Genomic DNA, 958,261 nt, shown 5'->3' with positions numbered 1-958,261 from the left:
TGGGCTTTTAAACGGGTTCAGCCGTACTGCGATCAGCTTTTCAGAATTACAGCAGCTACTGCTTGTGTACACACATAGACCGCCAGCATCACAAAGCACCGTTATGCAGCGAGTGTAATAATAAAACCCCACAAATGTTTCAAACATTTTTAAGTAGGCAGTCAATATGTAATTCACAATACTGAGCATACAGAAAACAAAACAGGTATTTTATAACGGAAGTAACTTGTCTTCATCCCCAGGAAAGATGTAATATTACTAAAGAGCTACCTTGGAATGCAGCTTTGGCAAAGTTCTTTGAAAGATACCAAAACGGAACCAATGGGATTGAAACGAACAATCTGCACTGACTTTGGGGGTAACTTTGAAGTGGTGGGATTTCGTTTGGAAAGGCAGGAGTCACGGAGACCTGTTCAGACAGGGATCTGTGCAAGTAAATGCCCTGATGATATAGGTTGGAATCATCATGACCTCGTATTTCAAATAAAATATCCTACAAAGGCTTTAGTCCTTATAAGAAAGCACTCGAAGCGTGCAAATGGGAATTGCACAAAATTCTTTGTTCAAAAACACATAGCTAGGCACACGGGAATAACCTCATCCCTGAACTTCCCCAAAGAGCTACAACTGTTGTTCCATAGTATACAGAATGGCATTTCTGCTAAACTAAAAGCAAATCTTACAGAGTCAGGGCTTTATATATGGGGGGTTTGGGTTTGTTGTTTTTTTTTTTGTTGTTGTTGTTGTTCTTGTGGTTTTGTTTTTTTTTTTTTTTGTGGGGGGTTTTGTTTGGTTTGGGTTTTTTTTTTTGTTTGTTTTTTGTTGTTGTTGTTGGTTGGTTGTTTTTTTTTGCTTACAGTCGTCCAACACAAAATTAAAAATTCTATTTGTAAATGCAAACCTATAAAGCAAAACCTATTTTTTTCACCAGTACTTCAGCCATTCGCATTATCTAATCTAAATCCATTCATCTAATGCTAACTTGAGCGTTTTAGTGCCTCCAAACGTAGGGAGTCAAGATGCTCCCCCATTATAAATGGAAAAAAAAAAAAAAACAACCTTCCTTGTGCAAAACCCACCGGATAAACAACAAACATCAACTGCTTATTAATACACATTTGAAGTGCAGAGGAACTTATTTTGGTGCTCTTAACTTGAACATATCCGAAGCAGTATTACTGGGCTTACCAAAGTTTAATTGAATTTCAGCCTTTAGAGTTCAAATTCATTTGAGAAGTGTGCAGTCACATTTGTGTTAGAGCTTTATAGGGAAGTCTTTTCCTGATCTCAACTCTTAAATGTGATTAAACTGTCTGAAATCACAGCCCAGCCCTTCCTTCTCTTTGGAATTGCCAATAAGCTTCCTATTTTAGCAGAGGAAGAACAAAAGGATATGCATTCCTTATCGACTTAGACTTTCTTTTTAAATGTGGCTATCAGTAAATCTTTTTGGACTCTAGGTGTTAGTGGAAGAAGAGAGCAGGACGTCCTCCGACCCAAGACGTGCCGGCTCCTGCACTAATCTGCCAGTAACACCAAAAGATGAGACAAATTCAAGACATCGTCGCTTTCTCTCCAAACTTCTTAAACTGCTCTCAATGTGTTCGGCCGTGCTTGAACGGGAGATCGGGCTTCGCCAGGCTCAGCAGCACTTTCTGCTCCTGGTGCTCCAGCTCTTAAGGATACAGGAGCGTTTGAAAAGAATCTCTGCGTTGTCAGATGTCCTCGATCTATAGCTCATGGAGGAAGAAATTGTTTCTAACCACCTATCTTCCTGCGGGGTAAGAGGCAAGGTGCGGTCACTGCAGCTAGGCAGGGGTTTCCTCTACGTGACGGAAAACAACTAGCAACCTTACCCTGCGTCTGGATGCTTCATCATCACAGTCCTAACTGGAAAATAAATAAATAAATAAACGCTCCTTTCGGCTCTCCCATCACTCTTGCTGGCCGACCCTAACATGGCAGCAACTTGTTCTCCCACGATCAGCTCTACGTCTCCCGCTCCTGTGCGAGCCTCGGGAAGGGACAGAGGTGGCAGCTGCTGAGCGGTGGCTTCGGCGGGGGAGTTTCCTCGTTTCCCTCCGCGGTACCCAGGCGGGGCGGGGCGGTAGCTGGGCGGTGGCTCAGCCCGCGCAGCACCCGCGCAGCACCCGCGCAGCGCCGAGGGCGAACAGCGGCGGGAGGGAAGGTGCCTGGAGTGGGTCGGGAGGTGACGAGCTGGCAGTGACCGCGCTCTGCCGCAGTCCCTGGCAATAACCGGCTCCCTCCCGCTTTGGGGACGGGGAAACTTTGGGGAGAACGGGGCGGCCTGCGCAGCTCCGCCGTCCGGATGGAGCCCCGAGGGCTCGGAATGCGCCGCGCAACCGACCTGGGAGGTGAAGGTCGGGAGGGCACCGGTAGCTGTTGTCCACACCACACCATCAGTGTGGATATTCCGAAGCAAAAGCTGCACTCTCCCGCCAGCTCCTACACCAGGGTGCCCCGCTACCAAAAGCAGGTCGAGAAAGGCTCTTTCCCCCAGTGCTGAATTGTGGTAAAATTGTAAAACAAATATTCTAATCTGATCACTGACAAAGCCATAAAATTAAATAGCTGTCTGAAAAGAGAAATATGTCTTAATTACCTTAATTAAAGCAAGATAGGGCCTTACACACATTCATTTTGAAGCCACTAAATGTACTGATTATCATACAAATCAACCTTTAAATGGGGGTCATGCTTTTCCACTACATTAGTTTGTGTTCCACTGCATAAAACAAAGCTATGTGGGAAGCTGACCTCTGGAGAAAATGATGCACTTCAGCAACACACAACTGCTGACCCTCTTCACTGGGTTCTTAGGAAAGAACCTGAAGGAGTTTGCATATGATTTGGCATACAAAAATGCCTTTCATATGGTATTAATAGTGCACTAGGAACTACTGCCTGAGCTAAACTTGCAGCCTTAACATCAAGCACATAATCATTTTAATCACCTTGTATTCATAAGTAGGAGCCATCACAAAACGCTGTTACTGCCAACAGTGTGAACTAGTACACAAGGCCATGAAAAAATTAAGATTTCTGTTTGCTGGTATAACACTTTCCCAGCAAACTACAACTGGAGTAACTATCCATATTTTCAATTAGCTGAAGGAATGCAGAATCCTTATAGCAATTGGAAGTCCACATACAGACCTTATATGCACATGCAGAGGTTTACCTAATAAAGTCACATTTATTCAGAATTTATGATTTTTTTTATAAGACGAAAGAGGCTTTTTAAAAATAAGCTTCATACTCATAATTAATATTATTTTTTCCTTTATAGCTTTCTGGTTGAAAGATTATGAAAATAAAATAGAAATTCCACTAATTAGCTGTTCAAATAAAGGAAATCTGTGAAAGAGGCTACTTGAAAAAAAAGTAAGCACACAGAATGAGGAAAAAAGGAAATCAAATGTGCTTTTCTGTTGTCTGTTTCTTTCCTTTTTCCTTCTCCCCTGCCATGTACTCCTCCTAGCAGAAGACATCCCTAATAAATGCCATTTGGAAAACACACCTCTCTAACTAAAAGCTCTAATGAGGGACGAGGATCTACTATTTAATTTTGATAACGAGGGTGGTATTTGCTCTGTCTGATGTGCCTTAACAGAAATTTTATTAGAATACTACTGGTTTAATTTTATTTTCTTTTTTTTAGGCTGTTGGTGGTAAAACATGTTGTATTCAAGATGACTGCTTTTATTCCTGGAAGACAAGAGTTCAGGCAGTAGAGCGGTAACAATCTGTGTTTGTTCCTGTCTGCTCAGAAGAACTGTTTCTAATTGATCTGGCATGGAATTTAGTTGGAAACGTGTATGTTGCAACCTAAGCACAGTGCCTGTATGCTTTGTAAAGTGATCACCATATGGGCCTTATTTGAAACATTTGAAGGTTTCAGCCATTAACCTGATTTAAACTGAGCTGTAAATTCAACTCTCTGAGCTGAAAAGCATATATGTGTGTGTATATATGAACACATGTGTAAATATGCATGAATCATAGATATACATACACACACATATATGCATAGACACATCTACATGCATGCACACTGATCATTGTTAGGTGTCATGCACATGTGTCAATTATTTGCATATTATTACTAATTAATAAAGGTACTATTATATTTTTACAAAATCTGTTGAGTTACAATAAATGTGAATCTAAAGAGGAAGCTGCTGGCATTACAGAGACATTTCCAACAGATGACATTTTAATATTTGTGGGTATACTTATTTTTTTTGTGGGAAAAATACACTTAGGTCTATACCCACATATCAGAACATTTCCTAGCCACTGCCCCAATCTCACAGAGATTTAATTAAGAAAGCTCAGATAAACTAACAGCAAAGCTTCTGAAGTTCCCCCACAGAAAACTTTTAGGAGATAATGGATAACTGTGTTTCTTTCAATTCCAGGGCCAATTATCAATTTTTAACCCTCAAAACTCTTATTAGCAATTTCTTGTTCTGAATGTAAAATGAATGGCTAGGCTTTGTCACAGGTAATAGTACTAAGTTATGAATGCTGATGGCCTTCTTGTACAGCCTTAAATTACATTGAAAAAGATACAGTTTCTTTAATTAAAAAAGCTACACTGAACTAATCCCTCTAGCTGAAAAAAGAAAAGTTTTAAGCAATCTCTTTCTGCTCTGGGAGAGAAAAGCAGACAATACCATAACAGATCAGAAACATAAGCTATAGTGTGCAGCCAGGAGCACAGCAGGGAACTGAATACTGCTCCGACTGTGTCATTTTTTAATCCCCCATCCCAGTTTTCCCCGTCTGACCTCATGCTGAGATGAAGTTATCACAGAAGACAGCTTTACTCTTACCAATGAATCCAACCCTGGATCTGTATTATCCTCAGCAGATCAAAACACCGCTTTCATCAAATAGCATTATCTGCATAAAAGGCATGCAATTGCCTGATAATTTCACCCAAACTATGCTATTCATTTAAAGGACAAGAAGAGAAATGTAATTCATTCCTTTTTTTCCCCCTGGAAAAGCTAACTTATACTTCACTCATGGGAACTTTTCTTTTTTTAACGCAAGATCTCAAGAAGAGGTCCATTAAAAGTTTCCCCCTGGTTTACAATTAATTGTTAGAGTACCCCTGTGCCGCTTGAGTGACATAAGTATAGCTATGCAGAAAACTGGCAGGGAAAATTCACAAAGCTTGCTGTAGCCATGATACTGATTCCATTAGCCTTGGTTCTGCTAACCCTAATAATCAAATCATATATGGCATAATTGTAGCAGCCTAAAAATAAATAGTAGCTGAAGATATTTACAGAAGAATTGGGTGATGTGATCTCTCCTAGAAATACAAATTTTAGGTCTAATCTTTTTGCTCTAGCACAGAAAAGCTGCACCACAAGGTCCTGAAATATCTTCACTAATGTATGTGTTTTTTTGCAACAAACATGCACATATATTAAAAACTCATGCTGGTGCCTTGTCTTCCAGAAAGGAAAGCACATGATGCTGTGGCTCATTGGTTTTATTGATACACATTACAAAACAGTAAGGTCATGACGGAGGTGGCCAGATTGCTCCAAATGAGTGCCATTACAACACCTATTGTATTTGGACTAGTCCACGTACTCTGCAGAAAATTATTAAACTATTCTTGGTATTCTTCTGCTTGTAAAGGGCTTATGCACATCTCATGTTTCTTCCAGTGAAAAAATATAAATAATTGTTTGTTAGTTTGTTTGTTTGTTTTATTGTTGTTAATACTTGTATGAGAGAGTAAAGATTATTTGATGTTTTCTAGGTCATTGAAAAGAGGTGTTCTTGTTTTCTGAATGGGAGTTTGGATGTTCAACACCAGAAGCAAGTGCTGATTTGTATCTGGCAAAGGGAATTCTTCCTTTCTTTTTCTAATACTACAAAGGCCTTGGGATGTCATGGGGCTGCAAATGCTAAATTAAGTACTTCTCCTGGCCTAAATATTGCCTACTTTATACAACACCCTGCCAGCTACTTTTCTTCAGGACCATTGGACAGGTACTGTTCTCTATTCAGAAGATAAAACTATTTTTTTCCAGCATGCCTTTGATACTTTTTAAAAAGGAGTACTTTGAAGCATCTCAGATGTTTGAAATCACAGGAGTTGCCTCAGAAGACCTGGATTAGTGAGCCTAACAGCAGCACATCACACATTTACCATGGGGCTACAACCTCCCTGTGTACATGCAGACACTATGGAACTTCATATTATAAAAAAATATTAGTTTAGACCACAACTTCCTTGGGTCTTTCCAGCCTCAATACAGAGCTCATTCCTGCCCTGAATTCACAAAGGTTTCAGATGTTCCAGTGTTTCTTTATAAAGTTAAAGTGTATAAAAATATATATATACACTTTCCCTGTCAAGTGTTATCTTATTTTTTAATGGAAACACTTTCCTTTCATACTCAATATGGCATCCTGACGAAGGAACGCTGTATCTGAAAGCTTGTGTCCCTTTTCTAAGTACATCATCTAATTAGACAAAATAACAATACAATCCTTGCTTCTCATATATTCTCAGAGCATCTTGCAGCAATATAAATTGTTTATTATTATTATTGAGGAACAATGTATGTAGGTCCTGTTGGATTTGGATCTGTGCTCCTAAATATTATTTCCTATTTGAACCCTATTTGTAGAGTTTATAGTGTGTTTCCATGGCAATGGAATATAACTTCTTAGTGATAAATTGTTTTAAATTTTTTGTGGTTCTTGTTGAAGTGAGTTATACTGCTAGGCATTCAAGCCAAGGTTCTTGTATGAAAGTAACAGTGTGAGCTGAAAATCCTAATTTCCCATATTGGTATGGTACTATGCTATATATGCTGGTATAATCATATGTGGAGGCCCACACACTATTAATGACTCAGCAGTCCTCTTTATGAAAAGCAGGGTAATCTGATGATGGAGGAACACAGGAAGAAGAGTGCTAGCTGAGGAAGCAACCTGTATGCTTCCCTTCCTCCAGACTTCAGGGATACTTCTTATATACTATTTTGTGAGCAAGGACACAGACAAAGAGCAGGCCAGCTCTACAACCACACCACTGGACAGGTATCAGGTATGAAGATGAGAGTGCAGTAATTCTGGTAGTTCACTGGGTAGAGATCTTTTTTTAATCCTTTCATCTGCTGCCAGACTGGTCATACTATGGCAACTATAATTAAGAGTTCTGTTAATATGTGGGCATGTTAACTGCAAAGCAACCTACAAGCATTACCTTTAAAAAAGTTAGTAAGAGGTATCATGAAGAAGGCCAATCCTCTTTAGGATTTCCATTAGGAAAAACCAAGGAAGGGACACAAAACCCCAAGCATTCAGATATACTGACAGCAATCGGAAAGTTTACCACAGATCCTAATATTGACGCCTTTGTATCAACTTTCCCAGACCAGAATTTGTTTTTTAACTAAACATTTATGCTATTTCAGGATACAAAAATTATCCTCATTCTGGATTTCCAAATCTTTTCTGCTTAACTGTGTTTATTTTTCTTACTTGAGAAAAGCTCATAACACATTAAAAATACAGATTTTAATTTTTTTTTAAACTGAAATAAATTGAATATTTAGAGTTCTTAAATCACTAGAAACTAAATATGGAAAACTCTAAATGTCTTCAGTGAAAATTATACACCAAAAGAATTGTCTTCCAGATAATTCTGCCCTCAAATAGCAGTTCTGAGCAGAATTGATTTCAGTCCCTGAGAGTGACCTAAATTTGGATTCTATAATATTCATCTCATATTCAGAACAATGTGACTTCCATATGCACATGCAGAAACATAGCAGCTTGAGAGGTACTCTGTACTCTTTTACACATCCCACCTCAACACTGGAGAACCACCAACAGTGGAGACAGTTTTGGCACTGATACAAATTTGGACTGCTGTAGTCCTACCATCATATGTTTTCAACCTTCTGTTTGTGTTCTCTTTCAGTTGTCTACTAACTACTGCATATATTAGTTAGGGTGATGTTGAAATACCCCTGGCTTCTAAATGTTCTTTCTGTCCTTTTTTCCGCCAGGAATTTAAATATAGAAAAATGAAGTAGAATGGAGACTCAAAACCAAAATAAAATCACTTTTGCTTTCATTATCTTATATTTTTTTTATTCTCAGTTACTACCATAGCAGTGCAACATTTGCATTGCTGATTTCACGCCAGCATAATTGCACACAGTATGTCTGATTTGACATTACATCTCTTGACTTACATTGGATCAAGACTAGATCCAAAATAGTGTATTCATCAAGGCTTTCAATAGAGGATGAATAATGTCAGGATTTTCTAAAAGCTAAACTTGTCATCAGACCCCTGAGTATTTAGGATATGTTGATGATATCATAGCAGGTCCCTGAAGGGGACACAGAAGGGTATAATCTTAGAAAACTCAATTCCCAGTTCAGCCCTAAAGACAGCTCTAACATTTGCTGACTCAGAGAAAAGCTGTCCCACTATTTTGGGAACAGGACTTGAAAAAATACAAAATGGAAAAGAAAATAGTTCTAACCAACTTAATTTTACACCATACTTCTTTTTGGAAGCTTTCTAAAGCACACAGCTATAGTTCCCCTCTCTTAAACATTCAGTATCTGAAGAAAACTGGTATATGCACATTGTAAAAATATAACTTTTCTGATTTTATACTAATGATAAAGAAATGGAAAATCATAAAGCAGCAGCAGCAGAAATCTATAGCACACGTACTGGACAAAACTAGAGCTCTGCATTTATATTTTTCCATTAAAAAATAAATAGTTCTCAAAATAATCTCAGAACAATAAACTTGTAATGTCTGTCAGAAGGAATTCTATCAAAGTAAAATAATAGATAAAAAACCCTATTGATTCAGTTTCATGTGGCTTATAACTTTCTCAAGTGTTTCTGCAAAGGCTGTATTTGTACAGCCTGCCACTTTGGGCATTTCAGGCACCATGGCAATAGCACTTCCTCTGGCAGCCTCTTCTCTATTACTGAACTTAAGCTACTTGTCTTCAGTTTAAGGATTCTACCATTGCCCTTTCTCATTCTGCCAGTCATCGCTTTCTTACTGTCAAGAGCTCAACACCCATGTCATCCTGGCATATGATGCCAGTCACAGTTGCCAACTCGTAAAGTTTGAGCTGTATCTCTCTGGCTTTATTTCCCCATGATGCCTCTCACACTTGGAAGAAATTCCTTGTGAAACCTGCAAAGCTAGCTATTGCACTTTTTTTCTAACAGCCTCTGAGAGATTCTCTTTCCCATGATACCTTCAAAAAGCTTGGCCGGTATTTGCAATTGTGCTGACCAATACTCCCCCTGCTTCTGTGCGCTGCCATTAGCTGCACTGCCTTGTTGCTTTTGTTTTATGCTTAGACAGTAAAGTTCTCTGGAAGCAGGAAAAGTCTTTTTCCATTTATGCTACATCTAATGCAGCGTGTCTGAGAGCTCTCACAGTCTGAGTGCTTGCTGAAGCCATGGCAATACAAATAAGTAACAGCATTGGCACTAATCAAATTCACACACCACTTCCTTTGGTAATTTGATAATAGGTTCTGTGTCTATGCTGATAATATTCCTCATTTTTCTGTTTTCTATATGTGTAAGTATTACTGTGGCTTAAAGAGGTGCATCTGCATGTTTTAATGCGTATCAGGGTATTTTAACACATACACTTATTACATATTAAAATGAGAAATTATGTGTAAGGTTGCTCTATCAGCGAATCAAAAATCAGCCAATGCCATCAATAATCAAGGCTGTGCAACTGTAATTCAGTATCTTGCTTTTAGATATAAGGATAATCTGTTTAACGATCAGATACTTAGCTTTTGTAGAGACCAGTCTTATTTAGAGGAAACATAGTCAATCACTATGCACTTTTATCTCCTGAAATCAATAGATTTTGCCTGATCTTTCTTAGTGCATGTCACTAGAACAATGACCTGAATAAAAACATTATCAGTTCTGTTGCTGGCAGTTCTGTGGTAGTGTGGACATGATATTTTCATATTTTTCATTGGAAATAAACCTATTGGAGCCCAGATTTAACACCTGAGAACTGACTAGTCTAAAAATTTTGGGTGCCTAATCTGGAACACGCAAATTGGCTAAAGACAGACAGCAGTGTGCCACATAGCAATGTAGATGTTTCTAGAGGATACTTAGCCCAGCAGAGCCAACTGTGAGCATTTGGGCTTGACAGACTTGCCCAGAAACATATTAAAAATTTTAGCAGAGGCAAATTCATTGCTTGGCTCTTCAGATGACATGTAATGTTCCCTAACCACAAAATCACCTTTTGGCTTGCAATCCATCGCACACATAGTCATATTTTTCAATGAAAAAAGCAAGCATTCTAAGGAAAGCTCATTCAGCACAAACTGGTAATTCATTTCTACAGGAGGCGACCCTGTGCATGAAGTGATCATTTCATTAAACCATGTAACACCTCCACAGAAATAGTATTTCACAGGCATCCCACATTTTGCTATTTTCTTGCTTGTAGATTAGTTTTGCCAACTTCAATATTAATTTACTTTCTTCTTACAGCTTCTGAGAAAAAAAAACCATGAAAATAAACACACACACACACACACCCTACCCCCACCTCCCCATATTCTATGGATAAACATTATCTTTCACAGTAAGTGCTCATATATTTTACCTTTTGGTTGACAAATCTTTATCAACTAATAAATGTGTATCACTGGTAGGTAGTTTCTCTGTAGACTAAGTGAAAGGAAAATCTCTCCTCTTTCCATTCAGTTTCAGCTATCAGTTTCTTCTAATCAAAAAGATATTAAATAGTGGTTGTTTTTTTTTTCCCTAGGTCAACATTTTGAAAATGAAATACTCAATTTTTTTGAATATGTTATAATAGTAATAAAATAAATTATACCAAATTTCAGTTTGAAAAAATGATCAGTGAAAAAAAAACCCAAGTTGAAAGCAAAATGTTAAACAAAGTTAAGTAACTGGAAATGAAGAAAGACTTTTAATTGTTGACTTGAAAAAAAAAAAAAGCATTAGCAAACTGATTCCAACTCTCTCTCCCTGGTCACTTTAAACCTCTCCATTATTCTGTTCCTGTTCTACTTGGAACAGTCCTCTCCTCTTTATTTTTTCTGTTGGGACATCAGACTAAATCATTGATCACTCAGCCAGCTTCTCTGGGGACATTCACTAGCTCTCCCCACATACACCCCTCTCCAGTTCACATACATCAGATTCAAATCCACCTTCTTTAAGCTCTGGACTTTTTTTTTTTTCCTACAGTTTTGACCACCTCACATTCCTCTCAATGCTTTCTCCTAGTAGCAATACTTCCTCTTCAGTTTTACACTTTAATTGACCACAGGAGATGCGTGTGCATTGGCTTGCTAAACTATGACTGTGCTGGCACTAGCAGATAGACTACAGTGGGAAAAGAAAATTCTTTTTATTTTAAATTCCACTGCTCATCATCAAGTGCTCTTTCATAAACCAGACAGAATGGCTGGCATGAAATTCCTGCAATTTTTAAGTAGGAAATATTTAGTTCAGACAGTATCTTCAGAAACCTCACCTTCCAAAGAGGATGTTTCCTTCCCAAAAGGGGGCATTTTCCTGAGCTTAGCTCCACTCTTCACTGCTACTAGTGGTCGGCCTGTGATGTTTGCATTAAAAAATATTTCTACATTGTACCAGTACCATGGAAGTGATTTAACTTAAATCTTGGCTCATCGAGTAGCCCTTGTGGCATCATTGTAAGCCATTTAATTCAGAATAACCAGAAAATGAGGGCAAGATTTTTTAGGACCATTTCAACCTTCATTTAACTACACAGAAGTGACACAATTTTTCTCTTCTGCACTTACCCTGAAGGCTGCAAAAATGGAGGAGCTTGTACTCTCTAGTAGAGAGTAGGTTTAATTTCTAAATTTAAAATTTCAATGAAAGGAAGAGAAACATTTTTAGGGAAAAAGTAAAAGTTTTTTAACAGTAGTTGTTTTTAAAACTTCTTTTTAAGCTATTGTCTCATTCAGCTGTGCCAAGCATTTAGTACTGACCTGATAGATGTGAGACTGCTTAGTTTGCCTAATAAAATCTTGTACTTCTTCTAGAATAAGACTTGTAACTTAGTTCACCAAATGATAAAATAAATTACTCTTTTGAAGCCTGATGTAATTGTGGAATTATGAACTCTCACCACTTTGATAAAAACTTTCAGGAGAATATACTGCATGCTCAGATGGCTGGCAGGTGCAATACTCCCAGCCCTGTTTCTACAACTGGTAAAAATTAGAAAATAGAAGAATACATTTTCTGTATGATTGAGAAAGTGTCTGGAGGAAGACCTGAATGAACAGGAGGGAAAACAGGAAAAGTGTTTACAAGCCCATAACCCATAATGAGCATATCTAACCAATTGTTCAAAATCCTAGCAGTTGATTGTAGAAAATATGTATCATTGACCTCCTCCTATATCCTATTACATTTTATTCTGTTGATTCTCCTGCCTAATTTGTTTCAAATATAGGAAATAGTCTGAAATGGCCAGATTCTTGCTTTGCTATTACAGTTCCAGCCCTGCGCTTGCACAAGAAGAGAAATGGGAGGTTTGCGATTGCATTAAGGGGCTTCTTTGGACTAGCTGTGGTAACTTGAGATGCTGAGAACTTGTCATACCAATCTATGCACAAGTAATTGATGAGATTAGAGGAAGCATTCCTTGTCATAACCAACACTCAGGCTAATTTTCACACTATAAAATTGTGCCTCTCCCCACTTATGGCCGAATTTCCACATTATACATGGTATAGCTTATAGTAAACCAAATAGATACCAGGATAAAAAAGCAAGGATCTGGATAATATTTAATGTTTGTTAAAACAACAACAACAACAACAACAAAAACCCACAAAACCCAACCTAACCAAAAAAACCCCAAAACATTTAGAATAAATTGAAAACCCCAAACCAACAAACCAAACAGATTAAGAGAAGAATAATGTAAGTTATTTAAGAATTTCAGACACTTCTGTTAGAATAAAATACCCTGGCTATACTGATTTCACTTTGTACTAGTTACTAATATGGGCCCAGTTCACTACCAGCAGTTTTAAAAAACACTTAATAACACTCTACCAAAAAGTTAAGCAGTGGAAAGAGTCAGTTTTAAACTTACCTTGCATTACCATTAAAAGTTTTTCCTACATAAAACATTTTTTGCTAAGTTAATGGGCAGGGATTAGTCACCTTTCTTTGTTGCTGCTGTATAAAAATGTCATTTTCAGCTCAATGCCTTTCCATCAATGCTTTAATAACTCGTGTGTGTGTATTTTTATAGTATACATTACCATTTTATAATGAAATGCTAAATATTTTACTTGTATTTGTATTTTACTTTGATTTGTACCGAATACAGAGCATTTGCAGTATTTCTATTTACTAGAATATTTATTAAAATGAATATTTAAAATCACCCATTGCTTAAAAAGAGTATTGCTATTTTTTATACTAATTGTCTTCCTTTCAGTAATGTGACCAATATTTACTCTGTTGTAGTATAGTGTCACGGATAGTGCAAGACTTTACACCACCTTTTATTTTGTAAATTAAGGGCAGGTTCCACCACTTTTTGTTGGTGGTGCACTACCATCAGTTAGTGAAATTTTCCCATACAGAATAACCACTTTGAGAGTATCTTCTCAACAACTCTTTTCTTGCTTTCTTTTCTCCAGCACATTCTACGACATCTATTCTTACCTGGATTGCTCATATTGTACCTACTGCCCAGTAACAGAGCAGAAAAGGGAAAAAAGATTTGGACAAGGAAGCCATACTCAATCACTTCTGTTGACGTGTGAATTTTTTAAAATACCTTTTAACTGGCATTATATTATTTTACTTCAGCATAGGAGGCTTGCTTCTATGCTCTCTTACGGCTAAAATATAGAAAGTGTGCCTCCTTGGCTCCTTTCACTGCCATAACTACGATCAGCCTGCAAGCTTTCAACACTTAGAAGCTTAAAAGGCTACAAACATACAAATATGTATCACAAATGCCTTTGGTATTAATAATACTCAAGATTTTCTTAGCATTTCCCCCATCTGATTATTCAATGAACATGTCATTATATATAGTATTTTTTTACTCTTTGAATTTCTTACAATTTGGCTAATGAAAGCTAATAAAGCATTATCCTTGTATAATCATTCTAGTAGATTAAGATTTCATCAATAAAATATGTGATTAAGAACAACTGGTTTTACTAGTCCAAAAAAAGAAGGGGAGTATTTTTGATTTTGCCTTACATTAGCATTTTGTGTGAAATGCATTCCTAATAACACTATCAACATACATTTGGCCTGATTTACATTTATTTTTTAAATCCTGCATAAAATAAATCTTCACATTAAAAATGATAAAATTTATTATGAGATTTTCCTTAGACAATAGGTGCTTACATTTTGTACCAATTTGCTATTTCTTCTCACTGCCAGCATCTGCTCCCCATACTGGTATTTCCCACAGAAAAAACTAATTAATGTCCAGTGTCGTTTCAGTTACCATATTGTATGGCTACTTAATCATGTTCCAGGCCAGAGATTCTGTGTAATTTCTCCTCTCCCACCCCTTCCACGGTAGTTAACTCTGATAAAATTCTCATTTTGTATTGAAAATTGAAAAGAGGACTGAAGAAATAGTAGCCTAAATCCATGTATACTTTCTTCTCCAGTACTCTCACTTATAGCATAGGTTCTTATACAACACTCATCACTAAATTATCTAATCCAATTCTGTCAAAGTGCTGCCAGGTTTTTATTTTATTTTAAAATATTATAAATTTAGTTGACCAAATCCAATCACAAATTCATCAAAGTATTATTCCTGAAGGCAAAAGTCTATGTAATAGCATAGATGCATTTTTGAAAATGTATTTGTATTTCATAAGACAAGCAGAGGGAATATTTTAAAATCAGATGCCCCAAAATCAAGAGAAACTGTTCATTCACATCTATGATTTAAAGAGAAATCCCACCACCTGGCTTCAAAGACAAAAGACTTTGCAGTAGCAAAGGTAGGTGTTTGGGTAATTGTGGTCCAGGTTATAGAGGTTCTAGAGACTATATTATAGAAAAGTAAGGGTATGTGACACGCCATTTGAGTGCTATGAAGAAAACTACATCGACTTAATGTGGTGAAAACTGGTAACAAGCCTTTCCTTTGACATTAGTTATAAAATATCCTTCAGGGAAGTTCCACAGTTAATATATTTTTACAATTCAACCTGAAGTCATAAAGATGTGTTTTCTGAAATTTTCATATCCAGATAAAACCTTTGCTATTTTTTTTTTTTTTTACCCCTAGGTCCTGTATACTGCTGTTATAGGCTGTGCTTTGATAAGTTGCTGACCATGAGATACTAAACACTACTGTTGATTCCCGATGAACCTCAAACCACTTCCCAACTGTTAGAAGCTGACAAGCAACTAAAATGACCAGTGCAATTTGTGTTAAAAAACTACTTTTTACATGTACTAGGCTGCTAATATCTATTAAGGCAAACTGTAGGTTGTCTTAGAAACAAATTATTTCTCCATAAAACAATTCATCATCATATCCACTTTTTTAAATATCAAGATTTTTAATATATGAATTCTGAAATGATACTTATGTTTTTCCTAATGCTTGTACCTTAATTTGAAAGTCACCAGGTGGTGACAGATATTGAGAATCAAGTTCCTCAGTCAGAAAACCCCTCATCAGGACTGGGAAGAGAGATGGTGGTTTTGTTCAGAAAGCTTGGGACCTTTGTATCTCAGAACAGGTCATTTTCCTACACTGGCAGAGCTGAGGGATTTTCTGCATATCCTGACTCTCAAAAGTTCATTTCCATTACCACAAAAAATATTTTCATACTGAAGTTATCTAACTTCCACTCATCAAATGAAAAAGAAATGAGCAATGCACCCCAGTACTGTTAGCCACTTACAAAGGGATGAGATGTTTTCTATGACTGCTGCCTCTTTAACAGCCATAGAAGTTGTTCACATGACTAGATTAAAGCAGATGTGTAGCTAGTAGATATATGTAGCAAAGGACATAAAATTAGAGACACCCCCCTAAATAACTGGCCTGACATAATACAGCAAATTCATGACAGAACCAGAAACTGGACTTGCTGCTCCCTACCAACCACATTTTAACTGTACATCCTAATATTCAAAGGGCAAAATCAAAATATCTTAATTTTCAGTAAAGTGGTGACTGCCCGTTGTGGAGGAAGTATAAAATCAAAGATGGCCATAGTTCTTATCGACTAGAATATATTAATTAATATATTCCATGTACATTTATGGAGTTACTCTTAGTTATTTTTATAATCTACAAACTAAAAAAACCCAGCCTACTAAGCTATGATTTTTTTCAGGATAATGACTGAATGTTTTGCACTCAAACTCACACGAATATGTTACTAACTTGGGGCTACTAGACACATTTTACCAAATTCTACTGTTAATTTCTATGGGGGATCAGTGGAACAATTTTTGGAGGTCTGCTCTGCCATTTCAGCAGAGGGTAGAATGCAAAGCTCAGTTCTGCTGGCTCAGGCAGGAATATGCTTATTGCTGCTTGTTTTATGGATGTGGCAGCAACCTGCAGATCCCCCTAGGATGATGTCCTACAGGAATATGAAAGATTTCAGAAGTCTGTGACTTCAACTCAATCAAAGCAGTATTTATATGAAGTCTGGATTTGAAACAAAGTTCTGTGAATGTAACAGCCCTATATTAACAGCTATATATTAAATTAAATATATTAAATTAAATATATATAACTATATATTATAGACAATCAAACAAAATATCAGAAATAGATATAAAGCCGCTCTTCAGGCTGCAAGTGACTTGGTTAACAAATAAACAGAAATAATACCTGGTTAACAAATAAATAGAAAAGAACAGAAATAATTTTGGGGGTGGTTTTTTTTGTTGTTTTGTTGTTGTTTTTTTTTCCTATCAGTTTGCTTATTCTTTAAGTTTTGCACCATGATACAAGTATAAAAAAGTAAAATGAATCGATTAATAATGTGGCTCTCTGTAGAAGAATGTATATATGAAAGAATACATTATTATGTGATACTGCTGCACTAAACTGAATTTAACTTGCAAGTCTGTGGAAATGCACAAAAAGCCATCTTGCCCATTTCCCAAAGATTTAGCAGGCAGTGTGCTGCAGTAAGATGTCCTGTTATGCAAATTTTATTGCTTTACAAAATATTCTGTAAGATATTTTTGCAAGTATGAAGTATTATGAACAATTAAAACTAAACTACATTTCTCAAATAAACAAACTACATTTGTCAAACCAACCCCTCCGCCCCCTATATTTTGTGAGACACTATCCTTGTATTGCATGTGTTTCCATATCCACAAACGTAATGATTTCTGGCTGCTCTTCCAGTTATTAGTGAGAAATAGTGAAGTTGAATGGCATAATTCTTTACATCTCTGACACTTCTCATGTCATAGTTACTGCTAAACCATGACATGCCTACTTAAACTATAACTATTTAGACAGAGCTAATTTTTAAGTTTCTTTATAGTTGGATTTATAGTAAGCTATCTCCTTCATCAAAAGATGTACACATATAGAAGTATATATATAATTATTCTTGGAAAGTTGATGCAGTATTTCTCCCCAAATTTCTACAACTAGGCCATGAAAGTAATAATGTCCCCCAGTATAATAAAAAAGGTCTTGGAATATAGGTCAAACAAATAAATTTAACACTAATTTTCTTCATTATTTAGGAGGAAAAAAAATGTTGGTATTACTGTTGTGTTTTTTAGAGTGGCCTTTATGTTTTATTTAGAATGTTAATGGAGTGTATCTGCAATTCAGATAATTTATCCTTAAATCACAGTTCTCCAGAATAATGCACTGTGAGCACTGTAATACACAGGCAAGTCCTCTTAAAGAACATGCATCAATTCTCTTCCCTTATGAAGCACACTGCAAATGCCCTCTAACAGGGCACAGCAGCATTACATAAATCATCTTATATGAAAAATTAACATGACATCAAATATTTATAAATATTAATGTGTATGTTAATATAACCAAAGCTGCAACAAACAATCATAACCTTGCCAAGTTTCTTAGGACAGGCGCCGCTGATAATGATATCCATTATCTCTGGAGGAATGCACAATTATGAAAGTATACATGGGATGCTATATTGTTATCTGCTTTTAAGTTCATCCATTAAACACTCCACCTCACATTGGATGTTAACCCTCCTCTCAGCTTTTTGTCAGGTACTATTATTCTGTGTATTTACACATCCATGTGAATGAAAAATGAACAACTCTTAAACGTATACAATTTCCCTACTTCATTAACACACATATTTAATTTCATAACACACATTCCTTTGCTTTGTGGCAATTATACCTTATGTCTAATATCTACCTAGCTACTTAGCTGTCTCTCTGTCCTGGTTTCAGTATTAAACCACGACATCATCCATCCTTCTATCTTGTACATAGGATAGCTCACATAGGAATTTGTGAACTTCTTTGTTTTTTTTTCTTTACACACGCTGCATTTATGCTGGTATGATTAAGCCTGTGTCAGTATTTGCAGTAGGAACTTTATTTTTTGTTGCTTTATAATTATTCTATAAAAATTAATTTCATGCCTAAATATAAAATACAATATAATGCATTTCATCATGATCAAATTTGATCAATCGCTATGAATTTCAAGCATTTTTTGTTATCATAACATTTCTGACATTGTAGTGATGAGGAATAAAATGTTGAGTCAACGCTACGAAAGTAACTGTTTCTCAGACAGACGTGACTAGAGGCTTTACAACTGAGCTTAGCACATATGCAAAAGAGATTATGTCCTAGGAAACTTCCTTAAAAATTTAAGATGCGCACTCAAGGCTAAGTGATGCTGATTACCAGTTACAATGAAGTCTTCACCTGAGCTGAATAATGAGTTGTGCTTCTTTTGTAATACACAGATCCAAATACATACAAAGACTTCCTCCCATTACTTATTTTTCAAAAAAGATCATCATAAATACAGGTTCAGTAAAAACAGTTGCTGAAATACTGTATACTGTCAACACCTCTTATCACTGAAGACAAAATCAAAATTAGCAGCTTCATGTAGTAACATTCTCTTCCTTATGATTATTACCAGCACTTAGTGTTATGTCTGAGTATAGTGAAGCCCATTTCAGAAGTTGTTTGAGAAAATAAGCCTTAAACCCTGGTCTTAGCAGCTAGAATATTTCTACCTTTATTTCTCTGAGGAGCAAACCAGAATGCAGAGTAGGTAAAAGGCTCAACCAAACAAGGGAAAAAACCCCAAAACAACAAAGTGCATAGCCCAGCCAGGTAGCACCTGGAAGAACGAACTGCAGTGAAACTGTTCAGCCTGCTCTAGCAATACCCCACCTCCTTGCAGCACACCTACTTTAAAAGGCGCATCTAAGAAACTTACATGATGTGTGCAGGAAGGCTAAATATCAGCCTAATGATTCTGCTTAGTTTTAGGACTAAGGAGGTAAGGGATGCCATCCAGAGGGACCTTGACACCCTTGACAGGTGGGCCAATGCCAGCCTCATGAAGTTCAACAATGCAAAGTGCAAGGTCCTACAACTTTGTCAGGGCAATATCAGGCACAGGTACAGGTTGGGCAGAGAAGAGATTCAGAGCAGCCCTGCGGAGAAGGACTTGGGGGTGTTGGTTGATGAAAAAATAAACATGAGCAGGCAGTGTGCACTCACAGCCCAGAAAGCCAACCGTATCCTGGGCTGCATCAAAAGGAGCGTGACCAGCAGGCTAAAGGAGGTGATCCTGCCCCTCTACTCTGCTCTTGTGAGACCTCACCTGGAGTATTGTGTGCAGTTCTGGTGTCCTCAGCATAAGAAGGACATGGAGCTGTTGGATCAACTCCAGAAGAGGGCCACAAGGATGAGAAGGGGGCTCGAGCACCTCCTGTATGAAGATAGGCTGAAAAAACTGGGACTGTTCAGCCTGGAGAACAGAAGGAGATCTCATAGCATTCTTCCAACATCTGAAGGGGGCCTACAAGGGTGCTGGAGAGGGACTCTTCATCTGGGACTGTAGTGATAGGACAAGGGCTAATGGATTGAAACATAAACAGGGGAAGTGCAGGTTATACATAAGGAAGAAGTTCTTTACTGTGAGGGGGGTGAGGCACTGGAACAGGTTTCCCAGAGAAGTGGTAAATGTTCCATGGCTGGCAGTGTTCAAGACCAGGTTGGACAGAGCCTTGGGTGACATGGTCTAGGATGAGGCATCCCTGCCCATGGCAGGGGGCTGGAACTATATGACCTTAAGGTCCTTTCCAACTCAAACCATTCCATGATTATATGAATCTAAAAAAGAAGACTAAAGAATCAGTCATTGTTGTTTGTATACCTCAAATGTAAATCATGACATAAATAAGAGCATGCATAAGTTTAGGCAACAAATCTAGATGCTCTTGATTTAATTTTTTTGTCCCTTATTAATATTTGAGAATGCCAGTTGTATCTGTCTTTGTCATAAACACTCAGTCATTTGGTTATAATTGCTCTTAATTTTTGCATAAAAGGTGCCACTGATGTATCAGTAGGTTATATGCAAGAGATTCAAATTTCAGAGCTCATGTTAACTTTCAGGATCAGAAAACAACATGCACAGAGTATGAAATACAATTCCTTGTGTCACACAAAGATGCCATTCTGAACAGGACCTTTTTGCATATGCAGTTTTAGTCTTTACTTATAAAAAAATCAATAGTTGCCAAGTACAAATATCACTCTTGAATGAGGTTAGAAACCTTATTTTTCCTGTATTTAGAAAACTGTATTTTCCCTATTGCATAAAATTGATAGTACAGTTTTTCTTAGCAATTACTTTTGTATTTCCCTTTTTCTTCAGAGTACTGCAAACAAAGGGTCAAAACTCTTGCAATATGCTTACATCTAAGCCTCACAGTTAAACAAAAGAACACAGAATTAGTAGCTCCCACATGTTTCTGTAGCTTCGTGAAAGGGCTGTAGTCTAGTTGAAGTGACTTGGTACTTGCTCCATGTCATTACAAAATTAGAAAAGTTCTGTGATATTCTTTCTTTTAACAGAGCCTCTTTTCATGACACAGTCCTCTATATTGATTTCCAAGTGAAGAAATACCATATTCTTTTACTCTAGATACATGTTCATTAATGTTGACATCTTAACTTTTTACATATAGAAACCCTACTCATGTCCCAAATAGTGTTTTGGTCTTATATATTTTTGTATTAATACTAATTAAGCAGAAATATAAATGCTTTTACTAATTTTGCCAAGAAAAGTTCTTAGATAAAAAGTATGGAAAAGTATCTATTTAAGAGTCTAAATTAAAAATTATAAAGTTTTGATCCCTTTCTTACTGATACAGAGATGAGTTTTACATTTCTGATGAATGTACAGCTCTCTCTGGACAAAACTATGGTATTTTAAAGTATATCTTGTATATCATTCACATATTTTTAAAAAAGACACAAAAGTTACAGCTAAAGTTTTGTTTTTTTTTTTTCTGATTCCTCTGCATTGTCTTTTGCTTGCAGTATTGAAAAGCCTGAAGCAATTTTTAGGTAAGTATGCACCATAACAAAATAGTGGAAGTTTCTAAAGGTTCCCCCTATCAGACTTCGACAGATACTTCAGAAAATGCCATTGAAAGTATGGCCTTAAAAAAGAGAATAATTCTCAAAGTACATCTTCTTTTCAAATATGGCTACAGTGGTACAATTTAGGCATGACAGAAAAACAAATTGAGACATGAGGAGAAATACAGATTTCACGTATATGAGTGGAGAAACAGCTGCTCTTGTGCCACAGTGGACTGTGTTAAAAAAACAGTTGAAATTGGGTTCAGGAATGAATCATGAATGATATACGGCTGAAGGAACTAAATACGTTTCCAAGGTGACATACCTCATCTTGGTGGGACAGCTGTACTATTATTGAAACATCCTAATTCAAGTAACCTATGCTGTGCTATTGCTCAAAAGATGACTTACTTTTTCTGCTTGAAAGACACTAAATTGCTGTAATTTTTAACAGAAATAATTTTAGGAGCAGAAAAGCATGTATGTTTGTCCTGGGTTCAGCAGTAGCAGTCATGTTTTTTTTTCCTTTGTGGTAGCTGGTGCAGCGCTGTGTTTTGACTTCCAGCTTGAGAACAGTGTTGGTGAAGTCGATGTTTTCAGTTGTTGCTAAGTGATGTTTACCCTGACCAAGGACTTTGTGAGGCTCATGCTCTGCCAGGGAGGAGGGGAAGCCATGAGGAAGCAGAGACGGGGCGCCTGACCCGGGCTAGCCAAGGAGGTATTCCATACCACAGCACGTCATGCCCGGGGTGGGGGGTGACTGGGAGTTACCCGGAAGGACACGGGCTTCCAGGTGGAACTCGTTTTCTTGGCCGGTGGTATCGTATTCTCTTCCCTTGTTATTTTCCCTTATCATTGTTTTAGCTGATAGTAGTGGTGGTGATTTGTGTTGTACATTGGTTGCTGGACTGTTCTTGTCTCAACCCGTAGGAGTTGCACTTGTTCGATCCTCCTCCCCGTTCCTCCGGGAGTGGGGAAGGGGAGAACCCCGGTGGGGGGGGACACACGGACCTCGATTGTTGTCAGCTTGGCACCACTCACTGGGAGTGAGTGAACAAGTTACCTGACTGGGTTTAAACCACAGCAGTTCTTTTCCCACAGTACGGCAAGAGCCATCAGTAAACAAGGCATACTGCTTTTCACTTTCTGACAGTTTATTATATGGTGGGGCCTCTTCAGCACGCATCACCTCCTCCTTTGGTGACATTCCAAAATCTTTGCCCTCTGGCCAGTCCATGATGACTTCTAGAATGCCTGGACGACTGAGATTTCCTATTCGAGTTCGTTGTGTGCAGCCCATTTACTCCATGTAGCATCAGTTGCATGATGTGTAGAGGAGACCCTGCCTTTGAACATCCAGCCCAGCACGGGCAGCCGGGGTGCCAGAAGGAGCTGTGCTTCAGTGCCAATCACTTCTGAAGCAGCTCGAACCCCTTCATAGGCTGCCAGTATCTCTTTCTTAGTTGGGGTATAGCTGGCCTCAGATCCTTTATATCCCTGACTCCAAAAGCCGAGGGGTTGACCTCGAGTCTCCCCTGGAGCTTTCTGCCAGAGGCCCCAGGTAGGACCGTTCTCCCCAGCTGCAGTGTACAGTACATTTTTTACATCCGGCCCGGTCCGGACTGGTCCAAGGGCTACTGCATGAACTATCTCGCGTTTAATTTGCTCAAAGGCTTGTTGTTGCTCAGGGCCCCATCTAAAATCATTCTTCTTCCGGGTCACATGATAGAGAGGGCTTACAATCGAACTGTAATTCGGGATGTGCATTCTCCAGAACCCCACTGCACCCAAGAAAGCTTGCATTTCTTTCTTATTAGTTGGTGGAGACATTGCTGTTATCTTGTTGATCACATCTGTGGGGATCTGTCTACATCCATCTTGCCATTTTATTCCCAAAAATTGAATCTCCTGTGCAGGTCCCTTGACCTTACTCTGTTTTATGGCAAAACCGGCTTTCAGCAGGATTTGGATTATTTTCCTCCCTTTCTCAAAGACTTCTTCCGCTGTATCGCCCCACACAATAATGTCATCAATGTATTGCAGGTGTTGTGGAGCTTGCCCCTGTTCCAGTGCAGCCTGGATCAGTCCGTGGCAAATGGTAGGGCTGTGTTTCCACCCCTGGGGCAGTCGGTTCCAAGTGAACTGGACACCCCTCCAAGTAAAAGCAAACTGTGGCCTGCATATTCATAGAACCATTCTAAGCACCTCTTACTTGAAAAGACTTCTTAACAGTCATGCGTGTTACATAGTAGGTAACCGTTGATAGGTGAGAATTCAGTTGAAAATCTAGCGTCCATCTTTCTTGTTCTCAGATACCCACTGGTAGGCTCCTGATGTACTGCTGTCTCTTCCTGTATATTCCTAGAAACTTTAACTGACCGGCATCACAAATGTGGCTTTCAAGTTGAGAGGGTCATTTACATAAATCATCTGACATGTTTCTCACAAGCATGAAACTTCCTTTGAACAACACTGAAGATCTTCTCTTTGCATAAGGGAAGCTTCGCACATATCCTGAAGGATATAAAAGACATTGCCAAGAGACTCCCAGAAAACACTTCTTGACCAATCCCTATAATGCTGCCAAGTCCATTCGGCCCATGATGTTCAAAGTTCATTCTCTGTTGTAGTTGAAGTTTGAGCAGCTGCTGTACTTGCCGCTGGGGTAGCTGTGCTGTTCATTGCAGCCAAAGTTTGAGTAGTGACTGTTGCTTTGCCCTCAGATCCGCTGACATTCTTTTCCTTTTGAAGGTGCTGGATAGTGTTGAACAAGGCCCTGTAAGCATAGGCCAAGCCCCAGCACGTTGTCCATCTCTGGTATGGCCAGAATGACCACACACCTCATTTAAGTGTTTTACTAATTCTTCTGGATTTTGCAGTTGTTCGGTAGTGAAATTCCAAAGTACTGGAGGGGCCCACTGACCTAGATACTTGCCCATACTATCCCACACACCCTGCCACTCATGGCTGTCCAGCCTCAGGGAAAATCTCTCGGTCCTCCTACATCGTCGTTTGACCGCAGACAAGACCCAAACCTGACTCTGCTTAACTCTTGAAATCAGTAGTGGGCAAAACACACTCTGTATGCGTGTTAGCATGGTGATTCCCATCACCATCAGCAAACAAGTCTCAACAGCATTAAAATGCCATTCAAAAAATTCAAAACTCTCAAATGTAAATGGTCTGGGGGGACGACTGGGAGGGTAAAAGGATGTCTCCTTCACAGGTTGAGCACCTGAGAAGGAGAAAAAAGATGTGTAATTGCTAAGCACCTCCATCATATACCTCCCAAAGTATAAAGGTGGTGACCACACTGGGAACATAAGCCAGATCAGTTTCATGATCAATGATTCTACTGTATTACAAGTCATTACCATAAAGTACAATGGGACAAAAAACCTTAGCCCAAGCCCCACACTTGAAAAACACTAATACAGCAAATACTGGATGGAAGTAAGATACGATATACTGAAACTGTGAGATCAAGAGGAACAACCTTGAGAGCCAATAAATCAGCATTGTGACGAGTGACTATTAATCCAGTCAGATCTGTTCTTATCTCAACCCCTCGTGCCCCACGTTGGGCGCCAAAAAGGACTGTTGTGGTTTAAACCCAGTCAGGTAACTTGTTCACTCACTCCCAGTGAGTGGTGCCAAGCTGACAACAATCGAGGCCAGTGTCCCCCCCCCACCGGGGTTCTCCCCTTCCCCACTCCCGGAGGAACGGGGAGGAGGATCGAAAGAGTGCAACTCCCACGGGTTGAGACAAGAACAGTCCAGCAACCAATGTACACAAATCACCACCGCTACTCTCAACTACAACAATGATAAGGGAAAATAACAAGGGAAGAGAATACGATACCACCGGCCAAGAAAACGAGTTCCACCCGGAAGCCCGTGTCCTTCCGGGTAACTCCCAGTTACCCCCCACCCTGGGCATGACGTGCTGTGGTATGGAATACCTCCTTGGCTAGCCCGGGTCAGGCGCCCTGTCTCTGCTTCCTCCCGGCTTCCCCTCCTCCCTGGCAGAGCATGAGCCTCACAAAGTCCTTGGTCAGGGTAAACATCACTTAGCAACAACTGAAAACATCGACTTCACCAACACTGTTCTCAAGCTGGAAGTCAAAACACAGCACTGCACCAGCTACCACAAAGGAAAAAAAAACATGACTGCTACTGCTGAACCCAGGACAATGTTTTGTAGAATAAGGAATTAGGATTTCTCATTAGGATACGACAAAAAAAAGTTATAACACCTAATAACATTTTTGATGTTTTCCTCTTAATGAAGATTACAAACTAGTCAGCTACAGTAGCTACTAGCTACAGTACTTCTAGATAGTTACATTGTTAATTGTAAAATAATGCTTATGATGTCCAGAATGACAAGGAACTGCCTTCAAGAGGGAGAGTTTTTTCAGAGTAGTATGGAGGTGTTAGTAATATGGATTATCTGAAGAAAGAGAGATCAGCAATTACTTTCTTCCAGAGGAGTTGTGAGTGTTCCAACTAAAAGAGCCAAGGGCTCTATTCAAACTGATTTTACACATGTGATACTAATCTCCAGTCTCTTGTTTATAATTGCATTTTTAAATTTTATCTGTTGCATATCATTAGCACAAGAACTTTTAAATATATGACTAAGTAGGTGCTCTAGTAGCTTTTGTATACCAAAGGAAATACCAATCAAACAATACAAGATCAGAACTCATGTATACTCCTTCCTTGGCTATTTCTAGTTTTTCTCCTTTTCTCTCCTTGTCAGTATTTACTTTAAATGTTTCAGGCCTGAAACTTACTAAGGTAACATCTAATAATGTCACTCAGAACATGACAATGTTTGAAGCAAGTATACACTACAAGGCATTTTGTGAATGATGGTCTTTTTTGAGATATCCGGAATGGATCTTTGGACTCATGTTCCCACCATATGACACACAAAATACTATGTAGATATGATCAACTGATGTGCTGATTATTTTTCTGTTGTCATAAAAGTGAGCAGATGATTGTAGATAGATGAAACAGTCCAGGGAGAAATGTTGAGAAGTTCTTTTGATGTAGTACTTCCGAAGTTAGCAAGGTTTTAATTTTAAACACCTTAAGATTAAGAAAGTGAGGTGTTTTTTTTTTTTGTGGTTTGAGCTGTATATTTGCATCTAGAGCATGCCAAAGTTTTTTGTCAGATTGGAATGAAATGAAAAGGAATACAGAATATATGAATTTATCTGAATCTCACTTTATCAATGTTAATAACATTTTACTTCTTTCTTTTAGGTCTGAAGTTGTCTTTTGCAATTCACATTCCTTTTAGCACTAAAAGATATAAAAAATTACATAGTTTGGTTGAAAAATATTTACCAGAGGTCTTGCTGACTCAACCCAGGGAAGGCCACTGCCCTTCTTCCTACAGCTGAGACAGTGCTCCACGAACAGTCAAGTCTCCTGGTGAGATGATGAGTTTCCAAACAGCAGTCTCCACCAGCCAGCCAAAGCAGCCAGCTAGAGTTCATACAGTAAAGCAAACAGAAGTACTGGCACGAAAAAAAAAAAAAAAAAAGAAGAGGGGAAGCTAGATTGGATCTAAAAAGCAGCATTAATAATGCATAAGAAGAAAAATACACACAAGGAAATTTCTTCAGAGCCTAGCTATATTGCCTAGTGACAGATTCATTGTTACAAATACAGCAGGATTTCCTCCCCTGTCCCGGAAGGTCATAGTTTAAGTTTTCACTGCAATTTCAAGTAGGACTATGTCCATATTTCCCCACATCAACTAAGAATACTAATGCTTGGAACAGGGAGGGGTTGTGGCAGATGAAAAAAACAAAGATTAATTCAGCTGTTGTGAAGTAAATAAATAAATAAATATCTCAGGCTATGGGATTAAACTGGAAATGCAGTTCATGGAGAAACTGGGAATCTTCTGGATTGCAGGGTTTTCAAAGACTGCTTAACCATAAACTGATACTGTTTAAGTTCCTATGCTGAATAAAGACAAAGGTACCACCCTCAGGCTGCACAAATCCAATGCTGTTGATGGCTGTACGCAAAAAGCGTATATTCAGAAGAGCATGACTAGAAATGCTAGAGTAGTTAGATACATGAAACAGTTTGGGAAAGAAGTGAGGCTAGCACTCTAAATCTTGGTTTGGGATACCACACTTAGCCCTGGTCTTATGTTCACTATATTCTGCCTGCAGCTTTTTACAAAGATTACTTAAACATCACTTAAAAAAACAGGACCACCTCTTTTACAACCTTCTTTTACAATAGTTTATTATCTTATGAGTTACAAGTACCGACTGTGATTTGAAGCTTTGGTATAATGTAAGTACGGTCATTTCTACTGCTGTATGCACACTAAACCAAAAAAACATGCTTTTCTGGGACGCCCATAATTATTCACCTCTCATCTTTCTGGCCATGCAGTGTCCAGACAGAGTCTTCATAAACTGGTAGATGTTGGAAGCTTCATTTGTGTAGTCTTAGAACTGAATTAAGCAAATAGTACTTCATATGCCTTTTTTTTTTTTTTTTTATTTCTGCAAGCATAGACTGGAAAAAAAATGTTCTGTGAGTTTTCCAGCTCTCAAAACTCATGAAAACAGTGCTCTCAGCAGACCTGTAAGGCATCAAGAGTATAGTGGTTTTAGTCCTTTTAATCTCCAAGCAATTTTTCTACGTCTAGAAGTACAAATTTGATCAGGAAGTGAGCAATTCTTTAGACACTGAAATCTGTTGGGACTACGTTGAGCCTTAACAATTAAAAATAATTCTTCTGGTGGATGTCCAGAAACAAGTTGGATACTGAGTCAGTATTGCCTTTATGAATAGCACAGCATATTAAAAGTACTCATTTTTAATACAGAGCAATAAACTGCACCTTTTCCCTTATGATCCTGACAACTAATTTTCTATAGATTTACACTTGAGATCCCTGGATGAAACCCTTTGGTAATCAGTATAATGATGCACAAACAGAAAAGTTCAACACTTCTTTTCCCTAAAGCTCAGCAGCTGAAACACTGAACTTGCACATGGAGCACTGATAATATTTCTCTATGGTTACATCAGATTTAACCTTGCTGCATAGGTCAACTCGGAGCATCACAATGACCAAGTACAAGCTTATGGTACCAAAGGTCATGCAAAACTGTCCCTGCATTGAGAGCTGTTTTGTTCTCCTTGTTTATTAATGCTGATCTATCTATACTAATGGATTTAGCTTGTAGGGGGCTGGGGAAAGAATGAGAGTCGCTACATCTCAGCTTCCATTCTTCATTAATATTAATATCATCTTCAGCTATATCATACTGGTGCAGTACATGCTAAGAACTTACAGGACAAAGAGCTCCAGTGCCTAACAGGCACAGATATTAATTTTGAGAATTAAATACACTCTGTAATACGTTATTATTCTGAATCATTAACTTATATGTTAATGAAGACCTTAGTTTCACTAACATCTCTTCAGACTTCATGGTCTGAAAGTGACAAAATAAGGTTGGATGTTTACTACACAAAAAATAAGCTTATTTTAAAAACAACTCATATGTTTAAAACAAAAAGATAATATGTTCAGGTAACAGTGATACAGTCCTATATTTAAAAAGCTTCTGGTTTGTTTACTATAAGTTTAGTCACATAAATGCTGCAGAATCAACCCCAAATCCCACAAGAAATCCCATTAAAAGCACTATAAGTATATACATCTATATACACCCATCAGGAAAATATGTGTGGATAAGCATCTCAGACTGCTTTCTTACTTTTATAAATCACAGGGATCTTTGCATATGCAATGCTCTGCATTCCTGTCACTATAGCTAGGTAATTGAATTTACTAGCCAAACCCCTTGAATGTTCTCACAGTAAGTCCCATAGCAGGAATGGTGGTTCATCATGTAATTCCCAGCGTGTATCCACATAAATTATGTGTACAAATGTGAGATGTACTTTTTGGAAAAAACACCACCACTCCAAACCAAAAATACTTCTCCATCAATGTCTATTAATTAAAAAAAAAGAAAAAAAAGAAAAAAAGGTACTTGGGGATCTCATACACCTGACTAACTGTACACTAATAGAAAATAAACTCCAAAAGCTACCTCTCAACCTCAGTAGCTGCATATAGGCAATTCTGGAGGAGAAGAGCACTCAAGGGATGACAAAAGTGCTGGAGAAAATAAAAGGTGGAGGGGAATATGAAACTATATTAATTTTAAAGAGAGAGAGATAGAGAAAGAGAAGCCATTTGCTGAGATACACTGAATGGTGATTTTGGAAATAACATGATATCTGGATGATACTACCCACCAAAAGCACCCTGACATTGCATTCCATTAAAAGAGAAAAGTAACAGAATATGTAAAGATGAAATTGCCGTATCAAACTCACTGCACTTCTCAATATTTTAACAGTGGTCCTGGACAGTCTTTTCCTAAAAGTTCTGCTGCTGAGAAAATTAAGACAAGATTGAATGTTTAATTTTGGATAAGAAAAAGGTGCCTAAAGGGCAGTTAGAAAATTAATAAACAGAATACATAGTTTGCTATAACTTCTCATGAATAATGGTGAAATAATTTTCCTCTGTTAGAATATAGTAATTTAAAAGAATTTTCATCAATATTTAGTTTGTTCTGGCTATGTTAAATTTTTCTATTTACCTACTAATAACTTGGGCTTATCTCTAATTTGTTGTGTAATTTGCCTATTTTAATTCCATCTTTTATTTGAACATGTTACATATTTAAATTGCTACTTTTTTCACTGTTGCTTGTTGACAACAAATACTGTTACTTAACTCATGTTGAATATGCTCAATATTCTATATTCTTATATCAGAAAGTCTAAGCTGATGATAATGTCTAGAAACTTTGGTAAAATTTTAACAAGTCCATGCATTTTAAGAATACCTATAGCAAAATAGATAAAAAAGGAAAACCTGAAAATTCAACAGGAGGAGCAGCTTTTAACACCACATACAACAGCACAACATATGTGTAGGAACTAAACATATCATATGAATTAGTATTTCAATGTTTTGTAAACTAAGGTAATATATGCTTTTCATTATTTTACTAAAATTAAAGAATGGGTTTACAGCAGTATCTTTAAAATTTCATATTGTTCAAGACTGTTTAGGCATGGGAAATCATTTCAGCATGACGAATGCCTGTGCAGCAATTGGAGGTACTTATAGATACTGCAATACTTCTTAAATTCAAAGCTAAGAGAAACAAATGCTCTCATTTTTATGTAAGCCATTATTAGAATTTACTTGTAAGAAACCTGACATACTATGCCCTATTGCTTTAATATCAGCTATATATTAGAAAATATTTTTTTCTGTATTATGTGTGATTCACACAAGCAAAAGCAACTGCATAATACCGGTGAAAGCACAAAGATTTAAAGCACATATGCCAGCAAGGGTGAAGTGAAAGGATCTTTGACCTATACTTGGACAATCTGAAGGAAAAATATACAACAAATATCTTCTGCAAAATGTTTTTGAAAGTGGTGACTGTTTTACTTGACAGCCACATCAGGTATTTGCAGTTTTAGAGCTTGTTCCTTCATTGCATTAGCCCAGCTTTACATCAGTATAACTGCATTGATTTCACTGGAATTTTCATCAGTGTTGAACTAAGCAGAGAGGTGGATCAGGACTGTAAGATACATGGCATTCATCACCAAGGGCGAGCAGCTTACTGCTAAAGTGAAGGGAATTTGATTACCTGCTACACAAGCTGGAATTTCACAAAGCACTTCAGAGCCATAGCGTATAATTCTTGCCTTCTTTTCATTCATTAAAAACAATGCATCCAGACTGAAAGAAAAAATCCCTCCAAAATGATTATTCTGTGGAATAATTCTTCATGCTTTAATAGTACACTAGCAATTTGAAAGTTTCTCTAAGTTTGGACATCTTAAGACTGTAATGGGCTTTCTAAACTGGTCTGTGCTCCCAGAGACTTTTACCTTCCATGTACTTTTAATGGAGAATTTGGTGGGATTTTCTCTGTCTAAATGGGGAAAATACACACAAGTGTCTCAATTTTAAATTAAGGTGTTTCTGCATTTGCAAGAAGTAAACCTATATTCATTTTCATAGGCTTCCCTAAAGCTGGCTTCAAGTGACCCACTAATACTGAAGTATCCTATTTATAGCGTAGGGTGTTTATTTTTTATTTGTCTATTTGGTGGCTCTATGTGTGAATATCAGCGTCAAAACTAGCAGTTCTTTGTGACAAAGGAAAAAAATTAAAATACATATACTACCTTTGATAGAGTTTAAAACCAAGAAACTTGAACGGAGAAATACTAAAAGTATCAAATATTTTGTGGGAAGAAATAGTAATACTTTTTGTTTCTTTGTCTGTAAGTATTAATGTTAAACTAATGATCAGGGAGGAAACTTAAGAATAATTGCTATGAATTTTAGATGTTCTCCTGTTACAGAAGCCAAACTGAAACCATTTTTGACTCTGATCTTGATGTCAACAATAAATTACCAATGATGTCTTTTCTTTTTAGCAGACAAGCACTTAGAAGCATTAAATAGAACTGGACAGGTCCTCTGATTTCATTAAATAATTGTTTTTCTGAGGGTGGGAAACCAATTTCATTTGTACATTTGTTTTTCTGTTTTAGTAAGCAGTTAGACACAAACGCATGACACCACATTTCTCTCTGAAAAGCAACTGTTTTTCCAAGTAATGTTTGGGGAGAAGAATGCATTCTCAAGTTGCAATAAAAGATGAAAATTCCTGTGTGATACATGCAATTTGGATGCTGTTGGAACGCCATCTTGATATTTTATTAGTCACGCCATTATTTCCCACCTCTACTCCCAGGGAAAACTTTTTTCATGCCATCATCAATAACTTTCCTTACACATTTTTGTGTTTAGTGACAGAGATGACTCCTTTATACTCTTGACTTTTCCCAAGGAAAGTTATTCAGATGGTGGTTCTGTCCTCTGTGGTTAGCAAGAGGATTAAGGTGTATCCTACATGATTTTCTTCATTTCAAGGAAGCAAAGCCAGCAAATGCACAACCCCCCCAAACTCTCCAAATTGCAAAAATATCTGCAAATTTTTCTTTTCAAAAGAAGTTCTTCTCTTGAAATAGCTCCACATGCTTCTAGAAGTGAGAATGCTACTGCATGTACATGCCGTTATCTGAGTCAGATTTCTTACAGATACTCTAAGATCTGCCTATTGTTTTCAAATACAAATTACTATGCATTAAGCTGAAACCACAAAAAGTTTCTTCAACCACTGTATTTTCAGGAAATTTGCCAATACTACTAAAGTATTTTTATCCCTTTACTTTAAATTCATGGAAAAATAATTGAAAGATTATTCCAGTAAGATAATATAGAAACTCAGAAAACATGATCTTAAGTGTTAAATCTTACTGTAAAATCTATCACGTAAAAGGATCTTCGTGAAGTAGCGTAATGGTACATAAACAAGCAGTACCCCTTTTGCAATTTTAAGGGATGTCAGCATACCTGAAATACTTGTCTATGGATACATACATATTGGGTGTTACATTACCCTCTGTAGCCTCTTCCCCCTGCCAAAAATTCTGTAAAGTAGGAGAAAAGGATACATTTTATCTGTTTATTCCAGTTGGGACAATATTGATTTTTTTGAGTTACAAATATGAAGGATATAAACATTAGCAATTCATCCTTTGATCTCGTTCACTGGCTTTTTATCTGACTCATGGTAAATCTGGCAACTACTACGCATCTAAGAAAATACCATCATATGCATTCACTAATATAATAGAACAGACTGAAATTAGTAGGTTTAATTAGGTTGTAGATTTTTTAATATAATTCGGTAGGTATGTGAACTTTTAACTTATGTTAACTCAATTTCCTCATGCTTTCATTTACCATTTGTTGGGGACATTACAGTGATTAGCCAAAGCCCTTCCAGCTCTTAATGTTATCAATAAATTCTGATTTAAATTGACTGTCACTTTCTTGCTATAATAAAGTAGGTATTTGACATCTCGGAAGGAACCAGGCTACTGTCTATTACATTTTCCTTGAAGAACATTTTTCTAGTTCCACAAAATCAACAACAGTACAGTTATACTAAAGATTGCAATGAGTAGCCACAGCAGGCAGGTGGGCTGGACAAGGACATGCTTAGATAGTTTCACAATTTTGATTCTTTAGTGAATTAAAATGATGCTGCGTGCCTTTTGTTTGACAAGCTAAATATCACTATATTCATATTTAATTGTTTTGTTGCCAAGTTATTAGGAGTGTCTGAACTCCCTGAGAAAAAACAAAATATCCAGCTTGTCAGCAATCCACTGTGCTGAGATACAAATGCAACAGCAGTGTTCTTTTTCTGTTAAGTTCAAAGATTAGTGTGGGCCAAGTGCCTTGAAAGCCAATCTGCTAAACTGCAAAATGGCACACTAAGAATTCTGCAAATTTATGTATAAAAATTCTCTGAAGGCTTTTCTATTTTTTCTTTTTCCTTTTTTTTTTTTTTTGCCCTCAATTCAAGATATTCTAAGATACATTCTTAACTTATTTGGTCAAGTAGAGATCAGGAATGACATATGGGATAGAAAAAGAGGAGATTAATAGCCCTAGTCTCTCAGTTCCTTATAATACCCTATATTCACATCACAGACATGTATCTTGCAAATATCTGTATTTTGCCATTATGGCCTACACACTGCTCAAAATGTGTAGGCAAATAATAGTGTGCTAGACTAACTTCTTTTGGAGAACAAATTCTGCCTTCACATGAACTCTGAATACTGTTGTGGGTTTGTTCTTTTTTCCCCACTATGGCATTTTTTTTTTCTCTGTTTTGGCTCCTTCTCTCTACACTTCCTTAGCTCCAGCACGCCTAGCTTCAGATATATCAGGTTTTCCCCCACATTTCATCACTTTTGGCCTTCTTAATTCATCTCTGATTATTTTCCCAGACAGCACATTTTGAAAAGTGACAGTTTCCTGCTCGTTCTTCCAAGTAACTAGATGTGCTTGGTACTGCCAACTTCACATTTCCTAAGTCTTTTGCTCTGGGTTCCCCATGGATTCAGATGAAGAACATAGCTCTTCCCTGCAACAAATCATTCCTCTATATTTTATATTACCTTATTTTTTATATTTCCTTATTTATGTAGATATTAATCAAGAATCACAAAAATAGAAGCCTCCAGTTAAATGTCTGTGTACATGATCAGGTTCATAGGATGCTAGTGTTCTAAAAAACTGATCTCAGTAGGAAACCTTGAGTGTTAAGCACTTTTCAAATATCAGCTCTGCTCTAAAGGGTTTGAATATGGATTTAGATGCTAAACTCAGGTTGCTATTTCATTTTTAATTTTGCCCTGCCCTAGTTTTACCTCTTAATAATTTTTCTTGAAACAGTACTTTGACTTTGGCAATTTCTGAATCATTCTCCTACAGTGTTCCATTTTCCATTAAAAAAAATAAAAAAATCCTGCCCTCCACACACACACACACACATAAAATTATATTCAGCATTTTTATAGTTCTGGGCTTATTTGTTTTTATGTGAGCCATTTTTCTTTCACACCAATGCAAAAGAAGCTGCCTTCTGACATCTATCTTCTTTCATTCTTAGCTTCTTCAATAATAAAACTCATAATATTCTTTTTGAATAAAATGTAACAAAAAGAAATGGCCTTGTATTCTTTTTTCCTTTTTCTATAGCATTTCATGATATAGCCCTAAACTGAAGCCAGTATACATCCAAAGATTTTGATGTTAAGTAGCTGAAATCTCACAGAATAATTATACAAAGAAGAAAAACACTGTTTTACATTAGACTTGTAAAAAAAATTCACAACATTTACTTAATTTGCATGTACATTTTCGTAATGGTAGACTTTTCTTTGGAAACATACAAGTCCTCTAAATATATGCCTTCTGTATTACTGTAACAGTGCAAAGAAAAGTTTGACTCTGTAAATGCTTCAGAATGTTGTATTTAGGTATTGAAGTATTTAGCACAAGAAAGAAGTAAGCAAATAAAGGAGATATACCTGCAGATGCAAGAAGGGATTGCGCTAATGTAAGCTGGCTGCCCAGCTGGGATTTTTTATTTGTGTTGCAACTTTCATTTTGACAGGATTCTCAGGGGCTCAGAGCATATGTAAAAACATATTTTTTTTTTTTTTTTTTTTTTTTTACATTAGATGAAATTTTGGATGTGTTAAAGTTTGACTGTGCTCCTTCAACTTTCTTATTGACCTTATTAATTTATTTTATTTATTAAATCTTCTAGGATTAGGCAGAGAGCAGAATTTTTATTTGCTACATATTTTTTAAGGGAACTCTGGAAAATCACATTTAAAATTGCTTTGAAATAGAAATCACATTTAAAATTGTTTATTGCATTAATGCAATTAAGCTACTGCTTATTCTCCTTTTCCATTTTTCATTATGGTTAGTCCTGTCATTTCTCTTGTAGGCAAAAATAAATTGGCCTATCAATAAATCCTGTATTTTCATTCGCAGAACATCACTGCAATGGAAAAGGACTCAGAGTGGTGTTTTGGACCATTAGTAAGTCATCTGTTTAGCCGGGTGGTCCATTTTATCTCCAGCTCTGAGTGTAATTTTCCATAACCTTGCCTACTTTTAAAGGATGAAAATTACCTTTCCTGTAAACCAAGAAAGCAACAGAGTATGTAACATCTGTGAAATTATTCAAAAGAAGTTAGCTCCCTAGAGATATACCTCCTGCAATTTTCCAGGAATCAATGAGAAGAAGATAACAAAAAAGGGATGGGAGGCTTTCTGTTCCTGGAGACCTTGAAGTCTGGAGTCTGCCCAAGAAGACCTTAATAATTGCAGGGATTTGGACTGATTTCTGAAGACAGAGTTTTGATGCAAAGACACCAGCACTGATCAGTGTGGAAGACACAGGATTTACCTTATAGTGGGAACTAGGTATGAGGCTTTGGGAAAAAAACAGCCAGCAAGCAAAAAACCCCGACATAACCTGTAAAGGAAAATGTCATATTTCGGCTTGGATGACATGAAGTCCATGAGTAAATTGTTTGTTACAGAGGAAAGCACTATTCCTGCACAAGTGAAAATCTAAATTATTTAATCCTAAGAAGCATTAAGTTTTGCACCAATAATGACTCAGCAGCTTTCCTGGTTATATGCAAGCAGGAATACATAATTAGAGTTAGTAAAAACAATAAAGAAAATTAGAACCACGCACGAGATAAGGGATGTGCTTGAAATACTGCTTGCAAACAAATCTGACCTATCTTTCACTGTGAAGATAGTTATCTGAGTATACCTGGCTACTCTACAGCTATTCCTGTATCAAGCAAACTGATAACAGCACTGAACAGCACTATCCCTGCGCTTGTGAACAATGCTGTCAAAGAACTGCCCTTCCCTTTACAGCTTCTAGTGGAGTTTGAACGAGCATCTTTTATATATGTATATATATCTATCTATATATATATGAGATACAGTATACACCTTCTTAGATATTTTAGGGCAAATCTTTATGATAAATATACCAGAATGAAATTATGTAACACACGATTCTTAAAAGGAGAGTGCAATATACTGTTTAACAATACCAACCTGTCTGTGAACAAGAGGAGAGGGGGAGAACAAGCTCCTTCTTTAGATTATAAAGAATCCAATCTTTTTTCAAAAATTCAAGTGATTTTGTCCTGTCTGCACAATATCTATGACATTGAAAGGGAACTATGATCTATCGGGCTGGTTTTAAGGCAGCTCCAGCTTGTCTTTCAAAAAATGATGGTCTTACTATTACAATCCTCTAATGTATTTGTGTGTGTGTTTGGCTTCTGTTATGCTTCCTCTTACCCTCCTGACATTTCAAGAGTTCTCTGCCAGATCTTACAAATGCTCTTCACTAAAAATAACTGCTGACATTTGCAAGTGGCATGCACTAATCACATTCAGAATAGGATTTTTTACATGTACTTATTTGTGGTTTATATCTTTTGTAAACCTTGGCTCTGGCTGTTAAAAAAGAATGATGGTGTCAAACACATTCCATAGCTGCATTTAAACAAACACGTTAAGCTATTATAACTGAAGTATTTAGAAACTAATATTTTTTTTTATTTACTTAAATAATCACCTGTCTATCCAGTTTTCAGGAAGTGAAGGCAATGGCAGTCTGCCTCATTACGTGAACAACCCAATCTAAAGGACAGAATCACGAACAGTGACACAAGTGGCTCCTCCTGAAAGATAGCCTTACCTCTCCGTCAAAGGGGAAGAGAGGCTTATAAGCTCATTTACTGCATTAATCGTTAAAACTTCACCCTAGGGCTTCAGAAACCCCTTGCTTCTGGTTGCTTCACACACTCTGAACTATAACCCTGCTGTGGCAGCTCTGCCCATAACTGGCTGTGGCTCTAAGCAACTGCCACACTCAGAAACTGGGAACTTCCAATTAAACCCAAATTGGTCTCAGCTTGGCTTGGTTTGGGTCTTTTTGTCTAGCAATATCATGGAAAAAAATTTTTTGTTTGTTTGTTTTTATGGCTTTTAAAGAGTATGGCTGCTTATCAGTCACCAGGAGGCTGAGGCTTATGCTCAATATTAACAAAATTCCAGTTGGTTTGCTCCCAGAAGTGGGAATTTTCCTGCATTCGCCTGGTGGACCCTGGCCCTTTCTATCAGAGATGTGAACCTTTGCTAGCTGTAGTGCCCCATTTGTACCTTATTTACATGCCATGGAGGAGAAAGAAGGAGTGTTCAAATCACTGGCAAGCTGACTGAACACACTTGGTCTGGGATTTTATGGTGGGAGTCCTGAAACTCCCTGCACATCCCTGAAACTCCCAGCCCCTACTTAGTGTTTGGTATAGTAAGTTAATAAACTTCTGACCTGCTATTCAAATCCAAATCTATTTTCAGCTCAGTCTTCTGTATATCTTAATCAATGTTTCAGTTGCAAATATTATAAACAAGATTCATGAATACCATATGTAAAAACTTAAACACTGAAATTAAAAAATCATGAAGAGGTTTCTATAAATGTTTAAACAAATCTGCATATCATTTGGAAAAGAAGAGTTACATGTTTTTTTCCCCTGAAAGGACCTTTTAATTCTCCTTTAATCACAGGATGCAATTCAGAAACCTGAGGTTATATGATCGCACCAATATTCAGGTAAACAGGGAAGGTATCCAGTGTCATCTGACAGGAAAATTCCTTCACCAGGTAATACAAGGATGACACAAGCTGCCAGATTCTGGTGAGGTAGATCTGGGCAGTGATGCAATGAACGGTCTGGTCAAGTAATAACTGATTGTCTCTTTTAGCCCAGAGAGAGAGGCAGTACATGAACTACAGGTTATTGATAAGAAAAATACAAATATTTAGCTCATTATGCTGATTCTTGCATGACTCTGACACTGCTGTGGCATCTGACTGTCTAATACTTTACTGAAACCATATAATTTTCACTACATGCTAAAAGAGATGAAAACTGATTGATAATGATGATAAAGGTGTTTCCTTCCTTTTTTCTTTTTTTTTAAACTAAGTGACTATGGACATGAAAAAAGAATGTCTACATTCATTGCATTCTTCTGATAAAGATTTTCTCTTTACCACATTTAACAAAAAAGAAACCTTACTATTACTTTTTTCCTTAAGTGAATCACAATAGCTCATTCACTGGAAAATACACACCAGTTACCAGCTGAGGTTCTGAAAAGTGAATGGATCGCTACCTTCTCAAAAAGAGATATTTTCCCAGGTGATTCATAAACCTTACACAGCTTCCTCTTCTCTAAATTTAGGATACAGACCTTCTTTCCAAGCTATGCTCCTTTAAGAGAAAAGATACAGCCTGCTCAATCACATAAATAAGATCTCATTGCCGTCTGTTATTTGAAAGTGTTAAGAACTATCACAAAAGAAAAAAAAAAAAAAGAAATCGTCACAAAGAGTTAAACTGGAGGTGAAAATTTTTATGTAGTCTGGAACATAAGAAATATAATTCCATTTTTGTATTGTCTGTTCTGTACCAACAAAGTTTCATATAAACATAGCTAAAATGCAAAGTGCTTTCAGTTGAGTTCAGACTGGAAGAATCTTCTTGATGGAGCTTATCTCAAAATCATTTGAAGTCCAAAGCGTCTATGCAAAACCATTAATCCCAGAATGTGTCTAAACACTATCCTGGAGACAGGCTGCAATTTACAGTTCTCTGTGACAGGCAAATCACTGGTGGAGCCCTGTCATTTAACCCCAATGATTTCTTCCATACGCATGGAGAGAAAGGTTTTCATACTGCCCTGTCATAGAAGGTCTACGGAATATGTCAACACTGTATAACTTTACATAAAAATTAAATCAATGTGCAGGCATTTCAGCAATGAAAAAAGATCAGCAAGGTGGGCTTTCAGATCAGTGTCATTGATAAAAACTTGCTACGTAAAGTACAATGAGAGCTTTTGCATTTTTAGGAAAATATTTGGGAAAAATATATTTTTCTTATGCATCAGGTTTTTGCTCTACATACTTTAAATGTAAGATGGAGCTCTCCAGTTTTATACAAGCCCACAATATGGTTTCAATGTCCAGTTACCTAATGGTAACTTGTTTGCTAGCAGTAGAGGACACCAGAGTAATGGTCATGCTTATCTGCCAAACAGACACAAATCTCGTCAAAATTTTGAAGGTCCCAGCTGGCTAAGATTTGTATGATATTTATTTAAAGAGGACACTCTCATTGAATTTGCAGTATAAGTGCCTCTATATTTAATATGTGTTTCATTGTCACAAATCAAATTCTATGTAACCCATCTTATAGTTTTAAGGTATTTCCAACACATTTTCTATGCAGTTTTTTCAATTGCTTTCATAAACATCTATTAATAAACTCTTTAGTAAAACATAATAAGACAAACTGATACTTGTTCAACTTTTTTGCACCTGGTAGATCACATTTTCATTTGGAAAATTTTTTTTCAGGACATGTAACTGAGAAGTCTTATTATACACCTGCCATCATTGCAACTCTTTCGGTGCAGTGATTTCTGTGCACAGTCAACTCAACTTTGATTATCAACACATCAACATACTCCAGCTCTGAGCATTCCCTTGTGAAAAAGCACTTTACTGAACTCTGACAGGGAATGTATTGATTCACTGATCTGGACAAATGCCCATTAGGTCCAGGGCCTCTAAATTCTTTTAATTTTGGTTCTGTAGCCTGTAACTCTTGAGTTCTATCTTTCCGTTTTCCACAGCTTCAGGTTTTCTGTGTGCATGAAATTCCCCACCTTAACCTTAAATTATTCTGTCCTTCTGCTGTTCACTGACAATCTCTGAGGCTTGGGCTTTATTCTCCTTCAGGGTTCATTCTTCTTCTAAATACTCATCATCCATTGCATTCTATAAAGAGAGTTCCCAGCAGTAGTTTTTAAAATAAAAGATAAAATGTTCAGTATCTGAACATTTAAGGCTGTAGTGCCAGTACCTGGAATGCCTCCTGTTGACAACGATGGTTATCACTGGGGGCAACTGAAATCTGTTCATTCTGAACTATCTTCAGGAATCAGCCTTGTCTGATTGTTCTTTCAGATCAAAAGAAATAGAAAGACAAAGTAAGCTGTGCATATTCTTTCACCCTGCACTTTGTTGTTAAAAAAGGAGGAATCCCACTAGGACCCATAAACCACTTTTAGATATCACTAATCTTTGCTATGGATTTCTATTTTTTTCCATTTATTGCCAGCTGACTTATTAGATTTTGGTATTTTAATGACATAGCACAGCACCATTAGGAATTATTGTGAAAAACATATAACAAAATCTAGATAGACAAAAGAGCATTTATTGCTCGAAGGGAAATGACATGTAATTCTCAGCATTTACAACTGAGATTAGACCTTTTTTTACACATGGATATGTACTCGGTAATAGGAATACTTGTGAAGTCTCCAAAATCACACCTGGAGTCCCTGGACTCAGGCACAGTTATCATATCTTCTTGATGTTTGTGGAAGGTAGCTTGCATTGCCTCTTACATCTGGTTCGGTCTCAGTGACTAATTATGCAACTACTTTTATCAGCTGTGTAATGAGCAGACTAAAGGAATACAATCCTTCCCTTTTTAAGTTATTTTTATTTATTTTTTAAAACAGCATCGTTAACATTGTTGCTGACAAAACAGATGTCAAATAGTACATATCACAGTTTCAATGGAAAAAAACAAATTGGAATTGGACTGTGTATGGTACACCCCAGGACTCACATTCAGCTTCCCATGTGCAACTTTTGGACACTTCCCCAAAACTCCGTAGGACCCTCTTAGGTTCCCTACTTTCATATAAAACAGCATTACCCATGTGATTGATAACAACTGAATAAACGAATCATGTATTTAACACTTTTATAGTCTCTGATACAGCTATTATTAAGTGAATCAAAATTTTATCATGGGGCCTGCATCTTACCTCCATTTTCTTACATGTGGATTTTGATAGTTCCTATTAATTTACATACAGCTAAACAGTTCTTGGGAAGTCAATGTATAACCAACCAGTTCCCCATTTTGCAATGAATTTCACCTTGCTCATTGACTTGCATCATTCAACTGGTCTGTCCTTGTTTTGTTTTTTCCCCATTAAAGACAGTTAGGTCAACAACCATCTTACTGACACCCACAAATCTTCCATTCACTTTTCTGCTTGCCTTACTACAATGTTAAAATGAGTTTTATAAACAACATAATTTGTGTAGTAGCCTCAAGAGTACTGAGGCTGTCTGTGCACAGCTTCTTCTCAGTATTTATCAAATGCTGGAGGAAAGAATGCCATAGAATCATAGAATAGTTTGGGTTGGAAGGGACCTTAAAGATCATTCAGTTCCAACCCCTTTGCCATGGGCAGGGACACTTTTCACTAGGCCAGGTTGCTCAAAGCCCCATACATCTTGGCCTTGAACACTTCCCAGGGACGGGGCATCCACAGCTTCTCTGGGCAACCTGCTCCTGTACATCACCACCCTCACAGTAAAAACTTCTTCCTAATATTTAGTCTAAATCTACCCTCTTTTAGTTTAAAGCTATTATCACTTGTCCTGTCACTACATGTCCTACATGCACTACAGTCACTCTTCTGCTTTCTTGAAGGCTTCTTCTAGGTACTAGAAGGCTGCTCTAAGGTCTCCCAGAACCTTCTCTTCTCCAGGCGGAACAACCCCAGCTCTCTCAGCCTGTCTTCATAGGAGAGGGCTAATCATCTTTGTAGCCCTCCTCTGGACTTGCTCCAACAGCTTCATGTCTTTCTTATGTTGGACCAGGGCTTGTGAACATGAGGCTGCTCCTATTTGTCCATAGAGGGCCTCATCTACTTAGTCTTCCTGGTCAGGCAGTCTGAAGCCAACCCTCACTACATGGATGACAACTGAACCTGAGATGAGTTTGCAGTCAACTCAGAAGTGTAGCATACACGTAAATGTCCCTTTTAATTAGTATTAATTGATGGAAATGTCTCAAACCTCTTCAAAACCCCATCAGAGTATACCTGGAGGTCAAATCTCAGTTTCAGAAAACTCCACCTCTTCCTACAGAGATCGTTAAACTTCTTCAAACCAGAAAAAACTCAAATGCTGTTTCTTATTCTACACAAAACATGCAGAAATCAAGATTTTTTAAACACAAGGGTAGAATGCTGGGGAAAAAAAAAGAATTAAGTTCTTTTTTCTCTCAGTAAAAATTTTCACTGACAAATTGAATTATACTAGCTTCTGGTTCAGCTTGAAGTACCATCTTCAGGTTTTCTTGATTTCTATGCTTCCTGACTTATCTCCCTCAGGCTATTCAGGTTAGAGAGGTTCAGTAGACTAAATATAAAAATCACAGTACAAAATCTATCACAAATTAGCCTTAAAAAGTAGTTCAAAGAACCATAACAAACCACAAGAAAGGGTTTTTAGCCTATTGAAGGAAAATAACAAAATGCCTTTTAAAACAATATTTCAGTGGTTCAAAAATAATTGAGCATCTCAAAATAACAGGGCTGCAATACTTCTGGAAACTCAAAGCATCAGCTGGACTACTTTTATACATGTTATTACTACGCTGCAAAGGTGAAACTGACTGCCAACATCATTTAACATTTCGTTTAAGAAACCACCAAAATGTTAATTATTTTTCCTTCTTTTTTTGGTTTACTTCTTTTTGGCATGCAAGTGATAAACAGTATGAGCAAGAGAGAATGAAAAACTTGTTAAAGTCCCTGCTTTTTTTAATCTAATGCACTACTCAAAACACCCACACTCCAATTAGTTCAGCTGTATTCATAATATCTGAGAAAACCCAGCTTCTATTTCATTGCAAATATTTTTCCTGAAAAAAGAACTTGGTTTTCTACATGGAAAGCAAAAGATTACTATTCTACTCTACAGTAAGTATAAATTTTTTTACTGACCAGCAATGACAATATCTTCTACAATTTATCACTTGGGATACTTAGTCTCTCATCCTGGACTGAACAATGCCTCTGTTAATATCAACAATCTGTAGAAATAAAAGTAAATTTTGCCAAAGATTAAAGGGTCCTAACAGGCAGTACTGAAACTCCTGGATTATACCAGTGTACAGTTGTACCTAGGCACAATGTTCTTCTCATTGCTCAGTACTCTGAAAGGGAATCCACGATTTTCTCTGTTTTCTCTGCAAATGGTCTAAAGGAGAATCCTACCAATAAGGACAGACATGGTTTTTATGGAAAAAGGCAAGTTTTCATTTTTTCATGAAAAAAAAAAATTAATAAAAAAATATAAAATCACAGAATCACATCTATGCCACATCTACAACATATGTATTTCCCTCAACACTTCATACTGAGTCAGTTGATGACCTGTATGCATTGGGTCAGCCCTGCCCTGATGAAACAGAGCACAAACTCTATAGCTATATATAGCTATATATAAGCTCTACAGTCTATTGCTTGTGGCTATGCTAGCAGGTTGCACTGAGGCTCAAGAGTAAGGACTAGTTTCCCCTTTCTGCTGGAATCCCAAGAGGTTCAGGATGTTGCTCATGTGGCAAAACAGGAATGTGTTCCAGGAGTCACTTTCCATCTCATACTATGTGAGCTTCACAAAGGAGGCATCTCTTCACTTTATTCTGCTATTAAACAGGGTACGTTGCATATGTTCAGAAACTGCTTAATAGTCTGACAAAACTGAGCTCATTACTGATCAAATGGCTCTGGCCACTTCAGATTAAAAGTATCATGTTGATTGTGATGAAAACTGACTCAAATTTAACAGCTTTAATATCTTCATTGGCTTGAGAGGTTGAATTAATAAATTAATACATCTCAAGGAGAGTTTTGGAACAGGGGCTGTACAATAGGGCCTGTACTGGGGGTACACCAAATTCCTGATGATTAAGAACCTTGGAGACAGAGAAATTTCCTTTTACAAACATAGCATAAAGGTGTGGAATTTTACCAGGAGAGGAGAATCTTGGCCCTAATCCATCCTTCCAGAACTACTTACACAAAGCCCTAGGGTAAATAACGATCCTTCCTCCTTATGCCATTCTGCGGCTGGTCTTTACAGTTACTGCTCAGAAGCAAGTTACATGGTTTTGAGAAGGACCTAGAAACAGAAATTTTTCCACTTTCAAGGAAACAATTTTCTAAAGACAGGAACTAGCACCATCACTAATACTGTCCTTGGATTTTGAATGGGAGGAGTGAGAAGTAGTCTATACAGAAGGGGAACTAATTCAGGCCTGTGACTCCCAGACGAACAACTTGCAGCTCAGCGTTTCAGATGGGGACATCAGCTTTCAAGGCAAAGAAGCTTTCAAATTCATCTTTGCCAATGCTTACTGGTAGCTCAGATACTGGTGTTTTTTGCCTTTTTTTTTTTTTTGTTTTTTTTTTTGTGTTTTTTTTTGAGAAATCACTTCTCAGGTTTAAAACTTACATGCCAAACAGTGCAGTTTTGTGTAAGAGGCTCAAAATGTCTGAAAATATAAGAACATCTATCCAATAATGCAGGTCTCTGTAACTGACTGAGTACAATACCTTTACATTCTACTGAGAACAACTTGAAAAAAAATATTTCCACTAGCTTGCCTCTCTACAGTTCATACGTACGGGCAGCTTGGCAAAGATAGCAATGACCTGTTAGTAATGAGGAGGAATCACAGCATTTAAAGAGTAATCACAGAGATGCCTACCTGTAAAAAAACCCTCCTAACCCCAACAAAACCGAAAAATAAAACATGTGTTGTACGAAGGAGATGGGTCTACTATTAGCTGGGAATTCAGCTCCAATTCTTGTATCAACAATATGAGGACTCAAGACACTGTGACACATTTAGTGCATAAACAGAGTCAAGGTACAACAGGAGACACTAAGTCACTGTAATTCCTATTTATTAAATGAAAAATTCCATGCATGTCCAAAAATATATACAACACAGTGGAAGCCATAAGTGCTTTGTGTTGGGGTGAAAACATTGCGGTCTTACTGACACCCAACACTTCCATGGATTGTTAGGGAAAGAAAAGAAAAAACCAAAAGAAAAAAGTTGTGACAATAATAATTTCTGCAACAAAACTGTATCATCTGGATATCTATTAAATATAGAAACCTCTACTAAAATATCAACCTTTTACACAGTGTACAACACCATTTGACTGTCACGAATAGAAATTGAATCAAAAGGCTAACATTTAAGCCAGAAAAGAGAAGTTGAAAATAAATGATCATAAAAAAATATAATAGTAAAATTTAAATTACTTTCATCTACTATCAAAATTAATAAGTTTTGTACAGGGGTATTGATTTTAGATTTTGTTTCCATTAGTAAATAGTCATAAGATAATAATCTGGAAGGACACACATTTAAAAAGTATTTTAAAATTGCTTTCAATAGAGACCTTCTTGACACCAGGATTATTAATTATTATTATTATTATTATTACTTTTTTAATAGATATAGTTGAGATCTACTGAGGATTTAAGCTGTTAAAAACTTGACAACTGTAGGTTCACAGACCTACTGAGAACAACATGACAGGGCTTACTCGGTAAATGAAACGGGCCTGGAAGTCATTATGGGAAGTACCAAAAAAGCCGAAGAAGAGCCAGATGCATCATTACAGGACTCCTCCTGCACCACCAGCAGGAGTACAGACTGCTTGGTTGCATCTTTCAGGACACACACTGTTTGAATAGTGTACCAACCTTGGGAGTCATTTGAAAATGCTGCCTATTCATGGCTTTGGGCATACTGATGTAGAAGAACAGAGGAGTTCAATTAACTGATTGCATTACAAAAAACACAGACCAGAATAAGCTGTTTTTTTGATAATGAAAGTACAATCCACCTTCCACACGCATATCTGTAAGATCACGTATGTGAGCATTTACTTAGCACAACATGCCAATCAGATGGAAGATCCAGAGGTACATTCAGAGATCATAAAGAATTTTAAATATTAGCTTTTGGAAATAAATGCCAAGTGTACTTAGTATTAAGATGTATGACTGTATGAAGAATAATGAGAACTGGAAAGACCTGTGCCTGTATTCATTGATCTTGGTTTTTGCTGTCCCCATGTGCCCTGAATTGCTCCCTTTACTGAAAAGAATTTGAGTACAGTAAGGTTCAGGTGAATTAGTGGAAACTGCAGTAATGGAAATTTAAATTTTTAAAATCAAACTGATAGAATTACTAGCTTCCTTTAGCCTGTAATGGGTAAATGGGCAATGGAAGATAACATTTTACATTGATTAGTTTTACAAGCACACACTAGTTTCAGCTCATAAGTCTTATTCAGGGTGTCCTGGGTTCAGCAGTAGCAGCCTTTTTTCTCTTTAGCAGCGCTGTTCCCAGGCTAAAATTCAAAAACACAGCACTGCACCAGCTCTGTGTTAGGGATACATATGTGTTTCTACATAAAAGCATATCCAAACAGCAGCAGGTGCAGATATTAAAAAAACAGGCTTTCAGTTTTTCCCTCATAGGGACACTACAGACACATATTCATGTCGGCTATTTTAGTTTAAATGCTTAGTTGAAGGTAAAAGAGAAGCACATTTCAAATAGCTGAAAAGAATTTGAAAAACTGCCCCTCTGCCCCAAGTCTGACATGTTTTATTAGAGTTCCTACATCTCTCTTGAAGTGGAAAACAGGCTAAAATAGAAAAGAAGTAGCAACAGTTTATTTCAGTAGCTAGACTTTGCCTATGTATATGTGTTGCAACAAATTGTCAACATATAAATATTGTCAAGTACACAGCTGAATACCAAAATTATATGCAAAATCTAGAATAAATTATATAATATCTACAATTCCATATAGGTTTTTTGTATTATAAAATGAACATAATATAATCTAATAGTTTTTAGTAACAAACCACATTTGATTAAAACCAAAATAAATATAAGAACATATCTGTAAATGTATTTAAAACTATCTATCTGTATAAATGGTAATCTGGACATTTCTACTGCTTATTTCTCTTATGCGCATAATGAGTGCAAAGTAAGATTAACTTCTTTGATTTTGCTAGGAAAATCACATCCAGAACCTACAAAGCTTTGTCATTAAAAGCTGCTATACCTACCAATGCAAGTCCTAAGCTATGTTCTGAAAATAAACCAACAAAGATGATTAAGACTGCATAGAGGAAGTACATGGAAATTTTTCTTTCCTCCCAGAACTCAATTTTCGTATTAATTAAGTAAGCCTTAAACTAAAATAAAGACAATAGTTTAAATATAGATCTTTATTATCCCCTGCAGGAGACAAGTTATAGTGCTGGAGAGGGCTACTGAAAAAGGACATAGTGCTCAGTTGTGTTGTATGCAACATTAGAACTGCAAATATCTTTTTACGGTAACATTTCTTACTCTCCCAGTTTCATGAGTGAGAAACCCTACCCCTCCTTACTTACACTGTTCCTTTGTTAGAGCCAAGAAAAAAGGAAAAGTATTACTCAGCAATTAGAGAACACATTTAAATTAAATATGACAACACAGCTAGGAAATGAGAAAGGGATAAAAGCTGGTAAAAAAAAAAGTCTCATAATGAATACTGTAGTTCTGATGGCTGATACAATATCTAAAGACTTTTCCAGGTTATTGAGATATTTATTCTTTTACACACAGAGAGAGCAAGTGAGAACGGCTGGGGGGAGGGGGGTTAGAAGAATCTGTGGTCTGTAAATGATCAGCACAGAAAATAAATTATGGTCAAGTAACTGAACTTTTTTGATGTGTAAATTGAATCATTCCCACACGCTGGTGTTTTATAATTAAAAGACCCTTTTCACTGTGGGAAATTTTACTGAATTTTGTATTAAAAGAAGAAACAAACCATCAATCAGGAGGAGGTAGGGGAACTCAAAGAGCTCAACCTATTAAACTTGAAGAGTGTAGTCGAATTCTGAATTACTTGCTCTAGGAAACTGTAGTTCTTTTAAGGCAGGATACTGTACAAACATTAATGAGCAGAATGTGTATCTGATAGCTGTTCTAAAATCTTTTGTAGTCATACAGAAGAACACGCTTTCCATTTGGTGTCACAAGATGCAGAATATGGTCTTAAATGAACCCTTTTTATGAGGTTCACGAGCTTTAAATTACTTGACTTTGGTTACCAGTGAGAAAAATCACTGAGCTAAAAACAAAGGGAAAATAAACCCAAATCCAGGTACTTGTTCAATTCAGTACAGTCACTAAGGAAGTACTGATCAGACAGATTCAGATTTGCTCACAGTCAGACTGCTGCCAAATACAAACAATTCCGAGGGGGCACCAACAGAGTTCTGGTACCTTTCATGCTTTCAGCTGAGTTGGGGTTATAGCAAATGACACTTGCAAATTATTAACCTAAGGAGAGGCATCATAAAAAAAAATCACAATATGGCAGACATAGGCAATAGTAGTTTCCTGTGGAGACCTGATAAGTCTCACAGAGATTTAATAGTTCATTTTGAGAATTTCATTATTTATTCAATTATGTTCTATTCTTGTGTAACTCCCAAGTTTGGTAATAGGGTAGAGAATTTACCAACTTGGATCTTCCTTCTCAAACGAAACACTCGCATCTGTTAATGTTAGTGCTACATGAATTTATCCCATTTTAAATTTTGACCTACGCTGTTATTGCAACAACAGTAAATTAGATACAGCAGCATCAATTATTGATAATGGGTAAGTCAGTAGAACACTGTATACTGAGCACATACTAGCCTATTGTAATTTTGTAGTTTTCTCTATTCTGTCAGTTAGACAACTGCATGTCATGTAAAAAGTACCAATGAAACATACAGGTCCCACTGGAGCTTGAGGCTGTGGGATGTTTCATCTTACCTTCAGCTTCCTGGGGTTATTCTGGTGGGTCTCTGATGATCCAGGAACCTGCAGTGAGAACGAATTATGAAGAATTTAATCATCAGGCATATTTTTTTAAATACTTCATTATTATTACAAAATATACAAGAACTTCAAAAAATCTAAACATTGGATGATAATATATTTTTTTCTCTACCATTATTTTCCTCTTTGCATTGTGATATACAGTGTGTTCATAAACTGTGTATTTTTCATAAAATATAAAACAGATGCAGATTATCTATAATAAAATACTTATTATAGCTGCTGCTGGACTGACATGTTACTAAACTGTAAAACGCTATTTTATTTCTTTAAACCGTATGGAGGTGTTGATTATTTGCTGAATACCAAATGTAGAAATGGCATGTTGGAGATGCATGTTCATTGCACCTCATTTACTTTCACGTCTGGTTCCTTCAGGACACACATGAAAATGTTCGTTCCTTTCTGTTCCTGTGGAAAAACTGATCATGTGTCCTGAGAATTTAATACAAATTTCAGGAGAAAGGTCTTCCTAGCTTTAGCACAGATGATAGGAATTCTCAACCGCAACTTAACAATTTTGTTGATACATGCACCATCAAATATATTATAAATCCCCCACCATAGCTTTGCAAAGCCAACGAATCCAACAGTACTAAACATAAAACATATGGAAAAGATCATGATTATTTTTTAAAGAAAACTAAACCTAATGACACTAAGAATATATACAAAGAGCTATTTCCAGACAGTATTTTTTATAAATGTTACCAGCTTACAATGTTCTGAAGTTAACTATAAAATGATTTTCTGTTTTAATAATCAGGAATTCGGGAGTTTCTCACACACAAAGACTGAACATTAATAAATTAAATAGATACATGGAATAAAGCCCTTGACAATAACACCAGTATCTGAAAATCGTGTTTCATTCTTATCTTTTTTACATTCCAATTATGCTCACGTTTTACTGTCTGCCAAAAAGGGAAGGAAAAAAAAAGTACAGTATGTCCTGAACTGCACAACAGTTTTTGTTTCTAGAACTCCTCTTCAAACAAAAATCCAAACAGCCTACACAATTTTCCACTGAGCCTTTAATAATGCTGCAATTTTGCATGTGATAACAACTTAACAATAATGGATCAAATACAAAAAAAAAGTACACTTCACTTCCCACATTTATGTAAATACTTTTTCCCCATGACAATTTTTTTTTTTTCATTTCACTATGCTTTCAGTATTTTACAAATGTAGGGTGAAGAAGCATTTGATCAGCTTTTTTTTTTTTTTTATTTCAAGAAAAAATAGGTGAAGTGTAAAAGCTCAGCATTTTCTGGGATTTTTTTCTTTCTAAATGGTAGGATAGAGTTAATTTTCTTCACAGTAGCTAGTATGGGGCTCTGTTCTGGATTTGTGACCAAACCATAGTTGATAACACAGTGATGTTTTAGGTGTTGCTGAGCAGTACTTATGCAGCATCATGTTTTTTTCTGCTTTCCACACTGCCCCACAAGTGACTGAGTGCATAAGGAGCTGAGCGATGACAGCTGACCTCAGCTGACCAAAGGGATATCCCACACCATAGGAGGTTGTGCTCAGCAATAAAAGGAGGAGGGGGAATGAGAGGATGTTCAGAGTTATAGTGTTTGTCTTCCTAGATAAGTTATGCATGATGAAACCCATTTTCCTGGAAACGGCTAAGTATCTACCTACTGATGGGAAGTAGTGAACCGGTTCCTTATTTTGCTTTGCTCAAGCACACAGTTTCTGCTTTATCTGTTAAACTGTCTTTACCTCAACCCATGAGTTTCCTCACTTTTACCCTTCTGATTCTCTTTCCCACCACACCTGGGGCAGTAAGCAAGGGGCTGGGTGGGGCCTGGCTGCCTACTGGGCACAGCAACCAGCAAAATAATTCTTAATATTGTCTTCAAACTTGTGACAGGCAGAGATTAAGGAACAGGATAACCATCCTATTTTTAGCTTCTGAGGAAAACTGAGTGCATGTTAGGTTAGATCATGATACTGATTGGCTCTACAGTTTTAAATACATTCCATATTTTATTAAATTTTTGAAATATCTTTTATATTTATATATATAATAAAATGAACACATAGCTTGACAGTGCAGTCAATATAAACATGAAAGAAGCTTAAATACTAAAATACCATTGTAGCAGTATGGTGCAAGACACTGGAAAACCAAAGGTTCAGTATTAAAAATGCTCTAATGTATCGTGACCAGTTACCAAATCATTTATTCACACCATTTGAGAACCTATGTGCTTTTTATAAACAAGCATAAAACCAAATACAAGCCCCCCTCATTTGTGCCTAATTTCCTAATGTCTAAGCATCACTATTTTTGTCATCAGTATATGTGCACCATAGATCTCTATATAGTCTGCTTCAGAAATTCTGAAGCCCAGACAGCAAAGAAGCTTGAAGGTAAACTTGAAAATGTTAATGTGTACAGATCTATGGCAACAAGCTTAAAATTCATACTTATGTTTTCTATATGCAGAATCAGTTGCAGGAATTTAATCTTTCACCTCTGGAGGGTCAGCTAATGAGCAATGACTTCACAACTGTCAATAATAGATATTTAAATTCAAGAAAAAGGAACCCTGCTCTCTTGTAACTCTGCTCTCTTCAATATTTCCTATTTTTAAATTTAGGTGACCCTGTGCTCAAAATTCTTCCCTTCATGATTTCAATTCTTAGGTGCCTAACTGTCCTGATTCACTTCACTCATATTTCTGAATATATTCTTAGCATTGCACACTTGAAAGTCAAGCTTGACGACACTCACTGCCAACATATTTAACTCCCTTTGATGCTCTGATCTTCATTTACTGAAGCATGATCAAAGAGTGCTGCCGTCAGAAACTCAGGAAGGAAAACTGAAAATAGCAGCCAGTTAAGGTCCAACAAATAGCAATGGAGGATCATCCGTGACCAGGTCCTTCTGAGGCGCTCAGGTATAGAATCATTCAGTTTCACTGGAATCAGTCAGATTTATCAGTCTGCTGGTTTTAATGGGAAATGTACTATTTAGCAGAGGAGTTCTGACCAGTCATTTTAAACTTCAAAAACTGGACTCTTAATCTATAGTAGTTCAGCTCATGCACAGACTCTCCCAACAGACCTGGGACAAGAATCCCCACATCTGCCGTGTCAGAAAAGGAAGTGGAAGTTACTATTATCGGAATGTGTAGCTGCCAATCTTCAAGAAAATTAAAATTTCATCTAAATGTTCCTAAATAGCTTCTAGAAGTAGACAACTGGAGGTTATATACCATGACCCTAGTACAGACAAAAGGACAGCAATATAGTTGCCTGGACTCACCTGCCCTTCCAGGAGGCAGCAGGTCTCCCACAGGTCCTAATCCTCATGGGACAGGACATATATGGCTGCGCAATGGCATCAGGTTTTGCAATCCATCAGAGGCAGTGATTCTTGCTTAACACCCACACAAAGTCAGTGGAATATTTATTATACGTACTCAGATAGAACCTTTCATCCCACAGAAAAAATGCAAAATAAAAGAGATGGTACACCATCAATGCTATTTTATGTATAAGCGATTCAGAAAAGCTCATAAAACTTTACTGCTGCCTGCCAGATAAAACAGTGAAATGATCCAGCACATCTATTTCTTTGACTATCAACTTCAAAGGTCTTAACTTGGAACTTGAGTGATTATATTGCTATGTTAACATCTATGAGACACCACACGTTGATTTGAGCTGGGGAAGAATACATTGCACACCTGAAAATTAGTTTTCACTTTCAGGATACTGAACTGGAACTTCATCTCCACTCAGTTGCATGTGGAGATGGTAAAAATGGGTAGTGAGTTTTTCCATACATTCTCTCTCCAACTTTGTTGGTAAGGACTCTTGAAACCCCTAAGTAAGAATGACTTAAGTGTTTGTAAATCAAGAAGGAGCTAACATAAGGTAGAGCTGATGCTGTTATTTAACAAACAGCAATTGAGGGCACAGAAACAAGGCAGGTAAAAAACCTTCTCACAAAATGTGACCCTCCACATAGGATTTCGGTGAGTTAAATGGAACAGAGGGGATAGGGCTAGACATTTATCATCCTCTCAGAGAAGCATCCTAGTTACTTATGTGAGTAGTGCTCTTTTGTAAATTGTATTTGAGTCATGTCCCTAGACACAGCTGGAAAGAGTCCTGAGCCAAAGATCATGTAGGGCATTTTTATTTACTAGTTTATTGAGTTGAATCACTGGCACAATTGATCCAAAGTTCTTGGTAACAAATGAATTAGCAACAGCTAAGATTTGCTGTTATTCTACAGAGAATAAATAATGCTAGGTTCTCAGCACCAGCCTCATTCAGTATGAATGAATGGACGTGACAGTCTACTGCAGCAGCAGTCTGCTACCATAATGCCAGCCATGTGCAGAACTGGAGACACAGATCACAGCATTGCTATTAAGAACAGTAAACAGCTGTCTAAAATTTGAACACATTTCTTGGGTCCAGATAAATCCACTCAGGTACAATTAATGTAAAAAATAAAAATAATTAAAGAATGCTTTTATAGAAATATATTGGTTTGTATACGTATCTATGTTTTTATATATACATATAAAACTATAATCATACATATAGTCTGAATAGAAAAGTTTGCATAGAACAAGTACCTATTAAATACTGTATTTATGTATAGTTAGTCATATATGTGTATATATTTGTATAAATCTATAGATTTATACATCTGTTATATATAATAACATATATCATGTTCTGTACAAACTTCTTATATTGTGACAAAACCAGCACACTCTATACGCATGTATTATTTTATAAGCTTGTCACAGTAAAACCCAATAACATAACTGTATATTAGTAATAAAGCTTGACCTCCTTCTACACAGCATGTAGTTTTTATTTAATTGGAACAGAAATATACCTATATGGTCTCTACAGAACCTCAACATGTTGTTAATTAACTTCGTTATTAACAGTGATGTACATCCCCTAGAGCTCGTGACAGTAAATTTGAGCAACAGTTTTGAAAGGCAGCCTTGGAATATGTAACATTTTAATCTTAAAATGTCATTACTTAGAAACTATTCAGTTTCTCATGAGTGACTTTTTCTGTCAAACATTGTTTAGTGCATTTTCTATTATATCCTTTCCATTGAACAGATTCTTAACATACTATTTTCATGTTCACAGTATTACTGTAAAACCTGCTGAGATGCAGCCTCACAGCTATGAAGATGCCAATTACCTGTCATACATGCTTATAATAATTGGTGTCATAGAAGTAAGACAGCAAAAAGTAACTTTAAAGAACAGGTCTCCCTGTTATACAATGCAAAACATGTTAAAAACAGGTAATTAGAGCACTGTGCACCCCTTTTCATATCAAATCTGACATTGCTTAAACTAGTAGCAAATATGAATGTCATGCTATAAGTACTGGTGGTTCTGAACAAAAGACCTCTTTATTCAATTACTCTTCACCCATACCATGCAAATTTTTCAACTTCACAATACTTTATCCTGAGATACACAGAGCCCACTATCCAAAACAAACAGAAATACAAACCACACTTTCACTGTGAAATGACTACTGAACCTTTCTTTTCAGAAGGAAAGAGTAAAACATGCAAGAAAAACAGTGCTTAAGGTAAAAGATTTTAAAAGTGACTGCAATATTTAATTGCTTAAGTTATTGTGAACAAGACTACATCAATTTCTGCACTTTAATTTACTTCTCAACAAAGCTTTGGATAAGCATAAACCCACAATGTGCTTTATCTTTTCAACTTGGATTTATTCCTTAAAAAGAAAATATTTTCTGTTTACACAGAATACAATTAGTTTTGCTGCTGTCAGCACTATGAGAAATGCATCCTATCTAGCAAGGTTGTTCGTCCAAAATTACCATTGCACATTCTTGAGAAGTCAGAAGATGACTCTGTGTATATGAAGACAATCTTAGGAATGTAAAGACTACATCTTCACACTTACTTTAGATTAAGTTGTATCATCATTATGATTGTATGCATAGACCACTTTTCTACTGCTCCCTTGATTCTGTATGTTGAGATCATGGTAAACATTTACTGATGATCATGATGAACACAAAGCTGAGAATGGCCAATGTGTGTGGAATGATAGGACAAGAAGCTTTTTACCACAGATTTTTGCTGAATGCTTAGCAAGATAGATTTTGACAGCTCTGAGAGAAACCTAATATATTTGAAAGCCAGTTGACAATGTCAATATTCAGGTCTGTGCCACCTAAAATCTCAAATTATTGTTGATTAAACAGAGTCTGGCTTTTAAAGGAACTCTATTTTATCACAGATTAATCAAAGAGTTAACATTTTAATCAGTTCAGAGATTAAATTTTGGCCCATCAAAGGAAGTACTTCTAACAAGAGCCAATAAAATGCTGAAAAGGAATGTTTTGCAATACCAAGTCTTTCACAACTAAGATCCCAGCTCAAGCATGCAACTTTTTTGAGTGTTTTTTGTTCCCTCATTCCAGCTGCCAACATCACTGACGGTGGTACATAGATTTCACCAGATCCATGTGTACACCAGAGATATGATCAAACAGTCTCTTAAATGCTACTCTAAACCATCAAACTCTTTTCTTCCCCTCCAAAATCCTAAGTTGTCTCATTTCTCTATCATGTTTTATCTAAGTATTATCTGTGTGATATCTATTTATCTATTTCTATTGTAATGAGAAACTGGATTTCCTACGAATAATTTAATTTGTATTTTGTCATGTACTTCCACCAATTCTGCAAGCTATGCAGAAATATAATCACTGTCTGGTAGGTGATCAGGTCAGTATTAGGTAAGTTGGAATTAGAACAGAAAATTCAGTGAAAACTGCTATGTCATGTATCTTAGAGGTAACATAAAAGCCTCAATTAAGTAAAAATGAATTGAATAGAATGTAATTTATTCTTTTCAGAGATTTCTTGCGATGAATGTCACAAAAGTAATATCCTAGTCAAAGTTATTTTTGAAATATGCAAAGTCAAATGAGACCTTGTTCACTAAAACTAATCACCGTAGGCTAAACCTGCGTATGGTTTTGGATGCAATGTTCTTTGCACTTCTTTTTATTTTTTTAAAGTCTTTTCAGAAAGGTGTAAAACAGTAAGGATGAGAAGAGGGGCTAAGCCTTTAAAGGTTTTGACAGTTTGCTCTTCAACACCTATAACTGAATTTGCTGAAAGAAACCAAGTGAAATACTTAAAAAGCTTATGCTGATCTGCAAACATTTGCCTCAAGCACATGTTTTATATTTTTTTTATCAAACTTCTCAATAGTACTTTGCAAAGATGGAAATTTTGTCTCCGTCTTATTTTGGAGCTTTTGAAGAGAACACGTAAAAGAGGGCAGGCCTTAAAATCCAAGAAGTGTTCTGGGGAAAATCAGTACCCTAGACAAATATGGTTACTGATAGACACTGGTGGGATATAATTGCCCTTGTCAACCTTGAACACACAGCAACTAAATATGAGGAGGAAAAAGGTCAATATTACACCAACTGTGCACTTAACTACAGTGTTTCTGTGTTCACGTGGAGAACAAAAAAATCAATTTATTGTGCAAGAGCTACAATCCTTTCAGAATTCAGTCAATCCACTGATTTATTAATGCTATTGATTACACTGAACTAAACATATACTATGAAGACTTGCCATGTCAAAATGTAACTCCCAGTTTCCAGAGTAAAGATTTGATTTTCCTCTTTGGGATGTGAATTATCCTCAAGACCAAATCTACTAATGTAAATGGGAATGCTATGAAAATATCTATGCCAGTTATATTTCTCTAAGTCTGCAGAAAAGTGCTTGGTATTGCTTTTTACTTTCATATTTAAATATTTATACACAGAAACCCCTTTTCTAGGATCTGAGACAAGACGGACACAAAATATAATTGCAATTAGAGATATGCTGAGCTTCCAGAAAAAATATATCTGGAGACTAAGTCATGAAGAATACCTGCTGATTTCTGGGTAGTGTGGGTACTTAACTCACCTGCATGCTGTGCACCTAGTTACTGTTTGTATTTCACAGGAGAGATCCATTACCCATATCAATAGTGGGCAACCAATTATAACTAGAACATATTACTTCAACTATCATAATATGTTAGGTTGCAAGTGGCAAATTATGAAGATGATCTATGATAATTAAAGCAAACCTGGAACAAGTTATGCACGTGCGTGATTCATCACAATACATTACGTGCAAAAACCAATAGTAACTGCCACATTAGGTAGACTGAAGTCTTCAGCTTCCTCCTGCAGTCTGCAGTGACAGGAACATCAAAGAACAGCTTTCATTGTTTACCCTGAAGTACTAATGCTTCTGCCTTTGAACTATGATTTTTACTGGAAGAATTTCTATTCTCCTAATAGCAAATATATACTTTGCTTTTTACCCTACAGATGTACACATTATTTTGAGTAAAACACCAATAGAAAAGAAGATGAGAATGTAGTGTTTGCTTCAGTGGAAAACGGGTATTCTGAAAAAGTTTGCTCACAGACTATACCCAATTTATGTCTTTTAATTGGTCTGAAGAAATTCGTATGTTTCCTGTAAAAGAAAGCAAAATCTGATTAACTTTTTTCAATGCAGACTCAACTAATACAGGCAAGAATCAATGAGTTCAGCTGGAATGTGGGAAAACAATGATGTCTGAAATGATTTTTAGATAAGGTCTCATTCTTATGTGCACATTACAGAATTAGAAACCTAATTCAGGTGTCTGCACTAAGGCATACTGAACATACATTGCTAACAAAACAACAAAAGTCAGTGAACATGGCATAAATGGCATGGCATTTAATTTCATTTTACATGCTGAAAGAGTATGGCTTTATATGCATTACTGTTTTTACTCTCCATTGATATTAATGAAAGTTTTTCTACTAATCTGAATCAGCTAGTTAGATACTACATAATAACAATAAATAGGAAGTCCTGATAATGTCACAACTCCTCCCCAAATTGTAAACCCAACAAAAATCCATGTGTGCTCCACAGCACTTGCAGTCTGAAAAAAAATTATATTTAGATGTAGGTGACACTAGAAAGTGAAGTGAATAGAAACTGAAGGATAGAAATCAAGACAATTTAGCCTTTCAATATGGTTTCCCACAGCTTCTTCCTACAGAAACTGATGTGTCACAACCTGTCACAAATGGGGCTCTCCAGGTATCAATACTGGGTACAATGTCATTTGAAGTCTTCACAAATGATCTGGATGATGGAATCTAGTGTACCCCGATGAATTTCTGTGATGACACCAAACTGAATGGGGAAATTGGCACTTTGGAAGGGAAAACCACCCTACAGGATGATCTGGCTAGGCTGAAAGAGTGGCTAACAAGAAGCTTAAGAAGTTCAACAAGAACAAATGTAAGGTCTTGCACCTGGTAAACATCCAAGAGTACAGCACAGGCTGGGACTTACCCAACTGGGGAGCACCTGTGTGGAAAAGGTTGTGGCAGTCCTGGTGGACAGCAAGCTCAGTATGAATAAACAGTATGCTGCTGTGGCAAAGAAAGCTAACAGGATGCTGGATTACATGAACAAGGGCATCACCAGCAGAGACAAAGAAGTCATTATCCACTCTATTCAGGCCACACCTGGAATACTGTGTTCAGTTTTGGTCCTTACTATCCAAGAAAGATGTGGACAGGCTGGAAAGAGTCCAGAGAAGGGCCACAAAGATGATAAAAGGACTGGGAAGCCTGCTCTATGAGGAAAAACTGAGAAAGCTGAGTTTTTCAGTCTGGAGAAAAGGCTCAGGTGACACTTCATCACCATGTTACAGTATTTAAAGGATAGCTAAAAAGAAGATGGAGACTCCCTTTTTACAAGTAGTCACATGGAAGAGATGAAGAGTAGTGGGTGCAAGTTTACTCCTGGTGAGGTTTCAACTGGACACTAGAGGAAAATTTTTTCACAATGAGAACAATCAGACATTTGAATAATGTCCCCAGGGAAGTGGTGGATTTTCAGCTTTGGACACTTTTAAGATCTGGCTGGACAGGGTACTGCACCATCTAGTCTAGAAAATGCTTTGCGTAGAAAGGTTGGACCAGATGATCCTTGAGGTGCCTTCTAAGCTGGTATTCTATAATGCTATGATTCTATTGAAAAATATATATAACTATTGAGGCTGCAAGCCTATTTTTCCTTCCATAAGATGATGATTTTTAAAGATAGTCTCTCTCTTTTCCTCTCATAAAGAGCAAGCAAATAAAGATTACTTATTCCATGGCAATTGTGTAGCATTGAAGTTTTAGGGTTGCAATTTTACATCACTGTAATTTGCTGTATTTCAACTCAACACTGTTAATTAAGGTTATTTTAAAAAGTGCATCACTATTATACTGTGACCTCCTTTATTAAAAAAAGTTTGGGGAATCTCTCCAGGAACACATAATTCAACAGTCATATCTGGTAAACTACTTCAAGAGAGAGAGATATTTGTTTGAAACAGCTGTGAATAGTACACAGAAGCAGAATGAGTGAAAAGGTATCACTGGGAATTGTGTGAAAATAAATACCCCTTTTTAGAAGTTCAAAATGGTGGATTCTAAATTCTGGTTAGAAAAAGAACCTAAGAATCTCTGTGATTAGTTCTCTAAAAGTACCAGCTAAAGTCTCAGTCAAAAAAAGCAGCATTAAAACGTTAGAAATTATTAGAGAAAAAAAAAACAACCCCACAGCAGGAAACTTTTTTTTAGTGCTATAAATTCACCCACTGTATATTCATGTTGAATACTGAATTTCTGATCACTGCATCTCAAAAAAATGCATCCAACCTAGGAAAGAGGCAGAAAAGATAGGAAGAAAATGGAAGGATTTTGAAGTTGCTCCACAATGGAAGAAAGTGGAATCAACCAGTTTTTCAGCTTGCAAAACAGATAATTGAAGGATACAATAAAGGCCTATGTAATGATATATAGGGAATTCTTAAGACTACGACATTAGAACAGGGATCTCTCAATTCAAGTAGCATAACAGAAACTCTAACAAACAAATGCAAAGATTTGCTAAACAAAACACAACTGTGCAAGCTGCCATCACAAGATTATACAGACCAAAAGCATGAATTCAAAAGGCCTATGGATTAATTGATACCTATTAATTATAACAACCCAAATCTGAACTCTGACATTACAACACTTTCAGCCACTCACTGCCAAGTGGTGGGGAGAGAATATACAGGGAAGAGTTGCCCAGAAATGCTCCTTGTACTCTTTCTTTAGATGTCTCCTACTTGCTCCACTAAATGTGTATCTTATGCACCAAAAGTAAATCATGCTAAACTAACCCAGTTCCTCCCTTTAATAAAATTCCTGTTTTATTTCTGGAAATAGAAAATACAATAGCTCTCACCCATCACCATTACTAAACTGATGAAATGATACATTAACTGAGTTCAGGGTAATAGAAGTTAGGTAAGGAATTGTCTAAAGCAGAGATACCTGCTGGAAGTGGTGAAAGACAGACATAGAGGAGTTTTGCAGAACCTGATTTTTTAGTTATGTGATTTAATACTTTCACTAGTGGTCTTGGCAGAAAAAAATAGTAGGAGCATGCTGATGAAATTTATTGATAACACAATGTAAATGGAGGTACTCCAATACAGAAGAGAACCGTTATCTCGTAAAGGAAACAACAGATGACCTTGAGGACTGATCTAATAGAAATGGAATGATCTTTAAAAGCAGGTAATGCAAGATTATCTATAAAAATAATTCTGTTAGGAACTGGAAGCTAAATATCTGGAAACAACTGAGATGAACCCCTTTCATTAGTTGATTTCAAGATGATCATACACCCTGATACAACAGTGTAAAAGCTAATGAACAGTAAAGGCTAATAAAGTCTCAATTTTTTTGATACACCCTTTCAGTTCCCTGTTTTATCCTGAAGCTTCTTACATAGTATGATTTACCGATATTTCCTAGTATTAACATGCAAAATAACCATAGAATCATAGAATCATGGAATCATAGAATAGTTAGTTGGAAAGGACCTTAAGATCATCTACTTCCAACCCCTCTGACATGGGCAGGGACACCACACGCTAAACTATGTCACCCAAGACTCCATCCAACCTGACTTTGAACACCACCATGGATGGAGTATTCACAGCTTCCTTGGGCAACCCATTCCAGTGCCTCACCACCCCCACAGTAAAGAACTTCTTCCTTATATCTAACCTGAACTCCCCCTGTTTAAGTTTGAACCTATTATCCCTTGTCCTATCACTACAGTCCCTCCCCAGCATCCTTTTAGCCCCCCTTCAGCCCTTCAGATACTGGATGTCATCAATGTCCGAATCCCTCTTTGCTCATATAATCAGCTTTTTTTTTTTTTTTTTTTTTTAAGTGTTTGCTTGGTTCTACCCACATTTCAGTCAATTCTATGGGAAAAATAAGGGTGGGGTTGGTGGCAAATGCAGAGAAATACTCAACTCAATTTTAAGTATACAGTGATTGTATACTCACTGGTGGCTTTGTCCAGAGTTATATTGATCTTTCGGAAATCTTTCTTAAGATCCGTAAGTACCATAAAAGTACCAGTGCCATGGAAAGTAGGTTCTTGATATCTTTCCATCACCAAAAGAAAATATTTACAATACTAAAAAGCTAAAAACAGGGCAGCTACTTTAATTGTATAAAAAAGCTGATCTTTTAGAGACAGATCTGACTGTTACATAGAAAATAATTTATCATCTGGAATGCTTATGGCTCCTTATGCCATTTCCCTTGGAATGCTTTTGATTTCATAAAGAAATCCCTATACTTATTTTCTAATACTAATTAATTTTTCAGTGTCAACCCTTTCAATTGTCAATTTAATTATGACAAGTGATTTTATTAGATAAATATTAGATGCAGAAGAAGTTTAAACGAATTACAAATCACATCACTGAGAAGCAGGCAATATAAAATTGGTATGTAATTTGCATAAGTTACACACAAGTTACAGATAAAACTTTTTGTGAGAACTTCTACAGTCTGATTTATTTCACAGAATTGGCTGTACATACTTCCTCTGTTCTTCTGCTTTTACCTATGCAACTTCCACTGATGATGGATTTGGAGATATAGTCTTGCAAAATCAGATGCTAAACTCAGCATATCAAAAATTTGATCTGAGTAACACCTAAATTTGCTGATGGAAGCTCAGTTCCTTCCTCTGATAGTACTCTATCTGGAGTTTAGCTTTTGGAGCAAAAATGATTAAGCTGTTAGCCCAAAACAAGAAGAAACTACTAGTTTCTAGATCTCAGGGCTGTAATGCATTTCATTTTCAAGAAAGTTTGTTACAGGTTAACACTGAGTGTTGCTACAGGACAGCTCTCCTTTAAAAGTTACATTAAAAGTAAAGATTTAATAAAGTTCCAAAGATTTGTCAAAAAAAATTCAAACACCTACTCTGCATCTCTGGATTGCCAGCATTTATAATAATAGACACATTCAGGCTTTTATCTTACCTCCTTTGGGTAATCATAGCACATTTGTTCACAATACCCTGCCAGTATCTCAGACTTCAACTGCCTTTTTTTTTTCAAGTAGAACTGTTTTACTTTTACAGTTAGGTGTTTTTTTTCCCCTCCTATTTTTTTTTTCTTGCCCCTTGTTACCAAGGAATAGCTATATTGGAAAATATCCTATAACTAGCTTTTCAACAGTTTACTTATTATACAGGTTAATCTCACAATTTTATAGTTCAATGAAAACATGAAAACACAGATACACAGAAACACATGCACAAGACATAGGATCATTTTATCCTGATTTACTATAATTTTATTTAGAAGCTTATTTCACGTTAAATTTAATAATATTTCACCTTAAATTTCAGTTGGAAAAAAGGACTGGCTTCAACTCTCAAAGTCCCGTTGATTTTTGTCACTGATATAACATTATGAAGTGTATCTCTGACTTAACATTTATATTTTGTTATGTCAATAAACAGATTATTACATCTCTCAAAATAAATAGTTTTTTTGCTCCAAGAAGAGGACAAAATTGCCTAGTGAAGTTCAAGTCGGTATAGCAAAGCAAAAACACCTCCTGAAAATCACCTGTGGGATAGGTTTGTAATTCAGTAGTCTGGAAACCTATTGCTAGTCAACTTCTTTCCTCTAGCAGAAGGTATAGACCACAATAAAATAAAATATTTGGGAAGAATTAGGAATCATTAAATCAATGTGATGCAATATGAAGTCACCAATATACACTATATATAGAGATTAAAAAAACTAAAACTTTTACATTTACTTCATACAAATACTTTAGTTATCAAGAATTCTTTCAAATCACTTTCGTTCCATGAGTGTAAAACAATTTCACAAGTTATATATAAGTCCTTGTTACCTATTTTTAAAGTTGTCTATAAGTTATTCATCAGGATACCAATCTACGGCATTCTTCAAATTCATAGAAATGCTTAAGAACAGGAAATGAGTTCCAGGTATTTTAAAGGTGTCCAAAATGAAGCTTAAGATTCTTAAATGACTCAGCTGAATCTGGGACTGATTCTGCAGTGTTTAATATTTATTCATCATAAATTCTTTGCTTTTCTGAGGGATTTTATAAAAAAAAGAAGTTTTCATTTCTAAAGAATCCTGAACACTTTTAAAACTCTATAAAATACATGTATAGCTATTACTGAGTTTTAAAACAGTATTCACTCTCATAAATTTGTATATAATCTTATTCTGAGCATTCTGCATCTTCATGGGTTATTGATTTCTAGACTGTGTGGTGATGCTGGTTTAAAATTGAACTATCCATCCAGTAACATAAATTAGACATAAATTTGTCTTTTCTATATTGCAAAACATATTGAACCTCAAATGTATTTGGAAAGGTAAGGAGCAAATCATAGTCTAATCTGATAAAACCATGCTAATGGTTTGGCATATCCCATTTTGTATAAGGATAATTTACAGATTGAAAACATTAAAACAATTTAAAAACAGACCTGTAGAAAGGCTATCAAAGCATTGGACATACCTTCACAAACTTCATTCAATCAAGAGGGAATATTTCAGAAGACAATATAGAGAGGAGGATCTTCTGTTAAATTTCACATATATAGAGTTCACGTAGCTCAGCGATGAAAGACCAGAAACTCAATTATATAGACAATAGAGTGATTTATATGTCTCCAAAGACAAATCTGAAGACCTAGATTAGAAGCGTACCTCTTGCTATCAGTTATACAGGACTCCCAATTACACAGGGAGGTGTAAGCATTTAACTTGGCATTTAACTTAGGCTGAGCCTAGATCTTAAAGTCAGACACCAACCTGTTGATTACATCCTAACATTTGGTTCTTAATATCACTTGAAAACTCTGGCAGTTTTTCACAGATATGCTACTTAATGGATGTTAGAGACATAAATCACTGTTCTAGGAATTAATTAATTGATTATGTCAAGGGCAAACTTAATTTTTACAGCATAGCCAAAAATGTTGTTCTTATTTAATTACCAGTTAATTACCCAAAGTACAGTTGCTTTATATTTCTAAAAAATACTAAAGATCAGTGACCTCCTAACTGGCAACTGGACAGAAGACAGAGAATACGAACAGGGAAAATCTAAGTGTGGTATTCCAGGCAGTAGTCTCTTAAAAAGATATTTAATGAGCAAAGTTTAACATCTCTAGTAGGAAAAGAAAAAATCGCCAGCCAACATTCCCCCTTCCCCCTCCCCAGTAAAGTCTTATCAACATGCCTATTAAGACAATGAGAAAAAAACTAATTAAAGTAAATTAGCTTAATGTGCAGAGGCTGGATAAAGACAGATCGCTTTTAAAAATCCAAGAAGATAATGGTACCCATTTGGGATATGGTTTTGGCATTTTTCATATAAATTGGACAGTTTTAGAGGATAAATATGGTAGAGAAGTCCTTATAGGCAATTATGTCTTTACAGTGCTGGTGGCTGACATCATAAAAGTATAATTTTAATTGCTATTAATTCTGTTAAGTCTACTTTTATTGAATACTTAATGCCATCTCTGACAGTTGTAGTAATTTATGTACTTTAATGAAGCTTCTTGGTAGAAGTTTGGACTTATAGGGTCATTTACACTATGTTCAAAATAAGGCATTTTATCAGCTAACAAGTACGGGTTACAGAGACACTGATTTTTGCCTTCTCAAAACTTGCTACTTTTCATTAGCCTTATATGGATGACTATGAAACCAATTTCTGTCTCATCTTTTAAATATATCAGACTTTACTATATATTAAAAAAAACCAAACAGTCACTGTAGAGTTTTCAATATGAAGCAATTTCTCTGTTTAATAAGAAAACTGAACTTAGAGAAGCTGATGAATAACTAAATGACACCAATTCACATCAATGTTATGCCACTTGGGAATATAGAATGCGTAAAATAAAACCCTGAAATTGCTTTGGCATTCAACTACAAAACCACTCCACAGTATTTAACAATATGATTTTATGCAATGCAGAGAAAAATAATGTTATTGACTTAGCATTTTTGTACTAAAATTCACATTGCTGTATTGCCAATAGTTGCAGCTCTTTGCTGATAGTGTGATTTGCATTATTAAATTATAAGAAATTCATTTATCTCAATCAGTGCTAGTTTCAATATTTGTGAATTAGTAATTGCTTCAGTCACGCTAATGGGACAACACATTTATTCTTGCTTTTCTGTCTGTTTCCATGCCTATTTAAATTATAGGAGCATGATGTAAGAAATAAATTATTGAATAGGATAGGACTGTGCCTCAAAGAAATCCCAGGCTCTTTGGAAATCCTAGCCTGTGGTCACAAAAAAAAAAAAAAAGAGAGAAAAGAATGAAAAAAAAAATTGGCAAAATATAGCTTTATTTTTTTTTTTCTGGCTCAGCTGTCAGAGGAAATTACAGTGAAGGTGATCCCCTCTAATGGATCTTGTAGCAGAGGGTTTTAACCCCCTGTGGGCTAAGATTTCTGTGCATTAGTTCCAAAGACATAGCGAAGCCAAGTACAGCTGCTGGCTATCCATCATCACTTTCACTTTGCTATGTCTGAATCATGTAAATCAAGTCAGGAGTCTTACAAGTAGGATCTTGCAGTCCTGAAGGTGAAGTTATTGTCTTTGTAATTTGGTCCTTGTTGCAAAATTAAGTGGAATTCTCACATTTAATTTCTAGACAACTAAGGAAGGGGCATCTGTTGCTTTTGTTACAAAATAGTCACTGAAAAACAATAAACCAGAAAACTTTAAAATATTTGAAAGCTAAAAATATCTGAAAACCAGATTAAATTTATTTTACAAATAAAAACTATTCTAAAGCTTATTACAATATTAACAACAGATACTTCAAAAAAATATTTTGTAGATATGCCAAATATTTTACATTTTTCCTGACCTACAGTTGATTGCTTTACAGATATATCTCAATATGCAATTTCTCTTCTTCCCTATCTCCAAGAACATTTCCTCTGCTTTGTCTCTTTTCTATGCAATTTTCAGCCTCTACTACTTTTTCCTTTTATTCCTCAAGTTCTCTCTGCTTGCATTCCAGCAGCATACCTAATACATTTTTCATTTAATACCTGTACATGTATTTACTATTTATCAAGTATTTTTATGGCCCATCAATTTTTCTATCAAGAAGCCATTCAGATAAGAGCCTACTAGGTCTATTAGATAATTTTGAAGTAAATGCTTATCTGAATAAATGTTTTAATATTATAAATTTCAGAAACCACAGTTTTTTCCTGTAAATTACCAAAGCTGGAGTCTTCATTTATTCTAGCAAGATTTTGTGGTCTGCAGTTATGTCATGACTGGACTGATGACAGAATTTAGAAATTAGTACATATCTAAAAAATAAATTTATTTAATGACTTATTAGAAACAGCAAATTAAATGTGAAATAAAATCTATGTTAATCAGCATTCAAGTTTTGTCTTGGAAAATGCAAACCCAAACACCTACAGTACAAAGTTGGTTGCTCTCATCACACACACTCTGGAAACCTCTTTTGCATTTTAAGCTATTTTAGATTATTTTTCTACTTTCAGCTTCTACGTAGAACTAACATGTTCAGATATATCAGAAGAAAACAAGATGCATGTGAAGATAACAGATGAACTTCCTTTTGCAGTCTACATAAATTATGTTTTGATCAAATACATAGCCCAAAGTTCACTTTCTCTTCTCATATCTCCTCACAGAATATTTCAACAAAATGAATATATGCTATCCCCAGCATTCAAAAATTCTCATAATATATCCAGGATTTCTGTTAACAGAAAGGACAAACCAAGAGGTTAAAGAAATGCATACACAGCCATCAGCCTTGTAGAAAATTTTTAGAAAAAAATGTTTAGAAAAAGCTATTCCCAAGCTGTATCATTTCTTCTATTTAACTTCTCCCTGGGAATATTCCATCTTCCATTACAAAGGATTGGAGGGAAATAGATCCAAATTTTTGACCTTCTAGTTCAATTAGCCTCTCAATTATACTGCTGTAATTAAGAATATTTTCACTGAATCAAATGGAGTTATGTTAAAATAGGTGTAAGTGAAAGGAGAATCAAGTCCTGTTTTTGTAACTTCCACAGTAAAAGCCAATAAATTCATGTCAAGGCTGCAAATATTGCTGCTGGAAGTCTTAAAAACTGAACAAACTTCCCCAGTTATGAGCTTTAGTGTATTTGATGCTGTTTATTGGAATTCGGTATGCTTTACATGCAAGAAGAAGGAAAGGAGGAGGGAGAGCATGAAAGCAACAGGAAGAAAGCACTCTCTAGGGGAGCTGAGAGAATGGGAATGGCACAGGTGAACTGGTGGAAGATCAAAATAGAGATCAGAAAAGTGAGGAAGGATTAAAGGGAGCCCAACACACTTTGTGAGGATCACAGAAATGTGATGGGGCCGAGAGTGAGGAGATGCAGAGTGGCCACAAGGAGTATTTTACTGGCAGTCAAAATGTCCCAGTGATAAAACCATAAGACATGACAGAAAAGGAACACACAAATGCAGGTCAGTTGACCTTAAAGGTCTGTCTGAAACACTTTAACAGACAAGAAAGAGGAGGTCAGGAGTGACTAAATCTATGTCTGAGCTGCATTAGAGCAGTGTGGGACTATTCCATTCTTAAGACCCTTCATTGTGGCTTTGATTTTCCAGGATGAGACAGTGGAATGCAGAGAAATGTCCCTTATATAGAGATATTCATTGCAATACAGCTATGTATTTTTTTAAATAGAGAAAAACTAGAGCAATTTCTCAAGATGGTATCTTGATCCCAGTGGTTGGTGATCAATAGACAAAGAGCTACACTGATAACAAACCACCTAAATCCACCCACATGTGGATTAACATGAAGTATAGATGCTGCTTTTATACTCTTCCCTTTTTTTTTATTTAATTGGTCATCAAGAAAGGTTTGGCTCTTATTTGCACTAGAGATCACTACATTAAAGAAGTACTTGTGTTATTTTGCTAAAAGACTAGTTGCAACTGCACGGTGCAAAACTGGGCAACACTTTTTCCCTGTGCTATCAAGTTGCCTACTTCAGATCTCACAGGTCCCAGACCTGTGGGGGCCTCCCTAGTTTACCTGCATTTGTAAACAAGATGTAGACAACAGCATATAGGAGATGCTGCAGCTTCTGCTTATTGTGCGCTGAGAGAGAGACTGACATGGAGCAGGGCCACTGATTATATTGCCAGAGTGGAAGGGATACAAATCGCTGAGAAAAATCATGAAGGTGTAATGATCAGTACTTTCAATAAGTAAGTCCAAATCTTCATAATTCTCAAAAGGGCTGATTTACTTTACTTTGCCTCTTCTTAGCTACATAATCATGGAATCATAGAATCACTGGGTCACTCAGTCTCCACATACAAAGAAAACATTCAATATTAGGCAATAAAAATAAAATTATAAGAAATATTCAAGCCTATTATGTTTCTTTTTTCTTGTTTTAAACTCTCTAAGAAGCAGAAAAAAAATCTCAGCTTTGCTCATTGCCCATTCTTGAAAAGACTGAAAAAGAGGAGAGCTGAATCTTAAAAAATATTAAAATCAATGCCCATAATGATAGTAGTAAGGATGTCATGCATTTCCTGTGAAGCATAAAAGTTTAGTTCATGATTTAAATGCTTGATTATTGCTCTACAGATGCCATTTCTTGATTCTGCAATATTCAAAGCATTTCAATTTTTACTTGTGAAGTTTTCCTCCATAAGATTTTGCTTTCAAGATTCCCCAGTGTAACCACTAGTTGCCACATTTACACGGCAAATTGCAGGCAATATTAATTACTAAGATAAGAAAAAGAAGGAGTATTTATGCTTCTAGGGCTGACAGCTGTAACAGAGTGGGTCCACATGGTAGTAATGTGCCATTCCCCCTTGTCCTATCCCTACACGCCTTTGCAAAAAGTCCCTCTCCAACTTTCTTGTCGGCTCCTTCAGGCACTGGAGGGTTGCTCTACAGTCTCCCCTGAGCCTTCTCTTCTTGAGGCTGAGCAAGCCAAATTATCTCAGCCTGTCTTCACAGGAGAGGTGCTTCAACCCACTGAGCATTTTTGTGCCCCTCCTCTGGACTTGCTCAAGCAGGTCTGCATCCCTCTTTGGCTTGGGGCAGCAGGGCTGAATGTAGTCAAAGGACAAAAATCACATCTGGTGCCTGTTTCTTGTTAGCCCTGATCCCAGTGCAGCAGTTCTGTTTCCTTGCTTTTGTCAGCTGCCTGGGGACTGTAGCACCCTGCTCTGCCTTCCTCACACATCAGAAACCTGATAGATACACAGCTGTTGCCATCAAAAGTGAAATTCATCCTGGGCTGTTTGCCAGCATAAGGACTATGGCATTACTTAAGACCCACTAAAACCTTCAAAGGCTTAAGCAGCACTTAAAACCTTGTGGTATTTGGCAGAGACTTGCTCCAATGTCAGGGAAGGATCACTAGGCTAAAAGCACAGCACTGGAACCAAATTATTTCTTCTAAAACTAGTGAATGTCACCAGTGAAGATTTCCCCAAAGTACTTTTTTTTTTTTTCTAATTATTCCCCTAAAATCTGACGAACTTCAAGAACTCAGATTTGTGTTCCCAGAACATTAGAAGTATGGCTTGGAATGTCTTTTTTTTTTTTCAAACATTTACACTTAAATGGGATTTTTTTTTTTTTAAATGATTTTATTTAATCAAAATTACATGTTTCAGGATGCCTAAACAACTGCTTTTTGTTTTTTGATAATAAAAGTCTTTTCAATCTTTTCATTTTGGTGTTACGAATACACACTACAGTGTCAGCGTACTTGTTTTATTTCTGAATTGTTAACAGACAATGAAAGAGCGTTTGGAAGTTCACCTATTTTCCATCCAAAAATGGAATGATCCACAAGCAAGACTTGTAAGTTGTGTGTGTATGAAAGTGAGAATAGTTGGAAAACAATGGGATAGAAAAGTCTGTATTTCCACCTTGAAGCGATAAATTATCTACTGTATGTGCTTATGTCAGCCTTTTATACTATAATTATCACCAGAATATCTGGTGGAAGTCAAGTAGCATACTCTGCTAACAAGTAACCATACAAAACAGCTGTGTCCTGCCAGCAAATCTGTTTATAACTTATGTGCTCCATGTTTCAGTTTTCTCGTTTGTAAAATGGGAGCAGCAGCGCCAATGCATCTTTAATTCAGGGTTTGCTACATATAGATAAAAAACAATGTGCATGCTGAGTATTTATTGGCATCTGCTCAGTAACTATTAATTATTGGTCTTCATAACTTTCATGGTCCATAAAATCAAAACTCCATTCAAAATTCTGTTAGAAGAATAAGGTAAACAATCACACATGTCAATCAGGAGGCAGCCTGCTGTGTCATTCAGACAAAATTCTGTGTTGACACTGCACTCAAGGTGTAAGAGTGGAACTCTGATGGAACTGTTCATGCGGTTCCTCTGAAACTGCGTGAACGACAAAGGATATTTGGCCCGTTTTTTAAATGTGATCTGACAGTTAAGAACTTAAATCCTTTTGTTTTCCATGAGGTTTTATATGATGCTACTGTCTTGCTGCTAGTTACTATACCTATCATTTCATTTTCATGATACATATTTTCTTTTATTCATGAAAATCATTGCCTACTCTAAAGAACACAATGTGAAGGAATTCATATTTCTCCTTTTTCCTCATACTTCTTTCTTCCATGTTATAATGTGCCTATTCTCTGGATTTATTGTGTGCCCATAAATCAATACTTTCATGAAGTAATAAAAATAACTTATTGTAATGGTAACAGCTCCAAAGGACTTCTGACTCTGAGTGGCATTTTATATAATTCAGATCTATGTTCCATTCCCAAACTAATGGCACACTGCGGGTTATGAAGTGATTAAAATTGTTGTCAAACTGGCCTCCTGGAAAGAGGGAGACAAACTTCTTTTCCTGCAGCTGGTAGATCTGCAGGAGCTATATGTGACTTGTACAGTTGGAAAGCAAAGAAAAGCTAGTGTGGGAATAATAAGCCAGGAAATTATGGAAAAATGGCAATTTTTTCTCCAACGCTTCTAGCAAGCAAGTTTAGGCAAACAACAAAAACAAAGCAGTAATCAGTATTTTTTTTAAGGTTTATGGAAATACAGACAAAGAGATTTGCCTGCAAGGACACAGAAAACATTAGAAGAGGTAGGAGTATAACAGATCTTTTGAGTCAAGTCTCTAGTGTCTTTATTACTGTATTTCTACCTTTAGTTCTTTAAGGGTCACTGGATTTCTTGCTTATTTTTTAAAATTTATGTTTACTCTTTTCAATATTGCTGAAACTCCTTTTTATAATATTCCTGAGAGATATGCAGCAATGTATAGAACTGCTATTTTTCTGAACTTCAGCACTTGCTCTCCACTTCATGAACATGATATTTCCCCAAAAGATGACAGGAGATTATTAGGAACACTGCAATTAATTTATTAATTGAGGATTCCCCAAAAGAAGATGTTTATTCTTTGTCTCAGCTTTTGTTAAGGCTAAAACCAGCCTAAATAAAAGACAGCTTGGAATCACCTTTGCAGCTGATTTTCTGTTCCCTACCTGGTATATAAAAGAGCAGCCAGACAAAGATGCTTATTAATTCTAGACAGTATTACTGTATATCAGAAATTTCTAAAACTCCAGAGAACCAGTAATCTATGCAAGTTATTGTAAAAGGGAAATGTAATTAGCCTGCTGTCAGTTACGGCTTTCTGGCTTTTACTGTTCTGAAAGAAAGAGATCTACTATCTGTGGTCAATTAGAAGAAAAAACTGCTTAAAAGAGAAGCAATACAAATGGCCCCCCAGAATCCAGCCAACTGTACATCCTTCTGTATTTCTATTTGTTGAAGTATTGATATATACTGAGTGTAATAAATAATATAGTAATAAGAGCTGCTGTGATATAGTGTATTTTTATGCTTCAGCACCACAATTCCTGTCTTATCTTCCTAAGAGGCTTGATCAAGGCATAACTTTAATCTTCAACAAATTTAATTTTACCCCCCTGTAACCCCAGCTTTTTCTCTGCAGAAAAATGTTATACGCACAATCAACAGTCATGATAAAAGGAAAACAAAACTTCTGGATACCGACTTGAAATCTAAGTTCCCTAAGGCTTAACCTAAAATATGATACATTTGTTTAACATCAAGCACTTTTTAAGACTCTCCTTGAGCTCCTCCCCTTTCCCCTCACAGCTCTCTCTATGATTCATGATATACCCTCTATTTGCTCACACTACCAGTACCTTGAAGTTCAGATTTTTAAGTCACTTTTCTAATAGACCAAAACCCATGCTACTAACTGAAATAAAAAAAAAATCTGTAAAAAGAATAGGTATCTGCTTAATGACTGACATTTATAGCCATGGTTTTTATGAACCCTGAGCAAAACAAATTCTGCAAAAAGAACTTCTTAACTCACCTTCTAATGAGGAATAACCATGCATATTCTCAGGGAAATAGTGAGCATTTTAATAGCAAAAGAATTCAGATTTTGCAACAGTTATTTTAAATAGAATACAATTTAACACTGGGGTTTTGTACTTAATAGATTTCTTCTTGGCCACTTCCTTGCCTGAATGATGCTTCCAGAAAATCTGCAATTTGGATTGAACTAAATTTCTTCCCTAACTTGTTACCTAACCTCCTGTTTGCCACATAGAATAATAGAATCACGGAATAGTTAGGGTTGGAAAGGACCTTAAGATCATCTAGTTCCAACCCCCCGCATGCAGACCATGAGAGCAGTAATAGTCACTGTGGGGAAGAAAGCACCCAGGAATCTAATTTAGGCACTGAATGGTCTGGATTTGGTTTCAGCTTTCGATACAGGTTTCCTTGTGACCACTGGTAAATTTTACCACCTCTGCATCTCATGCACATGACACATGAGCAGGTCTGTGGAGTATAATCATGGCATTTTTACATCCTTGTTAGCTTAACATTCTTCCCAGGGCAGCATGTGCAGAAGAGATGTACTATGCAGATGTATTTTGTAAGGGTTAATGACTTCCATCAGTGCTTCATATTCCCCTTTCTTGCTATTACTTCCCTATATCTAAAACTAGATTTAGAACAAGGCCGATCACTGCAGAACTCCAATATACAGGACTGCTGTATAGAAGTTATACTGTAAGATCACTTAGGATTTAAAATTGCCCCAGGCCCTTGTGTCAATCATGAGCACATAATAAAAGATGGCACTGAGTTAATGTGTACTTTAGATATAAAAAGATGCTGGGCTTATATATGTTAATTGTCATGTTTTCCTTCTAAATGTTTTTTTAGATCTTTGCTTATTCTGTGACCTGTTCCTAATGCATGTTTTCTAGCTGAAAGCCAGCTAAGCCTCTGCTGGTACTTGTCATATGTTGACAATATTCAACAGTGCATATAGTATTCTAACAACTTCATACAGTTAAGGGTGAGGGAGCGCACCAGCATTCACGGTTTTATCTCAGTCTCTTTGCCCAGATTTCAGTGGTAAATAAAAAACTTGGAAAAAAGAGAAGGAATGAAATTGTGCATCATGGATACATCGGTGACAAAAGAGAAAGCACCAACAAGCAATTTCCTCAGACTGAATAGGTGTCAAACAAGAATTTTAGACAGAGCCATCAGGTCCAAAACCAGCAAATGAAGGGATGAGGCTCAGGACTAAGTGTAAATCATGGCTGACAAGCTGATGAAATAGGGATAGCAAAATCAGCCTTCAACCTTCAATTGATCTTCTCAAAGTTCCTGACATGGCTATCTGAAACAGAAGCTTGTAACCTGAAATATTAGTGCCCTGCTTGGTGCAAGCCTTACTACTCTGAAATTTTGTTATTGTGTACATGATGACAGATATAGCATCTTTATATATGTCTTAAAAATGCTGTAGTTATGTTTTTTAAGACCTTTGCTTCCTAACAGCGTGATTTATCAAATCTACCTTTCATTATGATTTTTTGTGTTGAATCCTTTACCTTTAGAGCAATTTCCTAAAGAATACTCAAGGCAAATGAGAAGTTTGCTTCCTCGTATCTTCTCATGTACTGTCCACTTTTCTTGCCTTACTTAAAAATAGTTACTGCAGCACAAAGTAATTTTTCTGCTAAGGTTACTGGACTTAATTACATCTGTGTAAATAAATACAAAAGCCTAGCAACTCTAATAGTCCCTTTTACTATTATCAGCATTTTATGCATACTCTGCTCTGATTCAAATGGCAGCACACAAGACAGCTAGGAATCACTTCTGTCCACTCCACTCCTCAGGAAAGGATTTATACTGAAATCTCAGGGCAGTGTTTTGTCTATTCACCTTCACTTACACTGAGTTCACAAATGAACAAAACCACAAACAAGATATTCTCTAGTAATCAAAAAATATTGAACCTGCCACAGACAAAAAGGTAAACATTTACTCATATTGATACTGAAGAAGTGGCTATTTTTAAAAGTAAGGTAGACACATTATGGATAAATATTAGTGGGTTTGATTTTATTTTTTAAGCTCTAATAAGAGTCATCATTTATATGCAATTCTTAAAATAGTATAGAAAAGAAAAATGAATCATTTTAGCCACATGGCAATATTATGCCGTAACTAGGAAAATTAATTTTCAAAAAGTACTTGATAAAAAAAATGAATACATCATAAGCATCCTATGAATAGACAGATTCTGTTGGCTGCAGAGTTCATTAGAAAGAGATTTGGGAAAATAAGCAGAAAGTTGGATGATTAAACTTATCTCGTCAGAAAAAAGAATATTCAGACGATTTCATATAGGTCACACCTGAAGTCTTTGGATTCTCAGTGTGTCGCTTCACACACTGAGACACACTATGTTCTCCTCTGGTCTGTGCAACAGGAAGGTGCCTGGAATTAGAGGACTGACATTTGAATGAGAGATGAGACATACTTGGCAAAAAGTCAGCACTGCACAATTCAACATCAGCAGTGTTATTTAGCGTGGGCTCAGCTCTGTGTCGTGAATTTAATTTGGAACAGATAATTCTTCCTTTATGCTCAAACATTACATTTGGACTCACTTCGGCATAAATTTTATGGCTGTGTTGCAAAACAAAGTTTTTACTCTTAATCCCCCTAAAGCTTGGAGTCAAAATCTTAAGTATAATGCCAGTTACTGGCAAAACACCACCAAGACCAACCAGCAATAACACTACTTCCAGTTACCAAAACAGGTAATGTAAATGTCAGGAACCAAACCATGTATTGCAATGATGATCAAAAGCATTAGCTTTGATTCCTACTGCTGCTGATTTTAAAAAAGAGGAACAGAAATATGAATTTTATGATTTAAAAAAAATAATAAAAATGTATTATTCTAACACATCACTAGATAGAGTTAGAAAGTAATTCCAAGACACATGGACACTTGGAAGAAATGTTTTTTTTTAAATATAGAATCTCTGTAGTGCTCAGTGTATATAGGTGGAAAAGGCACTATGTCCTGCTACAGTAATATGAAAGCAAGAGAAAAAGGGAATTAAAAAAATTAATAGCATGATATGAACACAATGGAAAAAAAAAAATTCAGTGTTTTTAGAACCAAGATCCTCTCTAGGTTTTTTTATCTAATGATAAAATAAGGAAGTAGCTAAGGAAAGAGTATAGCCTATAGTTGTTATATATTGCCTGCAAACTCTTCTCTAAACCTATGAATATTTACTATTTTAATGCTTATTAATGATATCATAAAAACAGCTGTCGACAATCCTAATAAACATGCATTTAGAGCTTCTTCTCCAAAGACAATAAACTATTCTTTCCCTAAACACATATATAGTCTCTAAAGCACTTATGATATGCAGTCTCTTCCATATGTTTAAAAAAAGAAAATCACTTTTAAACAGAATTCAGTGTTCTTCCTGCCTCAATTAATTGAAAGCATTCAGCACATAATCAGAAATTTCTTGAAGCTATTAATTTTTTTTAAGTAACTCTATTTGCAAGCCACCTTTAAATTTGGAGGAAGAGTTCAGAACCTATACATTAAAATAGAAGCACACAGGTTTTTGCCCCCCAAAATCATATTAAAAAATAGGATAGAGTAAAAACATACATTTGAAGTAAGCTATAATAAGAAAAGATACCATACTAGATAAACAAACACCTCTCATTCTAGGTTGCTCTGAACTGCCATTACATACAAAGCTTGTGCCAACAGGAACCAACGTGTAGCCAAAAACTCACAGTACGAGTTAACTTTTCTTAAAAAAAAAAATATTGTTGGTCCAACTAGCTTGAAATAGAGAGTATCTACAGATAATTGCTTTTATATACATAGCTAGAACTCGATGCTCTGTCATGTCTTCCTCCTGGTGAGACCTTTGTATTCCTTTGGCTAGATTACTCTGCTGGAATGATATTCACAGAAAAGGTGTTATAACTAACAAGAAGCTTGAAAACCTTTCAGAGAACTGGGAACAACAGGTGGTATTCTGCACAACCATCCTCACTAGGAAAAGAAATTGGAGTATAACACACCAGTGGGGAAAGAAAAAAAAAAGTCTAATAAACAAACATATTTTTAAGAAGTTATCAACAGATGTTCACAGGTTCTCACACAAGCTGTGTCTGAACAGTAATCACAGAGAGGAATCCTGGTAGTTTGGAACCTGGTATCTTCTGTTAAAGTAAAAAATTACAGACATTGGGAAACTTCCTCACTGCTTGAGCAAACATCAGCCTTCCTCACTTAGGCATAACTATTTCCCATAACTGTGCCAAAATGTGCAGTAATTCTGCAGTATACATACTGTTTTATAACACTAAGTTGAGATCACCAGAATCTATTCACTTGCAACTTGACTTGGATTTAAAGTGCATACACAGAAAACAGCTGGCAGTCATAAAATGTACTAAATCTGCTCTGCTCTCTCTTACTCTTGACCTTCCGATCACACATTGCTAAAATCTTGAGTGATTATGAAAATGCATCCTATTGTTAGACAATTAAGTTAGTATAAAAGCACAAAAGACTGCTCAGACGTGGCAGTGTCATTTTAAGCAATTTGTTCTACTTGCAAAACCTTCTCCCACAATGTTAATATTAAATACACAAAAAAGCAGGAATGAAAAGTGTTTCTCTTCCCATTCCTAAGGTGCTATCAAACTACACATCAAACAGTACACATCAAACTACAACTATTCGCTTTTCTGCACATACTTAGAAATGTGATATTTCCACAATAATAGAGCAAAGAATCAACATTTAGCACAAATGCTGAAGTAACTGATGCTCTTCTGAGGACCCAAACATGTAGACACTGAAAATACATCACATAGATTTATACAATTTTTGGCATCAGAACAGTTACAGCAAAGTAATAGTCTAAAACTGCTAAAACTGACTGACAGAGGAAACAGCTGTGATGTGCTGCCCCACATCTTCCTTGAGTTTGATTGTCTAAATCTATCAGATTCAAAATGTTTTGTTTTTCCAAACAAAAAATTTAGTTTATTCTATAGAAGTTCAACAGCCATTGTCATCAAGTCAATCCACTTACTACAGACGCATTGCTCACACAACTCTCTTGACAGGATCCTCCTCACCTCTGTGCATGAGTCCTTGAAGTAAGAGATGGGTTTGCACTGAAGCTCTTGTTAATCTGAAATCTGCTGATGAGATTTTATGCCTGGAGTTTCTGTGGTGGAAGGAGAGCTCTTGGCTACCAAGGCTCAACCATATTCCTGTGGCTGGAATATCAAAGACTGCTCTAGATGGAGGTTGACCTGAACGAAATTAACAGATTTTGATTTACGTTGCTTGGATGAGCAGTAGGTCAACCAAGTGTTTCTGGTACTAGACAGACAGAGAGGCACAATTCAGCATTGGTAAGGAGCGGTACAACCAGGATATTATGCTTTATAGATTAAAAGTTGCTCTAAAAATGAATGAGGAGATTCTTGAAGTGAATTTTCAAGAAATCAAAGGCTCAGGATGGACAGTACATTCCTAATTTGGATTAAATAGAATCAAAGAACTTTCTTTGGAAAGGGACAAAAGAGAAGTTTAGAAAGAAGTTCAAGTTGCTTCTGGTCTCCAGTGTCCATGACACACAGTCTAATCATCCTTAAATAAAAGAGCAGTTGCCAAGAAGGTGTGAGCAGAACTAAAATGCAAAAAATTGTCAAATGACTAACTTACTCTCAATGTTTTCACTAAACCAGTTTCCTCAGAGAATGATTAACTCCAGTACAGCAGAGCAAGAGACAGTAGTCTATTTTCAGTAGTATTACTCTACATTCCTCAATGACTCTTAACTCTTTTGGGAGTTCAAGCAGTCCAAAGACTAGTCTCTAAATGACCCTACTAACGCAACTACTACTGCAATGAACCCATAGGCTTTCAGGAAGCAAAAAAATCTTATTACCTTCCCATAATGTGGTGTGATAGGTTCAAATTGACATGTTTAGTTTTCTCCAGCTAGAGTCCCATCCTATGAGCTTGCTGCCTGCTCCCTGTATAACTGACCTGTGGCTTCCTGGGGAATCCCAAACCTGACTGCGGTGCCTGAATGTCATCCAACATGCTACAATTAGCGTCTGCTCCAGAATTAAAGCATAGGCTAAGAAAATTAGTTGCTCTCTAAAAGAAGCTACAGACAGTACAAGTCAGTCAGAGTTAGTTTTAGAATAATAATAGTTACAACAATAATGATGAAGAATAAGCTTACTTCATTTTCTCACAGCAAGAGTTCAGTAGACTTGCCATTCTAAAAACTGCTGCTGAACGGACACACATCAAGAAAATACAGCTCCAACTCATCTGCCAGGACCTGCCTTCAGTAGTTCAGTTTCTCAACAAGCTTGGGAGACTGGACAATTAGCTTCTTATGACTTCAAGGCACCTATGCCTTTAGAATATTATCTTTTCTAACCATCACAATAAACATGTCTGCCTTCAGTCTTCTCCGGAAGAAAGGAGTATGGAAAAAACTAATGACTTTAGCTAAGGTGTTTCTTTTTTCTCATGTTTCAATGGCTCTTGTTTATCCTACCAATGAAAAGGCTTGCCCCCATATGACTAACAACCATATATGGTACATTATTCAGTAATAAAGTTGATTACCTTGCTCTCCTCTATAGGAGTTTTTTTACAGGTTTTTGTTGACCTTAAAAACGTAAGTATTGCAAAAACATATGCAATAATTACAAATTTTCTGCTTCTTTTGTATTGCTTTTCAGTGGCATAGCTGTTGTCTTCCTCATAGCCCAAATATTTAGAATTCATCTTTGCAGGCAGCATGAAAGGGTTCACTACCTCATCTTTGGAGGATGGCAGGCTTCTTAGCCTGCTTCTTTAGCGGCTGACATTTTTCCTCATTATTTTCTTTCTGCCTCTCGAGCATTTCTAGGTACACTGACTGTCTTGCCTGGTTTGGTTCCTTTACTCTTTTAAGCTTCCCACCTTCAAACCCTTCAGGTTTTCTGGAAAAGGGCTGTACACCTCAGGATACCCAGTAGGGCTGGCGAGGACCACCAAAGTACAGCATACATGTGAGGGTGTGCTAGAAACATAAGAGACACAAACCATTCTCATACACAAAGAGATACAAATAAGCAAGCTTTTTTGTTTGTTTTGTTCTTATATATTACACGTATTACAAAATGAAAGATGGGGTCTGACCACAACTGATTTTGCAATTTTTGATCCAGCATGTTGCTGAAGTAGCTTTATAAAAAACACTGCATACTAAGGGCAAAAATAACAACAGAGTATTAACTTTGGTTTGATACTGTTTGTAGCCCAGATCATTTGGATTCTAAATCCTCTGTACACAATAATATCCAGATTTTGTGCAATATGGCAAGGAGACAAAAACACAAACAGAAAAATCCTAGAAAGAGCATCATCTTTATGAAAGCTACAGTATAAACATTTTAAAATGTTTATATGGTTATCTTTTTGCAGACAGCAGTGTATCTATCATTCATATGAGATGTATGTGCTTTTACAGTGTAAACAGAGGAAAGAATGAAGATGTACTATGAACCTTATGAGTTAAGGAGTAAATTCATCAAAAGAGTATTTTCTCATGTCTTTAACGATGCATATCAGCTATATGTTAAAATCACACTAGTACAAATAAATGCAATGTACACATTTGCTTTTTATGTGATTCTACAATTTGCAGAAGTCTTGGAGGCTTGACTCGCCTTGCAACACCCTTGTTTATGGGCACAGATGAAGTGGCAGGCTACACGTGTATATGTTGCCTGTCATATCCACCTCCTTCAGAGAATTAAGGTTAACTGCCAGAAACACCAGGACACTTACTGTTCTTCCCTAGCAAAACGGATGCTCCTCCACAGCCTCCCTAAGGCTGGATGAAGAATATACTCACATTGTTAATCTAAGCAATCACTTAGGCTTTCACGGTGTAACTGGTATTTGTATTGACCATCTAACAGGAAAATCTGGAATTGAATATTTGAAAATGGATGAAGTCTGCCTCTCCTACGTGTCTCACTGCCCAACTTACGGAGTTATATTGCCTTAGGATACCCTGCAGGTACCAGCAGGAGAATATATTAATCTAAGGATGCAGAAATGATAGAGTTGCAGCTGGCTTAATGGCAAGCATAGTTAAAAATATTATATGAACAGCTGCCTCAACAGCAAATCATCCACAAAACAAAACTAGCATTAAAAAAAACTCTGCTGTTATGTCCACCCCCCATCCCCACCCCCCCAAAACAAAACCCTATCAAATAGCAGCTGATTAGTATTTCCACTTTGTCTCATTCATAAAACAAAAGGCTGATAGTATGGGTTCACAGGTAGTCTTGGCTCGGGGAAAAGAGTGGCATATGATATTTAAGCGCCAAGTTTATCTTATTCCTTTAAACAATGAATGATGTGCGAAAACATCATTAAGCAGTGACTTCCACAAACTGCTTTCCACACACCGCAGTAGTAACAAACACAAGTAGAGAATTTCCCACATTTGTTAACTCACTTGGCAGCAGGAATAAAAGCCCTGCAATGAATGCTTAATATACTCGATATGTCATGCTAGTCAATGAGGTAAGGATTAATGAAAACAAAAAGTTGTATTTGTTTATCCATCTTGTGAGAGATAAAGATTTGGATTGGGAAGCAAAAATTATATAAGTCTTACAACTGCAGAAGTGCATTAATAATGCCCAGTCTTTCTAAAGATCACATTTCTAATTACTTTCACGCTACAGGGCTTGCTCTGCTCTTCCAAAAACTGTGACAATGATGGTCTTAGAATAAGTTATTCTCAGATTTTAACAGTGCACCCTTTATGAATGGACTAAAATATGGTGTTGGGTGTAACGGGTGGAGCTTTGCTAATGGCATTTGGAAGAGCATGGGAGCAAGGCCAGGGCTGCTCTGCTCCAGGCACTGCTGGTTCTGGCCAGCTCTGTCATGGCCAAAACCGACCTATCAGATGCCAAAGCTGGATCCCATCATGGGATTATATGGCACCTCAGTGAAAACATGTTTAAGAAAGGGCAGTAACTTCTAGGGCCAGAGACACATGGAAGATGACCTGGAATGAAGTGCATCTCTAAGGAGAGCTGCGTCCCATGAAGGAAACCCTGCTGGAGCAGACAGATGGCCTCCAAACTTCTGTAACTCACAAAAGAATTTGCGCCAGAGTAGGTGAAAGGAGTAAAGAGCAAAGAGCAGCAAAGGGAAAGAGCTGCTGGACACCAAACTCCAGGACCACCTGTCGCTTCACCAAAGGAACTGAGTGTGATGTGTGGCGTAAGGCATTGGAGATGAGGAAGGGGGAAGGAGACATATCTGAAGTGAAGGTGAGGTGTTTTCTCTAACTTTTTGTTTGTCTTCTTTCTTTCTTAATACTGGAATCAGTATTTAAAAACTTATGTTAGTCGGTAATAAACTAAGTGAATTTCCCTGATTCAAGGCTGTTTTATCTTCTGATAAATGCCCACCATAAGAAAATAAAATTCATTCTCACTATGCAAAGGAAGATTCAGAATCATACATTTCTTTAATTTTCCACTGTTTCAGATCACATAAAATTAAGATTGATATAGTATTTATCTATTTGTATGAAATGAAACCACTCAGGAAAACAGCCACAGTTGGTTAGATAATGGAGATCTGTAAGAATACAAATACTTTTATTTTTGTCAAATTTATGGTTTGAGATTAAAGACAACTGTAACTGTTCACACATCTCCCATCCTGATATTTGTAAAATGCATGACTCAATTTTAATTTTTTAAATAAAATTTGTTATTCATTTTATAATAAATTATATATTTTTTAAAAATCCATGGTAAAATGGATTAGCTTACCTGTTAACCTGCACTGAGTCATCTATAACACCTTTACTAAAACTGAAGTAAATGTCACTGTGTAGAAATAATATTATTTGGTCTACTGTTTAAACCTGACTTGTCTGTGAGATACATTCAGCATCTGAACACTTAATGTGTTTTGGATGATTAAGGAAGATCGTGTCATATGGCCAGATGTCTAAGTCAGCGTCCAGTCTTTTAGTAGGTATTCTGAGACAGAAATATGGTTAATATCCTGAAAGGAAAGTCTTGAAGAGTAGGGGTTAAGAAAGCAAAATGTTAATTTGAAATAAGGGATTGCAGAGAGGAGAGCCAGCAGGTGTTGGAGACATCAACTCACCAAGGAAGGCATCAAATCCTCTTATAAGGGCATGTAGTGATAGGACAAGGGGTAATGGCTTTAAAGGGTATAGATTTACATTAGATATTAAGAAGTTCTTTACTGTGAGGATGGTGAGACATTGGAACTGGTTGCCCAGAGAAGCTGTGGCTACTCCATTCCTGGCAGTGTTCAAGGCCTGGTTGGTCAGTGTTTTGAGCAACTTGTCTAGTGGCAGGTATCCTTGCCCGTGGCAGGAGGGTTGGAACTAGATGATCTTAAGGTCCTTTCCAACCCTAACTATTCTATGATTCTATGAACTAGGTGATCTTTAAGGCCCCCTCCAACCCAAAGCATTCTATGATTCTACAATTGTATGGTTCTATAATTCTAAGATTAGAAGATGGAAACAGAAAGACATGTCTGGGGGCCTCTTAATTCAGGCTTTCAGGAGACCTGCATCCATTCTTTAGGTTCAGATAACACAGGAATTAATGTAGGATGATACTGAGAGATGGAATAAGATAAAACATGTTATTACTTAGCAATTATAAGGGACAACTGATGTGCAGAATTACCCAGCTTTCCTTAGTTACAGTAAAAGGAAGCAAGATTACCAAGAAACATTAAAGATGAAAAGATTATCAGAATAAGTTTGTATTTTAAAAGAGAAAAAGCAAAAAGCCAGCTGTTGCAAACTAGCCAATAGATTAATCTGATTCCTCTGGTTCCTGACTTGGGTAACTTTATATTACCTTTAGGATATATTAATTACCTTGGGATAATTTAATTTAATAATGGGTTAGATAGTTTTATATTAGTGATAAGGTTTCTGAACTGAGACTGTGTTCATCTGGCACTTAACCTCTTCTGAACAGAAAATATCTGATCCGCAGATGTCAAGTAACCTTCTTTGAGACTTACTTTGTGAATTTAGTTAAACAAGATATTCTCTTACAGTTTAATTTCCTGTTAGCATTCATGGAAGTAAATTTTGTTTTAAACAGGAGCTCCTAACTCAGTGTTCTGTTTTTGTTTTCCTCATTATCTCCCTAAACCTAAAATGTATTAATTCCATGCAATATAGCACGTGAATCTTCCATATCATATCTGCATTACATTGATTTTATTTGTGCATCACATAGTATGTTGAAAGCAGAAACTGAATTTTTAAAAATCAGTTACTGAGAGAGCCTACTTTCTTTGAATTTGCCTGATTCCCAGGTGCTATTTGAGAGGTGAAAAGGGGATTTAAAAGGCAAAACATTTCATGGTTCTTAAGGCAGAGTCTACTAAAAGAGACTTTTCATCATCTTAATGTAAATAAGATTTAATTGTCATTGAAAATGAAAAAGATGCATCAGTAAACAAGACAGCAGGATGAACAGCACAACGTGTTACGGTCTCAGTGCAAAACTACTACCCGCAAAACTGCTTTAGCCAGACAAATTGTTGGGTTAAACACAAGCCTAACTAGGTGATGGTTTCAAATATTCAAAAGATTAACAAAGAGGTATTCCTTTTGGCTTTTAGATACATAAAAAAAATACATTGTTCCCACCTTAAAAAAAAAAAAAAATTACCTCCATGGTACAGTTCTGATATGAATTGTCAAGCAGATTACTGAATCTCAAAGAAAAGATAGCATACTTCTATACATGTTTTAAAATAAAATCAATAAGCTCAAGCCAGTATACAGAGTCTATCAGTTTGTTGAAAGATCAGCTTAAGGGCCTGTCTAAACTTGGAAGACAGGACACCTCTCCAAGAAGTATAATGGATGCAATCTAGAGAGGCCGCGATTAAAGGTTCAACGAAATTCAAAGGGAGACCCTGGTTCCTCCTGGAAATTCCTTCATATAATGATATACTTGACTTTTCAGTTGAAATCCCAAATGCCAGCAAAGTACCATCTGTCTCTTTTGAATTCAAGCAGCCTAGTAATTAATTGGCATGATCTGGAAAAGTGGTTTCCTGAGCTGTTAGAACACTGACCATAACAAACTGCATCACTAAACAATTTTCATTCCTGAATGCTGAGACTGAAACAAATGTACAGTGATCAGTACAAGAAAGCTGCATGTGGTGATGAATTCTAGTGTTTAAAAAAGAACTGGTTTAAAAAACATCCCAGCTGTTTGAGGCTTAACTGCAAAGAATGCAGTTTGCTAAAACATTCCACAGTACAAAATGGTAAATTAGAAGCAATTTTTGTGATTTCTTGAGGAAAAGGCATTTTCTTTTTTTTTTGTTTTTCCTCTTTTATTTTCTCTTTTTTTAACTCTTTCAACTCTTTTTTTTAACTCCTTTTTAACTCTTTTTTTTTAACTCTTTTCTCCCTTCCCTTCCCTTCCCTTCCCTTCCCTTCCCTTCCCTTCCCTTCCCTTCCCTTCCCTTCCCTTCCCTTCCCTTCCCTTGTCACATAAACCATGCATTTATTTATCTTCCCTTGTAATTTTTTTTAAGGATCATTTCCCTTTTGTGCAGTATGTTTGGTAATTTGTGTTTTTGCAATAGAAATCTGAATTGCTATCAGTAAATATGAGAAATATAAGAGATACTGCATAGGCTACAGTCATAGGACTTAGTAAGCACTGTTTTAACTTCTGTCTTAGTAACCTTAAGAGATTGATTTCAGAGTCTGAAAAGCAAAATTAGAAGTATGAGGAGATCCCAGAGATTATCTGCTTTTGTACTAATGGAAATCACAATAAAATTTAGAGATATTAATTAACCATCAAGATACTGATGCCTCGTGATACATTCCAAATTACTATAGGACAAGGCAAGTGTGCACGGTGAACATTCTCAAAATACTGTTATCAACTGTACTTGACACTGAACTATAACTTTTCGTTGACTGCCTACTCACTAACAGCAGCTAAAAAAAAAAAATACATCCTAATAGACTTCTCTGAGCATTTTCTTATTTCAGCTTACCCTCAAAACCTTAATGTCTCCATTTTCATTATTTTTTTCACACTTTCCAGATGTCATTACCTTATAACATGTTAGTTTTTAAATTCAGCTTAGAGTTGCTGGTACAATTAAACACACTATTTTTTTTTTATTAATTTGCAATATATGATTTTTTATGTCTAAAATATTCAATAAAGAATAACATAACACTACCAATTCCTCCACTACATTTAAAAAGTTATCATCAGATTCTCCTCTCTTTGTTCTCACTCTTTCCAATCCTTACACAGAGTGGTAACCAGAATTACAATTTGTTCAGAAGCCTGAGAGACCGTAGGAATCTTCTGGGGAAAGAGTGTGAGAATTACTCTGCTAGATCACTAAAGCTGGAAATTCAGTTTGAAACTACTTTTCCCCCGTTTTGTGAGGGATATCAACTGAATCTATCAGGTAAGATAGAAAGCATCATTCTATAAGGTAGTCACGAGAGCTTAAGCCTAACAAAATCTTTTTACAGTCTAGCTTGTGGTTGAGATAGCAATTCAGTTCACACCCAGATGGCTGGCACACAGAAGATCAGTTTGAAAGGTGAATTTCAGAGTTTAGGAAGTAAAAAGCAGTGTAAAAATTCCAACACATAGGCTTTAAAGAACACTTGCTTCATGCAGTCCATTTCTAATACAGAACCTACTAAATTCTCTGGTCAACACATCTGTTTTCATACAGAGGTACGCGCTTCTTTGAGCCAAGAAGCATACAAGAGTGCATTTGTTTATTAGTGTAGAGATACATGTTACTATGTACCACAGAAAAAAATGACAATAAAATCGAAATGCAACTGGTCTAATTTTAAAAAGCAAAATACCTAGAAGTATCTAGGAATATTTCCAAATCAGAGATTAGAAACCAGTTAATTCAATATAAGACAGATAAATGCTGATTAGGTAGCCAGGAAAAAAAAGCCCTACCAGAAAATGGACTCTTATTTTATCTCACTTTGAACTGGAGAGTAAACCGGCATGGAGTACTGCATGTAAAAGCCATTTAGGTACAATCAAAAGTAATTTTCATCAGCACAGATGCCCCAAATTGACCACCATAATGTGGTGGATTAAATGGGTCTTGGAATTAATCACATACGAAAGAAGTACTCTTGAATGGTGGAATTATATGGGACTTCCACCTGCTGAGATGTTATTGATGCACTATCCGAACAGCTTTCTAAAATGCTGAAAATAAGTCATTGTCTTGTAACATTTTAAACTCAGAATTTGATGAATGCAGGCAGATATGGCAAGAAATACTAATAGTATGCAATTATTTTAAAAGGCAAATAGTTCTGGCATATCAGTCTGTTCAGTCAAAATGAAGAATTTTTAGTAATTTCTAATCTCAGGGATGAAAGATTCAATTCTATAACATAGGGCAAACAAAAAAGAATGAAATTAAAAGAAGTGGTTTTCCTCTGCATTTCTCAAACTGCAAAATCTATTCAAGCTGGGGGACTGGAAAGCAAATGTCATGTTTGCAAAACAAAAGAGGAAAACATCACCAGATTCATAGGGCATATGAATAAATTTAAATCTATTTGATCTTCTGTGCAAAATCTATAGTGAGCTAATGTAATTTTCATAAACGAAAAATGTATCAGTATGGTAAAGTGTCATCAAGTGAGTCAATACAGAATCCATGAGCATCGGTCATCAGTGGCAATGGCATGGAGGATAGACTTAAAAATATGACCTTGGGTGCACAGGATTTGTATAAAAAATGTAAATATAATATAAATAAATGTCCCTGCCTAGATGAGATTCAATGTGTATTTGATATAGGTACATACAGACAGAAGAATATTGTAAATATGATAACTGTTAGTTTTGGCCTGTTTACTTCACATATTCAGGACTTTTACAGAAATTAAGCTTAATGGCAAACATGACTCAGCTGCAAATTCTTTGTCACCTCTCCTTTTTTCATGAGGCCACTAGCATGACTCCCTAAACACATGTGCAGTGACACCTCTTTACAATATTTTCAGAGGATTCAAAAACTTTCCATCTCCACATACACATTTCCCTAGAGTTAAGACCTTTAATCTTAATCAATCTTTTATAATTTTCCTGAATAAATGAGATAGAGCCCAAGTGATTTTTAGGCTTCCTCTAAGGCTTTGAAAACTCTACCTTGCCTGTGTTGGGAAAACAACTATCACCTATACCAGCGAACCTGACACAATGGCAACTAGAAAATTTCTAAGAATGGAATTGATTGTTAAAACTGTAAAAGAAGCTGATGATTGGGGCAGCCCTCTGGTAAGGATTTAATAGCCCTCCCTTTCCTTAAATCAGACCAAACACCACAATTGAGTACAACATTAGGCAATCAATTTTCCCTTTTTATCATGATATTTACTATACAAAATAAAACAGTTCCAAAATGAATAGAGAAAGACCATCCCTCAAATAATGAAGAACTGTCACTTAAGAAATTCCCAATAGGTTTAAATTCCTGATTTCATCTCCTGTAAGGAGATCTGGAACATGCCTCGTGAGAATTATTCAGAAAGCAAAATGAAAGTGACAGATTTTGAGATACTGGCCATGAAATGTAAAATGAGGTGCAATGTCTTAGACCAACACTTGAACTAGCCCAGTGTTCTGCTGGCCATTAATAAACACTTCTGGAAGAGCATAAGAATAGGGCAGGTGTATTGAAATACTCTTCCAGAAGAGCTAGGTAGCCTCCAGCACTTTATTGGCTAGGGTGCCCCTGAGCAGGAGGTGATGCTTTGTGTACATCAAACCTTTCACGTTCCATATCTTTCTCTAAGACTGTTAAGTTTTTACTTTCACTATAACAGAAAAACATTCTGAGGTCTAAAGGAGAAAGAAATTTCTAAAAACAGGCTTGAATGAGGTTGAGGCTTTCACATTTGGAAGATGTTGGCATTTATTTTACATATCTGGCAACCAGATTCAAAGCTGAATTTAAGAAACATATACAATCTCCTAGTCTTTCATGAATATTTATTCCCAGGAGCAAAGCTGAGCTCTTCCAGCTTTGCTGGACCCTTGTCATCTTTGTAAACGAATTGTCTGAATTTTCCTCTTCATTGTAAGTAAAGGGGAAGAGAACACAATCTGATAATTTCAGTAATACTGCTTTTTATGTTTTTTTTTTCTGTGAGATAGAATAAGCACACCTAAATGTCTAAAACTGCATTATTTAATCTTCTGACAGCGCTTCTTTTAATAGCAGAACATTTCCTACCAAAGTCAATTTCCAGTAAAAAAAAAACAGATTATTCATACACACAAAGGTAAACCCTTACTTTCAGTCAGAACTTCACAATTTTTTAGGGAAAATTAAAGGAAAATAGACTTACGTAAATTATTTTTATATTCTACTAGTAACTGGGAAATCTCCATGAGGCCTTGAACTACTCTAGATCAGATGAGAAAGGAAAGTTATCCAAACCACAGAGGAAACCAGTTATTTTAAGAGACTCAGCTTTAATCAACTAATTCAAAGTTAGATATTACCAAACCTTGTTAATTTTTTCAGATCAAATAAGCTTAAGAAGAGCTATTCTATTTAATGTTTGAGTACACAGTGCAGTAGAAGCAGAATAATTCTACAGATTGTGAAAATTGCGTATTTCAATGAATGCTTTCAATATCAGCAGTGAATAGCTTAGAAAAATTCAATCTTTTTTAACCAAATAATTAAATAAAAAAATTGAAATAATAAAAAAAACCCAACCCATTCAGAGATACTCTTCCAGTAAAGGTCCATAACATACTAAGTCTTAACATACCAGGAAAACCCAAACTGTTTTCTAATATGACTGTGATTTGGGGGTTCATTTAGCTGTTTAAGAAGGTGGAAACTCTGAAGGTTTTCCTGCAGTCAGGAGGTTTCCAAAGCTTTTTTTCACCCACATGGACTCTCCTACGTCTGAGATTGATCTCCCCTTGTCTGCTTTCTCTTTAACCGGGCATTCAGAGGTTATTTGTGTTTTCTTTTTCTGGAGCTTGTAAGAACAGAATTATTTTTGAGACCTCTAGCCCCTGTTAAATTTAGTTGAAGCACTCATGTTTCAGAGTTATGGAGGTGGGAGAGAAGCAGATGGAAATGCAGAAGTGCATAATGTGACTGCAAGACTTGGTGTCCACAGAAAATCATCTCAAAATATTAAATAAATACATAGTACCACTGCCCATTTTTAGATTGATGGAATTCAGTTATATAAAAACAGGGCATAAAATCATACTTAAAAAAGGGAAATACAACTCTGATGACTGCTCACATCTCTCTTTATGGAAGAGGTATTCTGCTGATCTGGAGCTGGCACACTCTGCCCACTCACCCCCATCTTTCTGGGATCACACACAGCATGTCAGGCATTTCTTGGCAGGGTATTCTGATAATCCTGAACAGCCTAACCTTCTGGAGCACTGCCAGTCAAACACGTACCGAAATAGCCTCTTCATAACCTGTTTCCAGGAATCACAAGAACATTGCAAAGCCAACCATGGAATCTGGCTCCATGTGTTAAAGTAGCCAGGTTTTGGTTGCAGTTTTACGCTGAACAGTAGAACGCTACCCTGCACCCCTAAGAGATATATAACACTGATATAATTCAGACTCATGTTCATTTTGGACTCATCATTTTTTAGTTAAAACAACTGAGCCTTTTTTCTTTCCTACATTTCAACATCTAATAAATTTTAGTACTGCACTTAAAAGTATTTTTAATTTAAAAATATTTTGATTAGTTTTTAACAGTGAACTCATTAAAGAACATATATTATATGGTATTTATATTCAAAAGATACTATATTCAACCTAAGATAATTAGTTTTCAGTCAGTCCTTATACATTATCTAGACAGGTGCATCTAAAGGCGGATTTAAGATTACCATTTTATTCTACTATATACTTTGCTGTGTCTTTCTACTGATATGAACAGTTTGTTGCAAAAAAAAATAATCTAAGAACTCATCTACTTACGTGCACGATGTTAATGCAAGACAATAAAATAGAGGCTTCAGTAATAATTTTGTACATGATCCCTTCAATAGTGCTAATAGAAATTTTAGTTGCTACTGAAAATCTGGTTTACAAGATATGATTCGGGTGTGTACCGTTAACAGTCTCTAAAAGGTTGTCAGTATCTAGTAAGAAATTTGTTATGAATGATGCAAAATAAAATTAGAAGAAAAGTAACACACCAAAGTTTTAGTTCAACTAAGCAAACATGGAAAATTATAAAGAACCTGTACAAGTGAAATTAGAAATGGAAGCTGCTCCCTTTTTTCAAGTTTTCTTCCATTCTGTGTGTGTTTCTAATAAAAAAACAGATGATATAATATATAATTTCTCTTTTCCTTGTTAGTCCATCTTTTATTTACCATGCATTACAATAGACAAATCATCATTTATTTTCTCATTGAACTCCCATCCATAACAATAGTTTAAAACCAGCTAATAAACATTATGGTTTGTTAGAACTGCTACCGATTAAATCTTAAGTGTCTAAAACATACAAATATAAACAGAATGTAATTAGAGCTATTTAAAGAATCCATTTTTAACTTAGATTAACCATACTTTCCATTTGCTAGGGATAAACACTCATAAATGAAACCCACTGCTGAACAAGAAGCAATTACTTCTGTTTAAAATATTAATACACACTGCCTTTTAAAAAGCCATGGAAAATCATTTATGTACTATACAATACAATCTCAATTCATACTGAGAATGAAAATGGGATGGCATTCTGAATCCTAAGTGAACTGCCATCGTCTTCAAGGTACAGTATGTTCTTATCCATTTATAAGTCCATTAAACTAGTTTCTCCAATTAGTATTGCTCTCAAAATAATTATTATAAAACACATATGCATGGGTTTTGTATTTTTAATCTAATAACGCCCCCCCAAATTTGTCAACCAGCTCTCTTGCAATAGTCCTTCTTAGTAATTCCTGCATAATGCAAAGTAATTACTGATACACAACATACTAAATCTAGAATGGATAGACTCTCAAGTGTCCTGGTTTCAGTTGGGATAGAGTTGATATTTTCTTGCCAGCTGGTACAGTGCTGTGTTTTCGATTTAGTGTGAGAATAAACTTGGTAACACACGGAGCTTGCTCTAAGTCAAGGACTTTTCAGTCTCTCATGCTCTGCCAGTGAGAAGGGGCGCAAGAAGCTGGGAGGGAGCAGAGATCTGACCCAAAATAGCCAAAGGGGTATTCCATACCACAGCATGTCATGGTTGGTTTAGAAACCAGGGGGAGTTGGCTGGGAGCCATCAATCACTGCTCAGGGCTGGGCTGGGCACGGGGCAGCAATTGTGTTGTGCTTTAGTTGTGTTTCTTGAGTTCTATTCCACTTTCTTTTTTTTTTTTTCCCTAGTATTGTTGTTATTGTTCTTATAATCATCATTGTTACATTTCCCTTTATTTCAATTATTAAACTGGTCTTATCTCAACCGGTGGGGTTTACCATTTTTTTTTTAACCGGGGACCAGGGAGGTGGGGGAGTGAGCGAGCGCTGTGTGTTACTTAGTTAGGCTGGTGTTTAACCACGACACCCAGATTGCCGGTCTAGAAAATATACACACACATACATACGCTTATACATATGTATCAGCGATAACAGGTATATGTTGGATTATAATAACTTCCTGATTATGAAACACTTCTAAATTCTAGGTATAGATGATTTCAGGAAAATGATTTCCATTTTGATATTATGATTTTATTCCGCTTAGATTATTACTTGGTCTAAGCATAGTATAAATTGCATTTAGAGGTGTAATTTTGAGCTAAATCCTACAAAGTCTTATTTCTTCATACTGGTACACTGATGGTATTAAGTGTTTTGCTTTCTATACAGCTGCACAAGACCCCTTCAACACAAAGGACAAACCCATGGATCCGACAGTGCTGCAAACTAGTCTTTTATCAGCAAGCATTGTTGTGCCAAGGTTGAGGCCTTCCCTCCTTCAGCCTCAGGACAATAAAGACTGTATTTTCAAAGTGGTAAGAATAATATTACTGGTATTTTTTACCAGACTTTTTGTTTCCTCCTGTAAGCTGTCACCTCATACACTACAATTTACCTGGTTACATAGCTCTGAAGTACACCTAAGTGTATAGAAACCAAGCATGGGAATTCCTCCCTTATGATCAACAAAGTCTTGATCTACTGTTTTAATACTTTCACCAATCCCTCACTCTAAGAAACCACAATTATAACTGATCTGAGAAGTTTAATAAATGATTTTTCTGTTCTCTTTGAAGTGGTATTTTTATGTTTATACTTAAGTGTATGTTAAAGGCAATTAGCAATTGAGCAAAGTGAATAATTAATTATGTGTAATTTGAGTGGAAGTGTAGGCAAAGAGCACCATATTACTGGCAAATTTTAACAACGTGATAAATTATGGCAATTATAGTTAAAGTAATTATGATTTTCAATCAAACAATATAAATGAGAATGTGTTCTGTATTCACAACAATCAAAGTTCAATCTGTTTGGCTGTATTCAAACTGGCTGCAATTTATACATGCACATATCATTGTTAGGATTCTTTCAGTAAGATGTGCTTATTTTCAGCTCTACTTCATATTATGTATTTTTGTATGCCTTTTAGCATTTCCTTCTGGAAACGCTCAAAAGGTGTTGTGGATTGTCCTCTGTTCAGTCTTGCTGAGACATTTGAGGACATGAACTCTTACCCACCTGGCTAGTACCTCTGCAGACCGTGTCTTGTACTGTGTGATGGACGGCTTAGAGGAACCTACATCTGAAAGGAGCATTTCAGGCTCTCCAGTTTACATCCTCCTGTAGCCGAGCAAGTCTCCTCTCATCAGTTTTTTTTTTTTTTAACTTAACATGCCAAGCTCTACACTGCAAAAAATGAATATTCCCTGCAGCTCGCTTCTGCGTTGCCATTAACCTTGGGCAGAGTTGTGAAGCAAAGTAAGTAACGCAGCTGCCAGAGCACAAAGTTTTTTGCGGGACTTTGAGCAATCCTATCTCTAAAAGCCCACCAGTTATGTGAAATTTGGATATAAAAAGGCAATCTGGCACTTAAAGGTGCAAGCAAGCCGCTATGCTTTCAGAAGAGCAACGAAAAGAGGCAAATCAAAAAATAAACCACTCCAGCACTGCAGCAATGGCTACAGAGAATCTCGGCCCCAGGGCTCGGTGCCGGGCGATACGGGGCTGCGGGGACGCAGGCGGAATCGCAGGTGGGCGTCCGCTGCTCTCCCTTTGCTCCAGCGGGAAACAACGGGATTTCACCAGCTAGGGGATGTCCGTGGCCCTGAGGCGGGCCGTCGGGCGGGTCCGGGGCCTCTCTTGCCTCCGCGGGGCGGGGTAGTGGTGACAGCCAGGACCGCGCTCCTGCAACCAGCTGAGAAAGGCCGCCGCGGGGCTCCCCCGCCACTGCCGACGCCCCGCCTCAGGGCACACACCGCCCGCCCTCCGCCCGTGCCCCGCCTCGGGCCCCACCACCCGGGACTGCTCCGCGGCAGCTGTGGCTCGGCGAGAAGATCCTCTCTCCTCGAGCAACATGTGAGTCAGACCCGGCACTTCCACCCCTTAGCGTCTTCTTGTTTCTTGGTCGACCGCGCCAAGAATGTGAAAGTAATACCTAAAATCAGGTCCGGTCACCGTTACAACTGCTCAACATTACCCGTCAGCATCATAAAATGATATACATGTTTCCTAATTTAAAAGGGAACAGTCTGTAACATGGACAGGAGCATTCACTCTGACAACCTTACTGGTGAAGTCAGTTTAAGAACATGTAAAGGAACATAAGGAGAATTTTCGGCACAGAATTTCCCTGCTTTTAATTTCCTGTATTGTATAAAGCATACATAAACCATGCTTTAGATAACTGGTGAAATACATGTGTAAAACTGCAACAGTTACTGTATCATTTCAGCTACATGATACCTATGAAGCTAAGAATACATCATATTACAGCTTCTTTTATAAACTAAATTCAAGACTTCTACATTAAATACAACTGTAAACAACATGCACAGGACAGAGAGGACATTCAAGCTGCAGCCAACATTCAGACAATTTTTTTTTCATTAAAAAAACAGGAATTATAGAAATGTGCTCAAAAATACCCCACATTTTTTTTAAGAATCTGTTTTCTTTATGACAGGATTATTTTTACTTATAAACATGATCAAACAAATTACAGGGAATTAGTTATTTGGGCTTTGTGCTGTTGCTTTTTGTGATTGTACCATCTATTGTACATCATGTACAAATGATTGTACCTCATTTCTAGCTTTCACTTAGGAACTTCTGAACTTCTTGGCTACTTCTAACCATCCCAACAAAGTTTCTCAAAATAGCACACTCCTAAATATCTCATGAAGCCACAGGAAGACACAGGAAAGAGACCCTACCTGTGCCCTATCAAGAAGCGGTACCATGATTGCACAAAGAATGCATTGAGGAGAAGCATTGCTGGGAAATCCTTAATCCTGTTCTGTCCCACTTAGAAGAGTGTTCCCAGGTATTCTTTCCTGTGTGTCTGAAAATGGGGGAGCTCCTGATAAAACCTTGATACAAATCAATTAAAATTCAATTATCCATAGGAAACTGGTGTGCAAGTTACAGTATTACTTTGCTGAATGAAAGATGTGGCTGCACCTGCATTTTGAGGTCCGAGTTTATGCACTGGATCAAACTTTTCAAGAGATACAGGGAGAATAGGCAAGTCTGAAGACTGTTAAGCTTCTTACATCTGACAGGATGAGATTATTATAAATAAATCCAAAAGGAAACCAAAAAATTCTAGAGAGCTGAAATTTCAGTAGGACATTGCAGGTCATGATGTCAGACAGGTATCTGTATTTCATATGTATTCCATATAGGATTCCTGGGTCGTTCAATGTAATTCCAGATGAGACTGAGAGCAAATGTATTTGACTAGTTACCAGCCATTTTATGCTGACTAAACTAAACCAACAAGTGTAACATGTTCAAAGGGTATTTAACTTTTTACAGTACAGTTCTATGTTTTAGAATACTCTGAAAAGGATTCCTGCAACTGTATTCTAAATCTGCATGTAAGTGATTTTTATAAGCTTTGAGGCATGAGTGAGTTTGAGGCCTATCATAATGCCTACTTAAATATCAGCCCTGACTTAAATTTGTTAAAGATACACACACATGCAGAACTCACCTATCTGAATATCCCGAATACATATTCAGCTTTGCATATACATGAAATAAAAATTATTGTAAATCTTCATTTATCAACTTCATCAGTGTTATATCATAATTTTATAATGCCAGGAAAACAGGCAACTTTTCTGACCTTTGGGATCAGTATTCTGAAGTTTTTACTTTAAGCGCATTCCCTTTCCCATCTCTACATTTCTAAACCATTTCCTCCTTTTTATTAACTCATCAGGATGCTGTATGCTGATTTCTAATAAATTCTTCTACATGCTTTTGTGCCCTTTGAGTGAAATCCTGGCTTTGTTAAGGTTTTTGGACAGTGACTTCAGCAAAACCCTGATTTTAACTAATCTCTCTCGCTCTTACAGTCCTTTCTGTCCAGTGAGGCAAATACAGTTGTCAAGAATTCTGCATTTCTAACCTGCCTGTTCCTTATCTGAATATTCTGAAATATTCTCAGAATAAATCTAACATTATTTAATTTTATCATTATTTTTCCATGATCTGTGATTCCACAACTGATTTTTCTCTCTGATTTTGCTGTTTGACCAGCTTTTCCCCCTTAGAAAAAGAAGTCTTACCTCTGCCCTACTTACTTTGTGAATCATTTTAATTGCTTTCAAAGCTGTATAAGCTCTTAATTTCTAGTGCATGCCCTGATAACACACTCTGACTTTCTTTCCTCTATGAAATCAGCATCACAGGAAAACTATATCTCTTTCTAGAGAAATCAACGGCCAAGTCCTGTGTTATTTGTATCTTGGACATTTAAATGTTGCCTTCTCTTGGGTGTTGTGCCTGCTATCCACTGTCAGTGACAGCACTTCCCTGCTTGGTTTTGTGGCTCATTCTCTGTCACCCCTTCTTGGCTACATTACACACTTCCACTTTCTGCCCTCTTATAGAATGTTTCACTTTCCACTCCCCTTTTCATTGCTGGTAACTTTGTATGTTTTTTCCCGGTAAGATCTGCATACCTTGGTTATTTGCAGAACAGACTGTATCAGATGCCAGATATTTAAAAAGAAAAAATATATCTTTTTAATATATCACTTCCTTTGAATGTTAAATGCCAGTTTAATTTACCAGAAAATACCCAATTCCAATGTTCCACTCCAGTAAATCTTCTCTATATATGTTCTTAAAAATATCTGAATCAGCAAATTTACATTGTGCAGATTTCTATACATCAGTCTAAAGCAGAAAAATTTATTCATCTTTTACTTTTAACCAGTTGCATCTCTCAGAATTCCTTTTGGAGCCCAGCCACAGACCGCCAGCTGTTTCCCATCTATCAGGCTTCCACCTGAGAACAGGCTTTATGTTTCATCATTTCAGCCAGGAGGCACATCTTTTTTATATAACCTAGCAAATATCACAAGAGGGAAAGCTCAGCTACAACAGTGGAGGTCAGCCAGGGAAAATAGAAAAAACACAGTGGGTGTTTATTTATGTTTACCTCTGCATGGGGATCGTTGCTGCTGTCCACCCTACATTTAATACATTTACTTTCACAAGGTACAATCTCCACTGACACACGACGTTGTTTCCTGACATTGTCTGTGAACTCTGCTGAGAAAAGACTAACAACTGAAAGCTGGTTTTGTAAAGGTTGTATTTGTATTAAGCAGAACAATTTTATTGGACAACTGATTTTGAGACTTCTCTGTACTGCAGGAGATTCATTTCACTCACTTGAAATTGGGCAGACCCAGAGGCTGGGATGAATACTTGAGGACAATGCAGTACTCCACCTTGCAGAGCAGGGATCCTCTGCATCAGTTAAGGACTAACGTGAAAGGGCAAAAAGGAGCTCTGTTCCTTTTCAAGTCCCAGAAAAGTGGGTCAACAGAGAAAGGTGTAAACCAGGTCCAAATGGGGATGTTTAGATTCTGTGTATGAAGGGCAGCACCACTGACATACGTCAGAGTTGTGGGAGTTAAAATAAAAGCAGTATGTATGTATGGGTTACTTTCTTTCAGTATATGTTATTTTTGTTATTAACTTTGATGAAATTTTTCTATTAATAATCCTGTATGTGTTACCTTCCTGCTAGTTATCACTGCAGTCAATTGCAAGTATTATTTTGCTCTTTTAATTTTATTTTACTATTTTAACTGGAATACAGCCTTGAAAGTGCAAGCACTATTCATAAATGCAACATTGAGATTATTAAAGCTAGAGATACACAAACACAGTAAAAGATGAGAGAAATGTATTTGGGTTAATTTGTGGGCTTCTGTTCTGTAAACATAAACTTTGGAAGTCTCTTAAAAACCTCTTGTGTATTCTCAGAAACATCCTTAACTCATTATAAGCTGAACTGTCACTTTTATTATTGTGTGTATTAGACATTGCTTAAAATTAAAAACATTAATCAGAAAACTGCTGTCCTAACCAAAGAAAATATTGCCCAGTCTAAAATTCAAATATTAAATTATTTAATTTACAATGTGTGGGGTTCACAAGATCTGGATACAGTGTGCAGGGCCTTTATGTCGCTGTGGGCATGTATATATGTATTACAAGCTTTACAGTGGAAATTGCAGAATACTAAAATAGAATTGATGCCAAATCCATGATGCATACTATTAAAAAATATCTTCAGCACCTTCATGAATGTAGACTATTTCTGGCTAGAATCCAAAAGCTGTGGGATAACTCTGGGCAAACGGGTACTGAAATCCATTTACATATAAAGGACTTCGGGCCCAGGGGATTCATTCACATGTATAAATAATGCAAAATTATTTTTCGTTGAGAAGGCAGAAAGTCCTTATGGGGGCAAAGTTGGTTACAAGATGGTTACAAGACTTGATAAAAATTGCTAATTAAATAAAAACAATGGCATTTCCTTGGGATTACTGCCTGGCTTCTGTGAGTATCTGTGAGACAGATAACCACATTCACACAATAATCAGTAACACATAGCTTCAGACATGAATATTCCTCACTGAATATAAAATAATGTCAACAAAGTCACATGTCTGTAGACTTTCTAAAACCTGTTATTGTTTCAATGAAACCTACCATTGTTATACATTGAATTGTGGTACAGGAAGTGATTCTCAGTCTCTCAGCTTATTCATCTTCAGGCAACAGACAGGATTGGGTGCAGAGTTATTTTCACCATCTTTGATACCAAATAGATAGCCACTGTCTCTCCTCTTGTCAGCATAATCCACACAGCAGCAGAATTTAAGGCTCACTATGTCCCCTTTAATTTTTTTTCTTTTTTTCCCCTTTGTAAAATGATGGTGTATGTATAAGTATGCATCTGTCTGTTAATTATTCAGTTACACAAAAAAACCCTATCCATGTTGAAGAACTGCCTTCTTGATAAGAACTGTATATAGAGATAATGAGATTAGTCAATAGTTATTCCTGTGGGGAAAAAAAAGTTTTTTTTTCCTATAATAATTTTGAAAGTATTATTTAGAAAATGGGACCCAAATCTACTTTGATATGCATTCTTCTTGTTGACTAGATACAGAGAATAGAATAAGCAGAACAAATACAATGACATCTATGTATATTTGTTTGTATTTTCCCCCACTTTTCTGTCTGTAAAATAAAACACCGTTTGAAACTTCAAGTGCCTACAAATCATCCAAAGTCCTTGTAGCACACAACGTAACAAAGAATGGTACAAAACCATGATGATCATTAAGTGATACAAAGACTACAGAAAGATGGGAGACAGAAAAGCGAAAAGACCTTGAAAGGCTTTCATAAGGGCTCCAATTACTCTTTTCAGCTTCTAATGTTCAAAAATGTCATTAAGCACTTCATGTTGCTGTCCAGACCTCTCCTACACAAGTAACCTGAAAGAAAGATTCCTATTTTGCAGGAAAGTTTTCTCTTCTTGTTTTATAACTTCTCTAACTACATCTTTTTTTCATCCACATTACAGTTCCCATAAAGAGCACCAAAACTACAGTTTTGATAATGTTTAATTTCTGCATAAACATTATCATTCTGTGTACCAATATGTGGCTTCAGAATTTAATCAGACCTGTCCCTCCTATATATCAAGCAATATAATTCCTTCACGGCATTTCAGAACAGAAGTGCTGCTTCTAAACAAGTCAAGTGGAGGCAGCAAATACAGGACCTTTAAAAGAAATTGCACTCAGTTTTCTTAGGCAACTCTGCTGTAGGTATACTCAACTTCTAAAGTATGTTTCTTATGAACATGTGAAGGATTCAGCAAGTACAACTTTGTTTCATTTAAATTCTTACAGAACAGATCATGATAGAAACACTGAAAATTACATCTTTTTGTGAATGAGCGGAGAAAGGGAGGAAGGGAAAGAGTATGATTAGTAGCCAAAAATATCGTCCTTTGTCACTTGTTTCAATAGACTACACTAGCAATTACGTCTCAGTGATCTTAATATTGAAACACCTACTCCATCCAGAAGGAGAACATGGTCAGAAATTACTATTTTCGTATGCTGGATACTGATTGTCAGAACATTCATATAGAAAAATATCATCAGTTGAGAACTCAGAGTTGCAGAGAGAGCAAAGGTTTAGTGATCTGATTACTTGTAACTTTCTGCAAGCTGCGATATTCCTTATTTCAGTGCAGTGAAATTCAGCAAGGCTACATCTTCTGAAACCGAGATCCAGCAGGTGGCACCTCCCAGCACAAACCAAACACAGCTTTCACTGAAACCACCACTTGAACCACTAGCAGAGGCTGACCCCCAACATCTGCATCTCTTACTACTGATTCCTCAAATACAATGTATCTAAGCCAACAGCAGAAACTCCTATGGGCTTCTACAAATACAACACTGATGTGTAGCTAGCATTGCTCCTAGAAGCAGCGCCCTTCTGTAGGAAGTTTTTCAGGAATACTAGTGGGGAACCACAGAAATACAGTGTTTCCACTTTTCCGGTTACTGTTTTTACTTTGTTTCAGCTGGCAGACCTTAGAAGGGCTCAAAAATACTATTTTATGTAAATATAACTTTATGTATATATACTCCACCCCTCCACAGGGCAAAGCCTATGCAAGAGAGACAGCGGGACTCCATGATTAACAAAAATGATAAAAATTCTGCAAAGGATATGTAGCAAGAGCAGATACACTTTCTAAAGCCACGTTCTTAGGCTGAAGGCCATTGAGTTACAGATCTTGCTTACAAAAATATATTGAATATCAGAGACTACCACAACACTTGTTCTGCAGTTTGAAGTAATGTAAGTATGCTACAAATACAGTGGGAGTCCTCTAAATCCCTGAATCCTAGGCTTGATCTGGTTCTCCAGTCATAAATAGGGACAGAAAATCCTGCTGACTGTACTCCAGAATAACTCTCATTTAAAGTCACTGTATGAGGAGCATGAAAGTGTGGTCCAAAACTGGCATCAGGACTGGAACGATTTAACAACAAAATACACTGATAGGCTTGCCACTAGGATGAGACAAAGTATATGAATCCCAAGTATAGAATAAAAAAATTCTTCTGTGCTAAGCACAATAAAAAAATTCTTCTGTGATAAGCACAATAAAACTGGTGCTGAAGACTCGCTTTCTTGGGGGGGGGGGGGGCATGTTGAGCCCCTTTTACTTACAGAGAATCAAAATATTCAGGGAAATATTAATCAGGTAATAAAATAGTTTTTGAAACTGTCTGGATAAAAAGGTATCAGAGTATTTTAAAGTGAATGTAAGAAATGTGATACCATCTTGTACATTTAAACTGAATTCTTACTGTAGCATATATAGGACAAAAGGAAAAAAATAAAGAAAAAAGAGTAGAATATATAATAAAACACATTGAAAAAAAGACAAAGTAAATAGTTTGTGTAATGTACATGTGTGCTTTATATATGATTATACACACATGCTTATATATGTTTTGCCTTGCAGGGGAGAGGCAAGAAGAGTGAAGACACTATCTATTTGTGACTGCAAATATTGACATGTTATTGGAAACTGGAGTGGAAAAGAATTTCCAGTCTTCCAGCTTCATGTCACTGATGTGAGGAAGATAACTTGGCAAAATGCTTTACCGTATTCCTGATAAAACCTACCATTTATAAAACACCAAATCCAGTGCTGCAGCTCCGGATTAAAGAAACTACCTTAAAAGAAGAAGAAAATCTACTTCCAAACAGTCTTTCCCTCTTCTTAAATATGATAAACTCTTGGCTATTTGCTCACACTTCCTGACAGAAATAAGATAATGTCACTCTTCAAATAAGTTCTTACTTGTTTGTTACACCTTTTGATGGGTTTATCTCCTACCATCCAATAATGGATAACTTTTCTGGTGAAATCAGTCATGTCAGTCCTATAAACAAGAGCATGATTGTGAAGAATCTAAGCAACACAACCAGCAGAGCCATGGTGTTAAAGGGAGATTTCAGAACTTTCCAAAATTGTCTCTCTAAGCCACAGTTGGCATAGATGTAATTGATTTTTATTTTCCTTTTGATTTCTAAGAAAAGTGTTTAGTCTACAGATATTTCATTGCACTGGCAGTTTCCTAAAGGGAAAAAAAAAATTCAATTATCTATTATACATATAGTGCAGCTGTGTCCCAATATCATTAGTATTTTATCTTAACTGACTTGATAATCTCAGAATACATATCTATACATGTATAACAGCACACTAACGAAATAAATTAAACCTTTATAAAAAAGCTATTCTAAACCAGCTGAACAGGTTAAAAATAAGATGAGTAGACAGGATTAAAGAATTTCTACATTAAAGTACATATATGCTCTTTTGAAGATCCCACTGAATCCAACTGGCCTCTACCTGCAACCAAAATTCTGCAAAGAACTTTTTGCAAAGAGTTTTTGTTACAGAATCTCCAATTCTGCAAAAAAACCCAAAACCCCAAAACCAAAACCAAACTTCTGTGGCATAGCTCTCCTCTTAGCTACACTTGTTCTTTGCTGCACTTAAGTTCAATTTGCTTTAACCCAATTAATTTTTCACCAGTGAATTTGGTACCAAAAGCTGGCTTCTAGATTTTCTGTGAAATGACTGGAAGAATATCAGAAAGAGGAATTTCTTACATGCTTTTACAGAGAAGGGGCAGAAAATACAGGGACAATTCTCTTAGCCTGCAGCCTGTGGTTACAAGAGTGAAAAAGGAATCGACCAAGTTTTTTCAAGGACCTCTGTCACCCATGGAGACAATGTCCCAGCAATCAACAAGGGTGATGAACTACCACTGAGTGAGGAACTCAGCAGCAGCTGGGAACCGGAAAAAGCTGCCATTCCAAATCTTGTTTGCTGTATTTTTGATGGGTTTATCACCTGCCAGTTGGTAATGTGTAACTCTCTTGCTTATTTATCATCTGTCCATTAACAGAAGACTTCATCCCTGAAAGACTGGAATCTGTTCAGGACTCTTATCTCAAAGTGAGGTCAGAGTTATGGCTGAGAGCCAGATTATAAACCTCAGTGAGCGGGAAGTGTGTTAGAGTGGTGTTCACATCTTTGGAGTCAGAGAATGTATGACTGGATCAAAGAAGAAGAGGTGGGCTTTTGGTAATTTAAGGATGACAGGAAAACAGGGCATGAAAATGCAGAATTAGCTGAAGTTAAGTGAATGAAATAGTAAGGTTTGTGAATCTCTGACAGTAAAACACACAAATAATGAGAGGGGCAAAAGGTCTGGTCTTTGGCTTCTGAGAAAGGAGAGTGAAGAACACACTATTGACTGAGGTACTGACAAAAGGTAAGGTTGTAAAGGAAAGAGTCAAAAGGACATTGTGTGAGACAGAAGACCTTGGTAAAAGTAGCTGAGCTTTTACTTTGCTTTTGCTGAGACCATTATTATAATGTGCAGAAAAGAAAAAGAAACTGAAGAGAGAGGAAAAGGTAGAGCTGGGGCTAGGTAATATTACATGGCAACACTATGTGAAATTACTGGGACAAGTGCTGTTTTAAGGGATAAAAGGGAGCCTCTGATATGGGTGAAGGAGTGAAGAAGAGATAGAGGAGAAAGTATAAGGGCCACAAGGATATGCTGGTTTGATCTCCTCTTTGATATAGATGGCAGAGAGGGAAGTGAGAGGAATTAAGAGTAGTAAATAGCCAGCAAAAATTGCTAACATGATATTTTACTGTAAGGAAAAATCCACTAACGTATCCTACAGATGAACAAAATGGGATTATAAAAAGTTATATTCATGAACCTTTCTTGTGAAAGGATAATATGTTTGCCTACATAGGTATTTTTTTTTCAAGGAATTCTACAGAAATATTTCCAAATTCTCTTATTTATATTAAAATTGTAGACTGCATATAAAAAAAATTGAAGAAAAATACACACGGAAAAGTGGTTGCAATTCTGTTCAGACTGTAATTTTGAAAGTATTATTTCTTATTGTGAATATTTCAGAATGTATTCTGGGAGGATGCCACTTGGCATATTACTCTTTTTTTTTTTTTTTGATTCCTTACTGTTCTAGAGAGGATGCAAACAGGAAGCTAAAATGAAAATGCTGGGAAAGTTCACTGGTTTGCACTCATTTTATAGCAAGTAATTTACAAGGCTTCATGGACTTTAACATACAAAGTTACAATGAAATCAATACAAAATTGTGGATAATTTCTTTCATCAAGTATCTGATTTAAACCATGGAATAAGGAAACAGATAAACCTGAACAAAAAATGTAGACTGCACGCAAGTAATGAAAACAACTACATCTAGCTGCAGTAACGACAGCAACATGTTTAAAGAGATAAGGTTGATTTTGTTCCTGATGAACAGAAGCTGGTTCTGATTTGCAGCCCCTTAACTGCTGGTGAAATCTCCGTACTAACACATTTGTGTGGTTTCCTGACTATGGTTGGCTCACGTCCCATCGGTTTAACACTGGGCAGAGTAAACTTGCATCTGTCAGATTATATCCATATAGGAGGTTTCCCTGCCTGTATTGCAGTAGCTTGTTATTACTGCATGCCTTTAACATTAGGATGTGTCATGTTACACTATGTCTCCAACAGGAAATAGTATAGAACTTCATGCACTGCTATTAGTAGTCAGCAGAAAAACTGCAGGCTAAACATAAACCATTAAAGCCCAGTTTACTGCAGCAGGCTTCAAGAGAATATGCAGTAAGGTATTTGAACAATATTCAGCATGCTGACTAGTCAAAGTACTTTTGGATAGTTCTTCCATATATTTCTAGTTTTCAGATTTCATTTGTATTGGCTCAAGGGAGCAATCTCTCCATCATTCAGCATAAAACAGTTCCTGAGAGGCATGTCAAATATGAAACCAAAAACAAAGGGCCCCTACAATACAATGGAATAGGAATGTCTTGGTGAATGAAGCAAGAATTGAAAATAATAAACTTACTAGAACAATATGAATACTAATATGGTTTACCTTGTGTTTTTTTTTGACAGAGAGGCTGCATATGGATTGTCACAGTAGACTGTATACATTAAAACACACTGTGCAGAACATATGTTAATTTAAAACCTGTGAAACTCAGTTTGTGAAACTCAGTTTATGGAACTGGCATGTATAACGTATGAACCCTACTCTGGTTAATTAATCTGCTGTGCATATTCCTAACTTAAGAAAAGACACAAGCTATGAAAAATATGTAATAAAGTATCATAGAGCATTTTAGGCTACTTACTAATTCCTTTTCATGTTGTGTTGATGCAAGTTTACCAATTAAAAGCAGAGAATTAATTGTTCTTCTTATTTGAAACCTCATTGCTCTCAAATCCTCCTGGATAGGATGAACCTAAAGCAATACCCATAGGAAGGAAATGCTGTAGGGAACTCCTGCAGCATATGGTAGCAGGCAATGGGACTGCACTTTAATTCCATATTTTGCAGCAATATTTTTTGATAACTATATATATTATATATTTATTATATATTCTATAATTATATAAAATATAAAAAGTTATGTTGATACCCTCAATATTTTAAACCCACCACGATCTCCCTGGTATTTTAAAATCTTGTATTTAATAATTAATAATGTTTTCTGCTTAGATTCAATTGTAAGGTACTTTACGGTTGGTGAATAAACTATGGTAATCATTACAGTTTACAAACCATTCCAGTTTTAAGTTCTTACAGTAAAGTTGAATAAACCAAATTTCTTGTCTATTTTCTAAATAGTAAATACTTCTTATTTAACAATATAAATATTAACAGATCTTGTGGCTGGAATAGCTGGCACCAAGTTATAATAACAAAAAAATAAGTTAGTGGCAACTATATTAAATTAATTAATTCCAGGTCAAATTGTAGAAGAATAACTACTTGATGAATTCATATCTGGAGTTTAGAATATCTTTCTGGTTTATGAACTACAACTGAACAGATGCCCACCACAAAGAGTTTTCCTAATGTTGCAGTACCACAACCTAGGGAGTCAGAATACACCAGCTTACCTTGCAAGGGGAACAGCATGACTGAGGAAGTCCTTGAAAACAGATGTTCTTTCAACTAAAGTTTTCGTGCTGATAGTTTGGTTTTGTTTGTTTGGTTGCTTTTTCTTTTAAATCCAGAAATTGTCCAAGGACATTGCTTGTTGTAATAACTCCCTTTTGGGGTTACAGGAAGCAGATCCTTCCTGATGTGGCCTTCGGTTCTTGTATTTACAGTATTAAACCCAAGAAGTCATGAACTCAAAAATAAAAGGCTGAAGATAGCTAAAATAGTAGCAAAAAAACTTATTGCTTTACCTGGATTGCCAGAGCAGAACAGTATAGTCTATTACATGCAAAGCTTGTAAAATAGGCTTAGCAGTTACTAGCTCAAAGATGAAGATGTTAGACTTGAATTCTTTGGTCCTTTGTGCTCTATTCATCTCTGAAGCCACATCTATCCCTGCAGTTCATGTTCTGACATTCTTTGACCTTGGCAGTTTGCTGACTAATCTCTAACTGACCAGACCGCTCTTCAACCAGCCATACCAAATACTAAACTAGATGTATTTCTTCCAGCACAACCTTGCAGCCATAAATAAGAAATTAATGCTGTTTAGCATTAATAATATAATCCAATTATAAGCAAAACAAACAAAAAATAAAGATAGCCTTCCTAGTTCAAACCATTACTTTCTGCTAGTTAACTGTAGGGTCCAGGTCCAAAATATGGGCAGTAGATGTTTCTTTCCTCTGGAACTAGATTTCAGAAAGTCGAACCAGAGGATGGTCTGTGTTGGACTATGAAGTGTAAAAGCCGTAGGAGCCTTGGATTCTATAAGAGCAGAAAAAAAGTGTCAAGGGCAGTGTGCTGGTGTCAGGACAATGCTCTCCTGCACCACTTGGGAGTTTGTACATTAAAGTAGCATCTGTTGGGCAATGGCTGTGGACAAACATACCTAACCCCTGCTGGTGTGGTAGGAGCTCTTCTTTACATGCATTAATGACACTCCCACGTTTGGAAAGTTATTAAGGATGTAGTGTGAATTTTCAATTTGGAGAAACACTTGCCCACTCAGGAGTTTTACTGTTATTTATTTTCACAACTTTCATATAGCACGAGTTAGCAGAATTTAGTGGAGGTGACAGACCCATGTCTGGAGGTAATTTTGGCCTAAATAGAATAAAACAGAGCATTCAGATGAAAATTCTCAGGATGAATGTGGATGCTTACTCTTGAATACACAACCTGGAAAAAAGAAAGGTGAGGACAGATACGCTTTTCAGTGGTACTATAAATTAAGGAGAATTGTCTGCCTTCATTTTATACCTGTCTGAACCAGCAAGAGCATCAGGAAGTGCCTTCAGAATAGCTTTATGGGGAAACTTCTGAAGCCTGTGCAATGGAATTGGCATACTTGGGAACAAACAGGAGTTAGTCAGTGTGCAGCTACAGGGCTATGACCTCACTGGGATCATGAAGACATGTTGGGATGGCTCACATGACTGGAGTGCTGCAGTAGAGGGATACAGGCTCTTTAGGAAGGGCAGGATGAGAAGCTGATGAGGGAGAGTGATGGAGAGCAGCTGGAATGCATGGAGCTCTGCCTTGGGATGGGTCAAGAGTCAGTAGAGAGCTGGTGAGTGAAGATTAATGGGCAGACCAACATAGTCTGCTCTTGCAGTTGCTATCTTCTGTAGACTTTCTGATAAGGAAGAGGAAGTAGAAGATACTGTCTTCAAAACACCGGAAGAAGCCTCACATTCACAGGTGCTTGTGAAAGTCTCTCATGGGGGACTTTAATCACCCTGATGCCTGCAGCCAGTAGAAATGCATACAGACTAATTTTGAGAAAAACACAAAAAAAGCTTTTGGGTTGAAGAATGGCTGAAAAAGGCTTGGAGCTCGGAAAAAGCTACCTTTTTGTAGTTTAATACACAGCATTCTGATCACTTTGCTTGTAAGTAAAAGATTGTGTCAGAAATACCTAACCAGAAACACTATCACCTTCTCCAGGTAACTTAAACAGCTCTGACGAATAAGGCAGTCTAAAATGTTTTATGAACACTATTCCCCCACATTGTATTTATTAAATGAAACTTTCCTGAATGTTTATAGCTAAGAAATGAATCATGAAATGTCCATATTTTCTTAAAATTAAATTCAGAAATTGCAACTTAAATAAATGTTCCCTCAAATGATTTGCTTAGATCTGTACTTCTGCAAACATAAATGTATTTCTTTATGAGCGATTTAGAAAGGATTTAAAGTTTCTTGCAATATGTTATATTTTTGGGGGCATCATAATGAGCAAATGAGAAATGCATAAGTGTAAGATACTAAGACTTGGTAATTCACAAATACCTCTTTTTATTTCTATTCAATTTAATTCTTTGACTAATATTCAGAATTGAGAAGTATTTTTGACTAATGACAAAAGTAAATAATTAAAAAATTAGATGGCACCTTGTTAAAACAGCAGCTTTAGGAATGAAACACTTTCACACAAAAAAATTTAAACTGTCTTTTGCAGTAAGTGTTACTGGATGGATAGGAGTGCAGCTGGCCCATTTGTTATCAATATTACAATTAGCTGTCATATTTGCTTTTTTTTTTGTAATTACAGTCAATTTGTAGATAAGGTGAGAAGCACATTGCACTTAAACTTCAAGCCTTTGCCTTTCTCTGTAACTCTGTTTACATGAGACAACCACTTCCTCAAAATCTCCAGAAAACAAGATTGCTAGATATTAAAAATCCCAATCATGTCCTACCATGTAAAAGTGAACTGTAGGGAGTTACAGTGTTTACGATGGTTCTGAACAACTGAGTTTGTACATTTTGTTGTGTCAGAGGCAAGTTCTTTAGGAAATTCAAAACATTTGTGACAAAGCACACAATTCTCTTCTGTCTTAGCTGGAATATTTTTAAGAACACAGAACTGAGGTGAGAAATGTGGCTTTGTTATATGTAGAAACTTTGGTTCAGTCCCTGTGTAGTTCTAGATTTCCACCCAGAAAGAGTGAAAAAGAGAAAAAAAAAATAAAATCTCCATTTTTTGGTGTGTAAGTTAGAAATGTTCATGACTTTCTGTGTTGTAAATCTGTTTTGACTTGGTTGACTTACTACAGTTTTATAAATATTGTTCATTCATGCACAGCAGTTCTTTTATAGCAAGTGGCTTTTACAAATTATCACTTGAAGTTTTATTGTCACTGTGCACATGCACTGAGCTGAAACTGAATGGATCTCTAGACCATGTGATTTAAAAAAAATGAGAAGTAGGAACAGTCTCTAGATTTTCAAATTAATCTTTTAATTTTGCTTTTATCTGGAATTACTTCAGTTAGATTTATGGCTCCACTTGAAGATATAATGATCTGAAATATAGTAAAGTAGGCTTCCTGCAATCTGAAGAGTCAGCTGCAGTTTTGTTTCTTTTGCTTTTCTGCTGTCTAAATAGAAAAACAAAGCTTGTCTTTGGCCTTCTCTGCTCAGGAGGTCACTTAACATGCCAGCTCTACAACAGGAAAAAAATGCCACTGAAGGCACCTCCTGGAGCTCCCCAGGGCCTCTTACAACCCTGCCTGGAAGCTCTTTGCTGCCCTCATAGCAGACATCTGTCTCCAGTTTAAGGCAGTGTTCTGCCCCTCCACTACAGACCAGCGCAAAAGAACAGAGCTGGGGGAGGAGGCATGAGGGATGCCTTCAGCACAGTCACAGGGTAGAAAGCTGACAACATGGAAGTAAATGAACACTTATTATGTGTGTAATTGCACAGTTCTCACAATATCTCTGAAAAAGATCCTTTGAGAGGATTGTTATTTCTACACTTGCATACGTGTTACTGCAGTCCAATTTGTAGCAACCCATATCCTGGGAAAGAATAGTATTTTGCAAATTACTTCTTAGCCGTTAAAAGAAAATATTTGAACAAACAAGGCTGTTTCATCCAAGCAGCCAACAAATTGGTAACACAGGTCAATTTAATTTTACTGCAGCTAATAGTACCATTTAGCCATTTCTTTGCTATGAAACAGTAGGGGCTTTGTCCTGGGTTCAGCAGTAGCAGTCATTTTTCTCCTTCGTAGCTGGTGCAGTGCTGTGTTTTGACTTTCGGCCTGGGAACAGAGCTGATAACAAGGATGTTTTGGTTTGGCCAAGGACTTTGTGAGCCTCATGCTCTGCCAGGGAGGAGGGGAAGCTGGGAGGAAGCAGAGACAGCACACCTGACCCAAACTGACCAATGAGGTATTCCATACCACAGCACGTCATGCCCAGGATGTAACTGGGAGTGAGCCGGAAGGGCTGGGAGACTGCGGGGTTGGAGGAGGTATGGGTCGGTGCTTGGTCAGGCTGGGGGGGGGCAAAGTTATCGGTTGGCTGGTGGTGAGGTGATGTATTCTCTTCCCTTGCTATTTCCTTTATCATTATTATTATTGGTGGTAGCAGTAGTGATCTGTGTTATACCTTAGTTACTAAACTAAACTGTTCTTATCTCAACCTGGGGGAGTTTCATTCTTTTCGATTCTCCTCTCCATGCCTCCGGGAGTAGGGAGAGGGCAAGAAGGGGGGGAAGTGAGTGAACAAGCTGGCTGGCTGGGTTTAAACCATGACAGGCTTTAAACCCCGCATGCCAACTTGGACCTTATTTTCTATGAATGAAGCATACCCTGAAACATTTTTGTAAAAGTGCACTCTTCTGTTGTTCACTGAGGTGCCCAAGTCCTACTGATTTGTGAAACTACGAAACTTGATAAAATTGCAAAGTGCTCTGATACCAGTAATAGCCTTCTTTTCAGTGCTCATCTTGATCTCCAGTGTCTGTCTAAAGTATGAACTCTTATATGAATATAATAGTTCTGAACTTACATTGGAAGTAACTGTATTTTTTTGGCCAACTTGCTGTTAAGGTTAGATTAAAAATCAGTGCAAATCTTGATTTTAAGAAGCATACTATGGGTGAAACCCAGCTAAGAATTTGGCCCACAAAAGACTGTATAAATGAGATTTGTATTTCTGAAATCCGCATAGAGAAAAAAAATCAAATTAGTTAAAAATGTTATGATATTTCATTCATTAATAATTGATCTCCTGTTAAAAGTAAAACTTTTAATACAATGTCTGTTGAATATTCACTTTTAATACTTTAGAGGAGAGTGCTTTTAAACAAAACTCCTGGTACTTAGGTGGCAGAACAAAAATTTCTGCCATCACCTGGCAGCCTCAGAAAAGAAAATTCTGGATGAATGAATCAAGCATAGGGCAGGTATGAGCCACCAATATGGTGTAGTGAGGAGTAAATTTTGACTGAAACTTAGAAGAATGTTCTATCTGTCAATCATCAGGCTTTGAAACAACCTTTCAACAAGAGTGGGAGCAAGTAATCTAATGACTTTCAGATACCACTTGGATGACTACATGAAATGACTATAGGATGCCACTGCCTGCGGTTGCCTGGAATTGGTAACTCAGAAGATCTCTTTCTGTTCTGTGTTTGTATGTAGATTGACAGCTCTTGCTTAGTCTGGCAAATTGCTTATTAGGAATTTTTATTTATGTAACGGAAAACCATAATCTACAGACTCATAATATAGTAAAAACAATTTAATACTTCTTTTGCATTAGCCTTCACAAAAAGATCAACTGCAAGCAGACACAATTAATATCAGCAAAAAGGGATGAGATCTCACTCTGTAACAGGAAGAGGAAAGGTTACATAGTGCTTAAATAACAGATATTCTCAGATCATCTGTGCTGATAAGCTCCACTTATCTCAGGGGTCTTAGCTGATTAAAATAGACTCAGAAGGCTTAGTGGTCTTTGAAAAATTATGGAGGATAGATGAAATGATGGAGGACTGAAAAAAAGCAAACGTATTGCTGTTTTTAAAAGGGGAAAAAAGAATAGTCTCGTCTACTTAGTTTCAACCTCTCTATCCTAAGTCTAACACTGTTCAGTAAGGTAAGAAGGTATGCTTATTAAATTTGCAGATACCACAAAGCTGAAGAGACTGTAAATATCTTGGAGAGCAGGGTTAAAATTCAGTTATGTGTTTTACAGATTGAAGAGTGGTCTGGAAAAGAAAGGATGACTTTGCAATAGGGACAGGTGAAAAGCATTACAGACAGGCAGGTATACACAACTGCACAAGTATGGAAGGGGATCAATTAATTAGGTTGTAATTATTCACAAAAGAATCTCAGGGCTAATGTGGAAAGTGATGAGCTAGCAATGAACATGCCAACAACCTTACACTGTGGAAAAGGCAAATGACAGAACTGAGATATATGAACAACAGTACAACTGACAAGATACCAGGCATTTTCCTTCTTTTCTTTTCAGAATCAGAGATGGTTCACACTAGATCGTGTGTGTTCAGTTTTGAGTTCTGTACATCAGAATACAAAGGCTGATGTAGAAAACATGATCTATGAGCAAAGACTGAAAAGACTGGGATTGTTTAGCCAAAAAAAAAAAAAAAAAAGGAGAAAGGGGGAAGGGGGAGGGGAGAGGGAGGGAGGGAAGGATGAAGGAGGGCTGAAGAGGGGTTTATAAATAGAAAGGGCTGTTGCAAACAGGAGAAAAGAAACCCAATTCTTCATTTAATATAATGAATACAAAAAGAGATAATGCCATGGAATTGCAGTGAGAAAGGTTTTGTTTAGTCATCAGGAAAAAAGAAATTCAATCGGAAAGGATTAGGAACAGACTGCATAGGAAGATTATGGAGTTTGCAGTACTGGAGGTCAGCTATGAAGATATCTATCAAAAATAACAAGGATGTGGCTGATTCTGTTCTGGACATCACGGATGGACTAGATGACTTCCGGAGGTCCCTTTTAACTTTGCCTTTCAGTGATCAAGAACAGAAGATGCTGAATAAGGTTTGAGCAATTTACAGAGAAACACTGGGAATCTTTAAGAATTAGAAAATTGAAAAAGCAATTTGTTATTTTTAAGTTTTCCATTCACAGAGTCTAACCAAATCTAAATACCTTTAATTCTTCCAACAGATATGCAAAGAAAATATTTCAAAATACATTTCCAAGTAATTATACTAGATATGCAAAAAGTTCCAATACTCTTACAGTAGCTGAAGAAAAGATAATTTTGCTCAGACAGTATCATTAGGTCTAATTCAGTGTGAACAGTAAAGCTGACTGGATTATGAATCTGGAAGAAGAAAAATTCAGTCTGTACAGACCTAACAGCAGGTCTTGATGGTGGCTAGCCTAAAGAACCATCAAGTTTTTACACAAGTAAATTAACACATTAAATGAGATGGCTAAAATTGTATTTTAAGCTGCCTGCACTATTTTTATGTTTGTTGTTTTTTTTTTTCCTGAAAACATTTTATTTCCAAAAATAATATTGACTGGTTCTTAATGTCCTGAAATTAAAACACTTATATAGATTTACAAGATACATATGGTCCTACTTCCATAGCAATCAGTCATATGTTGGAGAAGGGCTTCAGTGACCTGGAGGCTCCCAGAGGCAGAACACATACCCGGATTGTCCACACAGCAAAGTTTCCATTAGCAAGGTGAAGTGCAAGTTCACAGTGCATTAGGCTTGCTGAAGTGCTCCCATGTGTGGACACTCCTAAGTGCAAGGGACCATTTTCTACTTCGAGGCTACACTGACAGGTGGACGAATGGAAAGAATGCATACAGATAAATCTCATTTCATTAGGCAGCTCAGCTAAAAACATCTGGAAGGAAAGTACAGTGACTGAATTCCTAGTTGCCAGAAATCACAGGAAATGTGCAGTGATCAGGAACAATTTTTCTCTCAAATCAAAATAGAAAGAAAATAGTTATTTTTTTCTGGAATTAAAAGAGATAATGAACTGCTGATTAGTGTCACTCCCTGTTAAATCAATAAGGAAAACACATAATCACTTTACCATTACCCCCTTTTAAATTGTGAGCTAAAGGGATTGTCCAAGACTTTATTATAAGCACAAAATTTAATGTATGTATAGTTAGCAAAGGTCAGTTATCTTTTAAGTGCTCTTCCTATTTCCCATAAAGGAAAAGAGCCTCACAAGTAGTGTTTTTTTTCTTCCTAGCAAACAAACTCCAAACTCTTATTGAAGGGATTTGATAGAAGCAGTGTTTAAAACAAGTTTTAGATATTGGAGGACCAGATATTAGCAAAGCTATTCACCTCATTTAAATTCCATATGGATAGTAATGTGTTTCCAATAAATGAGTTACACCATGTAGCTTCACTTAACTGAGTAGGATTTTTTTTTTCTTTGATGGCATATTGGGGTTACAGTCACAAATGCCTGTTATGGGCTTTCAAATATCATGAAGGAAAATTATCATAGCAGGAAAGCAATAAAACCATAAATTGCTAGAAGTTAGCACAGAGCACTGCTTTGGCAGGTTGGGCATTGTGCCCGATGAGGCTGAGTGGCACAGAAATCTACAGCTTCTGATACGTGCTGGCAGCTGAGGGATTTAAGAAAGGCTTTTGAATGTAGCAAGGGGGAAGGCTTGTGCAGGGAGAGGGGATGGGTTGCATGGACCAACTGGGGGCATTGACGCAGATATGTAATGAGTTACAGAAATGCCTCAGCCTTATCTCTCATAGTGATTTTTACACCCCACTTCCTCACCACCCTGCCCTTTCACTTTCTCCTGCCACAACAGAAGTTCACACTTTCCTCACAGGAAAATCTTCCCTCAAAGTCCTTGCACGAAATTGCTCCTGCCACACGTCTTCTTCCAGAGACAGGTTTCTTAAACTCCAATTAAAATTAATAAATTCTCTAATCAGTAAAATCTGCTTCAAATCAATCTCTTCCCTAGATCCTAGATTTCTATACACCCAGATCTTGTCTGCTTGATACATACAGTCTAGGTATTTAATAGAGCTTTTGGTACCTTTCTGATCATGTCAAGACCCCTCATAACTAGCCTCTGCATCTCACCCTTTCTGTACCACACCTTACCAGGCAATTATTTCTCCTTACTGTTTTTCAAGTACCTTCTTTCCCAGCTGGCAAAGTTCATATCTTTCATGATGAAAAGGCCTTTTCTTCTTCCCATCTGCATCATCTCATAATAATTTTTAATCAAGTTATTTCCGCTCTTCCAATTCTCAATTAAATGAAATCATCACTAGTGCTAAGAATGATCCCTGGAAGTTTAGAAATGATCAGGCACAGAATATGCAGGTTCTTATGTTACCTGAAAACATATACACCACAAAACCAGCTTATGACCTGTCTTTGCCATGCTCAAGATACTTTTGTATCTCTTGCTTTTCTTTGCTTTTAGGTTTCTTGCTTTTAGGTGCTAGAAAAATGTCAGAAGCTTTACTGACTTCAGCTGATAAATCTGCATTTAGGAAAATGTAGATTTAGAAATTTGAATGTGTCACATCTTCCACATGTACGTAATTTTCCTATATCCATGATCTCAGTGGCTCATTTTTCATGGTTAGTTTTCATTAAATAAATATGTTCCAACATTCTTTCTCCATTTATTTCCAATTTTCCATGTTTCTGTATCATTGTATTAGTAATGATAAATTGCTAATATAATGGCATAAATGATGTTTTTGTTAAAAATGCATTGCTTTTGCTTCTATGAAGAAATTTCAAATTCTAAAGAATATGAATAGACCTAAAAAAAAGACATTAAAAATACCATATAAAGTGTAGAACTTGGACTACAGAAAGAGAATTCAACCTTTCTTTTCTTTTTGAAAAACTAATGCATTTAATCAAAGGTTTAATTCTTTCAAAAGCTTCAATTTTCCCAACATTTCAGAGCACAGTGTTAGAGCTGAAAATCCATGAGCTAGTGCTTTACAAAATTCTATTGACACAGCAGCCAGTTAAAATAATGTCCTTTCACTTAACCACATTTAACTGAGATAAAGCAACACGAGATTTAATAGCTTCCAGCAGTGCCCAGTGATGGAGTGGGTAGCCCAGACTGCAACAGAAGGTCACAGGTTCATTCAAAGGGCATGGTGCACATAAACCCTCTCATATGGTAACAGGCCAAAAGTACATTTGATTTGACTAGATGCAACTACACTGGAGTTACAGTTGATTGTATTTGCCTTGGATTTAGTTGAGAGATAGAACAACAGGAAGAGACCATGTACATCTACTCTAACTGATTGCAGCAATCCTACTTTAGCCCATGAATGAAGAGTGGAATATAGTAGACATCAGCAATATTCTTCTTCTAGACACTGACTGGAAGCAGACAGTTATTTAGCAAAAAATAATTAAGAGTGGAAATAACTTTAAAAGCTCTTATCTAGAAAATTATATAGGCATGATTTCTCTCTCAATATCATGTCCAAAGCAAAGAAAATAATAAGATAAAATGTGTTAAGATCACAATGTTAAATACTATCATTCATTGTCAAGGTATATTATGTAACCAAAATATTGTGATCAGCCACAGTCTTTACTATTTTAGGGCCAGTGATGGATGAAGGGGTAAGAACAAATAGGTAAATCGTGATTACAGGGCTCAGCAACTCCTTACAATGCTCAGATTTTTGCCTATGTGATGAATATTTCAGATGCATCCTGTGATCTTTACATTCTTCACTGACAAAGAGACAAGATGCATTTTGCATCTGCTAAAGACTTCTGATTGGCACATAGGTTGAAAGACTGGCCCAAGATTGAAAGACAGAGTGTTCTTCAAAAGCTGTAGCCATGAAATATTTATTCTTTTTTCTTTCATAGAAATGCATTTGATGACTGCATGACATAAAGTGCCACTAATAGCTCTGGACAAAATTATATGGCTCTAAAGACTATTAAACTATTATTCTTGGAGGGTGGAAAAGGTTTTATTTGACACATATGATCACAATAGTATTAGCAAGGTTTTGTTTACAACTTACCCTGAAAAAACTGTGGTACATTTTCAAGTGCTTTTTGCACTGGTAAATTCAAATCTGACAATCACAAATGGCAACAATGATAAGTGTGATATATTTTGTAGGTATTTTATCTCACAATTTCTTGAATAGGACGTTTATTAATTTTTAAAAACTTTAAGCATTCAACTAAGGGCTAGCGAGTGCTAATGACACTGTTCAAAATATATTTTGTTTGTACCTAAGTGTATGTATTTTACAGAGTAAGTCATAGCGACATGAATCCCCAAATGTTGTTTAAATCTCTGAAGTCAGCTGACAAGCAAAGACACTCATACATACATAATGTTTAGCATGACAATCTGAAAATTGTGTGAAAACAAAAAGGCTCCTTTGTAAAACTCTAACTAAAATGTTCTGATAAAAAGACCTAGAAGGCAGTCCTGCAACACAGAAATCATATTGCGAATTTTAAATGAAAATTTTTAGGACACTTGTATCTGCAAACTATAGAATACTAAAAACCTTACAAAAACTTAAGAGACCTGATAAGATACTAAAATACTAATAAGCTAAATGAATACAGTTATCATCTTGTAGACCACATTATCTCAATATCATTTACAATCATTTGTGTTTCATAAACCTCCTGCTACTGCAAATCCCTCAGTTGTATGTACCACTGAATTCCTTGTTTCTCATTATTAGTGGCTGAAGAAATGCAGTATAGTCATGCAACATTTTCTAAAGTAGACTAAAAATGCATTCCTGAGAATTCACTTTATCTTTCCCTTCCAAAGTGGTAACTGCTGTGTTAAATACTTTTTCCAGATCAACCAGAAGGTTAAAAGAACCCCACAAAAACCCTGAAGTAAATTAGGCAGTGGCATCATGCCCAAATCAATCACAGACATCACCTTTTAAATAGCGAGTTGATACCAGCAGACTATAGTTTAATAGTCACATGAAGAATTTTTCTTTTGGGAAGTCAATTTGCTTAAAAGACCTCTTAATATACTATAGGCAGTCATTCAAGCTTTTTATGTTGAGTGAAGTATACCACTATTTATGCATATATGCACCCTCTCCCCCACCCTACCAAAAGAAAAAAAAGGGCTGCCTGAGCCTGCTATTTAAAATGATATGCAACCAGGAAAGGCGATGCTACAACATGAAGTGACATTAAGTATTGCTTCCTCTTGATTGAGACATCCTCTGAATAGGCTGCTAGACTTTCTGTGACCATTTTGTGAAAGAGACGACACTCACTACTCGAATTTGGCACGTACTTTCCTCCTCCCAAAATACCAGGAATCTGTTTTAGATTATGAAGAGTTCAGTGTAATGATTCTTATATGCTTTAATACTCAAATTTGAGCAGCAAACATGCACTGGTATCTAGTTTTGTAGACTGGAAATATGTTTTTTGATGAACAGTATAACCATAAAGTTGGACATATGTATCTTAAGTTGCTTTACTATGCTACTGTAAACTGAATAGCTTACTTCAAACACCACACCTTTTAGACAGAACAATAAATCCAGTTTTTGTCATCTTGCAAGGGTCTTGCAACAGTGTGTAAATGTCTTGAATAATTAAGCCCTAGTGTGCCTGTGAGTAGTTGTTTGCAACCATGAAAGGCAAAAGACATGGTAGAAAGGATGGACAGGGGAATCTGTTCAGGAGGTGCCCTGCGAGTAAGTGGTAGGGAATGTGTGATGATCTTTATGCTGCTTTCCTTTGCCTTTTTTTTTTTTTTAATTATATTTAAAGAGGAAAAAGAAATTAACAGAATCTGTTATAAGCTAAACCAGTGCAGCTGGATAGGGGACCAAGCCATGAAACCTGAGAACTAGGAACTGTGAGTGAGGCTTTACTGCAGGAGGTCAGAAGTGGCCAGCTGGCCTACCACTTGGTTCACCAAGAAACCAAACAGAAGAGTAAACATGGTTCCGTGACGGGGATGGAGTAATTAGATACTGTAAGTTGCAGTGTTTCCCTCATGTTCTTTTTGTTTTTCCTTTCAATAAAGTACTCTTGGCTAAGGCATCTGATTCATATTTGCAATGAGAGAAAATTAGCTGACTGAGCAACAGAAAAACTATTTTAATTTTCCCAATTTTCTTTGTGGGAGTTTGAGATGCTGTTTATTACTCCTGAAATTAGAGACTTCCTATTTCTGCTGCTGCTAATCATGCAGCTAGGTGGGTGACAGGGCTGGTCTGAATGCTGGCTTTGAATGATTGCTCATAAACACCCAGGGAAACTCAGATAGCTGTATCAACTGTAAACCCATGCAAGTACCTGAAAATACCTATGTAACAAGTAATGTCCATCAACACTACATGTCCATGTATGCTACAGCATAACTTATAGTGGCTGTTTCCCTTTTTACACATAAACACATGCTTTACTGTCTCATTTGAGAATTACATTATGGAGTTTAAGGTATGTATACTGTACCACCTTTTCAACTGCATCAATTTTACCATTTACCCCATGGAATTCTCTGATGAATATCAAGATTTGTAAAACACCATAATATTATTAAATTCGCTTGTATCTCTAGCTACCTATCATTCATGTAGCTGGAGACTGGCTTGGGATGTTATGGAGTTTGCATGAGAAAAGCATAGTATAATTATATATTATAAATATCTAAATAGATGTACTAATAATAAAGTTATCAGGTAACATTTATCTAATAGCAATGCTGGTATTTGCTATGGTATGTAGTACATATTATAACTGGCACACACTACTCTTTTGGATTTCTGGGTCTATGTTCAGCACTTCAGCTATCTTTTTTTTTAATTTAATTTCTTATATTGCTTCAGCCTTTCTATTTATATTACCAGTTCTTCTATTTATATTGGCAGAGAAGCAATGTAAGTGACATTGCAATGACTCCAAAGTCAATGGAAGATTTTCATTCCTGATCAGATAGTTATATTGCACAGATGATTCATTTCTGTTATAGCTTCAGGATTCACAGGTGGCACCAGAACCACAGTACTGGTGAAAACATCTGGATTAAACAGAAAAGAGAAGAAAGAAATTATACTTCATGCTGCCACGCTTTAGGCTTATAGCAAATGGGATCAAACATTTTACCCAAGTTTGACTCAATTTTACAAAATGATGCTTTACCTTGGGCAGGGAACATTATGCTTCCTATTCATGTTGAACATTCTGTGCATTGCTTGACTCACTTTTTTTTTTCTAGACATCTTTCCTGTATTTTGTTTTGGATTGCACAATGGATGAAAGCCACATGGCAGAAACGCGATCCAGGGAAGTAGATGTGCTCACTGATGTATGCAGCATTTTATAGCAGCCAAAGCGATCTACTACTGTATGTATAAAAGGGGCATTGGTTCAGCTGTTGTCAAAGGTTATGTACATCAGCAGCAATTAAAGCAGGCCAACAGAAGGAAAACTGCAAAGTCAAACTGTTGGTGCTCAGGTCCTAATGTCCACTTTAGGCATTTCATGGAAGAGGCAGTTCTCAAGACTGGCAATACACTAGTTCCATGGACTGAACGTCCATTACAGTAGGGGTGCCTCAGGTACACTTTGGAACATCTTCTTGGCAGTGTTCAAGGCCAGGTTGGACGAAGCCTTGGGTGACATGGTTTAGTGTGAGGTGTCCCTGCCCATAGCAGGGGGGTTGGAACTAGATGATCTTAAGGTCCTTTCCAACCCTAACTATTCTATGATTCTATGATTCTACCTCAGTTTTAATCCATTTCAAGCATTCTGAATAGCTACTGAATATGAACTAATCTGAACAGTGGGGAGGACTGAACAGGAGATTTAATTCAGAAGTACACATCCTGGTCTCAACAAAAGCACTAAAGTGGAGGCCCACAAAGAAGACTATAATCCCATGGTCTCCTTTAAATTACACTGCTTTTTCACACTTGGCTTACACGATTAAGAATGCTTCTTTTCTTCTTTAGGATATTATGCCTAAAAATCTATATAGTCTTTGCTCAAATTGCCTATCTGTAATTATCTCTGGACTGCACAACTGAGAAGTTTTTCCTGGCTCTTGTTGGAATACCAAACCGAACATACTAATAAAGTGCAGCTGCTTGATCTCTGAGCAGCTTGATGGAGACTGGCCAGAACACTGGAAACCACAGGTGAAATTCATTTTTCAAGACCTGATTCACATTTTATTCAGGTCAACAAAAGGTCTCTAGCAAGACTTAAACAGGCATAGTTAGTTATCAAAAGTGTTCATTTTTTACCCAGTTCACCTCTCTGGCTCACTTAAAACACTGGAACAAGATCTGTATGAGAGGAGTGCCTGTGTCATTGTCTGCATATTCCATTTGACATGCCAGAACAGTCTGCTCCACAACTCATTCTTGGGCATCCTCCTTCTTGAGGTCTTCTAACCATGGGCAATGATAGGGCCATGTGTTTTTTTCACAATCATCTTGCATTTAATTTCTCTTTATGTGACAAAGTGCACGTTCACCACATAAATGTCCTGTGCTCACCAGACCACATGATGACAAGGGACAGGATTTTGACTAAGCAAAGTTTGGGCTGTTCTTGTCTAGGACAGGATTTTGATTAAGCAAAGTTTGGGCTGTTCTTGTCTAGGAGATCAACAGAACAGAACAGGAAGGTAAAACTGTTCCTGTAAGTCACCTGTTTCTCTGGAGCCTTCTCTCCTACAATTCTATTTTTGAGTCATGATAGTCCTATTTACAAGATTACAAAGTTCATTGTATCTTTTGCTGGCTGTACTTATAAAGCCAGAAACACCGTGCCAGCAGTCAAATTTTTGTCTGCCCTTCTGTCATGAAGGGCTGTCTTCTTTCTTTTCCTTTGTTCTTCTCTTGCCTTTCTTTTTATTGCCAGTAAATGATACACTATCAGCCCCAAGAAAGACATATGCAAATTAAAGGGGATGCATCCAGTGGTATGATTGTATACACTTTCTGCTTTGGGAAAAAACTATTATTTCTTACTTTGTAAAGGACATTCTCTTCATAATATCTAATTATCATTTTCCCCTTTCATGGGAGAAAAATGGGTTGTAATTTAAGTCTCAGTCAATATTTATTGTGACTGATACTATATTAGTGATAAAATCGGTAAGTCATCTCTTTTAAAGACAGCTACCCTTATTGAAATATTTGAGTTCCTTCTACATGAAATTAATAGTGACAACCAAGTCCCTCGTGGATTGCAAAGAGCCTCCAGAATGTCTTCCAGTCCCTTAAAGACTTCTTATTTTCCTTTGTTTTCTTTTTTTTTTGCAGGGATTTATTAGGTGAAAAGAGCTGTCACAACTGTGTTTACGATGGAAATGTCTTTTCAAAGAAGACATTCATAAAGCTCTAGACACATTTACTGTTACCCAGATTTTTGCCCTTTCTATAGACAGATCCCATTGACTGTGGACCCTTTATTCTCACTTTTGATTTAATAATCTGTTTTGTTTTACAGGAGAGCAACAAGAATGGGGTTATGTACATCAAAATTAATTCTCATAATTTAGCTAAGAATTAATCCCTTAACTGCTTTGAAGATTACTTCGAAGATCAGACTGGCATCAGAAGCTTACTGAAAGCCAGCAGAAGACATAAGCATGGGCTTTATGTGCACAGATGCAATAAAGTGCTCAAATATCTTCTCTATCTGTCTGTGACTATACACTAAGCCTCTGCAACAGTGAGTTTCAGTAATCCAATTTAAGGATAATAGATGCATAGCTCAGAATGACCAATTCTTCATCTAGAAGCAGGAGAGAGATTTTCTAGGAAGTTGGAAAAGGAACCATTTTGAGATCCCTGTGAATCTCATTGCTAAAGTAAGAGTTCAATTAGACCTTGCAATGAATAAGGATTTTATCAAACTCTGAAAGCATTTTCTTTTCTGATTGGCATCACTTTTCCCTGATTTCAAATTGTGCAAGTAGGTCTTTATACAACAGCTGAGTTTCTTCTAAGTGTTCTGGTGTTTTGGGTTTCTCTATAGAAAATGAGACACATAAATGAGTTTCAGACAAAAAAAAAACCCAACCCAATAAACTAGATCCCAGATTTGTTCTCACATGTTCTCAGAAGCCTTCAAAGAGGCAAAACTTGGAATTGAATATATATAATTTTTGATGATTACAGATTTTTCTGCGCCTAATATAATGAGCCAGATAGCTTATGACTGTTTATATTGCTGAATACCATAATGAACTGTTTCACTGAGGGTATTTTTTCCCCACTATCAGATAGCAGGTTAGCCATGGAGCCAAAGAAGAGTTCAAAAAAAGGTGAGATCATACATGAAGAATAGAATCCATGTTTCTCCCTTGACATATTCTTATGTTCCAACCCTCCGCCTACACAGAAAGATCATACTGAGCTTTTCATAAAAGAGCTACACCCCATACAGACAAGATATTTCAATTAAAATTTGCACTTTATTTATATTTAGACAAAACTGAAGACAAAACCATTTAAATAAGGAAGGCACAATTCCAAAATTTTCCTGTCATCTGTATAAAGCTGGTTATATACAGACCAAAGTTGAAGCTTTGTATGAAAAGCAAATTCATTACTTAAGATAAAATACCAGTATTTCATGAGGAAAGATGGATAAGCTCTTTATAGTTCTTTCTTTGCTCTAAGAAAACTGTACATGCTTTTGTTTTAAATGAAACATACAATCTTACAGTTTAAAAACTGTACATTCTTTGTTTGCATTTAAAAATTGTAATAAAGATTTTTTTTTCTTTATTTGTAATACACTTGAAGTAACTGGTATTATTAAGAAAACTTAAATAAATGATTGAAGCTATTTTTCATTTATAATAAACACAAAGCATACGAAAGTGGTGTAAACTGACTGGGAATCTGTGAGTAAGACTGACATTTAGGAAAACTATTACCTATTGTCGTGTTTAAACCCAGTCAGGTAATTCGTTCGCTCACTTCCCCCCCCTTTTCTTGCCCTCCCCCTGCTCTCGGAGGGACGGAGAGGAGAATCGAAAAGAATGCAACTCCCACGGGTTGAGATAAGAACAGTTTAGTAACTAAGGTATAACACAAATCACTACTGCTACCACCAATGATAATAATGATAAAGGAAATAACAAGGGAAGAGAATACATCATCTCACCACCAGCCGACCGATAACTCGCCCCCCCCAGCCCGACCAAGCTCCGACCGATACCTCCTCCAACCCTGCAGTCTCCCAGCCCTTCCGGCTCACTCCCAGTTACCTCCTGGGCATGACGTGCTGTGGTATGGAATACCTCTTTGGTCAGTTTGGGTCAGGTGTCCTGTCTCTGCTTCCTCCTGGCCTCCCCTCCTCCCTGGCAGAGCATGAGGCTCACAAAGTCCTTGGCCAAACCTAAACATCACTATCAGCTCTGTTCCCAAGCTGAAAGTCAAAACACTGCACTGCACCAGCTACCAAGAAGGGGAAAAATGAGTGCTACTGCTGAACCCAGGACACCTATTCATATTTTCTCTAAGGGAATTATGAAAATGTTAAAAATTGCTTTGCTAATGGTTTCCATTATATATAAATGTTTCCTTTAATTAGCTCTTTCTTTTGCCCATCTCTTGTCACCATACCTCTCTTACAGTAAATATAGATGAAATATGTCATGTCTCCTAGCAGAGTAGCAACCTTTTCTCTTGTGCATTTCCTGGACATCTGTACCTTTTTATAAGTACAAACTGCTAAAGTGAAAGGAAATTTCATACCTGATAAAGTGAGATAGCATTTTCTTCCTTAAAATGAAAGAGTGCTTTTCTCCAAAACTAATTCTGAAGGTCAGCTTCAGAGAGGGTCCTCAGCAGCTGAATTCAACTGACAAATAAGATGCTTTAAGTTGTCGTTCCTCCTGACTCCAGTTTTTAAAGAAAATCTTTACATGGGGTATTTATTCATTGTTTCATATGTAGATAATCCTTTGCAAGTGGTAAAGGAAAGGAAATTAGAAAAATAGTAAGGAATAATACCACTGGAAGTGATTTACTTGGGCTTTGCTTGATAACAGGGCTGGAGTACCTCCCGTATGAGGACAGGCTAAGAAAGGGTCTGTTCACCCTCAAGAAGTGAAGGCTGTTGGGAGACCTCATAGCAGCCTTCCAATATCTGAAGGGAGCTTCCAAGGACACCAGAGAGGGACTCTTCATAAGGGACTGTAGTGATAAGACAAGTGGTTTAAACCTCAACAGGGGAAGTTCAGGTTAGATTTAAGGAAGAAATTCTTTACTGTGAGGGTGGTGAGGCAATGGAACAGGTTGTCCAAAGAAGTGGTAAATGCTCCATCCCTGGCAGTGCTCAGGTCAGGTTGGACAGAACTTTGGGCCACATGGTCTAGTGTGAGGCATCCCGGCCCATGGCAGGGAACCAGATGATCTTAAGGTCCTTTCCAACCCTAACCATTCTATGATTCTATCATTCTAAATGTGTTGGAAAGAAATAATGAAATACTACATCATCTCTGAAAAAACATACAAATTATATTTCCTGCTACAGAAATGGTTTGAGAGATATAAAAGACCATTATGTCATGATTCAGCAACAATTTACTTGCAATTTAATAGCAAATTAGAGTCATACACTACCATTTATTGCCAACTGGAAATAAATAAAACGAGATTTTCTGTGTCCAGAGAGAGATTTTACATTTAGCACATTTGCTGGTTCTTAAATTAATGTGCTTTGGCCAGTAGTTTTCCTATGAGTATGTGATAGCCCAGTAATCTTCTAACTACTTTAGGCTGCCTGAGGCCCTGTGGTCTTTCGATGTTTCCATTCATGAACAGCAGATGATGCCCAACAAGACTGAATTGCTCTTCAGAAGTCTTCTAGGAAGAGCTTCGCCATACTGAAGCGCTTTTGACAGAACTCTAATTCATGCTGCAATCTGTGGACATTGATTTGAAATAAATTGTGACTGATGATCAGTCAATGACCATTGCCATAATCATTATGCCATCAGTAATTTATCAAGGTAGTGTTCCTGATGTCACACACCCTGGGTAACTGAGGGGCAGAAGCACAAGCTGTGATTTTAAAATGTATTTCTAAGAATATTTAAAAATATTTCTAACAGTAAAATAATCTATACCATGGTTTAAGTAAATGAAGATCAGCCAGGGCTGAAATATAGTACTTTTGAAAAAAAAAAAAATCCCTAGAAAAGGGTGACAATTTCATCCTTGGAACATTTAAATGAAAATTTTCTCATCAGATGGTTCAGCATAATTTGCCAGTATGCTCTGGAATGAAACAACTTGCTGGGTAAAGCAATCTGTCAAAGAAATATTAACTCTACCAGACCCTTTGAAAATATGTGTATATCCTCTTTCTATGTTATTAGATATCATCCATAGCTCAGTGATTTTTGGTTTGCTTCTTTTTCTTTTCTTTTTTTTTTTTTTTTGTACTCTAGAAAGCCACTATATATTAACACATTTAGTGTTTGAAAAATGTCCTATAATGATATGCATTTCTATAGACAAAACATTAATGGTAACATGAGCTCTAAATTGCCACAGTCACCTTTATGTCAGGCATAAGTAAACACACACACCTACAACATGGATGTGAACTAAGTGACAAAGTACTCTTTTTGGTATTCACAACATCTAATTTATGCATTTAACTTTAGGTTTCTAGATCAGGAGCCAAGTTCTGCAGGCAGCCAGTGGAAAGAGACAGGTTGTGCTACCATACAGCGTAGAGCATGAGCACTTGAATCAGCTCCTAGAGCAGCCTCCCTCTCTCCACTGACTATGGAGAGAGCCTAGTGAGACTAACTTACACATACATCTTAAATTAGATATCTAAAGCAGATGGACTGAACACCTGTCTTTGTTTTCCACAGAATTTTTATGATATTTGGCTTTGAGGAAGGTCTTCTGCAATAGGATTCTGCTGACCTGAACAAAATATTAAAAATATTGTAACAATAAGCTGATGTAGCTAACTCATCCCCAGAATTCTCTTTCCCCCTTTTTTTTTTCCATTTCCAAATGGCAGGTTCGTATTTAAGATAAGGAAGAATATCTTCTTTTGATCTACAGTTTCTGAGCTGTCCTGTTTCCACAAATTATATACCATTCTGTAGGCTCAAGCCTAATGAACTATTCCAAAAACTTTGCCATGAAATCTAAATTACAGGGACACAAACACTTATGGCCTTAAAAGCAATGGGAAAACACACAGACACTACAAAGTAATTTTCTTTAATGTTTTCTGGTTAAAACAAGACCAAAACTTCTCTATGATTTTACTCAAGAGCTTCAAGGTTTTAAACAAATATTTACATTTACAACTGTAAGTTAATTTTTAAAATTCCTTGCAGTAATAGGTAATAAATGTACAATAACTGTATATAAACATGGATGCAATACATCCTATCCTATTGCCACGTCTTTTTCTTATGGTATCAATTCAATCACATTTTGCTGTGTCACTCGTACAAGTGTCTTAAGTAGCCTGGATGATAAGAAAAGGGAACTGGTCATTTGGAAGGGAGAGGACACAGTAAGTATACACACGATGACTTGTAAAACAAAAGGCTGGGTTATTTTGTTCTTCTGGTCTCCAGATAACCAAAAGCAGAACTGGTTCTCAGTTCCTGGCTTTTTCAGAAGTATGTGGGTAACTCTGCTAGTTCAGGGAGGCAGAGCATGCCAGCTACCAAGGCTGACCTTCATGTACATGGGTGCATGCAGCCAGCCTGTGAAAACTGTACTCCAGTAATGGAATTTAAATGCATAAAAGAATGTTTTTCATTATCTTAGTTTTGTACAGGATTCACACACGCTAAAATTCTACAGAAAACTTTCCAGCGGTTAAAACAGGGAACCAGCCACCATGTGATTTAGGGATTTGTCATTTGGAAGGCATTCTATCAGTGATGGACTGTACACTCAGGGTGACGAGGGCAGAAGGGGTCAATTACATTTCCTGGAGGGGGAAGTGTTGCAGAGTTTAACAAGAATACAAAGTTGAGCTCTCCTAGCAATTAATAGGAAATTTTCAAATTGCTTTAATAAAAATAAATAGTTCTCTGTGCTAAGGACACAGAGCTGTCAAGTTTGGTTAAAAGTAGCATCAATCTTAGCTGATTTTTTAATTGAAGGGAGTGGGAGGCAATTATATGAAAAAGGAAGAATACTTCACATATGCCCAAAGTGGCCAGGTAGTTGAACAAAATGATCCCTGTCTATCTCTTTCAACTGAGCTATTCTATTCTGTTCTATTCTCTTCTCTTGTATTTTTGTAAAATTGGAGGATTTGCAATGAGTCTTCAGTGCTGACACTGAGTTTCTCACTAAACATTCTTCAGTATATTAAAGAGTTTCAGTGTACCTCATTTTTTAAGATCTTAGAGATCCTCTGTAAAGCTCTATTTAAGATGGCTGAGCTCTATACTAGAGTTCCAGGTAATGACCTGAATAATCAAAAGGTCATAAGTACCCACAGCAACCTGCATCCCTTCTGGGGAGCATTTGTTTCATACAAATATTCCTTGCAATCTTTTACTTACCTGTTTCAGTTGGCCTCTGGATTACTCAGTCCCTTTTGGGATGAGGTTGACAACAAAATCTAAACCAGCTTTTGTTAAAAAAGGGAATGTATTGTTTCTATTAATGATTAAAGTTGCTCTGTTTACAATTTTTTACTGTTTGGAAATGAACCAGACATCTACTGCTGATTATTAAACAAGCTTATGATTTAATAAAGGCATGATAAACTTGTCTTCTTTATGACAAACCAAAATTCTTGTCTAACATCTTGTGATCTGGGCTGGAAACAAATTTCTGTGGCAAATGCACACCCATTATCTGCAGAGATTAGAGACACACTTAAAACAAATCAGAAACACTCAGTGTCTATGCACTGGTTTTACATACCAGTGTGTTGACCCCTCTAAGAGATTAAAAGGTTTTAATAATGTCTAATAATGTCAGGCATATCAGACAAACCGGAAAAGCTTGATGTGAGACCTTGGGTAAGGTGAGTAATACAGACACAAAATTGTTGAACGAGAGAAGCTTCAAGCCACAAGAAGAACAGATAAATAAAGGGGTGTTTGTTGGGAATAATTATTCTGGGAGAGTACTTTCATATATGGATCAGCCAGGCTTGGTGCAGAGTTTGAAAAAAACCCAAATTAAAATACAGATGTTAAGTCAGCCTTGTAAACTCTGGGTGTATTCTTCAGTGACAGATAGAATAAATCTCCACATCAATGTAATCACAATGGTGCGTTACACAACTGAAATAGTAAACATTTGTTAAAGCTAATCCTTAAAAGTTTTCTGTTTGCTCATGCTTCATGTGTGGTTTTACTCAAGAGGAGACCTAAGTGAAGGTATTTCAACCTAATTTCCAGAAAGTTATTGCTTTTAAGAAATAACACTGATAAAATGAAACCCCACCATAAAAGCAAAAAACCCTTCTGTAACTTTACTTTAACGTAATAAAATTATATTATTCTAAATCACAATATATATTTGAAATGGCCAGATGACAAATTTTCTCCTGAGAAAAAGACTGAGATACCATGTTTGTGGAAAAATGCAAGTGACAATAAAATGTTCTAGACAAACAAAAACTTTTGTATAGAGAATCAAAAATAATTGAGGGTTTGGAAGTTTGTTTCTTTTTAAAAGCCATGTAACGCTGCAGAAATAATCCTTTATATCTATCAACTGTTTTGATCAACATCCTAGAAAAATGTCAATAACAATTCACAGAGAATTCAGACAATATCTGTGTAATGTCATACAGCAAGGCCTGGAAGAATAGAAAATACATCACTTTCAAGGATGACACCATGGTCCATTAGCCTGAGTTTGGCTTGACTTTTTAAGAGGCTTTTAAAAATATTTTTGAATTTTTAAACACATTAGGGAAACACCACAATGCTTTTCAGATTGTAAGTATGTAAAATACATTTTTCTGTAGCATAATTGAAACCTAATTAATCTTTTCCCCTAGAGATCTTTTAGAGTTGAGGGTAATGACTATCATAGGAAGAGGATTCACTAACAAGAGGCATTTTCATTTACAAGTATTTCCTCTGGAGCATCGAACAAATGTTTGGAAATGTGTTGCACCTATTTGACTTAAATTTTTAGACTATGCCTTACACATGCCATTTAACCTTGTGGCACCTCAATTTCCACATATATGAGAAAGAGAAAATAATATTTACTCAACAGGCTTACATGGCTTTTGGAGAAATATAACAATTAGTACTTGAGCTACAGTGGAGAAGTATTATGTAGTACCTCAACTGAAATTTTCATGAAATCCTGAACACTGCCTTGGGAAATTATAGCAGATTTTTTTTTCATTGGCCCTTAATAAAATGGCACATTCATATGAAAACAATATGTGAAGATATTTTACTGGCGAGAGGGGAATTAAACCAGCTTTTTATTTTCTTTAGCTCTTAATACTATTACAGATTTCTATAATAATAAAGGGAGAAATTTCACTGAAGAACAGAAATTAAAGAGTAAAAGTATCTTTCAAAGAATGAATGAAAAGCCATATATATCTGACAGCAAAAACTGTAGTACATGCATACTGCAAGCAGTATATTTGAATGCTACTAATGCATTCAGTCTGCTGTTAGTTCTTTCAGGTTACTCTTATAGAATCATAGGATAGTTTGGGTTGGGTGGGACCTTCAAAGGTCATCTAGTTCAACCCTCCTCCAATAAGCAGGGACATCGTCCTTATGCTATTCTTAGTTAAAATAACAACAGAGATTAAACACTCTATCTCCCCTAGTTAATTCCTTCCAAAACTGTTTCAGTATCTTCTGTGCTGCATTTGAGTTTCACACTCACACAGAAAAGAACTAAGAAATCTGCCTCTAACTTGATTGTGGGAAGTAAGCATTCATTTTCTTTAACTTTTTTAAGAAGTGGCCTAAATCAGTTTTTTTATTTGTTTTTAGCCACAAGAAAAGCTTAGGACCCCTCAGATGTTGTTCTTCAAACACAAAAGAAAACCAGAATAATCTCATAATACTTTCCTGTGTGATCCTGTTAGTTGAAGAGCAATGTTCAATAACAGTAGAACATGCACACATTTATGTGTATTTTAAATAATGATAGAAACACATAAAATGTGTCTTGCATATATTGCAAATAGTCTCGTTAAAATGCACATACATTTCTTTTAGCGTGGCAAATAACAATCTTGAAATTGTTAAGTCACAGCTACTTAATTTTCACATCCCTCTAGGTACTCAGGAGCACCAAATTCTCAAAATGACTCTTCTCACATCACATACTACAGTTCCTGCCTCAGTGCTTCCAACCAGTAGGCATCTGCTCTGGGGTAACACTGGAGTAGTAAACTCCAGTTGGCAGAGCAATACTGCACATCTCTGAGGCTTTCCCCTGGTTTTCCAATGGCTTTTACTTGTTTCTGTCTCCAATAGTCTTCTGAACTCGCTCTGCAAACCAGCAATTACTGGTGACAAAATTCCTAATCTTAATCTCCACAGTTTTAATTATTTAGTCACATCAAAATATTACCTCTAATTAAAAATGAAATGATTACAGAACTGTTCCCAGAGATGAAAAGGCTATGTGAAGAAAGAAAAATTAAGGGTTCTTAAATTCACAGGTCACCTCATTACAGATCCTATTCAATTCACAATGAAGTCAATAGAAGTCCTCTGAATAAATTCTCAAAAAATGAATGGCTTTTGATATGGACATTTTTCTCCAAAGGTACTCAAATATCATAGAATCATAGGATAGTTGGGGTTGGAAAGGACTTTAAGATCATCTAGGTCCAACCCCCTTGACATGGGCAGGGACACCTCCCACTAAACCATGTCACCCAAGGCTTTGTCCAAACTGGCCTTGAACACGCCTTTCTCTCTAAACAAGGCAGTTAGATGAGAACACTTAATTACAGGGCAGTACTCTTTCATTTATGGCTTATGTAACTTGCAATTTTGCATAACATAATAAAGCTTTTCTGTATAGTTTTGTACTGAACGTGTTGTACAAGAAGAACTAATTAGACTGCCTAAGACTGACAGGTGAAGTTCTAGGAAGACAGATTCAGTCTTTTATCTACCTGAGATGGCTAAGCAAAAATATAAGGCACTTTACTGCCTGGTGGTTTCCCTCCCCCCTTGCCCTTTTTCAGATGCCATCCTGAAATAAACATGCCAAAACTCTGCTTTGCTGACTGCATCATCAGAGCTTGCAAATGCTAGCACTTCTCTGACAGGCATTGTGAATCACAGTTATTTTTAACTCCCAATGTCTACGAGGTCTGCCACCTGAACTGGCACAGTTTGTAAGTGCCATCAACTTCTCCTCAGGGCTTACAAGCTATATTTGCTCTTTCAGAAGAATCTGAAAATGTTGTGAACCATAACTATGTTTCTGAGAGAACTTACAAGTTCTGCCATCTGTGCCTGCAGTGCTTTAGAGCATCATAATATGGATATGGAGATATTTTCATCATGGGGTTTACGATCTCTACCAGCTGCATCAGCAGAGATTGTTAGTGCTGTGAACCACAACCATTTATCTCTCAGCACAGACGCCTGCTTTACTTTTTCATTCTTAATAGTCTATATCTGCTTGACCCACTGTTACCCATACATGTATATTTTTCAGCAAAAGAGAAAGTGAAAAAACAAAATAATCCTTTAAAGCAGATCTTTAATCACTGCAGATCTCTACAAATCTCCAAATATTTACATAAGTTTAACTATGCCCTGTCTAGACTGAGAATTTACTGCAAATACAATTATTGTGATAGCTATAACACTTGAAACCCTTTCTGTAGTCTGACAAAGCTGCAGCTCTTGCTGCTATTCACAGATTTTGAAAACATATTTCTTTTTGTAAATAGGAACTTAACCTCTCTTTATGCTGGTCTGGCATCTTCAGGCTCTCTAGTTTAGACAATGCCATGGAAAAAAAAAAATAAAAACCCCCTTTTGAAGAAATCTTTTGCTCTCTTTAGATAACTTGAAGGAGTTTTGGCACATGGTGATGCATCACTACACTCCCTACATTGGCCCTTTGAAGGAAGTGAGCTGGGAGCTTATGAGGAATTACGGCAAACCCAGATGGGTAAAATGAGGGCTGCGTGTGTCAGAGGGAAATGGTGAAAGAAGCTCTATCTTCTCCATATGCTGACAGAGAAAGAAGCCACTGGCATGCCAAGATGCTCTAACTGGCTGTCTAAATGGGGAAGACGGAGATATGGAGGAAAGTAGTCAAGAGATTTTACTACTGAAGTCATCATCTGCCTATTACATTCCTATATATAAGTATGGGAATTGCATGCAGCAGGAAATTCTACTAGCAAAACACTTATAAACTAAGAAATAATGAACTTTCAAATTACAGCTTTGAAGATACTGAGCTTATTATACATCTATAACTTTGTATCTTTGTGTGTACACATGGCTGACCAGATACAATTAGATACAATTTAATTTGACTGTGATGAAGTGCCAAACCAGGAATAATTTGTGGACACATGCAGTTTTGAGGAAAAGGCCTTATTTCCTATCAGTTACGTGGAGATTTGTTTGATACTTGTGGTTTTGCTGCTTTTGCTCCTAGGGATGTCTGGCTGCATAGGTTGCTCATAGTTGGGAACACAAAGGACCCTGAAGGCCCCAGACAGGAAAATCAAACACCCGGTGATTCCAAAAAGCAACTACATCTGCATCCTGCAAATCCTGGGCCTTCAGACCAACTAAAGGCTTCCCTCATAACACATCTTTTGGAAGTCAATGAACAGAACTGATTCTGGAAGACTATTTGCTTAGGTTGCAGGTAAGTATATTTTATTTCCATTATAAAAGTAGAAGATTTAAACATGAAAATAGTAGTCAAGTTTTCATAATTTAAAATTTCATAATTTAAAAAAAAAATATTCAAAATGACATGTAGGTTGTGCTGCTGCTGAAATTCTGGGGCAAATACAGTTTCTAGCTGGGCCTTTATTTTTTTATTTACTGAATATGATTAAAAATCCTCTGATGAAGTTTTAGCAGGAAGGGAAGTTATCTAGTTCTTATCAACTGATACCTATTCGACCTTCTTAAAAACTTATATCTTTGGTTCTGTGTTGAAAAAATACCTATCCTAAATTTTATGCAAAAATGAACATTCAAAAAGAAAACAAGAACGTCAATGCTTTTATAATTCTCTTAAACGTTAATTCTACTATAGTCTTTACTGAGCAGACTAGCGCACCCTCACAAGCATTCAGAATTTCAGTCTTACTCCTTACTTGCAATGTACCAGTAAGATTTTGTTCCTTGCTTGCATGAATGTTTTAGCAATTGACATGTTTACAAAGGCATTTCCCATTAACACTTCAACCCACTTTATTAATACTCTCAAATGTGTATTTTTTGTAGCACTGCTGCTTTCTAACTCTCTGTATTTTAAGCAAAGGGATTCCAAATGTGTGAAATTAACTAATTTGAAAATTTGAATTGGTACTTGTTGAGTTTTTTGTGCTTTTCTATCAGTTGTAGCAACAGAGCATGCCAAGTTTGAAGTTTATACAACCTTTCCAGGCAAAAGGATTACCCTTTCTTCAGATGAATACTAAATATTTCCCTTTCTGAATCACTGCACAGCTATGGGAAAGACAAAATCAAACCCATAATAAATGTGAAATTGCACCTGCTTCTTGGAAGTAGGTGGTATTTAAGCTGAATTTAATCTTAGTATTTATATACAGAGAGACAACACACTGGCAAAGAATCCACATAAAAGTGGTTCAGGTATCTACAATTAGGGAATCATTACTAAAACAAATTATTTTCATGAATAAGTGCATCTGGCCATTATGTCATTGTTTGGAAACCCGCAGTCAAATCTGTAGACAAACTGGAGGGGAACCTGAAAATTGCTATAAATTTACCTTGGTCCTAATTGACTATGTATTGGACTGCCTGCACAATTTTCTTCTTTTTCCTAATATGAATATGAAAACATTTAGAGTGCTTATTGATCCCCAATACTTAACTGTTAGGTCATATGAATAGCAAATGAAATATGATATAAAATATGCAAAATAATAGTACATTAGCCTAAACAACACTAATAAATTGCAAAGCTTAGCATGAAATTGAAAATCACTAATGGAGCACAGTGTAGTTTGTTGAAGCAATGAGCAGTCAAAGAATCATACATAATGTAACAGTACAATTGCTAACAGCAGGCTCATAGAAGACAATTTAAACTTATTTTTTATGGACAAGAGGAATTGATCTTTGAAGCGGTTCCTAAGGAGATTCCACTTATTCCGAACAGCATCTTGGGAGTGAGTTCTGGTCTATCCCTTTCATCAAATACATATTTATGAACTTCCAGAAAAGACTGATTTAAATTACACATGAGGTTATGGTTTATGAACTTAAACCAGAAGAGGTAAAAATACTAGACATGTGGAACAAATACCTAAAACTGGTATTGAATTCAATGGTTATGTCAGTCCTGCAGGTTCCACTGAAAGACAGGTCATATGGAATGAGTTCCAGTTCTTAAAATTCTTGGGAGTTACAAGTATTTAAAGCTACAAACACAAAATATGAATAGCATTCAAATTCAGAAAATGTAAAATTATGTTCTATTTTCTCAAGGCCATCTACATGAAAAAAACCTTATGTTTAATATTGTTGGTATCAAACACACTGATAGGAAAAGTTGTCGCATTTGTGAACATTCACAGGGAAATTTATAATTAATATCATATTAATTTTTACTTTTAGCAGAATTTTCCCAATTAAATTTTAAATTTTATGTTGTCACTCAATATAATTTCACCAGGATTTATGTACTTTAGTGGTACCATAAGATCTGATGCATGTTAAGTACACTGAAAATAAGAACTCAAAAGACAAATTCTGATAAGACTGCACGCAAAACATATCTTCCTCTCCTAACAAGTATTGCAATTGTAACACAGTAACTGTTTATTTTCCTTCTATGCTTTAATCAGCCAGCATTTTCCTTGATGAGCATGACTTCCCCCCTCAACTGATTTCAACTCAGTATATGAATATATGTCTCTTTTATGCTATTATTTTGCTCAAACTCTGGCCTCATTAGCATAAATATCTTACTGAATCTCTGAAAAAAACCTGCAGAAAAGTTATATATGTGTAAAATGGAGAGTGGCACAGGTGGGTCCTTTGTTTATTAAAATGTGAAGTATTGAATGGTGTGGGCTTCCTTAAATTTTTGTGGCTAGACTGCTACTACTTATGCCTAGTCATATAGCTAATAAACATTAAGCTGCAATTAACTCAATAGGTTGCCCAAAGGGCAACAATTCATGTGTTCACTGTGCAAACAGTATTGTAGGTTGTGTATGCTGAGATCTGAGGGACTGTTTAAAAATGTAGCAAAGACAAAACTGTCCAACAGAAGCTCCATCATCCCAGGGCATCCACTGAGGTAAAGGTGGGATGACTGAGGAAGCACAGTGTCATGGCCATAGGATATTGTTTGATTGCTCTTAAAGTTGAAAATGCCATATCTGAAGTACTACCTGGAGGTAACTGTCCCAAATTTATCTGGATACTCTTTCTTCTGAACATCCTAGAGGTTCCTCACTGGAGACTTTTAGTATATTAAAGTTTTATAGTACAACACCTCAAGTAGCTTGTAACTTCAGGGAAGAAGGTGGAGAACTACATTAAAGCCCTACCCCTATTGAAGACATAGGCTCCAACTCAAACCAAATTTCTCATCACAGTAATTCACGTAAAGCTGTTTCTCTATACTGTTAGTATTGCCAAAATGAGATAAAGGATGTGCAACTTACACTTCTGGGCATGAAATAAAAATAAAATACTTAACAATACATCAAAAAGTGCGCTAATAATTTAACATAGATATTATACAAGTTTAGTGTTTGCTTTGTTCAGCTCTGACCTCTCTAGCAGTCAAAGTAAACTGATTTTTCATAGTCTAACTGTAACAGGCATTCATGCTCCTCAAACTGCACAATATCTGAACTGTAGTGTTAGACAGCTATTAATTTACTTAGCAACAATACAGACTTTTTTTTTAAACTTTACTGATTCTTATTTTTAGCTGATCCAATTCTTTTCACAACCTAAGCTGTCTTCTTTTACTATTTTAACTTTTTTTTAAAGGCTCCATTTTCTGTCTGGGTGTCATCAAAGCACAATTTCACAATTTCCTTGTCCCTTAGCTTCTGCGTCAAACAACTACGAATTGATGAAAAGTATCCCTTTTCTGTAGTGTTCCTCTCCGATGCTGGTATTCAGCTGTTCTTCCTGTGGGATGAACTTCCTATCATACTGTGCAATAATACACGTATAACAAGGACGTTAACATTTCCATAAGAGGCTACATCAGAAATTGGTACCTTAGTTAATGATATCTGAATGAACAAAACTCCCCCTAGACCTCTGAAAAATATCATATTCCCCATTCCTCTCATCAAATATATAAATACATAAAAATGAGAGAGCTGATACTGAGACTGGAATGTAGCTGCTAGAAAGTGAAAGGGGGATGATGCTGGCTTGAGAGGACTGATATAGTAGAATTAGAAATTAGATGAGCTGAAGTGATATGAAGGGATCCACGATGACAAACACTTCTTTGCATAGGATGGTACCAGCGAAGAACTACTACTAGAGTAGTCTTGGCACATAAAAAATTAATTGCTTTACTTTGGGCAATCCTACTTGTTCCCACTAAGTAGAGAAAAGAAACAAAAGGAATGAGTTAGCAGTAACCTGACAAGGCGACCATCCTTTTCCTCCCTCACAATCTATTGGAAGTAAAAGTGAAACGACAACCAGGAGGGCTCAGAATGTGGCTTGACTTAGCTGCTGCACTTTGAAAGAATGAGGACCCTCCACAAGCCCTGCTGAAGCCACCACTGTGTGTGTGTGTGCGCCTATGTCTTCAATCTTCAAGGAGTGCTGAGAATCTGCTCAGACTGGATCAACTTTGCAAGCCTCTGTATTTAAAACCACTGATGAATATCTGCTTTTTGAATATTCTCATCTAATTCTGCCTTACTTAAAATACAAACGAGGCAGGCTAAAACAGATACAATCTAGATTTTCCAACCATTGCCACTCCTTCCCACAAACCTTAGAAGTGGTAATCAACAGGTATATCATGATTAGACCAAATTAAAGACACAAAATGTTGGAAATAACTTTTCTCACACTGCAAATGAAAATATGTCTGAACAAGGACCATGACTTCTCTTCTAAAGAAGTGCATGAGAATTCATGCAGTTCATCAACAGCATTTAAAAATCATCAGTTATTCACTTTTGAGAACTGAACAAAAATAAAACTCTGATCTAACAATTTTCTTAGCCTTCTACAGAAGTCTGCATTCTTAGTAGCTCAGTTGTGACAGAAAAGAATGATTTCATGGGAAAAGCATGCTGTCTAGACCCTGTACCGTAACCTAGAATATCTGCAAAAGCAAAGGAATAGAAAACTGGAAGACCTGTATCTCCAGTTCCTGTTAGCCTTAGGGTAAGAGGTAAACAACAAAAGGCGGTGTAAGGTCATATACATATTACTTTACATTTTCTGTATATTTTAGTACAATTTTATGAACCACTGAAAATATCAAAACAAACTGACTAAATATCACATTTCGCTACTTAGTCACCCCTAATTAATATTTTGCTTTATTCTTCTTGCAGTATGTTTTCATCATAAAGACATGAGTCATCAATAGCTACTGGCTTGGGATAGTTCCAAATAAATAATTCATTCTTCATGAGATTACCACTGGAATAAATCTGGCAAGTAGTAAAAGGAACCTATGAAAAAAATCTCAATCTAAGTATAGAACCCAATTTGTTGTTTAGGGAGCAGGAATCCTGAGGCTGTTTTAAATGGGAAACCCTTCCCTTCTCTTTCCCTTCTCTTACCCTTTCCCTGTACTTTTTGGTCAAGATTGTTGGGGTGCACCAGCAAAAAGAATTGCCAACATGTGAAAAATTTCAAACCTGTGTATCTGCTGTTTATTCACTCTGTAAGGAGCCATATAAACTCACCGATATGGAAATATAATCCCCTGCTTAATAAATGAGAGATCCCCAAACTGGAGTCACATTTCAATATACCAAATGTTCTGCTGTAGCTGCAATCTATGTAGAAGGAGTAGTAAAAGTAGTAAGTCTTTAGTTTCACATATTAATATATGTAACTACAAGTATATGCTACATTATTTTATATTCAGAAACCCTCTGAGCAGTGGGAAAGCTCTGAAGATCATACTGATAGATAAAAATATTACCCTTTTGAGAACTCTTGAGTATATTTTTTTTGTACACCCAAACATATGGTGATTAAGTATGACGCACCATACTTCTAATAGACTCTTTTTCTTTCTGCAACGTATTTAGCTCCTGTGAAAGGCACCAAATGGACAGACCTCAAACCCTGAGCCTTGCATTGTTCATATTAGAAAAAAGCTACCCCAGCTTCCCACCAGCGTATATAATTGCTGCCATTGAACTACTATTTGTGCTGGTAAGACAAGCGCATAGCCTGTACACTTCATTCAGTGCTCACTGTTTCTACCAATAGTGCAAACTAGAGTGCCAATTGTGGCATTAGCTTTTGTGGATATAACAACCTGTCAATTAGGAAGTGAATTAACCAGATCACTAAAGAATAATCATCACATAACAACTTTCAGTCCCTTCTAAGCTGAGCTATTTTCAAGCACAAATATCAGAGCCTCTGATCTACAGTTGTGAGTCATTTGTTCATTTGATCATGCCTTTGTACTTTACTGCAGCATTAAACCAAAATATATTCAGGTCTTGTTATTCTTTTTACCGTTTCACTGGTGTGACATTGTTGGCTGCAAGTAATGAACAAACATAATAAACAATAAGGGCAAAAATCAAGACATCATTTTTTCTCATTAAATTACCTTGGCAGTGGATTGTTAAACTTGCCAATTTCAGCTCTGGTTACAAAAATATAAAGAACACGTTTGAAGATAGCATCTTTAAACTTGTAACAAGCAACCTGAAACTGATTATTTGGCTATTGGATGTAGCTGACTTTGACCATCCTTAGAGTAGCTTTTCAATGGTATGCGGGAGCCACATTATTAACATAACCACTGTAATCATCATGACACTAATGATTACGCTGAAACCTAAATGTGTGAAATGAAGCCACTAATAACTGTAAATATGTCCAGCAATGAAGTCAACGAAAGGTCATTACGCCATGTACAATTCAATTCATAGAAACCTACCAAGGACATTGTATTCAGATGATACATGGTTGGAAGATTTGTATCATGTCTGCCTACTGGCTTCTTTGGTGATTTCATGAAGAATGAATGATTACAATAAAGTGTCATACCAAATGTTCTCTAGGTCTCAAGTTATTATAATCTATGAAAAAACACCACTTTTTACTTGAAATCAAACTGCTGAGCTAATTCACTCTTGTAAGAAAAGGTGAAATTACAGACAATTTGGTAAGTCAATCCAGTATGACAAGTGCACATATGTTTATGTGTAAATTTAATCTGCTTGGATCCTCATACACAATCAGAACAGGATATTTCATGAAAATGTCAGCACTTCCAAGCTGAAAATAAGTAAACTCTGAAGGCAGTGGGGCAGAGTTTCAGTTTGAAAGTGTTGACCTGCACTGGATGCAATTTTGTATTTGGTTCCAAATAAAGCCAAACAGTATAAAGAAGAATAAAATACAATACAGGAGTAGAAGAAATAGATTTCTAAGCATGATATAACTTTCGGGAGTTGCCATAAATCTACAGTGAATGCCTGATCTGTTTTTGTTTTACCATTACAGTCCTTCCTCCCTTTGGAAGAGACAGGGCAATAGATACGGAATATGTTTTATTAAACATAAAATACCAGAAGTAAGAATGTGTTTTACAAACATAAATGACTGGGTGCTCCTGACCATGAGACCTACAGTCCTATTAGTCAAAGACATCATACTGAGGAGCTTAAATATGACTTCAGAAGGTGTTGGTGAGACCATCCCTGACAAAGTTTGAAAAAGAGAGAAAGATATATGGGAGAAACCTTGACAGAATACAAACGCAATAGGAATGTGGGTAGATGTAAAGCAAATGCATATGAAAAAGATCGGAAAGGAATTAGAGGAGAAAGAAAAAGTTTTCAGTAAGGAGGGCTGAAATATCCTGAATAATAGAAAAACACAGAAAATCATGGGAATATCAGAGACAAGGCAAACAAAGGCTATTGAAGCCAGCCAGTGGGTCAGGTTCAGGATTAACAACACTCTACTGGATTTTATGAATGTAGCAAGACCCAAACTTGGTCCTGCACTAGCTGGTAGCCTCCGTACCTTGCTGTCAGAACTGAATCCACATGTGCTGGTCTTGGGAGTAACGAATTTACACCCTTGCAATGTTGTGTCTGCACTTAATAAGCAATGCTGATACTGAACCAGCTGTGCAAAGAAACAACTTTGTGTTTCCGATATGGTCAGTCTGGCACTTAGATAAATGGGAGTTGACTGAACTTCAGTGTTGAAGATGACAAAACATAGATATAAACAAGTAAGAAGCTAGTGAAGCATACAGAGGAGAAAGATGATAGAAAGCGAAAAGCAATCGAAATTACAGACAGAAGCAACATTATGGGCAGATTGGAGAAGGTGATCTGATGGAATTTTTAAACGCTTAAGTACCACTCAGAATATGTTACTAAGCTTATAAAGAATGACGGCTGAATTCATATTTTCATAGAAAAAAAAATATACCAGAAAAAGTGTATAAATGCTGCAGTTCTGGTTGGAACTTCTTTTGCAATAGTTTACTTTTAAGCAAATAAGTTCTGTCTTAAAGAATATATTTTTTTTTCCTTTAAAAAGGGAGGTGTCTCCTGGTACTGCAGTAGGTGACATTCCTGTTTTTAGTTCAGCCTTGCTGTTGTCACAGCACCACAAGTTCCACTATGGACTCAAACCCTACACTTAAATAGTTTGGAGCTGAAACCTCCTCCTGGAGGGATTCCAGTTCACTTGATTATACATAAACACACATCTTTAAAGCCACATATTAACTGAGGCGAAAAGGGTTGTGATGATGATGTGCCTATGATGCAGAGCAACCTTACTACTTTCATTTCAAATATGAGAAAGACACAGCACAGGGTCCATGAATGGCCTCAGCAGATTTCAGAGAAGATTCACTGGGAGCTGGAAAACATTTAGAGGAAGGTGAAAGCGAAGGTAAAACAAGTCAAATCTCTTGAGGGTGGGGAGGAAAGAAGTAATTACCATCTTTGAAACAAAAAACAGTTTTCCTGGTTTCTCCATTACCTTTAATAAAATGGATTCTATAACCAAGAAATAATTGCAATTGACAGTTGCTCTCTACTTATTCTGTCTTCTCCTTCTTCTGTCTGGTAAGTCAGTCTTTACCATTGTAAGCTCTGATATTGAGCAGTAATCAGCAAAATTCACTTGCAACTGACCTCTAGTGTGGGAAAATGTAACTGATTCTCTTCAGTAGCAGGGAAGATGGACTCACAGGTAAGCTGGTGTTCAGTAGTACTAGAATGGACACTGCATTTTTACTTATCTTCAGAGATTTGGAATTATTATTCTAATGACATAAGCAGAGATATTAGGTCAGTTGTAGGCTGAGATTTTTGCAAAGTAGAGGGATTTCAGAGAAGGAGAAAATAATCACTGGAGAGATCTAAATCTAATTGCATGTTCTATATAATTGCGTATTTAAATTTTAACTAAAGGCTAATGACAACATATGCTAATGCAGCTACCCAGGAAAGTGTTAGTCCAGTTTTCCACAATGTGCATCTTCAACAAAGATTCTTACAGGTAAAAACATTTAAGAAAAAGCATAGGAAACAGTACAGCCTTGATATCTCTTTGTGGATGGAGGAGTAGCTGAAGAAGGAGCAAGCAAAGCTGTGACCTTCTTTTCCTGTAGTGCACAAATTAGTAGCAAGGGGCTAGTATAAAGACAGCATATGAAACTGGGTTCTGTGCTGCACAGGCCATAATACTTGAGGGACTCCAGAAGGAAGGGAAGTTTAGGAAAAAGAAGCGAGACACCTGTCATGATGATTCAATTTCTTATTACTCCCTACATAAATTTCCTGACAGAGACATTTAAATGGAAGGCATTTTAGAGGGTACACAGTAAAAGGCTATAAGATGGAATTGACTAAATCTTATCGACAAAGTAAAGGAAAACTGTTAATGATGTTCTGTGACTGTTGCTTGGACAGACAGTAGCACATCACCCTACCTCTACTAGAATCGAGGAGGTTGGTTGCAGAATAAAGTAGTACACGACATTGAGAAAAAGAAGTTCTTTCCAATGAGATTATGATACATTATCTGAGACATTTAGTAACTAGACTCAACTAAACATTTAAGGCACATAACAGAATTTTGCTATAGCAGAAAGAAGGCAACGTGATGCAAATTTTCCATCATGATTTACTACATGATTTACTACAAAGCTTCAGATGCTAAGTGCATTACATGTAAATATTAGCAGTTTAAGCTGATAGATTTATAGAGAGGAATTAATCTAAATGATGGCTAATCATATTGCCTTTGTTTCATGAGGGACTATGTATGTCATCCACCAGGTAAGGAAAGAGGACGGTGAATAAATTTAACTCTCAAGAAGTGGCTGAGAGGAACCCCTTCTTTTCTTAGATGCTTTATGTTGTATCTATCAAAGGGTATGTATTGCCTACATTCTGTTTTTCTGTCTTCTTTCTATCTGTATATAAGCAGAAGCTTTGATCAAAACAAAGTGAAGAACAAACATTTTATTAAATACTTTAACATTAAATTTATATACTATGGATTCACCTGTATCATTTGTAAGTTAAATACAGCCCCAGTCCCTACGTAACTGTCATTTAGCTAATTATGTTTCAGTCACTATAACAGACTTCTGTGCTGAGGATCTCCAGATCTGTCAGAGAATTAATTTAGATAGAATAAGATGGTCATTTTAAGCAATGTATACACTTTTTAAAAAATAGCAATGACTCATACTGTCATGATAAAGAACTAACCTAATCTTTACCCCTGTATTACTGGAGAAGTAGATAGCTCTCAGTATGATTTCATTGAGGCAATACAAGTCTTGTTGCAACACCTTTTTTTTTAAAATGTCTTGATATATAAGTTTTTAAAATGCATCATTCTTCAAAACCACACAAAAAACACCACTTCAAAAGCCTCTGATTAATCTGAACACAATCAAGGGCATGTGAGATAGCTGCCATTTAGTTCAGCCAAAGCAATCCATGCCAACTGCAATAAACCCATCAAACTGTCATAGAGTCAAGCTGTGAGGAAAAGACTATGGTGATTACATGCAAGAGTTTCCTTCAGTGGCTTGATAATTTCAATTTTTGTAACATTTCAAGATTTTCAATACTTACAATAGCAATCCAGTACAGAATATTTTCCCTGGGAGTTACTATCAACAACTTAGCCTATTTTTTTTTTCCCCATCATTGAATCAAGCATATAAGCTCATCAGACAAGAAATATTGTGATTACAATTATGTATAAATTATTTAAAGAGAATCAGCCAATCAAAACAGATACTTAAGTACCTATTTTCTTTGATATGTGCATATAACTACCATTAAAAGGACACAGTCACAGCTGAGAAGCCTGAAATTGAACCTACACCTAAAACAAAAATTATGTTTTACCTTCACCCTGAAAGCCTTCTCTCCTTCAACAATGACCCTCTGGACAACAAAAAAGGGAGACTTTGTGCACAAATCCTGAGATGCAAGATGTAAAGTGAAAAATACAGTGTGCTCATTACGATGATCAAGAGGCATAGAAAAGAATGACACCCAAGATTAAGGAAATTTTAAACAAACTATTTAAATTGTCCTTTCAAAAACACTGCATCATTTATGAGAATCCTTCAGGCAGACAGAACATTGGAACCTCAAGGTGTGTCTTTCTCTTCACAGATAGATTTTATGCAGCACAAATGCTGGTGGAAGCTTCATCAGCACACTGCAAAGAGCATACCATGTAGAGAGGGATGGAGGGGCACAACTTCATGATTCTCTACACAGCTCTTGTACTAGCAGTATGTTTAAACAAGAGTCACTTCAAGATTTAGAAGCAGTAAAAAGACAGTAAGGATGAAAAAGTTTATGAGCTTTGTCCAGACCACATTTTGCTGGGATTATTATTCAGCTGACTTAAATACTTGCTGTCTCAACCTTGAAAACCAGCTATTATGCCAGACCACTGATTACATTCTTGGTGCTAGCACATATATGTAGACTTAAAAATGCCATATTCCGTTTCCACCAGGCACCACCCTCTTCCCTAGCATTAATATGGTTTACTAGGACATATGGAACTCTGTCTGGGGACAGGTGATCGATCAGTCCACAGAGAGTTTGTGGGTCAGGGTTAAAGGGAGAACAGCAATGGGGGACATTACTGTGGGGATCTGTTACAGACCGCCTGATCAAGAGGAATCTGTGGATGAAGCATTCTATAGACAGATAGGAACAGCCTCACACTCAGGCCCTTGTTCTCATGGGGGACTTCAGCCACCCTGACATCTGTTGGAGCAACGGTACGGCCCGGCACAAGCAATCCAGGAGGTTCCTTGGTTGTGTGGAAGACAACCAAGTTCTACAAGTAAAAGAGGAGCCGACAAGGAGAGGTGCTATGCTTGACCCTGTGCTCACCAACAGGGAAGGGCTGGTTGGAAAAGTGACGTTCCAGGGCAGCCTTGGTTGCAGCAATCATGAGATGGTTGAGTTCCAGATCCTCAGGACAGTGAGAAGAGCATGCAGGAAGCTTAGCGCCCTGGATTTCAAGAGAGCAGACTTTGGCCTCTTCAGGAACCTGCTTACGAAGGTTCCATGGGATATAGCCCTAGAGGGCAGGGGGGCCCAAGACTGTTGGTTGGTATTCAAGGATCACCTGCTGCAAGCTCAGAAGTGTTGTATCCCGCCCAGAAGGAAGTGGGGCAGAAGGGCCAGGAGACCTCCTTGGATGGATAAGGAGCTGCTGAGGAAACTTAGAGGGGAGAAAAGAAGCTTATAAAAGGTAGAAGCAAGGACAAAGGGCCTAGGAAGAATACTGGGATGTTGTCTGGGAAGCTAGGGACCAGGTCAGGAAAGCTAAGGCCCAGTAAGAATTGTCCCTGCCTATGGCAGAGGGGCTGGAACTGGACGATCTTAAGGCTCTTTCCAACTATGAAATCTGACAAGGGATCTGAAAGATAACAGGAAGGGCTTCTACAGGTATGTAGCAAAAAAAAAAAAAGACAGACTAGGGAAAATGTGGGCCCCCTCTTGAAGCTATAAGAACTAGGCACCCTGTATTTGAAGAAGGCTGAGGTTCTGAATGACTTGTTTGCCTCAGTCTTCACTGGCAACTACTCTGACCAAAACACCCAAGTCTTGGAAGGCAGATGCAGGGACTGTGAGAATGAAGACCTTGAGCCCACTGTAGGAGAGGATCAGGTTCAAGACCATCTTAAAAACCTGAATGTACACAAGTCCATGGGACCTGATGAAATTCATCCATGGGTCCTGAAGGAGCTGGCAAATGAAGTTGCTAAGCCACTGGCCATAATATGTGAAAAATCATGGCAGTCAGATGAAGTTCCTGATGACTGGAAAAAGGGAAATATAACCCCCATTTTCAAGAAGGGGAAAATGAATGACCCAGGGAATTACAGACCAGTCGGTCTCACCTCTGTGCCTGGCAAAATCTTGGAGCAGATTCTCCTGGAAGGCATGCTAAGGCACATGAAAAACAATAAGGTGCTTGGTGACAGCCAGCATGGCTTCACTAAGGGGAAATCCTGCCTGACCAATTTGGTGGCCTTCTATGATGGGGCTATGGAACTGATGGACAGGGGTAGAGCAGTTGATGTCATCTACCTGGACTTGTGTAAAGCGTTCGACACTGTCCCACGTGACATCCTTGTCTCTAAATTGGAGAGACATCAATTTGATAGGTGGACCACCCAGTGGGTAAAGAACTGGCTGGATGGCCATACACAAAGAGTTGCGGTCAATGGCTCAATGTCTGGCTGAAGACCAGTAATGTGACGTGTCCCTCAGGGATCAGTGTTGGGACCGGTCTTGTTCAACATCTTTGTCGGCAACGCGGACAGCAGGATTTAGTGCATCTTCAGCAAGTTTGCCGATGACACCAAGCTGTGTGGTTTGGTTGATATGCTGGAGGGAAGGAATGCCATCCAGAGGGACCTTGACACGCTTGTGAGGTGGGCTGATGCCAGCCTCATGAAGCTTAACCATGCCAAGTGCAAGGTCCTACAGCTGGGTCGGAGCAATCCCAGGCACAGCTACAGGTTGGGCAGAGAAGAGATTCAGAGCAGCTGTGTGGAGAAGGACTTGGGGGTGTTGGTTGATGAGAAACTGAACATGAGCTGGCTTCAGTGTGTGCTCATAGCCCAGAAAGCCAGCCAAATCCTGGGCTGCATCAAAAGAAGTGTGACCAGCAGGTCAAAGGAGGTGATCCTGCCCCTTTACTCTGCTCTTGTGAGACCCCACTTAAGAGTACTGTGTGAAGTTTTGGTGTCCTCAACATTAAAAGGACATGGAGCTGTTGGAACAAGTCCAGGGAGGGCCATGAGGATGATCAGGGGACTGGAGCACCTCCCGTATGAAGACAGGCTAAGAAAGCTGGGGCTGTTCAGCCTGGAGAAGAGAAGGCTGCGTGGAGACCTCATAGCAACCTTCCAGCATCTTAAGGGGGCCTACAAGGATGCAGGACAGGGACTCTTCATCAGGGACTGTAGTGATAACCTGAAGTAGTTCAGGTTAGATATAAGGAAGAAGTTCTTTACTGTGAGGTTGGTGAGGCACTGGAATGGGTTGCCCAGGGAAGTTCTGAATGCTCCATGTCCGGCAGTGTTCAAAGCCAGGCTGGACAGAGTCTTGGGTGACACAGTTTAGTGTGAGATGTCCTTGTCCATGGCAGGGGGTTGGAACTAGATGATCTTTAGGTCCTTTCCAACCCTAACTATTCTATAATTCTATGACGTTATCCATGTGCTGTAGGAAGACCTGTGAACAGACACTGAGAGGGGAAAAGAAAGCCCCAATTTTATTGCTGAATCAAAGTTTTTCACGGAAAAAATATTTTCTGATGAGCTTGAGGGAAAAAAAAAACTTAATTTTAATGATTAGGGCTGTGTCACCCTAAAGTGGTTGGACTATGACCTCCTAGGATGTGAACAGTCTTGCAGCTGCAGTTGACCATTTCATTCTGTTGAACACTCCTCTGCTGGTAAGGGTTACAGCAGGATACCTTACAAAATGGGAAAAGCAGATAAAAAAATGCCCCAAATTATTACTGAAAGTAAAAGTAGTTATACTATACATCTCAGTCATTTCAGTCTCAATTTAACTCTACTGGTTTCAATCACATGGCTGAGCAACAGTCAGAGAGGAAGAAAGCTGTTATCTCAAATGTAGTTCTGGGTGGTGAGGGTAGACAGGGATGGTGAGGGAACTTGCTATGTCTCAAAAACTCAGACATTCATGACTGTAGAAAAGAGAAAGCACACAAGCTAAATCCACCATTTTCAGACCTTTCATAATGAGCAGTAGTATTATTTAATGAAAGTGGTAACTTCCCAGAGTCAGATAACATTACCACGCAACCAATAGCTGAAAATGAAGCAAGTGCCATATGGCTGTCACTAACACTGCAAAAAAGGGTGAGATAGAAGTGAGAAGGCAATGCACATATCCAAGTACTTCCATATAAACAGGCTCAATACTTTCAATATCTGAATTATCTGCCTCTTTCTGGACTTTGGTAAATAATATAGTAGATATTTGTTTTGCTTATACCATGTCTTTCTCATTTTTTTTACCCTTGCTATTATCTTCCTTGTTTATAAAAGCATAACCAGTCTATAACATTTCTATGAGGACTCAGAAATGTGTGTGAAGCATTAGGAAAAGAACCTTTAAGTGAATTCTTTTTGTGTGGGGTGAGGAATGTGATAAAGAGCTCCTTAAAAATACGCCTTAAATTGACCTTTGAATCTTGTTCAAGTTTCTGTCTTGTATTTTTAATTGGTGATAACTGTTTTCTGTTTTTGTATTTATCAGCTTTCCTAAGGGTTTCACACATTCAAAACATTAATCTCTCTGTTATTGCTGTTATCATTTTGCAGAGTGTCATTATACAATATTGTTTAACATTTACATTGATTGAAGAAAAACACATTGCGTAATAATTTAAAGAAGGCTATTTAGAATTTGCATATTCTTTCTCTTCCTTTTTTTAATTTCCATTATATTCTATTTTAGCAATGATTTACGATCAGCTCCGCCTTTGGAAACATCTCCTAATTAATGTAAAAAATGAAAATATTGCCTTTACTCATCAAAGTATTAATAAAATAACAAAGAGCTGACATCTATGTCCTTTTATTACTTAGCAAATAAGCTTTGATGAGAAGAATTATGTATAATGAAGAATCAATCTTTTCTGGTTTCTCAACATTTTTAAGCAATTGTACTAAAGACTGGCTTAGAATGAAGACAAATATTTTTTTTTTTAAATATCCACCTAAATCAAAATTTAAGAAAAATGAATGAAAAAGTAGATTGTTACCTGATTTTTAACACTATGTGAGTATGATTTGATAAAGTTAGTTTCTCATTTTGAGTTCAGATTTTAACATGCAAAAAGCTTTATCAACGATGCAGCTATTTTAGTTCTTACAGCATTTCATTCAATATAAGCATTTGTAACATCCTCAAAATTTTGAGAAAAAACCCACATGACCTTTAATATATTTTGCAGATAAACAAACATAACTTTATGTGTATCAAAAAGATGTAGCTGTAGATACCCCACACAGAGAAGTATTCCTATCAACTATGTTTTAAAAACTGACCAAAATAAGATTTTACTAGTTTTCCAGCTCTCAGTATAGAAATTCTGGAATCTTCAAGTACATTAAAAAAAAAGAACAAAAGTAACTAATTGGCTAATGTAATCGTATATCATATACATAGCTACATTATAATAATATGCAGTACTTTACATGAAGCCCTATAGGATTGGCTTCCTATAAGAACATTAGCAACTAAAGGAGGGCTAAGAAGAATCTTCATCCTTGTCGTGCTTTAAACCCTAGCCAGACAGCTTGTTCACTCACTCCCAGTGAGTGGTGCTGGGCTGAGAGCAATCGAGGCCCCCCCCCCCCCCCCCCCCCCGGGCTCTCCCCCTCCCCGCTTCAAAAGGGATAGGGAGGAGGATCGAAAGAGTGCAACTCCTACGGGTTGAGGCAAGAACAGTCCAGCAACCAATGTACAACACAAATCACCACCGCTACCACCAACGACAACAATGACAAGAGAAAATAACAAGGGAAGAGAATACGATACCACCGGCCAAGAAACAAGTCCCACCCGGAAGCCCCTGTCCTTCCGGGTAGCTCCCAGTTACCCCCCACCCCGGGCATGACGTGCTGTGGTATGGAATACCTCCTTGGCTAGCCTGGGTCAGGCGCCCCGTCTCTGCTTCCTCCTGGCTTCCCCTCCTCCCTGGCAGAGCATGAGCCTCACAAAGTCCTTGGTCAGGGTAAACATCACTTAGCAACAACCGAAAACATCAGTATCGCCAGCACTGTTCCCAGGCTGGAAGTCAAAACACAGCGCTGCACCAGCTACCACGAAGGAGAAACATGACTGCAACTGCTGAACCCAGGACAATCCTTTAATGCATGCAGGAGGGAAACAGTGACAAAGGATGAGCAAAAGGCTGAGGTTCTTAATGCCTTCTTTGCCTCAATTTTCAATGGGAAGACCAGTTGTTGTTGGGGTTCCCAGACTTCTGAGCTGGAAGCCAGGGAGCAGAAGGAAGCCTCCATACCCAAGGCAAAATGGTAACGATCTGCTACAACACTTAGACACACACAAGTCTATGGGACCAGATGGGATCCACCCAAAGGTACTGAGGTAGCTGGTCAAGCACTCATCAAGCCACTTTCAACCATTTATCAGCATCCCTTGCGAAGTGGGAAGGTCCCAATTGACTGAAGTTAGCAAATGTTACACCCATCTTACAAGAAGGGCTGGAAGAAGGATCTGGGGAACTGCAGGCCCATCAGTCTGACTTATGCCAGTGAAGGTTATGGAGCGTAGAAAGCTGGGAAATACAAAGTGCAAGTCTTTGGCATTCTTTAATCACTCTACTTTGCACTAAGCAAATGAAAACAAGTTGCATTTTACCAAATCACATATGTCAAATTCTTAAATGAACTGCACTCAGATCTTCACACTGTATGTGTGGCAGCACCAGCAGCAAAAGGCAGCGAAGGATGAGCCCCCTGGTTGCAGAGAATGGGAGCTGGCAGTGCACAGACAGATCTATTTCTGTGTGACAAGTATTTCCATAATATCAATTTCATATAATAGGTGTATGCAATCCATTGTTAAGAAACATGAAGGAAAAAAAAAAAGAAAAAAAAGGAAAAAGGACATCATATTGCAGCGAACACAGATGCAGCAAAACCAGCTGACTTCCTCCAAATGAACTGCAGGTGACTGTTCCACCTTCCGAACAGATCATGAGGTCTATCCATTTAATACTTGCTTGAGATATGTCAGCAATGAATAGCAGAAGTGTTTTTATAAAGTATTTTCCTTTCTCTTCACTAGAACCACTGTTTGCCTTTCACGGCAAAACTGGGCAAGCAGTGAGAGCAGAGTGCTTTTTATGAAACACATTTTAATACACATGGTAGAGTGTGTTGGGTTGCTAGAAGTGCTTCTGCAGGGGGTTGCCACAGTGGGCTGCACTGGCTAACCTCTCCGGAGCCTGGATAAGAAGGTACAAATTAGAACACTTCTACCCCTGGCTGTTCTAATGGGGGATGGCGCTGGAGCAGAACTGACCTCAGAATTAGGGATCTGTGACTAGCTTTCTGTCCTGATGAAAGGGATTATGTGACATGGATGCTCATGACAGCGGGGCACTGGACTTAATGGCAGGAAGATAAAAATCTGGCCACCCAATGGGGCCTGTGCCTGCCTGTCTTTAGATAGCAAGAGAGGTTATCTAAATAAAACCTGTGAAAATACTTTGTATAAGCACAGTATGATTATATGATTCACAAATGATTATAGCTGCTGTCCCACAATGTTATCCATTGAGACAGGTCTCTGAGCAATTTTTGCCCATTACAAGCTGTCTTTATCAACGTCACTTCAGACCCAAGCCAAGTTTGTAAAATTCTGACAATGCTGTCTTGAAGGTCTTTTGAAAATTATTTATTTTAAATTAAAACATTCTCAAATTTATTTCCACTGAGTGTGCTGTGTTTACCTCTGTTAAAGAAGATTTGTGCTCTTTTAATAATATCCTGTGAAAAACCGTGGTCTGATTTATGTCTGGATACAACTTCTCTGATTGCAGATAGGATTATACTTGTGACATACATGAAAGACATTAAGAGACACTGGTTTTAAGAAACAAAAAATCACAGTAAATACAGGTCATCTGGTTAAATTTGTTCATAGTGCTACTGGAATAGAAGCACACACAATTACTTCTGATAAAACTTTGTATCCTGGAACACTTTATATAGAAAGAAAGTAGGTTCAAAACACTATTTCTATTAATAAACAAGTGTATATTTTCTCTACTTCTTCCTTGCACTGTCATATGTTCTTTGACAAAAAAATGCTTCCAGTTTTTGAAACAGAACCATGCAGAAAAACATTCATTTTAAAGGCAGATTGTGCTGAGAGCGAAGCACTTGGTTCCATGGCAGAGAGGAAACACTCCTGCCCCAGGAACAGACCTTGCCCTGCACCTGCCTCCTCGCTGCCTCCCCAGTTGTCCCAGTGCTGAGGGGCCTGCCCCAGCTGTACCTGCTCAGTGCTCATCATCACTGTTCACCCTTGCTGGGCCCAATATTTCTACTACCATTAAAAGAGCATGGAAATAGTGGAAAATTTGTATACTGCAGCCATTTCAGTAGTGGTGTCAGCCCAGCAATACTAGAAAAACTCTCACTGAAGCTAAAGTGGATCCTCTCCAATATAACAGTCATGAAATATGGTGATAAAAACCTGTTCCTACTCTGTGCAAGCTGAATTTCCCTTTAGGTGCAGCAGGCTTACTAGTACTAAGTAGTCGTAGCAAAGGTAGACAGGTGCAAACAGGAAGCCAAAATCAAATAGGTCTAAAAGATCTACTATCCCTCCTTACCATGAAGTGATAATCAGGAAATATCATGTCTGCCCCTTCTTTACTTTCTGTAAAGAAAGTGTTCTGGCTATATTAGCAGACAGCAAATAAATAGGTGCACACACCTATGAATATGTTGTCCTCAAGAGATGCTGCCATAACTGGGCTGACACAATGCATAGCAAAATGAAATACAGTTTGGGAGTTTCAGAGCAGTCACTTGTACTGCTATAAAACTTAAAGAAATTCATGTTTGTTTAAATCAGGATTGATATTTGCTTTTTTTTAAAAATGAAAAGTATTTTTATGGTAATCTAGTAAGATATACTTAAATAAAATTCAGTTTAAATAAATACATTTTTTTGAAAACTCTCTGTGTAAAAAGTTTATCACTACTCTCAAAATGCATACAGAGATTCAGCTATAGAACAGACCTATAGTCAAAAGATTCAGTCTTAGAGTTCTATATGCCTTGTATTATCATTATTCAATTGCAAGAAACTGTGTTAAGATTATGATGTAGTATGAAGGCTTTGCCAGTATACAGACAAGGATTGTGCATAATGTATACAGGTGTCATCCCCTTCCATAGAGACTGAGCACTGCTACAACAACACAGTATACTATGTGACCACAATAAACATTTTGATCCAACCAAAGAACATTTTATTTCTTCTTGCTACCTCTAGAAAAGATCTTTACAAAATATAATGAAGAACTAGAAGACAAAACCATATGATTATGTGTATATTCTTTGTAGGAGACAAGACTTCACAGCAGTTAACTGATATCAGTGAATCCTAAAATGCCTGTGCAGGTATTATTCTGTTATTTCTAAAAAACAAAGGAGAGATATCTGACTTCCCACAGCTACATTGTAAATCAATTAGAATTAGACTGAAAGTCTGCTGGAGTTATTCACTAGAAGTAAAAAAACTGCTCTTACATATGTTTATTTTATATTTAGAGCAGTATATAATATTTTCTTAATACTGCTACAAATATCTTTTGAGGTGTTTTGATTTTGGAACATAATTATTTTTGACCAGCAATTTTGCAAGACCTTTGCAAAAAGGCAACATTTTTTTTTTTTTTAAAGAGAACACAGATAAAAATATGTGTTGCTCCAGATGGCAGATACCAAAAACCTGTTCACAATATTAAAAAGTTTAAGAAACACATTTAAAATATCATCTGGTAAGTTTTGGAATTGCCATATTTAAGAGCAATTTATCCTTGAATGTTTTACATCTGAACTGAAAGAAAAGAATGTCTGTATGTACTATCAAACTTTGGAACTCAGCAGCAAAATATCACTGACATAAGCCTTGAATTGACTAGGGTTTTAAAGGTTGATCAATTGACTGATTGATCTACCTATGTCTTGGCAAAAAAAATAACACTCCTACTCCTTTACACAGGTGGCTTCCTTCAGTCATTTTCTAGAAATCTGCAAAACAACAACTTCACACTGTATGTTCAGATTCATACAGCTCAACATTTCTTTTCTGCCACATCTGATACAGTGTGCAGGTCCCTCAGGTTCTCTTATTGTTAGATTCTACAGAGAAAGTAATCATTTGAGCCACTCATGTGATAAACCAGCACCTGAAAGACTCAAATGTCGAGTTGTTTTCATCACACAGACAGCAGGTCTTAGTCTTAATCTTTCCTTGGTTTATGTCACTACTTTGCCTTTGTTGCAAAATGTGGAATTGCCCTGTATATGCTAATGGGAAGTGCCTTGCCCATTAGTTCTCCAATTTCATCTATATTACCCTTCACCTGTTAGTGAACAATTCAATGGCGCATATTATTCTCCCCTCGATGCACATCCCATTAGACTTCAGTGGAGAATACACTCCCCTTGTGTGTAACCAAGATGAGATTCATAGAGATTTCCATTTGTGTTTACAAGAGCATTGTTTCTTTCACATACAATCTGTGCTTTTAATATTCATAGAAGACCCACAGACCCAGAGCTTGGATCTGATCCCAGCTTCTCCTAGGCTCAAAGAAGTAATCATCCAGAGTTATGGCTACCTTCCACCACCTCCAGAATATCCAGCATTCCTTCTGATGACATAGATCAATTTGCAAGTAATAACAGGTACTTATTGCAAAGTCCTTTGCTACAAATCAACTCTGGGTGATCACATGCTTTTAAGAGTCAATATATTTCCAAACAGAGCTTGTATAAAAGAATTCCTGAGACAGAGAAATTTCTTTGTTCATATTTAGAACTTAAGTATTATCTGTAAGTTTATACATATTTTAATTCATAGAAATGTATTTTGAGTTAAGTTAAAAATCTGATGAGTTCAGTTACAGTTGATGATTCTGTCCTATACTTTAAATATTGCTGTGAATTAGCACTGTATGCTTTCCAAAAACCATGATGTTATACAATCAGAAAAACAATAACGTATCAAAATAGAGAACAACTGTCAATAATATTAAAGTTCTCTTCCTCAACAGTAGGAGATAGTATAAATAATCTGTTCTACACTTGAATACGCAAAAATCAGTGCTATGAAGAGATACAACCTTAACTTTACTATGAACTGCCTCTAAAATCGACGTGCCCATTGCAACAACTTACATTTTCAATGTCATGCTGAAACTCAGAAATATAAATTGTTATCTACCAAACTCTGAAACCAACAGAACTATAATCAATTTTTAACCTGTGTTTGGATACTAGAAGTCATGGTAGATTTTCTGTCCTCCTCCTATAACTCTGTAAAGTATTTTAGATGGCTCCCAGGGAAAATGGTTTGCTATGGCTAATTTGAACCCATTTACAAAAGAAAGTGAAAGAAACTTTGTACCCTATTAGTCACAAACATTTCCTAGTCTCATCCTGTCACTTCCCCATGGGGGCTTCTGGTGCCATTCTTGAATGTACAATACCTAGTTCTATTGAAAGGCTATGGGGACTGCTTGTTTCATCCTTTTCGTCTTTGATTAAAGTCGGAATACAGATTATTTTTTTATTTTTTATTTTTTTTACACGGTGTAGTTTCAGGTCTATAGGGACTACATCAATACAGAAAATAATCTATATTCTCAATTTAATGTTCAGCAGATGCAGCCATGGAGGAAATCCCCCCATAAATTACAGCATAGTCATAACAGTATATTTTTGGTGACCAGAGAACTATAAAATTGCTATGCATCCTGAAATGAGTTTATAACTTGGATTTACAGTCTAATGTGTGTGTCTGAAAGCTGACTTCCAAATGTCCATTCAGTATTTAATGCTATTTACTGAAACTAACCTTAGAAAGTGTATTATAAATTAATAACTCAAAAGAAAATTTTAATGTACAGTGTAACAGTATACTCACTTCAAGCTGCAGTACTCTTTTTTGAATCCTAAAAATGTCATAACCTGGGGATTTTACTTTTTTTTTAAAGCCATGACCATGAACATTCTGGGTAGACTTTCGTTTTTCCCCTCCAGTTTTACAGATAAATTGATGTGTAATCAAAACCACCAACAATCTACATGCAATTTGAATGAAGCTTAAAGATTGTTTCTCAGCATTTGGATAGAATACATTCTTCAGGCTTACAAGTATTAGGAATCTGCAAACACAGCTCTGAAATATATAATGAGGTCTCAGTGACCTAGAAAATGCAGTGTATGGAAAGCAGTTTGAAATAGTGAGAACTGTTCAGACAGTAGCAAGTAACTGCCCCCATGGAAAGATAAGTATGGATATATCTGTGTGTGTGAAAGAATGGAATACTCGCTCTTTCAACTAACATTAACAGAGTTGATTGGAGTTAGGAAAGCAAAATGAAAAAATGAGTCTCGCAACAGTTATTATATTTGTAAATTCCCAGAACCCTTTTTCAAGTGATTAAGGGGGAATTCACTTGAAAAAAAACAAACAAAACAACAACCTGATCTTCAAAGAGAGGAAAGGAGGATAGTAGAAGGTTGAGGAAAGAGGCAAGCTGAGGGTGTATCCCCACACATGCTTGTAGACAGACCTTGTGTATATGTGGCCTAAAGATTAAGGTGGCTGGATATGTGACAACACTGACAAACTGTATTAATGTAGTGCAAAGCTCTGAGCTCATAAAATGAACTGAGATTCCTTTTTAAAAGTTGCAGTTCTTAGCTACACTCATTTTTCTATTACTGCAACTGAAATAGAAAACTGTTAAACATCCCTAAATGAGAAATCTTTTTATCTTATCTTTTCCTTTTTTTTTTTTTTTTTTGGTCTGGATTAAGACCAGTGAGACTTTCAGAACTAGCCATCTAGATCATGTAATGTAGTTTATGTAAACAGTGAATTGGTTGGGAAGATGACTGTGCACAAATTGCCTAACAGTTGGAAAAAGAATCTGAATTAAAGTGCAGACAGAGCACCATTACCCTTTAGTGTCTGCTTTTGGGAAGTTAATCACTAGCTACTGGATTTCCTTGACTTTTCAGGCTGGCAATTATTTTTAGTAAAGATTTGGAGAGAAACAATACATAAAATCATCTGGAAATACACACACTGTTTCATTAAATTAGTCGTCATGCCTAAATAGGCTAAATAAAAAAAATAGATTAAATATTTCCTTGATGAAGAATGAGATCGCAATATTCAGATCTTGAAGAAATGGGTAAAAGGCAGATTTTGTAGCCCATGGGACAGTAGTGCGGTCAAGAAAGCAACATTATCACACAGTATCACAGTATCACAGTATGCTGGAGATTGGAAGGGACCTCAAAAGATCATCTAGTCCAATCCCCCTGCCAGAGCAGGAACACCTAGATAACGTTACACAGGAATGTGTCCAGGCGGGCTTTGAATGTCTCCAGGGAAGGAGACTCCACAACCTCCCTGGGCAGCCTGTTCCAGTGTTCCGTCACCCTCACTGAGAAGAAGTTCCTTCTCAAGTTTAAGTGGAACCTCTTGTGTTCCAGTTTGCACCCATTACCCCTTGTCCTATCATTGTTTGCCACTGAGTAGAGCCTGGCTCCATCCTCGTGACACTCCCCCTTTATATATTTATAGACACTAATAAGGTCACCCCTCAGTCTCCTCTTCTCTAAACTATAAAGACCCAGCTCCCTCAGTCTTTCCTCATAAGGGAGATGCTCCACTCCCTTAATCATCTTGGTTGCCCTGCGCTGGACTCTCTCCAGCAGCTCCCTGTCCTTCTTGAACTGAGGGGCCCAGAACTGGACACAATATTCCAGATGGGGTCTCACCAGGGCAGAGTAGAGGGGAAGGAGGACCTCTCTCGACCTACTAACCACCCCCCTTCTAATACATCCCAGGATGCCATTGGCCTTCTTAGCCACAAGGGCACAGTGTTGGCTCATGGTCATCCTGTCGTCCACTAGGACCCCCAGGTCCCTCTCCCCTACACTGCTCTCTAGCAGGTCGTTCCCCAACCTATACTGGAACCTGGGGTTGTTCCTGCCCAGATGCAGGACTCTACACTTTCCCTTGTTATATTTCATCCCGTTATTCCCTGCCCAACTCTCCAGCCTGTCCAGGTCTCGCTGGATGGCAGCACAGCCTTCTGGCGTGTCAGCCACTCCTCCCAGCTTAGTGTCATCAGCAAACTTGCTGATAGTACACTCAATTCCCTCATCTAAATCGTTGATGAATATATTAAATAATACTGGTCCCAGTACTGACCCTTGAGGCACTCCACTAGTTACAGGCTTCCAACTAGACTCAGCCCCATAGACTACAACTCTCTGGCTTCTCTCCTTCAGCCAGTTCGCAGTCCACCTCACTACCTGGTCATCCAGTCCACACTTCCTCAATTTAGCCGTGAGGATGCTGTGGGAGACTGTGTCAAATGCTTTGCTGAAGTCAAGGCAGACCACATCCACCGCTCTGCCGTCATCCATCCACCGTGTTATTTCCTCATAAAAGGCTAAGAGATTGGTCAAACATGATTTCCCCCTGGTGAAGCCATGTTGACTGCCCCTCATAACCCTCTTATCCTTGATATGCTTTAAGATGGCACCAAGGACAAGGTGTTCCATCACTTTCCCAGGGATGGAGGTGAGGCTGACCGGTCTATAGTTACCCGGGTCCTCCTTCTTGCCCTTTTTGAAGACCGGAGTGACATTTGCTTTCCTCCAGTCCTCAGGCACCTCTCCCGTTTCCCAGGACTTGGTAAAGATGATGGCGAGTGGTCTAGCAATGACTTCCGCCAGTTCCCTCAGCACCCGCGGGTGCATCCCATCTGGACCCATGGATTTATGGACGTCCAGATTGCTCAACTGATCTCTAACCCATTCCTCATCGACTAAGGCAAGTCGCTCCGTCGACCTGACTTCATCTAAGGTCTCAGGGGTATAGGGCTCTTCAGGACTGCCTGCAGCAGAGTAGACAGAGACAAAGAAGGCATTCAGTAACTCTGCCATCTCTGCATCTTCTGTCACCAGGGCACCCATCCCGTTCATCAGTGGGCCTACATTGCCTCTGGTGTTAGTTTTGTCTGCCATGTACTTGAAAAAGCTCTTTTTGCTGTCCTTGACCCTTCTTGCCAGGTTTAATTCTAAGGAAGCCTTAGTCCTCCTAGCTGCCTTCCTACATCCCCTAGCAGCAGCCTTATATTCCTCCCAAGTGGCCAGCCCCTCCTTCCATGACCTGTAAACTCTCCTCTTCCACTTGAGCATATCCAGCAATTCCCTATTTAGCCACACAGGTCTCTTGGCCCTCTTCCTTGACTTCCTACGTGTCGGGATGCTCTGATCTTGAGCTCGGAAAAAGCAGTCCTTGAATGTCAACCAACTATCTTGGGCCCCTTTTCCTTCAAGCAGCCTTGCCCATGGGATTTCCCCTAGCAATTGCTTGAAAAGGCCAAAGTTTGCCCTGCTAAAGTCCAGGGTTGCAATTCTACTTGGTATTCTACTAGTCCTACCACACAAGATCCTGAACTTCACCATCTCGTGGTCGCTGCAACCAAGGCAGCCCTCTACCCTTACTGCTTCAACCAGACCCTCCTTGTTAGTGAGGATGAGATCCAGCAGCGCTCCTCTCCTGGTCGGCTCATCCACCATTTGCAGGAGGAAGTTATCATCCACACACTGGAGGAACCTCCTGGACTGTGGCTGGGTTGCCGAGTGGTCCTTCCAGCAAACATCAGGGAAGTTAAAATCCCCCACAACGACCACGGCCTGTGACTGTGAGGCCTCTCTCAGCTGCCTGTAGAAGGCCTCGTCAACTTCCTCACCCTGATCTGGTGGTCTGTAACAGACACCTACAACAGTATCGCCCCTGCCAGCCTGCCCCTTAATTCTCACCCACAGACTCTCAACTCACTCATCATCTGTCCCCAGACAGAACTCGGTGCAATGTAGTTCCTCCCGCACATAAAGAGCAACCCCACCACCCCTCCTGGCTGGCCTGTCTTTCCTGAAAAGGACATAGCCCTCCATGACTATATTCCAGTCATGTGAGCTGTCCCACCACGTCTCTGTAATTGCCACCAGATCATAGTCTCCTGACTTAACACAGGTTTCCAACTCCTCCCGCTTATTTCCCATGCTGCGCGCATTGGTGCACAGCCATTTCAGGGAGCGAGCTGAGCACACCGATTTCACCCTAGGATTATAGGAGGCCTCCCAGTCTTCATTAATTCTGGAGCGCTGCCCCACTGGGGCAAGCCCAGCAACAACCCATTATTTAACAAAAAGATCGCTCAGAACAAAGTAAATACTAAAAAATAATTGAACACCATAGACACTTTACTGTTTCTACCTAACAGCACAGGTAACCTTTTGGGATTTTACGTAGAATAATTATAGTTCAGAATATTAATTTCCCCACCTGCTTTTACAAGCACAGATGAGGTTTATTTGCAGAATAAAGGAGAATTTGGAGATAACTTTATTAAACTGCTTATAAAAGAAGTGGACAGTTCTTTGCTAGAGTTAGGAAAGCAAAGCTCAAAACTGGAACTTTAAGCAGGGTTTTAGCTCCATTCAGTTCACTGAAGACACACTAAAAGTGACAACTAGCTTCATCTCAAACAGGAATTTGTCTGCTAGAGGTTAACTGTTTCCTACACAGACAAGAACTGAACACTGCACATTCCAAACACGATTAAACAAAGCTAAAATAGGTACAATATATAAATTGCTCTGGCAGGAGGAATTGAGAATGCTTTTATCTGCATGTGCTTATAAATTCCGACACAGAGTGGGGAATGAAAAATGAAATGTATAGGCAGCACAACAAAAAATACTTTCTAGAAAGTTTCAGGCTTGTGTTGCAAAGATCTCCCTCTTGGCCAAGGAGGAATTCCTGCTGAAGTTCTTGGAAACATAAAAATCTAGGCCATCAGTTTAGTCAACCAGACTTAGTATTCAGCTGCCAGAATTTTGTATTCAAAAATTTTATATTTTGTTCTACAGTTTCACAAGAAATGTGACACCACAAGTTCTTCTAGCCAATTATTCTGTCTTTGGCAGTGGCCAAAAGCACATGCAGATGTAAAGGTAAAAAACCAGATCTATTAATGACCTGTCATTTCTTGATATATTGTGAATGACTATCAAGTGCTGCACTTTTCATCACAAATCACCCTTCATATTTCATGGGTTATATTGAATTCTCTTAATACAAATATCTATATAACACCTTCATGCAGATAACAATGGACAACAAAAATGAAAAAGTCAGGAAAAGGACTGCCTATAGTTTGTAAAAAATCATACTAAAAGAGATATTAATAAATATGGTTTTTATACCATGGCCAATTGTACTTGGAGCAGCAGAAGCAGAAGTGGTTGCTGTGAAGCAGGTTTCTGGAACTTCCTGTTCCCAAATATTCTGTACATCAATATACAGTATAAATATGTAAGATATGTTCAATACATAAGATGATAAATCACATAAAATAGGTATCCTGTAGCCACAAATGCACACTCCATGAAATTTGATTTTGCAGGCAAAAACCACCCAAAGAGTCATATCTAAGAAACTGTAACAGTGGAAAAAGGCACTTAGCTTTTGATTGCAAACAATCAGGGGATGATTATTTAACAACAAACTCAGGAAGTCTGATGCAAAGCTTCTCTTTGCATAGTGTGCTTCTTGAAAGTAAGCATTAACTATACAGTGGTGGTGCAAATAAGCAATCTTTTAAAAAGTGTTGTGTTTCCATCGCCTGCATGGAACAGGTGATGTGCAAACAGCACATTCTTTACATCTTGGGAATTCACAGAAATCCCTTGGCAATAGTCAGAGAACTGCAGACATTTATGCATCTCGTCCATCTTCAGTAGAGACTTAGGTCCACCTCACAGGAACACAATAACCATAATAGTACCCATCACAGAAGCTATTCTCCTCAATTGAACAGGCACAGTGAAACCATGGGGCCAAAGCTGAGCTTTGAAATGGCTGTAAAATTGCAATCGATGAGAAATGTTTGTGCCATAATTTAAAAACCAAGGAAGGAATGGATGTCCTGGTGTCAAGACAGCATGTATACACTATTAAAACTAAAACATCTCACCTGGAAAACTGAAATACTTTGTTACAAAACAGGCTCACTAACAACTCTGATATTTTCCTGTTATCAGAATCTTTTCCTGAAGTACCAGATCAAACTATAAAACTTCCTAACGAAGGTCAGAAAATAGGGATTTTTTTTTTTTTTTCTTCTGAAGGAAGTGTTTAATAATTTCCTTCTGGTACATGCTAATACAGTTCTTCTGTTAGAGAACTGAAAAATAAAAATAACATTGTCATTATAACCCCAGTCAGCATAAATTATGGAAAATGATGCTGCAATATGTCCAATATATGCTTCCCACTGTGAAGCAGTATCCTGCTTAATCTTGAAGATTTCAGGAACCATGTTTGTCAGGCTTTTCAAGAATAAATATGAGGACAGTTATTGAAAAGAAGCTACAGAGGGCAACTAAGAGAAGTGAATCTTTACAGACAGTATGGAAATTATAGTATGGAAATTAAAGATACCATATCGGAAAAAAAAACCAAAAAACAAAAACCAAAACACAAATGCATACTGCCAATCATAAAAGGGTTATTGAGGTTATGACAAAGAAGTATGTACCCTTCAAATACTTGAGATCATATTAAAATGAAGAAGATGGAAAGAAAAATGAACTCTGGCAGATTAAATGTAAAAGCATAACCAAATGGTCTAAAGAGGTAGCTGGAGGAGCAGCCAGTAGAAGAAATAAGTAAGAATAAGATCTCTTATCTTCCTTGAAATATATCTGGAGAAAGACACATGCCAGAGATTCTGTAGTGCCAATCGGTGGGGAAGGTATAAAAGGAATGTCAGACCAGCTATGGCCATTCCAGAGAAACTTTATCCTCTGTATTCACTATGAAAGAAACTAGGAACAATCCCTTGCTAACCCCTTGTCTGGCAGAGAAACATTAGAGTATCTGACATTACAGAGACTGTAGAATTTATTACAGAAAACACTGACAAAAATGAAAGGCAATAAACACCTGAGGCCAGATTATATTCACTCGGGGTTTCTAAGAGAACCAGAGGTGAAATGCCTGTACTACTAGTAATGGTATAAAATCTCTTCCTTAAGTCTACCATGATACCAGAGGAAGGGAAGGGGAGGAGAAATCTGAGGAACTGCATACCTACATGTAATCTTGATATTAGTGCCAGCTAAATAAATACAAGAATAGATGTCTTCTACTTGGGAATCATAGTTTTTTAAAGGCAAATCCTGAAGTTCTTTGGAAGAATCATGAAGCATGTGTATCATCCACTCGACGTCCAGTGGAGATAACATTAATCTCTAACTGACTTTTGACAAAAGTCCATTACCAAAGGGCAAGTTAAGGTTGGCAGCAGTCTGAAAGTAATTCAAGTATAAGGACCGTAATGCAATGGAACAAATATAATTGTACTATATTCATCGTACCTAAAAGTCATTGCTCTGCCACACCTTGAATACAATGTTCATCACCCATCTCAAATCCCAGAAAAGTTCATAAGGGTGTTCAATAACTACTATCAAAAGTATGGAACCACTACTTTATGAGGAAGAACGGCATAGTCTAGGGTTCACCCATCAGTTAAAAAGATGTATTTGTGTGGATTTCAGAAGTTTACATCATCAAAAGAGAAATGGAGATGGTGGATCAGGACTGGTCATCTCTTACAATACAAAAAACAGGGACTAGTAAAGAAACCAGAAGGTACATTCCAAACACAAGAGTATACTTACGGAAGGTCTTGCTAGGGAAGGCCATGCATATGCAAAGTCTACATGGGCTCAAGGGAAGACTGATAAAGACAGATGAAAGACCCATGAATAACTACATGCCTGTAACCATATCTGTCTGATACTAAAAACAGTTGGTAACTGCTCTTGCAATCTTGCTCTTTCCTTTGTATCCATGCTTGTCCACCCCTAGGGACAGACTCCTAGATTAGATGGAACTATTACCTGATCTGCTGCGGCCATTGTTATATTCTGCAGAGTTAAAGCACTTCCAGAAACATGCCACAGTGGGAAGGAAACTGCCTATTTTAATTATCCCAGGCAATTTCACTGGCTCCCAGCTTGCTATTCCTTGTAAGCTAATTCTGAGGTTTGAGGTAACAAATATTAATCTACTTTTTCTTTAATATACAAGTAGTTCTATTTAACAGTAAGTGTTTTATTTATTTAGCTACTGTATAGCAATGATTTGTCCAAATTTTTCTGGGTACTTTACTTCCCTGGACAGCTGCATAAGCCTTCTAATTGATTGCATAGCTCAGCTATTACAATTGTACAAACATTAGCTATTTGATTTTAGGGAAGTTTTTAAAAGTAATTGTCAAACAATGATCATGCTTTGATTAAATAAATATTGCAATTGCAGCAGTAGTTAGGACATAATTTAAATTTGTCATGAATAATTTGTTACCCTATCTGTCATCCTAACTGATTTAAACTGTGGATGTATTTGTTGGAAAGCCATCCTATTTTGCAAGTTTGACATCAATAGCTGTTTCATGAGTGTATTCGACATTGTTTCTAACATTATTTTATGCCAATCACATTTACTCTAAACTGCTTATTACTTTATTGCTGAAAATGGCAACATGTATTTATTCAGCTTTTTACTTCAGAATCAGCAGGCTATCACTTGCTTTATAAATCAGATCCAACCTTGAGGATCATAGTCACCAGTTTCAAGTTTATTTAATTGCTGCTATTCAGAAAACAAGAACTTATTAATGCAGTAACATTTACATCTTTGATGAGCTGCCTTTTCTCAGGCTTCATTATGTCTGGAAAACATTTTATTTTTTTTTTCCCCTTTCTCACTACATATAATATCTCTTACATTATTCGACAGCCTTTTGGAATGTTAGCTGTTACATACATACTAAGTGTGAAAATGAAATATCAGTTATAGAAATAAAGGACAAAGCATTCATTGGCTAAAAAAGCTCAGGAAAGTTAGTAAAGCATCTGCGACTGAAAAAATCAGAGCCACAACAATTTCTCCTCAGCTGGGAAAAGTGTTTATCAATAAAAAAGGATAAAACAAAAATAGAGAAAAAAGTTGGGATTTGCTTCTGCGGACTTTTCTGGGGAGACCCATGAAGGGCACTTCTACTTTATCCTAGATGCCCTGCAATTTATAATCATACAGACAGTTACCAAGTTATAGAATCATAGAATCATAGAATTGTTAGGGTTGGAAAGGACCTTAAGATCATCTAGTTCCAACCCCCCTCACATGGGCAGGGACACCTTAAGCTAAATCGTATCACCCAAGGCCTCGTCCAACCTGGTCTTGAACACTGTCAGGGATGGAGCATTCACAACCTCCCTGGGCAACCCATTCCAGTGCCTCACCACCCTAACAGGAAAGAATTTCCTTCTTATATCCAACCTAAACTTCCCCTGTTTAAGTTTTAACCTGTTACCCCTTGTCCTGTCACTAGTCTCTAATGAAGAGTCCCTCTCCAGCATCCTTATAGGCCCCCTTCAGATACTGGAGGGCTGCTATGAGGTCTCCACACAGCCTTCTCTTCTCCAGGCTGAACAGCCCCAACTTCCTCAGCCTGTCTTCATACGGGAGGTGCTCCAGTCCCCTGATCATCCTTGTGGCCCTTCTCTGGACTTGTTCCAACAGTTCCATGTCGTTTTTATGTTGAGGACACCAGAACTGCACACGATACTCCAGGTGAGGTCTCACAAGAACAGAGTAAAGGGGCAGGATCACCTCCTTTGACCTGCTGGTCACACTCCCTTTGATGCAGCCCAGGATACGGTTGGCTTTCTGGGCTGCAAGCACACACTGCCAGGTCATGTTCATTTTCTCATCAACCAACACCCCCAAGTCCTTCTCCACAGGGCTGCTCTGAATCTCTTCTCTGCCCAACCTGTAGCTGTGCCTGGGATTGCTCCGACCCAGCTGTAGGACCTTGCATGGTTAAACTTCATGTGGTTGGCATCAGCCCACCTCACAAGCGTGTCAAGGTCCCTCTGGATGGCATTCCTTCCCTCCAGCATATCAACCGAACCACACAGCTTGGTGTCATCGGCAAACTTGCTGAGGGCGCACTCAATCCCATTGTCCATGTCACCAACAAAGATGTTGAACAAGACCGGTCCCAACACCGTTCCCTGAGGGACGCCACTCCTTACTGGTCTTCAGCCAGACATTGAGCCATTGACCACAACTCTTTGTGTGCAGCCATCCAGCCAGTTCTTTATCCACCGAGTGGCCCATCCATCAAATTGATGTCGCTCCAATTCAGAGACAAGGATGTTGTGTGGGGCAGTGTCGAACACTTTACACAAGTCCAGGTAGATGACATCAACTGCTCTACCCCTGTCCATCAGTTCTGTAGCCCCATCATAGAAGGCCACCAGGCAGGATTTCCTCTTAGTGAAGCCATGCTGGCTGTCACCAAGCACCTTGTTGTTTTTCATGTGCCTTAGCATGCCTTCCAGGAGAATCTGCTCCAAGGTTTTGCCAGGCACAGAGGTGAGACTGACTGGTCTGTAATTCCCCAGGTCATCCATTTTCCCCTTCTTGAAAATGGGGGTTATATTTCCCCTTTTCCAGTCATCGGGAACTTCACCTGACTGCCATGATTTCTCAAATATGATGGACAGCAGCTTCGCAACTTCATTTGCCAGCTCCTTCAGGACCCGCAGATGGATCTCATCAGGACCCCTGGACTTGTGCACGTTCAGATTTTTAAGATGGTCTTGAACCAGTTCCTCTCCTACAGTGGGCACAAGGTCTTCATTCTCACAGTCCCTGCATCTGCCTTCCAAGACTTGGGTGTTTTGGTCAGAGCCTCTGCCAGTGAAGACCGAGGCAAAGAAGTCATTCAGAACCTCAGCCTTCTCCAAATCCTGTGTAGCCAGTTCTCCTGAGAGCTTCCTGAGGGGGCCTACATTCTCCCTAGTCTGTTTTTTCTTTGCTATGTACCTGTAGAATCCCTTCCTGTTATCTTTAATACCTCTAGCTAAGCTTAATTCTAACTGGGCCTTAGCTTTCCTAACCTGGTCCCTAGCTTCCTGGACAACATCCCTGTACTCTTCCCAGGCCACCTGTCCTTGCTTCCACTTATTATAAGCCTCTTATTTCATTTGAATTTTCCTCAGGAGCTCCTTATCCATCCAAGGAGGTCTCCTGGCCCTTCTGCCCCACTTCCTTCTGGTTGGGATGCAACACTCCTGAGCTTGCAGCAGGTGATCCTTGAATATCAACCAACAGTCTTGGGGCCCACCTGCCCTCTAGGGCTGTATCCCATGGAACCTTACTAAGCAGGTTCCTGAAGAGGCCAAAGTCTGCTCTTCTGAAGTCCAGGGCAGTGAGCTTGCTGCACGCTCTTCTCACTGTCTTGAGGATCTCAAATTCGACCATCTCATGATTGCGGCATCCAAGGCTGTCCTGGAGCGTCATACTTCCAACCAGCCCTTCCCTGTTGGTGAGCACGAGGTCAAGCATGGCACCTCTCCTTGTCGGCTCCTCTATTACTTGCAGAAGGAAGTTGTCTTCCACACAATCGAGGAACCTCCTGGATTGCTTGTGCCAGGCCGTACCGTTGCTCCAACAGATGTCAGGGTGGTTGAAGTCCCCCATGAGAACAAGGGCCTGTGAGCGAGAGGCTTTTCCTGTCTATGGAGTGCTTCATCCGCAGGTTCTCCTTGATCAGGCAGTCTGTAACAGATCCCCACAGTAATGTCTCCCATAGCTATATTCCCTTTAACCCTGACCCACAAACTCTCTGTGGACTGCTCACCTGTCCCCAGACAGAGTTCCATACTCTCCAGACTATCCCTAACATAAAGGGCAACTCCCCCTCCCCGCCTGCCAGGCCTGTCTTTTCTAAAGAGCCTGTAACCTTCCATTGCAACACTGCAGTCATAGGAGCCATCCCACCATGTTTCTGTGATGCCTATTATATCATACCCCTGTAGACATGCACACATCTCTAATTCCTCTTGTTTGCTCCCCATGCTATGGGCATTTGTATAGAGGCATCTGAGCCGAGCTCCAAATGAAGCCGGCTCATTGGCTGGAGTGGCTGGGATATCTCTACATTGCTCCAAGCATTTATTATAGGTTCTGGCAATTGACTGGGTATGTTGGGATGGAATGATGCCCACCTCCCACAACACATCTAGTTTAAAGCCTCCTTGACCAGTCTGGCAAGCCTCCTACCAAAACTGTTCTTTCTGTTCTTTATCATCAGACCAGCTCCACCAGCCCCCACTAGACCTGGCCTACAAGCTTGGGTCCCCTGTTCAAGACACCCAAATCCCTGACTATGACACCACCCTTTTAACCAGTTATTAACCTGGCTAATTCTCCTAGCTTTTTTTAGGTTCTCCCCTGTACCCTGGAGAATTGATGAAAAGACCACCTGAGCTCCAGAGCCCCTAACCACATCCCCCAGGGCTCTGTAGTCCTTTATGTTCCCCAGGATACTACTGTCTATATCCCTAGCACCCACATGTACCACCAGGAGCGGGTAATAGTCCTTGGGGCTTACTAGAGCAGGCAGCCTCTCTGCCACATCCCTGATCCGTGCCCCCGGTAGGCAAAATACCTCCCTTGAGACGGGGTCTGGCCGGCAGACAAGTGCTTCTGTCCCTTTCAGGGTAGAGTCCCCTACTACTACGAGCCGCTGCTTTTTCCTAGCGGCGCCAGTAGAGATCTTCTTTACCAAGGCATCAGCCGGCTGTTTCTGGCTCGAGTGCACTTCCTCATAAGCCCCCTGCAGGACAGCAAAGCGGTTCTGCGTGGGGACAGGGGATTTAGGGGGAAGCCCCTTGCTTTTGGTTGTCCTTTTCCTTCTTTTTTTTTTTTTGTTGTTTTTTTTTTTTTTTTTTGTCACTAATTCCCAGCTTCCCAGGTTAACGGCCTCCTTCTTTCCTTCATGAGCTAGAGGTGAAGCTCGAGGCCCCTGCACAGTTTGGGCCTGGAGCAAGCATTCCTGCTTACTCTCGGCTTCCCTGACATCTCGCAGCCTATTAACAGCATCCCGCAGCTCAGCCCCTGCTGCAGGAGGACCTCCACCAGGGAGCACCGAGTGCAGCCCTGCCCATTGTGCACCCTCCCCTCACCAGACCACTGCAGGCACTCTCTACACCCCGAGCTCTGCACTGCAGCCTCCCCTTTCATTGGCTCTGTCTGGGTGCCTACGCTGGCCACCGCCAGGGCAGCCAGAGCAGAGCTCCTGGAAATATTATCAGTATGGGTAAATAAAACCACATAAGCCATAAAAAACTATGGCTATGTCTTCATACTAGTACAAGCAGATTCGTAAAGCTCAGCTGTGGGTACTGAAACCCCATCATCCACACTACATGTTTCACACTGTGTTATGGACTGTCTTTAATCTTGACCCCAAAGACTAAAATGCCTAGGCATTTGAGCAGATTAGGTATACTGCTAGAAGCACATCTTCAAATTTTGTTTTAAACAAAAGACATCCAGTTTGCCTGCTGTAAGATTGCCTTGCAACAAGAAGTAAAGCATTTTATGAGTGGTATGAATGAGATAATTTTGGAGTCCCAATCAGAATCAGATGGAGACTGAGCTCTTGCACATAGTAAAAATAAATATTCATCTTCTCACTAAAATTGATTCTTCAGTGCTAGCTATGTATTTTGCAAGAAAGGAGAATGTACTGCAAAGCTGTTGCACCCCCTGATCCTCCAGTTCTACAAAGAATATTACACTTAGGATTTGCATGTATCATGGCGATCTCTAGTATCTCCTTTGATACATCCTCATTAGCCTTAAAGTTTACAATCTAATGTAATATTGTTTTTTTCTATGATTGACCAGTACCCAAATGAATGCTTTGTGTTTGTTCTTTCCCCCAGGCTTTGCTGTACAATGCTTCTATTACTTTTCTACCATCATCTATGCATTTCACTGTCTATCTCAATAAAATCAGTTTATATAGCTCCTTGCCAGCACTTTCACCAGAAAGAGGATAGTATTATTCTTAGAGCCATAAGTCCATGCAGAAAGTTGTAAAAAAAAATAAAAAAAAAAAATCTGGATTCTCATCCTCTCCACCAACTCACAGTAAACCAAAAAAACCCTGAGCTAAGCTGCTATTTCTTCACATTATACATGGAAAATTTCTCCACTGATCTATTAGTTCAGTAAATAGGAAGAGGGAGATGGACAGAAACTGTTTTTACATTCACTAATAGCAGAGATCATGTGAGAATGCTGCAAGCTGCAAGCCTCAAATATATGCTTGAATATGGAGTACCACAGATCTTAATTTCCCCAGATCTCAGCACTACAAAGGAAATGAAAAGTAAAGTGAAAAGCATTAGGCAGGACTTTATAGTGGAAGGAATTGAGGCAGCAGTACTATTCATTGCTAAGCCCTTGGTTATTTTTAAAGGAAAGGCTTATACCTTCCGAGACCTGAAAGCAGCCTGCAGCCTGCCGGAAAGAATGAAGGGAGATAAAGTCCAAACAGGATACTTTGATTGACAGCATGCAGACTTGTCCACAAGTACTGAAATCATAACCAGTATTTCATATAGAGTCACATGGAAAAATAGTAAGCTGGCTCATACAAGCTTTAAGAATTTGTATATGTTAAGAACAAACATGATTTCTAATCACTGTTGGGTTTTGCTCTTTTTAATGGCATAGGGATAAATTCAGTGATGAAGTTTTCATGAAGTCATTTGCTTGACCCTTAAACATCAGTACTGACATATTCTGTCTGATTCACCTTGAAACTGACAGTGTTAACTCCTAACCCCAATCTAAACATATTTAGAGTGATGTAAGGTATTTTCATAGGCAGAAAAGGTATTTTAGGATAATGAAAAAGGGAAAAAGATGTTAGACTTAAGTCTATGCTCTGTTAGGCCCTGTCTAGACCAGAATCAATGTAATCCAAATACCCTGAAAGTTAACCACATTAGCAGATCCAGTGTAATACAATTCTCCAGAAACAGCTCGATGCTACTGCAATGGGAGGGCATCTTTAGCCTATTGCTGACTTTTTACTCCCACAATCTCATGTTAGAATCATAAAATTATTTAGGTTGGAAAAGACTTTAAGGTCATCAAGTCCAACCATTAACCTACAACTGCCAAGTCCACCACTAAACCACGTCCCTAAGCAACACACCTACATGTCTTCTAAATAACTCCAGGGACGGTGACTCAATCACTTCCCTGGAAGCATGTTCCTATGCTTCAAAACTTAAATGTTTTCAGTGAATAAATTTTCTTCGTGTCCAACCTAAACTTCCCCTGGAGTCACTTGAGTCCATCTCCTTTTGTCCTATCACATGCTACTTGGGAGAAGACACTGACACCTACCCCACTCCTTTTCTCCAGACTAAACAACCCTAGTTTTCTCAGCTGCTCCTCATGCGACTTGTGTTCTAGACCCTTCATCAGCTTTGTTGCCCTTCTCTGGGTCCACTCCAGCAACTCAATGTCCTTTTTGTAGTGAGGGGCCCAAAACTGAACAGAGTATTCAAGGTGCAGCCTCATCAGTGCTGAGTACAGGGGGCAGATCACTGCCCTGGCCCTCCTGGCCATGCTATTTCTGATACAGGCCAGGATGCCCTTGGCCTTCTTGGCCACCTGGGCACAAGCGGCTCATGTTCAGTGGCCGTCAATCAGCACCCCCAAGTCCTTTTCCTCCAAGCAGCTTTCCAGCCACTCTTCCCCAAGCCTGTAGCGTTGCATGGGGTTGTGGCCCAAGTGCAGGACCCAGCACTGAGTCTTGCTGAATCTCATACCATTGGCCAGAGCCAACTGATCCAGCCTGTCCAGATCCCTCTGTAGAGCCTTCCTACCCTCAAGCAGATCAACACTCCCACCCAACTTCACGTCATCTGCAAACTTACTGAGGGTGTACTTGATCCCCTCATCCAGATCATTAATAAAGATATTATGTAACACTTGCCCAAGTACTGAGCCCTAGGGAACACCTCTTGTGACTGGATGCCAGATGGATTTAACCACATTCAACATCATACTTTGGGCTTGCCCAACTAGACAGTTTTTTATGCCTGTTCAAGCCATGAGCAATCAGTTTCTCCAGGAGAATGCTGTGGGAAATGGTGCCAAAGACTTCATGAAATTCTAAGCAGACAACATTCATAGACTCTCCCTCATTCACCAAGTGGGTCACCTTGTCATAGAAGGCAATCAGGTTAGTCCTGCCTTTCCTAAACCCACATTGACTGCGCCTAATCACCTGAATGACCCGTACATGCCATGTGATGGCACTCATTCTATTCTTTCTGAATGATCCTGTTCTGTTTGGGTAATTTCAGCCATTTACCCATACCTCAATTTTTTTTTAAGTCCACATAACCTGGTATCTTTTGTCTTTTTGTTCCACACTGTAACTTGCACAGCTTTTGCCCCATCTGTACTCAGGTTTCTCTCATTTTTTTATACCATGTTAAAAAGCCTCCCAGACATATTAGAGAAAAAGTGGATTGAAAATAAGGAGAAATTCTGCCTGCTTCACTAAATTTACTATCGAGAGAGATATACAAATTATGTGAGATGTAACCCCTATGTATCCCAGTCAAGTTTGTATCTTTTCTTCTTTTATTACTGACTTGTGCAGCCACAAACAATGGTTTGCCACAGTTTTTTTGGTCACAGCAGAGAATCTACACTTCCAAACTGGAAAAATATATACATTTAGCCATAGCACAATTATAATGTATATTGAAAATGCCCTCTTCCTAGAAATCCTTTGAGAATTTATAAAAGGGAAAAAGTTTTCCAATAGCATGTTACACATGAAAGCATAACTACCAAAGGAAACACTGGCTTCAAAATAACAGATTTTTCTGCAACAAAATGGGCTTCTTATCTCTACCAGTAAGCTCACAGATAGGCATGGCTTCCAGTTTGCCAGCTTACAAAGAGATGAAATGTCTCCAGTTTCATTATTATAGGTCAAAGGAATATAAGCCAAAAGCAATACAGTATTTAGGAAACGGATGTTGATAATAAAAGAGCCACTCTAATTTCCTGTGGAGTTCTTAAATTAGCTCATCCCATATGCATACTGGTTCAGACTGATAGTTCTGCGAGATAAGCACTTTTACATACCTCATTGGTAAGTAACTGATTTTGTTCTTAGAGAACAAAAACTGTGTTATGTTAATGTTCTAACTCCAGATTTATGCTACAGGAAAGGCCAGCTACTTGTTTTCTATCTGTCTTTGCTGATTTTTAGATGAACTAAGCTGTAGCATTTCCATGCAGCCAGGTTTCAGTACAGTCTCAACTATAAATATTGGCATGAAAGGTAAACCATACTTTATTCTTAATACATGTTTGTAATTCTTATTAATTCTGGTGACAAAATGCCTGCGCAGTCAGAGAAAACTTAGCTCTGTTTCTATCTAGAAGAAAAAAAAAAAAAGTTTTCAGATCAGAGAGGCAGTTAAATATAGAGAACCGTTAGTACACTTTTCGTAAAATTCTCATTTCCTATAACTGAACGACATTCATTGCCTTCTATTGCCAAAGCTTGGGTCAGCCAAAACATTAAAAAGAAATATTTACTGCAGTAAAGCATTTGTAGCACTTATTTAAAAACAAATAAAGCTTGCATGGCAGATCAGACTGCAGCATTCATAGCGCTGTTAGTAACTTCACAGCCACTAAAATCACATACTTCACACAAAATTATTCAGAGAAAAAATTACAATATCTTTAGGCAACAAAGGACATTTCTGGTCATCGTGTGAATACTGTGTGACTCCAACTCTCTTACAAACCCAGGATTTTCTTCTTTGTACTAAGTATGGGAAAGCCTGTTCCTTTGAGAGAATAGCTTTCGAAGACTTCTGATTTAAATTTCAAACTCTTGATCATAGTAAGGAAGTAAATGTTTTTATCCTGAAACTGAAAATTGGGTTCTTTAGCTCTATACCAAGTGAAAATATTAAGCATTTTGTTGTATCCACTATGTGAGCCAAGTTCCCCACTGTGCCTTCAAATCCACAGTGAATGAACCATATTTGGATCTGCTTATCAGAAGGAGACATTTAGAAAGACAATGAGCCTGTCCTGCTAGACGGAGACTCCTGATGCTTTTAGATAGGCCTGCGGTGAACTGCAAAATGGGCCCTAAAATCAGGCTGACATGGTCGCTTATCAAGCTGTGGTATTAGCTGTTGGCTCAGAGAATTTCTAGTGTCACCCACAGGGCTGATGATGGCAGCCATCATAATTAGAATGCATGAATCAAAAACACCAGGTGAAGATTTTGCCTTGGAAGAAAGAAAAGACAGAAGGAGGGAATTACCATGCCCTTTGACTATTAAGCTGCTGCATGCAGCTGGATCAGTGACTAACAGTGACTGGGTGGATTATGCTATGGAGATACTTGCTATAGCCTTATACTTCCCACACCCAGTGGCTGTCAAAGCAAATGCTGTGAACGACTTCAAAGAAAGTGATACAAGAGGCTACATGTGAGAGAAAGGTAACCCCACTAAGGGGGGTAGAGGGCGGGAAATAGCCCAGGCTTTTCTTTGAGTTCAGGAAGCAATTTTGTTTTGAATTGATTTATTTTATTAATTCTATCATTCCAAATTCATCCCTAAAGATGCTAAACTCTAATGCTTGCTGAAGTGGAAAATCTATGTAATCTTAACTGATATGACCTTGAAAGGGATTTGCTGAACTTCTGTATGACTGGGTAATTTCCCAATCTTTGTAGACTCTTGATTTTAAAATCTGCCCAACAAAAGCTCTGCCAGGAAAGCTGTTATTACAAAGATGCCTCTCAATAGGGAGAAGTGGGCTAATTACAAGCTCTTCAGTGAAATAAAGGAAGGTTTTGCAAACAACTAGGGAACTGACAAAATACACCACATTGCTGTTAACAGAAACTATGGGGGAGAAACATCAGAAATGGCAAAGATGTCTAATATAAATAAATGCTATAAGACTAGCTAGAAGATTTCAGATAATTCATAAACAGTAATTGCTTGTCTGACCTTGATGTGACTACAGAAATTCCATTAGCTCAAAAATCTTGACATTTAATTACATACTAAAAAATATTTTCCCATTTATTTTGACAGGGTCTACAATAATCCTGCATTCGAATTTTATCCATGTTTTCAGCTGCTTTTCCCACACTGCAATTTATTCCCAAAGTCACAAATAAAACCCTTCATATCATACCATACTCTTACCTAGGAAGTTCCTTATTTCTCTCTAAAATTTGAACTGAAACACCATTCAAGGTGAGTTTCACAATGACATTGTGCCCTTCACCTGTTTTATTATGCAGCTGAACTGAACCTCCCTGCAAATCATTCACCTGAGATTACAAAAATTCACTGAGGAAGACTGCAGTAAATTATTTTATACAGAAGTGTAAGACGAGTGAAACAATGTCACGCTTTATACTAAGGAAAAAGCTTACTATATTTGGAAATGATACAATAGCATTTGTAAGTTAATGTTAATCTAGAACACTTCATTAAAAAAAAAAAAAAAGGAAAATACAATCTAGGTATGGCAGCCAAACTGACAATCAGTGTGATGAAATGTGCTGTTTTAAGTGCTAATGAAGAAGGTTTTGTGTTCTTGTTCCCATGGTGTAAATGAAGTAGACCCTAGGGACACAAAAAATCAGAATACTGCATATTAACTGTATAAATATACTTTGGAATTACTGTATTCCAGCAATATCTGAAGTGTTTTTTCCTACTTTTATGTAATTGCCAGTGAAAATGTGTTTTTTTCCTCTTCATACCTTAATCGCAGTTTTGAGGCACATGATTATTCTGTATTAGTTGCACTATCTGTATTTACCTACTGTTTGCCTTTCCAACTCAGGGTCACCATATAAACCCTTTTAATTTAAACACTATGCATTTCTTTTCCTGCATCAGGACAAAGTCTAATCTTGTTGGACAATTTCCCGACTTCAAGTAATGATCTCAGATCATTATTTGATTTGAAAACCACTGTAATTAAAATAAAGAAAATATTAAAATTATTTTACCGTTTCACATGAACCAGGAAATATCATGCTTTTCAAAAGCAGTTTGATTATATAGGCTTAACTTTCTACCCAAACTACTATGCATGTAATATCTGAAACAAATTGCACTTGTTTTGTGTTGTTTTTTTTTTTGTGCACCCAGCAGTCTGGCAGGAGCAAAAGAATTTTTAGTAGCTCCTTATTGTAAAAAAGCATAATACAGAATCCTATAGGATTCCAAAAAATGTTATCACTCAACAGCCTGGAACTAGGTCATAAGCTATATTTGCAAAATACACTGGGAGCATAATATTCTACTTAAAAGATCCATAATATCATACATATGTTTATATACCTAGTGTAACAGACCAATCAGCAAATGTAATATTTTATGGCTCGTAAAATTTATAGTTCACCATTATTCTCTAAAATTTTCATCGAAATCATCGATACTGCACCCATCCGTGTGTGTATATAGAACTATGACACTAGTAGATATTTCTTGGTGTTATACATGTGGCTAAATATATAACAATGAAAAAAAGGCATTAATAAAACTGAAATCCTTCCCTGTCTTGGTTCTCCTTATTATATTACTCTCTTATACTTTCTGGTAGAAGTTACATCTCAGATTCTTTTCTTTTTCCTTGATTCTGTTTTTTTTGGTTTAACAGCCCTAAGAGTCTCCTCCTTTCTGAGTAACTGAGAAAGGAATCCTTGACTTCTGCATTGCCTGCCTGTGATCCTCTCCCTTGAAATCAGTCCTGAGAATCCTGAGAAATGTCTCAGCTCACAACTCTGTAACACATGTTTACATCGTGCCTTTTCTTCCACCATAACAAGTTGTTTTCCCACATATGAAGGATCGCTCTCCAGCTACAGAACCCCACCTCCTCAGTCTTGCTTCTTTTTCCCTATTTCTGCGGCACCACTGTATAAACAAAAAAAGGCACATCTTTGCCTGCATGCAATGTTACCTTTCCTTAGCTTATTAAAACATTGCTATTAGTATTATCAGCAATGTTTTATCTTTCTTTTAACGAGTTCAAATTATTACAGAGCTATTACAATAGCTCTATTAACTTCAGTACACTTATTTATGCCAGACAAGCTCTATCCAGGTTTTAAACAGGAAACTTCAGAGCTAAGGAAAAGGACACTGAGCAAATAAAATTGCTTCTCTCTCTCTCTCTGTCACTCCCCCATTGTGTTTTCAAGTGCAGTTTCCATTTATACTAATCTAACATCGTGTTTCTTTCATTCCAGGTTTACTGTTTTCAGTCTCTAATGCCAACAAACACTGAACATGCCTTGTATTTGAGATTAACCCCTTTAATTGTACACTTTTGAGGGAAGCTAGTAAGTTTTCTTATTTATTTGTTTTCTAAACACTTCAGAAATGCAGCATATAAAATTCCATTTGCTGCACAACATCCTGTGTAATTACCTTGTTTTTTTAAACACAGCTTGACAGCCCGTTCTTCAGAATTTGGCGCCTTAAATTTCATTGGCTCTTGAAACTCATCTCAAGTGGAAAAGAAGGGGTAGACATCAACTAGATGAGATTAGATGTATAAGCTATAAAAAAAAGGCATGTGATTATTACTGTTTCATTGATTTCAGCACATCATAAAAAGAACCAAGATGGTTCACATTACACCTTTCCTTTTTTCTTCTATACTGATCATGGAACATCTTGAGAAGAGGAGACTATTCAAGGCTTCCTTCTATCCTCTATTCATTATGTTGGTAGTTGTTGAGTTTGTGGTTTCTGCTCTATCAGCCAACATGTGACTGTCATCCTGGAATAAAGTTCTTCACTGACTTTTGCAGTCAGCACATCCTCAGGAGTATATTGACAACCCTCCTACTTCCCTCTTCAGAAGAAATATTATGAAGGAAACACTGCCCTGCAGATCCTTTTCTCTCTGTCTGAAATGGTGAGGGAGAGAAATAGATGAAGGCAGTCCAGCAAATTTCCTTGCTTTTCTCAGCAGGGAGGCTTGCATGTGGTTGGGCATAGCAAGAAACATGATTTCCACAGGGCCTCAGGCAGCAGCCAAAATTCACAGCAGGGGATGAGTCTATGGCCACTTCTGAGGCTACAGAACTGGCCTCTCATTATAAGGTTGGACAACCCTCTGGAGACTTTCTGCTGTTGCCATATTAACAAGAAAGGAGTGGTCTGTGTATGTCACAGGAGTGCTCTGTTAAATATTACTGTCTTGTATTATGCAAAGTTGTATGTGTGCATTTCTTTTCTGATAAGCCATGGAGAAATCAAAAGGCAAACAAGGATTTACTGTACAAGGATTCCAGTCCCATCTGCAAGGCAACACAGCTTGCAACAGACATGGTGACATCACTGAGCTGAAAAATAAATGGGAGCTTGAGGTTCAGCTCATTTTTCAGCTTTATCTTACACATTTCAGAAGGTTCTCCTGCCACTTGCATGTAATTCTCTAGTAGATTTCTATCACATAGAGTCACTTTTAACAGATTTGAATGTTTTTGATCTTCAATAATTCCATTGCTTTGAGAAAAAATCTTAGTTACTTTGAAGACATTTCTCTGCTTGCTTGCACTCTGTGAAATTCTCTCTAAAACAATAAAAAGTCTAAGTATAAATTAGTCTCCTAAAAGAAACCTCATAGGTACACAGATGATCCTCACCATGCCATGAAAGTTACAGAGTGCAGGCTGCAGGACTGCAGATTACTAGACTATTTATTTTTCATGTGCTAAATGTAAAGTCCAAAAGAGAACTGTACATGTTTTGGTTCCTTAAGAACAAACACTTAATGTAATCAAAACCAGTCACTTGGAGAACATGTTAGGGAATTAAAATTAAACTGAGACTGTTAGTGATAATTAGGAAAAATTGATAATTAAAAGAAACATGGGTTACAAAAAAGGACAAGAGGAAAATATACAAAGAAAAAAAACAGCTATGGTCATCAGAGTTAAACATAACAATTAAAAATGTCAGAATTATTCAATAAGTAGTTTCTTTCTGTTTATAGTCAGAAAGCTCATGATACACATGATGATGGTAATGAAATCTCTTCCCTGTCAACAGTAACTAGAGATAATGTTTAACACAGTTCTTAAACCCATCATTTTAAAATCAGTGTGTCAGATAAAGTAGAAGAGTTTTGAAAGAATTAAATGATGAGTTCTCTGGACAAAAATAACATTTTTTTTTAATTTCAATATGTGTTGGAGTTGACTGGGCTGAACTCTAAAGAGTCCACAGTCAAAGATAAATCATGTCAATATGTGAAAGAATCATTTGGAGAGTCTTTAAAAGTATGGTCCTGTATGTCTTTACAAGTATTCTACCAGTGGCAAGTAAAACACTGAAGTTCTACAGGGATTATCAAAGGAAAGGAAGTCAATGTAGCTGGTGTTAGTCAAGATGGGTTTATAAAGAAGTGGTTTTATCAAAACAATCAATTTTTTATACCCTTACATATTTGATTGATAAGAATTTTACTCTGAATTTAAGAGTTTGAGTTCAGTGAGGCATATAACTTGATTTTACAGAGAATCTTGCTTTCTCAAATTAAGGCCATACACAATCGTTTTCACACATATTTAACAGTGAAAGTACTGGTTATAATAATAGCTCTTAGAATGAGAAAAAGAGAGTCATTATCATGCAGATGGTGTCTTAACTTCTATTTTCCCTTTATCTGTATTGTTTTATAGAGTGTACAATGGGAAAAGGGACAAATTCAAGTATTAATAAAGTTCTGCAACTGATTTAATATTCCTTGACCAATTTTTACACAATAGCCATAAAAACCTTTGGAAATGGAACTGTAATTGTTTAGTCTTTTGCTCTCAACAGAATTGTTGTACTAAGTTCCTGAACTAGTACAAGTGCAGTAATCAAAAACTATCTAATGATCAAGCCATGACATTTAAACTTTATTCATTATCAGATGGAAGCTTGCCATGCAATTGAGAGGACACCTCCACTCTTCAACATTTTCCTGATGCCCAGAAACCTGTGGCTGCCTGTTTTCCACCCATAATTCAGCATGGAGATCATTCTTTCATTTCTTGCCCTTTCAATATTTTTTAGTAGTTCAATAAAACTTAGTTAACTCAGAGCATAATGATATTTTAAGGAATATGTCTGGCAAAATGTTTTCATCTCATATTGCAAAAGCTGAGAGTTCAGGACTATCTGCCTTGGCTTATCCTTCTTATTTGCATTTCAACATGAGAAAGAATATTTTTGCTAGAAATCTGTAATGTAGACATTATAAATGACATCATAGCTAGATTTTATTCTTTTTTAATTTTGCTTTCAGGCTGAGTTATAGTATTTTTCCCAGGGTAAGTAGTAACTCTACTAAACCCTTTAGTAACAAAGAACAAGAAAATAGGAAGAAAAAAAGAAAAAAAAAGGAAAAAATCTATTGTACATAGAAGTACTAAAAAAATCTGAGTGTAAAAACCAGAGTGAATGAATATGTATTCACCTCTGTAGAGTAACATTTCTAACTTAAGAAAATAGGAGGGCTAAACAGAAAAATATCAACAAACCAGAAATAAAGAAAACCAGTGAAGGTGGAAAGATGGGTTCCAGGCCTTTTCCTCTTTCCACCCTTTCATGTTCTGATGTTTAATTGCCCAGATAATTGCAATTGTATCTCCCATTATAAATACCTTCTTTTGATATTACATCATAAAAAAACATTTGATAATTGTCTTTTGCTCAAGCCACCATTACAATAACTATACGATATTTCTAGCCCCTTAAAGTCTTCATTCTATACAACTAGAGAAGTGTGCACACTGTCCTAAGCAGCTTAAATTATTACCAGCTAATGGTATTACATTACATGGAAATTGTATTTGGGAAAGTGCTCTACAGGAGCATTCAACTGCCAGGTTTGTCTGTTAGTCCATTCTAAATAGACAAGGCTCTGCCATCATCATCTGAAAATTATTCCTGCACAGCATACAGACTGAAGCCCAGGGAAGTACCCTCAGCAGTTCATCTCGTCTACCTTCCAGTTCTTACAAAACTTCTGTTGCAAAAAGGAAAAACACATGTAAACGTTATCTGAGTGAAAGTCTTCCACTACACTGTGGTGCCTTACCAAAGTACAGTGGGATATTTAGTATTAGTTTTGTAATTGCCTCCCCTGCCCCCCGAAACCTTCCAGATGTAATGAATTTTGGAACAGAGGAAAGAGCAGGTGAAGTCCGTTTAAATCTTGAAATATAAATTTAAAAGTGGAAAGTAACAGTAGTTATTTAGGAAAAATACCTAACTCTCCTCTCTGACTAACATCACACAGGAATGGTGCAATTTTAAGGAACGATAGATGATGTTATGTTTTATAACATGAAGTGTCTCGGTTTTATCTGTATTTTCCTGCCAGTATTAAGTGCTCAATTCTTATTCCCAGACATGTTGCATTTAATTAAATGCTATCACAAATCTTCAACTCAAAGAAAGAAAAAGAGCTAAATATTAAAGACCAATCATACGTTTCATAAAAGTACATGTCTCTAGTTGATCTCTTTATTAAGATTGAACAAAGGGGAACATCTAGTTGAGATTTTGATAACTATTCAGAATATTACATTTCCTTTTAATTTCCTCCCTTCTAAGCAGGAAGAAAATATATATGCCCTTGTATAACCTTCACTTTTCCTTGCCATATAACTTTCACAAAAGAGTTGACCAAAATGGAATTTAACAGTCAAAGTAGGCATGTACATCAATTTATGTAACATTGTAACATTTTCCATAATATTCCCTACACAGCCTAAATATTATTCACTTTTTTGACCTCTGATACATTTTAAGCAGATGTCATCATTGAGCTGTCTACAGTGATGCCTAGATCTTTGTCCTGAGAGGCCTCATCTAATTCAGAGTCCCTCAGTACATGAAGGAGACTAATTCACTTACTGTAGTGTGTGCTGTTTCCCACTTAGGGAGGATGAATTTCATCAGCCACTGTTGAACCTAGTTTCCCTGGATGTGTCGGGTCTTTTGGTGTTCCTCACAATTCTCCTTAGTCTTTGATAATTCACGTAAACTTTCATGACTGGCAAATTCTTCGTCCTCAGTGAACTAGTCCTACTCCAGGTTTTTAGCAGCACTAGCTGCAGCGCGGATTTTGGAGACAAGCAATGGTTAGCTTTCTTTCAGGCTTCTTTTTTGTTATTTTCAGTTAGCTTCTGCCAGGTAATATGACAAAACTAAGAGATTTCCTTTGCATATTTATGTAATTACTCCAAAAAGATTTTTCAAATCCTCTGCAAAGTCTGAGAGATCCATGCTGAAACTTCACAGTGAAGACTACATATTAATAGGGATTTCATTATATATTCTACAAAAATGACATCTATTTTAGTCCTAATCTTCTTATCCCTCATTTTTTAACTTGTAAATCTCTTTGTATTGGGAATTCTACACTGCTCCATTGCTTGGAGAACACCCCAGCATTCTGAAGACAGTACCAGAATGCAAAAACAAGTTTTACATATTTTGTGGCTTCTTATGCTGATGAAAAACTAATCAAAGACAGAACATTGCATTTTCTGAGGTTGACTTTCTAATGACCACATGTGGACCTAGGTTTTGCAATTTTTTTTAGTAGTAAAGGCACAGGAAGCATTGACTTGACAATACAGAAAAATAATTGGCAAGTCTTTGAGAATATTTAGTGAGTAATTTCCACTGACATCAATGAAATTCAGGTATTTAGCTGTAAGATATCCTTTTGAAAAACATAAATTATAGCCCCCATTACAGTTGAAGTTAATACAAATTGCATATGCTCAGCATTATCAAATCAGACAATGAATTTAACCAGAAGCATAGATGCCTTTCACAATGGTTTCTGATGTTCTGTATGTAAAATTAACTAGTAACAAGATATCTCTGGCAAACTTTATAAGACTTCAGAGATCTTTGTTTCATTTTGCTTTTCAGTCTATGAAATGGCAGCTTGTCTGAGGTTTGGCTTTGTTTTTTTTTTTCTCCTTTTTTCTGTGATAGTTTGGACTTGATGTAGTAAGTTCTTTACATATTAAGAGAGGAATCAAACTGATACTAGAAATGGTCTAGGAGATTCCTTTTTATGTCATTTTGGTGACTGTATTAATTATAGTCACATTCAGTTCAGAAGGTGCTTCCTATACTGTTCTGTGAGCTCCTGATGCGTTATCTAAGGCAACTGCAGCAAAATTAGACTGTCTAGTAGTCACAAGTCAAATCCTATGTCTGCATTTCTTCTGCTGTTGGTTGTCGATTTGCACGATAAAGTTCCAGTAAAATCTGTGCATGTGAGGCATAGAGAAGCACTCCTAGAATACTTATGATAGCAGCCAAAAAAAAAAAAAAAGAAAAAAAGGTAAAAAATATTCAGTAAAATTTGTAATGGTGAATGCCAATGTAGTCTACCTGTATGGTGGCTTTGAGTGAGCACTTTAGGAAAATGATTTTATGATTATTGGTCTGTTACTGTAAGGGGTCTGAACTTATGGACTCTTTGCTGGTCATCTCACAGTTTAATTTTCACTGCTCCTGTTTTATTTCTCAAGTAACCCCAAGGGCCCAAGGAAACTTAAAGGAAGAGAAATATATCTATAATTGAAAATCTGCTTTATATATTCAAATAGAAGTGTAAACAGCATAGTCATATGATCAGTATAGTACTATTCTCACAGATGGAGATTTGTTTAGGCTGCCAAGAGGCAATGTAAGTGCATAAAAGCTTTTCTATTAGATTAGAATACCAAATCTAGGTTGTCAAAATGGCTGTATATTACCATTTTTAAATTAATGTATTGTCACTTGAAATAGGATTCATGCATTGATCCCATGCCATCCAGTTCTGCAATGAATTAAACTACAGAGGAAAAAGAAGAAACTGAGGAGGGCTGAATACAAAAAGCTCTGGCTTTTGCAGCTGGAATGGCTGGGCAAGAAAACCTCCCCAGTCTTGGGGAAGACACACAGCTTTTTTGTAATTAAGGGACCTTGACCGTCCTGCTTTTGAAGGAAGCTCACCTTGGACTACTATTCTGCCAGGGACTACAACTACCCCAAATAAACAGTTTTGCAAGCATGAGAAAGACTTCTGTCGAATGGTAGCTTCACCATCGTAGCTTGTTTCAAGCTAATTAAAGATATTCAATATATATGAAACTGCACGTTCTCCATAGGTTTGAGAAATAGCAAAGATAATGGGATCATTATAACTGAAGTAAATTTATTTGTTCATGTGACACATATCTACATAGATTACAATGCGTAAAATCACATTAGGAAGCTAAAGCCTGATAGTTAGAATTCACTGTTACACTCCTGATGAAAGCTTATATTTGGGCAGTTTATATTGCAGGCCAAAATATTTATTTTTTGAAGTCTTTGTAATTGATAACAGAAGTTCCCAGCAAGCAAGAAGTCTAATCTCTAGGTTAGATCAGTAAAGCAACTCTTGTATATACTTTACTGACCTTTTTATCAGTATTTATCAAGCTCTCTGTATACATTCAAATAGTAGTAAAGACCGTCTTAATTTTGAAAATGTGCTTTTAGATTTTCATCTTAAATATCACAAGCAGTGGTTGTGACATGCTTTGTATTAAGGTTTTAAGAGATAATCCATTGTCCTTGTGTTGTTTTCAACTATAACTTTCATTTATAATACACAGGAAAAAACTAATGATGAGACTTTCTTTAATCATCTTAGTCAAATTCATTGTCAAAGTAAAAAAAAAAAAAAAAAAAAAATCAATCAATATACAGCTGTGAAAAACTGACATGAAAGATTAACTAATCTCCAGATTCAAAAGGAACTCATTAATGTTTGGATAGCTCTACTGATGGCAAGTAGCTTATTAGAGCTAGATAATGGCCATAACCTAGATATTATCTGAAATAGCTAAACCACATTTTATGTCTTTAGGAAGTATACTTAAGCTGTATGCATGAGCACAATGCTGTTTGCTCAAATAGCAATGTGTCTGACAGCCAGGAGGCAACACATGAGGATGAAATGTTCTCTAATGGATTAGACTACCTAGCTGAGAATGCCAAACCAGCTTTTTTTTTACTTAAACAGGGGAAGTTTAGATTGGATATAAGGAGGAAATTCTTTCCTGTTAGGGTGGTGAGGCACTGGAATAGGTTGCCAAAGGAGGTTGTGAATGCTCCGTCCCTGGCAGTGTTCAAGACCAGGTTGGACGAAGCCTTGGGTGAGATGGTTTGGTGAGGCGTCCCTGCCCATGGCAGGGGGGTTGGAACTAGATGATCTAAAGGTCTTTTCCAACCCTAACTATTCTATGATTCTATGATTCTAGTAAATGTATATACCTGTTCTTGATTTCATGCATTGTGCTGTGTGATTCACTCATTAATTTCATGCTGTCCAATGCCATAAAAACCTGCTAAGGTAGAAAGACTGGAATTAGAAGAGTGATCACACAAAACACATACTAGGCCCTCTTCCTGCCAGTTAGATGAATATTTTCCTGCTTATATTGCCATACTATATTTTAATGCACTTTACCATATTTTACCCTCAGAAAAGTTCTCACAAAACAGTTCTTTCAAACATACAGGAATATTGATTTCTCTTGCTGGACCCATAGGTGAACTATCATTTTATATTTATATTAATCGGTATACAAAGAAGCTATGTTAGTTCATGTATTTTCTTCAAGGGTTTTCTTTGGCTATTAGTGTGAAGACTGCAATACTGAAGAAATTACTCTGTTGCAGGAATCTGTGCAGCCTGCAGCTACCCTCCTTCTTACTTCATGGCTTTAATTCGTATATAAAAATCAAAATAAGAAATCCTTTTTTTTTAACAGATGGAAAACTATCTTGAGAATGCATCCAGGTGTATCTGCAAGGAGGAAAATAGGATGTCTAAGAAATAAAACAGGTATTGGAGACTTCAAAGGGAAAATTAAAGAAGAAAAGAAGACAATAAATGAGGAGATAGAGATAGTAGAAAAGCGTAAGTCAAATTATTCATCTGAGATATGAACGAAAAAAATAACTGCAGATTTTAATGGCTGAAATTGTGGGGAGATCCAAGAAAGACTTTTAAATGAAATGTATTTTCTACCAGCTGGCAGTGCCAATGCACACTTGGAATTTGCTTATATTCGCTGCATTAGCTTTGAATAGAGAAAAGAAAAAGAAAAAAATAAGTTTCAGACACCACAGACAAAGTAAGAAATTTTAAAAGACCTATACTGATCAGTATACTGCATGTATTTCAGGAAAAACCTTTCTTTTTGGTCAGATACTGGATGTGTGCAGCATTACACACCGAATAAAGATTTAACATCAGACATTGTTCTTCCATTATTAAAAGTAGCATATCATAATAATACAAATTCCAGAAAATCCTTTGTGATGTTGTGTTTAGACAGTTAAGTATATAAAACTGTGCAGTATTCATTTATGTACACAAACATGCATAAATACATTAAAAAAGGGTTATAAATTAGCATTGTCTTATGCGTGCATGTGTGTATGCACATGCACACACACAGGTCAGGGACGTGTAAGGGGAGGAAGAGGCACAAACAAAAAGATAGCATCTGGTTTCAGGAAGAAATGCTACATTTTTATGCAAATTCCAATTTAGAGAAAATTACATGAAATAAATACCAGGGCATATTTTATAAGTTTGCATTTAGCCTGAATCCAGGGTCTAGTCAAAATATAAGAACTGATTTACTTACTAAATATGCTCTGCTACATACAATTAGATATTAAGCAGGCCTTTCTAACATACTTTAAGAACTGACTAGGTGCAGGTCAGAAGACATTCATGAAATTCATCAAGTCATTCCAAGCTGCCTTAGCAGTTTTGAAGAGTGCAGATGGAGTGAACAGAAATGCTCTAAGATATCACAAATAATTAAAACAGCTCCCTTTAGTTCTCTTCCTTCACTTCAGTCAGAAGGCAAGTCTCCATATGAGCATCAAAATCATTAATACTAAAAAGCATTAATGTATTAATTTTGATATGACCACAGTTGTATGAATCTCAATGAAATGTAGATAACTAAAACCCATCTTGCTTATGTAATTTATTCTTTTTGTTTGCTCAATGTATTGGACAATGGTGTCATGGCATGCTAAACAAATGTAATACATTTGCTCTTATTTTATTCCAGACTGTTGGGTACTGAAGAACATTCAAAGACTGAGCTCAAGAGCAGTACTTAAAAACAGCAACTGGCTGTCAGTGGTGTAGTTTGTCATTGTTCCACAGACAAAAGGCAGACTGTCACAATAAACAGCATTTATTCATTTCAGATTTGTGGCTTAGGGCTGAGGAAGGGGAGGGGTCATTCATAGTAACTGTAAAACACATAAATAATAATAGTAGTCTGCAAATCATATATCAAAGAAAACAGTGGAAGTTGGCAGTGATGGAGGCAAGAAAATGGATGCTTCCAGCACGACCTAATTTACAGCTCTCTGAAAAAATATATATATTTTCTTTCATAACAGTAAAATGGAGTGTTTTGTATTAACTGCTTGTGTGGTGGGTAAGGAAGACAGAACATCTAAATCATGACTTTAATGACTGACTTTAAACAAACTGCTGAGTAGCTTTCTAAACATGATTACTCCGTACTCAACTGCTGTTACTTTTATTATTTTTACTATTTTTACTAATTAAAAATCATTTAAGATTGATACTGACATCACCTCCTCTAGCTTTTTTGCTTAAAAATGTCAGCTTTTAAAAGGAATTACACTTCTCTGTGAAAATACTCCAGATTGGTATTTGAGCAGAAGAGGCTTCTTTTATTCTAATAGAATGCTTATGTCTGTATTTTTAGAATGGCTCTCAAGTACCTAGTCTTGCATTATAGGTAACAACTTCATGGACAGAAATTACAAAGCAGACCAATTAGTCTTTTGAGGTTGGCATTAATATTTTTTTAATCTGAGTGCAATTTCTGAGGCAACCATCATTTTCCTCCTGTCTTTCAAGCCCTTGCTCTGCATTACAAGGCCAAAGTCCTAGCTCAGTGACACACATTAACCAGATTATAACATCCCCTGGCCAACCCTTTGAGGATCTGCAAAAAATCTGGGAAGAGAAGTGAGAAGAAATGACACTGGCAGCTGAGAAGGTGTTCCAAAAGGATACTTCTAATTTCCTACCGCTCAGTGGAAGTCCTGCTTCATTTCATAACCACTCCCAGTGCTGTCCAGAACACTGATAATATTTATTAGACAGCAACCTCTTCTGACGTACCCAGAAAAGACAGATGGATCTGAGGCTCTCTCTGGCGAACCACACAATGTTCACCAGATGGAAACAATACTCCCTATAAAGTTTCTCAGGCATCTTTGCCTATAAATCCTTCCTCCCAGAATGCCTCAATTCCTATCAGGAACAAGGGCATTAAAGGGCTGAGGAAAGGACAGGTATGTCCAAGAAACTGAAATTGCATTTCAGCACAGATCTCATCTGTGAAAAGGATTATATAATTTGCTGGAGAGAGAACAGAGTGAAAAAGATGCCCTGTATTAAAAGAGTAGTGTGCCATACCAGTATATCAACCAGCAAACATCATAGCATCTACTGCTTTGGGTAGACTGGAGAAGCGGAGTTCAGGATTTGTCAGAAGGCAACATGCCTGGCAGTGCAAGGGAAGCTCACCGAGAATGAATGTACATGACCAGATCTAAGATAAGCTTTGGAGATTCTTGCCTTAATAAGACAGGATTTTTATTAATTGATTTTAAAACTTAGAGGCCCTTGTTTGGGGAGTCACGATGTGAATATATGTGAAAATGTGACATATATGTAAAGCTTTACATGTTTAATACCCATAGCTAGTAGAAATATAAAAGGTGTGCTGAAAAATTAATGTTTAAAAACTAATTGCTATCTATCTTTTTAGGAAAGACTAGTAAAATTAGAAAAATACGCCTTGCAAGATTAAACTATGCTCTGAGAAGAACTGTAAAATTTGGGATTAATTTTAAGTAAGCAAGTGCAAAACAAAGGCCTTGTCCTTCTAGAAGGAAGATTTTTCAGTGCAAGTTCAACTACACTGCTCTAATGTTCCTTAACTACCCATATCTAGGTGAGAGAATTTCATCTAACGTTATTGCTAATACCAACAAACAGCTTGAACATTTCAAGCCAGAATTACTTAGTTTATCTGAAAACAGTAAGAAATGTAAGCACATTTCTCTACTTAGAAATATGTTTTTAGTTAGAAAAGATGTATATTGAAATAATGAAAATACTCTTATCTGTATTGACTTTCCTACAACTTCTTAGAGGTTCTCTTGATCTTTTTCCAACCTGCCTTTACATGTTTAAATACACACATATGTAGACCCACAGCACCGCAGCTCTTCTGGGTCTGGAGCTCTGTTTAAATTCAGCTTAAAATGAAAAACCAAGATATTCATAATACACCACTCCCTTATGCAGACTACTAAGTTTCTTAGTTTCCTTTTCCTGCAAAATCTGTCTGTCCTGTTGTGTTACAAAAGCCTGGAATGTTGTAACTGAAAAGACCAAATTTGTGTGCATTTTCTTGGTTAATTTTTGCCTTTTGAGGAATCTGTTAAAAATTCAAAGTTCACCCGTTTGCAATCTTCATAAAGTCAGTCCCTTTTACTCAAGAATGAAAGCTTGTATGTCTGAATGCACGTGATATTATCCCAGGCTCAGTCAGGTATGTGGTTCTTGTAGCATCCTGTGTGCAGTTATTCAGAGTGACAAACAAATACAGGCATTAAAGAGCAATGATAACCTTCATTCTCATTACATTAGTACGCCAGCTCTCTCAAATGAAGGCAGAGTTTTCATAACAGGATCAGCTAAGCACAGATGTAAATGGATCAGTGTCACGCATAAAGTACGATCATGGACAGTGTCAGACAGTGGACAATCACTGACAGAACACAATCACTCTGCAGTTAATGCATGTCACTACTTATTTGCAGGGAAATTTTTGAAACCAGAATTTGCATGGCCTATTTGAAATTTCCCTGAGCTGAATACCTAGCATTTAGCTTTCTAGTGGGAGTGGGGACAGTAACACTGCTTGCAGCAAACTGCCACAGTCATTTGTTCTGCTTCAGTGCTGTTTGACTGTCACAGCCTGTCATGTAGGAAGAAAGCATGACATCTAACCCCCTGTGACAAGGTTTAATCACCTCTACTACTCCTATTGGCTGTTCAAGCCACCTTGGGGTGTACAGCGCACAGTTACAGATCTAAGAATTCCTGGCTTTATAAATGAAAAAGCTGAAGTCTGATTTGAGCTGATCAATCATTTAATACACAGTTGAAAGCAACTAGAAAGATTAGGTAAATAATACTCATACAATGCCTGAGGTAATTTCTTAATTTTCATAACTTTGTATCATTAGGCATATTTTTCTTCAAGATTAGTTTTTTTTATGAACTCCTGGCATCAACATCTATTCAAATTGTGAATTTCTTGGTATTTCTTTCTAGCAATGGTTATAAGGTGGACATGTATGCAAAACAGCCATATTTGAGATCCATTTGTTTATACCAAATTAAAGTGACATAATAAATAAAGTGATAAATACTGTATCATTATGGTATATCTGGCCCAGTGTTAATGCAGGGTCAAAGGCTGAGGGAAGGAACATTTAGAATAACCCTTGTTCAAAGGAAAGGTTAAACTTAAGCCTGCTTCCTACAAATCAGTACCAATTAATTAAAACTTCATATATGCCTGATCTATAAAACAAAACTGTATCAACTTTGCTGTTCCATATGGTAAACTTCATGCTGACTTAAGATTTAACTTTTTGAGACTGCAGTCTATATTCTACTTAAATCTGAAGGGCACATGGGTCATTCATCCAGTGCTTTTTCTTACACCAAAAGTTACACATCCTTCTCCAGAAAACCAGATAACACACAAATCACATTTTGAACACTAACAAATCTGCTTGAGCTGGTCTTATTAAGTGCAAGGTGTATTTGCTGGGACAAATTTGATTTCAATATAAAAATGTACTAACTCACAGTGAACTTAGCTTTAGCAAGGTAATCTAGTATTATTAAATTTTAATTACTCCATAAGGCTAATCTTAGGTCTGATAAAAGATGTTAGTGTGAAACTTTACAATGAGAGATTTTCTAATGCTTTTGAAAATCGTTAACACTGGTATTTGAATTGATCTGTATTTGTAAATACCACATTTGTTTCACATGGACGGGGCAGGAAACAAGTACATCCTGACAGCTTGGTGGATCGATAAAGTTGAACAAGGATTTATACCCTTATATCCCTTTTCTAGCCTAGTTCTGAAAATATCTAAGCAAACTCCCACCCTATAGAACCAGCAGTCGATATGACACTAAGTGGCCTCTCATTTAGGGCTCAGGACATAACAAGTAATCATGCCACTTCCACCACACACCTGAAAAGGCTCCTAACAAATCAGCAATGACATTTTCTAAAAGTCGAATATAAAAAAAAGCACCACAGCTACAACTGCCCGTACTGCTTGTGATTAAAATTTTCTAACAAGTGATTTCTGGTGAAATATACAGTCTTGGGCCAGAGCATTTTAAAAGTTGCAAAAAGCATGTGAATATGTGAATGGGTGAAAAGCAAATTACATAAGGGTTTTAATTTTTCATGAAAATTTTATCTGATGGGAAGGGAGATTATTTTTACATTTTCAGATATAAACACACTTATCTGGAAAAAAAAAGACAAAAAAAAGACAAGACAAAAAAAAGACAAAAAAAGACAAAAAAAGACAAAAAAAGACAAAAAAGACAAAAAAAGACAAAAAAGACAAAAAAGACAAAAAAGACAAAAAAAGACAAAAAACAAAAAAAACGGAAAAAAGACAAAAAAGACAAAAAAAGACAAAAAAAAAAAAAAAAAAAAAAAAGACAAAAAAAGACAAAAAAAAGACAAAAAAAGACAAAAAAGACAAAAAAAAGACAAAAAAAGACAAAAAAAGACAAAAAAAGACAAAAAAAGACAACAAAACAAAAAACACAAAAAACACACAAAAAAAAGACAAAAAAAAGACAAAAAAAGACAAAAAAAAACACAAAAAAAAGACAAAAAAAGACAAAAAAGACAAAAAAAGACAAAAAAAGACAAAAAAAAGACAAAAAAAGACAAAAAAAGACAAAAAAAAGACAAAAAAAAGACAAAAAAAAGACAAAAAAAAGACAAAAAAAAGACAAAAAAAAGACAAAAAAAAGACAAAAAAAAGACAAAAAAAAGACAAAAAAAAGACAAAAAAAAGACAAAAAAAAGACAAAAAAAAGACAAAAAAAAGACAAAAAAAAGACAAAAAAAAGACAAAAAAAAGACAAAAAAAAGACAAAAAACCCCCGACGTTTAAAAAGAGTGCCTATGTTCAATTCCAAGTTACATTCTTACTCAACCAGTGAAGAGAAGCTATTATTTCTGATACTGTCATCTAGATGAACATTACCAGGAGATGTTGGGGGTCGAGCATGGACAGTCGGACAGGTCTACAGCAAGCTGTGAGAATATGAATTTATAACCCCGAGTCAGGAGAAGAAGCAATGTCAAAATCAGCAAAATAGGAATGCAATAACAGGATACCAGTAACCGCAAAACAGGTTATAATGCCAAGCTAACACAAACACCTAGGCCCAATCATAAAAAGAATAGCGGCGCGTGGACACCTCATGGACGAAGCGGGGCAGCCAATCAAGTAGTGCGTGATCGCGTGTAAGGGAGCTCAAAGCACTATATTAATAGCAGCCTTGGAAGCAATAAACGGAGCTTTTTGCAAATGTACATCGTGTCGGTGTTTGCTCCCCTTCACCTGGCCGCTGCAAGGAGTGTTACATCTTTTCTATTATTAAAGGCAAAAACTAACATTTTCTTAAACTTATCACACACCTGTAAAATTTCATCTAGAAATAACCAAATATAGTACCCTACCAGATGTATACAGATACATGAGGGTTGCTGTAGCTAACCCCTCACCAGAACACAGCTCATGCCAGCACTTATTTCTGGTGGGTTAGAAGGCCAGCTCATCAGCTAGAGCTTTGCACTATGCATGCTCCTTCATACCTTCTGTCCACATAATTAGACTTGATTTTCTCTTCCCCCAATTCACTGATGAATGCTGTATAGGAATAGAGGTCAGTTCACTGCCACGGTACAGTCACCCTGAAAGTAAATTCATGAAATTTTTAATACTGGACCACCTATCTGAGAAATCTGGTTTCCTGAGTTGTCCGGTCACACAGAATAATTCCAACAATTTTCATAAATTGAAAGGGATGAGTATTTATAGTCCTTTTCCCTCTACATTGTGAATGTGTGGCATTCACAATGAGATAAATAATAAACCTAAACTTTTAAGATTCAATTTTTATTTTTTTTTAAATAACCCCACACAGTATTCTGGGCAAGGATATTGATATGAATCTTTGGATATGAATCATAACAGCAGATTTTCACATCAGGTATTTGATTCCATCTCTGAACTCTGAAGCTTCTGTGGTGTGAGTGGCAGCAGGAAATGGCTTTCAAACTCTTCCTAACAGATGGAATAAAATCTGCCAGGTTATTAAATTACCACACAACTATTTTTAGTTTCCATTTCTAAATCCTTTTTCTTCTTTTGTCATATAATATGTCATTGCTAATCAAATCGCTAAAGCATTACTATTTCGAAAAACAGAAGCTTCCAGTTGCAGTTTATTATCCTTTGCCCTGAACATTTTTTATTGCTACTTTACTTTCTTCTAAAGTTATGCAGTATTTATACAAATTTGTATATTAGAAAAATGGAGAAAGTAAGTCAAAACATCAGTTTATAGGAGTTACAGGCACTAAAAATGCCTTAGTGCTCAATAATTGCTGTGACCACTTATCTAGGCTGCAGTCCCAGATTAAAGACAACCCTTTGCTAAAAGCTAACAAGTAGAAATGCCCTCTTAATCACTATGAAACCAAAAGAAAATTCCTCAGCTGGCTGTGGAAAACCATACCAGAGGTGCAATATATTTTAATTTTGATGAATTGTGCTTAGGAAGAAGAGGAAGCTATTCAACTATTGTGAAAACAAAACCAATTGTTTCCTCCTGTGAACTCTGTCATAGTGACAGATTTTCTCAGTGTACAAAGAATCCTTTGAAGGCAAATTTACTTGTAATTCAAGTGTTATGGGGAAAAAAAATAAATAAAAAATTGTCCCTTTATTCATGTACCCATCTAAAAACTAGCCCCTTTCTTACATGAGGCCTGCAGGTATAGTAGAGATATCAAAAAAAAAAAATAAAAAAATCAAACATTGTTTGCTAGCATTACCATAGTAAATATTACAATGCTAAGAAGTAGTATATTAATTGCAATGTGATCAGACAACTGGTTTTACTTAAGGACAGCAAGCTTTAATCAACTAAGAAGTCAAATGGAAACTTGCAAATTGATCCCATATCTGATATTCAACAGTACATCAGACAATAGAAAGCCTCAGATTGAACATGAAAATGCAACAAAAAAGCCCTTTAGATTGGAGTGATACTGTACAGCAGATCTGTGGCTTCTCAAAGCTATACAGATTTACACCACTGCCAAAAAAGCAACGTACAATAATGAGAGAAAACCCACCTCTATTGAATTGCACAACTAAGAAATAGGTTTGTTTGGGTTTTGTTGTTGGTTGGTTGCTTTGTTTGGTTTTTTTTTTTTTTTGCTTTTGAGACCACTAACCTGACTGGTGCTTAACTACAAACAAACGTACCAACGGACAAGTCTTCTAATTTTTTTCAAACAGGAAACTGCACACAGATGTCAATTAAGGAATGTAACCTGCTGAACCTTTTTCAGTCATACATGTAGAATGTGAAATAACTTCACAAAATGGATAGTAAGGTATGACTTCGTAGTAGCGGTAAACATCATGCATTTTAAGACTTGACTACATAGGTTTTGCTATACCTGTATCATATAACCGATGGAAAAATATCAGAGCTCATCACTTTTTTCAACATTTCCAATTATTTAGTATCTTTGCTTTTATGCTTTGTAGAAGAAAAATATAACAGGAGCTCTCAGAATCCTGTGGTTTTGTCTTCCTGTTAACTTCTCTGATGACCGGGGGGAAAAAAAAACAAACCAAAAACCAACCAACCATGAACACTTCAATTTTTCAAAAACAATTATTCTGAAAGATAAATTGATAACTTTGAAGGGCTTTATAAATGATGTGTCTCTTCTGAATGGGAAGAAGAAAAATTGTGCTTTCAAAAGATAAAGGTAACAGCAAAGCCTCCTCTAGATGCGAGGCTCCCAGGTAAGAGGAGTTTCACAAAGATCTGTAAGAGTTGTACACCAGTTCTGTTCGATGAAAAGAAAGAATTTATGGAATATTGTTCCTCAGAGATGTATGTCTTTCTTTGTTTATTTTGGGAAAAATGGTATTAAAATAGTACACTTCAGATCTCCAAAACCAATGGTCTTTGGAGTTTAATTGCCACCTAAATCTAAATCCAATACTAAATAGAAATCTCTCTTTTCTGTGATAGTCTTAGCAACAAAGTAGTGTATTGGTGGAGTAATTAGGTACATAAAAATTATAATTTGTATTTCTTTAATTTAAAATTTAATATTTTGCAATTATTTCAATATGATACCGCATTGTTTAATTTATAGCATAATAATTCATTCCTGCAGAACTCACTGGCACTAGGCCTTTGGCCTTTTGCCTAACAATACACTAGACAAGAATTATTACATTGTAATTCACACCCTGTCATGCCTTACTGCTTAATTAAAGCATAACCCTTCATGACATGACAAGCAATTTGACTGTTACCATAATAGATTATTATCCCACCTAACATATTTTTGTTTTACAACCTATTCTTTTTTGTACATGCACTGGAAAATACCAGGACAAATACACATATTTTTCCTTAACTGTGAAGTGTGAGTATGTTTAGGAAGAGTGGCTAAGAAAACAAAGGTGCATTTTTTTTTTAGACCGGTTTCTTAAGTAAACTCGGGATTTTTTGCTTCACAATTCCTGCAAAAAATTAGCAAAATACTCAGATTCAAATATCAGATTAGCTGTCTGCCTGTATTTTGTTGTACTGCTCAGCTACCTAAATGGTAAAGATATACTAACATGGTGAATTCTAATGTGGAACTAAACCAACATCAAAGGTGAGCTTATACTGTCTTTAAAATCCCAGACAAAGAAGATGACAGTTCAATTTTGTTGCAATATTAACTCATCTGTGTTCAACATTAAGCAATTCTTGCAACACATTTCTCAGGAATTACTCCTTGAATCACTTTCTTAATAAGATCTCTCCCTTTCTAGTATTTTTCATACTGAGAAGTGATAATATAGAAAAGGTAATCCATTGTTATTAAAACACATCTGATTATGAGTAAAAGAATGACTAGGTGAAATTCTACATTTGTAAATGCCAATGCCAAATCTCACTGACTTCAGGGAAACATTCATCCACAAGGTGAAATGGAAATATGTGTCAACAGCTATGAAAACACATTTTTATATTCCAGCTTACATTATAATTATTTTAATTAATATTAGATAGTTTTTTAATGCTTTTGCATGACCAGCATGCAATACAAAACAGCCATTAGGCTATGAGTAATCTTTTACTTTTGGCAACTACGAATTCAAAATTAAACTAAGCAAGCATGGAACTCTGAAGTTCTGTGTGAACAAAGCCTGGATTACTTGATAAGACATAAAGGCAATGCCTACAAAATGCACACAAAACAATTTTTACACAGAAATTACATATGATACCTAATAGATGTCCTACCAGTTTCATATAATACCAAGGTGCAACTTAATGAGGTTCAACTGAACTCTGTATGTCTGTAAGGTGACCGGGTTGTCCCTGGAACTCTATCTCTGTTATAACTATAAAATGCCTATGATGTGATTGTGATATAACTGAAACAGCTGCAGTCTTTGATCATATGCTGGCAGTTCAGGTACAGATGTAGAATGTGTAATAAGGGCACACTTTATTAACTTGACTGATGTTCTGTTATTTTACAGGTTCCAAAAGCCAAAGGAGACTAGGCTCCACCATGTTATCCCAAGAATAATTTATTGTTGCAACTACTCAAAATGAAATACCTATCATTTATGTCTAATTGATTATCATAAGCAAGAGACAAACATTGCCCTCAGTTTAACCAACATTTGCTATGGTCTTCAAAGCTGGTACTATAGCTAGAACTATTATTTTGAATTAGCACAAAATACATTTTAACTACAGTTTGAAACAGCTGCCAATGCTCAGTGTATGCATATGTTTCCTGTTACTAGGTATTTCCACATATATACAGCCTATGAAACTTACAGTGAGCTTTTGCCATTTCAGAAGTATAAAAAACAGATTCTGAAGGTGTGATAATAAAGTCAGACCTTGACACGCAGTGGCTGTATAATGTTGTACAGAAGCATCTTTGTTCTTCTTAGCAAATTAAACCATTTTGGTTCTACCAAACCATTTGGGTTTTAAACAATTCACCTTTCTCAAAGTAACCAAATTAAAGTGCATGTTCTTTCCATGTGCCCAGTAATAAAGAGAAAAAAATTACTTAATACCTGTTATGCCTCTATTCATGCAACATAAAAGTTTGCATCGGGTTGCTTTGGACAAAAATTATATCACAAGGAAGATGAAATTACATTCCCATAAAAAAGAAACCCAACACCCATACTAATAGTTTTGCACTAATCCTAAAAGTATGAAGTTATTCCAGATACGAAGGGCATTTACAAACGCCATTTTTCTTACACTTCATTTCCCTTTTTTTCCCTAGCCTCCACTTATATCTCTGTTCTTCTAATTCTAAATTTAAGTCTTGTTTCATTTTGTCCTCATACTTTTATTGGAAGAAATACAAAGGCCTGGACTCTAAGTCACTCTGCTCCCATACTCCCAGTTTGCTTGCTTCTGTAGTCTTGCACAGGAAATTCATAACCTTGTTGGACACAAAGGGGATGTTACAAAGTCAGTGTACTGCTTTGATGGGACCTCCCTCTGTCCAGCACCTGCCTTATGCAATCCTGGGTTTAGATTTCCTTTCAATACATTTCTCTATAGCTTTCGTACTTCAGTTGAAGAGTAAAACATCTCAGCAGTTAAACAGTCCCTAGCCCACACATATATCTATGTTTACATCTTTCCCATAGATCTATTCACTTTTCATCTAGATACAAACAGCTAGATCTGTTTCTATTCCATTTCTATAATCCTAAAATATCATCTCAAATATGTTTGGGTGCCCCTCCCCCCATACTGTGAATGCTTCCTATTTCTAGAAAAGAGTATAGATACCAGATAAGTTTAAAACAAACTCTGAAACTGGACAGATTTCTGTCACGAAAGTCTAATGTCCATTTTAAGAGCTCCATTTTCACTTTGAAATTTGTTATAAGTCACCAGAAATTAAAGTTATAAATAAGGAATAAATAAGTTCATTTTAAAGTGTTCTGTTACCCAGACAGTCAAATAAAAACAGGTCAGACAAAAGCTGATTTCCAAGACCAAATAAGATATTATTGTAACCCGGATTACTGTTTAAAACATAGATAAAACTTTACATTTGGCCTCATTTCCAGGTTTGTTTTTTTTTTTTCCCTTGGCTGCTTGTAGTACTTCCTATGTATCATCTGCAATGAAATTCATCTGCTAAATCTTTCTCTGATACATTCTAGTGCGTTTTGTTCCCCTCCATCAACCATGTTCTTACCGGTACTTTTTGTTTCAATGGACTTCAGCTTGGATGAGAACATTAGACTTTATTCAGTGACTTCAGTGACTTCATCTTAACTGACTCCAGAATAATACAGTTAAACTAAATGCTAAATTGAATCCTAGAAATGAGCGACTGCTTAACAAATACTAGAAAGTCACCGCTTCCGACTGTGGATCGGAATTAAGAGAACATTTACAGACAAAACACTACTTGCACAGTGAAGTATCTAATTTCCTTACCAAACAACTTCTGTTCAGAAAGTCTCTATTGCTATGCAACACTAGCAGCAATCCAAAGCATTGAGCACTGACTTGTCAGGTATGCTTGTTTTTCAATAGTGAATACTGTCTTATTATTCAACTGTACATTATGGAATTAAAAATGCTGATTTTCATAGTAAAGCAAACGTTACTTCTGAAACCTGAAGAGTTGACACTCATGGTAATAACTGCTCACTAGTTCTGCAAGACTTTCCCCCTCAGGAAAATACACATGACAGAAAAATAACCGTTCTTATGCTGGTTTGTTCTCCTACCTTTTCTGATGAGTTGGCTGCAGAAAACTGTATAAATGGAAAGCTCAATTAGTGTAATTTATGTATCCTTGGATGTCAATCATTACTGTTGAGAGGTGGGACTTTCAGGATCTCTGTGCATTAATTAAGAGCTCATCTCAGAAGAATAGACATTACACCTAAGGACCAAAAATAAGTTTTAATTAGAGCCTAGAAGACAGTATGTCATCTACTCATAAAACTAGTTCCTCAGTTAAAAAATGAACAGCTATGGGACATTATTAGTAACAATGCAAAAGGCTTGTACTTCAGAATACAGAAGTATCTTCATTTCTGCCTGGAAGAAAACTGGACAAGTTCTGTGTGGACAGCATTCTAATTTTAGCCAGGCGGTATGAATGTCAATGTGACTATTAGAGCCCTGTTGAATTATGGGTGCTGAGCCATGTCGAGGGAAGGTTACTACACAGCTGAAGTTAGATTGTATTTCTTTCATAGCCAGACTTTTTTGCCCAGGCTATCTTCTGGCTGCATATGTAAGAGGCAAAACAATGCAGGGCAAATGGGCTTGTACAAAGCATCAGTTTCATTCACTGAGCAATACGATATTCAGGCAGTTGCTGGCTGTCCTTAGACATGTCAAGGCTCAGGAGAGGTTAAAAACTGGCTGGGCTAACTGGTGTCAGCTGCCCGAGAGATCTTTGCTTGTGGCATGATTTATCTGAGGACAATCAAATATTCTTCTAGGACTCACTAGGGAAATAATGTATAAATAATTGATTATATCATTTATAAATGAAAGGAAGGAAAACAAATTTTAAAAGCTGGTCTGGAAAATAAACATGTCAGCTAATAACTCAGGCATGAAAAGGGGTAAAGAACAAGTAACAATTTGTTCGTTGATGGATGAAATAAGAAATATAATGAAAAAACAAAACCAAAACCCCCAAAGCAACAGACTGGTCTAGGAAGGAGTAAACAAGGAAAAAAATAAATAAATAAATTCAAGCTCCAATATGGAAATAAGAAAGAAGAAAAATACTCAAAAATGGGATTTCAGTGTTACAAATACTGTACTTCACTAAAGGACTGAAGCTAATGCATAGATTGTGATACAATTAACAATAATTATAAAGGCTACTGCACAGAAAAAAAGCAGAATGGGAAGGCATGTCAAAAGATTTACTATGCATTCTAGAAGAGGAGAACAAGTGTTATGACCTTCTTCATTGCTATTATATTTCATGGTCTTTTAGCAAAGTATTTTTAAGTACTGTTATGAGACAGACATTTTTCTCAAACACTTGTTTGAGAAACACATGCTATAAATTTTCTACCTAATAAATATACCTGAGGGGTAATGAAAACAAGCAGCAAATGCAACAACAAAAAGATGTAGCTGTTGCTGGTAGATTTTTTAAACTGTTTCCTTTTAAGTAATTGTGTGTGCTGAAACCAATACCATAGTGAGGGAACAATCAGACTTTTAAAGACATTCAGAAAAATGTGGAAAATAATTTATGATAACATCATTCAGAAAATTTATGTTAATGTCATTACTACATAGTTCTAATGATTCGTGCCCAAATACTATTTCAGAGAATTTTTTCAGCCAATACAAATAGAAGAACTTTCCAGAATTTGCTGACTTGCAATATTACTATTTGTACTAGAAGATTTGAGTAAGTAGACAATCAAATATGATGGCAGTAAACACCAATATGTCCTTGCAAATGTTAGCACTGAAACTTGATGTTTAAAAGTTCAGATTTTATTCTGTGAATTGTTACTGAGGTACTACAGTGCGAATAGTAGGGTATATCCTACTGCTATGGATAAATGGATATTACTAAATCTAGTACTTATTTCTCTATAGATCTAAGTTGTTTTCCACATGACGATACGCTTCAGGAAAGGACGTGTTTAATATTGGCTGGTACCACTGGTAGGTATTTTTAAGTGGAAAGGAAAAGGAAGTTATCCAGGGTTTGTCACTTGCCTTCTCTGAACTCAAGTAAAGTACTGAATCTTATTAACTGCAGTCTCCTGCTTGTCATATTTAGCACATTACTTGTCAGCTGCTTCTCTTTATTAAGAGGATGGCAGAGATAATAGACACACTGAACTCCAGAATAGACAGAGGATCTTTGTTCCTATAAACAATTATATCAATTTTATAATGATTTAATTTGCTGTTATTCACAAGGGACAATGTCAGGAACTGAACCAGAGGACTGCTAGCAAAGTACAGATCACATGTTAGCAGCATAGTGCCTTCTCAGTTCTTTACTTCGTATTTCCTAGTTTGCATCTTCTGAACTCTCACTCCAGTATGCTGCTTTGGAAGCCAGCCATAAACGAAGCTAGCTCAGAGAATAAAATCGGGATGATCTCCAGAAGTGTGACTGAGATCTGTGACCTGCTTTAAACTGAATCAGATTCACCAACAACAAGACTCCTTACTAGCAGCTCTTACCAAGTCTGTCAGAATGTCAACACAGTTGTACTAAACATTCAACACAAAACTTGCTGAGAACCACATGGTATCATGTATTATCATTAAAATCACTTTTAAATCTAGGTAATTCACATGACAAGTATAATATAAAATGGCAATTCCAAAATGTTTTTTTATATGATGAAGAACATGATACAGCAATTAAGTTATATTATGCAGTCAATCATAAAGAGAAACAAGACTAAAATTACTTCAGGCACTCTCCTGGCCAACTCTGAATGCTTTACTGAAGGTTGAAAGTTTGAAGCTTCACCAAAATTTCCTTTGTGGTCAACAGAGAAAGCGAGAGGCATCTCCAGAGATCAAATCAGACTTAAAAGAACTTCTGATTTTCCACTTGGTATAATGGGAGCATAGAGCACCAAGGCTCCTAACCTAGGCATGTTGGCGAGTATCTGTATTTATTTGTAATTAATCTACAGCATGATTTTCAGAGATGTCTAGTAATTAAATTTTAGTGTAACATTAACATCTAAATTTGCAGAAAAGTGTTTAGCAGGAATTTCTCAACTTTTATAACTCTAGCCAAATACTGACAGACAGTATTGTGCAGAGTTTTCAGTTCCTGTTGCTACTGATCAGGTCTTTCCTGTTCCCAAACACAAAATTCATAACATAAAAAACCAGAAATATTTTCCTATTTATACTTAAGTTAAGTGTAGTTATCAGCTTTCACATGTTTAATACTTACCATTTTTTTTGGGGAAAAAAAAATTCTCTATTTGGGTTCATTTTTTCCTGCTTTATTTTACTGGTTCTGCTTTCCTCAAAAAGAGACCAGAACACAGATAAAATTTTGATCTATTTCCCACTATTTATGTATTATCTCCTTTGGTTAAAGAGCTAACAGTTCAGTAAATTTTCTGAGAGTTTCCTGTAAGGAATAAACTGGTGTATGCTCAGAGCTGAGGAGCCTTTGGCATACAGACTTGCCATTCAGTCTAGGAACAGACTTGGGTTTGGAATTTGAGGATCATAGCCCATTCTTTGTAAACTAGTGAAATATCAAACTGATTACTCTTGAAAAACATCATAAAAATAAAAAATTAAAGCTGGATATCAATATGCACACACAAGGGGTTGAGATAAGCCAGTAAACATATTACCTAGCTTTTAACCCCCATTAACATTTGTAATCTTCAGCAGTTCCTGCTGAAATGTTAGTGATGTCAGACAAATACTTATGCAAGAACCATACAGAAGCATATAAGACACTGGAAAATATAAAAGTATAAAGAAAAATGAATGTAAATTTAAAAGAAATTTAGTAATAGCAAAACAAGACACAGCAATTTCTCTGTAGCCAGCACTATCTGTAGATCAAGCCTTCTTCATGAAATCCATCCATTTATCGCACAGCATTAGAGTCACTTTGAAAATTATTCTATTGTAGTCAGCAACACCCAGATTGCAAATGGAAGTTATTAATCAGACAGCAGTACCACAGCGTTTTCTACTGTCAAGACAGCAACCACTATGGACTCTAATGAGCAAGAAAAGAGTTTGTTTTAAATTAGGATGCACCTAAATATAACAACTTTGGTTTCAGAATTTTGCTGCCTCATTTTGCTACCCAATGAGCCTTTCTATTTGTCAATTTTTTTAACTTTCCTAATCTCAATTTCTCTTTTAATTCACAGGATCACAGCAGAGATATAACAAATCATACAAAAAATTGCATTTCCTTCATTATCAATTGGAAATTATTGTTGGATTACAGTATTACCTTGTTAAGAATTGAAGAAGTTGAGAACTTAATCACATTATTCTTGTATTATTATATCGCGATAGTATGAAAACATTTATTGATTGTGGGGTTCAAAGGAAATATCCGTAACATTTTATAATTACTTTGTGTTCTTCTATCTGGCTGACATATTCTGGCTTGCTGGATAGAACTCTCTTAGCAAAAACAATTATCGCGGATAAGATATCATATAGAAATACCAAGACTTAGTAAGAGAGAATTGCAAGAAGTAGTAATTGAGAAATTTATGTCTGTCTGACTTTGGCTAGATTACCTGGCTTCTTTTTCTTTTCAGAATTTTTTTATCAAAAAGATATTAAAATGTTAAGAAATACCACATAGGAAGGAATTAAGCCAGCACAGGAAAAACAGTGTTAGAAAGAGACTGAGAATGCAACAAGGTTGGGTAGAAACACTTGAGATTATATATAAAGTAGCTGGTCTTGACTGAACGCGAGAGAATATGTTTCAAGCAATGGGTCATGCTTACTTGTATGGAGTCATGTTGCCATGTTCCACTGACCTGGGTAAGAGAACCTATTATGATCTTCAACCTTTTCTGTACCTGTGATGTGTTTCTGCAGAGAATGGATAACACCTGTCTTTATAGGAAGATATTCTTTGTAACTTTGATCTTTCTCATAAAACCTTACAAAAATGTGTCATTGAAACACCACCAAAATTTACAGCTGGGCTTGCAAGGTTCACCCTATCAAAAAGGGATCAGTGTCCTAGGGTAAAGACTAAGAAAAGTAAAATAAAATAGGAAATAGTGGCATATAGTATCTGAAGAAACATTTGTAAAGCCTGCATAAAGGATAAGGCACTGATTGGCATGAAACTGGGGCAAGATACAGTCTAAAATTAGGTCAATCACTGGATTCAATTCTGCAAAAGTGCTATTAAGGTCTGTCTTTTGAAAGACAAGCCTGTGAGACAGGCTGGGGAAGAGACCACAGGTGCAGCTTGCCCCTGTACTGTCATAACAATAAATAAGGTTATCTGTCACGATCAAGCCACCTGGAGCAGTACTTTATACTGTCCTGAATACATGCTACACATTTATTTAAGGTTACAAACAATGCTTAAAATAACATGGATAAGAAATAGTTCATGCCCTACAATTAAAGGCAGTAACACAGTAAATATGCAGGCAAAAACTGTAGCAAGAATATTAAGGGTATTTTGGTCCTACTGATTTAAAAGTGATGATGCACAACATTAAAATAAGAAAAACAAACAACAGTTCTGAATGCTGGATTCAGCAGCTGTGCCAGAGGCTCTTGATCTAGTACTGAAAGCAGTGATCCACCCATCACTGCCTGGATATTTTATTCCTTTCTATAGAAGTACTTTAAAGCTGAGGCTAGTCACATCATCATATGCTAACAATTCATATGGTAAGAAAAATAATTATCTACCCTGCAAGTAGCAAAATCACAAAAAAAAAAAAAAAGCCCCATCTATTCCTTTTCCTGCTAGCAAGATATATACTCAAGCTTTGCAGTCAAGTGTATATACATGAATCTAGCCGATTATGGATGATCTGTGAAATTACAACTGAAAGGATTACAACTGGACAGAGATATAGCCTTGCCCTACCTAACTCCTGCTGCTGCAGAACACAAAAGTTATGTTAAAGGACTTTGTTAGTTTCTCACAGAAATTCAAATAACCATTATTTTTTTTCTACTGCTACCTCCTTGAACAGTCTTTAATACGGTGCACTCTTAGCATGCTCCCTATCATAATAGAAAAATAAACAACAAGTATCATTTCTTTTCTGGGAAGCAGACAGGTAGATTTAGATGAATTACATACTACACTGGTAGCCTACAGCGTGTACAAGTGATATGAGCACTATAATTCCTGTTCCTTCCTTTTGCTTTATGACCTCTCTGCTGGCAGCCTCAAAACCTCCTTAACTTTGCACATGTAGCATGAGTGACCAGGACACGTTTAGTAGTCTGAGAAAGACCTACCTGGTATCTGTTCTACACATCAACTCCACAGCAACAAGATCCTGTAGCAGCATTTCTGACTACAGTCATAAGGTTGCTACAGACTCAACTATAAATCCAGAAGAGTAGTTCTTCCTATGGTTATGTGTTCTTTCCCCAGTAAACTTAGCACACTGAACACATTTCTTCATTAACACCACCTTTTTGTGGGCTGCAACATATGGGGCTTAATAACATGGCATCAGATTGCAATTCTTAACCTAGCCTTTCCTGTTCTGCTTCACATAATAAAGGTGGCTGCTGCCTACCATTAGTGGCTCTCACAGACAAAAAGAACACCTTTACAGAGATCATTTTCTAACATGAGCAAACATTCAAAGTAAATATGATGTCTTCAAACATAAATCCCCCCCCTTCCCCTTAGATTTAAGAATGGAGTTTAATGAGAGCAAAAACATTAAAGCTGAACTGCTCCCTACCTTTAAAATCAAGAAGGAGATTAAACAAGGCCACCACAGCTCTTCCTTGGTACTATTTAGCACCCTTAAATGATTTCACCTGCTGTTGGAGTACTGCCTTAACAACAGCAAGCCAGAAAAGAGTCATAAATTAGCACTTCCCCACTTATGTTGGCTGGCTGCTGTATTAAGGGGAAGAAAGGAAAGACCTTGTTAAAGTCACTTTTCTTCATCAGCAAATAGAAGTCTTTCCAGATAGCAAAAGAAAAAAAAAAAAGCCAGGCTTTGCAATAGGGCCACTTACTCAAGCATAATGGTATCTTTCTGGACAGTGGGATGTTAAGGAAGATGGGAACATCTTTTCCTCACACTCTCCAGCTGATTTAACTTGCTAGAAGAATGAATCTGCCCCTAGGAGATTTCTTCCCAAGTTGCAGGCTCTAATTCAGGGTTCCAGCTCTCTGTGCACCTTTCAGAGTTTATTCCTGTCTCTCTTTTTGTGCCCCTTTTCTCCCTCCCTCCCTACCTCATGTATTCCCTTTCTGGAATCTGTTGTAAAATCTGTCCCCCCAACTCCCTGGCTTGCTGTGTTTTGGGTTTTTTGGGTGTTTGTTTTTTTTTTTTGTTGTTGGGTTGTTTTTTTTTTTTTTGTTCCACCCAGGTGGGGAAGCCACAAAGAAACTATATGTAGCATGGGAGTTTGCTTATTTTAGTCATTGTTCATCTGAGTAAAAATCCTCTATTTTTGTGATCTGCAGAGTTGTGGATGGCACTATTACTGCCAGCCAGTCTAGAAAATGTGGTTAAATCCCCCTTGATTTTTAAAAATACCTTATTTGAAATACTTTACCATAATTAAGTATAGTTGGTTTTTTTTCCCTGCATCTTCTTGAACTGAGTAGGCAGTTGAAATGCAGGACCTTGAATACATTGGCACATGGCTTTCCAGCAGTACTGTGTCCTCTTCTCGCTGTAGAAGTACCCTTCAGCAAACCCAAACCACAACATATTCCCTTTCCCCAGCAATGCTGAAACCTGAAACACTTGAGAAGAGTTGTTGCTACTATCCTATACTCATGCACATTAATGCTGCAAAGCTTGTCAGTAGTAGTTCATTGCCCAACTAGTAGCAAATCTAATGCTTTTTTAAAAAATGTACCAAATCACTTCAATAACCAGAAATACACTTTGTTTACTTCCTGTAGTTGATAAACTTGGTTACAGCCCAAAGTCAAACTGGAACTGTATGTCTTTGCAGCAGCAGCGCTTAGTGGGAAAATTTTTTCTGAAGGCTTGGAAAAACAGATGAATTTCTCATCAACTTACCCTTACAAAAGCCTTCAAGCTGAATATAGCAGTCATTTTTATAGTTGTGTCTTAGTTGTTGCCAATCAAGTACCACACTTCTTGTTCAGATGCTACCCCAGCTTTGTAAGTTATGATTAATGATCACATCACTACAAATGCTGTTGCAAACTAGTCTTGTGGGAAGAAAATATTCACTAGAAAGTCAATGGGTTTTCTTTTTTTTTCACTGTACACTCTTTCTATATATATCTCTGTGTCTAGACAATAGTAAAATAGTAGTAAAATAGTAGTAAAACTCCTAGTTTACGCTACAGATTTAAAACAAAGTGATCTGACTGATCATGATACAACTGTCCCTTTAGCCAAGCAATGATCTGCAAGAATATTTGCTCCTTCTCATCAATGGAGTCAAATTTGTAAACTGTTTTTTCAGAGACTCAAAATAAAAATAGCCTGATGGGGTGTTCAGTCTGATTAAAACAAAGCAACAGCAGCATCCTAGCACAATGGAAGAGTAAAACAGAAACTAAATGCATGCAACATTCAGCTTTTTATTTACCTCTGTTAAAAGTGCAAAGCAAAAATGAACAAAAGAAAATTCGTTTTTCATTGCCTCTACCCCGTGGCTCATAGCAAGTGTGATAATGTCCTTCTGTGTGCATGACACTGTTTCTGCTCACTGTACTTAAGTAAGGAGAGTGATACCCATATAAACTGTCTGTTGCTAATTCTAATAGGCTGGCTTGATTTCTGCTTTAAAATATCTATGCACATATTTGTTATTACAGTTCTTCTTATTCAATCACTGTCTAAGTCAACAGTGATCTTCATCAAGACAGCTTGTATTTATCACACTTCATGTACTTAAATCGTGTGTCACCCAATTAACTAAAGTCCAAGGAAATTCTTGATTGATTCTGAAGTTAAGCATATGGTTAGTTAACAAGTCAGCAGAAACTAAATTCATTACCAAATTCACTTTTACACAATTATTATTAAGGACTATTGTTTTAATGTTTGTTTTCTGTAGTCTTTGGTTGGCTTAAAATGGTAATGGTACCTTACTGGTCATCGTTTGTAATGTAACCAAAGCACATGAATATGTTGAAAAAGAGCACAAACCCCAAAATAGTTCAGAGAGACTCTTTTCTGACAGCTAGAGTGAAATAAAGCATGACTATGACATTATGTCATCCTGTATCTTTTCCTGAAACTCTAAGAATTGAAACCAAGCTGTTCCTTACTTGCTGCCCCTTTTCACCAGAATAAGGATAAGAGCAGGGAAAAGAAGAACTTAACATTTTTCACAACCTCTAACCACTTTCACTCACTTCTCTCTTTTGTATTAACCAAAGTAAAACAAAATTCAAGGAGTTTTACTAGAGTTGTAAAAGCAAACTCTGAGAAATGTGATTTTTCTTTCTTGGGCATCTGCATTTTGATATATTCTATATTTGCATGATCATATACTGATTTTCCACAGTTGTGCTGCCTCACTGAGCAGTACTACTCATACTTCATACCTATGTGAATCAGGGACCTACAGCAAGTTCTAATTTCTTTTTTGGCTCTGAATTCCCCCAGTCTTGGGGATGCATATTTGGATAGACACTCTTCACTATTACACAAAATTAAGCCATACAAAGAAATGTTTTATTTCTGGCTTCTCCCTTTCTTAAAAAATAATTACTTCTCTTTTTTTTAGGTTATAATGAAAAAGAGAGAAAGTACAAATGACATGTGGAAACATAGCAGTTGGTTAAAACAGTAATAACTTTCCCATTTGCTCTGAATAATTTGAATTGAGGCTTTGCATTTTCCATTTTTTTCTTTTTTTTTTTTTAAATTAGAATAGCAGCAACATAAGGAGAAACAGATTTTTTTTTAAGTTTCTTTTGATTTATCTGATATTTAATGCTTTTCTTATACCTGTTTGTAGAAAACAGAATTTTGCACAACTATGTTGTTTGTGTGTCATAGCACCATGCATTCTGCTATGACTGCAAAGGCAGCTGGGTGCTATCTGGATCTTGCAGTTTCCTTTGGCATGTGATTGATGCAGTACAGAAACATTAGGATTTGTAGGTTTTAAAAGCACAATATACACTTGAGATATAACATGTTAAATGTTAACAGACAGACATTTAACTTTTGTTTGAAAGAAAAACAAAAAGTGATATATTGGTGGCACCTATAACAGAATAAAACCAACTGTGTAGTAAATCCCACTGTGTGAAACATGTGTGAGAGGAACGTATGCAACAAGGAACCAGCCATGTTACTTGGTGTCTGCTGTCCTAAGCAGTCCTGTCCTTGAACTTTCAGGATGTCACCTGTAGAAGACAACAGGGGGGCTGTACACTATTTCAGATGCAGTAGTGGGCAGTGTTGTGTTGTGTCTCACAGACAGCACATGCTTATGCCCCCCAGCTGCCATTTAGATTGTATAGCATATTCCTTAGTCTACAATCAGCTAGCAGAAGTTGCAAGTAGAATCATAACTAATTTTTGGCTGGTTTCATTCACTCTGGGTACAACCTTGTACATATTCCTACAGGTTCTAGCTCTCCAATTAAAGCTATTCAAGAAGTAAGAGAAATCCCTGACTCTTCCTGTTTTCTGAGAAGCTGCTTAAAAGCAAATAAAAAAAAACAAACCCAAAAACCCACCCCAACTTTAACATAATTTGTATCTTTGAGAACTGGCAGTAGTATCAGTCAAACACATACAGGCTTCTGCACACTAGACAGTTTAGTTCAAACCCGTTACTTTTCAGATCCCACTTGAGCTGACATTCACTTACTGAGTCGTAGAGCATCTGGCTGGCATTATTGATAAAACCGCATATAATGCAGATTTGAGAGTTATTTGGTGGTCAGAATGCTGATATTTTTTAAAGAGACATAATACTTAAGTACTTTTGAACTAACCTGGTAAGTTGCCTAAAAATTAATGAAGATATCAGAGTTCCGTCAGAGCATCCCTCTTGCTCTGCACACCACCAGTATGTCAAAGCATGATGAATATATGTAATCTTGCCCTTGCCAAGAAGAGCAGTACAAAGTGCATTGGGCACTACTGCTCATATTAAAAATTCACCCTGCAGACTGATTTTTGCATTGGCTTTTCTTGTATTGGCTGAGATGAAATCAAGAGGCCACGTACTGCCACTTGATTAAGGATAATCAAGTTTGATTACAGTTTGATAATATAAAATTGGTAAATAAATCTATTTAATTTATCAAAGACCAGATCTATTTAACAGAACACCATTTTGGTGGCCATTATCAATTCTGTTCTTTGGGTACATTCACTTAGTTTTGCAAGAGTGACTACTTCAGTTTTGTCCATCTAATTTTTTAGCTTATTTTAAGTGATACCCACAGTAATAGAATCTGCCCTACAATGGTAGCTAAGGTGATACTATTCTTGTCTTTTTTAATTATTGGAAGTCTTTTAAGTTGTGCTGAGAAAGACTACAAGGATATTCAGTGCAAAATGTCACAAGACAGAAAGGTACAGAATCAAAGACTTGCCTGCAGGCACCAAGGCCCCTTGTTACAGCAGTTCTTTTTACTTGCACAATTAGAATACTTGCTTGAGCCTGATAAGATTTCAGTATATATCACGTTTATTTCTATTTTATATTTATATCCTGTGACAGCACTATTTATATGGAATGCACAGGGATAATTTACTCATGTCCTAATATGAATAAGTTGGTTGATGTCTCTCCTGATGAACTACTGTGCATTAAAATTCTTCCCCTTGTATAGAATCACACCAATGAAAGAGGACATTGCCAGGATCTTTTGACAGCAAGCAACTTGTTTTCTTTACATGTCCTCTAAGGAAAAACAAAAAAATCATTTTAAGGTGGAAAGGGTTTGGAGAGATAAATAAATACTGAATGCATTCACATTAAGTTTAGACTTTCTCGCCTTCTGCAAAGCACTATGTCTGCATGTAACAAAATAAGACTTTATTCTTCATATAGTAGTTTTCAGTGATCTGAAAAAAACATGTTCTAGTACCGTGTTCAAAAAATAATATAATAGTAACTGTTAAAGTTAAAAGAATTCTATCAAGGTAAAGAAGAAAGGAAACAAAAGCAGCTGTAATTGCATTGTACGTGGTGTCATTAGCTGTGGCAGGTCTTTAATTGTTGTAGACAAGATGACAGTAGCTACTTACATCAGTTTTGTGGTCTATTTATATACCAAAGTCATTAGGAGTCAGGAGCTTGTTTTAAAAAAATAATTTCATTAATGAATTCTCATTTTTTTAGCAGAAAGCATAACCTAAAGCAAAAGTGAATTAAATCTACCTAAAAGAAAACCTGGAAAATCACTTTAGGAGAGGAAATATCAGGGTAATATAGAACAATCTATACAGGACAAACCTGTGTTTTGCTTCTCTGTGTGCAGGAGTTATGTTAGAAGTGGGTGGGATTTCTGCTCTTTTGATGACTAAGTGGTTCAAAAAGCAATTGCAAATGAAAAATGTTAAAGCAACTTAGTATTGTTACACTCTGTTCATTGCCTGAAGTGGCTATGCTTCCAGTTTACATGACGTTCTAGCAACTGCAGAGATGCAAGGTAATGAATTTATGCAGGTGGACTGGAATTTTTGGAAATACACAGTAGAAGCAGTATGTGAAGATTAATGGACTTGTAGTAAAGATTCCTGAAGATGGCTGAACATGTATCTTTCTATTAAGAGACAGCCAGATGCACAGAGGAGCTGAGGGTAACATGAAAAATATGAGCATTTTTCTTTGAACTTCAGAGACTGCAATGCACAAAAGAAAGTGATGTTGGCAGGGAGAACAGGATGATAGGCTCACAGAAAGGGAGCATCCAAAATCCACTTTTCTTTTTGGGCAACACTACACAGCTTCAGGGAGAAACAAACTCCTAAAAAAAACCAGATTCTATTGTGGAAGAAGGCAGAGGTGAGATCACAAGTTTAGTAAGAGATATGTGAAAAGATATGGAGGAACCAGAAACCAGGAAGCCGCAACGCTTACAGATTTCACAGATACAACCTGCTACTGACATATCATCTTCATTAGCTAAGGGGAGAGTCTGAAAGCAATGCCCCAAACAGAGTGGGTGTTCTAGTCTTCTAAGCTGTCTTTTAGACACTTTTACAAGGAAAATTTTGATAGGCTCTTGGTGTCCTAGCCATAGCTGTTACCACAATCACTGATATAATGAAATGTATTTTATAATCCATAGTTTATGGAGATAAAAGCAAACCAGTTTTCTATCATAACAAATTTTCATATGTATTGAGTTCTTAGAATATTCTTGTGCTTCTTAACTGTGATCCAGCAAGATACCGAACAAAATAATTATAAGAATGCTGGTGCCTGCATAAATTCCTATTTACTTAGAAGTCAGCAGGCAACCTCCAGTTTCAAATTCACACATCTCTAAACATATGATGTGTGTCGAGGGATCAGAATCAAATCAAAGCTCTAAGTCGCAGTACCAGAAATGGCTAAGGGATCCAAGTCTCTTTATCCACCAAAGTTAGGAAGAATGTGTGTTACTAATCCAACCTTGAAAGAAACACTATAGAAAATAGATTTTGTTTTGGAGGAAAATGAATTTTTACATAATGTTATATTGTTTGCTGATGGAAAGCTACTTATTGTATAATTCTGATGTTTACACAGTGTGGCTTTATACTTCTGCAATTGTCTTTTTAATAGGCTTTAAATGAATAAAACATACTTTGCCACTACTGTACAGTAAACACTCCCTAAATCATTACAGCCCTTAGAGAAATCTGAAAGAAAAACTGGATATTCTAGTTCTGCTTTATTTACAGTATAATTAAAGTAATTACAAAAGGTTACAGTAGTACACCTGTTACAATTTCTTAGCTGAAGTGAGAACTTGGATAAACAATAGCTATCCAGTGAACTGACTTGTCATGGTTTAAACCCAGTCAGGTAACTCGTTCACTCCCCCCCCCTTCTTTCCCTCCCCCTACTCCCGGGATGGAGAGGAGAATCAAAAAGAATGCAACTCCCATGGGTTGAGATAAGAACAGTTTAGTAACTAAGGTATAACACAAATCACTACTGCTACCACCAATAATAATAATGATAAAGGAAATAACAAGGGAAGAGAATACAACACCTCAACACAAGCCAACCGATAACTTGCCCCCCCCCCCCCGCCCCGACCAAGCACCGACCAATACCTCCTCCAACCCTGCAGTCTCCCAGCCCTTCCGGCTAACTCCCAGTTACCTCCTAGGCATGATGTGCTGTGGTATGGAATACCTCTTTGGTCAGTTTGGGTCAGGTGTCCTGCCTCTGCTTCCTCCCGGCTTCCCCTCCTCCCTGGCAGAGTATGAGGCTCACAAACCAAAACATCCTTGTTATCAGCTCTGTTCCCGAGCTGAAAGTCAAAACACTGCACTGCACCAGCTACCAAGAAGGAGAAAAATGACTGCTACTGCTGAACCCAGGACATGACTGAAGACATTATTTATTTTCACAAGCTATTGATAACCTTATAATGTACAAGAGAAGCAAACCCACAAATTAGTTTGCAAAGGGCATCAATAAATATTCTAAATAAAAAATGTACCCAGGTACAGGCTTATTGGGTATTTCTTTTATATAATAATTATAATGCGCATTTCCACTGCATATGCAAAACCACGTAATTTTTTAAATATTACTCTTACACAAACCCATGTCTTTCTAATTTGTAAATGGAATAAATAACTTCTCTCTTGATGCACTTCTCTGTGCTTTTAATCACAAAAAATAATTTTGTATGTGCTTGCATCATAGAAATAAGTTTTATCTTTCATTTACCTCTTATGAAATGACTTTATCTCTGCAGCTATCAGAAACCTGTATTTTTTTTCAAGTAAGTAAACATGTCCTTAGCATAAAACATATCCCCACAGGATTACAGCGAAAGGACTCATAATTTTAGAGATAAGCCAAGGTATGAACCTTTTAAGTGTGTGCCAATATCACCAGTCTTGGCAATGCTTCATTTTCTTTATTAGTTCTTACATTAAAATTTCAGTTTTTCTTTGAATACTTGTTAAATCTTTGATTGGAGCATCTAATGAGAATAGAAATATAATATTTCACAAATTGGTCCCCTTCAAAACAAACTTAGCTATTAAAATTTGATAGAAAAAAATGTGTGTTCTGGTTTTAGATCATTTTAGAAAATCTAGGAGATTACTATAACTGTTTTTATTTTGAGCAGGTAGTATTTAGCAATCAGAAAATACATTTCTGCCTTTGAATTGCTAAATTATAAAGATATTAACCTTCAAATTTTCAATCTACTATTTTTTATCATATTATTAACATGGTCATTGTTTCTTTCTCCAGACCGTACCTTTAAAATTCCCACTTGGAGTAAAGCAAACTGAATTTCTATTCAAAATATGTTCAGTCCTGCTAGAAAGTGCATTAACTTCTTAAGTTCTTTCAACTTAAACCAAAGAAAAATTTAGTCCAAGGATTTGTTTTCCAGCCCCTTGAAAATTCAGTGCAAATTTGTGTTACCTTTTTGAAAAGAATCTTAAGGTGCCTTTTGTGTTTAAAAATGAGTTCTAATTAATTCCGTTACTTACAAATCTTAATTAACACATTTTTAGCCTTTTTACAATTTTTTCTACATTTACTAATTACTACGTGTACGTGAACTGCTATGAACAAGATTGTATCAGTGTGTTTATAGTCACCCTCTCTTGTTCAGGGTCATCAGCCTAGATAGGGTTACAGCAGTATGATCAGTAAAATCAAACCTAGGGTTTCAGCTGTGTATCACAGGAGTTTTTGAATGGTATCTCTGACACTACTATAACACTAAGTACATTCAGCCACTCTGTTTCAGCTTGTGCAAATGTCAAGCTGTCTCTGCTGACGATTCCTTTCCTCGGTTGTTATGTTTTTCTGAGAAAGATTTACCCTATCAGGACAGAGGGACAATTAAAATACTGCACAAATGTAGTTCCTGCTGAAATACATAGATCTGCAAATGTGAAGGGTTAAAAAATTTAACAAACTATTTAATAAATCTCAAAGATATGAATAAAACTTCCAATTATCCATATCTCATTTAAATATCCATCTGAATATGTGGTATCTTTGCAATCCTGAAAATGTAAATTGCTTCCTTGCACCCCAAACTTCTTGTTAAACATTAAAACCATGCCTTGCACTTTCTGGCTGAGCACATATTTGACACTTGGAACCCTCCAGATCTCCTTATGCATAATCTCTTCTCATGTCTATTTTCTACTTTCCCAAAATCTTAGCATTAATTGTGTTTTAAAAATATTCCTTCTTCAATCCTCTTAGATAAAAATTGATTCTGTGGTCAGGGAATAACAGAGAATCTATAAAACTTCCCAAAGTGTCACTCATATTACACAAACCCACCAATGTTTTCATGTACTACCCACTACTGCATTCCCACCTAAAATTTCATCTTTATCACTATAAACTTTAAATGTTTTTCATGTTTGCCTGTTACATACCCTCAGATTTCACTGTATTTCAGGAACATCAGTATTCAAGACTACTTACTAGCAAATAACAATGTCTGATTATTCAAGAAGGGGAGGCATGAAATAAAATTTCAATGCCAACAGCTGTAGCTTTGAAGGAGAAAAATAAGCACTGCAAAAATGAATTCCAATCATTCGAAATAATATTATGTGTTATGTAAGTCTTCCAAGGAAGGCTGATCATACATGCTGCTTCCAAGACAGGAAAAGAGCTACAGGGTGAACACATTACAACACTATCCTGTAATGCGCTCCCAGCCTTGTGCAAGTCAGAAATCAGTGACCTTTCCCAACTGTTGAGACTTTCTCAAATTTTTCCAGCCAGTTGTTGAAGCATAAAAAATTTGGTTATCTAAAACAATCCATGGCAAGATGTTCCACGTAATAGACTCAATCTCCTGTACTATACTAATAAAAGGTATTATACTTTTTCAATTTGCATTTGGGGTTTATGTCTGGAAAAGTGTTCAGCTCTGCAGAACTGTCTCCATGTATACAGATATAGATTAACTGCAAATAGCATACTGGACTGGGCTGATGTGGGTAGTCAGTACTCATGCAAACTTTTAAATTCAGATTAAGATGCCTAAAAGGAAATCTATTCTGTAAGCCATTTATGAAAGAAAGCACCTTCCAGTTCACCTTCGACCTTCATTCTTCCACATACCATGAAGTCAAAAGCAATAAATGAATGACAGAACTATACAGCCAGCTATTGCCTAGTTGTCTATTCAGCTTGAATTTTCTTTTTTAACCTCAACTACTTCTGAAGAATAGCAGGTGAGAATTGCCAGATCTCTTTAAAATGTAATATGCAAAACCCAAACAAAAATCCAAACTCCCCTAACTCTTCCTACACTTTGCTTTTATACTACATGGGATTGTTGTTGATTTAATTCCTCTCAGAAATATGGCATTCTATTTAAAACCACTTGTGCTGCTTGACCATACATTGGAAACTGAAAAAGTCCATGAAAAATATAGAAAATATTCAATGCTGCAAAACATAAAACTTTAATTCCCCCTCAAAATGAAAACAAAGAACAGCCTTTTTGTATGATACTGAATTTACCAATTGCTGAAGAAGCCAAGAGACATGCACTACAAACTACCTGAGAACACATTCTTGGTTTTTGGATAGTACTACCTTTCTTATTAAGTGGTGGAGAGAAACGTTGGCAGAGAATATTCTACTAGCAGATGGTACTTAAGTTGTACTTAAATACTGCAACAGTATTACATTTGGACACCATTCAAGAATGAATGCTTTCATACAAGAAATGACTAAGCCAGGACTTCTCAGGCTGGAAACGAGATGACTGAGTAGGAATGTGATAGGAGTTATAGGCATGGATAGAGATTAACTGTCCATCCAATTTCTTTAATACAAAAAAAAAAAAGTAGCATCAACTGAAGCTAGGAGGCACTGTGTTCAACATTTAAAATCTATGTGTAGGTGAGGGTTACTAACTGCAAAACAGACCTTTGGCTCTGAAAGTCCAGAAAGATGTAAATTTTGTCATGGCCTAATGTTAGAAAAAAGATAAAGTTTTCAGAATATAAGGCTCTTAGGGAATGTCAACAAAATCACCTCAAATGAAAATACTGTCATCATGCTTAGAAATGCCATATTGCATAAACTGTTCTGTGCAGTTCTAGAAAGCTTTTGTATGCTTGAATTATTAATGTCAAGCAGTATTGGTTTTATAGCTCTATGACTTTAGATTTGTTTAATTCTACTGCTGATTCCTATTTCTCAGATTAAATTAGACTCAAGTCAAACATAGTATATACCCGCAGCATGTATAATCTGGTACCATTACTCACCATCTGCAATGCAAATCATCACACTGTACATTCTGACCCTATTTATCATTTAAATGAAGAATTTTCATAATCATTTATCGCATAAATTCTTCATGGACATTAAGTATTTTTTTTTCTCCATTCCATCATTACATGTTCTTCAAGTTTAGTTTACACGTTTTTGCATTGTCAATACTTTTGACTTTTGCTTAATCTGATTTATGCTGTCCTATTACTCTGAATAATCTAGAATTGACTAAACGGTACTGCAACTTATATATATAAAAAAGAAGCCTGAGGATAGTGACGGTGCTTTTCTGCTGTATTTCAAAACAAATGTAGACACTTCCAGTCACCTTTGAAAGCCATATTTTGAAGAAATTGTACTGCTGTAAATTCTCGCTACACAGTCAAGATGTGCTTTATGAGTAGGATTGAGTCTGAATTTTGTTTGACATTGCATTAATTTATTTTCTGTAAGACACAAGTTAAACCTATTTGAAGAGCCCGTGAATAAAACCACTTTCACTGCCAGCTGTTCTGTGATGTAGGTGATGGAGCTAAACAATCACACTAGAACTATCATTTACTTTGCTGTAGTCTTTAATTCTCTGAACAGGCATGTCAGTAAGATTAAGATTTTGCACAAATACAGGAATGCAGGAGTGCAATTCCACTTCGTTAGTAGCAATCAAATACTGCCTTTTGCCAAGAAACAGCAGAGTAAATTCTAAAAAATCAGAAGCATTTTTGTGACAGGACAGAATTTGGCCAAATGGTTGATAAAACTTTGGGCCATGTGACAAATGTTTAAGTATCTCTTTCTATGGAATTCCACTAGTGTATTTCTAAAACTTCAGCTTTTAACGAAGTTTACAAGGTGCAGGTGGAAATTAAGATAAATTCATCCTAGAGATTTCATAGCATAGAGAATCATAGAATCAACCAGGTTGCAAAAGACCTTTTTAGATCATCAAGTCCAACCTCTACCCCAGGAATGCCAAGGCCACCACTAAACCACTGAGGGCCTCACCTACACAGTTTGTGAACCCTTCCAGGACAGTCACTCTTTACCACTGCCCTGAGCAGCCTGTTCCAAAGCCTGAGAACCCTTTGGGGAAGAAATTGTTCCTAATCTCCAGTCTAAACCTTCCCTGGTGCAGCTTGAGGCCATTTCCAACTCATGCATCAAATTTCTGAGATAAAAGAAAATAAGTACTTTGTTAATTATGTTCTTAATGAAATATTTATTCAATATCAATACAGTTGACCTTACATGGGACCACATTTCCTACCACATGCGCAAGTGTTTCATTTGGGGTACTTCGTTGTGACCTATGGCAATGCTAAATCAGTGTAACATCATGAAAACTGATTCATTTCAGGATCAGGTGATTTACATAGAATCTAACCTTGCTATGCAGGTAAAAGTACTTGCCCTTGGCTATTACTTAGCCTGACCACAGGGCTTTCTGGAAACAGCAAAAGCTTTATAAGTGTAAGCTCATGGCTAAATCAATGTTTATGCATTGATACCTTTGAATAGCAAACACTTGCTGCCTGCAAGCTAAACAATGTTTTTATCTGTTTGCTTATTTCTGGTCCTTCAACCACAGCACAGGGTGTTGCAAATCGCATTTAGTAACAATTATCTGCTGGAATTTTGTGAAGAGGAAAGTAGCATGATTAATGAGAAGTGACACACAGAGATTACTCTGCTATGCTAGTCTCCTTGGTGAACAGGGGACTCTGTTGAACTGAAGCTTGACCTTTGTTACTTTTAACGAGGTCATCGTGAATGCTAAGTGCTTGAAAGATTAGCCACTACAATGTTCCCCTATTACTTAATGATGCTACCACTAATGAACGGCAGGTAGCCAATTACATATAATGATACGGTTTTCACCTCTGAAACAAAGGTTGAATAAAAAAAAAAAAAACCAAACCAAACCGCTATGTTTCCTGTCAAGGTGTTTAAAATACAACCTCGGAACTCTTAGTAGATCATGTTTTCCTTGCAGGTAGGTAACTGAGAATCTAAATTTGGATAAGCTAGAGAGTTCAGCTTTGAAGGAACTGTGTACCCAGCTGACCAATGGATCATAGCTCAGCAGCTGTAATGTTTACATTTCATTATCATGAACAAACAGCAAAAGTGGCTCAACATCCTGCACTTTGCTGTAAAGGTGTTCAGTGTTACAAGCCCTGAGGTTTTCAAAGTAACTTTATTGCCACTGAACTAGCATCAGATCACTTGCAGCAAAACAGTTTAAATGTTTACCTTGAGCAAGCCTCGAGGTAAATAGCTGCAAAATAAAACCACTGGCAGGGTTAAAAATATTTTCTGTTACAGTGTTGACTTATATTAGCTACCGATTAAGGTAGGTAAATGTGACCAAATGAAACTGAGAATTGGAGCTTGAAGTTACAGTTGACTGAAAAGATATCAATAGAGATGTGAGAAAAACTAACATAATACTAAAAAAAAAAAAAAGTTTCAAGGTTATTCATAATTGCTTTCACACCTGTTAATGCATCTTTGTTCCCTGTGGGAGCTACATATGATCATTTCATCAGGCCGAGATTCCATCACCTTTCTTAAACTGACAAAAAAACCCCTCCTGCCATGAATTTTTATTAAGTATAAAACTGTGAAGACATAACACCACAAATGGAAAAATGCAAAGTATGTGAATGGACATTTCCAACAAAACACTGTTTGCTCTAAAGATGTATATAAACTCATGGGCTCATTCTAACAGAATCCACGCAAGTATATGCAGTATACTGCAGGTTCAGTGAAGTCCATCACACTGTGATGATAAAATTTCAGGACAAAGCCAAGTCAATAAAGTACACCCAAGAAAACTCTACAAAATAGAAACTCACCTTATTGGTACTATTCTCTCATGGTTCCTCTCTACTTTGCAAACAGGAATAATCCTGCCATTGTCCGCAAAGTCTCCACAAGTCACCAGGATGGGAGCAGGGGTGACACAGATTCCAAGCCAATAATATTTACAACAGCATTAATTAAATAGCATATGTGAAAATCAGAGATCTGAGGCCATAGTACTGGTCCCATCCCAGGCAGAGGTGAAGAATTTTTTTTCCATTCATCTCAAGGATAAGAGATGAAGCCATTCAGAAGAACAACCCTGTGCTATAAGGACCAGCTCCTCTCTGCTTTCAGTAGCAGAGAAAAGAACAAAAAGTAGATATTATGGTTTGTAGGTAGCTAGATCACACTGTAATTGTCTTTCATACCAGAAAACAATTTAAGACTTTGAACATGCTATATCCAGAGTTTGCTTTGCAGTGTTTACTGTTTTATGGGAGGTATATCAAGGCAGTATTACACAGAGCTAAACAAAGCAAGAAAGCAAATGCAGAATTAGAAACATTACATATGACAAGAAAGCAAAATCAGTTTTTTTTTTCCATGAGGCATCAAAATTAGGATATTAAATAAGAAAAAGAAAGATTTTTTTTTTTACTTCTGTGCATAAACTTTTATATCTTTTTATTAGCACTAAATTTACTGTAAAAGAGAACAAATCTCTTTTTATTAATCTGCGAGAAAACATATGGTTATATTGGACTTCCACAAAATGATTAAAATATAGAACAAAGGATTTCTTATAGATGCTTGTAAAATGACTGGAGAAACACCAGCAGATGTCATGTGTTAAGGTTCTGAGGTTTTTATTTAACTAAACTAAAAGTGGATTTGCTCCACAAAGTTTCATCTAGAGTTTTTTGGATTGTAGAGAAAAAAATGGAGGCTGCAAATTTGGAATGATTTACCCACAGGCAGATGTCAGCCCAGGGTTCAGAGAAGCAAGAAAGCATGTAATGCTTGCATTGCTCACCTTTGGGCAGACAGGAACGTGGGTAATCAGAACAGGCAGAGCCTGATTTTATGTTTTCCTGCACCAGAAGAGGAAAACCACTACATGGAGTTCTCATAATTTGCCTTTCTAGAGGCCTGCAGTGATTTATGGAAGTTTCAAGGAAAGATTTGGTCTTTGAATTGTAATTCAAATGGAGAAAAACAGCTGTTGGGACTCCTGTCTCTGGAAGTCCTTTATGTTTAGACTCTTCCTAAAATTAAAATAAAAAATAAGGCACTACAAGGCTGTGGAGTTCGAGCTCTCTAACTTTTAAACTTTAGTTTCTGAATGTACATCTAGGTTATCTCTCTCTTTTCTAATAATTAAACTCAAGTCCTTAATTGGAAATAAAAGCACAACACATTCATCTTTAAGTTAATACTTGCACATGTACCATCACTTTGAACTACACAGGTAAAATTATTGAACCCACTTTCCTTTCAAGCCTAGTGGAAAAAAGTACCAGACTACCAGAAATATCAATGACCAAATATAAAGGGAACACATTACGCTAGTTTGCTATTAACTGTAGTTAATAACCATTATAAACTTTAAGTATAAATTGATAAATGGTCTATTTCTTCCTAAATATGCATGCCTTTTCTGAAGCACAGGAATATTTGAATGCAAATCATAATGCAACAGCTTCAGAACTTTAGCATTGCTGACTGCTACTGAAAGTCTATTAAGTTATGTTTTTGCATACTGAAACAGAGTGGAAAAGCATGATCTATAATAAAAACTAACTGCATCTATCAAACACTTATTCAATAATTACTCTTTTTGGAAGACTGCATGAGTACTTTTGTTTGAGAAAATTTTACATTGTTGATTATAACTGTGATATCTTACCTCTTAATACATTTTACAATTTGCACATAACGGTTCCAAAGGAACTTGCAAATGACAGTAAATCATAAAATTCATTTTGCTGTGCATCAGTTTATTCATCCATGTTCCAACTAATCACCTCATTTCAAAAATCAATAAACCTAAATACCTGGATTTATGATGCTTTGTCAAAATTAACAAGGGAATATCAACAATGCAGAATTAGAAGTCTATTGCAACTTAAAGACAAGCACCTAGTTGAAAACAATTAAAAAGGCTCTGCAGCAATAATTATATCCACAGTGTTAGCAAATAAAATAAATTAAATCTGATTTTATTTCTGCTTGGGGAGATTGCAGGAAACACAAAAAGCTTTAATGTAGTCACTTAAAACAATGAAGTTGTTTTGAAGTAAAATTTTAAGCAGAATGAATTGAGCTTGGGTTACTCAGTATGCTGAATTGTGCATATAATGTTCATGTAGATGTATTTTTAAAAGTACCCTATTTCTATTTATTATTCCATAGCTACAATGGATCAGAGGGCTTTTATTCTGATAGACACCACTTTGGTTATAAATAATCTCCTGTAATACTATATGTAAGAGAATGCAGTCATCCTAGTGTATCAACATGGAAAAATAAAAGTGCAACTAGTATTTCAGAAAGATAGAAACAGTAGCATTCATGGAAGATGGTATTAGGACTGAATAGCTTTTATGCAACAAGCAAAATTAAAAAGAATGAGCAGGTGATATAATCCCTTTTGAAAGGATTTAAAAAGCAAAAAATTGTTACAGTTAGAAAAAAGGTCTATAGTCCTCTGTTGCCTCTTTAATTAAGTTCTTAGTCGTAATCGGATGCAAAACACCCAATGGTAAAAAGACAGTATGCCACACTGAATCTATTATCTCTTACTCCTATAACTGTCAATCCACAAAAGGGTATAAGCATATGAATCACAGAATCTAGTACCTCTTTGGTGACTCATGTTAGCACTGTTCTATGATTTATTGGCAGATTATTTCCTTTCTCTTTCACAGATATTTTGTCTTCCTTTTTCTGATTAATTTCTCTGAATCTGAATGAGCAATAAATTAATATGTATATAGCCAAATATACATGTTATCAAAGTATTCTCAGAAATACTATTAGTAGTATAAAACCTTGCATACAGTTAAATTACATCTTTCTGCTTCCCTTTGTGAATGTGATTTTTTTCTAACCAGCCATAAACAATACCACTTTATTTCCCAAAACCTTGCTCTATCTCCATCTATCTCCGTCTAACCAGCTGTAGCTTAGGCTGAGTTTTTTACCTTCTGAGTACAAAGAATAGAGACATCAAAGTGTTCTAATGAGGTCTATCAAACACTTCAATACCACTTTTGAGAATATTTGTGACAGTGTCTCAGTGCATAAGGTACTACTGTTAATCATCAAATTTCAAATTCTGATAAGAGATGACGTTTATATCAGGGCTTTACCAGGTTCTTGTACATCACACGAAGGTCCCTTGCTGTCCCGACACACACATTTGTGATACACAAGATATGGTACACAGCCATTTGTGAAAACACCAGATATGGTACCTATGATGCATATTTTAATAATAAAGGTTTTCCATGTGCTCATATTTAAATCCTTTTTAGTTAATGATATCGATCATTGTGAAAAGATTACTCAGAATCACTTCAACTTTTTCATGGAAGAAAAGATATCCCAACATTCAAGTTGGTATCTACACATATACCTTTCAGTATTTTTAAAATTGGACCGTCTGTCCTATGTTTGGAAGGGGAAAAAAAACCCCATATTTTGATCTTATCGTTCGTGATGATAAAATATATAATTTATATTCCTGTGATGCAATGGGGTGAAAACTGGAATTTGAGCAATGGAAATATTTAAATGATTGCTAAATAATGCTAAATCATGAAAAGAGAGTAATTCTTTGTACATTTTAATTCAAATTAGAGCCAGACATAGTTTCTAAAAGCACAATCATGAACAATTTTAGAATCAGTGTACTCTGTCCATGTCTTCAGGAATGTGTACAAATACTGTTATAAACATTTACCACTGATAAAATTCTGAAGTCCTAAATTCCAAGTAGGCATACAAGAATTTCTCTCCCCTACAGTAACAGAATAATGCACTTTGGCTTTAAATTGAAGGACTGCATTTGGCAATCTGATTGAAGTGTGCTTATTTCTGGTGATGAAGCAATGTCCTAAAGACTTGATTTGTAAATATCCTCTGGTGCAGGAAAAGCCAGGGAATTAAAAGTAAAAGCATGGTTTTCCTTTAAAAAAAATTGCAGCTGTTACCCAATCATCAAGAGACGGTAAAGCTGAAATCTTATTCTACATGAACCTTTCAGTGCATCCTCAGTGCAAACTTCAGTTTCTGAGCACAAGATGTTTTATACTAGAAAATGCACGTAATTAAGAAATGGCTGGAAACATAAACAATGTGTGCAGAGCCTCAGTAGCAGTCTTATTTCATTGTTCAAAGGCAGCTTGCTCTATCACACAGCTGGACATACTCTACTATGGGGCACGTCGCCGAGCCATTGATGGAAAGAGGCCAAGAAGGATTCAGGGCTGTGAAAAGGAGAAGTGGCTTGGAAACAGAAATGATAATCCTTGTGTTTTTCAAAAACTGTCCAGCAACTTCGTTCTCCTGTGATCTCCTGTTCAGTGGCTGATGACATGCTTTTAAATCCCGAGTGCTGCAGTTTCTCCTGACTGCACACATGCACACATTGTCACAGGTCCCTCTTTCAGAAAAAGAAGTGTTATCCCATTGTCCATTTTACAACAGGAAATGTTGAAGTCAAGATGCTCAGTGGACCAGGGTGACATTTATGGGTCAAGATACACATTCAAATGCAAGCTGATTTTCACAGCAGGGATGTGAGACACAACGACACCTCTAAGCAAACCCCTAAGCACTGGTTCTGAACAAGATTTTTTTTTTTTCCTTCCTCTTCTTTCTTTTCCACTGGATACAGCATATCAGTTGGTTTCTCTCAGGAGAATAACTTCACTTTGGGGGAATTCAGCAACATAAAAAGAGAAAAGAAGGGTTTGGATTTCTATCATTCACTTGGAAAAAAAGTTCTGAAATTTTACTTGTATTATTTGCTCTGTTAAGACAAGCTGCACAGAAGAGTCAGACACTTTGTGACCCAGCTTGTGAGATCTCTGCCATTTGGCTGTTAAATTTGTGTCTTGCTGCTTGGTCCTTTGCACAGGATGAATTTATCTGATGAGTTCATGTCTGTGTAACAGACAGATACTGGTGACACTCTTGGTGGAAGTCTTGATCTTTGATTATTACTTTTGGTTTTGGTTTTGTGTGTTTTGTTTTTTTTTTAATTCAAAAGAATTCTATGGGAATTTTAAGAAAAGAAGGACCAAAAATATCAAAATCTTGGTAGTAAAGGAGAAAAAAGTTTCTACCTTCACTTTTTGATAAATTGTTTCGATTAGGTGTTTTCTCTATTTAAAAAAAAAAAAAAAGTTAAAGCATTCAAGAAACATTACCTTCTAAGCATATAAAATGAGTCATTAGCAGGTGGAACTGCTTGATTTTATTGTAATGGAACAGTGATTTAGAAAATTTTATCTTTATCCTATCAGAAACATAACTTGAATTTATCTCATCTCCCATTAGAACTTGTCTCCCTGGAACTGATTTTGGAACCAAGAGCTTTAGTGTGCTTGACTAACGTTTCAGAAGTCCCATGGGAAGTGAGCACCTTCATTTTCTCACTGGCTTTCTATGAGGCCTAGGGACTTTCAAGAAGTGTTAGATGCTTAAAGCTTCTCTAAAATTCATAATTTTTAACTTTTAATATCTGGTATAAATTCAAGCTATACAAATAAATAAAACCCCTTATGAATTATACTTTTATATTAAATTACTATCTTCCATTTCTTCTCCTACATATTATTTTTTTAATATACATGAATTTGGTTTGAGGACAATGTTTTCACTTTCATTTTTTTGCTGATATAGAACTCTGTGCAGTTTATTTCATAGCTAATATTTTATAGCTTTTGATAATTTTATGAAATTTTCTATTATCTTTCTTATTTAACTCTGTAAAGCCAAAATTTTTCTTTGAAAGATACTGAAATCTATGTAAATAATCATTCTGTGAGCATTACACAATTTGTCATCACTACTGAAACGATGTCTGGTTTTCAGTCCGTTAATTAAGGAGTACGGAGTGAAGTAAACCTCATTTTTGTGAGCATCTGAATGCGTAAAATAGTAGTATACCCCTAAAAAACCATGAATCTAATTTTTATATATTCAGGAAAATCAATGAAGTAAACAAAAAAAAAAGACAAACCTAACCAAATTTAAAAACTGAGGAGTCACAGAAAATATAATTTGTAACTTTGATGCAAGGATATTGCTCGGTACTAGTTCCATGTGCTGTATTAGAGTATTTTTCCTCCTGACGCAGAGATGTTAATTAATAAGAAACTCAAATAAGGACTTCATTTTAAGTGGGTGATATAATTTGCCCTACAGAAAGCTTACAGAGTATGTCCTCTTTTAAAATTATTGCATCAGGAAATAAGGGATAATTATGTTGGCAGCATGCTTCTTTTTTGTTTTAGGTCAAGCCAGATGTCATGTGGGATGTACAGCCAAACAGAGTCCATGACGAGTTGGATGATGTAGTATGTATGCAATCTAAAGAATCTTGCACATTATAAGAAGTCCAGACATCCCTGCTTCAATTATACATAAACTGGAAAGAGGGGGGGGAAAAGTTCTTTGTATACACACTCATTTCAATAAAAAAAAATCCTGTGTGGCACTGGAAAGTTCACAGACTTCATGGGAACATTTTTAGCAGAACAATGCTGGTCATTTGGAGCCAGGCTGCCAACTTTCCTGCATAATACTGATTGGTATTTGAGTCATTTCACGACTTGGCATCACCCAAGTTCAAAAGACTGTTTGTAACAGTAGACTTTATTGTACTGAGGCTGCATAGAGCAGCAAAACTAGTTTTGCCCTCACCCAGCAAAGGACAGAGTGACTCAGAAAATATGCAAAGTGATTCTACTTGGTTGATTTTCATTTGTCTCCAAAACAAAAACTCTCAATCCATAAAATGTCATGAATAGTCAGACAAATGGTAGCAATTCCCTCAAAACTGTATTTTGAAAGTTAAACCTCATTTGAGAAACGCCCACTAACAGAAACATTTATAGGATTTGGATTGTGCATTGTATGACATGCTCAACCTACAAAAAAAAAAAAAAAAGAAAAAAAAGGAGAAACCAAAACATTCTGAAGAAACCAACCAAATTTATGAAAAAATAGTGGTTTTAAATTAATGTAGGTGGTGTGATCGCAAAATGCTGAAATCTGCATCCTCATAGATATATTCATCTCTCTTCTTGTACACTAGTACTGGATTTGTCAACTTCCATCCATTTTGTGAACACCATCTGCTTTATTCACTGTTCTTTTTTGGTTTTGGTGGTGTGGTTTGTTTTTTTTTGTTTCTTTTTTTTCTTTTTTTAATAGTGAATGCATTTAATTATAAAATATTACTCCTGTCCATAAGGATTAAAAAGTGTTCCAACTTCAGTGTAATGAAAACATAATATGATTTCCAGAAAAAAAAATCTATGGACCATCCAAATCTGCAATACATCCAGGAGAGTAAAGGAAATGGAGGATAAGATCCCCCTGTTGCACTACATTAGTATTTTAAGTGTACATGATGCAGACAGAAATACTTTTGTCCCAATGCTACCAAGTCCTCCTCAAAATATGAAACACAATTTGCATATTAACAAATATGTCAGCAATTTTTTACGCCATCCTCCAAAGCCCTAGGTTTGTACAGTAGGAAGATATGCACTCCTTTCAGCCAGCTGAGTTACTCTTTGCTTATATGTTGGAGATGAATACTGGGCCAAAGCAAATGAGTAATTCCTTTGTTTTAATGCAAGACCTTTTAGCACAACTCTAACACAAATAAAGGTATTTTCAAGCAGACAAATAAACTTCGAGCTCTGCTAAAGAAGCAGGGCATTTTAGTTTTACAAACTAATGCCAACTGATAAAGTACAAGAGCTATCCTGTGAACACGCTATAACTTCAGCCTGTCTCTGATCAACTCCATTAGGTATTTCCCAATTTTGAAGCCCTGAACAGTTTTGTTTCGTATACTTTCTGACAAAGTATGATTTTTGATACCTGTTGTTATTTGTCGTATTGTTCCTATCTGGTCTTGTGGGATACTTTTTAATGGAACCATGTCTATGAGGGTCAAAAATTGGAACAGTTTTGGGGTTTAATAAACATATTTATATGCTATTTATTTCAGCAGTATGAAAGCTCCAAGGAATAACTTTTGGTAGCATCTTTACTTGTAGAGAGTGACAGACTGGAGAAGGGTACAGGGAGAGCAGTCTGGAAGGTTACACTATCACAGAAGAGTCTACATTGGACTAACTCATCTACCTGGTTTTGCTTTCTTCAAGACAAACTTAGCATCATAGAATCATAGAAGAGTTAGGGTTGGAAAGGACCTTAAGATCATCTGCTTCCAACCCCCCTGCCATGGGCAGGGACACCTCACACTAAACCATGGCACCCAAGGCTCTCTCCAACCTGGTCTTGAACACCGCCAGGGATGGAGAATTCACAACTTCCCTGGGCAATCCATTCCAGTGCCTCACCACCCTAACAGTAAACAACTTCTTCCTTATATCCAATCTAAACTTCCCCTGTTTAAGTTTTAACCTGTTATCTCTTGTCCTATCACTACAGTTCCTAATGAAGAATGCCTCCCCAGAATCCTTATAGGCCATAGATTCTGGAACAGGCATCTAGAGTCAGCAAAGGAGGCAGATATATGGCTTTTATTGTTCAGCTTCCATGACAGATTCAAAAAGCTCAGTACTGAGGGAGTAATAGAAACTTCAGCAACCACCCCTGTGAGCAAAGTGAGGAGGAGGCAAGAAGAAAGCTATTAACCACCTGGGCGTGCTGGAAACCAAGACAGGCTTTGATGCCTGTTCTGGGGCTTGACCAGCATGTTTGTGCTACAGATCAAGATCCAAAGCTCTGGAAGAAGATCTGACAGAGCAAGCAGTAAAATGAAAAGTGTCAGGGGGCAGCAGGAGCTGGGCTGCATTCCCAAGGCAGGTAGCTGAAAGGTAGCTGGCCATCGTCTCACCCACTGCCACATACTCATGACTGGAGGCAGGTGGCCAATGTACATCGGCCAGGACAGGGCAATAACCCAGGTCTAAGTCTTGTGAGGGAAATCAAAGTGCCTTGTAACAGGATGAGGGGCAGACAGGCTTGTGGCACCACTGAAGCAGGGACAAGGGCTCCAGGTGGGCTGAAATGACACCCTGTGCCTGTGGGCAGGGTGGGGAATGCTGGGGGCCCCATAGGGTCCTGACAGAAAGTTGCTCTTAACAGTACAAAAAAAAAATTATGGTGCCCCATTTGATACAATGTATTCATTACAGCAGTGTCCCAGGAGACAGGGGCTCTTGATTCAACACATTTGTCATCCTTAGATTAGCAGAACAAAAACAAAAGCATCACCTTCTCCTGCCAAGATAAGGGCTATGGTGTCAGTAGGTTGGAAACAGCAGTTTTCCACTGGTATATGTTGCCCAAAGCTGTTTATTTCGTTTTTAAGTTTGTTTTAGTTTTTTTGTTTGGTTGTTGTGTTTTTTTAAGTCAGTTTGCAAAACACAGAGGTGCTAACAATTTGTGGCATTCCCATATGTACGGATGAGAGGAGGAACTTGATGGCAAGTTTAGGCTTAGCAGTAGGGCTGAGGCAAAAGCAAACCCTGAAAACAAGCCCCAAACCTACAGCTAGAGAGTAATGAAATTAAGAGAACATGACACCACCATTAGCACAAGAAGAATTTCAGAAGCAAGAGATGTAGGAAATAGCTGGGTTGACCAGCAGATTCCCATTCCATGTGTTCCCCATGATGGCTCCCTCCATCAAATCCCTGAAGTGCAGTAACATCCCAGAAGAAAGCCAATGGCCATTCAGACAGCAAACTTCATACTGCCACATACAGCATTAATCTCTTGTGAGCATTGCTAACAAATGGTGGTAAGTACTATCTGTTTGCGTCTGGTTTATTTCAAATGACCTGCTGTGCTGCTGTTATCAGCAGATCATTGCATACAAATTGTGATGGACAAATTTATGTAAAATCGTGATGTGAATGACATGTCATAGTCTAACCCTATTACTGCAAGAAAGTATTTCTTTTCTAGGAACTGCATCTGGGTTTCATTTAGAGAAAGACAAGATATGTATTACTGTTATTAGACTTCATGATTTGGAAACCGTCAACTACAAAACTAATGAGAGAAAGGGCACGTGTGTGTCCAAGCATGCTTGCCATGTAACTGTTTTTTGAGACAGGTAGGAAAATGTACTTGATTTGCAGACTTCTGAGGACTTACCAAGGTGTCAGTTTTTATCTGACTTGCACATAGCCTTATAGTGTTTAAAACAGTAAAACAGTATGTTTTTTTTGAAGAAATATCTACTAAGAAAAAGTTATACTAATGCATCAGGTATATTTTATTTGTGGGTACTTTATTTTACACCTCACAGTGTATGTCTGGTTTATGTCCTAAACTCCTAGAAACAACACCAAACTCCCTCTTCTCTCCTCCCCTCTCTCCCCTTCTTCTGCTTTTGTACAGGGCTGTGTGAACTGAAAATTCTTGGAAATATAAGAACCAAATAACCTTCTGACCTGGAAGCAAACAAGCACAGCACCTGTGGAAAGGAATGTCTTGTATAATGCTACACCAAGAAAAGATAGTATGTGCCTTCGGAAAGACTAAGATGAGCATCCTCAGTAACTGCAGTGAATATATGATTATTTACTTAAGTTAGAAAATATTTATACCCTCTTCTGATTATCCCTCCATCCTGACTCAGACACCACTAGTATGGAAAGAAAAAGAAAAGAAAACAAAACAAAAAACCAAACCAAACAAATTTAAATGTTTCAGTTTCCTATCAGTTTTGTGCAAACTCTTCCTTGTTATTAGCAGTCTGCACTGCCAGTCAGGGCCCTGGACAAGCTGTATCAACTTTACATGCCACACACTTGGGACAAAAGTGTCCCTCGCATCTTCCCTGTCAGATAAGGAAAGGCAAGGCAACAGCTCCGGGATATATTGCTTTCTGGAAGGTCTACCTTCCAGGAACAAGGATGGGTGGGATTGGGAAATTTTGCTTGCACACAGAAAGTATTTGAACTCTCACAGAACTGTGGCTCCTTAATCTAAGGCTTATCAGGAATTTACAAAGGGCACATTCCCTTCTGGACATGCCTGTAATTCCCATTATCATCAATGGGGGTTGTAAGCAAGTTGTAACAAAGAATAAGCCCTTGTGTGTTAGCACTGCCCCTGTTTAACAGTGTCTAAATCCATACCAATGATTTGACAGTTTTACTTTCAATATATTCTGACTCATTTGAAATTCAGTTTGCACTTAACTAATGAAAGAGTACATTTTAATCCTCCCAACAAAAGGATATAGAAGAGCCATTGGAGCCCGAGCCAAAAATGACAAAGTCAATGCAAAACTTTATTTCGACTTCAGAGAGAATCTTGAATTGGTCCCTTAATGAATAACACACAGTTCAGCCCCACTCAGGAGGAAAAGACTGCACACAGAATGCAATGCTACTCTGATGCTTAAATTGGCAAAACACAGCTGCTACTTTAAAAGGAAATTTTCCATATACTCTGTTCCAGACTTCAGAAAACACAGGTAACATTATGCAGTACACTGGAGTTCAAAAAAACAACATACCTGTGGGGGAGGGAAAAAATACTGAAAGAACTTAAAAATGTTACTGCTCCTTTCTGATACCCTGTGCCCAACAAGTTTCTCCCAGTGTAAACCCTATTGATTGATGATGGCTTGGCTTTGCGAGCAAAGATTTGGGAAGGGCTTTACTATAAGCATGATGACCAAGGGCATGTGGGATATGCAAACTGGTTGAAAAAAAAGGCTGCTTAGGCAATCAGGAAGTATCCGACCACAACTGTCAACTCCTGAGCTAACTCAAGCTACCCATGCGCTGCTCCACCCACATGCAACATTGGATCTACAGCTTCCCATGCACCTTGTCACCTACCGTTTAGACCCTTGCTCGTCCATACAGACAAGTGAGAGAAAGCCCTTCCAGCCTGCACGGTGGACTTTTTAGGTGAAGCACAGCTTGCGCAGAACTAGCCCCACCCTTTAAACCTGAGGTTTAACTGCCATGGCCTAGTTAGCTAGGACGGTGACAGCAAAGTCCACAGGTCGTAGGCTTTGTAAGGGTGTCCTTCTCTTTCATGGAACACCATACAAGGCTAGACGAGCTCCATCAGACCTAGTTTGAAGATGAGTTTTCCTTCTCCTATGAGGAAGGCCTGTCTAAAAACACATAATAAGCATCAGGCTGGAATAGAAAGAAAAAGACCATGGAGCAGACAACTATGCGAGGAGAAATTGGTATAGGGAATGGGGAATTTTATTCTCAATACATTTTCCAAACTGTCCCAGAAAAGATGAGACACAGAGAAATGTGTCCACACATAAGATCAGAAAGTTAGAAAAGATTTAAAATATAAAGACTCTCCTGGTGTCTCAAGAGGAACTCACTGTTCTTTTTGGATATAAGTAAATACAGCTGTAACAGGCAGCACAGTGGCTTAAAATATTCTTAATAACATTCTCCCCCAAGGAAACATGAACACAGGACTCCCAAACAATTTCTTTTATGTTTAGTCACGAGTGCAAAGATGATCTTACCATCTCAGTGTGAGATGGGGCAGGGGTCCATTCAACTTCCATAAAACTGTACCCAAATTCTGTACAGATGTATTTGTAACTAGGCAACTTGACATTATCTGGAGGACAGGTAGTATCTCTGAAGTTTCAGCAGTAATCACACTTTTCTTTAAGCACTTACAATTTCTACTGCAATTTGATGCTTTACATTGACTTTTAAGAGAAAATTATTGTAATGCTCAAGTTCACAGGCTGGAAAAGGAAAGTTAATAGTGTTCTTTAAAAAAGCAGTTATTAATCCATGCCTCCAAAATGCAGCTCTCAATTCAATTCAGTTTAAGTAACTACTTCATCCCTTTAAAATTATTTTATTCTGAACATTTCTTTTCATAGAGAACATTACCTACACATGTTAGGAGATCACTGTCTATAAATTATGTACGACAGGAATAGTAGTGTATAATAGCTCTACTTAAATATATATGTATTATTTATGGTGTCACAGGTGAAGTACTAAAAGAAATTAAACAGTCTGCCAAGAATGTTATTGCAAAAATAACTTGTCCTAAATGCTGAACATGTGTAGTATGGTCTTTTTTCCCCTGCTATTTGGATATTTTTAGTAAAAATGCAATAAATTCAAAATAAACACTGCATTATTAATGTATTTCTTATTCACTCTAGGGCAGCTCTGACATAAATCTACCATTTAAATTCTTTGCTCTTCTTACATTACATACAATGGAGCTAGTCCTGATCTCATTTATATTACCTTTTAAACTGGTGGAACTTCATGAACATTATAGAAACTACTCCTGATCTACACCAGATGACACAACAGATAAATAAGTCACACGTTTTCTGTACCAACCTCTCTGTTGTGTTTCTATTTCTAAATCAGTGATGAAAGCTGAAGTAGCACATACACTATTGAATGTTCTAAAATGAACTCCAACCAAGATCTTTGCCTTATATTTCAGCTGAAAACTGTATCAGAGCTGTAGCAAAGCACGGCACTTTCCCTAGCATACCTAGTATTTCACAGAAAGAAAATACATCCTGATTAATTTATCTCTAATTACACAAATTCTTTATACTTTCAACATTTGTCATTGTTTGTGATAAGGACAAAAGGATCAGTCAATTCAGAATGAGACTAAAATACATGGTTCTTAAATTACGCTATAGATCTCTTTCCTGTTCAGAGGGGATTAATATATCAGCATCACTTTGTAGTTTGGGGCACTAATAGTGTTGAACTATCAGGAAAGAAAACATGGCAACAAACTGGATGCTTTGTTCAGCTACTGCTACCATGCTGAAACTAAAAGATAAAACTTAGGAACATGTCCCCCAGCCTTCATATAAGTATTTATATATGCTTATTAGAGATGCTTGCCCATTAATTAAAAGTGTACAATGCTTCATTCATTCAAATAGTATAAATCTAAAAATTCAGTCGATTTACTTGGAATTAGAACACTCATGTATCAGTTCTTAGTAAGAAAGCTCTCAGCTTTCCACAAAAAAAAAGCAACAACAAAAAAATAGTTTGTCTGTGTTTTTTTAGCAAATAAGCTACCTTTCTTGTTGCTAATGTCCTTACATATTAAAGGGCCCAATGTCTGTTAGAGTCATCTGCAGGTACCTCTCCAAGTTTCTGGCATATCTCTGCAAGCAAGCAAAGCAATCAAAATCAACCCATGCAGAACTTGATGTGCACATCTGGAGGTTTCCAGATCTGCCATCTTCAGTGTTCAGCCAATCACTTACCCGCTATCTAAATTTAAAAATATGCTATTGGTTCAAGGTGCCTTATTCTGGATGCCAACTGCACAGCAAGCTATCTGGTAGTTTTCCAGTTCAATTTTCAGAGTCTGATCTCGATAACTGAGAACAGCATTTTCTGAAGCACATTTATAATTATACTGCTAGAAGACATCATAACAAATAATTTTAAAGACTAATGCATTAGTCAGTCAAGGTTGGTTACATAGGTAAGATCATTAAGTTCTTCTGCAGTGTCCTCTGGAAAGCGTAGGAAAGACAACATCCATGGCAGTGAAATTAGGGTTTTGCCATAGACTTACATTCTGACTATTGCACCTAACTCACCACTTTTCAGCATTTTTATATCATTCTAATGAAACCATGTTATGCACAGTCTAGGAAGCCAATGAATGCAGAATACCCCACTATAACAAAAATTTCAAAAACTAATAAAATGAGAACCCAGTTTTCTTATTCTGGAATAATGTACATTTGTTTTTCAAGTGAAAATTTCTCTTCTGAAATGTCATAGTTGGTATGAAAAAAACAGCACATTTTAACCTTTGAGTTTGCACTCTTGCCTGAAAATGTTTCATGGGATTAAATTATTTTAAAGATTGGTCTAAATCTATATGACATTTCTCTGAATAACACCAGCCCAGCAATCTTTACGATAGAACATGGTTTGAAAATTTTTGTGGAAAAATCTAATCCCTCCAATCCCTCCATCTTGGAGAAAACTGGTTATGCTTCAGACTTTTTTCATTTCTAGTAAGCTTTCTCACATAAGCTGGTGAGACAACAGGACCAAATCACATTGATACAATCAAATCAATTAGTTACACTCTCTTTCAGAGACTTACTTTTCTAAACCAGAAGTTTCTGCACATGTGTAAGCTTACAGTTAAACAAGAGAGCAGTGAGTTCTACATATACAAGAACTTTGCTTGGATCTGTCTTCTATAGGTTGTCTGAAAGCCGTATTGTCTTGGTTTCAGCTGGGATAGTTGATTTTCTTCCTAGTAGCTGGTGCAGTGCTGTGTTTTGGATTTAGTGTAACAGTAACGTTCATTATACAGGGATGTTTTCATGATTGCTGAGCAGTGCTTACACAAAGTGAAGGATTTTTCAGCTTCTCACACCACCTCACCCTTGAGTAGTCTGGGGCACAAGAATCTGTGAGGGGACACAGACAGGACGGCTGACCACAGCTGACCAAAGGGATATTCCATACCATATGGTGTCATGCTCTGCATAGAAACTGGGGGGGGGAAACTGGATGGGGCCATTGTGTGGGAACTGGCTGGGCACTGGAATATGCATGGGGAGAAATTGCATTGTGCATCACTTGTTTTGCATATTCTAATTCAACAACAACAACAAGAACAATAATAATAAATATTATTTCTTCCTTTTCTGTCCTATTAAACTGCCATTACCGCAACTACAAATTTTACTTTTTTTTTTTTTCCCCCAGTTCTCTTCCCCATCCCACTAGGTGGTACGGAGTGAGCGAGTGGCTACGTGGTATTTAGCTGCCTGCTCAGCTAAACCACAATACATGTTTAGTCAGCCCAACCACTCAGTTGCCATTGTTAGGTCTGTGAACCCAATGTTCATTCCTCCTTGGTTCCCTCTAGAAAGGAAACAGACCACCCTATGATCTTCCTTTCCATATTCTGCCACACTCCCATCTTCATCTAGCTTTTGATTTGGTGGCGTCCCACTGCCAACACTTTCTTTTTTTTTTCTTTCAGTGTAATAAAAAACTGTTCGGAAAATGGGCAAACCAATGACTGCTATGCTGAAAAGCCTTGACAGAGCGCTACTGAGGGTTCTGATGTACTCAAAACCCCAAAGTACTTAAGGATATAGCTCTGCTATAGAAGTAGGAGAGACCCCCCGCTCTGTGACCTATTTTCCTTCTTTCTCTACCTTTATTTATTTATTGAACCAATAGGGTTCTGTTCGCCAACACCTAGAACATTTTCTGAAACCTGGAGCAGATGTGATTCAAAAATACCCTTCTTATAATATAAACACAGAGGTACACAGTTGACCTTAGCATAAATTCAGCCAAATACTGAGCTGAAGAAAGACATACCCAAGAATCACCATACTGCTAGCCTCACAATAAAAAAGAAAGTTACATGAGTTAACAAACACTTTTGTTCCCATTTTTCTTACAGTTGAATCTACAGCTTACATATGATCATTTATCTACATTTACTTCCCTGTGCACATGTGATTTCCAAGCCTGTAAACATACCAGCAAATTAATTTATTTAACCTGATGTGAATATTAAAAAAAAAATCGTATTTGGAAATTTGCAACACCCTTTACAAGGAAGGACTCAGTAAAATGTAGGAGCGTTAAGCACTGCTCGCTATTCCATGCTGTGTTTGCATCCTCTTCTGAGGGGAACTTTATTTCCTTGTCTTCAGGATTCTCTCTTTCTGTCTTCCAAACAATTATTTTTCAAAGCAGCAGGATCCCTCTTAACACAGTTGTGTTAATGTGCTTCCACATAATCTCTGTAAGACAGAGAAATTACCTCTTCTCTTTATTTGCTGTTCTAATATTGTAGCAAAGTTTCAGAAGGTACGAATTTTACCCCAAACTGAACCGAATAAATCCCATATGAATCTGCCAAGCCAGGCTAGATACTGGCTACGCATTACTATGAACAACCTAAGGACCTTTTCTTGGCATGGATACAGTGTTTCAAGAAGAGTAAATATTTTAGAACTCCAGCTATTTCCAGTGTCAGTAATTGTTACAAATGTATAGTTGGTGAATCTTACTTATTTCCTTGAATCCTTAAAAAGCTGAATTCATGTGACAGTTTCAGCCTTACGATCCTTTCCACTGACACCCTTTCTCCTCGGAAAATTCTAGACAAAAACTGAAACACTTTTGGTTTTGGTTTTGTTTTTTTTGGCACATCTGCATCAGGATAAGGAGTTGAAAAATCTAATAAAGACTCAACAGCTGGAAAATTCAAAAAATCTCAATGCTCATTGTGCAAAAAACTCAGGATGTTAATAAGCAATCTTACTATTTCTTCTCCAAACGAGTGAAGCCTAATGACAACAATTACTCTCTTTACATGTACAGTTCTCTCTACTTGTCCTGGGTTCAGCAGTAGCAGTCATGTTTCTCCGTCATGGTAGCTGGTGCAGTGCTGTGTTTTGACTTCCAGTCTGGGAACAGTGGTTGTGCTAAGTGATGTTTACCCTGACCAAGGACTTTGTGAGGCTCATGCTCTGCCAGGGAGGAGGGGAAGCTGTGAGGAAGCAGAGATGGGACGCCTGACCCAAGCTAGCCAGGGAGGTATTCCATACCACAGCACGTCATGGCCGGGGTGGGGGGTAACTGGGAGGTACCCGGAAGAACATGGGCTTCCGGGTGGGACTCGTTTCTTGGCCAGTGGTATCGTATTCTCTTCCCTTGTTATTTTCTCTTATCATTGTTTTTGTTGGTGGTAGCGGTGGTGATTTGTGTTGTACATTGGTGCTGGACTGTTCTTGTCTCAACCCGTAGGAGTTGCACTCTTTCGATCCTTCTCCCCGTACTTCCGGGAGCGGGGAAGGGGAGAGCCCTGGGGGGGGGGTGGGGGGTGGGGGGGGGGTGAACAAGTGAGTGAGTGAACAAGTGAGTGGGAGTGAGTGAACAAGTTGCCTGACTGGGTTTAAACCACGACACTACTATAAAACGTAGACTGACAGGAAACAACAGTATATTGGTTGTGGTAGCTGTCTTTAACTATATCCAAGGAACACATACTAAATACTATTCTCCATTCAATTCGGTAAGAAGAAGAGGAGGAAGAGAATTCTATTTAAAAAAATAGAAATTGAAATACTGACTGGAATTACTGTGAGAAACTCTCTTTTTTGAAATAAAGCTGTTGATTGTTTGCTGTTCTATAGGCCATGTGGTCTTCCAGTCAGCAGCAAAAACTGGCCTTTATGAAAGATTATCTGAATTAATGAAAACGCAGTTTGGCAATTATGACATAATCCCTCATTGCATAGAAGGCATGCATTAATATCTTGAATCAGTAATCAGTGTTTCTTGAGCTAAAAAGATGCTTGGTCCACAAAAAAGAAAAAAGAAAAAAGAAAAAAAGCAAGCAAAAGCACACAATAGGACTTTTGGTCTCTGCATCCATGGCTATAAAAAAAGGAAGACTCATTTTATTGTACCTATAAAAATTGGGAAAGAACACAAAATAGGAATAAATATATTGGAAACTTATATGCAAAAATCAACCCAACAAAAGGTTTTATCTAGTGGAAATGCCTTGCTGTGCTTAAATTCTGATACACATATAGGTAACCCAAAAAAAAACCACCCTAAGTAGTTAAACACAGAACTAATTCCCAAATTCCATAACACTAGAAGGCTGACAGCTGACAAAAATTACTAATGTTAACATAGATAATATATATTTAAAGGTATATTTTATAATGTTCCAAACAAAATATTATTAAAAGTTTTCTCAGCTATGAATAAAAATCACAGCAGCAACAGGAGAGAACTGGATGAGTTTAGTCGATTAAACAGGTTTTGAAAATGTATTAGACAATTGGTGGTGCTTTATTCTAACTGCAAAAGCTCCTTTAGAACTAATCAGAAATTATAATGTGAATGAAAAGTTTAAGAATCAAGCTATTAAATGCCCTCTGAAAAATCTTTTATCAGTTTGATAGGCATACAGTGTATACTGAAGTAGTTAATAGAGAGTTGAGAGAGCTTTGCAAAAAAAAAAAAAAAACAGAAAGGATTTATCTGCGTGATAAAACACTGCTGCAGAAGCCCTTGTTGCTGTTCTGAATGTGGATCGGCATGAAAAGGAAGATTTCCTCCCCTGTTTTCAATATTTTATTAATTAGAAAGAAAACAATCTTTCTTTGCTTTCATTAAGTGTGGAAAAGCTTCATTAATATAGAAAACACTGTAAGTTTCTGGCCCCTACAGCAGTTCTCCCATGACAGCAATAGTGACATATCAAGAATCAGTATTATGCATCCTAATGGTGGTTTTCAAGCAAGCCTCATAGTTCAGACGGGGGCAGTAAAAGCTTATGCTATCCCTTTAAGGCTTTCTTGATGTCTTTTGGCATTCTTTTATAATTACAGCTTTTACTGTAAGCACTGTACTGTAAGCATCACACTACAATTGAGTCCTGTGAAATGATTTGAGATCAGTGTAAATGCCAGTTTTAAACAACTAAAATGGAGAACATTTACTTTACTTTAAGAACACAAACACAACTAGAGCAAATATACAATTAACTATTAAAATAAAATTCTGGTCTGGGAGATCTGGACAATTTTCACACATTTGCATAGCAATAACTCTGTCCCTCTTCACTTCCAAATTCCCTCCAAAATCTCCAAGCCAACAGCAGTTATAAACAATTTGTGTAACGGAGGAAACATACTAAGTGTAAGTTTTAAATGCTGAAGATATAAGGTTTGTAAGAGACGAGTATCTAAAATCTTGGTGCTGTACGCACGAATGTAATGCTTCAACAGGTATGAAATAGTGAATAAGGATTTCCCAGTAAGATGGAAAGGACTGAGCAGATGTGCTTTGTACCAAATGATTTTCATATTTCAATGTAGCAAAATAGATGAGCCACATAAAGCTTAATTTCAGTTGCAAATTGCAAGCTGGAATAAGTTCCAGAATAGTAAACAATTAGTTGCTTTATTTTCTTTTTAATAAGACTAAATTACCAGATAATATCTACTGGCATCAACTTGGCTAATAAAAATCTGTTTAATAGGATTTGCCATTTTTTTCAGTTGCTATCATGATCAGCTTTGCATTTTGATTATCTTTAAACTTTGCCTCAATTTTCTCATAGAAAAGCTCTCAGTAGTAATTGCTTTAACATTTATTTCAGGTCAAGTGGTTAAGTATGAATAATGATGTGTCAAAAATGTACAGTAGTGCTGTCAATAGAGCAATTACTATTTAGCACGAGATTATTATGGCACAAGAGCACATTAACTGGGCACTGTAAACAGAACAACAAAGAAAGAAGGGGCAAAGGGACCAAACTGTTTTCAGAACCTTCCAGTGTTATACAGTGTATGTTACTGATAAATATTAATTGTTACATAAGAGCAATTAAGTCCGCAATCAGCTTCACTTGGATTAGAATATTTCCAATTACAACAAGAATTTAGAAGCATACTTTGATAATATTGGCATGGGTGTTTGTTTTTTTTTGGTGGTGGTGGTGGTGTTTTTTGTTTTTTTTTTCCAAATAATCTTACAATGGCCTTGTTTTCCCCTGCATATTTTGCATGGCTGTTTGGAAAGTGATCGCCAACTGCCATTATGCTTAAAGCTTACCCAAATCACTAGGAAGCATACTCATACAAATGCAGTATACATCTGTCTCTGGTCACTGGTGTGGTGTAACACCAGTGGTGGTGGCGCACCAGCTAAGATTTTTTTTTTCCACATGATTTTTATAGGAGGAATGTTCTGATTTGATGTCAACCTGCAATTTAATGTATTACTGACTAACCTGAAAAAAACTTTAACAGCAAGTCACAGGTTGAGATGTGTTTTTCTACAGCCTCTAATAGCTAGCAATCATTTTGGTATCATTTCCTTAATTACAGCAGCATAAAAACTATAAAGTTCTGCCTACTAAAGCTATTTGTTCAGGTATGTCTTTAAATAGACCTCTAACCCTATTAAACACATGAAAATTACAGTCTGGCAGAGCACAGAAGTGTGACCTCTCAAGAACTCTCTCCTCCAAAAGCAAAAGACATCTATATTATCCAGTCTGCTCACGCTGGCTTAAGGTCTAAGCAATCTCAAGAAAATCCCAAGTTAAAATTTTGTGCCATGCAGCTTCCAACTTAAAGTATTCAAAATAAATTTTCTAAAAACATATATATGTACATATATATATATGATATCTTTCCTTCTGTATACCTTATTATTCTAACTCCTGTGCTCGACATGGGACAAGTACAAGACTATCCAAATAAGTGAGTGCTGCTTCAGTTGCCTGAGTGATAATTAGAAAACTTTATGATGTTGTACTACAGTTGTGTATAGACAGAAGTAAGAAGGCACTTCTTCCCTGGAGAAATTTACATGTGTTTCACAATTAGTTGGTGCTAAACCTCAACATGGAAGTGGTGGTACAATTCCACTAGCTCATCTCTGTATATCCATTATTTCCATAGCTGAACAGAAATTATGAGCTGCGCTGGATTCTGATAAAAAGAGCTGACAGTGGATGTCACTTCCAGATGGAGGCTTTATTGAATATGCAATGCCTGGAAAATATGGTATGTCTTTGAGCTCCATGTTCTGGAAGTATGAACATTCTCCCTAGAGAAGGAGTGTTTTATAGGAGCTTACTATTTTTTTTAGAGGTGGGGAGGAGATTGAGTCTTTATTTCTATCTATGCTTCATTGTGACATTTTCCAGTACATCAGTATAATATCTTTATAAATGAGAGAATTCAATACTACTAGAAGAGAGTAATTTGTGGCCTTGAACTGCAATTATCAATATTTTTATCTTCAGTAAATTTTAAAGTTTCAGGCCATGTAGGTGCCATTCACCCATGTCGTCAGGGAAAGCTCATTATAGATTTGAAAACAAACTTTTAATTGCAAATGAACTGAAGACCTGAGTTTTCCCTGCTCCCATGCCCTTATAATCTCCTGTGATATATTTTCTGAATGCATCTTTCACAGAATGTGAAACTTTCATTGGCCCTCATGAATGGTCCATATAATTACTATGTTGTTCTTCACACAGGGCCTGTACTGACCACCATGATGTAATGACAAGGATCTCTGAAAATTAGCAGCTCCCCCACTGTATTTTGAATCCTTATTATTGCTAAAACCTATTGTTTTAGTACTGAGCTTGAAGAGATTCCTAATACAATTTTTGTAATGAAATCCAAGAAAATCAGATGTAAAAGGTATGAAATTTAAAATGAAGTTTTATGTGCCTACATATTGTAAATCAACCAGTGTCAATATGCAGCAATGTATCTACTTGTATTAAAGTCTTCCTGATTACAACTTTTCCTCTACTAAGAAAGACAGTCAAGCAGTCTATTTTAACCTTCAAGTATGTTAAAGGATGGAACGCATTTGTCTACAGTCTTTATAAATAATTTGAAAGACTGGTAGCTTCTAATAGCTAGAACATTTAGAGTATATCATCAGTGATTCATATTCAGAACTGGAGTGCTCATAAACTCATGCAAAACATGAGAAGGTGCAAGCTGCCATACAAAGAGCAGCTAAAAAAATATAATTCTATCACATATATCCTGTATGTCCCCTCAGCCCATGCATATGGGCTACATGAGTAATGACAGAAATTTTATTTCGAGCTCTTCAGAATTTACCCAGGAATTTCTGTCATGGTTTGTCTCACTAAAGGAAGCATGTTAAGCTATTTCTATTGTGAAGATGGAAGAATGCTATTTAAAAAGTCTTAAATTATATTTGTAAAATCAGTGGTCATAAGTAGTTCATGACTTTCTCCTAATTTTCTCATTTAGATTACTGACTCACTGACAAAATAATTTCCATCATCTGTCAACCAAAGATATTTGAATCACCTTTCCTTTTGAAGAATAGTGGAGGAATAATTTCAGGCCATTCATGCAATATGTTCTCAAATTTTTTGCAACTTTCATTGTTAGATTATTAGGTAAAAAGAGAGAGCAAAAGTTCTGAGTTCTGGCAATATCTCCAGGTTCAACAGGATCTGACAATCGGCACAAAGATCCCTCAACTACAGGAGTTTTTAACATAATATTTGCATAATTTTGGCAATAAAACTTAACCCTAGTACCCCTATTCCTACCAAACACAAATTCCAAGTACAGTTTCTGTAAAAATATTAGAACTTTTCATTAGATCAAGAACAAATAAATGGAGTAGTATGCCAAGATGCACACCAGCATGCATAGTCAGAACATGTGTTCAGCCTTGGTGTGTTTTCAGGACAGACTAACAAGATCCCACAATGCATACATTGAATGCATTCAGTGTTAAGTGCCTGGAATCTGGAAACATTCCCAGATTATGCATCTGCCCTTTTAGTTTATGCTACACAGGATGAATCTGTGAAGAAGGCAATAAAAAGATGAGGCTAGAGGGCTAGGACTATGTTATCTTATGACTAACATTTCTAAGAAGAATAAAAGCATACCAGCTTGCAGCTTGTAATAAAGAACAGAGAATAGCTCTTAGCATATACGAAAACTAGTTAAAATTCAGTGCATCCAACCTTGGCAGGTGAAGAATCAACTCACTTCACGTTTTAGTTTTGACAGCTTTTTCCACATTTCACTTTTAAACAGCAATTTATAAATTGTTTGACCCTTTCCAGCCAGGCATGCTATACAGCAATGTGAACTGGCTTGCATATTCTGATCAGAAAAGATTTCTATTGTGATAAAAGCTAAACCAAATAATCAATTAAGTATTTTAGTTCTTAGTAAGTGACTGTAGGAGAAGATGACAAAGAAATGATTCTTAAAAATTCCTGGAATGCAGCCCATTTTCTGCAGCCTAAGGATCATAATTTCTGATATTATTAAATGTTGCATTAGCTTCAGAATACTACAGAAATACTGAAACGTGCAGAAGAAACCTGCTGTTGTTCTTCACCTTGTTAACAGATTACTTTGAAAATTATACTTTTATACTTTCCATCAACAAAGTCATCTATTTTTATTTTTGAAAATCAAAACTCCCAAGATTGGCATTTTCCTAGTAAAGGCAAAACTGCTTCTGTTCACATGCAAAATAATCAGTTAGCAACTTAGTTTATTTTGCATTTTTAATTTAGGTTCCCGCACCAGCCATTCTACTGTTTCAGCTTTCTAGGTAGGGGTGGCTGTAGCTCTGGTTTTGGTTTACAATAGCCAATAATGATTTTAAATGACCATATGCAGACTTCAAAATGTTCCTTCAGAAAATTAAAATTATCTATTTGTTCAGCTTTTCAGACTTAGAATGGTATTTTCTCCGGTTATTCATACATTTATTATACAAACCCTTTCAGAATCCCTAGAATGTGGTTAGGAAATTGCATATAAGATGCCTTATTATCTTGCCATCTGTGGTAGCTCAGGATAAGATAAATAACTAGATCCTACACATAGAGAAGCTACATGAACAGAACTACACTTTCGACCTGAAGGGCAATCACAGAACTGAGAACAGGCTTTCTTCTATGTTTTGCAAAGTGTTGAAAACACTCTTAGCATTTATTACGAATGCAGCAGCTACTACTGTTTCTTAAGTCATGATTCACCAGTTCCTGGATATGGTCCTGGAACTGTGAAAAAAAGATGCATATACTCATATAAAGTTACCTGCAGTACTGGGATTCTGCACCTAAACAGATGATTGGAACTCAACAGAATTAAACAAATGCATTAGCACATTATAACTGACACAAAACAGCTCAGTAAGAACTTCTTGTGTAAATTATTGAGTGTCCTCTCCTGTTGACACAGACAAGAGGAACACATGGGAACTTTGCAGTTTGATGGTCTGAACTCTTAGAAACCACAGGACACAAAGTGTATACTTTGTTACCAAAAAGAAAGATCTATTGCAGAAATCAAGGAGGGGGTGAAGAAAATGTACATGATAAACTGCATTGCTTCCATTACGTCACTTCTCAGATTAGGAGTTGGATTTACGGTTTCAAGGTCACAATAAAAGCCTGTGGTTCGTGTCAGTTTCCAGTGTGAAAAAAAAAAAAAAAAAGCCCCAAACCTTTACATTCCAGTTTAGTTCATTCAAAACCCTTAAATTCACTTTACATTAACATGGGACAGCATTACGATTTGTGCATCCATTTGCTTCTCCTAGTAGTGGGTTTCTGAACTTCACATTGCAGCTATCTTCCTTCCAGGCAGTTAGCATCAGCCTAATCTTCTTCAGATCTTTTATTCCTGTCTAAGATTATATGGGACCGTTTCCATGACAGGCAGGCTACTGCGCTTCATTGCTCCTACCTCCTTTGGTCCAATTGCCAGTAAGGGAGTGAAGCCAGAAACTGGAAAATTTCTCCATACCTGTTACACTATTTACTGTAGGTAAGCAAAACTGAAATATTTAAAACAAATGCTGGAGAGATGGAATAGTGTCACAAAGCAGCATTTCATAATTGTACTCAAGTACTATATTTCCATGAGAGAAACCTTGTATTAATCCAAGTTAAAAAAGCTAGTTGCTAAGATATATATAATTTTACACCTGGTGCTATTATAATGGTAGTTAATTTCTCTGTTTTCTTACAAATCTATTACCTCTTCTCCAGAAAAAGCTCTTAAGACACTGATTAGAAATTGTAACCTTGTACATTTTATTAAACATGAATTATGCTTCTAAAGAATGACTACACTATACAATAAATCTAAACCACTGAGATTAGAATTTCAGGAAAGAGAAATGTTACAGCATCCACTTAAAAGGCTGTATTTTCATGCCAGTTATAATAAAGCAAAGTTAGTTTTTGAAGTGATTTTCACAATATTTTTCTGAGAATCTCTACCAGAACTGGACGTTGTGAAGTTGCACAAGAATATTTAAAAAAGTGTATTGCTTCTTATCAGCACCCATGAAACTTGGCAGTTACCATCTCTCCACTGCAAAAACAAAGCAGTAGATATGCGTGAGTCTTTTACCGTAGCTATATTGCTCCTGCTAATGTATGATGTAAATGATTTAACAATTACTATGAACACTAGGGCCTTTGGGAGCAGTTGTCTATCATGTTTCCCTCCAACAATAGGCATCTATCTTCCTCTGTATGTGTTGGGAGCTTTAAGCAGATTCATCATGACCCAGCACTGATCCTGTGGCTTACCTGTGAAAAACCCCATGTGTACCAACCGGAAAATAAAACCCTGAAATTACAAAGATATATCTGACGTAGTAATGAAGCTTCAATTTAGCAGTATAAGTTTGCAAGGGGAAAAAATAGCTTCCTGCATCTACAGATCTTTGTCTTTTCCTCTGCTCTCAAATGTATTTAACTCTTTAAACTGCTTTGAGATATCACTAATGGAGAAGATGATATACAAGACATCGGCTGTTTCGTATGCCTATAACATTTCAGGTATTTCTGTGATGCTTTGAAAAATAATAATGTCTTGCTTTCCTCTTAGCTACTGTTTGCTTATAATGTTCTAGTTTTCCTCCCACCGAGATAAGGCTAAATGTGGTTAATATTTAATAATAAATGCTTGCTTTTAAATGGCTTCATCAGCTAAGCAAAACTGATTTATATGCAAAAAAATCAAAAAAGTTATACTAAGCAAAAGACTGGAACAACCATAACTGCATTGTTCTATGACAATCAAATGATACTATATTAATAAGCATCCAAATTAAAACATGACTGTAATATTAATGTAAGTTGTATGACTTTCACTACAGATGAACACCTTCTCTGTATATTAACCTAAGATTGTAAGAAGAATATTTCACGTTTTCTTCATGATCATGATAAAATCTCTATTTCTTCAGATTTAAGACAACAGGAAGGTTAATATACAATATCAAAGAAAACTGATTACATATTATTTCCTTCTGTGGGGTATATTGTTTCACTCTGTACACTGCATTTTAAAGTTTATACAGAAAACCTCTGTAAAGAATGAATTATGATGTTCACAGAGAAGACAAAAAAGGTTTGATGACCTGTTGAGAAGCATCTCCAGATCTCTAAGACCATGAGATTCTGGAGGCCACATTAAAAGCTGCTTTTCACTAAGATGTGCAGCTAATTGGTCTCACTTTGCTCAGCTTTAAACTGAATCCAGACACCTAGAGTGTCAGTAAATCATAATGAGGTTGTCAAAATTGTAGATTACTAAAGAACGTACTTTTTACATTCAAAATACGTATTCTGGAGATTTTCAAAGAGTGGATAACGTGTGTGACAGTCTCTAAATCTTCAAAAGTATAGGAACTTCAGTTCACTTTGCAATAAGTGGTAGAAAAGTGCCAATATGGATCACGCAAGCCAGTGAGTCTAGTTTTCTACATTGCAGGCAACAAAATGAGATTTTTCTATTTCTGAGTAAACATATTGTTTTATATATGCTTTCAGAATACACAAATCTTTCCCAACGTCCTGTACTAAATGCAAGACCTGTAGGAAACACTAAAAGCTACAGAAATCCTATGACACAAAAAGAGAGCAGGAGGGAGTCAGGACATTGCCAATGTATAAAGTTACCACAACAGTTAAAAATCTCTGAAATAAAACTCCTGGATGACTCCAGGGAATATTGCACATTGCACACTTTAGAAAAGATGAGGCCTTTAAAACAAAAGTCTTTGAAAAAAGTAATCCTTGAAAGCCAAGTCCAGTAATTGCTTTAAAACTGAACAGACTATTTCAGCCAGGCATTCAGTTAAATTTAGGATTCAGTGGGAGCATCAGGACAGCCTATCTATGTTTTTCAGCTATGGACAATTCCATGCTTCAGAGCAAAGAAAACACACTCCCAATTCCTTTCTTACACCAAAAAATGCATGGGGGGGGGGGGGGGAAGGGGAAAGGGGAGGAAGCCTTCTTGCCCTGCCCATGTAAGAAGAATACAAACAAATAACAGTGCAGCCTCTATTAAAACCCTTTTGGATGTATCAGTACCTTAGAAATAGAAAAAAAAACAACAAACCAACAAACACCTCACAGTGCAGGTGTAATTTTATATCTCTCAGAATTCTCCTACTTACTTCCATAATCTCTCCTACAAGCTATCAGACACAACCTGAAACAGTTCTGGTATCTTACAGTGACTGCCCTATTTGAAAATTATAGGAAATTCAGAACTTCACTCCTTAGATGGTTGGAAACCTTGCAATTTCTGATCTAAACGTACTCATCTCAAATTTTACATCACTGGATTTTTTGACAATTTTATCCTTTAGTTCAACTTTTATCTTGTCTTGGTACTTATTCACCCCAACATATGTCAATAAAGAAATATTATATTCTCTTTATATCTTTTTTTATATAGGTTAAACAAACTGAACTTTAAAAACTATTTGAAAATAGATAACCTTTTCTCTGGAGCTCTTTCTGTTTACTAGCATGACTCTCTGTACCTGCACGCAACATCAGAAATTCAAAACATGTAATGATAGTCCCCTATCTTTTTTGAAAACTACCTTGTTAAGAGATCTTAGAATTGTTTCGGCTTTTTCACAGCTGCATCATGCTGGAATTCACAGTTACCTTCTAGCTGGGTTCTAGTCTTCTTTTCCATCATTCAGTTACTAACCTTACTGCAGAAATTCTTTGATATGGGATGTCTACTTATATGTTCCATTTCTGTAGTGCACCCATACAATATTAAATTACTTTAATTTGTAGTATCTGTTTATTGTCCCTGCTTACTGTTTACTTAAGATATTATCCTGCATCAAAACATGTATAGGTACAGAAGATTAGTCAATCAATGGCTTCTCTACACCTTTCAATTTACAGTAACAAAAAACCAAAAGCATTGTGGAAGGAGAACAGGCTACAAAGTACACACTGATGTGTTCCATAAAGCTGAGTTACAAGGGATATTTTGCTCCCCTTTTTCATTTGAAGTCTCCTGTTGCTGCCACAAAGAGATAGTCAGAAATAAAAGAATCAAGTGTGAGTTAACTAAAAGGAAGTCCAACACAAATATACCAAAACGGATGTCTGAGTAACGTGCCTTCTTTAGGTAGCAGTGACAGATAGAAGTGTGAACGTCATATGCAACAGCTTTATAGATGTTACACAAAGGGAAATTTTTGACAAAGGTTGCTAAGTCCGAGTTCTGAATATGGTCCGATTTTATTAGGAAACTTCAACTAGGCTACATCATATGCTAACTCGCTATAACATTACATCCCTTATGAGATTTTATGGCTGATATTAGCAGCAGGCCTCTTTTATCAATCGGCAGGGTAAATAGAAATCTAGGGGAAAATCAGTATGGTCTTATTCTTTGTAGGTAGAAAGACACAGAAGAATCATTTTATCTTTTTAAGATTTCCATACCTGAAATTTATACGACTTCAGGAATAATGCTGGGACAGGCAAATGATAACATGAAGCCATATTTGGAAAAATGTAGAATGTAATTTACAAGTAATTTCATCTTTATAGAAAAAACTCAACAGTGGTAAATTATACTGACAGTGTAATTCATCAGCTCTGTGTGCTGAAGCAGCCGTTCTGAGAAAAGCTGTCTTAAAGCAAAAACGATGCTACTGGTTCAGATGGAAATTCCTAAAACTGGCGAACATCAAACTAGGATCTCACATAGATGGCAGCTCCCCAAAAAGGAAGATTAAATAGATGGCATCTCCACTAAGACTGAAAAGAAGGCGCAAAAGTTTTGGATGATGCTGAGTTTTAAAGACTGAAAAAAAGATCAACATAGATCCAGACAGAAACCTCCTCTGTGTTCTTGAGATACAAGAGAAGCATCTGTGAATAAAGGTTGGCAGAAGAAAATGGAGAAATTCTCTGAAAGAGAAATGATTACTCTGTTTGTGTTGTTTCAATATGGCTTTTTATTTGGCTACAGTGTTCCATAACTATAGCTTCCTGGAATACTCTATAGAAGTTATTCCTGATATAAAATTAGTAGTAGTTGTTGTTGTTCTTACCAATTATTCCTAATAGAAATAAGCTACAGATTCTTTAAGGTAGGATTACTACAGTGAGGCTGCTACGCTTTCACTACATAACAAGAATCCCTAGATATCTAAGGGTAAAAACAAACCTGTAAATACCTGTTAATTTTATATAAAACCTGCTCCCCCTCCAAAATAATGCTTTTGACAGAAAGTTCTTCAAACATGTACGTTTTTGGCAAGCTGGAGGATTATAGACATGTCCTGGGTTCCGCAGTAGCAGTCATGTTTTTCCTTTGTGTTAACTGGTGCAGTGCTGTGTTTTGACTTCCAGCCTGGGAACAGTGTTGGTGAAGCCGATGTTTTTGGTTGTTGCTAAGTGATGTTTACCCTGACCAAGGACTCTGTGAGGCTCATGCTCTGCCAGGGAGGAGGGGAGGCTGTGAGGAAGCAGAGACGGGGCGCCTGACCCGGGCTAGCCGGGGAGGTATTCCATACCACAGCACGTCATGCCCGGGGTGAGGGGTGACTGGGAGCTACCCGGAAGGAGAGGGTCTTCCGGGTGGAACTCGTTTTCTTGGCCGGTGGTATCGTATTCTCTTCCCTTGTTATTTTCCCTTATCATTGTTTTAGCTGATAGTAGCGGTGGTGATTTGTTGCTGGACTGTTTTTGTCTCAACCCGTAGGAGTTGCACTCTCTCGATCCTCCTCCCCGTTCCTCCGGGAGCGGGGAAGGGGAGAGCCCCGGTGCGGGGAGGCGGGGGGGAGACGGACACGGACCTCGATTGTTGTCAGCTCGGCACCACTCACTGGGAGTGAGTGAACAAGCTACCTGACTGGGTTTAAACCACGACAAGACAGCATGTGGCAGCTTTTAAAATAGGACAGTTACCACTCCCTAAGGCAGTCATCCAGATCTCAATGTGGTGACTATCGCATTTGCCATGCCTGCAGCTCCTAAAGATGTCTTTACTTTAGGTAATCTTTTTTGCAATGACTTGCCTAAAATCATTCTTGTGGTAAGAAAACACCTAACCTAGCAGTACAATGTTCTTTAGTTTAGTCAAAATGATCACACTAAGAAAATTTCATGGAAGCCTACATATAGCTATAAGCATAACAGTACATTTCTCTATATTAATCAACATTTTGGCTGTAGATTTAAAAATGGCAATATAGCTTTGCCTTGAATTATCTCAACAAATAAAACACTGGAGAAAGAAACAAGGGTCTACTCAAAACCTCCTTGTTACTAGCACTGAAGTAAGTATCAAAAGCAGAAAAAAATAGAGCCAAGCACTCAAAGGAGGTACAAATATGGCTAGGAAAAAAAAAAAAATAGAATACATTGCCCACCTTTGATATGTAAAAAATTATATCTTAACAAAAAGTGTGAACTGGTTACTCAGTAATGGAAATCTGTACTCTAGAATCCAATGAATAATCTTAACATAACTTCAACCTGTGAAATATACAAAGTAAAATTCAGAATAGAATCAGAAGTAATGACCTGCATTGACAGATGGAATAGATAAACAAAACAAACCTCTTTTGGCATCAGTTCTTTTATTTCTATGATTCTATGATTCTCTACTATTTAGCTTATTGATCCTGCCTTTTCCAGAACCTATTTCAAAAGCTACCTTTTTCAGCAAACCTAACTTTTAAGTCAGTGACATGGCAGTATCTTAACAGCATAAAGATCAATCTAAACTTCATTTGCCTTGTCAACAGATATTTTAGTTTTTGTATTTACACTGTCTTATTTTCAGTGTGTTAATGTCTTTGAAAAGAAAAGCAACTTAGTTTGACCCTGAATATTTTTAATGAATATTTTATTATTCTCTGGAGAACAAGTTCATCTGTATCCAAGCCAAAATCCCCAAGTCTTAGATCCTTGTATCACAGCTATTGGTGCCTGTTGCTGTTTAAACCCTAGCCAGACAGCTTGTTCACTCACTCCCAGTGAGTGGTGCCAGGCTGACAGCAACTGAGCCCCCCCCCCTCCTCTTCCGGGGGCTCTCCCCCGCTCCCAAAGGGATGGGGAGGAGAACTGAAAGGGTGCAACTCCCACGGGTTGAGACAAGAACAGTCCAGCAGCCAATGTACAACACAGATCACCACCGCTACCACCAACGACAAGAGAAAATAACAAGGGAAGAGAATACGATACCACCGGCCAAGAAACGAGTCCCACCCAGAAGCCCGTGTCCTTCCGGGTAACTCCCAGTTACCCCCCACCCCGGGCATGACGTGCTGTGGTATGGAATACCTCACTGGCTAGCCTGGGTCAGGCACCCTGTCTCTGCTTCCTCACAGCTTCCCCTCCTCCCTGGCAGAGCATGAGCCTCACAAAGTCCTTGGTCAGGGTAAACATCACTTAGCAACAACCAAAACCATCGGCTTCACCAACACTGTTCCCAGGCTGAAGTCAAAACACAGCACTGCACCAGCTACCACAAAGGAGAAACATGACTGCTACTGCTAAACCCAGGACAGGGCCCAAGGCCTAGGACAGTGGGTAGCGTAAGAAAGATGGGTCTCTACAAGATGTATTACTTAAAATTAGATATGAGCAACAGAAGTGAAAAAGGAAGCTAATTCAATAAATTTAAGTACTTCATAGTATGTGTGAAGACCAACTATTGATTTGAGGAATCTACTTCAAGGCATCAGAAATAAGTGTAAAAAGAATTAATATTATCATAAAAACTTCCTAATGATCAAAAGACCCTGAGACAAAGAGCCTATGCACCATTCTTAGGTTTTCAGTATCTGGTTTGTAAAATGCACATGTCTAAATGAGGTTTGTAAGGTCTCTTAAAAAAATCTAAAGAGAAACACCTCAGAAAGGTAACAGCCAGACAACTCTAAAATTGCACTGGGAGCTTTAAGTGTTTGCAGATATAGCAGAAGAAGATTTGCAATCCAGGATGCTGTCCTCAAATTAGAGGCATAAATCACTCCTCTCAGGAGCAGAACAAGGATCACATCTTTCATTTGAAATACTCCCAGAAGAGGAGCAAATTATAGCATTAATATTCCCTTTCTCCTTCTCATATCTCGCTACCTAACCCAACTGATCAACAACCAAAGCCCCCACCAAAATATGATGTGCCTGTATCTTAGCCTGAGCTCAAAATCATGTTTTCCCCTTTAACAAGAGTAACCAAATTATTACAGGGCTTGCTTTTTCTCTCTATATAGAAAAAGGAAAACAAAAGAGGAGGAAAAAGAAGCGTATGATTTTAGATCTCACTAATTTGACTAATTCCGTGTTTATTTTCCCCTGTTTGCAGGACTATTTATTCACTTTACATTAAGTAATCACTGGATGATACAGGGATTAGAAAGTCAAGGCTACGCCTTTTTCATCTCCCAATTACTGTCTTGTAGAAGTCCTAACTCATGCCCTCTCTCTCTGACACACAACCATGAATTACCTTCTATATAGTGACACAGCAAAAGGAGTTATATCAGTGTATCTATCAACCCGTCACTCTTAAGAACTCAGAACCTGGTGGTCCTCCCATCTAAAGTAATGAGTCTAATTAATTACTATTCTGCCTAGCTGAAGACAGAAAGGAAGCACCCATTTGACTCCTACATCCTAGTGCCTTTTTTTCATTTGAAATGCTTGTGGCTGGCTGTGAGTTCAATCATGTTAGAATGACTTAGGCCTGCAGTTGCTATCATTAATTTATCATTATTTACTAAGCTCTGACAACTACAGATTCCCTACTTCCTATTTACTCCTTCCAGTCTATCCTGACCTATTTGAAACTGTAAATTTAGCTGCTGGTAAATGGAAGCAGAGGGCCAGAGGAAGCTAGATTAGGAAACACTTCGTTTGACCTGAATCCAGAACACCTCTTGGATGCCCAGCCCATCACATAGAGGACATCTCATACTAACATAGGGTACCAATTCAAATATAAAAGAAAAAAATGAAAAGATTTCTGAGAAAAGATATAATAATATATTTATTCATATGTTCCCTCACGCACAGAAAAAAACCCAAAACATAATAGCATAGAAGTGACCTAGAGCACTAGGAACAAAGGGAACCTACACATAAGAGACATTTTGAAAACATGATGCAAAAACAAAAATTAGCAGTAGCATAATTTAAGAGCTAGTTATGAAATGCAGAGGAAGGACAGATTAGGCTGAAGAATAACAATATCTGTATGGTGCCATTAATCCCAAAAAAATACATTAGTAATCTCCCTGCAAGTTTATACTTCTGCTTCAGAGCAGAAATGATAGTTTTCTTTAGCCAGCTCTTTAACACTTTATTGGTTTTGTACTGATCCCTGTCATCTCCATCTTTGCTAATAGTTTCCGATGAGGACATACATCAAATTTTGTGCTGAAATCCTTATAGATCATACTATCCCGTTTCTCTTATTAACAAAAAAAAAGAAAAAAAAAAAAAGAAAAAAAAAGAAAAACCCAACACACAAACCAGTTCTCTCTGGGGAAAAAAAAGAAAATCTCTCAAAATGTTTAGATTAAAGTCACACCACATTTTATCCCATCCTCAGTTTAATTCTCATGCATGCTTGATATGCTCTTCCTTATTTTTTAAAGCATCCCAGGTTAAGTAATTTCTCCTTGACCTTCATAAATTTAGAGATAAATAATTCTCCCACTTATTCACTACTTGTCTTTTTAAGTTTCAGACTTCCAAGCTTATGGAGCCAGTGACAGCTCAGCAAATCTATGCAAATATAGCTTTGTGCAGCTAGCTCTAGTGTAGTTACAAATATATGGTGCTAGGCATGAACCGATAATCTCTGCTGGACCGTACTGGGTTTGGGCAGAGTCCATCCAGGTACATCTGTGGTGTGCTCCCAAGATTACTGTGGACTGCCCCTTCATACTGTTCCATGCTTGACTGAGGAAAGAACACAGTAATACTGCATTTGACTCTGCATTAACTCCATCCTACACTTAAAATGGGAAGTTTAATACCATTCCTAATATAATAAACTTTCATAAGCTAGGGTGCTATGTATGGGATGTACCAGCCAGAAAATTCCAAGCTGGTGGCCAGAAATATGCTCTTTCATTGTCAAGGACATTCCAGCCCAGCACTGATTCAGATAATGGAAATGGTGACTGATATATTCACTGTCCTCCAATCATACTGTATGACATACAGTTCACAGATTCATTAAAAATCCTTACAATGGAGCTGCTATTTCCTTGGATATTGTTTTTGTTCTTTCAGTATTGTGCATGAGGGATTTTCTAAACTTCCCCCTCCCTGCCCCCCAAGATAAAATTTTGTCTGCCTACATCTCAAACTTGTCATCATTAATACTATATGGAAGTACTGGGATGGAGCTTTCTTTACTTTGAAAGTGATTTTTCTAATTACATTTTTTAATTAATTTAAACAATCCTTCTATAATGTCCCTTTTTTGACAACTTTATGATAGTTGGTTTTGATATTGATGGTTTTGAATATTTACATATGCCACAAGAAAGGTGAATGAAAAGACCTCCCAGATACATTCATGAATGTGAAATACAGTGGCTGGAAAGAAAGGAGTTTCTGGATATACAGACCATTTGCAGTAAGAGAAAGGGTGATATATAAACTAGGATAGAGTTTTCCAGGAGGAGAATATGTACATCTATACATGACATGAGCTGTATTTTAGGTAGATTTGGGGTTTTTATCTATTTAGTAAATCTTAACATTTAAATCATATTAAAGTCATAGTGGAAAGGACTACTGTTTAAATTAATTCCATGAATGTCTCAGTATGTTCTGGTACTTCACCTACTCTGTCTCTGCAGAAGACATGTTCGGATTGTGAAAGAAGGAACAATAGAATATAAGTCAGAAACTGTCATATACTTGACTACTGCCTGGAAAGAATAAGGAAGTGAAGAAGTTAAATGTTCCCTGATCCCTCTCTCACATCTTACCTAAAGGATCATTGAGATCCATAAGCTGTTTCTAATTAGTTGCTAATGACCTGAGAGTTGTGCAAGTTTAGCATCTTCTGCATTTCATCTGATTTCCCCTTTGGGCTAAAACAATATCAAGAGGGCTAAAATTAAGATAAAATACACCTCTATGATCCCTCTGGTTATTGGACTAGAGACATAAATACAGGAAGGGCTAAGAGGAAAGACCATCATCATCATTAGTTTTATAGCCTGTATTAACAAAAAAATACTGAAGTGATTGCATAACTATAGAGCCTATTCCTTCAGTCTTTACAAAACTCAAGAGTCAAGCCCATGTATGGGAGGGAAGGGTTTGGTGTTTAGTCCCTGATGTCTAAAAGAACGTTCTTGGAAAACCTGAAAAGGGTTGCAAAAAGATTCAGCAAGTAATAATCTGCTCCACTGTAAAGAAGAAAAATATCTCAGCAACAACCTGTCTCAGGTGTGTTGGAAAAAAAAATTACAGAGGATCAAATTACCATTTTCGTTCAATAATTACTATTCAGTACCCCTAAACAACTTAGCAGTTTAGGAAGTGGTCTAACTATATATGAAATTGGCAATGACTTTAGAAAATTCATAAAACCCTCCAAGGTTTCAGAATTAATTATCTATAGTATTAAAGTAATCAAATTGCTGAATTTTTTAATTTAATGGCAGTAATATTTGTGAATACTATAGTTACATACCTGTTTCCTATTTGCAAATAAATGAAGAGAGGGTAATGCTAGTCTTTAGTAATCCTTAGTGCAACATTTTTTATTTGGTTTTTAAAATTTGGACTCATTATAGCTATATAATTGGTTATATATCATACTAAGAACTCATTCAGTTGTAAAACATCTCCACATATTTTAACTAAGAACTGCCTCAAGGTGATGAAATATCAGCAATACAAAATTTCAGGGTTGTAAAGCAAGACAGAAAGTCTCTTTGAAGAGCTGTTGAATCTATAAATCTCACAGGCACGCTAAAATATGCCTTAAAATAAAGTGACCAAACTTGTCATTTAAAAGGAAAAAAAAATACTGACAATATGCCATTACAGCATATTGACTGAGAGGGTAGTCACCATGATTAAAATGGAGCAAATCACTTTGAACTAACTCTAGTTGACTCCTCTAATGTGCCTGAGGATTGTCTGTGGCAAGCCCAGAGGAAATCTTTTGTGCTTCACTTAGCAATAAGCCTTGCAAATCATTATCCTTTCAAAGACTAACACAGATAACTGAGGATACCAGTAATATTTGGGTTTTTGCTTGTACTTGAGCCCCTAGCTGTCCAAGATACTATTTATTACATGAACTTTTAAAGTCAGGTTTCCATTATATGATTTACACTATTTGCCCTTATTGAGACGTAACTAGAAGTGTCTCAACTGAAAAAAAGATGGAAGTAGTGTTGTTCAATAATTCACCAAATACAAGATATAGGAATAAAATTACTCAAAGCAATTCACACAGTCTGCAATCCACTAAAACCAGTGTTATGAATAAAAACACCAGCTAAACTGTTCCTTTTCTTTCCGTTTTTTTTTTTTTTTTTTTACCCAAGGTATTGGCCACATTTTTATGACATATTTTTTGTTTTGGTTTGGTTTCTGAAAGTACCAAGCAATCTGTTACCACCAGCTGTTTTGTAATCCTTCAGTGGCAGAACAGCGGTGGGGTTAAGAAGCCCTTGTGATTCTTGTACTTCTTGCTCTGCACTGGTAAACATGCAACTTCCATCACAAGCATACAGATTGATGCCTGTATATCTTGCTGTGAACACTGTAAAAAGCAACCGGATAGTCTATTACTCCTTCTAGAGAAACTACTGCTTATACTCATTAAGTAATCTTGCATCATGTTTTTACAGGTTAGTTATTATCACATTTTGCCATACTTTTTAAAAATGAACTTTTGGTCTTTGTGTGTGATGAACTCCAGCATTCATGTTACAAAGAGCAAGTCAAGGTAGCTAAAACTTACTTGAAAAACTTAGCATAGCTTAGACTTTGAGTATACTAGATTACCAAAGCCCAGAATTAAATTTAGTCACATATAAGGAAGTATAATAAATAAATGAAAAGACATATTACGGATCAATAGAGCTGCAATAGTGCCTTTGTTCTGTGGAATCCAAATAGCAACATCATCTCATATATACCTGATGGATGAAAAAACATTAGATTTCCAGGAGCCTATCTACACACAACAAGCACTGAGTGAAGCCTATACTTATAGATTTACCCTATTCAAACATACTGGGCTTGCAGAAGCAACTTAACCAGTCAAAGGTAGTACTCCATTTAAACCTGCTGTAACATTAATGTTGTAGCTTGTCTCCATTTTTCAGCTAAATAGAGGTTTTCTTTCTCACATCACATAAATTCTTCAACCAGCTCAAGCCTTCTAATAAATTGCAAACTCTGTTACAGTATATCTTCTATTATGCCACTTGTTACTTTAGTAAGACAGGAAATTAAAGCAATAAAACACTTTCAAAATGATAGGGCACACTCAGGCAGTCATTTTTCTTATGTTCCAGTATTATTCTTCAAAAGACCTTTTATGATACCAATATTAAATTCTTTGAAGTCTGAAGAATCTGTTGAAAGTGTTGAATTGCTAAGATATAAAGCTCAAATATTGCATCTACTCATGCATTTATTAAAACTGGGAATGTGGAATGGAATTAAAAAAAGCACAAAATGCAGTGCAGCTAAATAATAAATGACCTGATACATTTTAGATCCACATTAGAGAGTACATTGTGTGGAAATTTGATTTAATGCTAAGGAAAATCTATTTTCCTTTTGTCTCACCTTACATGGCCAAATGCACACCAGATGTGGTCATTTGTACAAAGGGTTGGTAACTGCACACTGAAGCACAGAAAACTAGACAAATACTATAATGGTCACTTATTCGGCATGCTCACATAAAGGAAATTGAATCAAGCTGATGAAACTGTGCATTCTTTATTAACCCTATGGAAAAAGGTCACATTGACTGCTCTTCTAATGGAATGCACACTAAAAAGATTGTAAGATCATGTGAAAGAAAAGCATGGAAAATGCTAAGGGTCCTGTTGAAACATTTCCAAAATTAAATTAATAAAAATGTTGAAGGATTTATTTCATTGTCAAGAACTAAATACTTGCAGTTACATATATTTGTAGAGAAAAAAATGGAAAGGGGAAAGGGAAAAGGGAAAAAGGAAAAGGGAGAAAGGAAAAGGGAAAGGAAAGAAAATGAAAGAAAGATAAAAAGAATGAAGAAAAAGAAAAAATAAAACTAACCTAAGCTGCCTATGCTCAACATCTGTTAATTATTCATCATGATGTCGGATATATGGTAGAAGTATATTCCTTGCTTATCAAGTGGGTTGAATGAAGGTGTTCAATTAGGAAGCCTCAGAAAAGTGTGAATGTTCACCATGTAAGTCCTGATTTCTCTGTGATTTTAAGTTCTATATTCACTTTCGGTTTCACTGTAGCTATCAATTACTTTTCCAGTTTCATTTGATCTATTTTATAGAGATTTTAAACAACCTCTAGTGAGAGTTCCAATTTAGTACATGGACACTTTGATTTAGCAGTATGTAACAATGTGTGGTTAGCAGCTACACCATTGCTATCCTGAATAAAATTTACAGGTTTAAATTAAAGTCTTCTACTTCTTCCATACACTAACAGAATGGAAATAAAATGTAAATACATGAAATACTGAAGGCAAATAGGCTATTTTTGTCAATTCCATCTAGTTCTGCAGTGACTACTTTTTCCTGCTCTAGCACATTTTTTTCATATTTTTAAACGTACATTTGGCTAGAAATTAACTGGGCCAAGTCTAAGATGTAACCACTCAATAACTTATGCTTCCTTTCTTATTTTTGACACATTTTTTCTCTGTTGGAATGCCAAAGCAATCAACTACCTGGGGATATGTACTTCTCCAGAGATCTTCCCTCTACTATATCAATTAACTCAAATGCAATTCTGGATACCTTCCAACGCACTACCACCATCTGGTCTCCCTTAAGCCTCACAAGCTGGAGTAGATTTCAATTGGCCAGAATGATGGTAATTTTCTAAATTATTTACAAATTAGGCAAGCTTTTACTCCATTTCTTTTCTTCAGTTTGTTAGGAAATTTCCTAGTGACTTGAAGAAACCTTGGGAATTCTTCTTAACATTTAAAACAAGTCTTGGGACACTGTGTGGGTATCACCTGACCCACTGCAGTGTGATACTCTTCAAGAATATGTCCCTTATGATTCTTATGGAAGCAACTATGAAAGTGCATTTCAGTTTCCACCTAGCCTGTGAATCTGTCTGTCATTTTTGTGTAAAACAATCTCAAGGAGCAAAAAGTCAGCCCACTTGCCCTATTTGATATGAAAATGAGATATGGGTGGGCAACATGACAGGCGCAGAGATGGAAGGTACTTTTAGACTTAGTAATGTGCAGTTATTGTATGTGGACGTGTTTTCAGGGTTACAAAGAAGTCCACTTCCAAAATTAGTAAAAATATAGTTTTGTTCATTTTTTTCATATGGAGAGAACACAGATCTTCTCCTCTGTTTAGGTGTTATAGCATGTCTACCACTTCATGAGTAAAGAAATATGACTAAAATGGGTTATATGACACGTTTTCTTTCTCTGCCCAGAAGAACAAGTCTTCTCAACACAGAAGCTCAGAGTTTATGGGGAGGGAGGAAAGAAGAAAAGTAGAAGTCTTTCTTTATTCCACATTCCACTTGTGGTATTTCTGAGATGCAAGGAAGTTTTGCATACCACAGACTGACCTTGTGTATTTCCCTGTCTGTTCCCAGATGACTCTAGGTTGATGTCCTTTAACTTTTGCTCCTTATTTTTGCCTCTTTCTACTGTCATGTATAATAGATTAGGAATCTCTTCGGAATTACCTATCCCTCAAGACCAGTGTGCCTTCTACCCCCAGATCTGAAAACTGCACTTTAATTATGCATTCAGAAATGGATAAACAACTGTGACTATAACATCACCAGAAAAATTACAGCATAAAAGATCTATGAGAAAAAATTGCTCTGCCACAGGTTTGGCTCTAAATTCTAACAGCTACAACCTACAAAATTTCACAGGTACACTCCCAGGGCTGGGGATTTTGTTAGTAAGGGGGAAGACTCTGTCACAGGGAATTACTGGAATACCTACAATTTCTTGAGTCATTGCTAGAAAATGTAGAACTCCTAGGGGTCTTCCCACTGGCTTACAGCCAGTCTTGTTATTGGGAAAACAGAAAACTTATAGGAGATCCTTTCCTCCTAAAATATGGCATAATCATTGGCCATTATCTAAAACTTAAGTTTTGAAAATCTGTATTGTGGATGAGTGCAGGTGTGCAAAGCTGTATGTATAAACAGGTCCATTTAAGTGTGTGTATGTGTACATGCAGATGGTCACATTTAATGCTACGTGTCATAACTTATGAAAATCAGACTTTTTGGGTGTTATATTTTCATAGATCTATTTGGCAATTCCTTAGAATAGCTGAGCACTGAAGAAATTATCCGTGGCTAAATATGAAGATACACTAAAACCAGCTGATCTGTTACTGCCATTATGTGCCATATTACTTTAAAAGGTAAATCTTAACTGAAATACAAAACCAAAAAAGGATTTGTGTTCTATCTCTAAAATATGCTGGACTAGATAAAAAAGATATCTCCAAAAATCTGAGGGAAAAAGGGGAATCAAAACTATTAGAAATAATTCATAAAGTAAACTAAGCTATACCCCTCTGGTTTGCCGGGTAATATGAAGGCAGGAAGGTTTCTGGTTCAGAGCAAACGGCTGTGGGCAAGAGGATTCTTCGTTCTAATCCCCACTGAGCCAACCTCAGGCAAGTCATTCAGCTTCCTTTTGCTTCAGTCAATCCAGCTTAAAAATGCAAAAAGCAGGACCTCTGTGAAGCCAGATGCTGCATCTATGCCAAGCTATCTCTTGGGTAAACAGACTGGGGAAAAGAAAAAAAAAAAAAGAAGTGCAAGAAGCAGACTGTAAAAAGGAGGAGAAAAAAAAATGGGTTCTTAATGGTTTGCAAGAGGTTGAACAGAGGCCAAATACACCACCATGCTGACGGGGAATATTTCCTAACAGAATTTGGGACATTATACTAAAGTAGGTTCATTTTCATTGGGATTTCTTTTGGGATTCAATAATATTGTACCCAGCATAAAATATTTATTGTATTTTGATAACAATTTATTAATTTAAAGTGAGGAATTAGTACCCTTCCGGAGTGAAAAATATTGTAAAAATATGTGGGTAACTTAAGATATTATAATTCTAAAAATACAGGGATTTCTTCTCACATAAGAAGAATCAGCAATTCAGTTGCTCATGGAATTCCCTCTGCCTCCAAACATTTCTCTGAGAAGATGGATGTGAGAATCAAATCGACAGCTTTAGGGTATGATACACAAATAAAAGATAATGAAAACTAGAATTAAATTCATGGGCTGCATTTGTTTTCTCTGCATGTTTAATACAGTCTCCCATTGTTAAGGACTCTGTAAGTAATCATAGATTTCTTATTTAGTCTACCGGAAGAAAAAGTGAGGTGCTATTAGGATTAAAATGACACAAATTAAAAAATAGATAAAATATACATGTTTGGGTTACTCAGCTGGTATTTCTTCTGCCAGCATGTTAAAAATTATAGAAGCACTAAATATTTCAGAAATCATTCTCCTTACAGCATTATGCGTGGAGTTGTCAGTTTTTGCCACTGAGCTTTGTTGATTTATATAAAATACCTAATTTAAACATAAAAGGGATGGTTACATTTATTGCACACTTGAGTATTTATGAATATCTCTTTATAATCCACATAAAAATAATCCATACAAATAAATAGGAGCAACACTGATTAGCAGAAGGAACTGTGGCCATTTTTTGCTTTTCAGACACGTTTCAGTATAGGCTGCAAATAAAAGGAGTAATCAGTGTACTGCACAATATTAATTCTAAGCATATACTCTAATTGTCCCGATGAAGAAACTGTTAGGTGAGGTTGTTATGTGATATTCATTAGGTCAGCACACATGATCTTCCCAGTGTCTCTTTTAACTTGAGAAAGTATCCTTGTACTGTTTATTTAATGAAGATGTATTAAAAGATATCGTTCTGCCACATATTGTAAATAAACCTTTGGACCACTGTAGTGTCAGTAAAGAATGAGATTAAATTACTTTGTTATACTGATAGGACACCCTTGCAGTAGGGGTCCAAGGACTTCTCATGCTTTGGATTTTTTTTTTCTCCTATCTGTTGGAAGATAACTGCAGGTCAGTCATGCAAACTGCCTCTTTTTTCCTCCCAAGGAAAGCAGTGAGGGAAAACATTAATAGCTGTGTTATGACAATACACAGCACTGGAGCAATGGGTCTGGAAGAAAAGGATGTGAAACTGGAGTACAATTGTGGACAAAACAGTCAATTTCCCACCAGCATGGTTCTATGGGAATCCATTCCCTGACGGCTGGCACTCACTTTTATCACCGACTTTAGAGAAGTGAGTGAAATCTCACCAGAGAACAAGTAGTAATCTAGGAGAAATATAAATACACTAAAAGATATGTGTTATCTTGTATGACTAGAAGTTCACCAGCAAAAGTAAAAATAATTATTTCTAACTTAGGACAAGTCTCTTTGTACTCACTAACAGTTCATGAAAACTCTTCTCCTTAACCTCTAAACATGAAGAAACTTCATACATTTCTTCATGCCCAGTCCTTACAGGGTTTTTGAGAAAGATATGGAACCAAATATACCAAGATCATAAGTCCAAAACTACTTAGTCACAACAGAGAGGAAAAAAAGTCATTTCTTCCTCTGGGAGCCTAGAAATGTCACGACTGCCAGATACTCTCTGGAACTTCACCAAGTCCCAAATCAGGGAACCTCAAACAAGTCTGAATGCTTTGACCAGTTTGCTAGCACTTAATCCTGGGTTATAGTCTTTCCCAGCAAGAAAACTTCATGCTAGAAAGCTGAAAATGCTACAGATTTAGTTAATTCTGTATAAATAACTCCATTAGCTCTTGTCCAAGATTCAATATTGGACATAATTTAAAATCAATTTCTGACTTTATTTTTTAATGCAGGGATATACTGAATGATAGTCATATGAAGCAAAAAGTACTTCTGACGAACTGTCCTAACAGATGTAGTTCCAATGGATCCACAATCCTGCTCCATGTAAACTAACCAATTTTCTCACACAGTTCTATGTTGAGGCAAAATTTTGGGAATATAAAAGCACCCCTCAAGGTATGCTTTCAGAAGGCACAGAACAGTGTTTTGATTTGGTGTAGACCTAGCTCTGCCCCAAAAATACAAGTATTCTGGTATATGGAAGTTATAATTGAAATACACTTTAATTATCAAACATGCAAAATATGGCTAAAATATTTGGGAAGTGACACAACACAAAGAAAATCAACCTTTTTTTCCCTCCCCTTCTCATTTTAAACTCAGAGCAAGACAGAACAGTGACAGAACTGGTGAGGATGAATTAATATGCTCATGCCTGTTACAGATGCCACACACAGGCATCTGGAACTGCTTATTTATCTGCCATTCTGGATTGCTGAAGATGAAAGAGTTAACAAACTAGGACTAAAAGTAATTTTCTGTTTTTAGAGGCGATCTGTTCAGATGCTTCACATGCACTTGTTCTCATCAAGGATTATCTGCATGACAATCTTGAACTTTTAACACCAAACTCTTTTGAGATATGGGAGAACAAATAAAGGTCACAATACTTCCGTAAAACTGAAACACGTAAATTTTTCACAACATCATCACTCAAAAGTGATTCCCCTTATTTTCTTTGACATTTCCAGAATAATGCACCATTGATCTAAGACTAAGATAGAACTCAAATGTGCATTTCCTCTCCCTTGGAACTTTACGTGGGTGAAAACAGGCCTTGGAATATAGTAGTTCATGTTACCTTCACTTGGGAGTTACCACCTAAACTACAATTCAAAAGCATCTAGTCTGAATTCAAAGGCAACAGTCAGACATCACCTAAGAATAAAGTTGTGCGTTTCAGAAAAAGGAAAAGCTAGCTACCTGCTTTTCTAGCTCCTTGCAGAAGCTGGATGCATTACTGCTTGCAAACAGTTGTCTTTTCTCAAATGAATGACAGTGATGAACAAGAGGTAAGGGGTAAAAAATAACAGTAATTTGTTGCAACATCACTGTCCCAAATCACAAACAGGAGACCTGGAAAATTGATAGTTTTCCATTTATTCAACTTTCTATGATGCTTTTTTCCAGGTATGATGCTAACTGTTAAATAGTATGTATGCAAACTACTGGACAAACACTTTTAAGAAAAGAAATTAATATTTACAAAATGCAGAAATAACAAAAGCCTCCATTTAAAAAGCATCACAGTTCAGAGATTTTTGGCTTGACTCACAGCACTGCATCTTCTCTCCTCGCTACATAGCTGTGCATTATGGTAGAGTGGCTCATCATCACAGTTCTCACTTTCAAAACAACTTTTGGTTCATTTTCCTTTTGTAAGTTTTCCATTTCCATGGAAAAACAAAGGAGGCATATGGGTGTAAGTAATAAATTTGCCTGTTGTTTCCTGCTGAATAATATGATAGGTGCCGAGTTTTAGGCCGTGTTCATAACTGAAATGAAACTGTCTCCTAAAGACAAGGTAGATTTCATATTTCAAATTTTGAACTTTTCCAAAGAGCTCTAACACTACCAAAATGGGCTTTAACTAACTATATAAAAATGCTGTCATTTTACAGCACTTTCAGTGCTAACTTAAAAGTGTGATTAATTCATATTCTGCATTTGAACAACAAAAAGTATATTTGCAGGATCATAAATGACAGATGACTTACGAGAATACAGAAGTAAATACGTGAATGAAGTGTGGGAGTCCTGGAGATCTAAAACTCACTGGAAGCTGGACTGAAACACACTATAATTTGGTAAATTTTTTACTGAATTGATTTCACTAAAGCCATCAAACTTTCTACGAGAAATCACCCAGTGATATTTTAATGTCTTTTTCTCAGACACACATGCCAACTCCCCTACATCCTCCAAGGAGGAAGGACTTTCTTTTCCAAACCTACAGTACTCTAATGTGAATTCCATACTGCATGCATTCATATTAAACTTCTACCTTTCACTGGTTACTATTACAAAAACACTTTTTAGACTCTAATTAAGATCTCCTGTGACCAGTGCAGAGGGACTAGCTCCTCTTTCTTCAGAGGTGCCCCATGGCTGGCCTGCCCAGGGCCAGGAGAGGCAGGCCAGTTCAGTGCTGCTAGGTCTCACTGCTGTGTTTCTGAGAGAAAATAGTGTTATCGTCAATTTACTAAATTATAAACATCAATCCTTAGCTGGTTTGCCACAGGTCCAGCTCAACAGCTGAAAGGGAAAATTATCTCCTTACCTCCTTGGGCTTCATGTAGGGTGGGAAGCAGGCAGCCATCCCTGAGGGCTGCTGGGGTGGCAGGGCAGCACTGGAAGCTTAGGATAGTTGTGGGGTCTGACCCTTGCCACACCTGGGAGCACTGCAAAGGAGAAGGCCCCTACAAAGACCCCAGTCCCCAGGCCCTGTGGAAGCAGTGCTGCCCAGAGAGGCACTGTGTGTGCTGCCCTGTTGGCAGGAAAGGGCCTGACCTGCAGAGTGCCTGGTTTCGTACTCAATCATTATTCAGTGTTTTAATAAAACACAGCTTGAGAGACCAGAAGCCTTCTGAGGGCCTTTTCTTGTGCACACCATAAAAAAAGTGGGGGGCACTGGGTCTCTCCCACTTCAGAATAGCTGTTGACTGAGAATTTCAGTCTGGTATCTGCATATTCTCCATTTTTTTTTGCATTTTAACTTCTCTTATTTATGGACGCACCACCGAATATCTCTTCCAGTCTACTGTTTCTTAATCTGCTAAAGGACAAAGTATCACTGATCATCTTACTGCTCTTCTGCATTTGGATTCAAGTAATGCATGCCTTACGTGTTTATATCACGAATGACAGATAAAAACCATCAGCTTCCTGCTTCCTGCTGGTTTTTATCCTCATATTGCTATATCAAGCATGTGATAGGGAATTAACTAGGAGCATAACAAGAAGAAAATATTACAGTTTCAATTCATCAAAGTACAAAACTAACATATAACCAAACTTCCTCCAGCTTTTCTCAAACTTGTTTATACAGCGAGAGTAACTTCAAGAAAATCTGTTCCCCAGAAAGCTTCACTTAAAATGTCAGCAGTCATCAGCTCCCTTTTCTAGTTGACATGCTCCCTATACAGAAAGATACCAGGCTTACTCAGGCCTGAGTATGTTCATGGATTTTATGAAAGGTACTGTGACTTCACATGAAAGGAACAGTTGAGTGAATTAAGTTTTCAAAAATTTTGGTGACAACTCAAGTTCAAAGGACAGCCCACTTGGCAACATTCCCTAGAGTGACTCTTTAAGCGATACGGAAATGTCAAGGAAAACATTCTTTTTAAGCATATAAGACTTAATTAAGGCAGTTCACAGGAAGAAATTTTCCTCTGTGCCCCTTTCCCAGCTTTAGCATCCCTTAATTCCAACACAAAAAATAGCAAGCAACACTGACAGAGCTCCACCTTTCATGCACTGAGAGTTTTATATAAAAGGCCAGATCTCTGACTGTTTCAAAGGGAATATTTCCTACAGGACTTTTGGTCTTGTACTATAATGATGTTCATTTTGATAAGCTTTTATGGCTGTCAACATACTGATTGTTCACACTATGACACAAGGTTTCTGCAAACAGCAAATAAGAACCCCCAGAATACGAAGAAAAAAATATAACTTATATTACAATCAAAATATTGTGAAGTTAAGTAATCTTTATGTAAGTTTTATGATCGTTTGGGACTATCTAAATTTTTAAAGAGAAAGTGCTCTAAATGTATCACTTCCTAAAAATTTAAAAAAAATCCTGGTCAGCATATAACACTACAAAGTGAATTTACAAGGCATGCCAAGAGTGAAGCACATTTTTTTCTGTGAATAAGTAATATTTAGAATAACAGTTTATAAAAATAATCAATCAAATGCATAGTTCTTTATAATTATTGTTTAAATGTGACCATAAGGTCTCTAGACATATGCATAAGAAACCTCTTTTTTATACAACTATGAAGTGTTAATTACTGTTTACTATCAAAAAGTTGATGTTCACTAAGAGTTAATAGATACTAATTTGGTGTTATTTTTAATTCAAAGACATAAGAGTATTTTCTAATGCAAACCCATGTCATTTTTAATGTCCACCGTAGTAAAAACGTATAAATCTCACGTGATTTACACTACTTCTGAGCAGAGTTGGTATCTTTACCTGTATATAAAGCTTCTCTTTTCAATAAATAGCTCTACTGCTTTTTGGCAATGTAAATTTGGACCTTTATCTGACTCCTGCCTGAATGATAGATATAGTAATTCAATAAACTTTGTAATTTTGGTTACAGAGGAAAACAACTTCAAAAAGGTATGAAATTTCTCAAAGACATAATAAAATATCGACTAAGAAGTCCTTGGATGCCGTGGTGTATTTTCTACCAGATAGCTCCATGTATATTGCTTGGCATATAGGCGATGGAAGTGCCTACTATTTTCCATCCACTGTGTAAGTTACTGAGACACCTCACTTGGCTGACGGCAAGTCTAATTGTGGTATTTTCTTAATTAGGCAACTACAGTTATTGGCTTGGATCTTTCTTTTTGAGATACAGGATGATCTACCTGTCTGCTATGTCCACCTATGAAGAAGATTTGCAAATAATATGCAGGGGAGTGTATCTATTCTAGACTTCAAAGTTAATAACTAAAAGGAAAGATGCTGGTGATTTAATATTAACAGAAGATGTATTATTTACAGGGAATTCTGTGCGTGGATTATGCCCAATGAATTCTCTGTGTTCAAGTAAAAATCCCTTGAACCTGTCTTCGATATCACCAGCTACCTGTGCTCATCCAAAGAGCTTCCTTTCTTTTAGAAAACGAGCCAACACTATGAAAAGGACTTGTGGAATCATGCTGAGCCTCCTTAAAAGCCTGCAGCTAGTCCTAGACATGTTCTTATTGGTAACTTGGAGCAGATGCAGAATGTAGGGAGAGAATGAAATGAAGGTGTGGAACACTCTAGTGGATTTTCTACAGGGTTACAGAACCAACAGTTTGAAAATCAGTGTAGAGGGCCCAAACTACATTCCCCTTAACTCCAAATTCCTCTTAATTTTAGATAAATTTGGATCAGGCCTTTGTTTGATGATAGAGTATCTACCAAGTATAACAATAGCTCATTCACTTAACTCAGCAACAGAAGACAACAGTGGCAGTTTCCAAACAAAACTTAAAGTTTACAATAAGATTTTTTATTATTAATATCTGTGTTCAAGAAAATGATATCTGTGAGAATAGTCTAGCTACAGCTTGAAGAAAACGGATTTACGTAAAAAGTTTTGTAAATGTCGTAGTTCCATTTGTTTTAATACTTGTTGCACAGCGATCAATTTGTTGACAGAACATCTGCTCATTTCATCCTTTGCAAGCTCAAATCTATATTCTGCTGCTGCTCTGTTTTCAAGATGATAGAGAATCTTGACATATTTTTGGCTCTACAGTTATATTCAGTGTCAAGAGAAAGATTTTCATATTTGTCTGTTGCTCCTATGAAGCACTTATGGAAGTGATCTTTCATACACATTTTCCACAGATGTTAATTCAAAACCTGAAGCATCCCAAATGTGTACAGAACATCCAAATTAGCTCCAAGAAGTCATTGAAGACTTATACTTTTCAACAGCAGGACATCTTTGGAAATCATTGCCACTTTGGAGTAAGTTCTAAGGCTGTATCTAACCAGGCCTTTGAAATATCAGAGACTGCCTACTCTGATAAATTAAACAGGGCCAGTGAGCACTCTAAAGCTCTGGGGCTCATTAACATAGTCTATCTACATCTAAAGAGCCTATGCTCCTGAATCGCTTTGGGATCCCACATCATGCTTGTGTCATCCTATAACTTAACTGTGTTTACTTTTTCAGCTCAGAGGATCTGTGAAGGCTGTATTTCTGCCCCTTGGAATGCTGCTCTGCTTTTATTTAACTTAGGGCTTGGGCTGTTGGCACACAGGAGTATATAAAGCTGCCAAGCACACTGGGGGAATGCTGCAGGACTGTACGAAGCAGGGGCAGCCAAACCTGGTACAGTCTGTGCTTACTGCTCACTATGTCTGGTCTCTGGGTTACACTATCACGGAGCACTGGATGTCCTGGATGGTGGTTCTGGGTTGAGGTCTCATTTGTCACAACAAAGATACTAAAAATAAAACTCTGTGATTGATTAAATATGCATCATTTGAGGTTGCTTTTTGTTTGTTGTCAAGGAAGTACCATTTTATTGATGTATTAACCTCTGTGGGCCTTATTAAAACCAAGTAACAGTTTTTATAATTGCTCTCCTCTTCCACAATAATCTTTCAGACTTCTGAATAATTTAGTAAATTTAATTTTTAAATAAGAAATTGAAATCTATTTTTTCAATACCAATCTTGCAAATATATTTATGATAATGAAAAATGTTCAGCTGTTCTTTGTGTTTAAGTTTTTAAAACTACAATATACAACCCAAACACAATTTCCATTTGTAAATTAAAAAAAAATATTTTAAAAGGGAAAAAAACTATTAATTTCAGAGGTTTTGTTTTGAAAAAACATTTCAGATCTGAAAATTTGTCAGATACCCCGTCTCAGTAACTAATTTGTGTTTGACAAATTGGCATTTCTTTTTCTATTGAGCTGACTTTAGTGTCATTCTCAGTGCTGCATTTTTCTTTCTTTGATACTTTGTCTACACTTTCATTTTATTTTCCTCTTTGTTCTAGTCAACAGTTCTCTTTCCACTTATGCAAATTATTGTTCTTGAAATGATCTTAATCCTGTCATTCATATTTTTCTTTTAAGAAGTCTTTTGTTGCTGTTAAAAAGAAAGTAGTTTAAGAATTCCCATTCCCATTTTCAAGTTGTTGACAAAATTATACTTCTTTTCTCTTTTTATTTAAATCCCCATTTTGCTTATGTTCCTCTCAGTCACCTCAGCTTTTGGCTTTACAATGTTTTTATAGTTGTCATCTCCAAATTTTGATCTGTCAGGTTCTCTGCACATATTCTTTATTAAAATACTTCTTTGACTGAAGTTTGATTAGGCTGAGAAAGTTGGGGCTGCTCAGCCTGGAGAAAAGAAGGCTGCGTGGAGACCTCATAGCAGCCTTACAGTATCTGAAGGGGGCCTATAGGGATGCTGGGGATGGACTCTTCATTAGGGACTGTAGTGACAGGACAAGGGGTAACAGGTTAAAACTTAAACAGGGGAAATTTAGATTGGATATAAGAAAGAAATTCTTTACTGTTAGAATAGTGAGGCACTGGAATAGGTTGCCCAGGGAAGCTGTGAATGCTCCATCCCTGGCAGTGTTCAAGGCTGGGTTGGACAGAGCCTTGGGTGGCATGGTTTAGCAGGAAGTGTCCCTGCCCATGGCAGGGGGGTTGGAACTAGATGATCTTAAGGTCCTTTCTAACCCTAAATATTCTATGATTCTATGATAATATGATTCTTTGTATATTTATTTGTTATTAAGCATGGATAAACTAGGGAAAAAGACCATGCTAAAATAGTATCAGTTAATACATTGCTCTTCATCTTAAAAAAAACAACAATCCACTAATATGAAGAAGGTTTGACACTGCTTGAGACTACTACGTCCTTATGATAAATTACAGAAAAAATATGGAGAGAAAGAGAGATCTACATATAAAGCTCAGAAATATAATAATTCATGTAAGTGTAGCACCACAAATTCTAATGGGTCTTTCCAAAACAATGTGCAAATTTTAGGAACCATATTCAGGCACAGAAGATGATTTTTAAAAAATTACACTAGCTTGTATAGTTCCATTAGCAAATTTTAAGTATTATATTAAAAATATTATTGCAGAGACAGTGAACATAATTCCGAATGCATGATCTGCTTTTAGTCCTATTCTTGATGTTGGCTAAACGACACAGGCATCTGATTCCCATTCAGATAATACATGTAGATGCAAGTAAGTCATGTAAGCCTAGAACTACAAATTTAAAAGCCCTATTACCAAAGCATACAACTGGCTAACTTCTTTCAAGTCTCACGTTTTGTCATTAAAGGTTTTCCTTTGCACCTTGACTTTTCTGATTATGTTCAAAACACTCATTCTTGAACTATCATCAGTCTCATGATCCAGCATCCAAAAGCGGAAAAAAAAAATTGTGTTAACCATGCATATTGACTATGCCTGCAGCACCAAGCTCTTCACCAAATACACTGAGTTTACAGACTTCTAAATGCAAATGGATGATATTCTCGCATTGCTTTTTATTTAATAGCTCATACTGCATGAAGATGCAGGTCAAGGTTTCTATTTTGTCTTCTGTCAAAGAGATATCAAACCCACACCTCATAAATTATCATCATCAATCTACAATTTTCATTCTTTTCTTTATTTTTTTTGTGTTTTTACACAAGCACTCTTAATCCTTCCTGTTGTAGCAATTCCACTGTATGTATGATAATCAAAGATCATAGTGAGAGGTTAAAAAGAACATTTTTCAAGCTTATTGGCTCAGCTCACACCCTTTCTGCTATGATGACTGGTTAAGAAGGTTCCATTAGTGACTTATTAGTCAGTTGGTAAAATGCATGAACAATTTTTTGTAACAAAAATTGTAACTAGCAACTACAGAAACTTTAGCCATTAGAACAGAGCTAATTAATATTTTTTTATTCCATGTAAACTATGGTATTTGAGACAATGGGAGCATTCCTATCTTAGGATATTTCACAGGCTGGTACTTAAAGCACTGCTCAGAAAGTAGAATACCCATACTCTGCAACATCTGAAGATGTTTTCTAATCATTAAATTTGCCTACGGAAGGTTCTGTTAGGCTTTAGCACAAACTTGGAGCGATTTACAGTTCCAGCTCTTCTCTTTCTTACTGGAAGCTCAGAATACAGTTCAGGTAATTAATTCTATCATTTTTAACTATTTTAAAAATCCAGCTATGATAAGGCTGTCATACTTCAGAGAAGACTGGAAATCAGGTAGTTCACCTTTAACTAATGACCAAAAGGAATAAAGTGTTTAGCATGAACCAAATTACCCAGATTCAATTTCACCACTATAAAAGATTCAGAGAATATGCTTACCTTTAAATAATGGTAAGAATGCTACTGACTTAAAGTAACAGCATGCATTATAAACAGTAACCTCAGGAATAAGGGTATACCTTGGCTGCTCATGCATCTCGGCTGGATTTTAGATTTGTGACCACATAATTAGTTTCTGAAAACACCTCCAAATCTAAAAACCTTGAAATGTTCTTAAAGTAATATTTTTATTAAAGATGGCAACCAAACCCACCAAAAGTCATTCTGAGCCACCTCGACTTTTTCTATCCAAAGAGAATGACGTGGTCTTATTTACCTACTCTGAAAATTTTGCTCCACGTTCATTGCTTGTAATAGAGCAATTAAATCATAGAATTATAGAATGGTTTGGGTTGGAAAGGACCTTAAGATCACCTAGCTCCAACCACCCTGCCATGGGCAGCGGCCCCCAAGGCTCTGTCTGACCTGGTCCTGGACACTGCCAGGGATGGAGTAGAGTAGAGGGGCAGGATCACCTCCTTCGACCTGCTGGTCACTCTTCTTTTGATGCAGCAGTATATGGCTGGCTTTCTGGGCTGCAAATATCACAGATTACTGCAGAGGATTAAGACATTGTTCTTCTTCCTTGAAGCTGCTTAATTAAATTTTCTACCAAACTGTTTAATTTATCCTACTAAGTCCAGCTTCCCCCACTAGAGCCTTCTAAAATTGGTGATAAAGTTTCATACAGCATTTAATGACAAATATTACATTCACAGTCTCTTAACTGATTTAAAAATATCCCTTACCTAATAGTAATTTTTAAGGTAAGTCAGAATTGCTTATTTTTTGAAAGAACAGTCACCAACAGTAACCTGCAGAGACAAACTTCAGGGCTGCGAATTTGAGCATTCTGAACAGCCTCCTATCTCCAAATACAATGTCTGGAGTCCTGTACAGTGTCAGAGTTAGCATAATAAGAATTATGATGCATGCTTTCAAATGTCATCCAGAAACATTAGTATTTATCAGTTGGTTTCCAAAGGTAGATCACCATTTTGCATGATGACTTCTGTTGGCTGTCCATTCAGTATTTGTGAATTTGCTTTGATGACTTTTAACTCTGTATGGATCTGCAGAGGGAACATACAATCTAGTCAAACATAATAGAGAGGAAAAAAAGCTTGAAGAGGTGCTGGAAAGAGGATCAGAGTAACAGAGTGCCTATCATAGAAAGGATGAATAAAAGTGCTTATACTCTTTAAGTTAGCAAAATAATGGCTAAGAAGATATATAGTGGTTAAGAAGACAGAAAATCACTTTCTATAAATAATTATGTTTTGGAAAGGATTATATGCCTTGAAAGGAGAAGAACTACTTAAACTAAAGGGCACTGTTGGCAGAAGAAAAATGTTATAAATTGCCCATGAATAAAATTATGCTGGAGATTAAAAGTATTCTTAATGATCAGACAGCAGTGAAGATCTGGAACAGCCTCATAGTAGCAACAGGAAGGTTAAGACAAATAAAGCACTCAGAAGCCAGTTCCCATTAAGATGACGTCTGATCTGTTTATGAAAGTTATACAGTTATACTGAGTAACAGAAATTGGCTCCAGTGAACAAAGAGACACATTTTGTATCCTATTTTTTGTTTCATCTAATTGGTCTGCTCAGGACTAAAAGTTTGATATATCAAGGCTCATTATGTTAGTGCTTTGGTTCATTTCTTGATTTGTCTCTTAGTGCCTAAACAAGAATCTGTTTTGCTAACAGTACTTGTTCCACATTTTTTTTCTCCCTCTAGATGTAAAGGCATTGCATAAGGGAAGACTTTTCAAACTGAGTTATTTACCCACTATAGGAAAATCTCAAAAACTCTAAGCATATTACCTATGGACATATCTACCTTAAAATGTAGGCTATTTCTATTATTGCTTCTCTTTTGGAAAAATAAAAAAAATAGAAGAACACACATAGTTAAATATTATAATTTTAAAAAAGCCAAAATAAAATAAAAGCAGGCAGTGATAAATTTAATTTTTTATGAGAACAGAAATATCAAAAAAAGTGAGACCTAAATTTGTGGCCTGTGTGGCAGAAAATGAACTCTTGGGAGCTGGGGAAGAGAATGGGGAGAAGAGATAGTGGAATTTTTTTATCTGCATTTTCTATGAAGATCACTGACAAGAATATCTATTAGCTGCCTCATTTGCATAAACCTTCCACAACTGAAGCTCAGGTAAGCCTTAAGCATTTAATTCTGAAACATCTTACTCAGTATTTTTCAGCACCATATTTAGTCTTCCATTCCCTCCCATCTTTCCCATACTGATGGCAGCAATTTCCCTGTAACACTGGTTAAGACTATCCCTTGTGATCCCTTTTCTGGAGTGACTGAAGTAAAAATAAAAAAGTTCTGGTATTTTCCCCTGAGAGACTGTGAGTAATTTCTTTGGCTTAAATAGGCTTTAACTGCATCCTACAGAGTGATGCTTCATGGCATATTATTAGTGCGATCAAAAAAGAATGTTACTAGGAAGAGCTGAGCACTAGCCAATGTTAAAGCACTGCCTGTATATTTCTCATCTGTATATGACAAAATCAGAAATTTCAAAGTAGATTATTTTTTTTTCCACAACACTAAATCTGTTCAGTATTTTTGATGCTGTTCTCGCCTTGCTGATTAAGTTATTTTTAATTACACGTTTTCAATAGTAATATGTAGGCTCACATATTACATTTGCAAGTTCACAAGCACTAGCAGAACCAGTTGCATGAATCTGCAGATTTTGTAGTAAAACCTGAGGGATATTCTGTAACCCAAAGAGTGGGTCAACTGCAAAGGATTTTGTTGGGATTTCTAGGACTGCTCAATTCATAGATCCTGAAGGTATATTAAAAGTCTACTGGAAGAATGACTGAGCAGTAATTCTTGACAGCAAAAATAAGTAGAACTTAAAAAAAAAAAACCAACAATTCTAGTGAGTATTTTGAAAGCATTCTAATTATTTCATATGCAAAACAGTGAGAAGAAAGCTTTTTTTTACTAAACGTACCAACTGGCCATGAGGTTTGTCTTTTGGGACTACAGAGGTGAAAAATGGGCATATTTCATTGCAACTCCTAGGCAGTTCTTCTGTCACCTGGTTTTCCACAGAGGCTCATTGCCACACAGTAATCTTTCTTCTAGCAGTCATACAAAGTCTGATAATTAATTTTTTCTCATTATCAAGCTTAATTTCTTGTGGGATTAATTCTCCTACATATTGTTTAGAGGACCAAATTTTAGGTGTAGTAATTATCTGTAAAGTTCTCTGCATTACGTGGAATCAAAATGCAGTGGATCAAACTCATCCCTGGAGCGGCTTTTCTAGTATCACTGCAGTTAGGCCAAAAATAAATTTGGTTCTTTAACTTTAGGAATAATAGAAACAATGTCATTACAAGTACACAATTGTTGTTTGAAATAACAACATAACCTCTTAGTCATCCTTTCCTTATAACTTGTCTGCTTGTAGTAAAATCTTTGAAATAAACTGGATTGTGCTAATCTCATGTCTTCCACTGCCTTTCAGTGGAAGACATGTTAGACCTCTCTTACATACCTTAAATGTGTTCATGACTTATGAAGAGATGCCACACTTCTTGCCTAGTCAAAAAGATGCTGCTCTTTAATAAGTACACCTGGGTTTTTAAAGAAAAGCGTAAGATACTGTAGATCTACATGTTAGTGTTGTTATAGGTGGTATAAAGCTTTAAAATAATTAAAGCTTTATAGCATAACAATAAAACATTTAATTTGACCACTTTGAGTTGAATTTCAATTTAATTGCCTGGAAATATAAAGACAAAAAATATGATTATTTTGCAGTAATTTCAGTGGCAAAACACAGCAAACAGAATTTTCATGGATTCAATGGAATTTCTGCATTCCAGAGTTGTTGATGCTATTCCATATTTCTAAATTAATTTGAAGTCAATATATCACATTGTGATTAATTGTGATTATTACCATTAATTATTTTTTTTTTAACCTTTCCTTAACTATTCTTCCAGTTATGTTTCAGGATTCTCTAGTCGGGTGATTTCATACTGCATACGCACTGAACTTTGGAAGAGAAAGACCTTCAGTTTTTTATCAGCTAATACTTCTCTGGAGTGTCCCAATCACTGTATTTGATTTATTTCAACTACTGAGCTCCTGAAGAAAACGCTAGATATATGCAGCCCATTTCAGCGCTTTTTCTTCTGGTTTACACTGGTGTGTAGATATGAGAAGATTCAGTCTGCCAGACAGTATTAGCATACTGAGCCTAACAGTCTCACAAATAAGATATTAAACTTCCTGCTAATGCTTTTTCTTTTATAGTTTTAGTTATTTTAAAATTAAGTTTATTTGTGGTACTTCATTCCAGATATTCTTTACCTTTTTCCAGACTCATGTGCTGCACTGGCACTCTCAAATCCAAGCATTCCATATAGGAAACCTTGTTAAAGTGATGACACATAGTTAGAGTAGATATTCTGGAATTAAAATTCTATGTATTTATTTTCTACCAAAATAAGATGAGATAAACAAAACATACAGTAAGGAACTGAGGATTAAAGAAGGAAATCAGTCTCTCCTGAGACAAACCTAATAACTGGCTCCAAAAGCTCTCATAAATTATTAGCTTTGAAATCACTCAAAAGTGTCTGAAACACTGTATGCATCACTGATGCACGTGAAGTTCACCTAAGGAACTGTATCATCACAATGTGCCAACAAAAAATGCCAGCAGCTACGCCACCTTGTAATCAATCACATATCTGGTTCAGAGTTATGAGTGTCAGAGAATGTAATTTCATCTGCTTCTACTGCATACATTTAAATGCTCATATTCTTACTGAGGAAGGAAGAAGACTAAAAGCATTTGTCAGCTCTGTTTCCCTCTGTCTGATCAGCTGTGTGTTTTTTTCCACAAGGAGCATGTTTTCTTGTAAATTAATACATGTGTATACAGATAAATATTTTCTATCTTCATCTGAATATATGAGTTGTGAGGAGGGAGTGCCTTCCACAGAAGTTGTATCATCTGTATAGTCAGTGAAGAAATAGAGAATGCTTAAGTATCTGTTCAAGAAGAATTGCATAGCTAAGTACAAGGAGGAGTGAAAATTTGGGTTCAGTGGTGAAATGGAAGAAATAAAATTGGCCATGTAGTGGAAATAAAGGTGAATGGGTCGAGTCAAAGATGCTGCTGCACTCATAGGAAGGGTTCTATGCTATTCTGATAAACAACTGTTTGATCTAAATTGTACATGTGTCATCAAGTGCATATAAAGAAAAACATATTTTGTATTTGGAATTTGACATTGCATTAACCATTGGCTAGTTAATGCATACAGAACAATGCCAACGGTATAAAAATAAGTAACTGATTGTGAAGGAAACAGATCCATCCCACCTAACTGTAAGCAAAATGCCTAATTTCTGTGCTCAGTTTAATACAGAATAGCTATTACTAACCTATGCATTAGATTTCTTTTTTTCTTTCTTCCTCTCTTTTTTTCCTATGGACTTTCTTCCCCCTCCCATTTCTCCCCATGAATACAGAGTGCCAAAGTGCTTCCTGTTCTGAGCTACAGGACACATGCTGGGTGCAGCTCTTGAAGTTTGCTCAGCAAGGGCTAGAAGTAGGCAGCACAGTGAGTTAATGGAAGAATAAATTAAAGTGAACTTGGGTGGTTGAAAAAAGGACCCACACACAGTAGTAATAAGGTTTGCTTTTTTTGTTTCTGTTAGTAGCTGTTGATAATTTCAGATCTTGCCTTTCAAAATCTATTTCTAATCATGTGCAGAATAACAAAGTGTGTTTAGCTCTTGTCTGTCATTTTTTTGATCATTTCTATTAACCTTACTCTAAAAGTATTGATGATAACTATACAAAGAATAATTAAATGCAGTTAAGAACAGTAATTTGGAATATGTACATATATTATTGCAGAGATTACCATAAATTATTCAATTTTTTTTTATTTCTGCAATAGAGAATACTGTATTCATTACAGTTCCTGAATAAATCCAAGGACTAATGATACTTATTTTGTCTCTTTCTTTTAAAGAGACTTTCACCAGTAACCATTTGTACCCTAAGAATCTTATTCAAGTGCATAAATATTCTGATACAATTGTAAAGACAGCATACCGACCTTTCTGTGGCCAGGAATTCCACAGATTCTACTGATTTAGTATATCTTTTGCTGCATGTGAACAGATACAGGTTTCTATTTCAGGAAGTTAATGTTTTTATATAGTCACTGAAGAGCTCCAGTACAAACAAACCCCTTTCTTTAGTTGTCTGTCCTATGCTGCTGCTCTTTCACTAGACTAGCCTTACTTTTTTATTCCTCCTTAAGTCCTGCTACTGGAAAAAAAAAAGTAAATTTGTAGGGAAGTAGAACAGAATAGAAAAATCAACTCTCTCACATGAGGATGGAGATTTGCTACTTACAACTTAAGAAGAAGACACCACATTCAGAGAACTGGACAGGAAAGAGTACCAAAGAATAAGTGAATGCTACTTAGTGCACATGTCTAAGACTATTAAAACATTCCATGGCATACAAAAAGCCTTTTTCTTTATCATGTTGAATTGGGGGAAGGCAGTAATTGCAAGGAAGAGATTGATGATAATGGTCTCAGAATTTTGTTGTCCTTGGACAAAAAAAAAACATGAGTGCAGTCAGAAACACAGCTCAAGTTGTGAAGAAAAAATTAGGAGGAAATTTTAGCCCTCCTAACAGAGACCCTAACTTGCAATAAAATATGTAAGAAAAGAGCTGTATAACAAAATTTCTTTGGAAATCCCTGGTCCACTAAGTTCAAATGAGCTTCGACAAATTTTATATAACAGGAGATAAGCTATCTCCTTAATCAAAACCAGACAAATTATCAAACTGCTAATGAGCAGGTACATGAGCAGCTGAGTCTCTCACATACTACTGTAATTAAATAGTTCATTTTTCATGAGAGAGGGACCATGTTTAAGACTGAGGGGATACTGCCATTGACTATTTGTTTCTTCACTAAAGTTCCAGCCATGCTTCCAATTAACACTGACTTTTGCTGTCCTATTGGTATGTTTACTCCTCCCTAGGGATCTTGCTTCTGACTGGTTTCAACAGCCAAATAATAAGCATACTATAGCAAAGACCTTCTCATGACAGATTTTTCTAGCTCTCTTAAAATCAGTTCTGTGATTCTGTAATGACAATAGTAAGACCACCTGTAAATACAGTCTGAGAGAGGGAATATATGACTTCTTAACACTACACGTAAAGTGCTGTGTGATTTCAGAACAATTCCCTCAAAACTAGAAAATATTATAAGCATATGAAATTGAAACGAGTAATTTTACAAGTTAGTCCATTCCTTACAGCACTCAGAGAAGACCAGACGAGGTTAAACTTTTCAAAGATTTAGAGTGGAGTGAGTATTATTTCATAGAGTTGGCTACCCTACCTGTAAGAATGTAAGAGAATCAAATTGGAAGGCACATTTATCTGAATCTCTCAAAAAACACAGATGAAAAAAAGAAAGAAAACCAGTTTCCTCATTTGATTACTTTAGCTCTCCATTTTCTCAAGTTAACAGCTCTATTGTGTACAACATCATCTCAGATTTTGAGAGGGAACCTACTTCTGCTCTAATTAGCTGGGTTTTAGTTAAACATATTATGTCTTTTAACTTGAAAATTCTGACATACAGACTAGCAGGGATTATTTCTCTAGGGTTTTTTAAACATAACAATTAGTCTTCATAATCAGTCTTTATGCTCTAATCTATACTAGGCAAAGCATCAAATAGCACAGTTGCACTTTTAGGGTTTTATGCTATTTAATATATACTCTCCCCCTCCCCCAAAATAGATTCTAAGAAATCTCAATAGAAGGGTGCTAATCCAGACTGGAGTAGGCACAATCCTATCCCTATACATATCTACATATCTGGAAGAAATTATGGCTTTCAAACTAGAATGACAGACAAAGACATTGGAAGAAACAGTGATGTAGGAACACTCAGAATACTGGATCCTGATTGATGAACCAGGGCCCAAACAGACAATGAGTTATCTCTGTATTTCAGAGTAAAATATTTTCTAGTGATTTATTGGCCTTTCTGTTTAGTGTTCAAGTTCTCCAAGAAGGTCTTATGAATGAATTCTTCCAAAGAATACTGCATTTCAAGACCAACTTTTCCTGTCTTCACCAACAGACACTAAAGATCAATTTCCCTTTCATATGATGAAAAGTGATGCTTATACTGAAATGCTTTTTTCTATTAAAAAAAAAAAAAGAAGTTAAAAGTTCAGTGCCACCTCAAAATGCATTAGTTGTTGTTTGAATTATCAAACTGCCAGGTTTTTGAAGGAGTTTTTAATAGTTCATAAGTATTGCTAGCTTGGCCTTGTATGCAATTGAAGGAGAAAATTATATAGAGCACAAAAGAGCACAGCACACTTACTACAACTTTAAGCAGAAGTCTAAAATCCTCTCCTTCACCATGACAGCTTTCTGATGAGGGATTACTTCCCAAGATCATTACTGGAAATAAGTTCCGTAGTAGAAATTAATCTATTGATGTCCACATAGTACCAGATTTCAATTATTCATCTGGCATATTACCTAATACGTGTAGGGTCATTTAGTCTTTTTGCTCTCCTTCCTTAAATAAGTATGTTTTTCTTGGCACATCAAAAGAAATAATAGTTTAATACACTTCAGCATCATATTTAGGATGCAGCATTAAAAAAAGTAGTCATTGTTTATTTCCTATCCACTGGACAAATTAAGTAAACAACTGCATACAGTGTTTTCTACAACTTGCTGAGTTTTGTGAACTACTAAAAAAACAATGCTTAATGTACTAGGAAGACTAGATGAGTGCAGTTCCTTCAGTTACAGTACTGTAAACTCTTAAAAGTTGCTCTTTGGTACTTTATGATATTTACCAAATTCTTATAGCTGTTGGGTCTCCCACTGGATTAGTTTGTCATCAGGAAATGAAAAATGTCAAGGTCCACAGAGAAATGTTGCATGAACAAAATTTACTCATTTTGCTGCGTCAACTTCAAGGTAAAAAGAATGCCATTTTGACTCTGACTTCTGCCCCAGAGAGAAGATGAGTACTATATGAGCCCACTTTTCTCATCCTTATCCTTGTCATACTAAACTAGTATTGGACTAAAAAGTAGTAGTTGTAAAATACCATTTTTAAGGAAATTTGACTCTGACTCGACTCTCTCTAGTAATACAGGTTCTTAGCCTGCAACTCTAACCTTGGGTAGCAGGGCCTCTAACCAGTCAAATACAAGTCTGGACTTTATCCTCAAGATTTGAAGCCACAGCAAGGATGATAAAGATAAATTATTTTTCCCATCAGTCTGTAATATGAGTAAAAGATTTAGAGCAAAGAGCCCTATACTGTTGACATGTCTGGCTGTCTTAAATCATCATACAGACTGATACCATCAGCACTGTGAGTTACAATTTACATTTACTAAAAAAAGGAAGGTTGGGAGTTTTTTTCATATATCAGTACAGATAAATTTCACATCCACATCTGCTAAGACCAGAGGGAGTGAAAAAAGCACGCTGCTTCACAAAATGTTTCCATTTAACAAGCACTGTAAATGTGTGTGCTGGTTTTGACTGGGATAGAGTTAATTTTCTTCATAGTAATTTATATCGGGCTACGTTTTGGATTTGTGCTGGAAACAGTGTTGACAACATAGGGATGTTTTAGGTATTGCTGAGCAGTGCTTACAGAGTTAAGTTGTTTCTGTTTCTCACATCACCCCATCAGTGAGGAGGCTGGGGGTGCACAAGGACTGCTGGGGGGACACAACCAGGACAGCTGACCCCAACTGACCAAAGGGATATTCCATATCATACGGCATCATGCTCAGCATACAAAACTGGGAGAAGAAGAAGGAAAGGGGGCCATTCAGAGTTAAGGCATTTGTGTTCCTAAGTAACCGTTATGCATGATGGAGCCCTGCTTTCATGGAGATGACTGAACACCTGCCTGCTAATGGGAAGTGATGCATTAATTCCCTGTTTTGCTTCTTGTTTTTGCTTGCGTGTGTGACTTTTGCTTTACCTATTAAGCTCTCTTTATCTCAACCCATAAGTTTTCTCACTTTCACTTTCAATTTTCTCCCCATCTCGATGCGGGCGGGGATTGAGCAGGCAGCTGTGTGGTACTTAGGTGCTGGTTGGGGTTAATTCCACAGACAGACACACAATTAGTATATTATTGTATTTGTCCCAGTTAGAAGATCTAGGCTTCTTCTTCCATCTTTTATTTCTTCTGGTTTTTGTTTTGTCTTCTCCCTCTCTCTTCCCCTCGCCACCCCTCCCGACCCCCAAGTCCTTACTCACTTTCCTGTATCCTTCCTGAATATAACATGGTTTGCATACTTTTGAGCTGCACAGTTTACCTGTAGGATTAACCATCAGATCAGAAATACCTACTGTGTTTTGGGATGTTTAAGTTCTGTATTAAGTAATTTCCATCTCTATTAAAGGTTTTTCTAGCTGTCCTTTTAACTGAGGCTGTTTTTTTTCCCCCTTCTTGTTTGAGGTTAAAAAGCATGGTTTGATCAGAGGACAGCAGTTATGCATGAGAGACTGCTCTACATTAATTTAGAAAGTTTCTCATGCCTTGCATTCCTGACTCTTGATTGGTAGGATGTGTGTTTTGATTTATTATTTAGAATCACTTCCACACTGTATATGAAATTTGCAGGTTTCAAAAATAAAAAATTCAATTTTATGTTACTTCAGTAATAAAAATGGTACATGCACAAAAATTCTGTATATATGTTCATCTGAAAAGATGAATTCCATTCACTCTGCCCCAGGTACCATTTTTCAGTGCGTCAAAACAACTATTACATGGCCTATACTAAGGCCAGGTTTGTTACTTGATATTTAGCCATTAGTGTTTTAATAAGCAAGTATAAAAATGGATGTGAAATGATTCAAATTCTACTGCAGAATTTTAAACCCCTTTTTCACATAAACACAATTCAGACAACATCAGATAAAATTGTACAAGTAAGTGACAATGTTAGCCTGACAAAAAAAAAGAAAAAAAGAAAATCAGAAGTTGAGAGTCTAAGACCACAATGAAACTTCTTTACACATATATTTTAGCTGATTTAACCTCAGTCAGCAAATGCTGGTAAATACACTCTAGTTTACAAATTTGTGGTTTTGTTTAAGAGTATGACAGTAGCAGTCAACTAGATTCAGACATACACATCCTATTTCCCCTGCCACTTAATATTTTTATTTTAAGGATAACAAAGCATTGGATTCTATGAATTTTGCTTTCAGGTCTCCTCAAAGGCTTCATACCCTTCCAATTTTCTAAATGATTTGAGTTTTAAGAGCAGTGATTTGTACAGTAACCTTTATTTTGATCCCACTTGCAATATTTTTACTGTTCAGCTTTTAAGGGTCTAATTTTCACTCTTGAAATCCCCTTATTTCACTTAGGCCATGTTAATTTTGCTTGTACACAATTTGTACACAAAACCCTTTTACATGGAAAGAATGAGAGAGAGCTACAGCATAAAAAAAGAATCTTAGACTTCTGTAGGGATTACTCCCGATGATGCTTATTTTATGCAGATATAGAAATACTATCAGGCCAGTGTCAGGTGATCAGGTATCAGACACTTTAGATTAGCGACCTTGCATTAGAAAGAAAATTGTAGAACCATTTTCTTAAAAAACAAAACCAAATCAGAAATAGCGACACAGAAAGAAGATACACATTTTTTTAACAAAGAGGCAATGAATTTTTACAGAGCAGCTGGCCTTTCTTGACATGAATGTTGGAGATCCATGTTTGAACAGTTTAAGAGGCAGCCTTGCAGCTTTGATAACAATAGGGGTCTGCCAAACTGAGTCATGGCAATTATCTGTACACAATCAGTTGCTTTTCAACTCTGCTACAAGTCATGGGTATACATGTTTGAACACTGTGCTTCCTGCCCTCTTCTCTCCTCTAAACCAATGCTTAATTAATGGTTCAAATCTTTTATATTTGCTGTGTTATACAGAAATAGGCTTTATAAAACATCCTGCACTATAGAACTTGGATTACAAGGACCATATAATTTTAAAAATTAAACATATGCTTTGGGAATATACTTCCTAACATATAAACAAGAGCTTTCTGATCCACTGGGAATACTCACACCTCTGAAAGCCAAAATGAACACTGATAAATCTTCAAGGTCTGCCAGGTCTGCAGGGCTCCCAATCTGAACAGATGGATTGGTTGGTACAATTTAAGAGTCTTGCTTTTTTTTTTTTCCCTTAAAGATTAAAAAAAAACAAAACCAAGCCCAGCATACCCCCTACCCTGTAAACAAGCCTCCAAGCACAGTAAACAAACAAAAAGAAAAATATTTAATGGCCCCCTGTTCTGTTTCATTATTTACACCCCTCACATGTACTTCCCCAGCTGACTAATGCTCTTTGATGATTATATCTCCAAAGAACATTGCTGTGATCACATAATGTGCTGTAGAACCATAGATAATCAATCAAAAGAAGAGAAACAGAGAAAGCAACTTTCTGACTTTATTAGAAAACTGGTTTACTTCTTAGGAAAATGCCAAATTGACAGTTTTGAGATTGAAATAATCTTTCCAAAAGATGAATAGGAAAACTGCAAATTATACATTATTAAATCAATGTATTTTCCCCATGAAGGGATCACTTTTATAAGCTGAAGATGTCTGTCTCCATAGTCCAGTCAGTCAAGGACCCCATATGTTTCTTGATTTCTATCATGGGAGCACCTCTGGTAGTGGTTTTGTTATACAGGCATTAGCAAACTGGGAGTTTTGGGATTACAGACATCACCAATTCATTTCATATACTGTAAAAACACACACCCTGTATGCTTACTGCATGAAATGTATGAATCATAATGATGATTCAACCTGATAACAATTTAAGTGTGAGAATAAAAATAAATACTAAAAGAAATTTACAGTGATGCTTCACACTTGAATAGAGTAACTTAGTGGTCCCTGTTGTCAATAAGAGAACTTACTGAGTTTCATTTAATGAGCATACTTTTGAATATTTGTACTGTTATCAATGCAAAAAAATGAATTTTTTCTTTTCTGACTTTTCTCCACTCCACCCCTTTAACTGTATTTTGGTCTTCATCTTGTCATGAAGACCCAGGGCTGAACAGCTACAGCTGCAGCTGTTTCACAATCCAAAGACAAAGTGGTATATTAATAAACATGAACTTCTCCAAAGTTTGACTTGGTTTTAACTTTTCCCCAATTATTAACAGGCAAGTTATCCTTTTGGATGGATCATCCCATACGCCTTATTCATCTTTCAACAGGGATACTGCAGACATCTGTTGCCCTACAACTACCCAGTGATAACTACACATTTGAACACAAGGCTGTATGAGTATGGTATCATAGTTCATTTACGTTTGCAGGCTAGAAATGTGTTCATCTCTATTACTGCCGATTTCACAGCACACATACTGATGTAAAAGCACAATCAGTGCTTAAATTAAAAAGCAATCACCCCTTCTCAATACTATTTCTTTCATATGATAGAGAACAGCATTCTGCAGGGAAGGGAACTGACATCGAGCTATGTTGCAAGGAGAATCTGACAGAGCTCCATTTTTAATTTTATGAAGCTATATTTGTGACTCAGTTGCCTATTTAATCCTGTAAAACGGTCACCTATGGGGTCAGCTTCCTTCCAGAGACTTTTTAAAAGGGGAAGGTAGCATCTCTGATAGTCATAGCAATGTCATGTTGTTTCAATGTTTTTGTACCCACACTAAAGTAGATACTGTACAGAGCATAGGCAAAGCAATTAAACCTCTCCTGTTGGGTTGACCTATCAATGGATCTTTTTTATAAGTTTTCTGGAACTTACCCAAAGCTCACATCTCTTGTTTTTTCCACTAACATCTCTGAAGAAGTGAGCTGTAAAATCAGAGTGACCACAGAGCTTGTTAGCTCTGGAAAGTCTCTGTTAAATTACCCAGGAAGTGCTAGAGAAGGCTGGATCGCACCCAGATGTCAGAAAAAAACAACCCAACAAACAACAAACCAGCTTTGCAGGACTGAGTGTCTCAGCAGACAGAGTACATGTATGACAATCAGTGTGCCAGAGAAGTAAAAATTCAAAATTGATGACTAGAACCTGCAGGGTTCCAGTGTACCTTAAAACACACAGGATCAACGTGATGAAATGTGAAAGAGTGTTTGGGTGAATGTCAACCGCATTACAGTTATATGTAGGCTACTCAGCTTGTGTGGCATTGTCAGCAGGCATGCTATCGATCTTTCCAGATCAGTTATCTGTAAGAAATATAACTAAGCCTGAGAAGAGTTGTGTGCCTACTTCAGTTTTTAAAATCTGTTTTTACAGTACATGAATATCAATAATTTTGTACCTATTGTTTTTGTGCCAGCTTTTTTTTCTTTTTTTTTTTTCTTTTAAGGACAAAACGATTCTATGCTGCCTTTATTTCCTTTCCTTATGTGTCTTGTCACACAAGTTTCCTTCCTTTTGAATCAAGTATTTCAAATTATTAGAAGAAACAATTTCAAACTACTGTTACGTACAATCAAACAATACATATGTGTTTCAGGTGATGTGTGGTATGTAAATACTAAAACTATTTATGATATTTATGAGAAATACTGTTCCTAGAACTAGAAAGTGACATACTGTTATGATTTTCATGTAAAGGAGTAATAAAAAACAAAAACAAAACCCATTTGGCATAAGAAAAGCTGCTGCATTACGACAGGCACACGGGAATGTACTTCACAGAAAGTCCTACAGGATACAGCTTGAGTGCCGTAGAGGCACTCAAGCAACATATCACCAGGGTCAGACTTATACAGATGAAACTTGTCTTGACCGATGGATACTCAGATTGTGGCTTTTGACTGAATCTGAAGCATTTATATAAAAGGCCCTAGTGGCATATGTTTTCCACTGAAAAAGTTTATTGTTTGAGTTATTAAGAACTCCAGAGAGACATGAGTAAAACATGGCAACACATGCAGTGTAACTTTAATTCAGGTTAAAAAAACTCCAAAAAGCAAACTTGAAAACTTCTTGAGATGCCCAGGGCTTTGGTGTTCAAAATTGCAAGTAACTGATACATATATATATCTTGTATAACATATATAAGTTCAGTTATAAATGCAAACTCTGGTGCGTCCAAATTGTCAATGTGTTAAAACAAAGGAAAGCTATTAACATTACATCATTTTCACAACATGCAGCTTTTGAGAAATAGTATTTTGCCTATGCAACTTTGCTTTACTCTTATCTTTGCTTTTCTGAGCTAACCAATACTATCACTTCTTTCAAGGGGTGAATTTCATTGTAGTCAGATTCTCATTTGCTTTAAACTCAGTATGTATAAATTTAGTTGTGGCTTTATCCATGCCTTTTCAGCTCTCTGCTCTGTCATTCCACCAAATATTTAATCTCATATTTTGCCTTATTATTAGAAGCTGTAATGGAGCTGTTGTGTAGTAGTTTTTTACTGGTAGAAATGTGCCAAAAAAAAAAAACAACCCCAACAAAACAAACCAATCATAAAGCCACAGAAAAAAGCGAATGAGCATTTTCTCTTTTTTCTACCACCCCATAATAATCAGGCTTTATATGTTGCTGCTAAGCACATCATGCCTCTGCAGAAGCAGCACTAAGCAAAACATCTACTCCTGTAGTTGTTTACAACTGTTACATTCTGGGTTTCAGCTGTTTCATTGAATTATTCCCACTAAGGATGCCAACTGAATCAAGTTAGTAAATAATCATATATTTAGTATTCTTGTGGGGAGATTGTTTGCCTGGCAAGTAGTAGCCAATCATAAGAACAAACTTAACCAGCTCCTGTCTTTAACAGACTCCTGGTTCTAGGTGTTATCTTCAGTTGCATGTCTGGTTTACATTTACATTTACATCTATACATTTATTTTTTGAATTAGTAATGCTTGATTGAAAGCCTGCACTAAGCCTGCTCCCCTCCCCCACATTCTTGGCTGCAATCCCAAGAACCGTGCTCTCCTTGCCTCATTTTCTGTTTTTGTTGTTTCATTATCATTTTATCCTTCAAGAGGGGAAAAGGTTAATGCAAGACCACCTCTCCTGATTATATGTGTCAGGCTACCCTACAAATGATGTGCTGAAGACATGGAATAGCACCTCTGTACCTTCTGATGCCAGACCTTTCCAATCTGGTCTGACATTACCCCTTAGATAGGGATTAAGAACCGACACAGGAAAGAAAAAGCCATTAAATACGTATGGGCACAGGCTAAAAATTGTGACAGAAAGTTACATTCTTCATAACTTTGTTTTGATGCATTTAGGTAAAACATTTCAACTTGCTATGGAACTCCACAGTTTGTAATAAATTGAATGACAGGGTTTTGTTTGTTTTTTTTTTGTATTAAAATTTAGCAGATATTGGAATAAATTCCATCTGCTTCTTATGCCTTTAGTTTCTATTTAATCGGTCAGGTATTTTTTTCAGAAGGACATCATGTGTTGGCTAAGCCTAAGGCCTGTAAACTAGAGAGGATGTGACAGCTATGTCAAGATGGGCTATATCATGAATTCTGCAATAATTTTGTGCTGAGTTTTGAAGAAATTAATATTTGCTTGCACCTACTCTTTTATTCCTTAAAAAATAATTAAAATAGTGCCAAAGTTATTTAAACAAATATATTTCAAAATTAATAAAAATCTTAGAAATGTACTTTTTCACCCATCTTTTATGCAGACCAAACTCTTTATTCTGTTTGTATTTGCTTTTACTTAAAGTTTTGAAAGTAGCAGTGTATATATGTCCAGATGGGTAGTGTAATTTCCACAAATCTCAAATAAGGAGTACCTTTAGAGTACTTCACAGTCAACAGTTCAATGAAAGAATAAAAAAATCTGTGTACTAGAAGTGACAACCTCATTCCCTTACTAAATTCACAGGCGAGACATACTGCACCCTGAAACATTTCCATGGAGCAGTGCAGAAGCATTTACCTTCTCAATTGCCTCGGTTAGTGGAAGAAGCACATACTCTTTTACCATGATTTCTCTTGGCAAATTTTGCTTGTCAATATATTGTGATAGGATTATTTATCCTCTGGAGGTACTCGTCTTGGTCTTGACAACTTCTCTATGGCTTAAGTTAGGTTAAATGAGTCTTACCTTTCAATACACAAAGAAAGCAAGATCAGGAGATCTACATGGGATCCCAAATTTGTTGCAGATATATTGTGTGATCTTGATTTGACATGATGTTGTCTCCAGGAGTAAAATCAGTAAGCTAGTGAAATGGGGACAATCATACCCATCAAATATTCTGGATTCCAGTAGGAAATATATTAATGTTGTGTGAAAATAGTAACATGCTATCAAAAACAGTGTAGGATGTTGAAATAAAACTAATGGTTATTTAAAAATGAATGCTTATAAAACTCTATGAGATATTCTTATGGAGGTAAACTAAGGATTCTTATTTGAAGCACACTGTTAGAGACCAATAACAAATGGTAACTAGAAGCACTTTGCAAAAAACTCACTCATAACAACTTGCCTAGTGCAAAAATCTTCCTTCTAATGGACAAGGATTTTTTCAAAACATTACTTAAATATGATTCACAATACATAAAAAGCATTTGAGGGTTTTTTTTTTCTTTTATTGGTTTTACTTAAGCAAAAAAATATTGTTGCTAGTAAGGGAGAACAGAACATTAAAAGATTAAATCAGCCCTCTACACCAGATTATCACAACAAAATGATTTACAATAGCCAAATGGGAAATTTTTTTTTTTCTTAAGCTTCATGATTATATGTATACCGTGGAGAGTTAATATTTTTTAAAGTCTTTGCTCCTTCAGGCTAATGACTTAAGATTCCAGTGCTTGTAACCACAGATGCACCTATGATCAATTATTGAAAATGCCTTCCTCTTCTCTTCCACCACCCCTTTTTTTGGTAGAATTCACTGTAGCACTAATTCAGACCCTGCTGGTACAAATCAGTTTTCACAGGGAGGAGGTGGCTTACCACTGCATGTGCTTGCCCATCTGCACTTTTCCAGTCTAAATATTTTATGCAATTCTCCTTTGGCACTTCTAGCAAATGTTTTATTTCCTTCTATGTTAAATGCATTTGTGGTGTTGCCAGTTCATCCATCAGTCCTTATTTCACAAACTGGTATACTGACCTGATGTCACTACTTCATTACGAGGAACTTTTCTTCTCTGCCTGTTTAAATTATGACACTCGTAGCAGCAGCCAATTTTTGGCATTAAAAAGAAACCATTGAGGAGTACTGAGCTCCTAGTGTACCTCACCATTTTAAATTTCCTAGTGTCATAAATCAAAATAGGGAACTTGCTGTGACAACCCTCAGTTCCAGTAGCTTGCTGCTGCTGGGAAGGGTTAACGGCAAGGATTTCAGGGGAAATGGATGCAAAAGAGTACATAGCCTGCAGGTAGGTATGTGGGAAGAGGTGTGGAAATGTGGGTGGACTAGCAACTTGTTAAGAGTTTGGTGGGAGAAAGGGAGCAATATTTCTACTACCATATGCAAGGATAATTGAATAAAAAATTTCATAACGTGCAAGAAGTGAAATGAGAGAATGTAGGAATTGAATTTGCTGCATTCTCTGTTTCAGATTCAATCAGCAATTATCCCTTTATACAGCCATAGAACCAAGAGAAATTAGAGATGAGACGATCACCCATCATCCAAATGAAGAAACATAAGGTGTTTTTGTTGGTCGCAGGGTTTGTTTTGGTTTGGGTTTTTTTGTTTCTATGCTTTTGGTTTGGTTTGTTTTTTTTTTTCCTCTAAAGCTCTTATACTCCTACATAGAATTCTAAGAGTTAAAAGGAGATACAGCTGTTACTCTAAAGGTAATAAGCTAGCATATTGTATATAATACATACAGCATCCTTCACATTTACAGTGTATTATTGACTGAGCACCTTTGGATTTTTTTCTCTTCTAATTGTCTCCAAGCAATGCATAAGACCAGAACAACAGATCCCCTAATCTTAATAAAATAATGCCCAGAGTATGGAAAATATTGTTTGTCAATAGGATATGTAACATAACATTCGTATTCAAGTTCCATGTCTAATTATATTTCAGAACACTTAAAAACATTGACATTTATATTCCTTAGTGAGGAATACCCAGTTTGAAATTTTACCACAAAAGCTAATGACCCTATTAACTCTAATTTGTTTACTCACCAGTCTGGAACATTTTCTTCCACAGGTACCTCTTTGATGTTCAAAATTAAGCTTCCTAGAGGCTTGAGAAATTAAATGCTAAAGGAGGTCAATTATCCAACAGTTGCCTTAAAGATAAGGACTGCTCCTCCCACATTGTTTTAAAATGATTTTTTTCTGATGAACACAAAACCATGATTGCTTAACACATCAGGCTCTCCCACAGGTTTGCTAGGGCATAATAGGCAGTTCTAAGTTTGGCCATTTAGGAGAGTGCCTAATTATATCAGGCAATATAAATACATGATTATTTTTTTAACTGGGATTTAATCTTTAATCAAAGTGCAAATGTAATTAATTATTACTTCATAGTCTGTATTTTTTAGTCTGGAATTTGCATAATATTTCAAATATGACCTCCAGCAGCTCCTGGTTAGCATGAACTGCTTGTTATAGCAAGTGTAATTTCTGTATGTATTCAGAACCTACTTAGTCCTAGGCTTATATTTATTCTTTGCTCCACTTAGTATTGTCCATAACTACAGTACGTACACTGTCCAAACTTAAAGATGAAATAATCTTATTTGGAAGAAAACATGACAAAAAGGGGCCTGTTTTTCAGCTATAGTGTAAATGAAAAAAAGGAAGTTTGTGATAGTCAGCTCAGCTTATTTTACAACTATGACTTAAACTCTGCAACAGGGCATCAAAAGGGATGGGGGCATGATTTCAAATCCTGTAGGCAGCAGTGGATATTTGTTTCTTAAGACATTCCCCTGAATGAAACACTGGCTCCCTCTGAACTGACAACTGAACATGGACCCAGAGATTACCACTAATCAGTTCTTGCTAGATACAAGATGTGAAATCTAGTGCCTCATACAAAGAGAGAACTACTATTCCCAGCACGGAGCAGATGCTGAGAGATATCAGCATGACTGTAGTCCTTGCATGTATCAGCTGCAAGTGGAAAGGCAATAATGACACTGTGCAATATGGAGCAGGCTCCTTAACATCTTGAAAACCAGAAACCTCCAGTAAGTTTCTGCTGGCATTCAGGATAATGTTGCTCATCTAAAATTCAGAGATATGGATAAATCCATTAAAAACCAAAACAAACACACAAAAAATACCCCAAACAGATCCTTAGAGGATTTCAGAAGATGTGTATGCTTTTTCCAACAAAAATTCTCTGTGCTTAAAGAGCCTCAAGAGGTACCAGATGGCTAGTCCCATTTTTTTATCTTTGTGAAAGAGCATCCAGAATGTTCATCCTTAATTTGATTCAGAGTTTTCTGGTTGAGGGAAGGACTCATATTTTGATGAAAAGAGTATTTATCATCTGACAATATCATGCGTTGGTGGGTATGGAGAATCATATCACTTTCTCTTGTCAGAAAAGTTATGAATCCAAATCCAGCTACAACTAGTGGGTGAATGACGTCCTTCTGAAAATGTTAAGCAAATTCTGGATAATCAAGCATGAAACTGAACTGCAAATAAGGCAACATAAGATTGAGGAGTTCTGAAAAGCCCTTCAGCTCTCATACAGCAGCTGGTGGTTTTGAGAAAGAAGCCAGTTCTCTGTAATATCACAGTGTTATGAGGAATGATGTGGCTTGCATTTGTTCCATCCTAGAGACTGCTGAAACTAGTAGGACAGGTGTGTTTTCTGTATTAGGTATTCTTTCTTATATAAAAAAAAAAAATCACTTGTGATAAAATACATAGCTGAAGAAAAAAGGGCTACATAAAATGTTAATAACACATGGGAGATCCCTAGGCAGTTTTTTGGATTTGCGAGGCAATGACTGTTCCCAGGAAAATGGAACTTTGGGTTGACTTCAAAATTTGTTTTCAAATCCTACATATATTGGCAGGGCAGTGAACTTCTGAATACAAAAATTTTAAGGTCTATGAAACCTGTTAGCCTTGTGAGAACAATGAGAACTGATTAAAGGTTTTCTCTGTATGAATGGTACAGTGAAAAATAACCTACTTCTTTACTTGGTCTTAATAAAGGTAATACTTGTTAGAACAGAGGTTTATGGCTTCCTAAAACAGAGATACCTCACTTTTCATTGAGCTCCAAATTTACTTGTGTAATGACAATGTGAACAAATAAAAAATAGTAATAGTTTGCCTAATGCCACACCAAGTAGAAGATCAAGTACAACGGCATGTTAGAATATTGGCAATAGAACCAAAATATCAGGGTAATGTAAGGTGAACATCTACAGCGTTTATCTGGAATTCAGTAAGAAGTTATTTTCATTCCAGATTGCGTACCTTCTGCTTCTTAGAAAACCCTGAACTAGGAGTGCTTTGAAGCGTGACTATCAGAAGTACAAAATCTCTAGAAACTTCAATATGGTGTGTTTCCTACTGCTTAGATTAAGCCCAACAACATCTTTACATGTTGGCTGTTCTGAAGTCATGCTTTTATATGCCTACCTGTGTAATCTAGAATATGCCAGAGCATAAAGTGTAAATGGGAAAACAACCTGAGAGAACAACATACAGAAAATTTTACTTTGTTTTTCTCTAGTTTCAGTTTAATTCTTTTTTTCAGCATGAAAGAAACGGCTTTATAGCATTCCATCTTGTACTGGAAATCTTATAAATAAATATGTCCTAGAAGTAAATATGTCCTATATGTCCTAAATATGCCAATTATTTATATAATGTATAAATATAGACTTATAAAATCCAGAATAGTAACAGGTTGTCTGTAATATGTTATTCAGAGAGTGAGAAAGTAAACTAATAATTTGCTGGAGAAGTAAAGAAAAACTGCTGTATTCCTTTGCAGTTTTTTTCACCTTACAATTATCAGATCAAGGAAACTTTGAAATGCCACAGTTTCTACAATATCCACTTGGTTTCAAGGAACTTGTGACAATCATAAACACTTCATCTGGGTCCCTAAGATCATACCTGTTCAAAAGGGCTCCCTGCCTTTTTCAAAGTACTAACATATAGTCTAAAATTTTGGTTATGTTTCATTGATTCCTCTTCACTCCAGTACATAAAAGTACTCTGTGTAAGTCATTCCGTAAGTTTTCCTAACATATACGGTCTTAGTAGTATACAGCAATTCCAAATGGAATTGAATCTGGCCATGTCAAAGACAATAAGGAAGTTTTCTCTAAGTAGAATCATAGAATAGCTAGGGTTGGAAAGGACATTAAGATCATTTAGTTCCAACACCCCTGCCATGGGCAGGGACACCTCACACTAAACCATGTCACCCGAGGCTTTGTCCAACCTGGTCTTGAACACCGCCAGGGATGGAGCATTCACAGCTTCCCTGGGCAACCCATTCCAGTGCCTCACCACCCTTACAGTAAAGAACTTCTTCCTTATATCCAATCTAAACTTCCCCTGTTTAAGTTTTAACCCGTTACCCCTTGTCCTGTCCCTCTAATGAAGAGTCCCTCCCCAGCATCCCTATAGGGCCCCTTCAGATACTGGAAGGCTGCTATGAGGTCTCCATGCAGCCTTCTCTTCTCCAGGCTGAACAGCCCCAACTTTCTCAGCCTATCTTCATATGGGAGGCGCTCCAGTCCCCTGATCATCCTCGTGGACCTCCTCTGGACTTGTTCCAACAGTTCCATGTCCTTTTTCTGTTGAGGACACCAGAACTGCACACAATACTTCAGGTGAGGTCTCACGAGAGCAGAGTAGAGGGGCAGGATCACCTCCTTTGACCTGCTGGTCATAATCCTTTTGATGCAGCCCAGGATACAGTTGGCTTTCTGGGCTGTGAGCACACACTGCCGGCTCATTTTCATTTTCTCATCAACCAACACCCCCAAGTCTTTCTGCGCAGGGCTGCTCTGAATCTCTTCTCTGCCCAACCTGTAGCTGTGCCTGGGATTGCTCCAACCCAGGTGTAGGACCTTGCACTTGGCATGGTTAAACTTCATGAGGCTGGCATCAGCCCACCTCACAAGTGTGTCAAGGTCCCTCTGGATGGCATTCCTTCCCTACAGGTTATCAACCGAACCGCACAGCTTGGTGTCATTGGCAAACTTGCTGAGGGCTCACTCAATCCCACTGTCCATGTCACCAACAAAGATGTTGAACAAGACCAGTCCCAACATTGATCCCAGAGGGACACCACTCGTTACTGGTCTCCAGCTGGACATTGAGCCATTAACCACAACTCTTTGTGTGCAGCCATCCAGCCAGTTCTTTATCCACCGAGTGGTCCATCCATCAAATTGATGTCACTCCAATTTAGAGACAAGGATGTCGTGTGGGACAGTGTTGAACACTTTATGCAAGTCCAGGTAGATGACATCAACTGCTCTACCCCTGTCCATCAGTTCTGTAGCCCCATCACAGAAGGCCACCAAATAGTTCAGGCAGGATTTCCTCTTAGTGAAGCCATGCTGGCTGTCACCAAGCACCTTGTTGTTTTTCATGTGCCTTAGCATGCCTTCCAGGAGAATCTGCTCCAAGATTTTGCCAGGCACAGAGGTGAGACTGACTGGTCTGTAATTCCCTGGGTCATCCATTTTCCCCTTCTTGAAAATGGGGGTTATATTTCCCTTTTTCCAGTCATTGGGAACTTCACCTGACTGCCATGATTTTTCAAATATGATGGCCAGTGCCTTAGTAACTTCATTTGCCAGCTCCTTCAGGACCCGTCGATGGATTTCATCAGGTCCCACGGACTTGTGTACGTTCAGATTTTTAAGATGGTCTCGAACCAGTTCCTCTCCTACAGTGGGCCTAGGGTCTTCATTCTCACAGTCCCTGCGTCTGCCTTACAAGACTTGGGTGGTGTGATCAGAGCATTTCCCAGTGAAGACTGAGGCAAAGAAGTCATTAAGAACCTCAGCCTTCTCCAAATCCAGGGTAGCCAGTTCTCCTGAGAGCTTCTGAAGGGGGCCTACGTTTTCCCTAGTCTGTCTTTTATTTGCTACGTACCTGTAGAATCCCTTCCTGCTATCTTTCACATCCCTAGCTAAGCTTAATTCTAACTTGGCCTTAGCTTTCCTAACCTGTTCCCTAGCCTCCCAGACGACATCCCGGTATTCTTCCCAGGCCATCTGTCCTTGCTTCCACCTTTTATAAGCCTCTTTTTTCCTTCAAGTTTCCTCAGCAGCACCTTATCCATCCAAGGAGGTCTCCTGGCCCCCCTGCTGCACTTCCTTCTGGTTGGGATGCAACACTCCTGAGCTTGTAGCAGGTGATCCTTGAATATCAATCAACAGTCTTGGGCCCCTCTGCACTCTAGGGCTATATCCCATGGAACCTTACTAAGCAGGTTCCTGAAGAGGCCAAAATCTGCTCTCTTGAAGTCCAGGGCAGTGAGCTTGCTGCACACTCTTCTCACTGTCCTGAGGATCTCAACCATCTCACGACTGCTGCAACCAAGGCTCCCCTGGAGTGTCACATTTCCAACCAGCCCTTCCCTGTTGGTGAGCACGAGGTCAAGCATGGCACCTCTCTTTGTCGGCTCCTCTATTACTTGCAGAAGGAATCTGCACACAATCGAGGAACCTCCTGGATTGCTTGTGCCGGGCGGTACCGTTGCTCCAACAGATGTCAGGGTGGCTGAAGTCCCCCATGAGAACAAGGGCCTGAGTGTGAGGCTGTTCCTATCTGTCTGTAGAGTGCTTCATCCACAGATTCCTCTTGATCAGGCGGTCTGTAACAGATCCCCACAGTAATGTCCCCCATTGCTGTTCTCCCTTTAACCCTGACCCACAAACTCTCTGTGGACTGCTCACCTGTCCCCTGACAGAGTTCCGTATTCTAAGTACATAGGTGACAAAGGAAGCCGAAGGAAAACGTGGGCCTGCTGCTTAAGGTTACACAGTCCATAGAAGAGGCTGAGGTATGGAGTGCATTCTTTGTCTAAGTCTTTACAAGCAACCTTTAGGAATCCTAAGCCCCAGAGATCAGTGTGAAAATGAGGAGCAAGGAAGATGTACCCTTGGTGGAAGAGGATCAGGTCAGGCAATACTTAAGCAAAATGAATGGGGACCCTGATGGGATGCACCCATGAGTGCTGGGGGTGCTGGCAGCTGTCACTGTGAAACCTCTCTTTGATCACAGAGATTAGAAGTTCCTGAAGACTGGAGGAAAGTAAATGTCACTCCTATCTTCAAGACAGGCAAGGAGGACCTAGCAGTCGTCATCACCTCAATCCCTGAAGAGGTGGTGGAGCAGCTAAATCTGGAAAGAATTTCCTGGAAACAATCAGAAAGCCATCAGAAGTAGTCAGCATGGCTTCACCAAGGGGAAATTACACTTGACCAACTTGGTAACTAATTTCCTATGTCTAAATGACTGCCCTTGTAGATGAGCAGAGGATATTGTCAACCTAGACTTCAGTAAGGCTTTTGACACTTTGTCCCATAAGATCTTCATAGAAAAGCTTTTGAAGTGTGGAATGAGTAAGCAGACAGTGAGATAGCACTGGTGACACAACACGTGGAGTACTGTGTCCAGTTCTGGGCTCAGTACAAAAGGGAAATGAATGTACTGGACAAAGTCCAACAAAAAGCCACAAAGACATGTAAGGGTTTGGAATATTTCTCCTATGAGGAAGGGCTGGGAGAGCTCGGCTGAGAGAAGAAAAGGCTCAAGGTGGGGATCTCACCAAAGTATATAAATATCTGAAGAAAGGTTAAAAGATGGGGCTAGGCTCTTTCCAGTGGTGCTCAGTGACAGGACAAGAAACAATGAGCACAGACTGAAACACAGGATGCTTCATCTAAACATAAGGAACACTTATTGTGAGAGTGACTGACTACTGGCACAGGGTACCCAGAGAGGCTGTGTAGTTGCATTCCTTGGAGTTATTCAAAAGCCAGCTGCACACGGTCCTGGGCAACCTGCTCTAGGTGATGACCTCTGGAGGGCCCTTCCCACCTCAACCATTCTGATTCTGTAAAATACAGGTGGAAGGACAAATACCCATTCAGATATTCCAGAACTGAAAATTAGCAGGTGTTCACAGTGAAGTGAGAATATCTGTGTTTATCTCTACATGGAAACTTCAAAATCATGAACACTGTATCATTTCAGAGTACCATGTATCTGTGTTAGCATGTAGCAGCCAGCCAGTAACATACTCAGAAAAAAAAAAAACCCACAAGCCCAAACCTCATATGTTCTGCATGCCTGATCATGGGAATTCACATCTACTCAAGCCTTTGCAGAAGACAGGTTAATAGAAGAACACCTCTATAAGATATTTTTCTTTCTACAGTCCTCGGAAGTGTAGAAAGAGGTGACTCAAAACAAATAGTTTTCTTAATGCTGACAAGATTGGCAGCAATTAACTCCTCAGGGAGTAGTATTTACTCTCCCTCCTCAGAAGTAAGTACTTAGTTCACAAGACCGGGGTGGCTCTTACCTTGGAGGAAGACTGAGCTGCTACAGCTTTCCATAGGGAATATATAGAAAATATGCTACTGTTTCTAATGCTGAAGTGCATTACCGGATTTTCATGCATTCATATGTCTGCACAAAGCCCTTCATGGGGATTTTTCTGCCTATCCCCAAGCTCTCAGACATCACCATGTATCAACTTGTACTCAGCCCAAGCAAGAGGTGTGTAGGAGAAAGTTACAAGGTTCTTTAAATGACAATAGCCAGTTTTTCTGTTTTTCAGCTAAATACTACTGCTCCCTATTTTCTTTCAAAAACTTCCATTTAACTATACATGTATTTGTGCACACACACAAAGCCTCCCATATCATCTTCTGCTGAGACTCTCAACAGCTAAGAAGCAATAGAAGCACTTCTGTCAGGAAGAGAATAGTTTTCATTTCAAATTGTCCCAGGTCTCAAATTTTGGTCAGACTCATGTTCTGAGTGACAGAATATGTGAAAATTTCCAGGTTTTGTTCATCACCTTCTGTGATTGTACCACTGCTCTTCACTTGAACAAGAAGAAAAAGATACTGAGATCAAAAGAATAAAATAAAAGGTTAAAAGGAAATCAAACTTGAAAGAAGGAAAGAGAACAGTTAATTGGAGGGTCTGATTCAGATGTGTTCTTGCAGTGCTCTTTCCTAATTTACTATCTGCTCCTTATCTCTGCACAGCAGTCTTAACAAGAATTCCACTGCCTCTTCAGTTCCCCCCTAGCTGTGCCCCCTAGCTCAGACCTGTGTGCCAGTGTTACAGCATTCCCCCCAGCTTTTTTCTCCTACATTGAGCTTTGGGACCTTTAGGGTTCACCATCATCCCTGTAATTCTAGGGCACCAGACTCAGATGCTGGCACTCATGGCCTAAGGATTAGAATATAGTGTAAGGCAGGTTTTTGACTTCAGCTCTGTGAACTTGGTACTAACACTAGGGAGATACTTACAAAGGCATAAACAAAGGAGATAAATCTACACAAAGAAACTGTGAAAAGGAGCAGGCAGGAGGAGAGTGGAAGGAACAAATCAAGGTATTTTAAATTAAGAAACATGCCAGCTATTTTAAAGGTCTCTAAACAAAGGAAATGTAGTTTGTAAGATTTCAGCCTGTGAGTACTTTGTTAATGTGTAAAATTTTAGAATCTCAGTGGATAAAACTGTGTTTATAAGGAAACTGTAATGCAGAGATTTCTTTCACAAGGGATAAATTAAAATCTGTTTTATCACTTTGTTGAATTACTCAGAATTAGCATCATTTGCCTTCACCAATTTCAGGCTCTATAGATGCTGTATATTTACCTACAAAAAGACTTCCCAGGATGTTTGTTTTGAAAGACAAACATCCTGCATTTTTTTGGTAGTTTTTGTTTTTTGTTTTTCCAGATGCCTCCTTTCCTTAAATAAACAAATCAACAGGGGATGCATTCCCATTTATCCCATATCCTTCTATTTCCACGTGTTTCCAGTTGATTGCAAAGCCCCTCAATTCCAGAGCCTGGTACAATTAAAGCAATCTATTCTAAGCATCACAGAATATACTGACAGAAAGAATAAAAGACTAGATTGCTGATGCTGATTTAACTTTGTCTTCAACTACTTCTTTGCTGGTTTTACTGCTATCCTGTCCAGAAAGGTGTGGAGGTAATCTCCTTGACTGCCCTTGATGTCAAAGGTGCTTTATGACTCACAAAGAAGAATATGCTGGCTGCAAGTGATGTGAATAAGTAGTTGTTTGACCTTCCTGATATCAGGTGGACTACATGAAGACAGAGTAAGCTGCATGCAATGTGGTAAAATAGATTAGAAATGTTATAAAATCTGGGATAGTGCATTATTTGTCATAATTCAGATTTCTCCCTGGAGGCCATTAGCAGTCTAACACTATTCTAGAATGTCACCTTTCCTAACAGGGTAGACACTACAGCACTGCAAAACAAAGTGCATAGCACATGAAGTCTTATGCATGAAGGTTGTCAAAAGCATAAATAGGGAATTAGTGAAATGGCAAAATAAATAAATGCCATTTCTGATTCTTTTGCAGTCTCTACCCCACAGTCAACTTAAAAACACCTCACGAAAGGCAAAATGCCCACTTCAGTCGTGTCCGCTGCTGCTCATTAATTGCTTCAGAAAAAGACAATATTTTATCCATCTTCTTTGGAGTTCAAGTATGAATGGTGAAGCAAAAGAGAGTGAAACTGAGTGAAACATGAAAAGCTTGATTTGTTAGGACCCCTGCTGTCTGAAAAGAGATCAAAGCTCAGGAGGAGGCTGTAAAACAGCCGAATGCACTGCACAGAAACATGGCCTGTGGCAGCTGCTCTGGGCACGCTCTCACAACACAGGTGTACCTCCAAGTCAGCTCTGCCAGCTGAATCATGGGAGCAGGTTTCCTCTTCTCCTTCTTCATTATTTTAACTGCAGTCACTGAGGAGATGTGGGCTTCATCCATCACAATGCACAAATTCACAGTGCGCAGATTCAGCACAGGCCTAATTAAAGCTTTTCCTTTCATTTGTGGAGATAATTAGACTTTCATCTCACCAGGAAGCTTCAGAAAGATCTATTTCTTTCTTCAATAAAAGCTACATCAAACAAAAGCAGATTTTAATCGCCTTTTCTTTGGGGCATGAGTCAATAATGAAAGATGTCATGGGTAACAAAAATTGTGTGCAGGGGGAAAAAAGGAGGGAAAAAAGCCCAAGCTATGTTCTTTAATTAACATCATGTTTGCAAACACCATTAATTTCTTTCATTAAAATGATTTTTATCTACAACTGATTGTTGATAAAACAATTGATTTGAACTTCTCATCTGTTTCACCACTATGCAGGAGCCCATCTGCTGCGCGGTAAAGCCGGAATCACGCAGACTGTTAAGCAACATGTGAGAACAATAAAAAATGCATATGTGTGTGTCAGGGATTTGTGAGGCTCACTGCAGGGCAAGGGCCACGTTTTCTCAGAACATGTATAAAAAATGACTTGGTAGCAGGCCAAAGGACAAAATGTCACAAAGATCAGAAATGCATAAATAACAAATGAACTAATACATGCAGGAAGAAAGGGTTCCATCTGTGTTGGGAAGTGTCAGTAAATAGGCTCAGAAAAATAGGATTTCAGACATATTTAAGACCACATCATGAGCTGCTGTGATGTAATATTAGATGACAATAGATGCCAGCTTACTGCCCTTGCCTTTTTCATTACTAACAGTAGCATCAGAGCACAAGCTTCCTTCCCTATTACCTTTCACACTGGTGCAAGGGGAGAGTATTTTTGGCTCCAGGCCCACTGCAGATTATTTATTTATTTAATCATTTGACACAGTGCTTCTGCATGGATTTCCTGGTGTGTAGGCTCACAAAGAGGGTGTAGCTGATGTCTGAGGGAACTGAAGTCTGGCAGTTTCAGGGGCAAGTAAAGCACTCTTTCACTCTACAGCTTAAAGCAACCCCAGAGAACTGTTAGGCTTATGTCGCTGAGACATTTAGTGAAGAGGAAGGGAGAAAAACAGCTTCTTTAAGTACCTTTTTAAGTACCTTTGCAGCAGGCAGGGAACTTTTTAATATCGGAATAAACACTGGCAGTGAGGATGCACTCTGACAGTGTGGAGCCCCGTGTCAGTCTGCTTAATGCCTTCCTGGACGGGACAAAGTGTTCTGATCCATCAGAATCTGACCTGAACTTCCTCCAATGGCAGAGTATCATCAAACCAAAAGTCCAAAGGATTGAATTTGCATTACTGATCACTCTGCTGCTGCTGTGACATGCCTGGGCAACTGAGGAAATGAAAAGACTTATCGGAAGATTTTTTTCTGAGATCTACAAGGATCTTTAAATCTCACAATGCTGGGGCTCAATTCATAGTGTATTTATGCTGTTAGTTCTGGCATATGGGAGTTGATTGGGAAAGCAAAGTTTGTAGGAGCTTGACAGACATTTCTTCTTGATGCATTGAGCTAGTAAGATCCCTGGTGAGTATCCAGATTCTAACAGAGCTGCACATGTCTGTTCTTGTGACTGTAGGAAATGGAAGATTTTCATGTTTGGGTTCCTCTTTCTCCAGTTCACTCAGTCACTTAAAAATAAAACTGCAAGCTTCTTCTATGTACCTTGATTTCTTAAGCAGAAGATTTTATACTAATTCATTCCCTCCCCTTGATAACTGAGAACTGTTTTTATTTTAAATTAAGACTAAAACATAGGCACATTTTATTGAGTTTATCCATTCTGCTAGGGTCTAGTAATTCAACGTGCTGAAAAATCTCCCACTGCTCAAACTAGAAGGTTTAACAGAAGAGTTTCCCAATTCTTTCAAATCTAAAAAAAATCAATTTTGAATGTGGCTATGTTTCAGATGATATTATCACCATTTGCAGTATCCTGGGCAAAGATTTGCTTCCATTTCTGTCTTTTTTTTACCATTTACCTCAGTGAAAGTCTTATCCCAAATTGAGGAGCATTAAGCGGAAAAATCCAAATAGTAAGTATTGATTGAAGATTTTGCTAGGAAAAATAAAATGGAAAAAGGTGTTGTAGGGAAAAAAAAAGGAAAGAAAACCTTCTGTTTTTTTTTTTTTTTTTTTTTTTTTTTTTTTTTTTTGTTTTTTTTTTGTTTTTTTCTCATTAGTAGCATGTTGTAAGCAGAAGGAAAAATGACTTATGGCCAGAACTCTGAAAGACTACATAGCACTATAGCCCTTCCTCTGTCAAAAAGCATTCACAACTAAAACTTTGCCTAAAATTAGTGACTTCACAGTGCTTCTGAGCTCCCTGCTCAAGATATAAATGTACTTCCAATTCAGTATTTTTTAACTGGAAACCATCCCCTCACCAATCCCCAGGAAATTTATATTATGCAACATAAATACATTGCTTGTGCTTATATGCAGTGAATGTAGCTGATCTTCAAAAGTGAAAACCCCCATGAACAGGTGAGTTCCAAATGAGGTCTTTGCAAGCTACCTAGATGATACTGCTGTGCTACAAACTGCTAACATCAGAGCAAACCACTTAGCCAGATACTAGGCTTGGTCATTACTTCAGTATTTTACTTGTTAGGTCCTTATTTTTTTAAAGAAGACAGGGAGCCAAAGGAGCTGACCTGCCAGAGAAGTAACATAAGACAAACAGAAAAAACTGGGAACTGGAATCTTCTGCACTGCTTGCCTTAAACTAAGATAGGCTGAACTACTGCACTGCTGTCAGCTGCAGAGGAAGAGAGAAATGCCACTGCTTCTAATAGTCTTAGCAAGTATAGTACAATATTTAGTTTCCAAAAACCCTGTCACCCATGTCAGTGGTGCAGGGAGTGTGTGGGCACATAGCTGCTGCTCATAAACAGGGAGGATGGAGATGGACAGTACCCAAATGGTAAAAAAAGTGGCATGAAATAATAGAATGGATGAAAAATTCGTTTCCCCAACCCCTTTCCATTAAAACATTAACCTGCATCTCTGTGTCAAGGGAAAACCAACTTCTATGTAACAGATACATGAAATACCACAAAGATAGGCTGAAGACTAGACTTTCAGATTTCTCTACCAAGAAGAAGGAGCTTTCCCAAGTGAAGTGAAATCCATCATTCAACTACAACAAAATTAGGCTGGGGGCACTATGAATAGATCTGAAATTAATCAAGAACGCTCTCATAGTAGATACTATATTTAATAATGAGACTAATAAAGGCTTTTATTGCTTCCACTTTACTTCTATGGGATTACTGCTGATACTGTCTTATGAATGGAGAGCTCTGGAGCAGTGTCAGAGATGTTAAAAAAGACGGGTTTTCAAGGAAGTCCTATCAAGTCATGCAAATAAAAGCACCACCTGAGGTTCTCCATGTCAATTTTGAATGCCTAGATTACCTGAAATGACAACTGCCAAATGTCAGTATTTTTCATTTCACTGTTCCATGATAGCCTTTGTGAAGAAAAGCTTTTAGGCCTGTTTCGAACCTCACAGCTGTTAAATTTCTAATAAGAATGGTTTCAATACAGTATTTTGTTAAGTCCCACTGTTGATTATTTTATTACTGTGTCTAATAAAACTAGTCAGTTTACCACAGCCTACAAAACTTGCCTAATATATTTCTTTTCATAACAAGAGAGATCGAGCAATGTTGCTAATGCAGAGGGAGGCAAGGACAGGTTCCTTTATGCTTAGCAAGAGATCAGGAGATCTGGCTTATGGAGAAAACAACATCTCTACCTACAGCTAGCTATATTGGGATGTAGGCAGCCCTGCTGACAGTAGTGCTTCTTCAGATGGGGCTCAGGATCATCAGCCACAGGCTATTTATGCTTCAGCCCACTACTCTTTTCTGGCCTGGGATCTCCCATCTCATTCCTTAACTTGCACAGGGAGGGGTGAAGGAACTCCCACACATTTTCCTCCTTTTTCTCCCTATTTGCAACTGCTGTTATTCCTTTATTAAAAGTATATAGCTGTGTTTGTGTAATTTAAAACTACAGCTCATGTATAAATCTGAATTCTTGTTATTTTTTTATATATACACACACACGCAGGAAAACATGGACATTGAAATTTATTTTTTTTTTGTTATTGTTTTTTTCTGGAATGAACTTGAACAAGTGACTATCTTCATTTATTAAATCAAATACAAATGTAGATACATGGAAGTATAAAAAGTATCAGCAGGTGAAGAATAGGGAATTTGTGAATGTGTATTTGATTTCATCAAGTGCAAAATATGACTGCATTTTCTCCTGCAATTTACCAGTGTTATGTGATAAATATTTGATTTATACAATGGAAATCACACCAATGTATAGATCATAAATATCTCAAATGTTGAAAGTTTTGATTGATGATCTGGCTTCACTTTCTTACACCCATATATGCAGCCTCAGGACAAGCTGTCCAAATTCTGCATGTGTATCTATGTGTGTGCGTGTGTGTATATTCTGTGTGACATCATCACAAACTGGCAGTATTTGCTCACCATTATGTGAGAGTACGTATAACATGCTAGAAATATTTCTGAGCCAAACCAGCAACAGGTGGAACATTTCTAGGATTAGAAGAACCTTCAGGATTACAAAATAAATGCCCTGAACAGAACAGGATATCTACCTGCAAGCAGAAATCCCTGGCGTATTTCCCAGACAGAGAGCTACATACAGAAAAAAAACCAAAGAAGGGTTTAATTCTTTAATCAAGCTTAACTTTGAATATGGACCTAGAATACCAAAACTTAATGCTGCTTTAAGAACTCTAATCAAATATAGAAGAAATGGTGTGAGCCTATTTTGAAGCTAAAATGACTTTCCTGACTGAAAACTGGAAATTAAGGTGATCTTTAGTATCCAAGTGTCAATGAAATGTAAGTGCCCACCAGATTGCTGGCCCACTCATAGATTATTAATGCACAATTAATCTACTAGGGCAACTGTAGAGTGTCATTTAGCTTCAGAGCCCATAAGTATAAAACAGCAACACACTGTGAAATTAATGGTAACACTTAAAGGTCCCATTGTTATTAATTCATTTGACATTCACTGTAATCACACTGGTCTTTAATGAATTCACTTGGCATGTGAATATTGCATGTACTTTCAAATGCACTCCAGTGCAAATCAGTGTTAATTGATGTCCTGAATTGAAATAGTTTCTCTCCCTTTTTTTTTTTTTTTTTTTTGTGTTAGCTTACCACACTTTTTGTTACTGGTCTTTTCCCCAGCACAGTTTATACATGGCATTTGCAAGCACAAGCACTTATAATAATTACTATCATAATGGATGTCAATATACAAAAATGACCAGTAACTGGTTCTAAGGCAATAAACTATGAACACCATAGAACTTCAGTAAACTCCTAGTGCCACATAGCCTATGATTATTTTCAGTTCGCTGTTCTCAAGAAATTGCCAGCAAACATCTTTGGTTTATATGAAAAGGACTGCAGCCGTTGGTCTTCATCTTACTCAGTTCAGTTTGATAGCAGGAGCTGGCTATATCTATCCTTCCTATTCCTGCATCAGTGACTACAGGTCTGTGTGTGGAAAATGTCTGTATGTGTGCTGAAGGAAACTGTCTCCTTCACATATATATATATAAGTACTGCTCCCAAGAGCTGTGGGGGGCTGAGAAATTTCTCTTTATGTCACATGCAAGCAGTTAATCTGAAAAGATTTAATACATGGGTGGTTCAACAGTTCCAACATGGAAGCTTGTCCTAGATTACATAGTCCAAACGGGAAAATCCTTCCTGACGGTAAAATAGTATTATTGTTATAGGTTAGAAACTTCCCGACTCATTTCCTTAGCTATTAGCAACAATCTGTAGGTGTTACAGAAAATTCAGGGAGTGTCAGGTGGGCCAAAGGAGTCCCTAATGTCAAAACATTTCCTAAGATGAATCATAGAATGAACTTCAACTACTTCTTATGGCCTGTGCATAGTATATACAGGGATCTTGCTAGCCATGTCTTTAAATTAGAGGAATACAGAACCATGGCCTCACACTTACAGGAAATTTGGTAGCCATTTTTAAAAACAGCACACAGAACAATAAAAATATGTATTTAGAATGCTCCATGTGTAACTACTCTTAAAGGTAACATCAACAGCAATATGTAAATACTATTCTTGTATTACAGTACAGGTAAACTAAATCAAAGCATGCAGAATAGGTATGTACTTACTGAAAAATGCTGCTAATTTTTGGTGCTGCTAATTTGTCTTTATTAAGACTATTTAACTCAGGGGATGCAGAATATTGTAAAAAAAGGAAACTTGCAATTACATCACAGAAAAAGCATCTACTAGACTCTCACTGCTGATATGCAAGACTTTTCTGAGACTAGATTCCCAACAATGCCTAGTGAATGAAACTATTTTAGAAATGAAAAGAGACACATCAATCAGAACGGCAAATCAAGAATGTCTGGCCATGAAAAACCGATTAAAGTTCCTTCCTTCACTTTCTTTAACAGATACAGAATGACATAAATATGGAAATGTATGATTGCTGAATCTTTATCACTTGTCACTAATATTCTGGAGGTAAAGAAAATGTCTTGAGGTCTAACTATATGTTATTCTATTTGGCATTACCTATTTTGAATAATTACCAAGTTCTGGTCCTCTTCAGTTCAAAACTTTTAGTCATCATTTTCTCAATGACTTTTGAGGAAAGAACATTTTTACTAGCTAGCACTTACCCATTGTTACATCCTTCCCAAACCCCATAAAATAGCCTTGTTTCACATCATCATTAAGCAACAATATATATAACTAGGTTTGTCAGACCTTCCATTCTCTGAAGTAGGCAACCGAACTCTTAAGGGACATGCCAGTGAATTTTTGTCATTGACCCTTTGAAAACCGCACAAATCTGGACATGTCACTAGTCTCTGGGAATTTAAATTCACATAAGCTCACTAGAGACTTTCTAAGAATTCAGCAGCTGAATCATCTGAAGACTGTATAGACCAAAAAAGTTGTAGCTCAACATCCTAACAGAGCTGGACAGGATCTTCTCTATGGTTGGCTGCTTTTCTAACTAGAGTTGTTCTAGGATCAGGTATGAAGAAGGAAAATTGTCTCATTAGTTCTTTGAGATAGAGGGAAAAACTATGAAAACAGTTTGTCATACAGAGGAATAAGAAGGGCTCATTATCTCTGCATTGAGCAAAGGAGGCTGGATCAAGGACTAAAATCCCTAATCCTGCAAGTGTTTTCACACTGCTTCCCAACTAGCTTCTACACTGCCAGAGTACAGGATAAGTGTAGACCTGTTTGGTGTGTCCTCACCATTACTATAAATCCACATTTGCCTTGTAGCAGTGTCCTTTTTTCGCTGTCTGGAACTTTGCTATCTCACTGCCAGGGTAGATGGGACATCCTTGTTACAATGCGTAGAAGGCTTGGACTTGCCTACATTGCAAACAGATGATGAATGTTGGTGCAGGTGTAAATTTGGTGTGCTAATGAGTTTGCTTAGAATGACAGGATAATATTTCTACAATGTAGATTTGAAAAGGGTTTGGGATGGAGCAGAAGCATGCTGCAGGCATAATATATGCTACAGATGCACATCTTCAACACACAGGATTTACAGCACTCTGAAAATAAGTATGAGCTGTATAATAAAGTCATGATTTATAGGACTGTTGATTCATTTTGTGCAAAAGATTGGTAAACAATGCTTCCTCAAAGGATTTCTACAAAACTTTCTACTCTTTAATTAATAACTGAAAAAATGTACAAGAACAAAAATATTCTGACTTTTCAGAATCACTCAGAATTGAGTGATCAAAATAGGAACCTCCCCAAACATGAAATCTGTGCAAAATACAAAAACTCAAAGGTAATGACAGTTTTTCACATCAAGAAATCAAACACACATAATCACATTTAAGCATTGCAACACAGAATTACTCTCAGCCACTCTCCAAACTGAAATGAAAAGATGGTCACAGATTAGTGAGATTATAAAATGAATTTAGCAAGCTTATTGTTATCTGAATGTTTATCGGAAACCTCTGAGGTTTGAAGAATTGCATACTTCTGGGAATGCACAAAGTATTCTACATGAAAAAGACATTGGCTTTGATATCTTTGGAGTAAGGTGGATGAAGAAATCGGATTCTTCAATGCCAGAAATCTTCCTGGCTCAGCTGTTAGGAGAATCCTGCCATGCATAGACAACATTTTTCAAGTATGATTATGCTCATGAAATTTTTGCTGCCCCTTAACCTGAACCATAAAATAACCATTTTATGTGTGCAGACAGCATAGCATGCAGAGATTCAAATCAGCATAGATGCAATAAAACCCCAAAGTATTTTCAACATTAGGCCCACTGCACACTTCTCGTCTTTGCTTAATTAAATTTAGAAAATCACATCTATTTTGAACTCTGGAAAAACTGTTCATATAATCACAAATTGCCTAAGAATTATCAGGTATTTGCACTATGTTAAAATCCATTTTGTATCAATAATACAAAGGGCTCCTCTTTATGTATATTGCACTTTTCTGTAGTCAGCTGCTGTTCCTATCCCAAAGAGCTAAGAGCCCAAATCTGAATACAATTTTGGAAAAAATGTCCAGAAGCAGCAAGTAGAAATGTTCCCATTTAATAGATGAAAGACCAAGGCCCGATGAAGTAAAAATCACTTACTTAAGAGTTACACTGTTTGTCTGTGGCAATACTTCATTATTTAAATGTTTTCAGAGACAGTGACAGAGCATAAAACTAATATAAATAGTAAAAAAAACCACAGTTTTTATATAATTAAGTACAGTATACAGCGCTGTCAAGGTTTCTTCCCATTGGAGACCAAACAAACAGTTCCAGATTTGTTTGCAAATTCATGTCGATTTGAACAGTGCAATACCTTGGCAGTGCAATCAACTACTAGATGCAATTACAACACAAATGGAGAGGAAACATTTCTAAAGTAATGATTAAAATACTCTATTCCCTCTTCAAAAAATAGTTTCCATGAAGGCAGCATTTCAATATTGTCAAATGGGACAATTTTATAAAATAGCTGACTAGTCTATAATATTCAGGCTTTCTCAGGTCCCTGCACTGAGTCATCCAGCTCCTTACTGTTGCAATACCCTTGCTCTCTCTTTTACTGTAATACTATGCTGATTTTTACATCTTCGTTCTTACCTTCCTCTTCACAAGCAACTTGTTCTCCTTTTCCCTATTCCTCTCCACAATCGTTCTTCCCAAATACCAGGAAGAGGTAGAGACTGCTTTGCCAGAAACCCGGGAAAGCAAACAACACATACGAGCAAACCAAAAGTTTCTTCTTGGGCACAGGTAATCCTATTATATTTGCAAGGAGAAGAAAGCCAGCTAGTGAGGGTGTTGAAAGCAATGTATTTCTATGCTTAATTAGCAGGCATGAACATTTCCCCTTGGCTGCCCGGCTGACCAGGCAAGTTGCAAGCAACTTGGGGACAGAACGTCTATAGTTGCACCCACTGATCTCTGCTAGCCTAGGCCAGGGGCCCAGCACAGTGTGCATGGTCAGCCAGCTGGGCAGGAGACCTTCCTGCTCCTTGGCCCTCAGAGGATCAGAGCATGCATCTCCTCAGCTGCTAGCAGAAAAACTGTTATTCACACTGGAGCTGTACTTATGTCTGAATAGCTTTTCTTAAAGAAAGAAATGTGCAAGGTATGTATAAGATAACCTTAGGATTTGCAAACGTTCTGTAATTTAGTGACCTACTTGTTCAGCTCTGCAAAATAAAGTTCCCTTTCAACAGGTGAAGTGGTTATAGCTGGCCCCTGAATAAAGTAATTATTAGAGAAAAGATCATGGCAAGATGTTAGAATGATTATTAACTCCTGAAAATTATTTTACCTGGATACTTTTTTTTTTTTTTTTCAGTTAATAACTGTGGCGGGAGGAACAAATCCAATTTTTTAGTATTAACCCACACTAGTTTAAATAATTTGCAGTTAGGAAGGTTACAATCTTGAACAGGTAACTAGTGACTAATCTGACTTTTACCTTAAAGCAGACTTCAGAAATTCAAGTGACACAACTATCTTACATGATTACTGAAGAGCGATCCTGTTACCTCTCTGTTTGTGTTGTAATTGCATCTAGTAGTTGATTGTACTGCCAAGTGTAACCACCTTAGGCAAAACAAGTGAGATAAAGTTGAAAAGTAGGTAAACTGTCTGTAGGGTTTGTAAAAATTATTACATGTTATTTCCACCCCTACCCCCCTGTATTATGCTAATAAAAAGGTATTATACAACTGAAGAAAAGCTGATGAAAGAACAAGAAGAAAAGCCTTTTGCACAGGGCTTGGATGTTTGACATAAAGACAGGGGGTAATAATAAACTACTAATTGCTTTTACATCATGTTTATTAAAAGAATTTCTAGAATGTATTTTAATATTGCCTTGGGAGGAATGATTTTGGCAATGTTTTATTGTTAAAATAAGTTCTTAGGATTTCATTGTGTGAACCAAAATTCTTCATTAAATTTTAAACACTACAATGTCTTTAGCCATTATGCCAGTAGAAGAGCAAAGGTAGTGGAAATGTATGGGAATACATAAATATACATACATATATATGCACATATATCTGGTGGGAATTTATGGAAAATGCAAAAGATGTTCAAAAGCAGCTGAAGATTAGCATAAACTGTACAATGAGCTGCTCTGCAATATTTCTACCTTTTTTGCTATTACGTGAATTGAACTTTCAAGAGTGCTGATTCTGCCTTGAGCAGAAGTGGCACAAATTTAAAAATGGAGGGTATCATTTGATCACATTTCTTTCTGGTGCCATTGAAATAGAAATACCATGATTTTGTGGAAAGCTCTACACTATTTAACTTAATGTAAGATTGAAACAGCATCTATTATTTTTTAAGAAACTGTTATGCTCTCCTTGTCTTTTGACTTGTTGCATGCAAATACAAATGGAAAATTCTTGTATTAGAAAAGAGAATTAATTATAGGTGAAAACTATCAGAAGCAGGAATAATATATCCACATTCTATTAACCTATCATATCACATTTGCTTTCATTCTTCTATCACACTGATGTGTAGTTTTGTGGGAAAGACTGGCAGTAGCAGAAGGGCATGTTAGTTTTATTATAATGTTTGTTACTGTGATGATATGCCGTGACAACAAAATGATCCATTTGTAAGGGAAAAAAATCCTTTCTCCAGTCATAGGGCATTGTTCTTGAGAGCATCAACAATATTATGACATCAAGGACACTTTGCTTCACAGACAGTAGCAAGATTCTAAGTCACAACAAATAAAATTCCCAAACTTGTGTAATAGCCTTGTGTATTTTTGAAGGCTAGAACATGAAGGTTACTGCAGGTTACCCAATTAGGAAAATGCAAAATGGCAGAACACATTTAAATTTATTTCAATTTGCCTCCAATCCATGCTGAAGTGAACAGTACTGCATCTCAGGCTGCTGATGATCAAAAAGCTTGGAAAGTTTTAACACAGTAGTGTCTAAAAGGGCCATTTCTTCCTTATTCTTTTCACAGTGTTCTGTTCCTACAGGATCTAGAGTTTGTAAATTCTCCAGATACACCAATAACATAGGAATGGCATAACCCACAGTGTCTCACCTGTGAGACTTTAGTATAGCTTTGGAAGCTGCTCATACCTAACCTGAAGCCTTGCAATAGGTTTGGGATGAGTTTCTTTGGTTTTGCTTATTTAATTACATTATTTAATTTTCTAAAGAACAGCTGCATACATTCAGTGACACAAAGTCAACACAGTAGCTCAGGCACTCATGTGCAGTCAGCCTACAAAACAGGAACAAAAGCAACAGGTGAAGATCAAAAGCAACTGGCATCAGCAAACTCTGGAGTCAGAGCATTTACCTGGAATGAGTAGATATCTTTTTCAGATATCTATCTTATCTCCAGAGCTGGAAGAGAAGGAAATGGAACTGGTTTTCCAAAATGTGAAGTGAGTGATCTAGTTAGACCACAGAGCAAAAAAAGATAGTAATGTGGAGTGCATTCCTTCTCCTTGTTGTTTTTTCTTGAATTGTTCATTACATGTTTGAGAGTATCCTAAAAGAAACAGGGCTATTTTGGTTTAGGAAGAATAAGTTGTTTTGCTAGTTTCTGAGCAATTTTTACTTTTTATTAAGAAGTACCTCTGTTTTAATATAGATATTCTTATGTTAATAAAATCAGCAGTCCTAAGCCCGGATGTCTGAGAGAAAGCAGGATAATACAGCCCTTAAATGTCACATAATATCACTTTTCACTTTCTTTCAACCTGTATTGGGCTGTGATTAACCTTTCAAAACCACAGAGCATGTTGTCATAGCATGAATTGTGAGAAGTCACGGAGAGTTACAGCATGAACTTGAATTCTTTTCTGAGGTGGGAAATCACAATAATTTCTTATGCTGGTCCAATTAAATCTCTTTTTTTTTTATGTGCTATATACAGACAAAAAATCCATTAAAGATTGAGCATATGACTTGAAATATATTGACAACTTCAGAAGCATGTATTTAATTTTCAGTTTGTGTCTCTGTTTATGCACTTCATGACAGAATTGTTGTTTCCAAAGGAATTTACTGTATACCCTGACAAAGGCTGCTGCATTCTCCATTACAGTAAACCTGGAGAGTGAAGAAACAAAAAATGCCTTTAAGCAACTTCTGTGTTCTCTTGTCCTGAAAGCCAGACTATCCCCTTGGCCATCTGCCAAAACTAATCAAAATTAACTTATTTTTCTTGGGAATATTTATCAGATCAGTGTACAGAGATGTTGGTAATATGGCTTCTAATTTGGTAGTTCTATGCAGGAAAACCAAAAAAAAATTGAATGTGCCAACGTTACTGCTGCAAGTTACTAGGCACTACCCACAATACTATACAATACCTGACTTACATTTTAACTTACTGAAGAATAAACCAATGACAGAGTTACAAATATGGCATGGTTACACACTGAAATCATGCTTATCATCCTGACTAATAATGCTGCTATTGCTGATAACCTGTGTAGTAGCACTGGCAAAGGCAGTGTAGGTGGAGAATGGTTCTAGCACTCCCCAGATATCTTCTCCCTAAGTCTCCCTTTTGTAGAAAAACTGCATCACAGATGACCACTACTGGAAAACATGACTGAGACGGAGTATGTTTAAAGATGAAACTGGCAACTTTTCTGATGTTAGCCTTCATGTACAAAATTCTTTAATCCTTCACTTTCCATTATTTGGGCATTCCCAGCTGCTTCATTTCTATTTTGCAGTTTTATGTTCCTGATTGCAGACACAGTATCGCCTCTTCCTTCCTTGACTTTACTTCTTTCACCCATAGCACAGTACTCAGGTTAAAATTCTGTAGGTGCTATGTTCCTTTTTGCTTTCTTTCAAAGAAAAAATGACCTTTTTCTTGAAATAGCAAGATCTGAAACTAATCTGATTGTTACAGTTGTGATTTTGACCTGCCCAATAAACTGCACATTGACTTCTAGCTTTGAGAACTGTTTCTGATGGTGATATGTGTCACTCTGTTGTAATGCTAATTCAGGCAGAAGCCATTTATCATTTCTGAATATAGAAATTATTACTTGTGACACTGTGCAGACTTATTCATAAAATGATAAAGATCAAGAGAAGATCCTTGTAGCTTAGCCTATAAGGACCAAGACCAGGACCAAGCCAGTTGTTTTCTATTCTTGCTTTACTCAATGACTACAGGAATGTCATTACTTTCATGTATTCTGATGGCTACTTGCTGATTGAAAGCATAAAGTAAGATTAGGTGTTTATTTTCTATAATAAATACTGAGGTAGATCAATACCTGCTCTTTTGTACCTGTTTTACTTATGCCGGTCTTCACCAGCAGGCAAAAAAGGCAACGATAAACTTTTTTCCCCCTCCTTACAAGAACAGACAAAATACCCCAAGAGTGCATCAGCAATCAGCAGATTTCTCAGCTCCATGGCTTTTGTGCAAACATCTCACATGGGAATATTACTATGTCCAAACCTGGGAACATGGAATGACCTTAAAATCCATGACAGACAGGTTAACCCCCAACTCCTCCCCATGTTGGACACAGAAAATAAAATTTTGTTACTTAAAAAGAAACAAACAAGCAACACCACAGTATCTATGAAATCAAGTGAAACAATTGAAAGTTTTTTCTAAAACACAAAGAGTTTAGTTGAATCCTGTAGGAAGTATGTTTTTCAGAAATACATTGAAATTGAATTTCATACCAGGCCTTTCTCAACACAATGGCAGCTTAGCGGAGAAGTTGTCCAGACAGAATAGATTAAGCCTTATGGAGAAGTGTAGTCTCTGGAATAGAATAAAAACAGGGATTTTACACATCTGCTTGCAAATCTGTGATAATGCTACATTCTATGAAATCAGTTAGAGAAGTCTTATGCTTCAGATTGCCACAGACTGCCTCTGAAACTGGAAAAAAATGTTTGTCTCTGTGCCTCAGTGTCATACCTGTAGACTACTTCATGGCTGTGCTGCGAGTATTAAGTTATTGCTATATCCATCTTGCTTCCTTCACTGTATTAGTATAAAGCATACTGCAGACCATTATTTTGGAAAATTTCATTGGTTTATTTGATCATTATTTTGTTGTCAAGTGTTAGAAAGAAGTGTAATTTTCTGTAGCAATATGTCTCTCAGATTACCTTCCTACTCTTTTTTTCATTTTTTTTTTTTGACCAAGAAAACATACAATTTTGCAAACTATCATAGTTCTTTTTTCATAACTGCCACAACAGCTCCCCTGGCATCACCACTGACTGACCTAGGTCCTAAAGGCATTTCACTGCATGCAAAGAAAATAAGAAGGGAATGGAGGGAGTTTAGGCTAGCTCCTGCTCTTCATTTACCTTCACCTTACATTATCTCTTTTTACTTATACATCCCTTGTCCCCTCAATGCACAGTTCTTGGACAGAGCATGCCATACCAGCAGACATATCTGTCTTCTTTTTTATAGGAACTGAGAAAAAGGGAGGGGAATGAAGAGGCAAGATTACTGGATTGATTTCTCAGGTGTGGAAATTATTCAGTCCCCTATGACAATACTTTTATAGACAGGCCTTTCAGAAAAAAAAAATTTGAAAAAAATGCAAGGAATGGATTAACCTTGGTTTAGTCTCTATGTATATGCAATATAGTATAGTAATGCTTGGCTGAATCATCTATTCCGTTTTCCCCACTAAATAAAGCATAGGGTGCAAACAGATGATGAATTCAGGTTGATCAGGCAAAAGTAGAAACATAATTATCGAAAACCCACAAAGACCTTCTAGATGATCCTCTAGGGGTATAATATTTATGGTTCACTAAAAATTTGCATATTAGGAGTGCTTACTATCAAATACCTTATGTTTACCAGGGGCCAGGTTCATACAAGTGAGCATTAAGGCAAAAAGCTCATAAAGACATTGCGGCTCCAGGATGGTTTCCTAACAAGTAAAAGAGGGGTAAACTTACTAGCAAGGGCTTTGAGATAAGTGTGTACTAACACATGATGAACTGTAATTTTTTTCGAATGGCTCTAAATCAAGCCAAAATGTTAACAGCAGATTTGGAGAATAAAAAAGTCACTTCCAGCTTGTGACTTGATGTTCATGCTGTACTGAGCTACGATAACAAAAAGGAAAAAGGACAGGAAAAAAGAAACACCTGCTGTTACTGGTAATTCATTCTTTCAAAATTTGCAAACTTATGGGATTGCTCTATATTGAGATATTTTATAGAACTGGAGAAATACAATGTCAGCTCACTACATATGAGTATTTTGTAAATGAAAGCATCATTTTTTTTCTGTGTACAAAACGGATGTTTACACTCATTTTCAGTCACATATCCATTCAGATATGAATACAAATATATTGGGTTTCATAGTTTTTTCTTTATTTCAGCTTCAGGAAGACACCATCAATATGCAGTCATATATATTATTTAAAATTTTACCTCCTGGGGAAAATTTCCATGAAGAAATCTCACCAACTTTTTTGGCTTTAACTCTGTAAGTCGATACCAAGGTAGGCAGTCATTTCCAGGATACCGAGCACGGCTTTACCTGAATTCAGGCAGGGCAGGCTTTCATTACTGCCTTTTTCTGTTATCTCTTTCAAAGACTGCTAAATAAATTCATCTGTAGGGCTACATGCTCTTTAAAAAAATAGTTCTGATCTTTATATAGTAATGTAATTTAAATTAGTACCTAATTCTCTAAAGTTTACAATTTAGGACAGCACAGAATCTACTGCAGCAACTAATTAAACACTTACTGTAAGGTTAAGTTTTTCATTAAATCAATAGGCCCCTAGTGTCAGTTACAAAGCCCTAATTACTATGCTGTAAATTTAGATTGAATTTGAATTAAGGACTGATTTCAATCTAACCACAGCATGTAAATATTGTAAATTACCAGAATTACAGTTCAATAAAATTGAATGGATTTCACTTTAGATAAACTAAATGCAAATGAGCCTACAAAAAAAAAAACAACCTGCAGAAATTTCCTCAGCATCTGCACAATAGTCTTAAATGTGCAGTATATAGTATACTGCTTGGCAAAGAGCATGCCACAACTTCAAAATGCTGCCACCGTTTACCCTAGCATGTTTTAAATATTTCATTATCTGTTCTGAAAATGAATAAATTTAATCTCTCCCAAGTGATCAAGTAAAATGATGGCTAATGTGCCCACTTACTGTGTTGCTTTAGTTTGATGACTGTATTGTTGTGCTAAAGCACAGTATGAAATCAGGTTATCAGGTTATAACTGGCAGGGATAAAAAAAAAAGCAGTGCTGGGAAACACAAAACAACCCGTTTTCAAGGCATGAATCATGCACTTTGAAGATGCAAAAAAAAAGTGCAAAAATTACAGACAATGGCACTCTAATAAAACAAGTGCAAAATTGAAAATAATTGGGAGTTTGTGGACTTTCATTCAGCTTCAAACAAGCACTGTATCCACAGGACACTAATAAAATTGGGGAAACAGGCAATATGCTAGGTTACACAGAAAAGGAAAAATCAAAAAATGCCTGTATTGAAGGTCACACATACAATTACTATGAGCTTTCTATACACCTGCTTTCATTATTTCAATACACAACATGAAAAATTTCACCAGTAGCCTAAAGATGTCCTTAAAAAGTTCATGAAAACAATGTTCTAATTTTTTTACATTTTATTCCTCATTAATACAGTTAGCAGGATAACACAAGTTGATAGTAAAATAAATAAATAAAAATTAATACTGTCAGGAAGGATCAGAAAGGGCATGGATCAAGGAAAGGAATGATAATTTCTGTGATTTTGTTCATGATAGATGCAGGACATAAACTCAAAACTACAAAAGAACAAAGGGGTAAATAATAACCCTCCTTTAAGAATAATATCCATTATTCTCATTTCTACCAATTATGGCACCTGATTCTTTACTACAGTTATGGTTTCATTTCTTTTTTCACAACACATTTCATGGGGTCTTCGATCTGTTCATGCCTCACAAAGTTAAACAGTGCCAATGTAGTTTGCAGGCACATGCTGTGGGTCTGATAATATACAAGCTGACAGCACCACTATTTCAAAAACTCTTATTTCCTGCGAGTGTTAAAATTATGTCTCAGACCACAGAGAAGTGTTTTAATGACTTCATGTCATCAAGGAAAGTAATAATACTTCAGCTCAGGTTCATCAGCTGAGCATGGTAGCCAAAGGTAGTAAGTAATTTACTACATTTGCCCTATGTAGACATTTCACATTAGGAAAATCAAACCATTCTCTGAAGTGCTCATCTTACCAGCCCATTGGAATGTTAAATTGCAGGCTGCAAAGGAAGTAATGTTTTACTGAAGTCGGGAGTTTTGCACAAGTGGGATGCCTGGGTCAAGGTGCAAAAAGCCACAAAGTAGCTAAGAAATAAATTACTCATGACACTTTCCAGATTAAAAAATACATCATGCTTATACCACCTACAGCATGTATACTGTAATATATTGCTAAATGTAATAAATATGGTAGAATGGATGAGGAGTAATTTAATAATGCCCTTCATGTCTCCTAAAGGGCCCTTTTCTTAACAGCTTTCCACCTTCATTTTGCACCCTAGCGGACAAGAGGAGATATTCCCTGTTGGGATTCTGTTGCTCTGGCTCCCATGCTTACTCCTAAAGGCTAAGGGAACCATCTCTCCTCTCCAACAGAAGGTTGGCTATTCCACACAGAAATTTCTACTCATGTCTGTTTAAGTGATATGGGAAACTTACAATTGTAATGAGTTTGACAGTCAACGGTCTGGACCTATAGATGCAGTCATCAGGTGATATAGGGGATAGGTAGACATTTGCTCTCCTAAAATATGGCTTTATTTAGTACATGGAAAAATCACTGCCTTATGGAATGTATGGAGTACGCCTTTGCATTACTGTATGACATCCATGAAATGTGTCAAATTGTGCAATTAGAGATGTACAGCCTAAATACCATGAAGAGAAATTGTTTACAGTGTGCAGATTGCAGAACAGAAACATGGAGTTAAAAAGGGGGATCATTAATACAAAACAGTCATAATGTTGTGAATCCTGGAGGAAAAAATTGGGTTTCAAAGACTATTCTTAGCAATTTATTTGTGGGTTGAATTACAGAATACAATCTCAGACTAGTCTGGGTTGGAAGGGGTCTCTGGAAATTGTCTAGCCCAATCCCTGGCTCCAAAGTTACAAAATGTTTCCCAGGGGTTTGTCCTCTCCAGTTTTGAATGTCTGAGGCACCCTGTTCCACATTTTAGCCCCTCCTGCCTGGCATAAAAAATTATTTACATCAGTTGAAACTTCCTTTACTGCCGCTCATTACCTCTTTCCCTTTTTCTGTGCATGTCTGAGATGCATCTCCATGTTGTCCACCATGATATAGCTGAAAATAGTAATTAGATCTTCTCAGCCTTCTCTTTGCAAGCTGAAGAAGCCCACTTTCCTCAGCTTACTTTTGTATGCCATACTAAGTTTGATCTTCTCTTGCAGCAGCAGGAGGACAGAACTGGACACAAGTCCTGACGACAGAGGAGCAATCACTTCCTTCAACCTGATGGTTATTCAGCTCCCCAGTATATGGTAAACCCTTAGTGTTACAAGGGCAGTAACAAAATTCAAACCTTTGTTATCTGAGAACTGTGATTCATGGTCATTTATCTAGATATGGAAAAAATGGCAAGGTAAGTAACAGCAGCTTCACTCTACTCTGTTTCGTTTATTAAGCACACAATTTGAGTTAGCAGTGGGAATCAACCCCATAATTTTTACTGCAGAAGTCCAGATTTTATTTTAGTACTCTATCATTAAATATTGAAATATCTATCGCTAACAGGTAGTTCATAATTTTATTTTATGATGATAAAGTGAGCTGTTCATATTCTGTGAAAAAACCCTAGCTCCAAATACGAGTTTTCTATGAACAGTGAGAATATAAAACCCCACACATACTGTTACTGCATGTAACACTAAGGGCTTTGGAATGCTACTTGAAAATACCACTGTTTAAAGAAAAGTAAACAAGCACTCAACAGTCTGAGACAAAGGTAGCAATAGAAATACCATTTCTGCAGTATATTTAGTAGTAGCAGCTATTGTGGATTTGAATTAAAATATACTTTAGGATACGCTTTAACTGAGCACATAGGCAACATGCACTGACGTTCTTTCCTGTCAGCTTTGGGCTACCTATGCATTTTAACTTCACTGCGTGCAAAATCCAGAAAAGTGTGCATAAAAATATACAGGGCATTACTTATTTATATGTAAAAGCTTTATTCTATTTTGTTATTTTAGATTAAATCCCATTTCAATTCTATTCTCTCAGGGAAGCACTAACAGTTTGAGCTCAGCGTGAAAGCCATCAAACACTTGAGCTGAAATTTAGATTGGGCAATTTTGCCTGGTGAAGTAGAAAAGGACATGTGGAATGGCAGAGAACAGAATGGCTTATGGAAAGGCAGATGTTTTAATAACTTGTTGTCTAGTGGGAGCCTCAAATATCTAAATTTAAACACTGCAATATATTAAAGGGCGTTGCTGTCAGGGAGGGTATATTCCTTTACCATACACGCCAGTGTAAATGTACATATTTAATGGAAGCGCAGCCTTTATTTTACAACTGAAACTAGAATTAATTGGAAGGTGTTAAAAAATATTATCTTAGGTTGGAAAATTTGTCTCAGATCTGCATTGCACAATACAGCAGGCCAGAGCCTAGGGAATTTTCAGTCTAGAGTTTTAACTTGGACCTGTCTGCCTGTGCGAGTGGACTGATTAGATACTTAGATCTCCTGTCTACTAAGATCCTTTTTGTTTCAACATATCAATCTCCTGTTAATTCACACTGGGTTTTAAAGTATATTTATCCATAAGCATGTTGATGGAAGTATGCAATGGATTTACCTTAGTAAATGTCTGGAGAGAAGCTAGAAAACTCCTAGGTTGATTTCTTTACAGGACAAATCTCTCTGAATGTCTGGAAATAGTGAGTTAATTCTAATTCACTCTGGCTACATAATTTACAATCTGGCAGAATTAAGATAACTAGGGAAGAAAAATTTTATTAATAAGCTAACTTTCCATATGTTCATGAACAACTGGGTCCTATTAAAGAACAATGAAGGCCTTGTCACTTGACTTTTGGAGATATGGCACCAGTGTTCATATACTGTTTGGTGACACAGAACTCCTAATTGACGTCACCTCTCACATCTGTCATCTCATATGCTGTCCCTGTTTTCTAGAAATATCAGACTATGTTTTACTTATGGATGCGAAAACATACTAGGTATACCAAGCAGAAATAGGAAATAAACACTGTTATAAAGAGGTAGGGCTTCATTTATGGTTTATCAGATATATGTATGCATTAAATGAAAAGACAGATGGAAATGTTTTTACAGATATGGTGACAAATGAAATTTGGGGTAATATTTTATGAAAGGTAATGACTTAATAGAGTGTACTAGAATGATTTTAAAGGTCATTAGCTTAACTATAGATTTGACTTTGTAATAGTATTTACTTGATAGCAATTACTGGACAGATGCAATAAAAATCTGCATAAATGAAAACCAAATAAAGTCTTGCAAGCTATGTATCTCTGCACATTTTCAGTGACATTCATAATTCTGTTTTAGGGAGTTAGGGTTAGCAGGGCCTTCTGGTTAAAGAAGGAATGAAGACTGACGGTGTAAGCTTAATAGAAAATTCTTACACAGAGATAACACTTCTGGATCAGGAAGTCCTTGAGCTATGTATTACTGCAGACTAAACAGAAATTTATGGAGTACATTTTCTTTTCTTTTTTCCTTGTAATTGTTTTCCTTTTTTTTTTCAACTCTTATCTAGGTCACTGGTGTTGACCACAGAGAGGCAGTGTATCAGGCTAGGTGGATTTCAGGTCTGGCCATTCATGTTCTTATAAGTCAGACAATAGAGTGTAAGAGCTTATACAGGAATCAGATGAGGACAAAAAAAGAGAAACAACACTGAGCTGGAGCAAAGAAAAGAAGGCAAGAGCATAGGAGCTGAAAACACATCGGAGAGGGAGTTTGTGATCAGGTTGTACAGGCCTCACATAATCTATTAGAGACAATCTTGAGGATTTATCTCACTCTATTAGTAAGAAATATGTAGGAATTGTGCATTATAAACAGACCCTTCTTATGTCTTTGTTCATGAGGACAGAGCAAACAAGGTGCTCAATGTGTCCGTAAAATCTTTCTGTAAACAGATCACAATGACTCTGTGCTGCATTGCCGACAATAGCAAAAGCAGCCTAGAATGGCCGCTTGCTGCTGAACAGCACACAGACTGCCATTGAAAAAATTCTGCACCTCAAAACTTCACTCCTTTTCCAAACCGTCTTTTGTTGAACAGGAGTCTAGTTGGCAAGATTATGTTCGGATTTCTTGTTTCAGGAAAAAAATCCAGCGTTATTGATCAATGAGTAAAAAATTGAAGGAAGGAAATCTGACAGGTATTCTGCAATAATAACAACCATCATTACAAGCACCTTAGTTAAACTAGCTCTGCAATAGTTATGACTGCAGTTGGGAACTGCTTGAATAACATCTGCCCCACTTATCCTCCATTTCAATTTAATATTCATAGTGCTAGTGTTGCCTATATCATCAATGTCAAAAACTAAAAAGTCTTATCTTCAACTTTCATTCCAATGCTTCAAAAGAGCTTTGAATTTGCATCTTACTCTAGGGAAGATGTAGTTTAAAAACATTTTTGCCCAGCTTGCTCCATTAATTTCTGAGGAAAATGCACCTACTGCTGTGAATATGACAGTTCTCAACCTTGGTGTTTTTTACAGGATGTCCCTCCCTAGGGAACGACCAACACCATTCTGGCTTACCCTGCTGGAACTGCACCTCCTGCTGGGTAATCAGCTACTGCGGCACTGAGGGAGAGACCTCAGTATGATTAACTGAATGCCCCTTGTGAATGCTAAGGAAAGGAGAACGGCAAGTTTTCTAAGAGTAAAAAGTGCTTTCAGTAATCATCTATTTTCAATTCAAGCAGCTAATTTACAGTTGCATAGAGTTGCTCAATTACCAGCAGCACTTAGTATTTTATACATCTCTGTAAACTTTAAGTTAAAATAATATTCATCACACCTATCAAACACTTTTTCTCCCAATTATTTCTGTGAGTCAAAAACAAAATTCATTTTGTAATGATTATCTGACTCAGGTAAAGCTGATTTTCTATCACTCTGGGCCAAAGCCACTGACAAGGGCACAAAAAGGATTATTTTTCAGCAGTTTTCAGCTCAGCTAAATCAGCAGATAATGCCATCTATGATGCAGAGTGATCCTGACCTAAAGCCCTCCTCATTGTTAATGTCTGTCACATCTCAAATATGCCTCCGTGGCAAAAAAAAAAAAAAACTTCTATAGCCATCTTCTGAGCATCAGGAAAAAATACTGTTTTACAATTCTTTGGATTTTATGTTTTTAGTCATTGGTCCCTGAGTCGTCTCTCATCCCAAATTACACTATCACATGCAGAAAATACATTTTATATAATCAGTGGTGGTAATTTGGTGTATTGCTATATTATATGCAGCCATCAAAGAAAGACTCTTTGTAGTCTCATTAAAAATAAACAGACTTGAAACACACAAAAGAAAACTATAGCTGCTATGCCAAAAAGCAAATAAAGCAAAAGTTCATTGTTATTGACTTCAAATAAAAAGCTGTTTCTCTTCATCAGCAGCAGAAAAACATGTATACTTTCAAGTGAAAATTTGATTTATAGTTACATTTTTTTTGTTTGAATTTTTATATTATGACTTTCTCTTTAACCAAAATCTGCACAATTTAAAATTTTCACGATTATTGATTGTGTTATATTATGGTGATTGTTATCAACACAATCTGACAGCGGTGAACCTTACAAGTGTCTCTCAGTCAGTGAAGAACTGAGAGGGAAGCTGAGATACCCAGAAGTGTAAAGAGGTTTACAAGGTATTCTGAGGCTGAGCTAAGACTGGAAAACAGACCTTTCTGTCATTCTGCTGCACAATTACCCTAATAAAAGTAAACTGGATATAAACATATTTTTTGGTATTGCAGCATTTCAAAGTAATCTGATTGTTCCTTAAATGTAGTTAGTTATTGTAAATAAGGCATTAGATTTCAGTAAGGAGGCTTAGCTGAAAGAATCCCTTTCTCTTTGTTTGGTTGTTTGTGGAAGGAGGAGTTAGATTTACAATGTCATGAACTGCTTTCACACCTTTTGTTCTTCAACAGGCAAAACAATCTACTCATGAATATGCTTCCACTCACTCAAGTGAATCTACTTGCTAATGTGACATGACCTTTAAAATCACCAAGAAGGCTGGGAAACTCAGGCCTGTATGAACATGCAACCAGCTGCTGCAATTATAACAACAAAGAGAATAAAGCTGTAACTGTGGGTTTTAAAGATCTCTTTCTACAAGAAACAATGAAATCCCACAGCAAGATAACAGTAAAGAACTGCTGAAGATTTTTTGACAGAATACCTTTCCTCAAGTAAGAAGGTGGTGCACCAATCACCTGCTTACAGGGGCACTGGGGGTTTATTTCTTGTATCGTTGTTTATAAAACACTCCAGCAGGATAGGCAGAGAGGCTGTGCAACAGTTTTTGGCTCTAGATACGGGAAATACTTTCCAAAAAGCAAATATGGAAGGATTCCATCAAACCTTCATGATAATGGATATTATAAAAATATGGTAGAGTTCTTAGAATAAAGAACTGTAGAAACATTCCCAAAGATGTGTAAGCCATATACATGCAATCAAAACTATCTGAGTAACATCCAAGGAGTTGCCCAATGGAAAGATTTTCACCAGGCTAAAAGAGATGTTGTGTTATAAACAATGTGTGACTTCAGTGGAGTTGGGAACAGATATCTTTTTAATACATCAGGTATGCTATCAAGGGTGGCAGAGAGTCACTGAAGGTTTGCTATGTTCGGTGCAGCAAGGTTCAGTGAAAGGGTTCAGTACAAAGAGACTGAGTAAGAGTTTTAATTATGTGGATGAATGAGTCCCTTGCAGAGACCTTTCTGCAAGATCAGTAAAATTCTGACATAGCCTCTTCCCACCCTGTTGTTTGCCATGTCCTATGAAGATACCATTTTGTCCATCAAAATTCTTGTTTAAAGTATTTCTTTTTCACATTCTGTGATATACACAAAAGAACTTGACAATAGCTAGGTTGCCACTATGTGAGGCCGATTCCTATCACACTGACCAAATCATCTCATTGTTCCCTTGAACTTTGCCATCCAACTCTGTCTTGCTTTGAGTAGCATGCTTCCTTTGTTCCTCAACTTTCTCATATTTCCAGGTCCCTCTCTCTGCCTCATGTCTTGCTTGGTTTTCAGTGCAATACACTTTAGGTAATTTAGACATTAAGCAGAGACAGAAGGAAGGCAGAGAACAGAATGACATGCCATTTCCCACCTTCTTTACAGCTGATGAGCCCCACTGATAGATAAAAAAGAGTCAGAGTCTGATGCCCTGTTGAGCCTTTTTTGGAGTTCAAGAATTTTGCATCTTTTGATATACAGCAATCCAGTCAAACCTGCAGAAGTTGTTTATGAAATCCTATATCATTTATACAAGAAAATCTAACCAAAAAAAACATAGAAACACAGAACAGTTAGGGTTGGAAAGGACATTAAGATCATTTAGTTCCAACCCCCCTACTATGGGCAGGGACACCTCCCAATAAACCATGTCACCCAAGACTCTGTCCAACCTGGCCTTGAACACCGCCAGGGATGAAGCATTCACAACTTGCTTGGGCAACCCATTCCTCACCACCCTAACAGTAAAGAACTTCTTCCTTATAGCTAATCTGAACTTCCCCTCTTTAAGTTTGAACCTGTTACTCCTTGTCCTATCACTACAGTCCCTAATGAAGAGTCCCTCCCCAGCACCATTACAGGCCCCCTTCACATACTGGAAGGCTGCTATGAGGTCTCCATGCAGCCTTCTCCAGGCTTAACAGCCCCAACTTTCTCAACCTGTCTTCATATGGGTAGTGCTCCAGCACCCTGATCATCCTCATGGCCCTCCTCTGGACCTATTCCAACAGTTCCATGTCCTTTTTATGTTGAGGACACCAGAACTGCACACAATTCTCCAAGAGAGGTCTCATGAGAGCAGAGTAGAGGGGCAGGATCACCTCCTTTGACCTGCTGGTCACGCTCCTTTTGATGCAGCCCAGGATACGGTTGGCTTTCTGGGCTGCGAGCACACACTGCCGGCTCATGTTAGGTTCCCCATCAACCAACACCCCCAAGTCCTCCTCAGGGCTCTGAATCTCTTCTCTGCCCAACCTGTAGCTGTGCCTGGGATTGCCCTGATTCAGGTGTAGGACCTTGCAGTTGGCTTGGTTGAACTTCATAAGGTTGGCATCGGCTCATCACTCAAGTGTGTCAAGGTCCCTCTGGATGGCATCCGTTCCCTCCAGCATATCAACCAAACCACACAGCTTGGTGACCACAACTCTTTGCGTGCGACCATTCAGCCAACTCTTTTTCCACCAAGTAGTCCATCCATCAAATTGTTGTCTCCAATTTAGAGACAAGGATATCATGCGGGACAGTGTTGAATGTTTTGCACAACTCCAGGTAGATGACATCAACTGCTTTGTCCCGTCCATCAGTTCCGTAGCTTCACCATAGAAGGCCACCAAATTGGTCAGGCAGGATTTCCCCTTAGTAAAGCCATGCCAGCTGTCACCAAGTACCTTGGTGTTTTTCATGCCTTCCAGGAGAATCTGCTCCAAGATTTTGCCAGGCACAGAGGTGAGACTGACTGGTCTACAATTCTCCGGGTCATCCATTTTCCCCTTCTTGAAAATGGGGGTTATATTTCCCTTTTTCCAGTCATTGGGAATATCATCCGACTGCCATAATTTTTCAAATATGATGGACAGTGGCTTAGCAACTTCATTTGCTAGCTCCTTCAGGACCCATAGATGGCTACATGAAAGCACATCCAGAGGAGTGCAACATATATGGTGGCATAGATTCTCTAGACTGTGATTGCAGCAGCAGGTCTTATTTCCTGATGTCAGGTTATTACAAACTGTTTTATTAATAATTGTTACGTGAATTATGAACATGATATTCTGAAATCACAACTGACCCTGCTTTGAGCTGGAGCTTTGACTAGGGCCTCCTAAGATCTTTTTACCAGAACTACCCTATAATCTTAACAAAATTGTATTTTTCATTTCTGATCCTGGCAGAGGCCAAAACAGTCACTCCTTTCTTTTGCACTGTTAGCATGCTCACATGTCTTCAGAGCAGTAAGCACTTCATTTATTTCACTCTATGCACTTCATGTTTGCCTTCCCCCAAATGAAAGAAATTGTTATTTTTTTCTTCCCTTCTCCTTAATTTTCCCTCTTGCCTCATTTTACATTTGATGTTTCTTAACTGTTTGATCTAAATCCTCAGCTCTTTTCTAGTTGCAAACTCCCTTTCACTGAGTAACTTCAGTCAATCAAAACCACATTACCAAGACCTGTTTCATTATTCCGTACAAGTCACAATTCCTTATTCCTGCTGACCGCTAAAAATTAACTTTTGCTTTTTAATTTTTTTCTTATTTCCATTTACATGATTCATCATCTGATTGTCCATTTTGATTTCATCATTTGTATCTGTTTTCACTGAACCCTCTATACAAAAGGCATCCTCACAGAAAAAGTCCATACAGTTATTGCTGTGCAGTAAATAAAACTCCTGTTCAGAACCCACTTATTGTTATGTTAATGGAAAATTACCAAAAGATAAAGCACAGGCTGGTAACAGGGTCACATTCTATTTGAATAGTAAAGGTAAGGCGGTATTTTCAGTGGGTTCTTTCTCTGCTATGATTACTGGCGCTGCCAGTCAGATGTGATTTTAGCATATGTGCAAGTTTTTTGGTGTATGGACTGTCTTTGAGAATTCATACCACAAAAGAGCCCTGAAACTTAAACCACTACTGCATTACAAAACCCAACAATATCAGCATGATTCACAAGGTGAGGAAAATATGTTAAGATAGATGCAGTCTACATAATCACATAGCAATTATCAGTCCTTGGAGACAAGAATGAGATTTGTAGATACAAGTAATGAACAATTATTTTATGCTGGTCATTATAAATAAGTCATTTAAAAAGCTTCTTAATAAAAGAAAAATATAGAGAAGTTGACGGCACAGTGAAATGAATGTATTTCTTAGTTATAGGTAAACTTACACCACCACAGGCGCATACTGTAAAAGGCACGGTCGCATTACATTATATAATAAATAAATCTGAAGAAAATGCTTTAAAGCTCATGTATTTGACGCTTTCTGTCAACAAAATGCCTGAAAAAATCTGGGCCACACAAATCATGATGGAAATTAAACATTTGCTTTCTCCTCCTGCTACATCTAGAAACATAACATATGCTGCCACTTGTCAGTCATTTCAGGGTCAGCCAAAAGGCAGCTGACCTGCTCTGAGATCACCATTAATTTTCAAAAAGTGTTTACTGATTGTCATAAAATGGATTAAAAAAAGCACCAGTGAGCAGATGAAGATAAATGTTGGCAATTAAAGTTTTGGGTTGAGATGAAAATATTCTGACCAGGTTGGATACAGTGGCCTCTGTGGCCTTGTATCATTATATCATTTTACCATTAAGGTGATTATCCATCTGTGAAAATGGTGAGTCACCTTAAATTAGAAATACATTCAGTATTTACACATACTCCTTCATAAACTGCTTTTATCCTCAGCAAGTTCTAGATGGGACTACAGCTTTATTTTGGGGTTTTGGCTTGTTCATTAAACTGTTCAATACCAGCACTTTATTACATTTAGCATTTAGCATCAGGACTGTGAACACAGGTAACTGAAAGTCAACTTCCTTCAAAAGGGACTGGTAGCATGCACACTGGGGCTCTACCTTCCATCCCTATACTGTACCTCTAAAATTATCTGTTGATCTTAGGCACAGTGATATTTCATTACATAATTCCTTCATGCTTTGCATTAAAGATTAAGCAGTAAAGGCTGTGTAAATGGAGAGAAGGTGCTGGCATCTGTCATGTGTGCAGCTGCAGCACAAACACTGGATCAAAGTAATGACCAAGAAGGAAGAGCAGCTGAGCTAATGTAATTAAGTTAGGAAAGGAAAGAAAAAAACAGTAAAAAAGAAGTAAAATGCAGAAAACATTCTGAAGTAGTCTAATAAATTAACAAGATTTCTAAAATGCTGTAGAGTGGATGATTTAAAAAAAAATGCAACAGACATAATTGTACACAATTTGATGGTTTTATAGTCACACTTTCTCTTTTGTATCCTCTATAAGTTGGGGGGAGTGATCAAACACTTGCATTTCGTATCACATACATTCATAAATTACTGATAAAGAAATGGAAAAGAAGTTCAATAAGGTACTAGAAATACTGCAGATGGTGCCCCACATCAGGCAGGATCTGTTATGGCTTAAGCTGATTTGAATGCCCAGTTGGAAATAAGCTTTGATGTGTAAGAAAAGTTCATGGGTTGACTCAGAACAGTTTAGGAAAATGACTAGTGAAGGCTAGATCTGTGCAAGGTTTTTGCGCTCAAAGCAGCCCTTACAAAATGGGAACTTCTTGCTAATTCTGCTATAAAATATCTAGCATCCTTCTTGATCACACTACAGAAACAAAAATCATTTTGCCTGGTGTGGAGAGAGAAGTAAAACACCAAACATGGATCCTAAGCTAGGTGACACTGCTGAATAACAAGGCTTTTAATTTTAACAAGTTCATAAAAATAAGATATCAATAATTTAACTGAGAGAAATGCAATAGCCCATCTCTGCTTAAGTAATGCATTTGACTGAAACAATTTGGAAAAATTATATGCTTGTCTGGAGCACCTACTTATGGAGCATATGCTGATGATTTAAAGAAGGAAAGAAAAAATTTCCAGTGGCACTTTTTAAGCAAAACAAAAGGTAAATTATGAGAGTCTTTAAAAAAATCCAAGAAACCGAAAGTCATTAAAATATTTTAGCACTATCTTATTGTAAACCTGTTAGCTGTAATTTGCTAAATAAATGGTAAATGCTTTAGTAAAAAAAAACAGAACAAAACCCAAAACAAAACAAATACAAAAATATGGGCTGTTAATCTGTTTAATTATAGATAACGTTAACAATTTTGTTACTATTTCATTGCTTCTTTCTCTAGTTTATAGCTTAGTGAACTTTTCCACTACTTCTGGAAAATGTGAAAAAACTGCTTAATTGTGCTCTGCTCAAAGGAGAAGTACTTCATATGAAATGAGACTCCGTTAAGGAATATGATATACCCATAATTAATTCTGTGAACTTTCTTTTATGTTAGATAATAAGGATTCAAATTTCCTATATTCTGTCAGAAGACCAAAAGCTATCACTACACCTATATTTTTTCTCTAAAAGTGAAGTTTACATGTCTTTCCAATTTGGTGTACTTTATGATCAAATTTCATATATGCACTTAGGGACTGAAAATAGAAAATGCAATTTCCAGGAAAAATAAAATCAATCTGTGGGGAAAGATCCCCACCAAATCTCAGAGACAAGCAAGGCACCAAATAAATGAAAGGTTGAAAATATGATTTTGCCCTTAGAGTTTCTAGTTGGTCAGTCCCTTGATGTCTTTGCCTATTCTTCTGAAGAGATCTTTACTGAGTTGGTGAAAACACTCTTAAACATTTAGGCATTTTGTTTCCTTCAGGTTACATCAGGGAAAATTAAATTAGGTTTGGTGCTAGCAGTTACTCCTTCCTATCTGCCACATTGCAGTGTACTATTATACTGGAAACAGATCAGGCAAAAAAAAAAAAAATCAAACCCAGAATCCTAACAAACCTGTAGTTATTTTCCGTACTGGGGTTTTGTTACAATACAATTCCATGTGGCACATCATGCTTTTATGTATCTAGTTTTTGTACTGAATGCTAAGAAAAAGTGAAGATTTCCATAAATTCATGTGGCAGGTAAAAGATAAGGAAGCAAATTTACATTGGCTGCTAAACAGCCCCTAGAAAACGGTAGGCATATGGTGGCAAAGCAATATGTGGTTTCAAAAAGAGTATTTCAGGCAGAAGGAATTACTTATGCTGGGAGGTTAAGAAAGTGACTATACTTATGTTAGAACTGTGGAAACATTAAATATGAATGAAATGCAGAAATAGCTTAAGGAAAGGTAGTAACAGGCTAGAAGCAAAGGATGTGACAGAAAAGAGCTCTGGGAATGAAGAATAACAGTAATACAAGAGAAAAAGAGATAAACTGACAGAGAGGAGCATTTAGGATTTATAAATGAGCTCTGCAAAAGAGAAAAGGAATGTTCATTGGAGTGTAATCACTGAGTGACAGGCAGGAAAGAAAACTTTGGGGAAAGGGCAGTATGGCAATCTACAACAGAAAAAGTTTAAGGGATTCTAGAACCAAAAAGCATTTGTCAGCTATACTCTTGAATATGAATTTCAGAAAATTACCAAAAGAGAAAATTGACAAGAGAAAGAACTGGCTAAGTCAGAAGAGAACATGGAATGAACTGGAACATTACACCAATGTTTAGAGTAAGCTCATGGTGTCCAAGAAAACTTTCGGATACCTGAGGAAGAAGCATGTAGTTACAAATGATCGGTTTTATCCCACAGGAGATAAAAGAACAATAATCTTGACAAAAGTTGTTCTCCATTCTCCAGGACAGTGCAAACACAGAAGCAAGCTGTGTGCCGAAAGAAGTAGGATAAAAATTCCAGAGGATAAAAATTATGGCCCGTATCCTGTGCTTAAATCGGTACTGAAAAGGTGATATCGAGCCACCAGCTGGAATCCCAGTTTGGTCCTTCTAGGGACTCTTAGCAGCCTCAGGTCATTTCTTTCTTACATTGGCCCCCTAGTGATCACTACACCAGTGAAAAGATTGCATTACAAAACAACATCCTGGCTGTGTCCCTCATCCTTAATGAGGAAGAAGACGATACTGGTCATACATTAATGTCATTGTTTTTTAAAAGGCAAACACTATGAATTGTACATCTGAGGTACAGACAGATTTCAGCATACTTTTATCATACATTGTGGAATACTCCTGAGAGAATGAGACCACTTCTTATGCAGGAAATTGCGTATCTGTCAACATTTTTCTTCAAGGTGGAAATTTTGACTTTTACCATTTTATATTTAGGTCTTGTTTTGCATTTTTGAGCAGTTACTATCATAAACTATCTTAAAATGTGTAACAGTGTATTTAATCGCAACTAAAAGAGACCAGAAAGCCAGACATACTTCTGAGACCAGAAAGCCAATTAAAATGCATAAAATAATTGAAAAGGACTTGTTTTTCTAATGTAAAACAAGCTGAGTTTAAATAGTCTAAATAGTCATTACAGTCTGACTGTGATGTGTTCTCTCTTTCCTCTACACTTGCTGCTGCATTTCTTGTATTATTATAATGGTTTCTAGAGCAATAAATTACAGACACAGAACCAACTGCTGAAAAGTGTAGGCGGCTCACACAGCATGATGCAAATCACACTGTTGGATACTGTTTCTTTGTAACAACAATTCCATTAGTGTCCACATGATTCTGTCCACCACAGTACAATTTCACTATACGGCACAGTATCTGTTAGAGCAACGGAAGATGGAAGCTTTCATTGCTAACTCCTTAATTTTGCGAACAGTTATTTTGGTGCTTGAACTTTGTGTGCATTTGTAGTATTCTAGTAACTGTGCACCTATATAAAGTAAGCCAATACATCGTCAAACCCAGTTACCAAAAAAACATGGCAATTTGACAGCTGTTCAGCAGATTATGATAAATAAATTGGTGGTTTCTCAGTCTAATTCCTTGTGAAGTGCTCAAAACATCACAACCCCCCTTCTAATAAGCACCAATTAGTAAGCAAAAGACATAGTCTGGGTCAACAAATGAGGTAATGGATAACAGCAAATGATTACCCTCTAAACCAAATTTAATTAAATTATGAGAAATTATTAATTCCAAAATCCCACTTTGCCTATTCAAGCAACCCAGATCTTCAGATATGTTAGTTACTCTGCACTAAGTAAATTTACATGTTAATTTAACTGAACCAAATGTAATGCCATTTGCTTTTAATAAAAATACACTAACAAATCAGAATTCATCTTCCTGCTACTTGAAGTTAGTATCATTAGGATTCATACGAAATAGAATTAGAGATTTGACAAAAATGAATGATGAATACCATAGAAAATTTGGCAGCTACATACTAATTTTGAAAAAAAGCCAAACTGACTTCACAAGTTCATCTGGAAAAGACTCATCTGAGAACATATGGCTTGCAACTGTCCACAAAACTTTCATTTTGCACTACAGAATATGATATGTATAACATGCATCATGTGTACATTTAAATAGGAGAGCCAGCTGTAACAACCTACATCTCAGAATGTGGCAGAAGTCACAGAATTCTTGCCATAGGAAAAGCAGGTATAAAGGGAAGCAGTATGTTAACTGTCCCTGCTCCAGTGCTGACACCTAGTTGCACCTAGCACAGTGAACATGTAGTTTTCTGAGGAGACAACCAGAATTCTAGTAAACAATATTCACACTTCCTTGCGTGGAACCAAGCCCTTTCCTCTTCCCATCCTCCAGAAGTCACTTGATGTTATACAGTTGAGTTTGGCTTTGGGTGTGGTGGCGGTAGTTACCTATGAAATCTGGGACATTCTACATAAGGGCTCTAATAAACCTAGTTCACAAAGAATACTAGGGTTTTTTGGTATCACCTTTTCCATCCAGCACTCATTCATCAATTTAGATTTAATAGAAGGAAAACATAGTTGAAAACATGGCTTTTTCGCATTAAAAGATTCCTGTTCTTTTCTTTTTTACTGACAGAATTTATATTATTTTACAATAATAATATTTCTATTTGCCATTGAAGTGAGTTATCACAGTAACTCCATAGTTCTGTAGCAGAAGTATCTTCCATAGCACCTACAGATTGCTCATCAGTGTGCTGGGGGAAAGGAAGGGAAAGGAAGGTTGTATTTAAGAATGAGAATTAGGACAGAAGATATAGAAATGCATATACTGCAGTACCCCTCTTTTTCTAAGTGCTAATTTTACCAAATATAAGTTCCTGTTTGTCCTGTTTACTAATCTTGTCATAACTGGCATGAATTTTTTTTAATGCCAACACCTGAAAGATAGAAACTTCTGACAGCAATAATTGGTGCATCTTCACTATCAGCACCGATTTTCTGAAATTCATGTATAACCTTCAGAGACTTATGCTTTACCAGAGTGGGGGTACCTGCTAGAACTGAGAAGAATGAAAATGTCAGGATTATTTTCTGTATCACATTGATTATAGATTGTGAGGTATTATACTCTCATTTTTTGCTGCTTGTTTGGTTTACTCAATAATTATTATGCAGTTCACCTTCTGTTAAAGACTGATGAAAAGCCGTAAGTATACATAGAAGAGCTCGTTTTTCACAAAGGGATGATAGATTTCTAAACAGACATCTTAGTGACACTAAGCAATAGCTAGATATGCTATAACTTGATATGCAATACACAATAGCTTGATGTATTTCAGTTTAAGTCTACCTTGTTTTTATAATATTATGTAGAATACACATTTGGTGTGCAAGAAAAAAATATATATAGAAACAGCTTGCAACCCCCTTCAAAGCATACTTTTGAGTTATCATGTCCTTACAGTTTAAAACACATGAAGAGTATACATTTATCCATTACCTATGACTGGTTTGTGTTATAATAATTTTAAAATAATCCTCAAAAACACAGAGTTTAATAAAGGTTATGAAACAGAACATGAAAAAAAACCCAACTTTGCCTGTGGCTAAAGAACATGGATATGAGTAATTGTGATCTTTGCATTTCCCCAGTACTGATCCTGCTGTGGATCTTACAGTACAATTCATGGCAGCCTGCCTGATGCTGGTTGCTAACAGATTTAAAAGGCTGATGTACCATCCAAGATCAGAAGGATATAAGGAATATTTCTTTTAACTTCAGGCTTTGCCAGGTTTAAGGAAAGCTTTAAAATTATCTTCAGACTTTCAGTTAGGCATTAATATATTGGGGAATGGGGAGTGGCAGGAAGGGGAGGAGGAGAAGAGACACTTTCCATTGCAGTGCAAGAAGTGTCCATGCTTTGTCGTGCAACAGGATACCTGTACAGACTACCATAAACTGCAGCTGCTTGTAACAAGATACTCTCTGTTGACAAAAGCAGCAAAGTAGCTATTCTTCTGGGTTAGCTATTCTGGTTTCATAGCCATAGACAAGCGATGAGCCATGAGGCATTCTTTTCTTGAGAATTTAATGACTGTACTATTACTCTTGTTTCAATTTTAACTATATCAATAATTAGAAAAATAACCAAACAAATTAAATATTTATGTAAACACATTAAATTAAATATAAAATGTCAAAAAGCAAATAAAATTACAGCTAAATCTCTATCTTTGATTATGGATAACCTCCCAGATATTTTTCTTATGATTTCTTGATTTGGATAAGACAAAAATATCAGGTACTGTATTTAAATGTTAATGTTTTATAGAAAAGGAAGATAATTAAAAAAAAATGCAATAACCAATAAAACTTTCAAAGGGCCATGCTTAATGCATCCAATTGTCACAAAGGCCTCTAACAGCATTTTAGTACACATCAAAATAAATGCTATAGAGATCCTTAAAGTACTGATGCTCAAAGCTGACGTTCAACTTACTGTAAAAAATTGGGTACATCAAATATATATTGTTAAAAAGAAAAAAGAGAAAGAATAAAAAAAGGCAAACTTTTAAGTGTTTCAGAATCCTTGAAAAGGGCAGCGCTGCAATCTTGAAATTATATATTCTGTCAGATTTCTTTAAAGGTGGAAAGTGTAACAGCTTGGTTCTGTGGCACTGCAAAGTACAAATACAGTTAAGATTGCAATATTACAAATAATTATTTTGTTTACATAGGAAAATTAAGAAATTATTACTGCCAAAAGCAATAGAGAGTAACTTATGGAGACTGAATTGTGGAGACCATATATTACTTATAAATGAAAAATATTTATATTTGGGGAAAACTCAGAGATTCCTATATATAGGTTTGTCCTCTCTCCATCATCCAACCCCTAACAATAATAATAACAATTTCAAAGGAAAATACAGCTACTAGCCTATTTTTTTATTCATTTGAAATATTATTGTTGCTAACTAGCACATACAATTCAAATAAAATTACATGTCTGGGACTATAATGCAGCAGTTACCAGTGCAACAGCAGGCAATGCAAAACAAACAGAACTTTTAGAAAGGTAGTTTCCTTTTTTCCTGTTTTGTGAAGAATCCATGAAATTACTATGAAAAGATATTAGAAAGACAGGAGGTGAGATGTTGAATTCCAGATGGAAATGCACAAGAAAATATTTGAAAGTGCTCAGCACTGACGTACAACAATCTAGAAATGGATTAACTCACTGAGAGCATATGGGCAGAAAATAACATGAGTTCTGTACGCCAACATGAATGTATTTGGGTGAGGAAAGAAACAGAAGGGGTAAGAACTACTGGAAATAACTCTGACAGAGAGGTTTATAAAGCAAAAAAATAACAAAAGCTCATTATCATACAAGTGAAGCCAGTAAGATTTTGAAATCCCTACAGAGGCTGTGCTTGCACTCCACAAGACCTTAGGAAATTTCCTGCAGCAGACAGGGTCTTTACTAGTAATGATTAAAAGTCTTACAATGATCCTTGATTAACAAAATAGCTAGCAGGAATTTAGAAGGCTGAAATTTAAATACTGTAATAGTTAATGTTTAGACAACTGGTCTTCTGTGTGGAATTCAGACCCCCTGATGAGAAATAAAGGCTCCTAATACAGGATGTGGGGAGTTTGGTGCTTCAAAACAAGGCATAAGACAATTCAAAGACTGAGCTGAGGGTCACTTAGGGAAAACCCAATCTGTGTGCAGGTATCTATGGTTAGATAATGGCAAACTGCCAAAACAGGCTGTTTGAAACTTCTCTTAGAGGCCTAAAATCTCAGAGCATAGGAATATAATGAGGTACCTTCTTCAACTTGGGGTCTTAACTCTGAGAACATCTTTAGAACTTGAGGCTCTATGCCTTTTTTATTTCCCCCCACTCCCCCAAATTGAGGAAAAGGACAGCCCTTTCTTTCTCCTTGCGGTGCTGTTTCTGGAAGATGCACTCCCCTTATATTTAATGTATGTTCTGGGAAGAAAACAGTGTCTGTTTCTTCAGAGGAATTGCCCTGGGGAGAGGGAGGAAACAGGGAATATAAAGGTGCTGACATGTAGCACTTTTATGTAGTTATTGTAGTAGAAAAAAAGACTGCTGAAAGCCAAGGCATTTTTTGTTCCTGACCTACTGTTTGTTTTGGGCTTTTTTTCAAGCTACAAATTTAAACTTGTTAGGGTTTTTTTGCCCATTTTGCTGGCTCAAGTAACCTTGAATTCTGTTACCCACAGTCCATAATTTTAGGAGGAGATGAGTTTCTAACCGCACCTCTCAATGCAGAAATAGCATGTAGCATCTAGTGTCTATAGCATTCTTTAAGAAGGCACATGTAGCCCTAGAAGCTTTGCTGGATTGATTGCCTTCTTGGAGTTGGAGAAAACAACAGGCTCTCTAAAAATGCCTAGGAATGAGCTAGACACAAAGTTACTCAGTTTCTCAGAACAAGGTGTTATTTCATGCAAATGAATATGAACTTTAAACTTTACGTCAAAACCTACTGTATTTGTAATGTGCCTCCAGAGTTAAGTAGTAACTAAAAAGAGACCTTCAGAAATACATATTGGACACAAGAGCTTAATTTTTTTCTAAGGAACATTTTGGGTCCCTTTTTCTGGACCCCATTTTAATAGCTTAACATGCTTTCAATCAAGAAATATGCCTCAGGAAGTGTTAGGCAAAATTATCTGTTCACCTATTTTAACCTATGAACTATTCACCTATTAGCTCAGGCTCAGTTGAGCTTGCAAAGGTTTCTAAGGTATCAAAATTACCAGGTACTGTGCAGCAATAATCTAAAAAATTGTTGTATCATCTTATTTGTTTAGGAAAAAGATTCTTGAAGCATAAGCGGCATATTTATAAAAGCAAGGCTATCTGTGGCTTTCATTCTAGCTATCTAATATCTAAGGAATTTCAATAATAGAGTTAAGCTCATTTTATACTAACTGTATAACTTGGACATTAATTTGGATCTCTCCCCTTTGCTCAAACATCTATTTTTCAGAGGCCTTTTAGGAAAATTCTTTCAGATTTCCATTCCTCTGCTTTATTTGTATAAAATTGGATAACAGTTTTATTGTACTCAAAGGATGATGTAAAAAGCTAACATAAAAGCACAAGTTACTTATTATCAGTCATTGGAAGCCTTGTGGGTTTTTAATCCACAAAGTGGCAGCATGTTGTCCAGAATCTTGCTTTATTCGGTGTCTCCCATGCATATCAATTAACAGTTCACTGTTAACAAAAGTGTGAAAACACACAAAGCATAAGATAATTTCAGGTGACAGATTTCTCGCTTGAGGACTGTGCATGAAAAATTTAACAATTCTTAGGTAAGCATTTATCCTAAAAAGCACTTTCTTCTGTAAAGGCTATGCCTTGACAGGAATTTTAGGTCCATACCATGCTTGCATTTTGTAACTTTTATCGTTTTACAATATTTGATAACACCCATCAATCTTATTTGCACCTAAACTTTGATAGAAGTTCAACCTTTTTGTTATTTATATAATTAATATGTTACTTTTGTGTTATTTAGAGCAAAGAGGTAAGGAATCTATTACAGATATGTTGCTGTTAGAGAAATGGCATTTATTTTTATTTTTCTATGAGATTTTCTTAGTGCGGCTTTTTTTCAACTGCAGATACATTTTTTTATTAGACATATGTGAATTGCATCAAAAAACCACTTTTTACTATTACTTATCCTGGGTCTCCTTAAACACATTACAAAATGTTCCATGTTTTAAATTCTTTCTCTTATGGGTTAAGTATTTCCTTTACTTACCTCACCCCCAAATTTCTAATTCTCATTAGAATATTGTAAAAAATGCATATGCAGTTAAGAAGACTAAACTATTATTCATATGTTCTTTGTAATTTTAACAAGATTATTTATTCCACTTCTGAAAATACCAGCTGACTGTTTTCACAGGGGATGCCATTCTATTTCAAATTTAATTTTGAGGTCAAACTGCAGTTGCAAAATCCAATCCTTTAAATATATATTTGCAAGGACATACATAGACCATAGGGAGTGAAAGGAGCCTTAGTTTTTCAAGTGGCTTTAGTGAGTACAGGCAGCATATGCCTGGAATGTTTCTTTCTGCCAATTAGTTATCCATGCAAGGACCCTCCTCATGTCATGGCTGCTTAATTTCCCTAAAAGGCTTTGACAAGTTTTTGTTGAAAGCCTTTTGAAAATCCATATATGCATTATCAAGCAGATGAGGCTTACCCAATCAAAAGACATCCACATACTTTGATTATTTTTTTTTTCATTCACATTTAATAAAAAAGGGAAAAATTAGACTTGTCTAACAAAAAAGTCTATTCAGCAAAAAAATTACCATATTTTGTAGTAATGATCCATAAAACATCTGGTTTCTATTTACAGTTATCATATTTCACAAAAAAGTATTTGGTTTCACTGTCAGCTCTAATAGAGGTGTGAATTTAAGAATGATACACTAGTCGTCTTCTAAAAGTGACTATAAATAGTTTCTAACTGCTAACTTCAGTGTAGTGGGGGAAATCTCATCATCATTTTGGTTAGGGAAGAATAAGCTTTTAGTATGCAAATTCATGAGAAAAACGTTTTGAAGAAATGCATCAAGTTAGAGATGTAAATGAGGCCTAAAATGTCTCATTAGGTTTTGAATTGCCCTTTTCTTTTGTTGCAATTTTTTTCTTTTAGTTTTCTAAGCATTATAAATCTTGTGGGCTTTGGGGGTAATTTTCTTGCTTGACTAAACCAGCAAGGGCTTTTCCAATAATGAATTAGCAAATGCTTCTCCAAACTCAATCCTGCATGAAAATATATAGTGGGTGGAATAGAACTATACAGTTTCATTTACCAAATAGTTTGTGGTTTTGTCCCCTAATATTTTTTGATATTATTTCTAATGACTCCAGCAAATTCTGTAATACATTTGGTTTGATTAATAATTCATGTTTAAATTGAAACCCAATATCTGAAGCTTAATACAACCACATACACATACAATTTATCTTTACTGAGAAAGAGACATTTTAAAATTTTTGGTGTGAGACTTCTATATTACAAAATAGTTCTTTAGTAAGAAAACCATTTAGACTACTATTCTAAACATATATCCTTGCAAAATCAGCTAAGTAGCTCTTTCAATTCACTGATAATGTCATATGTGATACATAACCCTTTTCTCTGGTTTTTAAAGCAAAATAGTTCTGATGGCTCTAATAATTTGTAGCATTGTCTCATATTGCTAGGTGCATATATATACATACACACACACATATGTGCATTTGCACTCAAGAACGCATGCATGTGTAACACATAACAGAAAACTTATCTTTCCAAAAATATTTAACCCGTGCCCATCATCTGCTTAAATAAAATCAGTCTATGGTGGATTCAGATCATACAGATGTTTAATGTAAACATTATTCTTTATTTAGATAGCAGTGCTCCTCTATTTAGTAGACAGGTTGGATTTTGGTGCAAGCTTGTTTTGTTGTTTGGTGGTTTTTTTTCCTTTAAAGGTACTAATCCTGTTTTTTTCAGCAAGCGGAAACTTTCTTGTTGACATATGATACTCAGTGGATTTAAGTTTCTTTCCTTTTTAGTTCTTCCTTTCACGCTTAGCAAATAACTTTGAGCCTTAAATGAAAAATAGATATGAAAGACTGCAGTAACTTCTATGACTCTGTCCAAGTGATAAGAAATTGATTCTTTTTTCTTTACCTAATTGCCCACTTCCAAGGAAAATTCTTCTTCCCATGAAATCTTTGCCTGGGGACCATGCTATAGTAGGAATCGAAAAGATGTGTGTACTTCTAAAACGGCTATATTGAGAAGGCTATATTTCTTGACGGGAAAATCCTATGATGGTGTAAAATTTTGCAGTTTACTGACTGAGATCTGCTGTATTACCCTCAGTTACTCCTTCCAGAGGACCTGTGTTTGTTGCCTGGGTTTAATGGAATATGAAGTTTTAAGGATATAAATTAATCTCTTAATGGTCTTGGAGTTAGAGTTGCTAATCTAGAAACAATCAATACACACTTTCCCAGCTGGGAGGAGAAGATGTAATAAGATGATAGCCCTGCAATGTCTAGCATTTACTTTTGTTCATAATCATATTGTAATGCAGAGATATTAAAAGAATAGAGGAAATCTTGTCAGGTATGTTTTAAAATGTTCATTTGAAGACATTTAAAAGCTATTTAAAAACAAATCATACATATTTTTGCCCTGGACTTATATTTTTCCAAAAGAATACTTGCAGCTTTCTTGAACAGGATAAAGACTTAAAGCCTATGATTCCAAAGCCAGAATTCACAATATGGTATGTCACCACAATGTATAGACAAAGGTCTGGAGGCTGCTCAAGTAAAGGTGACAATCTGAAGGAGACAGGTATTATTCTGACAAACACTAATTGCGTACACTAAAGTGGTAGCTGTTCCTCCAGCCATATGCAAAATCTTTTCCTTTGCTTTTTCCCATTTCTCATTCAGTGCCTATGCTTAGTATGTGCCGGAAAGACACCCACTCCTGTAATCAAAAGAAAATATTTTTTACTGCCATTGAAGTCTACATACCTCAAAACCAGAAATAGGGCAGGATAGGACAGAAGAAGAAAAAGTGAGATCATGTTTACTGTGTCAAGGTTAATGATGACAACTTGAATTCTGGGGTTAGTTATAAAATACTCTCAGCTGTAGATCCTTATCACTAGAATTTATGCTGCTCGTACTTTCACCAGAGGCCAAATACTGGGAATTTCAGGTTGCATTAGGCATTTTCTTCTTCCATCTTTTTTTTTTTTTTGAGTAAAAAAAAACAAACTAGGTAGCCATTTCATATTGGGGTAAGAAAGATTTCAGGACTCCTGTTATTTTTGACCAAAAGCATTTTTTTGTAGAGACAATTCATATATAGCGATAAATTTAGAAGTGGAGTGCTCTGTGAATATGTAGGAAATGAATCACAGTAATCACAGAGAATCTAGTAAGGATGCTCTATATTGGATAATAAGAAAGACAGATACATATGAAGGATCCTTCAGACTGATACATTAATTATACTAAATATTCCTTGATGCCTGCTGTTTCAGTATCGCTACAGAAGCACGTGAAACAGCTCGTAACAATCACACTTCACAGTCTTTGTTCTTGATACTGCCAAGGTCTGCCATGTTAAGTCATGTTTTTAACTTGTCACAAGAAATCTACTTGCAGGAAACCTCAGACTCACATGGTTATAAGAATTGCTGCCTGACTGTTTCCAATCCATTTCTTCTACATCCTTATTAGTATCCATCATTTTCAAGCAATAAGTAGAAAGGTCAGAATGTATTTCTCTCTCAGTCAGAAATTCATCATACCTTACTCTTCTAACAAAATCAAATAATATTGAACACTTTCACTCCCCTCATCTGCATGTCTTTCAAATTACTTTCATATCCTCATCTAAGGCATATTGATAGTGTCCATCATCATGTCTTAACCGCCAAAAGTTCTATGATTTTCCTTATTTTTAAAAATTGAACTTCAGAAAACTTAATGGGTTGGTTATAATTTACACCAATGCAGTTCTAGTAATTATTTTAAAAAATAATGTAGATATGAACCAGTATTTGCAGCTACAGTGATTATTTTTGCACACTGATTTGTTTTGATGCGGACCGAATATATGAATGTCACCGAAGGGATTTTATTCCAGTATCGCAATATACTCTCATAAGGAAGTGTTACACAATTTACAGTAACTTTCCCACTTGTATTTAACTAACAGCTACATAAAAATACTCCACTCTACTGAAGTGAAAAAAAAAAAAATTTACAGTAGTCACTGAAGATTCTGCATAAACTTACATAGTCAAGGTTCTGTTCTGATTATTTCATACTGATCTCACTTACCTAAACTGCTATCTTCAGTCTACCAAAATGAGCACAGCAGGACTGCTGAAGAAATATATACATTATATATATGTATATCTCTATCTGTGCCAGTAGACCAGACCTAAGAGTATAGCTGAGCAAATTTCTCTTCTTTATAAATTTTGAGAAAGATGCATTATCACTAATATTGTAAGGAAACACTCTTCTTGGTATTTTTATAGTAAACTAGCCAGTAATTCTTATACCTATTTAAAAAAAAAAAAATCAGTCTAAGTGTCAGGATCACTAAATAGCTTTTTTTTTAAATGCCCTACACAAATGCCCTACACAAATGGCTCAGTGCCTTTTAAGATAAGTACTCCAACTGAAATTACTGATATCATTAGGAATGTGCTATTTAGTAGCTTAAAGAAGGCACAGATAGCAACCGGAGGAAGTATGTGGTCAGATATGAGGTAACTGTGGTGGAGGATTATGGTGAGCAAGTTTTGATTTAGTAATATACAGGTCAATCAGCATGGATTTTCTTCCTATGCACTCTGTGGATTTTATTCTTTGAACTCTTAGCTTTAATTATTGTAAGGACAAATGTTAGTCAAAAAAGGTATCAACTAAAAGGGGAGAAAAACCCAATGAATTTTCTTAAATGAAAATGTTCTCGTAAAACATGAGAAATGCTTGACGTATTTGAAAAAAACAAACCAACCAACCAAACAAAAAATCTCAAACAAACCAACCAAACCCAATTTGAATGCTTTAAGGACCTAGTAGCTACAAGAAGTTGGATTTATTCCCATTTGTCCTCCCCTCTGACTTTTTCTCAGTAGCAGTACATTACCTATGCTCCAAAACCCGGCAGGAGCTCTAAGTTCAACTACAATTTTGCCCCTCACAACATGACAGAAATGCTACCTGAACCACATCCATAACATCTCACATAAGGTCAAGGATATTCACACATAACAAGCTTTCTTGGAAGGGCTAGTTTGATGTTGTCTAATGTACCTGCTCAAAACAGCGAGTTTGAAACAAGATATCAAACTGATCACTAAGTCAGTAGAAGCTGGACCTTGTAAAGGAAAAGCACAGTCTCCCAGGAAAAGAGTTTGACTGTTGCATTCATAAGCACCCTTTTGCAGGCTACAGTCAGTCAAGAACTTGTCACTAGCTGTAAATGTAGCATGCTTTTACTGACACAGTCTCTAGCTGGGAAAAAAAATATACTGATAACCATTCTCAAAGGATGAGATGTTTAAAAATATTTATAAAAGTAAATAAACAATACTTCTAGTTTTCTGATGTAAAGTGCCAAGTGTTTCAAAAGGGACTGCAGCTTCAGACCATATCACCCGTTTATTTTTCGAACACTTTGACAGACTTCAAAACCTAGTGATAAAACTGATATCAAACTTCATCACAAACAATAGCATCCAAAGTCACAACAGAGGAAGTAATAACATAGTGGGGTACAGATTTTAGATTAAATAAAAAAAAATAAAAAAGAAAAAATAAAAGAAAAAATAAAAGAAAAAAAAAAAGAGATATTCTGGTCTCCTTAACTAACCAGATGGGAGATCTGCACAACTATTTGGGAAAATGAACTGTTTTTCAGGTGAATTTAGACAGTCAGAGCCAAGACAGCTATTCATAAAATCACACCTAAATCCTTAGCTAAGAGACAGCAAGCACCTACAATTCTGCTACCCTGTGTGTCCTTAGATACTCCTAGCTTACTAGAGTGGAGCATTTTGAAGGACACTACTGTCAAGTGAGGATCCTAGTGCCATGGAAAGGAGCCCTGGTTGCCTGAGCTTCCTCCACAAAATGGTTATGCTTTTTGCATATAAAACAAAGGAGAAAGGAGAAAGAACTATGTAAAAAAGGGATTTCAGTGTTTTCCCCATAACTATTCCTGAACATTGCTGTAGAGCCAGCACAGCAGTGGACTCAGGAGATTAGGGTTTTGTTCCAATTTCTTTAGAACTGGCTATCAAGCTATTGCTCTGATCCTGCTTTCTTCACGTTTTTTTTCTTTCTTATTATGGGAAATTCTTACTTTTTTAAGTCTGACATACAGTTTTATGTTTCCCCTTGAGATAAGCTATCATATATAATAAAAGTACTGTCAGAAAAGCAGCAGAATATGAAGATTTGCACACAAGAATGGCAATCCTTTCTGTTTCCAAAAAAATAATTTTACATGCTTGGCAATCCTGGTAACTCTGCAAAATGGTTTCCTTGCATTTGGGAGAAGTAGAGTTTCATCTTTAGCAAGCAGAAGAACTGTTTAAATCCTTTACTCTGCAAGTTTGATAGTTTAAACTAATTTGAAGAAAAAAAACCCAATCTTCTCCCCTCTCCCCCAACCCAAACCATCCTATTTGTTTTATACTGGTCATAGGTTTGTTATAATCAAAAAAGATTTTTCTGTCCAGGAAAAGGTCCTCATTTTCAACATCACCTCAGAAGGCTTTAGAAATTTAGGGCAATGGAGGGAGTGAAATATTTTGATGATTATTCATTGTTTCAATATTGATGGTTAGGCTGAAATCCAAAGTGAGTCTTCTCAGTAGCATGAGAACACAAGCTTCACAGGTATCAGGACTTAAGAAGCTTTTACTCTTCTAACAGACTCAACAATAGGAGTTCCTTTTTACGGAAACAGTGCTCTTAATGGAGGTCCTAGTTTGACTAATGTTATACCAGTATACCAATTATTTATATGGATTTAAGTTTAAACACAAGAGTGAAAACTGAAAAACTTCACTGGAACTTCCTTACAGGATCCCAAATGGAATTCAAATATAAATATTGTTATGGCAACAACTAAGTGTTACAGCTTTCAACTGTACATAAACTTGATGGACAGGCTGAAGAATAAGAGAATTTCTTACCAAAACCTGAATTAATTCACCGCCTTACAGGTCTTAAGTGTAACTTAAGTGTTTATGATGGTACCACTGTGATGGGCAATATCCTTTTTGCAGCTCTTCATCTACATTACAGCACCTAATATGAATGTAACACTGGTGTATTACATATGTTACAGGCATATCTAATATTACTTATACATATATTACACAATATTACTTATACATATGCACTGATTGTATAGCTTCATTGAAATCAACATAAAATTAACCCCAGGATACAGCAGTATGGCATAACCACTGATACAACTAAATGTTGAGAATCATTATAGCACATATCAGTATACTTTTCCAAAAGTGTCTCTGTAGTTTACAACTTTATTATTATTTTGTTGGTTTTAGTAGAAGATGGAGTCTAGTTCTAACTCTGATAAACCAGTTTAAGTTTACATATTTATAGCAAATTATGCTCTTCATTTGACCTTATAGTCGGTACTTTGGATGTGACTACAAGCCCAGGGAAGACACTTTCTTTAACGTATCCCTATAGTCTATAGGAATGTCCAATGTACTTGTTTCCCAAATGAAAAGGCTTATATTCTATTTGCAGGAAAGCAGGTAGGTTGAAAAAATATTATCTTAAGAATTTACTTCCAAGAGGAGACAAAACTGTTCAGTTAAACTAGGCTCAAGTGACATCTGATAAAGGTTTGTGAGGTGATTTCAAGGTACATGACAAAAGACTGATCTCACTAAAATACAAGTTTCCTTTTGACTCTCTATCTCATCAGCTCACTAACAGCTAGTAAAAGAGGAATTTTGTAGAATATTTTATTATACTTTTTATTATAGAAGCTTTTGAATTTAAAAGCCGAACAATACAGTTTAAAGGTCAGCTAAATTTCACAAATTTTCACCATGATGGAATTTCACTTATATCATTGAATTTTGCAAACTAGTTTGTTAACTTCTGATCAAAGCAAAAACAAGGATAAAGAATTGCTAAAATTATGTTGTGAATTTATTTTTAGCTATATTTCAATTTATGATTTATGATATGCTTTTAAGAGTAGAAGGAAATCTTCAGTCATGTATGTTATAAAATTTGAGATCACACTCAACCTTAGTTTACAAAGAAAATATTTTTTATGAGGTTAATGTAGACTTCCAAATATAATCTTTTTGATAGACTGTTATGATAATAATCACTATTATCTTTAGTATTTTTCTGGTGATAGGTTGGAGACAATTGCCATTAAAAACCATAGAGTTCATATTAAATGTTAAAAAAAAAATAGAAATTTTCTAACAGCACTGTCATACTGACAAACCTGGGACTGTTACATAAATAAAGAGTCAAGCCAAACAGATCATAGAACTATACAGCATTCTTTATCAAAAACTAAATCTTCAAAGCCTGTACAGGATGACTGCAAATTTATCCCAAAGAAGCATGGATTAACATCTATCACCTACATTAGTTTGGAAAATTACAGTACATATTTTCTTCCTCAGGTGGTAACCCCTACCACATTGTGCAAGTAAAGGAAAATTATCACAAAATCATAAACATTTATAAACTTTCAGTAAATCATTATTTATGCTACACCAAGGAGTATGGCAACAGAAATACTATAACTAAGATTAATTTTAGGCATATGAGGTAGAACTATGTCTTCAATCTACAATAATTGCATTTACAGATTAGTTGATTTGATATAACATTTTTAACAACATTTTTGAGGCTTATGAATTGCAAAAGCAACAACCTTCTGGGTATTTTGATCACTAGCACATGCATGTAACACACTTTGTGTTCAAGGGGAACCTTTATCCGGGATGCAAAGCTATTGCTGAATTATAATCATCTTCAAAAAGATTGCTAGCCTGTGGGTATTAAGCTTTGCACTCACCGAGCTCAACCAAAAAGATTTATGCAATCTACTCTGGGACATGACACTTATTCATACAGTAGATATGATAAGTGCATTCTGAGACCTTGACGTTTATTCTCATCAGAAGTTTTGCATTTAAGGACTCAACCAGTAGACCTTTTTAGTGCTGATCAAAAGCGCTTCATTATGAGCTCAAGCACAAACACTGTACAAGCAGATAATAAAAAAGGGAAAGGGGAAAGGGAAAGGGAAGTGAAAAACCTTGTACTTCTAAAAATAAAAGTTAATCTTGAAAGCCAAAAAACAATCTCTGATGTTTTAGGTAGCAGTCAAGATTTTATTTGCTTTTGTTTATCTGGAAATAGTTTGTCAGATACGTTTGCTTTCCAGTCTCAGGCTATATAAATGATAGAAAACACCTGAATAAAAGACAATAAACTATACTTTTCATAACTTTGGGGCATCCATTCAACCAGAAAGCTTATTTAGAACAAATCAGTATTGTTCAAGCAAAATGAAGACAATATCCAGACAAAACAGACAATATCCACTGCTCTCCCCTCATCAACCAAGCCAGTCACTTAATCGTAAAGTTACCAGGTTGGTAATACCTGACTTCCCCTTTTGAATTAATGCTGACTTGCAATGGCATCAGTCACCTTCATAAGCTTTAATGGATCCATTCCATCACAGTCCATGAACGTATGTATGTCCAGTTTGCTTAAATATTCCCTGACCTGATCCTCTTTCATCAATGTTGTGTTTCCCTTACTCCAGATTTACCCTCTGGTTTCTGGTGGGGATTTCTGAAGGCTGTTTTTATTAGTAAAGACTCAGGCAAAGGAGTCATTCAGTACCTCAGCCTTTTCCATATTCAGTGCCTCTGCCCCATTCATCAGCAGGCTTGTGTTTTCTATAGTCTTCCTTTTGCTGCTTGTGTATCTATAGAAGCCCTTCTCATTGCATTTGACAGCCCTCACGAGATTCAACTCCAGCATGAAGAATAGCCAGGATGTTTCAGGTTTCATAAATTTAAACATCATAGGTATATCTATCTAGTCCAGAATTACAGACTTTTTTTTCTTGTGGTCACATGAAACAAGAAATAATCTGTAGAAATGTGGGCTGCTCTGATAGATCCAACTTACACAGCTGATCATATGTGCAAGTTCCCCTGTGAGCACTTTTTAGACAGATCTGAAAAATCTGTCTGAAAAGAAAAATAAATCTATTGCTAAGGTATGAAATGTATCATGGGAAGTTTTCACTGCTCTGAGCCATAAACTCAGGATGCTGATTTATTTTAAGTGAAGTTTTGAGTTTTTCCACTACCTATTAAACTGCAATTTTTCCCAGAGCAAAAGTCATTTCTCACCCCTATCTTCATGAATTCATGTTGCTTTTTATGAGAGAAGAGAATCTGTGAGCAATATCAGCTAATTTTTAGAGATGGAGAATACAATTTTTATGGTAAGTATAGCAGAGTCTGCTAAGAGTGTAGGGATTCAAAGCAACTACAAAATCTCAACCTCATTTTACAGCATAAGACAGTAGCCACAAAGTTGGCTCAATACTCTAATTCAGTCTTTGAGTTTAAACATTCATTATTTCTGTCAAATGCTTATTTTGAAAGATACTTTTCCCTTTCTTTGATCTACAGTGCTTGCATTCTGTGCTTTATTCCTTTAATGTTTGGTGAAGAACGATAATTGTTATTGCAGTATAGAGGATAGCCATTTGAAAGAAATAAATTTTGTTGAATAACCTCTTAAATTAGTCCTATATAGTAATACCTACTGATTTATATTACATATTTGCATTTCTTCAAAAAAGGTTGGTATAGGTTAACAAAACAACTCAGCAGCTGTTCTGTAATACCTTATTTTACATTTAAATCTGACAATCTGGCTGGTTTTGAGCTTTATTTGGAGTTATTTTGGGAACAAAAAAACTGTATGTTTTTTAGTGGCCAAAATTACCATTTTCTCACCATGGTAATGTGTTGTATACCAATATCAGTTACAAATTCCATTTACATACAACACTTTTTCTGAGAGTTGAATGTTTACAATGATAACCAATTATCTCCTTTACCTTTATTCTTGACATGTATCAGGTGTATGATGTGACAATTGCTTAATATGTAGCAATTCCTTCAGAGACAGATTCTGAGATTACAGAATAGAAACCAACAGTCATTTGCCATTACATTGAAAAGGGATGCCTAAGTTTTGAAAGTGATGTTGAAATTCTACATATATTGGGTTTTTAAAATCAGGAAAGCTGCAGAAGCCCCTAGAAGGCATCACAAGCAAAAATTCAGATGAATGTAAAAGAAAAGAAATCAGAAATAAAAAATGAGAGCAAGAAGGACAGCCCCACAAAGAACTATTAAAAGATCCACATAAAAATTCCTAAATAAACAAAAAACCTCAAAGAACTGAAGAAGGGAAAATAAATTTTAAAAAAGTCTAAACAAACAACCTAAAAATGGAAAGGAAAAAGCTCCACCAAAAGGCAGAAAATGTGAAAAAACCCTATCACTGCTGATCTACGCTATCAGAAAAAAAAAAGAAAAACTTTCTCTGTCAAAACCTGCAAACCCACGTTATTTTGCATGCTGTTCAAAACACGTGAAGTGAAAATACCACCCCTTTAACTGCTGAAGTCTCTCCTTCCTATGCTCTTAGAGTGTATTTCTGTTTGCCAACTAAATAGACAATCTCCTCTTACATTAATTTTAGTCATACCTTGTGAATTAAATGCAAATTTGAGCTGTGTGTGTTCTGGCATTGCACGTTGCACGTTTGTGCAAATGCACTCAAGAACTGCATCTCTTAATTTCCTGAAAGAGACTGTATTGCACAAAGAGGAAAAACATGCATTTGCTGCTGCTATGGCATTTGCAGTTGATGACTTCTTCTATTTGATTATTTGATTAAATTATCTTGTTTGTGACAACAGAGTACATGTTGATTAGTATATATTAGGGGTGAATGATTTACAGGTTAGATATAAGATGCCTTTTTGCCAATCATCATTTTGAAGACATGGTAATTTATAGAGGTAAGGAAAACAAGATCTGCAGGATAAGCACTTTTGTTTAATTCAATTTAGTGAGATTATGACTCCAAAAGAGCCACTGAACCAGCTGAACAACTCGAAGTCATTAAAAATGGGAGCTCTGTTCCTCTATTCCACCTGCTGTCATTACTATGTCAGCATTGCACCACTCTGAAGGCAAGTGAAACTCACTAAAATGGCAGTAAAACTTAACCTGGATAATTTTCTGCCTTTTTAAAGTGTTCAGTGGCTCAGACAAGGATTATAGAAATACTAAAGCTAATGAAAGGGCACAGAACTGCAGTCTGGAAGCTGGAAAAGAAAAAAATAACTGAGGTAAAGGAGGAGGAAGAGGCAAATGATCCCTCTTCTCTTTCCTGTGAGACAGAACCTGTAGCTGGGCAAAAGTGCAGGCACCTGAATCACAAGCACCCTTCTTAAGTTTTGGCAAGCACCTATTTATTTAACTTCTGTAATGAAGTCTTAATTATATTTAAGCAATATTAGCTTTTGAAACAAATCCACTATTGGAATAACCACATTTTACTAGCTGTAGGGTACTAAGAAAGTCTCTAGGGAAAAATCTGTTATTTGATGAAATTCATGCAAGATCTATCCCCAAAATGTCATATACTAAATCTGGAACCTCATATTGACAGGTCCAACGTAAACAATTTGAAATCAGTCATCCCTTAGTGTGGCTGAACACAGCCTGAAGAACTTCAACAGCTGTTCACATGAACATAAACCCCCTTGTGGCGGACTGAAGGACATGGATGCAGTGCATGGTCTGACTAAGTCATTTATTCCTTTTTTTCTTGTCCTTTTTATAGTTACTGTCTAGGATCTTGACTATGCAGTCATACAGGATATTTACGTACTCGGCAATCTCACCTCCTCAAGAACATGCAAACATTGTTCCAGTGATCTGGAACAGAAAGTCATCAGTTTTGCCCCAGTGTTCTGGGAACAGATCAAGTCAGCACAATCATAGAATCATAGAATAGTTAAGGTTGGAAAGGACCTTAAGATCATCTAGTTCAAACACCACTGCCATGGGCAGGGACACCTCACATTAAACCATGTCACCCAAGGCTCTGTCCAACCTGGCCTTGAACACCACCAGGGATGCAGTATTCACAACTTCCCTGGCCAATCCATTCCAGTGCCTCACCACCCTTACAGTAAAGAACTTCCTCCTTATATCCAATCTAAACTTCCCTTGTTTAAGTTTTAACCTGCTACCCCTTGTCACACTCTTTCTCACATGCTCCTGCACACACTCCTTTTGCACACACAGCTGTGAACCTTTGAATTACTGATAGTGGCTGGCCAAGAACCAGTTATTCTTATTATCTGCAATCTTGCTTGCTTTTAGAGAGGCCTGAGAGAGACACGGCTGCATGTCCTACACATCCTTGGCTCTGAAGCATCCCCACACCCCCTAACTTACTTTTTCTAAAAATAACTTTGTTGCTCATTGGTTTATGGCAGTTGGGGAAAAAAAAGGATTATTTTAAATTGAGAACAGGTCACAGCCAAGAATGTAACAACTTTTCTTGAATTACAACTTCCTGTAGGTCCTCAAAAGTAAACACAACACAGCAGACTTTGAACTCTGTCTTGCAGAGAGAGACAGAAAGTGAGCACAACTTAACCAATATGGTTTAAGGGAAGACACACCAAAGACAAGGCAGAGGGGAGAATGAACACATTTGGGCGCAGATACTGTATAGAAAACACGCTTGTCTGTTTTGCACTGCAATAGTGAATTGGTTTACAATTCTCTCTTGAGATAAAAGTTCCATGGGGAGTTGTGGAGAGTGTAGTCTAATTTATTCTAATGATTAGAATAGTCAATTAAGTGCCTACATTTACACAGGAAGGACTTTTCACATCTGGTCATTTTCTTAACAAAGACTCTCTAAACACTGGATGACTGCATTTGGGAAATGTGAGTAGCCATTATTCCTTTAATGACTAGGAAATGCCATACAAGTATTGCTATCATACATCCTTCAAAATTAAATCTTGCTTTTAGGATCTTATGATTTTTACAAAATCCTAGTGTTTTGTGCCAGATTTTGTAAACTAGGTAGTTTAAATGTATTCTTTTTCACTAACTGCTAGTTGTAGTCTGTTGAAACAAGAAAATCTATTTATGAAGGGAGAAAAACAAAACAAAATGCAGATTTTTCATCCAAAAGTCCTGCAACTGATCTGTTTTAAAGATTTGTTCATGTTTTTCTCTAAGTTTTAACTGAAAGATAACTTTGAGAATACAAATGTCTTTTAATGGTGTTCATCACAACGTTGAAGAAAATACAAAAAATATAGCATTATTGACAAAATTAAAATGGCAATGTGAAGAATTTGATACTGAATTTGAAAAACTGAGGAAGAGCTACATGTTTGTGTTACGCTTTAAGGGTGGGATACTTAAAGATAATTTCATATCAATAAGGTGCTGTCACTGATATTGACAGGCAGCTGACCTATAACCTATCATTGCAACTGAGCAGATTCACCCAAATAAAACTAGAAACTCTTTACAGTATATCTCTTGCACGCATATGAGCTGCAATATTTAAAGTAGTCATTCCAAAAAACCTGTGAGCCTTCAACAGCTTTATACTTCACATGTACCAGCATTAAACAACTAAGAACACCTTTCAGCTGGCAGAAATCACATCTAGTCAAAACTATTTTCAGAAATTCTAAATATTACTGATTGACAGTTTACAATTTACAGGCTCTGATTTGGGCACTTTCAAGACTGCGCAGTTGCTTTCCTGAGCACTTCTTCCATTAGTTCCTGAATCTTGTTATTGTGCTGCTGCTGTAAGAGGAACCTGTGTTCTATGTACAGTAGAGCAGATCCTTCTGCCTCATCAATCTCAAAAAATAGATCCTGACAGGTAGGGGATATGTAGGTGTTATACAGCAGTCTTCCCCTCATCCTCCTTCCCATGCCACTTGCTCTCCCACTTTTTCTGGTGATGTCTTGTCATTTCATGTCATATTCTTCTTCCTCCTGTAGCTTTCAACATAACGTGTGCATCTGTCTGTGATGTTTCCCCTGCTCGTTCCTTTGCTTTGTTCTTATTGTACCTCACTATTGATATCTACTTCATTGTATCTTCATAGTGTGAGTAAAATCAGTAGATGCATATATACATAATTATTTCAGTGAAACATGCTATTAGAAATGGCAAGATATGTTTCAGTTCTCTTATTACCTGCTTTGGTGTTTCTTCATAGAACTACCCTGCTGTCTTTCCAGATATTATGTATTGTCCAATCCCTTAGTGTGTTACAATGCCAGTATAATAAAACATATTACATCAGAAAAATAGAAACCAAATGCAAGATTTAACTAGGATTAACACATTAATGACAAAGCACTCACAATTGCAAATGCCAAAAATTAAGACTAACCTATAAATATTTATTCAGGCATGTACACTACCGATAGAACCAAATACATTTTAAATTATATGATCATTTGCAATTTGGATAACTACGTCTTTCAGAGAATAGACAGCCATCCATTAAACCCCTTTATCTTTCTCAAGTATTTATACCTGTCCCCTGATTCAAACTGGCTGGAATAGACAACTTGTGACTGAACAATTTACAAGTGCTGTAAGTTACAAGGAAATGAAACTAAAGCATTTGGAGGCAATTAACCGTAAATCTATGTGGTCTATCTATAATTAAAACTTCATCTTAACAGTAACAAAAATGTGAATCCGTACAACAGATTCTCACCGTGTTTCTCTTCTATATAAGTCTTCAAAACAGTCCCCTTTACAATGAAAACAGAAATGTGGGAAATTAATTGACTAAGGCTGCAGAATGAAGTATGTATATTTTCTAAATGTTAAGAAAACCCGTTTCCTTTGCACACCTCCTTGGTCTCTGTTGCAGAATACATTCCTCCAATGACAGGCATGTAGTTCTGTCAAATTAAAGAGATGTATATATTTTGTTTGTGAAAAAATAAAGAAGACTGAGAGCTCATTTTAAGACTGAATCTCAAATTGCAAATCCAAAAGTATTTGGTCAGTACTGAAAAAAGCTGCAAGGTCAACATCTTCTTTTAGTATCATATCAAGTACAAATAAATGGTAATTTTCAGCTGACATAAATATATAAATGTGGATTATTTCACTAAAATATACCATATGGAAAAGCTACTTAATTCTGGAAGGTAGCAGTCCAAAACTTTAAAAAATATTTTGAATGCATAACATAAATAAGGTATTTAAAAAATAATTCTTTTAAATGTCATTAAAATATTCTTATTCTACATGTGAAATAATAACCGCTGTAGAAGCAACAATAATTTTAAACCTAAACATGCCTATTACGAATGCACTCAGCCTTCATAAAAGAAAAATTAGTCTTTGGAAAATAGATTTTACTCATTAGTGAAATTTCACTCATTAAAACTTACTCTGCAAAGCAATGATAAATCAGCAAGTTGGTTTTTCTTAATGAGACTTTTAACTGAACTAAAATATTGCAGAGCAACACCATTACATATTGCATAATGGAAGTAGGCAGGAATTGAAATTTTTTAAAACATAATACAATGATACAATTTCTTTTCTTTTTTAATTTCAGCACTTCTTATTTGCAACATTATTCAACTATATTAGCAGTAATCTAATTTATTTTTAATCGGTCAGGTTCTGGATTGTCAGACAATTTTAACTCCCTGAAGCCAATGGCATGCTCCAGGTATTCCTATACAGAAATGGATTTGTTACACATTTCTTCATCACTATTATAATTGTTTATATGCAACTGTATTAATAATAAATAAAAAAACATAGAAAGATGACTGCTTTCATTTCCACCTAAATATGTCCAAACATTTTTGTATCTGCTTTTTAATTAAAACATTACCAGAACAAAAATTCATGGTAGTAATTTTATCAGGTGTCTTGGACATTGCTGAAAAATGTATTCTACCCCATAGGCATAATGGAAACAAGAACAGCAGCTTATGATGATTATGATGTTCTTCCTAATCATAAAGCAGGCAAAATCTTGCTTTAAGGACCTTATTCTCTGGCCTCACTTCTGTACCTTACTCTGTGCTGGCAGACCAACTTGAAATTTCAAAGAAATTAAAGTTAGAAAAGAGAAACAGATAAGCAAAGTGTATTTACATAAGACCACATTCTTTGACAAAAGCCAACTTTTGTATCAAATAAGGTACAAAAGAGTGTATTCCAAAAGATATGAAAGGGAACCAGGCTCCATTCAGACACACAAAGAGCAAGGGGAGCACAATGAAAGCAAAGAGGAAATAGGGAAAGTAACTCACTAAATGCAGGCACGATTTGTGAAAGACAGCTTTTGTTTCAGTCTGGACTGAAAATTGTAATGGAAAATGGATTTTAATAATGGTAAGCAAATAAGGAAAAGAGTAATGCAAAAGCCTTCGGAAGGACAGTACATTAAATACTATTTAGACAAATGTATTTAAAAATAGCAGACCAAATAAATTCAGCCTATTGTGCTAAAAAGGATCAGCATCAGCAGTATCCAAATGTTTAGCAGTTGCATGAAGTATTGGAAGAGTACATAGTAAATTAAGCTGGGAAAAGGGTCTTAGGAATTTGCTTCCAAGGCTTTGGAAATTGCTGGAAAAATTAAACCTTTTTTTAAGATTAAACTAGACAAAAGTGAAAATACTAAGTTATTTTGGTTTATATAATACAAATCATGCAATACTAACTCCATTTCTTTCTCAAGTAAATTTTTAGAAAAATAAACTTATAAGGACTTGGAATCTGACTTTTGTCATCTCTAAAATGACAACACATTAAGCTTGAGCAAAGCGAAGAAGCTTAGACACCTCAATTGGGATAAGGGTGGAAACTTGTGCATTGTAGTAAAAAACTAAAATAGTTAAAATGTCCTCAGATATGGAGAACATTATACTTAAAAGTACCCAAATGCTAAGCAAATATCTGGTGTAGTCTGTTTATCTATACAAACCTAAAACAGGTTCTTCTCCTGAAGACCTCTGTTCTTAATTTGTGACCTATCCCAACTAACTGCAAATTTAGGTCATTCTTTAAAGATCTGAAACCAGTGGACTGGTCACAACAGAGAATATTAAAAAAAAATATGACAATCACTCTTAAGGGGTGTCACAAGGGATATAGATAACCAGTGCGTCCACCTGTTCACTGTTCCCCACACTCCTTCCTCGCATCTCCTAAAGACAGGCTGGTGGACTAATCAAGATCTGATAATCCTGGTATTTGATTTAGAGCCTAAAAACTAAACCTCAAGTCTGCTTTTCCTTAGTCCTGTTCCTACCACCAAAGCTATCTACATGAGGGGAGTGGAATGACGGATGGGGCCAGAAAGTGAAGACAGACACAGGAGAAAACATGATTCTGTAGGTTACAAGTTAGCACTGACTTCTGCAGAAGCAAGGAAGAAGAACATAAAATTCATGCTCTGTGCTGTAGGTTCCCAAGTCCTTGGTTGTATTCAGCACCTTTCATTATGTGCCAGTTAATGATAAACAGATATTATATTTACTGCATCCACCAGGAAGAAACTGTTGCAAGTTTTTGATTGATTAGTAGCATCAGATAACAATGTAAGCTATTTTTACTTACTTCTTTCAACTTTCACCATCTTGATTTTGACAATGCCCTTGTTCCTCACTTAAATCACAACAGTTCAATTATAATAAAAAGCCAGTGTGTAGACTAAACCATAATCAGCACAGGGGCACGTCTCTACTGTAAACAAAGAAGCATTTTGGAATAACATGTATTTTTAGAAGTCATGTGCTTTGTAAAAAGCACCTCAGGAGGTGTAATATAAATCCACACTGCGCAAAGTGTGCTTTCTACAGGGCTAGAGAAGTCCTGTCTGAATGACATTACTTTCTTTCCCTTATGAATAATCAAGGAATATTTCTACAGGCAAAATAGGCAACCTCTTTAGAGAACAGAAGACAAAACAGTAAACCAAAGCAAGGAGAGCTCATGTGCTCTATGCACTAGTCTCTTAGCAGTGTTTCCAGTCCTTTGCCTCTCCGTTTATTTATTCATATGAAACAATTTTTCCTAGCAGCAAGTACTCCAGTCTAGAGCAAATCTCCATAACTTTCTATTCCTTTCATGTTTTCCAGCAAGACTCCTAAAAATATCTATATATCAGTAAATTTCATGTTTACATTAGTATGTAGTCTGCTGTGCATCAGATGTTATCCCTACTTGCAAAAAGTGGAGGAAATCAGTTCAATACTATTTGAATACCATTAGATGAATTTATTTGGAAAATGGTTTAGGCTTTATTTTGACTTGATGACATGTTCTTAGACAGATTTTCATTCCTTAAAATATTTATTTCCCAGGATGCGACATTAGGTTAAGCTGAATCTATGCACTGGAATCTGCCAATTGTAATGTACTGAGGAGCACTTAATTCTGGTCTCTCTGCTTTCCTTTTCACTAGTCATGCATCTATTCATTTAGGATGATAGATGATATCCTGCTGTAGTTTCTATCGCTTTTTGGCTAAAACCTTGTTTTTGTTATCAGCTGTTACGGATTCCACAAAAAAACAAAACAAAACAACTGAATTGGATCTTATGAGTGGCTGAAGCAAAAGCAGTTCTGAGAGGAAATTAAAGAAATCCAGTGGAAGACTGGTAAGAGCTTTATATGGTGACCTTTTTGGTAGTAAAGACAGATCTCAAGGTGGGGTGTCAGAATCTTGATGCTACCAAGTACCCAGACTTTGTTCAGTGGCAGAAAAGGAAAACAAGGCATTTACAAATGACTGTAGCTGGCTGATAACAAATGGATTATTTTGAAACACTACTTCTCCTTACTTAAGTCAATCATACTTTTACACATACAGCTGGTTTTGGGTCTTTGCAATGGAAATATTTTGACACTGTATATAAAAAACTAATTTCAGATACTTCTAAATAAAAGAAACTAATAACCAGGAAATGAAAAGGGAGGTACTGTAATGTGGGAAAGAATTAGATTGCATTTGTGTACAGGAAAGCTCAAATGGTTCAGTGAAACCTAGTAAACTTCATTTTACATAAGCACATTTTAGTCTTTTGCTATTTTGTTAGTCTCCAATTGTGTCAATGCACAAGGTAGCAGACACCTCCAGCTGTGTATTTTGTAGTGAATTTCAATTTAAAGCGAGTATGAAGCATTCCTCCATACCAATTAATACAATGCTAACACACTTGAGAAGACTTCATTTCCCTTCTGATGCTCTTCTTGATGTTTCTCTGCACTTCCTGGTGTATAAATTCTGTCTCACCAAATATTGCAGTTGAAATACAGACCTGAAGTGACTCCTTCACCCCTCTCCTCAGCCTCTTCCTTCTTATAAGCATTTTTGTAAGGTTACCTCATAATGGGTAATTCATATTCAAACCCCATTCAGTCAGCTTCAATAAGAAAAAAATACCACCGACCAGTGCAAGGATTTGTTTTTACTGTTGGAAAATGTAACTGTGATCACTAACTTAGTATATAAAATAACTGGGAGGATTGGGGAAGGTGGAAACATCATTGTCTTGCTGTTTGCCAGAGCACATAAATGCTAAGAGTCCTTTTTGTATGCTACCATGTACTGAGAAAAGACAAAAGATTAGAATTCTTGGAGGACCATTTGTTAAGTTCTCTTCCCTCTTACCTGGAAAAATAAATTGTCTGCTTAGTACTCAAAGCCTAAAATTCAGGACCTGATAAAACGGCCAATGTAAAGTCTAAATAGAGGCCACATGGCAAGCTTGTGATTGATCTTGCTGGTGCTGAGAGACAGGTCCCTTGTTGCTTTCAGCTTACGACTGAAACAATGTAAACATAACTTCCCATGTTAGTACTCATTTCATTACTGTACAGCCATGAATATGTGTTTCCTGCTTCAGATTCAGATCTGAATAAAACTGATTGATATAGAAATCAAATTGCAAGTTTTCTTATAATGCTTCCTTGCAAAGAAAAGTATATATGATGTATTGCAACAGAGAAAAATGAGGATCCTTCAAATATCATATTCTGAAGCAGAAGAGGTGTATTACTAAAGTCAGAGAGGTACAGCATATGTGTGCTTTTGTTATTCATAAAACAAACAAACCAAACCAAAACATAAAAGAACCCAAACAATACTTCACAGAGAATAAAATAATATTCCTGTGAAATAAAATTGTTACCTTAGGCCTTGATCCTGACTAAATTGTCAGGCAATAATCCCACTGATAGCAAATAAGCAAGCAAACTAGTGCAAAAGGGACTATTTCACATACATTACCTTGTGTATAATGTGCTTAAATTGCTAATACATTTGCTCCTATTATGCTTTTAGACTTACAAAAAACAATTGTTCAAAACAACACAGTGAAAATAACTTCTTGATTACTTTTTATAGAGCAAGTTTCATGTGGCTTATCAAACTGGTATGAAACTCCTAGTATAAATAACTTTTATAAATGTCATTGAAATGTCTTAGATAAATACAGTGACACTGTAGACTTCAGTGATTTCAAAAGGATTCAGTCATTCCAAGGCCATCTTCTCACTACAACATGATGCATGATATTTCTGAAGCAGCAGAAAAAAAGGAAAGTATTGCCTGAGGAAGTAAAACTGAGTCACTTTGCACACAGGTATGCTAGTTTATGACTGTCAGGTGGAAACTCTTCAGGATTAATGCTTTATAATTCTTATATGGCCGATGCTTTAGAACTTCAAAGTGTAGTAGAACATTTCAAATTTTCTTCAGCCCATGAGGAAAAACCTTTTCATTGAAAGCTGCTGTCAACTGGAATCTTGAATTTAATACCATACAACTGCCACACGTTTTATGAAGATTAAAATTATGCACAATGTGTGCAGTTGTCCTGGTAATGCAGGTTTGTTCAGTACAAAATTGCCTTGTCTTAGTGCTGAAAATTATTCAGTTATTCCTCACATCTTTTAGTATTTCATTAGAAAACTTTTCTAAACTGTTCTTAGTTTAAAATCAGGATCTACTCATGCATAATTATGCCTTCTTTCACCAATAAACAGAAATATCTGGTTGATTGAAAAGATAAGTAATCAGACAGCATTATGAAGAAAATTACAGGAAAATCAATATATGGTTCCTAAGGAAGAGACCTAAGCAGTTTAAATTTGAATTCTAATAGTGGCAAGTCATGAATATAGAATCTGCCTCTGTAAAAAATATTCTGTTTGCTATAAAACCATCCCTGGTTATCTAATACTTCAAGATACACTGTATTAGCACCCTCTCTGAATCTGTGTGAAGCTGGCCCCCTTTGGCAACTAAAAGAGCTCTTTGAACCATAGAACAGATGTAATGAAAATTGGTTCCATTAAATGCAGCTGGCAAATTACAAACTGAAAAATTAATGCACCATACCAAGACTCTGGGGGCCAGAATGAATCAAGGTGTGGTTGCCAGATGCAAACAGTTCTTTCTGCTCCCCTTTTGCTTCAAAATAAAAAGTACAGTAGCTTATATATGTGCACTAAACCAGTAACTGTAACTGTAATTACAACACAAACACTAAAAGTAAGACAAAAAAACAGTAAGATCAAAAGTAACCTCCACTGTTGCACTCTAAACGTGCGCGTAAAAGCATGGAAAATATTTAGGGCATACGATCTTACATGGGCAAATTAATGGAAGAAAAATTGATGAAGGGCTAGTAAAGTCAAGCACACAACTTCTAACTCACGATTTCCCTAAGCTGCAGACTTCTGGGAGCTGAGAAATAGTTCTGTTCTTTTACCTTTTCCAGCTATCCATGAATGAGTAAAATTAGAACAAGATGCTTGCCTGGTAGATTCCATGAAAAGATTATCCTGCCTTTGTTCAAAACCTGAATGGACATGAAAGAAAGGGTGAGTGTTCTTAGTTGTTGCTGCTTTTGCAAAACACATAAAATAAATCCTTCTTTTAAAAATAGAAAAATTTGTAGGCTGCCTAAACACTTTATTCGTTGTGTCTGAATATGTTCAAATGGACTTATGATACATCCTGAGAAGCCAGTGGTACACAAATAGCAACAGAAGGGACTCAAGAAAGAAAAAAATTAACATAATGTACATGCACGTCATACAGCAGTATAAGGTCTACAGAACTGGTTGTAATAATCTGAAGCATTTGTCAATCTACAAGCACTGGCATTTCCTATCTCTACTGTGTTCTAGGATTATTGCTGAATTTCAAGGCTGTTTTTAATGAATGAAGTTTAAATATTTTTAAATGGTATTTCATTGCAGTCAGCACATCTGGATGTACATGTTTGTCAGATACTGCACTCTTGTATGCACGTAAGGCATAGAAATGCCTCCAAAATTAGAGGGCAATAAAAATGAAGGCTGATCGAACCATATTGCTGGGGGGCTTTCAGAAATAAGTACATGAAAGCCTGGGCGTAACAACAATGAAGTCAGGTGCAATCAGACTGAAACACCCCTACCCAGAAGAGCAGTAAAAGTGCGCAGAGTTTGTGGACTTCTGTAGTTCGCTTGATCTCCCTGATTTCCTGGTGATTCTTGTTCTTCAGTGTGCCCGTGAACACAACTACTAGTGTGAATAAATTGGTATTTTTATTTTCAATGCATTTCAACTTTGTCATAAGCTCTGCCACTAGTTTATGTTTTTTTCAAATGCTGGCATGAAGCATGCTGCATCAGCTACTGTACTTACCATGCTTCCTGGGAATAACCAGCTAGCCTCAATTCAGAGTATGCCAAAGCCAATACTTTAAAAATTGTATTTATTTATTTTCCCTCATACCCTGTCTTGACATTCCAAGCACATCTGTTTATGGTTGTTCTAACTCTATTACTTGGAATTCACATTTTTGTACTCTGCCTCATGTCCTTCTTCCAGAGGTCCTAAAGCCTTCCAAATGCCAACATATATCTGTTGTTGTCAATGGCCATTTTGCCAAACAGTCTGATTTCACTGCCTTGCTAAATGATGAAGCTAATGTTTTTAAATGATGGATTTTTGGAATAAAATACCTGATAACAGCCTAACCATTTTCCCCCAGAGGACATCATATCCAGTTTCAGTCATAATGAATTACAACTATTAATCACAATTAGGTACTTCATTGGGCGTATTTGCTGACATACAGATAGATAGGCAAGAAATATATGGGTCAGTAGATGAAGACACTTAAAAGACAGTTTAGTGTGGAGTTTAATCTGTTGCTAAATCAAATAGTTACATGAAGTACAAGCGATTAAACTAGCTTGGCAAACTAACTTTTGTATGTTCAAAAGCTGACTATTAAGACCTGGGAGTAGTTCCCAAATATTTATTCCAGGCTATCCAGATGCCATGAAAGCAGCATAAAGCTGTTTGTGAAGCGTACTCAAGGCAGGATGTACCATAATCTAACTCAATACTAAGCAAAGAATACTGAGTAAAGAGTATTCATTCCTATAACTGAATTAAACATGCAAAGGTGGAACTCCAATAGGAGGTGTCAAACTGTCTTACTGCTTTATGTTGACTATCAAGATCACATAATGGTTCAGGCTCAAAGGGACCTCTGAAGGACATCTTGTCCAAGTCTCCTGCTCAAGCAGAGTCGATCGCAGAGGGAAAATAGGGCATGACATCTTAGTGCACACAGACAGAAACCATAGAAATTGTTGAAATAAACTGTAAATTGAGAAGGGGGACACATGATACAGAATGTAGTTTATTAACAATATTGAAATAGTGTTTTAGAAAACATTCAAAAGAACAGCTTCCATTATATGATAATTTAAGTAAGCAGTTAAGTAATGAAATCCAAACTGTATTCTCTGCTTTTTATTCACTCTGAATGGCATTGTTAACAGGGAATATGTTGTAAATGGAATTTTCTGAAAGTGCTCCCCAGAGGTTCTTATTCAGAAAAGGTAAGGAAATAAAAATTTGCTTAATTAATTAAAAGGGAATGATTGTTCAAAAATGCCCAAGATAAAGCTGAAGTATTTGTTGGAAAGCATAAGCTCACTCTAGATTTGCAGTGCAGCAGTGCTAACTTTTCAGACTTCTAGAGCAAATCCAGCCAACCAATAATTTTGGTTTTCCTTTTATACTGCATATTAAAAAGAAGCTATGAATCTAAAGAAAGTCATGAATCTAACTTGTTGTTATATGTCTAGGATTTGATATACTTATGGTCAATAATTCCGTTCTTTGTTTCATAAGAGATGGAAAGAAATCATTCAGTTGAGTTCTCTTAACCTGCGCCAATAACTGGCCGTAAAAGACTACAAAATTTCCACATAGTGGCATTGATATTTCTAGATGCTCAAAATTATCTTCATTAGTAACAATGAAAGGTTTAAACAAATAAAAAGTTTTCTAAAGGAATGCATGAATATTTGAGTGCTTACCCAGCAGTCTGTAATAATGCATGATTCCATCAGTCCTCATGTTTTTAAAAAAATCATATGACAATTAACTAACTTCTTCACAATTTGCTAAAAGTATAAAAATCATAAAGCCATTTAGTGCGCTTAGAAAAATCCAGGCCAAAGAAGATTCTGCTTCCTAAGTGAAAATACTGTGTAGAGTGGATTCAACAATTCTTGTATAAAAAAAAAAACACATACAATTACATTATTTCCTGCAAGAAAACAAATTTACATAAATTTATGTTTTGCCTTGATGGCAACTAAATGTTACGCACCAGCAGACACAAGAATATAAGATAGCACGTTAGAAACCATGCACAATTGCTCCAGAAAACTGTAGCTAGCAGGGACAGAAAAGCAAAATAAAAGAGAACAAAGCAAGAAAATAACCACTGCTTTTAGCAACAGGAAATTTATTCTTTACTTGGGGAGCATAGCATCCCTTTTCAGCTGCTTCAGCCACTAGTTGGGAGCAAAAATAACGCACTGATAAATGTTCTAAGATTATGTGACAGCAAAAGGGAACAACGTAGATGGTTTCTGGTGGTTCTATACATGGTCTATAAAACAGCAGGTCCTTCTCAAATAAAAAACAACATAGTAAGTACTGAATTCTAAAATATACTTGCTGTCACTAAATCTGCACAGATTTCTGAGTAAAGGACACTGACATTCTCTGTATTGAATCACTTGGCCTACTGATAACTGTTTTAAGTGGAATTAATGATGCAGTGCAAGCAAATATGCTGAATTTGAGGAGTTTCCTATATTCATGTTCTTTAAAGTCATTAATACATATTTATATGTGCAAAACTTGAAGGGATGACAGAATAGACTCAATGTAGTGCAGCAACTGCTATACTATACCAAAAATATGTTATAAAGAAAAAGTCCCACTTCAATTTCTTTTTTCCTGTAAAATCCAATCAACTTCATAATTCCACTCTTCATTTTCATGTAACACTCTGAACTTTAATGCTGGGGAAGAAGCTATAGGGGAAGAAGCTATAGAGGAAGAAAGGTAAAACAAAGTGATAAAAAGGCAGTGTTGTTTAATAAGTAGTGACTAGATACTATATAAGGCAATAAATATTGCTTTCAAGGCCATTCATGACATTTCTTGTAGGATTTGTCTTCACAAAAACAATTACAAAATCCTCCAAAACCAAAATAAAAAGATTCATAAATTACAAATTGCTATGATTTGCACTAGATCAGCTTTGGCCATTGAGTATTTGTACTAGGTCATCTTTCTGCTGTTATTATGAAATCTAGGAACTATTATGAAGCTCATGCAGAAGACAGGAAACCAATCTGCCTGGGTATTGAGAATGTCAGTGCAGGTACAATGCAAGAGCAAATTTTGGAAACAAAATCAAAGTTGACTCTTTGGGCAGAAAGAGAAGACAGATTTTTTCTCTCACACTGGATCATATGTAGAGCTGCCTTACATGTCTCTCAGCAGACAAAAGGCAGTTCTCTTAATGGGACAGTGGAATATATGCATAGCAATGGATAATGTGTTTCCTTTGTAGCGAACCCCTTGACTGCAGCCCTATTCAAATTCTGAGTAAAAGTGTTCATATATCTGTAGAAAATAGATTTACGTTTAGCAGTTTTATTTTCCCTTCCTCCATTTCCTCTCATTCAGTCCCAAAACCAATTTGAGAAATGGAATTTTTCTAGTAAGGTTAAAAAAGAATTCAAATGTTATAAATAAAAAATAATCAATGAATGGATTACTATGATCTTTCTTCACTTCAGATAATACTTCTATGCTAAATCAGAGCAGATTACGGAAAATAATGATGGCCCATCGATTCCAGTTGACACCTTGCTTCAGGCAGTAACCTCTAACCGGTATCTGTTTGTATGCAAGTAGAAAAATAATTCTTGTATTAATGTGCAGTGCATATGATTTAAATACTATTTGTACTACAGTTAACATGAGATACCTCACTGCAAGAGAAGGAGCCAAGCAAATTGACCTTTCTTATGAGTAAAGTTTACTTACTTTCTGTGAGTAAAGATAATTCCTTCTTATAAGAAGTAATCAAATATTGCTTGACAGCAACTCTCTCCACAAAACCAGTGTTTTCCTCTTTTAATTATTAAAAAAAATTCTTTGCTATTCATATGTAAAATAAAAAGCATAATGTTTACCAAAAATAAACATACACTTTCAAAGAAGATCTGTGTTCATATGTCTTTTTATTTTGTTAACCTACCACTTCGAATAATAAAATTGCATCACAATATAGATTCATTACATTTTAACCCTTGGTGGCCACAAACATATAAACAGAAGGATAAAGAAGCTTTGACTTCATGAACAATAATGTAATTATTAAAGAATTGAACTGATTTACAGAAATGTGATACATTAACAAACACACATGAAAGCTACTGGGGAAAACACAAGCTTTTTAAAATGCTTATGGAATAGCAAAAGACAAGTTGGATGGATAATGACCACAGGAAATGACTTTGAATCAAATGATGGAAAATTAAGGTAGAGTGACTGATTTAGGTTTCAGGGGAAAGCTTTATCACTGTGCTGCAGTATAGTATGTGGAAAGAGGACAGGAAAATCAAGAGTGCAGAGATGGGAGAAAAACTCTAATTAGACACATTTCTACCTTTCCCATTTGTAAAAACATTTTGTCTTTAAATGGTGTTTACAGATTAAGATTTACTATGAATCTAGTACGAAGACTACACATCCAGAAGCTTCTAGAGGAACAAGCAGCCTTAAGATGAGAAGGAGGAGGAATGGAGAAGGGTGGAAGGGAGTAAAATAACATCCATCTCCACAAAATTGGTAACAGGTATAAAACATGCACAATGAAAAGGAATGTTTTCATTAATGGAATAAAAAAGACAAGTGCATTAGAACAGCAGAAAAGCATCTTCTCTTTAGCCCTTTTTGCCCTCATCTTCCTCTCAGAAAAGGGTGATGGTAAAAAGTAGGGGCAGAGAAGAGGAAGAAATATCTTGGACAAAGAATTCAAGCCTAAGGTAATAGGACATTTTAGGTTAATTAGGGTTACGGAATGTTTTTCATTGTTAAGCACACTTCCAGTAATTAATTTAATTTTATCCTTCTGTGTTTCTCACCTAACAGACTACAGAACAGGAAGAGTCTTAGCAAATGTCTGAATCCAAAACATGCTTCTGTGGCATTCAGAAGTAACCACAGTAGCCTCATGTGTTCCTTCAGAGTTAAGAACACAAGGATGTGGATCAGAAGAGTAGTTTTCCAGCAACCAATGCCATATGGGAAAACCCCTTGGCAGAAGGTACATACCCAAATATATAAGCTTCAAAGAAAACTCGTGCCATGAGTGTAGTTATTAAGGAAATGTAATATTCACATATAGAAAAAATAGTCAAAGTTCTTTTGTCAGAGTTTTTACTGAATGAAAAAAAAAAAAAACAATTTAACTAATAAGGTAAAAACATTCCTAAATTTTTCCTATTTTATTTTTTTAATCTGAATTTTGGAACCTTGATCCTAATTAAAACTGATCATTAAAACAAGTTGTATAACTTTTGCCTTATTACACCTTATTCCAGGCAAAAAGTTTTTCTTCCTCATACAAAACAGAACTTAAGGAAGCAAAATAAGAAAAAAAATTGACCCCAAAAAAATAGTGACAGGGAGCAACTGCAGACCACTGCCAGTGTCATATTTCTGCTCCCAAAAGGCAAACAATGTTTACTTGGTTGTTCTAATAGACAGAATCACTAACTATGCACACGTACACAAAGGGAGAGGGAGGAAGTCAGTCACACAGAACATAACAATCCGCTGGGACGCAAGGTCACATCTAGTAGTGTAACAAAAGAAATCATTCAAATCAGGTTGTTCTGAAGTGAAATAGCTGGTGCCCTAGTGGAGCCTAGTCAGTTCCATGACAATGACCAAGTCACTAATTCAATGAAAAGTAATAAAAAAATTTGATTTCCAAGTTTTTTCCCTTGCTGACTGTTGTTCCTTACCGATTCTTCTCTACTTCAAACAGACATGGCAATGCACCAAAATCATTTATTAGAAACACCTCTCACTGCTGCCCTTGTTTTTTGTACACATTAACATGAAAGTATAACTGGAAAAGCTGTATGAAACTATGATATTTCTTGATTTTCCTTTGTCGTAAATCTTGTTCTATCATTTATTCCTGCATTGCTTTACAAAGTATGTAATGATATTGTATTAGTACCTACACATTCATTTTCCATGTAGTCACAGACAGACAAAAGGCAAGGCAAAAATTCAAACTTCATACAACATGTAATTACAGTCTTGTAAGAATGAAGAAATAAAACAATAATTAAATTACTTCCTAGCACAAAGTATGTAGGGCATGTTTTCGCACAGGAGAAGTCTGTGAAAGAAAAAGTTCTTGTAAAATTGATTCACAGAACATTTAGATTAACAATGGAATCACTTTCAATTGCTCATATTCTGTGGATGCTTGTATAGATGGCTACAGAAAAAGTATAGAAATCAACAGTTACTACTTTTAAAAGTGCCTTTATTTTTGTTTCTTCTCTTTGTTTGAAAACATCCTGATTCACTGATCCACTTCCTACATTGCTGCACACAAACCCAGACATACTCCTGAATATCCTTTATACGTATATGTATACGCATGTGTACATATATATGTGTGCATGTGTGCACAGTGTTATGTGTGATAACCTATGAGACAATGAAGGGAGATGCAGGTGTTGAAAGCAGTGCATTTTATGGAAAAATCAGGAATTCTGCTTGTTTGTCTATGGTCCTTTCACAGACACAGAATGAGACAGTACACACACCGATCAGAATGAGACAGATAAAACATTGTGCTGGTAGGTAGTTCAGTGGAAACCAGAACAACAAGAAGGCATTATATCCAATAGCATGTATTACCACAGTCTAAATAAAGCCATGCCAAAAGAGGGAGTCAAAAAAACTAAGAGATGTGAATTGTAGTAATTAGAAGTCATGGGACACAGAAGTCCAACGTAAATGGGAGACAGAAAAAAATAACATAATCCTGTTAAACTGTCTTTAAATAAGAAGTTGAAACTTCTTGTTAAAGGAGCAATCAGTAATGATCATAAGGATATTTCACCCTTATTGCCAGTTAATGTAACCCAGGAAACAGTATTTCTCATAGTGAGGGTTGGGTTTTATAACAGAAATAAAAGAGTTGTGGTCAATGGCTCAGTGTCCACCTGGAGACCTGTAACGAGTGGTGTCCCTCTGGGATGGGTGTTGGGATAGGTCTTGCTTAACATCTTTGTCGCTGACATGGACAGTGGGATTGAGTGCGCCCTCAGCAAGTTTGCCGATGAAACCAAGCTCTGTGGTTCGGTTGATATGCTGGAGAGAAGGAATGCCATCCAGAGGGACCTCAACACGCTTGTGGGGTGGGCTGATGCCAACCTTATCAAGTTTAACCATAACAAATGCAAGGTCCTACACCTAGGTCGGAGCAATCCCAGGCACAGCTACAGGTTGGGCAGAGAAGAGATTCAGAGCAGCCCTGCGGAGAAGGACTTGGGGGTGTTGGTTGATGAGAAAATGAACATGAGCAGGCAGTGTGCGCTTGCAGCCCAGAAAGCCAACTGCATCCTTGGCTGCATCAAAAGGACCATGACCAGCAGGTCGAAGGAGGTCATCCTGCCCCTCTACTCTGCTCTCGTGAGACCTCACCTGGAGTATTGTGTGCAGTTCTGGTGTCCTCAACAGAAAAAGGACATGGAACTGTTGGAACAAGTCCAGAGGAGGGCCATGAGGATGATCAGGGGACTGGAGCACCTCCCATATGAAGATAGGCTGAGAAAGTTGGGGCTGTTCAGACTGGAGAAGAGAAGGCTGCGCGGAGACCTCATAGCAGCTTTCCAGTATCTGAAGGGGGCCTATAGGGATGTTGGGGGGGGGGGCTCTTCATTAGGGAGTGTAGTGATAGGACAAGGGGTAATGGGTTAAAACTTAAACAGGGGAAGTTTAGGTTGGATATAAGAAGGAAATTCTTTCCTGTTAGGGTGGTGAGGCACTGGAATGGGTTGCCCAGGGAGGTTGCGAATGCTCCATCCCTGGCCGTGTTCAAGGCCAGGCTGGACGAAGCCTGGGGTGATATGGTTTAGTGTGAGGCGTCCCTGCCCATGGCAGGGGGGTTGGAACTAGATGATCTTAAGGTTCTTTCCAACCCTAACTATTCTATGATCCTATGATTCTAAATGATAGATTTCCTCAGTGCACTTGGGCTATCAAACCATTTTTATTTCTTGTGGTCTGATTTCTCCTTTCCATGATACTTGCGCGATATAAAAAGAATAGAAAAATGCTGATGCTATAATGAAACTGCATTGTTCTTTGCACCTGAAAAAAATCCTGGAAATCCTGGGTCACGAGACTGATTTAGCAGCTTAGTCCCACCTGCTCTATTTGCCTGTGTGTCTGGAAGGTGCAAATTGTTTCTGACTGCCAGAGCATAAACTACATGAGACATGTTACAATAAAGCAGTGCTTCAAGATTAAACCAATTACAGGAAAGCAGGCACAGCTGATAAAAGAATAATGTGAAATTAACTGTATAGAAATTTCTGAAAGCATATCTGTTTTCTAGATAATATTTTAAGAGGGGCATCACCTATCAGAAATCGCAGAGCCATTTTGGATGCAGAGTTGAAGGTCTAAATGCTGAAAGGAAGCGTAAATTACATTCCAGTTCAAAAGAAGGGCTGTGAGTCTAGTAGGAGACCTGTAACTAGTGGTGTATGACAAGGGTCAATACTGGGTGCAGTACTGTTTAACTTACTCATCAATGACTTGGATGAAGGCATAGAGTGCCACATCCTGCCTCTCTGCTCAGCACTGTTAGGGCCTCACCTGAAGTACTGTGTCCAGTTGTACTGGGCTCCCTTGTACAAGGGAGACATGGAGCTCCTGAAGCAAGTCCAGTAAAGAGCTACTAGCATGATTAAGGGTCTGAGGCATCTCTGATGAGGAAAGGCTGAGGTACCTGGGCCTGTTCATCCTAGAGAAGAGAAGGCTCAAGGGGGATCTGAACAACGTATATAAGAATCTGAAGGGAGGGTGTAAGAGGATGGGGACAGGCTCTTCTCAAGCAACAGGATGAGAGGCAATAGGCATAAACTAGAACACAGGAAGTTCCACCTGAACATGGGGAAGAGCCTCTTCACTGTGAGGGTGACTGAGCATTGGAACAGGTTGCCCAGAGAGGGTGTGGAGTATCCTTCCCTGGAGATATGAAGAGCTGTCTGGACACAGTCCTGAGCAAAGTGCTCAAGGTGAACCTGCTTGAGCAAGGAGGTGCGACTAGATGACCTCTGGTGGTCCCTTTCAACCTCAACCATTCTGTGATTTTGTGAACTCTTTTTTTACCACCACTAGAGCTGATATTCTTCATACAGACACACTTTTTTTGAATGAAAGAACATGATTCTCTGGATTTGTAAAAGTTCTTCTTGTTTTAATATATATATAATTTCTAGGTATTAAAAGGCTTTGTGAGGAAACAGTGTTACTAAATACCTTGATAAATAGCTAAATAAATAAATAGAATATCTCTAATGCAGATCAGATAAATATTGACAGAAGGGTCTTTTATAGATAAGAACATTCCTTCAGTTCTCTTTTAGCTAGAGAGAACAAGCTTACTGATTAGGGAAAATTTTCATCTATGCCAGAGCACCTCTGACATGATGATCTCTGTGAATATACACCTGAAGTTTAAGACTAGACCACACATAGGGTGCTGAAGTCGCTTTGATTTTAGCTTTCAAAATAATTACAAGAACCATGTAGCCATACCAGTGGAAAAATTCAGCCAGATAACTTAGGATAGGATAAACTGTAGGGTACAACTTGTATGGTAACCAAATTTAAGGAGATGAAAGATCTGAAAGGGTTATTTGAAAACCGTCTAATAATAATTTTAGATGTCTCAAGGCCAGTCACAGGGAGAATGCAGTTTATAGTTTTATAATCTTTGTGACATTGTGTCCTCCAGCAAGCACAGAATGGGTCCTATTTCAGTTGTCTTAAAAGACCTGAATGTATCAGAATAAAGTTGATCTCAGCATGTTAAAACAGCATGAAATACATTCCCTTGCAAATTGTTTACAGAAAAAATGTGTTTATGGAAATGTATCACTGATTAAAATTACTAAAGGTAAAAGACTCTCTTTGAGTCTTTTAATTGTATTTCTTCCTAGTGTGCAGCTAGTAAGGATGTTATTCTAAACTCCCACTATGAGAAATAATAATAAAGTGTTGTTTTTTGTTTTTTTTCTTTGAACTACTATTTTCCCTAACTATTTTGAAAATTCTAGTTTTTAAAAAGCTCACAGCTCCCTTAATAAACAAAATCAAACTCTGCTCCTGGAATTTTGGTCTTGTGAACAGGCGCAGAGCTTTCTTTTGTACCTTGGAAACAGACCCTTCAGAGTTTTGTCTTAAAAACATCTTTGTGAAGAGGACATTTTGATTCTGAAGATGATTGTTTATGCTTGCTCACTTTGAGATGGAACATGGAAACCTGAATAGTGTGAAATTAACAGACCAGAATTTGAGGAGAAGTGGTAGAGAAGGTAAACTCAGACCTCAAATATATTCCTATTCCAATTAGTAAAAAAAACTTCTCAATTACTGTAAGCCGGCTTCTTTGTTTGAAACAAGAACAGTGAAATAACTTCCTTTGTAAATTTCTTTTTTTCCTAATTTAAACAGTCATAAGTGACAACTAGATAATTAACTTAGTCTGATGCAATTAGTCAGAAGTTCAAAGGCTCAGATTAGAATGGTGTGAGTGGTGTCATTACTTTTCTGTTAAATCAAGAGAACAAAATCCTGGACTGCACCTGAGAGAACTGAAATTCAGTGTTATTTATTGTATGTTACACAATCTGTACATTTTTTGTTTCAATCTACTGTGTGATCAAAGCAATAGCAGGACTAGGATTTGCCCCAGGTTTTCTTCAAACGTTGTCTGTAAACAGCAAACACAGAGAAAGAAGATCTGTGCCCTGTGTCATAATGGAATAATGTTGTCAAATACTGTATGTTTACAATTATTCTAAAAATTAGTATTACCACAAAAGAGACATGTGATAGAGCTTTCTGCAAAAACTTTAAGTCAAAAACTATAAAAACAGTAATGAAAGTACTCACATTGAACTGACTGAACTATGAAACCGCTTTCAATTAGAAATATTTGACTTCCATATTTTTAAAGGAAACACATAATTTCCTCAAAATAAAAATACTGCTTTGGATTTCACCCAGAGATTAAAATTTTAAAAAGGTCAGTTTCAAGTGATTATTACTTAGTTTTCAGCTTGGGGGGGGGGGGGGGGGGGGGGGGGGAAGGCCACAACACTGTTATTTTCACAACTGTATGCACAGACTCTCTTTAAAAGCTGTTTGTATTCTTCACACCCACCTTTTCTTAACTGTCTGAACCTTCTGTAGAGAACAGGACTGGGCATGGGGAAGTGGTGCAATATGGTCGCTAAAGGGATTAAAAGTTCTGCTCTGATATAAAAAAAATAAATAAATAATGTTGCCAGTTAGAATTCCTTGAAGTCTTCAGACACACAGACAAAACCTGTCATCTGCATTTGGAGAAGCAGCATTATTGCGAACTGAAGCTAATTTATACATCTTGCATTCTTAGTCCTAAGACATTTACAAGTAAACTACTAAATATAAAAGATTACAAGTTCGCTGAATCAGAAGAACCTCGGCTTTTGGTATGATTAAGTTTCAACTGTATTTTTCCTTAGGGATCACTAGTAGCTAATAAGCTCATGAAAACAGGACTTTAAATAGCCAGAGTAGTAAAAGTCACCCCATGAACCATATTTGGATATGCATGGCTGACTAAGGCATCCTATTGCCTGCAGTTTCAAGAGTTCAGATTTCATCAATGAAAAAGCTATAAAACCCCCTTAAGAAATCCTTATTTTTGAAATGACAGCTGCTTCAATACATCATGTACCATTTGTGAATCTGAGAGATGCTGCAACCATGTCTACTTGCTTTTATTGTGGTTTGTTTGTTAGAAACACTTCTTTGTAAGTCAAAAATTTTGAATCACACTTCTCAAATGTAAGTATATGCATCTCACTATCTGATAACAAGTGACTGCAGTGATAGCAGTGAATAAAGATTGCAGCTATAAGCATTTAGAGTGACTTCTAACCTTCAAAAATCTTTTGCTTAATTTTTTGAGACTGCTTAATTTTTTGAGACTACTGAGTCATGCTGCCAACTAGTACAAATTTGTTCCTGTCCTTTTTTCAGCCAGATCAAGGAACTCTGAACTACAGAATGTGTTGCTTCCAGAAAAGAGAACAAAAGGAACTCATACAAGTATAAACTGTCTACAGAGTATGCGTCAAACCAGAGATGGAGGCATCGCTCTTGCAAGCAAGAAGAGTGGAACATAATCAAAACCACACCATTTCTGTAACTATATTTCTGGAATTGAAAATCGATGGACATCCTGCACACAAGCATATAGAAAAAATAAATATTTTTTCCAATATAATCATTAATATCTATGGAAATATATTAATTAGATTCAGGAATATGGCATTAATAAATGAAGGACAACTTCAAAATCATCAGAGTTGAATGACAATATTATAGTACTACTCTAATTAATTTATTCATTAATGATGATAGACTTCTTTGCCCCCATAACACTTCCGATAGTTTTCTCAGAAAATTGATATCGACATATGACAACCGAGATGCAGAAGAATGACTTAGGCAACATCAAGGCTAAAAATTCTTAACACACAGAAAAATAAAGTACTAATACACTGATCTTTGGAATGAACTAAATCCCATGGACTTGCAGCACCCCAAGGCACTATAACAGGTACAACAATTATGTATGGCACAACTTTAGGGACACACTCTCCAATCATATGAGAGCTCTACAGTTTTGACAAGAGAATGAACTGTTAATTAACGAATATTAAGATCCCAACTTGTCAAGTAAAATTAAACTCAGGGATGAAGCATGGCTGCCCATAAGGAGGTAAGCTTTCAAAACTAACCCAGGTCAAAACTAAGAGTGCCTTTTGGAAACAGTAAAAGGAATATTTCTGATGCTTAATTTCTGGAGGTTCAAAATATGCCATAATAGGTTGGTTCACTGTCATGGTTTAAGACCAGCCAGTAACTCAGAACCACTCAGCCACTGGCTCACTCCTCCCCTTTTTGTTCCCCCTGCTCCCGGAGGGATGGGGAGGAGAATCTAAAGAATGTAACTCCCACGGGCTGTGATAAGAACAGTCCAGTAACTAAGGTATAACACAAACCACTACTGCTACCACCAATAATAATAATGATAAGGGAAATAAAAAGGGAAGAGAATACAGCCACTCATCACCAGCTGATCGATACCCAGGCCAGACCTGAGCAGTGATCTAGCCCTTCCGGGTAAGTGCCTCGAGTTTATATACTGGGCATGACATGCTGTGGTAGGGAATACCCTTTTGGCTAGTCTGGGTCAGTTGTCCTGTCTCTGTTTCCTTCTTGCTTCCCCTCCTCCCTGGCAGAGCATGAGGCTCAGAAAGCCCTTGATCAGAGTAAATATTACTCAGCAACAACTAAAAACATCAGCGTTATCAGTGTTGTTCCCAGGCTAAAAGTCAAAACCACAGCATTGCACCAGCTACTAAGAAGGAGAAAAATGACTGCTATAGCTGAACCCAGGACATTCATCTTTTTTCTCTGAAGTCTCTGAGATACAGAAGGCTCCCAAATATGTTATTTTGTAGAAGTCCATGGATCCATATTACCTCTATGCTTTCATATGAGGTGGGCTTCTTTCTCTTCTAGAAAGACTTTGTTGCATTTAACATCCTAGGGGAGAAACCCTAATGGTGAAAAACTCTAATGGTGAAAGGATTTGAAGGACAATTTTACTGCTTGAGAAAATTCTGAAAAATTTCAGAAGACGAATACCTCACAGTTTTGAACTATAAAACCTCCATATCATAACTGCTGCAGGTTGCATAACAGGTGCCATGAAAACACATTCCCTTAGTCTGAATATAGGAAATATAGTTTCACAGAGGTAACAGAATTTCCCTACAGGGAGGGTATGTAGTTCACTCATTGTGTAGATCTGAGTGGAACAGCATATAAAGATGCAAACAATGTATGCACAACAGCATGAAGATGTGTAGTCCTGTATGAAGTCTCTGCACCATATGAGGCTGCAGCTAAAACTTGTAAATGTGAAAGCAAAGCTGGTCAGCTGGTTTACACACACAAGCAAGAATACTAAACTTTTCAAGTAAAAACTTTGCATTCTCCAGTATGAAGACAGGCTCCTCCCGTATGGAGACAGGCTGAGAAAGTTGGGGCTGTTCAGCCTGGAGAAGGTTGCATGGAGACTTCATAGCAGCCTTCCAGTATCTGAAGGGGGGCTATAGGGATGCTTGGGAGGGACTTTTTGTTAGGGACTGTAGTGATAGGACAAGGGGTAACGGGTTAAAACTTAAACAGGGGAAGTTTAGATTGGATATAAGAAGTTCTTCACTTTAAGGGTGGTGAGGCACTGGAATGGGTTGCCCAAGGAAGTTGTGAATACTCCATCCCTGGCACTGCTCATGGCCAGGTTGGACAGAGCCTTGGGTGACATGGCTTAGTGTGAGGTGTCCCTGCCCATGGCAGGGCGGTTAGAACTAGATGATCTTAAGGTCCTTTCCAACCCTAACTGTTCTATGATTCTATGAAATATACTCCGTTCAGCTTTCATTTCTAAATTCAGGGATTTCACTGTTTAATTTTTCACCTGAAATAAACTCCTGGCACCTGACGATCTAGGAGCTATGTAAGTGTCCTTAATGAGGCAATTATTTAATCTTTTCCTTTTGAATGAATACTGAAATCAAAGTAAAGTCCAGCAGAAATTTTGTTCTATTTGATCTAGCCTGTATTTTCTATTACTTTGCAGTTAGATGGCTTTCCCATCTCTCAAACTGGATATCAGAGCATACCCAGTTTTGATTTTTAAAAGGTAGTATGCATGAAGTAGGCCTGTAAAAAAAAAAAAATAGAAAAAAATCCTTCTGTTAAAACACAGGATGTAAGGCTATGTTCATGTTTCTTTGACTGCCACTGACAGTGACACAATAGACAGCTCATAATCAGGAACTGGTCAGCCAGTCAGCTGAGAAACCGAGATGATTTTAATGTGCTTCCCTAATGAAATAAATTGCAGCTGATCGAGTTCTCTGAAGGAAGTGTTCCCTTTCAAACAAAATAACTGGAGAACTTAAAATGTGTAAAACTGTGGAAAATCTATCTTCCTGAACATAGTATTTTTTCTGCTTTGCCTATTTTTTCTTTTTAATCAGTAAGCTGGCAAGTTCCATTCAATATTTCCAAAATTATCATAAATGTAGAACATTGCTTCTGCTGAAATAAGTGTGGATGTCTATTACTTGAAGTGTTGGTTCATAGGCAAAATGCTACATTGGATACTTTTGTGGGTACTTACTATACGTCTATACATTAAATTTATATAACAGTGTGCAACTGCTCTAAGTTGCATTTGGATGTGATAAACATCTTTTTTTACTAGATACCTGGTTCAGTGATATTCATAAATTCAATAACATAATAATAACATGTAGTAATATTTCCCATTTGCAAGAAAGACTTAAAAAGCCCCACATAAAATGTGAGTCTTAGTCTTGTGTCTAAAATATTTGGCATTAAATGACTACAGCGAAAAAGAAAGTGCCTTTAAAATTAGGAAGGAATGTTTAATGGATGTTAATACAAATCTATACTGGAAAAAAAATGGCTAAATACTGAAGACCTGCCTTTGTTCCTACACAAAGGCAAGACAGAAAATTCACGGGAATGCATAGATCATATCTAGGAAGCAAAAAAAGTCAGGCACAATGTCTGCTATAAAAAGTCAAACTCTGTTGTATCTCTATCGACATTTTTAAAATTACTCCAACTAAATAACGGCTGGAAAACTGGCATTCCATTAATTCACAACCTATGTCTGATATAAGAAGCTACAAAGGAGCTTCCCCATAATGCACTGCAAATTATGTCACTAATACTCATCTGGAAGCAAAACATCTCTGATTTGGAGAGCCAGTTCAGATCTTCCATATCTCAGATCTAGGTCTCTCCACAGTGGGGAAGGACAATTGTGCCAAACTGTTTCAAATTAAAGTGATTATTTAGCTGTGTCCCTCGCTACTTACTGAGGTAGAAATGCATGTAGTAAAATGACTGCTTTTCTCTCTTTTTATGTTATGTGCACCTACACAGCTGCAGAAACCTTCGTATTCAAATGACAGAAAACTTTTAGTCTCACTTTCTTGTCAAGTAAAGCCTCAAACACTTCTTTATCCAAACTGCATCAGACCAGGGCTTTAGGTTTTAAGTCAGACATAAAGATTGCCAACCTGTTGAAAATTCTCTTTGATTTCAACTTGACTGTCTCAAAATGATCCCATGTTACCTTTTATCTGAATGTTTATGTCTGAAAACAGCAACAGCAAAAACTCCACTGTATTCTTTGAAGGAAATATCTTTAATCAAAATAGCAACAGAAAACACATATGAGTACACTTTAGTTCTCCTTTACTCTTTTAGAGGCTACCTACACAGCTCAGTTTTCTGAACAGGTTTTACCTGAGTGTACAGAAACTCTCTGTATTTCAGGACAGCAAATTTAAATCTCATCAGTTCTCAAGTTTGAAAAAACAGTTTATCAAGCATGCTGACAAAAATTAACTTACTTATCTATGATTCTGTGAGTATCCTCAGACAAAGAACTTAAGGTAAGCAGAACAACAAAATAAGGTGGCATGGAGGAGAGATAATGAGTGGGACAGGAAAAAGGAAAACATGCTGGAGCCTTAATAAGTTGTCAGAAGCTAATGAAGAAAGACCTTATTCTAACTTCTCCCTCCCCAAAACAAACAGTAGTGGGGAATAAATGAATAGATTATTGTAAAATAGCAGAGAAAATAAAAGATGAAAGAATTTTCTCTGTATATTGTCATGACTAAGGCCTGACATCACAGCTTTTGTATGTGTGACATGGAAAAGATGAATTATCCTTTGTCCTGTTTTCTCTGTCCCCAAACAAGATTCAGTGTGAAAGATTAGGAGATAGGCTGGTTCTACTTAAATAGGCTGGTTCTACTGAAGAAAAAACAAACAAAAAAGCACATGCAACTTCTCTATCCACTGAAAACTTAGTAGGACAGAGATTTCCTGCTGCTGAGGAAGATGTCATCAATTCACAGGTGAAAAATTATACAGCAGCTTTTTCATTTGTGCTAGATGAGCACTGTCAGAAACCGAGCACGGAACAGATGACTTTCTAGGTACCACTGAAGTATGCTGCAATACATATAGATAACGTAGCAGTAGTAGTTCCTGGCCCTCTAGGTCAAAGTACATGATAGAGATATATATCTTAAAATTATATTATAAGCATGCAGTTAGTTTAAAACACACATTAACTATCTGGATTTAAAGTTTTACTCAGAGCTAGATATTATGAATTCATATGAGCAAACCTCATTTGATTATGGTTTTGTGCCTTGCCTTGGGTAACCTTCTTCCTCTCCGTGTCTCACAGGAAGTCTGGTATTTCATAAAACTACTCCTCTGACCTCGGACACTCTCCTCTCCTTTTAAGATTTTTACTTTCTTTAGTGGTGTAGCCACTATGAACAGCCTGTTCATTTACCAGGCAGCTTCTGATATCAAAGCGCAATCTAGTCTCTTGCATGTTAATAATGGAGTCAGGGAGTGCTGGAGCTATACATACAGGAATGTCATTTCAGCTGATACACTGGTAATCATGAGTCCATACAGGGAGAGGGCATTTATTAGTTTTGCCATTCATTAGTTTTATGACAGTAAATTATGTAAATTATTTTCTATTCCTGTGAAAATAAGCATGTAAGGGTTTAGTAGAAGTATTTGCATTCTCCCTACAAATTTATTTTTAAATGTTTATATTTTCAATTTAATTGGGAAATATTTTTTTATATGGCCACTATTGTCAAACTCTTCAAGTCCACTTACAACCAAGAATACCTCTACTTTCTACTAAAAACCTTTTGCTGCTGTTTAACATGCTTATTAATTTTTTGAGGCAGTTCAGAAAAGATTATTCTTATATACTGTTTGAGATGACTGCTTTATATTTTGTTGGAAAATACACTTCTGAAGCTATAGGCAATAACAGAAGTATGGACAATTTTGTTTTGGTAAGTAGTCACACAGTACAGACTTATGCTATTTAATACTGCATTTTTGAATGACTGTCATAAAGTTTTTCAAATACATAAGTCTATAGAAAATTTAAAATACAGAAATATTTTTAAATGCAAATCTGTTTTGACCGCATTTGTGTTACACCTTAAAAATAACTTCAGAACTAGATTAATACTCTTTTAATTATATGGGGGGAAATGGGCTTTTGTTAACAGAGGAATAATTCCTGAAGAGTAACTACTGTGCTGTTAGAACTGTATCAGGCTTGCCAGTGAAGGCATCTGTCAGATGAGTTTCCCCTTGCTACCAAACAAATGGCCTGAACTTAATTCAGGAGGGAACATCCAAGCTGTCAAGTCATACAGAAGCTGTTTATGAACAGATATATGCATAAGGCTTTACATATTTTCCCAGTGAAAGCACAGTAATGTCAAACATTTAAATATTAAAGGATTTTTTTGCCTTTTACATGTAGACCATGAGAAAGAATCTTTCACCATCTTTGAATGAAAACAGTAATGTGGTAATGAAAAAAAGATTTTTAGGTCTTCCTCATATTTATGATAATCCATGGATGACTTCTGATACTAGCAGAGGAGTTATTCTTGACCAGAGTTGAGTCAAAAACAAATAAGAATTTTTAGAGATATTCAGCAATGAACATAATAAAGCAGGATTATAACTTTTGGCAATTCAAAGAGAAGTTTGTAATTCTGTTTTTCTATGTGTCAGAAGAATAGCATAATAAAATATAAATATAATAACATTCTCCAGATTATTTTGTGCAAATAAAACATGGCACAAATTAATGTCATGTGCAACACAAGAGATACAGTTCAAACTAAATTCTAACAAATTTGTATTTTAAGATATAACATTTTGAGAACTGAAAAGCATGATTTTTCTTAAGACTTAAAAATATTAATTAGCCATAAGAAAGAGAAACATTAAACACACCATCCACGTTAACAACATCCTATTAAATGCAGCACAAATCCTAATTCCAGAGGTAGAATTAAATTCAGTATGTCAAGAAGCCATCTTATTAAGGAGATGGACAAACAAGAGTGATACATTTGCATCTACAACTAGAAGCATATCACTCACCAAGTCATGGACAGAAAAAACTGAGAATTTAATCTCTCTAATGAAATTCTCACTGGCTTCATGTCAATAAAGGAATTAGACCTGACTTCTACACCACTAATCAACTACTCACTGACTTCTACTATGTCAGGAGCAGGGTAACGGATTATGAATCATGGAGCTAATTCAGTATTTCACTTGATTTTTAAATCTGATCTCTGGGTAAGTTTAACCATTAAAATACAATAAGTAAAATATATTTACCTGCTTTGAGGACTACTGATGGGAAAAGAACTTTGGTCTGGGATGTAAATACTCTTACTGAACATGACATGCCAACTTTAACATCTACCTAATGGGAGAAGACACCAGACCTCGTTTGATTTTTTTTTTTAAATACATTGGGGACTATGCCATGCAAAGATGGAGGGCTAAGCAAATTCATAGAATCATAGCATCATAGAATAGTTGGAAAGGACCATAAGATCATCTAGTTCCAATCCCCCTGACATGGGCAGGGACACCTCACACTAAACCATGTCACCCAAGGTACTGTCTAACCCGGCCTTGAGCACCATCAGTGATGGAGTGCTCACAACTTCCCTGGGCAGCCTTCTCTTCTCCAGGCTGAACACAGAATCATAGAATCATAGACTCGTTAGGGTTGGAAAGGACCTTAAGATCATCTAGTTCCAACCCCCCTTCCACCTTACGATCAGTCAGCTGATCGGAGCTAGCCTAGCTAGAGCCACAGCCGGCACGCTTCAGCGACCGCGAGGTTCAACAGAGATGAGGAAAATCAGAGCGGAGAGCGCAGAACCATCGCGATTCCCCACATCTCCCGAAGCCCCAGCAGCCCTTGCGAGAGAGCGGCTGACGTGACGGGGGGCGTTCCCACGGTGACGGTGACCACCCCCCTGCCCCTTGCCTTGAAAGAGCCTCTGAGAGGGCAGCGAGGTGTCACTGCCCACCGGGCGCAGGGAGGAGCAAGCAGGTCGTGTTGCTGACCCTGTTGCTGGTGTCCCAGACTGCTGACCAATATGGTCGCCTCCAGAAAGAGAGCTTGCAGTAAGGTGACTGCAGCGACTCAGACAGAGACCCCGTCCCAAACCGTGGCTGTTCAGGTCTCTGGGTGCAGGGAGTGCCAGAGCCTGCTGCTGCCGGGGGAGGGAGGACAGCATTCCACCTGTGTGAGGTGTGAGCAGGTAGAAGATCTGCTTAGCCTGGTGGCAAGACTTAAGGAGGAGGTTGAGACGCTGAGGACCATCAGGGAGTGTGAAAGGGAGATCGACTGGTGGAGTAACTCCCTGGCGTGCCAGTCGGAACAGTTCCAGGGAGATACCCCCCGAAAGGGGAAGGACCCCCTGCCCTCTCAGACAGAGGGGGATGGCCCGAGACACCCCCTGCCCTGTAGCTGTTGCACAGAGGTAGGGGACCAAAAAGACGACGAGGGTTGGAAGCGAGTTCCAGTTCAGCGTCGTGGGAAACCCTCCCGCCTTCCTGCCCTGCTTCCCCAGGTGTCCTCTGTAATAGGTTCGAGGCCCTGGATCTTGAAGGAGAGGTGGGTGAGGATGGGGTGCAAGGCCAGCCTACAAGGCCACATAGGAAAAGGCGGTCGACTTTGTACCTCAAGACTGCCTCTGATAAGAAAGAAAGAAGGGTCATTGTAGTAGGGGATTCCCTTCTGAGAGGAACAGAGGGCCTCATATGCAGAGTTGACCCTCATCATAGGGAAGTGTGTAGTCTGCCTGGAGCCTGGATCAGGGATATCACCAGGGCGCTCCCCGGCCTGGTGCACCCGACAGACTACTACCTGCTTCTGGTCTTCCAGACAGGTGAGGGGGAAGCTGCTTCCCTCAGTCTGAGGGGGATGAAGAAAGACTACAGGGCCTTGGGGCGGATGGTGAAAGAGTCTGGGGCTCAAGTGATCTTCTCCTCACTCCTTCCATCTTCCACTGATGATGTGGGACGGAATGGGAAGATTCAGTCCTTAAACGATTGGCTTTGAGACTGGTGCTGCAGGCAGGGCTTTGGATTCTTTGATAACAGCTGGTTTTATAGGGCACCAGTCTGGACAATGGCATGTGGGAAAGGTTTATCTCACAGAGGCAAAAGGATGCTGGGGCACAAATTAGCAGGGCTCATTTGGAGAGCTTTAAACTAGATTCGAAGGGGGATGGGGTTGTAGCTGGGCTTGCCCCAGTGGGGCAGCACTCCAGAACTGATGAAGACTGGGAGGCCTCCTATAATCCTAGGGTGAAATCGGTGTGCTCAGCTCGCTCCCTGGAATGTCTGTACACCAATGCGCGCAGCATGGGAAATAAGCAGGAGGAGTTAGAAACCTATGTGTTAAGTCAGGAGACTATGATCTGGTGGCAATTACAGAGACATGGTGGGACAGTTCACATGACTGGAATATAGTCATGGAGGGCTATGTCCTTTTCAGGAAAGACAGGCCAGACAGGAGGGGTGGTGGGGTTGCTCTTTGTGTGCGGGAGCAACTACAGTGCACCGAGTTCTGTCCAGGGACAGATGATGAGCGAGTTGAGAGTCTGTGGGTGAGAATTAAGGGGCAGGCTGGCAGGGGGGATACTGTTGTGGGTGTCTGTTACAGACCAGCAGATCAGGGTGAGGAAGTTGATGAGGCCTTCTACAGGCAGCTGAGAGCGGCCTCACAGTCACAGGCTGTGGTCGTCGTGGGGGATTTTACCTTCCCTGATGTTTGCTGGAAGGACCACTCAGCAACCCAGCCACAGTCCAGGAGGTTCCTCCAGTGTATGGATGATAACTTCCTCATGCAAATGGTGGATGAGCCAACCAGGAGAGGAGCGCTGCTGGATCTCATTCTCACTAATGAGGGTCTGGTCGAAGCAGTAGGGGTTGAGGGCTGCCATGGTTGCAGCAACCACGAGATGGTGGAATTCAGGATCTTGTGTGGTAGGACCAGTAGAATAGCAAGTAGAATTGAAACCCTGGACTTTAGCAGGGCAAACTTTGGACTTTTCAAGCAATTGCTAGGGGAAATCCCATGGGCAAGGCTGCTTGAAGGTAAAGGGGCCCAAGATAGTTGTCTGGCATTCAAGGATTGCTTTTTCCGAGCTCAAGATCAGAGCATCCCGACATGTAGGAAGTCAAGGAAGAGGGCCAGGAGACCTGCGTGGCTAAATAGGGAATTGCTGGGTATGCTCAAGTGGAAGAGAAGAGTTTACAGGTTATGGAAGGAGGGGCTGGCCACTTGGGAGGAATATAAGGCTGCTGCTAGAGGATGTAGGAAGGCAGCTAGGATGACAAAGGCCTCCTTAGAATTAAATCTGGCGAGAGGGGTCAAGGACAGCAGAAAGAGCTTTTTCAAATACATGGCAGATAAAACTAACACCAGAGGCAATGCAGGCCCACTGATGAATGGGATGGGTGCCCTGGTGACAGAAGATACAGAAATGGCAGAGTTACTGAATGCCTTCTTTGTCTCTGTCTACTCTGCTGCAGGCAGTCCTGAAGAGCCCTGTACCCCTGAGACCTCAGATGAAGTCAGGTCAACAGGAGCGGTTTGCCTTAGTCGATGAGGAATGGGTTAGAGACCAGTTGAGCAATCTGGACATCCATAAATCCATGGGTCCAGATGGGATGCACCCACGGGTGCTGAGGGAACTGGCGGAAGTCATCGCTAGACCACTCTCCATCATCTTTACCAAGTCTTGGGAAATGGGAGAGGTGCCTGAGGACTGGAGGAAAGCAAATGTCACTCCAGTCTTCAAAAAGGGCAAGAAGGAGGACCTGGGTAACTATAGACCGGTCAGCCTCACCTCCATCCCTGGGAAAGTGATGGAACACCTTATCCTTGGTGCCATCTTAAGGCATATCAAGGATAAGAGGGTTATGAGGGGCAGTCAACATGGCTCCACCAAGGGGAAGTCATGCTTGACCAATCTCATAGCCTTTTATGAGGAAATAACACGGTGGATGGATGATGGCAGAGCGGTGGATGTGGTCTACCTTGACTTCAGCAAAGCATTTGACACAGTCTCCCACAGCATCCTCACAGCTAAACTGAGGAAGTGTGTTCTGGATGATCAGGTAGTGAGGTGGACTGCGAACTGGCTGAAGGAGAGAAGCCAGAGAGTTGTAGTCTGTGGGGCAGAGTCTAGTTGGAGGCCTGTAACTAGTGGAGTGCCTCAAGGGTCAGTACTGGGACCAGTATTATTTAATATATTCATCAACGATTTAGATGAGGGAATTGAGTGTACTGTCAGCAAGTTTGTTGATGACATTAAGCTGGGAGGAGTGGCTGACACGCCAGAAGGCTGTGCTGCCATCCAGCGAGACCTGGACAGGCTGGAGAGTTGGGCAGGGAATAACTTGATGAAATATAACAAGGGAAAGCGTACAGTCCTGCATCTGGTTCCAGTATAGGTTGGGGAATGACCTGTTAGAGAGCAGTGTAGGGGAGAGGGACCTGGGGGTCCTAGTGGACAACAGGATGACCATGAGCCAACACTGTGCCCTTGTGGCCAAGAAGGCCAACGACATCCTGGGGTGTATTAGAAGGGGGGTGGTTAGTAGGTCGAGAGAGGTCCTCTTTCCCCTCTACTCTGCCCTGGTGAGACCGCATCTGGAATATTGTGTCCAGTTCTGGGCCCCTCATTTCAAGAAGGAGAAGGACCTGCTGGAGAGAGTCCAGCACAGGGCAACTAAGATGATTACGGGAGTGGAGCATCTCCCTTATGAGGAAAGACTGAGGGAGCTGGGTCTCTGTAGTTTGGAGAAGAGGAGACTGAGGGGTGACCTTATTAGTGTATATAAATATATAAAGGGGGAGTGTCACAAGGATGGAGCCAGGCTCTACTCAGTGGCAAAAAACGATAGGACAAGGGGTAATGGGTAGAAACTGGAACACAAGAGGCTCCACTTAAACTTGTGAAGAAACTTCTTCTCAGTGAGGGTGACAGAACACTGGAACAGGCTGCCCAGGGAGGTTGTGGAGTCTCCTTCCCTGGAGACATTCAAAACCCGCCTGGACACATTCCTGTGTAACCTTATCTAGGTGTTCCTGCTCCGGCAGGGGGATTGGACTAGATGATCTTTTGAGGTCCCTTCCAATCGCTAGCATACTGTGATAAATCATATCACCCAAGGCCTTGTCCAACCTGGTCTTGAACACTGCCAGGGATGGAGCATTCATAACCTCCCTGGGCAACCAATTCCAGTGCCTCAGCACCCTAACAGGAAAGAATTTCCTTCTTATATCCAGTCTAAACTTCCCCAACTTTCTCAGCCTATCTTCATATGGGAGGAGCCTATCTTCATACTGGCATCCTTGTAGGCTCCTTTCACTCACTGAACAGCCCCAACTTTCTCAGCCTATCTTCATATGGGAGGTGCTCCAGTTTCCTGATCATCCTTGTGGCCCTCCTCTGGACTTGTTCCAACAGTTCCATGTCCTTTTTATGCTGAGGACACCAGAACTGCACACAATACTACAGGTGAGGTCTCACGAGAGCAGAGTAGAGGGGCAGGATCACCTCCTTTGACCTGCTGGTCATGGTCCTTTTGATGCAGCCAAGGATACAGTTGGCTTTCTGGGCTGCAAGCGCACACTGCTGGCTCATGTTCAGTTTCTCGTCGACCAACACCCCCAAGTCCTTCTCCGCAGGGCTGCTCTGAATCTCTTCTCTGCCCAGCCTGTAGCTGTGCCTGGGATTGCTCCGACCCAGGTGTAGAACCTTGCATGGTGTCCTGGGTTCAGCAGTAGCAGTCATATTTCTCCTTCTTGGTAGCTGGTGCAGTGCAGTGTTTTGACTTTCAGCTTGGGAACAGAGCTGATAGTGATGTTTAGGTTTGGCCAAGGACTTTGTGAGCCTCATGCTCTGCCAGGGAGGAGGGGAGGCCAGGAGGAAGCAGAGACAGGACACCTGACCCAAACTGACCATATTCCATACTTGCCCAGGATGTAACGGGGAGTTAGCCGGAAGGGCTGGGAGACTGCGGGGTTGGAGGAGGTATCGGTCGGAGCTTGGTTGGGCCTGGGGGGCAAGTTATCGGTCGGCTGGTGGTGAGATGATGTATTCTCTTCCCTTATTATTTCCTTTATCATTATTATCATTGGTGGTAGCAGTAGTGATTTGTGTTATACCTTAGTTACTAAACTGTTCTTATCTCAACCCGTGGGAGTTGCATTCTTTTCGATTCTCCTCTCTGTCCCTCCGGGAGCAGGGGGAGGGCAAGAAAGGGGGGGAAGTGAGCGAACGAATTACCTGACTGGGTTTAAACCGCGACACATGGTTAAACTTGATACGGTTGGCTTGATACGGTTGGCATCAGCCCACCTCACAAGTGTGTCAAGGTCCCTCTGGATGACATTCCTTCCCTCCAGTGTATCAACCGAACCACACAGCTTGGTGTCATTGGCAAATTTGCTGAGGGCACACTCAATCCCACTGCCTGTGTCACCGACAACAATGTTCAGCAAGACTGGTCCCAACATCGATCCCTGAGGGACACCACTCGTAACTGGTCTTCAGCCAGACATTGAGCCATTTACCACAACTCTTTGTGTGCGGCCAGTTCTTTATCCACTGGGTGGTCCACCTATCAAATTGATGTCTCTCCAATTTAGAGATGAGAATGTCGTGTGGGACTGTGTCCAACACTTTGCACAACTCCAGGTAGATGAAGTCAACTGCTCTACCCCTGTCTCCATCAGTTCTGTAGCCCCATCATAGAAGACCACCAAATTGGGCAGGTAGGATTTCCCCTTAGTGAAGCCCTGCCAGCTGTCACCAAGCACCTTGTTGTTTTTCATGTGCCTTAGCATGCCTTCCAGGAGAATCTGCTCCAAGATTTTGCCAGGCACAGAGGTGAGACTGACTGGTCTGTAATGCCCCGGGTCATCCATTTTCCCCTTCTTGAAAATGGGGGTTATATTTCCCTTTTTCCAGTCATTGGGAACTTCACCTGACTGCCATGATTTTTTAAATATGATGGCCAGTGGCTTAGCAACTTCATTCACCAGCTCCTTCAGGACCCACGGATGGATTTCATCAGGTCTCATGGGCTTGTGTACATTCAGGTTCTTCAGATGTCTCGAACCAGATCCTCTCCTACAGTGAGCCCAAGGTCTTCATACTTACAGTCCCTGCTTCTGCCTTACAAGACTTGGGTGGTGTGATCAGAGCATTTGGCAGTGAAGACTGATGCAAAGAAGTTGCTAAGAACCTTAGCCTTCTCCAAATCCAGTGTAGCCAGTTCTCCTGATAGCTTCCGGAGGGGGCCTACGTTGTCCTTAGTCTGTCTTTTATTTGCTACATACCTATAGAATCCCATCCTGTTATCCTTAACATCCCTAGCCAAGTTTAATTCTAAGTAGGCCTTAGCTTTCCTGACCTGGTCCCTAGCTTCCCAGACAACATCCCTGTATTCTTCCCAGGCCATCTGTCCTTGCTTCCACCTTTTATAAGGCTCTTTTTTCCTTCAAGTTTCCTCATCAGCTCCTTATCCATCCAAGGAGGTCTCCTGGCCCTCCTGCTGCACTTCCTTCTAGTTGGGACGCAACACTCCTGAGCTTGTAGCAGGTGATCCTTGAATATCAACCGATAGTCTTGGGCCTCCCTGCCCTTAGGGCTATATCTCATGGAACCTTACTAAGCAGGGTCCTGAAGAGGCCGAAGTCTGCTCTTTTGAAGTCCAGGGCAGTGAGCTTGCTGCATGCTCTTCTCACTGTCCTGAGGATCCTCCATCGACCATCTCATGATTGCTGGAACCAAGGCTCCCCTGGAGCATCACATTTCCAACCAGCCCTTCCCTGTTGGTGAGCACGAGGTCAAGCATGGCACCTCTCCTTGTCAGCTCCTCTATTACTTGCAGAAGGAAGTTGTCTTTCAGACAATCGAGGAACCTCCTGGATTGCTTGTGCCAGGCCGTACCGTCCTTCCAACAGATGTCAGGGTGGTTGAAGTCCCCCATGAGAACAAGGGCTTGTGAGCGTGAGGCTGGTCCTATCTGTCTATAGAGTACTTCATTCACAGAGTCTTCTTGATCAGGCGGTCTGTGGCAGATTCCCACAGTAATGTCTCTCATCGCTGTTCTCCCTTTAACCCTGACCCACAAACTCTCTGTTAACTGATCACCTGTCCCCAGACAGAATTCTATACTCTCCAGCCTAACCCTAACATAAACAGCCACTCCCCTTCCCCATCTGCTGGGCCTGTCTTTTCTAATGAGCCTGTAACCTTCCATTCCAACACTCCAGTCATAGGAGCCATCCCACGATGTTTCTGTGATGCCTATTATATCATACCCCTATAGACATGCACACATCTCTAATTCCTCTTGTTTGTTTCTCATGCTACGGACATTTGTATACAGGCATCTGAGCCAAGCTCCAGACGAAGTCAGCTCACTGGCTGGAGTGGCTAGAATCTCTCTACATTGCTCTGAGCATTTATTATAGGTGCTGGTAACTGAGAGTGTTGGGATGGAATGATGTCCCCCTCCCCCAACACATCTAGTTTAAAGCTTTCTTGAGCAGCCTGGCAAGCCTTCTACCAAAACTGCTCTTCCCCTGACCAGCTCCACCAGTCCCCAGTAGACCTGGCCTACTAAATTGAGTTCCATGTTCTAGATACCCAAACCCCTGACTACTGCACCACTGTTCTAACTATTTATTAACCTGGCAAATCCACCTAGGCTTTTTAAAGTCCTCCCCTTTATCCTGGAGAATTGATGAAAAGACTATCTGAGCTCCAGAGCCCCTAACCACCTCTTCCAGGGCTCTCTCGTCCTTCTTAATGTTTTCCAGGCTACTGCTATCTATATCACTAGCACCCACATGGATCACTAGAAGTGGGTAATAGTCAGTAGGACTTACTAGATCAGGTAGCCTCTCTGCAACATCCCTGATCCATGCCCCTGGCAGGCAACACACATCCCTTGAGACTGGACTCTGCCAATGTAAGCAAAATACCTATATCTGTTCTGTCTACAAAAAGGCAATATGACTTTCTTGATACCTCTATTGGAAGTGGATTAAGATCCACTATCCTGTTTTGTTAAAGACACATGATCTTAACAACCATACAGCACGGGCACAAAGGAATAATCAACAGAATATGAAGACAGACAATGTTGCAATCTTTTCTGAAGAGAAGTCTATACATCAGTTCACACTGCAGTTACCAACACACTAGCATTCGCAGGCCAACAGTTTTTACCTTTACGATTTCCATTGAGGCACTTCCTGTGCCTTGTTCTGTGTAATAGCCACAAAGTAGTGAGAGAGGCAGACCATATTCCTAACCCTTAGTTTCTCTAAGATACGTAGTCAAGAAGTTATGTAAGATTCTGAGATGGACATCCATGTGAGAGAACTTTGTATATTCATAAAAACACCCTGAAGAGCTAAAATTTAAAGTAATTGTTTTTCTCTGTGGTGTGACTGTCCCTTTGTAAAGATACATGGTAACAGTTCCAAGTAGTATCCTTTTCAATGGACTGGAGGAGCTCTTCACGGTCTAAAGTGAAGTAAAGACCAGAGCTGGACTTGTCAAAGACTGTAATTTTTCTAGACATTTCAGAAAGTGCATAACATTGAGCAGAAGTGTGAAAGAAGCTCCAGGTGGCTGTATGGCAAATGTTAAATATAAGAAAGTTAACAGGAAAGCCACTGCTTCTGCCTGAACTGCAGCCAAGTGGGTCTTTCATGAGAAAAAGAGAGTTAGTAGTTTTGATGATATTCTTTTACACACAAGATGTCTTTGAGAGGGGACTGGCAGTTCCTTGGGTCTTTTAGCTTTTGATGAAAGAAGACTGTTCTTGTAAGGTCATGATCCTCATTATAATATCTAATTTTTTGAGATTTGTTTCCAGAGAAGAAGTGTAAAGTTTAAGAAAGAATACAGGCAAGTTAACTTTCTTCAGTAGATGAAAGTCAGAATCCTCTTTGGGCAAAAGCTTCAGATGGATCCTACCACTTGTCCTTATGGAAAACAATGCAAAGGAATTAACTGTAAGAGCTTGAATCTCAGCTATCTTGTTGCAGAGGAGAGATCATAAAGGCTGTTTTCACAGATAAATGCAGAAGACAGCATTCAAAAGATTCAAAAGGCTGTCACATAAGAAGATAAAGAACATGAACTGTTAGTTGCTGACAATAGGACAACTGTTAGCAGCCTAGCATGATTTGCAGGTATTTCTTACGTGAAAACTGAGCGATAGAAGATCCTGCAGAGTGAGAGTTACAAAGCAACCTCCTTTGGGGAAGTATGGGGGCTACTGAACTTCAGTTTAAGTATTTAGATTAATATATTTTAAATAAGAATTCAGCATGAATCACTTTTCATAAATAAACAGAGGGTTGTTGTCATAAAACTCCTTTTATTTCCTAAGGGACTTAGTTCCACAGTCTCTAAATACAGTTAAGATACAATCATAACTGAAATGTATATTGCGAAAAGAGTCTCTGAGAGGGATACATCCAGAAATTGGACTGTATAGCTGTGGGGTACAGTATACAAAGCCGGTTTGTCAGATATGTTAGGCTTCCACAGGTGGTGCAATTTTGACTGGCAAACTGAAACCCTAAGAACACTTGAAAAAGAGAACATAACGGTTGTTGCTATAAGAGGGGAGAAGGTAGAGTTGTCCTGTGTACTTTTATACATTTTCAAAATTGAAACCAGAGTTTGCAGCACTGATAGTGTAGATGCCAGGGATATTTGCCACTAACCCTTAGTTATTGAACATTGGGATTCTGACTGCTTTGTCTGGGCAGAATTTATATCTATATAGCTATAGCCCATATAGATATAATCTAAGAGGAAACAATTCATCTTGGTAGGAAAATAACAGAAGATCTTCAGATAGAGTCTGTTGCCAAACACGGATCTGTTGGGTGTTAATGGGTATTTAACATGAAAGAGGAGACCTTTTACACAGAATAGAATGTCTGAGGAAGTGTCTTCTCAGGGCAACTGCTGCCACTGCTGCCACACAGTGATGACAAAGGCATCAACTCTACCCCAAGGCAGTGTCTTAGAGACAAGTTTAAATTAGGACAAAATCAAGGTGTCTCCTAAAAACTGGTAGGGTAAGATCTGAAAAGAACTTATTTGGAACAGTAACTTTTCTTTCTGTAATTAGATATTTCCCATTTCCAATGTGGAATTGAAATGAATCAAACTGAATTGAAATGGAAAATTACATTAGAAAAACAATGGTTTGTTTACATCCCCTGAAATAGGTCAACATACTTCTTCCTATAGCAGGAGCGTACTGTAGATAATGCAGAAAGAAAATGCATGTGTTTTCTCCTGGCTTAGTCTGTCTATTATTTTAGATACAGCCACATAAGATATTGGGATTTACAAAATTACCTAGGAGACCATAGAAATTTCCATCTTCTGAGTAATGGTCTTGTCTATAAAGGAAAAATAAGTGGTAGGCAATATCCATTAACAAGTCAGATGATTCCAAACAAAGTTTAAGGAAGAATCAACTCGTCTTTTCTGTTCCTGTAAGGGCTTGTAGCTTTCTTCTGTTTGACACCTGAGTTCCATGGGGTTCTCAGCACTGATACACAGCAGTCTGCTCTTCTCTAAGACATGTAGTTAGAAGGAGGCAAAAACACAAGGAGTGAGTTCCTCAATTCTATTTCTACATCAGATGTAGTCAAATGATATAATGGCTGATGAACAAGTAGCATCCTCATAAGTAACTAAAGAGTCTGAAAAAGGATGCCAGAGTACTCAGTGAATTAGCACTGCTGAATTTTTAGACTATACAAACTGACATAAAATTGATAAATATGTGTGCATGCATGCAGGGGGATATAACTTTTATCTAGTTGTTTTTTCTTATAAAATTTCCTTTGGAGGAATTTTGTGGTTTCAGAACTACAAGGGTGTACTGCTACCATAGGAAGCTGAGTTTAATACCTCATGATATTTTTCTTCTTTCCATGTGCCAGTGACTTAAGTGAGGATTATTTTGTGGCTTTTGAAGTGGCTCAGATGCCAACATCTCTTCATGTCCTGTTCTAAGGATGGCATGACAGAGTTAAGAGAATGGGTCAAGAGACACCATTAGTTTCCCTGATTCTTTCAAAGAAACTGGAACAGATTTTGGTGGGGAGGGCTTCAAAGAATCAAACAGCATCAAAGGCATGTGTATGAAGCTAGGAGTTCAGTCTGGTTTAAAAGCAAAGATAGGGCAAGAAGTATGCTAGACTTGGAAGGAAAAGCACGTAGCTAATGCAGAATCGTGAATGTCCTACAAAGAAACAGTGGACTACAGCAGACTTCAAGAACATCAAGAAGAAAAGCTCTGATCAGGCCAAGCAATGAGAGGAATTAAGATGAAACAGGAATTCTGTTCACTGTGTGGACAATGTGCAAAGGGACATGGCTTCTAAGTGTTTCCTCATGGATACAGCTTACACAAAAACTCCAGGATGCAACTAGAATGCCGTTACCCACAGTCTGGCATAAGCAAATAAAAGGACTGTAAATTTTTTGGTAATTTGTCATCACAGTTGTTTCTTTCAAGGGAGATATTCCCACCTTGTGTCTTAACTAATCACACTTTAAAAAAAATCCTTCCAAATGTTTCATTTTGTTGAAATTTCCTTTCTTTCGAACAGGCACCACATCAACAGTTTGTCATAATAACACTTAGCAAATCATAATTGTAAGATAAATTGTAAAGACTGAACAGATTTTTTTTCACAACATTATGCATATCTCTGTGTTTCTGGAAGTGACAAGTTTTTAAGACCATATTCCAAAACAAATAAACACTGCTAAGAAATTAGCTAACCTTTGCAAAGTGAACTAAAACAAGGCTCCCACTGAGTAGCCTGTAAAAAAAACACAACCAAACAAAAACAACAGAGGAAAACAAAGACTATGTACAGCATTTAAGCTACAGATATCAAAATGCCATAACTGCTTTATGGTGTGTATCCACACAGATTGTAGGAATGCAAGTGTTTATAATGTCCAATATGTTCTTAATTAATTTTTTTTTTTTGAGCTATTTAAAAGCAATGTCTATACTACATTCAGGAGTACTAATACAGTTCATTAAAAGAAATAAAAGCTCATTTTAAGTGCAAGGCACACAGGGGACTGGGCTGAACCAGATCTGTGTTGCAATGTGCATCTGGCATTTTGGAGCACAAGTTGATGAGTGGAGCTGTGAAAAGTGTGATGAAGTTGACACAAAACCCAAGACTGATAACAATGGTGTGACAAGAAATTCATTACATCCTTTCTCTTGCCTCAGGTTGAGTTCTGAAAGCACTGATTATAACACAGAATATCAACCAATGCATATATTAGGAAGAAACAGGAATACATATTGTCTTACAGTTTTTCATTAATAATGTGGATTTTTTTAATACAAACTATCCTTGTTAATACATAATGAAAGCTCAGTGAAACTAAGTGACTTCCTCAAGGTCACAAGGAACTTCTTTGCAGGAAAAATACAACTAAGACAGAATTACTTCTAAGGATAGTGGTAAACAACATGATATTGAACACTGCAGATCCTGTTTTTAGTGTCAAAGAACTTCATTACCACTAAATTAGGAATTCATATAATAAAGGATTAGAAGAGGTAGCTTACTTTTATTTGAAATTGTATCAAAGTCACATGTTTAAAGAGATTTAAGTAATTAAAAAAGTAGAAATTCAGAGCTGTTTGATTAAGGAAGAGTTATGTGTAAGGTATTAGGGGAAATCAGAAAAAGAAATGCAGAAACATTACAACTGCTACTACAAGATATGGAATGTCTGAAAAAAAAACATACGTGATATAAAAATTGTGCCTACAGCTGCCTGAAAAGCAAATATTTTTGTTCTGTTAAATGTTAATATCTCCTGAAGGTAATTCTCCTATTATATTTGGAGTTAATAACTGTTCAGATATTTTTACTAAAAGGTTTCATGTTTTTAGCAGGGTGAATTCATTTTTTTCGCTATTAAACATTTTAGGTTCTATTTCATATTGGATATCTGAATTGCAGTAATGAAAAAATCAATTTCTGATCTTAGTAGTTAAAAAAATCTTGTATTGTGGGGTAGAACTACAGCAATAAAGTATGCATTCTTACTGACCTGCATTTAGCAGAGCTCAGTTTGTTGCATATATATTAATTACTACAGCACTTGAAATAATTGAAGCAAACCTTGTCTTTTTTGGTTCTTCAAACAATGTTGGCTCTAATTCTGTAGTAGCTCCATTAAAAGTGTAGTTGTGAGCTTCTACTCAGCCAGTGTATGATCTTATGAATGTTAAATCTAAAATCCTAACAGCAGTAACTGTAGATACACTCCTCCTCATCATAGACTTTCTCTTCTTAATGGACTGATCTTTAAAGAAACTGAGTGCCCTGAAGTCAGGTGACAAAGAAAGTGCTTAGTGTTCAGCCCATTTCTATGTCATGTAATTAACTACAGGCTTTTGGGCACACAGTATTTTTCAGACCTGAGACAGAAAAGAAACCTAACTGGCTGAGTGTAACTTAAATATCATAAATAACTAGAAGATCTGACAGAATAGTTATGGGTACTACAGAAATAAACAATGGCAAGGTATAGATGTAGCTCCTCCAGGACAGTAACAGACAAATAGCTTTGCTGGTGAAAGTCTGTAAGGAAGGGGAAATACATATTGTGTTTTAGGATTAACCAAATATCATAGAATCAGGTTAGGGTTGGAAAGGACCTTAAGATCACATCTAGTTCCAACCCCCACTGCCATGGGCAGGGATGACTCATACTATATACCATGTCACCCAAGGCTCTGTCCAACCTGGCCTTGATATCCACATCTATGATTTTTAGTTTATGATAAAGGAATGAATTACAGTTCTAATTGTTGTGGTGTGAATATTCTTTGTGGGTACATCAAGATGATCAGATTGAAGAGTCAGAGAACTGCTTCTTTTGTGAAACACTGTTTTTTCTATTCTTAATGGCTTATTAAATTACAACCCTTTATTCAAGTTTAATATGGTTAATCTTGTTTTCACTTACATGATTTCCAAGGAAAGCCAGACTAAACTATGACTTACAGTCCATTGGTAAAACACAATGTATAAAATCCAGAAACAGTTTAAAATGAAACTCTCAATCATTTTTTTTTTCTTGCAGCAAAAGATTAATACTGGAAGGATTATTTCCTCTCCATAACACTATAGAAACATTTAGGTGAAAAATGGCTTCTTTTCCACACTCTTCAATTACTGAAATTACATGAAGCTTGGTCTTTCTGCACAGAGATCAGAAAAAGAAACATTTCCCTTTTCTGTTCATTTTGCAGGTGTATCACGTAAATGAAAAAATTATGTTATTAAAAAAAACACGCAACTGTGGACAATGACTGCAATAGCCAGTTTCTCCTCTGGTAGATTTTTGCTTGCTATTTCCTTTAAAACTGAAATATTCTTCACGATGACACTACTAAAATATTAAGCTTTTTCTTTCTAATTCGGTGCTTGTATTTTCTCTGTTGTCTTTAGCATAAAGTATAATGGGCGAATTTCATTTTCACTGTATTTGTTCATGGCTATTCTGATGGCCAAACATTGAAAAGGCCTCAAGTAGCCTTTCCCTTAACATTTCTGCTGGCCAAAAAGCAAGAACAATAAAACCTGGTATAAAATGAAATTATATGTTTATTGAAACTGAATGGTACTACAGCTATAACACAGTATTCCTAAAAGCACTCAAGGAACATAAATTGCATGTAGCATAAACTAAACTAAGTCTTGTAAAGATTATATAATTTACAAAGGAAATCGCCCATTGGGAAGCCTGATCTACTTCATTCATAAGGACAGAGCCCAACTGATTCTTCTTTTTTCTGAATTGAAGGTCAATTGAGATTCTGATTGGTTTGAAATCATACTTTAGATGCAGACCCTTTCAGTTTCATACTCTAGACACTTGAGTATCCTTTAATATGACTTATATGTACTTAAAGTGGTTTTTTGTTTTTTTTCTTAATAATAAAACTGTGATTGTATCCATAAGATTATGGTCAAACCACAAATATGACAACAGTATAGTTACTGCATTCTTCACCTCTCCCTCCCTGCTCTTTATCCAGTAATACAGCACAAAATCAAAGAAGATCATTCTGTATCTGAAAGGAGCAGCAATATCCAGCTGAGTCAAAAGAAAAATCCATTGGGCTCTTTGGCAAGTGGAGAAAGGATGCATGCAGGTTGTCTCCACACTGAGTCAAATTTTATTCTGTCAGAAAAGAGCTGAAAAATCCAAAGACATTTTATCTTTCTTTTGTTCACCCTGAGAGCCTACAGTTCTCTGCTAAATACATTACAGAGTGTTCTTTGTTATAAATAATATAAATGCTTAAAAAAAAATTAAATTAGGCTAGAAGACCACAAGAGGCTGGAATAAAAAGAACAAATTACAGTATTTGTAAAACTTTGAAAATAACTTACAAACTTAAATGTGCTTATGCTCCTATTGCCAAAGAAGTCATTTATAGATCCAAATATCAAAAGAGGTATCATTTGATTTTCAAACATGAAGTATTGTTGTTTTAATGACAAGTAGAACACATTACCTGGTACTTAGGTAAAAGCAAGACAAATGACCAAACATGTACAAAAAAATATCAAAAATCTGACTTGATACAGATCTTGAATGATGTCTGCTGAAAATAAATTGATGCACTCTACCATGTGAAATGCACTAATTATTTTATTATTACTTTGAAAGTGTGTATGTCTCCTGAAAACTAATTTCCTAAATCTGTACTATGCACTGGGATAGATCACTGCTTTGGTAAATCTGGTTCATCAGAAACACAGAATTGCCTTCTTCATATTTTTGCAGGGGTCAGAAACTGTCAGTGCTTTTAAAACAAAGTAATTAAAACCAAAAGAAAAAACAGACATCAAGAAAGAAGAATAAGCAGCAGGGAAGATAAAGAATCACAGAATCATAAGGGTTGGAAGTAACCTCTGGAGATCATCTAGTCCAACCCCCCCTGCCAAGGCAGGGCCACCTAGAGCAGGTTACACAGGAACACATCTAGGTGGGTTATGAATATCTCCAGAGATGTCACATGGATTCATCACTTCACTACTGATTCTTAAATGTTATGGTCAAAGATCCAAAATGCACAGTCACCTTACAAGGGAGGGCTCGCAACTTCAAGGAGCATCTTTGGGTAGCATTCTGACTGAATGGGAGAGTCCCCGACTGCAGGCCTGCTGCTCCATTTGACCACTGAGGACAGACTCAAAATGGCTGCCCAAGGAGGACCAATTCAAAATGGCTCCGCGCAGGGGCTCCTTGTATACCTGGCTGAATCTGACCTGTGGTCAGATGTGGTCTGATACGGTCATATAGCCCACCATGGGATCAGAACCCAACTTCCTTGCACCTGCTGATGGCCACCATGCAGGTGGGACAAGAGCTGCACATATGGGGAGTTTTGCTATGCAGTTTGTGGTCAGAAGCTTTTGTAGGCTTTTGTCAGGTAGGTGTACCTGCCACACAATCCACCCTGTGACCACAGTCATGATTTGACTGGTTTCCTTGGAATGGTGTACAGTCACCTCTTGCCTCTAAAGTTAAAAGGGAGCTCAGTCTCAGTGAGTCTTAATGCATACTGTGGATCATAATTTCACAGTTATCTTTCTGTTCTTACCATCGTGTGCTTAATATAACCTATCATAATACAAAGTTTAGAATGGGGACACAACAGTCATCTATCAACAGATTCAAAACTTCATATACACTCTTTCTTTAGAGTTGAGGCTTCCTGCTATACTTCCCACTACCTGCTTGGGGTGCAGTTCCACCACCTGTGGGAAAACAAGAAGTATTTTTCTAAACAGCATGGCAAGGTACCTCCTCAGCTATAAAATCAAAACATGCAATTTGCCCAATGTAAATGTCTATGCAGTTATATACTCCAAAATTTTATCCTTTTTTCTCCTCTCTACCTAAGCTGTACAAGTGTCAGACCCAAGTTCTGCAGCAAAGCTGCTGCAATTTGATTCACGTACTGAATACAGTCACACCTGCATATCTAAATGCCAGAAATGAACACTATTAGTTTTCAGTGTTTGCCATAATTTTAACCTGTATTAAACTTTATCAGGCACTTCAACATCTGCAGTAAGTTCTGAAAACTTTTTAAACTATCACTATTTAATGAAACAGAGAAATCACATTTTCAAATTACAGGACTATACAAATAATGTATGAGAATTTTCCAGCTGTGCTTTAGATATTATCTGCCTATTCACAGTGTCATTAACAATACTAAGGAACTGTAATTTCGTCATCAATGAAAGTTCACACATTTTAAAAGGTGATCATTGTATAAATTATGCGTCACAAGCATCAGTAAGTGCTGTGAATTCCAGTAGCAATTGAACAAGGCTGTGCTGTCCCAAAGGGTATAAATATGATGTATAAGTCCTCACACTCAGTGAATACCATTAGAACATGAGGTTTGTTTGCCAGGTGTTAAGTGATGTGCCAGAGTGTTCTGAAATCAGAGGAAATTACAGTATCTCTAACCCCAGCTAATAGCAACTGAAGCTTTCTTCTGGCCTATGACAGATAAGGGTATATTAATAGGGAATTATATTAAATTCCCTATATTAAATAGGGAATTGCTGGGTATGCTCAAGTGGAAGAGGAGAGTTTACAGGTCATGGAAGGAGGGGCTGGGCACTTGGGAGGAATATAAGGCTGCTGCTAGAGGATGTAGGAAGACAGCTAGGAGGACTAAGGCATCCTTAGAATTAAACCTGGTGAGAAGGGTCGAGGACAGCAGAAAGAGCTTTTTCAAATACATGGCAGATAAAACTAACACCAGAGGCAATGCAGGCCCACTGATGAATGGGATGGGTGCCCTGGTGACAGAAGATACAGAAATGGCAGAGTTACTGAATGCCTTCTTTGTCTCTGTCTACTCTGCTGCAGGCAGTCCTGAAGAGCCCTGTACCCCTGAGACCTCAGATGAAGTCAGGTCAACGGAGCGGTTTGCCTTAGTCGATGAGGAATGGGTTAGAGACCAGTTGAGCAATCTGGACATCCATAAATCCATGGGTCCAGATGGGATGCACCCACGGGTGCTGAGGGAACTGGCGGAAGTCATCGCTAGACCACTCTCCATCATCTTTACCAAGTCTTGGGAAACAGGAGAGGTGCCTGAGGACTGGAGGAAAGCAAATGTCACTCCAGTCTTCAAAAAGGGCAAGAAGGAGGACCTGGGTAACTATAGACCGGTCAGCCTCACCTCCATCCCTGGGAAAGTGATGGAACACCTTATCCTTGGTGCCATCTTAAGGCATATCAAGGATAAGAGGGTTATGAGGGGCAGTCAACATGGCTTCACCAAGGGGAAATCATGTTTGACCAATCTCATAGCCTTTTATGAGGAAATAACACGGTGGATGGATGATGGCAGAGCGGTGGATGTGGTCTACCTTGACTTCAGCAAAGCATTTGACACAGTCTCCCGCAGCATCCTCACAGCTAAATTGAGGAAGTGTGGTCTGGATGATCAGGTAGTGAGGTGGACTGTGAACTGGCTGAAGGAGAGAAGCCAGAGAGCTGTATGTAGTCTGTGGGGCGGAGTCTAGTTGGAGGCCTGTAACTAGTGGAGTGCCTCAAGGGTCAGTACTGGGACCAGTATTATTTAATATATTCATCAATGATTTAGATGAGGGAATTGAGTGTACTCTCAGCAAGTTTGCTGATGACATTAAGCTGGGAGGAGTGGCTGACACTCCAGAAGGCTGTGCTGCCATCCAGCGAGACCTGGACAGGCTGGAGAGTTGGGCAGGGAATAACTTGATGAAATATAACAAGGGAAAGCGTAGAGTCCTGCATCTGGGCAGGAACAACCCCAGGTTCCAGTATGGGTTGGGGAACCACCTGTTAGAGAACAGTGTAGGGGAGAGGGACCTGGGGGTCCTAGTGGACAACAGGATGACCATGAGCCGACACTGTGCCCTTGTGGCCAAGAAGGCCAACGACATCCTGGGGTGTATTAGAAGGGCGGTGGTTAGTAGGTCGAGAGAGGTCCTCCTTCCCCTCTACTCTGCCCTGGTGAGACCGCATCTGGAATATTGTGTCCAGTTCTGGGCCCCTCAGTTCAAGAAGGAGAAGGACCTGCTGGAGAGAGTCCAGCGCAGGGCAACTAAGATGATTAAGGTAGTGGAGCATCTCCCTTATGAGGAAAGACTGAGGGAGCTGGGTCTCTGTAGTTTGGAGAAGAGGAGACTGAGGGGTGACCTTATTAGTGTATATAAATATATAAAGGGGGAGTGTCATGAGGATGGAGCCAGGCTCTACTCAGTGGCAAACAATGACAGGACAAGGGGTAATGGGTAGAAACTGGAACACAAGAGGTTCCACTTAAACTTGAGAAGAAACTTCTTCTCAGTGAGGGTGACAGAACACTGGAACAGGCTGCCCAGGGAGGTTGTGGAGTCTCCTTCCCTGGAGACATTCAAAACCCGCCTGGACACATTCCTGTGTAACCTTATCTAGGTGTTCCTGCTCCGGCAGGGGGATTGGACTAGATGATCTTTTGAGGTCCCTTCCAATCGCTAGCATACTGTGATATTAAGCCTTGCTATTCTGGGCTGATGTTTCCTGAGGGGCTGCAGCAGCATGAGGGACAGCTCAGAAAACCTTAAGGATTACTTGAGCCTATGTTAGATAACCAGCAGATGTGTGTAGCACATGTTGAAGAAGGCTGTACCCCAGTGTATAACCCACTGCCTTGAAAGTTACTCCTTTAAAATAAAGCTATGCCTTACCAACCGCACTGTAAGACTGTGAACTACATTTTAAGTAGGACTGCTTGAAAATATGATCTCTAACATTTAATAAATATTTCTAAATATCATTTCCCTGGATAACTGAAAAATGTCAATTCCCTAAGAAGTAGCAACTCAAGACAAAGGCCTGCTGGAACACTAGGAAATAAATATGCCAGGAGACAACAAGGTACTTTCAATGTCTGACAGTGCTATTATTATTATTATCCATAACATTTAATATACTAGAAGCTTGGATTAATAAATTTTTCAAAGTCAAAGGTCAATCAAGAGGAACCATTTCTGATCTTGCTTGTGAACTGAAATTGCTGTGTAAGAGCAACTTCACTGTGAAGCAGTGGAGTTCCACTGGAGATCTAAACTCAATACATCCTGCACTGCTTGCAAAGCATTTGGTGTGTTCCCTTCCAGGGAAAAGAAATGATATACAGGTACAGGTTGGGCAGTGAAGTGATTCAGAGCAGCCCTGAGGAGAAGGACTTGGGGGTGTTGGTTGATAAAAAACTGAACATGAGCTGGCAGTGTGCTCTTGCAGCCTAGAAAGCCAACCGTATCCTGGGCTGCATCAAAAGGAGCGTGACCAGCAGGTCAAAGGAGGTGATGCTACCCCTCTACTCTCCTCTCGTGACACCTCATCTGGAGTATTGTGTGCAGTTCTGGTGTCCTCAACTTAAGAAGTACATGGAGCTGTCAGAACAAGTGCAGAGGAGGGCCACCAGGGTGATCAGGGGACTGAAGCACCTCCCATATGAAGATAGGCTGAGAAAGTTGGGGCTGTTCAGCCTGGAGAAGGCTGCCCAGGGAAGTTGTGAATGCCCCATCCCCGGTGGTGCTCAAGGCCAGGTTGGACAGAGCCTTGGGTGACATGGTTTAGTGTGAGGTGTCCCTGTCCATGGCAGGGTGGTTGGAAATAGATGATCTTAAGGTCCTTTCCAACCCTAACTATTCTATGATTCTATGACATGGTCTAGGCTGAGCTTTCCCTTCCTATGGCAGGGGGGTTAGAACTAGATGATCTTAAGGTCCTATCCAACCCTAACCATTCTACGATTCTATGATTCTATGAGGTTGAAGCAGCAAAAGGATCATAGACAGTTGAAAATACCTTTTTACAGCTTCTGGAAATATAAGTGCCATAAAGTTTCTGAAAGAACACATTAGTTTAATATTTTATAGTTGAAGAAGAGAGCATGACAGGAATGTGATTGGGTAATCGATGTTCCAACATGAAGAGTTTCAACCTACTACTTTATTTTATTTAAAACAATTTGTTCGCAATGATAAAATAGTCTTCTCTAGATTAGATAACTGAAAATCTAAATTAAACATAATGAAAATTTGTTCAAAATCAAAAAAGTAGATTTTCTGTAATTTCATTACACAAAATGGCTGGGTTTTTTACAATACTAATTACGTCAGTGCTCAAAATGCACTTAAATTTACTTCTCCAGTATATTTGCCAAGTATATGCATACTTATTCTTAAAGCTGAGATTAATTTATATTGATGATGTTTAGTCCATAATGGTATGTGCACATCCATAGTGATACATTGCCTGGTGATACACACTCCCAAAGATGCAATTAAAATTATTAGGAAACACTGTGAAATACTGAAGAAGACTTCACAATAGCTATCAGACTAGTCTGACATAGCTAAAATGTGAAGACATTTATTTAGGTTACCGATGTTAAAAGAAAAATCCTTCAAGTCCAGTCAGACAGGAGAGAAGGCACCTTTAACAGCCAGCACATGAGAAGGCACTTTTAGCACAGTCATTGGACTATCCCATCTTCCTGTTAAAACTATACTGCATAGAACTATGCTTTTAATGGTTGCCTTTTACTTGTTCCCTTTTGCAGCCACAAATTAATAAGCAGTAGCAAATGACAGAACACATATGAATTGAAAATAAGGCATAAATTTGCAGCAAAGTAACATGCAATAGATAAGCAAGCAGAGTTGTTGCCTTGCAGCAGTATGGTATGCCAATGCAAGACATCAGCAGCTCAGGCTGCAGCTCAGAGAGACTTTCAACAAATGACACTGGCCCACCTGCTGTCTGTCATTTTACAGCAATTCCACAAGCATTTGAATACAATGGAATGCTCATCATCTTCATGTAAAATGCATGACAAAAGTCCCTCTACTTAAATTGCATATTACCATGAGTACGAATAAGGTGGTGTCTTTTCTCCACAGTTTGTATAAAATCTAAACCAGCTAGAAAACCTACACTTCAGTTACTTAGCACTGTTTATTTTGCAAGATTTCAGAATATTGGAGCAGAAAATGGAAATATGGAAAAATGGTATTCCTAAAGTCTGTGAGCAGCCTTTTTCAGCCCATGAAAACTTGCTCAGGTTGGAGATTGTCAGTTTATGGGATTCAAATATAATGGCACAATAAAACAGCTCTGAGAAATTCTAAAGAACACCTTTTAATTGTGTAACAAAAAATAATCCCTGTTTTACACTGTGCATATGAAGGACACGTCCCATCAGGGGCATGTAGGACCAAAAATTGTTGAAGTTGCAAAAGGATAATTTCTAGAAGATGGAGCCAAAAATGAGTGATTGTCTTCTGCCACTATGGTCAGATTTTACACTATGTACTCTATTCATAAATCTTAAAACCTTCTCCAATCAGATGAATGAGAAGTGGGAACTGATGCTAGTAAAAGCTTTGGAAATCACCAAAGACTGAATCTATGTGGCAAATGGTAGAAGGTATAATAAAGAAATTCCTTCTGTTCTACAAATATGCATAAGTTTGTATACTTGTGAACATAGAAGAACATAGAAGATTCAAGGAAGAGGGGTCAAAGAAGACACCCTCCCACTATGGGGTCACGGAGGGTATACCAAATTTCACTAAACAAACATCACTACCTTATGAAAATCACTTGAGAGAAAAGCTTTTTTGTTGACAGATTATGTGTCCTCTAAGAAGAATATAAATAGATAAATAGCTCTCAGTGTTGGTTGTCTCTCTCAAAGCCAAGTTCAGGAACTTCTATTATTTCTGATCACAAAGCAGAAGCAGAGTAACAGAGGAAAGTGTACAACCCTGTGCCATACAGAGCTACTGCTGCTGTAAGGTATCTGAAATCAAAGTGGCTGCTCTAGTTTACACCACTTGAGAAACAGTAGAGTAATTAGCTTCACAAAATCACTAGTTCTCCCTTTCTGTATTCCTATTGTACTACATATGTATACCCCATAATGATTGCCCTATGGGTGGAAATATTTTCATACCATTCCAGACAGAGGAGGGGAGCTCCTTTCATTTTTGAAGTACCGAAGTAGAAAAGTACAAATGTTGAATTTGCTGTCTAGGAAGTAGCAGGGATCCTAGACAGTTCCTTGCACACTGCACCTCACTCCTATACACAAGGAAAACTTTGCTACTGAATGTTAATGTTACCTTCTATGTTCTGGTTTTTTTTTTGCTATAGTCTTAATTAATAGGAATGTAAAAATCCACATTTCAGCTGTGAGAAACAGAAACTAATATTTCTTTCAGACAATTTTCAACTCATTCATTCAATTCCGTGGAACATAAAATTTTTGCTTCTCTTAGACAAGATTTTACTTTACAGTAAAGACTTAACTGGTTTGGTATTTAAAACCAAGAGAACATAATTGGATTACTGACAGTTTGGAAGTGCTTTCACACCCCACACTTTACATGCATTTTTAATAACCATTTGTTATTACTGTTCTGTAATATGGAAATCCATATTATTGTTAATATTGCACAAATTCACAGCTAATCACATTATAGTACCAAAGGAACAATTATAGTATGTGAATGTGTATAAAGATTAATATACATATCCTAATAAATCTCAGCTGACCCATTAATGTACAATGGGCCCAAAGGAGGCCTCATATCCTTAATATATAAATGGCACATTTCTTTCCCCTTCTGCTCCTTTCCTCATTTTGTTTTATATGTACAAACTGCCATAAAAAGGAAAATTAAGCCATACAAAAACACTCTCAAACATCAAGAGGCTAATCAAAAGCACAAACCACTTTCTTTTCTTATTATGCTACAAGAATCACGCTAATATTTGACATGCATGTACAATGAGTTTTTTTTACTCTCCCTTTTGAGAATAAAGCTTCTGAGGTGCTGGACAGACATTGGTACCACATGCAAGCTGCAATGAATAGCTAGGTGGGCTAAGGGATGAACTTTGCATTTTAATTGTAAATTATAATGGCTTTTTCTTGGTTTAGGGCATACCTTCAGCTGTTTCAATTAAATCTCTTGTAGTTTAAAATGAAAGAAAAAAGGAGACAAATTATCCTTTTTGTTATGTAAGATATGCTTTACAATATCGTTACATAGTGACAACTCCTTGTCCTCCTGTCACATCCTGTCCCTTAGACCATGCTGCAGAAAAGCAATTTTCTGCCTCAAAAGCACTCTATTTTTTAAAAGTTTGTCTCTGGGCAATTTTCAGGTCTACTAGAGCTGCACAACTGTATACAGATGAGAAAGACCCAAAATAGGGCAATTTATTTGATTTCTCCTCTTCAAAACATTTAGCTGAGATTGCATATCCAACAGAGAAACCCCAACAAGAATATTCAGACATGACCTGCAGTGACACACATTTTTTTTTTTCTACAAAGATTTGCGTTAAACATCTTCTCCAGACTCCTCAGACAGCCTAGATTTGACTTTTGTTTAATATGACCTTTAACACAAGTATTTCCCAGGATATTAGCAGCTAATTTATTTTTTAAAGGAGAACCTAAGAATCAGTCAGTTAAATAAAACAAGGAGTTTTTCAGAGGCAGACAAATTTTTTTGTGGTTTGGGTTTTTTGAGGGGGTTTGTGGATTTTTTATATTTTAGAAAAAAAGATGTGAATTCATTTGAATCCAGTTTCTCTCTTGTTAAAGAGTAAAGAACCACTTGGATGAGAAAACATGTCCTTCCAGCATTCAGCTCCTGGTAACTTAGCATTTCTCAATGCCTGAAGCTAGTCTGACCTCAGTATTCTCCTGGTAACACAGTAAGGGCATTTCACAATAGAGCAAAGGCCTTGTCTTTTAAGACCATCCACATCTTGAAAATTACTTTAGCTGCCTGAAAGTCTTTCAGGAATTAGGATAACTTCAGGATTTGGGCCTCAGTTTGCTATGAATGTAACATTCATTAATGTATCCCATGAATTAAAGAAAAAAGATGACAGTTTTGAAACTTGTGAGGAAGCAAGGTTCAAATCTGAACCCATCAGCTCCTCAGTGTCTGAAATCATGTTCAACTTGCATACAGTTTTGAAAATTTTAAACCAGACTGATTTAGGGCTCATTTAGCCTTAAAGACCTAATTTTCTCCATTTCATTTTTCTACTGTTGTCTTTGTCAATTGAAAGCTAAGTACATTTAGTTTCAGAATTTCATGCTGGCATAGAAAACACTCGTGTTAAAAATTACTATTAACACTGACACCATAAAATAATAAGACATTAAGAATACCTATTATCATACATGGTTCTGGTTAGTAGATCAGACCTGATAAGGAGAAGCATGAAAACCCTTTGCTAATACAATAAATACTTTTATTGTTAAGGCATTTTGTATTTTTCTGTATCTGGCACGTGAGTACACTTAAAAATGACTGAAAGGGAAATGTCCATTATTTGTCTTTTATTTAAGGTGTAGAAATGGATTATCCTCCAGTACAGAAGTATATTCCCTTATTTAGCATAATTCACTTGATGAACCTTTGTGCCAGACACACCACCAGGCTGCCAGGGCAGCACCTACAAGGTCATGCATTTTGCCCTGAAGACAGAATTTGGCTCCTGTTTTGTCTGCCTGAATTTGCCTTTTATACAGGCCCATACATACATATGTACATACATACACACAAACGGGACTGTAGTTGAGATAAAACTAATAGCAGTAGGATGGAGAATTTGACTTGAAGGCTACTCAGATTTCCAGGTATGTTTAAATTCATTATTTAAATCAGTGGAGAAGTAATTTGCTGGCATATATTGATACAGACACACAAGGGAAGACGACCTTTATGATTTAGCCCATTATATCTGCAAGTGCTAATGTTGCCTTAGCACAATCTATAATCAATTCCTGAGATGGAACTGGAAAATATAACTCAAGTGTGACTACTGCCAGTGCACTTTGATAAAACGCCACACGAATAGGTAATGCTTCGTAAAGGCTGGCATTCAAAAGGCTCAGGGCACCTCTTCAGAATCCTCTCATTTACTTCCTTTACATGGCAGCTTTCTACACTTAAGCTTAAATTGCCCCATAGTTTAACAGAAGAAGTAGTACCACCATTCATAGTTGTTTTTTTTTTTTCTTATACTCAAAGAAATCATATTATCAAAATTGTATTTGAGAAGGAGTAATTTATCTTCATGAATTCCATGTGTGTATGCAATTCTTTTTTTATTTTTGTTTGCAATGTGCTAAAATGAATTTTAATCACACATTTGATGAATTACAGATGTTATTCAAGTATTTACCAGCATTTTTGTGATTTTTACATAAACATTTTTATTACTCAGAATTATCTCTGAATTTCTTTGAGCTCTGAACATTTTATATAAGCAATCACTGACTAGTACTTTCTATTCTTATTGGCAAATTAGACTTATGCATGAGTAGTTGGGATGATTTAGATAAATACTCACTGCACAATTCCAAGTTAACATCAGTAATTAACTTTTATATATTTTCTAAGTTAAAACCTTGGGGGAGGGGAGGAATTGTTTGTCCTGGGTTTAGCAGTAGCAGTCAATCTATCTGCTATTTGAACAAACAAAAAGTTCAAATAAGGAATTAAGAGTTATAAGTACAGTTTACAAAAATTTGCTTTTTAATAAAGAAAATAATTTGTGGAAATTCTTTTTATAGCGTTTCATGGGTAGTTTTTATCGGCAGCATGGGGATCCCAGTTACATCTTGGATCTTTTTTAATGCCTGTGCATTTTGGCCTTACCTAAGGCTAAAATCCCAATCTGTATGTGTCCTAACTTTCTCCACTTAGTAATTTTTCAGGATGATTGTCAAGTGTTAGTGAAATAAGAAAAAAAACAAAACAAAACAAGCCCAAGTCTTAAAGATAATTAAAATCCCACAATTTTCAGGGGTGGAGAGCCAAATTAATATCCCCAGGGAGAGGAATGTGGCTAGAATTCAGGCATCCTGAAAGGAGCTGGCTGGGGTCAGCCAAAGAAGGTAACAGGAGACAAGAAGAATAGGGAAATTGGAGCTGCAGTTGAAATCGGTAATCTTACAGTACAAATAAAACAAGATTTCCAAAGGAAAGCTGGCTTTACTAGTTCTAGGTCTTGAAGCATTATGTTTCTGCTAGTTGGTAGTTTGTGTGACTTTTTCATTTAAAAACAAGAGTGCCATGATTTCAGTTTCATCAGATTCCTAAGAGTGTAGGCACAAGAAAAATAAATAAAAGTGAAGAAAAAACTTGCAGACACAAAAAAAATGTATATTCTTTTATAGCCAAGTCCTTAGAGGAGAGCAACACTGTTTAAGATTAATGATAGTTTATACTTTGGAAGTTAATGCAGTGTACACAATCAATCCATATTTGAACCAAGTTGCAAGGAAGTGTCCTCATAAAGCCTTTGTATGTAGTTCAGAGTTGCAGACTTCAAAGGGGTAAACTTGCCTTTAAAGCTTTCTGTGTTAGAGCTTACACAGGATTTTTCACGAAATTCCTGAAAAATAGTTGAAGCTTTAAAAAAAAACCAATAAAATAATCAGAGGTGGATTAAAACCAAGAATATGTTCAATCCCATCTTCTTCATACAGGGGAAGATTTATAGGTATATAATTGCAATATTTAATGTGTTTAGTTATCAATTTACTCCTCTCATTTTTCTGGAATTAACTCCCCTTACTCTTTGTAAAATGTCAAAATTGAACACAATATCAAGTATGTGCTGAATGGAATGAAAGCAGTGTATTATTGAACCTACAACCATCTGACAGATCACACAGAAGTACCTAGTTGTATCAAAGGGAAATTAACACAAGAAAACATAGTATCACAAATTACTGACATGCTTTGTCACCTCTTTCTGACCCTGGATGTAGCCAAAAGTTAAAAAGCCACCATCTTTTGAGCTATCAGAAATGCACTGAGAAATGGTTAACAATTGTATCTGATCCTCTCTGGTCACCTCCTAGCTTCTACAAAGCTGCTATTTTCTTACTTTCTTAGTAAGGACAGAACAGTTGCTGTGGTCCAATTACCTGTCATTAATAAACCAGATCCTCTTGAAAGATTTGAAAAAAATGCAATTATAACTTAATAAGTTGTGATGTATATGCCTATCCACGGAATCTTGCATGGAAAATAAGAAATTCTGAGTCTTTGAATGTTGGACTGTTTATAGTTCTGTCCCATCCATTTTAAAGGAAAGCAGACATATGTGCAAAATATCATAATAGGATCAAACAGCAAGTTATTCTATACAGCTGCTCTGCAATATCCTCTGAAGATATGAAACTGAGTTGACAGAAAACTTTAGAATGGAAACACAGTTAAAGAAGGTCTTTTCTAAAAAGATGAATGCTTTGAAAATCTACCCTCCCGCTCACATTTTAAACAGTGTGCAACCTTTCCATCATACATCACTACATGTTGCAGTATGTGGTTATGACTATGTTACTAGACAGAAAACTGTATAAAATGTATTCATCCAATACATTTATTCATTCCTTCATTTTTTAAAATTGTTAGAATAACGATCCCAGACCAGGGTGAAGGCTTATTTCAGTTCTAACCACAAAATTAGTAAAACTCCATAACAAAGTTGATGTAGAAAGAAAGAACATTGATAGAGCATAGCCATTCATCCAATTCTGCTAATTTTCTGACCTCTTCTTTCTCTTCTCTGCTCTGTTCCCTGATTAGTAGAAGCCAAGGAAATCAGTGGCAATCCTAACCCATAGCTGAAGAATTTCTAAATGGCCACAGTGCTCATTCTTCAAGCAAGAGAGACATACACTACATATACCAGCCTTTCCTTTTGCTGGAAGTGTTCCTTAGAAGGAAAGACATTATTTTGTTAGTCTGGTGCCATAATAATGCTCCTATTAATATTTCTTTTGAAGCTTCTCTCGTCCTTTAAATTGACATACTGCAAGTACACATATGTTTAAGAAAAATAATTAATAAAAATCAAACATTACTGATCATACAGTCATAAATGATACATCACAGTTGTCTGGCTGCAGTCTGAATAGGCAATAATTGCAACAATGTAGTTAACATGGAATGGCAGCCAGGTAGGTGACTCTTCATGGCAATGTCTTTAGATTAAATGTGTAATCCTTAAATAATTTCCAGCCTTAGTTCCTGCACATATTTACAGATTCCAAACTGTTCCAAGCCAGGTTAAAGTATTTTTTTGTATCTATGTACTTTGCAATTTTCTGTGTTATGGTACTGTAAATATTCCTGAGCCATGGATGGCTGTTTCACTATATCCACATCTGTTTTCAACACTAAAAATCTCTTTAGGCATACTGGATGTCTCAAGCAGAATAAATCAGCTGAGATAGCCTCAAATGACCTGAAAACTTTTTCAGTACTTAACTGTAATTTAGACAGTCTTATGGGGCTACTACGGTTACTACATTATCCCTGGACTGCCCAGGGTATCAGAATTTCTGCAGTGCTGTGATTCCACCCTAGGCATGCTTCCCAAACCAGAAGGGTCCCAGAATGCAGCCTCTAGCTATCTTCCTTAATTACTACACTTGAGAAAGTTTCCCCTTGCCATATTTGGGTAGTTATAAATTTATACCATTTCAGACCATTTGCCCAACAGAAAGTAACAGGAAGAGAGAAGAGATTCTTGTTTGCTGTCAGGAAGTTATTTCTTTCTCTAAATAGTCTTTTGAAAGATTGTTTCATACAGTTTGAACAGGCGCACATGCCAGTAGTCACCAAATACTAAAAGGTCTAAAGAATTCAAGTGTTGTTAAATATCTTACCAGTTATTAAAAAAAAAAAACAAAACAAAAAAAACCAACAAAAACACAAAACACAACAATCAAACCGAAACCCAACAACCCAAACACCTGCATATGCAAGGTTTTTTCATACTTTGAAAAAATTGGAAACCCCTCAGTCAACACAGCTTTTTGAAAGAAGTTTCTTTGCACCAAGGCACTGTTTTCCCCATGCGGTCACTCACCAATATTTATAAGGGAAGGCCACTTTGAATGCCACCAGCAGATGAAAAAACAGGAGGAAGGAAGGGTTTTCTGTCTTCACTGAGCTGGCTGATTCTGCCAAAGTGATAGCCGACATTGACATTACACAAGAGAAAGGCTGTTGTAGTCTCACAGTCCCAGATCTGCTGCAGAAACAAAACCAAAACAGAAAGAAAAACATATGTGTATACTTTTCAAATAAAAGTAATGCCAAAACATTAAAACTCTGATCTCTGGAATATAAATAACACTTAATCTTGGCTTTGAAACAGTAGCTCAAATCTGCTTGAAAAACAAGATTTAAAAAGACCCCTAAGAAATTGAATATCCTTCTGTAAAATTAATACTTCGAGGGTTTACTGGAAATAAATGGCCATAAACATCTTATGTACTCAGCTGGTGGTAGGAGGCAGACAGAAATTACAATTCTGTAAAAATAAGGAAAAGCTGAGATCTGAAGTGAAGATTTTATGCAGAATACATGGCAAAGATTGACAGGAAATTTTATAGGCGAACATGGCTATAGGTGAATGTGGCCTACGGAAAACTTAAGGGAAGGGTGAACGAATAATGAAGGATTCCTATTTATGCATTTATTTATTTATTTCATTTTCCTAGCATCGTTGTGAATTATTACCTATACGCTTGATACGTCCTAAAAGAAAAAACTGTGATGAATAAATAAACAGCTCTAGAAATCTTCAATAGGGTCCTTTACCTTGCAGGGAATATTATCATTGGCTTTTGATACAATTTCTGCTGCAGGGAAAGACTTTCAAAGCTCAGAATGCAGAAGTATTGCCAGGCACTCAAAGACCCCCTGCTGTGCGCGTCAAACTAAGAAATCTCTCTGAACTTGTCGAATTAAAAGTCATCTCTCTCTCTCTGCAGCCCCTGCATGAGCTGGGAAGCTCTGTCCTCATTTTTTTAGGCCTTCCATGATAAACAAATGGAGCCTGAAGCATCTTTATTCTTTTCAGGCACATAATTAAAATTCTTTAAAAAATGTAATTGAAGGCAATGAATTTCAAAAGGAGGTTCTAGTTAACAAGGAGGCTAGAACAGTTTCAGTAGGCCATATTGCTTTACTGTTCAATTTTGTTTCAAAGGTAAAAGCAAAACAGCCTGTTAAGATCGTAGGTGTTTTTTGTGCATTTTATTTTTTTTTTTTTAAATTTATTTTGTTTGTACATTGAGAGGTGGCTCCAAACTCAAACATCTCAGCAGGATTTATGCTTTCTGGAATGTCATAATACTTAATTACTGAAACAGCAAAGAGGAGTATGCTACTAAAATATGAACAAAGCAGAAAGCATTCCTGGTTTCTCAAAAATCATTATTTATATATCCCCTAAAAAATTAAAGAATGTAGTTATTGAAGAATTTGTATTTTCTTGCCATGCCTCTTTCATACATCCATACCATTGTAAATACTTGCAGGCTTGCAAAATTTTTTAACCTGGTAATGCTAGAATGCTACTTTTCTGTGATCACTATTGCTGTAAAAAAAATTGTAATGATTACTTTTAATAGGCATTTTTGATGTTGCCAAGAAAAGAGCAAGTACTGATATAATGAATAATTTCAGATTAATATAACAGGAATGAAAAACTATCTCTTTGGATTTGAATACCAGGGATTATCACACAACATTAACTAAAAGGCAGAAGACAAGACAGTGTTTCAGAAAGTCACCTCTAAGGCGACTTCCTAGAGAGCTCAAAATCTAAACCTAATGCTTCTGAGTATCTCTTTCAGGGGGATTTTCAGTATCACTCTCTATTGAAAGGAAAAATCTTCAGTTTTCACCTGTTTCTTTCCATGCTGTGTTCTTAAACTGTACTTCTGGCTATAAATGACCATATGAAATGTTTTGTTTTGGTTTCTTTTTTTTCTAGTTACTCCCTAGAGAGACTGGAGATTGAGATGTTTTAAGGGAAATTTTTTATGATTCTTGTAGCATTAAAAAGAGAAAGGTGTAGCAAGGCAGCAACTACTCCCACAACTCCTGGGTAGCACTCTTCTTCTGATAGTTATGATGCCTATGGGAGACCTGAAACAACATAGCTAACAGCTGTTTTTCATCCTTGGTAGGGGGAAAGTACAGTATGCATTCTGACTGGGTCAACAATTATTCTGACCGGTAGGGAGGTGGAAAGAGGATCCAGTTAGCTCCCCTGGAAAAAACAACGATGAACTAGATCTAGCAGAAGCAAACTGAGGCTTTGACTACACTATCAAGTTATAGCTCTGCTGGCCAGGAGTTATTTCTGTCCTAGTGTGGTTTTGGTTATGTTTTATATTTTAAAGTCAACACTTGTGTACCATAGGGCACAGCTCATTGCAGAGGTCATACTGAACAGGCAATATAGGGAACAGTGCAGCAAGTTTGGCTCACTCCATTTTCTGCAATTTTCTTGTATTACCTCAGCAGGTTTTAAATACTCAGATTCCCACATGCCTTCATCTCACACCCAGAACACACAACATACAGCTTCAATTTTCTATTGTGCACATGAAACTTTCACAGACTGCACAGAGCCCATCACATCATGCTCTAATCTGGACAACATTAATAACAAATAATGATCATAGAATCATAGAATCATAGAAGAGTTAGGGTTGGAAAGGACCTTAAGATCATCTAGCTCCAACCCCCCTGCCATGGGCAGGGACACCTCACACTAAACCATATCACCCAAGGCTTCGTCCAACCTGGCCTTGAACACAGCCAGGGATTGAGCATTCACAACCTCCCTGGGCAACCCATTCCAGTGCCTCACCACCCTAACAGGAAAGAGTTTCCTCCTTATATCCAATCTAAATCATCTCTTAAATCCATCAAGACACTACATTGGCACAGGAGCAGTAGGACCAAAGGCTAAATCACAGTTTTCTAGCAGTGTGTTGTTTCCCAGAATGCAGTCTACTACTACAACCAACCAAAAGAACAAGGCAGTTCCTACTATGGCTTCAGTATCCATGTAAAAGTGAACTCTTCTTAGCCTTCCCTTCAGACATATTAGGATAATTTTTGAAAATGTATTTATTGTCTTTATTTTTAATTGTATAGAGTAACTTAATGTGCCATGAAATCAACAAAATCCATGCATGAACAAAACCTATAAAACAAAACATAGTCAAATTAGTATTTTCAAACATCATTTCTGCTATAAAACTGAATTAATGAGAGCAATGTGATTTTGAAAAGAAACTCATGCCACAATTTGCTCTGTAGAATGTGAAGGACATGGGACAAAAAAAAAAAAAAAAAGTTAAAAAGAGACTGTATCTGATGTTTTAAGAAAAAAAAAAGTGAGGCCCAGCATGAGTATTTAATGTCTGTTTGCAGAATGAGTAAAGGTTTCTTTAAGTTCACTGAGCACTCACTGTAAAGTTTAGGGAAGATCAGTAGCTTAGAAAAAAGTGGCTACTGAAATATGAGTCACATCTATGAACAAAAGTGATCAAAGTCTACTTGGCTGCCAGTGTCTTCAGTTTATTCCACTGCAGTACACATATTACTTGACTGAAAGGTGTGTAGATATAAGGCATCCAGGTGTCTGCCTACTGTCACTGGGCCTGAAATTCTCATCTGTTATGTCTGACTTCCTTTATTGATTTCTTTTTCCTAAGCAGCAGCAGCTGAAGTACTTTTTATAACATTGGGGAACACATTTTCAATAGAATAAATTCATATAAATTACCCTCTCCCCTCTAAGCCAGAATTATTTTAATAGCTGTGATAAATCCCAAATTCTCGAAAGCCTGTTTCCACTTATATAATGATATTATGACAGCAATGTTATATAGTCATATCATAAATTCTTATGCAACTTGAGGATCTCAGACACCCTTTTTAATGGAGAAGAAAAAATATCTTTTTATACCATTGTCGCATAAGAGCTTAATGCAAGTAATTTTTTCTTTCAAAAGCCACTTGCTACTTATAAACACATACCTCTTATATGCCATAAACCAAATATGTAACTTGGGTAGAAAATTAGGAAACCTACAGCAAAACTTTCCAAGATACAGTTTTGATCCAGTAGTTTAATGTTCTGTGTACAAAACTGTGGACAGATGTTGTCTTGATAATTTGAGGTACTGCTATTTCAGAAGATGGCAAAAGAGCAAGTAAGTGAATGCAAATCCAAATTCTGAGTTCTATGGGAAGTATAAGAACAAGACAGAGTATTTCAGCTGGTCTTTCTTTTCAAAATAGCCCCATTTTCATTTCTTAACATACAATTTTCCATATAATGCACAAAGTTAGTGTATATCCTCCTTATTATTCCCATGTCTAGATTATTTAGATTAATACAGATTCATGGCTTTTCCAGTCTAATATTAGATCATATATTCTGCAACTACACCAAAACATAACTTTGTAAGTTAGATTTAAAACAGAGATTAAAACAGCACCAAGGGGAACAGAAGAGAGGAACTAGTTAGCGAATTTTGATATCAAATGATAGGCTACATAAATTCAATTGAAAATATTAAAAATATAAACGTAACCTTATAAACAAGTTCATTCCCTCACATTAGTACTGATTTTAGTGTTCCAAATTCAGTAGTAATCACAAAGTAAGTAAAAAAAATGTCAATAAGTGTTTCACATTGTTCTTTCTCTCCCTCATGAATGTAGGCAATAGGACTCTCTCCTCAAAACTATTTAATATTAGAAATTACCTGAAGTACTTGAAAATTTCACTTACCATGTATTTTGAATGAGATATTAGTAGATGGCAATAAGGGAATTGATCATATCAATAAAATAGACCTTGTTTTCATTATCATGCACTTTAGCTATTAGGGCCAAGGTCTTAGAAACAAGTTAAGAGTAGGAAAGGAAAAACCACTTCTTTTCTGGCAATACAGTCTCTATATAAAAATAAAAAAAGTAAAATTTTGAGTGAAATCTTTCTGATGATTTTTTATTGGATCTATTAAGCAAGCATACCACTATAAGCAGGTGCATGTTATAGAGTGCAGAAGGTCTGATGCCCTTTCCAGCACAAAAATGAAGAAAGGAATCGATAATACTTGGCAGAAGAACATAAGCCTGTGTCAAAGTAACTCATTTCCACGGTATCTTGATGTATTTGCTGTTTTCTTTGAGTTGTTATTCTCTCATGAACCTCCCCTTCCCTATCACTTGGGTAGGAGTTCTGTGACTCCTAATCTCTTATTCCTAAATGTATTTACTCTATATTTTCTAAAACCCAAGTATTTTACATTATTAAGTCTCATTCTGTGTTGCTCCTGAAAGCTAACAGCTGTCAGACCCTTGCAGAGTTTTGACAACAACTAACACACTGTTCAAGCAAAACCCCTCTGTATCACTTCAGTGATGTGACTGGTGCTCTTTGGATACAAAAGCAGAGCTGCCTGACAGTTGAGTCTCTGCTTCATTTGTCAGGAAGAAGGGAAGAAAATCTACTTTGCTAATCAAGAATCATTGTCAGCTCTTAATAATGTTTGATGGTAGGAGTATCCATTATATTAACAATGTTGACAACCTGATAGGGCAGAAAGCCTTAAAAGGTGGAGATAAACAGAGCATGGAGCAGCTGTACTGTGCTGAAGAGACTGAGAATGGAGTGAGAATGGACCCAGCTCCATTTTACATGGAGAATTTTTGAGGATTTGTCTGCACAAGGGCCAATTAACTCAGGCAGGCATCTTACAGAGAAGCTGAAATCTATCCTTTTGATATAAAAGTTCTTTAAATAGTAAAGATCAATTCTTAAATATTCTCACACACCGAGTCTCTACACTGCTCTTCATTCTCTCATTCACAGTACAGCAAAATGAGAAAACAAGTTATAGGGAAGGAATACACAGATACATCAAATACCTTTTTATATTTATACTCTTTAAAATGTATTAATAATCAGTGCCGTTCTTAAAGTAAGTTAATGATTGCAGTATCTTTTTCCTTGGATATATTTTGCTATTTTTGCAGTCAATTTAGAAGTTCTTTGAAACAAATTGCTTTGGCAGCTTCCCCTTTATACAGTTCTTAGGAAGCCTCTGATAGCACAGTGTATGTGTCAAATTCAGTGCTGAAGAACAGGAAACTGAGATAGTTATGATAAATGAACACTTTATGCGCGGAAAGAACTTTATGTTGCTATTATTGCATAATGACAGAAAGATGTGTTACGTATTCATGTAAATAGGACCACTATATAAATGTTGAATTCTGAAATATCTCTGCAGACAGAATAAAGTCCAGAGGAAATCTGGAAAAAAATGAAACACCTCTTAAAATGATCACATTTTATACTGCAATGTTAGTATTTGTATTCTAAGATACATCAGCATACAAAATTGTATGTGGGAAATTAAAGCATGTAATATTTTATGTTTTAATACAGAATTATGTGAAATCCTTATTTTCCATTAATAAATAAATTGGATAGCTCATACAATGCATTTAGAGATATAATTGTTTTAAAGTGAGTCACTGAAATTTCTAATTTTACAGAAGTTAGATCTCAGTTCCTAAACCCCAGTACTTTCATGTTACCTGGAGTTACTAAACTGTAACTATTCTCATTTCTTGAAGTCTGAGGGTCATTAATTTAAGCAAATCCCAGATGTTTAGAAACTTCCTAATAAAAACATATTAGCCCTACAGAAACAAGAAGAAAAAATTCATATGTTCTAATCTTGAAGTTGCTGTACAGTGCACTTAGACACTTCCTCCTTATTAAGGATGGGAAGTTTACTATGTTAGAGCTCTTTAACTCATCTACTAGATGCAATAGGATATATATTGAAAATATCATCTCCTGTACAATTAAGACTTCTTAAAAGTTGTTTAACTTTCAGGATGTTTCTTTTAATCTTAAACCATTTCATTTTGAGAATTTATAGGTTTTAAAATAAATTTTAAGTTGTACTTATGAAGTAAATGTATCTGGTCATCAAAATTCTGTAATTCCATTGTATCGTTTAGGGGCTTAGAATGACAGAAGAGATTTTACTGCAAATAAGCTGCTTAGACACTATGAATGTTAGACTGGATGCATATGGGTGGATTAGTCAAAAGCACAAGTTGAAACTGACCACAGCACGTGGTAAGTACAGGTTGCCCTACAGCTTTTATTGTCACTTAGGAGTTTTGTCTATATCAAAACACACTAAACGGATTACCATGAGTTTATCTTCCACTGAGAGTGCACTTGACATTTCATCAAACCATTAATTTTCAATATTTAAGTATTAAAGAAGAATCCTCGTACAATTTAATGACTTTCAATGTACCAATTGGAGTGGCTTGTTCCCATATACTTCTGAATTCAACAACATAATCTCTAGATTGTGAAAAAAAAAAAATTCAAGACAAGAATATTAAACTGTTCTTCATACAAGGAGATTTGCTCTCCAGTATTTTCAGATGTTTGGTTTGTTGTTTTTTTTTAATAATATTTCCATAAATAACTTGCTCAGGTTCACATACAGAAGAGATGCTCACTGGCACAATTTTGGCATTCATTTCAGTTTGGCATTTTGTTTTAGATATGCATATGCTCAATTTTATCACAGCAAGTATAATTTATTGACACATTGTAACTGTAATATGCTTGTCATGACTCCATGTTGTGCTGTATGTGATAACTAGAAAACAAACATCATGCAGACTGAGGCTTTAATCAAAACGTTCCTTGTAAGGGTTGGAAAGAGCTCTGTGACCTCTGATGAATGGAAATGTACAGAGTGGATGCTCTATAGAGCCTTTTGGACTCAGCATGCATTGCACAGGAAGCAGTCAGTGTGGGTACTAGCCTCAGAACCTCAGCTCATCTTCCTGCAACATATTCCCATGGTTTGCATCTTGCATTTTTCAAAATTCCACTCCTTCAAAATTTCTTTCTAGAAATTGTAAAAAAAAGCTGAAATAAATTTCTAAGTAAAGCATATTAAAACTAACTACAATTTATCAGCTTCTTGATATTATAAACTGCAGCGCTTAATTTTGTTGTTGGCTTGTTGTTTTTTTTTTCTGAATTCAGCAGATGTAGTAGGGATTATGAAACACAAATGTTTATAAGCTACTCCTGTGAATAGTAATTCAGTTATATGTACCTCCATAACTGCAACATATCAAGAAATCTGCTAAAATTTTATTTACTGTATTAGGATAAAACTACGGAATAAAGAAGACCTTAGAAAACATTGAAAGAAAAAAAAAATAAAGACACGGTAAAAGGAAAAAAAAATATTTTCATAGACTGGGATGGCAAATAAGTAGCTTTTAAGTAAGCTAAATAATTTTTATGAAAACCAGAAATGTGACAGATTTGATTTAGCTGGTAAAGAACAGGAAGTTAAGATGAGGATAGAAGCTTGGAGAAGAATTATGACAGAAGAAGAAGCTAGCTAGAGCCTGAAGGAAGATTTCTAGAAGAGCGTTTAAAATGAGGTGGATCTTATGTATTCCCTTAAATAATCAGGTAAAATGCAGTGTATAAGTGAAGGTTGCTGACACTATTTCATTATTTTCAGCACAAAATGACTGGGAGGTCTTACAGAAACATCTTTATGACTTTGTCAACTACATTAATGGAATAGAACAAAATTAAATCAAAGTTAAAAATACAAAATTCAGTCTCATGCACTTATAAACTAAACAACTAGAATGTATGCATTAGGTACTGGGTTTATAAACTAGAAAAGTCTGAAAATGTTTGATTTGTTTAGCCCTCCTAAATGAAAGAATCTGGTTACTAACCACATTAATCTAAAGTAATCTAAAGTCTTTAGGAAACTAAGGATTTGGAAGAAGGTGGAGACCTAGAGGAAAAGGTATAACCATCAAAACTGAGTTGTTCTGGATTGCTAATTCATCCTGAATACTAGAAACAAATCCTGACCAGTGATATCATTTAAGTAATGTAATTTCCTGGGACCGCAGAATCTGATCGTTTACTGATCCTGTGCAGATCTATGCTATCTAGCTTTCTTAGGAAAGGAGAAGACAGAAGAAAGAATATACATAAAGACACTCAAAAAAGACTCATTTTCAAAGGCATCAGACATATATTTTTAGGCATAATTTCTATTTACACTATTAGGCATGATGGATGTTTTTACACCAGGGCTTAAATCCCTTCAGGAGGCTGATTTAGACTGAGATATCAATTGTTCTTCTGAGTATTACACTGTGCTCTTTACAGCTAACAGAAAATCTCATCTTACATTTGCTCTCCTCACTCAGTCTCACTTTTTTCTTTACTTCCTGAAATTTACCTGTATACTGAAATTTTCAAGCAATTTTCATGAAGTTGATTGTGTAAGAGGTAATGTATGCCATTCTACCCCAAGAGCAGATCACAGACACAGTAATTTTAAAGCCAACTAGTATGAAGTTTCTTCCTTGTTCCAGAGAGTAAATACTTTGCACTAGCAGATTACAGTCCCATTTTTTTCAGCTTCATAAATCATGTAAGAACTATTAAGAGAAAATAGCATCAAAGAGGAGAGACTAGCATCCTAAGAAACCTGCTGTAGACTGTCTACATTTTATAATTTTACTTTACGTAAGCATCTATGGCAACCTACGATTCTGTACGATATAAACAAACCTTGCTAGTAATTATTAACTACAGAAATATGGAATATTTTACTTATTCAAAAATGACAGCATTAAACTGTTGCCAAACTCTATTCTTTGTTCACTTTCACTCTTCATCTCACCATACTAAACCTCCAAAGCCACATAAAGTCAGAAAAATGCTTCCTTACTCTGAACTACTGGGATCAAAGCCTATGATTACGAATCCATCTAATATGGTGTTTTGTTTTGCCAGTTCACTTCTTATTATGGGACCTGGAAATGAAATTTCATTTTGTCAGGAGAAGTAATTTAAAACAAAATTTACAATCTCAATAGATTGCTGGGTCTTTTTCACCAAGAATGAATTCTCTCCCACATAACATGTTAGTTGGGTGTAGCAGTTGGAATAGTTGTGCTCTCCCATATCCTAGTTCACACTATTAAGTATTTGTAGATTCATGACACAGCCTTTGTGTATTCCACAATACTGAAATATATCAGTGATTTAGTGTCTAATGACCTGTCATTTCACTTTAAAATATTACTTTGTTGGGCAAAAAAATACCTGCTCTACTGCATCTTACCAAACAACGAAAATAAGAACATCAAAACATGCCTATTCATCAGTTTAGCAACTGTGCCTGAAAACCTTGGAAACAAAGGGCAGCAGTATGTCTGACTGCCAAAGTCATCTCACCTCCTGCATTCACAGCATTCTATGCAAGAACAATTGTGCACTATCGTATAAAGTAAGACGTTTTGATTCTTTCCTGTATTTATTTCAAATCAACGTAACACATATAAATTTACCATCTTCCAACTTATTGCTCCACTTTCATGTAATAATCTTGTCAAATGTTAACAGTTTTATACCACTTAGCAGAAAACACAGAACAGTTCTAAAGAACATTAGGAAACTGATTTGACAGGAGATGTAGCAACAGAACCAAGATTCTATTAAGAAATTGTTATGCACTTTACAAGATGATACAACAACGTTCCGAGGAAAATATATAACATCATACAATAATTAATGTTTGGCTTAGAAAGATAGATGACTTCAGGAATATCAGGTTCAGATGCTTGATCTATAGAAATTAAACCCCTTTCTTAAACTTCCATTTAAAAGAAAAGGGTGGATATTTTTTGATTGTTGTGTTTTGGTTTGATTTGGTTGTTGGGAGTTTTTTTGTTATTCTTTTTACTTTTTTATTTGCTTGGCTGTTTTTTTTATTTGTTCTGGCTAGTTTGACTGCTGCTTTCCATTGTTAGGTAGGTATTGTGAGAGAATTGCTAACAGCTGACTTATTTGCCTATGAAAGCATGCCTGGGTAAAGTCAGACAATTGTGCCAATCTGGTGACCCTGTAACTTTCAGGAAGCAGTCAGGACTGTACTCAATTACAGATTATAAAAGCTATTATATGAGTTTTAATATTTCCTCTTTGTACATGTTCATAAAATGTGAGGTGGAATTCCAGAGTCTCCAGTCTGCTATACCTCTCTGGCAGATCACTGTTGGCTTGCTGTTTTTTTTTTTTTTTTTCTGGACATCAGATTGTATGGCCACAAAAGAATGAATTCTTCAAATAATTTTCAGAGTTAAATGCCTGTGGGAATTTTAATTGTTGGGTCTAATAATCTGAAATGTTGATAAAATTATGCAAGGCATAACAGATACGTCAAGAATTAGTTTAAAATGGTTTATGGCTCCTCTTCAAAACAGAAACCTGAAAGTAGTGAGGGTTCTCACTGGGGGTTTAGTGTTGTCATTTCTCATGCTCCACAGCTGCACGGGACTAGAAATGCTCCAAGCAAAGGAATCAATATGCTGGTGATACTAATTTAGATAAACAGATATTTTTCCAATGGAAAAATATCAGCAAAGTGTCCTAATACGCATTAATCTCCAGCTGGGAAAATATGCACTGGTTTTAAAGAGGAAAAGTGTTTAGTCAGTGCCATCTCTGTGGGAGTAATTACATGTAGACTATAAAAGAAATAATAAGGAAAAATACACCTGAAATATTCTGTTGACCATTTTAGATAACAGTCATTTTATGCAGAACTCCAAATGATAATTTGAAATTGTACATGTAGAATCACTCTTTCTTCATATTCCCCATCACTTTCTGAAAAAGAAGACAAACCTTATATGAATGAACAAATGCAAATACATTCTGCATTCGTCTTCGTGCTACTGTAGATTGTATTTATATTATATTTATAGTATTATTTGTATTTTGTCTTAGTTGAAAAAATAATTATGTATGTATAGCTCAGAAGCCTGGAACACCACATATAAATTATTTCTGATTAGAAATATCTAACACCATTGTTTTAGAAGTATTTCAATCAGAAAGCAACACAGCCACTACATGATGTCATTAGCCTTTTGATATTGCTTTACTTACAATTAAATGTTTCAGTTATAATACCTGAGTGAGGGTACTAGCAGTATTCACTCTAAATGTTGGTGCAATGCTGCCATGGCATAAATAAGAAGTATTCACCCACATATTATATGCATGAAATTTAAACATGATAAATTTCAGCCCCTGAACACTAAGCAGAAGAACTCTGTGGAATGTTTACAAAGTAGAAGGGCATTTTATTAACTAGAGAAATAGTACTATCCCTAATTAACTCTTACATTGTTCTTTTAATTCAAGAATTTCATGGCTTCATTAATAATAGGGTTATGTTGAAGACTTACTCTGTGATCATTACCTTCTAGAAGAAAAAATAGAGGCACTCATGCTATCTGTATAAAAAATACCACAAAAATGTCCTCAGCTTTTTTCTACTTTCCTTTCTACTAAGTTAGGAGGGCATTTTCATGTGGCCATTAACTGGGTGAACCAAAAGTAAGGACTTCTAAAGACTACAGATATAAAAATAAAACACCATAAAAACTCTAAAGAATACATAACAGTTTGATCAGTATTCATTGAATTACTCAGGGTATATCCACATGATATAATGGACTGCTGTGTTCCAGCATTCCAAAGACAGGTCTCTGAGAGCTATTACATCTACATGGCAGAGTGCATGGTCTCTATGGTCACCTGCTTTCATTTCTCATAATTTTAACCTAGCACTGTACAGAGGCTAATTAGTGTTGGAGAGTGTTGCCGTAAGACTGCAGTCTGTTACTGCATCTATACGGCTTCCAACCTCAGAAGCAGCTCCTTGTAGCACTGAGGCTCTGTGCAGTGTTCCACGTATCCACACCAAACCCCAAATTCTCAAAAGAGCTTAGTCACACTGAAAGCAAGTGCAATTCAAGCTACTAAACAACACTGGCAGTGTCAAAGATTTTTACCAGCGTATAATGTCTTGTTTTTCAGTAAGAGTACTCTTAGATTTAGTCAGCTAGTTAAGTTTCTTAATGCTAAAAATAATGTATTTTTGAAGAACTCTGTTCTTCCTCACAGAACATCCTCACAGAGATCAGCGGTAGTTCTGAATGAGCTTGATACAAGAAACAGAGAACATAGTACTTGAATGCCACAATACATGCAATAAATAATAACCACACAGACCAAGATGTGCTAAAGCTGTGTTATTATAATGTTTTATTTCTTCATCTTACATTTTAGCTACTAAATAACTGATATCCCTGTCTCTGTTTTATAACTGATGTTGAAATGTTCTTTCTATACAGTGGTGAAGCATGGGAATCCTTTCTAAACCAGTAACAAAGGTTTGTCTTTTAAAAAGAAAGAAAATTGGAAGACAAGACACCAAAAAGATACTGCTAGATAACCATGTATGTTAGTAAACTAAAAAGTATATCTAACAACTACAGCTCTGATTCTGAAGGTAGAAAAGTCACATGTACAAACTGAGACTTAGGTCTGTTAGCAGTGCTTCCTTTTGCTGCAAGTTTTATAGTAAAAAAAAATACAAGAAAAATAATCCTTTTCTTCTATGATGTGTGTGCACTTAAATAATCAAATGCATCAAAATATTTCAGTTCAGCAAATGCAGAAGTGAATCCAACGTTAATTAGAACTAAGATTTTTAAAGACAGTTTTACAGAATTGTATACTGTATCTCTGCTTAGGCAGATGAGGCCCAAAACATTGTAATGTCTCAATCTCTTTTTTTTCTGTTTGTACTTTTAATTTTTGCTTTTTCTGATGGCTTGAATATACATCATAGGGCTCGATCAAAGAAGGAATTGGCACAGTGTACTATTTTAACCTAATGGGTAGCTTATATATTAGCAAGGCACAGTGTGATGAACAAATTATAAAACAGAACTTTGAAAATAAACAAAAGGTCCCTCTCATCTATTCCATGGAGATGATTAAGTTGGATTCCATACCATACATGCGGCTGATTTTTTTCAGTTAGTCATTTATACATACACTTCTATAATTGGGCAAATACTTCAAAATTTATATTAATATTCTTCATTTTTTACAGGTGCTTGAAAAGCATAAATTTTTTTAGGTTGTGCATAATAGCCATGAAAACTGATTTCTCATTTTAATACAATGAGTTACATATGCATAGAAGGTTGATAATCTTTTTTTGTTCTTTTTAAATTCAATGAAAGATGAGAAACTGTCTACATAAGTTAACTGAATACAATTGCAATCCAGTCTAAAATGAAAGCTCAGTATTTCAGAGACAAATATAAATGAGATACAAATCAAGAACTATTGGCACAAATATTTTTTTAAGTGTTTTGAATAATTAGTACATGCAAGATACTTCCAATTCTCTCAAACAAGCTGTGCACATTAATGATTAAATTAAGAGAGATGACTGTAAATTATTCACACAGTTACACATCTAGCTTGATCACTACCTTTTGTATAAAAAAGTGCCAAAACTTTTTTCTAGTCTTTTAAGAGCATGAGAACTTTTGAGCTACTTCTTGGGGTTTGTTTTGTAAATATGGTATTGGATCACACACCTCTGATGTACAATAAATTTGTACAGAATCATGTTTTATGACTTCACAGGGTGTTCAAGGAATCAAACAGTTTATTCAGTGACAGAGATCAGCTGTGAGTTCTGCTAGTCAAGTACAATATCATTTGTAGCCACATGTTACCAAAGGGTATTTGGATTCTTTCCCTCTTGTTGATGAAATTCAATAAAAAAAATACACCAAACAATCTTTTCCTGTAAGTGGTTATTTACAGGCATTTAATATTTAAAAATGTAATATCTGAGATTTAGAAGAAATTTCATCTCATAATTTTCTGCTATTAGATTATCAAAATAATCAGATAATAATTCAATAATACTCCCCATATCTAGCATATGGTATGTAACTTCTAAGGGCATTAATTTAAAATGCAAGACATTTCATTTCACACAAAATCTTCAGATTGTAGTAATTTCATATAATCTACCACTTCTGTCATAGTTTTCTCTGGATTTCTAACCTCTCAACTTATTCTTCTTACTACAGACTGTGTGATTTATGAGTACTGATAGCTAGAGAGACAGCTGTGAGATTAGCAACATAACCTATCCTACATAACCTCAGAAGCAGCTTCTTCTGAAATGTATAGTTGCACAAAAATAGAATCAAAACACATTCCAACATGTACTTTTACATTAACTTGCTTATTCACTAAGATAAATACAGACATCAAACAGCTCTAGCAACCCTTTCCTAAAATTTAAATGTATAGGTATATGTATTTATTTAAATATATACGTGTAAAATTGTTAAATTGATTATTTTAGTATTGTCACTTACTCTGAATGCAAATTACAATACATGTTTCTAAATATTATCATGAAATATTTTAAATTGGAAATGCAAGTATATTTCTAACAGTCAATTACATTAGTCATTAAATACATCCATAGATTTAAAACAATTATCATGCAGAGGAAATGTAAAACATTGTTCTGAAAAGCTTTATGAGAGCAAAGGAAGTGGCAAATTTCAAAAGTGATGAAGCATGATACTACGTGTGTTCTCTTGAGACGATACCAAGTTTCAAAGCCAGCACATTATAAAACAAAATACAAAAATTACTTCTTTATGAGTAAGTGAGAAATGGCATTAAGTAAAATGTGAATTTCTAAGGGTAATCACAAAATAGATTTAACCCCCAATTGATATTTTTAGTTATATTTTTTTCTATGGATACAAACATGCAATATATATATATATATATATATGAAAAAAATCCAATAATTCTTCTCTAAAATAACTGCTTACTCAAAATTTGGCAGTTTGTCATAGTTCTTTATGATAAATACTGCAGTGCTTGTGCATCTGGACTGTAGTGATGCTCTACAGTTAAGGAATGCAGATACCTCTCTGTATTATAGTTTCCTCTTTATTTCAAAAACCAGTTGGAAACTTTTCCAAATCTCTTACATTTTTTCCCCACCATAGTATGGTTTTAAAAATAAAATCTTTCACAGGAAATCATTATTTTGAGTAATTTTCTTTAATCCTTATTAGATGAAAATGCACTCAAGGTGCACTATTTTGCAGAGGAACTGATCCAAATCAGAATGTCTGATTGGGTAAGAATTAGAGACTGAAGCAACAAAAGGACCTTGTGGTTGCTATCTACTACAGGCCACCTGTTCAAGGGGACTTTATTGACAAAGCCTTCTTACTCCAGCCACAGCTACATGAGACATAGTATTTGCAGTCTCTTGTCCTTCTGGCAGACCTCAACCATCGTGACATCTGCTGGAAATGTAACATCATGAACTTTAGGCAATCCAAGAGATTCCTGGAATACATTGAGGATAACGTCTTAATTCAGGTAATAGACAGCCCTACCAAAGGGAGCAAAGTTCCTCTCACTGTAAGAGAAGATTAGGTTTGTGACCACCTCAGGAACCTGAGCATACATAAGTTTATGGTACATGACAAGATTCATCCCAGAGTCCTGAGGGAATTGGCTGATGTAGTTGCCAAGCCACTCTCCATGATATTCAAGAAGTCATGGCAGTCAGGTAAAGTCCCTGATGACTGGTAAAAGGTAAACATTACATCCATTTTTAAGCAGTGTGGAAAGGAGAACCCTGGGAACTACAAACCTGTCAGCCTCACCTTTGTGCCTGGGAAGATCACAGAACAGATCCTCCTAGAAGCTATGCTAAGGCACATGGAGGACAGGGAGGTTATTCGAGACAGCCAGCATGTCTTCATCAAGGGCAAGTCCTACCTGACCAACCTAGTGGCCTTCTGTGGTGGAGTGACTACACCAGCGGATAAGAGAAGAGCTACAGATGTCATCTATCCAGAATTCTGCAAGGCCTTTGACACAGTCCCCCACAATGTCCTTCTCTCAAAACTGGAGAGATAAGGATTTGCTGGACAGAGTATCTGGTAGATGATGTATTCATTGTGTGGTCTCATCCAGAAGGTAGTGGTCAATGACTCGATGTCCACGTGGAGATTGGTGACAAGTGGTGTCCTGCAGGGGTCCTTACTGGGATCAGTTCTTTTTAATATTTTTGACGACTTAGATGACATCAAGCTGAATGGTGTGACTGACATGCCTGAGGGATGGGATGCCATTCAAAGGAAGCTGGACAAGCTCAAGAAGGAGGCCCACGTGAGCCTTATGAGGTTCAACAAGGCCAAGTGTGAGGTCCTGCATCTGATCAATCCTGGTATCAATACAGGCTGGGGGATAAGGGGACTGAGAGCATTCCTGTGGAAGAGGACATGGGGCACTGGTGGATGTAAACCTGCACATGAGCAAACAGCATGTGCTTGCAGCCCAGAAAGCCAACCATATCATGGGCTCCATCAAAAGAATGTTGCCAGCAAGTCGAGGGAGGCAGTTCTGCCCCTGTACTCTGCTCTGGTGACACCCCACTGCACTGGTGAGACTCCAGAACTGGAGTACTGCATACAGGTCTGGACTCCTCAGCACAGGAAAGACCTGTTGGAGATGGTCCAGAGAGGGCCACAAAAATTATCAGAGGGCTGGAACACCTCCCCTGTGAGGACAGGTTGAGAGAGTTGGGGTTGAGAAGGGTCCAGGGAGACCTCATTTTGGCCTTTCAATATTTAAAGGGGGCTTATGAAAAAGATGGGAACAGACTTTTTAGCAGGGCCTGTTGCAACAGGACAAGGGATAATGGTTTTAAACTGAGAGGGGAGATTTAGACTAGACATAATGAAGAAATTTTTTACATTGAGGGTGGTGAAAACAGTGGAACAGGCTGTTCAGGATGTGATATATGCCCCATCCCTGGAAACATTCAAGGTCAGATTGGACAGGGCTCTAAGCAGCCTAATATATTTAAAGGTGTCACTGCTCATTGTATGGGGGTTGGACTACATGGCTTCTAAAAGTCCCTTCCAACTCATACTAGGTTGAAGGAGGTGATCCTGCCCCTCTACTCTGCTCTCATGAGACCTCACATGGAGTACTGTGTGCAGTTCTGGTGTCCTCAACATAAAAGGGACATGGAACTGTTGGAACAAGTGCAGAGGAGGGCCATGAGGATGATCAGGGGACTGGAGCACCTCCTGTATGAAGACAGGCTGAGGAAGTTGGGGCTGTTCAGCCTGGAGAAGAGAAGGCTGTGTGGAGACCTCATAGCAGCCTTCCAGTATCTGAAAGGGGGGCTATAGGGATGCTGGGAAGGCACTATTCATTAGGGACTGTAGTGGTAGGACAAGGGGTAACAGGTTAAAACTTAAACAAGGGAAGTTTAGATTGGATATAAGGAAGAAGTTCTTTACTGTAAGGGTGGTGAGGCATTGGGATGTGCTGCCCAGGGAAGTTGTGAATGCTCCGTCCCTGCCAGTGTTCAAGGCCAGGTTAGACAGAGCCTTGGGTGACATGGTTTAGTGTGAGGTGTCCCTGCCCTTGGCAGGGGGTTGGAACTAGATGACCTTAATGTCCTTTCCAACCCTAACTATTCTGATTCTATGATTTTTCAAACATTTTGAAGTTAGTCTTTATGGCCTCAGCCATTATGATAGGCTACACACAATTCAGACACCATATATTCTGTGTAACTGAAACTCAATCAGTTGGACTAGGTTTGCTGAACTCCTCAGCCTGGCAAATATAAGTCTGAAGTCTTCTGGTCAAGTATCTAGAAATTCACAGGTGGTACAAAGAAAGTAATCTAGTAATAATTAATTTATTATCTCTTCTAATACAAAGATTGTTGGGATATGAAATGAAGCTAGGGGGGACAGGATCAAAACAAGCAGAAGGTGTATCTTCTTACACAAATAATTAAGCTGTAACTGAATTAGACCTGTTCAAGGAAAAACGGATGGCAGTGGATTTGGAAATGGATTCAGATACCTATGTGGAAGTAGGCTGGGGGCTATCAATATGTACTTCCCTGTTTTCATACTATCCCCTAGGTATTCATAATTGATCAAACACAATATTTTGCAAGACAGAGCTTTGATCTGATCTCAGAACTCTAAGTTTTTCATGTGTTTGTGCTGTACCTCAGTTTTTCCTATAGCTAAACTGCAAAGATATATCAGAGGAGACACAGTCCTACTGGTATCCGGACAGAATGCAAAGAACATTTTTTACTGAACGACTATGTAGCTTTATTGTAGCTATAGTTTCAGATGCAGCATCTGAACAGAGCTAATCATCAGATTTGGCGTAAACTGCATACTTACAATTTGATTTTTTCATCAGTTCTAAAATCAAACATAACCAAGTGCATAGTTTCCAATTTGCCTTTCTGGTTTCTTAAGTATGTAAGTTTTATCTGATAGTCCACAAAATGTCTAGATAACCTCACTCTGGTTCTGTTTCTTTCATCTGCAAGTTATGCATGGAGAAAGTGATGAGAAAATTAAAAAATGGAGCACTTCTGCAATATTTTTAATCATTGTACTAACAGTTCCGGGCAGGAGAGGATAGGGAGATGGTGAAAATTATACAGCAACATATCAAATCTCATTATAATGTCTCAGACACTTAATTGTAAACCCAACTGCCTCAGTATATAGAATCATAGAATAGTCAGGGCTGGAAACGACCTTAAGATCATACAGTTCCAAGCCCCCCTGTCATGGGCAGGGACACCTCCCACTAAACCATGTCACCCAAGACTCTGTCCAACCTGGCCTTCAACACTGCCAGGGATGGAGCATTCACAACTTTCTGGTGACTCACCACCCTCACAGTAAAGAACTTCCTTATATCTAACCTAGAACTTCCTTATATCTAACCTAAATTTCCCCTGTTTAACTTTGAACCCATTACTCTGTGTCCTATCACAACAGTCCTTAATGAAGAGTCCCTCTCTGGCATCCTTGTAGCCCCCCTTCAGATACTGGAAGGCTGCTATGAGGTCTCCACACAGCCGTCTCTTCTCCAGGCTTAACAGCCCCAACTTTCTCAGCCTATCTTCATATGGGAGGTGCTCCAGTCCCCTGATCATACTCATGGCCCTTCTCTGGACTTGTTCCAACAGTTCCATGTCCTTTTTATGAGGTCTCACGAGAGCAGAGTAGAGGGGCAGGATCACCTCCTTTGACCTGCTGGTCACGCTCCTTTTGATGCAGCCCAGGATACGGTTGGCTTTCTGGGCTGCAACCACACAATGCTGGCTCATGTTCATTTTCTCATTGACCAACACCCCCAAGTCCTTCTCCTGCTCTGACTCAGTTTTCTTCCCAGCCTGTAGCTGTGCCTGGGATTGCCCTGATTCAGGTGTAGGACCTTGCAGTTGGCTTGGTTGAACTTCATGAGGTTGGCACCAGCCCACCTCACAAGTGTGTGACAAGAATGTTAACAGTGTAAGACTTCATACAATATTAGGTTTAGAAGCCTTAGCGATTAGATTTAATTTTGTTTATCATTAAGAGGACACTTACAATTTATTGATCCTTGTTACTTCTTCCTATAGATAACTATATATGCATTTTAAAAAGAAAGATCACAGTTAAATTTGAACTACTGGACTAAGCTCACTCTTAGGTTGACAGTCACCTAAGGACAGACAAAATTAAAGGCTAATGAAAGGCAGCAAAGAACTATGTTCTAATGTTTAAGAGTCACTGCATTTAATTTAGAAGATTCTATATCAAATAAGCTCAAATAATGAGATAAGCAGTCCACACAAATAAAAAATAACTATGGTGAATATGCAGAGTGACAATAAACAGTATACATCTCATGTAATCAATTCTGGTACTATCAATATAGCATGTTCACATTTCAAGCGCTGTGAAATATTAAACGTGTTTATTGCTTTGCATAAATGTCACTGTTTTCCTTAGCTCTTGTGAAAATTGTCTTTTATACCACTTCAAATAAATTATTTTGAAGTTTCTTAAAATACTTCTTAACTCTGAAGATTACAGAAATATCTAAATATTAAATTAATGAAATTATTTATTCAGTAATCATAAAGAAATCAGAACAAACACAGTACCTCATTAAGAATTTACTTTTGTTAATCTGTATTTTTTATTTGGTATTATTGAACTTTCTCTTCCTGGAAAATGGTATCATGGGGCACTAACTCTTCACTTAATTTTTTTTTTTATAAGTCTTTTAAGTTTGCTTCTGATGTATAGCTATTGAAGTTAAGCATAAAATCCTGTTGATAACCTATGTAATACCTCATTAGGCCATACTATTCCTTTAGTCTGAAGAAGAGCAACATAAAGAGGATATACTGTTTTACAGTGCCTCTCTGAATGAGGCCTTTAGTGTGAAATAAAACAAAGATATATATTTTTCAAACTTAGCAAGTATTTGAAGGCAGTGGTATGAATGAAAACACAAATGTACAGCACCTTAAGGGATTGTGGATCAAAACCCTCTTGGGGTTTGCCCTGAAGTTCTGTGACCAACCGTCTCTTTTAGTTCATCTTTTCAAATATTGGAAGAGTTTTTTTCAACCATCTAAAAAAATCCTAACTTCAAAAGATCTGTAAAGACAATGTTATGTCTTCAAGTAATGAGAGAATTTTGAAACAGTTTCATCTAACAAAATGGGTACTTTTTTGTAATATTTTGATAAAAAAAAAAAAATCTATAATGCATTCCTGGTGAGAACTCTTATAATTTTTGCTATGTACAAGATTCATAAGTATCTCTGCTTACATTTAGAGGGACAATGCCACCACAATATGTTTGGATGAAGCTTTTTTTTAGATAAAATAGCTGAAATACTATGCAAAAATAATGCACTTCATCTATAAATGTATATGTAGCTCTGAACAGTCTGAACAGCAGAGATACAAACATAAGGAGTGAAAAAGAATTAAATAAAATTCAGAACAAGCTAATTCCACAAGAAAAGAGGTTGCAGGGTGACTAATTTGTTTTGTTCCTACAGCACTAAGAATATACTCAATAAAAATCCTGTTTGCAAATGTTTATTCTATCAGAAACATCATTAGACTATAGTTCCTAGGCAGCATTCAGGGTAAACTAATGCATACAGAGTCTGCAGGTCTTGATTGGACATCTCAGTTCAAAACGAAAATAACACAAACACTGCTACATCAAATTGTTCCCTTTATACTCTAGAACTAGAGTTAATGAATCCCGGAGGGACAAAGAAATACAGAAAATTTAAGATCCATTGAAAAATGAAGGCTGAAAAGGCAAGAAATGGAAAAAAAAAAATTGGTACTACCTGAACTTATATGGATTTTGGCTTTTGTCTCAGCCTGTAAAATTAAGTTTCAAAAGCTATTTTCTGTAAGTACAGCACACTATGCAAACAAATACTCAGACTTACTGCTCCAGCTACTAGCTCAACAGTCTTTAATGCTGGACAAGTCCACCCACATGGCTTGCAGAAATTTTTCATAATATGGAGAGAAATCAAAACAATTTTGTTTGGTGAACTAAAAAATATACTATTGACCATTAAAACCCTTTGATCCTTATCAATGTGCAATGCTAAAACAGAGTATTTTTCTCCATAATTTATAAGATAGCCTCCTCTGCATACAGATGGGTTCCTTCATACGCTGCTATTATTATTGCTATGCTGGGTCCTGCACTTCTATCACAACAGCCCCATGCAACACTACAGGCTTGGGGAAGATGCTGCAAAGTTGCCCAGTGGAAAAGGACCTGGGTCTATTGGTTAACAGCCACTGAATATAAGCCCACAGTGTGTCCAGGTGGCCAAGAAGGCCAACAGCATCCTGGTCTGTATCAGAAATGGTGGGGCCAGCAGTGCCAGGGAACTGACCATTGCAGCATTGTTGAGGCTGCACCTCTAATAGAGTGTTCAGTTTTGGTCCCCTCACTATCAAGACTTCGAGTTGCTGGAGTGGTTTCAGAGAAGGGCAGTGAAGCTGATCTTGACCGCAGGTCTTAAGAGGAACAGATGAGGGAACTGGGGTTGTTTAGTTTGGAGAAGAGGAGGAGCTCAGGGGAGACCTCACCTAAAACTACCTTGAACCGAGGTGGGTGTTGATCTCCCAAGTAATAAGTGGTAGAATAAGAGGAAATAGCCTCAAGTTGTGTCAAGGAAGGTTTAGACTGGATATTTGGAAACATTTCTTTTGAAAGGGTTGTCAAGCTTTGCAACAGGCTGCCCAGGGAAGTGTAGATGTGGCACAGTGGATATTAACTGATGCATATAGAAATATGTATACAGTAATTCTTCCCTGGTATGTCTTTCAAGTTTCTGCCAATCTCTAGCACATAAATTCTTGAGCTAGAAATTAGACTAATCCCTCTTTTTTTTTAATCTATGGTTTTGGCCTCCACAGCATCACCTGGCAATGTGTACTACAATTACATGGTAATAGCTTAATCACAGATGGTACTCCTTTGGCTTAAAATTTCACTACATTCATTAACTGTCTGTTCTCTTTGAAAAAATGTAAACAAAATATTTCAGACTGTATGGATTTGTTTAATAAATAAGATACAGTCATGTTACACCTGATATAATTTAAAGTAACCTCAGACATCACTCTGTCCTTTTCCTCTTCTACCCTTACCCTTGCATTCTTATAGTCATGGATGACCTATGGTACAGTTATTAACACCCTCTCTCCCCCACCCCCCCAGTTTCAGCAGAATTAGAAATCATTAGAAGTGATCTTATAGATGTACTAGAAATAGGAGAGAACAGAGATGAAGAAGCAACTCAGTCATGTCTGTACTGAAAATAAAAAGCACTGCCACCATTCTGAGGGATTACTCTGAACAGGACTGAGAGTTTGCCGTCCTGAACAGGGTAAAAATCCGTAACACTACCCTCAATGCCCAATACAAGCCTGCTACCACTGCTATGCTGGTATGAAGGTGGACATGGCCAACAGACCTACCATCATTTCTTCAGTATGATCTCTGTAACTCTGTTATTTAATATACAGGGATATAATGACTGAGCAGGCTCCCAAAAGATTCACAGAACAAGCAGCATTATATAGCGTACACAGCGTATGAAACCGTGTTTCCTTGTGGGAATGAAAATGAAAACTGTAAATGACTTGCTGACTAAAACATGGTATAAAATCACTCCTGGACTTGAAAAGAAGTCTAGAATTAAACTCAGTAGTCAAAGAAAGCTGGAAAAGAATGGAGGAAAAGAGCATTCCTGCACTTCTGGAGAAGCCTAATTAAAATGTGCACACATAGCAAGTAATGTCTTTTTATGGCTGTTTGCAGCCCCCTAGAGATCCTCTACTTAGGAGGCAGGCTCTAACATGTCTCATAATTTCTCATACAATTTTGTATCTTTTGCTTTGAGTACTTTATGCATAAAAATTAGAGAAATTAGAAAGCACAGCAAGCAATGTATGTATGCAGAGGCTTGAATGACTCCTATCCCAAGAGGAGATGACAGCCTAACATTGCAATTCACAACACTAAGGTAAAGAACAAAGACTTTCTGAATTTGTATCAAAGTGAAAACTAAACAAATAAACCTATTTGTTTATATAACATTATCTATTCTGGTCACTGAAATCCAGTTTCTACTCAAACATTAACACTGAAATATGTTCAGTCTGAATCATATTAAAATTCAAAAAGTATAAGGCACTTCCAGAATAAAGTGAGGAGTACCTTGACATACAGAAGCAAAGACAAGTTTAATCTACATTCAAGAAATTGGGAGAAATCAGTAAAGGCCCTTCAAGTAAGAAAATTGAGAAAAATGTCAAATACCCATCCTGCGCTCTTCCCCTTACAGCAGATTTTTTTTTTCCAAAATAAGGACATTTTTTCTTTCCTACTGAAAACACACACAATCTATGGTTACAATATAATTATTATTACTCATGAATGAGTTTTGTTTTCTAAACATCAACTAAATATTATTCTGCATGGTAGGTAGCCACAGCCAAAAACTACAAAGGGGTAAAAATAGCATAAGACATCTGAGAGTATTTGAGTATTAGACTTCAATAATTCAATTGCTCTTTACAATGCTATTATTGAGATTGTTTGGGACTGATTTAAACATTTCAAAACCATTTCATTCATAGGAAACATCACATTTTGTATAACTCCTGATAACTTCAATAGTTCTGTTTGCAAACACAGCTATGGAGGAAAATACTAAATGTTTTTCACAGCAGTAGCTGTTTGAAGTTTATCAAATAAAACAATGATTTTGGTTTTAATATTTAAATGAAAAGTCCTAACAAAAGGCCATGAACTATAAAGCAAAAGGTAAGACTATCTTCCCTAGTTTCATGACATTAAGGTGAAACTGAGTCCCACTAAGAAATCTGCCACAGGCACAGGATTTTACCTTGATTTTGCTAACAAGAAATGTCTCATGAGTCATTACTGTAACTACTTCCAGATAATAGCCCAAGACTCTGATTTTCACTCACGGTTTCTGTTCTTCTATATAAAGAATTTTTTTCTAGGATACTGACAGCAACATACCAAAGACAAGTCTGAAATGAAATAATTGTAAGTGAACACTCCTACTCTGCAATAAAGACGTCACAAACTATAAAAGGCTGTCATGCCTTTCATTACAGATATAAGATCTGCCTAATTTTAGATGGCATAGAGTTTTGAGGGAATTACATATACAGAATTATACCATAAATTACTAACAATTTAACTACCAACATTTTTTTTTAATGTTTTTGGCTTTTTTAGCCAGAAACACAGACTGACTTCTGCTACGTCCAGGCTACCTGCATTATTCTTTCTGAAAGAATTTATGATGACAGCAATATATATATTGTAATTTATTGATTGAAATCCAATAAATTAGCTCATTAATGTGCTATGAGTGATTATGAAAAGCTAGATGAGATGTAGCTATTTAGTACAGCCTTTCAGTCACTGTATTTATTTGCTTGTTTCTTGCACACGCTACAAATGAAAAACAACTCACTGTTTTTTTTAAGACCTTCTATGGTGAAAGTCAAAATGTCACTTTGTATATTTTAAGCCTCATGGCTATATTTGCCAAGATGCTCAGTATGTAACATTTTGATGACAGAGAAATTCTGTGCCTCAAATGTTTGTCACTGACAACTTATTCTAACTGCATTAATGGAAAAAACTAGAGGAGACTCTTGTGGAAGCAAGAGAAGGCTTCCACTGAATTACAGATATGTTGGTTGGAAGGGATCATTGCAGGTCACCTGTTCCTATCTCTTGCTTAGGGCAGAAATAATGCAATCACTAGGTAATAGATGTGTCTAGCCAAAAATTCTGTGGTAGAGAATTCCGTATCATCCCAGGTAATCTATTCCAATGTTGCATTGCCCTTCTAAAGGAGAAGTATTTCCTACTGACCTAGTCTGTATTTCCCAGGTGGCAAACTTATCATACCTCATAGCCTACCACTAAGGGGAACAGAATGGCTCCATCGGCTTTGAAGATGCCTGTCAAACAGCTGTGGATTGCCCCTTAGCTTCTTTTTCACCTAACTAAGAAAAGTCAGCTCCCTCAACTTCACTTCCTGTCATCCACTCTGGGCTCCTCACCACCTGACTTACAGAAAGCATGAAAAAGTGAAGACCTCCTTTTTAACTTATTTTGTGCTAAATATGACACCCTGTGGCTAAACCTGAAGGTAACGATATCTTAAAGTTTTGTACAGAATACAACATCAAGATTTGGATGGGATTTCTAGGAAACTCTACTTTAAAACTGCTATCTTGGGCATCTTTCCAAGAAGCAAAGGCAACTGCAAATAAGGGCAAAATCAGCATCTTGCTGTACCACCACTACCTTCTTGAAACAGAATCTTTCCTTAACCACTTCAGATGAAGCACAGTAATTCCCAGGAAGAATCACTGTAATTTCTTTGTTATCACTCACTCAAAGTATTAAATTCAGACATTTTTCTTCACTTCATGAATTGTCAGTGACTATCAGCTTTCCTTCCTCTTGACCTTCTGATTCTTTTTATGCTCTCCTGTAGCTATCTCCTTCCCTCTCATTTCACCATATTTGACAGAACTCTCTCCCTCTTAATTCAGCAATAGCTTCTCCATTTAATATTCACAAAACTAAAAATCCACAAAAAACAGGCAGCAAAAATTATAAGCTGATTGACTTCTTTCCCACAAATCTTTAGTTAAAATTTCAGAACAACATCATCTTGTGCAATAATGTAGTGGCTTTGCCCTGAAGTGGTGGCAAGTCTAACTAGTAATATTTTTAGAAGGCACAGACATATTCTACTACTTCTTCGCTGCCAAACTCCCAAGTTTGAAGAAGAATGCTTAAGCAGGGGTGTTCAGTACTGAATGAAAAGCAAACATTTTCTGTTTAGATAATTTCAAGCTATTCAAAGTTTACATTCCACTGGTGTTTTGATATTAATATTTTTAGAGTTAGTCAACACAACAGAAGCAGGTTACATATCCACTCATTTTGACATCTTTTAGCATGTGAAATTGTATTCTAAAATAAATTAGTTTGAAGAATTGGATATTTTTTCATTTACAAACTGATTTAGTATAGTACTTTCAAAATAATTTACTATAAACAGTGAGAAAATGAAGGAGTCAGCTTTAATCTCACTAACCTTAGGACTGTGACAGCTTTTGTAATGATATTGAGATTACAGGTATAACTTTTTGAAACTAAAACTGGGCATTCTTTTTTATGAAACTGAAAGAGATAAGAACAGTTACGTCATGGAACAGGAACTTTTGACAGAGTAGGGGTTTGTCATCCGCTCAGGAAAAAATTTCCATTACCTAGCATCTTTTCTTCCAGAGGAACAACAATAGACTGGAAAATATTAAAAATTTGCATAATTTCATTACACTTCAAGTTTCAATCTGAAAAATATATATTCTTTTATCCACTTCTCATCAGGAATATTGCTCTCAGGAACTTCCTTTTCAACTATGAGTATCAGAGATGGCAGATTGCTCAGACCCACCAAGAATTCTGCGTTCTGTGTTTAATAGAAAACGTGTTCTGGGGACAGATCTTGCAATGATTCTGCTCATACTTTTTCCACTCACACACACCTTGTTTTTTACACTCTCCTAGCAGGTTGATTTCAATTCTCACCCAACAGATATTATTTATGCTTTATATTCTATTTGTTCTTATCTGCATTGTGTGCTGAATTTAAGTTGGATGAGACACACAGACTGTACTCTTATGTATGTTCATTTTCGTGTTCAAGCTTAATTCTGAAATCTGCACTTACCTTCCCTCCACACACAGTGGTGGTACTCCTACCACCATACGTCTACTAAAATGCTCAGGATGCTTACTCTAGAAAATTACTACCATTTCCACTTCCTTCAGGAAGTAAAAGGCTGCTGCAAACCAGTATGTCACACTGAGCATATGCTGGCTCTTCTGTAACAGAGAGTATAACAGTTTTTCAGTCTTTCAGGCTGCATTCTGGACAATTGTGACTAAATTGTGTGATCATATACCTGAGCTGCTGTCACATCCCAGCTCATCAGAGTCAATCATGAACTCAATAGGATCAACTTTGTGAACCCTATCTTAAAAATAAATGTCATATGGAAATAAATTCCACTACTGCAGCTATGTAATAGCATATTAGATATATAATTACATATATAAAATTATAAATTATATATATTAATACATAATATATGTTAGGCTGTTATATATATAACAGGATAATCCTCATTTGATACATGAAGAATGAGAGAAAAGGTAAGCAGAGCATATGAAACTGAAACTCTACAGACCACTCAAATTCCTTGGAACCCTAAACCACTTCACTCTCTTCCCTCCATGACATAAAACCTTTGTACATTCTATTTTACTGGCATCTCTGAGTCTTGTTTTCTCATTTTACAGCAGCTTCCAGATACCTGGATACCTTTCTCACAGAGTGCTGAACTGACACTACAGCAAGCAGGGCTGTTCAAGCATATGGCTGCAGTCGGCCCCTGAGAACAAGGCTGAACTATTTCTTTAGATGCACAGCACAGCTAGGGCAGAGACAGGCACTAAGCAGCAGGAACAACTTGCATTAAACTTAAGTGGAAGATTACAGACCACTAGGGGGGAATCAAACCCCATGATGTTACGATGTTTATGATCCTTGTACAGCCTTTCCATTAGTATCATACTATTACGATGATCTTTGTCTTGTAGGAGTCAGAATGTTGTTTCAAGAATATTATAGGAAAAGCAAGACAAGAATAAAGAGAAAATAAGGCAAAAGCAAAAATAATGTTTTTGAACACTATAATATTTTAGATTTTACAATTACAGTTTTAAAAAGTTTGGGCTTTATTAATATATATTAACACAATGAAACATGTAATATAAGCTAAGGCAGAGAAAACCAACTGCTTTAAAAATATCCAGTATTAATCAGCAATATATACCGGGCTACTGATTAGTGACATATGCCGGGTGAATTACCTATGAGAGGACAAAGGTGACATCTCCACATAGCCACTCAAGAAGTCCACAGACTGCCTATTACTAAGAGAACGGGTATATATTACTACTATTTTAGTACAAAACTATAATTTAAATGTGCTTTGAAAAGAACCCTAAGCTATAAAAAATACTGGTAGAAAGACAGGAAATGGCATACTCCATAAATGCACATTTAGAAAGCAATTCTCTAGATTGCAAGACAATACAGTCAGAAGCACACTTTACAACTGATAAAATACAATAAGGCTTACAGGCCTGTAAAAGGGCTAGCAGGTGATACTGTGAAGTGTGAGTACTTTCTAATACTAGGCAATAATTGAAATGTGTGAGTGTCATATATTTCTTAAGTTTCATTCAGTGCTTTTAAGAGTATTCTAATGAGCAAATTGTTATGTAAAAAGACCTATAGGCAAAAAGGCTCTGCATAACTTTCTCACTTTTAACAGCAACAGTTTTGCAGTTTCCAAACCACTGAGGAACATTTTGGCTCCTGCTGTAAGATACGATCTTTTTGGAAATATGTACTATTTTGAAACAAAGATATCATTAATATTTAGAGATGCAGGACCATTAAAAAATGCAGAAAACTGCACTGTTACACTTCATCTGGTACATTAAAACTTTTCAAGGGCAGGTATCTGAGTTGCCTCTCAAAATCACAGTGTCTACCTGGTATCAATCAAAACCTAATTTCACATTGTGATTTTACACTTTCTTAAGTTCCTGGAGCTGTTACACTAAATTCACATATGTTGAGTAATATGTAGCAAGAGAGTCTGTTTCTCAGGGAAATGTTTTAAGAGCTAAGTTGTTCAAATTCTTCCAACTCCAAAACCCTGGGATAATTAAAAAGCTTTCCTAACTCCCTGGACTGTGTTCTTTACATTTTGCCTCCATAGTGCAAAAAGTTAATTATTTAAATATTTTTTTTCATCCCCAAAATCCAAGACCTTTCTGTTTTGGAAAATGAAAAATTAAATTCCCCTAAACTCCCTTACTTTCAGGTTCTTTGGCCAGAGCCTCTGATTTATCTAACAAAAATATTCCCCATGTTATGCTATACATCAACAAATTGTTCCAATGCTTCTGGAAATATAGCTTTTCTTAACCAGTGTGTCAAATTATTGTGTCCTTTTAAAAACACTTAATTGGTTCTATTAAAACCTTTTATGCTATGACTACAGATTTTGAAATGTCTTGCAACTGACCCTCATAACAAAGACTAAACAGACTGTGGGTGTGCAATTTAAAATCCTTCTGTCTGATTTAAACAACTTCTGCATGAAAGCTAACTCAATATATTGTCTAGGGCCTTCTTTCTAGAAGAATGGTAACTGAGATGGAGTAAAACAGATGTCTGGGAAATCAATACTGGTACTGTTTTTTTCCTACAAAATTATCAAATAAAAGCCCCCTCCCACTGTGTAAACAGGTCACACTTAAACTGTGAAAATCCCTGTAGCTGTGTGTTCTGGAAGTCAAAACATTACTGATAGGTTTGAAAACCTATCAGAAATTTGTAGAATAAAGCCTTCAAAATATAACCTTCAGCTTGGGAAATCCCTGAGCTGTGGACTGCCCCATGCCAGAAAGTTTCATTTTATGCTTGATATAGTCTTATTTTTCCTAGGAGTTTTGACTGGCCACTATTAGAGACAAGGCATCAGACTGGGGGTGCTTTGATCAAACTGAATATAGTAAAAAATTAAGATTTTGAAAGATTAAGATTTTGATATTTTTTTTTTTTAAATCTTCATGTTACATATACTATACAAAACATCCATTTACATTAAAAATGACTAAGGTAAAATATATAACACTCATTTCCTACTAACTGTTGTTTCAGTAAGCACCAGTATTTAATTGTGAGCTTACTGTTGTATTTCCTGTGACGCCAATAAAAATCTGATCCATTACCAGGGGTCAGTAACAGGGGGTACTGGTCACACCACAAAAGGAAAGAATTTAATTGTTGATATTTTACCACTAGAAGTAAATCCATTAAAGTCAACAGTATTGCCTTACTGTGACTGATGACAGATTATACTTCAAAAAATCAACTAGGCAAGCAAAGCTTTTCAAGACAGAATTAAAATGATTAGTAATTTAAAGTTCTGTTTTTTTTTCCGGGGCTATACTTGGCTCTTCAGGTTTTGAAGTATTAGATTAATTATCATGTAAGTTGTCCCACATCCCTAGCAGAATACCTCTGTATTTGGAAGACAAAACAAGGATTTAGGGAAAATGCTTTTAGTAAAAAGAGGAATAGAAGGATCATTTCACACCTCAACAAACTTCTTTTACATAACCCTTAGCACACAATTACTGCATCTAAATTGACTGACAGTTAAAGACGTTATCTGAACTTAAGCAACTGCTGTAACTTGAATAAAACTGTTTGACCTATGAAATTACCATTTACACAAAATGAAAACTCCAATTTCAACTTCCTACTTTTAATACAACCCACACAACAGTGAAGAGTTTGAAATGAATTTTAAGCAGGAATTTTACTGCTACTCTTTCACCTCCCCAGACATGTGTGTTTATGACGGTTAATTCCTGACATTTGAAAATCTATATTGACTCAAATACTCAAATAAAGATATTCAAATGAAGTTGTCTTTTCCCAAATGGAAAACAACAACATTCACTGCACTTCAACTTATTTATTTAGTGTGTTTCAGCTACAGTTCACAATTTTTAACGTACAGTCTAAAGTCTAATGGAACATCAGTATAAAATTACACAGAATATCTGGACTCACCTACCAGATAAGTTTTCTGTGTCTAAGTCTGCTAATAATGTGTTGGTGGATGGGAAAGGGAGACAAAATATACAACCATTTTTGTTCGTGCTTGCCATTTTTAAGTGATATTAAAAAACTGAGTCTAAGCTAGCTTAGCTGCCAGGGAAAGCAGCAATTTCTTCGTTTGAACATCTACAGGCTAATCTTCCAGCCAGAAAGCATTTTCCAAATAAGCCAGTGACCTCTTTCCAGCTTAGCTGTAAGTGTTAGCAACACCTGAGAAATAGGCTGTTTTTTTTCTTCATAGTTATTTTAAAAGCATACTAATAGTTAATAATCTTGTTCTTGTGAAGGAGGCAACAGAGAAGACTTGAAGCTCAGAGAACAGAATAGAAAACAGAGCAGTCTGTAAACTGCCCAGCTGTTCTATTTGCTATTAGAAATTTTCTCAGACTGGCTACTTTCACTTCACTTTGAGAACTGTGCAGTTGTCCTACTTAATCCTACTGATCTAGGATTGTGAAATAGAGGAAAACAATAGACCACATTCACCAATGCCGTACTTCATGGATGACCCTGTCTATGGTGTTCTTCCATTCTCCCACTGGCAGGAAATGGTGCAGAATAATATTCCATCACTTTGCTGTAGGAGAGGTAAAGTGGTATGCATCACATACTTCCCATGATTCCTAATCAAATACAGTAATGTCAGTAGAATTTCCTGATACTGTTTCAGTTACACCAGCTATATAGCTTGCTTTGTGAGAACTGAGTTGATGGAACTATTCTAAATACTTGTTTGCTAAGTTAGTTATAATATCACCAGTAATGTTATGAGCAGAGCAGTTGTATTTACATGGGCAAAGGACCCATACTAAACTAGTTAACACCATAAGAAATTGCAAAAATCCGTCTCCAAAAATCAGCAATAAAGTTTTCATTATGTTACCTACCAAGGGTAATACTTCAGTTCTGAATCTCCTGCACAAGAAATTAGGACAAAGGAATCTTCCAACAGTAACAAAAAATCCTTTTATTAAGCTTCAAGATGGTACTGAAATGCAGTGTCTACTTTCTTAATAAGCTAACAGAGGTTAATAAAACCATGCTGTCAGCCATTAAACACTGCAAAACAGTCCCAGCTTGATGCTGCATACTTAAATTTCACCCCTCTCACCCTCATACCTTTTCTTGAAATTTAATTTTCTGTTATAAGACTTGCTAACAAAAACCTTCTAGAGGAAGTGAAATGCAGCTATCTGTTTTTACCATGAGGATCTCCACCTATCTTTTTGGCAGCAAAACAGAAAGAGCAAGAGGAGATTCAGGTTTTCAAGTTGTTAAAACATTTTCACAACTGGCTTTGTCATACAACAAAAATTGCTTATGCTAAATTCTGAAAGTCACACCTGCACAGCATTTTCTCCATAGTGCGGTGCAATATTTGAGCTATTTATAATACAAGGATTTAAAGACTTACTGCTTATCATGTGTCATCACCAGGATAAGAATGCCTCTAAAAAATGTTACCATATTTAGTATTTTCAAAAACCCAAGGAAGTGTTCACATATGGGCAGAATGGCAGTGATGCCATGGAAAGATAAAGCTAGACTGAAATCTAGAACAAGTGTTTGTAATAGCAAAATTTCTGAAAGATATAAGAAAAACCTGGTGATGATCACAAAATAAAGGTAAGTGAGAAGAGCAAAATTAGTCTTAAAATTACAATAATATTTAACAGTGAAGGTGCAGAGGTACCAGACAATTTAGAAAGCCTAACAAGAAATCCATGTTCTACAATATTAATCTAAGCAAAAATTGATTTGCTCAGTTTTGTAAAGCCTAGTATTACCTTGCTACAATCACAGTCATTAGGGTACAGCAAACACTGTGTTAACATAATACAGTTACATAATTACATAGAGAAAGATCTTGTAAAAATCCATACAGATTTTTGTTTCATTAGATACTATAAAGAGTAGACAACCCTGTAACTTGCATCTGTGTCAATATTATAATATTAGAAAAATAAATTTGGCAGTACACTGGAGGGTGCTGGTATCTCATAGCACAGTATGTGTCAGACTTGCACACATGCTGCAACAGTGGTGAATACTTACAAGCTAAGTATGATGTGTTTTGCATGTATAAAATTCACAGCAAACACACAGAGGAACACTATAATGAACATGCAGAGATCTGCCATGCTGAGAGTACATTAATACCTCTGTGCTATCAATCAGAGATGGTTTATAATAAGTGCATATATGCTATGAACATCATCCAATATGCATAACTTAGACTTATGACTACTTTTAACCAATTGTGAATATTCAGCATACAAAGCATTTGGTGTATTGTTAACAACTCGAGTCTGCTATACAGCAAAACACTTTGCTACATGCTTGACTTCTTACATGTTAATAGTCCTGCTAAGTTTCATTGAATTGCCTTTTGGAATTATGCTTAAAAATAAAACATACACATCTGTGATTTCTTGGATCAGTCATGATGCTTAAGAGCAAATCTTATACTCTGTGCTTGCACTCATCACTTCCACAGACAGGTATATCTATGTATATGTAGTACAAACTTATTTTCTTTAAATTCTGCAGTTTCTACAGGAACTTATATTGCACCAGTACATAGTATTCTCCCTGAAAATTCAATCTAGAAATTGATTAATGTTGTATTTCCTCAGAGAAATATTTATTCAAGCATCATATAAGGAACTGAAGGCTTCTCTTAACCTAGTAAAAGTTTAACAATGAAATTCTTAATGGGTTCTGATGTGACAAGATCTGAATCAATTCTTGCATTCCACAGCAAGATTCGTTAAGAAAAACCAAACCCAAACCCCCCCCCCCCCCCCCGCCCCCAACCTCCAGAAAATCAAACGAATATACTCTAGAAAGACAAACATGATCTTAGAGGAAAGTACAAAAACTTTGATTTTTTAAAAGTGATTTACAGATAATATGACTTTCACTTGCTTAGCGTATATACTGAGATTCTCTGTTTTAATAAATCAGCTTTCAAATGAGATCATGAGTATGAGCAAACTGTTCAAGTCAAATTGCATTGCTTTTCTAATCTATAAACTCAGAGTTTGGTGACTAGTGGCTAGCGTCAATGCAGTCAAAGGAAGAAGTCAAATAACTTAAGAGCATTTGCACTCTTGTGGTTTTAATTTATTATTAGTTTTATAAACTATTAAATGATTTCTGAAAAGTAAAATATCTATTTTATGGCAGTTCTTTGCATTGGGCAGAATACTGTATTTATCTGGTTTTTTTTTACAATTTATCTGTGTTAAAATGTAAGGAATATCTTAAGGCTCACACCCTGCAAAGACTTGAATAAATATAAAATATATACCCAAGGCATATACTGGAATTCATGGGACTGATTTTGCAATCCCATTTCGCATCAAACAAATTCTAATGCTCCAAACAAGCATGCCATCTCTGGGGACAAACTTCATGAGCTTCATGTTATACCTGGGCCTTTGGCTTTGCCACAGAATCATTCAAATTTTGAAGGCTATTCCAACAGACAGAGTAACCCACAAGGCAGTTAGGCAGCCTTAGTAAATTTAGGACTTGAATACAGTTTTAGCATTATTAAAATAATGTATAATTAATCTTTTCATCATAGTATGTTAAAGACCTGTCTCATTACATGCTTTAAAAAGAAAAGACAGAATACAAAAGAAGCAAGAAAGTGAAATAACAGAAAGTTCCATCCTCTGTCCAATGTGAATCATTAATTTGCAAGAGAAATTAATTCACTTTTTCACATGACATGTACATTCAGTGACATTAATGTAATATGTCCAAACCGATTCCACCTAGAAATTAGATTGTCCACTTCAACACCTTAATACACTTTTTCATACTTTTTGCTGAAAAAAAAACAAACAAACCCAAAACTAAAACCAAAAAATCCCCAGGCTCCATCAACAGTGCTAGTTTTTAACATCAAATTCAAACCACACTATAGCTGTGATGTGCTGACAATTACTTTCAGACAGTTTATTTCCTCATCAGTGCATTTCAGAACTACTTATGAAAACATTCATGTGTAAAATAAACATATTCTTGTATTTTGCTTAAAAAAATATGTTTACTAAACACATTTTGTAAAATAACACTGATGTAAAATCAAGCTATGAAGTCAGACAGTTTAACACTGCTAATTTTATTAGAGGGTTCATCATTCCATTAACACAGCTAATCTAGAATTTTGTCTATAAAGAAAAAAATGACAAGCCAGATATCACTAAAAATGTAACTGTTAATAAAAAAAACCCCACAGTTTGAGAAGACACATATACAAACAGATAATTAGTTCTCTGAAAATGGGAGTTTCAATTTCAAGTCTCAAGGATAACAAGCTAAAAGAAACTTAAGTTGGAATATTTATGGCACATTTAATGGTAGGGAAGTCCGTAATGAAAAATACACTAACACCGTTTTGTGGCAAAGATCCTCCAGTTTACTGTGGATGACTGGCATTGTTATGGTGATACGAGTGCTTCATGAGGAAAAAAAAAGAGAAACTTGTATTATATTCTACTAATTAAGGATGAAAGTATAGACATAGTTCTCTTAAGAATTAAATGGGTAAACTTAAAGGTCCTGAAGGAAGAATTGATTATGTACAAGCTAGGTATAAGAAGGCAGGCAGAAATAAACAGTATTTTTTTTTGCAAATGGAATACAATGGATTATACTTCATGTTTTCTCAGTTTTGACGTACTTCTGTCAATAATATAGCTGACAACAGCTGACAACAAAAACTAACTGCAGGGATATTCACTGTGACTTAAATTTTCAGATCTTAAGACAATTAGTAAAGATCCACCTCATAAAAATGAATAAAGTACTTCATTCTAGATCAACACTAAACTAATTTTAGATTAGTTCTGTTAGCCACCTGAAGGAATGTTTGAGATGTAAAAACCAAAGGCACCACAACCAAAGGAAGGAATATACAAGAAATTCCTGCTACTGTTTTATCTTGGTCTGAGATGTGGAAGCTATTCTTCAATCTCTCTCTCTGTTTTTTTCTCTCAGATGAAAGGAAGATAAGAGCCTACAGATTTACCCTTTCACAGGAAACTCCAGAGTTCAAAATTTATCATAAAGCAGCACTGTACTTAAAAGCTGAATACTGCTCATACACGAGATTCATGCTGAAGAACAAACTGCCTAAGTTGATACTTGTAAGCATTCAGTACATGTTTCCCCTCCCCCAAAAAATCTAGTAAGAGAATTCTACTGGCCCTCATCAAACTCTGAAAGTCAATACGTGAAGAGATACTCCTCTATCAACTCTGTCTCCAGATGTAAAGGGCTTCTGGGAGATCTATGGTCAGTTTTAGAAGAGTAGTGAAAACTGATTAAGGCAAGCAGTAAGCAGATGCACTCCCATCACCTTCATTTAGCAATATATTTCACTGTTATTTAGCTAGTACAACTTCCAACTCTAATTATTAGGACAGCCTTAGGGTAAGCAAGTTCCTGATTACATTGCTGCATTGAAACTGTGCTGTCAAGGATCTGCCAGAAGAATGGAAAACGATGCTCTGCATAACTAGCCATAAGGTTTTGGGGTGTTTCAGTACCATATATATTTCAACTTTCTGATTCTCCTAATTTCTTTAAATACCTTAAGTCTCGATATACATAAGAAAAAACTTTACAAAATGAAAAAAAAAACCCACAACCAAAACCAAATCCACCAACTATATAATTGTCCTTCTTAGAAAGCAGGTGAAACACTTTTAAGTTTATACTGCCAAATTATTTTTGAAATAAATTTATAAATTTGGCACTGATCCTGAAAACATCTTTACCTGCTCACCCTCACTCAAGTGAGCAATTCCTTATACACAGTGAGACTAAGCCTTCTAAAAAAATATGCATATTCACTTTGGTTGTGCATTGTTACAGTGATATAAATCAAGCTGTTCAAAATGAGCAGTGATTTGTGTAATAATTACTTTTGTCATTACATCTTTTGGAATTATGACTACAGAAATATACATAATCCCCTCCATTTCTCATGCTGCACAGATGTGCGTACCATTTAAACTGGCTCTTGCTACACCTGGGCTTTGTAAAAAAGTATCTCTGTGCATCAATAAGATAAGATTAATATATCTAACTGGAGCGGCAGAGAAAAATCTCTAACTTCAGCTCCCCTCCCTCACTTCACAATCAAACTTCAGTCACCCCATTTAATGATTCTGCCAAACTCTCACATCTAGGGAAACATACACTCTCACTGAGTTCCTCAGACAAGTGCCAATGCCAATTGTCAATGAAAGATAGGTTTTCCAGCTGTAAAATACAGTAAAAGGATTCCTCATCTATTGCTCTCAACAGACCAAAATTCTCTCTTGGGGAACCCATAAAATCCTGTGGAAAGTTATAAAACTCTTTTAATATACCACAGGGAACAATTTCCTATAGGCAGGGGAATTTTCAAAATGACCTTATAAGTTTTGTAATCTATACTTTTTCTGAAGTCATGTACAAGAAGCTACCTCATCTTCTGCTCTGCTGTTTTAGACTTAGCTTACTTGAAGCAAATAGAGGAATCATGTTTTAATAACTGAGAGCACTTCTGCAGTTCTACAATGAGAAACTTTTTTGCAGGTCATGTGGATTAAAATTTATTATCTATATTCCATACCATATGACAAATGCATGCCACAGATGAACAAGCTGAAATTCATTTAATCTTTAATTCATCAACAGAAAAGTATAAGCAGGCTATTAGGAGATATGAGTTGTTATATTTTGCATCTTCAAGATTTAATTTAGTTTAACAAGCTTTGCACTTACTCTTTTATTCTGCTTAGCAATAGAATATATATATTCTATCATCTAACAATAATAGAGATGAAATCTTACATCTGTAGTTGCAAATAAACAATGAAAGAAAGACGTACAAAAAAAAAAGCTTTTGAACACTTTAGTTATTTGAGGGTAGGTTATTATGGACACTAACGGACAAGAAAACTATTTCTCACCAGACCTCTATGCCTATGGTCCTAAAAATTGCTTAAGCTGCAAAACTAAACAATGCCTGCCCCCAAACAGAAAGCATTGTGGGAAGAAAAGTGGAGTATTTATTATTTGCATAGGTTTTGGCAGATAATTTTCTTATTGACATGTTTTTTCTCACATCATATGCCCAAGCTCACCAACCTGTCTACCTTTTCTCTCGCAAGATGCTCAAAATCAGGCTTTTGTTTCTAGCTAAAGCTGAAAAAAGCTGAACTTTATAATATAAAATATTGCATTGTGATGGAAATCTATAAAATGCCTTGATATCAGAGAGATTATTCAGGTCGTAATACACAAATTATAACATTACTTTTTTTTTAAAAAAAAAAGAGCAGTTAGCACATCTCCATCACACCCTAGACAGCAGGAAAAAAAAAAAAAAAGGCATTTTTGAAAGACTGAGTTTTAAAAACAGAATCACAGAGCTTTGGCAAAATTTTATTCTAAAATAACAGAATGAACAAACCTGAGATACGTCTATTATAGATAAATTATAGCTTAGATAATATAAATTTGCTAGTACTTTTGATAAAACCTTACCTACTGGGGATTAGAGAGTTCCATTTAGTTGACTGCTAAAGTATACTCATGTTAAAAATGAACAGTGATGCTAACCTTGGGAAAGAAATGGGTGATGAATAATGAAGAAGAAAAAAAAAGACCACAAGATAAGAGAAAATCACAGGAAAAGGAAAAAGAACGCAAAGAAAACTGAAATATTCAAGTGGTGTCAGTGTAGAGAATAAGCCTTTGAAAATTATTTGCTAAAATATTTTTTGTGCTCTATGTATTTTTCTCAATCCTTAATTATTCCTGAATGCACATGTGTAACAAACAATAGTGTTAATGGAAGTTGCATACGTATAAAAAAATCATTAATTTCTATAAAACTTCTTTCTTACAGTGTCTGGGAAAAACTCTACTACAACTTGCTTTCTAACAAACTTGGAAACTGTGTTTGAATGCTGGTTTAAATTCAGATAATGCAGCATCCAGTAACACTCACATGGTATGGAAGAGTGCTTTCCACATAAGATGTGTTACGTACAAATACTTGAGCCAAAATCCATCCATGTGGAAAGAAAGGCTTCTGATGTGTGGGCATATGAAAGAGAAACTGGCCACTGAAATAAGCCATTTAGAGAGCTCTAACACATAATCAATAGGATTTGTGTCAAATGAGAGGAAACACTTCTGTAACTATGTATGGTAGCAAAAATGCCATGTAATCAGTGAGGCATTTATCAGCCAGTGGTGTTAACTCCTTCACAAGATGTGGTTTTTGTTTTGTTTTGTTTTGTTTTTTTGAAAAGAATATTCCAATTCAACCAACTTTGGAAAGTTGAGTTTAAAACAATGAAACAGCGTTTATAATGGAAGAGTCCCCAAGGTTTGTTTTTTTTTTAAATCACCAACAGCTGCGATGCTGAATACTGCACAGACTTCCAGACACAGAGAAACTCAAAGGACAAGCTCCACAGCTGTAGGAACTGCCAAAATAATTCAGATCTGAATTTGTCAGCCAACTGATTTTAAGTTTCAGTATTCTTTGAAATATAAAGTTGGGTGTATCACATCAAAGGTCTATATAGCTAGTATTTTGCTTCCAGCAGTGGTCAGGGATCTGCCTAAAGAATAGCATAAAAACAGGGTGCACATAAAGATAAACTTCATAGTCCTACCCTCCATTGGAAATTGTGACCTGCATATTAGGAATTCCCCGTAAACCAGACATAGTATCTTTATATTTAATATGCACAGAAAAATTCTTCTGTTCTTTGAATTCTTATTCTTCTATTCTTAGTCCTTTGCAGCACTAAAAATCCAACAAAATGATAGCAGATTTTTTATTTTACTGCATAGAAGCCTGCATTTGTTGCACAGTTAACAGTGCTCTTGGTACCTCTCTACATCGCCCTGGATGTTCACTTACAAAGCACCCAGCTTTTCTTTACAAAAGCTTACATATAATTCATTCTAGTCTTCCAACACCAGTATAAAAATAAAAACATAAGACAGAGACACTAAGAATATTCCCTGCTAATAAGACTGGAAAAGACACTTAACATTATTAAAAGGCAAAGAGAAGAAACCACAATCAAAACTGAAAGGACCATCCTCAGCTCATTTTATGAGGATTGCATTCAACAGGAAAAAAAAGAAATATTGAAAACCCTTGGTCATGCAGGTGAAAAAAACTATCCTGCTATTCTTAATTGCTACTTCATCTCACCACTTTTCAGCAAGGTAGAGGTATTTTTCAAGTAGCAGCATGTGGTTCCATGACAGACTCCACAGGCAGTTATGCTGCGAGTTTTGGAGATTCTTTTTATTGGGATGCTGCTGTTGCTGCTGTGTTGGATTGTCATAACTGCTCAAACAGCATTTACTTATGTTTCAGACTCTGAATTTTGAAGATGTTCTCTTGGTTTTTATATGTGTTTATACATACACATACATATATGGAAAAATAAACAGCTGAAGATTATTCCCATGCTCATGTACCATACCAAGTTTAAATGTTATTTTGTTAAATATCACCTACTATGCCCCAATGGAAAATTACTAATTTTCCTAGTCATAGTTTTAATATTCTAAAATAATTAACCTAATCCGATTCTCCTGCTGCACTTCAGTTTTCTTACTTATTATTTCTGGTTTTTTGATAATGTCATCTAAACCAGAGTTACAAAACTAAACAGTGACTCCATAAATACAAGTTTGTATCTTTTCAAGCTGAAGCACAGAAGAAATTGAAAGCACAAAAGATAACTAGCCATTTTTTTATGTATGTGATAGACAGGTCCTTTCACTGAATAAGGAAACAGAGGGCAAGGACAAATATTTGTATAGCTGTCTGAAGTATAGATATCTGTTCTGAAATAGCAGTGGTCTAAAAACTCACATTTTACAAATCACGGAATTGCATTAATCAATTAAATAAAGACATCAAATGCTAAAGAGCCTAAACCATAATTAGCCCAGTTTTAATTTAGCAATAGCTATGTAATCCTGCTAACCTACGCAAAAGACTAAAAAACATCTGCAAGCCCAGTCCTTCAGTTCAGAGGTGAACCAGGAAAACACCTAAACCTAAGAACCGCATACTCTACACCTCAAAAAAACACAATCTTTTTCCTTGTAGTGCAAATAGAAAAAGAAAAACAAAACCAAAAAATGTAGAAAACAAGCATAGAAGATCTCCCTATTCTGGGTCAGACTGAGACCTTGGAACCTCCCTGAAGATACTGTTTTTTAATGGAAATGCCAACACCATATATTGCATTGCTACCAGATACTGTTTTAATAGAAGGTATCTTCTCTGCATCCCTTTTCCCATTTCTAAATTGAGCCTAAGATGAATCTGTTGATCAGGTTTCTTGTCAACATTTCCAACTCAGTGTGGATTTTCAGGCTATCATTTTGTGGCTCCTGTGTTTTTCTACTTCTGTTTTAATTTATCACTTGAAGTGCACTAGATGGATACTTATCAAGTCTCTACTTCCCTGGAGGGCTACAAAATACAATTTCCATGTTCACTGCTGATGGCCTACATAGAGCACAAATGAAACAAGAAGAACGGGCTTCTTAATGTAGTGGGTAAAATGCCCATGAACCAGTCTCCCTAGGGGCTGGCTTAAACGAATAAATAAAACAGATTTTACCACAGTGGATTCAGATATTTTCTAAAAGATTTAGTGCAAGGAGCCTGAGCTGTCTAACCATAGAATCTGTAGAAATAATAAAAAGTTAAACCAAATAGGAAAAACATTGCTCCTGCAGGGTTCAGGGTTTTTCTATGAAACCTACAACTACTGAAAACGCAGAACATATCTCCACTGTTTGCAAAAGTATTTGTCAAAAGATACTTTTCAACTGTAATTTAGGGTAAGCTTCTTTCTTTTGCTGAAGATATTCAGTTAATCACTTTGAAACTCCAATTTGGGTTAAATTCTAGGAATACAGAAACAAATTTTAGCTTGAATTACTGGAATATAGCTGAATTGCATTATTTTTTGGAACCAAGACTAGTGATATCAGAATGCAACTATTTCTCTTTCTTTCCTTATGTAACTTTTTATTTCATCACTAATTTTCAATGAGTCAAAACTTCTGGCAGTTGTGGCCAGACATCAGATGACTGCAAACTGAACAGGGACAAAGAAACATTCCGTAAAGATTAGACTGGTTCCCTACATGCCTTCACTTCAAGGTTGAAAAATCAAATAATCAATACAACGTCTTTAGCTTTATATCTTATCTCAGATCTATCTTCAGCACAACTGTGACACAAAGTCATAGGTACAGAACTAGTTCAATACTGACCCAGATGGAAGAATGACACTAGCTGAGTCATGAATATTAATTTTTGTAGCAGAAAATTCTTTGAGAAACTCCCACTAACATTCCATCAGACATGAAGTAATCTAGCTTTTAGAACTACTCTATCAGGTATTACAGCTATGGACAACAATTATGAGAGATCACCAATAGCATAAGCTGATTTACCAAATACAAAAAATTTGGCCTTCAGGAACTTTTCATATTCTGTTCTGCACTGTCTTTGGCTTAGGAAAACCAGTGAGTACATCACAACATCTTCATCTGCATGCAGGTAAACAAAAACTCCAAAAGTGCTGGGAAAAGAATATCTTCCCAAGGATAGACAAATAACTTGGATCTTCCGCAGCCGGGATCTTTCACTCCCAGCAGCGACGCTACATGTAAGAAACTGCTGTTTCCAATAGTTAGCAGGAATCTAGACTTTCCTAAATATAATTATGTAAAATACAAAGAGCATTGCCAGTAGCTGGTCTGCAATATTTTTTCTTAGTTCCCCTAAAAGTTTACAATTACTGTTTTTCCACACATTAAAATAAATCACTTTCCCTACCGCTATATTCATTGAATATGATTTTTAATCCCACTAAGAATAAAACTACCATGGAAATGAGTGTTCTGTCCAGTGCAACCAAATCAATGACTGCCAAGGCTTTAATTTTGAGTTACCTCTTCTGACTCAAGAATTATACACCTATTCTGGAGATGGAAAGATTTAATCATTCAGCTCAAACCTATTAGTGCTGAGGATTTTAGGTGTTTCATTATCATATTAAACTCTAAAACAGCAATGTCCATCTTATTTCAAGAACTGTGAGGTAACAGGCTCTCAGACTCATTTACGACGCATGGATCTCTCTTTGAGCTTTCATCACCATTTCCACTTCTTTTCTACCTTATTTACTTGGTGTCACTAATGCATGTAGTATCCCAGCTGGTCATATTTTTTTTTGTTTTTTTTTTCCTTGAATATCAATTTTACATTAGTAAAGAACTCAATTATTTATATTCCCTGAGTGAGTTAACTGAAGTGCTGGGAGATGAGAATGCTTGTAACTGCAGGACAGAGAAATAAGCCTAGTAAAATCACACAAAGCCTTGACTCTCAAACCAAAAATCACTGATCTGCTCCAAGTTTCCTTTGAGAAAATCTGCATGAAGTAATATTGATTACTTAGAGATTTTTATGACACTTTCAGATTTACAGTTTAGAAAAAACTTGTTACATTACAAACTAGCTACACAGGATTTGGAGAAGGCTAAGGTTCTTAATGACTTCTTGCCTCAGTCTTCACTGGCAAAGGCTCTGACCAAACCACCCAAGTCTTGGAAGGCAGATGCAGGGACTGTGAGAATGAAGACCTTACGCCCACTGTAGGAGAGGAACTGGTTCGAGACCATCTTAAAAATCTGAACGTGCAGAAGTCCATGAGACCTGATGAAATCCATCCGCAGGTCCTGAAGGAGCTGGCAAATGAAGTTGCGAAGCTGCTGGCCATCATATTTGAGAAAGCATGGTAGTCAGGTGAAGTTCCCAAAGACTGGAAAAAGGGAAATATAACCCCCATTTTCAAGAAGGAGAAAATGGATGACCGGGGGAACTACACACCAGTCAGTCTCACCTCTGTGCCTGGCAAAATCTTGGAGCAGATTCTCCTGGAAGGCATGCTAAGGCACATGAAAATCAACAAGGTGCTTGGTGACAGCCAGCAAGGCTTCATTAAGGGGAGATACTGCCTGACCTATTTGGTGGCCTTCTATGATGGGGCTACAGAATTGATGGACAGGGGTAGAGCAGTTGATGTCATCTACCTGGACTTGTGTAAAGCGTTCAACACTGTCCCACACGACATCCTTGTCTCTAAGTTGGAGAGACATCAGTTTGATAGGTGGACCACTTGGTGGACAAACAAGTGGCTGGATGGCTGCACACAAAGAGTTGTCGTCAATGGCTCAATGTCCGGCTGGAGACCAGTAACGAGTAGTGTCCCTCAGGGGTCGGTGTTGGGACCGGTCTTGTTTAACATCTTCATCGCTGACATGGACAGTGGGATTGAGTGCGCCCTCAGCAAGTTTGCCGATGACACCAAGCTGTGTGGTTCGGTTGATACACTGGAGGGAAGGAATGCCATCCAGAGGGACCTTGACATGCTTGTGAGGTGGGCGGATGCCAACCTCATGAAGTTAAACCATGCCAAGTGCAAGGTCCTACACCTGGGTCAGAGCAATCCCAGGCACAGCTACAGGTTGGGCAGAGAAGAGATTCAGAGCAGCCCTGAGGAGAAGGACTTGGGGGTGTTGGTCAGTGAGAAAATGAACATGAGCCGGCTTCAGTGTGCACTCACAGCCCAGAAAGCCAACTGTATCCTTGGCTGCATCAAAAGGAGCGTGACCAGAAGGGTGAAGGAGGTGATCCTGCCCCTCTACTCTGCTCTCGTGAGACCTCACCTGGAGTATTGTGTGCAGTTCTGGTGTCCTCAACAGAAAAAGGACATGGAACTGTTGGAACAAGTCCAGAGGAGGGCCACGAGGATGATCAGGGGACTGGAGCGCCTCCCATATGAAGATAGGCTGAGAAAGTTGGGGCTGTTCAGCCTGGAGAAGAGAAGGATGCGTGGAGACCTCATAGCAGCCTTCCAGTATCTGAAGGGGGCCTATAAGGGTTGGAACTAGATGATCTTAAGGTCCTTTCCAACCCTAACTTTCTATGATTCTAGGATTTACCTTCATAGTGGTCTTTTGGGGAAACTAGTTCTGTTGTATCAAGATTTGATGTATGGAAGAGAAAGACTATGTAAAAAAATAATAATTTGGGGGTAGTTACCCATAATATAATTTCGAATATGAATTTGCTGCTACTCTTTTACTATTTTAAATCAAAGAATTGTGTTTTATGAACTTATTTCCAGCCGTAGCTATTTTCTGTGCAATTCTCAATCAAAAATCAGTGTTTTTTTCGCTTCCTTAAAAGACAATACTTCCCCAAATTATCACTGTATCTGTGCAGTAGCAGTAAGAGATTGAAAAAATAACCAGTAAAGCTGATTGAAATACCCAAAAATATAGAAACATAAGGGAAGTTGCATTGTGTACATCAAAGCTGAAATCATAAACAATTAAAAGGAATGACGTCTAATGGCTTCAAGGTCCACCCAAAATATTTCTTATAAGCAGATTGCGCGCAGAAATTAAAATGTGCCCTTTTCACTCTCCTTTCTTCCTTCATTCAGTGACAATATGTTCTCAGCATAAGACCTATCCTCTGATTAGATAAAGGCTGTGATACCTCTGCAGATTCCCCACAGCACAGCCTCACACCAAAGCCCATAACTGCTTCAACAGCATTTGTCATCTCTGCAGTATATGTGCTGTAATTCCCCTCCTCTGGCTTCTCTTTTAAGCTAGATCAAAATCTTTGAACAAAATAAGAAAAACAATTTTAACTAAGGAAAAATGGCACCTCGGTATTAACTGCTATACATAATTAAATTGCCTTCCTTGAGTAATTTAAAATACTATTCCACATAAATGGCCTTTGCTTTTTTGTTACTAATTTTTATTTAATGCAATTCTTCAACAGTTTTTACCTCTTAAAAAATATCTGACAGGTATTTTCAAGAAAGGTGTTTCAGATTTCTCCAAGACTTTCTTTTGAACATTTATCGATTCTACACACTTAAATTAGGGAAAAATTTTGCTCTGCCATTAAGTGTTTTATTCATAGATCTATCTTTTGTTATGAAACCCAACAAAAATTTTACTACCAGCACAGAATCTAGTCCACACTTAAACCAGAATTTACTCTTGATTTGGGAAAGTCATAGAAATTTAAGAAGCAGATTTAAATCTGGCCCAAATAAACCATCAGAAGTCCCACATTCTGAGATTTTGGATAGACTGAATTTGCATAATGAGTCCTCCCAGACCCATCTCTAACTCAAACACTGCTTTCTGCTTGTTTGTTCATAATAAAGAAACCTTAAAATACTTTACATTTTTCCCTTTCTCAAACATAATATCAAAAATTATTGGGGAGACCAGGACAATACATCTAAGTAGTCATCTTTCATGGCAAGAGAAGAAAATTGCTACATAAAAGAAGAAATTGAGGATATAATTACTATGTTTTATCTAGTAATAGATTCCTGTTCTAACATAGAGAGTGGGGAAACACTGAAAATAAAAGTATCAAAAAGGAATTAATAAAATTTTATCTGACTTTCTTCATATAGTTCCTTTGGTTTACAATGATATATTGTTTTGTACAAGCTTTTTCACATTGCATCATAACCTGTTCAGGTATGAAAGTGTGTGGGTTTTTATGAATGACATAAACTCAGTGCATAAACAAGCATATTATAACCACCTTAACCACCTCTTTCTCACTAAAAACCAATAAAAACTCAGAAAAAAGAAAAAATGTTCTATGACAAATGGTAAACTTGATTTTTCTTTTTTTTGCATCATCAATCCTCTCATAAAAAGGTGAAGTGGAAAGCTGAACAGATATATCTAACCCACAAATTCATTTAAAATGGAGAGATTCATACAAGAAAACTATTCAACTTATTTTTCCTTATTATCACATTTTGTTATCATTCTACTCACTTCCTTGCTATTTCTCTAAGTTAAGGTCTCATTAGATATTCTTACTGTTTCAGAGAAGAAACTACAACCCATGTGAACACTGTTCTGTGTTGTGTTTTCTTGTTGGTTGTCTGTGACTCTTTGAGAAAGACAGTTGTCTTCCACAGCAATGAAGACTGCATTAGAGGTTAGTCCTCTAGTGTACTGTAACATAGTATCAGCAGTACTCATGTGAAATATTCAAGGTTATATAATAATTCTGAATAAAATCAGGTGCAAAACTTTCAGAAATATAGGTTCCATGAGTTTTCTGATACCAGTTATATTTAACCCTGTCTTAAAAGCAATGACATCATTTTTGAGGACAAAAAGTTAAATATTCCAATACAAATAAGATAAAAGACTACTTAAAATTGCACTTAGAGTAACATGTTTATACTGTACAATATCATTACACACAAATTAATTTGTGTATGTTATTGCAGGATTGGCCACTAGACCTTTCACAAAGAAAGGTATATCCTAGAGGAAGAAGATGAATGCACATATCTTCTTTCTTGAAAAGGAGCCCTTAATTTATTATTTTTAATAGGTACTTGGATTATACAGGGAATTAAAATGTCAAATATTTATCTGCCTATGAAAATTATAATTTCATTTCATTTTTATGTTACTAGTACAATTAACATTAATATACTTCTTTTCAGGGAAAAAAAAAGGAAAATATTAATCTATTCAAAATATGTGTATATTATTAAATTAAAACACTTAAACCCCAAATTCCTCAAGTAGTAAGTCCTTATATCAAGCCCATATTAATGTGTAAGTAAAGCACTCTTCCAATCAGTTACTGCTAAAATATAAATCTCTCCTTAAGACTGGTAATAAATCTGTTTTGCATTACATTTTTGCATCCCTGTTTCAGGTTTTGTTTTTTTTTTAGCTGCATGGGAAATTATCACCTTCCCTGTAAATTGCCTCTTAAGATATTCAATGCATACCTGAAGAAGTCGCTCTAATTAGAAGACCTGGAAATAGGAAGTTGTGATAAGCCCAACCAAGTGTATGCAAGAAATTGAAAAGAAACACTACATTATTGCCGACCCTTCTTCTAAATACCAACTTAGCTTTATAATATTATTTAACTTCAACAAAGTTATTTCACGTCAACTTCAGTTTCAATGTTGCCTCACTTCAGCTGAAAAAAACACGAGAGCAAAATAAACCAAGAGCTATGGCTAATTATAGTAATTACTGGGCATTTTCTACTGTGTTAGAATTTCTACCTTGACTTCACAAAATACACGCTTAGGTGACTACTCATTATTTACAACTTACAAAATCAATGAAATTACTTTTATATGTAATTGTAATTCTGTTTTAGACTTACATCACAGTATCACAGTATCACAGTATGCTAGAGATTGGAAGGGACCTCAAAAGATCATCTAGTCCAATCCCCCTGCCGGAGCAGTAACACCTAGATAATGTTACACAGGAATGTGTCCAGGCGGGTTTTGAATGTCTCCAGGGAAGGAGACTCCACAACCTCCCTGGGCAGCCTGTTCCAGTGTTCCGTCACCCTCACTGAGAAGAAGTTTCTTCTCAAGTTTAAGTGGAACCTCTTGTGTTCCAGTTTGTACCCATTACCCCTTGTCCTATCATTGTTTGCCACTGAGTAGAGCCTGGCTCCATCCTCGTGACACTCCCCCTTTATATATTTATATACACTAATAAGGTCACCCCTCAGTCTCCTCTTCTCCAAACTATAGAGACCCAGCTCCCTCAGTCTTTCCTCATAAGGGAGATGCTCCACTCCCTTAATCATCTGAGTTGCCCTGCGCTGGACTCTCTCCAGCAGGTCCTTCTCCTTCTTGAACTGAGGGGCGCAGAACTGGACACAATATTCCAGATGGGGTCTCACCAGGGCAGAGGAGAGGGGAAGGAGGACCTCTCTCGACCTAATAACCACCGCCCTTCTAATACACCCCAGGATGCCATTGGCCTTCTTAGCCACAAGGGCACAGTGTTGGCTCATGGTCATCCTGTTGTCCACTAGGACCTCCAGGTCCCTCTCCCCTACACTGCTCTCTAACAGGTCGTTTCCCAACCTATACTGGAACCTGGGGTTGTTCCTGCCCAGATGCAGGACTCTACACTTTCCCTTGTTATATTTCATCCAGTTATTCCCTGCCCAACTCTCCAGCCTGTCCAGGTCTCGCTGGATGGCAGCACAGCCTTCTGGCGTGTCAGCCACTCCTCCCAGCTTAGTGTCATCAGCAAACTTGCTCATAGTACACTCAATTCCCTCATCTAAATCATTGATGAATATATTAAATAATACTGGTCCCAGTACTGACCCTTGAGGCACTCCACTAGTTACAGGCCTCCAACTAGACTCCGCCCCACAGACTACAACTCTCTGGCTTCTCTCCTTCAGCCAGTTCGCAGTCCACCTCACTACCTGATCATCCAGTCCACACTTCCTTAATTTAGCTGTGAGGATGCTGTGGGAGACTGTGTCAAATGCTTTGCTGAAGTCAAGGTAGACCACATCCACCGCTCTGCCATCATCCATCCACCGCGTTATTTCCTCATAAAAGGCTAAGAGATTGGTCAAACATGATTTCTCCCTGGTGAAGCCATGTTGACTGCCCCTCATAACCCTCTTATCCTTGATATGCCTTAAGATGGCACCAAGGACAAGGTGTTCCATCACTTTCCCAGGGATGGAGGTGAGGCTGACCGGTCTATAGTTACCCAGGTCCTCCTTCTTGCCCTTTTTGAAGACTGGAGTGACATTTGCTTTCCTCCAGTCCTCAGGCACCTCTCCCGTCTCCCAAGACTTGGTAAAGATGATGGAGAGTGGTCTAGCAATGACTTCCGCCAGTTCCCTCAGCACCCGCGGGTGCATCCCATCTGGACCCATAGATTTATGGATGTCCAGATTGCTCAACTGATCTCTAACCCAGTCCTCATCGACTAAGGCAAGTCGCTCCGTCGACCTGACTTCATCTAAGGTCTCAGGGGTACAGAGCTCTTCAGGACTGCCTGCAGCAGAGTAGACAGAGACAAAGAAGGCATTCAGTAACTCTGCCATCTCTGCATCTTCTGTCACCAGGGCACCCATCCCGTTCATCAGTGGGCCTACATTGCCTCTGGTGTTAGTTTTGTCTGCCATATATTTGAAAAAGCTCTTTTTGCTGTCCTTGACCCTTCTTGCCAGGTTTAATTCTAAGGAGGCCTTAGTCCTCCTAGCTGCCTTCCTACATCCTCTAGCAGCAGCCTTATATTCGTCCCAAGTGCCCAGCCCCTCCTTCCATGACCTGTAAACTCTCCTCTTCCACTTGAGCATACCCAGCAATTCCCTATTTAGCCACGCAGGTCTCTTGGCCCTCTTCCTTGACTTCCTACGTGTCGGGATGCTCCGATCTTGAGCACGGAAAAAGCAGTCCTTGAATATCAACCAACTATCTTGGGCCCCTTTACCTTCAAGCAGCCTTGCCCATGGGATTTCCCCTAGCAATTGCTTGAAGAGGCCAAAGTTTGCCCTGCTAAAGTCCAGGGTTGCAATTCTACTTGGTATTCTACTAGTCCTACCACACAAGATCCTGAACTTCACCATCTCGTGGTCGCTGCAACCAAGGCAGCCCTCAACCCTTACTACTTCAACCAGATCCTCCTTGTTAGTGAGGATGAGATCCAGCAGTGCTCCTCTCCTGGTCGGCTCATCCACCATTTGCAGGAGGAAGTTATCATCCATACACTGGAGGAACCTCCTGGACTGCGGCTGGGTTATATTACAACCTCTTGTGAAACCAAGATAGGTGGCCAGGCACATTTGTAACACACTGTAAAGGGGATGTTAACATAGTCTAGAATGAAAAAAAGTAATATCAATATTTGCTGAGGTAATCTATATAGTCACATCAACTGTTTCACCTAATGTGACTACAGTAGAAGTGTAAATTAGTGCAATTAAAGAAAAGAATTTTAGTGTTACTTCCTAGATCTGTAACAGTAGCTAAACTAACAAGAAAAAGAACTAACTTTTTTTCAAAGTCTTAAAATAAGTTTCAGCTTAAAAAGAGCCCCCAAATGTTTAAAAGTGAAGAAACTTAAAACACTGAATTAGAATTTATGAAGGAGAAACAGAAACAGGAAAGATACTGCTTCTGCCTGAGGTGCAAAGACCACATCAGATGCAAAGGACTAAGAAAGAAAACTGCTGGGTTTTGGATACCTCTAAAGAGAGAATTTTCACAAAGCAGAGCCTTTGCTCTGTTTCCCATAGGTTATAGGTTCAGAAAAAAAGTGGTAAAAAGGGGAAGAATTATTGTTCCTTGTGGCAGGCAACAAGGACTTAATACGGCTTCTCATTATTCCGTATCCCACTATGATACCCAAATTTCTTCTCTCTGCCTATAATAGCAAATAAAATTGAGAAGTTTCTGCCAACTGCAATTCTATTCACTCAAAACATCTCCTTTAATCTAAGTTTTAACCTCTGTAAAGATTTTAAGAGACACTGTTCTGTCCCATCCTGATGTATTTTGCAGATTGAAGCAAATACTTCCGAACTGAGAGTTTCATTTCAATTTAACAGTGCCTTACCTCAAAATACTACCACAGGGTAAGAGTTTGCGGATGTATATATAAAACTATAAATTGTATATAAACTGTATACAGAGAGAGAGAACGCATACATGCCTGTGTGTCTGTGTGCACAGGATTTTATTTTGCTTCATTAGTTTAGAAAAAAGCCTAGCCAGTTGCATCAACAGCATGTATTTCACTGGTGGATTTAAAATACCTTCTAGAAGACAAGAAACTGTGTATAGGTCACTCATTTTGCAATCAAGATTTCAACTACCAGTCCTCACACTCAGACTTTTGCCTGGTCATGTAAGCAATACAAGTAAGAATAATTTGCTTATACCTTCTAATACTGTGGTGAATGTAGATTATTTCTTTATAAGTCTAAAACCAGCTGGGAGGGAAGAAAACACCTGAAATTTAAGAGGGCTCAACTGTCAAGAATATGAACTGGACTCTGAAAAAGCCCATAAAATTCCAGTTTAAAAACAAAAAAACAAACACACAAACCCCAAAAATAAATAAATGTAATGAAAGACCTCCAAACCCCAACTTGTCTCACTGTTATTCTTCTACTGAGGGAAAGCAGCATATTTCTGGCTTTCAGCTACAACGAGAAAAGATGGTAGGTACACATATAAAAATGACAATGGAGCCCATGTGAACATTCCATCTTTCTCTGTTCCACTATCTTTACTGTTTGATAAGGTGATGACTACAAATGCATCACTAAATACACTCACTTCAAAGAGACTCCCCTAATGGGGACACTTAAGGGAAAATAAAACAGTGGAGAATATCCATAAGCCTGTGATAAATTTCAGACACTTATCTGATAATATATATATATGTATATATAATGATATGACAGGGATGATCTTAAATGTCCTGACAAGACACTTCCAATATGGTCTCAAAAGCCTTTCTGATCACCTATGCAACTAGGTCCATGTTCTTTCCTGGTCCTTGAAGAATATGGGTCATACAAAGATTACCTTTCATCTGTAGCAAGAATCAAATGCATTGATGTGAAGTATCAACATATCTGGAGCCAATATCACCATTTATAAAATACAGAAGGCATATAGTGTGACACTGAAATTCTCTCATTCCTGGTACACAGTATGAATGATTGAATTCCTATAGAACATCGAGTATAGGCCCAGATTAAAAAATTCTATTGTATGATGAACAAAAGGAAAGGTGCAACTACTGCTATAGAAGACAGTGCCAAAGCAATGATAATCCAGTGCCAGTGGAGAGCACGGTGATACAAATTTTTATCTCTTTAGCTTCATCTTAGTCAGATAAAATGGTGTCAAGAGAAGTGCCTCATTTGTCACAGTGACTGCATGGCCCTGGAAAGCTCAAGTCTTACAGCATGATGTAGCAAAGGGAAGAAAGAATACAGGCATCTAATCAGAACCAATCCTTTTCCTACAGTTCTGCAAGTCTTTTGAGTCATCAAGGCCCGAAAGACCAATGCAGTTTGGTTAAGCAAGAGCCGCTGCTTCTTCTTCAGCAGCCTGGCTCTGACGTCAGAAGAGACCTCTGTGGCTGCCAGAGCAAAAAGCTCTAGAGTTTAACTTCTTATTCATCTTGCCAGAGGCTTGAACCACAGGTAGGATTTTTGCCATCCAACTCTGAGGCAGTAAAAACACCCACAGCATAGGTTGAAATGGGATGTGATTGTCTCAGGTAGAGCAAGGCCGGAAAACCGTTTAGTGAAGTCACCAAATACTGAGGAAGGACAGGTATCTGAACACCAAGATACAACAGAAATAGAAGGATTCTGTCTCCCTAGGATAGGGAAACAATAAGACAGGAGCTCAATTTGTGGAGATATTTCATTTTGTACTCCAAACTGAGCAAATAGAAAGTTTAAAGTCAGTCCTCTGTGGATACTAAAAGGGAAATCTTCCTTCATTCAAACTGTGAGGTGTGAACATATCTAAGAATGCATATGTGACTTACTTGAACATGTAGTATGTATTTGTACATGTATTCACACAAGCATACAGACACGAGATATAAAATATATCACTGTTTCTAGAAATATTTAGATTGCTACCCAAGCAAATAAAGAGGCTACCTTAAACTTCACAGCATAGTTAAAAATATGCTTATAATCTCCAACTGTAAAGAGAAAAAAACCTAAGATGATTCTTGCAAGTTGGATTTATCATTATAATGAGAGAATGGTAGCTTATCGACACATATTAACTATGAATAAATGTTCATTTTTCATGTCCTGAAAATGTCTATAAAAAATGACAGAATATTTGATTATTAAACTGTAGGTAATATAGGATGTGCCTTACATGTACAATAAAACCTCAAAACCATTGTGTTTATATGCACTGATATATGCACTTAAATACCTACTTATTTATAATTCAGACACTGTCCATTTTTTAAACATATATAGTAGCACGTGTGACTTCTTGTCAAACTTAACTAAGAAATCCTTCCTTTTTCAATTTTTTAAAGAACGTATATCTGCATAACCTCTTAGGAAAAACTGACTGGTCAGGACATGGGAAGAACTGCCACAGAAAGGATGGCGTAAAAAGACTTCTGTTGTGTCTTTTATTCTTAGAAAAAAAATCAAGTTAATTTCAGACTAAGCCCTAGAAAAGTTTTCAACAATCTTCACCTTTTAGTAATTTGATTAAATCTACCTTAAAAGCCACTCAAAGAGCTATTTATTTGCCACTATAAACTTTATGAAGACTGAGGGGCTGCCAATGTAGCTAATGAAATGCAGTATGCAGAAAGAACTGCAGGTAACTGAATCATAAAACAGAAATTGTTGAAAGTAAGATATTTGTTTCAATTACATGTCTTTCAAAATATGTATAATGTTAACCCTGAAAATTTAGTTTTCAAGGGAAAATGATGATTTTTTGAGGTGTAAGAGGAATATTAATTCCTATTGTCTTGTCCACATGGATGAAGTGCAGAGTTTATAACGAACACACAGTAAGATTTGGAATGTAATACATAAGCCACCCCATGTGAACCCAGGATTGTCTAGAGTGGATGGGGTGGTGGTTTGGTGTAGGGTTGAGGCTAGTTGAACTCTTTTCACCTTGTATGACCCTCTCTATCACTCACCTGCAAATGGCTGTGCTGTGGCCAGTGCATGGAGAACATTCCAAATGAAGGCAGGGAGCACCTGCACAGCAACAGCCTGGTGCAGCAGGGATTTCAGCCAGTCAAAACTAGATACTTGCTACCCAACCCTGTAACTGTGGCGGGACCTAGCAGAACCCCTGTGAGATGGTGGGAGAGGCTGCCAGGTGCTGAGGATAATGGGGTGGGAGCATTGTTGAGAACTGCGATCTTCAACTTTCAAGAGTCCCTACTAGCCTTTCACTAGTTCCAGGTTTGAACAGTTTTAGCTGGAGGGCTTAATAGACCACAAATACATTTTATTTTACTTCAAGAAATAGAAGAAAGCTCTAAGTCTTAAACTACAGGGCAGTCCCTGTCATAATGCTGTAAACAGTCTGGTATCTGGGGGGCTCTGGCTGACCAGAGTGAGCACTGCCATGTAAACTGACAGGAAACCAGACAGGTTGCCACTTGCCACTTCCCACCTTTTGGCAGAAATGCGTAGGAACTGACATGCATCCTTGAAGTATTTCATTTCCGATGAACAAGCACATGCATTCCAAAGAATGGCACTTCACTGGAAGTTGACTTGAAGTATATGCCATTTAGAAACAAAGAAAAGTATCTGTTGGAGAACAACATGGATATGAAAGCCATAAAAAAAGTTAGGGGCAATTGTGGACAAAGCAAAAAAAAAAAAAGAGGAAAAAAAAAAACAACCCAACCACCACAAGCTCAGAAAGTCAAGAGACAACCTACTTTCTCACTCTATTAGGAAATCTTATTCTTCCTTCCCCTACCTCTTGTTTCACAGAAGCACCGAGGAGCTATTCCTGGCAAACCTAAAGTCAGTGTTAGGTGTTTTTTCTTGAAAGACAAGAAGTGAAAGAATGCAAGTACAAAAGCTGATTGACATTTAAATCGTACTTGCAACACTGCATTGCAAGAAATGGAGAACAAAAAGGTGGGTAAAAGCCAGAAATAAGACTTTCTTAAAAGAAGCTCAGAAAGCATAGAAGCATATACACCATAAATACTATTATATAGTATTGTTCAAAATGAAGAGTGACATGAAGTAGGACAAGTCAAGAAAAAATGGTACTGGATGAAAGCCAGAATGATCATTCATTTAAAGACAATTAATCACACCTCTGAAAATTTGCTTTTCTGTATCATTCCAAATCCATGGTGAAATCTGAGATCTAAATAAGACCAGGAACATATATTATGAAAATTTACACTACTGGTTTGTCTCTTTACTCCTTCACTCTTCTTACTCTAAGAATATCGTATTTTTTGAAGGCTTGCATTTTGGTGTAAGGCAGCTCTGTTCAATATACCGTTACAACAGAAGCAAACAGTTATTTACTCACAGTCTTTTAAATTTCAGACACATAATTCTAAATATAAACATGTCTTAAAACTAAATTTGGAATACCCAAGCTGAACACAGTCTTCTAAAGCACGAATAACTGAAAAAGTATACGTAATCAAGCTGAAATTTTATCACTGAGGATCAATGAGATCTTCTTGCAGAATATCTGTGTTGCCTTCATAGTGATATATCTGGCTTTCTTTCAAATAATAGATGGATTATAACAGATGGATTTCAAAAACTGATTCTTTAAGCAGGTAATTTTCTTTGCTGCTCTCTATACTGAAAATTAAGAAAATTTTAAATGAGAATTCATAAACAAATAAGCATCTCTTCTAGTTTTAGTTCAAATATGTGAAAGAATGATAGCAGAAGTTAAATTCACACATATGGAGTAATTAAGCAAAGCCTGGTTTATGTTTTCTACAAAAATTTCTAATGTGAAATTCTGTTACATATTGTTGAATGCATAATACTGATAGCAGAACTATTCTGACTATCCACACTGACACACTCAGGACACTTCATTCATTAAAAATGTAGTATTTTCAAAAAACTGCAGTTCAATATACTATAGATAATTAATGCTATATTTCTTTTGAGATACAGGGCTCTAGCATATAGAATCATAGAATAGTTAGGGGTGGAAAGGACATTAAGTTTATCTAGTTCCAATCCCCCTGCCATGTGCAGGGACACCTCACACTAAACCATGTCACCCGAGGCTTTGTCCAACCTGGCCTTGAACACTGCCAGGGATGGAGCATTCACAGCTTCCCTGGGCAACTCATTCCAGCGGCTCACCACCCTCACAGGAAAGAACTTCTTCCTTATGTCCAATCTAAACATCACCTGTTCAAGTTTTAACCCATTACCCCTTGTCCTATCACTGCAGTCCTTAATGAAGAGTCCCTCCCAAGCATCCCTATAGGCCCCCTTCAGATACTGGAAGGCTGCTATGAGGTCTTCACACAGCCTTCTCTTCTCCAGGCTGAACAGCCCCAACTTTCTCAGCCTATATTCACACAGAACATGCTCCAGTACCCTGATCATCCTCATGGCCCTCCTCTGCACTTGTTCCAACAGTTCCATGTCCTTTTTATGTTGAGGACACCAGAACTGCACACAATACTCCAGGTGAGGTCTCACTGCACACTGAAGCCGGCTCATGTTCATTTTCTCACTGACCAACACCCCCAAGTCCTTCTCAGGGCTGCTCTGAATCTCTTCTCTGCCCAACCTGTAGCTGTGCCTGGGATTGCTCTGACCCAGGTGTAGCACCTTGCACTTGGCATGGTTTAACTTCATGAGGTTGGCATCCGCCCACCTCACAAGCGTGTCAAGGTCCCTCTGGATGGCATTCCTTCCCTCCAGTGTATCAACCGAACCACACAGCTTGGTGTCATCGGCAAACTTGCTGAGGGCGCACTCAATCCCACTGTCCATGTCAGTGATGAAGATGTTAAACAAGACCGGTCCCAACACCGATCCCTGAGGGACACCACTCGTTACTGGCCTCCAGCTGGACATTGAGCTATTGACCACAACTTTTTGCATGTGGCTATCCAGCCACTTGTTTGTCCACCAAGTGGTCCACCTATCAAACTGATGTCTCTCCAATTTAGAGACAAGGATGTCGTGTGGGACAGTATCGAACACTTTACACAAGTCCAGGTAGACGACATCAACTGCTCTACCCCTGTCTCCATCAGTTCCATAGCCCCATCGTAGAAGGCCACCAAATTGGTCAGGCAGGATTTCCCCTTAGTGAAGCCATGCTGGCTGTCACCAAGCACCTTGTTGATTTTCATGTGCCTTAGCATGCTTTCCAGGAGAATCTGCTCCAAGATTTTGCTAGGCACAGATGTGAGACTGACTGGTGTGTAGTTCCCCCGGTCATCCATTTTCCCCTTCTTGAAAATGGGGGTTATACTACTTTTTTTCCGGTCAGTGGGAGCTTCACCTGACTGCCAAGATTTTTCAAATATGTATATATTTGATGTGGTGGATTTATAAACAGGCAATTTTTTTTTTTTTAATTTTCTAAATTTTTGTAATTCAGATGATCAATTTTTTAAAAAAAAGTCTTTCTGATATTATATGCCAAAGATCTAAAAGAATGCAAAAGAAAATGAAAGAGATGGTTTTATTCTCTGTAACAAAATTTTACGTTTCTTAATTTTTTTCATCCTGTAATTTACACATTAATGATACATTAGATGGAAGACATTTTTTTTAACAAGTTTTTTTGTTTTGCATTGTTTAATTTATTTCTAAATCAGTATGATTACACACAGATATAGATACTGTTGCTATCTCTTATTTCTTTTCTTTTGAAGGTTTGGTCAACACCCAAATTTACTCCATGTTGCACAAAAGTCTGAAATTTTTTTAACATCTAAGAGAAAACAAAAAAAAACCAAAACCCCAAATTTGTGTCCATAGACAGGAAAACTTGTCAATAATTTATTCTTGAGACAAGAAGAGAAACAGCTCATAAGTTGTAATCAAAACTGAAAACAAATTCTATAATCATTATTTCCCTGTGTTTTGGAAATGGGCATTATTGCATTACTCTGGCCAATAATATATTCTTGATAACAAGGACAGTTACAACCCTGATGATCTGAAACTCGTTTATCTGGGAGATGTCAGATTCAGTCACATAAATGAATTGTGGATAAACTAGGGTCACTGAGCAAAAAGATCCTGCAGAGCCTATAAGCTCCACAGGGCAGAAACTCTCTCCTGCAGAGCCATTCTTCAGAGAAACAACTAAACTGCTGGCTCAAATATTTCTGTATGCAACATTTTAAACACAAAAATACAGAGGTATTGAAGCAGCCTCAACAGACACACGAAAGTTTGAGATAACCATATGTTTTGATTATTGCAGATGTGCAGTTATATGTGTGTGGAGTTTGGTTTCTGATTTTATTATTCTTTTCAATACAGTGCTGCTAGTTCAGGACTAGATTTCATTTTACTTTTCTTTAAGGTTTTCTCTTGCTTTTTTTCCTATTTGGAAAATTCTCAGTTATATTAGATTGAAGGGCAAAGGTCTACAGCAAACTTTATTATGCAATGCTTTACTCCAAGAGGTAAAAAGAGACAAGGATCAGTTATAGATTCTGACTTTTTCTGTATTCTTTATTGACTTCTCTGTGTGCTCAACTGTTTTTTACAAGGGAAGTAAAAACCAGGTTAGCTATGCAACAAGCACAAAATAGCAATAGAGCCTGTAAATGAATGAAAATGCTCTAGCAACGTAAGCAGTATATTATATTAGGGTATAATAAATAAGAATAAGAATTATTTTCCTATAATTTCAAAGTATCTAGTTTTTCAGTGGAAATAAGAGAATTTTCCTGCAGGGGATATCTGAAGGTAGAACCATCTACTATTCTAATACCCTATAATAACCAAGATAAGTGAGATTTAACAACTCTGCAGGACTTGAGTTTATATCCTGCTTGGAAATTATAAACTATAGTAGCAGTCAGCCCTCTTCTTTTCCTGTGGCTCTTGTGAAAGGGTTGTGATGTTTATTACATACTGAGCATTTTTACGCCAACACAATGCATTTCTGATCTTGTTGATGATATATTTTAAGAGTTTATGTGTACAGAAAACATAAAGGACATTTTTAGAGAAATTTAAATCAGAAACTACACAATGGTAAGTAAGAAGAAATAATTAAGGACGTTTTGTACCTGTAGATTAATTAAAACTGGCTTTAGGTACCAAATACTTCAATAAAAATGGAAACTGACTGGATTTTTTTAAGCATTTCTTGGCAAAGTCTCCACTCCTTGCTGCTGACTGGTTAATTTGTATCAGTATGAAATGTTCTCACATGAAATGTTCTCACATAAATGCACTCTTTCTGGGTTTGTTTTGCTTGTGGTGTTTCGGGTTGTTGGTTTTTTTTTGTTTGTTTGTTTTATGAATTACAAGATTTTAGTGTGCCACAAAGAAAGCTAAGGTAATCTAATGAATTTCAGCCCCGCCTGAGAAAAAAACTCTTCTGTCCAGTTATGCAGCTGCCATCTTTCTAGCCAGCATAGGAAGCAGGCATGGCTTACAGTTGATTTTCTTATTAGTAACTGGTACAGTGCTTTGTTTTGAATTTAGCATGAGAATAATGTTGATTACACACTGATGTTTTAGTTGCAAAGCTGTGCTTGCCCTAAATCAAGGATTTTTCAGTCTTTCATGCTCTGCCAGTAAGGAGTGGCACAAGAAGCTGGGAGGGAAAGACAGAACACCTGACCCAAACTAGCCAAAGGGGTATTCCATACCACAGCACGTCATGGTCAGTATATAAATTGTGGGGAGTTGGCCAGAAGCCACTGACTGCTACTCAGGGATGGGCTCGGTATCGGTCAGCAGGTGGTGAGCAACTGTATTGTGCATCAGTTGTTTTTTTCCCCTTGGGGAAATACATTACAATTGTTATTATTATTATAAGCATATTTTACTTTATTTCAATTGTTAAACTGTTCTTCATGCATAGGTTTTATCACTTTTTCCAGTTTTCCTCCCCATGCCACCAAGGTGAGGGAGGGATTGACCAAGTAGCTGCATAGCACATAGTTTTGGCTGAGGTTGAACCTCCACATAGTTAGAGTTAAGTTGGGTAAAGGCATGTAAGGGTGGAGTGGACTAGGCCAATTTGGAATTTGCGAAGAGAATAAATAACTGCTGTGAAAAGCATAGGAGGATAAAAAGGATGAGAAAGCTTTTGTAACAAAGCAAAATTTACAGTTCTAAATCATGGAATCATATAATCATAGAATAGTTATGGTTGGAAAGGACTTTAAGATCAGCTAGTTCCATTCATTTAGATGAGTCATACGTGCACATGTAGACAAATGCATCTACATTGTAACATAATTTTTCAACACTGGAAATTGTTTGGTTGATCTCCCACTGGATTTTGAAACTGTGACAACATTAAAGCTACTCGCCTATCAAACATGGAAGAGCTCAATCTGGTGCATTTTATCTGAAAATTCACAACAGTGCATAGGTATAAAAGTGGCCTTAGTTATACCACAATTCTTAATCCTGACAAAGCTAAAAATTGAGATAAAATGTTACTTTTTTTTAATTTTGTAGTGTTACATGTGTGTTGGTTTTGTGTTTTTTTTGGTTGTTTTTTTTTTGTTTGTTTTTTTTTACATAAAGGGAAAAGTGAAGGAAAAATCCCCTCAGACTGAATCCATTAATTCAGACTGAATTCTTAAAGAAATATATGAACTGAGTGTAATGTTTTTGTTAATTCTTTTGTCTATTTGCAAATATCTACAAATGGAGAAAATAATTCTTAGGATATTTAAGCTAAATCACTTTAAGAAGTATGAAAAAAAACAGCAGGACATTAAAGCATCACCTGTTCTAAAAATCACAGCAACAACAACGAGCTATAGAAACTATCCTGAAACAGTACAAACCTGTGCTTTTCAGCATCAGCTGACTTTGGGATGAATTCAGTGGGAGTTACACTGTTTACTTTAATGTATCTATGTTTTCACTCCTTTTTTCATAGCTGTTGTTTTCTAAATTGCTACTTGCATTCAGTCATCAATTTTCTTTAACTAGCATAGTATTTACAATAGCAGCATGTAGTAGCATGAATTAGGTTACCCACACTTTTGCTCAGGACTGCATTTTCAGTTAAGACACTAGTAATGCATAACCACACTGTGGTAAAGCTAACAATTTCACCAACGTGGCTTCCCACTGAAAAGCAGTCCTCCAGTGCCCTATAGATACACAGCTCTTCTGCTGGCTCACAATCACTGGTAAAGTAAATGATAAATTTCTATCTCAGCTGCACCCAGATCCAGTGAGAAGCAGGAGCATTTCGACAGAAAGCCATTATAGAGTGTTCTAGTAAGAGCATTTGGACAGAAAGACATTACAGTCCTCCAGAGTGCTTATAAGGTTAGATTAGTTTTTATTAGAAGGGTATATAGGCATTAAGCTATAACAGCTCTAACCCCTGACTAGAATATAGGTTACAGCTATTTGGAAAAAAAAAACATTTACTTAAGACTGAGCAACTGAACGTATTTATTATTTTTCACATTTCCATAAAACCTGGCAAATTATATTTTCAGTTTATGTCTTAGAGTTTACTGGAAGTGACTCTGGAATAGACGGTTTTCTCTGTATTTGTGACTGAGAAGAGGTGTGTGCTATGCTATCGCAAGTGTTGAGTAATCATAAGATGCAATATTTGAAAAGTTATGTGACTATCATCTGAATCAGAAACTGCTTGAGATCAAATTATGAGTTTCTGTATTTATGCAGATTACTATTTTTTGTTTTGAAGTTTAAGTTTGTCAAAACTAAAGTTTTACATGTTGCAGTCTTAGACAAGAGCAGAGCATAAAGAAGAATGCAATATACCGACAAGGGAAATATATTTTGTAGAGCTTCAGATTATGATATCTAGACCACAAATTATGAACTATTAGCATCTCTGCAAAGTTTAGTATTGGCAGAGATTTGCAGTGGTGCTGACAATGCTTTACAGAATTAATTTGCTAGTGCTCTCAAGAACAACATGTTGTAAATGACCTTTACTGCTAAAGATGAAGACAAAGAAAGGACAGGAGATAAAGACATGGAAATCAAGACTAAAGTCAAATAAAACTTGCTGAACATTACATTTTCAAGTCAGTGATAGGGAGTTGCTTTGTAGAGATCAATATATAAACACGTCTGTATGTACATGATTAGATAGTCCTACTTATTGTTCTAGTATTTGGCATGCAAATTTGTTAAAGCAGATGTTCAAGCAGATTTAAATGTAATGAAAGTTACATGTAAATTCATCATAACGATACAGTCTTTCTATTGAAACAAACATACATGAGATTATAAGAGTTTCTGAAATCTTCCCTTTTACCTACATTGTTTATGCATATAAACTGTCAACAAATACAAGAACACTTGCACTCATTTCTAAACTAACTTTCAGTCATCTACAGTAAGAGCAATATAAAAATATAGGTTATGTGCTTATTTTTCTACATCATACCCAATAGCCTATAACATAATTTTCAGTCACAGTTAGCTGTAGTTTATTTTAAAGCACAATATTGAAGTAAAGATTTCTTTAAAATTAATTAGGCATCAAAACCAAATGTAGACTAGAATCTATTGACTTAAATATACGCAAATAAAGCCTCACAGGTGAGTAAGAACAGGCTTAATAAAAATTAAAAATGAACTCTCTGTGAAGGTGTACTCCCAACAATGTGCATTATTACATCTTAGTTGCTGAAGGAGAGTTGACTAAAAATGCACCAAGTTTGTGTCACTGTGTAGGATATGCAGTTAGAAGTTATTTTTTTAGAACTGATGGCAACATTAAAGGAATTTTAACAAATTGGTTATCTTTGGTTGTAGCTTACAGGGATTTGTGGTGTAGTAAGTTATCTTCAGGGACATGCAGGAAAAAAAGTTTCTGAAAATATTTGGGTATTTTATGAAAATGAGAACACTGGGCAGAAAGTCACCCTTCTAGATACTATATTTTTCCCCAGATCCTTTCATCACTAGTGGCTTTACTCATTAAGAATAAATGAGGCAGGTCAATTGCTCCCTATGGCTGAAATTACTTAAAGTCCAATATATGATATACATATTTAGCTTTATAAGAAATAAGTTTCAGACTGTATTTGTCTTTTCTATTACCATTATACAGCAAAAGTATGACTTGAATCTAGAAACCCTCCCCACCAAAAAAGGGGAGAAAACCCAGAAAACAGCTTTTCATACATAAGAACACCTCTACACATTTTGCATAAATTTTAATGTAACTGCATTTTAAAAAAATAAACTGAAATTGCCAAACCCTACAAGCCAGGGCATTTTACTTTTGTTCCATGGTCAGTTATTGCTTTAATGGTCTTACACTTCAATGACTAAATAAAACACTATTAATAAGATGTAACATAAGCTCCCTCATCTGTTAAATCTAGCTGCATATTTCCTGATTTTCAGAAGAAAAGAAAGTATTTCAGTGATGACCATGAAATTTAATTCTTTTTATTCTTACCCTCCAACATCTGACTTAGAGGGTGATATGGAAAACAGTATAAGTTAATACACTACACTAACTCTATACACTCACTCTTAAAAGGCCTTGTTTGTTTTAAGCATATTTAATTCCATAAGAAAGCTAATTAAACTGTATAAAAGTTATCTGGAAAGTGTTTCTGTTTTCTTCAGAAGAAATCTTTTGCAAACCCAGTAATCTTTCTTTGAAATATTTTGCTTTTCCTTCAATAGTTCTGAATTCATTAAAAAGAGAAATAGCTTAGCCAGTGAACTTTTGGATTGAATTTAATTGTCTTGTGGATTTGTGTGGAAATTTGCTAAAGTATAAATGCAACTGTTTCTTAAGCCAGTCTCAGCATAGAAAGCATGAAAGAATGCTGTAGGTCAGAAATGAGGTTGCTGTGAGGTTCGCAAAGCTGGCTAGAAGAAGACTTTTCTATGTTATCTTTCTTCTGCAAAAATCTGATAAATACCTTTGCTTACCACATGCAAGAAGATAAGTGTAAGCTTAGGTTAGAGGTTTCAAAGGAAAACAATAGCGTAGTTACAACCACTTGTTTTGTGCCCTAGTCTGAGGCAGAGGCTATTTGAAGACTAATGACTGTCTGAAGAGTAATGACTGCTGCAAGCTTGGAACCTGTAGGGATCCTTACTTTTTCCAGTATTTCCACAAGGGATCCACAGTATTTCTAAACGAGTGCTATGCTTAAACACACAACAGTACATTAAGAAAGAACTGGTAAAGTAACATCTAAAATATTAGAGACATCTGGAGTACCTGTTTCATTGAATTCTAATGCGTAGTTTCAGGTGCATATGCATTACTTGAAACACAAAACAGTAGGAAGTATGAATACTGGTAACCTGAGGAATCTGGTCATATTTTTTAGTTCATATATATAACCAAATCATAACATTAGTTTAGCCAAACGTAAATATAAGAAAATGCCTTTCAGGTAATGGAAGCAAGCTGTCATACCAGTATGAATTCTACTGTATCCATAGTTCAGGATACCTTACCTCATCAAGTTAATAGTACTGGCTCGATAATGACCTGAGGAATTGAACTGGTACTGTAGCAACAGTTTAGCAATCTGACCTGGAGAATTTGATAACATGTTAAATATTTTCTCTCAGAGTCTTTCCTGGTGAGGAACATAACTGAAAACCAGGAAAGAACCATGGTCCTTTCCAGATCAATGGATTACTTCCATCACTACATCTATTGAAAACAGATGAACCATATGTTTCTAAAACAATTCTTATAATCTCAAAACAGGAAAACCAGCACAGCGTTTAAACATACAAACCCCATGTTTCTTTTAATTTTCACAGGTAAGAGTACTTTATCACACTTTCCGGGATAACTAGCTTAAGACACTGGCATTAGGATACACTGTATATATAATATGGATCTAGTATGATATGACAATTTCTGAGTGACCACAGGAAAGATGAAATAATATGGTTTGTACTTTGTAGAGATGTAGAAATGGATCTTGCTAGAACAAATAAAAAAATAAAGCACTTTTCATCCAAAATCACAGCTGAAATACGAGTTTAATTTAATGTATCAGCACCTTTTTCTAACATTATAAATGTTATTGAGATTAAAATATTTTCTTTTCAGGTCTTTTTTTTCTCAAAAGAGCACATTGTGCAAATCGTGAAAGCATTTTGTAAGAAATATAATTTTATTTGCTAGAATGGAAGCTCATTCTAAATTGATGTCTTGCATTATGAAAGTCTAGCAGTTTTTTTTGGGGGGGGATATTAGGTAGCCATTTAGTAACAACAACAAAGTCCGTTTTCCTTTTTTTTTTTTTTAAATATGAGCATTTAGACAAATGTCAGAAAGGAAGATAAACCTTTCTATGTAAGACAGACATGTGCTAACCTGCAAAAGATGATTTGAGTAGTCAGCAAATACCTACTGGCACAAACATAGGGAGACACCGGCGAAAAAAAATGTGTCTGGTTTTCAGAAAGTATAACACTTATCAGGAAAATAAAAGTGTCTCTCACTAAAATTTCAGCTCTCACATTACCATTAAATCAGTGCCTGCTAGCAAGCACGGTTAAAAGTTTGTTAAAGATTTTCATTGTAAACACTATTTTTCTGAGAGTTTAAACAACACTACAGAAAGGGGCTCTACGCTAAAATGTGGTGTATTATATATCTGTTAGACAGCATGTCTTCAGACACTTATTTTTCAATTTCTCTACTGAGATAGGTTGAAATCCTACTCTTGTAAAGCAAAGCTTAAGTGATAGCAATGGGACAGAATCCCTAAGAATGCTCAGTCACTGGGCACACAATATGAGGCTTGCAATTAGATCCTCCTTGCTGGGATCACAGTCACAAAAAAAACCACCTCCTGGTTTCTTGAAATTCCTTTTACTTAAACTGAATCAAGAAAACCACAGCTTAAAGACAATTTTTATTCATATTAATATCTGACTTACTTCCCTGAGAAAACTCTTAATGAGTATTCCCACATAGTCATTTTGCCATCTTTCCTTCATGCTGTTGTAAAAGAACTAGATATATTGAGAGACGGATTCAACTGAAATATTACCATTTCCAAAGAATAGCCATCATGCAGGTGCTTAAAAAGGTAGACATCAGTATTAGCCAGAAAAGTAAAAACTGGGAATAACAAAGGCTTTAAAAAGTCACAAAGAAGTTGGAAGAAAAAGGTACAAACAACAAATGTTAATGGAGTAAGGTCTGAAGTGAAGGTGTATGGAAACAAGACACAAGAGAACATGGAGTATCATTTAAAATAATAAGAAATAGTATTATTGCCTGGAAAAAGCAGATTAAGGTATCAGATAAAAAAGGAAGAATAACCTATTATCTATCCAAACTTGTCCAAACCAGACAGGTAGGAGTGAGACTAAGCAGCACTTCTGTTTGTGTCACCAAACAGATGTTTGTAAAAAACCACATTAAGTATGCCTCCCAAAGAATGCATGAAATACAATAAATTACATTGTTTCTAAACGTTGGTTTTTTTTAAGAAAAGAAATTAAAATTTGATTAATTCTGTCATTAAACCTTTGAAATATTTTTCACACCTCTGAAGACAGTCAGAAACAGAATTCATCCTTCACAAGGATGATAAAATAGGACAAAATAGTATCTTACATAAAGCATATATATTTACTAGAATTTGAAACCAGAATGAAATATATAAAAAATTAGAAAACACTACCGAGTTCTATGTGTTAGTAATCTTAATTCCACAAGTATCCTGAATCAAGAGCTCCCTTTAATTTCAACCATAGCCACTGGAATTCAATTATCTCTGCAAAGAGGGCCATAAGTCATGACTAGTAACTGTAGTTAAATATTTTCGACCATTATTTATTAAAAATAAATAAATATTTCTGATGTCAGGTTATGGAACAACAGTAAGGTAGACAGGACTGTTCTTAACTAAGTATCACTAGCCTATAAGAATTAGTAGAAGACTTCCATAGAGCCTAGGATTAGACATAAACAGAAACGAGCTTGATGACACTGAAATTTGGAAGGCATACAACAATAGGAAAAGTAGTACTGAGAACATGCTTATTTGTTTTACCTCAGAAAACCAAGACTTTAACATTTAAACTTAAACATTATGTATTTAAGCATAACTAGATTTGACTTTGATCTATTTAAAGTGTAATGCTGAAGTCTACTCTACACGTAAGTAGGAAGCTAGCTACTGAACAAATGAATTTTGCATTAGAAAGGGAGAAGGATACTTCAACACTGTAAAGACAGAAAAGATTTCAATGTAAGAGGAGGTCAAAAAATTTCACTAACACTTCAAGAGCGGTAACTGCTGAGTTCAATAAGAAGTAATACTTGCAGTGAGTGTGCTGGTCTACTTTAATCCATCATATCAATGGTATTTTTAATATTTCTGAGTAATTAATACAAAATATATCTTGAATTCCTAAGTATGCATTTATATGACATAAAACCACAATAAAAAACTAATGAAGAGAATTAATTCCTTATTAATCAATCAAAAAAGAACATTTACTACAAAAATTTACTACATTTTATCCAAAATTCTATTCTATTCCAAAATTATTTTTTTTGTGTGAAAAATAAATAAGAATATCTACCACGCATGTAATCGGTACAGCTCAACAGTTTTGGAGGCAACACTGATTTCATTATTTCCATTTTAGGAAGGGAAAAAATACAGAAGTTCAGAGGTTAAGTGATTTACCCAAGGTCAAATATATCAGCAGAAGAGTAGTCAGATGTTCATAGATTAGCTGACTTTTTATTAATTAGCATTACATTGACATATTTTGTGAAACTACAGGTAAAGACTGCTTGCTGTGTAATAATGTACCCTAATAACTTTCAGTGGGAATATCACCTTGAAGGAGAAAGGAAGTGTTGAGAAAATGATTAGTAACAAATCATTAGATAAGATAGTATTAACTCTTGATTTATAAGCGAATTCACAGATTAAGCAGCTTTCTGACTAGTGGCAGTGCATTATCTCTCACCTAATATTGCAAAGGTACTGAGAGCTAGAAGATATAAAATGCAGTAAGAATAAATTTGAATAAAAAGTTAAATGACAGATGTGAAAAAAAGACAATCTGTGAGACTGATGTCCATATTGGGCAAGTTAGTATAAACTATAATAGAAAATTCAAGAGTGGACCTTGGATAAATATGCTATATATCGGATGAGTCAAAATGTCTTTTTATAAAGGAAATTTCTGCTTTGCAGACCTACTAAAGTACTTTACAGTTGAACAGACACATTAATGCAAGTGATCTGGTTGCCTGGAGTTGCTCGTTTGGAGTTGACCCTGGATTTACAAAAGGTTTTTGCTAAAGTTTCTCAAAAAAAGCTATTAACAAATAAGGCTGTTAAAAGAAATAAGCAGGAAAGAAGGAAGGTATATATAACACACTTCAAAGTAGCAGAGACTTAGAAGTAAATATCCACTTCCTGCAATCAAGAGACACTGCTGCTGGACTTTTGCCCTCTTCTAGGGCTGTGCTGTTCAAGGCTCATAAATGATCTAGGAAAGGGGATGAGAGTTGGTGAGAAATGTTCCTGATCAGAGTTATTTAGGATAGTCAGGATGAGGACCAAATTCCAGAAACAACTTACAAGACTGAGTGACAAGGCAATAGAATGGCAATGGTAGATTGAATACCCTAAAAATAAATGTTAAATTTTAAATAGAAATAAATGTTAAAGGGGAGGGAGGAGGGGGGAGGAAGAAAACAGGGAATTTAACATTGTATATAACAGTGGGCTTGGAGTTAAAAACTACTATAGAGAAGAGTTGTATAACTGTTCAATGCCACTATTGAGTAAGAAACAGAAGAAAAGCTAAGGGAATAACTTCGCAATAGTATAAAAATAAGAACTTTCGTATTTTAAAAACCACATGCAGCATACAAAAAGGGGAACAAAGATGATAAACAGCTTCTCTACAGGTAACGGAGTAGGGCACTTCTCTTGAAAAGATGATCTCCTAAAAAAGGATATATGCTCACCAATCACTGGTGGCAAAGAGGGAACAGATAGGCATTAACCTTTTACTGTTTTTCCAGCTCAACAAATCCAATGCAATGTAGACTCAAAGTTAGAAGAAACTACATTGAAAACAAATAAAATAATCATTCTTTATGAAGAAAATGAACAGGGTAATAGACTTGTGCAGTTAACTGCAAAAGAACACTATTTTAAGGTGTATACATGTTTATATAGAAAGATTTATGGGAAAAGAAAATCAACAAAATCTTAATCATAGAATCATAAAATAGTTAGGGTTGGAAAGGACCTAAAGACCATTTAGCTCCAACTCCCCTGACATGGGCAGGGACACCTCACACTAAACCATGTCAACCAAGGCTCTGTCCAACCTGGCCTTGAACACTGCCAGGGATGGAGCATTCTCAACTTCTTTGGGCAACCCATTCCAGTGCCTCACCACCCTCACAGGAAAGAATTTCCTTCTTATATCCAATCTAAACTTCCCCTGTTTAAGTTTTAACCCATTACCCCTTGTCCTATCACTACAGCCTCTAATGAAGAGTCCCTCTCCAGTATCCTTACAGGGCCCCTTCAGATACTGGAAAGCTGCTATGAGGTCTCCAAGCAGCCTTCTCTTCTCCAGGCTGAACAGCCCCAACTTTCTCAGCCTATCTTCATATGGGAGGCGCTCCAGTCCCCTGATCATCCTCGTGGCCCTCCTCTGGACTTGTTCCAACAGTTCCATGTCCTTTTTCTGTTAAGGACACCAGAACTGCACACAATACTCCAGGTGAGGTCTCACGAGAGCAGAGTAGAGGGGCAGGATCACCTCCTTCAACCTGCTGTTACATGATAAATACTCGGTTCTCAGTTTGGGATTACTCTTGGAAGGTAGAAGGGAAGGACAATCATAAAATGCAAGCGCCGCACTGCAGTACTTACAAACAGGCCTCCTTTATTGGATTAGGTCTGAAATGCCAGACATTTTTCATGTTTGCAGGACAGTTAAGCTTTTTTTTTTTCATTATCATGGCCATGAAGTATCTTGCCTCAAATGCTAGTATCTTATAAGTGGATCAGTAGACGAGTGCAAACACTGAATCTCTCTGAAAAGTTAACAAGTCTCCCAATGTGAATTGCCCTTTGCCATTGCAGAATACCTTCTGGCAACAATCAGAATACCAATCAGATTAAACACTACTTTCTCCAAAGCTTTTCAAATGAAACAACATGGCTTTGTAATAGCATTGAGTAGTAACACTTCATTTAATATGTACATTAATTATTGCCGAATTATAATGGAGTTTCTAAAGCAATACATAACATTCACATCAATACGAAATGAATTCATTATGATCAGTGTAATTACAGTGAATACTAACTAAATTAATGGAAGTTAAACATGTTAGAAAAAGTGTCACCCATTTACTTGACATGTTCCAAATGGAATATATTTTGGTACTGTGTTTGTAAGACTAGTGTGAACAGTTTGAATAGTTGTGTGAAGTGGTGTGTTTAACAGAGGTATCTTAGTATCACTGAAAAATCAATGATTTTATGTTGTTTTTATGTACACGCATGTACATAAAATACATGTATCTTAATTACATAGAACATAGCATCAAATCACCCCGATGCTTCTGGTTGTATTTAGTTTCACTGTATATATATATATATATATATAATCCTACATGCATAGTGAGAAAAATAGGTAGTCAGAAAACAGACTGTATGTGCCGCTGTGCCTCAGTTCTGGTGTGCACTCCACAGATCAAACATGTTAGAGATTTGGAATACAGCATCTCCAGGCAGAGCCTGCTGTCAGGTGGTATGTTTAGCATGCTTCTGCATTTATATTTCTTGACCTGTTGGCCTAAGCCTTACATAAACTATTCTTGCCTATAGCAAAAGAAATCTGACTTGGGGTCTGTATCTGTAGCCACATACCGTATGTCTCACAGGCTCTTATAGCATAAGATTGTGCACCAGTCTTCAAGAAAGAACCCAGTTTTATTCATAATGTACAATTTTAGCAGATTCAGAAAAATAAAATGTGAAGCCTAATTCATCAGGAGAATTAAAAATTATATACAATGCACTTTTCAATTGATGTAATGCAATTTTGCTGCCATGAGAACAAAAAAAGCAAACAAAATATAATTTCACATAACTCACAGAATTGTGGAAATTCTATATACTACTTTAACAGACTATATTAGATGTTATATATATTATAATACTTTTTCTACCACTACTTTGATTCAGAAGTAACATCATCAGCTGCATACCTTCTTTTACATTCATAGAATCACAGAATCACAGAATTGTTAGGGTTGGAAAGGACCTTAAGATCATCTAGTTCCAACCTCCCTGCCATGTGCAGGGACACCTTACGCTAAATCATATCACCCAAGGCCTCGTCCAACCTGGTCTTGAACACTGCCAGGGATGGAGCATTCACCTGACTGCCATGATTTCTCAAATATGATGGACAGCAGCTTCGCAACTTCATTTGCCAGCTCCTTCAGGACCCGCGGATGGATTTCATCAGGACCCCTGGACTTGTGCACATTCAGATTTTTAAGATGGTCTCGAACCAGTTCCTCTCCTACAGTGGGCACAAAGTCTTCATTCTCACAGTCCCTGCATCTGCCTTCCAAGACTTGGGTGGTTTGGTCAGAGCCTTTGCCAGTAAAGACCGAGGCAAAGAAGTCATTCAGAACCTCAGCCTTCTCCAAATCCTGTGTAGCCAGTTCTTCCGAGAGCTTCCTGAGGGGGCCTACATTCTTCCTAGTCTGTTTTTTATTTGGTATGTACTTGTAGAATCCCTTCCTGTTATCGTTAATACCTCTAGCTAAGTTTAATTCTAACTGGGCCTTAGCTTCCCTAACCTGGTCCCTAGCTTCCTGAACAACATCCCTGTACTCTTCCCATGCCACCTGTGCTTGCTTCCACTTGTTATAAGCCTCTTTTTTCAATTGAATTTTCCTCAGGAACTCCTTATCCATCCAAGGAGGTCTCCTGGCCCTCCTGCTGCACTTCCTTCTAGTTGGGATGCAACAGTCCTACGCTTGTAGCAGGTGATCCTTGAATATCAACCAACAGTCTTGGGCCCCCCTGCCCTCTAGGGCTGTATCCCATGGAACCTTCCTAAGCAGGTTCCTGAAGAGGCCAAAGTCTGCTCTTTTGAAGTCCAGGGCAGTGAGCTTGCTGCACGCTCTTCTCACTGTCCTGAGGATTCACATATCTAATACAGCATAAAGTGTAAAAGTCATTCATTGTTTTGCCCAAAGATGAGAAAAATCAGTGGATTAGTAGAGCAAGCAAGGATTGAAAATGTTGCCAAACACTTGACAAAGCATCAAAATACAGCTTGATTCTTTGTTCACACAACAAATGATATGAAGAAAAAAAAGTATCATCCTTTAACTTTTCTTGTACTTTCTTGTGTTGTATTTCAAAGGAAGATGAACTGTAGCCTTCCGGCAATCAGTAATGCATGTTTGTATTCTGTGTTGAGATTATCCACTTGGGTGCTGCACTGAAGCTGCCTGGGCAATTTTGACACTGCATCCAGATGCTCCAATTTTGCTTCAGGGATTCAGAGCAGAGCCAAAATGCCTTAAAGCAATGTTCAAAGGGTTAGGTCTTGATGAGCAATTAAAGTACTCAGAAGAAGTGTTTCTAAACATCTCTGACTGGTGCTAAAGTGACTTAAGTGGCCTTAGTGTGACATCCAGGCAGTGAAAACGTAATATGAAGACTCAGTTCTACTATACATAGCTATGCTTCAGGCACATGTGGATTTTGCCCCATATTTAACAGGAAAAGTAAAAATAAAGTAGAAGTACAAAATAAAAAACTCCATGATTTTAACTACAGTATATGAGTGCTACAAATAGTGAACAACTATCTGCTTTATATAAATCAAATTTAAAGGTCTGGTTAGAAACATTTTATTAAAAGTTGCACTTGCCTTATATTCCCACTTCCTTGTTTAGACCTAAATAATTTACTGCTTGAGCAAGAACATAAAACCAAAATTTCTTTTTTTTTCTTTTTTTTTTTTTTTGTGTAAGAAGTGACACTCTGTAGAATACAACCATAAATTCACATAAAATAAATATTATGTACATCAGTAGTCCATATCTAAAAACTTCTCTCAACTCAAGCACTGACATTGTTTTTCCAATTGGTAAATATTTATGGCATTGGAAAAATCATTCTGCAAAACATCATTCATTTAATAGGAGATTAACTATATCTAATAAATAATATACAGAAAAATACATAAGGCTCCAGCACAGGCTTGACTCAACAAGACAGAAATGCCCTGAAGCAGAAAGTTAAATCATCTAATGCCTACTTAGCCAAACAATGTATTTTTTAAAACTTTCTTCCTAATGAAGAACATTAAGAACAGTAATTCCAGATGTGCTTAACAAATGTATCGTGAAGAATGCAGGCATTTTTTAAATGTATTTCATAGTTTTCTTTCTTAAATTTTGCTTGGTTTTGAAAAAATTAAGTGAGGAAAGGTTCCCATGTTTGCAAGTCTTTGAGTTTATTGTTTGTTTTGGGGATCCTTTGAAAGCTCCTGAATATCAGGTTTTAGTCTTCTGATACAGGTGAAGTAAGAAAAAAAAAATTCAGATGTCAAGTGTGATCGAAGAAGATTCTACCTGATAGTGCAAGATTTAAGTTGGAAGAGACAGATTTGATACAGAATACATACTGTGTACCAGGAGAGAGCTAACTGTGGGAAACTCTGAAGGAGACATGCTGAGATAACTGAGGGATGTCCTGAAAGAAATCTAAAGAAACCCCACTCCAAAACAAACAAACAAAAAACCCCAACAAAACCCAAATATTGCAAAAATTCACTTAAGATCCCTCCAGCACCTTCTCCTGCTCTGTTTCTGCTAGCTTTGCATCTGGTTTCTTCTGCAAGTCAGCTCCTACACTGTGCTAATGGGATCTACAGAAGAAACACACCCCTATTTCTGTGCACTACTGATTTCACAGTCAGGTCACAGGTTTCTTCATACCCCACATTCAGTGCAGAAGTTTTCCATGTACTAATACTTCTTAAGAATGGTTCACCTCCTTAAAGATTTGTATCTTGGGTGCTTACATTTTATATTGATAGACATGTCTTTTTCTTATTTTGTGAAATTGATAAAGAGAAGATTCTTAGATAAAAACCATACAGAATGTGTATAAGAATTATTATAATGAGTTTTTATTACCATTTTTCTTATATGGTGTGGGTGGCATGGTTTAGTGGGAGGTGTCCCTGCCCATGGCAGGGGAGTTGGACCTAGATGATCTTAAGGTCCTTTCCAACCCTAACTGTTCTATGATTCTATGAATCTAAGAGGGTGGGAACAGGAGGAAAGAAGCAAGGATAGATTATTTACATTTTATAATGGCCTGCACCCCTGTAGTACAGAATACATAAGTCAGTTTTGAAAAGAAATCATTAGCTGAAATATCCTAATCTCTCCAAAAAAGAACTCTGGTTTAGTTTTATACACTAAGAAGGTTCAGCATTATCAAGAATGACAGGTGCTCAGTTAAAAATGGAAGTGTGGATGTTTTAATAGCAACTTAAACAGTGAACTATATGAAACCAATTTACGATATCCTTTTGCAAAAAGAAACAAATAGATTAACAATTAGCAAAACCAACTGACTCTTCCAGCAAGAATGCTAATTTATTTGGAGATTTTAATTAGAAGGTCTTTCAGAAAAAAATACACTATTTTGGGAGCACTGGCACATAAGAATAACTCAATTCAAGCACATTTCCTATTATTATTTCATTAAAAAAAAAAAGTGTCAACACAAGAGATCTGTTAGAGATTCCATAAAAAAAATCTGGTTTAAAGTACAGCATCAGAGCTGACTAAATACCTACTATGGTATAACTGTTTTCTACAGAAGATCTGGGTATCTAGGACACCAAATCTGCAAAGACTATTTCCTTCTGCCAGGAAATGCATAGTGGATCTCTCAGAATACATGTAACCAGAAAAAGAAAGAATGTTTTCATTTCCCAGGTAAGCTTCTGAAAGGGAGAGCTGAAGAAACCCAATCATGAAGTTTTAGCAAACTTGACTTTGCTTGTTGGATTATGTCTTGATCTTTCTCTTGTTTATCTCTTTGAAAAGGAAGTGCATTATGTTCACTAATATAAAGCAAAAGACAGCTTGGAAAACCAAGATTAAAGCCAAGCTTTCTTTTCAGTTAGGGGATGGCACACTACCATTCTTATTAGAATAGAATATCCCTTTATTGCAGCCCCAAAGAAGGCATCATTTGCTGAATTAAGGCCCAAGAACTTTGGATTGCACAACTGGATTGAACTGGATTGCACAATTTTGGATTGAACAACTGTTATCAGCAAACCTGCTGTGTGACTCTGGACAGATTTGCAATATTTAACAATTTGTTCTGTATCTGCAGACTACAATTGAGATAGTTTTCCTGTATGTGGTCAATAATTGACCTTCACCTGAAAGATTTTGCTGCATTCCCCCTTTTCCCCCAATGAAAAAACTGACCTAAACTTTATTTTGTCTTTTCCTCACATTCTGGCAATGTAAGCTATAGCGAAAGATGACTCAGAAATCATAAACAGGCAGTGTTGCTTTTTTTATTGATCTGAACTGAAATGAGTACTCTTGTGGCTAGCAAGTTCTACTAGACCTTCAGAATGAAAGCACACCAGTTCAGTTCTTAAATTAAGAAGTGTTAGGAAATATGGACGCATACACAGCAGGGCTTTGTGTATCAACAGTTATCCAGTTAGATGCTATAACAAAGGAGGTATTGAAAAATCTGTCGTTGCTCCCCTTGCTCCCCTCCATTTAACTAAAAATTTTGCATTTACTGCCAAATAAACCCATACAGAATTATTTAGGAACTAGTTAGGAAAAAAGGTGTAGAGAAGAATTATCCTTCATCATTCATAAAATTAGTATTTTTGTCCAATCATTAATCTGCAAACTTTCCACAGACGTAGGCAACTGTGGAAGCTATTTAAACCCAGAACTAAGGAACTAGAAATGAAAGATTAAGTTTACACACTCTTTGTAAATCACTCATGGAAGTAAAGAATTCCCTCTCCCTTCCTTTATTCAATAGCTCTGTGGTTAGGGCCTCATCTGATATACAATGTGGGACAATGGGGTTCAAGACCCTCTTTGTCTGCAAGTTCTTGAACCCACATTTTCACTTTCCGAGAAGAGTTCTTAAACCAGTGAGATATCTATAATTGGCTTCTCTCGATCCCCATGGAAAAAGCTGTTCTGCATGGATTATTTAAATACTGAGTCAAAGAGAGAATGACTCTTTGGTCTGGTGGTTAATGCATTCATTTGGGAGGTGCACAGCTAGGTCAAAGTAACAGTTCAAATAACTTAGGTGAGAATAGACCACTGCAGAATAACCAGTGGCTAGGTGATTCCCTGGAAGGTAGAAAATAAGGGTTTAAATCTCAGTCAGGGAGAAGGAGTTGAAACCTAGTCTCCTATGCATAGGAGTTACTGCATTAAAAAACATATGGTAAATTCTTCAACTCTGTGGGTACAGATGTGAGTGGGAGAAGAGGGGAAGATGAAGAGAAACAGCCACCTCCTGGCTGCTAGTTTTGTGAATCCATTCCCTCTTCCAAAAAGAAAAAAATAATACAAAATCCAGTCCTAATATTGAAAAAAAATTACAGTGTTTTTAAATTTTTAGCTATCAATCAACTCACCACAAATGTATTCGGATATATGATGTAAAAACAGAATGTCCTCCACATCCAGATTCACATCAGACTGGCAATTAAATATTGGATTTTTTTTTTTTTTTTTCATTTTGGCACTTGACTTTGAGCTTTCATTTTGCAATATACACTGGTAACCTTTGTGGAGGTAGGATTGACTGCCATTTAAGAAGTATTTTACAAATTACATTCTCTGAACTTGTGGGGTGAGAGGGAGATATTACAGTAGAAGATCTATTAAGTTAACATTTCAAATTGTGCAGGGTATATTCATCATACTTTTTATCACACGAGAAAGGAATGGTCACCCTTTTATTTTCCTTTTTTTTTTTGAGATGATATTTGGATACAGTCAGTATAGTTCATCTGGCAATATAAGCTTTGAATTTCTATGATATCATGGCTGTAAGCCTCCCATTTTAATGCAGTATTTTATATTTCATTTATTATATCCTGCCTCCAAACACACCTGAGACTGTTTTATGAGAAAACAAATCATTATACGGAATAATAGAAGAGTATACCTGAATTGCTGACTACTTGCCATCAGCACTAACCTGAGAATTCATTTGGTTTCCTGAAGATTAGATACAGGCTTTTTTTTTGTTGTTGTTTAAATTTGAACAAAGCATAATTCACTTATGGTATTTAAATCTTATCTTACTTTCATTGTCACTATTTCACTCCTAAAACCTTCATGTTTTTCCGACAGCATCCATAAGCTCAAGGGATATCAGTGACAAGTTAACTGGATGTAAATCTTTCAAACAAAGTGGGTTTCAACAGCAAAAGGCTGGTAAAGCTGAAATATTAAGCTAGAAATACAGCATGACTTGGATAAAGGAACGTTTTCAGCTTAATAAAATTACTTCTACTATATAATTTCCTGATTAAAGTTATATTCAGAAGCGTTCACTTTTAGACCTCTGCTATACAATATCATTGCTTACTGGTCTGTATCTCTATATAACACACAGAGGCACTAGTTCTTAACAAGAATGTAAAAACATGATGCTGCTTTCATATAGGACTTATTTTTCCTCAAGTTTTTGAAAACATAAGGGCATGCAAAAAGAATGCATTTTTTTTCCCACTTTGTCTGCTATTAACAAAAGCAAATCACATTTTTTTTCAATCTAGCATTTTACCACTGAACATGCTTTTTTGTATAAATTTTGCTTCTCATGGGATGTCTACCTTCTTATGTTTCCCATGTTCCAGTCTCCCCCAATATTCCCAAAAAAGTAAAATATCTTTTCCAGTTAAGTAAGTTCATGTATTTTTCAATTAAAATTTCTCTAATTCAACTGCAGGAAATTCCTAATTTTCAACTGACTCCAATAAATATAATCACCTTAACATAATTCTGCTTTGTTGTGAATATTTAAGATTTGTAATGAAAAATTAAGAACATTTTATGAATAGTGTAATGACACTAAAATAACATTTATGTTGTTTCTATCTCATGTATGTTCACTGGATAACTATTCAATGTTAAACTGAGCTAAAAATTAAGTTCAGAATTGTATTAGTTAAATTCACAGATGTAATTTTCCAAAAGTACTGTAGAATTTTCCTACCTGCTCACTCCTGAATGGTAATTCACCTTAACTTGCTTTAACTTCAACATCACTGAGAGCATTAATAATGGAAAACCCTATGCACAACAATGCAGCTTCCATCACAGAAACAAAAGTTTGCCATTGAACCCTCTACGAACAGGATTGGGCACATGAATTTATCGTAAATAAAAACAGCAACAACAAAAATCACATCTACAGCATTGATGCAGACTTCATCATGTAACACAATACTGTATTGCTTTTGCTGGTAAAAGGAAATGACAAAGTAAAAATTCATGGCTTTTTTTAGAAATTAGTCCAGAAACAATACAGATATCCTCAGTGACTAAAAAAATAGAGAAAAAATAATTAAGAAGGCAAAGCTAATGTAGCACACAGTTTGGTGCTACATTTCACCATATTCTTGCCCAAAACTGTTCACTAATTTATACAAAAACAGAAAAGTAACTGAATTGTTTCTGGGTTATTGGTCCCTTAATCTTGTATATTAATTCAGGTAATGTACCACTACAACTAGCTTCCATTTAATTATTTTTATTTATGTACCATTAAACTCAATTTTCACTATGTTTCTTGCTGACAAAAAGAGAGGGAAAAACCACTGTATTTGTGTTGTCATCTCAGTTCTAGTCCTCAGAAGGCTACTTTTTCTCACTGAAGAGAGAATATTTCACAATCTTTAATGTCAGTTTTTATTTCTGTAATTAGGAGTTTCTATCAGGACCTTTTCAGTGAACTCTTCACATTTTAATATACTTCTGCTTCACTACGCTAGCTGATTTGTTTCAGAGTTTGTGCAGAACACATTCCTGATCTGCAAGAAAGCTGCTTTCAAGGTCTTTCATATTCTGCCATAATCCCCTGGTAATTACAAAGGCTCTCTCTGCAACAATAAGGAAGTCTGAGAGGAGTTCTATGGCTCTGCATCACACATTAAATTGTACTCGGACATTTCAGCTAAATTTGCTTCCCTTGAGCCTCAAACTTGCATACAAAATCTGGGAGATGACAAAACACAAGAACTGAAAGGTTATGATGACTGTAACTGTGTCTATACATAGCACCGATTAAATGAAATACAAAACACAGCTTGGATAATAACGGCTTTATTTTAGGAGCAGTTTAAGTCCTCATTAGGAAAGCAAAGTTGACAGAGCTTAAAAACACTTATTTTATGGCTGATAATCATTAATCATCTTTACAGATACTTTTTTTCTCCCCTAGGATTTTAACAGTGCTTTTGAACGCTCCTCTGCAATTACTCATACTTTTAATTATTTATTTTATTTTTTAGGGGAAAATGTGTCTTCCTGTCAAAGAGAAAGATCTTGCCAGATTTGTGACTTAGCCATAGCTATTACTTCAGATATATAACACATGAGCTATCAAAAATCACCTTTCCAATTACTACACATAAAGGAAAAAGATACAATACATACCTTCACAAATATAAATACCTCTTTGTTCTATTATCTTTTTCTGTCTTTGAGTTTCCTCTATCTATTGCTTGTTGAGCAAAACCTTACCTGTGTGTTTTTTCACACTATCAAAGGGCTACACCATGTTCCATTTATAATGTAATCCAAAAATTATAAAGGTCCAGAATACAGTAAACCAACCCCTTATCCTGCCTTGGTCTATAAAGCTTTAAAAAAAGAAACTGCTTTATGCAGTTTGCTGCTGATATAACTGGACTGACTATACTATGCTAAATAATGTGGCATGAGAATACTCCAGAGTAAAAATGATTTAGATAATGATCCCTAGTTTTGAGAGGACATCTGTAATGTAAAGATCAATTTTGTCTAAAAGGTTGTGATGCTAATTTCTGGTGCTGCAGCAGTATATTAGATGCCTTCCATTACTTGTTATCTGAAGTTTTGCAGCTTAATATATTTTGTGTCTTTTACGGTGTAGAAGAATACTCCCTACAAAGAATAGGGGGATATACTCTGTTGACAAAAAAATGAGACTAGGGAACTGTGCAAATGATTTTGCCCGTATTTCACCAGTGAGCTACAGATGAAAGAAAATTAAATTACCTTTTTTTTTTTTTTTTTGATCATCTCTTTCATTGACATGGTAAACTAACAGAGACACCATTCACAGAAACAAGGAGAAAAAGATACCACTAACATGTTCCTCACTTTTTTTGCTAAATAACACAGTTCTTCAAACAATCGTTAATTATATGAAAATCTAACTTTTATATTTCAGCTATACCTAAAACTTGTTTAACCCCTACTTCCCCGAAACTCTCTTAACAATAGTACTACAGGGAGTTTGTTGGTAAATATGTTTCTGCCTCTTGTGCTGAAACTTTTTACTACTTTTATTAAATATTAATCTACTCAATGAGCCAGGGACAATAAAAATTATTCTATTCCTTGTTTGTTGAAGCAAGTTACAGGGGAAACCCAAGTTCTAATTACTATACTGATGAATATATATTGCACACAAAGTGGAAATACATTAACAAAGAAGATGTCTGAAAGTGTTATGATTAAGATACTTGCAGGAAATGAGAGGAGATGCAGGCTCAAGTAGTAAATATCAGGACTCGTTTTCAGTTTTCTAATCCATCTGATAATAAAGTATCATGTTTAAAGCCTTGATAAAATTCCTAGTAACAACTGCAAACACACATTTTATGCATGTGCATTTTATGTTAAAATATTTTTCTGAATTAACTGGATATGTGAATTCTTCTTAATTATCCTCATTTAGAACGTAAAGATATTCTCCAGATGATTTAAAACAAACAAACAAAAAACAACCCACCCCCCCAAATCATGAAGACCGGACTGGGACTGAAATACAGAAAACTCAGTATTCAGACTTTACCAGTACCTACGTGCTTTTTCTTAACTTGGTATAGAAAGAAGGGAGTAGAAAATAACCTTGCAAAGTACAAAAGAAATGGCAGAACTAAATTAGCACAGAAGGAAACCACAGAATGAATTCCTTTAACTGATGAAAAGTGACACTTAAATGCCTAAAAAAAAAAAAAAAAAAAAGCCTTAAAGGAACTTGAAAACATTCCATAAAGATTCTTCAGTAGAGTACTCCAGCTTTCGTTATTACAGCATCTAAGGCATCGCCTTGTGCTGCATCTCTTGAATAAGTGTGGGGGACCAATAATAATACCTACTAGTAGCTCATTGAGAAAGGAAATGTGGGAATTTCAGAACTAAAAGGCTAGGATTCATGTACTAATTCCCAGAAATATACAAAATTGTGTTTGTTCGCTACACATACACACATACATTGCTTAATTGTTCGCTACACATACATTGTTTAATTGCTTACATTACAAACAAAAGCCAGTACCACATCCAGTGTTGAAAGTACTGTAACAAAGATTGCCTTATTAAATCCATGAGGCTTTTAAAATCAAATTTCTGTGATAGGCTAACTGCAACAGTTTCACATTACTTTAAATGAATGCCATGCAACTGGGTCTTTAGCAGTAGCAATAACCTGTAGCAACAGCAATAGCCTACAGTAGAAACACAGCTTTTCCTACTGCATGCTATAATTCTAGAAAGCTGATCCCACATGTGAAGATTTAATCACCTGTAATCTTTTTGGATTTTTTTTTTTTTTTTAGAAAAAAGCTTACGTCGTATTAGGGTTTTGTTGTTCTTTTTTTTTTTATTATTTGTAAATGAGACTTAAAGTACACTACAGAGAAGTACAGAAAGATTATTATACAGTTTAGGAAAAACTTGTCTTCATGTGGATTGGATTCATGTAGTTAAATGGTCTGTTAGTACGGAATACTTCATGTTATGAAAATTTTAATTTTTAGATTATACAGGTTTTACAAAACATGGTATTCTATGGGAGACAGAGAAAGTCCCTCCACAAACTTCCATTTTTAGCAATGGAAATAAGCACTTTTTAAACTTCACTTGCATGGAAATTACACTATTGTGATGGGGAAAGTATCAAATATTTCCCTTAAATGGCTCTTCTTGTACCTCACTGGAACCCAGAGTATTTTGAGTAAAATTAACTGCATGAGGAAATTAATATGGGGACATTGTATATGCTTAAAATCGTGTTCAGCTTCAACTTGTATGTATATTTATCATAATTAATTACAGCAGTTAACTTTTCAGCTTAACATCTACTTATGATAAAAAAATTCCTGGCATAATTCCCTGCAGTGGTATTTTGTGTACGTGCTTTAAATTTTCTCTGGTTTTAAATAGATATAATTTTCAAAGAATATGTTTACTAAAAGAAAAAGGGAAATTATTGGAAATTATTTTATACAAAAATGTATAAAAAATATTATGTATAGCATTGTAGCAGCTCTTCATCTGCAATGTGAAGATAAAATTCTCTCCTGCAGTCATCCACAGATTTCAGAGGAATAAATCCTCTACCCAATAAATAGCTTTCAATAACTCCGATTTTATCAGGATTTCAGACACAGTTTATTAGTAAGAACATAAATTAATAATTCTATTTAAAAGAATTGATTAATGGATTGTATGTTTTTCTATGGTGCATATAATCAGCTTTGTATCCCAGTGCAAAGTCAGAAAAAGTAGCTGATGCTATATGGTGTGGAGGAACCTTACACGTGGTTCCTCTAATTTGTACTGATACTAGAATATGCTTGGTTGTTTTTTTCTAAATAATTTTCACTATCCCTTCCTGTCTTCTACACTCCTTCCCCCTTTCTCCTCCCCCTCCCCCCAGTAGTTTCTATTTTTCTAAGTTGTTTAAACGATTGTATGCTTTCTCTATATATATTTTCTCTTTGTTCACATAACCCAGAATGCTGTATTACCTGTCTGCCACACTAAAAAGATAAAATCAATGACAAACTGATCATTTTTAGCAAAGATTATCTTTAACAAAATAATTAATGAATTTCAGTCTTCCAACTCAAAAACTTAGAAGAGGGAAAAAAAAACAACCCCAAACTAAAACCAACCACCCAAACTTCTAAAATGTAAAGGTATTTATTTTATATTCAGGTAGTACACTAAGTGGTATCTCTTGTGGTCTAGTTATTGGTAAGAAAGAAAAAGGTCAGGTTCTTACAATTTAAACAGTACTGTGTAAATTGAAATAACTGTGTTTATACACACAACATATATATAATATAATCCCTACTTAAGTTATATTCACATTATACCTATACACCTGCATTTGCATGTAAAGATCTGTCTGAAAGAGTTTAGAAATTGCTACTTTATTTCTATCACAGTTCCTGTTATGTTACTTCTAATTTTCTTTGCTCCTGTGAGGCAGCATACTGAACTCTTAAGGGAAAAGAAAACATACAAATGCTATTACAGTATGCACTTCCAAGCAGCAGGAAGTCTGTAGTGTCAGAGATTGATCAGGATTTTACTGCACATATAAACAGATACTACCACATGTGCTCTGCCAAAGGGTCATCCATCATCTTGGGTTAAAACTTAAACAGGGGAAGTTTAGGTTGGATATAAGAAGGAAATTCTTTCCTGTTAGGGTGGTGAGGCACTGGAATGGGTTTCCCGGGGAGGTTGTGAATGCTCCATCCCTGGCAGTGTTCAAGACCAGGTTGGACAAGGCCTTGGGTGATATGATTTAGCGTAAGGTGTCCCTGCCCACGGCAGGGGTGTTGGAACTAGATGATCTTAAGGTCCTTTCCAACCCTAATGATTCTATGATTGTATGATTCTATGATCCATGCTGTATGTTTAACCACATCAGATTTTGAGAAAGCTAACAGTGAGTTTAAATTACTGAAAGCAGTGAAATTACTGAAATCTTTTCAATACAAGTTCACCTATAAAACCAGAATAAAACCAGAAATCATACTTCTTTCCAAAAGGAATGGAAAGGCAAGCTGAAGGTATGAAAATATACGTGAATTGTTAAAAAATAAGTGCATTTATACAAACATTAAAAATACCCAAATGTATATGTCTACTTAGATGCATAAAACAAAGGCATGCATGCAATAGATTTCAGACATGCACCATAGAGTTCAAGAGCATGTTTTTAACCATTGAAATGTCTGAACAGGTTGCTAGCAAGAATTGTGTAAAAGTTCTTCCGTTATGGAAAATGCCAGAATTGCATGAAAACTCTTGGAAATTTTAAGAATTCATATGAATGAGGTACACTTCTAAATTATAATACAAAACCTCCTTAGTCTACAGTATCCCCATTTCTGAGATCAGCTAGGGATCTTGAACTAAATAAAAAATAAGGCCACTGCATGGTGCCAGCCTGTATTAAGTCACTTCCTTGTACAGAAGAGCTTCCTGGCAGAAAATGAGGAATTTACAGTAAGCATAGAATCCTATTAAGATACTGTGAATTGAAAGGATATGGATACAGCAATTCCACTACATTTTCAACAAAAGTCCTTTAAGTTACAGTTTTCCCTCAACTCATTTAAACATGTAACTGCATTTGCAAGCAGTATCACATGTGCATTAACTGTTACAAAGAGGTAGTTTTGAGACTGTCTCTCAAGTTATGTGAGAATTTGTCTTTCTGGTAGAGTGTCACTCAGAATTACCTTGTTGCCTATACAATATTCAGAACACCACTAACATGTCAGCATAGATATCCTAAAGCATACGGTTTAAGGAAGAATCATATGCAACTCTCATGATTACAAATGCCTTCCAACTACATGTGAAATGTAAGGATTTGGTAAATTTGATCTCAATTATATAGGAGAACAATCAAACACATGAAGTCCCCTTTTCAGCAACACATAAAATGCATGAGTGTTTAATGCAATTGTAACATGTTTGTTTTTAAATAAATAACAGACACCAGTCATAATGACATTTTGGCTGAACAGCTTTTTAAAAATAAGAACTAATTTGAAAAGAGTAGCTCTTATTAGGCATGTATTATAAATATGATTAGGCAACACACAGAAGATATGTATTTTTGCCAACCCCTGTGACTGTTCTGTACTACATGTAAGCAATCTCAACTCATGAATTAAGTCTCAAATTACATTAGTCTTTTTTCAGTCCTTATTCACAACTGACTAGGTTTAGGTGGAGTTGTTTTGGCAGGGTTTGGTTTTGGTTTTGTTTGTTTTTTTTTTGTTTGGTTTGTTTTTTTCCTTTAGACAAAAAAAAAAAAAGTAGAACTGATCTCATTTCGGTGTCCATATCATATTTTAAAGGGACTGGGGATCAGCATTGTTTTAGACTTTCTTGTTCTGTTTGGAGAAAATAACTTGTCTGAGTAGGAGAAAGGAAAAAAGAAAAAAACAAAGAACTAAACAAGCAAAAAATTGTCTGATGTTGAAGTTCTGTGGTGTAAAAAGATTTTAGTTACAAAAATACCATATAGTTATCTTTTCTCAAATATCCCAAAAGCTCTATTTTTTTTTTCTCAAAATACCAGTAAATTCAGAGATAAGGATATTGACTAGGACAGTTAAACTCAAAAGAAGCATTACTTTCCAGTAATTATTTTTTCCCTAATGTAGTTAACAGACAATATAAAGTTACCCAAACCAAGTATTCAATAGACAGGTTTTAAAAATTACAGCCCTCTCTGCTTGAAGCATGTTTGTAGCCCCATTAATATGAATGAAACTAAACCACGCACGGGAGGAAAAGAATACATTTGCTGTATGTATACTTGCTCTTTGGAATCTTTGAATATTTCATTTTAATAAATATATTTTATCAGAACAAAGGCTTTGTTTTCTGTTTTAAATTTACTGAGGCACAAGATAAGACCAGAAAAGTTCACCCGGCCATGTATATTTTACTGCAAACATGTCATTTTAGATATCTTTCAAAGATGTAACTGGGTCTGAAAAGCAATCTTACTGAGGTATCGTTTGACACAACTCATTGACATATTCATGTAAAGTAAAATCATCAAAACCAAAAAGTACTTAAACAGAAAACTGAACCAAAAAAAAAAATAAAATGCTACTTTCTTAGTATGAAAATATTAGGTTTTATTACCAGGTTGCATCATTTTGCTCTTCTAGAACTTCTGTGTTTTGAAAGTTGAGTAAACAAACGGATGCTATAATTATGTAAAGATTTAAACTACCACCGCAGTATCAGTTTATAGATTTAATTTACTCATTTGGGAATCTATTTTGATAGAGTAGTAAGTAAACCTATTAGTAAAGAGTAGATGTAGCTAGTAGCAAGAAAGGAGTTGAGAATTCAAGCTAATCTTCCTGAAGGGTGACTCTGGAAGAGAGTTACACTTTCATAAAAGGGATGACTTTCAGGTTCCTGAACATCTTTCATAACCTAAGGATTATAAAAGCCTCCAAGTATTTTCAAAATTATACTCTCACCTGATACCTTTTGAAATTTTATATCAATTACATAAACAACTGTTTATCAAAATGTAAATGACAATCATGGAATACTGGAGGTTGGAAGGAGGAAGGGAAGTCTGGAGGTCATCTGGCTGAGCCTACCTACACAAAGCAAAGACAACTCAGGAGAGCTCATGAGCAACCATTCAATTCAGTTCTGATTAAAAGGGTGAAAAATTAACAGCCTTTCTGGACAGCTTGCTGTAGTGCAAGCTCACCATCCTCACTGAAAAACTGTTTTTCCTAATTTATTACGAATTTGCCTACTTGAAAGCTGTGGTCATTCGCCCCTCATCCTTTTATGATTGAGAAGACACTCTGAGAACAGCCTGGGTCCACCTTGTATGTATGTGCTTATTAGGTAGATTGAGACAGTAGTAAGAATTCCCACTTAGCATTATCGTTCTATGTAAATGGAAGTAAAACAAATCTCTGATTTTATTATACATGCCAATTTGCTATGTCTAAATTAAGCATTCAGATATTTTTACATCCAAATCTTTGCTGTATTTGTGACATATTTTGAACACAAAGCCACATCAGCATTTAAAACATTTGGAATTTGTAAAATACATATACAATTGTAATTTTTATGTTAGTCAAAGAGGATGATATTTAAAGCAAATGTAATAATTAGGAAAAAATACATACAGAAGTGCCAGTCACAGCAGTAAATGGTTAATAATATTTGTGGGGGGAAGAGAGAGAGCACCTGAAACTTTGTAGCTATGGCAAAGTTGCATATAAATTTTTATTTTGTTACTTTCTTTTTAAACATTGCTAGCGGATCAAATCTAACAATATTTTGGCAGCATAAAATTACACTCTCCTGACCTTGACATTAGTATTCAACAGCACTGATGAAAGAATGACAGATTCTCCATCCTACTGGGTGATCTTGCAAGCTTTTACCTTCATGACTATGGAGTTTCTGTCAAATATGCTTCTGGCTGAATGATTACATTCTTCTGAATTATGAAGTGGCTGAAAACTGTGCTAATTGGGTCCATATTGATGTCACTCACAGATTAAGTAGCCTTAATACTCTTCAAAGTTATATAAACACTTGTAATTCTACTGCATGTCAGATGTAGCATATATTTGGCTTGAATGAATCATTTGCAATTCCTAGAGAAACCATGTAAACCACTACTTGAAAATTTTTGGTAGTCTTAATGTATTAAAATTAGAATTAAGAATAAAATTCCCCAAAGTAATGAATAAAAATTAAGTACAAATTAAAAAAAAATGCAGCCATTAGAAAAATCATCCACAAGATCTCATGTTTAGTTCTATGCAATTTAGTAGAATTACATACCAGAAAGATGGAAATAATGAACTGCAAACCTGTATTCACATACAGGGAATTTGGATTCTGGACAAGAATTACACTTGTTCTCGAGTACACTGAAGAATTAACCCTATGATAGTCTCGTTTAAGGTATTGCTCCTAACTTTAGTGAGTTGCCTTACCAGCTCTTAGAATTCAGAAGAATAAAGTTTAATAGAGCATGCAGTTATGCCATGGACACAACTTTAATCTTTCAAAGCTTAGCAACATGCTTCAGCTACTCAGAACCTGAACTGTAAGTTTTGCAAAATCCATCGGAAGATATATAATGCATTATTTTGTCACATCCATGGATTACACACTTGACAATGAAACAAGTTTCAAAAGGATGAAATAACCACATGCATAATTTTTGAAATTATAGTTAGCCTAAAGAAATAGCAGCTCAGCCACTCCTTAGCTTGTCCCTGTGATTTGCCCAACTTTTGACATAGCTTGTAAAATTCTTACATACAAATTTCCTGCTTAAGTTGCTTAGATGGTTAACCATTTAAACCAGGTCTTTTGAACACTTTGTTCTTTTTATACCATAAATGGTGGTTTAAGCTGAACCAAGAACAGATAGTAAATACAAGAGTGATTCCATTTATTTTTTCTTTTAAGAAAGTGAGCAAGAAAAAAAATCACAAATTAATAATTACATCAGGAAACAGACCCAACAGTAGAATTAGAGGTACATTAAGTGCTGCATCTCTGTCTTGCAGACACTTAAGCACAGATGCAATCCAAAAGCCAGGCACTTTGGGACAGAATACAAGAGCACAGGATGAAGAGTGAAGAGGGGAAGAGCTACTTGAAGAAAAGCCAATAAGAACTACTGCAAGGGCTAGTTCTGGGGACAGATGCCATCTGTGACTTCTGCTCCATAACATGGTTATTCAGGATTTTAGGTATACACTTTCAACCACCTCTCAATGCTTGCATACCTGCACTCTCAGCTTTTAAAGAACTGAACAGGGCTTATTTTCCTCATTTATAATGTGGGCACTTTTAATTGAAGTGCTGACCTTTAGAACAGCAGCTGAAGCAATACTCAAAGTGGAAGAGAAAAATCCTTGCTGTAAATGAAAGGCTTAAATCCAAAGATGCTATCTCCTTGGAGAAGGCTTTCTCCATGTCCAGGTTTAGGACGTTTACGGACAGATTTATGGACAACTGAGCAACAGAAGAGAAAAAACTTACTAAGATCCCAGTCAAAATGAGCCACTGGGTGACACCCATCCCCCAAGACAACTAGAGTTCTGAAGTAATCAGGAGTCACTATACCAGCATGAATGAAAAATCCTAAGACATACCATGGTCCATTGGCCATGCAGAATCCAAGCACAGAGTCTGTCTGAACACTGTTTAAATGTAACATAGGTAGCCAACTGCTCATAATCAATGACTTTACACAGAAGGCACATGATTCTATGCCAGAAAAGCTTGTAAACACTAGCAATAATAGTCAGACAATAGCAATCTAGGGGTCTTCAATAGATAAATGTTGGGTTTAGATTCCTGTAGTACACCTAAACTTTTGTTTAGCTAACAAAAATAGGATCTTTATATCTTGCTTTTAAAACATTTATTAGATATAGCACCTGACACCCAGCATCACTGAAGCTCTAAAGATTAACTCTGTATAGCTCACTTCAATTAACAAAATGTTCTCCTATCATAGACACATCTTTCTCTCTCTGTACAATCAGCGGCTTTCAGCTGTTTTCCATATTATCTCTATGAGACAGCTTGATAACTTGAGAATTTGTTAATGACATGATTGCTTCTTATAAAAATATGTCAAGTCTACTAACCTGTAATTGTTACTCTCTGCAGCTGATTTTGAAACTGAACTCAAGAGATTATATTGATTATGGGAAAAGAGCCAGATATTGTTCCCATTTAAACTGTAGATGGAAAAAAACTGACAAAAACCTAGCTCAACTAATAAAATATGCCAATACCTTATTTTATGGACAGTCTTTTCTAACAATAAGCTTAAAAGCAAATTTTAATTTTAATGTAAATAATTACATATTCTAAAATATTTGCATATCTGTCATAAGCTTGAGGTTAATCAGTTTTGTGGCTTTACTGTGATTTTTTTTTTTTTTTAAGCTAAACATAAAATGAGGAAGAGCAAAATCAACACTAAAGCTGTACAAATCACTTGAAACTGGTTTGACATGCCAAAAATTTCAGTGTTGACTTGCCTATGTTAATATAAAGGGAACTGGCTACCCATTCTTGTAGCAGCTAGTTTCTGTTTCTTATTTTGCAGATAGGATATAGTATCTAAGTGCCTCACTCTAGTTAACATATCATATACTACTGTGTCATACTCAGCTAATGTCCAGCCACAACAGGACTTGACATTATGAACTACATTTTTCATCCCTACAGCTAATGATGAATTCCCTTAAAATCCCTTCTCCATTTAAGTAGTTTAAATGATAAGATTATTAGTTCAAATCTTACTATTGGTAGCTTTTAGAATAAAATTGCATAGTAATGACTGCTGCATTCAAAGGCTTGCCTTTCTTTAATCCTTTTTTATCAGATTAAAAAAAAAACAAACAAAAAAACAGAAAAAAATCTGGCAGGCTTTTAGGAGTAGCAGCAATTACATTTTGAAGTAAAATAACAAACATTGACAAAGTTTCACAGTACAAAGTTGAACCATGATATACCTTCAGTAATTTTGTAGCAAGTCTGCTACTATGTATACAACCAGAATTTGTGTAACCAGAAACAAATGCCATAGAACATCTCCTTCTACAGGGAATCACTATAGCTCAAAATCAGTTTTATTCTTAAAATAAAGGGAGACTGCAAGTTTTGTTCACAATATAGTTTTGTGTCAATATGCATTTATAAACTATTTAGAAATACATAAATTATTCTGATCCTGTACAATATTTTTGCAGCTAAAACAATTACTGAGATTTCAAGTGCCTGCACTTTTTTTTTTTTTCGACAAACCTTAGTTTGCTATCCACACTTTCACACTCAATTACTTTAAGTGCACCACTGCGGGACAAAACTGATCTTCAGACTGTAAATTCTGACACTTAGGTTCTTCCTGTGCACTGACTTCAGCATATTGTCCTTCCACCCTTGGCATATACTTTTGCCTCAGTTACATTTGATTCTTATTAACAATGAGATTTCTCTCCAATGTTAATGGAAATAAAAAGAATGCTACAGCAAAAATTTGCTTGTCTACTGAGTTCTGAACTGTGACTAACGCTTATCAAGGTGCAGCTTGCAAAAAAATTCTCAGAGCTCAGCAGATTTCTGAGCTGGTTCTACTGGGTTTTACCAACCTACAAACACAACAAAACCCCACATTGTTACACACAAAGATCTACAGAATCAATTTTATTTTATGTCTACACAAAAGACAGAATGGTATTTCTGGACAATCTCTAGATTATGCGGGAGGCACGTTCACTTTTCTAATTGAACAAAAAGTATAAACATGCATCCTTATTCCAATCAAATGAATAAATGTATAATCCACAAATCCTGTGCTGACACCTCCTAGACTCTGTTAGGATTCATGGGCATTTATTTGTGCTTCCATGACAATTTATCTTGAATGTTACTGAAATATGTGGCTTTATCTCTCAGCAGATTGCAAAACTACCAGAAAAAAATCTCAAAACCAAACAACACTTAAACCCAAACCAACCAAACAAATTCCACCACCCCCCCCCAAGAAAAAAAAACAAACAAACAACACTTTTTTTTTTTTTTTGATAAAATCAGAAAGAAGGGAATTTAACTTGAGCTACAGAAAGCTTTTCAAATGAAACTGAAAGAAGACCTCATGGTGTCGTGTCTTAATCACACAATAGCAATAAAATTGAATGTTGAAGAGGAAGAAGTTTGTTATCCTTCATCTGTGCATTCAGACCCTGAAGTTCCACCCTAAATTTAAAGAAAGGAGGCTAAATCTAGAGAAGATTCAGACAACAGAAAAATGAGGGGGTTCCCTGCAGTGACCTAACAAAATAAGCTTCATGTTTTCATGATGCTTAAGCCACTCTTCATTTCATTCATTCTTTCCTCACTTAGAGCTACCTCTCGAGTCTGAAAGACTCTGCTCAGGCATTGAATGTCCAGCTGTTCTTTGCAAAGAACCTATCTTTTCACTCCATCTCAGCAAAAGCACTAGAAAAAGCAACCATGTTTTTCCCAAATTTTAGTTTATTTTCTGGTTCTGTTTAAAAAGTGCTTGCAATCTCCTGGTGCCACCCAATTTAATTACTGATACAAGGTCTTCATAAGCGAAAGTTGTCATTGATACAAAATGAGGTGAGTAGTGATTAAGTCTAAGTGGATCTGTTAATTCAGCAAAACTTTAGAATGACTGAACATGAATAAAATGGTAAATTGCAATTATGTTCCTAAGAGAGTACATATGAAATCCACATTAATACCACATTAGTTCATCATGACTAACATTATTATAGCTAATACTAAATGATAAAATAATGACTACCTACTTATAGAATTACCATTTCTAATCTTCCTCCTAAAAGGAACATAATTACACTTCTCTAGAAAGAATGAAAAGTTTTTTTTTTTAATTATTATTATTATTTCTAAGCAATTATTTAGGTACAAAATACATTTTTCAGCTGACTCAGCATACATAGCCTGATTCATGGTTTTCTGAGGTGAACAGCATAGTCAGATGAGCAGGAGATTTAATTATTGAAACTGAGGAAATAATTGGATTTTAGTTTTAATTTAGAAAGAGGCATTTCTAAATACCAACATCTAGGAAATAGCAAAAAATAACTCCATAGATATTATTTATCTTTTAAGTAGAATGGATTTAGCATTTTTCACAGTCATCTCTCCTATTTACAATACAGTATAGAACAGTAAAATCTGTACTCTTTCAGTGCCTAGAAGTTCTTTCAGTGCCTAGAAGTTCTAACAAACCCCAAGTAAAGACACTAACATAGAATTAAGACAGCAAATAAACACATGAACAACACAAGCTAACAGACTGCAGCTGGGGAGACTCATCTTCTATGTATTTAAAATTTTAGGTATGCTTTCAAATTACACCTGCAAAAGAATGAAAGCAAACACAGGATTTTTTGAGCCCTAGGGCCAGTGTCTTAATAATTGAATTGTCTTTCTATAATGTTTACATATTTTGCATCACAGAACTGATTCTCATATGAGTGATGGCTTCAGCAAAGGGATTTTTGTAGAAATAAGCTATGATCAAAAAGAAACTATGCGTAAAAGAGAAAAGGAAACATAACATGACTCTCCATTGATTGAGATGCTGCCGTAAAGCTCCAAGTGCTTTTGAAATGCCTGACTTGGATGTGGCTTTCATAGAAGCATTTGGAAGGCTATAATTTTGTGTAATTTCTAAGGGATTAGCAGAATTGTTAAGAAGGAAAAAAAAGAAAGAAAAGGAAAGAAAGAAAAAAAACAAAGTAAAAGGTAAATTTAAAACAGGGCACAACTTGGGTTTAAGAAAACTCTTAATCTACAAATTAAAAGTGACAACAATATAACAGATCAATCTGTCAACATGACAGCCAGCAGTTTCAGCTAGTTTATTTCTCATACTAAACCAGAGATGTCTTTAAATTTTGAAAAAAAAAAAAAAAAAGAGTTTCACACACCAGTTAATGACTGTGATTTGCTAGGTCTTTGTGTGATATATTTGTTATCATGACATATTTAGGTCAGGAACACTGAGGAACACAGGAAACAATTTAAACAAATCCAGTTTTTAAATTTCCACAGGGTTGACAATATTTGAAAAAGGAATTAACAGCATGTTTGACCCATTCTTGATCCTGCATGCCCTTTCAATCAACTGGCAGTGTACAAATAACTTAGGTATGGAACTTCTGTTACCAGTCTGTATGACTTTTTTTTTAGTGTGCAGTGTTAGGAAAAAAGCTGGAGTCAGAATGCAATTTTTTCACTCCACCTGAAGCCAAGGAAGCTTTCAGCTCACGAGACAAGAGGCTTGTTACTTATGAGGGCCTCGCATTTGAACTGCAAAACATTTTTTAAATTTATTTTGAACACTGCAAAACAAAGCCATGTTAAAATCTTTCTACTAAACCTACTGGGAAGAGGCCTACTCTACAAGACAAAAATGTAATTAGTTACATTCAGATGAGCATAGCTCTTATACACATGTCTACACATGAATCTTAAAATATGATAGGATATGATAATTAAAGCTAGTTGCTGTCAAAACAGTATAGCAAATCGAATTTAGCTACAAAACAGAAGTATTTTAATAAAAAAAAAGTATTTCTTTTTTTGTGCAAAACTTTAAACCAATGGAAAAAAGCATGCACTGAGGATGTTTGTATTTGCACAAAGAGATGCTCTCAAGGCAATGTGCCATTTAAACTTTTGAAAAGTTTTCATTCTTGTGAACAGTGAAAAGCTCAGGTGGAGAAAATACTGGAAATTTTTCCTCAAGTTGCCTTGACTCTGTTAGCTTTCCTGAATCACCACCTAGACAAAAGACTTTGCTTTTGCGTTATGTAGACTGTCCAGAATTTCAGGAAATATACTGGGAACAGGAATGAGTCTTCCTACCCAGACACCCAAACAGAAATCATTCACTTGTTAATTAGAAAGTGCAAACAGAAAGGTTTGAATGAGTATCAGCTCACTAGGAGGCAAATACCTTGAAAGGGTAATGCACTCCTCCGCCACTTCAAAACACTGTCTAAGCTTTACTGGCCTTATTCATTATCCTTTAGTGCATTCTGGCTTTCAGGAACTGCAGTATTAATACTGCTACATTTATCCAGGCTTTTCTTAGAAGTCAAATGGCCTTGGAAACTCTTATGCTCTCAGATCAGCGATAAATACTCACACCATGTACTTTATTTACGTTACCATCCATTTCACAATTTTCCAATTATCTATTACAAACACGTATCCTCTAATGAATCTTTACTATATGAATTATTTTCTTAGTACTTTCTTTTTATTTTGGTAACTGAATAAAAGAATTAAATAATGTAATGAAAATAAGTATGATGTTTCATTAGTTGAAACACAGGTTCTAAACTGATGTTCAAAAACAAAGGGAGAAACCCTAATGTTTATATAGAGAACAGTATTTTCTATTCCATCTGCTTTCACAATTCATCCCTCGTGAATCTAAAAGAATTACAGACCACATATCAAAACACAGAGCTTCCACGTTCATTCTGCTTTGCCTATTTTCTCCCATCTTAAGAAGAAATAAATAATCCTTTAAACCTCCTTTAACCTTTTCTCACCTGCAATTAAACCACAAGTTTTATGGATTCGGAGTAGGCTGTTAATCTTTTCAATGTAACAGTTGAATGCTCAGTCAGAACTACTGGCTTTGTACCACAGCTATCTGAGATTTTAGAATGAGGGTCTGAAGTTCTTGCTAGGTTGTGCTCAAAGCCTTGTGAAGCCCCAGGAGACAGCTGCCGAGCAAACTTTGCATATACTTCAACTAAGAATTTTAATTAGCTTTCAACTGGCATGATAGTGAAGGCAGATGCCCACAAGAACTGGAAAAGGATGAAAGAAAATACAAATACACAAAGTTAAAATGGTCAAAAGCAAATGTGAAGGCAGTTTATGTAGAACACAGGACAATAAGGGAAAGAAACCATTTTTTGAGATGTTAAAATGTTGAAAGATGCAAAGGAGCCTGTAATGAAGCAATTTAATAGTACCAGTGGGAAAACTGTAATTTTACCTCTGTATGGTACTGTGGAATTAGAAGACAGAATGATCCAGTACTAAAGAGAGGTGGGTTTTGATGAAATTAATTTACTCACAGCCAGACCATGTTGTTCTCTCATCTACAAGATTGCACATGTACAGCTGCGTCAAAGATTAACGAAACAAGTAATAATAATACAAAATCTAAATGGAAGAAAACCTCAAAAATAAAACATCAATTATAATCAAAATGCATTAAAATCATTTTTTTTCCCTTCCATTACCGCATCTCAAAGACAAAAGGAATGACAGAGATCCAGCATGGCAAATATTAACCAGACTCTCTAATGGGACTTTTAACAGGAAAAAACAAGTGCTAGCTACCCTCAAATGTTATGGACAAGCAGATAGCATTATACATATAATGGATGTCTATAGCATATTCATAATGGATTACAAAGATATTAAAGTCTAATTTTTGTTCTGTGCATTCTTGCATTTACTGATCAGTAGCTAAACAGTTAATTTTGTTTGTCAATAGTTACTTACTGTAAGTAAAATTTACTCACTGTAAATAAAAGTTAGAAAATAGGGAAAGCAAAAGAATTGTCTATTTCGCCTTTCTCTATTAAGCTGAAATGCATATTTTACATTTTAGCATAGTCACTAGCAGACGTGGTTTTTCCAACCAAAACAAAAATCCTTATTAAATGTATGTGTACAAAGATTCAGTGAGTAAACAGACATAATTTGGTAACAAAGGTAAAACCTGCATATGGAATGCAAGTTGTTTCCAACAATGAAAGCGTTTATTTAACACGTGAATGTAGCCAGAAATCTTGCAAATGATTGTATTCTTTCTGATTGGCTGAACTAAGTATCTATAAAATGGACCATCAACAAACCTGGACTCGGATCCCCAAACACATGTATGTAGGAGTTGAGTTATTAAATACCTTGCAGAAGCAGGCAGCCTCCATGTGCAATATCTAAATAAAAGTAGAAGGGGAAGGTTGATTTGTTTTTCACATATCTGTCATCACTCTACTCCCAACCGGCTACATAATGAAGTATATGAGACTTCCTTATTCACAGATCATTCAAGTTTATTCACATAGGATGATTATTGCTCTATCAGATGTCAGAAAGTAAAGTGAGTAGGGAAGACCTGTTTGCTCTTAAAAAACAGTTTTCTTTCCAGAAGGGTGTATGAATTGTTTCTCAAATCCCTGAGATTAGGAGCAATGAACAAAAAAGAAAGCATACTGTATTTTAAATTCATACTATTACTACAATGAAAGAAACCTACTAGAACTGTGGTTATTACGTTGAGTAAACCAGCTGGTCAAGAGCAATGCTCATAGCAGAGTAAGTCCATTTGTGGAAAAAATGTGAAAAAAAAAGGAAAGGAAAAATAAGGCCACAAGTTAAAAAGAAAAGCAACAAAGCAGCCAAAAAAAAAAAAAAAAAAAGGAAACAAAAGTGAGAGGACACAAGCTTCCATCACAGACCTGGTTTTTGCTGTTGCAATGGTTAAGAATGAAACAACAAAGTTTGCAATGTTAATATTGACTCTTCTCACAGTGAGCTTTAAACAGTCTATATAATTTGAAGGAGAAGATGAATAAGCGGTTTGCAGAGGATGTTAGAAAAATCAGATGTAGCACTTCGGTAAGCAAAACAGCCAAGGATGCTCTATTTGATCTAAGTGGGAAAAAACACTTATGCCAAACTGTCAGCTTTGCTTATAGTCATTGCCACTCTCTCACATCATCTGCCTTGTTGCATTATTGTACTGTAGACATTTTTTTAATTTACTGTTGAATGATCAGTGAATCAGCACCCAGTTTATTTTTCTATGACGGACTTATTTAAATCTATTGAACTTTAACATTTTACTTAAGCAGCTACTATAACCTCTTTATAAATGCCAGTCCCTTTAGCCATAACCAGAAGTGGACAGTGTATAAAGAATAAAAAAAAACCCTATGAGCTATGAAAAGGATTATGAGAATTCCATGTCAAAATGGACACAAACCCCTGGTACTATGCTGTTAAAAAAAAAAACAAAAACAACCAAACAAAAAGGTCTTCTTGACCTCATCATTCCCACCTTAAGTTAGAGCATCAAAGAGAAGAACATCTGTTTGACAACCGTATTTTCAAATTCAGCTTGTTAACAGTCACTGTGATTACATTATCAGTTTGAAATTCATTGCTTGAGCACCACCTCGTGGAAATTGCTATAATTGCGATATCTTCTTGAAATTTATCCAGATGCATATGTATGCCTGGAAAAGGCAAGTGATATGTAAGCAAATAGCAATTTGTTCTATTAATTTTAAATAACATTGAGATAATCAGTATCAATATAAATATTTAGTTACAAACAGCACTGTTTCTCTGAATATATATGCTTTTTAAATATACAATTATACATTTTCTAATGTTATTTCAAGATAAAGTCTTTGCTCTAAATGGTCAGGGTATATATTACTTACTCATTTCTCCATGTGTCCTGGAAACCAGGAAATCCCAATTACTATAACCAGATTTACAGAGTTATTTAATATTGCCATGTTATTGCACACACTGATATGCCTTGTATATTTATGAAAGATAACTAGTTATCCTCTTTAGTTAGTCTGACATGAGCCACTACACACTTAAAATGAGGACAACCAACAAATTATAACATATTCCAGATGTTTTTGAACTTTAATTTCTTTTATTACTTGTTTAAAATATTTGGACCTCAAGCAGTCTACTATTACTATTGAAATAACTATGTCAGCCATTCGTGACATAGTCAGACAACCATACATCTGAGAAAAAGCACCTTTCAAAGCTCAGGATAAAACAAACTGGACCTCAAAATAAAACACCTAAAACAACAGGGCTATACTGATACATTGTGACTCTTTCAGGATATATTTAAAAAAGTAGAAAAACATATTTCCTATTTGAACCAACAGAAAATAACCACTTTATATTCAAAGACTTTGAAGCCAATTTCAATCAAAGAACTAAGAAAATCAAACTTTGCAATGCAGCAATATGAGTTTCTTGGAAGCTACTAGAGCAAGGTGGAGCAGGGATCCAGTGCTCAGGAACAGGCTGAGCATCAGTCAGTTGGTGGTAAGCCCCTGCTTTCATTTGCATCACTTTCCTTCCTTGGGGTTTATTTTTGTCTCTTCCCCCCCCCCCCCCCCCCCCATTTCCTTACAATTTATTATTATTATTACTATAATTTCTTTTAGTTATTAAACTCAACCCACAGATCACTTTTACCCTTCCAGTTCTCTCTCCACCCCCCCCCCCCCCCATCCCACCAAGGAGAGTGAGTGAGCAGCTAGGTGGTGCTTAGTTGACAGCTGGGGTTGAACCACAACCATCAAGAAGCTCCCTGTATTTGCAATAAAGTAATGGCTAAAATAAAGTGCCTTATGCACATTAAATATATAGAATATATATGCTGCTCAAGAACACATATAAAGGCTTAAGTGTTCGTAGTATAAAGGTTTTTCTTTGCTAATTGTCAGTAATAAACTCTTACATATCAGCTCAGTTTGGCTTATGCAAAAGCAGCTTGTTTTGTCACAGGATATACTACTGAAAATGCACAAGAAATACAGATGTCTTTCTATCAACACAAATCAATAATGCTATCAAGCATTTAATACAAAACAAGGAAACTTTTCAATGTATTTAATTGTAATCTAGCCTATTAAAATAATTTTAAAATGGTTATATTCATTTTTATAAAAGAAAATAGGGAAGACAAATAATTCAACTAAGTATTCAAGGCAGGTAATCAAATAGATAATACCAAAATTGGTCCAGGCTTTGTAACTTCTGCTGCCTGCTATCCCACCATGTTCTAGATGTCTTTCTGTGAAAGATATGGCTAGCAATCTGACTATCCTCACTTCCCTTATCAGTCCTTGATTGTTCACTAACAATCATCCTAGAGCCCTCTGAAAGCAACTAAGTACCAAGTTTAGAAAAACATCCAGCAGACTATCTCAAAAAAGTCTGGTATCACAGGATGTGTCAACACAGATGCAAACAACTGTTTAATGCATCTTTCAAGTCACCACTTCATACTTAAAATTTTCTCCAGCATAATTTCAACACTAAAGTATATTGGCATATAAAGTGATGGAAATACATATATATGTACACCTATAACTTAAAGGACTCAATTTCTAAATATGCATTATTTATATAAAATCAACACTGCTCTTGCTCAGATTTAAGAGCTCTAAATCCACAAGAAGCTGTATTGGTGAGTGCTTTATTACCAGGTTCATATTTAAAAGTACATACAAAGCTGTTTGTGAAAAGAAAATGTTACAAAGCACTCCAAAATATCCTCCCTTGCCTCAATGTGTACAGTTTTCTGTATCTGAGGGCAAAAAAGGTAAAGGCATTAGTGATGCAATTTGGAGTCAATTTATAAAAGGAGGAATCAACAGGACAGATAAATATTATTTTATAGCACTGCTAATAAAGTTGTTACACAAGGAAAGATAGTAGCACTGTTACTGACTTCACAACTATTCCACATGCTCATCGAAGTCATATGTCAGACATTCTAACAACCAGATCTAAGACATTATTAATACAGGGTTTTGAATAAAGCACTTTTAAAACAGCTTCCAACTTCTAGAAATTGTAGCTACAGGCAATAAACAATAGATAGCCACTGATAAATTAGTTCAGAAAGCAATAGCTTAAGTGCAAAGTCATGAGAATGTAATTTGTGGTTTAGGTTTATGCCACCTAATTTTCCAGGCTTTACTCCATGTGGATGGATTATATCTTCTGAAAAACATTACCCTAAGCCATCTAGGCTTTAAAACAAATCAAGTCATAAAACCACTGGTCAGCAACTTCCTTTACAGTCAGTTTCCAACACTTTTAAAACATAAAGGGTGTTTGGGGAAGAGGGGAAAAACTATTAGAAACTGGTTTGTCTCTGTCCACAACCACACTGTGTTGTCATATATTAAAACAGATTTGAAGCTTCTTCCAATTTTGCTTCCTTTCTTCCTCAACAGCAGACAAAAATATTGGCTTTCCTTAAAGGCCATTAAAGATTACCTAAGTGCAAAGTGACCTAGAAACACTGGTATCCGCAATCTTCCTTGAACATGTGGCAACTGTTGGTTTACTTTTTTTCCTTTGTTCTGAAAGGACAAACGCTTTCTAGAGACTTTTGGTTCTTCTGGGGGAACGGTCACATCTTCTGATGTCACATCGCACCTCATATGAGCAGACTGCAGCCACATGATAACAGGTCACCTCAGAGTCACACTGAGGATTGTGATATTTGATCTCATAACTCTTTCCTGAATTTGCACAGATGGTAACCACCGTTCGATCCACCTGTAAATGGCCATTTAAGTTGAATATTCAAAGCTGGCTTCATGTGACACCTGTCATAGTGCTTTGTTTGAAAACAGTGGCTAGGGAAATTGTTTCAATTAATCTAAGTGTTCTGTGATTTCACAGGTCGTATATACTCAGGACAAGGCTACCTGAATTTTGTGTACTGTTAAAGCATGGACGCCACCTCACGTTCTTTCAGCTCACTGACAAGTTTTACTTATTTATATTTTTAGGCTGAGAGAAAAAGGTGCTTTTTCAGTCTCATCACCTTCAATAAGAAACAGATTCTAGCACACAGTAATACACTACACGTCCACTACATTATTTGCCACAAACTGCAAAGGCATCACACAAATTTACAGAAAAAAATTATTTTAGTCATCACTATCTGCTCAGCATCCACCAATGTTGCTGTAAACTTGCTATGCGTTGCCTGTTTATCAGAACGCGCACTGTTTTAACTGCTGAAGATAGAGAATTTATTTATTTACCGTAATTGCTAAAGGTATCCATCACAGTTTCTGTTTTATATTGGAGAAGGAAGTTTTCTAGATTAGTGGAAATAATTAGGTTATGATGAAGTATGGTCAGTTAAATATAATGTAATTCAGGGATAACATCTTTTTTTGTTTTACTCTATCTCATAGGGATTTGGAGACACAACCCTAAGCAAGTGCTAAGTTCTGGGTGTCCACCTAGCTGCAGTGACTTCTAGTTCTGCTTTTGTAGCAAATACTTGAAATACTGAATCAAATCAAATACTGAATGATGCTTATTGTTATCAAAAGCAAATATTTATACATGAAATAAGGGTTGGTTGTAGCAGATACAGCACTGTTTCCTGCTGGATTGAACAATCATGAAATATTTTATCATCCATGATGTTCTGACTTCATTGAGAGTAAAGTATGTGGATACAGATTAGAGCTACAGAGATTATTAGCGAACCTGTAATTAAGTACAGGTTCTGTTCTTAACTCCAAGTTACTAGGAGCTAAATAGGCACATAAATTTGATTATTTCCAATCAGACAGTCTTTGGATTGTACAAGAAAGTTATAAAGTCTTACTGTTATTCCATCTAGCTGACCTTTACTTAAAGGTTCTGTTTTCTAGTTTTACATGCAATGAACTCACTCAGATATGCAGAATAAGATCTTGATATTTTTATGGTTTTAAACCTCAGCTAAGAAAAGCGGTACTGCAAAACTATTTTTTATAAAATCTAATCCTTCAGACTGATGAGAAGACTGCTGATTCTTCTTTCAATGCCTGGCTGCAATTAGAATTTCAACACATTACTCTCTTCAGGACTTCAATTTCAAATTGAATAGTTATGTTAATGCCTTTACATGCTTATTGTTGCAGATATTTTAATAGGCTTGCTCACTTGCTTTTTTCTTGGTCCAATACAAATTTTCCCAAAGTAACGATTAGATGTATATTTCCCATCATGCTAAAAAATCATTTAGCCCAGTGTCAGACATTAAGGAAATTTTATTGCTGTAATGTCTTCATGCAGCTCATATCCTTCTGCTCACATTTGAATGAGCTTGCAGCTTTAACCATCTGGGAATGCCACTCCAAATAAACCAGACACTACTTAGACCTTCTTCAGTCTTTGATTATCACTATGTTTTTGAGAAAGAGCCCAGGATTGCCATCTCCTATAAAAACAAGGTGAAAGGCTGGCTAGGTGTAGTTGTGTCCATTGCCCTGGTTTTGTTTTCACACTTTGTTTAGGACTAAGAGCATTTACAACCAGACTTTGCTGGCAAATAGGTACCTCATCTTGATGCAAGCAAATTGCAGTATTCTGGATCCAATATCCATCTCATGACCTACAGGAATTCTTTGCTAGAAATAGAAAGAAACTATATCATACTTACCAGTTTTATGATCAGAAAACTTTCCTTTGTAATTGTGATATAAAAATATATTATTCCCTATTTTGACAGGGCTAATGAATGGCAAGAGGGCAAAGCCAGAGGAAATCAACCAGTTTCATAGGGACATTGTTTTGAACCTTTTTCATTGGCGCCATAGCACATGAAATAAAGTATAACTTAGAAAACGAACAGTATGTCTTAAAGGCTCCTTGACACATTTCCCTTTCTTTAGCAAGATGAAGCATTGCTATACACAAGTACCAATTCAGTAAGCTGAAACTTAAGATCATCCTCTTTGAGTGCAGTTGTCTTCTACTTTCAACTCTGCAGGATCATCTTCTTTTCAACAAGCACACTCAGGCTGCAAATACATTCTGATTTCTCCAAAATTACAACGAACTTGATGCAACCTGGCACCTTCACATTCTATCAAGAATGAGTGTTCTAATGTCAGGACATAGACAAATAAGCAAGAAAGATCAGTAACCTTATTAATAGGTGCTAAGGTGCAGAGAGTTATGTTTACTGTATAGGACTTACAAATACTTGCAACTTTATGATGCTAACTAGAAATAAAAGCATTGAGACAACAGTAAGATGAGCAAAACCTGCTGTTGAGCTTAGGTACAAATGAATAAAAACAGCTAGGGTACAAGTGCTGTTGTGAACCAAAATCATGTGTTTCATTGTATGTGCAAACAGCTTGCACTCACAGGATTTTTTTCAAAATCTACCACAGATTTAAAGAGAAGATACTTTCCCCAATCATTTATTTACTAGACTTAAACCAGTATCAACTGTACCAATGTGAGCATCAGAATGAAGTCTGTGTAAATCTGAAATACAGCGCTGGAGGTAAACTGAACAGAATCACATATTTTATAAAACTGCATACCTGAGCTGTGTTTATAAGATACATATATACATTAACAAGCAGTAAGTTTACAATCAAAATTCAGTCCTTCCAATTCAAGGAAAGTGTTACTTTTTAAGATAATCCATCTTACTACAAATAATAATTATGTTTCATTGTTCTTGACTAGAAGCTACCTGCATTTTAAGTTTGCAGCTGCCAGACACGTCTGCTGGAGGAATGCATACTCCACATAATGACAAAATATGCAAAACATTTAGACACAATAGGATGACAAAAGTCACAAAATACAATCCTAGAGCATGCTTCAAGAGTGCTCCATCTATGCATAAGAAATTAATTAGCAGCATGCCAGCAAATAGTGCTTATGAGTACGTATACATTCTGTATTTATTGTAGTAATACTACGTATCACCAAGGGAAATTACACAGTGATGAACACCTGTTTTACATAGGGAGCCACTAAGATCAGCATTTATTTGTCCCGAGTTTCTTCCGAGAAAAAAACTTGTTTGAAGAGAGAATACTTTAACCCCTTTTAGTGAGCTCCACACAAAAGAGCTTCTTTAAATGTTTTTAGGAGACACAAGTAAGCTCCCTGGAAGTTAACCCATATTTAAAAGTCAAAGAAGAGAATGTTACCGACGCTCAAGTTTATTTGCTAGCAGGAAGTAAAGTTTGGAAACAAACCAACTTCAACACAAGGGTGTGGGGTTTTTTTTCTTCCTTAATGTCACCTTTTCCCTTTGTGGAAAAGCCTACTGAAATGAAGCCCTAGCAAAGCCTTAATGCTGGACAAAATTATTTTATTTGTCCTTATTAGGAAGAACTAGTGAAAAATTTGCATATTTTCTGTTTAAAACAGTAATTTTCTCTTTTTTACCCTTTCTGTTTTTCAAGAAATGTTGGCAGATGAGAATAATTTTTAATATGGTAAGTTTATAACTGGGTCCATATCATTGCCACCTCTAGGCTAACAGTGCATAATATAATTGGAGTATCTAAAACCTACAGAGTTAGCAGAATAATAATACACAATGACCAATGATCGTTTACTGCAGCAGCTTCATTTTTAATAACTTTTCTTATAAAAAAGGATGCATTTTTGAGATTTTATATATTTTTAATATAGCTACAAATGGACTATAGCTTTAAGAAAAAGATCAGTTGTGAAATAGAAAATACTTTTTACACAAAGAATTCAAAGACAAGTTATAACAAGCTAAGGCACAACAGGGCACTTGCTTTGTTATAATGTATGTTTGATTACTCATGAAGTATCCAAAAGTACACATTTCCCTCCTCTCCATAACAGCTGCTCTACTCCTGGCTAGACAGCAGGTTTTGTTAGGAATCACACCATCAAACAATCTAACAGCACATGCTGGATTTATGCTCCATAAAATAATAATGAATAAAATCTACTTCTTTGACTAACTAATCTGGCAGATTATATCGCTAATATCAAGTATGCAAGAAAACATACTTTAGTGATTTCAGATTATTAGCAGGAGGGTTTGGTTTCTTTTTAAGTCTCCTTTTTCATTGGTTTATGTCCTGGGTTCAGCAGTCATTTTTCTCCTTCTTGGTAGCCAGTGCACTGCTGTGTTTTGACTTTCGGCCTGATGTTTTGGTTTGGCCAAGGACTTTGTGAGCCTCATGCTCTTCCAGGGAGGAGAGGAAGCCAGGAGGAAGCAGAGACAGCACACCTGACCCAAACTGACCAAAGAGGTATTCCATACCACAGCACGTCATGCCCAGGATGTAACTGGGAGTTAGCCGGAAGGGCTGGGACTGCAGGGTTGGAGGAGGTATCGGTCAGTGCTTGGTCAGGCTGGGGGGGGGGGGGGGGGTGAGTTATCGGTCGGCTGGTGGTGAGGTGATGTATTCTCTTCCCTTGTTATTTCCTCTATCATTGTTATTTTTGGTGGTAGCAGTAGTGATGTGTGTTATACCTTAGTTACTAAACTGTTCTTATCTCAGCCCGTGGGAGTTGCATTCTTTTCTATTCTCCTCTCCGTCCCTCTGGGAGTAGGGGGAGGGAAAGAAAGGTGGGGAGTGAGTGAACGAGTTACCTGACTGGGTTTAAACCATGACAGTTTATGAAACTGCAATAAGGGGTTATATAGTATTTTCTTCCAGACATCAAAGTGTGAAAATTTCACTATATCCGACACTATAACTTTTCCCCTTAAATAAATACTTAGAAATTGTCTAGATTTTATATCTTACATACATTTTGGAGCTGCAGGGTCTATCAGCTGGTAAATCATATATGTGTATATTGTCAGTAGTTTTCTGTGCTCTTTCACTGTGTACATTACGAAGAGAAAGAAACTACTTCCTAAGTGTGGACATTTTCCAGAAGCATGGGTTTAGAAAAAAGCCATGTAAGATCAAGGAGCCAGAACATTTCAACTAAGTTGAAATCAGCACAGCATCTGTCACCTGCCCTGTGCTCCTCACAGGATTATGGTCAGGTCAATGGGCATTGCAAGTAGAGGTTTGCCCTCAGCTCCTGTAATCATTTAAAATGCTACTGCCAGTTTTCATTTATTAAAACTATGATGCATTTGGAGTTTTTTCTTCACATTGCAACTCCCCCAATCACTGTAATCTATACACAGAACACATTAAAAAAAGGAGACATAATTCTAGACTGACAGTCAAAGCAAATATCCATGTCAGAAGTACCAGAAATGTCCATATGTTAGAATAATTCTGTCTCAGGTAGCCAACCATATCTGGAATGGAGATTCAGGGGGAAAACAAAAATCAGCCTGTCACATTACAAAGCTGGTGCATGATGTCCTTTAAAAAAAAAAAAAAGCAAGAGCATTAAAAACTGCTCTAGCTGACAAGCATGGATATAGGGTATTTTTTTATAACCTGAACATAAGAATCAGCCTAAAGATTTTTTTACCATTTCAAACAGGTAGATATTAAATTAAAGAATGACTTTAGCACTTACAGAATATTCTAGATAATAAGAAAACAATATTGCTAATTCTTATGTTACCAAAATACGAAGTCAATGAAGACTTAACGAAGAAGGATACAGGTGGTGATACAGACTGCACAGCAGTATGGAAATTAAACACCTATACACACAAAAAATTGAAGGAAACAAAATTGATAGAGAATAAATACTGCACTCTGGCATGTATTTGAAGTAATCATATATATATAAAAGAAACCAGCAAAGAGTTTAAATGTAAATATTCATTAATGGTTTATATTTGTTTGCACTAAAACCCTCTTAAGGCATCTATGTCTAATTCATGAAATAAATTTGAAGCTTGATTAAATCATAGCTCTATCTTCTTGTAGACAGAATAAGGATAGATATTATTCAAGTTTTGTACTTCACCTATAAGTTTTGATGGTATTTGCTGGAGCAAGTAGAAGAGATTACAGTATCATTCTTGGTATTTGCTGGAGCAAGTAGAAGAGATTACAGTATCATTCTAAAGCTTAAAGAAAAACAATCTTTGACATATTTTCATGGCTTCTGTTTGTTACACATGGTTTAGAAACTGTTCAGTCAAACTAACTGTAACTAGTTACTTCGTGGATCAGCAGCAGTATGCAACTAATAAATAATGACCATGACTGTCCAAGCACTTGATGCATTTACATAAAACATAATGTTGAAGGAAACAGCAATGTTCTCCTCTAATGAAGGAAATTGGGTGGTTTTGATGAATAAAGAGAACACAACTGTGCTTTCATGATCTTAGTGTGCTTATATTCCTAAAATTAAATCAAGGTTTTCCATAGACCATAACAAAACACCAGCCTCTGCAGAAGCAGACAAATATTAATGTCACCCTCCGCACACATACTTTAGAGGACACAAAGTCCCTGCATTTAAAGTTTCGCAAACACAGTATGTAAATTCAAATCCTGTCTTTAAATAAAGAGAAAAGCCAAACAAAACAACAAAACAAAACAAAACTATAACATTATTTTAACTGTGACACTGATTTCTAAACCCTGAAAGATGCTTCTGATTCCTTTCCTGGCAGAAGCAGTCCATAACTGCATCTTCTAAATGAAAGTGATCTCTGTAGGAACAGCAGCTGGAGTTTAAGACATTTTTTTAATAGCGGTAATGCCTCCTACATATTGAAACAGTAATACCAAATATTAATCACTGTTAACATATAAGCTAGCAGGCTCATAATTTTCCTAGCAATACCCCATGCTGTTAGCAGGTGCTTATCCTGCTGAGAAGAGGTTAAGTGGATACTGCTGATTCACTGAGGCAGGTGGATCGTAACCTCAGTTGCAGGAAAGGGAGTAGGAGTGGCTCCCTAGGGAATGACAGGATTTTAAGATTAGAACAACCATTCCTACTGGAGAAGTGTACGTACAGTCTGGCCCAGGGAAAGTCTTCAGATGCATTTTGTTGATAATCGGTTAACAGTGACTAATCTCTTAGAAGAGATTTTACAGTACAAACTTGGCTGGTTTTGCTTTTCAATCTGCTCACACAATTAGGGAATAGCCATTGTGAAAATCAGTAAAAGCAATGGCAAAAATACATTAACAGGAGGAAAAAATATCATCTACACCTTTGGGCTTCACAGTTTAATGTATTTTTGGATATTCTGTTTTTGAAAAATAACTAGACCCATGAAAGCTATGACTAATGTGATTAGATATAGTCCCTGAGCTATAACGATGTATTATGGAACCATAGAAAACAAAAGATAGATGTGAATGAGGATAGGAGGAAAGGTCTCAAGATACGTTTCTATTGGAGTTAGATAAATCCACATATGTAGGCATAAAATGTGGCCTTTTTCTAGTTAGTTTGATAGCAAAGACTAAGAAAAAGCAGTAGTACTGGATATGGCATACCGTCCTTGCAAGGATACTCAGTATTCAAAGATAGCTGAAACCCTGTGCTGTAGACTACTTGACATAAACTAACTAGTACAAGGTTAGCTTGATTATGCTTACTCATGCTACAACAGCATATTAACTGAATATATCTTTAGCTGCAAACCTACCAGAAAAAGGGGAAGAGAACAGGCAAGTAGCAAGTCTTGTAACATCCATTAAAACCCTGACTAGACAAATATAACATACTCATCTTTCTTCTTCAACTATTGCAAATATCTTTCTGGTACACTTCAACAGTAACTATCATATGAACTATGAGCAAGCCTTCTTAAAATGGTGTATGCTTAGAGACAGAAATGCTCCCAATAAAGGTGTGTGCATATATATTTTACTATATATAATATAAATATATTACTATATATATTTATTTTTGTTGATTCACAAAGGCCAATGTTTAGTAAAAGACAACCGGATTATGAACAGGCTATTTCAAAAGGCCCACAAATGATATGCTTTATAAAATATGTTTTACAGTAAGTAATCATTTGTCCTACACCTAATTAGTTCAGTGGTATAGTAATAATGTGTAGTCACAGACTGGAAAACTAATTATGAGAGAACTTTTTCATTAATATTATTATTGTTTAAACTTTTGCCTCTGCTTAGTTTCTTTTAAACTTTGCATAGTGTTACTTTTTTTGCCATTCACCTGTTTTGCATAAACAGTATAGAAGGAGGCACAGTACAATAAATACTCAATTGCTCCTCGCCTTGAACAGCTTATTCGCAAAATTGCGCATCCCTTGTGGATTTTTCGTAATACTTTACAGATCTAATTTAAATACTTTTACAGATTCATCAAATACATTCTCTGAGGCACATTTATTCAGCTTACTTTAAAAACTTCTAATGAATTCTCTCAATATGTAATTCTATATTCAGCATCATGATTTGAATTAAATATTATTGAACAAGGTGTTCATTATTGGATATGAATTGTAATTACAGCAATAGTAACCTTTACTGTGATAACAGTTTTATTTTCTTTTCTTGGAAGCTTTATTTCCTATCTGAAGATCTGCCCTAAGTATAAGGGAGAAACTAAGCTTTATTCATCAAGAATACAGAGGCTGGAACTAAACTATTAGATCTTTCCTTTAAAGGCTGAACATATCCTCAGTACTGTACCACCAATCAGCAGCACAAAGGTGGCTAATTTACTACAAGTAGCATAATAAATGCTAATGTTACGATGGGATCTAGATTTTTAAAATAGCATGTATTAATTTTGAGAATAATTGCTCTACGAATGTATTTATCACTGGCTTTGAATGGCAAAATCAGTCCCTGGAAAGATTATGAAGCACATACTCCCGCAATCCAGTTCTAAGCGGATGAAGGACAAGAAGATGACAGGGAACTGTCAACGTGTATTTAACCAAAGGCATGTAACGTATCACCAACTATACTGCCTTCTATGGTGAAACGATTGGCTATATGGAGGGTAGGAGACATGAATAAGTAATATACCTCTACTTCAGATGCTGCGGCAACAACTTTCTCATTTAGTAGTTGAGGAAATAAGAACTAAAGGAAGGGACTAAGCTAAACTCTTCACAGTAGCAATAAACTATAAAGGACAAGAGCTGCAGCAGGTTGGAGATTCCTAAAAGAAATTAGGAAAGTTGTTTTTTTTTTTTAATGACACAGTGACTCTTACCCCAAGGTTGTCATAGTGCTGGAGGTTGTGGAATCTCCAACCCTTAAAGGTTTTATAGACTTGATTAGACAAACACATAGCTAATCTGGCCTAGTGCTTGCAATATTCCAGCTCCCAGCAGGAGGCTGGACAGAAAGATCTGCATTCCAAGATCCTTACAACCACTTCTAAGATTTTTTAAAATAATTGAAAAAAAAACCCCACAAAAAATAATCACATTGGTAATCTCTCCCTCAAAAATTTGCAATTCCAGAAATATATTGTGCAACAATGCAAAAGAAATATGTGTTAATACAGGGATTTCATTTGGATATGTTGATAACTACCACCAAAAGTATGTCACAGATCATAATCAGCAGCATATCTCTGCATGTGGCAACCTTCAGACATATGCACGTGTGCTCTCCACCTATAATGGCAACCAAATGTGAGCAATTTTATTTAGCGCTCATACTAAATACCTCAATTTACACTACAGTAAAAAAAATAAAAACCCAAGGGAATATAGAAAGTGCACCTAAGACATACAGAAACCCAGTAACTTATTTAAACTGCACACAATCTTATTCATGCTGATGAGGGTGGTGAGGCACTGGTATGGCTTGCCAAAGAAAGTTGTGCATGCTCCATCTCCAGCAGTGTTCAAGGCCAGGTTGGATGGAGTCTTGGGTGACATGGCTTAGTAAGAGGCGTCCCTACCCATGGATGGGAGATTGGAACTAGATGATATTGAGGTCCTTTCCAACCCCCAACTATTCTATGTTCCTATGATTATAGTACATTGTCTATTTCTTGCAGGCAACTAAAGATACTTTTCATTTGTCAAACACATAATCTACAGCAAAAGCTTTGTATAATTACTGTACTGCCACTTGCTTGATTTCTGTGCTGTTACTGAAAAAACTTAAGAGCCCCAAACACATTCAGGTCATCCCACTAACACAAACCTTAACAGACAAACTATACACAATTTGCAGCAAGATTTAGGAACTACTGTACGGAAGACCTGTGCCTTGAAGTTATTTTCCAAATGCTGCTATGCCTGATACTGGGGCATTACACAGAAACTGCACCATTTGGCTAATTTCTAGATGGTAGAAATGATGATTTTATTTCATATAAATCAAACCATAACAATTTGGGGCCTAATTTGAGCTTTATAATAAGGATGAAACCCACACACACCCCTCCCAAACTAACGAGAGCTTTTTTAGTTCGAAAACTTGATGTTTAAAACCAATTTATTATTAGAGAAGCACTGTATCTTTTTTAAATTAACCTAGAGCTCAAAAAGCAACAGACTGAAAATATCCTGTTTATCCCTCAAATAGGAGTAGCACAGACATTGTTACATTCAATTACTATGCTGATGAGAGGCACAACAGCTCTTTGTAAAAAGAAAATTCATTGTAGTGCCCTACTGGTATACCTTTGCTATTCTGAAGGCTGAACTTTCAGAAGCAATGTAACAATGTGAGTGGCTTGTAGCTCTTTATTTAGGTCATTTGGTCTGAGAATTTATAGCAACATTCTAAATTTGAAAAGGGTTAATTTTTAATTATTTTTAAATTTCAATTATTTTTAGTTCTTAATCTAACTGAAGAAATTACCTGCAACTCCCCAGCAAATACTTTTTTTTTTTTATCCCCCCCCCACCCCTCATCCCCTTATTTTTTACCTCCTTCAAGCTTAGCTGAAAGTGTGCAGCACTGTTCCGAACAGTCGTGTCAAGAAAGAAGCATAAAATAAAAGGGCATTTATAAGTTACTGTTATTATAAATTCTGTTATGAAAAATAATTAGTAAATACACTTCATTTCAGTTTGAAATAAGCTTCTATGTATAACTTTTTATGACAAATCAGTAGCATTAAGAAGAAACATCATATGAATAGTAAAGTCAAAATTAAATTTTCTTTCTATACCAACAAACTTGAATTCACAAGCAGACGGCTTTGAGAAATTATTCTCTTAGTGGTCTGTGTAATTATGTCCTTCAGGTAAAAATTATTAATGAAAAATGATCTTCTTATAATCATCCTGATTCTTCCTTTGTACTTGACAGCTGACCATTTACTCTCCTTTGCATCGTAAGAGCTGTACTTCTAAACACTAATAGTGAAATACTATGCAAAAATATTAACCATTACTACTCATAACCAAGCCATAGTACTATGAGCTGCAACTGCTGTTTTAAGTTAACACACTTTGTTTTTAAAGACAAAAGAATTATAAACTTCCCTGTAAATCACAGCTAAGCAACATTATACACAGTGTAGTACTTTCTAAGACAGCTTACTGGAGGTGACTACTTTGATAGAAACTAAAACATTCTGCATCCTTAAACATTTAATCTTCACTAAGCCTAAACAAAAGCTTAGAATCGGTACTGCAGTTCACAAACACTCATTTACTTCAGCTATTTCCCACTAATAAGTTTGAAAATGAGTCAAACAGAAATGGAAAGCTGAACAATTAAGATTCTCCCCATAAGCCCATCTCTATCATTTTATTAAAGGCAACTGGGAAAACCCGTACTGAATAACTAATTCAGAATTATATTTGTAGAAAACAAATTAATGTAATAATTTTCTTTCTGAAATTAATTTAAATCTCTGTGGATGCTCCAGCAAATTTACTCTTTACTATGCATACAAAAAGTTATGAAAAGCCTTACTACACTGCTTTAGGCACAGATTCATTGCCTCATTGTTGACTGTAATGGCTATTCCCATCCAGCAGGCTTGCTTTAAAGCAAATACATTTCTGGCTCCTACATTTATATCAGAAATTTTGAATATTGCTCTGCTCTCTCATTAAACTATAAAATGAGATAATTTCTAAGCGTCATTAACAACTATGAGTAAATCACATGAAGTTCCAGTTTTGTGTCTTTGACAATCTTTTTTTCAATTTCCTCCTATTGAATGACTGGCTCCTTACATTATCTTTTTTATCCTAAGTTTTTCAAGACTAAATTTTTCCAACCATTTCTAAGATGTAAAAGAAGACATATTATTTTTACCAACAAATACATTTTTGTCTCTATATACTCTTCCGAGTTCTGCATGGCCGCTTACAACAGAATGTGAGAGTACTTGGTGCGTTGCAAGAACAAGCATCGTTTTATAGATCTTATTCTATATGCAGATATATATTAGTAATGCACACTCAAACTATTTAACCAAAGCAACACTAAAAGCACTTCTAACTTGTTGTTTACTTAAAACCTTTTCAAGCTGGTGTGCTTTGAACCTGTATCTCTAGAGTCTTCAAAAACAAAACCAAAAATAAACAACCACCCCCCCAAACCTTCAACGCAGTAAGTTACAAACCTCATTCTTCTACGTAATCTATGGCATGCTGTGCTATTTCTTTAAAAGGCTGCCGTCTACTTGTCAAGGGGAATATGCTATTAAAACCAACTCTTCTATGGATGGAAAAAGATGCAGATGACACAAAATCAAGAATCACCCAGTGTTATGCATGAAGCAGAAGTACAGACTTCAAGAAACCAAAGTTAAGAAAAAAAGGATAGGTTCATTATCTGCCAAAGTTGAGACCTACATCAGTAAATACTAGTAGTGCAAACGTAGGTATTCATCAATTTCTCTTGAATTACAAAGTAATGTACTATAACCATCTAAAGACAAACATGCATCTCTCATCACAAGATTGGGGCCTGATTTTGAGCACTGAAAAAGAACTTTCAAAATCATTAATATATTAAAAGTATGTATTAATCTGATATAAAACAGCTAGTGTGGATGACAGGAACGGATTATCATTAAACTGAATCTTCTAAACCTGTCAGACTTTTTAAATGCGTCTAAATCTAAACTACTGTCTCAAATTATAGGCTCAGGGTGAATAGCCAAATACAGCATGGAAATAAATCAGTGGTTACATGATTAAGCTGAAAGCTTAAAATTCTGCTGGTATTTGAGTTACTACATAAAGTTTGGTTTAAGTTAGCTTAAAAGTGATAAAGTCTGATTCTTTTATTAATGCTTATAGTAGCTGGTTTTTAAATTAGTCAAACCAAGCTTACATGCTGATCTTCACTCAGATGGAAAGACTGATAATATAAAAATAGAAGGCTCAAATAAGAAATAATCAGCCTTTGAAGGTGGAGAGCTGTCTCTTTGAGGTGTGTGAGGCTTACTTCAGCTTGCAAGCATTAGAATGTTGATAAAGATAAAAAAAAAAAAAACAATAATGAGACCCAAACTGTCCCCTCTGAGATACTTCCATTCATTGTACTCCTGTGGGCATCTAAGAAAAATAATACTTGTGATAGGAATCACTTTTTAAGTTAATGCTAAATATGAAATGTACCAGCTTGCAATGCTGCTTTTAGAACGTGCTTATTAACATCAGATAAAGAAAGTGCTTATTAACATCAGATAAAAAGTGCATGAATAAAAAGGGAAAAGATTGTTAAACTTCACAAACATGCAGCCTAACTGCAACCTATTTTTATTCAGATCAGTATCCATTTGTCTCCAAGCTTGCTTTTTTGTGGGATTATTTTGATCCTTTCCCAGTGGAAAATACTAAATCAACCTCATGAATCAGAATTAGCCATATTAATTTTTACTGCCATTAAACTGATCACCTTGCAGCCTTTTATTAGGCAATAATTCATAAAACTGTTCCATTTCCTCTTCCCTTCGTTTATAGGCTTCAATAAACGGGATAAGAAAAACTCTTGAGTATTCTTGCATAGGCACACATTAGTATAATTGTGTGGATTAATGTACACAGAGAGAATCATAGAATCATAGAATAGTTAGGATTGGAAAGGACCTTAAGATCCTCTAGTTCCAACCCCCCTGCCACAGGCAGGGACACCTCCCCCTAAACCATGTCACCCAAGGCTCTGTCCAACCTGGCCTTGAACACCACCAGGGATGGAGCATTCACAGCTTCCCTGGGCAACCCATTCCAGTGCCTCACCAAATAAAAAAGGAAAGTTAATTAATATCAAAAATAGTGAAAGTACCAAAAGTATTAAAAATGCCATATTTGCTACCACTGTTTTTCACACTGATTGATTTAGTCTTAGGAAGCCTTGAGAGTGCAGATAGAGACTTCAACATTTTTTTTCTGACTCAGGGCATGTAGAAGCTCTGCATTTGATAAAAGTTCATGATTATTTGGATTGGAAAGTGTTAAGTTATGACATAATGAATAACCACAAATTTTCCTCATTACCCCTCCTATATCTGAAGCTAGTACTTTATGTACTCTCCTTGCTGTACTGCACTGTGTGTTCCTCTTCCTCTGAATCTCAGAGACACTGCGAGCGATGTAGCAAACAGACAATGTTTTTTTCAGCCAAGAGTAAGACAAACTGACTTGCATAACTTTAGAGGGGACTGTATTTAAAATGTCCTTTACAATCTGAAGTTTGAAAAATTGATCAAGTCTGTACATAAAAATATTGGTAAGATTAAAATATAAAATTTAGCTGAGTCTTGTGACATTTTCCTCATATAATCATAATCTGCATCTGTTCAAATTTTTGAAACTGAGAGAACAGAATTTGTTTAGCCGTAGGGAAAGAAAGCTAATGGGGAATCTGATTTGGTCTTAAACTACCCAACTGGATAGTATTTAAGAAAAACAAATCTCGCAGTGAAGTGCACCATGGAAAAGGCATACAGCCCTCAGGTACAGAATAGTTTTTTTACCCGCAGGGTACAGATAGAAGTTACTAATTTTGACTTGTTATTGAGTAGTATGCACTGTGATTGCATTTTGTAAGGGTACATTTCTAATTCCTCAGTAAGAGTAACAGATCTCAAACAGAGAAAAGGCATCTACAGGGCTCTCGCTTAATATGCCATTTCCTTATTAATTTTCTCTGTTAACTGGGTGAAAGGAAAAGAACAGAAAATTTAATATCAAGTAAGGGTAACTAAAAAGTAATAAGCACTAGCTTTTTAACAAGAAAAAAGTAGTTACCCAGCATTCCTACTGTTCCAGCTTTTCCTTGTTGTGTCCTTTCTGGTATTTCTACATACTTCCTCAAAGACTGGATTTATATAGTGCTAGCACACACAGACTTCATGAAATAAACTCCACAAGCAATGGAACAATCAAGATTTTTGGTTCAGAGACCTTAAAGCCTAAACAGGTATGAAATAAATTCCATAAGCAATAACAGAGCAATAAAGGCTTTCAGTTCAGAGACCTTAAAGCCTAAACAGAGGACAGCAAAGAAAATTGCCTTTGCTTTTATATCACTAATCTTATTTATTCTGGGTACAAAATGCAGTATACTGTAAGGTCAGCCCCTAAGCAGACAACTCTGGTTGGTAAGAACAGAGAAAAATACCTTATTTACCTCTAGCCCTGAACACACTAGGAGAGGAGAGAGCTTAACGCCCTGCCCCAGAAACCAAAAAGCCTCAATATGGCTCTCAATGCATGAGATTAATATTATGAAGTTGTAAGTATGAGTTTAATTTTTCCACATGACAGTCTACAGTAAGGTCAAAAGAACTCTAAATGGCAAATCGATGCTCTGCATATACAGCTGGGTATCACATCCTTCACTTCCTTTTTGTATTCTTTACCAGCTCCAAGACCCATTAAACTCAAATTTCTTGAAAATGCCACAGCAGAGAGCAAAAGCAGCTGTGTCACATAAAAAAAAGTTGCCTTCTGAAATCTGTCCCAGTAAGATCAGGTTCACGCATCATCCAGATTTACTGTTACCTTTCACAGACTTCAGTGTTTTGAAAAAGTGATTAATGGCATTTCAGAGGCTTAATGCTACAGGAAGCTACCGGCAAACTAAGCCTTTGCTACTTAGCCATAACAACAAGATTAGCAGATACTGAAAATTGTTAGAAATTAAAACAAGCATATTTATTATGTTGATAAAATCTGTTAGTAAGAATGCAATGTTATTCATGTTAGGCTTCACACTGTATATATATATATATTCATTTTTGCAGAATGTTTTTCACTCACAGTTTTCATAATAGCAGAACAGAGAATTAATTAACAAATGCAACAATGCAATCAGAAAGCATTAAGAATATTTTTATCAAGAGGAAAGATGATGTTTTTTTAATATTATATCATGCATGATAAATTCTTCAGGGCTGAAGCTCTGTATTAAAGAGCTGTCTTTCTGAAGTGTTTTGGATGAACAGAGTACAAAATTTTTTAACCTTTGAGGATTAGATGTTCCAAAAAATATTCTCTTGCCCTACAGTGCATTTCAGAGTAAAAAAAAGACAGTCAGACAGTTAACCCATTGGAATTTGTGATTCAGCAGAACACAATTCAGTTGTATGAAATTTCATGCTCCATTTTTGCACACCAGTTTTAGAACAATTTCCTAGATACTGGACTGATGCCTGAAACCCTCTTTTGTGAATAGCAAACTCAATTACATATACGAATGTATATGAAATAGGGCAATTTTTAATTAAGGTAAATAAACAGACTTCCAATAACAGTTCTTTTTAGCATGTCAGAATTCTGCTTACAGTTTGACTGTTAAAAACATGCAACTTATGCGTGTTTAGCCCAGCCTACAAAGCGGTGTGGTAGCATCTAACTTGGTGGTTGTGCTATTGGGAAAGTGAAAGAAAATTGCTGCACAACAATGGCGACAGCAAAATTTAAATGACGCTCAAAATTCAGGATTCAAAATATCGTAAAATACAGGAGCCTAAGATTATCACATACTAAAACATTCATAGAGCCTACTGATAAGAATTAAATGCCATTTTGAACCAGAGAAGGTTTCCTGCAAAGAAAAATGTGACATTGTTTTATGGTTAGAGACCTCTGCATGGACTCTGTGCACAGCTTTGTGGACCACTCCTCCTCTCAAAGTAACCAGAGCTACACTTTAATGATACAAATTAGATATATTACACTTACAAAACATATGAAAGGTGTTGGTTCAGTGTATCAACCTAAGATTACATACAGCCCTACCTAAATACTTTCAATAGATTATAGACACGTCAGGACATACTTTTTTTGCTGTTGTTCTGAGATTCAGTTGGCAGCAGAAAGTGTTGTTTCATTTACATGAAATAAGTAGAAATAACAGACTAATACAATAGCACTTAGCAAGTTGGGTTGATTACGCATATTTATTTAAAAATGATAAAATACAGATTTAGAAATGTTTTAGGGTGGAACTTCACAATGCTACAGGACATTAAGGAGCCTTTGACATTTTTCTCACAGATTTAGTCACGGCCCTCTAGTTTGAAGAACCAACACTGAAAAGCACTCATCAATTTTTGTTAACCAGCAACAAAAGAATATACTCCATGATTGAAAGTCTTCCAGATTAATTCTGATTTAGAGGTGTTAGATAGTAGCCTCCATTAAATAAATAAATAATTAAACCCAAAGGTGTAAAAGTTTAGTCATTAGGGTTTTTCTTTTGTTTTGAAACATTGGAAAAACATGTAGTACTACATTAAAAATGTGTCCTAAATATTTTATTCTGTGTGAGAATCAGACATTCGGTTTCAGGATCTCTATCTCTGGAACAGAAAACGATCTTTGAATAAAATGCTTAACTGTTTTGAGGGGAATTGGAGCCAATAAAAACAAAAACTAAACAAAAAAAAAACCACCCAAAACCAAACAAACAAAAAACAAAACCAAAACCAAAAAACAACCCCAAAAACTAAATTTAAAAATTCTTTGTACATAACTTAGGAACCAAAGAGGTGAAAACGTTAAGAAACTGACAATGAAAGCAGCAATTGCTAAGATAAAAGCCTACAGCTTGCACTGTAGTGGCCTTTGATGAAGTCTAAATGAAATTCCCAAGTAAACTGTCCTTTTAGAAACAGCTTGTAAGAATTTAGTTCTCGAGTCCAAAGTGCAGCTCATCAGATAGCTGATGACAGTATTCAGCAAATTCTACCCGCTCATGTAAAGGAAGGGATATTCATCTATAACCACACAAATTAATTTGAAATAAAAAAAATCTGGAAAACAATCCCATGTCTGGCACTTGCTCTATTAAAGCCCTGAAAATAAACTCCAAGTGTAGTGAAAAGTGCATTTCAGCCACAAGGGAGAGCTTGAACACTTTTTGCATGAGGAAGGTTCAGAAGGGTCACTAAATGGAATCCTGGGCCTCTGGTGTTCAGAGCAGACAATCAAAAATCTAATATTCCCTTCTTACACTCAGCAGCTGAACCTCTTTGTGAAGAAGTCTGAAAGTTAGCATGAGGAAAATTAAACACTGGTGCTCATCTAAATTTCCTTTTAATGTTTTCCAGACAGGAGAGTGAGGCAGGAGCCAAAAGGTGTGATGCACTAGCCATGGCATTATGCAGTTTTGAGAGCAAGTAATTGCTTTTTCTTTTCCTTTTTTTTTTTTTTTTTTTTAAATATAGTTTACTGGTTTAGACATGGTCAGGATTACAATCAAGAAGGCAACTGATATATCAGGCAAGCAATTCAGTATTTATAAGGTACACCCTCAATTAAAACCTGAAATATTTAGAAAAAATATGAAGGATATAATAAAATTATTAAAACCAAATACTGAATGATTAAAGAGCTAGATTGATATTGTTCTCTATTATAAACAATACTGTGCAACGAATGCCTTTCCCTTCCCAATTCTAGTAAAAAAATAAGACCTTTGAAGAATTCCTGATTGAATTCTTAAGAAAATTTAACATAATTTGTGAATTGCTACTAGATTTGGTGAGTCTCATTACAGAATGACAAATGACAAGAAAATGTATAGACAAAAAAAAAAAAATTTAGCTGTAAAGGTAAACTAAAGTTACTTTCTGTAATACCAAAACACAGTGTGGTTGGGAATTCACACAGAAAGAATACTAATTATAAAACACTAAGGAAATGATAGAACATAGAGAAAATGAAAGGCCACAATTAAATATCTTACAACTTCCACATTGCCAAATATTTCTGGAAGTTAAAAATGTGTAACAGTTAAGCACACTCAATTAATTACCAAAAATATTGTGTTGAAAGCTGAAGAAAAAGGACACTCAGTTAAATAATGTTTATGTAGGAAACTACATGTGTAGACTTAAGATAGCCTACCAAGTTTGTTTATTGAATTTCCTATTAAGATAACCATAGGTGAAATGGAAAAATAATATTATTTTCTGATAGTGTTTCTGGTTTGTGTTTGCCCTTGAATTTACTGATGTTTGACCCATCTTTCTACAGTGTTAGCCTTACAGAGGAAAACTTAAACTGCAATAACAGCCAGTGAACCTAATTACAGTACAGGTGGAAGATGAAGAGAGGTTACAATTAGATTAACAATGGCTAGATTTACCATTGGAACTGGAAACAAAATTTAACTTCCCATTCTCTGGAGCTACCACAGAATTCTGGAATATCTTTAGTGATTTAAATATGTCTTTACAGCTTTTTTTTTTTTTTCTTCATATTACAAATGTCATCACCAAATGACAGGACTATACATAAACAGAAAATTGGACCAGAAGGGATTATAAAAAGTCAATCTGGTAACCTACATCCCTTCTAAAGGCAGATACTATCTAACTAGAAGGCAGGTACTATCTAACCTTTCTGCAAACACCTTGTTTCCCAAACAGTTTTGCACGTTACCTTGGGTTTTATCCAAACTACCATCTCTTAGCTTCCCTACAGGAATTCATCTGAGACAGTATCAACAGCTTTAATAAATTTAAGATATGTGACATCCACCACAATGTTTTAATCCATAAAACCCATTATTCTGTAACAAATTAAACGTCAACTGGATTGGTATGAATTATTCTTGATAAAGAGATTCCGGCTGCTATTTGTGTCTCTGTTTTTTAACAATGCACAACAGTTGAGTTTTTTACCAGTTATTTATTTCATTAAAACTGACTGATTTGTAATTGCATTTCTCACTTTTAAAACCTTCCATTCTGTTACTTTGAGAAACAACATCCATCTTCTCTAAATTATAGACAACTAACACTTCCACACATATATTACTTTTTAATTTAAGAGGCTTCTTTTCATACAAGACCTTTTTTCAACTTATCTATTCATCATGAATTTTGAAAGAAAAAATTTGACTTGCTAAGAATAAATCATTTGAAGAATTCTTTGGGTCTTTTACATAGTTTGAGAGCTGGACCAAAAAATCCATTATTTGCACAGCTTGAATCATGCATCTTTGAATATATTTTTGTATGCGTGTGTATGTATAAAAAAATGCAGCAAATAAAAATATTGCTGTGACTTTTATTAGAGACTAGGAAAGAATTATAATTGGTGGCATTTCTCTCAGAAAATAGTTGAATTTGTGATTTCCCTTTAGACAGTCCCTCTCAAAAGGGTTTTTAAAATAGTATCAGCAGTACAGAGGGATGCAGCTATTATGGACCTTATTTCCAGAGTGCTAAACATGCGCAGAATCATAGAAACATTCGGGTTGGAAAAGAAGTCCATAGACACTTCAGAAGATAAACAGGTCTGAAATGCACAGGACTATTTCTGCAGTATTATTTAGCACAAAGCCTTGTCTGGCAAAATCAGCGTTATTTGGGGGAAAAAGGTACAATTAAGAAAACAGGATGAAAATAAAATTTATTTTCTTCTAGAATATCTGAAATGTGCAATTTATTTTCTTCCATTTCCTTCATTTAAAAAATGCAAATAAAGAATTCATGCCCTTTAACCACAATTTTCTATAGATTAGCTTTTAATTTGCAGATGGTAATTTTACCTACTTAATGCTGAAAGTAAACTGCAATTCTGATGAAATGCTATGGTTGCATTTCATACTGAGATCTCTTCTGCAGTTGTTTTTACATCCTTTCTGTTTGCTCTGGCTTAGCAGGGAATCCAGTATTAGCAACATACATGAGATCATTTATAAGATTTCTTGTACTCTCAGGAAATCTTTTGCTGTGATATCAAATAGCACTCAAGGTTACCGTTCACGCTATACAACCCCATGCACTGTTTCCATGGGAAGAAACAAAATCCTTATTGCTTGCGCACTTTGTAACTGGCAGGAGAAAACTCAGCTTCTTTCTGGGCATATCACTGTTACAGGATTTAATAAGGACAAAACATATCTCTTTTTCAGGGCAGTAGAAATGAAGCATTAATCTGTATAAAGCATTGTAAACCTGGAGAGTGTTGTCAGTTCAAGTCACCACCCAGTAAAAGAAGTAGGCTCTTCTAAAAATTACTGGAAAATTAACTGATTTGAAATATAAGCTTTTCCCAGGTGTACCTGCATGTGTCCACTGCAGCCAGCATTGTGGTTACACTGTAAGCATACCCAAAACAGTTAAGTCAATCTAGAATACAATTCATACTACAGCTGTTATTCAAAAGGCAATGTCAGTACATTTTTTGTATATGCTTTCCTCCTCAGCACTGGCACGGGAACTTTCCTGAAGTGGAACCAGTTCAGGAATCTAAAACCATAAAAACTATTCCTCACCCACTTACCCCACCCCCTAATTTCCTTCCCTTTCCTGTTTTCTTCCTCTTATATCATTGATTTTTTTGTAGACATGGATGCAGCGTGAATCAGTGGAAAAGAATGAAGCCACAGGCAGGAATGGAATGGCCATGTAACATGGTTTGGTGGCCATTAGCAATTTATTCTGTTTATTGGTATGTCAGGTCTTCAGCCTGCATTTCAAGTTCAAGTCAGCAATGTAATTAAACATAGACTTGAGATGGGTTAAACTATCCAAGTATGTACTGTTTCTTATGTGGATTTTGCAGCTTTTAATGAATTTGGTAGCTCTGGACCTGGCAAATGTCTGTAAACAATTTTTAAATAACTACATTATTTTGATAATGAGTTTATCATAGTTATAGCAATGCACAGATACTTTTAGTGCTACTTATTGCAACTCACACTCAAAGTACAGGGGGATTTTTTACTGGCTTGGCTTTGATGTCCTTTATTTTGTATATTTTAGAACATCATTATTTTGCTATCAGGTTGTTCAGGTAAAATAAAAAAAAAAAAAAATAAAATCCAAAGCTCCAGTTACTAAATTCTGCATTTTGGTCAGTGGTGTAGATAAACATAATATTTATCAACTGATCAGTCATTCAATTGGTAATTAAAAAAAATGTTACTCCAAATTGCTATTATGGCCTCAATTACAAATGCTCTCACTGATTTACGCACATCCTCAGCCCTTGAAACACTTGAAGTTCAAGATCAATCCTCTAATCACTGAAAAAAATCTTCAGATCTGCCAATACATGCAGTACCATCACTCCTCCTAAGTCAATGCCTGGCACAGTACCATTTCCTTCAAAGCAGGCCCTGAAGGAGAATGATGGAAAAGCAAACAGGGTGTTTGCCCAAGGCACCAAAGTTTGGGAAATTTGAAGTGTTTGTTTTATTCAACAAGCTACAGCTCTCTTTGCTGTGTTCCAGGATGCCTCAAGACTTCACACTTTGAAGCTGCATTATGGTAGGATGACACAGGTGAGAAGCAGGGTGCCTCAGGGCACCCTGCTTGAAGCAGAGCAAAGGCAGTTGCAGTTAAAGGAACAAAACAGACACAAACTAATAGCAAGTGGTAGGCTGAAGAGAGCAAGGTAATTCTTATTTGTATCAGAGATAAAACTTGTGTGGACAGGGCAAAATTTGGACTTGCCTGCAGAAATGTCTAATCTGAGGACATCCTGAGCCTGACTGCTGTAACATTTCACTTCTGTTACCAAAACCTGTTTTTTTCCATGCCACCTCAAGGCACCTTTATCTGCAACAGACCACACTCTAAAAGTTGTTTTGTTCAATTCACTGAAGTAAAATCCTTGAAGATTCTTGGCTGGACTGTTCAAAACAGCCACCTGCAAGTACCGCTCCCAAGACTGGTTGAGTTCCTCTTGAGAGGCAAACCACACATGTCCAGCAGTTGTACCACCTTTTCTCATATTTGCAGGGGTTTGGACACAGAAACCTATCTCCCTATAGAGAGAGGATCAATCCTACCTAATTGTTTGCAGTTTAGTTCTCTACACAAATCCTGCTGATATTTTGGGGGATACTATAGGATTATAATATCAGAGTGTCTAAAGATTTTGCACCAAACCATAATCACTGAAATTAACTAGCTTAAAAGATCATGCTAATAGAAAGCACTATTAAAAAAAAAGAGAGTTAATTGTGCTAAGATTTAACATAGTATATAAAAAAAATTGATTGGTAAGCTTTCTTGCTACAGCACTAATGTAGCTCTTTCCTTAAATAACACACTATATAAAGTCACAAATTGAAAAAATGGATTTTTTCTTTTAATGAATATTGAAAGAAAAAAAAAGGCAAGTGATGGTATGGCAATAACTAGCCATGCCTTATGGAAAATAAAATGAAAGTGAGCCAACAGTAAGGAGCGTTTGCAAACACTAATGTAAACACCAAATCTATCAGAAAGCATGGAATCATTAATGGCAAAGTCAAGCTCTCAAAGTAAAAAGAACCTCTAAGAGAGTTGCTACTTAACTTTGCATATGATGCTTCATCACTTAATGACTATGAATACCACTTTATACAGCAGAAAACTAAATATAGGGTGTGCAACCATATACACAAATATAAGCAAAGATATAGTGGGTAGGATAAAAAGCTGAAAGTCAAAAGCACTTATCAAGAAAACATACTGCATGTGAAAATGCATCTGGAGGAATTATATGTAAATGTGTATGAACCCTGAAAGAGAACAGTCACATTTCAGATAGTTTTTTCTGCTTCTCTATCTGTGCCATCCAATATTTCTTGGGAAAAACTGCTGTTCTTGCCAGAAACATGACTATAAATACTATCAGAAAAATTCTATCACTAGTTATTAGTACAAAGTCATTAAACCAAAACTATAATTTTTACAAGATTATGAAAAGAATGCCAAGTGCTGTATATATCTACAGTTGCACATACTTCAGACCCATGCAGACACATGTATTTGTGTCTGGTTTCTGTATGCAGATCATACCCATTTTCTATGTTGTTAGCTGTAAGCTTTTCTAGACAGGGACTTTGTCTTCACGGTTGTTTGCCAAGAGCCATACATACTGTTTGTATAATGTTAATTACTAATATTAGTAAGTAATTGAGCTTGCTATTTAAGTAATTTATATCTTGAGATGAAAAAAACAAGTTTTGGCCAAGAATACATATAAATAATGATAAAAGAAAATCTGCTGCACCAGCTGGAAATAACAAATAGCCAGTGTAATTATCAGAAATCAATAAGCACTGATTATGGACTATTAACTCAGGGTGGGGTTTTTTTGTTTGTTTGGGTTTTGTTTGTTAGCTTTTGTTTTTGTTTTTGTTTTTTTTAAGGAAAAAAAGTGCAGTGATCAACCACACCCCCACAAAACAAAACTACAATTCACACTTTCTAGCTTTAATATTCAAATATGCTCAAAAGACAGGTTTAAAAAAAATAACAGCACGTGTAAGAAGACCCTTCTCTGTTAATGTAAAAAAAAAAGAAAAAAGAAAAGTGATTGAAGGGGCAGGAGTGTTGCTGTCTGCAAGGAACAGGATACCAAATACTAATGTTCACAAAAGGAAGTGCTAGAAAAGAAACTCTAGTTAGAGGAGTATCTACAGGTTTCATCCCAAGTCTGCAGAAATTTAAAAGGTACTACCTAAACAGCTCAATGTTCTTTGGCATATCCAAAGAACATCCCACACAAGACACCAAGTGTATTTACATCACTAAATGTAGTGACACAAAAGTGTGTTTACATCACCAAACACAGCAAAACATAACTGCTTAGATAAAATCAAGACATATGTAGTAGTACAGTAACATAGTAACTCAGCAACTGAATTTGCTGCTTGCTGAGTTTGCTCATGCTTTTTGCCTGCAGGGATTTGACCCCTAATATCTATTACAACACAGTATTATTCACAGCAGCAAAATAAGCACAAACCAATCAACAGAAAAAAACATTCATCTATTGGGAACTTCTAAAGCCTATCCAAATCTCCCAAGGTAGAAAAAACACAATTTTATTTTCTTCTTTCAAACCTGTTCTCGATTTAAGTGTTGTCATGGTGTTAAGGGGACTTATTAGCTACTGTAGAGGTGAAAGCAATTTATTCCACATACTTGTTATGATTATACTTTAAATGAAACTGCCCCCTAAGACTGAAAAAGTAGTAACTATATGCCTACATGAAGGAATTTGTTATTCAAAGACCAGTTTGCTTTTTTCCTCCTGAAGTTGAGGTCTCATGCTGTTTTTTTACTGTTTCACTGTCTGTAAGGAAAGGAACAAAAACAGACAACAGATAGGAAACTCATGATTTCCTATGATTTAATGAAGTTTATATCATGAGGTTTCAAGAACAATATAATTATTTTGAATGCAATGGTCTTGGAAAACCAAAGCTTTTAAAACCGTTTAATTTCATTTTCTCCCTGTCCGCTTTGAAAAACAATAAACCACACAGAGCTCCCCAATACATCTTTTCCTCTAGCAAAGATTAAACCTCATAATAAGAAAACTACCAAATATATATATACATACACACACACATAAATTTCATCTTTAATTGAATTCATCCAATGGGTTGTTATGTGGTAACCCTCCTGGTTCAACCTATGATCTTTGACCCTTTTCTTACCACAATACTACATTATTTATTAATGATTTTTACATGTCATTGAATAAATTCAGCCTTCCGTTTCCTCCCTGGAATTAACATAAGCTTTAAAATAGAGGGACAGCACTTCTAACATTGTTATTGACACCACCTCCAAACGCAGGTGTCCAACATATGATTTTTAATACTAAATACAAAGTCTCAAATTACATGCTCACAAACTGGTGGAAAAAACTGAGAAACTAAAAAAGTTGCTGAAGAATATGTCTAATAATATGAATTACAGAGTGAAATCTATCCTATGCACTGATCAGAGAGCTTGCCAGAAAATGCACTTACAAAAATCTATGTGAACAATTTGTTTATACTCCCTGGGTTCGGAAGCCTCAAATTCTGACAAAAGTGGAAAGCTGTGTCAGAAATGTTTCATATGCAAGACATTTAGCTAAATACAGCATTTTACCTTTTAAAGTTGGAGTGCTTCGGTGAACAAGTTAAAAGTCATTTCTTTTCACTATCACATATGACTTTTTCTAAGGGAGTCCAACGGCCTCCTGATCTTTTAACCCAACACTCCAGTATAATCAGCTAACAACACAGCTCACCTAGCTTCTCAACTAACCCTCTTAAAAGAGTATCTTATGTACTCTATAATTACAAAACACTTATCTACAGTCAATACATTTTTTCAGTTTTGCTAAATCTGTGTTAAATCTGGTGGACCATTTGCAACATGCTAATACAAACCTCAGGCACTTTCATTCAAAGGTTGCTTCTTCAGCCTCTCCCACAGGTTCCTAAAGCAGCTATAAATGCCTTGTGACCTCTCGGAACAACAGCTGAAGTTTTAAGATGCTGGACATGATTAGCTGGGAGGGATGTTTGCTTCAAAAAAGCAAAAGAAATCTCAGACAAGATTTTGCAAGGATTTCTAAAATAATTCAAAAATAACAAAACCAGTTGGTGCTTAATAGCATGCATGTACGAAAAACAAAATCTGCTTGCTACTTATATTATGAATATGGGAGTTCTGTTTGTTCTCTAGCATCCAAAATGCATCTCGCAAATTCCTGTCACTTTTGAACTCCCTATAAAGGGAAGGATCATTAATACACTGGCTTGCTCAGCCTGTTATCAGGAAGGAAAACAACACCCCTCAGAAGACACACTCAGAACTCTTGCTCACCATTTGTTAAAAGCAATCATAAAAACATTCACAGTGCTCATGATCCCTTTTTCTGCAAGGATTGGTGCCAGCATGGCACTACATGGAGGACAGGGCAATTAGGAGCTTTTTTGCTACTTCTGACTGTACCTCTATTGCTGTCCCCCTCTCTGCTTCCCTCCTGTTTGCTTTTCCTTTTAAGACCAGTATCAGGTTTACATATTGTGCTGTTTTGTTTCCACATACTGATCAGTCAGATTACAGAAATGATTCTAGCTAAGAAGAAAACAAACTTAGTAGATTTGGTAAAGATTAATACCTCTGGGCACATAAGACACATCCAAGTCGCCCACAATTTTCCCAACATGTTTTTATAAACATGCACTTAGTCTGTTGTGAAGATAAGAGAAATGATGACACTCCCACCTCAAACTGTAGAAGCCAACTTTACTTATACCCAGTCTTCTCATTTTTTTCTAAAGATGTTTCATCAAAATACAATTACATAGTAAGAAAATACTTAATTTTGTATACAGGATTAAGTGCAAAGTCAACAAAAAGTATGAAAGATTGCAAAACATTTGATGAATCAAAACTAGAAAGAACTGAACTGCCAAAAATAAGCATTATTCTAAAATTTGAAATAATCTTCCTGTGATTACTTAAACATAACTCTCATTTTGGAAGGATGATGGTGCAGCTGACAAAAGAAAGGATAAAACAAATACCACGCCTTAATGAAGAACCAAAAAAAGACAAAACCAATTTAATCAAGCTCTAAATTTCAAATTAAGTTTATACTTGCAAATTCTTTGCACACATTACAGACTGCGGTCTTACAGATGTACCAGAAAGGGGTTTATGGATTAAATTTTACAAAATTATGCTAATTTTCTTGGTCACTTCTGATCTACTGTTAATAATCACTTTTGCTACTAATTTTTCATTCTTTTATGTGGGTTTTTTTTTCATTGTCATTAGAAGGAAAGTGCCATAGTACAACTCTATCAGTTTTTCTGATGATTTTAATCTTCAGTCGCAGATGTTGCCATGTCATGATGCTCCTTGATAAAGGACAGACTTCTATTTAATTAAACAGACTGAAGATATTTCAGGAAATTGCTGCAAAGAAATACTATTCCTCCATAAAATAAATTACCTACAGTATTTTTTTTTCTTTTTGATATGAAATATTGGCTAAACACTAGATTCTAAACAACTAACTAGCAAATGGTTTCTTAACAAAGAGTAAGAATTTGACAGCTTTGTAGTGGTTCAGTTTGAAATGTTAAAGCATAAAGTTACAAATTTTTACAGGGTAAGACTTAGCAGTCTTCAGCAGGCCTGCTTAATAAAAGAACAAGACATATCCATATTTTTTTTCAGGTAAGAAAGTTTGTTTCAGTGTGTTCCTCTTCAAGCAACAAGACAAACCTGACAAACATGGTCAAACTCAAAGTAGCAAATTATGCTTTGAAACAGTCTCGTAGTATGTCCGACAGTAAGTCTGACGGTATGTAAGTTTGATAAAAACAATGCATGAGAAGTCTACTTCATGCTTGCAGAAGTGGCTAAAGCATAGCTCATTTTAAAATAATATGAACCCAGTTATTTTTAATATTTACTTCCAAGAAGAAAAATATTTGTAAAGTCTCAAACTGGGCAGGAGTTTGACTTCAGATATGAAGAAGTTTCTTGGCCTGTGATTTCTGAATGCCTGCTTGGCCCTTAAATCCATATTTCTGCCAGCTTTCACCTTGATTTTTTTTTTTTTTCTCTTTATTACAAGACCTTTCTTCATGAGGTACAATCATGCTGTATATCAACTGCCTAATCCAACCTTTTCCAGTCTAAAGCTAAAGACACTGATACATAATTTTGATGCTTGGGATTCTAACCTTTCCCATTATAAAATGGCCCTTTTTGGTTAACAGGTATAATTAGCAGATAAGCTACCCATGAAATTCCTATGAAATATTAAAAACACAGGATAAGCTTAAGGCTGCTTCTAACAAGACAACTGATGGACTAACAGGTGACCTTTTTAGTGGCAAAATATTACTTTATCTGAATTTTAAGATAGAAGGGTAAAAGACTAAGCTTACATAAGAAATTGCTAGGGGGAAAAAAAAAACCACAGAAGAAATTTTGCTTTTCCTCCTTAAAGAACCAAGGTTTGACTAAAATGTATTACATTCGTATCAGTCTGCCTAACTATAAACTGTGACATGAAATTTCGTCTTAGGCTTATTTTTGCCATCTATACAAACAACATGCTTTCTAAAATAAATTTTAGTAGAAGTTACACTGGAACATCCCTTGACACAGGAGAAAATACCTTCTTTAAAAGTAATCTCAGGTATGAGGATTAAGAAGATAACTTAAAGCTTCATTTCTTCAATCTTATCACATCTTTGCTCCCTCATATGAAACGAAGCGATAACTACTGTAGAAAAGAAAAAAGAAGCACACTGCAGACAGATTTCAGTCTGCACCCTTTTCAGTCACTTGACGGAGATCCAGAAAGGAGGAACCATATTTTCCTGATTTTTAACTACTGGGTTTTCCCCACTAAAAATGTTACAGATTACAATGTAAAAACACATAGAGAATCCTACAGAGAGGAGCACTGAACACTGGTAAGAGGTAAATACAGAACACATAAGGTATTAGAACTGGAGAAATGAGGACCAATAACTGTTGGCTGGCTGACCCAGATGCATGTGATTCAAGCTGTATGTCAGAGAAAGTGGTCCTGAGGTATATTTAAGTCACACAATGCAGTATGAAGTTCCCTTTATTGACTATAATTTTCTTCCATGTTTGGTGAATATTTACAAAGAATAAATTAATAATATTCCTATATATCTCATTTCGTGACAGCCACGTTATATTGTGGATTAAAGGAGTTATTAACCATAACATAGTTGCAATTTTCCTTTCTGTCAACAATTTTATCACTAAGATATCTGTTAACACTTGTTGCAATGGTTCCAACACCATTGGAAGTCTGGGGGTCATGGCCTGTTAGTACCTTCACACTGAATCTCAAAGGCAGTGCCAGGAGGATGGTGCCAAACTCTTTTCAGTGGTGTCCTGCAACAATGCTGTGATTCTGTGATTAGTAGAATGTAATTATCTGTAAAGTGTTTATCAATATGACCAAGGGTTCCACAAGCTGAAGATTTACAGAAAGCCAACTGCTCAATTTTAACTGTAGCTATATCTAGGCCTTGTGCTCTGGGAACTATTCTAAAATACCGATAAACAAGATTTCTGGTATTCTTGCAAAATAGATACCATACTGCATTTAATATTCCTTGAAAATTATATTAACCTATAAAAAAGAGAACCTGAATTTTGTATGATGTCTGACACAATAATCCAATTAGTATTTCAATACAGAACCAGAATAATTGTAAAGGCAAAATGTAACAGCAAAGAGTCACAAACACCAAAAGATACAACTACACAACTACACAGTTTTTAACTAAATACCAAATTCATTGTATTTTGTTTTCCTTTTGTTTTTTTTCTTTTCAAAGAAAAATAACGGTAAGTCTTGCCAATGGTTTAAGAAAAATACCTAGGAAATTCAAATCCACATACATTTTAAAGTTGTAGATATATATATGAAGGTCCTGATGGACATGGTCAACATAAGGCAGCAATGTGCCCTTGCCTAAAAGAAGGCAAACAGCATCCTGTGTTGCATTAGGCAAGGTATTGCCAGGAGGTCAAGGATGGTGACCATTCTCTACTCAGCACATATCAAGGCCACATATCAAGTGCTGCGTCCAGTTCTGGATTCCCCAGCACAAGACAAATAATGAGAGAGTCCAGCAAAGTGCTGCTGAGACGATTAAGTGACTCTCAGACTCCAAATATGATGAAGGGTACTTCTCCCACAAAGAAGGGATGAGAGAGCTGGTACTCCCGCTCACAGGAAATCTCACCAGTGTATATAAATACTTGAAGGGAGGGTATCAAAAGGACAGAGACTGGCTGCTTTCAGTGACAGGACCTTGTCACTGTCACTGATAATAAGGTAATGGGCACAAACTGAAACACAAGAGGTTCCCTCTGAACATCAGGAAACAGTGTTTTGCCGTAAGGATGACTGAGTACTAACACAGGTTGCTGAGCAAAAAGGTTTGGAGTCTTCATCCATGGAGATATTCTAAAGCTGCCTGAATGTGGTCCTGGGAAACCTGCTCTAGGTAGCCCTGCTGGGGTATGTATGTAGAACATAAACGACTACCAGATTTCCCTGCCAAATTCAACCACACAAACTTTACAAATAAAAACAAATAGCTTGTTTTTCTAAGAACTAAAAAGCCCATTTATTTAATTATTAGTGGGTTCATGAAGTTCAAGAGGAACCTTATCTAAAGAAGTCAGGATTTAACCCATTATCAGCAGAGATTAATAATTATTTTGGGCAGGGGGGATGAGAAATCTTTTAAGATATACTCTAAAGCAAAAGATTAGTTTATCTTTATTTATGATAGCTATTTTTCCATTTTTGCAGGTACCTATTCACATTTCACAAGAAAAATCTGTAGAACTGGCTTAAGCATGAATCCACACTAGCTACATATTTGACAAGTTTGTAGTTGTTATTAACAAAACAAAAAAGGCAACTAGGAATAGTAGCATACAAACAGTAACATAACAGTGCAATTCTTAGAGCTCCAAAGATTTGTTTAGAACTGATAGAGATGACTGGAATTTGTCATAAATATTTTATTAATAGGCTCCTTTAAAAAGTAGACTGAACCTGAAAAGAATTATATTTTTGCTTAATAAGAAGCATAAGAATAATGTTCCTAAAAAAACAAAGTAATCAAGCTAGCAATGTGTATATGTATTTATTTACACATACACACATGCATTAGGCTGATAGAGGAAGATACAGACATGTATTAAGCAACTGACAACATTTTTCAGGACTTAGGCCTGTATTTTTCACTGAAAAATAAGTCAACTAATTTCTTGCATTTCAATTCTATTTGCACTTTGTAATACTGCTGCTCTTCACCCACAGCCACATTACACTTAAAGAATGGTCAGTGTACCGGTATTCCCTTTGAGACTAAAATTATGCAAATACTGTAAACGTCTATTTGAAACCGTGCCTCAAATTATAAATTCTATAATTCAAGCATTACACATACAATTTACGTACACAAAACCCCCTGGAGTTCCTTTATAATGAGAGAAATTTTAAAAGACATTTTAATGTTTTTCTTTTGCCATCAGAAGTAGAGTTAGTGTATATATATAGTATTTATAATTTCATAATCCATTACACTATTTCTTTAACTTTCAAAATTCAATCTTTTGAGACAGGCTTTGCCTCTTTGCCTCTTAAAAAACCCCAACCAACCAAAAAATCAAACTAAAAGAAACCACCAAAACCCCACAAACTCCCTCCTCTCTCCCCGCCCCCCCCAAAAAAAACAAAAAACAAATCCCAAAACCCCCAAGAAAACCAAAGGAAAAAAAAATAGTAAAAAGACAAACCGTAACTCTTTTCTGACCAGCAGAACTTTCCAGTCTCCTATTGCTTTAAGTTTAAAATGCATATGTAGTTCTTAAAAAAGAAAACCAACAAGAACCTCCACCAAAAAAAACCCTAAACAAACAAACAAAAAAAGTCACATTTACAGAGATATAACATATAAACAGATTAGGAAAATAAATTAAGGATGTGCAGTAGAGCAATAAAATATAACTGGATTAAATTCCTCTGTCAGTAAACTGACATTTTATTTCTAAATATTAAGTACTATACCAAGAATTCTAAATTATATCAAAGGCAAAATATCTAAGGTAAACACACACAGTGCTTATTTTTCTGTCTTCTTTAAGGCATATGATTATTTACCACCCAACAGGTAATTATCCACTTTTCCTTTATTCTAAGCATCTATTCACTCCTCTAGAGAATGTGATTTGCATAAAGATGATCTCCTGGGAGTTTTGGCTCTATCTTAAAAATCATGATCAATTTCTGTGTAATCCAGCTGGATATGAAGCGAGATATGGCACACAGACGAATGGAAATGCAAGAAGCAACAAACCGTGAAAGAAAGTCACCTTGAAGGGCTGATACTGCAGAATATTTTGCCTAAGGTTTCGTAGCTCCGTTACACATGCATGCTCAAAATATACACTGTCTAAGCATAAACTATATGCACAATCACCTAATGGAGCAGCTAAACATTACCAGAATGTACATCCTAGCAAGGCTAAGGTCTAAGTATGCCTTATTGATAATTTGTTTTTCTCCAATTAAATTGACAAATAAACTCCTGCAGATGGCTTTGATAAATTTGGATAAAAGCTAGTTCCTTTCAGCAGAGAGCAACTGTATCTCATTTGCCATACAAAGACTATAGCATATGGACTAGCTTCCTGAACCAAGAAGAAAAGGTACAAGGTTTTCACTTTTGATTAATAGCTTTGACCCTCACAATGATGTTGTCCTAGAATGCTCATTTGTCCTCCTATTTCGGGCATAAATGTTATCCAAGCATTTTGCTAGTTCTGCCCTGCCCTCCTTCCCCTGCAAGGCCTGGTAGGTCAGTCAATTCTGAGAATAAAATTAAGCTATTTGTCTATTTATTTATTTATTTAAAATAAAGATAAAAGAAAAAATAGTACAGAGCTCCCCACCTAAACCATCCAAGATCGGATTTTGATTTAATTTAAAAGAATAACTCCAACAAACTCAGCTCTACACACTTCTTTTAGGTTTATGCAGGTGCAAAAGGCCTTTACACCCATAGGAGCAGCATATTTCAGAAACTTGCTCAAATCTTCAGAGAAATAATGCTGAGTATTTAAAAGAATTCATTCATTGACAGCAGGGAGGAAGAAGAGGAGGTTGAAATCTTAATATAAGTCTTTTTATCAAGACAGTAACCCATGCTTAATGATGGGAAAAAGTATGAAGCCCCCAATATCTAAAGACAAATCCTCATCTTTCTAATGATTAATCATGGTACAAGACAGCTTAATACAAATTTAACAGCTTGAACAGGTGTTAATGTTTGTTATGAAGGCATATAGATGACACTGAAAATACAGATACTTATAACTGCAACAAATAATAAAAAATAACAGAGTTCAATTACATGTCATCCTCACATGAATGTTTAGTCTGGTAAAAAGAGTTACTCTCAGCAGAAGCTAGAAGCAGCTCTTCAGAAAAATTTCAAAGCACTAAATGTCATTTACACAATTCAATTTAATTCTAAAAATTGTGAACTGATTGTAAACCCCATCAAAATAGAATACAAGATAGATGTAGAGGTGGATAAGTGGGTTTTTTTCATAAGTGCATAAATATTAGAGAAAGCATTTCCACATATTTAGCCAGGAACTGAGGGCAATATTAGTGATTTCAGCACTATATAATACATTGCAGACATTTATCTACTATATAATAGATCCCCACACATTAAACTAACGTAATCTGTTTTTTTCTCAGATAAACATAAGTATGTATAGCGTTGCACATGTGTCATAAAATCACTATATGATTTTTTTTAAGAATTTGAAAGTATAAGAACAGCCAGTTTTAATGGTGGTTATTGTTTTGCTGTGACACATAGGTAAGGGAATAAACTAGTTGATTGCTTCAGTCATGTACCACTCACCCACCTTCAGATACATACCAGAGCAATGCAGACTTACCAGGTAAACTATGCTTAGGTTAAAATTACTAATAATAAATAAATTGAACTTGAGTGCAGGAAAGTTAGCCCCATACCTAAACAAGTAGAACTTATGCTCTCTCCTTCCCTCACAGATACACTCAGCTCCTTGAGACAATTTATGTGAAAAGTATTCGAGAATATTGTGCTAAAAATGCCACAAAACCCCAAAATGATAGCACATTGGACAACAGCTTTCTTCAGCACTGAACATCAACCCAAATGAGAAATATGTTGCTAGCAGTTTAGTCAGTGGTATTAGCAGAATAAAGGAACAGAATTTGAAAGATTACTGTTGAATGAGATAAAATGTGAAATTTAAAAGCCCTTTAAATAATGAGTTTCTTGCTGTTAAAATTTGCTACAGTTAGATAGCAAAACAATTACTTTTTGACAGATTGTGTCTGTCAATGGCGACTTTATTTAAAGGGTAGACAAATTTAATACAGTTATTTCTTTCTTTATTTTCTCCTTTGTATTCCCACGCTTTCTGACTGAGTGGCTGTCAGGGACTTCTATGGATGGTAACAATACGGTAACAAGGGACTACAAAACACTGTTTCTGTAAGTGAAGTACCAGTGGACATGCACAATGGTTCTCCTTCTTTGAAAAAATTCCTCCAACGAGTTGGTCAGGAAATAACATTTTTCCTTTTGAAAAGAAATAAAAATCACCAATGATTCTGCTGTTCTTGTGAGCTACAGCTGAGGGTGCACCAGCTCGTTTCCTTTCTTCTTACCTCCGCAACAGTAGCTACGGAGTTGTATTTTCTCAGAAATACTACTTAACATTTTACGAAACCCTTGCCTAATTGAAAAAAGTTAGGTAAAGACAGTGTGATGGGTTTAATAATATTTAATGTCTAATAATAGCTAGTTTTATTTCTTGGTACTTAATTCCTTAGTTGCCCAAATATCTTTCAACAGTAATCTATAGTTGTTTTTTCCTGCTGAAACCACAGGGAATTCTAACATGTTTGCTGCACAACATGAAAGGTTTGCAGTGTTTTTTAAATGGTCCAGCCGAATTAGAGTGGTAATTAGTTTCTTTTTCCGTGTGTGTTTTGTTTCTCATTCAACTGGAAGCCTCAGACGAGACACCTGTGAGAATGAGCCAATGCTCCTCTCCTGTAGGTGATTCCTAAAATTAACATTAGAGTACATTATAGCTGCCACTCCTAAATACTTTTTAAAAAATATTTTTTATGGAAGAATGAAGGTGTTCTAAAAGGGAAAAGCAGAAGAATGATCCCAGTTATACAAACAGCGTAGGGCAGAAGGAACTTCTTTTTATAGTGGTGAGCCAAAATGGACTGTGGAGTTTGGCTAGGTAGAGGGTTTTACCAGCCCAGGAACATGAGCTTGCATTAACTGCAAAGGCCATTCCTTTCCCTTTCTTCTGCTTACAAAGTGGAGGTCGCAGCTGCACACAGCTCTCTATTATAGAAAGGACAACTATTCAGCTATAAAAGTATACATTAAAAAATATTTTAGTGCCTGCCTTTCTCTATTTACTTCCTGGAAATACTTAAAAATAAAAAGAAAAGAAAACAAACAAATGTAGAAAACTTGCACCATATTTTGACATCAACCCTTTACCACCCTTGAAATATATTAAAAGAAAGCATGCACTTTTTACAGCTCATTTGCTTCTATTCTTTGAGACTATAAATAATTTTAATTAGACTTTTAAAGAACATTGAGATACAGCAGTTTCACACTAACAATATTTCAAATAAATAAGGAGTGAGGTCTATCACTCCATATTTTGAATGGATGGTATTTTTCACATTGTTTCTTTGGTTTGGTTTTAAATCTCCATCAGTAAGTGGTGGTTCTCCTATAACCACTTATTATTACCTTATTGCCTTCTTTTTCTCCCACCTTTCACTACTTAGTTTTTTTTAGACTATCTAGGACTAAGCACTTCTCCTGTATATAGCTTTACACTAAGTTCCAGGGTATTCTACCTGGCAGGTTCCCAAAAGTTGATCTCCCATAAAACCCTGAACCTTAAAGAAGGATCATTTATTGTAATTTACTGGCCTTTATTTAAACGCTACTTATAACATGAGTGTGGTTATTGCTTTCTGTGGTTATTTCAGACAATTATTTTGTGGGTTTGTTTTCTGGTTTGTGTGTTTGTTTTTTTTTTTTTTTACTCTCTTCATAGGTTCACTCTTCTAACACTCAGTATTATTAACCGCATACTGTGACCAGTTTTGGACATTCCAGTATAACACAGAAATACTGGAGGAAGTCCAGCCAAAACCTATCAAAATGGTCAGGGGCACAACATGCAAGAACTTAAGAGCAGACAGTTTGTTCAGACTAAGGAAAAAAAAAAAAAAAAAAAAGAGGGGGAAACCTATTGATGTTTACAGCTATACATAGAACATTAGGTCAAGTAGTTCTCAGAGATGCACAGCAGAAGCATGAGAGACAATTGACACAAGTTAGAATATGGGACTTAATGAAGGGAAAAAAGCTTATTCTCAGTGAGGTCTTAGAACAGGGGCTAAAAGAAGACTGTGCAACATCCACCCTTGGAGACAGCTGAAAATCAAACTGTGCAGACCCTGAACAACCTGACATAATCGGCCCTACTAAGAGCATAAAGTCAGACTACATGACGTCCATATCCATTCGTCCATTCCAACCTATATGATTTCATGATTCTATGGTTATAACTGGGCTTATTGAATATTTTGCTATCTCCACTATCCAGTGGGAGAATTCAAGTTATAAGATTTTCAAGAAAGCAGTAATAGGAACTTTAGGATATGTTAAAATCCTAAACCATCTTCTAATTTATTGAAAATTATCTGGTTCAGAGCCAATAAGGTTGGTAGCACATGAAAGAGAAATGCTTTTTTCGTTTGTTTGGGTTTACTTCCTTTTTAGGGTTTATATCTAAATCATCCAAATAAAAGGAAGAATTTCCAATGAAATCACTGGTAACTCAAAGCCTTTTCAACATATGATTTTTAAGTAGTAAAGTGAGTTATTTTTAATTTTATTATGTCTTCTCCATAGTTTCTATAGTAAAGATTAGGAAACTCATCTTTGCAATATGAAATAATCTGACTTTAGAAGCTGATGCAAATTAAATTTAAAGCTTTTTATAGCTTCGTTCACTATTCATACATCAAGGCAACAGTTCAGCAAGCAATCAACATATGAAATATAAAGTGAAAGTACTAGAAGTAAATCATTTAAAGACTACTTAAGAGAGCAAAAGCACCTTAGGAAGAAACTGGGAGTACCTCTAAAAATCTCAAAAATTACATCTTAAAAGCTAGAAAATTACCATATGATAAGGTCAAGAGTGGTAAAGTAGATAACACGTGTTTCATGAGAAGTGTGGTTAATGTGCAGCTGGGTTTTTAACACTTCTTTAAAGTTAAAGTATAAGATATGGGATAAGAATTCTTCCAACATTGGGGTGTTCAAAATATGACATACTAATTGACATAAGAGTTGATTTGAGACCTGATACACGGTGCTTAGACTATTTACTACAACGACTCTCTGAGTAAAAAGCTTGCATATAACAATTTGATTTCTTTTTTGCTGATAAATTACTGAGATTCTTTAGAAGTCCCTATTATTCTATTTTAATTACAGATGTCTAATCTTTCTGCATCTCCACTCAACAGCTTCTTCATAGTAACATTACTTCAAATAATGTTTTGATTTTTACACAGACATTTATCTCAGATGGCTTACAGCACCCCCAGCTGTTCATGAAAACAAAACTTAAAAGTATGGGAAAAAGAGTTTCTTTCTATATTATTTGTGCCTCAAATGATTTGCAACATGTGTGTATTCACAAATAACACAGGGGATTTCTTATCAAAACAAGTGACATGAAGCGCCAGACTATGGCCATCTATTTTTATCCAAGTTTAGCCAGTCTAGGAAAGCTCTGCAAGAAAGCTATACCACATGAAAGGAAAAGAGGGAAATAAATTTACATATTGTTTCAAATGTATGATTTATTATTTTTCATCCCAGCTAAGCAGAACATAGAGTTCTTGTTATGGGGAAAAAATAATTGGATGCGAGAATGGTTGCTGAGGGCAAAGGAGATGCAATGGGGTAGAAGAAAAACGGCATGTTACTAAGAGTGTTAAACTGTGGCAGGAATAGAGTAAATGGCTTAGCAATAGTACAGCCTCTCTGTACACAGAATCATAGAATCAGCTAGGTTGAAAAAGACCTCTAAAATCATCAACCACTTCCCTAGGACTGCCAAGCCCACCACTAAACCATGTTACTGAGGGTGTCATCTACACTGAACGCTTCCAGGGATATCTAAAGTACATCTAGTCATCTCTTCCTCACCAGGTTGGATGAACTCTTGTCCTCATTTCCGGGGAACTCCTTTCCTTCTGGAAAGCATTTGTAATTTGCTGTCTGTTGGCTGTTACCCTCCAATAGTCAATATCTAAGTTAGCCTGAGTGAGACTGAAAAGTTGAAACAGTAACACACCTAGGAACTTCTGCTGGGCCACTGCAGACCCATCTGAATTACACAACACACAAATCACCTCTTAATTCTTCATATAGGCCAGCTGTTGCTTTCCATACATCTAAACTGCCATCATTTGAAAAACAAGACAAAAAAACCTAGGTAACCACATGCGGTATCTGGCTTGCATTGGCCAGTGAGTGAGCATAAAGCAAGCAATAGACTTTTTTCAGGTATTTATGACAATCATATGTTTTATATTATATAGGACAATAAATCTTATAGTTCCATTTATATTTTACTTGGGGGAAAAAAAAACACCAAAAAAACCCTAATAAAAGTGCCCCCCCCCCCCCAACAAAACAAAAAATCAAAAAGCCAAAACCCAAAAACCAACCCAATCCCTCGCGATACTAGTGACATATGCATTCACATAGAATCATAGAATTGTTAGGGTTGGAACGGACCTTAAGATCATCTAGTTCCAACCCCCCTGACGTGGGCAGGGACACCTTACGCTAAATCATATCACCCAAGGCCTCGTCCAACCTGGTCTTGAACACTGCCAGGGATGGAGCATTCACAACCTCCCTGGGCAACCTATTCCAGTGCCTCAGCACCCTAACCCTAACAGGAAAGAATTTCCTTCTTATATCCAACCTAAACTTCCCCTGTTTAAGTTTTAACCCGTTACCCCTTGTCCTGTCACTACAGTCTCTAATGAAGAGTCCCTCTCCAGCATCCCTATAGGCCCCCTTCAGATACCGGAAGGCTGCTATGAGGTCTCCACGCAGCCTTCTCTTCTCCAGGCTGAACAGCCCCAACTTGCTCAGCCTGTCTTTATACGGGAGGTGCTCCAGTCCCCTGATCATCCTCGTGGCCCTCCTCTGGACTTGTTCCAACAGTTCCATGTCCTTTTTATGTTGAGGACACCAGAACTGCACACAATACTCCAGGTGAGGTCTCAAGAGATCAGAGTAGAGGGGCAGGATCACCTCCGTCAACCTGCTGGTCACACTCCTTTTGATGCAGCCCAGGATACGGTTGGCTTTCTGGGCTGCGAGCGCACACTGCTGGCTCATGTTCATTTTCTCATCAACCAACACCCCCAAGTCCTTCTTCTCAGAGCTGCTTTGAATCTATTCTCTGCCCAACCTGTAGCTGTGCCTGGGATTGTTCCGACACAGGTGTAGGACCTTGCACTTGGCATGGTTAAATTTCATGAGGTTGGCATCAGCCCACCTCACAAGCGTGTCGAGGTCCCTCTGGATGGCATTCCTTCCCTCCAGCATATCAACCGAACCACACAGCTTGGTGTCATCGGCAAACTTGCTGAGGGTGCACTCAATCCCACTGTCCATGTCACCAACAAAGATGTTAAACAAGATCGGTCCCAACACCGATCCCTGAGGGACGCCACTCATTACTGGTCTCCAAGTGGACACTGAGCCATTGACCACAACTCTTTGCTTGCGGCCATCCAGCCAGTTCTTTATCCACCGAGTGGTCCATCCATCAAATTGATGTCACTCCAACTTAGAGACAAGGATGTCGTGTGGGACAGTGTCGAACACTTTACACAAGTCCAGGTAGACGACATCAACTGCTCTACCCCTGTCCATCAGTTCCGTAGCCCCATCACAGAAGGCCACCAAATTAGTCAGGCAGGATTTCCCCTTAGTGAAGCCATGCTGGCTGTCACCAAGCACCTTGTTGTTTATCATGCGCCTTAGCATGCCTTCCAGGAGAACCTGCTCCAAGATTTTGCCAGGCACAGAGGTGAGACTGACTGGTCTGCAATTCCCCGGGTCATCCATTTTCCTCTTCTTGAAAATAGGGGTTATATTGCTCTTTTTCCAGTCATCGGGAACTTCACCTGACTGCCATGATTTCTCAAATATGATGAACAGTGGCTTCGCAACTTCATTTGCCAGCTCCTTCAGGACCCGCGGATGGATCCCATCAGGACTCATGGACTTGTGCACATTCAGATTTTTAAGATGGTCTCGAACCAGATCCTCTCCTACAGAGGGCGCAAGGTCTTCATTCTCACAGTCCCTGCATCTGCCTTCCAAGACTTGGGTGGTTTGGTCAGAGCCTTTGCCAGTGAAGACCGAGGCAAAGAAGTCATTCAGAACCTCAGCCTTCTCCAAATCCTGTGTAGCCAGTTCTCCTGAGAGCTTCCTGAGGGGGCCTACATTCTCCCTAGTCTGTTATTTTATTCACATTCCTCCTACTAAACCTCAGACAGCACTCACCTTTCACCTCTGTGTACAAGAAGATCACTTTCTTGCCACTGAATAAATTACTCATGTGTAATACCACTGATCATACAGAAATGTGGAGTGGCAAAAAGAGGAGATACTTTACCTCTTCCTCTCTTAATTAATTGGCATTAATCCAATACAATGTGTGAAGAGAGTGAGCCTACAGATGGGGAGAGTTTTTGCTCAAGGTTTACAATGGAATGGCAGTAAAAAAAGGTATATGAGAAAGCTGATATGCCTATTAAATTGCCCAGTGTATTGAATGAGACAAAAGAGAACATACTACTCAATTCTGTAATTAAGTATTGTATTAACAGCACATGCTACTTTGACAAAAGCATCCAGCTGCTTTTAGCCAAAATGAGAAAATAAAGACAAGAATTAGAAGAAATTAAGTTACTTCTTCTTTCCTAAATGGGACTGACACTTTCAGTATGCATCATTCCAAAGCAGCACATAGGGCAAGAGTGTATTTACTGGCAAAATAACTCTAAAAGCTTTGCTCACGTTTTAAGTGCTGCCCACACCCAGAATCGTGACAGAGCACTAAGAAAATTAATCCCTAGATGGCACAATTACTCTGTCATTGTTACATGTAAATTCTTTCGTCTGGGAAGGAAGTGTTGGTGGTTTTCGGTACAATTTCTTAATGCATCAATGACAAGCATCTCGGGAATGTATTCACTGTTCCTATTGCTTTAAGTATTCTGCTCATGAACCCGCATATCTCTTTCATCTCTCTCCAGGTTGCCTGTGTGTCCTTTATTGTCATATTCGTCACAAAACTAGTGCACGTGTGACAATGATTTCCATTTTACTAAAATACTTTAGCATCCCTGGCTGCAAAATAAAATTTAACTATAGTTTTCACAATTTGCTAATATTCAGAAATAAAAACAGTTCTATAAATGAACTTGAAGATGCTTCAAGGAGCAAAACCTCCTACGGCCCAGAAATGAAAACAGATTGTAAGCTTCTTGCGCGAGACTTTATACTAGACTGCATTTCAGCACCACCTGCTGACACATACAAAAATAGCAACAGAGCAAACGGCAGAAATCTATGGCTTCACTTTCTGCTTGCTCTATGCTTTTCTCTTGCTAAAATGTGGAGGAGTAACATTATATTTTTTTTTTTCCTGGACAATGCTTTAAAGTTCAATTTACAAGGAAAAACATATGAACAGATCTGGTTGGACAGAGCCTTGGGTAACGTGGTTTAGTGTGAGGTGTCCCTGCCCACGTCAGGGGGGTTGGAACTAGATGATCTTAAGGTCCTTTCCAACCCTAACTATTCTATGCTACTACGAAATGGGCTGGTATTACCTCTAGCCCAGCAGTTCTCTGCTGCTGAAATGGAGTCTCATTGGAATCACAGAACAGTGCAGAAGTCTTGAACAGCAGACACAAACTCCAAAATTGAAAATTAAAAGGAATGAGGACAGATGAGAAATGGAATATAACTATTTAATCAGGGTTAAGAATAACGCAATATCTTATAACAAAATCTTATGTGGATGTTCAAGCACTTGGTGATTCCAAAAAGCATCAGACAAAACACATAGCTCTGTATTTTAACCCGTTACCCCTTGTCCTGTCAATACAGTCCCTCATGAAGAGTACCTCCCCAGCATCCCTATAGGCCCCCTTCAGATACTGGAAGGCTGCTATGAGGTCTCCACGCAGCCTTCTCTTCCTCAGGCTGATCAGCCCCAACTTTCTCAGCCTCTCTTCATACGGGAGGTGCTCCAGGCCCCGATCATCCTCTTGGCCCTCCTCTGGACTTGTTCCAACGGTTCCATGTCCTTTTTATGCTGAGAACACCAGAACTTTGCGCAATACTCCAAGTGAGGTTAGCTATTTCTTCATTAGAAAGACCCATCAAGGCTTCTATTCAAAGGGAATAACAGTTTTTTACACCACAGAACTTCAAAACACAGAATTTTTCAGGTACTACTGCTTACTAAATATAAATATACACTTGCTTTGTTAATATTCTAGGAAATATACAAATAGCTTTTCAACAAATTAATATTTCACAATAATTTATGTATTTCTGAAAGGTGCAGGGTCTTCCCTCCTTCCCCTTGTAAAGTAATTGTCAAGTTGTATCTCATGTTTTTGAAAAGAGACATCATTCTTAAGGTTATGAATGCATCCATTGAAACCAGGAAAAAGACGAGATCACTCTTTCAATGAATATTTACAACACTGAGGAAGAATTCCCAAAAGGAAAGTCAACTGCCAAGTCAAACACAGTAAGAAACGGGGGGAATGCTTTGCATACTGTACTTACGGCGTGTCTGTGCTCTGTCAAGCAAACTAAACAGCTAAAGTTCAAACCAGAAAATAAATCTGTGAAGTTACAGAGCACACATGCAGGCATTTATGGTATAAAGAAAAGGTGTTTGACATTAAGTGCTTATTATTATTCCTCAATGAACATGAAGGTCTAGACATTGCTCTTCTAATTTAAGGATTAATTTCAAGGAATGGAGGAATAGGTAGTAACTATAAGTATTCATCCCAAGTCAATTAAGGAAGGCTTGATTATTTTCTAATCTGAAACTCTGAAAAACACTGCATGTTCAGATATATAAAAGAGTGTTCTTAAAAAAAAAAAAAAGTAGTGTACTTTTAGTCTATAAGCTGATCAGAGATAACATTTATCTGGGATATTTTCAGACTAATCTCTCAGTTTCTGAGGATGAGACAATAACTGTTTGCCAGATCAACTACTTCAATACATTTGCAGACTTGAAATTAATTGGGTTTTATTACTAGGGTTTATTTACTATTTGTCAACTTGTCACATGCCCTATTGAGTTTACAACCTGTCATTTTAATCTAGATTCCTTTTATGCATGGAAAATTATCTTAGTGTATAGACTGGCTTACACTTGTATTAATCTTGCCATGTTGTAACTAAACAAAAGCAGAAACATGATCACAGCAAGTAATACATAACCACATATTTTCTGTTGTTTTCAAAGCCCTTGAAATAATCATTGGTTTTGCTTTGAAGAAAAAAAAAAAAGGTAACAAAAAATCTGAAATGAGCACTAACAAAAAAAAGGGACATTTTTAAAATGAAGAGCTACACAGCTAGAAAATCATGGTCTCTCCCTCATCTAGTTTGAGATTAAGCTTCAGCTAATTACATTATACATTATGCGTCAGTATATTCTGTTGTAAGTACTGTTTGATAGAGAATACTGACCAAATTAATAATATGTTCACCCTCCATTACACTACTCTCAAGGACAAAGGAAGGACAGAAAAATGGCTCAACATGTCAGACAGAGAGATGTATAGAGATATATAAATATACACATCCCTGTTTTGCACAAAGCTGGACAGAGGACTAGACAATCCTGGGATATGTTGGGGCTATTACCTGAGCACTGTGATACTTTTTCCCACAGCTGTATTTTGGAACGCTTTCCTGCTCCTAGAGTAGGACACATACACCCAATGACTTAGAGAGACTGGATATGATGGTCTCCAGTGGGTTTTCATATTATAATGTATATTAGCCTACTTCTCCACACTAGATAACAACATTGGGAATGGTATCATAATAACATGAAGAACTACATTTCTTACAACACCTGAAAGTTTCCAACAACTCTATAGCAACTGTATCTCAATGTGACCCATAGATTCAGCAAGGATTTTTTTTTTTTTTTTTTAACTTGGGAAACTCCACATGATCTGATACTATTAATGCCATATTTCCATGCTGTTCTCTGTATTCTCTTCCCACATCACCTCTAAAAGCGTATCCCTGTTCATAATTAGCATAGGGCTGTGCTGACACAGCTGTCTGGTTTTGGTTCTGGGAGACAGTTGATATCTTAACAAATACTTCTTATGCTGCTTCAACCCCTTAACCACACACCCACAGTCTGTAAAATACTGATTTAATGTTAACTTGTTTCATATAAATTCTGCTCACACAGGACATTCTACACCATGCCATTTTATAAATCAGAAGATAACTTTTGTTTGGCTGCTGCTGGAGTTCAAACTGAAGGGCTGTTGCAAGAAAAGAAAAAGATTTTTTTCCTTCACAAGTTCCCACCGTGAAGAAGATCTGAGAAAAGAGAGACTGCTTCACCTTCATGAGATAAAAACATGTACTCCAAAGTTATTATGAAAGGAGGAAGAGCTGTTTTCTTTCCATATATTATCCCTAAGAAATAAAGAGATCATGCAGGTTTAAATAAATTCTACCAGAGTTCCTTCTAGGGCAACTAAGACATAAATATATTACAGATACTAATTTGATGCCGCACAGTATTAGTGAAGCTTTTTAGCCTGGATACAAACATGGTAGTTTTATCCAGAAACCTGGGAGCTCTGCAGGCTACAGGGCACTCTCTAGGCTTTCCTGGACTATCGTGGACACACACTGTCTTTTGTGAACAACACTGTGGCATTAAAAACACCCCACCAAGCACAGCATCCTGGCTATATTAAAACAAACAACTGACAATGTAAGAAAGGATCAAGAGACTGATGGTGGAAAATAATGAAGTTACATAAAGTTTTACACACACACACACACACACACACACACACACAAAAACACACACTGAGCATCTGGAGATCATTCTCAATTAAATATGCTCTTCTCAGAGACTAATCTCTTAATCAGGTAAAACACAACTACTGTAAAATACAGCTAATAGAAAAGCAGCTATCAAATCTTTCATGTGCTTTTTACTGATATTCCACTTGAATGATTTAAAATAGCATGCAAAATATATGATCATTAAAGATCTGTTATGATATAAACATGGGATTTAGCTCAAACAATATTTCAAAAATGTAGTAAAAGCAAAATCAACGTTTAAAGTTTAGAGAAGAAAATAGTGACTTGATTGGATACAGGAAAGAATATAAACAACAAGCCATACAAAAGCACTGCTGTGCAGAAGGAACCAACTGCACCGTTTGCTAAGTAGCTAGTTATTTAGATTGCCAAGAAAGAGCTAGTATTTTGGGATATTCATCCTTAGGTAGTTTTTTCACAACATAAGAAAACAAACCGTAGGCTTGAACTTACTGTCTAACCCACTACGTATATTACGTGCTTATTAAAATCCCTCTGCATAATTTCTCTTTACCTGTATGTGTAGAATTACAGAAGGAAACTCAAAGTTTCACTGTATCCCCTATGAGACAACTAATCTAACATGCTGTTTTCACGTAACTGAATGTTCTGCTTGCTGAATTCAGCAAGTACATACCCTTTATTTTATTTTCTCCCACCATAACCACATTACGCCCATGGGCTATGTGTGTTGAGAGGAGTTTTCTGCTGGCTATTGAGAACTGACAAATGCAACGTTCTTCACAGGGTATTCTCATTGCCCTGAGACAAATAAAAATGAGAACTGATTGGGATCAATGTGGCTTAATTTCCCATTTAAGTAAATCAAGTTTTGCTTCTGATCACTAATTACAACAAACCTTTTCAAGTTCTGCTAAGACACTTATTTTAGGATTTTCCGCACTCCACCACCTAAAAGAACCTAATGCTTACCAGAAATGGTTGGCATACAAAGAATGTTAGAGGGGTGAAGAGGGTCAGGAAAAGAAGAAAAAAGGGGAAAAATATTTTAAAAAAACCAGCTACATACAGTTAAGTTTGGTCATTTTATTATATAACTGTCATTACTATTAAAACCACTGTTTAAATGTGATCCACATTTTTGAAGAGAGCGGTGACTCTCAGGCTAATATTCTATGCAGATGCTCATTAGATATTCAAAATTGGTCTCATTACGAGCAACATTTTGTCCTTTTATCCTATCCAAATAAACCTGGACAGTACATATCCATCAAACTTTTAAATCCTTCTCCATTAAATAAAGCCCCTAAGGACTTAAATATTCTAAATGTAGCACTTAGAATCTACAGTTCCATACAAATGTCAAGAAATTGGAAAAAAATAAGAAAATTATTCTGCTTTTCATTACACGCTTGCCTGGGGGAATGGACTGGAAGAGGAAATTAAGTAGATTTTTTTTTTTTAATATTAGTGATTCACAGTAAATAATACATGCTCAAGTATTTTGCCTTCATTTCCTTTCTAGATTCCACAAGATATAATGAGTCTATATATTAAATTTCTGTAGACTAATGTTTTTCCAAGTTAATTTAAAAGAAAATATTGCTTAACTCTATAGGGGAAACGTTTTCCTGATTAAACACCCAAACCTACTTACATACAGTGAAGTAAGGAAACAGTTCACTAATGCTGAGGGTCATTAAAACTGAAGATGACCACAGCATAATTCAGTAAGGGAAGTAAAAACTTGGGGTTTTATTTAAGATTTAATTTTAGATAAGTCCTTTTACTATAGTGCTACACAAAGTTTCCCCAAAAGCAAACCATGAACTCTGATTTTTTCAAACTGTGCATCCTTTTCCCTAAAGGACTTTTACATGCATTGCTGAAGGTTTATGTTGATGTAGGGAATTCTCGGCCCCATCCAGCTATAATACCTATCATTCAGTAAGGAGCCTTGGAACAATGTTAGACTGTAACTGATGAAGTGCCACATGAGACAATCAGTCTGGTAAAAATCTAATAAACAATTCCTTGTTTAACATCCATGAAGAGGAAAAATTTTAAAATAAATTTGGTAATATTCAATTTACATACTGATAAATTATTACCTTTATGTGTCAAGTTGTCACTAATTGGACATACATAATCTAGAGAACACAATGTGTAACACTGGTATATCTAGACCACGTATGTGTTAGCATAAATTGATCAGACATGAAATATAGACTTTAAAATTTAGATACATAGACAAATACCTCTGACTAGGTTCCATTCTAAGAATTGAAGAGTGAGGGGTGTTTGGATTTTGGTGTGGTTTGGGTTTTTATTTAGTTGTGGTTTTGTTTGTGGTTGGTATTTTTTGTTTGCTTTGTTTTTTAATATGCTTTTAAAAACATTGGGCAGCCTAAAAGTTTCATAAGGTTTGGGGTTTTCTTTTTTTTTTTTTACGTATTTGAAAGATTCAAGGAGTAGCAAAGATAACTACTAAGGAACACAGCTACCACTCTTTCAAGTACTATTATAAATGTGAATTTCATCCTATGCACAGCAGTGTTTGAGTATTTTATATGTAGGTGGTATGCATCCAACGTTTAATGAAAATAGGTTCTTGCCCAATTATTAATTCTTCAATGTAATTTATCATAAAAATTATTTTTTAAATACATTACATGAACTGTAGTACATAATCATTCCTGGAGATGTTAAGGTTCTTCATACTTTTTGAGAATTCAAGTATGCATCACTTATCACTTCAGGACACTATTTCTGAACAAAAAAATGTTTACAAGTAGCACAGCAAAAGCATAGTTGAAAGAAAATATGAGACATCAGCTACTGGATTTCAATAAAGCATGTAAAAATCTGCATGTGCAAATCTGACCTATTTGCCAAATTCTGTATTCTCTAAAATATTCTTCCGCATCAGTTCTGAACAACGTACAAAGAAACTAGCCTTTGCAGGACCAAATGACAGCTATTTGTACCTTTAGGATCCTATTTAGAGCAGATTCTGAGAGAGAAGTAAACAGTACCATCTCCTAATTGAGGATAAACACATTGCAAACAACTCTGTACTTCTAATCTTCAGGACAGTATCTTTTTTTGAGCTTTTCAATTTTTTCATTTGATGCAACCCAGTTAGAACCATCAACTGCTTCTTAATATTCAGTAAGTCAACATGACACTAACTCTTGTTCTTCTGCTGTATTTTAGTGTCTCAAAAATCTGAGAGACTTTATCCAGTACAGTTCACTATGTTTCAGTGATGAAGCTTCTGCATAAAATGCTTCATGCTAATTTGATCTTTATAAATCAGTGAATTTTCTATACCAGCATTTTGTAAACGGGCATTAACTTTTTCTCCAGTTTTGTGCAACTTATTTTAAATATCATGCAGTATAAACAGTGATTTTTTCTACTCTCTGCTCAAATTAACAGACATTATTACTATTCCTAGAAATGGATTATGAAAAATGTTCTGCATTCTAGAAATCAACTCTTTGACTTATGATGACACAGCTCAAATAGAAAGGCTCGGTGGTTCAGCACCGTGTATCTACTCAGGCTATTTATTAGGCCTGTTTAGGCTTATTTTATTTAGGTTTATTTTGTCCACCTATTTAGGAAGACAGAAGAATATCACAATTGATATTGGGTACTCTGCTTTTCTTTAGCATTTATAAATCATTAAAATACAACCAAACAGTGGCTTTCTATTTTTTCTACTACTCCCAGATGCTGTAAGAAAAAAAATACTGAAAAAGTACTAGATTAAAAATTTTCCAATTTGCAGTTCCAGACTCTTTAATTTTTTTTTCTTGCTTATTGCATTTGTGCAGCAGTAACTTGTATTTGCAATTTCATATTGTCTGTAGTTAAACCTCCTTGAAACCTGTGCTTAGTCAGTAACTGCAGAAAATTGGTTTTCAACTAAGTTGTACCTAACTGTAATGGTGCGTGTAAAACATGGCCCCTTGGGGCTGGTTATAAACTTAGAGAAATCAGTGTCTTTTATATCAGCAACCGAGCTCACTTAAATCATGTGTAGATGAGTGCTTGACAGTTTGAGTTCAAGCACTATAACCATAGAAAATAAAAACAAATTTCAACATGCATGTATCTCCCTGTGTGGTTATCTACATAAGTGGACACAATATTCTTTTCTATAATACAATTTTATCATTTCAGTGTTTATTCTTACTATTTCATAAGACTCAAGTTCAAAGGAACACTAACAAACATATAAGTTCAAATATTTGTATGCTGGCAAGTACCAGGTATAAGGGGAAGTTAAGTCACACAATTTACTTCCCCTACCCTCTGTATTTATTTTGGTTCTGAAAACAAGATGAAAATTACAGAAATGGAGTTTCTTGCTGATTAGTTTACACTACACTATATACTACAGCCTTGTCATTAAATTGTTTGTGTACTAAATGTTGAACAGCAAATGACTAGAAAATTACCCAGTTCCCATGTTTCCCCACACTTGTTGCAGTGTAATTTGACAACCCATTCTAACCTTTGCAATGAATGCTTCACCTCGATTAACCATCAAAACAGATCCTTCCACTTCAGATTTCCAATCACATTCTCTTTTAATTCTTGTATGAAGCAATTCAAGTTCTTGATTTTGACAAGAGTAATAAAGCAACTGAGATCTTAAGACAGAGTGATTTTCAGTTATACTTCTGCTTCTTGAACTTGCCCAGTATAAAACCATTGTATCAAGTCTTAACAAACATCATGTGGATTAGCTCTTTTCCCAGGGAAGATCAGATGTTTGGGGTTAGCCCATGTTCCAACTGACAATATGCCATGATGGAATGGAAGACTGCATGCAGAAACCACTCAGCAGTAGGATTTACAAGTACCTTAACACAGAAGAAGTTTTCAGTCGTATCACTGTCTCAGCAGCATGCCAACAGAACGTATTCAAACTATGATTTTCTTTTCCAAGGCTTAGAGCAACAAAACAGCAAGACACACAACCTGGCACCAGTCCCAGCACTGTGCTAATTTTTACGTACCTACTAAATCAAAGTGACCACAGACAGTCACAAAGAAAGTGTCATCAATTTTTTTAACTATACAGAATCGGCAGTTGTCTTTAGCTGTGTTCTCAGAAATGACTAAGCTATTCCTCACTGTTAACACAAACAAATAAGATAAAATTCAACCTGAGCCTAACATGAAGCACAGCAACTTTTCAGGCCATCATCTGTACTCAAAGAAGCATTTAGATATAGAATGTGACCCAAGAAGAGTTAAAAAAGTTTTAGTTAACAAATGTAACTACTTGAATGTTAATAGAAACATTTAAGTTTAAATATCTTATCAGACATAAATTATCTTACCCATATTAAAATCCCCCCAAAAGGTACACAAACTTTAATGAACCTTTTAATTTAAAGTAACATTCTTTGATATTTGGCAGAAACATTTCTTTCTGGTTTAACATACAAAAAATGGACTAGAACTTAGAGTGGTATGTCAAAGGAGTTATCTATGTGAACTTATTAAAAGCTTAAGAGAAAAGCTGAAAATAAAATTGTATCAAAAGATCATCTTAAGGTAAAGGCGGAAAAATCATGCTGTGTTGTTTTTTTTTTTCTGAAGGGTGGCTGTGAATTGGATTCTAGGACAGGATAAAGTCGACATGCCTATGGAATGCAGTGGGCAAACAGGTCAATTTTTTACAGGCAGAACTGAGTACATTCAGCATTAATAAAGATCAGAAGTGAACTATAAAAATTACCTTCACAGTTCTTTACTAAACGACATCTTATGAGATTTTCCCTTCCTTCTAAATGATAACTTTTCTTACAGAAAACCAAAAACCTCACATAAACCCCCTAATTTTATATATATATATATATATTTTTTTTAATTCTGTTGAAAATACTGCAGCCACTCTGAGAAAAAGGGATTTTGCATATCCTTAAGGACGGATTCTCAAACTAGGCCTTAAAAAAACCCTGAAAAAAATATGTTCCACCAATTTTGAACACAGTTGTTAGGAAACATAGCAAGTTATTTTTTTCTCTATGTGAACTAGTGCAGAGCATACTGAAACAAGCTGTGAATTTCAAAAAAGATAAGGAAAAAAATAAATTTGCGTATTAAAATGCTTTAAACTCAGACTGGTTGTTTATATGATACATTTATATATTCCTGAAAAATTACTCTGCTAACAGTGGATTAAAGGAATGTGTACTAACACTGTGCTTTGGGCGTGATAAAGAGGCATGAAACTGTTCTGCGCTTTCCCTGCTGGGGGCAATATGACTCCACTTGTCTTCAACGAGTGACCAGAAATTACACAGAAACGGAAAAACTCAAAGCATTTTAAAATACTACACTGAGTACTCCAACTGGAATGGGTGTGTTGGGACAAAAACCCATCTTAATGAAGTTTATTAGGAATTGTAGATGCAAAGAGTCACTTGAAGTGGCTGGAGAATACTTTCATGTATTTTTATTGTTAACTGTGTCACAGAACAGAAGGAAAAAAAAACAAAAAAAAAATCACCACTCTAATCAGTTAAACAGTCAATGGTTGTGCTTATCAGGTATAATTTAAATAAAACGATTTCGCAATCTCACAAAATGTTAATATGTCCTCCAAACCTTTGCAAAACTGGTGCTTTGGCAACCTCCTTATGAAATTATACTGATAAAAAGAAAAACATTAAAGTGAGACCGTAGTAGATAAATACAAACCAACAAGAAAAGGCATGTCAGATCAAAAATGGGAATTAGAAAACTTTCAAGTCACACTAGTCACATCAGAATTTACTATTAATTTTGCTTAAATCCAGGTTTAATTATTCAGATACAGTCCAAATAAGTGTTTTTTTACTTGGTAAAGAATTAAAATTTATAATACCACCTACATAAAGATAGAATATATTTCACTAGACACATTTTAGATACACTTGTTTAATTTAGCCCTCATTCTTAATTTCTGATTTATTATACACTACATTTATGCGTATACATGCAGCTCCTAGAAGACTGATACCATTTATTGTGCATCATCCACTTCAAAAGTGGGCAAATATGGGCTTTACCTGTTTTTTTCCTCCTCTTGTCTGCAGGTGCTCATAACCCTTGCCAAACTTTAATCTCTCACCTCAAAGTGCAGTAAGCTACTATCAGACTTTACACATTTCTGAACAAAATAAATAACACTCCAGCCCATTTTGAGAAATATTTTAACTGTGGGGAGGATAGCAATGCCCAATTATTTGTAGTGATTAAACAATCGTTCAAAAAGACTGTGGGGTGTCTACTTGATTTGCAGTTAGACAGATTTGCTGAAACGCCACACAAAGCTGCAAGACAAAAATGAAATAAAATCCATCTTCCTTTTAAGTCCCTGAAGATAACTCAAGCTCCACATACAGAGGTGGAAGGGTTGATAATTTCTCCAAGCACTTAATCTGTACTAAGATTTGTGCTACTTGGTCACAAACACTATGTAAAACTGTTCTTAGTTTTCCCATATTCCAAATACTTGGTTGAGAGGCAGGATGAAGATCAATATATGCAGGACATGAAACTGAACAAATTTTTTAAGTCTGCTTCCTTTTTATCCTGCATCTTAATCTTAATAAAAAGAGTACGTTTAATCTGTCTTTCACCAAACACAACAGACCATACTTTTGTTGTCTCTGTAGGGCTGACAGAATAGCATGGTACGCTGCGTTGCAACCTTATATTTCATTTGTATAAGGGACACACAAACCTTGAAGGTGGCAGCACTGGGATTGTAGCCTTCAAGAGAATAGTGACCATATCATTAGACATAGTTTATCATAATACTCAGGGTGAGTTAAATCATTACTCCTTAGTAAGCTAGGTCTTTATGGGAAAATTAAGAGAACTACAGTGCTCTGCCTCTATAAAGAAAGCACCAGGCAGCAGATACTGTCTGTCCTTCCCAAATACAGAACTGAAGTTGTGTTTGACTCTTTGGAGGAGTGGCTTTTGATTGACTTGATAATCTGCATAGTAACAGCTTCACATTAACATCCCAGGGTACCTTGTTATAATTTAAATGTCTTTCTATGACAAAACCTGCATATGTGGGATTCATTCCCTTCCACTTTCTGACAAAACCAGCAACATAAAAACAAGTGCATCCATGAAGATTTATAGAATCAGGTAACTGTCTGTTGAGATCTTGAAGATTACAGTCTTCAGAATATTCTGACAAGTTATAAACATTAGATAATAAGGTCCACTGGAAAGTTAAACTAACTTCTAACATAGCTTATTTATTTGTATGCAACCAGACCCTTGTCTCCTCCCCTACCTTCATCAAAAAATGCCAGACCCTTGGAAGCTTACTGTTAAAACATTAAGTACTCATTAAATATTTCCATTTTCATGAAATAACTATTATGCACATTTTAGGGTGGGGTTTTTTTTTGTTTGTTTGTTGGGGTTTTGGGGGGTATTTTTTCTGTCTGACAAAAGAATTGAAGAATTTATAAGAAAGATTAACTGGTTGAGAGCCTATTAGAAAACTGAAAAGGAGTCTATTCAAAGGCTCCTTGAAAAGTGAGAAGAATCCTTGCAGCTGTCTTACATTGACTTTATATAAAAGGAAGTTTCAAAGTCAACAAATGGCTCTAAGAAAGACTTAAGTTGCAAGACAAAAAAAAAAAACAACCTGTAAATGCAGATAGCAGTATATAAAATTCTGAGACAGAAAGATGACTTGGGCCTCCAGGCACAGTATGGCAAAAAAAAAGGATCTATAATTTCTCCACTGCTGAAAGACAGTGGTCTTGTTCTGCCCCCTTTGTCACCTACTTTTGCTGCTATCTTCACAGTTCAGTCTGTTCCTGGTATTTGGGCAAATAAAATCTCAGTCGTCTTCCTCTTGAGCATAACATAGGGGGAAAGGGGGAGGGGAGGAAGTAGCTCTCCACTGTGGAGGTATCTACATGGTCTGGATAATAGCAACTGATACAGAAGGGATACAAGCATAACAAGCATGAGAAACATCCTGAACTGCCTATGAGTGTATTTGTGCAAAAATGTTAATGCTATAGAGGACTACATACAATCCTTACCAGATTAAACATTAACCAGGAAACTACAAAGAAGTTTAAAGAGTCATCTCCAAAAAAGTGGGAAGGAATAATAAGTATTTGTAATAGTAGTGTCAAAGAAGAAAATAACTGATGACAAAGCTTAGTTTGAATCCTGTCTAAGCCAGAAATCACTGTCCTTGCCACCACCATCTAAGGTGCATCTTCCACCAGGCACCAGGACAGCCTCCAGCAGCTGGAGTGATAACACACTGCAACATATCCACGGTCTGAGCATTGTAAAGTTTGTGTTTTTTCTAACCAGCATGTGGGTCCTAGGGGCCGCACAGGTGCACAAAAAGCACTCATCTCCAGCATGAGGCATGCTTAATAGGAGAAACCTCAGCCCCAGAAGACAGCGTGTATTTGTGACCACCACATCCATTAAGGGAAGCAGGTACATGCCATCTGGGGAGGGTGGTCATGGTGGGGACTCACACCTTGTGGGATTATGAACTACTTCAATCCCAATTTTATAGAAACCATGTGAATTAAGAAGTTCTAGGTTTTTTTTTTGGGGGGTGGGGTGTGAAATTAGTTGTGTAAGGTCATTTGGGTTGTTTATTTGGGTGGGGTGTTTTGGTTTTTTTTTTTGGGGGGGGGTGTTTGTTTGTTAGTTTAAAAAAAAACAATAACTTGCCCCCTTTCCCTAAGAACAGCAACTGTAGACCTGTAAATGACTTTGGCACCTAAGACTTGGATTTAGGATGCAGTTCCACTGCAGCCTGACAGTGATCTGGTAGCTGCCGGCATCCCATCCTCTGCAGTGATGCATTCCAACTTAGAGTTAGTGCCAGTTCTCAGCAACCCAGCAAACTATTTCCTGAACAAACTCAGACATTAAACCAACCCCAGTTGGAGTGTCCAGGTACTTTGAGCGGACCTTAACACACAAAGAAAGCTGACTCAAGTGACCCAACACCTTGTTTATTTGAATCTATGGAGTCTTCCACGACTTGGATGACAGGACTGATAAGCCACACAATTTTAACAGAAGCTGAATTTCCTCACCTTCCTTCAGAATTCAGGTGCTATCAGTTTGTTTTAAAACCACTTCCAATACATTGATGTTACCTTCCTTTAATAACTATCAGCTATGACAACTTTCTGAAAGCACTTCTGGTGCACTTCCCTACTAGTGATGAGATTTGAATCCCATTCTTTAATCCTAATCACTAACTTTAGAAAAAGCAGTCACTGTTTATCACAATTCTCCCATCAAAGTTGTGCTGCAGTGAAGGAAAGCCAATACTTGCTAGGTAAGGAAGAAAAGAAAAAAGTTCACCTGTGTTCCATTTCCTTGCATCTTCATGAATTTTGCATTAAGCAGCCAGTGAAACAGCAACCAAACTCATAGAACAGATTTGTGCCACCTGAGCCAACTATTGATAAATCCCATATAAAGATCCTGGATCCCATATAAAGATTCAGTGTTCCTGGCCAACACTGCCATCTGCTTCTCCTTCTAACCAATCCTGCCCTACACCCAGCCTGAAGTTACATCACAAAGAACTGTATGCTAAAGCGAAGTATAATTATTCTGTTCCTCAGCTTTTTACAAGCAGTTACGGGTAGCAGCCCAGTAAGATACTGCAAAACATTTGAAAGACATCATACCTTTAAATCTAGATTCCTCAGGAAAAATAACATTTCTCCATAACTAGAAGTACTTTAAGAGACAATATTCAGAAGCACTAATTAAGCCTAAGAAGGTCACCTTCCAAGGAGATGTCTGTAATTGAACAAGAGAAAACACCTCCTCTCTCTATACCTAGCATGACACCAGATGAATGTATTCACAGCTGTTGGTGAAGAACCACCAGCTGAGCCTGGTGCTGTGTAGGAATGCCCAGCATAGGCTGGAGTGAGTTTTTGCTGCCCCTGGAACACACCTTCTGGCTCAGTTTCATTTGCAAGAAACTGAGCTGTGCTGTCCAAGAAGACTGTAGGTTATGAGCTGAGATGTCTTAAGCGAGGAGATTCACGTGCACACGCTTCACCTGAATGGAAATTGTGTAGGCACAGCCATAGACAGTTACTATCAGATGATTAAGTCACTCATATTTTCTTATGACATGAAGAAGCACAGCATCAATATAAATAATGTTATGGTATGCAGAAACGCCAAAAAAAAAACCAAACCCACAGTGCATCTTCTTTAGAAACTACTGAAAATAGGATCATTGCTATTGAAAACTGTTTTAGTTCCCAAATACATAGTTGGTTCATGGCTTATGCTAATAAAGTTTCAAGTCAAAAGCAAGCTTGTTGTTTGTTTTTTTTAGTTTTTTTTTTTTTTACTACAGCTTTGTATGATTAAAATCTACCACAATGTGATGTTAACTCATTCCTGGTATCACTAAGTTATTTTGCTTGCAAATCCCTTAGGCATATGTTACTAAGCATAAGTTTCTAGCGACCTTTAATCAGGACATATTAGAAGTACTGTATCCATATAACAGACTAGTACTGAGTATTCTAGAAGTGCTGCTATCCATATTCAATAGGCAAAATAAAAAAATTTACCTGGGGAATTACAGACCAGTCAGTCTCACCTCTGTGCCTGGCAAAACCTTGGAGCAGATTCTCCTGGAAGGCATGCTAAGGCACATGAAAAACAACAAGGTGCTTGGTGACAGCCAGCATGGCTTCACTAAGGGGAAATCCTGCCTGACCAATATGGTGGCCTTCTATGATGGGGCTACAGAACTGATGGACAGGGGTAGAGCAGTTGATGTCGTCTACCTGGACTTGTGCAAAGCGTTCGACACTGTCCCACGTGACATCCTTGCATCTAAATTAGAGAGATATCAATTTGATAGGTGGACAACTTGGTGGATAAAGAACTGGCTGGATGGCTGCACGCAAAGAGTTGTGGTCAATGGCTCAATGTCCACTTGGAGACCAGTAACGAGTGGCGTCCCTCAGGGATCGGTGTTGGGACCGCTCTTGTTCAACATCTTTGTTGGTGACACAGGGATTGAGTGCACTCTCAGCAAGTTTGCCGATGACAGCAAGCTGTGTGGTTCGGTTGATACCCTGGAGGGAAGGAATGCCATCCAGAGGGACCTTGACACGCTTGTGAGGTGGGCTGATGCCAGCCTTCTGAAGTTTAACCATGACAAGTGCAAGGTCCTACACCTGGGTCGAAACAATCCCAGGCACAGCTACAGGTTGGGAAGAAAACTGAGTCAGAGCAGCTCTGAGAAGGACTTGGGGGTGCTGGTCGATGAGAAAATGAACATGAGCCAGCAGTGCGTGCTTGCAGCCCAGAAAGCCAACCGTATCCTGGGCTGCATCAAAAGGAGTGTGACCAGAAGGTCGAAGGAGATGATCCTGCCCCTCTACTCTGCTCTCGTGAGACCTCACCTGGAGTGTGCAGTTCTGGTGTCCTCAACAGAAAAAGGACATGGAACTGTTGGAACAAGTCCAGAGGAGGGCCATGAGTATGATCAGGGGACTGGAGCACCTCCTGTATGAAGATAGGCTGAGAAAGTTGGGGCTGTTCAGCCTGGAGAAGGCTGCATGCAGACCCCATAGCAGCCTTCCAGTATCTGAAGGGGGCCTATAGGGATGGTGGGGATGGACTCCTCATTAGGGACTGCAGTGGTAGGACACCGGTAATAGGTTCAAACTTCAACAGGAGAAATTTAGATTGGATATGAGGAAGTTCTTCACTGTGAGGGTGGTGAGGCACTGGAATAGGTTGCCCAGGGCAGTTGTGAATGCTCCATCCCTGGCAGTGTTCAAGGCTGGGTTGGACAGAGCCTTGGGTGACATGGTTTAGGGGGAGGTGTCCCTGCCCATGGCAGGGGGTTGGAACTAGATGATCTTAAGGTCCTTTCCAACCCCTACCTATTCTATTATTCTATGATAAAATACCTTGCTTGGCCTTTGCTCCCTGAAGACAAGTAGGTAGTTGAGAAATAGAACCGAACTAAAAAATTAGTGCAAGCTAAAAATAAGTTTACAAAAAAAAAGTGCCTTCCAGGTGGATTTGACCCATTCCTCCAACAGTTGGAAGCTGCACAGCCAGCATTTAGAAAATAAAAAAAAAAAAACAACAAGAAAAAGAAGCAATGTATACGTCCAGAAAGGACCAAACCTTAGGAATACAGCACTATGAATATTACTTAATTTACTGACCTAAGCCAGCATTCATGCAGCTCTTCATTTTACAACTCCTAAATGCTTGAGTTGGTATACAAACCTTTACACAACAACTGGATTTTATGCAAGACATTCTGTTGAGACTCAAACAGTCCCAGCATGGGATACCTTTTAAAGTGGATTAGAGATTTCAGTTTCTTAAAGGTTTTTACACTCCTTCCTAAAAAGTGACATCTCTTCTCTAAAACACACATACAATACAACTTTGTGATCTAGTAGTGGAAGATAAATATATATGAATATATTTTAATGGTATTATTCTTATAAAGAGGAACTAGCTGTATTTGGAAAACATGAGCTTTCTTTTATACTACTATAGAGCAGGGATTTTTAACCTGTGGAAGTGAGGCTTCTGCAATCATTTTATTCGATTTCCTCCACAACTCTTTTGAAGCTTTCACCCATTTTAATAAATATTTATGATACTGAATTTCCCACATCCCCAGCCGAACAGACAATCCCTGTTGAGGAACAGCTTGAGAATTAACTCTGGTGCTTCAGTTGCTGCCTAGTCTATGCAGGTTTCAAAAGCAGATTAAAAATACGTCTTCTCTCATCCGTCTGGTTGTGAAGGGGTTTAAGGGAATTAGCTAAACAGACCATCAGTAGTTTAGGAAGTGAAGGGGTAGGACCCTGAAGGTACCGTGAAAAACAGAAGTTTAAGGAGTTTGAGAGATAGAGAAAGGATCCAGGCTTGTTGCAGCATGTGCTTCTGCATGTAACCCAAAGGGAAAGAGTAATACAGTATTATAATTATGCCAAAATGGATGTTGAAGGCAACATTGGTCCCTGAAGTCAATGGAGAACCAAAACACGTTAAAAAATTCCATATATTCCTACTTCTGCTTCCAGGTATTCCTGCTCCCAAACCTGACTGAAATTACTATTCCCCCCCCAACATTGCTCTAGAGAACAGACTCAGAAGAACAACAATTTCATCGATGCTTATACCTCAGTGTTTGCTGTGTCTCTGTTCAAAGTCACTCCTGCACTGTCTGTAGTATAGTGCACACAGCAAAGAGGATGCTTTAGTTGTCTTCAAGAATTTATGTTAAAAAAAGCTTATACAAAAAAAAAATAATCAAGGAACTTCCTCTTAGATAAAAATCAACTTTAAAACATTATCTAAATGATTCCCTAAGAGTCTGCAGCAAATTACTGCGGTTTTGATATTATGAAAAATAATTTCAGACAATTTATTCTTAATGAGAATTTATCAGACAGTTTTAAGTGTTGTCAATAAGCAATTAAACTATCTTTGGTATTCAAAACATGTGAAATAATACATATTAGGCAGTGTGTTAGAAGATAATTTCTATATTCTCACTCTAGGAGTTACACCAAACTTGCTGGAGTGGGAAAATGAAGGGATATTTTCTTGCAATTTGATTTCCATTCACTTTTTTAGAAGCCATGCATGCAAACACTGATTTTGATCCACAAGTACAGTGAAGCTATCGAATGTATTAGTTTCAAATTTGAAGTGGGGAAAAAAAAAAACAAACACCACATTTTCCTCAAAGTATCTAAGGATCTTAAGCATCTAAGGAATGACCCTCAGCATACCTACTCAGAAACCAAAATGATAACCTAAACCTGAATAAAACACTATTTCCTTTACATAATATAAACATATATCTGGTTATTCTGCATGAGAAATTGTTCTGCTAAATCTGAAGAAGTCCCAAACTTTTCAGTAATAGGAAGAACTGGCAAAGCACACAGGCATCTCCTTAGCAGTCTAATGCAGTACTTACCTTTAGGAAACGACAAAGAGCACAGCTCCTTATATTCTTAGGTGACTAAGGGTCTACAGGATCGTCAGTTCTATCAGTGAAAACTAAATTAGAGATTTCCGTACTGTATATGCTTTGCAGCTCTAGATTTTTGCTTCAGCTGTGTTTTCAGGATTTATCGAGTATCTGGTGCAAACATAGGAACTGCAAACACATTTTCCACTTGAATTATTGGATGAAGTACGCATTCTGAAAGCAAGGACCGAAAACAGTCTCATACATAAAGGAAAATCTTCATGATTAGATGATAAAAGTCATTCTCTTCTATGACTATTAATACTTTTATCTTTTTGTAAAATAACCTCATTTCTGAGTAGCAGATTCTTAGAATATCCCTTACCAGCAAAGGGCAGACTTAGTTCTTAAATCAGTCTTCTAGGGTGAGGATTTGAGCTCTGCAAGACTTGGGAGAGGAGAAGGAGAGACTATGTAAAGTGCTTAACTTCTGGATCTACCATAAAATTATGGCAAAAATAAAAAGTAATTTTGTCACACATTTTAGAACTGAAGCCAAGTCCTGTCAAAAAAGCAGTTGCAAAACGACAGAGAACACAAGTATTCAGCAGCATACTAATCCTTTTTTGTGGTCAATATATTGGGGGAGTAAATACACCTGTTGCGCTTACACCTGTTGCGCTTAGCTACTGCTGGGGCTGAACAAGAAGGAGGCTAGCATTAATAGGAGGGGTAAAAGATGTGGAGGGATTTGGGGATTAAAGGATTTCAGGAACTTTAGCTACCTAGGTTTGGTTCGGACCATGTGACTCATTTCAACCCATGTACTTTCATGAAGCAATAATGAGAGGGGAGGTAAATAAGAATTTAAGTTGGCACTACCTAGAAAACAGTTACTTTTTTCTGCCAAGCCTCCTTCCACTTTCAAAGTTTTCCTGCAGAATATTTTCCAGTTGAATGGAATGAATGTGCATTGTGAAATCCTGCTTATAAAGAAAGCAAGCTTTAAAAAGTGCTGAAATGACTTTTGCAAACAGGCAAAGTTATTGCAAACTGCTAAAGGAGAAAAGAATTCAGAGAAGTAGGAAATTCAATGTTTTATTTTATTTCATGGTTATAGACTTTAGGACAAGCTAAACAATCAAACTCTTCTCTAAAAACAAGCTTCCTGCCTTTTATATGGGTTCCACTGACAGCTGGGGTAAAAAGAGTTGTTTTAATTAAAACTCTACTCTAGGGAAGATCTTGGAGAACTAGCATCTGTAGCTGGCTGATGAGTCTCCAGTAAACAAACAGATGCAGTGTTTTAGCACAAGCACCAGTGTAGAGGATTACAAAAAGCAATTTTGCTGGCATTTCTGAATATAAAGCAGTACTATTCCTAACAAAGCTACATCTAAAATGCAACTAGCTCAGGAAAAACAAATACCTGTACACTTGTTAAAAACATTTTTAATTGTATGGATATAGTTTATTCATCTCTATCTCCTAACACATTTTAGACTAATCTGACTCATACCACATCAGGTGTAATACACACAATAACAGAAAAACAAAGCTGAAGACATTTTTCTGAGGGTAAGACGGTACTTTGGAAATACTAGCACTTTCTGTCAGCTTGGAGTACTCCTGTATAAGAGCCAGCACTTAGCAAAAAAAAAAAAAGCAAGCACTCCAGTTTAGAAAATAATGATAGCTGCATTTAAAAACAAAACACATTAAACACATCCTTAAATGGCCTATTTGGAAGAAAATTTGGGAAAAAAAATGGGCTGAGTCACAGGTTCTATTACGAGACTCAGATACCTTCATATGCTACAAATTTCATAGTACTTATGACATACAAGTTTTTACCCATTATTCTACTCAGTCTTGAGCTACCAATACTCTTAAGATTCTCATTTTCAGTACGGCTTAGTTAATAGTTCCCATACTTGGAAGTTATTTGATGCTGGACTTCTAGTCAATGTTTACATCACCCTCCATCTTCACAAAGAAGATTTTTTTTTTTAAACTATGAAGTATCTTCTGATATAAAGAATGACAAGACACTTTACAAATAAGGACCTTGATAATATACACTGACCAATATAAAGTGAGCAATACTACATGTGGTGCACCCCTCCAAGGACCTATGTGTAAAATCTGATTACAGGAACTGAGCTTGAATGTAGAAAATCATTGCAGTATAGCACCTTCATCCTCCTGAGAGGCTGAAGATGGTGATTTTTTCATTGCAGTGCCCCTCTTCAAAAGCTAGAGGAGAAAAAACATAGTTTGACATGTACTAAGAAACATACTTTAGGTAAATTGGGAGGTAACTATACCATTGAATATGCAATCTTGAGTACTTTCTAAAGTCTGTAATATTCCTATTAAGACACAAGATAAAAATGGTCATTATCCCTCTATCAGCAGAGATAAAGCCCATATAAGTGACAACATGTGCTTCAAATTCCACACAAAGATTTCATAAAACATTAGGGATGCTCAGGTTCTAAACTTACAGAAGGCGTATATTTGATAAGAAAACCCTATAGATCAAGATTTGGACTGCCTTGAAACACCACATCTAAACATGGTTTACCATTTAAAACTCAATAAAAGATGCTGGGATACATCTCCTGTACAAATAAGTTACAAAGTTACAGGCTAAAAGACGTTTTTATATTGGTTGTATCACAACTTATTTGAAAGAGGTGTGATGTGGTTAGACTAGAAAGGTTGCTGCTAGATGGTTGTAGGCATGCTTGCAGTATCAACACATCTTAAGATTTTTTCCCACTTACTGATGCTGTAACCCAATTTTTTCCCACTTATTGATGCTGTAAACCAGAAACCAAATAACTTCATGCTGAATTTCTCAAAGTTCCCAATAAAATTTATTACAATCAGGAAGCAAGAGACACTGATGCATGCTGCTTTCTCCTGTATTTTATTTCTCCTTCTCTTCTTTTTCTTTCATTAATGTAAACACATGATATTTGTGTATATATTTTAGCTTGCTGTAACATTATTAAAAAAAAAGAGAAATGATCAAATTATCCTTTTCACTATTATTTTGAAATATCTGCATCCAGGATTTAATTTTCCTCCTCTTCCCCTCTCCACCCCCCCACCCCCCCCCACCCCCCCCGCTTTAGATTGAGAAATTGTTCCTTGGCGCTACTTTTTGTTCAGCGGAAGCTTTTTTCCCCCCTCTTTTTTTTAATAATACATTTTCATCTTGTGTTTTAATAGGAATATTATAGACTTTAAAAAGTATTCAAGATTACGTATTCAATGGTATAGTTACCTCCTAATTTACCTAAAGTATGTTTCTTAGTACATGTCAAACTATGTTTTTTCTCCTCTAGCTTTCAAAGGGAGGCACTGCAATGAAAACGTCACCAGGGAATTCTATGCATATAGCTTTGGTAGACAGTATTTTCTTTTATACCGAATATCCTCAACAGTGAAAGCATATTCTCTCTTCTGTATGTTTATGATCTCTAATGCAAATTTAAATACGTACCCCGATATCTACTGTATTTTAACCAAACAGCATGTTACACGCACTTAAGATGACAATGTCCAATTTTCACAGTAAGAGGTAAAGGGCTTCTGTAAAGAAATACCTGTCTAATTCACAGTTTGCAGAGAAAAAAAAAAATAGCAGCTCTCATAACTTGCATTTTTTAAATTTAATCTTTTATTTCATGTTATCACAGCTTTTGGAAGCTCCCATACTTGGCCACAAAACATTAACTGTGGCAGTTCTAAAGGAAGACTCCTGCTTTACAATGTACACTAGGGAAATGAGAAATACATGTACTAGTCTCTTGCCTTTCAGTCAAAACACAACACTTCGTATTCCAAATACACGGAACGCATATGACATCTGTCCAACTTTTAACCAACTGAAAATAGTTAAATACCTGTCACAAAAGTTATGAATTCCTTTCCTCTGCCAACACACAATGCATAATGTCTATCTATGGGTTTTAGTAAAAATTAGTCAAGCAAAAAGCAGTTAATTAACTATTTAATCATTATAAACAAGAACAAAAGTAAATTTAGATGTGGTTTGAAAAACAGAAGCAGTGATTTTGATCTGCATGCTTACCAGTGTTAAAGCATATGAAAGATGATAGCACTGGTTTTCCAATCCAGTTTTATAGGAGAAATATATGTGTACACCCACACGTGTGTGTACATAGGCATTCACAGGTGTAAGTGCATTTTATGTTTACATATCATATTAGTGTTTAAATGTGTTATTCCTATTTTCGTTCTAGGAAGATTCAAAGCAGAAGCACCAGAATAATGGAAATGACTGCTAGAAGCCTGCAATAATCAGTCTCTGTAACTTGTACAGGCCATTCAGGAGGTGTCTTAACAGTTGAGTTCCCCATTTGCTGCTATTCTTCTTATATCCCTATCACCCCAATTAGAATAAAGTGAAACATGGAAAGAAAAGATTAAACTGCAAACAGACCATGATTACACTGCAGAGGGAAAACAGCAGGAAAAAATGGTGGAAAAATGCCATCAGAGACCAGGTTTTACACTAGGACCTTTTCTCCCCCAAATCTCCCCCCCTCAAAAAAAAAACCAAAAACAAAATCAAAAAACAATCAAACAAACAAAAAAAAACCCACCACAAACAAAACAGGTGGGGGAGAAGAAGGGAAGAAGGTGGTATTATTAAAGCTGAAATCGTATCTATCATATCTGATCTCGCAGAATTGCTAAGGGAGAGATGAAGAAAATAAATCTCTTAGCCATCCCTAAGATCTGGGCATCACTTCTTACAATTTTAAACTCAAGATAAATTATATACCTACATTTTAATAGAGCTTTTCATAGAACATTTCTAGTGAATGCTATATTCATGGACACAACATCACATAATATTTGCTTTGAGGAATCCTCTTTACAGCATTTACATACCTCCACTTCAGTCATAACTATTAGCTTCTTTAAGTACAAATTAAGAAGTAAAATTCTTCACCATTCAGTAACTTCCATTGCCCTGTAAATCTCATCATTACTTGATAAAAGCTAAGCTGTTCATGCTTGACTCAATTTTTCAAAAAAGACTCAGCCTGACATGTTACACAGTTATGTATCATCTCAGACAGAAAACAACCCTCATTATAGTTGTAACATTGTCTGCTCACAAGGAGAAATAAACTGAATGTAAAGAGAAGGGAAAGCATACTATCCTTTAGATCAAGCATAATAAATCCGAAGGTACACATTTCCTATTTTACAGATTTCCAAACAGTTTTATCCAAGTATTGTTACGCCGCTTTGATATATAAAAAAAATTGTCTGTTGTGACCTAAAAGTTGCCCGCCCCGCCTCCCCGCAGTGCTTCATTAGTATAATAGGGAACCAACATTCTGGAGTACTCTAAACGCTATTGAGATGAATGAGTATATTTTCATCCTGATGTTTACCTGCCAAACTTGATCTTTTTTTGTGACTACAGAGATATGCTATGTGCATAAAGTAGACAGGTATCATTAATACGAAAAAGTGTTGAATAAAAGGTAGTGTATTACAATGAATGCAAGACACTACTTATTCTGTCCCACTCAAATTTACAGGATGTTATAGTATCCCCCTGCTTTTATACCATGCATGTTTGTAAGCACTGCACCGAAGATTATTTTTGCAAAGACGTGTGTTCAACCTAGCCAAGAGACAACAGTCAAAAAAACATGTTCTCAGGCTATAGCTCTATAACCATTAATACTGGATCTGTGCACAGCAATACAGATCAGATTTGTATTAGATGTGAGAACACAAACACGTTTCTCCCCTCAAATTAGATGGTGCCACAAATATAGCCTGTGTGATAGTTTCATGGTCTACAGTAGTTACATGACAGCTATAGTAGAACAGATGGCATAAAGCCTTACAATAACGTTAACTTGTCAAAATTCCTAGAAAACTGTTGAGTTAGCAGAATATGTTTGTACTGGATCAGTGCTTACCATCATGTAGCTGCAACATTCTTGATTAGATGTAGAAACCCTACAGCCAGATTCAGTCTGGGGTTAAACTGTGGCCTTGGAACCACAACTGGAGTGCAACACTGTGCTACAGCTTGCTCCTCCTGAGCCAGTTTGCACAGACACTCAGCTGTTATGCCTGCCATCCACAGAAGCAGGGCTAAAAGCAGGAGCATTAACTGGCTCTTAATTTGTGCTAACACAAAGCACATTACAGGTAATTGCGCAGGTAAAGAGTGGGTACAACTGTTTTACTGCTTGGCTTTCTTGAGCTACACCGATATACCCAACTTACCCTGAAAGTTTAGCTGTGCAGAAATTTAGGCTAAGAAAACAGTAAGCAAATGAAGATTTATTACACCTCCCAAAACAAGACTACAGTTCCACTACACAAACCCAACACAAGCTACTAGTGCAGCATGCTTATCTAAAAGGAAAAATTATTTTTGTTTTTTAAATGGTGTTATAGCACCTTCAACCAGTCTTCAGAATTCTTTCTTGAAATTTCACAGGTTCACATATAAAGCTGTGAATAAGCTTACCTTGCATATACTAGGGAAAAAAAAAAAAAAGTTCATTTTTATAGCACTTAGTTTTGGAAGAACAAAATACTTTTCAAAAGGTAACAACACAGATCTCCTGGAGAATATGACTGTATTTCAGCACTACATGTTGACTTTAAATCAGTGAAAAAAAAAAAAAAAAAAAAATCAGACAAAACCAAGTCCCAGACTTCGCCATCCCAAGGCCCTAGGTCAGAGGTCTATTTTCCCATTCTTAAAATAAAACACAATTCATCTGAGAACCACTGATTAGGGGAATAATGAGTAATACCATAAAGAGACATCAAATTTGATCTTGTTAAGCTGTAAAATTATTTTCTAATTTTTTGGGTGTTAACTTACAATAATACAGAATTTTATCACCTCAAATATTGTACTTCAATATTATATTTACAATAAGCACATTTTAAATACATTTTCATGCATGCACAGAGTGGAACCCCTGAGAAAGGGCAAGCATAAAGTAACAGCAGTTGTTTAATAAAATGAATTTTCAAAGTGGCCATTTTAAGGAACGTGATCTCAGTCTGGAATCTCAGCAAAGAGGCTTTCACTGAACTTGCTTTGTTTCTGTTATATGTTACTAGCACTCTAATCTGTTGTCTGTAACAGTCCTCAAAGCCACAATTACTTGTGAGCGATTACTAGTATTCCCTGGGATACCAACATCATGCAAGAATAACAAATTCCCTCCAAGCTGAAGTTCTCACTTGGTATGACCATCATATTCAAAAGAAAAAAAAAACAACAAAACACACAAAAAACAACCCCAAAAACCCCAAACACAAACCTTTCCTTGCCCTATTATGTTTTGGGAGCTGCAGGATGAATTTGGTTGTTGCCATGCAGTGTTTGAGAAGTGGCAGTCTTGGGAACATATCCTACTGCCCTAAAATTTAAGGTTGTCTCTGACAGAGTATGGAAAGGGTGGTACCATTCCTGAAGTGTTGTATCCCATCTCAGATAGGTTGAACCTTCAAAAAAAACCCTATGCTGACTAATACTAACAGTTCAAAGGAAGTAAATAGCAGTGGTGTTTCACACAGGCAAACAAATACAGAGCAGAAGTGATGTACCCACAGCAAGATCAACAGCAAAGCACAGGAACTTAACCGAACATTAGTTTCACAGCATAAAAACTGGGTTAGTTGAAACTTGTCAGTGAGGACCGTATTTCTCACCGTACGTATTTCAAAATGCACTTTTCTATCCTCTCCTAGTAGGTACATCCATATAGTACAGGAGCCTAAACGCTACAGCTGATTTGATCACATCTGTATCCACAGTGGTGAGTATAGATCCAAGTCTCTAAAATCAGATTACTACAGTATCCTTACCATAAGTTGAATGAATATTTGTTTTCTTTGTGGAGAATTAGGAAAAAATAAAGGAAAAAAGTCTTCACAAAACTTAGAAATCCTGCATCAAAAGCCTGAGTTAGTGCATTCTGGGGGGTTTTTGTTTGTTTGTTTAATAAATTTTAATAGTACACAAATAAAAACTGCTAACAAGTTCACAGAAAATAGGATCTTCAGTGCTGGTTATTTAGCTTAACTTCACTGAGCACCTACTTTTCTACCAATTTGCTTCTTACATGGAATATATGGCTGCTTCAAGGATTCCCCCCAACTTTCAGTGGGGCACCCTACTAAAGTGACGCCCATCAGATACAATATGTAGCACAGACACAGCCTTGAAGGTGGTGGTAGGGGGGATAATTGTTTTTTTCTGGTTTAAAAGCATCGTTTTGTATCAGAGATCAATAAACTCATAAACTCCCAAATCCTTCACTTTCTAGAGAGAATGAGAAATGGCAGCACACGTTTGGGAAGTGTACGGCAAACAGCTGAAAATAATACATCACAGCAATTACAAAACTGGACAGTTTTAAGGAATAATACTGTATATCTCAATCAACTCCACTGTACATTAAGCGATGCACAGGGGATTAATGGAAATACTCTTGTTACTCACAGAGGTTGAGTCAGACCTCAGCTGAGCATTACCTGGGGTATTTTCAGTAGCTTCATATTGAAAAAAAAAAAATTTAGAATTAAGACTTCTCTCCCCAGCCCCTGATGATACATGGCTCAGAAAAGTGTTTTATGCTGTTACACCAAGCAAAGTGACCTCTAATGTGTTATTAGCAGAATTCTGAAGCAATCTGTATGAATTAGTCTACAACACCAACAACAGCCCTATGAAAGTATTTTCCAGACTTAAAAAAAAATAAAAATCAACTACCCTATTGTTTGTTTTTTTTTTTTTAGACTCAGTCTTCACATTGACAAAATTCTTATAGTTGATCTGCAGAAAGTCTGGTGCATTAGCTCCAAGATGTGAAGAGCTGAGTGCAAGTCTATGAAGTTAGACTATTTCACTTACACACTTAAAGACAACTTGTCAGCCTTATTAATTATTTACTTCATCAAAAAAATGTCAAAACGGCACTTTTAAGTTTTACTCTGCAAAACCAACACTTCTGCAGTATGCATAACCGTTATTATATCAATGTAGATTAATGACTATGAAAATGAATACATGAAAAGTATGAAAATACTCTTTAACAAGTTTCTTTAGAACTTCTTGTATTGCCAAAAAAGCCTAATACTTCTGCTTAGCTAAGTTCTGAAAAACAGTTCTTACTCTTCATTTTATTTTGAAAAGTAATGAATACGTGCTTTTTTTTTTAATGCAGTATTTGTGCCTCTTCTAATAACGTGCATGTGAATCACTTAAATATTCAGCCTCACTTAATCTGACAGCTCAATAATTTACATGTTGATTGTTCTCACTTTGAATACTTGGAATTTAGCAACACCTCCATGCTCCTACTTACATATTCTTACTTTAACAAGCTTAACACAAAACACATTTAAGCCAAATTTAGCGGAATCAGTTTTCAAGTCCAATTAAGTTTTAAGAAAGCGATCTGAGAAATATGCACAATCTATTATCAAGTAAATCACATAAAGGGAACATACTTTAACAGAGAGAAATCCCAAGCTTAGCTTGGCTTACAAAGCATCACGAATCTTAAAGTACAGTATGGTCATGCAAGCTTTGCATATATTTCAAAAAACTATTCTAGCTTGTGTAATAGCTAATCCCAGCATGTTGAATCCGTTTGGGTTTCAGAATACAGAACCTCTGAAAAATCTCTCTCCCTGGCTATCAAATACTGGCAATTCTGTTGCTATAATTTTGTTTGTTTAGGTGGTTTTGTTTTTTTTTTCTTACTTTTATCAGTGCTATCTCCATAGTGGAAAAAAAACACCCTTCTCTAAGTCCCAGAAGTTCTCAAGCAACAGAGCTATTGCATAGCTGAGAGATACAAGTGGACAAGGAAACCTCTGGGTTGGGTTGAGATATCCACCATAAATCTTGGAGTAGCCTAAAGTCTGAAGCTACCCCAAGAGTAAAAAGTGGAGGTGGAGAAATAAAAGACGTCAGTGAATTTGGAATAGTGACGGATGGACTGACTAAAACTGTATCCTTATTTCTCCTCCTTTTCAAACCGACCTGGACGCACCACTGGCATACAAATCAGCCATTAGACAGCTGTAGCTAGAGAACAGAATTGATTTCTTGGAGAAGAAATCCAGATTCTGCTTCAATGTTACAATTGCTTACATAGATCCATGTGAAACTGCTCTGATAAAATGTTTCATATCATGTTTGTTTATTTTTTATTTTTTGGCAGTTCCTGTATTATTCTTTACAGCCTTCAGAAAGAAGCTTAAGGATTCTAGAGTTATCACGTTCCCCCTGCCTTCACTCAACCTATAAACCACATTTTCAAAGTTAGCTGCATCTCGAAAAGATTAGGGACTAAATGCAAGGAAGATAAAACTAGGATACTATAGGAAGTATTAATCCATACAAGTTGTCATTTTTTTCATCATGCAAACTTAGAAACTTTCGAGACAATAAAAAAAACCCTTGAAGGCTTGTAACCAAAACAAACTGGTAAGAGAGAGCAGAATCTTGTGTGGTAGGACCAGTAGAATAGCAAGTAGAATTGAAACCCTGGACTTTAGCAGGGCAAACTTTGGCCTTTTCAAGCAATTGCTAGGGGAAATCCCATGGGCAAGGCTGCTTGAAGGTAAAGGGGCCCAAGACAGTTGGTTGGCATTCAAGGATTGCTTTTTCCAAGCTCAAGATCAGAGCATCCCGACACGTAGGAAGTCAAGGAAGAGGGCCAGGAGACCTGCGTGGCTAAATAGGGAATTGCTGGGTATGCTCAAGTGGAAGAGAAGAGTTTACAGGTCATGGAAGGAGGGGCTGGCCACTTGGGAGGAATATAAGGCTGCTGCTAGAGGATGTAGGAAGCCAGCTAGGATGACTAAGGCCTCCTTAGAATTAAATCTGGCGAGAGGGGTCAAGGACTTTTTCAAATACATGGCAGATAAAACTAACACCAGAGGCAATGTAGGCCCACTGATGAACGGGATGGGTGCCCTGGTGACAGAAGATGCAGAGATGGCAGAGTTACTGAATGCCTTCTTTGTCTCTGTCTACTCTGCCGGAGGCAGTCCTGAAGAGCCCTGTACCCCTGAGACCTTAGACAAAGTCAGGTCAACGGAGCGGTTTGCCTTAGTTGATGAGGAATGGGTTAGAGACCAGTTGAGCAATCTGGACATCCATAAATCCATGGGTCCAGATGGGATGCACCCGCAGGTGCTGAGGGAACTGGCGGAAGTCATCGCTAGACCACTCTCCATCATCTTTACCAAGTCTTGGGAAATGGGAGAGGTGCCTGAGGACTGGAGGAAAGCAAATGTCACTCCAGTCTTCAAAAAGGGCAAGAAGGAGGACCCGGGTAACTATAGACCAGTCAGCCTCACCTCCATCCCTGGGAAAGTGATGGAACACTTTATCCTTGGTGCCATCTTAAGGCATATCAAGGATAAGAGGGTTATGAGGGGCAGTCAACATGGCTTCATCAAGGGGAAATAATGCTTGACCAATCTCATAGCCTTTTATGAGGAAATAACACGGTGGATGGATGATGGCAGAGCGGTGGATGTGGTCTACCTTGACTTCAGCAAAGCATTTGACACAGTCTCCCACAGCATCCTCACAGCTAAATTGAGGAAGTGTGGTCTGGATGATCAGGTAGCAAGGTGGACTGTGAACTGGCTGAAGGAGAGAAGCCAGAGAGTTGTAGTCTGTGGGGCGGAGTCTAGTTGGAGGCCTGTAACTAGTGGAGTGCCTCAGGGGTCAGTACTGGGACCACTATTATTTAATATATTCATCAACGATTTAGATGAGGGAATTGAGTGTACTGTCTGCAAGTTTGCTGATGACACCAAGATGGGAGGAGTGGCTGACACGCCAGAAGGCTGTGCTGCCATCCAGCGAGACCTAGACAGGCTGGAGAGTTGGGCAGGGAATAACTTGATGAGATATAACAAGGGAAAGTGTAGAGTCCTGCATCTGGGCAGGAACAACCCCAGGTTCCAGTATAGGTTGGGGAATGACCTGTTAGAGAGCAGTGTAGGGGAGAGGGACCTGGGGGTCCTAGTGGACAACAGGATGACCATGAGCCAACACTGTGCCCTTGTGGCCAAGAAGGCCAACGGCATCCTGGGGTGTATTAGAAAGGGGGTGGTTAGTAGGTTGAGAGAGGTCCTCCTTCCCCTCTACTCTGCCCTGGTGAGACCGCATCTGGAATATTGTGTCCAGTTCTGGGCCCCTCAGTTCAAGAAGGACAGGGACCTGCTGGAGAGAGTCCGGCACAGTGCAACTAAGATGATTAAGGGAGTGGAGCATCTCCCTTATGAGGAAAGACTGAGGGAGCTGAGTCTCTATAGTTTGGAGGAGACTGAGGGGTGACCTTATTAGTGTATATAAATATATAAAGGGGGAGTGTCACGAGGATGGAGCCAGGCTCTACTCAGTGGCAAAAAATGATAGGACAAGGGGTATTGGGTACAAACTGGAACACAAGAGGCTCCACTTAAACTTGAGAAGAAACTTCTTCTCAGTGAGGGTGATGGAACACTGGAACAGGTTGCCCAGGGAGGTTGTGGAGTCCCCTTCCCTGGAGACATTCAAAACTCGCCTAGACACATTCCTGTGTAACCTTATCTATGTGTTCCTGCTCCGGCAGGCGGATTGGACTAGATGTTCTTTTGAGGTCCCTTCCCATCGCTAGCATACTGTGATACTGTGAAAAGGTTAATTTATCCATACTTACACTTTTTTTCTTAGGAAGGACCACTTTCACATTAAAACTATGAAGAGCAATACAACTCCTTGGGGAATTTTTGTGAAACAATTTGAAACAGACACAGCAATTATTTACAAACATGTCCCTCATTTCTCCTGGAATAATTTCTACCATTGTATAGCTACATTAAGAGTCCCAGAACACTGTAGCTGAAAAAAAAAAATTTCTCCACCCATGATAAGCAATACTACACTATATTATACCTTAGTTTTCTCAACTGACTGTAGTTTTGAATTGTTGTGGAAAACATTTCTTCTCCGGCCTGTCTGAATATGTTACATTGCAAAGCATGCATCTAAGTACAGAGGACTGAACTGATTGTTCGGTTCAGAAATCCCTGAATGTGTCAAAGAGCTACAAAAGCATGCTATTATTTCATCTTGTGTAATAAACATGAACATGGAAGTACTCAAGCATGGAATGCAGATGATTTCTGAAACTTCAGTCTCCAGAAAAAGTGTTTTCCCAATTTTAGAGCTAAAGAATTCAAGACTGAAGAGCAGACAAGAAATTATTATAATCTAGAACAGTTTGTTGTTTTGTGTTTTTTTATATATTCATAATTGCAATACAGAACACACATAGAAGATACCTATGTTGCATTTTTACTAACCTTTCTAATATTTTCCTAACAGTATTTTGAGTCTATGTGAAAACATTTCTTCTCATTACAGGTACAGGTACCTGACTTTGCAGCTTGCCTCAGATAATACATCTTATTGTGGTTTCTTCATGTTCTAGAAGCCCACCAACCTGGAGATTTGAAATGCTTTTAAAAGAAACTTCATTCAAATTTCAGCCACTGCTTTCCTTCTTACGTGGCTTTAAAGAAAAGCTAAATTTAAATAGCAGAAACAAATAACTTCTATATAGAGAGTTATATTTTTATTCAAAACAGAAGCTATAGTAAATAAAAAATACATTTGTAGTTTTGGGGAAATATCCTCTGTGTATATATGCTTTGCAGAAATCTAACTGATCAGTTCTATTTAAACTCTGATATTTCTTTCATCACAAATCTCATAATTATTCCATTAGACTTGGCGTAAGTTTGAACCTAGTGTTTTTGTCACGCCTGATACAAGAGACTTGGAAGCAAGGAATGCTTCAAGAGGTACTTCCTCGTTTATCACAAGCCAGGACAAATGGATTGCTCTATATATCACTTGTGAGCTTAGACATGTCCACTTAAATTGTGAGGGGAAAAAAACCCAAACCAAACAACGAAAACCCACTGACAATATTTTCTTGATGAGTTTGAGAACGGGCATACATGTTTTGTGTTGTAAATGTCCATCTCCTCATGAATAGGTTTTAGATTAGAGATGTACAAATGATAAATTTTTCTGTTCAGCACATCAATTGACCAGCAAAATATATGAAACAAAGATAACTTCAGTGGATGTGTAATAGAATTTGTAATAGTAAAAATGAAATACACATTACTTTTTGCTTTATCTGAGACTCATTTAATACATAGTAAGTGGGGTTTGTTTGGTTGTGGGATTTTTGTTTTTTTCTTTTTGTGTGGTTTTTTTTTCAATTAAAAAAAAATTATAATGAAGCACTTTCTCAGTAACTATTTGTAAAAGAAAAGCCAGGCAGTTTGTTGATCTTTTCCCTTCCCTGTAAATTGTACCACGTCACAGGATCAAAATATCCCTGACAGGGACCTCATATTTCAGTAGGCTTTATATTTACCTTAGCTCTTTATGCAAAGAGCCTATAGTATTTATTTGATTTTTTATTCCATCAGCAGAGCATCTTTATACCAGGACACTGAAACGGGATGTCATCCTAAGACAGCAATGAAATCATTTGTAAAGAAATCTTCCCACTTTACTTCCATGTTTTGATACGCATTGAAACAGTTAACACTGCCTGAATTATCAGATTTTTACATTACTCTTCCATAGAATTCCATATATTTGGGGTGAAAATTCTGCTCTTCTGCAACATCTTTGTCTCCCGAGACCTTTTCCCTTCTGTCTGACAACTAGCTTTTCCTACTGTGAAGCTGAAGCAGCCTTCTGTTCTTGGTAACTCCTGTTGTTTTACGTTGAAATATTTTGGGAGTTTGTTAGTAGTTTTCCCACTTGGATAATATTTTTAAGTTATTTGGTATACATCGATGATGAAGTAACTTACTAGTCAACAAACAAAATACTGAAAGCTCATGGTTATAAAGCTGACATCTGTGCCATGAAAGCATGTATTAGGCAATGCATTGCTGGTATCTCATTTCCACAAATGACTGTGAAATAGGAAGTGGGCTCAAGTGAATCCATTTACATAAGAGAAAGTGGGAAATTTTGATTATGTAACCCATTCTACAAGGTTATTTTTTCAAAATCCCATACAAGAGGTCAACTTTCATTTAGATAATTATCTGAAAAAAATTACAAAACATACTTTAGACAGAAATTCCAAATGTTCTTTTGAAGATTAACATCTTCAAAACTGAGTCAACACACAAACAATAACCAGAAGTTTAAGAACAAACCCCAACAAAACCCAAAACAAATCTATCCTAAGATACAAGGTGAACTCAGGTCAACAGTTAGGTGTATTGATAACACTAGAACTGTAAGGTATAACACAATTATTGTATCACTTCCTGTCCTGGGTAGATGTTGATGTAGTAATTATGTGCTCACAAAAGTTAAAGTTTTATATCCCAAGATTTTTTTATAAAACACCTGGCATATTCCAACTAGTCCATCTTACAGGGAGTTCAGGCTAGTTGACATAGTTAAGAGTCAATGGCAGAAATACTGAAAAAAGAAAACACAACCCTCAATGCTCAGCTAAAATTACTGTTCCTCTACATATATTTTAAAAGATCGCCAGCATTTTGTAGTCTACTTTTGTAATATTTGTCTTTGGACACTTATTTAGATTCCTTAACTCTAAAATCAAAATGCAAACTAAGAACCAAACAAGCATTTGTAGATTAGTGTTGTGGTTTAAACCCAGTCAGGCAACTCGTTCACTCACTCCCCCCCTTCTTTCCCTCTCCCTACTCCCAGAGGGACGGAGAGGAGAATCGAAAAGAATGCAACTCCCACAGGTTGAGATAAGAACAGTTTAGTAACTAAGGCATAACACAAATCACTACTCCTACCACCAAAAATAACAATGATAGAGGAAATAACAAGGGAAGAGAATACATCACCTCACCAGCAGCCGACCGATAACTCACCCCCCCCCCCCAGCCTGACCAAGCACTGACCGATACCTCCTCCAACCCTGCAGTCCCCCAGCCCTTCTGGCTAACTCCCAGTTACATCCTGGGCATGATGTGCTGTGGTATGGAATACCTCTTTGGTCAGTTTGGGTCAGGTGTGCTGTCTCTGCTTCCTCCTGGCTTTCCCTCCTCCGTGGCAGAACATGAGACTCACAAAGTCCTTGGCCAAACCAAAACATCAGGCCGGAAGTCAAAACACAGCACTGCACCAGCTACCAAGAAGGAGAAAAATGACTGCTACTGCTGAACCCAAGACAATTAGGTAATGAATAAACTATTAGTAAGATAACCTAGCATGCAGTGTTACCTCTGTAGGAATTTTCAGGTATGGTGAGTTATAAACCATTATTAAACAAAACATGCTAGTGTAGTATAATCCCCCAGCTGGTGACAGAGAAGGCTCACTGCCCAATTTAAACCACTACCAACATAAAAATCTTATTAATGTACTAATAATTAAGGAATTTTAAAAACTTTTTTTGTGTGGTAAAAGTTTTAAATTCAAGAAAAATAAAACCAAGAAAAAATACTATTTGAATTACTCAGCTAAAACTATAACGCTTCTGGAAAATAAGCAGTCCTTGAATTGTTATTTACATTCACATGTAGGTATCCACATTAACTTTCATTGATATCTCTATGCATACACTGTTGATAAGCAGTGTCTTATGGAAAACTCCATTACTTGTGGACACAGATCCAATACCACTCACTGGCGTGGTAATGTTAAGGTCATTCTAATTACCTTCTCTATACTTTATTCTCCCCTATGTGGCCCTAGTAATCAGGAGGACTTTTTGAAATGCTGATGCAGCATTATACTGATTTATTTTGAAATATGCTGTATGTAATACTAATCATTGGAACTGCATATTGGATATTTGCTGAGGTTATCTTTAAAATTCTTAGGCTACATACTGTGAACAAGCAATCCCACATATTTGCATGCTACATAAGTGGTATTTCCTGTTACTAACAGAAGAGAAAGTTATAGTTTCTAAAAAGTTCAGCTGTTGGACTAGTTTATTAAATAAATAAATAGGTCTCTATTGTCTACAGGGGATTTACTTGGGCTTGCTAGTGAAGTTAAATACTTCAGTGCAGAGCAAGTGCTAGAAGCTCTCCAGGTGAAGCCACCGTTTTGTACTTCCCATCTTATGCTTTGTACTTGTCCTGGGTTCAGCAGTAGCAGTCATGTTTCTCCTTCTTGGTAGCTGGTGCAGTGCAGTGTTTTGACTTTCGGCCTGGGAACAGAACTGATAGAGATGTTTTGGTTTGGCCAAGGACTTTGTGAGCCTCATGCTCTGCCAGGGAGGAGGGGAGGCCAGGAGGAAGCAGAGACAGGACACCTGACCCAAACTGACCAAAGAGGTATTCCATACCACAGCACGTCATGCCCAGGAGGTAACTGGGAGTTAGCCGGAAGGGCTGGGAGACTGCAGAGCTTGGTCGGGCTGGGGGGGGTGAGTTATCGGTCGGCTGGTGGTGAGATGATGTATTCTCTTCCCTTGTTATTTCCTTTATCATTGTTATCATTGGTGGTAGCAGCAGTGATTTGTGTTGTACCTTAGTTACTAAACTGTTCTTATCTCAACCCGTGGGAGTTGCATTCTTTTCAATTCTCCTCTCCGTCCCTCCGAGAGCAGGGGAAGGGCAAGAAAAGGGGGGGAAGTGAGCGAACGAATTACCTGACTGGGTTTAAACCACGACAGTACTATACAATGTCAAGACAACTAGCTTTTATGGCATCCTTATTAGATAGGCTTCTCTATCCCTCTGACACATAAAACTCCCCTTCTATACTGAAGAGTACTTTCCACCAGATTAAGATCATTAAAGTATTCTCCATTTAGAAAAAGGGATTAAAAAATTGTAGATTGTTCCACATACACTTACTGGGATGCTTAAGGGAAAGCACTGTCAGACAATCTGAAAAGATCAAAATTTCATAATTTAACTCAACACTGTTGCTAATGGCCGAACATTAGAAATGACAGCTAACACACACTGTAGCATCATTCCTATAATTGCCGCTCTGTAACAAAGAGCTTCCAGAAGGGAAGCAGCAATTAAAATGTATTTTTACTACAGCAATATGAAATAATTGTTTCATGATTTCTTTTCTGTGGTGGTATTCATGTGCAGTGAATCAAAGGTCTGCCTTGCCCAGCAAATTATCCCCCCAACTCTCCTTCCCCATTTGAGCCAAAGCAGATGCCCAATAGTTTATTTTATGCTAATCAGGTAATGGAAGCAGAAATTGATGTTAATTTCAAATTTTATAGTTAATATCCTGAGTGTCTCACTGCTGGCTGAAAAAAGGAATGGCTTATATGGTACCACACATAGTATTCGCCACAATGATGTCTTTTGACAGTTTGCACTGATTCATATGTTCCACTCTCCATTTCTATGACAAGAGGATAATATTTTATGCTAAACTAGAATGAGTTCATAAGTAACAGCAAATCACTTTTATATAAAGCTATGAGCAAGAACATTCAAAATATGACCTTATTATTTACATACATGGTTTAGAGACCAGTGTTTTTTCCCTCCTGGTATATCTATCTCTACTAAAACTCTAGTCACAAACTGAGAATTTGTTTTTCTAATTCACTATATAGATCATCTTATGGTAGCTTAATTCCATCTTCTTTCAAGCCTCTTTGACACAGATTTCCCTGTAACAGAGCAGCTCATTTTCCCGTAATTAGGAAAAGGCTCCCTTTCTAAGAGTGACTGCTCAGCTTTAGTCAGGACCTGAACATGTAGTTTTTCAGAGGCACTTTAAAACTTCAAGCCTTATTCGTCATCTCCTATGCGACCATAAGTGCAGCTGTAACTACCAAAGCTTGGGACAACACTTCTACGTAGGACATTTATGCCTGATGAAGGGGCTGGCATTAAGTCCAAGTCACATGCAGAAAGCCAATTGCATGACAAATGAAACGTGTCTATTCATCAGAACATCAAAAGATACAGAAGTGCTTACACAGTGTACTATTTTGCTTTTAGAGTAGACATATTTTCAGTCAAATGATAAGTGCAAAGGTCTTATGAAAAAATGAGCCACAAGAACAAATTATCTAGCCTCATCCACTTCCCTATTTGAAAAGATTTCAGTGAAAATAAAAAAAAAAAAAAGGGAAGAAGAGAAGGAGGCAAGCAGGCAAAGAATGGTCTATGGGTTGACAGATCTGATTTGGTCTTCATGCCATAGGGTCTTTATCTAGTCTAGAAGCAACTGCACCTGAAATCTTTTAAGTTACTGACCATACAGAAATGCATGTTGTGACTGATCTGTAAAAATGCACTACTGATAAACAGGCAGATATTAATTATCTTGCTGTCTACAGCTATCATCTGCAAAAGTCCAAGTTTGTGTATATATACACGCAGGTACGTCTTGCCCACGGCAGATGCAGTCTTCACTGTTTGGTTTACCTTTGCTAGAGTTAACTGAACTAAGTAGGAGAGAATCAGCAAGAAAACATGAACTCAATTAATTCTTTCAAGACTGATAACACTTTATTCTCAAACAAGAATACAAGTCTCTTCTCATAAGCTTGAACATTCAGTATACCATTAAATTCCAGGCAGCAAATGAGCAACTTTGTGAAGGAAATTATACCAGTGGCTAAAATAATCAAGGTATACATGAAAGTGGTGAAACGGAGAAGAGTAAGACAGAAAAGATATTACTACAATTCTGTTATTCAGGCCAACTGATCTTCTAAGAGTATCTCTTATGCTTTCATTTTCTTTGATCTGCCAACACCAGCTTTTTGTTTGTTCTTCCAGTTTAACGTGTTCTGTGCTAGTTGAAGAGCTTTTAGTTATGACCCTCATTTGTAAAAGTAACCCTTGAAAGCATGTCTCACAGACTATCATCATTTTGATTCCATGCTAACAATGCTTCCTTTATGCAAAAAAAAGTTAAAATCCCCAAATTCACATGCATCACTCCCTTTTCCCAGAGCTCATCTGGTTGAATAACATGACAGGCTCTTGTAAAGAAAAACTGGAAAAAAAAAAGTCATCTATGTGAACTGCAGTACACTAATTATTCTACATCTAAAAGTAGAATAGAGGTGATGTCTCAAATCTAGATAGTTTGTATTTAAATATAGCAGTGTTCTTTTTAAGGACCTGGATTTCTGCATTCTAGGCCTACCTGTAACAACAGGCTTTTGAACTGTGCAAGCACAAAATAGATGGGTTACTCTGAAAGACAGAGGAAAAAGGAATTTTGTAAAAACAAACTATTGGATTAACCAGTTTCCTAATATTTTAGATATGTAAAAACAAATACATCCATGTGAACACTGATTTTCACAAATGTTAGCCCTACATCCTTGAAATAACAACCTTTGCAATTTCTTACTGGCATCAAATCTGTGCTGCCAAAAAAAAGGAACAAAAATCCCATGAGAATTCCTTCCTCCCCCATCTGATTCAGGATGAGCTGAGAATGGGGGAGAACTCTTTCCATACTTTACCAAATCACCAGAGAGAAAAAACAACGATCCCACATAAACAGAACTGGCAGGTGTACATAGAAACAAAAGTAGTAACAGCCATCTGAAAGATCAGAACAGGCAGAAGCTACAAGAAGTAATAATAAAGTAGACATGATTAATTTTACTAACATAATGCTGTAGTAGTGGCTGGTATCCTTTTTCTGACATTTGTATCCAAATTTTGTCATTTCATGTTTCCCTTTCCAGGGGATACAATGAATTCACCTATTCAAATATTTAAAATTTTTTTTTTAATATGAGACTCCCACTGATAAAACTTCCAAGAATGCATCTGAAGTCTCTGGATTTTAAAGACTTTGATTACAGTATAATCTATGGCTTTTCCTTCATATTTGAATATAAGGCTACTAATTCAATCAAAATTACCTATTCACAGTATTGTGTAATGTACTAAAAATAACCCTTCTAGTAATCAGCTTTCTCCAGTGAACAATGAGTATGCAGAAGAACAGTAATCTAAAGAGGATGCCATATAATGGACTCCCTGCTGTTTTTTGTCTCCTTCAAGTCATAGGGTATTTCTACACAAGCAAAAAATACAGTTGAACATAGAAAACAAATACAAGTTACCAGCAGTCAGTGGAGCACTCCTCAAAGTGTCATTTTAAATAACATGGATTAGAATAGCTGTGCATTCAGGATAAACTATGCTTGGGCCTCTACCCCCTGAATTTGGGATACTTTGGTCTACTTACTGGGCATTAGAATATAAAAAAAATATAAAAACTAATAAAAACAAAAAACAGCAACAACAACAAGAACAAAAAAAAAACACCCAAACCAAACAAAAAACCAAAACCAAAAAGCAACCACCAAAACACCAAAACCAACAAAACAGCAAATTTCTTTCCTAGTGAAAGCAAGCACATTTCAGTTATTATGTTTAGGAAAGCAATGCATTCTTCCCTTTTTATCCAAGTGATTAAGCAGAAAAGAGATCTTTCTATCCAAGATCAAATATTGCCTCTTTAAGCAACTCCTGAGGCCCTTAATGTTTTTCCTCTATGTTGGAAGAAAATATCTCTACATCTAGCAGATATGTTCATTGACATTTCTTCACTGCTTGAGAGGCAAGTGACACGCCTTAGCTCAATAACATCATAGCATGTGGGGACACAAAGACAGTCCAGTTAAAAATGAAAGCTGGTATCAAGGACAAAGCTCTAAAATGAAAGACCAATTCTTCCTATCGAATTTTCCCCAAGTCCCTGGTTTTCTTCAGAAGAGACTCAACTACTTAGCAAACACAGTCATCATAGGTTTTCTGCCCCCACCCACCCCAATCCCGTTTCAACTGCAAAAATTTAAAAACAAACAAAGCCCAGACCACAACAAAACCTGAGCACCCTCAGCATGTTTAAGAGAAAATAAAAACAATCATATTTTGTGAAGCAGACGATTCTTCCCCATACACAGACCACACTGCCGTCAAGAAGCAAGTTTAAACGTTTGATCAGAAAAGATGCAGTTTGCATTTATCTACATATTTATACAGAATCCTTCAACATTTCTGTTGCTTTCAAGTACAACAGAAACAGACTACTAGAAATAAAAATGCTCTACAGAAAAGCTTTCAAAAAGAAATTGACATAGGAACGGTTACAAAGCATTTCTTAAGATGTCGTATCCTACATCTGCCCAAGACTTTCACATGTTGCAAATTAAAGCTCATTTCTGTGTGTACCATGACTTGTGGAGGTGCAAGATTAGCATAATTGTCTTTACTCACAGGTAAAGATGTGTTTAGGAAGAGGTAGAGACTTAACATTAAGTTCAAGAACAAATAATCAAAAATAGTTTTGTAATGACACATTGTTACTCACCTCTCCAGGGCTTAATTCTTATGACCTTGCCCAGACATTGCCCCAAGCTATGATGTCCTGAGGCCAGGAACATCCTTTAGCAGCATCGCACTCTGCTTCTCAGTACAAGACTGCCTATCTCCCTCCCACAATCCTTATTCAATGTCTAATGAAAACCAAAGCCAAACTGGAAGCTAATAAAAGATATAAGCTTCCCAAATCAATCCCTTGGTGATAAACACAGCCACTGGTATGCATTTATTTTTATATTAAATAGTAGAACAGGTCTGTGTTTAAAATTAATTTACAAAGGATATAAAGTATTAATGTGCTTAGTAATTTCACACTGCATTGTTTTGCATGAAGACTCCTCAAAGTTATTAAGAGTAGTGTCTTCATTAAAGACAAGACTTACTAAAACTATGGTTGAGGATACGTGCCCAGTGTTATTTCTAACCCTGGCTGCAAAACTCAAATGTAATAACCTGGAAATAGCTTATCATGAAACAGTTTCGCACCTTTGTTTAGTCTTTCAGAACACTAACGCTCATTCTCCTTTTAATATATAACAACTTTCTACTTTCCAGGTTCCTGCTGTCCAGGAAAGGAGTAAAATTCCTTACAAAAACATAACTTTCAACTTCCAGTTTTGAAGATATAAAATTATAAGTAAAATTATAAGAAAATTGGTTTGTAACCATACTTACATCTAAGTGAGAAATATAGCCAACTGAGATGGTGGCCTTTACTCAGATTTGTTTTTTTGTTGCTTTTTTTTTCTTGTGAAAGGTAACTAAACATTTCTGAACAAGAACCATCAGATCCACTGAGAACCTACTTGCAGCATTTCAGCACTGGCCATAGCTGGCAGCAATAATGGATTTCCAGAACGCATTTAGAGTACAAAACTTACAAAAAACTTCATTAAAAAAAAGTTATACATAAACACTTACTGTTACTTCCTTGCTGTAGAATCTATGTTCACAATGAAAGCGTGAAGTTAGAGATGAAAGTTATTGCCTGTTAAGAAGTCAAACCAACATGAATATGTTAATTTAATATAGAATAAACTCTGAAATGCAACAGCTAATAAGAACCTTTTCATACCATAAATAAGAAATATGCCCACAATAAGGTCTATGTTTCTCCATCCCCCATGAATTAAGAATCACAAATGCAGGACAAGTGGAAATTATGTCTTAATAGTGACACTGTCATAGAACAAGCTAAGAAATGCTGCCTTGGGACTGCAGAAAATATCTCACAACATGCACAAATAAAAACCTAATGAAATGAAAAACAAGCTCTAACTCATTCTAGTACTCCAGCAGCAGACACAAATTACAATAAGAGCACATTTGCTTATTACGGGAAAAGTAAAATTCCAGGATTAGGACTAGATAATAAAGATATGCATAGGACACAACTCTGCTGACTTTTTAAATCATTGAAACCAAGATGATAGTTTATGCAGTTTATCACTTATCAGACTTATCAAACAGATCTGAGAAAAATACAAATCTGATCACATTACCAATACCAGTTCTTTATATATCTACAGTCAGTGACTAAATAGTGCAAAAATTAGGTTCTCTTATATTGTTATATTCCAATTTTGACATAAAAGGGAGCACTGCTACAGCAGAAAGTAACAGAAAACCAAACTGAAATGCATTTTGCATAATTTGCGTATTTTATAGGTAATCCTACTTGTATTTTCCCTTGCTTGTATAGAAACACCAATTTCTAGTAACTGAAATAGCAAACAACAGGAATTGCATTATACGTGGACAAAGTCAGGCTTTTAAGATCCATGAAAGTAGTGAAGCACACATTTAACTGTTTTAATACATAGTGTTTCTGAATTGTTAATGCGACTCCTTCGATGCCATAGTAGCATGAAAAATTCATGTCGATGTGCCCTCAGCTATTGAGATCCTAAAATTACAGAAGCAATATAAGGATACACACTGTCACTCTAGACTAAAATGATCTTTCCAAGTAAATGTGTTCACACCCAATAAAACACCTTAGTTTCAATTTTTGTTCTATTTCCCCCTCACATACAAGTTTTTAAGATCATTTAAATGGAAGTATATTTCATTGTAAACTCTATCAGTGTGTTACATACTTCATGTAACATAAAAGATAAGATTTAATACAAAAGGCGAGGCATAATTATCCTGCAACAGAAACACCATATTTTCAGTCATATCAAAACGAATTTAGATAGAATTCCATATTTCATTTTATCTGGCCTCCAGATCAAAATGGGGAAAAATATAAATTACACTAAGAGAGGTCTGGATAAAAGGCTGCAGCCAAGTTTAGACCAGCAGAACTTTGGACTTCTATTCTTCCTTCACACAAAGCAAGAACAGTATTAAATGAAGAAGTGCATGTTTTTAAGTCTTAAGATTAATTTCAGAGGCAGAAAGCTCATCTTATATGTAGCCAAGTGAAGAAATCATCCTGCAACCAGAGGAACAAAACTAAACTTAGCTACAATAAAAACTAGGAAACACGAAGCTCTGCACATAGATTATGGAATCACAGTAAATGTAAGTTTTTACATTGCGTACGCATGATTTAACAATACATCCGAGGTTAAAAAAAAATACCTAGAGCACTCCTATAAACTGTTTTCTAAGCTGCTGTGTTTAAGATTGGTGAATCATAAGGCTGGCTGTATTTTTCTTTTATTTTTCACCTTGCAGTAATTGCTAATGCTTCATAATGTTGACTGTAAATATAACATTTTTTCCTTTCCACTTTTAGAACAAAAATAGAATAACACACTCAAAAAAGTTTGTTGCTAGGCCAAGGATATCAAAATCTGTTAAAGTAGAAATGCTCTATTTACTTCATTGTCTGAATTATTTTCCACACATTTTATAGATCTTTCTGTTTAAAGCTAAAAGCTAGTTATCAGCACATTTTGTTCCTTGTGTTTTCTTTTTTTTCTCTTTTATTAAATAGGAAGGTATGGGTGGATGTTTATAGTTTTGGCTCAGGTAAAAGGCAAGGTAAAAGCATAACCAAAAAAGTGTATACACAATTAAGATGTGGGCAAGATTTAAAACAAAGCCAGATACTGAACTTCAGAGCTGAAATTTGTTCTTTTTATACCAAATCATAATCTACACTGTGCACATCTTACAATGCAACAAATCTGTCTAATTAATCTCTATAATTTGCAACCATAAAAACAACACCACCAAAAAACTGAAGTTCACATGCAGTTGTATGCTTTTTTCCAAGAACTGAAAACACCAATTATCATCAGTTACAGCAAACCAAGCCATATAAAATTAGAGGCTGAACTATAAAAATTTACTTCCAGTTTTACAATCCATATCCTCCAAAATACTTGCTTTTCACAACTAATCATGATGGAAGCTGTGCATTATTGAAGGTCTGTCTGCTTTAAAGAAGACGTTGGAGATGAGGTATTCCAAAGCAACAAATTATCAACATATCTAGTTAGTAATGAGCTACATTTATTCTTTTTGTCCCTCTATATCACAAATTGCTCATGCACACCACAGTGGGAAATGCAAAGTGCAACTTAAGGCTTGCAGCTTGCTAGTAGAGATGCAGCAAGGAGCTATTCTACTGGTAAGCCATGTAGAGTCAATAGCACAGCTCCAAAAGGGATATACACATTTAGTGAGAGCATAGCAATGTTTATTTAATTAAATGGCCAGACTATTTTCATGGAAGAAACCAATATAAAGACAAAACTTAAACTGAAAGACTGAACCTGTCCATGAGATTTGGGCAGCCTGAATAGGAACACTGGCTCAAACCGCTCTCTGCCCCTTGCCCCAAAGGGAAAGTAAAGTAGGACTTCCGGAGACGAGAGCTGTGCTACTCTTCCAGAGGAAATTCAGCTTGACTATATCAAAACCATTTCTTGATTGGACATATCATAACTTGTCTACTTGGACCATGATTTAAAAAGTACTTTAATTTTATAGTAACATGCCTAGAGTTAAACCACTTGAACAGCAAGACTTTCCCCACCTAGGGCAGCTGTAAATCTGCAGATTACAGCACGTGGGCACATTGAAACACTTTCCACCTGTCAAGCACATCTTCCATTTCAGGTCACATGTACTAGTGCTACACAGGGCACCTCTTTCAGCTTCATGAGCTAAGCAGAGAGCTGCCACCAATGATACTAGAGCACTAAGGAGTGTCTGCAAGTGACTGGTTAAAGGGCTGACAGGGGCTTAAGACACCAAGGTACAAGGTCCTTGCTAGGTTGCTGCAAGGTATCTAAGGTATCAAACTATTTGACATATCTGGTCTTCAACTTGTGGACATAAAAACCTACACACAAAATCATACAGAATAAGTACAATCATATCAAGTTAAAGCTGCTAATTAATGGTTAATTAAAGCACTTAAATGTTTAAGAGACAGCTGATACCTTTATAACCTCTCATGACAACTGTATGAACACACTTAAGTACAAAGGCAGAAAGAAATTACTGCTTTAAGGAACATTTAAAGATGAAAAAAATGTAAAAAGCAGTAATAAAAGCACGTCAGCAAAAGAGTCTTATAGAAATTATCTTTTATATGGTGAATCATAAAGAGGTGAAACTTTTTTATTACACATAGGCAGTTTATAACATTTATATGAACAAAGGTATGTCCCTGCACAATAGGACACTGAAAGGAAAACTTCACTCTACTCCTGACTCAGTACAGGCCCCATTTATGCTTCAGTCGTATTTCACATCTAGTCATTTAATACAGTCCCTCAGTCACTGTTAATTTATTCAGAAAAGCTAAAACATACAGATAGTGAGAAGCTGAACTGACTACATAGAAATACTTGTATATTTTTTAAAATACCCACACTGGTGAAGGGAAACAACTAAATAGGAATAAAATAAATTAAAAAAAAACAACAACAGAATAAGACACACACTATTTTTGAAGCTAAACATTACATAGAAAAAAGGTTTGGAACCAAAGCACGTCCTCAATACAACACAGAGCACTGCAGAGAAATGAGATTAGTAACTCAAAAGTTTTATTTTATCATAGAGATCTCAGTATACAGTTGCATCTGACCTAACAAATCTTACATTTCAGGGGCAAGGCTTACATTGCCGCATACCCACCACATCAGTAAGGCAGATGTATTATCATTATGCGATACAATCATACCATGCTACACTGCACAGAATCATCAAGATGCAGAAACTCAGGCCTCCACTGGCTCAGATGCCAGCACTAGCTTCCACTGAACAGTATCAGCATCCTTACCCTGTGTTGGGTTTTTATTTTTTAGAACCTGGTACAAATAATATCCTGAAGCCATCCGTACTACTAAACATACTGTAACTGCAGCACATTGTGCCCCCACTACTTTTACCTCCCTCTCCCCTAAATCATATCTGCTGTCTACCCATCTGATATTGAGAGTAAATGACCTACAGTCAGGACCAAACCTATTGCTTATTTTTGTTGGATTTTCAAATTTCCACCAATAATCCTTTCCAGAGGGGGAGAGCCCTCAGAGGACCGCAAGACTTCAAGGACTGCAAGTGAAAAGAACTTGTTCAGTCCTAAACTAAGCAGCCATTAAAGTGCATGTGATGGGTTGACCCCAGCTGGAAACCAGGTGCCCATCAAAGCCCATCACTCTCCTCCTCAGCTGGATAGGGGAGAAAAAAATGTACTCCATAAGGGCAGGGAGAGATCACTCACCAGTTACCATCACAGCAAAACAACCTTGACTTGGGGAAATCAGTTTAATTTATTACCAACCAAATCAGAGCAGAATAATGAGAAATAAAACCAAATCTTAAAACCACCTTCCCCTCACCCCTCCCTTTTACCCAGGCAAATTTCACTCCTGAATTCTCTCCTCCCCCCAGCAGCGCAGGCGGATGGGGAATGGGGGTTGTGGTCAGTTTATCCCATGTTGGCCCTCCTGCTCCGTCCTCCTCATGGGAGGACTCCTCACACTCTTCCCCTGCTCCCTCACACAGGAGGCAGTCCCCCACAAATTGCTCCAATGCCAGTCCTTCCCACAGGCTGCAGCTCTTCACAAATTGCTCCAGTGCACGTCCCTTCGCGAGGGGCATCCTTCAGGAACAGGCTGCTCCAGCGTGGGATGCCTGCAGGGTCACAAGCCCTGCCAGCAAACCTGCTCCAGCCTGGGCTCCTTTCTCCACAGGGCCACAGAACCTGCCAGGAGCCTGCTCCAGTGTGGGTTTCCCACAGGGTCATAGCCTACTTCAGGCATCCCCTTGCTCTGGTGTGGTGTCCCCCATGGGCAGGTAGAGATCTGCTCCACCATTAACCTCCATGGACTGCAAGGCAAGGCCAGCAGGGGGTCCATCTTAGAGCCATCTGGCATTGGCTCTATCAGACAGAAGAATTTCTAGAAGCTTCTCAGAGGCCACCCCTGTAGCCCTCCCCTACTACCAAAACCTTGGCACACTAACCCAGTACAGTGCAATAGATGTGTTAAAAAAAAAAAAACACAAAACAAAACAACAACAAAAAAAAAATCATAACCAAACACAACACTTATTTAAAAAAGCTTAGACGGTATTGATGATTAAATAATAATTCTGAAAAAAAGCTTTTTCTGTATAGGTTAAAGATCTAGTGTCATTTAAAATAGCATTACAAGAAGCAGCGTTACAGTTAGTGGTAATTATCAGGAAATGGGAGTGAGAAGAAGAAAGTTTGTCTTTTAAAAGCATCAAAAAAGAAGACATAAAGAAATTTCTCTTTCACTTCTCATGCATCTGACATTTCCAGAAGTGTCCCCATGCCTTCTTTAAAAGGGAGTCTTTCTCACAAGGAAGGACTAATTGGAGTAGCCCAACTTTCTATGGTTGCCAGTTGTTTTAATAACTTCTAAAACCACAGACATACCAGTGAATTGATATCTACTCTGCTTTTGTCACTGAAGTTCCCTTTCAAAAAAAAAAAAAAAAAAGAAGAATTCCATTTACAGTTAGCTTTCCAATTTACACTCGCAGGCTTTTCCCCCATATTTCAACTTCCCTCCCACCAGACAAATACTTGCTAGCCAAGTGGATTCTACCAGACTGGGACATCAGCTTATTCTGCAGCATCCATATGGACACCTGCAGTTAGGAATTGTGCCCACAAAAAAACAAAACAACAAAAAACAACAAACAAAAAAAACCCCAAATCATTCAATGTTAGAAATACTGGCTTCTTGAAAACTTCTTTTACACAGATGTCTTTTCTTAGGCTCAACTACGTTGTGAACCAGACTAACATTTCATATGTAAGTAAATTACAAACAAGTCACAGGAGTAAACATGGTTTGGCAATTTGTTTCAGCAAGTACAACTGGTTTGTTGCTAGTTAGAGGGAAGACCTTCAGAAGTATAGAAGTATTTAGTTATTTTTCTTCTTACCTTAACAAACTGTCCTAAAGAGATATGTCATGAAAGCAGAATGAGATAAGAGAACAAGAGGAGATGCAGGGAAACAGGACTAGAAAGAAAATGACACAAAGAGGAAATTGAATGGAGAGGTTGAAGCAAAAAAGAATGGTGAGACAAGAATATGCTCAAAAAGAAAACTATTAAAAAAAAACAAACAGGAAAGAAAGAGTTAAGGAATGGGACAGAAGAAGGATGAGATTAGACTTTAGTGGGAAAGAATGGCAAATGTTACAGGGCACAGCGTAATGCAGTACAGGACTGAAAGACAGCATGCTAGGAATAACACTTGCAGAAGCAAGCAATAGGAGTAAGGCTTCTCTTTATGTACCTATTAAGGCTCAGAGCTTGCAGTATCAGGACAGGGGAACTGTTCCACAGAGCTGCCCAACCTGAGAAGGACTCCTGTAATCACTCATTCACAGCTACACTTATTAATTTAAGAATACTGCACAGCAGTATTATATAATTGCACTGCACAGAATACTGCCCAGCAGAAGTTGCAGAAGGCCTTTACTCTGTATTCTGTAACCGACCCAGCAGCTATCTACTACTGGTAGCTCTTGTTTACAGCTATAGAATGGTTTGGGTGGCAAGGGACCTTAAAGGTCACCTAGTTCCACCCCCGTGCCATGAGTAGGAACACCTTCCACTAGACCAGGCTGCTCAAAGCCCCATCCAGTTACCTTGTTATTCACAAGATGCATGTTAGTTTACCAGAATAGGCTTGCAGGACAACTTTATAGCACCTCACCTTCATCCCCACACTGACTTCCCCTCTTTACCTTGACCAGCATTTCAGTGTAAATCTCCATCACCTGCTTCACACTAAGCACAGCTAAGCAGCTTTTAAGACTGCTCCTGTCTTCAGCCATTTGTACTTGGTGTACCTTACTTGCCAGCATACTCATCTTTTTGTGAAGATTTTCTATACTTCTGTCAGGCAACGTCTTCCCCTCTGGCAGGGTGAGTGGGGGGACATGGGATAAAATAAGGATGCAAACCTTTCAGATTTTGTATACTAAGTAATACAAAACAAGAGATGGGACCACTTCAGTTAACTCACCGTAGCATCAGCTTCTTTTTTCAAGTGTTTTCAAGCAATTGGATTCATCACCCAGGCCCACACCTACCTAGTTCCAGAATCAGCCAGGCTCTCTTCAGTCTTCTGCTACACACATTCCAAGTGCCCTGCTGCTACTACACCATTTTCTGCTTTGTCACAAGATACAGCCCTGGCGGTTTTTGATGTCTAAATTTAGAGAAGGATCACCTAGGCTTACTAAGGTTTTCCCCTCAGTCATAAATACTTACTCTTGTAATTTCCTCATTAGCAGACTATGGTACTATCTACATCTTACTTTCAGTTCTTCTTCCAAATTTATCTCAAATTTTTCTTCTCTAGCAGTTCAGCTGCTTCTCAATTTTGCAGCTATCTCCACAAATCATAACAATCTGTAATTTTATCATGTTTTACTAGATAAGGCTAGCACTGTGCTTCATTTACTTTCAGAATGTAGCCAATCTCATTTAAAAAAAAAAAAAAAACAAACAAAAAACCACCTCTCCCTAAAGCAACTCAGACTTATTTCACCAACTAACAAAAGCAACAAACCCCAAAGACACTGCACTTTCCTCAGAGCAAGCCCTCTGTGATCTCCTAAGAGGAGCTGGGCAGCAGTTTTCCCGATAAAGCAGGTGTGCTTTATCAGCCTTGATAAGTATCCCCTGCTTACTCTCTCTCTCTTTGTCCCTCTCTCACTCCTTTGTCTTCCATTTTCTTCTCTTTCCTTGCTCCAAATGTCCCAGCATTCCTGTAATGCAACACATCTGCCTGACCCAGCACCCCGGCGCTGAAATGCTGCACCACCTGCTCAGGAGCAACAGCTCCCAGAATCTGTGCATAAAGAAATGCCTTCTGCATGCAAATTAAAGCAAGACTTTATGCTAGATTTGCTTTTCAAGGGCTTAAAGTAGAAAGCATGTTGATAGTGTCATAATAAGCATTTTAATATTATAAGCCTGTTTTCTGTAGCAGGATAATGCTTTTTTTTTTTAATCTACTGGGAAAGGTACTCTTAGGGGGATCAGCTGCAGAGTGCAGCCTGCAGAAGCACCTGCACAGATTACTTCTGCAGTTACCAGGATGTTATTAGGCAATGTTATTCCCTCTGATGTACCATAGACTGTAAATCTTGAACAGTGGCTCCAGAACATCCTTTTTGCCCAAGCTTCTACTTTTCCTCCCTTTTTCCTTCTCACATATTTTTCTTCTTATATAATTTAGTTGCTCTCTAGACAAGTTGCCTGACTGGGTTTAAACCACAACAGTTCTTTTTTGGTGCCCAACGTGGGGCACGAGGGGTTGAGATAAGGACAGATCTGACTGGATTAATAGTCACTCATCACAATGCTGATTTATTGGCTCTCAAGGTTGTTCCTCTTGATCTCACAGTTTCTGTATATCATACCTTACTTCCATCCGGTATTTGCTGTATTAGTGTTTTTCAAGTGTGGGGCTTGGGCTAAGGTTTTTGTCTCATTGTACTTTATGGTAATGACTTGTAATACAATAGAATCACTGATCATGAAACTGATCTGGCTTATGCTCCCAGTGTGGTCACCACCTTTATACTTTGGGAGGTATATAATAGAAGTGCTTAGCAATTACACACAGAAAGATATTGCTGCCCAGGTGCAGAACCTGGTGGTGAAGGTACGTCATGTAGATGCCCATGTACCCAAGAGTCGGGCCACTGAGGAACACCAGAACAACCAACAAGTGGATAAAGCGGCTAAGATTGAAGTGGCTCAGATGGACTTAGATTTGCAACATAAAGGTGAATTATTTTTGGCCCTGTGGGCTCATGACACTTCAGGCCATCAGGGCAGAGATGCAAGATATAGATGGGCTCGTGATCGAGGGGTGGACTTAACAATGGACACTATTGCCCAGGTTATTCACGAGTGTGAAACGTGCTGCAATTAAACAAGCCAAGCGGTTAAAGCCTCTTTGGTATGGAGGACGATGGTTGAAGTATAAATATGGGGAAGGCTGGCAGATTGACTATATCACACTGCCACCAACCCGCCAAGGCAAGCGCCATGTGCTTACCATGGTGGAAGCAACCACCAGACGGCTGGAAACATACGCTGTGCCCCATGCCGCTGCCCGGAACACTATCCTGGGCCTTGAGAAACAGATTTTGTGGCGACACGGCACCCCAGAGAGAACTGAGTCAGACAATGGGACTCATTTCCGGAATAACCTTATAGATATTTAGGCCAAAGAGCATGGCATTGAGTGGGTATATCACATCCCCTACCATGCACCAGCCTCTGGGAAAATCGAACGGTACAATGGGCTGTTAAAAACTACACTGAGAGCGATGGGTGGGGGAACTTTCAAGCATTGGGATACACACTTACCAAAGGCCACCTGGTTGGTCAACACCAGAGGATCTGCCAACAGGGCCGGCCCAGCCCAGTCAGAACTTTTACATATTGTAGAGGGGGACAAAGTTCCTGTGGTGCATATGAAGAATTTGCTGGGGAAGACAGTCTGGGTTATTCCTGCTTCAGGTAAAGGCAAACCCACTCATGGGATTGCTTTTGCTCAGGGACCTGGATATACTTGGTGGGTAATGCGGGAAGACGGGGAAGTCCGATGTATACCTCAAGGGGATTTGATTGTAGGGGAAAGCAGCCAGTGAACTCAACTGTATGCTGGTGCCTGCTGTGTAATACTTTTATAGCCCACCAACTAGATGTCTCCAGGTCACCAGCGACTGGCCCTGACTTCCCTCCAACCATCATCCCAACAGAGAATGAACTTTGATAGAACCAGATGAGTTCCGCAGTAAAGGAACGACCAGCATCAGCAGGCAACGATCCAATACTGCACACAGCCTTTCCTGCCCTGAAAGATTGTTACAAGAGATGGAACCTGACATCATGGACCGAATGGACTCCGCAGCATTATAGGGATTGGTCCATGCACTAAGAAAATGACCTTTTCCTCTTTGTCTGTATGTATATGGATGTATACATGTGGGAGAGCGATGGTGTATTGAAAATGTGAGATCTGAGCATGACGTGAATGGTATGGAATAAGGGGTTGATAATGTCCTGGGTTTAGCAGTAGCAGTCATGTTTCTCCTTTGTGGTAGCTGGTGCAGTGCTGTGTTTTGACTTCCAGCCTGGGAACAGTGTTGGTGATACCGATGTTTACGGTTGTTGCTAAGTGATGTTTACCCTAACCAAGGACTTTGTGAAGCTCATGCTCTGCCAGGGAGGAGGGGAAGCTGTGAGGAAGCAGAGACGGGGCCCCTGACCCAGGCTAGCCAAAGAGGTATTCCATACCACAGCACATCATGCCCGGGGAGGGGGTTAACTGGGAGTTACCCAGAAGCCCATGTCCTTCCGAGTGGTATCATATTCTCTTCCCTTGTTATTTTCTCTTATCACTGTTGTCGTTGGTGGTAGCGGTGGTGATTTGTGTTGTACATTGGTTGCTGGACTGTTCTTGTCTCAACCCGTAGGAGTTGCAAGTTGCACCCTTTCGATCCTCCTCCCTGTTCCTCCGGGAGCGGGGAAGGGGAGAGCCCTGGGGAGGGGGCCCTCGATTGTTGTCAGCCCGGCACCTCTCACTGGGAGTGAGTGAACAAGTTACCTGACTGGGTTTAAACCACGACATCATTCCATCATGCTTTTTCTATTTTTTGTATGTATTACTTATTCTAAAACTATTCATAAAATAAAAAAGGAAAAAAAATATACAGTATATTCAAATCATCACCCTATTCATGATTCTTTTAGGTATAGCAACCTTTTTTTCACCTGTCAAGCTCTTGTATCTTGTTATATAGCAGACTGGAGCCCTGATCTTCACTGGAGTGCAATAGCAGGAGAATTATAATAATAAATAGTCATGTGCTATCCCTTTTCTGCAGTTATTTAACACAATTATTACCAGAGTAATACCATTACATGTCTGTCTCCAGATGCTCTTCTGAGAAAATGGAAACAATAATGTGAAGCATGGATTATCATTAAGCAAAGTGAAAATATACTGTTAGGAAAGAATTACAGTAGTGACATAGAAAGTTGCAATGCAGCTCCTCACATACATTAAAAGGATAATTTCTTTTACTTTGGTTGTAGGAAGGCTGTGGTTTCAGGCAATTACTGGACTTATCTATAGAGGAATTAGGAGAACCTTGATGTATAGACAACACTAAGGAAGCACATTCATAATGTCAAAAGCTGCTTATGATGCAAGGTTTGAGTTGTTTTAGATTATTCATGCACATAAACTCCTTCCAAGAGCACATATTTTTTATGTAAATGCACTATACTCTTGCAAATTAAAGGAACTGACTGACTTGTATCCATATTTCCCCAGAACAAAATTCCACTCTGGAAACAATTCGAAGCTGTAAAGTTTTAACTACCTTTATGATAGAAAAAAATGAGAGAAAAGAAAAGAAAAAAAATGCTGACGCTTTGCTTCCCTGACAACATCACACAGGCAACTGTGTCCAATGTTCCTCCTCCTGAAGTATTCAAAGAAAGTGGATTCCTGCTTTTTCCTGTCTCAGAGCTCCAAAGTAAAATAAAAACATTTTCTACAAATTGCTTGGGTTCAGAATTTATTCAAGCTTTAATCTTGATGAAAAGAACTAAAATTGCAAATGTGAGTATGATACAAAAAAATCAGTTCAAATATTTTTCCATTTTGTAAAGTAGATGTCTTACTGATCAAACAGTTCTCACCAATCACAGGAGTCTTTTTGTCTTTGTAGGTAAGAGTGATAGCAAGGATTTGCATTCATAAAATATATGCCAAAAATATTTAAGCTGAACAGGTGAATGTATTTGAGCAGGGGAAAAAAAAAAAAAAAAAGAGGAAAAGACAATTCTCTCTAGATATATCATGCCTCCACATGTAACTGCTACCAGTTCTGCTTTTCCCTCATTTGGTATCTTCACAATGGCATTGACTCACTACTAGACACAGGTTTAAATTGGCTATCACATAATCTACGCTAATGCCTTTGATCATGTCTAGCTCTACTTATCTGACTCCTGAGACAAGGGGGCACAAAATCACAAAATGTAATATAGAAACCTTTAGAATTAGATTTAAGTAATGTTAAGTTTGATGGCTTTGTAACAGTAGCAATGCAAAATTACTGAGGTGCATGATACATAGAGAAAAAAAAATAGAGTACAGCTAGAGAACATACTGAGAATTCTCACAAGATAAATTGTTATAGTTGTGACATAGTTTAAGAAAAACAGTCTAGAAGAACAGGACACAGGGATAAGGAGTATCTGGGAACCGCAGGTGTCTAGGATGGGCTACAGTTAAACTAACTGATAAGTAGGAGGATAGGAGGATTATGATGTCTCTGGTGCTAACGAACCAATTAAACTGGTGTGAGCATCTACAGTGCATGCTTCAAAGGCTGCCAGAAGTGATGAAGACTGTTGGAAGAAGTAAATGACCCTCAGAGACCACCACCACAATTCTCTATGCATGCGGGGAACTTTCCGGAAAATTATGTAATCTATACGTAGCCTCATGAATATGTATTTATGCCCAGTGGCTATAAAAGGACAGCTTGTGTGGCAATGGGGAGACACACGTTAGGAGGAGCTACCCCCTGTGTCTCCCGGCGCCACAATAAAGAATACCTGCTTGTCAGCTTGAAAACTTTCTTGGCAAGTTTGTTCCTGGAGTTTTCTCCATATCACTACATTACACATTTCTTAGAAAATTAATCTTACCTAACTTTATAATATTCCATTACAGTCAGAAAATTCAACTGCAGTTGCTTCAAGCAGATTTAATGATCTCTGTGTATTTCTAAAATAGTTTATATGAACATTTCTTAATATCAGCTCCAGTAAATATTCAGGTTTTGTTATGTAAGATGTAATATTTCATCTTACATACTCTGAAGTTTGGTAGTGAAGAAGGGTCAGGTCTATAGCATCAGTTCTGCAGATCTGTAGTGTCTTTTAGTATTTTACTAGTTTCTCCCAAAAGACCTATTTCAAAAGCACTATGGTAGTACAAATTGTCTGACTTTACCTTTGAAAATTAAATACCAGTAGTTAGTTGGTTCAAAGACCTTTACATTTATTGAATACAGGAAACAGAGGTTTATTTTTTAATGCCAGAGATAATATTAGTGACAGCAACTATAGTAACATATCTTTTTACATTATGAAAATCTCCTTTTTACAGTGAATGTCAGTGACAATGAACAAAAGTTTACAGATGGAATAAGCCGTTCATATACATTCAGAGATGTGGTTATTCAAACTTCTGAGATTGAAAAGAGTTTTTTTAAATGTCTACTATACCCATTAATACTCATTACGCGATCATATTCTGACCAGATCCAAAATACTACTAGTTGAGGGCTTTGTTTATAGACAAAATTGAAGAATAAATTCTAGGGACTTTGTTGTTATTATATGGAAATTTTCTCTATTTATATACTTCCCAAATTTCCTTCCATATCATAAAAGTAATGATTTTTGCCTTTGGTCCTTGTAATGAGAAAATATTAAGGCACAGTGCACAGTTTTATTAAGTAAAAGACCAGCAAAGATTTTAGTTCTAACACCTGAACTTTAAAAGTACTTTGCAATTTTTTCCCATTTAAGATGATATGAAATTATATTGTATGCTTTGGAGTCAATCAGTGAACAAAGTAATGCAAAGGTCATTTTTTTAAATGTTGTATCTGCATTTATCAAAAGTGTCAATAATTCTTTTTAAATTCTGCAAATTCAAACTGAATTTGACAAAGTTATATAAGCTTTTCTCCCAAAATGTCTTTTTTTTCAAACCCATAAAAATAATTTTTTATATTGAAACAATAATTCTTTTTCACACTCCTATTTGTCCTTCTGCAATTTCTACAGAAACATTAGCAAATCTTGGGAGAAAAGAATGAATAGTGCCACTGTATTTTACCAGAAAAACTATCTGGTTTATTAATTTTGAAAGTATGTTTTTACATAAGAAATTCTAAACCCAATATTTAATATTTATTTTTAATGTTTAATTTTATTTAATATAGTCTCTATCTTTTGTTGTAAGTTTTTTGGAGTAATTCTGGCTGAGCATTCTCTTGCACAAATTCCTCCTCTAAACCAGATGGCACTATTTTGCTTCACACCCATAACCTTTTGAATTAAGAACCTTTGTTGAAGGCTATTTATCATACTTAGAAGGTATAATAAGCTAGATCAAATGAACCCTACTTTTTTATTTTTAAATGGCTTAATTATTAACTTGAAAGGAACTTTTATGTTCAAAGACTCTGCAAATTTGTAAGGAGCCTTTCTAAGGATCCTTTCTAGTGAACATCAGCTTCTTAAAAGCAGAGGTCATGTCTGGAGAGTCAGTCAATTTACGTATCTAATGCTGGACTCAGACACAACACATCAACTAACTGCATCAGTAGGTTAGTAGGTACCAAACCCATTAGCATTGTCAAAGAACAGACATGATTCTGGTAAGCTAAAAGAAGAATTGCATGTGAACTGAAATGCCCATGCTCAGAAGCATGAATTTATACCAAGATGTAGTCACCAGTAGATGGTGAAATGCAGGTCAAGAGACTGTTTCTTACTGTACTCTGTCTGAAACATATTGATTAGTGGTTTAAGTTATCCAATAACCTTTGCACTGAAACAGACTCTAGGCAGTCATTGTCAGTTACAGCCCAAAAGGTGTCCTTACCAGTTGTCATACGTATGAGTGGTTATTTAATCTCAGGGCTTGTGTATGCCTACCTCTTCAGGAGGTTTAGTCTGTGAATTCTTATCACGGACTGTGGAATCTGACAGATTGATGCTGTGCAAGTGTAGTCAACTAGTGCAGGATTAGAACCCTACTAAAAAGGATTGTGTTTGTGTTCTCTGAATTTCTTCTTTAGGAATATACCAACATATTCTCCAGAGTTTCCAGGAAAATCTTCAAAATTTCCAAATTAATCATTGTAAGAGGATAACATAAATTCTTTCTTTTTAAATATGAAAGATCTATTTAGAGTGGGTACCAAGAAGACAGCTGTATGACCAGGAGCTCCAAGCAATGTGATCTAAGGAAAGATGATTTTTAAAAGGTTGATTCCAACCCAAACCAGTCTATGATACTATGACAGTAAAAAAAAAACCCAACTGTTGTCCTAATATGCTGAGTGAAAATCTACAATACATGCCTCCCATATCCTGCCATTGTATTTGTTAAAAAAAAAAAATACTCCTATACTAAAAAAAAAAATTAAAAAAATACTATCCCTCATTGCCCAAATAGTATGGAAAGTGTCCTTTAAATAAATAAATAAATAAATAAATAAATAGATAACAGTCAGGATGTATCTATCTGCTTGGTAGTAAACCTAGTGTCCTCATAAGTCTGTTTCCTCTATTAAGACTTCCTCCTAAGGAGTACAGCTTAGGATCACTGATACTCAGTGCCTTTACAAAGCAGACAAACATCAGCCTTTTTGCATGCTGTTTTACTCCTTCTCGGTGCACGATAACGCAGTGTAAAAGGCAACGAGTCTGCTGAAATGACTCAGAGAAACAGAAAATTCATTTTCATTTATTACAAAAAAAACAGTAACTTTCACTGTTCAGAAGTGCTTATCCATTGAGACCAAGCCATTAGGCCTTAGCTGATGTAACTATTTAGCATGAATATGACTCAGCACTTAAAAACATGCTTAATAGGAATTGGTCTGCAAGTAAGGACCTGCCCTCCTGGTAGGGCATGATATGCAATAAGTTAAAACTCAGGCACATAGGCAGACTTGCATATGCTTCTTTAAGTTGCTTATAAACAGAGACATCCCTAATGGCAAATATAATAACAATTTGAATGAAGAACAAAGCATACAGCTAGCAAGTATTAGCAGTTAATCAATAATACTAAGCTAAAAGGTAAACAGCTGTAAGAACCCTGATTAATACTAACCCATAGACTGACATTGTAGCCCTAACCCAAGTGCACAGTAGGATAAGAGAACCACAAGTTATGTAACTTACCAAATTGTATGAATGTATGTTTTAGATAAAATTATATCAAGATGGAAAAGTAGGTATAAAAGAACCCCTAAGATTTACTGTTCTTTGTTAAAGAACCTTTGCTAAAGGTTGGTTCTGTAAAGCTGCCTGATACACCCGCACAATACAGTGACCTAGCTGTGGTGGTGATGGCCCTGTGTGCACCCTGTGGTGCACCTGGACCCAAGATAAAGTAATTATCCTTTTGTGTTTGCTTTTTCAGCTCAGTATGCCTGAAGAGCATAAAGGCAGCACTGCAATCTAGTGTTATTTCTGTAACATAAAGCATAGATAGGACTGAACAGAGTGATGGCTCTTCACAGTGGCTACCTTGCAACAGGTGCCATTAAACCTTTCCTGGAATGGGTAAGTCATGCTACTGCCTGAATCCTGTGTCTTGTGTAGATTTACGTGTACCTAAGCTGTTCCTATGCATATCCACTTTAATGTGAGGATGTTTTCCAGGCACCAAAAGTTTTCTGTAACCAGGCAAACTCTGAACAGGGTTCCGGCTACAGGTTATGTTCTTCTCTGTCGGAACAAAAAAACTTGTCAATACATGGTAGTGCTCTTTATCCTGTTTGGTTTTGTTATGTTTTAATCTTTCTGAAAGCGCCTATCTTTTCATCTCAAATACAGAAGCAACTAAGGGAAACATGCCTCCTATCCTAGGCATGTGAGTTAACTACCACAGATGTAGTGAAAACATTCTTGTTCATCTCTATGATTCTTCAGCCTTTAACTTTCAGTTTGGTGGTGAATCTTTCTATCATAGCTAGCTCACTTAGAACTGGGATAGGCCATTTGAGTTCAAATAGATTAATCACTCTAAAAGGATGATGTATAAAATCTGTTTAACAATGTAAAGACAAGACCAAAAATAACACCTCAGAAGAAATCAAGGGAGAAACTGCTATTTAACTAACTCAACTCATACATTTGTACTATACTACATTTTCTGAACAAACGACTTACTTAGATATTCTCTGGATTCTGAGTATAAACTTTGCTCTGTGCCGATGATCACTTCATTAAAAAAAAAGCAAAAATTATTTCCTGACATATCAGCAAACTCTCATTTTAAAAGTTCTTGCTAAGAAGGGCTCAGAATGCAAAAATATTGTCATTATTTTTCTTATTTGAGAATATCTGGGGGAGAAATTACAGACTTGTATGTCCACAAATTTACTAATAAATTTATTTCTGATCCTCTGACTACTTGAAGAAGTTGAGATAATTCTTTCCCATTTCAAAAGCAATATACAAATAGTGGTGCATGAGTTTACACATTCATTTAAAAACACATATATGTAACACACACCCCCCCCCCCCAATGTTTCTATTTCATTAATTTGCTAAGGACTTTGAGACACACAGAAATGAAAAGCCACCTTTTCATCTTATAATTATGTCTGTGACCTCACAAGTTCTGCTTCTCTCTTTTTTATAAGAGTTACCACATGAAAGAAAATGGGAAATGTACACAAAAGTGGAAGGGAAAAAGATATCAAAAGAGAATAACAAGAAGCTATAAAATAAAATAGCAAGGAGAGTAAGGAAGAGAACAAACTCAGAAAAGAAAAGAAGAAACAAATAAAAGTACAGAAACATAAGATAGGAAATGACGTCAAGTAAGAAGCAATTGAAAAAAAAAATAGAATGTATTAAATAATAAAAAGTATAAGAATAAAATACAAACACATAAAACAGGGATGGTGAGTGGCAGGAATTTGCCTAAAACCACCACCCCCTCCTCCCCCAAAAAAACACCAAAAAAAAAACCAAAAACCACAAAAAACAGTTGTAGGACTGAAAATAAAGAGAGAATATGTCTGTATTTTTAAAGTAAGATGCAAGAAGTAAAATCAGGACAACTTGACTGCAGCCAGTCTTGGAAATAATTACCAGAAATCTTTTAGTTTTTCCATCCCTACATTCAGCTATTCTCCTTTGATAGCTTTCCACAAATTGAACAGATGATACAGTTTTTCAAAAACCAATAAAATACTACATGGCCAGAAATAAGCTAACTTAACTAGTGTAGGAAATGCTGAAGCAATTACAATAATGACTCATCATTAAAATTATTCTTCTCTTCTAAAGTGGTCATAGCTGCAAACAGCTTATGGTTATCTGAAAGCAGCCAGTCTTCAAAAGAAAGGGCAAAAGTATTTTTGTTTAAGAAGTAAACTGAATGCTCATTGTGCCTTTCCCCATTACCCTTTCCTACCTCAGAAGGGTTATTTCCTCCTTTGTCACCTCGTTTATATTCCACGGTATAAGGTTCATTGATTACAATCAGGAGAAAAACTTACAATGAAGTGAATTATAAGTTTTATTCACAGAGGCCTCTAGACTTGCAGTAAAAGTTGCAGATAATATCCCTAAGGCTTCTGAAATACAGAATGGCAGAATATTGCTTCATATTGCTTAATTTGGAAACATTAGCATAATGGAAGACAATCAATAGGCTTTAATAATTACAGCAAAACCACACAATTCCCACAAGTAAACATGTGCTTTATGTGCTATACAAATTGCTATCTTGTAAAATGCATAAATACATTCTCTGTAAAGCAATTCATCAGAAAACACAACTATCTTGTTATGCTCTGGAGGGTATTTGAAAACTTCATTCCGTAATACCAGCAGTACCAGTTAAAACAAGGCCTAAGAGCAAACAATAGCAAGCAGGAGCTGTGACAGTTCCCTCTTCAGTTGTCTGAATACAATAAACAAACATCACGAGAATTCCTAAACCCTTTTCTGTCTCTAACAGGAAGAGGAAAAAATATTTTAGAGGGAAAGCATGGGCTTTGCAATGGGAGGAATTCCCTCTGCGCTCAGCACTGATGGATGGCTTGCAGAGACATGTCCTGAGGGAAGGGAAGATGGTTCCTAATGCCATTAAAAACCATAGAAAGATCTAGAAACATCTTTCTGGAACCAAGCTTAAAATGTCAGAGTTGAGCAATAAACGGTCCAGTTTTTTTCTCTAAATGTAAAATCTTTGCTTCTCCCATATTCTTCTCACAAGCACTGCAGACATTCTTAGCGGTTTTATGTACTATGAACTTTTAGTTCATTATAAAAAAAACTGCTGGAACAGTCTTGCAACAATAAAAAGACTTACTCACTGCAATACCCTTAATTTTAATGAATTGCAGTTCATCAAAAGTTACAATGTAGCTAAAAATAGAGTGCTATGTTTTATGTTTCATATGTGAACTAAATCCAGAAGCACTTCTGTACTTAAAGGTACAAACCTGTCTAGATAGAGGGCATATTAAGAGACGAGATAAAGGAAAAGCATTAGGATTATGGCTTATAAATACATACTGCAGAATTGTGTCTTCCAGGCTGGGTGGAAACCCTCTAAACACATGAGACTATCCACAGGTTAAGTATTTGTGTATAACCAGGACCCATGTATCCAATCTGGAGGTTTTCTCCCAGCTTGTAATGTAGCTGCTAATATTGTTGATCTGTGATTTAGTCAGTCATTTGCCTTACTGGCAAAAGTCCTGATATGCTGTCAGCTATCACAACATAATTAGTTTTACAGATGTTAAATAGTCCTTTAAAGAACAGCCAAGCTAAATTACAAATATGTATTATACCTGATTTAGTAGAACACATCTGAGGTTGAAAATAGCAACAATTTCCCAATATTACAACTGATCACACAATTTTGCTTTGGTCACTTTGCTGCTATATTTTTTTTCTACAGTTTACAATTACTTGATCTAATAACAACTTTGCTCAGGATTCCCTGGTCTGCACTATCCTAGCACTGACTTGACCTCAGCTAATGTGTGCACATGGGCTAGCTGAATCCTAGCAGCTTCCTAAACTTTAAGTTCTCAGATTTGCAACTGTAAAATCACACAAAATAAATAGCATGTTCTTTACTGAATAAGAAAAATAAGCAAATGCTCTAGAAATGTAACCTTTTGAGGATATCTCACCCTTACCAATTGGTAACCTTCATATTTGCATCCCTACCTTCTGCTATTTGAACTAACAGATTAATATAAAACTGCAAAGGCCTTCTTTTTTTTTTTAACATGAACCAATCACTACTGGCAGAAGAAACACAGTTATACCAGAAATTATGAAACTAGTGGGGATCCTGTATTTGCTACACAATCAATGGTGTTTAAGAGTTAGACTATCTATTTCTCAAAACTCCAGTCCATGGGTCCTGCCCCATACTATTCCTGCTTTGCTCTGGGTTCTTTGCTTTGCATTTTCTTTACCCAACCCCAACTACTCCTCCACTATTTCCTACCTCTATTCCTCCCTGTTCCATGCTCCTCTCTCCTACTTTCATTCATCTTCTAGTGTGCTAGTGGTGTTCTTCCGCCCCTTTCCTGCCCAAATTTTCTATGCTCTACTGTCCCTTACGCCTTTCCTGTCCTTCCTCTCTGTCCTTGTATCATTTTCACAGCTTTTTTGTCCTGTTACTTCTTTCTGCTCTTGTTCTCTTTGTGTTGCTTAGTGAACTCCCCGTCTTTTATCTCCAGTTCTCCTCCTTTACCCTCTGGCCTGACATTCTAGTGCTGATAGGAGAAACTGCAAGTCTTGCTAAGCCCATACCACTCCAGAAATATGGCACACAAAAGTTATCATGCTGAAGGTACGAAGTACTGAAACACACCCGATACATAAATTTCAGCAATAATCAAACTGTAATGAAGTTTTATTCTATCTATATGTACAATCATCTTTTTCAAACTGGAATGAATTTGGAGAAGTTTATGAAGTTGTAAAGAACAAGGGCATTAGCATGAGGAAACTTGTCCAAAATTATGTCACTGCTCCAAAACATGCAAGCATGAAGCTGACCAGGACAGGGCTCTGTGTTTAACAGAAAAAACTGTATATTTTCCCCCCACTGCAAAACATCTTAAGAAAAAAAATAAAATAAAAAATAAAAAATCTAATCTTAACAAAGACATCACAATTGGAAAATGTAATCCTAAATATTTCAACTTTGACAAGCCTTGGACAGAATGGTTTTAAAAAGAAAGTTATGCGACCACAAATATACTTAACATCTCAAATCATAATAAACAAATGCAAACTTACTTTTTAACAAACTTTATGCTCATTGAAGTCCAGCTAAATGGTGCAGCATATTCAGGTACAATCATGATGACAAGAGACATGGGGAACTAGCTAGTGGAAGATAGATAGCAGTTCTTACCTGATAAATAGGTGAGGAGAAACAACCATCCAGTGTTTAGCCGGTGCTTAACCTATTCTAGTACAGTGCACTCAGATAAAGATTTCACATCTGTTAGGCAGGGACAGAGATATGCCTAATCTTTTGTTTGTACATCTTTTCATAGGAATTTAAGAGATCAATACAAAGAGATCATACAAATTTAACTAATTCTGATTGTAATACACTTTTTCCTCTTCTCACTCTCTTTCCTTGCTACCCATTTTGTCTCTCTAAAACTATAATAATAATAACAAAAACAACAACCACCAATAATACTTAGCTTTTACCCACCCTGCTGCTATTACTGTGGTGAAATTCCATTTGAACTCAATGGGAGTTTTGTCTGAGCAAGCACTACAGGATTCTCTCCTTGATTTATAAAGAACAATTCACCACAGCATCAAGATTCTATTTCAAAAAATTAAAAATAGATTACACAAAGCTACCCTCACAGTGAATGCTATTTAACAAACTACTACTATCACTAAGAATATATTGGTAATCTTGGAGCTGGTGGCAGCAGGAGCATTTGATTTTTCTATTTTTATGATTAACCTCAGTAGGGAATATTTGCTTTTTTTCTTGGACATGTCTATTTTACACATTCCTTATAAGTTAACAAGAATGTTACTGAAGAATGCTCTCTATAGGTTTAGCCTTCAAAGCACAGCAGAACTTAATTTAATCACAGCTTCAAAATATTATACAATAAAACTAATTTAATTACACTTAGCAATGGTCACTAGTTTCATTAAAATGCTAATGAGGCTTATAATTATTAAACTGCTTAATGATTGTTAATAGAAATAAATGACAAAATAAAGCTTAAGCAGAAAGTCAGAATGCCCTCAGGTCATTTTTCTTAGTGGCAGTTTCATGTGACACAGTTTCTTTGCAGTATGCAGAAAAACAAGGCAGATTAACATTTGGGGTAAGAGGATAAAAGAGAAGAATGCAGTTGAACATGTAGCTAATCCATTGTCTCCTCTTAAAAGATTTAAATATAGTTGATATAAACTTTCCTTTTCTGGAATTTTTTAGAATATTTGTTTTCCTATCATGTGCCAAACATAGAAAAAACGAATGTGTACCTAAAACTCACAAGAAATCCAATTCAGAAGTATTTTTTTCTGACACTATTTGTGAAGTATCATATTTGTGAATTATCAATATTAGCACCTGTGCAAACACTACCACAATGGAGAAAATACTCAGAGCTACAGTTTACTCTGTATTATTAAAAAAAACAATAAAAATCTAATTCATACAGGAACTGCTTGTAAGATCCATTCCCAAGGCCAGAAGAAAAATTAATTCAGCCACTGATTTATGAGAAAAGGACAGCTATAATCTTTGTGTCTTCCTTATATCCAATTCAGGAAAACCACAAAGCATTCTCATTTTTCAAGGTAAAATATTAGTGGAGATGAACTGACTTTGACAAAACTTATGCTAGGGTATAAAGTTAGAAGGGATTAGGTGTTTCAGAAATGAGAAGTATTTGACTCAAATCAAAAGCAGCATTTGCACTGTTCATATTCTAAAATGAAAACACATTTGAAAAACCCAAAAAGCAGCTGTTGTTGTTTGGGCAAAGGTAAAGCAGCCTCCTCTACCCCGTCATTTTGACATCTATTCTGAGGCTTCTTGGCAGTGTCAGGCAGAGAGCAATGTGAGCATCTCCAGCTCAGAAACAGACAGTGCTTGACTGCAGTAGCTCACTGTGTTAGTGGTGAGGAATTCCCTGAGCTCTTATTAAGGGGAGTTACAAAGTCAGCAGGCAGCCAGGGAATTTCTCCCAGAGGCATATGAATAGTGACAAGGAAGAAAAAGCAAAGGACCAAAGCAAATGAAAGCCAGGCAGCCCTGACTGCTTTCTGGGTCTTCTAAGGTGACTACACTGACAAAAGTGCCCACTGAATGGCTTCTCTCATCCTCCTGTAGGATATATTTGGATTCTTAGGACATACATTAGAACATATTCCAATCCTGCACACTATTCACAACTAAAAAAGGAAGATGAAGGCACAGCCCTGCCAGACAGAAGCCATCAACACTGGAATGGCTGGCACTTGGCTTTTCCTGTGATCAGGCCTCATTAAAGAGAAACAAAACCTTTTACAGGTTCAGATAGTAAGTCTCTTTCTTCTTCAAGACCACCTTTTATAAGATGGATTCTTACATCATTATTTCTTCACTCCTATAAAGCACTGTTTCTTGTTGAAGTACTTTCAGTCATCCTTCTAATCAAGAGAACATTATCACACATCAGCACCTTATCAAAGGGGAGAAAAAAGTTATAAAATCAAAGTCTCCACACCAATAGAAAACTGAGTAAAAGTCATACGCATTAATTTGGTAATCTAAATCAGCAGTTATTTGGAAAAATAAAAATCTCATTTCAGGAGACCAATAAACTTAGAATTCACAACTGTTTTACCCTGTTCTCCAACCAATTATTTTCTCTTCATCAACTGGAACACTTCCTAGGTCAAAGTTCACTTGATATCAAAATGTAACAGTGACTGTCATTTTAACCTCAGAGGAGAATACAGTGCCTTGGCATATGCCTTTCTGTATTACATTTTTGAAATACTGAAAAATGAATGTTTCTGTGTACATGCCTAGTCAGGCATTACCAGCATCTATTTTGATTATGCTGGTACCCAGAGTTTTAACTGATTCTCTTGGAGAAAATAAATAATGAAGAGTCTTCCAGAATATCCTACTGGACTGGGAATATTTCACTCACTACATTCATTTACAGTAGACAGCAACTGGAATTTCTCTGGTCTCCCTTTAGCAATTCATCTGCAAAAAAGAGTCATAAACACAGATTTATTCATTTGGCTAGAGGTTATCAGTAGCTTTCAGATATTTGGGAGTTTCCTTCCTCAAGGCAAATGCTAAGGAACAGTCTGAGGCACATCCTGAACATTGCATTGCAGTAAAATTAAACAAACATGCTTTAGCCAGTCAAATCTAGGCAGCTGCCCAAATGAAAACTAAATGCTTTGACAAATAATAATTTTTGTCTGGTTCACAATGGAATGTAGGAATTAGACAGGATGGAAAGATTCCCTTTTGCTAATTTCCTGAAGTTAATGTTATTTCATGAAGTTTCTAAAACTGGGACAGAACGGGAAGAAAAACTGATTTCCCAGTTGGATGTAAAAACAAACAAACAAAGAAACAAAAAAAAAAAAACACAACATGGGATTATTGAAATAGTATAGGAGAATAGGGAATAGATAATCAGGAAATCTATGGGAAGGAAGAAATGCAATCAGTATGAAGACAGGACTACAGCATACATTTCATTTGACGTACAATAGTGGAATAGAAATGTTGATACCTGAGATGCCCTCACTTGTGTCAAATGACAAATGTGTGTGTTTACAGCACGTGTTTGTGGTTTAACATACTAACAAGTTTGACAAAAGCAAACAGAAACCTTCCTCATTGTAAGGCAACTCAAATTTCTGTTCTCCTCTCTCCATAACAGGAATGTAGGGCCTGCTATCTCCATCTTGGTGGTTTATTCCATCACCCCCGAAATTTTGGAAAACATTTCTAGATATGTTGGTCTGCCATTTCAAGGCTGATCAGAAATCAAGGCTGTCCTATTTGCGGTATTAAATGAGCTTAGACTGCATATTTATGTCTCAAAGAAATCATTCTGTTGTATTTCCGCAGGAAAGTTCTTTTTCTGTGATAGTCCTACTCAGCAATGGTAAAATAATTTGATACATATAACCAGTTCTTTATATGGTTTTATGCAAGACACATAAAGGATGGAAAGCACTTAATATGGCAGAATTGCTTTATGCAAGTTTGAGTTATTGCACTGGGCTGCTTGTCCGCTTGGATTTCTGTATGGAAGGAATAAGTTATCTGCAGTGGTGAGAATATGAAGTCAGTAGAAGAAAACTATTACAGTTGAGGTCTTGTATTGAAACTACAGGACAGTTTCTTTTCATAAATCAGAAAGATTTAAAGATGTTACTTTTTTTTTCCTTTCCAAAGAACTTGCATTTCCATTATAATAATTACTGAGTCTTGGAAAGTTTTCCTGAAGTATAGAAATATTTTGCTTCATATAGTCAATCCTTAGCAATGACAAATACAAAAGAGCTAAGAGGGTGGTTAGGCACTGGAATGAGTTGCCAAAGGAAGTTGCGAATGTTCCATCCTTGGTGGTGTTCAAGGCTGGGTTGGACGAAGCCTTGGGTGACATGGTTTAGCGCGAGGTGTCCCTGCCCATGGCAGGGGGGTTGGAACTAGATGATCTTAAGGTCCTTTCCAACCCTAACTATTCTATGATTCTATGGCTCTGTCTGCTGCATCATCCTGGCATGTTGATTTCTAAGGAAGCTTCTGTTAGAGACAAATGATATTTAATTCAGTGACATGACTTTCAGTAATCAAAACACCCTTTCTCAGGAATTCTCAAAAAACAATTTATGTATAAAATTACTTCAGTTATTCCAAATCTTGTTTTAGAGGCAATTTATCTTACTCCAGACACCTCCTTCTAGAGCCTTGTCTTTTGAAGTTCAGTAGCACAGAGATCCTCGCATGGGTCCTCTGTGTAGTGAGAGGAGAAGCACACATAATGATTTCATTCTAAAAATAGGCTCAGCAAAACTGAGTGATAATAGATTGGCAAGTAATTACATTCTGAGTAAAAATATGCAGGTAAATCACATTCACTTATGTGCAGAAAGCTTGCATAGTAATTATGAATCATCTTAAAACCAATTTAAATCATTTGTTTAAAATCTTAGATGAGGCTTAAGTGATGCACATTCCTTTGCATTCCCTAAGTGCAGTCCTTTGCAAAGGATCCAATTATATTCTCAGAATTCACCTCTAAAAGAGTAAGCAAAAAATAAGCTGTTGTACATTCTGTCGACAAGTACATAAAATAAGTTGTGCTGGACATTTGTAAAGGGAAGGAAAAAATAGGTATTATATATTGATGTTTTGAAATAAAGAAATTAAATACATTAAGTTTTTGTCAGAGACTATATACATATAGGAGACTCCAAGATTACTGGAATCTATTTTGATTCCAAGACTTACAGCCTCACATGTAGACTATGTTTTTTGTAAATTTGAGGGTTTTTTCTCCTACACATGATTTAAATTAGTAAAATAAGATTAGATTTTAGAAAAAGAAGAATTCTTAGAAAAAAAATCTGACTGTTAAAACTGAAAAGCAGGTACAGAATAAAGTCTTGCTTAGGGAAAATAAGGTAAACGTATTTTCATTCCTACTTAAAAAAAAAGTTAAGAAAAAGTAAGAAAATTGGTATAAAGGAGAAATTACAAAAAAAAATTAAAAAGAAAATATTTTCCCCCTCTGTCTAACACAGTTATCATAAGTCTTTTTCTAGTAAACTGCAATGGATTTCATGAAATAATGTTCCATTTGCATTCTGCAATTTGCTATATTCTGTAACAAAGGTAACAAAAGTATTAAATTGAAGAGTCAATCCGGAAGAACCTCCAAAAGACATTGTATAACCTGTATGTTTATGAATGCTTTTTATCCAGAACCATGCACTTTAACTGTAAAGTCACAGAACCAAATCCTGTTTTGGCAAGCACTATACCAATACAAACAGAGAAAAAAAATACCCAGCTTGAATTAGCTTTATTATTATTTTCATATTACAAGGCAAAAAAAAAAAAAACTGTAAAGGAAGACTGTGAAGTCTGAGGAAACAATAACACACTATAACACACTATTAATATACATGATGTTAGTGCTTTCAAGACATCAGTAGCCTAATTCTCAAGTAAACAATAGTGGGGATATTTATAGGAATGTTCTCCCATGTGAGAAAGCATGAAAGTGATGGCTTGAAAATGTAACGAGAAGGTGATAGAAAATGGCATCATAATATTTCTTTTTTTGTATTTTTATGAATAGAGAATATACCACTTAGTGTGGCACATATCCTTCAGTTCTCACTGGCACAATTAGTGCAGCATGCGGTCACATCGTTTCAGTCTGGAAGCAACATTGCTCTATTTCAGCTTATAAATCCTCTTTCTTTCTTGTAAACATGAATGCCTTCTCTTTTGATCTAAATTGCTGCTGCCTAAGAGCTGTGTTTATCCACTCACTGTACTCCCTATTGCCTCCAGCACCAAGTTTCCAGTTCACTTGGAATTTACTTGTAGAAAATATCCACAAGGTTCATTTGCTGCAATTGTAAATCTGTCTCCCAGGATCCCTGTAACTTGAAATCAATCTGTAACTCGTAAATACTTGAACCTTTATCAGAATATTCTTGCCACACTGACTCAGAATGACTTTCAGTCCATATTTGACTGAGAACCAGGAATGAAGGTGTTAGCAGTTCTCTAACTGTCTCTAAGAAAGAAAACTCCATGTTGCAACTGATTTGCAACATGGAATTGCTATTGAATGACAGAGAAAAAAGACAAGACTAGAAAGAAGGCATCTCTTCAAGCAATCCCAATACCAAATTCTACCTTGGATATAACTAGATTTTTATATTTCCATGTCCTCTGCTGAAAAACTGGTTCAGACCTTCAAATCTATTATAACCAAAATTTATATTCCAGACAAAGTGTTCTAAAGTACACTGATAATTTTTTTATTTGTACTAGGAGTATTCGATCTGCTATTTTTTTTTCATAGGTAACAATGGTGTGATGGCTTAACTATGCTTAACATACACATCTTTCTTTTCTTCATTATTTGTATCTGTTCAAAACCTATTCACCTGCAGAAATAAGGCCTTTTAATACCTAGATACTTAAGGGTGCACTCTATACTATTAATTGTGTTCTCACACACATTAATCCAGATCTTCAGATCATTCCATTCTCCCTGTATGACATTTTAATCCTGTTCCTTCTCAAGGAAGATTCTCAAAGTTGGACTATTCCAAAACATTACTAACTTGCTCCTACCTTTTGTGTCATCTTCCATGAAAATACTGATCAGCCATCAAAGTCTTTATAAACTCTGCTGGTTAACTTCTCTCCAGTGCAAGATAAAAGTCTGGAGTGTTGTCGCTCCCTTCCTTTTGCTCAAAACATTATCCACGTTACAGTTACTCTAACCACTATATTTATTAATTTTCTATCAATCAGCAGACACATCCATTGTTTTCATTAAGGTATCAGTACATTAAATGCTTTGCTGAAGACCAGATTGATAACATCTATCCTTTGTCCGCTTGACAAATTGGTTCAAATAAACATTGTGTATACAGAGGTGTGCATAATTTCATTTTATTTCAAGTTACTGGTGGGTTTCCAGGTCTAACCCCAGATATAGCTGAAACACCCTCATTTCAAAAACGTATTTTGTGTGCCTCACATTTCAGTGGTTTTACTGCAGTACATAAACCAATACAACTGGTTAACATCACAGAATGCAATAATGAAAAACACACAAGTGCAATTTCATGCATCTGTACGTACATATATACTCATTTTATGATTCATATTTTAAAACACATGGATTTTTTAAGATATCCAAAGAGGCAACACTTATTTGAAGAGTGGCTACAATAGATATAAATTCCTGCCTACAGCACCAACATGTGGAAAACTGTGATGACAGCTGAGAAGATTGGATTTACTCATCTAGCATAAAAAAAAAGTCCAAAAAAAAAAAAAAGTATCCATAACAAAATCTGACTCAGAACTGTAGGTTTCTGTAAAACTTCATGCAGATCATAATGCAGAAATCATGTATGTCCAGGTTAACAATCTCTTCTGAATTATATTTTGGGTTGTTTGGTTGTTTTTTTTTTCACTCAGAACAAGGGTATATGAAAAAGCTTTGATTGGATTGAAAGTTTGAAGGTTTTTTGTTTGTTTTTGCTTTTCTTTTTTTGTAACACAAAGCAACATACTAATTTTCACCAGAGCATCTTGAAGATGCCACAGTCAAGCAAGAAAATAATATCTGAAAAAGATACAGCTGAACTTTTACATAGCTTCAAGTAAAGCATTTGAATTTCAGATCTCTTAATGTTACTTCTGTTCAAGAAAACACAATAGCAATAAGCTATTTCCTGTATTTTTTTCCTGGTTTTGTAGCAACTAAAGAAAACGATTTTTTATTTTCACACTCTTTTATCTTCTTTCTAAATTTAAGCTCAGCTTTAGGGCACAGCAGAAATAAAAATAGTACTATGGTCCTCATTCATCAAAATACTGAACACAGTTTTATGTGAGTAGCTTCATTCAAGTCCACTGGTTTACGCCAGTGTTTAAGAAGAAATATATATATATATATGTATATATGGTGTTTCTCTGGAGTCAGCATCTTCTGCCAATTAAGTTGTGGAAACTTTTCTGAACATCGCTCTTATAAAAAAAACAAAAAACAAAGGATTGGTTTCAGTGTTTTGTTTTGGGGGTGGGGAAACCCCAACCCCTAAATAAGGGCCTAAAAATTAATTTTCATTTTCATTTTTTAATTCCTGGTTGGTGGGTTTCTTTCATTTTCTTTAGACATTTTAAAGTAGCCACAGTATGTAAGAAGTTACTGATTGAAAAACAATATTCTAGGATTTGGTGGTTGTCTGCACATGCACATAGCACATTTAACCTGAAACAAGACATGAGCAGGAAAAATCTAATTTAGTATGAAGGATTATTCAGTACTATCCTTCAGTGTCAGGGACAGACATCATCAATGCTAACCCATCCTCCTAAAGAAATCAATTTTCTAATACTTGATCAGAAATTTAGATGAAAGGAGCTGATGGTCTCAGTTTAAGTTCCTAAAGGCCAGGAGCAAGCATAAGTAAATCTCTTCCTTATGAGTAGCCTTAGTGAATAGACAGGGCAGAATATGGATGAAAACTAAAGCACTAAGTCATTCTTCTAAGTAAGCCTTGAAAAACCAGTAGACAATAGTAGACAAAGTAGAGAAACTTGCACTAGCAATTCTTTTACTATATTCACAGATACAGATTTGACAGTGGGAGTCTATCAACAGATCTAATGACAGTTATGTCAGGCTTTGAAGACAGATAATATTATAAGGTATACTTTAATACCTCCTTTCTATCCTGATTCACTAACATAAATTGTCGTAAGAACCACAGACCAGATCTCAGACCACTGCTTATTAGTTGCAGACAAAATAGAGTAGTTTTTAAAAGCAGCCCAAGGATACATTCACATAGGATGTGAGAAATTAATAATATTAATATGACTCTTTACCTTTACCAAGCTGACTTTTCTCGCACCTGAAATATACTTTAACAATCATCCTAGAAATAATTATGAGAGCAGAGATTTAAATATTTTCCCTCCCACACTTTCTAAAGTGTTTTGACTGAGAGCTTCTTTAGCAAAAACTTATTATTATTCTCTGATTGTACAAGGTCTAGTGCTGGGGGGATGATCTTAATGTGAACCTTTTAGGTTTTATTGGAATATAAACAGAAATATTATAAATGATTTTTTTATAGCTTTTCACCATAATGCAGTGTAACTAATCAACTCTCCTCACTCATCTCTGCCCTATCCAAACCTGAGATTACTTTCAGCACAGCTTCAGTATGACATTTGGCATGACTTTGTTACTCTTAACTAAGTAGTAATTTTAATCAAATTATAAAACCTTTAGTAAAAACAGCTATACAAGTAGGCCTACTTTTAAATGTATGGGTATTTTATGTGAAATAGCAGAGACAAGTTTGCTATTTTAAAGTCAACAGTTCTATAAAAAAAGAAGCCCTTTTCAATTTCATCGAGAACAAAGAAAACTTAAGTCATTGTCCATGGAATCTACACATTTTGGAACATTATCTATAAAGCATTGAGAATGATCCAGATTTTCAGAGGATAAATTGTTAATGAAATGTCTACTTTGAAAAAGCAGTCAATTTCTTGTCACCTACAAAATAAGTGATCATCGTTGGCACCAGATTCATGAAAATAGCTTTTGACCATGATAGATAAAGATCTTAGATTTATACTAGCCAAGATTAAAAAAAGCAAAGTGGCAAAAGCAAGACATATATTTGTAAAAGACTCAATGATCAGAAAAGCAAATCCCAGTAGAAAAACTGAGTAGTTTAGCTTGGCTTATCATAAGCCTAAATTCTACAATAAGCCTCAAGCCTGAAGATCACAAAACAAAAGCAAGAAGTGGAGCTTGTGTTTTTTCCCCATGGAAATAATACTTTACCTGTTCTCTCTTTATAAATTCTTAAGCAGCAGAAGAGAAAGAGTTTCTCTCTTTTTTTTTCCTCTGTGGTGGCTAAAATTATCATTTACTTTTACAGAATAAGAAAATGAAGTTCTCTCCCCTGTCCTCTCCATACTGTTACGTAAAGTCAAAGATGCTCAAAAATAGCTACACTTGTTCTGCTCTAAATTACTGCTGAGAATTAGGTGGACTTCACATAATGACTGTATCAAATTTATTATAAGGTGTTACTCTGTTTCTTGTTTTTAACCGTGTTCCTACTTCTATGCCCTCCAAACTGTTGTCCGTTTATACAGCAGTATAAGACCAAGAGGGTTCACTGTATGATGCAAATTCTTTCTGATACAGCTCAAAGAAAATTGCTTCATTATGCAGATGAACTTTGAGAAAGTCCACAGAAACCTGTCACAAATGTTACTACAAGCAGAAGTTGGGCTGTTGACATAGGGCTAGATGCCCAAAAATTCAAGAAGGAAAAATCTGATATAGTTATGAAATCCTGAAATCTCAAAGTAAACTTAAAAAGATGCAAGAATGTCAAAAATTAGTCTGAGTAAACATAGACATAAGGATTCACATAGGGGTTGGTGATCATATCGATGCTTATCCTACAGACTCACTAGTCCTAGCTTGATATTGTGTATATCCTGTTAGCAGAGTTCCCTTGCAAATGGGTGTGTGTGGGGGGGGGGGTGGGGTGGGTGTGTAATAGGAGAGGGGGAGAAAGCTTGTAATTAGAAGGAACAGAAAAAGAATAAATTAAAATACTACTGAACACTGAAGAACATCTATGAACGGACATCATGCAAACACTTCACAGAGCATATCAATGATTTGGTACTGCATACTTGTCATAAAGGCCAGTTGTTTATGGCTTTTCCTGTCTGTGTGAAAGTGAGAGGCTTATTTATTTTGAAATAATTGCATTTTTTAGAAGTTTAGTATTATCACTGCTACAATGTTGTTCTAAGAGATAATACAATTATGCTATCATAATACAATACTTAGTTTGTGGTCTTACAGTTTAGCCACTTGGAAATCAGATTATATTCATGTAAACAGAGGCTCAATTATGTTCGTATTCTTGTATAAACAGACTCCTCCCCCAACAGTTTTTGAAGCTGTAACTGAAATCTGGTGAAAAACATAATACATGATTTACATTTCTATCCTCCAATTTCTGGCCTTTTCTTGGTTTGAATGTTTTCTTATATTATTTAGATGATTCATGGCTTCTAAGTTATAGGAGCTTCTGTCAGGATTTTGTTAGGCAGTCAGAAATTTTATAGCAGTATGTATTGCTTTAAGCTGTAAAACCATCTGATGAGTCTCCTACTGGGCTAGCAGAAAGTGGTACTTTCACTGACAAAGATAAATTCATGATAGCTTCAGTACTAGGAGTACTCTTGCCAAGCTGTTTTAGGCTGTAGCAATAGTGTATAAGAGTACCTTCCAAAAACTTTCATCCCTCAGTTCTTCCAGCATGGGAATGTGACCATGAGTGCATCATCATGAGAATGTCATGTGACTAGAAGATAGCTTTTATAATAAATTTTGTATTTAAAATTACATTTATTTTTAAAATAATAATAATGCACTAAGATACAAAAGGGATGATGTAGGAGAGGAATTGATTTCACAAAGCATTACTTAGAATATTGCCACTATTTCTTCTGTGGTATTTTATGCTATGTAATAATGAATTTTGCAGTACTATAAATCAAGTAGAAAAGCATTGATTGACATGGATAAAATACTTCTCTTATTGGTGATCATCTGCCTAGTCATATATTGAAGAACAGTATTTTCAGAACTTAAAAATACAATAAATATTGCAGTAAGGTGTTTTAAATTTGTAAAATTGCTGACAAAACAAAGTATACTTTGAATTAACAGCACAAGATACATCAGCTTAAAAAAAAATCCTCAGCAGAGTTCTGAGTAAGTTTGTGTAAAACATGAGAAAAGTTTCACTGAAAAAATCCCCAGCCTTCAAAGTGTCTCTGCTCACCTCAGTTTTCTGCAACTTCAAGCACTCCTTGCCTCTAGAAACACCAGTTCCTACAGATTGCTTGTTCCAGACGAGTTCGGCAAATTTTATACAGCAAATAAAAGCCTGTCAAAAATATAGTGTGTAAAAGGTTTACTTTTAATCTGAAACACTGTATAGAATAAATGTAAACTTGAAATGGCACTCTAGGGACAATCTTGAAATAAAAAGAAACTAAACCCTTGCAGTAAAACTATAAAAACATCCTGGCTTGGGAGAGCGCAGTGGACTTTGGTCATCAGTTTAGACCTCTGGATTATTAACATGACCTAATCCCTGCATCAATGTTTTGAAAAAAAATAAAAGAAAAAAAGATGAACTGACTGAACACTCAACTGCAAGAGCAGCTGGTATAAATTTTATCCTTGCTGCAACTGACTCTTTCATGACTTTTGTTTCATCTATAAGGTCACTGTACAGTTAGGTAGCTCTTAGCCTCATACTGGATTACAAGTCTGCTTTACGAGAACTAAGCATTAGCCTAAAGGTTCACAAGAACCTTCAATTTAGATTAATTAAAAACTGTAGTCCAAAATCTAGATGTAAGATCAATTTACGTATCTCCAAAGCTAGGTGAGACATAGGATTTCTGGGCTGATTTTGTCTTCTTAAATATCCAAATGTCACCTTATCTGTAAAGGAGCTCTTCCCCAGAGTGGTCTGTTGAAATGCACTTTGATGTTGCAGTACTTTGTTCTTTATATATAAACCATTTCATCTTCAAAATTCTATCAGAATCTAGTCCTTAGGTTACAGTAAATCCCAAGAGTATCAAAAACATATCTACATACAAGCTAAATGATAGACTTTCCATACAAGAACAACCATTTCTTTGTCAACAGTATCAGTTTTTTCATTCATGCCTCAGCTCAGAATTTAAGGAGCAAATGCTGAGGATTCCCCATGGCCACAGTTCTGCTTCCCTCTGTGGAAATCTGTTTCTAAAATAACTCACATTCAATTACACAGGTCACTTGTGACAGTGACTTTCCTTGGTGAGCCTGAAGAAAAGTCTGCAGTATCTGAACCATGAAAAATTATTCACAGTATTTCCTTTTAAAGATGTGCCAGATTAACAGAAGGTAATTGGGACAGATTGCAAATGATAGCAGCTGCTTATTTGCAAATGCTACAGACACCACTTTTTTTTGCTTAGAATTTCTATTAGATACTTTTCTCATAACTACTATATCTTACTTTTAGCTATGTCAACCTAAGCCAATTTTCTTTATTAACTTCTGTTGTTGCTTTTCCTTGTACCAGTTTAACTCGGCACTCCTGCTGTTACATCTGTAACTGCAACCTTCCCACTAATTTATGCAAGCAGAGGAAAAATATTGAACAAGATGGTTTAAGATGACTTTTCTCTTTGTAATATTTGAAATCTGCACTATTCTAATATCATTAAGTGTATCTAGGTTGATTTTTAATGAAAGCATACGACAATATAAATAATCAAACAACTTATATTAAGTGATGTTTTGGAGGATTCCACAGACAACCCCTCCTCTTCCCCAACATGCATCTTGATATTATTTGCAGAACTACTTTGAAGTTATTATTCTAACATTAGTTTGGAACTGGAAACTAGCACATAACCAGAATGATGAGAGATACTATACCTTCCTTATATACATGTGTAGAAAATATGAAAAGTAGGTAATTTCAGAACTTTCTCAGGAATTATTTAGTCCATTTGCACAGAGTGAACTTTCTGGCCTCAAATGAGATATCTTTAAAAAAAAAAAAAGATTCTATTTTTAGAATACTCAAGATGGTACAATCTTGACTACTTAGATGTAGTCAAGCATGTACCACACCATGTTGAGTGTCAACACCTTTTTAATCAAAAGAACAAAAGGATCACTTTCAGATAACTTTCCCACTTTCCTCTCTTTTGTGCTGAAAGCTATTTTAAAATTCTCATCTGAGCAGATTCCTAAAACTCTAAATTATGAATCTCCAATTATTATATCAAAGATTTTTATTTAATATAAATACAAGCCAGAGGAAATAAGATGCTCTGAAATACTATATCAAATATGCAATTTGCAATAGCATTCCTTTATTAAAAATGCCAATTATAATTTCACATAAAATTTAATTGAGGTCATTACCTTTCTGACAAGTTAGTTCTAAATTCTTTCTTCTAATAAGATTTGTTATTTTAACATTTTCCACATCAGTGCTTCTTTCACATCTATATACTTCTTATCTATTTATAAAGCTAATAGAAATTACCCATCATTTGGTTGTATCATTGTGCTATTAATAAGAAAGCTATCTATTTAACTGCTTATTTGGGAGATGAGATTATCATTTATGTGTAAAATTGTAAATGAGATCTTCTTAAACCCATAATTTATTACAAAAAAATTATCTTTCCTAACATATTCATAAAGAAAAATAACACTGAAGTTATGAATTATTTTTTACCATTGTTTTATTTTGCAGTCTTGGTTAAAATGCTCAGGAAATGTATGATCTTAAAAAATAAAATTAATTTTTACCTTGGTCTTACTGCATCATTGCCACATGCTTCACGAAGTTAAATATGGCTTGCCAATTCCTGATGTAGGCAAAAAAGGGAGGTGCTGTTATCCACTAAGTGATCTCAAATACTTATTCCTATTTTACTCAGAAATAATATATTGGCCAGGACAACTAAGATTATTATCTTGGACATTTCCTAAGCCTCATGGGATGCTTTACTTCATGTAAATGCATGTGGTGGTGGGTACCTTGGCTGAAGGGCATAAAGGTTTCCTTTTTCACAATATACTTGCCTTAGGTACGTTTGTCATTGACGTGCAAGTAGTCAGATATTCAAGACACAATTAATTTTGTTTTCAGTCCTTCAAATATTTAATACATTTGGAAAGGTCATTTATGCTGAAATTTAGTATAAACCCAGCTCTGGACTGAAAAAAAAATAATTCAACCTTCAATCAGGCTTTATATATATGAGTGTGTGTGTGTGTGTGTGTGTGTGTGTGTGTATTTTACTAGCAACGGGCATATAAAAATAGGCAACAAGGAAAAATTTGCTATCAGTAAATAACATCCTGTCTTGTACAATTCCTGTACTATCAGCAAATCACACCTTAGTGTACAAACACATAGTGCAAGCCACTGCTTTAGTGTAGAACGGAACTGGAGACAACTGAGCAGAGATCCGTGTTGTGTGGGTGAGTACGTCCACTTCCAACAGAGAACAAAGTGCTGCTACTGTTACACCTCCATGACAAAGAGGGAGTGGGTCTCCTCCAGTATGTGTACACCACCTCACACAAAACTAGGCCACTACAGTTGTGTCTCCAACACAGGACAACCTAATTTTTTCCTCATGATAGTGACAACTGAGTGAACAAAGTAATGGGGTCTTAAGAGGATCAAGTGGATCACATAATTGAAATTAATATAACTTTTGAAAGTTGCACTTTTCTATAATTAAGAACTTACTATGCAAATAACAGCTTATGAAACAATATTCCTTAGTTGTCACTTTCTCCATTTCTATATTAAAAAAAGAACTTCTTCTAGAACAGAACACACCCTGAGAATGAGCTTTTCTGTCCTGACAGGGTCCATAAAGCAAGATGGATGTACTGAAGGGTAGCTTGCTAAAGCTTGCAACTTGCCTGGATTGGGTTGTATTATTTTCTTCCCTGGTTAGATATCACCTCCCCCCCAAAAAAACAAACAAAAAAACCCAAAACCAATGCCAGTGTAAGGTACCAATGAATCAGAAATACTTCTGTGAAGTAAAAAAAAAGAAAAAAATAAAAATGCACTGAGTCATGAGAAACAGAATAATTACATCAGGACCTGTTTTATTTGCATAAATTTCCCTTATTAGATTTAAGGCTCCTTCTTCTATGCTTTAGTGATACCACTCTGCCTCTTTTGAGGACAGTAGTTCTGCGAAAAAAAAAAAAAATAAAATGAAAAAAGTTGATAAGCGTGATTATTTAAAACATACCTCATCTACTTTATGTTATACAATGTTAATCAAAGCACGTAAGCTGCAAAACTTTGCTTTGAAAGCACCATACCTGCCAGATGTGAGAAGCAAATGTGCTAAGGGTGGTTTGCTGCATCATGTGACTTACTTTCTAATACCTTTCTGAATTCCTGTCAGTTGAGCTCCTGTTTCCACACTTGCTTTCCTTTTTCACCCTCTATCCCCACTATACTGCAGTATTAGGATTGTGTGAAACACTTCTACAGAACTTTTGAGTCCGTTCATACTTAACTGGAGAATGGATGACAGCCCAGCAGGAAGAACGTATTATTCCCTGAAACTGGGGAAGCCTAAAGATGTAGCTAAGAAAGGAAGGATTTAGTAAATAAGCCTTTAGGAGACTCTCTGAAAAGAAACATTTTCAATTAAGCAGTGCTCCTATTACTTTAGGAAAGGTGAGAGACACTAAAGATGGATCCTGATGAAATTTAACAACTGAATCCAACTTTTGGACACTGCACTCTGTGTGGTAGTGACAGAATAATAAACATTGAAAACTATTGCAGGACAAATTTACAGTTCCCTTACAACATACCAATATTACACATTGTTTCAGGAAGCTTATCTCAGATTTTGCAATCAGGTTTTTCGGTTTTGTTTTTTTTTGTTTGGTATACTAACCTTTTAAAAAGGGAATTTATTAATGGATACATTAACACTTCATATTTGTCTATGGCATACGCTTAAATGGTAATTTTTTTTTATTCAGTGCTTTCATTCTTTTTCTGTACACTACCTTCTTTGTGTTTATTTTGCAGATATTCATGCTGCCATATTACAGTGTGATTTATGGTTAAATTCCAAGCACAAAATCTTTTCAAGAAAGGAGAAACATACCACCAGTTCAGTTTTCAAATGATGACATGCATTAGCAGGTGTATCAGCCCTGCAACAATGGCAAACATTGTTAAAGGACCTGGAAACCACAGTGTACATATAAAGCATGGAGGCTCTTGGCTACAGATTTATATCCTCCAGAATCAAAGACAGTAACTTAATTTCTTTGGTAGACTCAAATCATGATGGGTATACTACCATATTTTTAATAGAAAAACTGAAATATGACTTCATAAGCACATAATGGAGAAAGATTGGGGAAAAAAGAAACCACATAGTGCTGCCTTAATGGTTTCATATGCTTACTGCTATCAGCAGTGTTCTCTCAGAAAAGTGAAATAATTTTATTTAAAAACATACAGAGTCTTTCTGAGAAGCAGTCATATACTAAACACATCATTAAAAGAATAAAGATCAAAGTGTTTTTTTTACCACTGAAACTAACATCACTGCAGCTCCCTACCTCTGTGTGTTTACATGGAAAATAATTCTAGTTTTATGTCATTTTTAACTTCTGTATTCAGAATTCTGGTGTAAAGTTTATCTTTTTCTCTCTAATAGTTTTCTATTCTCTTACTTACATTTGTCTTATAAATATTTTTTCACCAATAATAAAACACAATTGGTTTTTGATTCATGGTGTATTCCTTTTTAGGAAGTAAGCCTTCACCCTGAGTGAAAATACCTATAAACTGAAAACTGAGATCTGGTTTCAGTCACATTCTATTGATTCTTTACATAATTACGCTGATAGTAGTCCCACAAAGAGCACCTGCATGGCATTTCAAAATTGGGGTTATAAATTCTCCACCAAGATTAGATTTAATATTGCTATAATCTTATTCATTGTCCATATGTTAAATCTTCCAGAGAAGCCATTAAGCTATCTATATTTCATAGAATCATAGAATAGTTAGGTTGGAAAGGACCTAAAGATCATCCAGTTCCAACCCCCCTGCCATGGGCAGGGACACCTCCCACTAAACCATGTCACCCAAGGCTCTGTCCAACCTGGCCTTGAACACTGCCAGGGATGGAGCATTCACAGCTTCCCTGGGCAACCCATTCCAGTGCCTCACCACTGTTACAGTAAAGCACTTCCTTATATCTAATCTAAACTTCCCCTGTTTAAGTTTGAACCCATTACCCCTTGTCCTATCACTACAGTCCCTAATTTCATATACATCTAAAATATTCCATGGAATCATACAAGGGGTTGTGTTGGAAGGGACCTTAAAGATCATCTACTTCCAATCACCCTGCCACAGGCGGGGGGGACCTTCCACTTAAGTTGCTCAAGGCCCCATCCAATCTGGCCTTGAACTCTTCCAACGATGGGGTAGCCACAACTTCTCTGGACAACCTGCTATAGTGGCTCACCACCCTCATAGTAAAGAACTTCTTCCTAATATCTAAATCTACCCTCCCCTAATTTAAAGACATTACTGGAAGGATGCTCTAAGGTCTCCCCTGAGCCTTCTCTTCTACAGGCTGAACAAGCCCAACTTTCTCAGCCTGTCTTCACAGGAGAGGTGCTCCAGCCCTGTACTTTTAAAATTCTGTTATTTTTTCTACATTCAGTGGCTGGATTAATCCTAACAGATAACTGTGTGTCCTTTTTTTTATACTTTTTATAGAGGGACAGAAGATACAGAACAGAAGAATGGGAGGGATTATAATTTGGCACACTAATACTTTTGTTCACAAGGAAACACAGTACAGAAAAGTATGCAGTTCCAGTAAAAATTTCTTTGCCAAATACCATTTCAATGAGCAGAGTTTTTGTTGATAGAAAGATTTTCTAGGAGTATTTCATTCCTATAAATAAATAAAAAATAATCATTGCTCTTTGAAAAGGGATGTATTGATCCATAGCAGTCAAACAATGAGGATCACATAGATACGCACATGAAACAGCTGCTCAGATGTGAGTGAATTTAAGAAAACACAATTTTTGCTACTTAACTAGATCTAGTGTTACAAACAATAATAACTCTATATTTTGAGACAGTGAACCAGTCCCCTTAATAATATATTGACTTTCAGATGTATCACTCACTGAAGAAAAAATACCCCATCATTTGTGAACTGTCTGAACTTGATCAAGCACATCCTAACTGATAATGACAGACGCTTGCATGATCTGTTAGGTATGGAACATAAAACCTATGTTCACTTCAGCTATTCTGTGAAGCCTCATAAAATTTTGAGAGTTACACTAAGTTAATAATATATTGCTGCATGAGTTGAGCCAAAAAATACCCATAAAAGTGTTCCTTTTACATGCTCTAAAGCTTCCTGAAAGGAGAGGAGGGAGTGAGAAGCAGGAGAACCAAATTTTTCAGTGTAGCTTAAGTAATGAGTTCAGAAGTGCTTTGTATAAACACGAGTACTTGGGTTCTGAGGAAACAGCTTGAAAACTGTGAATATCAGAAATTAATAATGTTTGAGTGTCACAAACTAGTGTTTTTAATAACTGACTTGAAAAAAAGGCACCTGAATATAAGAAATTTGCCTTACACTATTATGTCATTTTATAGACATGCCTCAATATTGCATTCAGCTTTGCTACTGCAGGGTTATGAGAAACAACTTAGTAAGGAGGATGATGACTTATCTCTGCTAGATTGCCAAATAGATTGATTCCCAATTGTATTCATGCATGAAAAGTATTCTTTTAATACAAATACAATGAAATGAAGTATATAATCTATGTATCAAAATGGATATTTTTCAGCTATCTGACTGTACTACGCATTTTTGTTATCAAGTACTTGCATACTTTTAAATCAGTATTTGTTTTCTACGTTAATTAAATAACAGGAAATAAATTTGAAACACTCTAAAATTTTACAAACTCAATCACTCAAATTATTTTATGAAATCCTTTGTAATCACCGAGGTTGTAATGCTCATCTCATAATCCTCTCAAAGAAGCAAGTGAAAACATCCAAGCTAAATGACTTGCACATGGGTACCTATTCCACGTCAGAGAAGTCCTTTATGTGAAAAATCCCTATGCACCCTTGGTGTTCAAATCCCTAAAATCTGCCTCATTCCAAAACTGTAACTGAACAGTGTCCAGGAATTTTTTGGTGTAATCATTGAACTTCATCATAAAATACAGCATTCAGAAGATAAAGGACTTACCTACCCTAAACCTTCCCTATATTCTCGGTATACTACCAAAGAGTATTGCTAAGAGACATTGTGTAGGTAAAATCTTCATGACACTGTAGACCTCATATTTTCGAAAACCCATGTAAGTTGTAGACACAATGATCAAACCTGTTCTCTACAGCTGTCTTCACCTTTTCTCCCAGAAGTCTCAGACATAAGTTCTGACCTCCCAACCATGGTTATTCTTTCTCCATCTCCTATTTCCAGGAAATTGTAATTTACTGAATTCTGGCATCCTTAACACACTATCAAAGCACAGTGAATTAGCACTGGACAGCTGCTGAAGCTTCCTCATGTCTTTCAGCTCCAGCTTGGAACTCCTCTCCCAGAGCTTTTCATCCAGTATTATACAGCTTCCAGGACTGATACCATCGGAACAGGTCTTTGAATGGTAAAATGTAGCAGGCTGATGATGACTATGATATTGCAGCAATTCTGGCCTAACCAAGTCTGCTGCTCCCGCAGCTGAGACTCACTGATGGCAAGTGGCTCCTCATGTTCTGTATCTTGCTGGATAAGATTTAAGCCAGGATGTTATTCTGGGCAGGTCAGATAAGCCTCAAGAATTACCATGTGATTTTAGGCTGATCCTGTGCAAAGCCAGCCATGTGCTGCCTGTTGTCAGAGCACACATTCATCTTCTAAAACCTCTCATAAATATCAGATAGCGTGTCCAGGATCAGCTCTTTGTATCTCTCCATCATGGGAGAGGTCAGCTGCAGGTGGGACCTTGCAGGTGGAGCAGCTCCCAAGTGGAGCAGTTGCTGTGAAAGACGTGTTAGCAAAGGGGCACCTCAGGGTAAGACAGGGCTGTGTCCTGTCCTCAGTCATGCTCATTAGCCAAGAGAAGGGTAAAATTGAAGCTTCAGACACAGCTTTCTGGTGAATTTTGCATTATACTACCATGGATATAAACCAAGCAGCTCCACACACACAAACAAGCCCTTCTAAAACCAGTACAAATATCTGTTCTCTTTCCAGCTGAGTTAGGTGAGAATCAGGATCCAAACTGCTTGTTGTCTTCCTGACCCACGAATTTGCTTTCCTGCCTCAGCTTCAGCAACAGGACAGAAATACTTTTGACCAGAACACTCCTTCATACTCTGCTGAAATTTGAATTCAGTCTGCTTTGGGCTATGTAGCATTCAAAGCACAGGTCTCCATGTCAGGTTATTCTGCTCCAGCTGCTAGGTTATTATGAGGAAGAGGTGAGCACAACCCCTGTCGCAGTCTCAGACAATGTCCAAATGGAGAGGGGCAAGAGCCTGACATCTCCTGCTACCTCCATCTACTTACAGTGGAAGAGGAAGATGCTTTCTGGCAGTACCTCATTTCAGCATAAATTAGAGAAGGAAAGCATTTAAAATAGGGTGGACTCAATTCCTCTGATAACTCTCAGGTTTTCAGTCTGTTCTTTATTCCATTAACAAGCTAAGGAGTTTAAGATTACAAACCATGAAGCTGCTGTGTATACTGTGTATATACCATATGACAGGAGGATCTAACCCTGTTCTAACATTTCAGTGAAGTGTTACCCGATGTTGAGTATTTCACCTGTAATGTCAGTGTTATGAACAGGCCTAGAATATCACTTACACTGATGCTTTCATTGACTGCAGTAAAAAGGTGACTTTGTAATAAAACTACACTCCTAAGCTAAGAGTTGAGAACTGGGCTGTCTTTAATTCTCAGCTTTCAACCAGACTCACCTTGAAACGTGAATAATGCTCTTCCATATGTTTAACTTATCCCTTAGAATAGTGGTGCAGAGAGATGAGGGAAAATACACGTTTTGCATTAAACTCTTGAGATTACATTTCCTCAGTTTGGTTTCTAGTTTGGAGAAGCAATCTACTTTGGAGAAACCATGAGTGGAGAAACAATCTTATCTCTATAATATCACTGGTAAAGGTCTTCAACAACAGCGCATCTGTGCCACACAGGCACTTGCTCTAAAATAGGACTTCGTACAGGATAAAGTGGGATGGGTAAGCTAAATACCAAACAAACAAAACCAGAAAAAAATTACAAGAGCTTGGTTTCTTTCCCACTTCAGATGGTAAGATGAGTTACTTTCTCTCCCTTGTCCTCATCTCTAAATATGCAAATAATATTTTGCTACTTCACAGACATTTTTAGAGGTTGAATTAATGTGGTCACTGAACTGGAGTAGCCTGTCACTGTTTAAGTCCGTTATATTCCTTCAGAGCAAGAAAAGCAGGGACAGCAGCTACTGCACCAGCAACAACATTTACAGAACAAATAACAGATGAGAAAGCACAAATGTGATTAAAGACATTCTGGAAATAATTTTTAAGAAGCGACAGTTTTATGTATTTAATATATTTTCTGCTTTGATAGAAACAGGAATCTCAGCTGTACAACTGAGGGTGTACCTGAAGCAGGCGAGAGCCATCTGACAAAAAGAGAAATACAGTCAGGCTTAATGAACTTTTGGGGAAGCACAGGCAGAGTTGCAGGGGAAGGGCAGACATCTGTCTGCCTGCTACGTATGAGTACCAGTCTTTCAAGAACTAAGAAGGAACCTGGGTACACCAGAAGTATTGCCTTCCCATTCAGCCAGTTCAGGCAATCTGGGCTTGACACATTCATACAAGAACATCCCGCCAACAAACTACATCACTACCATAATATAACTGAAGGGATGACTCCTAAACAGTAATTTGCTGTCCTTCTAGTAATAAAAAAAAAAAATCACTTGTCTCCATAATTACATTTTAATTAATATTTTATTTATGTTTATATTTAATTTAGTACTAAAATAAAAACTCTGATCCAAGAAATTACTCCTCTGCATATATATAAGCAAGTCTTTCCTATTCAAAAATATAACTCAAATAGATTTTTTTATTCATATCAATAAATGAAACAAAAATCAATTAATATGATAGTATCTGAAAGCTAAACTGCATATTTTAGAAGGCTCATTAAAAGGAACATGTGCAGTAAATCGAATATCTGTTCTACAGAAGTATCCACCATATTATTCTGGAGGTGGATACTAGTTAACATTGAAGCAGAAAGAAGTATGATTGTTTGAAAAGTAGGTATAACTTACTTCCTGATATGAAAAACTGGAAGAGGAAAGCAAACCCAAATATTTTCTTCCCTGTTCAAAAGATAATATTCACACTATTAATAAAAAAATGAAAAATAAAGAAACAAATATAGAAGTAGATCTGCTAGAGCACAGGCCTCTTTTTATTCCTCATGGGACTAGAGAAGAGAGAAAGAAAGAAGGCTGCCAGTACATAAAAGTAAATATCAGACAAGAAAATCCTAGTCAATATACTTTTTCCTTCAGTCAAGCTATTTTTAAAACATACAGTCCTGTCTCTTTCTAGGAGACATATGTTATTGGAAAGATTAGTTTTGCAGTACCGACTGCTTCTGCCAGCCTGCATCAAAGTAGATTTAGAGATGTGCTGACAGTCTAATACGTGCTATCAGCTTCTACCTCTAGATAAGAGGTGAAAAAAAACTGTTGAATTTCTTCACAATAGTCAAATGCTACTATGAGGGCTATAAGAAAATAAAAATAATAAAAAATTAAAAATCACCTTCTGATTTTAATGTACACAGCAATAATTTCTGAGGTTCTCTCCCATAAGCTTTAAAACAAATTTGTTTGAAATGCAATTTAAAATAAAAATGAGTCATTGCCTACAACTAATGAAATGCAGTTGCATAAACCTGATTTGGAGATTCTCTCCTTAAAGACGTAAACATTAGCTAGACAAGAAAAACACCAGAATATGAGTACGCAAACTCCCCACCCTCTCAAAAGTGCTCAGTTCTGACATGTTGCAAAAAGCAAAGAAACAAAATATTTTCTTCCCCCTTCCTGTTCAGTTTCAAATCAAACTAGCAAAAAATACTGACACCTCTCCCATTTCAATTCTTCAGAAAAAAAGCATGTGCTCTGTTTTGCCTTTTTCTCAAACCAGACCTTTAAAAAGCAGCTTCAAAATATCCAGAGAAATATATGTATGATGTGTGAATGAATGCAAAACACAAAACTTCTCCTTCCAGATCAGAAGTTATCTTTCTCCAAAGGAAGGTGAGAGAACAACACATTGGTATCACATAAGTATGCTCACATTCTTCTCTGCATTTCTCAGTTCAGTTAAAATCTTTCATCAAGCATGTAATATTTTTGAGGAGGAAGCCAAGGACTGCCCAAAGTAGTTGTGGATGTCCCATCACTGGAGGTGTTCAAGGTCAGGCTGGACCCGGCTTTGAGCAACCTGATTTAGTGAAAGATGTCCCTGCCCACAGCAGAGCGGTTGGATACAAAAAATCCAAAACATCAAATATGGTATCTCCTTCTCATATGATATTTCATACATGTAATCCATTTTCAGGTAGAGGTACAGAAACAGATCCACCAGTTCATAAAAATACATCAGATATTGTAGAGGATGCCTGACACTGAGACCAATAATGACTAAAGGAAAACAGAATTTTACAGACTCCTGTACATTCTGTGAAGAAGAGAAATACACTGTTTTAGCAATGACTCAAGTGTATCAATGCCGCTGAGGCCAATTTTCAGCATTAAGAAGAGTAACCACCTTGAAGCTGCTATAAAAAAAATGAAGACAATAATCACCTTTTTTGTTTGTTTGTTTGATTGTTTATATGGAAGCTATAAACCATCAGAAACACCTAGCTTTGTATAGACTGCCTCCTTGAAATAGATGAAGATCAAGGTTCTAACATTATTTGCAAATACTTCTCATCCAGACAATTATACAACTGTGATCTGGTTACTAGAAAGGCTTTGGGAGCTTACCCATTACTGAAGAAAAGTGTTTGCAGTACACTTTTCATGGAGTTTCAGCACACTTTAATAAGTGAGGACTGTAAATAAACTTAATTGCTACAGAACATAATCTCCTGTTTACGTTTTAATAATATTTAATTAGAAGGGAAGCTTCTTACTTGTAGGGCAGTATGATATGTTCTGATCATAATTTTTTAATTAATTTTATTTTACCTTAATTTTCTTTAAAGTCCAGTTACTATACAAATATTTCTTTTTCTATTATTTCCTGTCAGAATGATGCACAGCTTCTAAAAATAAAACCTTGATTTTTTCCAAAATTTCATCACTGTCATCATGACATTAAAGTATCTTCTTTTTTAATTACTTTAACCTAAATCACTGCAGCTCCTAAACCAATGCAACACATTTCTTAGCCTGCCAGTGGATTAACTGACATGAAGTTCAAATCCCTGTTCTCACCAAAAAGTAGGATTCAGGACATTAGACATATCATGCAATATGCAATTTTCCCCCCTGGTTAGTGCGCTGTGTATTATGGAAGGTATACAACTGAAATGTCAAAAATCCAGAGAAGAAAAACCTCACATTTCGCTTTAATCTTTTTAAGTGTCCCTGGCTTGCTTTCTTTGGCAACAATTCTCTTTTGTTTTTCATTCTCAGTGCTTTTGTAGTCATAAAGGCTCTACACTTGCTGACAAGACAAACTGGTTGAGGTACCACATTCTGAAAAAAAAAGAAAAAAAAAAAGCCAATTTAGCTCCTTTGACTAGGAATGTTCCTGCCTGTACTGGCTTACGCGTTACGGAAAACTCAAGACCCTCTAACTGGAATGGTACAGAAGTATTTAGAAAAGTGGAAAATCAGCTTCCAAGACATCTGCAATTAGTGTAAAAGACACAGCCTACATCCATGGAGTTATTATGCTTGTACCAATTTAGAACCTTCTAAGGTTTGGGCTTGGCCAACATTATTTATGGTAAGTAAATATCAGTAAAAAATAACTTGAAGAAACACAGATGTTTTCCTGGATCATAAATACAGCACTCACATTCATTCTTTTTCATTTTCCAGTGTATGAATTAGATCTTTCACAACTAGATACAGCTCTCAGTTATTTTTCTCAGAACTTATTCCTGTCTGATGTACAGGCTACTTATCTATAGATAACAATTACTAGAATGATTGCATTAGCATAACACGTGTGTTCTTTCAGATATAATTTTGGTTTTCTCTTGTACATGTGTGTGTTCCTGCCCTCAGAATTTATTATCAGTGTAAAATTGCCACTAGTGTCACATGACAGGTGACGAGTCTCAGAGATAGGATTTAAAGAAACTAGATTAACTAGAACATAATACCAAGATAAGAAACAATATTTTTAGTTTCAATCAAGAATGTCAAATAATACCTGAAAAATGCAAGATAATATGTAAGAAGCAAATACTGCAAGAATACTGCTTGTAATAAGGAACAATATCATGTTTTATGAGATCTGAAAAGCCATTCTCATCACCTTAACTTAAATCAGGAAAGCAACTTGAAAGTAATACCCAGAAATTCAGCTTCTGCAGGCCAAGACCAAGGGAAATTCTGACTAGATAAACAAAATACTTCCATTAGGGTCCTTATGCATGAAATGAACCAGATGCCTGAGAGGCTCTCTGCACCCACCCATGGGAACGCTAAAACTTTACTGGGAAAGACCCTGAGCTACCTAATCAACCATTGACCTTAGCCCTGCTCTGAATAGTGTCTCAAAGTCCCCTTCCAGCCTAAACTACCCTATGTTTCTGTGATTCTAATGTGAAGGAAGACGTGGATTTAAGTGGTAGTGGTAGTATATGCTTACTAATGTAAATACCCAGGAAATGAGCTGCATAAGGCACGTACCAACCAATTCAGTGGAAACTGGTACGTATACCAGAGGTCTCACTGACTAGTATCCCTCTGAATGAGAAACTTGAAGGCTCCCTCTCCTATATTTTCTACTTCCCTTGGAAAGTTCAAATCAGTTAACAGACGAGTAACCTTCAAAGCCTAGCCAAGTTCAGTACATCCATCAGAACAAGAGAGGAAATTTGAATCTCACCCTCCTCCTTTTCATGAACTATACGAACTATGAATCAAACAGAAGACACATTATGTATTTTCAACATGCAGCAAAAAAAACTGTTATATTTACAGCATTCACACTGATTCAGCATCACGCCAGGAGGTGACTCAAAGCAATTTTAACAGTTCAGAAAAAAAAGCCTTGGAAATTCTGTTCCAAGTTTTTCAGTATATTAGGATAGCTGTAAAGACAGAAAGGTTGGTCTTTTACCGATAATTAATTTTCTTACTGGTTATAGTCCTAAATACGCAATTAATGCTATATCAGCAACTTAAATAATGTTTTTGTATGGGTTGTGTTCATGTGCTTACTACTGGCAAAAATAAAATGCTCCTTACAATATCTAGGTTTAAAGTGGAGACTGAACCACTTTATTTACAAAGCATCTATAGAAACACAGGTGTAATGTAAGCTTCCATATACCACCTTAATAATGTGCTGCAAGTTGTATTTTACACAGTTGGACTTCAGGACATTTATTATTTTACCTCAATTTAATTAACCACAAAAATACCTCACGTGCACTAGATGAAGGCACTTCTCAGCACTATAGAAAGGTTGGCCACCAACTCACTTGACAGAAATGAGTAGAGTTATGTAACCATCAGTTTGTTGAGATTGTCATTAGAGAGTCAATACATTTAATTAAAATCTTCATATACTAAGTGCAAATCTGCTGGTTTCATTTATATATGAAATAGCTATACATAAAATATTTATGGATATATGCAGCTATATTTCATACTCTATGTTAAGGAATTATCATCCTTTAATGATATCCATGAAGATGAGTTGTTTTGTAGGTATGATATTACTTATTCTGAAATGTAGAGAAGACAGAAGAATCAATATTTTTACAATGGAATTACACAATTAATATATATTTTAAACATGTTTTCCCATTTTTCCTTAAACAGTGGAAAGAACAATCTTAACTTTCAAATGAGACTGAAAAGAGGTTTGGTAAAGGGGAGTAAACAAACTGACTTCATTAGACATGAAAGTTTTCTTTGTGGATAGTAATGTCTAAATATGAAAAAATTAAAATGATTGCAAATGTGCTATCATAATTATTATCACTATTGTACATCAGCAATGTGGAATGGTGGAATGGACAAAAATATGTATAGAAATACTGAAAACTTGCTATCTTTTTCTTTTCTTGACAGAAATCAAAGTGTCAAAATATTCACTAAAGGCTGGAATTTCATGACTCTGAAAATCATTATTTTTATGTAAGTAGGATCTTGATCAGTAATAGGAATCAAAGATGAAAGCTGCAAACACATGCTTACTATATAATGTACTGAAGATGCAATTGATTGGTAAAAACCTGCATCTACACTGAATGTCACTGAAAACTTATTGTCAATGAAAATGCTAGTCATATCGAGCATATACAACTCCAAGGAATTATCTACAAAAAGGCAGCAAATGGTAGCAAATTAAAGCTGTAAAATGTATCCCAAAGATACATTTTTGCGACTACAATACAATAAAACCCCCAAGAATATCCTTGTCTATGTTTTTTGTTTTTTGATATTAATTTTAAAGTACTTTTCTGTAAACTTGTATGTGCATGCATGAGTACATTATCTAATTGGAACATGCAGTTGAAATGGTTGTCCTTGAAGCTTTTTGGAACAAATAATCAGAAATGTAGGTTGTGTGACAGAACAAGAGATGTTCATTATCATACACTGCTGCAGTGGTTTATACTTTTTTCTGAGTACACACATGAGTTTGAGTAAAACTGGGGGGGGGGGGGTGGGGGGGGGTGGGGGGGTGGGTCTTTTCTGTTTATGTTGATAAGGCTTCAAGTTTTTCACAATACATTTTTCTGAGGAAACCTCATTTGGAGTAAGAACAGGAATCACTTTCTGTTGTAAATAACAATGCCCCAAATCACTGAAAGCATTTTATAGGCTTACAGACTTTGGAGTTAGGCTTGTGTATCACCTGAAAACCATTTTGTTCTTATTTTCATACAAATTGTAGAATTCTATGCACACTTCAGTTTGTGGCTGCCTCCTGTATACTGTATTCCACAATGTACATATATATGTGTGCATCAGGGTAGGTGCGTATATAAAACATATGTACTTTGCAGTGTTAGCACCTACAGCTTTCAAGTATCTTCCATCTGTAAATTACTCTTTTGAAACTCAATATAAAATGGGAAAACTAGGAATGCAAGAGAAAAAACAAAAAACAAAAAACAAAAAAAAACAGTAAAAGCATATTTCACGTTTTTATTCTCACAAGAGTTCTAAAACACGTTTTTTGTTAAAAATAATGCTGTTTAATCTCCTGCCTTGTAAGAATATAGAGAGTCACCAATCATATGAAGAGTGTAGAAGTACATTATAAGTAGTATATTACAGTCTTCTAGTCCTTACAATGGCTGATAGATGAATTAAATGCATATTGGCTGAGAAATGAATACACTGTTTGGTCAAATGTTCCTTTTAGTAGAACTAGCAGAAAAATGTAGCCATTTTCTCCTTTTTTATATTTACAGTGCAGGAAAAATATATTTTACATTCATTTCCTCTCAAGAGCTGGCAAACAGTTTCAAAAATTAGAGGAATAATATATGAATTCATGAAAAACTTAAGGCTGCTCTGAAATGATATACAGTTGGTGGCACTTGCATCTAATTTTCCTGTTTGCCCACTGAAAACAGACTTGGTAAAACTTGAACTACCTCAGCTAGCCTACTTCTCTAATTATACAACTTACTGAGGTGAAAAATGTAAATGTATGCTCTAAAACTAAAATCTCCATGGCTCTATCAAAAGAAGACTTAGTAATATAATCTTGTACATATCTACTTTCAAGATACATGTTTAAATTGCCTTTTATTTTATCAGAAATTTCATCCTTATATAACGTTTAGACTGTGCCCAGAGTGACCCTTTTTATCTTAACTTTGATTAAACTACTGCAGGCCAGGTTGCTCTTTAATACAATCAGCACAAGTTTAAGTTAATGAAGTACAATGAAACTTGTAAAATGCGAAGATGCAAATACACATACTTTTTTAAATTCCTTTGCCCAAGCTGCTCAAAATTCAGGATCACATCTGCATAAGTTAGTAAAAGCTTGACTCCTGCTCACTTTAGGGAGATCCTTTCCTTTTAAAACTCTTGAGCTACCTCTGAGTTACTGACAAAGGAGACTAACACATAATCATAGAATGGTTTGGCTTTTATTAATATTACTGGCCTGCTAAAGCTTCAGTTACTAAGAAGATGTCAAGTATATAAAATATTAAAATGTAAATATTAATAATATATTTTACTTCTCGTTGCAAATTATAAGGAAATCTAAAAGCTGTATTTTTTTTTTTCTGCTAAATCACACTTTGTAATGAAAGCACAGTGCACCCCATGTATGCTGAAGGCATTCCCAGTTGATTTAACCATAAATGAGACTAATTGTCAGTGGGGGTGGGAAAACAGACCAGAGATATTGAGAATTTCGACACTGCCTAAATTCTGTGCCAACACTGTGTCAACAAGAACGGATTTATTCTATTGGACCTTTCTGTTCAGCTATGCACTTCCTGTTAATGAGATCAATACCTGTGTCTATTAGGAGCTGGCTTAATATTCTTAATGAAAGTTCATTTACGGTTCATTCTGGTTACAAGGTAGTTCTTTTCTTATCTTTTAGAAACCACTTTTTAGACTTAGTACTCATTAAGAGGTTGTAAGTGATCTTCATTCACAGTATCACAGTATGCTAGAGATTGGAAGGGACCTCAAAAGATCATCTAATCCAATCCCCCTGCCAGAGCAGGAACACACAGATAAGGTTACACAGGAATGTGTCCAGGCGAGTTTTGAATGTCTCCAGGGAAGGAGACTCCACAACCTCCCTGGGCAGCCTGCTCCAGTGTTCCGTCACCCTCACTGAGAAGTTTCTTCTCAAGTTTAAGTGGAACCTCTTGTGTTCCAGTTTGTACCCATTACGACTTGTCCTATCATTGTTTGCCACTGAGTAGAGCCTGGCTCCATCCTCATGACACTCCCCCTTTATATATTTATATACACTAATAAGGTCACCCCTCAGTCTCCTCTTCTCCAAAGTATAGAGACCCAGCTCCCTCAGTCTTTCCTCATAAGGGAGATGCTCCACTCCCTTAATCAACTTAGCTGCCCTGCGCTGGACTCTCTCCAGCAGGTCCCTGTCCTTCTTGAACTGAGGGGCCCAGAAATGGACACAATATTCCAGATGGGGTCTCACCAGGGCAGAGTAGAGGGGAAGGAGGACCTCTCTCGACCTACTAACCACCCCCCTTCTAATACACCCCAGGATGTCGTTGGCCTTCTTGGCCACAAGGGCACAGTGTCGGCTCATGGTCATCCTGTCGTCCACTAGGACCCCCAGGTCCCTCTCCCCTACACTGCTCTCTAACAGGTCATTCCCCAACCTATACTGGAACCTGGGGTTGTTCCTGTCCAGATGCAGGACTCTACACTTTCCCTTGTTATATCTCATCAAGTTATTTCCTGCCCAGCTCTCCAGCCTGTCCAGGTCTCGCTGGATGGCAGCACAGCCTTCTGGCGTGTCAGCCACTCCTCCCAGCTTAATGTCATCCTCAAACTTGCTGATAGTACACTCAATTCCCTCATCTAAATCGTTGATGAATATATTAAATAATACTGGTCCCAGTACTGACCCTTGAGGCACTCCACTAGGTACAGGCCTCCAACTAGACTCCGCCCCACAGACTACAACTCTCTGGCTTCTCTCCTTCAGCCAGTTCACAGTCCACCTCACTACCTGATCATCCAGACCACACTTCCTCAATTTAGCTGTGAGGATGCTGTGAGGATGCTTGGGAGACTGTGTCAAATGCTTTGCTGAAGTCAAGGCAGACCACACCCACCACTCTGCCATCATCCATCCACCGTGTTATTTCCTCATAAAAGGCTATGAGATTGGTCAAGCATTATTTCCCCTTGATGAAGCCATGTTGACTGCCCCTCATAACCCTCTTATCCTTGATATGCCTTAAGGGGGCACCAAGGATAAGGTGTTCCATCACTTTCCCAGGGATGGAGGTGAGGCCGACTGGTCTATAGTTACCCAGGTCCTTCTTCTTGACCTTTTTGAAGACTGGAGTGCCATTTGCTTTCCTCCAGTCCTCAGGCACCTCTCCCGTTTCCCAAGACTTGGTAAAGATGATGGAGAGTGGTCTAGCGACGACTTCCGCCAGTTCCCTCAGCACCTGCGGGTGCATCCCATCTGGACCCATGGATTTATGGATGTCCAGATTGCTCAACTGGTCTCTAACCCATTCCTCATCGACTAAGGCAAACAGCTCCGTTGACCTGACTTCATCTAAGGTCTCAGGGGTACAGGGCTCTTCAGGACTGCCTGCAGCAGAGTAGACAGAGACAAAGAAGGCATTCAGTAACTCTGCCATCTCTGTATCTTCTGTCACCAGGGCACCCATCCCGTTCATCAGTGGGCCTACATTGCCTCTGGTGTTAGTTTTATCTGCCATGTATTTGAAAAAGCTCTTTCTGCTGTCCTTGACCCCTCTCGCCAGATTTAATTCTAAGGAGGCCTTAGTCATCCTAGCTGGCTTCCTACATCCTCTAGCAGCAGCCTTATATTCCTCCCAAGTGGCCAGCCCCTCCTTCCATGACCTGTAAACTCTTCTCTTCCACTTGAGCATACCCAGCAATTCCCTATTTAGCCACGCAGGTCTCCTGGCCCTCTTCCTTGACTTCCTGCGTGTCGGGATGCTCTGATCTTGAGCTTGGAAAAAGCAATCCTTGAATGCCAACCAACTATCTTGGGCCCCTTTACCTTCAAGCAGCCTTGCCCATGGGATTTCCCCTAGCAATTGCTTGAAAAGGCCAAAGTTTGCCCTGTCCAGGGTTGCAATTCTACTTGCTATTCTACTGGTCCTACCACACAAGATCCTGAATTCCACCATCTCGTGGTCGCTGCAACCATGGCAGTCCTCAACCCTTACTGCTTCTACCAGACCCTCCTTGTTAGTGAGGATGAGATCTAGCAGCACTCCTCTCCTGGTTGGCTCATCCACCATTTGCATGAGGAAGTTATCATCCATACACTGGAGGAACCTCCTGGACTGTGGCTGGGTTGCTGAGTGGTCCTTCCAGCAAACATCAGGGAAGGTAAAATCCCCACGACGACCACGGCCTGTGACTCTGAGGCCGCCCTCAGCTGCCTGTAGAAGGCCTCATCAACTTCCTCACCCCGATCTGGTGGTCTGTAACAGACACCCACAACAGTATCGCCCCTGCCAGCCTGCCCCTTAATTCTCACCCACAGACTCTCAACTCGCTCGCCACCTGTCCCTGGACAGAACTCGGTGCATTGTAGTTGCTCCCGCACACAAAGAGCAACCCCACCACCCCAGCTGGCTGGCCTGTCTTTCCTGAAAAGGACATAGTCCTCCATGACTATATTCCAGTCATGTGAGCTGTCCCACCACGTCTCTGTAATTGCCACCAGATCATAATCTCCTGACTTAACACATAGGTTTCTAACTCCTCCTGCTTATTTCCCATGCTGCGCGCATTGGTGTACAGACATTCCAGGGAGCGAGCTGAGCACACCGATTTCACCCTAGGATTATAGGAGGCCTCCCAGTCTTCATTAATTCTGGAGTGCTGCCCCACTGGGGTAAGCCCAGCTACAACCCCATCCCCCTTCGAATCTAGTTTAAAGCTCTCCAAATGAGCCCTGCTAATTCATGCCCCAGCATCCTTTTGCCTCTGTGAGATAAACCTTTCCCACATGCCATTGTCCAGACTGGTGCCCTATAAAACCAGCTGTTATCAAAGAATCCAAAGCCCTGCCTGCAGCACCAGTCTCAAAGCCAATCGTTTATGGACTGAATCTTCCCATTCCATCCCACATCATCAATGGAAGATGGAAGGAGCGAGGAGATCACTTGAGCCCCAGACTCTTTCACCATCCGCCCCAAGGCCCTGTAGTCTTTCTTCATCCCCCTCAGACTGCGGGAAGCAGCTTCCTTCCCACCTGTCTGGAAGACCAGCAGCGGGTAGTAGTCTGTTGGGCGCACCAGGCTGGGGAGCGCCCTGGTGATATCCCTGATCCAGGCTCCAGGCAGACTACACACTTCCCTATGATGAGGGTCAACTCTGCATATCAGGCCCTCTGTTCCTCTCAGAAGGGAATCCCCTACTACAATGACCCTTCTTTCTTTCTTATCAGAGGCAGTCTTGAGGTACAAAGTCGACCGCCTTTTCCTATGTGGCCTTGTAGGCTGGCCTTGCCCCACATTCTCACCTACCTCTCCTTCAAGATCCAGGGCCTCGAACCTATTACGGACGGACTCCTGGGGAAGCAGGGCAGGAAGGGGGGAGGGTTTCCCACGACGCTGAACTGGAACTCGCTTCCAACCCTCGTCATCTTTTTGGTCCCCTACCTCTGCGCAACAGCTACAGGGCAGGGGGTGTCTCGGGCCATCCCCCTCTGTGTGAGAGGGCAGGGGGTCCTTCCCCTTTCGGGGGGTATCTCCCTGGAACCGTTCTGACTGGCACGCCAGGGAGTTACTCCACCATTCGATGTCCCTTTCACATTCCCTGATGGTCCTCAGCGTCTCAAACTCCTCCTTAAGTCTTGCCACCAGGCTAAGCAGATCTTCTACCTGCTCACACCTCACACAGGTGGAATGCTGTCCTCCCTCCCCCGGCAGCAGCAGCCTCTGGCACTCCCTGCACCCAGAGACCTGAACAGCCACGGTTTGGGACAGGGTCTCTGTCTGAGTTGCTGCAGTCTTCTTACTGCAAGCTCTCTTTCTGGAGGCGACCATATTGGTCCGCAGTCTGGGACACCAGCAACAGGGTCAGCAACACGACCTGCTTGTTCCTCCCTGCGCCCGGTGGGCAGTGACACCTCGCTGCCCTCTCAGAGGCTCTTTCAAGGCAAGGGGCAGGGGGGTGGTCACCGTCACCGTGGGAACGCCCCCGCCACGTCAGCCGCTCTCTCGCAAGGGCTGCTGGGGCTTCGGGAGATGTCCGGAATCGCGATGTCTCTGCGCTCTCCCCTCTGATTTTCCTCATCTCCGTTGAACCTCGCGGTCGCTGAAGCGTGCCGGCTGCGGCTCTAGCTAGGCTAGCTCCGATCAGCTGACTGAATTCATTGTGTTTGCAACCAGAAAGAGTTGAACCACTAAGCAGTGAGCAAAATGAATTAAAAAGAGTAATAATGATCAAAGAAATTTTATTTTTTAGTCCCTTAAGATGCATATGCAATTTTATTTCTTACCAGCATATGCATAACTTCCTGGACTTGCATGGAAGTAAATCTATCATTAGGGCAAATCATTCTCTCTTAAAAGCTATTCCTTTCTTTGGCTTTAAATGGAATACCTTTCTCTGTTATTAATTTGGAAAAGGAAGAACTATCTTACAACTGGAAAGTAGGACAAGCCACCCTGACACGAAGACGTCAACATATTTAAACACCTGCCTACCAATAAAGAGGACTAGAGGCATCACAATCACCAATTCCTATGAAGAGCTGTAAGTGCTGAATATTTTCAACAACCAATTTTGGGCTGAAAAGTTAATGATGGGATTGGTTCTGACGCATACAGTTAAAACGTGGTATTCTGCATTTAGTACACTTCACAGTAGGACTACTTTTCAAGTGAAAACATACTTAGGCATCAGCGGTTAAGTCTTAAACGTACAGTTGTCATTTATCACAGATTGAAGTAGACTACTATAAAAACGGTATCCCAAAAGAAGCTTTTCTAGCAGCCAATGCATGTTGGTTTTATTTTCCTTACTGTCATTATAAATTATCATAATGTCCTTTGAAGCTGAATAAAATCCATCAATAAATAATATTTTCACTCTGCATTTTCCTTATTTTAATAGGCATTAGTTAAATTAGTCACAGCCATTTGAACCAGTGAATTTCTGTCTGTTTAGAGGGGTGACTTCATGATTTCATATAATTTTGAAGATTTTTGGACAGTAAGCATGGGATGTGGAAGTCCCTGACTTGAATTCATAGAATCACAGAATAGTTAGGGTTGGAAAGGACCTTTAAATCATGAAGTTCCAACCCCCCCTGCCATGGGCAGGGACTCCTCACACTAGACTATGTCTCCCAAGGCTTTGTCCAACCTAGCCTTGGACACCGCCAGGAATGGAGCATTTACCACTTCTCTGGGCAACCCATTCCAGTGCCTCACCACGCTCACAGTAAAGAACTCCTTCCTTATATCCAATCTAAACTTCCCGTTTGTTTTAACCCGTTACCCATTGTCCTTTCACTACAGTCCCTAATGAATAGTCTCTCTCCGGCATCCTTGTAGGCCCACTTCAGATAGGAATGCTGCTATGAGGTCTCCATTCAGCTTCTCTTCTCCAGGCTGAACAGCCCAAACTTTCTCAGCCTGTCTTCATACAGGTGGTGTTCCAGCCCCGTCATCATCCTTGTGGCCCTCCTCTGGACTTGCTCCAACAGCTCCATGTCCTCTTATGTTGAAGATACAAAAACTGCACACAGTAATCCCAGTGGGGTCTCACAAGAGCATCTAATCATAGAGTCTAATGGCCCAACTCTGACCCCTCAGGGCACAATAACAAATATCTACTTTTTATTAACAACCTCTAAAATTGATATATATGTATATCAAGAGAGCAAAAATGTTTCTGCAGAGGATCACTTAGGAAAGTACTCATACATTTTGACTATTATTCAATATTTTAAAATATTTCTCACAGAGCTGAATGCATTCCTAACTTATAACATGAGAAAGACCACCCAATTTGTCAATCAACATAAAATATTTGAAGACCCAAAAGGGAAAAAGAGTCTTGATCTACTTAATTTCCTCATTCTCTTTTTTTCTGTAATCCTTTTTGTTGTTTAGAGCAAGTTTCATTATTGTATTCTATGTACAATTCCCACAGTAGAAGAGTAAAGATGTATGTCTAACATGTTTTACATAATATAAAATATGTCTTAAAATATGCCAAACATGAGACTCCCTGTCCTGTTATCATTCATCCAAAACGCAAACAAGAGAAATTAGCAATTTGAGCTCCACTGCATTAAGAGGAAATAAATCTAAGTTGAACATCCTACCTTCTGTAAAATTCCATGTTGCAATTTGAAGTAAAGCACACTGATAATAATAAACTCCAATGCATAATTTTATTTTCTTTCTAATGAGATTTCCTCTCCTTTCTGAAGGATTAAATTAAGCTGTGTAAATAAGTCTTTACTTGCAGAACAAAACTAGCATGCAATAATTTTATTACTTCCAGAATAGAGCAGATAAATGCATGTGCTGCACTTCAAGTTGGTTTCAGATCAGTCTGCCATTCTTCTAACTACAGCACAGTTACTGACTTCAGAGTAAATATAGCAAGGTCTAGAAAATGGATTGTTTGTCCACCTTTATTCTTTAATTTTTATGTATGAACAGACTAAAAGTTAATTTTTTTTTCCACCATGAAATAATGCAACTACTGTTTTCTACATTACTCCTAGCAGTGCTAGAATCCAACTTCTCTCTTGCCTAGCCACTTTAACAGTAAAAGGATTCAGATGAAAAATATATGTAATATATTTCTTATTCTTCATATTTCATATGAAGACTACTCTTTAGACTACTAAAGATTTGACTACTAGCTACTTCCAAATAAAATCATAACTGGAAATAAATATAATGGGATGTCCTTAAGAAGCACATATGACGTAAATGTACTGTAAATTTAGCCAATTAATAATGGACAGTAGTTTTCTACATAGCTCAAATTTTAATCCTATTTATTTTACAAGAAATAATTAATTTTATTAAATTATTTATTAATTTTATTAAATTTATTCGGGAGAATAATTTATTTTTTCCTATATTGTGGCACTTTACACTCCTAAGAAAAGCATCTAAAAACTTCTAAATTTAGTTACCTTTGTTTTATAGTCATATAATTATTTTCCAGAAAATCTAGCCTCAAGACCTAAAATCAGTTTTAGTGGACAGTGTTAATTTCTTATGAGAATAGCTTATTATATTGGATAACATCCATTTATTACTTGAATTTAATTTAGAATTTAATTTAATTTTAATTAAATTCTCCCTACATGTTGAAAAGACATATCTAACCGCATTCAACTTCACAAATGACTTCATGTTAACAACCCAGCTATCGATTTTCTCCATAGGGATTATATATACAGCATGAATACACAAAAACAAAAGGCAAAAGGAAGACAAAACCCATTCAGCAATACTGTGATTTGCAAAGGATGGAAAAAGTTTATTTAACTTTATTCAAAAATGATGACATATATCTATAAAGAACATACTGTTTATTACTGCCTTATCATATTGTTGAAACAATGGTGGGTAATAAATTCGCAAGCCAGAGAAAATAATTACCTTTAATATTTATTACATTTAGCTTTTTTAATTAACATTAATTTTGATCCTCAAAAGCTTCGTTTTGTGGGTACTCCCCAAACAAAACTCCCTATTTTAAAATGTGAGACAGTATCACAGTGCTGTCAAACAAATGAGTCAATGCATGGCAGCCAAAGAAGAGAAAATGTAAAGCAACGTTAAGGTGCATGTTTTCGATAGATCATCAGCAATTCTCACAACTTACCAAACTACCACCATTGTGTTACAAGTTAAGGTATTAGCATCAGAAGAAACAGTCTGAAGTTTAGAAAGCTAGAATCATCATACTGCAAGTTACATTGGTTACTTGCATCTTGGTAACCGAGTTACAGTGGTTATTGGTTACATCTCCCAGACATTAACTGAGATGGAGAAAGCTTAGAAAAGTTTGATCCCTCTTTAGATTGCACAAATTCCACTTTTATAATTCTGATTAATGTTTTCTATTTGCTTGTTCAAGGCTGTCATACATATTTGGCCCAGATTAAATACTGCCATAAGTATTTACCTCAACCTGAACTTTATGACAGAAAGCTGAAACAACTGAGAATAACATCAAAGAAGATGAAAAGCTGAGGATAACCCTGAAGTAAGTCCCGACAGTAGAGATAAACCAAACTCTAAGGAGGTTTATAAAGTAAAGGATTGAAATACTTAATGCATGAAAAGATGGAGGGGATGTTGTTACAACTACTAAAGGCATTTTTGTGTCAACAGAAACTATGTTTAGCAATTGCATTTTGAAATGCCTCTGGAGCAGAAGCTGGAGGTCAGATATACATGGAATTTTAAATGTCATTGGCTACACTTTGGCAACTGAATTCAATGCTTCCTTTACACACTCTCATCATATCTTCACCTCATGGTGTTCAGTGTTTTTGGTGAGCATTCCTAGACAATATAAAAGGCATAAAAGTAGGTTCAAAGTAAGTAATTTTCCTACTTCTCTTTCAGTAACTCCAATATTACATGCCAATTTCCATTCTAATTTTGTTCAAATTTATTTCTGTGCCTGAGAAGTGAAAGAATTTTCAGAAATGTATTTTAGGTATTCTATAAGCATCTGGAAGAATATCTCTTGCTTTCTTTCTTGGAACTGTTCATCTTAATCTCACCTGAGTCTCCAGATACTTCTACAAAGTAGGTAAGCAAACTGGGTGAGTCAGCAAACAGAGGGAAAGAAGGCTGACTGTACTGCAATTTTAGCTATGTGTGATGCTGAAGGGACAAACTGTCAAAGTCAACAAATCAGTGAAGCTACAAGACAAAATAAAGAAACCACTTTTCCTTCTTACATTGAGTGAAATAAATGCACACATAATACTATGAATGAAGGAGTCTTTCCTAAATATTATAGAAAAGTTCCATTTCCAAATCAGAAGATCTTGTCTTGTGACATGGAAATATATCTGTTGGAGCAAGAAATGATGGCAGGTCCTTCTCAAAAGATGACCATGTGTCTTCCTCTTGTACAGAGGACAGCCTTGCTGAGCTAGGGAATCCATGTGAAAGGGGAACGCTGGCTGCAAAGATAAACAATTTTGTTCTTAGACATATAGTTTGGTTTGTAATCTGACAGAGAAATGCAAAGTATCATAATTGTGAGCGCAAAACAAAGAGAGTACATAAAATAGGTTTGAAGTAAATCCTGGAGTCGTGGTCCATGGCCTCACATTACAGGGAAAAGTAAAGCAGAAGCAAAATTGGCCAGACTGCATAGGAAGCTGAAAAGCGGCTCTTTGTGCTAGTGTTCTTGAAGCTGCCCCCAGGATGCAGAAAACAAGACAGAAAGGTTATTGAAAAGGCAAAGGTAAAATGTGTGTTTGATTCACGCAGTGAAAAAAAAATAAATAAATAAAATGAAGAGGTATAGAGAGTATAAGAAACCAGGACACATTTCCGGAAGGGCGGGAGTTCATGAAGGAAGGTCTGGATTCCCTTAAACCAGGTTGCTGGATTTTCATATCAAAAGAGTCATACAAGGTTTTCAAATCTAACAGTGAGGGATACCAATAGATATTGTAGAATGCCTTCAACCAAGATGTGCTGAAGTTTGTTGTGCTTATGATGTACCTGACAACCACAAAATCAAAATGTCCTTTGTCTTCAAGAGAAGGGTAGAACAGAAGTTGGAAATTCTGCAACAGAGTACTGTCAGAATACACTGACAGTGAAACTCAGGACAGTGAAGCAATGATACATGTGAAGTCTAAGAAATAAAATGATGAAATGAGAACACCTGTTCTTTAATAAGGCTATTGAAATAATAATTGGATGAGAAGCTCGAGGGAAGGATGACAGTCAATGGAACATGAAGATTCACAGCATACAGGGAAGACAGAATAGCATGTTACTATTGAACAGATGTTCTTTATCAGTATTCACAGTTAACACACATTCAGTATACCCTTGCAAGAGAAAAAAAAAAAAAAAGGAAAAAAGAAAAATAATAATAAAAAACCCCATTATATTTCATTTCCAACAGGGGTATTAGTAAAACGTGAGAACTTATTCAGAAGGAAAAATGCAAGTTAAAACCTGAATCTTTAAAGATATAAAAAATGTTTAAGAATACAATTCTTTGATACATAGAACAAATGCAAGTCTCAAAGAAATTAGGAAGGTGCAAAAAGAAACCAGTGTCGCTAAAGAATGAGAATTAAGATTGCAATCAGAAAGGAGCAGAAGCTGTGTCTGAGTGAGAAAAGGATGACCATGAGCTCAGGCACTTTAAGTGAAGGAAATAAAATAAGACAGGCCATTAAAAAGTTTTGGGAAAAAATACAAAAAGCATGAAAACTAGTAGTAAATCCTTTTTAATGCACATCAGAAGCAGGAAGCTCATCACAGTGCCTTTAAGGTCAAAGAAGCTCAAGATATAAAAGAAGCACAAAGAGCTAAATGAATGCTTTGCATCTGTGTGACCCCCAGTCTGCCCATACTGCAACTACTTTTATGGAGTACTTAGAAGGAAAGTGAAACTAAAGATCAATCAAGGTAAATGCTAAAAGTTTATATGATCTTGAAAGCAACTAGACACTTCTATGAAAGACAAATCCATTCCAGGTATGTGTTCTGGCTCCTGAATCTCAAACACTTTAGAATAGGATAGTTTTCCAGGGCAGTTATCGTTATGTGATTGCCCTCTTCAATCAGCAACAGTGATTGGTTACCCCAGAGTCAGGATACTTGACAGTACTTTTGGTCTTACCTAATGGAGTATCTGTTCTTAAATGTTTCTAAATAGTAAAACAGCCAATACCTGAACCTGCAAAATTTTGATTCCTTTTTATGTACACTTTTCCACCGTTGTCATACTACTGCTGGAAGTTTATAACCAAGCATGCCCACACTGTAGAGTTGAAGAATAGTATCATTATGAATAAAACCATGATACAACTGTCTCCTAAGCAAACAGAAGTTTCTCTGTCACTTCTTTTGTTAAGCATATGCCTGAATACATGTTTCTTTAAGACACTCTAAACACATAAACTAGGAAATTAGAGATCTCACTGAAGCGGCTCTCATCTAGTAATGAATAGTACACGGTTCCTGCCTCACCCCCATTACGCGTAACAGAAGTTCAGCTTTAGCTAGAGCTAAGGATCTGTTTTGCTTCCTACTGCCCTCCTCTGTGCCTGAAGGTGGCAGCATGAAAATGCTAATAATTTAGCACTTCTAATCAAACAGAACATCGGTTCCTCTTAAAAATAAATTTGATTTGCAATTTAAAAATGAATAGTTTATCTAAATGGTCCTCAAAGGATATAGAGATCAAGGGCATAATGTCCCAATTATTTTGTTGGAATCATGCAAAATAGGTGTTCAATAATAGGTTTTGAATAATAAATGCAAGTTATTATGTTGCAGATGATAGACTTTCTTAAAAATATTCATAAAGCAAAATTTAAAAACTTAGTATTCTCTTGTATTTATTATGTCTGTTCATATCCTGTTCCATGTTAGCAAGCAGAGAGCATTACCTGCTCATTTTAATGTATCTCTGTAATATCTGTGTGTAATGTAAATGTCGTTTTATCACTTCAAGAACTTCAACTGGAGCATAACTGGCACATTTCACATGGAAGGAAATTTGATAACAAAATTTGGGAAATCAGACACAAGGCTTAGCATAGATGCATAATAATAAATCAGAGATCTGAGAGCAAATGACAGGGTGATGCAAGCAAACACACATACAGTTACTTATTATTTTCTGCTCTAAAGTGGATAAATCAAGAGTGAGCAGCAAAGTGGCAATAGAAAACAGCTTTAGCACTTATGCTTTTAAATTTTTTATGAATATGGAAAATACTTCTTCCCCTCAAAATCCATTTCCTAGAGTAGACCACACTTGACTATGGGCTTGCAACAGGATTTTGAAATTATGTTAAATTGTAGCAGTTAATTTTACAGAAAAAAGGGAGAATAATAAAGTAATTTTACAGATATTTATATATAACCCTAGAAGGCAAGAGAAAAACATTAGCATATAAAAAAAAGTAATCATGGACCAATAAAGATAACATTCAAATGGCTTCATAATGGTCAGATTAGGATCTCCTTACCATCAAGCCACATAATTCTCAAGAAATCCTGTAAGCTGAAAGTTTCTGGAAACCGGGAGATTTTAAGGTGAAAGATACCATTTACATTTGCCATTTCCTACTTGCCAGTTTACAAACATTGTTGGAAAGTGAATTTTGAACTGAATGTACAGGCTTTCAGGTAGCCCCTAACATGGTCGAGAAAGATGTCCACATACTACAGATGTGACCCAAATATCAGAGGCTGTTGTCAAATTGGATTTATCCTGTACGTAGATGAACTCAGGGATTTTTTTCCAACTGATGAAGATAGACAAAGAGTACTGTAACTACGTAAGGGTCTGAATGGTACATTATCCATTTGTGAAATGTACTTTGACAAAAGCATTTGATACACATGATCTAAGTCTAAAATGCTTAAATGCATTTTAGACTTAAATCTGATCTAGCTTGAGAATCAGCATGAGAGATTCAGTATATGGTACTGGCAAAGTTGCGTAACTTCTGTAATTTTATTCAATATTTATTAATGTAATAGTAAACAAACCTGGAATTACCACCCGTTATTAAAATCACATGCAATTCCCTTTAAAGAGACTGCTTCTTCAATCCCTTCGAGCTTTACTAGCATAATTCATCCTGGCTGAAAATGTTATAGAGTAAGGCTTTTACTCAAGATAAAATTTATGGAAATATTTAGTCATACATGTTTATAAATGTTGCCAAAGAACAATGAGCTACAAACATGACATTTTCCCTATGCTAAAAGATGTTGATTCACTTAGAACCTCTAAGCTTTGAAACAAGGACTTTAAACTCGTCAGTTAACTTCTGTGCTAAGGTTCTCTGTGTGAACTGATCTATGCATAGGTTGTCTGGGCTTCAAAATTCTTACAGAATTTACCTATGCCATACGTTTCTATAAAAATAATGTTCATAAATATAAGTATTTAGCTTAACATCACAGAAGAGTTCATTGTTGCTGTGTTTTCAGACATCTCACAGATCCCTCTAAAGTCAAAAAAGAGTGAACACAAGCAATCCCAGAGAGTGATGAGGAATGCTCTAGCCAAAACTCTTCCCAAGATAGTCTTTCCCAGCTCCCCCCTCTGAGGGAATAGCTAGGTACTGCAAAATTGTGATACTAGCATTTTGTGAATGTCGCATTTGCCACCACCCTGATAAAATGACCAGTTTCAGTAGAAAATATTCTTGTATCAGAATTCCTGGGCCTTTTTTAGTTTGGGAATTGTTTTGGTTTGTTTGTGTTTTTTTTTCCAAATCAAGGGATGTATACAAAGAAGTCAGCAGTAGAAAGAACACTATTGAAATCATGAAGTCAAACACTCAATCTCAAGCTCTCATAGACAGCACAAAATTAAATAGCCTACGTTGCTCAGACAGATTATAATGTACTCCTTAACTACAAGATCACATACACTATGTCTCAAACATTTCAACTTTTCTAGGACACTGAATAAATCGCTCACAGAATCAAAACACAGTAAAGAAGGAAGCTCTTCACTGTAGTACCTCTGTCTGACTTGTTAAAGAAATGGAAACTATATAATATATAATAAATGAAATACAATCTTGCAGATAGGAAAAAAGGATGGCTTTCTGGGTCACCATGTTGAATTCTGTCCTATGGAAACAGTTTTTCTTCCTGAGATTTCAGTGAATGAGAACAGCAATTAATACTGCACAGTCTTTTTTTCATTTTACCTTATTTAGTGATGCTGTCCCGTTAGCAGAAATGTTTATTTCTCACAAATTAAACAGGAATTAATAGCAATTTTCTAATTAATAAAGCCTTATGTAACACTTTAGGACTCTAAGAAACTAAGCAGAAAACGTTGCCCACATTATGGAGATCTGTGACCTTATGCTCTCAGCAATTCTGTTTCCTTTCTACAAATTGGGGTTAATTCCACCCCTCACGAAGGACATTAATGAAGATTAATTATCATTTGCGAAAAACATAATATAGTGATGTGCACCACCAAAGAACTCCTGAGGAAATTAATCATTTCTTCTTTAGAGCAGGAACAGAATAGATTGCAGTAAATAATATATGGGGCAATGCAATGAATGATGAGGAGAAGACAAAATATTGAAAGGCTCCTTATTAGCCAAGCAATATTTACTTCTTGTACTTAATAAGAGGGGGTTCCTGTAATTAAAGATTGCTGCAATACAAATGCAAAAATAAAAAGGTACAAACTAAGAGTGGATGGATAACTGTGATCCCTCACCCTCCTAACTTCATAATAATGGTATCTTTTTTTTTTTTTTTAAGCACAGCAATAATTATTATGGTATAATGCTATTTTTACTTTAACAGATTGAAGTTTCTGAAGCATTTTGAGATCCAATAATGGAAGATGCAACAAAATATCTAATTAACATGTTAAAAGCCATATTGCCTCCAAAGACAGAGACAGAACTGTGGCTAATTCACTGCCTGTCAGACTTGAGATCAGAGCCAATCAAGACCACTTCTATGCTGATGGGTGATGACTATCACTTACTGTCCATGAGTGACAGTACTGCAGAGCAGAAAATATACCAACTTGATTTTTTGTTTCAACAGACTCCAGGAGAGAGTATAAACTATATTTAAATTACAATATAAGAATAAACATATAATTAGTGCAGCATTTTTTATTAAGTATTTTTAATTACTTAAGTAGAAAGCTGCATCTTATTACAATTGTAGGGAACACATTTTTTTCCTGCACTCCTGTTGCTACAGACATAATATATTAACAGGCAATCTTCATCAATTGCAAGCCAGTAGTACTTATCAACACACAGTGTGGTTAAAAACATATTTAAATAATCTTCAGTAAATGCAAGTTTCAGCTTTTGCTCAAATTTTAAGGTTTCTAATAATAGAGTACTTGAGCTTTGTAACTCTTAGAAATCTAATTAGACAATGTTAAGTTCTCTCTAGCTGAAGTCACAGATGTTTCATACTGGGAAAATCAGCAAGCCCCAGGGTTTGTTTGGTCTAGTACAGTGTCAAATTTTCATGGATAATTTAATAGCTAATAACTCTAATTCTTTCCCATAAACCAAGAGATGATAAATAATCATTGCTCTAAAGCCATAAAATTAACCCTTTTAGCCAAAAGGCTAAAAAAAAAAAAAATAATAAAATATTCAGGAACTGTTGAGGAGATTATTTTCTGGTACTTAATGTTTCTTTACTACTAATTGCTTCTGAGTTGTATATATCTCACAATCTTAAAGAAAAGGAAAAAAAAACCACTGAATTTGTGCAATTCAGAAATAAATAAATACCAAGGATGCTGTATGCATCCTTGATCTGTTACACACACACCTATTACAGTTCAGTGAAACACCAATTAGACTTCAGTGAAATAAATTTGTGGTTTTTTAATCAATTTCTAGTAGCAGCTGTTTATGGTAACATCTGGAATTTCCTCCAACAAAATTACAGTTCCTATATAGGAAAGTGAGATTGTCTGCTTTCAAAGTTGGTTGGTTTTTTTTTCATGCTTTGCAAAATTATGAATAAAATATAGTATTTCTTATTGCTTTAAAGAAAACTAGACAAACAAAGGTAATTATTGAGTTTGTGTTCAAGAGTCTGCATTCTGTGAGGAGATACATTGATTTCTTTCTGAAAAACATCAGATTAACATTTAGCTGTTTTTAATAAGGCTAACAGCAGGTTGAAGCTTATTTGTTTTCATAAAATCATTAGCTCTGTGTGGAATGAACTGGGTACACCAGGTGTACAGTGCTCTATTTCAAAGGTTTCCCAGATTATTTTAGAGAACTCACTCTATAAATAAGACAGGTTTGCAGATAATCATCCATTTTCTATGATTCATCAGACTAGTTGGTAGCAGCTTTTCTCTCCTTTTTAACACAGAGGAGATGGCTTTAGTTTTAAGAAGAATGGGAAGAGCACTGGCAATAAATAAAAAATGGGAATAGTGCCTAAAAGTCAGAACTCAGCAAAATTCAGAAAACAAATAAATTCTACAGACGTGCCACAGTATTTGGGAATAGCAGTTTATCTAATCAAAAGTTATGTGCAAACCTGTGACGAGACTTAGAAAATTGTGCCACTGCTGAAAAAAAAAAAGGTATGGAAAATACGAAAAGAAAAAAGGTTTGATATGACAGAATTTCAATACTATTTTTATATTAAATGTATGTGTACACTATTTATCCATGGAAGAATGTTTTTGCACAAGCCAATCAGATAATTTCCTAATTATACCTGTGTTTTCTGATCTCATCTGAGAATGCAAAATGTAACGCTATCCGGCCACTGTATCAACAAAGCAACAAAGAAAGGTTCTTCCACTTTTTCTTTTCTTTTTTTTTTGTTTGTTTGTTTGTTTTTTGTTGTTTTTTTTTTTTTTCCTTTAAACTTAGGTGTTGTTTTGGACTTGTCAGTATAAATGATTTTGAGATATTTAAAAGCCAGAAAAGTTTTCTTCTTTGGATTCCAGGTTTTTTTTTCCTTTTCCCAATAGTAGTAAGTTTGCTAATCTGAGCTTCCTAGGACCTGATGAAATAAACTTACACATACATATATATATATATATATATATATATATGTAAATTGATGGAATTTATAGCCTTGGAAAAAAGCTATGTTCAATTGCTCTATGATACACTAATACAAATATTGTCCAAGAAGGCAAAAAGTAACCAAAATATTACTTTGGGCTTGCCTTGACAATGCTCACAAATGAAGTTGGGGGAAAAAAAAAGAATGGGGTGACTCTTCATTAGGTTGGTGCATGTATTCTTAAATGCTGAATTAACCTGTAAGATTAAGAACAAAGACATTCCTATTCAAGTATAATTTAATTTTATTTTTTTTTTTTCCTGACAATGAGGAGGGATTTCTCCCACAACACACCTAGGAATATTAAAGAAGTACTCAGACTATAAATAATTATACATTAGTATCAAACCCTGCTCTTTCCTCTTCTCTAGAAATCTTTTTGGAAAGAACAATGGAATTACTGGCACGCAGTGAAATTAAATCCAAATTCCAGTCACATTTCTACAAGACTATGAAACAGTCTGCAGGAGAATTTTTAATAACCTCTGCCCATGTTCTTGTTATGTCTTCTAAATGCTAGCTCAGCCTCAAAATCAGGTGGGTTATTCTATGAACTCTAAACCTTTACATTATTTTGTAATTTAATTTATCTTGGGTAGATTCAACTCTTCTTACACCGGTCTCCATAAGCCTGCAGGTACATAAATAATTTACTGGTTTAGCAACACATGACAGATCACTTGACCTGTGGGAACTGTGCAAAGCAGATGAGAAGCAAATGCAGTTAATTTAGATGGCAACTAAGGGACGGCAAAATACATTTTATTTCTTGCATTACTTCTGTTTAAGATTATGCACTCAGTTTGTGTGTCCTAGTAGCTTAGTAACACTCTTCGTTTCTCTCGAGAAAGGTCTCATGCAATCACTTTTGTTCTGGTTTTCTCTCTTACACAGAGCATGGCAGTTAACATTTTTGAAAGTGTGGTAGAGGTGAATATCTTAACCTAATAGTATCTGTCTCCCTAATTCCAGTTGACATTGATTTAAAAAAAAAGAAAAAGAGGTTTCATGAGAAAACTGAAAAAGCAATAGAAAGTCAGGAGCTTTTAAACTTAGATGTACTAATCAATATACAACATGTAACAAGTCTCACTCTAAACTGAATCACAAAGTTAATTACATATCTAATCTTTTTCCCTGAAAATACTCATTACACTGTGTCGTGGTTTAAACCCAGTCAGGTAACTTGTTCACTCACTTCCCCCCCCTTCTTTCCCTCCCCCTACTCCCAGAGGGACGGGGAGAATCAAAAAGAATGCAACTCCCACAGGTTGAGATAAGAACAGTTTAGTAACTAAGGTATAACACAAATCACTACTGCTACTACCAATAATAACAATGATAAAAGAAATAACAAGGGAAGAGAATACAACACCTCACCACCAGCCAACCGATAACTCACCCCCCCCCAGCCCGACCAAGCCCCGACCCATACCTCCTCCAGCCCTGCAGGTAAAACCATAGGGTACCCTGTGGCGTATACCTCCTGTATCTCCTCTCTTGAACAATAGGACGCCCTTTGTTAATAGCTGAGATGTGTGTTGGTACATGTGAGGAGCTGGATAAATCAGATAGATCGTCCCTCAATTGTTTGAGGTCCTGGGACAGTTTTTCCACAGCTGAGATGATGGAAGGGGTGATATTGTCTTTGAACACTCGGAGTTTATGAACCATTTCATCCACTGTTAGTGGTACTATGTCATTCCAGGTTACTGTTGCCAATGAATGGGCATATGATGACGGTGCATTCCGTGTAAGTTTTCGCCACATGGGTCGTGTACATTCAACTTCATCTGGATCTATGGGTGTATCCCCGTTATTCGGCTTGATGTGATAGATCATCTCTACAATGGCCGATTCCCTCAGAGACTGGATGCCTTTGTCTATAGTAGTCCACTTGGCCAAATGACTCATAACATCGTCCTTGTATGGAAACCTTTCTTTCACAGCTGCCAAGAGCCGCCTCCAAAGACTAAGGGTCTTTTTCTCTCTTGCAATGGCTTTGTCAATTCCCCCTTCTCTAGCAAGTGATCCCAGCTGCTTGTCTTCTGTACCTTCTAGTTCGTGACCATCGGCCCCATTGTCCCAGCATCGGAGTAACCAGGTGATGATGTGCTCCCTTGGTTGACGGGTAAAATCTTTTCGCATATTCCGTAGCTCGGTTGAGGTCCAAGGTCGAGAAGTTACCTCTTCTTCTTCTTCTTCATCATGTGATGATGACTCCTGATCAGATGCTAGACGGAGTGGTGAATTCATTGTTTCTTCACCTTGCTTCACCCTTCTTGCCTCTTTTTTGCTTGTTCTCTTGCATACAGGGGCAACCGATATTGGTACAAAGTGGTCCTCTGGTTTACCTGCAGTAATTATCACTGTGGTTTGAGTAGCAACTGTACTTGTTGCTGGGGGTGGTGACACTGCTGTGCTTGGAGCCGGGGTAACCGAGCTGTCTGTTGCATTTGAAGTTTGAGCAGCTGCTGTACTTGCCACTGGGGTAGCTGCGCTGTTCATTGCAGCCAGAGTTTGAGTAGCGACTGTACTTGTCACTGGGGGTGGTGAAGCTGCTGTGCCTGGAGCTGGAGTAGCTGCGCTGACTGTTGCTTTGCCCTCAGATCCGCCGGCATTCTTTTCCTTTTGAAGGTGTTGGATAGTGTTGAACAAGGCCCTGTAAGCATAGGCCAAGCCCCAGCACGTTGCCGTGATTTGTCCATCTCTGGTATGGCCAGAATGACCACACACCTCATTTAAGTGTTTTACTAATTCTTCTGGATTTTGCAGTTGTTTGGTAGTGAAATTTCAAAGTACTGTAGGGGCCCACTGACCTAGATACTTGCCCATACTATCCCACACACCCTGCCACTCATGGCTGTCCAGCCTCAGGGAAAATCTCTTGGTCCTCCTACATCGTCGTTTGACCCCAGACAAGACCCAAACCTGACTCTGCTTAACTCTTGAAATCAGCTGTGGGCAAAGCACACTCTGTATGCGTGCTAGCATGGTGATTCCCATCACGATCAGCAAACAAGTCTCAACAGCATTAAAAGGCCATTCAAAAACTTCAAAACTCTCAAATGTAAATGGTCTGGGGGGAGGACTGGGAGGGTAAAAGGATGTCTCCTTCACAGGTTGAGCACCTGAGAAGGAGAAAAAAGATGTGTAATTGCTAAGCACTTCTATTATATACCTCCCAAAGTATAAAGGTGGTGACTACACTGGGAACATAAGCCAGATCAGTTTCATGATCAGTGATTCTATTGTATTACAAGTCATAACCATAAAGTACAATGAGACAAAAACCTTAGCTCAAGCCCCACACTTGAAAAACACCAATACAGCAAATAACCGGATGGAAGTAAGGTATGATATACTGAAACTGTGAGATCAAGAGGAACAACCTTGAGAGCCAATAAATCAACATTGTGACAAGTGACTATTAATCCGGTCAGATCTGTGATTATCTCAACCCCTTGTGCCCCACGTTGGGCGCGTTTAAACCCTAGCCAGACAGCATCTTCTGTTTTTCTTTTTTTTTTTTCTTTTAAGGAATGGCCTTCTGAAAAAAGTATACATTACCCTCATTGGCTTTCCTGGATCCCAGAAGAGCTACCTCCAGCTGGCTACTTCCCATCCTTTCTGCTTTGGCTTACAAGTCCTAATCAGGAAGTTATCCCCAGACCAGAGCAGATTTTACTTACAAGTATTTGAAAAGCTAATACACTGGATACATCAAACAGTTATTTTTAGTGCTTGCATTCATTTATATTCTTTTTATTTCTCAGATTTGAAAGCATCAGCTGCATCTGATGCGGTGAACCCTTCAAATTCTGCTTGCATATACAGCACACTGCTGAACTGTGGTCTTAAAATATTTTTTGTCACATTGAGGTGATATAAAGAGTTCCTAGCACACTGCTGAACTGTGGTCTTAAAATATTTTTTGTCACATTGAGGTGATATAAAGAGTTCCTAGTAAGTTCTGTATCTATGTATTTTATACAGAGAAATCATAATATGTTTGTATGAAAATGATGATCAGCAAGAATTAATCTTCCTCCACATTTAACTTGAGTATCTCCGTTGTTCCCAGAGCCCTGGTTTCTGGGATGTGTGGGAGTCCACTCACCCTCTTCCACTCCCCACTGGGGTGGGTGGGATGTTACCCTCTCTCCAGAGGGGCTGGAGAAACTGGATACACTGAAGGTTTAATGACCTAGAACTTGCTTTGGAAAATGACTCCAGCAAGCATGCTGGGTGTATGGACACCCTAAATTTGCTTTGTTGTAGGTATGAAGATTACCTACAAGCCAAATGATGCAGGAACCTTATACTCTGGCTAAAGAACTATTGTCAGATGACCATTTGGATTTTTCCTCCTGAAAAAAAATGAGACAGTATTCCCTCATGAAATTTTGCCATTCTATAGATTGTATGAGGATTCTTTGGCCTCAGAAAAGGCTAAGGCCAGCACCTACATAACTCAAATCTATGAACAGAATTTTTGTGTCAGAAATTGTAAAAAAGAAAACCCAGTCAATTAAAAGCAATAACATTTTTTTCTTGGGTAAACTGTGGGAAAAAAAATTGGTTGCTTGGGAATTATTCCTCTAGAAAAGCTAATCTCTTTGTATGCATAATTTCAAATACTTTAAAGTAATTAGGAAATATACTTCATAAGCAATTTTATAATTAAAAAGAACCCACAGTAATTATTGCTTTAAAACATTTTTGCATATATGCATTCTTGTTAACTGTTAAAGGAAGTTATTCATCTAGCCTGCCAATTCTGGGGCTTTGTTCAAAGCCCCTACATTAATTAAACCTAGTTTGGCATCATCAGGTTATCAGGTGCTATATTATAAAGTGAGTGGAAAGTGAATTTTGAATTATCAGTATCTACAATTTATTCTCTTGGTTTTTCATGAGCCCTCAGAAAGCCTGATAGCTTTGCAAGGTGTTAACTACCCTTTGCTCACGCCATGCATCTCTCTCTGGCTTGGAGAACTTCTGCAGCCACACAAAGACCACCTCTGTAAGAAGAAAATACCAATCAAACTGAACTCTTGCTTGGGGTTAGGGTGCTATTCCAGACAAAGCTGCAGTCTTGAGCTTCTCTCATCATACCTTTTCCCAGTAACAGCAAACAGAAGTATCTGGCTGGCTCCATCTAGAATTTACCTCTTCCCCATATCAACTGTATTAAAAACAAAACAGCATGCACAGGCATGTACACATATAATCATCTTTTTTTTTGCTCAATTATAGTTTTATTTTTAAAGTTATACACTTTCTGGATTGCTTTAAGCTTTTCTGAACATAATAATTATTTTTTTTTGTTGTTGTAAACCATTATTCTACAAATCTATGAAAGCAGTTGCCTGCATTTTCTATTAAAATTATGTACACTTTACAGGATTTAGAACTACAGAAATAGGGTGGGAAGGAGAAAGAAGTGGGACTGTAGCCTCCCACTGAATTCAATCCCTACATAGATTTTGGCCCTTGCTCTCAGTGCTTACTATTTTTGTTCAGTTTCTCTTGAATGTAAACCCCATAAACACAAACTCTTATTTTCATCCTAATCAGAGAGACATATAGTCCAGCTCTCTCTTTGCTCTCATGAATCTAAAGACACCTGTGACAATTTCTGCATCTGACATCTGTAAAGGTGAAATTAGATCTTAAGTAGAAAAAGGTGATTTGAGTCTGAATCTGAAAACTAGAAAGCTTTTCAGGCCATGAATACTTATTTCACAGATGCATCTAATCTGAAGCTACAGCCTAGTTTCACATCTAGGTGGGATTCATGAAAAGCGCTATTCTCCAGCGATTTACATGGTTTATGTATCTCCTGCTCAGTCTTCTAGTTACTGTGAATACTTAGTCCCCATGCAGTTTGCACTCAGATTTGAAGATGTGACCAAAAAAGGCATACTGAGAAGAAACTTTCTAACTTAATAACCCTGTCTAAACAGAAAGGTGGATAAGACTATACTGCTTTCATTGTAGTTCACTCCTTTTCTCCACAGCTTTTTCATCCCATTTCTCCCTGTGGAAAAGCTCCCAGCCCTGTCAGCCACTGGCCTAGGTCTAGTCCCTGGGGTTTAGATACCTCCTTCAGGAGCCAGACAATTGAATCCATCTGTGGTCTGGTCCCAGTCTGCTTCAATCACTTTAAACTTGTTAGATTGTGAAATCCTTGAACACTATGTAACTGCTGAATTCCTGACTGTGTTAGATATACTCAATAGGCAGAACATGAGAAAGCTGGCTTTTCTTTTTATTACCTATACAATGTTATCAGTAATTCCATGTCCAAAATATTCTGTATTTTTTAAGATTCAATATATACTTAAAATATCTTATGTACACATTTTAAGTACTGAAATGTTTTTCAATTCCCTTCTTACATCTCTCATTCATTTTGTAAACTGGTTTTTTTTAAGCAGTAGTGAAAACAGAAGTCAAACCTATCACTGACTTCTCAATATCATAACAAAAAGAGCTTCACTATGCAAAAATCACCATTGATAACACAGTGCATAGTTCATTAACAATACAGCTAAAGTGTAATTTTGAACAGGAAAATCAAAATTGTATAAAAGACATCTAAATACCTCAGAAAATAAAAATTTCATTCATGTATACCTTTCTGCTATGACACAAAATAAGCAAGTTGTCTCTTTGTATCTTGTTATGTACCTGCTTATCTAAACATACAGAACTCAAGAGAAGAGCAAGACATTTGGTCTCTCAAAGCATGTTTTGTCAAAATCAAAAATATTACTTGGTGGCTATGAAATTTATATTGGTAGTAAAGGAAGAAAAATAATGAACTAGAAAACATAACCTGAAATGCCAACCTGCTATTCTATCTATTTTTGCTGAATATACTTTAAAGCTTTGATTTTAAAAAGCAAGTAAACATGGCTACAAATCACACTCTTATAATGTAAGTTAACCCAATTATGGCTTGCAAATTAACAGAGAGAAGTCACCTCTTATAGGAAACTGGGTATTTTTATGTACTCATGACTGCTTTTGCCTAAAACCTAGAACAGTGTGTGGATGCTTTATCAGTAAATAGATACATACAAATAGAGATAAATGAATATTCCCTTTTTAACTACAGTGTTAATTACTTTACCTCTGATAATATAAATATGAGTTTTGCATTTGCACCTGGTGATACAAATAGCTGTTCATTGAATTTAAATATATTTGTTTGATAAGAGGATGTTAACATTGTTGTTATTGTTTGTTCTAGCCAAGACCTCCAGATACAATGCCTTATACGGCTTGATTGATTATTCTTGTCCACAATAACATTTGCACTTACTTATAAAGGAATACTGTGTTAGCACTATTTATCTATGGCCTGAAAAACTTGTTTTGAACCTAAGAAAGTTATTTCATGATAATGTCTAAATGTGATAATATCTAAATGTCTTCAATGGCATAAGCCTTATGCACAATGCCTGTCTGCATAAGTTGTCCTCGACTGGCCCCAAGTTGGAAAGGACTTCTGTTGCTAACAGCTAACAAGCTCTCCTTTTACATCAAGTGCTCCAGGTCCATGTTTTTAAAGTGTTCATAGATCTGTGGATTTGTGAAGCTTGTTAAAGTTCTTTATTAAATTCAGCTAATTTCAGAACTGTAAAATGGTACAGTTCTCTTTTTGCAGTCCAAAGACACACTCTTTGTTCTTTTCTTTTTTAGATTTACAGAATTCTTCTGTAAGCAAAATGTGAAAATCACGGTGCATATATTCCCACAGTATTCTGTGATCTATGCCACGCTGCTGTTATTTATTGACTGGGGTTATTTGGAGTGTCTCAAATTAGGGTAAAGATGTCTTACAAGCATGTCTGGTGATTGCACTATAAGTTGTTATAATAAAAGTTAAAGCAAAATGCATTGAAAAAGGCTTAGATACAAATCCATATTGAGGAAACCCAATACACAAATTTTACTCCATGGGGAAGGAAACACATCTGCTGTTGTATTGTAAGAAAAGATTTAATTCAGAACAAGTGAAATCATACTGTCATTTGCAGAAAAAACAAGAAGTAATGCTCTACAACAAACTCGAGAGAGGTGTTCTAAAATATGAGTGGCCAAGACAAAATGTCAGTTTAGGTCAGGTGTCCTGTGTCTGCTTCCTCCTGGCTGTCCCTCCTCCCTGGCAGAGCATGAGGCTCACAAAGTCCTTGGCCAAAAAAGAGGTATTCCATACCACAGCACATCATGTCCAGGATGTAACTGAGAGTTACCCAGAAGGGCTAGGGCTGCAGTGTTGGAGGAGGTATCAGTCGGTGCTTAGTCGGGCTGGGAGGGGGGGTGAGTTATTGGTTGGCTGGTGGTGAAGTGATGTATTCTCTTCCCTTGTTATTTCCTTTATCATTGTTATCATTGGTGGTAGCAGTAGTGATTTGTGTTATACCTTAGTTACTAAACTGTTCTTATCTCAACCCGTGGGAGTTGCATTCTTTTTGATTCTCCTCTCTGTCCCTCTGGGAGTAGGGGGAGGGCAAGAATGGGGGGAAGTGAGTGAACAAGCTGTCTGTCTGGGTTTAAACCACCACAGATGTCTATAGTCAATGAAAAAGGAAGGGAAAGGTTCATGGCTTTTCATCTGCAGTATTACATGTGCACTATGGGAAAGCTTCCTAGCATTAACTCTTTTAAGTACATTTCAAAAACTCATGTTAATAAACCCATGCATATTTATAGAAAGATAGGATCACTGCTCATTAAAAACAGGTGTTAAACTTACTCATTTCTGTAATCATAAACTAAATATACACAGTGTGTAAATGTTCTTTGGACCAAAAAGTCTTCTCTTCAGGGCTTTTCTGGTAATGGGTGAAGTCATCTAAGATAGAGTGGACTAACCCTGCCTGACAGAATATACTTTCAAGAGAAAAAATACTGCTGCAATACCCTCAATTTTAGTTCTCCCTGCTGTCTAGCTAAAGAAGCTAAGGATCATTCCTCTAAGGAAAGGAATGCATAAAGCAGAAAGAAAAGGATGGAAATAAAAAATGACATAGAGAGAAAAGAAATATTTTTCATTAAAGAATTAGTGTGAATTTAAAAAAAATACAAGTCAAACTGTCAACACACCACCAACATTTATCAGCACAGTATGTAAGACTTTACACAGCTTACAAACAAAGAATTTTAAGTTTGGCATCTTTTATTTACTTGAAAGCAACATTGCTAGCCTTGAGCTGCAAATACATATTGAAAAACTCTTTTTTTAGAGACAGAGGTGTTACTGAGGCTAGTTTGTAATACTATTTTCCATAATACCAAGTGATGACAGGCGAAACTGAGTTGATAATTTGTAAACTTCAATCTTACATTCTTTTTGTTCACAAGAATTAATCTAATTAAATTTTTTTTTTTAGGTTCCATGTGGATGAAACGGTTCTCTCTATTGGTATTAGACTATTAAAACTCTTTGCAAATCAATCTAGCTGAGGCCAAAATAATTTTAAAACTGATTGTGCGTTAGTCAAACCTACAACTGCAGGCATTAGAGCTATTTTAGGTCTCCTACTATCACAGACTAGTTCTTCTGTAACAAAACTATTATTTCCTGCACCAGAAAAAATACAATAGCCTGCTGAGTTATGAAAATTCAATTTCTCTATCACATGTTGTAAGTCAATGTATAATGCTAATTGCTGTATCATCACTGCTGGTACTGATAATATGATTGGTAAAGTAAAACTCTTTGTACTTCATGAAGTTTACAATATAAGCTTTAAAATGATTAACTAAATCCTCTGAAAACTTTTTTATAATGCAATCTTCTGATAGATAAATTTTCCATGTTTTGGTTATTTGGTTATTTCAATCTTAAAGTATCTGTTCACCACCACCATCCAGTACAGAGGTACTGTTCTGGGTTCAGCTGTAGCAGTCATTTTTCTCCTTCCTAGTAGCTGGTGCAATGCTGTGTTTTGGCTTCAGTCTGAGAACAATGCTGATAACACACTCATGTTTTTAGCTGTTGCTCAGTAATGCTTGCCCTGATCAAGGACTTTTCAGTCTCATGCTGTGAAAGTGAGGAGGGGAACAAGAAGTCAAGAAGGAACAGAGACAGGACACTGACCCAAAGCAGCCAAGGGGATATTCCATACCACAGCACATGATGCCCAGTATATAAACTGGAGGGAATCACCCAGAAGGATCAAATCGCTGCTCGGGTAGGGCTGGGTATCGGTCAGCAGGTGGTGAGCAATTATACTGTGCATCACTTGGGTTTATTGTTTCCTTTTCCTTTTCTCCTTTTAGTTTTATATTCTCTTCCCTTGCTATTTCCCTTATCATTATTATTATTAGAAGTAGTAATAGTTCTATATTATACTTCAGCTATTGGATTGTTCTTATCTCAACCTGTTGGGTTTTACATTCTTTCAATTATCTTCCCCATCCTGCCCGGAGTAGGGGGGACAAAGAGGGGAGTGAGTAAGATGCTGCATGTTTCTGAGTTACCGGCTGCGTTTAAACTATGACAGGTACTATCTATGTCTACAGAGCTGAAAGATACAAATCTTAAGCTTAAAATGCTGAATCTGGGTTTCCTGCATCCTAGATAAATGCTGGAATCACTGAAATATAACAGAAACATAAACCAGCATCTCCTCTGTCTTAATGGCCATTACTTAAAATAAGACTTAATTTGTCCTTTCCAGGAATATGCAAAGGTGCTTGTCCCCAGTAAGATGCTACAGATTCCTGATTCTGTATGAGAGGACTCACTAAATATTCCTCAGTTATAATAATTCAAACATCCCCATGCTGAGCATTTCCTGACTTCCTGTCTCCCTACACTGTGTGTAGGTATTCTGGTAAGTTACTTTCAGACAGGCTCCAGAAACTAGTCAGGAATCCAAAATTACTTATTCTAGTCTCTCGGATTTGTTTTAGGAGACACACTGTCTGCAAGCCAGAAAGTGTAGAATTTTCCAAAAATATGAAAATAGGGAAAATTTATTTCATCTCTCTACTCTTACTTTTATTTTTGTGTCTGACTGTTAATTGAAACTGTATTTTACTGGATAATGTGTAAACAGTTCACATGACAGTGCTAATCGGAATATCAAACCCATGTATTTCAAAGATTATTATGATGCTGAAAGAATGTATTAAATCTGAAACTATGTATTAAATTAGCCACCCACTACATAGTTTAATCCTTAAAAATAACCCACCTGTTAAAAACCTAGTTTGTTTGAAAGCTTATTATCTCTTCAGTGTACAAGCACTGTTTGGGTCATTCATAAAGATAATGATGGACAGTGGATTAGAACATAATGAAACAGGGAGAAACTATTTTGGAAGAAAGAAGCAAACCTTATTTGTGTTCAGAACATCACACTTTGAAACGATGATGCAGTATGGGTTAGACATAAGGTTTTACAGCTCCACAACTTCCTTGGTGGAGTCAACTGCCATTGAAGAGGACTACTCTCAGTAAGACAAAAGGTAAAGAAAACTACATGAACTTTTAATGTTCATAAAACAGAAAGTTTACACAAGCAGAGATAAAATGCAAAACCAGAAATAAGCTAATCCTCAGGTAGAAGTGTGAAAATACATAGATTTTTACTGCCATTTACTAGTCCATACTAGATAATATACGGTAAAAGCAAGTCCATTATCAATCATAAGACAGAGAGACTTCAATAGACACTGAACATTTTGAGGATCAGACAATATTGTTAATATTGATTGATCCTAATTATCACCTAGGAAAGAGCTTCAGTTTCCTCAAAATATGTTAATAGATAAATGGAAGAGGTTTTGTAAAGAAGTCTTTTATGATTTTAGGTGTAATTTAAATCTCTAGCATTTTGTTCATTGTCCCATCACAGCTGTGCTTTTAGCCAACTATATGCAGACATTTTTTTACAGGTATTCTACAGTTCGGACATCAAAAATACATTCTTCAATCAATATTGTCCCTTTTTTCCTCCATTTGCATTTCTAAGTTCAGTTCTTAACCTTCATGTATAACTGTAATTATGACGAGACAGTGGTAAATTGAGACCACTAGACTACTTCAATGAAAAACAAATTGTGGTGTTACTCAAACAAGAATCACTGAAAAATAGCCAAATACCTGGTTAATCATCGTCCAAGACAAAAACTCTTAAACAAACACAAGGAATGACAATTCAGTCAAATGCTAAGAATAGTAAATAGATCTATGTGGTATGTCAACAGAAGAATGCAAAGAATGGTAGTAGTATTGCGTTAACTGCAAATTACCCAGAGTACAACACTAAGTAGCTATTTCAATATTTCTGCTAGCATTATGTTTTTTTAAGACTACTTCTTTTATACATTGTAAATTTCACTTTCATCTCTTACTACATCAAAAAGACATACACTGAATCTACATTGCTCCTTTTTGCTTTTGATGTTCACCTCTCAGTTGATATCCTGCAAGCTGCTTGTTGTAGCCATGAGTATAGGCTATACTAATACTAGTGAGGTTACACTGCGCCAAAGCCCATACCAGCATCTATTTCAGACTTACCTCATTAAAAAATTTCTTATGTCAAGTACATTGGATGTCTACATTCACAGTAGTCTTTTACTCCATTTTGAAAGAAGGCTACTATCACAGACCTTCAGAAACAAATTGTGGAAAAATAATCTGTCATGACTGAATAATTCATAATTCAGTGTGACCACAGTTCTGTAAGTGCATGTGAATGTTTTCTGTTAAAGGAGACATACTTCTGAGGCAGGATACAGATAAGATAGTTCTCCAAGCTATATGAATATTTAGTTATAGAACACCATGTCAGATGTTCCATAACTGAACCGAATTATCTGGATATTCTAAATACAGGCTCTTGAAAACTCTACTGACTCTCCTTCATGCTTCCTTCTGCTACAGGATCATGCTTGCTGAAGACATTCACATTTGTTTACCACACAGTACATTTAAAACACATTCTTTTCCTGAAACTCAAGAGTTCTTTCATTACATCTAAGGCAGGGCTGTGCCAGTCAAGGTAAAATTTAGACTTTGGTTGTAAAAAAAATACAAATATAGGAATTATATTCTAACCTTCAAGCAAAAATAGAGGGCTTGTGGAAAATAAAAAGTATGTACTACATAAAATAATATTAAAACTCATAAAGGTAATTTTCAAAATGTTTTTCACAGCTTTTAAAATGCCATTAATTTTATTAAAATTGTAGTCCTTTTTCTGACAGCAGTATTTCCTAAATTTTTGAGTTCCAAAATACTGACTCATGAGAAGAGGGGGAGATGAGTAAAACTCTGTCTCGCTTTTCTCTCCCTCTTTTCTCCCCCACTTTCTTGTTGCTGATATGAGCATTTGCTGTTGCTGTTCTGATTTGTTTTTAACTTAGACAAACCATTCCCTGACTTAGGAATTAGCTTTTTTTTTAAAAAATAGCTTGGCTATAGAGAGGAATAATTAAAAAAGAAAAGAATGAAATAGTAAGATAGTATTGGAGTGCATTCTTTCTCTTAAATTCTACTTTGCACGGATACCTGCAGAACAGCCTTTTGGTAATGAGGCAGTCATTACTCTGATTTGTATCTTCTAAGAAGGGGTATATGCTTCTCTCATTTGGCCTACAAGTTAGCAGCTAGCAGGCAACAAACCAAATCACAGGATACTAGTTTAACTTTGCCTAAGATGGATAATTTGTTAGACTGCACTTTTCCCATAAAGAGTTATTTCTATTTCACTATCCAGCAGGCTGACACTTGGGGCTGGCAACACCGGGCAGTGTTCTTAATGAGTTTACCAGTGTTTTCACTAAAAACACTGACCTACTAACTGCAATGGTATGTTTACTGTAGGAAAAGAAAAAAATAATTACAAACCCGAATGCAATCAAATCAGTGAAATAAATGTTACTTTTTGTGCTTATACAGTGAGACTGTAATTAGCAAAGAGAAAGGAAGACAAAAAAGCTTATACAAAAATTGTCACTGACAAATTCAAAATAATATTTATTTCATAGGGTTTTCCATCAGTTACAAAAAGAAGGTAACTTCTGTCATGGACTTTTTAAACAGTTAATAAATTATAGTTGAATTAATGTAAAAAAGGCAGTTGGTTATCTTCTCTTAAAATATTACTTGAATTATAGGTTCCTGTTCAGTAAACATCTGAAAATAATTCAGTTGTTTGACTGCAAGCTTGAGTGATTGAAAAACAAATGGAAAACAAAATTTTCACATTAGCTGTATGCTTGGAATGCATTTGGCATCTCTGGGATCTGCACACTTGCCAAATATACTGCCATCCTAAAACTACAGCAAGGCTTTATTTGAAGGATACCAGGATTACTGACAAGCCTCATTCAGAGTAACTTAGCAAAAAAGTAACTGAAGGCTTACAGACGCTGGTCTCACTGTCTTCAGTGATGAGACTTTTATGTTTCTGCAAATGTGTCAGCACTGGTATTACTTCTACCTACTGAAGAACCTGAGACCACCAGCCGTTTAGGACATCTTTTCCCAAAATAATTTATAAAATAAGAAAATGTCTTATTTTATAATGGTTTATTCATATTTGACTCAAATACTTAGATATTATTATTTTAAAAACATACTGCATGTAAGTTACACTTTTTAATGTGCTTTATAAATTTCAATAAATAAATATTAATATTTATTACAAAGTAAAATAATTGGTAGAGACAATAATAATGTTTGCTCTCAAGGGTTATCTACTTTGTTCTAAATGGCTTGTAAAATGTATCAACAAGCTTTCCCCTATTCCCCAGACAGATCTAAAACTTTTTAGCCATGATGGTAACTTTTTCTTTAAAGCACAGGGAATAGCAATAACCTGGTGTAATTATTGATTCATTATTGATTGATTGAATCAATAATCCTTAGCCATTATCTATTACAATATTATACAAATAGATAATATATTATCATCTGTATCTCAAAAACATTTATTATATATTTATGAATTATTTTGGAACACTACTAACCTATGTCATAAATATAATATAATTATATATAATATATAATAATATATAAATATAATACACGTTTTTTGTAAATTATTGAAAACCAATATTTTCATTAAAATGGAACATAAGAATAAATTCATTTTTCCAGTTCTGTTTTGATAGCCATAAATGCCCATTCAAAGGGAACTGCCTGTCTGGAGGCTTTTATGTCATCAGGAAACCACCACAATCTACCTTTAGGAGCTAAATGTAACATACCTAGCTTTGTGTCAGCAACAAAAAACATTTTTGAAATCTCATGCAAAACAAACTGAAGGCCAAGACACAAAATAACTTGTCTTTAAAATATCTTTTCACAAAGATTGAGTTCTGTGTTGAAAGCTTTGATGCTTTACAACTGTTAAAGTTTACTATGAATATTGTCTATAATCCAAAGTTTACAAATAAAGAGTAGAATTAGATTTTTATGTATTAGGATTTAAAGATATCAAGAGCCTTGTTTGACACTTTAAACAAAACCAGAGTTCATAATCAAGGACATTTTCAAAGTCACTTTAAAACTATAATTTCAAAGCATCACTTTATAGAATGGAATATTAATTTGAAGAAACTAAATATAGGAAATCTCTTTATTCCTCCTCATTCTAAGAATATCTTTGGTAGCACACAAATGCTCCATTCACCCGTAATTATCTTTTCACACAGTGTTCCCAGATGTAGGACTCCCAGAATGCAATTCCACACATCTGCACAGCTATTGTGAGAATGTCTGAAGAGTATCAGAGAATATGGAATGAATTCCATATATTTTTTTACTGAAGTGTCTTATATAAATGTGTACACTGTGATTTAGCACTTAAGTAAATTACCTTAAAGACAGTAGCAAGTTTTTCATCAATGAAATAAAAGGAAACTATTGTGATTGATGGTATTAGGAATTTACTGTCGTAAGAAGTATTTTTCTACTGTCACACTTCTCAGTCTGTCATCCCTGAGGAGAGAAATACTCTGCTAAATCAGGACAGCTAGTAATGGCTTTAGTTATATGGCACAGTTTATACTAAAGGTCTACTTAGAGTAGTTTATGAAGGCAGTGAAATAAAAGGCACAGAATCATGTAAACAGCAAAATATGCCAAAACAAACAAAAAACTCAGACACCAAAAGCTTATGGTAGAACCACCCACAAGTTAATAGCAAAAATGAATAGGCAGTTATTGTTTCACTGTACCTAAACACTATGATTATAGTCTTCCTTTAATCTCCTTTAGTTATATAAACTCCATACAGCACACTAGCTTTCTTTTTTTCATTTTACTCAGGCTCTATGTTTGAAATGGCTTCAATGTAAATAAATGGGGGAAACAGTAGACTATTTAGTCAGATTTTTCTGAGACTGCCCAGAATAATCTATGGGGTACCTCCACAGGTAGTGTGCCATTCCAATTTTATTGGAAGTCAAAGCTCCTATGAAGTGTTACAGATACGTAAGCTTATTCAGTAAATGAAAATAAATAACAAAAGCCTTTACAAACTGAAAAAATACATAACACAGGCAAACTGTTGCTATTCAAAAGAGTTAATTAATTAAGATAGTCACAAAGTCAACCGACTGGACTGTAAATATCATTAGCTGGGTATGAGTGATTAGCAGAAGAAAGAAGTCTAGCTTAGTGTGCTTCATTTTAGAAGACACCCATGGCAGAGGAAAGTTTCATCTTAGTATTAAAAGAAAACTGGTTAGAGCCCATTAATTATAGAAAAGTACAGATGAAGTTAAAAAAAAAAAAAATAACTTGGAAAGTGAAAGCAGTGCTGAAATATGAGCCAGAAAATTAAAAATCTAAAAGCTTAGATAAATTAGTTCTGGGAATGAATGAAAACAGACAAACACTGAATAATGAGGAAAATCCCTGACACAGGTTTGCACATAAGATCTAACCTGTGAGGGACACCCCTTGTTTATTTGACAGACTGGCTCTGAATTATGTAGAAGTCATTAGGATATCACCTAATTGCCTTCATTTTTATTTAAATAACTATAATAAACCACCTCATGGCAAAAAAAAGCCCAACAAAATAAATGCAGATTACTGTTAATGAAAAGATAACAATGAAAAAATATTTTGGCCTCAGATGTTAAAATAAAGATTAAAAATAGCTAATTAATCAAAACCCCTGTGTAATGATCTGATTTGCATGCTCAACTGCAAAGTTTGTATGTGCATTTCTAATGCACACTTTGGATACTTTACTCCTAAAAGAAAGCCAATCATAGGCCCTGTTTGGTGCAAAGAAACTGAGAAATATTTTTGATCAATTTTGCTCAGATTTATGTACCGTATTTATGAGAAATGGGGTAAATATGTTGAAAGGTAAGCATTTGCATGTGTATAATTGGAAGAAAAATGAAAGTGAAGATAAAACTCCCTTCAATATGGAAGGCATCTACTGCATAGTAAAATACCATTATGCATGTACAAAATGTTATAGTTTTCTCTGTTTACAGATTTCTATGAAATTTGCTACATCTGTCTTTAGTAGGAAAGGATTTTCTATATGTATCAGATCCACAGCGGATGAAGAAAACAAGTAAAGACATCCAATACAAAATGCATATACATTGCTGTAACAACCTCTTGGGAAGAGTAAGGACAGAAATAGGTATTGCAACAGTTATGTCTTGGTTAACAGAAGTTCCATAAATGCTAGGGAACTCTTGAAAGCTAGCAGGCACATACATGAGAAAATACTTGGGAAACAATGCAGAATCTATTGAAACATCTGATATCAGAAATCAAGCTGCTTCTTTTTACATGGTGGCGCAAACTGAGAAGGACAGAATGGACATAAACTTCTCTCATAATACTGGGGTTTCTAAACCAGATCTAATGGTTTGCTTAACTTGTGTTTGAGTTAATCTGTCCCCAGTTTAGAGAAGGTTTTGTCTATTTGAGACCTGTAGCAGGAGAATAGTTGATCTTCACTTTTACTGGAAGCTCTAACAGTTTCATTGTTGCTACTGTTGGTTTTAATTGAATATCCTCCCCATTCTTCTTCCAAAATACTTGAAATATTTAGATACTTAGAGTATTATTTTAAAATAAGATATGAACATGTAGCCATAAGAATGGGACAAAAAAAAAACCAACATTTTTTCATTCTAGAATATAATTAATGATGCAACAGTCTTCCTTTTATGAGTACACTCAAAAAACTGCAGATGTCCATGTAGTCCAATATTAAAGGGGAAAAGAGAAAAGGGTGGGGAAAGTTCAACAGCCACATGAACAAAAGCAAATATAACACAATAAGAAGTGTTTAGTAGAGCTCAACTTATAGCTCCCTTATTCCACTCCTCAATTACCAGTGAATTTATAGATGGAGGTCAGCAATTTATAGCATCTGTATATTTTGTATCAATTAGTGGGGGTCTGTTATAGATAATGGGAGACATTTGCACATAGCCTGAAAAGCCTGTGTCACAAGAAAAATGAGTTCAGTGCAGTGCAGTGCCAGAAGGAAATACTTCTCTAACACAGTGTGGATATAAAATATAACCCCTACACACTGATACAGTCACCACCGAAGAATACAAGTGTTTGTATCTTGTTACTTGTGCTAACCTTAATCTCAGTCAAACTCTTTTGTTTGGTATTAAAGACCTGGGAAAAGTGACTGATCTTATACTGCCATCTCAATACTGTTCATATACTCAGCAGTCACTGTTGTTTTCAAAATGCTTTTCTGTGTTGACAGTTTTAAGGTGAAACAGTACCTGCATCTTGAATGATTGTGTATTTTACATTTTTTTCTGAGGGCTTTCTTTGAGAAATAAAAACAGGAACACTTGGAGAATTCATACTCTTTATGCACAGAGTAAATCATTTAAATTATAGATGGTCTCTATGGAAAACAGAATATATTTAGACCTAAGGCATTAGAAAAGAAAGCTAATTTAGATTTATAACCTCAATAGAAGATACTCCGAAATTTTCAGTCAGGACTTACTGCAAGGTCTACTATTATGTTATTGTTTTCTGCCAATGACTACATAGATTATTCAGTCTGCCCAGGATGAAATACTGGATATAAGTTCATTTCCCCAGGAAGATGCTAAAATGTGGCTAGCAAACTCTTTCTCTGCTTCCCATTCACTCTAAAAGTTACTTTGTCTCCTACCTTTGATATAGTTCACTTTTTATCATTTACTAAATTCCTTCTATATTACTCAACAGACATCCTATATTAGGGAGGGGAATGAGCATTTCCTTATCTTAACAAGCTCATCCATATGACCACATCAAAATTTCACACTTGAGTCCTAGTTATAAATGTTCATAAGGACTACCTGCTGGAACATTCCCAGTCGCATATGAATGCATATTGCTCCTTTTGCAGAAAAAAGCCTTGTGCATGCCTGGATTGTGTATACCATATATATGTCCCATGGCCCACCAGACAGAGCTTAGAAGGTGTCCACAACAAACTGTAACCAAGCTTACCTGCTTTGGGGGTAACCCTGAACAGAGTACATGTGTGTTTTTCTCTGAATTAGTAATAAGTGGGAGGGGATTGTACCACACTATCTTCCATGGGTGGAAAGGTAGCTCTGGAAATGAGTAATGTGTAATTCCTCTGTTTGTATAACGTAATGCCAGAAGGGAAATTATAGATTTTGCAAACACACTGAAGCACAGTATATTAACAACAGCATTCTATATACACTAACCTTGACTTTGTACGGTTGCCACAACTGTCATTGATTTGAGCCTTAGGAGCGCAGCAGATGGAATTACATGCTGCAATATTAGTCAGTGATATATTTAGCTTCTTTCTTGACTACGCTTTTTCTAGGAGCAAATAGGTGCAGATTTTTACGCATAGGGTTAAACAACCGTAATAGTTCAAGATAAAGTTTTTTTCTCCAAGTTTAGTAAGAACTGATAACTATGGTTATTTGCTCTCTTGGCCAACTGTAACTATTATTCTGTCCTTTAACCTGTGAATTTTTAAAACATGCATCTTTATCTATAGTGAAAATAATAAAGATTTAAACTTACAACTTCCTGTATACAGTCTTATGAATGTATTTTCATGGAGCTTTCATGATATCAATATTCACAGATACAGGAAATGCTTTAGCAAAAGGAACTAGTCAGTCCAATGCAAGTTAGCAACTGTTAAGTTTTAAAAGTGAAACGGTACTGGATTTCCTCATGTGATATATATCCCACCACACCTTTTCTCTGCCTTCCTAATTCAAGACACTGTCAAGAGCTTTGAAGTGCTTTAACACTGTTCTAGGAGAAATAAATAGCTAGACAGAGGAAAAGGATAACAGTAGGGAGGTATCAGCTACAACATCACTTTTGAACTCACAAGCTATTATTTTTGTTGTTTACTGCTTTATTGCCACTTTGATCTAATTTAGCCTGAATTTAACACCTGCCTTTTTCTTACTGCTTCTGAGAACTGAAAGAAAACTGAGCCCTTTTCAAGCTCTGTCCACGCACTTCAGTAGAGGAATCATCAAGTTTCATATCAGTCGTGTGTGTATACATGCATATATGTGTGTGTATATATATATATTTAAAGTAATACAGAATTCTATTGATAGCTTCAGTTCAGGTAGTCAGGATGTGAGATTAGTTTTAAGATTCAGATAATTTTAAAGGCCAATGGTGAAAATATTGAATAATGGCATCAAATTCTAGTCTATGGTACCTGAAATCAAATCTATTGGTGTCTGCCTCAAGAATTTATATGTTTATTAAAGCATCCATTAATCCCAAGAGAGGAAAAAAAACTCAAAATCACTTGGGAATATACCACAAATGAAATTCAAAGGATTAAAAATAGCTTTCAAATGAAAGGTTTAAATAAAAAGGCAGTAAAGTAGCAAAACCTGCCCCTGCATTTTTGTATTACTTTAGGGGGAAGCAAAAGCAACTGTTTAGAGAAAAATATGAGTTCTGTTTAATTTGATCATTCCCAAAGTATGGAACTTTCTTCACATTACAGCACCTTGCTAAAGAGAGAAGATAAAGCTGCAGAAATAAAATGAATGATAAGAACATTCATTCTTATTGTTAATGTTAATCACCTGCTCAATTTACTTACAGTTAAACTTTATATTGTTTTAACCTATCTGGAACTATGATGAATTTCAGTGTAAGTAGCCTGTGGTCAAGGACAGCTTTATCATTTACAGACTCCTGTTAAAATACAGCTTCTCCAGTTTCATCCTGACCTGCAGATTGAGTGCTCTGCCTTTATCACTCTGAGATTGGATTACTCACTGAACCCTGCACAGGGCTGCCTACAAAGCTATTCTTCTACCAAAGTGCAGAAGCAGGATTTATTGTGTTTACACAAAGAAAAAAACCCACCTACAATCCCTGAACTGATAAGGAGGAGCTAAATACTAAATTTAATTAGCTCCTCATTCAGGATGTTACAGCAGACCTGGAAGTGTCAAATCAGCATCTTTTATTGTTGTCTTATAAATTAAAGTTGATTAAAGCATGAATTCAGATCTAACTTCAGAAATAAATACAGCAAACAATCTCCAGACTTACTGTTTGGAATAATCATTTCATATTGTAATCATCAATTTGTAATCTTTTGTCATTCAATAGATACCCTAGTTTTAAAAGGGAAGGAGGGTTTACATGGTTTTACATTTATATGAGATAGCTTCTCAGTTTAAAAAAGAAACACTCCTCAAACTGAAAACAGTGGATTCCTATCAACAGTTTCAAGAGGCTCATAGTGAACACATGCATACATTTGGCTTGACCATCAGACCTACATTTTATCTAGTAACTGCGGTAAATCTGTTAAATAAAAATTAATGTAAACAAAAACCATTAAAAATAAAGATCTGAAATTAGATGCAAGTAAATCCTGTAGCAGTAAACTGAATATTCAAATCCAATATTGCCACTCTGTAGCATCGCTACTCTGTAGCATTGCTGCTCGCTAGTGATTGTTAAAATCCAGCCAGTAACCCATGTTGTGGCTACTTGGTCCTGCAGACCATGCCCACCGTAGGGCTGACCAGGGCTGTAGATATATGCAAAAACTGAGACTGAATGATGCAGCTCTCCTTCTCTAATTGTGGAGTGATTACAGAACACTAGCCATTAGCATATCAAAATTAATTAAAAAAAAAGAACAGTAAAAGTAATGAGTAGAACAATGGAGCAGCTTTTACCTCCAAAGGGTTGAACACTCTAAACAGCTGGATGAAATTCAAATTATGCCTCAATTTACAATTGCATTAAATGTGTGCCTGTGAGGAAAGACATGCTTTAGAAAGTTGATTTTTTTATAACAAGTGATTCTGATGCACTCTGAAGTTTAAAGTAATCTGATTAGCTCAGACACGGAGTAAAACATTAAAACCAAAGCATAAAGTTTTGAGAACTATTGTATCCTACATAAGGAGGAAAAAAGTGATTTTGATGAGGATGTACAGAAAAGAAAATTTGAAACTATTCATAAGTTTCATAGTTGCCCTGAAAAAAATCCTTGTACTTTTGGATTTAAAACGTAGGCTGTAAAAAGTTTGCAAATATGGAGGAAAAAAAAAATAATCCCAAGCAAAACAGTATGACTAGTTCATATTAATTTCTCATCAGAGCAAAGGATAAGGTCAAAATAAAAGGTGATTATACTATCAGCCTTAAAGCTAATGACATATTTATTGGTTTTTCATTGCATTCTAGGTGCCTCAGCTGTTAGGGTGTCAGAAACAACATTAGAGCCTTTAACTGAAAGAAACAGATATTAAAAGGGATACAATTAGGACTATGACCTTATTTCCTCTGAAGAAGTACAATAATTACATAACAGAATTGGAAAAAATAAGATTTGTAATTGTATCATGAAAAGGAGTATCCATTTTGGTTTAAAAATCTGTCCAGCCATAGGTTTAATCCAAAGAACATAGCCATTAAAGAGGAAAGGAATTAATCTGAGTGAAGAACAGCTTTCGATAACTTACCATGGAATATGTAAAAAATATACAACCATCGTCATTCTCACATCCTTTAGAAAAGCTATTTTTTCATGCCTTTAATTAGGAACAAAATCTCTTAGACTTTGCATGACAGCGCAACTGGGTTTGCTACTCAGGAAAAGCTGGTAGTCTTACAAACAGTAAAATATGTAGGCTGTTTGCAAAGGATTTTTTTGAAGACATGCCTCTCAGGATTCCCACCAGCAGCCTTAGCAAGATATGCATGGTTAATGCACAGTGAATATTAATGTTGGAAAGTATGGCTTTTACAGGTTTCCATTTATCATGTGCAAGGTAGTCTTAAATTATAGCACTGGACATTAAGGTCAGTGCCTCCATGAGAAGTGTAGGGGCAGACAGTTGGGGCAGTGACCCATTTGTCAGTGGTCTAAGCCCATGAGTCAAACCCTAGAATGTCAAATTTACGAGGTTACTCTGGCCTTCGTTCACAAATAAAAAAATTTCATATCTTTATTTACGGGAGGCATAAACTATATATTTCCATTGCCCCAGAGCACCTGACAGCCTTTCTAGTCTTTTGAGAGAAAAGGGAATTATTTTTCTGTTACAAATGTATCCCGAAAAAGAAATGAAGTGTAAGTTTTCTATCACTTAGACTGTGATTAATTTGCTTACAGCAGATTTTGTGTTGCATTTAATTTGCTTAGGGCTAGTTTCTGGCACTGTCAATTACACTGAATCATACAGAAATACTCAGTTATAGAAATCACACGATTTGTTAGAGCCCCCGCAAGTGACAACATAAGCATGCATAAAATGGTCTTATATTCCTTCTGGCTCCCTCATGAAAGACAATTTCATATGTAAAGAAGCAGAACAACTTAAAGCTAAGACATGTTTCTTTCCTTACTGATTGTAGGCTTTGCTATCTGCTCTCACCATCTTACTAAGATCTGCAAAAAGTAATTCTGAAAATAAAGTAAATGCAGACACTGGAAAGATAGGAACAATGTGTGACCAGTGACTTCTTGTCCATTTAAGTATCAGTGGCTCCAAATCTTGGATCCTGATGACCATTTACCTTATTGAGACATGACACGAATTGCAAAAGTTCAGAAACTTCGAAATGTCTTTCAAGGAGCTGTTTACATCATCCAAGTGTCTCCCGGTTGCATCTCCCAGAATACACAGGAAGGTTAATGAAGACTGTATAGAGATAACCATACCATCTTTGTAGTGCCCAGATATTCCCTCAGTAGGAAAAATACACAGCTGTCTCTTTCCATTCTTCAGCCTCTAGTTGTACAATAACTGTCTTAAATGGCCTTTGAAAATAGACTACTAAAAAAAATAAATGGGTATTTCTTTTAAAGAATGTATGCATTTGATATACTACGTTCCTCATATATTGTACACTATTTGCTGAAAATATCTTGGACCTCTGTTAAAAATAGTTCATTCTGACAGGAACTTTCAATGACAAAAATATCTGTCTACTCTGTAAATACATACAGAAGCCTGGGAAATGAGGCACTGCTCTTGGTAGCTCTGTATACTCCATAATTACTACTAGTTTATAACCAGTGATCCATCTTTGTGGGGGGGGGAAAAATAGACCAAGTATATCAGTTAAATTACTAACTCATTAAAAGATTAAAATATCCCATTAAAATTAAATTAAAGTCTATTAGGGTTCATCAGGACATTTGGACACTCACCCTCAACTACAGATAGTAATCTATCTGTATTGTGCCCCATTATAAGCCTCACTCTTAGTGAAGGTTTCTAGTGACAGAGCTCCATATCCTGACATGTGAGCTAGTTCAGCAGCTCATGATGGAGTCAGGGGAAACGGGACACATGCTTTACTACCAGAGTTATGATTTGTTTGGGATCTTGGCTTATGAGTTAAGCTGCCTTCAGAATAAACTTTCTAAAGAATAAAATAACATTCACCTACAGCTAAAGGAGTACATTCAACTGTGTCAAGAGTCGTGCCTGGCTGATTAAAGAAGTATAGCCAGATGATTGTTACCATGCTAGAATGTGACTGCCCCCATTTAGGAAGCATCACCTTCCTCTCTGAATGTTAAACATAAACCTTTACATGTCCTAAGAAACAAAAATGTATTCAAAACCATCAAAATTCAAATCCTTTAATTCTGCTGATCCCTTTTTATAATTATTACCAAATCATAGAGTTCCCTTTCTCCCCATATCTGACAAATTTATAGGGAACGGGTAATTTTTATGTACTGGGGTAGATAAACCTCACTGATACATGGAATCTTTACACCAGGTTGTGAAATTACATAGCGCAACAAAATGAAATCATACATACTCTGTCAGAAGATAGATTTCTCACAAGTTTTGAAAATGAGCAGTGTTTTTCTATTTGTCTTACTTTTAATTCCAACAAAGCCTAGTAACTTTAAGCACTTTTAGGACCACAGGATCTTGGCTACCAGAAGCAGCAAAGAGTTCTCAACTAAAGAAAACAATATATGACAAGAATGTCCATGTTTAACCATTTTCTAAATGAGAGACAAAATTGTTACGCTTCACAGCTGTGTGAACTTGCCCATTTCAGAGTTAGTACGCTTTGATTTCAGGGTCTTTGGCCTTTTCTGGTGATATTCGTAATAAGAAGAGATTGATGCTACAGTTCTCTTTCAGTACATTTAATTCTGCAGCATTCTCTGCTTTCACACTACTGTCATTTATCTGGGTGGCAAAACACATCTCATTCCAAAAATATCATTTCTGGCTATTTTTATGATCAGAAAAACAATATCTGGTCATGAAGTGGAACCAATTGCATGTCACATAATGGAAAAAAATGGTGACGTTGAGAAGCTATAACTTGAAAAAGTAAGAGTATCATTTTATGTCAATTAAAGAAAAATCAATGAAACTGAATCTGTGCTGTGCAAGCTATGGCACATAAAAGTACAACTAATCGATTTAAGGAGAATTTTCTATATATTGTTACAATTTGCAATAATTTCCTCCCATCTGTGTCCAACAAGAATTTCTGCTTCCTCACAAAGTAAGCTCCTATCAGCTTCTACTTCAAGATACAAAGACCATTATTGACAAAAATTAAAAAAAAAAACCACCAAATAAAATGTTTGTATTTTTTACCTTAAGCTTGAATAGTCATTAAATAAAATGAAAAAAAGAAAAATTAAATAGCCATAAGCAGTGAAAAAGTAAGCCATGTTCTGGATTATACAAAACATTAATTTAACTATATATGTGGCAAATGTTTACATAAACCTTGTCTCAGAATAACGTCTACATTTCTACGTTAGGTATATTTCATCCTTCTATTCATGTACTTCATTTTCCTGTGCCAGGTGTTTTTAATGGAATGAGGTTCATATGTAAGTAAATCTGGAAAATGCAATGTACATTCAAGCTAGTTGGTACTGGAACCAATTAAAAGAATATCCCCGAGGTTATGTCTATTATCAATAGGATAAAAGATATAAATTATGTTATAAGCATATAGGAACAATATTATTTTTTTGCTGTGTGATTGTCCTTGATAATATTTTACATTCTTCCATAATCAATCTTTCCTGTAAAAAATAGTTTCATAATTCAAAAAATATGACCATTAAAAAAAAATAATAAAAAGATGGTGGCAAGTTGTATTAATGAGGTAAAAAAGAAGACACTAAGAATTTCAGTCCTTTCTTTAGCACAACTATTTTCTAGTATTTCTAGATTCTGTAAAACAGCCTTCTTTTACTTCTCCACTGGAAATGCTTGGGTTTTCATGATGAAGAATTTGTAAATAATATACCCCCGAAGTTATTTACAACCTCTCCATTTGATCAACCCTAATACGTCATTGTTTTAGTTAAAATTCAGTTTTTGTTTCCACCATGAACTTCATTGCAGATGGTCAGTTATTTAATTCAATAAAGCAAGCCAAACTCTTACAGTTTCTACACTTTGTTTGCAAAACGCTTCGCATAATAAATTAAAAAGGTTTTATTATTTGCACTCCATTCAGCTGAGAAAATGTTCAACTTAAATAATGCAATTAAAGGTGAGAAGAGAGTAATTTTCTACAAACTCTCTCTGCTGGTTTTATCAGTAGGAGTTCTAAACCTTTAAATACTTTCACAGTAGCAATCTGTTCATTTATCACTCACAGGTTTTATTTTAGCAGTCATTACAACCTCCATCAAGACACTCCTGCTAAATGTCACAGGTCTATAAGAGGCCTGACATACACCTAAGATACAAATTCTTAATTCTAACAACTTCAACAAATAGTAGTTACATTGTTTAAAGCCCACGAGTTTTCACAAGATACTGTTTAGAGTTTAGCCAGTGATACCCAGGTTAAGCATTTTTATTTTTTTTTCCTTATGATCAAATTCATCAAATTCACAGCTTTCACAGCAAACAAAGAAAATTCAAATCAGGATGTAAATTGTATCTGCCTTCAATAGCCAGTCCAACATAGGATGCTATAAGCTGTTCAAGATGTATACAATTCTTGACTATTGATATACAGAAGTCTGTTGGAGAAAGTAGCTCGTCTACGTCAGTATACTATTCTTGGAAGCTGAAAATTTCATTTCCATTGAAAGCACAAATATGGACAATTTACAGAGCAACTATGAAAAGTCCTCAATGATAAATTAATGTAGGTCATTGAGTGTTATACCCCAAAACCTTCAGATATAATCAAATAATTTCCTTATCTTGGTGTCACTTATGAACTAATTCTAGAAGACCAAAGCAAAACAGAAAAAAAAAAAAAAAAAGAGACTCACAGAAGTGCAATGGACTCTAAACCACTTCAAGTTAATAGACAAGAGATAATTTTTAAAGTACCTTATTAATTGCATAAAGCAATCCAGATTTTTAGATTAAGTTAGTTATAAACTCGTACTTCTGGTTTATAACATTATAAAAATACCCAATTTGATGAACAGCAAGTGATGGGAGGCTTGTTTCAATTAATAATAATAATAACCAAATGCAGAATTTCTTATATTGTATTTAAAAATCTTAATCCTTTAAAGAAGAATTATAGATACCTATTGATTTAATTTGAAAGCAGACTTGTTCAGCAACATAAGTTTCAAAAAAAAAGTACTTACCTAAACATTAGTAAAAAAAAATATTAACAGAGAAGGCTACCCTTTGAAAGATAATTCTTAAGCAATAATTGAAATATTCTGTGCAATTTCTTGAGTCTAGTTAGGTAATTCTGGTGCTGTAAAAAATGGATCAAAAAATGGAAATACACTTTAAGGAAAGTATCAAAAAGAGGAAACATGCACACTGGGAAACTCAAGCATGCAATGTGAGTATTCTGTTTCAAGGTAATACATGAGGTTTGAGGTGGGTGTGTAGTGATAAGACAAGGGATAACGTCTTTAAACTGAAAGAGGGTAGGCTTAGATTAGATATTAGGAAGAAATGCTTTACTGTGTGGTAGTGAGACACTGCAACAGGTTACACAGAGAATTTGTGGATGCCCTTTGATGTTCAAGGCCAGACTGGACAGGGTTTTGAGCAACCTAGTCTAGTAGAAAGTGTTTCTCCCCATGGCACGGGATTGGAACTTAGATGATCTTTAAAGGTCCCTTCCAACCCAAATCATTCTACTATTCTAATTAGCAACTGATGATTTTGAAGGAATGCTTTGATTTTTTTCTTTTCTTTAGCAAGTGTACAGAAATTAAAATGAGTTGTAAAAAATAATAATTTTATTTCTTCTGAATGGTCAGTATACCTTCAGAAGCCTTACTGCTCAGCTTAGGATATGCATTTACCCACAATCAATAGTCACATGCAAAACTTTCCTTACAGCTGTACTCTGAAAATGCACCCACTTTTTGATGCAAGAAACCTTACATGAAATCATTATGATGGGAATATTTTTTCTTTTCCTTTCGCAAGTGCATGCTGAACAACTACGAAGAAAAAAGCCTGACAGAAACTATCAAAATGTCCAATTTCAAGCATATCAAAGCCAAAAAGAAAACAAGCTAAGCATGGTTTTAGTTATTTCATGATTAGAGTACAGTTCTAAAACATTTTAATCCACTTATTTAAATAACAAGATTATTAAAGTCTTATGTTTACAATAGAACTCCTAAGGAAATTGCACAAGTCATTTACCACTAATTCCATGTATTTCTTGTGAATTCAGAATACACACAGAATGCTTACTTACTAGAGATTTTTCAATCAAGGTGCTGGACAGAAAAGGTAATTTATTATGCACTTACATAATATACACTTAGTAAAAATAATAACCTACAAAACTTTGAAGAAAAATGGTTTTATTTCAGATTAAAACTGAATAACAGCTATATGTGCACCTATTTCTCAATCATTTTTTACTAATCTGTCTTATGAAATGACTTTGAAGTCAACAGAGTTAGAGAGCTGCATTCCAGCTGATAATCTAGCTCTACACACATCTGGTTTTGAATTTTGCTTAAGCAGGATGTTTTCATTGAATTGTAACAATGTTAGTGAGTCTTCAGTTTGATGTAAGCTATGTTTGCAACTGTTCCTTCATTGCTCTCTGGTGAGAGGAAATTGGATTTAAGTTATTGAAACACATCCATTAAAGCCAAAAGCACTAAATGCGTCCATCAGGTTGTTTGATTTTTCTTTTTGTTTTTTCCATCAGCATCTGTTGAAAAACTTTGCTAATTAGGGAGAATAACATTCAGTACCTTGCAAAAATGAACCTTTAATTCTTGAAATTTCAGTGCAAGACAAGACAATCCTTATGGGTTTCTTACAGAGGGTTTGAATTTGAATAATGAAAAGAATGGGACTGTTAACAAATCTGGTATTACCAAGACACTATGAACAGTTTGTTAAACATTTACTGTCATTTTATACAAAACTTAGCCTACAGACAGCAACACCAGAATTTAGATTTAAGTCTTGGACAGCTAAAACTCTCAGAAAAATGAGACATTTATTATACATTTATTATAAAATTCTGAAATTACTTGCTAATTTTATACCACATCACTTTGTTCTACAAACACCAGTTCCATTAAAAACAGACGTACTGTCTCCCTCTGTGCTCCCCCATTTCTGCTTCCATTCAACCGCTCTAAGTACCATGGATGGCTTTGTATCTTGTTACAGGAGTAACAGAAAACTACTTCAAATTAGCTGTCTCTTCATAACATACCAGATAGGAGCCAAGAAGAAAAGGACCACAAGGAAGAAACCTTCTTTCTTGACCTGATCCAGCTGCCTCTGCCAATGCAAAACATTGCACAATGCATGATCCACCTGAGTTCTGTGATCATGAGAGCCTAGAGGTCATATTATTCAGGAAAGACTGATCTCCTGGGGTCATCCAACTCCCACAGCTCAGCAAGATTCAGAAGCTGAGAAGTTTCCCTTATTATATCAACAAGATAATGCTCAGTTTATAAGTGAAATCTTGCAATTATGAGAGGAAACTGCTGTCTCAGGTGGGGGAGTTTCAGAATTAAATGGCAGACGTGAGTCGCTGTATACGTGTTCCCAGCAAGCTCTTCAAGATCCTTACTTCTGTTTAGCTATAGTTCCCTGCAGGCTCGTTTCCCCCTCCCCCCACCTCCCTTTCTTTTTTCTTTTTTTTTTTTTTTTTCAGTTTGAACACCTTATATACAGAAAAAAGAAAAAAAAATGCTTTGGTATCTTGTGCATCCCCTCATAAGAAAGGAAAATAAGTTTTTAGGACTAGTTAATATTGTTTTAATCTGCAAACACTGCTTTGGAGGAAGGACAAGCAAAGGGCAACACATGCTAGCCTCTTCTCAAAGCAGAGGTGAAAGAATGATGAAAAAGTTGTAATCTCCCTTTAGCTCTCCATTTTAGTCTCAGGTAAAAACACTCAGTCCAACACACTTTCCAAGATAGTTGTCTTGGAAACCATGCTTTTAAACCGTGCTATTAAACACTTTCAGGGAAGTGAAGCATCCACCTTCTCCACATGCCAAGGCCACTGCAGAAGATCTGTAAGTGCCTTGGAGACTGTTTTGCACAATCACAGTACTTCTTCCAGTGGAAGTGTCAGGCTGAGGATTATTAAGGACATGATATTCCTTCAGAGAAGATATTCCTCTCTTTCCTGTGTGCAGACTTGATTATAAACCAGCTTTTATATGGGTCAGATTTTTAAGAAGATTTAAAGATATCTGTATGTTTAGACATAAGCCCTTAAAGACATGTATAAACATAGATATGCAAAATTTACTCATCTTGGTAATTCCTATATTATGCTTCTATTGTAATTTCCTTATTGCTGTCCCTATAGACCAGTAGAGTGTACGGTTTTATTTGGTTTTTGACCTCTAAATTAAGCCTGTATTGATTAATCCTATTTTATGCTTTGGTGCCTTCATTTTGATGTGACTTCCTTTCTGAAATAAAAGCTTGAAAATTGATCTATATTGCTTTGGTAAAGAGTAGTCATGAGTGGAACTTTCAGATACTCTGTGAGTATCTGAGTAAACCCATTAATGTTCTTCTGTTAGAAAATCCAGTAAATAACATACTTATATGTATTATTTTATGTATTCCAGGTCTCATACTGCACATTCAGTGAGGCCATATGTTGGCTACGTATGGAGACAGACACTAAGTTAGTGTTTATAAATTATCATAAACTCAAAATTTAACAGAATAGAATACTTATGAAAGAATTAACAAAATTAGGAGCCAAAGTGTGTTTTCCGTAAAGTTTACCAAAGTATGTTTTCCCTAAAATTTAATTCTTCTGAACACCAATTTCTTTCTGCTTCAAAGTAGCAGATGCAGTGAGGCCAGAAATATTTTGTCATCTACTACTTCCACTGTCAAAGGCAAAGGACTCCAAATCTTTTGTTAAAATTAATATCCAAGGCAAACCTAGTATATTTCAATGATATTATTCACAGCTTCTTCTTTGTTTGCCATTTGATTGGGAAAGCTATTGAGATGTAGTAAATTTTCATATTTTATCAGAAGACTTGTAATGCCTTGGTTTCTCACAAATAACTCACCTTGATCTAGCTGCCACCTTCATTTTTGTAAAAAATATAAACAGAGAAAGATGCTTGCATTTGTGAAGAAAAAGATTGAAAATATGAACTGAATATACTCCAGAGACTCAGAAGCAGGAAGAAAAAGAAAATAGACATTCCTTGTAATAAAAGTTTGTTGATTTCCTATAATGTCATAACTTTTGGGAAAATCATGGATTCTTAATACTTGACACTGGTAATACAATAGCAACCTGAAATAACATCCACCTTACAAATAGGAGCTGGGAAAAGTGGCATGTCGTCTTTCTTCAGCTATGTTAATATTTCTTTCAATATTATTCTTCAATCTAAATGAACCATGCGAGTATGTTTGACAGAATGTTTGGAAAGCTAAGTAAGAAACATTGAACTAATGAACATGACCAAAGAGTTATTTTATAAATACTGGATGTATTTTTTTTTTTTGGAGGAGAACAGAAAAATAGACACGTTAGAAGAAAATCTACTTGTCTAATTATAAATTATTTTTCTAAATAGTGGAGACTTTGAATATATATATATAATTAAACATGTCAGTATTACACTACAGCACAGGTACATGCCAGACATTTGAAAGCCTGTAAAAGCTCCATTCAAGTGGAGCTGCCTGTCATACCTTCTTAGTTCTGATTTCAATTGCTCTTACAGTTGTGAAAGACAGGGCTTTCCTTGTACTTTGTACTTGTGAGGCCACACAAGAATAGTGTGTTCAGTTCTGGGTCGCTCCCCACAAGAAAGTATGTCACTACATGACTACATTGAGTCATGTCCAAAGAAGGAGAACGAACCTTGTTGTGGAGTCTCCTTCCCTGGACACATTCAAAACTCACCTGGACACATTCCTGTGTAACATTACCTAGGTGTTCCTGCTCCGGCACGGGTATTGGACTAGATGATCTTTTGAGGTCCCTTCCAATATCTAGCATACTGTGTGTGTCTGTGTGTGAACCTGGTGAAGGGCCCAGAGCACAAGTCTTATGAGAAATGGCTGATGGAGCTGGAATTGTTTAGCCTGGAGGAAAGGAACCACACAGGGGAGACCTTACAGCCTTCTACAATTACCTGAGAGGATGTGGTAGTAAGCGGTCTCTTCTCCCAGGTAACAAGAGATAGGACACGAAGAAATGGCCTCAAGATGTGCCAGTGGAGGTTTAGACTGGATTTTAGGAAAAAATTCTTCACTGAAAGGGTTGTCAAGCACTAGAACAGGCTGCCCAGAGAAATGGTGGAGTCGCCATCCCTGGAAGTGTTTAAAAGATGCGTGGATGTGCTTAGGGACATGGTTTAGTGGTGGACTTGGAAGTGCTAGGTTAATGATTGGATTGATGATCTGAAAGGTCTTTTCCAATCTAAATTATTCTATGATTCTACGAAGTTACTTGCCTTTGAATCATTAAAATTATTTTTTTTTCATATATTTTCATTAACAAGTGTATGTAGCATCTATATTAGTAGATTTGATTCAGTTTACTTGTTGGGATAAAAGAAACTCATTTAGTACTAGGACTACTATTTAAATTAATCTGAAATTTCAAACTATTCTATTAGCTCAGCATAAATGCGTAACTGCACTGATTCACTTGGAAAGTTGGCTTCAAAGTTTATTTCTTAATAAATTCTTGTAAATGCACTTTTAGGCTATAGAAAGCATTTTTCCCCCAATAGTTATATTGTCATGGTATCTAAATTATACTTTATGTCAAAGAAAGCTTGTCTGTCCATCACAAAGCCTCAGTGAAAATGTAGATAAGTCAGGAATAAAACACTGTCTTAATGTTCTATGATATAATTAATCACCTAAAGTTAAAAAAATAGAATGTCTCCTTACAAAATAAAAAAGCATGTCCTAACAATTCATGCTGTGGTAGAGTGAACTCTGCATTTCGGAGATATAAGAATTGGCTTTTTATTTCCCTGTGGTCTGAAGCTAGGAGGCAAAGTTGCAAACCATTTAGTGATGCAGCAAGACAAAATAAACTGCTTCTTACTAACCTCATCCAAGTGGTAAAGAGTGTTATTAAGTTTAGAGGAAATACATGTCCATTGATTTTATGTCAGGGTATCAGGGACTTCAAGAAAATGGACAGAACCAAGGCCTTCTCCAAAAGTGAACTGTGAGAAGTAAGCTAAAATGTGAGTAACAGGGAATAATGAGGACAGAAACATGAATTATTTTTACTAGGTGGGCACATCTACATTAGTTCCATAGAAAGCACTGAAGAAATCACAAACTTATTGCTTGTGGTAAGAAGCAGTCACTTTTTAAATCAAAACCATGTGTCCATCTTTATTTCTACCTACCCAACCTTCATGGAAAGCAGTTCTAAACCCTCCTCTCAGAGACTGGAAACTTACTTCTGATTTCCAACTGTAAACAATTTTAATTTTATTTTTTAAAATACTCGTCCTCAATGCACAGATTTCTTTTCCCTCTGTTCCCTCTGTTGTTAGTGGAAAAACATTTTCAGTTCATGTAGTGATTGCACTTCTTCCTTTACGGCTGTTCATTTGTAACCTTTGACTCATAAAGATGTATCTTCTTTCTTTTCTTCTTTCATACTCCCAAAATACAAGGCTTATAAGAACTTCTAACAGAAATTCCTTAGTCCCTCGGTGCGTAACGTTGTGCTTCACAGTACCATATTTATGTGCAAAACATTCTGACAACAGTGTATAGATAGAAATAATAAAAGTTCCCTCCATTGCTTGTTGTCCAAATTTTGGTATGAAAGACCAGAGCAGTGCAGTTTACTTTCCTTAAAAAAAGAAAAAAAAAAAAAAAATCTGCTTAAAACCCAAGCTCTAACAGAAGGTCTGTTATGCCATGGCTCTCAAAACAGGCTATTCTGTTTACTGAAAAACTTCTCACACAGTGAGAATCAAATCCAGCACTCAAAACATTTACATGCCAATTTTGCAGGAAAATAAAATCCTGCTACAGTCACTTATATCGGGACCTACTAACACATATGCCAATATTTCCCTTGATGGTAAGGGGGGAAATCCTGGAAGGCTGAGACTTGCTTAGTCTTTTTTAAAGGCAGGATCCCAAGGCAGACTGATGCTATGTTCTTAGAGACTGCAGATAACCTCATCCTATAAGCTCATTCTGTGTGAGAAGTCCCAGTTTTCAAATACATTGGCTTGAACCTCCTGTCTTAAAGGGGCATCATGGAAGAAAAAGCAATTCCACCTCTAATATAATCTATATTAGAAACTTGCATGGTAATATATGTTTAAATTGGTAAAACTGTGGCATATTAATATGCTGCATTGAATCATCCCCTCTAAAGAGTAAAATTCAGTAAAGGTGAATGCACATGTGGATTGCTAGTAACTAAAAGATCCTAAGTTATGTCAGGAGATTTAGACCCACTGTATGGCTTCACAATTTATATGGTACTATTGTCATTTAAGCTGCTGTCATGACATTTTACTGCAGCTACAATCCTAAAATATGTGCTTAGATCAGAATGAACTACGTAGTTTTGAAAAACGTATGAAAAATTTTGGTAGAATAGCAAAAAAGTTTCCTTTGAATAACACTGATCTAATGATTCACAGGGAAGGAGGAAGCACTATCAAAGTGCTGGAGGAGTCCTTTTTGACAGAAAACCGATACAGTTAAGCAAGTTAGAAGGTAACAGTGAAGGGAGGAAAGTAATAGAAGAAAGGAACAGAGAAAATGAACAGAGAGATGAAGCCAACAGGGAAATCACACATACCAAGAAGAATGAAAACAAAACTATACAAAAGAATTAAAAAAGCAAAAGAAGCCAAGGGGAAAAAAAAAAAATAAAAGTGTTAACAAGTGTTAATCAGGAATAAGAAAGATGAAAAGAGTATCACCGAAAAAAGGAGAGGCAAAATGAGAAACACAAGATGAAGAAACAAGGCCTTGGGCTCACCACTATTAATTTAATTACTAGTGATCTTCCAGTTTGACTTCTCTGCTACAAGGCTGTTCCTGCTCACTGCAGACCTTCACAGAGCAATGTTAGCTTTCAATGACTCTCTGGGCTTTTTAACTATAGGATTTCAGTGCCTGGGGTTTCGGACTGCACAATTGCTCAGAATAAATAGTATTTTACTACAGCTATAAACTTCAGTTTGGAGGCGGCAGATGTATTAGGAAAATGACCTAAGAAAATCACTTTTTTGAGATATAATTTTTTTTTATTTTTTTTTTTTTTTAACAAAGCGAAACGAGTTTCACTTCAGGGTTTTTTTCCTTAATTTTTTTTTTTTTATTATTATTCAAAACCACCACTTACAGTGGTTATCCTAAGTGTTTCTTCAAAGATCACATTATTTGTGCATGTTGAGTAATAATTACTGGAGACTTCAATTTGCAAAACCTCAGGGTATATGATAAGATGAAGGAAAATGCAGATTCAATTTGGAGCCTGTTAAATGAGACTGCAACAGTTTAAAAGACAGCTAAATACAGTGTTACATATCATTGTAGTTCATTTCAGCTGGAGTACCAGTTACTCATATTCTATTACTCATAATTTCAAGCAAGTGGAGAGAAAAATTCATTGACCTTGAACAACCTCAAATAAATTTGGTCTGTAAACTTCGATATATCCTTCCTTCTGACTGCAATACCTTTTTCAATGTGCAAGTTCTCTTCTAAAAATAATAATAATTAAAAAAAGACCTTTTCATCAAGCTTTTGAAACCACTGAGACTGAATCTTTAACTGAAAAAAGTTCACTATAGTGCATGGTGACTAGTATTAATTACTAATTTTATGCAAAATGACATGCCAACTTAATTAGCAATGAGCTATTTTGGTGGCTATATGCCAAACCTCAGATTGTTTTGGGCAGAAGTAGCATAGTATTAAATATTTAACATACTATGGTATGTTCTGGTTACACTGGCCAATCATTAATTTCCTTTGATCTCTAGAAAGTAGTTTTTGTTGCAGTCAACTATAACTGACTGTGGACAGCTTTTTTATTCAGGCTTCTAATGTACTTTTCCCCAGCTCCTTTCCTCTGGTTGAAACTATTTGTAGTAACACACTTTATCACACAGCACAGGACCATTGCTTTTCTGTGACTATACACTCATAATAATGTAATACGGTAATATGATTTGCATTTATAGTGTTATTCTGAAAAAAAATCTGTAAGTACAGTAATAGCAAATATTTGAAATATTGGAAACTGGGGGAAAGCACAGTTGTGCAAAATACTTTTTTTAATGTGTCACAACTAATCCCAGTATTTTACACTTCATGCAAAAATACAGTTATTAAACACAGACTGCTTTACTTCATTCAGGATATTGTAGGCATGCATTTTGCATAAGTTTGTATTAATACACTATTATCACCACATTACTTATTACCATTTTACTGATTTGAATCCAAATCCAGGGAATAGTTTTTCTTGAAAGTAGTCCTCAACCTCGCTGTCACCACAATTTATGGTGATAGGCTTTTTATTTCAGCCTAACTGGTCCACTTTGACCTCCAGACTTAAAAATAATGCATAAAAGGATGCACCTATGAGTCAATCTTTTCTCTTATAAAAAAATAATGAATGCACGAATGTCAAGTGGAAACACTTTTACTTCTGTTTTTAAAGAGCTTAAAACTTTTTTATAAAGCAGTAACATTGTGTTATACACAAGAAACCAAAGGCCTTGCTTCTCATTCTCTACCTCTCATATCCCTCATTTGTCTCTCAGACTATTTCGTATCTAAACTAATATTCAAATCAAATCATACAGAACTTGAGACCTGCATATTACAAATAACTGTCCCACTATGAAAAAGAATGCATTTTACTAACTTTTATGTCCAATAAGTATGATACTTCTAGGCAGTTCATGGGATGGAATGGGGCATCTGTAGTCTTCAAGTTACCTACATACCTTGTCAAATCTTTAACTCCCTGATGGTGGCAAGAGTTTAATGGACCACCACATGTCCAAAATATTCACCAAAGCAGTCCACCTTTTCTTTTTTGTTTGTTTGCTTGCTTGTTTGGGAGTTCTTGTATTTAACAGAAATATTCATATAAACAAATAGATGGTATGACATAATTGTCTTGACTATGCAAAGCTACCACTGGTAAACTCAGATGTCGAATGCATCGGTGAATTTCTTGCATATTTTATTATAGCAAATTAGACTAAAGATATGCATAAATAAATTGTATTGCTTTATTTAAACAACAACTTAATTAGGAGTGTGCTATATTTTAAATTAATAAATGGTCTTTTTTATTGTGATAAACATAAAATCGTCACCTATTTATTAGTAATTTGACATAACAAAATGAACACAGGAAGCTTCATAACGACATCATGAAAATATACATGCTATTTGGTATTACAGAAATCCATTTATGCAACACTCATAATTTCTTTATTTGCACACAGTATAGCTCTGCAGTTCAGGCATTAGTTACATGGAGATTCTTGAAAAAGTTTTGGTGTAAATTCTGGGTTATTTATTTTTTTAAGAAAATCTTCTAGGATTATTTCTGATTGCATAGAAGAAAATATGTCAACACTATCTGTTTTCCTGGACTTCTTGTCCACCCTACTAGCTTACTCTGCGTACTTAAGAGTTCAGTCTCCATACTTAGATGTAACCTTTTTAGACTGGATATTAGGAAAACTTTCCCCACCGAAAGGGTGATCCGGTATTGGAACAAGTCAAGGAAGTGGTGGAGTCATCTTCTCTGAAAGTGTTCAAAAACATGCTAGATGAGGCCCTTAGTGACATGGCTTAGTTGTGGACTTAGCAGTCCTGGGGTAAAGCTTGGACCTGATGATCTTAAAGGTCTTTTCCAACCTAGCTGATTCCATGATTCTATGTGTAAACTGCTCCCGGTATTAGTTTGTTTCTCCCTGGTTGTCTTTATTCTTGTTGTCTTGTTTTTTGTTTTTCCAGTTTAGTAAGTCCCCACATATATATTGTGAACCAGGTCCCGTCAAACACTTTTTCATCACATTGAGCCCATTTGTGGAAGTTCCAGACTTTGCAAGCCTGGAAGTTCTCTGCTGACACAAGTTAAATAACCTTTATGGTCCCTGCTCCAAGCATTTAACTGGGTGTGTTGACAGTGACAGTCCTTTAATTGCTAATTCATCCTGCTACTTTGCTTTTAATATTGCTCAAAGCTGTGCTGGCAAAATTCAGACAATAAGAAAGGTACATTAACCTCTCCAAAATCTTGTCCCTAGAGTTAAGGGCATTTTCAAATAATTTTAAATTAGGAAAAATAAGCTAAAACATCAGGAAGAGCTGATATGCTCACCTCAGTATTTTCTGTATGCTATTGAATACTTTCCTGGTTTCTAGTCTTCTAGACAGATTCTTCACTCCCCCAAACTTTAAGGCATATTATATTTGGGATATTTTTCCTTTATTTGTGGAATGGAAGAATACAGTCTTCTTTTTCCTGTGAGAATAAGGACTTTTCTTTAGATTATTTCTCTAGAACAGCTGAACGAATAACAGAGATTTTAAAAGCAGTTTTCTCTTGCAAATGAAACACTAAATAGATGAAATGTTTGAAGACAGCATTTTTTGCTAGTGATGAATGAGTAACTTCCAATGAATAATTTATAGAGCAAATTGAGCCAATTTTTCTACTTTTGCAATATATACAAGTAGAACACAATTTTCTCTCATTTACTCATTAGCTAAAACCATTTGCCAAAATCTTGTATGTGATATTTGTAACTGAATATTGACTGTGAAGGGATCTTTTCAAGCCTTTCAAGCCAAGGGATGATTTTTTTTTGTCACACAGCTCACAGGGTAAAGTTTCTTCACTGAATGGAAAAATGCTTAAGCATTTCTGGAAAAAAAATATCTATATGGATTTTAATTTTGTTTTGTACACATTTTTATGGAAATAGCACTGTAGATCATGTTCTGTGAACAGTATGTTCTGGAAAAATCAATGGTTCACTGTATACTGCAGATAAGAGCAAAACACCAGTAAGAGCATCAAATGAAACTCCAAGATCTGAATTATATTTCCTTTATTTAAAGTTATGTTGATTTTTTTAAAACCAATACAGAGGAAAACAAAATTAAAAGCAGACAAATCACACCCAGTCTCATGGTCCTCTATGTTGCATTTGATAAATATCTACATTATACAAAGTCCTGAAACGGGCTGCAGAACATTTTCTATAGATAATTCCTACTTAAATAATTACATTATGATTTCAAGCTTGCTTATAAAATTACAGATCTTTCTGATGAAGCCAACTATTTATACAAAATAGTTATTTGGAGGGGTGGAGCTTAATAATATAAATCATGAAAACAAACCAAAAACTGAGCAATATGAGCATGGAATTTATTCAGAACTGTCAGGTGTCAAATCAGAGTTGTTACCATCAAGAGCAACACCTTAAGCACAGTTGTGGGATTAAATGATAATTAAAGCACCATGTCTAAGTAATACTGGTCTAATCTAATACACATTTTTCACTGAGAAATTCTATAAAATACAGTATTTTAAGCAGAGTAGAAAATAATGAATGACAAAAATGAATGATAAAAAAGAAACCATTAGAAAAGAACATAAAGAATGCACATTAAGTGTAAGGACACACCCTGGAAAATAGTGATTTTTTGATTCAGACTAAGGAAATCAGTACATAAAACTGCAAGAAAAAGGTGTATTTCAAAAAAATACATATTAAAAAAGGATATAGAGGGAATTAATCAGTGCATAAGAAATTTTTTGACACTAACACAGCACTACTGTATGCGTATCTAGTTTTAGTATTTTAAGTCCAGATAACATGAAAAATTGCCCTCACTTTAGAATAACAGAGAGGAAACACTAAAGAACTAACTTACTCAGCTTATTAAAAAACACAGAGGTGTTTTTCTTCATAAACAAACAAATGCTGCCTGTATGCCAAAGAGCATTTTAACCTAATTAAGGTAAAACTGTCTTCTTGGAAACATAAGCCCTGGTAATGCAGTGCCTCAGTCACTTAAAGAACCCTCCACAGAAAGCGGATACAGCTAGATGTAACATCAGTGTGATCAGAAATAAAACAGTTTCTGCATGAGAAAGTGCCTGTGTTACACTTTCAAATGCTCTTAGGGGAACAATTTTTAGGTTATGAACTGACCACTGTCCTGTTCTGGTTCCCTGGAAGAAGATGAAGGGCTGCAAAGGTGACGTCTTCTGGGGACAACAACTTGGAGTCTTAGTGTCAGACAGGAGCCCGCAGAATTCACCCAGGAACTGTTGTGTTGCTGTACAGTGCTTGCCATTAATTCCATTTTTTTTGAATGAAATTTAAAGGTATTGAATGAAATTCAAGGATGCCAGTTGGCTTAAGAAGCAACACAACTGTGATTATCTGGCTTTATGCCTATTAAAGCTTTCCAGGTTTGAGCAGAAATAATTCTAACCAAGGTATCTAGCTAAAGAAAATTAAAAGCTAAATTTAAGGCATGAACTTCAAACTAAGACTATCTGACCACTGGATCAAATTACATAAACGTAAGATTCTCTGCCTCTATGGACTTGAAGCAAGACTGGATACCCCTCTGGAAAATACATTTGGGCAAACATGTTACACTTTCTGAAAAACAAGCTATTATGCTTAGTTTGGCAAGAAACTGAAACCTATGAAAGCAGTTTTACTATTCAGCCATTTAACATTAGAGATTAAATATGAGTAAAGTATTAACTTCATCTGATTGCCACCGACCCCATCCATTTTGATATCATAGGCTATGGCCACCACCACGGTACTTCCCCAGTCAGATTAGAGCAGTGCATGGGTGTGAATCTGACCTCTGCCCACAGACTCATCACATAGAAAATAACCACATCATCAGTGGAGCTAAAACTAACTTCTATACTGTGCATTCCAGACCCCTGTACTCATTTAGATTCCACAGAAAGGGCAGTACAAACAAAGCACAGAAGGTTTTTTTTTGTCTGAGTTCTTTCTACACAGGATTTTTTTCTACTGCATGATGAGTTCTGACTGCAACATATATAGATCTGCTTATATATAAATATGTAAGTGGACTGTAGATTGTTTTGGACAGGCAAATAAAATGCCGATTCCATTGGATGCTGCTGTTTGATCATCTCTGCCAAAAATCTGATTTCTGGTTTTGCAATCTGTTAACCCATCTTTAACAAGGTGTTAAAGCAGAGTTCTAAAAGTAATGAGACACTATAATGTTTTCTAAATATCCTCCATCATCACTTTTCCTGCATACGTATGGTCTTCTAGTGTAACAATTTTGCAACCAAGAACTTAAGATATGTCTACCTTAGAACCGCGTAAGGTTTATGAGTCAGTTATAAGAAAGGGCAAAAAAAGAAAAGGATCCATGTTCACCAATGAAAATACTCCAGAAAGTAAATTATTACACTTTCACCAATAGCAAAAATAATTTATGATCACTAAAAGAGAAAATTAAATATAAAGAAGAACATAAAGCAGGCATCTGCCAACAGCAGTAAGCCAATCTGAAAAAAAACCCAAACCAAAACATTGAAAATTTACTAGTTGTGGCAATCTGACACTGCAAGACGAAAAATTAATATTTAAAAATAGATGCTGTCCATAATTTAATTAATAAATAACTTTATGCATACAAAAATGTAATTTGAATGAGTACCATATAATGGAAATAGATACCTTCTTTTTCCAGTTGTCAATACAGCTTGTTATCACAATTTCAAAGTGTATGTTTGCCTGCATCCCAGACAGCATATAAATATTGCCGATACTTGCCTTGTCATTACTTTGCTCCTGGACGAGGCAATAATGTTAAGAAGGGTGTCACCATAAGAAGATCAGGTGACAATAAGATGTAGAAATCACAAATGCAGTGCTACTGAGAACAACTGTTATCATCCAGTTACGTGTGAAACACAGTCATCAAACAGAGGTGATACTGGAGGAGTAAGTAAAACACCAGAATATAGCATGAAAACATAATAAAGATACACAGATAATTTAAAAACAGTGTTTTGGCTTATCTGACCAAAAAAAAAAAAACCCAAAAAACCAATGAGAAATAGAAGAAAATCAACAGCAACATCCTAGGGGGTTTGATCTTCAGGTTTGTGACAATGGCTTTAAATTAGCTCTCATGACAACAAAGCAAGCTTTAAAAACAGCCTCCCTGAAAGCCAGATTCTAAGGGTAGACAGGAAGGTTCAGCACGAAAGAAATATAGGAGTTTACAGCTGACAGGCTAAACTAAAAAGTCCAGGAAATCATAGACAGCAAAGTGAAGCGGCTTAAAACACAAGTATTCTGAGTATTCCTTTTCTGAAGAAGAAATGTATCTTCAAGAAGGCTTACATATGAATGTAACTGGATTTAACCTATAAAATTAAATTACAACTTTATCCCTAGAAAACTGGGAAGACCACAGCAGAACCAATTAAAAATAAATAAATAAATAAAAAGATGTGGAAGGTTTTTAAAGTTGTTACATGTTTTCAAGCTATGTAACCAGAGCAGCATGAAGCATGAACAACAAAATACAAGTCACACAGCATGATTTGCAGGAGTTGAGTACAAACCACACATACCGGCTCAGACTTCTGATGCAGAAGAACTACAAACACAAGTCCTGTTTGCCACCAAGCCAATTAGACTGTATAACTATTCACAGTAATTTCAGCCAGGTTAAGCCGCAAGATACACGTCTTGCCTCAAACACTCATTGTTTATCAGCCAAAAAATAGATGATGAAGTAGGTGATGCAGCTGATCATAAAGAATCAGCTGTCTTACAAAGTGAGGCAAAATAAGTTACATTAAACCTGATGTAGCTACCTGGAAAATTTTTGTATGTTATTGAAGGTTCTCAAGGGAGTTCACTACAGATGAACTAAAAAACATTTCCTAGAACAAAAACAATATAAACTGTTGTATTGCAAAAATCGGTTATTCCTATTTATTTCTCTTGTGAGAATTTTATTTCCTTCATTCAAAACATGTTTGCCAAGCCATTTAGTATCAGCTTTTTACTTACAGGCTTCCTGACGTGTTTGAGTTTCTTTGATAGCAATTCCATTAAAATTAAATTCAGATTTAACAGTTCAGCTGCTGCTTCTGTTCATGACACACACAAGACTACATACTACTCATGAGAATGCGTTGATGCTGCTATTCTGTATTAGCAAGGGTAACAAGGATAACTTTGTAGGGTATCTGCAAAACTTAATATGGGCAACAAGACTTTTAATCCCATCCTCTTTCTGCCTATTGACATTTTACTGTTGTCCTTCTTTTATTTGATATAATTTTACTTGCTGCTTCCAAGGCAGTGGAGTTGGTATTTCTGTCCAGTGTGCAGTACAATTGACCACTCAAGTGAACGAGATTCTTTGTCAAGGAAGAATTTTGAAAAAGGGTTTATCGCATTCAATAATAAAGGGCATAATTTACTGCAATTTTGCTTCATGTAACAGGATACAAGCCCCTCCAAAGGCATGCACCTGAGCCCCCTTTTCAAGAGAAAACTGCTACTCAAAGGAAAACTAATATAACTTTTCTAAACAGAAGAAGAACAGGAAATACTTTGTTCAAAGTAGGTAAACAGAGACAGCTCAGATATCACAACAGTAGTTTAATTTAAAACAACCTATTTTCTCACCTTTAATTTTGTGCTGCTGGAATTTGCTCATAGGAAACTACCAAAGTACAGCAAAACTGAACATTAAGTGTCCAATTTTTATACAAACTTCCATAAGAACTGACCTCAAATTAAATTTTCCTCTTGTGACTTGTCAGTAGATGTTAAACATACGTTACCTAGAAAAAAAAAAAACCTCATCCAAGCACTTTGAAATGAAAGCAAAAAAAAAATTCCAACAGAACTAGAGAAGTTTAAGTGCTATAAAGCAGTCTTGGGATGAATTAAATTATTCTAGTTCTACATGATAGATGATTTAGCATATGCATTGACAACAATAATAATCAGAAATGTGATTCCATGGAATCGGCATATAAGGATGTATGGTTTCCAAGTGATAAGAAGAAACTTTGCATTTGCTGAACAAAGGAAGATTTAATATTCAGTTTTAAATCTGTCTAAGGCATAATGATATAAAACAAAATAATAATGGTCAGGAATTTATGCAGTTCCTACTTTAAGCAACTCCAGAAATGTACAAAGCTGAACATAATTATGTGGTATTATAGATGGAATACTTGAGATAAAGTCCTGCAAAATTCATTATGCAAAGTCCATTGGGAGAGCTGGAAACAGAGCTAGGCTTTAGTGAATTATTTAACTCTAATTATTATTACTATGAAGTTGTTTGCAAAAACACTCCAAATAAAGTCCAGCTCTCTATGCTTTGATGTTGTGCAATTTATGTTAATGTATCAGTTTTGTCTATTTCCTTCTTATTTCCTGCAGACTTGGTAGAACAAAAAGGTGAAGAGCTGAATAGACATACACTGTGAATAGACATGGAATTAAAGATGACAGTTTTCTTGCATATGGGAGAGGAAATTAGCTTCTCTACTGTCTCCCATTCCATCTATGTCTGTCCATCCACAGCAGAAAAGAAAGTAATTTTATTCAACTGAGAATATATTCAACTGGGAATAAAAACACTTTATTTTGGAAAGTTACTATGAGATTGTCTATCTTAGAAATCAGGTAGCTTGAAAAAAAAGCCATTTATCTGTAATACAACAGTAAAAACTGCTAGCCAAATTTAAACTAACAACTAAAAATTATGCTCACACATCTGCAGGCTAAATGTGACTGGAAGTGACCACAGAATAGTAAACCAAAACAACCTTACAGATCAAGAAAATGTCTTGGACAAGAATGATTAGTCCATTATTTAATAAATTGTACATTAACTACTGCTATTCTCATTAACATTTATCTATGATGTAACACTAATGTTCCATCTTCCAAGGCCTAGGCACAAGTTGAAAACAAGTAGAAAGAAGAAACAAACATCATGATTCAGAGAATAGATAATTGCTTGCACTATTTTGCTATATTCTGCTAAGAATTTTTTTTTATCTGCAGATATATATGCAAATTTAGTAAGCAGAAAAGATGCTCTCTAAGGTAGGTAGCTACTGCTGACTGAACAAAGAATTTGGAAAGCCAGTTGTCATCTGAGAAAGAAATTTCTAGAGATTTCAGATTCTAGAGATAACAGAAAATCTGGGAGATGGACAAAAACGTTTCTAGGAATACTGCTGAAAACCAGAACATGTTTTAAAACCAGATTCAAAACTCTCAGAAGGGCTTGTTGTGTAAGGAATTATGGATCTTGACAAACATTTATCCAGAAATGGAATACTTCTTTAAATATGGTTACTTTGATATTCATTAAGTATATTTTTGAAACCAGAAGTTAAATAATTTCTCATTAATGTTACTGAGTATTAATACAATTTTTGAAACTCATAATTTATTCTTTTAATAACACTTTTTATAAGAAGCAACCTTTATAATGATGTTGTTGCAAGTCATATCCTTATTTTTAACTCTTTCTGAACTTCAGTTTCTGTTTTGTTCCCTCAGCACAAAATTTATGGTCATATGATAAACTACAAGCAAGAGGTAGTAAAAGGCTGCTACTACAATACAATTAGCGCAGCCAAAAATTCAATTGCAAATACAAATATGGGTAATGAAAAAGCAACCAAAGAAAGAAAAACAATGATATGGATGGGAATGAACACTTCACAAAAAAACAGTCTTGAAAACAAAAGGGAAACATGTAAGAGAAGCACACAGAGTTCAAGGGCAGCAGACACTTTCCTCATTCTGCCAATGTTACAAAAATAATTGAATTGTAATTCTTTTCATGCACTGCTCAGTCTTGCAAGCAGTAATGAAAAGTTGAAGAAAATAATGTCATTAGGAATTTTGTATTTTTGATCTGTGAAGGTCAAACTTTGAAAAAAAATATTATTGAAAAGAGAGTATTCAAATTTTGATGGTAATACCTATTTTAATAGGCATATAAATATTGCAAATGATTTTGTGTCTATTTACTGTAGACTGCTAACTAATTTTGTTTTATGAGTTTTCAAGGAACCTTTTATACAGGTATAATTCTATCAATCAATCCCATCAATATGTCTACTTAACAACAAACATCATTATTATAGAAATAAATATACCATTCAAAACTACTGTAGAATGACACAGTAGGTAATTGCAGTAAGGTTACAAGCACAACTCCTTTTCTGCCACTTAGCGTGCCCTAACATTCCTACTTCTTTTGAATTTCACTGCCATGGTCTCTTTTCTATTACTCCACTGTATTCAAACTATTTGCTTTTCATATCACATGTACAGTTTCTTATCTACCATCTATATTATCTTCTAGACCTGTGGAAGCTTTTCTGCCAAGTTTTAATAAAGTTTTTTCTTGAAGTACACCTGTGTGAAAGGATGCATGAAATCTCAAATGCTCAGTTTACTAACAGTTGTTTTTTCTGTTCTCTTATTCTTGAAAAAATGCTTATAAAACTGTCCACCAAACAAGCTACACATTCACTTATGCCCTAATTATTCTAAATCTAGCAGATGTCACAATGTCTGCATGGCCAAGTAGTGATGTAGGTAATTAAAAATAACAACAGAATATATTTATTCTTCATGACTATTGGTTGAAAAGTAATAACAAAAGCCCAGTTATATTTTAGAGAAAATATTGTATGTTCTACTCTTTTCCCTTGAAATTAAATATTTACATATATCTAGACTGCAAAAGTACTGCAAAAAGAATAGGTAAATATTTCTGTGTGTGGAAGTGTGTGGTTTTCCTCCTACTCTATATTCAATACTATATCATTCCTCCTGAATTTACTACTCAATTTATTGTTTTGCAGTCCATTAGTATAATGACAGTGTTTATGCTATGGTAGCTAAAATTATGTCAGCAATCCTTTCAGAAACCATTGTCCATAAGGTTTTATAATTTTTCCCTAAATAACAGGAAAACAAAACTTCCAGACCAATCAAACAAGCAAAATTCCAAGTTCAAAGCACTAAAAAAGTTTACAAATTTAGTCCAGAAGTGTTTTCTTATTCTTAGAACATTTGGTAAGAACACAATTAATAATTTTAAAGCAATTTATCCTGGCAATGTTACTTAATGGTCTTCCATTTATAATGTCTTCTCATTTTCATTTTGATAAACCATACACTTCAACTGTGTCTCAACTTCATTTTTTTCTAATCAGGTTTCTATTAGCAGACACTCCTCTGCTGACAATTTTCCTACTAGGAAAATTTAGTAAAATTTCAAGGGAAATTCAGTAAGATAGAAGTTCAGTCAGATACTGAATTTGCACAGGTTTCTACCCAGTCTCCATAGAGCTAATTATCCAATGTTTTTCCCATACAGCAAAAAAAAAAAAAGAAAAAAAAATCCCAACCAAAAAAACCCAACCCTTTCCTTTATTTGCACTATTGAGACCTAGAACATTCCCTTTGCGAGCAGGATACAGATTTACCACAGTCTTCCCTAGAAGTATTTCCCCAATAGCCTTTTTCCAAGACGGCAGCACAAATTAGTCCCACACACATTATTTTAACTAACTGAAGAGTAATTAAGATTTTCTTTTTAGTGCTATTCTTCCATTTCAGTCACTACACCACCAAATGATTTTTTTTCATATTTTTAATTCCTTGCTCCATATAAATGCTCCAAACAACAAGAAGCAAATATCCTGCAAGAAGCAAGAAGTCTTACAATCAGTCTGTAACAAGTGAAAAATCCATATTCTCTATAAAAAATGTTAGTTTAATTCATATCAGAGATACTGGGTAGAAAATCAAGGAATGACTACAAACATTAATGCTACAAGTAAATACTCTGTTAGTAATTCCTGATACTCCACCAAAGCAGTTAAGTGAAAATATTTACTTTTGTAACAGTCATGAAAGCTTGCATACTGAATGACCTCAAACAGACCTACCTCATATACCTGCTGAAAAAAAGAATACAGTTTTTCTGCCAGTGAATAAATGCAGAAAAGTCACATACATATTCTGCTTTGTACTTTGCTAGTAGTAGGCTTATTTGTACAGATAATGACTCAAGTAATTTAGGACTATTTGCAATGGAGTTGGGAGGACATGGGCTGCTATACACTTAATGCACTCATTGACTCTCATCAAAAAGAATATATGACATTTTGTGCTGGACAACAAACAGCAAATCAATTGTGAGTTGTACATTGGCAGCTGTAACTAGATTATAAGATTAGAAGGCTAATTTGCAGCTTGATTTGTTGTCTGACAACCTTGTTTGTGAGTTTAATATCTTGGACATTTCAAAATGCATTGGGCTGAAACAGGCTGCAACTTCATATACAAGCTGCTGGCATAGATACACTTTTCCTTAGCAAAAACAATTTCAACCCATTAAGTTGTTTTATTTTTAGTTCTATAGCTTCAAAACACTAATTTGCAAACGTAATTTGGCTGAATGCATGCTCCAGTTTTAAACAGTCTTGTTCTGCCTTTGACTGGTAGTCATTCAGACAAATATTTCAGATATTTAGGGCTTTTATTTTCTGCATAGCAGTTGTGGGCACTCTTCCAAATGTAATTCACAAACCGTGTGGCACTTCTGAATCTTGTTCCTCACAGCACAAAGTCCCAAATTGTACCTTGGACCCAACCACTGACACTGGGGATCTAAGCCTCTCTATATGCCATAATGGGCTGCTTCCAATTGGCTTTGAAGGGAAGGCTCAGCTGCTGTGATTTGCAATAACTTTTGAGATTGTTTCTACTTTATTACAAATAGGGACAGAAGGGGTGGAATCCTCCAAATGTATTTGACTCAGGCTGCCACACTTCCTCGCAGTCAGATAACATTCCTCGCAGCATCATGTGCCTCTCTTTTTTCTATTTTTTTTTTTATTTTTTTGCTGATTTCTGTGTATTCTAGGGAAACTAATGACCAATGTATACATACATAAAACAGTTGTCATTAATGACAGCTTTTAGATTTAAAAATTAAAGCTAGCAGTCTATAAAAGAGAAGTGACTTAAAAGAGTAGTGAACAAAAAAATGATTGTCAGAAGACAATTATCAATGTGCATCTAATGACTGGGCATTTTCATGAACCAGCTATTTAGCTTTAATGCTTACTATGCCACAAAGCCCATCTGTTTAACCATATGAATATGAGCAACATACGTTTATGACATACCTGAAAAATATTAATTATAATGAATTTATCACTGATCTCCAAACCATTTCTCACAGAAGCAAGCATTCCTTGATCCATTTTTGTTATGGACACAATTTAACAGTTGTGAAATCAAAACAGAAAATACTGTCAACAGACACTAGAACCAAGAATATCCTTAGAGATTCACAAAGTACTTGGGAGCTTAGTTAGTGATATATGTAGACAAGGTAAAATGGAAAATATAGGGAATACACTGTTTACATGAACTGGTGATTTTTCTGTTTCAGATGCAAATTCTGTCTCCCTTTTGAAACAACATCATACTAGGAAGAATAATAAAAATCTCCCTGTGAGAGTCACCTTCATATTCTACAGCTGAGACTCTTTCATGTTGTTTTCAAGATTATTTTTATTTTGATCAGCTAAGACCCTTTCTGAAGTTTGGTGGGAAGGATCATTACGCATTTTAAGGTGGGCCATGCTCTTGTGGACTTTACAGTTTTACTGCTATGGAAATATGAAAAATATTACTGAAACTATTTTAAAAGTAATCAAGTTCTTAATAAATTAAAACTCCAACTCAAAATTATTAACTCTTGATGACCAGTTTTAAAACTTGAAAAATTTAAACTTTGAAATTTATAATGACTTTTCACCTTCATATGTTGGAACTATCCCTAAAGTCAAGTCATTCTTACCCACTGATGAAAGTCCCCACTTCCAAACACAAAAAAGAGTATGTAGGACATAAAATATGATCACCATGTGGAACAGGGTGTAAAAGAACTTCCCAACATTGCTTTTCATCCTCACCTTACTATTCTGCAGCCTTCAGTTAGCAACAATATTCTGTGGTCTGCTTCAGAGCTATGAATGAGAAACCGCCACAGCTCTTTAAGAGTACTTAACTATTTTATTTCACTGTCTGTATGTGCAGTAGTTCAATGCCAGTGTTGATTGCTTGTAATACCCTAATTCTAGTGGCAAAATGAAGCTGTTTACACTCCAGCTGCAGAACAAAGTGTGAAACTTACAAAGAAGAAATACACTTGTTCAGGACGCTTTTAAGGTTTCCCAGTTGAGCAGTAGCTGGCATGATTAGATTTCATGGAGGTAGATGTGGTGATGATGAAAAGATTGGGCCAAAGTGACACCCACATAAACTCAAATCACAAAAATCACAGAATCTCCGGGAGATGTTAAATTATTTAATTATTTAATTTGTTTTGCTACAGTTAATAAAGCTGCAGACAGTTTCTACTGCACTTAATTGAAGTATGTGTTGTTTTTTTTTCATTTGTGGGTGACCTTCATATAATCTTGCTCATATTATGATAAGGATTATTTCCCTTGTGTCTTACTACCCATTACTGCTTCATAACTAAATTCCTCTATTACAACCAAAAAAAAAAAAAAGTAAAATAAAATATATATATATATGAGTGTCATTCTGAAATACACACATTTCATTTATTTATTTACCTTTTATTTATGCCCTACCAAAAATGCTCTTCACCATTATTTTGTAGCACTAAACCTTCCCAATTGCACAGGTAAATTAGATGAGGTTGCCTTGAACTACATGACTTGGAGCTTGGTGTGTTTCCAAATTTTACAAGTGAAATGCTGAAATGATGCTTAGTTCCAGACTGTTATCAAAACATACCAAATCTACAAAGCTCCCATTTGTTAGAAATAGTAAATAGAAGTTAGTTCTCAACTGTGCCTGTTTCTGGTCCTCAAATTTTCTCCTCAGGTGTCTTAGAGAAACATAATCTGTCCCCACCTAACTTGATGTCTGAGTACTGAACAAATGCTAAAACTGAAGTTCCAGTTTTGTCCTACCCCTACTGTGGACCAAAAATGTCCTTGTAATAGGGTTCACTTCTTTTCTGGTCATCAGAAGAGGAAATGCTGGGGGATTATACGGATTTCTTTGGTTTGAGAGAAAAAGGACAATACATGAAAATAGCTGATACTCTTTTTTCCTGACAAGAGCAGAACCACAGAACGATCACAGGAATAAATTTCCAATGCTGTAATGACATCCTTCAAACATCAAGTATCGTAAAGCAGGGGATCTCATCCAATCAAGCTTTTAATGTCTCCGGAGAAGGAGACTCTACAGTCTCTCTGGGCAACCTGTTTCAGTGTTTGGTCATCCTAAAAGTAAAGAAGTTTTCCCTTATATTCTGATGGAAGCTCCTGTGTTTCAGTTTATGCCCACTGCCTCTTACCCTATTGCTAGGCACCACCGACAATAGCCTGGTACTATTGTAACTATCTCTTGTTACACACCGTTAAGGTATTTATATGCATTGATAAGATCCCCTCTTCATCAGTTTTTCTCCAGGCTAAACAGACATATCTCTCAGCCTTTCCTCATAAGACAGATGATCCAGTCCCCTACTCATCTTTGTAGGCCTCCACTGGACCCTCTCTTGAATTGAGGAGCCTAGATCTAGATACAGTACTCCAAATGTGGCCCCACCAGACTGAGTAAAGGGGGAAGATTACCTCTCCTGACTTGTTGGCCACAATCTTCCTGATGCACCCCAAGATACCACTGGCCTTCTTGGCACCAAGGGCACACTGCTGGCTCATAGTTAACTTGTTCAACAGGACAACCCAGGTCCTTCTCTTCAGAGCTGCTTTCCAGCAGTTCAACCCTAACCTGTACTGGTGCATTGGTTTCATCCCTAGGTGCAGGACTCTGCTTTTGCTTTTGTTGAACTTCATTAGGTTCTCTTCAACCCAACTCTCTAGCCTATTCTGGTATTGTTTATGCCTCATGGTGTGTCAGCCACTCCTCCCGGTTTTGTATCACCAGCAAATTGCAGAGTGTATGCTCTGTCCCTTCATACAGGTCGCTGAGGAATAAACTGAACAAAACTGGACTCAGTAATGACCCTCAGCATACACCCTCAGGTGTACACTGCTAGTTACAGGCCTCCCAGGTTGCTGAGGAATTGAACAAAATTGGACTCAGTACTGACCCTCAGTGTAAACCCTCAGGTGTACACTGTTACAGGCCTCCCACTAAAATCTGTGCTGCTGATCAGAGCACTCTGAGACCAGCCATTCAACCAGTTCTCAGCTATATCACTGCCTAATTATCTGCCTCACACTTCCTGAGTTACTTCATAGGAAGTTATGGGAGAGAATGTCAAAAGGCTTGTTGAAGTCAAGATAGACAATATCCACTGCTCTCCCCTCATCTACGTAGCCAGTCTTTCCATTAGAGAAGGCTATCAGATTGGTCAAGCATGATTTTCACTTGGTGAATCCATGCTGATTACTCCTAATAACCTTATTTTCTTTCATATGTTTAGAGATGATATCCAGGATGAGCTGTTTCAGGGATGGAGGTGAGGTTTACTGTTCTGTAGTTTCATGGGCTCACCTTCTTGCCCTTTTCGAAGACTAGAATGACACTGGATTTCCTCAAGTCCTCAAGCACCCCTCCTGTTCTCCATGGCCTTTCAAAGATGATGGACAGTGGCATAGCAGTAACATCTGCCAACTCTCTCAGCACTCGTGCGTGATTCCGTTGGGGCCCATGGATTTGTGTGTGTCAGGTTTGCCTAAATGATCTCTGATCTGATTCTCCTTCTACATTCTTCAGACTTTCTCTTGTCTTCAGAGTCTGGGATTCCTGAGGGCTAGCCTAAGCAGTAAAGACTGAAGCAAAGATGACAATCAGTAACTCTGCCTTCTTCCTTCATCACCAGGACACACACTTCTTTTAACAACAGGTCCCCGTTTTCCCTATTCATGAAGAGGAATCCTAATCCAAAGTCCCAAAAAACAATGCAAATCTTTCAGTTTACTTCTACGGATTTTTAAATCTTTCTCCTTTTATTACATTCATCCACATATATAATGGTTTTGAGCTTTACTTTCCACTCACAGTAGTTTTTAAAGCTTAATTATAATTTCTTCAAGTTATATAAATTATAGCAGATTTAGAAATCCAGGCTAGAAAGGTGACATTTCATCTTCACGTTTCACATTTCTATGCAATTACTGAAACTAAAAAGAATAGTAACTGGACTTTGATGGAAGTGAATACCATGAATTTCAGTATCACGATGTATGTGATAGAAAAAATCTACAAATGTTAAAAGCAGCAAAATTTCAAGTGCTTAACACCAAATTACATGCTTTAAAGTTTGCACTTCTTTTTCAGGATATACAGAGCCATAGAAGATGCTTATTTAAGCACTGTACAAATACTAATGTATGAATCTAGATGTACCTGAAAGCATATTATGAATGTGTATATAAGCAAGTTATTTAAAACTATGTCAATTTTTTTCTTTCTTTTGTTTTTTTTTTTTCCCCCTTCAGAAAGAGCAGGGCTGGTTTATCTACTTGCTTACATGTTCATGCTCTGCTTGTCAAATTTAAACTTGGCATAGTGTATGACTTTTATTTTACAGTATCACTAGTTTTCACCAGTATTAGCCTGAATTAACCAGTACTGTTTGGGTAAATTTTTTCAGCACCAAAACAAGTTCTGAAAAACCACTGGGCTGTTGACGATTTCCTACTTCTACTTTCTAGGTTTTATTATGTCCACATTCAATCAGTTCAGTGAACTGTGAAGTGCAGTGACTCCTACAGCAATTAACAGGGAGTTATCAGGAAATGTAAAATGAACTCATGATTCCCCCTTATACTTTTAAAGAGGTATAATCAAGAAAGAACACCATTTAAAACATATGTTACTAGGCAGTACCAATAAGGCAATGCAATACCTTCCAAGTTTCGCTACAGCCTCATGATGTTTAGCATTAGAAGGTTCAGATCAGGTAAGTATCATTTCTGGAAGCAAACAGTGTTTTTCATGCATGGAAGGAAGTAAGATATGGGATGAGGATCTCAAATGTGGAGCAGAAGAAAAGGGACAAGTTCAAGGCAAGCATGCAACCTTTTTCCGTTTTAAATAGTATGTGAGAAAATCATGCAATTCCTATGTGTGAAAAATGCTGCAATACCTTCGAAAAAGAGAGTAATGAAATATAGTAATTTAGTGGGTGTTTATGAATTTTGAATGTGGATACAGATTTCCAATTTATCTTGAATAATTACTGCACGTCTAGAATAAACACGTGTCAAGAATACACAGATATTTACACAGACTGACATAATAACTACTTTAAAATACGAATGAGACAGAATTATTGCAGCTCATGAAACACATTACATCCAGTATCTTATTTTAGTACTTCAAAGTGAAAATTCTCACATTATCTCTTTATATACACTATTAAGTACAATGGCTTTTACAAGCCATACCAAATACCCTCTCCTGAAACGCCTGCAATGGCACTGCAATGAAGAATAAAAGAAAAAAAAAATCATATATAAGAACTATACATACATATATCTTCAGTTTTAGCTCTTAAACCTTTACCAACATTTACTTGATGTCAGCCCACTATCCAATTTCTTTTAACTTTTCTAAAATGAAAATAAAGACAACACTGGAAACAGCTATATTAATCCACTTTTAGAGGGAACTCCTCAACAATTTATAGTTAAGTGAAATAAAGAAACCCGTATTTCACCTATTTTCAGCATTTTGCAAGTAATATACTCTAAATGATAGCCATTATATAGTATAAGTTCTATAAATCAAATTCTGATTCTACCCATAAATGGGATTTTGAACTGTATGCACAGCATCATGTTTCTGAACGTAAGTTAATAAACATTATATTTAGGAATTATTCTCATGTCTATTCCATTTACTGAGAGACTGGTCATCTGCATCTGCAGTGGTGGAGACAGTCTTATGCCATACCTGTCAACAGGAATGAGGAGTAGTGTTTAGTGGCTGCAGAATTCAGCTGTCTTTGCTAAACAGGTCCTGCTCAGCACCAGTGAGACCACACCTGGAGTACTGTGTCCTGTTCTGGGTTTCTCAGTACAAGAGAGACCTGGACATAATAGAGAGAGTCAAGTGAAGGGACACAAAGGTGATTAAGGGACTGAAGCATCTCCCCTGTGAGGAAAGGGTGAGAGAGCTGGGACTGTTCAGCCTGGAGAAGAGAAAGCTCAGGGGGGATCTTGTCTGTGTGTACTTATCATCTGAAGGGAGGGAGTAAAGAAGGTGGAGACAGGGTCTTTTCAGTGGTGTTCAGTGACTAGACAAGTAGCAATGGGCACGAACTGAAACAAAGGAGGCTTTGAACATAAGAAAACACTTTTTACGATGAGGGTGACTGAACACTGGCACAGGCTGCCCACAAAAGTTGTGGGGTCTCCATCCTTGGTGGTATTCAAAAGCTGTCTAGACATGCTCCTGGGGAACCAGCTCTAGGTGACTGTGCCTGAGCAGACTAGCTGAAACAGAAGACCTACAAAGGTCCTGTCCATCCTCAACCATTCTGTGTTTCTCTGATTCTGTCTCTAACCATAGTCTGGAAGCTGCAGTTTAGTGCAGGGATTAGTAATCAGAGATGCAATTATCTCTTTTGACAAAATTAACCTTTTATTTTCTGTTAAGTATTGTTTAATGTAATAGTAATGTACTAAATAATTAATAATCTGCTGTACTGCTAGTTCATAAACACAGTAAACTGGCATTCAATTCATAAACAGATAGTAATATAACTTTTCATAATTTCAATTCTTTTTATGACAATAAACATTTCTGTGTGTAAATTCCTAGTTATGGAAGTTTTCAAGTAAGGAAAGTGTTACTTTCAAGAAATAACTGATATTTTTAAAATAAACCATGATCAGTTTGACTTCCATTTCAGTTGACCAACTCCCAAAAAAATAATACATGGGACAGTTTTCTGTTGTTCCTAGAAACTGTCAGTGATCAGTCTCAACTGTGCTTTTGACATTTTCACCCTCAGCTTACTAACGTACACTTTGAGGCTGCAATAACTAGATTAAAGTGATAACCCACGAAGTGTTGCTTCAGGCTACAGTTTCAGCTGATACAAATCATCTTTCACTGGACACACTTTATGGTTTCTAACACAAAATGACAGCTGCAAAGCCAGTGCTTTCATATTACATACTATCACTAATCTGCAGTACTGGCCTACAGGTTTTTAAGCATTTATCTAGTTAAAATGCTTTAGTTACAATTGTGAAGTCGCATCAGAATTACTACAACTCTAAGAATAACAGTGCAGTGAATCTTATTTGTTGCATAGTGAATGGTGCAGTGGATTTAGTTTGAATTACACTATTGAGTTAAAAAAAATATATTTCTCTTTAATACAATGAAATTTTAGAAGTGAGAAGTATACAGGCCTTTTATTTAGTGGTCAAATTAGTAAGTGCTTGTGGTATTAAAAAAAAACAAAAAACAAAAAACAAACTCATGAAAAATAGCAAGTTGTTTTTTCTATATATTTAGCAGAAAATAAACTAAATAGGCTATGGTGATCATTACATATGTCTAGTTGACAAAAGAGCTGAGAAAATATTTCCTTACTAAAATTGCTGCTAATTTAAAAATGGCTTTAGAATAAAATAAAATAAAAAAATTACAAACACTACATCCAGCACATGGCAATTTTTTAAAAAAATTAGAATAATGTGAAGAACTCACTTCTTAGATTCAATGGACTGAAATGCATTTTTAACTAATACTGAAAAACTGAATATATTTATTGTAACAACTGAAATTCTGAACCAGGAAAAATAATCTCATACCAGGAAGTCTTAAATTTTATCCCATACTGTTATACTTAATATCTTACATATCTCTGTATGTCCTTTTAAGACCAAAGATAATTCAGAAGAGTACTAATATCAACTCAGAATGTCATAATTTTTATTAATTTTTTTTTTAAATCTAATTTAAGAAATTTTGAGGAGGAAGCCTGGTAACATTTCAGAAAATATACTGAATAGTATATACAGTAAACTTGATATGTACAGCCTTTCAATAAAATAAACTGAATTACTTTATTTTATGACAGATTATTGACCAAGTAAACTCTAGAAGTTTAAAGGGAACCATTATGGACACATCATGTTCATTCCATAATGACCTGTGTTTCTTTCACAATTATTCTCAGACAACCTGACAGAGTTATCATGAACGATACAAGATAATCATTCAAGTTGTCAATGCTTTTAGGCAGAGTTCCAGTGCCCATGCCATTCAAGCCCTCACAATCATTCATGGAAATTAGCTGGAGACATTTCATGAAAGGAGGTATTGATATTCATAGCAGCAGTGACTAGTAAATAGTTATTGAAAAATTGCCAAAGGATGATAATCAAAGCAAGGGCAGCATATTTGTCTGTACTGTTAATAAGTGTTCATAAATTTATTTTATATATCCTGAATTTGCTAAACTATATGTTTCTCTGGTTGGGGGGGGAAGTCAGTGATATTAAATCAGACATAATTAATCATATACTTCTCTGGTATTATGATGAGGTGTGCAAAAATGTTAGAAATATCTGATGAGTCCTATTGAATTTCATCCTAAATTAACTCTATCCTGAAACTGATCAAAAAGTCATTTCTGGTTTCCCTGTTTCAAAATGTTGTGTGGTTCCAAGACAAAATTATTCTGTACACCACAGTTATTTAATTATAAATTAAGTTGGGCATATCATACTTCATATAAGAAGCACCCAGGATTCCACAAAGATCTCAACAACTTCTTTTCACAATGTACAGATTAGGATGGAGTCAGATTAAGTCAAGGATTTAAATGTTGCAGGTTTAGTAATACTGGTAAGGGACTAGGCTAATTAATGCATGATATTCAATTTGTTAAAATGCCTTTCCTTTGGAAGCAATGTATTTATTTACATTTTTAAATAAAAATATATGAAATAACTCTTACTGCCTGAAATCTAGACATTTCAACATACCAAATTAAAGAAATAGCATTATTTAAAAGTTAGTTATGAACTACAGTGAGCATCAAGAAATATTTAGTTATGATTAGGGCAGCATGGTTGCTTTTTACAAGAAAACCCATCGCTTTGGACTACTTGCACTGTAGAACAAAATACATCTTGTCGTTTTTTCCCCCTAAAATACATGGTAAAGAAAGAAAAGGGAGAATGAGAGAGACTATGAACCACTGAAGAGTATGCTACTCTATAAATCAAGAAGTCCTGTTTCTGCTCCCAGTGTTATCACTGATGTTGCTGTGATAATTTGCTCAAAGTTTGACTTTCAGGCAAAATCGAGTCTATTACGCAACAGGCTTGCTACACATAAAACCAGAGATATTTCCCTTTCTTCCTACAGTGTTTTAATGTAATATTCGGCTACATATTACTAAATATATCCATGTTTTCATTTGTAATTTGAACAATTTGGCAGGCAGGAAATCTTATATAAGTACGTTTCTCACAAAATAAGTTGTCTAAAAATATGGAAAATAAAAATAGTGGAAGTGAATAATAATATACATGACTCAAACAACAGTTTAACATACATTTAAAATCTCCTCCCCTCCTCCCCCCATTTTTTTTAGTATTCCATTTTATGAGAGATATTCATCCTTTTATAATTCTCTTAACAGAGTCTCAATTTCAATACTAGTGTAAAAGAAAACCACCACAGGTGGCAATGTTCTGGTAACACCATACAGTACCCCTAGGGATTAATATTAAATACTTAAACATCAGTGTTACCAAAATCATTTAATGATCTTTGAAATGTTTTGAAATTTTTACAGTATTGCTTTGTTGTGTAACCAAATCAAAGCACTACTTTCTAAATTAAACAGATTTTTTTAAAGTGCTAACAGATTTTAATAGCTATTCCATGTTAATTTTACATACCAGTGTGCAGTTGTGAGATCGTCTTTCTATTAAAGCTAAATCCCTTCCTTAAAATTTACTTTAATATTTGCATGTGCAAAGATTTCTTAATTTATATTTTTGACACTGTCATTATACGACCCAATGAAGAGACCTAATTAATTGTATAAGAATGTGTCTGTGCAGATTCACAGATTATTCTAAACACTTTAAATATTTTAAATTAGATCTTCCAATTAAAACTGTACATATCATATTGTCTTATGTAATTCTACTATTCATTTCAGAAGACACAGCCTCAGTTGAAAAGCTGCACTGATGTGAGCTGAGCTCAATTAGTTTCTGATGTCCTGCCAAATTGCCTCATTACCTGTCACACTAACACACAACTGACACTTTCAAAGCTAAATTCTTTACATACACGTTATTCTCTTCCTGCAAGAAAGTTTGGTGAATAAAAATACAAAAAAGGAATGCGATTTACTCAAAATATTGGCTATCATCTGGTGAACACTCTAGATTAAAACAGGTGATAAATAAGAATAACTTTTACGCCATTCCCTGATATTTAAATTTTTTCCAAGCAAAGTATTTTCTAAACCCCATGTAACAGCTGCAAATTAGTTGTTCAGCAAATTCACAAGTACTTAAATAGAAAATGAAACTCACAGGTGCAGAATGCCCATGGACCCAATTGCTTTTACTCACTTTAATACCCCATTTGAAGAGATCATATGGATAGATGTGAGACGTTTTCCTCTGCTATGGCATTAAGCTCCCACAAAACAACTACAGAAAGGCTGACAAGCCTGCTGATACATTTAAATTTCAAAGTCAAAAAAACTCAAGGTTTCTCTCTTAGATATTTACTATATTTTGCTGTTCAGTATGTAGAAGAGTGCAATGTTAAATGGGCAGTTTGGCAGACTTACCTTCAGCTCATTTGGATTTGGCTGAACCAATATAGTAAGGGCATTCCATTAGGAAAACAGGCTGATAAAAGGTCTTGGCAATATGCTGTTCTGTGTAACATGTTGTGGATTTGTTGAACAACATTACTTAAAAGATCAGCTTTTTCAGACTTGACCATAAAATTCAATGTGTACTCCATACCCAAAAATATTCCTTAGTTTCTGAGGATATGTGCACACAGAGAAGATAATGTTGGGAATACCTCTTACGGTATTTTTTTCAGTTTGAATTGGTTCCAACTTCTTTAGCTAATCTGCATTTTGCAGGAAGATATTTCTATAATAGACCTGGTTTAGGTTAGATCTTGCAAAAACTGAAGAACTCAGTTCTACCTTATGGAGCGAGGACAGAGTGGGAGTGATGAACACTAGTCTCCTAATCTGGATGACCAGGGAACTTTCTCAGGGCAACTGAAAATATTCCCAAATCCTACATATGAAGTTTGGAAATTACATACAGACAAAACCAATGCTACCTCTTCCTAAATTTTTTATTACTCTAAATAGTAAGTTCTGCATAGGAAATAGAGATCCATACAACTTACTAGTGTAAAGCCAAATAATTGAGTATGAAGTGGCAGAAACACCATGAATAAACTGGCTTTTTAGCCGTTTCTGAGTTCACAGATTTTGGTTACTGTTGTTGATTGTGCTAATGAAAGCAAACTCTTACAACAGCTGTTATCCTTCCCATCATATTAAGTGCAAATATCAAAGTTAAACTGAAGGGTAATACCCTTATCAACATTATTTCCTGCTAGCATAAAAGACTATGGAAAATTTTCTAAAATGTCTAAATATGTTTTGCTTGAAGACATTACTATTCAAATATAAAGGAGAAAAAGGTTGGATGGGGCTTTGAGCAACCTGGTCTGGTGGAAGGTGTCTGTGCCCATAGCAGGGGGGCTGGAACCAGATGATCTTTAAGGTCCCTTCCAACCCAAACCATTTTATGGTTTTATGATTAAACCCATTTCCTTGAAACATTTCTGATTTAGTTTACCTTGAATACAAAAAATTCTACCCTGATAACTGATAATGCTTATTATGTACCAATCAATGATCTTACCATCTAATTTCTAAGGATTAGACCACAAATAAATTGTCAATTTGGAAATAGAAGAAAAACATGGACATATTTTCCTTCCAATCCTAGCTAATATTCTCTCTCACCACTGAATATTTAGCCTTCTGTTGGGGAAGGAGGAGAAGTAGATCTAGATTACTAACTACAGCTGGAGTATGAAATAGCTTTATGATTTTTCTCAGTGAAATCCATACCAATTTGGAGCATTAGTGTATTTCAACACAGATGTCTCAGTAGCTCTCTTGTTTATTTTTAAAACTCCATTGATTGTAGTATCTCACTGGAAGCTTGAAAACAATCGCTTTCCCAATACTCTTTTTTGTTTTTTCCACTTAGCAAGTATTAGACTCTCCCCAACCCTTGTGTTTTGGTAAGCTGACATTAGAATTGATGTTTTTGATTAAAAAAAAACAAGCAAAAAAACAAGCTAGGTATAGCACCTATCTTGTCAAATATCTTAGCACATGGAGATCAAATATAGCAGACTGGCTATGGGAATAGCATTTGCTAATTAACTGCTGCTGCAAAGCCAACACAAGGAGTGCCAAGCATTGTGTATTTTATTAGTGCCTGAAAATCTTATGGCTTTGTCTGTTGTTTTGAAGAAAATTATTAAAGAAGGAGTGACAGATTAAAAAACTATATTTAGAATTTGACTAAATTTCACCATAAGAACAACTTTAATTTACGGTACCACCCATCATTTCAAAATGTGCTACACTTGTAAGGCAATATAAAAAAAAGGTTTTGGCTTACTCCAAAATCACATTTGATTTCATCATTGAGTGTGTGGATTTATGTTTTTCAGATACATATCCACTTTATATATGTACTCAGTTTCTAATAGTCATAATAATCTATGTATGAATGTGTTGGGGGTTCGACTACATGATCTCCAGAGGTTCCTTCTAACCCTACAATTCAGTGATTCTGTGTTACAGTCAAATCTGCTAATTTTCCTAAGACCATGCTTTGGTCTCTGCTTTGGTCTTATAGATCTATGCTCAAAATGCATTTTTATCTCCACAATTATTTCCCAGAAAAGGCATGTACCCACATCCTGTCTAAGCTGGCTTTATTTTCAATAGGTCTTACCATAAATATCCAATAAAATTGTCTTTCAAGATCAAGACTGGAATCTGAATTTTAGAGCTCTACCATGCGCAGAATTCTGTATTTCAGCTTAGATGCATATAACCTGTATCAGAGGCATGCTGCTGGACCTCATAGTTGCAAACACAGAGTAATTAGTTAAAAATGTGATGTTAGAAGTGCCTTGGCTGCACTGAACATCAGAAAACAGAGTTCAGGATCCTGAGACAAGGGAAAAAGGCAAAATGTAGGACTCCAGGTGCCTTTGGGCTGTTCACTGACCTACTTGGGAAAATCTCATGGGATACAGTCCTGGAGAGGAGTCCAGGAGAGCTGGCTGATTTTCAAGTGTCACCTTCTCCAGACTCATGAATGGCTCATCCTAATGAGCAGGAAATGAAGCATGTATGTATCTATGAATAACTAGCTCCTGAGTAAACTCAAACATAAAAAGAGTATACAAGAGGTGGAAGAAGGGATAGGTGACCTAGAAGCAATGTAGAAACACTGACCAAGCATACAGGGAGAGGCTTAAGAAAGCAAAAAACACATCTGGAGTTGAAACTGGTGAGAGACATGAAGTGCAACTCTTTGGGTGTCTGCAGGTATTATCATCAACAAAAGAAAGGCTAAGAGAAAAAGAGGACCTACTGCTCAGGATGTCAGCATCAGGTCAGGATGCTGGCAAAGGACATGGAAAAGGTCAAGGTGTTCTTCTGGAATTTACTAGTAAGGACTTCCTTCAGAAATTCAATTCCCCTTAGACCAGTGGGAGAGTCTGGAGTTACGAAGACTCACTCCCAGTAGTAGAAGGAGGATCCAGAGAATCATGGGCTAGTCAACCCCAACTCAGTTCATAGGGTGGTGTTGGATCAAATGACCCTCAAAACCATTTCCAAACGCATAAGGACAAGAAGATAATAATCCAAGCCAGCATGGATACCAGAAAATTCCATTTAAAAATAGAAAAAGTTTTTTTTAATAGGAGGTTCATCAAACACTGGAACAGGTTGACAAGAGAGGATTTTGAGTTTCCATCTTTGGGAATATCTAAAACCTGAGAGGACATAATCGCTGACCAAGCTGCTTTGAAAAGGGAGGTTGGAGTAGAAAATCTCAAGAGGCGCCTTTTAACCTCAGCTGTTCTGTGACTTTTTGATTCTGTGAATTGGTAAAAATCTTGATGTGATACCATACGTCTCATTAAAAGCATGGTACATGTCATACCTGTATTACGGCAGACATGATAGGCCTCTACAACTACACGGGTTAAAATGTCACTGCGAAGAATAATACTGAAAATCATTACATTTAAAGAGACATTTAGCTCTGTCAGAAGCTAACCCACTTTGCATATACACAGAAAGCAATTTTGAAACATTTCCAGGAAAAAAAAAAGTGTTTTTTAAATTTGCAAAGTCTCTTATTAGAAGTCCTATTAAAGACATTGAAAAACAAAAACAAAAAATTGAGAATACACTTTTCAAACATAGAATAAAAAACTAATCAGAAAGTAAAGAAACAACAAACCTGAATCTGAGGAAAAAAAAAATAAATAGAGGCATAGAGAACGTACAAGTCTGTTAACCAACTTTTAAGTCAGGAATATAGTTTCAGATGTCTGGAATATTTCTCTGTAATATTAGACATTTTCCCAAAAGAATAAAGAAAAAAAAAAAAATAGCTCAAACAAAAATAAGGAATTAATATGCCCTGAAAAATTAATATCCCAAATACAATATTTCTCTTGATATTTGTATCCTTATATTTCATATATTACTTCACATATATGAAATTTTGACTTCAATAAAAATAAGGAAAATATTATTTAAAATAAATATTTTACTTAATATGAACCCACTATCAGCTCGTTTTTCATGTTGCCAGGAAAACTAAACATTACTCATTTTTTGTGTGTCTGAAAACGTCTCCCTAGTTTTTTACTTTAGTCAGCAATAAAAACACGATTACTCAACCCGGTCTCACTAAAGACTATACAGCATATTTCTAATCATCACGAGGCCTGGAATCATGTCACTTGATGCCCTATGTTATAAGTTGTCACTGGGCATAAATAGGGTGAATCAGGTCATTGAGAATCTGTAACTGCATTTGCAGCCTCTGCTGGAAGTAGAAACTGTGAATATCAACCTTGTGCTCCAAGCTGACAACAGAATGAGGAGTATTACGGTAATGAGGTATAAATTCAGGATTCTTTCTAGCAACTTGAGGTCTTTGCACCATAATAATTCAGCAAGTTTTTAAGTCCAATATTCTGGGTGAATTCCAGATGCTGTGTTTCTTTGAAGTATTAAACAAGCCTAAACAAATTTCTATTCAGATCGTGTCCTCAGCCACTGAAAAATACATTCAAGAAGCACTAGGTGATAAAGCCCTTTGTGTTTTATGATGTAATGATATTGAAAATAATAAATATGGAAGTTAAATGGAGACTTGATGTATTTGATACTGGCCACAGTTCACGGACCTTCATGGATCCCCAGTATTTTCTAGTTCTTTTTCTCCCACCCAAAGGATACTATTACAGTGTATTATGTGGGATTCTTAGAGTGGAATTACTACAAAATTTAGATACCATCTATTTTAAGAGTAGAGTGAAAATATAGAATGCACACATTTATAAATTACAGTTTTGCTTAGTTTTTCTTTCTATAAATCAAGTCCATTTGTCTATTTCCAAGCTGTCTGTAACAACTTGAAAACACCAGACTATTGAATATCTTTCATTTACTATTCCAAAAAATGTTTCAGTTAAACTTACAATGGTTAAGAAGAACATTTCAAGAGCCCACTATTACAACCCTAAAACTAAAATGTCAAAAAGTACACAATTTTTTATTTTTTGTTCTTTCTCTTGTGTTTTTGTTGTTATTGGTGTTGTTGCTGAGGGGGCGGGGTTGTTTGGGAGGGGTGTTTGGGTGTTGTGGTTATATTTTTTTAATATCTCCAGTATTTTAGAACAACAGTAAGTACATTTATGCCAGACTTTCCATTCCCTGCCACTGCACTGGATAGATAATATAATAATGATCTTTATCTTATCTTCAACTGCATTAACAGCAATTTTACTGAATTAAAAAAATATAGTCATTGAATGAAAGGAGTCATCCCCCTTTGCAGGTAGTGTCTTTATACCCCATACAGTGATGCAAAAATTTTTAAACATCATATAAGCTCAATATGAAAGGGAGGAAAAAAAGTATGCCAGGTCAGGAATTTAAAAGCAAAAGCAGGAAGACATTTCCTTCAGATATATACTCAAACCTTTTCCAAATGTGTGTCTGCAGAAAAAGGAAAGCCATCACCAAAGCTATTTTATATCACAGTATCACAGTATGCTAGAGATTGGAAGGGTCCTCAAAAGATCATCTAGTCCAATCGCCCTGCCGGAGCAGGAACACCTAGATAATGTATCTTAGAATAACATTTTTATTTTGACCAAATGCTTCCTACTAAAATAAAACAATTGGGATGAAGACTGCAGAAAGAAGGAAGTAAAGGCTAAAGACGAATATGAACCCTAAAAGCTGTAAAATTATTTGGTGGTGTGTCCTGAAAAAATCACAACCCAGTTTTCCATTGACTACAAAGTGATCCTTTGCTTAATGTTATGGTTCCTTGAACATGTCATGCCATAGCAATGCCAAATTTTCTAAGACACTGAGGAGGCTGGGGATTAATACAAGTAGGTACGTTGTGAAGTCCAGAAAACAACTGTCGCTCTCCTGAATTAGTATCACAGGCATTTTTAAGCCTTATGTCATATGCCTATACTTTTGAAATTGTGTCATTGTTCCATTTATAGTACACAAGAGCATGATTCTTTAACCTAATCTTGAGGGCACTCAACTAACCAAAGCAAATTCTTGGCCCTTGTTACATCTTCAGGACTTTCAACATCTACCGTAATGGATTCCCACTCCTATTGTAAATCTTGAAAAATGTTTTGACACTTCAGAGTTTGTTAGATGATGCTTTATATTGAAAAATAAGTTACACCCTGAGGTATTTTTTCCAAAGACTGCGTAAGAGGCAAGCTGTCAGAAAAGCCTGGCAAAAGCAAGATACTGGAGTTACAGGGTTAAAGTGAAATCTGTGCTGCAGATGATGGTGGTAAATGATGCTGATAAAGACTCAAGAATTACAGTAATTTGATAAATGTCAGAAAATCAACATTATATGCTGAATTTTAAGAGACAAGCTTACTTTTTTAAAATTCACACAAAGCAAGGTGGATTTTCTGTCATCAGCACTTTCATTATGTATACATCAGACTTCTTTAAAAACATTTTATAAACAGCATTGAGCTGTAGATCTTCTTTTCTACAGTTGCAGTCCAAGTGTTAAAATTCCTGACTGAAATAGCCCTTCATCATAATTAGCTGAACTTCCAGTGTAACTGAGTCTGTTAATGGACATCATAGACATGAGTGAAGGGGAGGAAGGAAGAGAAAGGAAGGAATAAAATGAAACAAACCCAACTAACCTGATCAGAAGTAACATTCAATAAAAAATTAAGAACAGAATTGATTCCTTATTGAGTCCTGAAGCCAAATATGCAGTATATGTTCCTATCTTAAAATACAGTTCTTTTTTTCAAATATTTATTTTACTCCAGCCTTCCTATGTCAAGCTGGGACAACAGGGTATTGTTAAAAAATAGAACTCAGAAACAACTGGTTGTCTGGATAATGATTAAAGCTCAGACCACTATGGTATGTTGCTCTTCCATATCACAACTCTGCTATAATTAGTAGAATACATCCAGCAACTTCCACTAATTTCAGTGGGAGATGCTAAGTGCTTAACACTTCTAAATGCAAGTGCAGTAATTCTGGCACAAAAATATAGAATCATAGAATCATAGAATAGTTAGGGATGGAAAGGACCTTAAGATCATCCAGTTATAACCCCCCTCACATGGGCAGGGACACCTCAGACTAAACCGTATCACCCAATGCTCTGACCAACCTGGCCTTGAACACTGCCAGGGATGGAGCATTCACAACCTCCCTGGGCAACCATTCCAGTGCCTCACCACTCTTACAGTAAAGAACTTCTTCCTTATATCCAATCTAAACTTCCCCTGTTTTAAGTTTTAACCCATTACCCCTTGTCCTGTCACTACAGTCCCTAATGAACAGTCCCTCCCCAGCATCCTTATAGGCCCCCTTCAGATACTGGAAGGCTGCTATGAGGTCTCCACGCAGCCTTCTCTTCTCCAGGCCAAACAGCCCCAACTTTCTCAGCCTATCTTCATACAGAAGGTGCTCCAGTCCCCTGATCATACTCATGGCCCTCCTCTGGACTTGTTTCAACAGTTCCATGTCCTTTTTCTGTTGAGGACACCAGAACTGCACACAATAATCCAAGTGAGGTCTCATGAGAGCAGAGTAGAGGAGCAGGATCACCTCCTTCATCCTGCTGGTCACACTCCTTTTGATGCAGCCCAGGATACAGTTGGCTTTCTGGGCTGTGAGCACACACTGCTGGCTCATGTTCATTTTCTCATCAACCAACACCCCCAAGTCCTTCTCCGCAGGGCTGCTCTGAATCTCTTCTCTGCCCAACCTGTAGCTGTGCCTGGGATTGCTCCGACCCAGGTGTAGGACCTTGAACTTGTCATGGTTAAACTTCATAAGGTTGGCATCAGTCCACCTCACAAGCGTGTCAAGGTCCCTCTGGATGGCATTCCTGCCCTCCAGCGTATCAACCGAACCACACAGCTTGGTGTCATCAGCAAACTTGCTGAGGGCACACTCAATCCCACTGTCCATGTCACTGTCAAAGATGTTGAACAAGACCGGTCCCAACACCAATCCCTGAAGGACACCACTCGTTACTAGTCTCCAGCTGGACACTGAGAAATTGACATTGAGCCATTGACCACAACAATTTGCGTGCAGCCATCCAGGAATTTCTTTATCCACCAAGTGGTCCACCTATCAAACTGATGTCTCTCCAATTTAGAGACAAGGATGTCATGTGGGACAGTGCTGAACGCTTTGCATGAGTCCAGCTAGATGATGTCAACTGCTTTACCCCTGTCCATGACTTCCGTAGCCCCATCATAGAAAGCTACCAAATCGGTCAGGCAGGATTTCCCCTTAGTGAAGTCATGCTAGCTGTCACCAACCACCTTGTTGTTTTTCATGTACCTTAGCATGCCTTCCAGGAGAATCTGCTCCAAGATTTTGCCAGGCACGGAGGTGAGACTGACTGGTCTGTAATTCCCCGGGTCATCCATTTTCCCCTTTTTGAAAATGGGGGTTATCTTTCCCTTTTTCCAGTTGTTGGGAACTTCATCTGACAGCCATGATTTTTCAAATATGATGGCCAGTGGCTTAGCAACTTCATTTGCCAGCTCCTTCAGGACTTGTGGATGGATTTCATCAGGTCTCATGGACTTGCGCACATTCAGGTTAGATGCATGAATTTAGTTTTAAGCATATATTTTTTTTTAAATTAATCCTGCATAACCCAAATCTCACTGTGAACTGACCACAGAGCAATAAATAGTATATGTTCCCCTCCCAGCAGTGCTTCCATAATAAACTGCCATGTACTTTTAACTGGAAAGACTGTCCCTTTGTTAGAACAGAACTTAAATGACTTCTGATGGAATGATTTCCAAATAAGTATGACCAGATTTCAGTTAATCGCATTTCTTGGGGGCATGTTTCAAAAGTGATAATTCAGAAAGGTGTTAAAAAAAGTCAGTGAATGTTAAAATCACACAACTAAAGGGCCTGAGGAGATGCCAGTTTTACAAGGCAGTTTAGCCTATTGGGGAAAGGCTATTTAATAAATTAATAAATAGAATAAAGAAATCAAATTTACTTTTTATTTCCTATTTAGATATGCACTATGGCTCCACTTCTTCTTGACAGACACTCCTGATGGCTTACATAGCGCGTGTGTGTGCAAATCTCAAACTGTTCTTACTACCAGTAATGAACTAGAGATTCACGTTTCTGAAACTGATGCTGAACTCTGAAAAAAGGATCTCCAGGTACTAACAACAAGAGAGAGAAAAGCAAACTTGTTTTCAGCTTTACTTTCTTTTGCTCAATTGAAATGCATGATAGGAATAAGGAAATAGAGCATAAGGCTGAAATGTCAAAAACCTGTAATAAGAAAGCTCAGCTGTATTAACCCTTCCTTTGATGGTTTATCAATTCAAAACTGGGGCTGCAATGAGGAATTCCCTCTACAAAAAGAAGTTTCAAGAAATTAACTATAAAATGTTTTGAAATGCAGCTAAGTAATTTTCAGATCTCCATTACCTGTGCTATTAAGCAGTATCTAGTTACATTTAAGTGCTGCTTTGGCAATAACAACTCTGATCTCCATTTTTGAGAGTGCTTCTGATCTCCATTTTTGAGAGTGCTAGAATTAAACATTGTGAGTTGGGTATATTATTCTATCTCCTTAAATCACTTTGACTGGATCACAGCATTTTACAATAATAATAAATGTTGTTTTTTTTTTTTTTTTCCAGGTAGAATAATTCAATATGTTTAAATTAGTCCACAGTTAAACTACTAAATTATGTGCCATAAAATAGGCATAGTTTGTCATTTATTCCTAGTATACTGTTGAGTGTGTTCTTAGGTTACTGACAGCTACAGTCCACAAACCATGCAACAATTTGAAAAATAGTAATTTTTTCCAAACCTTTTGTGTTAGTAATTATTATATGGCATCTTAAAATTGCGTAGCTGAAGGTTGAACTGTGAATAGAAAGTTCCAAGACATGCCTGAAACTGAAGATATAAAAAATAAAGAACTACCAAGGGGAGAACTCTGCACTGAAAAATAAATTTGAAAACTTGTACTTCCAGCTGGGGAGGAAAGAAGAGGAGGATGGGGACAGAAAGGAGAGAGGTTAGTGTGCAGTTCCTCTGGGAGAGGCCTGAGTTTTCCCATCTCCCTCAGAGTTTCCTGCTTCAGTTGTACTTGGTAGGAGCCATAAAATCATTTTGGTTGGAAAAGACCCTTAAGATCATTTAGTCCAAATGTAAACCTAACACTGCCATGTCCAACATAAACCATGTCATCGCTACATTCCTTTCAAGTACCTCCAGGGACTGTGACTCAACCACTTCCTAGGCTGCCTTTTTCAGAACTTGACAACCCTTTTTTGGTGAGGAAAGGACTGAATGACCAGGATATTTATGCATTCTTTTACCTAGAATATGAAGCCACTCCTAAAATAGCTCTGTTCCATCATCTGTTCCATCTCTGTTTGTTGAAAACTCAGGTGAATAACAGGATTCAGAAAAGACTATCTGAAAATGCATACACCCTAAACTCCAAAGACTGGAAGGATAGTGGTGATAAATTTACAGAGAGAGATTAAATAAGCAAAACTCCAAGAAGAGAAATCAGTAACATACTGTTGCCTAGTGACAGACTCTTACCTGTTTTTTTCCTAATGCACTGTAGAAATTTAAATTTTAATCTCTCAGCTGGCATGCCAAATGCCAACATGCAAAGACAGAACAGATTCCTGTCTTTTCTTGTTGTTGAGCAAGTGACGTCAGCAGAATTTCTATAGTCAAGCCCTATTTCTTATTAAAGGATTTATGTAAATTCAGCTGATGAGACTTACTTGCCAGAAGCAGCTATTTGTATTTTAATAGAAGTCCAAAGTCCCCCAGAAGAAAAAGTAGAAGATTTGGAGTTTATTCCTGTTTCATAAAATTTCAAAAGGAGTGATTTTCATAGTAAAAAGCCTTATTTCATAGTGTCCTGGGTTCAGCTGTAACAGTTGCTTTTCTCCTTCTTTAGTAGCTGGTGCAGTGCTTTGTTTTTTACTTTAGCCTGAGCACAAAGCTGATAGCACACTGATGTTTCAGTTGTTGCTAAGTATGCTTACTCTGATCAAGGACTTTTCAGTCTCATGCTCTGCCAGTGTTGAGGGGCACAAAAAGCCAGGAGGAAGCAGAGTCAGGGCACCTGACCCAAACTAGCCAAACGGGTATTCCATACCACAGCACGTCATGCCCAGTATATAAAATGGGGGGAGTCACTGCTTGGGTTGGGCTCAGTACTGATTGGTGCATGGCATTGTGCATCACTTGTGTTTATTGTTTCTTTCCCTTTCCCCTTTTAGTTCTGTATTCTTTCCCCTTGTTATTTCCATTATCATTATTATTATCGGTGGCAGTAGTGGTTTTGTGTTATACCTTAGTTACTGGACTGTTCTTATCTCAACCCGTGGGAGTTACGTTCTTTTGATTCTTCTCCCCATTCCTCCAGGAGTTGGGGGGAAGATAGAGGTAAGTGAGCAAGTGGCTGCGTGGTTCTGTGTTACTGGCTGGACTTAAACCATGACAGATAAGGAATGAGACACAAACGTTTACAAGCTTTTATACAGTTCTGTGTAGACTGTGTAAAGTTCAGAAAACAAAAGCAAACAAAACCTGAGTATCCCTCCCCTCTGCAGGAGTCGAGATAAAACAGTAATTCAGTACATATTTCATGTAAACTACATACTGAATCCATATGCATGGCAGTAGAACTGAACTCTATTCTCCAAATTCAACCTCTTAGCCCAAACTAATTCCTTCTCTTTGGTTTACTGAGTGTTGAATTTTGATTCAACAGGACAGGAAGAAATTACTGTTGCCCAGTACAAGTCACTGCTACAGATTATGCCCCTCATTAGATGGAAGGTAAGAATTTACATTTTCTTGGACACAGAAAGGGATTTAAACTTGAGTCCTCCAATATTCTTGGTTATATATCATTTTCTGCTCACAAAACAATATATAAAAAAGATCTTCTCTTGTGATATCTTAAAAACATATGAGAGTTAATAACTTGCAAGGGTCCCAATACAGTCAGTTACAGGATTCTGGAGTACGTAAGTAGAATGCATATTAACTGTGCCCTTCAGGGCAAACTCACCTATTACATTTTTAAAAAGGTAACCTCAGTTCTGCTTCCTAAAGAAAGAAATAGGACCAAAGTTTAGTCTCCTGATTCAATTAGTAGCATTAAGCCTAAACCCTAAAAGGATTAGACATCCTGCCATTTCACTACATTCTCGATTGTGTATCTCAGTCTTGGATACGTAACTCTGTGCACCATGTAAGGAATGTTGGTGCCTACAGTTGATTACGTATTGCAGTGCCCAAATGTGTTTATAGATCTTGCCCAGAGTCATTCTGTCTGTTAAATGATGTCATCTCCCAGGTCACATTGATTTTTCTTGAAACTAGGCTCCTAAGTCACTTCAGTCCTTTAAAAACTACTACATAAATCTGTCAAGATATTCTTATTTGCTAAACCACATACCCTTTATCTCTTTCCCATCACAGCAGCTATTTCTGTTGAAAGGGAATTAGTCACATAACCAAAATGGCAGCGGTGTAAACTGTATTTTTTCCTATTACAAACATAACTGCTTGACAAATAAGGTTTTAAACAAAACAGATGGTACATACTTGAATTCATAATTCTTCCTAATGCATAGGCAGTAAATAACAAGTAGCTGAAATGCTCCAGTATTTAATATACATGCATTTAGGGAGAAAAAAAACATAGGCAATAAGCCATGTCATAAATAAATATTTAGGATATTTGCCCTCAAGGCGCTTCCATCACACTTCACCAGGAAGAGCAATATTTGAGGTGTTCACTGTAGAGTGGTTTGGCCCCAAACAGAACACACTTGATTGCTCAGTTGTGTCGCAAACAATAGGAATAAAAATAGTACGTACTTTTTTTTAACTAAAATTGAGAAAAAAAATCTCCAAGAATTTTTTTCTGAGAGGTAAAAAACAATTCCCAAACTGTTTTATAGATTAAAATGGTTACAGACTCCCTCACTATACTGATGGAATTCATCAGGATAGAGAACTATCTTCTTTGGAAGTAATTGCTCTCAGGATTCAAACAGCATCACTGAAATAATTCACTGCAATGGAATGAAATGTATTCATTTTGCTTTAAAATATCTGTAAAATTTTGCATGCCTCAGAATTACAGAAGAAAGGCAAAAATATAGGTTGCTATAATCATATTTACAAGATATAATGTGTCCATCCTTGCATTCCACGCACTCATGAGATGATAGATAATATGAAAGATATAATAAAATGATACTTGCCCTTTTCTGGCTCTTTGGTTTATAGCGCAAGGAAGGGTGCAAGATTGCGATTAACTCTCTTTTAAGCACATGGTGTTAGGTTTGAAGGGCTCTGTTCCTTTTATCTCATATAGTTCTTTCCTATCACATCACATTATATGCAGGTATTTGTTGTATTTGTGTGGGGAAATACAGACTAAAACTACTTTTCATGTAAAGACTTCATAGAAACAGTATTAATTTGAAGTATACCCTAAAATACAGCTGATACTTGGGAATTAATATTATGTATAAATTACAGTCATGCCTGAGATATACAGGGTAGCAAGAATTGATGGCAGTTTTTCCATCCCTATTAGAATAATTTATAATATACAATAGATCCTGTCAGGTACAATGTGCTGACATCTTTACATGAAATGACAAAAAGAGAAATACCTAACAATATACTCCCAGGACAGCATCAATTAACACTGCCAGACTAAGCAGTTCTTCTTACTTATCTTACTAGAATGGCTTATTTAAGAAACAAAACAAGACTTCTCAAGAGGTTTGCAATGTCATTAGTTTTATTCTTCCTTTCACCTCAAATGCTGAATAGGCCTTTTTTTTTCTTTTCATAGTTAGCTGTACCTGTCAGAAACGTGGCATATGTTTTCTCATCCTGATACCTTGTGTCCTTCAGTGATGTTTCTCCTGGGCATCCTCCCTGGCATTCAAATAGGACCTTGGGAGTATAGCACCCTCTCTTTTCCCCCTGCCACTCTTCTCCCTTTCCCTCCCTCTTCTCTCTCCTTGACCCCTCCCTCCCCCCCCCCCCCCCCGACCCCCCGATCCCTTTCTGGGGGGTAACTGTCCCATATTTTTCACTTACACAGCACTATTTAAATCTTGGCATGATCAAAGTCTATCTGAGGTACTTGGGAAAGTAACAAATTACCTCATCAATTATATTCGTGTATAAAGAGAAAGTTAAAAAAGGAGCAAACTTGGCAACACATCTGAACACACACAAAAGTCAGTCTTTTTGTAATATTACGATTCCTTCCTAATTTCCAAAGTTATGGAAATAGATTACTATGGAAATATCCAAACAGACTTCTGAGAATTCAGTTTTCTGATTAATCTAAGCATTGCAGGTACATTGGAAGAATATAAAGAAAGCATTAGGTAGCACACTGAGATATAATGAGAACGGCTTCCCCTGTCTCACAAGATTCTGGGATTTCATTCAAGAAGAAAAAATGGTTTTCTAAAAGTTTTTTTGATAGAAAATCTATAAAAACCCCATAAAAGTACCATATGACTACCACAGCCATAAGAGCAAAAGGCTGAATATTACAGGCATTCTTCTGGGACATAAGACCAGGCCTGAAGTCCTTGGTCTATCAGACCCCTTTCTGGGAATACCACATGTTGTGAGATGAACCTCTGACTTTTTCAGTCACAATATATACTCCCCCCAGACTACTAAGATTTTCTCTCAAGAAAAGCTCCATCCACATGATTTTGTTCCGTAAGAAGTCCAGCACAATTCCCAGAGCATGTGCAACTTTTTAAGAACCTCCCCCTCTCCTCCATGGACACACAGAAAAAAACCCACACCTATTAACGTCTGTCACTCAAAACATACATTCTGGGAGACTGAGGTAATTATGGAACTTCTGGTTTGTTTGGTTTTTGTTTTGGTTTTGGGTTTTTTTAAGGCAATGTTGAAAGGTATGACTAAATATTAATTAATTCAGGATCTCCTATCTCTGTCAGTGTATGCATTAAAGCATATCTGTGGTGGGCTCTTAAAGTACCCCATGTGTTTAAAAATGAAGTAATCACACACATGAAGACAACAGCAATAAATTACTGCTCTTTCTTTCTTTCTGGTTGCCAAATCCAAGTTTAGGGCAGATTACAATGTCCATATTATCCCTGCTAACTTCCTGACTTACAAATACCAATTCTAGTGAAACCTTGTATCCTATTCCATGTGTCCTTGAGAGACAAGAATATTCTCTGTGAGAGCGGACAATACAGCTTAAAACTTAATCAACCATTGCTACAGAAGAGAGAGATAAAGAACAATGAAGTACCATGAAGAACAGTCTGGGCACTGGGCACAATATGACACTCAGTTATTTCCCCCAACTGAAACTCAAACCCAATGTATCCTAAAACTAGAGCTCTCAAAATTAATAGTTTGGAACTAAAATCATACTTTTTACTAAAAACTAAAAACGCAGTTAGCATGTTGTCATATTAAAAAAAAAAAAATATCCTATCCTAACCATGTGACATTTTCTAGCAGTTTAACAGTATCCTTTTAATCTTGTACAAAGAAAAAATATGATTAAAATGTAACAAGCTTTTAATATTTTATTTCCACACAGGAAGCTTTTTCTCTGCAGCTACCAAATTAATTAAATTTCTCCTTTCTAAGAAGAGAAGAGTTAAAATTTGTCTTTTATATGTAAACACGGCTTTCACAAACAGGAAGCCAAAGTCTATGTTGATTAGTACCATCTGTATTTCTCTGTTATCAGCCAGATAGGAAGAATTGACATTCTCCATTTTCTTTTCTAACTGATAAACCTGAAGGAATTATATTTGAAATATTAATTTTAGGAGGTCCTTACCTTAGAAGTATTTTGCAGTTCCTTTTGGCAGTCTATTGGAATGGAATATTTACCTGTTATAAAGCAGATAAGGTAGTATTAGTGATATCTTAGAATATGCAGCTAAAGTAAATCACCTTCATTAGTTAGTTAAATATATACATATATATATATATATATATATATATATATGGCAATTATGTTCTCCTCAGTGTACTTCTGTGATATTCATCAAGGAAACTCTGGGTTCAGGAAATCTGATATGCTCTTAAATTAAAAAAAATAAATAATTTAAAAAAAATTATGCTCAATGTGACTCAATATGATTCAGGTAGCCCCTAAGTGCTGACCTCCCACTTATTTTTGCATTTATGGGCAAAATGCCTTTATTAGTCTAAGCATATTTCAGTAGTTGTTTTCTCTACAGAATTTTCTACAATATCTAGAATTCAAACAACTTTGCCAACAAGGACTTTTGTTGTCCAGCATTTTCTTGTGTCTTGTTTCTTTTCTATTCAAGTGCTGCCTTGTTTAGCACAATTTTAAGTTACAGTGAGTAAGAGCTACTTTTTATTTCTCCAATTGAACAATGTCTTGCACACGGAATTGTGATTCAGAGGTGTTATGACCGTAAATACATAAACAATGTATGCAACTTAGCATATGATAGCATGGTATGGTGCATACCAAGAAAGACAAGACAAACATTTACTAATCATACATATTTGCTATTTAGTGTTCTGTTTTTAAAAGTTCATTAGATTTTCTGCATCGAGTAAGATTAACTGACAAATTCAGGAAACAATAACAATAACAACAAAAATCTACTTCCAGCGCTCTAGGACTAAAATCAACTCATTTCTCTTTTTTTTCCCCATCACTCTATTAATCACAGAATACATATTTCTTAGAATCTGAATGTATTTCTTGTTAGGTTGTAGTATTGGAGGTACATCCTGATAGAGTGGAAGTCTCATAAAAGCAGCTTTTGGATAAGAGCACAGCAAATTTACTGTCTCACTTCAGTGCTTGTACTGTTTTTCATTTATTTTCATCACTGCAAAAGTACAGAAATGATAACTGAAACTTTCCTCTATGATAAGAAAATGTGAAATAATACCCCCAAGATCGCATATGTGCATGATAGCAATGTTTCACTCATTAAAAAATCATAAATTTTTGAAAAACACAATTTTCAGCAAGACACTGTTGGTAAAAAGTATGTTGGTTTCACTGCCACCACCAACAAAGTTTTTACTGACAGTGCTCCTACAGTTTCATCGTAGAAAAGAAATGAAGCACTTGAAAGGGAAAGTACAACAAGGGGTCAGGAAAAAATAAATTTTATTTGTAAAAATAAGGGGTGAACAAGGTTTCTCACTCTTACCTACACTATTTAAAACTAATTGTAAAAGCTGTGATGCCTTTGGAAATATACTATAAAACAAATGAAATTGCAGTTAAATATATTTTATGTTTAAAACTTCTTTTAAAATTCTTAGAAAACTTTTAATGAAGTAATTATGCTGTGGTAAAAATGGGGTAGATTTACAAAACTACTCTGTCAGTATGTCATCCTTGATAACATGAAAAACTGAAAAATATAGGTAAAATATTTAAAATCCCATTGTATTACTAAATGGAATTTCTTATGTTACAAATTTCTACCTACTCAGAAAGCTTGAGAACCATATTTTGGCAGGACATTCAGCATTACAAACCTGTTCATTACTTAAAATAGCTTTTTGTTCCTTATCTTTGGAGCATTCGTGATTTCTGGAATTTCTGCCATTTTGTACTGCAATAACATATTTACTTGCCACTGAATACTCTAAAATAACAAGAAAATATTGACCTGTATCTTCAAATATGCACAATTAATGAAGTGTTACAATTTCAGTTTGGTGTAGGAGAATCATTTTGCAGGAGATTTCTGCTGCTATTCCAGTAAGTACTATGTATAAGTATCTGAGTAAGTACCATGCAAGTACTTCTAAATCAACAACTATTTTGTTGCCTGCAAACCTTCAAAAAGAAGGGTTTACAGAAACACAAATATGGAAATTTAAAGATCATGAATATTTAACGAAGTTTAAAAATTTACTGTTAAAAATACCTTGCACTTGTTTATTGATTAAGATCAATACACCTTTAGCCTTACAAATTCTTTCTGTGTAAGCAATGATAATCTAAAGTGGCTTCTGAGTAGATAATTGCTTATTTATGGGATTGCAGAACATCTAGCTACATATATTCTCAGTTGGAAACAAAAAATATTCTGTCCAAAGGGTGAATGCTAAAATAATAAATTGTAATCTGAAGGATAGTAAATAGAAAAATCATGTAAAAATACAGTGGAAAAACAGACAGCCTGGGAAATTCACACTTTTGGGTGGCATTTTCTTTATTCAATTTTTTTATTAAAAAAAAGTCTTAGTAATAAAAGCTATCTTCTCTTTTTGCATTCTCTTTGCATACTGTTTTTGAATGCCATACTGAAAGCCCTATAAATTCCATTTCTTTTTTCAACTTCTTGACTGCTGTGTCTTTTACCAACTGTTTGGTATTTCCATTGATGTTGTTCCATTTCAGGGGTATTTGAGTTTATTTTATAGCAAACAGAAAAGATATTTTTATTGTAAATATTGACTAATCTTTTATTGTTCTCACTGCAAGGAAATATGACTGTATTATACAAGCATGTGCTGACAGGTAAGTAGAGAGTAACTTGATACATCCTTCTATTATCTGAAGTGATTAATAGGTACAATTATCGATGGCAAACATCCTATTCTAACATTGCTCTGTTGAAAAAGATGTTCACAGAATTGAGGGCCAGTTTAGATCTGAAGATCACTAAATAACATGTTACCATGGTAGCTGCTCACTGTAAACTCTATCAGAGTAAGTGGACAAAAAAATTATAAAAAAAAAATTATTCCAAAACATCACCAAGTCCTTCTGACTTTTGATATCTTGACAAGTTTTTGATGTGTGATTTCAGAAACTGTTAATCTATACTGCTTTTCTCAACTACATTCATTCTACATACTGTGAAATATAAAGTCTACTGTTTTATTTCAGAATGCAGATTTTCTATTATCCTCGCTAAGCACCCCGGAACTTGGGGATCTCTATAAATGAAAGATAATCTGGTTTTTTAGCAGCAGTTTTTGAACTACAGATCCATTAAATATGTACTTCCTTGTTTTGGGGTGTTTTGTTTTTTTTTTGTTTGTTTGATTTTGGTTTGCGGTTGTTGTTTGTTTGATTGTTTTATTTTGTTTTGGCTTGTTTGTTTTTAATTTTAAGCCTTCAGAGTGCAGCATAGGGGCTGTCTGGATACATGATTGTGAGTCAGTAGAATATGTATGCTGGCAGTGTCCTTAATTCAACATGTATTTGATTGTGAGGGCCTTTTCACTGTATATGCCACAATTCGCACAGTTTCTCGGGGCTTTCTAGAACTTGAATCAATGTGTATTAATTTTATTGCATTTAATTTTTTTTTAACTTTGAGTTTATCAGAATTATTTAAGCAAGTGGCACCACATCCTGACTTCCACAGCTATCCTGAATCATAGAATCATAGAATAGTTAGGGTTGGAAAGGACCTTAAGATCATCTACTTCCAACCCCCCATGACATGGGAAGGGACACCTCACACTAAACCATCTCACACAAGGCTTCGTCCAGCCTGGCCTTGAACACTGCCAGGGACAGAGTATTCATAGCCTCGCTGGGCAACCATTCCAGTGCCTCACCACCCTCACAGGAAAAAATTTCTTCCTTATATCCAATCTAAACTTCCGCTGTTTAAGTTTTAACCCATTACCCCTTGTCCTGTCACTACAGTCCCTAAGGAAGAGTCCCTCCCCAGCATCCCTATAGGCCCCCTTCAGATACTGGAAGGCTGCTATGAAGTCTCCACACAGCCTTCTCTTCTGCAGGCTGAACAGGCTGAACCCGTTAACATGTATGGGTTATATTATTACATTAGTATCATCAGGCAAAAGTTTTTAGCTCAGCAAAAGATCACTTACATTCAAAATCAAGTAAGGTATTGATTTTTGCATCAGAAAAAAAAAAAAAAAGACTAAAACTTAACCATCTAGAATCACCTTAATATATCCCTAAAATGAGTAGTAATATATAAAATAATATTTGCAAAAAGAATTTTAGACTAATGAAGTAATACTTGCATATATATGTATCAAATATCTCCCTAAGGAAAAAAATAGCATGCATATGTCTCAATCTCAGAAAGAAAGAAGAGAAATCCTTTTGGGTTTTCTCCAGAATTATCACCTACCAGTAGATCTCATTGTTATGCTCTTACACAGTCTTAGTGCCAGTTTACCCAAAGTATTATTTTTATTCTTGGGCTACTCCAATTTCTGCAGACAGCTTATTTAACCCTAATTTTTTTTTTTTCTTTTTTTTTTTTGGGGGGGGGGTGTGGTGGTTTTTTTGGGGGTTGTTTTTTTTTTTAATGCATTTCCTAAAATGCAGTCAGCAGAGGAGAAAAGGTTTATAGCTCTTTTCTTTGACTTTATAAATAATCAGGCTTACCCAATCTGTCAATAGCAAAACCACATAACTCCCTTGCAACCCACAACAGTTCTATGGTCATTTGCTTTGTATATAGTGAAATAGCAAAAGATTTGCTACTCATTACTTTGCCTACCCCATTACAGCCAATATCTGTCGCACCCACTGAGCGACAGGTGGCATAGAAAGGAAAGAAGTGTAGAGAACTGACCTTAAAAATTAATACACAATAGAGTATAACACATTTAAAGATTATGATAGTTAACTAATTTTCAATAATTTAAAACAAATACAGTTCATCATCATAAGACATTTAAAGAAATTTAGATCTTGACAACCAGCCACTTTTGTATTTTGGAGAAGATCAGAACGAAAATTGATATTAACAGTACAAGTACCATAATTTGGATTTACATAAAGCCTTTAATAATGTCTCAAATGATAGTCATCATCTTAAACTGAAAGCAGGGAAGATTCAGGTTAAACATGGGAACAGATAAAGAACTGATTAAAGTAAAGTGATTAGAAAGTAAAGTGTTGAAAAGGGTCACAGGGGAGTCAGTTCTCAGATCTTTATGGCTTCTAATCTGCATAAATTACCAAGACAGAGAAAAATACCTGCCGAATTTCCAAATGCACTGATGACTTACAACCGAAACTAAGTAGTAAGTGGAAAGCAAAATAATTAAATGATAATTCCCCTTGGAAAATGGTTTGCATATTAAATAGAAAACAAAATTCAAGAATTATAAATATAACAACTAAAGCATTTCCTGTTTTTTCTTACAAAAGTACAAGCCTACTTGTAAATACTACAAAAATGTCAAGGAACCTTTCTGAACCTGTATACACTACTGAAAAACTAAGAGAACAGAAAGCAATTTCTGTATACTTCAGCTCTGGAGTAGAAAAGAGTTAACATTTCAGAAAAAAAGTTTACAATCATAACACTTGCAGCTGCATCTCTATTGTACAACAATAACTAATATTCAATCCCTTTTTGTTAGCCTCAAAACAGAGAAAACACAGAAAAGCCACCGCCCTGTACACTAACACTACCAAAAAATTACCAGCAAACTGAAATTATTTTCAGTTAATTTGTTCTTGCCATCTCCTAATTTTTCACCTCAAGCAGAACTTAAAATCACCTAGCTCCAGTGGAAACAAGGAAGAATAAAAGATGACTCAACACAAGGGAAAATAACCCTTCTGGACATTATGCTGGGGTTTTTTTTTTGATTTTTTTTTTTTCTTGTTTGTCTTGTTGGTTTGTTTTAATTTACACACAGTAAAGCATTATATAAATGCTGAGGATCAGACTTCCAGAGAACGCCTATCGATATATTATAGATAGCACAAATGTTATTTCCAGTGATAAATAATATAACTAGTTAGGACACATGGAAAACTTAAGCAGTGAAAATCTGAGTTAGAGATGAGGAACGAGTAAAACACGTATCTCATAGGAAGCCAGGTATGATGCTGCTCACGATCACTGTAACCTGACCCATTCGCTATGCTACAGAAATAGTGTTATAAGTATTTGTACCCTTCTGAAGCCTTTGAAACTGTTACTCATATGATAGAAATGTAAGACAATGGAAAAAAAAAAAACAGTTTAAAAAAATCAAAATATGCAGGTAATTAGATTTTATTTTATTTTTTACTGATATTCCAGTCTTGGCTCAGTATCATATCCACGTCTCCCTCTAAAAGTCCTATTATTTGATATTAGTTTGTACAGAGAGTTGTCAGAAAAAAAATGAACTGTCTGCAACACAAATAGCAATTCAAAAGAAATTAAAAAAAAAAACAACAAAATAGGAAGAATTTTTCCAAGCTCTATTCGTTATCTGTAATACAGATGTATAATTGCATGTGCATATGGTCCTCAGACAGCTGCACAAAGACAATAGAAACATAAGGGTTTATAGTGTTGATGAAATTGCATTCCCATGTCCATTTCAGTGGTAGCTGAAGTGATAATTTTAAGTCCAGCACCTGCAAAATACATTCATACACTGCACATAAGAAATTATGATCAAGGGATATTTGTATCAGTGTATACAGCTAACAGCAAGGGGAAACAAATCTGTATATAAGGAGAAATGAAGAGAAATTAAGAGAAGGAAATTATCACTCATTTTATTGCCACACGTATAGTTTTTCAACATCTGGTTAATGAATTTAACACCTCTTTTAGTGCCCACCATTTTAGAAATACTTGTAGTTTGAGAGACAGCTTGGTATCAAATACAGAAGGTTTCTATATTTAACATTCCACTGCTACCACTTGATTAGGTTTTTAAAGGTCATTAATGTTATTGATTACATTTACTTGAAAGCTGCTTGAATAATACAAGAAAATAATGTAAAATGAACAGCTGCATAAGCTGACAACACACGAATTTGCTGTGGTCTTCAGTGATAACTCATCCTGGGTGTTTTCCCCATTGATGAGTTCACAACAGCAGGAGCAAAACAGCCCCAACAGAAACTTTCAATTAATTTTTTTATGTTCTAGTAAAAAGAAGTTTGGTCATTGTTCCTTCACTTTTACTATTGACATCCAGCAAACAGCACCTTGGAGAAGACTAGGGACTGCTCTGATAACATAAGCAAGTCTTTTTATTCTTTTTGCACTTATGGTAAATATAAGAAACAGAGTAAGGTCCAATAACAAATGCATAACCAATCTTACTTATCTAGTCTAGCATTTGTTATTCTTTAAACACTAAAGAATTTTCTCTTCATTCTTATTTTGGCCCAGTGATAACAACTTCATTTACAGACATACCTCTTCCCAGAAAAACTTGATGATCTTGTAAGTCCATCAAAACCAAGATGATCTTGTAAGATCATCTAGTGATATTCCTAGTCCTTAAAACAGAAGCAGAGAATTGCTATAAAGAACTAAGGTTATATGTTACAATCACTATCTATGTGAATAAAGCTTTTAGGGAAAGAACTTCATAATGGAATTCCAAGTCACAAGCCTGGGCATTTCCCTTTACATACATCTTTGGCTAATGAAAGACCCCAGCTGGACTATGCTTCAACCTTCGCAACTTCTTAGTTGTCCTGGTTTTGGTACATGGATTTATGAACTTATAAAGTCTAGCTACTTAGAAAAGTTATAAGTTTTAGGAAAATAATATAGCACTGTATTACAGAATTACTGTACATAATTCTGGGGGTAGGCATTATCCCATGGCAGAGGTGACAAAAGTATAAGCACCACTATAGTTCGGATAAATTAGACCAACTAGTCTAGACTGACATCTAGTCTGTGTGTAACTTCATCAGAAACATTCCATCAGCATCTATTTTGTAATGATAGCAGTGCATTTCTTCTTTGTTTCACACTTCTTGGGTATTTTCTTTATTTCCTGATTAAATTTTGTAAGTTAATATGATCATTTACCAATGAAGACTGGTTGGTCAGCTTCCTAACACAGCTCCTTTACTCCAAATTCTTATCAGTGTTAACAAGGTAAGAACCATGAGTTATCTAAGTATGCTGATACAAAAAAGTGGAAGTGAATCTCCTGAAGATGACATATCAAGTATTTATATTTGTCATAAACTACTGTACTTGTACACTTGAAAATAATATAAAATAATTCACCTGTGATAGATCAAATATTAAATACTACTGAGTTGTACAAGAGCATTATTATTTGCATCTTGGTCCTGGGTTTCCCAGAAGTTACTTGTGATGAGATAGCATAATTTAAAACTTGATAAATGAATAACCCTATTCAAATATAAGACTGTTCAGAACATCTTTGTCAGCAGCTGTTTCCTGACTCTTATGCACACCTTATATATGAAGGATGATGATAAGAATATTAGCATGCCACAGAAAATAAACTGTACTGTGAATTTAGCCATGACAAAATGCAACAATATTCAAGGGGTTCAAAGAAAGTCCCTGAAGTCTTGGAATCCTGGAAGCCAATCCTTTTAAACAAAACCCACGAAAATCCCTGCCTGCAACAACCAAACAGATCACAAATAGGACCGACAGGGACTTTATTTGTTTTAAAATAACTACTTGGGATGGGAATTACAACAGAGATGCAACAAAGCCACATCAAACAACTTAAGTTTGCTATTTGAGTACTGCAAATAAACAAAAGCCTTTTATTCCAGTGCAAGGAGATATCCAAAGCACAGAACAGTTTAATAAGCTAAACTTTTCTAAGAACTTTCATCACAGACAAGTTCTTGATAAAAATTTTCAGACCAGAACTTTCAGAATTACAAACTTGGCTGTGAGTGATTACTGTTGCCTTTCAAGCTCAGAAATATATAAGGAATATGTAATTTCTTTGTTACCATCAGCAAAATATTTATGTCAGCTGATTCTGAATGCTGAACTGATAAATCTCACTATTTCTCACATTAAATTTGCTATTCTATCTTTCTGGCAGAAATTAGTATATAAAGTATTTATAGAAACATTGAGCATCTGTGCTCATCAGCCTCTCTGTATACTGAACTGTACATTTTTAAATCTGAAATTCTTTTGTGATTACATAAACCTAAGAACATCCCACAACTGTACTTAATCTTCCCCAAACTACTCCTTAGGAACTGCAATTGAACAGTCCTGTGAGAATCATAAAAAAAAAAAGGTATCGTCCATTATCCATGTACTGAAATGGACAGTAATCTCCCAGTGATGAACAATTTGAAGGATTAAGTCGCAAGTGTACTATGAGAAAACTAAAATTTTAAGATAGGAAAACAGAGTTTAGGAGCAGTTATTTCAAGACACACTTGGCAATCTGCTACAGATTCAACTGTTTAAAATCATTTCTTTTGAGCTGACATTAAAATAAAAATCAAACTGAAAAGAAGCATTTTAATTAATGACAGTAATATATAACCATGATAATAAAACAGGCATACAGAAGTGAAGGGACACACACGTTAACAATACAAATCAAACCAACCCCTACCTTTGAAACAGAAGTTGTTATTGTTCAGATCTGGTGATGAGGCTGACTGTTATTTTTTTCAGAGCTAGCATTAAGTCTCTGTTTCACTGCCTGAATTGATAGCTTTCTGAACTGTCTGAATCTGGTAAACTGCAGAACTTATGCCTCAAGAGGCTAATTTCTACTACCCTAATTCAGAAAGTATTTCAAACATTTTTCAGCTAACGAAAATCTCAATATAAACATTTGCCTAAAGCTATACATTTTTTAATACTACCCTGATAGGGATGTATATTTAATTTCTCCACAAACAAGGACTAATTCTAATTTGAACCCTCTGCTAATAAAAATTTTCCAACACATGTTCTTTGGTGATCCACAAAACAGCATTTGTTTTTCTATGGCTAGACAAAAGATGTTCTGCGAGCTACAAGTGTTGGCCATACGGATCTGGCTCGCTCTGCTGCTTCAGATCACAGAACACCCTCCCTCTGTATTACACACAATAATGAATAAAATCCCTCTTTTTTTACCTAAACACCAATTTTCATGGATCTCATAAGAACCAAATAATTTTTCCATACCTCTGCTGCTTTGCCACATTTGCAGAATTTAGTTACCAGATTTGAAAGCAACCCGGGAGAATCCAGGGATCTGGTGATAACCCAAGAACACAAATAAGCCTTAGGAAACTATGTTAGAAATGTATCTGATAACAACTAGTTGTAAAATACCATTTTGCTAAAGACCATTAAATTGTTCCTTCTAGGCTTAGAAAAATGTGTCAAAAATCTTGCAATGTAGATTATACTAAATTTACAAAACTGATAAAAGACTTCTTGAACAGCAAATAAATTAACTGAACACTAGTAGCTATGGAAACTGAAACAAGGCATATTTTTTCCTCAAAAAATAAGAAATTAAATCTACATTGCCAGCTTAAGAATACCAGTTAAAGGATATCAAAGCATAATGTATGAATGGTTCAGAACCTTATCCACAAGTATTAGATATTGTGGTTTTATTCCTGTGAGATCTGCATTCCCTGCAAACTACAACTAATTATAAATTGGCTGATACACCAATGCTATTAGGCTGTGTTAACATTTTGAATTTGTTTGCCCACCTTAACTTCTTTAATGCAAATCCAGCTACTTTGAAAGAAACAAATTTTGTCAACACTACAGTTGTAAGCTATTTTGTAATAAAGGCCATTCTCTGCACATTAATAATACTGACAAGAACAGATGGCAATTATCACTTTTAACATTTTTTTTTTTTCTGTTAGTATTAATTGCTTAAGCTTAATTCCTGTTGTTATGTCCACTGGGCACTGAGGTAAGATGCTAAAAAATCTGCCCAAATAATTTCCTTTCATTGACATAATTCTTATTCAAAATGAATAAGATATGATAGCTATTTTTAATGCTTTCTAATACTAAAGTGCTTTATAAAGTGGGCAACATTCTTGATAATTGTATAGTTAAAACATCACCTGCTGTATTTAAAAAATATAAATATCCTTAATCAGTCATAAGAACCACCAGAAAATTTTCTAGAACTTTGTAAGTGTGTTGCAAAATCCCTGCTATCTAAAAATTTAAATCTTTGGATTTAATTCCTGGTCACTGATTGTCCAGAAGTAACACTTTTTCTGTTGTGTCACCAGGATGCTTATGTCTAAGTTAGGCAGCTAGGTGGTTCTCTTCTGCAGTCGCATTAGCAAAGGAAGAATAAAATTCCTAAACAATGTGGTCTACAATAGCCAACACTCTTAGCAGGGAGCTGCTTAACCTTTATCAAAATGTAACACGAAAACCAGTCTTAAACAAAGACCCTTCAGGGTTTCTCAACAGGGGCATGCCTGCTTTTAGTTAAGCTTCATTGCCACAAGCTGTTTCAGTTCATAGTTTTCGAGCATTCAACCAATGACCTGAACACATGTTAAGGATATTGCAGACTTTAGAGCTGTCTGCTCCCAAACGTGACTACTAACATGCAGTTTCAGTAGTGTGAAGGAAGACCCTATTTGGTTCTGCTAAAGATGATAGAGAAAAACAAACAGTGCTGATACAATTTCTTCTTAGGCTGAAAAAAAAGTGACCCTGGAAACACTGGAGAAATCAATTCCCCTGGACCAGCAGGTTAAACATAAGGACAGGACAAAGAGCTCAGGATATTCCAGTCACAATCAAGAGATATGGACTAATACTCCAGCATAAAAGCTGTCTCCACCTCCCCTGCAATTGGATTTTTAGTATTCCAGGCTAGAGTACAGACCGAACACATATGAAAATCACTGAAATCCCAGCTATTTGGAAAATACAGAAAAAAAATAAAAAAAAACTGAGTTCAGGTCTTTGTATGAAAGTAGACATGAATCAAGTTCTGTTTAAATGTTCCAAGCATCTGTTTCTGTGGATCTTGGAACAATGTTCTTTGGTCCCTTTCTGTAGAAGCTTTCCAACTTTGATGTACCCCTTACTGTATCAGGGAGGAATCTACAGAGGACAGCTGTAATCTTGTGGCTGGTAATCTCCTCTGAAATTGAGTCATTATTTCAATGGCTTTGGTAAAAGTGCAATAACTTGATGAAGCAATCACTGGCACAATGACAGTTAGTTAGATATGTAGTTACTAAAGTGTGGTTTCAGCCTTTTGTTCACTCTGTAACTTAGTTCTTAAATAACTCACTGATGGATGTTCCTGACCTAGCAAGTATTTTTAATCTTACCTTGATGAGTGTATAGCATTTCTGCATTAGAATTTTCTAGTTTGCTAATTCTAGTTTGCTAACATTAATAAACTGGTGCCAGTTTATTAACACAACTGTATAGAAATTAAAATTATGCTTTTAAGTATTTCTGAATATGTCAAATACTTGTAAGTACAGGAAGATTAACAATTTACCTAGACCACAAAAATTTTTAGGTAAAAACTGCCTAAATAACATTTTTTAAACACTTCAATAATATCATCATGGTGGTTGACCCTGGCTGGACACCAGGTGCCCATCAAAGCTGCTCTATCACTCCCCTCCTCAGCTGGACAGGGGAGAGAATATACAATGAAAGGCTCATAGATAGAGATAGGGGCAGGGAGGGATCACTCACCAATTACTGTCATGGGACACACAGACTTGACTTGGGGAAAATAGCTTAATTTATTACCATTCAAATCAGAGTGGGGTAAGAAATAAACCCTGAGAGTTACCAGAACTATGGCTTTCATCAGTTTCGTGAACTAGTTTCCTTCCTATGCATCACAGGGCATTTGGGCTAGGAATTATGGATTGAAATGTGACCAGGACAAGGGGAGTTCCTGAAAATGCAAGTCCACCGAGTCTTAAAAGCTGGAAAGAATCTTGGGAAATTCACAGACGCATATACCATACTGGTTTTGAGCTCACTTCACTTTTCCCCGGTTACATTTGGGCAAAGATCTGAATATATCAGCTTTACTACTGGGGGGGGGGGGGGGAAGAAGGAAAAAAAAGAAAAAGAGCTTGGGCTTAGGTTTCTAAATAGTAGCTTTTTCTGTAGGATTTTAAGAATGGAAATTTCCAGGCATGTTTTGATATGAATACCTGAGGTTGGGCTTTTCTTCCAACCATTTATAAAAAATATGTATCAGACTGCACACTTATTATTTTCATAAAGTAGTAGAATGTGGTTTTGACCATTTGCAAGGCTGCATGAACTAGGTGTTCAACAAAATCAAACAGACCAAAATGGGTTCTTTTTGACAGCATGTCAATGGAAATTTCTTTGTTAAGATAAAATTTGAACGGATTCAAGCAAAAGGACTTCTATCATTGCATACTATTGAAACCTAAACAACTGTTCTGCATCTAGACACATATCACATATTTGGTTTTAATATTGTTCTGGGTCTTGGAAAAAAATAGGAAAATCCTCTTTCATTTCTCTCTTAATTAACTTCTACAGATGCTGAGGTCAGTAAATGATCCTTAGGCTGTGTTTTGAGGCAAGACAACAAGGACAGATTCTTTGCCATGCCTGCGGAGTTATTTTCAAATGGCTGACTTCTACCTGGTTAAATTAGTTCTCTTCAAATTGCTATGTAGGATTCTAAGTAAATATAAGAAAGGGTTGAAAAAACTGGTAAGGTAGCCTTGGAAATATCTTATATAATGCTCTCAACCTTAAGCAGACAATCTAGCATCCTTAAAATTTTGAGCTACTGAGAGAATCTCATTCAGGACTCTTCTTTACACACCTGGATTCAGGAGGTTTAAGAGGCAGTAGAGTGTACTATTCTATCAAACAATCTTCTTGCACAGTGCAGTTCTTCACTGGAAAGATTTAGTGGCCTAGTACAAATCAGCTTTAATATGATTCTCAAAATATAGCTAGGGTACAAAGCTAATTATTCTCACCCTATTAATGCTTTGACTAATTTTGGCCATTGTGATTTCACACTCTTTCTTACGGCTCCATGCAACCTTCACAGTGTTATCTGACATTGCTTGAATGGTTACAGGAGGAAAACAGACCAAGTGGAAAAGCATCTAACCTCTGTTTCATACTTATTTCACAACAGTCATTACATGTTAATATAAAAGGGTGATAGCCAGAGCAACACAGATTATTCAGTAAATGTTATGCAGACACTTATTAATTTTTTTCAGGTTGAAATATCTTCTTTCTTAAAAAAGTAAAACTTCAAAAGTAGAACTCAAACTGTAAAATCACAGTCTCCCAATTCAAAAACTAGCAAAATATTGAAGTCTGCTATTGCATATTTTTCAGAAATCAAAAGAATTTTGATGTTTGTAGTTATGGAAACAGATATGATCTTCATACTGGCAGCCATTTGCTTCCAGCTTAAACTGGGGCTGAAAGAAAAAATGGCCTAATACACTGAAGGAAATTTACTGATAGCTTGAATGCTAAACTCACTAAGCAGCAACATATCTAAGGGAGAGTACAAAAGCAGCATGTGAATCAACACTATATTTAATATACACTAGATATTTACAAACGATTGGTCAGAGTACATCATTCAGGGGCAACAAGACCAACACAAACACCTCGCAGTTCATTGGAGCTGGGAACTAAATGCTTACTGGTTTATGAGAAAAGGTTTTAAAAAATAGATTAAAATGCAATGAGAAAGTTGGCACTGAGATTTTATTTCAGAAGTGCAACTCCTGAATCATGCCATGTTGATTTAAGAGAATATTACATTCTCTAATCATAGAATCATAGAATAGTTAGGGTTGGAAAGGACCTTAAGATCATCTAGTTCCAACTAGATGAGTGCGCCCTCAGCAAGTTTGCTGATGACACCAAGCTGTGTGGTTCAGTTGATACGCTGGAGGGAAGGAATGCCATCCAGAGGGACCTCGACACGCTTGTGAGGTGGGCCGATGCTAACCTTATGAAGTTTAACCATGACAAGTGCAAGGTCCTACACCTGGGTCGGAGCAATCCCAGGCACAGCTACAGGTTGGGCAGAGAAGAGATTCAGAGCAGCCCTGCGGAGAAGGACTTGGGGGTGTTGGTTGATGAAAAAATAACCATGAGCAGGCAGTGTGCGCCTGCAGCCCAGAAAGCCAACTGTATCCTGGGCTGCATCAAAAGGAGCGTGACCAGCAGGATGAAGGAGGTGATCCTGCCCCTCTACTCTGCTCTCGTGAGACCTCACTTGGAGTATTGTGTGCAGTTCTGGTGTCCTCAACAGAAAAAGGACATGGAACTGTTGGAACAAGTCCAGAGGAGGGCCACGAGGATGATCAGGGGACTGGAGCACCCCCTTTATGAAGACAGGCTGAGAAAGTTGGGGCTGTTCAGCCTGCAGAAAAGAAGGCTGCTTGGAGACCTCATAGCAGCCTTCCAGTATCTGAAGGGGGCCTATAGGGATGCTGGAGAGGGACTCTTCATTCGTGACTGTAGTGATAGGACAAGGGCTAATGGGTTAAAACTTAAACAGGGGAAGTTTAGATTGACTATAAGAGGAAGTTCTTTCTGTGAGGGTGGTGAGGCACTTGAATGGGTTGCTCAGGGAAGTTCTGTATGTTCCATCCCTGGCAGTGTTCAAGGCCAGGTTAGACAGAGCCTTGAGTGACATGGTTTAGTGTTAGGTGTCCTTGTCCATGCATGGAAAGGGGGTTGGAACTAGATGATCATAAGGTCCTTTCCAACTCTAACTATTCTATGATTCTGTGATTCTAAGAGCTACATTTGTAGTCATAATCTCATTGCTATTAAACTGCTGTTTTCTAGTCTTTGCTGTTATTCTATTCATAAGTCTTAAATCACGGTATGAAACAGAGGAATACTATCCCAAAAGCAATTATGTGGGAAAATATCTATGGATACTCTAGAGTATAAATTCTCCTGTGTATCTCAAATATCATAAAAAGCACACAGAAATAGGCAATACTGCACCTGTGGCTGTCTAGCATTAAGCAGATGATCCAGAAATACAGCTTCTACCATATGAATGTTCTCTGTCTCCTGGTAATAAGGATGCATTCCCATTCCCATAGTGTTGATACTTACTGAATCACTGAAATCAGGTAGTTACTGATAAAGGATGTTCAAAAGCCCAACAAGATATAATAGTTCTATGAAGTGCATGAAAAATGAAATTTGTATTTTTCTCCAGGGACAAGGTTTTCTAGTGAGCTTAAATCTAGTAGCTAGTTTTTTGCAAACACAGACTTTTTGAAATGGAATCTATGGAAAATGTACCTTCTAATCTCAGGGATGGGACCGGTAGTTGCAGTTTCCACAGTGACAGTTGTTTGCCGGCTGTCTGTGCTATTGCTCCCTTCCTTTACAGCCCTAGCCCAGATGACTGTAGAAAGACAGTGGTAGGAATGCATTGCCCACAGAAACACAGCAACACATACAATCCCTAAGGATCACCTGAGTTCCTCTTCAGCTTCACTAGGTTACTAACTAACTGGAGTATCTAAAGATGGAGAAGAAAGCAACACAAAGCATAGGTAGATGATACGACTTATAATGCATGTAGGGAAGGTAGTGAGGTGAGAGATGAAAACGTATGACTGGAGCTAGCTGCTCTTCTTACACTTGTGCATAAAGTGTTAGAATAAACAAATGATACAACCACAGATGCAACCATTAAGTGCAACCAGTTTCTTTTTTAACTTCTGTAGTTCCTCTATGTTATTACTGTGCAATCTGGAAATATGTGATGTGAAAAGTATGTATGTAATCTCAACACTTTGGGATTTAATCTGGTTTTGGAGGTTTTATTAGTTATTATGAAAAATCTTATCATTTATTAATTCACATACAGGTCTACACAGCAGTATGACCTTCCCCAACTTCATTTTTTGTGAAGTTTATGTGAAATATGTAAGATACACCTGTGTGGCAGCTGATAATGGTGACCTGATATATTTCTAAATGACAAATATTATTAGAAATATTAATGTAAAGTTAGCCAAATGTTAAGTCTTGAACTTAAATCTTCAGTACTGCAGCTGAATTATTCTAGCCTAAATTAAAAATGGGAACCCATAAAAAAGCTGTTGAAACAGTAAGAGACATAATGTTGTGCATGAAATATGGAGAAAAAGATCCAGCCAAAGTGTTGAAATAAACCATAAAGACTAAAATTCTGGCACTGAGAAAGCTGACTAGAGAAAATGACAAAATATTTTATTCAAAGACATATATTGAAAAACAAGGGGTCTGTTAACAAAGGGCAAGGTATGGGGAAGAGAATGTTCATTCTATAACTTAATAGCAAACTACAGAACACGAGTAATTGCTGTAAGATAATTTCACAGAATCACAGAATCACAGTATAGTTTGGGTTGGAGGGGACCTTAAAGCTTACCTAGTTACAACCTCCGTGACATGGGCAGGGACACCTTCCACTAGACCAGGTTGCTCAATGCCCCATCCAACCTGGCCTTCAGTATTTCCAGGGATTCATTTTATTCATCATTTTATGATATAGCATATACTTAGCATTTTAAGATAAAGGGATCAATCCAAGACAACATATGATGAACTGAGGTAAACATGGTACTCCTTTCGACTTACTACATGTTGCTGTAGGATTATTTTCTTTCCTTTGTGCATATACTTGCAACACTGTCTACCTGTAACCTAATGAATAATGTACTTTCTTATGGATAGTATTCTGAGGTAATAATTATGATAACAAAAGGAAAAAATTTACTTGGGAAAGGTAATTACAGAACAGTCACATACTTTTACAAAATCATGATATAATTCAGGGTGTTATAATTATGTTAAAAAGGTTCAGTTTTTTCCTTATTAATATGGGTATTATTTATTTTAAAAATTGGTAACCTGTGTTTAGAGACTAACTTCAATATGTCAGGCCTCACATCATCATTTGAATATCAAGATCGAGTAACAGTTTTGAGGTGCTTTCACCTTTTGTTATTAATTTTACCACCCATCCTTCTTTTCTGAATGTAGTTATACAATATGGATCAGCTGTACAGATGATCCACATGAAAACTGCAAAGAAAATCAAATCCCTATAGGGAAGACAGTACATTTTTATTTCATTTCACCAAGTAATAGTGATGCACAACATAATCTAATGAGATTCATTCACTACAGATATGAAGAAAGGAATCCACAGTATTCTGACAAATTAGGCTATGCCCACTGTTGGTTTTACAGTGCTAAAGAATTTCAGTTTCTAGTCCTGTCCTATGAAACCGTGGTCTAAGTCACTCAAAATACTGAAGATGAATTTTGAAGCTTTTGTATAGTCCCAGTTACATATTTCAGGAGATTAGCATAATTTGATTCAGCTCGATGGAAATTTAAATGTACAGATGGTGTATATTTTATAACACACATTGTGTTTTGGACTGGTCATGAAAAATCAATTTTTATGATGTCACCAAAGCAAATTAAAGGTGAAACTATTTTTTGAAAGAAATGTTTTAGACCAGTCTTTCATAGTAGCCTGGTATTTCTGAAATCAGTGGCATTACACTAACGATAAAATGCATTTCAAGCTTCTTATGTGTACAAAACACTACCCAGCCACAGAAAGGAATCAAATGTACAACTCATTCTTTTTAGCTTTTGGCTACAACTACACAATAATAACTGCAGCAAGCAATTGTAACATGACATTTCTCTTCCTCTTTCTAGTTCTAGTTTAGGCAATGACAACATTTATTGGCAATTTTTTCTAATGAAAATGGAGGAAGGGGGGAAAGGATTGTTGCATAAAGGAAACGCCACATAATATGTGGTTTAGATGCACTGATGTATCTTATTAATTTCATTCTGAAATATCTGTCCTTGACACAGGTACCTGTTACCAAGACTGCTACCAGAATCATTAGAATCAGTGTTTCTGATTCTCCTAATCAAATTATCCAAAGCATTTGCTGTTTTGAAAAAATACTAATTAAAAGAAAAACAAACAATTAAATTTGAAAAACAGACCTTAGAAATTATTTTGATTGTAGTGAATTTAACAGAAATACCAATAAATTATGAGTATTAACTCATGTCATACGAGTATTTGCTTTAAATTAGCTCAGATGGTCTGTCCTGGGTTCAGCAGTAGAAGTCATTTTTCTCCTTCTTAGTAGCTGGTGCAGTGCTGGTTTTGACTTTCAGCCTGAGAACAACACTGATAACACCAATGTATTAAGTTGTTGCTCAATAATGTTCACTCTGATCAAGGACATTCTGAGTCTTGTGCTCTGCCAGAGAGGAGGGGAAGCTGGGAGGAAGCAGAGACAGGATACCTGACCCAAACTAGCCAAAGAGGTATTCCATACCACAGCACATCATCCCCAATATACAAACGGGGGGCAGTTACCCAGAAGGGCTAGATCACTGGTCGGGTCAGGCTGGGTATTGGTCGGCTGGTGGTGAGTGGTTGTATTCTCTCTCCTTGTTATTTCCCTTATCATTATTATTACTGGTGGTAGCAGTAGTGGTTTGTGTTATAACTTAGTTACTGGACCGTTCTTATCTCAACACATGGGAGTTAAATTCTTTCGATTCTCCTTCCCATCCCTCTGGGAGTGGAGGCAGGAAGTGGGGAGTGAGCAAGTGGCTGTGTGGTTCTGGGTTGCCGGCTGAGCTTAAACTACAACATGATCATAGATGTGTGTGTTTTTTTTAGAATAAACAAACAAAAATCTCACATGTTTATTTCAAGTATTTCAAACCACTGATTTGAGAATATCCTCTTGTGACTCTACACCTCAGGCAACAGTCATTCCAACACAATTTTCCTTCCATTCAAGGATCTCTGCTGTGTTTTACGCATTTCCTTCTACTGAGCCATCACCATACAACTCTGTGAAAAGGAATAATTTCTGCTGCAGAAACCAGGACAGTTGGTTACTCAAGTAAAAAGGGATATTAGTAACTTAAAAATGTTTAAGAGTACCCATAAGGAAGCTCAGGATATCTCAATTATTATCTTGCTAACTCTTAAGCACATGCTACACACAAAAGGAAATTTTTATTTAGCTTAACATTTCTTATTTCAAGACAGCTTTTCTTTTCTAGTAGATATCCTAAATTTTAATATAAAAACATCAGATTAGAAGCATCAAGTACTGTTGGCAGAAGAAAATTTGTCCACAGCAGCCTGATAAGGTCAGAATTATATTGCTCCTCTTTTTTTATGACTATCAGTCTGCAGCTAGCAGACATTTCCTAATGAAACTCCAAGATAACCAGAAAAAAAATTCAAGCTGTCAAAAAGTACAAATGAAACAGAAATAAAATATAAATGGCGGTTAATATACACAATGTATGATGCACAAGCACTACCATAGAAAAGATAGCAAATATTACTTTAAGACTTTAAGCTTGGGTAATAACAGTTCTGTACACTAGACAAGCATATCCTTTTATGTTTCTAAACATCAGTAATTTTTATTTAAAAGATAGTTTGTCCATAAGGATGCCAAGTATAAACTTTGCATGGCTCAAAATTTCAGCTCGGAAGCAATTCAGCTGTTAGAATTGGTTTCTTTGCTTTGATTGTCCATGAAATATGTTTCCAATTCAAAATCATTTGGCAAACAATTTGTTTAAATCCAGTTCACCTGCATGATACTATTTGTTGGAACTATCAATTTGAGTACTTACTATTCCAAAATTGCTGTTTCTACATTTATATGATTCCACAATTTGATGCAGTGTTCTAAACAGAGGATTCACAAATTGATAAAGGGCAAAATCAAACAAAGTGTCTTACAGCACTGTCAACTTGAAAGCAACCCAAGTTTCACCTAGGTAACCTTTGTAAAAGCAAACCTCTTTTCCAAGGTGATCAGGGCTGAAAAATAGTATGTCCCAGTCATGAAATATTTTGGGGGCTTACATCAAAGACAGGCTGACCAAGGATGTAAATACTGCTAACATCCATACTTTAATACACGCTTGACAAAGGAAAAAACAAGTTTTGTATGCAAGACTGGCCCATGAAGTCTAATCTAATCTGAAGTGCAAGTTAGATTCAGGGAACTCGCTTTAAGATTGCATTTAATACTTTTATTGCTTGTAGTTTTCCCTTTTTGCTCTTCAAACATTCACTTTAAATGCACCATAATTTATACTATTTAGTGGTTTACAAAACAACTAGATCAATGGTAAAAAGAAAAGTGTTTATCTAGTTTAAACTATCATAGAATCATAGAACAGTTAGGGTTGGAAAGGACCTTAAGATCATCTAGTTACAACCCCCCTGCCGTGGGCAGGGACACCTTATGCTGAATCATATCACCCAAGGCCTCGTCCAACCTGGTCTTGAACACTGCCAGGGATGGAGCGTTCACAACCTCCCTGGGCAATCCATTCCAGTGCCTCACCACCCTAACAGGAAAGAATTTCCTCCTTATATCCAATCTAACTTCCCCTGTTTAAGTTTTAACCCGTTACCCCTTGTCCTATCACTACAGTCTCTAATGAATAGTCCCTCTCCAGCATCCCTGTAGGCCCCCTTCACCTCTTCACTGCAGGGAATAAAAATATGCAGTGCTTCCCAACAATTTTTTCTGATACTAAAATAAGCCTTCTGTCAATACTACTTTTTTTCATAGCAAGAAGTACTGAAAGTAGTAATTTATCTTGCCAAAACCACATCTCTAAAACAGATTTAATATGTTCAGTAAATTTCTGTTAAATTATTTAGATCTTTAGTTGAGCTCCCACAAGCCAGAGGTGAACCACTCCACTTCATATGAAGCAGGTGCCATGAACTAGCAGGCCAAGAGCAAGCAGGGACATATTTGGAGTTGTGCTCTCAGCCTTTAACAGAATTCAAAAACTATGTATGTAACATACTACTTTTATAAAGGGGAATGACATTTTTGAATGATAGCATTTTATTTTTCAGTTTTTGTTGCAATAACAGCAAATCTTCCAGCTACAATTAACTTGCACCTTTCCCTATTAAAAACACCCTCAACTCCCCAGTATTAGAACAAAGCATTGAAAAAACTGGAACAGTACATGCAGGCATTTTCAAACTAGGAGAAAAAGAAACAACTTCCATTGCATCTTTGTTCCCAACCTGACATTCATGACTTATTTCCTAGATGAGTTACTTAATTGCAATAAAAAAGTAGAACCAAACCTCAGTTCTCTGAACTAGTATAAATCTATTTGCTTCAGTGAAGTTGTACTAATATAAGCAACAGTACAGGTGCTCAGTACTAGTATTATTTTTGAGATAACAACTCAGATATTGTCAGGATGCAGATATGTGCTAGGTTCAGAAGAAATAAATAAAACCCGATATGCTTACAAGGAATCACATGTAGCTTGAACCAGAGATGATAAAACTGAGCATGAAAAACCTGCAAAAAGACTAACAGCAATAAGAAGGTGTAACAGTTACTTAGGGCTCAAGCTATTCATAATGAATCATATTTGCTGATAGGGGTATTAGGGGCAGGATGAAAAATTATGAACTATGCTATATTAATGGCAAAGAAACTTCATATTAAAAACATAACACATCTGGCTGCAAAAAGAATGCTGAGGCTGTGTTCTGAACACTACTAGGGTCATATAGCAATCTGGCTCCTGGGAAAAATATCAGGGGTCCCTAAGGATGCTCACTTCCAAGTTATGTATTGCTCTCTTCTGCAGAGGGGAACTGATTACTCAAATGAGTGTATGAGGGGGTACTGGGTACTTTCTGCCTGCAATTTCTGCTTTCCATAGATAAATAAAAAAGACCACTTAGATAAAGTAGCTCTCAACAAGAGTAAAAAAAAAAATAAATTGCATATATATACACAATTTTAACATATATTTTTGCACATGTACTCATATTTAAAATATTTTCATATGTGTGCAAATATTTGTGTATATGTGTATGTATACATATATAGGAAATAATCAGCAGACTATTCAGAGGCAGGGTTAAGGAATGTGATTCTTGAAACAGCCTAAGGGTGATAACATAAGTCACTTCAGTGTGATTTTAAAATGGCTGAAGGTAGTTTTGGAAAAGCACTGGGGATTACAACTAGCATATTATTTTTTAAACCAGTATTAGAAGTTGTCATGGTGTAAGCCCAGCTGGCAACTATACCATGCAGACACTCACTTGCTTCACCCCCGCCCCAGCAAGATAGGGGCAAGAACTGCGACAAAAAAGAAAAAAAAAGGTAAAACTCAGGGTTTGAGATAAGAAGAGTTAAATAACTGAAATTAAATATAATAATTATTATAATGAAAAAGAGATAAATAAAACCCAAGAAAGACAAGTGATGCACAGTACATGGTCACCACCCACTGACCAATGCCCAGCCATCCCAAGCAGTGACTGGCTGCTCCCAGCCAACTCCCCCCAGTTTGTATGCTGAGTATGACATGCTGTGGTATGGAATATCCCTTTGGTTACTTTGGGTCAGGTGTCCTGTCTCTGCTCCCTCACAGATTCTTGTGCCTCTGATCACTGGCAGAGCATGAGAAAATGAAAAGTCCTTGATCAGGGTAAGCACTGCTTAGGAACAACTAAGTGTGTTATCAGCATTGTTCTCAGACTAAAGCCAAAACACAGCACTGCAGCAGCTACTAGGAAGAAAATTAATTCTATAACAGCTGAAACCAGGACAGTTTGCCCAGTAGTCAGAAACTGTGATGGTCATATCTAAACATGAGCTAGTCCTCAGTGATGCGGGGCACTGGAGAAGAAAGGGAAAACAGGAATTATTTAATATCTGAAGTATGTGAAAATACAAGTCATTCTCCTGTCCTTATTTTCAACAGCTACTATCTGTGAACCAGAAGTTTTCAGTAAATTCTTCTACCACCTTTTCAGGAAAAGAACTAAATACCTCTGACTAAACCTTCTTCACTAAAGCTGTGCTAGGTTAAACAGTTTGAGACCTCTGTTTTTGCAGTGCAGGCACACCCCTAATTGTTTGGGAGGAACAAACAGATGGTTTGAAAGAGAGATTTATTAAGTGTCTAGGTTCTAAATTAATTTTAGGTTGAGATTAGAATCTAATGAGGTAATTTGGGGTTGTTCTTCTGGCAGGTGTTCATTGCTAATACTCTTCCCATGGAAACCAGACCCTTAATAACCCAGCATTACAAATGGAGTAAAGGGAAAGCTCTGAAGAAAGCTGGGAATAATTTGTTGGTTTTCTGCCAGTTGATAGTGAAGAAGAGTCCCTTTGATAATATCTGCTTAAGCTTTACATGAGAGGTGAATGTTTGCAAGTTATGTAGAAGTTGCTTGTTTTATACATCTTCCATGACCAAGATTTGGTACTCTGGAGCCCTGTTAGTAAGCTGGGAAAGGATGGGAGGCCAGGTAGTAGCTCACCCTAAAATTGCAAGGATTGGAGAAAGAAAGGGTGTCTCGCACTCTTTTAATAACACAATGCAATTCCAAAATTGATTAAAGCTTCCAGATAGTTAAATCTGCATGATCCTCTCTTGTTTTAATTTCATGCTATTATAAAGAAATGCCTTGCCACAGAGCAACATCAGTTTCACAGAAAGCATTACAAAAAGGGACCAGTTCATCATCTTGTGTCCTTATTGGGTTGACTTCATGCTAATACTGTTTCGCAAGCCAGCTTGTCCTGTAGTCTTTGTAGCAAGTATTTGGTAATATTAACCTAGAGTCCATGAGGAAGTGTGACATATTTCTTGAGTCCTGGGCTATGAGAAATGAAAGGAGATTGCAATTTTTCCCCAAAGCTGTTAGTTACTAGACATTTGTCCTCTCAGCAAACCAGAAGCTTTACGAAGGAAGACTGATTAAAAATACACTTATGGTACTATGTTTCTGTGTAAAACATACATACACACACATATTTTTTGAGACATATTTTAGTGTAGGTAATTAATTAATTACTATAATTAAACCCATCAGCTTCTTACTCTCATATAAGTATGGCTGTATGTTAGGATAGTTAAAAATTAATGCAGCTAGAAAAACAATAGGTTGCAGGAGGTTGGGAATTCAGTCTTCTCCTAATCAGACTGACACACTATATAAAGAAAAAGCAAGCAAACAAAATGTAAGTCCACAGCTTTCATGACCTTAGTATTAACTTCTTTACAAGAATCTGAAGGTTTTGTTGCTGTACACACCTTCACTTCTACACATAACTGAGACATCCAAAGGGAACAAACACAAGTATTTTCAGCTTCTCAGGTTTAATTTAAAACCAAAATTGATGCAATATGACAAAAATAAGCATACAGGTGAAAAGACAAATGGTTGGGTTAAAGTAAATTCATAATCTGATACTGCATTCTTTCAGTCAGAAAGAGTAAATGGCATGGCTAAGAAGCAAAGTCTAAGCTTAACAATCACTGCCTGGTTTCTCCTTTTATTCACTACTGGCACATTCACAGGTTTTGGGGTTAGAATAAGATTCGATTACGAATTAACGTATGTGCTATACATAGTTTATTGAAAACAAAGGATATCAAAGACACTTCTTTCACTATACGCATTGGAGCTGAGGAATCCTTAGCAGTGAAAACATGAGAAACTACGTAGAAGATAAGCACTTTCTTCTTTTCTCAGGTGTGCTCTTCATGACTTGGATTAGGAAGCAAGAAAGTTAGTCAACTGACTTTTCTGAGGCACTAAGATCACCTGGGGCTTCTCAAAATAGTGAAGCTTTACTTGTGAACTGAATTTGAGCAGTAATACATGGTAAAAATTTCTTGAATTGGTTTGGCAATATGGTTAGAATCCTGTAACAAACATTTCTGTCATCTCCAAAGTATCTGAATGAGGAAGCACACCAGTATTTCCAAAGATGTGACAGTAAATTGATCATGTCTCTCTTCCTTTTACAGTTTTCCTACTTAATAAAACAGTAAAATGGGTGGGGTGTGGAGAGGGGGAGAAACCTTTGTATCTTATGTACATCATGGGAATAATATTTTAACAGGACAGCCCTGCTATCGATTTAAAGCACTGCAGAGAATATCCAAGCGATGGGAGTGATGGAGCCAATTCACAAGGCAATTTGAAAATTCTTGGGTGAATGATAAAACATTGACAAATACCTTTGCATAAAACTGCAAGATTTTGGCTTTCTATCATACATAAAAACCTAAACATATTTGCCATTTCAGTTTCTGCAACACATTTTTCATCTTCATTTTAATTTCATTTGGCAATTTCACTGCTATCACTTTTATTAACATCAGCTGCTGGTCTTCCTTGAAAGGATTCATTTCTATTTATCCTGTACTTCCGCCTGAAAAGCTGTGATGCTTTTCTGGAGAGGGCAGGACTCCATGTTTATTCTTCAGCTTTATATGCTAAATGGACTAAATTGAAACTACTGACCACGTGTTTCATGCACTTTAACTGTTGTTCACTGCTATGTATAACTTTCTCTCTAAGGACACTGAAGGGCACAAGGTGAAGTGCTGCAAATATATTTACAATACCAGCATTGTATAAATTCAGTGACAGGAACAGCAAACGACATTTTCAAAAGGAGCAGACTACAGTTACCAAAAAACATGCATGAAGCTGACTCAAGAAATATGTCACACTTCCTCGTGGACTCTAGGTTAATATTACCAAATACTTGCTACAAAGACTACAGGACAAGCTGGCTTGCGAAACAGTATTAGCATGAAGTCAACCCAATAAGGACACAAGTTCAGCATCCTGTAGAAAATCCCTGATAGATAATTTTTCAGGTGAACGCTGTTAGATAAGATTAGTGTTTTAAGAAGGAAAGTATTTTAAAAGAAAGACTGGAGAAACTGATAGACTTAGGTCTAGAAAGGACTGACAGGGAAGGTTATAGGGGCAACAGAAGACTATGGAGGGTGGTTAACACAAAATTCTCTCCTGCCAGTCTTCTTCCACTTTGACTCCTCAATTATCCAGACTTCAGCTCTATTCCAAATACAGGTGAAAGGGTAGTGAACAGATTGCCTCTGTCACACTTCAAAACTGAAGAACCATCAAGACTCAAGTGAAATCTCATAAAATCTTCCCAGTACAGCGGGTTTAGAGGATTTCTCATAGAGGACAGAAAATCTATGTGCTCCAAAAGACCTTCTAAAGAACATGATTTAGAAAAGGAATACCAAAAAAAACGGCAAGGACACTGACAGCTCAGAGGAATATATTTTGCGTTTTTTCACCACCTGAGGGCAGCTAACAGGCGAACCTAACATGGCTGAAGGAATTTTACTCTCCTGACTGGTTAGAGATAGGGATAAGAGCTGAGTGGGAACTGTGTTCTAAAAGTTTGGGTACACTTGCTGTTGATTTTTTTTTTTAATTATTTGCATGGGAACAGGTAGTGGAGGCTATTTTAAATACATGGATCTATTAAATGTAAATGAAGAAAACAGTGTTGCGAGTCACATTATCTAAAGCTAAGTGAACTCATAAGGGGTTGTAGATAAATGTGTCTAGCTTTATAAAATATAGGAAGAAATTACAATAGTAATACTCTAAAAAAAGGGCTTTTTTGGGGGGGGGATGCAAGCTGTTCATTTTCACAAAAATTTCAATGCCATTATAATTTCAAGAAACAATCATTGAGATTGTATAGCAGAGAATTATACTAGGAGGAATCGGTTTCTGACCTGAGGTCTCTTGTCCTGAAACAGGTGAAAGTAGTTGCACCCTCAAAAGTATGTTTATTTATAGCAGTTAATGAGTTCTAAGGTCATGATCCTGATTTACAGTCTGGGAGTGGCAGGAAAACAGAAATCTTGCTGCAGTAAACAAATGTATACCTAAACATTGTTCATGTACACTGTTATGTTCTTCTACAGCCAAAATTATTTACTGTTACTTAAAACTGATTTCAAATTAAGGGAAATTGAAAATTAAAAGATACCTTCTACCTGCATATCCCAAAGTATTTTATAAGTGTCTTGTTTGGCTTTACAGTACTTCTAAGATCTAGGCAGACATTCTAGCTGTAATGCTAGAATGGTATGCAGTAAGTTGTGACACAGAGAAACTATGACTTGTTTTTGGCATCCTGTTGACCAAGGAAAAGCCAGGAATAAGATCCAAAGCTTCAGATTTCTTATCTTCCAATATTAAACTGTAATCTTTCTGTTATCCCTACACATAAACCTGATATTTACCTGTCTCTTACAACTGATTTGAAAGCAAGAGAAAAAGAACAAAAGAAGGAAAGAAAGACAAACAAGTCTATATATAGGTTATTTTAACTATTTCATATTTCTTCTCCATTTTATGACTCTATAGTCCAAAGAGATATTCAGGAGTTACATTTTATATTCTGAGCGCAGTAAGAACTGTAAGGCAACAGCAGGTTCTGGCGGCATGCTGATTAACTAAAGATAATTGTAAGACATAACATCTCTGATCAGTTACAGTGAAATATGTAACTGATACATGCAGCAACAGTAGCATGACATACCTTTGCTTTTAATTAAAGAAGCATATTTAATGAGACAAAATCTACATCATTTTTAAGAAAAAGAGCTTGGGAAGAAGAGACTTGCAGTCCAGCAGACTATTTCATACTGGAGGGAATTTGCCTGCAATCCCTCCCCCTACCATGGAGCACTGCTGTCACAGAGATTTACATGACAATCTGTCAGTAGAAAGCCCAGGGTGATCACAGCTCCCAGGATAGCAATGCTGCCATGAAAAGAAAGAATGGCAGTAAGATGCAAAAGTTCTCCATATATTAGAGAAAGTTTCAGTATTCCATAAACTGTAAGTATTCCCTCAGGATTTTAGTTTCAGATGTGCTTCCAAAGCACAAAACGGGTAAGGCAAATGTTCACAAACAGTCATGAAAGAAGATCAGATTTCATGTTACGATCAGGTATCTCTTTGCTTCAGTAGCTGGCCAACCTGTTGAATTCCTGAGTCAAACTCTCAAAAACTCTGTAAGCACAGTTCACCTAGCATGATTAATTGCAAGGCTGTACTGAATATGCATAAAATCCTTAGAATATGATTTGGTTATTTTACTTTTTATGCTATAATGCTGCATTTCAAGCATTAAATGCCGTTCTATACTCCGTAGTAAATCTGAAACAAAACAAAACAAACAAACAAACAAACAAAAAAATAAAAAAAAAAACAAACAACAAGAAAACCCTTTGTATTTAGTATCTCTTCAGTCTACCAGACTGAATGCATACATGTTTCCACAAACTACTTGGAAAGAATCCCTGGTGTCACAAGACAGTAGAGAAAACACATAACTAAACTACTCATCAGGAAGTGAGAAGCCTGAAGGAAATGACAGATTCTCTAATGCTTTTTACGTGCTGCAGATGTCAATGTTACCATCAGCAGGCTCAGATGCCTGACTAGACTCAAGTGATGGGCCCTGAATCAATATAATGCCATATACTTTACAAAGAGATTGCAATTACTGACTTGGAAAGCACTCTTGAAAAATTTCAATACTAGGTCAATATACTAAATGCCTCTATTGTGATCCATGCTGTGTTAGCTCTAATGAAGAAATACATTTTAAGCTGCTTCTTCAGACAAGTTACTAAGCATATGCATAGATTATTATTATATAAACATGCAGAAGTGCAGGAAGTGCAACAGTGCACACCAAACCCAGTCTTTTATAAAGTTTTTTTTTTTTAAATCAAAGCCTTTTCAATGAAGCAAATGCTATTTTTAAATTATATTTTCACGCTTCTTTGACATGCCTAAGTGAACTTTTTACAATTTCATTTATTTTCTAAAAAATAGGGCAGGTTATATATAAACACTGACTCTTAAAAATTACAGTATACATATATATAAAAAATGCATATAGAGAGACATGCATATAACATGAACACACATAAAAATATGTAGCTATTATGAACACATGTGCTTTGAAAAGAAATATAGTAGCTGTAACAGTAATTCCAGGAGAAAACCCCAACTATTTTGGGTTAATGGTATTTTGAATGGAAAACTCCACAGTGACTAAAATAATCCTTCTATTGCCATACACTTAAACATTCTGTACATTCATATACAAAGCAATTTCTCTCTATTTTCTTTTCCCCTTACCACTGCCAGAGAAGGCTGTTTCAGTATCAGGCAAGTACAAGACTCAGCACTTTTTCAGTATGGAATTCAGCCAGTTTCCAGATTTAAATACCAAGCAGACCCTGAGCTGGTTTGCTTTGCGTCACAACTCTAGTCAATGGTGCTCTGCCAGCCTCACCAGCTGAGAATCTACAGTGAACTTAAGCAGGTTTTTGCTGAATGAAAACAACATTCAAAACTGCCATTTTCTACTAAACTATCCTGAATGAATAGTGCCACCTGCTGAAGCCCCAACTCAAATCACTGTAAACACAGGTTTTGAATGCTGTTACTATAAGTGCTTTACTGATTTAAGGCCAGAATTGCAATTATCATTCCCAGAAGCATTTTCACATTCAAAGAAGCTTCCCTTCCAAGTAACTGGATAACAGTGCTATTCCTTCTTAGCTTCATCACACAAGAGCTGCCTCACAGACTAGAAGTGAAAAAATAAAATCCAACCTACCTCCTGCTATGTGATTCCTTCTTTGGGTCAAATCGTTGTAGATATCCGCGATCCATATATAGCGGTGTTGCTAATTTACAACTTCAGGTGTCATAAGGAATTCAGATATCAGATACACCAGAAGAAAGCTATTAATTGCCATTTAAACAAGGTGGACTGAGTAACAATTTAGATACGTTTGCATACAGTATCTGTCTCTAATGCACTTTTAAAAGGCCTTCTATGTCTATTAATCTCATTTTAAAATAGGAAGAAGCTATTTGGGACAAGAACAGATCTATTTCCCAGTTTAATCAAACTCTCTGTCCATCCTCACGTGCCTGTAACAATTTCCTATTTGTTCTGGTAGTCTTGAAGGAATAGATGGACATTTATGAAGAAGTAACTTCCTCCACATTCTTTATGCTGCCAAGTGATGGCTATACTTGCTGAAAAAGAGACTTCTGTCATCACTTCCCTGCTGACGCACATTGAATCTTAGCTATTTATAAAACAAAGGATGTTCTGTGGAAATCACTCAAGAGAATAGTCTGGGTTTGATGGCAATATGATGGATAAATGTACAAAAGATAGCTTCCCTTGTTTGTAGCCACAAAAGTGAGAGCAAATTGAAATCTAACTATCTGCATCTCTAAATAGTCATTAGGAAATCATTAGATACCCAACATCTTCCTGCATATGTATTTCAATTATTCGCAGAAAACTCACAACTATGTTTAAAAAAACTCTACAGAAAGACTGTTCAGATAGAATAAACATAGATTGAACATTTGGAATGTCTGGCAAAATTGATTTCTCTCACTCAATCTTTAGAATTCATAGCAAATACAGAATACCATCAAGTCTATTCGTATTACTGAAGTTCAGAAAATTCATAGATAAACATGGGGTTGTGACAGGGCAAGCAACCATTGCTTTAGTGAAATTTCATATAAGGAAATTAATTTAGCTTGTTGACTGTGTGAATATATATGGACCCACCAGCACAATATTGGTGTTAAAGAGCAGGAAACTACAACTGTCGATCAAAGAAATCAAGTAAAAAAGGTTGCAGAAAGGCTTTGAAATGCAAAGGTCTTAACCACAGGAATTAGTGTGAAATTTCTCAGCACACGGAAGATCAGGTCCACAAAAAGATTCATGGATATAGCTACATTGAGCTTCTGAAGAATTGCTGAATCAGGAATTCAATGTTTGCCTCTAATTTGTGCTCTACAGCTCTCTTGAAAAAATGTTTTGTTCACTGCAGAATGAGTTGATTAAAAGATGCCATAGGCAAACTTCAGAAAAGCTGTCTTTTCAAGAATTCAGTGTCTATGAAGCAATAGAAAAAAAAATCTACACATTATTAGGGGAAAGAAGAGATCTGGAATCTTACACACTAGTGTAAATCCAAGCAGTTAATAATAGCAAGAAACCTCCTGTTTCCAGCAGCAGTATTATGAACTCTATGAACAAACGGCAACTTGAAGTGGTAACTTATAAGAAGATAGGTAGCTCTACTTGTGAGGCACAGAATGGAAGGATAAAAATAATAAAAAATTTATGGATGAATGGATTGAGATATCTTTTTAAAAATATTCTCCAAATCACAAATTTTCTTTTAAAAGTTTAGCTTTATTTATTACTGTCACAAATTTTATAGCAGTTCTTCTCAAAGTATAAGGTGAAGAAAATCCTAAAAGTAACTTCTTTTTCCCTGAAATACTATGTGTGACCTCTAGCTTGATAAAGAGTTACAGATCTCATTCTCATGCTAATAAAATGATGATTTAAAACATACAATATTTTTTCTAAAAGTGCTCATCACATATTCATGTGCATGCTTTTCTCTTCTTGTGGTGCATCAGCATCATTTTTAAAAAAATCTGGTGAGAGCAATTATGTTCAAGCAATGGACAATTAGTTTCTCATAAACCCAAAACTCCATTTACAAATCCAAACCCTAAAAATGTCTATAATCGACATAGGAGACATTTCAAATAAGAAAATACGAGTAACAAAAATTTCCAACAAAAAAGGAACAATAATTTAAAAATGTTTCAAAAACAACCAGAGAACATTAATGAAAACAAACACAATGTTATTCACTGAGAAATAGCTGCCCAGAGCTAATGAAATATTTTTTGTCATGTTGGCATGTCTGAATTGACTGTGGAGAAAAATAAGTCGGTTTGTATTTCTGACTAACATGTTTGCTGTGTTGCTGGTTTGTACGCAGCATTTAGAAAAGCAGAATCCAATACACCTAACTAAGAGACAGTGTCATACTCCATGAGAACATCTGTTTTCCAGTATCCTTTATTTCAGAGCATGCGCCCTTATTGAATATAAGAGCATTACTGGAAATCAAAGTACATTTTCTCCTTTGGTCTTGACAGTTGTCGACTGTAGATTGAGTCTATGGCCCAGAAATGATATGTAATTATGCTGCTCAGCAAGGACTTGCAAAAAAAGTTGAATTCAGAATACAATAGCATGTTGAACACATAACAGTTGGAAATGATCCATTTTTGTTGTTCTCACACCTTACAATGTTAATTTTGTACTTCACTAAATATTCACCACATAGGGAGGTATGAAATTACTGGAAAGAAAGCAATATGCTCAAGAAAATACAAATCACAAAAACTAAGTGAAAAGACGGAGCCCCCAGTGCATATCAGTCATTTAAAATTCTATTAAATGAAAGTACCTGTATCTCCATACTTCCAGAGCCAGGAAATAATGTTATGTATACTTGAAATATCCAGGTGCTTCTGAAAATGAGCTCTGTAGTACTTGCATCTAGTTTCACAGTGTGCATAGTCTCACAGAAGAACCATCTGGACATTTAAGTATATTTCTATTGTACACAAGCAATTCTGTAGGCAAAGACAAAAAATATGAACTGTACTTTCTGTACTTTTTCACATAAGACAGTAAGATAATTATTGAACTACTCACAGCAGGGGAAAAAAAAAAAAAACAAGGAAAAAAAACACAAAACAAACAATAAAAATCAAAACACAACTACCCAAACATTAAACAGAGAAATTAAGGAATCTCACAGACAACTTCATAAGAATATTAATAGGCTACATGATGGATATTGGCAGGATACAATTATCAGACCTGGTAACAAAATTTGACATACTGATAAAAACTGTTGATTCATATTTCAGTTTAAAACTAATGGATCTGATAAAGTATTTGATAATGTCAGCATAGAGTGAGTGGAATGGATATGAGGATGATGGGGATCATCCTCATATGTTACTATTATTTGAGATTTCGTTATCAGTGATACTAAAAGAGCATATATACAATCAAGACTTTCTAAATCTGCTCACAATCAGAATATATACCAATATGTACATATTTCCAATTATTTTTGGTAGCAATTTTTTCAAGCTCTGTGATGACCTCAAATCTATCTTGAACATTTTAGTTGCTGTCTCTAGAGTTTCACATCACCACTTTCCAGTTTCATAAAATCTTCAGCTGCCCATTACAATAGAAATATCAGTGGGATAATGCAGTTGCCATGGTTCCTGTGTGAAGCAGGGAGTCTGCCCCTCATTCCACTGTTCAGGGAAATGGCAGACATTTCTGCATCTCTCTTCTATACTTCAACAAAATTATACTAACATCCCACTGTATTATATAAAAATACAAAAGTAAATACATTTTTACTGTTAGAAACATCCAACACTGGATGTGGCTGTGTCAGCAACATATCTGAAGACAAAGGGTGCAACACAAATGGCAACTGAAGGTATAAAACTAGAAAAGGTGAGGGCATGGCAAAGGTTTGAAGAAACAGCCTGACATACGTTTTGGAAAAGGCTTTTCAAATGCTGGGAGAATCTGTGCACTTCACAAACAGAGGAAACCATTATTATTCTTCAAAGACTTAAATGTAATTAGAAAAACTTGTGGATTCAGAGAATAAGAGCACAGATACAAGGAGTGGGTTGCACAGCTTCAAAGGTTAAGGATTCTTAAATAAAAGCAAGAAGTGAATTTATGACCAGAATTTCAAACTAAAAAACATTTTTTATCTCAAATCTGCACTGCAGGTGACAAATTCAAAGTACAAGTGTACTTTCAACCTATAAAATGCATCGTTTTAATTCTAGTAACATAAAGCCAGTTCAACTACTTTAAAACCCAGGTAGATTAAAAATCTTATTACTAATTTCAGCAACGCAAAATGTGTTTTTCAGCAAAACATATGCATTTGTTTCCTGCCTTAGTTTTCAGTCTAACTCCCATCACCTGTATAAACCACATCATTACATTGTTGTGGGTTGACCCTGGCTGGACACCAGATGCCCAGCAAAGTCACTCTATCACTCCCCTCCTCAGATGCACAGGAGAGAGAAAACAGGATGAAAGGTTCCTTGGTAAAGATAAGGGCAGAGAGAGATCACCCACTAATTACTGACAAAAACCAGACTTGACTTGGGAAAATTAATTTAATTCATTACCAATCAAATCAGAGTAGGATGATGAGAATCAAAACCAAATCTTGGAATCGCCTTCCCCCCATCCCTCCCTTCTTCTTGGGCTTATTACCTTCTCCCCACACCATGGTGCAGAAAGAGATGGAATGGGGGTTGTGGTGAGTTCATCCCACGTTGTTCTGCCTCTCCTTCCTCCTCACATTCTTCCCCTGCTCCGGAGTGGAATCCCTCCCAGAAGAGACAGTTCTCCATGAACTTCTCCAACATGAAACAGGCGGAAGCTCTTCACAAACTGCTCCAGTGTGGGTCCCTTCCACAGGGTGTATCCTTCAGGAATAGACTGCTCCAGTGTGGGCCCTCCATGGGGTCACAAGTCCTGCAGCAAACCTGCTCTAGGCTGGGCTCCTCTCTCCATAGGGCCACAGATCCTGCCAGAAGCCTGCTCCAGCGTGGACCTCCCACAGGGTCACAGCCTACTTCAGGCATCCCCTTGCTCTGGTGTGGGGTCTCCCATGGGCTGCAGGTGAAGATCTGCTCCACCATTAACCTCCATGGGCTGCAGAGGCAGAGCTGCCTCACTATGGTCTGCACTAAGGTCTGCAGGGGAACCTCTGCTGCAGCACCTGGAGCACCTCCTCCCCTCCTGCTTCACTGATCTCGGTGTCTGCAGTGTTGTTGCTCTCACATATTCTTAGTCCTCTCTTCCAGCTGTGATTGCTGTTGTGCAGCTTTTTTCCCCTTTCTTAAACATGTTATCAGAGAGGCACTACCACCATCACTGACGATAGGCTCAGCCTTGGCAAGCAGCAGGCCCATCTTAGAGCAAGGTGGCTCCACTGGACACAGTAGAAGCTTCTAGCAGCTGCTCACAGAAGCCACACCTGTAAGCCTCCTGCTACCAAATCCGGTCATGCAAACCCAATACATACACAGACAATACAATTGGTTTTTTTAGTTCTGTAACCACACTGAGCTATATAGTATCCTTTTTGCTAAATATGAAAGAAGTACCATATTCTATGCACAATGTAGACAAGTTAGTCAGAAACCTGTAATTTTCTATTGCCAGTAGCACTATGACACCAATTATTTATTACTTAGATCATTATTTTTAGAATAGTCTTTGATGTTGACGAGTACTTTTACTCCTCAACATATGACATTAACACATTAGTCTCACAAGCTCTTCTGTTGATCCCCCATGGATTACAATGCAACACAAATGTACTTATTCTGGAATCAAATTATGTAGTTGTGTAAAATTTGTTTTAGCATTCTCCCGAACTCTAGACAGGATAGTCTACAAAGCAGATTTTACTGAACCTGCTCCTATTCCTTAGCAGGCATCATAAATAGATTACTTTCAACAACTTTAAAATTTTTTCTAGCAAGTTAGGAAAATTACCATTTTTTGTGGTATTCGCTCTCTTTACAAGCTTCCTAGATGGAAGAGAATTTAGCAAAGAAGTTACACTCCCATATGTTAAAAATGTTACAGTCCTGTGTGTGCTCTTTCAGAGTAGATGGGAAGGCTTTATTTATTTACCAAATACTTGTGCTAGAAGCCCTGTGGGAGTTACAGGCTCTTCCATTTTATCATGCATAATTTCTCACAGTGTAACATCAAGGCTAAAATAAACTGTTGGGTCTTTAACTGGAATCAAATTAATTTTCTTAAAATCATGAACATAATATCTGAGTTTTAAACAGTCTTCTTTCCATCTATTTCTACCTGCTCCCAGGGTAGGCTCTTGCACTCCTGTGTCTGAGAGGCTAATCAGGAGGCTGATCCAGACAAGAAAATTTCTTTGTTGCTGTTTAAACTTAATTTTCAGCCTAATCAGATAATTGACCATATGACCCCATGGATACAATCTGCCATTTTAAGAGAAACAAGAAAACAACAGCAGAGAAGTATGAATCTGGGAGGTCACAGGGAAAATTAGATCAGTGCTATAAGAAGCTTTTTTTTTCTTAAAAAGAAAGCTTTTTTTTTTTTTTTTTTTAAGAGGCTGCACTTAGAAGACAACCAGATCCAGAAATGCCTCAAAGTTGATCATTGTGGTCATGCCCCCTGCAATCAAAAATCAATATACTAGGATAAGCAAGGATACCTAATCGCAAGGAAGGAACACAAAGACAGCCAAAAGGATTTCAAGAAAAGTGGGTTGACAGTAGCCTCCAAAGGTATTCTGAGGACCTGGAGACAAATGAAGGGGCTAAGGTAAGGTAGAAAGGGAAGAAAAGGAACTTGTGAAGTGGAGGGAGGACTCCAGAACAATGGGGCTTAAAGGAGATTGTTGTGGTTTAAGCCCAGCCAGCAACCCAGAACCACACAGCCGCTCTCTCACTGCTCCCCTTCTTCCTCCCTCCACTCCTGGAGGGATGGAAAGGGGAATCGAAAGAATGTAACTCCCACAGGTTGAGTAAGAACAGTCCAGTAACTAAGGTATAACACAAATCACTACTGCTACCACCAATAATAATAATGATAAGGGAAATAACAAGGGAAGAGAACACAAACTCTCACCACCTATCGACCGACAACCAGCCCAACCTGAGCAGTGGTCTAGCCCTTCTGGGTAACTGCTCCCAGTTTATACAGTGGGCATGACTTGCTGTGGTATGGAATACCTCTTTGGCTAGTTTGGGTCAGGTGTCCTGTCTCTGCTTCCTCCCAGCTTTCCCTCCTCTCTGGCTGAGCACAAGACTCAGAATGTCCTTGATCAGAGTAAACATTACTGAGCACCAACTAAAAACATCGGTGCTATCAGGCTAAAAGTCAAAAACACAGCACTGCACCAGCTACTAAGAAGGAGAAAAATGACTGCTACTGCTGAACCCAGGACAGAGATCAAGCTAATTACACTGGGAACTGTAAGTGTGATGGTGGGTGTGAAAAGTTTTGGGGAGACTCCTCTTTTCCCATCCAGTACCTACTTTTGTTCTGTCATACCTAGTCTACTTCCTCTCAGCACTCACAAACCCCCATTGTTTCAACTTCCCAACCTCGTCGCTTCCATCAGTATGCCCCTACTGCTAGATGTCTATTTCAGGCACATCTGCAAACTGGAAAGGGGCAGACCTTGGCTACAAAACTGGACTCAATGACCGGGTGGGAAGGGCAATCCAATCCACTGAAGGCAGACCTGGAGGCAGAAAAGAGTGACTGACTTTGTCAGAGAAAGCAGAGATCTGTTTAAGTGGAAGACCAACCACTAGACTTGCCGTAGGCAGCTGCCTATTCTTCCTTTAACTAATGGCTTACTGAGTTTTTTTCTCTGCCCCTATGCATGGTAAAAATAAAACTCCATCAAATAGGATACCTGTTCCCACCAAAATTGAAGTGCTTGCAGTATTTTAACTAGTACTTCAAGGATACAGCAGATGTTTCATCTTCTTTGTTCTTAAAGATTCATAACCTACCATTGCAAACAGTAGGTATTACGAGGTCTCATTCTCACTCATTAATTCTTCTCCAAAGATACTAATAAATTATACACCTGATCTGCATTAAAAAACACAGGAAAGACCAACAAGCCAAATGAATTTCTAATAAGATCAGTAGGTTGCTGTGAGTTATCTGTACTATTTGCAATGATTTTAAGACTATGATAAACAATATTTGTGATAAATACTAATAAAACTTCTTATTGCTACTGGGTTGTTTATCAATAAAGATGACTTGTGACTTTGCTCATCAGAACAATGACCTGCAGAAGTTTTAAAGGATATATTCAACTACTAACTAGGATTGTACTTCCTTGATAAAACAGTAAAAGGATTAGCATGGTGTTAACTATACATTAATAATGGCTAGGTGACAGAATCCATTTACAATAACCTTTTGATCATAGAATCGTTAGGGTTGGAAAGGACCTTAAGATCATCTAGTTCCAACCCCCCTGCCGTGGGCAGGGACACCTTAATGCTAAATCATATCACCCAAGGCCTCGTTCAACCTGGTCTTGAACACTGGCAGGGATGGAGCATTCACAACCTCCCTGGGCAACCTATTCCAGTGCCTCACCACCCTAACAGGAAAGAATTTCCTTCTTATATCCAACCTAAACTTATCACCCTGAGCCTTCACCTTTTATTAAAACTGCACACTCCTAGCATTTTTCACAATTCTTAAAAAGAGGAATTCATTTCTGTTAGCAGGATCACATTTCAAGTTCATCATTATCAAGTATGGAAAAACGTTCTGATGAACAGGGAAGTTGTTAATCTTCGTGAACCAGAGATATTTCTGTGCCACCTACATTTCTATTGCAATTTGCTGCTCTATTCTCAAATACATATGGGTAAAAGAGATGCACCAACCCACTAGTCTCAGCAATAACCTACAAGGATTTTTAAATGAAATTTACAGTTCCTACATGTATGATCACCTTCTTCAGTTATATAAACCTAGCTTATGTAGCCAAAGCTGGATTAGGGTTCAGGAACACAAGCTTTTTCTATGGGAACATCAAACTTTTTGAGGATAAAAAAAGTAGACAATTGCTAAAGATAAATCTGAAACCAATACTGTAACATATACTCTCAGAACATATTAAACATGAGCATTAATAAGCATGTCCGAGTTCTTATGTCCCCTTACATCCTGTCATTATTTTCTATAACTGCTGCCACAGGGGGAGGGTACTAAGGTATCTTTTACCTACCAAAGCTTAAAAAACATGCACCAGGACTACATGGCAGGCTGACCCATCTTAGAAACAGTCTCTTGTTGATTGTTGTTATTAGTAGTGGAGGCAATTCTTGATGCTATAAGTCTGTCTGTAATAACGGCTGTAATCTTCTGTTAGATATGTCCTTACAAATTTCCACCATTAAAATTGCAGTTTCGAAAATATCAGTTATGTTCCACAAGTTATTAGAGGTTTAGGGTCACAGGATTATTTCTGTCCACCTACAAGCTGTAGGAATGAGAAACATCTTTGGACAGATGCTTTGGACAGATTTCACATGAATTAAAAAAAGGAAAAGATATAAAGCTTATGCTTTATCTATGCCTGTGAAACAAAATATTGAAGTGTTCTGTGATTGTTTCATTTCTAGATACAAAACTGAGAAGGAAAAAACATCCTATTAAAATCATTTAACTGAGCGTTGCATTACCATTTGCATAGAAAATAACTGTGCAAACATATACCTAAAAGAATGATGCAGTTCCACAGAATTTTGATCACAAAAATTTGTGCAGATGAAATACATTATCCAAACTTTCTTCAGATAACACTCAAAGAGGTTTCTATAGTGTCCGCCAAAGCAATGTCTGAATGAAACTCCAAAGGTATGTAATTTAATACTTATTTTCTTATATCCTCCTTGCCAACTACATCATCTAAGCCAGAGATTCATCTGTCTTAAAAAAAAACAGATGCTTTCAAATGCTATTTGCTTCTCAAGAACAAAGAACTTGGCTGTTGTAGGCTGTATTCATCTTCAGCTCAGCTTGGTCCTCATGAAGCATTTGTACCATCTTCACCCTTCCCACAGTAATGTGACTGAGAAAGTAGATGGTGCCCAGTGAAATACTTCTTTTTAATTTTAAAAAGGGAAAATCCTAACTCTTGAGCTAGACATGTTTCTTACTTGGTTGAGAGTTGAGTTTTATCTCAGAGTGCGTAGGCAAATACACTGACAGAAATAGAAGCTCAAGGACAAGAGAACTACAAACTTCTCTGCATGTTCCCTTCCACAGACAAAAGAACTCCTAAGTGACTAAGTTTGATATTTCCTTAAGGTTATCCAAACATCTGCTCTAAGTGTAACAAAATAACAACTTGAGTATCATGCTTTTGTTCTGCAGGTTTCTATTCCCATTTATTCTCAAATGAAAGGAGGGGGGAAAAAAAAAATTCTGATTTTTGTGATTTTGCTTGATTCTGGACAGCTTGGGTCTATTTTCCTGCCTGCACTTTCTGTTTCACTTCCAGCAGCAAAAGCTGTACTTACACTGGAAAACCAGCAAAATTCTTATTCTGGAAAATTACAGTAAGAATCTTAGATTTTTATTTAGCCACTATAGAGAAAATCTGGAGTTCTGGACTGAGTGGCTATTATTTGTCAGAACTGTATTTTCTAGGACAAGATAGAAGAACCATGATAAAAATGTGTCTGTAGCCTATCAATCCTGGCAGCAGTTCTGCAACATTTGAACAATAATAGCAACATTTAAATACTGAATATGGTCTCTGTTTCTTCCAAATTAGAACCTTCCTGTATTTATTTAAGTAAAATTCTTCAATTATAGCCATTTCCAAATTACTCCATTGAATTCATTTTACTATTCTTATACATACTGTTTTCAAGTTACAGTCATGACTAGACAGTGAAGTTTCTCTGTGATCCCTACTGTTTTTATCTCTTTCCTTTACATCAGCTGAAGAGAGTAACATCTGCTGTTCTGAATTTCTTATAAAATGTGTTTTATGAACATTTTTTCAGTCCAATATATCTAAAAAATACAGAATTAAAAAACATGCATTCAGTGCAACAGATCTTTAAATTTACTTGATCTATGCAGAAACATGCATCTATTAAAATCCTTTCATACTCCCAGCTCATTATAATCAATGTCATTAAATGTGATGTGTAATTCCAGGTTCAATTTATGTCCTATATCATGTTCTGTATCAGAAGTCTTTTAAGTCTTATTTTCTACTTATGAGTGATTTTTTTTCTATGCAACCAGCAAATTTTAATGCAAGTATTACTATAATAAAGTATATACTTATATGGCTAAATTTACAGAAAAACATACAGAAATTTAAGCATATTTGTTACAGAAAGATATGATGTAAGGTGCACCAATAGCATTAGTTAATTGGTAAGAAAGTCTTATCACATATCTTTTGACATATTTAAGTTATTTGAAGAAAATCAATTGTTCTCCCTTTCCACATTCTTCCTTATTTAATGTCCAGTCTGACTTCAGTATTAGTATTAGATATGATGGAGAATTAATTTCAGTTTCTTTTAGGAAGAAAAGGAGTATATTTCACTGGCAGAAATAAGATGTAGGCAGGAAAAAAAAAAAAATCACTGAACTGAGCCTCCTCAATATTGTGGATACACATACTCCACTATAGAGTCCACTATAGAGTCTACTTCTCTCAAACAGACTTAAATCAAAATGAAGGATAACAAGTAACAACAGGAATAGTTGACAGTATTAGATACTTAAAAATACTATCCTTAACACATTGACATTTACTTGTTTTAGACCAGGGACTATTACTGATGTACGAGTATCTCCGCAGAAATGCACTAATGGAAACCTAAGCTGACAGTAAATCTGTTTAGCTGAGCACAACTTCATATACAACCTGTCAGGGTTGGATGCAGACTGGTTGCATTAATCTATTGTTGGATTATATGAGAGATACATCCTTAGCCTCAAGGGTTTACTATTGCAGATGTATCCAGACCTGAGTTACTAATGTTAGTGATATTATAGCAACACACGTAGACAAGATAATTTATGTTTCGACTAGCTCTGAGTAATTTCCCTGCTCTTCATTTCTTAAATTTAACCAGAAATAACATCAATGATAGCTTAGATTCAGAACTTCTATTGCAGTCCCAGGTTTCATATATACATATGGAAATAAGTGAGTTGTATCTGATATAGCAACACAGTTCTACTTAATAAGTGCATAGCAATAGCTGACCTTAAATAGCCACAAGACTAACATCATCTTGCCTTTCATATATGATTAATATTTCCAAGACATCAATGAAGTAAGTCAACAAAACATATAATTTTATCTTTCTGGGGTTTTGTTTGGGTTTTATTTTTTTTTCACTGAAGAAACATAAGATCTCATCTGACTCTGTGAAAAAAATAATCTACTGAATAAAAAGTATTTGTCGTGGTTTAAACCCAGCTGGCAACTAAGTCCCACACAGCCACTTGCTCACCCACCTCTCCTTCCCCCCTCCCTGGGTAGGATACGGAGGAAAATCAAGCCAAGCAATGCAAAACCTACAGGTTGAGAGCAGTTTAATAACTAAACCAAGCACAATATAATACTAACAATTATAATGATAAGGGAAATAACAAGGGGAGAGAATATGAAACTAAGAAGGGAAAAGGAAAAAATCAATAAATACAAGTGACACACTACACAACTGCTAACCACCCCACCGACGGATACCCGAGCCATGATCGGTCCCTTCCAGGTAGCTCCTTCCAGTTTATAAACCAGGCATGACATACTGTAGTATGGAATACCACTTTGGCTAGTTTGGGTCAGGTGTCCTGTCTCTTCTCCCTCCCGATCCTAACCCTGGGCCCCTCCTTATTGGCACAGCATGAGAGATTGTAAAGTCCTTGACCAGGGTAAACATTACTTAGCAACAACTAAAACATTGTTGTGTTATCAGTATTATTCCAATACTAAAGCCAAAACACAGCACTGCACCAGCTACTACAAAGAGTGTGATTAAGATCAGCATTTGCTAAAACTGTTGAATTCATACAAAATTGCTCATCATCTTCATGTGTTGTGCCATTGGCACAACCAAAACCAGAATCCAGCTGTTTATTTTTTTTTGTGTGCGTGTTTTGGTTTTTTTTCCTTTTCTTTTTTTTTTGTTTGTTTTGGTTTGTTGTTGTTTGTTTTTTGTTGTTTTGTTTTGTTCTCTTCCCTCTGAATGCCTGACTGGAGTAGGAAGAAAACAATTTGTGATGGAATTACAAAATATTCTTTCATCAAAGTTTGTTAGTTCTCAGACTAATTTACCAGAAAAATTAAATTGGGCTCTTGCGTATACCTGTTTCTGTGCATATGCACATATACCTATAGTTGAAAGCTACTACACACTGATGCAGGACTTCCATTCTCTGGAAAAGAATTATCTAATGCAAGTGTTACCACAAATCTCTACTGAAATATACATAATCTCTTATGTGTTACATGACTCAGGCAGTTTGTACTATCAGTATATAACATTCCAAAGTACTAAATAAAAAAAGTTTATTTTCTTCTGATTTTATTTATCAATCAAATAATATTCTGCTGAATCCATATGTCCAAAAAACAGGTATTAGAAGACTCCATTCAAAAGTTTACTTACAGACCTCAACAAACAAATAAAATTTGAATTGGTTTTAGCTTATTTCTAAAAGCATTTAACAGAATGTGGTATTCTGGATGCATTTGGAAAAGTGCTCCAGTTCTGTGGGGGAAAAGAATGAAAGAGAAATTATTGCTCTAGAAACCTCAAACTGTCTTAGCTTTCAAAAATAAAGTTAACAGTTTAAATTAAAATTCAGAATTTAAATAAAAAAATAAAAATAAAAAAAATTAACAATTTAAATAAAAATTCTGAGAACAGTGGACAGCATTATTCAATTTAATAGTCTTATTGAATAAATTTAAAATTCACCTCAATGGCTTTGAATTAGAAAAAAATGAAACAGTGATTAGCACAGAAATTACGAAAATGGATGTCAAATAATAAAAGACCAATAAATTGCAGACATGCAATTTTATCTCTGAGTCATACAGTATCTGATGATGGTTCTCATGTACAGTAACAGCAATGGTATCCTATATGTCACTCCCACAAAAAGATTATGCACACAATAATCTAAAATTCAGGAGCAGACTGCAAGGCTGAAAATTATGGCAATATGAACCTCTATAAGGTTTGCAATGTAATTCAATGTACAAAGCATCACAGGTGTGAATGATTCCTTATTCCTGTTATTCTACTATAACTTGCTAAACATCTTGCTAAACTGCCTTACAAATACAAAATCTAGACTCAAATTTTTATTTAAAATACAATGACATTCATAGAAGTCATACGTTATAAAACTTGCTATAAATTTCTTTGCAAAGGTATTATTTTGGTCACACCAAGCTTTAAAGCAAGTTATCAACTGGTTTCAGAAACTAATTAAAAAATAAATTTATAGCAAGAGTGTAGTATAATTACAGACTGAAGGAAGTTTTGCATATGAATCAATGAATAAGACCCATGAAAAACAGAGATATTGTCTGGAAGCTGAATCTTATCAAAACCCTGAAGATAAAACAGCTTCCAATGGCTCAGTTAATAGATTTTTCCAAGCACTATTTTGTTTGTTTAAACAATTTTTTGTCAGAGCTACGAAGCTGCTTCCAAAATGTGCATGTCATAATGAAGAGTGACTGAAACTGATTAGAAAAAAGGTAACTGTAATAAGATTTTAAATAATGTTAAAATATTGTGATATATACAATTCACTTCTGTTTTTTGCCTTACACGTAATATTATTCTGACCTACCCATTAAACCATAAGTCTCACTACAAAGTTTGGAAAATACTAAATACTATAAAATATACAGTATTATAGTTGCATGAGACTGAGTGACGTTCGCAAGCAGGGACAGATACTTAAGGTGTCTTGAATGGGAAACAGAGAAGTGATACATTTCTATTTACTAGTTTACTTTATATAATTTACAAGAAACTGGAAATAAAATACAATAAAGAACAGCAGGAAAAACATAGTCACAGATTAAAAAAATCAATTGTATTTCAATAGTTTTTTTTTTTTTTGCCTCACATAATCGTTTTTTAATGTTTGAAATTCAAAGAAAAATAAGCACCTTCTAAATAGACTAACGTTTCTGGGAAAGGTACCTTGGATCTGGTTTATAGAGTCCCACAGCCAGAAATCTAATATCAAAATTGGATAGAGAACAAAATCCAAGTTTAAGAAAAGATCTGTAGGGAGTAAGTGATAAAATCAGCAGGGATTCACTAGTGCTCCAAACAACAGTCTAAGCAGGCGGTTAGTGATCACCAAAATACAAGCAAAGTGATAAAAAGCAGCAGAAAGACAGGAAACAGCAGTGGGAAACCATGCAAGCTGCCAGGGGGTCCATTGAGAAGTTAATTGAAGTAACAAGACATGTAAGGGGGATTGCATCAACAAAGAGGAGAAAGCAAGCAGTCACTGGAACCAAGACAAACGTGATGTCACAGAGAAAAAGCAATACCAAAACCAACCCTGAAACTAACCAGCCAACCAAACAGAAGAAGGTTGCCAGACATCAGCCTATCGCAAAATGACAAAGGGTCAATACCCTGAAACCAGGTGAAACAGCAGTTTAGAACACTGAAGACCATACTTCATAGGAGACTTGCAGGCACTTTTCTTGTGTAAGCTTAATATTCTAGATACAAGCACAATGGCAACATCTTTTTTAGCATATATTGCTTCAGCTCTTACTTGGTCTTTAGTAAGAGATTTTCAGAAGTCTTGCAAATAAGGATTAATTCCTGTATCTGTTAGCATGAGAGACAACAGTATGGCACAGGGAGACCTCTAGTCTTCTGGAAACAGTCAAGCTACAGCATAAGTAACAGTAACAGCCATAAAGAAGTATTGACAGTATAGTATTCTGCATGTCTTCTTATATTTTTTCTAGCATGTAATCTGAGCTAACAGAAGTAATCATTTTATAATTGTTTTTCCATTGTACTTCAAGCAAAGGTAATTGTCTCAAAATTCTTTACATAAAACCTGAACATGAAAATATAAATAAGCCCTAAATAAGGTAAATGACAAATTTATGCATACAAATCAAAATTTAATAAATAGTAAATGAAATTATGCATAAAATGTAGGAATGTTTACATTTTTAGAGAACGTTTCATAGGGTATCAGACACCTGTTTGGTCAGGTTTCAGTCCAGGTAAGTCTAGCTGTACTTTTTTACTAGAATTTCATCATTTTAAATGGTCACAGTAAATCAGATCTAAACTTTCAGCAAATTTGCACATCTGTAGGCGGATTCTGATATGACTTCAACAAAATGCTGAAAAAACAAATCACAAGAGTGGCAACAAGTAACATAGTGCTTCTTCCACCGGAACCGTGACATACTTATCTGAAAATGTTCATTAAATGAAGCCATTCAAAGCATCAGCAGTTTTCTGATGGCAGCAATTTTTTATCTATTAGCAAAAAGATATCACTATATCTGTTCCAGTTCATGTTTCAGTACATTCCCAGTTGATCTTAGTTTGAACACAGCTAGCACATGTTGTAAGTACCAGAGAAAAAGAGAAATTATGGAATTTTTTGTGTAATGGCAGTGAAATTTCTCAGGAATGCCTACAATTGAAGATTGGAAAATGACATGTTGGAAATCTCTAAAAGAGAATGAATGTACTAAGGGAAGGACTTTCAGAGATCTCAGTCTAGAAAAGCCTTTAATATTCAGTTTTCTTCAGAGGATCCTACATTATCACCCACCTTATTTTGGTTTGTATTATGTGAGCTAACATTGTTTTCAGCCATGAAGTTCATATGCTAATTCTGTGATCATCACAGGAGCTTAAAACAGCTTCTGTAAGAAGCTTCTATTAGTTTTCATGGCTGTAACTGTAACTATGTGATTACACTTTGTCAGCATAAACACAACTCATATTGACCAGCAGAGATATTTAGAAATATGCACTAGAAGTGAAACTGCCAGAAAGCCTTGTAGGAAAGTAAAAGAAAAAAGAAGGGACAGAGAAAGGAAAGGTTTTTCAAGTTCAGATGGAATTTGTAGCCTTACAGAGAGACTGACAGCAAGATTTGACAGAGAGATTGAATGCTTGTGTGTGTGTTTATTTGTGTGCATGCACACAATTTTTTTTTTCCTCTGGTCCTAAAAAGAAACCAGAAAGAAAAAGTTCTTACTACAGAGAAGTCAGTAGGGTAGGTATATAGTTCAGATGTAGGATTTTCAGACTTTGACTAAATCCCCACTGTGAACCTGGCACTGGCAGAAGTGTAACATGAGGGTTTTAAGTCTGTGTGAATGCCTGCAGAGTACTCAGAAGGTTATGTTCTACCTTCAGTAGAAAAGTTCACAGCATGCAACAGTTTATATCTTGAATCTATTAAAGCCATGAAACACTGATATAATAAACTGATAAATTAGATCACTTTTAATTCACATTTGAATTACGCTAACATGTTACATACATGAGAAGCTCATATTAATTTGTGTGTCCCTTCAACCTAATATATATTGCAAACACATATATCTCCAAAGCAATGTACACAACAAAAGCTGTGTGCCATTCAAGAATATCATTAGGTTATGTAGTAAAAGCTCATCTACAAACCCACAAAGAAGCCCAGAGAGACAATGACATAACCCTGCAGGGTCCTCCCAGGCCCATCGCAGGAGCTATCAGCCCATCAAAGGTCTATCTCCATGCCCCAGATGAGAACAGGAGCAAAAGGGCCTGGGTGCCCGTGACTAGGTAGACCCCAGTGAGTGACACCAAGCACCAGCCCTTGGGGTAGGACAAGGGATTAGAGTTTTCTGTCCATTTGCAGCACTGGCAGCAAGTGTGACAGTTCAAGCCAAAGATCACAATACAAAAATACTCCACAGGCTATCAGAACAATTCCGCAGTACATGTGATAAAGTTCCAGTACGCAGAATATTCCTTGGATTTTTTTAATTTACTAACAAAGATATAATCATACACAGGAAACTTTAAAAAAGAAGCAGTGGTCACTGTGAGGAGCCCTGGTATCAGCTCAGCAACAGCCTCCTTGTTGTCAGAATTTAGCAACTGTATATGGGCATGTTTTCACTGCGCATATCTTACGGTTATATTCTGATTTGATAATATGGTATATGCAGTCTGTCTTCACAAAATTACACAGGACGTGTAATATTACTACAGAGACTATAAGACAATGAAGAATCAGACTCTAGATCCATAACCAGGAAATATTTTAAAAGTACCTTATTTAGGGAATGCAGTAAATCCTTTAGGCAATTTGAGAGTTATGTAGAATATAAAATACAAGAAATGGGTTTCAAGGTAATGAATCCAGCAAAAGGACAAAATGTGTTATTTTGAATGATTGCTACTTGATGAGACGATAATAAAATCTCCAGCTCCATCCTATTAGACTAAGCAGGAAGGTCAAATATGTGACAGAAATTGGATTGTCATGATGCAGTTAAACAAAAGGATCAGTAGTACCAATTCTGCCTCTAATTTTGTGAAGCTTGTATTATATTTAAGCTGTAAAAAAACATAAGCTGTTACATCAGATAAAAAATATGAAAAAATCTTCAGACCTATACACAAGGGGTTGGAGTAAACATCTAATACACTGCATTGGAGAGCTGATGCACTAAATTAATATGGAGAACTTTAATTAAAAAAAAAAAATCAAGGGAAAGGCCTATGGTTACATATTTAAATGTCTGGTTTTATTTAAAGGCCATGTTCTGAAAGAATATAAAACAGGTCAGGTGTGTACCATACCACAAGGAAACATTAGGGCTTAACCCATAAATCGTATTTGTTCCTGCATGGTGGGTTTGAATGGATGTGAAAGGAGAGGCATTGCAGTTTTAAGGGATTTTTGTATTCTCAATATTCTGTCAGTCCCTCTTAGGGTTTTCTATCCTTGGCTCTTCTTTCCAGGCCCTTGAGGAGAAAAAAACTCACTGAGAATTTATTTTTTCAAAACTCTAAAAGAATGGCAAAAAAAAAAAAGTAGCAACATGAGAATTCAGCAAAAGTGGAAACTCCAAAGGGGTGGAAAGCAAATAAAAGCCCTTAAATTAATTCTCCCAACACACACACAAAGACATGCACACGTAGACATACATACACACATACATAGTGACAACAGAAACAGGAAACAGTCATTGTAGTGGTGTGAAATATTTATGACTTTCTGAATCACCACTTCAAATCTGTGCTTTAGTACTGACACAGTTCTCCTGTTTGGGGAATTTATAAACAAAATCTCAATCTTCATCAAAGCCCCTGTAGATCACATTGAAGATTTCAAAAATTTACAGCCATCTTAACACCTACTTTCCAATGTGGCTGAAAATGCTAGTGTGCTAAGATAAACAAATAGGTTTCATCTCTCTCAGAAAGCAGCCTACAAAACCAGCACTTTTCTAGGAAGCTAAATTGTCTCAAATGATAAGGGAAAGAAGTGTGATCTTAGCTAGTCTGACTCATTTAACTGAATATATATAACCCTCTTAAGTTATATTTTCTGTAATTTATAAGGTAGAAAAAAGTTCAGATACACATCTTTGAAATTAAGAGGTTGGTATTTGATATATAACCTAATTGCAATTCACTGATAAATTACCACCCATCCACTCTTTATGAGATCTCCAGTATTCAACAGTTTTTTACATCATAGTACCGAAAGATAAATCTAAATGTTGTAATAAATGTCATCATATGGTCCATCTCTAAAAATGATACATTTCTTATATATGTTAGGTATTTTAGAATTATTATAATATTCAAAATAAAAATATAAAAGAGAAAAGGAAGAAGTGAAACACACATAAAATCCAGCCCATGCTGTTGCCCAACAAAACTGACAGCCACAATGACAAAACGAAGTAAACCCAACCAATGCAAAAATTCACCGTGAAACAAAAAGCAGCAGTGGTGAATGGGGTGGAAGGAAAAAAAAAAAAAAAAAGAAAAAAAGAAAAATAAATAAATAGCAAGAATGTTATTGTACTTTATCTGAAAATTGCCCTAACCTCCTCATGAAGTTCTTGAAACAGATGTGCTGCCTTTGCATTTTGAGCATGCATTATTTGGGTGACAACTGCACAGGGGCGTTGAATTTATGGAAAATGAAAGCGTAAGAGAAAATGTGTCCTATGAAAACTTGTATTGCAGTATATTTTCAATGGCTAAACCAATTCACTTCCAACAATCTGAGACTTCCTTGTGATTTTATCAATTTTTTAAAATGTAAATATATTCATCATCCATGTTTTTATGTCAAAGTTTTAGTAGACATTTATATAAAACAGAAACATAGAATCATAGAATAGTTAGGGTTGGAAAGGACCTTAAGATCAAGTTCCAACCCCCTGCCATGGGCAGGGACACCTCACACTAAACCATATTACCCAAGGCCTCATCCAACCTGGCCTTGAACACCACCAGGGATGGAGCATTCACAACCTCCTTGGGCAACCCATTCAGTGCCTCACCACCCTCCCAGGAAAGAATTTCCTCCTTATATCCAATCTAAACTTCCCCTGTTTAAGTTTTAACCCGTTACCCCTTGTCCTATCACTACAGTCCCTAATTAAGAGTCCCTCCCCAGCATCCCTATAGGCACCCTTCAAATACTGGAAGGCTGCTTTGAGGTCTCCAAGCAGCCTTCTCTTCTCCAGACTGAACAGCCCCAACTTTCTCAGCCTGTCTACATATGAGAGGTGCTCCAGTCCCCTGATCATCCTCGTGGCCCTCCTCTGGACTTGTTACAACAGTTCCATGTCCTTTTTATGTTGAGGACACCAGAACTGCACACAATACTCCAGGTGAGGTCTCACGAGAGCAGAGCAGAGGGGCAGGATCACCTCCTTTGACTTGCTGGTCACACTCTTTTGATGCAGCCCAGGATACAGTTGGCTTTCTGGGCTGCAAGCGCACACTGCCAGCTCATGTTCATTTTATCATCAACCAACACCCCCAGGTCCTTCTCCGCAGGGCTGCTTTGAATCTCTTCTCTGTCCAACTCGTAGCTGTGCCTGGGATTGCTACAACCCAGGTGTAGGGCCTTGCACTTGTCATGGTTAAACTTCAGAAGGCTGGCATCAGCCCACCTCAAAAGCGTGTTGATGGCATTCCTTCCCTCCAGCGTATCAACCAAACCACACAGCTTGGTGTCCGGCAAACTTGCTGAGGGCGCACTTTAATTCCACTGTCCATGTCACCAACAAAGATGTTGAACAAGACCGGTCCCAACACCGATCCCTGAGGGACACCACTCGTTACTGGTCTCCAGCTCGACATTGAGCCATTGACCACAATAGGGCTATGGAAGTTTATTTCTAAAGGCAGAAATTAGAAGTAGATATAATAGCATTAGCTTTAACTGGCATATATATATATCACCAGATTTCACAAGGTATGAATGCTTTGGAAGTCTTGAGATAATTAGTGGAACAAAGCTGTTTCTAAAATTATGATCATTCTAAAATGAGCCTTCTCTGTCTTTTAAACAGCAGGATTTCTCTAATACTGTACATGCCTTTATAATTACTTTACTTCAGTGTAATACTTTAATGAAGACCAGTTTAATTAAATTAAATTTCTCCCTAGTGGTAACTCAATCAAAATGCATGCTATCCTCATTATAGTATCCGTAGGAGTCCAACATTGTAAGTGCTATAAGAAAAGCTGGTTTTAATGAGAATGGTCATAACGTATTATAGTTGAGAGTAAAGCTACAGAAGCTTTAAATGTCAGATAGCAGAGAACTATATATTAAGATAAGAGGGTAGACATTTCAGTACTAATTGCTTCTGTTTAGTATTGTTCTTTAAATGATAATGTTATTAATTACTTATTAATGACAGGCATCTACTTAGAATTGTATACTGCATGCAAGTTGTAGTGACTAAACTTTCACAGATAAATCTTTTTCTCTTTCTTTCACAGCAATCAGTGGTGTTTATTCTGAAATGATGTTCACTGTCACTTCCTGCAGAGCTGCTTAACAATGACACGTTAGTAACATATTTACAAGGACTCTCATTTTAAAAAGGGTTTTTTTATAGCAATGTGTATAGTATATATCCTGGTAATATTAAAGTAGTTTCTCTGTCAACTGGACATCCATAATACAATTTATGAATGATTCTCCAGCTGCTGAACTCTGGTTTTAGATAATTAATGTATTCAGTAAATGTAAAGATAGCCAGAAGTTAAATCACAAGCCAGAAATTAAACCACTGAAGTAGTAGATTAAGGCCTCATGCACCTTCTTGCTCTGTCTCCTGTGTGACACCAGAATCCTAAGGCCATAACTAGAAACATATTATTATGCTGAGGAATTTTCTCAAATTCAAAATAATGGCTTTTGTGTAAAACCTAGGAATGGATTAGAATGTAATACACAGCCTATCTCACATCTGGCTCTATTGACATCCTCCAGGTAGCCACAGTCTAAACCCCACACTGTCCCCTTGTACACCCTGTAAAGTCCATGTTCAGAAGACAAGGATGGCTGCTAAGATGCCTTCTTGTTCTTTGGAGGTCTTAGATATATTCATAGAAGAGGCAATTAGTACCTTAGTTGGATCTCTATGATGCTCATAACCAGAAAAAAAAAACAACAAAAAACAAAAAAGACAACTCACAATATTGAAAGATAAAGTATATTAAAAAACAACAGTGTATAACTACACTTCTGTATAGCAATACATTGTCAGAATCTGTGTGGTTTTTGGCTAACCGCAACCTCATGTTGTTGACTGCAACACCTTTGGTGGCTGCAGTGCATAAAATCATAGAATAGCTATGGTTGGAAAGGACTTTACAATCATCTAGTTCCAATCCCGCACATACCCCCTTCATCCTTACACGGTGTCCATTTTGGAGCAAATGTTCACTTTTCTTGTCTTGGTTCCACTTCTGACAGAACTCCCCATGCCACTTGCCAAGGCAGTGCTTTCAAATTTGAGCTTTTATGCTACAAACCTTTGCATCCACAGAAGACACAAATTAAACAGAACATAATTTTTACTTGCTTTGAAACCCCAAAAAAGCACTTTTGTATCTTGCAGCCTAGTAAAAATAGTATTGCTATTGCTAGCAGTATCAGACCAAAGATTTTTTGCAGACTGTGTCTTAAACAGGGCCACAATCCTGGCCTGTTAGGTTATCAATCTCCAATGAGAACCTGCAGTGTGAAGAGGAGCTGAACACCAGGTGTCTCTTAATTTAATGTGCTTCCATGATGGCCTTACTGTTATGTCCAGAAAGCAAAACTGTCTGGATTCTCAGTAGCTCTTCATACAACTGATGACAACAAACGACCTTTAACTTTTCAAAAAAGAAAATTATGAGGAGAAATATTTCTTCAGTTGCCTCTATTAATTGAAGTATTGGAATTCATATTAAGAACAAGTAATGTAAGACTTGAGCAGCGAGTGCACCATTCTGTATTTTTTGATGAAACTGGCTATAGTATCTCTAAAATATATTGCTAGGTATCATAAATGTTTCCTCAGTGACTCACTTTCCCTTCTCAAGAGATGTAACCACTACTGCTATCAAGATACCAAATAAATCCAAAATAACATCTTCTAACTATGAAAGTGCACCAGGTCAAGTTAAGCTGATGCTGGACTGAAATAAAATTACTTGCAACAGATTGTCAAGAAATGGACTGCGCTTGACACAGCTCAGAGTCAGTGATTTCCTACTGTTAGGGTACAAACTGTTGATCAGAAAGTTTATTAAAACATAAATCTTCAAAGAATAGATCACAACCTACCAGCCTCTTGCTACAGACTTTTACTACAAGCAAAAAAGAGCGCATTCCCAGCAGTACTATATAATCATAGAATCACAATAAACAGTACTTTCAACCTTGCAGACTTTTGAAAATTTAAATAAAGACAGTATTTTATATTCCTAAATGCATTTAAAGGAACAGTTTGGTCTATATTTCTTTGTAAATTGCTCTGGGGTTTCCAGGTTTGATAACTGCCAACATAATTCTTCAGAATGTACGATGAATCAGTTTCAACTGTGTATGTTTGATAGCTTTCAAAAGCTGGGCCTAGAAAAAAGCCATAAACAAACTCCAGATAGACAGCTTTGAAAAAGTTCTGCCTCACCCAGTGATTAAATACCAGGATAAAGGTTTACTTTGTAATGATGAAGTACTTTATTTTTATTGAATAAAAATCTGTTCTGAAGGATTTTACCTGTTCTAAGATTTATGAATAAAACTGGTGGCTAGATTATTTGTGTGTGATTACATTGATAGATTTAAACAACAGTATGAAAAAAAAAACAAACCAAACAAACAAAACAAACCCAAACCTAAACAAAAAAAGACAGGAAAGAATGGAGAATAAACAAATAAATAAATAAATTTCAAAAGGATTCAAAAATTAGCAACTCAACAAATTCTACCTTCTCATTTTAAGTCTTCTTGATCTTAACCTGCTGACAAAACTGCAGGTGCTACTTCCATGAGGTTGGTTCTGTATTTCACTCCCTGACAGCCTTCTCATCCTTTTAACATCTGCAATGTCAGAAGTTACGATTTGGGCAATGCCAGCTGGATTTAATTTCTCTGCTCCAGCCTGTAAACTGCTATTGATACACTTTGTGTAGGCACAATGTTTTCTTCGTTTCTCTGTTTCTTTTTTGTTAATTTTATTTTTGCACTTCAGGGTGCATAGATTTTTGCACATTTCATTCCTTTACAATCCCAAACTATTCCTTGGTATCTGTTCCCTGACTGACAACTTGTCTCTTTTCTTTCTCTGTCATGTGTCTTCCAAGTTTGTGTCCCTCAGATCTTATCCACCTTCAACCTAAAGCTACACAGACAGGAAGCTGACTGGAAAAGAAATTCTAACCTAACACACACACAAGAGGAAAAATTTTAAATATGAATACAAAAGTAGCAGCTGTGCATACCAGCAGAATATGACAGCAACATGTAATAATTTAATTTTCTTACACTGGCATATATCTGACATAAGAAACACTAGAATCCCACTTGCTTTCTTGTGGAAAATAAGAAGATAGTAATTTACAGCTTATACATAAAGTGAGATTGAAGAGAAAATAACTTACTTAAAATATAATTTTAAGTTGACAAATTGCAAAAAAAAACCACCTGTATTTTTAAAAATATAGAAACAGTATTACATGGTATGCTTCCAGGACTGCATAGAAAATTAACTGCATGTATATAACATTATTTTTTATTTTTCCCTGATTTAAAATTATCTTTACACTGAATATATCTAAAGTGGGAAACTAAGTATTTATTCCAATTATATCCCAATTATGCTTTCAAGGAAAGTGGAGTGGAATGGAATTAATTGAGCCATTGCTGAAGTTCATTGACTAGCTTAGTAAGCGAATCTGATCTTGGAATGGACTAGATATTAGAATGCAGTAAAAAGTAACCAGCTTGCAGACTTAATTGCTATAAACTCCTACATAAGAAGTAAGCTTCAAATGAACTTGCATTCAGAAAGCAACTGTAAAGGTAAAGGCAAAGGAAGTCAATTAATAACTGGAATATAGTGTTCATATAGACATCTTAAATACTTTGAAGTTATACTAAGCCCACTATAATGAAATATAGCTATAATATTATAGTGGCTGGGGTTATTTTTATTTTTTATTTTGCCCTTTGGCATTGTTGCTTAGTGTACTACTGCTTGATTTATCTATTTCTTTAACACTCTAGTAAAGTAGATACTCTAAGAAAAACCTGGAAAAAAAAGAGATATGAGGATTATTTGGTAAACGCTAATATTATTTAGGATCAGGAGCACTTTTTTTTTTTCTGTAGAGCAGAATAGATTCCATATTACTGTTATATTGTCTCTGTGTAGTCCAGGTATGGCATTCTACAAAAGCTTTCCTTAGCAGAACTTCTTTGAAAATTTAGCAATGTGTTATTGTTGACTACTGGAATTTGCATATGCAGATTTTCCCTCTGGAAAGAATCCATTAAGTCTGCAGTGAAGCATTTTCCTTTTTTTTTAAAAAAAACAACAACTAAATATGCCACTGTTTGGCTACAGACTTTTCTTTCTAAATATATTTTCTAGTCTGTCATTAAAAATTAAATTTTAAAAGGAGCTATTAATATTACTGGAATCATCAGTAGGACATGAAAGCAATATACACTATAGTTATTGGACTTATTTTCTTTCGTACCATATTCCATAAAATAGAGATTTTTTTACTTGTCTCTCTACTGAGGGTATAAATCTTTATTCAGCAAGAGGCAAAAAGGTAACATTGTTACTACTGTTGAACAACTGTTCAAATTAATGCATTTTTTCCTCATTCTATGCCATTTTCAGGTCAGAAATGAGGCTAACTGTCCATGTGACATTTTTAGCTTATAACTAGGCTAAAAAATGAACGAATTTTCATGAGGAAAGCAATGTGACTCCTCAACTTAGTATTCTGCTCCATGATCAGCCATGTAAAATCTAGTTCTGAACAATAACTGATTAACATGTAATAGCTTGACCTCTCGTGTAATTGTAGTACAATAATTGGCTTGTACAAAATATTGTTACTGGTGTATTTCCTTCCCAACAGATTAAAAACAAAATATATAGACAATAACCTTTTATTTTTCTGAAATCCAGTATTTACAAAGAGTTGGAAAAAGAACAATAATGGGATGTAAGGCTGTTAAGACTCCACCACAGAGTCAACCCTGAAAAGAAGACAAATCTCAATGATCTTAAGGTCCTTTATAACCCTAATCATTCTATGATTCTATGAAATAAAAATATAATTCAATAGTTGTTAAACATGTGGAAAGAAGTAAGAATTTGGGATTTACTTCTCTCACATGAAGACTTTATGAGCGAGTAGGATGAATATGTAAACAATGCCAGGACAGATATAGTACTCAGGGGGAATTACTTATTTCTTATGTTACAATTTTATTGTATGATAAATTATTCTTTTAAAAAAGCACAGTTTTCATTTACAAGCATCAGAAATTCTTACACTCACTCTGTCCTCTAAACAAGCTGCTCAGCTACTTCTTCCACAACCTCTCAAATCTGTTCACTTTGCCACTGTGTTCTACATTAGACTTGATATTAGTAACCCCCCTTTCCATCCAGTCTTGTCAGAAAAATTATACCTACCACGGCAGCAGTGAACTTGATTAGCAGGTATTCTTGCATGACTGAGAAAAAAGATCAGATTTAAAAACATAAAAGAAGGTGTGGTACAGAGTTGGCAGAAGCCAACAAAGAATTGTCAGAGTAGAGGGTTATGAACAAATACACCTTCTTCCAAATCTCAAAAATAGCTCTGAAACATTGCTGTTTGCACAAATTCAGGTGTAATAATAGCAGTGTTGCACTTCAGTGTTTGCAGTTACATGGTACAATCTTCAGAATTGTTGTATTTGTCCAGATCTTTAGTAGAGAAAATGGAAAAGCTTTTTTGAGGTGAAGTCAAGTCCTGCTAAGGTTGGCAGGAGTGTGCAATGTGTAAAGGAAGCTTGAGAAAGCAAAACTGCAAATGTTCAGAAAATAGTTGTAGGTAAAGTTACTAAATTATTTGCCATGTCAAATTCTTATCTGTTATTAGCACTCAGTGTCTGGAAATTAACAACTGCCACTCCCAGTTTCTATGAGAAGCCTTTGCTGATGACTTTTTGGGAGCATTATTTAACTTCTACTTGAATTTACTGGTACAGGTTTAACTGTTAAATGTTCCACAGTAAAAGAACTCTAATGTTTCCTCTTCAAAACTGACATATTTTGTCAGCCCAATTGTGCTTAAAGATACCTGTTCAATAGGGGATATTTAAAGCTTATGGCAACAATCAGCTTCTGTGGGAACTGCTTAACCACAGAAATAATTTTTGGAAGTTCAAAGAGATCATACATAGACAGAGGAAGGTATTCTTAATTATTCTTTTTCATTTAACATACATGCTGCTTGTCTAGATTCTCTGGCAGAAAAGAGAAAAAAAATAAAAGTAGCCTTATTACCAAAATCTGTTTGCACTGATCTTAAATGGTGTTTACAGCATATAGGATTGGAGTAATTAATTGTTGTTAAGGAAACCCAGTTGAAATTGCTGTCTCCTGGTTTATAAAGGACAGATGTCGTATTTCCAGTATGGCCACAGAACAAAATATGCCCACTTTCTTTAAGGCTGAAATTAAAAACATTTTGTTTCGTAAAAACATTATGACTCAAAGCAAAAGAAAACAAAAGACAGAAAGACTGCTGTTGTCAGAAGCCTTTAAACTGTTCAAAGCTTGCTCTTTTGCAGCCCTGGTGTGTTTTTTTTCTCTGTTCTCAAGGTACTATAAAGTTAGTATAAGTTCAGTGACAAAGAAACGGTAATTCATGTGCTTTCTCACAAAAAAAAACAAACATACCAAATACTTTAAGTGATACGCAACTGGTAAATTGTAATCAAGCCAGAAAATATGTCATAATTTTAGTGACAATGTCCAACATGAAAACTTAGCAATTAAGTTTCATATGAAGGATAGAAAATTTAGTGGTAGTAGTCAAAATACCACAGGATCTGCTCATCTGATGAGCTTTACAAACAATCAAGAACAGTATTTCATTTGCCTTACTACACACCTCCAAGTCTAATCTATGGCAACAATTACATTTTATATACCTAAGTTATTTTTTGGTACAGCTTTAAAGATGAAATATGCTTAGAGAGATTCTGATGATATTTATGTGTAATTAGAATAAAAGCAATCACTTTTGCTGTTTCAGGCAGTCTAACCTCTGGCTGTAATATAATCTAAAAACTATCCCTCAAGTGACAGAGAGGGCTAAGAGCAAAAGTAATCTATATTTTAAGTCTGTAACCTCTTATTTATGTTTTCATCTCTATCTCCAGTTTTACAACCTCAAACTTTTCCTTTTAAGGTTACTAAAATAAATGTATTTGCAGTTCATGCCAGTGTAATATTCGTAACGGACTTGCATTCACCTCACAGACCTAGGTCTTCCTTCAAAGAGACTACCCAAGTTGCACTGGAAATGACAAACCTCAAGGATGCCATATATTAGGGGCTGCAAAGCTGGTTTGAGAACTGGTATTACTGAATGCTAGAAAAAGGACAAAAAACCCACCCCCCTGGTCATCACCCTCCCTTTGGTCTTACAAAAAGGCAGGCTGCAGCTAGACCTCCCATGGCTCTGGAATGAAGCCACTAGTGTTACTGTTACTGAAGGTTTTGGTTAGACTATACATACATACGCATCACAAAGAGACATTATTTGCCTTCCAGTGTCCTGCTAATAAAATAAGTATTGCCACACTGTCCAGACTACAGTGTATGGGAATAAGTGATGACCATTATCACGGTATTGTGGTAAGAAACATGTTAAAGACAAAAAGGGAAAGACAGTGACGCACCTGTTATGTGAGTTAAAAATGCAAAAAAAAATTAAAGCTGGGGAAGAGGAGACATGACAGAACAACTTGAAGTTCTCCAGTCTGATCTCATGATCTCATGACCTGTGGTAAAAATATATGGTACCAGAACTACAAAAGAATTAAGAAAAAGTAAATGGTATTGTACTTACAAGATTTGTCTAATATCACATATACATTAGGGAGTTACCGGTTCTTAGTACCTTAAAGTAAAAAAAAAAAATGCTATGTCTAATCCAGTATTACAGTCTTAAAAAAGAAAAAAGGAATACAGAGAAATCAATGTAAGCATATGAATTCTAATTCTAGTCTCCCGATGAGGGAAGCTCTCAAATACATCTCAACACAGATGGAGAGATAGAATGCTGATGAATAATACATATATTTTCCATCTTCAAGTAAATCATTTATCCCTGCGATTACAAGTCAGTGAAGCTATTGAACGATTTTCTAACATGTAACTCTTGACATAATTTTGGGGGGATTAAAAGAAGCACATTGACCTTATTCTGTATTAAACAATTGCTAATGTAATAATTTAATTTTGCAGTTTAGCTAATATAGAAACAAATAATAATTGGATATTCTGTAATGTATAATCATTGCCATTCACTCAATTTTTACAAAGATTATTTAAATAAGAAATTAATTTATTTAAATTAAATTGCAATTATGTGCTGGGATAAAAATGTGAGCAAAAAGTTAGGGATAAAATTCAGGTTTGGTTGGTTTTTTTCTGATTGCATGTAGAGAAAACAGTCTTTCCATATGCATCACAGGTTGCAAACCAGCTTGTTTCCATTAAGGTGTAGGAAAGAAATAAAAAATAATCTTCCTGGCTAATATTAATCTTTAGCAAGATTTAAAATCTATCCATTTTGAGGGGAAAAAAAAATACATTTGTCCTTAACTTCATTCCTACAGAAACTGGTTTTATTCTACGCATCCATACTATGTGCCCCTAAGCATAGTTGATAACCAGATAGCTGTACATACTGTAAAGTGAGGTAAGTGATTTCTGGTTAGTAAATACTGAATCATTATTCAATCTATTGTATATATTTAAAACCTCATTTTTATAACAACTCACAGCCTTCTAGACAAAAGAAAATACTTAGCACTGCTAAGCAAGCCAAAACTTTAACACTGGCACAGGAACAATAAACAAACAAAAAAAAAATGCAAAGTCTTAGCATTACTGTCAAATAAACTATACATTCTTAAGCACAATGGCACATATGCAACTGTGAGCTTGATTTCTACCTGTGACATTTTGGGAGAAGACAATCCATTATCACAAAGGAGGATTTTTAAAACCCATTTTGTATTGAGCCTTTTTCTTTTTTTTTTTTTTTTGAAAAAAGAAGTCTCCAGTGGAATTTTTTGAAGCTGCATTCATCTCAAGAGCATAATAAGAAATCCAAAAAGGTGGATAAATCAGCTGCCATGAAATAGATACAGCTATTTTCACCCTTGAAAGCACCCCTTCTCTTTGCTAAAACCTGTACTGATTTTTTTTATAGACTCCAAAAGATTTTACATAAATTTAAGAGTACAAATCAGCATTCTTTTCTGTTTCTGCATTTACTTTGTATTTCACTTTATACTGAAGAATAATTATCAATGATTGAAACTAATTTGCTTTCTGTCCTAAAATGCTGTATCAGAGTTTTAAACAACTGCTAGTACATGTGGGAGGTTTTGTAGTTTTTCAGTACTACATATTAAAACATATTCCTTATATTGTCATATACAATATAAGTACAGTGGTATACTGTCATTTCTTGTGAAGTAACAAATCATTTATCTATGTACATAAAATCTGATCATGTACGAGGTAATGGTTATCAACTTGAGATTTTACAAAAGGATTTATTTTGCTAAAGTTTATATTATGGTTTCAAAAAGAAATGTGAGAATTGTTAATCACTACACCATAAAGTTGCTGGTTAAACTGAAAACCCTGATTATGTATTAACACATTAAAAAAATAATCATATTGAGTTTTGTATAAGAGTTTCAACCAGTGAATACCAAATATTAGTGAACAGCTAATCTCAAAATCTATGTAAACAATATTAAACTACATGCAGGCTTGCTAAAACTCTGCTACCTAACAGTTACAGAATTCTTATTTCCAGAATTTAGGATGCAAAAAATTATATTTTCCTCTACAGATTAATACACTGGATATGAGCAGAAATGTAATAATAGTATCAAAGTTATCACTGATACAAAGCCTGTTCATAAGGCTAAGAATGCTAACAAAAGTATTTATGGCCTGCATCTAAACCCATAATTTTGAGATAAAATTAGATAAGCATAGCTGCTGTGCAGAAACACACTGTAACCATAATCTACTAAACTACAGGAAAGCATATACATTAATCTGAAAAATGAGATTCCCAGATTTGATTCTGTTCCAAATTAAACCAGCAATGCTGTTTTAAGTGGCCCTGAAGTATGCCAGTGTTCTTTGCTTAGTGACTACTGAGTATCTGCCATTAAAAATATCTTCAGTATTAGTCAAGTGTATTTTGCATATAATAGCTAAGATTATACCTAAAATCTACTGTTTAAAAAAAGTAAAAAAGATATTCAACCTTGAGCAGAAACACTCGGGGGGGGGGGGGGGGTGGTGGTGGTGGTGGAACATGAATAAATTCATCGATAATTAGAAAAATGTGATGAAAAGTTCAGATTCAGGGCAGTCTTCTCATTGTGTAAATAACTCTCCTACTCATTCAGACCACTGGCTTATCGTGGAAAATAGTAAGAATAACATATACAGAAAGTAAGGTAATTCTGCCCATAAATTCAATTGATCCATCTGTATTGACTACATCATAGATGAAGCATTTCAGACTCCCCTACAAAATCCCATGCACTTAGGGAATTCTTTTACCTTTCCACATCTGCACCTAGTAAATAATCTCAGGGTATATCCTTATAGTCAAAATGAATGTTACATTTAAATCTAATACAGTAATAGAGCTCTACTAGAGAGAACTCTGGCTGTATAGCAAATATCAACTAGTGGTATTAAAATTATATGAAGCATTTTCCATTGGTTGAATAAATGCACAATGACTTTAATCTGTAGATAACATTACAGACATGAAAAGGATATAGTGCACATATGATGTATTTCAAAGTCATCACTCTGACAAAGCAATTTAAAAAAATCAAAGTCACACTCTATGCTTTCAATACAGTTTTTACAAAACATGAATTATATTAAAATTTTACACAATAATACTCTGATTTCACTTTCAGAAACATTACACTGTGAATCTGCAAAGACTTTGATGAATACCCCATTAAGATAACAGCACAGTCAGCTGCAGTATTGTTTATAATCTTAATGGTTTTCAGACAGCAATGAAGGAGCAATAATTTTCTTCCATTTCAAACAATGTAGCACTGAAAAAAATGAAGGGCACTGGAGGAAAGTACAATTCTATTCTTCTTTTTTGCATCTCTTGGAGTACAATGATTGCATTTGTTTGTTTCATAAAATAGTATTAAAAGTCTTAAGTGTTAACTGTTCTAGTGATGTATAGTTAGCTACAATACAGTTACTCTGTCACTTGAGAGTTTAAACTTACATCTATGTGAAATAATCAAATTACATTTACTAGGTGGCATTTTGAGAATTACTCAACTTTTATCAAGTCTTTGTTTCCACTGACTTAATGTAATCAGGACTGAACTAAGTGTTTCTTTCACTGAGTAGCTCTCTGACTAAACAATGAGAAAGTTGTAAGAACCACAGGATTTTGGACATAGAATTCTCTCCACAGAAAAAGTTCCTCTATAAAACTATGCAAACTATGCTGAAGTGCCTTATCCTTGATGAAATGTTAGTATTATGTCCTGGGTTCAGCAGTAGCAGTCAGTTTTGCTCCTTCTTAGTAGCTGGTGCAGGGAAGCCGGGAGGATGCAGAGACAGGACACCTGACCCAAACTGACCAAAGAAGTATTCCATACCAGAGCACGTCATGCCCAGGATCTAACTGAGAGTCACCCGGAAGGGCTAAGCACTGCAAGGTTGGACTAGGTATCGCTCAGCGCTCGGTCGGGTAGGGTGGGGTGAGTTATCGATCAGCTGGTGGTGAGGTGTTTTATTCGCTTCCCTTGTTATTTCCTTTATCATTATTATTATTGGTGGTAGCAGTAGTGGTCTGTGTTATACCTTAGTTACTAAACTGTTCTTATCTCAACCCATGGGAGTTGCATTCTTTTCGATTCTCCTCGAAATTAAGACCCCTCTCAAAATAAAGATTTGCAGAATTTGGTTCCAAGTATTCTAAAGGACTAAAAATTCACATTAGATGTTATGCCTACATGAGAGAATTTTTCAAAGGCGTTAAGCCTTTAAATATCATGTTAATAGGCAGCTAACATATCTGTATGATGGAATATTTGTAAGAGAATACACACAATTGTATTGAACTGTTACATCAGAAGACATTTTTTTCTGCAGTTTCTCTTTGTACTCTGAAATCTTTGCTTTACTGATGACAACAGGACTTAGCTTGTTGATGTAAATGCATCAAGAATGTAGTTTTTATTCTAACTTTAACCTAATAAGCAACACTTATTACCATGAACACATAGTCTACATCTGCAATTCTTCCAGTAAACCAATCAGAGCCACTCTCCCAGCAATTCCTAGGAATAGTTAAGGGCAACATGGGCTCAAAAGCATTCCCAATAGACAGTCTGCATGCAGGTACCTTCTAACAGCATAATGTGAGCTTTCTCTTCTCACTGTTCTCCTTCCCAAATCACCGTCAAAACTTTACTAGTTTGAAACAGCACTGTTGTCCTGTAAAAAGTACTGCACTAGATGTAGAGTATAACACAGGATAATATGTACTGAATTCTCAGTATGACTTTCATTTAGAGCACTTTTATATTAAAAGAAAAATAGAAACAATGAAAGGGAGAAGCCTATTAAGCACATCACTAGACCCACTAAAGTCTGATTTAAACATTTAGCTAATACTGGATTGAATCTTCCTCTAGAAATGTGGAAAGAAGATGAGGAAGTGACACACTATCATCCATAATACAATAAAGTAGTCATCCAAATATTTGTGGAATACGTATATAATCACTTTTTCCTTTGAAATCAGATTCAGTAGGAAGGCAGCAGTGGGCTTAGATCAGACCTCTTCACCTCACTGACACCATTTATAGGGTGAGAGTATCCTCTCTTGTCATACAGAAACATAGAATGGTTAGGGTTGGAAATGACCTTAAGATCACCTACTTATGATGATCCCCTGCCATGGACAGGAACACCTCACACTAGACTAAGTCACCCAAGGCCCTAAATTATGCTTTCAAAATGCTTTATTTTTCTTCAGGGTTTTTTATTCTTCAGTGCAAGTATTGACACTGCTGGATGTTCTGTAGAGTCCAATACTAACATTAGTACAACTTTTTTTCCTGGACTAACTGGGGATAAGGAATCCTTTTTGCTTAAAATTTTTCAGTGCATTATTAATTTATAATTTTGAGAATCACTGAGATCTTATTCAAATTATTTTAGAATGTATTTTGACTGCAACTCAGCCGTGTGGGTTGTTTCTTAGATTTTTTTATTAAAAATTGGTTTTATTACACTCAGGGTTTAAATTTATGTCTTCTCAGCAAACAACAGTCAAAGTCTAACCATTTGCTTTGTATATTTCTAAAGATATTTAAATGAGATAAATAAAAATACCTCTACTTCAATGTTTTCTTTCCTAAAAGAAAGTTCTCCTATTACCGCTTCATCTGTTAGCTTGGTTATATTTTCTGCCCTTTCACACTGAAGCAGAATGCCAAGTAAAGAACATTACTTTGCCAAAGGTTTTCAGAGAGCATAATTAAAAGTTCATTTCCCTATTTTTATTCAGCTTTTCCTGGCATTTGACTAATTTGGCAGCATATGGTAGGTTTGTTTATTAACTTGTGCATAGTAATTAAAGCGGTGCTTTAACAGAGACACGCAAGAAATGTGTAGTATTTATATCTGAGCGCAAGACATTATTTTAAAATTCCACACAAAATGAAAAGCACTTCTGAATTTAAACCTGGAGGTATCTGGATGGATTGATGGGACTGACTTTAAAATAGTTTATTCTTTATTAAAAATGTATTAAGTATTTCAGTTAGTGTGCCAGAAATGTGGCCTACAGAAATAATTCAGAAATGCAGTATGTTAATCTACTATATGTCCTCAGAAGAATGACAAAATGGCCTTCAGCACAATGACTTCCATGTTTTGGACAGGCTATGTTCACTGTTCAGTCATTTGAGGAAAGTGAGTCCTCGACATTTCCCAAAGGAAACAGATTTATGCCCATCACAGGTAATCAAGAGTTTCAGATTGATAGTGTATTTATTGATAACATGCTGATACTTAGCAGTCATTTCTTATGGAAAACTGATTCTAATTTTTTGTGACATAATAAAATAAATTCTCCCACTTGGTAATTCTGTGAGAACGAATGCATACCATAACACATAGCAAAATAACAGTCCATTTTAATCTATATTATGTTATATTATATTAATATTTTTAATCGTTATTATATTAATAAAACTCTAGCTACTTATAATGGAATTTGACCACCCCAGTATTTATCAAAAAAATGTTATTTTTAATCTTCAATATTTGCTGCCCATTTAATTGCCTACCCTAAAGATAGATTTTCATGCCAGAAAGTTATAAAAATTTTACATCATCAGTAAAAACACACTGTCTTTTGTATTTGTAGGTCTATTTGTATGTTACTCCTATTCTTCTCTATGACTTAGAGAAAGTGAAAAGCCAGTAAATTTTATCCAGTAATTTGAGGGAGACGAGAAACATGTTTAAGATCTGATGTACAGATTGACCTTAACCTGGAAAACAATATCATAGAATCATAGAATCACAGAATAATTAGGGTTGGAAAGGACCTTTAGATCATCCAGTTCCAACCCCCCTGCCATGGGCAGGGACAGCTCACACTAAACCGTACCACCCAAGGCCTCGTCCAACCTGGTTTTGAACAGTGCCAGGGATGGAGCATTCACAACCTCCCTGGGCAACCTATTCCAGTGCCTCATCACTCTAACAGGAAAGAATTTCCTCCTTATATCCAATCTAAAACTAAATTATTTTATTATCATAAAATAATAATAAAAACCTGGAAAAGGGGCAGTGAAGGAAACCACAGGAGACTGAGTGCTAAATATTGAAGGAGCTCAAAGAATGATACAGGATTCTGAAATCAAGTAACATATTAGAGGTATAAGTTGACCACCAGCACATGGTAAAAAAAAAAACAAAAAAACAACATATATATATATATTAACTAGATACAAATATTTAACCACAGAATAACAGCATAACTAAGACTGGCAGGGACCTGTGGAAGTCATTACAGTTCAGTGGGGGACACCTTGAGAAGGTTACCCATGACTATGTTCAGGCTGCTTTTGAGTATCTCCAAGGACGGAGATTTCATCAGTTTTCTGTGCAACTCATTCCAGTTCGCCATATAGATTTGCTTAATTTATTGACTTGTGAGAGATGTGTTTTCCAGTGCAGAAGTCTTGTTATGGCCTGTGAAATCACATCAGTTCAGGTCCTGACATGGATATGAAAACAAAGGCTAGTGCCACCTTAAGTTACTACTTGTGATTTTAACTAAAGATAAAACTATCCATCAGATAACTAAAGAACCAGAATACCACTGAAAGAAAGGAAGAAAGAAAGACCGATCATCACTAACTTGGGCAGTTTGCATATTTAATTAGACAGTTTAAGTTATAAATGCTCAGCACTTCTGACTATAGGATTTCATATATGTCAAAATGACATATGAAACCTTGTGAGAGTTTTCATGTTTAAGAAGCATTCATTTCAGTTACGGAACTAACTTAGAACTTCTTTCTGGTGCCTTGGTCCATTGATTTTGCTCTTTGGTTTTGATAGGTTATTCCTTACGCCCCTGAAAAACTGTAGCTTTCAATGATTCTGTCTACACAGACAAACAAAACACTGTTAAGGCAAAATATTATGTAAATATTTTACAGTAAGCCACAAAAGGATGAAATTAGCAGTAAAAAGGTATAAAACTGGAACTTACAGTGTTGTTTTTAGACTTAATACATCACAGAAAACTTATACTTTAAATTTGTAAGACTTGTTATATTCCTTTCCTGGAAAACAGCTCTAAGTGTATCTCTGTTTTCAGGTGCTATTATAATGTATAATGTACGTATTTAAGTTTTCCCCATCTTTCACAATATCAGGGAATATCACTGCTTACTGACTAACATGTTTCAAAGTGATTATTTTCATTTGCTATCCCTGACATTACAAATTACGCATATTATTCCTACTTATACCACAAAAACCAGAAATGGAAGCCCTATTCAGAGTCAAAATGTTTTTGCTTCCCCCAAAACTCTCTTTTCTTATTCAAATGTGAGCTTCCAGAGTTCTTTAGATTTTACTTTGACAAAGCCTGCGAAAAATATATTAAAAAATTAATTATACAATATAAGACGTGAAAAATTATGTTCCTTCAGTAGATAAAAATTTTCTTCTAAGTTAAAAGGCACAGTATTGGACATTACCTGAAAAAAATCAAGTCAGTCACAATCTTAGTCATGTCAGATGTGCACACAGAAAGAATCAACAGACTAAACATTTCCTCCTTCATTTATTAATCATTTCAATACATACCTTGCAGGATATGCATATTTCCTTCTACACATAAGCATGGTGTGAATATGTGGTGAAGGCTGAGACTCTAACATAAACAGAAATATTAAGAACTCATCTTTTGACTGAAGCTACATTTATCACTCTTATCACCAGAAGCTAATGTCCTGTGCATTACAGCTATAGTTATGAGGAAACGATATAAAATAGAACTGCAGATATTTTCATTATCGCCCTCTGTTCCTAAGACAGGGTTAGTAGTCACACTTACTGAAGTTTAACAAAACACAGTCAAAGTATCTGGCAGTGTTTAAACAAATATAAAATGAGTTTAAAATACAGTTTGTGGCCTCCTAAAGAGTAAGTGTTCATATAAAAAGTTAGAATATCTAATTGTGTCCTTAGTGGGATATTGCTTTAGTTATTTCTAAGCTGACATTGGAGCACATTTAAACAACACAGACAACCCTACTTATAAATACATAAATAAATACTAGGAGTAAAACAAGCCCATGTAAGTGTCAAAGAGAAGTAGAACTTTCAAAATATCTTTCTCTGACCTTTACTGAGAAGTCAACTGAAAAATAAACCAGGAAAAGATGCTTCGCTCTAAGCTGTTAATGAAGCTGAATTTCTGAACACCTCAGCACCCTATTTCAGTCCAATCAGCTTCAAGACACCTCCCAATTCAAAGGTTTATTTAACAAAGCATTAATGAGATTTTTGGCAAGTAGTATCATAACCACCTAAATGAAAATGTACAGCTTGCAAGTTCCATTGTCAGATGCTTTTTTGCATTCTTTTGCAGGCTTTTTTGTCCCTGGGTATCTGAAGATCAGAGGTTTTCTTCCATACAGACTCTTTCCTAACACAACTGAAAGGTGTTCAAAAACCTTAGCTTCTGCTTCCTTCCTTTCTTAGTTCACATACATAGTAAGATGTATCCACATGTATGCATATGAACTAGCACCCTTTAGCTATCTAAGTCTTGATTGTTTACTAATTTTGCAAAAGATAGTTAGACACAAATTGTAGTGATCTAAACACTAAAATAAAAAACGATGTCAATCTGGTTTTCTTCACATACTAGTAAAAACAACCTTATAATGTTTCCTCCTTTTACACACATGCAATTGTTCTGTAGGTTTTCAATATCATTAGATACTCAATAGTAACAAAAAGATTGTGTCAGCAAGATAAAGATTTAAGCCTTTGCCTTAAAAAAGACTAGTTTTTTATCTGCATTATTAGGCACATTAATTATGCCGGCAAATTTATATGCAAACTAAGCATCATAAATTCAACTGCAAAATTAAGACAAGATCTAGAAAAGATCACACTACAGCTATATTCCAAGAGTTTTATTGTGTACCCTCAGGTGATATTATGAGCCCAATTTCTGAGCTCTCTCAACCATGTGTGTAGGAATTTTATTTTAATAGTATATAATAATTTAACAGCCTAAAGAGCTAAAATAATTGTCATTGTTTCTATAGTTTTCAGCTTTATGAATGTTTTTAGGCACCCACATATGCACTGTGTGGTGGGTGCAAAACACTAATATGGTTATGCATCTACAGTCGTAGTACTGCATGAAAATAATTCTGAAGTGAACCAAACCCAAAAGTACCAAGAAGGCAACTGATTTCCATATCATCTCGAACTACAGAGCACTTGCATTATTTTCCTCAACAGAGTAAAACAGAATAATTCAGAAGTGTATGTGTGAAATTCCCTCCTGAAATAAAAACTAGTAAAAATTATAAAAAGCTGTATAGGAAAGACTTCTCGGAGTATTTCTGAACAAACAGGTATCACTTCTCAAACTGAGAAAAAAAGCTTGCCTACTGATGAATTAAGCAATGTCTTTTGACAAGCTACTCGTCCTTGGCAAACATAACATACACCACATAACACAGCTTTACCTATCTATGTCTTAAGATGTATCTATTTAGTATTCTAACAAAACTAATTTGTTAGTGAAAATGATGGATGTGTACGTGTAACAGAATACATGCCTGACCCTCCAAGGATATGGGTTTTCTGAACTCTCAAATGCAGAATTTTACCCACATAATCACACTGGCAATGCAGACATCAGTTCTTTCCCTCTGCTTTAATCAAGAAAAAGCATCAGATAAGGAGATAATTATCTGGGTTACTTTGAGAGTTTCAGAATAATATTCCATTTGGCCCAGAACTATACCCTAAGGAGTATGCACTGCGTATTCTCTCTTCTGACAAACCCAGAGTATGAGCAAGAGTATTTCCATTCCGGAGCTCTGGGACTTGGTTCCTAAGTCTGACTGCTAAAAAGTGGTTGTCAGACTATATTTTCCATGACAGATACTAAGTCTTTGTTCTCCTCTGCTTTTCATAGTATCGCAACTTGCTTTTTCAGTCTTTGTTCTTCCTGAAGTATATATACAGTCCTGCACAGTTTCCATCTGGTTTCAATCCAAGTACACAAGCGTCAACTACGTTGTTAGTGCAGAAGTATACACAAATACTCCCAACAACAGCTGCATGTGCTTTCTTTGTTCATGCAGCAAAGAATTCTGTGAAAACATAACTAGGCATGAAGACTTCCCCTCGCCCTGGCCTTTTTATTTCAGTGTCCAGAACTTTGTAATTTTCTATGGTTTTGAAATTATACACACAGCAAATATTACATGACTACTTCCATAAGCTCACACTGTTCTAGTATCACAGTAAATGTATCACAAACAAGTACCAGTGAAAATTTTACATGCAGTTCAATTTATCATAAATATTTATTCAAGTGACAGATAGACACTATTATATGAATTATTTTGTAAAAACTAAATCTATTCCTTAATTCAATTTTACTTTCTGCTCCAAAATAATATTTCCTTTAGTGGAAAAAAGGAATACTGGTAAGTCTTTTAATATTCCTATTTTCTATACTTGACAAATTAATCTTCCTATAAACTTACTAAACTGACAAGAAGGCTTGGTGCCAAAAATGGAATACAGTAGGGATTTAATTCCTTATTGGTTACAGCATTCATTAATCAGGGGTAATTTACATTAATATAAATACATTGATCCATCTCTGAGGGCCCTCTCTTGTGAGTCATTTCATCCTCCAGCAGACATTATGAGATACATTAAGACCTGGAATTTCAACAAATGAGAATGGCTTGATTGCAAGAGAAAGACCCAATTAATGACTAAATAGATAATGATTTGTTTAATTTTTATATTGCACTACCTAATTTCATTGCAATATTCAAAGAAAATGCACCTGGATTCCCTCATAAATTCCACTAAAGAAAACTTTCACTGAAGAAAATGTTGTAGTAACATTCATTGGTAATTAGAGAGAACAGATTTCTCATGTCTCATTCTACTGCTATGTGATATAAATTCATGCAAACATTTATTTTTAAACAGAAATTATGTTGAAAGAATGTAATACTAATATTTTCACTGAATTAAAGTAACTTAGGCAAGATTATCTCAATATTCTTCACACTTTCATGGAATTCTTACCTTCTAAAAATTATCTGTTAAGAGAAGCTGTCATAAACGAAATGTAAACCTCTCTGATTAATTTTTAATAGTACTGCCCAAAGGGCTGTTTATAAATTTAAGTTTTCACCTACACAAAGACAAAAATATCAAGATCCTGAAGGAACAAGATGTAAAAGAATAAATAAAACCTCTGATTACTAAGGCAAAGTTGGGACACCTTAGAAAATTTGTACTTTAATGCATAGAGACATGCATAACAAGCTAAGACAAAAAATATGAATGTTTACATCTAGATAACGTATTTCATGACTACTCAGTCTATTTATTTGTCTGTCATATACCCAGTCCAATCCTGTATAATACAGTGGAAATACTTGTCCTCCTTTCTGTAGAATGTGTTGCCTGCTACATGGATGAGAAATGGCAAGAAAAAAATCTCTGATGAAATTTTTTTTATAAGTAAATCAAGTGGAATTATGCCCAAAAAGCATAAAATAATTGTGTGCATGTATGTTTTCCAGACTACGAGTAGAAAATCCTCAGTTACAATTGCTGGAAGATCTTCCAGAGTTCTGTTTTTCTATACATTCCTCATTGTCATTCTTAATTTAAAAGTACAATCAGCTTCTAAGAAAACATTAAAACAGTGATACAAATCCCCAACTGCAATATCGTTACATTGTAAGTGCACATTCCTTAACATTTTTTTGCAGTACATCATAAATCACAAATTCATTTTGCATACTCAATGGAAGACACTTATTTAGGTAGCACTATAATCTGTCATTATTATAAACTGTCATTTGACCAAATAAACTGGAAAACAGAAAGTGAGAAACGTTGACACTGTGACATAAAATATATTACTGGCATTAAGCCTCACTCAGTAGGATAGAAAACTAGATTCTGAACATTGGAAGACTACAAGTAGGCAGGAAGGTGAAATGAGGGCCCGTCTGTGACAGATGTCACAAAGACGGAAATTACACATAAGAAATTATTTCTTAAGTGCACCTAAAATTCTAAGAGTGAGAGAAAAAATAAGAAAGTAGAGAAAAGAAAAAACACCAGAAAAAATGTTCTGACCCAAGATGATCAGGGAATGGCATAAAATCAAGAAATATCATAACAAAGACCACCACAAAAAAAAAAATGTGGGAAGGACTGTCCCATGGACATACATGAAGTCTGCTTAAATCTTACCTCACCACAGTACTGCCTTTTTATTAAAGCCACAGAATTAATTTATATTAAAGTCTCTCTTTCTATGACACGATATCTCATTGTTTTTCCTCTGCACTACTACGGTAATCCAAAAAAGCTATTTGCCCTCAGCATAAGGATTCTCTTGCCTTCCTCCTTTAAGAATAACCGGTGAGTCATGTGAAAGCACCCCCTCTGTCACTAGTGAGGACCAAGCCAGTGGTGAGTGACAGACATTCTCACTTGGCAAAAAACCTGAGTGGAATATGCCATACTGTGTGAAAAAGCTACTGCCAACTGAAATAACTCCACATGCTAGCAGAAGGTTGCCACTGTAAGCTCTGAACTGAATAAAGACTATGAATGCACCTCACAAAAATAAATGGCAGAAATAAAAAGCTTTCAGCCATTTTCAACACCAAAAGAGCATACTACAAACTGGAACAGAAGCAAGAATGACAGCCTAGTCAACCAGTACTTTGAACAAACGTCTGAAACTTAAAGGCTGAAAGCTGTAAGAGGCTGTATCACTTTGTTGTTTGGTTTGCTATCTGTATGAGGACTATCTTTCAACACCCTTGATTTTGCACAAGAAGCTGAGAAAGCTTAATTAATTCAGGCCTTTTAAGCTGGTGATAACTTTCTATATTTTTTTACTTGATTTATTATTTTACTATTGTTGTTGCTACTAACCCAAGCGAAGGAAAAAAAGTCATTTTAACTGCATGGAAAAAAATTGAAAGAGAAAACGGTCCTTCCTACAAGCTAGATTACATTGTACTTTAAGTAAAAACGGACATATTATTGCAAATCAGGCTGATGGAATAATAAAAATGATTACACTGTAAATCTTTTAGGAAGAATTCGAAAAAGACTTTTTTACACATATATACATGGTAGACATACACCAAAAAGAAAGAACTATCAAGGAACCTCCAAAAGCCTACTAGGGAGGGAGACATACACAATTCTTAAATTCTTGAATGGGTGTCACACATGCAGAGGGAGAGTAAGCAAAACTCCCTTACCCCCCCATAAGCAAATTTGACCATGAAAAAATAAATAAGTGAGTGAATTCAGGTAATTATAGAACACAGCATCTCTGCTTACTGAATTTATTATAAAAATGGGAAATAATTACTATATTGTCAATATATCCATTGAGAAAAAATGGATAAAGCATAATTTCTAATGATTTAGTATTTTCAGACATAACACCGGAAATTCTCAAAGGATCTAGGCATCATACTAGTAGTAATTAGTGAGAAAGAATAAGGGACCAATGATTTCTTAGTTGAAACTTTTCAGAAAAGGTAGCATCCATATCCCTATAAATATGACAAAACATATTCTGAACATTCTTTGTATTGGCCTACTGAGGAGTATGAACACTGCTCTACTTCACTGTGTTTTCAGGGTCTATTGTGCTTTTGGATTCCACACCGTATTTATAAATTGTGCAACGGCTGTGGCTTCCTTATGCAATACACTTCATTGTCTTCTGTGAGGTCTGTTAACTACAGGCTTCTCTGTTTTCCCTCAACTTTGTATCATGATTTTCCACTCCTTCTACTTTGATTTAGATATTCTGAGCATTTTTTTCTCTGTTGTTTTAAGATATTACTAGGCATTTCTGTAAGCTGTACAGTTAGTTACACATCATTCGTTTACCTTTCTCCATACTCATGTCATTCTTTATATTACTTATAATCCTTTAATTACTTTCAGTGTTATGTGCCTTAACAAGAAATATACCTTTCAATTGAAGGAAGTTTCAGTTATCTCTCGTCTGGTCACTGGACATCACTGAACGCCTAGTTCTATCTTCTTCGCACCCTCCCTTCAGACATATACACATCAGTGAGATCCCCACTGAGCCATTTTTTCTCAAGGCTAAATAGTCAAAGCAGAAGAAATCTAGGAGATAAAACACACATGTCCTGCGCTCAGCAGTAGCAGTCATTTTTCTCCTCCTTAGTAGCTGGTGCAGTGCTATGTTTTTGACTTTCAGCCTGGGAACAGCACTGATAACACCGATGTTTTTACTAGTTGCTCAGTAATGTTTACCCTGACCAAGGACTTTCTGCATCTCATGCTCTACCAGGGAGGAGGGGAAGCCGAGACAAAGCAGAGACAGGACACCTTACCCAAACTAACCAAAGAGGTATTCCATACCACAGCATGTCATGCCCAGTACATAAACTTGAGGCACTTACCCAGAAGAGCTATATCACTGCTTGGGTCGGGCTGGTTGTCATTCAGCAGGTGGTGAGCAGTTTCATTCTCTTCCCTTCTTATTTCCCTTATTATTATTATTATTGGCAGTAGCAGCAGTGGTTTGTGTTATACCTTAGTTACTGGACTGTTCTTATCTCAACCCGTGGGAGTTACATTCTTTCGATTTTCCTCCCCATCCCTCCAGGAGAGGGGGGAGGAAGGGGGGGGGGGGGGGAAGGGCTGGGCTTAAACCATGACAGTTCTTTGTGGCACCCAACGTGGGCCACAAAGGGTTGAAATAACGACAGATCTGACCAGAGTGTGTCTAATCGTATTTGTGATAAGCATTCATTTTTTTTTGGATTAATAGTCACTTGTCACAATGCTGATTTATTGGCTCTCGAAGTTGTTGCTCTTGATCTCACAATTTCAGCATGTCATACCTTACTTACAGCTGGTATTTGCTGTTTCAGTGTTTATCGGCTGGGGGGCCTGGGCTAAGGTTCTTGTCTCATTGCACTTTATGGTACTGACTTGTAATACAATAGACTCATTGATCATGAAACTGATCTGGCTTGCGTTGCCAGTGTGGTCACTACCTCTATACTTTGGGAGTATATATAATAGAAGTATTTAGCAATTACACATCTTTTTTCTGCTCCTCAGGTGGTCAACCTATGAAGGAGACATTCCCTTAAGTTCCCAGCCCCCCCAACAGACTATTTACAGCATCATTTGAGACTTCTGAAGGTTTTGAATGGCCTTTGGGTACCCTTGAGACCTGCCTGTTGACTGTGATGGGGATCACCATATTGGCACACATACAGAGTGTGCTTCACCCACAACCATTTTGTCTTAACTTGAAAGTTAAGCAGAGTTGGGTTTGGGTCTTTTCTAGGGTTACACGACGATATAGGAGGACCAAGAGATTTTCCCCAGGGTTGGACAGTCATGAGTGGCAGGGTGTATGGGATAGTATGGGCAAGTATCTAGGCCAGTGGGCCCCTCCAGTGCTTTGGAACTTCACCAGTGAACAAATGCAAAATCCAGAAAAATTAGTAAGACATTTAAATGAGGTGTGTTGTCATCCTGGTCATACCAGAGTGGGACAAATCATGGCAACGTGCTGTGGCTTGGCCTATGCTTACAGAGCCCTGCTCAACACTATCCAGCACCTTCAAAGGGACAAAAATGTCTTTGGATCTAATGGCAAAGCAACAGTCAGTGCATCTACCCCAACTCCAAATACAGCAGCTACATCAACCCCAGCGACAAGTACAGCAGCTACTTAAACTCTGACCGCAACAGACAGCACAGCTACTCCAGCACCAAGCACAGCAGCTACACCAGCCCCAGTGACAAGTACAAGCAGCTACTCAAAACTCTGAACTCAACAGACAGAACAGCTGCTGGTGCTATTAAAACCCCAAGCACAGTGGCTGCACCAGCCCCGACAACAGATACTACAGCCACTCCAACCACAATGACAATCACTGCAGTTAAACCAGAGGACCAATTCGTGCCAATATCGGTTGCCCCTGTAAACAAGGGGAAAAGCAAAAATGAGGCAAGAAAGATGAAGAAACAAGATGAAGAAACAATGCACTTACTACACAGGACAATATCTCATCAGGAGTTATTATTAGGTGAATCAGAGGAAGAAGAACAGGTGACTTCTTGACCTCAGACCTCAACTCAGCAACGGAACACGTGAAATGATTTTACCCATCAACAAGGGGAGCACATCATCACCTGGTTGCTCCGACGCTGGGACAATGGGGCCGATAGTCACGAACTAGAAGGTAGGGAAGCCAAGCAGCTGGGATCACTTGCTAGGGAAGGGGGAATTGGCAAAGCAATTGCAAAAGACAAACAGCCCCTCAGCCTTTGGAGGCGGCTCTTGGCAGCTGTGAAAGAAAGGTTTCCATACAAGGATGATGTTATGAGTCATTCGGCCAAGTGGACTACTTTAGACAAAGGCATCCAGTCTCTGAGGGAATCAGCCATTGTAGAGACAATCTATTATACGTCGGATGCTGGGAGCACATCCATAGATCCAGATGAAGTCAAATGTACACGACCCATATGGAGGAAATTTACACGGAATCCACCGTCATCATATGCTCACTCACTGGCAGCAGTAATCCAGAAAGACATAGTACCACCAACAGTGGATGAAATGATTCATAAACTCTGAGAGCTGGAAGACAATCTCACCCCTTCCACACTTCAGCTGTGGAAAAACTGTCTCAGGAGTTCAAACAATTGAGAGATGATCTATCCAATCTATCCACATGTGCCAACCCACATCTCAGCTATTAACAAAAGGTGTCTTACTGTTCGAGACAGAAGATACAGGAGGTATATGCCACGGGCCACCCTACAGTTTTACCTGTGGGATCACGGAGAAGATATGAGAAAGTGGAATGGAAAACCTACCTCAGCTCTGGAGAAACGGGTGCATCAATTGAAGAGAACAAGGGTCAAGGATGATCATCCCATGAAAGCCGCATCTTCAGTCTCTGGTGAGCAGGTTTCCAGATCTCTGGTGAGCAGGCTCCCAGATGGAATGGAAGAGCTGATTTTACTCCAGTTTCTTTGATAAAGAAGACTAATCCCTGTCTACCAGATGTAACTGAACAATATTGTGATCACTATTGGAGGGGCCCTGCCTCCAGCCAGCTGGAGGTAGAGGACAATCAGATTTACCGGACTGTGTGGATCAAATGGCCTGACACATCAGTCCCATGGAAGTATAAAGCTCTAGTAGACACCGGTACACAGTGTATCCTGATGCCATCAAGCTGTCAAGGGCTGGAACCCATTTATATTTCTGGAGTGACAGGAGGATCCCAAGAGTTGACTGTGCTGGAGGCTGAAATCAGCCTGACTGAGAGGAAGTGGCTAAAGCACTCCATCGTGACTAGTCCAGAGACTCCATGCATCCTTAGCATAGACTACCTCAGGAGAAGGTACTTCAAAGACCCAAAAGGGTACCGATGGGCTTTTGGTGTTGCTGCTTTGGAAACAGAGGAAATTAAGCAGCTGTCCACCTTGCCTCGTCTCTCAGAGGATCCTTCTGTTGTGGGGTTGCTGAAGGTTGAAGAACAAGTGCCAGTCGTGACCACAACAGTGCACCGGCAGCAATATCACACCAAACCAAGACTCTCTGATTGCTATGCATCAGCTGATCTGTAGACTGGAGAGTCAAGGAGTGATCAGTAGGACCCGCTCACCCTTTAATAACCCCCTATGGCCAGCGCGAAAGTCTAATGGAGAATGGAGACTAACAGTAGACTATCGTGGCCTGAATGAAGTCACATCACCATTGAGTGCTGCCGTACGAGACATGCTAGAACTTCAGTATGAACTGGAGTCAAAGGCAGCCAAGTGGTATGCCAGAACTGATACTGCCAATGCATTTTTCTCAATTCCTTTGGCAGCAGAGTGCAGGCCACAGTTCGCTTTTACTTGGAGGGGCATCCAGCACACTTGGAACTGACTGCCCCAGGGGTGAAACACAGCCCTACCATCTGCCATGGACTGTTACAGACTGCACTGGAACAGAGGCAAGCTCCACAACACCTGAAATACATTGATGACATTATTGTGGGGTGCGATACAGCAGAAGTTTTTGAGAAAGGGAGGAAAATAATCCAAATCCTGCTAAAGGCCAGTTTTGCCATAAAACGGAGTAAGGTCAAGGGACCTGCACAGGAGATTCAATTTTTGGGAATAAAACGGCAAGATGGATGTTGCCAGATCCCCACAGATGTGATCAACAAGATAATATCAATGTCTCCACCGAATAAGAAAGAAATGCAAGCTTTCTTAGGCGCAGCGGGGTAATGCAGAATGCACATCCCAAATTACAGTTTGATTTTAAGCCCTCTCTATCATGTGACCTGAAAGAAGAATGATTTTAAATGGGGCCCTAAGCAACAACAAGCCTTTCAGCAAATTAAACGAGAGGTAGTTCATGCACTAGCCCTTGGACCAGTCCAGACCAGGCCAGATGTGATAAACATACTGTACACTGCAGCCAGGGAGCACGGTCCTACCTGGAGCCTCCGGCAGAAAGCTTCATGGGAGATAACGCCTCAGCTTTTGGAGTCGGGGATACAGAGGATCTGAGGCCAGCTATACCCCAGCTGAGAAAGAGATACTGGCAACCTATGAAGGAGTTCGAGCTCGAATAGGAAATCCCAGTCATCCAGGAATTCTAGAAGTCATCATGGACTGGCCAGAGGGCAAAAATTTTGGAATATCACCAGAGGAGGAGGTGGTGCGTGCTGAAGAGGCCCCACCATATAATAAACTGTCAGAAAATGAAAAGAAATACGCCTTGTTTACTGATGGGTCCTGCCATATTATGGGAAAGCATTGGAGATGGAAGGCAGCTGTATGGAGTCCTGGACGACAAGTTGCAGAAACTGCTGAAGGAGAGGGTGAATCGAGTCAGTTTGCCGAGGTGAAAGCCATCCAGCTGGCCCTGGACATTACTGAATGAGAAAAGTGGCCAGTACTTTATCTCTATATTGACTCATGGATGGTGGCAAATGCCGTGTGGGGGTGGTAGCAGAAATGGAAGCAGAGCAACTGGCAACACAGAGGTAAACCCATCTGGGCTGCTGCACTGTGGAAAGATATTGCTGCCCCGGGTGCAGAACCTGATGGTGAAGGTACGTCATGTAGATGCCCATGTACCCAAGAGTCGGGCCACTGAGGAACACCAGAACAACCAACAAGTGGATAAAGCGGCTGAGATTGAAGTGGCTCAGATGGACTTAGATTGGCAACATAAAAGTGAATTATTTTTGGCTCGGTGGGCCCATGACACTTCAGGCCATCAGGGCAGAGATGCAGCATACGGATGGGCTCGTGATCAAGGGGTGGACTTAACAATGGACACTATTGCCCAGGTTATTCATGAGTGTGAAACATGTGCTGCAATTAAACAAGACAAACAGTTAAAGCCTGTTTGGCATGGAGGACGATGGTTGAAGTATAAATATGGGGAGGCCTGGCTGATTATATCACACTCCCACCAACCCACCAAGGCAAGCGCCATGTGCTTTTACCATGGTGGAAGCAAACACCAGATGTCTGGAAACATATGCTGTGCCTGGAACACTATCCTGGGCCTTGAGAAACAGATTTTGTGGCGACATGGCACCCCAGAGAGAATTGAGTCAGACAATGGGACTCATTTCCGGAATAACCTTACAGATATTTGGGCCGAAGAGCATGGCATTGAGTGGGTATATCACATCCCCTACCATGCACCAGCCTCTGGGAAAATTGATTGGTACAATGGGCTGTTAAAAACTACATTGAGAGCAATGGGTGGTGGGACTTTCAAACATTGGGATACACACTTACCAAAAGCCACCTGGTTGGTCAACACCAGAGGATCTGCCAACAGGGCTAGACCAGCCCAGTCAGAACTTTTACATACTGTAGAGGGGGATAAAGTTCCTGTGGTGCGCATAAAGAATTTGCTGGGGAAGACAGTCTGGGTAATTCCTGCTTCAGGTAAAGGCAAACCCACTCGTGGGATTGCTTTTGCTCAGGGACCTGGATACACTTGGTGGGTAATGTGGGAAGATGGGGAAGTCTGATGTGTACTTCAAGGGGATTTGGTTTTAGGGGAAAACAGCCAATGAACACAGTTGCATACTGTTGCCTGCTATGTAGCACTTTCATAGCCCACCAACTAGATATCTTCAGGTCACCAGCGACTAGCCCTGACCTCCCACCAACCATCACTCCAACAAAGAATGACAAAACCAGATGAGCTCAGCAGTGACCAGACGAGTTCTGTGGTGTCATCAGCAGGCAATAATCCAACACTGCACACTGTCTTTCCTGCTCTGAAAGACTGTTACAAGAGATGGAGCCCAACATCATGGACTGGATGAACTCAGCAGCTTTATAGCGATTGGTCCACACACTAAGGAATGATATCTCTCTCCTTGTGTGTGTGTGTATGTATACATATGAGACAAGAGTGATGGTGTATTGAAAAATGTGAGATCTGAGCATGACGTGAATAGTATGGAATAAGGGGTGGATATTGTCCTAGGTTCAGCAGTAGCAGTCATTTTTCTCCTCCTAAGTAGCTGGTGCAGTGCTATGTTTCTGACTTTCAGCCTGGGAACAACGCTGATAACACCGATGTTTTTAGTTGCTGTTCAGTAATGTTTACCCTGACCAAGGACTTTCTGAGTCTCATGCTCTGCCAGGGAGGAGGGGAAGCCGAGACAAAGCAGAGACAGGACACCTTACCCAAACTAACCAAAGAGGTATTCCATACCACAGCATGTCATGCCCAGTATATAAACTGGGGGCAGTTACCCAGAAGGGCTAGATCACTGCTTGGGTTGGGCTGGGTATCGGTCAGTGGGTGGTGAGCACTTGTATTCTCTTCCCTTGTTAGTTCCCTTATTATTATTATTACTGGTCGTAGCAGTAGTGGTTTGTGTTATACCTTAGTTACTGGACTATTCTTATCTCAACTCGTGGGAGTTACATTCTTTCAATTCTCCTCCCCATCCCTCCGGGAGCGTGGTGAGGAAGGAGGAGGAGTGGCTGCATGGGTCTGGGTTGCCAGCTGGGCTTAAATCATGACAGCAGAATAGACAGAAAAGAGGAGCATGAAATTATTATCATGTGATAATACAACAGCACAACATAAAATTAATAAATTTTAAAAGCACATGGTGATTTACAGACTTCTGCAAAATTGCCACAGTATCTTATGCATGTGAGAAGTATAAACAGCTTTAAAAGCTTAGACAGTAAAGAAGTCTAAACCTTACCTTGCTGAGTACCTGTACTGGACAGAGATTACATAGGCATTTAAAATATGCATGAGAAAAAAAAATAAATTTGGTTTTAAATAAGGGAAGTTTGATGTTGCTCATGAGCACTTCACTATAAAAAGTCTGAACGTTTGGCTTACATGATTAGATTGATGTAGGTTAGCATACATTTAGCAGAAGTTGTAAGTAAAGTAGAGGTAGCAAGGGGAAAATTAATGGCAAGAAGGATATTGAATTAATGGTTAGTGCATATACCTAACTAAACACGGCTACAAATCAAATGTAGGATCAGGATTTAGATTTGCTGCATGAAGTGAACTGTATACTATGATCTTCATCCCTTGAGGGTGCAGGAGCCATCAAACACAAGAAAACATTTTTTTATTCAGAGCAGTTGTTAATGTGACTGATCTGGTGGCCTTGGTCCTGGTAATGTGCTTTTTTCAGGTACGTCAGTCCTTTTCCTGGACAATCTCTTGAAACTAAAAATCCTGACATCACAGTTGGAAGCTACAAAATGCTACGCATGGTGCAGGTGAATGCTCCACCTCTGAAATTCAATCTCTGCCTGATGATGACTTGGAAGCAAAGGGGACATCTCAATCATTCCATTCTTAATAAAGTATTCATGAAGTGGTTGTATTTTTGGCCACTATTCTGGATAAAAAGTACAAGACTAAGCTAGAACAAACATGAGCTTCACGCATGATATAGTTCTTTTCTTGCACCATCTTCTCTTGTCTGTTACACACTTTGAGATGCTGTTAATTCTTGTACAAATACTGATTTTTTTTTCCCCTGATACCATAAAAGTTAATAAATACTCTCATATGTAGAAAACTATAGCAGCCATTTAACAGCCTTTTTTAGGACTTTGCATAGAATACTATGTTCACTGCAGACCATTTGTGGCAACGCTAAGCAGTTTGAACAATAAGTAGAAAGTGCATAGTATTAAGTTATTCTAAAAGACATCAAATGGCTGTAACAATCTCCAATAGCGTGCATGAAAGGTATCTTAAACAGTATCAGATGCAGATACTCTGACCAAAGAAACCGATTACCAAGAAATCCTCTCTGACAATCAGCTGAACAATTCAAGGAATTAACACATACAAAAGGTAAGAAGGCAACCTTGTGTTTTGTCACATTCCAAGATACAGTTGGGTCAGCGTGATCAGTTTGGCTTTAACACCTAAAAACCAGCCTATGAAAGATTTTCATGGCCTTTAATGTGCAAAAGTCTCGAGGGAGCTTTCAGTACATCAAAATTTCAGCACCTCAATTCAAAAGTGAACTTGAAATCACTAAGTATCAATTGAAATGAAAGACCTACCTAATATTGCAATGGATGGAATAGAGAAGAAGACTTTATACTTTTTAGAAACTCAAACAGAAATATGACACAAACTCTTAAGATATCCTAGTACGTTAATAAAGCTTTCATCAAAAACAAGTCCTGCTGTTTCACACACTTATGCCAGGCCTGAAATTGGTTCATAGTGATTAATTTGAACTAAGTAGAATATGTACAGTATACGGTTCAATTATTGACCCATAGCACTCTCGGGCTCCTCTGAGAACACTATGTCTAGTGGTTCCAGTGCTGATGCATGAAATTTTCTAACAAACCAGAAATCAATGCACAGTGCACAGTAAACAGACACAGTCAATGAGCTATTCATTACCTTTTCTAAACCTTCAGTATAATTGGCATGTGGTCAATTCAGAAACTGTAATCAACTGTGGCTTTATTTCATCTCATATAAAACAAGACGGAAAATCTTCATGTAGTCTGAGAACATTAAACTGGATTGGTAAGTAATCAGACACCTGAATGCACCTCCATCAAATCAAATACCACATTTGTCTGTTTGATCTCTAAACAGAAGCTATTTAGTGAACACCTGAGTACTATAGCCAGCAAAGATAGCTTTTTGGTGTGTCATACTTTTCTTAGGTATTTTTCCTGATCAGTAATTAAAAACTAAACCCCAGATGCTTTTTTAAATAAATTGCTGCCTTCAGGACAGCAACTTCTGCTACCAAAAGAGGGCACAGAGGAGGTATGTATTTCATAATGAATGTTTATTCTTATTTACCTACTCCTAGGAACCTTTTTTATCATAAAACTAATTAAAGTTGGTAAAGGACAAAGTTAGCCTTTTCATTTTAAATTGAGAGCAAAAACCAAACCCCATAATCACATAAATGTCATACAAAATGTTTGGGTAACTTCTAAAAATAATCAATCACTGAAAAATGACTGCCTTCAACAGACAGCAGCAACATAAGATTTCAATGCCCTGAATATAAAGAACAAGAAGCAAAGTAGGCAGCATAGCACAGGAAAGTTTAAAGGAAATGTATTTGCTTTATCATTCACCTATTACTTCTGTCCCCTAAGCACATGGATTTTGGGCATCTAGACAACATGCCCCTTATTTTTGTTCAGTTTGGTTCAGTTCAATCTGCTGGGCTTCCAGAAAGCCTAGGTTGTTTTCAGTTGTGGAGTCCTGTACAGCCCTTTTTCTTCTGAACTTTTTGAGTTCTGCATGGTCATCAGATGTGGAGTATTTGAGCACTTTACACCACACAGTTCATCTAAGGGAATGTTTACACAGTTTTTGTAGTGTATTCTGACCATATTCTGAGCGAAAACAAAACACAGTTTTATCTCACTGCAAAGCCCAAGATAATGTACTTCATTTCATTGCTGGGTTAATTGCAGCCATATGGTTTCATGGCTCAGCACACAAGCACAAGGAACTTCTCTCTGCCTGAGGTATTAGACAAATGAACTTGAAAATGTCTATGTGGGCAGATCCCAGAGAATGGCAGCTCCTCTCCATGTAAGCTCAAAGGGAGACAGTAAAATAGAGGAAACTTATGTTGTGAAAGGTAAGACAAAGAAGCCTGAGCAACTTAGACACATCCAAACTCATTAAGATCATATCTCAATTAAGGAAGAAAAACAAACAAAACAAAACAACTGATGCCTATCTGTCCAGGTTAAGCAGCTGCATATTTCTGTTGCTGTTGCCAACTTCTCTCTGAAAAAAATATGTTCTTGAATTTGTATGATGTGAGAATCTGAAGGGAAGTGTTGAATTCATGTCATACTGTTCTGACACTACTTTGATGACAGATTATAGAATAGCAAGGGTAAACGAATCAGAAAAATAACTTATGTGAGACAAGAGCTACCTAAGCCATAGGTTATTGACGTCAACTCTAAAGTGAAGTTCACAAAAACAACTGCATAGGCAGATACTCTTAAGCTTGTTGAACTATGCGACTTGTATATCTACAGGGAATGAATAATCACTACTTTATTAAAAAAAAAAAACACAACACCAAACCTCAAACATATATTTCAATTATCTGAGCCAGCTACTGCTCACATTGACTCAAGATTAAATGTATGATGCAACAGTGCTGCATGGATGAAGATAGTGAACTATGTTCCAAATGCAAAGATCTAATTTAATTATTGACTATTAGATTTGGAAAATTCGTTATTTCCACTGCTATATTTAGTTAATAAAAGGAGTAATTACCTCTATATTCATACTCGCTATGCTAACTTATTTGACTATTAGTACTAGTAGTTGTTATTAGCGTCCTAATTTTTTAGAAATAAAGGAATTGGCTGCACTTCCAGGTTATACAGATTGCAAATTAATGTGTTTCTTATAAATAAATACATAACACATTTTCTATTACAGCTTTATTAGTGCTTGAAGCAATGTTTAGTTTAGCAGTTCTTAAATAGGAAATAAAAAGCCTACTAAATGGTGGAATGTCTTCTCACAGAAAGATTTAGGATTCAAATATAAGTTTTGCTGAACAAGTCGAGGAAATACTATTTAGCTCTTTTTCCTCATGAATCAACTCATCTGATTTATTATTTTCTTGAAAGAAACTGGAAGGTCTGAAATATAATTTCATTCTTTGCTAGTGTGTTCACCAAAAATCAAGAGGCACAGATTTTTATAAATTTCTTTTTTTGTGAGAGAGTTGGGGAAAAAAACATGGCAGAGATCTCGAAGAAAACTTCCCTTCCAAGGAATATAAAATGAAGTGAATAGAAGATGGATTTATCTGCAAGCTGAGCCTAACAAAATATAACCATACCTTTAAATTTACTATTTTGGTTTTGTATGTTTTTCTACATATTTGCATATATATATGTAGTATTATTAGTAACCTATTTTAATGCTAGACACAGTTCTAAAAATGTGAAGCCTGTACCAGACTAGTACATTGAGAAAATTACAAGAATACATATTTATTAACAAATACTCCAAAATCGCTATAGAAATGGGTTTCTGGGAGAATGGATTCTCACTTTCTGTGAGAATGTGATTTTTAAGTAGTTTATTGCAGTGGGCTTAAATTCCAGTTTAGTTTTGTATATCAGCTGTCCTTGACTACTGTTCAGCACAAATGTAATATTCTCAAATACATCCTGTTTTAGTGACTGTTCCACTGTAACACTAAATTGCTGTGTTGGTTTTGGCTGGGGTAGAATTATTTTTTTTTCACAGAAGCTGGTATGGGGCTATGTTTTGGATTTGTGTTAGAAACAGTGTTGATAATTCAGGGATGTTTTATTTACTGCTGAGCAGTGCTTACACAGAATCTAGGCCTTTTCTGCTCCTCAAAGCCACACAAGGGAATAGGCTGGGAACTCAAAAAGCTGTAGGGAACACAGCCAGGACAGCTGATCCCAAGTGACTCAAGGGGTATTCCAGACCATATGGTGTCATTCTCACCACATAAAGCTTGGGGAAGAAAGAAAGGGAAGTGTTTGAACTGATGGCATTTGTCTTCCCAAGTAACTGTTAAACATGATGCGGGCCTGCTTTCTGGGAGATGGCTGACCACCTACCTGCCGGCAGCAGCAAATGAATCCCTTGGTTTGCTTTGCTACTGTGTGCAGCTTTTGCTTCCCTATTAAACTGTCTTTATCACAGCCCATGAGTCATCTCACTTTCAAATACCTTTCAAATGCTATCCCTCCATTCCACTGTGGGCGGTGGGGGGTGGGGGGGATTGTTACAGAGTGGGTGAAAAATATGAACAATCAAATTTAGACCCCTATTTGACAGTGTCAACTTACAGGACAAAACATTTAAAATTGGAAGCATCTCTTGCTGAAATAGAATGTTTAGAATCAAGCTATCTGACTACGTCTCCATTAACACTGATCCTATTACTGTCAGAAACCAGTTAGACACCATGAAGAAAAAAGAAAAAAAGAAATGCCAAAGAAATCCTACATGTACAAAACTTCTGCCAGAGCAAAAAAAAAAGTGCAAATTTACAGTTTAAAAGTTTGGACACAAAAGACAACAGTACTTTGTGAAGTTTCACTCCACTCTTACTAAGTGATCACAAGATAATCATACAGAACAATATATAGGATCTCTGCTCAGTTTCTCCTTGTAAACCAGTAAATACTGTGCTGCCATCATTTGTAAAAAGCCACAGGCTTTGTATTAAGAGAAAAACTGAAACTTCAAGAATTTTAGACTTGTTTTGGCCCACCTACATTTTTTTTAACTTCGTTACCTGTTACAGCAACTATATCAGCAAGTACAGCTGTGTTGCAATGCTGATTCTAACAGATTTCTATTCCAACAAATAGAATAATAAGAAGTTATTTTGTATTGAAAGGATAACTTGTGATGCTAAGGTAAAAGCACAGCATAGGATAGTAAGGGCACACAATGATATATCAGATCCCCCAAGGCTGTGAGCAACAATTTACTGGACAGTTACACTCATCAGAGCAGTGCAATCTTGGGAGCTGAGCAAAGTGAATGTAAAGATATAAAAAAGCTAACAAAAGTCAAGTAATCCAGTTCAGATAAAACATACCACATATAGTGCCTCTGGATATACCTGTAAGAACAAAATAATGACATAATGTCCTGGGTTCAGCAGTAGCAGTCATGTTTCTCCTTCGTGGTAGCTGGTGCAGCACTGTGTTTTGACTTCCAGCCTGGGAACAGTGTTGGTGAAGTCGATGTTTTCGGTTGTTGCTAAGTGATGTTTACCCTGACCCAGGACTTTGTGAGGCTCATGTTCTGCCAGGGAGGAGGGGAAGCCAGGAGGAAGCAGAGACGGGGTGCCTGACCCGGGCTAGCCAAGGAGGTATTCCATATCACAGCACGTCATGCCCGGGGTGGCGGGGGGGGGAGGAATGTGTGTGTAACTGGGAGTTACCCGGAAGGACATGGGCTTCCGAGTGGGACTCGTTTCTTGGCCGGTGGTATTGTATTCTCTTCCCTTGTTATTCTCTCTTATCATTGTTGTCGTTGGTGGTAGCGGTGGTGATTTGTGTTGTACATTGGTTGCTGGACTGTTCTTCTCTCAACCCATGGGAGTTGCACTCTTTCAATCCTCCTCCCCGTTCCTCCGGGAGTGGGGAAGGGGAGAGCCCGGGGGGGGGATGACCTCGAATGCTCTCAGCCTGGCACCACTCACTGGGAGTGAGTGAACAAGCTGTCTGGCTAGGGTTTAAACCACGACACAGAACAACAAACTACTGACAATAAGCAGACTGTGTTAGCAAGCATACCAAAATGATCCCAAGCATACCAAAGAATGAACAGGAAGAAAACACAAACTTTATAATCTCCTAAACCAACCACAATTAAAGTTACAGATGCTAATGACTCCTTACAATCAACTGTCTTCCCTCTTCCTGCCTCTTCAAGTCAGTAACCTCAGGACATAGAACAGCAGTGGAAGGCTTAGCACAACACAGACAAAGCAGTAGATACTGGGAAATTGTTAGTTTTAATTGGCATTATCAGGAATAAGTTCTAAAAACTGAGTAATTTGCACTATGCTAGAGTCATAGTAACTGGGCTAACAATTGTCTAGTTAGACTGCTAAGACTGTAATTAAACTAAAAACTCTTGGTTTCACATGTAAGGTTTGCTTCTTTGACTCCGGTGTACTGTGCAAACTGTACTGCAACCACTGCTCGGATGCAATTTGGATACAAAAATTGGTAACTCTTCCGGAGAAAAACTGTTCAATTTACATAGCTCAAACAGGGATCAAAGCAGCTTTCTGATTTATTCATGAGAAATAATTAATTAGCAATCAGTGAATTTTGTATTCATGATTAACAATACAACAGATAAACTACAATACTAGACACTTAAAGATGTTGATAAACACTGCTTAATTTCTAAACACCATTCTCTAACCAATACCTCAGAGTTCTAAGGGCACCCATACCCACAGAGTTATGAGAATGCAGACACAGGCTGGGTCACAAGCACAACCCTCTCCTTTGGGAGGGCAGGTTACCCTACTCACGCAAGCCTTGTGGAGAGAGAGTAAAGTGCTTTAGCTTTGTGTGAAGCTGTGCCTCTCCCTACAGGTCGCTAATCCACATGCCAGTGTAAAATCATACCATGGAGATCACATGCACACAACCAAGGTGTGTCCCTACTTGTTGTATCCCATACTGTTGTGATAGGAGTCTTCTTGTAGTGTCAAAAGAGGTTTGACTGTTGCTGTTTCTACTGCAAGGTATCTCTACACATTCTACAGGCTTCCTTTTTAGGTCTTTCTTTTAAAGCTGACTCCTTTATTTCAAAAATCTCTTCATAGTTCCCTGGTTACCATTTAAGCTATTTGAGGCTTGGTTTACTCTTTCACATCACCAGTTTCAGGCAAACACTCCCACAGACAGTTTTGGGAGTCCCCTTCACACATACCCTTCAACATTCACATCCTTGTCTCTGTATCTGTTGTTGCCAAGGTTGTGGTGGGCTGTGCTGGCAGTCCTACAGTAACAGATTGCTGGATAGCATAGGCAACTTAAGATTTAATGCAAAAAGATGGTGAAAAGATCTCTAGTACATACAGAACAGGTCATAGGAAAAGCAGGGAATCAATGTCAGAGGACCTTAACAGTATGACAGGAACCACAGAGAGGACCACTCAGACTAAAAACCACTAGGTATGTCAGAGGCTGACATGCCTTTGGGTAGATTCTAAATATAAGGAGTTGTTTTAAGTATGAAATTATGTTAGCAACATGAGAAAATATCTCATTTTTCTCAGAATTTATTTAACCTACTTGTCCTTGTATAAAAGATGCTTTAGAACTGCAGGCTCAAGTTTTCATTAATCATTATCTGAGACTACTATAATTGTATTAATTTTATTTCATAGAATGACCACTGATTCTGAAAGGAAGAGTGTCCGGTATTACAATTACTGTAGAAAAGACAGTTACAGAAAATGTACTAAATCCAGAAAAATGAATCAGATACTGATGCTAACATATTCAGATACACATCACATTCTGTTTATATTCTTGGTAATGAAGTTAGCTCACAATGGTCTTCTTCACAAAACTGAAGATATTCAGAGATTAAAGTTATTCAATACTAGTCTAGAATCAGAGAATCTTCAGTATAGCTGGATGAGGAACTAATTAATTCACTTAATGTTCCTATTTGGGTTTGTGATATGCATTCCACACTGTCAGGTATTTTAAACTCCCATGGAATTTCTTCAAAAATCTTGATGTGGATATAAACTGGTCTTCTTGAAGTATAAAAATAGAATTATTATGTTGGTCTTAATTTTAGTTAGAAATTTTGACTGAGGTTACACATATAGTATATTGGATTTTGCCTATAAATACTTTCTGACAAATATCCATGTGAAAGTTCTGCATAAAGTTTCAGAAAGGTAAAATGATGAAAACTGTACCTTCATGATGAAAACAGGTCAACAGGGTTTCAAAGGTAAGTCAGTATTACAAAAGTAAGCTCCCTGATGGCAAAATGCAACTTCTGTGAAAACTGAACGTAACTTCTGATGCAGGATCACCATGTACCCATAAGCATGAGCCTAGAAGACCTCTTGAAGACTGAGAGTTCATACCAGACAGCAGAAATAATTAGATACATCATTCAAGTCCAAAGCTGTGGTTTGATAGAATCCATAGCTCCCAGCTATCATAGTACTACATTCATCCACCATCCACATGGCACATAAATAATGGGTGTAACTGTGTGTCCTGGTTTAAGCCAGGACACTGTGCTTAATATGTGGAATCCGGAAGAAAAAGTGGTTAAATCAGGGGTTTGAACAATGGAAAAATATGTAATTGAGATCACACTTCTTCAGAAAGTCTGTGTGTTCCATCTTCAGCTCCATGACTTAAATGATTCAGTAGGTTTCCCTTATTTTCTCAGAAGGAAAATAATAAATGAATTTTATTTGTACATATTATCAATCAGCTTAATTTAGGTAGTGTATCATCTTAGTTGATTTTATAGATAATTGAACCAATCTTAAAGGAAAGTTGTTACCTTTCTGTGTCACATACAAAAGCAAAATCTCAAAAAAGCTTTATAGTAGCACAGGCATATTAAAATGAGGTAGCATAACACATTTACATATATCTACATTCCACACAGCTATGCTCATCCTTTAGGAATGGATTAATGTCTAAATTTATTTTAAGTTAATGAAGCTGTTTGAAAACCATATTATCCTCCCCACTGAATAATATTAAAGACAGCAATAACTTCATAGCACTGATTTAAAGTTGCAAACATACATTCACTGTTGCAGAATGGCTCTAAGAGCAAGGCCATGGAGCCTTAGAGGCCTTGTGCGAGCAAGGCAAGGGGTAGGCCTCACAGGTAACCGGATACCGGATGTGGGAGGAGAATGTGAAGGAAGCTGTGTAGAACTGACCAATACTGTTCTGACTAGTAGGCGTAGCTAAACACCACGTGGATATAAGCGAAGTGCACCACAAATAAAGTAGAAGTTTGCTTATCACCCATATTGGGTTGGCCTGTCTTGCTTCTCCTCGCCGCTTACAAATGGCGCCCGAACAGGGACCAGGACTACAGGGCCCTGGCTACCGGGGACCCAGATTACAGGGCCCCGGTTAACAGGGACCCAGAATACAGGGCCCCGATTAGCGGGGACCCGGAATACAGGGCCCCGGTTAGCGGGGACCCGGAATAAAGGGCCCTGAGTATCAGGGACCTGGAACAGCGAGTGAGCGGCGCCGGCAGCAGCAGCCAGGGAGTGCGGGCAATGCTACTGCGGTGGCGTGATGGACCCGGGTGCTTGGACTGACCGAAAGGAGTCCGCCGCTGGGGCGAACCAGACACTGCTGCGTCGGGAGGCCGATCCGGAGACCGAGGTTACAGGACGACCCAGAAGAAGACGATCCGGAAAAGGCCGGCCATGAAAATGGACCGAGAGGTAGCCCTGGACTTATTACAGTGCTTTTCATAAAAGCGGGGAATTGAGCCTGAGACTCTAAAGCAGCTAGCAGGTCTAGTGGCTGTAGGGAAGGCTAAGGGATTTTTGTAGATCCTAATACAATATTTGAGGAGAGTGAGTGGCGAAAGTTTGGTGATGAACTATTTGACTCAATGCTTAATGATGATAAAACGGCAAAGAAACTCGGTAAACCACGGAGAGAAGTAATAAACTGTACAAAAAGATACAAGGCAGAAAAGAAAACTGCCGCGGTAGCAACGGAGAAACTAGGAGCAGACGTCCCCAGTCGGTTGAAGCCGGGGGAAGATTACAACTCGTTTCCCCCAACTCGCGGGAGCACAGGGTTTCCCCCCCCCCCGTCCTTTTCTCCCCCTTCTTCATCAGAAGGTGCCGCGGAGGAGGTGTAACCCCCTGCTCCCTCACCACCCCAGTTCCGAAAGTAGGGACTTTGAAAAGGACAGAGAAAGTGTGTTAGAAGGCATACACATGATAAATGTCAAGGAATCAGAAAGAAAGAGGGCAGTGCCTCGGCGCCGGATCGATTGGGGTGCCATTTTGAAGCACGCAGTAGAAAATAGAGATCATGCGCTAGCGGGAGATTTAAAGGAACTCCGAGCCTTTCCAACCCAGTATGCCCTAGAGTGAAAATTTTTAACTCAGTCACGGAGGAGCCAGGTCTGCAGATGGCCACATACCAAACGAGAGGCATCTGACAAGAAAGACATAGCTGCGAGCAACAGAGACCCTGAGTTCGGCCCAGGATCAGACCCCAAATCCCCTGAATCCGATCCAGATTTATATCCTCTGCTTCCAGACCCTGACTCTTCGTCTCCCAGGTCGGTCTGCTCAGACTCACTGGCCCTGGAGACGCTCAGCTGTAACAATGGTTAACCAAAGATGCGATCATTACTGGTAAATTTTCTGCAATGGGCATCTCTGCATATCCTGTGTTTACTACACAGCAGGGGGCTAAAGAGTGGGAAGCTCTCAAAACAGTTAAGGAGGCCTGACAAGCAGTGACCACGTATGGGTTAAAATCCTCTTATATTCAAGCTGTATATGTTATGATTCTTTTTTGCAATTGACAGAGGGAGCCCATACAGTTTCTCTGTGACACTCATGTACTAGAAGCTGGTAAAAATAAGTATGTCCAGGTTGGAGACCTTTGTAGATACTGCTGGCCACTTCTTCCACCACAGGCTGGCCACCTGTGTCGGAATGAGTGTGCATTTTGGTCAGTATAAAAGCCCAAGCCTCATACAATGTGGGGGAGGCAGAGCCCCTGCAGGGACACCCGCTAAGGTTGAGCCTGCCACCTCGCACTGCGACGATGCTTCTTGGAGCTGGTTTGCTATTAGTCTCCACAGGGTCCTTGTGCCACGTTCTGTATGGGGAACTGTAGTGGGAGTAATGATTGTCTGGATTTTGTGCTTCAAATATTGTAGAGATAAATACACTGAGAAACGGGTCTTATGCTTATTAAACACTGCACTGGAATGCTTTTAGTTTTTATAATTCAATTCTTAAGAATTAACTCTTAGAACAAGCCTAATGTCTGGGTAATTACTTCTGAAGTAAAGAAGGTGACGTAGCTTGAATACGTAAGTAATATTTCATTTATGTAATTAGCAGATTAGCTCCTCAAGGCTGGCTCTACCTAGATACACTTAAGATCAAAAACACCACCCTGGTAAGTATACACAGGCTGGCACACTTAGTTTATTTTGGTGAATAACCAAAACTGTGCATTGTTTTGGTTTGCACTGACACTAATGCGTCATCTGTGTAAAAGACTATACCTACATTCAGTTTTATATTTATACTTAGTTCATCACAGACATTTCTGAAAATCAGCCCACTGTACAGTTGCAAAGACTGGAACATGCAGAGTTCAATGCTTACATTCTGATGAACTTCAGTGCTTCTGTCTGTCACATAAATCACTAGATTAACCACTCTTACAAAGGCAGTTCACTTTTAACTGTGTTTTATCATTAATCCAGTTGGCGTTCCAGTAAATTAGGTTAACCTGTAATAGGTTTTTGAGTAGAATATTCCTTGCCACACTAGAGTGCTCTGTGCATCTCCAGTCTTGAAGAAGCCTGTACCATTTCCTGAAAACTGATTGTTTTTTGTCACTTGACAAATTTTATAGAGACTGTATAAGCCACACATCCCACATCCTACTAAATATCCAGGTTGTCAACAGAGCCACAGATTGGCAGCTGAGAAATCATCAATAAAAAATGTAAGGAAAAATATACTTTAAGGAAGCAAGAATGAGGCAATCTAGTTTCAGTCTGAATTTAGAGTGGGCAAAGAAAATGCACATTTGCTACGGGAATTGAGATGATGTCTGGTAACTGAAAATATTTTAATCCGATTCTATCATATGCTCATATCTGAAAAGTTGTGTGCTTTCAGGAAGTCACAATTCTACATTGTGAAGCTCTGTCTTCAACTGTTAGAACTTTGCTGGTTTTCAGCCTTTCTGACAGAATTTAGAAAAGGCTAGCATTATTCACAAAATTCAGTTCATTCATCCAAGGGAATTCTGCAATGTCTGGAGAAAAGAGAGAGAAAGAGAGAAAGAGAAAAAGAAAGAAATAGAAAAAGAAAACTGCTCATCTGAGAAGCCCTAGTGCTTCGGTGCATGCATCTCTTGCACTGATACCAAGGACACTGTTTACATACGTGCTAGTTAGCAGCTGAAGTAAGCCTGTCAGCTACATTGTGACATTCTTCAATGATTTTTGTCCATAATGAAGACAGGCAAATTCTCTACAGATCTCACTGTGGATGAAACACAGACTCTTTCCTAATGAAAGAGCTAAACATGCTCACTTTCGATGTGTGTAGGGCGTGGCCTAGCTTTTTCTAACATTTCTGACTTAAATTGGCATTGGACTCAGGGATTAAAACAGGAACACCCTGTACGTTCTGACAACTAAGCAGCACATTAGAAAAGGGATATGGAAAGGCAAAAAATACTTGGGAATTCGTGGTTTGGATGACAAAGTTTTGCTACAAACACAATACTTGAAGGATCTCTGAAAGGACAGGCAGAATGCAAAGGCCAAAGAGCAGAGAAATGAAAAGAACTAGCACTGACGAGAAAAAGAACAGAACCAGAGGAGAGACACTGATAGGATTTCTGGGTTATGGGTTTAGATTTTCTCAGTATTTACAACTAAAATTGTGCTGTGAATATATTCATATAAAAAAAAAATGAGTAACTTAAAAAATAATGTCCTAGTCCTCTAAAGATTAACTGAATAGGCAGTTGGCAATTTTCATTGCAATGCCTCTAAACCTCACATAATTTGGAAATACTATTACCCTTGTAAATAATTAATAGAATCCAAATCATTCAGATCCCATGATAAAAGCACGTTTTTATTCAAGAAAGGATCTTGTGAATTGTGGATTACATGAAACTGAAACTGTATATTCCCTGAGAAGTTAAAAGATAAATGTTGAAAAATGCTGTGAATATACAAGTTTACTTCCGCCCCTCACTATTCAGAGCGCCATATTTGAGGCACTATTTCTGAGATTATCTTCAATGACTGCCAGAGCTACTCAAGCTAGTCTGTTTTCTTCTGAACTGCTCTGTCACAGCCTCCTTTGTTGAGATGACCTCAGACTGCTGTGTGGCAGCTCTCACTAGACTTTCAGTGGTGTATCTCCCCACAAACCCCACTCTTCACCAAGCATAGAATGTTGTATAGGAATAGATGCTTTCCAGCAGAGAAGCACAGAAAGAAGCTGAACTACAGTTATTAAACCAGCTCAAATTTTAGTATTTTCTAATTGTCAAGTCCTTGACCTGCAGGTTTGATGTGTTTTGTTTTTTTTTTTTTAATGTAATAACCTCTTTATGACACAAAGACCAAAAAAACCCACTATATATTATCCATCAGAGTTTTGTAATTATTTGCATTATGTTAGGCAGCAAATGATAAACACAGCACTATAAATGACTTACATGATTAATGCACAGTATGTCTTGACACTAGCTTTTCAAGGAACCATTAACACAAAAGTGAACCTAAATATTGATATTTGACTATGTTAACTATTTAAAAATGTATTTGTGAAACATAAATATGAACACTTGTAAGGGTTTTGAAAACATCACAATTTTTTTTTTTACTAAACTAACAATTTCATTCATCATAAATTATCTGCTTATCACATAGTATCTGTAACAATCCTGTTTGCAGTATGAATTCAATTCATTCTATAGATCTCCTGCTTCCTGTAGGAATCACCTTTATATTTCAAAATCTGAGATTTCAAAATGATAAAACACATTTTTATTCTGTTTTTCTAATGCAGTTGCATAAAAAATTATGTGATGTAAAATGTTCTGCTTTGACTTCCTCCACGTAATTTCTTGCAGGTATCTAGACTGAAGTAGTCACCACAAATGTCATAGTCATGATGAAGAATATGATTCTTTTCATTGTAACATCTATACTTGATAAATACTAGCATTAATATACACCTTCAGAGCAATGAAGATGGTGAAGGAATTTTACACCAGCATAAGCATTATAAAAATGAAACACCACTAAGCAGTTGTCCAGTCATTTAGTTCTCAGCTGACTTTACAGCACTACAAATGGTTAAGAGTAGAATAAAACAGATCTGAACAACTATTCTAAGTCAGACAAAAATAATAAAAAAAAAAAACAATAGCTTGAGCTGAAAAAAACCCACACAATAAAGAGACTAGCAGGAGCAAAAGGCACAAAGACTGAATAATATGTAACATTTTATAATGTTTCAAAAGCTGTATCAAAAGTTGTATCAATGAGGGAAAGAAAACTAAATTTAAATGGCCCAGTAATTCTCTGATGACTAAAATACATTACATCCTTGCAAAATATACAGCACTTTTAAATTTTTTCTTAATTTTAGGATAGATAAATATTATTCTTTGTCTGTCTGTGGTAGATCTTCTGCACCATAGCCATCTACTGGCATTTTACACCCAGTATTTTTTAAAAGTCTGTTAAAAAATAAACAAGTATATGAAAATTCATTAAAGCACTATGTTCTGATTAAAGTCATTAAAGGGATACACATGACAAAGGGTGACATGCATTGTCACCCACCTGGCAATGAAAAAAAACAGAAATTAGTATATTTTTTATGTAATCTTCCATTCATACTTAAAATAGAATTTTTCAATTCTAAGCAAAGAAAGAAAATGTAGTTCAACAGTTTAAACTCAAATCATAGTCTTAGCAAATGTCATAGCAGCCTTCCAGTATCTGAAGGGGGCCTATAAGGATGCTGGGGATGGACTCTTCATTAGGGACTGTAGTGGTAGGACAAGGGGTAATGGGTTAAAACTTAAACAGGGGAAGTTTAGATTGGATATAAGGAAGAAGTTCTTTACTGTAAGTAAGGGTCGTGAGGCACGGGAATGGGTTGCCCAAGGAAGCTGTGAATGCTCCATCCCTGGTGGTGTTCAAGGCCAGGTTTAACAGAGCCTTGGGTGACATGGTTTACTGTGAGGTGACCCTGCCCATGGCAGGGGGGTTGGAACTAGATGAACTTATGGTCATTTCCAAGCCTAACTATTCTATGATTCTATAATAATGTTGACACTTACTAAAAACTGAAGTCTAGTGATCCCTTTCCAGTAGATGCAATGCGATATAGGGTTTGAAAATAAAAAATGCTAATACCCTGGTCAAAGTGAGAATTATAAGACAGTTTCCAAGACAGTTTGTGAGAGTTTCAAAAGACTAGCATGATTAAAACGGCACTGCTCAAATTATCCCAAGACTCTCAAGCAGATTTCTGTGTTTTCCAGAATACTGAGACTCCACAGTACACAGTCATAACTGTCAATTGTATTAACTTTTGAGAGGGTTCTCAAGTATAAGCACTGAACGACTGACTTCTGAGAACTTGATCATCTGCATGCAATACCAAAGCAATTAATGGTAGCCCAAATCACGTGATAGACAGGAACTGAAGAAGACATATATAACAAAGTCCTGGTCCCTCCACACTAGCAAGCATTTCCAGAACTTTTACAAAAACATTTCAGCTCTTTCACAGCATTAGCTACCTGAGCAAATGAATGATCAGTGAGATCTTACGAGTTTTATCAATAGCTGCCCATGACTGGGGAAATTATGACAGTGACCTCTACAGTCATCATCGGCACAGTTTGTATCAGTGAAGATTTAATATATAATATTATTTCTTTTATTATGTCCTGTCTTCAGGACACATACAGCACACTTAATACTTGGGGTTTTGATTTCTGAGAAACTGCAATGGAACAGGAGAGCAACTAGAATCAACAGAAGCTTCACTATAAACAAAGAAACCCATATATAAAGCTAAGTAATATTAAAAAGCAAATTCTGTACAGTACAAATTCATTAACCAAATTTGGAGGATGGTTTTGCATTTAATTTTGCTGTTTCCTTGTTATTTGTAAAACAGACTGCCACTTAGCCTCGTAAGTAATATGTATATTAATGTTTATGTTTATTACAAAGTTATTAATGCGCATGGAGTACTCCAGCACTTGCATGACAACTGCCATGCTGATCTTATTAAGGAATTAACCATTTTGTATTCAGAGGAGTCTTTACATAATGTACAATAAATATGACATGTTGACACAGTGTAAGTAATGAAGGAAAGCAAAAACTGAATAATGGAATACTTTCTCCTGAAGTAAACACTGTAATTTTATACATAAATGAAGTTGTGGACCTGTTTAAAAGAAAAACAAACAGAGAAAATCCATTTAAAAACTGTCTTAGTGCACATGCACAGGGAGCTGAAGTAAGTGTATTCATAACTTTAATTCTACCAGTTTCCCAGCCTAGCTAATTATATTATTTTTTTAATCTAGCAGATAGTAAGATTTCTGAAGCCATTTTTGGTAAGGTGGCAACACATTCTAGCTGTCAGAATTAGCAGTTTATTACTAAAAATGTCAACATTAATCATACAAAAGAAATTTTCAAAAACTTGTAGGGGGAGTGGTCTCTTGCAAAGCCAAAAGGAAAAGCTTTTCTAACTTTGTAATGGAGGCAGGTCTCTCTCTTGCATACCTGTTGTAGTCTCCAGAGAGAAATGGCTTAGAAATGTGGAACTCTTCAGGGGGAAAAGCAGAAAACCAAATTTTTTTACCTCATGTATTATCATGTTGCCTGTTCATTGGTTCTGCTACCGTATTTTGTTGCTATCAGTGGTCCTTCTATATTCTTGTTTTACAAATGTTAGCAAAATTGCATTTGTGGAAGAAATGAAGAATGGAGCAAAATCTGGGCTTGAATAAGAAGAGCATTTTGATTTTTCAGATTGATAGTAGTAGTCAAGGGCACTGATCCACTCAATTTCTAAAACAAGGATGAAACACTGAGCACTCTGTTCTACGGTCTACCTATTGGACTTAGTTCAGAGTCCCATTTCCTGAAACCCTTCATCTTGTGTGAAGGACTGAAATTATATTGAGGCCATGACAGGGTGAATATTCAGTCCGACAAGGACGCACTGATTGAGTTTTGCATGCATGGAAGTTACACTGCTTTAAAAGTGCATGTAATTGAAAAAAAACAGATCCTCACTCAAAATTAACACATATATATGTTCATGAAAAAGGTGTAAAATATCCATATTGATATATATAGTTCCTTGTCTGACTTGGCAATTTTCCCTCAAATAAAAAATATTTTGCATTTCTTCCCTGTATGATTTTTAATACTTGTGACTTGAAAGGACTACCTATATGTTTCACAATAAGGATAGAGTTTTATGTCAAAATATTATTTTCACAGGACTACATGTAAAGTAAATATATCCTTATTACCACCACTAAAAAATGACAAGCAGGTTAAATTATATAACAAGCTTGCATAGCAAAGTCAAGCTTACATCTTCCAATGAATAAATAATAGAAAACAAAAATTGTCTTTTTAATTATTGTTAAAACACACATTTTCTTGCTTTTCTGTTAGCCATGATCACACTAAGATCTTACATGGCAGAAGTTACACTGGCAAGGAACTTTATTTCAAATGAGTGCTATGAGTCACTTATGAATTGTTTAGCTACACGCTTCAAACCCACTCTAATAGAACACAACATAAGCCAAAATCCTCTGACAAACTAGCTGCTGAACTCTGAAGAAACTTCCTTAAATCATTATAAAGTGAGCATAGTGCAAGAACATTATCAGCTAATACTGAGACTAAAGAGTGTATAAAAGATACAGAACAATGGAAAATTAATAACTGTAAAATAAAAAGTCCTTAATTACTTATACATGGAGATAATTTGGTTTGCTCATAATACTGCTATCCACATCTCTTTACACTTTCACAGATACAGCATTTATTAACATAAATATACAAAAAATTGCACAGAATAAGAATTCTAATATTTTATTCATTTCCTTTAATCACAATGATCCTATCAATTCTTTTCTATAAACATACATATACTTTATGTATGCATTCCCACAGTAATTCTAATGTTTATTAAACTTTTCAGACATTATGAAAACCTCGATTGTGCTTTTATGCCATCACTTCAATGGTGCTGTGGATCAAAGATCTTTTTATTTAAGTATTTCTTCTTAATTTTGTTCCAAGTGTGAGCTATTTTGACTTCATTAATGCAATCCTATGAGATTTAAAATGAAATCAAGTTCCATTTCAGTAGAAGAAATATTTAATACTTCATCATAATCTCACCAACTTGAAAAGATGCACTACACTAACATTTTGACAAAATATTTTTACTTGAAAGGAAATAAAATTATCAAATAAGAAAAACAGTATCAGTGTTTAAAAGAAGTCTTAAACAAATCTAGGTTAATAAAACAGCTGTATCTCTTTTTTTTTATAATATATGTTATATGGGTGTATAAGCTTCACAGCTACGTGTCTAAGTATATGACATATTATCTAAAGTTCAGGAACTCAGAAACAGATGAAGGGATTTAGGGAAGGACTGAATAATAACAAATTCAGGTATGGAATTCTCACTTTAATGTTTTGTGATTTTTATTGATAGCAACAAAATCTAGCAGTGTTTCTGAAGTACTTAACTGTATGCTTAAAGGTAAGCTCACATTTAAGTGTTTTAGTGAAATTAAAGGAAAAGAAAAATTAAAAGCATTTTTTCAGAATGAAGAAATGAAAAGTAAAACCTAAAAATCTACTGTAAAACACTTTTATGATGACCATCAGAGAAATGTATTAATTTCACATGAATTGGTATTACTTCTACCCCTGTGTGGATTGTTTGGTATTCCAGCGTGTCTTAGATGACACTAGATGCCTAAACTCAAAAAGATTTGAAGACACCAGATTTCTCTGTTTTATTGACACCAGTGAAAAAGGAACTATGAGTGGTTATTCACTCAACTCCTGCTCATATTTTGGCTTACATAGCCCATGCTAAAGCTTGATGTATGCTGGGAGCAGTGAGAAAAGGTCAAAGCCAGAACACCAGGTGGGCAGGACAGGTGGCCAGAAAGTGCTAAAAAGCCATTATGCAGCCATTATCACCTGCAGGTTGCTGTCTCCTGCAGCCATCACCTTTGCATACTCATTGTCTGGCAGTTCCCTCAGAATCACCTAACTTACAGAAATGATACAGACCAAAACTTCCAAACTGGAAGGTATTAAACATTAACTTATCCAAAAAAGCTTCCGAAGCAGATGCAAATAGCAGCTGGACCGCTGAGGCTTTCCAGCTTTCTGGTGTGATACAGGGTACACCCACATCATGACAGAGGAGGAAGGATGAGCATTCTCACTGTCAGCTAGGTAGCTAATTTTTGCTCACAGGTGCATGAATTCAGAATTATGAGTTGAAAATTAGGAAATCTTATGAACTGACTGGTAATTGAATTCACATGACAGACTAATCTGGGCAGAGAATTGAGACCTTGTTTGTTGTATTTCATAAAGAGCTCATAAAATAAAGCTTAATGCGCAGAGTACATTGTCCTGTAAACCTGAGAGATCCAAACAAACCATGACACTCTGGCAGCAGAATTATGCCTTCCAAGTGGGCAAGTTAACAGTATGCATCTCACCAATGGACAACAGCATGTACAGCTGTAGTTATAAAATACTGAAGCACAACTTACTGCAAGGGTGCGTTAAAGGAGCTAAGCTTCTATATCCATGCTCAGATTCAGCAATGGTATAAATTAAGGCCAGGGGCCCCACAAATATACAGGAAAACTGTACCTATCCCACTGCAGATCCACAGCCAGCTCACCTTCAGGTGCTGTCTACACACATGTCTACACACAGAAGTCACCCATGATGCAGCTTGTCAGAATCAGGATGGCATGTGAAAGCCACAGCAACAGATATATCTATATATTTTCTATAAGTAGCCCACAGTGGCTTATGTACAGCAGAGAACACCATGCTAGCTGCTAGGAGAATGAGACAAGATGGCTCTAAGGTATTTCAAGACTATATCCAGTACACACACTCTACAACCAGGAGTACTCATTTAGCCTCTGGCTAAAATGAATTCTAGTCTTTCCCCACCCCCAAAACACCTTCCCTGAACTGGAATTTCTCTGAGATTTATAAAACTTCCTCCTACAGTAAAGTTAAATTAGTATTCCAGTATATCAGTGGAGCAGAGGTGTATGAATTCAGCTTATAGAAATAAGTTTATAAATTGGTAAGGTGCTTCCCCTGCCTAGGAAACTTTAGAATAATGATACACAGTGCAGATTTTGCTAGAGAATATTCAAATAAACTCTCAACTTCACAGAGTAGAGAAAATAACCTCACATTCATGTAACAGTGATAGCCGTATTGCTAAACATAGCAGTATGTATGCTGAGACTAGACCCTTAAAGCCATAATGATATAAAAATAAGCTTTTCTTCAAAAAGACTTGATAGCATAGTTCAACTCTGTTTCTCAACAGCAGTAGGCAAATTAAAATTTACATAAACTGAAGATACTCAGTCTCTCACACACAAATACATATATATAGTGTACACACATATGTATATATTACACTAAATTTCAAGATTAAAATAAATTTACAGTGCACTCATGATTTTTGCATGCATCACACTGGCAATCCTGTATCTTTCTTAGTGTTATTTACAGCTCATTTCTATGATTTATTCAGGAGGTACAGTTATTTTAGGTACCATCTTTTTTGCAAAATTGCTTACTAATGGTAACTCTGACAAAAGAGTCTGTACGCTCCTTTCGACATGATATTCTTTACTGCTGTTACACCTTTTCAATATTTAAGAAGTCACAGAAGATAAGCCTTGCTGTAAAAAATCTCCCTATAACATGAAGGCCACAGAGGAAACAGTGTCTACTAATGAAAGGTCTTTCTTTGAGCACAGGACAGCAGAGCTATTATAATTTTTGAAGAAAGAGATAAATTCAAATCAAAACTATATTAAAAAAAATGAGGTAGAGAAAAGGCAAGACTACAAAACAGTAATAATGCCATCAGATACAAGGATTAGGGATTTAGAATAAATATGATGGGCCAATGCCAACCTCCTACGTTCAACCAAGCCAAGTGCAAGGTTATACACCTGGGTCGGGGCAATCCCAGGCACAGCTACAGGTTGGGTGAAGAGATTCAGAGCAGCCCTGCAGAGAAGGACTTGGGGGGGGTTGGTTGGTGAGAAAATGAACATGAGCCAGCAGTGTGCACTAGCAGCCCAGAAAGCCAACCGTATCCTGGGCTGCATCAAAAGGAGGTGATGCTGCCTCTCTACTCTGCTCTGGTGAGACCTCACCTGGAGTATTGTGTACAGTTCTGGCATCCTCAACAGAAAAAGGACAATGGAGCTGTTGGAACAAGTCCAGAGAAGGGCCACGAGGATGATCAGGGGACTGGAGCACCTCCCATGAAAAGACGGGCTAAGGGAGTTGGGTCTGTCAGCCTGGAGAAGGCTGAGTGGAGACCTCACAGCAGCCTTCCAGTATCCGAAGGGGGGCTGTAAGGATGCTGGGGATGGACTCTTCATTAGGGACTGTAGTGGTAGGACAAGGGGTAACGGGTAAAAACTTAAACAGGGGAAATTTAGATTGGATATAAGGAAGAAATTCTTTAATGTGAGGATGGTGAGGCACTGGAATGGATTGCCCAGGGAGGTTGTGAATGCTCCATCCCTGGCGGTGTTCAAGGCCAGGTTGAACAGAGCCTTGGGTGACATGGTTTAATGTGAGGTGTCCCTGCCCATGTCAGGGGTGGTGGAACTAGATGACCTTAAGGTCCTTTCCAACCCTAACTATTCCATGATTCTATGATCATTACAAAATAGAAAAAAAACTTTTTTTTTTTTTAAAGAATCCTGAACCATAACTTATTTTAAATAACTTAGGGAAAGAACAGGACTTGACAGATGTTTAGACAAATACAGTAAAGTAGTTCATAACATTTGGACAAGTATATTGATGCTGTACTGGAAGTGTTAGATAGGTATAGATCGCTTTACAAGTGTGTTATCTTGACAACGGAGTGCATTTCTTGTGAGGAAAAATGCTGCCCTGATAAATTTCCTTCACTGTATTCTAATAAAATATTTTCTGCAATCAATCAAATGTTATGCTACGGGATCAGCATAGGATAGAGATCTTCTGTGACAGTTATTACCAGCTTTTCCTCCTCAAAGGTGAAGAGACAATTTCTGAACTGGTGCAGCTCTTCACACTGGTGCATACATAATTCAAAAGCAGCTTGCTTACAAAATTATGATTGAAATTACTTCATCCTGCATACTTCTATGCCCCTGTGCTGTGTCCAGCAAGGATATGAATGCAAAGTAGTATCAAAGTAGTTTTGTTTCTATATGTTGTTTCCTCAGCAAGTGACAGAAATAGTTCTGGACAGAGAAAGTCTTTAATCTATAATCCTCACACACAGACAATTAGGATTCATCAAAACAAATCAGTTCAGCATTGAGTTCATCCCTTTTTCTGGACTTCCACAGAGAACAGATTTTTTAATGGTTTTGCTCAGATAAAAGAGTATATCTTGTATTTGCCAAAGCTTTTCAACCTTAGAATGTGAGCAGAACAAACAATTTTAACACTGGAATTTTGATTCTTGCATAAAAATCCGAGTGCATTTGAAGGAAAGGTTTTTTCACACAAAGTTTAAGGAAGTGCAATAATTTATCTCCAGAATAAACCAAAAAGCTAAAGGAACGCAATGTCATTTTTTCACTTACTTAGAAGTAACTGCTATGCATGAAGCGACCTTAATGGAAGGAAAATACAATGAAGTTCATTGCTAAGGCTCACATGGAAAGCACCACAGTGCTTCTGAACAATCAAAGTGATAATAAAATGAAAACAGGAGTGAATTTTTTTTAATAAGAATCAAACTGTGTATCTAAAAAAAGTAGTAATTCACTGGATTTAAAGGCCTGTGAATATCAATCCATACAGTTAAAAGCTGCATAATGTTTTCCATTTAATTAAACAGTAACCCCCCCTAATATTTATCTTAATTGTAACTTTATATGTATCTAGTTCTACCGTTTTAAGGCTTTTCTAAACAGGCATGGTTTTAGTTTATGTCATCGTGATCTTGGTTTTGGCAAATGCTCTAGGGTTTAAGATAACTGCAATTGCCCTATGTTTCTGATTTACATTCACCTAATCAGGTATTAATTATGATGGCACTCTACTTTTTAATAACAAATCTTTAAATCTGTATAGAACAAACAAAAATCACATGAATGAAGAACAGAAATGAGAAATGCTGGCACAATAATCAAGGCATACAAAAATTCACTACATTCACACTGAATATGTTAATGAATAAATATCACTTTAGCATCCTGGCTTTCTGATTTCCTAAATGTTAAGAAAATAGCATGATAGCACATTTGAAATTCTTATTCCATTTCCTATATAACTTGACAAGATGTCTTTGGTCAAGGAAGTTCAACGAATTTGGGAACTAACTTTATAATTTTTTATATTTCCATCTATCCATTCTGGTCAATTTTTCTTCAAGTTATCACCATTGCATCAACAGAGTTAAACTGTGGGGATTAGCATTCCCATTTTCAAATATGGAACAACTGTCAACTTTTGCAGCACAAAATAAATTGCACAAAGCTCTGTTATTCCTATAAGGCATAAGTTATTCAACTCATTTCACACCACATAAATTCAGTAATACTGCTGGTCAAATCTATTCTAGTCAATATTTTTCAGTGATAAATGAAAAAATGTGAACGATACAAGACTAACATCCTTAATGACAAATACACTTTGAAAAACTATGGAAGTAAAAAAAAAATTATCAATAACAATTGCTTTTATTGATTAACATATTGGTAAGTGCCTAGTGATTAATTAATATAATAGGGTTTTGCAAGAGTATCATGGTAAAACCAGTTATTCATTGAGATTCTGATTTCATAAGTATACTCCTTTTTCCCTACCAGATCTAGAGAAAATAGGTTTATGTCTTCATTGGACAAAAAGTGCAAAGGGAAGAAAATAAATTATATACTCATGTTACAGATTCCAGAATTTTGTACGAGTCATTTCAAAGTGAGAATGGGAATGCAAACACTAAAAAAACATGGGACAGCACAAAGCAGAGTAATGCTAAAGAAAGAAAAAGTCACATGGAAAGCCCTAAGATCAGTTTTCAAGGGAAAGTGTAGCTTCCATAATAACTCTATGAAGTAATATCTTTATTTTTTTTCATAGTGTTTTCAGATAAACAAAGCAATAGCAATCCAGAGTTTTTTCTTGCCTCTAAACATTTTGGGGTTTTTTTAATCCCCAATATGCTGTGTGTTTACTTTGAGTAACGTCAAACGTGCCTTAGATACGTTCCAGTTTCTCCAGAATGGGAAGAAGATTGGTCTCTAAGCCAAAGATGATACTAAGGATGGACAGACAAGGAGCAGAGCAGATCCTCTGCCAAGAAATACAACAACAGTTTATATCGAAGTCTGCTGGAATAATCACATTCATTGTAAAGGAGTAAACATTAGAAAGAAGTTTTCAGAAAGGAAATTAAGAATTCTGTTCTTGTAACAGGGTAATCATAACTTTCTCGATTATAACTAGATTTAAAAATATCATTCAAAATACTTGGGGTACCTATCACTAGGGATATGTTTAATGAGAATAAAAATGCATAGCAATAAACTTGATGACCTGATGTACATTTTCTTTTCTTAAATGTGTGTAATTACTTAGCCAAAAAACATTTATGCCATTAAACTAAAAATGAAACATTTCTTTACTGCTGGAGAGTATCTGGAGTTAGGACGCTGGGGTCAGTTGCCTGTCTACAACAAATGGTCTCTTTTGTCTCCTGTAAGATAGCTAGTTTACTGCTGTAGGTATTTTGTCTATGATAATCTGTCACAACTGACAAGTTGTTCTTGGCTAATGAATAATAATACAACCAAAACATAAAAAGTAGTAATAAAGTAACAGTAATAAAAGTAATAAAGTTTGTTTATATGTCAAAATTATTACAGAAATCATTGTGTTCTTTCACCTTCCCAGAGCTAAATTCACCATCCTGGGGGGGGGGGGGGAATAAAATAAAAATATCATCAAGACTGCCAAATCTGACTTGAGGCACACATCTGTGGTCACTGTGATTCTACACTCTGCCTTTGAAGGAAGAATTAAAGGGTCAAAATTGCTTTACAAAAACTTGAGATCAAGATGGAATTTTACAGCTATATAATGAAAACTAACATAACTGGTCACAAGTTTTTCCAACAGGCTCACCAGAGAGAAGTCATAGACTCAGAATCATAAAATGGTTTGGGTTGGGACCTTTAAAGACCACCTAGTTCAACTCCCCTTGCCATGGGTAGGGACAACTTCCTCTAGACAAGGTTGCTCAAAGCTCCTTCTAATGTGACTTTGAGCACTTTCTAGTGATGTGGTATACACAACTTCTCTGCGCAAACTGAGAAATTGTCGAAGAGAGACAACAAAACTTCTTTGAAATTACAACAGTAACTGATCTTCCTTCTGCAGTGACATTCTCTCAAAAAAAACAGTGAAAATGGACTCTGAGGAAGGTACCTTGACATTATCCTCACTTTTAAGAGACAATGGTGTACAAACAAAATGTAGGAAAATAATGCGATGCTTTTCTACAGAAGTGAACATATACCTAGAGTAATACGGTATCAACAGTTTTAATACCTTCAACTATACAACTACTGGAACTTTGAGGACCAGTCTGCAGTTCAAGAAAAAACAGACACAAAAATTGCTGAGGTGTCTGTTAATTATGTAACAACTTTAGCTGAACCTTGAAAAAGCTTCACATAAAACCGATGCAGACACAAGGATGTTTTTCTGCTTTTGCTTTGGAAAATGCAATGGCAGAAAGCCATCAGAAAATGGCTTGAAGACAGTAGCTGTTAACTGGACAGGATTGCATAACAGGTAAAAAAAACCTGACATAGAATGTTTTACGACTTACGCTAAAAAATAAAACCCAGATTGAATTACTGAACATTGCATTGATCTAATCTATGTCTTTACGAAACTGGAGAAAGTAACCCAGAATGAGATTTCACATGAAACAATAAAGTTTGTTTCAGATTTTATAATTTGGAGATGCTTGGAGACTATAGTGGTAGAATAAAAGACAACTGTTCAATTGAAGATAGATGTTCTAATAACAGATTTTCTCTAACTAATTGACTTGCATAATACTTCCATAAATTTTTATTTTATTCTTGGATTATTTCATATACTCAGTAGTTCCATAAAATAAATGTGTATCTGTTCTCACAGTTTTCTCATTGTATATTGCCATACAGTAGACTGTAGTGTACTGAGGAAGTACTGAGTACTGAGTAATTTTTCATGAAGCAGTTCTCTGAAGACAGTTTATGTTTCTGCTACTATTATTGTTTTAATTGCAGTCAGGGTTCCCTACATATCCAGTAGGATAAATTATGGAAAACTGAGTTATTTTTGTGTCCAAGTTACAACATTAAAGTCTGGATGGGTGGACAACCAGGTGGTTACAATATTGGTTGGATGATCAGGCCCAAAGGATGCTTCATGAGTCATACTCTATTTGGAAACCAATAACAAGTAGCATACTGCAGGTGTCATTGTAGGACCTGTTCTGCTTAACATTTTATTAGTGGAGAAGGAAAAGGAGTGCCTGCTCAAAAAGCTTTCAGGTAACACCAAAATGGGGAAGCAACCACTATGCTTGAAGGTAAAGCTACCATTCAGAGGGTTCTAACCAGGCTACGGGGAAGGGCAAACTATAATATTTTAAATACATAAAGGACAGAACTCTCCTGAATTCTCCAGAAGAATTCTGAGCCACACAATTTTTCTCATAGCCTGGCTTCATGTCCCTCTGCAGACATCTCTGATGGAGAAACATGCCTGGTTACTTTTTTCAACTGGATTAAATTTCACCTGATATTCTCTATACATCTGCATGAATGTTCAAACCACAAGGAAAATGGACTCTTATCATTTAATTTCCAAGAAAGCAAGAATTCCTATTTCTCCCTCTTCCTGCTTTCAACTCTTTACAGCGAACACTCCAACAGCAAGTAGCTTTCCGTATTTTATGAGTGAAATCCCTCAAAATGTATCAGTATTTTGGAGTGATTTAAAACAAGCTACAAATAGGAACAATATATAACTTGTTATTAAAAAAAATAATCTTTGCTATATGAATTATAGGAATAATATAAAGTATTTAAATAATGAGGAAATACAGGCACATACTGTAAAAATATATACAAAGGAGAGGTAAACGTAGTGATAAAGAGGTGTTTGAGTTGAACTATGTATTATTTCACACAACTGATCCATCTTTTTCCTTCTGGCTGCACATCTCTGGTATATTCTGTACCTTTGATTGCTCCCAATGACCTTCGCCAGTTCTGAGCTGCTCAGGTTGCAAACATACTGAAACAGATTTGTTTTCCTTGTCTTTCTAAAGCTACTACACTTACCTGCTCATTACAAATAAAATGCTTGACCCATAAACGAATTGGCAGGAAACCTGAAATGAAGGCATTATCCAACATTTCATGCTCCTTAGTGATGCCATTTTAAATATTTTAGACAGTCTATAAATAATTAAAACCTCACCAGAGCAAATTATGTCCTATTATGCAAATAAATAGCCTCCTCCCTAGTTTCATTAAAGATTCTAAATGACAAGCTGAGCAGTTTAAACATGGCAAGGTACTGCAGTGAGCAGAGAAATCTTTTTTTTTAATTGCTAGTTCCAAGTTTCATGTGGATTTTTACTCTAACACTTTAATTGCATGAACAAATAAACCTTTAATAAACCTTTTGTAAGTGGTTAAAATGCACCATTTAATTAAATTTCATTTGTTGTGATACTATTGAGCTTCATGAATTTTTAAGTTATGAAAACGCTATAAGGAGAAAAAAGCTTATTTTTTTCCATAGAAAACTGCATTTATATACTATCTTATATGTAAAATCTTTGTTCATATATATGCAAACGCATATTAACAATTGCAAGTTTTTACATTAAAACTTGTTAAACATCTGATCTTGTTTTCACAGTACAATTCAGATTTTACTTAAACAGCAAAATTCAGCTGCATTCCCATATGCCTATAGAAAGCAGACTTACATCATGTAAAAATACTTTCATGTGGTATTACATTTTTGCAGTAGAATTTTCCACAAGACTTGAATTTTCAAATCTAACAAGTTATCAAGACCCTCAAAATTATGTATTTCTGTATAAAGATATATCTATTAAAATACAAAGTTATTTAAATAAATTAAATACAATAATCAGAAATGTAGGATCAGAAATGAATAAAAGATTATTCCTTTATGTGTTTTTCCTCCAAAATCTGCAATTCTAATATTATCTACATAGTGTACAAAACATAAACTGCAAAGATACCAAAATATACAGTGTATTCCAAAATTAAAATGAACCCCCTTGTACCTTTAATCAACTAAAAATCTTCAAAAATAATCTTCTTTATCAATGTATTCCTGTGAATTATATAGCACCAGAAAAATGAATGTGCACGCGTTTTTTAAACTTTTATAGTCAACTTCTACTCACTTGCCAGTCAGCAGAAATTCCAAATAAAATGAAAATTTCAGAATTATTTTTCAGAGTAACTCTAAAATTCACTGAATTCAACTTTTTTCCTAAGGACCACAAGTCCGTACCTCCTGTTTTTCAAATAAGGTTACAAATACACATTACAATGTAATTTCCCTTCACAAAATAAAGGAACATTAAAATATTTCTGGTTTAGTGTTCCAGTGTATGTACAATCACAAACCTTCCTAAAGGTTTTCAAAACAGCAGATTTTGGGTAACACCAGAACACACACACATTAAGAAAACTGTTTAGAAAATACACATTGCATTCACAGAGTTCTACAGCATCTAGATATAGCAGCTTATTCTGCCTGTATTTTTATGCTACATTCTTTGCTACATCCTGTGTTTGGCTAGACGCTCCCTCTCTTATTAATACATTTGCAATGTAAAATGGTTTCTTATTGGTGCTCATTGCCTTTAAGATGATTCACTCTATCTTGCACATAACCTGCAACCTAGAATGCCATTTTCTGTTATCACACTCTAAGAACATCAGTTAACAGACCCCCCCCCCCCCCCCCCCAAAAAAAAAGAACCCAAAACAAAACCAAAAAAAACTTCCATCTATCCTCTTCTAAAAAGAGATTCTTTACTATCATAACTGTTGTAGTACTTGAGTTCACATCAGGCTTTGCTTTACACCAAATTATCCAACTAGATAATTTGTTCTCTGGTTTTCTAATAGAGATACTGGAAGTAGTTCAAGAACATAAATTTCTTTGTTGCTTTCTCTAGGTATATTCAGGTACATGTGTTCAGCCAAATTACTGACCAGTGTATTTCAGAAGTCTGAATACCTACACCTGTTTAACAGATTGTGGCTTATGTGGATCCCTGTTCCCATAAACAAATGACATCCACCCCAAATTAGTATCAAGCAGGATAAATGAACTATGTGGTGTTTGGGCAAAAGTTACAAGGAGTACAATGTCATTGGTTCTGGAACAAAAAGAGCAGGAAATCAGATTAAGCTGAATGATGGACATAATCCTCCCTTTGGAAACAAGCTTGCTTTTCTAAAGATCATTAGCAACAAGCTTATCAGAAAAGAAAATTCTGACATGAAAAATATTCTGCTTGCAGGTTGGAGGGTTTGGGTTGTTTGGTTTTTTTTTTTTTCAATGATGACACTTTTTTACTAAAACAAAAAAGTTCTGGTGAGAAAAACCTTAAGAGTGACAAGTGGAGAAGGAAGAAATGGTGAGTAACAGCCACAAGGCTGCATGCTGAAGAATGCACTCTTAAGCAGCCAAATGCAAAGAAATACAAAATTACTTAGAAGAAAAAAAAAAAAATTAAAATCCTAGACTAGCAAGAATGCTAGACATACTGAATGCCTGATGTTCAAACAGAAGTTTTTAGCAGCAGCATTCACCTTCTACAAAAAAAAAAAAAAAAAAAAAAGTGTAGAACTAACAAATTCATTTGAAAGGAAGCAGGGCAAAAAAGAATGACGTGAAATACAGGTATAAAATACAAGCATAAAAAAGGCATAAAGATGGAGAAAGCATCAAACATATTTGTGCAAAGCAGTGGTATTACTGATAATTAGCCATTAGTTAAACATTGGAAAGGATCTGTATGAAGTGCAATAAGGAAATCACATTATACACTTATGTTACACAGATAAATAGGAAATTATATAAATTATGCTGCAATTAACTGTGCAACTGGAAACAATCTTCAAGAAGAAAAATTTAGACGAGCAGCATTTTGGCTACAATATAGAATAACATTTACTGTCTTTTTGCACCACAAAAATAGGGTAAGAAGGACATCCTTTCCATGAAGGGGAGAAATACAGCATTAAAAATAAGTATTAAATGTTAAGATTTGTATTTCTATAAAGCACACATGCTACCAAACACAAAAGTCAAAATAAATATTTAATCTTTGCAACCAACCAACACCATCTAAAAGATGACACCTGGTTAGGAAAGATTTTCTGGAATCCTTGAAGGCAGAGGACTAGGATACTATCAAACCACCTTTATCTACAAGAGATTTTTCAGTATATTATGCATTATAACCAACATTATTATTATTCTCCAAAGTGAGTCAAAGTACATTTTAAAAAAATTGCTAGGAAAAAATATTTTATCATGTCCTAAAGCCACTCAAAGCAAGACAATATGTGCCAGATTTTGAACATCTTTTTAATATTTGAGAGTCACTTTTCTTATGGATGCTAGTGTAGTTTCAGCGTAATTATAGAACTTTTGAAAAAAGTTGGTGCATTGTTCACATATTTTCACTTTGCATTACAGCCTATGCACAGTTCCAATGCATGTCCCATTTCAGGCCTGCATAGAAGCTACATCAATGGTCTACACAAGTGCTGCAACTCCAGTATGCCTAGGACCCATTTAACTTTCTGTGCTATGCATTTGACAACCTCAAGGAGGTTCATTTACTTTAGAGCTTTAAATCTCTTACACTTTTTTCTGGTCTGATGATGGCCAAACTGTAGAAACTTAAGAGTGCTCCAGTAAAGTATCCCAACTCACCAAGCCAAGACCATCCTAACATCTGTTATACCAGATGGGGTAGAACTAATGTTCACCCTGTCTGTATGTAGCACTTTTTGGGAAACCTCAGGTACTAATCACTTGCTATGTCCCTGTGAAGGTAAATCTGATCTAGTAGAACAAAGATTACACTGGACCTCTGGCATGTAGAACTAATGTGTAACAATTTTTACAGAAATGAAAAAAAGGGCACTTTCCTAAAATAATTTTTTTATCATTTTAACTGTACTTCTATAAAAAACATGTAGAACATGCTTAAAAGTCTTTAAAACCTTTCTAACATTTTAAAAGAACACTTTAAAAAGAAGTCAACAGTATAGTTTGCCTGGAGAAGGTATCTGTAAGGAGCAAAATACTTTAACTTTGAAATTTTCTGGGAAAAAACCATAAGTATCAGTAATCTTCCTTATATGAAATACTTATTGTCATATCTAATAGTACCTTTCTTTTTTGTACTCAGATTAAAAGGTGACTAGTTTAAGCTATAAGGCTATACATAAGATATTTTGGTTTAGAATCGAAAGCAAAGATTTTTCCTTTCTGCACTGACAAGTTGGTTTTAAAAGCACATAGCAAACACGGATATTGACAGAAAAAACACCCTCCATATATTGTGATTCAAAGTCTTATGGTCAAACAAGACACTAATTCATAACAATATTAATATTATGATGAAGTAACAGGTATGTAAAAAAATGGGTAAGATGGAAAGATGCTTTTCTGCACAGAAGCACTATAAACATTTAAAGTTCCACCTATCTGAATGCTTAAAAAAAACCACAATGTTCTTGTAAGAAAAGAATTGCAAGCCCAACTTCAAAATGCAAATGTATTTCAATTTTTGCACAGAAACTATCACTTATAGTATAGTACTTGTTGCTTTTAGTTACTCCATTTACCCATCATTCAGTGTCTAATCTCCTTTAAGTCCATGTTTCTCCATTCCATATACAATAGAAGGATTATGCACATCTTGCCTCTTAACTTTCTCCAGAGGATAGCAGATTTAATTACTGTTCTTCCTTCCATGCAAGCTTTCAAGTCATCAAATTTTGTGTAGCTCTGTAGTATAATTTTTAATACAGAAGTCTTATGTGTCTGCATTCAGGCAATACAAGCAAAGCACATTTTCTGTGATGCTGAAAATGAAGCAATTTCCTATTTATATTTCTCATAAATTAAGTTTTTTAAATGTATCATATCCAGTAGTTTTAAAAGTCTGTTTCTAATAAAGATTCTGTCTTACTTTCAAAGTAAAATAAAATCTAATGAAAATCTGATTTTAAATTAAAGTCATACATAGTATTAATAGTATACACAACCAAAAGCATAACATAGCATATATATATATATATATATATATATATATACACACACTGGGCAACTGTTCTGACAGCATACTTTTCCTATGTGAGACTTTGTGGCATCAAAATACCCTGCACTTTGAGACCTATTCCAACAAGACTTGTTACACAAAATCAATTTATTTCTTAAAAAGAAATATTTTGCTGTTCATGATGAGCTTAACTGCAAAGGTAAAGAAGGACTACACTGATCTAACCTAACACACTGATCTATACCAAAAGCCTTAACTGCAGCTAAGTGAAAAGCTTTCTTTTACTTTTCTTTATTTTGCCTGGAATTCTTTTAGCATAGGAAAGTACTTTGATATTTCAGAATACATATCAAGAGATAAATGAAAGTTTAATGTAATTTCAGCTTTATCATCAACGTTTGAAAATAAAAGACCAAGCTAACATACCACTGGCAAAAGAGAAGATGAACCACAAAGGAAACAAATTCCATTTATTACCAGGATTTTGCATCAAAAGTACTCCAATCCAAGAAAACTAATCCAAAATTGTATTTTCATTCATATCCTGGAGAACTGACAGGAACACCTAAGAAATCAGATGAATTAAAGTACTTAAAAAAAATATATAGTTCAGCGTTGACTGTGCAATATTCCACATTCTTTATTCTGCAACTCAAAATAAGGAATTAACAGCTATAACCAATGATGAAAAAAACACAGTATTCTTTAGGTTCTATTTTCTCCCTACAATGTAGCAGTGGAAAAATACATGGGTAAAAGAAAACAGAAAACAAACAAAAAATACAATGTTAAGCATAAAAATAAATTTGTGGCTTCCTAAAATTTGATTACTGACAGACATAGGGAATGTGATTTTCAAGGTTATAAAAAACCATATATCCCTGCTCCTATAGTTAAATGAGACTTTAGACACCATATGTATTTATATATGGTGAATTACTCTATTCTATTCTATGTCCTTTAAATGCCAGATGAAGCAATATCATATCCTGTAACTACTTAAGAATAAAACAAGAGTCAAAGTGCAATGGTCAGCATCTAGAAGAGATCTTTATACTGCTTATCATCTAGAACTGAATACATACTAATTTTTCTCCATAGGGGAAATTAATAGAAGACTTTGTAGAACAGATTCGTAGTTAAAACAGATATGATTAGCAGCCTAAAAAAAAAACACAGCTAACTTTGAGCAGTGTTTTAATCCAGCATAATAATAGTAAAAGCTACTTTATCAAGAAAATAGATGTTTATTTTACCTATTAAACTATGCCCGTAAGAATAGTAGTTCTAATGCTAATTGCATACAAGGTTTCAGCCACAAGATACATTTCTAGAAAACTTCAAATTGAAACCACTGAATTAGCATCTGGAATGAGAATTAAAGGCATAAAGTAGAGGGAGAGCCCTGAAGATCCACAGCTGGAAAGGTCAGTCTGGAGCTTTTGCCTTCGTTGATGCAAAATTGCTGCATGACGCCCTCTGCAGCTTAAGTAACTAACCAAAGGATATAGGCAAATTCTTCACTAAATAAAGTTATGTCAGGGATATTAAATTGCCTGTGCATTTCAAAGTTCATTTCAGTTCAACAGCACAGACTGTACTAACCAAACACAAACTCTCCGGCCAAGTATCTTCCCAAAAACTTACAAAAGGAAACAAAACATACATGAAATCCTATTACGAATTTTGAACTTGGTACCTGTTTTGTGTTTACAGCTAATGCAGACTATTTATTACCATAATATACAGTAAAAAGATCACAGTTGATATTTTATTTTTATACTACATCATAGCACTACTATCCAGTCTTCACATTTCGACATGAAATTTTGTCCTCCGCTAAGCAAATTAACTGCATATTAGTAGGTCTTTCCCTTAAACAATTATATCATACAACAAAACTTGAAAATGTGATACATCAACCATCTCAGCCTCCCCACATATTTAAAGCCTACCTTCAAATATTTACTTTATAGTGACATATGTATAAAATTAATTTAGCCTGGATTTCGGGTTGGGTGTTCTATTTGCTTCTTTTCATTTAGCTACCCAAATATGCACACTGCAGTTCTCTGAAGTGTAAAAGTTGATATTCGATCTCATTGGCTAAGGACACTGAAAATGCTTAAACTGCAACTATTGATAAATTTTTTAAGTTATCAGCTGACACATATATCTACATTTTTTTATTCTGAAAATCTACTTTTCATATGGAAGAATATTCAAAGGCATTATTTAGTTAGTTACAAATTCCTCAACTAACTCTGCTACCAACAAACTCTGTTCCCACAATGCAATCTGGATTAAGCCCTAAACAATTAAAGTAAGTTCTTCATAGAGTTTAGGTGTGTAAAACCTGGAGTGTGAAATATCATATATATTAAAAAAAAAATAAAATAGGAAGTTGTATCTATGTTGGAAAAACCTCACCAAATCTTGAGACTAAAATAATTTTTGAACATTTTAATATCCTACATACAAGCATACCTGTTATACAGTTGAACTCTCATTGTTCTATTTGCATTTAATACTGATTTTACCTGGATAATACGCAGTAAATAAAGGAAAATGAGTATGTAAGATTACAGATGACCTCACCTGAATTAAGGTCTGTATATCAGTCAAAGGATTCTGCTGATGCTATGATATGAACCATGCAAGTGCAATTCAAGCAGTTAGAGAAGGGCAACCCAAATCAGAGAGTAAAATGCAAATTTTGCACTGAATTATCAGGCTCTGAGACGCAATGTCTACAATGAACTTAGGCACTAAAGCACAGAAAAGCTAAAAGGAAATAGCACCAAAAGTCTATCAAAATCACAACTGAGTTTTCTTCTTTTCCCAATTTAAAATGTCTTCTGTGTTACAAGATGGTATAACTGTTGCACACCAAGCAATTTTAGCTTTACATTCCTCTACCAAATTTCTTTGTGTAATTACAAGCATATGCAATTAGAATTCTACTGTAATTACTAAATTTAAATAACAATGTAAAGGAGTAAAAAGTTGCAAGTTTCTCTCAGAACCTTCTCCTAATGGTTTGCTACGGCACAAAAGAAAAATACAAGCACTTTCACCTATTTACAACAGCAAGCAGTAACCCTTTGCATATAGGAACTGGTAAGAATTATTACTGAACGTAATTTCCAAAGCACATGATTCTCCATTTATATTAAAATACTATACCTAAATATTTCACCAGGCACAAAATATCCACTACTGTATAATGTCTTCAAAATTTGCAATACTGTACTTATGAAACTTGCATTTTCACTACATTAAGATTTTTCCTAAAATAATTATATTTACGATTTTGTGAATGAAGATAGTTTAGACCATGCTGGCTTGAAATGGGGCATGATTTTAAAGATGGAATGTTAATCTCAGATAACAACACCGCACAACCAGAAGTCCACATGTTTGGTGTTCTTTCTCAGTGTAACCCTTCTGCACTCTATTTTTTTCAAAGTTAACAGAATTTTCCCAAGATCATGTGGGGATCACAGATCAAAAATATAATTTCAACAAATGTTCCATGAAACACTTCTTAAGAATTTTATAAATAAATTCTTTACAACAAAAGACTTCTGCACCTGCTTTTCTCTTACACATTCGTTATCCTACTGATACTTCAGTGACTGATGCCTTATATTTAAGGCCCAGTTGCACTGAAGCAAATGGAATCCCATAGTACACTGGAAAAGTTTACAGTATTTGTTATGCTTTACACATAGTAGAGTTAATGCTCCTGGAAATAAACTGCCCCCTAGATTGATGAAAGTGACAGACTTCAGCACACCACTGTTTGCACCCAACTGAGGCCAGTATCATTCATTATAGGGTGTCTTTTTTCTTTGTCTTAGCTAAGTAGCAATACTTTTCTCCAAACAATTAAGGCTTCTGTGTATTTTTTTTTACACTTTAAATTACTTTCAGCCTTAAAGGTGTCACAGGATCATTTATCCTCTTGAGCAATACTTACTTCAGGGACAGTTACTGCAGAAGTCACAAGGATGTTTTTTCTGATCACCTTCTATTTGAAACTTCTTAGAAGGGAGTGAATAACTACTATATCTATATATATGCAGTGCAATGTCAGGCACCAGTGCTCAAAAGACCTGCAAACTACTTAGTGGGGAAAAAGTCTAACAGCCCAAGCAAAGCACTTCCAGCCTTACAGTCTCATAAATTTGGTGCTGCCATTCTTTCTCACAAGGCTGGTGGTTTGCTCTTGGTTCCTTTCCTCAATGATTTTGTTTGCTTTATGTATTCAAAGTTGAACAAGGAACAAATACCCCCAAAATTCTAAGTGTGAATTAATTATTGAAGTGCCCATGTTACAGAAACAGTAGTCAACAGGACACGATTTTGAACAATCTACAATTCAAAATTACAACCAAAAATCTAAAGTAGCACTAATCAGTCACAAGAATATAACAGGCTTATGAGACAAAGCTGCCATGTAAGTATTGCTCTGTGGCAATGGAGCTGGATCTCTCAACTGGGTTAAAATTTTAGAAAGATAATTTTCCTCAATAACCAGGACACTATTCTCCTCCTGCAACTCTGTGCTTTGCATAATGATAACTTTCATATAATAACTCCCATATAGGGAATTAAATACATCTAAATGTACAAGGCATAAAACTGACTGTATCCATGTAGATTTCAGATACGATTCTATTTTATAAATATAAACGTCAGTAAGCATGGATAAAAATGTTTGTGTTCTTTCTGGATACCAACAAAAAATTGTAAAAATAATTGTGGCACATTACCACAGAAGAGTCAACACTTAAAATTATATACTGTGCACTTGGAAAAAAAATACTTGTACCTAATTTGTACAAGTCCTTCCTTCTTGAATTTATTGGTAACTACATTCAAGGGAGCAAGCCAAAGGAATTATAACAAAGGCTACAGGTTTAAGAAATGATATAAAATTGTTTTACTGTTTATCTTTGCAGTTCACATAGCTTTAGCTGGCTGAGCTGCAAACACTTTTTCCAAAGGTCATACAAAGGATGTGCTGATACTGCATAAGGAAAGAGGCCAACTCTCAGTGACTGACAGCAAGAGGAAGATGAAATGATAACAAAATGGCAACATCACACCAAAGCTCACTAATAATAGGAAAGACAATACCCCCAGATAAAATATCTCAGTCAGGATGAATAAGCATTTAATGTTCCTGTGACATATCCTAGTGCATATATATGTATTAAAAAATGCTGTTTCATCATCAAATCAGTTCAAAGGTCATTGTTATCACAACCTGAATTGAAAAAGCATTCTTAAAATTATAATTAATATGATAATCATTATTATGACAAGTAGTATTTTGCATGAGTAGTTTTTCTTTTTGCTGTATTTTCTGTAGTTTTTTTCTAATATATATTCAGTGTACTGTCCAAAGAGTGTACTTCCAGTTCTGGACTGTCTCCCACAATCTTTTATCTGTAATAAATGAATGTCCCCTGTTCCTCAAAGCATAAAAACTATATGTATATTTTGGAATCTAGTCTAAGAAACTGCTATAGGCAGACATATCTTTGAGGAGAGAATGGAAATTATGACGGCAAATCGTAGTGTCCATCTTCACATTATCACAATTGCAAAAAGTGAACAAATAAGATGTGATTTAATAAAACTGACAAAAATAGAAATTCTAAATATTAGAAGTCTTCTTTGTGAACATTAAAAGCATTTGCGATACCTGACACTACTCAGTAATATTTATAAAAGGAAGAGAATGACAACAAAAAAAAAGATTCTAGCACTAAAATGTAGAATATCACAAATGAACTGTGATAATCAAGCTTACATATTAGTATGGGCACAACTACATCTTGAGTCTGAATTCTTCTGTTCTGTACAGTTTTGGACCTCAAGCTAACATACATTTCCTGACCATACCCTCTGCTTGCCTGTGGCATTTCTCTCCATTTCTCAAGCTGAGGCCACCTAGTAATGTCAGTCCTTTGTATTCCATGATTCCAGACCCTTCCAAAATCCTTATTTCCAGTGCTAGTCACCTGATGCCTCCACAATGCAATATGAAATAATGTTGTTAGGGATTTAAGTCAGCAGGCTTGACTCATCTGTTCTAGAGGGAGGTATGCATCCAGAAAGCAGTCTCCAGGTTTTTCTTCAGCATGCTATGCAGCTCTCTCAAAGTCCATTCCATCACTTCAGCTGCTATGTAACTTTAGGATCTAGTGCATATGCCTTCTTCAGAACACCTCCCTACCCAAAGAAAAAGCAGTGCATAACACTGAGTTCTGGACCCTGAACAAAAATCACAAACTTGGAATTACTGCCTAGAGCCATCAAACATAGCGATCTCATTACAAGCCATTTCTAAAGATGGATAAGTAGCCTTGCATTTACCATAACGTACAATGATAAAATCACATAAAAACGTGCTGTAGATACCTTTATCTGTCCATGCTGCTAACAGGTATCTGTTGAAGCACACAACCAGATTATCAGAAAATTCTTGGCTCATAAGTGTTCTGATACACATTCAACAAACCCAAAAGCACAAAAAAATGCCCTGAAAACCATTTTTTCTTGCAGTATTTTTCTTCATTTACTGGAACAATGAAGTCTTGCACCACTAGCTCTTACCCAGAATCAATCTCTCTATGAAACCACCAATGTAGTAGAGATGTAACACCCATGTAGATGACATATACAGATACAAATAATTCTAAATACTGCTCTTCGAAAATTTATCAAAAACAGCCAGTGAAATTTATGTTCTTAACTGTGCTTTCAGTATATACAGATTGTACGTTATCTCGCAGTAGGCATTTAAATAAAGAACAGCAGCTACTCTTCCCATCCATTCCATGCAAAGTCTCTGAGCACCTTTCAGGGACAGATATAACACTATTCTTTTAAATTATCTGAACTTGGAAATTCCAAAACCTGTATATTTAACAATGCAATACATATATTGAGAGACACCTCTACTACTATAATAGGATATATTGAATGTTAATTAATACAAGGCATTCCAAATGAAATTCTATGGGGTTTAGGTCACCAGGCTCAAGTAGAGGGGGAGGATCACCTTCCTCAACCTGCTGGCCACCCTCCTCCCGATGCACCCCAGGATATTATTTGCCATCCTGGCTGCAAGGGCACACTGCCGGCTCACAGTCAACTTGTTGTCTATCAGTACTCCCAGGTCCTTCTCAGATGAACTGCTCTCCAGTAGGTCAGCCCGCAAACTGTACTGGTTACGTCTATATCAGTAATACATCTCTCTGTTACATTTTGACACTATAAGCTTTATTACTCTTTTTATTAAATTATACATGCCACGCATGGCATCTCCCACTGGTCAGTCTGAGTGCATTAGGACTCACCTCTCGGCATTTGGGAGACCAAACCTGGGCATACTCTTCCAGATGCAGCTTGCACAAGTGCAGAATCAATGAGAAAATTCAGTCCCCTTGATCTATTGATTACATTCTCCCAAAGCAGACCAGCACACAGCTGACTGCAAAGGTGCACTGCTGACTCACACCTACTGTCCACCAGGATATTCAAGTCTGTTTCAGCAAAACTGTCAGTCCAACCGCAGCCTGTGCTGTTGCTTAAGGTCATTTAATTCCAGTTGATTTCCCATTTGTCCTTATCAGACTTCACAATGTTTCTAGCTGCTTGTTTCTCCAGCTTAATGAGATTGCTTTGAGTAGCAGCCCCCTCAGTTTGGTGTCATCTGTCACCATTGTTCCAGTTGAAGTTTATCCCACTTTTCTGGTTGTTGATGACGGTATTAAGTAACACTGGCTGCAGTAGAGGGCTCTGAGCAATACCACTAGAAAACAGCCTATCAGTTGCCATGCACCCTGGAGCAACCAACACCTTGCATTGTTTACCCAGCCACTCTTCTCTCTTTCCCATTTTCCTAACAGGATACCGTAGCTATGGAATACCATGTCAAAAGCCCTGTTTAAGTCAAGACAAACAACATGCATTGATCCCTTCTCATCCAACCATCTAATCACAAAATTCAATCAGATTGGTGAAGCAATCTGACTGAGTCCTTGCTGAATCACTGCTGTTCCAGTCATCTTCTTGTCTTGAACGTATCTGGAAATGTTTTCTAAGAGAATGTGTGGTTATCTTGGGAATGCTTTATGATCTTCCTAGGAACCAAGGCCAGGCTGACCAGCCTGTAGCTCTCCAATACTTCTTTCTACCCTTCATAAGGATTGGGCATGACATTCCCTTTTACCACTCACTGGGAACTCTTCACATTCAATGTGATCTTTCAAAACCAACAGTACAGTCCTGAGACTACAAAATTTGCTTCTGGTGATAAGATACTGATATATTTTTACGCAACATTTTCCCCTCCTTCCAGATATCTAAAGCTGCATACATACCAATGACAGAAAAAAAAAAAAAACAAAACAAAACTTACTTGAGGCACATGAAAAGAAAGCTGCTCTAAAAAACTGTTTTTTAAAAGAGGTGCTTTCTTTTAATATACTATATTAAAGCTGAATATATGTTAGCTAGTTGAGCTTATAGCAGGTAACTTTCTTTTCACTATTATTTTATTTCCAGCTTAAGAAAGCTGCGTTTTAGGTTGCAATTAGATCACCTTCTATCAGAACACCCACAAGAAAGAAAAACCCTTCAAACCTTTAATTACAGAAGTGGCAGGAAAATGGTGATTGAATTTGTGATCTTACTCAGGAGTCCTGCTCAAAGGAATACAGATAAACATGGCTTTGGCAAAAAGGATCCGAGTAGGGAATTAAAATCTAGTTAACAAATAGAAAAAATATGACCACAAAGAAGTATGTCTGAAGTAAAAATGTTTAGGAATATTTTTCAGTAGATCTGGAGCTTTCTCTAGTAAAATGTCCATCTTATCCATGCACCCAGCACTCAACTTACACTTTCTGACTCATTTAGCTCACTTCTATGCTTACCTCCATTCTGCTTCTTTCAGGAAATCTGAAGTAAAAAAAATCCTTACATAGTTAGATTAATCAGCATGTTACTTTGAATTGCCTGCAAGTATGTGTTTAGTAATTGGGTAATTTGTCTTACCTTCACAATTAAAGTGAATAGAATTAGCACCCTTTCCACGGAGACATTTTCTGACACAGATAGGGGAAAGCTCGATTCAGACTATCAGAGAAACCATTTAGTTTCAGTATTCTACAAAATACAGCAGAAATGTGATTTGAACCTTTTGTTGGGTTGAGCAGTTGACCTCATTTAATACATTAATGTCAGCAACACATGCATGGCCATCACTAACATTGTGGTGCTAGTAATTTGTTGCTCAGACATGCACATAACAAAAGAGAAAGTACAATTACACCTCACACTTGAGGTATTTTAAGCTCTTCTGACTTTACCAGGCAATCCTGAGGCTGGTTTGGCTTCGCACTCAGGGAATTCTCCTTGTGTAGGGAATGTCACATGGAGCCCAGAGCAACTGTTGAGTGAACAGTGATTGTTATTCCATATTGCTAACCAACATCAGTGACAGAGAAACCCCATTTTTTCTGTTATTCTCAAGGCCCTGGCTCTCCTTGGTTGAGCAGCAGTCCTACAGATTCATAATAGACAGAATGGTAGAAATGATAGAAAAAAAACGAATAGAATAGATAGAAATAGAAATGAATAGACAGAAAAGCAAGGAACAGAGCTCTCTGGAATTATGTCGCTCAGTCAATTAATAATAATTTGGCATCTCTGTTAGAAAAATGGACAGTTTGCCCCGAACATCAAAACAATACCTTACCCTACCTCCCAAAACACCTTCATTGATAATTTCTCAAAAGAACTCACCAAAACCCAACCATTTTTCTTGTTTTAACCTTTCAACTCAATGCATACCTCTGTGATACATATGCATTTCCCAAATTCATAAAGCTAATGAAAGCCAGTTAGTGACTTTCAATGACATTCAGGAATTTTTCTTCAATGACATGTGAGATTATAAACAATCACTTTGTTACCACAGGTATCCACTCTGATACAACAGTTAAAAAATCACTGATTTTTAACTCTCTTCTCCTTCAGTTATCTAGCTTTCACCTCTTTGACATCCACAACAAATTTCAAGATGAATTGTCACTAGGCATTATCTTCATAGTTTGTGTTTGGTTTCTGATGAAAACATGACATACTTCCAGCAAACAAATTTGGAATTTTGTCTCACCTGGTCCAGTAGTTACAGCACACACATGAAACCTCCCTGCAGTGAATTTTTTAGAAAAAATCCACATCCGCTTGTTAAAAGTGACCAGACTAAATGAGACATCTGTTTACAAATTCAATGAGATGCTTTGAGATACATTTCATCTCTTACTGTATGTTCAATATTCTTGAATAGATGTCCTGCATCTGTAAAAGGACTTCAATCTGTTCTAGTCTTGTAGACTGTAGTCTAGACTGTGAAATGTAATTTAATACTTAACGTTTTCAACACACCTGTAAGCATTTTATTAGAAAAAAAGTGTTCTATCCCCCTCCAAGAAAAAAAAAAAGAAAAAGAAAAAAACAACACAACCCAAACTGGAGCTGTCTGTATTAAACAGAAAACTCTTGAGAACAACCTATAAAGAAAACTTGCTAAAAATATATTCCTAGCTAAAAATATTTCCTTCAGAAAAAAATCACTATGTTTGGGGGTTGGCTTAAACATAGAAAACAAAACAACAAGATGGGATTCAGAAGAGAAAAGAGTCTCTGTGCGGCTTGGGGACAGAGAAATCTTGCCTTCCTCTTTTGGCTTATCTGAAGAAAGCACAGAAATTAAGACAACAATACAGCGTCTACCATTAGACTCTTCTGTTCTCCTAGTCACTCAACACAGCATTTACAATACTCACATGAGCTACCTTAGAATCACAGAAACAACTAGGTTGGAAAAGACCTTTAAGATCATCAAGTCCAACTGTTACCCCAGGACTGCCAAGACCAACACTAAACCACGTCACTGAAGGCCTTATCTACACTGTATCTGAACACTTCCAGACATGGTAACTCCACCACTTACCTTAGCAGCCTGTTTCAGTACCTGATCACCCTCTCTGTGAGGAAAGTTTTCCTAATATCACACCTAAACCTCCCCTGGCACAGGTGGAGACCATTGCCTCTTGGCCTATCGCTTGTTACTTGGGAGAAGAGACTGACCTCCACCTCACCACAACCTCCCTTCAGGTCCCACCCGAGCCTTCTCTTTTCCAGACTAAACGACCCCAGTTCCCTCAGCTGTTCCTCATCACACTTGTGCTCCAGACCCTTCACCAGCTTTGTTGCCCTTCTCTGGACCTGCTCTGGCACCTCAATGTCCTTCCTGTAGAGAGGGGCCCAGAACCGAGCACAATATTTGAGACGTGGCCTCACCAGCCCTGAATACAGGAGGATGATCACTGCCCTGGCCCTGCTGGTTACACTACTGCTGAAACAGGCCAGGATGCCATTGGCGTTCTTGGCTGCCTGGGCACAAGCTGGTTTATGTTCAGTGGCCGTCAATCAGCACCCTCAGGTCCTCTTCCTCCAAGCAGTTTGCCAGCCATTCTTCCCCAAGCCTGTAGAGTTGCATGGGGTTGTTGTGGCTCAAGTGCAGGACCTGGTGTTTGACTTTGCCTTGTTGAACCTCATACCACTGGCAACAGCCCGTTGATCCAGTCTGTCCAGATACCTCTGCAGAATCTCCCTATCCTTCAGTAGATCAATACTCCCTACCAACTTGGTGTCATCTGCAAATTTACTGAGGGTGCACTCAATCCCCTCATCCAGATCATCAATGAAGATGTTAAACAATGCTGGCCCTAACACCAAGCCCCGAGGGACACCACCAACTAGATGTGACACCATTTCCCACCACTCTTTGGGCTCTGCCTCCGGCCAGCTTCCAATCAAGCAAAGAATACACCCATCCAGGCCATGAGCACCCAGTTTCTCCAAGAGAACACTGTGGGAAACAGTGTTAAATGCTTTACTTAAGTCCAAATAGACAATGTCAAAAGCCTTTCTCTCATCAACCAGAAGGGTCATCTCATTGGAGGTTCGTCAAGCAGGACCTGCCCTTCATGAACACATGCTGACCTAATCTCAAAAAGTAGTCATCTTCAGAAGCTGACAAATTAGAAGGAATCCACTGGTTCTGTGGCCTTTCAGTGTAATATTTCACATTCCAAATTCTTCATTCAAAAAATATATATACATATATATATATAAAGAAGAGATTCAGAGCAGCCCTGCGGAGAAGGACTTGGGGGTGGTGGTCGATATGAAACTTAACATGAGCCAGCAGTGTGCTCTTGCAGCCCAGAAAGCCAACCGTATCCTGGGCTGCATTAAAAGAATCGAGACCAGCAGGTTGAAGGAGGTGATCCTGCCCCTCTACTCTGCCCTCGTGAGACCTCACTTGGAGTAGTGTGTACAGTTCTGGTGTCCTCAACAGAAAAAGGACATGGAACTGAGGGAACAAGTCCAGAGGAGGGTCACGAGGATGATCAGGGGACTGGAGCACCAGTCCAGAAGATAGGCTGAGAAAGTTGGGTCTGTTCAGCCTGGAGAAGAGAAGGCTGTGTGGAGACCTCATAGCAGCCTTCCAGTGTCTGAAAGGGGCCTATAAGGATGCTGGGGAGGGACTCTTCATTAGGGACTGTAGTGATAGGACAAGGGGTAACGGGTTAAAACTTAAACAGGGGAAGTTTAGATTGAATATAAGAGGAAGTTCTTTACTGTGAGGGTGGTGAGGTACTGGAATGGGTTGCCCAGGGAAGTTGTGAATGCTCCATCCCTGGTGGTGTTCAAGGCTGGGCTGGACAGAGCCTTGGGTGACATGGTTTAGTGTGAGGTGTCCCTGCCCATGTGACGGGGGTTGGAACTAGAATACCTTATGTCCTTTCCAACCCTAACTATTCTATGATTCTATATGGAAATACGAAATACTCTTCCCCTTATATTCTTTCTTCCTATGTACGCTTACAGTACGTATTTGAGCATGTTTTCAGTCTAGCGTTAACCAACTATTTTTCCTACTCAGGGCTCCCAGGACATAGTGTTTATCAAACTGTAGCCTGCTTTTGTCCCATCTAGAATGGTCTAGGACAACCTAATAATTTTCCATCCTCAGGCTTTATTGACAGAACAAGGAATATAATTTTCAGCAAGACACGTTTATCTTCATCAGAGTTAAAGTAAGGCAGGAATTAACTTTATGAATAGCTCAGGCCTACCCAAGTACTTTAAAAAAAAGTAATTCTAGTAATAAATGCAAAACTCAAATACACTAATGAATAAAAGGGTTTGTTCCTCTGAATTTATATCAAGATATATTTCATGTCGCATTTTAACAAGTTCAAAGATTTTTGTAAGTCTAGAGAGAATTAACAAGAAAAACTGTAACCATCAAGCATGGAATTTAATTATTACACTGTAAGAGAAACAGCAAATATCTAAAACGGGATTAAAATACTTTGCATTCTATACTGAATATTCATTTAAACCTGACCAAAAAAAGCAACAATATCTCTACTTTCTTCAAAACAATTTCCTAAAGACTGTAATGTGACATATATTATGATGACATATGGTCAATCTTACATAAGTAAGACAGGTTATGCTTTACATCAGTGCCTCAAGGAATGCAGACTACTAATATTGCTATTACCAAGCAATTTAAATCATAGTATAATTATACAGGCAGATGATTGCAAAACCCTTCTAGTTTCTTTTCAGCATTTAAATTGGAGAGAAATATAATTCAAGACATTTTAGTTATAAAATGCATGAAATCTAACGGGTGAAGCTAACAAAATCTGCAAACTAAGCTTACTGGAGACAGCTTAGAAAAATCAAGCAAACTAAGCTTACTGGAGACAGCTTAGAAAAATCAAGTTCAGTATTTTATTTATGGTACAAGGTAGCATTAGCATAACTTTCACAAAATAACACACACAATTTGGAAAACAAAATGTAAGCATAAAGACATCACTTCAGCTTTGCAGCTTCTTATTTATTTACTACACATGTGCAAATTTTATTTTGTCACTACAGGCCAATAGAACTGCTTTTCCTGGAACTTATTCACCTTATTAATTCTTTCATTTTCTTTTTGTGATGTTTCAGTTACTCTCTGGGTGTCTATTATATTTGTTCTGGTAAATATCTTCATTTTGAAAAGTATTTTTTATTAAGTCTAGAAAAAAACATTTTGTCTTTTCTTTGACTTGGTTATTTCTTAGGGAAGTTTGAGAGTATGACTGCTCTGGCTATCTCCCTAGATTTTGCCAGAGATCGCTTTTTAATCTCTGTTGAATTTCAACTAATTTGAAAGAAAGAAATTGCAAACAGAGAAGTTCCTTGACTTTTTACAGTTCCGTGTTTGGTCTTTTGATATTTACCTTTAATTTTACTGGGTTTTTTTTCCTAGTTCAATCTGAGCCCAGTTCCATTAATTTAAGTATATTTAATTATGAATAGTCAATAGTTATAAAAAAATTACTTATATTTGTGACTATATTCAAATATACTGATAAAATGGAAAAGATAAATCCCTGCATGGAGTTTATGGAATTAACACACAGGAGTCTTAGCTTCCTTAGCTAAGCTATAAAAGAATTCCTGTCAGATCATTTTACTGAAGAGGTCAGTAGTTACTCATTTCTAACTTTCTGTACACTTCACCAATACTAATGCAGCAAGCTTTATTTCCTCATACACCCTCCACACAGCTTATGTCAAGTAATATATATTCTCAGCAGCATGTTATAAAACATGATATTGATAAACTACAGTGCAACTGGATATGGTCAATACTTTCTTGAGAAGACTAAGCAGTGTGGGCCACTTTTCCACTGCTTTGCCTAGGGCCATGAGTCACTACTTAAAATCTTAAGCAATGTACTTTCAGCCAGAGGCCAAGTTCTCTCTGCAGCAAACTTCACAATACTGGTCCAGAGCTTGGCACCTGATGAGAGTGCTGCAGTTTGCTTTTTGCTGCAATGGAGCAAGCAGTTGCAAGAAAATGGTATGCCCTTGGGTCTCTGTGCCAACATGGAATCAGTAGTACTAAAGCATTCCTTAATATTGATCTATCTGTAACTGCACACAAATCATATATCTAGATCTGTAAGAATTAAACAGTTTTATACTATCCTTCAAGGATAAGCATAGTATGCCTGTGCGTGTAAATGTAAACATGGAAATGAATTTCAGATACAGACTGTGAACTAATAGTCTTAGGACTGTCACAACATGTAGAAAAGTTGATTCATGTTGTTGATCTACAGATAAATGCCTGTCTAGAAGTTCAGTGGAAATGAACCCCAGCATTGTCACCATGGAAACATACTTGCATGAATAAAATAAACAGGAAAAATCCACGCTGAATGTTCTTCAAAACTACTCACAACCCTTATGGGCAAGAAAAGAGAATCACATCAGTTTAAAAAGTACCTTGTAATGTGGTATGATACACTAAGATACACAGTCACTATCTTGACAATAATTCAATATTGAAGTAAAAATGAAGCATTCACCTAGTAATCATGTACCCTAGAACTGGTTCTTTTAACTTAGTGTCATGTTCATTGATACCAACAAATCAATAATTATGGCTCCATTTTGTAATCAATGACAATAAAGACATAGGTCACAAAGTCACAGGCTTTACCTGAAGAACTTGAAAAGTGTATCAGAAATTATTTCTTTCACAAAACCTGATTGATAGTATATGTACTCATTCATGCCACTATTTCTAAGCAAACTTCATCAGGAATCTACATAAATAGGTGATTCTTAAGCCACTATACTTTTGCATATTTAGAGTCAACAAAAGCATGACAGACATGTCAGAAGATCTGGAAATCACTGAGTTACAATAGTGCAATTTTCAGATTTACTGGAAAATACAATTCGCTGCTTTCCTAATGCTACTGTTTGACATTGCCTTGGAATGCCTGACAACTGAAGCAATATATAATTAACGTAAATATGAGTAGAATTCAAATACAAAAGAAATGAACATCAGGAAACATCTAATTTTTAAAAAGCAGATGTTTTTTGCTTTCTTACACAGTCTTAATTAAGATGACTTAGATTTATCGTATGTTACCAGCAGAATCAATACAATACCTAGAGTTTAGCTTCATCAGTATTCTCCAAAACAAAGTGTGCAATGTTTTCCATACTGCCTATAGCTAAAACCAGAAAAGAACTTTCTCAACTACTGCTTCTTCTGTGCTGTGCAGCTGCCACAGAGTGTTCAGTCTCACAAGAAAGAAAGGCCATATCCAAGTTTTATCTAGTTCATAACGGTAAGGAGATTGAGGAATCTGACAATAACAGATGAAACACTAACAGACAGAATGAACATGTATAAAGCATAAAACCAGGGACATTCAGGATAACAGGAAGTGCATGACAAACTCAGCGAAGACCAGCTTGGAAAAACTGAATGAAAACAGGTAAGTTAAGAAAAGTTATCTGAAACTGAAAAACTATAAAGAAAAACATCCTTACAAATTCTTTAAGAGACTGCCTATGTATAGCTTGCTCTATGGTTTCCTGTATTCCAAGCATCCTTCCCTTGTATTTTAATACTCTGTTCTTCCCTTCAGATTGTGAACAAAACAATCACAGGTCCTCCAAATCTCCTTGTTACCATGAGAAGCTGTCAGTTAATACCCATGGCTCATATAATGTAATTTTGGATTTATTTTGAAGGGTTATAACAATTATCAGTTTGTACTTTTTGACATAACTCAAAGTTCATGAGGCGACATCCTTCCCTCCTGTTGCTGGCTGCTCTTCCACACAACTGTAAATTAAGGATGGTCACCAAGACTGGGTTTATCAAGTGCAACTGGTTACTTCATTTTCGTATGGTATTTATTAAGCGTGCAAGCCTGGAATTTTTACCTTGACATACATGTGAAAGAACTGCAATAAGATCAGAATTTAAAGTTGTTTCTGAAGCATTTAAATACTTGAGCCACCATGCTAAAGATATAAAGTCTGAATAACAGAAACATAAATAACAGCTGATTCATGGTCAAAACTTAAATGAATGAGAAGATTATGAGAAAATTAAACTGCCTTGATAGCTTAAAAATAAACTTGGAAATGAATTACTAGCCAAACTTCTTTTAAATTCAACTGTGTTTTCTGTATATTTTAGCAAGTATTTAAAACCAAGACAGTCATAGTAGATCTTTCAAGAGTATATGAGTGATTCAGAAGCCCCATGACTAATTATATTTAGAAAATTAATACTTGTCTTTAATTACTTGAGCATAAACCCCACAGTTTTAATATCATGAGCAAAACCATCTGAAGTGTGTAAAAAAAAAAACAAAGCATTTGTAACTAAGATTGAGAACAATTCAGTATTACAGTTTTTACATGTTCTTTGTGACTAGGAATTTTTTAATGAAATTTGGCACTATATATTCTAGAATGCATAGCATTGTACAATGCAAAGAAAAGATCAGAAGACTCAGCATATATAAATGTCTGAAGGGAAGGTACAAAGAGAGCAGAGGTAGGCCCATTTCAGCGGTGCTCGGTACCAAGACAAGAGGCAATGGGCACAAACAGAAACACAGGAGGTTCCCTCTGATCAGGAAGCAACAATTCTGCACTCTGAGGGTGACTGAGCACTGGGAAAGGCTGCCCAGAGCAGCTGCGGAATCTCCATCCTTCAAGACACACAAAAGCTATCTGGACACAGCCTTGGGCAACCAGCTCTAGGGGATGCTGCTTGAGCAGCAGGGTTGGACCAGAAGACTTTTAGAGGTTTCTTCTAACCTCAACCATTCTGTGATTCTGTGACTCAGCAAGGAAAGCATTTCTAATTTAGAAAGACAATACTTAAATGTATTGTATACATCTATGTTACTAAAGCAAGTATTTGGCTAGAACTTGGTACAAAAAAACCCACAGAATAACCTAAGGAGGTACGTTGGTTAATTACTTCACTCAGCCCAACTAACAGTACCCTAGAATACTACCAAAATATTGTGATAGACACCAAACTCCAGAAAATTAAGACCAAATATAAATAACCACCAATATATCACACACATTCATTCACATTAATACTTATGATGGATTCATATTTCAAAAGTTTCTGGCAACAGGGTATTATCTGGCTGGGCTTTAAATTAACTTCTTATTATGATTATTATTATTTGCTGTTTATCCTTTGAGCTAGAGGATTTGTCTATTCTTTCAAATTACTTTTAAATCATAATGTCATTAATCATCACAAAACAGTGTACTTCTGGCAAAAAAAAAAGTCAAAGGGAATTCTTGACTGAATTGGAATTACTACAGGCAAAAAGTCTGAACTATTGAGCAAATATAAGGTTTGCTTTACATGCAAATTTTTTTTTAATTATAATTTATATTTGTAACTACAGAATTATAAAGCTGTACAGGTACATAACATGTATGCTATAATCTGTGAACTATCTCAGGACCCATCTCCTTTTATTTTTTTTTGGGGGGGGGTTCTCCTCGCATTTATGATTGTCTCTTGGATGCTTCTGGATTACGATTAAGATACTTGAATGTAATAGAAAATTCTTAGGTTTATGGAACCATTAAATATACAATAATAACAACAACATTTATATTTCTATATTGGCTAGGTAACAACTGGCTTAATATTTTGCAATGTTCACCATGCAGCATTATTATGCTACCAAAGTATGGAAGACAAATATTTAATGTATCCATAATATTTTATACTGCATTTATTAAAATTTTGCATAACATGATCTCTGAACAACTTTTATGGTATTACAACTAACCCTTCTATTTTGTAATTATTTCAGGTAACTAAACATCATGTGTACATGCATACTCCGTAAGTAGTATGGAAACATCTCAGCTACCTTTAAATTTGAATGAGCAGTAGAGTTTGTGGCTCAAATAAATAATCACGGTAATTGACTTTCCTGACACTACAATTCATGCCCAACTAAATAAACTCTCTTAAAAAAACACTGCAGTGGTGGGTATTTTTTGCTGGCCTCTCTGTGTTTCTTGATTTTTATCCAGATATCTTCTGGATATAGCTCACTGGGCTAGTTAAGAGTACATTTGAAACACATTCTCTGACTGCATTTTTAGCTCTGTTTCTGTGACTGAAACAAAGTAGGGATTGAACTGCATTCTGAATCTCAAGAGGGGTGGTGTTGCCTAAACAGTTGAAGAGTAACTACCATATATTGAATGATGAAATACAAAGCACTACCCTGCCTCTAAACATAAGGAGAAGTATACATTCTTCCTGAGAATAAGCAGAAAAGCTCAACAGCTACAGGGTCAGTTGGGGTGGTGACTATTCAGACCTCGTAACTCTTGGTCATACTACAACTAACAATGTAAACTGCTGTGTTTAGAACTGGCAACAGGTATATAACCAGAAGCTTAACACTGTCAGCAAGCTGTCTGCCTACAGAAGATGCACTGAAATTTTTATGGCATATGGGCCCAAAAGCATGACTCCGAGTACAGATACTAGAACATGTGAAATAACTCATTAGCAAAAAGAAGAGCTAAGCATTAACACACAAAACACACTAATTTTTGGGGGGGCGAGGGAGGGGTATTTGTTTGGTTGTGGTTTTGCTTGTTTTAATGTGAAGTGCATGAGTATTATGAAAGAAATATAAAGGAAGGTATTCCCTACAACAGCTGTTAAGTCACAGATGTGGGGCTTGTCAGAAAACTTACATAATTGGAAATGCAAACAAAAATAACATATCTAAATGTATTTGAATATATATATATAAATGAATGTACTGATATATTACTACCTAAGGTGCAGTACACATGACACTAGGAGGAAAACAACTTGCAATTTTTGCCTGCTTAAAATCACAGGATTCAAATACTAGACATAGTTCTGTCACTCACACCATAACTGTTCTGTGCAACTGGGGCACATTAAGCAAAAGCTATTTTTCAATTACTATGGAAACTTACTGGGATAAAAAAAAATTTCATAATTATTCTGATATCAGTCTACAATTATATTATTGCATTCATTCGCAAGATGGGCCAGTTAGAGAAAACAAACCCAAAAACAATGTATTTTAACTGATGGCAAATAGCAAATATTTCATAGCAAAATCGTTGAGTCAGTCCTGCAACAGAACTGCTGTTTTCTGCAGGGATGTACTTTCACTGGTAGCTACAAGTCATGATGAAATATGACAAACCATAATAATATAATAATAAAATGAAATATTTGTGGTGATGAAATGTGGTGACGTACACCAAGTACAGATACGTTAACTACACAGCCCAGAACTTTTTGCAGTTTTGAACTTCTATGTCTCTTAGAAGCAGATTCCATTCCTTTAACAGTTAAGCGTGCTAGCGGGATTGGAAGGGTGCTTTTTTTCAAGATACCAACATAACTATTACATTTATACGTGAGGTACTGATGGCTACTGAAAGAAGAAACATTAAATTCATACTTAACACATTGATGTAAGTGTATGAATGTTGTGTGAGCAGGGTGTAAAAATAACCCTGGAGTACTGAGAACCAGACGTTTTCTCTAGTCAATATTAATACTTGTACCTCTCATGTAGGGCTGATGGTCGACACCAGGAATTTTACTTCTCACTCCTTAAGCCTCCGCATTAGAAAAGTTGTTATTCTAATTAGATTCCAACTGGAGTAACATCTGGTTCTATCTTAGCCAGATGTGCTACTTATTCAATAGCACGATGATGCAGAATTAGGTTACACTAACTTATATTTATTTATATTTTATTTCAAATTACAGAATCATAGTGGTGAAAAATACAAAACTGCATTATTCCAGTAAAACACACATGAAAAACTGTATTTACACTAAAAATTACACGATATACATAACTTCTTTAGAGACAAGTTAGATGCCTCTGACCAAGCAAGAGAGGTAAAGTCAAAATGAATGTAAACCAGACACCATATATGAAAGATCTTTCACCTGCTAGCCTCCTAATTAGTTATATACAGTCAGGTCAACTACAGTTCTGCTTTTTGAGGAGCAATGTCTAGACTTTAAAACTGTATTTCTAATCTGCCTGTGAAAAACAGGCAGATACATACAACTACACAAATAGCACATGCACACACAAGTCATATGAAATCATACATGCTTTCCATGACTGAAATAGCATACACAGACTAAAAAAAACAGTTTTAAGGTGTTGGGATTCTGCTCCTTTGCCTCTCATTTAATTAACCCCAAATAATATAAATATAAAAAGTTATCAACATCTCACATTTTATATCTCTTCTCAGAACTACCAGCCTGTAAATAAGCATAACCAATGTTTACTTAAGATACTGAATATGTAGTAAGTTCAAAACAATATTCTTTTTTTCATCTTATAGATCAAAAGAATTATATATTTTGATCTAACAGTATCGAAGACTGCATCATCTCACATAAAAACATCACACAATCTCTTAGAACAGAGGGCACTGCAGTATATTTCTTTGATTATTCAAATATCAAACATGCTTTCCAAGAAACTCAGTCAAAACCAGACAAAGAATACTGCACCTAAACAGTCATCATTTAATACAAAGTGATGAGGAAGTGGCAGATAATGAAGAACAGCCTGAAGATGCAACAGCTTGTCATTAAAATTGCATTTCCTCCTCCGTGATGCTCTGAGATCACGAGACACAGTTGTGCTGTAAGAAGTTTCGAAAAGAGACCATTTTCTTTTAAACATACAGAGATATATGATGTGTTTCAACTAGAAAATGAAGTCTGAGCAATCAGGTAACAGATGCTTCCTTTAGAAGAGGGGTAGAGTTTAAAGAGGACAGCTGAATTTCTGAGGGAGGGTAATGTGCTTTCTCCTGTTGTCCCTTATTTTCTGTATTGGGAGCTATGATGGATACACCTCAGAACTTGACTCATATGTACCATGCCATGGGAAATAAAATACCTGCTGCAGGAAAGTCTATAAATACTATAGTTGTTAACAACTTTTCCTGCAGGCAGTATATAAGGCCAACTTCAGTATCATCAACATATAGAATCATAGAACAGTTAGGGTTGGAAAGGACCTTAAGATCATCTAGTCCCAACACCCCTGCCATGGGCAGGGACACCTCACACTAAACCATGCCACCCATATAGGTCCAAAACTATCATAACAATCCAGATTTTGAAATTAGAAATGTGTGGATTATTTGTAACTAACTTGCATCATCACTGCAGTGACTGCACTACCCTGAACAAATATTTTATGTTGTTTGGAAAAATATGAAAAATCAAAATTTTCAATATAGATGCTTGCCAGGGAAGTGCTTGAAAAGAACAGACTTCTAAATCTATACCAAATATTGTTTTTTACTGACTTACTTCTTAAGATACACATAATTTTGCCCAAAAAGTACACTCCATGGTTCAATGCTGACAGGTTAGAAAGGGCAACATTTTGCAGCCCACTAGGTTATCAAAGTTAATTTAGAGAAGGATAAAAAAAAGAAATTATTTTGTGAAGTTGGAAAAACACTACTAATCTGATTCATTTAGTATCTCTCTCACAATGTATCTGAAATGTTACTTCTAGTACTGAAATAGTTATTTGCAAAATTTAAAGTAAGATGCTTAGATCTTATTTAAAATCCTCTTTCAAAGAAAATTTAATTGTAGGAAGAAAAACAGAAAATAAGTATTTGAAGAGCTCAAATATTAAAATGAACTTTGAGCTCATGAAAAAATAAAAGCGGTTAACTGGTTGACACGATTTTACTCTTATGATCTGCAAGTAAACAAAAAACAGGAGGCCAACAACTACCATTATCATGCTTTTGTATACTACAATAGCTTTTGTATACTACAGTAGCTTTTGTACACTACAATAGCTTTTGTATACCAAAATATCATGCCTGGAGATATTAATTTTCAAAACCTTGAGTACACACACATTGGAGTATTTTAATGGATCTGAATCCTTAAAATATCAAGAGTGTTAATTATGCAATCATAGTATTATATGAACACATCTTGGAACAGAGTTAATTTATAAACGCATCAATAAGGAATCAATGTAAAGAGCTGATAACCACCTTTTCCCAGATATTTTGTACGACTTACAACCAGAGAGACTGGATTTTAAGATTTGCTACACTAACATTCTTTCAACCCTGCATAGTTCTGAGTGTCAATAAGGTTGTGTTTGACTTATTTCAACAAAATATGAGGACGAAAAAAGAGTGCAATCTCTTAAGGGCATTAAAAGAATAGAAATACATTATGTATAAATTAAAATTATAAACAGTCCTTCCAATGCCCTACTTTCAAAAGTTGCATCCATATGTTACCAAATAATTAACGCTGACAGTTGAATAAACAATAAAAAGTTATGACAAAAATAATTTAATCTCAAAGGGAAATAAACAACTGAAAGTTTCAAACTTTTGGGTAAGTGGTGTTGGAATAGAATTGATAAATCACAAAAATACTTTCTGCTGATACCACCTTACCATCTGCTTACCTCTTGTTAAAATTCGAATGCTATTACCCTTCAGTTTACTGGCATTTCCAAATCCCCAATTAGTATAGAAATTCCTAGCCTGTTCCTAAGAGGTCTAATAGGTCCTGAAATATTTGTTATTTTAGATTTAGCTAATTCAGTATGTGTAATGATATATATTGTATGAAGTAAATTTCACTACAGCAGCATTTATTCCCTAATAAAATGCAAATGCTTGATCCACCTATATTAAATTCAACAGTTTTTACAGTCAGAAAGTATCACTTTGCTGCAAAAATCTAATCACAATGGTTATATTCTTGCCTGGAAAGACTGTGAAAATGAACCTTAGAAAATAGGTCTGGAAGGAGTCTTAGTAATTAATTTGGTCTATCATCCTGCCCTGACAACCATGAAGCAGAAAAGAAAGCTATGTACTACATCCTGGTAGGGCAGCACAAGCAGAAAAATTTCGCAGTGCCAACTGCAGTGAAATATTTTATATTTAAATAAATTTGATAAACATTCACAGCTTCTGCAGTTGTTTTGTCTGTTACAATTTGAAATATGTAGAATTTACAGGCATTTTAAGATTTTAGTACTTGAAAAATTTAAATCCATCAAAACTAAAGCAAATATCACAAGTTCAAAGTGCAGAAGAGAGAGGAGAGAAGGAGTAGTTTCGAAGTACTAAGAAACCACTGTCTATAAATAGTTTATTTTGGCAGGGACTTCAGCAAGACCAGCTTTTCAAGTCTAATGATTGAGAAAAAGCAGTAAGAATTACACAGATCTGACTCTTAAAGCACATCATTTTAAATTAACAGAATTTATAAAAACTTTATGGGTGCGCTGAGGCAAGTATACAGAGAAGTTGTAGTAGCATCTCTTATAACGAGTTGGTATGTAATATATGTTGCATAGCTCTTATTTGATTATTATTCAAGAGAACAGTCCTACTGAATTCTGAGAAATTGGATTACATATATACTATATTATGTACACAGGTACATGCATGTCAGTGTGATTTACACTTCCAAGTGAACAGGTCCTAATAAAATCAGCAGTAGGTTTTAATTTGATATGGTAAAAAAACACAGTAAAATATAAACAAAATGCATACAAGAAAAAAATCTCATTCCACCAATTATAGCATTACTAGCTGGAGATGCAACATTATTTTGTATTCATGCCCTGTTTATCTTTTAAATGAGAAACACAACTGTAATAGTGTCTATATGCCTGTGTGCTCATATATGTACTGTCATATCTCAGTGTATGTACAAGTATATACATGTGCATGTGCTCATCCTTACTGAGAACACCAGAAAGTAATATGAAAATAAGAATTATCCTTCTAGTGAGACATACAGGACTATTCAAAAGGAATACTTAACTTGTTTATTAAATACCTTAGCATTAGCATGACTAAAAAAGTTGCTTGAGAAGATGTACAGTGTCAGAAATAGAAGCACTTGATACAAAACAGCTATAATCCAAAACAAAACCACAAATATTCAGTTTCCATGTTGCTATATGATTGTGGGTCTGAAGCTGCCTTCCATGAAGATGACAGGCAGGGGGGTTGGTGTAAGTAAAGCAAGCAGGTTTTAAGTTTCTGAATAACTAACTTTCAAAATTTTAATTTCATAATCAAGAAGTCAAAACAAATACAGAAGCTTGTGGGGTTGAATCATTCTTGGGTTTCTTTGTTGTGTTAGCAGTATTGTAACTCATTACCTCAGTATTCTCTGGCATGATTGTTATTTCCTACTCACAAAACAAGTCTCATCACAGAGAAGTTAGTTTTAGATCTACATGGGCACACACGCATGCATGTTTATAGTGTAAAAGTCATGTTTATACTAGTATTTAACCTACAGAAATGTTAAAAAATACGTAATTCTCAACCCTACCATCCATAAAATCCCACTGCCCTAACAGCTTTTTTGTCTCTTTCACAAAAACTCAGCTAAAAAATAAGTTCTCTCTTAAAATGTTATGAAAATATTAGTCATACTAACTGCCTTTTCCCTCCTCTCAGAGATTTTTGGTGGTGTAAAGTCCTTACTGGAACCCAGCTGACATAACATCATACTTATACTGAAATCTTCATTAGAAGTTTTATAGAACACACTGTCAATAGTACCAGTTTCTGTCAGATACCTCCACCAACCATTCAATCCAAGATTTCTTTGGCCAGAAAGCAGAAAACTCTATTTATACAAGATTCCCTCTTAAGCAAATTTATTTAGAAGGAAAAGAAACTTTAAGAAAGCAAGCTCTACAAAGAAGAATTTGGGAAATCAAAAAAGTAATACTGCTTAAACCTGCCTGTAAAGAAACCAGAGAAGAGACTACAGAATCTTCATCACTGATAGAAATATTTAACTCTGAGTTTCAACCAACAGATATGAGCCACCTGTTCAAATACTTATAAATCTGCAGATCTGCAATAAAAATATGACACAACAGTGATATGATAGAGATACAGAATTGCACTGTCAGAAAGAAATTTTACTAGGATTACTGTCATCTTTGGAAGGCCATCACCACACTGGTAAGTTATTTTTTAAGAATTTAAAATAAAATGGTGGAGCTCTGGAGGTTAAAAGGAAAATAGATTCTTTCTGCCTGTTTTAGTTTTTTTGGTTACTTATGACGCTGGTTGTGTTTCTCATTGTTTTGCTTTGCTTTTCACAGCAGAGGGAAATGAATCTGTAATTTCTTCTGTTTCCAGAAGGATATAATCCAGGAGTCAGACACAAACAGTTAAAGCAACAACAATCCTAGGAAAATTATGTCAGAACTATTTCATTCCCAGGTTTTTCTCTTTGCTTTCAAAAAAGAAGGTACTATCATCAGTGATATGTATTACATGGGCACTAATTTATAGTAGTTTCAATATTAGTTAGTGTTTATACACCATTAAAAAGTTTTATAGATACAGTGGAAAAATATAGGACTTAGGAAAAATTCAGCTACCCTTTCCCTTCCAGAAAAGAAAGCAACCTCACAGTTCCTCTTGCAGAACATGTAGAATCAAATCCTCTCAGACATAAAGGCCAACTGGAGCCTGTTTTTCTTCAGCTGATTATTATAGAAATAAATCTACTAAAATAAAATCTGGCTATCAGGAAGATCAGGTAAAATACCCAATGCAGAATCTGATGGAACTAAAACTACTTTTCTTAAAAGAATGTGCAAACTCTTTAATGTTGCAAAAAGTAGAAAAAGACTATTTTTTTTTCACTTCAGAAATAAAAAGGTTGTATTTTTTATTTTTACCAAAGCTTTTCTTGTGTTTTTTTTTTCAATATTCTTGTCTACCTCTCAAATTAATTTAAAAAAATCTAAAGAACTATGCATTTTTTTGACCTAGCTTTGTCTGGTGCAGTAAGGAAAACAGTGAGGCACTCAGGACTAATACACAAGCAGTTACGCTGCAAGGGGACTATTACAGGTTTATCACTCAAATATAATGATAAAAATGCAACTGTGAAGAGAAAGACTTTAATAAAGTTTTGATGGAAAAAGGTCACCAGAAAATGAATGCAGGCAATGAAATTCAGTTACTGCATGATGTGTACATACCAATTAATAAAAACTGATACATATACAGATACATATAGAAGGACATAAAACATATACATCTGTATATTTAATTATATTTTAAGACTTTTTTTTAGAAAAAATCATATTTATGTTAGTTTTGCTACTATTCCTATCTAATGATAGGCCTCATCTGGATTTACTAGAGTTCAGATACATACACTCTAGTTAGTATTCCTATTCCAGTTTTTTCATCTTTTCCTTTTCCAATTTCCATCCCTTTCAGGTGAAAGTTGCTTCATCAAAACAGGTAATTGCTTCTGCTTTGCAATGCCAAAGAATTTGCCACAGGTTCTGGTAGGCTTTAAAATTAAGATGGAAAAAAAGAGTTCTCTCTCTTTATCCTTATCCCTTTCAAGCACCCTTTCATCTCATTCCCTTCAATGGCGTCCAAAGTCATATTTCACCATCGTTTATTCTTTTCTACTGTTTTCTTGCATTTAGTTACAGAATCACAGTATCACATTATCCTAAGGGTTGGAAGGGACCTCAAAAGATCATCTAGTCCAACCCTCCTGCAAGAGCAGGGTAACCTAGAGTACATCACACAGGAACTTGTCCAGGCAGGCCTTGAGTATCTCCAACGTAGGAGACTCCACAACCCCCCTGGGCAACCTGTTCCAGTGATCTGTTACTCTCACAGTAAAGAAATTTTTCCTAATGTTCACGTGGAACCTCCTATGCTCCAGTTTGCACCCATTGCCCCTTGTCCTATCACTGGACATCACTGAAAAAAACCTAGCTCCATCATCCTGACACTCACCCTTTACATATTTGTAAACATTGATGAGGTCACCCCTCAGTCTCCTCTTCTCCAAGCTAAAGAGTCCCAGTTCCCTCAGCCTCTCCTCATAAGAGAGATGTTCCATTCCCTTAATCATCTTTGTAGCTCTGCGCTGGACTCTTTCAAGCAATTCCCTGTCCTTCTTGAACTGAGGGGCCCAGAACTGGACACAATATTCCAGATGCGGCCTCACCAAGGCAGAGTAGAGGGGGAGGAGGACCTCTCTTGACCTACTAACCACACCCTTTCTAATGCACCCTAGGATGCCATTGGCCTTCTTGGCCACAAGGGCACATTGCTGGCTCATGGTCATCCTCCTATCCACCTGGACCCCCAGGTCCCTTTCCCTTCCACTACTGTCCAGCAGGTCAGCCCCCAACCTGTACTGGCACACGGGGTTGTTCTTCCCAGATGCAAGACTCTACACTTGCCCTTGTTGAATTTCATCAAGTTCCCCTTCGCCCAACTCTCCAGCCTGTCCAGGTCTCACTGAATGGCAACACAGCCCTCTGGTGTGTCAGCCACTCCTCCCAGTTTAGTATCATCAGCAAACTTGCTGAGGGTACATTCAGTTCCCTCATCCAGGTCGTTGATGAAAATATTAAAAAGCACTGGTCCCAGCACCGACCCCTGAGGGACTCCACTAGTCACAGACCTCCAGCTAGATTCTGCCCCATTGACCATGACTCTGCCTTCTTCCTTCGAGCCAGTTCTTGATCCACCTCACTACCTAACCATCAAGCCCACACTTCCTTAGCTTATCTATGAGGATGCTGTGGGAGACAGTATCAAATGCCTTACTGAAATCAAGAAAAACCACATCTACCGCTCTACCATCATCCATCCACCTAGCTACCTGCTCACAGGCTATAAGGTTGGTCAAACATGACTTCCCCTTGGTAAAGCCATGTTGGCTGCTCTTAATGACCCCCTCATCCTTGATATGCCTAGAGAGGCATAGTTACAGTTTTAGTTCTTGTCTTCCCCACAGTCTTTCCCCTTCAGCTTCAGTTTTGAATGTCAAAATTTTACAATGGCTAAAGAGGAAACCTAGAATATGTTGCAATTCAATTGCTCAGATCACAGCATTTTAAATACCAGTCATAAATCTTTTTGTCTTTGTATTTTCTCTTCACAAAAAGACACTATTGCAAAAATTCTTCTACATCTCAAAATGGAAAAAAGAAAAGGACTGTTTGGGGACTACTAAATACGTACCATGTTTTCAAAATCTCAAAAAGTCTTGAGAAATCACACATTTCCATATCCACATTTTATATAGTTTTGCCTTACATTTCATCTCTTCGCAATGACACTTTAAAACTGTGTCCTGATTATTGAAAAGGCAAAGCAAAGACAGACAAACGGGAGAGAATGACGGCTAACACTGGTACCTGCTGCTGGGCTATCAAATTTTGAAAGCAGCAGTGAAGCAACCAATCCTTTTGAGTCTCCCTTCATTGTTACCATAAAATTAGGCTTGTGTGTTGGAAGGACTGAAGAACAGTTTTCAGCTTTCTGTTCAAGGAGTCTTCTAGACTGATGTCTAAATTTTAGTCCTCCCTCAGCTGGATAACACTGCATGATTGGGAACTTTTCCTGAGCATGTATGATCTTTCTTTCTCCATTTGATCTCAAAACTAGATTTTAAAACACAAACACAGAGACTATTTATAAGCAGATCCATACATAGATCTGCATTTGTGGATTGTAGTAAGAATTAATTAAAAAAAATAAACAAAAGTTATCCATACAACTGTTTGATAGGTTGCCTAAATATATACTTTCCCTTCCCTCATCCTTCTTCCCAGATGAGCACTATTATTATTTTGACACTGCCTGTGAAGACTGAGTTTTTGGCTCAGTCATAATGCATTTGTACAAGCAAAATTCTGAACATTTTCTGAAAGCTGAAGAGAGGCCAAGCCTCCTGGAATGGCCTCATAGGACTTTTTTAATTTTCATGTTTGATAAATCAACAAGCATTTTGTTTGTAGCAGTTAACCCCAAAATATTATTTTTTGTAAAAATATTGACACTAAAATGAATCACAAATAACAGCTGCTTTAACTATTTGATTACCTGAAATAGGCATTAATGAAACATTATTATATCATAGTTTTGTATTTAATTTTGTACTTTCCTGGCACATTTAGATAGCAGAACTCAGCTCATACAACTGTCATTCAGTGTTATTTAAAGATATTATCCAGCTCCATAAAAAAATAAATAGCTGAATTAGTTGGATGAGCATCATAGTACTTCCTTATTACATTCTGCAAAGGGATTTATTTAAGTAAGAGAAACAACATCCAAGAGATTTCATTTTTTTCCAATTAATAAAGTCATTAATACAGATAAATGTAACTGACAAAGACTTGAAATTGTAATTCTAACTGTTTGTTGATTACCAGTCAGTTTTAACTTATATAGAGAGAAATATTGATGTATCTAATATTAAGCTTAGTTAACAACTATTCAAGTAGTCTAGCACAACTGAAAACTAAATTGGTCTTAAAACACAAGGCTAGTACACTAGAACTCTCAACCTATCATATACATGTATTTTCATTTTAATTTTCTTCAGTAAGTTTTTTCCTTGGTAATTTGACTTAAAATATTTGGAAAAAAAAAGCATAATTCTTCAGCAATTTACACAGATGTTATTGTATTAAATTTATTATTTACACTAAGCAGTGGTAATGAGGCAGTAAAACATTTATATGTCACTATGTTTTCTGATTAGCCAAAAAAGTTTTATGTCTCATTTAAAAGCAATTTTTTTCAAAGTACTGGAAGCAATTACATTATGCTGTAAATTATTAACCTGTAGTTGTTTTCCTAAAAATAAAAATGCATTAAATATTTATTTATATAGTGTATATTTAGTCTATATTTACAGGTATGCGTACACTGTGTGCACTTAGTGTATATTTAGGCACTATATAGTCTATACAGTCTATAATTATGTATGTGTGTAAAGTCTTAGAACCGGCAAATAACTTCTAAGCATTAACTCATCAAATAAATGTAGTCACCACAATCACAAGTAAAAGCCTCATTTCTAGAGATCTACACAGCACCATATAGGAACATACAGGATCATATAGGACCCACTCAGAGGGACAGACAGAACTTAATTTCAGACACAGTAATCTGGTGTCAGTTTCTTTGTCTGGAATCATGTAAGTTCTAAATGGCTGAATGAAAAAGGCTGGTTTGGGTCTTCCATTTAGTGGAATGTAAATGCTCAAAACAGACAATTTTAGGAGGTTTCTACAGGACAGAGGTTGCTGTTTTCTTAGGGTTTTTTGGGGGGTGTGCTTATTGTTTTGGTTTCGGGGGGAGGGTTGTTGTGTGGTGGAGTTTTTTTTGTTTGTTTGTGGGGGTTTTTATTACTTTGAAGATATAGCATGTGGCCCAATCTGTCATGTAAAGGTAAATGTTAAATGTTTTCACTCTCTTCAAAATATTTCAGAGGTCTGCTCAGCCAGATAGGTGAGACAGGTTTTAAAAAATCTTGTGGCATGTAACATAAGAGGGATTATAGCACAGCTGAGAACAGACAAGGAAGCAAAAGAAAGCAAGTGTTGAGGCCAGTACTGGCATAGGAAGCTCTTCTACCTAATGTAACTGAATACTTCTTGTTTGTAACTCTTATCATGCTGCAAAGAAAAGGAGATACAAGTCAGCAACAGTTTTAAGCCATGTTATCATTTACAGCAGCTAGGTTATCAGGACCAAAATACATTTCCTAGACTTACGAACTCCTCACTGCCAAAGTCTGGCTATGTGAGAAATTCATTACGGTCCTGGGTTATGGCTTAAATTCTCTCATACACTCTGTTCTTATTCTCCTTTCCCTGGTGAGATTATACTCACATTCTCCATTCCTGAACTTCAACTGTTGTACATGAACACAGATCAGCATCTACATGGGAAATATCACACAGTTTTCAACTGCAACATCGAAAACTAATAGCAAAAGGTACATCAGAATGAAGTTTAGCTATTCTTTTAAAAATTCAGGGGACAGAGGGTAAGTATTCCCTAACTCAAGGCAAAGCAATAAAGAAAAGAATTAGCAAGCACAGAAGCTGGGTGAATAATAAATATACCCACTAAATCAGGCACATTGAACTGATAATTTAACACCATGAAAGGGATTACAAATCTGCAGTGGCGCAGTGAAACATTAAGCTCTGCAGAGATTTAGTGCAAACAACACAAGATAGCTTTAAGGGTTGACAAAAGATAACAAAGAAAAAGCACAAATAGTGTCACAGATTTCATAATACTAAAAGACATAAGACCATAAGAATCTAAACATGTAGACACTACACCACTCTTGGCATTGGCCTAATCTCTACCCTTTCAAGCAGGAGTTTGGCTGGCAGATAGAAGTAAAAAACCAACCAAACAAAACACTTCATTAGGGACAAGCTATCTCAAACGAGGAAAAAGCTCTAAAGTAAGCTTTGACAATTTGAAAAATCAATTCATGTGCCTAGATTCATACTTTAAAGAAATATGAATCCCTAACCTAATCTATTACAAAGTAGGACAAGAAATAAATCAAATCGTTTTGATAGTCTCCTGAACTACTTCAATGCTGATCTCTGTTGAAGAGTTGGACTACTACTGAAATGTGAATCTTGCACAGATTAATATTTTATAGTTCTAGGAGTAGCATCTCAGGCTAGGATTAAGACATATGGCCAAGAAATAAAATCAGATCATGTTCTAAAATGTATTAGCTATTGCTAACCTGATTTCACTTACTACACTTCCCCTTTTTCCACTAAAATTATAGATCTGAAAGACCAGAGTTTTCCATTCAATCATGGATGAAAAGAAAAAAAAATGGAAACAATAACTAAAGCTGATCTGGTAAATGAAACCATGTCAGCAAACACAGACTGTACTGACATTTATCACAGATAATAATGATTTCATAAATACTTACCAAATGACATATCAAAAAAAGTTTGCTGATAAAAGAGTACTTATCTATATTCTCCATCAAGAGTTCCTACACTGATTGAATTTTAAATGTTTCAAATTATAATTTTCTGAATTCCAGAACATTTTCTTATCTACCTAATCTTTATCAATGAAAACAAACAAGAAAGCCAACCTCCCAGTCTTTAATACATTGGCAATAAAGTTTTGTAAGAACAAAGTTATTTAAATGGCATTATCTGCTATTTGCCTTATCCTATATTGCCATTTTTTCCCCACTGAGTGCTAATAAGCGCTTGCTGCTGAAGAGGTTTACATTTAACATCTGCCACTTGTATCCACAAGTAGCACCTACAGGGAACTGTCAAATAGATTATTATTCTCCTCTGTAGCACCAGCAAATCTGTCTCACATCATTTACATACAGATACTTATAGGCATTCATCATTTTATTATGCTGACTGCCTCACTATTCTAATGTATAATGTCTCTTTAATGAGCCTCAAAAATACAATATTCCTTGATTTACGACTGCTTAACTGAAAAATACAGATTGACAAAAACTCAAACTATTTTCTGTGTTCTTACTGCCTTGCACTTTAAATTTAACAACTATTGAGTTAATCTCATGATTTATTTGACAAAAGAAATTATCAAATTTTAACACACTAGACTTCCCAGTCACTCTTGTTTTAAAAAACACACTTTCACATCAACAAGAAAGCTGTACAGAATTTGACAAATTAAAATCAATCACTTTTTGTCCAAGAAATAAATGTATTGGACAATCTGTTTCAATATTATTATATGTCAATTACTGCATACTTCCTAACTTATCATGTAGAATACTGCTTTACCAGTCATGCACAAGTGACTCATAAATGAACCAATTTACATGTTCAAGTAAATTGAACTATGCTTTATTGTATGAATTTCAATTATTTTATACACAAGTGGTTACCACTGAGCTCAAAACTCATCTCTGCCATTAAAAGCGTGCTGAAGTATTACAAGCATACCTAAAACACCAAACAGAAAGCTGAGAACAAGAGGCAAGTAATTCATTCACTTGGCTGCACTCAAGCATTATATGGAGTTCAGTTCCTCCAGCTACATCTCTGTGTGTTTATAAATGATACCAGCATTCTGCTGGGGGCACTGATTTTGACTATCCAAGCTGAAAAGGTTTGCAAACAGTGCTCATCTTAGCCATTGGAAGCAAGAATTTTCACTAAGTAAGTGTGAGAAAACTTACAATACTTTGTTTCTGACAAATTTACAACACCTAGTTGAATGTTTTCAGTGTTTTCAGAAAGTGTTAAGCTCTATCTGAAGTTTCTCCCGTAAGAGGTAACTTTCTACTGCCCTGACCAGTAGTTTGAACTTACATATAGGCAGTCAGAAAAACAACCCTCTCTCCTCCACTCATTCATTTCCATGCAAGCTTTAGAAACACAGTATTGAACCCTTTCACTCTTTCAAAATGTCACCCTTCCAGCAGTTTCAAGTATACATGCAGATATAAACAAATGAGCACTAATTTAACCTTACACTGATTAATCACATAAGCATCATTTCCTATTGCCAAATCATGAAGCCAGGCTAAAAAGACTATCCATTCAATGCAGTAGAAACATAGAGAGATTTAAGCAACAGATGGCAAGCCACAATTCCTAGATCCTTACAAAAACTCAACTTTAAGCAAAAAATCACACAACACAATTTACAATATTTACTACTGCATATTTAAAAGCCTCTTCAGTAGATGCAGATATATTAGGATATGACAATAAATTGCAGAAGTTAAAGTTATATGTTTGACTCTGAGAGTGTTAAATGCTCAATAAAAGAAAAAAACTTATTTCATAATTTTGAACCCATATTTTAGTTCCCTTGCATTGATTATTACATTTAAAATTGATGTCTGAATTTCAATGATTTCAAGGAGTCTAACTATACATGTATTACCTCTCATCAACACTGTGTTTTTTACCTAGGAGTATTTCCTTGTATGCACATTTTAACCATATAAAATGACAACCTATCCAGTAAGTCAGTATAACATTCTCTTTCTTCCCCCCCTCCCCTCTCCCTTAGTTAATAAATCACAAAAATTCCACTGTGTTATTTCATATGTGAAATTTATAACTCTGAATCCTGAGAACTATTACAGTAACCCAAATACCTGTTACAAATAACTGAAGACCCAAATTTATACACCTGGATACATTTATACATACCTGATCTCAAAATACCCATTCATTCCCATAACAATAAGGAAGTTTATATCTTAGCCTGTAGTACTATGATAAAATCCAATTAAAAAAAAAACAAACAAAACAACAACAAAACCAAAAAACAGTTATTTACTATTCACAGCACATTTTTAGACTGTCATTCTGACCATCTCAGAGTTATCTTTCTGTGTCCCTTGACAGTAACTGTGAGGCACATAATCAGGAATAACCATGGACAACAAGTGTATGCTATGTGGGTGTTGATGTGATAATGCTGTACTAATAATGCTAATTTAAAAGTGAGAAGAGATGATCTGTTGTTAGTCTTAGTAACACAAAGAGAAGGTGATAAAAACAAAGTAAATACAGCTACACCTACAGCCCCTTCAAGTTGCAGCTCTATTTCTTTCCATTCCTGCCTTGCAACTTCACTGCTACACATCCTGGTATACAGAGTTACCACTTCTGGAAACTGGCTAATAGCATCCGTGACTCTTGATTTTCCTTCCTCAATCTGAATTTTAGAAAAGACAGTGGAGGAATATGTGTCAGAAGATGATTTAAGCTTTCACATTGCTCATTCTTATGACTGCACGTAAATATATGGCAATGTTTCTCTGGTAGAATGCTAAATTAGCAATTTTCCTTGTAGAGAATTGAACTACCCAGGAACTCAACAAAATTTTATACAGCATGTTTCACACTGATTGAGCCTACTTACAGGAAGACAGTGTTGTAAATGGATTCAATACTTCAATCAGTGTAGTCTGAACATTGGAAGAAAATCCAGAGTGTGTTCTGTGATTAATTTTTTGTCTTTATGTAGATACACCTAGGAAATAACAGTGTAGAGCAAGTACAAATACAGAAAATAACACAAACCAAATTATTAGAAAAAAAAATATGTTGACCAATAATTTACTGCAAAGTCAGTTCCTTTATTCATCAGTATGAAATTACTACATTATAGAAGACAAAAGTTTAAATTTTGTCTTTGTTTAATCCTGTGTACCCAAGTGATTCCAGAGTTGTTGAATCTCAAGGCTGGCAAGTAGACTCAAACAGCTGCTGTCATTACACCTAAACCAGCCATCTGGTGGCATGAGAGGAGAAATATAATGACTCCAGAAGGAACTGGTCCAGCCCTTCAGAACAGCGCAAGGTTTCCATTCAGCATGCAGAACAACTGTAGAATAGAATACCTGAAATAAATAGTCATATTTATTTTAACAATAAAGTTAATTCATAATTTTTATTTCATCTTTCAGTAGAAACAGAAGCGCAGCTTCTATTCCTTTTCCTCATTCCTACTTACAAACTTGGCAGAATTCTACAGAAAGTGACTTAAGAAGTAATAGGAAAAAGGCATAAAGAGGACCCGTTTATATGTCTTGGGATTTCTTATAGGAAGCAGGGTTCAGCTGTATCCTGCTTCACATCCAAATCAGTACTGACAACTGCCAATTCAGTCTCCCTTTAAATAGCTTAAGTCAAAGTTGGACTATTCTCCAGATTAAAAAAAAATAAAATAAAATTAAAATCTACCCCAGGAATTAGCCATTCTTACTTTTCAAAGACTTTTTTCTTACCTCTTGCATCTAGGCTTTGCTACTTCTTGTCACAGGTAAACCAGAGATAGCAAAGTTGTGGTGATCTCTTCTTGCAACAAATTCATATATACTTATCCTCACTTTTCTCACTTCCTAAATCTAGTTCTAATGCTTCCTTTGATGCCTTTAATAACTTTGTGAACTATCAGTACCAAGGTACATTGTGTTGTTTATCCTTTTTCAAAACTTAAGACAACTTGAGACTATGAGGGGTTTCTCTGGATGCTTACATATTATGCTGCTAAAGTTCTGCAGAGAAAGAGCTCTAGTGGATCTTGTTTTACCAGTTTCAGATATTGTAACCCTTGTGCCTCTGCCACAGACTATCGACTCAGTAAAGGGGTATGCAGAAATGAATATACCATGCCTCAAACCCCTAAAGGGTGATAGAAGCAGTAATGCTTTCAGATTTACCAAAGGATGTCTTTCAGTCATTTTAACACTTCTTGAGCTCTGCTACCACTGTTATGAAGGGAGAGCAAACACTTGTGTAAGGAGGCAAAAATTCTGGAACCAGCTACACATGAAACAGTATGGCATGGGGAATACAGTGTCCCAATATTCTTCCCTGAAGCATTAGAGGAGATTCCCCATCTTGTACTTGCATAGTTACTTACTCCTACTTAGTACTTGTGCTTGTTCTTGCCGAACTGTATGGCTATTATTTTCTATTGTTTCTGGAATTGTGATTGGTTTGTACTTGAATCCTGTCTTTAATATGACTGCAGCAAAAGTAGCATCTACTCAATTACTGGAACTACCAACAAAGTTATGGAATAATCTTAGACTCAGTAAAAATTCTTAAGAAACAACACTCTTCACCCAGCACCGCCTCCAGTTAGGGGAAAAGCGTGACTATGAATGAATAAAAAACTTCCCCCCCATCCCCTCAAAAAAACCTTAACTTTAGACCAGTCTTATTTAGACCACAATTCCCTAGCTCATGTAAGAGAATGCAATGTGACATTATCAAAACTGCAGTTTACTAAATCCAACTTACATAGTATTGCTTCTACCCCTTAAGGCATACTGTGATATTTTTTTAAGAGATAGGGCAGGTCTGACTTGTCTATAAATCTATACTAGCTGTTCATTCTCACCATCTCCTATAGAAGCTTAGGAAGAATAGATTGATAATTTAAGATCCCTCATGGAAATTCAGCTCAGAGGTATCTACAGTTTCTTCAGGTATTACAGCCCTTTTCTGAGCTTTTGAAATTTCACCATCCTTATCTTCTCAAATAAGTTGTTACTATACATCTTGTAAACATATGTTTTCCCAATAGATGCATGTCCTGGGTTCAGCAGTAGCAGTCATGTTTTTCCTTTGTGGTAGCTGGTGCAGTGCTGCACATATTCTGGCTTTCTAAATCATACAGACAATAGTCTCTGCAAAAAATCAAGACCTGAACAAAGACATTTCATTGTTTCTATTTGAGACAGACTTTCAGTTATATAATTTGTACAGATTTTTTGAGACTCATTTTAGTGTCAAAAACGTCTCATTTTGAGACTTCTGTACTCATTTTAAAAACTGAGTCTCTATGTAATTAATAACTAAAGTCATTGCATTCTAATGTATCACACATTATATATTTGAATATATAATTGCCCCTGCAATTTGAATATATGATTGCCCCTGAAAATGCCCCTACATTTTCTACTGCTTTCTGTACACTGCTCACCTCAAAGAGGCCAACAGAACACAAGATAAGTAACTGACTGTTTATGTTTCATTTGTAAGGTTTTATGCAATTGCATATGGTTTTGTCCCACCATTTCCTTTGATCTTTCAGATAAGAGTTGAGTAACAGTATATTTAGTTGTTTAGCTTGCAGTAATTTCCATGCACAGAATGGGTTTTCCTATTCTTCCAGTATGTTTAAAGAAGAAAATGCTATTATTGTTTTTAAATACAAATGATTTTCAAAATGGATACTCCTGTTTTGGGACATCTACTGGGTTCTTTAAAAAGAGAGGTGTATTCAGATTACTGGGATTATTTTCCTTAAAGGAAAGAACACAAGACAAAACCAGATGACTCTAAAACCATGCAGAGCAAGTGTCTCATTTCCCCAGGTTCACCTGTGCTAGTTCACAGGGGAGACAAGAGGTCTCAGTTAACCACGTGTACAAAATCTCCCCAACATAGCCTACCCTTCACTTGATCTCTGTAAAAAATCTGAGCTTAATGTTGTTTGGTGTTCCTTCACCTCGCACAGAAACTGGTGAAGGGTGTGGGCACTGACTGGGGTGCCTCTTGTATAAATTAATGAACTACATGCTCACAGCAACAAATGATTTTATGCCTTTGTCAACTGGGGTTTTTTGGTGGTTTGTTTTTTTTTTTCAGCTACTCTAGATCAGTTTTGCCCTTCTTTTTACTTCTCAACATTTGGTCCAATTTGGTCTAATCTGCTTTAATATTGGGATAGAAATTAGGGACTATGACTTGCCACAAACCTTAGTATATACTGTATACTTGCATTACAGAATTATGAGCAAAATTATAGTTCACTGCATGCAGAAAGTTTCAGACAAGAAAAGTCTACACCAAAATGCACTGAAGTTCATCTTCTTTCCCATACCGCACACAGCCTTCTGCTTAAACCAGGCCTTGGGATAGTTGTCTCTTTGGCATATAAAAACAATGAGAAATATCAGCTATTCCTGGCAAAAAGACTATGTTAACATCTGTATCTCATTTAAGTACTAGATTAATTTTTTCGTAAGACTTTCTTCTTTTCTACTCCTTAATACTGCACCCTTAACACATAAAATGACCCTAAGAAAAGCAGTTGAGCCCTGTAATTCTACTACTTCCATGATAATATCATCCCAGATAAGGAATATCTATCAAAATACTGTCAGAAAATCATCTGTTCCTTCCAGTCTCCCTTTTCACTTTATTTTTCTTATCTTCCAGCAGCACATGCCTGGGTTTCTACTCAACATCCTTCACAAAGCTCATAAATATAAAAAATAAAATAAAATAAAATAAAATAAAATTAAATTAAATTAAATTAAATTAAATTAAATTAAAATAAAAATAAATCAAATCCAACACCACTGGAAAAAAAAAAATCCAACACCTTTTCCTTTCCAAGGCTGGACTTTTTTTAAACTCTTATTTATCTTCCATAACAAAATGGTAACCTGTCTAAAAACTTTTTATGTTTTCTAAAACCCTTCCAGTGAGAAAGCTGAAGACTCACCGCCCACATCGCATACGTTCTGCTCTAAAGCCGCCCTCAACCTGGCTCCTCTCCCTACCTACAGCAGCGGCTGGCTCTACAAGGGCCCTCAGAAACTTCTGGCTCCCCACGCACAATTTGTGCCTAACCATAGGCCACCTCCCTTGAACTACACAGCTTAAGGCTGAAAAATAAGTCTTTAAAGGATGAGAAGCACAGTTGCAAGACCTACAAAACACTTCTAAAAACATCCGTGCTTCTTGGGAGAGCCCTATACCTCAACAAGCAACAAACACCGAAGAGCATACAGAACACAGACAGGAACCATGGCTCCTTCCCTCAGTGGCACCTGCCGTCGGGCAACGGAGCCCGCTTGCCAGCCGCCACGGGCAGGGAAGGAAACAGGGAGGGAGCGGCTGCCTGTCGGCCCCTGCTGTGCTGGAGGGATCCTGGTACTGCGATAAGCGGCAGAGCCAGGGTCTCCGTTGGGGTCGTTCCCAGCGGCAGGGTGAGGCGAAGCACGGCATGTGGGCCCTGAGCCTGTGCCATGCCGGGAGCGGCTGCAGAGGGGCTGGACGAACAGGTAGAGGCCACCAGCACTGGAGGGGTTGCCTGGAGCTGCAGAGCACCGGCAAGGTGGAGGCTCCGAGGAGCTTGCAGCCATTGCTCTGTGGGATAGGGTTCCTAGTGATAACCAAGCAGCAAACAGCTGAGGTAGTCCACATATTTTTCCCCATAGTTTTCACTGGTAGGGCTTCTCTTCAAGGATTCTGGGTCCCTGGGCCTCCTAAGTTTGTGGGCATGAAGCAGCAGCCACAAAAGAAGGTGGAGCGGATCACTTAACCCACTTGGATTTAGACAAGTTAATGGGCCCACATAGGAGGCATCCCCAGAGATGCTTACGGAATTGGCAGGCATCACTGCAATATTGTTGCGTGTCCTGCTTGAAATGTTTGTGATGACAGTCACAGTCACAGTCCTCCTCAAGACAAGCAAAAAGCAGGATCCAGGGAACTACAGGCTGGTCAGCCTGAACTCCCTCCCTGGAAAAGCTGTGGAGCAAATCTTCCTAGAAACCATTTCTTGCCTGAGCAGATCATGCCTGACTAACCTCATTGTTCTCTGTGGTGAGGTGACTGGCACATGTGGACGTGGGGAAGGCAATGGATGTTGTGCATCTTCATTTTAGCGAGACCTTTGGCACAATCTCCTTATTGTGAAGCTGGTGAGAAATAGGCTGGACAGGTGGATCAAAAGGTAGATGGAAATTTGGCCGAACTGCCAAGGCTTCAGAGTTGCGATGGGTGGTGCAAAGTCCAGCTGGCAGCCAGCCGTTTAGTATCTTCATCAACAGCCTGGATGACAGAGAATACTGTCAAGCCTGTTGGTGACACTGAACTGGAGGAGGCAGTGAATACAGCAGGTGCCATGGCTGCTAGTTAAGAGGAACCTGAACAGGCCAGAGAAATGGGCTGACCAGAAGCTCATGGAGTGAAACAAGAGCCAAGTGCAAGGCCTTGCATCTGGGATGGAAACACCCCGTGCAGGAAGGTGGGGCAGGCTGAGGACCAGCTGTCTGGTAAGCAGCTCTGCAAAGAAGGCCTTGAAGGTTCTGGTGGCCAAGTTGAACAGGAGCCAGCAGTTGTACTTTATGCAGCATAGGCCAGCTGCATGCTAGTATGACAGAATGTAGGCAGCATACCCAGAAAAGTGATTCTTCCCCTCTGCTTGGAACTTGTAAGACCACATCTAGTGTACCATGCCCAGTTTGGGGCTCCCTAGTTCATGAAGGATATCATCATACTGAGTGACTCCAGCAAAAGGCCAACAAGATGGTCTGGGGACTGGAAAGCATGGTGTATGAGGAGAGCTGACAGCACTGGGCCTGTTAAGCTTGGAGAAGAGAAATCTAAGGGGAGACCTTATTCCTGAGTACAACTACATCAGAAGACACAGAGAAGATGATGCCAGCTACCTATCACAGGAGCACAGTGATAGGACATGAGGTAATAGAAACAAATATAAACATGAGACATTTCAATTAGATACCCGGAGAGGGGTGGTGTGTGGAATTACCATGATGGTAGTCAAACATGGCAGCAGGCTGCCCAGAGAAGTAGTGGAACCCATTCTGGGAATGTTCAAGATTCAACATAGCTACAGCAATCCTGATGTCATTACACCTGTTTTGAGTAGGATGTTGGACTAGATAGCCTATGGACGTCTTTTCTGACCTAAATAAAAATTCTGTGATAAAATTGTAGCAAGTGCTTATTGAAAGAGTTTTTGAACATTTGAAAAATGTTAAAAAATAAATAACATGTCTATTTATCTTTTACGGAAACACATTCAGAGCAGCCCTGTGGAGAAGAACTTGGGGGTTTTGGTAGATGAGAAACTTAACATGAGCCAGCAGTGTGCACTCACAACGCAGAAAGCTAACTGTATCCTAGGCTGCATCAAAAGGAGCATGACCAGCAGGTCGAAGGAGGTGATCCTGCCCCTCTACTCTGCTCTCGTGAGACCTCACTTGGAGTATTGTGCACAGTTCTGGTGTCCTCAACAGAAAAAGGACATGGAACTGTTGGAACAAGTCCAGAGGAGGGCCACGAGGATGATCAGGGGACTGGAGCACCTCCCATGTGAAGATAGGCTGAAAAAGTTGGGGCTGTTCAGCCTGCAGAAAGAAGACTGCGTGGAGACCTCATAGCAGCCTTCCAGTATCTGAAGGGGGCCTATAGGGATGCTGGGGAGGGACTCTTCATTAGGGACTGTAGTGACAGGACAAGGGGTAATGAGTTCAAATTTAAACAGGGGAAATTTAGATTGGATATAAGGAGGAAGTTCTTTACTGCAAGGCTGGTGAGGCACTGGAATGGGTTGCCCAGGGAAGTTGTGAATGCTCCATCCCTGGCGGTGTTTAAGGCCAGGTTGGACAGAGCCTTGGGTGACACGGTTTAGTGTGAGGTGTCCCTGCCCATGTCAGGGGGGTTGGACCTAGATGATCTTAAGGTCCTTTCCAACCCTAACTATCCTATGATTCTATATGGAAAGCTAACTTCCTTTTCAAATTGGTACTGCTGTCTGAAACGGATACATGCAGGGTATGGATGAATGGCCTTTTGCAAAACAGCAGATGCAAAGTATAAGAAACTTTGTGTTGTTTAAAGTTAGAGATTGCTACATATTGACTAGCAGAATACTAAAAATAAATTTGCTTATGTTTCTTAGAAATAGCTACTTAATTTTTTTTCCCTATTTTTTCAATTATATTCCATGCAGATAATTAAAGCAACCTTCACATGCATTTAGTTTGGTTATGGATGTATAATCTACAGTATAACACATTTTCAGAATTTTATATAAATGAGATTATCATATTTATTGTCACTACTATTTTTTGCCTTTTAAATTATAGAAGACACTATTTCAAAAATATGAAGCTCATTCCAATAAGATCTCTGGGACAATAACCGTGTAGAAGGTTATTGTCTGAAATAAATAGTCATCTTAAGATGAAAAATAGTGTACAAGCTTGCTGTTTGAAAATACCAAACTACTTTATTTATGAATAATTTAATCATGTCTTGACCACTACATAACTACATTTCACAATTTCTGAAAGTGTGGCATTGATTAACAAGAAATTTTTAGAACTTGATTATGAAATTGTCAAAAGGAAGAAAGAAATTGCACCAGATTATATACTTCCTGTTATATGTGCTCTGTGTAAGCCCACATACCTCACACTTGGATATTATGAAACATTGTATAGATAATCATTAAACGGTATGTAAGCTATAAATTGTTATGAAGCGAGAAAGAATTCATTATACAATTCATGCTGCCTAGGGAGAAAGTGAGCTAGAATAATAGCAATTTAATCAATGTCTTATTATAAGCATGGTATGAGAAAAGAATGTGCAAAAAAAGCTTGGTATCGAACACCCGGAGAAGATTGAGCAATACTTACTTGTAAATACTTAAAGCTTACTAAAGCTAAAAATGCTTCCCTAAATTAATTCTTCTTTTATGAAAAAAGGAGGAATGATTCTAGCCATCTATTTCCTTTACAAACTGTAGGTTTTGAATAAAATCCAGATATGACTGAAGAAACCCAGAATACTCTGCTGCCCATCTACTGTGGGCAACACATTTCAAGTACAGTGCTCTAAGCTGGCTTTTAGCTACTGAACCTATAAGGTATATTAAAATGAAATGAGATTTTATTTTTTAAAAGTGAAGTTCTTGATTATTGGAAGTTGCAAAGAAGAACACAGAAAACAGCAACTTAAAATATGCTTGAATCTAATAGCACCTTCAAGTTCTAAGGCCTTGCTCTCACCTAAATTTAAAATTTGGTGTGATTTTTATGTCTCTAGTCTAATATTCGAGAAATTTCAGGGAGCTCTGGCAGAAGGAGAAAGTATGCCTTAATATTTAGGAGAAAAAGTAGTCTGCAATTTATGATAACAAAGGATCTAGTCTTTTTTAATTACAAATATATATAAACACTGGTTAAATGTGCAGCTTTCATGTTTTAATGTTCATTATATTGTGTCAACTGAATGTGATTTATACTTCAATGTACTTGCTAAACCTGAAATGTGCAACCACTTTAATACAGTAACACTGTGTTAGACTAACATTTCTTTTCCTCCAAAGTTTCTGGGGTAAATAAATTATAGCCAAATATAAACATCATGATCTCACTAGAGCTATAATTATTTTATCTTTATTATCCCAGACCTTTACATTTGTGCAACAGCCATCATGACTTAGTCCACAGAAAATGACAGGCCACTATTTATGATTTGACAGGATGTCACTGTAGTAGGTATGCTAACTATTTAATGTCTCTAGCAAGTCTCTTATGGCCTTCACTAACTCATAAAATTGATTTTCATTGTCTTCTTGGATGAGTACTGATGACAAAATGTAATCTTATTACAAGAGAGAAAATGTCTAATGATAGTGTCTTTAGTAAAACATTTTTCTTTGGTGATTTAATTTATAAAGTTTCATCTTGCATGAATTATATTCAGTGCTTCAAAGCACATAGTAACCTTTCACTATTTCAGGAGTCTTGGTGTAGTGTACAAACCCTCAGAAGTTACATACCGTCAAGTTGTCAAAAATAGACTTGATGCATGTCAAAGCCTCTCTATTCAGAAGTAGTGAACCCAGACACTTAAGCAGTAAAAAATCTGTGAATTTTTACTCTGTATATTTGCTATAATATATCCATGTATGACTACCTCAGCAAAGTAGTAATAGCTCTTAGCAAACAGCATTCAACTGGGTTGAAAAGCTGTCAGCAGCAATATGGTAGATGTCAATTAGAATAAAGTATGCAATGCAAACACATTTGCCAATTACATGCATTAGACCTCATAATGACTGATGTCACAAATGTAGTCTAGTGATAAATTATCTTAAGGACAGTAATTATATTTTTCCATCAGTTGAATGTACCCATTTTGAAGTTACAAAACGAGACGCAGAGAAAAAGTCTCCCTTTAGACAACGGAAACAACAGGAATGTCACAGGATGGAGTTGCTTGCTGCTTGTTCGGGTTTTTTTTTTTTTCAGATAGACCCAGCTTGGACTTCTAAGAAAAATAAATATTATTCACAGTTTTTTTTTATTATATACTATTTCTAAGGAAAATAAATGTCTGTGGCATCTTTATAAAACAAGTACACTGATGATTTTAAAAGACAATTTTAAAGCATGTTGAAGAGATTATAGCAACATAGAATGGAGAATAAATAAGTATTCTAAAATAGGGATTATCAAAAGAATTACATGGCTCAAAATAAGGAAAACAGGGACTGGATCACTTAAGCTAGGAAGGAGGCCATCCAAGATAGTGTAAGAAGAAATTAGAACAGTGACAGGTGCATACAAAGCTACCTGGCAGTATACCCGTATTGGCAATATTTAGATCATGATTTCGATCAGGATGGGGAGGTGGATTCAATGATCCTTATGGGTCTGTTCCAACTTGAGACAGTCTATGATTTAACCTTTTCCTAAATGATCATATTCAAATGCCAATATCAACCCCTTAGTCTGAACAGACCTCAGAAAGGTTCTATAGCCTGTGTTATCTAAATCATCAGAACTATATTTTTTGGCCTAAATGTATTTTGGATTTGGCTTGTTTGTTTGTTTGGGGTTTGAAGGGAAGGGGAGGACAGTTGTTGTTGTTTTGGGGTTTTGCTTTAATTAAAATTACCATGCACTAAAATTATAGAAGGTTGTGAAAAGGCTTCTATCATGAATACAAATGTGAAGCTTAAATTAAGGACAAAACATATGCTTTTCGCTTTTCAGCCAACAGAGCTGATACCATAAGTAATAGAGATATACTGGTCAAAAGGAAATGAAACTGTAAGAGTTCAAAAGAACTAACTCCTTTCTTATTATACTGTTTATGAATTAATAGGCTAGTCAACCGATTCTCACACTCAGATCCTCTACCCTTCCTTTAATCTGAATACACCCCAAAATTTCAAAAATTACTAGCTTCTACTGGCAGCAAATAATACTGTTGGAGGACGCTTGGAAGCATGTAGACACAATACGTAAAGTAAGAGACTAGGAGCAGAGCATAGAAAGTAAGTGAGAAAGGTCATTTGGGTCACTTACCTTGGCGGATCTTTGCCATGAATTTTCTTTGGGGATGTTTTTGACAAGGCATTCCCTACTGTATTGCTGCAGCAAATTAGCCATATCCTACTTTTACACAGTTTTGGTATGTTGAGGATCAGAACTGCTTAAGGCTGCATCCAGAGTTGCTTTCCCCTTTCTACAGGGGTTTGAATATGAGGATGACAACTGCCAAAAGAAGGGAAAACCAGCAGGCACAATGATTAACTCCCAGAAAAAAAAAAAAAAAGGATTAATTATGTCACTGATGACCTGCATCTATACAGAATGGAAATAACTGCCTTTAGACCACCCCAAAAAATAGTAACAATAACAATATAATAAAATAATGGTAACAATGATATTAATAATTATTCCTACATACAAAAAAAAGGACTGGATCAAAAATTGAAGCTAGGCTTAAAATTCCTAAATAAGTGGTTAAACATATAGGAGGTAGAGCGTGTGTATGTATTACAAATATATATAATAACACAAATACAGTTTTAAAGTTAAAAAAATACTTAGGGAGTTAAAAAATGTTACATAGAAGAGATTCAGAAAATCAGAGGTAAAATGGGTTTATTTAGTTTGTTTTAATAGATACTAGATCTGTCTTAATTAAGGAAGGAGAAACAGAGATAAGAAGAAATTAGAGGTCATTGTTGAGAAAAAAATAATCAATAAAACAGACTGCAGAAACTTTCGGGCTTCATGCATTTGCCCCAAAAGAAAGATTGCATAGCAGAGCTAGCGTATATACAGGAAAAAGCTTAAGCCAATTTTGCAATACTGTAAGGAAATAACCTTTCATAAATAACAGTTTCCAGAGAGCTTTGTCTTAATTTCCATTTCCCCAGACTATTTTACCCCACACAAGACTTGTCCACTTGTCTCCTCTATCTTCAGCATCATCTTATTGATATTTACATTTTAGCTGATGTTCAAACTTAAACCAGTCTTTTCTACATTTTTAAAAGATAACCAGACAGCATTGTGTTTAGGTAAATAGAAAGATGTTACATTAGCTCTTTTGCTACTTCAACCTTTATCAACTGAACAGCCTCTCAGTTTCCTTAGTTCTTTTGGATCATTTTAGAATTGGGTGACCAGGAATGCATGTTATTCCATACTTGGAATATGCAGTTGATCAATATTTCCATTTTCCATGAGTCAGAATTTTTTATTTGTCCAACTGCAACTACCTTAAACATAAAATTACTTTTGTCAGAACTCTATTCACAAAGACTGTAAGATGCTTTCCTAAGAGTCAATACCTTTAAAGCCTCTTATTATGTATCTGAAATTATACTTATTTTCCCTCCAGCTGAATTACTATGGTTTGGATTTTTTTTTCAATTTCAACTGCCATTTTATCACACATTCACTTGGAATCATAAGATCCTGCTGAAATTCATTTTTCAGTTTTTCCATATCAACTCAAGCTTAATACCAAGTAAATGACAATTACAAAATTGATTTCTAATTTTAATAATTGTAATGCATACTACATGAATCATATGCTAATTCGTAATAGGAATGGTTTTCCTAAGTTTTCCTGAACTTTTATGTATTTTTATTTCTTCACTAATGTCAAAGTTGTGATTAAGAAGAAAAATTGATTTCTTTGAGTAAAGTAATCTCATGAAGGCGGGCAAAATGCCTATTTCCAACTTCTTTTTTGGCACCAATGGTTAGTTTTTTAATCCAACTCGTGAAGACATTCTGTTCTTTTTAATAGGAAGAACAGAAGAAAATAGTAACCTCTTCATGCAGTGGAAAGACCGTAGTAGTCTTAAAATATCCCTGCACCTGTTATGTTCATCTCACCCTGCGAAAAGAATAGTGATTCCCTGTTCAGTTTCCAGTTCCTATCAAATTTATACTCATGCCTTTTTAATAGGGGTAGGAGGACAGTTCTGCTTCTCACCTAGCTGATGATGGCTATTCCTTTGATGGATAAATAAGTTACACAACCAAAGGGGATTTTCCTAAATGTTGTCCAACTTAGAATGTAACTCAAGATTGCTGTCAATGCCAGCTGATGTTTCACAGAGTTTAATTCAAAAAATGTGAGATTAGACGAGTCCATTAAACCAGCGTAGAAGGGTTCAATACTACTGCAGCTGTTGGAGAGCAAAATCCATGCACGTTTTCTTTAAACTTAAAAGAGATAGTAAGACTAGAGAGGAAGATGGGACGTAATTGAGTTAGCAGCATTCTACCATCTGAACAACATATACATAGGTGGGTCCTTAGCTACCTGAATAAAAAATACTTTGTCCCAACTCTCTTTAAAATGCAGCATGGATTCGTTTGATCACACTTCATCATTCACAACCTGAACTTTATGTCAACTTTTTCCCACTGATTTGTCTATTCTGCTTCGAAGAATACATTAATAATAATCTAACATATTTTCTTCTGATTATTGCTATATTTCTCCATTGATATGACTTCTTTTTCTGACATGGGAAAGAAAGTTTGTATTAAAACATGAAAGACACGGTTCTGGCCAAGAACCAAAAGAGATCACTGCTGTGTTTGTATTGACATAACCTCCTTGAGCTCCCTTATGTAAACTGAATATAGAGAATGAAGCAGAGGCAAAATGTATCTGTGGTTTCTGAGTGCTAAATAACATTACTTCAAATGTTCATACTGCCAAGTTTTAAGAATTATGAACATAAATAATTCTGGGGAATCTGACCAGGGGTTTGGTGGTTTTTAGATGAATTTTCACTCTAGATAGTCATCTAAATGTTAATAGCTCAGTGTATACATATAGAGTTTTGCAAAACATGATTGAAATGCACCAAACTAAACTTTGTCATTGTGACATATGAGAAGGAGAATACTGTATCAGCAATAATGGGAAGGAAGCAGCTATTTTTTTCTCCCCCTAGTCTAGAATTGCTGGGAAAAAATAAAAATAAATAATAAAAAAATAAAAAAAAAACAACAACCACCCCTCCCCAATTCACTGTGCTAAGAACTGAAACTGTGCTGTAATAAGGAGAAGATGAGATCATGAAAATCTGAAATATTCTAATTAGGAAATATTATGGTGAGAAGAGGAAGACTGAAGAAAGGACTGTTCAATGGAATGTGGGTTCACCTGCACATGCTTGGAACACCCTTGTTAGCTCCACAACTGGAAGAAAAATACTCATGTTTAAATTTATTCTTGTTTTAATAAATCTATTTAAGCTAATAAAACTTGAGGCTGAATTGCATTATATAGCCAAAATGATGCATCTGTGCAACACTCTGTCTTACTATATGAGTTCTTGCATTATTATTAACTCATGAACATTTGACTCTTACTCTGTTTTGTGCTTTATACATTCTTTAGACTCCAGAGTCACATATATCTCAGTATGCAGGTGAGAAAACCCATTTTATCCACTCTTATAACTCCTTTACCATTCTTTTTCAAAATGCCATTAAGATACAGTCTGCTGATGGCTATTAAAATGAAAAATCTGAAAATGACTGTACGTGTTGCCTTGAAGCTATACTAAAATTCATTAAAATTATCTGATAGAGTTAATCATTAGTTTCAGGTGTGATATATTAGTGCAATGCTCTGTCATCACAAGAATTTTATTTCATTTTATAATCTATCTCTATGGAGTTTTTACATTAGCTGCAAAATTAGTTGTCTTAATGACAGGTAGAGTCTTGTTTAAGGACAGGCAATTTTTGCCTTTAAACTGTACTTGTCTAATCAGGATTCTGCAGGGAACATATGTACACTGGGATATATACATATATATATGTATATATATAGCCACAAGGAAAATATGAATAAGCACAATCAATCTAAAATGAAAAATAAATATATTTTGACAAATAGTGTTTAGACTATGAGAAAATCCTTAACTTTACTCAAGATATTACAGTCTTGCTTAAAATGTTATCACTTGTTGAGTCATAAGCTCAGGCTTTTTGTATTAATATCTTGACTTTACACTGATCTGAGGAAGAATACATGTACACAAACACTGTAAAGAAAATGTAACTCACAATAAAACTGAATTCACCCCCACGTAACACTGTGAAATAACTAAAAGTTCTATACATTTGAGTTGTTTTCTTTTCACATTTTACTGTCTTAAGAAGTAGATGCATCCAAGTTTAATTCATCCTACATTAAGGAATCAACTGGCTTGTATACAGGAAGTCTGCAAGAATACTGATTATGGAAATACTTCACCAGAAACTGTTTTCAAAGTACTCCCTTTCTGAAGGCCAGCTAACTCTGACAAGGTTGGGGGGGGGGGGGGGGGGAGAGAAAGATTTAGTAGCAAAAAAAATATAGTCCAATAGACCTAAATGTAACAATCTCTATTTATTAAAAAGGATCCCAAGTGTCCTAGCATTAACCTCTTCAAGCATGTCATATATTGGTCCACAGAAGTCAGATAGTTGTGATTATTTCTAAATGAAATAGGTATGTGTGTTGTAAAGCAACACAGAATGTTTGGTACCATATTATTTTACCAATAGTGATCTCAAGATGGATTCATTATTCAACAAAAGAGTACCAGTATTTTTAAAATAGGAATGCTATTTATTATCCAAATTAAAAACCTACATGAATTTGATCATAGGATATGTAAGACAAGCATGTACTTGGCTGCACTCATAGGGTACTTTTTTAAAAAAAACTTCTTCAGCTTACTCTTATTCTTTATTACTGGGATATTGCTTTCCTTTTAAATTATTTTAAGTCTTTGTAGCCAGCATACACAGGTCACAGAGACCAATATGCTGATTTTGGAACTTCCCCTAAATTGATCGTGTCAGTTCAGCATGTTTTGTGATAAAATCAGAGACACTGATGCAAAGTCTGCTGAAAGTGAATGGAGGAAAAATTTAGGCTACTAACACACCTCAAAGGCATCTAAATTAACTGACTAGAAAGCTGAGAAATAATATCATTGTTCTGTTAATTTTCCTGTATTTGAATATGATTAAGAAAGCAACGGGCATATTAAAATGCATGAAGAATGACAAACATGAAAAACTACACAGAAAAATGTCATTATGTTGCACTTACAGATCATGAAATCAACCCTCTCTGGAATCTGCTACACTTTATTTATCATCTCCACTGAAATACCCCAGAGTTAGAAAGAATCCCAAAAGAAGAAATTACAAGTTCCATTATTCAATTTATAAAACTTGCAGGTAGTTTAGAGGCAAATAATATTCAACAACAGAATCTGACATGAATGTGGATAATAAAAACATCAAGTCTTATAAGTTTAAAAGAGACAATCATGAAGTTGTGATAACTGGTTTTGGCACTAAAACCACATTTGAGGAAACCTTACACTTTATAGCAAAAATACCCAGAAGATATTCACATAATACATACTTGATGTAACTCTTACTTAACACGAAACACTAGCAATTATCACTTCAGTCTTTTTATTAAGCATCAAAAGGAGAATCAGTTGTTCTTTGTCTTACTCTTTGATAGCATAAGAAATTTGTGGATGGATTTTTAGCAAAGAATGGCCACGTTCTCAAGTCAGCAAGTGCCTACGTGGAGTTCAACATGAACCAAGGATGAAGGAGGACGAGGGTAAGGAAGAAAGAGTAACAGTGCAAGTAAGATAAGAAGGAACTGGAATGTGCTAAGATACAAAATAGTGAACTGTTAGCAAGTTTTAAAGGTTAAGTTCCCATAGGCTTATTTGATCAATTGTATACTAGTTGCTGTGTGCTGCAAGAATATGTATCAAAGCATAATATACTAAGCTATTGTATATGTATCCAATTATATTACAGCAAGCTATTGTATATGTATCCAAATATAATACAGCGAGCTATTGTATATGTAGCCGTAGTTGCTGTGTGCTACAAGAATATGTATCCGATTATAATACAGCAAGCTACTGTAAGCAGATGAAGACAACAGTATAAAAAGGATAGATGATCTGTATTAAACGGCTTTTGTCTGATCACACTGATCTCTGTGTCCATTCTTCTGCGGCAGAAATTAACAGGGAAAAGCCATAAATCTGTAAATTGCAGATTAAGTAAATAATTTCTTTTTTAAAAAAAGTGCCTAACTATCCCTTTAATCTACATTAATAGAAAAAGTACACTGGGAGAGATCTGTGTTTTGCAAGGATGTATATGACACCTACTAAAATGGGCTCTTCTCCTTTCTGCTTGTGGACTTGAAACAGCTTTGTCTCTACTCATGTGATTTCTTGAGTAAATATACTGGAGTTTCCTCTTACCACAATTTGGTTTTCAGATGCAAGAAGTAAGGTTGTTTTTCTTTCACTATTCACCCATGTAAGAGTACTTAAGAACCTGGCACTTAATCACTCAGATCACTTTCTGCATTGCCAACATACATACACATTTCATACATACAGGTACACACACATTAAAAATTTGTATTTATACTTGAAAAAGATAAGAACTTTATAAAAAAAAGCCCTCCCTTAATAGGTGATTATTTCCTACCACTATCTGCTGCTAAGTGTCATGAAATGAATGCCACAGAAAATGCGATTTCAGGTGCTTCAGCGTACTTCCTTAGAGTCACAGAACAGAATCATAGGATAGTTAGGGGTGGAAAGGACCTTAAGATCATCTAGTTCCAACCCCCCTTCCATGGGCAGGGATACCTCACACTAAACCATGTCACCCAAGGCTCTGTCCAGCCTGGCCTTGAACACTGCCAGGGAAGGAGCATTCACAACTTCCTCAGGCAACCCATTCCAGTGCCTCACCACCCTCACAGTAAAACATGCTACTTCTAACACCTCTCACAAAGCACTGAAGCTCATTGATACTTAATGCTGTTAAATTACAACTTCTGTGCTGAATGTTTCCCCCAAAAATTATCTGACAATGCAGGTTTCTCTCAAATCACACTACAGCTGCCTTTGTTTTTCTGAAACACTACAAGAGATGAGTAGCGAGCACGTATCTGTCAATCTCTTACCTCACAGAATATAACTTCCCCAAGAACCGAGGCTCATTGTGTTTGTAGATAAAATTTTGTGCGGTATACACATTACATTACTGGCAGACTCTTTTTTTTTTTTTTCAGACTCTTTTTTGTCTAATTGCTCTATGATTTCAACAGTCATTTCTTCCCAGTGATGGATTTTGTATTGTAATCAGTACTTAAATCAGAGTCATTTAGGTTGGAAAAGACTAAGATCATTGAATCAAACTGTTAGGCTAACATTACCAGGTCCACCACTAAACCATGTTCCTAAGGACATCTACATGTCTTTCAAACTGTCTCCAGGGATGATGACTCCACCACTTCCTGTGCAGCCTGTTTCAGTCCTTGATGACCCTACTGGTCATAAAAGTTTTCCTAACATCCAACCCAACACCCTCCACCTACATGAAGTGGAGGGCTAAATGCTTTACAGAAAGGAGATTTTGAAGGGAACAAAGGTAACTGAGAGAAATGCTGAGGCTATATATTTTCATATGAAAAATTTAACACCTTTTCTTGTCACTTATTGTAGATTTTAATGATTTTAATCACTTAGTCTTTAGAGCTATCAGTACAGCAGGGCATACAACACAAATCTCTGTCCATGACTAGTAACCATAATCACAGTCCTCTATGACATTAGCAATATCCATGTGAAAATAAGAAAAGCTGATCTGCAAGAGCTAGAGAAGTGGTTAAAATTGAATCTTATTTTAACCAATGTAAACACTGAATGCCTAACTACCTTTTAAAAATATTTCTCCCCTGTATTTTCTCCAATTAAAAAGCAAGCAGTGAGGTAGAAATAAAGATTCCAAGAAGCTGAGTAAACAACAAAGTTCTGTGAAATCCCACAGAGTGAGATAATACACTTTTTCAGTCCTTAATACTACAAAGATGAGTATTGAAGGAAATGTAAAACAGACTTGTTTAAAAATTACTTTCAGGTCCTTTAAGGTTTTGTTGTTTTTTTTTTTGTTGTTTTGTTTTTTTTTTACCAAGGCAAACAGTATTACTATAAATCACTTTCTTGAACAGTACAGAGCCCTGAGCTCTCCTCTTCCTCATGATTAGGTACTAGTGTTCAAATTATTTTCTGCAGCAAGAAATCTTCAAAACATTGGTGTAAGAAAAACACTACTTCCACACCCTACTTCTAAGTGAAAATAGAATAGACAGTTGGGAGGAGCTGTGGAAAAAATCTTTGTAGACCGACTCCTTCATATGAAAAGATAAGTTTAATTCTCCTTGTCAATGTACAGCATGAGCATTAATACAGCTGTATATTAAATCAATCAATGTAAAGAAAATAGTATTTCATAGCATGATTAAAATTTTAGACTGAAATTATTTTATGGATTTAAAACCAAATTAAGCTTTAATTAAATTCTATTTTTACTTCACTGTAATTCCAAAATGAGATGCTCATAATAATAAATTCTTATTTACTATGCATTTAAGAAACATTTCAAGACATTTAATAAGAAGATGAAGCATGCTTCTTGCATCTACTTTTTCATCTATATACAATAATTTCCTGTTTAGGCTGATTTTACTCTTAAGCTACATATAAGAGCTGATTATAACTGCATGAACACAGATAAGAAACTCAGATATTTGCTAATGGCCTTCTTCTTAGCAATGTGCAACTAAGAGGCCAAACCAATATGCCAGTAATTTGCTTAATATTACAAAAAAAATTAGTTCAGACAGTATGTACATAAAGAATTTCACTTACATATAAAACAAACATAAACCATGAATAATGTATTAATATAGTGGCAAAGTATTTTTAAAGAAAAAAATCCAACATGTCTATTGCAAATCTTTCAAATTCTAAAACACAAAAAATTCTTAGTTAGAATCAGAAGTGGCTAAAGAGATGCAGTTGCCTGACACATGCATTTTTCATTTGAGTCTACAGTGATGAGCAATACCTGCATGAATTTTATTTCTATGCTGAAAACCAAAAAACCCACACATGGTAAAAATTACAGTTTTGTGTAATGAAGATTAACTTTTGATGGCAATCGTAACCAAATCTAAGTATCAAGCATTCAAGTCTAAATATTACTTTATGTTAATTCTTATTACATTTTTTAATCTAAACATTAAAACATGACACAGGCCATATTTACCAGCATTTCCTATTTACTCATTGGAGAAAGAACAAGTTCTAAGAGACATCTACATTTAACTATTTACTCATCAAATATTAGTTTTATTCTATACAGTTGCAGTAGAACAATGCAGCTAAAATAAAACTACTTCAATCCCTAGGGAAAACATTAAAGCTCTAATTGATGCTTGAAGCAAGAGAACTGGTTGTACTTAACAGGCATTTCATCTATTCTAAAGTTATTTCCTGGACTTCTACCTTTGAACTTGTAATAAATCTCTCTGACCTCAGTCCCTCTTTCAGCACCTAAAATAGACCACATACTTTTGGTCAGACTGATATTGAGCTAAGAATGGCACCATAAATATCCTGTGAAGATCAGATTTGCAATAACAGAGAAAATGAGTTACTACAAGATTTTGCATTTCTAGTATTAGCAAATCTTTTTGAAAGAGGCATTTTTTTTTTTTAGATTTGGCAGGAGATATAGCAAAATGAAAAAGATCATAAATAAGATCTTCTTTACATCAAAGTGCTTTTGCTTTCACATCATAATCAAGTGGTTTCTACTGTATGTGCCACTGTTGGCAGGTAAGTAGGAAAGAACATTTTTAACACCAGATGTCTAATGTTTCTGATGGAAGTGTAATGTACAGGTTTGGGGAAAAAAAGGTATTATCCCATCTGAGGGATTTTTATATTCTTCAGTGCTTAGCAATTACACATCTTTTTTCTCCTTCTCAGGTGCTCAACCTGTGAAGGAGACATCCTTTTACCCTCCCAGTCCTCCCCCCAGACCATTTACATTTGAGAGTTTTGAAGTTTTTGAATGGCCTTTTAATGCTGTTGAGAATTGTTTGCTGATCGTGATGGGAATCACCATGGTAGCACGCATACAGAGTGTGCTTTGCCCACAGCTGATTTCAAGAGTTAAGCAGAGTCAGGTTTGGGTCTTGTCTGGGGTCAAACGACGATGTAGGAGGACCAAGAGATTTTCCCTGAGGCTGGACAGCCATGAGTGGCAGGGTGTGTGGGATAGTATGGGCAAGTATCTAGGTCAGTGGGCCCCTCCAGTACTTTGGAATTTCACTACCGAACAACTAGAAAATCCAGAAGAATTAGTAAAACACTTAAATGAGGTGTGTAGTCATTCTAACCATACCAGAGATGGACAAATCATGGCAATGTGCTGGGGCCTGGCCTATGCTTACAGGGCCTTGTTCAACACTATCCAGCACCTTCAAAAGGAAATGAATGTCGGTGGATCTGAGGGCAAAGCAACAGTCAGCGCAGCTACTCCAGCTCCAGGCACAGTAGCTTCACCACCCCCAGCGACAAGTACAGTCGCTACTCAAACTCTGGCTGCAACGAACAGCACAGCTACCCCAGTGGCAAGTACAGCAGCTGCTCAAACTTCAAATGCAACAGACAGCTCGGTTACCCCAGCTCCAAGCACAGCAGCTACACCACCCCCAGCAACAAGTACAGTTGCTACTCAAACCACAGTGATAATTACTGCAGCCAAACCAGAGGACCACTTTGTACCAATATCGGTTGCCCCTGTATGCAAGAGAACAAGCAAAAAAGAGGCAAGAAGGGTGAAGCGAGATGAAGAAACAATGAATTCACCACTCCGTCTAGCATCTGATCAGGAGTCATCATCACATGATGAAGAAGAAGAAGAAGAGGTAACTTCTTGACCTTGGACCTCAACCGAGCTGCGGAATATGCGAAAAGATTTTACCCGTCAACCAAGGGAGCACATCATCACCTGGTTACTCCGATGCTGGGACAATGGGGCCGATGGTCACGAACTAGAAGGTGCAGAAGACAAGCAGCTGGGATCACTTGTTAGAGAAGGGGGAATTGACAAAGCAATTGCAAGAGAGAAAAAGTCCCTGTCTTTGGAGGCGGCTCTTGGCAGCTGTGAAAGAAAGGTTTCCATACAAGGACGATGTTATGACTCGTTCGGCCAAGTGGACTACTATAGACAAAGGCATCCAGTCTCTGAGGGAATCAGCCATCGTAGAGATGATCTATCACATCAAGCCTAATAACGGGGATACACCCATAGATCCAGATGAAGTTGAATGTACACGACCCGTGTGGCGAAAACTTACACGGAATGCACCGTCATCATATGCCCATTCATTGGCAACAGTAACCTGGAATGACATAGTACCACTAACAGTGGATGAAATGGTTCATGAACTCCGAGAGTTCAAAGACAATATCACCCCTTCCATCATCTCAGCTGTGGAAAAACTGTCCCAGGACCTCAAACAATTGAGGGACAATCTATCTGATTTATCCAGCTCCTCACGTACCAACACATGTCTCAGCTATTAACAAAAGGCGTCCTATTGTTCAAGAGAGGAGATCCAGGAGGTATATGCCACGGGATACCCTATGGTTTTACCTGCTGGATCACGGAGAACTCATGACAAAGTGGGATGCAAAACCTACTTCAGCTTTGGAGGAACGGGTGAATGAACTGAAGAGGCGAGCAAGGGCCAAGACTGATCATCCCATGAGAGCTACGGCTTCAGTCTGGTGAGCAGTTTCCCAGATGGAATGGAAGAGCTGATTTTACTCCAGCTCCTGTGATAAGAATAATCCCTTTTACCATGACTTAAGTGTCCAATGCTGTGATGACCATTAAAGGCACCCTGTCTCCAGCCAGGTGGAGGTAGGGGACAATCGGATTTACTGGACTGTGTGGATCAGATGACCTGGCACATCAGTCCCACAGAAGTATAAGGCTCTAGTAGATACCAGTGCACAGTGTACCCTGATGCCATCAAGCTGTCAAGGGGTGGAACCCATCTGTATTTCTGGAGTGACAGGATGATCCCAAGAGTTGACTGTCCTGGAGGCTGAAATCAGCCTGACTGGGAGGGAATCGCAAAAGCACCCTACTGTGACTGGTCTAGAGGCTCCATGCATCCTCGGCATAGACTACCTCAAGAGAGGGTACTTCAAAAACCCAAAAGGGTACCGGTGGGCTTTTGGTATTGCTGATTTGGAGACTGAGGAAATTGAGCAGCTGTCCACCTTGCCTGGTCTCTCAGAAGATCCTTCTGCTGTAGGGTTGCTGAAAGTCGAAGAACAACAAGTGCCAACTGCAACCACAACAGTGCACCGGCGGCAATATCGCACCAACTGAGACTCCCTGATTCCCATCCATCAGCTGATCCATAGACTGGAGAGTCAGGGGGTGATCAGCAGGACCCGCTCACCCTTTAATAGCCCCATATGGCCAGTGCGAAAGTCTAATGGAGAATGGAGACTAACAGTAGACTATCGTGGCCTGAATGAAGTCACACCACCATTGAGTGCTGCCGTACCGGACATGCTAGAACTTCAGTATGAACTAGAGTCAAAGGCAGCCAAGTGGTATGCCACGATTGATATAGCCAATGCATTTTTCTCAATTCCTTTGGCAGCAGAGTGCAGGCCACAGTTTGCTTTTACTTGGAGGGGTGTCCAGTTCACTTGGAACCGACTGCCCCAGGGGTGGAAACACAGCCCTACCATCTGCCATGGACTGATCCAGACTGCACTGGAACAGGGGAAAGCTCCACAACACCTGCAATACATTGATGACATTATTGTGTGGGGCGATACAACGGAAGAAGTCTTTGAGAAAGGGAGGAAAATAATCCAAATCCTGCTGAAAGCCGATTTTGCCATAAAACGGAGTAAGGTCAAGGGATCTGCACAGGAGATTCAATTTTTGGGAATAAAATGGCAAGATGGACATAGACAGATCCCCACAGACGTGATCAACAAGATAACAGCAATGTCTCCACCAACTAATAAGAAAGAAACGCAAGCTTTCTTGGGTGCTGTGGGGCTCTGGAGAATGCACATCCCAAATTACAGTTCGATTGTAAGCCCTCTCTATCATGTGACCCGGAAGAAAAATGATTTTAAATGGGGCCCTGAGCAACAACAAGCCTTTGAGCAAATTAAACGCGAGATAGTTCATGCTGTACCCTTGGACCAGTCTGGACCGGGCCAGATGTAAAAAATGTACTGTACACTGCAGCTGGGGAGAACGGTCCTACCTGGAGCCTCTGGCAGAAAGCTCCAGGGGAGACTCGAGGTCGACCCCTCGGCTTTTGGAGTCGGGGATATAAAGGATCTGAGGCCAGCTATACCCCAACTAAGAAAGAGATACTGGCAGCCTATGAGGGGGTTCGAGCTGCTTCGGAAGTGATTGGCACTGAAGCACAGCTCCTCCTGGCACCCCGGTTGCCCGTGCTGGGCTGGATGTTCAAAGGCAGGGTCTCCTCTACACATCATGCAACTGATGCTACAAGGAGCAAATGAGTTGCACTAATTATACAACAAACTCGAATAGGAAATCTCCATCATCCAGGCATTCCAGAAGTCATCAAGGACTGGCCAGAGGGTAAAGATTTTGGAATGTCACCAGAGGAGGAGGTGATGCGTGCTGAAGAGGCCCCACCATATAATAAACTGTCAGAAAGTGAAAAGCAGTATGCCTTGTTTACTGATGGCTCTTGCCGTATTGTGGGAAAGCATCGGAGATGGAAGGCAGCTGCATGGAGTCCTGGACGACAAGTTGCAGAAACTGCTGAAGGAGAGGGTGAATCGAGTCAGTTTGCCGAGGTGAAAGCCATCCAGCTGGCCCTGGACATTGCTGAACGAGAAAAGCGGCCAGTACTTTATCTCTATACTGACTCATGGATGGTGGCAAATGCCCTGTGGGGGTGGTTGAAGCAATGGAAGCAGAGCAACTGGCAATGCAGAGGTAAACCCATCTGGGCTGCTGCACTGTGGAAAGACATTGCTGCCAGGGTGCAGAACCTGGTGGTGAAGGTACGTCATGTAGATGCCCATGTACCCAAGAGTCGGGCCACTGAGGAACACCAGAACAACCAACGAGTGGATAAAGCGGCTAAGAGTGAAGTGGCTCAGATGGACGTAGATTGGCAACATGAAGGTGAATTATTTTTGGCCTGGTGGGCCCATGACACTTCAGGCCATCAGGGCAGAGATGCAAGATATAGATGGGCTCGTGATCGAGGGGTGGACTTAACAATGGACACTGTTGCCCAGGTTATTCATGAGTGTGAAACGTGTGCTGCAATTAAACAAGCCAAGCGGTTAAAGCCTCTTTGGTATGGAGGACGATGGTTGAAGTATAAATATGGGGAGGCCTGGCAGATTGACTATATCACACTGCCACCAACCCGCCAAGGCAAGCGCCATGTGCTTACCATGGTGGAAGCAACCACCGGGTGGCTGGAAACATACGCTGTGCCCCATGCCACTGCCCGGAACACTATCCTGGGCCTTGAGAAACAGATTTTGTGGCGACACGGCACCCCAGAGAGAATTGAGTCAGACAATGGAACTCATTTCCGGAATAACCTTATAGATATTTGGGCCGAAGAGCATGGCATTGAGTGGGTATATCACATCCCCTACCATGCACCAGCCTCTGGGAAAATCGAACGGTACAATGGGCTGTTAAAAACTACACTGAGAGCAATGGGTCGGGGAACTTTCAAGCATTGGGATACACACTTACCAAAGGCCACCTGGTTGGTCAACACCAGAGGATCTGCCAACAGGGCTGGCCCAGCCCAGTCAGAACTTTTACATATCATAGAGGGGGAAAAAGTTCCCGTGGTGCATATGAAGAATTTGCTGGGGAAGACAGTCTGGGTAATTCCTGCTTCAGGTAAAGGCAAACCCACTCGTGGGATTGCTTTTGCTCAGGGACCTGGATATACTTGGTGGGTAATGCGGGAAGACGGGGAAGTCCGATGTATACCTCAAGGGGATTTGATTTTAGGGGAAAACAGCCAATGAACTTAATTGTATGCTGTTGCCTGCTGTGTAATACTTTTATAGCTCATCAACTAGATGTCTCCAGGTCACCAGCAACTGGCCCTGACTTCCCTCCAACCATCATCCCAACAGAGAATGAACTTTGATAGAACTGGATGAGTTCCGCAGTAAAGGAACGACCAGCATCAGCAGGCAACGATCCAATACTGCACACAGCCTTTCCTGCCCTGAAAGATTGTTACAAGAGATGGAACCTGACATCATGGACCGAATGGACTCGGCAGCATTATAGGCATTGGTCCATGCACTAAGAAAATGATCTTTTTCTCTTGGTCTGTATGTATATGGATGTATATATGTGGGAGAGCGATGGTGTATTGAAAATGTGGGATCTGAGCATGACGTGAATGGTATGGAATAAGGGGTGGATAATGTCCTGGGTTCAGCAGTAGCAGTCATGTTTCTCCTTTGTGGTAGCTGGTGCAGTGCTGTGTTTTGATTTCCAGCCTGGGAACAGTGTTGGTGAAAACGATGTTTTCAGTTGTTGCTAAGTGATGTTTACCCTGACCAAGGACTTTGTGAGGCTCATGCTCTGCCAGGGAGGAGGGGAAGCCAGGAGGAAGCAGAGACAGGGAGCCTGACCCAGGCTAACCATTCCGGGTGGGACTTGTTTCTTGGCCGGTGGTATCATATTCTCTTCCCTTGTTATTTTCTCTTATCGTTGTTGTTGTTGGTAGTAGCGGTGGTGATTTGTGTTGTACATTGGTCGCTGGACTGTTCTTGTCTCAACCCGTAGGAGTTGCAGCCTCGAGAGAGAGAGAGAGAGAGAGAGGAGGGAGAGAGAGAGAGAGAGAGAGAGAGAGAGAGAGAGAGGGAGAGAGAGACCTCCTCCCCGTTCCTGTGGGAGCGGGGAAGGGGAGAGCCCTGGTGGGGGGAAGGGGGGGGGGGGGGGGCTCTATTGCTGTCAGCCCAGCACCACTCACTGGGAGTGAGTGAACAAGCTGTCTGGCTAGGGTTTAAACCACAACAGAGATGAAACTATTTTTATAGACTGGTATATCCCAGGGCAATATACTACATCCATACTCCTTACAATGGTTTCCTATCCTTAATTCTTCTCTCCAGCTTTTTATTTTTCTTTGGTTTGAGAAGGCTGTGTTTGTGTTCTCACTGGTTTCCATAATCTGAAATCCACGAATTTCTAGAGTAATTACATTTTTCTTTCTTGTCATTCCTTTTTGTATAACCAACAATGATTAAGCCAAGAATAACGCAACTGCTTCTAATGTCACCCACAAAACAACTTCTTATATTAACTTCCTGTGTTTAGAAAGCATTGGTCCCCAAATAAAAAAATTGTCCAAGTTGAACTACAAGATCAAGCCAGTTTTATATGCTTAGTGTGGAAAATTTTGTTCCATGGACTTAGTCTTAATTCTAGCACAGGTCTCTCCACATTATTATTGAATCTGAAAAAAAAAAAATGCAGCTTGGCTGGTTTTAATACATTATTTCAGCAAATTCAGTAAATGCTTTCCTCTATTAACGAATCAAGGATATAGGAAGACAATCTGTTACACTCAAGGATGTAGGAAATACATTCCACTGAATTTGTAATTTTTATTAGTTATTGTGAATAAAATAATTATTTTTTTTTAGGTTCTAGTCACTAATGCGACATAGTGAAATCAATACGAATATACTTCTGTACTGTAGCATGCAATATCAAGATGACGCAAAGCTACTGGTCATTTATCAATCATGACACTTAATTACTATTTTATGTATTTAACCAGGCTTTTGATACCAGAAAAATCAGTTCCATGTAAAGTTTCATGCGCTGTGTGTTCTGCAGGCAAGTTCTTTTCACAAGTGTCCAAAACAAAACTCTGCTGTTCATGTAAGAACTCATTTCAGTACGAGCAAATTGGGAGCAGTCAAATCTCTTCTGATGAATGATGCAGAATGAAGGAGAAAATATACCACAATTCTGTTTCTTTGGAGTTTGCCATGAACTTGAAAGGTAATAGTATTCCAGCATGAACAGGGAAGCATCTTATTCCATAGTTTCTCTTTGATGACATCTATTTCAACATTCTAGGAATTAATTCCTAGCATGCTCATTGCTGTATTGTGACTACACAGATATGTAGTACATGCAGTTAATCTATAGTTGGAAAGATACTTTAAACATGTATACATAACACAAAGGTTTGGGGATGAAAGCTGTAAGAGGAAAAAAAAAAACAAAACATTCAAGCATTCACATGAAATGGACTCTTTTGGTTCGCAGGTTAAAGTATATATAAAAAGTATTGTCTGTTCTTGCTAATTAAAGGAACAGACCTCTTCCTCCCTTACATAAACATACAATAGAGAGAAAAGCAAGCAACCTGCTACACAGCGCCCTCATAAGGGAAGATAACCATACTAGACATCCATCCTTTATCCTGCAGTGTAAGTGAGAACAATTGCATTGAAGGAAAAAAGATATAAAGGATCTGTGGTTGGTGGCTTTCCATGGCTACAAAAGGAAGTTGTACAAAGTGCCTAAGAAATAAGTTCCAGAAATACTGGTGAACTGGAACCAAAGACCTGTATGTTGCAAATCCCAGGGAGGGAAGGGGTTGACACTAACCTTGATACTATCATTAGACTTTTAGTATTTAAAAGAAAAAAAAAAAAAAAGGAAAGAAGTGTTATAGTGCACAACTGTAAAGCTTTGTAATAAAGATAGGAGGCCAAATTAAATTTTAATAGGAATTAGCTATTTTCATATCCATCAGGTACAGAACTGTAGATAGGAAGCTACTCTTAAAATAGACATTTGTACATGAGGACCCTAAATTGCAAGGATTCATGGTAAAATTCACAGCCCTGTCATCACTTGCCAAGGCACATCTACATCAAGTCAGCAAGGTGAGGTCAGGATCAGTGAAGTAAAGGCTTAGGCACAACATATCCTAGGAAAAGATGAAGGGCAAGGGTCCAAGCTGATAGCTCTGGCTCACAACACAGCTGTTTCACACTGCCTAACCAAAGCCACCTGTGCCAGCTCACAGGCAGCTGGCCAGACTCTGGCCACTGGACCTCAGGGCATGTGGGCAGTAGGGTGTAGACCCTCGGGAAAACTTGGCATCCTGACAACACCTCCAACAAGCAAGTGGCTTTGGAACTCCACTGTGTGTTTCTCAAGGTAACAGTAACAGCCTTTTCAAAAGTGTTCATGTCTTCCCACTGAGGAACTTATGCTGCAACTGTACGTTTTAGATGACCGAAGACAGCTGAGATGAATCCACCTAAACAGCACCATGCTTATAGCATCAGGACCTTTTTAACTCTACTTTTCAGAGGGTTTTTATTACCCAAGAACTACAGTATTTATACTTCCTATTTTAATATTTTCTCTACTGTTTATCACAAAACCACAGAAATATTGCAGGAAGTCTCAGGGTCTTAAAGAATCCCACTACTCTTAAATCTGAGGAAATAGTCACCAAATACCAAATGCAGTGCTGTCAATTTATTGTGTACTAACATGCTGTAATACCAAAAGGTAAAACAAAATGACACAGGAAATTATAAGAATAAGCCATCACATTCCCTGTATCCATCTGTAGTTTTATTATTCTAAAAATAATTAAATATTTTGCCTTTAAAAAATACCTTATTATTAATATTAGTATTGCTAGTAAATAACTTCAGCTACATTTAGACTCAACTGCACTCAAAATGCTGTAATAAATTAAGGATTTGTTTACACTTTAAGACAGTGTTCATATTTTGATTTAGAATATACATTTAACTGCAAATTTCAAAAGCATTACTAAATCAAGCAGGATATAAGTCAATAAAAAATTCTGCCTAAACCCCAACTATGTTGGGAACCTTGAAGTCTGTTAGGTTTTTCCTTAATTTTAGGCATGGTCATGGTTTCTAAAACTTATTATCGATTTTGGTGTTTCAAACTGAAATAACACAGACCAAATTTTTGGGAAGCAGCCTGTAAGAGTTCTGTACTGTAAATCGGTTTTAGAATAATACTTTATTAGTAGCAAATTTTTTTTTGCCTCATGGTCATGATGCTTATAAATACAGCAAAAACCTCACCTGAGTTCAGCTATAGTTATACTCACTGTTAGAAATTATCTTTTGAAATCTTTGTTTTTTTCAGATAATTCCTCAGAACAAGGTGGGATATTTAGGAAAACAGCTGAAAGCATACACTTTAAAGCAAATTAATGCTGCTCCTTTATTAAAAATTCTATGCTTTATTTTCATTTGTAGGACACAGCTTTATGCAGTTTTTATTAAGATTTTATTATTAGAAAATATTTTTTTAATTCAAGAAATTGAGTAAATTCCTCAAAGCATGGCAACTGGCAGGCACAGATGCCCACAGTCATCCTGATATTTATAAAACTCATCACAACTAATTCTTAAAAAAAAAAGAAAATCAAGCAAGCTGACAGTACACATTTAATTTTTGCTTTCATGATTACTGATATTTTGTAAATAGATAATACCATAAAAGGAACTTATTTTACCTGCAGAATAAGCATAACAGAGTGTACTCTCACAATGCAGATACAGGAGAAAAAATTAGAAGTCACTCAAAAACAACTATAAGAAACCTCACATTTCGTATTACAATGTGTATTATTATTTCTAACTCCCCTAAATATTTAATTTCAATAATACAGTAAATTTTGATTTTAGTATGCAATCATTTTCCACATTCACAAACACAAGGAACTGTGAATAGCTGAAGCTGTTTAAATCCACCATGAAAAGACAAATGCTCTTCCCCGGGCTCCAACATTTGTATCCAAGTTCCTAATTGCTTTCCATGCCCTAACAGTTTTTTGGTTTACACTGATGTACTTCCCTGGACTCCCGGTAACTCCCTTAGGCCCAAAAATCATTATGGAGTTTTACATATTCTGTCCAAAATACTTTTTTTCCCACTAATTATTTCCCTACCTCATTTGCTGAGATGCTTCTACAACTGCAACTGAAATAAAATGGATAAACTAGTAATTTTATCACTAGGTGGTAGATATATAGATTTGTGTTGTTTGTTGAGGTTTTCTTGGTTTGGGGTCTTTTTTGTTTGTTTGTTTGTTTGGGGCTTTTTTGCTGCAAGATGGTACATAAACTAAAGTATATTGCAATATCATTTTTCATTTAATTTATTGCAGTGTATGGTATTTATGCATCATACACATAGGACAAACTGGGGTGGGGGGGTAGGCGAGAAGCTATAGCAAAAGAAGGCATTATTATAGCTTGGCTCTTATAAAATTTAGAGAACACCATTTAATGTTAATTATACTAAAATTACAGGCACTCAATAGTGAATAAACTTTAATGTCTTTCTATACTAAAATCAACACTCATTTAAGTGCAACAGAAAGCTTGTATTTGAAGGAACCAAAAGGGTCAGAAAATAACAAAGTGCAGGTGTTTGCTCTCACTTATAATTACATACATCTGTTTGAAAAAACATTTAGGTTGAATGCATAACAAAGTGTATTTCATTAAAGATGAGCAAGCAACCTAAAAAATACTGAGAAGAAAATAAAGAAGTTAAAAATACACATTCTCAGAAGTATTAAACAAAAGCCAAGGAGATAATTACTCTACAATGAGTATCAGCACAATATCATGGAATTATGACATATAAAACTATGGCAACTTTATCAAATAGAACAATTCTGAAAACTGTGTAATGTAAATAATAAAAACTTTATTATTACTATTATTAGTCTTTCCATTGACATTTATACATTTTAGAGGTCTTGGCTGATCAAAGTTTCATAGATATTGGCATTTTTTTAATTCATATGGTGTTTTCCAGTTTCTGTTTGGCTTATAGTATTTGTACCAAACATATTCAACACAGATACATAGCAGTGGACAAAAATCTACATCATAGTACTCAACTTAAAACAACTCTCCATCACCACCACCAATCCACAAAACACCCAAAACAGAAGCTTACATTTTCACTGTAGTGTATTATGCCCTTCCAACAATGTTAAGTTCTCCAAAAGTTTAGTTAACTTAAAAAAAAAAAAAAAAAGAAAAAAAAATCAATCTGGATTCAGGTGTATGAAAACCAATAATATGAAGAAGTAGGGTATTTCAAGCTCAAATTTCTGGAATTCAGACTTATAAAATACCATGGGAACTACTTAAAACCAGAAAACGTAATGTCCTTCTAAGTGCAACTTCATGACGATTGTATTAGAAAGCCTAAACAGGTCAGACTGGGTCAGCTTCTTCACCATATTCTTATGAGTCTAACCACAGGATAGATCCAGCTATGCTTCAAGAATACCAGAGTATTCTCACCTCCTTTCAGTATTGCATTTTGTACATCACTAGTGAGACACAGCTTCCCCTGAGAATCATAACCAGTCAAATAATAGTATTTTTGCTGATGCTAAATTTATGAAAGTGAAGGACTATATGCAGTACACAACATACTAGTTATGAAATTTAGTAGCCTGTAATTTGACAGTACCTCATTTATATGTTCTTTTTATTCTGTACAGGGTAAAGACAAATAGAGACGTGTTTTGTGTGCAGTAAGTCTCTTTCATAGATGGCAAAATGAGTGTTGTGGGGTTATTCACTTAATTTTGTATTACCTGAAGTGGCAGTTTTGCTAAATATTGATGTCTTGCTACAGTTCAAGATCCCACTGGTTCTGTTGTATTTTTTTTGTTGTTGTTGTTTTGAACAACAGTAAAATGCATTTTTTTGTATCTATGACTGAACACTAGATTTCTGAGCTGCGTGAAATTTCAGCTAGATTTCCAAGACCTATGAAACATTAACTTGTATAGCATCTGTTATCATTTACCACATTAATATCTTTAATAAGGCTAAAGTAAGAGTCTCACTCTTAAATGTTTCTCTCTCCTATAGAATTTATTACATAGGAGTGGAGATAAAATTTGCAAATTAAATGGGTTTGAAGTCTGCAGTTTGATGCAGTTAGCAGTATTACAGAAATACCAAAACCCTGGCAGTTGCAGTAATATTAAGCATGCAAAGAAAGATCTTTTGTGTTTCATCCCCTACTGCAATGTGTCTCCTTGACTCATTTCCAGGTCACTGTCTCTGTCCTGTCTTGATCACTGTATTTTGCTGTTTTAAAACCTTTAACGTGCAAAAGGTTAGGAAGGTTTCAGTGCAATTACAGATCCTGTTATCATTCCACCTACTAAAATACACAGATCAAAAAGTCCTAAATTCTTTGTAGGCATATTTTCAGACAAGTCTAAATTTTTTCTGAATATTAAGTACAGACTTACCTAGATAGCTTCCTCCCCAAAATGTTACTTCTATAAAGTATTATACGTAATGAATTATACGAGAATTCTTGAGGACTTACTTGTATGAGAGCAAACAAAGCTATATAGTTGTGGACAAAGAAGACCTACACATGACATCTATCTGGAATTCTATAAGGTCTTTAACTTGGTCCCCAACAACATCCTTCTCTCTGAATTGGAGTTATATGGATCTGATATATGAACTGTTCAGGGGATAAGGAATTATCTGACTGCATCCAGAGAGTTGTGGTCAATGCCTCAAATATCGAGGCAGATATCAGCAACAAGTCATGTCTCTCAGGAGTCCACAGGGGGACCAGTACTTCACAAATGACATACATAGAAAGTGGAATCAAGGGCAGCCTCAGCAACTTGGCAAACACCACACTGAGTGGTGCAGTTGACATGCCTGAGGGGCAACCCCGTGTCATTACAGGCTGGGGGAGGAAGGAATTGACAGCAGCCCTGCAGAGAAGGACTTGGGAGTACTGGTGGATGAAAACCTGGATATGAGCCATCAGTGTGTGCTCACAGCCCAGAAAGCCAATATATCTTGGCTTTTTGGGGCTGCATCAAAACAAGCATGAACAGCGCTTCAAGGGAGGTGATTCTCTCCCTCTGCTCTGGCGAGACCCTACCTGGAGTGTTGACCCACCTCTGGAGTCCTTGGTACAAGAAAGACATTGACCTGTTGAAGCATGTCCAGAAGAGGGCCACAAAAATAACCAGAGGGCTGAAGCAGCTCTGTTACAAAGAAAGGCAGAAAGAGTTGGGGTTGTTTGGCTTGGAGAAGCCTCTGGCAAGACCTTAATTACAGCCTTTCAACACCTAAACAAGGCTTATAAGAAAGATGGGGACAGACATTTTAGCAAGGCCTGGTACAATATGACAAGGGGTAATGATTTCAACTAAAAGACTAGCTATAAGGAAGAATTTTTTTACAATGAGGCTGGTGAAACACTGGAACAGGTTGCCAAGGGAGGCAGTAAATGCCCCATTCCTGGAAACATTCAAGTCCAGGCTGGACAGGGCTCTGAGCAATCTGGTCTAGTAGAAGATGCTCCTGCTCATTGCAGCGGGGGTTGGACCAGATGATCTTCAAAGGTCCCTTCCAACCCAAGCTATTCTATGATACAATATTTCAGGAACTGCTTGTTTCAATAGGCTCAATTTGAAAAAAAAATCCCTTACCTCAAGGGAGGCGCTTCAGGAAATATAGAAAACCATGGAAATTTTAGAAAATTCAGAATCCTCCATTCAGCAGAAATAGACTCTTAAATACAAGTTCTTCACTAAACTATTTTTATTGCTTTAACATTAACACACTGTATTAATTTTATAGATTATTTTTTAAATAGAACCAAATTGATTCCAAAACTGAGGCTTTTTTGGTTGCATCATGCCATGATGGCTTTATATATTGGTGAATCCATACTTTGCTGCATAAGTGTACCAAGGATGTTCAAGGCCAGGTTGGACAGAGCCTTGGGTGATATGGTTTAGTGTGAGGTGTCCCTGCCCATGACAGGTGGGTTGGAACTAGATGATCTTAAGGTCCTTTCCAACCCTAACTATTCTATGATTCTATGTATACTAGGAACAAGAAATGTCATTCCTGAAAATTCCAGTTGTGAAAGCAGCAAATTACCTTGACAGATTTTGATTACTATCACAGAGTCAATAATTGTCACTACATTCTTCTGATTCAACATCTGAAACTGGTGTCTTCTCTGACCTAGAACATTTAAGGATTACAGATGTTTAAAAAGACAATCAGTGCAATCGACAAGACTCAGAAAGATTTGGAGTCATATCACCATGTGACAAAAGAATCACTAGGTTTTTAATAGCTTTTCTCTCTTCTCTCCTTCCCCCAGCCAAAAAACCTTAAACAATATAGGAAGACATTGTTATTTTTACACTACAAAATTTCTCTTGACTCAGTCCTGATAACTTACTAGAGAAAAAATTTAGGTTACTACACCTTCAAAAAATATCATTCTTGAAGAATATACAGTTTCTCACTGTTCAAAGATTCTGGCTTAAAAATCACTCTGCATCCTACTGTGTCAGAATTTATCAGAATGTCATTGGTTCAGCTTTCTTAAAGTATTTATATACTCAAAAATAACATCATTTTCCATTTTCATCACTTCTTAAGCATAATGGAGGAGGAGAACAGAGAGAGATTGAAAAGCAATATTTGACAGTGAACAACTCACCTGCTGGACAGCAATGTAGCACAGCCCCAACTCCTTTTCTGTACTTTAGAATGGAAAGTCATGGCAGGACAGAACCTTACTCACTTTTCCTCAGTCACAACCTTTATTTACATTGTTCTCCTCTAAAGGAACTGTAGAAGAATAGTATCTCCATAAGATTTGTACACAGGATGACATTCACATACAGAGTCAGGAAATGAGCAACAAGTGGTTGTTCTCACGGGTTTTAATCCCTATGGCCTTACAGCTATGTTAGGCACTCCCTAAAACCAGGTATGTTAGGTACTCCCTGACTTTCATGAGGCCTATATTATATACACTTAACCAGCAAAAGACTATTCCTTTTCCTACTGGAAGTTATGTGCAATTGTTTCAGTCCAGGATGTGCTGCTAAGATTGGTACTAATGCTTTAATACTGTAAACACTATGTTTGGTTCTGTGCCGAATGGGCTGGATTCTGCTATCTCTAAAATGCCACAATGAGAGATATTTTATCATCTGGTAAAAGATCATAAAATTTAAATTTATATACACTGGAGCTTTATTACAAAAGGTCATTAAGGATTAATATGGGGGTCTCATTATTTATACAGTATTGGGATTTGTCACATTAGTACCTATAGAGATTCTCTTACTATTCCCTATCATCTAACCAGAAAGAACATAGTATGACAGTGGCCACTTGCCAGGGAGAGGGCATACAGCAATGAAAATACTGGCATGGCAACAGTTTTGTTACTTTGTATATTTATTGATTTATTATCTCTGATTCTTCAGGTTCCATTTCCCCTAGTGCTGCAAACTCCCTGGCTCAGATTCACCTTTTTACTTGCCAAAGCCAAAAGAGCCAGGGAGAGGAGGCACAGATACTGGCTAGAAGTGCCATTCTGTTTATATGTAACTGCCAGTGAAAAATGGGAATTTTACAGAAGCATGCAGAGAAAATGAATATTCCCTCAAGCATTTAATCAAGAATCTTTCAGCTCAATTTGTGCATTTCAGGCTGTTTATATTGTTTATAGTGCACCTTTTCTCTTGCTTCCCGTAATATCATTTATTATTTAAATTGTTTTATTTTAAAATTACTTTAAAATTGGATTTTCAGAAGGCTGAGGTTCTGAATGACTTCTTTGCCTCGGTCATCACTGGCAAACGCTCTGACTGCACCGCCCAAGTCTTGGAAGGTAGACGCAGGGGCTGTGAGAATGAAGAGCTTGGGCCGACTATAGGAGAGGATCTGGTTTGAGACCATCTTAAGAACCTGAACGTACACAAGTCCATGAGACCTGATGAAATCCATCCACAGGTCCTGAAGGAGCTGGCAAATGAAGTTGCGAAGCCACTGTTCATCGTATTTGAAAAATCATGGCAGTCAGGTGAAGTTCCCAATGACTGGAAAAAGGGAAATATAACCCCCATTTTCAAAAAGGGGAAAATGGATGACCCGGGGAATTACAGACCAGTCAGTCTCATCTGTGTGCCTGGCAAAATCTGGGAGCAGATTCTCCTGGAAGGCATGCTAAGGCACATGAAAAACAACAAGGTGCTTGGTAACAGCCAGCATGGCTTCACTAAGGGGAAATCCTGCCCGACCAATTTGGTGGCCTTCTATGATGGGGCTACGGAGCTGATGGGCAGAGGTAGAGCAGCTGATGTCATCTACCTGTGTAGATGTGTTGTGCAAAGTGTTCGACACTGTCCCACACGAAATCCTTGTCTCTAAATTGGAGAGACATCAACTTGATAGGTGGACCACTCGGTAGAGAAAGAACTGGCTGGATGGCCGCGTTCAAAGAGTTGTCAATGGCTCAGTGTCGAGCTGGAGACCAGTAACGAGTGGTGTCCCTCAGGGATCGGTGTTGAGACCGGTCTTGTTCAACATCTTTGCTGGTGACATGGACAGTGGGAAGGAGTGCGCCCTCAGCAAGTTTGCCGATGACACCAAGCTGTGTGGTTCGGTTGATATGCTGGAGGGAAGGAATGCCACCCAGAGGGACCTAGACACTCTTGTGAGGTGGGCTGATGCCAACCTTCTGAAGTTTAACCATGACAAGTGCAAGGTCCTACACCTGGGTCGGAGCAATCCCAGCCACAGCTACAAGTTGGGCAGAGAAGAGATTCAGAGCAGCCCTGCGGAGAAGGACTTGGGGGTGTTGGTCGATGAGAAAATGAACATGAGCCGGCAGTGTGCGCTTGCAGCCCAGAAAGCCAACCGTATCCTGGGCTGCATCAAAAGGAGGGTGACCAGCAGGATGAAGGAGGTGATCCTGCCCCTCTACTCTGCTCTTGTGAGACCTAACCCAGAGTATTGTGTACAGTTCTGGTGTCCTCTACATAAAAAGGACATGGAGCTGTTGGAACAAGTCCAGAGGAGGGCCACGAGGATGATCAGGGGACTGAAGCACCTCCTGTATGTAGATAGGCTGAGAAAATTGGGGCTGTTCAGCCTGAAGAAGAGAAGGCTGCGTGAATACCTCATAGCAGCCTCCCAGGATCTGAAGGGGGCCTATAGGGATGCTGGGGAGGGACTCTTCATTAGGGACTGTAGTGCTAGGACAAGGGGCAATGGGTTCAAACTTAAACAGGGAAGGTTTAGATTGGATATAAAGAAGAAGTTCTTTCCTGTGAGGGTGGTGAGGCACTGGAATGGATTGCCCAGGGAGGTTGTGAATGCTCGTCCCTGGTGGTGTTCAACGCCAGGTTGTATGAAGCCATGGGTAAGATGGTTTAGTGTGAGCTGTCCCTGCCCATGTCAGGGGGGTTGGAACTAGATGATCTTAAGGTCCTTTCCAGCCCTAACTATTCTCTGACTCTATTATTGTATGTAAGGACAAGAATAATGCAGATATACTATGTAAATGATATTCCTATACTTCTTGTACATCAACTGTATTAAGATATTGGATTTCTAAACACATAATAGAAGCAACTATTAATGAATCTGGTTTCTGGACTTCAGAAGAGGAGGGCTCATTTGAAGTCTTGAAAGAAATATTTTCTGCTCAAAATCAGCCCTTCAGACACGTGATAATTTGAGATTCGTTCACACTTATTCCAGGCTTCTGGAATTTACCGCATCATTACAGAATCATAGAATAGAATCATAGAATAGTTATGGTTGGAAAGGACCTTAGGATCCAAAAATATTATTATTAATAACAATAATAATAATAGCTAACACAGACTTCCCAAGGAACAAAACTACGTTTTGACATTCAGTCACAAGTGAAGTGCCTTCACAGTCCCTTACTCTCTATTACTTATTTTCCAGAAGTATAGACAATGTTCACCTATACCAACACTACCAAAGAGTCAGTGCTCAAGCTAAAGATGAAGCAGAACAGCATTACTTACTTTTGACAGTGAAATTATGTTGTGGATACGAAATTTCCTCCATTAATCCTAGCTGCTAGCAAAATTTCAATAATAATTTAGATAATTTCTTTGAATTTTTCTAAGTCATGTCTTTTATTCCAAAATTACTTCTCAATCGCATCACTTGACTCAGCTTAAAAAGTCTCCAAGATGACGCTTGTGGATGGTACTCCTCCCATTAACACACTTCACACACACTTGGTCGTCACAAGATTTTTTGGTCAAGACATACCCCATTTTAAAGGTTCTAGTAAAAATCAGAAACACTGTTAGTCATTTGTGGGACCAACTTCATCTTTGTCTTCCTTAATGAGTTGTCACTTTTATTATTCCCTTTACCATTCACATAAAGTTCAAATCCCCATTTTTAAAAATACAAAAGCATTCCTAATCATAATTATCTCCCAAATTAATAATCCATCTACCTCTCATAGCTACAATTATTAATTTTTTACAGCTATAATAGAGTACTTTATTCTGATCCTTAGCTACTTCCGATTCGTCTTCTGTCTCATGCACTTTATTGAAAATATTCTATTCACTAGAATATCCTAGAGGGGCATTCACAACCTCCCAGGGCAATCCATTCCAGTGCCTCACCACCCTCACAGGAAAGAACTTCTTCTTTATATCCAATCTAAACCTTCCCTGTTTAAGTTTGAACCCATTGCCCCTTGTCCTAGCACTACAGTCCCTAATGAAGAGTCCTTCCCCAGCATCCCTATAGGCCCCCTTCAGATACTGGAAGGCCGCTATGAGGTATTCATGCAGCCTTCTCTTCTCCAGGCTGAACAGCCCCAATTTTCTCAGCCTATCTACATACAGGAGGTGCTTCAGTCCCCTGATCATCCTCGTGGCCCTCCTCTGGACTTGTTCCAACAGCTCCATGTCCTTTTTATGTAGAGGACACCAGAACTGTACACAATACTCTGGGTTAGGTCTCACAAGAGCAGAGTAGAGGGGCAGGATCACCTCCTTCATCCTGCTGGTCACCCTCCTTTTGATGCAGCCCAGGATACGGTTGGCTTTCTGGGCTGCAAGCGCACACTGCCGGCTCATGTTCATTTTCTCATCGACCAACACCCCCAAGTCCTTCTCCGCAGGGCTGCTCTGAATCTCTTCTCTGCCCAACTTGTAGCTGTGGCTGGGATTGCTCCGACCCAGGTGTAGGACCTTGCACTTGTCATGGTTAAACTTCAGAAGGTTGGCATCAGCCCACCTCACAAGAGTGTCTAGGTCCCTCTGGGTGGCATTCCTTCCCTCCAGCATATCAACCGAACCACACAGCTTGGTGTCATCGGCAAACTTGCTGAGGGCGCACTCCTTCCCACTGTCCATGTCACCAGCAAAGATGTTGAACAAGACCGGTCCCAACACCGATCCCTGAGGGACACCACTCGTTACTGGTCTCCAGCTCGACACTGAGCCATTGACCACAACTCTTTGAACGCGGCCATCCAGCCAGTTCTTTCTCTACCGAGTGGTCCACCTATCAAGTTGATGTCTCTCCAATTTAGAGACAAGGATTTCGTGTGGGACAGTGTCGAACACTTTGCACAACACATCTACACAGGTAGATGACATCAGCTGCTCTACCTCTGCCCATCAGCTCCGTAGCCCCATCATAGAAGGCCACCAAATTGGTCGGGCAGGATTTCCCCTTAGTGAAGCCATGCTGGCTGTTACCAAGCACCTTGTTGTTTTTCATGTGCCTTAGCATGCCTTCCAGGAGAATCTGCTCCCAGATTTTGCCAGGCACACAGATGAGACTGACTGGTCTGTAATTCCCCGGGTCATCCATTTTCCCCTTTTTGAAAATGGGGGTTATATTTCCCTTTTTCCAGTCATTGGGAACTTCACCTGACTGCCATGATTTTTCAAATACGATGAACAGTGGCTTCGCAACTTCATTTGCCAGCTCCTTCAGGACCTGCGGATGGATTTCATCAGGTCTCATGGACTTGTGTACGTTCAGGTTCTTAAGATGGTCTCAAACCAGATCCTCTCCTATAGTCGGCCCAAGCTCTTCATTCTCACAGCCCCTGCGTCTACCTTCCAAGACTTGGGCGGTGCAGTCAGAGCGTTTGCCAGTGATGACCGAGGCAAAGAAGTCATTCAGAACCTCAGCCTTCTGCAAATCCTGTGTAGCTAGTTCTCCCAAGAGATTCCAGAGGAGGTCTACATCATCCCTAGTCTGTGTTTTACTTGCCATGTATCTATAGAATCTCTTCTTGTTATCCTTAACATCCCTAGCCATGTTTAATTCTAACTGGGCCTTGGCTTTCCTAACCTGGTTCCTAGCTTCCAGGACAACATCCCTGTACTCTTCCCAGGCCACCTGTCCTTGCTTCCACTTATTATAAGCCTCTTTTTTCATTTGAATTTTCCTCAGGAGCTCCTTATCCATCCAAGGAGGTCTCCTGGCCCTCCTGCTGCACTTCCTTCTGGTTGGGATGCAACACTCCTGAGCTTGTATCAGGTGGTCCCTGAATATCAACCAACAGTCTTGGCACCCCCTGCCCTCTAGGGCTATATCCCACGGAACCTTACTAAGCAGGTTCCTGAAGAGGCCGAAGTCTGCTCTTTTGAAGTCCAGGTCAGTGAGCTTGCTGCAAGCTCTTCTCACTGTTCTGAGGATCTCAAATTCGACCATCTCATGATTGCTGCATCCAAGGCTGCCCTGGAGCGTCGCACTTCCAACGAGCCTTTCCCTGTTGCTGAGCACGAGGTCAAGCATGCCACCTCTCCTTGTCAGCTCCTCTATTACTTGCAGAAGGAAGTTGTCTTCCACACAACTGAGGAACCTCCTGGATTGCTTGTGCCGGGCCATACTGTCATTCCAACAGATGTCAGAGTGGTTGAAGTCACCCATGAGAACAAGGGCCTATGAGCATGAGGGTTTTCCTATCTGTCTATAGAGTGCTTCATCCGCAGGTTCTCCTTGATCAGGCAGTCTGTAACAGATCTCCACAGTAATGTCTCCCATAGCTATATTCCCTTTAACCCTGACCCACAAACTCTCTGTTAACTGCTCACCTGTCCCCAGAGAGAGTTCCATACTCTCCAGCCTATCCCCATCATAAAGGGCAACTCCCCCTCCCCACCTGCCGGGACTGTCTTTTCTAAACAGCCTGTAACCTTCCATTCCAACACTCCAGTCATAGGAGCCATCCCACCATGTTTCTGTGATGCCTATTATATCATACCCCCGTCGATATGCACACACCTCTAATTCCTCGTTTGTTCCTCATGCTACGGTCGTTTGTATAGAGGCATTTGCGCCAAGCTCCAAATGAATCTGGCTCATTGGCTGGAGTGGCTGGAATGTATCTACATTGCTCTTGCATTTATTATAGGTGCTGACAACTGACTGGGTGTGTTGGGATGGAATGATGTCCCCCTCCCCCAGCACATCTAGTTTAAAGCCTGCTTGACCAGTCTGGCAAGCCTCCTACCAAAACTGCTCTTTCTGTTCTTTATCAGACCAGCTCCACCAGCCCCCACTAGACCTGGCCTACAAGCTGGGGTCCCATGTTCAAGGCACCCAAACCCCTGACTATGACACCACCCTTTTAACCAGTTATTAACCTGGCCAATCCTCCTAGTTTTTTTTAGGTCCTCCCCTGTACCCTGGAGAATTGATGAAAGGACTATCTGAGCTCCAGAGCCCCTAACCACCTCTCCCAGGGCTCTGTAGTCCTTCTTTATGCTCCCCAGGCTACTACTGTCTATATCCCTAGCACCCACATGTATCACTAGAAGCGGGTAATAGTCCGTGGGACTTACTAGAGCAGGCAGCCTCTCTGCAACACGCCTCCCTTGAGACTGGGTTAGGCTGACAGACGAGTGCTTCTGTCCCTTTCAGTGTAGAGTCCCCTACTACTACAACCCGCCGCTTTTTCCTAGCAGCACCAGTAGAGATCTTCTTTACCAGGGCATCAGCTGGCTGTTTCTGGCACGAGTGTGTTTCCTCATTAGTCCCCTGCAGGACAGCAAAGCGGTTCTGCATGGGAACAACAGATTTAGGAGGAAGCCCCTTGCTTTTGGTTGTCCTCTTCCTCCTTTTTTTTGTTGGTTTTGGTTTTTTTGTTACTAATTCCCAGCTTCCCGGGTTAACAGCCTCCTTCTTTCCTTCATGAGGTAGAGGGGAAGCTTGAGCCCCCTGCACAGTTTGGGCCAGGAGCAAGTAGTCCTGCTCCCTCTCAGCTTTCCTGACATGTTGCAGTCTATTAACAGCATCCCGCAGCTCAGCCACCTGCTGCAGGAGGACCTCCACCAGGGAGCACCGAGTGCAGTCCTGCCCATTGTGCACCACTCCCTCACCAGACCAGTGCAGGCACTCTCTACATGCCAAGCTCTGCACTGCAGCCTCCCCTCTCATCGGCTGTCTGGGCGCCTATGCTGGCCACTGCCGGAGCAGCCAGAGCAGGGCTCCCAGACCGGGCCTGGTCATACATGGAGTGCTCACCACCCCGCTCACCTGGCCGCGCAAACTGCCTCGACCCGCCCTGTTTGCCTGCTCTGTTCGCTGCACCCTTGGGGCAGGTTTTTAACCAGTCAGGGCTGGTGCCGCTCCTGTCTCTGGCCCCTGTGAGTCAGCTGCTCGCTCTCGTCAGCTGAGCTGCCGGCTCCTGGGCAGGTCCTGTCGAGGACTTGAGGCTCCCTCGGTGGCTCTTGCCGCTCTGAGTTGAGGCTCCAGGACGCTGATCTCCCCCCTGCTCCCATGTTGAAGGCGTCCTCTCTCGAGCTACTCACCTCAGCAATTCCCCAATGTCACCCAAGGTTCTGTTCAGCCTGGCCTTGAACACCGCCAGGGATGGAGCATTGAACCTCCTTGAGCAACCCATTCCAGTGCCTCACCACCCTTACAGCAAAGAACTTCCTCCTTATAGCCAATCTAAACTTCCCCTGTTTAAGTTTTAACCTGTTACCCCTTGTCCTATCACTATTAGGTTCCTTCAAATATACAGACAAGCTTTTGTTGGAAATTTAGCCCTTTCAGATCCCCTGAAACACTAATCCGCTCTGTATTGTTCTCCATTTGATTATGGCATACCTTTCAATGTTCCAGCCAGATTGTCTAGTACATCTATCACCAACCCACATTTCTCTATATTGAAAAGGTAAATCACACCTTGCATTGGCTAGTTACTCCAACCTTCCAGGCTGCTCTTTTCATTTGAGGAGTTCCATTTTCTCAAAGTCTTCCTTAAGAAGTGTCTTGAGAGGTTAAGATTATGTTAAAGTGGACACAAAATCCCAACTGATGAACCTATACAAGGTTCACAACCAACCACCTCAGAGCCTTTACACATGAGCTTGCTTCTCTCTTGTCTGAACCTCTCCCTATGAACAACAGAAGTATTAATTAAACAATGACAGAAAATAGGTTTCTGAAAATTTTATTCACTAGCACTTGAAAACTGTAAACTGTTTGGATGAGTTTGGAAGGATCACAGACCTTCCTCAAAATCTTCCTTGTAGCCTCACATAAAGCTTTCAGACGGGGCGGTGTGCGGAATAAAATAATGATTTTTCCAGTCTTCACCAAACAACTAAAATACTATTAGGAAATGCATCTTTGTGGCTTTTCATCTGAGTTTCTCAAACTCTTTTGTCAATTCTTTTTCACCAAAGTCTCAAGCATACTTCTCACTAAAAACTACACCAATTTTCAAGCTGCCCAACTGCCATATATATGTATATATATAATTGCTTGGGGTTTATATTATGTTTATTATACATCTGTAAAGAAACCTAAATTTTTTTTAATTAAAAAAAATTGTAAGATTCTTTTATAAGTACTTGCAGAATGCAAAGATATTCTTACTTTATCATCCTAAGTACTGTCAAGTTATGCAACAAGCAATGCATATTGCCTTGATTACTCTTTCATGGAATGTAAAAAAATTTTAACTGATCTCTCATTTACCTGTATGAAGAAAAAGCTTTTTCTTTCCCCAGATATAACAGCCCACTAACACATTATGACTGTACTTAATATCCTGAATTTTGCCTCCATGTGTCATATACCTTACCATGCAGAGATTTAGCAAATGTGCAAGTTCTTAAACCAAGGAAACATGATCCCCATAAACTTTACAGTTAACTTCCCTACTTTTTATAAGCATTTTATAAGCATTTCCTATACCCTCTTCAGTCCAGGTTTCTGTTTCATAGCTTTCTACCACTAAAAATGTTAAGCTTTTGATTGTTTTGAATTGCCACTTTTCTTCAAAAAATTCTGAAGTGAATGACTGCAATTCAGTAATGGTTTCTGGTTTTTTAGATATATTCAGAGCGAAATACAGTTATGAACATAGTAACTGAAGGGAAAAAAATCACCATGTTCAACAAATTATATGAAGATGATTGTATTTTCAGACATTTATTACACTGCAGTACAAGTCTCCTATAAATGACTAGTGCTGACATGGCCTATATAAACTTTCAGAGATAAATGATTGCAGGTCAGTGAAATAAATGAAAACTGAAGCAGAAGGAGGTCCTCTGCATCTTTGAAAATATAAGCATATGGAATATTGTTCAGGGGGTATATTTAAGTAGAGGATGTCTATATATCAACATGGTTATCTAAAGAAAACAAATCTTTGTGAATGTGAAAATCTGTTCCAACTTCTTTGTAACTGCAAAGCTGGTGAATGCATAAAGAATTACAGCATGAAAAATGAAAATTGCTTGCTAGTACACTGATACGGATTACAGAAATAATTTATTACAAATACTATTGCACAGAAGTATCAGTAAGTGCCTCTCCTTTTATTTGTCATGATTTCTACACTACTGAAATTTTGGCTGTTACGTCATTTCTTGGAGTTACAAAGCAAAACAGGACACTTGACTGGGACAGAAAACACAGATAATCTTGCCAGAGTGTAATATTTTCCACCAGTGAAGATTTACACACTGCTATGGTTTTCAGGACTGTTTGACTGGCTCTTATATCTACAGAAATGCCAATAAACTCTATCAGTGTAACCATTCACATACGAAAAGCAGCCCAGTCAGAACTTTCAACTGCTTTTAATGCTTTCTCTGTAATTTCTGGGAAAGGGTGGTATTTTAATTGAACAAAGACAATCTTAAGGGATGGACTGTAAATCAATCAAAGCAGCTATAGTCAATCACCTTGAAGATCAAAGCCCAAAGTAGTATTTTCTATTCTTATAACAAGAGTAGTAAACTTTGCGACAAGTAACAAGGACAAAGATATACCCATGTTAAGTTAAGTAATTAACGATTATGTTGGTGACTGGTAAGCTTCACACTTTTCCTGGCATATCAGAGCAATTTGTTCTGTGAAATTCAGTCAACGTGTATGTCTTGACCATACTATTTTTTTCTGTGTTTTCATATTTAAATTAAGACTCCACTACTTTCTTCTTGCTGAGAAGATAGCATACATTCCTCTTTGGCTGCATCTCAAGAAAAATCATCTAAGACAAAAAAGGGGTAACACATTAAACCTAGAGAGTTAAGATATCTTTTGATTTCTTCTCTGGTTTTAGAAACATCTCTAGCTTAAAATAAGATTAAGTATTTTACATAGACAGAGCACTGGTGCCCCTATAAACTCTATTTAAGATTTTAACATAAAAAGTAGCAGAGAAGTTCAACATAATTGTAACAAGGAATTTTTCATTTCCAGGATAGCAAAAAGAAAAATAACACTAATTGACTAGCTAGTTCTGGACGATTAGAACAAATGTTTTAAGTATCAGAAAACAGATTTCTCATCCTCAGATTTGAATATATTAAATTCTAGCTGTTTGCAATTAGTATTTACTAATCTTCATTCACTGACTTCTTTTAATGAATGCTTATTCAATACATTTCATTTATTCACTTCATCTGCTTACCTCTTATGCTTTGCTGTTCATTCCTTGAGCAGATGCCACGCAGAAATTAACAGTAAATATTATAAATATTAGTTTATGACCAAGCTTTGGTTAACTCAAGCCAGAACATGCTGGTTCTCTTCATCTTAGGTAACAAAAACCAACCAACCAAACAAACAAACAAAAAAAAAAATACCCCAAACAAACAGCAAAAAAGCCAGGAGGCTACTTAGGTCTGACATAGGCTGTTCTTTGTGGTGCTGAAAATATCACTGGGATAAAGAGAGGCTTTGTCTTCAGCTTGATGCTGAATGTCAAAAAATAGATGGAAAGGTCATAGAGAATTGAGATTAATGTATTCCAGCCGATCTCCATTTTCAAGTATTTTAGCTTCACAAAGATGAATAAATACGGAAATGAAAAGAAAGATTTCGAAGTCAAAAGAACATGCAGATATTTTCTCATGGAAAAAAAAAAAGCTTTTTAACACACAATGAATACCTGCTCAAAATCACACAAAGTTGATCAACTAAACACAACACAAAGTTGATCAAGACATGGTATAAAGCTTGATGCCGCTAAGACAAAACCACTAGGAATGCTGTCATGGTATCCACCAAGTATGATGAAAAATTAAGTGCCAAACAGAGAAGAATATAATTTAAGAAAAAGTTATGAAGAAATTTAGGTGTTGTTTGTGTTGGCTTTTTTTCCCCTGAAAACAAACATTCTGTCAACAGGGAATACTGTTACAATGAGCTAACATGAATTATGGTCCTAATGGTCAGATAAATACTTGAAAAGTTTATATGAAACTGATTTATCTTTGACTTTGTCTCAACTACAATAAAAAAAGGCGAAGTGCCTTGTTTTTTCAAATATTAAGATTTAATAATGTAGTTTCTATGGTTTCATGATTGTTCCATATTTTGATATACAGGATTTTTTAGGCTGCAAATAAAATTATTTTTGACAGTATTTATGAAATAAATTTCATTTTTATTAACAGATGTGTATTATAAACAAGAACAGTATTTGCGATGGAAAAGTTCTTCCTTGTGTTTACCACATACAAGGCCCCTTACATTTAGAGAATAATTAAGATAATAAAACAAACAAATTTTCACTTGTCTTTCAATTCTTAATAAAGGCTACCTATAGCATAGTTTAAGCATATTAAATAAATACCAACAAAGAATATTTTAACTCAAAATTTTATAATTTTGCTCTCAATTCATATTAATAGAAAACAGGAAGCCTATTCTATTTCTATTTACAAAATCCCAATTTAATTGTGTAGTAATGAAGCTGAGATCAAGATGGACTTAACTACATTCAAACAATAAATATCTTATAAAAGAGTAATAATTTTATTCATTATTACTATACAATGATTACTTTGCATTAGAAAAATAAAAAATGCTTTCATCTTTAAAGAAAAAAAAAAGTCCTTTGAAATCAAACATACCTTCTAACAACATCAGTCACTCCACTGAGAAAGAACTACAACCCTGGCACTTGCACCCAAGAGATTGCTGTCAGTCTGCAGTCTGATGTCACTACAGAATTACAGTTTACAGTACATTATCAATGCCTGTTATGTCCCTTGAGAAAGTAAGCTCTGCTGGCTAAACTTTCCAATTTACTCCCAAAGGCAGAAGAACAAAGCTTTCAAAACCACATAGCACATATTTTTTTAAAAAATCTATAGAGACAAGATTGCATTTATTAGCAATATTATCTTGTATTATAGAGTGAATACTAAGCAAAGTTTCTTTGTATACAGTTAATAGGCAAAAAAACACAGTCCACTAAGAAATATATCAGAATTATGGGCAATAAATTCAAGACAAAGTAGGTATAAAAACAAAGCTGCCCCAAAGTAATTCAGATTTTGGAGCTGAAAAATAAATATCCTCCTGGCAGGACTAAAAATGATATTAACCATGTTTCATCTAGACAGTATGAAAAGGTTTCATTCTTGCCAAAATTTCATTTGCCACTGCCACAACCCCTCCAAGAAACAACCCCAAGACTTTATCCATCTCTAAGCCAGTAAACATTAACTTATGAGATAGATTCATGAGTTTAAAATTCTTTGTTCAGGTCTGAAAAAATCCCATCTCTGCTGTTAGAAAAATTAATATAAGAAACTTTTCTCTGCATTTTGCTTTGTGTAAAGCTGTTATCATAAGATATGCATGGAGGTAAACCAGAAAAAATAAAAGTGTATTTGTGCGTCACTTGCTGGCTTTTTCAGTGGAGAGATGTATTTGATACATCTTTTTTATGAATGACTGTTGTGATCAGAATGTATAATTATGAACATATTTAAATTCTACCTTTCCTTGCCTGAATTCAGTAACAGAATGGATGTGGGTGGAGAAGAGAGCTGGAGAAAAGGTGAAAAAAATGAGAACATAGGGAAAAAGCGGGAGTGTTGCTGGTACATGATGATCAGGATACCATCCACTCAGCAAGCCTGGCTTTGCCTACAAGCAACAATACATACTTTGAGTCAGGGCTTACGTATTTTGGTTTCTCAAGTAGCTTTTTTGCAAAACATTTAGTTTTTCCAGTTGTTTCTTCTAGTATATATTTCTGCATTCCCCAGTCTTCTTTCTTGGAATAGCACTGACCTTTCATAGGATTAGAATCTTCATTTTGTATTAAACAGTTCCAGGATGAGTACTTGCAAGAGTGATGTCAATTCACAACTCAGACATCTCTCTTTGGATCAAAACCTGAAAACATTAAGGCATCTCCCAGTCTTTTCTACAGAACAAAAAGCTACAAAACACTGATCAAAACTGTCACCTGTCTTTCTCCTTCAATGAGAAGTTTTACTCCTATAAGGTATATAAAACAAACAAACAAATAAAAAAATCAGCATGCTTCCTAAACTCTTATTAGACAAAAATATCCATCATTTGTCACAAGTGTCACCTCTTTTCCTTTAATAGATAAACCAGTAAGATTTCTTCCTACTCAGTTAACTTGTAAAAAAAAAAAAAAAAGTAGGCAAAAGAACTCTTCTGTTAAAAGAAATTATATTTCCAAGGTCCCAGGAAACTTACACTTTATTCCAGACACTTTATTTTTTCCTACAAACAAAAGAATAACACAACATGCATTTGTGTTATTAGCAGAATAGAATCTGGAACAGAAATGAAACACAATGGCAGCAAAACCGGGCAACTGCTGATTGATCTTTCTGCCTGAATGCATGAAAAATAGTCCCAGATGTCTGGATTGACATTATTAAATAAGCAGACACTATTATTTCCTTTGATTTGTCCTACATTATTGTCATTTGTTTGAGCAAGCCAACCGTCTGGTAAAGAAAAAGGAAGGAAGGAAAGGAGGAACTGGAGAGGATGAAGGAAAATGGCTAAGTTGGAGGATGGAGGCATATTATTCACTGTAACTGCCACTTAGCTTACCACAATCAAACATCCTACAATTTAGCAGTCTACTGTAAGTTTAATATGAATAGATCAAAATAGTCCAGCTGTGTTCCATATTAAGTTCATTATATAACTGTACAGCATTTCCTATCTTCATGTTTTTGTAATTCTTTGCAAGAGCATTATAGATAGGGAAAAAAAAAAGTCAGAACATAAGTTCAGCTTCAAAGAAATTATTATAAATTTTTCTATAGACTTCAGTGGGGCTAGAACTTTGCCCATACACTTGCTCATCTTCCCTGAAATCCTGGCACATGACATTACAAGCAGAAGTAACAAAAAAAGATATTAGCTGCTACTAAAGACTAAACCGATACACCGGGTCAGTCCTGTCATATCCTTGGCAAATTCTGAGTTAGTGAAGCAGAAGCACTTTTAGCATAGGCTGAAGTTTAAACTGTTTTTTTCCAGTGCAAGCTATCAGACATCTGAGTGGTTTAACTGGAGTACAAGTTTTAGAGTTCTTAGACACTTTCCTTGTATAACAGTAAGCTAATAATCAAAAAGCTTTTGTATAAGTGTCTAATTATTCTGTAATCACTCATGTTCTGCTTTTATGTATGACATCACCACTATATTCAATACGACAAACTGCAGGTGCTAAGTCCTAACTGGAATTCTACACAGTTAAGTCATCAAGCAGTAATTCCAGACATTTATCTCAAAACATGAAGTTAGCAATTCTCAGGAATCATCATAGATTATATTCACTGATTGAGCAGTCTCTTCAGTACTGTTTAAAACCTTTTCTTTTTTGAAATAACTTCCTTATATTTACATACAGAATTATGCAAGTGCCATTTCAAGCCCTTAGATATTATAGACAGATAATATTTGTTACTCTTCAGAGAATGTAGTGTTTCTATCAGTTTTTAAGTAACCCTTCAGCTCTGCCTGCCAGTCTAACTTGCTAAATGCTCCTGATGCATTTATAGAATTTTTCCTATTTGCTTAAAATAATAAAACCAGCAACCACCACAAAAAGAACACCACATTTTTTATAATTTCTGTCTTTAAAAGGAAAAGATAACCAAGCAGATAAGCCTTTCAGAATTCCAACTAAAAATGAATAAAATTGCTGAGGCAAGTCACATGCACGTTTGCCAAGTTCTGTTTTGATTTTATATTCCAAACAATATTATTTAAACAAAATTTTCAACTATTCTCTATATCTAAATAAATCGATGCATGTCTATATTTAAATGGGTCAGATTCCTTTCTCTTTTCATATCACAGAATCACAGAATGGCTTGGTTTGGAAGGGACCCTAACAGCATCTTGCTCCAAACCCCTGCCATGAGCAGGGACTCCTTCCACTAGGCCAGGTTGCTCAATACTCCATTCAGCTTGGCCTTGAACACTTCCAGGCATGGAGCATCCACAGCTTCTCTGGGGCAACCTGTTGAGTGTCTCACCACCCTTAGACAATTTTTTTCTATGATACTTCCTTCTTCAGAAATACAAATTCTGTATCTTCAGAAGGATGTTTTCAAACTGTTCTCTGGGGTTTCAGGGTTATTTGGGGTTTTTTGGTTTGTGGTAATTTTTGTTGTTTGTGGTGGGTTTTGTTTGTTTGTTTTGTTGGGTTGGTTTTTGGTTGGGTTTTTGGGGGGTTGTTTTTGGGTTTTTTTTTGCTTTTGTTGTTGTCATTGTTTTGGAGAGTTTTTTTAAGCCAACAACAACAAAAAAATCCCACCTTTCCATGCATAAACTTTTTGGGTTTTCCATTTTACCCAAAATAACTAACCCTTCCTAATTAGAACAGCATCAACCACTAAAGAGAAGTTTTACAACTGCCTTCCTTGTAATAACTATCTGAGATATTACAGTTAATTTAGATCCCACAACAGCTAAGCATTTACCTCAGTTGTTCAGGAGCAGTACTTTGTTTACAATTGCTAAGTCTATCAAGACTAGATGAGCAGCCAATATTCTTCAGGTTTTCCTCCAGTGATCACAATACACAGGTCTCTTAAAAATCTGACTTCTGGGTTCCTGAAGACACAGAAAAGGAGGAACTGAGGGATATTAATACAGTCCATACTAATTACAATCTCTCAGGAAACAATTCCTCCAATTTCTCACTTGCAATGGATTAAGCGTGCACCCTCAGGATGTTTCTGTCAAAGAAATTATAGTATCTTCCTCCTGAACTTGGCTAGCGAAGCTGAATGGTAGCAGACAAAAGACATTGGATCACGCTTTGAAGTTTTGCAATAATAAACTGTAAAAGGCAGCAGAATAAAACTTCTGATGGAGTGGTAGCTTTTCATTGGAATCACTCAAGTTGGCTTTATGCAAGGACCACTCAGTGCCCACTGATTATAACTTGTTATATACTTCATTACTAACAGGTCTCAGTGGCAGAATTTAGGAACAGGCTGGTGAAAGCATATGGCATGATTTTACTAGTTTTGGCTGCTTGCAGAAACTGTTGATATCTTTTAGGAATAATTACAAATTATACAAAACTGTATATAGCAGGTTTAAGTATATATGTATACTTCTACACACAAGCATAGACATTTAACAGCACACTATACAAGCACAAGAGTAATGCATCAGAGGAACCTATAGGAACCTATACCTATACAGGTATAGTCAGTATGCCATTACTTAGTGTAGTTATAGCTTTTTTTTTTTTTGGTTACCAAACTACTTGAAACTGCTGTAAGGCAGTAAGATTAACATGGCTAGTAAATATTTAAGCCTTTCTTAATATGAGAAGACCTAGAATATTTAAATAAAAAATAACCAGCAGATGCTTGAATAAGTTCAGTCAACCACTGTAATAATGGCAGAGGAATGAAACGAAAGGACCCTACATTCTCATATAATATGTCTTAACATTATAACACAAAATTACATCTTAAGTTAGCCCACTCAAGAAACAATGGCTAAATCAGACTTTCACCAGTTCTCCAGAGTCTGAAAACAAAGAAAAGCAAGTGCCCCAATTCAGAAAAAAAAAAAAAAAATCATCAAAAGAAATAAAGGCCTGAGAAAAGAAAACTGAATTGCTCATCATATGAACCCCCTAAAGACAAATAGACTCATCTTCAGAAGAGGTCTGATTAAAGTTCTGGTGAGATTTTTAAGCCATCTTTTCCTTGTTTCCTCAGTGCATTCATTTTGAATTGTTTGTGAAAACACTTTTTTGGTTTTGGGTTATTGGGAGTTTTTGGGGGGTCATATGCTGATGGGATGCTTGTAGAAAGTGACAAAACAGGTTGAGGCTTAAATGCCATGTTGTAATAATCCTGACCTAACATACACCACCTTTTTAGAAAATATTTGCCCATATTTAAAAGCATGATGTCCAACAGCCTAGCTTTGTGTATTTTAATTGCCCAATGCCAATTACCTATGCACAGTAATACTATGTGTTACTAATGATAACTATTAATATTATAAACTATTACATTTAGGCACATGAACAACAGGCATGGAACTCATACTGTAAAATAGTTTTTATACATAACTGAAACAACAAACTTTGTTGCTCTAGATCCTTATTTCCTCAGTGTTATTTATTGCAAATACTCTCATGCTATGTAAAAATTTATGCCAAAGATTAGCCTAATAATATAATGGTGGATTTTCCACATACATACACTATGGCTATTCCAAAATAGATGCTTACAAATATATTAGGATATCCTGTACTTGGATTCTACCCTGCAATGGACTCAACAGACAATGTAACAGAATTTCACTTTCAGTTTTCATTTATTAAATCTCACAACTACCATTTGACAGAGGCAGAAGTACTCTGGGACCACTTTTGAAATGCTTCTAAAAACCACCCTTCACACTAAGTGAAGCAGGGAGCTTTGGGTAGCATCCAGTCCTATAAATATTCAGGACACTTTGTAGCTGATCATTTTATTGATTATAAACAATAATCACTATGTCTTCAGTTCTCACTCATCATTGTGAAATGTACATTAGCTTCTAGTAAACTGGCTGGCACATTTCCGTTGGTAACATTTTCAGGATGGCTGCATTGCAGGATATTTGTTTTCCCCCACATAACTAAACTCTTCTGCAAAGAGTAATGTTCATGTAAGAAGAGTGCACAATATGAAACACTAATAAGAAACCGTTTTCTAGACTTCCAAATTGGATTCTTTAAAATTATTTTCCACTATCCTTATGAATACTTATAATTCTGGTTATAGCACAGCAATGCCTCAAAAGCCTTTTTTAATACCTGCTCCCTACACAAATGCAAGTCATCATTATACTTTACAAACATTCAACTGCAGCAAGACAGATGAATTCTATGAAGACTACACTCATTTATCTTAAAAGCACAGTTCAGCCAGTTACTGTTATAAAGAAAAATAAACAGTACTTGGCATTTTTGTTATGGTTTACAAGCTGAACCTCTTTCTTGTTTTGGTAATTAGACAAAATCATCTTCCTTTATATTTGAAGCTTAAGCACATACAAAACTCTAGATTTATATACCACAAAGAAATGCATCACAATTAGCAGTCCAATCCTTTGCCAGACCACCAGTCTCTTCAAATAACAAACACAAGTAAGCTTTTAGTGAACCAAAAAATGTTGTGGTTTCAGGTTAAACAGTTGGACAAATAATGAATCTAGGAGTTTTATGAATATTCATGAGAATATTAAATAAGGAAAGACATACAGAAAAAAAAACAGCTGGCTATTTACTTTTCAGCACTGGGATAATATTGACAACAACAATGTTGGCACAATGAGAAAAATACATACATACAGATGCAGAAAGCAAAGGAGCTTTTGAGACTTAAAGAATTTGAAGACTAATAAAAATATATT

At 36.7% G+C, this 958,261-nt stretch overlaps 1 protein-coding gene and 1 long non-coding RNA gene across 6 annotated transcripts; one reads left to right on the top strand and one right to left on the bottom strand.

Moving 5' to 3' along the window:
- Positions 1-199,985: 199,985 nt before the first annotated feature.
- On the bottom strand, positions 199,986-904,699 carry LOC134166803 (uncharacterized). Of its 4 annotated transcripts, XR_009966019.1 has the most exons (6): positions 903,512-904,699; positions 752,051-752,103; positions 605,523-605,589; positions 418,053-418,217; positions 201,811-201,968; positions 199,986-200,498 (listed from the first exon to the last, which is right to left on the bottom strand). It is a non-coding gene; the product is annotated as an uncharacterized LOC134166803 (long non-coding RNA). The 4 variants fall into 4 exon arrangements; XR_009966008.1 differs by lacking the exons at positions 752,051-752,103; positions 903,512-904,699 and adding an exon at positions 613,154-613,567; XR_009966025.1 differs by lacking the exons at positions 199,986-200,498; positions 201,811-201,968; positions 752,051-752,103; positions 903,512-904,699 and adding exons at positions 363,782-364,657; positions 613,154-613,567.
- On the top strand, positions 831,757-929,385 carry LOC134166701 (uncharacterized). Of its 2 annotated transcripts, none has more exons than XM_062624724.1 (2): positions 831,757-831,846; positions 927,800-929,385. In XM_062624724.1, the coding sequence occupies exons 1-2, from the start codon at positions 831,799-831,801 to the stop codon at positions 929,198-929,200; spliced, it is 1,449 nt and encodes a 482-aa protein (XP_062480708.1). In that variant the 5' UTR covers positions 831,757-831,798; the 3' UTR covers positions 929,201-929,385. The 2 variants fall into 2 exon arrangements, with proteins under 2 accessions (XP_062480708.1, XP_062480617.1); XM_062624633.1 differs by having other exon boundaries at positions 831,757-831,849; positions 927,803-929,385.
- The last annotated feature ends 28,876 nt before the right edge of the window (positions 929,386-958,261 follow it).

This window comes from Pezoporus occidentalis, unplaced genomic scaffold, assembly GCF_034315485.1.
Source record: "Pezoporus occidentalis ecotype Australia unplaced genomic scaffold, CSIRO_AGI_Poc_V1 ctg1, whole genome shotgun sequence".
NCBI lineage: Eukaryota > Metazoa > Chordata > Aves > Psittaciformes > Psittacidae > Pezoporus > Pezoporus occidentalis.
This window is presented reverse-complemented; position numbering and strand designations above follow the sequence as displayed.

What these genes read in the sequence shown, in the direction of transcription:
- LOC134166701 (XM_062624724.1), top strand. Translation starts at nt 831,799, where the DNA reads ATGGACTGGCCAGAGGGCAAAAATTTTGGAATATCACCAGAGGAGGAG. An exon ending in GAATATCACCAGAGGAGGAG is followed by an intron (nt 831,847 to 927,799) that starts GTGGTGCGTGCT and finishes TCACCAGAGGAG; the next exon opens with GAGGTGATGCGTGCTGAAGA.